General features: G+C 40.5%; 1 protein-coding gene and 1 non-coding gene across 5 annotated transcripts; one reads left to right on the plus strand and one right to left on the minus strand.

Annotated features, from left to right (window-relative positions):
• The first annotated feature begins 6,584 nt into the window (after positions 1 to 6,584).
• On the plus strand, positions 6,585 to 553,994 carry LOC124798396 (GATOR complex protein Iml1). Of its 4 annotated transcripts, none has more exons than XM_047262170.1 (30): positions 6,585 to 6,713; positions 28,278 to 28,415; positions 34,010 to 34,179; positions 34,727 to 34,852; positions 50,647 to 50,787; positions 50,865 to 51,007; positions 73,567 to 73,754; positions 73,848 to 74,044; positions 80,160 to 80,227; positions 84,745 to 84,963; positions 133,423 to 133,664; positions 137,682 to 137,906; positions 138,528 to 138,710; positions 183,060 to 183,197; positions 185,987 to 186,004; positions 231,217 to 231,434; positions 238,553 to 238,770; positions 251,509 to 251,683; positions 301,680 to 301,883; positions 302,581 to 302,721; positions 315,934 to 316,007; positions 381,206 to 381,367; positions 395,908 to 396,118; positions 408,130 to 408,238; positions 420,120 to 420,326; positions 450,987 to 451,147; positions 469,864 to 470,032; positions 520,462 to 520,661; positions 541,581 to 541,769; positions 553,682 to 553,994. In XM_047262170.1, the coding sequence occupies exons 1-30, from the start codon at positions 6,671 to 6,673 to the stop codon at positions 553,859 to 553,861; spliced, it is 4,857 nt and encodes a 1,618-aa protein (XP_047118126.1). In that variant the 5' UTR covers positions 6,585 to 6,670; the 3' UTR covers positions 553,862 to 553,994. The 4 variants fall into 4 exon arrangements, with proteins under 4 accessions (XP_047118126.1, XP_047118945.1, XP_047119026.1 ...); XM_047262989.1 differs by lacking the exon at positions 315,934 to 316,007 and adding an exon at positions 341,020 to 341,063; XM_047263070.1 differs by lacking the exon at positions 302,581 to 302,721.
• A 101,098-nt stretch (positions 553,995 to 655,092) lies between these two features.
• Positions 655,093 to 655,165, minus strand: Trnaa-cgc. The gene has a single exon. It is a non-coding gene; the product is annotated as a tRNA-Ala (tRNA).
• Between the last annotated feature and the right edge of the window lie 498,268 nt (positions 655,166 to 1,153,433).

Below are 1,153,433 nucleotides of genomic sequence, written 5' to 3' on the forward strand. Positions count from 1 at the left end.
AGTTGGAGTAAATCAGGTGTTTCTGAGGATATTAGATTAGGAAACAAGACACTAAAAGTCATGGATGGCGTTTTCTATGTGGGCAGCAAAATAACTGGTGATGGCCAAAGGAGAGATAATATAAAATACAGACTGACATTGGTAAAAAATAGTTTTTGAAGAAAAGAAATTTGTTAACGTCATATGTAGATGCAAGTGTTAGAGAGTCTTTTTTTAAGATGTTGGTCTGGAGTGTAACCTTGTTAAGAAGTGAAACGTGAACGATAAACTGGTCAGACAAGAAGAGAATAGATGCTCTTGAAACATGGTGCTACAGAGTGATGTTGAAGACTGAATGGGTCGATCATGTAACCAATGAGGAGATGGTGAATAGAAGTGGGGAAAAAGCAATTTGTGTCTTAACTTGACTAAAAGAAGGGATCAGTTGATGCGATACGCTCTGCAACATCAAGGGATCACTGATTTAGTATTGGAGGAAAGTGAAGGGTGTAAAAACTGTAAAAGGAGACCAAGAGATAATTACAGTAAGCAGGTTCAAAAAGGTGTAGGTTGCAGTAGTTATTTAGAGATGGAGAGGCTTGCATGAGATAGAGTAGCATTTAGAGCTCCAAAAAACCAGTCTTTGCCCTGAAGACCATGGCAACAACAACAGCATGTCAAGAATTTGATCCAGTTACATGCCAGCACCAACAAAAGATGTGTGTGATACTTTCATTGAGTTCAGAGCACGAGTAGAAAATAAAACTGATCGAAAAATTAAAATATTTCAAACATATAATGGAAAAACAATTGTCAATTGTGAACATGAATCGAATTCGACATGAAACAATTCCTTACACGCTGGAACTAAAAGGAGTTATGGATTGTCCGATTGGATGAACTCTGAAAAGGAAAGATCGAGGTTGACAGATGCAGGACTAAGCGAACAATTTAGGGCTGAAGCGATTTAAGCGAAGAGTCAATCTCCTACAAAAGTTTCTCAAAATGTTACTTCTGAAGAAATTTGAAGTAGTCATATCGACAGAAAAACGAACAAAGAATTTATCTTGTTAGGTATTGTGAAGGTTGCAAATTATAACATCCGACTGATTTAGATTCACGAAGGACTTTTGTGAAGGCTGGTGTTGTGCAGTCCACCAAAAATTCAAAATACTGCTGTGGAAATAACATCACAAATGGTAGTGTGACTGACGAAAATGGTGTGGGTATCTCTCAGCTGGCTCATTACCAAACATCATTGAAAAAGTAGTGGAACCAACACAACCTACTGATGTTAATAGAAACACAGTTTATCTTGAATCGGCACAAAATGACACTGAACAGCAATGAGTGACAATGTATCTTTCATATACAGAACCTGCATTACACAAATTTAGAAAATCATCCCATCATACGAAACAGAACGCTAAGCATTTCAGAAATGACTGTTAATTTTGCCGGTATTATTGAGCCAAATTCATACAAAGAAGCAACTTGTTGTGATGGCTGTGAAAAACGAAAGAAGCCTTAAATGGTGAACATCAGTCATTACTTGAAAACGAGATTTATATTTTGACTGACTTACTAGCAGGCAGAAAGAAAACAATTCAAAATAATTATTCATAGTCAAAGTAACAACTTGTGGTGAAACTGAACGTTGTAAGGCTCGTTTCGTCACAAAAGAATGTTTCCAGATACCAGTAGTAAACTTTAATGAAGTGCTGTCTCATTTTGTTTGTCATTTTTCATTTTGTGCACTTTAGCTTTAGTAGCTGAATATGATCTTTACAGTGAGCACCTGGATGTTTGAACCATGTTCCTATACAATGACCTTGGTTAAAAAGTTTACTTTCATCAACTCTATTATCATCATCTTCCTCCTTTCGCAATATGGAATGTCTCTATATCATGAAAGAATATTTTTTCATTGGATAATATAATGCTACATGTCCCTCTCTTACAATTAATTAAATTATCCACTCTTTACATGGATGAGAGATATATAAAAGAACACGATTTTTCACTTTTTCTGATATATAGCAAATGAATCTGGGAACATAAATTTCTAAATGGATTACATTACATTAATACTTGTTCCATAGATCATGAATATGACATTTCATAATGATGGGAAATGGGTCAGTTTAACATAAGTCTTCACTACACAGTTTTTTACAGTTACTGCTTCATATCTAAAAATTCATCTACTGAGTAGCAAGAGTTGACATTCAGAAGTTCTTTTAATTTTTGAAAATGTTGGTTGGCTATCTGGAAGAATTTTAACGCCATTTATCAAATGACCAAAGATTTTTGGGGGCAGCATAATTCACCCTTTAAGTGCCAAAGTCAGATTTGGCCCAGAATAATGAAGATCATCATTTCTTCTAGGTTGCAGCTGTGCAGTTCGCTATTATTTTTGAATTGGGAATGTAAAAAAAATATTTTTCCTCTTAATGACGAATTTCCCAAAAAATGATGCCATATGAAAGCAGTGAATGAAAATGGCGCAGCTAATTCTTATTTTTTGGGTGTGATTCTATATTGCTATCATCAGCGAAAAGAACTAGCTTTGCATCCTCATGGTTGCAGAATGTCAAATCATTAATATATATTAAGAACAATAAGGGACCCAAGACTGATCCCTGTGGAACACCATCTTGATACCTTCCCAGTTAAAGGACTCTGCTGATTTTTGTAGTCTAACTGTACTGTTAATTTCAACCTTCTGCATTCTTCCAATTAAATATGAACTAAACCATTTGTGCACTGTCCCACTTATACCACAATACTTAAGCTTATCTAGAAAAATTTCATGGTTCATACAGTCAAAAGCCTTTGAGAGATCACAAAATATCCTAATGGGTGATGTTTTCTGTTGAAAAGCCTTCCTGAAAATCATACCAATATTTTGTTAATACTCCATTTTTACAAATATATGAGCTATTCTTGAATACATTACTTTTTCAAAAATTTTGGATAATGTTGTCAGAAGTGAGATTGGACAATAGTTGTTAGCATCAGACCTATCCCATTTTTTTATGGAATGATTTAACAATAGCATCTTTCAGACTATCTAGAAAAATACCCTGTTTCAGTGAGCTACTACATATATGACTGAGAATCCTACTCTTCTGTTGGGAACAAGCTATTAGTACTCTGTTGAAAATGCCATCAATTCTATGTGAGCTTTTACTTTTGAGTCAGTTTATTATTTTCCTAATTTCAGCAGGAGAGTTTGGTTGAATTTCAATTTTATCAAATTGCACAGGTATTGCATCTTCCATATATAGCCTTGCATTTTCTAATGAATAGCTGGAGCCTATGTTCTCTATAACACTTAAGAAATGATTATTAAAAATATTTTCTACTTCTGACATTTTGTTAACGAACTTTTCATTGAATTTTCCTGTGCTCTCAGTTGTCCTGTTTCCCTTTTAACAATATTCCAAATTATTTTAATTTTATTGTCGGAGTGCAAATATGAGACATAATGGACACACTTCTGGACTTTTTATGAACTTTTCTTAATATAGTGCAGTAATTTTTATAATGTTTCACTGTTTCTGCCTCATTATTCCTCCTAGCTATAAGATACATTCACTTTTCTGTTACATGATATTTTTATCTGTTCAATAAGCCACAGCTTTTTAGATTGCTTCTTACAATTATGTTTCACTGTTTTGTTAGGGAAACTGTTTTCAGATATACTCACAAGGGTATCATGAAATAGGTTAATTTTTAAATTAGCATCAGGTTCGCTGCACACCTCAGCCCAGTCTAACCCTTGCAAGACTTCCCTGAAATGTTAAATTCTTAAATTGTTAACTGAGTGCCCTATTTCAGAAGACTGCTTTGCATTATTGTATGGAGCTATGTCATATACCGTAACTACCTGTGGATCAAGACCAGAAATACCATACTTAACAGGAAACGTTTTTATTTGATTAAATTTATCTTGGTCTGTAAAAACATTGGTCTGTAAAAACATACTCAGTGTACTGCTTTCCTGTACTTCCTTAGTAGGAAAATCAATAACTGATGTCAAATTAAAAGAACCAAGTAATACTTTAAGGTTGTCTATCAGACTCTTTCAGAAAACCTATATTTAAATCCCCACAAATAATAATTTGCTTCCCTCTGTCTGACAGATAGTACAACAAAGAACCCAAGGTTTTCAGGAACAGCTGAAAATCCCCCAAAGGGGACCTATAGGTATCTACAATTATTTTCATTTTTATTTTACAGTCTAGTTCCATAGAACCAAACTGAGGATTAAACCTCCAAGGTCATGAAATGTGTCAGTACATGAAATTACAACATAACAATAATAACAGATTAAACAAAATGTTTATGAACCCAAAAAAGACAAGCCATATAACAAAGGAATCAGCTTAATTTTCCAAGGAACCCCACGACAGAATAGAAGGAGTGGCCTATGAGGATACGGTTCTGTTTCAGTTTCGATCTGAAAGAGCGTGAATTACTGCTAAAATTTTTGAATTCTCGTGGTAGCTTATTTAAAATAGATACAGCAGTATACTGCACACCTTTCTGCACAAGAGTCAAGGAAGTGCGATTCAAATGCAGATTAGATTTCTGCCTAGTATTAACTGAGTGAAAATGCTGGTTCGTGAGAATAAGCTGATATTGTTAACAAGAAACTACTGTAAAGGATATGTACAGGGTTATTACAAATGATTGAAGCGATTTCACAGCTGTACAATAACTTTATTATTTGAGATATTTTCACAATGCTTTGCACACACATGCAAAAACTCAAAAAGTTTTTTTAGGCATTCACAAATGTTCGATATGTGCCCCTTTAGTGATTCGGCAGACATCAAGCCGATAATCAAGGTCCTCCCACACTCGGTGCAGCATGTCCCCGTCAATGAGTTCGAAAGCATCGTTGATGCGAACTCGCAGTTCTGGCACGTTTCTTGGTAGAGGAGGTTTAAACACTTCACCATTAAGAAAAAATGTTTCTTCATCACTGAAAACAAGTTTCGCACTGAACGCATCCTCTTCCATGAGCTGTTGCAACCGCGCCGAAAATTCAAAGCGTTTGACTTTGTCATCGGGTGTCAGGGCTTGTAGCAATTGTAAACGGTAAGGCTTCTGCTTTAGCCTTTATCCGTAAGATTTTCCAAACCGTCGGCTGTGGTACGTTTAGCTCCCTGCTTGCTTTATTCGTCGACTTCCGCGGGCTACGCGTGAAACTTGCCCGCACGCGTTCAACCGTTTCTTCGCTCACTGCAGGCCGACCCATTGATTTCCCCTTACAGAGGCATCCAGAAGCTTTAAACTGCGCATACCATTGCCGAATGGAGTTAGCAGATGGTGGATCTTTGTTGAACTTCGTCCTGAAGTGTCGTTGCACTGTTATGACTGACTGATGTGAGTGCATTTCAAGCACGACATACGCTTTCTCGGATCCTGTCGCCATTTTGTCTCACTGCACTCTCGAGCGCTCTGGCAGCAGAAACCTGAAGTGCGGCTTCAGCCGAACAAAACTTTATGAGTTTTTCTACGTATCTGTAGTGTGTCGTGACCATATGTCAATGAATGGAGCTACAGTGAATTTATGAAATCGCTTCAATCATTTGTAATAGCCCTGTATATCGAGAGAGCAATGCCAGAATACCCAGACTAATGAATAGCGGTCGATAAGAGGTTCGCAAACTTACACAACTTATTGCCTGAACTGCCCGTTTCTGAGGCAAAAATATACTTTGAGAATGGGAAGATTTACTGCAAAATATAATACCATACTCATAAGCGAATGAAAATAAGCAAAGCAGACTACTTTTAGTGTCGAACTATCATTTACTTCAGATATAGTTGGAACAGTAAAAATGGCAGCATTAAGTCTTCGAACAAGATCGTGAACATGGGCTTTCCAAGACAGTTTACTATTTATCTGAACACACAGAATTTTGAACTGTTCAGTTTCACTAATCTCATAGAGCTATCATTGTTTAGTTTAAGCTCATAGGCGCATGCTTCTATATGTTGCTCTGTACAAAGGGAGAGAAATATTTGTGTTTGTTCTATAAATATGAAGGAACCACTAACTGACTTGTTTACTAAGCCATTACCAAGTGAACAATTTGGAAGAGCTACGAGATCGTTTAAATGTTATCAAAGTAGGTTGAGAGTTATTTCAGTTGAAGAGGCATATTGAGGATTGCAATTCAAATTCGTCAAAGTATTGTTTTCCAGTATAGTTTCGTTTTAGATGGCAACTATGATACAGTATCTTTTTATCCTGTTCGTTGATATGTGGTTATCATGTTATTCGGTTTCACAAGTATCTTATAATTTGTGTGCTTGAGGAATGCTCACATCTCTCTAAATTTATGATCAACCAATTTACGTTTCACTGCAAATGGAAGGACGAGAAACACTGGGCTGACGAAACAGTTGTGTCAAACATGTTTCGCATGCCAATTTTGCTGCGATCTCCTGTCCTCACGCTGTATTGCGTTCTTGCAGATTAGTTGTGCGCAGAATCTGGCGCAGTCCTTTGTGCAGACAACTTGTTGCGTATATGTCGGCTCAGATATCTTTGTTTTCTGCTACCCTTATTACATTTGTATACTTTGGAAGACTTGTGACAACCGGTTGTGATGTTATGATGCGGTAAAGTGGGCGTTGAAAGTGGTTTGTGCCGCATTCAGAAAGATAGACCATGAAACTTTTCAAATTAATAGTACATCACAAATCGTTTAGTGGTACGTCGTAATTTTGTGATACTTATTTAACGTGGTGCTTGCCATTTATCAACAGCAATGAGAAGTTGCGATTGCCATCGGTCTTACCATAGCCCCAACAAATTGTAAAGATCGGGACGTGTCAGGATACTAGTTTTGAGGGCAATGGTTTTTAAAGAGTGACCTTTATCAGCAGTCGTGGTATAATACACTTCACAACAACTAGTGTAATTTTTGTTGGCCCAATTGGCGTTGTATCTCCTTTAGCTGTACGGTAATGAAACATAGTGCACCACAAGTCTTCACTGCGACTTGAGTACATAACCGTAGAATGTACAACTCTGTAGCGTCTCGGAGTGTCTACACACATCAAATAATGCGAGCCCCATCGCTGTTGCAGATGCGCTATAGATGTATTAGAGGACAATCAGCTGTTCTTCACACAACGTCACTAGATCCAACTACGATATTTTTAATACTACCTGTGTGCAGAGAGCTTAAACCAAGCACCCTGATTGTATTTTAAACACTGTCTGTTGTCTGTACATCACATCTATTTACGGGTGTGACACTGTGAAAAGAAAATATTGAATTGTATGTATTTAAACCTGATGTGCCCAGTTCATGGTTCAAGTGTGGTATTGGAATCCCCTGCCCTCCCCCAAAGTCTTGGTCGAGGTGACAGGCTGATGGGTAGCATAACCTAGGTTATGTTTAAAGGTTACAGTTTGGTTGTGAGTTGACGTACCAGTGAATGTGAAAGCCAAATAAAGGTTGTGGTAAAAAACTAACTGGTAGTGCAGCCTGATGTTTATGTCCATGATGTGTTGAAAAGTCCCAGGGTGGCCCAGTGCATAACTTACCAAGTTCAGTGTGGTTCAAAATGGTGATTAAAGAGTAGCAAAGGACACTCGTGTATTCCCTAACAAGTGCCCTGTTGCCTGATCATATGCAAATTATTGAGCTGCCACTATACACAGCAGGTAAAAAATGCTGGGAAAATATTACTTGATAAGGTTGTCAGCAAGCAGCTTTATTAAACTTTGACTGGTTACTTTACCAAAAAAGATAATGTTTCACATCATTGTATTGTTGTGCCGTCTCATTTCCTTCAGTTATGAACAATAAAGTTGTTTTTCTCTCTCCTAGTACTGCAATTTTTGTCATGTTAGTTACCAAGCAGCACACTGTCATGTACAATAAGACGTGCATGGAGTAGCAAAAGCAGGATACATATAGATGAGATAGATACAAGTAAGATGAAGGTGAAGCTTTCCATCTACCCAAAGCTCTGACTCCACAGTGCTTTACTATGCTTGGCCCTATTAACAAGTGGTATGCCATTGCCTTCCTCTGACCTTTGAACTGACACCCAACCAAGCATTGGGGGAGCTACAGGTTAATGTGGATTCTGAACACAGTGGAACTTGGCTTTTTTCACCTTTACAAACAATGCTAGAAGTGAAAAGTGCCAGATAAAAATTCAAAATTCAACAACAAAGTAGAAGGGAAAGAAGAAGATACAAGATATTAGTAGTTATGGTCAGAGGTCAGGGAATAAGTGTAAGAAATAAAATTAAAGATGAAGGAATGTAGTCAGGAGATATAAACTTATATGATGGAAGAAGTGTTTAGGGATGACTATGAGAATGATACTGTAAATTCCATCATTTGCCAAGAGGGTACACTTACATTATATTGCCAGTTACATATGTTCACATTTGCTTCACCTTTATTTTAATTTCTAATTACTTCTTCATGCTGTCTTTATAAACTTCTATTTTGTAACTCTTTGAGACTTGCAAGTTGCTCTAAGTAGCTTGCTTTTATCCCTCAAATTCATAAGGAACATTCAGTGGTGCATAACTTGTGTGCTTAATGAACCTGACAGCTGCCTGTTTTTCAGTACCTTGCTTGTCTTTGCTTACTCTCTGTCAGTGGCTTATTTTGTTGTTAATGTCTGCGTGAGCTCAAACGTAAGAACTGTTTCTTCACCATTGTAACTAATGTTATGCCCCCCCTCTCTTCCTAATTTTATGTTCAGAGTTGTTGGGGAAGGCCAGATAAAGTTATAGATACAAATAAAAGGTGCTAAAATGGATGAATACATTTTAATCTGCTCTTTGTAGTGCATCAACTGTTGATATATTATCAGTCATCTTTCATTGTTAACAGTTTACCTCTCCTCAAATCAAGTGAGGTGGAGCAGTGATTAAGACACTGCACTGTTATTGAGAAGCACTGCCTGGGTATTATGATAGATAGTTGGAAAATAAATAAATAAATCATGGAGTGGAAGCACCTTTCCTTCTTTTATCAGAAGTACTTCATTCATTAATTGGAATGGCTGCTAGAAGAATGTCAGTCAAGCACATTGTCTACACTCCACCTGTGTTAATGATCTTGATATTGAGGCATTAAACTAAACTATATCTTCCTCTCTTTGTACATTTGCTCTGGTATCTGTAGTCATTATATACCAGAGTAGGCCAATAAGTATCTGAATTTTCATTCTAATCATTTGTAGACAGAATGTCAATCCTAAGGGACCGGGTTCAATTCCCGGTGTGGTCGGAGATTTTCTCCGCTCAGGGACTGGGTGTTGTGTAGTCCCAATCATCATCATCATCATCATCATCATCATCATCATTTCATCCCCATTGATGTGCAAGACGTTGAAGTGGCATCAAATCGGCAGACTTGCACCCAGTGAATGGTCTACCCGACATTTATTATGGCTTTGTCCGTTCACCAACTGCTAGATTGTACTGTTCTCTTCACTTGTGAAAGGTTGCAGTGTTGCCATATCAGTATGATTTGCTCTTGTGTGAAGTAAAGATGGTGGTGCCACTCTGCTTTTCACAATGAAGATAAGTGCTCTGTAACCTGTATCAGGAGCTGAATTTTATGGAAGACTTTAAACACAATATGGGGAATAGATCTTACTGTGGTGAAGGTTTTTCTAGTGGATTGAACAATTCAGAAGTGTGTAAACGCAAGTGAAAGATGAGAAAACGGCAGGATATCCAGTCTTATCCACAACTAATGTCAACATTAAGCAAATTCATGGGCTGTTTTTGAGTAACCATTGAGCGACTGCTGATGAAGATGCAGACTATATTGCATATTAGTTGTGGTTCTGGGTCGACAGAAGCGTCCGATCCCACACGTCGGCTTTGACCCGTGACGTAAGGATGTTGTCTTGTGTGACGTCATGACGGCGCGGAGTTTGCTTTGAGTGTGGCTGTCTCCAGTTCTGTTTTATCTTATTTTATTTACTTTTCTGATGTGCTCGTTCTATCTCGTGAGATTTTTTTTAAATTTAAAAACACTTATTACTTATTTTAATTATCTGTTTCCTCCGATTTCTGTTTTAGTTTATTATATTTATCTTTCTGATCTGTTCGTTCTATCCCGTGAGATTTTTTTTTTTAAAAGACAAAAAACACTAATCAGCTACTGAAGCATCTTTATCTTCTATGGCTTGCAGGGGTTACGACCCCTGGGGAGGTATTCATGCATAGCTGTCTTCACTTACACGTTGTAGCTACGCAAGGCGTCTAAATTTGTTTATATTTAGTTTGCCCCCCCAAACACCCCATTTCCCGCGCTTGTCCCGTTAGTGTCATTAGGCTTCTCGTGGAAAGTGTGTGTGTTTGTTTTTGTTTCCGCCATATTTGTGACGTCATGAGTCAAAGCAAACGGGCGGGATTGGACGCTTATGATGTCACCTGTAACAGTTTCAAACTTTGTACAGTCTCTGAAATAAAAGTCCCAAAACAACTCAGCGAAGAGCACAAGCACCATTGTGTGAGAATTTGTATGCTGCTGCCTGATCATCACGGTAATGAGGAAGAAATGTTTTTGAAGCAAAACATCATTGGAGATGTAACATGCATTCATAACTTTGGACCAGAGAGAAAATGCTGGGGCATGAAGTGGAAACATTTTTGATCCCCGGAGAGAAAGAAATTAAAAGAGTGAGCATGTTGCAGGAAATGTGATGTTCCCAGTTTTTTAGTACTTACAAGGACAAATTCTGGAACATCATCTGGAAAGGGTTAAGAGGAAACAGTCAACATTCCAGTGATGTGCTTTGCAATGAGTCAAAGCATACAATTTCAAACAAACACTAAGGCCTGTTGTCCCTTGCAACCATTGTACCCACCCACTCACCCACCCACGACAAAGTGTGTCCACACATTGCTGCTCATATTGTTCTATCCCATCAGATGGTGTATTTGGAAGTGTTGGAGCAATGTGCACAGAGTCATGATGACCCCCCCCCCCCCTCCACAAATTAGATTTCCATTAATTCTGATTAAAGCAGTGCATCCATGGCTTGCCTGTAGGTTAACTGAAATTTGTGATACCACCTGTCTGCTTTGACCTGTGATGTAACTGCTGTGTGATGTCATGGTGGTGTGACAGGACAACTATGTTGAATAATGATTTAAATTTTATGCTGTTGTAGTAAATTAGGAAAATGTCCAAGCACTTTGTCTTCCTCTTGTATTGCATTCATCTTGACATCTTGATCTAACCATATCCTTATTGGTCACTACATTTTATAATACCCTTGTACTAGTAACAGTCTAGTAGGCAATGCGAGCAATTCACTTCAGCTCAGTTTGGTGTACTTACTCAAAAACTGCCAATGTTGTATATTACTCCAGTGCTTTTTCAACTATATATTTGAGCACATATTTTACTGAAGCTTGATTCTTGTGCAGTTTCTCTGAAAATATACAGAAATGAATTCAAATGCCCACCACTGCCACCAGTGTAGTGAAAGTAATGCATCCCATAGAGCTTCCAACGTCTTAGTAATTTTTCCTTTTTCTTCGGCAGAAGAAGGCAAGTCACCTTCCTGGTCTCTCAGCACAAGTGTGTTTACTGTCATTAATGTGTATGCGGAAAAAACTATCTGTTTGAATGACAAGATAGTAATTATTTAGAAGTACCTTGCATCTCAAATACTTTTCTTGGGTTTCTGCCAGTTAAAACTGTGCATCTGAAAATGTCAGACAGTTGTTTCAATGAAGTGTTGTGGCACAGTGTTAACTGGCGGCAAACCTAAGACGTTTATTTCAAACAGATGTACCAGGAAACCCAGAAAAATCATACCTGCCATCTATTAATGGACTGCTGGATGCGCCATACTGTACAATGCATGTTGATTACTCTTTGAAATAGGCTAAAATAAGTGTTGATGCTGCCAGTAGATGTGATAGTCATAACACTTGATCCTAAACATTACTGGCACTTCAAGTACATTGTTCTGTTTCAATCTGCATGCCTCTTTTTATGTTTGCTACTCACCATATAGTGGAGATGCTGAGTCGCGATAGGCACAACAAAAAGATTCACATAATTATAGCTTTCAGCCATTAAGGCCTTTGTCAGCAGTACACACACAAGGGAGTGGCAGACACTGAAGTGTTGCAGTTTAGATGGAGGGCAGGAGAGAAGGTGCAGAAGGGGGAGGGGGTAAGTAGCGGAAAGGAGAGAAATAAAAAGAAATTAAAAGACTGGGTGTGGCGGTGAAATGACAGCTGTGTAGTGCTGGAATTTGAACAGGGTGGGGGCTGGATGGGTGAGGACAGCGACTAATGAAGTTTGAGGCCAGGAGGGTTATGGGAACATAGGATGTATTACAGGGAAAGTGCCCACCTGCGCAATTCAGAAAAGCTAGTTTTGGTGGGAAGGATCCATATGGCACAGGCTGTGAAGCAGTCATTGAGATGAGGGATATCGTGTTTGGCAGCGTGTTCAGCAGCAGGGTGGTCCACTTGTTTTTTGGCCACAGTTTGTTGGTGGCCTTTCATGTGGACAGACAGCTTGTTGGTTGTCGTGCCTACATGGAAAGCAGCACAGTGGTTGCAGTTTAGCTTGTAAATCACATGACAGGTTTCACAGGTAGCCCTACCTTTGATGGGATAGGTGATGTTGGTGACTGGACTGGAGTAGGTGGTGGTAGGAGGATGTATGGGACAGGTCTTTCATCCAGGTCTATTACAGGGGTATGAGCCATGAGATAAGGGATTGGGAGCAGGGGTTGTGTAAGGATGGACGAGTATATTGTGTAGGTTCAGTGGACGGCGGAATACCATGGTAGGAGGGGTGGGAAGGATAGTGGGCAGAACATTTCTCATTTCAGGGCACGATGAGAGGTAATCGAAACCCTGGCGGATAATGTAATTCAGTTGCTCCAGTCCCGGATGGTACTGAGTTGCAAGGGGAATGCTCCTCTGGCTGGACTGTGGGACTCTGGGAGGTGGTGGGAGACTGAAATGATAGGGCATGAGAGATTTGTTTCTGTACGAGGATGGGAGGATAATTATGGTCAGTGAAGGCTTCAGTGAGACCCTCGGTATATTTATTTATTTATTTATTTAGCGTATGGCAAGTACAAATCACGTATGAAAAATCTAAAAGTACATAACACACAAAACAGTTACAATATCACAAACAAACATCTAGGTTAGAAATATAATCGATTGCACTGTTAGTCGCATTTATGAAGTCCCTTGTTGGACCAGGGTAGGCCCTCAGAGGGCATTCTACCACGATATGGTGAACTGTCTGCCTGTCAGCGCCGCAGTCGCACTGTGGTGATGGCACTATGCTCCATCTGTACAAGGAGTCCGCACAACGGCCGTGGCTCGTCCTGATCCTGTTAAGGGTAGACCAGATTTTGCGGGGCAAGTCAAAGCCCCAGGTCTGTTAGATGTTCCCAATAAGGTGTTAACCTGAGGCGGTGTCTTTTCCTCCCATTCTTCTCTCCAGCGGTCCTCAAGAATAAAAGCGTTCTTAACCAGATCTTTGGCACTTGCGAGAGGGGGGTGTCTGGATTTCAATCTATTTTGCTCAATTCCATTACTCAGGGTGTGGATAGGAAGATCTGGGCTATTTTGGATTTTTTGACACTCCCTGACAAGTGCGTGTTCTCTGCGCAAATGTGGCGGCGGGATATGGCTCAATACAGGCAGCCATTGGACAGGAGTTGACCTGATCGTTCCAGAGATAATCCTCATCGTTTGGTTCAAGACTGCGTCCACCTTCTTGATGTGAGCGCTATTTAACCATATTGGGGAACAGTACTCTGCTGCAGAATAGACAAGTCCTAGTGCAGAGCTACGCAGAACGGAGGCAGTGGACCCCCAACTAGTGCCACAAAGCTTTTGGACAATGTTGTTTCTAGTTCTGACTTTTTCAGCAGTGTTTACAAGGTGTTGTTTATAGCTCAATGTTCTATCGAGTGTCACGCCCAGATACTTTGGTGTTGTATTATATGGAAGAATGCCGCCATCAAAGCGGATCTTGAGCTCTTTGTTTGCTAATTTGTTATTCAGGTGGAAACAAGTGGCCTCTGGTTTGGATGGGCTGGGTTGGAGCCTCCAGTCACGGAAGAATTTCCCTAGAGTGGTCAAATCGCTGGATAGTGTGATCTCAGTTTCCTCCATCACTCAGAGTTGTGTGGCCAAGGCCCAGTCGTCCGCATATCCGAACATTTTGGATCTCGTCCTAGGCATATCGGCTATATACATGCTGAAAAGCAGTGGAGCCAGTACTGAACCTTGGGGCAGGCCATTATTAAGTTTCATGAATTTACTTCTGTTGTTACCGATGACAACCTGGAATGGTCTATTGCAGAGCATTTCGTTGATAAGGTTAGCCGTTTTTAGACATGGCACGATACGGAGGAGCTTATAAATCAGGCCCTGTCTCCAGACAGTGTCGAACGCTGCCGTCAGGTCAACAAATACCACTGATGTTTTTTGCTGTCTTTGGAAGCCCGCCTCGATGTAGGTTGTTAGAGCGAGGACCTGATCCGTGCAGCTTCTTTTCGGCCGGAAGCCCGCCTGTTCTACTGGTACAGCCTCCAGGATGACTTTGCTCATTCTGTTGTACATAAGTCTCTCCAGTAATTTATAGATCATGCTGAGTAAGGCGATTGGGCGGTAGCTCTGAGGTTGGTCACTCGGTTTGCCCGGTTTTAATATGGCAACAATTTTAGCCTTTTTGAGAGTGTGCGGAATTTTTCCAGTTTGCAACACGTTAGAGAAGAATCGCGCAAGCCATAATCTTGCAAATTTACCATAGTGGAGCAGAAATTCTGGGTGAATCCTATCAAACCCTGGGGCCTTTCCTGGTTTTATATCGTTCAGGGCCATATTTAACTCTTCGACTGAAAAGGGTTGGGAGTAAGATGTATTGTTCTCTGCTGTCGATTTTAGCTCTTTAAGCTCCTTTTTAATTTTTATAGTATGGGCTCGTTCCTTTGGGGCCCTAGACGTCTTGCTGATGTGAACCGCAACTGTATTTGGGGACATAGCGCTGGTCATTCGCAGATTTTTACCTCCAGCTCCAAGTCTCGGAAGCAAAGACCACGCCATTCTGCTTGATCTTGTAAAATCCATTTGTTCCACGGTCTCCATCCACTTAGCACGCCTGGCCGCGTCTAGGCTATGTAATAGATCGTCTGCAATTTCTTTATCCCCATTGTCCAGAAACTGTCTATAAAGCCGTTCACTTTCCTCGCTCCATCCTGGCACATATTCGTTTCTGAATCCTCTGGGCATACTAACTTTAGCTGAGCTGAGGACAGCTTCAACAAATCTTTCGTAGTTCTTATACGTTGGGGGTATCCATCCAAGGCATTTATCAGGTTTCTCTGAGAAAGCAGCCCAATCTGCCCTCCCAAAGTTCCATCTAGGACGAGGATAAGAGGATATCAGGGGAATAGTAAGACCTATTTCTAAGAGCACTGGACAATGCTGAGAGTGGGGGAAATCCTCAAGTACCCTGCGAGAGACCGGCAGGGGTTTGTTGTTCTTGTCAGTTGTAACAAAACTGAGGTCAGGGCAGGTCTCAGTTAGCCAAGCGGCTGATTTAAATGTACCTCGGTCTTTGGCGTCAAAGATTAGTTGAGTATTATGATCTTCTGTCCATTTCACCAGGTCTTCGCCGTTTTGGTCAGATATTCGATATTTCCACAGTTCATGGTGGCTATTAAAGTCACCCACGTATATTGCTGGGTGAGGCAGGATTTGAAGGGCTTGTGGGGGCCACGATTGCCCTGGAGGCTTGTATATATTATTTATTGTGACTTCACCCACTTTTATAATGACTTCGTGAATCTCGTTTGTGGTAGATGTTGATACGAGAGCCACTTCTTCGATATTTCTCCTGACGTATGTTGCCGTGCCATAATGTCTGTGGTGTGTGGCGCCTATTAGGTCATAGCCAGATATTATGCCCCTTGATCTTAGCTGCTCGTCATCTTCAGTATGGGTCTCCTGAATTGCGACTACGTCAATGTCGTTCTTTGTTAAAACTTTATGCAAGTACATGCATTTGGCTCTACTTATGCCTTCAATATTCAGGTGGCAGACTCGAATCAGCGATCCGAGTTCTCTAGTCAAGGGGTTCGTTTTGCTTGAATTCATTGTGATTTGCCGTGACCAGGAGATCAACTAAGGATTATCTGGTCGCATGTACTTTGCTAGTTCATTTAGCATTACCCAGGGTGCACGTGTAGTATTCTACTACGGACGCGAACTAGCTTTACACCCCACCCTCGGTATATTTTGAGAGGGACTACTCGTCACTGCAGGTGCGATGACAACGGGTGGCTAGGCTGTACGGAAGGGACTTCTTGATATGGAATGGGTGGCATCTGTCGAAGTGGAGGTATTGCTGGTGGTTAGTAGATTTGATACGGACGGAGGTGGAAGTCAGCATCTAGGAAGGTGGCTTGTTGGGTTGAGTAGGCCCAGGTGAAGCAAATGGGAGAGAAGTTGAGGTTCTGGAGGAATATGCATAAGGTGACCTCACCTTCACTCCAGATAGCAAAGATGTCATCAATGAATCTGAACCAGGTGAGGGGTTTAGGATTCTGTGTTTTTAGGAAGGATTCCTCTAGATGGCCCATGAATAGGTTAGCACACTGTAGCCGTATCACGGATTTGTTTGTAGGTAATTACTTCAAAGGAGAAGTAATTGTGGGTGAGGATATAGTTGGTCCTGGAGACTAGGAAGGAGGTTGTTGGTTTGAAATCCATAGGGCATCTAGAAAGGTAGTGTTCGATAGCAGTAAGGCCATGGGCATTAGGGATGTTAGTGTACAGGGAGGTGGCATCAACAGTGACAAGCAGGGCACAGTGTGGTAAAGGGACAGGAACTGTGGAGAGTCAGTTGAGGAAATGGTTGCACTGATGCTGCTGCTCGCAGTGTGGTTTCAGATCTCTGAGACTGTAGACATGTGTGCAAGTTGTGTTTGCATGAGTATATGTGTGTGCACGTGTGTGTATGTGTGTCTTCTGCTGACAAAGGCCTTAATGGCCGAAATTTATAATTGTGCGAATCTTTTTGTTGTGCCTGTCACGACTTAGCATCTCCACTATATGGTGAGAAGCAACTTTCCTTCTCTGGTATTGTTACATTCCATCCTGGATTTTCCATTGTTTGATCTTTTTATGTTTCAAACGTGTCTCTCTCTTTCTGCCTGTCTAACAAGAATTACATTTCGCGCAAATGCCCATCCTTACATCAGCTCCCTTTCAGCATCTGATGTTCTCAACAGAATGGCTGTTCTCCAGCCTTTTTTACACACACACACACACACACACACACACACACACACACACACACACACACACACACACACTCTCTCTCTCTCTCTCTCTCTCTCTCCCCCTCTCTCCCCCACACACACTCACTTTGCTCTCGAACATAAAGAAATGGGTTGATTTTAAATGTGTTCTCTCTCTCTCTCTCTCTCTCTCTCTCTCTCTCTCTCTCTCTCTCTCTCTCTCTCTCTCTGTGTGTGTGTGTGTGTGTGTGTGTGTGTGTGTGTGAGACAGTGATACAAATAAAGATTAAAGCCCAAGACCATAGGGAAAAAGGCCAATGAAATGAATTTATGATATGAACAAAAAGAAAAATAATAAAAATGAAGCGTAAGTAATGGTATACATGATAGAGAAGTTTGAGAGAATTCAAATGTAAGGAGAAATCTAATGTCTACTGTGCAAAGAATCTGGGGAAGCAGGCGGGGAAGAAATTGGAGTAAATTGTGTCCATGGGTATAACCAAAACCATGCAGATTGAACATTGACTTCTCAGTTAAATGCAGCCTGGTAGATTACTGTCTCCTTCAGATTCAATTCTCATGTTTGGTGGTTCAAAGTGTGTGTTGGAGTGGATGAGATACAAAAACTAGGAAGAAACTAGTGTAAAGCAAGTCCTGAAGTACTTATACAATAAAGTATATGTTTGATATTCAAAGCTATAAAGCAGTTCTGTTCAGGGGAGGAATACAAACCACTCACATTTGGAGGTAGAAGCAGAGTAATTGGTAAATTATGCCCATGTATCTAACCAAAATCATGCAGATTGAACATTGACTTCTCAATTAAATGCAGCTTGGCGGACTACTGCCCTCATTCAAATTCAGTTCTCATGTTCAGTGGTAGGAAATGTGTGTTAGGAATTGGTGAGAGAAGAAAACTATGAAGAAACTAGTGTAGAGCAAATCCTGTAGTTCTGATACAATAAAGTATACGTTTGGTATCTAAAGCTATAAAGCAGTTCTGTTCAGTGGAGAAATACACACCACTCACACTTGGAGGTAGAATTAGATATCCACTGATAATTTTGTAGCAAAGCCTATTGGGTTGTGAGGTTTAAGCAGTTTGTTTTGAGTGTTAGGTTGTGGTCAAGCAAGCATAAAATGGTTTTTGCTTCTAGGGTAATTTACACATCTTGTATGCTTTCACAGGACACCTACATCATGGTTGTGTAGTGTTTTCTTGTGGGAATTGCAATATTTGGTATTGGCAATATAAAAAGTGCTTATATTTGTTGACCTAGCCTAATCTTAGCCCACTGCACTTTGTACAGTGTTTTTTTTTCTGAGAGTACATTCCGTATGTGAATTCAGGTTTTGGGTCTGGTAAGGGCACCAGTAGTTGGGTGAAATGAGGAACACCTTTCTACAAGAAACAGGAAAGTGTGTCTGAAACTATTCAAATTCCACCCACTTGCAACCTTGTAGCCTTTTGGCTAGCAAAGGTGATATATCACTGAATTATTAAGAAGTGAAAAAGAGATCATGTTGTGAATTCCTGGACAGTATATAAATTGTTGCATGAAGCCTTCTGAGTTCTGGGGTAGGTGTGAGATACTCAATAACTTACATGATGTGCAACGATAATCTCCTGACCACCTCAACAGGCTTAGCCTAGGTGATGCCAGAACATTTCATTGACATGGGAGCTAACACTAGACAGGATGATTTGGTGCCCTGGATCAGCATCATCGACACTCGTCCTTTCTAGAATGTCTTCTTCTTCTTGTTCATGGCAGTTAAGTTCTTCTAGAATGTATTGCTGACTGTCTTTTTTATATCAAAGATAAGAACTCTTTTTTTCTCACTAATTAAAAAAATGATGATAAGCATTTATTGTTTGATTTGTCAGAACAGAACAAACTTGCTTAGCAGCTGCACAAGTGTGTAGTGAAGTTTTTAAATTGTCGCCAGTTAAGTCTGTTTATTTATTTATAATAAAAGCCTAACATATGCCGTTTTCTAAAAGTGATAAATATGTATTAAACAAAAAATACAAGCATAAATAATTGAGTTAATTTCATGTTCCATGGATCGTTTTGCATGGTAAATCTTAATGATGTGGAATGACTCTTTTACAAGTACATCACATATTAGTTTGTAAATATGGTTACATGCTGAACATTTATAAGGTTTTTTTAAAGGATATCAAAAGATCATGTGGGTTGATGGAATTTAAGACAGAATTGTGAAAATTTGTTCCAGTTCAATACGTAATGTCCTTAGTGATATATGCAATGCGTTGCTGCCACAGGGAATTTTTTCAGACTGGTTAAAGTATGCAGTTAAACCATTTCATAAGAAAGATGACAAGACAGGCTTAAATAGTTATCACACAGTTTCCTTACCGACATCTTTTTCCAAAACATCTGAAAAAGTAATGTACTCAAGAATATCTGCACACAAATGAAAACAACATACTTAGCATATCACAGTTTCAATTCCAGGAGGGTTACTCAACTGAGAATGGTATTTATACATTCACTCATCAAATAGTAAAAGCCTAAAATAATATTATATTGCCAGTTTGGAATTTTTGTGACCTTTCCAAGGTGTTGGATTTGTGTAGGTCATGGTACTCTCATAGAAAAACTCAAGTTTTATGGAACTGATGGCTTTACACACAGCTGATTATCATTTAGGTACCTCTTAAAGGAGCCAGGAATTTTAACTGCACTGTCACAATCCATATATTTGCTAGTGAAATTAGTCATAAATAATCCATCACAATTTGAGAAAAGCAATTATGTCCATACCTACAACTCTAGAGGGAAAAATGACCTTTATTTAGAAGTCACTGGCCCAGTAACATAAAATGTCTGACAGATTGGGAAGCAAGTTTTAAATAATCTAATTTAAAATCATTTTTCCTGGACAACTTCTTCTGTTCCATTTATGAAATTGTTATTAAAAACTTGTACAAAAGGGGGGGGGGGGGGGGGGGGGGAGAGAGAGAGAGAGAGAGAGAGAGAGAGAGAGAGAGAGAGAGAGAGAGAGAGAGAGACCCCAAGATTGTGTTGCAAGTGTGACTGCCATTTCTATATGGACAATATTCTTAATTTTAAAGGAACTATGAGGTTCCTGGGCTTCACATTTCACTTAAAGCTTATCTGTTCATCACAGCATGAGACCTAGAAGCAAGGTCCCTAAAAGTACTATGATGTTGTTGTTGTTGTGATCTTCAGTCCTGAGACTGGTTTGATGCAGCTCTCCATGCTACCCTATCCTGTGCAAGCTCCTCCATCTCCCAGTACTTACTGCGACCTACATCCTTCTGAATCTGCTTAGTGTATTCATCTCTTGGTCTCCCTCTACGATTTTTACCCTCCACTCTGCCCTCCAGTACTAAATTGGTGATCCCTTGATGCCTCAGAACATGTCCTGCCAACCGATCCCTTCTTCTGGTCAAGTTGTGCCACAAACTCCTCTTCTCCCCATTTCTATTCAATACCTCCTCATTAGTTATGTGGTCCTCCCACCTAATCTTCAGCATTCTTCTGTAGCACCACATTTCGAAAGCTTCTATTCTCTTCTTGTCTAACTATTTATCGTCCATGTTTCACTTCCATACATGGCTACACTCCTTACAAATACTTTCAGAAATGACTTCCTGACACTTAAATCTATACTTGATGTTAACAAATTTCTCTTCTTCAGTAACGCTTTCCTCACCATTGCCAGTCTACATTTTATATCCTTTCTACTTCGACCATCATCAGTTATTTTGCTCCCCATATAGCAAAACTCCTTTACTACTTTAAGTATCTCATTTCCTAATTTAATCCCCTCAGCATATTTTGAAATATTTTAGCACCAGTTCATGGGGAGCAGACAACACTCTTTCAAGCCTCTGAAATTGGGGTGAACTGTCGCTTTGAAGAGCCTATAAAAAATAGCCATACTACAGACACCTGACCACCATACCATTGCTTGCACACCCATCTATTTTCAGAATTAGAAAGAAAAAAGAAATACATAGACATTTGTAAAGGCCAAAAATGTCTGCTTGTGTCTGTGTATGTGCGGATGGATATGCGTGCGTGTGTGCGCTCGAGTGTATACCTGTCCTTTTTTCCCCCTAAGGTAAGTCTTTCCGCTACCGGGATTGGAATGACTCCTTACCCTCTCCCTTAAAACCCACATCCTTTCGTCTTTCCACCTCCTTCCCTCTTTCCTGATGAAGCAACCGTTTGTTGCGAAAGCTTGAATTTTTGTATACGGCCAAACTTTCAGGAAACATTCCTCACACACAAATAAAGAAAAGATATTATGTGGACATGTGTCCGGAAACGCTTAATTTCCATGTTAGAGCTCATTTTAGTTTCGTCAGTATGTACTGTACTTCCTCGATTCACCGCCAGTTGGCCCAATTGAAGGAAGGTAATGATGACTTCGGTGCTTGTGTTGACATGCGACTCATTGCTCTACAGTACTAGCATCAAGCACATCAGTACGTAGCATCAACAGGTTAGTGTTCATCACGAACGTGGTTTTGCAGTCAGTGCAATGTTTACTAATGCGGATTTTGCAGATGCCCATTTGATGTATGGATTAGCACGGGCCAATAGCCGTGGTGCGGTATGTTTGCATCGAGACAGATTTCCAGAACGAAGGTGTCCCGACAGGAAGACGTTTGAAGCAATTGATCGGTGTCTTAGGGAGCCTGGAACATTCCAGCCTATGACTCGCGACTGAGGAAGACCTAGAACGACGAGGACACCTGCAATGGACGAGGCAATTCTTCGTGCAGTTGACGATAACCCTAATGTCAGCATCAGAGAAATTGCTGCTGTACAAGGTAACATTGACCACGTCACTGTATGGAGAGTGCTACGGGAGAACCAGTTGTTTCCGTACCATGTACAGCGTGTGCAGGCACTATCAGCAGCTGATTGGCCTCCACGGGTACACTTCTGCGAATGGTTCATCCAACAATGTGTCAATCCTCATTTCAGTGCAAATGTTCTCTTTATGGATGAGGCTTCATTCCAACGTGATCAAATTATAAATTTTCACAATCAACATGTGCGGGCTGATGAGAATCCGCATGCAATTGTGCAATCACGTCATCAACACAGATTTTCTGTGAACGTTTGGGCAGGCATTGTTGGTGATGTCTTGACTGGGCCCCATGTTCTTCCACCTACGCTCAATGGAGCACGTTATCATGATTTCATATGGGATACTCTACCTGTGCTGCCAGAACATGTGCCTTACAAGTACGACACAACATGTAATTCATGCACGATGGAGCTCCTGCACATTTCAGTTGAAGTGTTCGTATGCTTCTCAACAACAGATTCGGTGACCGATGGATTGGTAGAGGCGGGCCAATTCCGTGGCCTCCACGCTCTCCTGACCTCAACCCTCTTCACTTTCATTTATGGGGGCATTTGAAAGCTCTTGTCTACGCAACCCCGGTACCAAATGTAGATACTGTTCGTGCTCGTATTGTGGATGGCTGTGATACAATACGCCATTCTCCAGGGCTGCATCAGGGATTCCATGTGACGGAGGGTGGATTCATGTATCCTCGCTAACGGAGGACATTTTGAACATTTCCTGTAACAAGGTATGTTCTGTTGCTGTGTGTTTCCATTCCATGATTAATGTGATTTGAAGAGAAGTAATAAAATGAGCACTAACGTGGAAAGTAAGCGTTTCCGGACACATGTCCACATAAGATATTTTCTTTCTTTGTGTGTGAGGAATGTTTCCTGAAAGTTTGGCCGTACCTTTTTGTAACACCCTGTGTGTGTCTTGTAAATCACCCGCAGCTCACCTCATGCAAGATTGTCACACAGTACATAGTATGGAAAACAATTGCTCATTCCTCCATACAGTGAAAAAGGGATACTTTTTGGATATTTATGAAGACTGAGAAATGTACACGTACCGAAAAAAGGTCCAAGGAAAAGACACCCAAAGAGCAATGCACATTAAGAAACAACAGTTTCTTAGGTAACTGCTGCCCCGTTTTTGACAACTTCCTTTAAAGCTTTCCACAATTTCAAAGCTATGCCTAGACGTTTATGTATATATATTAGCAGTTGACAATGTGTCCAAGCTCCATTATACCCTTCAGCAGTTCTCAGTGTTTTAAATTTTGCTCATTAGAGGACTTAATCTCGGGCTCAACTTGAACATCCATCCACTGTACTTATTTTACACTTATATTAAATTGAAATAATTTACTTTTGGTATTTTGTTTGGAAAACATGCAATTTGAAATTTTGAAACACATGAGAGAATAATTGTTCTGAAGCTAAAGCATTGTAATAGTTTTGATGTTTCAGGTTGTATAGTTTTATCATTATGACCTCAGTGGGTGCAAGCTATTTAAATCTACTTGACTTTCAGTGTTTTTGTCATTAACATTGCTTCTCTACAGCATAACATAAGTTATTTAATCTTTCAGCACTTGTACTATACATATATAAGCTTTGTGTCCCATTTGCTACTACATAAAGTGTATATACATCCATATTATGCATTAACAATGGCAGATTCAGGTGTGCTTGATAATGGACTAGTATAAAGGCTGAAACACTTCATGTGAAATTAATAAAGTTCTAATTAAGCAGCTGAAGTGGCTTTTCATTAAATGAACAATAGTTGTGCAATCAGCACATGTAGGAGCTAATAATTTTTCAGTAATAGTAAGCGAGCAATGAGGCTCAATGGAATCCATCCAGAAGGAACTGCATTTAAAAATGTTGAGGTTGATTTTAAAATTCTACACTGAGATTTGGCAGATCTCCATCCTGGCTGCTACAGAGATGCAGAATTACCTTTAAATTTGATAAACAATAAGAAGGAACATGCTCCAGATATAACTTACATCATTGTTTGCTAGCCTTTTAGGTAGACATCGTGGTTTTAATATAGTGTACACTGATAGTTATAAGCAAGGGGGCTCCCGTTGCTGTTGTGTTTCCCGGTCATGTCCTCAGGATTTTCCTTCCCACTGAATACATTATATTTAGTGCAGATGAAATGTCTCCAAAGCAAAAAAGTCACATCTGCTTCAATTCCCATAGTACCCTGTAGATATTGCAGCAAATGTTCCCAATAGAGAAAATTACAGACAGAATGGCCCTCTCCTTGTTCAGCAGCAAGGGAGGTATGTGCCATTCTGCTGAGTACCATGGGATGTGGGAATCTGGTGAAATGAGCATGAGACCAAGGAGTCCCACCGTGAGTTGGAGAGCCATACAGCTGTGTGAGTAGGAGTGACTGGCAGTAAGGTGCATTAAGCTGTGGCTGGTGAAAAGCAGTGGTCTACTTCATACAAGTCATTCCAGTGGGGTGTTAAGTGGAGTCCTGCCCTCTATTTTAGCTGACGTTTAGAGAAATGTGGTAAATCTTTTAAAATTGTGTGTAACATCTGAACTCTAGTCTAAGCTTTCAGGCTGGAACTGTTAATGTGTATGTGGCTGAGCTCTTTGTAGTCCAGTGATCATCCAACTGTATGATGTACTATTTTAATTCTTTCACTGTGGTGATACCACTACTGATGAATGCCATATTAGAGCAGTATACAAATGGGTTCAGAAAACATATTAAGGAATTGAAACTGTTAGCAAGGAAAAGACTCCTGTTTTTGTCTCTTCTCTGAAGGCATTAACAGAAAAATCTTTCCTGTGTGGACATTTCAGAGATATTTTGTTTCATCTTGAAAATGCCAAAGACACTACAAGGGAGCTCATTGTCATTGGATAATTTAACTGATGATTAGATTATGTTAGGAATCAATAGAATAGCACATGGTTTGAATTCTTGTGAGAAAATTGTGTGAATGTTAATTTTAATCCTTCCCGTCTTCTTTTCAATTTTCATTATTGCCTCTTCTCATGGAGCACACCTTGTATGGCCTGCTATCAACATCATAGTGACTGACTTTCTATACCATTGCTCGTCATACAGACGAGTGATTGTTAATGTATCAGTTGCAAGCAGTGTGGCCGTTTGGAGTTTACCTTAAGCAGACATGTCCGATTATTCTATAAGAATCTCTTCCCACATCAAACCCATTAATTATCAGTTATACTTGCACCTTGATAGCTGCCCCCAATTCCACAATAAAAAGTCTCTCCTACACAATCTGGCCTCAATTGTATAGTGCATTTGCAGCAATAAACAACTCTTTGCACAGTATGCCGAAGGGCATACTAAAGCTTTCACAGACAAGTATTATCGCCCATCCCCTCTCCAAAAATAGTTCACAAGCAGATTTACACTGAGGTGACAAAAGTCGTGAGATAGTGATATGCATATAAACAGATGGCGGTAGTATTGTATACTCAAGGTATAAAAGGGAAGTGAATTGGTGGAGCTATCATTTGTACTCAGATGGTTCATGGGAAAAGATTTCTGACATGAGTATGGCTGCATGACAGGAATTAAGACTTGGAATGCAGAATGGTGGTTTGAGCAAAATGCATGGGCCATTCCATTTTGGAAATCATTAAGGAATTTGATATTCTGAGGGCCCCAGTGTAAAGAGTGTGCTGAGAAATTTCAATCATTACATCTCACCATGGACAAAGCAGTAGCCAACGGCCTTCACTTACATGTTCGAGATCAGTGCTGTTTGTGTAGAGTTGTTAGGGCTAACAGACAAGCAGTTCTGCATGGAATAATGGTAGAAGTCAATGTGGGATTTATGATGAACATATCCTTTTGAACAATGTGCAGGTGCTGCAGTGCCTCTCCTGGGCTAGGAACCATATTGGTTGGACCCTAGATGACTGGAAACCTATGGCCTGGTCAGATGTCCCAGTTTCAGTTGGTAAGAGCTGATGGTAGGTTTTGAGTGTGGAGCAGACCACATGAAGCCATGGACCTAAGTTGTCAACAAGGCACTGTGCAAATTGGTGGTGGCTCTTCAAAGGTGTGGGCTGTGATGATTACATGGAATGGACTGGGTCCTCTGATCCAACTGAACCGATATTGACTGGGAATGTGTATTGTCATCTACCTGGAGGCAACTTGTAACCATTCATGGACTCCATGTTCCCAAATAACTACGTGCCACATTTCGGATCGACAGTTGTTCGCGACTGGTTTAGAGCATATTCTGGACAGTTTGAGTGAATGATTTGGCCACCCAGTTCGCCTGACATGAATCCCATCAGACATTTATAGGACATAATCAAGGGCTCAGTTCATGCACAAAATCTTGCACTGGCAACACTTTTGTAATAATGGATAACTGTAGAGACAGAGGGCTCAGTGTTCTGTAGGGGACTTACAATGGCTTGTTGAGTCCGTGCTAATCGAGTCTCAGCACAACACCAGGCAAAAGGAGGTCTGACATGATATTTGGAGGTATTCCATATCTTTTGTCATCTCAGCGAACCAGTTGCAAAGGAGCATCCCTCTCATCACCCAACAACACCCTATTTGACCACTTGCCCATATTCTTTGAAAGACCTTCACCTAATTATCATCATAACTGGAGATAGAGAACAATCCTTCCTGTACCTTCCAAAGTGGTATTCCAGATCCCACCCAATCCCTAAAATATCTCAGTGTATTCTAAGGACACACCTACTCTCAACCTCTTGCTGCCTGAGTAATACCCATGATGGACACCCAGGTGCAAGACCTGTCCAATGTAGCCATCCTGCACTTTCCATGGCAAGCATATCCTATCCTATCCTAACAGAGGTGTGGCCACTTGTGAAAGCAGTCATATCATTTACCAGCTATGCTGTAACTGCAGCATACCATTTATGTGAGTATGGCCGCCAATCTTCTGTCCACCTGAGTGAGTGGCCACTGCCAAACTATGGCCAAGAGTAGTATTGGTGTCCCCGTGACTTAACATACTTCTGAGCATATTGTTGTTGTTGATTTCAGTGGCTGCTTCATGATCCTACCATTTGGATTCACCCCCCCCCCCCCCTCCCACCAAATCCTTCCTCCTTTCCAGCCGTCAACTTCTCCAAATTAACCTATATAGAAATTTTCCTTGCAACACATCATTTGATTCCATGATCCTCCTGGCCTAAGTGTCTGCTAGCACCTTTCCCACATCCACATCCACCTCTGCACCCCACTCCTCAGTTCATTCATTGTACATTCTCATCCTTCTCTATGCAGTTGCCCTCTTCCCCCATTCTATATCAAATTCCAGTCCACTACTCCATGTCTTCGTGCAATGTCCATGACTCCTACTTCATACACCACAGTGATCTCAGCAATGCCACTTTCCTACCCTGTGCACTTGCTGCCCATCTATCTTAGCTCTACTTCCAATTCTTCTTTCTGCTCCCTGTCTGCTTTCTTCCTCTTCCCATACCTGCTAATACAATCTTTCACTCAAGTCAAGCTGGCTATTGATAAAATGTTGTCAGCCAGGACACTGTAGCTCAGCAGACGTGTGTGTGTGTGTGTGTGTGTGTGTGTGTGTGTGTGTGTGTGTGTGTGTGTACTCTGTTAACTGTGAAGAATGATTTCTCCAAATGCTCAGTAGTGTTCTTAGGCTTATTTATGAATCTATTGATGATTTAGTGAGACACAAAAGTGAGCTGTTACCTTCATTCCTGCCTTACTTCTGTTCCACCAGGGACTTTTCGTTATTATATTTCTGTCTATATGTTTCCTGACGCAGACACATCCAACATGATTATACTAAACTACACACTTTGCCCGAAGTGAAGTGGTGCAGTGGTATCACTTTTGACTCATATTTGTGAGGATGATGATTCAGATCCCTTTTCGGCCATCTGTAGTTATATTTTCTGTGGTTTTCTTAAACTGCTCAAGGCAAAGGCTGGGATGGTGTTTTTCAAAGGGCACAGCTGATGTCCTTCCCTGGCCTTAACTTGTATTCCATATTTGATGACCTTGTTATTGATGTGACACTAATTTGTACTCTTCATTTCTTTTTACATTCTTTGGAAAATTGCACTTTGATTTGTACATTATTGTTATTTTTGTGGCAGGTGAGGATCTTATTATCAATCCTAAGGATTTTCCAGGCATTAAACAAGGAAGTGTAGTTGAAATATATCTTCCTGAAGATGAGTTCAGCCGCCTGTTGTTGCAGGTTACTTCATTCAAGGAAGACATGCAAAGCAAAGGTAAGTAAAAAAAATAAAAAATGCAAATGCGGTTTTTCTGACATTGTTTATGCAGTTACCTTGGGTATAAACTGTTTGTATGGTCCCAGTTTAGCCTCATGCTGTTCACACACTGTTCGGATATTGAGATTATCAGTAATACCTACAGCCTATGCGCATAATGCATACATCATTTTTGTATTATCGCTTTTTTTGGTTTTTCCATCTGTTGATTGATTCATTCACCCTAGATTGAAACATATAACAGCAGAAATAAAGAGCAAGTGTTAATATTTAGGTAAAGGCATGTATTTACTTTTGTGGAAAATGCAACAGTAAAGAGGACCACACTAATAAACATGCACAAAATATGTCAGCTAGGTAACTTAATTATTGTAGTAAAACATGAGAATAATTTGTTACACACTCATGGCAGTGCACCATTGCTTAAAACTCTAAAACAGCAGTGGAAAACAGTACACATGAAGTCTCTGTCTGCCGGATTTGAAGAGATTGTGAACTCAGTGTATTAAGTTTGCCACAAATCATATTGTTTTATAGAGCTGTCATCTTTTCTCAGTCCATTCTGGTCTCCACTTTCCGTGTGTCTTCTGTTAACATTCAATGTTGATAGTTTAGGTGAGATTCAAAACCCTCAAAAGAATCCAATTCTGGAATCCAAAACAGCTACATCCTAAGAGTGCCTGTCACTTCACATGCAGTGAACAGCATTTTGTACATTCTTGGGGAGTTGCACTGTTAGCACTTCTTTGGTTATCATTTAGAGTCTGGTTGATGTTTATAATGCAGTGTTTCATTTGAGGAGATATTGGTGTTAAAAATTCTAAGAGTATTCCTCATATTGTTCCAATAGATTTGACAGACTTATATTGACACTGTTTATTTCTCTGTGTAAACATTGCTGGGGCACTCCTTGACATAGTCTTCACAATAGCACATGCTGTCCAGAAAAATTTTCTAACCATTAAAGCTGATAAGCCATTTACAATTTTTCCAGGTTGTAATACATTGATGTATAAGGATGATCTTACGAAGGTTCCAAGAATTTGCGACTTAGAAGGGATATGTGGATGTTGGCTTGCCATATGTCTTGACATTAGTGTACAAATTTACATTTAATCCTGTACTTAAACAAAATAAAATAACATTATTAGTTGTATGAGTCAGTTGAAATTTTTTAATATTCCTTCTTCAGTGATATTTTTTGAGTGTAGATGCTCATTTCTTGATTTATGGGCTCTATTCAGTGTGTATATTTCAGAAAGGTCCGCCCCTCGTGGTCTCGCGGTAGCGTTCTCGCTTCCGAGCACGGGGGTCCTGGGTTCGATTCCCGGCGGGGTCAGGAATTTTTCCCTGCCTCGAGATGACTGGGTGTTGTGTCGTCTTCATCAATCATCAATTCATTCCCATTACGGTCGGAGGAAGGCAACGGCAAACCACCTCCATTAGGACCTTGCCTAGTAAGGCGGTGCGGGTCTCCCGCATCGTTCCCCTACGCTCTGTAAAGAAGCACGGGACTTCATTTACATTACATTATTTCAGAAAGGAGCAGAAAGAGAGAGAGAGAGAGAGAGAGAGAGAGAGAGAGAGAGAGAGATGAGAGAGAGAGAGAGAGAGAGAGACGAGAGAGAGAGAGAGAGAGAGAGAATAGGGTTGGAAACAGTCAAATGAAAACAGTCGATTCAGTCAGTTGTTGGAGAACAATCGACTCATTCAGTTGTAGTTTTATGTATCTGTTGAATTATTCATTCATTCTTTAGAGTGAAACCAGTCTTTGGGAGCAACTGAATGGAAACAGCTGACACAATCTGGCAGTGTTTTGAGTACTGACTGAGTTATTCATTCTTTCTTTTCAAGTGAAACCAGTCTTTAGTTCTTCCTGTTGGTTGAAATATGTATTCATTCAGCTGAAACCACTGTTTAGTTGATTGAAATTATCCAGTTATCCCTCTTGAGCGAAACCAGTCTGTAGTGTTTTCACTAGGTGAAGTAAAAACAGTGGTATACAATACAAATTAGGGCTACATATAGTCCTAGAAGGTAGCTGCAATCCCAGGTATACATGAAGACATCTCAGTGGTTATGCTAAAGTTAAAATACGTAGTATAAATACTCATTTAATTATGTACTGGAAGACTAATTCTTATTTCATCATTAAAACTGATATATAAACTGCTGTGCATTAAATTGTTCCAGGTGCAATTAACATCATGTAACGAATAAAGCTTCATTGGTAGTGCAAAGTTGCAGGCATGAAAGTTCTATTAAGGGTATGTGAAGAAGAAAGGGTACATGGCAGATTTCTGTGACTGTTTGCATTCCATTTTACTGAAAAGATGTGATGATGCCCATTAATTAATTATATAAAGAAACCTATCTATGTAGCTAGCCTCTGAGTGTCCCTGGCTCACTTCATGTCAGGGTCGTGCTGTTTGCCAGGGCCAGCTGGTGTGAGAAAGTGGTGTGGTGGCCGGTAGCTACTAGTGCCGGTCCCAGCAGTATCCTCCACTTGTGCCGACCACCATTCCACCTCATTGCACTGGCTACAATGCTTGCTGTGGCAACAGCAGGAGGAGGCTGTAGTGGTGGGTAGTGCCACACGTGTGCCCCCAATTGTCACCCGCCCCCCCCTCACTCACACACACACACACACACACACACACACACACACAGAGAGAGAAAAGGGTGCGGGGAAAAGCGAAATCACCAAACCCAGAGACTGAGTGAAAACATTCATATAGCAGCTGCAGTTGATAGAGACTTATGCCAGTCAATTGTCTCACATTGAATGAAACCACTCAAACTTGGTCAGTGAGTGAAAACATTCATGTAACGGCCACAGCCAGTGGAGACTTGATTCAATCAGTTGTCTTGTATTGAGTGAAACCACATAAACTCAGTGAGTGAGTGAAAACATGCATATAGTTGACATGGCCACAGAGACTAGTTTCATTTGGTTGTTTCATTTAACTGAAAAAACCAACTGAGAAAAAAAATGACTGATCAGTTGGTGGTTGAAAACAGTCTGTTGCCCTATCAGAGATCAAAGAGAGAGAGATAGAGAGAGAGAGAGAGCACTATATTAAGTAACCTGGGTCATTTACATGTGCAGATTGGGAGAAGTGCCAGAAAAAGTTATATCTTGAGATGGTGAACCAAAACTGTAAATCGTATTACTTTGTTGGTGCACATCATCTGTTGCACACAGTTTTGTACACTTATAGCCGTCTGAAGTGAATAAAGTACCACTCAGTACCTGTAATAAATGTGGAATTTGAGTAGACTCTTAGAGGAATCCTTGCTTCAAACTAATTTGTCAGTAAACAAAAGCTATTAACTTACATGAAGCATGGTCTGTTATTGCTCTTCTCTTCTATTTGACACATTAACTTTCACATTTAACTGTATTTAATCTGTAGCACAAGATGATGGCTTCAGTGAAAAGATGCAATATCAAACAAATGCACCCATTTCTTTCAGTGAACAAGAAAGAGCTTACTGAAGCACTCTTTCTATTTATGCAAAAACTGAGTACATCACTGTAGGCATAGATATTTGTTGAATGAGAACAGTGTGATGTGGTTACTAATATGTCAACAGAAAAGAGAAAAAATGTCGTTATGAATTATGCAAATCTAAACAGAATGCTTTCTGACCACACTGTGCCTTTGTGGCATTACAATCTGGCATTGGCTGTAGCAGATTTGAGTCCAATAGAATTTAATGCTGACACTGGCCCGCTCTGTCCATAAAGAGAATCAATCATGGCAAAGTTGTTCCACCTGGTGTGCAGGATATGTTAGGCAGATGACCTGCCATCAGACTTTAAGAAGAATTTAATAATCCCAGTGCCAAGCAGAGCAGGTACTGATTGTTCTGAGTATTATCAAACCTACAGGTTAGTAAATAATGCTGTAAAATACTAACACAATATAATCTACAGAAGGAATGAATGGCTTATTGAAGATGACCTGTGGAAAGATCAGTAGGGGTTCCGAAGATCATCTTAGAAGATGCATTTAAAAAAGTGGAACCTTCATTTATAGCATTTGTAGATTTAAGAAAAGTTTTTACCAATGAAATGGGATGGATTGCTACTTACCACATAGTGGAGCTGTTGAGCTGCTGACAGGCACATTTTAAGTATGTTTAAAAGTAGACCAAGCTATGAAGCTATCAGAAAAATTCTTTCCTCAGATATAGAAAAACACTAGCCCCCCCCCCCCCCCCACACACACAATCTACTTTTAAATGTATGTTAAATGCGACTGTCTGCCACTAAGTGGCTTTTCTGTGTTGAATAGCAATCTTTCCAGTTTTACTGTTGTTGTCTCATCCCAGCTTTTCCATTTCTTTTTCTTTCTTTCTTTCTTCTTCTTCTTCTTCTTCTTCTTCTTCTGTCTCTCTCTCTCTTTTTGATGGTGTTGACTGAACTACACTCTTGAAAATTGTGAATGTAGCAGGGTTAAAATACAGGGAGTGAAAAGTTATCTACAAATTATACAAAAACAAAACTGCAGTTCTAAGACTTGAAGCATGTGGAAGGGAGGCAGTAGTGTACAGGGCAGTGAGGCAGGTTTTAGCCTATGCTCAGTGTTATTAAATCTGTACATTTAGCATAATTAACATTTGGTTAGAAGAAATTGAAAACATTGATATACTGATGACATTGTAATTTTGTCGCGAGAGGGCAAAGAACGTGGACGACCAGTTGAACAGGAAGGTAAGTGGACTGGGTGGGTAGTATGTTGAAATGGGATACTAAGTGGAACATGAATAAAAGTATAACAAGGGCAAACACATGCTCTCTAATTACATCTGGCAATCCTGAGGGAATTAGATTAGGAAAGATATACTAAAGGTTTAGACAAGTTTTACTATTTGGGCAACAAAATACGTAAATGATGGTGGTAAAGGAGAAGAGGATATAAAATGCAGATTGGGAATATTGAGAAAAGCTTGCTTGAAGAAGCTAGATGTGTTACCATCAAATATAAATTTGTGTGTCAGGCACTCTTTTCCTCAAACTATTTTTCTGGATTTTAGTCCTGATATGGAACTGAAATGTGGATGATAAGCAATACAGACTACAAGAGAACAGAAACTATGGAAATGTGATGTGCTTATAGTGTAAATTATGTGAACAGATCAGATGAATTTGATTTTTAAAAAAAATACATGGCAGATAGTTCAGCATTATTATGTATATGGAATATGTGTACATGGTTGGCAGTAGGACAGTGTCCTCTTAAACGAAACACTGTGCACTGATGCAGCTGTGAATAAATGCATGTAATATGTAATAGCGATCCAGTTGAAAATGTTCTTTCTAAGATTCTCAGTGTAATATTTTGCCCTTTGCATCTGATTAATTTTACAAGAGTTGCTGGGTGATCTCAAACATCTAAGAGGATGATAAGTCCTTAATGACAAATTTGTTCAATTTTCAGGATATGAAGAAAGTGAAAGAAATATGCTCTAAAATTATCATCATATAATTTGGCATAACTTTTTTATTTTTACTAGTTTTCCAAAATGCATATTATGGAACATTGTTGGAAGGTACTGACTTTTTAAATTATTTTTTTCCTCAGATACGATAAGTGTTGAACAGAGTATTGCCACTGCATTTCAACTGCGAACATATGCTGACGTGTGTGTGAACATAGTAAACCCTGCAGATGTAGCTTTGGATTCTGTTGAGCTGACATTCAAAGACCAGTATTTGGGGCGAAGCGAAATGTGGAGACTAAAGAACAGTCTGGTAAGGAAAAAGAAAGAAATAAGACTTTAAATTATGCTTCCTGTGGGATACTTTCTATACATTTTTTCTTTGTCATTGTCCATGGAGTAATGCTTAAAGTAGAGGAAACAAGCTCCAAACACTTCCCATTAGTTTTCCAGGAAAAGAAATAATTAGCTTCATCTCCTACACGTCAATAAGCAAAATGGGAGATGTGTTTCGTGCTGTTTATCGTGCACCCATGTAGTTAAAATTGAAGTGTGCTAAACAGTGTTGAAGTGTTTTTTGTAACTGAAACTTTTCCCATAAAAGTGTTATGGGTGATGTAATGAGTGAAAACTGTTTCATAAATACTTTTTTCACAAAACACTTATAGAGTAACATATTAATTATACAATTTTAATTTCGCTATGACTGCCATTACAGTGTTTCTGAATGTATTATGTTTGTTGTTTTGCCATATCTATTGACTGAGAACTGGGGAGTTGAGAGGCAAAGAAAAAATATGTGTTACAATGAGAAGTGTATTACATTAACTTTATAACTTTTTTTCTACTATATTTTCTAGGTGGATACATGTGTGTATGTGAACAAGAAAATTGAGTTCTGTGGTGGTACAATTCGATGCCAGGTCTATGAAATGTGGTCAATGGGTGACAGAGTAGCTTGCGGTGTGATTACAAATGATACTAAAGTAAGTTTCATCAAGACATTTAAAACGTTATATTATAATAAGGTAGTTTTATGAAATGTAGCAACATAAACTGAATGGAGTGGAATGTAAGTGATGTCTGTTATGCACCTATTTCAGTAATTTGTCATCAATACTTACAAAGTTTTTGAAGCAAATTCCTAATCTGTAAAAGATGACCATGACACCATCTGATGTAACCAAAAGCCTTAGAGAAAACCTCTGTTCGCTAGTGCATAAATTCCCCATTCATACTGTAATTATCACTGGAGGCTTTAACTATTAAACAAGTAATTGGGAAAATTACGGTTTTGTTAGTGGTCAGTGTGACAAGACATTGTGCGAAGCATTACTAAATGTATTCTCTGGAAACTGCTTAGAACAGAAAGTTTGGAATCCCACTTGTGTTGAAAAAATATTAGGTCTAATGGCAGCAAATTAACCTGAGATGTTGAGGTTGTCAACATCAAAACTGGTATCAGTGACAATGAGGCAGCTGTGGCAGCAATGATTTATGAAGTACATAGGGCAACTAAAATTAGTAGGAAGTAGTGTTGAGTAGACTAGATAAAAGAGCAGTAGCGTCATATCTCAGTGAGGAAATCAAAACTCTCAGCACATGACAGGAGCATGTGGAGGAACTATAGGCCAAGTTTAAAAGAATAGTTGACTGTGCTCTGTCTAGATATGTACCCAGCAGAACAGTTGATAATGGAAGGGACCCTTCATAGTATAGAGTCACTGTAAAGAAACTTCTAAAGAAACAGATACTACTGTATAACAGGTGTAAACCAAACATACCGAAGCATAGGACTATGAATAGAGAGATGCTAAATTAAATGCATTTGTCTGTCAAGATAGAAATATGTGAAGCCTTCAGAGACTACCACAGCAGAATGTTGTCAAATGATCTTTCACAAATCCTGAAGAAATTGTGGTCATATGTAAAGGCTCTTAGTGGCATGAAATATAGCAGCCACCACTCATGAATCAGACAGGAACTGAAATTCAATTCTTGTACCGCTGAAAAGGTGCATGAGGTAGATATTAGTGTCAGTGGCATTGAGAAACAGCTGAAGTTGTTAAAACTGAACATAGCTCCTGGCCCCAGTAGTCTCTCTATCAGATTCTGTTCTGAATCTGTGGCTGAGTTAGACTCTCTTTTAACTTACGTGTATGATTGTATATGCCGAAAACAAAAAACTGTATCCAGTAGTAGGAAGAAAGTGCACGTCACACTCGTTTACAAGAAAGACAGTATGAGTGATGCAAAAAAACTGTTGTCCAACATCCTTGACATTGATTTGTCATAGAATCTTAGAACATATCCTGAGCTTAAGCATAATGAGGTAACTTGAACAGAATGACCTCCTTCCTGTAAACCGAAAGGGATTCCATAAACATCAATCATGTGAAACCGAACTCACACTTCTCTCATGTGACGTACTGAAAGCTTTGAGCAAGGCAGTTAGGTAGATGCTGTATTTCTTGATTTCTGAAAAGCATTTGACTCAGTGCCACATCTACGTTCATTATCAAAAGTATGATTGTACAGGGTATCAAGTGATATTGGTGACTTTGTTGAGAATATTTTGATAGGGAGGACACAAGAAGTTATCTGGGATGCAGAGTCATGGACGGATGGAGAAGTAACTTACGGTGTGTCCTAGGGATGTGTATTGGGACCCCTGCTGTTCATGTTGTATACTAATGACCTTGCAGACAATATTAATAGTAACCTAAGACATTTTTCAGATGATGCGTTTATCCATAATGAAGCACTATATGAAAGAAGATGCTACAAAATTTATTGTAGCTAATCAAATTCTGCAAAACCTGTGTGTGTGTGTGGGGGGGGGGGGGGGGGGGGGGGGGGAGACCAAGTCCACATGTTTGTGCGTTTACTAAAGTGGCTGCAGCTCCTGTGTCTACTTGCATTTTTTGCGGTTTTAAAATATATGCATATCAATAAACAAATTTGTTAGTAAAGACAGTCTTCATAGAGATAACAGTTTATGTCCATTGCCACTACTGTGTTTGCCACACTTGAAGAGGAGTTACACACCAATGCATTATGAACACTTATTGCAAATGGCCCAATGCTTAGGCAATATGGGCAAGATGGAAGGGGGCACATGGTCACTGTTGTGACGTGACCGTTGCTGCTGTGGTCAGAGCTGACACTGCCCCGTGCGATGCTGAGTTGATGGTTGTACTGTGGCAAAGGCTTCCCGGTCATCATGAATACTTGCAGTGTGCCTAACAGGAGTTGATTGCTTTGTAAAATTGGTTTAGGTGTTTCTGATTATGGTAAAATTCTGCATGCGTCACAGTGATGTGTTCTGTCACAGTAATAGGTTGAGAGCGGTTTGCACATTTAATCAAAAGATAAGCTGGTTGGTTCTTGCAAAGACACAAGTTGGCGCAACAAGTGATAAATGAGCAGTGAAACCCAGGAAAGAAAGCCCTACACTGGTTTGCATAGCTCACACAAAAAGCCTGGAAATGTTGACATAACCGTGTCTCGTGAGACTCCCAATCTTCAGCCGATTCATCTTATGCCAGAAAGGGCAATGGTTGCACTGATGAAAGAGTAACCTGCCATGAACTTGTATATGCCACTTTATTGAGAGTGGTGGCGAGAGCCTGCTGTCGATCCGCGAAAGCAGACTGCTGGGCAATGATACGTGGAAGTATTTGTTTCAACAAGATGTTTGTCAGGTGACTTAGCACTGATACTAACACACACAGAAAACATATCCTATCTTCATCGCCAAGTTTGCTATAGCAAGAACAACCACGAGTTTTGGAACATAGTACTTTATCGAGCAACACCTAAGATACAATGAAGTACAGGTCATGCAAAGCACTGAACACATTGACTGGACAACAGTAATACAAGTTACAGAATAGGCCGAGCATTTGTTTCTTTGGCAGCTCACTAGGGCATGCCAGGGGTCCGGTCTATGTGGCCTCTATAAGGGCCCATGTGAACTGTATGGACACATGATCTCTGAAATTGCATGCATCATGAGTGTGAAAATACATCACATGTGTTGCAAGGATAACTCTGATCTGTGTTGTTCAGAGAAGCTGGTGTTGGAGGGAAGTATCCAGATAGCAAGGGGCTCTAGCATGTTGTGCTCAGTGGCTTTTTGTGCCCCTGGAAGGTTAACTCTGCTCATGGTCATGGTTTGGTGATGCCCATTCATTCTAGTGGAAAATTGATTGGTGGCCATGTCCACATAAAATGCTGTGCAGTGATTGCAGCACAGCTGGTTTGTGACATGGCTGCTTGTCCAGTTGACCCTGTCTCTGATGGGGTGGGATGGAACACCACTTTAAGAGGGGTTGGAAGGAGCTTGATAGGATGTCCACATTTCTGGGCATCATGACAGATAATCAAAGACCCGGTGAAGGGTATAGCTCAGTTGCTCCAGTCAGGGAGGAAATGAAATGATTGTTTGGCTGGGGAGACCCTGTCTGGTGTTGTTCGGCTACCTGGTGCAAGCTTTACTAATTGACACCTCAGCAACTTGCATTTCCATGAAGATGAGATACATACCTTAGGACAATACAAACACACAGTTGCCAAGTGAAGACAATCTCCGATTAAGCAGGGACTAAAATCTGGATCCCATTATCTAGATGATGAAAGAGAAATACTGAAGTCAGCCATATGAGGGCATTGAAATAATTCAGTGGTGACAAATGAAAATTTGTACAAACTGAGACTTGAACCCAGATTTCCCACAGTACGTGTGTGTTCGCTATAACCACTTTAGTCATCCAATCATGCTTCACATCCAGCCCAAATTCTCAACTTGTCACACACTACTTCTGTGTGCAGTGATGCTAACCACTAGGCCACAAGCTGTGGCCAAGTTTGGGATAATATTGGTGAGAGGTAGTGTTCGATAGCTGCAAGGCCATGTGCTTGAGGGATGTTAGTATATAGAGATGTAGCATCAACAGTGACAAGTAGGGGGCCTGGTGATTTGACCATTGCACATTCTCCTGTATGAAGGACATAGAAACTGGCAACCCCGGCACTGAAAAACAACCGAAAGAGCTAAAAACAAATAAGTCAATAGGTCTTGGTTCATCCCAGTTTGGTTTTACAGAAAATACTCTTTTGGATTAGCTTCTTATTTAGGTGTATTTATCGTGTCTACCTCAACCAGTTCCAAGAGCCAAGTTACCATACAACTAGGAAAAAAAAAGATAGGTGACTAGTATCTAAGAAGGGTCCTGCAGAATCACGGACCAATGCCCTTAACATCAATTGGTTGGAGAATTCTTGAATATATTCTATGTTTGAATGTAATAAATTTCCTTCAGAGAGAAAACCTTCTGTACACAAATCAGCACAGATTTAGAAAGAATTACATGTGTGAAACTCAGCTCACTTTTTTCTTGAATGATATCAAGTGAACCATGGATGAAATCAGATTCCGTATTTTTAGATTTCTGGAAAGCAGATCACACAGTACCACCCTGCAGACTATTAATAAAGGTCCAAGCAAAGGGAATAGTTTTTCAGATATGTAAGTGACTCAGACATTTTAAGTAATAGAATCAAATACTTTGTTGTGGATGGTAAATATTCGTCATAGACGATGGTATTGTCAGGAGTTTCGTAGGAAAATGTGATAGGACCAGTCTTGTACTATAAATATATAAACAATTTGACATGTAGTGGGGAGCAGCAATTTGTGGCTCTTTGCTAATGATTCTGCAATGTAGTGTTTAAGTGACTGTAGGAGGATGACTTGCAAGGAATTTCTACTTGGTGTGTGAATGGCAGCTTGCTCTAAATGTGGAAACGTGAGTTAATGCGGATGAGTATGGAAAACAATCCTGTAATGTTTGAATACAGTTTTAGTGGTATGCTGCTCAAAGCTTGACTCTCATATTCAAAAGTAAATATTTCTTCAAAGAACTTTTTAAAAACTTTTTTTTTTTCAAAATTATACTGTAGTAGCAGTTTCACTTTACTCAAAACTCCTCTTGGGCAAATTCATATTCATTTTTAATCCAAAATTTCTTTACATTTAGTCATTTAGTATTAACTAACTCAGTGAAAAATGAATTAACTGTCTCCCTCAAATCTTTAACAGTACTCGAAATTGGCACTACTACTGAATTCTTTTTCCAAAATCTGTTTTAATCATTGAGCAAGTTACTCTTACAAATATTGCTGATCCAAAATTTTACTCTTTCTTTCTTACTTTCTTTCAGAAAAATTTACTGCTGAACTTTATACACCAAGAAAAAAATTACATCATTAAATATATTGAAAATAAATTTCTGCCACCATCTGCAGCTCTGAAAAATATCATCATACATGAGAATGCAAAATCATTAAATACCCTGAAAATTATTCAGACATTATTCAGACCACCTTCTGCAGTTCTGAAACTCCTCCTATATACATTATATAAAAAGAGAAAACCATTTTAGAAAATTTCTCTATCTTCAGTAGCTCTGTAACATATTACGTACTACTATACACAGAGAATACACTCTCTGTAGATTAGACACAATTACTCATGCCAATTTCCCCCCCCCCCAAAAAAAAGGTAAATTACTGAAATTAGTAGAATACACTTAAGCCAACCACTCTGTGGCTTTCCAAACACCTCATATACCATTTCATTTACTCATTATGCAGGCAATCTTCTCTTGCCTTGAAAACAGTTCTTACAGTGTCTCTACATGTCACAGACTTCGGAAAATTAATCACATTACTGTATGCTTTACCATCTCCTTCCCATTCGTTTATCATACTGATTAATGTTTTAGTCATCTACTGGAACACTAGCTTTCTGAATGTGAAGTGTGGGGCTGTTAAGAGCTTATAAAGCGAGACTGGGAGGTTTCATATTTGATTATTGATATTCCCCACAAGGTAACTCAGTAAATTCTAAATTTGAATAAACTTGTCTCGTCTGTATCTTTCATTATTTATCCCTATTCTATATTATTTTCTCGACAATCATAAAAATCAAATATAAAACTTACAAGTCTCCTCTCCTGAACCTTTAGCAGCCTCAGCAGAGAAGTAAAGACCATAGCAAAAGTTCTGAGTGATGAAGAGGGAGGTTGACAACACGAAATGGAAAGGAAGTAATATTGCCAACAACTTGGGATGCCTGGTGTTTGTTAAACATCTGACATCGCAAAGAATGTGCATTCCCTGAGGCTTCTTAGTTACTGCTTTTAAATTGTTCCTTCAATATGTATTTCTTTAAATCAATAATGTTTCTTAAGCCCAACAATTTGTGTGACTTAACATATTCTAAACTGTAGGTGTTTGCATGAGGTTTGGCTATAATTCTAAAAGATCCCACATACTCATCAGTGAATTTTTTAGTCTTGGATGTCAGTTTCTTAGACTTTTCTTTAGTTTTCACAAGGACTAGGTCAACTATCTGAAAACTTGTTGGATTCGCCCTTGCATTGTGTCCTCTTTTCCTTTCCAAAGCCTTTTTCCTAATCTTGGCACATGCTACCTTCTTCTTGTGCTCCATAGCTACCTTCGTAAGAGTCAGAAATTCTACTAGGTCAAAGAGGAGATTATTAGGTCTAATTCCACCCATTAATTCTACTGATGCAAAACCCATGGCTTCATGTTTCATTTTGTTAATCACTTCTTCAAAATACTCCAAGTAATTAGCCCAAACAGAGTGCTTCTTATGACAGTATGTTCTACAGAGACGGTTAAGTTCTTTCACGATCCTTTCACATGTGTCTCTCAGTGGAAAATAGGCCGAAATTTTAATGTGTTCTCTGTTTCTCTTCTTCAAACATTCCTCAAAACGCCTAGAAATAAACTGCGGCTCATTATCTGACAAAATTTCTTTCAGCACCCCAATGTTTACAAAGTAGTCTTTTTCCAATTTACTCACTATTACTTTGGAATTTGCCTTCTTAATAGGATAAAACCTCACTTACTTTGAAAATCCATCCACCAATACAAACACATATTCACAAGCTCACCTAGAAACTGGCAGAGGGCCAAAAAGAGCAACCACTGCTAAATTGTCCCTGTATTATTCTGTTATTTGCTCATACTTTTTGACATCTGTCGCAGTATTCTAGCCTTTTCTGCACTCTACAGCACACTTCACTTAATTTAGCAATACACGTACGTGCTCCGTAATGTCCATATTTCCCATGTATAAAATCATTTAAAAAATCTACATGTTATTCTGGGAAGCAAAAACGCCAATCTTCATTTGTTTTCTTTTTTCATTGAAAAAGAATATCTTTCTATACCTGGTAATATTCAGCTAACTTTGGAAAATCAGGGTGACCCATCCTGCTTTTTACCAATTTCAGATTATCGTCCTGGTTTTGCTCCTGACTTGAGATCTTACGGATGTGCTTAATTGGTCCGGTCCCTCTTCCTGCAGTTGAATGACTGCTAGCAAAATTTCATCACAATCCCTGTTCCTTAATGGATCTACCCCCCGCTCTTTTTCCATTACGCTTCTAGATAACGCATCTGCCACAATGTTTTCAGAACCCTTTATATACTTCATCTCATAATTAAATTGCTGTAAATACATAGACCACCTCCACAGTCTACTGTGTTTGAGTTGACAAGTATCTAAACGTTAAAGCACTACGATCAGTAAATATTATAACTTTATGTCCCAAGAGGTACTGCTCAAATTTTTTCAATCCGAAAATAATGGCTAAGGCTTCCAATTGAGAAATGCTACAGTTTTTCTCTGCTTGTTGCAACAATCAACTTGCAAATGCGATCGTTTTGTGGACGTGTTCTTCACCATCTGTTTCGATCTGCAATAATTCCACCCCCAGACTGTAATCACATGCATCTGATCCTAGACAAAAAGGTTTTGAAAAGTCAGAATGGTTCAAAATCTGATTGTTCACTAGTGCTTCTTTAAGTTCTTCGAAAGCTGTTTGACACTCCTGTGTTGACTTAAAAGTTCCCTCAGACAAGGTGCATTAAATAACAGACCAGGTACAAATTTTTGCTAAACTCTGAAAAGTCCAAACATTTCCTTTAATTCTTTATATGTGGTTGGCACTGCATAATCTCTGATGGCTTTTATCTTTCCTGGATAGGGCATAATCCCAACACTACTAACTATATGTCCCAGCAATTTAATTTCTTTCTTAACAAATTCTGTTTTGTCAGATTTCAATTTCATTCCCCCTGTTTTAATTGCTTCTAACACCTTGTCTAACAACAGGCAGTGCTCTTCCCAAGTGGGAGTCGAAATTAATACATCGTCCACATAATTCTCCTTAACAAATGGCCACATACAGCCTGGGACATTGCTCTAACAAATGCACAAACACTGATATTTAAACCAAAAGGCACTACCCTATACTCGTAACATCTCCCCTCAAACAGGAAAGCTGTGTACTTTCAAGATTCTTTAGCCAACAGGAGATTCCAGTAACCACACGTTGCATCCACGGATGTGAAAAATTTTGCACCTTTAAATTTTTGTAATTATTCTGTTGTGGTTGGCAAGAGAGCCAACATGGTTTTACTAAAGGAGGCGGAATGCACGTGTTTTAGCTCACGCAGGCTGGCGTGAGGTCTGGAACATGACAAGGAAATTAGAATTTAGAAAAATGGACGTAGCTGGTGGAATACTTAACTTTAATCCATTAATGATGAACGTTGGTCTTGACGGTACATGATTCACAATATCAATAGTAACTGATAATGGCGCCTTGCTAGGTCGTAGCAAATGACGTAGCTGAAGGCTATGCTAAACTGTCGTCTCGGTAAATGAGAGCATATTTTGTCAGTGAACCATGGCTAGCAAAGTCGGCTGTACAACTGGGGCGAGTGCTAGGAAGTCTCTCTAGACCTGCCGTGTGGCGACACTCGGTCTGCAATCACTGATAGTGGCGACACGCGGGTCCGACGTATACTACCGGACCGCGGTCGATTTAAAGGCTACCACCTAGCAAGTGTAGTGTCTGGCGGTGACACCACAAATTCTTCTATGTTTTCAGACCTATCACTTTCTGGCAAGATAATTTTATTTAACGATCTGGCGTCCAAAACAAGCCCAATGGAACCATCCTTCTTAGGTACTACAAACAATGGTTTATTGTATACACTAATCACTTTTTCTATTATTCCCCATTCAAGTATATTCTGTATCAAATCTCAGATGGCTTCCTTATGCACTTTTGGAAAGGCAAATGGTTTTCGGAACAAATGTGCATCCTCTTTCACAGTTAAATAGCACTCACAATTCCAAACTAAACCGGCTTGGTTTGAAAACACTTCACAATGGTTGTTCAAAATTCGTCTCAATCATCTCTTTGTATGTCAGTAAAATCCTTCAATTCTTCCAAATTTTCGTTGATCCTGATTCTGACATTTTCTATCTCAGAAGAATCTACTTCCTTTCTTTAGCCATATTCATTACAGCCCTTGATCACTCTGTGGTCCTACAGTATCTTACTGGAATATCACTTTGTTCATTATTTACACAATGTCTTTTACCAATGAAGGGAATAACTACCAGTTTTTCATGTACTCTAATAATTACATAAATTGTCCCAAAATTAACCCACCCTTCGTATTTGTGTAAGAAATAGATGCCTACCAACGTTTCAACACTGAGTCCATTATAATCAAAAAATTTAATTGTATTTGTACTCTTTTTATTATGATTGGTAACAATATTTCCTGTTTAACCACCTTCTTGCTTTTCCCAGTGGCCACCACAATTTTCAGCCCACTCATGGGCATTATCACTATTTGCTTACTTTTAGGGAGAGCATTCACAAAATTCTGGGACACTGCACGAACTTCAGAACCAGTATCTATTTTACCTTTTCTTTAAACACAGTGACTTCAGTGATAGGTTGTTCAACATATTCTCATCTAACTACAGACTCAGGTTCTTTTAACAAATCCTGCACTACTTCGCACCTGTAAAAACCTACCCCTTCTGTGGAAAGTACATTTAGCTTAAATGGATCCCCTTTTACTTCATTAGTAGTGGTGGCTTGTACCATCCGGTCCACTACATACAAATCAAAACATCTCTCTGACTTCTCACCCCCCATATCATCTTTGTTTTGCAACTCTATCCAAGGTGTTGTCAGAATTATTTAAATCGTTTTCTTCGTCTTCCTCTTCCGACCCTTCTTCCTCCTCTAATGGTACTCCCTTTAATCTATCCACTTCTTCTTCTTCTTCGCGGATGGATCACTTAGGACCACGCGTAATCAACATTTGTTGGCCTTCCTTTTCGCCCAGTATTCCTTCATAAACAACGAAAGGGCTAGCTTTCGTTGCGTAGACCATGTATGTCGGTTAGTTTTTCTCTCTTCTTCCTCAAAACCCCGTGTGTTTGTGATTTTTCTGATTTCATTTCTATCATGTAGATTTGGAGACCCTAATTCTCTCAGGTCTTTTTCCGTCTGTTTGCACCAGTTTGGTCTTGTAGTTTTGTTCTTTAAAAATGTATGGATTTTGTACATTAACCTGTTTGAGTCCATTCTTTCTAAGTGCCCCATGAATTGGATTCTTCTCATGCGCATTGTGTCTGTTATTTTGGAGATATTTTTATATATTTCTGCATTGGGTTTTGGATAATGTACCCCATCTTTAGTTCTTGGTCCTAGGATTTTCCTCATTGTCTTACGTTTTTTCACTTCTAATTCCTCTTTTAGTGTTCTGTGTTGAAGGTTTAGTGTCTCAGATGCGTAGAGAGCTTCGGGTCTAATTACTGTTGTATAGTGTCGTATTTTGCAGTTCCATGAGAGACTCTTTTTGTTGTAAACGTTTTTTGTTAAATGAAACGCCGTCTCAATTTTCTGGACTCTTGATCTGACAGATTTCTTTTCATTACAATTATCTGAAATGCATTCACCTAAATATTTAAATTCTTTTACTCGAGAGATGTAGTTATTACCAATTTTGAGATCAGAAGGTGCATCTTTGATGTCAGTCATAAATTTTGTTTTTTCAAATGAAATTTGTAATCCTATTTTAGCTGCCTGTTCTTGTAATAATTCTAGCTGTTTCTGTGCATCGGTAATGTCTTGTGCGATCAATGCCACGTCATCAGCAAATGCTAAACAGTCTAATTCTATGCCCTTATGTCTTGGTCCCAGTCTGTGTGCTGGTGCACCTGCTTTTCTCCATTCTCTTACAACTTTTTCAAGAGCACAATTGAAGAGCACTGGGGACAGTACATCCTCTTGTCGTACTCCTGTGTCTATTTCAAATTCTGTGCTAAATTCTCCCATAAATTTTACTTTGGATTTGGTCTCCGTGAGTGTTTCTTTTATGGTGTTTGTTGTCTTTTGATCTAGTCCAAATTCTGCTAATACTTCAAAAAGGGATTCTCGGTCTATACTGTCATATGCTTTTTTAAAGTCGACAAACGTGATGACATAACTTTTGTTTGAAGTACTATGTAAATATTTCATTGAGTTTTTCAAGTTAAGGATTTGTTCTACACATGATCGACCTTTTCTGAACCCACCTTGGTATTTGCCTAGTTCTGAATCCAGCTGAGGTTCTGCGCGGTTTAGTAGGGCTTTAGACAGAATTTTGTATGTTATTGACAATAAAGAGATTCCACGATAGTTGTTGGAGTCTGTTTTACTTACTTTTTTGTACAGAGGATGTATGATTGCAGTCTTCCAATCTGTGGGTATTTTTTCAGTTTTCCAGATTTCATGTATAATTTCTTTGAGTTTTGCAATAAGATTTTCTCCTACATTTTTCCATAATTCTACGATGATTTGGTCTTCTCCTGATGCTTTGTTATTTTTCAGTGACTGAATTATATCCTTAATCTCTTGTAAACTTGGCAGCTTTGAGTCTGGGTTTCGTTGTGTACGATGGAACTCAAATTTTTCTGCAGGCTTTTCACAATTCAGTAATTTAGAAAAGTATTTTGCAAGAATTTCACAGTTTTCTGTGTTGGTATGAGCAATTTCCCCATGGTCATTTTTGAACTGGAGTCATGGAGGAGAGTACTTTTTTAGTTTTTGTTTGAATACTCTGTAGAAATTTCGGGAATTGTTTTTCTTGAAATCATTCTCTATGTCTTGCAATTTTTTGTCTTCGTGTTGTTTATGGACTGTTCGTATTGCTTTTGTGACTGTTTTCCTGGTATCTTTGAGATCTTCCAGGGTCTTTTGGTTTTTGTTGCACAACCAATTTTGCCACGCCTGTTGTCTGATATATATCAGTTGGTCACACTCATCTGTCCACCATGGGTCTTTACATGTTCTTGTTTGCGGTGCTACAGTCTCAGCTGCATTTAAAGGTCCTGCTTGCAGTTGTTGCCAATTTTGTGGCTTTAGATTTTGCGTTTCTTTTGTAAATTGTTCATTGCCATTTATCTTTTGTACATCATATTTACGGTGTGGAGATTTCTTAGTGAATTTTCTTTGTTCTGGAATGACATCTAGGGAGAATTTTGTTGGGTAATGGTCGGAATCTAGGTCTAGTCCATTAAGTACTTTAAGTTTCATGATTTCTACTGTATTTACGTGGGAGATCATTACATGATCCAACTGATATTCACCTAGTAATGGATTAGTTGAGATCCAAGTTTTCGTTTTCGAGGCTCTTTTCTTGAAAAATGTTGATATGAAAAATAGGTCATGGTTTTTGCAGATTTCAATGAATCGCATGCCATTCCAGTTGGTCTGTGTATGCCCTGACCATTTACCTACCCAATATCGATATTTCTTTTCTTTACCGATTTGTGCATTGAAATCGCCCATAAGGATTTTGACATGGTTATTTGGGATTTCTTGGAGAATATTATCTAATTGGTCCCAGAATTCTTCTACTTCTTCTATTTTGTTTTTGTTAGTGATGTTAGTTGGTGCATGTCCGTTGATTAGGGTGTATATCTTATTAGCTGATTTTATTGTCATCGTGGAGAGCCAACCAGAGTAAGATTTGAAAGTTGCGACTGAATCAAGTATTGATGTATCTACTATAAATCCAGTTCCAAATTGTGGACAATTTGCCATGGCCCGTTTTCCAGGTTTTCCTTTGTATATCCTGTATCCTTCTGAATCAAAAGGATTTTCATCTGTATATCGTGATTCCTGAAATGCAATAATTTTGATTTTACGTTCTCTGGATTTGTCCAGGATGTTTTTTAGTTTTCCCATTTTTAACAGAGAATTTACATTAAATGTCATTAGCCAAATTCTAGATTTTGGTTTGATTTTGTTATTACGGGGTTTTGAGGTACTCCAATTTACCTCCATGCACACTTCTGTGGTCTCCCCAGAATCCGAATAGACCACTTGCGGTTTTTCAACCGTGGGATTTGACCCACTGGGGTCCCAAGCCTGGTTGAAAAAGGAGGAGGGGAAGGAGTAACACCTCATAAAAAAATCCTTGGTTCACGTGGCCCGGGTGATAGTACCTCGTGAGGGCCCCTTGCCAGGGACGCAGTGAAGACCTCAACGGCAGTGAAGGCGGAGTTGAAGATCATCGGTACGGCGGAACTGGCAGAAGAGGCAACCGTGCTTTTTGGGATACTATAAAAACTATCGTCCAAGGTTATTTGGACAAAGGGCACGACGGTTCCACACGTTAGTGGTGGTAACCCTACAGCGTCTGTTCCACATGTTAGTGGCGGCTGATCTATAAAACTCAGAAGTGGAACTCTGAGCTTAACCAGACTGAAATCTCAATTTCAGTCACAAACCCAGTCCAATTAAATCAACATGGATACAGCACCTTCAAATCTATCCACTACTTTTTCCACTATATTATTTTCTTCCTTATGCACTTCTGATGCTATTTCACCAGTTATACACCAACCCAATATCATAATAATACTTTCTGGGGAAGGTAATCTGTAGAAAGATTCAGCTGCTCAAAATGATGTTTGTAAATATTTAGTTTCTTTCATTTTCAGAAAAAAGAAAAGAAATCAAAGAGTGTCAACCTTGTTCCATTGTTGTTGCAGAAGTGACTGTTCTTCTGTTACCCTAACAAATGCTGTGAGGAGCTGTTCATGTAATATCCCACAAATATTCATCTTATGTGATTAATAATAGCACAGGCAGGCACACTCAGGTTTATTAGTATGCTTTCACACTACAATCTTTCTCAAAGTTAGTGTGTGTCACCATGTCCACTTACAGTGGTTCACAGCATTCTTGTGCTCACATTGCTTTTTGTTTTTACTTTTGTTTGGATGAGTATCATTGGAGAAGATCCAAATGAGTGATTGCCTTCTCTCTGGTTCAGTCACATTTAAGACTTAACATACTGATAAGAGAATGACACTTAGAAATTCAAAAGAAAATAAATATGATGATTATTTCTGTTGTAGACTGTTGAAGATGCCTTAAGCACTTATCTTTCCTTTTTCCTGGCTTTATCCCCTGTCTTCATGAAGTCAGCAAGTTATTTATTCGATTTTGGAATGTTAGTGGCAGAGCATAGCAGATGACCATCTGTCACCACCCATCGTAACTTATGTAGGCCTGCCACATCTGTCGGCATTTAGTGTTATGCGAAAGTGAAAATTTTTTCTAAATGTTTGCAATTTGTGTAACTGAGGTGAGCCATGGGTACCAGCCCAGTATTCACCTAGTCAGATGTGGGGAAACTACTCAAGGCTGGCAGGCGCACTTGTTGTTATTGTTAATCCTCAGGACGTATTCGATCTGGAGCTGGTGCTTCTTCCCACCTCTTGACAGCATCACACTAGTGTGTACTGCTGTCTCTGTACATATGTTTGAAGCAGTTTTACAAAATAGTTTGTGAGTAAAAAAATTAAAATTCAGTTGTAAAAGATGAGTAATAGTTATTCATATCTACAAGATGAAACAATGTCCTTGCATTCTTGGGATAGTTGCTCCTCCAATACCAATGCTGAATAAGACCGTATTGCCACTGAAGTGTGGGTATGATTGTGCAGTCTGGAAAATATCAGTTATCGACACCTAATATTAGTCGTGGCAAAAGTTCCTGGAAAGGGACTAAACCTTGTTGTCTGCCAATGATTGGTGGATATGGATGTGCAGAACAGTTAAAAACTAGACTGGCTTCCCAAATGATGCTCACTATAGGCCTAGTTGTAAAGGGTGTTCTTTTCAGTCATTCTTAATCTATTTAAACAATCATTCTTCCAGCACTCCACAAGGGACTGGAAAGAATGAAACCCTAACATGGGTTACCATGCTAAGTACACTCTTGCACACACCTTATGGTTTGCACGGTACACATGTAGATGTAGACTTGAAAGAGATGATTCTTGTTGACTATGTAAACTGAATCTTGAAATGAACTTCTACTGTGTCTGAATTTCTTGATATAGTGAAGGGGGTTGCTTAAAAACAGAAGAAGAATTTTCTGCACTTGACACACAAATCAATTGTAAATGTGTAAAATATTGTTGTTTGGAGTTGCTCCTATTTGAACTTCACAGGTTGCAGCTACAGAATACTGTGTAAAACATCGTAGATATTTCTCCCACTTGTGATAGAAAATGGCTTTTTATAAAAACTTACAATGTTATGATGGCTTATAGTCATATCTTTTTTGGAAATGTTCCGTAATTACTCTACAAACAAAATATGTCTCCATATATTATTATTGTACAATATTTGTAATGGAAAAGTCATGTTTCATTTTTGTTTATTGCAGTATTGAAACTGAGTATCTTAAGTTATTAGTTTGGTGTCCCCTCTTTGTTTGTGTAGTACTGATAATACACATTACGGTATTCTATTGTAAGTGTGGAAGTATGATCAATTGACAATTCTGAAACCTGTATGTCATGTTCTAGGTTGTGTTTCGTTCATCCACAAGTATGGTATATCTGTTTATCCAGATGAGCTCAGAAATGTGGGACTTTGACATACATGGTGATCTGTACTTTGAGAAAGCTGTTAATGGTTTTCTTGCTGATCTCTTTCAGAAGTGGAAGGTTGGTATTTTTTCTGGTGTTCGTTGCTTTTCCTTTATTTTACATGGGTGTCTGATAAAAGTAATTTTGTTTTGCAGAAGAACGGGAGCAATCATGAAGTTACAATTGTGCTCTTTTCACGTACATTTTACAGAGCTAATAGTCTTGAAGAGTTCCCGTCATATATGAATGAATGTTTGCAGCAGGATTATAAGGGGAGATTTTATGAAGACTTCTACAGGTCTGCCTTTTAATTTTATATGTAAAAAGTACCTATGTGTATTTAATCCCTTAAATCCTTTTCGATTACACAAAATACACTGATAAGCCAAAACATTATAACATTATAATAATCTCTGGAATGCTGTACAGCAACGATTCTGTATTGTGGGGTTTAGACAAGTCTGTGGTAGGTTTCCGGTGGTATGTGGCACCAGGTGTCTCTACACAGGTGATACAATTCCCTTAAATTACAAGCTGGTGATTTGTGGGCATGAAGCTGGTGGCCAGTAGTGTCCCAGATGTGTTCTGTCGGATCCAAATCAGGTGAATTACAGTGCCCAGACATCAGTGTGACTTCACTGTCATTCTCCTCAAACCACTGTAGCACAATTCTGATTTTTTGACATGGTCAGTTATCATGCTGGAAGTTGCCATCACTGTTGGGGAAGACCTCACAAATGAAGGGTTGAAAGTGATCCACGACGAAGTTCACTTTTGCCCACAACTGTCATAGTGCCTTTGATTACCAACTTAGGTCTCAAAGACACCCTGGGGAATGTTCCCATACAATAATATTGCCCTCACTGGCGTATGTCTGTGATGTAGTGCACGTTTTGAGGCAGCTGTTTGCTTGGTTGATGACCTGTCATAACAAGAAACTTGATTCATCTGACCGTGTGATATGTTTCCACCAATCCACAATCCAATCTTTGATGATGGTGTGCCCACTGCAATTGTAATTGATGATGATGTTGTGGCAGTGTTAGAAAATGGAACCTTTATTCCATATCATTACATAATTGACAAGTTCAGTTTTGGATTTGGAAATGTTTGTGGTAGAGGGTGATTGGATGCCCTTCCTGTCACCTCCTCCCCTCACCCCCTTCAACCCTATGTGGGTGAAATTTATGCATCCCGACTTTCAGTGTCTACTATTATCCCACATTAAAGTGTGTTACATTTTCTGAATTGTGCAACTGAGGCGGAATATGGGTGCCAATTTGACACTCACCTAGTTGGATGTGGCAAACTGGCTAAAATGCACATCCAAGGTGGCCAGTGCACCGGGACGCATCATTAATCTGCTGGGGTTGGTGCTCCCCACCAAGTCACAGAAGACACATACTAATGTAAATGGTTATTCAGGCAGGTTCAACAATCAGTAAGATGAAATTTATTGAATCAGTGACTTACTAGACACATCTCCCCGGGTAACTTCAGTGAGATGAAGTTATTCGTCACTCGATTACTAATAGGACATAATCTGGTGATTTTTAATTGTGTGCTTTGGAAAGAGGGGCCTTCCTTATGTACAGTGGCAACACGTGCAAAATTATATGAATATGCTACAATGTGGTGCCCTTGAGCCTTTTGAGTTACAAGGGTTAGTAATGTAATTATCACTGGTGGTTTAATATTCTGAGGAATCAAATAAAATGGGAAAAAGGTTGGCGACAGCAGAAATGAAACATGGGTTGGTGAATTGGCAATCTGTTGTTCAGATTACCCGGACACGCTGCTGTCACGGCAGCGGCACCTTGTAAATTCCACTTACGGTACGCTTGCTCAGTATGCTACATCCAGTTTCAAAGAAAAGTACCGATCTGGTGCCATGAGCACTGCTGGAAGAGCTGACTTCACATTAGAGCATGCACAGTAGTAAACATACAACTGGGCTGCTTCTCTCAGTTGATCATAGTGGGGCTGACTATCATTTCAGCACTTAACACTGGTTTCTATTCACCATGGAGAGAGAATGCTACAATACATGCTTTTGTCCTTTTTATTTGTGTACCAGTATGCATTTGAAGAGGAATGGTGTAATTTTAGTGCAATTTCCAGATCTCATTTGAAGAGAAATAGCATAATTTTGGTGCAATTTCTGTCTCAAATTTGAAGTGAAATGGTGTAATTTTAGTGCAATATTTAAGGTGTGCTGTAGTTCATCATAACCAATCACTACTGTTTGTGGAACATGGATATCAGTAAGCCTTATTTCTAACATTTTTTACAAATTATATAGAGACAGGGCAGAAGGTTGTTTATCTGCAGATAGGCCCTCTGCTTTTTCATATGAGGATTGTTAAGACTTGGGAAATATCTGTCACATTTCTAAGGGATTAGGGAATGCTATTTTTGTGGATTTTCAAGTCGGTTTCAATTTTCTGTTGAACAGCTAACTACTCATTGTCTGCTGTGTTTCCCTTTTACTAATAAGCATCTTCTGTGGTCATTCTAGAAATATGGATCATAATATGGTAGTACATTTTTGTTTTTTATGGGTTACAATTGTTTGCAGTTCTACAAACCACTGCTTTTTCCTCCATTGCTAGCTGAGGTTGAAGTCGAAAGAAATTTGGTTGTACATTCACTCTTGGCTGTTTTTTGCCTTATTTGAAACTACATTTTTATGTTGTATTGCAAACATATTATGTACATCCTAACAGGCATTCCCAAGTGGCCTCCACATGAAGTTTAGAATAATACAGCTCAGCGTTCATAAAACTGTGTAACATATAAAGTTTAACAATAGCTGTGGATCATATAATATTATAGCTAAATATATTAACATACAGGTTAAAAACAGTTCTGCAAGTGTGCAGAAAATGAGGCAAACAGTTCAAAAAATTTGGCTAAATGCAAAAATAAAGTCTTTTTATGCCAGAAACCAAGTGGGGAGCTATACAAAGTACACCTTAATCTTATAAAAGTTGTGAATAATAACACCAGTTTCTGCTGTTACCAAGGTTGGATGTCATACATGCACAGTCATAGAAAAAAAGGAAGAAACCCCCCAAAGAAAGATTGCAATTTTAAAAGGTAAACCAACACTGAACACAGTCACAAATTACATCCAGTGAAATAAAAAACATCAGTTCTATCCAAGACACTGTGTTGCATTCAGAAGAAATGAAACTGCTTGGAAAAGGTCTGACATACAATGTCGGTACATAAATACTTGAAAAATACATAGAAAACCTCTTAGTTGAGTCAGAAAACATTCTCATATAGGAAACAGAAACAAAACAAGTCAGGTAAATGTTGGTCTGACAAGAGACCTGGTAAGCTATGACATTGAAAATAGAATAATAACTTAGAAGAAAGGAAACACAGGAAACTAAAACAGTACAGACACCATAACATTTAAGAAACTACAGCAACCTAACACTACCATGTATATCAGATAAAGGAAACACAGTGATCCTCATGGATAAAGAGTAATACATCAATTAGACACAAGAGTTCATCACAAAAAAACACAGAAAGAAATTGAACATACACTGGAAGACAATGAAAAAAGAAAACTTTTACAGACAAATCACAGTGCACCTTCGTTCCAATGCCAACCAAAGTTTCATAAGAAACAGATCCCAGTCAGAGCTGTTGTGAATTTCAGAAATGCTCCGACATACCCACATTCAAGACACATGTTGAAAATCTTATCACGAAACTACAGAGGATAGAACTATAAAAAACACTACACAATTGATTCAACAGTAATGTAAGAAAAGACAAACAATTTGAAATATCAGCTATTGAATTAACAGGGCTTGATATCACCAAGAAATTAATCATTTTGTGTGTGTATAGATCTCCCAGTGGTAGCGTGGACACTTTTTTCAATAAGTTAACAGAAGTTCTAGGTAAAATCCCAAGTACAAAGTTCAACACAATTCTGTGTGAGGACATTAACATCAACACTAATATCATAAATGAATCCAGCAGCACCTTCATAAACATCCTTCAAAGTTTTGTCATGTCCCTATTGGTCAATAGTGCAACAAGGGTTACCACGACGACTTCATCAGTAATTGACAATGTGGCCACAAATATGGACAGGGAAAAATGTGATGTAGCTGTAAAAGATCTCGGATTATCGGACCATCTCTGTCAAATAACAACAGTAAAGTCAGGCATTGAATCATTCCCTAAACTACAAGCCTACAAACGACATCTATCAGAAATCAAAATAAAGATTTTTCAAAAGAACTAGAAAAACAAAGCTGGGATGAAGTGTATAAGGAAACCAATGTGAATATGAAATTCTCTGAACTCTCCACATTGTTTATATTGAACTTTGAAAAGGCATTTCCAAAAGTACGCACATCTGTATCAACATCTCACAAAAACAGATGGATAATAGCAGGTATTAAGAAGTCCTCCCAAACACTTAAACACCTCAGTTCCATGAAAAAGATTCGCAATGATTCAGAATTCTTAAATTACTATCATAGATACAAAAAGATCTACAGGAAGGTGCTGATTGCCGCAAAAAAGTCATTTAATGACAAAATAATATATAATACAGAGAATAAAAGCAAAGTAGTTTGGGATGTTATAAAAAAGGAAACGGGGAGAGGCAAACAAATGCAGAATAACATACTGCTAAGGGAAGGGGATAAAGTAATAAATGATCCGCACCACTTAGCAAACTATGTAAATGAGCATTTTTCAAGTATTGCAGAGAAGTTACAGCAAAAATTCCCCCAAAAAAATATAACACCTGTAAATAACGTTGCACTAAAGACAATGATGTTACTTCCAACCACAGAGAAAGAAGTCAGTAAAACAATTAAAAAACTAAAAAATAAGTCAGTAGGCTTAGATGAAGTACCAGTGTGTGTACTGAAACAATGCATAGGGATTATACAAGGCCCCTTAACAAATATAATAAATGAATCCTTCACATCAGGGACATTTCCAGAGCAGTTAAAACAGGCAAGAGTTGTACCTTTGCTTAAGAAAGGTAATGCAGAAGACAGAGAAAATTACCAGCCCATTTCCCTGCTGACCGCATTCTCAAAAATAATAGAAGCAATTATGAAAGACAGATTAATGAATTACCTGAATAAATACAATCTTTTAAGCGAATCACAGTTTGGTTTCCAAAGTGTCAAAAATACAGAGTCAGCCATAGTAGAATTCACAAAAGTTGTACTTGAAGCTCTTGATGAAGATGAGTGTGTCACAGGCATATTTTTGAATCTTTCAAAGGTGTTTGATACAGTCGATCACACGATTCTATTAAATAAATTAGAAACATTAGGAATAAGAGGGGTTGCTAATGACTGGTTTCGATCATACCTAACAGATAGAGTACAAAGAGTAGAGATGACACATACTTCAAATAGATCTAAACATTTAGTAAAACACTTATCAGAACCAAAATACATTAATATAGGGGTTCCGCAAGGTAGCATATTAGGACCAATATTGTTCCTGATATACATCAATGACTTTCCCAGTAGTGTTACTCAGGTGAAAAAATCCTCTTCGCTGATGACAGCAATATTATAGTCACTAAGAAAACAAGAGAACTCCTTGCCGAGAAAGCAAATGAAACTCTCAAGGAAGTTTATGATTGGTCAACAAGTAATAAAGTGACATTGGACATAAAGAAAACTAATGCCATGAATTTCAGTTTGAAGAGGAAAAATGACAATTTTGAATTAAAAGTAGATGGCACCTCTATAGACTGTGTAACAAATGCAAAGTTTCTAGGAATGAATATTGATTCTCAATTGAAGTGGTGTGAACACACAAAGGTACTTGCAAACAAAATGTCATCAGCGTGTTATGCCCTTAGAATCCTGTCATCAGTGTGTAACATGCTGTGTCTTTTAGTTACATATTATTCATATGTACACTCAATTCTTAGCTATGGCATTCTTTTTTGGGGAGCAAATGCACAAAACATGAACACAATTTTCAAACTCCAGAAAAGGGCCATAAGAATAATAACCAAAAATACTAGTTGAGCTCATTGTAAAGATCTGTTCAAAATACTGGGTATTTTAACTGCCCAATGTGAATACATTTACCAGTCAGTTGTACACATCAAAAATAACATGGGTAATTAATGCACAAACAGATCTTTCCATGACCATGCAACAAGAGATAGAATCAACATACATTTACCAAGAAAAAATAAACATAAAACTCAAAACAGCATTTTCTACCAAGGAATAAAACTGTACAATAAATTACCAAAAGAGATCAAAGAAATTGCAAAAATACTCTTATTTAAAAAGGCAGCTAAAAAGTATCTGTCATGCAATACATTTTATAGATTGAAAGATTACTTAGCTAAAACACAGTAGGGGTTTGATAAAAAATGTTATACAAATAAATAATAATAATAATGATTATAAAATATCCAACATTCCACATAACACCTTCACTTATGTTTTTTTCCTTCTTTTTTCCTTTCTATAAATGCTTACCCCCAAGCTATGCATAGCACAATACTAACAACTCTTCCTCTTTCCGAGCTCAGCATCTCACTCATTATAGAGGGATAATGACTCAGTTTTTCAGGATAGCAAATGGGAATTTGTGGTACAGAAAATGGCCCAGAGATCACCTGAGTGTGTTATGAGTGAACAGTGTGACATTACAATATTTAATAAGTTACTTGTAAAAAAAAGTACTGTATACCAGGAGTAAATCTAATGATTGTCTCTAACTAAAAGTCTGTAAATATATGTGTACACAAATCAGCTTATTTTAAATTGATCTAAATTTGTAAATACTTTGAGATGTCCTATATCCTTGTAAAAAGAGATCTACAGATGAATAAAGCTACTACTGTTACTACTACTACTACTACTACTACGTAAAAGATGTGCAGGTTCCAGCCACAGCCACTCTCCTCTCGTTGGATGTGGAGAACATGCAGTATACCAATAACCAAAACAGTAAACATCATAGAACAAAATCATAAGAGACACACTACACTTCCACATGAGTACAGCAAAGAAACAGTCAAGCTACTAGAGGTAATAACAGACTAGAACTATTTCCATTCTAATAATGTATTCTGTTTACAAAGTGAAGTATTACCTATAGGATCTGTAGAGCCTAGAACCATAGCAAACATATTCATGGACCATGTAGAACAGGTCATATTTAACACAATAGCATCAGATAAGTATAACTTCTTAAACTGGACTAAATGTATAGGTGACTTCTTGTGCTGATAAAAGAGTCAAGTAGTAAAATTGACCAGTTACATACAGACATAAATTCAATTCATGATAAGATAAATTTTACAATAAGAAAAGAGCAAAATAGTTATATTTCTTAGAGGTCACCTTAAAGATTCAGAACAACCAACTGAAACATTTTGCCGTTTCGGAATTTGCTGAAGTGTGAAAGAAACTGTCGTTGTCCATTAGAACAGCTGATATTCTGAATAGTTCATCAGACAAGGGGGTAAATTCATTGAAGTATGAATATGTACACTCTTTTTTTTCTTCTTTGCTGCAACAACTGATTCTCATGGATAATCTGAAATTCTTCCAATCTGCAGACTTTACACATGACGTGTATAATAATCAAGTTTACAATTACACTGTTTTAAATAATACAGTTTGTTATCACATTTTTAGGACCAGCAAACATAGATTCTATCTCAAAGTTTAATGGAAGACTGACTAGCAGGCTACAAAAATTCGCCAGTGTTATATTAAATATTACACTGGGTTAATTGTTGTAAACAGACTATAGTGAATTACAGTTAAAAGCTTAAAGTATTCTGGCCTGTGCTGCTGGAGTTAGTGGTCATGTGAATGTGAAGTGTGCATGTTTGTGTGAATGAATGGTGTCTGTTTCGCTTTTTCCAATGAAGACTGTGGCCAAAACCCTTTTAATTGTGTCTGTTTGCATGTTATCTTTATGGTAAGTAGCAGTCTATCTTTTCCTCCATTGTAATTAAAAGTTTTAGAGTGAGCTGACAGTTGGGATGGCAAAATACAGGTAAACATTTGTAAATACAAAGGTCACAGTAATTTTTATGTTTTCGTAGTTAAATATGAGGTGTCCAATATAACAACAATTTAGTTACTTCTTTCTCTACTTACAGCCAACCTAATTAATAAAAAGTGTTCCTACCATATATTGGGAGATGAAATGAAATATAGAATTTTGTGATATAGGCAAAACTTATGTATCTGGCTTGGTTATTAGAAAGTTAGATTCTTTTACATTTCCTAATAATGCCCTCACTATAAACTGTACATTTTCAACATGTTAACTTGTTTCTGTAGCTTTGAACACACAAAAACTTTAAGAACATTATATAGAAATACATTTGTGTTAATATTACATTAAAATATGCTGGTAGTTATGTTTGATAAATTACATTGCAATGTTTGTGATTACATTTTTGCGAACTACAGAAGTGCCAGGTAATCTTATTCATTCCTACTAAAATAAGCAGTAAATTTCAGTGTGTAGAACCTTAGTACATAGTTATTGTCTCCACAATATTAGCCTAAGGTGATTTTTGCTTGCTTTTGACAGTATTTAGTAAATGAATATTCTATATGTGACTTCAGATATGGCTGAAATCAGCTGTTAGGCTTCACAACACACATTTGATATATATCAAAAACTGACAACAACAGATACAATAATACACCAGGTGTCATATCATCCAAATCCTCACATACAAGACACAAAAACAGGAAGAACACAGTGGAAAAGAAAACAAAATATGATATCAGTGCCATACAAGCACAAATACACACACAGAATAGCCAATATTTTCAAAAACAAGGCATAAAAAAACCCAAAAATCAACAGTTCAATTAAAAATACTTTCAAAAGCAATAGAAAAAAAAACAGGTCTATATCAGAAATGAGGAATATACCAACTAAGATTTGATACATGTCATTGAAGATATATAGGTCAGACCAGGAGAACATTAGACGCATGATACAAATAGTATTGAAGTATAGGAAAATCATTCAACATTTGCAGAACATTTACACAAACATCCACGTAAAATTACCACCAGAGTTACAGATGTAGACATCATAAAGATAAACAAAGAAACCCATTCTCACCCTACAAGAAAACTGCCACATTTAGAAAATAGTTACAGAAAACAACTCATAAATGATCAGCCCAACCTAGAAAACCACTCACTTTTTAATCTAATCGAGCACTTAATCTGAAAAACCACACACTTTTTAATTTAATCAACCACATAATATAACATTAAATATAGGCATATGACTACATGTAAGACATTTCTAGGGGCAGTTATGGACTCTGACCACAATTTATTGGTAATCAACTGTAGATTAAAACTGAAGGTAAGAAATTAAGGATATGGAACCTGGATAAGTCGAAAGAACCAGAGGTTGGTGAGACTTTTAGAGGAAGCATTAGACTGTGATTGACAAGAACAGGGGAAAGGAATATGGTAGAGGAGGAGTGGGTAGCCTTGATATATGAAATTGTGAAGGCAGCAGAGGAAGGAAAAGACAAGGCCTAGTAAAAATCCGTGGAGAACATATAAAGCAAATAGACCAGACAAAGGGAATACAAATGTCTAAAAAATGAGATTGATGCGAAGTGCAAAATGGCTAAGCAGGAATGGCTAGAGGACAGATTTAAGTGTTTGGAAGCATATATCAGTAGGGAAAAGAAAGAAACTGCCTTCAGGGAGATTAAACATGGCTTTGGAGAAAAGAGGAGCAGCTATATGAATATCAAGAGCCCAGTTGGAAAACCAGTACTAGGCAAAAAAGGAAAGCTGAAAGGTGGGAGGAGTATATAGAGTGCCTACACAAGGGCGATGTACTTGAGGGCAATTTTATTAGAAATGGAAAAGGATATAGATGAAGATCAGATGAGATGAGAGATGTTATTCTGTGAGAGGATTTTGACAGGGCACTGAAAGAACTTAAGTCGAAGCAAGGCCATGGGAGTAGATGACTTCCCATCAGAACTATTGATTGTCTTGAGAGAACCAGCCATGACAAAAAGTTTCCAATCTGTTGTGTAAGATGTATGAGACAGGTGGTGAACATGACCAAACTATCAGTTGAATTAAGTCATGATATACAAAATACTAACATGAATTCTTTACAGAAGATTGGGAAAACTGGCAGAAGCCGACCTTGGGGAAGATCAGTTTGGATTTTTGAGGAATGTAAGAACACACAAGGTAATCAAGTCTCTACAATTCCTCTTAGAAGATAGACTTAGAGTAAGCTTGTGACAATGTTGACTGGAATACTCTCTTTGAATTCTGAAGGTATCAGGGATAAATTACAGGGAGCACAAAGCTATTTACAAACCAGATGAAAGTTACGAGTCAAGAGGTATGAAAAGGAAGCACTGATTGAGAAGGGAATGAGACAGGGTTGTAGTCTATCCCTGATGTTCAATCTGGGGGAAAAAAGGAGTAGGACTCAAAGTCCAGGAAGAAGAAATAAAATTTGCTGAGGACATTGTAATTCTGCGAGACAGCAAAGGACTTGGAAGAGCAATTGAATGGGTTGGACAGTGCCTTGAAAGGAGGATATAAGATGAATATCATCAAAGCAAAACAAGGATAATGGAATGCAGTCAGATTAAAACAGGTGATACTGAGGGAATTATGTTCGAAAATGAGACACCAAAAGTACTAGATGAGTTTTACTGTTTGGGGAGCAAAATAATGGATGATGGCTGAAGTAGAGAGGATATAATGTGGAGACTGGCAATGATAAGAAAAGTGTTTGTGAAGAGGAGAAATTTGTCAACAACTCATATGAATTTAAGTGCAAGAAGTCTTTTCTGAAAGTATTTGTGTGAGGTATAACCATGTATGGAAGTGAAACATGGATGATAAAAGGTTTAGACTAGAAGAGAATAGAAGCTTTTGAAATATGTTGTTACAGAAGAATGCTGAGGATTAGATGGGTAGATCACATACCTAATGAGGAGCTACTGAATAGAATTGGGGAGGAAAGATATTGCTGACAAAACCTAACTAGGAGATGGGATTGGTTGACGGGACACCTCCTGAGACATCAAGGGATTTACAATTTAGTACTGGAGGGAAATGGGGGGGGGGGGGGGGGGGTTAAAAATCATAGAGAGGGACCAAGAGGTGAATACAGTAAACAGATTCAGAAGGATGTAGGTTGCAGTAATTATTTTGAAATTAAGAAGCTTGTACAGGATAAAGTAGCATGGAGAGCTACATCAAACCAGTCTTCGGACTGAAGATCACAACAACCACCACAGTTACCACAGCCCTACATGTGTCACCCACCTGGATAGCTGTGCATGGTAATGCGCTGTCTCCCAGGATGGGGAGGTGTGCAGGTCTCAGTTTGAATCTACACAGTGGGTTAATAATGAAGGACAATATGCTAGCCAGCCCGAAAGGGGTTATTAGGTGGTTTTCCACAACCCAGTAGGTGAGTACTGGGCTGGTACCCACATCTTCCCCAGATCTAAGGAGCAGTCATATGAAAATGAGACAGGGAAAAAAATAAGTAAATTGTTTATTATTTCAAAAGTAATTACCATAACTGTTAATATATTTATCCCATTCCATTGTGAGACAAGGTGGTATAATTTTTTCATGGAAATGTGTTTATTGTTGCGTACAGAACCACGATTGCACCCGGGTGTGTCCCTCTTCATCCAAAAAGCAACAGATCGCCACAAATGTCTTCCTTCAGGGTTCCAAAAATATAGAAATCTCATGGGGAGAGATTGCACTGTACAAAGGACATGGGATACACTGATTCTGTGCTGGGAGGTGAATAGAAGACTGGTGTGCTTATGTGTTAAGTCTCCTTAAACCCGTAATCAGCAACAACATCCTACATGTCACCCATTCACAACCACTCCACCCCCTCCCCCTTACAAATGCTCATACTTTATTCATCCAGTATTTGAGAATGAGAGCACTTAGTAACTGTCAACAAGCTTAACACACAATTTCAAACCATTATGAAACTTTTTCTACTTGACAATCACCACAAAATGATAAACGGAAAAAAACTTTGTAGGTTAGTACATTTTCGATAATGATGCAGTAAAACTGCCACTGAAGCATGACATTTCAATTTGTTACTTCTGTACTACTAACTGTACATTTCACAGACACTAGCCACATGTACCGCAGGATATACCTGCAAAACCATATCATTGAAGACGCACCATGCAACACTGGACTCGCATTCGGGAGGACGACGGTTCAATCCCGTCTCCAGCCATCCTGATTTAGGTTTTCCGTGATTTCCCTAAATCGTTTCAGGCAAATGCCGGGATGGTTCCTTTGAAAGGGCACGGCCGATTTCCTTCCCAATCCTTCCCTAACCCGAGCTTGCGCTCCGTCTCTAATGACCTCGTTGTCGACGGGACGTTAAACACTAACCACCACCACCACCACACCATGCAGGAGATACAACATAATAAACATTTAGATATGTAAAAATGAAAATGCAGGGTGAAAATTGCTAGAGATACAAATCAAATATCTGTACAAGTAAGTTTGAAATTTGTTAAATATTTGTGAAATATATTTGACATGTTTGTACATGGGCAGAAAGCTCACCCTAAATCCCTGGAAAGATTCCAAACAAACTTGCTACATGTATTAGTTATGATCTGGAAAGAGATACTGGGGTGTAAGAACTGGCAGCCTCCTATTGAGGTTGGGATAATAACATGGAGAGAGAAGGGGGAAGGAGGAGACCGAATGTGATTTACTGCTGCTTCCCACTAGTGAAGTGACACATCCAGAATAAGGGGACAGATTGAGCACCATGCCCAGTTTACTCCTAATATCCCACCCCCATTGTGGCCAGTGCTATCCATCACTGTTGACACCATTACTATATTATATGCGGCATGGTCACCAACACAAAGCAAGGTGATTGTAATATTTTAATGTGTTTGCCTGCATGACCATCTTCCAAAGCAGGTGTTACAATCATTATTGTCAGGTTTTTCCATCTTATGCTTATTGCAATTAATTAAAGAGTGTTCTACACCAGAAGCATTTCACTTTTATTTACAGAGAATCTTCTGTGGCTATTCTGGAAATATGGATACATAATGAAGTTGAATTTTTTTTTATAGACCGAAAACAGTATTTCTGAATAAAGTGTCACGCAATTTACTAGTGGTGTTTCTGCCTCTTGTTTACATATTCCACGAACCACTGTTTTTTTTCTTCATTCTTAGTGGTGGCTGGATTCTGCCTCTTGTTTACATATTCCATAAACCAATGTTTTTTGCTTCATTCTTAGTGGTGGCTGAGATCGAAAGAAATTCGGCTGTACATGCAGTCTAAGCAGCTTTTCGCCTATTTCGAAATCGCTTTTTCTCATGCTGCATTGGCATTATTTCCACTTCGTGTTACTTCATAGAATTTCTCAATAGTGAGAAAAAAATTTGGCAGAAGAATAATTATGATTTTTATTTAGGTTACTAAATGCCCTGTAATTTAATTAACAGTTAACAAGGATTAATATCAGATTCCTACTGACTATTCCAATTCCTACTCTCCCCATTCATCTGATTCAGGAACTGGGAATACTAATTACTGCTTCCCAATATATTTATTCTTTAATGAAATTTGTCTTTTTCAAACCAACGGTTCAGTTCATGGGATCAGTACTAGAAATAAGAATAACTTTCACAAAAATTTAAAGACACTTACTTCAGTTCATAAACATATTCACTATTCAGTAACATGCCAGCAGCCATACCAAGTTTTACAGATTCTAAAGTTCAGTTTTAGAAGATTCAAAAGGCTTTATTGGTAGCCAGCTCCTTCCACCCCATTGGTGAATTTCTTAGCAGAATAATATCACATAATGTGAATATTGTGTACAATCTGATTTCAGTACAAATGTTTACAGTAATTCAGTCATTGCAAATAAATGCAATAAAATGTTTTTTATTTATTTATTTTTATTTTTTTATTTGATGATGTGTGGCTACAGTAGCCTAAGAATTATCATGTGCACCTAATCATATTGAACATTTAACATTTGGTTACAAGTTTTATATCCGTTTATACATAAAAATTTTAAGTTTTTTTAAAACTAATTACACATCGAGAAGCATAATTTCATTTGTGATCAGTTGAAGGTACAGTAGCATATCTGTCTGCATTTTGTAAGTATTTATTGTGTATTCTTGTTGTCTGGCATCGTTCATTCCAAGATGATCTCCCCACTGTGGATCAGTTGCAACAAAAAGTACATGTAATCTGATCTAATCTATATAATTAGGTAATTTAGTTGTTACCAACCCTTTTATATGTACTGCTGCATAGTTGTCTGATACCTTATTACTTGTTTGGAGAACATCCTTTGCTAATGCTTGCTTTTGGAAGCTTTCAAGTAATGTTCAGAATTCTGCAATGCTTTCACACATTTGCATTTGTTTTGCGTTTCCGTATAATAAAATAACCTATATTCCATCAGGTTGTTCTATTGGCCATTCTTTGTCTTTGAAAGTCTGTCAAAAAGTTTCAGTGGCTTCTCATCTGACTGTATATTTGGCTATTCCTTGGTCCATGTGCAATGAAATTACTTAATTGTCTCTATGAAATCCTCAACCCATGTCTTTTCTCACACCCATTCATTTGTCTACCTGCCCCTGAACATTAATAGAGAAGTGCTGCTTTCCAATGATTGTAGAGGCACTATCTTTTTGGAGGATTTGCACATTTAAAATCGATATAACACTGGTGTAGGTTATAACTTGCATTATAAGCTGGTTTTTCACACCCTGTTTCAGATGTGTTTGGAATTTACATTTGAACACGAAATTCAATTTCCCAGGCAAACTGCAAACATTTGTCATCATCTTATTTACTTCATCTAATATCCGTCTGCTTCTCACACGTGTTTTGTTTCTAACGACATCAAAACTGACTATATGCTAAACTGCAACATCCCTTCTTCATTTTTTTTAAAAAAAATATCATAGCTGATCTTCATATACACCCTTCAGAATACTTACTGTAAATAAATATGAACAATTTTGTACACTACTTCCACATGTTCTTTATTGAGTCCTTCCACCTTTTATCAAAATTCTGCTAAAGTTGACGGTAGTTCATGTGCAAAATGAAGATTGTTCAGGTAGATTCTATTGATGTTTAATCCATTTTCATATCAGTTTAGTAGTTTTAAAATCTATTCCAAAGCTGCAAACTCTAGTTTTGGTAAAATAGTGGCACCTTCTTAGCTACTGCAGAAGGTTGTTGATTTTCTGTTTCTGAAAGTTTTCTTACTTCTGTGGTTAAAGTATATGTAGCTGAAACATCAGAAAGAAAATATCATGGAATGCAGCTAGTGTGTGCTGAGCATCCATGTGGTGAGCTGTTTGTTCTACATTTGGCATTGAGATTGCCCTCTGTGGAGTTAGGTTGAAACCATTTATGCAGGTGGACTGTTGGTTATATTATGTAGGGGTTTGAACCAAAAGTACGTCCTGCCTGTGTTTTATAGTGTAATAGTATTTCATATTACTTCACTTGCAAAGGTATTTATTTTTTGAGTCAGCAGTCTTCTGATTACTTTTATGCCCCCCCCCCCCCCTCCCTCCCCATGAACCATGGACCTTGCCGTTGGTGGGGTGGCTTGTGTGCCTCAACGATACAGATAGCCGTACTGTAGGTTCAACCACAACGGAGGGGTATCTGTTGAGAGGCCAGACAAACGTGTGGTTCCTGAAGAGGGGCAGCAGCCGTTTCAGTAGTTGCAGGGGCAACAGTCTGGATGTTTGACTGACCTGGCCTTGTAACACTTTCAGTAGTTGCAGGGGCAACAGTCTGGCTGATTGACTGACCTGGCCTTGTAACACTAACCAAAACAGTCTTGCTGTGCTGGTACTGTGAATGGCTGAAAGCAAGGGGAAAGTACAGCTGTAATTTTTCCTGAGGGCATGCAGCTTTACTGTATGCTTAAATGATGATGGCGTCCTCTTGGGTAAAATATTCCGGAGGTAAAATAGTCCCCCATTCGGATCTCCGGGCGGGGGACTACTCAAGAGGACGTTGTTATCAGGAGAAAGAAAACTGGCGTTCTATGGATCGGAGCGTGGAATGTCAGATCCCTTAACCGGGCAGGTAGGTTAGAAAATTTAAAAAGGGAAATGGGTAGGTTAAAGTTAGATATAGTGGGAATTAGTGAAGTTCGGTGGCAGGAGGAACAAGACTTTTGGTCAGGTGAATACAGGGTTATAAATACAAAATCAAATAGGGGTAATGCAGGAGTAGGAGGTTTAATAATGAAAAAAAAAAAAAAAAAATAGGAGTGCGGGTAAGCTACTACAAACAGCATAGTGAACACATTATTGTGGCCAAGATGGACATGAAGCCCACCCCTACTACAGTAGTACAAGTTTTATGCCAACTAGCTCTGCAGATGATGAAGAAATTGATGAAATGTGTGATGAGATAAAAGAAATTATTCAGGTTGTGAAGGGAGATGAAAATTTAATAGTCATGGGTGACTGAAATTTGACAGTAGGAAAAGGAAGAGAAGGAAATGTAGTAGGTGAATATGGATTGGGGCTAAGAAATGAAAGAGGAAGCCGCCTGGTAGAATTTTGCACAGAGCATAACTTAATCATAGCTAACACTTGGTTCAAGAATCATGAAAGAAGGTTGTATACATGGAAGAACCCTGGAGATACTAGAAGGTATCAGATAAATTATATAAAGGTAAGACAGAGATTTAGGAACCGGGTTTTAAATTGTTAGGTATTTCCAGGGGCAGATGTGGACTCTGACCACAATCTATTGGTTATGAACTGTAGATTAAAACTGAAGAAACTGCAAAAAGGTGGGAATTTAAGGAGATGGGACCTGGATAAACCGACTAAATCAGAGGTTGTACAGAGTTTCAGGGAGAGCATAAGGGAACAATTGACCGGAATGGGGGAAAGAAATACAGTAGAAGAAGAATGGGTAGCTTTGAGGAATGAAGTAGTGAAGGCAGCAGAGGATCAAGTAGGTAAAAAGACGAGGGCTAGTAGAAATCCTTGGGTAACAGAAGAGATACTGAATTTAATTGATGAAAGGAGAAAGTACAAAAATGCAGTAAGTGAAGCAGGCAAAAAGGAATACAAACATCTCAAAAATGAGATCGACAGGAAGTGCAAAATGGCTAAGCAGGGATGGCTAGAGGACAAATGTAAGGATCTAGAGGCTTATCTCGCGAGGGGTAAGATAGATACTGCCTACAGGAAAATTAAAGAGACCTTTGGAGAAAAGAGAACCACTTGTATGAATATCAAGAGCTCAGATGAAAACCCAGTTCTAAGCAAAGAAGGGTAAGCAGAAAGGTGGAAGAAGTATATAGAGGGTCTATACAAGGGCGATGTACTTGAGGACAATATTATGGAAATGGAAGAGGATGTAGATGAAGATGAAATGGGAGACACGATACTGTGTGAAGAGTTTGACAGAGCACTGAAAGACCTGAGTCGAAACAAGGCCCCGGGAGTAGACAACATTCCATTGGAACTACTGATGGCCTTGGGAGAGCCAGTCCTGACAAAACTCTACCATCTGGTGAGCAAGATGTATGAGACAGGCGAAATTCCCTCAGACTTCAAGAAGAATATAATAATTCCAATCCCAAAGAAAGCAGGTGTTGACAGATGTGAAAATTACCGAACTATCAGTTTAATAAGTCACAGCTGCAAAATACTAACACGAATTCTTTACAGACGAATGGAAAAGCTGGTAGAAGCGGACCTCGGGGAAGATCAGTTTGGATTCCATAGAAATGTTGGAACACGTGAGGCAATACTGACCCTACGACTTACCTTAGGAGAAAGATTAGGGAAAGGCAAACCTATGTTTCTAGCATTTGTAGATTTAGAGAAAGCTTTTGACAATGTTGACTGGAATACTCTCTTTCAAATTCTGAAGGTGGCAGGGGTAAAATACAGGGCGCAAAATGCTATTTACAATTTGTACAGAAAGGAGATGGCAGTTATAAGAGTCAAGGGGCATGAAAGGGAAGCAGTGGTTGGGAAGGGAGTGAGACAGGGTTGTAGCCTCTCCCCGATGCTATTCAATCTGTATATTGAGCAAGCAGTAAAGGAAACAAAAGAAAAGAGCATTTCTGAAGAAGAGAAATTTGTTAACATCAAGTATAGATTTAAGTGTCAGGAAGTCGTTTCTGAAAGTATTTGTATGGAGTGTAGCCATGTATGGAAGTGAAACATGGAAGATACATAGTTTAGACAAGAAGAGAATAGAAGCTTTCAAAATGTGGTGCTACAGAAGAATGCTGAAGATTAGGTGGGTGGATCACATAACTAATGAGGAGGTATTGAATAGAAATGGGGAGAAGAGGAGTTTGTGGCACAACTTGACCAGAAGAAGGGATCGGTTGGTAGGACATGTTCTGGGGCATCAAGGGATCACCAATTTAGTACTGGAGGGCAACGAGGAGGGTAAAAATCGTAGAGGGAGACCAAGAGGTGAATACACTAAGCAGATTCAGAAGGATGTAGGCTGCAGTAGGTACTGGGAGATGAAGAAGCTTGCACAGGATAGAGTAGCATGGAGAGCTGCATCAAACCAGTCTCAGGTCTGAAGACCACAACAACAACAACAAAAACAACCACGAAATCCTCTCTTGTGTTAACATTTTCATGTCAGAGTAACAGTTGCACCCTACATACTGCATTACTTGTATGTATTCCAATCTCTGTCTTCCACAATAGTTTTTACCCTCTATAGCTCCCTCTAGTACCATTGAAGTTATCCCCTGATGCCTTAACATATGTCCTGTCATTTTTGTCAGTAGTTTTCATATGTTCTTTCCCTAACTGATTCTGTGAAGAACCTCCTCATTCCTTACCTTATAAGTCCACCTAATTTTAAATGTTCTTTTGTAATACCACATCTCAAAAACTCCAATTCTCTTCTGTTCTGGTTTTCCCACAGTCCATGTCTCACCACCGTAAAATGCTGTGTATCCTCAGAAATTTCTTCCTCAATTTAAGACGTGTTTGATACTAGTGGACTTCTCTTGGCAGGTATGCCTTTTTGCCAATGCTAGTGTGCTTTTTATGTCCTCCTCACTCTGTCTGTCATAGGGTACTTAGCTGTCTAGGTAACAGAATCCCTTAACTTCATCTACTTCGTGGTCTCCAATTATAATGTTAAGTTTCTCGCTATTCTCATTTCTTCCATTTCTCATTGCGTTCATCTTTCTTTGAGTTGCTCTCAGTCTGTATTCTGTACTCATTAGACTGTTCATTCTATGCAACGCATCCTGCAGTCCTCCTTCACTCTTTCACTAAGGATAGCAATATCATAAGCGTACCTTATCATTGATATCCTATCAGTATGAATTGTAATCCCACTCTTTGAATCTTTCTTTTATTTCCTTCATTACTTCTTCGATGTATAACATGAACGGTAGGGGTGAAAGACTGTATCCCTGGCTTACACCCTTTTTAATGGTTGCACTTCGTTCTTAGTCTTCCAGCTTTATTGCTCCCTCTTGTTTCTTGTACACATTGTATATTACCCACCGTTCCATATAGCTTACAACTATTTTTCTCAGAATTTCAAACATGTTGCACCATTTTACATTGTTGAATGCATTTTTTCGGGTCGGCAAATTGTATGAACATACCATGTTTTTTCTTCAGTCTTGCTTCCATTATCAACCGCAACATCTGAACTGCCTCTCTAGTGCCTTTACCTTTCTTAAAGCCAAAGTGATAGTCTTCTAACAGATCCTCAATTTTCTTTTCCATTCTTCTGCACATTATTCTTGTCAGCAACTTGGATGCTGTTTTTCAAAAAGCCTGATGGTGTAACGCCAGCTTCATACATTCTACAGACAAATGAAAATAGTCGTTTTGTTGCCACTTTCCCCAATGATTTTTAGAAATTCCTATGGAATGTTATCTATCCCTTCTGTCTGTTAGTTACCATAAACCATATTTTGAACATAAGTGTTGGTTATTTCTGGCTGTACATACTGCCATTGATTTTCATTTCCAAGAAATTGTTCTGAATGAACTTTTTTGAAACTTGACGTGTGCAATAAAACTGCTAATTTTTAGTCGAATATTTAAGCATGAATGCACTTTGACTGAAATCAATGAAAGTGATACTCCAGTATTTCCTTGTCTGTGGGATATTTGGACTTAGATTCATCCTTATTCAAGCTTAATTTCAACACAGATAGAATTAATTGCTATAGATGAAGAAAGATGTGGGTAGCTATTGGGTATGTTTAAAATTACTGGGACTTTTGAGGTCGTGATTACCACATTTAATCCCCAGTGGACATGCATGTGCAGAGCATCACCATATTTAGGAATATGAGAAAGGTTGAATTACTAGTGTGTGGGACATGGGAGCATAAATATTATTATTCCATAAAATAATTTTTTATTATGAAATAGAGAAGTAAAGATTTCAACACCCAAGATTTCTAATTATAATTTTATTTATGATGATCAGCTTTGGCAACTCTAAGTTGCCATCATTGGATCTTGCATTGATCCATCAATGACGAAGTTTTTACTTCTGTATTTTGTGCTACTTTAGTTTTCCCTCATACTTGAGTGCTGTCAAGTGTATAAAATATTTATTAACTTAAAAGTTATTGAACATAGTAATATTAGTATCAAAAATTAACATATAGTAGTATACTGGTAACACAGAAATTACACCTTGTACTGTGTGTAGGGTTTCTCATATTGTATGATTGAAAGGTTGACTCTTTGGATACAGGTTGATGTCAATTAAGAACGTAGTACTTGGGTGCTTCATAATTTTTAGTCTTAACTGACAACCTTTGCAGCTTCCTTTGACGTGGCAGTAGAGTCATGCCAACATATGTGTGTCCATTGATAACACTGAACACAAGTTTCTTTCTTTCTCTTTTCTTCCTTTCTTTTTCATATTTTTACCTTTTTTTCTTTTTCCCCTTTCTTCTGATGAAAATTCTTTAGACTTGGAGTAGTAGTTTAGTAACATTTTTGAAATTTATAATAATATACTAAATGATAAAAGTAATATGGATGTCGTTCTAAGAAACCTCTTTCAAACATTTAATTGTGAATTGCAGACTCATCATGTAAACGAAGACACAGGTAAGTATTCCTTTTTGATCTTGGTACATTGTTCCATCTCGTCCCCTTCATTTCTCATTCTATTGCAATATTAGTTCGAATCATTTGCCATATATTTCTCCACATCTGTCGTACTCTATTTCTTTTGTTAATTCTGTTTCAGTGTACACTTTTGTATTCTTCCAGGCTAGAGTTTGCATGTTCCATTATATAAATTGCAGAGTGACTCAAGATTCACATTGCTGTGGTCTTCTTTATTTTCAAATGTTCATTTCTTTGGAAGCAATAAATCCAGTATCTTATTGCATTGCATGATGTTTTATCTAACTTTGCCAGAATTTTGCCTTATTGTTAGTGTGATGCAGGTGGCAGTTCCACAAGTAAGTCTGTGGATCAATGCATCTACATAACTGCACTGTCCGCAAATATTAGTGTGTCTTATATTCATATTCTGCAGTTTTTTGTTGGAGCCGTTTTGTCACATAGCCTTAGTTACCAGTTAGATCAGATGAAAATGAAAATGGACAAATTTTTATTGTGGCACAATGTTCCATCCTATCTGTAGTTTTTCTTTTCAGGTTTCTTTTCAGATATGTTCCATTCTGGATTGTGTGGTGAGGCAGATACATTTCAGTCTTAGATAACTGTCCGTCGCCTACCACCATAGGAAAGTGTCATTGTTTGAGATGATTTATTCCCATGTGTGATTATAATAATATATTCCCTGGGAGTCTGAAACTATGTGCTTTCTTCACTCTTACTAAACAGTCCAGTGTTTGTGTGCTGATGCTGTCTGCAGATTTGTTTCAAAACACTGTTGTTTAGTAATGTTCAACATTTTGCTATCACACTTATTAACTCAGGCCTGCCTTTCTGCCTTTGGCAATGTGAGAGCATTGAACTTGATTTTAAAAATTTGATTTCTGAGTAATAACCAGCTGATAGCTTTGGATATTCATCACTATTGTGTTCAGTACTGGGCACATTTGTGCAAGGTAATTAATATGACCTGTTATTTTATGTGTATAGCTCTAATTTTTTATGTAAGGTTGAAGGTTGTGTTGCCCACATTTTGGCATGTGTTGTCTGGTGCACACACTATACCTCAGACAACAGAGACTTGCATGCTGTAGAGCCAGAGCCAACTAGTCCATTGAATGATCTTATGTGGTATTTAGTGATGAGTTTTGCTTTTTGCTTTTGTTTTTGGCGACCAGGTTGGCATTGATGTGTCCATAGATAATGCTGCGAAAGGTTACAGGAAATAGTGAGTCTCGAGACTGATGCCTTGCTGTGGTTATGCTTTGGTCTCCCTGTACAGTCCCCCCCCCCCCCCCCCCGCCCTCTACCCGTCCCCCTCCATCCCCTCCTCCTCCCAGCCCACTGTTCCCTCCATTACCATATTGATAGTTCCTTAATGTCTCGGGATATGTTCTACTTTCAACCAATCCCTTCTTTTGGTCAATTATGGTTTGTAAGTAAATGTATCTGTACAACTGTGACATCAACTTTGCATTCAAATAAACCTTATGCTGACCAAGATTTTTTATTTTGTAAATATTTTGAAACTATTTATTTATTTCATACATTTTAGTTTTCTCATGGAAGGGCAGTTAGTGCTTATAATGAAGGTAATTTTCTGAAAAATTTGCATGTGCATGTACTAGGATTTGTGTAATTGTTACCATTGTTGTCTGATTTTTCAGAGTTGCTGTCCAAAACGAGCGCTATGAAGACTGGACAAATACATTGGTCCAGTTGCGACGTCTTTTTACTGATTATCAAAAAATAGTTCTAGAGTATCACAAAAGACCTGGAGAACACGTTCCAAAGGCTGTGAATTCTACAGCTGCTCAAGGAAATTTTCTGGAAGTATTAAACATGTCTCTCAATGGTAATATTGGTGTTTGCTGTTAAATCCATGCTGCCTGTGATATATTTTTGTGAAATTTTCTTACTATAGCGAGTGATGTAATCATTGTTTCAGTGTTTGAAAAGCATTACTTGGATCGCAGTTTTGATCGGACAGGTCAGTTGTCGGTAGTAATTACACCAGGGGTCGGTGTTTTTGAAGTTGACCGAGAACTTACTAATGTTACTAAACAACGAATTATTGATAACGGTGTGGGTAGTGACTTAGTTTGTGTTGGTGAACAGCCACTACATGCAGTACCTCTGCTGAAGGTAAGTACTAGTCTCCTACTTTTGATCTTTTTATATTCACTTTCATGTTGCTGTTCTTATCCCCTCCCATCATTCATATTCAGCTTCTCGTTTCTCTCCATATATCTGTCATATAAATAAATTAATTTGCTCCCTTTGCCTTTCTGTACCACACTTCATTTTCTATTATGTTTCAGGTCTTTTTCTGTTTTCATGCTGTTCCTTGTTATTTCTGTACTCGTGTTGGGCAGTTTTGCTTGCTTTGTGTTGGGTGACAGTTCTTAATGTTCTGTTGTTCCATCAACAGATATTTGGGTATTGTTCTTGAACCGTCATCTCACTGTTCCAGTCTGGACCAATAGAGATAACAATATGTAATGCACTAGAAAGTTACAATAGAAAGATTAAAAATGTTGGTTAGGATACAGTGGATTGAAATAACAAAAATGCCTTTACTTATGTACTGTTGCAATTGTTGTCTTTCTTTAGCTGTTGAAGAAATGGAAATGATTTCTAAAAAAGTTACTGAATTAGCTGGAATTGCAAAGGAAACAGATTGTGAGGGACAAGAGAGATGGAAGGAGAGGATGGAGGAGAGAGGTTGAGGGAAAGGATGAAGGGAGTGGGGGAGGGGGGAGTTGAACATGGAAAACTGTTTTGAGAACATTATGCTGCGTTGCATAACAAGTCGAGAATTTATGTTATGTTTTTCCTCCTTGCCATTCACGTACAAAGTAAAGAAGGTGGTTAATAATTTAATGGGACACTGAAAGAAAAAAAAAAAAAAAGATAGAAAGAAAAAGAAAAATTGCACCCATCGTACAGACACTGATGCAATACTGACAAACCCTTGTTCTTATTTGCATCAACCGACATGTGAAAGATACAGGGTCTCTATAAAAAGCATCGGGAACAAGTTTTTACTGACATGACTGGATGTCATAGCATGCTCGCACTGCACATGTCCATTGGGAACGGGTGTGGGGTGACCATCAACATGCACCAAGCGCCAGTCGTCAGCGAGCATTCATTCAAGCAAGATCGCATTTTTAATAGAATCCTGTGGAGTGACATTATGCAAGTCAAAATGCAGCAAACAATTGAACAGTGGTACGCCATCAAATTTTGCGTTGGACTGGGGAAGTTTGGTATGGAGACGATGGCCGTGATTTGCCAAGTTTTCAAGGATGAAAGCATGCCTCAATCTGCAGTTTTTAAGCGGCCAAAGCTCTTCGAAGTTGGCCGAGAGAGTGCGGAGCATGGACCCCTTGCTGACAGCCATTGACATCAAGAACCAATGACAACATGTGGCATGTGTGTGAAGTGCTGAATTCAGACCATCAATTAAATATGTACATGGTCACTGATCCAAATGGCATTTATAAGATGACACTGCACACCATTATCACTGAAAATTTGTTGATACAAAAGAACTGTGATAAACTCATCTTGATGGCCCTGATGGATGACCAAAAGCAGAGGTGAGTCCTTGCTTGTGAAGACCTTCATTAACATGGCGAACAAGACATCAGCTTTTTAGACACTGTAATCATGGGAGATGGAACTTGGATATTCGATACGACTCAGAAACAAGGTGGTAAAGTTCTGAAAGGCACACTGCATCACACATTATCACATGGACAAAGTGGCTGATAGCTCAAGAAGAAGTCTGTGCGCATTTTCTGTTAACAATGCAATTGTGTTGCTCACTTGTGCCAATTGATACTAATGGATACTCAGTGTGTGGATGATGATGATGATGATGATGATGATGATGATGATGATGATTTGTTGCAAACTGTTGCAGAGAACTGAAGAACAAGTACCAGGTCTATCAGCAGTGCATTAGAAATGTCAGAAAACTCTATTGTGTGATTGTTGCAAAAAACTATTTTCATATCTGTTGCAAACTGAATGTGCAAGGGTTGTTGCAGGGAGACAGTTTAAACGTGGATACCTAGCTGAATGTCCTGCATAGTTTGCAACAAAAGCTTTAATTAATAAAAAGAACCACTCATATTTTGTAGACATGTTCTCTCTGCAGAAAATTAACATTGAGCTTTGAGGTGCTTGTGAGGATTCGGTTGGTTAAAAGTCCATGGACATAATTCACTTAGTCCTAGCCTTAATCTGTATCTAGCTACATATTCTGTGAACCACTGAGCAATGCATGCAGATGGCATTTTTTCCTATTCCAGTCACATATGAGCTTGAGAAGAATGACTATTTAAATAATAATTAGTATGATGTCTTCGCAGACGTTGTGGGAGTGATACTTAGGGATCTGAAGTACTTATTGTAGCTTCTTCACTTAATATAGATTTTTTTGTTTTTGTAAGTTAGCTATCATGTGTTAACTGGCATATGTCTTTAAGTATCCATCATGAGTTAAAAAAAAACTGTGACAACTCACGTCGCATATCTTTGTATACATTCAGTATTCCCTGTTAGTCATATTTTTGGTTCCACCCACTTGGTCAGTATTCTAAGATAGCGCATACAAGTTTTATTTTATTTTATTTATTTATTATTACTTTTTTTTTTTTACAGTCTTCTTTGCAGAATTGATTCATTTTCCCATTATCCTTCCAGTGAGCCACAGTCTGAGAGTAGCTTTACCTATGACTGAGACTGCTTGATCATTCCATTTAATCCAAACATATTACAAAAATGATTGTACATATATATGTATGTACACTGACATGACAAAAGTCATGAGACAGTAATATGCACGTATCATATAATAGTAGTATTTCATACACATTATATAAAAGTGAAATGAATTGGCAGAGCTTCATTTGTACTCTGGTGATTCACGTGAAAAGGTTTCTGACTTGATTATGTCCGCATGGCGAGAAATAACAGAATCTGAATGCGGAATGGTAGTTGGACCTAGACGCAAGGAACATTCCATTTAGGAAATTGTTAGAGAATTCAACGAGTTTTCTGTTTGGACAGTGTGGAGAAATTTGATGCTAATGGACTACTGACAGCAGACAGCCAACATGAGTGCCTTTGATAACAGCGTGACATTGCCTGCAGCACCTCTCCTGGCCATGTGACCATATCAGTTGGGCTCTAGATGATTGGAAAACTGTAGTGTGGTCAAATGATCCCTGATTTCAGTTGGTAAGACCTGATGGTAGGGTTTAGGTGTGGCACAGACCCCTTGTAGCGATGGACCGAAGTTGTCAACAAGGCACTCTGCAAACTGGTGGTGGCTGCATAATGGTGTGGGCTGTTTTTATGTGGAATGGATTGGGTCCACTGGTCCAATTGAACTGATCGTTGATCGGAAATGGTCAAGTTCCGCTACTTAGAGATATGCAGCCATTCAACAATGCAATTTTTATGGGTGGCATTGTGCTATTTTTTACAGATGACATTATGCTATGTTACTGGGCCACAATTGTTGGCGATTGGTTTGAAGAATATTCTGAACACTTCAAGCTCATGATTTGGCTGCTCAGATTGCCCGACATGAATCCCATTGAACATGTTCAGAATGTAATTGAGACGTCAGTTCATGCACAAAATCCTGCTCTGGCAACACTTTCACAATTATGAACGGCTGTAGAGCCAGCATGACTCAATATTTCTGCAGGGGACTTACAACAAATTCTTGAGTCTATTCCACATCAAGTTGATCCACTGTGTCATGTGTGTGTGTGTGTGTGTGTGTGTGTGTGTGTGTGTGTGTGTGTGTGTGTTTTAACTACTAGCCCTGAAAAAGTGGCATAGCTCATGATGTGTAAATAGCCAGACTATATTCAGCCAGTATTGGAGAATGAGCAAGAATATTTTAACATAATTTCAAACCTTAAGTAACTTTTTATTGTTGACAGCTCTCACAAAATGATGAAAGGAAGAAAAGTTTATAACCTACTGTAGTTTTTCTGCTCATGCAATAAAACTGGAGCAGCAGGCATGCCATCTTAATTTATTACTTCTGTACTAATAACTGTATTTGTGACACTTTTTTGCAGACAGCATCCACATATATCACTGAATGTACCAGCAAAATTAAACCATTGTTCGACACAGAGTTCAGGGATATGATATAATAAATACTTAGACACGTGAAAAACTGCTGAATCATGCATGATATTTTATTACTTCTTTACTACTAACTCTATTCACAACACTTTTTGCAGACAGTATCGACATATACCCCTGGGTGTACCTGCAGAATTATACCACTGTATGACCCAAACTTCTGGAAATACAGCTTGATAAACATTGTGCTGCATGAAAACAAAGCTGTTTGTCGAATTTTAATATAGATACAGTTGAACTATGTGTACAGACATGTGTGAAATATGTTACACACACATGTAATATGTGACACGTGTGTACGCTGGCAAATCCATGGCTAAAAAATTCCTCGTAAAGCTCTGGATTGATTTTTACCAATTGTAGTACACATATTATGTACTATCTGGAAAGAAATCCTGTGGCGGTAAGCAGCAGCAACTTTATATTGGAATGGGTGTGATAAGATGAAGACAGAAGGGAGGCATAAGAGGTGGGCAGACAGAGGGGGGGAAGGAGGAAATGGACACAGGTAGTGGGATGAGGAGATGGATTTAGAGAGGGGGTGGATATGGACCAAGAGAGGGAGTAGGAGAGATGGACAAAGAGAGAGGGAAGGAGGAGATGGATTTAGAGGAGGGAGAAGCAGAAGGACAGAGAGAGGATGATGAGCAGACAGAAAGAGTGGGGGCAGGAGCAGGAGTAGATGGACAGAGAGAGGTGGAGGTGATGGATGGAAGGGGAGAAGAGGAGTTGGACTGAGAGAGGGGTAGGAGGAAATGGACAGACAAAAGGGAAGAGGAGGAAATGGACAGAGAAAGGGAAGAGGAGGAGGAGATGGACACAGAGGAAAGAAGAGGAAATGGACAGAGAGAGGAGGGAGGAGGAGATGAACAGAGAGAAGGTGAGGAAGAGAGAGGAAAGAGGAGGAGATGGACAGAGAGAAGGTGAGGAGTAGATGGAAAGAGAGAAGGGTGAGAAGGAGATAGGCAAAGAGAGCAGGGAAGAGGGGATGGAATTAGAGGGGGAGGGAAGATGGGCAGAGGGAAGAAGCACTTGGACAGAGGGGTAGAAGTAGACAAAGAGAGAGGGGAATAGAAGATGGAGAGAGAGGGGCAGGAGGAGATGGACAGTGAGGGGGGGAGGAGGAGGTGGACAGAAAGAGGGGGTGGTGGAGGTGGACAGAGTAGGGCGTTGGCAGGGAAGGAGGAAGTTGATAGAGGGAGGAGGCAGGAGTTGGGCTAATAGAAGATTGGAATAAGTACATACCAGGCAATGCTGGGTATTCAGCTAGTCATTATATAAATGCTGCAATCACACCATTGCTTGCATTAATATCTGAGAGCCTGGGGACAAAGCAAGCAGTAAAATGGATGAGCCTTGAGACTATTTTCTTTCATGAAATGATGACAGAGAAAAGTGATGAACTCCTGTGTAATGAACTATTTTGGATTTGGTATAACACTATGGCACTGTGATAATTAAGGAGACCTGTCAGAAACCAAATATTTTCCATTGTATCTCAGATTCATTATTTAGAAAGAAAGTAATGAGCTAACGAAAGAATGATTTGCTGCAAGTGTACAGACACCCCCCCCCCCCCTTTTCCCTGTCCTCTCCATTCCAGTGACTTCTACCTCTCCATTCCAGTGACTTCTAAGCAATTTTTAAGCAATTTCTGATCTAACTCATCACATTTGGCATTGGTTCTCGTTTTGTCATTCTGTTAATACAGTTTTGATGTTTTGTTTATTTTGTTATCAGAAACTGCTGTGCCTTTTTCTGCATGTGGCTATCGGGTAAATTGTTTTTCTTTCTGTTTCTTATTTTTTATCTGAGACATCCTTTTCGAACTCCTCTTATTATTCCATCTGTTAAATCTCTCTCTCTCTCTCTCTATCTCTATCTCTCTCTCTCTCTCTCTCTCTCTCTCTCTCTCTCTCTCTCTCTGTGTGTGTGTGTGTGTGTGTGTGTGTGTGTGTGTGTGTGTGTGTGTGTGTGTGTGTGTGTTTTGGGGGGGGGGGGAGAGAGGGGGGGGGGGTTGCAGATAATGAAAAAAGTAATGACTTGAAAACAGTGCAGAAAAATTATATTTTTTTTCCAGTTTCACAATAAAGACACACTCTTCAGTGCAGGAGACGATTATAGCATGCCACATTGGATAAATCTGAGGTAAGTAAGTACAAATTTATATTTATTTTATACTTTCATTTATAGAGTAGTATTCACAATATTATTTTACTTTTCAGTATTACTTCGCTGTTTTGTAAGTACACTTTACAGTAAGTAACAGCAGATGAAAATAAAATGTAATTGGCTGCCACAGTTTTTTCACTTTCTGAAGAATTTCACAGAAAAATTTTAGCAATAACTGAATGCATATCAGAACTATTCGCAAAGCCCTCTGCTTCATTTGTCATTATAACATGGGGGAAGTATTGTTTCTACTTTGCTTCAACTTCATTGGGAAATACATTAAGAAATTGTTTGAACTGTATACTCACATCAAATATAGAGTGTCAAATTTTGTATTTATTAGGCAACAGCATCTGGAAAACTAAATTGGACAGATTTTCGCTTGTGAAAGGCATAATCTGGTTTTGAGACACTATCTGCCATTGAAGCTTTAATCTGTCAGGAAGTTTCATTTCAGCATTCACTCCAACCATGTGAGAATGAAAGTTTAGTTCTAGACTGAAAGATGAAATCATATTGTATGTAATTATCAAAACATAGTGATTATAGTTCTGCAAGAAAGTCTTTAGTATCAAATAAAGAATGGAGCAATTTGTAGCATTTTTGTTTCGCTTGTTGGTTTTCGGCTGCTGTTGGTTTATTTATCAGTCGTCATTTTTTATTTGTAGTTAACTGTTGCTCTTTGAGTTTACATATTGTCATTTTGTCATTTGGAGACAGTGAGTGGAGCTGTGGATGCTAGAAAATCGAGTGTCAGGTGGAGAAATTGGAACATTTCTGACTTATTCTTTTGTTCAATTTTAATAGAGGAGTGACAGCAGTAGAGGCAGTCAGAAATATTTGTGCGTGGGTGGGAATAATGCCAATGGACAGAACATGGCAAGAATGTGGTTTTCTCGTTTTATGGAGGATTGTTTTGATATTAGTGACTCTTCATGTTTGGGAAGACCTTTGGGGTTTGATAAAGATTATTTAAATGTGTTAATCCACAATGGTCCACATCAGTGTTACCGAGAACTGGCATATGTGATTAGCTACAATCATTCCTCTGTCATGTGATACTTGTATGCAGTGGGGAAGAAGGTTCAAAAATTAGGTGCATGGGTACCGCATACTTTAAGCCAAAATCACAAGACTCTGTGGATGGCCATATGTGCATCTATTCTTGCTCCTCACCAATTGGCTCATCCTGTATAGTTACTGGTGATCAGAAATGGTGTTTTAATGCTAACATAAGGAAAATAAAGGATTGGTTGAGCCCAAATAAAGCAGCAACTCCCTTTACAAAGACCTGCATACATTCACAAAAAATATTATGCATCTGGTGTACCAGCAACAGTGTGGTGTACTACGAATTGCTTATCTGAGGTGTAACCATCACTGCTCACATTAATTGTCAACAACTGAGACATTTTGCAGGTACAATCCAAGAACAACTTCCAGGAATACTTCGATGAAGTCTGCCTGCATTCTGCTTAACTGCCAAAAAACACTATATAGTAGTTGGGTTGGGAAGCAGTTTCACACCTACCTTATCCAGTCCTCAGATTTTCAGCTTTTTCACTTTCTGTCAAACAACTTCAAGGAGCTTCCTTTCAATATGAAAATGAACTGTTGATCTTGAGGATATCAAACTTTAATTGAGTACTAGAATTAATAACTGAGCAGGAATATGGCTTTGACAGATGTCATTCTATCTATTTCGACAGGTTTTACAAACAGGAACTACATGAGTCATTCACATTAATGTGACCACTGCCTAAGTTCAACTGAATCTGCAGTAACCACTCACAGACAGCAGGTGGCAGCACTAGCAGTGGAAAGTGTACAAAACTTGCCAGAGGGAGGGGGGGGCGGGGGGGGGGGGGGGGGGGGGAGCATGCGGGAAACCGTGTAGTCGTTGTCGTACTGCAGAAACGGAAGTGATTTATCCGACATGCAAAAGGGCATGATTATTGGCTTTTGAGCCATGGATGGAAGCATTTCCAGAGGTGTGTACGGATGAATAGACATGCAACTGTTGAGCAACTGACCACCCAGATGAGCAAAGAGGCTAATAACTGTGCCTCCTCAACAACTGTTTAGCAAATTTTGCTGCATGTGTGCCTCTGTACCTGTGCTGAATGCTGTTCATTGGTGACAAAGAATGGAATTTGCAGGCTAGTACACAACTGGTTGTCGAATGCTTGGCAGTGGTGGCTTTTTCAAATGGATCACTTCCTACACTCCATCAGGTGTGAAACGCCTGAAAGCAAACACCCTGCAACAGTTTTCGGAAGGGTCTAGCCCAGAGGAGGGAGTATTATGGTCTGTGGTTGTGGCATTCCCTGTGTGACACATCTCACAGCATTTGATGCTGCAAATGGTAATTATTGAATCTTTTTACAGGTGGTCACATTAATGTGACTGGACAGTGTATATAACTCATGTAATGCCAACCAGGGAGAGCAATGAGAAAATTATGTCACAATGGATGTGCATTTAAGTCACTATTCCCTCCATTTGTATGGTCTTTTTCCATCTAGGGTTCCCTTACTAATTGGATAGTAGTTTGTTAATGTTCTCTATATTTGGTGTCACACATTGTTGGAGGATGGTCAGCCCTAACATTTCTATATTAATAACTTTGATAGATGATGATAAACAGACATTAAGAAATTTTTTAAGGTCAGGGATTAATCGCTCGACTGCACGTTAAGAAATTTTTACCAACAAGTTTGTCATTGTATGGACCATCACCAGTTTTGGTGTGGCACAGGACCATGATGATGGTCTATTCCAAGACTGAAACTGCCTTGTAATGAAGAGTTTCTTGGGATATAGTTGAGGGATTAAACTGTGAACTTTACAAATGTCTGTATTCATTACTCAAATTTCCTGCATACATACTGTGTTGTTTAAACCTTGTGATAATCTTTACTCCTTATCAAAAATTTATCTCCATTATTGGTTAAAACAGTTATTTATATTAATTATATTATTTATATTAGGGTTAAAATATAAATTTCTAAGACGAAATGTTAAAATTTATTTATAGCTGTTTTTATGAATCTGTGAAACTTAAATAATAAACTAGGATTAGATACCCAGGGTTTGGATTCTGTGACATTTCTTGTTGTTATTATACAGGTCTCATTGCTATGTGCCAGTGTGTCTAAGTTGCTATTTATTTATTTCTTTTTGCAATAGTGAACTATAATACATAACATCAGGGAAATATCATTATTATTTCAAAAGAGTAATAATGAAGTAGCAATATTGAATATCCATCCTTCTCTCTTTTCTTTCCTGTGTTTCTCTTGTTGCCTTACAAACCACACTGCATGCTCTGCTTACAAGCCACACTCAATGTCCATCCTTCTTTGTTTCCATTGTTTAATAATGAAGTAGGTACAGTGAGTGAGTTATGATTATTGTTATCATCATCATCAAAGTTTGTCTGTGATAGATATTACCTCTGATAAAAAAATAATGGGCAGGAAATAGAGAATTCGATACATGCATCCTAAATTTAGAACCACCAAAGGAGTTGCATGGAATAAGTTGAGAAAACAGTGGAAAATGTAGAGGTTGTTGGCAGAATTGGATAGAAATTCTAAGTTCTTATAACAAGAACAGTTCATTTATTCATTTATCTATTCATCATGTTCTGTAGATCACGTGTGAAGGAGAACACTCATAGATATGAAACGAGCAAAAGTAAACATAACAGAATGAAGCAAGTGTTAGCCGCTGTGTTAATAATTGACTGTTGATGAAGTTCTGAAGCACTCAGTGAAAAATAGGAAAGTATTTATTCGAACCTAAAGTTCTATAAACAATTTATGTTTAATCAAGTTAAACAAAACAAAAATTAATAGCTAAGGTGCTGCTTTGACAAAAGATACTTTTTTTTTCACTCACATTACCTTCTATTGGTGGCTTAATGTCTATGTGATTACTTTGATGTTTATCACAGAACAACAGTTACACTTCGATTCCTGAATCTAATTTTCTTTTGAATTTATAGGGATTCTTAATTTATTTTTTATGTCAGATGGCATTTTGTGTGAAGACTTTCACACCAGAACACCCCGATCTGAATACAGACAAGGAGCCAAAGTCAACATGGAAAATATTCTTGTGTTTTGTGTAATGGTTGTGTAAATCACTATCACCTCTTCATCATTAACAGCAAATTTGTTAGGAAGTTATTGTAATAATTGCAAGACCTTTGAAAATGCCTCTGTAAGCTGTATGACAATCTATTTTGTGCCGTATGTTGTTTAATAAATTTGAAAATTTTCATAGTGTCTCATATTTACTACAGGTTACGATATTAAAAAATAGGACTATGCATACTATTTTTACATTTGAAAGTGTAAATTCCTGCTTAACATTTTGAAGCCCTCCAAGAGGGTAGCAATTTTAGGAGCTTCCTGTAAGCACTAATTGTAAATTGCATGCAGTTATTTGTTAGAATGAAATGATAATATCTACATTTCTTTTTACAGTTTCTATTCCACAAACAAGAAGGTAGCATATTCAAATTTTATTCCAAGAATCAAATTACCACCCAAGAGAAGCAAACCACTGCCTGTTTCAAACAATGGGCTGATCCAGGCAGCAAAATCAAAATTGCTTCAAGAAGATGACTGTATGCCAAATTCATTGTTTGATTATGATGCTTATGATGCACAGGTTTTTCAGTTGCCTCCTGTTCATACAGCAAGGTAAATATATGAATTATTCCACTATTAGATTCTTAAATGAAGTGTTAGTGTGCAGAATAATTGTAATTTTTCTCACTCATCTGAAGGTTTTATTGTGGATATGGAATTATTTTATGCAGTCAGTGAATTTGATGAGTTGTCAGTCAGTTCATTAACTTAAATGTGATACTTGAATAGAGAAGTAACACATTGCCTATACTGTGTTTATTATTATTATAAGGTTAAATAATCTGCTGTACATGTTTACTTCAAAATTATTCTGGAGCTCAGTCGTTCAGATTTTCTAAGTAGCCAAAGTTATTCTGACAAGCATTCTCTTGATTGACTTTGGGATTGATTCGACATTAGTGATTCTTCAATTACATAACTGAGGATGACTGTGGGCATACCACTGAGAGTGCTGCTTACACTATTATGAAAATTGTGTCACTTACCAATAGGTTTCTATGATCTCTTCTATTTTGTATGTTACTGCACAGTTCGGAGAAATTTTTTCTCCAGGTAGAACAATGGCGTATGAATATGACTAATGTATTCACTTCATTTGGTTGCCTTGTACACAATTTTGTCTGCGTGTAAATGGCTTTGTAAAGAGGCTAATTATTGAAACCATTGAATGTAACTACAGTGCTACATATTCATTCTCTGCAATTTCCAGTGTTTTCTCTATATTTTTTCAAGGCAACCAATTCTTGAAAGACAGACCTCCGTAACTACTAATGCAACTGAGACAAATATTAGTATAGCAATTGCTGCTGTATGTTCAGCACCTTGATAAAAAACAACACATTTTCACTAAATTTCATTGAGACACAAGAAGTGTTTATTTCGTAAAAAAAATTATTTAGTCCATAGATCCATTAGCACATGTAGATTCAAGATGTGGAATGTGTCAAAATATGTATTTTATTTTTTGCATGTAATTTATGCTACAGTAGTGTGCATACATGTCGTTTACAATATAGAGAATGATCAATTTTTTCAAGGAAAAATTCCAGTAACTTACCTTTGAATAGATTATTACCTTGTAGGGACTTAATATAACTTGGAATATAGTTAAAGTTGTGGTACTAGAGTATTTTACACTTTTCTTAACTAGAAAAAAATTCTTCATGTCACAGGGTAAGTCACATTTCTTTCTTGCCTAATGACTGAAGTAGGTATCACTTGTTTCATAGTGAGAAGAATATTTAGTTATGAAGGTTGTGATTGAATAAATGTTTTGTGAGGTAGTATTCAGTATCCCCAAGAAGACAGCAGGAAGTTCTTGGAGCCATTCCATGCATAATTATGGCAGTCTGTTTCATGGCTTTTTTTTTATTAAATTTTTTTTTTATAAACATATAAGAATGTTACGGAAGGTCATATCAAATACTTTCCTGTGGTCCAACGGCGTTTCACAGATTATCTCTTTATCTTCAAAACAATTTTATACCTTTGCTACCATACTCTCAACTATTTTGGCTGTAGAGAGGCTGAATCTGAATCCATATTGTGAGGAGCTAAGTATATCATTAGCTTTCATTAGCTTCAAAATCTTGGCTCATCTTCAATATTCTGTCATTCATTCATTCATTCATTCATTTCCATGTCTGGTCAGCATTTCCAAAAAATAGCAGCTGTGATAGCTTTTTCATTTCCTTTGTACACATCTTGTACTGTGCACGGGTTGTCGAGGAGGGGGCACACAAGTAGGTGGCTTGGATCTTCTTCAGCTCCACAGTTGCAAAAAGTGTCAGTGCTCACTGGAAGGATTCCCCATTTCTTCAGGTTGGTCTTGCATCGGGGGACGCTCACTCTTAGGTGGTTGAGGGACCTCCATACAGGGTATTGTAGGTTTGCACCAGGAGCTAGTTCTTCTTTTGGTGAGCCGTCTGTGTGCAGTGAGCTCTTCCATGTTGCAAGATGAATTGCCTCTGGTGCTCCCTCCAGTAACGCAGTCCTAGCAAGGAAACTATTGCGGGATTCAAGGTGGGATCTTGCAGCCTGATGACCATACAGAGGATGTTGGCGGTGATTCTCCTGCTTTGTTCTTTCATTGTCTGCAGCAATGGCCCTCCGGATGTTGGGTGGGGCTGTTCCCAACAATTGGATACAGTTTCTGCACTGGTGTTGGCTTCAAGCATCCTGAGATGATCCTTGCAGTATCATTGACTGCAATATCGACTTGCTTAGTATGAGTGGAAGCTTCCCACACAGGAGCAGCATACTCAGTGGCTGATACACGAAGTGCAAGCGCAGAAGTGCTGAAATGGTGCGGATTGGCTCTCCAGCTGCTGCCAATCAGCTTTTTAAGTATCCCATTGTGAGTAATGACTTTCTGTGTCACGTTTAGACATTGCTGCCTGTATGTTAGAGCCCTGTCCAGAGTGACATTTAGATAGACTGGTGTTGGGCAATGTTTCAGTTGCTCTCCTTGCCATGTGATGTCCAGCTTTTGCTGCGCTTCCCTGTTTTGTAAGTGGAAGGCGCTCCTTGAGTTTTACTGGTATCGGGCTTCAGGTGGTTGGCATAATAGTACTTGGAGAGTTCATCCATTGCTAGAGAAAGTTTTCCCTTTACTTCTTTAAAGGTTGGCCCCTGAACAGCTACTGCTGTGTCACCGGCATAGATGAAGTTGGTATTGGCTGATCATTTGTGTAGATATTGTTCAGTGCTGGAGTGAGCACACTGCCTTGGGGGAGACTGTTCTTCTGCGTTCGCCACCTACTCCTCTTATGCTGTAATGAAACTTAGAATATTCTGTTCTGAAGGAAGGTGCTGATAAGGGATGTTAGTTGGTATCCTTAGTAAGGTCGTACATTGTCTTTCATAGTTTCCTATGATTCACAGTGTCATATGCAGCTGTTAGATCAAGAAAAGCGACTCCAGTAACCTCATCATGCTCAAAACCGTCTTTGATGTGCTGTGTTAGATTCAAGATCTGACTACAGCATGATTTGCCAGCACAAAAGCCTGCTTGTTGTGGGATAAACTTCTTCGAGGCTGGCACCGATTTGGTTAAGTACCAACCATTCTAATATCTTGAAGGTGTGGCATAAAAGGGAGATAAGTCAAAAAATTTTTGGATTGTTTGGTTCCTTCCCAGACTTAAGTATTACAATGACTTGAGACTTCTACCACATTTTGGGGATGTGTAGCTTGGTGACACATGTGTTCATTAGGCTTAGTAGCCACTCCATCATTTTACAGCCAAAATTCTTTATCTGTTCAAGTCTAATGTCATTGACACTTACAGCCTTATGCATCTTCAAGCTGGAGATGACAGCTTCGAATTCAGCCATGGTGAAGGGATCCCTAAGAAAATAATGCTCCGTGTCTGGGTCGCACTGAAGAGCTTCTTTGGGCGTCCGTCCTTTTATTTTGCTGATTTGCGGGAGCTGGGTTGCCACTTTATCAGTAGTCACACGTGTTAAATTGTCTTGTGATTTTACAGGGTTGCCACTTCGGTTTTTAAGCAGTTTCCAGGCTTGTCTACTGTTCAGCTTCATGTCGAGGTTCTCTACCAAGTTACTCCACTTGGCCTTGCAAGATGCTGAAATGGCTTGCAGCAATATTTCACCAGCTTGGATCATTTCTTCTGCAAATGGATTCTCTTCATAGAGTGTTTGGTATCTTTTTGACAAAAGATTGTCATCACTGGACATGCCTGGAACATACTGAGTTGTGCATCCTCTCGGAATAGTTTTCCTCGAAATTTGTTGGACGCATTTGATGAAGGTTTCGCACATTTCAGGTTGTGGTGGAATGTTTTATCACTTTTGAGTCACGCCCTTCACTGAACTTCTGCCGGTCAGCCTTCTGTTATTTTTTATATTAGAAGTATAAGAGATACAGGTTGATAGTTATCCAGAGATGCTACATCTCTTTTCTTATGAACTCATTTGACTACATATGTTTTCAGACAATGTGAATATTTACCTTCTTTTAAGATTTTACACATTATTTTAGTCAATGAAATTACAGTTTGTTTTTTAAGATATTTAATAATATAATTTGGGCCTGTTCTAAAATTACTGAGCTTGCCAGTAGTGCCTCTGCTTTACTCCTACCTTCTATAGCATTGTCATCAAAGTGAGAACTGACCTTAAAAAACCCCAACAACAACAACAACATTGGTTGCTAGGTGAAGTTGGTGTGCAGAGGAGTACTTTATCATCACAATTTATTTCTGTTTTAATAATTTCCCAATTTCCCATGCAGCTCTGTAGTAGTACCATGATTCTTATTCTACTTGGATGTGGAGTGCAATAAGTTTTTAGATTTTGTGGTTTAGTACACTGACTCTACTTAGATGGTTTCTTGTAGCATTTAGGACAACATGCTCCAAATTATCTGTTGAGAGATATAAAATTTTATTGCCTGAGTCATTAACACATACATGGTTATTATTATTATTATTATTTTATTATTATTATACAAATTTGGCCGTTTAAGACCGTGAAAACAGTTATTTCTTGCGCTTCTGGGAAGTCTTCTTTCTCTCAGTCCACACTTCTTTCATTCTTGCGCTGAAGGCGGCTTTTCTCTCTTCAGACCATTTAGTTCCACAAGTCTTCTTAATTTTCACACCGAAACCCGTGAATGAATTCAGTTTTTTTCTAAAAAGTTTTCTGTTAAATATTGTTTCCTGATCTATGTCCATTTCTTTTAGATCTCTTTCTGTGTTGATAAACCATAAATTTTTATTTTTTAGCTTTGCGATGTAGGAAAATATTTGTTTTGTAAACCTATTCGGGTTCATCCTCATGATGTGAGCATAAAAGGAGCATCTTCTTTTTCTAATTTCGTCTGTAATTTTGCTGCACTTCGTATACACTTCTTTGTTGCTTTTTAGTCTGTATACAGGCTTGCCTTGATCATCTGTTATTTTCCTGTGTCCAAGAATTGTCCTCACAATTCTTCTTTCACTATTTTCTATCTGTTCTGCGTATGTAAAATTTGCTAGTGTTTCTGATGCATATAGTATCTGCGGTCTAATGACAGTCTGGTAGTGTCTGAGTTTAATGTTTTTGGATATACATTTTTTTGAATACATTTGTCTGCAGTAGTGAGTTGCTGTCTCTAGTTTTTGTATTCTAGCCCTGCAGGCTGGATGACCTTTTGAATTAGTTCACCAAGATATTTAAAATGTTTAGATACCTGTATTTTTCCGTATTTCGTAGTTATTTTCTTTGGTGGATTTTTGATATTTGTAATGATTTCTGTCTTTTCAAATAAAATTTGCAAGCCTGCTTTTTCAGCAGTTTCTTTAAGTAATTCTATTTGTTTTATTGTGTCTTTTTGTGTGTAAGCTAAACAGGCGAGATCGTCAGTGAAAGCAAAACAGTTGGTTTCAATGGCTTTGTAGCACTTCCCTCCAATTTGGACTTTCTCAACTCCATGTTTTTGCGTGAGTTTTCTCCATTCTGCTATGACTTTATCCAGAACACAGTTGAAGAGTACCGGGGACAGCGCATCTCCTTGTCTGACGCCAGTTTTGACCTCGAAATGCCGTGAAATTTCTCCTTGGAATTTTACTTTTGATGTTGTATTTGTTAATGTTTCTTTGATTATGGTGATTGTTGTTTCATCTATTTCATATTCTCGAAGTGTTTTGATGAGTGTGTCCCTATCGATTGAGTCATAAGCTTTTTTGAAATCAATGAATGTTATGAAATATTTCTTGCTCCCCATGTAGATAAATAGGTCATTGTTGTTTTGAGGTTAAAAATTTGTTCGGCGCAGGATCTTCCTGGTCTGAAGCCAGCTTGATATTCTCCAAGTTTTCCCTCTATAATTGGTGATACACGATTGAGCAGGGCTTTTGATAGAATCTTGTATGGGACTGGGAGAAGCGATATTCCACGATAGTTGTTAACATTCCTTTTGTCACTTTTTTTAAACAAAGGGTGAATTAGGGCAGTTTTCCAGTGACTTGGGATTTTCTTGGTTTCCCATACTTGTTCAAGTTCTTTGTGTAGTGCTTCTACTGATGTTTCTCCCCCAAGCTTGAGCATTTCTGCTGTAATTGTATCTTCTCCACATGCTTTCCTGTTTTTGAGATTTTTGATTATGTTTGTGATTTCCTCTCGTGTCGGAGGTGTTGAATGTGTTGGTAATGTTTCTGGTTGCGTAAAACTGAGAGTCTGGATGGGTGTTTGGCAGTTTAGGAGTGTCTCAAAATATTCAGCCAGGATTTCACAGTTTTCAGTATTGTTGGTGGCAAGAGTCTTATTATTTCTCATAAGGTTTAGGCAAGGGGACTGGTATCCTCGGAATTTCTGGTTGAATGTTTTGTACCAAGCTGCCGTGTTGCATTTCTTGAAATTCTCTTCGATTGAGTCCAGTTGTTGTTTTTCATATTGTCTCTTGGTGTTGCGAATAGTTTTCGAGGCATTCTTTCTGGCTTGCTTAAATTCATCAAAGTTGTTTTCAGTTTTATGTGAGTTCCACTTTTTCCAGGCTTTAAGTCTTTCATGCAGAACTTCATTACAGTTGCTGTCCCACCACGGGTGTCTTGGTTTGCTCTTTTTTGGAAAGGTTGTTTCTGTTGCCTCAATCAAGTTGTTCTGAAATTCTTGGAGGTTTTGTGAAGGGGAGAATGTCTTTAGTTTTTTCTGAAAATCCTTGAGGTTAGAGTTGGACTTAAGGTTGTAATTTCTCAGGGTTGTAAGATCAAAATTTATTTTATTTCTGTTTTTATATTCACCGTTTCTGCTTTTCTGTTTGTTTTGTGGGATCAGTTTAGTTTTTATTTTCTTGAGATAGTGATCGGAGTCGAGGTTTAGAGATTTTCGGACACGTGTGTTCAATATTTCTTTTTCACATTTGGAGGAGATGGCAACGTGATCTATTTTAAATTCTCCGATACTCTTTATCGGAGATACCCAGGTTTTTTGTTTTCTGGGAAGATGTTTAAAACGTGTTGACTTAGCTTGAGTTTAAACTGCTTACAGAGCATAATTAACCTTTCTCCATTTTTGTTGGTTCGTTTGTGTGCGGGAAAGTTGCCGACAATATCGCGGAATTTCTTTTCTTTTTCAATCTGTGCGTTAAAATCTCCTAGAAGTATTTTTGCATTGTTTTCTGGGATTTCTGATATATGATCCTTAAGGTTTTCCCAGAATTCATCTGTTTCTTCCCTATTTTTAGCATTATTTTTGTCATTTGTGGGAGCGTGAACATTGATTAATGTGTATTTTTTATTTGCACATCGAAAAGTGAGGAAAGATGTTCTCGATGATGTTGACCAAAGATGTTCGACAGAGTTCAGAATTTTTGTGTTTACAGCAAAAGCTGTGCCAAGCTGAGGGCATTTCTTCATTACATTTTTTCCAGGTTTTCCTTTAAATATTCTGAATTTGTTTGATTCAAATGTGTTTTCATCAGTGAAGCGAGTTTCTTGTAGCGCCACAATTTGTATGTCTTCCGTGTGTAACTGGTCTGTAAGGTGCTTAAGTTTTCCCACTTTGAGAAGGGAGTTTATGTTGAGAGTTGCTATGTTGAAGATTTTTCTGGGTTTAATCTTGTTGGATTTGCATGGTGTTGCAGACTCCCCAGAATCCATGGGTCTGCTTGCGTCGTTGCCGACGGTGGATTGGCCACCTGGGGTAGTTTCATTATTGAAAGACATTTCCATCATGCGTTAAGATTGTAACTGTTGAAATTCTTCAAAGTTGGGGAGATTACTTGTGTAACCTACCAGGAATACGACTAACGTTGTTAGCGTTAGAAGGTTTTCTTGAAACAGCCGCCTCTAACATGAGGAACAGACGCTGCCCACAAGCCGCCCAATCTGGGTACAGATGCTTGCAGTTATAGATTTTTGGTTCCTCCGCTCTCTCAGCCGTTGGGAGTTAAAAATTCCTCATCTGCCTATGAGACCGTTGACCGGTTTTCACCCGTAACCCTAGGCAGGGGCCCTCACAGGGTGCTACCATCCGGAGCCAGATGGACCCAGGTTTTTTTACGAGGTTGTTACTCCTCCCCCTCCTCCTCCCTCATCACTTGTAAGATGAGGATCCGGGCTTGGGACTGGCAATGGCGGAGTTCATGGTTATTATTATGTTATCTATTTTTATTAAATTCAGTTTTTTTTATCAAATGGTTTAGCTTTGAGTCATTAATTGATCTTATCATTCTTCTATTCTCAGTACAAGTTTCAATTATTATACTGTTAAGAGTTTCTCCCGGACATAGTTCCTCATAATCAGACATGCATAATCTGACCATGTCAAATTCTGTTTTTATTAGATGAAAATTGCATATTATATTGTAAAGAACCATGAACGAGAAGTGTTTGAGCTGTCGTAGGAAAGTTAGTACAGGGGTTCTGTGCAGCTGTCCTCTGACAGATGGCTATATTGGGGGGGGGGGGGGGGATGTAGTGGCATGGGAATTGGACAAGTAAATGGGTCTCTTCCATGGTATTGCAGTGTATGTGCAAGGGATAGGAAAATAGCTCAACAGGAAGGGAAGATTAGAGCCCTTAAGGCTGAACTGGATATTGCTAGGGAGGAACTGATGAGGTTAAGGGGGGAGAAGGGTGACGACTGGTGGGAAGTGGTGGCAAGGAACAGGAGCCACAGAAAAAGAACAGTAAGTGATAATTTCATAATTGGCATAAACAATAGATTTGCCTTAATACCTCAGTCAACAAAGGAAAAGGCTCTTGTAGATGTAAGTATAGTCAGCACTCAACAGACTTTCACCAGGAAACCAGCTGTTTCAAAAAAAGTGGAAAGGAGGAGGAAAGTTCTGTTGTTAGGTCTTTCAGTCTTCCAGGACCTGTTGCTCTTCTTCAATCTTAATTTCTCTTTGTGTTTCATTATATTCTGGCCATCTGTTCAAAATCTCCTGTGGTTCCTCTGCTAGAGTACCATCCGCTCTTCCTTTTTCCATGTTGTTCCTCTTTTTTTACGTTCAAAAACTATTTCATTAGCCAGTCTATACATAATTTCATACTTTCTCCCTTTCTCCGTTTTCTCCATTTCGTCGCATTTCTGTTTCATCCATTTTTCCCTTGTTTCTTCAGTTTCTCTTCTTAATTCATTATTCAGTTTCCTGTACCTCTTTTTGCATTCTTCAGTTTCTATATTTTTCCACTTTCTCCGCTCTTCCATCTTTTTCAACATGTTTTCTGTTACCTATTCTTTCCTGGTACTTATTGCTAGTACTTCTGTGACAGAGTCCATGAGTCCTTCCCTCATTTTTATCCATTTGTCATTAACACTTTCATCAACACTACCTCTTTTCCATTTTTCCATAAATCTGTTTTCCAAATCTGATGCCATTCCTACCTTTTGAGTCTTTTTATGTTTAGCCTTTCTTTTGCTTCACCTCCCCAGACTTTTTTCAACTTCACTTGTATTTCCCCAATACTAAGTTGTGGTCCGGATTTATATCCGCTCCCGGATAAGCTTGGCAGTCTTCAAACAGTCCCTAAACTTTTTTGCATCAGGATGTAGTCTAATGATATATTTCCCTATTCACATTTGATATCCATGTGTAATGTTTCTTTTTGTGTTGTTCAAATAATGTGTTACTCACTGCTAATGAATTTTCTTTAAAGAAACTAATTAGTTGTTTACCTCTCTTATATCTTATTCCTAATCCAACATTTCCTGCTGTATCTTCATCTCTTCCTTCACCCATCACCACACCCCCATGATGATAAGCAGACATTTCTATTTTCTTTTTTGATGAGTTCTTGTATTTTCTCATAATATTCTTCCACTTTCTCATCGCTATGCTGGCTGGTTGGCATATATACCTGTATTAACATAAAATCTTTTGAACTATCCTTCAGTCGTATCGTCATAAGTCTTTCGTCAATATGTTGTACCTTCATTACCTTATTTTTCTGCTTTTGCTCTATAAATATTCCTACTCCATTTTTCCCTTAGTAAAAGAGCTTATAAGCTCCACTTTCTATGTCCCCATTCTCTCCCCATCTCATTTCAGACAAACCAAAGGCATCTAATCTGTTCCTTTTGATCTCCTGTTTTGCATTCTCTAGCTTTCCTGCTTGCAGTTGTGTCCTCATATTCCATGTTCCAATCCTTTCTTCCTTCATTGTCCCTTTCTTCCTTTCAAATGTGTCTACTTTCAATGTGATCCCCTCCTGGAGATTCGAATGAGAGGAAGTTTTAACTCTGCAATCTACTGCTCGGGAATGTAATATGGTAGTTTCCCGTTACTTTCCAGATAGGCAGTAGGTTGTGCAGCCTAAAATCAGCCGCCCACTATGAGGCAGAAGCTGTCTGTAGCCACCCCTCTGGGGTACAGTCGCTACTTTTACTCTTTTTGTACCCAAAGAGAAAAGGTGCCTCTTCTGCCAGCTTCGCTGTTCCGAAAGACTCTTCTCTGCTGTTGCTGCCATTGAAGTCTTACACATATAACAGGAAATGACGGGAAAAGGGCATGTTGAGGACAGGTTTGGGATAGGAAAGGGGGAGTGATAGGCCATTGTGGGACATGCTTTGTCTGGCTGCTCCACTTTGGTCTGTCCGGCTTGGGTGGCAACCCTTCTGGTAGCTAAGCTATCGGCGGCATAGCCCTCCGGACCCAGAGCATGCAAACCACCTCGTCCGCATGGACAGTGCTGCATTAAGGCAGTGTCCCCTGAGGAGGTGCCTGATTGTGATGCGCAGCTAGTTACAGTATATGATATAGCTCCATACAGTAGAGCAAAACAGCCCTCCAAAATAGTGCGTTCAATTAACCATTTAAATATTGAAACTTTTAGGGACAGCTTGCAACAGTTAGACTGGGATGAGGTGTACAGGAAACCTGATGTTAATTTAAAATTTAACCTATTTCATGATACCTTTGTGAGTAAAATAGTTTCCCTAAGAAAACATTGAATATAATTGTAAGGAACCATCTAAAAAGCCATGGGTTACTAAAGGGAAAAAAATATCTTGTGAACAGGAAAGGGAAATGTATCTTATAGATAGGAGGAGTAATGATCCCGAAACAGTGAAACATTATAAAAACTACTGCACTGCACTAAGAAAAGTTATTAAAAAGTCCAGAAGTATGTGCATCATGTCTGAGAGTAGCACATCTGATAATAAAATTAAAACAATTTGGAATATTGTTAAAAGGAAAACAGGGCAACTGAGAGCAGAGGAAGACTGTATTTCTATCAAACTCAAGGGAAATAATAGAGGGAAACATTCCACGTAGGAAAAATATATCTAAGAACAAAGATGATGTGACCTACCAAATGAAAGTGCTGGCAGGTCGACAGACACACAAACAAACACAAACATACACACAAAATTCAGGCTTTCGCAACAAACTGTTGCCTCATCAGGAAAGAGGGAAGGAGAGGGAAAGACGAAAGGATGTGGGTTTTAAGGGAGAGGGTAAGGAGTCATTCCAATCCCGGGAGCGGAAAGACTTACCTTAGGGGGAAAAAAGGACGGGTATACACTCGCGCGCACACACACACATATCGGACACAAGCAGACATATTTAAAGACCAAGGGAAAGTTTGTTAACAAGAAGCCAAAAGTAGAAAACATCTTTAATAATCATTTTTTAAGTGTTGTAGTGGAAATGGGATCCAGCTACTCATTAGAAAATGCAAAGCAGTATATGGAAGAGGCAATACCTATGCAATTTGATAAAATTGAAATTCAACCCACCTCTCCTACTGAAATTAGGAAAATAATAAATTCACTCAAAAGTAAAAGCTCACATAGAACTGATGGCATTTCCAATAGATAAGTATGATTCTCAGCCACATATGTAGTAGCTCACTGAAACAGGACATTTTTACAGATAAACTGAAATATGCTATTGTTAAACCATTGCATAAAAAAGGGGATAAGTCTGATGCTAACAACTACCACCCAATCTCACTTCTGATGGCTTTAGCCAAAATTCTTGAAAAAGTAATGTATTCAAGAGTAGCATCACATATTTGTAAAAATGAAGTAGTAACAAAATGTAAATTTGGTTTTCAGAAAGGCTTTCCAACAGAAAATGCTATACATGCTTTCACTGATCAGATATTAAATGCATTGAATAACTGAACATTACCCGTTAGGATATTTTGTGATCTCTCAAAGGCTTTTAATTGTGTGAATCATGAAATTTTTCTGGATAAGCTTAAGTATTGTAGTATGAGTGGGACAGTACACATAGGGTTCAATTCATATTTAACTGAAAGAATGCAGAAGGTTGAAAGTAACAGTACAGATAGTCTGCAAATATCAGCACAGTCCTGTAACTGAGGAGGTATCAAGAATGGTGTCCCATGACCACATCAATTTCTACAACATGACAACTGTATATATATCATCAGAAACATAATTCTACCTACGTAATGTAAGTAGATTTATGTTTCGGCTTTTGTGTATAAAGTTGTGATATTGTAGAAATTGATGTACATACAGCTGCTTGTTCCTCTGTATCAGATGGCACTGATGATGGGTTTTATACCCAAATACCGGTTGCCAAGTAAACATTTTAAGTGCAACTCATAGTGTTTAGATATCCTCTAGTAAATATCTAAAAGCTGCAGAGCACCACGCATTCAAGTTTTCAACAGAGTTGTTTTCTCTCTTTATGCTGAAGTGCATGTCGTTTGTGTTCTTTACGTTCAATGTTAATTTAAAAGTCATGTTGCCCAATTGTAAACAGCCTTGAACATGTAGTGACTCACTTTCACCTGGTGCACTGTCATGCCATGTAGTGTCGCACTTGTGTTTATCTACATTGTGGCCGCCAAACATTGTTCATGGCAGCCACCAGATAGTCTGTTTTATTTCCTTAGTAATGTGCTTATCCTTAGTCTTGTGATCTATTGTTTTCAGATATATATTCCTTGGTTATGGACCAAATAAGTTATAGATTCATTCTTGTACCTCATGGAAGATTCTACATGTTGTAAAACTTCTCCGAGCTGCTATGTCTAAATAGTTCCCATTTCTGTGCAATACAGTAAAGTTTTGTTTGTTCTTTGTTTGAGAGTTTGTATTTGTACAACAGTCGGGCTAGTGCTTGACATGATAAATTTAAGTATCAGACGGTGGAAAAGCAACCAGCTTGACAAACGTTTCATCTGCTTCTTCTAGTTGGGGTTCTGTTGTTTATCAGTAAATATGGTGTTGCTGTTATCAGCAAAAAGGACTTTTTCTCCATGTCTTATTCTGTGTGGAAAGTAACTGATATATATATTAAGAACAGAATTGATAAATAGGGATCGGTAGTCTAGAGGTCAACAAAATTCACTTTTGTTGTTAACAGGAAATGCCATTGGGGAGTATATGTGTGGGCATACAAGTGTAAAAATTCCTAGGTCCCTGAAGAGCCTTCTACGAGATATTTGATTATGAAATTCACACAATATTCATTGCATGCTTCTTTATGGACCTTAATGCATCATGTCAGAAGTTTTATAGAATGGAAGTGGCCAAAATACGCTAGCTGTCCTGTTGTTGCTCAGCACAATGAGATAGATTTCTACATTAAAGCAGACAGAACTGAACTTTTTAGTTAACTTATCCACGTACTATTGCCATCTCAGCTTATTACCGTATGTATACCAAGGAACTTCACACATCGAGCCTCATCAAATGTATACCAACTGATCTCTACTTCTTGTACTTGTAGGTCATCTTTATTTGTTTTTGCAGTTGCATAACATTAGTTATAATGGGTTAAGCTGTTAGCTGTGAACTAGTTGTAAGTGTGTTTCAATATTCTACTGGCTGTGCCTGGTGTTGTGCGTAAAGCTCCTTTATCATTACTGGGTGGGAATTTGTAGGACTCCCCTTGATAGGTCAGGGGTGCACTACGCGAAGGAAGAGTTACTCAGCTAGCAGAGTACTTGTGGAGTGCAAATGGGGTTGTAACCTGAAGCAGAAAGCTCTTGAATTATTAAACGAGTCATAGAATGTTTATTGGAAAGACAGATTAGACGCCATAGGAGGCGGAGGGTGTTCATTGCAGGGGAACAAAGTTAATTGTTGGATGTTTTTGCCAGCTACCTGATTGTGCTGTGACAGTTTTACAGTCATTCAAAGCAAGTCTATGGTCAGCAGTGCAGTCAGATTGTGCAATACTAGTTGTAGGTGAATTTCACCTATTGAGTGTAGATTGGGACTTTTATGGATTCATTCCGAGGGGTGCAGATGGACAGTCTTGCAGAGTACTTCTGAACACATTGGAAATATCATAGAGGTTGTAGCTACAAACAGACTGGACCATATCGACAACACCAATATAGAGACGGGGATTAGTGATTATGAGATTATCACAGCATCTATGGTTATGAAAGTTAATAAATCAGTCAAGGATGATAGGAGAGTGTTTCTGCTAGAAAGAGCAAATAAGCAGTTGTTAGATCTCACTTAGACAGTGAACTGACATCACTTAGTTCCAATAAGGTGGACGTAGAGGAATTACGGCAAAGCTTAAACATATTGTAAGTCACATTCTGGAAAACTGGGTGCCTAGTGAGTGGATTAAGGAGGGAAAAAAAACCCACCATGGTTTAACAATGAACAGGGTGGATATGACACGGGATAACTAGGAGATCTACATCTACATCTACATCCATACTCCGCAAGCCACCTGACAGTGTGTGGCGGAGGGTACCCTGAGTTACTCTATCGGTTCTCCCTTCTATTCCAGTTGTAATGTATCTGGGAGATGTGTTATTTTCTACCGGATTTGTCGATACCAAATTGTAAATGTTTTCTTATGTTTTTGTCAGAATTTTTTTATTGTAATTTGCCTTATTATATGCTAATTTACTTATATTTTTGAGAGTGAAAGCATATTGATTACTATTAGTAAATGTGACGAAGAATATCAAAGAGACTGGTTACAGGTGGAAGCTTGTGTGTTGTGTAAAATGTCTTTGATGGTGGAGTCATCTTTGACTGTAGTCAGTCGACAGTGAACTCTTGGTGTGTGTTGACGGTAGAACAATGTGCAGGTCGCCGTTATAAATAATTTGCTAGTGAACAGGAAAAATGAATTATGTTACTATTTTTTTATATAAACTTTAAGAAGAAACCACATTCGAAGAAATGGTATTCGAAGCACCGAAAATGAAGCAAACGCATTGAACCAGGTCATTTCTGCAGCCAAAAAAACTGCATTGTGGAATCATACTTCCACTAGACAACTGAAGCCAAGACAAATATCATCTTGTAAACATTTCATGGAAGAGGTACTGTCACAAAATATGCCAAATTAAAGTAAATAAAAATAGTGAGCATATTTCACAGTCTTGTATTGTTCGTGGAAAGAAGGATTGTCGGTATGCTTCTGTGTGGGCTCTAATCTCTCTGATTTTATCCTCATGGTCTCTTCGCGAGATATACGTAGGAGGGAGCAATATACTGCTTTACTCTTCGGTGAAGGTATGTTCTCGAAACTTTACCAAAAGCCCATACCGAGCTACTGAGCGTCTCTCCTGCAGAGTCTTCCACTGGATGTTATGTATCATCTCCGTAACGCTTTTGCGATTACGAAATGATCCTGTAACGAAGTGCGCTGCTCTCCGTTGGATCTTCTCTATCTCTTCTATCAACCCTATCTGGTACGGATCCCACACTGCTGAGCAGTATTCAAGCAGTGGGCAAACAAGCACACTGTAACCTGCTTCCTTTGTTTTCGGATTGCATTTCCTTAGGGTTCTTCCAATGAATCTCAGGCTGGCATCTGCTTTACCGACGATCAACTTTATATGATAATTCCATTTTAAATCACTCCTAATGCGTACTCCCAGATAATTTATGGCATTAACTGCTTCCAGTTACTGACTTGCTATATTGTAGCTGAATGATAAGGGATCTTTCTTTCTATGTATTTGCAGCACATTACACTTGTCTACATTGAGATTGAATTGCCATTCCCTGCACCATGCGTCAATTCGCTGCAGATCCTCCTGAATTTCAGTACAATTTTCCATTGTTACAACCTCTCGATACACTACAGCATCATATGCAAAAAGCCTCAGTGAACTTCCGATGTCATCCACAAGGTCATTTATGTATACTGTGAATAGCAACAGTCCTATGACACTCCCCTGCGGCACACCTGAATCAATCTTACTTCGGATGACTTCTCTCCATTGAGAATGACATGCTGCGGTTCTAACCGCCGTCTGCTTCACGTCTGCTGTGCAGCGAGCTACCTTAATTTAAGTATTAACTGTATTTTTCTTACTTGTCACTTCTTCTTCCGTGTGTTTTTGCTTTTAGGAAGCTTTAATTGTCGGGTGCTAGTAATAGTGTTCCATAGATTTTGTGTTTGTTTTGAATACAGTCAGAGAGAGTCTCTTTAGTCAGCCATAGTCCATATGCTCTTACTTTGTTCATTAAACGACTGTGGGGAACTGTATCGAATGCCTTGCGGAATTAGAGAAACACGGCATCTACCTGTGAACCCGTGTCTATGGCCCTCTGAGTCTCGTGGACGAATAGCGTAAGCTGGGTTTCACATGACCGTCTTTTTCGAAACCCATGCTGATTCCTACAGAGTAGATTTCTAGTCTCCAGAAAAGTCATTATACTCCAACATAATATGTGTTCCAAAATTCTACAACTGATCGACGTTAGAGATATAAGTCTATAGTTCTGCACATCTGTTCGACGTCCCTTCTTGAAAGCAGGGATGACCTGTGCCCTTTTCCAATCCTTTGGAACGCTACGCTCTTCTAGAGACCTACAGTACACCGCTGCAAGAAGGGGGGCAAGTTCCTTCGTGTACTCTGTGTAAAATTGAACTGGTATCCCATCAGGTCCAGCGGCCTTTCCTCTTTTGAGCAATTTCAATTGTTTCTCTATCCCTCAGTCATCTATTTCGATATCCACCATTTTGTCATCTGTATGACAATCTAGAGAAGGAACTACAGTGGAGTCTTCCTCTGTGAAATAGCTTTCGAAAAAGACATATAGTATTTCGGCCTTTAGTCTGTCATCCTCTGTTTCAGTACCATTTTGGTCACAGAGTGTCTGGACATTTTGTTTTGATCCACCTACCGCTTTGACATAAGACCAAAATTTCTTAGGATTTTCTGCCAAGTCAGTACATAGAACTATACTTTCGAATTCATTGAACGCCTCTCGCATAGCCCTCCTCTCACTACATTTCACTTCGCGTAATTTTTGTTTGTCTGCAAGGCTTTGGCTATGTTTATGTTTACTGTGAAGTTCCCTTTGCTTCCGCAGCAGTTTTCTAACTCGGTTGTTGTACCACGGTGGCTCTTTTCCATCTCTTATCATCTTGCTTGGCACATACCCATCTAACGCATGTTGTACGATGGTTCTGAACTTTGTCCACTGATCCTCAACACTATCTGTACTTGAGAAAAAACTTTTGTGTTGAGCCTTCAGGTACTCTGTAATCTGCTTTTTGTCAGTTTTGCTAAACAGAAAAATCTTCCTACCTTTTTTAATATTTCTATTTACGGCTGAAATCATTGATGCCGTAACCGCTTTATGATCGCTGATTCCGTGTTCTGTGTTAACTGTTTCAAATAGTTTGGGTCTGTTTATCACCAGAAGGTCTAATATGTTATCGCCATGAGTCGATTCTCTGTTTAACTGCTCAAGGTAGTTTTCAGATAAAGCACTTAAAAAAATTTCACTGGATTCTTTGTCCCTGCCACCCGTTATGAACGTTTGAGTCTCCCAGTCTATATCTGGCAAATTAAAATCTTCACCCAGAACTATAACATGGTGGGGAAATCTACTCGAAATATTTTCCAAATTATCCTTCAGGTGCTCAGCCACAACAGCTGCTGAGCCAGGGGGCCTATGGAGACATCCAATTACCATGTCTGAGCCTGCTTTAACCGTGACCTTCACCCAAATTATTTCACATTTCAGATCTTCGTCAATTTCCTTCAATACTATTGCACTTCTTATCGCTGTAAACACGCCTCCACCTTCACTGTCCAGCCTGTCTCTGCAGTATACATTCCAATCTGAGTTTAGGATTTCATTACTGTTTACGTGTGGTTTCAGCCAACTTTCTGCCCCTAGTACTATATGGGCGTTGTGACCGTTTATTAATGAGAGCAGTTCTGGGGCCTTTCTATAGACGCTCCTGCAGTTTACTATTAGCACATTAATATTGTTATTCCCTGTTGCATTTTGCCTACTCCTACCTTGCCGTGTCTCAGGAGGCGTCTTGTCGGTTGTCGGGCCTAGGGAGGGAATTCTCTAACCTAAAAAACCCCCATGTGCACTCCACACGTACTCCGCTACCCTTGTAGCCACTTCTGGCGTGTAGCGCATGCCTGACCTATTCAGGGGGACCCTACATTTCTCCACCCGATAGCGGAGGTCGAGAAATTTGCACCCCAGATCTCCGCAGAATCGTCTGAGCCTCTGGTTGAAGCCTTCCACTCGGTTCCAAACCAGAGGACTGCGATCGGTTCTGGGAATGATACTATAAATAGTTAGCTCTGATTCCACCCCGCGAGCGAGGCTTTCCGCCTTCACCAATTCCGCCAACCGCCTGTACGAACTGAGGATGACCTCTGAACCCAGACGGCAGGAGTCATTGGTGCCGACATGAGCAACAATTTGCAGTCGGGTGCACCCAGTGCTCTCTAGCGCCGCCGGCAGGGCCTCCTCCACATCTCGGATGAGACCCCCTGGCAAGCAGACAGAGTGAACACTGGCCTTCTTCCCCGACCTTTCCGCTATTTCCCTACGGGGCTCCATCACCCGCCTAACGTTCGAGCTCCCAATAACTAATAAACCCCTCCCCCCGAGTGCCTGCTCGGACCTTGCTGAAGGAGCAGCCACATGTCCACTCACAGGCAGAGTGGGCGATGCCACACGGCCAGCCTCCTCATTTACCCTCCGCCTCGTGCGCCATGAACGCCGCTGAACCCGCCACTCCCCTTGGGGAGAGGGTGGCCCAACTGCGCCCAGTACCCGCAAAGATGTCTTGGCAGCAGGGACAGTGGGTGAAGCATGTAACACGTGGGGTGTACCATGCGACGCATCAGACTCCCCACTGGCGCTACAGTCCGAGGCAGCAGCTGGAGGACGGCTGACCGCGGCTATCAACACGCTCAGCTGTTTGCGAACAGTGGCCAGCTCCTCCTGCGTCCGTACACAGCAGTCACACGTCCTATCCATCCTAGGAAATCAATTTACTGTAAAGAGTTATTCAACTTTTAACTAGACTGCTAATTCACTAAAGGCGGCTGATTGTTGCTAAACTGTGATTGCTAGCCACTCTTTGTAGAAAACAATGAAAATAGCACTACCTGTCTCTGGACTGTATTGAAAACAAACACTAGCACTACTGGCACTATGGTTGACTAAAGGGACTCTCTCTGACTGTATTCAAAACAAACACAAAATCTATGGAACACTATTACTAGCACTCGACAATTAAAGCTTCCTAAAAGCAAAAACACACGGAAGAAGAAGTGACAAGTAAGAAGAATACAGTTAATACTTAAATTAAGGTAGCTCGCTGCACAGCAGACGTGAAGCAGACGGCAGTTACAACGAAAAAATTTGGGAATTTTTTAGAATTCCGGGAATTTTTCGTTGTTTTAGTTTTCAGTTAAATTTTTGTAATTTTGGCTGGTAAGAACTGATACTCTAACAAAGGATATTACTGTATCCCACTACTTCAGAATAATACTACAGCATTAAAACATGAATGAGAGAAAAAAGATGAAAATAAAACTTAAATTGCAAAGGAAATGCACCATATAAAAGAAGACAGTGTCAAACGCTTTGGACGACTTAAAGTGGCAAAGTATGAGTGCAAAATCCCACTTCTTTAATGATACGACTTACTTGAGATGGTCAGCCAACTTTCCTTGCTGGTTAGCTTGGTGCTGCAACCTCTTTTTCCCTTCTTCTCCAAAGTATATCTGCTAGGAAGAGGAAGTTCTCAAGACTCTTTCTACTTATAAAAATAAGCAGACGTACACAGTTTCTTTTGCTTCACTTCACAGCATATATTTGAACATCAAACTTTTACAAAACTCATTCTCCACATAAACAAACACTATCAAGTAAGTCTTTTCGTGTGTCCGCAGTTTAAAAGCAGAGTCCATTTACACATATGAAAAGGTTGGCTTAAAACCCAAGTCCATTCTCATTCTGAATCTGAACACACATCTTACCCCCTCAATGTCCAAAATGAACACCAATTAACAATTTTTAACTATTCTTTTTTTTCCACTACAGTAGTCAAAGTTATAGAACAGGACAGAATACATAAACACTCCTTGCTCTTTCACTACAGCTTCAATGGTGTGGCCGGCAAACACTTGCCGGTGCCATTCAAGCGCCATGTCTACAGTCTTCTTATTACACTCTTCGGACCTGCACACACACAGACAGGCGACTCACAGTAGATAGCCACTCTCATGCGCATATTTAAAATATTAAATATCGTGTGTTTGAGACGGTAGAAGGCCGAGTGATTCTAGAATTTATGCAGAAATTCTTGAAGCACTACTTATCTTCAACCCCCCCCCCCCTTCCCCCTGCCCTCCCCCCGCAGATCAAAGAGGCGATATTTTATATGTAATCATCTTGTACATTAATATCATACATAATAACAATTCACATTTTAACGTTATACTTTTATTTCATAGGTTTCCACACCAACAATCCATTTTCTTTCTTTCTCCTTCTCCTTCTTCTCCTCTGCCTCCCTCTCTTTTTCTTTTTCATAAGCACACTCTTTAGCTGAGTGAGTCTTTAATGACTAGACTTGAGTACTCATTAGTGATCCAGTAAGCCTTACTAGTATTTAGGAAATGTGAGATTTTTTTTTCAATCATAAACTACATTTGTTTGTGACTCTTGAGAAATCTATTTTCTGTTTTCAACTTTAATACGCCCTTTCCTAAGTATGTATTATTTATAATATTTTATGTAGTCTGGAGGAACTCTAGGTGCCATGAAAGTGTTCCTTTTGGCACTTGTAAACTTATATAGCACGTAATAATGCTTTCTATGTATAGAATTCAACTTACCAGAATAATCCCTTTAAAATGTGTGACTTCTGTCACGATACTGTCCCCTCCTGCTAGGATCAGTACCTATATCTTACTTGTGGGTAGACTGTATGAGTGCACTTCCTCTTTCCATTCTGGTAGGTACGCCCCTTTATAAAACATCCCTTTTTTCAGGCCACAGGTCATCCTATCTCCATGTAGATACACCTGCCCTATATACTTAGCAAATGCTGGGTACACCCCCCCCCCCCCCCACCCCCCCTTATTCTTTCTGAGTAGGCCTCATGGTTCATTACCCCCAGTATACATTCCTATGTATACTATAATTAAATATTTTCTGGTAAAAGTAGAAAATCTGTTCTACACTTCGCATTTGCTTCTTAATACTTCATCTTATTTCTGGAGTCTTCCTCTATTTTCCAACTTCTCTACTCTTAATAGATTCCATGTCTATATACTAGTCAGTAAATGACATGTTTACTTAGGCTATATGAGTCCCACTACCTTACACTTCTTTGGCTTATGTTCTCTTTCATTACTCATGCCTCCTTCTTATGTATGCTTGATATACAATCATCGTAGTTCTTATTTATATGATAGTTTTTATATAAATAAGCATTGTAGAACCATCATAATAATAAAAAAATATGTGGACATATTTCCCGATGTACACATATCTTTCCCCCTACAACACTAGCCGGTTCTCACATCTTTCTAATCTGTTACCTCATTGTTTCTGTACCTGTCTCTTTTTGTGTGTATGCAGATGTGTGTTCGTGTAGTCCGATTCTTTGGCCTTCTTATTGAAAGATAAGATGTAGGTTATTAGAAACCACGGAAAGTAGGAAGGACTTCTGCGATAAAAGTATGTGAATATGGAAAGAGGGAAAAATAGATAGGTCCTCAAATGAGAAGTAAGAAGGGAAATAAATAGAAATGGTTGCTAAGATCAAAGAAGAGAAAGAAGATAGCCCCAAAGACAGGAAACCCTTCCTGCCCCCCCTCCGCATGATCCCTACCTTGCAGGTACTTGAGTGAGAAGCCGGAGGAGGTTTGGCGTTAAATCGTGTCCTACAGAATGGACATTCCCACCTTCACCCTTGAGGTTCCTGAAGGATATGTTAGCAACCGTATGGAAATGACAAGTGATGAAGAATCAGTCACACTTGTTTGCGAGGGTTGTTTGAAAGGTGTGGTATGTGTTTTGTGTTAGTCATGATTTATGCATTCTCATAAACCATGCTGTTATCCACAATACCCACCCCCTTTCAAACTGATACAAACCCTCCCATCTACATCACATCTCGTAAAAGGTATAAAATATTTTGTACAAAATAGAAAATTACGAGGGCAGTTCAATAAGTAATGCAACACATTTTTTTTTCTCGGCTAATTTTGGTTGAAAAAACCGGAAATTTCTTGTGGAATATTTTCAAACATTCCCGCTTCGTCTCGTATAGTTTCATTGACTTCCGACAGGTGGCAGCGCTGTACGGAGCTGTTAAAATGGCGTCTGTAATGGATGTGCGTTGCAAACAACGGGCAGTGATCGAGTTTCTTCTGGCGGAAAACCAGGGCATCTCAGATATTCATAGGCGCTTGCAGAATGTCTACGGTGATCTGGCAGTGGACAAAAGCACGGTGAGTCGTTGGGCAAAGCAGGTGTCATCATCGCCGCAAGGTCAAGCAAGACTGTCTGATCTCCCGCGTGCGGGCCGGCCGTGAACAGCTGTGACTCCTGCAATGGCGGAGCGTGCGAACACACTCGTTCGAGATGATCAACTGATCACCATCAAACAACTCAGTTCTCAACTTGACATCTCTGTTGGTAGTGCTGTCACAATTGTTCACCAGTTGGGATATTCAAAGGTTTGTTCCTGCTGGGTCTCTCGTTGTCTAACCGAACACCATAAAGAGCAAAGGAGAACCATCTGTGCGGAATTGCTTGCTCGTCATGTGGCTGAGGGTGACAATTTCTTGTCAAAGATTGTTACAGGCGATGAAACATGGGTTCATCACTTCGAACTTGAAACAAAACGGCAGTCAATGGAGTGGCGCCACACCCACTCCCCTACCAAGAAAAAGTTTAAAGCCATATCCTCAGCCGGTAAAGTCATGGTTACAGTCTTCTGGGACACTGAAGGGGTCCTTCCCCATGGTCAAACGATCAACTCTAAAGTGTATTGTGCTACTCTTCAGAAATTGAAGAAACGACTTCAGCGTGTTCATAGGCACAAAAATCTGAACGAACTTCTCCTTCTTCATGACAACGCAAGACCTCACACAAGTCTTTGCACCCGAGAGGAGCTCACAAAACTTCAGTGGACTGTTCTTCCTCATGCACCCTACAGCCCTGATCTCGCACCGTCGGATTTCCATATGTTTGGCCCAATGAAGGACGCAATCCGTGGGAGGCACTACGCGGATGATGAAGAAGTTATTGATGCAGTACGACGTTGGCTCCGACATCGACCAGTGGAATGGTACCGTGCAGGCATACAGGCCCTCATTTCAAGGTGGCGTAAGGCCGTAGCATTGAATGGAGATTACGTTGAAAAATAGTGCTGTGTAGCTAAAAGATTGGGGAATAACCTGGTGTATTTCAATGCTGAATAAAACAACCCGTTTCAGAAAAAAAATGTGTTGCATTACTTATTGAACTGCCCTCGTATATGCTATAGTATCATCATTACTTAATTAGTCGTCCAATATTATGTGTTTTGCTAACGTATTTCATATTCTTGAGGAAAGAAACCTTGTTTTACAAAGCACCTAGCATCCAGCAATCATCGGTGTATCGATTCTTCATATGATTTTGAAATGCACCCTTGCTTGTTTTTGGACATTTTCGAACACAGTCAAAGTTGATTTTTGACTGCTTGCATAGTGTAAGTGATGTCTCTGCCAGGGGAATCCTCATGGCATATGGAAATGAACTTTCCTGCAGACAAAACAGGACGGCGCTATACGAGCTGAGCGGAATAAAGTCTAACTGGTGAACACCAACTGCTGGTTGTTTAGGTGGTTGATTCGGTTTGCAAATGTTCAGCGTTGTTATAATTACTAGCAAAATCCATAGATTCAGACTACCAGAGTGGAAATAAATGACTAACAGGAATAACAGGTAAGAAAGATTATGTATTATCTTCATGGTGTATCCAAGAGAGTGAAATTCTGACAGAAAATTTTCGGCCAGATCGCTACACTAGACAGGGCCAGTCGTAATCCCCAGCTAGCAGCCACTGAAGTTCCATTCTGGGAGTAGCGTGGAAAATGCATTGTACGAACATGTAATAATGTCTGACCAGAGAATAATCGCTGGAAAACTAAACTGGTGATTGTGACAGGGTTAGTAAAGTTAGCCAGAGATTGAGTTTTGACAGTGGTAGGAATAGTTACAGAGTTAGTGATCACAAGATTGATTGTTAGAACGAGGAAGGAGAAGAAACGGGGACATCACACAAATTATGGAAGAATATGACAATTCCAAATTTATACAAAAATTTCGTTCTACTACTTTTTGGTCTAGTGCATGAAAAACTGGAACATATGAATGAAATGTGAAACTATTGCCTAACATAAAGCTTTTTGATTTTAGTAGGCCAAATAAGTATTTCGTATTGGTACTTTGTGATTTATATTGTCATACTATAAAAATGATCATTATTGCCAAACCAGTCTTGCTTATTTGGTGTGTGTTAGAATTGCTGCAATATTAGAAAGGCCTTTTTTGTTTTATCCAGCACACAGTGACAAAATAGACATAATCAGAATGAGAAACTGCACCAGTCTTGGGTACTATTTGTATTAACAGCTTTTTCAGTATTAGATGATGACATTTTGATTTTTCATGTAGCAAAATGTTTGACGAACTTTGATGAGGTAATAGTTTTTTCGCAGAAAGGAAAGCACGCCATGTAAAGCTGTAGGAAGATTAGAGTGAGAAATTGCTAGGACCTAAGGATTGAAGACATGTTTACTGTCTTGCCTGTCTGTTGTCTTTACTGGTTGTAGGTATCCTATGTTTAATTTTATGTCACACAGAACAGCAAGTTATTAGCTAATAGGCAATAAAGAGTCCAGATTGTCTGAAGAGTTCTTGCAATCCCAGTTACAAATAATCCCATCCAGTATTAATTGCAATTTTAATTTGTTTTTAAGAGGGACAGGATGACAAACCGGCCGACTGGGAGCAGGAGAGGCACTACAGGACATTAATTTCCACTGTCCTGAAATAGTTTGATGGTGTCCATTACAACATATACATGTTTGAGTTCCACAGAGTGAAATACAGTAATGTGTGGTATAAGAATGTTGTTTGAAGAGGCGTGGCACTGCACTTCGGCACACTTAAGACAAAGTAACATGTCTTAAATTTCCTCAAAGATAGATGCTTTATGTATCAGACTCTTCAGAAAGATGTGCACTACAAAATGAACTTATTTTTGAAAAGTCTCTCTCTCTCTCTCTCTCTCTCTCTCTCTCTCTCTGTCTGTCTCTCTCTCTCTCTCTCTCTCTCTCTCTCTCTCTCTATTTAGTGATTTTTCTGTTTCCTCTTCATTTACTACTCTCCCATTAAATGAAAACAAGATGGATTTCTGTGGCTGGGAGCTATCAAGTGAATTAAAATGCATTCACATAATTAGTGAAGGCTAAGATATGTTACTAGTTTCAGATTTTATTTTATTTCCACCTTTCTGACAGTCAAGCATCAATTGCCTTGCAGAACAATAAAGTTATTTTTGTAGGGTTGCTAAAGAAATTGGCTTTTATTAAGCTTCCCTGCTGAGGCAGTAAATTTATTTGAAACAAATTGTTTAATTCCGCACTGTTAGCTAGTTTCAACTGTTCGCTGCATTTCAAGTGCACGTTTTCATCTTCTAACTTGTATGGCATTATGCCGTAATAAAGAACCAAACAGAGATAACACAATACTGGTATTCCAAGAAAATTTACATCCCGAAAACAACACCGAAAAGCTTAATATCAAAATGAGGCCTACGTCATTGGGAATCTGGACATACGAATGTGCGCTTTAAGGTGAACTATGCATTTTAGAATCTAACAGGTCGTTGGAAAATATTGCGAATTGTGGTTCGAAAAGTGTTATTTCCAAAGTAAATTTTCTTTTACGCAAGATGAACTATGTGCGAGAACATAAGATGAATTTCTTAAATTGTTTGCTCTCATTTAAAAATCAGCTCTTTGATGATGAGCCAAGTAGAAGAATTTCGAGCCCAGAAGATTAAAGATTTATGTCAGTATTAAAAATTTTACTGCCGTGTTTGTGTGATGTATCTTAAAGTGTAACATTCGCTAAACAGATCAACATTACATGTGAAAGTGTAGCTTCTCTTGAGCTTATTAATCTTAGAGACAAATGTTATATGCAAAAGCTTTTCTTTTCTTGTAGCAACACTATGTATATTAACTTAAACCATTAACTTTTCCTGTTGGTGGAATTTGAATTCGTACTTTCGCAATACGAAAATATGCAGTGTACATGTTGCTGCACATCAAAGATCTTTCCAAAACGTGTTTTTCCCCCCTGAGTTTCATTTTCTAAAGTGTCGAGAAATTCTATGCTGCTGTATAAAACCATATCCATTCAAAGGATTGATAAGTTTTACAGTTCCGATGGAAAGTATACAGTCACTTAACATGGAAAAAGTGTACTTTCACCCAGGAGAAAATGTATTTTTAAGTGAGAGATCCAGGAAAAATCTGGAAATTTTTTCTCTTGTCCGTGTGTACACCCAGAATGAAATCTGGAAAATGCTGAGGGAGCAGAGGCTGTTGCACTCTCGATGCAAAAGAGACTGCACAAATAATGACAAGCAAAAGTTAGTAGAGATTCATGTGTGTGTGAAAAGATCTGTGTGCGAAGCATACAACTACTACCACTACATACAACTACTACTACCTTAGCAGATGATGTGGCACACAACCTGTGAAAATTCTTGTCCTGTGGAAAATCACTAAGTGGGTCTAAGGCTTCCATCGAGTTCTTTGTTGATCAGTCTTGTGTAGCAGTTGAAGATAGCAAAACAAAAGCAGAAGTTGTAAATTTCTCATTTAAGAAATCATTCACACAGGGGAATCATACAAACATAATGTTCCCAGAATGAGATTTTCACTCTGCAGCGAAGTGTGTGCTGATATGAAACTTCCTGGCAGATTAAAACTGTGTGCCGGACCGAGACTCGAACTCGGGACCTTTGCCTTTCACGGGCAAGTGCTCTACCAACTGAGTTACCCAAGCACGACTCACGCCCTGTCCTCACAGCTTTACTTCTGTCAGTACCTCGTCTCCTACCTTCCAAACTTTACAGAAGCTCTCCTGCTCGGTTCGCAGGAGAGCTTCTGTAAAGTTTGGAAGGTAGGAGAAGAGGTACTGGCAGAAGTAAAGCAGTGAGGACGGGGCGTGAGTCGTGCTTGGGTAGCGCAGTTAGTAGAGCACTTGCTCGTGAAAGGCAAAGGTCCCGAGTTCGAGTCTCGGTCTGGCACACAGTTTTAATCTGCCAGGAAGTTTCAAACATAATGTTGTTTGACTGTCAAACAGATTCCCATATGGACAACATAGACTAGAGAAACAACTGAAAGAGTTGAAAACAAATGTCACCAGGTCTCAACGAAATCCTACATTGGTTTTATGAAGAGTACTTTACAGCATTGGCCGCTTACTTAGCTTGCATTTATCACAAATATCTCATCCAGGTCAATGTCCCAAGCGAATGGAAAGAGGTGTAGTTGACTGCTGTATATAAGAAGGGTAAAAGAACGGACCCGCAAAATTACAGACCGATATCTTTAACATTGGTTTGTTTCAGAATTTTTGAACATATTCTCAGTTTGAATGCAACAAATTTTCTGGAGACCAAGAAGGCTATATCCACAGACCAGCACAGTTTTAGAAAGCATAGGTCATCCGAAACTCAGCTTGCCCTTTCCTTACATAGTATACTGTGAATTACGGATGAATGGTGACTGGCAGATTTCGTATTTCTGGATTTATGTAAAACATTTGACACAGTGATCCACTGCAGGCTGTTAGTGAAGATACGAGCGTAAAGACTAGTTCACAGGTGTAGCTTCAGTGGCCGTGGAACACTGTGGGAGGGCTGGAAAGGATAGTGGATAGGACATTCCTCATTTCAGGTAAACAAAACCCTGGTGGAGAATGTAATTCAGTTGCTCCAGTACTGGGTGGTACTGCATTACAAAGGGAATGTTCTTCTGTGGAGGGATGGTAGGACTCTGGGAGGTGGTGAGTGGTTGGAAAGATAAGGCAAGGAAGACCTGTTTTTGTACAAGGTTGGGAGGGTAATTATGGTCTGTGAAGGCCTGAATGAGATGCTCAGTATATTTGGAAAGATACTGCTCATCACAACAGATGCGACAGTTATGGGTGGCTAGGCTGTATGGAAGGGACTTCTTGGTATGGAATGGGTGGCAGCTGTTGAAGTTTACGTATTGCTGGTGGATGATAGGTTTGATACATATAGAGATAATGATGTAGCAATCTTCGAGACGTAGGTCAATATTGAGGAAAGTGGCTTGTTGATTAGGACCAGGTGTAGCAAATGGGGGAGAAGATGTTGAGGTTCTGGAGGAATGTGGATAGGGTGTCCTCACCCTCAATCCAGGTCATAGAGATATCATCAATGAATGTGGACCAAGTGAGGGGTTTGGGATTCTGGGTATTTAGAAAGGATTTCTCTACATGGCCCATGAATAGGTTGGCATAGGATGGTGCCATGCAGCTGCTCATAGCCGTACCCCAAATTAGCTTGTAGGAAATGCTTTCAAACGAAAAGTAATTGTGGTTGAGGATATAGTTGGTCATGGCAACTAGGAAGGAGGTAGTTAGTTTGGAGTCCGTCGAGCTTGGGAAAGGTAGTGTTCAATAGTAGGGCACTAAGGATGTTAGTGTAAAGGAAGGTGGCATCAATAGAGACGAACAGGGCACCATATGGCGAAGGAACAGGAACTGTGGAATCTTCTGTGTAGTAGTGTAGGTGGTGGGTGGTAGGCTGAAGGTGTTGGTCTGTGAGAGCAGAGATTCTCTCAGCAAGCCACAGTAAATGGCCAAAATGAGGCATCCTGTGTGGTTCAGTTTATAGACTTCAGGAAGCATGTAGACGGTAGGAGTGCGGGGAGTAAATGAGGTGAGGAAAGAGGGAATCGGGGGTGAGGTTCTGTGATGGGCTTAGGGATTTGAGGAGAGACTGGAGATCCTGCTGGATTTCTGGAATAGTGTCATAGTATCAGGTTTTGTAGATGGATGAATTTGACAGCTGGGGGAATCCTTCTGCCAGGTAATCGTTGCAGTTCAAAACAATGGTGGTAGAGCCTTTCTCAGCAGGTAGTATTATAAGATTTGGAGCAGGTTTTAGATGGTGCATTGCGGTTCTTTCTGTGGATGTTATGTTAGTTTGTATGTTGAGGGATTTGGGGAATGATGGTGAGGCAAGGTTCAAAGTTAAGAAAGTTTGGAAAGTTAACAGGGGATGATTTGGGGGCAGTTGGGGTGGATCACAGTTGGATGGAGGAGTGACCTGAGTCAGAGAGTGTTCAACATTGGTCTTTTGTTGAGTCTGATTGGTAGGATTGGTAAGAAGGAGAGAAGGTCTCTGACAAGTCCCGCATGATTGAATTTGTGAGTGGGTCAAAAGTTGAGGCCTTTGGAAAGTGCTAACACTTCTGCGGGAGTAATTCTTCTGGAAGAGAAGGTTCATGTCTGTTTTTCAAGTCTGTTTAGGTTCATGGTTCTGTGTAATAATGGGGGAAGTTTCTGAGGGTGGTTCAAATTTAGTATGTCTTTGAGACAGGGTTTGTCAGCTATGAGGGGACATGGGGGAGGTTTGGAGGTTGTTGTAGAGGTGGTGGATAGATGTAGTCCAAGGCAGCAGTAGGAAGTGGATAAGGTGGAGAGTTTGTTGAGGTGTTGTTGTGCATTTTGCTCTAGTTCCTGAAGGGCAAGAGTATCAAAGTGTGTTATGCAATCCAGGAATTTGGGATTGCATCGCAAGAGAATTTTGCAGATGGAGGGAAAATATTGCAAGCAGGTTTGAGCCTGATGTGTGATTTTGCTGGACCTTGTTGGTGAGGGTTAAGGATTATCATGATCTGAACAGATGGAGGTCATTGTGGAAGGAAGTGTGGTAGTTGGAGATGAGTGATTTGTTGGTAAGGCCATTTGGGGGGATTCCATGAGCCAAGCAACAATGGCAGAACAGTATGTGAGACTGGGTACTGGCCAGGCACAAGAAAACTTTTCTGTATTGTTGTAGACAGAAGGAGCAAGGATCCATGGTGGTGGATAAAAACACATAAAAATGTGTAAGTAACATAGAATTATGCCCAAAAAATTCACAAAAATACACCCAGGCACGTGGAAAAATCATGAAAATGATGAAATTAATGAGGTAAGAGGGAACAACATTACATCTGAGGGAGTAGATCAATAGTGCAAGGCAAAAACCAAATGAAATTGGCACTATGAGAACAAAGAAAAATAGGTTAAATTATTGTAATGTGGTTTGCAAGTCTGTGGGTGGATAAGTGTGAAGATGGGGGATAGCAGATGTGACTAGATTGGGTGAAGTTAGTAGGTTTGAACTGGAATAGAGAGCAGAGGGAGTGGGGGATGGGGAGGGATTGGTAGGATGTTATTCAAGAACGTGTGGCACAGGAAAGATAGTGGAAATAATGCACAAAAATAAGTGAGAGTGATCAATTTGAAGTTATAGGATTAATTATCATCATCATTAGTATTGTGGGACATGAGATGATGCACCAGTGGTCAGTGTAGTGTAGCCATCTGTTGTACATGTCTGAGATGGTTGATACAGTGTAGTCTGTAAGTAGAGCATGCAGTGCAGTTTGTAAAGTGACAAGAGAAACAGGAAAGAAGAGAAACAAGGATGAACATTGAGTACAGTAATGCATTAGAAAATAGTAACAAAGGAAAACAGCACTGGGTTACTGGATGGAAGAAAAGCTGTCAGCAAAATCAAACAATGGAAAATCCAGGTTGGAATGTAACAATATTATGAAAAGGGTAGTTATTGCTAACCATATAGCGGAGATACTTGGGCACAGGTAGGGACTTCAGTGTTGTTACTTGCACATGGAATCTCCCCCCCCCCCCCCCAATCTGTTCAGATTATGATAATCCTTAACCCTCACCAACATAGTCTGCAAAACCCCATGAATCAGTCCCAAACCTCATTGCCATACCTACTCTCCAGCTGCAAAATTCTCCTGCTATAGAATTCCAAATTCCTGGGTCCCATAACCCACACTGAAACTCTTGCCCTTCAGGAACTAGAGCAACCTGCACAACACCACTTCAAAAAACTTCCCACCCTGTCCACTTCCTACTTCTGCCTTGGACTACCACTATCCACCACTTCTACAACAACCTGCAAACCTCCCCCACGTCTCCCTTTTCCTCTCTTTTAATCCAACCAATCCCCCATGTCCCCTCATAGCTGACAAACCCTGTCTTGCAGACCTGCTACATTTGCCCCACCCTCAAACAGCCTGTCCCACAACTGCACAGAATCCAGAACCTAAACAGACTTGAAACACTGTCGTGAAACTTTCCTCCAAAATCCACAGCCCCCCAGAAGTATCAGTCCTTTCCAAAGGCCTCACTTTTTCCCCACTCCCAAATTCACCCACACAGCACTTGTTAAGGACCATCTCTCATCTCCTGATCCCCACAGTCGAAACATTTTTGCACCACCAACCCTACCAATTAGACTTAACAAAAGACCAATGTTGAACACTGCTTGACTCAGTTCACTCATCCAACTATGATCCACCCCAACTGCCCCCAAATCACCCCCGGTTAACTTTTCAAACTTTCTTAACTTTGAACCTTGCCTCACCATCATTCCCCAAATCCCTCAACATACAAACTAACATTACATCCACACTGCAATGCATCATCTAAAACCTGCACCAAACCTTATAATACTACCTGCTAAGAAAGGCTCCACAACTGTAGTTTTGAATGCAAGGATTACCTGGCAGAAGGATTCCCCCAGCTGTCAGATTCATCCAGCTACAAATCCTGACACAGTGATACTATTCCAGAAATCCAGCAGGATCTCCAGTCTCTCCTCAAATCCATAAGCCCAGATTCTCTCTTTCCTCACCTCAACTACTCCCCGCACTCCTACCGTCTACATGCTTCCTAAAGTCTATAAACCCAACCACACAGGATGCTTTATTGTGGCCGTTTACTGTGTCCCTGTTGAGAGAATCTCTTCTCTTATAGACTAACACCTTCTCAACCTATCACCCACAACGTATCCTGCTACATAGAAGATGCCAACTATTTCCTCCACTGGCTCTCCCCAGTTCCTGTTCCTTTACCACTTGGTGCCCCGTTCATCTCTATTGATGCCACCTTCCTTTACACTAACATTCTTAATGCCCTACTATTGAACACAACCTTTCCCAAGCTCGACCAACTTCAAACTAACAACCTCCTTCCTAGTTGCCATGACCAACTATATGCTCAACCACAACTACTTTTCGTTTGAAGGCATTTCCTACAAACTAATTTGGGGTACGGCTATGGGCAGCTGCATGGCACCGTCCTATGCCAACCTATTCATGGGCCATGTAGAGAAATCCTTTCTAAATACCCAGAATCCCAAACCCCTCACTTGGTCCACATTCACTGATGACATCTCTATGACCTGGATTGAGGGTGAGGACACCCTATCCACATTCCTCCAGAACCTCAACACCTCCCCCATTTGCTACACCTGGCCCTAATCAACAAGCCACTTTCCTCAGTATTAACCTCTGTCTCAAAGATTGCTACATCATTATGTCTCTATGTATCTAACTTATCATCCACCAGCAATACGTAAACTTCAACAGCTGCCACCCATTCCATACCAAGAAGTCCCTTCCATACAGCCTAGCCACCCATAACTGTCGCATCTGTTGTGATGAGCAGTATCTTTCCAAATATACTGAGCATCTCATTCAGGCCTTCACAGACCATAATTACCCTCCCAACCTTGTACAAAAACAGATCTTCCTTGCCTTATCTTTCCAACCACTCACCACCTCCAGAGTCCCACACCCCTCCACAGAGGAACATTCCCCTTGTAACTCAGTACCACACAGTACTAAAGCAACTGAATTACATTCTCCCCCTTACCTGAAATGAGGAATGTCCTATCCACTATCCTTTCCAGCCCTCCCACAGTGTTATTCCACTGCCACTGGAGCTACACGATATCCTTGTCCATCCCTACACAACCCCTGCTCTAAACCTCTTGCCTCATGGCTCATATTCCTGTAATAGACCTAGATGCAAGACCTGTCCCATTCATCCCCGCACCACCACCACCACTTACTCCACTCCAGTCACAAACATCACCTATCCCCTCAAAAGTAGGACTACCCTTGAAACCAGTCATGCGATCTACAAGCTAAGCTGCAACCACTGTGCTGCATTGTATGTGGATCTGACTACCAAGAAGCTGTCTGTCCACATGGATGGCCACCGACAAACTGTGGCCAGGAAACAGTTGGAACATCCATTGCTTAGTATGCCGACCAACATGACGTTTCTCATTTCAATGATTGCTTCGCCACCTGTGCCATATGGATACTTCCCATCAACACTAGCTTTTCTGAAGTGTTCTAGTGGGAACTCTCCATGCAATATATCCTATGTTCCCATAACCCTCCTTGCCTCAGTATTTGTTAGTTATTTTCCTTATCCATTTAGCCTCTTCCCTGTTCCCATTCCACCACTACACAGCCCTCTATTCTACCAGTACTCTTCAGCCTTTTTCCTTCTCTCCTTTTCAACTACCCCATCTCCGTCCACCACTGATCTCCATCTAACCTCCTGACTGCACCTAGCTGTCCTACCCTCTCCCCATCTCATCCCTGTACACTCCCACAAGCAGCACTTTACCATCCCATACCCATACTCTGCCATCTTTCTCCATCCCCGCCCTAGTCTCCTTCTTACCCCTACCACCCAGTTGTCTCTCACAGTCTGGCTTCAGCTGCCACAGACTGTGTGTGTGTGTGTGTGTGTGTGTGTGTGTGTGTGTTTTGTCTAATTTCGAAGAATGTGTCTAATTTCGAAGAATGCCTTGTTGGCCGAAAGCTCACTTTCCGACAGTCTGACTCAACATCTCTGCTATATGGTTAGTAGCAACTATCCTTTTCATAATATTGTTACTTTCCATCCTGGATTTTCCATTGTTTGAATTGTTGTATCATATGCAAGTAAGGTCATTTTATGAGCATACATATTTAAGCTCAAGTCGTTAATGTAGGAACGGAACAGGAGTGGCCCAGTTCTGATCCATGGATACACCATGTTTAGTTAGACTATACTCCTATAAGAATTCAGAAATAGTTTTAACACTTTGAGGACTGTACAGCTAGGATGTAGTTCAACTGGCTGATACTGTGCTTTTTCAAAGTTTTTTCTGAATTTTAGATAGTAGATTCTACTCACAATTAATAAAATATTCCAGGCTATAATGCCATTGTCAAATGGATTTCACATTAAAATGTAACATTCATCTTCATCTGCAGAGCACATATTCAAGGGGGATCATAGTATCTTTTGAGTGTCTGATTCACACCCCAGCTTGCTATTGACTACAGCAAAATTCCATTTATGCATGCATACCCACAGTGGCATGATGTCACATGCTTTGAATACATGAGCACAACTTGTTGTTTTTAGTTGCCCTTGCCTGCTATTGCTATCTCCCCATGATGGAATACTAGTACGTCTTCTTCAGAATTGGGATTTAGATGTCATTCAGTTTCATGCCTTAATCCTTCCTGTTTAAATTCCTGAAGTGTGTAAGAATCTCTATGATTTCTCTGTATACTCCTTCATGGTGTGTGCTTGTGGCTGAAGTCCAGTGAAAAAGAATGTGGTGACCTCCTGAATGCAAAGCATGTTCTGCTACAGCTGACCTGCCAATCTCGCCCCTTCTACAGTTGCCCACGTGCTCTTCTAGTCCTTTTTAACTGTTCTTTTTATAGTACCCACATACACTTCCCCACAGCTACATGGAATCCTGTTAATTCCTGCTTTTTCCAGCACTTTGCAAGCCTCCTTTGCCAGTTTTAGGTGATCCTGTGTCCTATATGTGGGTTACTAAATTATTGCGATGTTCTGTTAAGTCAAGATTTTTCCTATGCAATCAGTAATGTTCTTGATGAAAGGCAGAAAGACTTTTTCAATAAAGACTTTTTCAATTTGAGAGGCACTTGTTCATCACCAAGATTTTTGCACAGTAATCTTAACTTTCTTTTTACCTCAATGAATGAATAACCATTATTGAGCAGTGCATTGGTGAGATGTTTTAATTCCTTGTCAAACAGCTCTGACTCCCAGATATTGCTTGCTTTACCTGCTGACATTTTTATGATGCTTTACTTTTGTTGTAGGTGTAGGTAATGGTCTGTGTGGATGGATTTTTGATAATCTTTGTGATGTAAGCTTCTGTCTTCTTTCTTGAAAACTAATACATCAAGAAAATTTAATCGTCCGCATTCCTCCTCCTCCGTGGTAAACTAGATCTTTGGATCAGTGCTCTCGAGAGGCTTGTGACAATGACCTACTTCCTTTCTGCCATGCCTCCACAGAACAAGTGTATCATATACTTAGAGGAACCAGATATTCAGTTTTTTGTTCAGAGTTTCCCATGCCTGCTCCTTGAATTTTTCCATAGAGAAATTAGCTATAACTCGACTCAAGAGGCTCCCCATAGCCATTCGATCTGTCTGTCCTTGGAATTCATCATTACATTTGAAATTTGTGGTCATGAAGCAATTCTTAACGGTTCAGCAGTATCAGGAGGAAAAATTTGATTTGGTTGTTGCAACACCTCATTGAGCAGAACCATAATAAATAGCAATACCACATCAGAACTGACTAATATGTCCTCCAACTGTACCACTATGCCATTTAGTTTACTGATAAAATGTGGTGAATTCTTGATATAGGTGTTTGATTGGCCCATATGTGGTCATTGTAATAATGTCAAGAACTTGGCAATCAAATAGGTGAGCAAACCAGTGGCACACTCTATAGGTCTCAGTAGAAGATGTTCTTATGAACTTTTGTCAAACAATAAAGTCTTCGTGATATAGCAGCCGAATTGAACAGACTTTTCGAAGTACTCTGTTTCTATAGAGGACTTTTTTTATCAACTGTGTAACAGTTCTAAGGACTTTGGCAGTGAAGTCTTTACTCAGTTCCCTGTATGTCTGTGGATCTATTAAGTTGTTAATGTTACTATGGTATTTGGTCACATTCAAATATGCCATCACCTTTCTCTTGTTAGCAAGGAAAATGATAATACAAACATCCTCATTCAGGCATTTTATGGCATACCTCTCACTCACAGTTAAATTACTTTTTGGAGGCCTTGTGCTAGCCAATACTCTTCTAGCTGTTTTATCGATTTCTTAAGCTGTAACAATGTCCACACTATGAATGTCTGCTCCTACACTTGTTGTTACTTCCTCTGTGGGCACAGCTAGCAGGTTGATGGTGAAATTTTCGCTGCTGGTGAGCACAGGTCTCTTATCATCAGATAATGAATGTCCAGATACATTGATAATCGTACGGGAGGCATCTAAATGGTGGGTCATAAGACTAGGTTGCAAATTATCAAATTTATTTTTTTTGCCTACGAGACATTGTCAACATATAGGCCCTACTTCCTAATGCTATCATGTAATAATCTAACAGGTCTATCCCAGGCACCAAAATGCAGTTTATTACTGATAGTACTATGGAGAAACATTAACTTACAGTCTCTGAATGACAGGCCCTGGCGGGTCGGTTGAATCCACTCTCGTAGTAAGGCCTCTTCCATCCTTTTGAAAATCTGCTGTACCTTGGCCAAACTACATAATCAGATAAAACTCAAAAATTTTGGAATAACACTGACTTGTGCAATGAGACAGAAACGTTAGGGAACATGAAATCTCCACTCTCTTCTTCTGGAGGCCTTTCATGCCTCACAAATTTCTTGACATATTCTCCCTGCAGAGGTGTCTGATTGTAAATTGTAAACTTTCATGGCTGGAAATGTCACATTTACTAAAATATCCAGGGCTATTATGTTGTAGTTGAATGGATTTCACATGAAAACCCAAATTTTTGTCCCCGTCTGCCGTCTGTGGTGGACGTTTCTGTGGAGGGGGGGGGGGGGGGGGGATGCTTGGTTTTCACCACCCACATAGCCTAAATATAAGTTAATTTCTGTGGTCTCAGCATTTTTTCTGTTAACTAATCCTTTTCTTTGTTCCCTTTTATTTTTCTTTATTTTTGACTTATCTATTCCCCTTCCACCTCACCTGTCTGCTATGTACAATGCACTTTGCTTTCTGGTCTTATTGACTCTTTCCCAATATTTATCAGTAATCTAGGCGTTGCTCATCACCCCAACTTCCAAGTCAAAGATTTCTGGTTTTCAAATCTCATCCAGTGCAGGCACCAACAATCAGTCTTTTCTACTCATCCCATCCAGTAAGTGTCCTCTGATCTGGGATTCAGATGTCTTTTTCCAGAACTTTTCCCATTTCTTAAACCTCAGCAGTCCTTTTCTTTCATCTCTCTTCCTTTCCCTTCATTCCTTCTGCCAGAAGAGACTGCAGCTTGCACATTTCCACATATTTTGTGTGTGTTTCTCCAGCTGCCGCGAGTAAATTTTTTGTCTGTCCATATTTTAAAAAATTGGTTATTATTGTTGATACGTAACTTCTTCTAATATTTTTGAAATGCAAAATGAGAGTTTGATGGACCTGTAGTTATTTGCAAAAGTTTTAGTGTAGTTTTGCTCCACTCAGTTATGAGGTATGTCATAACACCATCTACAACCTGTGAATGTTTGTTTTTGATTTACTTAGTTTCAAATGACTGTCACATTTTCTCTGGTGAATGTTATTCATGTTCATTCACTTCATGTGGTTTATGTTGTGCTATCAGATAATTTGTCACATTTTGAAAATATTTGTGAAAGTTTTTGTTATTACTAGTGGATCTGTACCAGTTTCACCCTTTTTCAATGACCAGTTTTTCTCTGCTTTTGTTGTCACTTATTCTCTCCCCTCATTTGTTAAGGGTAATAATAGGAAGGTCTTGGCTCACCCAATAAGAAAGTATTTTTCTTGGTATCTGCATCACTGTTGAATTTACGGTTTCCCACATTTCAGAGTTAAATTAATACTATTAAACAATGGAAAATCCAGAGTATTGTTGTTTAATATATTGTGTGAGTTGACCTGCATTTACTTCCCCCATTGTGTGTTTACTACTTGATGTCCCAGGAGCAAGGCAGTATTTCCATTATTATGCGATAATTTTTACCTCATTATAATCCCTCACTTTGGTTAGTTTGTTTATTGTTAATGAGAGTTTTTACTGTATAGCAACTCCAATAATATCTTATTGTTATCTGTATTTTCCCTTGTGTTTGTGTATGAATCCCCAACAGTTATTTAATAAAAATATTTATTTGTGAGTTTGTGGACTGTAAGCTGTAATCACTATAAGAATTATTTATATGACCATTTGGTAGACAATACAAACCTAAAACACATCACTTTTTCACTGCATATTTAATTTCCACACTGCTGTAACTTTAAAACTCAATTCACTACAATATTTTATGGTGCATAGGAGAGCTTCAGTTGCTATCTAGGCAGAAAATTATGCAGATTCACCACATTTATGGATTGTTCTGCTATATCTCTTACATTTGCAGAATTTTTTAGTTTATAAACCTCCTCCTAATTTTCTTCCAGCTGATGTTCATTAGGTACTAGAATACTTGGCTTATATTCCTTCATTGTTAAATCCAGTTATTCTGTTTTATTGTTTATGTACGTGAACATTCTGGTGAAGTGATCTAATTGTTACTTTTAGCTCAATGCTTACTCAGCGTGTGACGCAAATAAATAGTCAATTAACTTCCCAAGCATCAGTTACATTATACAGATTATTAGATAGCTATAACACTAACACTGTAATACCTCTTTGAAATATGTCTGAATTGCTGACATGATTTTTTCTTTGATAACTGGGATGTACGATTTCAAGTATATGGTTTTCTGAGGTCCTCTGATGCTCTGCCATAAAAAAACTACTGAAAGCAGCAGGTCTCTTAAGCCTCGGGCAACTTCCTGGCTTGCTGCTACTTTAGGCGATTCCTGAATTCTTTATCTCAGGTGCTGCAGATGATGGTCTATCAGTTTAGATTGTTGCTAAGATCAGTGATCAGACTGACTGCTTTTCTTTCCTGATTAGAGATATGTAAGAAAAAAAAGAGTGCTGCTATCATAATGATTTGGGTTCTGTGCACATGTGATGATTATTGTCGATTAACCACAAAACTTTTTGGCTTATATGAGATTTTCCCTACCCATTTATATGCATGCTATGCCTTACCTTATTGTCTTTGGAAAGGAAGTGTGTGGGAGAGACTTGGCAGATTTTTCTATTTCATGTACTGGGTAGCTATCAAATTAATTGCTTCTGACAAACATATGTTATAATAAAAAAGACTATGAAAACTTTATTTTTGACATTAATTTCAAGCAATTTTGATTATTTTTACAGATCATCCCTCTTCACTCCTACATCAACAGAACAGTTGAAATGTCAAAAAAACTGTAACCAGTTGCCCAGTGACCTTTCTGTACAATACTTAAGTGTAACTCATTCTTCTCTCATGTTCACTGAATGACTGCTGCCGCTTCTTCTGAATGATCAGTACTGTCAACAAAAAGTTCCATGATTGGATGTATTTACAGGGCGGGCAGAGATACACTTCTGAAAAACCTGAACAATGACCTATATGGACTTTTGAAATGACACAGGTGACCACTGTTTCTGGACTTCGAATATTCTTCATGAGTGCTCAGAGTTGCACCAGACTATGATACTTAGGAGACAGTAGAGTGAAAGTAAGCAAAATATAAACAAGCCTTCATGTTTCAGTGTCAGAGGCAGTGGAAATTATTCTTATACTGCAGATGGAAGCATTCAGTTTCTGCTAAATGTCTTGAATTTTTATACTTCCAAGAAAGGTAGGAGCAGCACTGTCTGATGGAGTGTGGAGGGACTAGACAGCCAACAAGTGCAGTGTTGAGAGGCTGGGGGGGGGGGGGGGGGGCAAGTAGAGCGAAAAAGGAAAGGAGTGGAGGAAGATTGGCATGTGCATTGGCAGAGAGTGGCACACACAGCGGCTAGGAGACGAGAATAGGGAGGAGGTGGTAGGAAAGGGGGGGGGGGGGGGGACTGTTGGGTGGTAGGTGTGAGGATGGTATGTTGTTATAATTAGAGGCTGGGATAATTTTGGGAGTGGAGAATGTGTTGTAAGGGTAACTCCCATCTGGACAGTTCAGAAAAGCTGTTGATGAAGGGGAGAATCTCGATGGCTTGCATAGTGAAACAGCGATAGCAATCAAGGATGTTATGAATAGCTGCATGTTGTGCCACAAGGTGGTCTACTTTGCTCTTGGCTGCAGTTAGGCGCTAGCCTTTCATCCTGGTGGAGAGCTGGTTGGTAGTTGTACCATTATTGCATCGGGTGTGCTTGCTTGTGTGAATGAATCTGTGTGTGTGTTTCTCTTTCTATTTATGATGAAGGCTGTGACTGAAAGCATGTGTGTGAATGTCTTTTAATAGTGCCTGTGCGCAACTTCCTGTGTCATCTCTATTTTAATTAGCAGTCAGTCATTTCTGTACTTTTTTTAAATTTCAAACTTGAGTTTCCACTGCTGGCAGATTAAAACTGTGTGCCAGACCGAGACTCGAACTCGGGACATTTGCCTTTCACGGGCAAGTGCTCTACCAACTGAGCTACCCAAGCATGACTCACGCCCCATCCTCGCAGCTTTACTTCTGCCAGTACCTCTTCTCCTACCTTCCAAACTTCACGAAAGCTCTCCTGCGAACCTTGCAGAACTAGCTCACCTGAAAGAAAGGATATTGCAGAGACCTGGCTTAGCCATAGCCTGGGGGTGTTTCCATTGTTTGATACTTTCAAGAAAGCTTTTCCTTTGCCTTCAGGCCTAAAAATGTCAAATTATTGACTTCACTGATGATAGGTGACTATCTTGTGAAAATAAAATTTTGTTTTCACAAGGGTTCCATGTCAAAAACTGTACATATGTTAAAGACATAAAATTAGAGACTTGAATGTGGCATAAAAGGCTGAAACCTGGGTTTTACTTAAATAAACAACAAAACAGTCAAATGGCAATGTGTTCCTTTTTTTTTAAAAAAAATGTATGTGTTGTGCTTTATTGCAGTTAAGTGTTAATCTCTTCTCTGAAAGCCACATGCTGATGTTAACCAACTGCTCTGTTAGCTAGCTTATTTGCAGTACATTGTGTGTCTTTCACAGTAACACTTGTGTGATTTGAGAAGAGAGAAAGAATTAAGTTGTTTGTCGTGACATACATAAAAAAAAGCAATGGGCCCAGTGCATAACTTTGTAGTATACCCAATTTTACAGTTGAATTCAAATCTCTTCTCTGTTTGTTGGTATTAGAGGGCAGTCCTCTGCTTCCTACTTCCAGGACATGAAGCAAATCATTTTTTGGCTTCTCCCCTAATGATATCTGTCTCAACTGATGCAAAATATTACTTATTCCACACAATCAAATGCTTCTGTTAAATCAAAGAAATACCAGCTGCCCTCAGGCTATCATTTAGCCCTGTTCGTGCCTGACTGAGAAAAGAATAAATAGCTTTCTCTGTGGATACATTCTTCCATATTTCAAACTATGAGTCTGAGAACAAATTGTGTGAACTGAGATTTGCCAATACTCTATTACACATTCGTTTCTCAAAAATTTTCAGAAACACATTTAGGAAAGAAACTGGTGAGTAGTTGTTCCATTATCTCTTTCTCCCTCCTTATGAAGTTGTTTTGCTAAAGAGTATTTCTGTTAGTTGGGAAACTGGCCACATCTGAAAAAACATTGCACAGGAGGCCGAGCGCAGAACTAATATATTGTGCACTGATCTTCATAATCTTCCTTGGTATTTCATCATAAACATAGGAGTCTTTACTTTTTAATGATCCAATAATTCAGTTTCATCTTTTTTCATTTTCTATAGCTGCATGTGATATAATTGACTTGTTATACTACCCTTTAAAGGTTTATATGAAGGTGGTATCTGATCTTTTGGACATGTCCGAAAGTACAGATGCCATTGGTGATCTTTCAGCTCTCGTAGAATGAAATTACAATGAATTCATACCATTAGCTGCTTATGGGACAGTTGAAAATGTGTGCCCCACCTGTAAGCTGTGTATGGCCTGAATTCATTGTAATATCATTCTTCAAGAGCTGCAAGGTCACCCATGATATATGTTCTTTCAGACATGTCTGAAAGAACATGTACCATCTTCATATAAATAAGGCTTACCAGCCAATGATCTTCTTCAGTGCAGATGCACTCACATTGCTCAAGCTCTTAGGAGAATCGGTAGATCGACTGCCGCGAGTAATGAGTATAGTGGGCAGGGACACTACAAATGTAGTGTGTGGACAGTAAGTTGGAAATGTGGGTCTCATGGGCAGCATGGCAGAGATAAGTCCTTGCAGTCGCACTATCCTCTGTGACCTTGATGGCTCAGTCGGATAGAGCGTCTGCCATGTAAGCAGGAGATTTCTGGTTTGAGACCCAGTTGGGAGCACACATTTTCAACTGTCCCCATTGATATTTATCAACACCTATAAGCAGCTAATGGTCTGAATTCATAGTAATTTAATTCTTTAAGGGTTTTGTGTATTTAACTGTGTCACTAAAATTTTGATTTAATTAGCCAAGTACTGATAGGAAGTTAATGTTAAATATTTTGCACAATTCTGGAGGATCACTGAGAGTTTCATTTCATTCTCACACAAGAGAGCTGTAATGCTATATACATTCTGTGTTGACACATCTTTCACAACCGACTATATTGTTTTAATTTTGTTCTTGGAATTTTCTGTTCTGTTGGTGTAGTGTATATTTGTAATTTGTCTAATGTCATTCTTAAGCACTTTTCAGTGTTATCTGTAGTGGATTCTGTAACTGGGCTGTGACTGTCCTCCATATAATGATACAGCTCCTGTTTCCTCTGACATAATTTTCTAATAGCATTGGTTGCAATATCGGTTGCTTATTTGTATTGCTGTCTGTTACTCACTGTTGCCATAAAAAGCATTACACAATCTGTCCTGCAATGTCAATGAGGTGTTGCAGACAGAATCCTCTCAGTGATGTGAGTCACACACAAAATCATTTTAATCATACTGAAAAAGGGAAAATAACTGGTTTCTGTTTTGAAATACAAATTCAAATTGACGAATAAGAGAATGTCCCAAGGGGTGACATTTTGAAATGATCTATATTGTGATGTAGGTTAGGTCCCAGATATCATACCCTACAGCCACTCATCAAAGAGGGCCATTGTTTGTGACTAATTGATGAAAAAGAATTTTACTTGACTCTGTAGACCTTTAAAAATAGTACTGTTATTCAGGGTGGTGAAATAGCTTAGTGATTAAGATACATTCCTGATGTCCAGAAAATTGTGGGTTTGGGTCACATTTGATGCTTTGAAGTTTTTTATGTTTAAATGTTTATGGAAATGATTTTGATCATTAGAGTTATTCGGTTAATTTGTTTAAATGTAATTTTTTAAATTCCCAATCCTTTGTCACATATTTATCCTTGTATGAACTTTTTCATTTGCTCTCGTTTTTTCCTTCTGTAATTCTGTTTTCATTTTAAATCTTTGTCCACATGATTTTAATTATCCTCATTTGTTAACTTTAAAAGGAGTTAGAATGGAAATTTTTTTCACATTTTTTGATTTTTATCTCATTATAAACCTAGCAGTTTTCCAAATAAAATGATGTATATACCACTTATAAACCCACATGGGAAGCATATTATTTTATTTTTTAAATATAATGTACACCAATTGAAAATATTAAAATTTTTACATACATTTCTTCAAGATCTAATAAAATCAGTAATTTTTTTATATAGAAGGCTGTGGATTGCTGTATTATAAGGGTCATGTCCAGAAGAGGATGGGCACCAGGTTGAGGAAGTTGAAACAAAGTTTGAGAGACAAGAAACTTTCTGATGGTGAAACCATAAGAGGCAGGCTGACAGACAAAATGATTTATGAACTACAGCAGTATTATGGGATGACCATTAGAAATAACAGTGAGGATTTGTTGAAAATGAAGCAGGCAATATGGGCTATCTTCTTCCACAGAATGTCAACTGATGAAAAACCAGTACACCACCGTTGCCCTCCTGGACCTGATTCATGGTGCAATTACCGCAATGCCCAGTACTCAAACAGTTCATACAGCCATAATAAACACTCCATCCCAGCAGCAGTCATATCATAAAGCCTATTTACAGAGACCTGGCAAATCCTGAATTGCTGAAGAAGTGCCTGCATGGTCAGACTCAAAATCCCAATAAGTCATTCAATAATCTTATGACACTCTTACCAAAAAATGTTTTTGTTGGAATGGAAGACACTGAAGTGTGTGTGTGTGTGGGGGGGGGGGGGGGGGGGGGTCAGTGATGTTGTTATTGCTTTTAATGATGGCAACATTGGTAGGGTGAAAGTGCTACAGCATATGAGAATTAATCCTGGAGCAAACTGCATCAGAGAACTTGAATGGATGGACAAGGTTTGCATTGATAAAGTGGTGTATGCAGCTCAGTTGCTCCACTAAGGAGCCCAGAAAGAAGAACAGAAGAAAAAATTTGGAAAAAGATCAAGAGGATGCTATACAGTATGGTGTAGGGTGCTTCTGAGTGACTAAAAATAAAATAAAAAATTAAGTATAAATTAAGTGAGTTACAGTCTTTTGAAACTTTGAAAGTTGTTCCTGAAAATGTACATTTTCTGTTGCATTTTTCCTTAAATATCAGAAACCACTTCGAGTAGAGTATTCGAATTTTCAGAGAGTAGTAACATACATATCCTGAGTCTACTGAACTAAACGAAGAACATGTTATGTATAATTAAAATTATTTAGGATAATGTACAAAAAATGTACAAAAATTCTTAACTGTGTAATTAAAAAATTGTATTTCTAAAAGCAGTGGCTGAAATGCAATTATTGTAGTTGGGTAGACTCAGAACATACAGTTTAATATCCTGTAACAGTTTCACGTCAATGGCTGCAGTGGTTCCTGAAATACAGGGAAGCCAAGTCACTAAATTTAACATGTCGGGGTAGGGCATTCCAACTCCGCTTAATTTAATTTCTTTTATTTCATCATTTTTATATTTTCCTTTTCTAATTTTGTTTGAAATTCATTTTATTTATAATCCTGTCTTTTGTTGAAATCTCCATCTGCATTCTTTTGTCCATAGGCAACAAGAATTTGTTTTAAATGTTTGTACAGTGATTGCCATCCAGAAAACTGTACCTCTTGTAATTAGGAATACATTTTTTGACGGCACTGCACATCCAATCTAAATAGATTATTTTGTCATTTGTTTTTTAACTGATAGACCAACATTTTCAAATGTTTAAATACTATGATAGATAAATAAAAATAATTAAGATCTCGTGCACAAAGATTTCACCTGAAAAAAAGAATGATAGGAAGAAACAGAGAGCAAATAAAAAAGTGAATATGATGATGAAAATGATGCAGTGTAGGCTTAGAAATAAATAAAAATTATGTTTAAACCAATTAATTGAATAAATTAATGATCAAAGTCGTTTTGATAAAGATTTAAAATAAAAAATATCAAAGCATCTAATGGAACTCAAATGTACAACCTTCCATACATGAGCCAACAACAGTACCTGCATTTTGACAGCTGTAATGCCTTCCGCACCAAAAAATCCCTCCCATACTGCCTGAACACCTGAGGATGGCATACCTACAGTGAGAATAACTCCCATGTATACTATACTGAGGGCCTCACCAAGGCCTTAGCAGAAAGGCTATACCCACAGACCTGGTATGCAAACAGATTTCCAGTACCATTTCCCTCACAACCCCAATCTCCTATCACCCTCAAGAACCAGCTACAAAGCAGTGCCTTCTTCATCATTTAATATCACCCTGGAGGGGTACAACTGGTTCACATTCTTCATCAGTGCTTTGATTACATGTTGTCATGCCCTGAAATTAAAGTAATGCTACTCAAGATCCTTCCTACCCCTTCTAAAGTGGCTTTCTATTGAGAACTCAACATCCACAACATCCTAGTCCATCTGTATGCCACTCCCAATCCCAACTCCTTCCCATGGGGATCATATCCCTGTGGAATACCCAGGTGCAGGACCTGCCTAAACTGTCCAACCTGGACTTCCTATTCCAGTCCTGTCACAGGTTTTCCTTCCCCATCAGTGGGCAGGCCACCTCTGAAAGCAGTCATGTCATTTACCATATCTGGTTCAATCATGGCACATCTTTTACTACCAACTGGCTATCCACCAGAATGAACCGCCCCTGCCAAACTGTGACTACGAGCAAAGTAGACCATTCTGTAGCACAGCATGCAGATAAACATAACAAGCTTGATTTTAATGGATGCTTCACTACCCAAGCCATCTGAATCCTCTCCTCCGCTGTCAGCTTCTCTGAACTGTGCAGATAGGAGTTATCCTTACAACTCATTCTGCACTCTCCTAACCATCCTGGCCTCAACTTATGGTAATATACTTTCCTCACTCTCTCTTCCCAACAGTTTCTTCCTCTCTGTCATGCCACCTCTTTCCCATTCTTTTCTCCTGCTTTCTTTGTTTGCCACTGTATGCTAACACACCTGGCCATCTTTCCCTTCTTCTCTCCTCTTTCACTCTGTTTTCCCTACCTCCTTGCCCCAAAACCTCCTGGCACTGTGCCTGTTAGCAATATAGACAGTGCTCCTCTCTCCCTCCACTCATACACTGCTATGTGTCCCCCCCTTCCCTGACACCTCGAGATTGGTGCTTCCATTCTACTTGACAGTTGCATTCTGGGCCAAGCTGCCTGAGATAACAGTCATGTGTGGATGATATGTGCTTGCTTTTTTTGAATGAATGTCGAGTTTCTCTTTCCTTTTCTGATGTGTCTGAAAGCTTATGTGTGAGTGGTGTTAAATGTGTCTGCCTGCAACTTAACATGTCATCATTATGGTAAATGGTAATCTGTTTTTTCTTACATTGGTGATATTCCAACGTGGAGTTTCTATTTTGATTCCACCGTATAATTAGTTTGTTTGTGTGTTCTTGTTGTGTACATATTTTTTTCCAGTACTTTCAAGGAGGATGTAAGTCATGATACTGGTTATTTATATCTGTCTTACTAGCTGTCTTGTAAAGAATGTCTGATAATAGCGCACCTCTGACTATTTAGAAATGCACCACCATGCAATAAAATATTGACTGTATGGCATGTACACCAAAGACAATTTAATTAGGGGAAAAAAGGTAGCAGAAAATATTCCTTTCCATCATTGTTAGAACCAAAACATCACATTTACAGAAATGGGAACCTGATTATTACACGACTGTGGTGCCCCAGTTTCCTAATTACTAGAAGCTTATCATCTTACTCCTCTCACTTTCCAGCTGAGTTTCAAAATTTTTTGCATTGTATTTTAGGAAGTGAGGAACACTGACAGGTATATGAAATGACTTTATTTTCTAATATTCTTCTATGGTATTAATTGTCAAGTGTTTTAGTTTTCCTCTGCCTGAATTAAACTCAAAATACTTCAAAATGTAAAGCCTAAAAGTTCCTATAATTTAGATTCTCCCCCCCCTCATATCAGATTTGTTTACCAAAATTTAAATTTAAAAAAGACTTTCAAGGAGATAAAAAGTTTCTTAATACACAGTTTCCTAAATCCTTTTGACATTTTATGTATGCATGTGTCATCATTATTAATTGGAAGCCCTTACACTGGTTATAAACACAGAGTGGTGTTGGTAATAAAGTCAGGTGTGTTATCTTGTATAATGCAACAATTGTGAATATTTGATGACTAGTGAAATGTTATTCTGTCTTCTGTTAACAGTTTTGTGTGAAGTGGGTCATTTTTTTAAGGTTTATGTAAGTACTCACAGTTAGAGAACTTTTTTGCTGATCCCATGGGTTTTAGCTGGTAGATGTCGATCAGAATGGTGGCAATATGAGTTGAGCAACTTGTTGACGTATGTGGGATGGCGTTTAATGTAGATGAGATCAATCAAGAGCATTCTAAGTGATTCGGGAATATAATCCTTTCTTCTGTATTTTTGGCAGTAAGTGAATTTGCAGTTGAAGCTGTACATTCTCAAGATCAGATAATAAGCGGCTAGTTTTGTTTAACATTTAAAGTGTGTGAAAATGTTGCACGATACACTACCTGTTCATAACCTTCCTTTCATTTGATGAGAGACTGTTATATTTTAGAAAAGTGAAGTAACATTCTGAGTTTTTGAATCATTTTCAGGTTTTCTCGTAGTTTACAACGCATGAATAGCCGTACCAGAAGGAGTGGGACCCTGGATACTCAGTCAAGCAGTGGACAAAAAACTGTGAGCAGAAAAATGTCAGACCCAGACATTCATCATTCAGGGGGTGATATTGGCTCTCCAACAGGCAGTTCTGCGCCTCGTTCAGCTGCAATTTCCATCCCATATCACCACTCAAGTCATGCATCATCACCACAGCAGTCATCTGGAAATGCAGAATGTAAGTTTCACTTAATAATGAATGTAAGAAGTATTCTTCTCAAGAAATTCAAAGACTTTTCTTTTGTTTCACTCCCTCTTCTTTCTTTCCTTCAAAACTTTTTTCCCCCTCTGCCTGTTAAACACTTGATTTTAATGACGAAAACTGCAGTTATTCATTTGCTCATAGCACTGATACAGTTTCTATATTGGAGGAAAATTTTTTGAATCTATCTTCAATTGAGAAACACATGTTAATTAAAATATTATTCAACCTTCCAAAGTAAATACTGAAGTTAATGTATGTATCAAGTTAATACGGCATGTCCAGCTTAGGGTGTGAACCCAGGTCTCTGTCTTTCATAGGCATTGTGCTTCCAGTTACACCGCTGAGCATGCCTGATAGACCATATCGGAGCTTTTACTTGTCATAAGGTCCTCCCCTTTACTCCCAAACTCTTCTGACAGTGATAACAGGTTTCTGGGTTGACTGACATGATCATACTACTGGAATGCAGTTTACTGATTTATGTTAATTATTCAAACCTTTTTTAGGGATTATGTGACTCATGGGAAGCTTGCATGTGTGATTTAAGTGGCCTTCCATGAAGATACCAATAATTTGTCTGTGGTTGTCCATATTACAGATGGTAAAACAGAAAAAAGCCATTCATATTGTAATAATCAAGGAAACCCTTCAGACAAGACAGTAATACCTCCTGGGGTGGGTTGTCATCTGGCTGCCCTATGTCCTTTCTGTTGTGAAACAACACTGAGGTGGTGAGGTATTGTGATATCCGTGTGATTAATGCTCCTGGGTCTTAAACTGCTGCTAAGATAGAAAAAATTGAGTTTTGACTTGACAAAATCTGAGCTTGTTGACAGCTGTTGAGTACAAGGTTAGTGCTAGTGCTTGACCTCAGCTTGCTGATATATGTGCTATTCAGTTCTTTGAACAAATCTGAAAGCTATATTAGTTGCTGAGACATGACTAGAGTTACACTGCTCTCTGACTAGAGATGGCTTCGAGTTGCGTAGGTTTTCTCTGCTTCATTGCCCAACCCGAAAAAAGACATTAAGTCAAGATGGTTACAATGGAGAAATTTTGTACCAATTCGGGATGACCAGTTACAGACTGATAAGGACTACATTAACAATTGAAGGCAAGGTAGATTTAACAGCCTCCACCATATGAGCCAGCACTCATTATCCAGTCAGAGTATTGGCTACAGCTCTGTCATACATTGGTGATGGTACTCAACCTGACTGAAATTATGCAGTCAGTTTCTTGAATCAGAAATAATCATAATATTGTTCACTGATGAGAAACTAAGTAAATTCTTGCGATATTTCAAAGGAATTGTACATGAGAATCTGACCTGTATTGAGTGAGAAGAAGATATTACTGGTTTCATAGATGCTGATTTGGGAAATCCTAACATTGAAAGGAAAGTGTACAAGGGTTCCATATTTTTCTCATCCAGAATAACGATCTCATGGTGTGTATGCAAGCAGAGTCTCATCAGTGTTTCACCATCTGAAGTAGAATACATATATTGCCATCGAAAGTGATTTACTTTTCAACATTTGTAAAATAACTGAGTTTGAAGAATCTGTTGTAAGTAATTTCATGACAGTTAGTTAAAACAGTTTTGTTTGAGAATTTTTCCTGCTTTTATTAACAGCTCTCATTGCTAATATTCAGTTGCTTGTTCAGTATTTGTCATAAGACCAATGTGGTATGCATACATCAATATTTGACGTCAACCATGTGATTTAGGATTGAATGAATGAATGATGGATTTACTCTCATGTTGATACATTTTGTGTCGTTATTTTCATAGCTTTGTGTACGTAATTGAAGACTCATATTGTATGTTTCCTTCTTTCTTACTGTTTTAACTACAGATAGTTAAAATGAAGTGTCAAGAAAATTGGAAATACATAGTTTTGGAAACTGTAAAGTAGCATTTATATATATTCAATAACAGTTTGTTCGTATCTGTCAAATGATTTATTTTAAAAACTGGTGTATTTCCAGATATTTTTAAAGTAGCAAAAGTTTCACCAATGCTAAAAAAGGGTTCTTCTGAAAAAATATCAAACTACCGACCCGTGTCACAGTTAATTTCCTTCTCAAAAATTCTAAAAAACTCTTCTATGACAGGCTTTAAGTTTCATAAATAAATATGCACCTCTTACAGTACAGCAACATGGTTTTAGAAAGTCTAGATCTACACAGACAGCAATTTCCAATTCTTAGATTGCATTTTAAAATCCCTTGATCAATATAAATTAGCTGCAGGTATTTTTCTAGATCTATCAAAAGCCTTTGACATCCTGGACCATAACATTCTGCTCTAACAATTAGAAAGATGAGGAGTAATAGGTGTAGTACATAGCTGGTTATGTTCATACCTAAAAAACCACAGGCAAAAAGTATCAATTCAGTATGAATTCAACAAAATGAATAAAACAAGAAACAACTCCTTTCTTTCTAGCAAATTACCAATAAATATGGTGTACCACGGGGCTCAGTCTTAGGTCCACTACTTTTCTTGATTTATGTGGACGACTTAGTTGAATATATGAGTCCCACAAAAACTATCCTGTTTGTCTATGACACCAGCATATTGCTCACTGGATCCAGTCCAGGAACTTTGCAGTCCACAGCAGAAAGTTCTATGAAAAGACTTTGAGTGGTTCACAAAAAACAAACTCATTACAAATACTGAAAAAGCTGTGTGTGTCAATTTGCGTTTAATTCCTCCAACTAATCAAATGTCTATTCAAGCACAATTAAAAAATGATCCCCTAGAAAATGTAAATGTCACAAAATTTTTGGGTCTATAGGTTCAGCAAGACTTAAAGTGGGACACACATAAATAACTTGTCTAGAAAACTATCATCTGTGTGCTATGGGCTAAGAATTTTAAAGGCTATAACAAGCAAAACAACAGTACTGCAAGCATACTATGCACAGTTCCACTCACTAGTCCGATATGGGATCGTTTTCTGGGGATACTCAATTCACAGTGTAAAGTTTTTTAGAATGCAAAAAAAAGAGCTCTAAGAATAATTTGTGGCCTTAAAAAGATGGAGTCCTGTAAATCCAATTTTACCGAGCTTGGTGTTCTAAATGTTCCAAGTTTATTCATTTATGAAACTATCTTGTTCACTACCTCCTGAAAACAAGCAAACTGCTACAGAACAAAAATGTACATAACTATAGTACTAGAGGGAAATACAATATACATCAAAAATACCGCAGAACAACCACCTGTCAGAGGAGCATAATTAACATTGGTGTAATACTACACAATATGATACCAGAGGAAATAAAAAATGCTACTCATCCAATATTTAAAGCTAAACTAAAGGCATTTCTAATAAAGCACTGTTACTGTTCTGTCAGAGAATTCCGAATATATAACAAAATTAATTGTAATAGGTACCTATTTTTCATTTGCCTACTATTTTGCTAATACTATGTATTATTGTAACTTATCTTTGTCCTGTCCAATATCAATTGTACAATTTGCGCTGTACTGGGGGGGGGGGATGTTATTCTCAGTGAACTAAGAACATTCCTCTTGCCTGATGGACACTAGTTAAGAGCTAAGGATGTGAATGAAATTTATTCAACAAGTAGACAAATGTATATTACTACATTCACATGTGGGTTAAAGGTCTTTTCCGTGACATTGGCTTGTTTGATTTATACCGGAATAACAGTTCCTTTCACTTGTGTTTGATTTAGTTCAGCTTTATACAATTTCAGATAAAACTATATAAATGACTCTTCCCTGTTCAAGAGAAACCTACATAATTTGTCATCAAATGTGGAGTTAATGATAGATATTTATAGAAAAAACCTCCACATGCTATCTGATTTGTTGGATGAAATATGTTCAGGAAGCAAGTAAATATTTCCATTGCAATAGTAAACTAAAAAAAAATAAAAAAAAATCATCTTTTGTTGCACTGTTAATTGATGGTTATTCTTGCAAGAATTTTGAATTTTTGAAATGTATTCCAGCACTTAAGCAGAAAGCATTTGCAATACAGTCTGAAATACAGGAAGCTGAAACATCTCCTCCAGTCCGACCTGTTGTTGGAAGTGCTGGATCTCCAAGCAACATGCCCCAAGGACAAGTCAATTTTCCACGGACAGGAAGAGCACTAATTAATCCATTTGATCCTTCTCATGTAACAATAAAGTTGACATCAAACAGGAGACGCTGGACTCATATTTTCCCTAAAGGTTTGTATTCATAGTAACAGCTTTTTGTATTATACACCTATTGAACATGAAAATTTCTTATCGAGAACTCTTAGTACATTTTTATTGTATTGGTACCTATGCATTATTGAGTAGTAGTCTGGGCATGACCATTTTGAGGCAATTTTTCAGACCTCCAGCTGTCCATTCAAGAGATTTGAACTCCAGTCACCCTTAATTATTTTCAGATGTGTTTTCTTTCATGTGACAATTGAATCACATTAACCACGTGATTCTTTGCAGCCAGTCTGAGATACATCTCTCTTAACAATAATGTAATCTTCAATTTATAGTTTGTATTCCAGGATACTTTGTTAGCTGCACTCCCATCCACTCAATCATTTTCCAAAATTTCATTGCCAGTATCTCTCTTAAAAACATAAAAAATGTTTATTACGACCCAGTGATAGACAAAATATGTAAATTTTGGTTACTATATAGATCCTTCTAACATCTCTCCAACTTGTTCCATGAAACATGTACCTGACATGTATTCATGACTGGCCTGCCTGTTATTATGTAAGATTTAATTAAATATGAACTAAGCTCAGGTTTTTGGTTCTGGATTAACGTAACTGGTAAAATCTATATCCATTTTTATAGGACCTACTGGAGTGCTAATTCAGCAGCATCATTATCAGGCTGTACCTACAATACCTGCAAGTGATCAACCTATATTTGATGGAACAGGTACTTTAAGCTCATCTCCCCAAAATGAGAACTCATCTTCATCAAGTGTTTCGAGACCACTACAAAGATCGTCATCACAAGTAGCATTTCAGGACAGTGAGTAACAAGATTCTCAGTATAAGTCTCTCAAAACATACAAAATTGCATTTGATAATATTAAGAAATTTATACTACCTGCAACAAATTGGTGTCCATATTAAATTTATAGGTGGTAGTGTGTTCAACAGCTGCCCATGTTGTCCATTTACCTTTACAGATTTAAATCTTTTTTGTACTTATATTGGAAGGTTTTTTTTTGGTTGAAGTGCAGTGGAGACCTGATATTGTCTTCCTTCTGCTATCAAAAGTATTTATATAAGGATATTCATAGCCTTATTATGTATCATGTGTCATCTGTACCACTTAATATTTATATTAGCAAACCAAATAATGCTTTGCAATTGTTAAATATGTATGGGAAATTAGGATTTAAGTCGTGATGTCATACTCTCTCCTTTCTCTGTCCATCTCCCCCATCTCTCTGTCCATTTCCTGCCTTCCCCCCCCCCCCCCCCCCCCTCCCCCCCCCATGCTCCCCGGCCATTTTATCACCCCCTCCCCCCCCCCCCCCCCCCCTGCCCTTTCCCTTAAGATTTGTTTATTGGTATTGCAAACAAAACCGTGATTTGGAATTTAAGTTGCTTAAATAAATGAGTAAATGGTTTGGTTCAGGATAATTTGTAGATGGGCTATGAGAGATACCTCTGTTGCAGAAACAACGAAACAAACATGCCAAATTTAAACAGATGCAAAATCCCCAAGATTGGCAATCTTTTACAGAAGCTCAAAATTTAGCACGGACTTCAGTGACTCAAAACTTGGCAGAAAATCCAAAGAGATTCTGGTTGTATGTGAAGTATGTTAGCGGCAAGAAACAATCAATGCCTTCTCTGCACAATAGCAGTGGAGATACTATCGAAGACAGTGCTGCCAAAGCAGAGTTACTAAACACAGCCTTCCGAAATGCCTTCACAAAAGAAGACGAAGTAAATATTCCAGAATTCGAATTGAGAACAGCTGCCAACATGAGTAATGTAGAAGTAAATACCCTCAGAGCAGTGAAGAAACTTAAATCACTTAGTAAAAGCAAGTCTTCTGGTCCTGACTGTATACCAGTTAGGTTCCTTTCAGAGAAAGCTGATGCATTAGCTCCATACTTATCATATACAACCATTCGCTCGACGAAAGAACCATACCCAAAGACTGAAAAGTTGCACAGGTCACACCAATATTGAAGAAAAGTAGTAGGAGTAACCCACTAAATTACAGGCCCATATTGTTAACGTCGATATGCAGCAGGATTCTGGAATATATATTGTGTTCAAACATTATGAATTACCTCAAAGAAAACTGTCTATTGAAACACAGTCGACATGGTTTTAGAAAACTCGCTCTTGTGAAACACAACTAGCTCTTTATTCACATGAAGTGTTGAATGCTATTGACGAGGGATTTCAGATCGATTCCATATTTCTGGATTTCCGGAAGGCTTGTGATACTGTACCACACAAGCGGCTTGTAGTGAAATTGCGTGATTATGGAATATCGTCTCAGTTATGTGATTGGATTTGTGATTTCCTGTCAGAGAGGTCACAGTTCATAGCAATTGATGGAAAGCCATTGAGTAAAACAGAAGTGATTTCTGGCATTCCCAAAGGTAGTGTTATTGGCCCTTTGCTGTTCCTTATCTATATAAATGATTTGGGAGACAATCTGAGAAGCCGTCTTAGGTTGTTTGCAGATGACACTGTCATTTATTGACTAATAAAGTCACCAGAAGATCAAAACAAATTGCAAAATGATTTAGAAAAGATATCTGAATGGTGTGAAAATTGGCAGTTGACCCTAAATGATGAAAAGTGTGAGGTCATCCACATGAGTGTTAAAAGGAATTCATTAAACTTTGGTTACACGATTAATCAGTCTAATCTAAAAGCTGTAAATTCAGCTAAATACCTAGGTATTACAATTATGAACAACTTAAATTGGAAGGAACACACAGAAAATGTTGTGGGGAAGGCTAACCAAAGACTGCGTTTTATAACAGATCTACTAAGGAGACTGTCTACACTATGCTTGTCCGTCCCCTTTTAGAATACTGCTGTGCGGTGTGGGATCCTTACCAGATAGGACTGATTGAGTACATTGAAAGGTTCAAAGAATGGCAGCATGTTTTATATTATCGCAAAATATGAAGAGAGTGTCACTGATATGATACAGGATTTGGGCTGGACATCATTAAAAGAAAGGCGTTTTTTGTTGCAATGGAATCTTCTCATGAAATTCCTATCACCAACTTTCTCCTCTGGACCCAAAACTATTTTGTTGACACCAACCTACATAGGGGGGAACGATCACCACGATAAAATAAGGGGAATTAGAGCTCGTATGGAAAGATACAAGTGTTTGTTTTTTCCACACGTTATACGAGATTGGAATAATAGAGAATTGTGAAGGTGGTTCAATGAACCCTCTGCCAGGCACTTAAATGTGATTTGCAGGGAAGCCACGTAGATGTAGATAGATGTAGATCCGCTGGATTTGTGAGGATAGTAGCTGGATCTGTGGGTACAGTAGCTTCAAAGACAGTACATCACATAGTTTTAAGCTGAAAATGGGTTGTATTACAAAGTTTCAGATGATTCTGATTCTGTAGTAGTATTCTGATCATAAGCTGATAAGTCATAAATACAACTTACCTGTTTTCTGTTAAAATTGACTGCGAGGAACAAACCAAAACAGCCAACTGTTGTGTCTGCACAACAGATTGCTGGTTTGGTTTATTCCTTGCAGTCAATTTTATATATAAAAGAGTGAAGAATATATATAGGAGGACCAATTTGTGTAATGGTTTGATTGCAAGAATGACAACACAATCGCACATTTTCACAGCATGGCATTCTTTCTTGCAGTCAGTTTTAAGAGACAACCTATGTATATATTCTTGTTCAAAAAAAATTGTAGCCTATGTCTGTCTTAATGTTTATTAGTGTATTGTGTAAAAATAATTTGAGGTAAACCACTAGAGAACATTTTGAGATGTTTGCTAACAGTGTATCTACAATCTGAGTAAAATCTGGAAACAAGACACACACACACACACACACACACACACACACACACACACACACACTGGTAAATGCACATGCTCCAATGAATGATTACAGGAGAAGAGATCCGCAGGTAATAGATGACTTCTGTGAACTACTGGAGGAAACCTCAGGTAAATCCCTACACATCATGTGAAAATTCCTTTATGAGATTTCAGTGGACAACTCGCCAAATAGAAAAAAATCAGGAAAATACAGGAACTCACATGGCACACAAGAGATCAAATAAAAGTGGTGAGATATTAATCAGCTTCTGCGAAAATTTTTATCTTAAAAAATCATGTTCACACAATTCCTTAAACCTGCAAACAAACTTACAACATGGAGATCACCAAACTCGACTTTGGGTGAGTTTCTGATAGGCCACGTTGCTATATCCCATAAGAATACGAAGTAAATACTCAATGCATAAACAAAAAAGGCTTTTTTTTGAGTCAAACCACCATTTTCTGCAAATAAAGATTAGATTTCAACCTAACAGAAAAAAAACCACAAATGACTAAAACGTTCAGAATTCATCCAGAACACCAGAAACTCAGCAAGAGAGAAGTTCTTCAGTAAATTAGGCAATCAAGTCCAACACATTGGATGGAACTTGCAGAAGTTCAGAAAAGGCACTATGAGAATAGGGAGACCCCAAGAAGGAGAAAGCACAGGTGGTAGAACAGTGCATATGATCAAGCAATAGAAGAGCGAATACAACTTTCAGTAGCAACAATGGCAGGAATTTTTGACAACACATAAAAGTTGATCTAAGGCAATATGAAACAAAAAGTGTAAATATGGTATAAACAAACTTAAAAGCATTGAACAAGAGTTTATCAAGAACAACACCAAAAATTTTTACAAAATTTTCAGGAAAAACCTGACAGGATATCAACCACTTAATCTGTTCTTTTGTCAGCCTGATGGATCACTGGAAACCACCACAAGAAATAGCTGTCAAATTTTAGCTAATTATTTTCACTCACTCCTCAACTGCGAGTCTCCGATAGAACAACTAGATTTTGAAAAACCCCCATACAGTCCTGATTCAGAACCACAATCTCTTAAAGAAGTAAAGGAAATAACCAACTATTTGCAGAGCAAGAAGTCTTCTGGGGAAGATGGAATAATAGCAGAAGTAGGGAATTAAATGACAATAACCTCACTCTAGTAACTCACAGAACTACATCAAACATTTGTGAAACTGAACAAATACTTGCAGAGTGCATATGTGCATTAATTCATTCTCTCCATAAAAAAAGGAATGAAAACCAATCCAAATAACTACAGGGAAATTTCATTGGTCCCTGTGGTATAAAAAAATACTCTTCAAAAGTCGTGTTAAGTTGACTAAAAGAACAGGTGGACCAGTTTACAGGAGAGTATAAGGCAGGCTTTGCAAAGGTCGATCTTGCATAACAGGTATGGAACTTAAAGACAATCTTGCAAATGAGACAGTGTAGCAATACTGTGGTAACTTTTGTCGACTTTAAAAAGGCTTATGATCCAACAGGTAGGCAAACATTATTCCACACTTTAGAGGAATTTAATATTGACAGGAAAACAAGATCAGTTAGCCAACAGACATTAATAGGTACATACTCCAAAGTTAAATTCATGGGACGAACATCAACATCATTTCATATTCATACTAGTGTTTGCCAAGGAAATGGTCTCCCCCCGCCCCCGCCCTCGCCCCCACCCCCCGCCCCCCTTCTATGTCACATGATTCTGGAAAAAATTGTGAGGACATGGGAAAAGGAAATAAAGGGAATTCAACTCAGGGTAAAAAAGAGCAGAGAATCAGTGTGAAATGTCTGACTTGTGTGGACGATGTTGCTATTCTAACCAACAACAGAGAAGAAGCCAGACTTGCTCTGGAGAAGCTTCATGGAATCTCACAGAAAACTGGCCTACAAATCTCCTATGATAAGACTCAGTACATGGAAAGCAAGCCTGCAGGCAATCTCCCCTTTACAACTCAGTATGGGAGAGAGGCAAAAGTAACGTACTTTAGTATCTAGGAGAGAGAATCCAGTCATCAGGACTGAACTTCATCACCAATCAAGAATGAATCTCCAAATTACAAGAAGCATATAAGCTCACTTGGAATCACTACAATAAAAATCTATTTCTGTCAATGCAAAACTAAGGCATTACAACGGAGGTGCTCTACCAGAACCACTGTATGCTGCAGAAACTGCAGTGATTCATGGTCATACCAAAATCAGAGAGATTGAAAAGCAAGAAAGAAAAATTCTGAGGAAAATTATGGACCAATGTCTCATGAAGGAATCTGGATAAAGAGGCCAACAAGAGAGATCTACAAAGAGGTAGAGACAATAAAGGAGACCTTTAGAAAGAGAAGGATGAAATTTTTAGGACATATCAGCAGGAGGAACAAGAACAAGCTCACAAGGCAAATATTCGATGTAGCAATTACTAGCATAAACAAGACAAAGTGGATCACTGAAACAGAGGAAGACATTAAGAAACTGAGAATCACTCAAGACATCATAAACAATCGAGAACACTTCAGGAACATGATACAGAAACATACACGTAAACAAAATGCACCGAGAAAAGAACAGGAAATAAGTGGTTGGAAGAATGCACGAGGGAGCACAGCAGGCATGTGAAGAGAATTTGGGAAGAATGAAGGAAGGAATAGAAATCACGATTACTCAATTTAAATCGATCTCTCAAAAGTGAGCAATCCAAAATAAACCATAGTAATAATAATAATAATAATAATAATAATAATAATAATAATAACAATATTTCCTAAGTCCATATGAATGTTTATTAGGCCATCACGTAAAAAAAAAAAAACAACTCTTTTGGATTGAAGAAGACCACTCACCAAAAGCCAGCAGCATTGAGTTGTCGATAGGTGCACACTAAAGAAAGGAAACTTGCTAGCTTTTCAGAGTTTTCCTTTGATGAGCAAGAGTAAAACACACACACACACACACACACACACACACACACACACACACACGACTATACCCCTATATGGTGCTGGCTAGATGAACATTATTTTTCAGCATGTGCAGTGGTTGTTATGGGGGAAGTGTCAGTTAGGGTGGGTAGAGGGACAGTGAGGCTAGAGGCAGGGAGACGGACTGGGGTTGGATGATTGGTGGCTAGGAGGGAGATGGCCGGTTTGCCGGCTTGGAATGTGGAATGGAGGGTATATGGGCAGGTATATGGGCTGACCCAACTGCAGTGGCCTGTGGGTAGTGACACATACTTGAAGGCAATGTGTGACATGAAATGGTTGACGGATGGAGGAAAGGAAAATGATAGTGTGGAAGGTGCAAGGGCAGTGGTTTATCTGAGATTGAGGCCAGGACGATTACTGGAGGAGATGATGTGCTATAAGGGTAACTTCCATCTGTGTAATTCAGAGAAGCTGGTGGTGGAGGGAAGGATCCAGGTGGCTCAAATTATGAAGCAGTCAATGAAACTGAGCATGTTGTGCTCAGCTGCATGTTGTGCTATCTGGTGGCTGCAGTTTTAGTAGTGACCGTTCTGGTAGTATGAAATAGGTGAAGCTATGTTAAGTTGATTGAGCAGGTAATGGTGCTTCGTCTGCCATAGGGATAACTCTGGCAAGGGGTTGGGAAGCATAATGATGGAATAGACTGTTGTGTAGGTTGGGTGGATGATGGGACACTGCTTTAGGAGGTGTGGGAAGGGTCTTGGATAGTATGACTCACATTTCTAGGTAGGATGGTAGATAGTCAAAGACCCAGCAAAGGTTATGGTTCAGTTACCCCAGTCCGTGGTGATATTAGGTGATGAGGGCGGTGCTCCTTTGGAGCTGATTCTTGGGGGGTGATGGTAGGAATTGGTGTTTGTGTGAGGATATGGCATGGGAAATCTGTTTGTGGACTAGGGAATACTGGGAAAGGTAATTTTGTCACTGCAGATATGTTTTCCACAGGTGACTAGACTGTATGGAAAGGATATTTTGCTGTGGGAGTGATGGCTGCTGCCAAAATGTATGTACAAACAGTACCTGTATTTCTACAGCTGCCATCCCTTCTACAGCAAAAAATCCTCCCGTACAGCCTAGCCATCTGTGGGCAATATTTCTGCAGTTCTGAGAAATTCTTTGCCAGTATGATGAAAGCCTCACAAAGACATTCACAGGCAGACAGTACCCCCCCCCCCCCCCTCCCAATACCTTTATATCTTCACATGTACCCAGTCCTCTTCCTACCACAAGAACCAGCTACAGAGGAGCACCCTCCTCGTTACTCAATATCACCCTCGGTTGGGACAGTTGTACCATATCCTTCACCAGGGCTTTGATTATCTCTCATCTTGCCCTGATATGATAGGGTGTATATGTTCTGGGAGAACCAGGAAATCTGGGAAAAACCTGGAAATTTTTTTATCCGGGAGAAAACTGGGAAAAGCCCGGGAATTTTTAAGAATTCCGGGACTTTTTCGTTGTTTTAGTTTTCAGTTAAATTTTTGTAGTTTTTACTGGTAAGAACTGATACTCTGACAAAGAATTTTACTTTAGCCCATTACTGCAATACAGTACTGCAGCAATAAAGCACAAACAAGGAAAAAAATAAAACAATAAAAACAATAAAACTTAAGTTGCAAAGGAAATGCGCCATTTACTGCAACAAAACAGAGTGCACACACAAGCGTCTGCCAACAGCAAAATGTGTCAAAGGCTTTAGGATGAAGACTATGCAACTTGCAATACTTCATAACCATGAACTGCTTCCGATGGACGTGGTGTCACAACAGTTAGTGTTAAGTTAATTTGAGCAGTCAGTGAGCTTCTGCGCATGCACAGTTGAGTCACATGTGAGCAGTATGTTCTCCCACTTCTGGTTACTTGACGTGCAGCTGTTAGCTGTATCCAAGGTAACTTTATAGACACGAGCTGTATCAGCAGTAGCAACAAGAAGCCAGATGCTATCCGGAAACATTTTTCTGGTGCACCTAAGCTGCCAGATTCGCGCATGCACAGAGCAGTCTGAGTTGTAGCGGGATGAGGGGTAGTCTCCATGTGAACCATTTTTACGTTTAGTGATCTTGCTGTTTCCTCTTGGTGCACAGCTCTCAAGAACAAAACGGATTTCTGTGGCCGGGAGGTCTAAAGTGAATTAAAATATTCACATAATTATTGACGGCTACAATATGTTATTAGTTTGTTTCTAATTTTGTTGTATTTCCAGGTTTTTGGCAGTTGAGTATTAATTGCCTTGCAGAACAATGAAGTTATTTTTGTCAATTTGTTTTAAAAAAAATTGGCTTAGTTAATGGTTCCTGCAGAGGCAGTCAATTTATTTGAAACACTATTGGCTAGTGTCAACTGTTTGCAGAATTTCAAGTGCACATTGTTATCTTTTGGAATGTATGGCATTATGCCATAATAAAGAACTAAAAATGAGATAATACAGTAGAGGTACTCCAAGGAAAACCTCACTGAAAAGTTTAATGTCAGCTTGGGGCCTACTTCTTTGTGAATCTGGACATCTGAATGTGCTCTTTAAATGGAATTGTGCATTTTAGTATGGTTTACGAAATTCCGATGCTCTTGGAGTATCCTCTGTTGTCCTGTTTCATTTATGACATAATGTAAGATCTCTTAATGCCATACACATACGAACATATGGGCTATCTATGTCATTGTAACTGCGCAGGCACAGTAGCCCCGTTTCCTGGCACTCTTGGCAACTGCTGAAATGAATTCTAACAGGTCGCGGGAATATATTGCAATTGGTCATTTCAAATGCGTTACTTTCAAAGTGCATTTTATTATATGCAATAAGAGTTATGTTATGTGTGGGAATATGCTTTGATTTCCTTAACTCACAGAGCATTTGATTTTCATTTATTAAAGTTTAACACTTCGAGGGCCAGCCGCTTGGAAAAATTTCGAACCTAGAAGACCAGACATTTACGTCATTACTTTAAATTTTACTGGCACATTCGTTCGATGTATTGAAGTGGAACACACACAAAAAAAACAGATGTTATATGTGGAAGCTTAGCTTTTCCTGTAGCTACACTATGTACATTAATTTAAACCATTAACTTTTCGTATTTGTGTGTTCGTGCTACTCAACAGTGATGTTACTGTAGGCTGGCTGACTACATCAGGTGTCCTATGCTCTGAATCACTACCTTTACAAGTGAAACATCATCCGAAAGACGAAAACCAAATTTTGGAAACCATTTTTCGCTGTTGTGTTTACGCGTTAAGGTCTGAAGTGGATTTGCTAGCCCAGCTAACTATGGCCTAGTCAGCATGATTGCTATTTCTCTTCAATTAGACGAGTTGTAAATAGTTAGTCTAACATTTGTACTTATCGTTCACTGTACAAAAAGCCACTCCATCCATATTACCCCAAAAATCTTTTAAAATAAGACGAAACCTGACAGCCTAAGCACATGTCAAAACTGGTTGTGGTTATATGGGAGTGAAAATCTATTGTGGAATTGGAAAACTGGCAACCAGAAGTGGATTTCCAGAATCGATTTTGAAATATTTACATGACCACCCAGGATCGGTACTAGGAAATACATTTTTGGGAGCCCAATAAAAACGCGATGAATATCTGGTATCATCAGCTGGTGAGATCACATGAGATGAGCTATGATTGGCTTACAAAAGCACATCACAACCTCAATTTCAATGCTTTGTAAACTAACGTTCTGTGTTTGGTGGAATTTGACTATATACTTTTGTAATTCAAAAATATGCAGCATACATGTTGTTGCGCATCAAAGATCTTTCCGAAACGCATTTTTTTCCTGTGCTTCATTTCCTAGAGTGGCGGCAGGTTCTATGACATTGTATAAAATCTTCACCATTCAAAGGATTGATAAGTTTTATGATCCCAAGGGAAAGTATACTGTCACTTAACACAGAGAAAGTGTATTTTCACTAGGGAAAAAGTTTATTTTTTACAGGAAAATCTGGGAAACAACGGGAATTTTTTTTCCTTGTCCTTGTATACACCCTGAATGAGGGACATCTTACCAAAGATCCTTCCCACACCTGCTAAAGTGGCATTATGTTGTGCACCCAACCTACATAAAATCCTAGTCCATCCTCATGCCACTCCTGTTCCCAACTCCTTGCCACAGGGATGGTATACCAGAGCAGACTAAGGTGCAAGACCTGCTAAATCTGCTCTTCTAGCACCACCTATTTCAGTCTTGTCACAGTCTTATTCCATGCCATCAGAGGCTGGGCCAACTGTGAAAGCAGCCATGTCTTATACCAACTCTGCTTCAAACACTGTTCAGCTTTTTATTTTGGTAAGAATTCTTATCAGGATGAATGGCCACCACCAAATTGTTGGCAAGAACAAAGTTGACCACCTAATGGCACAACTTGTGACTGAGCACAACATACTCAGTTTCAGTGGCTGCTTCACAACCAGAGCCAACTGGATCCTTCCCTACACCACCAGTTTTTCTGAGCTACGCTGATGGGAGTTATCTTTACAACACATACTGTGCTCCTGTAATTGTCCTGTCCTCAACCTGTAATAACTGTTCCTATACTTGCCATTCAACAGTCTCCCCTTACTCTGTCCTGTCACACCCTGCCATTTTACAGCCCTACCTTGCCATCAGCATGTGCGCTTCCCTCAGGCCACCACAGTTGTGCCAGCCTATATAGCTGTTACCCATCCCTCCCGCATTCCTAGCTGACAAACTAGCCATCCCCCTCCTAGCCGCCCATTATCCACCCCCAGTCCATCACTTTGTCTCTCGCCTTCCTCTCCTTGTACCCACCCACCCGACTTCCCTACCACAACCAGTCCACCTGCTGAAAACAGAATTAGTCTAGCCAGCACCATGTAGGGGCATAGGATTGTGTGGGCACACGTGTGCATGAGTTTGTGCATGCATTTCTGTGTGTGTGTGTGTGTGTGTGTGTGTGTGTGTGTGTGTGTGTGTGTGTGTGTGTGTGTGTATGTTGGTTTTGTTTGTTTGTTTCTACCCTAGCTCATCAAAGAATAACTCCAAAAAGCGAGCGAGTTTTCTTTCTCTTGTGTGTGCCTATCATTAACTCAATGCTTGTCTTTTTGGTGACTGGTCCCCTTTAATCCAAAAGTATTTACATTCTACAAGATCTTCCCTACCACATAAATTGTTCAGGTATTAGTATATCAACATAGTTTAAAAAATATTCAGCCCATGTCCATCCAAATGTTTGATAATGCACTGTGGAGCTAGAGAATGGATTAGACGACTACAAGACGTTCAGTTCAGTTGGTAATAGGAGACTTCAGTGCCCAAGTGGGAAGAGAGGATGAATATCTTCCAACAATTGGTCCTGGTAGTAGCCATGAAACAAGCATGAGATCAGTATTAGGTTGATTGACTTTGCCGACACAAGGAAAATGACTGTTAGAGCTCCCTGCTCCCCACCACCCTGCCCTCCCTGCTAGAGTGGTATGTAAGTTTACCTGGATATCACCAGATGAAAGAACGATGAACAATATTGACCATGTTCTTGTTGACCAAGGACATCATTGAAGTTCAAATATACGAACCTTCCATGGTGCAGATATGAAGTCCAATCATTTTTTGGTTGTAGTCAAACTATGTCTTAAAATTGTTTACCAAGTAGTAAAGTAATGCTGAAAGTATAGTATGCTTTGACATGGATAAATAAGACGATGTAGAAGTGAGACATGGGTATTGAGATGACATTGTGGAACAACTCCCAATGTCGGAGGACACTAACAATGTGGAAGGTGCATGATTGATGTTACAGAATGCAGTGTTAGTGAGTGAAGAGCTTGTTGGCCATCCAAAACACAGAAGTAAACTTTAGATCAGTGAAGAATATCAGGAATCTGTAGAGACCAAATCAGTGAAGAGGCTAAAATACCAGAATTTAATAAGAATTTGCAAAATGACCTGCAGAGAATTGATGAATGGTGCAGGCTCTGGCAGTTGACCATGAATGTAAATAAATGTAACATATTGCGCATACATAGGAAAAGATGTCCACTACTGTACAGCTACACTATTGATGACAAACAACTGGAGACACTGTATGCTGTAAAATATCTAGGCATAACTATCCAGAGCGACCTTAAGTGGAATGACCACATAAAACAGATAGTGGGAAAAGCAGACACTGGACTCAGATTCATTGGAAGAATCTTAAGGAAATGCAACTCATTCGTGAAAGAGGTGGCTTATAGGGTGCTTGTTTGCCCATTTCTTGAGTACTGTTCATCTATCCGTGATCCGTGTCAGGTAGGAGTGATAGAGAAGATCCAACAATGAACAGCTTGTTTTGTCGTGGGATCGTTTAGCTGGCGAGAAAGCATTGCGTATATGCTAAACAAACTCCTCTGGCAGATGTTACAAGAGAGGTGTTGTGCGTGATGGAGAGATTTACTATTGAAATTTTGGGGTAGCACTTTTCAGGAGGAGTCAGACAACATATTACTTCCCCCCACATGCATCTCACGTATTGACCATGAGGAGAAAATTCGAGAAATTAGAGCCAGTACAGAGGCTTACCGACAGTTATTCTTCCCACGCACTATTCGTGGCACACACCATTAGATGGCTTGTGGAGTATGATGTTGATGTAGATTTTTGACGAGTTTATGACAGGACTGATCACATTATGCTACGGAAAATGTTAGAGGTAATTCACATCCCATCAAAATGCATCTGACTAATTACAGCTTGCTACTCTCAATCAACTGGTCAAGAATGGTTGGCAACCAGCTATCGCCACTGTACAACTTGGCCTTGGAAAAAGTAATCTGTGACACTGATCAAAACAGAGAAATGGAGGTGGTGGGAACAGGCGCAATCCTGGCATTTGCTTACAATGTTGTGATCCTTGGAGACATTCTGGAGCAATTGTGCCCTGATACTTCCTGGTTTCTGCACAGTATGAAGAAAATTGGGCTGGTGGGGATTGATGATAAAATCAAATATCTTGTTGTATCATACAATCAAGCTCTCCTTCCTTCCATTGTTGTTGACAAGCATACCCTTGGACAAGTTCAAGAAATCAGTTATCTGGGTTCCATACTTACAAATAAAAGTGAAGTTAACAGAGTCTTCCATTAATTCTTAGTAGAACAACATTATAATAAATGAAAAGCACCAGTTTGCTTTTGTTCTACAATATTACTTTTATTGTGTTAACCGATTTTCAGCTTACAAGGCCATCTTCAGACATTTAATGAGTATTGTTGCCAAAGAAGTTACAATGCTTGCAAACAACATTGGAAGAGAAGTGATACATCTAGTCTGAAGCATAAACATACAGTAACATCTTTCACAGTGTGATGCTAATGCAATGAAGAAGTAAAAAATTGAACAATAAATAAATAAAAATGGAGTAGACAGGAAAAACTTTAACACAAAATAGGAACAGCATGTCTACATAACAGTTACTATTAATAAACAAAACTAATAAAATAAAATACAGTTGTCCTTGACAAGGCTACATCAGGAGGTATAAAACATGGAGAGTGATACACAAACCAATTAAAAGAAGAAACAATTATCAATCTAACAACAGAATACATAAAGAACTTAAGAAATATCAATAATATAAACATAAATAAATAAATGAAGGAAAATGGAGGTGTTTGAGGGAACATACAGTAAATGCAATCTTTGAGAGTGTGGTGGTACTGCACTTTAACATTAACGTTATATCCAAAACTGTGGCTATGTAACAGTTTGCTTTAAATAAATGAACCAAGTCAAATATAAACAATATTTGAAGAGACAACTACAAGATGTGTTAAACACAAGTACCAGTTAAAAGAAAGTCTTAACAATTGAAACTACAGTCTATATGGAATACATAGACAACTTCAACAAAACAAAAGAACTTAATGAAACAGGAAAATGGGAATATGTAGGAACAAACAGTGTGGGAAGTAATGAACAACAGAGATGATTATGTGAAGTTTAGGAGAGGGGAGGTGTTGAGCCGTGTCTAGTCATTTAGGATTAGATCTGGACTGTGAGCAAGATGTGATTTCCAGGGCTTTCAGCAGGTTGAGTTTATGGCCTTTGTTTGCTAAGTGAAATACGTAGGACACTGGCTGGCAGTTGTGAAGATGCAAAAAAAGTCCATCAACAAATAGTAAACAATAATAGCATGTTCCTTAGCCTGAACAATCTATTCACGTCACGGCTGATTTCACAGGAGAATAATATCCAGCTGTATATGATACTACTACGTCTGATACTTTGGTGCGGTTGTGAAACCTGGATGACATCAGGAAAAATTATGTAGTTGGAGTTTATCTGAATGTTTATTAGAGTATCTTGTAGAAATCTGTAAACCAGTCACAAACTTGTGGAAATTTTTGGTAAAAGCATTAAACATTATCTTGTCTTTATAGAGTAGTGTAGATTAGAATGGTGTGTGTGTGTGTGTGTGTGTGTGTGTGTGTGTGTGTGTGTGTGTTTGTGTGTGTATACAAAAAAATAAATAATCGCTTCCTCAAACTGTGTGCCCTGGGACCTGAACACATTGGAATGAAAATTTGTTATAAATTAAAAGAAAACAAGTTAATGCAGTTGAATTTAAGTCCACCTGAAAGAAAGCTATATGAGGCACCGACAGTGAAGTGTTATTACTCAATGAATGAACTCGTGTAGGACAAACTGGAAATTTGAGCTGGATATAATGTGTTATATATTAAAAAAAATAAATTACAGAGTTGTTATTTGCTTTAGTGCTATTATTTATTAGTGTCAAAATCATTGTAACTGTATTATAAATTTTTGACATGTCGCCTATAAGCAAACCAAATGGATTGCAAATGTATGTCATGAGATGAATAAACCACAATTCCACAACATGGTTCTAGGTGGCAGGCAAATTTGGTGAATTTTGTGATTTTGTAAGCAACTGATGCAGTTTTTATTCGCTTCTTATGTTGATTGAGAAACTAGGAAAATATGATTAAGAATGAACTTGAACCATTGAGAATTTAAGCAGCCTTGAATAATTATTAATTAAGCTAAGGGTTGGAATAGGTGTCTTCCATCTATATTCTAAAGGCCTCCAGCACATAGCAGGTCCTTCGAAGGTGACATAATTTTCAAAAAAGGGATATTGTTGGTAAAGACGGGCTAACGAAATCCACAGCACAGAAGACAGCAAAAGTACCTGATAACTACTGAACTTCATCAAATGTGTTGTCTATTGCTGTGACTCTAGCACATTGATACTGAAGAATTAAAAAAAGAATGGGAAGGAGATGGTGAAGGTATTACTGATATGTAACTCATAATGGAGAAGGACACTGGAATGTCTGATAAAATAGTTGTTTTGCATTAACATTTAATTCTTGAACTATATCTGGATAGACAACAGCTGGTTTTGTTTGCCTAGCTTGAGACCTTATGCCACTGATTCTATGGGCTGCTTAAAGTGGGAAACAACCCTGGATATGAAGGATAGGCTACATATGGGCAATGTGGACGAGACACACATGATGCTTGTACTACATCAAGCAAGTGTATGAACTGTTCACATGATCACCGATTGGGAGATCAAAAAATATAAGGCCTTCATTGAAGGTATGGAGGTTGAGGAGAGAGAGGCTATACTAGAGATACTGTATTCTGAAGCCAAGAACATTGATAAGACTCTGATATAAACTGTCTTTGCTACATCATTCCTTACTGTGCTGAAAACAGTATCTCTGAAGGAAGATTCCTCAAGGTGCAAGTTTCATGCAAATATGGATGTGAACATTTGAAATCTTTCGAAGCAACACCATCTATACAGCAAGGTGTAACAGCTCAGTTATGACATCATGCACTTGAAGTTATGCTGTTAGTAGTAGCTCAGTGTCCAGCAAAGTCATTGCACAGACACTTCTTTGGTGAATAATAAACACCAGCTGCTGAATTATACAGAAGTGATAATCTGCTATAAATGATGTTACTAAAAATTACATTTTTTACTGTTGAGACAATGTTCAAGCTCTTACTTTTTTCAAATATATTGTGTGAGACATAAAACAGTAAGCAATATTGTATCAAAGTTTTATTTGCATGGGTTTTATTTTATCAACATAACATTTTAAGTAACATTGTCAGAATAACCAAAATTACAGTACTTGCATCTTGTCATAATTATGAAAATTCAACTAAAAGTTTTGAACAAGTACAAAATTGTGGCAAACAGAGATTTATGAAGCAATTCGGAAGTGCAGTACATGCTACTGTGAGATGAAATGAAACAAAATACCAATAAACGGCAGCCATTAAAACTGTGAGAACAATCAAATGGTCCACAACCACTTGTGAATTCCATGAACAGCTTTCCCATTATGAAGAAAAAGGTAAAGCACTCTTTGAGAATTATGCTTTTGGAAACAATAATGAGCAAACTGCACGAGGATTGTAAGGCCCCTATTGAAGCTCCTGTATTCTACTGAACAATTACACTTTTGTCAGACAGACTGTTGACAAGGCCTTAATATGTGACATATGGATAGAAAGAATAATTACCAGTATAGTTTCAAATTTACATCCTTACTTAGTTAGGTTTCTTACACAAAAAGCTCTTAAATGCGACAGTGAAATGTCGTGAAAGCTAAAGGGCTAATCTTAATATACAACCAAAATGTGTTTTCCATTGCTAGAAATAACCTTTAACTGATGGCATATCTAATTAAATATCAAAGGGACAATGAAGAAAGAAAATTTGTCACATAAATATAAAATACGAAAGACTCCTAAACTGTGAAATACTGAGAAAACTATGTTCAGGACAATTACATATGATCTTATCACCTGGCAAACAATTTGCTAATAATTCTCACCCAATGTTAAATAATGACAGAATAGAAAAGATTCAGATTTGAAGCCACATGAAAAAGATTTTGAATTAAATTTCTGCACCAGTTGAATCTTTTTTTTTTTTTTTCCTTTGCAAAACTAGAACCAGTTTCGGCTCCCGAGGCATTATCCAGCAGTACAAGTCAGGTGTCCTGGGAGAACACAGAATGATTCTATGTTCTCCCAGGATGCCTGACATATACCACTGGATAATACCATTCAATTTTAAAAGTGGAAAGAAAAGTGCAACTGGTGATGACATTTTATTCAAAACCAATACTGCTGTTGAAAAACCTGTACCAAGGTGCTCCATATGTTGTACAAGAAGCATGAAAGAGATTTGTGCCACACTCAGCAACACTACTAACACTTGATGGTCACATCAAATATTGTATGTCTGTATGAAATTATACAGTTCTTAAAAGGCAACTTGAGAATACACGGCAAACTGTCAAGGTTACACTAATAGCAGATAGTGCCAATATTAGAAACGATAAAGAAGTAATTGTTTTGAATTCTATGTGAATACAACACATAAATGGAATACCTGCTTGCGTGTGCCCTGATATCAAGGTGAAAAGAGAGAAATAGGAGTATAAATATCTCACCTCCAAAAGATAACAACAAAAACTACTGTGTGTACTTGCTGACAGCATACTACTGATGTAACAGCATCAGTAAAACAAGATACACTACATCTTAAGAGAACAACACTTGAAGCAACTAATGAAGTGAGAATGTGAGGTTCTGTTATATCTTACACAACTATAATAATACTGTTGTGACTTGGCAAGACAGCCAAGCCACTATGAGATAGCCGAAAGGCACGCGTTTAAGCTCACGCAGGCTGGCGTGAGGTCTGGTACAGTTAAAGGAGTTGAGTCTAGTAAAAAAAGTACGTAACTTCTGGAATACTTAATTTTAATCCATAATTGGTAAACATCGGTCTGACGGTGCATGGATCACAAGATAAATAGCAAATGATAATGGCGCCTTGCTAGGTCGTAGCAAATGACGTAGCTGAAGGCGATGCTAACTATCGTCTCGGCAAATGAGAGCGTAATTTGTCAGTGAACCATCGCTAGCAAAGTCGGCTGTGCTAGGACGTCTCTCTGTAGACCTGCCTTGTGGCGGCGCTCGGTCTGCAATCACTGATAGTGGCGACACGTGGGTCCGATGTATACTACCAGACCACGGACGATTTAAAGGCTACCACCTAGCAAGTGTGGTGTCTGGCGGTGACACCACAAATACAGTGATGATGATGATGATGATGATGATGACAACAATAACAATAGTAATTTTGAGTATTTATTGGCTATTCAGCCAGGTGGAATCGTCCAAAAGGTGTGATATTTCAGCAAGCAATCTTCTACTGGGTGTAACAGAACAGCGTTACTTTTACATTTATGTAGTGTTTTGCCAGCTTCTGATATGATTTATTAATGAGTATTTAAAAAAGGACTTTGGGGAGAGAGATGTTATAAAGTGATGCTAAAAGTAATATGTGGTTAGTAATTAAATATTTTATTTAGTTGTCATATGTTTTAAGAATTAGAACAGTCATATTTTAAAGTCTAAGAACTTTCTGGGGATGCTATAATTTATAACTATCGAAACAGTAGTATTCAGCCAATAAAATTGGGAAGCCATTAGACCTGGGGACTACCGAGCTTTTTACCCATGTTGTTCCATTTTGGGAATGCATTTTCTTCGAGAGAAAATGTGTGATAGGCTGAGAGAGTGGACATTGTTAGTATAGGATTGGCAGGTGGGTCTATTGTGTCCATTTGTGGAATGCCTTTCTGTGGGATGAGGCATAAAACAGAGACCTAAGTGGAGGAAGTAGCCAGCTAACAGTGATTGAATGACGTCACATAATAGTGTACACTTCAAGAGTTTTTAACATTTTGTGTTAATATTGATGCAATTTATGGAGGAACACAATAATTGGTACTTCTGCAGTAGTAAGTCATCTCGTGTAAATTGTAGCCATTGATGCAAGAGATATCCAGGCTGAAATAGGATAGTGTAACACTCGCACTATCTTCCTTCAAGAATTACAAAAGGTAGGCACTGGTTACAAAAGTTAGGCACTGTGGTGTGTTTCATCTTTCTAAATAATGTGAGACATGAAGAATATACATAAGCATTTTTGCGTCTATTCTCAACTGCTCTGTTTCTGACAAGACGAGCTACTGACTGTTTTGTTATAGTTCTTGTGAATAATCAATTTTTCGATGTTATAGCTCTTTTTATTTCTGTACTTACTAAGAAAAACTGGAGAGGAGTTCTGTCTTATGCAAGCCATCCATTTATAGTTTTACTTTTACCCAGACATATTTCAGCTCTTTATGTTTTATCTCCAGTGTTATTATTCGTTTATTTTCTCTCTGAAAAATTATTATTAGATGTTATCCTCCTGTGTAGGTTGTTTTAGCTCAAAAGTGTTTCCATTTACAAAAGGAGTGATTTTTGAGTGTCAAATATTTTACATTAATTTGCATGCAGTACGAACTTAAGACACATGTCACTGAGTTGATGTATTATACACTGAAGAGCCAAAAAAACTGGTATAGGTATCCATATTCAAATACATATATATATGTAAACCAGCAGAATACGGCACTGCGGTCAGCAATGCCTAATAAGACAACAAGAGTCTGGCACAGTTGAAAGATTGGTTACTGCTGCTGCAGTGACAGGTTAATAGAGATTTAAATGAGTTTGAATGTTCTGTTATATTTGGCACAAGTGATGGGACACGGCATCTCCGAGGTAGCGATGAAGTGGGGATTTTCCCATATGACCATTTCACAAGTGCACCCTGAATATCAGAAATCCAGTAAAACATCAGATCTCTGACATCACTGTGGCCGAAGGCTCACTCATGTACTGTTGATGACTGCATGACACAAAGCTTTATGCCATGCCTAGGCTCATCAACAATGAAATTGGACTGCTGATGACTTGAAATGTGTTGCCTGGTCAGATGAGTCTCATTTTAAATTGTATCAACCATATGGACATGTATGGGTATGGAGACAATCTCATGAATCCATGGACCATGCATGTCAGCTGGGGACTGTTCAAGCTGGTGGAGGCTCTATAATGTTGTGGGGCATGTGCAGTTGGAGTGTTATGGGACCCCTGACTCTAGATACAAGTCTTGACAGGTGACATGTACGTAAGCATCCTGTCTGATCACCTGCATCCATTATGTCCATTGTGCATTCCGACAGACTTGGGCAATTCCAGTAAGACAATGCGACACCCCACACATCCAGAATTGCTACAGAGTGGCTCCAGGAACACTCTTCTGAGTTTAAATGCTTCCGCATGAACATTATTGAGCATATCCGGGATGTCTTGCAAGTTACTGTTAGGAAGTGATCTCCAACCCCTCGTACTCTTACAGATTTATGGGTAGCCCTGCAGGACTCATGGTGTCATTTCCCTCCAGCAGTACTTCAGACGTTAGTCGAGTCCATGCCACGTTGTGTTGCGGCACTTTTGCAAGGTCACGGGGCCCTACATGATATTAGGCAGGTGTACCAGTTTCTTTGGCTCGTCAGTGTATATTGCTCGTTTACATCATGCTTAATGATTTTGGTCTTATACTAAATTTGGAAATAATGTGGATATATAAGAGAACAAAACTATCATAAAAGGAAACACAAAGACTACTGAAGAAAAATGTACAAAAGGCTATAGAAAACAAATTGCAGGGAAAATTCATTATCAGAAAAGCTGAGAAGGGAAACTAAGTTGTGCCCATAGAAAAGAAGGAATACAATGATAAAACATTAGAATTCAGTCAGAGCAACAACATCAAAGAACTAACAAGTGACTCAACAAACAGATACCAGAGAAACTACAGAAAACTCTAAAAAACATGGAAACAGTTTTTACACACACACACACACACACACACACACAGATTAAGAGAATGTTGCAAAAAAAGTGCAAGATCCTGAATCTGAAATTTTTGTGTAAAATTCACTAAGCAAATACCAGACCATTGATAAACTTTACCAATGCACAAGCTTACTACTTAGCAAGACAGACACACATTGCTGCAGACAGTACATAAACACACAGAAAACAGAAGCCTAGAGAACTCAAATGATGTAATAGAAAAAAATAAGAAATGAAAACATACCAATGCAGCAACATTAATGTCGTTTTGACATAATTACCATGTACACTCACATTTTGACAGACGAAACTTATCAGCATTATATAAAGAAATTTACAACTGCAAGGAAACATATCAGCTACAAACATACAAGAAATAGCAAGCATACTTAAGCTCATCACAGAAAAAATTACTTAACATTCAACAACAAGTTTTACATCTACCTACGGGATCCCCATTCAGTGCCCTCCTAGCTGACATATTCATGAATCAAAATCAACTCTTTGACAAAATTGTAAAACTGAAGCAGTATAAAATAAAATATTGGTACCAGTATTTGGATGACATAATTTCCCTAATAGCCTATAAACAAGCCAGTTTCAGGTACGGTACTTAATACCAGACTGAACAGAACACTTGTGAACAAACATGACTACACAGAAGAACTAAAAATTAGCAAACAAATTGCATGGGAGAATGAGTATGATACAAAGACAGTAGACAAAATAAAGGACAAAATATAAAAACAATCAACACACAATCCCAACGTGTTGTAGGGAAGTTCTGGTAGAAAGTAAATACTTTTGGATTAAAGAAGACCAGTCACTGAAAAGAAGCAGCATTGAGATGTCGATAGACATGCATAAAAAGAAAGAAAACTAGTTTGGTTTTGGAGTAATCCCTTTTTGACCTAGAGTAAAATGTGCATGCACAGTGTGCATGGCCCCCACCCCCAACCGCCACACACGTGCACTCGTGCGTGCACACACATTACCCTGCATGATGCTGGCTGGACGACAGTGCCAGTAGTGCATTTTGGCATGTAGACCAAATTGTGGTGGGAATTGTATCGGATGGAGTGAAGGGTGGGAGAGGGAAGTAGGATGCAGGGAGAGGGATTGGCAGTTGGTGGTTAGTGGCTCAGAGAGTGGCAGCTGGTTTGCCAGCTAAGAACGCAGGAGGGAGGGGTGGCAGATACATGAGCTAGGTATAGGATGCTTTGTTGTCAGAGCCGATGGGGAGCAGCGCATGCTGAGGGTGATATGGGGACATGAATTCGGAGGGGGTAACAGGGTGGAGGAAGGGGAAACTGTTGGATGGAAGTTGTGGGGATAGTGGGTCACCAGAGACTGAGGCTGGGACGATTACGGAACCATAGGATTTGTTGATAGGATAACTCCCATCTGTGTAGTTCAGAGAAACTGGTGGGGGGGAAGGATCCAGATGGCCCAGGTTGTGGAACAGCCATTGAAATTGAGCATGTTGTGCTCAGCTGCGTGTTGTCCCACCAGGTGGTAAACTTTGTTCTCAGCAACAGTTTGACGGTGGCCATTCATCTGGCTGGACAGCTAGTGGTAGTCATATGGACATAAAAGGGTGTGCAGTGTTTGAATTATAGTTGATAGATGACATGGCTGCTTTCGTAGGTGGCACAGCTCCTAGTGGGGTAGAATAAACCTGTGACAGGCCTGAATTAGAAAATGCTATGTCTATGGATTGGCAGGTCTTGCACCTTGGGCTACCACAGTAAAGACAAGCGGTTGGGAATGAGAGTGGCGGAGGAATGGGTTAGGATATTGTTTAAGTTGGGTGGACAGCAGAACACAACTTTGCAGGGAGTGGGGAGGATCCTCAATTAAATTTGTGTGAGACTTCAAATGACTCGAGACTAGTATTCCTCAGGAGCCCAAAGCATTCCATTCACTGTGCCCATTTTTCTAAGTCTTCAGAGAAGTGACCTCTGCAGAATATGCATTCAGTGTGTTCTTCATATTGCACATCTGAAGCATTGTCCTCAATTGAATTTGTATGAGACTCCAAATGACTGTAGACTATGTTCACTCTGTTTTACTGTTTTTCTTTTCCAAGAACGAAACTTTCATTTCCTTCTCCTTTGGTACTACTATAGATTTCTTCTCTTTGAGTTGTGTTTCAAATGTTCCTAGTTTGGAAGTGATGCTAGCTACTTAACAGATTCAGAATGTGCTGATTTTACCAGAGCTGGTGCCACTTGCTGTGGCATGCTGATCTTGGGAGTTGGCCAGGTACGATTTGGACTCACATTTACTTCTTTGTTTGCATCTTGTATGTCAAAATCCTGGTGTACTGAAAAGTCATTGACTCCAAGTATATGATTGTTACATGGGAAGAGTTCTGTTTACCAGAGGACATGTGAAACATTTTCCATTGGTACTGCTCTCAAGTTGGCCACTCCAAATAACCTTGTAATCAAAAATGTGGTTGCAGCTTGATGTGGGATATTTGCTAACAAGGTTTCTGTTTCTTGGTGATAATGTGTTTTAAATGGTCTCGTGAATCCTCACAAGAGGTTGAATTTTATGTGTGGATGGTGTGATAAACAGATGATGTGGACATGATTTACAAATGTGATATGATGCCTGTCAGGTCTTAGCACAACAGTATCACCAACAAACGGCTTCACAAAATTCACAGTCAGACTACTTAGTAAAAGTGTGAGTCTGAATCCAGGTAATAGGGTGGCAAGCTGAAGTTATCCTAATATGTGGTAGCATGTGCTAATATATGGTACTTCACATATTATGATACTCATGGTATCACACTTAGTAATAAGCCACATTGCACTATAAACCCAGCCTCATATTTATGTTGCTCAGTTTGAAGGACAAATAATTATAGCGAGAGGAAGAGTACTTTGTAAAGAATATAGTCATGTGAATAGTGTTGCAACAGCTGCTATATTTGAGATATTACAGCCCTACAAGGACATACACTCATATAATTTGAAATTCAACTTTTTTGAAATCAAATATTCTTGACAGTGTCCAGCTCCATAATGGTCTTATTGTCACTACTCCAAGACTCAGCAATTGTGAGAACTAAGTTCTGATACTTCCCAAAAGAGCTGAGTATTTAGGCTACAGCTGGGTCACCGCACATAATAGGCACCTTTCTTCTGTAATCAGCATCATTTTCAGTAATGATGTGGGTAAATAAAACACAATGTCAAATCACAACATAAGTTGTCATTTTCTCAAATTAAGCTATAACAGCAGTAAGGCAAAGCATATTGTGTTTTGTCATGTGACATCTATAGTGTATGTCAACAGAAGACCAAAATTAAAGTTCTATTTTGCTTCAAAAATAGGGAGAAATGAAACATAATTTGCAGTGGAAACCCCTTTTCTACACTTGTCCTGTAGTTTGGAAGATTACACAGTTTCATATCTGCTAAAGTATTTCAGATTACATATGCATCCAGACAGATTTTAGTAAATGTTATCCAACAGAATTTAAACGTCTTATGTAGTCCCAATACACTAAATAGCTGAACTTGTTTTTCACAGCACATTTGAAATTTTGTTTAGAGACCAAACTTCATGAGCTTAGCGTTCAACATTTGTTCTGTTACTCAGTTTCATCTTAATGATTTTTTTCTGCTGCTTCTGCTTTCCCAATCTGTCTGCTGCGAATTGTTATATAGATATAGACAAGACTCTCTCATTGGAAACTTAACTTGGAGTTGATTGTGTTCAAAACTGAGAGTGATACTGAATTTTAGTGTTGCCAAATAAAAGGGTGAAAGAATTGCTTTTGAGCTTGGTGCTTACGTTTGAGTGTGTAATTTGGAAAAAAATTATGTTGTTATCAGTTTCATTTGTGATTTTCTTCTACATGTCAAATCGAGCTTCATTAAAGCTAAACCTTTGCTAGACATTTGATCAATCTAAAATCACTTGTCTCTCAAAATTATAATATTCTCTCACTCCTATAAAAGGAATGTCCTTAAGATAACGAGGGTGAATTTTGTTTAAAATTTCACAAGTTTTGCGACACAGTATTTGTTAGCTAGTACTACATATTTCTCTTAAAGACTGCAGATAATATGCACCAGTGTTATACTCATCAAGACAAGAGAATGTACCACAGGAAGGCCATTTGCACCTATCACAGTGAAGATAGAGAAAATTTGGTCAACTGGGGGAACCAAACTCCCATTAAACAAGTGACTCCCTTTCCCCCGCCCTTAAACCAACCAACAAGTGCCAACTTGCAAATTTTACTTAGTTTTTTATGACAGAGGGTGGCCAGTCCACTGACGCTATGTGCTGAGCTACCTTGCCAGCATCACTTTGACCATGAGCTACTTGCACAGCTACACTAACACGCCTCTCGGACATCTGGCGCCACTGGTCAAGTCATGGCATATTTCACTATCACTGTCAACATCCTATACTTCCATGCATAATGTTTAATTGATATTAATTTCCAATATTATGTGTAGTACATATTGCAGATATGAAAGTAGGTTGCTACTATAACCTAACATGGGCATTAATGAGGTGAAAGTTTTGCCACAATTCGTGACATGACTGTGCACACTAAGAATGCTCAATGTGAAACTTACTCATTTTCTGTGCAAACAGTTTTGTCTTGTCAACTGTACATACCAAAAACAGCAAAACATACAATGCACAACACACAGAGATGTAATGACCTCGAGTGTCAGTAGTGTGGTCAAAATACACGTTTACATTACAGTGAAGTATCTGTAATGTTCTGTGAGCCTGTATGCAGCAAACATCACATTTGTCAGATTTAAAACAGAAAAGTTTGTATCAATGGAAATTGTTTGCAAAGGGTGTCATACACTAGTGTAGTTAAACAAATAAAAATAATCACCTGACAGGTGCAGAATGTTTTGGTAAAACTAGAGCAGCTCTTTAAACCAACAGGTAACAAAGTGTGTGTGTGTGTGTGTGTGTGTGTGTGTGTGTGTGTGTGTGTGTGTGTGTGCAGATGCATCATCATCTAAGCATTTGTTTTCATTGTGAAGTCTTAACTTGGCAACAATAGCTAGATAAATTCAAGCCATGTTCTGCATCTCTCCTTTGTCTTTGAACTAGAATGAAATTTTGTGTGCCCATTAAATGTGATAAAACATTGAATGAAATGATTCAGGAACAAGGCTAGCGGCTAAGTGCTGCCCCATTTTAAACCTGTTTCGGGCAGTGCTAATCTTACTGTAAAACAGTTCTGCTTTTTTGATATACCTTTCTTCTGTAATTTTGTGAGATTTGTAAGAGGAGTCAGACTTATTGCATTTTTAATATAATGTTGCAGGAACTCTTACAACATCTTCACACGTGGTATGCTCAGTTTTTACATCTATTTACATACTTTGTGCAAGCATGGTGTATGGGGGAAGGAACTTTGTACTATTGCTTGTCATTCCCTTTCCATTCACAAATGGAAAGGGGAGGGGTTACTGCCTGTATACTTTTCCTCCCTCTAAAAAATTTATTATACTTTAGCTGAGAATGTGCTGAAGGATTTTGCAGTAAATTGATGTTAGGATATTGATCTATAATTTTCTGCATTTATACTTTTGCTCTTGCTGTACCATTTTCGAGCCATTTGATACTGTCTGAGAGATTCATGATAAAATGGAGCTAAGTAAGAGACCAAGCCTACAGAGTACACAATTAAGAAGGAATTCATTCCATCAGCCAGTACCACACTATTTTTTGACAAGATGAGGACAATATATCCACCCCTGTTGTATAGATACACTTGAGAATGGGATGTGTCCAAAACTGCTATTGCAAATGAAGCAATTTGAAATACAGCTGGGAAATATCCTCCTTCAAAGTTATTGAGACTGTCATGCCCACCCAAACACAAATTGGTATGCCATAAGAGCCAGGTGCATTATTTGGTTTCAACTAGTTTTTTAAATTTGTGGTTTAAGACTGACTTCCTTTTTCTATCTTTTATTTCTCCACCAGACTGACTGATGTGTGCCTGATAGCTTTGGACTCATATAGTGTTTTCAAATAGGATTAGAATTTTCTAGGATTCTCACAAAAATCTGTCACTAATATACAATCATGGAAGTAGTTACATGTTGTAGCAAAAGCAAGAATTTCTACTAACTTTGCCTGTCAGCTTGTCTACAACCATTTGAGAACTTATAATGCAACAATCTCTCCTGAATGGCATTAATACCATTATGGTCACTAATACCTGCTGCTGTACTAATATTGTCAATATGGCCAGACATAACATTTAACAGTTTCAGTCAGCTGAAAACTCTTGCTGTACCACTGTGTTGAAATGAGGGTCTGTATTCTGAGGGGAGTAATCTGGTTTCTTCTTGGAAAGGGAAGTGCACTGAATCAAAACTGCTCATGGGGATGTGACGAATTGTACTAAAGTTTATAAGTGGTGTCTTGGGTCTAAAGTTGGCAGAACTTAACAAAGGAGTGAACATCCCTCAGTTGTGACTGATGAGATGGTCAAAAAAGTCAAAGAAATGATTCCTTGTGACTGTCAGTTGACTTTTGCTATGAACACTGTATTTCAAGAAATCTCCAGATCTCTTCTGCATCAAATCGTTACTGAGACACTTTGTTTTCAAAAATTTTGTGTGAGGTGGGTAGCAAAACAGCTCAAAGATCAACAAAAAAGTCAAGGTAATCACTTCTTCAGGAATTTCTCGAGTGCTTCAAACTGTAGTGTGAACAATTCCTTGAACTGTTGCAACTGGCAATGAAACATTGATGAACCACTTCACCCTTGAGGTGAAAAGACGACTTTACAATGGCAACATCTCTCATCACCACAAACAAATAAATTTAAAACCATTGTTTCGGCCTGAAAAGTCATGGCCTTTGTCTTTTGAGGCCATAAGGCATTTCTCCTCATTGAATTTTTGTCCGTGGGGGAATCGTTTACTGATGCACTATGAAGCCGTAAGAAAAACTATTGAGGATGATACAGACCAATAGGAGAGAAATTTTAATGAACAGTGAATGTTTGTTGCATGTCAGTGTACATCCTCACACAGCCAGCGCCACCAAGCAACTCAAATTCATTCAGATGGGACATCGTCAGTCACCCCATTCACAGCCCTGATATGTGACCTTCAGATTTACATCTTGTTTACAGTTGGAAATAGTCTTTCTACTGAAGATGAGATCCAGAGCACTGTCAAGCAAAGGGCCAAAGAGGAAGTGTGAAACTTTTTTTTAATGAAAGTGACAGAAAGCTTATCCTCATGTCACAAAATGCAGTGAGAATAAAGGCAACTACATTGATATGTAGTGTTTGATGTATATTTGTGAACTTGTAAATTTTTCATAAATATATTGCCTTTTTGACCTTATAAGCAATTGAGTTCTCTTAATTTCTGGAAGTGCATGGTAAATGTCCAAGACAGTTTTCAGAGAAAGCATTCAGAACTATTTCAGAAGGTTGCCTCTCTATTCCACTGGCAGTTAATGCTCTATTTTAAGTTTCATCCAGATCTAACTTTTGAGTGTAATTCGAGTACAACAGTTCTTCTGTAGAGCAATGAATTCTGGTACTTACCTATGAATGCTTCAGCAGTTGACTGTCAGAATCTTGAGATTTCCAGTCTGTGTTCTGTGCTGTTGATCCAGTTTCACTCCTTGTATACAGAATGGTGAGCATTAATTGGAGACTTTAACATTTTGTCTAGATTATAAAGAGCCTTCTGTTCTCCACCTGTACTGTATTCAACAATATCAGGATTTCACCAACTGCCAGTGAAATAATTCATATGAAGGAGGCTAAAATATTGTCATAACCGAACTCGGTGTAATTTCACAATTGTTTCCTATTGTCATAGAGCTGGCGAATGTATTGTCATCTCAGTGTTGTTTACTCATTTCACAAATTTAAGTATATGATATTTTATTATTCAGAGACAGATGCCACTAGACATACTGTCATTCAATTACATGACAATAATGCTGATGGATTCATCCCTCACTATGTAGTAGACCAATTTCAAGTTTATGCAAATGAAGGTTTTTATGATGTATCTTTGCAGTAAAATCTTCACAGGTTTCTAGCCATTTCAGCATGCTGTGTGTCCATTTTGGAAAGCATATACTGTCCATACAGCCTTTTGCAAAGTGCTGGCCTCTTGGAGTCTGTCTCCTTATATAATGTAACGGGATGTACTGTAGCAGAACTTTGACTGCTGAAACCAAGCCACAAGCCATAGACATCGGCCGCATCTGGTAGTTGTCCCTGCGTGATCAGCACCCCTCAGCAGCAGCAAGAGTTGTGTGACTCTGTTCTGGGTGTCAACGCCTTGGATCAAGCTTTCAAGGAACCACTCTGGTTTGTCTGGCTTCCTTGTCATCGATGTGAAGTGCTGATTGTGCCAGACTCCGGCCATTGCCCAGTTACAGATGGTTTGCAGTGGCCCGCAAATGCAGCACTTCTGCAAATTCAGCACTGAGCACCAGCATTTAAACCTTGGACCAGCTGAATATTTCATGATTGCCACAGCAGGGCCACCTGTGATTCTTGCCGTGTGTCAGTCATCACTACAATTTCTACTGAATTAGCCTTGAAATCTTCACTGTAACTGCCGTCACCTATTGCAACCCACGGATCTCTGCCTCACTGCCTGTCCTGGGCAGTCAGCATTACTCCAGCAGCTCACTATTGCTCTCCAACCATTGGTCAAGACTTTGACTCAGGGCAGTGCCATCACCACGCTGCTGAGACACCATGACTGTCTACCATGTTGGTTGACCTCTCCAGTAGCAAACTTTTACCCATCCTTAACAACTGGTGTCAGGAAGACTGCTGAAGATGGAGATGAAGATCAGGACGGTGGTGGTGGCATTGGTGGTGATGATAATGAAGATGATGGGAATGGATAACCAGAAGACAGCAGCCAACGCAATAGCTCTGTAGCAGCGCCTTTCCGAAGGTAGAAGGGAAGTGGATGGATGGAAGATAGAGTGCTTAAGATTCAAAAGGGACAACAACAGATGTGAGTTGCAGCACAACTTTTTTCACTCATGGAATCCGTACATTGTGTATTTTGTATCATTGTAGCCTTATGTCTTTGTTGTTCAGTATGTCTGGTGTAGACTCAGTGGTAGCGTTTGGTGCAGGTCCAAGAGTTGAACCTCTAATAGCAGTAACTTGTACACAGTCTAACTTGCAAAGACTTACAGCCTCATGCCCTGAGTCACACACAGTGATTTGTTTGTATTGCCATCAAAAAGTTCATTAGGATTGTGACGGGAAAATTCTATGAAATTCTTCAAGGGTGTCTTATGGGCAGGAAGGTAGCTCAGGATATAGCCTCTCAGCAAAATGTATTACAGGCACTCGAGGGTAGCTGAAAAATTTCTGAGGTCCAGGAAGTAATTCCATGGTATTGGAGAGCTCAGTGAAGTGAAGCAAGGCTATTGAACTGCTCGTTTCCTCTTGTAATGATAGATGTCTGTTGGAGAAGCTATTGAGATTTATTATGAAGTATTGGAGATCTATTGTGAAGATGAGAAGTTAGACTTACAAGGATGAGGTTACAGAGTTTTGCCCCATCAGTATGAGTAAGAACACAACAATGGAAATGCTGCCATTGGCCCCTTTATTTTATAGAAAATTTTTGTTACTGATTTCTATTGTAGTGATAACATAATGAATTAGTATTCATAAAGATTAATGTAAGGAATGCCTGATTTTGTTTTGGTACCAGTACCAGGAAGAGTAATAGTGTTTTGTAAATGCTGGCTGTATCTTAATGTGATATACGAGAATTTTTCTGGACTTTTTCCTTGTTAAGTACTAGATGTATGCGATATATATGATAATAGAACATGGGAGATGAGATTTTTAGCATGTAAAGATTAAGTGAAAAGGCTAGTAAGTTTACGCAGACAGTATACTTTTCCTGAACCCTGTTACCTTCCCACAATGTGAAATAATGTAGCTGCTAATTGAACTCAGAAAATGAATTAAAATGAAGAGAATGCAAAATGAGGACATACAGGCTCAGGTGTGAGAGAAGTGCTAGCCTGATCAAAAAGGAAAGGAAGTGTAAATGATGATAAGGATAAACCGACACTGGGAATGCAAATTTGAACTGTATGTAATTATAATTAATCCAATGACTATGTTTCTGACAGAATTAATTTTCTTCGTAGAAGGGGAGAAATGCAATAAGATGCCCTGTAGTGAATCTTGGAGCACCGAAATCAGGCCGCAAGCCACAGACATTGGGTGCATCCAGCTGTTGCCCCTGTTCGATCAGCACCCCTCAGCAACAGCAAGACTTCTGTGAGACCATTCCGGGTGCCAATGTCCTGGAGCTAGTCTTTGGGAAGCCAGTCTGGCTTGACTGACTTCCTGGTCATTGACACATGCTGCCAATTACAACAGACCCAGACCATTGCCCTGTTCCAGATGGTTCACAGTAGCTAACAAAATGGAACACTTCCACGAATTCAGCATCAAGAACCAGCATTGAAACACTGGCCCACTCAAGCACATCATGATCAGCACGCCAGGTTGTGTGCCATGCATCAGTCATCACTAGGAGTTCACCATAACTGTACCAACACTGGCCGTGACCCCTGGACTTCAACCTGATTGCTCCTGTACTGGCAGTCAGAACATTGCCACTTCCTCCACGGAACTGCTTGCCATTACCGGAGTCCACCAACAGCCCACCCTTGTTCTTCTGTCAGGAATTCAGAGTTATATTCTGGGCAGCATTTTGACCTGCCACTATGTCTGGGAGTTGGGTTGTCAGTAAGAAAAAGTTTTGTCATTTTTGAAATTATGTGTGAAGTTTGTCATAAGTTGCTAAGTGCTCTCACTGCATGCAGTGCATTACACTCCTGTCTCACCTCCATTCTACACCTTTGAGAGGTAGGTGGTTCTAACTCCCACATTACTCCTTTCCAAATAGCAAGTGGTGTATGTACAAAGTTTGTTTGAAATTGATCCAGTACTATAGGAGGAATGTAGTACATACATAAATAAATGTATTACGTCTCTCTACATCCTGTAGTTTTAATTTTGTTTTTCAAAATGCACATATGTTGTTTATCATATATCATTGCCAATAATGTTCTAACTTTGAACAAGATATAGCATGGTTATGAGACGTTCACTGTTTACTAGTAAATAGTGTGACAACGTGAATATAAGTAGTATAATACAGTTTAGTGAAGGCTACAAGACTACCAGCTGGAGCCGGTGCAAGACAATATAAAGAGCATTTGCCTGCCGGGGGCTGCTGACTATTGGTTTCAGGCATTTGAGGCCCTTTACCATGGTCGGCGACCTCTGGTGGGAATAAGGAGCAGCTGAACAGCATGCTACTCAAATGTGAGACACGCACAGTGGTAGTGGTGACAGAGGTGTAGGAATGTTTGGGTTACTACAACTAATGAATTTAAAATTCTCCTTTTTGAATAGTATTGTCAGATACCCAGATGGCTTTTGTAATTGGCTGTCTTTAAGATGAACAGTATCCCTATAAAGAGAATATGCATAGTCTTTATCTTGTGGAATAATTAACTCTTTCTCTTCAAATGTTTTGTCAGAACAATGACTCCTTTCTCAGCAGTCATACAAATTCCATTTCTGATCTACTTTTAGCACACTTGATGGCTCAGATTATGGATGTTCTTTACTGATGTGCAGAAAGAGCACTTTTTTGAATGTGTTTTTGATTACCTTACCTTTGTCATATACTTTTGTTTAGGCATTTGTAATGTTACCTTTCTGCAAACATTTTTGATTTTCAAACTACTTTCAAGAACTTGACTCTTCTTATGACACCACTTTTGATATGAAGCTGATAATGCTCCCTACAGTCCTGCTTAATCTCCATAGCAATATTTAAAGTGAAAAGTGCTGAACTAAATGTAGTAGATTTATCCCTTAGCAGTAGAAGAGGAGTGCCTACTTACCAACAGACCTTTGTAAGAGAATAGCTGCCACACAGTTGTATGCCTGAAAAAAGTAATACTTTGAATGTCAAGCTTTCAGAACCAGGTGAATGAATTGGTTACAACTGAAAAGAAAGAAGAAACACTTGCTTCAAACCCTGATCAGTTGAGAGAAATCCTATACGTAAAGAGTCAAAAGCTGCAACTGACAAATGAAACATGTCAACGTGAAGTTCAGTTTAAATGCTACATAAATTTAGTAGATATGATCCTATTGCATGTAGTATGCTCTAGTTTTACTGTGACCTGTAAATTGGCTCATCCAGAAACTTATGAGGACATCTTCAGTTTTATGTAAAATACAAACCCCCATGACTTTTCAGCTACACAGAATTGTGTCTCATTAGACGGGTGGGGGGCGGCTGGAATTGAATCATGAATTTTTTAATTTGGAGTTTTAATATGTACACAGTAAACCAGCAAGTCACCAATATCAGAAAAAAGAGACAAAGAGAAAGAAAATGAAAATTATGAGAACAAATGAGGAGGAGAAAACTGTTTGACTATTTGGCTGTGTTGTCTGTATGTGTCACTTATGATCCAGATATTTCCAGTAACTTTACATCTTTTTGAAGCCAGAAATACAAAAAGATTTTTCAGAAACCACTACCAGCCATAAAATTTGTTGAATTACTTAAACAATTAAATGAAATAACATATTTCGAGGAACAACTATGATCTTCAGGATACAATTACGATACAAACACATTTTAAAAAAGGTCACATAGATATTAACGTTGTTATTTACATTCTAGGTTATATGCTGTGGTCATATTTGTTCATATGAAATTTCTGTTTTCTTCAGGCATGTTCAGTTACCTCCATTTCTGTGGCTGCTTGAATCTTGTTAACCATCGTTCATAAGTTTGTAAATTACATTATGATGATATGAGATTTTTCATAATTTTATAAGTAATAATTCTGATGGGTGTAGGGAACTGGTGGGAAAATCACATACTTTAGTAGCGTATAAATGAACAAGAATTATAAGTTTCATCTTAGTGGAAGAGGAGCTGGAGGATTAAAGTTAATCCTAGTTGGGTAGTAGTTTCTTTAGATTAAATGATATAAACAAATCTCACATAATGAATTCCGACGATAAAATTGATTGAAAGGCGTAGACGTAATTTTGTCATAAACAGTATTTACTTAGTAATGTAAATAGTCAACTACTCATTTAAGACTTACTTATACATTTGTATAACGTAACACTGTTTTCTTAGAGGATAATCAAAACATGGAAGGGTTCGTGCAATCAGTAATTCGAAATCCTCAAAGGAAAGCTAGCTGGTAAAATAGAACATTTACGTATGACGAGATCTGAACAAGACAATTTAATTCAGAAAGCGCAAATTTTAGAGAGAGAATTATTAGAAATTAAAGGCATTTATGCAAATTTACAAATAAGAATATAGTTTCAATTTCCATAATCGTTAAGGAGCTAGAACGTAGGTTGCAAGAACATGAGTTAGAATGGAAACTACAAAACAATGGTTACACACCTAAGGACCCTTTTGAGACTAAATCCACAGTGTCAGTTATTAAACTAATAAGTGATGGATCAACAACTAGTAGCAGTGCTGATTACTCAAACATTACAAAAGAGGTATCACGTGATAATACTAATTTAAATAAAGAGGATGCAAAATGAGAAGTAAGGAAAGAGGTTGAAGATATATTAGGAAAAGTAAGATTCTGTGTAACAGTTGCAGTGGTTTGAATGCTGTATTAAGCAAAGGGAATTTCCAAAATTTACACCATCAGGTGATATACATTGTTTCATTTCTGAAGTCTTTTAAGAGGTATGTTATCTGAAGTGTGGGCAGACTACTATAAGATAAGGGTTTTTGGTAAGTCATATGACTGGAGATGCAGCACAGTGGGGATTGTTACAATTAGGTTATTTTCAAATCTACAAAGATGTAGGAAGACGTTTTGAGTGAAAATGTTGGAGTGACGACTTCAAAAAGGAAGCTACATCTAGAATGTCTATGTTCCAAACCATACAACAATAATTCGTGGAAGGGTTACAGAGACTTCCTAAAGTGGCATATCAATAAAGCCAAAATAGTTAGACTATTCCATAGTGGAGGAGCATTTGTTAGAAGTGATTACCAGCTGTTTATCATGGATGGTAATACACAAGCTTTTAGGAAAAAATTGGGGTAAAAATAATAATTTATTAGAATATTTGGAACAAATAGACAGCACTGAGAGATAATTGGAAAAGTGGCAAGCAAGTAGCAGTAGCAGTAGCAGTAACAGTAACCAACACAACATATTGCATAACCATTACAATAGAGATCACAAGAGTCAAGTGCATAATACATCAGGACATAGATACAGGAACAGGAGTAATAACATAGAACAAAAAATAAGACATATGACTATTATGAACCGATTAAGATGAAACACAACACCACATTCATATTCTACAAAATTAATGCTATACACACTTGCACTCCATCCAAAACTTATTGGGCATTTGCAGTAGATCATACTTCAGCCTGTTGTAACTAAGATATTTAGGAATAGTATTTAACTAGCATTATGCAGAACTGAATCATGAATGGTAACCTGTTTTTAATCATAGTGGAGAAATGAGATATGCAGTTGCGAACACTACCTTATGATATTAGTAAGATAACATTTTGTTATTATTATTGTTGTTGTTGTTGTTGTTTGGCAGAGCTAAGGGGTAGCAATTAAAGTGTGATTATAAAATGAACATCAATGTTAAGACTCGGAAATAATCTAAACATTATATATTAGAATGGTTGGTGAAGCAATCCATTCTATTTATTGTACCCTAGAAGGCTTTATGCAATGATATTGGTGTTTGGTGGAATGTGCATAGAGGACATGTTGAAGTAGGAATTCCTCTATTTATTTTACAGTAGAGGTTTTTTTTCACCGATACTGATGTTTGGCAATTTATATGAAGGATGTGTAAAATTAGCAGGTGTGGAATAAGGAGACTGTTCTGGTTATGAAGGTCATCATACCTATTACCAGTGCATAAGGAATCTCAAAGGTATCTCTTACTGCAAGTAACACCTGTTTAATAAGTTTGGTCCCTGATATTCTACACTATCAGAGCTATCATCAGCATTGTTAGCATGATTGCAGAATTGAGCCTAAATCATTCCTGAATCTCTCCACTTTGAATGCCACGTTCCACAGTTGCTATGTCCAGCCCAAAAAATGGGTAAGCATTAAATACTGTTTCTAAACAAGTGGAAGGTTTGACATGAAAAGTTTTGAGAGATTTTATGTGAAGGGAACAAAATTTATGTATAACTTCACCATGTTGTTTATGTATTATTTAAAATTTTGTAATTGAAATCTTACTTATTCATACCTGGGGAGGATTTCAATTTTTCCTTACATACCTATGGAAGATAACTGGGATACCCATTATCTATCACTATAAATACCTTACTGGCAAATCGTTTAACAGTTTTAATGAACAGTATGCAGGTCTGGTATAAATCATTGAATAAATGAAGTCCACACTTCACAATTTTTTCTTGAGATGATCCATATTAATTTGATTATTTTTGTTAAGATGAGTGCCATCATTTTTATACATGATGAATGGAATTTAATGAATCTGAGATACTAAACCTGAATTGTGTATACAGAGGATTTACTTGAGACCTTCAGCTGCACGGGACACCTGTACTTACGTATGTAATATGAATGAGACTTCTTGTTGTATTTACTGTGCTACAACTTTAGTGTTGATAGTTGTTGGAGAGGATTTGACTTACTGCTTTCCTTAGTAATTCACCAGTAAAGCAAAACATAACTTTGCGTAAATCGCAGCAGTACTCAAACTGAACGTGAATTGCGCCATTGATTGATTGATGTCAGACCTCCATGTGTATATTAGTGCATATCATGTCTTGCTAATTTAATATAGGAAAATTGTGAGAACAGAAGTATAAGACAGTTCACATAAGGACGACATGTAAGCTTAACAAAAGAAAATAGTCTTTGTTATATGAATGAACAAAGTTAGTTCTTTAATAGTTTATAGTTCATCTTACGACATTACTATTTTGAAAGTTTTTTCATTTATGAGGGGCAGCAGGTGTGAGTGTACAAGATTTTCCATTATTTTATAAGTTATAATTCTGATGGATGTAGGGGACTGGTGGGAAAAATCACGTATTGTAGTAGCATACAAATGAGTAAATGTGACAAGTTTCGCATTAGTGGGAAGAGGAGCTTGAGAATTAAAGTTGTCTCTAGTAGTTGGAATCATAGTTCCTTCATATTGCATTTTGTTGTTGTTGTTGCTTGACTGTGCTATTCCTTTTGAGCTTTGTGTGACACTGAGTTTGCTCGATCTGTGCCTGACATTACTCACAAGTGCAGCAACGAGATGCCTGTGGCGTCCCAAGAAATACCAGTGACTCCAATTTCTGAACGACAAAAATTTCAGTGATGTTCAGACTCCTTTGTATGTTCATTTAGAGCTTCTCTGTAAAACACAGCACCTAGTAGTGTTATGAGTAATGGGTAACTGAGGAAAACCTCTCAGGAGTCTTTGAACTTTCAGTGCTTCAGAAGAGTTTGACAGACAAGAACTCTAACAACATTAAAACGTGACATCACAATTAACTATACCATGTAGCAGAAGTAAGATGGCAACAAGATAGCTGTCAAAACAAAGGTTGTTTGAAGTGTTAGCCCTGGTGTTATCAGTAACTTGCAACATCTTCTGTATATTTTTCTATCACATGTCTGATGTTGGTTGATGAAATACATTATAGTGAGCGGGACTGTGACAGATATTAAGAATGATAGTGTAAAACGTATTTAAGAACTTACAAAGATATTGCTATTGGAAAACAGATACAGATACATTCTTAATTATTATGTGTTTTCTAATTTAATTGTATTGAATTGAAGTTGAAGAAATAAGAGCTTTTGACACCTGCAGTATCATTAATATGAGGTGCTATCCAATATTTTCGGGGCTGCTGCTGCCATCTGTTGAAAATCTTACCTTTGGACTAATGGTCACTATCACCCTCGAAGTAGTTCCCGTCCGCACGTACACACCAGTCCCAGCGCTTCTGCCACTGGTCAAATGTTTTCTGGAAGTCCTGTTCTTTGATGGTGTTTATCACCACCAGCGATGCTTCTTGAATCCTCTCTAGAGTGTCGAACCGATGGCCTTTCAACTTGAGTTTCAGTTTTGGGAATAAGGCAAAGTTGCAAGGTGCCAAATCTGGCGAGTATGGTGGGTGGGGTACAAGTGCCATGTTGCTTTTTGCGAAAAAGGTCCTGGTGAGCAAGGATGTGTGATGGCACATTGTCGTGATCCAGCAGCCAGTTCCCTTGATGCCAGAGTTCGGGCCATCATCACCGCACGTTTTCATGGTGCCTTTGCGATACGTCACAATAGTATGCGGAATTCACTGTTTGGTCGGTTGGGACGGTATTCTTTGTGCACAATTCCCTTGGCATAAAAAAAAACAATGATAATTCTCTTCACTTTGCTCTTCACCTGTCATGCTTTTTTGGGTCTTGGAGAGCCTGGTCTCTTCCCCCGGTACAATTGTTGCTCTCATACTCTGTCCCCCCAAACACTTGTTGAATCATTGCAGGGGTCTCTATAACACTTTTCCCGAGGTTTGCACAGAATTTGATACACATGCGCTGTTCTGTTCATGGATCCATCATAAAATCGCCACACACCAAACACAGAGTATTACGGAAATCACTGTGAACGCACAACACGCCCTCCTAGCTGAATGCCACTCTGCACACTGAGTCATCAGATATGCCGCTCTCACCACCTAGTGGTGCAAAGATCTACTACTACTACTTTCCAGATGGCAGCACAAGTCCCGAAAATTTGGGAGTCCGCCTCCAATCTATGTAAAGTTTTGATAAATATTTTTGTATTGCCATGAAGCCTGAAGATGAGATTTGTACCTTAAAATATATTGCTTCATCAAATCATTATAAGTCAACAAATTTTGGAGAGGTAGCAGTCTTTGAAAACCTTTTCATATTTTCCGTCTTTCACACTTATTTCCCTTTTCTTTTCACTTCTTAATTTTCTCTCAATGAAAAAAAAACTACTTTAAAAATACGAAAAATATTTTTCTCATGTCATGATCATCCTGTTCCCACATGTGTTACCCCTCATGCATCACGATCATTATGCAATTTTTCAACAGGACAGTGCTTGTTCACACATGATATGTGTGTCCATGAACTGCCTGCTGAGGTGTGCTAGAGGCCAGTAAGAGCCAGAAGTCTGCCCTGTATAGTACATTTGTGGGACCAGCTCAATCATCATCTCTCTCCCAGTGCCAGTATATAGGTTATCAAAAACCAGTCACAACAGCTGTGGACCAACTTGCTTCAGGGAAAGGATGCAACAGCTTAATGAAACCCTTCCAAGGGAATTTTTCTCCACCTGGGGATTGGTTGTTTGTATTGTCATCATCATCTCCTCATCATTCAGGAAATTGGTGAGACTGGACTGTGAAAAGATTGGGAATTTGCAAGGGTGCTGATAACTACATTGTCGAGCACCCCACAATTTGTAATAATAATAATAATAATAATAATAATAATAATATTGTACAGCCAAGTCCTTTGTAAATTCGACATGATTTTGAAGTTGCTGAAACAACACCTACCCTCTCAACCTGTGAGGTCTCATTTAATTTCCTCCTCCCCTTCTGGATCCTTCACTTGTTTTGTCAGGCAGGGTATATATATGGATTGAGTTACTGTTACTAAATGACCCCATATGGCCCTGCCTCTAAGGGGAGTGATATGCCTGAGATGGGACTGAAATAATGCATACTGAGTAAATGTATAGTACAGGTCTTGGATGCGAGTCTTTCACAGGATATGACTGATGAGGTAAGAGTTTTGATCAACTCTGCAGTAACATCTGAACCTCTATTAGCTGGACTTGATGACCAACCAGCTGTCAACTTAAATAAATGGTCATCCAAAAACTTTGAACAAGAACAAAGTCAAGCACACAGTGGCACAATATACTTCTCAAGAAGATATTGCCATCTGGATTATTCTCCTCCTCCTGGATTTCATAGATAAGAATTGCCCTTATAGCAAACCTTTGAACTCATAATCTTCATGGGCTCAGACTCCACAAGCCTCTGTCCTTCACGCAACCCCACTCTTGGCGCCTTCGATCCTATCTCTCTTCTAACTACTTCTCTGGTTCACTCTAGCTCAATCACTTTATCCAATATTTTACATCAGTTCCGATCTCTATGTGGTCTCCTGTTACCTCTGTTCTATCTGCACCCACTCCTCCACATCTCCCATACCTTCACTTCATCATGTGCCTGGCTCCTAGTTGGACTTGCTGGTGGCATATTCCTCTACTGTTTCCTTGCTGTTCTTCTGTTCCTGGCCATCACCCTCCCTTCTATTCACCACTGTCTCCCACTCCTGTCCTCTTTGTTCCTCTCATCCAGTCATCCTCCCATCTCTACAAGGCTGCAGATCTGGGATAACTCATCCCTGCATGCGTTTGTTTTTAGCATTTTGACCACTCATCTCGTCAACTCCCTCCATTGTTTGTACTCCACCAAACAACTTTTGAATCTTAAAAAAAAGCCTTTTACCCTCATTTTTGCATCTACCAGTCCTGTTCTTGGTGTTTCTTGAGCAGCATTACGTAAGTGCATGTGCCTCTGATAAAATAGGTCTCAATGTCAGCCACAAACAAAAATCTTGGACTCTCACAGCTTCATCCAAAATTGAAATGTTTTGTACAGCATCAACAATTTATAATATTTGTAAATCTTATGCTTTATTTGTCTGGAATTGAGTGATTATCATCACACTGTTGTAGTAGGTTGTGTTGCAGTGTTGTATAGAAATAAGCCATATACTGATTTTTTTTCTTGTAACAACTACATCACTTGAGCAGAACTTGTGTGTTTCCCCTTTCACTTTATGATTTCTCATTCTACCAACTTATCTCCCATGCAGTAAAGTTGCACTACCTGTTTCTTGTATATTCCAGATTATTGATTTATTTTCTTTCTTTTTTTCTGTTTTGTTTGTTAAATATTAGTTTTGGGCTGTAATTTTAACAGCAAGTACTTTAACTAATTGACTTACCTTTTTTCATTTGTTTCCTTTTTTATTTAATTCAACTTCCGGTATTTCTTAGCACACGCATGTTATTCTATTCTCCACCTCTTTGGTTGTAATACTTTGTCTGTTTCAATGATATTTTTTTTTGAGTTCAGACTTTCATTGTCATTTGGAATATGGTATTAATGTTCTGTTCATGGATGACTTGGCCTAGTGTGTTTGTGTCTTATTATGCTTTCCACCAACATTGCTTGTACTCTTCACTTCTTTCCCCAATTAGCTGATAATTTTGATTATGCAAGACTGAGTTTCAGGCTGTTTTTGTATTTAGTCAGATCAGATACCTCTATTTGTAGGAATTACATGTTTATCATGTTTATTTATGCTTGAAAAACGATTTTTTTAATTATGAATGGAGAATAAATGTTGCCTAGATTTTGCAGTGCAATACCCTATTTGTGCATAAAGATTTTCATGAAATTAATTGCATCATGGGTGAAATTGTGTTGCTTTTCAAATTAATTATAACTACAGTTAATAAAAAGAATTTTATGTAAAGAAACCTTTGTGGAGTTTGTGTTATTGTGAGTTATTTGTGGCTCATTTGTTACTAAAATGCTAGAGAGTAGTTATCATTTTAACATTTTCTAACTGGGTTTCAGTAGATTTTGGATACTTGTTTACTGCTGAGTAATCCTTCTGTAGAAATTGTTGAAATTATTGTCAGCTATTTTCCCTGATGATTTGATGAACTATTATATGTTAAGGTTTCTTCACAGTTTTTGATTTCACAGATTTGCTGTAATTTGTACCTTGCTTAATGAAATGGACACAACCTGGCAATGTTGCATTATAATCATATAATGAATCATTCTTTCTCACTTATTAGTGAAGTTTCTTGAATATTCAAGCCATTGGTTTTAGCAAAATATTACCACACATCACTGGAGGCAAACACAGTATTGTCAAATACTTGAGGACATTATAACACAACTGCCTTCTGCAAAATGCAGTACTGCTATATGTCTTTCATATGCCTCACTTATTATAATAACAACTTTATGACTTCTTTGTATTTTTTTGTCTTCGTGCATATCCTGTCCCCCTTCCCCCACCCCTTTTTAATTTTCAGAGTTTTCTACAGATTAAACTTTGTAGAGATGTGCTATCTTCCCTGTCTAGTATTTTCTGATGAATTATTTTTGTGTTAAGTGTTGGTGACGTTCCTAGTAGTTGAAAATTGAGGTGTAATGTCACTGCTAACAAGTAACTATTAAATGTAAATTTTAGAAACACTAATCATAAAAAAGAAAGTAGTGTATGGCAATGTGTTTTAAATTGTGATGTTGTTCATCACTCACAGATAATAAGAAAAGTCTCAAATATTACAAACAGTTCCTTTATATGATTCTTCAGTTTCTCCTGGCATATTTGTTGATTGAACAGTCCATGGGTGTCCTGCCTGTGGATAGTGTCCAATGGGCACAATATTTCGGTGATCAAACATGTTGCTATCATCAAGTGCACTCACAAACTGAGCTCCTGAGGACGTGCGGCTGACTAATCTTCCCTGGCCCCATGAGCCGCTCCATCTGGTGTTCACACTCACAGCTGCACATTGGCAGTCATAGAGATGCTAGCATCAGTGTCTGTGATGGCGTTGATGTATGTTCTCTGTCCGCCATAGTCACCAGATTGTTTTGTTTGCTGAGAGTCTTCTTAATTAAACTCAGTGCTGGTTCCCAAGCCTTGCTAAAATTATAGCCCAATATCAGTTGATGAGATTGTACCTGGTATGAATTTCTATGGCCTCTCTAACAATGCTTTCCCAGTATTTGGAAGTCTGTGCCAAGATCCTGGTATGTTCATACTCCATCGCGTGATTCTCAGACAAACAGCGCTCTGTGACTGCAAAGTTGTTGGGATATGTCAGTCAAGTGTGTCTCTGGTGTTCTTGGCAATGAACTATGATGCTGAACACTGTCTGTCCAATATATGTCTTTCCACATTGCCATGGAATCTGGTATTCGCCGGTCTTCTGCAAACTGAGATCATCTTTGACACTTCCCAATAATGCTCACATTTTATTGGGTGGCCGAAAGATAGTTTTTACTCAGTGCTTCTTCAACATGCTTCCGATTTTTCCTGATCGTGTGCCGGTGTAAGTATAAAGGCAGTGGCTGCCTCTTCCTCCATGGCTTCTTCTGTCTCCACAGATTCTAATGTTATGGTGGGGTGGAGAGCATGTCTAATTGGCTATTCTGGGTACACGTTTTTTCGGAATACAATTCTGAGCTGCTCTAGCTCCTGTGGCAAACTCTCTGCATTTGAAACGGTGCACCCCCCATGTACCAGTGTATTTAGTACCCAATTCCTCTCCCAAGGGTGGTGACTGCTCTCTGCATGCAAATACAGGTTAGTGTGCATTTCATACTGATGCACACCATGGCTCATGGTGCCATCAACTCTTCTCTTGATCGTGGCATCCAGGGATGGCAGTCTTCCTTCTAGAGACCAAGAGAAGAGCTGTATCAGAAAAAAATGCACAGTGAGGTACATAGGAATGTGGTACTAAAAACACTTATATACAGGGTGCGCACCATTTCAGACAGAGTGTCTGCCCCAGGAGCTAGAGAATCTCAGAACTGTAATCGGGAAAAAATGGTGTACCCACAATGGCAGATTAGGCACACTCTCCACACCACAACAATAAAACAATCTGTGGACACGGAAGAAGCCATGGAGGAATACGCAGCCACTGCATTTATACCGTACACTGGCGCACTATCGACCGTACACTGGTGCACTATTGGGAAACGGATTCATATTGAAGAAGCACTGAGTAAAAACCATCTTTTGCCCAGCCAATAATACATGAGCATTATTGGGAAGCGTCAAAAAAAGAGTATGAATGTACCAGTATCTTGGCCAGACTTCCAGCGTCATTAGAGAGGCCATAGAAATTGGTACCAGGGATGATCTCATCAACTGAAATTGTGGCTATTATCGTAACAAGGCTTTGGAACCAGCACTGAGTGTAATTAAGAAGACTCTCAGCAAACAAAACGACCTGGCAACCAAGGGGAATAGAGAACTCACATCAGTGCTATCACATACGCCGACAATAGCATCTCCGCAACTACCAACACATGGTCACGGGTGTGGATTGTGGATGGAGTGGCTCGCGGGGGCCATGGGATACTAGTCAGCTTCTTGCCATCAGGAGTTCAGTTCACCTGATGATGGCGACATGTCTGATCGCCAAAATATTGTGCCTGTTGGACACTATGAACTGGCAGTACACCTGTGGACTGTTCGATCAGTTGCTTTATACATTTTGCGGCACTGTGTATGTCAGCATTTCTTCAGAGTTATCACAACATTTGTGCATGCTTTTGTAATGATTGGTAGTAGCTAGTGTAATGCATGGCACAATGAATCGTAGATGTGAAGATCCCTGGATCAGTGCGCCCCAATCTGTTGTCTTCTGGGACATCCGAGAGACGTATGCCAGCTAACAAGAGTCTGATTCTCCTTTGGGGTGCTACAGGTGAACAGGAGTGGACTCCTGCCCTTACTACAGGTTGGAAAACAATTTCATGAAAATTGATCAGTATTTTCATATATAATGTCAGTTATTTTAAGAAAATGTGTCATTTTAGTTGGTATCATGATAAAACTTTACTTTGAGTTAAGTTCCCTATTGAACAAGTCACTTAGAATATATTCTTAGTAGTACTTTTGCATAATTAAATAAAATTAAGTATGTGTTGCCATTAAATTTAATTTATTCCCTTGTAATTTATTTTCCCAATGACCGTTCTGCTGCACAGACATCAGAATTAACAGCCCCTTCCTTAAAAAAAAAAAAAAAAAAAAATATTATTTTCAGAATAATATTGACCAGGAATAATTTCCTTACATTATTAGAAAGAAACCTTTCAGGATTCTAATGTGACTGTTGTCTGCTGTCCCCTGTTCTATGCATGTTTGCTTGTTTTTCAGTTTTATTGCTTGCCCACTTTGTGTGTGTGTGTGTGTGTGTGTGTGTGTGTGTGTGTGTGTGTGTGTGTGTGTGTGTGTAGGGTTGAAGGAGATCTGAAAATTAGAGTATGTGGTGTATTAACTTAGATCTATTAACAATCAAATAATTGACAGTAGTTCTGTCAGCAATTTGTCATGAATTTTTATGAAAGTGATTCAGGAATTTGTAATTAATTTAGTAAATCCTTAAAGCTAGTTGAAAACATTAGTATTACGTGTGTGTGTGTGTGTGTGTGTGTGTGTGTTGTGTGTGATTGAGAACATTTTTTCAGCATGAATAAAACTGATTTGAAATTTGCATTTATATAGAAGGAAAAAGTGTTTACGTGACATTTTTCGTGTGAACTAAATATTATCTAAGTTATAATTTTATAGCAGGTTGCAGCTACAGCTTTTCTCAGTCTTTGTTTCTGTAGAATTTCATTTGGAAAATTCATGCTTCCGTAGCAAGGGGACCATTACTATCCCATTACAATACATAAAATGTGTTGGTACTGAAAAATCTTCCACCAAATCCTCACTGTTATCATTCACTTTAATAAGGGTAAATGCATAAGTAGAAATTTTTAGTACTTTGAACTGTACTTGGATTGTAAAACTTAGAAAACATGACACTGTGTGTTATTTTCAGCTGTACATTTTTGACAAGAAATAAAAAAAAAAAAACATTTTAAGTAATAGAACTATTCCACTACACAATGAAAGATCTCCAGGTGAAAGATTCTGAGAATGGTAAAGTTAATTAAAGGATATTTAGTAGTGGGGATTATAGTCTAGAACCAGCTGCCTTAAAGATGAAGCCATACTGAGCTAAAGTATATTTCTGATATTTCAAATTGATGCAATTTGTTCTAAAACATGTAAATGTATGGTGCTGGTAACCTAGGGAGAGTAACCTACATTACCATTGCGGTCTTTAATTTTGATGGAAAAAACAAATTTAGGAACTAAGTAATTCTTCATAATTTTAAACTATTATCAGAAGAAGAGAGAAAACACAAAAGACATACTGCAAAAGGGTGGGAGTGTTGTATGAGACATTTTGCCAAGAGCACATGAATTAATTTGGTAAGATGTTATGACAGAAAGAAAAGAAAAGAAAATAGAAAAAAAACACAGAACAAAAGAAATAAGAAAGAAGTGGGAAGTGCAAAAAAAGAAAGGATGGTAAAGAACAAACGTATATGGAACAGACACTATCAGTGCATGAATGAGTATTTATATAAATATATTTGTAGGAGGAAAGTAGAGGGAGACACAATACATACCATGCCATTTGTGAGTTATAAAATCTAGTTTCAGTGAAAATTACAAATGAATGTTTATACTGTCAAGTTCTGAAACTTACAAAATCACCTATTATCAAAATTATGTTTTTGTCATTCTTACTACCATCATTCTGGTTTCAGCAGTGGGTAAATGATCGCTTCTGTTCTATTACACACTTGTTTTGAACTCATTATAAGTACATCAATTTAGTATAAAGGCAAATCATACATAAATTAATTGCAAGTGTATTTATTAATGTTTTTTCATGGAATCATCAGAGAGATGGAATTTGAAAATGTCATTTACAAGTCTCAGTATTAAGATTACTCATCAATTTTCATTTTTTTTTCTAAAGTGTTGTTTTATAATACAATTAATAATCACTTTATTTATCCACACACGAGACCAGAGAATACATCAAATAATAAATCTCTCTCTCTCTCTCTCTCTCTCTCTCTCTCTCTCTCTCTCTCTCTCTCTCTCCCTCTCTTTCTGTGTGTGTGTGTGTGTGTGTGTGTGTGTGTGTGTGTGTGTGTGTGTGTGTGTGTGTGTGAGAGAGAGAGAGAGAGAGAGAGAGAGAGAGAGAGAGAGAGAGAGTAGTGGAGGGAGGTGAAGATTTCCTGGATGAGAGTGTTGTGCATGTATTTGATTATGGCTGCAGCAGTTGGTGTACCGCAGATGTTTTCAGTTTTGTTTGCTTTTATTCTGATGAAAATGAAATGCATTGTAGAAAGTGCTGTTCAGTTACATGAAACTGTGTATGGTCTACCAATAAAATGTAAGCATTATGTATAGTATGTGGGATAATGTTACTATAATTACATGTGATGTCTTCTTTATAATTACTTGTCTGTCTTAATTTTCATGTCCAAGAATTTCAGGGTTCCATGTTGGGTGAGCATTCATATAAAGTCAATTATTGTGCTTATTATTTGATATTGTTTTGTAAACTGAACAGGAATTGTGCTTTATGTGCTTTTGCTAATGTGTGTCTCATTTTTTGTTTTCTTTTCATGTCTGTCTGTTGGGTGCATCACTCGCGTGAAATCATACAATCAGTTGGAAAAGTTATAATAGGTTTGAATCAGATTAAAATTTTATTTATAGCTATTTAAAAGAAAGGAAATGTTATTGTAGTTTTGTTGTACTCAAACTGTGAGCAGTAACAGCTGAATTGGAATGTCACTAGAAGCCCTCCATAAATTCTTAGCTCATTTTATAATGAAAATAAATTTGTTCTGTATCTTTTATCCATGAATTCCCCACTGTTGCATTTTTCTTTATGAATATTGTAATTGTTAATTCAAAATTTGTCATTTTATGCATGTTGTAACATTAGAAGAATACTGAAAATGGGAGTTCCTTATGCTTTGCAGATCAGACTGAGTTTAACTAAGGAATGTAAGTTGAGCTCACGTAAATCGAAGATATCTAGGTACTCTGAATTTGGGTCTGGTTAAGTACTCTATCAGAAAACTCGAATGGATCTGCAGATTTTGGTTAGCTTATAGAATTTCAGTCATTGTTCTGAATTTTTAAAGCTGTTGATGACAGATACCATCAACTTTATTGTCTTCCTTTAGTTAATGAAGATAATAGGAATCTATGTCTGTATTTGTATCTTTTAAATAGTAATCAGTGTTTATCATATTGCTGATCTCCAGTATCCTGACATAGTATTTTGCCCAGTAATCAGTTGGAAGTTCAGTTGTTTGTTGATTTTCTAATGTTTCCTCAGTCCCATGCTCATCATTCTATTTACTTGCAGTTCCATCACTGATGGCTTCCTTCTGCTAACGAACTCACCATGCCATTCACATATAAAAAGTCCCCAGTTGTCCTTTATTTTTGCCAGTATGGAAATGACTCTCTCACAGCACGCATTTGCTTTACAGGGGGCACATGGCTTTTGCAGTTCAGCTGTCAAACTATGAGCGCTACTGAATTAACATGCCTTATATGTAGTATCTATACAACTACTGCAACCTCATAAATAGTCATCCTGATGAAGGTAGTGTGCAGTCATAACTGAGACATGTTTTTATTTTATCTTTTAATATGGTCTCACCCAGAAGATTTTTTTACAGAAATTGAATTCGGCTCAAAATTCCATGCTCAGACAAAGTCAGAATAAAGCAGTAAACAACTGTAAAAAGTGAGGAAGTGGTAAGATGATGTAAAACCGTTCATGTTTCAGGAAGTTTGGAGACAGTAACCCAAACACAGTAATAATAATAATAATGATAATTATAATACGATCTGTAAAAGTGGCCGTTGACAGTACAGGTTGGCCCTGCTTATCTAGATTTCTGGTCGGGTTACTACTGCTTCATCTGATCTCTAGAAGTTAAAATATTAAGTACCTTATACCTCAAATTTTATAGTTGTTTTGAGACACTTTACAAATGTATATAATAACCCTATTCAAATTTGCGTAGTATACGAGGGCGGTTCAGGAAGTAACCTCCGATTGGTCACAGTGCGGGTTGTGGGGGGAGTAGCGACGCCATCTGTGCGTTCACGCACTCAACAGGTCAGTCGGCATCAAGTCGTGGTCGAGTGAACGTCGTACCTGCGCTAGTTTAGTTTTTGTGGCAGTTTGAAATGTGTGCTGCAATAGAAAACCCCGCCAAATGTGAAGTGCGTGCTGTCATAAGGTTTTTTACAGCCAAAGGATATTCTGCAGCAGCTATTCATCGTGAGCTTTGTGCCGTGTACGGACCAAGAGTTATGAGTGAAGGAGTTGTCCGTGAATGGGTATGTTTATTTAAAAGTGGACGAGAAAACGTTCATGATGAAGAGAGGAGTGGTAGACCATCATTGGTGACTGACGAACTCGTTCAGACAGTTGATGCAAAAGTTCGTGAAAATCGACGTTTCTCAATGTCGGAGTTGTCTACTGGTTTTCCACAGATTTCTAAGACTCTCTTGTATGAGATAGTGACAGCAAGATTGGGTTACCGTAAGTTCTGTGCACGATGGGTGCCCAAAATTCTTACCGACCACCACAAACCTCAAAGAATGGCCTCTGCATTAGACTTTCTGTCACGTTATGAGGACGAAGGAGAACCATTGTTAAACAGAATCGTGACCGGTGACGAAACCTGGATTAAGTACGTGAACCCTGAGACAAAAGAACAATCAAAGATGTGGGCACATTCAAATTCGCCTACCAAACCAAGAAAAGCCTTGCAAGATTTTTCTGCCAGAAAACTGATGGCAACGGTGTTTTGGGATGCCAAAGGGGTGTTGGTTGAATTCATGGAACGTGGTACGACCATTAATCAAGACATGTACTGTGAAACAAAAAAAAAAGTTACGACGGGCTATACAGAACAAACGCCGTGGTATGCTGACTTCCGGTATCGTTTTTTTGCACGATAACGCCCGTCCTCACTCTGCTCGCAGAACAACGGCCCTTCTTGAGTCCTTCAAGTGGGACGTTATCAACCATCCACCTTACAGCCCAGACCTGGCGCCAAGTGATTATCACCTCTTCATGCATTTGAAGAAATGGCTCGGGTCACAGCGGTTTGATGACGACGAAGAGCTCAAAGATGCGGTCACAGGCTGGCTCCAGGCACAAGTGGGTGATTTTTATGCAGAAGGAATTTCAAAGCTTGTGAAGAGATACGATAAGTGCCTCAATCGCTATGGAGACTATGTAGAAAAAATAGTGCAAAGATGTAGTTGTAAGATGTATATATTAAAATATTTTTATTTAACTTGGTGTATTTTTTTAAATCAACCAGAGGTTACTTTCTGAACGGCCCTCGTATTTTGATTCATTCTCTTCAGGTGCTCAAACTTAGCATTTTCTTTCCTAGTCATCTTCTGCTGCACTACTGTTCTGTTCACCTCAAACAAATATAATAATCTGTGTAGGGAGTCGTGAAGTATACTATTTATGTTGTATACGTGGAAAGTGGAGTACTGTAAATGATAGTGGTACAGATAAGCAGTATTGTGATACTGTAGTAATAACAGTGTTACAGAAAAGCAGCATTTGTCAACTCAGCATTCAGTTCTTATTGAATGGTCTAATGCAGACAATAATTATTAAGTCACCAGCCAAACTTCTTGTAATAATATACTGCATTTCAAACCATTTAGAAGTAAAGGAAATAGGTAGTACAGGTGCTGAGTTGTTTACTATTCAATGAGTTGTGTCCTTTACTCCTAAATTTATTGTGTTCTACTTTCTTTATTGAACTGAATATCCAAAAATCATGGATAACAGTTTCGTAGTTGAAGAACTTGATATTTTTGTTGACCTTATCTCTCCAGAATTTTGCACAAGGATCTTTGTTCTTCAGCTCCATTTCTGTTATAATCCATATATTTTATTATACTGTTGATTTTTGAAATTAATTGCCTTCTACTTTCATGACAACTGCGGTTTGTTTGGCCTTTTACAGTACCTGTTATTACATTCTTCATCTTCTTAATGTCAGCAATCATTCTGCTCTTTTATTCCAGACTCCTGTGATTTATGTTGCTGTTGCTGTCATATTCAGTTATTTTATTAATTCCACAATGACTTGGTGTCTTCTTTCTTCCCTTCCTAAACTTCTTACTTCCTATTCATTGGAACAAACAGTGTCATTTTCACAAGTCCATCCTTCTCTCTTCCCAATAATTCTCCATATACAGGTTTTGATTTTTCATCTTATAAATGTGTATGGTGTCCAGTGCTCCATATTATAACACATTTCTAGCTGTCACACAGTAATGAGCCAAGAACATTTTATTCACAGCCCACCACGAAACTGAATTCCATCTGATGGCATTGTAGCCATGTGATGTGGTAAGGAAAGTATAAAAGAAAAAAAGAGAAGAATTGGGAATCAGTTTACTGATGGTACAAGCTGCAAATGGGAAATCCTCTGACACAAGTGACTTTGACACAGGACAGATTGTTGTGATGTGGCACCTGAAAATGAGCATCTTTGAAATGACAAAGCTTCTCTGCTGTTCACAGTTGTGAGCAGCTGTGGAAAGTGGTTGAATGACCATGAAACAACATGTTGGACATCCACTTCTTATCGCACAACATAGAGGTTGGAGGCATGCTTGATGTGTGAAGCAATAGACAACTACCTATGCAGATCTGACAACCAAGTTCAGTGCTAGTTCAGGCACAAGTGTTTGAGAGCACACTGTTCAGTGCACGTTGTTGGACATGGGGCTCTGCAGCAGGTGACACCTGTGTGTTCTCAGGTTGACCCAACATTGTGATAAGTTGCAATAGCAGTGAGCATGGGATCATCAGAACTGGACTATGGATCTATGGATGGATGTCACCCTGTCAGATGAATCATGTTTCTTCAAATAATGGAAAATCCAGGATGGAATGTAACAATACCAGAGACGGAAAGTTGCTACTCACCATATAGCAGAGATGCTGAGTCGCGATAGGCACAGCAAAAAAATTCACACAATTGATGGTTGCATCCATGGAAACGGATGCTTGAAACATTCAGTGTGCCCTGGTGTGGTTTGTTGGAGACAGTATTATGCCTAAGCGGAACATTTGTCTGAGATTCTGTGAAATGTTAGGTAGAAATCAAAGGCACCATGACAGCTGTGATGTGAATATTGTCATGGACGACTGCATCGCTTCTTGCTTAATATCTTGTCTGACGGTGATGGCATCTTCCAACAGGACAACTATCTGTGTCACAAGGCCAGAATCACACTACAGTGGTTTGAGGAGCATGATAGTGGACTTGTACTGGTATCGTGGTCACCAATTTCACCTGAGCTGAACCCTATGGAACACACCTGGGGCACTGTAGCATGGCAGCTCCACACCTACTTGTGACCAGCCTGTGATTTAAGGGAATTGCATGACTCCTATATAGGCATCTGGTGCTACATAATTCCAGAGACCTACCATGAACTTTGCAAATCTGTGCCATACAGAATCACTGCTATACTGCATTCCAGAGATGAACGTGCATGCTATTACACAGGTGGTTATAATATTTTGGCTCTTCCGCGTATACTTCTTTCTTTCAGCATTTGAGAATGGGGTGCTTACAAGGGAACCTCCCTATCGCACCCCCCTCAGATTTAGTTATAAGTTGGCACAGTGGATAGGCCTTGAAAAACTGAACGCAGAGCAATCGAGAAAACAGGAAGAAGTTATGTAGAACCGTGAAAAAAATTAGTAAAATATACAATCTGAGTAGTCCATGCGCAAGATAGGCAACATCGAGGAGAATATGAGCTCAGAAGCGCCGTGGTCCCGTGGTTAGTGTGAGCAGCTGCTGAACGAGAGGTCCTGGCTTCAAGTCTTCCCTCAACTCAAAATTTTACTTTCTTTATTTTCGCAATGTTATGATCTGTTCGTTCGTTCATTGACGTCTCTGTTTATTGCAATAAGTTTAGTGTCTGTGTTTTACGACTGCACCGCAAAACCGTGCGATTAGTAGACGAAACGACATGCCTCTCCAATGGGAACCGAAAACATTTGATCGCAAGGTCATAGGTCAACTGATTCCTCCACGGGAGAACACGTCTGATATATTCTATACGACACTGGTGACGGCATGTGCATCTCATGACAGGAATATGTTGTCGACCCACCTAACTTGTACACTTAGCGAATGGGTAAAAAGATTCTTCTACCTTGCCCGATTTAGGTTTTCTTGTGGATGTGATAATAACTCCCAAAAAATGATGAAAACATAAGAGTTTGTCACATAAACTGAAAATAAAATAATTAAACTTTTCACTGGAGGGAAGACTTGAACCTAGGACCTCTAGTTCCTTAGCTGCTCTCGCTAACCATGGGACCGCGGCGCTCCTTGATCTCAATGTCCTTGATGTTGGTTATCTTCGCACGGACTACTCAGTTTGTATAGTTTTCTAATTTTTTTCATTGTTCCACACAACTTCTTTCTGTTTTCTCAGTTGATCTGTGTTCAGTTTTTCAAGGCCTATCCACTGTGCCAACTTATAACTAAATCTGAGGGGGGTGCGATGGGGAGGTTCCCTTGTTAGTGTGAAGATGTCTATGTGTCATCCAGAAAGTTTTACAAGTGTACATTTTATTGTCAGTTGTAGAGGAATGATTTTGGAACACAGTCTAAAAGCCTCAACTGTTTTCTGTATAGTGATAGTGTACAACCAATGGCAATATATTTGATGTGTTCTGTTCCCCACCATGCTGCTGTAAATGCTAACTGGCACATGGTTCTGGTAGTCATAATATTTTGTGAATTGAGTTACTAATGTGTAATGGTGTGGAAATTTATTGTTGTTTGGTACAACTACTCGTGAACTGAGCATCTCGTAGTGTGTGTGTGTGTGTGTGTGTGTGTGTGTGTGTGTGTGTGTGTGTGTGTGTGTACCTCTGTTTCTCTATTTCTTGCTAGTATATAACAATTCCTGGAAATACCACCAGACACATGCTTTGCAGCTATGTGGATACGATTTACCCGCTTTGAGCTTTGCACATCAGGTGAAGATTATGTTGCTTGGCAAGTACATTAATTTCAAGCCTTGGCAGCAGCCTCTTTCAATCTTTCTCTATAATTGTCATCTTACCACTACAATTAACATAACTGTTTTTGTTATTAATAAAGAGTGTGTTATTACTGATCAGAGATCAGAAGTAATACAACTGTGACCTGTAAAATCTATGTACAGGTAAATGAATACACATGCAAAGGTGTTTAAAATAAATGAATCATAAAACTGGAGAAAATTTTGCAAGACATTGAAACTCAAAAATATTACACTTCTCACTGAGACTGTGATTTCGCTTTGTGAAGTATTACCAGTAATCAAATGACTCTTCTAAGCTGTTGCATCTAGCTACTAGTGATGAAAACATGCTTTTATTGCCTCTGATGCACATTCATCACAGCTTTCTATACGATAAACATACTAGTATGTAAACACACCGAATAAAAAATAAGTCACCCTCACGAGTCATCATGCTAATTACATGTAACACTACCTCTACCTTTGATAGTGGCCTCAATTTTATGAGGAAGAGGGTCCACAAGTTTCTTCATGTATGCCATATTTATTTGAAGCCATTTATTGATGATTAGATCCCTTACGGCTACCAAATTGCTGGGATGTTGATTGATGTGTTCCCCCATTGTTCCAAATAATCACAAAAAAATTGTGGCATTCAGATCAAGTGATTTAGCAAGCCATTCAAGGAGTGATCAGGTGCTTAATTGTTCACCAAACCAGAAACACTGCTGTTGTCATCTTTGAAGATGGAAGTACCCACAGTATACTTACACTGAAGACGTAGAAGAGAAGGCAACTGTCAGCCAACAAGAATACTTCAGTTAACGTCCTTATTCCTATATCTTAGAACCTTAATGAGTAGGGCCAAACCACCACTAAGTATCACAGAGCCACTTCAGGGAAATACCACGCCCTCTACGCACTGTGGATTAAATGATTCATTGACTATTGATGCACTTAACACCTTGCATCATCTGCAGACAGGCAAAATCTACTTCAGCATCTATATTTCATAAGCTATGTTGTGGTGTGTGGTTGATGGCACTTTATGTACCACTGTCACTTTCCTATTTCTTGTTCATCCTAAATGGTGTGTGAGAAGATCTGTTCTTAGTAACCCTGTGTGTGAGCTCGACCTCTCTAATTTTTCCTTCAAGGTCATTTTGCTAGATGTACATAGGAGGAAGCAATAAGTTAGTTGACTCTTTGAGGAATGTACGCTCTCAGAATTTCAACAGCGAACCACACTGTGACGAACAGCATGTCTTACTTAGCATCTGCTACTGGAGTTGGTTGAGTATCTCCATGATGCTTTCATGGTTACCAGATGAATCTGTAATGAAATGTTGTGGTGTGTGGTGGAGAGTACTTTCTGTACCACTTTTGCTTCCCCCATTTCTTGGTTGTCCTGAATGGTGTGTGGGAAGTTGTGCACCTGTGATACCTCAAATACTATCCTCTCATGGATCCTGTCTGTTCTGCCGAAAGTACAGGATCTGTTATTGCCTGTCCACTTGACTGTGAGTAGCATGTCAATGGTAGATCTATGCATCCTGTGGAGGGTGGATGGGGACCAGGGAAGACTCAGGGTGCTGTACTGATCCCCCCAGCCAACAAGTTAGAGGTGTTGTCTTTCACTGTAACTGTAACTGAGCCAGTGGGACTCACTTCACCTGTTTTGGGGAAACCTGTTTTGTCCTGTGTCAGGAGGAGGCAAATGCAAAAGGGTAGAGGTCTATTACTCATCAGAAATTCAAGCATATGTCGAATGATGGTATTCCTTAGAGAAATGGCAGAAAGGGCAGGAAAGGAAACCAGGTGCACTCAGAGTGTATGCCTGGGGGCCTCAGTCAACATGTTGAATGGGCTAGTCTGGCAGCCATTTAGGGAACAGGGTGCAACCAATTGCAGATTGTGGTGCATGTTGGAACAAATGACGCCAGTTGTCTGGTTTCAAGGGTCATTCTTGTGTCATTCCAGCCACTGGCAGAGATGGTTGAAAAGACTAGCCTTGTGCAATGAGTTTCAACGAAACTCACAATTTGCAGCATTGTCCCCAGAACTGATCTTGGCCCTTTGGTTCTGTGTTGAGTGGAAAGACTGAACAAGGGACTGCAAAGGTTCTGTGATACTCTAGGCTGTGACTACCTTGACTTGAGTCATTGGGTTAAGAACTGTAGGATCCCACTAAATATGTCAGGTGTGCACTGCACATCAAAAGCTGCTACTCAGGTAAATGTGTTGGGTGCACAAGGGGTCTTTTAGATTAGCCAACTCTCCATCCAGTCCAGATGCTGATAGCTGTAGGAAACCCAGAAGTATCAGTGTAAGATCGAAAGAAATGCCTCCCACAAATGAGAGTATTAAAATCCTAATGGTAAACTGCAACAAAGTGCCAGAGTTTGAAGTGATCATGAAATGTGGTGAAGCTCACATAATACTAAGTACAGAAAGCTGTTGAAACCTGAAATTGGTAGCAGTAAGATTTTTGGGAAAAATTTAAGTGTATATTGAAAGGATAGGCAAATGGAAAATGGAGGTGGTGTCTTTGCCACAGTAGGCAAGAAATTCAAGTCTACAAAGATAGAAATTGAAGCTACATGTGAGACTGTTTGGGCAGGACTCAGTATCACGGCTGGGCATAAAATGATAATTGGCTCCTTCTGTCACACACCAGATTCATCTCCTGATGTAAATGTAAACTTTAGAGAAAACCTCAGTTCAGTTGTACGTGTTCCCAGTCATTCTGTAATCATCAGTGGAGACTTAAATCAGCCAACAGTTAATTGGGAAAATTACAGTTTTGTTAGTGGTGACCGTGATAAGACATCCTGTGAAACTTTTCTAAATGCCTTCTCTGAAAATTACCTAGAACAGATTGTTAGGAACCCCACTCTCGATGGAAATATATTGGATCTAATGGCAACAAATAGACTTGATCTTGTGGAAGACATCTGCATCAAAACTGGTATCAGTGACCATGACGTGGTTGTGGCAACAATAATTATGAAAATACAAAGGACAAGTAAAACAAGCAGAAGGATATATATGTTCAGTAAACTATATAAAAAAATCAGTAGTGTCATATCTCACTGAGGAACTTGAAACTTTGAGCACAGGGCAGGATGATGTAGAGAAACTGTGGCTCAGATATAAAAGAATAGTTGACCATCCACTGGATAGATATGTAACCAGTAGAACAGTTCATAATGGGAGGGAACCTCTGTGGTATACAGTCACTGTAAAGAAACAGAGATTACTGCATAATAGGTGTAAAACAAAGAGCAGGTCTATAGTTGTAGAGATGCTGAATGAAATGTGTTTGACCATCAAGAGAGCATGCGTGCTACTTTTAACGACTACTATAGCAGAATATTATTGAGTGATCTTTCACGGAATCCAAAGGAATTCTTTGTCATTTGCAAAGATGTTAGTGCACCAAAGTTAGTGTCCAGTCCCTAGTGAATGAGACAGGAACTGAAATTGAAGGTAGCAAAGCAAAAGCTGAAATGTTTAAGTCTGTTTCCAAATGTTCTTTTACAAAGGAAAACCCAGAAGAATTGTCCCACTTTAATTCTTGGATCACTGAAAAGATGAGTGAAACAAGTACGAGGTGCTATCCAAAATTTTTGGGACTGGTGCTGCCATCTGTTACAAACCTTACCTTTAGACTAATGGTCACCATCACCCTTGAAGTAGTTCCCATCCGCATGTACACACCAGTGCCAGTGTTTCTGCCACTGGCCAAACGTTTTCTGGAAGTCTTGTTCTTTGAGGGTGTTTATCACCGCTAGCAATGATTCTTGAATCCTCTCTAGAGTGTCGAACTGACGGCCTTTCAACTTGAGTTTCAGTTTTGGGAATAGTGCAAAGTCCCAAGATGCCAAATCTGCAAGTATGGTGGGTGGGGTACAACCGCCATGTTGTCTTTTGCTAAAAGGATCCTGGTGAACAAGGATGTGTGACAGGGTGCATTGTTGTGATGCAGCAGCCAGTTCCCTTGACGCCAAAGTTCAGGCCATCTTTGCCACAAGTTTTCACGGAGCTGTCACAAAATGTCACAGTAGTATGCAGAATTCACTGTTTGGTTGGTTGGGATGAATTGTTTCTGTACAATCCCTTGGTGTCAAAGAAAATGATAAGCATGCTCTTCACTTTGCTGTTCACCTGTCTCGCTTTATTGGGTCTTGGAGAGCCTGGGCTCTTCCACTGGGACGATTGTTGCTTTGTCTCTGGGTCATAACTGTAAATCCAACTCTCGTCGCCGGTGATAACCCATGACAAGAAGGTTGGATTATCAGATGCGGTCTGGCGAAGGTCTGTGCACACTTCAACAAGCTGTGCCTTCTGATCGGCAGTAAAGATCCTTGGCAAAAATTTTGTGGCGACATGATGCATGCCCAATTCATCAGTGAACATTCATTGACATGTCCCATAACCAATACCCATTTCATCCACAAGGTCTTGACTGGTTCGATGTCGGTCTGCACGATCTAATTGTTGAAGTCTGGCAACAATGTCTGGCATTGTGCAGCTATCGGGCCTTCCAGTGTGAGCATTAACTTTGACGTCTGTATGGCCGCCGCTGAACTGAGCATGCCACTCAAACACATGCAGATGGCTCATGCTCTGTCCACCAAACAGTTGTTGAATCATTGCAAGGGTCTCCGTAGCACTTTTCCCGAAATTTGCGCAGAATTTGATACACACGCGCTGTTCTGTTTGCGGATCCATCGTAAAATCGCCACACATCAAACACAGAGTATTATGGAAATTACTTTTGAATACATTGTTTGAGAGGCAGTGATAAATGTCTAACAAATATTTACTATTAAAAACTGTTGTGATCAAGACTGTTTTTAATAGTAAATATTATGGAAATCACTGTGGACAAGCAACACGTCCTCCCAGCTGAATGCCACTCTGCACACTGACTCATCAGATATGCAGCTCTCACCACCTAGTGATGCAAATATCTACTACTCCTACTTTCCAGATGGCAGCACCAGTCCCAGAAATTTTGGATTCCACCTCATATTAGTGTTAGTGGTGTCTAGAAAGAGCTAATTCCTTAAAATTGAAGAAAGCTCCAGTGCCCGATGGAATCCCTGTGAGATTCTATACTGAATTTGTGGCTGAGTTAGCCCCTCTTCTAACTATAATCTGTCATAGATTCCTTTAGCAAAAAACCATGCCCAGTTCTTGGGAAAAGGCACAGGTCACACCCATTTGTAAGAAGGGTGGTAGAAGTTCCACAAAACTACCATCCAGTATCCTTGACATCGATTTGTTGTAGAATCTTAGAACATATTCTGAGCTCAAATATATTTAGCTATTTTGAACAGAATGACCACATCATTGCCAACCAGCATGTATTTCGAAAACACCAATAATGTGAAACCAAAAACACCAATAATGTGAAACCGAACTTTCACTTTTCTCATGTAACATCCTGACACTTTTGGATCAAGGTAACCAGATAGATGCTGTGTTTTTTGATTTCCAAGAAGCATTTGACTTACACCACACCTGCACTTATTGTTAAAAGTATGATCACATGGGGTATCAAGTGAAATTTGTGACTGGATTGAGGACTTTTTAGTAGGGAGCACGTAGCATGTTCCCTTGTATAGAGAGTAATCATCATATGTAGAAGTAACTTCAGTTGTGCCCCAGGAAAGTGTTGTGTTGGGACCCTTGCTGTTAATGTTGTATTTTAATGACCTTGCAGACATATCTATAATGAAGTACTATTCAAAAGAAGCTGCATAAATATTGAGTCACATCTTGACAAGATTTCAACATGATGCAGAGATTGCCAACTTTTCCTAATGTTCAGAAATGTAAAAATGCACACTTCACAAAACGAAAAAAGTAGTATCCTGTGCCTGTAATATCAATGAGTTGCAGTTGGAATTGTCCAATTCATACAAATACCTGAGTGTAACACTTTGTAGGGATATGAAATGGAATGATCACTTAGATTCAATCATGGGTAAAGCAAGTGGTAGACTTCAGTTTATTTGTAGAATAGTGGGGAAATGCAATAAATTTACAAAGGGAATTGCTTATAAATCACCCATGTGAACTGTTCTCGAATATTGCTCAAGTGTGTGGGGCCTGTACCAGATAGAACTAACAGACGATATTGAACATATACAGAGAAGGGCAGCATGAATGGTCACAGGTTTGTTTAATCCATGGGAGTGTGTCAGGGAGACACTGAAGGAACTGAACTGGAAGACTCGCGAAGATAGATGTAAAGTATCCCAAGAAAGTGTGTTAACAAAGTTTCCAGAACCAGCTTTAAATGATTACTGTAGGAATATAATACTAGCCGCTACATATTGCTCACATAGGGGCTGTGAGGGTAAGATTAGAATAATTACTGCACACACAATAATTCAAAGAATCATTGTTCCTGTGCTCCGTACGTGAATGGAACAGGAAGAAAACCTAATAGCTGGTCCAATGGGACGTAGTACACTTTGCCATGCACCTCGTGATGGTCTGCAGAGTATTGATGCAGCTGTAGAATTAGAAACATACTAGTTTTCTTTTGATCTTTTCTATTTTCTCCATCAACCCTATCATGTGTTGATACCAGACTGGGGAGCAGTATTCCAGAATTGGCCAAACTTGGGTTTTCTAAGTTACCTCCTTTGTAGATGGACTACATGTTCTGAGGATTCTTCTAATCAGTTCCAGTCTGGGATCTGCCACACCCGCAGTCAGTTTTATGTGTTAGTTCCACATAAATCATTCCAAATGCTGACTTCTAGATGTTTACTGTTTGCTGAGAACTCCTCAATCTAATCGCACAGTTGGTCTGATATTCTGAACATACATATTTTGTTCACTAGGACTTCCTTCGGAAGTCAAGGAATATGGGAGCAACCTGAGTACTGGTATCTATTGGCTTCTTGATCTCACAGATGAAGAGAGGGAATTGGGTTTTACATGGCCACTGTTTGATGAATCTGTGTTCATTCCTACAGAGGAGATTTCGAGTCTCCAGAGATGCCATAATACACAATCATAAAACATATTCCAAATTATATAACATACAGATGTCACATATATAGGCCTACAGTTTTGGGTGTCTGTCTGATGCCCCTTCTTGAAAAATGGGAATAACCTGTCCCACATCGGCCTATGGTACACTGCTACTAGAAGGGGAGCAAGTTCTTTCTTGTACTGTGTGTAGAATTGTGTGTGTGTCCCATCACATCTAGGTGCCTTTGATGTGTTAAGTGATTTCAGTTGTTTTTCTGTCTCATGATTACTTATTTCAGTCTGTCATTTTGATATCTGTGCAGTGGTTTGAATAATGAACCACAGTACGATCTTCCCTAGTCAAACAGTTTGTATATAAAGTTTTTTATGAGTACCACATTTCTTTCTAATAGGAATGAAATGGTGATCAATCACAATGAAATATTAAATCTTATTGTCTATTTGCACTTGATTATTTCTTGTATTATCTTAATTTAGAGCTGTCATTGCATTCACAAACATAATTCTTAGCCAGTAATTGAATGTCGGACGATCTGTTGTCTGTCTGTTAACTTTGTGCAGACCATTAAAGTGTCTCAGTTAACTGACTCTGCCATCTCTGTACATGTTCTTCCCTTGGATAGTAACCACTGTATGAGACAGAGTGTACTATCCTTCATGTCCCCTTTTCAGTAGACTTCCAGCAGATATGTATGCATAGCAATCACTTTCACTTGTATGTGTACAACTGAATTGCCTACTGTCTTATGCATGAGGTGCTTTTATAGAAACCAGGACCAATAAAAATAGAATACAATTCAAAAATTTTGTGTACCCAAGATATTGAAATGTAAGTTGAAAGCCTTACTTATGGCACAGTCTCTTTAATGTGATCAGAATTTCCTGACATCAGTATTGAAACTTTCATTGTAACATATTGTTTGTGTGTAACTATTGCCAATCTTTTGTTTTTACATTTTTTAATTTTCAGTTAGTTTACTGTTTTGAAATTTATTGCAAGTATTTTGTGAATTATGTAATGATTTATTCCATGACACAGTAGCTTCTGTGGCCATTATCTGTAGTTTCTACAAAGACAATGTCAATCAGTTATTAAGCTCTAACATTAACTCATAGAGTAATACTAATTAGATGCCACCTCAGTTCTAGGGTGGAGAATTGTAGGATCACTGTTAACAGGTCAGGTGTGCCTTAACACAGAAATCAGCTACTAGGGTGGCAGAGAGAGTGTAGTGTGCACATGAGAGCTTTTAGGTTAATGGAACACTCCTCACTCCCCCCAAACCCCTTGGTATCAGAGATGAATTTCTTGATGAAATTGAAGAAACATCAGCCACTTTGTTCTCACAGAATGCTCATATTCGCAAATCAGAGATAGAAAAGATGATATTAGTAAACAGCAGAAGCATTCAGGTAAGGTCCCAGAATAAGAATTTATTATTAAAGGTAATTATATTATGGGGAGAGGAAAGTTGGTTGAAACCATAAGTGAATAGCAATGAAATCTGTAAATGGAATATTTATTGTAAGGGTAGTATTATGAAAAGTATAGTTATTACACACCATAGTGGAGATGCTGAGTCCTGGTAGGCACAACAAAAAGACTGGCAGGAAGTTAGCTTTTGACCATCAAGATCTTCATCGGACACACACACACACACACACACACACACACACACACACACACGACTACAGCCTCTGGCTGCTGAGACCAGACTGCAAGTAGCAGCATATGATGGGAGAAGCAACTAGGTTACGGGGGTAAGGAGGAGGCTGGGGCGGGCATGGGAGGGATAACGGGGTAAGGGTAGGGGATAGTAAAGTGCTGCTTGCAGGAGCATACAGGGGCAAGGCAGAGAGAGGGTAGGCAGCTAGGTGTTGTCAGGAGGTTAGACACAGAGGGGGTTCGTCCATTTATGATGAAGGCCTTGATGGCTGATATCGCTATTGTAAGGGTAGGCTAGTTGCCAAAGGTGGCAGCATATTTATAGGAGGGAAGAATTTCATAATGTCTACAGCATCCGCCAGAAAAATGTGTACATACTTTAAGGAACGAAAATTATTACTTATGTGTTTATTTTAAGTTCAATAATTGATCACACATGTTGTACAACCTTCAGTTTAGCACATAGTCACTTTAAATGTTCGAAATGTTTACCATTGGCGGCTAGACACATAACAGAATGACTAGCGGTCGCCGCAACCACATCAATCAGTGTTACAGTGGAGATTGCTGCACAAGTCACTGTAATCTCCTGGCAAAGTTCCTCCAGCATGCATGGCTTACATTGATAGATATTATCTTTCACAGTTTCCCACAAGTAAAAGTCCATAGGTGTTAGATTTGGCGACTGGGAGGGAACCCAATGGGCTCTCTTAATCCAATCCAGTGCCTCGGAAAATTGTCATCCAGGAAAGCGTATCTGGCTTGGTGGTAGTGTGGTGATGCCCCTTCCTGTTGGTAGAAGACCTCTTCATCATCTCCATAAAGTGCAAGTATACCTGGCAAAATTGATGTGTTTAACATTTCCAGGTACACTTCTCCAGTGACAGTAGCATCAAAGAAAAAGGGACCTACTAAGTCCCTATATGATAGTCCACACCACACGTTAACCCCTGGTAGATTGACCACTTTATCCACATAAACATGCAGATTTTCCGGCACCAAGTACACACAGTTATGCCAATTCACAGTTCCATTAAGTTTAAATTGTGCCTCGTCACTCCAAACTACCTTCGTCACAAATTGTTCTTCATCAGTTACCATTTGCTGATACCATTCACAAAATTGCGTTTGGCAATCAGGATTGTCATCATTAATTGGATGCAGTAATCGTGGAATGTAATCCTTCCACACTGCAGCATTAACAAATGTTTCCAACACGAGAGCCAATGAAGCAGGATTGTAGCTATACACTGCCTTCTTGATCTTTATTTGCGAATATCACAAATCGTTCCCTGCAACTCAAACTTTTCAGTGATGCATTTAATTGTGTGGCGGGTTGGCGGTTCTGTTTCAAACTCCCACCTCCACTGTTGTTGCACTTCAGCGGCATTATCAAACTTGAAAAACTACTTCACAATACATTTTCGTTGCTTGAATATCAAGCATGCTCCCACCATCTTGTTTTCTCAATACTGAGATGAAGGTACTAACATCCGTTGAGTCAAATACCAAACTACAACACACTTGTAACTCAGTTCAGATGACAATTTCGATATCTCAATAGAGCCTGACAAAGAGTATATACATTTTTCTGGCAGACTCTGTATGTAGGTTAGCATAGATTCTGAATGTGAATTGATCTGGATGAAGTTAAGCACAAAAGGTGAGTCAAAAATGGTAATCAGATGCTTTTATAGAATGCCTGCACCAGGGGCTGTAATGGTAGAATGCTTCAGAGAGAACTTGCAGAATTTTGTGAATAACTTTGCTGACCATATTATAATAGTGGGTGACCCCAACTTGCTAGGTATACAGGGTGTTACAAAAAGGTACGGCCAAACTTTTAGGAAACATTCCTCACACACAAATAAAGAAAAGATGTTATGTGGACATGTGTCCGGAAACACTTAATTTCCATGTTAGAGCTCGTTTTAGTTACATCAGTATGTACCGTACTTCTTCGATTCACCGCCAGTTGGTCCAATTGAAGGAAGGTAATGTTGATTTTGGTGCTTGTGTTGACATGCGACTTATTGCTCTACAGTACTAGCATCAAGCACATCAGTACGTAGCATCAACAGGCTAGTGTTCATCACGAACGTGGTTTTGCAGTCAGTGCAATGTTTACAAATGCGGAGTTGTCAGATGCCCATTTGATGTATGGATTAGCACGGGGCAACAGCCATGGCGCGGTACGATTGTATCGAGACAGATTTCCAGAACAAAGGTGTCCCAACAGGAAGATGTTTGAAGCAATTGATCGGTGTCTTAGGGAGCACGGAACATTCCAGCCTATGACTCGCGACTGGGGAAGACCAAGAACGATGAGGACAGCGGCAGTGGACGAGGCAATTCTTCGTGCAGTTGACGATAACCCTAATGTCAGCATCAGAGAAGTTGCTGCTGTACAAGGTAACGTTGACCACGTCACTGTATGGAGAGTGCTACGGGAGAACCAGTTGTTTCCATACCATGTACAGCATGTGCAGGCACTATCAGCAGCTGATTGGTCTCCACGGGTACACTTCTGCGAATGGTTCATCCAACAATGTGTCAATCCTCATTTCAGTGCAAATGTTCTCTTTACGGATGAGGCTTCATCCCAACGTGATCAAATTGTAAATTTTCACAATCAACATGTGTGGGCTGACGAGAATCCGCACGCAATTGTGCAATCACGTCATCAATACAGATTTTCTGTGAACGTTTGGTAGGCATTGTTGGTGATGTCTTGATTGGGCCCCATGTTCTTCCACCTATGCTCAATGGAGCACGTTATCATGATTTCATACGGGATACTCTACCTGTGCTGCTAGAACATGTGCCTTTACAAGTACGACACAACATGTGGTTCATGCACGATGGAGCTCCTGCACATTTCAGTTGAAGTGTTCGTACGCTTCTCAACAACAGATTCAGTGACCGATGGATTGGTAGAGGCGGACCAATTCCATGGCCTCCACGCTCTCCTGACCTCAACCCTCTTGACTTTCATTTATGGGGCCATTTGAAAGCTCTAGTCTATGCAACCCCGGTACCAAATGTAGAGACTCTTCGTGCTCGTATTGTGGACGGCTGTGATAAAATACGCCATTCTCCAGGGCTGCATCAGCGCATCAGGGATTCCATGTGACGGAGGGTGGATGCATGTATCCTTGCTAACGGAGGACATTTTGAACATTTTCTGTAACAAAGTGTTGGAAGTCACGCTGGTACGTTCTGTTGCTGTGTGTTTCCATTCCATGATTAATGTGATTTGAAGAGAAGTAATAAAATGAGCTCTAACATGGAAAGTAAGCATTTCCGGACACATGTCCACATAAGATATTTTCTTTCTTTGTGTGTGAGGAATGTTTCCTGAAAGTTTGGCCGTACCTTTTTGTAACACCCTGTAGAACTGGAGAATGATGCAATCAAAACTTTGCCAGAGACAGGTATTCGTGTGACATTATTCTCCGTGTCTTGTCTGAAAATTGCTTTGAGCACATAGTGAGACCACCAACCTGTGAAGCTGACATCTTATGCTGCATAGCAACAAACAGATAGATGAAATATTTTTAGAGAAGGGAGGCTACCAGTGATAATAAGTCAGTGAAAGTTTCTATGATTACCAGTATTACAAGGAATGTTAAGAAATCTAGGAAAATATTTTTACTTAGTAAGAGTGACAGGAAACAAGTTGCAGAGTATCTGAGTAATCAGCAGCAGATATTCAGTGCTGAGGATGAAGATGTAGAAGACCAGTGGAAAAAAAAATCAGAAACATAGTACAGTATGCCTTAGACAAGTATCTTCTGAGCAAGGTCTTCAAGGATGGGACAAATCCACTGTAGTTTAATAATCATGTTTGAAAACTACTACATAAACAGAGCTTCATCACTGATTCAGGAGAATTCAAAACATAGATGACAAACAAAAGCTGAATGAAGGAAAAATGAGCATAAGGAGAGCAAAGAGAGAAGCATTCAACGACTTTGAAAGTAACATTTTGCTGAGGGATCTGACTAAAAGTCCTAAGAAGTTTTGGTCTAATGTAAAATCAGTAAGCAGATTGGAATCATGTATTGGCAATAAGGGACCCTGTTGGCACCAAAACAGAAGGTGACAGGGAAAATTCTGAATTACTGTATTTGGTCTTCCGAAACTGTTTGGATGTGGAAGATCATAATACGGTTCCTCCTTTCAGTCATCATGAAAACATCAAAATAGCAGATAATGGGATAAGTGAATTTTGGAACAGGTAAGCATCTGCAATCACATAATGGAAAGGCATCAGGACTGCAGGAGTTACCTGAAGATTTTAGAGATTATACGAAATAACATGCTCCCCTACTTGCAGCGGCTTATTGTAGGTCACTCTAGCAATGAAGGGTACTTAGAAACTTGAAAAACTCACAGGTGATTCCATTTTCAAGAAGGGTCCTAGGAAAAATGCACATAATTATAGGTCTATATCACTGATGTCAATCTGACGTAGGATTATGGTACATATTTTATACTCACTTATCAATGTCCTCTAAAAGTCGGAAGCCTTGACTTCAGGAACACATTTGGGTGTGTTGCATGTGTCATCCTCTGCTGTTTAGTTAAAACAAACAAACAAACAAACACACACACACACACACACACACACACACACACACACACACACACACACGCTCACTGAGTACTGGACCAGATTTGCAACTGGATTCAAGACTGCCTTACAGGTAGAGCAAAACTGACAGGTGTAAATGTAATTTCTGGAGTACCCCAGTGAAGTGTGAGAAGACCATTACATATTTAAAATGTATATAAATGATCTGGTGAGAAGCATCGTAAACTCTTTAAGACTGTTCACAGATGATACGGTTGTTTATAAGATAATAGCAATACCAGAAGGCAGTATTGATTTACAAAATGACATACAGAGGATTGATAAATGGTATGGGCTCTGGCAGTTGCCTCTGAACCTAAATAAATGTAAGATATTGCACATACACAGGGGGATAAATCTGCAGCTATACAACTACACCATTGATGATAATTTACTGGAAACACTGTCTGCCATAAAATATCTAGGAGTAACTATACAGAGCTACCTTAAGTGGAATGACTACATAAAACAAAGAGTAGGGAAAGTAGATGATAGAATGAGGTTCAGGGGAAGAATCTTAAGGAAATGTAACTCATCTATGAAAGAAGTGGCTTACAAAACACTTGTTCAACTGATGCTTGAGTATTGCTCATTAGTTGAGGACCCATACCAGGTAGGACTAATAGATGGGATAGAGAAGATTCAATGAAGAGCAGTTTGTTTCATCACAGGCTCATTTAGTCAGGTGAGAGCATTACAGGGATGCTCAAAAAACTCCAGTGGCAAACACTAGAAGAAAGATGATGTGCATTACGGAGAGGTTTACTATTGAAATTCTGGGAGAGTACATCCTGGGAAGAGTTGGACAATGTATTACATCCTCCCACATATGTCTTGCGAAATGACTGCAATGAGAAAATTTGAGATATTAACGCTAATGCAAAGGTTTACCAACAATCATTTTTCCCATGGACCATTTGCAAATGCAACAGGGAAGCAGGGCTCAGATAGTGATGCCAAAGTACCCTCCACTACACACCATCAGATGGCTTGTGAAATATTGATGTAGATATAGAACATCTGTTTGGTACTTCTTCCCATATTATTTTTCTTGTTTGTTGTTTGTAGCTTTTTTGTTAATATGTTTTTTGGTACGTTATTAACTTTCAGCCTTTGAAAAACAAAAGAGCTGGTTTCAGTTATAAAATATGGAAAGTTCCTCATACAGGCTATTTTTCCACTTTGAACCACTCAGAAGCTTTGCTGTATCTTATAATTCCCATATGTTCTTATCACAGAAAATAAACTTGACAGAATAGTGTAGATCAGTAATGTTTGTGAGTTTTTTAACTGTATGTTAATTTCATTGATTTGAAAGTGGGGGCAATATCTTCATTGAAATGCTGCATTATAGGTCATTTTTGCTATCTGAAAATTGGTTATAAGAAATTGCTCTTTGTTTGCTGTATCATTTCAAAATAGCATTTTCTTTGTAATGGGTAATTAACATAGGGAAAAATGTTGCTGTGTCACTTCTCCATCAGAAAGCGTTTTCAACATACATTTAAGAAATGTAGAATATATGTAACTTCTGCTGTTTACATTAAGCCTCCCCCATTTAAATATGATGATGCAACCAAAATATGTTGCAGGCTGTACTGCTACTCAAAAGTTTGAGAACAACATAAAATTCCTTTCAGTAGAGTAGTTTTTTTTTCTTTTTCTGCAATTTTTAGCTGTTGGTGATAGTGAATTTTAAAATATAAAAGTATGTTGCTAGATTTTCTGTAAGTTTAATAATCATTCATCTGTAGAATGAGAAGATCTGTAACTGTTTTGATACAATATTCTTATAATCAGTATTGTTGAGAAATCTAAGGATGAATGTGAACTATATGCAGCCATGGCACAGCTGAAAAATACCTAGTGCACTTATTGAAATATTCCAGGCTATTGTGCCATGGTCGGAAGAATTTCTTGGTTCTTCAGTGGGGTTTGTAGCTTTTTTGAAGAGACAGTGCACACCATGGCTCATTACTGGCTGAAGTAAAATTCCATTTCTAAGTGCTCTTGCGCAGAAGTATGATGTCATATGTATTGAAAATTCAAGTGCAAGTAGCTTTTGGTGGTTACTGTCACCTGCTATTGCTATAACCATGAGTGGAAGACTATTACACTTCATCTTCAGCACCAGAATCCAGATACCACTCAATTTCACACCCCCCTCCTTCTGAATAAAATCACCGAGGTGTTTATAACGGTCAAAAAACGACTAGAAGAACACAAGCAACTACAGAATGGGAGAAACAGACAGATTGGGTTTTGCAGAAAATGTTTTGCAGTGAGGTGACCATCAGATCCAGTTTGATAAGACTCTGGTACTGGCAGCCACAAGCAAAATCTATGAAAAGCTATACAAAGAGACCATAGATTTTTATAAACATCCCAGGAATTTTAATTGGGTGGGGGAAATTTTAAAACTGAATGGTATCTAGATTCCGGTACTGCAGAAGATGTGTACCAGCCTTTCACCACAGAGTAATAGCAATAGTGGATGACAGTAACTGACAAGGCCAATAGCACTCTAAGTTTGCAAAACATGAAATGTCACACCTCAGCATGAGAACATACAAAAACTTCATTTTCTTTGAGTCAATAGTGAGCCTGGGCATGCATCAGACCTTATAAAAAGTGAGAACCAAGGATTGCAGCTTTGAAAATGTCGTCTGCGGATGGAGACAAAAGTTGGATTTCAACAAGAAACACATAATAGCCAAGAATATTTTAATAAGTTTGACATCTCTGTTTGTGAAAGTTTACATCATCAGTAGAATTATAAGATCTGTAGCTGTTTTGACACAATATTCTTATAATCAGTATTATTGAGAAATGTAAGGATGAATGTGAACTATATGCAGTCATGATACAGCTGAAAAATATACACGTCTGTAAACAGATGAGATGCTGTTACCTTTTCAAATGCATTTGTTTTATTACAATGTGATACTGCACCTCTTTCATATCCTGGAATATCTTCATCATATCAAAGATCAGTAAAACTTCTCTGTTCAAATGGTGTTGGTGAGACTTCAGGAAACTAACCACACAGGCTTGTTGTAGACAGTTTCAATCTTTATATATATTGCACCTCAACTAATACCATAAACATAGAGCAACAATCTCTGTGGTCAGGGACATCACTGTGCTACATTTTTAGTGGTTGTAAAATATCATTGGTGAATTGTGAGTAGAGGGGGTGGGGGTGTAGCCTATTAGGGAGGCTATTATTTGTATGTATTCCTTAAATTGCCGGTAATTGGTAACGCACTGTGGGTTGACAGTTAGCTTTTGGCAGACATATTTTCCTATGAGTGATTGTGGATATACAGGGTGATTCAAAAAGAATACCACAACTTTAAAAATGTGTATTTAATGAAAGAAACATAATATAACCTTCTGTTATACATCATTACAAAGAGTATTTAAAAAGGTTTTTTTTCACTCAAAAACAAGTTCAGAGATGTTCAATATGACCCCCTCCAGACACACGAGCAATATCAACCCGATACTCCAACTCGTTCCACACTCTCTGTAGCATATCAGGCGTAACAGTTTGGATAGCTGCTGTTATTTCTCATTTCAAATCATCAATGGTGGCTGGGAGAGGTGGCCAAAACACCATATCCTTAACATACCCCCATAAGAAAAAATCGCAGGGGGTAAGATCAGGGCTTCTTGGAGGCCAGTGATGAAGTGCTCTGTCACGGGCTGCCTGGCGGCCGATCCATCGCCTCGGGTAGTTGACGTTCAGGTTGCATAACCAACCTTTTTCGTAGGACTCTCCATACAGTTGATTGTGGAATTTGCAGCTCTCTGCTAGCTCTGCGAGTCGATTTTCCTGGGCTGCGAACAAATGCTTGCTGGATGCGTGCTACATTTTCATCACTCGTTCTCGGCCGCCCAGAACTTTTCCCTTTGCACAAACACCCATTCTCTGTAAACTGTTTATACCAACGTTTAATACACCACCTATCAGGAGATTTAACACCATACTTTGTTCGAAATGCACGCTGAACAACTGTCGTCGATTCACTTCTGCCATACTCAATAACACAAAAAGCTTTTTGTTGAGCGTTCGCCATCTTAGCATCAACTGACACTGACGCCTAGTCAACAGCGCCTCAAGCGAACAAATGTACAACTAAATGAACCTTTATAGCTCCCTTAATTCGCCGACAGATAGTGCTTAGCTCTGCCTTTTGTCATTGCAGAGTTTTAAATTCCTAAAGTTGTGGTATTCTTTTTGAATCACCCTGTATGATGACAGTTCCTCCTGTGCCATTTGCTTTGATGATCGTGCTGCCGTCTGTGAGGCTTCTACCCAGTGACAGCTTGTAGGTCATTACAATGTGATAGCAACCATGACATACAATTGCTGTTCAGGCCATCCACATTTATAGGATTGCTTCAGGATTACAGCTGCCTTGCAATCATTTGGGCCTTTCGGAACCATAGAGGCTGTCCACAATTGCTGTAATGTTCTGCTGTTGTGAATTTATTAGTTAGTCGGTCTTTTTCATGTTTTGCAGTGTGTATGATAATTGGCTTCCCAATTCCCTCATTGTAGACAGCACTGCATTCCCGTTGTATCTCATATAAACTTGGCAAATTGGGAACCTTTGCAGAATCTTAAGTGACATTACAGTGTTCTGGATTGTGCCATTACTATGTCAAATTGGTGTGGTGCAGCCACAGTGAACCTGCTTGTTCATTGACATAAGGTAAGTGCACTATCGGGAGCTATTTCTGGTTCTCATTTAATATGGATTTGTCTCTGCTGGACTTTGTGACACTTTTTCCTGTATTAATTGGTATAGAAAACACAGTATGGTTCTTTCAGTTGTTGCTTGATGTTAGAATCAATTATCAAGTATTCTCAGGTAGTCAGCTTTTACAGGACTGAGATAGACTATTGTGGGATTTAGAGTGTAGATACCATTTGGTTTCCTAGTATTCTGCTTCTCACAGTATGTCCACATAAGTTCTTTGGATCTTCACATCCAGGATCGAAAGCACACAATTACTTTTCTGTTTCTGTATGTTTTCATGCATGATGGTGTTATACATATGGAATTTTCCCAGGTGGATCTATAATCTACATAATTCAGCTAACAGTATGGTGATAGTGATTTTTCATTAAATGTTCCATGAATATCTCTCTTACCACAGGAGTAAGGGGGAGTGCATTGCCACTTTATCTGTTTACTCATAATATGTATCACATTAGTTAAATGTGGTAGGTGGCATTCATTTCTGCATTTCCTGTTGTTGTTGTTGTTGTTGTTGTGGTCTTCAGTCCTGAGACTGGTTTGATGCAGCTCTCCATGCTACTCTATCCTGTGCAAGCTTCTTCATCTCCCAGTACCTACTGCAGCCTACATCCTTCTGAATCTGCTTAGTGTATTCATCTCTTGGTCTCCCTCTACGATTTTAACCTCCACGCTGCCCTCCTGTACTAAATTGGTGATCCCTTGATGCCTCAGAACATGTCCTACCAACCGGTCCCTTCTTCTAGTCAAGTTGTGCCACAAACTCCTCTTCTCCCCAATTCTATTCAATACCTCCTCATTAGCTATGTGATCTATCCATCTAATCTTCAGCATTCTTCTGTAGCACCACATTTCGGAAGCTTCTATTCTCTTCTTGTCCAAACTATTTATCTTCGATGTTTCACTTCCGTACGTGGCTACACTCCATACAAATACTTCCAGAAACGACTTCCTGACACTTAAATGTAGACTTGATGTTAACAAATTTCTCTTCTTCAGAAACGCTTTCCTTGCCATTGCCAGTCTACATTTTATATCTTCTCTACTTCAACCATCATCAGTTATTTTGCTCCCCAAATAGCAAAACTCCTTTACTACTTTAAGTGTCTCATTTTGTAGTGACGTAACAAGACTGTTACGCCACACGGTAGTAGCCAAAAGAAAGGCACGCTAAACTAACGCTGTAGCCGATAGTGCACGCACGGCAATAAGCATACGGGCGTGAAGTCTGGAACATAAAACTTATGAATGAATAAGAAGAAAAGTATTTAGATGCTTTTTACTTATCTTTTATTTATTCCTTGGAATACATCTCTCTGAATACTCGTACGCTATAGGCACTGATACAAATGGCTCCTTGCTAGTTCGTAGCCATTAACTTAGCTGATGGCTATTATGTCTCTCGGCTAATGAGAGAGAAAGGCTTCGTACAACTGGGCGATAGCTAGGTCGCGTACAACTGGGCGGTAGCTTGGTTCTCGTACAACTGGGGGCGAGTCCACTCTCGTATCACGAGACCTGCCTTGGTGGTGGCGCTAGGTCTGCGATCACAGTGGCGACACGCGGGTCCGACATGTACTACATGGACCGCGGCCGATTTAAACTACCACCTAGCAAGTGTGGTGTCTGGCGGTGACACCACATTCCTCCCCCGCAAATCGGCGAACGGTCGTGGAATAAGGCTTCCGCCCGCCGTGGGGAGGACCACATGTTGACGTATGCGATGAGGTGGGGAGCCTAACAACAGGCGAGGCTGTGCCACCCGCACCCGGCCATCCGGTCCGAGGGGAGCTAGGAAACGCCTGCAAAACTAGTCCAGGGTGCACGTCAACATGCGGTGTATGCGCCCGTGAGAAGACATTAGGGACCGAAGGGTCTATGTCCATGGCGTCGGGGTAGCCGACGCGCGATGACGTCATGTGGTCCGGAGCGGGCTGGAGTTCCATGGCGGAGGACAGCTGGTCACGGGAAGCGATCGGCGGCGCGTGACCCTGTGAGGCGCCTGGCGGCTGCAACGAAGCGTCGAATGCGGTCGGCGGCGGCGGCGGCTGCTGCTGCTGCTGCTGCTGCGGCGGCGGCGGCGCGTCGCCATGGGGCAAAACGGAAGGCATCGTCGGTAACACCTGGGGATGAGGCGAGCCAGTAGATGGGTCCCCAGGGCGCTGACCGGACGGCACCGTCGCTGAAAGCAGACGGGGAGCGGCAGAACCCGAGCGACGACAGAGGCGCAGCTGATTGAGATGCCGACGCACCTCACCAGAGGCCCCCAAAACCAAATACATCGCGCGGCCGAGGCAGCGAAGAATGCGCCCTGCGAGCCAACGCCGTGAACCTCGATAGTTGCGATAAAATACAACGTCGCCTGGAGCAAAAGCAGGAGTCTGCCGCTGCACAGGAACCTGATGCGGCGGATGCAGCAAAGACATCAAGGTGCGATGAGGACGACCGTGGAGCAACTCAGCCGGCGAGCGACCATCTCGGGGCTGAGAGCGATACGAAGACAAAAAGAGCAACAATGCGTCCTCCCGAGAATGCGACTCTTTCAATTTCAACATCTGTGACTTGAAAGTCCGGACCAAACGTTCAGCAGCACCGTTGGACTGAGGCGAAAACGGCGCGGATGTCAGATGTTGAATACCATTGGCCTGGCAGAATGACTGAAATTCTGCGGACATGAATTGTGGGCCATTGTCGGAAACAATAGTCTGCGGAAGACCTTCAATGCAAAAGATAGCAGACAACGCTTGGATGGTGGCGGAGGACGTCGTGGAAGACATCCGGACAACAAAAGGAAAAGTACTGAAGGCGTCGACCAGAACCAACCATCGAGCATTCCAGAATGGACCAGCAAAATCAATGTGCAAGCGTTGCCAAGGGGAAGTGGCTTTTGGCCACGCAAAGACTTTCCGCGGCGGTGCGGATTGTTGTTCGGCACACGCCGGGCACGAAGAACACATATTCGTAAGCGCAGCATCGATTCCGAACCAAGTACAGTGCTGACGAACAAGTTGTTTCGTTCGCACTATACCCCAATGTCCTTGGTGAAGAAGCCGTAAAACAGAGGACTGTAACGAACGTGGGACCACGACTCGGGACTGATCATTATCCGAACGCAACAACAAAACACCACGTCGAACAAAAAGTCTCTCCTTGTGAGCAAAAAATCGGCGAACCAACGGATCCTCGATCCGAGACTTTGACAAAGGCCATTGCGTAGCAACAAAACGTAAAACAGTAGCAAGGACAGGGTCAGCAGCTGTGGCTGTAGCGACACGACGAAAATCAATCGGAAACGATTCGACCACTTCATCGGTTTCCGAATCAATGAACATGCAAGCAAGTTCGGAAGAATCGAATGCTTTATCCTCAGCAACAGGCAAACGGGACAACGCATCGGCGTTTCCGTGCTTAGCAGTGGACCGATACAAGATATCGTAGCGGTACTGCGAGAGGAAAATAGACCAGCGAATGAATTTCTGCGCTGTACGTGGAGGTACAGGCTTGGTCGGATGAAAAAGCGATGTCAAAGGTTTGTGGTCTGTGATGATGGTAAAGTGACGACCATACAAGAAATCATGGAACTTAGTAACACCAAACACGAGAGCCAAAGCTTCTTTCTCTATCTGTGAATAATTTCTTTGCGCTGACGAGAGCAATTTGGACGCAAAGGCAATAGGGCGATCATGGGAGCCAACTTTGTGCGCAAGTACAGCACCGATCCCGAAATCCGATGCATCTACCATCAACAAAAGGGGTTTCTGGGGATCGAAAGGCGTAAGGCAAGTATTAGAAAGCAACGCCGATTTCAACTGGCGAAAGGCGCGTTCGCATTCCGTCGTCCAGAGAAACGGAACACCTGTACGGCGTACGCGATGAAGCGGAGCTGAAATGAAAGAGGCAGTGCGCACATTCACTCACACCTTGTGATTCTACATTGTTCAATGTTCTTGCGACCCCATCACGCAATGCGTGGGGAACATTGCGCGCTCTGAAAATTTTCGGTTGCGCGTTGACCTTCAATTCTAAATGTGCTTCATAGTTTTTAGCGCAACCTAAGCCCGGTGCAAAAATGTCTGCAAATTCGTCACACAGCCGAGAAACACTGTCTGTAGGCACAGTCTGATTCACTGATAGGACCTGATTTACAATAGACATGTTAAACAACTTAAATAAATCTAGACCAAATAAGTTCACAGCAGAAGAAGAACGAAGAACGTAAAATGACACAAGTTTTGTTTGTCCCTTGAATGTTGCAAGAAGGCTGCACTGTCCTAACACAGGAATTGTCTGTCCGGAATATGTGGTTAGCTTAACATTTGCGGCACGCAACGGAGGTTTGCCCAGTTGTTTGTACGTGTCGTGATTGAGCAATGAAACTGCAGCTCCGGTATCGAGCTGGAATGGTATCACTTGGCCTTCAAAGTCTAAGTCCACAAAAAGTTTATTGTCCTGCTGACGACAAGAGCGACTGTTTTGTGCAATGGGAACAGACACTGGTACAGAATCACTTGCTAATTGACGTGATTTCCGGCGACGTCGACGCACAGTTTTTGTGGGACGATCACAGTTACTGTCAGAGAAAGTGTCACTGGACGAAGTGGAATTAACGACATGAATGTCCATAGGCGAAGGTCCACGAGCCTGAGTGTCCTTGGTTCGATTCCGGCGCGAAGCAAAGGGCCTGGAATGATTGTGATTGTCTGATCTGAGCTTTTTCTGGCAAACACTTTGAACATGTCCTTTCTTATTGCAGAAAAAGCAAATAGCTTGGCGTGACGGGCAATGTTCACGCGAATGTCTAGTAGCACACCGCGGGCATGATTTCACTGCATTTGTGGGCTGGCGCGGCACACCTGGCTTAGCACGCGGCGGTCGCTGTGTGTCCGTGCGCGAGGCCCGGTTACCGGGCCGCTCAGCGCGTGCAGCGGGCCGGTTAATGTTACACACGGCTGGCGAAGTTTCAAAAGATTCCTGAGCACAGTCCAGTGTGTCCTGTCTATCCAATATGTCTATTACTTGTTGAAGGGAGGGATTAACTAGTTTCAAAATTTGCTCCCGTATGCGAACATCAGAAACGTTCTGTGCAATTGCATCACGCACCATTGTATCTGAATAAGAAAGACCACAGTCACATTCAAAGGCACAGTCCCTAGTAAGTCCTTGCAATGTTGCTACCCACTCCCTATTAGTTTGACCGGCCGTACGTTTTGTACGAAAAAACGTATATCGTTTTGCAACCACATTAACTGTTTCTTTGAAATAGGCATCTAATGCCGACAAAATTTCCTCGTATGACAAAGTTGCTACGTCGCGCCGGGGAAACAATTTCACTATCACACGGTATGTGGACACACCGACACAAGAAAGCAAAAACGGCTGCCGCTCATTACCTTGAATTCTGTAGGCAGCCATGTGAAAGGCGAACTGACGAGACCACTCTTGCCAGGTCTCGTCGGCTGCCACGTATGGTCGAAAGGGAGGTGCAACAGCGTTCAGTGGCAGCGGTAGCGATGAAGCGGCGGCGGCCGCATCGGTTTGAATGGTTCGTTGACCCTGGACGAGCTGTCCAAGGGCATCCAGTAACGCCTGCGTCTGCTGAGTCTGCAAGCGATAAAATTCGGACAGTACATCTGGAGAATGTGGCGAAGCCATGACACAAATAAATGTAAGCAATCAAAAAACTTTAAAACGGCGCCAATGAAGCAAACAAACGAAGGAATACAAACTCTTTATCTCGTCGCCAATCTGTTGTGACGTAACAAGACTGTTACGCCACACGGTAGTAGCCAAAAGAAAGGCACGCTAAACTAACGCTGTAGCCGATAGTGCACGCACGGCAATAAGCATACGGGCGTGAAGTCTGGAACATAAAACTTATGAATGAATAAGAAGAAAAGTATTTAGATGCTTTTTACTTATCTTTTATTTATTCCTTGGAATACATCTCTCTGAATACTCGTACGCTATAGGCACTGATACAAATGGCTCCTTGCTAGTTCGTAGCCATTAACTTAGCTGATGGCTATTATGTCTCTCGGCTAATGAGAGAGAAAGGCTTCGTACAACTGGGCGATAGCTAGGTCGCGTACAACTGGGCGGTAGCTTGGTTCTCGTACAACTGGGGGCGAGTCCACTCTCGTATCACGAGACCTGCCTTGGTGGTGGCGCTAGGTCTGCGATCACAGTGGCGACACGCGGGTCCGACATGTACTACATGGACCGCGGCCGATTTAAACTACCACCTAGCAAGTGTGGTGTCTGGCGGTGACACCACACATTTCCTAATCTAATTCCCTCAGCATCACCCGACTTAATTTGACTACATTCCATGATCCTCGTTTTGCTTTTGTTGATGTTCATCTTATATCCTCCTTTCAAGACACCGTCCATTCCATTCAACTGCTCTTCCAAGTCCTTTGCTGTCTCTGACAGAATTACAATGTCATCGGCGAACCTCAAAGTTTTTATTTCTTCTCCATGGATTTTAATACCTACTCCGAATTTTTCTTTTGTTTCCTTTACTGCTTGCTCAATATACAGATTGAATAACATCGGGGAGAGGCTACAACCCTGTCTCACTCCCCTCCCAACCGCTGCTTCCCTTTCATGCCCCTCGACTCTTATAACTGCCATCTGGTTTCTGTACAAATTGTAAATAGCCTTTCGCTCCCTGTATTTTACACCTGCTGCCTTCAGAATTTGAAAGAGGGTATTTCAGTCAACAGCTTTCTCCAAGTCTACAAATGCTAGAAACGTAGGTTTGCCTTTTTTTAATCTAGCTTCTAAAATAAGTCGTAGGATCAGTATTGCCTCACGTGTTCCCATATTTCTACGGAATCCAAACTGATCTTCCCCGAGGTCGGCTTCTACCAGTTTTTCCATTCGTCTGTAAAGAATTCGCGTTAGTATTTTGCAGCCGTGACTTATTAAACTGATAGTTCGGTAATTTTCACATCTGTCAATGCCTGCTTTTTTGGAATTGGAATTATTATATTCTTCTTGAAGTCTGAGGGTATTTCGCCTGTCTCATACATTTTGCTCACCAGATGGTAGAGTTTTGTCAGGACTGGCTCTCCTAAGGCTGTCAGTAGTTCTAATGGAATGTTGTCTACTCCTGGGGCCTTGTTTCAACTCAGGTCTTTCAGTGCTCTTTCAAACTCTTCACGCAGTATGATATCTCCCATTTCATCTTCATCTACATCCTCTTCCATTTCTATAACATTGCCCTCAAGTACATCGCCCTTGTATAGACCCTCTATATACTCCTTCCACTTTCTGCTTTCCCTTCATTGCTTAGAACTGGGTTTCCATCTCAGCTCTTGATATTCATACAAATGGTTCTCCTTTCTCCAAAGGTCTCTTTAATTTTCCTGTAGGCAGTATCTATCTTACCCCTCGTGAGAAAAGCCTCTACATCGTTACATTTGTCCTCTAGCCATGCCTGTTTAGCCATTTTGCACTTCCTGTCGATCTCATTTTTGAGATGTTTGTATTCCTTTTTTCCTGCTTCACTTACTGCATTTTTGTACTTTCTCCTTTCGTCAATTAAATTCAATATTTCTTCTGTCACCCAAGGATTTTTACTAGTCCTCGTCTTTTTACCTACTTGATCGTCTGCTGCCTTCACTGCTTCATCCCTCAGAGCTACCCATTCTTCTTCTACTGTATTTCTTTCCCCCATTCTTGTCAATTGTTCCCTTATGCTCTCCCTGAAACTCTGTACAACCTCTGGTTCTTTCAGTTTATCCAGGTCCCATCTCCTTAAATACCCACCTTTTTGCAGTTTCTTCAGTTTTAATCTGCAGTTCATAACCAATAGATTGTGGCCAGAGTCCACATCTGCCCCTGGAAATGTCTTACAATTTAAAACCTGGTTCCTAAATCTCTGTCTTACCATTATATAATCTATCTGAAACCTTTTAGTATCTCCAGGGTTCTTCCATGTATACAACCTTCTTTCATGATTCTTGAACCAAGTGTTAGCTATGATTAAGTTGTGCTCTGTGCAAAATTCAACCAGGTGGCTTCCTCTTTCATTTCTTAGCCCCAATCCATATTCACCTACTACGTTTCCTTCTCTTCCTTTTCCTACTGTCGAATTCCAGTCACCCATGACTATTAAATTTTCATCTCCCTTCACTATCTGAATAATTTCTTTTATGTCACCATACATTTCTTCAATTTCTTCGTCATCTGCAGAGCTAGTAGGCATATAGACTTGTACTACTGTCGTAGGCGTGGTCTTCGTGTCTATCTTGGCCACAACAATGCGTTCACTGTGCTGTTTGTAGTAGCTTACCCGCATTCCAATTGCTTTATTCTGTTATGTTTTTATATTGTTAAAGAAATACTTAGTGTCAAACCTGACTGTTATGTCCAAGCTCTGTACTTATTGCTCCTACAGAAGATGGGGGAATATGAACAATATGCTTCACATGTGCTGCTATGTCTCTCAGTGGGTTACATGCTTTTCTGGCCAGATACTTCACAAGTTTGTAGGCAGGTAGGTGAGTTGATCACATTGTCTATAAAACTGAAGGTGGGCAGCATTCTTTATTGACTAGAGGTACTCCATATATCCTATATTGGTAATCAGTTATTTCAGCTGTATCATTGTTTAAAGTGTTCAATCATGACTTGGTTCTTGTGAACTATTAGCACTGTCTGATGATTTCTTAGCTCTTATGTAGATGGATTCATTCAGAAAATTGGTATTTTTTATCATTTTGTGTATCTTCCATTGTTCCTGAGTTGCAAAATTGAGTTTTACTATCTTCTTCATGTACACATTCCATCTCTGTAACTGAAGAGAATGAAAATTGAATCCATTTTATATCATCACACAGAGAGATTGAGATACTAATGGCCATTTTCATTTTATGTTGTGTGATACCCATGTTGTTTCCTTTTTCCACTATGAGAATCAGTGTTAGGCGATCACAGCATAAAGACAACAAATGATAACAGTGTAGGAACCCAAGTTATTCAGAGATGGTACCTGAGTGCAGGAAAGGCCAGTCGTCATCAACAAGATGACAATAAAGTCAAACAGCATCTTCCATTGAAAAATGCTGGAAGCTGCAAAGCTTCACATAAAGTTAATATAATTGACATTAAAATACAGTACAGGATGGTAAAATACATCACTGTTTGTATTATGGTTTGTTTGTGGGTTTTGTAACGTCATTTTGAGTCTTTATTACTTACATGGATATTCAAAAATGTAAGAAAACAATACTGAAAAACTTTGAGGAACTGTAGAGGGGTGCCTTTAGGAAGAAATTGTGGGTAGGAACTCAATTTCATAAACATTGTCCAGTGATGCTATGGACTGCCTGGGTTGTAGGGTCACTAGGCCACCCGTTTTGCAACAGACATGAGTTTGTACATTGGCATCTCTGCCACCACTACACTTAGCAGTCTCTACAGTTTTATTCTTGTATCTGACGCCTTGCTGTCAGCCCGTTTGTGATATATCAGCTTGTGGTTTCCAGCATACAAATGGAACTTTGTTAACAGCAGCTATACATTTTGTTAATAAATGGTAATTTTGAAACAGCAAATTTAACTGTAGCGCAATATATTGCATCTGATATCTGGCCTTCAGCCAACATGAGGACCTATAACTCCCATCAGGACCTCATCTTGTTGTTCTTTGTTAATCCTTACTTGGCTGATCTTTCTTTGCATCTAATTCTGTGATTTCTGGTCTAAAAAATAACTCCTTGCACTGCATTATTATTGCTAACTGAACATCTACAATGCGATCCTGATGATCCAAGATGCATCCAGATCTTGACTCTTTCCTTGTGTGTTTCAAGTTAGCTCCTTTAATGTATTCATATAATGAATACTGTTCAGTTTTAGTTCAATGCAGGCATACTTATCATTTTACCTGTTGATGATACTTTTGATTCTAGCCATAGGTGCTTCTGAAACTGTGCTCTGTTGTTGAAGACCAAATTGCTGCTGAATTCCAGGATGCTTTCCTCAGTAAAGGTGCTGGGCCCATTTGTTAAAGGCTCTTGGTTTCCTGCCATCCATTTGGTCCTGAATTCAGAGTACATCTGGAATGAAATTATAACTCTGTCTCCTCTTAAGGAGATTGACATCATTTAGTTGCTTCTGCTTACTCTTCCTCAACTGTCCCTGTGTATAATAGTAAACTTTCTGTCCATGCATATCACTGATGTAATCACATAAATTTCAGCAGCTAGTGTAAATTAAATTAAAATCATTGCAGGTGTAGCTCTACATCAAAATGTAAAAAAAATATTTATTTGACTTGCTTCTTATTCTTCCTCTTGAATCACAGGGCAGCAGTAAATACCTTTCACTTGATTCTGTAGCAGCCAAACATTGTGCTTTGCTCCAAGTTTTTCCAGCTTTCAGAGGTTCATCCTCCACCATTATTTTGCAGGTGATTATAGGTCAGGCAGCTACATCTACGTGTTACTTGTGGGTTTCAATCCAGAGGTGTCCTTGCATTAGCTCTGTTTTGTTTCTGTATTGTGTGATCGATCCACATGCATTTCCTTTCCTTTATTTGCTCATGGATTGATCACTGGTGAATTATCCTACAGTTTGTCATCTGATATTAAATTTGGCCAACTCACATTTATAATTTGCCCAAGCCACCAGTTAATGAAGGACTTTCAGCATTTTTAGAATTGTGTTTGCTACCTGCCATATTTTACAACTGTGCAAGATTGACTGACTTTATGTTGCTTTTGAATAGTTTCAGCTTGCTCTGCTTCTCCATATTACAGGCAGCACTTCCTAGTTTTACAAAGGAGTCTACTTATTCCAATTCCTCTTCATACTCTGTTAGCTTTGCCTGTTTTTCAGGTCTGATCCTCACTTCCTTGAGTCTGGTGAACCTTTACTTTTAGTCATGCAATTTCTACTTCCTCTTGCAGTCTTGCTACCTTTTCTTCCATGTCACAATGTCTTTGCAAGAACAAACAGATATCATCGGCAGAATCCAGGTCTTCAAGCACCTCTTGCACTCTGCATTGAATACCTCTTCTTCCACCATCAGTAACTTCTGTCATTGCACTGTCCACTATCAACAAAAACAAAGTATTTGTCAGAATACGTCAATGCCTCACTCCAGCATTTGTTTGGATAGGTTCAGTAAGTTTCCTGTTGTGTAGTGCTCTATATTCATATCCCTCATGCATTGCTTTAATAATATTGATAAGCTTTGAATAAAAGTCTCTCGGTGTACATGCCGCGTCAATTCAGGATAAAACTCCAAGCTTTCGACCACTACCTCTATGGTCGTCGTCAGGGCTAAAACTGGCTGTCGTGTACTGGCGAGGTACCCACTTTTATATGCAAAGGACGATTTCTGATTGACTGGAATACGTCATAGCAACAGCGATATGGTGCGTAGTGAAGTGGTGCCCTCTACTTCCATAGATGTAGTTTTTATCCTGTGTTGCTTGCAGCGCCATTCCTTGAATTGGGAGGTAAAGTGCGGGAAGAATTCCTCTGCGATTTTTCTTTATCCAGTGCACTCTTCCAGGTGTTGCTAAGTGCATAACCGTTGTTCCCGTTAAAGTTATTATCGCTAAGTCTAATTTCGACTGCTTCCTGGACACAGAGTCCCAGTAATTCAATGCATGGGCTATTACTCTCATTTCTTCAAATAAAATCTTATGCTTATTAAGCAGGCTATGCTCAGCCACCGCTGATTTTTCCAAAGACCTGTATTTCAGGTGGCGCTGGTGCTCGATGCAATGGTCGTCAATGGTTCTTACCGACTGGCTCACGTAATTCTTGCCACATTCGCAAGGAATACTATGAATTCCTGGCACCCTTAAGCCGATACTAATGATGGATGGAACAGCCATGGGTTCGCCACTATCACCAGCAATAGCGAATTTTTTCATGGAGGATTTTGAAGAAAGAGTGTTGACCAGTGCTCACCTCCGCACATCATGCTTCAACAGATACGTCGACGACACCTTTTTAATCTGGCCACATGGCAATGACACTCTGCAACAGTTTGTCGAACATTTGAATGGTGTACATCCTAACATAAAATTTGCAATGGAGGTAGAGAAGGAAGGGAAGTTACATTTTTTAGATGTGTTGGTGGAGCAAATACTGGATGGACGACTGGGCCATTCTGTGTACAGGAAGCCAACGCACACAGACTTATATCTGCATAGCCACAGCTTCCATCATCCATCTCAGAAGAGAGCTATGCTGAATACTTTAGTACACAGAGCCAGGACTATTACCGACAAGGACTACCTCGGTCCCGAGATTAACCATTTGACGACTGTTTTCAAGAGGAATGATTATTCTGCCGGTGAAATTAAATCAGTATTGTCCAAGAAAGTAAGACACAATGCCGTCTATAAACAAGAAGAGGACCAACACATAGCACAGCTTCCATTTTGCAGTGCTACAACAAGCAGGATAGGCAGAGTCCTAAAGAGGCAAGGAATAAAACCAGTTTTCGAACCACCTAGGAAAATTAAGGAAATGTTGAGACCAGTCAAAGATAGTCTTGGCTTAAGGGTGCCAGGAATTTATAGTATTCCTTGTAAATGCGGCAAGAATTACGTGGGCCAGTCGGTAAGAACCATTGTCGACCGTTGCGTCGAGCACCAGCGCCACCTGAAATACAGGCATTTGGAAAAATCAGCGGTGGCTGAGCATAGCCTGCTTAATAAGCATAAGATTTTATTTGAAGAAATGAGAGTAATAGCCCACGTATCAAATTACTGGGACTCTGTGTCCGGGAAGCAGTCGAAATTAGACTTAGCGATAATAACTTTAACAGAGACAATGGTTATGCACTTAGCAACACCTGGAAGAGTGCACTGGATAAAGAAAAATCGCAGAGGAAAACTTCCTGCACTTTACCTCCCGATTCAAGGGATGGCGCTGCAAGCAATGCGGGATAGAAACTACATCTATGGAAGTAGAGGGCACCACTTCACTACACGCCATATCGCTGTTGCTATGACATATTCCAGCCAATCAGAAGCCGTCCTTTGCATATAAAAGTGGGAACCTCACCAGTTCACAATAGTCAGTTTTAGCCCTGATGGCGACCATGGAGGTTGTGGTCGAAAGCTTGGAGTTTTATCCTGAATTGACGCGGCATGTACACCGAGAGACTTTTATTCAAGAAATATGTCGCGAAAGATTTCATAGCCATATTGATAACCTTTGATGGTATTCCATATTGTTCCATGATGTGATATATATCTCTACTATTAAGAGAGTCAAATGCCTTCTCAAAATCAATAAATGTATGGTAGAGTGTGTTCTGGCAATCTGCATGAGATCAACACTACTTCAGTGCTCTCTGAATCCAGCTTGCTCTTTTCTCAACTTTGCCTCCACAGAGTCCTTAATATGATTTAGCATTAATCTACAGAGTACTTTACTTGTTACAGATATTGGCAGTTATTAAAATTGCTAGAATCGCCTTTCATGTCAATTTGATAATTAGGTCCTCTTTCCATTCCTTTGGTAGTTTCTCTTCTGTCCGTATCTTCTCAAACAATGAATGCAGTAAGTTCACAGTGGTGTCAATGTCTGCTTTAAGCACCTCAGGTGCAATATTATCAATTCCTGGGGCCTTCTCATTCTTTATGTTTGAAGACCATTTTGATTTCAACCTCAGTTGGTACGATTATATTGATTCTCTAATTGGCATCTGGCACACCCCATCCAACCCCCACCCCCTCCTTCAGTTTGCTCTCTGTTCAAAACTTCAGAAAACTTCTAATTTGGTCTTCGTCTGTCATCAAGAATCGACCCTCCTTACTTTTCATAGTTCTGTTCTTTTTGAAACTTTTTATTTTAATTTTTTATACAATGTCCTAATCAAGCTGTGTATCTCTTCATGTGGTGGCAGAACACACACATAAAATACTGTTGTAACTGGCAAGCTTTCAGAGCCAGTGGCTTCTTCTTCAGGCAGAAGGGTTGAAGAGGAAGGAAGAAGGGTCTAGGAAAAGGGGTAGATTTCCAAAGTCACCCAGAACTGCAGGTCCAGGCAGACCTACTGTACGGAATGAGAAGGAAAGACTGGTTGTTGGGGACTGCATCTCGTCTGGTGCAGTCCCCTTTTCCTTCAACCTTCCTCCTTCCCCTTCAACCCTTCTGCCTGAAGGAGAAGCCACTGGCTCCGAAAGCTTGCCCATTACAATAGTCTTACATGCGTGTGTTCTGCTGCTCCTTGGTGAGTAGATTTTTTATCTATCTGGTTAAATAATTTTGTCAATAATTAATTGTTTTTGTTGTTATGTATAGTTCTTCAGCCCATTGTGAAACCTCATTGCAGTTTTCTCTGTTCTCAGAGCTTTGTTCAAGCTGCCACTCTCTCTTAACATTCTTCACACTTCTCTTTAATAGATAGTCAGTAGCTGCATACTCAGCTAGTATTCAAGTTTTCTGTTGCCTTATTTTACTCATATTTACTTTTTCCTTGATCTCCTTTCCACAGCTGATCAAATTCCATGTACCACTCACATTCCAATAGATGTCTTAACCTGAGTCCATATGTCACCAATATTATTTTCATTATCTTCCTGTGTTTCTTGGAGTGCTTTATAGTGGTTCCTTAGCTCAGTATGGAATTCTTCTCGGTTTGCTGTTGTTATAAGTTTTGACACCTGACTGGCAAAGAAGTTTTGGAAACATATCCCCATTTTCATTCATTTCTTAGTTCCATGGACTTCCCTTACAAGCTACAGGCCTTCATTTTTGTTTCCAGTTTTTGCATTTAGGTCTCCTATGATAATCAAGATGTCTCAGTTGCTGGTTCTTTTAATGGGTCATGTAAAGTGTGGTAAAACTCATTTTTCAGTTCAAAATCTGAGGTTTCTGTAGGACTGTAGCATTGGATAACTATGACATATTGAATGTTTGTCTTAAAGTGTGCTGTCAAGGGACAGAGCACTGTCCATGCAGGTGAGGTGGTTTGTGTGCTTTAAATACAGAGGGCCATGCTGGCCTCCCATGCTGGATTGGCTAAAGGGGAGGAGCCAGATGATGGGTGTTCCACAATGGTCCACTGGTCCATTTCTCCTCTCCTAAGCCTCCCTACCATGTTCTTTTCTTGTTGTCTCAAATCATAAACAAAGTGCAGAGGGACACTTAGTTACACAGAAGCCAGACATCCTCAAGGAGTAAACCCTTAAAAGAAAATTAAGCAACTCTGGCAGCTTTGAGGTAGCAGCCCCATCACCAGACAAGGGAGCTGAGTCCCAATGACTGGGACTCCCACAAATTCATGAAAAGGCAGCCAGATGGAATCAAAGCTGACGATCTTTGGCAAAATAGTTTTCTGGACTGTCGTAATTTTGAGAGAAGCCAGCAGACTTTAACAGGGTACAAAAGGGGATGTTGAGGACCATTTGGACACTCTTGCATGTGGTAAGGTGAGATGTCTACATTTTGGAGAAAACCAAACACAAGATGGCTATACCTTTTTACACGCCAGATTCACTGGAGAAGATGCAGAGCACAAAAATGAGGTTGGAGTTGGTAACCAGAGGACCAAAAAGGAGCCTTCTGGAATGGAAATTGAATTCAGAAAAAAATACTGATAACACACTTCAAGACTCTATGAAATGCCTTACATACTAAAATAAACAACGTTTTGTCCTGTGTGAACAGAATGAAGAAACATAGGGGGTGGTATTCATAGACTCTGGAATTGCTGCTACATTTAGCCCATAGCAATTTGTCAATTAGCGTCTGGAGGTTAAGTTTTCTTGCTGGTAGTCATAGAAATACAATGACCGCTCTGCCTCTACTGTTCTTGTTGATGACAGATGATCAGGCCAGTGTCCAGTAAGGACACCACCTATTGACAACCTGTAGCCCACCATATTAGGTTCGCTCATGGGAGGTCTTGTTTGTACATTTTCTCACCCGATAGACATTCTGTTTCCTCATCACCCATCCAAGACAACATACCTACTCATTCCAGTTAAGCAGCAATGTTAGGAGAATATAGTATCTGCATCTGGGTGCATTTTTTATCTCCAAAACAGAACATTGCCTGAAAGTTAAGCATTTTACATCTTTGTAACAGGCCTACCCATTACTCAGCACCTTTTGTATTTACAACATATGCACTGTCCTTATTCACATAATATAGTTTATTATTTTTAATATATTAGTCAGAATTTGCATTTTGTAATCATCATTCCTTATTGTGTTCACTACTGTCATGTTTCTAACTGTGCCACATGGTCACCCACATTGTCGTTCTAAATCCTGGTTGACCAAAATCCTTGTGTGATAGACCATGAGAGGAGTCTGTATTGCAGCCTTACTGGTTACATGTGTAACCATCCAAGCAATAGACAGAACTGTCAGTGTATTTCAACAACTGCGTGCAGGAAAACATAGCCTCCAAAAGCTAGTTGTCAGTTTGCAGTAAGTTATCGATCATTAACAAGCTTGAAAGTCCATTAACGGCCCGCCATATGCATTGTCTCCTTTTCATGATAGACCCCTTTTCATGATAGACAATTGGTACGTTTAGGCCATTAAAAATGTAAAGTAATAATGTTGGTGGTATTATGACACTGCTAACTACCCAATAAACAGAAATACTTAATTCCAGGACAGGACAATCAGTATATGATCTGATTGTCGCTGATGCAATACAGCTGAAACATTGGTTACTTTAATATTTTAACTGTCGTGTTGTACAGAGTGGCTTCAAGAACCATGTGAATAATGTCTCTCAGCATTTTTCACTGTGACTGTCTGCAACTCCACGCCTCCTCTATGTGTGAGTAGCAGTCCAGCCTTTCCTATTGTTGTTATTCCATCCCAGATTTTTCACATACAATTACAGTTTTATTTCATGTTGTCTGGTATTTTCAAACATTTTTGAGAAACTAGCCTTACATGTGGCACTTCCTGACAGATTTAATTCGGCAGTAGTTAGTTAGTTACAAACCTCATAGATAATTTGAATTATTCTTTTATTAAAATGGTGTGGAACAAGTCAGTGTACATGATACATATACATGATTAATGTTAACCTTAGTGAACATGCTGTGTTTTACTTTACTCATGTAACTACACGTAAGAACTAGAATTTTTTTTAAAAATTTACAGTCTACCAGTTTTTAAATAGAAATTCTTGTATGGAATAGGAGTAGTAGTCAAGGAAAAATAGTTCTGGGTTGGATTTAAAACTTGCTTTGCTACTTGTCAGACATTTTATGTTATTGGACAAATCATATCAAATTTTTTTGCTGCATATTGAACTTCTTCCTGGGCAATGGCAGCTTTAATAATTGGTAATAAAGGTCATTTTTTCCTTTAGTGTTATAAGTGTGGGCAGCTGTGTTCTTCTCAAATTTCATTAGCAAATATGTTATCATGATGTTCCAGGTAAAACACCTTACTACTTGAACAGGTACAAGCATAGTGACAGCAGGCAACATCACATATTATTCTTACTGCTTGCTTTATTTCTTTCTCTCTTTCTATGTGAAGAGTTACGCAGAAAATTATTCCTTAAGACATTATTCAGTGAAAATGTGCAAAATATGTCAGGAGACTGGTTCATTTGTTTCCGAGACTAGCTGAACTTAATTGTTTGAGAAGCTCAGTAATATGCTTCTTCCACTCTAGGTTTTCATCAGTATGTAAAACCAAAGATTTGGAACATTCTACCTTATTTATTACCTTCCTTTCATGGGCTACATCAGTTGCTGGTGTGACACTATTTGTTTCACAGAATTGAATATAGTGTTGTTTTCTTGAAATTTATTGTCCATTTTGAAAGAATTGCTTGATAATTAATAGAAAACATCAGTAACAATCTCTTCTGTGAGACACGTCTATGAAAAAGGAAATATTCAAGTCACATTAGTTTGATTTTGCATCTTCCAATATTTTGATACTTTTTTGAGAAACTAGCTTACAATAGGATACATCCTCATTCATTGTGAAGGCATCATTAAATGATCTCAAAAATGAAGTTGTGGCAGAGTTAAACAACAAAAGCTATCATTTTGATGAAGAGTATGCTTTTACCGATGTGTTTGATTGTGTGCACTATAAAAGTCTACTTCAGACTTTAAAATTTTGAGATATTAATGACATCCTTCTCACCTAGATGGAGCTATATCTACATACAGGAAGCAGTCACATTGAAAATTGCACTATGTGGATAAAAATAAAATCAGAATAGGGCACTCTAAAGTGTGCAGACCTGCAAGGTTGGTGTTGGGTGCACTGCTGTTCCTAACCTAGATAAATGATTTTCTGATGAATTTATAAGGCCATTCAAAACCTCTATTATTTACCATTGATATCAGAATAGTAATGAAGAGCTGAAATTCAGCTATCAGAGGAGCAACACAGATGAAAAACTGTATAATCGTACAAAGGATTTACAGTGTACAGTTTTGTCTTCATCTTACAAAGACTCATGAAGTTTTGAGTAAATAAAAATGACTTGTTGGTATCAGAAATTGACAGTTATGATCATACAATTAAGAACATAGTAGTATAACATTATTTGAGTTCTTTTTTGATATCTGCTAATTTGCACTGTGGGTAACACATGCTACTAATGAACATGTGTATGCAGGTAGCAAAAGAACAATCTAACTTTATGAACACAATGCCCAAGCAAGTTCAACAGAAGGCAGCTTCTGAATCTATACAACTTTAAGGTTGTCATGATCTGATGATAATTTGACACTATTCATAATAAATGTACAGCCCACATGCAGGCTAGCTTCTGTACCTCAAAGTACACTGTCAGTCCTAGTATGGTAGCTCTGACATACCCAGGAAACTTTTGTATGTGGACACTGTCCACAGTGGATCCACTTGCTATGGTATGGCAGTTTGAATGCAGTATTGAGGCCAAAGGTCCCAATTGGCAGGTACTGTACACTTGATGACTGGAGCTCTGACTGTGCAGACACTTGCGTGGCTGGTGTTAAGCCTAGAGAACCATAGAAGGTGTGCTCTGATATCAACTGATTAGTGAGCAGCTTGACAGTGTCCCATAAGGAGCTGGCCTATGGAAGAATAATATTAAATCATGATAATGGCACATGATCCGCAGAGGTTAGCTAGTGATAATGATACCAGCATTGTATGTGGTAAACGTAGCATCATGAGGTACCACGGTAGGTGCTGGGAGCATGATATGGGGTTGGGTTGCTGGCAGCTTGGAAAGACGGAAACCTGTGATACACTGTTGTGTGGTTGGCAGCTGGGTCATAAGCTCCAACTCAGGTTACAGCATTCGTCTTTCCTACAGAGGAGATGGCAGAGCCTTCGTAATGGGGTCGGCAGCTATGACATAGGTGACAAAAAGATGACAAAAGGATGTGGCATCCCTTCTTCCGTAAGGGAGAGATGGTGTGGCACCATCGCGCAGAAGAAGCACCTCCCAAAGGAAGTGGGGTGGTGGATCCAGGAACGGGTGCCAGTGGTGGCAGAGACATGAATTCAGAATCTGGGCTGGACACTGGCTGCATATCGGCGTTTGCAAAGAGAGGGAAGGCCACACAGTGTAGATCAGGTAGGAGCAAACCTGGAAAAAAAGAACCCAACAAGGTCATTGTCAAGAAAGGGCGACTGTGCTGCCAAAGGTGGCATGGCCAGACTTGTGGCAATACTTTCTAGATGAGAGGACAGTAGCTCTGGGGAAGTCCAACTGATGTCCTGTGGAGGGTGCCCCGAATATGAGAAGCACTCATGTTATGGGGAGTAGGAGGCATACAATTATGTGACTATCATTTATAAACATTGAAGGGTTGCAGGATTTAGTCAGCAAGTTTGTAATTTGAGTGCTGCATGCTTCATATTACAGTAATCTGTGATGAATGGACATGTGGGTTGCCTCATAACTGAAGTTTCATTATTTACAGGTTCTTCCAGTCTGGTCTTATGATAAAAGTTAATTTATGTAATATATCTTTATAAAGTATTTTGGAATAACTTGATCTATCTGCATTCTATGTGGGTATGCAGTCTCTAAAGAGTTTTTATCTAAATATTTCATTAATACAGATATTTAACTATATTACTTGTAATAAATGATCATTTGTCACTTTGTCTGGCAAGTTATGACTCTCAAGAGATGAGGCTCTTCAATGACAGCACAGCATCAGAAGCATAATTGCTAGATTTATGCAGGTCTCTTTGAGAGTTACTCTTCTCCATACACTCTGTGAACACTGTGTAGATCCTGGCATAAATATGACTGTGAACTTTATAAGTACACAGAAGAACCACAATCATGATATACTTCATTTGTGGCATTTTCTATTACTGTTGTGCAGAAATCTAGAGACTTAGTCTTCAAGGCTGCAAGTGGATCTTTAAAGTCAGTAAAATGTTCAGAGTTGCAAGTTTAAACATTTGGATATACATAAGAAATGTTATATTAACATAATTATTGTGGGGGTAATTTAATGTTGTAGAAAGTATGAAATTTTAGTTTACTTTGCTCAAAAAAGTTTCACAACTTTCTGTGTGCATGATTTTTTTATTTGCATGTTTTTTTAAGTGCATGTGTTTAAGAGCATGGATTTTTATGTGCATGATTCTGTTGTGTGCATGTAATTGTGCTTGCTCGTACACATGATACAGAAGTGTAATGTTGTCAGCAGTTACAGTAAATTATTCTTTTAACCCATATTTGATTAACAAGTATTTTATTTTGCTTTTCTATGAATAGGTGTGGACTGGAAATCTCTGACCATTCCTGCTTGCCTTCCCATCACAACGGATTATTTTCCTGATAAACGAAGCCTGCAAAATGATTATGTTGTGTCTGACTACACGCTTTTGCCTGATGATGTTAATGCTGATTTTGCTCAACAGAGGGCAATATATAGGAAACCATTAACTACACCAGAAGTGTTTCGGGAGCTTGTCTCACAGAGGCTCGCACAGGTTAGATAATTATTCAGTTTGTAACTGTTTGATTCTTAATGTTTCTTTATGCCTTGTGTACAAAATTACTAATTTTACAGTATAACTGAAAGTGATGCAGGAAGTTGACTGCATGATGGGCAGTAGTGGTCTTACCATGGAAGCACAACTGCTAGTTGACAATCTACAACTTTTTGCCAAGAACTCGATTTGCATTTCTAGTATTGATTGCTCACATTTACTTGATCCCTGAGAGCATAAGATGCTGGGAGCAGAAGCTTGTGGTCGGCTCATAGTGCATTGTTTCCTGAGACAAGCTCTGCCTCCACCTCCCAGAACAGTCAGCTTACACATTATAAAATAAACAAATGTGCAGTAGGTTAATACGTTGTAGAAATGTCACAAATGATGATGGCGAGTCACTATAAGGATCAGGTACTACCTTCTTGATCATATTTGTAAATAATAGTAACAATCACTACACACACTACATGGATAAACACTATGTTCACAATGGCTATTTTTAGGGTGGACAATACTGTTATGTTGCTAATGTTGACAGTGAGCATAAACATTCGAGAGTGGCATGAATTCAGCTGACTTCCACTGACCACAGAGAGACCAAAATAAAGTGTGCAACCAGTTCATGCTGCTGTGGCATTTTATATCTCGTTGGGACTCGTGACAGTTACTGTAGGAAAATTTCACAACTTTGCTATGAATCAATAATTATGAGCAGTGAAAGTGGTGCAAATAAATATAGAACTACAATCTTAACTGCTTCTGCTTTCAGACGTGTGTTTCATTTAGTTACACAATGTTTGAAAGTGTTGTCATTATCCAACAGTGAATTTATTGCATCCTTTTACAATAACAGAAACTCCAGGATGGAAACGACGATCAAGAATGAAAAAACAGAACCATACATCTGTAAGTTGCTGGTGACTGACACACAACGTACATCATCACAGAGATTGTACCAGCTTTTGAGCATCTCCCATTTTTTAGTGTGTATGTAAGTTACACACACTTACATATGTTAAACTAGGAAAACATTGGTAGCTTGAAAACTAGTGGTGTGTCTGTGATGCTACTTATTTCTGTGTGCCAAGTGTCAGTCACATACAGGTGAGTGTCTGCATTGGCCCATTTTTATCAAGAAATTATTACAGCTGGCTATTGGATTTTTAACCCTACACAAATCCTTTCATCTTTCAAAATTCACATACGAGTAACGTGAAAAATAATGACAAGAAGTGCAGAGGAGAGGAGGATACTGCATACTTACCAGTTTTTAAACCATGTGCGCCTTTTGAGTTAGACATATGGTAAGCTCCTTGGGGAGACTGTTTGCTCATGACTGACCATTTCATTTAATGAGCCTGTGGTTCCTGAACTCAGAAGCTGGTTAACACTCAGCAAGCTCTGTGCATGCTTTACTATGCACCAGGGGGATTGACTGTAGAAGGGTATGTTGTTCTTTTTTTATATGATCACTGTTAACCATTAGTGAAACATTGCCAGCTGAAGAGCTCTTTCAGACTTTACCACATACTATAATCTTCAGCTTTATGCACCAAACTATATTTTTCCTATAACCTGATATCATCTACATAATTTCCAGTAGGTTGTTGTCCAGACTATTCATTATTTTGAATAACCCAGCTAAGATGTTTAATTCATGTTTGTTTGTTAGTTTGTCTGTGTAGTCTTCCCATTCCCCTTGCCCATTGGGAATCATCTAAATTTTTAAATAGTTCACATATTCAGGTTCCTTTCATTACTAGCACTGGCAGTGCGCATTACACAGACACATTCTGTTTGGCCAGAGATAACTTAGTGCTGCAGACATATTTCTTTCTCAAAAGTTTTGGTTATGATGTTCAGGCAGCTGTTGTTCACAAGATTGTGGAACTATAAACTGAATAGTTTCCTTGTATATCTTCATAAATGCTCTTAAATCTAAACAAATTTTCATTTTTCTCCTTTTATAAGACTGTGGCTATCAGTTGTCTTCTCCACAATGCATAGTTCATCTTTTTTCTTTACCTCACAAGCTTTCAAAGAGTATCTTCCTCTCCACTCTTATTTAAATATTTTTATATCATTTTCATCAAAAATAAATACTTTCATACACTTGATATATATTTTTACATGAAAAACAAACCAACAGGACCATTCAGGTGATATTAAAATTTATTTTGCCACTATCGTAAAAATAGTGTCTCAGTTACAAGGATGTGAATATTCTGAGTGTAACTACATAGCTCAGCTGAACAGAAAAAAATATTCAGTCAATTAGCACAGAAATACAACAGTTGCCTTTGCATTTCCATGCCTTGGAGTGGCATCACTTTCTTTGAGAGAGAATTCTTGAGAGACCACTGTACCCCAGTAGACAGCAGTTGGCAGTGTAATTCATCACCTGCTTGCCCTTTGGCCTCAGCCCCTGTCACTGGCTGCATACATGATGCCTAGTTTTACTGATATCAAGTGCAACTAAGTAGGTCAGGAGTCCACTGCATGCAGGAAGTGGCTACTACACAGATAATGGAGGCTGTGTGGAGGGGACTGGGCGGCTTTTTATGTTAGAAGGCCTAGAGAAAGCGCAGAATGGGCTTCAGTGTGAAAGGATGCAGGGGGAACACAAGAAGAGGGTAGACACAGGAACAGCCAGTATTTCAACTTTAAAATGTTGTAGCCCTTGTTGGAAAACAACCAGAATTCCAGGTGCTAATAGAAAGCACTGAATCTTAAATCATTATAGGTATGAAAAGCGATCTAAAGCTGGAAATAAGTTCAGCCACAATTTTTACAAAGGACATAAACACGTTCAGAAAGGATAAATTAAATACCATTGGTGATGGAGTGTTTATTGCTGTTAGAAGTAATTTACCTTATAGTAGAAGTGAAGTAAATAGTTCTTGTGAGGTGGTATGGGTAGAGGTTATACTTGACAACCAGAATAAATTAATAATTGGTTCCTTTTACCAACCTGCCAATTCAGATGATACATGCGCTGAACAGTTCAAGGAAAATGGGATTGTCATTTCAAATAGCTACCCCACTTGTACAATTATAGTGGGTGGTTACTTCAATGTACCCTCGATATTTTGGCAAAAATAGATGTTTAAAGCTGGCATAGACTTAAAATGAAATCCAAAATAGTACTGAATGCCTTCTCAGAAAATTATTTTGAACACCTAGTTCAAAAGCCCACTCTGAGTGTAAATGGTTGCAGAAACATGCTTAACCTCTTAACAACAAGTAATCCTGACCAAATACGGAGCATCATGATAGATATAGGGATTAGTAACCACAAGGATGTTGTAGCTAGACTGAATACCATAACATCCAAACGTACCAAAAATAAATGTGAAATACGTCTGTTTAAAAAAGCAGATAAAAAATTGCTTGACATCTTCCTAAGAGACAGCCTTCACTCCTCATCTGACTGTAAGCTTAGACCAGATGAGGTTTTAATTCAAAGATATACAGTCAACAGCAATTGAGAGATGTATACCAAACAAACTAACAACCGATGTACTGACCCGCCATGGTACACAAAATAGGCCAGAACACTATTTCAGTAGCAATGGAAAAGTATATCAGATTTAAAAGAATGCAGAATCCCTGAGATTGGCAATGTGAGGTGCTTTTAATAGTTTCCACAATGTCTCAAAATCTGGCAGATAACCCCACAGATTCTGGTCATATATAAATTACACCAGTGGCAATATGCAATTAATACCTTCATTGTGCAGTAACAATGATGATGTTATTGATGACAGGGCCACTAAAGCAGAGTTACTAAAGATGGTTTTCCGAAATTCCTTCACAAAAGATGATGATGTAAATATTCCAGAATTCAAATCAAGAACACTGCCAATCAGGCTCCTTTCAGAATATGCTGATGCAATAGTTCCATACTTAGCAGTTGTATACATCCACTTACTCATAGAAATATCCATACCCAAAGCCTGGAGAGTTGCAAAAATCACACCAATACCCAAGAAAGGAAATACAAGTAATCTACAGAATTACATACACATATCAGTAACATCAATTTGCAGTAGAATTTTGGAACACATACTGTGGTTGAACATTATGAAGCACCTTTAAGAAAATGAGTTATTGACAAATAGCCAAAATATTGTTTTTATGAAACACAACTAGCTCTTTATTCTGACAATGTAATGAATGCTATTGACAGGGGTCATAAAATTGATTCCATATTTTTCGATTTTCAGAAGGCTTTTGACTCTATTCCTAATTAAACTGGATGTTGTGTGACTGGATTCATGATTTCCTGTCGTAAAGGTCACGGTTTGTAATAATTGACAGAAAGTCATCGAGTAAAACAGAAGTAATATCTGGTAATCCCCAAGGAAGTTTTGTAGGCCCTCTGTAGATCTTGATCTACATAAACAATTTAGGAGGCAATCGAGCAGCCTTCTTGTTGTTTGCAAATGATGCTGTGGTTTACTATCATGTAAATTCAATAGATGATCAGAACAAATTGCAAAATGATTTAGACAATATGTCTGTATGGTTCAAAAAGTGGCAATTGACTCTGAATTATGAAAAATGTGAAGGCAGCCACATGAACACTAGAAGAACCTGCTAAATTTCAGTTACATGATAAATCACAAAATCTACATGCTGTAAACTCAAATAAATATGTGGGGATTATAATTATGAATAACTTAAATTGGAATGATCTTATAGATAATGTTGTGGGGAAATAACACCAAATAGTGTGATTTATTGGCAGAACTCTTAGAAAATGTAACAGGTCTGCTAAAGAGACTGGTTACAGTAAGCTTGTCCACCCTCTTCTGGGTCACTGCTGTGCAGTTTGGGATTCACATCAGATAGGAGTGATGGAGGACATTGAAAAACTTCAAAGAATGGTGACTCATTTTGTATTATTGCGAAATAAGGGAAAGAGTGCCATGGGTATGATATCTTCTCATGAAATTTCAATCGATAACTTTCTCCTCAGAGTGTGAAAATTTTTGTTGGCACCCACCATCATCGGGAGAAATGGTCGTCATAATAAAATAAAAGAAATCTGAGCTCCCACGGAAAGATTGAAGTGTATGTTTTTCCCATTCACTGTTAGAGTGTGGAATGATAGAGAAGTAGCTTAAAGGTGGTTTGATGAACCATTGCTAGGCACTTATTTGTGAATTGTGGAATAATCATGTAGATGTAGACACCTCAAATGAAATAAAACAGTAAAAAGTATTAGAACAGATCTTTAATATGTAACATCAATATTACTGTTGTTGATATAAGAGTGGCTGCTCATTACAATACTAAACATGTTTTAGGCAAGATGTTCAGGTACCTATTGTGTATGGTACTGCAAGTATTGCAATGGAAGATGTAGTAAATAAGACAGACAGATACCCAGTTCAGTAATGCACTAAAAATGATGACTGATATTACAGTCACTTTTTACAGTGATTAGCGGCCATCTTTCTTTGTTAGCTCAAGAGTGTTGGAGTATCCAGAGTTGCTGTTAAAATGTCAAGGACTCTGTTGTTTCAGTAGACAATCATTGTTAATGCATACAGGACAGAAATAATGAACGCCATCTCAAAGGGCTGGCCCATGGGGCTTGTGTGTGATCCAGACTGAAGGCTATGTTCTAGAAGTTGCAGTGGAAGTGGCCTTGTGGTGTGTGTAGTGTATTCTTTGCTGTATGTGGTGATTTGTGATGGGCAATAAAAAATAATTGTAATAATACGTTCCATGACCTACAGGATTGATGACAGTCTTAAACTGTTCTTAGCAACTAAAGAAACTGTGAACTTACAATTGAAAAGCAAACTATCCAAGTAATGTAATGATTGAAAGACACACACTGATAACATGTCTGGGTGTTTTTCTCGATGAACGTAACAACTTTACTTGCCATGTAGAGGAGGTGTCTAGAAAGGAAATAATGTTAATGCATACATTTATCAACATTACATATTTCAGTTCTGACTTTGCTTAAAAAATACCATTTCATGTCACCAAACTATTAGCATTGCCTCTCATGTGTACAGTACAAGTGCACAACCTAGTAGATAACAGCTCATAAAATCAGATTCAGCACCCATATGAGTGCAGCATGATATGCTACTGAAATCAACGCCTGCTGCATGGAATTCTTGGGATTGTGGCCAGTATGAAAGAAGAAATACAAAATTGTATTTTGAAACTGTGAGGGAATGGATGGGACACTTCTATCATAGGCAGAAGAGCATAGGAGATTCACCATTACATTAGGAAGAGGTTAAGACTGAGATTCCTCAACCTGTCAGGTAGTCTGGTCCACCGTCTTACCTGTATAAAATCAAGAGAGAGTGAAATAACACATGGCCTGATGGGTGTGCAAACACACTGGAGCGTACGTTGTGGGACTATGAGCTCTAAAAAGAGGCATTATGTCACAGTCATCAGTAAGTTATCAATCCATAAGTACTGCTGAGGAGTGAAACGACTTGATGCACCATGGACAGTATAGCAGCTGCAACATCTGATGAGGCCAAGGAAAAAATTCAACCACACAAGCAATTTGATACTTTCTCAGCCAATCAAAAATCCATGCAGGTGACTAGAACATAGTTGAAATAAGCATCCCCTGAAGGAAATCATTTGCTAAGTAATCCATTGAGTTAGTGTGTTTTCTGAAATGTGACTCAGCGAACATTGTGGTTTTTAATAGAATGGAAAAACAATAGGCATTATTACACTTCTGTTAGTGTATATTTGCCAATAGATTATACATTGTGAGTATGATTTTTGTTATTAATTTATCTTATAACTTGCCCTTAAGTTGCTGAAAACTAAGAAGCCAATCTGATACGCTGAAATACGTTTCTCTGTGAGTGATTTGTACATTATTTATCTTCTGTCTTACGTGAAAATATCTGAAAACCTAGATTCCCCCCCCCCCCCCCCCCCCCCCCCCAAAAGCTTATCTTTTCATGTGAAATACTTTTCAGCAGGAAGTCCTTTTCGTCTGTGTTCCTCATATTACATAGTGCATTACATAGCATAGTAACTTTAAAAATTTAAATGTTATTTTGGCACATTTTAAATAATTATCATGTAGTGCATTTACAAACCTTTGTTTTACACAGGGCTTTCAGTTGATTGTGTTAAACAACCAGGTAACCAGTAAACAAGTTCAGACTCCAGGAAATAATGCTACCCCAGTCTCTGCAGGTATTAGTTCTGTTGTGATGACACGCACTACAGACACAATCAAAACAGAGGAGCATTTTTTGAGCATTGGTCGCATGTTTCATAAAATTTCCCTCTGTGGATCTGCAATTACTGTTACAAGATACAGGCCAAGGTAAGTAGAATACAAAGTAGAAGTTTACTCTCGCATAGAAAACAATTTGAAGTCTTTGATATAATGTACAGGAGACCCACCAAAACGAAACAAAAAATTGTCTTTCAGTTTTTCTTAAAAGGTTGACTGCCACACAAAGGTACAAGGAAAGCACTGGTTTATTAGTATAGCATGCTTCCAAGGTTAACACATACTTGATGCAGCTGTATAAACATATTAGGGCCAATGTTTCCCATTACAGTAGAAAACTGTTGCATCGAGAACAAAATTAATTCAACACATTAAGTGACAAGACTGTTTTGTCTTGCTTATCATTTGGCCTGGTGGATAAGATTTCATCAAAATCAGTTTGTGGCAGGGGATCTGTTTATGTTACAACAAAACAGTAAAAATATTGTAGAACTATTTGATGTTTATATTCATTCAGTTTTCTGTGGTTCTTGGTCCAGTGCAGACATGCCTCTATCTTTAGTTTTGAGTGCGAAAGTGACAGTAGTGAAATTATTTCTGCTCATAGAGTGGTTGTGTTTTGGTTGGAGCATGGTACAGGACCATTGGATAAACAAAGGGTCAAGTGATTGATTGAGTTCAGTGACATTTACACAATTCACTTTTAATACACATATAACAACATATTTCGAAGCAGTATCATACGGGTAGAAAACTGTTAGAAAACAATCATTTTACAAAAAACAATAACCTACTGTTGCAAATCAGCACAGTAGCAAAATTAATTTAGATTTCAATAGCATGTGACTCTTATCCCACTGAGGTAAGAATTGGGTATTAGTTTTGGTAATACCTTAAACAATAAATTCTAGAATGACCACTGTTATTAAATTTAGAAAAAAAAGTGAGAAGTCACTTAACCAAAAACCAACACCAGCTACCTCATACCAAAGTTTTATCTTCAAGTTATTTAATGCTGACATTTCTAAAATGTGCTTTAGTTAAAAGACTTAATATTGGCCACTTGGCAATTTTACCATATTTAACAAAGAAACAATCTAACCATAAGCGTTCGCTCTCTCTCTCTCTCTCTCTCTCTCTCTCTCTCTCTCACTCACTCTCGCTCTCACTCTCTCCCCAATCATGTAGATAGATATTTAACCTTTTCTTAAAAGCAAATGTGTCATTTATTACTTTTAGCCAGAACAGGACAACATGTAAAGCAATTTATTCTGACCTGCAGTTTTAGGCTAACAGGTATTCAGAGAGTGCTCAACGGGCAATATTTAACAGGGAGGCCACAACGAATGCCTCGGTACATATTATCAAATATCAAAGGCTATAAGAAGCAGTTCCTTTCCTTATTCATCAGTTGGTTTGGATCTCTGGCAGCATGCCTTGACATCCAGTCCTTTGGCATGAACCTCAGAGCTCCTTTCAAAATACAGAATATATCATCATCTCAGATTGCACCCAGGGTTGCCACAGGTTCTGGAAATCAGGGAATATCAGAGAATTTCAAACGCGTCAGGGAAATCAGGGAAATTTGAAAAAAACACTGAAGAATCTTGTTTTCGTGTCAGTAGATGAAGTGGTTTCTTTACTGAGGCGTCACACATCATCGCTGACTGTGTGCAGCTGAGTACATTCGTCGCTTCCCTACTTCCCTCGTTACTACTGCTCCTCCTCTTCCTACCACTCCCCTCAGCTTGCAGTCAGTGCTGCCACTACTTCTTTCCACTAGCCTAGCAGCTGCCTAGCAGAGGCAGGGTGGCTTGGATCTGAGACTGTAGATGCAGTGGCCAGAGACAGTGGTCATGTGTGCATGAGTTGTGTCCGAATGATTATGTGAATGTGTGTTTGCACTTGTTTTCTGACAAAAGCTATGGCTGAAACTTTAATTGTCAGTGTGTGTTTGACTCTTCTATATGGCTCTCTTCAGCTCAGCAATTATCTTTATGGCGAGTTGCTACCTATCCTCATTATTATTGAGTCTCAGAGTATTTGAAAAATTTCTGTGTTGCATGGATTGATCACCATGGTCTCATTTCATCAACATGCTGTCTGTGGCTCCTGAATAGCTGGTGACATGATTGGATTTCCGTGACGGGCCAAAACTGCAGGCTGTTTCTGCGGGTATCTGTAATGGATTGGGCATGCCAATCTGAAGCCATTCAGTTCGTGCTAATGTGCAGCCCCTGCCCATCGGATGTAGTCTCACCGATCTGCCTGCAGGCTGAGTGTGATTGTGTGTGGCATAATTCTGCGAATTCTCATGGTTTATCCATGGACCCAGGACTGTGGTGCTCCTCAGCAGGCCAGAGACCATGGACAGTAGATTACAGAACTTGTGACTGTCTCACCACAAGTACATTGTGCAGTGTGGCATTTTATAGGCATTTTATTTGTTCTAGTACATTTTGGCTACTTCAAAAGTAGTTTGTATGTTAGAAGATATGGACAATAAGAAGAAGAACATTGTGTCAGTTGCTGGCAGTTTTTACGCTATGTACTCATATATTTCCCAAAAGAAAAGTCACACAATACCTGTAAGATAATAGATATAACACAGTGGGCAATAACCAAGAATAATGAGCATAGTAGAACCAACATTTTATTGGCTTGCTTTCTCCATCTAAAAACATTTCATTACAAAAGATGTTGGTGTTACTACTTAAGGTTTTTGCTCCCATCAGGAAACGCCATCTGCTTGCAAGTTTTATTTTTTATTTTATATTTTATTTTTTAAAGATATTTCCTTGTTTGCATTATTGTTTCTTGAGCTGAAGTTGCAAAGACAGGTTGTCAACTTACAGCTTAACTTACCCTTGAGATCTTAAAATTTGTCATGTAAAAATGCTGAAACTTGTGTGGAAATCAGGGAAATATCAGGGAATTCCACTTGGGGAAACTTGTGGCAATACTGGCACCTAAAAAGGACTGTGTTAGACGCAACCAACACACAATATACTGGCACAGCCACTTCCAATAATAAATAATGAACCTCAGAACCAAGTCAGTTGGCATACATCAATGTCAAAACGCAACATCACCTTAGCTAAGAGAGTATATTAATGAAACAAGCATGTTCCACCTCAAACTGAGGCCTCAGAATCAGTGTAGAGGCACAAATTTGTATTACATGAAAGCATGAAACAGACGAGTCATCTACTAGTGCCAGGTTGTAGGTGAATGAAAGAAAGAAATTGTGGTGACTTGGCCAACTGTACACAGTACCTGAATAGCACTACACAATCCAAATGCAATATATTTTCACACACTCTGCTCATGGTCCAACCATCCATCACTATGCAGCATGAGGCAGCTTACTTTCTCTTCGCACAGGCACTACAGAAAAACCAACTGCCAACTCACTACACTAGACAACATCCTGATGGGCAGCAGCAACTTCTACCTCCTAGCACATGTGGCTGCCATCCTCTCTGTGTTTCACTTTCTGAACTCCGCACTCGGCTTGATAAACTACTACTAGCCAGAGTGGTCACAAACACAGTTGGGAGGAAGTATGACCAACATAGGTGGCTAGTGCCAACCTAGACTCATGGTGCTGGACACAGCATATTGCCATCAAAGGAAGAGGAGGGGAATGTTAAAGAAGGACATGATCTCAGAGCTGACCAACCTAAGTTTATACCTTCTACCAGTCTTTCAGGGCTTAGAACTGAAAACTTAAATATAAGATCAAATGTAACAATGGACACCTACTATGAACTATTTGTGCTGGATAAATTGTTTGAGGAAACTGCTGAACAAACAAGCGTACATGCCTCACAGAAATTGTAAGAATTACCATCCTTATATTTATATTGACCCCTTGAGACTGCACATGTGCTAACATTTCTGGAAAAAATTTGTCCAGAAGGAGATTTGAAATGTTACTGAGAATGACACATTTTGCAGACAACAGGGGCAGTAGTGGTTCCAATCGTTTGCCCAAAATACATCCACTTTGCGACAGGTACCGTTAGGTATAACGCATCATCTTCGTGAACAGGTTCCTCACATCATTTGGAGCCTATGGTCTGTGCTGACGGTCTTATAGATCAAAACCAGTTACTGGAATAAAAAAATAAATAATTTATTTCAATTTGGACTCTTTTTTTTTTTCTTTTATTAAAATTGGAAGTAAAATCACTGTAGTTCCACAATGATTTCAGAAATTATTATACACTGATGAGCCCAAACATTATGACTGCCTGCTTCACAGCGTGTTAGCCCACCTTTGTAATGAAAAGAGTAAAAATTCTGCATGACGTGGATGTGACAAGTTCTTGGTAGGTCTCCGGAGGTAAGTGACACCAGATGTCTTAAGCAAAGTTCACACAATTCCCATAAATTATGGACCAATGGTTTGTGAGTGCTGAACTGGCATCTTATAGTATGCCAGATGTGTTCCATTATCTTCAGATCAGACAAATTTGGTGGTGAAGACATTAACATGAGATCACTGATGTGCTCCTCAAACCACTGTAGAGTGATTCTGGGCTTTTGACATAGATGATTATTATGCAAGAAGATGCCAGCACTGTCAGGGGAATATGTCAAACATGACAGGATGCTGGTGGCTACAATGATGTTCATGTCTAGGTGCCACTACTTACTATCACAGTTTAGTGGGAGCCTAAGTGAATGTCTCCCTTAGCATAATACTGTCCCCATAGGCCTGTGTTCATAGTGCAGTGCTTTTTTTCAAACAGCCATTAATTTGAATGATTATGTGTCTGGACATTGACCTGGTTGTAACAAGGAGCATGATTTATTTGATTAGATGTCTCATTTCATTCAACAAATTGCCTGTTGTCTTCTGTCTCATGTTCTTCAGTCAATGTCTGTTTAATGATTTTTCTGATGTTTTACTGGCACAGGTGGCTGGCATTGTCAAAACTTTATCTTCCATTGCTGGTGATGGACTGGAGTCAAGTTTGCAGCTGCAGGTTATATATACCTGCTGTGCCAAAGTCTAAAGTCTTTCCCCTGATCATTACTGCTGTGGTTCTCTCCTTGCTACTTTACAATGGTTATTCATTGCAGCACAGGAATCCAGGATCCATTCACCTTGAGGCTTTCCTCTTTAGTGTTGATGTTACTTTCATGTTTGTGGATTTCTTTAGCTTTCCAGAACAAGTGGTTGTGATAGCTCTTCTCTGTGTCTTTACACTGTGTTTACACAGTATGTGACTGATTCCATCTGTCACTCTCAGATAGTATGGCAGGAACACTGTACACATTGATTGTCAGAATGCTTTCTAGGTGTAGCGTCTTGCATCTGAGATGCTGCAGTTCACATATTCACCTTGTGCATGTTACAAACATATTAATCATGCCTGTTTTCTGGCTCAGGTTGTGCTTTGACAGTTTGTGAAGGTATTGGTATGTGTGTGACAGTTTTTGTTATACACGGTGACCCAAGTTTTCACCATTCCTTGTAGCTGGTGCATCTAGAAAAGATAGGAGTTGGTCATTTTCTACCTCCATGGTAAATTTCATTTTGGTTTGGAGATTATTCAGGTGTCCAAGGAAGTTGCCGAGTTGTTCCTCACCATTGCTCCACACAAAAAAGTTATCATCAATGTAAAACTTCCTGGCAGATTAAAACTGTGTGCCCGACCGAGACACGGGACCTTTGCCTTTCGCGGGCAAGTGCTCTACCATCTGAGCTACCGAAGCACGACTCACGCCCGGTACTCACAGCTTTACTTCTGCCAGTATCTCGTCTCCTACCTCGTCTCCAGATATGGAAGAGAAACTGCAGCTGCTTGTAGAGGTATCCAGGCAAATACAAGATGCATACACAAAGGAAATGCTGAGATTGAGCAAAACTGTGACTAAAGGAGCGAAGTCGAGTGATGCATTTGTTGTGGTGCAGATAGAGAACTCTGATGCCTAGGAGTTTTAGGACACTTGTTATGCTGCTCAGAGGCTGAAGTTAGACACTGGTAGGATGCCCATGAAATCCAGTTTTAATCTGCCAGGAAGTTTCATATCAGCGCACACTCCGCTGCAGAGTGAAAATCTCATTCTGTTATCATCAATGTATCTGTACAACCACACCTTAGGTTTACAAGGTGCTAAGTCCAGCAACTGTACTTTGAAATGTTCCATGAAGAAGTGGGTCATGACTGGCCTAAGTGGACTACCCATTGTGATGCTTTCCAGCTTTTTGTAAAAGTTGCCATTCCACATGAAATAGTTCCTGATGAAAAATGCTAGAAAGAGCTTCAGGAAAATGGAACTGTTATATTCCAGAAAATTATTGAGTAGCCCTATGGTGAACAAAGAAATAACATAAAAACTGACCAGGATGTTGTTTGGTCCAAGTTTTAGTTTCTTCAGCTTCTCAGTGAAATATCCCAAGTCCTTCCTGTATGTGTTGATCTTTCCCAATTAAGGCTGAACCAAAGGGCCAAGTGTTTTGCCAGTTCAAATGTTAGTGAGCCAGGAGCGCTTATAAGTACACTTAATGAAACATTATCCTTATGGATCTTTGGTAGTCCATACTGCCGAGCTGGTGGGTCATCTATGTTGTTCAGTTCTTGTGTACGTTTGCCAACAGAAAATATGCCTTGATTAACAGATTCATTCTCTGTGAGATCCATTGCAATAGATGTTTGCTTCATTTTCAGTATGTGTTCAGTTCTGATATGCCCTCGATCTCCTGTTCGTAATCTTCAGTCTTCATTAAAATGGTCCCATTCCACATTTCATTTCTTCTACAAACAGTTGGAAGGCATCGCCATGAGTAGTCCACTTCGTCCAGTCATGGTTGTCAGTTTTATTGAACGTTTCAAAGCATAGGTGCTAGGCTTGAGACCTTGTGAACCTAAGGTGTTGCAGTACAGATACACTGATGATACATTTGTTGTGTGGTGTTGTAGTGAAGAACAGCTTGGTGACTTCCTAAGACACATTAATAGTCTCCCTACCATCGTAACATTTACCATGGAGATAGAAAAGGACCATCAGCTGCTGTTTCTAGATGTGCTGGTTATGAGGAATAGTGAAATTGTGGGACACACTGTCTATCAAAAACTGATGCATGAGGACCGATACCTGCACAAACTGTCAAAGCACCACCCGAGACAGAAAAAGGGCTTGGTTAGTATGCTTGTAATGCATGAAAGATGACTATGTGAATCTCAGATACGAGATGCTACACCTAGAAAGTGTTATGAGGAGTAATGGGTACTCTGTTAGTTGAATAACAAGTGTCATAAAATTGAACACTCAGCAAAGTGACACATCAAAAGAAGAAATATCGGATACAGCTTTTGTGCCATATGTTCTGAGAATGATGGGCAGAATCTGTTGTATATTGCACAAACACAGCATAAAGACTATTTATAAATTGATAAAGAAGATCAAAGAGCAGCACATATTGGCAAAGGAAAAAAGGGACCCAGTTGGAATGTCGGGAATAACCACATACCATGTATTTGTGGGGGGACTCTGTGGTGGAATGACTGGGTGGAATGACACCAGAATCACTGAACATAAGTGGCATTGCAGACTGCGACAAGTGGAGAAATAAGGTGTGGCAGAGCAAGTGTGCTGTGAGACTGAACCCACAGTAAAATTTGCCAATACAGAAGTTCTTGCTGTGGAGATGAATTTTCACTCCTGCTTGTTCAGGGAAGCTATAGAAGTCCACAAACATGACAATAACTTGAACAAGGAATAGGAAAACCTCAAAATAAATGATCATTGCAGGTAGAAAGTGGGGAACTACAATGGCAATGACCAAAAAAAAGCCCTGGTACATTGGCATGCAAGGTTCATATAATCTGCAGCTGCAAGCCTGACTCTAGTCCGCAACCAGCAATGGAGGGTTAAGTTTTGACAATGCCAGCAACTCAAGCTGGTGAAACATCAAAAAAATTATCAAAGAAACATTGACTGTGGAGCCCAAGGTAGAAGCCACTAGGCAATTTGTCAGCTAGTGACCACAAGACTCTTAACTTATAAATTTTGTATGTTCCCATTGGCCCGTGGTACAATATGTTTCCATTGGCCCGTGGTACAATATTGCTGATCTGCTGTTCACTGTAATTTTAACTGAAAAAGTCATTGTATGAACATGGTTACACTTAAGATTTGTATGCTGCAGAGCCCCATGTTTAACAATGTGCTCTGAGTGGTGTGTCCTGAAGCACTTGTACCTGCACCAGCATTGTACTCCGTCATCAGATTTGCCAGAGATCATTGACTGTATTGCTTTACAGGGTGGGTAGTACTCTGACATCCACATTCTGTAGTGAGGCAAGGATGTTAAACATCTTGTCACGTTTCATAGTTATTCAACCACTTTCAGTAAATAGTCATGACAGCAGCATGTCAACAGCCAACCAACTTCTCTCCAGATATGGAAGAGAAACTGCAGCTGCTTGTAGAGGTATCCAGGCAAATATAAGATGCATACACAAAGGAAATGCTGAGATTGAGCAAAACTGTGACTAAAGGAGCGAAGTCGAGTGATGCATTTGTTGTGGTGCAGATAGAGAACTCTGATGCCTAGGAGTTTTAGGACACTTGTTATGCTGCTCAGAGCCCGAAGTTAGACACTGGTAGGATGCCCATGAAATCCAGTAAAGAGTTTGCCTAGCCACATGTGGCTTTGCTCAATACAGTCACTCTGGCCTCCAAGAATGTTATTTTAGCTTCAGCTGGCCCCCAGCAGCTTGTATGACCTGCTGGATGATTGCCGCAGATACACTGATATGAAGGTACCGTGGATTGACAACAGGCTGTGCCCCTTGGACTAGGGCACACACATGTATCTGCTTTATTTTGATAAATAATTCTGCCTATCTTGTTGTGGCCACCTTCACCTCCGATGAACTCCTGTAGTTCCCATCAGCCCACCAAATGCACAGTATGCGGGTGGCAGAACAGCCACACCCTCCTGACAACAGAAAGAGTGGCTCCCCACCTCCTAGCAGCATCTGTATCTCTCCAGACTATTATGTATTTGGTGACTGCAGACATCATAATTGAATTATAAAACTGATAAACTATATTAAATAATAGATGCAATGGCTCTACTTCATGCATAACATTTAATAACATCTAGCACATTTATAGTGGAGTCCAATATGCAGGTGCAGTGTTACCTGTTTAAAAGAAATCTATTACACATAATAAGATGACACCACAGATTTAGTTACGTGCACATTGTAATTACAGTCTCTCAATGTAAGTCAAATGAGTTTGTCTTGCACAATTACAGTATTGTTTTTCAGTGAAAATATGAGAGTATTCTCACCATTTGACCATTTGACCATTGACCCTTTAGATGATTGTATCTAGTAACACTGACTCTCTCTCTCTCTCTCTCTCTCTCTCTCTCTCTTTCACTTGATCGGAACTTATTCCATGAAGTAAAAGGAGATGTCGAACAGATATGCTTTTGTTGTGTTTGAAGTTAATTTTATTGTGTATTAAATTCCTTCCATCACTGATTAAGTGGTCAAAGATTTTTATGGTAGAATAATGAACTCCTTTCTTCTCACACTAAGATTGAGTGAAGGACAGTGTAAGTAATTTTTTCTTTTAATATTATATTCATGAATGTTGATTTTATTTTCAAATTGTCGATTGGTTTGTTGACTACAAATTTTTTAAAGGAGTAAATTTAGTTGGAGACCTTTCTCAATGCATGTAACTATTTAAAGAAATGTCTGCAAGAGATTTTAGAGTGGACACTACAAATTATCTTTATTACATGATACTGTGCATCAAATAGTTTCTTTCTCAATCATAACTTGCTCCAGAATATGATGCCAGAAGACACCAGTGGATGAAAGTAAGAAAAGTAAGCCAACATTTTAATGTTTTTGCCGGTTCAATTTCCTGAATATAGAATATCGTGTTTATTTATTTATTAACTCTCATGTATTACTTCTGAAGGTGTAGTCAGGCTATGTACTGCCTTTTATTTAACTTCAGTGAAAGTCCATTTGCAGAGAACTGGTTTTTAGTTTTCAAGAAAGTGCTCTTTATGTTTTCAAGTGTTGTAAGTTTTCCATTAGGCTTGATTATAATATTTTTTCAATAGCAAAGAGAACTGTTTCTGTTTTTTGGATATATGATGGCAGATTTATATACAACAAGAGCAGGAGTGGATCCAGTATTGATTCCTGTGGCACACGTGTAGTAATAATTGCCTGTTCTTTTTTGCTGTATGCAGTCCTGGGTTTCTCAGTGCTACACCCTGCATACTTTTAATTACCAACAAGACCTCTCACACCATAATATATGAGCTGCACAATCAAATGATTTTCATAAGTCATTGACAGTGTTTTGTCATTTAAATTTTGCATAATCTGATTCATATTCTGAAAAACGGCATGCTCTGTGGAGGGACTACTTTGAAACACAAACTGATATAACTATGTATGTTACTTTGAGGTAGTTTTGACACAGTTCTCGTCCATATAATCTTCTTCAATACCTTATAGGGGGTGGTAAGCTGAGAAACTGGTCAGTAATTATTAATATCTGTGTTACTACCTTTCTTGTTCCGGAGTCTTACAATAGCGTAAGTTGTTCATTCAAAAAGTTGTGAGACTGATATCATTCCTCACATATTAGTGCCATCAGTGCAGAAACTATGGTGGTAGCTTGAACTCACAAATGTAAAGTACAGGTTTACACTTGACCAGTCATTTGGGAACAGGCAGTGTTGAGTAGGGGACATGTGGCCCTAGTGTGCCAACATTGTTACTTCACCAATCGGAATGTAGTAATATCTCTAAATGAAGTACTCAAGACATTCTCCTGAATGTTTTGTAGAGGAGAGAAGTATGTGCAAAGTTTGTACCACATACTTTGACTCCCAAACAAAAATGACAATGCATGGACTGGATGAAATTTAAAACCCAGACAATTTGTTTGTGGAAAAAAATCATCACGGATCAAGAGACTTATTGTCATTAGTACGAACCTGTTATAAAATGACAAAATGCAGAAATTCACATGAAGAGTCAGCACTTTCATGACAACTGTGTGTGTGTGTGTGTGTGTGTGTGTGTGTGTGAGCGCGCTGAGGGGGGGAGGGGCGAAGTACTGCATGATGTGTGACTAAATACATGGTTTATGTGTGGAGAACAATATTTTAGTAATTTTCCTGAGATGTTATCAACCCCATGAGGGTTTTTCGTTTTGAGGCAGTTAATTAGATTCTTAAGTGCCATTGCTGTGGCATGACATAATTGCAATGTCCCTCAATGTTTGTCCTGTTGATACGTTTATTGCAAGTATTTTGTTGTTTTGTTCATGGAACAGTCCATGTCAATCTTCTGAGCTATTCCTAGGAAGACTCTCCTCCAGAATCACAGCTTAACTGAGAATGGGGGAATGTCAGATATGCTACCTGATAATATGTGATTACCTGATGTTCTTGTTATTTATCTACACAAACGAAAATCAATGATACTAAAGAATTACCATAAACTGTAATGCAAGTTAAGAAAATGACCTTTTTATTCATGTGTAAAAATCATCAATGTGCTGATTGTTAATGAAGCAATTTGATATACTTCATATCTCTTATTGCCTTGAAATTAGGTAAAAAAATAAGAAAAATAAAGGGGGGGGGGGGGGGGGGGGGCACAATATCCCAGTTTCTCGTCACATGCATCGTATCATGATTTTCTGGCTGTGTTGTACAAAAACTAAAGTATTCTCTAAATGTAATCAACAACATTGTCATGTCACATTTATAGGACATTTGTAATTTGATAAGTTGAGGATCAACTATGGAGGAAACAACAAAGAGTAAAGAAATGAAAACAGATTTTACATGTGTGTCTGAAAATCAAAACAGAATACTGTCCAAAAATATTCAGTAAAATAGTTGTAGATACAAGGATGGAAACTGACAATTTAAGAGTGTACCATATGATTCACTTCTCAAATCACCTGAATTTATGGTTAATAGGTCGAAGATCACTGCTAGTTAAGATACGTTCCAAGTAAAATTTTATGTGATGTCCTTACATATCAGATTACCATTAATGTTGTTAATAGTTGATATGGAAAATACAGTGGCTTTGACAGGTGTTTTACTAGGCATGTTCTCTGTTGTCAAAGTTACAGTGAGACAGAATGGGTAAACTTAAGTTAGCTGCAGGAGATGGCATTTCTTGTAGTGCAGATGGAAACAAAGTAAAAAAATACAAATGTTTCTTTTTCCTTTCCAGTCTTCATTGATCAATTTTTCTTCCTTTCTGAAGTAAGAACATACAAATTCCATAAATTGCAATTGATCTTTTTTTTTTTTTGGTAGAATTAATTGTTGACCAGCCATTCTGTCTGTCTCTCTAATTTATTAACTGTTTTCTAATTTAATTTTCTGTGTGGTATGAGATTTTTTCATTTTTTAGTATTACGTGTCACATTGTTTTAACTTTGCCTTGCGTCTCAAGAAATGTAAGAACTTTTATTAACCACATACAACAAATTCATAACTTGCAATTCTTCTGTTGTTGGATTTTGTTGATTCAGACATCAAGGAGATGTGAGATTACTATTATTCATCAAGTGAATGATTTAAGAGCTTTTATTAACTTCACAAAACAAACTTGGAGATTGTGATTCTTTCATTGCTTGTGATGTTATCGAGGTGGTGCAAGATGATATTATTAACATTATTCTTCTTGTAGGAGGAAGAGACTTATTTTTCGTACAATGATTTGTGTAACTGTGTTGTTTGTTGCTTTTGCTTTTTTATTAGATATCATCTCTATGTACTATTTTGGTATTATTTTTCAGACATCCTTATCATCCGTTCAAAGTTCATTACCGCTACCGGTTTCATGCCCCACATCATGACACATATGAAATTTCTTGGGTGTCTTTCACAACAGAAAAACTGGAGACATACAATTGGAATTATTTAGATCATTACATATGCACTAGAGGAGATGTTGATTTTGCTCTTGTTGAGGTAGGTATAAAGAACCACGTGTTTAAGTTCTTTTTCCATGTTTGTAAAAAAAAAAAAAAAAATAAAATAAAATAAAAATAACTTATTTTACACTAGACACAAACTTGAGGTGGTATATAATGCTAATGATTTACATTTATTATTAAATTTGTTTTTTCTTTTATGTTCACTATGCACTTATCCATTAGTTTTAATGTTTGATTATTTCTGTGATACAAGTTTATTAAAATGACTGGAATTTATATTGATTTACTGTAAATTAGGGGTATTGGTAGTCAAAAGAGAAATAGCAAATGAGAAAGGCTAAAGGCAATGCAAATGTGGAAATAATTGTATAGAAAATGTAAAATGGCCAGAGGAGGAAAGCAAAGCTATAAAAACATGCATGACCATGGAAAAGAAGGATGCTGCATTTGAGATTTAGGAAAATCTTTGGAGAAAAGGGAAGAAGCTGTATGAACATAATGAGTGCAAATGGCAACTGGAAGATGGAAAGAAAATGTGTAACTATTATTTAATTGAAAGAAATTGGGTGAAAATATTATGGAAAGGGAGGAAATTAGTGAAGATAAGAGGAGTTGGAATAGACAACATTTCCTCAGAATTATTGAGATTTATGGGAGAACCAACTTTAAAAAAGGTGTTCCACCTGGTTAAATACCGTTTAATTCCAAAAAGAATGTACTTGTAATAAATTATTAAAGAAAGTAAAATTGACAGAAGTGAGTATTACTGATCCACCAGTTTAATACATCAGGGTTGCAAAATACTAACAGAGGAATAGAACAACTGGTAGGAGCCCACCTGTGAAGGATCAGTTTGGGTTCATACAAAATGGAGGAACACATAAGGCAATACTAACCCCACTATCTATCTTGAAAGATAGATTTTAATAGGGCAAACCTATGTTTGTACGTTTGTAGCATTTGTAGATTTAGGCAAAAAGGGGGGAGGGGGGGGGGGAGAGCACTCTAAGGTGCTTACTACAATATATTCTTTGTAATGCTGCAGTTGTCAGATGGAAAATAAAAGAGGAAAAAAGTTATCTAAAACTTACAAAGAAAACAGAGTACAGTTATAAGAGCCAAAGGATGTATAAGATAGACATTAACTAAAAATGGAGTGAGAGAGATTTGTCGTCAATGCCCCAACCTGTAAAGGAAGCCAAGAAGCAATTTGGCAATGGGGTTAAAGTTCAGTGAGAAGAAATAAAAACCTTAACATTTGCCAGTGGTATTGTAATTCTTATCTGAGAGGAAAAAGGACTTGGAAGATCAGTTGAATGGAATGGATAATGCCTTGAAATGAAGGTGTATGTGGAACACTGACAAAAGTAAAACAATTGTAATTAGCTCATTCAACAAAGCCAAAAAAAGGTTGACTGGGTCAGAAATCATATAGTCACAAATATTTGTACAGTGGTAGGAGGGAGTGCCATAACCAACATAATAAAAATCCTTGACAGTGTAATGTAATTTTATAGGTAAAAAGGTCTACAGACCCATTGACAGCATGAGAACACACTCACATAAAGGTTTAACTTATGCAAGCTTTTATAGCCAGTGGCTTCTTCATCTGGCAGAAGGGTTGAAGGGGAAAGAAGAGGGGTGAAGGAAAATGACTGGAGAGGTTTAGGGAAAGGGGCACCATTTGGTAAAGTGTCCCTGAACCCTGGGTCAATGGAGACTTATCGGACGGCATGATTAGGAAAGTCTTTCCTTCTTATCGGACCCAACCTGAGGTTCTGGGTGACTTTTCATAACTGTACCCCTTTTCCTAAACCCCTTCAGTCAATTTACTTCACCCCTCTTCCTTCTCCTTTAACCCTTCTGCCAGGAGGAGGAGTCACTGGTTCCAAAAGCTTGCATAATTTAAATCTTTTTTTATGTGTGTGTTTTCTCCTACCACCATGTGGTTAGTAGATATTTTAATCTATCCAGTTACATTATATTGTCAAAAATGGATTATTTTCATTATTATGTAATAAAAATCCTGATGCGTGGGGTGTGAGTGTTGAGATGGTGCAGTGTTTAAAGGTCAATTTTTTATGTTTTTCCTACAAAAAGGGTTCTATTCATTTTTTGTCTAGTACTGGTAGTTGCGATTTGGCAGGGGGTGAAAATATTGTAGGTTATTAAAAATATTGTTTTAAAGGTATAAAATTAATGTTTATCTTTAAATGAGGTGGTGTAAAAACAAATATGAAAGGTATGTACCATGTCTAAGAGCAGTACAACCATATTAATGGATAGGTTGTGTCCTGTGGGTTGTTACAGGGTGATGGTGAGGGGTGAGGGGGTAGGTTGTGTGAGATAATGTGTGAGGGAAAGCAGATTGCGACACTGTTCCCTCCTTCATAGACCTGCAGCCAGAAGACTGAACAGGTGATTCCCCATTCTATCTACCCCAATATGTTACAGATAACAATTGCAACATATTTCAAAAAGCTATATTGAATCTCCACAGTGTGCCTTGCATCTTATAAATCACAAGTGATGCAGTGCGCAGACGTGCCAGAGGCTGTGAGGATGGGGAGTTGTGATGTTTTCTGCAAAATGTGTTAACATGATATGGAATGCAGATAGGAGTTACTAATAACACTAACACAAGAAAAGCATCTGGACAGCATCTACATAAATCCCTGCACATGGTTCTACACTGTTAGAGAGGAAATTTGTTCTTAGTCATCATATACAGCAGCTTTATTGTTGTTGTGAGAAAGGCAACTTCCTTCACCATGAATGCTGTTCACTTTACAGTTTTCAGACAGCCAACCATACCTTCTCAGCATTTCCTGTCCAGTTCTGTTACGTGAGGAGACAAAATTAATTCACTAAACTTGTGTTTATATGTTGTAGTTACTTTTTCAGTTTATTTAGCGAGAACTTATTTGCAGTTGTTAAGTGAGTTATTAGGTAAAGAAGCTCAAAAGCTGGAGCACTCAACTATCTACACCACTGAAGAACTTGTCCCCAGTGTAATATGATATCAGTAAGTATTCAACAACTTCAATTTCATTGTCTCCACTATCATTATCTGGAATACTTTTCATAGCATGTGAGGTATCAAATGCATCACCCCATCCTGCACTCTCCCAACATCTGAAGAGTTTCAGAGGCCTAAATTGGCTCCCTCTACAACAGTAGTAGTTCACTTGGTAGTTGTGGAGCTTTAGATATGTCAACATATGTCAAACCATGCATTAAAGCATACTACTGTTCTAACCTTGAACACGATCACTGCAATTCGATCAGATATATTCACATCCATCTTGGAAGATATACTGTGAATATGAAGTGGCTTCACTCAGTGCAGTCCTGTCTACAAGTGTGAGCAATTCATGAATGGAAAAGGCTAATACTATCTACCAGTAACACAGATAATGGTGAGAGAAGTGCAGTAGCTTCCTGGCCATTCGTTGATTCACCACCAAGTGACTGCAACACAGTTGCATGGCATTACAATGTGCTATCCACTATAGACAGCAACAGGGTGCCACCTTTACCAATCCGATCCCATCCCTTACCCACCAACACATAGGTCACTGACGTCACACTTACAAATTAAAAGCTTCTCAGCCATTTTACATAAAAACTCACCTAACGACAGCAAATACATACTCATTTAATAAACTGAGAATAACTGCTCTATATGAACACATGTTCAGTGAAGATATTTTAGCTAATCACCTAAGTGACCTGACAGGCAATGCCGGGGAGGTATAGTTTGTCTGCAAAATAAAAGTCTAGCAGTGCTCATGGTGGAGGAAGAACACTGTAGCTTCTGTACTTGGTGACTATGAGTCAATTTCCCCTCTTGCAGTGTAGAACAGTGTGCAGAGATTTATGTATATTCTGTCCAGATTCGTTATTTGCATTACTATTTTTAGAAACACCTATCTGCATTCCATGTAGAATTAATGTGTTTTGTTGAAACAGACACCCTCCCCCCTCCCACAGAGAGTTAATACACTTTGTAGAAAACAAACTTCCCCCCTGTTATGGGTTGCCGGTTGCCCAGTGATTCTTCAGGTGTGTTGTGGAAATTTGTTATAACTTTGTGAAACACCCTATACTTCTTGTATTGGGGTAGAGAGAGTGAGGAATCACCAGCTCGATTTTCAGTTTGCAGGCCTATGAAGGAGATAAGAACATGAGCACAATTGAGCAACCTATCTCCCTTGCATTTTTAATCACACGTCCCCACCCCTCTTTCCACCCTGTTACTTATCTTGTAATATGACTTTACTGTGCTTAGATGTGACACACATATTTAATATTTGTTTTTAACCCAATTCATTTAAAGATAAACATTAATTTTTTGTTGTTAATATTTTTAATAATTGCTATTTTTACATCCCCTGAAATGCGGTAACTATTAATGCCATAGAAAAATGAATAAGACCTTTTTTGTAGGAATTGTGGTCCTCCCCTTCTCTGCACCCCCAACCTACTCCACCTCAACGCTTGCATTCCATTGGTCAAGATTATTAGTATCCTGTTCTTAGCACTCTCTGCTACCACTGTACAAAAATTTGTTGTTACACAACTTTTCCCCTAATTTTCTTTTTGTGACTGAACTAAACAGAATTTAGGTGAATTAGATGACAGTGAGGGAATTAAAATAGCGAATGAGACACATGTGGTAGTGTATGGCTTTTGCAACCTGAACAGAAAAATAGCTGGAGACAGCTAAAGTAGAGGGGCTGTGTAATATAAAGTGGCAGTAGCAAAAAACCTTTTCTGGAAATTAATAATCTGTTAACACTTATTGTAGGTTTTAGTATTAGGAAGTCTTTGCCTTGAATATAGCATTATATGACAGTGAAAAATGGACAGTAAACAGTAGGAACAAGAAGCCTTTGAAACTTGATGCTGTAGACAAATGCTGAAGTTTAGGTGGTTAATGAAGAGATGTAGAATCAAATTGTAAGAAATAAAATTTGTGTCATAATAATGAGAAAATTTTTGCTGTTGTAGAATCTCCTTGCCTGATGCCTGTTTCTGTTCTGAATTTCCCAGTACTCGTATGAATTCTAGTGGAAGCTACAGTATTGTGATATATATTTTTCTGTTTATTCACAATCTTTGTATTAGTGCCTTGTTTCTAAAGGTAAAAATTTTGCATAAGAAGTGTTTCAGAAGTTTTCTGAAAATCTGTGTGCTGTACCCAGTTCTAAGCTTGTTCCTTTGCTTGATTAAAATCTATTTTTCCCCTTTTCTTCGTTATATGCACTTTGTGATAATTTTACTGAATTTCTTACCCATAATTATATTGGTAGTTTTGGGAAATTGTGTTCACATGTAAACATACTCCAAACAATTTTGAAATTTCCTTTGTTGCTTTTGAATTAATTTTCCTCTGGCTTTAACTGTTTCTATTGAAATGCTGTCACCTCGATGCCTTTCCTGTCTTCGCTCCTTGAATGGCATTGCATATGTCAAATGGCTTTACTTAGGGCAATTACTTATTAACAACCAATGTTTGTGATTCATCTCATAAAATGTAATAACATCCAAAGAAATCTTCAAACACTTTTACTAACATCGTAGTAATGAAATGTGATAGTCACTCAACAAACCCCCCTCCCGTGTACTGTTACAGTTTTCAGTTGCTTGTGTTACCATATTTTCTGGGGTTTGTCACAACGTAATGAAGATGTTTCTGAGGAGTTTATAGTTTTGTTTGATTCAGCAGATTTTATCGTGTTCTGATATTGTTTATATAAAGCTCTAATTTCCTTTTTCACAGTTCCGTTCTTTTGTATCATACTTTTTTTACTATTGCTTCCTTCATTACTGTGAGATCTTTTGCTATTTTGCAGGTACATTTTTTTAAAAATAATTGATCCTTTCTTCTGTATCTATAAAATTTTGTAATCAAAGATACTGAATTTGCTGCTCATATAATTTTGTATTCTTCACTCTTGCTATATAAATCCTTTTAATACATCTTTCTGACTGTCTGAGGAGTGTTTCTTTCTAGCTTTTTATGCTTTTCTCTCTGTATCTTATGAGTCAGTGATAACTTGAAATTTCCAAAGTGATTTAGGACAAAAACATCTTGTAAAAATATTTTACTGTTTGCTCAACTGTAGCAGTTTTCATTATCAACTCTATCTGGATCTTGAAACATCCTTTTCGTTGCTGTACAAAAATTTATTGTGGATGAACATGCTATTCTTCTTGCTAATTTCTACTGATTTATCATCTATGTCTTTTGTGGTTTCATACTGTAAGTTTCCTACAGTTGTAGACAATGTTAAAATGACCTCTTCATAAGAATGAGACAAACAGAATTACTCATTATAAACCAATCTTCTTATTGTTAACATTTTCAGAAATGTTTAGGTCATGTTGAGGATGATTTAAAAAATAAAAAAAATTTAGAAACAAATATAAACCAGAATCAGAATTTTATTATATCATTATGTCCATACATAAATCACTGATTTAATGTATGAGGGACTTGTCAGTATAAGTAATATAATAGATGCATATAACAGTGTCAAAAAAACCTTAAACTAACATAAATTTACAAACATTAGTTCTACATCTACGTACATAAACCTCAAGCCACTGTAATCAAGCAAGGCGGCACAGTGTTTAGTACACTGGACTTGAATTCAGAGGACTATGTTTCAAGCATGTCTCCGGCCATCCTGATTCAGGTTTTCTGTGATTTCCCTAAATTGCTGCAGGCAAATGCCAGGATGGTTTCTTCTAAAGGGCATGGCTGACTTCCTTCCCCATCCATGACAATCTGGGCTTGTGCCCCATCTCTACTGACCTCAGTGTCAATGGGACATTAAACTTAATCTTCCATTTTTCCTTCCTTCCTTCAAGCCACCATATGCTGCATAGCAGAGGGTACCCTGTCCCAGTACTAGTTCCCTTTTCTATTCCTCTTACAGATAGAGAGAGGGAAAAATGACTGTCTGTGTGCCTCCGTACGAGCCCTAATTCCTCCTGTTTTATATTCGTGGTCTTTTTGCGAAATGTGTGTTGGCAGCTATAGGTTCATCCTGCAGTCATCTTCAGCTGCCAGTCCTCTAAATTTTCTCATTTGAGTTCCTCGAAAAGAATGTTGCCTTACCGCCGATAGCATCTTCATAACACTTGTGTGTTGTTGTGTTGTTCAGACCTGCTGGTAACTAGTCTAGAGGCCCATCTCTGAATTGCTTCTGTATCTTCCTTTAATCTGACCTGGTGCAGACCCCAAACACTTGAGCAATACTCCAGAACAGGTCATACTAGCATCCTATATTCTGTCTCCTGTATAGATGAACTAAGCTTTCCTAAAATTCTCCCAGTAAACCAAATTTGACCATTCAACTTTCCTGCCACAATCCTCACATGCTCATTCCATTTCATATTGCTTTGCAACATTATGCTCGATATTTAAATGATGTAATTGTGTCAAGGAGGATAGTACTAATGGTGTATCCAAACATTACAAGTTTACTTTTTTGTACTTGTCCACATTAACTTATATTTTCCTACATTTTGAGCTAGCTGCCTTTCATCACACCAACTAGAAATTTTGCCTAAGTCATCTTGTATCACCCTACAGTCACTCCTCTTCGACACCTTCCTGTACACCACAGCATCATCAGCAAGCAACCACAGATTGCTACCCACCCTTTCTGCCAGATCATTCACGTGTATAGAAAATAACAGGTGTCTTATGACACTTCTCTTGGGGAATCCTGACAACCGTTGTCTCTGATGAACACTCGTTATCGGGGACAACATACTGGGCTCTATTACTTAAGAAGTCTTCAAGCCATTCGCTTATCTGGGAACCTATTCTGTATGCTCACATCTTGGTTAACAGTCTGCAGTGAGGTATCATCTCAAAGTTATGATTAGTTTATTATATTACTCTACGAACATAGATTATCATCATTTATAAGTTCTGTAACTTAAAAATAACATTTTTGAATGAGAATAATACATAACTTTCTTTATAGTAAATCTAGTTCTGTACTATGAAAGTATCTCACTTTTATTTTATTGTAAACTAGCTGACCCAACAAATGTTTTCCTATCTAAATTTTAATATGTGTTGAATGATGACTGGGAGTTTTGAACGGTATGGAAGATGATAATGTTGCAATTACCGTGAAAGTGGTCATGAAATTGTCCTGAACCACGTTTGTTACACCAAATGAATTACTGTGGAAGCAGCTGTTGTGTATTTGGATTTGCTTTAAGAAATATGTGAATTCTGTTCCCTTTTTCCAGAAACCAACTGGTGCAATGGCTCTGATGGTGAGACCATTGCCACCAGCTGCCACTCGCACAACAGAATCCTGGAGTTTCATTTCTCTATTTCAATGCCTTACAATGTGGGCAAACAACAATAATCAGTACAATAGAGCAGATTTGTCTGCACCGTAAGCAGCTGTCACATTGTAACAGAATGCAGCGTGATAGGTATTCAGTTTAACATTTATTTGTCTTCCTGCATGATTATTCAGACTCATTGTCAGTTGACTCATTTCTACTGATCAATGATTTCTCATTTGATGCATATCATCTTCGTTTCCATTTTCTCTTCCTTCTTCTGCAGATGTGTGTGTTTGTGAAAATCAAATCCATTCAATTTCGTTTTGTTTTTCATATTACTCTGCAGTTCAGTTTGATCTAATATACGATTGGTTTGTAGCACTGTGAGTTCTGCAACCTAAATTGCTCCATCTTATTGGCAGCATTGCAGGGTGTTTAGATTGTGTCAGTTCCATTCAGCTCTGTTGATTGCGACACAATGTGCTATCTGAATAACCACAGTTCAACTGAAAATAGACAACAGATTCACTTAGTTGTTACTGTATAACTATGTGACACTTCAAAATTCACAGTATTTCGTAGATAAATCCTATAAATTTGTCATTTCATGAAATGATTGTGATGAACTTACAACACAATCACAGCCCAACTGAAAATAAACAACTGAATCAATTTTTCATCACTAATTAAGCAATTGACTTGATTCACACTTTGACAGTCAGCTGCCAAATGGCATTTATGCAGATAGTAGCATAATAAATTGGAATTGGAATAAAATAACTATGTTTTTTGGATGGATGGATCACAAAATTTTATTTTAAATTAGTCTAGAATGTGCTTTTCTAGAACTTAGAGAGAGAGAGAGAGAGAGAGAGAGAGAGAGAGAGAGAGAGAGAGAGAGAATCAGTCAAGAATGTCATTTCTATCATAGTCAAGAGGACATACAAAAAATTATGATGTTTTTCAGTTTATCCAAATGTTCCGGCTGTCCTTTGTAATTGTCCGGATTTTTTTTTCCCTGAAAGCTTTTCCAGCAGCATAGGGAACAAAAAAAAAGAAAAAAAAATAATAATTACATGTATCTATCATTAAAATCACAAGATATGGTCGTGAGTTCATTAAAAAAATCTCATGTAAAAAAGCACTTTCAGGTTCTACTAACTTTTCCTATTTTTCAGACAACTTTTTCAATTTTTCTTTCCCTAAAAAACATATTCAGGCTAGCATTAATTTTTTTTTAACTAGCCAAATTGGACCAGCTGTTCTCATTTGAAACACTAACCAGTGAACAGCATTTAATTTCTATTTACCTAGATGTTCATAGCCTTGCACTGATCAGTCTGGAAGTATAATTTTAATCTATGAGATCGTAACATGAAACAGTTATAAAGTGAATAATTATAAACTGAAATTTGTGACTGGATTGAGGATTTTTTGGTAGTGAGGATGCAGCAAGTTATATTGGATGGAGGGTCATCGAAAGATGTAGCATTAACTTCCATGGAAGTGTGTTAGAACCCTTGCTGTTCATATAGTATATTAATTACATTGCAGACAGTATCAATAGTAACCTCAGAATTTCTGCAGTTCTCTGTAATGGAGTGCTGCCAGAAAGAGGCTGCATTAGTATTCACTGAAATCTTGATCAGATTTCGAAGTACTGCAAAGATTGACAACTTGCTTTAAATGTACAGAAATGTAAAATCATACACTTCACAAAATGAACAAATGTAGTATCCTATGACTATAATATCAATGAGTCGCAGTTGTAATCGGTTAGCTTGCACAAGTACCTGGGTGTAACACTTCGCAGAAACATGAAATTGGAATGATCACATAGGTTCAGTCACGGGTAAAGCAGCCAATAGACTTCAGTTTATTGGTAGAATACTGGAGAAGTGCAATCAGTCTATGAAGGAGATTGCATGCAAATCACTCATCTGGCTGGTTCTAGAGTATTGCGTAAGTGTGTGGGACTTATACCAGATAGGATTAACAGGGGATAGTGAACATACACAGGGAAGGGCAGCACGAATAGTCACTGGTTTGATTGATCTGTGGGAGAGTGTCATAGAGATACTAAAGAGACTGAACTGCTGAACTGGCAGTCTCTTGAAGTTAATTTATGTGTATCTTGAGAAAGCCTACTTACGAAGTTTCAAGTAGGGGCTTTAAATGATGACTCTAGGAGTATACTAGAACCCTCTATATGTCGCTCCCATAGGGCTCATGAGCACAAGATTAGATTTATTACAGCACACACAGAGGCATTTAAACCATCATTCTGCTCACGCTCCATACTTGAATAGAATGGTGGGGGGGGGGGGGGGGGGGGGAACACAATAACTGGTACAATGGGATGTACTCTCTTCCATGCATTTCAAAGTGGTTTGCAAGGTATAGATGTAGATGTCAACATGTGTGTTGAAAAGTATCAGCTTGGGGAATATTTTGTGATTTTACTGAGGCTTTTGAATATTTGGACCATTAAATCAGTGTGCAAAAATTGAAAATAGTTTAGAATCATTAAACACAAGAGTTCCATAGTTTTATCTTATCTTCTAGATAGGGACAGTGTGTATCTGTTCCACCATCACAGAGCAATAAACAGTCTGAATTTGAAGGGGTAAAAAGTCATTTGTACTAAAGGGTTCCATTTCTAGTGTGTGGTTGTTTCGTTGATACCAGAATACTGAATTGACCTTATTTTTGCATTTTCAGGAGATAAGTATTTGTTTCTTTTTGCAGAAGACACAAGTATAGGGATAAAAACTAGTATGTGTAATATATGATGACCATTGCAGGTTCTCACCCAGATGCATTCCTAAGAATCTTGTATTGGCTGCTCTCTTTAATTCTTGATTTTTGTGGATTATCTGAATATCATACTTTTTTTATTGTTTAGTTTTAAATTGCACCAGTTGGGTTTATTAAATATTTCATTTTAATCAATTTAGAGGAAATTAGGTATATAATTTTGTGGCAGATCATTGACATAAAATAGATGGGCTTGGTCCTAATGTGGAGTCTTGTGGAGGTACATTTAAAACGGTTTTTCAGTTGATAAATATTTTTGATTGCCTGATGTAATAACAACCTTTTCTTTTCAGTCAGTTAGGTATATTAATACACCATTTTAAAATGCGGCCTTCGATTCCATATTTCTGCAGTTTGTCCATAAGTTACAAGTGTTTACATTGTTGAAGGTATTAGATAAGTTACATAAAATTCCAAAAGTTTTTTAAGAACTCATTACTTCCACAAAATCATCAATAACAAAATTGTGTTTTCATCTTTTTGGGAATCAAGTTGAGTTTCTGAGATGATGTTGAATTTTTAATGAAATTTTCAACTTTTGAATAATTTTAGAAAATTCTAGAAGAAGAGAGAAGGGTCAGAAATTTCTCACCCTCCTCTTCAGAACCTTTTTTGAATTAGGGTTTGACTTCAGTGTATGTTAGTGCATTTGCAAAGTATCCCTTTTGAAATGATCTGTAATGATTATTATAAAATTTTGAATATTATTACCTACAGTTGTGGTGTTGTGCTATGCTTGATGTTTATTAATCAGTGTTAATTCTTTGTTATTTTTTTAGCTTCTTGATCATGACCTTTTGAAAGGCTGTGACAAACTTCTTCAGAGATTGTGTCATAAATGCTTTTAAGAAACTCAATACTAAATCTCTAACCACTCTTGAAAACTGGTGTTGTTTCACTTCAATAAACCACATTAACAATAAACACGTGCATCATATGTTGTTATTTATTTTTCATCCTTTGATCACTTTTTGTATTGATGTTCGATTTGTCTGAATATACATGGATGTGCTACAGAGTATTTGGCACTTATTTAAAAACCATAGATACAGGAAATTTTTCAGGCATTTGGGAGGAAAAACTGTGAAGCTTTAGTGTACACCTTGTAAATAAAATTATACACAATATAATAGAGGGAAACATTCCACGTGGGAAAAATATATCTAAAAACAAAGATGATGTAACTTACCAAACGAAAGCATTGGTATGTTGATAGACACACAAATAAACACAAACACACACACAAAATTCAAGCTTTCGCAACCCACGGTTGCTTCATCAGGAAAGAGGGAAGGAGAGGGAAAGACAAAAGGATGAGGGTTTTAAGGGAGAGGGTAAGGAGTCATTCCAATCCTGGGAGCGGAAAGACTTACCTTAGGGGGAAAAATGGACAGATCAGTCGAGGCGGAAGTACAGAGGCCTCTGTACTTCCGCCTCGACTGACATCTCTGCCCAAACTCTTTGCCTTTACAAATGTCTGCTTGTGTCTGTATATGTGCGGATGGATGTGTGTGTGTGTGTGTGCGAGTGTATACCTGTCCATTTTCAACTGTTCCAATCTTTATTTCTTCCTTGTGTTCTTCTTTTCCCATTCATTTTTTCGTCCTTTAGTTCTTTTTTACCATTCCCACCATCTCCAATACTCCAGCTTGTCCCCTTATCTTATGACGAATCCCATCACATATTACATTTGGTCCTTTCAAAATATGCTTTTGCAGTGTCTAAATTAAGGTACCATATTCTGTTTCTTGAAACATTTTATCCCTGGGAGTTTCCCCAGAGTCTTAACTTTGAAATCCTCCTTCTGGATGTAATCCCACTTTTCACTAGCTGCTTTTATGGTTTCAAATACAGCAATTTATTGCAGTAATCTGTGACTTTTGTATCTCATTTGCCAATTTCCACTCCAGCAGACTTCCCTCCTACAAAATCCTGTAGTTATCTGCCCCTCGTGTTTCCTTGGATGGTATCATCCACCGAGCCAGACTTCACAACAAAAAGCTATCTTACCTTCTCCTAAAGTACCTCAACAATGATGTTTCTATCCCTGTCCCATTCCAGCTTGCAAAACAGCCTCACCACCAACTACCTCTCCTCTCCTACAAACCAAATTGGCCAAACTTCTTAACATCCCCAAGCCTTCACCACTACTTTCCACAACAATGACAACTCAGTATCACAAAAACCAACCACAACAGTGTTCTCAACTTTCATCTAAGAGCCTCTTCCCTTCTGAATTATCTGTGTATCAGGCTTTCCTTCTCATCTCGCCCTGTAAGTCTCCCATGAGACGGGGTTCTAGGTGACTTTTCTGTAATATTCCCCACTTCCTAAACCTCGCCAGTTCTTTTCCTTCTTCCCTCTTCCTTTATCTTCACCCATTCTGCCAGGAGGAGGAGCAGCCACCAACTCTGGAAGCTTGTACATTTCTGTATCTTATATAAGTATTTTCTCTGCTGTCACTAAGTGAATAGTTTTTTTATATATCCATAATACAATGTTTTCAAACATTGATTACTTCTGAGTACTTAGCAATCTTAAACTTTCCTATAGCAAGGAAGCTCTAATTCTTTTATTTCTTCAACTCCTACTATTTCTACCATAAATACTCGGGCACTCTTCATATCTTTAATGAAATCCTGGTTTCGCTCCTATACCTCAGGCAAGTTTCCTTCTGCACAACACTGGAGTAAGTCTCAAAATATTAAATATTTCACTTTTACAAAAGTGGCCTCTCACACGTTGAGTTTCAGACACACTGTTCCTCTTTTCCCATCAACACTCCTTTACTCTACAGACATAGTGTCCTGTATACAAATAATTTCTGTACCTCAACGTGGTTGTGGGTCCTCCTTCCTATTTCTTACCGTATGTTTTTGGACAGCTGCCTTATCTATTCTTCCCCTCATCAATGTGATGTTGCTAACATAGAAACCTGCAGAGTACATAATAAAAAAGTACCTACCAATCTACCGGTTGTCACTAATTCCAATAATCTTAAATAATTATGACATATGCCTGTGAAAGAAAAGGGGAGGGGGGAAGCATTTCTTGTTGTCAGTGCATAGTGGCTCAAATGGCTCTGAGCACTATGGGACTTAACATCTATGGTCGTCAGTCCCCCAGAACTTAGAACTACTTAAACCTAACTAACCTAAGGACATCACCCAGTCATCATAAGGCAGAGAAAATCCCTGACCCCGCTGGGAATCGAACCCTGGAATCCAGGTGCGGGATCAGTGCATAGTGATTGCCCCTAAATTACCAGTGAGTAGACATTTAAATAAATAGAGAATTCACCTGTGTGTCAAGTAAAACCAACTTTAAAATATACAGGGCTATTCAAACAGAAGGAATAGATTTCAAATGTTTATTCCTTCCAAACTTCAAAAGATAGAAAAACAATTACAACGTTCCTGGAAAGAGAAAAGTTCAAATTTTTATGCATTTAGTGTGAGCATGATGTGTTACATGACAAATATCAAAACAATGGCTCATTTCGTGCCACACACAAAGCAGCTGGTTTCTCGTTATCAAATTTACAGTTCCAACAAAGCAATGTCACAACCTTTCAAGAGTGTCAGGCATAGGGGGGAAAAAAGCACGACCTTTTGCATAACCTCACAGATAAAAGTCACAAGGTGTGAGGTTTGGAGGCCTGAGAGGCCACCAACAATGAAGTTCATCTTCAGCTCCTCCTCTTCTAATCCAATGTCCTGGAATGGTGTCATTCCGGTAATGTCGGATGTGCTTAGAGAATTTCTCGAAGCAGGTCCGAGGTTATCTGATTTCTAGGATAATTTAATATGCATTTTTTATCTAATGAAAACAGCCATCAGGTAACATCAGACATGCTTAGAGAATTTCTCTAAGCACATCCAATGTTGCCTGAATGACACCATTCCAGGACACTGGATTAGAATAGGAGGAGCAGATGATGAATTTCATTGCTGGTTGCCTCCCAGATCTGTAGACCTCACACCTTTTTACTTTTATCTGGGGGTTATGTAAAAGACCACATTTTTATCTCCCCCCCCCCCTCCCCATGCCTGGCACTCTGCTAGATCACATAACATCGGTGAAGCTGTGAATTTGTTAATGAGATACCAGCTGCTTTGTGTGTGGCAGGAAGTGAGCCACTGGTTTGATAATTGTCATGTAATACATGGTGCACACACAGAATGCAAAAAATTGGAACTTTTCTCTTTCCAGGAATGTTGGAATTGTGTTTCTATCTTCTGTAATTTGAAAGCAGTAAATGTTTGAAATTTGTCCCTTCTTTTTGGATAGCCCTGCATTTAGTATCATCATTTCAACAAAGCAAATATATGAATACCTAATTATGATTGTTTTATTGGATAGATACTGATACCAAAAAAAGCTAAAGACAGAATATACAAAATATTTAGAGGGTAAAAAAGAAAAAAAAAAAAAAATCAACAACTTACAATGCTGTAGACGCCACTCTACAAATTCACAAAGAATTTGAATCCCATGAGGGGAAAACATTACTCTATCGGATTGTTTTTGACTCTTTTAATTAATTATCCTTTGGTATCTTTTCCTCTGCAGTTATGGATCTGAACACAATCCTATCTTCTACATCTACATCTACATCTACATCGATACTCTGCGAATCACATTTAAGTGCCTGGCAGAGGGTTCATCGAACCACCTTCACAATTCTCTATTATTCCAATCTTGTATAGCGCGTGGAAAGAATGAACACCTATATCTTTCCGTACGAGCTCTGATTTCCCTTATTTTATCGTGGTGATCATTCACCCTTATGTAGGTAGGTGTCAACAAAATATTTTCGCATTTAGAGGAGAAAGTTAGTGATTGGAATTTCGTAAGAAGATTCCGTCGCAATGAAAAATGCCTTTCTTTTAATGATTTCCACCCGAAATCCTGTATCATTTCTGTGACACTCTCTCCCATATTTTGTGATAATACAAAACATGCTGCCTTTCTTTGAACTTTTTTGATGTACTCCGTCAGTCCTATCTGGTAAGTATCCCACACCGTGCAGCGGTATTCTAAAAGAGGATGGACAAGCATAGTGTTGGCAGTCTCATTAGTAGGTCTGTTACAATTTCTAAGTGTCCTGCCAATAAAACGCAGTCTTTGTTTAGCTGTCCCTACAACATTTTCTATGTGCTCCTTCCAAATTTAAGTTTTTTATAATTGTAATACCTAGGTATTTAGTTGAATTTATGGCTTTTAGATTAGACTGATTCATCATGTAACCCAAGTTTCATGAGTTCCTTTTAGCACTCATGTGGATGACCTCACACGTTTCGTTATTTAGGGTCAACTGCCACTTTTCGCACCATTCCAATATTTCTTCTAAATAGTTTTGCAGTTTGTTTTGATCTTCTGATGACTTTATTAGTCGATAAACGACAGCGTCATCTACAAACAATCCTTTATTTAAGTTCACCTTTAAATCTGAAACAAATAGCTTTTCAACAGGAACAGCCATAACTCTTAATTGATTAGTAACTTTCTCCATTTATACTGCATAATTTTCATGACTACATGTTATACTATTAAAATCAAACTTTCCAGACACCTCTCTATTAAATACTGCATGACAGCCAAAGTCGTTGCAGTTAATCTTAAATTGTTAACAAAATCCATTTTTCTCTCCCACCAGTCCAGTTGTAGTTTTGTACTGAACATGAGTAGAGTCTCCCATAGTGATTCTTGACATACAACACCTGCCAAAAGCGATGTGTTAATCAATGACTATCATTTCTTGGACTTTTCATTCAGCTAAATTTATCATCATGGTTCTCCAGAGTTGCTAAAGTGGAAAATGAAAGTGCTTATTTATCTGAATCATCATCTTGTTCTTATTGAAAGCCTTTATGCTACAGAAGTGGTGTATGGTATCCCTATATACCAAATCCTTCCCCTTCCTTGGTGCATCTACCCTGTTACCTACTGTACGCTTTTGGACAACTGCCCTATTTATTCTTCCCTTGTCAGTGTACGACACTGATGTGTGAAATGTGTATTTAATTTATCAGACTGATCATTTACCTTTCTCCTAATTAAATTGAACTGTTTAATTATGTCAGAATGTAATTTTCCTTGTAAAATGGATGCAGTGGACTACAATTTCAATTAGTTTGTATTTATATCTTAATTTTTGTGATGTGATTCAGTAATATATTCTTGTAACATATTGGTTAGCTGGTTTCTGACAGCATTTACTGTATGCTACTTGGCATTTATATCAGTATTTTACTGCTCTGTCTGCATTTTAAGGTCAACATGAAAGTGTTCAAACCTCCCCATTAAATAAAAAAATAAGTCTGAAACAGCTCATAAAAATTTCTTTGAAATTCTCTTCCATGTTTCTTGATCAGATTTGCTTACAATCAAAATTATAATAATACTTGAACATCACTTCCCCAGTTATCAACAGTTGCTGGCACTTTCTTATGAAATTCTACTAAAACACCACCCAGTTCTCACATGGTACACACTGTCATGTTAAAAATGAAAACCTCTTTTGGAGTAAATATAGCTCAAGCTCAACCCCCCTCCCCATGAACCATGGACCTTGCCGTTGGTGGGGAGGCTTGCGTGCCTCAGCGATACAGATGGCCGTACCGTAGGTGCAACCACAACGGAGGGGTATCTGTTGAGAGGCCAGACAAACATGTGGTTCCTGAAGAGGGGCAGCAGCCTTTTCAGTAGTTGCAGGGGCAACAGTCTGGATGGTTGACTGATCTGGCCTTGTAACATTAACCAAAACGGCCTTGCTGTGCTGGTACTGCGAACGGCTGAAAGCAAGGGGAAACAACAGCCGTAATTTTTCCCGAGGACATGCAGCTTTACTGTATGATTAAATGATGATGGCGTCCTCTTGGGTAAAATATTCCGGAGGTAAAATAGTCCCCCATTCGGATCTCCGGGCGGGGACTACTCAAGAGAATGTCATTATCAGGAGAAAGAAAACTGGCATTCTACGGATCGGAGCGTGGAATGTCAGATCCCTTAATCGGGCAGGTAGGTTAGAAAATTTAAAAAGGGAAATGGATAGGTTAAAGTTAGATATAGTGGGAATTAGTGAAGTTCGGTGGCAGGAGGAACAAGACTTTTGGTCAGGTGATTACAGGGTTATAAATACAAAATAAAATAGAGGTAATGCAGGAGTAGGTTTAATAATGAATAAAAAAAATAGTAGTGCGGGTTAGCTACTACAAACAGCATAGTGAACGCATTATTGTGGCCAAGATAGACACAAAGCCCATGCCTACTACAGTAGTACAAGTTTATATGCCAACTAGCTCTGCAGATGATGAAGAAATAGATGAAATGTATGACGAGATAAAAGAAATTATTCAGGTAGTGAAGGGAGACGAAAATTTAATAGTCATGGGGGACTGGAATTCGTCAGTAGGAAAAGGGAGAGAAGGAAACATAGTAGGTGAATATGGATTGGGGGGAAGGAATGAGAGAGGAAGCCGCCTTGTAGAATATTGCACAGAGCATAACTTAATCATAGCTAACACTTGGTTCAAGAATCATAAAAGAAGGTTGTATACCTGGAAGAATCCTGGATATACTAAAAGATATCAGATAGATTATGTAATGGTAAGACAGAGATTTAGGAACCAGGTTTTAAATTGTAAGACATTTCCAGGGGCAGATTTGGATTCTGACCACAATCTATTGGTTATGAACTGTAGATTAAAACTGAAGAAGCTGCAAAAAGGTGGGAATTTAAGGAGATGGGACCTGGATAAACTGAAAGAACCAGAGGTTGTATAGAGTTTCAGGGAGAGTATAAGGCAACAATTGACAGGAATGGGGGAAAGAAATACAGTAGAAGAAGAATAGGTAGCTCTGAGGGATGAAGTAGTGAAGGCAGCAGACGATCAAGTAGGTAAAAAGACGAGGGCTAATAGAAATCCTTGGGTAACAGAAGAAATATTGAATTTAATTGATGAAAGGAGAAAATATAAAAATGCAGTAAATGAAGCAGGCAAAAAGGAATACAAACGTCTCGAAAATGAGATTGACAGGAAGTGCAAAATGGCTAAGCAGGGATGGCTAGAGGACAAATGTAAGGATGTAGAGGCTTGTCTCACTAGGGGTAAGATAGATACTGCCTACAGGAAAATTAAAGAGACCTTTGGAGAGAAGAGACCACTTGTATGAATATCAAGAGCTCAGATGGCAACCCAGTTCTAAGCCAAGAAGGGAAGGCAGAAAGGTGGAAGGAGTATATAGAGGGTTTATACAAGGGTGATGTACTTGAGGACAATATTATGGAAATGGAAGAGGATGTAGATGAAGACGAAATGGGAGATAAGATACTGCGTGAAGAGTTTGACAGAGCACTGAAAGACCTGAGTCGAAACAAGGCCCCGGGAGTAGACAACATTCCATTAGAACTACTGATGGCCTCGGGAGAGCCAGTCATGACAAAACTCTACCATCTGGTGAGCACGATGTATGAGACAGGCAAAATACCCTCAGACTTTAAGAAGAATATAATAATTCCAATCCCAAAGAAAGCAGGTGTTGACAGATGTGAAAATTACCGAACTATCAGTTTAATAAGTCACAGCTGCAAAATACTAAAGCGAATTCTTTACAGACGAATGGAAAAACTGGTAGAAGCCGACCTCGGGGAAGATCAGTTTGGATTCCGTAGAAATGTTGGAACACGTGGTGCAATACTGACCTTACGACTTATCTTAGAAGAAAGATTAAGAAAAGGGAAACCTATGTTTCTAGCATTTGTAGACTTAGAGAAAGCTTTTGACAATGTTAACTGGAATACTCTCTTTCAAATTCTGAAGGTGGCAGGGGTAAAATACAGGGAGCGAAAGGCTATTTACAACTTGTACAGAAACCAGATGGCAGTTATAAGAGCCGGGGGGCATGAAAGGGAAGCAGTGGTTGGGAAAGGAGTGAGACAGGGTTGTAGCCTCTCCCCGATGTTATTGAATCTGTATATTGAGCAAGCAGTAAAGGAAACAAAAGAAAAATTCGGAGTAGGTATTAAAATTCATGGAGAAGAAGTAAAAACTATGAGGTTCGCCGATGACATTGTAATTCTGTCAGAGACAGCAAAGGACTTGGAAGAGCAGTTGAACGGAATGGGCAGTGTCTTGAAAGGAGGATATAAGATGAACATCAACAAAAGCAAAACAAGGATAATGGAATGTAGTCAAATTAAGTCGGGTGATGCTGAGGGAATTAGATTAGGAAATGAGACACTTAGAGTAGTAAAGGAGTTTTGCTATTTAGGGAGTAAAATAACCGATGATGGTCGAAGCAGAGAGTATATAAACTGTAGACTGGCAATGGCAAGGAAAGCGTTTCTCAAGAAGAGAAACTTGTTAACATCGAGTATAGATTTAAGTGTCAGGAAGTCGTTTCTGAAAGTATTTGTATGGAGTGTAGCCATGTATGGAAGTGAAACATGGACGATAACTAGTTTGGACAAGAAGAGAATAGAAGCTTTCGAAATGTGGTGCTACAGAAGAATGTTGAAGATAAGGTGGGTAGATCACGTAACTAATGAGGAGGTATTGAGTAGGATTGGGGAGAAGAGGAGTTTGTGGCACAACTTGACTAGAAGAAGGGATCGGTTGGTAGGACATGTTTTGAGGCATTGAGGGATCACAAATTTAGCATTGGAGGGCACCATGCTGGGTAAAAATCATAGAGGGAGACCAAGAGATGAATACACTAAGCAGATTCAGAAGGATGTAGGTTGCAGTAGGTACTGGGAGATGAAGAAGCTTGCACAGGGTAGAGTAGCATGGAGAGCTGCATCAAACCAGTCTCAGGACTGAAGACCACAACAACAACAACAACATAGCTCAACAGACTGCACCATGTAACATGCAGTGTCATAATGTAGAATGCAGTGCACTGCCACAACTCAGTGATGTTGTAAAGTTGTTGAGTAGCTGCTTCTGATATTGCTAGGCCACACAAAGTCGGCAGTCTCCCACTGCGAACAGTCCTAATCTGTCAAAGCCATTGGCTGTCGATCTCCCATCTTACTGTCTTAATAATCTTCTTTGTTGTTTGTAAAATGGCAGTCTTTAATTTTGTTTCCTGAGCAAAGCATTTCCTAATATTTTCCTTTCTGTGCAAATCTTAATATATGCAGTTTCCTTTGTTCAATAGGTACTTATCTGGTCATCAAAGCAACAGCACAATTTGATTCTTCACTTAAAATGGTTTATTCTTCTGAAATAATTCCATTCAATAATTGTTCAAACATTTATTTCATACGCAGTTGGGAGTTTCCATTTGTCTTCCGGCAATAATTAGATCTCTATCCTGCAGAAGAGCACAACGAATCCAGTGTTCTGCTTCACTGGACATGTTTTAATCAATGTAAATTCTTTGTTACCTTATTAAATTTGTTGACTGTGACGTCTTGAAAGTCTGTAGCAGACTTCTTCACTGGTTGTGTGATAACTGCTGTTAAGAAACTCAATACTGAGACTCTTAATTGCTCTTGAAAACTTATGTAGTTGTTTCACATAAACGAACCGTGTACTGAAAATAAATGTATGCTTCATAGAATGGATAACACAAAACTGCTGTCAGTCATAATGTCCAGGCTCAAGTCTCAACATTGAATGAATGAATGAATGAATATTCATTGAACATTTCATTTATAATTTCAGAAATCATCTGCATTATTAAAGTTTTTATATAGAATTCACAATGGTTGTACTTAATGCTCTTGAAAAGGTGAGTGTGTCACAGGCATATTTTTGGATAATAATAATAATAATAATAATAATAATAATAGCTTTATTCAACATCAAATGGTACACTGCACATGTACAAAGAAACAGTAATGATTAAAGTTATTTGTACAATACACAAGACACATTCTTCTGAATATGTCATTAATTTACAACAAAATTACAATAAGGTGTTTACTTATTTCTGTTCACATAATTTCACAAAGCATTTGTTGTTCTTCATATAAGTATGGTACTCTTCTAATGTGTAGAAAGGGTGTTTTACTAAAAATTTCTTAAGCTGATGTTTCAGTTTAACTGTAGGAAGAGCCATGACTGCTCTAGGCAGTGCATTAGCTAATTTTATACCTGCATACTGAGGCCCCTTTTCGTAAAGTGCTGTTCTGTGGCTGCCAATGTAAAATCTTTCTTTATTTTGAGTATTGTACTGGTGGAAATCTGAATAAGTGTTTGGGTGCAGTCTTTTCACGAGCAATATGGCTTTTAGAATGTATGTGTTTATAACAGTTAACACCTCTGTTTTTGGAAACAAGTTGCGACAAGATTCCCTATATTTTGCTCCACAGATTATTCTCACACCCCTTTTTTGAAGAATGAGTAGCTTATCTAGATTAGCTTTGGTTGTTGCCCCCCAAATTTCAATACCATAGTTCAAGTGAGAGGAGAAAAGAGCATGGTCTGCAGTCCTTAGGACTATGGTGTCTCTACAGAACTTACTAATAGTACTGATTGCAAATATATTTTTTGACAACTTAGTTGCTAGAGTGTCAATATGTGTGTCCCATTTCAGGTTGCTTTGGATTGTTACGCCAAGGAATTTTACACTAGACTCTTTCTTTACCAATTCGTTGCCTGTGTATAATTTAATTTCATTATTCAAACTACTTTTGTTAAACTCCATCAAACATGTTTTACTGGTGCTTACATTTAAGTGGCTTTCATTAAAAAATTGAACAATTTCTTTTGTCACATTATTACACTCGGCCTCTAGTTCATTACATGATTCCTTTTTACATACAATGGACGTGTCATCGGCATACAGAACAATTTTGGAATTTATAGTACAATATTTAATATCATTTACATAGATCAAGAACAGAAGGGGGCCCAATACCGACCCCTGGGGCACCCCATATCTTATGCAAGTGATCTCTGATTTGTAGACACCACTTTCCATTTTAAGTAGAACAAACTGCTTTCTATTGCTCATATAACACTTTATTAGGTCATAAGCAGCACCTCTAATGCCCATGTTCCATAGCTTGTCTAATAGGATGTCAACGTTCACACAATCAAAGGCTTTTTCCAGGTCTAGGTATACACCTGCCACATGTTCCTTGCTTTCGATACCCCCTAACACCTCTTCAATTAGTTGAGGAGCTGCAGTGCTAGTTGATTTACCTTTTACGAATCCATTTTGATTTTCGAACATCAGGTTGTGTTTGTTAAGAAAGTTTATAATCCTGTTGTATATAACTTTCTCAACTATTTTGGAAAAGACAGGAAGGATTGAGACTGGTCTGTAGTTTTCTATTTTGTTGTTGTCACCTTTCTTAAAAATGGGTGTTACCTGTGCTAGTTTGAGTCTGTCTGGAAAGGTGCCTGATTCTATTATATTGTTGACTGCTGCAGACAGAGGTACAGAGACATTTTGGCTACAGGCTTTTAAAACATTAGTACTTAGGCCATCATGCCCAGCTGAATTAGAGGGTTTTAGAGAGCTAATGATGCCCATTATTTCTGCACAGTTTGTGGGGGGTAGATATATCCTATGGTCACATGTATTACCTTTAAAACTGTAGTTCATGTTTTTATGTTTGTCATTTATGGCTTCCCCTACGGAAGAAAAATATTCATTAAAAATATTTGCAATTTCCAGTTGGTCTTTTATGAGCATGCCATTGTGGTTAATAGTAAAGTCCATACAGGATTTGTCATTGCCGGTTCTAAAACTGTTTATGACTGCCCAGATGCCAGTAGTTATGTTGTGTGAGTTTTGAAGCTTATTTGCAACATAGTTGTTCCTGGTCTGTGTAAGTAAGTCCTATAGTGTGCTTGATATATTTTGAAGGCTTCCTTTAGCTCAGGAATCTCTCTATTATTCAGCATTGCACTGTGGAGTAGTTTTAATTTTTCCCTCGCTTCAGTGACATTACTATTTACCCAAATATTTTTGTTTATATTTTTTGTTTGTTTCATTTTTGTGATTACAACTGGGCATGTGGTATCAAAGCAGTAATAGAAGTCAGCAGCAAAGTTATCATATGAAAAGCTATTATTTTCAAACCATTTTATTTTTGCTAGCATCCAGTTTAGTCTATTTATGTTGTCATTATACATTATTCTTTTAGTTACAAACTGTTGCTTTGTGGTGACAGTGGGGGCCTCATGGCATTCCAATTTAAGCTGTACTGCATGGTGATCTGGGATGGCTAGTTTTAAAACTGATGCACTGTGGGATAGGTGGGTCATGTTTGTTATTATGTTGTCAAGACATGTTTTACTATTGCCAATTTCTCTAGTGGGTTCCCAAATGAGTGGGGTCAGGTTAAATTCATCACACAGACGATGTAACTTTTTGGTGCTGACATCATTTGTTAATAAATCTATATTTATATCCCCTGTAACTATAATATTTACATGACCATTTGGCCCAGAAAATGTTGTGTCTATATATACAAGCAAGTCAGAAAGATTTACAAAAAAGGTATCTGTATTTGCTGCAGGTGGCCTGTAAACACCGATAACTGTTATGTTATCTCTACCCCATTTCAGGTTTATTGCAGCAAATTCTGAGACTCCTTCCAAGCAGAAGGCACTCACATCAATAACATTAAAATTACTTTCATTTACAGTGAAAATTGCTACACCTCCCCCAGTCTTGTCTTTTCTACTGAAGGCTGTGCAGAATTTCATACACAGTGGTTGACTAACGCTAATCAGAGCTTCATTGTACCAATGTTCAGTTACAACTAATATATCGGGTTTGTCAATCCGTGAAATTACATCTAGATCATTATGCTTATTTCTAAGACTACCAAGATTCTGGTGTATGATTTTAAGGCTGAGTTTTACCTGCTGGACCTTAGAGGATAATTTTGGACTAGCAATGAGGCCAGCAGGCTTCACAAGTTTCCCTGGCTTGCCAGCGGTGACTGGTGTTGTGGCAGATTTTGTTGAGATGGGTTGTACCACCCCATGGCAATGGACTTCTTTTCATCACTTTGTGAACAATGTCGCCTGACTTCCTCAATAATTTTGCTACTAATGATCTTTTTGCCTCTTTTATTCATGTGCAGACCATGAGATGTGTGCAGCTCCCTTTCTAGATAGGTGACATCTACTAGAGACACATTCTGAAATTTACTACATACACCTTTAATCCTGTCATTTGTTTTATGAACTTCCCGGTTCACAATAGACTGTTTCATAAGATCATACCTCTGTGGAATGTTGACAACAACTGTTTTAGTGTGATTTAACTTACCCAGTACCATTTTCATATGTCTAATTGCATCATTTGCTTGATTTCTTGCTACATCAAATGAACCTCCCATAATAACGACACAGTCATTGGATGAGAAGGAGTCACACTGCTGCATGCACGGCTTCACCACAGCAGAAAGAGGGGCTCCAGGCTGGATGTGGCCTACAGCTGCAGAGTTGTCTTACATGTTTGCTATGTTTTGCGCTATTTCACGTCCATGGCTGTCTCCATATAATAGAATCCGGCCCTGCTTGTGTTTCTGATTGTCGTCATTTCTTCTGTTTTTCTCTAGGGACGATTTCTTGCATGTAATTTCACAGATTCCACTTCCTTGGACGGTTTGTTTACGTTCAGTTTCACGTTTAGCACACGAGTTTGGGACTTCGTGTTTTCTGAACGTATCACTGACAGTTTTTTTGCTGCTTGAAGGATTACCTCTAGTTTGCACGGACTGAACTTGTTCTTGTTCCACTATTTCTTCGAGAATTTGAAACCTGTTTTGAGTATTGACGACAGGAAAGCTTTCCTTGGTTTTTAGTTTAGGCCTGCAGTCGTTCATCAGGCGCTGTTGTTCAGATTCACTCACCTTCTTATTTAAGAGAGTAACTTCAGCCTTTATGCTCTGGATTTCACTTACCATATCGCCGACTAGAACAGATAATTCACACCTACAGTCACAAATTTTTGCTTTATGATAATTATCTGAGTTCTGAACGCAGCACTGACTACAGTTCCAGCATGTTACAAATTCATTATTTTCTTTCACAGATGAGTCCACTTTTGCACATCGAAAATGATACGAGTTATTACATTCCTTGCACGTGATTCCGGTTTTCAGTACTTTTCCGCATTTTTTACACTTTTCCGCGTCAAAACACGAGTTTTTACGTAAGCTAATAACTTTACCATTACTATTTGCCGCCATCTTGCTTGGAATTAAAGATAAACACAACTATGTAGGATGAAAAGATGCATGAATGGCTAAAGAGGAGAGGGAAAAAGGAGAAGACTGAAGAGTAAATGGGGGTGAGGTTGGTTAACGTAAGTTCAGTCCAGGGGGATGGCGGGATGAAAGCATGTGTTGGAGTGTATGTTCCCATCTCCGCAGTCCCTCAGAACTGGATCTTTCTAAGGCCTTTGATACAGTTGACCACAAGATTCTATTAAATGAATTAGAAGCATTAGGAATAAGAGGGGTAGCTAATGACTGGTTTCCATCATACCTAGCAGTTACGGTACAAAGAGTAGAGACAACACATACGTCAGATACATCTAAACTTTTACTAAAACACTTATCAGAACCAAAATACAATAATATAGGGGTTCCGCAAGTTAGCATATTAGGACCAATACTGTTCCTGATATACATCAATGACTTTCCCAGCAGCGTTACTCATGGTGAAAAAATTCTATTTGCTGATGACAGAATATTATAGTCAGTGAGAAAACGAGAACTCTTTGCAGAAAAAGCAAATGAAGCTCTCAAGGAAGTTTATGATTGGTCAATAAGCAATAAAGTGACATTGAACATAAAGAAAACTAATACCATGAATTTCAGTTTGAAGAGGGAAAATTGCAATGTTAAATCAAATGTAATGGCATATCTATAAACTATGTAACAAATGCAAAATTTCTAGAAATGAGTATTAATTCTCAGTTGAAGTGGTGTGAACACACAAAGGTACTTGAAAACAGAATGTCATCAGCATGTTATGCCCTTAGAATCATATCATCAGTATGTAACATGCAGTGTCTTTTAGTTACATACTATTCATATGTACACTCATTTCTTAGCTATGGCATTCTTTTTTAGGGAACAAATGCACAAAATATGAAGACAGTTTTCAAACTCCAGAAAAGAGCCATAAGAACCATAACCAAAAATGGTAGCTGAGCTCGTTGTAAAGATCTGTTAAAAAAACTGAGGATTTCAACTACTCTGTGAGAATACATTTACCAGTCAGTTGTACACATCATAGATAACATTTGTAATTACTGCACAAACAGATCTGTCCATGACCATGGAACAAGACTCAACTCACATTTGCCAAGAAAAAATAAACATGAAGCTCAAAGCAGTATTTTCTACCAAGGAATAAAACTGTACAACAAATTTCCAAAAGAGGTAAAAGAAAACGCAAAAATACACTTATTTAAAAAGGCAGCTAAAAAGTACCTGTTATGCAATACATTTTATACATTAAAGGATTACTTAGATAAAACAGAGTAGGGGTTTGGTAAAAAAAAAAAAAGTTATACGAATAAATAATAATAATGATTATAAAACATCCAACATTCCACATAACATCTTCACATTATGTTTTTTCCTTCTTTTTTTCTTTTCCAGAAAAATTTACTCCCAAGCTATGCATTGCACAATAATAACACTTCTTCTTTCTGAGCTCAACATCTCACTCATTATAGAGGGATTCTAACTCAGTTTTTCAATATAGCAAATGGGAAGTTGTGGCACAGAAAATGGCCCAGAGATCACCAGTGTGTGTGTGTGTGTGTGTGTGTGTGTGTGTGTGTGTGTGTGTGTGTGTAGGGAGTGAAGTGTTAGGAAACAATGTGTGTATAGTGAGTGCAGTGAGTGATAGTGAGGTACGAGTGAAGATTGTGGCATTACATTATTAAATAAGTTATTTGTAAAAAAGGTATTGTATACCAGGTGTAAATCTAATGATTGTCTCTAACTAGAAGTCTGTAAATGTATGTGTATACAAATTAGCTTATTTTAAACTGGTGTAAACTTGTAAATATTTTGGCATGTCCTATATCCTTTTAAAAAGAGATCTGCAGATGAATAAAGCTGCTGCTGCTACAACAACAACAACAACTACTACTACTACTACTACTACTACTACTAGCTTCTGAAGGCATAACCTCTTCAAAGTAGGTCAGCAATGCCCAGAGCTTCTATATTTGCACCCAAGCAGGCACTTTCTCACGTGAATTTGCTGTGATCGCTGTCTCATCTTGAAAGACATGCATCACCCCACATCATGATGTGCCACACACAAATAAAACAACAGAACCACATAATATCTGTGCTCTCACCTATGACACTTTATTGTATGGTTTTAATTCTCAAGTATAATATGTTGGTTTGAAGATATAGGGACACATCACTCTTCTGGAGTGCCATGTGTCACCACACAGTCTAGTATTTCTCATAAAACTACAGAACATACAAGGGCTACCTGGAAAGTAAACTTTGTTTTTATGTTGCATGGTTAGTTGCAGGGCGAACAGGACAGTAGATACACTAACTCATGCAGTAGGCCATTCTGCTTAGAGCGGCACTAGTGAGAAACCCATGCAGCTTCTTAATTGCCTTGTAGCCATTGAGTATTAGCACTCCAATTAGAAATTCCACTGTATGTGAAATCCATTGTGTTATATTATTTTTACCAGCAAAAAATGTGAGAACTGTATAGCATAAATTTGTACTGTAAAGAGATGATATCATTTATTTAAGAGCAGAGAGATGAATGTATGTGATGTGATGAGATGATGTGTGACAGAAACCTATATAAACTGCAACAGTGATATTGACCTCATTGTCTGGGGGATGAAAACTGAAAACAGTTTCAGTTGCTTTAATTAGTGAACATAATGAAATTGTTTCTGATGTATTGTGTTGTTGTTGTGGTCTTCAGTCGAAAGACAGGTTTGATGCAGCTCTCCATGCTACTCTATCCTGTGTGAGCCTCATCATCTCGGAATAACTACCGCAACCTACATCCATCGGAATCTGTTTATTGTATTCATCTCTTGGTCTCCCTCTACAGTTTTTACCTCCCACGCTTCCCTCCAGTGCTAAACTGGTGATCCTTTGCTGTCTCAGAATGTGCCCTATCAGCTAGTCTTCAACATTCTTCCTAGAACCACATACTTCTATTCTCTTTCTGAATAAACAGTTTGTCATCCATGTTTCACTTGCATACATGGCTGCACAAGACAAATAAGAAGAGACTTCTTAACACACAAATCTATATTCGATGTTAGCAAATTTATCTTCTTCGGAAATGCTTTTGTTGCCTTTGCCAGTCTACATTTTTTATTCTACCTACTTCGGCCATGATCATTTGTTTTGCTGCCCCAACAGCAAAACTTGTGTACTACTTTAAATGTCTCATTTTGTAATAAGATTCCCTTAGTATTACCTGATTTAATTCAGTTCCAATATCCTTGTTTCACTTTGTTATGTTCATCTTATATCTTCCTTTCAAGACTCTGTCCATTCCATTCAGCTGCTCTTTCAATGCCTTTGCTGTCTCTGACAGAATTATAATGTCATCGGCAAACCTCAAAGTTGTTATTTCTTCTCCTTTAACTTTAATCCATACTCCAAACTTTTTTTTGTTTCCCTTAAAAACCTGTTCAATGTACAGATTAAATAACATCGGGGTAGGCTACAATGCTGTCTCACTCAACCACTGCTTCCCTTTCATGCCCCTTAACTCTTATAACAGCCATCTGGTTTCTGTCAATTTGCAAGTAGCCTTTTGTTCCTTGTATTTTACCCCTGTTACCTTCAGAATTTCAAAGATAGTATTCCAGTCAACATTGTCAAAGGCTTTCTCTAAGTCTACAAATGCTATAAACATAGATTTGCCTTTCCTCAACCTATCTGCTAAGATAAGTTGTAGGGTCAATATGGCCTCATGTGTTACTGCATTTCCCTGGAATCCAAACTGATCCTCACCGAGGTCATCGTCTACCAGTTTTTCCATTCCTCTGGAAAGAGTTCATATTAGTATTTTGCAAGCATGACTTATTAAAATGATATTTTCACACCTCTCAGCAACTGCTTCCTTTGGAATTGGAATTATTACATTGTTTTTCATCAGTTAAAGTCAATATATATTGTGATATCCAAGGATTTCTATAAGACCTTGTCTTTTTACCTATTTGATACACCGCTGCATTTATTATTTTATCTCTCGGACTACCCATTCATTTTCTTCTGTAGTCCATTGACAGTTCTAGTCTAACGCTCCCTCTGAAACTATCATCAATCTCAGGATCCATCAAATTGCCCTTGTCCCATATACATTGTTCAGTTTTAATCTGGAGTTCATAACCAGTAAATTGTGGCCAGAGTCCACATCTGCCTCTGGAAACGTCTTACAGTTTAAAACCTGGTTCATAAATCTCTGTCTTACCATTATGTAATCAATCTAAAATCTTTCTGTGTCTCAGGTCTCTTCCACATATAAGCCTTCTCTTATGATTCTTAAACCAAGTGTTAGTGATGATTAAATTACACTCTGTGCAAAATTCTGCCAGACAGCCCCCTCTTTCATTCCTTTTTCCCATTTCATTTTTGCCTACTATTTTTCCTTCTCATTCTTTTCCCACTATTGAATTCCAGTTCCCCATCACAAATAAATTTTCATCTCTCTTAGCTATCTAAATAATTTCCCTTATCTTATCATACATTCCTTCAATCTCATCATCATATGCAGAGCCAGTTGGCATATAAACTTGTACAACTGTGGTAGGCATCGGCTTTGTGCCTGTCTTAACAATGATAATGCATTCACTGTGCTGTTAATAGTAGCTTATCCACATTACTGTTTTCTTATTCATTATTAACCCTTTCCTGCATTATCCCTATTTGATTTTGTATTTATAGTCCTATATTTACCTGACCAGAAGTCCTGTTCACTTTGCCACTGAACATCACTAATTCTCACTACTTCTAACGTCAACCTATCCATTTCCCTTTTTAAATCTTCTTACCTAGCTGCACAATTAAGGGATCTAACATTCCACACTTCAATCTATAGAAGGCCAGTTTTGCTTCTCCTGAAGTGAAAATCCTCCTGAGTAGTCCTCGCACACAGATCCTCATGGGGGCTATTGTACCTCCAGATTATTTTACCCAAGAGGACACCATCATTATTTAACCATACAGCAGAGCTGCGTGCCCTCAGTAAGAAATTACAGCTGTAATTTCCCCTTGCTTTCAGCTGTTCATAGTACCAGCACAGCAAGGCCATTTCGGTTGATGTTAAAAGACAAGATCAGTCAATCATCCAGACTCTTGCCCCTGCAACTACTGAAAAGACTGATACCCCTCTTCGGGAAACACACATTTGTCTGGCCTCTCAACAGACACCTCTCCGTTGTGGTTGCACCCATGGTGTGGCTATCTGTATTGTTCGATGGCAAGTCCATGGTTCATGGGGAGCTGATATAGTAATCAGATTTAAGTAATATTAGATTGTACATAGGTGCTGATTCTGATTTCAGAAATGTATCTCATTGGTGGCATACATTGAGAACAAGGGCTCCAAGGGGGTAACATTTTGGTTAAATCGGTTCTCAATGATGCATAAAGTCAAATTTTTCATGAAAAAATGTGGTTGTTGTTGTTGTTGTTGTTGTTGTGGTCTTCAGTCCTGAGACTGGTTTGATGCAGCTCTCCATGCTACTCTATCCTGTGCAAGCTTCTTCATCTCCCAGTACCTACTGCAACCTACATCCTTCTGAATCTGCTTAGTGTATTGATCTCTTGGTTTCCCTCTACGATTTTTACCCTCCACGCTGCCCTCCAATGCTAAATTTGTGATCACTTGATGCCTCAAAACATGTCCTACCAACCGATCCCTTCTTCTAGTCAAGTTGTGCCACAAACTTCTCTTCTCCCCAATCCTATTCAATACCTCCTCATTAGTTACGTGATCTACCCACCTTATCTTCAGCATTCTTCTGTAGCACCACATTTCGAAAGCTTCTATTCTCTTCTTGTCCAAACTGGTTATCGTCCATGTTTCACTTCCATACATGGCTACACTCCATACAAATACTTTCAGAAACGACTTCCTGACACTTAAATCTATACTCGATGTTAACAAATTTCTCTTCTTGAGAAACGCTTTCCTTGCCATTGCCAGTCTACATTTTATATCCTCTCTACTTCGACCATCATCAGTTATTTTACTCCCTAAATAGCAAAACTCCTTTACTACTTTAAGTGTCTCATTTCCTAATCTAATCCCCTCAGCATCACCCGATTTAATTTGACTACATTCCATTATCCTTGTTTTGCTTTTGTTGATGTTCATCTTATATCCTCCTTTCAAGACACTGTCCATTTCGTTCAACTGCTCTTCCAAGTCCTTTGCTGTCTCTGACAGAATTACAATGTCATCGGCGAACCTCAAAGTTTTTACTTCTTCTCCATGAATTTTAATACCTACTCCGAATTTTTCTTTTGTTTCCTTTACTGCTTGCTCAATATACAGATTGAATAACATCGGGGAGAGGCTACAACCCTGTCTCACTCCTTTCCCAACCACTCCTTCCCTTTCATGCCCCTCGACTCTTATAACTGCCATCTGGTTTCTGTACAAATTGTAAATAGCCTTTCGCTCCCTGTATTTTACCCCTGCCACCTTCAGAATTTGAAAGAGAGTATTCCAGTTAACGTTGTCAAAAGCTTTCTCTAAGTCTACAAATGCTAGAAACGTAGGTTTGCCTTTTCTTAATCTTTCTTCTAAGATAAGTCGTAAGGTTAGTATTGCCTCACGTGTTCCAACATTTCTACGGAATCCAAACTGATCTTCCCTGAGGTCGGCTTCCACCAGTTTTTCCATTCGTCTGTAAAGAATTCGCGTTAGTATTTTGCAGCTGTGACTTATTAAACTGATAGTTCGGTAATTTTCACATCTGTCAACACCTGCTTTCTTTGGGATTGGAATTATTATATTCTTCTTGAAGTCTGTGGGTATTTCGCCTGTCTCATACATCTTGCTCACCAGATGGTAGAGTTTTGTCATGACTGGCTCTCCCAAGGCCATCAGTAGTTCCAATGGAATGTTGTCTACTCCTGGGGCCTTGTTTCGACGCAGGTCTTTCAGTGCTCTGTCAAACTCTTCACGCAGTATCTTATCTCCCATTTCATCTTCATATACATCCTCTTCCATTTCCATAATATTGTCCTCAAGTACATCGCAAAATGTGGTAATGATCGACTATTACTGCGTTAGCATTGTTAAAGTTCACTAACAACACTGATGAAAAGAAATGCAAGTCTGATAGGTACAGTAAGCAGCGATCCTAATTGTTGATCAGCAATGAAATAAGCAGAGTCCCCAGTAGCAAACTGAGTTAAAGTTAGAATCAAGGCACTTAAATCCAAGTCTGATCTGGCCTAACTCATGAAAAATGTAAGACACACTGAACTACCCAACCATTGCAGATTTCTCTCAAGTTCCCTCTGAACTATTTGCAGAATGTTGTCAAGTACCAAGACTTATCATCAGAGAAAACTACTAAGTCCAAAAGTACATTGCTAGACCACCACCCAAACTGCCATAGATCTTGCTTGTACAACTCCATTCACAAGAATGCTCTTGATGCTAAATGGCAACTGCCTTTTATAAGTTTGGTACCCCCTTCCCTGGAAATTCCAAGCGTCTGTATCACTTAACAACTCTAAGAGCAATCACCAGCCTTATTTACAATTCTTTATACAATAGTGGAATCTTAAATGTGGATGACCATTAGATGTGTCCTAAAAATCTGAATAAAATGACATATTAATATGATTCTACATAAGGTAGTCTGTGTGCAAATTAAAGTTAAACAAATGCATATTTTAATTGCATTGATCAAATTCAGTTTGTGCTCTCTGTGCATTGAATAATTGTACAAACACGTGACATTTCTTTCTCACAGTAATTGACAAGCTATTTCCACTGCTGCAATTAGAATTAATGTAACACTGTCCATCTTTAAATTAATTGTAAAACCAAACAAAATAATAAACAATTAGTTAAAATAACAAAGAAACACAGAATTGTTATAAACTTAATATTGTCAGTGATGGGTTTATATGTCTACCAACTCATACTGCCTTTCTGGTAGTGTAACTGCTTTACTCTGTAAAATATTCTGTTTTAATCAAATATCAAATTAAATGTTTCCCAATGGGTTATTGTTTAAGTAATAGACTTTTAGGTAGCTCAGTCAATACTTACTGATGCGCACTACTAAATGATAGGTTGATCTCTTTGGCGCAATTAAAATTATACTAGTTATTAATTATTTACTATGCTTACATTAAAGGAATTTTCTTGATGCTGTAACTTCTCTTACACTCATTTCCATAGTATATCCACCAATTTGTCCTTTTCTCATCTTTAAAACTGTGTCCTGTTTTACTGTAATGACAATGGTTTACACTGTAACTACAATAGCTTGCACTGCACAAGCGCAAACACGACACTGATATTCCTCCCTTTGTGATCATATTTGGGGCAGAGGACATGATGTCACGTCCAGGTAGTGCACATATCTGACAGTTCTGCTTGGTCCCAGATACTCTGCTCTGTGGGCCAGCATGCCCTCCAGTTAGAAGTCAGAACCATGCCAGCCTGGGCTCTTCACCACAGCATGTGGAATTCAAACATTGCACCAGACCAAGATCAATCACTTCAGCTCTGTTTACAGTATGTCATGTCACAGCCAGAGGTGACTGCCTGTCTGTGGTCAGCAATGAACTGGTGCAGGAAGTTGCCGAATAAACTTATGAAAACTGATATTCCATGATATCACAACTATAAGAGAACTTCCCATATATTTCTCATAGTATGTTGTATGCTACTGTGCTTGATTAAACAAATGTGTACCACAAGTTATTGAGTTCAAAACTCTGTCCTGATAACAACGAAACACAATAGATGACTGCTTCTCTGGACTTCCTTTTTCAGTATATGAAAGGAGAAGGCCAGAATAACATAATAATGACAGGAGATGAAAAATGAGTTTCCTATGCTGAAGTGGAGATACACAAGTAATGAATGATGTGGAGTCATACTGCTATGTCCAACAACCCAAACAAAGCCTCCCTGACTCATAGCATCCATAAAGGTTATGACCACTTTTTTCTGAATGTGAAAAGGATCTTGTTTGTGGATTTTATAGAACATGGAAGAAAGGTTCATTCTCACACCTATTGTAAAACATTAAAAAATTGAGAAGAGTCATTCAAAACAAGCAACAGTTTCCCCATCACTGTCCTAATTTGTGTGACATTTTTAACCACACTTTGCTTGGCACACCAAAGAATGGGATATATTTGAACAACTGCTCTAGAGCCCCAACTGGGCTCCATGTGATTTCCACCTTCTTATAAACATGAAAATGTGGCTTAGCTCGCTACACTTGGACTCTGACAAAGAAGTTCAAGATGCTGTCAGTGGCAGATTGCAATCTCATGCAACAAAGTTTTGTGGAGAGGGATTTAGTCAACTCATTAAGAGGTGTAATCTATAATAAACACTTAATTCTGAATGGTGATCATGTAGAGAAATAATACAATGGTTTCATTTTAAGGTCCTTCTGATAAATGTGTTTTACCGGTAACTACTGCAGTATTTCATTTGTAGCCTCCCATGTGTGGCAACTAGCATCAGACTATAAATTTCTCTGCAAATTTAAAGATGAACTAAATCAAGTAATATAACATGTTAACTGTTTGGTGTAAATGAATGAAAGCGTGAGAGCGTGTTGTCAAGCACAGAATGGTGGATCGTCTCATGGCGTGAGGTCAGTGTGACTTTAGCACGAAGTAGGGGCTGGCCCTATAACAGGAGGAATGGAAAAAGCGTGTGTGTCAATCAGCAAGAAGTTACCGTGCACTATGGTGGTGTTCTTCAGTACAACATGGCCCAGAGACAACATGTGGATGTTTTCATATGGGGAAGAATCACAGGGAAACTTGGAGGACAAAGTGTAATGAGTGTAACCCATGAGTTTGGTATTGCTCACAACATTGTTTCACGTGCATGAGGAGAATTCTGAACCACAGGCAGTGCTGTCCAAAAGAGAGGAGGCAGTCGAAAACAGCGGGTACAATTGCAGCCACATTTAACAGGGCTGCAAGGCACGTAGTCTCACACTCCACAGTTGCACAGCGACTGCATGGGGTGGTTTCTTGGCCAGATAGCCATTTCGTGGTTTTGAATAGTGATTCTGGATGTATCCTCATATGGTAGGAGGTGAGAACATATAATAAACCCTGGAACATTGTCGAACATGATTCTTTTGGTAGTCTACATGTTACGGTGTGGGCAGGCAAATGTTGCATGGACATAATGACCTCCAGATATTTTAACATGATACATCCACCAGGCAGTGTTATGATGACACTGTACTCCTTTCCTGTTTGCATCTTTTCAGTGGTGTATTCAGCCCTGAGTTAATTTTTATGGATGACAATGTGCTTCTGCGTGAAAAAGTGCAGATTGAGTAGATCTTGGAATAAGAGGACATTCGGCAAATGGGCTGGCCTCCCCATTGCCTCAACTTAAATCCCATCAAGCATGTGAGGGATGCATGGGGGAGACATATTGTAGCCTGTCCACATGCACCAATGACCATCTAGCATTTGTCAACTGCACTGGTGAAGGAGTGGAAAGAACTCCTTACCAACCTTGTGGCCATCATGGGAATACATTGCAGAGCGCGCATTGCTGTGATCACACTATTGAGAACCATGTCTGGCCTTTTGTAATGTCCAGGGGACCATCAAAAGTCACTGTAACTTCAATGTGATTATTATCTTTGAATAAAAGTGTCATCTCTGTTCATCTCATTGTGTATTTCTTTAAGTTACCTTCCCTACTATACTGTAGCGGTTCTTTCTATGTATGGTCGAAGTTTCATTCAGCTGTGTTACTTGGCAGTAACACATCATGTGAAACTTATTTGTCCTTCAGTTTTCCTCACTGTATATACCACCAAAAGGCTGTTATAAAACTTTGTAATGCTGCAATTAGTTTTGACGGGTTTAAGTTGTCATCTGGCAGTCCTGCACATAGAATATAATAAGAGGAACCATTTTTTCTGAAGTGAAAGATGTATTTGTGGCACAGAAAAGAGTGAAGTATTTAGACACAATAATTTTTGACCCTCTACACAGTAATATGAAGAATTTAATCAAGAATGAAATTAACTTCAAACACAAACTGAAATGCAATTCTTTAGCTTCTCCTTGTGTACTTGATGATAAAATAGTTCACTGGTGAATGGCTGGATGTCATTATTCAACAGGCACAATATTTCAGCAAGTGACCATGTTGCCATCATCAGGTGTGTTGAATTGACTGCTAATGGGTTGGGGTGGCACATTTATCTCTCAGTGCAACTGATGATGCCAACGATGCCAATGTGGTCAGCTGCCAAAATATTATGCCTGTTGGACACTGACATCCAGCCATTCACCACTCAGCTGTTTTGACATAAAGTACACCATGAGAAGCTGAAAAATGACATCGCATACGTCTATGCAGGAGGTGTATCACAGCATGAAAATATTTGACAAGCTGTGCCACTGGAGGAGCCTTTTGTTGAGTGGCTTTGCATTCCTTATGAGATGCCGTGGAGAACGTGTGGTGACGAACTTCTCCAAGATAATACGTCACATCGACTCAGCGCAACCAGAAGAATTGAGAAACGTGTCACCCTGGCAATAGTATGGCAGATAGTACACTTTACTCATTTGCGTCTGGACTCGGCTAACAAAGAACCTTTCAAATTATGTCTACAGGTGGCCAACAGTTCAATTCCTGGACATAGAATGGATTGGTGATGTCACATGAAACACAGGAGAGACTGCACGAAAGAAGGCCATCAGAGGCCAAACATCAAAATTGTAGATTACACCAGACACACAAGTGTCTGTTGCTCCCTTCAAGACTATCAACAATGTCATAGTGAAGCCACTGGATGCAGACACTGTTAGAGTCCATCAGAGTGAACTCGATTTTGCTCCCAGTAATAAATCCACAACCTATCATGGACATAATCAGTGCAGTGGAACACGCAACTGCTCATCTTGCACCTGAAGTAGCTAAACAAGTACATCATGAAACCTGTCATGTTCTCATGCAAACAAAACCTATGAAACTGAATATCTGTAGCAGGGGCGAGTGTCCACACAGAAGCTAAGAGAAGATCCAGAAATTGTGGTCTCACCAACCAACAAAGGCAATGCAACTGTTGTCCTTCTTTACCAGGATTACATTGAGAAAATGGTCAAATAAGACAGGGTCTGCTGCTAGAAGACAGTGCATATAGGAAGATTAACACTGTTTCTACGAAGAGAGTGGCTTTCCACATGAAGTTCCACAGAGACTTTGTGGAATTCCGATGGGTCACAAAGATGGGGGTACCTTTACATCTCATTGTTAGCAACTTTGGTGCCCTCACATACTCACTCCGTAAATACCTAAAGGGTATACTTCATCCTTACATTGGAAAAGTCCATATGATATTCACATCTTCGTGGATTTTGTTGTGTGCTTTGTGGGCTTCAGCATTGTCTCCCTTCTGACCAGAATGCCTTTACAAGAATCCTGAGAACATATTGGCTGGAAATTTGACACAGAGATAACCAATCTTTTAGACATGTCTTGTTGACATGCTTTCTTTGAGACACTGGTTACTGTAAGCAGTTAGGAGTAGCCATGGGGTGTCCACTTTCACCAGTTGTCACTAACTTGTATTTGGAACATTTCGAAGAGGAAGCCCTGGAATCAGTCCAGTGGATATCTATCTGTTTTTCTGGTCTGTAGACTACATGTTCGTCATGTGGTCATGTGAAGAGATAAGCAAACGAATTCCTCGTATGTCTCTGGTTCAGAACATCAGTTTTACCACGGAAGTCACAATGGATTGGGTGCTCTGCTTTCTGGATGTTCTGGTAAAAGAAGAGCAAATGACACATTGGGCCACAAAATGTAGTGGGAGAAAATGCACACCAACTTATACCTACAAGCAGGTAGCTGTCACCACCCAGCTCCGAGGAATGGGGTGCTCAAAACTTTGGTACATAGGGCTGGCACCCTCACTGACAATGAAAGTGTCAACCAAGAACTTGAACATCTGAGGACGGTGTTCCGGAAAAATGGCTACAAGCAGTAGCAAATTTAGAGAGGCTTAAATTGTGCATCCACTGTACGGCTAGTGGAAATAGAAGAGGAACTTCAGGAGGATGCTGCCATTGTGTTTATTACATGTTGTGGTGCATTATGCAGAAAGATTGGATGAATTCTCCAGAGACTCTGAGGGCATGAGATTTCCCAGATATTCTGTAGCCAAAGTTTGGAAATAAATAATTTTGTTGAGTGGAAGTGAAATCTCGTAGTAATTTTGAATATAAATGAACAGGTTTTATTAGTAGAATTTTGTTATCCAGAATAATCATTCAGAATATAATGTAAGAAGATTTATTAAGATACAAGTCCTGTTTTGTGTATTTTATTATTTGCATGAGTTATTCTGTCTGGTGTAATGCCATTCCAAGAGAGTTGAAGGCATACTTGGAGTTTTGATGGGCAAAGTAGTCAAAGGCGGCAAAGAGTCTTCTGCGCTAGCCATGCTGTCAAGGAATTCCAGTGACCAGAAGTTTATATCAATAATGTAAATATGCATGTATTGAAAAGGTGCTTGTTATTCGTTACCCAGAAGGTCTCCTGTGACAAGATACTTATAATCTAATATGTGTTGCATTTAAAGGGACAATAAAAGCCTTAAAAGATTGATGTTGCTATTTCCTTGTTTTTAGTAAAACTTAAGTTATCCTACAGATAAAAAGAATATTTAACCAGATGATGGTTCACAGGCTACTCTGAGCTGAAGATCACAATGAGGTAACTTAAAATATAAATGAACCCTCACCCTGCCCAGGTGAAGACAGTCTTTCAGCTAAAACATGGGCATTGCTCGGTAGTGTCGAAGATGACCTTGGACTATGGAAATAAGAGGTCTATCATTTAACGTGAAAATGTGGCAAAACACACAAAGGTCAAATGATCTCTGCTGTCGAAGTTTGTTGTTGAGAACACCAATGGCACATCAGATTGCCGCAGGTTAACAAGTTGACAATCACGGAATATTGCCTATCAGAATTACATGGAATGGGTGACAACCATACTAATGTTGTTCTGACACAGACATCTAGCTTGTGGGACTGTGTCTTTAAAGAATCGATTGAAATTCGAGTTACAGAACCACTGATAAATCAACATAGTGGTTACATCCTTAGTAAAGCCTGGAAACTCACAATTAATCTGATTAAGAAGAGAAGAGAGACATCCCATGATGAACTGACTTCAGGGCAGCTGGAGGAAGAGCAGAGGTGCTGCAAGCATGCATACCTGGGTACAAATGGAGGGTAGAGCAGTTTGTTGGCAGGCGGAGTTGGGGGAGGAGATGGGCAGTAGACAGAGCAGCATATCAGAGGAATGGGGAAAAGAATAAAAGTGGTGCACTGACCCCAAGCAGACATTTCATCAGTGCACATGATGGCAATGTGGGTACTTGCCGAAATATTGTGCCCAATGGACACTGAAATTCGACCATTCACCCATAAACTATTTTGTCACAGAGTGAAACCCTATATGCTTGACAACTACTCCTGTTACATAGAAGAAATTCTGAAAGTGTAGTGTAGTGTAGTGTGTGTGTGTGTGTGTGTGTTTGTGTGTGTGTGTGTGTGTGTGTGTGTGTGTGTGTGTGTTGAAAGAGAGAATAAAGCAAATTTAGCTTATAAATTTTATTTAAATTCAAATAAATATTTAATGAAATAAGTTCTACTTAGATTTTTATCACCTCAAGTAACATTAATATACCCTTACGTAATACAGTTTGAAACACTCTAGCATGTACTGTGAAACTCTACAGCCAAGACGCCACTTTATTGTTACTTTTACTGAAGACTTTCGGGATGCACTTTCTTCTCTGTGGAAGGAGTTCTGTCAGCAAAGAGGCTTCCTAGAAGTTTGTTGCTTCAGACATTTTGGGGAGTAGCAGTATGTTAATGCATACCTCCTTTCTTTGCAAACTCCTCAGCTAAATTTATCTTATAGCAGCATGTAGTCTTTATTATTTCTTGTTTTTCAGTACAAGATGTAAGCCTTCACAACTACCATTATAAAGAGGTGAAAAACAGTTTATTCCACAATTTCATTTGCCTTCTGTTGAGATGGTAGTAAGATATGAGTTTATCATTCCGGTATACACCTGTCTTGTTGAGTTTGAGGTCTAGAATGGCATCAAGTTTTATCGCCTTTATCATCCCTGATTTTTAAAAAACTTTTTCTTTTGTATCTGTCATCTTGTGAAGACTTGAAAAATGTGGAATATCTCTTGTGTTCCTCCACTTCAGAGGCTACAAATATTTCTTCCTCATAAATGTAGTGTCAAACCGTTCTTTAGCTTTTTGTTGACTACGCTCTGTTTATGGAGTCCTCTATGTTTAGGAGTGAACATTCCCACAGTCTTGGTGTTAGTGTCTTTCACAAAATCAAAAACAACTGGTGAACTCTAATATCTGTCTGTGAAAATGGTACGTACCTTGTCGAGGTAGTCAGACAGAAGCATACGAAAAAGGACATTAACAGAATTATCTTCCTGCCCTTTGTCTGTCTAAACTCCAGTGTGTGAAATGTATGCTTCCTTTGAATCACTTGAGATAAACTGTTTGAGACCATTTGGCAGGTTTGTTTTTTACATAGATATGGAAAATAACTCTTCTCATGAACCCACACCCACTCATCACTGGTAAGGTTTTCATCAGGTGAAAACTATGCTAGAAACTGTGAAAGTAAATCATTTATTTATTTATTTGTTTATTTATTTATTGTTCTGTGGGACCACATTTAGGAGAAGTCTCCATGGTCATGGAACGAGTCAATACATGAAATTATAACACGATTGTAGAAACAGATAAAATGAAATATAAGAAACATATTCAGGCGACAAGTCGTTAGTTTAAATAAAGAAAATCAAGAATGTAACACTGAAATTTGCTTAATTTTTTAGCTCTTCCAGGAGCTCTTCGACAGAATAGAAGGAGTGAGCCATGAGGAAACTCTTCAGTTTAGACTTAAAAGTGTTTGGGCTACTGCTAAGATTTTTGAGTTCTTGTGGTAGCTTATTGAAAATGGATGCAGCACAATACTGCACTCATTTCTGCACAAGAGTCAAGGAAGTGCATTCCACATGAAGATTTGATTTCTGCCTAGTATTAACTGAGTGAAAGCTGCTAACTCTTGGGAATAAGCTAATATTGCTAACAACAAACGACATTAAAGAAAATACATACTGTGAGGGCAATGTCAAAATTCCCAGACTATTGAATAGGGGTCGACAAGAGGTTTTTGAACTTACACCATACATAGCTCGAACAGCCCGTTTTTGAGCCAAAAATACCCTTTTTGAATCAGAAGAATTACCCCAAAAAATAATACCATATGACATAAGCGTATGAAAATATGCGAAGTATACTACTTTTCGTGTTGAAATGTCACTTATTTCAGATACTGTTCTAATGGTAAATAAAGCAGCATTTAGTTTCTGAACAAGATCCTGAACATGGGCTTTCCACAACAGCTTACTATCTATCCGTACGCCTAGGAACTTGAACTGTTCCGTCTCGCTTATAATATGCCCATTCTGTCTGATTAAAATGTCAGTTCTTGTTGAATTGTGGGTTAGAAACTGTAAAAACTGAGTCTTACTGTGATTTAGCATCAAATTATTTTCCACAAGCCACGAACTTATATCATGAACTACATTATTTGATAATGTTTCAATATTACACACAAGATCCTTCACTACCAAGGTGGTGTCATCAGCAAACAGAAATATTTTTGAATCACCTGTAATACTAGAAGGCATATCATTTACATAAATAAGAAACAGCAGTGGCCCCAGCACCGACCCTTGGGGAACGCCCCATTTAACAGTGCCCCATTGGGACTGAACATCATTACCACTCTCAATATTGCGGAGGATTACCTTCTGCTTTCTGTTCTTAAAGTAGGAGGCGAACCAATTGTAAGCTACTCCCCTTACTCCATAATGTTCCAACTTCTGCAGTAATATTTTGTGGTCAACACAGTCAAAAGCCTTCGTTAAATCAAAGAAAACACCTAACGTTCACAACCTTTTATTTAATTCGTCCAAAACCTCACAGAGAAAAGAGACTATAGCATTTTCAGTTGTTAAGCCATTTCTAAAACCAAACTGTACATTTGACAGCATTGTATATACAACCCTCTCGATAACTTTAGCAAACACTGATGGCATAGAAATAGGTCTATAATTGTCAACATTATCCCTGTCTCCCTTTTTATAAGGTGGCTTCACTACCGAGTACGTTAATCGGTCAGGATACCGACCACTCCTAAAAGAAAAGTTACAGATATGGCTAAGTACTGAGCTAACATGCGTGGAACAATACTTCAGTATTCTGCTAGATACCCCGTCATATCCATGAGAGTTCTTGGTCTTTAGAGATTTAATTATTAACTCAATCTCCCTCTTGTCAGTATCATGGAGGAGCATTTCAGGTAACAGTCTCGGAACCCTTTTTTCTAAGAGCGCTATATGATTCCCTGTTGGGACTAGGTTTCTATTTAGTTGACCTGCTATATTCAGAAAGTGATTATTAAGTACTGCACATATATGCAGAAAAGGTCTGATTTTATGCATGTCATCGTGTCCAGGTTTGTTTGTTGGAATGTACGAAACATTTTCAGTTACATGCAGGCAAGAGAGAACAGTGGAGAATCCATTTGTGGTCAGAACTTAACCTTAAAATGGTGCAGGTACAAAGTCATTTGTAGACCAATAGTAATGCAGTCTGTTTTTCTGTACTAGTCACATATGGATTGTAATGCAAAGAACAAATATATTTCATGAAGTTTTACCCCAGTCCACATGTGCCACATGCTTGTGGGTTTCATGTAATGTGGTCTTCTCACTTTATCTACAATGGGTTTCACGTACTTGCTAGTTTCTGCCTTGATGTGCTTCATCATTGATTCAGGGAAAAAAGTTGAAAAGTATTGAAAGGACTGCTGCCATCATCCCTTTTTGCCATAAATCAATTTTCTTCTTAGAGTTCAAGCAATGATGGTTGCTCGTCTAATGAGACAGCACTACATTGGAAATACTACTTTGATTATTAGGAAGTATATTGTGCATTGTTGGGGTTGGAATTTCATCTGAAAACTCAGTAGAAGTATTACTTACATAGCAGATTTCTCAAGCAAAATAATGTAGAACAGTGGCACAGTAATACTGAAATAATATTGTTCTTGTACAGAATCAAAATCACTGTATTCGTTTTCAAAAAAGTCCATTTCATATCCAGAGTCTTCAAATGGTTCATTCAAAACCTTATGGATCTCAGTGTTAGTCAAAAACTTTGACATATTTATCAGAAAATGCACTGCTAGCACAGTGAGAAAACCATGGAAACTATGGTAGTATACATCAGTGCAGTGGTAGTGAACAATTGAGGGTTGTCTCTTGAGAACACAGAAATAGCTTCTGAAACATCCACACTATGGCAACGCAGTGCAGAGACCAGTTCACAGTGTCCCAAATGGATAGAAGCCATAACCACAATGAACACAGTGAGAGTGGAGGAAGACAAATGGAAATCGGGCATGGAATACTCACATTGTGGCTGCCACTAGAGCTGTGCTTGGCTGTAGGACTTTAAAGAAATAATAAAAAAGCCACTGATAATATGTACGATAATTGTTAAATGTGCTTGTTCCATATCATAACAAGAGGTCAGAATTATGATTCATTCAAATAACTAACTATTTAATGCTATAATTGTATTATTTCAGTAAATATTTACTTTAAAGCTGAAATGGTATGTACAACATGTCCATTGTTGTGAAATATGTTACATTATATTTAATACCATGAACTAAGTGGGCCTATAAAAAAAAGTGTAGTATATGTCACTAATATGGTACTACCAAGTGATAATGACTACTTTTCACAGTCAGTCACAAACTATGTGACATATACCACAACACTGTCCAGCCCTCAACATGCAGCTGGCCTGTACTCCATACCCCACTTATTTCTATGCCAGACAGGGTATACTGAACTATCAGTATACGTGATAAGTAGTATTGGAGTCCATATGTTCAACGTTAATCATTATTTACACTATATACATTACTTTTTTTTATTAGAGAAGCAGCCATCATTGAGATGCACTTCTATGCTTGTTTTGATAGCTTCACTTGATTCCACAGCTTTAACTATATTTTAACATATTTTGCCACAATGTATGTGGGGTGTACATCATTTTAGCTTTGAAGTAAGTACTTAATGATATAGTGGGAGGCATATTCAGAAACTAAGTGTACTGTGACCATAACAGGTTGTGGTTTTTTGTTTGTTGAGGGTTGCCAACACTGAGTGGTGGAGGGGATCCACTGACCAGAGCAAGCATTGCAGGATCATAGTAGTATGTAAACTCTTATTGTAGTTTCCAGTTGCATGAAAGATGTTGGTAAGAAATCCTGCCAAGTGTGAACTGTGTGCTGTGATCTGCTTTGTACTTGCAGAACAAATAACCCCTACCAAAATTTTTTCATGAATCAAAACAGTTCAAGTTGAAGGTGTTACTAACAGAATGAATGTGTTTAAGTGGTTAGGAGTTCAGTGGAAGCAGAATAAATACTCCGATGTTTGCAGGAGTGGGAGACCTTCAATTCTGACTTATGAGTTGGGGGGGAAATCAAGAAAACTGTCCATGAAGATCCCTGATTGAAAATAGTTGAAATTTCTGTGCTGTTTCCACAACTCTCCAGAACTCTCGTACATGAGACACTCACAGAAATGCTGGGATACCGGAAACTGTGCACAAAATGGATTCCAAAACAGTTGACAAAGCAGCACAAGAAAAATAGGGTCACTGGTGCCCCTGAGTTTCTTGAGTGACTTTGATTGGAAGGTGAGGCTTTACTGAGCTCTATTGTTACTAGAGATGAAACATGGTAGTTCATTACATGCCTGAGGCAGAAAGATATTTGTTATAGTGGCATCACACCAATTCCACATCTGCCAAAAAATTCAGAACCACGATTTCTGGGAAAAATCATGGCCTCAGTGTTTCGGGCCTAAAAAGGCATAATTTTGGTCAAATTTTCATCAATGCATAATGATATTATAAGATCATGTCCGTTATAATTATCCAGGCTGTTATGCCGTAGTCAGTTGATGAATTCTGTGTCAATTCCCAACGTTTCGTCCCTGTCTGCGGAGGACATCTTCAAGGGGGTCTGTAGCTCGATGGAAGGTCCAACACACCCACTGGCTCGCTACTGACTGCTGCTAAATTCCGTGTCCGCGCGCTCCCGCGCCGAGGCGTGACGTCACGTGTTTTGAAAACATCAGTGCAATTGGCCGCTGTCTGCTGCCGCCGATCGCCGTTGCCATCACCCAGTGGTGGACAGGTGGTACCCATCTTCTTCAACACTGGCCTCCATATACCGTTTAATTTCATGACCTCCTCCTTTTGATTGTAATTATTAGGGTGTTTGGCGATTTCGATTGCCTCCCTGTAGAGCCTTTCGTAATATCCGCTTGTGGCTACTAGTACATGCGTCTCCTCAAAACGAATATGGTGGTTACGTGGTTGGGAAGCATGCTCCGCAACAGCTGATCATTCCATTTCTCCTCTTCTACAATTGCCCTTGTGCTCTTCCGAACGATCTGAAACAGTTCTTTTAGTGGTATCCACATAAACATCTCCACAGCTGCATGGGATCCTATACACTCCAGCTTTTTCCAATGGTTTGCGAGCGTCCTTGGCATGCTTAAGGTATTCCTGTATCTTCCTGGTGGGCTTGTAAATTATGGTAATATTCCGATCTGTCAAGATCGTCCCTATTCTTTCTGTTACATTTTTAACAAACCACAGGAAAACCTTAGATTTCGCAGTAGCCTGTACGTCACTACGGTTTCTGCGTGGCTGTCTCAACGCACGTTTTATTTCGGCGGACGAATATCCGTTCTTCATTAGTGCATTGTGGAGATGTTACATCTCAGCGTCGAGCAACTCGGGTGCACAAATATTTCTAGCTCTGTCCGCTAACGTCTTGATAACACCCCGCTTCTGTTGTGGGTGGTGGTTCGAATCCCGGTGCAAATAACGGTCCGTGTGCGTGGGTTTGCGGTATACTGAGTGGCCCAAACTACCATTTTCATTTGTAAAAACAAGCACATCAAGGAAATGTAATTTCCTGTTTACCTCCTCCTCCATTATAAACTGAATTCTGGAGTTTATACTATTCAGATGTTCGTGGAACTGGCTTAGTTCTTACCTGACGTGTCTCCACAGCACAAACGTGTCATCCACATATCGGAACCATACATTTGGTTTTTTGCTAGCTGTACCTAAGGCCTGTTCTTCGAATTTCTCCATAAAGAAGTTTGCAATTACGGGACTTAGGGGGCTTCCCATAGCCACGCCATCCATTTGTTCATAAAACTGTTCGTTCCACTTGAAGTATGTGGTCGCCAAACAATACTTAAACTGTTCTGAAATATCAGCAGGAAAAATTCGATCCAGCTGTTCCAATACATCATTAAGTAAACAGCGATACCACATCGAAGCTGACCAATATGTCCTCCGGCTGGCCCACTATGCCATCCAATCTGATGCATGTGCCATGGCTCACCACATGCATGAATGTGATAGGGATTATGTGTAACAATAGTCAACAAGTCTATTAAAATGTTCTCTATTTTACAAGTACACTTTTTCCAAAATAAAGAATCTAGTGTACTTACTTTCTGAACATATCTCGTATGATTATAGTATTATTACATTTGCCTTTTCTCTCAGCGAAAATTTTATGGTATATTATGTCGAGGTCTGCCAGATAATGACATAAATAGTCAGAACTAGGTGCAGTATAATAAAGTTTTGTAGCAGCTTTGTAGTGGTAAATATAAAAATACCTTTAAAAAATTGATGAGTGAATCTATATCAGAAAGCACTGCAACTTCTACACCTAATGCTTCATCTCACATGTCCTTCTGCTCTGTGTGACTCATGGTTAAGACCTGCACATTCATGGTGCCTTGGTGGCTAAGGGTTGTGTGAGGACAGGTGTTGCTGTGCATCAAGACATTCAGCAGCCGTATTAGATACAAGGCTGAGACATAAATAATTATGTCATATGCTAACTGTTTTGCAGCTACTGTGTATCATTCTATGTGGACGTAACAACTAAACATGTCTACCCATAATATAGCTACTGCAAAACACTCCTTTCTCTTGAGTATTCTATTTAGTTAAGGCTTGTAGGGAACCAATTGTAGAGTTTCCAAAAACAGGTGGAAAATGGTGACAAATTAAAACATTGAATCACTCTGTATTATGTTCCTGGATGTAACGTTAGAGCATTTTTCATGTGAGGCTAAAATTTGAGTGTTACTCCTGGTCTGATTCAGAGTTTTAGTTTGCTGTTACTCCATGTATTTCACTCTATCATGAAAAATGTGTTGTGGGTTATCAGTTTTTCTGTTAGTGCAGAAGGTGAGCCGCAATGATTACTTCAGGAAAATAAATTGGGTTTATAGTCATATGTGGTTCACATTTACCACACACTATTTTACGAAATTCCCCAGTGGCTCATATGACAGATGGGAGGTGCGCAGGGCACTCGCCCCCCCTCCCCCTCGTCCTCTTATGGGACCATCTGCATTGCCACCCGCCATTCAGCCCACATGCTATTCATTCGTTTCTTTCATCAGCCGACTCGACTTAATTGAGTTATTGAGTAGTTGTACTTTCCTATATAGCATGTGTGTCCACGTCATCGTATTTTATACATTTCTCTCTGGCACATAGATAGCTAACACATACCTACGAGAAAAGTCAGCCATTCTAGTGATCTCGATACATTATTCCGTGTGGCATTTGTTCGAGAAAAGTCACGAATATTCTACTGTTTTCTTGTACAGAGAACCTTCAAGGTCGACAATGGATGAGGATCAACTTAATGGCTTAGTTCTGTTGAACATTCACACTGACATTGATTGTCTTATTGATGATGTAAGTAACCAATTGGCCAAGAAGAATAGGCACACAGAATTCATCATTAAGGAAGAGAACCACAATTGTAACTTTTTTATGTCATAGGATGGCATTGTCTTGTATAGGTGCATAATCAGTGTAAATAAAACTTAGTTAAACTTTGCATGTGACTTGATTATTTTTTATTATGGTAAAAGTAAATGTATCTTTAATGCCCCCCTCTTTGAGGTTTTTCTGTATCTGCCACTGCCTGAGGATCATTCTTGAGCCTCAGTTTTTATGAATCCAATAATTAAGTTTTCAAGTAGATTTAAAATGTGTGCCATATGATGACTTGAAACTGGACTGCTTCCACACCAACACCACATCTTTTAATCTCAGTGCAGCACAGTTATAATGAGCTATTGCAATACACAATAAAAAAGAGCAGTCTTTTTATTGCCTTTGCCCAAGAAGTACATTTCTATTGCCAGACAGTCATAATGTTCATGGAAAGGCCAGGTGGGGGATTGCAGAGATTGTGTTCAGATTTAGTGTGTATGCTTCATATTGCAACCGTCAGCAAAAGTGATTGCCCTGAAATAATCAAGGGCACCTGCTTATGCAAATTACTTTCTATATACATTGCTATGTAGCCAGTGTAGATATTACTCATTTATAATAAAATTTCTGTAGATTACGCATTACATCATATGAAACACTCAGAAATTTAAGTATTATACTTAATCACTGCTTTAATTGAATGATGTTGCAGGCATTGAAATACTGGCGCTTCCGTGTGTACCTACTACCCTTGAATCATCAAGCAACAAAAAAGATTTTAGATGGAGCAGAAAAGTGTGATATTTATGCACCATTGTCCACTGAAGAACAAGGTCATTTTGTCGAAGGGTTTCTTCGTTTTATTGAAACATGGGTCAATAAGGTTAAAAGGCCAAATACTCATAAAAAACCTAGAGTAAGTACTTTCAAATTAGATCTTAAATTTGAAAGAATATTGTCTGTGAAAGGCAGGTGTCAAAGTCAGATTTCTCTGGAACATAGTTTTAACAAGCGATAACTATTCTCTGTGTGTTCACCTTTAAATGAACATGTCTCTTTCTTGTCTTGACAATCTTAGTTGTATTTCTGATATTAGTGCCAATTTAAAAAACGAAAACATTGGCACTGCATGATAACATACATAACATTTGTGTAGAATGCAAGGTAAAAATATTATGTTTCCCATTTTAATGGAGCAGTGATCGTAGATAATTATAACATTTCAGTATCGAGTGCATTAATCATTCTGCTTGGTTTATACGAACATTCATGTAATTTGCATGCTTTTCATTTGTGCATGCTAGTGCATGGTATTTTATATTTTAATTTATTTTGGTCTTGTGTTGTTCTGGATGACCATGCTTGTAAATTGTACTGAAAGTTAAAACAATTTTTTAGTTTAGTGATCATATGCTTTTCTGCCCAAAATAGGTCTGACATCTTTAAAATATCTTGATCCTTTTGCAATTTTATTTCCCTCAAGTGAAGCATGCTAGTCCAGTCTGTTATATGTTGACTGTATCAGTGCTAATTGTATTGTTTTGTTTCTTGTTTTAAACAATGTATTTAGTTAATTTTTTCCGTGCTGCTTTTCCTTGTTGCATGTGTTACAGAGCCCTGTTTCTGCGGGGAACAAGGCTCATCATAGGTTGATTCTTCGCCGACATAGTGCCAGTACGATTTTTCTCTCCCACAATAACACTTCAAGTAGTAATTTGGTTACTGCATCTGGTTTACAATCAACTAATTTGCAGGTACAAAGTAGTTAAACTTCTTGTAGAATCTAATCCCTGTCACAAACGTAAGTTTAAATAAAATTACTAGTTACACATATTTAGTGTTGGGTTTATACTGAAGACTGGTTGTTTTATTAATTTTATTATTACTGTATCACAGTCTTGTGGCAACAGTTGTGAGCATGTTTTGATATTAAATGCCAATAGCACATAAATGTAGAACTACTAAAAAGTCTTGAATGTAGTTGTTCAGTGGCAGTTTTATCTCAGAATTGCTGGGAGTAAAACAGAAAAAAATGCATGCAGTGTGGTTGCTAAAAGTTGCCTGGGTGTAATATTAGTAGGAAGGAAGTTGTTTATTGTATTTGGAAGTAACAACAAACATTGTGCATGTTGCTGTGTTAGTTTTTTTGTTTTTTCAGTTATTTATGTTTATTTAGAGCATAAAAATGAAATAGAGATCATTAACCAGTCGCAATAATTTACTAACACTGTAATACATATTTTTATGTTTTAACTTCCAACTTCATGTAGTTCTGATCTTCAGCATATGCATTAGTGTTGATCTGATGGGTGTCCTTGTGATTACAGCAAGTTATGCTGTTGTTCATTGCTAGATGTGCCCAAATCAGCAAAAATTACATTATAGAAGTACTTCTGTAACTTGATAATTACGTATGTATGTTGTATGACATGTGTGTGTGTGTGTGTGTGTGTGTGTAAAATGCCATTGAAAGTCAGATGTCATTGATTATAACTTAATACTTCACACTGTGAGGTCATTAAATTACTGTACGTAACATGTTTTTCCGCCTGGGACACAATCTGAGGCATCAGAGGATCATCATTTTAATATTGGAGGCAAGTGTAGGGGGGTAAAAGTCGTAGAGGGAGACCAAGAGTTGAATACATTAAGCAGGTTCGGAAGGATGTCGGCTTCAGTAGTTATTTGGATATGAGGAGGATTCCACAAGACAGAGTAGCATGGAGAGCTGCATCAAACCACTCTTCAGACTGAAGACTACAACAACAACAACAGCATTGGGTAATCTTGTTCATTACATTATTATTTCTATGTTACAATTCCTTTGCCAGTCAATTAATTACAAAGAATATTATTAAATATCTTTCATTAAATCAGGTACACGTCATGTGGTATTTTAAATGAAAGAAGATGCATTTCGATGCAGAAAAAAGCTAATGCACAATTTACATTGATAATTTCATAGCTTAGTGTTAAAGTGCCAGATTAAGATACCAAAAGTCTTGGATTCAGTACCTGGTCAGTCCAAGAATCTTCCTGTCACTTATTACTTCTTTCATTTCAGCCAAAGTTTGTTAATGTGAAATGGGCTGAATTGCACACTGTTTCTCGGAATCCACATTAAACTGTAGTAGGTCCCCCTATAACTGGCTAGGTAAGTCAGTTCAGAGGTCGGGAGAAAGTGACAGCGTACTACTTCAGAGGTCGGGAGAAAGTGACAGCATACTACTTCAGAGGTCGGGAGAAAGTGACAGCATACTACTTCTAATATTACCATGCCTAATAAAGTAGTGTGGTGCTCATATCTACCTTTACTTATTTTTTATGTTTCACGTATGCTGTCTTGGTTGTGAATGTTCGAAAGATATTTCACATATCATGGTATTATAGTTTAGTAACAAAAAGGTAGGCCTATTGAATTTGAGTAGTCAGAGTTCAGACAGCTTTAAGTATAATTGAGATTAGGTTCATGTTTGCTGAAAATTTCCCATTCACAATAAGACACAGAGTTCTACTTTTCTGCACTGCATAAATTGTGTTGCACAATTGACTAGTCATTGGGTGATGGTTAATAGACAGCAGTGGAGCACAGTGCTTTACCTACAGGACAGGAAAGTGCAGCACACCAAGATTAAATCTAATCTCCATTTTAATAGCCAATCTCCAAGCCATCATGGGCATTATTATGCAGTTCTTATGTTGTGAGCTGTGCTTTCATCCTATCAATAAGATCATTTCATATTCGAGAAATTTTAAGTAAATTATATTTGAAATGAATCAAGATTGCTAATTAGGTATGGTTTTAATAATATTTTGGGTTTAAAGTGCTTTTAAATTTCTTATCTGGACTGTGTATTGCCTAATGGGACAACACTGAAAGGACAATGAAGAAACAATGGTACGAAGATTTTTAATTTATTTTACATTACCTGTTCTTCTTATCTCTTTGCAATTAGAACTATCATTTGAACTATTTATTCAATATAGTTATTTGACAAATCTTTCTCATTTCAAAGAAGCCATGATTAAACTTACTTGAACATCTGATGGGGGCTGTGCAGTACATAAACAGAACTTCTACACAAGGTCATGAGCTCAGCCACTTTGATGATGGACTGATGACCTTAGCAATTAAGTCCCATAAGATTTCACACTTTGATAATGTCAGTGTATTGACCCTCTGTAAATAGCAACATGTTCCTCCAATTGTAAACGTGGCATGCTGTATCACGTGTGAACACTGTCAATGGCAGTCGACTCACAAATGTGGATTACTCATTAGAAAGCATATAATAATCAGCTTCTCACAAACTGATACAAACTTCACCAGAGCAAACTTCATTATCTGGAAAAAAGAACAAATGGGTCTTGTATTTTTATATTATTTCACCACCCAAAGTATTAGAAAACCCTGCAATCTCATACATCCCCATTACTATTTTATTTCAACTTCTCATATACTCACACACACATTTCCAAAAAATTACAGGATCATTTTTAATTACATTTACACAACAGTTATTTGCATTGATTTTTCAACATCCATTTGTTTGTTGTAGATTCTGTTATACTCAGTTGGTTGTAGGGAAGCACACAATAACCAATTAGCTTGCCTTTTTATTTTTATTTTTTTTAGAGGATATTTCTGAAAAAAGTGCTAAAACTTTACTTGCTTCAAACTGACATGATTGTCACATCATAACAGAGAGTTGTGAGAGGAATACAAATAGTGGAGGAAGTAGAGGTAACACCACACTATATTGTTGAGGTGTTGAGCAGCTATTGTACACCATGTAGTCAAGCAGGACAACATGGCCATGTTCTTGTGTGTCGTCTGTGTTAGCTCTGAAGGAGGACATTATACAAATGTATAAGAACATTTTCAGTTTTGTTTGTATGCTTGTCAACCACTCATTGCATAATCTGTGTGGTGTGTTGTTACCTTTATTCCTTCTGTTATTTATAAAAGTCACCATATCTTCATTTTTTGTGTTACTATTGTGTGGAAAGTTGTGACTATTCAGGACTAAAGATAACAACTGTGTGAATGGTAGAGGTGTTGAATCACAGACAGGCTTATAAACAAGACTGAAACTTTTTGCTAGCTCCAAGAGTTCTGGAATCTGTACGTAAAATTGGAATAGAGATCAACATAAACATCATTTCTGCCCTTTTTATTGCTCACGAAAGCCACACATTGCATGTTGTACTACCATACAGCGAGACTATCAGAGGTGGTGGTCCAGACTACTGTTCTTGCTGGTACCTCTAATAACCAGTAGCATATCCTCTTGCATTGATGCGTGCCTGTATTTGTGGTGGCGTTCTATCCACAAGTTCATTAAGGCACTGTTGGTCCAGATTGTCCCACTCCTCAATGGCGATTCGGCATAGATTCCTCTGAGTGGTTGGTGGGTCATGTCGTCCGTAAACAGCCCTTTTTCAATCTATCCCAGGCATGTTCGATAGGTTTCGTGTCTGGCGAACATGCGGGCCCCTCTAGTTAACTGATGTGTTTTATCCTGAAGGAAGTCATTCACAAGATGTGCATGATGGGGGCATGAATTGTCATCCATGAAGATGAATGCCTCGCCAATATGCTGCCGATATGGTTGCACTATCGGTCGGAGGATGGCATTCACGTATCGTACAGCCATTACGGCACCTTCCATGATAACCAGCGGCATACATCAGCCCCACATAATGCCACCCCAAAACAGCAGGGAATCTCCACCTCACTGCACTCATTTGACACTGTGTCTAGGGCATCCGTTCAGCTTGACTGAGTTGCCTCCAAACATGTCTCCAACGATTGTCTGGTTGAAGACATATGTGACACTCATCGTTAAAGAGAACGTGATGCCAGTCAAAAGCGGTGCATTCGGCATGTTGTTGGGCCCATCTGTACTGTGCTGCATGGTGTCGTGTGGTTGGAAAGATGGACCTCACCATGGACATCAGGAGTGAAGCTGTGCATCATGCAGCTCATTGTGCACAGTTTGAATTGTAACACCACGTGCTGTGGCTGCACAAAAAGCTTTATTCAACATGGTGGCATTGCTGTCAGGGTTCCTCCGAGCCATAATCTGTAGGTAGTGGTCATCCATTGCAGTAGTAGCCCTTTGGCGGCTTGAGCAAGACATGTCATCAACAATTCCTGTCTCTCTGTATCTCCTCCATGTCCGAACAACAACGCTTTGGTTCACTCCGTGATGCCTGGACACTTCCCTTGTTGAGAGCCCTTCCTGTCACAAAGTAACAATGCGGACGCAATCGAACCACAGTACTGACTATCTAGGCATTGTTGAACTACAGACAACAGAAGCCGTGTACCTCCTTCCTAGTGGAATGAATGGAACTGATCGGCTGTTTGGCCCCCTCCATCTAATAGGTACTGCCCATGCATGATTGTTTACATCTTTGGGACGGTCTAGTGACATCTCTGAACAGTCAAAAGGACTGTGTCTGTGATACAATATCCACAGTCAACCTCCATCTTCAGGAGTTCTGGTAACCGGGGTGATGCAAAACATTTTTTGGTGTGTGTATTACTGTGGCTGGCTACTACTCACAATTTAGTTTCTGTGTTTGATACATGGGTTTTGCAGTGCATAGGGCTCATGATCCAAGTTACCACATTGTAAGGGGAGAATGGAGAAAGCTGAATTCTTTTTGCTACACATTCTACTTCTTTTCAAGAATAATATGAAAATTGTTACCACTGTTGTGATGGTCCTTGTAACAGAACACACAGTTTTGCATTAGTTCTTTGGTTCAGCATTTTAAACTTTTATAACCATATGCTTTCCTTCCCAGTTTCATTCATTAATCAGTACAGTTGCCAGAAATTAATGTGGCACCTGTCAGTCTCTTCTTGCTTTTACAGCCAAAACATTACTTGCATGTGCTTACAGTCTGTTGTTATGGAGCAACTTATCCATCCCCACAATATGAACCTAACACACATCTGCTCTACCACTTTATGTGACATTGTCACACAAGACCAAACAATGGAAACTACATGAATTGAATAGTAGCAGTATGGAAAGGATAGATTGCCACTCACCACATAAAGGGGGTGTGGAGTCTAGACGGAGAGAGTAAAAAAGAATTTAGAAATATTCAGCTGTAGGAAAAAGTCTTTTATCAGATGTAGAAAACTCCTACACATTCACACAAGCCACACCCTTCCCATGTAGTCATACATGTAATTTTCCAGCTTCACTCCCTGTAACCTATGTTGTACACAGTTTACTCTCATCTGACGTGTTCTTTGTCTCCTGAACATTCTAATGCTTCTTTCTCTTGTGTTATTCATCTTTCTTTCTTGCTTTCTTTTTATCTTTCTTTCTTGCTTTCTTTTTATCTTTCTTTCTGTTATTTCATACTTCTGGTTCAGTTTACATTCTAAATTCATGGCACAAATGACTGCCATTAATGTACTGAAATTTGTCAGTTTAGGTAGTGATATGCACAGGCATACCCAAGTCACATTTAATACCATTTTCTCTTGCTATTATACTGCTCATCTTCATCAGCAAAGATTGTTTCATGGTTATCGGTCCAGGTTTTATCTGTATTATCTCCGTTCAGCTACTCTGTTATTTTCTCATTGCTGTGGTCTGCTTATTGCCCCATTTTTGACACAAATTGTGAATTTTCTGTGAGACAGTCAGTTAGTTATTACTCTTCAGTTCTAAACTTGACCAAACTTACAATTTTTCTCACTGGTGACTGTAAACCATCTGAGTTTTTAGCATATGTATTTCCTCTTTGTACACACCTCCTCCCCCCCCCCCCCACCCCTTTTTTTACTAGTTTTACTGTCACACGATATTAGTTTGTATCCATTTACATTTAGACGTATGTTTCAAGGGTTACAATTGATATGTTGATAATAATAACACATTTGCTGATATTCCAGTAGGCTTTTAATTTTACTGTGCTAATATTAGAAGTTCATCCCTTTACTTGTAAGACTTAAGTTTTGATGGAAGATAGTATTTGAAATTTTGATGGACGATAGTAATTGAATTTTTGCACAAATACTCAGATGTTTTGAAATTTTGTTATTTTGATTTGTTTGTAACAACAATGTAATTGTAACTACATTTATTCTGCAACTTTGTCTTTCAGAAGAACTTAATTTAAAGAAGACCCTGTGAAAGCATTGGAAATCACTGGGTTAGTTTGGATACTGCCTTGATCGGACTGGATGCAGCTGATGTTTAGCTGTGCAAGTAGCCTTTCATTAAGAGAATTAAAATGCAGACATCACCCCCTCATATGTATGTCTGCCTGGGCTTAACAACACCATGTCCCACAGAGTGTTTCACCCAAAACTTGTAGCAATGCTCAACCTGTGACACTGTATTTGGGCTAGTGTGAGGAGCATTCTAATTGATGTGATTGGTGACACTCTCAATTATAAACTGTGTTCAATGCAAACTCTTCGCTGCATGCCAGCTGTAATAGTACAGCCATCTATATTAACCTCTTTCCTTAAAGACCCTAAATTACAGGTGCCATCATTCAACCCTGCATTTGGTGTTTAATACTAGTTGCCCAGTGGTTATGAACCAGGGAATTATTTGCCAGCTATGAAATTCTTCTGTTATAATGGCTACTTAATGATAAGACATTTTTATCTTCGTAACACTCTCCTTTTTTGTTGAAAAAGAAAAAAACAGTCCAAACCAAGAGAAACATCTCTCTTGTGTGTACGAAAAGAGCTCCCTGTGCCTAAAGCAGAACAATCAGTATGTGTACTGAAAGAAGATACTCTTGCACCAAACAAATATTTTAATGCAGATGTGTACAAGATTCAAACTTTCACTGTGTTCCATGCAAATAAGTCTTCCTGCTATAATACGCTATGTGATAATGAGTGGGAATGGCCGTTCTGTTTGAGGCATTTAAAATACCTAAGAAATACTACAATATCACGAAAATCCTAATCATATAGTGGAGATGCTGAGTTGCAGGTAAGCACAACAAAAACACTATCACACGGTAAGCTTTTGGCCAATAAATCCTTTGTCAAAAATAGCAGTTACTGGCAGCTGAAGCCAGAGACTGTGGTCATGTGTGTATCAGCTGTGTTTGCACTCTCATATGTGTGTGTGTGTGTGTGTGTGTGTGTGTGTGTGTGTGTGTGTCTGTTTGTGTTTTGTCTATTTTTGACGAAGGCCTTGTTGGCCAAAAGCTTATAGTGTGATAGTCTTTTTGTTGTGCCTATCTGCGACTCAGCATCGCTGCTATATAGTGAGTAGCAAATATCCTTTTCATAATATTGTTACATTCGAGCCTGGATTTTCCATTGTTCAAGAAATATTATGCATTTGCGGTAGGCATTCATGGACAAATATAATCCACATGCGGTGTCAGTAACTGAACATGGCTAAAAGCAGGATGAAATAATGTATGTCTTTTCCCTAATAAGTAGTTACTGTAGCCAGCACCAGAAAGGGGATGGGGTGGTTCTTTATGTTAACATATTAAAAAAAAGTTATTTCTTGAACAGTATTTGCAGAATAGGCTCACTTTAATTTACTGGCACTGTGATACATTACGAAACACAAATTGGTAGGGGTCTGTTGTCACTAAATGGAGAGTTGTATCATTTCTTCAACAGATTCAATAAGGTGATTGGCAAAGTTGGATCCAAGAACCTCAAAACACTGGGTGATTTAAATACCAATGAAAATTCTTGTAATATTAGTAATTTAAAATTATCAGATCTGTTGAATTCATGCAGTCTTGTAAATGTGGTAACTTCAGACATCAGAATAGCAGATTTAACCTCCAGTAGGATAGGCAGTGCAATAATTACCAAATATGATGAAGATAGTATTATGTTCAGTAACACGGAATTCTACTTCTTTGATGATTATTGCCAGCAAATTGATTACTTAAATGTGGGTCAGCCAGGAATTTAAATAAATAAATAAATAAATCATCATCAGGAATGAAGCCTAACCCTACAAACATAATCACATTCAAAAATATACTAGCTAGAGAGAATTGGGACGGTGTCTACCAGTTAGAAGGGTCAGATAATAAATGGAATGAATTCTATTCATTTCTTTTAAGGCATTTGGTTCTTATTATCCAATTAAATCAAAATCAGTCACCAGTCAGTGGGAAAAAAGAATTGAGTTCACCATGACCTCTGTATAAACAGATCTGCTCAACAACCCAGTACACTGCTACAGAACAGATAAGGGCTATGAATTTGAGGAAGTAAAGGAGCAAGCAATAAGGAAAATAATTTACAGCTAAAAAACGAAAACCCAAGTGGTTGGGATGGTCCTTCCAATATAGAAATTAAAAAATGCACAAACTTTGTAAAATCAAATATCTCAACAATTGTAGCATCAAAGAAGGTATGTTTCCCAGTGCACTGAAAAGGAGCATTGTCTGACCAATAAATAAAGAAAACAATCAGAGGAGGAAGCATAAACTACAGGTCAGTATCACTGATTCCTAGATTGTATAAGATTTTTGAATAGTAATGTTGGCACAGCTTGGTGCCTTTTTCATCTCACAGAAACTTGCACATGTTTTAAAAAATATTGCAGCACCACAACAGCTGTCATAGAGTTTTTTTTCACAAAGCCTGTAGCTATCTAGATGAAGGAAAGCATACTGTAAGCATATATTTACATCTTGCAAAGGCTTTCTACCTGGTCAATGATGCACTTCTCTTGCAGAACTGAAGACATGCGATATCCCACACAATATCTGGAACTCCTATGTACTACCCAAAAAAAACATAAAAATGCACAAATATAAATTATCAAAGTAGGATGGTAATATCAATATTCAGTTCATGACCTAAACAATAATGCAGGACATACCACAGGGCTCAATATTGGGACCATTTCTTTTTCTTGCGTGTGTAAATGATATTGTATAACCTGCTATATCACGTACAATTGATTACACTGATGACACCTAAGTTACTAAATATTTTACTAACTGAGGCCTAAAAGAAAACATTACAAAATCACAGTTGCTGGAGGAAATATTTGTAGAATTTTGTATACAGACAATGAAGACTGTAAATTCCTTCATGTGCATTTAGATGGCAGTCTATAATAGAAAAAACCCATTTTAACTTTATTGCAGGAAAATAAGCAGTGCATTTTACTTGCTTATCAAACTGTCCAAAATTGTATGTAATAAAATGCTAAAAACACTGTACTGCATGGCAGTTTCCCCATTTATAAAATATGGGATAGAGTTGTGGTGGTAAGCTGCTGATGTGCACTTGAAAAGAATAGTGTTGCTATGCACTTGAGAAGAATAGTGTTGCTACAAAAGAGAGCTGGTAGACTAATACATGGTTTGGGGTGCAGGGAAAGCTATCATTTTGCCCTTATCAAAAATAAGTATGTCACTGAATACTCGTGTGTGTGTGTGTGTGTGTGTGTGTGTGTGTGTGTGTGTGTGTGTGTGTGTGCGTGCGTGCGTGTGCGTGTGCGTGTGTGTGTGTGTGTGTGTGTGTGTGTAGACTTGTCACATTTTTTGTAAGCCGTCACGGTTATGACAACCAAATATTATGCTGTACATTATCACAACAGAAGAATTAAGCACATTTATTGCAAGTAAGGAAAAAATTTAAAAGTAATGCACCACAGTCCACTGAATAAAAATATTTTGGAGAGAGAAAGGAACAAAACAAACAAAAATTTTGTGAAATGATTTGTCTAAAAGTGAGATGTAAAATAGATTAGAGGAACAATGGAAACTTCATGTTGAAATGTCAACAATAATAGGAAAATGATAAATTGCTACTCACCATAAAGATGACTTACTGAGTTGCAGACAGTCACAACAAAAAGAATGTTCAGTGGTGCTTGACATTATGTACTGCAGCTGATATGCTCATATGTTAGTGACATAAGGATACCATTGAGTGAAATTCCACCACACAGTTACCCTACAGATCCCTTTAAAATTATAAGCCCTAAATTAAACGCTGAATTTCAAATTCTCTGTCAGCTCCTCATTTACTGAACATGATTTTTAAGCATCATTCAAAGGCAAATGAAATGTGTCCCTAATCTGTTTTATTTCTTAGTTTTAGACAAATCATTTCACCAAACATTTCACCTTTTTTTCTTTTTCTCTTTATTTCAAAATTTTTCATTTTTATTTTCATTTTCAAGTTTTATTCTGAAAGCAAGATATATATTTAAACATCAGTTGGTATTCTATTATAATTAAGAGTATATTGATCAAGAGAAAGTGGAGAAGTTTCAGTCTGTGCTGTGATTTGATATTTTATGATAGGAGCTGTTCGTGAAATATTCAATTTTTCTCAAATCACTCGTTAAGCTTTTCTTAATTACCCTGATTACTTTGAAGCAGCAAACAGGAAATCCGAGTTTGAGTCCTGGGTTTGATGCAAATTTTCAATAATAAGTACATATTTGCGACACTGTTAGGTCAACAAATTTAAATAATTTGCCCTGATATTGTTTCATATTGATGGATCTTCACTCATTTCTTCCGCATTGGTCCATTCATTTAATTTGTCTTATTACAGTCACTTTGTGGTTGTTCATGTTATTGACCTCAGCACATTTCAGATTTGCTTCAAATGTTTGAATTTTTTGTTAATGCTTCTGTTAATCACTGTTTGCTTAGTATTCACATCTACTGGAAATATTTATGTTGATGTGGTACAAGCAGTTTGGAGTCTTCTCCACCTACATTCATCCTTATTGAAAGGAAAGTTACTAAATCTAGAGCATGCTTGTCTGGGCTTCCCTCTAGTCATGCCTGCACCTGGGAGTGCATAGTGGGTCTTGAAACTTTCAACCATGTTATGTAGGCCATAGAAAAGACAAACCAGATTGTCTTAGTTCAAAATATGTACACATAATAAACAAATTTCAAGTTAAATGTGAACTGCAACACTTTAAATTTATTTTCTCCGAACTGTAAATTTGTTTTGTTTCTTAGAAAAAGTTATCTGAGCAGCATTTGTCCAGATATTTTATGCACCTTAATTTTTTGTCCTCTGCGACATTAAATCTAACATTATGTTTGATGTTCATTCTGAACATTTACACCTTTTTAGAAATATTTTTGTCCATATGTAGTGAAAAGTAAAGGTCCTGATAACACTACCTTGGGGAACTACAGCATTGGTTCTTCATCTGAAGATTTCTGTCCATGAAATTTTATCCACACTGTCCATTTAAAAAGTTGTTTTGCCGCAGGCAAGCCCATCTCCAGACTGAAGATATGTGGCATTGTGTATAATCCTTCATGGTAAGGCAAACAGTAAGTCTGTCCTTACTAGCACTAATTTGCATGGAGTTATTGAGGTGCCACATGACATTGAGTATGGCCATCCTGAACCCATCATTTTCAGATGACAGTCAAGGGATCGCAAACAACATTAGCAGTAATTTTTTCTATGATAGATTGTAGTCTCAATAGGTAACAATCCTACTGTCTGTCAAATTCTGATACATATTGGTAGATGTTGGCCTTTCTGAATGGGGCATAACAGGATCTTCTCAAAAACAAACAGCATTCAAGTGGAATTTCTGAATGAGCATCTCCCAGTGTAATTTTTCCTTTTATACAGAATATAGATTACATTAATGCTGCCTGCTTTGTGTGGTTGCACTGAAATATTACTATGTTAATCATTTACGTAGCCAAGCATGTAGTGCAGTTCATACCAGTTTGACGTTTGTTGCATGTCATCTTCATTGTGTTGCAATTTAATGGCCAGCAGTGTAGTTTCTTACCACTAAACATTTCAGCCCAGCACTGCAACAAATTCCCAGTTGCCTGCATCAGCATATTTAGTAATTAAAATCATGATCACTGTTTCCATTTGAATGTTTTCATGACTCTGAGGCAGTGCACACTCATTGATTGCAGTTATTGTTAGTAAATATGATTCAAAATACAAAATGTGGAATTTGTAGCATTTCCTATGGTAGGTAGTGAGTCCCACAAGGTATGCAGGAGAACAACTGTGCAGTTTGTGAAGTAGAAGAGAGTTACTGCCGGGCTGTGAATATGCGTGGATAACTCAGTCAGTAGAGGGTTTACACGCAAAAGGCAAGTTTATGCGCAAGAGGCAAAGGTTCTGGGTCTGAGTCCTAATCCAGCATACTATTTGAATCTTTGACTAAATTGAATTATCCACATTTTACATAGAATTTCTTATTTGAACATGCTCATGTGAAATAATATTAAGAACAACAGCTCCATTTGGAATCAGTCCTGGGCTACAATAGTGATTTCATTTGACACACCAAGAAGTCAGGCCATGTTTTTAAGCAGCTCTTAACACATGCTTATGGAGCTGCCAGTTTGGTTGAATCTTTCTCTTGCTATTCTATTATTCAAAGAGTAAAATATAACAATATAAGTAATAGGTATATGATTTACTATCTGAGACACACAAGATTCCACCCATTTGCCATGTATCATGCAGCACTGTTATGACATTAAATTCATATGATCACAAAATGCCATACTCATGGTGAGGAAAAGCACATAATATTTTGATTATGTGAAAGGATGAAGAGCTTCATCAGAATCAAAGGTTGAAGTTAGTAAGGATTCTTTTCTTGAAAACTGTAATTCAATTGGCAGTTTCTGTTGGGTCTGCATTTGGATCATAGTTTTGTTATTTGATGTTGGAAAGCTGTTAATCTTACTATGAGTTCTGTATAGTCATATTTGAAAGAAAATGTCAGCTGAATTTTTGACTTGAAAATGAGGATAGGGAAGTTAGATAAAATTTGTTGCGCTTCTTATGTTGCTAACTGCAATTAATGCCAGTGAGTCAGTATTATGGAATACAAACTGTCAGATGTTGGAATCCTGTCGGAAGTTGTCCATAGTAGAGTTTTTTTGTTCATAATAGAGATTGTGATGAGAACATACACTTACAAAACACTCAATTCAATTCAAACCTTTCTTTACAGACTAGTGTGGTGGGAAATTCACCATTCAGAGAGCGATTAGGAAGTAACAGAGTGTTGGAGAAACCACGACCAAGGTTTGTTTAGTGATCTTACCTGGCACTATTGGGATCTGTAGGGTGTTGCGCGTTATTTGTTGCATGTGTTTTCATGTACTTTTCATTTAGAATTGCATGGTTATTGTGACTGTGCCTTTGCACGGGTTGCTATGGGTAAAGGGAGCTTGGTGTGTGTGTCTTGAATGGATTTGCTTATTTATTTCTTTTTGCTTGAAACTAGTTCATGTTTTTCTTATATAACACAGAGTTTGATATTAAAATTAAGCTTTCTTGGATTTTTGTTCACTCGATGTCCCTTGTTAATTACAAAAATGTACAAATTCTCATAATTCTTAATTTCATGACTGTAGTCCAATACAAATTCTGCTAATCAAAAAACTAACTTACAGCTACACAAAGGTAGGTGAAATAAGTTTGGTTGCCTAATATAAATCTCTGTGAATGTTGAGATGCAGAATCTCAAGTTTTTTGTCCTTCGTTCCAAAAGTAAGCAGTGAACTGAGAAAAAATGGAAATGTGGCTAGTTGTTACAGATATTATGTAAATGCTTGCTCTTCCAACAAAGCAAATGTGGAAGATTTGGTAGATGTTCTCAGAAGTACTGAGAAACAAAAGATGATGATAAAGTGTGCAACAAATGAAGCTGATATTTATGAAAACGTACAGGATGTAGCAGAGATCATCTTTAACAAGTCAGAGATTAATGAATAGCTAATATAGGGCAGGTAAATGTACAAGGGAAACAGAGATTGGGGGATGGGTTTAGCAGGTTGGAGAAAATAGCAAATCCTCTATCAGTATGAAACTACAAGGTTTTTTTATTGATTCAGTCACCACATAGAAAAGATGCTAGCATTAAATTAATGTAAAACATAAAAAAATAAATGGTAAACATGTTTCCAATTTTTTTCTGAGAAAATGTATTGTAACTGTAAATTTACAAGTTCTACGTAGTGGCGAAAGATTTCAATGAGATCCATAAAATGCACAGTTAACTAAACTGAACTGAGTATGTTTTTGTGTTTATTCAGTCACCACATAGAAGAGAGGGTAGCATTAAACTAATGTAAAACATAATCTTATAATTGGAGAATGTGTGTCCATTTTTTTCTTCTGAGAAAATAATTATAAACTAATAAGTTCCACATAATAGTGAGAAATCGCAGTCAGTATCCATAAACCGTGATGTTAACTAAATTGAACTGATGTGCTAGTTAACCAGGTAATAAAGAATGCACTGTTGCAGCTGATATTGTACAACACATTAATAAACATGCAGAGATGTTTTCATTATGTCAACTGTCTTTGATTTATTTCCTTAATGTAATGACCCTTCAGAATTTTGTTGGTAGGACTTGGGTTTCCAACACACCATTGGCTCCTAGCAGATGCCTCGTCTTAACTTTTATCGGTTTTGTTCACTTTTAACGATACATTGTTGCTCCATGGCCATTTTATTTCACCACCCTTTCTCCCTCATCCTGTTTTTGTTTCTACAGCTTATTTTCTGGCCTTTTCAGCTTTTCCATTTTCATTGCTTTCATGCCATTTTATTCTCAACCATGGTATTACTTGCTGTTGGATACATCTCCATTATTTTCATTTCCAATTCTCCTTCAGTCTCATATGCGTCAGCTAGTTCTATAGTTACAATAAATTTTGTGATATGAATTAACTCTGTCAATTAAGACAAAGGCTATAAACTCAGCAAAATATCAGCTTTGTGTTTTAGCAGCTATATGTAGTATTCAACGAAGAAGCAGTATCATGTAATGTGAATCAGGAACACCCATCCAGAAAATTTAGTGCAATCTGTCTTGCCTTCCGTACCCTCTTCCCTGCACTACTCAATTACTCACCCTCCCACCAGGCCCCTTTTTCCCATGACACCGAAAATTTTATCACGCCTCCACATGGATCGAAATCCAATAAGTTTTCATTAGAAGTACAGCCCTGAAAACAGTCTAAATTCATATTTATAATAATATATTTTATCATGCACAAGAAGGTATAATTAGATGAATGATGAACACTCACTTCACTTAACGAAGGTTTATTCAGCACTTGCACGTAAAAGAGTGCGGAGTGAACTGCCTCTGGCCAGAACACATACAGTATATATACTATTACAGAACATTCCAGTACAATAATTCTTGACATTTGTGGATACTTCTAGAATGTACTCAAACCGAATATAGAAATTAAAATTTTAGAGTTCAGGTGAGTTTTGAACTCACAACCCTCCATGCAACAGTCTAGTATCATAACCACTACACTGTGGTGACTGTGCTAATCAGTTTCTTCTGCGACATTGCTCCCTCCTTAAGAGAACAGTGTCTTGGTGTTACGTTGTCCTAGTCCAGGAACAAGTCATCAGTCCTGCATTCTCAGACTCCTGATGACTGATGTTTGCCCTGACGGTGATCTTCTTAGAACTTACTTTGCCACTACGCTCTTTGTCAACTTTCTGCTTGTGGCCTGTCGCTGGAGCTTCGAATTTACACTGGGTTGCAGGATCCTTATAGGGCTTCATTCGAAGGACATGGGCCGTATCTCTGATCTTTCGTTGTCTTGTGTTGGGGTCAAAATCTTCAACTTCATAAGCAACATCAGACAACTGTCTTACAACCTTATAAGGTCCAAAGTAGTGTCTGAGGAGCTTCTCAGAGAGACCAACCTTCCGAACCGGAGTGAAGATGCAGATGAGGTCACCAGGCTGGAAGACAACAGGGCGGTGGCTCACATCATACTTTCGGCGATCTTTTTCTTGAGCCTGCAACATTCAGAGTTGAGCTAACTGCCAAGCTTCCTCAGCTCTGGTTAACACCTGGCTGATGTAGTCATCGTCCACATCATCAGGATGCAACGGAAACACAGTGTCCATCATTGTAGTCACCTCACGCCCATGCACCAGGAAAAATGGTGTAAATCCTGTGGTGACTTGTTTGGTGATGTTGTAGGCAAACGTTATGAAAGCTAGCACCTCATCCCAGTTGCTCTGCTCAACACTGACGAACATTGATAGCATGTCGGCCAAGGTCTTATTGCCCGTTAGTTTGTGGATAGTTGGCAGTTGTCATGTGAAGAGTAATGTTGCACTGACGGTTTATCACTGTCACAAGATTGTATTGAAAAACTTTCCCTCAATCCTTAATTAATGACCTTGGGGCACCATGTTTTAATACAATGTCTACCATGATGAATTTGGCTACCTCAAGTGCTTCGGCTGTTTTCACGGCTTTTGTAATGGCATATGGTGTAAGTGAGAACAATAATCCATCCATTTCCACTAGCAAACATTTGAAATCATCCAAGGAGGTCAATCCCAACACGGTGGAAAGGCGTTTTGGCTGGTGGAATTGGTATGAGTCAGCCAGGTGGTCTCTGAGGAGCTGCCTTTCTTCTCTGGCACTCTCGAAAGTGCGACACATAGTGACGGACACTCCGAAATAAACCTGGCCAGAAAAATCTCTTGCGGATCCTAAATCATAAATGCCCGGTCTCAGGTGTGTCATGGAATTTCTGTAAAACATCTAAGCGCATGTGTTTAGGAATCAATGGTAGGCACCTCTTTCCAAACGGACCAAAGTTTTTCTTGCAAAGTAATCCATTAACTACCTTAAATTGTCCTTTCACATCCTCTGACCGATTTAAGGCAAGCATAATTTGAGATATCTTGGTATCCTTCTGCTCAGCAGAGAGATCCTGGAGTGCAGCGAGACAATCACTATCTTCATCAAAGGCTTGATGGTCTTGCTCAGGGTTCCTTGAGAGACAGTTGGCGTCTTGGTGTTTTCTTCCACTTTTGCACACTATGGTAATGTCATACTCTTGAAGACGTTGTGCCCACCTGGCAAGTCATCCTGTTGGACCCTTAAGACCTGTCAACCAACAAAGTGAATGATGGTCTGTAACAACTGTGAATGGCCTCCATGGATATACTGTCGAAATTTGCATATGTCCCAAATCACAGCAAGACATTCTCTGTCTGTAGTTGAGTAGTTTCTCTTGGCTTTTGTGAGTGTCCTAGAAGTGTAGGCTATAACTTTCTCTTTTCCATCTGAAATTTGCACCAGAACAGCACCGATTCCATAACCACTGGCATCTGTGTGTAGTTCCGTAGGTGCTCTCTCATCATACACACCAAGTACAGGGTCAGTCATCAGAGCTTTTTGCAGCACATCGAAAGAATCTTGTTGAGCACCACCCCAGATAAATTTAGCATTGGCTTTTAACATCTCTTGGAGTGGCCTGGCTTTGATACAAAAGTCTTTGATAAAACGACGATAATAAGAACATAATTTGAGGAAGCTTCTCACATCTCTAATACTTTTAGGAATAGGAAATTCCGTTATAGATCTCACCTTTTCTGTGTCAGGCTGCACACCTTTGTTTAACACAGGGTGTCCAAGTATTTGATTCCTTTTGTCCCAAAGAGACACTTTCTTGCATTAAGTTTCAGTTCGCCTTTTTGGAGACACTTAAGAATGGCCCTCAGTCTTTTTATGTGTTCATCAAATGTCTCTGAGAGCACTATAATGTCATCTAAATAACAGAGACACATCGTCCACTTCAGGTGACTTAGAAGATTATCCATCATCCGTTCAAAAGTTGCTTGTGCATTACACAAACCAAATGGCATTACCTTAAACACATACAGGTCCTCACGGGTGATGAATGCAGTTTTCTCAAGATCAGCCTCATCTACTTCGATTTGCCAGTATCCCAAGTACATGTCCATGGCTGAAACACTTAGCCCCCATCAGACAATCTAGTGTATCATCGGTTCGTGGAAGAGGGTAAACATCGTTTTTAGTTATCTTATTAAGTTTCCTGTAATCAGCACAAAAGCGCCGACTGCCATCCTTCTTCCTGATGAGAACCACTGGTGATGACCGTGGGCTCTGTGAAGGTTGAATGATGGCGTTCTTCATCATTTTCTCTACCTCATCGCGAATTATTCAACATTCCGTTGCTGACACATGGTATGCTATCTGGCGTATTGGTTGATGGTCTCCAGTGCTAATCTGGTGCTTCACCATCGATTTGTCTAATTTGTTCTTCACCTGTGGATTGAAGCATTCAGAGAACTCTTGAAGAATGGCTATTACCTTCTTCTGTTGTTCCTTAGTGAGATCTGGTGATAGTCAAGCTAGAAGATCTTGTCTTGTAGTGGTAGCACTAATTTCATCCACAGACTCGGCATGGGAGGTTTCTATGATGCTCAGCTGTTCTGCAATTAACGGCTTAGCGTTTGCTACGCACATGCATCTTGGAAGGTTCTGCAGTTCTCGGCAACAGTTAACTATCCATAATTAACTGAATCCATTCTTAAATGACACAACAGAGGCTGGGATGACGAAGTTATTCTTCGGTGGCATGTTTCTCTTACATGGCTTGACACCTTTCTAGCGCTGACTGCAGGAATGATCACTTCATCCAGCACACATAGTCTCCACATACTCGGATGCGCATCTTCCTGTCCACAGTATCTAATCTCATCTAGCATAATCTTCGAGCGACCACAATCTACAATTGCCTGAGAAGCTTTCAAAAAATCCGTTCCTAGAATGACGTCATGACTACACTCTTGTAAGATCATGAATTCTAAGGGCTGGGTATGGCCACTTATACCCACACGAATGACACATCTTCCTGTAGGCTTTCATATTTCCCGTTAGCCACCTTCAGCAGAGATGTTTTATTGTCAATGAATATGGTTTTCTGCAACTGATGACAGTACTTCTCTGAAATGACTGAATATGATGATCCAGAGTCCACAAGAGCTTGGGCTGGTTGGCCATCCATGAGGTATTGATGTAGTTTCCTATCATTTTTGTAGTGATCGATGAGGGAGGAATTTTTCTTTTCGGCAGCCTCACCTTCAAGTAAACTCGCACCTTTTAGTTTTCCAGGTTGTGGCAGCTTGGTGATCAGCTGGAGCTTCTAAACAGTGATGGAGACCTTGGTTGGCGTTTTGGGGACCGTCCTCTCCAGCGGCTAGCTTGTGGCGATGGTCACCTAGGTCGTCCTGCACCCACATCTTGTTCATCTTTGTCGTCCTGAAGTTGGCGTCGGCTAAGATCGGTCTGCTGTCTTCCAGCGCAGGCATCATCAAGTATCTGCTGCCTTTCTCAACACTAGTGCACCACATGTCCCGGTTGTCCACAGTGGAAACATGCTGGTTGGTTATCCTGGGCCCTCCAGATGCGGCATTGTAGGAACGTAACTCTGCCTGCATCTCGACTTTTCACCATTTTAAAGGGAAATGAAGGACGAGAGATTGGGTTCAATGTCTGTCCCACTTCCTCCCTTATGACCTCTTGAAGTGTCTCGGTTTTTTGCTCGCTGTGCAATCCAAGTGCCTTTTGAACTTCCTCTCTCACTATCTGACGAAGAACACTTGTGAAATCAGTGTCTTCCTTTATCACAGACATTGCTATGACATTTGGAAGCCATTCAAACTTCATTATGTGTAATCCTTTTTTGATGCATTGTCTCGATATACTGGCACCATTTTATAAAGTCGTCTGCTGTCGAAACCTCCTTCAGGAGTAGGGCTTGATACATGTCCTCAGCAATATCCTTCATGAGGTGTGCAACCGTATCTTCCTCCTTTATTCTAGGATCCACTATTTTACACAGCTCCAAGACATCTTGAATGTAAGATGCTGTAGTTTCTCCTGGATGCTGTACCCTGCACTTTAGTTTATCTTCAGCCTTGCACTTCTGTCGTCATGTGTCACCAAAATACTTGTGCAGTTCCACTTGTAATACTTTCCAGCTTGTGAACTTCTCCTTGTTGTTCTCATACCATTGCTTGGCAGTGCCCTCCAAGTAGAAAAATATGTTAGCCAAACATACGGTGTCATCCCATTTGTTAAATTTGGTTATACACTCATATAAGAGCAGTTGAACGGAATGGACAGTGTCTTGAAAGGAGGGTATAAGATGAACATCAACAAAAGCAAAACAAGGATAATGGAATGTAGTCGAATTAAATCGGGTGATGCTGAGGAAATTAGATTAGAAAATGAGACACTAAAAGTAGTAAAGGAGTTTTGCTATTTGGGGAGCAAAATAACTGATGATGTTCGAAGTAGAGATGATATAAAATGTAGACTGGTAATGACAAGGAAAGCTTTTCTGAAGAAGAGAAATTTGTTAACATCGAGTATTCATTTAAGTGTCAGGAAGCTGTTTCTGAAAGTATCTGTATGGAGTGTAGCCATGTATGGAAGTGAAACATGAACGATAAATAGTTTAGACAAGAAGAGAATAGAAGCTTTCGAAATGTGGTGCTACAGAAGAATGCTGAAGATTAGATGGGTAGATCACATGACTAATGAGGAGGTATTGAATAGAATTGGGGAGAAGAGGAGTTTGTGGCACAACTTTACTAGAAGAAGGGATCGATTGGTAGGACATGTTCTGAGGCATCAAGGGATCACCAATTTGGTACTGGAGGGCAGCGTGGAGCGAAAAAATCGTAGAGCATAGAGGGAGACCAAGAGATGAATACACTAAGCAGATTCAGAAGGATGTAGGCTACAGTAGGTACTGGGAGATGAAGAAGCTTGCACAGGATAGAGTAGCGTGGAGAGCTGCATCAAACCAGTCTCAGGACTGAAGACCACAACAACAACACACTCATATACCTTCAGTCACTTGTTTGGATCTTGGCCATCCTCACCAGAGAACCTGGAAGGATGTCTCATATGGTGGTACACAGTTGCTGTCATCGTTACATCCTCTGTCTCCAATAAGATCGCGATCTGTTGAATATGGCTCGAACTCAGTTTTCTCACCACATAAATGGCAGCTCTGGTGTGGCCTGATGGGAGCCACTGTGTCATCGATAATGTGCGCTATCACAAGTTTCAATACCTGACGTCTCCACCGGAATAATGTCACGTAGAAGGAGGTGTAATTAGATGAATGATGAACACTAACTTCACTTAACGAAGGTTTATTCAGCACTTGCACATACAAGAGTGTGGAGCGAACTGCCTCTGGCCAGAACACTTACAGTATATACACAGTTACAGAACATTCCTGTACAGTGATTCTTGACATTTGTGGACACGTCTAGAATGTACTCAAATCGAATATAGAAATTAAAATTTTATAGTTCAGGTGAATTTTCAACTCACAACCGTCCATGCAACAGTCTAGTATCATAACCACTACACCGTGGTGACTGTGCTGTTCAGCTTCTTCTGCGACAATATTAATTGTTCTCAGTCAAAAGTTATTTCTTTAAAGAGTCTATGTAATTGTTGAATATATTTGGTTTGAAATACTAACAGATTTTTCAGAACCACTGATAACTGAAAAGGTATAGGCTGATAATAATAATGAAATAACAACTCATTTTCACTTCATCACCAAGACAATAGAAGCAGCCACAACAGCAGGAGCAGCAGTGGCAGAAGAAGTAGTAACAAAAACCATAATCCAGATTATGTATTGTAAAGGCAAGGGTGAATCATAATTATATTGAAGCTAAATAAGATAGCTTTACTTGTCAAGACAGTACTATTGGGCCTTCATGGCCTGTTCGGGTGGAGTTTTATCCAGACACTATGTCAGTAAGGAGATAGGGAAATGATGAGGAGCTTGTCCTGCGATGGTGGGAGATGGCTGGTAAGCATGGGGTATGGCCCACTGCGTCCTCAGACTTGCTGGTAGAGTAGACCTGGTATGGCCTATTATGCCCTGGTACTAATTTCAGGTTACCGACAGACAATACCTCACCAGTATTATTGTTTAGTTCTCTTGTGTAAATAGACAAAAATACTTCACGTAGCACATGTTGATATAATGGAGTTATTTTCAGTTTATTAAATGAGTCCTTATTTGCTGTTGTTTATGGAACATTTGTGTACATTCCTATAAAAAGACAGAAATATGTAATTTGTAAGTGTGATGTTGTCAGTGACCTATGTAGTATTAGTGGGAAAGGGATTGCATAGAACCTTGCTGCTGTGTATTGTTGACAGCATATTGAAATGCCAAGTAATTGTGTTGTAGTCACTTGGTGCTGAATTAATGAATGACTAAAAAGTTGCAGCACCTCTCTCACCATTCATTCCACAGTAACAGTGAGGAAGAAATTGTGAATGAAACACGGAATCTGATTAGATCAGCGAAAACTGTATACCCAACGTCCAGGCTGGTAATTAGTGGAATTATTCACCGAAGATCGGTAAGTGATACTTACATCAACAGGATAAATACCGGCATTAGGGAACAGTGCAACAGACTTGGTGCAGTATTCATTGACCCAAACAAGTTCTTAAACTATAAGTGTCTGGGAAAAGACAGCCTGCACTTGAATAGATTAGGCTCTGTGAACCTTAGTAAAATGTTCATAGACGTGTGTAAAATCCTAAGAAGCAAGGGAAACTAATTCATTCTAATAGGGGTGATAAAGAAAAAACTCAAACTGAAAATAAAAAGTTTAGGTACCAAACAAAGGATGCACTGGAATAGAAATGGCTCAGGGGCAGAACTTCCAAATCGTAAATACTCAAAAATCGACGAACTAAAAATTCTGCTTTCAGAATCCGTAAATATTAAAATAATCTGTCTAAAGGAACACTGGTTAACAGAAGATAGTATAAAAGTATTAAATAGAATTAATAATTTTAAGGTAGCTGCTAGCTTTTGTAGAATAAGCAAATCTCGTGGAGGCTCCTGCATTCTTGTCAATTCTTCTGTAAGTTATACAGCAATAGATAGTTTTCATTATTTAAATGAAGAGAGCGTGTTTGAAAGTTGCTCTCCCTAAGTGATCTGAACACACTGGTTATAGCAATCTTCAGAATTCCTGGATGTGTGGTAACAAAAGTGTTTTTAGACAAATTCGAATGCCTCCCAGAAAAACTCCAGAAAGTAAGTAAGAAAAAAGTTGTTATAGCAGCAGACTTCAACTTAAATGTCTTAGTTGGAAGCAATGATTCCACAAAATTTTGTGACTTAATTCAGAAATCTGGTTTCAAGCTAAATTTTTTTGAAGGCACTGGGGAAAACAGCAGATCAGTTACCTGCATTCACAATATTATTACTAACTACTAATTTGACAGTGGAAATAAGCACAAACACTGCTTAGACTTGGGTATTTCAGATCACTCAGCTCTGTTTATTGAGCTCCCAAAAGCAAATAACCTAAAGCCTCCAGAAGTGTATATATAAAAAGTGATCTCAGTAAAAGTAAAGTGGATTTATTCTGCAGTAAATTAAGTACAATAAGCTGGCCTGTAGACCACAGTAGTTCAAGCATGATAAACTATAACAAATTCTTAAATTGTTTCTTAGAGGTATTTTCCTTGTAGATGTAAGCAAAAGAAAGTAAATGGTGAACTCAAATGGATTACAACAGGAATAAAAATTTCAAGTGCCAGAAAGAGAGAGCTCCACAATGAGTTAAAATCAAACAGAAATCTGGATTTTGTTACTTATGTCAAACAGTATAAAGCTGTATTTAGGAAACTTGTAGTGGCAGCTAAAAAAATGGTAAATAATAAATCCATACGAGAACACAGAAATAAGACAAAAGTGGTCAGTTGTTCAGTCTGAATTAGGAGCCAAAGTAAAAATTCATGAGATTTTGAAAATTAGACATGAAAATGAAATTATAGTAAACCCTGTTCAGATGTCAAGTTGTTTCAATGAATTCTTCCTAAATGTAGTTAGATCGGATGTGGATATGACATTCTATCAGGGCATCACAAATTTGGAAAACAGCCAGAACACATCTTTTAAACAATTTGAAAAAAATCACCCAAAGGGATGTGGAAAAGGAAATATTGTCTCTAAAACACAAAACCTCACATGGGTGGGATGAAATAACATCTGTAATCAAGTATGTGTATGATATTATTTCTCAACCACTGCCAATTATTATAAATCAATCTTTTGAACAGGGATGCTTTCCAAATGTATTGAAATATGCTGAGATCAAACCTCTATTCAAGAAAGGTTCAACAGAAGATATGGGAAATTACTGCCCTATCTCTCTCTTGGTGGTCTTCTTTAAAGTGTTTGAAAGATTGCAGCAAAACAAATTAATAAATTTCTTACTGTAAATGATATAATTTTTCAAAACCAGTTCGGATTCCAACAGGGTAAAAGCACTGTGGATGCTATAAATGAGTTTATTCAAAACATATGCTCCACGTTAGATAAAGGTAGAAAGATCACTGGAATATTCTGTGATCTAACTAAAGCTTTTGATTCAGTGAACCATGCCATTACTCCTCCAAAAAATTACAGATGTATGGAATCAGAGACACTGCTTTAAAATGGTAATTTTAACTTCAAATGGAACCAATTGTTCCTCAGACTGGAAAACAGTTCTCCAAGGAGTCCCACAGGGTTCGATATTGGGTCCCTATCAGTTTCCTTTTTACATAAATGACCTACCACTTGCTACTGATGTTCATTCAGTCTTATTTGCTGATGGTACATCAGTTCTAATTGAAAATGAGGTATCTGAAAATATTCCAGAAAAAGTCAAGAATCTTTAGAAAAACTTGAATCTTTGTTCTATCAAAATGGACTAAAACTGAATGTACCTAAAACCAAAATGATACAATTTGAAGCTAAATCAGTAGAAAGGACTGAAATAAAGATAACTTGCAATGATCAGGATATCACAGAAGCAAACCACATGAAGTTCTTAGGCCTAAATCTTGACAAAAATTTTAATTGGGAGGTACGCATAAATTACTTAGCAAATAAACTGAACAACTTAGCATTTGCAGTGTGTGTGTTGTCAGATGCCACATACATGGATACCAGAAAGATAGTTTATCATTGCTACTTTGAGTCAATTATTAGTTATGGCATAATCTTCTGGGGAAATTCAGCAAATGTCACTAGGCTCATAGTATTACAAAAGAAAGTAATTAGAAACATGTGTGTTGCAAAAAAACGGGAATCCTGTAGACCACTGTTAAAAAATTTAAAAATACTGTCTATCCCCTCACTTTACATATATGAGATGGTGGTGTACCTATGTAAAAATCAGCATACACTAAGGCACTTTCTGTTCTGACCACAACTACAGCACTTGGCACGGAGATAACTTCAAACTTCCAACACATCATTTCAAACTTTATGCCCAAACGTCAGAGTATATGGGGTTAAAAATTTTCAATAAAATAAAAGGTAGTAATATATTTAAAATGGAGCTTGGTTCACTGAAAATATTGCTCTTTACTCTTCTGGTGGAAAAGTGTTATTATTCTGTCAAATTCATTGAGGACAGCTTCTCAGTCTGAACACAGCGATTGTATTATATGTATTATTTTATCCTTGAGCACCCCATTTCTCTTGACTCTTTGCCGAATTCTGTTGAATACTACTTCCAATCTCCTCATCTTATACGGCATTTCTCTTGGGTTGAAAAGCACCTTCAGTGGCCACTAATGGTTGGTAAATATCATAACCTCTTACCTCGAGAACAGCACTCCTCCTTGCAGCAGTTGGTTCTGCAGCACCACCTCCCCAATGCAGGCAACATAATGTAATATTATTATGTCTTTCGTTCTTGCCCTCAACATATCACAACCTTAGAATAAGGACTAATATCCCTTCTCTGCCCCCCTCAGAAATCTGCTGCCACTACTGAGCCTATTCATGTACAACAAAAATAACAGAAAAAAATTTATTCACTACAATCCTATACTAAGCAAATACAATGAAAATAGAAATCCTTGACAAACACCCCTTACCTTCTTGATCTTACTGCATGCAGTACTGCTTGCACAGGCCAAACCACCTCTTCTTTTCTCTTCCTCTAATTCCTTCTCCTCGTGTTCTTCTCCAGTTCCATCCTTGAAATGCCTGTAATCAACAGTCAACTCCGCACTACCTTGAAGAGGTCACAGACACCTGACATGTACTATTTTTATTCTTTTTAGTAACTGAAGCTTCATGTTGACTGGTGAAGTAGTCTTCACTGCCTGATAGGGTCCTTGATACCTTGTGATGAACTTCTTTGTCTTTCCTTCGCCACTCATTGCCCTACGTTGTTCTGTGGTAAATTAGCCATACATTTCACTGATTACTCCTGATTCTTCAATGCCTTTGTATTTGACTTCTATACTTGTTTCCATACTTCTTGTACTGCTTTTGCAAACTCACAGACTCACTCCCCATTTCTTTGCCTTTATCAAATCAAATGATGTTGGCATTTTTGAACCGTACACCACCTCATATGGGGACAACCCAGTATTCATATGTATTTTATACATTGGCACGACATACCAAAGACATGTATCCCAATTTCTGTGATGTGCATTCACATAGTTACTTGAGATTTTCTCAATTGATCCGTGTACCCACTCCATTCTGCCATTGGTCTGTGGATGAATAGAACTAGTTGTTAACTTCTTCACATGCAACAACTGACTCAGCTCCTTCAATATATCCAACATGAAATGCATACCCTGGTCTGTAGTTACTGTATCTGGCACTCTAAACTTCAACATCCACTGCTTGTGCAACTGTCACTGCCTCTGTTTTGGCATAGCAACCATCTCCATGTACAAAAAAAAGTGATCATATAACTTTTAATATGAATCTGTTTCTTGGTAGCATATGGTTGAGTGGCTCCAATACATCGATTCCAAGCATTTTAGATGGTTTTGATGCTTAGGGCAGCTTCTGCAATGGCACTCTCTTACAGTTCAAGTCTGTTTGCAGCACACACTGCAAGCAATTCCTTGCATTTTGAGCCACTTCTGCTTACCATCCTCTCTTCCAGTATCTATTGGCTACTCTCCGGTTTGTTGCTTTGCACCCTCCTTCACCAGATAACATATGATCATGCCCTTGTTTTAAAATCTCTTCCTTAAAGTTCATTGTTATTACTACGCAGGGCCCTAGACTTCTTTCCTTGCTTAGCAGTCCATTATGTACTAAACTGTGATTGCATCCTGTACTCTTTACAGTCACTGTGAGTATTCTTTGCTGCCTGCCATTCTGGAAGAACTTTTAGCACTGCTACCTTCCTCCTCAATGCATCTGCATTCCTGTGCTTTGTCCCTGGCTTGTGTACTGTGTTGTAGTTACTTCGCTAGGTCTCTGGCCTCATCTTCTCTGCCTGCTAGATGGATCCCTCAGTCACAAATATCACCTCAAAGCAGTGTGGTTGGTCAGTACTTGAAATTTTTCCCACAAAAATAACATCTAAAATAAGGACACCATAAATGAGGCTCAGCATATCTTTTTCAGTCATTGAATAAGCTCTGCTGCATTTAGCTGTCTCGATGCTGAGCCTACATGATACACTTTACTGTTAATCTTCTGGCTTCAGACACATCCCAAGGCAAACCCATTTAGGAATGTTTTGTATTAATTTGAGATCTCTGATAACAGACTGCAGTTCCTTAACTGACTTAGGCACTGAGAACTCGTGAAAGCATACATTAGCCTGGAGTGTGTCCTTACTCCATATTTATTAATTTCCTGGCTTAAATACCCTACCTCTTCTAATTCAAAATGTCACTTATCCACTCCCAGTGTCAGACATGCAGCCATCAATTTCTTAAACACTTCCTCCACAGGTTGTCTATGTTGCCCCCATGTCTTTTGAGAACACACTGACACTGGCATGGTTTCAAGTCTCTCAACACACCGTTCAGCAATGTATGAAATATTGCAGGTGCATTTTGTCATCCAAACAGCATGCTGTTGTACTGATAGTGCCCACATGGCACCGAAAAATGCTGTCTTTGGCTAGTCTTCAGAAATAACCTCCAATTGATGGAACTACTTCTTAAATACATGGTCAGCAAGTACTGACATTTCCCTAAGTTACCGATGGACTCATTAATGTTGAGGATGGGGTATGCATCCATTACGGTCTTTCAGTTCAGGTGATGGTAACCACAGCAAAACCTGTACTTTCTAGAAACGTCTGTAGAATTCTTTGGTATGACTACAGTTCCTGCACCCCACAGACTTCTGTTATCCCATCAGCTAACTGCTGGCTAATAAAAACTTTTATGATCAGCTGCAAATATCTAAGTAACTGATATGGTTTCTGGTGCTTCATTCACTGTTGGTATATGATGGTGTGCCATGCGCATTGCTGGCAATGGACTCCATGAAAGAAACAAATTCTTAAATTGAAATAGCAGTTCTTCCATCCACTCTCTTTAATCCATTTAGATGCTCCACTTTCCTGTGTACTTCAGTTTTTATTATGTCTTGTGGCTGCATGTGGTTTACACTCCTCATTCACAATTCACCCTCATCCAGAATGTCCAAGCTTAACATCTCGTTGCTTAACTTCACTGCTTCCGTATCAAAATTATCTACACTGCCGGTGGAAAAAATAAAAAATAGAAAGAAAGTAAATGAATAAATATACCATGTTAGAGGTTTCCAATTCATTCAAGATTTATTATTGCAGTATTGCACATGGAGAACATTAAATGATTACATTTACAGGTCAATAGCACAAGCAGTTCTGAGGTACCATGTATCGACCTATGCTGAAACACACTTATTTGTACATGATATAGCCTCCACAGGTGGCAATGGAGGCACTGACTCGGGCATCTAGTTGACCATAGAGATGGCAAATACTGTCCTGGGATACATTATGCCACACCTGTATGACCAGTTCACATAGTTCTGTATGAGTTGTTGGTCGACAAGTCACACGGGTCACTTCTCATCCCATCATATCCCACACATGCTCAGTTAGAGATAAGTCCAGAGATCATGCTGGCCAGGAAAGTTGCTGCATGTCTTGCAGAGCAAGTTGAATTTCGCAGGCAGTGTGCAGCTGAGCATTATCCTGTTGGTACAACATATCACCTTTCTGTTGCAAGAATAGTAAAAGAACATGTTTAACAACATTCCACACATACCAAGTGCTGGTTATCGACCCCTCCAGGAACACCAAAGGTGAATGAGAATTCTAGCTTGGCATACCCCAGACCCCAAGGCTTGGGGAAGGGCCATTATGTCTTGGATGAAGGCATTCTGCAGACAGTGCTCACCAGGTCTACATTGTATTTTCATATGACCATCACTTGCATGCAGGCAGAATCAGCCTTCATCACTGATGTGATCCAAGTGATCCTCTGATGGCACCAATTGAGCCATGCATGTTGATGCTGTGGAGTGAGTGGAAGAGAGCTAGGTGTGTGTGTGCGCGCCCATAGTCCCACTGCTAATAAATGGTTTGCAACAGTTTGTGCTGACACATCTGGGTGCACAGGCCCTCTTATCTGTGCTATTGTAACTGTACAATCTGCCATTGCTGCCCTTATGATACGACAATCCTGGAGGGGGATCTATGTTTTGTGGATGTCCAAAACTCATCTATGTGTGTAAGAATGTCCACACGATGACTGATACCAGCCCCATTGCGCAGCAGGTCCAACTTGTGTGGCAGTTCTCCAAAAGGACCATCCAACAGCTCAGAAAGCCACAATTTGACCCGTTTCAAACCTGCTCAGTTGGCTGTAGGAAGCACAAGTGTGTCGCTGCAGCATGATTGCGTGCCTGCTTCAAACATCTGTACCACACTGAGTTGCGAGCAATCCTTACTAAAGGGTAGAGACAGATGGCACTCTGGTAGCTATGCCACTACGCCATCTGTTGGCAGACGGTGTTGAAACTATTATCAGTACATCTACTATTCTCCAGATGGCATATGCCATCACTGGATTGATATTGACGTCATCTTCCCAGGTGCAATAATTTTTTTCTCGGCAGTGTGTATTTTCAAGTACCACTCTCTCGCCATTCCTTTCTTGTGTGTGTACAACACTTCACTTAACAAAACAACTTGTTGGATCCAGCGTATTGTGCACTTCCAGAGGCTCTACAACTCACAACACACCCACAGGTAAATTTGGCTTCACATTCACCCCAAGTGACTTTCCAATGTCATCTGTCACCAGAGTCATACGAATCAATCCTTAATGTAGTTGTATGTAGTTCAGCGTGTTTGTCCAATATGCTAGACACCCCTTGCAACAGTTCTACACTGGCAACCTTAGCCAGAATGTTATTCCACAAAGTTCTGTTATAGATTGCTGAAGGTCAGTTTTAGCACAATGTTGATACAAAACTCTAACTACAGGATCATTCTGTAGCCCTTGCTTACAAGTGGTACCACTTCTACACACTGCTTAAACTGATATGACCCTGTATGAACATCTACATAAACTGACCCCAATGGCCTCGCATCAATATCCCCAACCCTACGTAACCTGTAGCATGGCATGTTCCATCACCACTGACCCACTAAGTGTCTACTGGTAACCGACACATGCACCCCTGTGTTCAACAGAAACTTAAACACCACTTACAACACCCATTACTGTATGCTACATCTCTGCATACTTATTTGTTGCTTCTTGGGAACACCTTTTAGTGGATTTGGGGTTCCATCTTGCATTTAATGGCCGATTACAATCTCCTTGTCCACCTCACTCTGTTGACATTCAATTTCTATGCATTTTGCCACTAACCTAATAGCAGAATAAACATCATTGGGTGCATCTGTGTGCACTCTCCTTGACGTGTCTGAAGGTAGTACCCTCAGGGAAGTTTTGAGCACCCTCTACTCACTTACTTGCAACAAAAATGCATTTGCTACATCACTCTGCCCTAACTCTGTTTGTTACATTTCCTTATCTTTCCCACAAATTTTTCCTTAGTTTCCCATATCTCTTCACAGTAGGGCTCAACTGCTCCCAAAAATGCATGACACTGTTGTGGTTTTTGTGTCTTTGCAAAAGACCCTTCTCCAACTGCTCCAAGTTAGCTGCATTCTGCAATGCCTCTGTAGCTCTCTTATACATTTTCACTTCTCTAACCAGTCACAATTTTGTTACCCACAACAACTGACTATTGGTCCAACACCCTATCACTGTAACTGCCTTAAGGTCCTCTAATAACTAGTGCACATACTCATATGATTTCTAAAAAAGCGAACAGTTGATTCTGTGTCAACTGGATCCACCTAATGCTGCAGTTCTGTTCATCCCTAGCTGTTAGCTGCCCATGTAATTGCATATTATCTTCTGTCAACTGTGTTACATTTCTAACAATGCTTGTACTGCTTCCAGCTCGGACACACCTTCCATCTCAAACTCTGCCATTGTAATACTATTACCCTCCAATATACACAGTAATAACAAAAAAATTACAACTCAAAAAATCATCACAAACTAGCCTTTACACTGCATTGTGAACCAGCAGACTCTCTAATTTGCCCTGCAATATGACCTTCCTGACGACTTGTGTAACAGTTTAGAGGCACTGACTCCATGCATGTTGCAGCATACCTAAGAAAACATTACATACACATTACAGACATCAAATACTGCTCTGTACGTTTACCTGTAAGCTCAGATAAGTCACTTGGCTCATATGTTCTAAACAAGTTACTATGACAATCTTGACCGAGCGAGGTGGCACAGTGGTTAGCACACTGGACTCGCATTCGGGAGGACGACGGTTCAATCCCGCGTCCGGCCATCCTGATTTAGGTTTTCCGTGATTTCCCTAAATCGCTCCAGGCCAATGCCGGGATGGTTCCTCTTAAAGGGCACGGCCAACTTCCTTACCCGTCCTTCCCTAATTCGATGAGACTGATGACCTCGCTGTTTGGTCTCTTCCCCCAAACCAACCAACCAACCTATGACAGTCGTGCCTCGCATCCACGTATGTTACAACCTACAAAAAATAACCAAATGATTTATCACTCTTTGCACCATGCTGACACTATAGGCAGTGGTCCAGAAGCTTTGCTGTGTGGAGGTGATGACACTAATTCTGACAACAAGCTATATCGCAGCTGCCTTCCCACCCCCTCCCTGTCTAGGGTGGGGCTTCTATCAGCCAGGATGGTGTGAGCAAGTGGTGGAGGCAATGTGAGAGCCCAGGTGGCTCCAGAGGAAGGCAGTTGCAAAGGTAACAAGTTCTTTATTGAAACATACGCACTGTGTAGTAGACTGTGCCAGTGGACAAATGTCCACTGAGTTCTGCTGGGCTGGCTATTTACATACCCTGTGATGCTGAAATGGAGCCTCTGCTGTGTGCTGGTGACCTCGTTATGCAAGCCAGTAGTGAGGATTCTCTGGCAGCAGTATTTATACTTAATGATGCCATATTGGCTGCGGATGGCACCTCAGCTGTGGCATGACAGCGGATCCCTTCTGCCATGAGGTGCTTGTCTTGTGATGGCTGAAGACAGCTAGTGTGCACAGGGAATGACCCACTGCCTCCTCGGCAGGAGTTGGACATGCTGCTTGAGTAGACCTGGGAGGGCCTGCTGTGCCATGGCAGTAAGTCAGGGAGGGACTTAATGTGTATAGCTGCAGCCGTATCATAGCCTCAAATCAGTGACTTCTATTGGCAGGTCCACTTGGTGACCTTGCCCAGCACAGTCCTGTCATCATGGTCGAGATGCAAGTTAGGTTCATTACAAAATGTCCAGTACCTATAGTTGGCATTGGTGCACTTGTGCACATGTGCCCTACCAGTCATGTATCCTGAAACATCACTGCCACTGTCAGTGTGGAAATCTACCTTTCCCCTTGCTGTGTAAGTTTGTGCCATACTGCTAAGTCCTCTGTTTCAGCAAGCTAAAAGTGGCTCACAACATTACATTGGGCTCATTGAATTATTGTAGTGACAACATCCTGTGCTCGTCTGCAGTTAGCGCAGCTACAATACACCACTAAGATAAACAGTATTATGCCAATATGTGGTCAGAGCACTACAACATCTACACACATTGCCAAAAATGAATAAGAGACAGATTGAAATCCTATGACTGTCTGTGGAGTGCACCCAAGACTTTGGACCTGTTGTCTGGCACTTTCCCACTGAGCCATTGAGCTACTTTATTTGCTTATGACAGCTGATTGTAACCTTGTGAATTACAAGGTGTCTTAACCCAATATCAGTTGCAACATACTTGCTTTGAATCTTGCCATCAGATTGGAGGCGAAGTAGGCCATTCAAGCGGCTGTATGCAACTGGATGAGATGGTGACGGTGTCAAGTTGAGATTTTTTGGTATCTGTGGTTGGAAACAGTACGAAATGACTGAGATGTCAGACTAAGGAGGTAGATATGGTGTTAATAGTGAAATGAGACTCTGGGTTAGTTTTAGGTCTGCTTTTAATGCTTCTTCAAACATGCTGAAGAGCAGAGACATTGAGTTATCACTTGATTCTTAAGACCCACTTAATAAAAATGCAAAACATTATTACTAAACAATTTTTAGAACAAGTGGCCACACCAGTTAAATGCTCTATTACAAATAAGATGCACACAGTAACATTTAAAAATGGTATTCCAGACCACAAATCATGAAAAGGAGTCAGTTTTTATTGCTGTAATTCAACATTTAGGTCCCGTTGTATGTCAGAATGAAAGTGAAAAAGAGATACAGTTACACATAAGCAAATGTACAAAGGAAACACTGTCCAGATGTGGATACAGGCAAGTTATTACAAGTCCTTTTTAGTATACAAGCTTAACTGCGTATTATCCTCACACATATAGTTTCTGCTGTTGGCTGCTGATAATCCAAGGCAATGGCAGGGTTGAACTTCACTCCAGGCTGGAACTTGGTCATGCCTGACATTTGGAGGCCTCTGTATTCAGCATTTGGGCCTGTTTTCTTACAGATAGTGCATGACTGTTTCTCCTTTTGTGTCCAATTTGCAATAAGTGAGCACAAAAACAGTGATTTCTTAATGCATATGACACCATACTGAACTGACAAAAGTGACTGGCACATTATGTCTCCATCTAGGTTTTTAATATAAATATTCATGTCTAGATGATTTTGTATTTTATTGACAACCCTTCATGATTAGGTCATTACAAAGGAAAGGTGGTACTTTTAAGAAAGCCGGTGCTTCCTCAGTTACATTATCAGTGAAATGTGCTTACATAAATCAGTGAAACTGATGTGATGATTCTCAAGCATGATATTGATACAAACATGTAGTTTTGCATTTACAGTGCAAATATTAGCAAATACTGTTGAAATGAGTTAATCAAAAATAGCATCTCATATTTACTTTTAATCTATCATTAGATATGGTATAGCTTTATGTGGAAGTTCAAACAACATCTCTTGAATACCGAAACTACAAAAGAAAATCGTCAGATAAAAATGAACTGTACAACAAAAAGAATCTTGTCACCTATTATTTCGGAAACTGCACATCCTAACGGTGTTCTTCATATACATTTATGAAATTATTATCTTCCTAGACAGCAGACAAAAATTATTTCATATGAATGATTTTAGTCATACATACAACACAAGACAGAAATGCCATTGTTATGAGGGTACTGTTGTTAAATTAGTTCTTCCATGTTTGTGCTGAAGTTTTTACATGTTTTTGACGTGTCTCCTGTACCTGCATCAAATGGTGTAGATTGTGTACATTATGAGATTAATAAACCACAAAACGCAAAAGCCAACCTTAAGGTTGGCAGCTATACATTTTTTTACTTAAGGAAATGTACACTCTCTCAGCATATACATCTTCCAGAGAAAGGAAATCTGGAGCAGATGAAGATACAATGTTAGAGCATATTATGTGCACTGAAACATAATTATAGAATCAATTGTAAAGATGTTGGGGGGGGGGGGGATGGACTGATCAATTTTATGAGTGCTTCACTGTTTATTGGCTCATGTACTGGAAAATCCATTGAGTACACTGTTGTCGGGAATAACAAATGTATCGCAACACAAACAGCTTGTAATGCGATAGTTTGTGTGAGATGTGAAGAATTTCAAGCATTACAGCTGCTCTTTCCTTGGCCCTGACATCACTTAGGTCATCAGTCCTGGAGAAAAGGTATGTAAAGGTGCAGATACACTTTTTCGTTCAGTTATTAACTTACACTCCTTAATTCTTATCATGAAGGGCAGCTTTCAAAAATGGTAAATGAGCCGAAGTTATTCATTAACAAACAGAAACAGCCACCACAGGTAACTTGTCTGAGGTATACCAACAACCAGTTGTGACTGCTCTACTTACACCAAGAATTATGGGAATTGATTCTGATTTATTGAATCTGTAATAGGAGAAAAGTAGATATTTTGGGGGAAAAAAAGGCCACTGCTCTTTCTCTTACACTTCTCAGCTGTTGTTTTTATCTATCACTTCATACCAAGCCTTTATTTAACTTAACAGTCCACCTTCATAACTGAGTGGTCAGTGCGACATAATGCCATGTGAGGGGCCTGGGTTTGATTCCCAGCTGGGTTGGAGATTTTTCTCTGCTCAGGGTCTGAGTGTTGTGTTGTCTTCATCATCATTTAATCCCTGTTGATATGTGAGTTGCCAAAGTGGCACCAACTAAAAAGACTTGCACCAGGCACCCAGGCTTCCTGCAGTTGGAGGAGGGGGCTCTGGACCTAGCCACATGCATTGTCATTATTGCTTAACTTAACTGATATAACATATTGCTGTCCTTTGTTTGTTTATTACTGGAAAAGTTATAAATCTGTTTGATATGCATGTCATCGTAAACTGCAGTTATATCCACAAGTCCAAATATTTTGGTAAATTATGTGATTAGTGAATAATAAGATAATTGTTACTTTGTTTTTGAATGTGTGTGGATTTATAAATTACTACCTGATGCCTACCGGCAATCTGATACAGATTTTGGTTCAAAAATGCAAAGCTTCATTTTCACCCCAAGACAGGAGCGCACAATCTATACATGTTGTTGTTTGTTGTTGTGGTCTTCAGTCCTGAGACTGGTTTGATGCAGCTCTCCATGCTACTCTATCCTGTGCAAGCTTTTTCATCTCCCAGTACCTACTGCAACCTACATCCTTCTGAATCTGCTTAGTGTATTCATCTCTTGGTCTCCCTCTACGATTATCTATACATAGATTATACATAAATTATACATAAATTATATAATTATTAACACAAAAGTGTGCTCAGGCTGAGCTTGAATGAACAAGTTTACACAACTTTTAGAGTTTTGGTCTTTGTTGTAGCTTGTTATAATTTTCATTCTCTTTGCACACGTACTTATCCATATAGCATACACTCTTCAGTTACAACTTGTCGTTGTTCATATTTTATGATGGAACTAATGTATTGCGAATCTAGTTGTTAAATGTGTCTGATTCCTACACTGTCTGGTTCAGCTGTTGTCCAGCATGGCTGATGAGTTGTAGAACAATAGGTCTATCTCCTTCTTCTGGTCTATTAATCAGTTCCTGGTAAGGTCCTGTGAAAGATAGCCAGTGCTGTAATCTGGTGTCATCTGTGAAATAAGTCTCGTTCATGAGTTCAAATGTAAGTCAGGGTGGTAATTCATATATAAACTGGGGTGGTATCATGTTTCCACTGCTAGTATCCATTTCATACACATGGTCTTGACTTTTTCTATTAATTTAATATGGGTTATTTTAAGTCTTTTACATATGATCCATATTCCACAGATTATGACTAGCAGCACTGTTGCTTTGAGCAGTGTCATTGCTGTGCTTGTCAATAGATTGGATATGTTTGGAATGTTGCATGAGGCTTTGATGGTGGCTGCTGCTGCTGCTCTTCCCTGGAAGATGTTACTGTTCTCTGTATGTAATCTGCAGGTACTTATATTTCCCTACTGTTTGCAACGGTTTTTTGTGTTGTGTTTTGTCTTTCGATACTGTTTTTCTTCCCTTCCTGAATGTCATTTGAAATGTCTTCTCCTGGTTTCTTTTAGGACATTTTCCTTTGACCAAGTTTCTAGTGTTCTTAGTGCTTTTGTAGGTCCTCTGTTACTGCCGGTCCTACAACCAAGTCATCTGCATACAGTATCATTTCTATTTTTGGCTCTTCTCTATTGTGTTTGTCACATCTGCTGTATAGACGATGAACAGCATTGGACTCCATATAGTCTCCTTGGAGAACTCCATTCATCTGTGTAATTGTCTCTGAGATTTTAACATTGTTGCTTTTTTGGATCAAATTTCATTGAAGGATGAAAATCATTTTACTTATAGTGTTTTGGTTTTGAATTCCACAGTCTCTCCTAAATTCGCTCATATTATTGATTGCCAGTTCTATGTGCTGAAACAAATGGCCAGAATTGAACCTTAAAAACATTTTATTGAATCTTTTAGGGTTGGAACCTTTTTAGATATTATCTTTATTGGAAGCAAAATGTGGAAAAAACTGGAAGTAATGGTGAGGGGGAAGTTAGGGATTCATCATCATCATCAGTTATCTGCTACATAAGCAGGTCCTTTGCCTCTCCATTTTCTGCAATCCAGTGCTTCCTTCTTAAGGCTGCTGTTTGTTGTACTGTCCATCATGTCATCCGTCCATCTTCATCCAGTATCCGGTTGGGGATTAGGGGGCATAATTTTTAAATTGTTGGAAGTGAGTTCTGATGGCTCACATAACAGTTGAAATTTATGTAGTAGTCTGTGTCAAACTTTGACATATAATTCTAATTATCACATGAATCAAATGGTAAGTAAATTTACTTGCTTCCTATGAGTTTTGAAGAAAAAATGAAAATTAGTAAGGAAAAATGTTTTTGTATGTTGATAAATTGGGAGCTGGTGAAGTTATGTATGTCACTTCAGTATAGTATTTACGGGATGTTTTATTAGTGAAAAGAAGAAAAAACTAATTTACTTTTCAAAATTGTTATCTGCAAAAGTACATTGTTCAAGATGTGCTGGGACACCTTATCATTTATGCAATACAAATTGTGAACTGAAACATGATAGTCATCATCTTGGATTTTGTTGAGGTAAACAGCCTTCTCCTCTCCACCCAGTAAAAGTGTCCTATCCACAGGTATTTTCATAAGCAGCAGCATTTTCTGGTGTTCTTGCATTTATCATTTGCTGCAAGCAACAAATATTAAAAAGTGATTCACATTCAGTGTTTAGTGAATGAATGATTTTTGGACTGTATAGCATGTAATATATATTTTTCTGTGTACTCCTCTAGGGCATGTTTTATTGTCCTATTAACTTTTATTTTCTCTGGTAGGAGAAGCTTGGTTCTAATCGCATGGCTGATCGACCTGCATTCAGGTTGGTATGTGTGTTTATGTACTGCTTAATCTAGCAAAATTGGTTAAGTGAGCTTTTTAAACTTAAAGCACAAATGTTTTAAGAACTAAAGCCATTTGATTTCAAGTATGGTTGTATGTTATTGTATGCAATCCTAAGGTGCCTGTACACCAGAGAAAACACAAGCGAATGAGCAATCCAGAGAACAATTCATGAGTGTTCACTACAATGTGCTTGTATTTACGAACAAGCGCCTACACCAGACGAGTGAAAGAAAGCAATGTTGAATGTGTATTGAGCAAGTGAACACTGTGATTTTGTTTATTTGGTACTAAACTCATATATACAGATATCCAATAGAAGTGTACCATAGTGAAATAGTCACAGTGAAAAACAGTGAGACAGGATTGTTGTGTATGCTAGCTGCACTGTTGGTCTTGCACAAAGCAAAGCAGCAAAGGGAAAGAAAAATATGGGGATCTGAAGTTTCACAGAAGCGTCAAATACATGGTGGTAGTGTGCTAGTCACTGAATTACAGCTCCCAACTTCATTAGGCCTGCTTCAAAATTTTATGCATATGTCTCAGTTGACTACTTGAAGAAAGACTTGCACTTATGCTCTAGTTCATAGAAACTAGAGACAGTTACGCTAGTTTTAAGTATTTATTTCGAATTTCAACAGCATATATATCACAAATAGTTCCTGTAGTCTGCAGTGCTATATGCGAAGCTCTCAAGGAGTATATTAAGGTAAGAAAATAACTTCAATAAATATGAATAATGTAAAGTGAAAATATACAAATGACCTAAAACAGGTCCATAAAACATCTATTGCTTCAAGCCTGTGGTTCCCAACCATTCTAAGATCATTACTCCTACCCCTCAGTGCAATCAGGTGTAAACTAATTGTGCTCCCCCTCCCTCCCAAATCGTGAACATTATTGCCAAACTTAATTTTAGAATGAAATTTTTTTTATAATTTTTATTTATAAAATGATTAAAGATAAACAATCTTTGCTTCTTGTTAGTGTTTTATTAAAAAAAGAACTGAGTGTGAGATACTGGTACTGCTTATATCTAATCATCTTTTATACACTTGGTTTGTTCTCAGACAATGTACACTGTTAAGTCATGCTCCAAGTCTATTCAAGTCTTTTTTGTTTCATTGATATCATAATTAGAAATCCCCTTTCAAACATGTATATGTTGATTGCAATGTTTCTTTCAGTGTGTGGTGCTTCAGTAGTTTGTGTGCTAAAAAGGAATGATGAAGCAATTCCCAGTTCATTACAAGGACTATCTACAACTCCTCCTCAGAAAAGAAAGCTGCACCACTGTCCTTCCTAATGGTATTTGCTTCTTCCACACCCTCTACCCTTAAGTAAAATCAACCTAGAAAATGTGTTTACTATACTTTCTATTTGTAAAGTATTTGATTGCTGGGCCTCCTTACTGCCAAACTGGCTGAAATAGGAAGATTTCAGTATGCCAGTGCTTCATTTCTGAGCAATACCACTAATAACAATAATAGCAATAAATAATATTGTGTAGAGCACTACACTAGCCATTTCATAGTTACTGTCTGTTTTTGCGCCACTTAAATTGCTTATCTGTTTCAGAGTGAATACTGAAGAAATTTCTGGTGCATTGTAGGAACTACATTAAAGTCAGAGGAGACATTTTTCATACATTTGGCATTTGTCACTCCCATTTCTCACTCTTAGGCATGGTACAAAACACAATACATGTATGTGTGCTAACAATAGTGATCCTTCAAAAATAATTTAGTCTTGTGACAGACACAATCAAAGACTTTTGCATCCACTCCTCAAAAAATTTCATTTTACCCCTCAGGGAATAATTACTGCCAGGTTAGGGATCACTACTTTATGTAATAAAATCTGCTTTGTAGCTTTTAGGCATAATATAATATGATGAAGATGAAAGCTTACATTCATACATACTCATACAGGATAGTCCAATAAGCCAGTCAGTAATATACAACTGTATGAGGCATTGTGTATCCACAATTTCTGCTGAACAAGTGAAATTTATAGATTTGAAGGCCAAAATAGTATAATTATTCCTGTTGTTTCAGCTTCCTTGCCAAAGAATATATTGGTTGCAGATTGCAAAGGGCTTTGAAGAGCTACGGAACTTTCCACACTGCCTTGGAGCTGTGGATGGCTGCCACTGTGAAATTAGTGCACCTGCCAATAGTGCAATTGAGTTTTACAATTTTGGAGGTCTCTTCTGTGTAATTAGGAGTTGTTGATGCAGAATATTGTTTTATATATGCAAATGCTGGTTCCCAAGAACGCAACTCAGATGGCGGAGTTCTGAAAAATGTTTCATTTTGGAAACAGGTTGAAGCTAATGTACCAGAGGAGGCACCACTAGCAGGAAGAACGAAAAATGTAGCTTATACATTGCAAGCATTTGCCATGCATGAACATACGTTGAAATTGTATCCTGGCAAACATGCACAACAGTCAGTGGAACATTTGTTCAACTACAGATTCAGCAGAGCTAGAAGTGTGGTAGAGAACACTTTTGGAATTTTGTGTGCAATTTTCCAGGTCTTGAGGAAACCTGTGCTCCTGCGTGTAGACAACTGGTAGTAGTTGGTACGCATGTGCATATCTGCATAATTTTTTTAGTAGTAGTCAGAGCTGGATACACTTGTATATGTCAAGAGGAGTGCTAGATGACAAGGGTGAAAATGGAAATGAGGTTTTTGGCAGCTGGTGGCAAGGCAGTGAACACAGTTCATTTTTATCTCTGAGATCTGTGCCCCAGAAATCTTCGAAGAAATGTGCATAAATTCGAAACCAATTGCACAGCATTTTAACTCTGCATTGGGTGGGTCACCTGGCAAGACAATTACTGTTAATTTTTACATATATATATATATGTTCAAAGGTTCAGTTAATGAAAAGAACTATAGACTGTAAATCAATTTTATTCATACTAGTAGAGCAGCATTTGAACATGTGGTAAATCTTAGTTCACTGTTCCACGTCAGATTTTTAATCAAAATTTCTCATATCTGCCTGAAATAATGAATCACTCATTATGTATTGTACATTTCTGATGTCACCTTTTAGTTTCACTGCTACATATTCACCATAATAACCACTTGCTGTCCTAGGCTTTCTACATCAGTAGCTTTGATAATATTGTTGCCAACAGATTTTATTAAGTTGAGAGCACTGCTGATTTTTGCTTCTGCTTTATTAATTCTTCTTTCCTCCTGTGGTGGTTACTTCACATCTGTGACACTTTTATATACCACAACTTCATTGTTACCCAAGTTGTCTTCCACTACCTCTAGAATGCTACATTGATCTTCATATACTACAGCTTCTTCAGCTGAATTATTTGTATCCTGTAAGAAATCAATATTTATTAATGTAGCAAATTCTTTCTGCTTGACATGATTTTGCAAACAAAGCACTTACATAAATGGACTCATCACTTACATAAATGGACTCATATGTAGTTTATTTATTTCTATCAACACCTAAAATATGGACCAGCTCAAAGTTCATTTATTATCCAAACATAAAATCTGTCAAAGAGAGCATTAAAGCCACTTTTTGCAAAGGGAAGGTGCATGGGGGGTGAGAGTTAGAGTTAGAGAGAGAGAGAGAGAGAGAGAGAGAGAGAGAGAGAGAGAGAGAGAGTGTTACCAGAACTTAGTTCATGTACACATGCATACATTTACAAAATAGTATGTAATCTCCTCGTGTATGAGTGAATTACATGTTAAATTTCTATATGCTGTTGTAATGCATGCAGATGAACATGTGTTCAACTACAATCTTGGTGGAGAAGGGAATGTGATAGACAGATGTGTAGTAGAATGAGATTTTCACTCTGCAGCGGAGTGTGCGCTGATATGAAACTCCCTGGCAGATTACAACTGTGTGCCGGACTGAGACTCGAAATCGGGACCTTTGCCTTTTGCGGGCAAGTGCTCTACCAACTTAGGTACCCAAGCATGACTCGCGCCCCGTCCTTACAGCTTTACTTCTGCCAGTACCTTGTCTCCTACCTTTCCCGCGAAAGGCAAAGGTCCCGAGTTCGAGTCTCGGTCCGGCACACATTTTTAATCTGCCAGGAAGTTTCAGATGTGTAGTAGTTGTGCAAGCATACACATATCTGCCCTTTTTTTAATTTTTTTTTAAATTTCTTTTTTTAAAGAATGCAGAGTTCAAGACACTTGTACACACCAAGAGTAATGATTGACAAAGAGATTGAAGGTGGAACTTTGGGTCTTGGCAGCTGGTGCCAAGTTAATAAAAACAGTACTGATAGAGTGTTTCCCACAGCATCAGATAAATTTTTAAAGGGTCATTAAAAAGTAACAGGCAGCACTCAGCTTTGAATTTACTTATGCCACATGAATGTTTAAATTTCAGATAACTTTGCATTTACAATCCAAGTAGTTTTGTTATCTTGCAAATGGGATGACTTGTGGTGCTTTCCACTGCTGTCATAATTTCTTTTTAGATCTTTCTATGTCAGGTGGTGTTCACTAATATTGAGCAATCACTGTTAAAATATTTTTATAGTTTGTTTTATGACTGATAGCAATTTTGCCATGTGATGCAACAGTGAGTTTCTCTTAGTTTATTGAGGTAATAGATGGGCACAAGAAAGTGACAAGATAATATATGGAGCTGTAGAAAACAACATGTAACCTTATATTCAGTTGAAAACACTGTATGAGCATGTAGAGTGCTAAACCTGTCATGTTTTCATGTTAATATATAAACAAAAATGGTTGTTTATTTTGAGTGAGAGGAATTTGCTATATTTATACAGTCACACTCAAGAATATAAGACATTGTGACAAGATTTCTGTAACAATATTTACTGGCAGAAGTCATACCTATAACAAGAAACTGCATAGAAATTTCCACATATTGTTCCTCTGCCCAACACCATATATTTAAAGTATGGTGCCTGTAGAGACCATGAAGATAAAATTAGAGATGTACAAGCCTCCACATACTTGGATAAACAGTCACATGCCCCACTCCCTATCCGTGAATAAAACAGGGAGACACCTTGTTATGTGGAACTAAAAAACTGAAATATATCTTGCAGTTGGGTGACTTATGACATCAAGTTATTTTCAGAGCTTTGGAAGGTTACACACTACTCTTTACAGTTTATTTATGTGGGTTGCTTGTTGGCCAATCTGGGGCAGGGAACTCAGTTGTAACAAGACCTGATCATGGTCAGCATGTTATTGAATCCCACAGCATTGCATGTACTAAATGCAGTTAGCATAGTTATACGTTACACCAAAGTTTCACTTTGTGCCTTTTTATCTGAAATGTTTCATTATAGAAAAAGTGATCACAGAAATGTACACTACACTCTACAAATAAGTGATTATAAAGATATTGCTAAATGAAATTACAAAAATGCTATTAATGCAACTTTAAGGAATATCTTGCCTCTGTGCACTTGCTTTGGAATATCTTGCCTCTGTGCATTTGCTTTGTCTGGTGTTGATTTTATTGAGTAGAAAAGACATCACCTTGAAAGCAAACCACTTAGAGTGGTATGCTTCACCATCACTTGAGCCCAAACTGGTACATTCTTTATTTCTTTCTTATTGGAAGGAAGCTAATAAAGATATCTTCTTCTTCACTTCCTCAGGCAGAATGAGAAGTATCTTGGAAATTTCTCGCCAAGCGTCTGTTTATTTATTATTATTATTATTTTTTTTTTAATTTAATATTTTACATTGCAAATCCCTTGGATCCCACAAGCACATCCTGGATCAATATTCTCCATTCCTACAAGTTTCAATTTTGCGTACAGTAACAAAGAGAAAAAAAAGAAAAAGGCAACTATGAAAGCGAATGCTTTCTGTTTACACCAATCTCAGCGTCAAAGCTGTGTGAATGCGAACTTCCTTTGATGATTTGCTCCCAGACTGACAACCGATGGATCACGTGTGAACACTTGGGAATGCCAAATAAATGCTGCTTGCTGCCTGTTTACATCTAAGTAAATGCTATGTTCACTGGTTTACACCAAAGTAAATGCTATATTCATTGTTCCTTATTCGCTGCATTTTCTCCAGTGTACAGGCACCTTTATAAGTAACATTTATCTCAAAAATTAAATTAAGTGAAATGTTGGTGAATTCAAAATAGTATTTTTGAAATATTATACACTAAGACATATTTTTATGATTTATAAGATTACCATTAATATTTCTTTTCTTTTTTGCCTAAACTTTGTGCAAGATACCTGCAAATACCTCTCCAAAGCAATATTAAAATTAATTACATTAGTCATAACTTGCAATTGCAATCCTTCTGACTTTACTAACTCAGGCTGATTAGTTATCATCACCACTGCCCCTTGCATACAGCATGTATTTTGTGTAGAAAAAGCCTTGTAGTGGTGTGTCTAACTGGTGTCTAACTGCTGGCAGGGGAGTCTCCAGGTATGTCTTCATCCTGGAATCTCATTGACTGGAGGAGACGTATCTTCATTGATGGGCCCCAGTTTGAATTGAGCCCTGTGACCAGTGAAGACCTGTCTCTAGATGCGCCAGACAATCTACATCTACGTCCATACACCACAAGCCACCTGACGGTGTGTGGCGGAGGGTACTTTGAGTACCTCTATCGGTCTGCCCTCCTATTCCAGTCTCGTATTGTTCGTGGAAAGAAAGATTGTCGAAATGCCTCTGTGTGGGCTCTAATCTCTCTGATTTTATCCTCATGGTCTCCTCGTGAGATATACGTAGCACGGACCAATATACTGCTTGGCTCCTTGGTGAAGGTGTGTTCTCGAAACTTCAACAAAAGCCTGTACCGAGCTACTGAGCATCTCTCTTGCAGAGTCTTCCACTGGAGTTTATCTATCATCTCTGTAATGCTTTCGCGATTACTAAATGATCCTGTAACGAAGCGCACTGCTCTCCGTTGGATCTTCTCTATCTCTTCTATTAATCCTACCTAGTACGAATCCCACACCAGTGAGCAGTATTCAAGCAGTGGGTGAACAAGTGTACTGTAACCTACTCCCTATGTTTTCGGATTGCATTTCCTTACGATTCTTCCAATGAATCTCAGTCTGGCATCTGCTTTACTGACAATTAATTTTATATGGTCATTCCATTTTAAATCACTCCTAATGCCTACTCCCAGATAATTTATGGCATTAACTGCTTCCAGTTGCTGACCTGCTATATTGTAGCTAAATGATAAAGGATCTTTCTTTCTATGTATTTGCAGCACTCTACACTTGTCTACATTGAAATTCAATTGCCATTCCCTGTACCATGCGTCAGTTCGTTGCAGATCCTCCTGCATTTCAGTACAATTTTCCATTGTTACAACCTCTCAATATACTACAGTATCATCCGCAAAAAGCCTCAGTGAACTTCCGATGTTATCCACAAGGTCATTTATGTATACTGTGAATAGCAACGGTCCTACGACACTCCCCTGTGGTACACCTGAAATCACTCTTACTTCGGAAGACTTCTCTCAATTGAGAATGACATGCGTATTCAGTTATCTAGGAACTCTTCAATAGAATCATACAATTGGTCTGATAGTCCATATGCTCTTGCTTTGTTCATTAGATGACTGTGGGGAACTGTATCAAACACCTTGCAGAAGTCAAGAAACACGGAATCTACCTGGGAAACCGTGTCTATGGCCCTCTGAGTCTCTTGGATGAATAGCGCGAGCTGGGTTTCACACAATCATCTTTTTTTAAACCCATGTTGATTCCTACAGAGTACATTTCTAGTCTCCAGAAAAGTCATTATACTCGAACATTATACGTGTTCCAAAATTCTACAACTTATCAACATTAGAGATATAAGTCTGTAGTTCTGCACATCTGTTCAACATCCCTTCTTGAAAACGGGGATGGCCTGTGCCCTTTTCCAATCCTTTGGAACGCTACGCTCTTCTAGAGATCTATGGTACACCGCTGCAAGAAGGGGGGCAAGTTACTTCGCGTACTCTGTGTAAAATCGAACTGGTATCCCATCAGGTCCAACAGCCTTTCCTCTTTTGAGCGATTTTAATTGTTTTTCTATCCCTCTGTCATCTATTTCGATATCTGTGTGTCAGTCAAGAGGAGGAAGTACACTGCAGTCTTCCTCTGTGAAACAGCTTTGGAAGAAGACATTTAGTATTTTGGCCTTTAGTCTGTCATCCTCTGTTTCAGTACCATTTTGGTCACAGAGTGTCTAGACATTTTGTTTTGATCCACCTACCGGTTTGATGTAAGACCAAAATTGCTTAGGATTTTCTGCCAAGTCAGTACATAGAACTTTACTTTCGAATTAATTGAATGCCTCTCGCATAGCCCTCCTCACACTACATTTCGCTTTGTGTAATTTTTGTTTGTCTGCAATTCTGTGGCTATGTTTATGTTTGCTGTGAAGTGCCCTTTGCGTCCGCAACAGTTTTCTAACTTGGTTGTTGTGCGACGGTGGCTCTTTTCCATCTTTTATGACCTTGCTTGGCACATACTCATCTCATGCATATTGTACGATGGTTTTGAACTTTGTCCACTGATCCTCAACACTATTTGTACTTGAGACAAAACTTTTGTGTTGAGCTGTCAAGTACTCTGAAATCTGCTTTTTGTCACTTTTGCTAAACAGAAAAATCTTCCTACCTTTTTTAATATTTCTATTTACGGCTGAAATCATCGATGCCATAACTGCTTTATCCCACAATAGTGGGATAACAACTTGACTGTCGCCCACCGTACTGCCAGACGACTAGGAGTGATGGTCTAGGGGAGCCATTTCTTTTCACAGCAGAATGCTTTTGGTTTTAATCCGCCAGCAATACCTCAACGATATTCTATGCCCCATTTGGTTGCCCTTCGTGGCAAATCCTATTGTGCTTACATTTCAGCAAGGTAGTGTCTGCCCTCACATGATGAGAGTTTCTGCTGTTTGTCTTCATGTTTGCCAAACCCTGCCTTGGCCAGCAAGTTCACTTGATCTCTCACCACTTCAGAATGTTTGGAGCATTTTGGGCATGGCTGTCCAACCAGCTCAAGATTTTGACAGTCTAGTGTGTCAGCTGGACAGAATTTGGCACAATATCCCCTGGGAGTACATCAAAAAGCTCTATTATTCAATACCACACCATATAACTTCTTGCATAAGGGCCAGAAGTGGACCAATGCATTATTGACTTGCTCAATTTGTGGAAGTTCTTCCTCTTGAGTAAATGATCCAATTTTTCTGTTGTAATATTTGATTTGTCTTTACATGTAATCACACATACCGATTTCCAGATTTTCATCCTGTTTCCCCCCTTTTTTTCCTTTAGAGTGTATAATCTTCACCATTTGCTCAGATTCCAGTGGTTAATCTTAAAGCCCACTAAGTGATAGATGCATACTCATTCATTTATGAGACTTTTCCACTTTTCTTTTCAGGGTAATAACTTGATTGTAGCCTTTGCTTCATTACTCATTAAACTGTAAATGGAACTTAGCTACTTTGTAAGCTGCTTTAAAATTTTTCCTGAAGCTAATATGGATACTTTGTGAGTTAACGAGCATTGCGCTTTCATTTAAATATATGGCCAAAAGAGTCAGCCTACAAGAATTGTGAAACGAGCCCTGTCGTCCAGGACCGCATGCCACAAAGGGCACCGATTCACCATGAGATGTGGAAATTCAAAGGCATCTATTATCTATTGAGGCCTAAGTGCCGTAGTGTGTGAGTGAGACAGATGAGACCCTGCCTCATAGTGAAACCCAGTAGAAGCTGTTTGTTGCTGAGGAGACATAGCAGTGTTAAGTAAGGCAGACCTAAGATCAGCTACAAAGGGTATCGTTTACGGAAACTATTTAATTCTGTATTAATGCAGGGAATTAAGCCACACTTATTTTAATCTACAATCCTTCATAAATTTTCATGGTGAACCCGATAAAACCTGAATATTTGTTATATCTATAATAGTTTAGGATTTACTGTTGAAGTGAAATTAACAAGTTTTGTAACAAAGACCAGAATGCTAAAATCTGAACGCTGTGGTCGATCTTAATGATTGACATTTCATATAGAAGTGCGTCATTAAAATGACAAACATTGTAAATATCAGCTCTGTGACTTTATTTGTTTAAAAGATATAGTAAATTTATATTATCAATATTTTCAGTTAAGCACCAGATCATCATTTCCTCCACACAAAACATATTGAACGATGACAGCATGACACCTTATTGAATCATTAGGTAATGGAATATTTGCTGTCAAGTTTGGTGCGTAACAGCTACTTTTGTTATTTATTTATTTATCAGAAAGCACATTGGTGCAAGCCTACTGCCGATGACATTCAAAGTTAAGAAGGAAATTGTATTGGTTTTATGTAAAAGAATTTAATGTTTATTATGTAATGGATATTATTGTTACTTTATTTAGGACATTAAAGTGGTCAAGCTTTGATTACTTAAATAAATTAAAATGTGAAATAATGTTGAATAATTATATTAAATTTCAGCCTCCAGTTGCATAAGCAAAGAAACTTTACCTAGGTTTCAGCTATAAAAGTGTAGCCTTCTTCAGAAATGTCAGAATATAAAATTAAAATTAAACCATGCTAGATATTGGCCTTGTCAAACTTTAAATGTTAGTACTACAGTACATAGTAATTAGACTGCATCACTTCTACAAGGTTTTGTCAGTAGGCCACACAAACAGGCCAGACAGATGGGCTGCGGGCGCTGAGTCGTAACTCAATGTAGAATAAGCTGTAGCCAATCAGATAGATGGCTTCAGGAAAGGGAACTGCCTTAGTCAGTTGAGTGACAACACTCGGCATGCCAGAAACACAGCTGGGGATGGGCAGAGGGCATGCTCGTGGAGACACGAAAGCAGACAGTCGGTCTTTAGGTAGCTTGGAAGTGAAACAACTTAGAAAATTCCATGTTGTGTGGTATCATGGGACTTAGTGTCTGAGCGGTGAGCAGCCGCGTGCCTGGTGTGAACTCTTTAACTTTTCGCAAAGATAACGTGGTGGAATATTAGGCTTGTAAATATTCTAACCAAATCGCAACTGTGTGTCCTAACTCATTTATGGGTAGTTAATTTATTTCTCGATATTATTATTACTGTTAAAACTTTGTATTTCTCAAACTTGCCATCGGCCAGACAATTTAACCAAAGGGCCACAAGTGTCTAATTTAGGGCTTGTAATGCGACACGTGCAGTTCAACGCTTACACGAGTTTGAGCAAAGAAATTTCGAAAAAGAGGAACCACGTGAGCCCGAACATCTGTGGGATGTTAGCTTGCAACTTGACTTGGGCAGATATTGTGTTACCTCCCCTGTCTGCTCGTGATCATTTTCCTGTCTGATTGTGCTACTCATTGGAAATGCATGTGCTCTTTGTTTTCGTGTATAAAATTTTTAAGTTGTATGGTCTGTCTCTTAGGTGCCTGAAACCTGCAAATGTTCACTAAGTATTTAATAAACAAGTACAGGTTTTTAATGTTTTTGAAGCCCAGGCACATAAGTTATAAATTCTGTTTTTGCATTACCTTTCCAGTAATGCATGCAACAAGTTGACTATAAGTATCAAAACTTTTTTTGTTTTGATGATTTGCCATTTATCCTCCTGTAGCTTTGTGCCTCTAATACTTAATTTTAGGAATATGATTGGATTTCTGAAGTCAAATAGATAATTTATTTGGGATAATTCCTTTTTACAATGTTTTCTGGCATGATCTGCATGCATATATCTGTTGAACAAGCATATATCTGTAGATATTTTGTTAGAAGTGTGTGTGTGTGTGTGTGTGTGTGTGTGTGTGTGTGTGTGTGTGTGTGTGTGTGTGTGTGTGTGTGTGTGGAGAGAGAGAGAGAGAGAGAGAGAGAGAGAGAGAGAGAGAGAGATATTTTTTCATTAATTTGTATGTAGACAATTTCCATTGTATAAATGTAGTCAACATACGTACCATTCCAATTATATGTATGCATACAGTATAACAAAGACATATCTAATTTATTCAAAACTTAATCTCCCAGAGTTGAACACCCAACACCAATCCAAGATTTGACTTAACATAAGCTGGATGGGATAAAAACAAGAATGACACACTATAATGTCCACAGGCATTCACACACTACTGTTCACATTCATGCTTTCACAATTTCATTTTTATAATGTACACATATGCTCATTAATCTTCACTGTCTTCACTCTGGCTACCTCACTTTGTAGTAGCATATATGTCCAAGGCATCTGAACTAAACAAAAAAAAAAAAAAAAAAAAGAGCAAGCAGCAACAGGATCATTCTTATATAATGAGAAAGATCATACATTGTATATTTATGCTTCCTAGTTTATCGATACGCAGATGTCTCAATAATTTCCTGTTTGAATGAGACTCTCTCTTCTGTTTAGCTTCTAAGTGTTCTTTTAGGCTAAGTACTAATGGAAGGACTAAATAACTTCTGAAATTGTTACTGAAAACATACAGTATGCCTTTTCAGTGCATTTTATTCTGAATGGTATTTTATTTTATAAATTTGGCCCAATAGTTATGGGATCTTTTTTTGGTTAATTTGAGCCAGCTTCTGTATAGATAATAACTGTCCCTGTTTGTCATATTGTAATTGTGTGTATCTGTGTAACTTTGCAGTACTATTTGCTGCCAAGAGCATAATTGTTGCAAATATACGGGTGTCCCAGGAGGAATGGCCAATATTCAGATATATGACAAGAACAATCATCCAAAGCAGAAAGTCTTATAAACATTCGTTCAAACTGCACACCTTCAGAGCTATGAATATTTCTTCATCTTTGATACTGACAAAAAAATCTCTTCTACTGCAAGCTCTTAGCTTTCCATATTTTAGGAGGTAGTAATACAGACCGAACCATGGAAAAAAATCCTGGTAAACATGAGCTTTAAAATGCATACCTTAAGAGCTGTGACTCATGTTCAGTAAATGAGATGTATTTCACAGTAGTGGAGATCAAAAAGAGTTTATTGCTCCAGAGGTATTCACATTACAGCCAATGTTTACTGGAGAATTTTTTCTTATTTTGATCCATACTACCACTGCTCAAAATATGGAAAGGAAAGAGCTTGCAGTAGAAGAGAATTTTTCACAGTTTCAAAGATGGAGAAGTGCACATGGCTTGCAAGGTTTGCATTTAGAACCCAGGTTTACTAGACTTTTTTGCTTCCAGTGATTGTTCCTGTCATATCTCTGAATATGGACCATTTCTTCTGGGACACCTTGTAAATAGTGAAGATCATGATATCAAGTTCTCTTAATTTATTTCTGCAGGATGTCTTTGGCCAAACTGTAATGCATGTAATGTATCTAACACCCTTCTTCTGAAGCTTCACTGTTATGTATATGCACATGTACTTCTTTTCCCCAGATTAAGATGCATTGTAAGTGAGGGTAGAATCGACCATAGTATATATTTCACAGTGTGTGTCTGTTTACTGTCCTAGACAACTTTTTCATTGAGAATATTTTAGTGTTTATTTTTGAGCATATTTTGCTGTTATTGTCCTTCCATGTCAAGTGTGTATCAATACTGACACCCAATAATGTGTAATTCCCTACTTTCTTGATAAATGAGTTACCTAGTTCAAGGCAGATATTATTAGTCTTTGTAGTTTTATTTGTTTGTATTTGTTCCTATTTGCATTTACAAACAGGTTTTTTTTAACTGAAATGTTTAAAAGCCTCTTTGAGATTGCAGAGAATATTTGATTCTAGTTCTTGTACTGGGTCACTTTTTACTACGAGTGAAATGTCATCTGCAAACATTAGTGCATTGTCATCTACTGCTAATATCATCTCTGTGTACCAGAGTTTACAAGCTGAAAATTAATATGCACATTTACAGCACCACCACTTGTTTTATGCTTTTCTGCTGCACACTGCTCTCTGTTTTCCTCTTTCTTGCCCTGAGTAAGCATAACAGTTTAGTTTGTATATTAGTCTGCTGTGACACACATAATTAAATGCCTTTAAATGTTAAGGAAAACTACACAGATTTTTCTTATCTCATCTAACATTCCAAGTAATATCAGCTACAGTCTTAGCTGTGGCTGCGGTAGTAGACTTACATATCAAAACCCTTGCTATATCTCTTTGAGCATGTTATCTCAGGCAACTGAAACCACACTGCGAGGAGCAGCACATGTGCATGATGGGAGTGGCGACTTGGTGGGGATAAGGAGGAGGAGGCTGGGTTAGGGAGGGAGAGGGACAGTATGGTGGGGTGGTGGACAGTGAAGTGCTGCAGGTTAGACGGAGGGCAGGGGAGAGGTAGGGAGGGGCGCATGGGGGGGAGTATTAGAAAAGGAGAGAAATAAAAAGATTGGGTGTGTTGGTGGAATGAGGGCTGTGCAGTGCTGGAATGGGAACAGGGAAGGGGCTGGATGGGTGAGGAAAATGACTAATGAAGTTTGAGGTCAGGAGGGTTATGGGAACATAGGATGTATTGCAGGGAAAGTTCCCACCTGCGTAGTTCAGTAAAGCTGGTGATGGTGGGAAGGATCCATATGGCACAGGCTGTGAAGCAGTCGTTGAAATGAAGGGTGCCATGTTTGGCAGCATGTTCAGCAACAGGGCCAGTTTGTTGGTGGCCATTCATGTGGACAGACAGCTTGTTGGTTGTCATGCCTATATAGAACACACGGCACATTGTTTGCAGCTTAGCTTGTAGACAACATGGCTGGTTTCACAGGTAGCCCTGCCTTTGTTAGTATATGAGTCGTTAGTGACCGGACTGAAGTAGATGGAGGTGGGAGGATGTATGGGACAGGTCTTGCATCTAGGTCTATTACAGGAGTATGAGCCATGAGGTAAGGGATTGGGAGCAGGAGTTGTATAAGGGTGGACAAGTATATTGTGTAGGTTCAGTGGATGGCAGAATACCACTGTGGGAGGGGTGGGAAGGATAGTGGGCAGGACATTTCTCATTCCAGGGGATGATGAGAGGTAATCGAAACCCTGACGGAGAACGTAATTCTGTTGCTCCAGTCTTGGGTGGTACTGAGTTACGACGGGAATGCTGCCCTGTGGCCAGACAGTGGGACTTTGTGGGATGATGGGAGACTGGAAAGATAAGGCACAAGAGATTTGTTTTTGCACTAGGTTGGGAGGATAATTAAGGTCAGTGAGACACTCAGTATATTTCAAGAGGGTCTGCTCATCACTGCAGATGCAACGACCATGGGTGGCTAGGGTGTACAGAAAGGACTTCTTGGTATGGAACGGGAGGCAGCTGTCGAAATGGGGGTACTGCTGGGGTTAGTAGGTTTCATATGGATCTATGCATCCTTGAGGTGGAGGTCAACATGTAGGAAGATGGCTTTTTGGGTTGAGTAGGACCGGGTGAAGCAAATGGGGGAGAAGTTGTTGAGGTTCTGGATGAATGTGGATAGGGTGTCCCCACCTTGGATCAAGATAGTAAAGATGTCATCAGCGAATCTGAACCAGCTGAGGGTTTTGGGATTCTGGATTTTGGAAGGATCCCTCTAGATGGGCCTTGAATAAGGCGGCACATAACGGTGCCATGTGGATGCCCATAGCAGTACCCCAGATATGGTTGTAAGTAATGCCTTCAAAGGAGAAGTAATTGTGGGTTAGGATATAGGTGGTCATGGCGACTAGGCGGGAGGTTGTTGGTTTGGAATCCATCGGGTGTTGGGAATGGTAGTGTTCAATAGCAGCAAGGCCAAGGGCATTAGGAATGGGAAGGCGGAGGTGGAGGGAAGGCAGTGAAAAAGGAGAGAAATAAAAAGACTGTGGGTGCATTGGTGGAACAGAGGGCTGAGTAGTGTTTGAGTGGGAACAGGGAAGGGGATAGGTGAGTGAAGGAAAGTGACTAACGAAGGTTGAGGCCAGGAGGGTTAGGGAGTGTAGGGTATACTGCATTGAGAGTTCCCGCTTGTGCATTTCAGAAAGCTGGTGTTGATAGGAAGCATCCAGATGGCACAGGCTGTGAAGCAGTCATTAAAATGAAGAATGTTGTGTTGGACAGCATGCTTAGCATCTTGGTGGTTCAGCTGTTTCTTGGTCAAAGTTTGCTGATTGCCATTCATGCAGTCAGCCAGTTTGTTGGTTGTCATGCCCATGTAGACAACAGCACAGTGGCTGAAGCTTAGCTTGTAGATCACACGATTGGTTTCACAGGTAGTCCTGCCTTTGATGGGATAATTGTTGCTTGTGAGTGGAATGGAGCTAGATCTATTACAGGGATATGAGCCATGGGCCGAGGAGTTCAGAACAGGAGTTGTGTGGGGATGGATGAAGGTATTGTGCATATTTAGTGGGTTGTGGAATATCACTGTGGGAAAGGTGGGAAGGATAGTGGGTAGGACATTCTTCATTTTGGGGCATGATGAGAAGCAGTTGAAACCCTGGTGGAGAATGGGATTCAGTTGCTCCTGTCCTGGGTGGTAATGAGTCTCTAGAGGAATGCTCATCTGTGGCCACATGGTGGGACTTCGGGAGTTGGATGCGTGTGAGGCATCTGTTGCTTTACAAGTTTGGGAGGCTAATTATAGTCTGTGAAAGCCTCAGTGAGACCTTTGGTATATTTCGAGAGGAACTTCTCATCACTACAGATGTGACATCCATGGGTGGATAGGTTGTATGGAAGGGACTTTTTCGTATGGAATGGATGGCAGCTACTGAAGTGGAGGTGTTGCTGGCAGTTGGTAGATTTGATGTGGACAGAGGTTCTGATGTAGCCAGCTTTTGAGGTGGAGGTCAACATCAAGGAGGGTTGCGTATTGGGTTCAGGAAGTCCATGTGAAGTGAAAGGCAGAGAAGGTGTTGAGGTTCTTGAGGAATGTGGATGGGGTGTCCTCACCCTTTATCCAGATACTGAGGATGTCATCAGTGAATCGGAACCAAGTGAGGGGATTGGGAATCTGGGTGGTTAGAAAAGATTCCTCTAGATGGCCTATGAGTAGGTTAGCATAGGATGGTGCCATGTGGGAACCTATTGCTGTATGCTTGATTTGTTTGTAGGTGATGCCTTCAAAGCAGAAGTAATTGTTGATGAGCATATAGTTGGTCATGGTGACCTGAAAGGAGGTTGTACGTTTCGAATCTGTCATGCACTGGGAAAGGTAGATTTCAATAGTGGCAATGCCATGGGTGTTGGGGCTGTTAATGTAAAGTGAGGTGGCATCAGTAGTGATGAGCAGGCCCACTGAAAAACTGCGGACGAGAAACAGCTGGACCACCCAGTTGCTGAGCACACTGCCCAAAACAATAATCTTCACTTTAATGATTTCTTCACAATCTCTGCCATCTGGATCCTTCCTGCCAACACTACTTTTCTGAACTACGCAGATGGGAACTCTCCCTGCAAGATATAACCTATGTTCCCAGCTTTGCTGGTCTTAACTTTCGTTAGTCATAATCCTTCAGCTACCTATGCTCTTCCCTGTTCCCACTCTAGCGATACACAGCCCTCTACTCTACCAATGCGCACACAGTCTTTTTACTTCTCTCCTTTCCTGCTGCCGCTCCTCCTCTCCCATCCCTCGTCTAACCTCGTGACTAACCGAGCGAGGTGGTGCAGTGGTTAGCACACTGGACTCGCATTCGGTAGGACGACGGTTCAATCCCGTCTCCGGCCATCCTGATTTAGGTTTTCCATGACTTCCCTAAATCGCTTCAGGCAAATGCTGGGATGGTTCCTTTGAAAGGGCATGGCTGATTTCCTTCCCCATTCTTCCCTCACCCGAGCTTGCGCTCCGTCTCTAATGACCTCGTTGTCGACGGGACGTTAAACACTAATCTCCTCCTCTAACCTCCTGACTGCACCTAGCCAACCTACACCCTTTCTTCACCTCATCCCTGTATGATACCAAAAGTGGCACTTTACCATCCTCGACCCCTACCTGCTATCCCTCCTCCTCCCCACCCCAGCCTGCTCCTCACTTCCACCATCCAGATTGCTTCTCCTGTGAGGCACAGCTGCTCACAGTCTGGCCTCCGTAGCCAGAGACCATTGTTGTTGTTGTTGTTGTTGTTGTGTGTGTGTGTGTGTGTGTGTGTGTGTGTGTGTGTGTGTGTGTGTGTGGATGGGTGGGTTGGAGGGTCTTATTTGGAAGAAGGCCTTATGGCCCAAAAGTTTACGTATTTGACAGTCTTTTTGTTGTTTTTATCTGTGACTCGACTTTTCCGCTATATAATGAATAGGAATGTATTTTTTTCGTAATATTGTCATTATTGCAAGATTATATCAGTTTACATAATTTGTTCCCCATATTTTATTTACTCTATATTTTATATTTTCCCTATATATTACACCAAGGAAACTAAAGGTGGAGATGGAGAACACAATGTTGAGCCTCCAGCTGAAGATGAGAGGAAGGGGAAATTGAGATCGTGAACAACCACTTGAAGATTGGCAGCAGTTTTACAAATTATGTGAAAGGAGCCGAATTTGACCCCCAGCTGAATGTGCTGGGAAGTAAGTAGACCGTCTTGAACCAAACGCTTTTGAAGAGGCACTCTCAGGTCCAGACAAAGAAAAATGGAAATGCTCAATTGAAGAGGAACTCCAAGCATGCCAAACAAGTGAAACTTGGTTCATCCTGCCGTAAAAGACCCAGACAACAATAGATTCAATGTGAGTAGTCAAAATCAAACCATTGAAAACCAAAAATGACTCCCAATGAAAAGCTCGACTTGTCGCTCGAGGCTTTACTTCTTGCTTTGGACTGGACCACAATGAAATTGTCTCACCAGCAGTGAGATATGACTCACTATGCACTTTATTTGCAATCATTTTTTAAACTCTTGAAGAAGTTAGATTTCAAAGAGAGTGACACAGATACATGTATTTTCACTGGGAAAGTTGGAAATGACCTGGTCTTCTTGGCTTTGTGTGTAGATGACAGGTTGTTGTCTGGTAAAAGTGAAGAATCCCTTGAGGTCATTGTAGAAGGAATGACGAAAATGTTTGTAGTAACTGTTTTCAAATTGAAAGTCTTTTGCAGAATGGGAAATTGAGCAAAATAAAGAAGAAAAAATGTTGTTTGTGCACAAAACAGTATGTGTGAGGCGAATCCAGAAATATTTTGACTTGGAAAATTTGAATCCTGTATCTGCTCTGGCTCTTCCAAAAGTGAAATTGTACTCAGCAGATGAAAATGCATCCGTTATAGCAAAATTTTCATTCAAGAAAACAGTTGGTTCATTTTTATTTCTCACAACTATTAATTGCCGGACCTGGCTTTTGCAGTGAATGCAGTGAGCAAATACTTGAACAATGATGTTAGTCATTTTCAAGCCATCACACACATTTTCAGGTATATACAAAGCATGAAAGACTTTGGCGTATTGTGCAGAAAGAGTTGAGACAAGATGATTCTGTACTGGTATAGTGACTCAGATTGCATGAGAGATACAGAATGAAGGTAGTCAACTTCTGGTTTTGTTTTTCTGTTATCAAACGGACCAGTAACATGGTCCTCTCAGCATCAGATAGTGACCTTGAGCACCACAGAATCGTAATATGTGGCAGCCAGCGTGGCTGTGAAAGATGAAATATGGCTGCGAAATCTGATAAATGATTTTGGAAATCAATGTGATCAAGCAACAATACTACATGTGGATAGTCAGAGCATGATAAACCTCATAAAAAAATTCCAAGTTTATAAAAGATCAAAACACATTGATATCTTACATCATTTCATAAGAGAAAAGTATGAGGCAGAAGAGAGTATGTTCCAAGCAAAAAACAATATGCGAACATTTTCACCAAACTATTGCCCAAAGATAGGTTTTTGATATTGTGCACATGCTTGAACAACGTCAGAAGTAGATTTTAAGATACTCAAATAGTGTTAAGTGTTGAAACTGAAATGTTATTTTTTGCATTTAAAATCTCCCTCTGTATATGATATTAATGGCACTACAGTTCGATGTTCCTTGGGCATATCCCCCTGTTGTTTATTCATTGTGTGTGTCTCATTCAGTGCACTTTGTTTTGTATTAAGACATAATAAAAGTTGTTATTTACATTCATATGTCCAAAATTGGATTCTGTAAGCTTAATAGTTCCTCTTATTATTCTATTGTAGACTCTCTTCCTGTCCTTATAAGTGTCAATGCTGTTCATAATTTGTTTATTAGGCAATTTTCATATGCCATTTTTAGATCATCCACCCAATTTCATAGTGTTTTGTGTGGTCCAGTTCTTCATATTTACCATATTTAGATTTTTGGATGCTACAAGACAAGCACTATTTATGTAGTAGTACCCTAATATTAACAAAAGTACCCCCGTCTCTTCTCTAAGTTATTTAACAAGTCCATTTCCCTCCATCTGTATAAATCTTCACAATATTTTTTTTACAAAATCTCTGTCTCGTGATATTTGAAGTATTTGTCCATAAGACTCAAGACTGCAAAATTTATGACCTGCACTGATGGCCTACTCTGAGGAATGTTTGTAATTACATGATCTATCGGTGTTTGTGAAGTTTGACAACGTCTTGTTGGGATACATACACCTAACTTCAGATCGTAGGCATTGATCAGATCAGAGAAACTTTTTGTATGACAGCTGTCACTATTTAGATCCCCCACTATTACTATATAAGGAAATTAATTAATGACTTATCTAAAAGCACTTCTATTTCTTTTAAAAACTTTATTTGTCAGCTATATCAACAATGTAGGAAAATACAGATTGCTACTTACCATAAAGAAGATACATTAAGTTGAAAATAGGCACAATTAAAAGACACTTACATAAAACTTTGGGCACAGCCTTCATCAGTAAAAGAGACACATATATCATTCATACACACAAGCAAGCACACCTCATGCACCCATGAGTGGATGGCGGTCATGTGTGCGTGAGATGTGCTTGTTTATGTGTATGAATGATGTGTGTGTGTCTCTCTCTTGCTGGTGAAGGCTGTGCCCAAAAAGTTTATGTAGGTATCTTTTAATTGTGCCTGTCTGCCACTGAATGTGTCTTCTTTATCGTAAGCAACACTCTACGTATTGTCATTGTTTTATTTGCAAGGTAGGTGATTGATACAGATGTAATATCAACTTCTCTCCCTGCATTTTTATTTTGACAGTTACTTGTTCAGAAAACATTTCTGAATTATTTTTGGTTGGCCATGGAGTAGTTTCCCTCATCTTGACACTTACATACACAACAATTTCCTCTCCATTATACTTACCCCTTCAGAAACCCTTATTTCATTTTCTCTCAGGCCATATTCAGACAGAATAAAAACGTGTGCTATCTTAGTTGGCAATAAAATTCCTGTCTCATCTAATTTACTTGACTCACACTGAACATTTTGGTGCAAAATTTTTATGGTGGAACTACCTACGTCAATATTATCTATGTTCCTTTTTCCCCGACCCATGAGTTAAAAAAACCTGGTTCCTCTTGTTGGTGGACCTATGAGTTCTTCCATTTTATTTGCATTGCTCTGTAATCTCTGCTGCTGCTGCCGCTTGTTGTTGTTGTTCTTGATGATGATGGTAGCAGATTTTCTGCTATAGCTGATTGTAATACAGGGAGTGAGACTATGAAAGAAGTCACTGAGATTTCATAAGTTTAATTTAGTTCATGTATTAAACTCCTAAGGAAGAATATTCGAGCATGGCTAGATAAATGAGAGAACTTACGTTTACTTTCTCTTCAGCTTAACAACCTAAACTCTTTGACAACAATCTAGGAAAGGACAGATTGCTACTTACCAAAAAGAAGATATATTAAGTTACAGATGGGCACAATTGAAAGACACTTACCTAAAGCTTCCGGCCACAGCCTCCCTCAGCAAAAGAGAAACACACACCATTCATATGCCCAAGCGAGCACACCTCATGTACACATGACTGCCAACTCCAGCATCTTGGCCCCAGCCCGAAAAAGGCTCAGTTTTCTGTGGTTGTGTGTCTCAGTAATGGTTGCAGATTGTTAATATTCCTGTAGCTACTGAATAATTTTATACTATGATATTATCAGTAAAATTAAAAACATAAAAATACCAGAAAATGGGACATCATTATTATTGAAACTTCCTGGCAGATTAAAACTGTGTGCCGGACCGAGACTCGGTCCAGCACACAGTTTTAATCTGCCAGGAAGTTTCATATCAGCGCACACTCTGCTGCAGAGTGAAAATCTCATTCTCGAATCATTATTATTGTTTTTGACAAAATCACTCAATGTTTCAAAAATACAAAATTATACACTAACTACGGGAAGATTAACAATGTGCAACAATTATTGATTATCATTTAAAAAATTCATCACAGATGCTGACCCTGTCCCAATGAAGATAGATTGTTTGGTTATCCATTGTATATCAACTTGGAATTCTCTAGTACGTTAAACACTGTCCACCTCCATCTGTAGTATGATATGCCTTTTTGAAATCAACAAATATGATTACATTATAATTATTGATTTTATTTTTATTTATTGATTTATTTAATTGTTTACTATAATATGTCACTGGAGGAAAGCAACATTACATTGAAGATAGCTATTACAGTAGTGGTACTCAAAAGTGATTCTGTTTTTTAAAGAAGTACCTCTTCACTATTGCAAGAGTTGTTTCTGAGCACTGAATGACACGCTATCACAATTAAGGGTTATGTTTGCCATCAAATTAACATTTTGGTTGTTTCCTTTATGCAAGTTACAGTCCTGCAAATATGCATAACCTTTCTGCCTGTATGGCGCTTCAATTGCTTTTTCAAGGTGCTTTGCAGCAGTGTGATCTGCTGATGAAGCTACACTGGCTGCCACCATCTAACATGCTTTCACCTGTGGGCCTTGTTACATACAATTTGACTGCCTGGAGGTAACTGAATCATAAACATCCAGTATTCATGTTGCTGACTGAACTGTGTTCAGCAGGAGTAGCTGATGGTGTAGAATGTTTTGAATTGCTGCAGACTGAATTATCATCATTCTTCTTACAAGAGTGGTAAACTACTCTTTTACCATGTGACCCTGATTGAGGCAAAAATGCACCTGTTTCTGGATCGATCATGAACATCTTTCACCTTCTCGCAATCTTCTGCCCAGTGACCATGCTATTTAACAACACAAAGTAGGCTTGGATCTCATATAAGGTCATCTGTGCTGTACATTCTGATTTAGTTCAGGCAAATACTAGGATGATTCCTTTGAAAGGACGCAGCCGACTTCCTTCGCCCATCTTCCCTAACCCGATGGGACCGATGACCTCACTGTTTGGTCCCCTCCCCCACCAAATGAATGAACTTATATTGAACATTGAGGGCTGCTGTAGACTTTACAGTGTAGTTTGTCTGAAAGATTCCCCATGAATATTTTATGCCATCAGGCCTCCTGTCTTACTCTTATAATGAGAACTCCATCCATTTCAGGATTTTCCCTTCTGACAATTGTTTCCTCCTCAAATGAATTACCCAACATCAACATATGTCTCTCAGAAAAGAGCAAGGTATCTTTGAGACTAAGACTCGACCATAGATCTCTACGGCCTCCCATAGTGCATGAAGAACTTGTATGTGCTTATTGAATTCAGTAAACGTCAGGAGTTTCTGGGGATTGAGATATTGTAAGTGTAACATCTTCCAGGTAGTCAAGATGTGCCTGGGTAATTCTATTTCTGCCATCATAACATGCATGTAAAATTTCCATACTTTGGTCATAGGCAGCTGTGGTATAGTAACATCTTGTGCCAAACTCTTGGGTTCCTTCTCCATGCATCCTCAAAGAAATACTTGTTTATTGACAGTTCACAAGCTGGAGTCTGCATCAGTAGTGGATTTTAACTGTTTGCAGAAATGACCCCATTGCGTAAAGTCAGCAGAAAACGTCTCTAATTTGATTGGTGGCAGCTGAGCAGTGTTATTGTGCCTACTGACAGCCATAGTGTCATCCCTGAAAATTGTATTTTGCCTTCAGGAATGCCCATTTCACTGAGTTTCTGTATTCTTTGCATGCTAAGATGCCGGATTTGTATTCTGCATTGTTGAGTAAGTCTTGGATAGCGTCATCCAGGATCGTTACATTAGCCAAAGTTCCCTGCAGTTGACTGCTAAAATATTCTGTCTCATTCTTGGATGTGAAATTATCAAACCAATTTATCTGATAAACAGAGTCTTGCACTGGAACATAGTGTTCCTCATTTACATTTCAATTTAGAGGGACAGTCAGTTGTTTGAATATCTTTCCTAATGTTTAGTCATAATTGTAGTATTGCTAACACTTGAAAACACTGGACAACTCAGCTATGCACATCCTACATAATTCAACAGTTACTCTTCTATCCTCTGCTCAGATATTACTCCAGTACCCAGAGGGAGATGTGTGCAGTATGTTGACAAATTACAATAATGAATGCAAGTGAGATGAAGATCTCAATGTTTATATGACTTAGCTGAGAGCATGTATTGTATTATATCCATCAAGATGTTCTGCCATTTAGTTGCCCTGAATTGATGGGTAGGTCCACTTGAATTATTACTGACATCCCTGATATCTTGAAGGTTTCTGTCCCCATCACTACTCCCAGGTTTTGACATCAGAAATTGTGTGGGAGCAGTTATCAAATGATTCGACTTAAGCCAACATAAAAACTTTATTTACACAGTACCTACAGATTGTGGAAGTTATTTTAAATAATGCCTTAAGTTACGAATGCAGTGGTAGAGATATAAATGCAGAGATGTTTAGTGATCCCCTAAAGGAATACAATGTGTCTGAAAAAGAATAATTCAGAAAAAAGTATCACTTGTCTCAAAAAGGAAAATGTGGTCATGAGTGTCTCCCTACTTAATAGGAAACAGTTATCATATATTGACGTGGAGAACAGATGTGAGTAGGGTCAGAAACTGGGGAACTGAGGAGAGAGGAAAAGAAAACACTGAAGGCTTTTAAAATATGATTTTAGAGCAGAATGTTGAGTATACAGTGAACTGGCAGAATGTCAAAGGGATAAATGCTCAGAAAAGCTGGTGAGAAGAGGAACCTATGCACAACAATTAGCATGGAGATAACAGTGTGGTAGTTATGTGCACCGTCATTCTGCCAGTCCACTACCCAGATGGAGGAAATTGTAGTTAGAAGTAGACAGGGAGGGAAGTCATGACTGAAAATCAGGGAAGAAATTAAAGAATGATGACAGAAAATTCTGTATAACATTAATAAACTACCTTCAGAAAAGGATGAAATGTGAAGTAGCTCTCCAGCCTCTGGTTTCATGCAGAGGAAGTACAAGATGTACACAGGGTCATCCAAATAGACGTTACCACTTATATGGGAAGTGATTATTTGATTTTGTTATTTTTATATTATATGATTATTTTATTTTAAATATAAAAACACATACAGTATACACAAATCAAAATAAAACTAGTGAATTTTATTGATCTGTACTCCTTGGTTCTCAATGTGTGTGTAAAGCCTGTTTACCATGCAGGTCATTGCTTGTTTACACATCTCAGTAGGCAATGGTTCAAAGGCTCTGAGTACTATGGGACTTAACTTCTGAGGTCATCAGTTCCTCAGTAGGCATACAGTGGACAACTTTTGTGTTGCAATCATGGTGGTCTTTAATGTCAGTAGGATTGTACCACACATGTTCTTTCACCAAACACACATTATTTCACCTTTTCCCATAGCCAGATATTACATGGAGTCAAATGGGGTGAATATGGTGGCCATGCTGAAGATCAATCTCTTCCAATCCAGAGTCTACAAAATATCTCATCCATGTAGTGTCAAATATTTAACTAATAATGTGGTAGTGCACAATCTTGCGCAATCTTGCTGGAAGCAACGTGATGTTATGGTGTGGATAGAAAGATTATCATCATTAAAATTCTACAAAACTCTGCAACTTATCTAGGTAAGAAAAAAAAATGGGTGAAGTGCTCCAGACTTCAAAGTACCACTCCCTGCATTAACTTTTGGAGAGGATCGAGTGTGCTCTCTCAATTTATGGTAATTGACTGTACATTAAATGACACAAGTGTGCTTATTCATGTTGCCGTTGACACCACATCTGACATAAAGAAAACTGCACTTGGATGTATATGCATCATTTCTAACAACACTTCTGGAGCTCATACACTAGCAATTTTATCAGCATTACATGGGACCTTTATCTTTGGAAAGTGGTATGGCTACATTCGCAGATCAATGTCCAGAATTATTAAGACACTTGTCCGTGTGACTCCAGTTTCCAATGCTAATTTCATATTTGACATTTTTGGGCTCTTAATAATTGTGCTTTGGATATTTATGATGTTATCTTCTGTACAAATATGCCTTCAACATCCTTTGTTTTGTTTACAGTCATTGGTCACAGACCTGCTGCCTACAAATTTCTGCAGTTGACAAGTAGTTAGATGACTCTGAGGATCTTTATTGACACCTTTGCTGAAATTTTTTTCAGACTATTGAGGGTGACTCAAACACATCATCCAAACTGTTACCGTCCTTCTCTGTTCCAAAGTATGTTGGGTAGCTATCTCTAATCTGCAACAGAAGGAATTTTAAAATTATGTAGTGCCATATGTGTGATAACATCTTTTTGGATAACCCTTGTATATGAATGATGTTCAGAACATATAAATAAATAAAGGTCACCTGGAAATACCTTGCCCATAATAGGCCAAAAAAATCGATAATCCAGGATGGAATGTAACAATATTATAAGAAGGAAAGTTGCTACTCACCATATAGCAGAGATGCTGAGTCACAGATAGGCACAACAAAAGGATTTTCACACTTAAAGCTTTCGGCCAGTGGCCTTTGTCAACAACACACACACATACGCGTGCCTGCGCGCGCGCGCGCGCACACACACACACACACACACACACACACACACACACACACACACAAAACTGCAGTCTCAAGCAACTGAAACCACACTGTGAGCAGCAGCACCAGTGCATGATGGGAGTGGCGACTGGGTGGGCGAAAGGAGGGGGCTGGGTTGGGGAGGGGGAGGGATAGTATGGTGGGGATGGTGGACAGTGAAGTGCTGCAGGTTGGACGATGGGCAGGGGAGAGGTGGGGAGAGGTGGGGAAGGGGGGGGGGAGTAGTGGAAAAGGAGAGAAATAGAGAAATAGAAAGAAAAAATAAAATAAATATAAATTAAAAATAAAAAAAATAAAAAATGGCTGCAAGTGGTGGTGGAACGATGGCTGTGTAGTGCTGGAATGGGAGCAGGGAAGGGGCTGGATGGGTGAGCACAGCAATTAATGAAGGTTACCACCACACCCAGTCTTTTTATTTATTTTATTTTTTATGTATTTTATTTTTATTTATTTGTTTTTCTCTCTATTTCTCTGTTTTTCCACTAATCCCCCCCCCCCTCCATCCTCCCCACCTGATCTCTACAATGGTCGCCCCCCAACCTGCCAACCTACAGCACTTCACTGTCCGCCATCCCCACCCTACTATCCCTCCCCCTCCCAGCCTTCTCCTTTCCCCCACCCAGTTGTCACTCCTATCATGCAATGGTGCTGCTGCTCATAATGTGGTTTCAGTTGTCTGAGACTGCAGTCATGTGTGTGAGTTCTGTTGGCGTGCGTGTGTGTGTGTGTGTGTGTGTGTGTGTGTCTGTGTGTGTGTGTGTGTGTGTGTGTGTGTGTGTGTGTGTGTGAGTATTGTTGACAAAGGCCATTGGCCAAAAGCTTTAAGGGTGAAAATCCTTTTGTTGTGCCTATCTGCTACTCGGAAACAAAAGAAAAATTCGGAGTAGGTATTAAAATTCATGGAGAAGAAATAAAAACTTTGAGGTTCGCCGATGACATTGTAATTCTGTCAGAGACAGCAAAGGACTTGGAAGAGCAGTTAAATGGAATGGACAGTGTCTTGAAAGGAGGATATAAGATGAACATCAACAAAAGCAAAACAAGGATAATGGAATGTAGTTTAATTAAGTCGGGTGATGCTGAGGGAATTAGATTAGGAAATGAGGCACTTAAAGTAGTAAAGGAGTTTTGCTATTTGGGGAGCAAAATAACTGATGATGGTCGAAGTAGAGAGGATATAAAATGTAGGCTGGCAATGGCAAGGAAAGCGTTTCTGAAGAAGAGAAATTTGTTAACATCCAGTATTGATTTAAGTGTCAGGAAGTCATTTCTGAAAGTATTTGTATGGAGTGTAGCCATGTATGGAAGTGAAACATGGATGATAAATAGTTTGGACAAGAAGAGAATAGAAGCTTTCGAAATGTGGTGCTACAGAAGAATGCTGAAGATTAGATGGGTAGATCACATAACTAATGAGGAAGTATTGAATAGGATTGGGGAGAAGAGAAGTTTGTGGCACAACTTGACCAGAAGAAGGGATCGGTTGGTAGGACATGTTCTGAGGCATCAAGGGATCACCGATTTAGTATTGGAGGGCAGCGTGGAGGGTAAAAATCATAGAGGGAGACCAAGAGATGAATACACTACGCAGATTCAGAAGGATGTAGGTTGCAGTAGGTACTGGGAGATGAAGAAGCTTGCACAGGATAGAGTAGCATGGAGAGCTGCATCAAACCAGTCTCAGGACTGAAGACCACAACAAACAAACAACAACAATCTGCTACTCAGCATCTCCGCTATGTGGTGAGTAGCAACTTCCTTCTCACAATATTGCCCATAATAGTACCATATACCGGGTGTGTGAGAAAAGTAATGAGACTGACAACAATGTGAGCAGTCTGGCAACATTATGCTGTTCTACTTCTTTAGCCTGGTGTGTTCATTCCTTCCTGATGCCCAGTCCGAGTTTCAGTTGCATGCAGCCATCACATGATTTTTCAGAGCGTCATCAGTGAAGTTGTGTTTTTGTCATGCGTTATGAAAATGGAACAGTGGAATTTAGAGCAACATTATGCAGTAAGGTTTTATGTTACAATTTCTAATGGTTTCGGTGACAAGGGAAGCTGTGCAAAACTGGATTGCGAACTTCACACTTCACTTACTACAGTTGACTTATTTGAAATGTTTAGCTGATCCTCTTCTCTGGATATGTGACTGCGTTAATCTCCATAACTGCTTCTCCAAAGAAATAATGCTGGTTAGAGGGACTAAACATGCTCTCTCTCTCTCAAAAGAAATAACTCTCTACCCTCATACTTTCAGTTCAAGTATATTTTCATCTCCACAAGTTTCACATGTAAGTATACAAACTCTTGCAAGTCAACTACACTGATACCCATTAGATACAATTAAATATAATTACATTGTGATGAGTTTAATAACCACCAGAAATTCAGAAAACAAGTGTTGCTTCTTGCTTCTAGCAAGTCTAAAAGCAAGATTAAGTAAGAGTCTCTAGACAAATGATGTTTCAATTGTCTGTAAAAATTACAGTTATTTGACCACCAAGGAATAATACATAGTTACTCCTTGCATCCTCCATACAGACACTTGCCAGTGTCACTCGTCTGGCACAACTCTTGTCTTTCCATGATAAATGTCCATCCTGCACACACAGACACATGTTGCACAGTAAATAGGCTCTCTCTCTCACACTTATTTTTAAACCATCGCATGTTCGAGGTGGCAGAGGGTCGAGTGGTTCCAGAATTTACGTGGAAATTCTCGAATCACTATAAATTGGGGAGTCACTACATATCCCCCCCCCCCCCCCTTTAGATCGAACATGCGATATTTTATAAATATTTACCATGTACATTAATATCACATAGGATAACACTTCATTTTTCAACAATACATCTTTTTCTATTAATTATTGTAAATACTCTTGTTCTTATTGCTTGGTCATTCCTTTTCTCCATTCTACTACAATTATAAAACATGAACCTTTCAATCAATGTTGGAGTTAGCTCTTTCAATATCTAAAAATTGAGAGGACTAAAATTTTTCTTTTCTGTTCCTATTGACACTCAGAAAACATAATAATGCAAATGAAATATAGAATTCAGTTCCTACAAAATGTGTGACTTCTGTCATGATACTGTCCTTTTCCCCTTGGATCAGTATCTTTTCCTTAAATATGGGTCGACCCTACGAGTGCACTTCCTCCTTCCGTTTTGGTAGGTACACACCCCTTAATTCGTATTCTCTTATGGTACAGGTCAACCCCTTCTTGGTGTCCCTGTCCGCACAGTATAGGTCAGCTTTCTTAGGTCTGCCTATCTGCCTTATATATTCAATAAATGCTGAGTGTGCCTCCCCCCTCCCCCCTGATACTTTACAAGTAGGCCTCATAGTTCCTTGCCCTAGTATACATCTTTGTGTGCACAATAGTTAAATATTCTTTGGTAAAATTAAAGATGGACTTCACACTTTACACTTGCTTCTTAATCCTTCTGTTCATACCCTAGAATCCTCCTTTACTAAACAACTTCTAACCATGTCTATATACTCCATTCAATATATTTTACTCAAGCTATAAGAGTGCCACTATCATTCTCTGGCTTATGTTCTCTTTCCTTACGCACCCTTCTTCTTTATGCATACTCAGTGTGGAATCATTCTAGTTTTTATATACTTAAAAAAACAGGCAATGTAGATCCATTACAGTAAATGACAATGTGTGCATATCTCCCTAAAGTATTCTTATATAACCGTGTGTGTGATGTAGAACTGTCACCGTAAATGGCATTGTGTGCATCCTTTCTCAATGCACGCATTCCGTTTCTCCCCTACAATGCTCGACGATTCTCCCCTTTCGATGTGTAAGATCATTGTTTGTGTAATCGTATTTTTTGTGTGTATGTGTAAGTGTGTTTGTGTAGCCTGATTCTTTGGAGTTCTTATATAAAATAAGGTGTAAATTATTGGAAACCACGTAAAATGAGAGACTTCTGTGATAGAAGTAGTTGAACATAGAAAGAGGGAAAGATAGATAGGTCCTCAAATGGGAAGTAAGAACGGAAAAAGTAGCAACGGTTGCTAAGATCAAAGAAGAGAAAGAAGATAGCTCCAAAGACAGGAAACCCTTCCCACCCCCTTCCCCAGGTTCCCTACTTCGACGGTACTTGTGTGGGAAGCCGGAGGAGGTATGGTGTTAAACGTCTCCACAGAATTAACATTCTCACCTTCGCCCTTGAAGTCCCTGAAGAAAAGTGTTAGCAACACCTATGGAACAGCAAATGGTGAAGAATCAGTCACACTTGTTTGCAATGGTTGTTTGAAAGGTGTGGTGTGTGTTCTGTGTTAGCCATGATTTATTTGTTAGTGTAAATCATGCTTTAATCTATAATACCCGCCCCTTCCAAAACCAATACAAACCCTCCCATCTACATCACATTTCATAAAAGGTATAAAATATTCTATATTAAATAGAAAATCATCACTACGATAACATAGTTGTTTGGGCATTAAGCTTATACTGTATTTTTATACACACATAAAAGATTATGCTCAGTTCATGTTGTCTAGATATTATTCTGTTTGAATACTACCATCATATTATGTTTTCCACTAATACTATATACTGTTCGTTGCCTTTCATGTTTAGAGATCACTGTTTATCCATGATTCTCTTAAGTCTCTTATCTTTTAGTCATATTTATTTTCCTAGGTACTAACACTATAGGATAGTTAAAGAATTCAAGAATAGATTACAGAATAGTTTAAGATTTGATGGGAATTCGGTGTAGGAAATATAGTACAGAAGAAATACCGAAAACAACTCGGGATCCAACAGTCGTCACTCCGCCCGTTAACACAGAATGTTAATGTCCCTGGGGGACAGACATGACTCCACCTGGATCCCATGGATCTGACATTAACCTCACTCAATTACTTACAGATGAATACTTCTCGTTAAATTTTGTGTGAAAGCCTCCACACAACAAAACAATTACCACTTTACTAGGTAACACAACATTGGGTAAAGTTATTGTGTTTTCTACTCTATCCTGGATAAGTTTGAATTATTACATAAATTATCTATACTCTCTTAGTATCATTAAGTTCTGAAGCTAAATTTGAAGAAATGTTGTCAGGGGTTATCCTCTCGTCAACTTCTCGGTTAATTATTTTCTCTACCTGTTCCTCCAGATTACTTTTATTTACTATGTCTGAGGTTTCTCTTGGACATTTCATTTCACATCATCTACTCAAATGCTCATGCCTGCAATTTGCGATTGGACCATAGGTATTAATTTACACTGTCTTTCCAAATGCTCTTTTAAGGTGTGCAACCTCTGCTTTACAGCATCGAATGTAACATCACAGAAACTCTGAAATGATCATAATTTTTCACCAAGTTCAGCTTCTACATTATTATACTTATCTTCAATATCACATTCTAACTTTTTAGCTAAGTCCTGAAATTGGTTACTCTGTGTCTGACTCAAGTCAGTGAACAGTTGGTTTACTTGACTACTTAACAAATCAGATAACTCTTCTTTCAAATCTATTTTAAAATACTCTACTTTTGTAGTTAAAGTGTCATTTCCCATGCCTTCACATAACTGACTAAATCCTTTACTTTTTTATGTACTCTAGCACTTAACAATCCTAAAGTCCCATTCTGAACATCCAATTTATTATTTAATTGAGTGTTCACTGAATCTAATTTAAGACTTTGAGCATTTAGAGTTGTATTTAGTTCCTTTCTTAAAGAAGTATTTTGAGCGGTGAGTTCTTTAGTTTGTGCATCTAATTTTTCACTTAATGTTGCAATTTCAGAATTTGACTCTGTTCTTTGGTTATCTAATTTAAGACTTACTGCTTTAATTAAATTTGCTACCTCAGTCCAGTTTTCTTACTTTTAGATTGAGTTATCATTTTAAAAAATCCACCTCTTTAATAACTATACTGACAGTCTATTTTGAACAGTATCCTTAACTTCACACTCAAATTGTCTTTCGCTCACCTGGTGTAGAGTTTTAGGCTGCGTCGGTGAGCAGGTGTGGAATCAGCACCAGTGAACAGCACAGGCACCGGCAGTGTTAAAGGTTGGTTTCAGCATTGGTGTCGGTGAACGGATTTGTAGTCAGCACCGGCGAGCAGCAGCTGGCGTCGTTGACATCAGTTACTGGTTATGGGGTCCATGCCCCTGTAATGTGTGTGAGGGCTGCTTACTCTCCACACTGGATCTTCGTCGCCGAATAGATCTCGTCGTAACTCTTCTTAGTCTAAACTGTTGAGATTTTCTTTGTGTCTTTTCTGTATGGTATTTATTAATTTTCACCCCTTTTTACCGTTTATACAGAATCCAACTCTGCTAAACAATTTCCCTGTCTTGTTACAAATGGTTGCTATGGCATCTCACAATATCTTTTTATCTTGATTTCGTTTCAAAATTCCTCTTTCTTCAAGTCCTGATCATGTCGGTCATCACGTTCTAATGATTTCTGACGATAGAATGTGTGGAGTAAATATACAAACTATATGTTTTCACCAATTAATGATGTATTGGATTATGCAGAATAACGTTCTCGCATTTCACGTGTAAATGTTCCTGTCTTCTTGTATTTCAAGCTTTTAACCCATTTGATTATCATTTACAAACGAGTTTGGTTTTAGAACCACTTGGAAATTCAAAAAACTGGTCTTTCTTCTAGCAAGTCTAACACCAAGAATAAGTAAGAGTCTCTAGACAAATCATGTTTCAGTTGTTTGTAACAATTACACTTATTCGATCGACAAGGAATAATACAGTTACTCCTTGCATCCTCCACACAGATTCTATGGCACGAGCAGCAAACACTAGTTGGCGTTGTTCGTCTGATGCAACTCTTGTCTTTCCACGATAAACATCAATCCTGCACACACAGACATGTGTTGTGCAGTAAATAGGCTCTCTCTCTCTCTCTCTCTCTCTCTCTCTCTCTCTCTCTCTCTCTCTCTCTCACTTATCTTTAAAACATCGCGTGTCCGAGGCGGCAGATGGTCGAGTTGTTCCAGAATTTATGTAGAAATTCTCGAATCACAACAAATTGGGGAATCTCGAGTGTGACCTTTGAAAAGTTGAAACAGGCCTATGGGGAACATATCTTTTAGAGAGCACAAGTTCATCACTGAAACATATCATTTTGGGAATGCCGTCTGCTTCACATCTCCTCTGCAGCAAGCTATGTAAATTTAGGTATTACCTGTGTTTTTCTTACTTGTCACTTCTTTTTCCATGTGTTTTGGCTTTTAGGGAGCTTTAATTTTCGAGTATTAGTAATAGCGTTCCAGAGATTTCGTGTTTGTTTTGAATACAGTCCAGAGACAGTTAGTGCTTACTTTCATTGTTTTCTACAAGAAGTGTGTAGTACCCACAGTTTAGTCAGCTATCATTCACCTTTAGTGAATTAGCAGCCTAGTTAAAAGTTGATTACTTAACTTTCTACAGTTAATTGTTGATTTCTTAGGATGGAGAGGATGTGTGACTGCTGTGTATGGACGCAGGAGGAGCTGGCCACTGTTTGCGAACAACTGAGCATGCTGATGGCCACAGTCAGCCGTCTTCAGGCTGCTGCCTCGTAGTGTAGCGGCAGTGGGGGGGGGGGGGGGGTCTGGTGCAGTTTTGGTGGGGAGATTTTAATTTACCAGATATTGACTGGGAGACTCAAACATTTATAATGGGTGGCAGGGACAAAGAATCCAGTGAAATTTTTTTAAGTGCATTGTCTGAAAACTACCTAGAGCAGTTAAACAGAAAACTGACTCATGACGATAACATATTAGACCTTCTGGTGACAAACAGACCCGAACTATTTGAAACAGTTTATGCAGAACAGGGAATCAGCGATCATAAAGCGGTTACAGCATTGGTGATTTCAGCCGTAAATAGAAATATTAAAAAAGGTAGGAAGATTTGTCTGTTTAGCAAAAGTGACAAAAAGCAGATTTCAGAGTACTTGACAGCTCAAAACAAAAGTTTTATCTCAAGTACAGATAGTGTTGAGGATCAGTGGACAAAGTTCAAAACCATTGTACAATATGCATTAGATGAATATGTGCCAAGCAAGATCATAAGAGATGGAAAAGAGCCACCGTGGTACAACAACCGAGTTAGACAACAGCTTTGGAAGCAAAGGGAACTTCACAGCAAACAGACAAACAAAAATTATATGAAGCGAAATGTAGCGTGAGGACGGCTATGCCAGAGGTGTACAACGAATTTGAAAGTAAAGTTCTATGTACTGACTTGGCAGAAACCCTAAGCAATTTTGGTCTTATGTCAAACCGGTAGGTGGATCAAAACAAAATGTCTAGACACTCTGTGACCAAAATGGTACTGAAACAGATGATGACAGACTAAAGGCCAAAATACTAAATGTCTTTTTCAAAAGCTGTTTCACAGAGTAAGACTGCACTGAAGTTCCTTCTCTAGATTGCCGCACAGATGACAAAATGGTAGATATCGAAATAGATGACAGAGGTATAGAAAAACAATTAAAATCGCTCAAAAGAGGAAAGGCCGCTGGACCTGATGGGATACCAGTTCAATTTTACACAGAGTATGCTAAGGAACTTGCCCCCCTTCTTGCAGCGGTGTACCGTAGGTCTCTAGAAGAGTGTAGCATTCCAAAAGATTGGAAAAGGGCACAGGTCATCCCCGTTTTCAAGAATGGATGTCAAACAGATGTGCAGAACTAGAGACCTATATTGCTAACGTTGATCAGTTGCAGAATTTTGTAACATGTATTATGTTCGAGTATAATGACTTTTCTGGAGACTAGAAATCTACTCTGTCGGCATCAGCATGGGTTTTCGAAAAAGACGATCGTGTGAAACACGGGTTCCCACGTAGATGCCATGTTTCTTGACTTCCACAAGGTGTTTGATACAGTTCCCCGCAGTCATTTAATGAACAAAGTAAGAGCATATGGTCTATCAGACCAGTTGTATGATTGGTTTGGAGAGTTCCTAGATAACAGAATGCAGCATGTCATTCTCAATGGAGAGAAGTCTTTCGAAGTAAGAGTGATTTCAGGTGAGCCGCAGGGGAATGTCGTAGGACCGTTACTGTTCACAATATATATAAATGACCTTGTGGATAACATCGGAAGTTCACTGAGGCTTTTTGCGGATGATACTGTAGTATATCGAGAGGTTGTAACTATGGAAAATTGTACTGAAATGCAAGAGGATCTGCAATGAATTGACGCATGGTACAGGGAATGGCAATTGAATCTCAATGTAGACAAGTGTAATGTGCTGCGAGTACATAGAAAGAAAGATCCTTTATCATTTAGCTACAATATAGCAGGTTAGCAACTGGAAGCAGTTAATTCCATAAATTATCTGGGAGTAGGCATTAGGAGTGATTTAAAATGGAAAGACCATATAAAATTAATTGTTGGTAAAGCAGATACCAGACTGATATTCATTGGAAGAATCCTAAGAAAATGCAGTCCGAAAACAAAGGAAGTTGGTTACAGTACACTTGTTCACCCACTGCTTGAATACTGCTCACCGGTGTGGGATCCGTACCAGATAGGGTTGATAGAAGAGAGAGAGAAGATCCAATGGAGAGCAGTGCGCTTCATTACAGGATCATTTAGTAATCACAAAAACATTACAGAGATGATAGATAAACTCCAGTGGAAGATTCTGCAAGAAAGACGCTCAGTAGCTCGGTACTGGCTTATGTTGAATTTTCGAGAACACACCTTCACCGAGCAGTGAAGCAGTATATTGCTTGCTCGTACGTATATCTCATGAAGAGATCATGAGGATAAAATCAGAGAGATTAGAGCCCACACAGAGGCATACCAACAATCTTTCTTTCCACGAACAATACGAGACTGTAATAGAAGGGAGAGCCGATAGAGGTACTCAAGGTACCCTCCGCCACACTCCATCAGGTGTCTTGCGGAGAATTGATGTAGATGTAGAAAATAACTCTCTCTCAGGGAGACCTTCAACTTCTAAAAAATGATTTGCTTTTTGACAGTACGGATATCATGCATAAATAATTTGTTCCTCATGGACAGATTGTCAACCAAGTGTTTTATAAAGATGTTCTTGCTAGGCTCAAGAAAAGAGTGAATTGAGTTATACCAGGCATTGCAAACAAATGGATGCTGCATTATGACAATGCCCCATGTCACATGGCCACTACAATCATGGAATTTTTGAGCTCAAACTGCATTCCTGTTGTTCCACCCCCTCCCCCCCCCCCCCCTTTTTTTTCTCTGGATCAAAGTCCTTGTAAAGTTTTTCTGTCCCCGAAAATGTGAATCGTAAAAGGATGTAATTTTGGGACTCTGGAGAATATTCCAAACAACGTGATCGGCCGACCGCGGTGGCCACGCGGTTCTAGGCGCTGCAGTCCTGAACCGCGCGACTGCTACGGTCGCAGGTTTGAATCCTGCCTCGGGAACGGATGTGTGTGATGTCCTTATGTTAATTTGGTTTAAGTGGTTCTAAGTTCTAGGGGACTGATGACCTCAGATCTTAAGTCCCATAGTGCTCAGAGCCATTTGAACCATTTGAAAGAATGTGATCAACACAAAAGAATGTGATCAACATGTTAAGGCCCCTACCAGCTGAAGCCTTTCAGTGCTGTTACCAAGACTGGGAACAGTGACTCAGCTGGTGTATGTACATCTACAGATAAAAAAGTGATTAAAATTTTAGAAAAATTAGGTGATTTATTCAAGAGAAAGATCTTAACAAACTGAGCAAGTCAATAAAGCATTTGCCCATCTCTGGCCCTTACGCAAGCAGCTCTCAAGCTTGGCACCAATTGACAGAGTTGTTGGATGTTCTCATGAGGGATATCTTGCCAGATCCTGTCCAACGGGCCAAATAGATTTTCAAAATCATAACCTAGTTGGAGGACCCTGCCCATAATGCTCCAGACCTCATTTTGGGAGAGACTGATGACCTTGCTGACCAAGATAGGGTTTGGCAATCACAAAAACAAGCAGTAGAGACTCTTCCCGTGTGCTGGTGGGTATTATCTTGTTGAAATGTAAGTTCGGGTTGACTTGCCATGAAGGGCAACAAAACGGGGCACAGAATACTGCTGTCTGTAAGTGTGCCATGGATGACAACCAATTGGTACCCCACAGCTGTCCAGGGCATCTCCGGACATGTTTTCATCCAGTCTTCCCATTTTTCATATCAGGACCCCTTTGGTTGTCATCCATGGCACCCTTCCAGTACAGTATTACGTCAACAGCATTCTACATCCCATTTTGTTGCCCTGCCCTCAGTGGGAGTTTCTGCTGCTTATCTTCATGCTTGCCAAACCCCACCTTGGCCAGCTAGGTTGCTGTCTCTCTCTTCAGTTGAGAATGTTCGGAGCATTATGGGCAAGGCCTATGCATCAGCTCATGCCAGTTGAACAGAATTTGTCTAGCTATACCTCAGGAGAACATCAACAATTGTATTAATCAGGGCCAAGTTGTAGAAATGCTTGCATAAGGACCAGAGGTGGACCAATACATTCTTGACTTGCTAAACCACTTTCTCTTTAATAAATCATTCATTTTATCTGTAACTGTAGTCATTTGTTTGTCTGTACTTGTACAGCTCATTTACTGATTCTCCCATTTGCAGATGTTTATTTATTTTAGAAGTTATGTATGGTTTAGGTTCTTATTTCATTTGTGGAGAGAGCTGCTTTGATATGTTTATTTAAAATTGACCCTATGCCTACTTATCGACTATCTTCTGAGATAGCTTTATGCTGTTATTAGATGCATATAATTGTTATACATTAACATGACACTAGTCACCTAGTATATAACCTTTACAATTACCTATGGGACGACAGTCACTCCACGGCTGTAAAACTAAGCAATACACAGCTTCCCTCTGAGTGTTCTGTTCATCATTTTCAACTTAATTCTAAGGTGAGTTGTGACACATGATAAAGTCAGTAGCTGTTAGTAGAACTATGTACACACATCAACAATAGTTTTGCATCACCCTGATATGTCTTGGACATATGTTGCTATTGTTATTGTTCTTGTACTGATTGGAAGGCCGCCACTGGTGTTGTTTGTAAACATACACATGGTAACAATAAGCACGACCAATGATGACAATTTCTTCTTGATGGGTGATAACTCATATACTATTGTGCTATTATCATGAAAACGTTCCTTCAGCACACTAGGAGCACCAGAAAGGAGTTGCCTGCCTGTTTCCCAAACATTACCCAGTCGAAGATGTGTAGGAATAAATGAAACAAGCTGTTTTATGCTGTCTACAACATACATGTACTCTGCACGACTTATGGAGAATCTCCTTTGAAGAATGAGACAATGTGGACCGGGACAATGTAGACCCAAGCAAGTTTGATGATCTCATCGATGATATGCTTAGATGGATTCAAGCCTGCATCCAAGTATGAGAATGTTCCACTCCCACAAATTGACATTGTTCAGGAGTGCTGTGAAAAATCCCCATCAGACAATTTCATAACTACAAAAATGTCCTGAAATAAATGGGCGATGCAAAATATTTTTGACTTGTGTATATCTGAAATGCAGTGTTATCTTCAGTTGCTCCTTTAGCTGGAATAATATGCATACCTTCTTAAATTTTTTAGTCTGACACTTGCACAGTGAGCGAGTTAAAGGCAAACCTGTGGGTTTCATTATTAGAAGAAGCAAAAAGCCAAAACAGAAAAAAAGGTAAGAAAAGATGCAAGACATTATAGGTAAGTGTCTCAGAAACCAGTTTCAGGAGTGGATAAGAACAGTGGGATGTGAGTAGAGTGCAATAATAAAATTTAGTTAATGTTAGCCCCTTTAATCTGGAATTTTGAGGTTTGTTTCTACAATCTTATCTCCTTTCTTGCATATAGCTCGGCATGCGGTATTGGAACTTAGTTGATCAATGGGTATGGTACATTGCTATTTATTTTTGCTCTTCATCTAGCTTCTGTTCTATACAGAGAGATAATACTTGTCTGCTATCTGTGTCAGTGTTGTAATCCAGCGAGTAATAATGTACACATCACTGCTGTATTCATTAAAGCAGTGTAACAAAAGTCATTGACTCTATCCATGTACTATTTTTTATTAATTTTTGAGTTCTAAATATAATTTTGTAAAATGTGGGTGTCATTCTATTTCCAGCTGCTTTTCCTTCTGTCCGCTTTTCATGGTGCAGGTTGATGTTACTTTTAATATTGGTCTTTTGGAAGGAAGGTTGGGACATACTTTCACGGAAGGAAAATGCGCACCTAGAAAGCTGCATTTCTAAATGTCTTTTTTTTGTTTCTAGATCTGGATCAAAAGTAATGGAGCGAATAAAAGCTGAAGGAATGAATACGAGTGGACGAATCTCACCAGCTAGTGAAGCAGCTGTAAATGAAAATAAAAATATCTTTCCACAGACATTTGCATTTGAGTCATCTGTAGAGTCCCAAGATAATGCTGATGACAGGTATTCTTCGTGCACAATTTATTTTAATTTGTTGATCATAACCTTATTTGATTTTACTGTGTCTTTCTACAAGATCATTTGTGAGTTTTACGTTGTTGTATTTGTTGCGCTTCATACAGAGATTCTGTTTCAGATGTACTTTATTAATAAATTTTTATGAATGTATCTGAATGAAGTTAAGGGAGTTTGTTTGTTTGTTTGTTCACTTAAGTACTAAACCATAGTGATCAATTTATTGCTGAGCTGCAGAGATAATGCTTACTTTCACATTAAAATGAACTTTTCTGTCATTATTTAAGAATGGAGTCTACATATCAATAATCATTGCACTGATATGAACTATATTGTGGACTGACTGTTGACTCATAAAGCCATTGTTATATGGCGATTAACACTTCTTAAACTTAACAGTATGATAAATTGAAAGTTATAGTATTTTGCAGAAATCATCCTGGAAATGTACACTTGCAACTGCTGCTTAGAATGTTTTGTTGTTCCATTGTTATTAAGTACCTTATAACAAAACAATGTACCAGAAGCTATTTTAGAGATGCAATTATTGATAAATGTATTGATGTATCACATTAATGTCAGGATCAATTTCACTGAAAATGTACTACATTAGCATGTGGCTACAAAAGTGAACATCTTTATTTCATAAATTCTGTTGGCAGTAACAATGCCTCTATGACATTTATTATTTCCAAATCTTTCTAACATATGAATATGACAATATACAAGCACAACACAAAAAAAATAGTTTCCAAGGAAAATGAAATTGAAATAGTTTTAACACTCAATTCATCTTCTTCTTCAATATTACAAGCTTCCTCATGTTTCAGATTGTGACAGAATTCAGGGTAAACCGTTGTGATAATGTTCTTTTGACATAGGAGCATCAAGTCAGAAAACTTTTTCTCTGAAAGTGGCAATGGTGATGATTTACATATGGCAAGTCCTCTACAGCATACTCTATACTTAGCCTGCGACCTTGAAATTTATGCATTGAATCAATTGTATCATAGTCTGGTATAAATTCATATTTAAATGACATCATCCATGGTTCTTCCTTCCTCACCATTATTACTCTGATGTTATCTGACCATCTTGCCCTTTCTCCATTGTAAACTGTAGCAGTTTCAGATCTTTGAAACCCCTTTGGAATCAAAGAAATCAAGTACATCACACCTCTTACCATTTTTCTTGGCTGTGGCAACTAGAGTGTACCACTGCTGTAGCACATAAATGTTCATGTCTGTTTTCGTACTCTCGGTAACACTGTACATACTATCTGCTTCATTTTGGATGCGTGCCTTCTCAAGAAACTTATGGGTAATTGAATCAGTTACTAGAGTACTCACACTGTACAGATACATAAATACATAATTCCATTTTGGTTCTGACCTCTGCAATTGTCAGAGAAGAAAGAAATATTTTTGTAGCCAGTCTCACTTTGCTGCTTTAGGAATTTGTAGATGCAGCTAGCTGTGCCTGTGCTTCCTCTACATACAGTTCTCTTGTGCCAAATTAAGCAAATCTCCTTTTGTATTTGCATGTTGTAGATCAGGGGTGTCCAAGTAAATTTCAAAGTGGGCCACATTATTAACTTTTACCACTGTGTCAGGCCAGACCAAAAATGATTTTGTAAAGGAATTAAACCCATGGGAATAAAACACAAATTTTCTCAGTTGACATGCAATATGTACTTTCATTAGAATATTACAAACTTAAAATTAATGAAAAATAAAATTAATGAAATGTAAACTTAGAGAGACATATAACTCTCTCTCTGTCTTTCTCTTTCCTTGCATATTTGCATGATGTTTGGAGATATATTCATCCACTCAGCTGTCTGTCTGTTATTGAAGATATCATTTTAGATTTTACATTTTTCATGTATGAGGACAACTGCTTGAAGATATATGTGCTTCTGAGTAAGGACACCATTTGAAGTGCTAACTGGAATAGATTGGGATATTCATCAGATTTTGTACATGTTTTTATAAAATTCTGCAACTTCACTCTGAGAGTGTGGATGGTGATTATGCGTCTCTTCTGTGGCCATCGTAGTATGCTCATGTACCGTTGGTGGGAAATGCGCGGTAGGTAGCAGGTGTGGAAGAGGACAACTAGTAGGTTAACAGGTAGTCAACCACCCCCTCCTTGTACATACATGTTTGTTTGAGCCCTCACACAATTGATAAAGAAGGTTAATTTTAAAAAATTTTCCTCAGTTACTACTGGTCTGAAAAACAACGTTGTCGCGCTATGGTGGGCCACAGTCTTCATCCGCGGTCCGCAATGTGGCTCACAGGCCTGATGTTGGACAACTCTGTTGCAGACAGTCAAACTGCAGGATCCCAGCTTTCTTTCATAAAAGAACAAGGACACTTCACAATGTGGAGTCTTTGAGTACCTACCGTAAATCAATCATATGGAAATGTACTGTCAGTTTGCGCTTTTAGCTTGTCAGAATCTTGTTCTGTTCAAGCTGTGACCTTTTTTTTTTTCAGATGTCTTATTTCCTTATCACCTTTCTTGCAGTCCTCACACACATCAAATGCATCTTTTGTAGGGTTTGAAAAACCTAAGATTTTATTCTGTGTTGAAAACATGTGCATACCTCCAAGGTGACGCATGTTCCTCTCCTTCCTCTTGGCAGCTCTGAGTGTTCATTCTACACATCTTTCGAACATTGAGCATGCTATTTATGTATTTCCATGAACTGTCCTATCTGATGTTGTGTGTTTCTACTTATCAAATTAATGTCAATGGTTTCTTATGCATTCAATAATGTCATCTGATGTTTGTAGATGATTAGTGCACATGCCACATTTGCTCTCATTCGCTACACCTTCTGTACTAGTTTTTCCAAATATTTTTTTACCCACTGAATTTTCATAATCAGCTAACTTAGATAATCACATTTCCTGTCTGTAATTTCTAAACCATCCTCACTCTGAGAATGATGTTATGGCTGATATTCTGATGAATCATCAGACACTGGAATGTCTTCTGCAGAAGAATCACCACTGTTGCCCTCTTCAGCATCTAATTAATAATAATAATAATAATAATAATAATAATACCCGTAAATAATAAAACCCGTGGAGACCCAGGAAAAGATAGGCCTCCGGTATGTTCTGCCAGTCGTAAAAGGCGATGAAAAGAACAAACCACTAATAGGGCTAACCCCCCTTTTAGTGTGATTAGTCGGTTCAGGACAGAACTAATGAAGCCTCGGACAAGCGCTGTCATGGTCGGGGATGACACTTGAATTCTACGGCCGTCCACAATGGCAATGACACTGCTAGCCACATGGAAAATGATTAAAATCCAAATAGAGGTGTTTTGCAGGATATGCTTCCTGCAACCACTCTAGAAGGAAAACAAAGACAGAGGATGAGATGGTCAGATGAAGTTAACCGACACCTCATGTTCTGTTATTACCAAGCAACAAACTTAGGAACCAACACAACTGGATACAGATCACAAGTATACACAACATTTATTACCAGATACCCAGAATTAAATTTTTTTAACAGAACAACGACTAGCTGATCAGATTCGTGTAATAATTAAAAATAACAGGATACCCCAGTCAGAATTAGAAAACCTCAAACAACAAGTACAACAAATACTGGAACAAAATAATGTGCAATCAGAAGAAGAAGAAAAAACAGTAATGGACTCAAACATCCCAGAGCAAACAAACAAAGAACAACACGCATCAATTAAACAGTCAGAGGAAATCGAAATCTTAAGACAGCCACCAGAACAAGCACAAATAGAACACGAAATGACACACATGTTAGATATAGAAGAAAATTTTCAGCTGACATATATAGAATACAAAAGACACAAATACAGACATTAGCCCATTCTTGCATAGACCACCAAATAACCCACAAGTTGAAAAACAATAAAAACTATCAACACAATCATACACAACAAAATAAATGAAAATACAACTATGGAAGAGTTACAACTACTGATTTATATAGGCGCACTCACTACACTAAATATACACACTAGGCAGAGATCAGAACCAACCAACACACACAAGAAACCCACAAAACCAGCATGGCAACACAGGCTACAGATCAGAATAGAAAAACTGAGAAATATATTGGACAGCTAACACAATTTATAAGAAATGAAATATCAGACAAAAAACTAAAAAGGTTAGGTAAAATCTCACAACAAGAAGCGCTAGAGCAATTAGATGAAAAGAAGCAGAAATTACAAGCATAGGCAAAAGGACTTAGAAGACAAAAAAAGTGAAAATAGAAGAAAACAAAACCAAACATTCAATACAAACCAAAAGAAATTTTACCAGACAATAGATAACACACACATTAAAATAGACAATCCACCAAACATAACAGACATGGAACACTTCTGGAGCAACATATGGTCAAACCCGGTACAACATAACAGGCATGCACGGTGGATACAAGCAGAAACAGACACATACAAGATGATACCACAAATGCCTGAAGTGATAATTTTGCAACATGAAGTCACCCAAGCAATTAATTCTACTCACAATTGGAAAGCCCCTGGAAAAGATAAACAAATTTCTGGCTAAAGAAGTTCACCTCAACACATGCATATCTAACTAAATTATTTAACAGTTACATTGCAGACCCTACACATTCCCTGATACACTTACACATGGAATAACTTATCTGAAACCTAAAGATCAAGCAGACACTGCAAACCCAGGTAAATATCACCCCATAGCATGCCTACCAACAATATACAAAATATGAACTTCAGTCATTACACAGAAATTAATGACACATACAACACAGAACAAAATTATAAATGAAGAACAAAAAGGCTGTTGCAAAGGAGCACGAGGATGTAAAGAGCAACTGATAATAGATGCAGAGGTGACATATCAAGCTAAAACCAAACAAAGGTCACTACACTACGCATACATTGATTACCAGAAAGCTTTTTATAGTGTACCCCACTCATGGTTAATAAAAATATTGGAAATATACAAATTAGATCCTAAATTGATACAGTTCCTAAACATAGTAATGAAAAATTGGAAAACCACACTTAATATCCAAACAAAATCAAATAATACCACATCACAGCCAATACAGATTAAGCGTGGAATATACCAAAGAGACTCATTAAGTCCTTTTTGGCTCTGCCTTGCTCTGAACCCACTATCCAACATGCTAAATAATTCAAATTATGGATACAATATTATTGGAACATACCAACACAAAGTCACACATTTGCTATACATGGATGATCTAAAACTACTAGCAGCAACAAATCAACAACTCAACCAATTACTAAAGATAACAGAAGTATTCAGCAATGATATAAATATGGCTTTTGGAACAGACAAATGTAAGAAAAATAGCATAGTCAAGGGAAAACACACTAAACAAGAAGATTACATATTGGATAACCACAGCAACTGCATAGAAGCGATGGAAAAAACATATGCCTATAAATATCTAGGATACAGACAAAAAATAGGAATAGATAATACAAATATTAAAGAAGAACTAAAAGAAAAATGTAGACATAGACTAACAAAAATACTGAAAACAGAATTGACAGCAAGAAACAAGACAAAAGCTATAAATATTTATCCTATACCAATATTGGCCTACTCATTTGGAGTAATGAAATGGAGTAACACAGACCTAGAAGCACTCAATACACTTACATGATCACAAAGCCACAAATATAGAATACATCACATACATTCAGCAACAGAAAGATTTACATTAAGCAGAAAGGAAGGAGGAAGGGGATTTATCAACATAAAAAACCTACATTACGGACAGATAGACAATTTAATAAAATTCTTTATAGAACGAGCAGAAAGTAGCAAAGTACACAAAGCAATCACTCATATAAATACATCTGCTACACCACTGAAATTTCATAACCACTTCTACAACGCTTTATATCACATAACATCAACATATACAAAGAAAGTAAATTGGAAAAAGAAAACACTGCATGGTAAGCACCCGTATCATCTAACACAGCCACACAGGATTCATGATTGCAATGCAAGATCAAACAATAAACACCAGATATTACAGCGAGCATATTATTAAAGATCCCAATACCACAACAGATAAATGTAGACTTTGCAAACAACAAATAGAAACAGTAGATCACATCACAAGCAGATGTACAATACTGGGAAATACAGAATACCCCAGAAGACATGAAAATGTAGCAAAAATAATAAATCAACAACTTGCCATACAACATAAACTAATAAAACAACACATTCTCACATACAAGTATGCACCACAAAATGTACTGGAGAATGATGAATACAAATTATACTGAAACAGAACCATTATAACAGATAAAACAACACCACATAACAAACCTGACATCATACTCACCAATAAAAAGAAGAAATTAACACAACTAATCGAAATATCCATACCCAATACAACAAATATACAGAAAGACATAACGTCTGAGAAAGGAAAGAAATAATAATAATAAAAATAATAATAATAATAATATAAATATAAATATAAATAATATCTTAGCCCATCCTGTGCTGTAGTGCTTAGCCTACAGCCATATTATTACCTTCTTGATTGTTGCTTGCTTGCTTTTTAGACGAAAGACTACTCTTACAAACTACTCCTCCATAGCTTGTGTTCTCTGATTAAGAAGCTGGTTGCAGAAAATTGTCCTCTATTGCCTTTTCTAAAGTAATTTGTAACATAAATCTGGCATAGCTCATTATACAGGGTCAACCAAAAGACAAAATGGAAGCTAGGTTAGACTATATACAACACAATACATCGTGCTGTAACCTGAGTCAATGATTTTCACCACAGTACCTACAATATGGTCATTCAAATACAGTAATTATAATTACGATGCTGATGGTTGGGTGATATTAGACAATAAACACAACACAGAATAGATAAAAAGCTTTAATTTCCATCTCCTGCTTCAGTTAACCACTTTTCCCATGCATTATAATGACAAAAGGTTGTGCTGTGGTATATAAACTTCATTTGTTTGTTCAATGAAACAAAATTGTAAAAGCAGTTAGGATAAAAGGCCACACAAGTTGCTGAAGGTATAAATGCAAAAGGACTCTAACAGCAGTTGCGATTGTATTAAAATAAAAATGTATGGGATTGTCAGGTTACCATGTTCAATCATCTCCTTTGCATGATGGATCAGTAAAAGAAGCAGTTACAATTTTTTTGTTTCACAGATAAAACATTAGCTTGGACAACGCAGTTTCATTGTAGCTTCATTTTCTCCCAAATTGTAATTAAAGTAGTATTGCTCTGAGCCATTGATACCTGGAAAATGAGCTATTACTGTCATTGTTAATACAGAGGGATTCTCAGGCATGTCACTGAAGCTACAATAGTTTGATGGAATACCTTCTTGTCATCTTCAGGCAAAGCTGTTGGCTATTGATGAGAAGTACCTGGAGATTGCTGCATGTATCTTGAAAAATACAGACATGCAGAAATAGTTTATAAATTTCTGTCGCTATTCATTGTTTTATGAAGAATAATTTTATAAGTAAAGTGGGCTTCTTTATATTTGAATCATTTGGTCAGAATTTAGAGGTATAGAGTAATATGTGCCTAGCAAAAATATAGAGGAGGGATAGGATCCAACTTGGTTCAAAAAACATATTAGGAAGTTGCTGAGAAAGCAGAGAATTTTGCACCATTTTAAAACTAGTCATTGCCCCGCTGACGAACAGAAATTATGTGAAATGAAAGCAGTTGTCAAAAGGTCAATGAGAGATTGTTTTAATGAATTTGAAAGCAATATTTTATCTGCATATTCTAAAAATAACCCCCAAAAATTTTGGTTGTATGTAAAATCTATGAATGCTACAAATAATTCAATACCTTCTCTTGCTGAGTGTATGGGTAATGTAATGGATGATGATAAACAGAAGGCCAAAATTCTAAACCTAGCTTTCAAAAACTCATTTACAGTGGAGGACTGCAGCACCATTCCTCCTTTCAATTGTCAAACAAAGGCAAGGATGGCTGACATAGTGTTCAGTGTATCTGGGATTGTAAAACAGCTAAGATCCTTAGACACCAGGAAGGCATCTGGTCCAGACGGTATCCCCGTAAGATTTTATGTTGACTATGCTACAAATATAGCACCATTATTATCCATCATCTGTCAGAAATCATTGGAACAGCAGAAAGTAATAGGTCCACTGCTTTTTACGATTTGCATAAAAGATCTGGTTGATGGTATTGACAGTTACCTTTGATACGGAATGTTCATACTTCGCAAAAGAAATTTGTTAATGAGTATAAAGAAATAAAACATTAGTAATTAGACATCTAAACTATTTCTCATGATCTAATCCTTCTAGAACCACTTAATTTTTGCCACTGAACTGTAAAACGACATTTCAGCTACCTCCAGCTTTTTTCCTTCTTCAGATTTCCCATTTGTATAAATGCATTCAGTATTTCATTCAATAGTTTTCAGTTGAATATTTTTTCAAAGTTCTCCATTCTTTCATTCGGAATGTCTGTGCCATCTATTTCAGCATTAATATGTCAGTAGCTTTCAGTAGATTGTGAAGCTTAAAATAGAAAAAATCAGTTTGAATCATTTCTGAAGTAATAAATAATAGACTGATATTCAAAAGAATAAAGAGAAAGGTTTACTTGTGGAACTACAATAGTTAAATATAAGAAAAAAATGACATTAAGTGGAAATTATTCCCTATAAGTGACCACTGTGCTAAACAAGGGTGTGAATGGTAGTTCAGGAGACAGAAGTGGAATGCAATGCAGAACTAAACAATTAAACCTGGAGAGAGCTCCATAATGACTTCCATGCATAAAAATGGGAGAAAGCATAGGTGAAGTAATGAAATAATAATGCTACATATGAAGTAAGTTGCGAAGACGACTAAGAAACTGATGGGCACACATGATGAAACCTTTCTTTACCAGTGGAGCTGCAATAATATCAAATATTCACATGTAATTGATGCTGATGTTTTTAAAACTGTGAATATGGAGCACAGCATTTTATGCAAGTAAAATACAGACATTGGGGAAACAACAGTAGTAATTGACGTTGATACTACAGAATCATACTAAAAATTAAATTGATTGGTAAAGTACAAAACAAAGGAGTACTGGGAAAAATAGGTTAAATCATTGGACAGAAAAATTGTTTGCACTTTAATGATGACACTTTTTTTAACCATTGTAGCGAAAAGTATATCCGTCAGGCGTAATTTTCAGTGAACTTCCAAAAGAGCTGAAAAATGTGGGTGATAAACTATCAATTTTTCAAATCAAACAATAAGTCACAAGTCTGCCCTGTGGCACACTTCTTTTATCCTGTAAAGAAGTTTTTTGCAGTAGTTTAGTTTGAGAGTACTGACGCCTTGCACTCTAATGTGTTATTTATTGTACATTATTAAATATTTTTTTATTGTATTTCTTTTCATTTTTGTTGCTTTCTATTTATGTTTTCAAATTTTCATATTAGCTTTCTGTGAATTATGTAGTGACTCATTCCAAGATCAAACAACTTCGGCTTACATGCTCATTTGGAACCAGAGGATTTAAATCAGGTTACAGGGAATCTATGTGTGGACTAGTAAATCTTGCCAGGTGATGAGATAGCTCAGGTGGGTATGGGCTAATTATAGAGAACATGATTAGTATACAAAAATGAGAAGATAAACACAAGACAGGAAGAGATTTGGGACATTGTAGCATCACTTATCGAAAAACAAGCAACAAACTAAAGACATTATGAAATAGATGTAACTGAAGGACTTTGGATCACTTTCTATTTGCACAATTCTCTTTGTTGTGATGTTGAATTTTGTTCTGAGATATAGTGTGAAATTAAAGGTGTTACAGCATGCCTATACGTTCTCCAATGGATTATCTCCACCTTTAGTGACCAACCTTCAGTGGTGACCTTGCACAAAATGTGTCACTATGAATTCAGAAAATGGAGATTACATAAGAACAGAGTATGATGACAACACTTCGCAACTAGCCAACAATAATGTGAAAGGTACTCTGCAAGATCAACAGCCTCAGCAAACGGCTTCACAAGGTAGGAACACGCAAAACATTAAACTGCCGTTGCTGTTGACCTCAAGACCAGAATTCTGGTTCCAACATGTGGAAGGCATGCAACATACAGGGTGACACCTTACAATTCCATTGTGTCTTTGGTCACTTAAGTGAAGCTTGGACAGTTTTTGCAGAGGATACTTCAAACATGCATAGCTACACAGCACTTAAAGTCTGTCTCATCAAGTACTTCAGATACTTACTGGAATACAGGCCACACAGATTAATGGGGGACAATGGACAAGAAAAGATATCCCCCACCTAGCTATTGCACAACAATCACTTGCTATGGGGGGTCTGACCTACTTTGTAGTCATTCATTCATGTTTTTGTCCTTGGTGCATATGTACAATGTGCCAAGATGTCCACATCATCCCCTGCATCATCGTCTCTGTTCTCAGGCATGGTGATTTCTCTGCGTGCATCTCCAGCAGTGGGATTTCAGGCAGTAGCAATAGTGTAACACACACACACACACACACACACACACACACACACATAGGGCAACAACAACATTTTTCTGCCAGTCCCAAACAAGGATATGATAAACATGTGCTGCAGTTACATTACTGCCTCACCTTGCTGTGAAACCTTCAGTTTCGAAGAACTGTAATTTGGCAGTGGTCAATACTCACTAAGCAGAGCCTCACTGATGGATCATTTTCATGTTGGTTTCACTTGCTCACAGAAAATATCAAAAAGATAACTCATGATGGGCAAAATAGCATAGTCAAGTTTTTGTGGACACTGATTCCAACATCAACATTTTACCAAGGACAACAGTCTCAGCTGAACTGTATGGCAGCTGCCCTCTACATCACAGCAACTAATAACATGCCCATTTCGACATACCGTGAGAAGAGATTGTGCGTTGACATAGGCCTAACAGAGCCAATCAAGTGGAATTTCCTAATTGCACACATCCTGTACCTTTTCCAATTACTCATAGATGTCGGGAGAGGCTTGATAGCTCAGGCTGTCATCACAAGCCCCTTGCAGGAGAACAAGTTTTGAAGAATCATAGACTAGTTCCCTAGCCTCACTTCACCGTCAGGTGACAGGCATAAAAGGGGACCAAAGATTCAACACATCACCTGTATGAACCCGGGGCAACCAGTGGCGGCTAAAACCAACCATCTCAAGCACAAGAAGTTGACTGCATCCAAAGTTAACATGGAGAGACATGGGGATGGAAGCATGTGCCCTTCGGACAGACAGTAGGCCTCCCCCCTCCATATGGGACCAAATGAGATGGTCTGTGGAGACTGGGAAATTACTGGATACTGAATGAGAGAACCATCCTTGACAGATACCCAGTTCTCCAAATTAATGCACGTGAGCAATGAATTGGCTGGAGTGACAGTGTTCTGTGTAATTGGGGGACATGGCAAAGACTGCCATAATGACCCCTTTTGGTTTATATGAGTACTTGTACATGCCATTTGAGCTAAAAAATGTTGCCTAAGTGTGGCAATAGTTCATTCACTAAGTTCTCCAAAGTCTAGTGGATGTATGTTGTTGTATGGATGATACCCTTATGTTTTCTCTTTCTCCAGCACAACGTTGTAAGCACCTACGGTAATTTATCAAATATACTTGAACAGGCAGGGGTTGTGGTAAACACAGCTAGATGCATTTTTGAGTTGGGTGCTGTCAAGTTATTAGGATTTGTGGTGCCAACAGCAGGCATCTTACCTTTAGTGGAATGAGTCAGAACTATCCAGGAAGTGACATGACCAAGAACATTCGAGGGCCTTAGATGGTTGTTAGGTATGCTCAACTAACTCATGTGGCTTTGTTACTGGCACCAGTGACCACATTGCTTTGGCGAGAACACACAGTAGTTACTAGGAAGGAGCCTTGGAGTGAGGAAGCAATAAACATGTTTGAGTTGGCAAAAGAGTGTGCCACACATGCTGTACTACTGAATCATCTGCATGAAAATGCACCAACAGCTATTATGGTCAACGCAAACCAGATCGCTGTAGGTGCTGCCTTCCAGTAGCACATTGACATATGGCAGTCCCTGGCATTCTTCCGCTTGCTGCACATGGCAGCCCCTGGCATTCTTTCCCTTGCTGTTAACAGAGAGGCAAGGAAACTGGAGCACCATAGATCATTAGCTATATGATGTCTATGTGGCTGTCAAGCTCTTCTGCAAGTGTGTGGAAGGCAGAGAGTTCACGGCTTTCACAGACCATTCCTCCATAACCACACTGTTTAAAAAAAATTGACTTATTGGTTCACTTCCATAGATCAAACAGGTGGTGTTTATTTCCAAGATTACCACCAATATCTGCCACGTGAGTGCTCACAAAAACATTGCCACTGACTGTTTATCCAGAAGCTACACCAGTATTAGGATGGTATGACAGCACCACATCGCCCTTGCACACGCACTGAACAGGAAGTTAGATGCACTACAGGAGCAGCAGATTTCAAATCTACAATTACCGAGAGTAGGCAAATGTATATCTATGGTGCGATGTGGCACACATTAGCACACACGTCTACATATTGCGCAACTTCCAGAGAATTTTTTATCAGCCTTTTGTAACCTCCTGCATCTAGGAGAAGAGGCTATGGTGAAGCTTGTGAAGGTTAAGGTGGTGTGGCCTAGTATTGCCAGAAATTCCTGCATGTGGGCAAAGCAATATAACAAATGTCAGCGGAGCAAAATTGACCACCATTTTCCTGGCCATAAGAAGTCATCATCACACCTTTGGTGAGAGTTGGGCATGTCCTTGTAGACCCTGTAGGTCCCTTTCCATGCTCCAGTGGCTTCTGTTACCTGGTAATGCTAGTGGATTGCTTTACCTGGTGGCGGAGGTCATTCCTGTCACAGACATCATGGCAGCTAAGGTGGTGAAGATCATCTTACAGGTATGGATCGTGAGGTTTGGTGTGCACATACCATCTGACTGACAGGTGGTGGCAGTTCATGGCATTCTTACTTCAGGAAAACCTACAACTATGTGGCTGTTTTCACATACATGCCACCAGGTACCATCCTGCCAGCAGTAATATGTGGAGAGGTTCCACCATGTCCTGAAGGTGGCGTTGATGTATGCAATCATAACATGGTTGGGTTCAGTACTGCTTTTCCAGTTGAGCCTGTGATCAACAGTCAAAGATGATCTGTAACATTCACCAGCACAACTCACATACGGTGAAGAGCTATGCCTGCTGGTGGAACTAACCGACAAGTATTCTGACCTCCCTCCACTGGCCTCCTTGACAGAGTTAATGTGTGAGAAATGGTGCCCCAGATATGCTCCTCTGTGGTGTAGTTACACATACATGGGAATGTTTTTATACTCTAGGGCCTCTACAGCATACCTTCCGGGGTGATGACTTGGCCCATCCACCTCTCATACCACCGTTCAGTGGATCGTGAAAAATTCTGCAGCATGGACTGCACGCTTTTAAAACTCAATACAGAAAAAGAATTAAATGGTTTCAGTTGAGTGGCTGAAGCTGGCACACTTGAATGCAGAGGCAGCAGAGGTCACTGCTCCTGTACCACCCACCACACCACTAGCTGCTCACAGACAGTGCAGCTACCACATCCTGACCGGATGTCAACTGTGGGATCTCACCTCTTCCCCATCCCCACACAGAAACTGGTTCCAAAGACTACAAGATTTCACTACATTGTAAAACATCAATTTTTTAAAGAAAAGAGAAGTGTGTGTGTGCGTTGGGGGGGGGGTGGGGTGGGGGGGTGTTCGTGATGTAGTGACACAAATTGACAAACAAAGAAAAAACTATAGACAGTGTGAAATTGCTGGACTTTGTATCACTCTCCATTGGTGGGATTCTCCCTATGCCACCATAACATGAATCAAGATAGTAAAATAAGAGATCTCATCAAGCCAGTGTGTTGTTTTTGTAAACATTATGACATCTGGAATGTCAGAATGACTTAAATCTTACAAAGTGAACTTTGATTTGCATGCAGTAGTGATATCATCAAATAATTAAGGATGCTCAATAATAAATATATTAAGATCTAAACTAATAAATATTTGATAACTTTCAACCTTTCAGTTTGGTGCCATTTCTGTTATAGTGTTTCAAGCAGTATCTTGTTTCACCTAATGAGGCTAAGTGGACTTCATTCTAGATCTTCTCACCTCAGAAAAAACTTAGGGAGTCACCGGAAATTGAACTACTGACTTCCTTGTAAAAGCCAGCAGCACTAACTACTAAACAACAATTTAAGCCAGTAGTACATAGGCAATATCATAAAAAATAGTACTTGTTACTTTTCTGTCTAGTACATATTGTGTTTTGCAGCTACTCAATGCTATAAAAATCAGACAACACAGGAATACTTGTTATTTTTCATTTTATGTTTTTTTTTACATGTTTATCTTATATATACCCTACATTGTGGTATTACATCAATTTTAGTGTCAACCAGACAGTTACGCATCGCCTGAAAAGTAATGCATCCATTCAGGAAATTCTGGATGCAATGAAGAATGTGCAGACTGGGGTTGGATTCCTTACAAATCATCCTAGTTTACCATCTAACACATTTGTGAGTGCTGATGCTGTTCAGTGGCTCATAAGCCATGTGGAGGGTATCAACCATGAAGAAAAGGCAGTGAATTTGCTAACAGTATGTATCTTTGATTGTTATAATTAACAGTAACTAAATAAAAAACTCATATAGGAGAACAACATGAAACTAAAACCATTGGATTCCAATATTTCAGTGAAAATAATCAGTTTATGCAGATATAATGTAAGTGGATACATAAAAATTTTGTTGACATTCCTGACATGAGCATCATTGGCATCCTGAACGAGTATCATCTTTAACTTCTGTCTGCCCATTTTTAAACCATGTGAACCATTTGTAACACCAAGAATGGGTTAATCACTCATCATTATAAGCTTCCTGCTGTGTTTGGTGTGTCTCTGTAAAGGTTTTCCTTGGTTTCACACAAAATTTAACGCACATTGCTACTCCAACTCTGCCATCTCAAAATTGACAAACTGTGTGACATAACATTTATTCAGTATGACACTGAACAATTACTGAAAGATGTACAACACTGAAACTTCCAGCAGTTACACATTAAACACAGGCATGTGGGGAGGGATGCCAACCAAATTTCATTCCAATGCACCATTGGCACGAAATTACGAATCTTCCGGAATTTTTTGAACAGACTTCGTACAGTCACAATACATAAGCTAATCACAAGTGCTTTATAGGAAATACAAAAAGTTAGTTATATGTGGTGACTTCAACATTAATTGTCTAAGTGATTGTGCAAGGAAAAGGATGCTGGTAGACCTCCTTAATTCATATAATCTTATGCAAACCGTATTCTTTCCAATGAGAGTGCAAGGGAACAGTAGAACAACCATAGACAACATTTTTGTTCATTCCTCATTACTAGAAGGGCAGTCTGTTAGCAAAAAGGTGAATGGCCTTTCAGATCATGATGCACAAATTTTAACTCTAAAAGACTTTTGTGCTGCAACACATGCTAAATATAGTTATCAACTGTTTAGGAAAGTTGATCCAGTTGCTGTAGAGACCTTTGTAAACCTTATCAAGGAACAAGAGTGGCAAGATGTTTATAGCGCTGATACAGTAGATGATAAATATAATGCTTTTCTCAAGACTTTTCTCGTTCTCTTTGAAAGTTTCTTTCCGTTAGAATGTTCAAAACAGGGTACTAGCACAAACAGGCAGCCTGGGTGGCTGACTAGAGGGATAAGAATATCTTGTGGAACAAAGTGGCAATTATATCAAAACGTTAGAAACAGTCAAAATCTAAATGCAGCAGCCCATTACAAACAGTATTGTAAGGTGCTTAAAAATGTTATTAGGAAGGCAAAAAGTATGTGGTATGCAGATAGAATAGCTAAGTCTCAGGATAAAATTAAAACCATATGGTCAGTCGTAAAGGAAGTGGCTGGTCTGCAGAGACAGGTTGAGGATATAGAATCAGTGCGTAGTGGGAATGTCCATGTTACTGATAAGTCTCATATATGTACAGTATTTAATAATCACTTTCTGAATATAGCAGGTGAACTAAATAGAAACCTAGTCCCAACAGGGAATCATATAGCGCTCTTAGAAAAAAGTGTTCTGAGACTGTTACCTGAAATGCTCCTCCATGATACTGACAAGAGGGAGATTGAGTTAATAATTAAATCACTAAAGACCAAGAACTCTCATGGATATGACGGGGTATCTAGCAGAATACTGAAGTATTGCTCTATGAATGTTAGCCATATCTGTAACTTTTCCTTTAGGAGTGGTCGGTTTCCTGACTGATTAAAGTACTCGTTAGTGAAGCCACTTTATAAAAAGGGAGACAGGGATAATGTTGACAATTTTAGACCTGTTTCTATGCCATCGGTGTTTGCTAAAGTTATCGAGAGGGTGTATATACAAGGTTACTGGAGCATTTAAATTCACATAATTTGCTGTCAGATGTACAGTTTGGTTTTAGAAATGGTTTAACAACTGAAAATGCTATATTCTCTTTTCTCTGTGAGTTTTTGGACAGATTAAATAAAAGGTTGCGAACGCTAGGTGTTTTCTTTGATTTAATGAAGGCTTTTGACTGTGTTGACCACAAAATATTACTGCAGAAATTGGACCATTATGGAGTAAGGGGAGTAGCTTACAATTGGTTCGCCTCTTGCTTTAAGAACAGAAAGCAGAAGGTAATTCTCTGCATAATTGAGAGTGGTAGTGATGTTCAGTCTCAATGGGGCACCATTAAGTGGGGCGTTCCCCAAGGATCGGTGCTGGGGCCACTGCTGTTTCTTATTTATATAAATGATATGCCTTCTAGTATTACAGGTGATTCAAAAATATTTCTGTTTGCTGATTACACCAGCTTAGTAGTGAAGGATCTTGTGTGTAATATTGAAACAGTATCAAATAATGTAGTTCATGAAATAAGTTCATGGCTTGTGGAAAATAATTCGATGCTAAATCACAGTAAGACTCAGTTTTTACAGTTTCTAACTCACAATTCAACAAGAACCGATATTTTGATCAGACAGAATGGGCATATTATAAGCGAGACGGAACAGTTCAAGTTCCTAGGCGTTCGGATAGATAGTAAGCTGTTGTGGATCTTGTTCAGAAACTAAATGCTGCATTATTTACCATTAGAACAGTATCTGAAATAAGTGACAGTTCAACACGAAAAGTAGTCTACTTTGCATATTTTCATTCGCTTATGTCGTATGGCATTATTTTTTGGGGTAATTCTTCTGATTCAAAGAGGGTATTTTTGGCTCAAAAACGGGCTGTTTGAGCTGTATGTGGTTTAAGTTTGAGAACCTCCTGTCGACCCTTATTCAATAGTCTGGGAATTCTGACATTGCCCTCACAGTATATATTTTCTTTAATGTCGTTTGTTGTTAGCAATATTAGCCTATTCCCAAGAGTTAGCAGCTTTCACTCAGTTAATACTAGGCAGAAATCAAATCTGCATGTGGAATGCACTTCCTTGACTCTGGTGCAGAAAGGAGTGCAGTATTCTGCTGCATCCATTTTCAATAAGCTACCACAAGAACTCAAAAATCTTAGCAGTAGCCCAAACACTTTTAAGTCTAAACTGAAGAGTTTCCTCATGGCTCACTCCTTCTATTCTGTTGAGGAGCTCCTGGAAGAGCTAAAAAATTAAGCAAATTCCAGTGTTACATTGTTGATTTTCTTTATTTAAACTAACGAATTGTCGCCTGAATATGTTTTTTTATATTTCATTTTATCTGTTTCTACCATCGTGTTATAATTTCATGTATTGACTCGTTCCGTGACCATGGAGACTTCTCCTTAATTTGGTCCCACGGAACAATAAATAAATAAATTTCACTGCTATACCACCTCAACATAAACTCATTGGATAAAATATTAGTCAACACATTATAAGAAAATATTGCTAACTTAAGAACATTGTAGCTAGTGTAGAATTGATAAGTGACCCTCTTCCACTGACATATGTCGTGACAGTGATGTGTATGTGTCAGTAAGTTCTATGGTATTACACTACATGTCACACAAGCCTTTTTTTGTGAGGTACTTATCTCCAAGTGCCCATTCCATGCTTCATTAAGTTCACTCCAAAACTGGTTGAAATGGACCTGCATTCACTGACAGCAGCATTTTTTTGTCACATTTGGACCAACTGTCATTGATAAAGCAAAGTACTTGCCCTGGTCTTTGTTAGTTTGGGTCTTTTTACAACTACTTCTCTTATGTCATGTTACATGGCTGAAAGTAGTACACTATTACGTGTAGACACATTGACAGTGCACATTGATACACCAATGAATCAGGTTGCTTTCACAGTGTGGTCATAGGCCCTTCCAAACACAATAGTTCCTTTCTACTATTTTGTTACATCTACACATTGACACAATCTTACTGTGCTGACTCCATACAACTAATTGACACATGCACATCACATTACTGCCATGACATGTCAGGGAAACATACTAGTTCTGCACCACCTACAGTGTTCCTAAGTTAACATTGTGTTCTTATAGTGCATTGACTAATACTTTAATGCATTGACTGATATATCGGTGGAATAAATGCCTGCTTGAAGGCCCTTGCGTTATTACTCCCACACTTTGTAACTTACTTAGTTCCACCTTAACTGCACATTCTGAATGACATTGGGCATGTCCTGTAAACATTCGGTACTGTGGATTTCTGCAATAATGTTCCTGTTTCAAACTGCAAAAATTAATTTATGTTCAACTTAATTCATGTTTAAACAATTGCTTGTGCTGTGCATTTATTGTATCAAGTTCTTGGAATAGAATGATATTTGAAACTAGGTTTACTTGGTCTTGAATTCTGGAACCATAAAACACAAAAGTGACTTAATGCAAATATTTTGTTTTTGTTTTTAGTTATTTATTTTAAGAGTAAACCACCATTGGGGTGTTTATTACTACCGTATTTACTCGAATCTAAGCCGCCCTTTTTTTCCGGTTTTTGTAATCCAAAAAACCGCCTGCGGCTTAGAATCGAGTGCAGAGTAAGTGGAAGTTCTGCAAAATGTTAGTAGATGCCGCGACAACTAACTTCTGCCATTGAATATATGTAGCGCTACACAAGCGTGCTTTGCAGGCACAAAGATAAATACTGGCGCCAAAACCTCTGCGTCAGTAAATAAATTAAAAAAAGGTCGAAGACAAGCTTTTTTTCTCCGCCCCGAGTTTCAACCACTGCATTTCCTACATTATCCAACGAAGTAAATACAAATTCCGTATTGTTCATCTTCGAATGTAGCAGCATTTCAATGAACTACGAAAATCCGACTGGCATGACTGGGATGTTTGTCAATATGGCCAACTCTACGTTCTGAATTTTTTCCTACCTGTGAGAAGAGATGGTTGCTAATTGGAACTTTTATGAATTGTGAATCACATGCGAATACTGTAGCTGTATCGTCATTCATTCAACCTATATTGTGTCTCATATTACAATGGACCAACTTTGTATCGATTTGGAGGTGCGGCCTAAAACTTTTCTCTCCCCTTGAATTTCGAGTCTCAAGTTTCAGGTGCGGCTTAGATTCGGGAAAATTTTTTTCCTTGATTTCGAGTCTCATTTTTCAGGTGCAGCTTCGATTCGAGTAAATACGGTATATTTATCTTCTTACTGTCTAGATATGGCTTTTATGACATTACCAGCTGCAATGCTAAAAGTTGTTAGACTGTTGTTATGTCACATCTGTTAAGGCTGTACAAAGCAGATAAACAAGACTAATGCATGTCTGTAAGATGTCTGAGTTATATAGTAAAGACATGGGTCAGTCTTGTTTACCTGCTTTGGACTGCTTTAATAGATATGATATAATAATGGTCCAACAACACTTAGCATTGTACTGATAATGGTATAAAAGCTGAAATCTAGAAGATACAGAAGTTAAATATACCAAACAATGGAAAATTCAGGATGGAATGTAACAACACAGGCAAAAGAAAAGTTGCCACTCACCTCCTAGCAGAGATACTGAGTCGCAGATAGGCACAACAAAAAGACTCACAAATATAGCTTTTGGCCAGTAAGGCCTTTGTTAAAATTAGATTTCAAACACACACACACACACACACACACACACACACACACACACACACACACACACACGTGACTGCAGTCTAAGACAACTGGGCCCAAACAACTGTTTGTTGTCTAATTTTGACAAAGGCCTTACTGGCCGAAAGCTATATTTGTAACAATCTTTTTGTTGTAGCTATCTGCTATTCAGCATCTCTGCTGCATGATGAATGGCAACTTTCCATTTCACAGAAGATAAATATAGTAATACACAGTCAAATGGCAGTTTACTCTTTTACAAAATGTTGCATGACTGTGACTCAACACCATTGAAAACTTTTTCAAAAATGTTAATTTATGTGCAGGGTTAGTTGCCTAGCTACTTTGTTGTTCTCAGCTTGGATGGAGATTTGACTCCATAACCGGATCAGCTACCTATTTTATGTCACCACTTTGTACTGCAGCAGTGATTAAACAGTTTGCTGTGTCCACATTAATAAGGGACACTGTTGCATCAAAACACATGACGCCATGGGATGGGCAGTTCATTCCTAATGCTGCAGATGGATAACTGGTTAATGGTTGAGAGGAAACTTTTTGTGAACTTCAGCTTGCTTTGTTAGGGCATGATGGCAAACAAAGTGCTTTTCCCTATGTACATCTGTCAGTGTGATGGAGGATGATGTAACTAGTGTATGCTGCATCACTGGACTACAAGTGACTAACTACTTAGTAATTCAGACAGCGACATTGAGATACTGTCAGCAGTTAATTGATGAACACAACATTGATTACTGTTAAGAAAGTCGATGCTATTGTTATTTGTTAATCAATTAATGTGACATTGAATATTACTGAGATGTTCAACACTAATTTTATCACCAAACATAACCTGTGATGAAGCTTTAGCAGTTTTTTTAGAACCTCATTTAATTTACAATCAGATGACACTAGCGCCATTGCACCGACTGCCTAGCTGGTGCTAGCTGTATGACAGTGTCACAGATTAAAGATTCAGTATAAGATGTGTCACACTGTTTGCATGAAAAATCACACTTGGGTGCTAAGCATTGCAAATCTGCACTCCGTGCTGTGTACATTTGCTTATGCCCTGTAACACACTGATTAAACTTGAGGCTAGGTGCGACTGTGTGGGTTTGTTGGCCATGGTAGTAATTTGTTTTATTGAAGTAAGTGAATTGCTGAGGGAGGCAATGCTTCAGCTGCTTCAAGCTGTTGTTACAGCAGTGTAACATCAGCTGTTCTGGTTATCTTCTTCAGTTCACATAAAAATCTTTCTTAACAAACAGCTCTAGTCTATTTCCATTCATGTTGAATTTCCAAAAAAATGTTTAAATTTATTTGAAAATGATTGCTTATTATTTGAAACTGAAGATTACTAATATGAAACAATTTGGAGTTCAGATAGATATACATGTCCTTAATGTGATAAGTAGGTGATGATATTGGTTAGCTATCTGCTGCTTCAAAATTTGCTGGTGTTGCTGTTGCACATCTAGCTACTACTGATGGTGCATTTCCTGTTTTTATTGCTATTGTTATCACAGTTCCAACTAACACTGTCACAACCACAACTGCAGAAACTAAGGATCCATGATAAGCATTGCATAATTGCACTTTTCTATTCTACTATGGCTGTATCAGAAGCTAAGTCCAGATTACTTTGAAGGTTCTTGTAAAGGATGACAAATCTGCCCAGAAATTAATACAAATAAAGAAATGTAAACTGGGAATTTCATACCACAAATATCCATATGGTGCTGTAACTTGAGGTTCCATAGAATGTAATAGGTTGCCTGAGGCACCTCTAGCTGCAGTATTTATTAATTAATGGTATTGCACCAGTGAGCACACCCACTGCATACATTGGTTGCACTCTTCACAATGCCACAGACAAGGTGCTAGGATTGTCCAAATATCTATGACTGCATGTTGAGATTGATATTTGAGCAGAGCAGGGAAAAAGTAAACTGCTACTAGATGCCTTATTATCCAATAATATTTAATTTCAGAGGAACAAATTCAAAATAGCATTTTATTTGTCCTTTTAAAGAAATGAAATTAAACAGAACTTTTATTTTCAAATATTTGTATTCAGTACTGTTGACAACAAACTTCATATGACCTGTTTAATGTTTAAATAGCTCAGTTATCTATACAGTGATGAGAGGTGATTACAACTAGAATTTGAAAAGGGAATACAAGGAAAAGGACTAAATGTTTAAACAACAACAGGTTGTTTCAAAAAGATTCATCCAATTTCACGAGACTACCTCTTACGTGGATGATAGAAACTTGGGGTGAATTGTAACCTATGCATATGACTACAAAGTTTAAATATAGTAAGGAAAGTTCTGACAGAATGTTAATACTTTAGGAATAAAATAGGCTACTTACCGAGTAGCAGAAGAATTGAACCATTGAGAGGCGCACACACAGAAGAGAGAGATAAAGCTTGTGCATCTATACATTGCTTATATAAATGCAGAAATTAATTTCAAATTCAATATTCCTGATAATAAAGAAAGAAGATGAATTTTTGTGAAAGATCTTGCTGTTGGCCTGATAGAATAACACTTCAATCAATGAGCATTACATCAAACACATCCCAAGGATATTCATGTCTTCTTGCCTGAGTACAGGGATGAAGGAGAGCAGATCAAGGAACCAGCAAAACCTGGAGTTTTTTTTTACATATGTGGCAGGCATAAAAGCAACAGAACAAAAACAATATTTGTGAAATGCAAGAAAAATGTATGCAAGAAACATAATGTGCAACATGTGCGCAATGTGAAAGTGAGCTGCAGATTGAAGTTGACTAATTTATTCACAATCATAAACAGGAGTGTGTGTTTAAGAGTGCTCCATTTCATAATGTGTTCTCATGTTACTTGTTTTCATGTGAATCAGTGTAGTTAACTGATATAATTAAAAAATATCATGAAGGGCCAAAGAATATCTGCACCTTGTAAATTACAATGACAGTAATAGACAAGTGTGAAAACAAGATATAAAAGATTATTTTTATAGAGCCATATAATGTTTTGTTATGCTTTCTCAAGGAAAATGCAGCTAGCAGTTATATATAGATTGTGATGTAAAAGCCGCAGTGTGCCTACTCATGGAAGTTTGAATGATGTGTTCACCAATATGTTAATGGAGATTGAGGCCAGGAGGGTTATGGGGGTGAAGGATGTTAGCAGTGATAACTCCCATCTGTGTTAATGAAGCAGCCACTGAACTCGAGCATGTTGTGCTCAACAACATGTTGTGCCACTGGGTAGACAACTTTGTTCTTGGCTGCAGTTTGGCAGTGGCCATTCATTGTAATGGACAACTAGTGGTTGTCCTACCAACACAGAAAGCTATGCAGTGATGGCAGCATTTTCGGTATATGACAGGGCTGCTTGTAGTGGTGTTCCTGCCTCTGATGGGATAGGATAATTTTTGCAGGACTGGAAGTGCTAGGTGAGTGGATTCAGTCTTCCACGGGGATGTGATCCCTGGGATTGGCATAGGGATGGACTGGGATGTTTTGTTAGTTGCGTGAGTGGCAGAACACCACATTGTGAGGGATGGCAAGGATCTTGGGTGAGCTGCACCTCATTTTTGGGCATGATGATAATCAAAACCCTGTCAAAGAATATGGTTCAATTCTTCCAGTCCATAATGATATTGGGTGATGAGGGCAGTGCTCCTTTGTAGCTGATCATTGGGAGTGATGGGAGGATTAGGGTTGTTTGAAAATATGGCACAGGAATCTGTTTGCAGAGTAGGTTTTTTTTGGGGGGGGGGGGCAGGGGGGGGGGGAGTAGTGGCAGTCTGTGAAGGCTCTTGTGAGACCTTCAGCATACAGGACAAAGGTGTTCTTCTCACTGTAGATATGCCATCCATGGAGTGACTGGGCTGTATGGGAGCAATCTTTTGTGTAGAAGGGATGACAGCTGTCAAAGTGCTGGTACTGTTGGTGGTTTGTAGATTCAGTATGGCCAGAGGTGTGGATGGAGCCATCAGAGATGTGGATGTCAATGTCCAGGAAGGACATATTACGCTCCTGTTGCATTTTTGGTGTTGTTCTTCTTCTTACGAATGCCAATTTGTGGTTTTTTCTGCACATTCCACAGCACTATGAACTGAACACTTGTTTCAATGCAATTGAAGAACAACACCAAAAATGGAACAGGAGTGTTAAGAAATTGTCCACACAACCTGCCACTGATGATGCCTTGCAGAAAATAAAGGCGAAACACGTATGGCACTAAAATTGTGTTTTATTCAGTTGCTGTCAGACGGTCCATAAGTAAAAATTATCAATATTCTGTAATATTACACACAACTGAGGAAGACAGGACTACAAAAGTTGAAGAGGAGAGAGAGTGTTGAGGTTGTGGAGGAATGAGGATAGGGTGTCTTGGCTCCTGAGTCCAGATCATGGAGATATCATTGATGAACCTGAGCCAGACAACGGATTTGGGGTTTTGGGAGGTGAAGAATGTTTCCTCTAGATGGCCCATAAAAAGTGTGGCATATGAGGGTACCATACAGGTGTCCATGGCTGTGCTGGAGATTTGTTTATATACCTACCCATCGTGGGAGAAGTAGTTGTGTATGAGGATGTAGTTGGTAAGGTGCATTAGGAATGAGGTAGTGTGTTTGGAATCTGAAGGATATTGGGAGAAGTAGTATTTGACAGCGGCAAAGCCATGGGCATGAGGGATGTTGGTGTGTAGGGAGCTGACATTAACAGTGGCGAGTAGGAATCCAGGAGGTGAAGGGGTGGGGATGATAGTGTGTCAGCGAGTGATGTAGTTAGTGTGTTTGATGTGAGAGTCTAGGTATCAGGCAGGCCACTAGCTAACCTCCACCCTGTAACAACCCCATCCATCCTAGTCTACCTGCCACAATACTGGGATTGTGTATCCAATCAATACTGTGTAGGGGCACAAGGGTGGATGAGAGCATGAATACTTTGTGAGTGAACTCATTCTGCATGCTAGCAGGTTTTCTTTCCATTGTGTGTGTGCCTATCAATGACTCAGCACTACTTCTTTTCGGTGAGTGGTCTCCTTTACTCCTAAAGTATTGTATCTAAGGTTTTATTTTCAAAAGAACCCCATGATTTTGCTGGGGTATCCCTTTTACGTGAATACAGTTATAATCTGGTGGGTAATTTTTGCAATTACATTTGGGTTCTAAGTTTTCATTAACCTTTCACAAATGTTTAATGAGCCCTTCACTGGAAGCACAACAAACGTTCAGACGATAATCAAACTTATCCCATACTTCTACGAGCATGCATGATGTTACAGCATTCAGTGCTGTTACTACAAGGTGTCGCAATGCACCCAAAGTAATTGGAAGGGGAAGGAAACAGAGTCTTCACAGTCTCCTCCCCCCATTCTCCACCCCCCCCCCCCCCCAAAAGAAGGGTGATTAGGTGACCTTAGAGGCTAGTGGTGCAGTGATGCAAAATCTATACACCCATTTAGGCTGATTCATCACTGAGGGATATTGTTGTTAAGAAAAGCTCTTGTAAGCTGGTGCAAGTGCAGTGATGCTCTGTCCCTTTGAAAAATGAAATTTTTATTATGTTCTCACAATTACAGAAGAAGCCACAAATCTAACACATTCATTTGCATAATTTCTGTAATTGAATGAGTGATGCAGCTTGCTGCACCAGGGAGACACCTACTGGCAAACTGTTGAGCTGGCAACTCACAACTGGCACCGAGAAAAAGTATAAGATATAGTCTTTAACTGGATGACTCTTTCTGAAATAACATACACTTTAAATTTTTATTGTAGCTTGTAGTATGGAACAGCCAAAAAAAAAAAAGAAAAAAAAACCTAGATTACACAAGGGTGTTAATATGGTGTTAATATTGATTTAGCAGCACTGACAGAGAGAACAAAAGCAGAACATTGTTCCATGAACTGTCATTGCTTTCAGAGTAAGAATATTGCATAAACTGTTCACTTTTAGCTATTTCTGGCTTCCTTACAATGTTAAAATTTCTTATTTTAAACTGTTGGTGGAACCTGTAATTTATATATTGAGCACAAAATGCAGATTTATATGAGATTGTTTACTCACTACAGTAAATGTGTTTACGTCTGTTGGAACTCCATATTGTATGGCAGTGGTACTCTACAGCTGCATATATTATATATGCTACAGTTGCCATTTAAAATTATACAATTCTTTGAAGACTCATCATGGACGGAAACAGAATAAAGTGATTTTCTGGTGAATGAGGGGAAGAAGGTAGGCAGACTAGCATATCATGAGTAGCTTTTGTATTTTTACTGCTTGTACACACAGGTACTGTAGAAAAGCAGGAAAACTAAATAAGAGCTCAGCTATGTTGTTGTTGAGTTACCTACAGATCTTCTAATGGGTCTTCCTTTGTTTACCAGGTGTGATTAACCACGAAAATTACCATTGTGAAATAAAACAAGATAGGACAAAGTTTATTACAGCCTTAAAATTAATGGAAGCATGTCTAGACATACACAAATTCTGCCACATGAATTTTGATTTGTTTTATTTTTTCCAGAATATGCTAAATGAGAAAATGATATGCCACGCATCTGGAGACTTTCGTCATCCAATTATAATTGGTTTTTATCTGTATCATATAGTTCACCAGGAAAAGGATTTGAAAGGTAATATTAATTCACTAAAATGAAAAGTTGTAAAACTTGTTTCTGTAAATAAGATTAAAACTTACTTCCTATACCTATCAGTTTATTTTAGGGGTTTCCATGGTTTTCAAAATCATTCTAGGTAAATTCCAGAATGGTTCATGATGATGTTCCAGAATTAACACCTTCCTGTATTCTTTAAGTGAAGAAGAATTGTGAAATGAAGTATTACCTATGAAAACGGACTTAAGTCCAGGCAAGATTAGCAGGCACCTTTGTGTTTATGATCAAGGAATATGATGGGGCAGTAGTAACAGCATACATGGAACATTTTTATAATTGGAATGCCATTTGCAACACATCCATATATGAATGCTCTGCATAGCACAACAATTAAACAATGAAGGCACTTTAGTTTGAAAATATGCCTGACTCACTATCACTTTGGTAACATTTATCAAGTGTAATGTCTCTGAATAAGCCAATGACTACTTTAGTTCTGCTACTGTACAGTTTTGTAAAATAAATGATAATTAATTGAAACCCTCAACTTCCGACAGGTGTTGTTGATATACCTCAATGGGGACAGCTGGAAATGTGTGCCTCGACTGGAACTCGAACCTGGGATGTCCTGCTTGCATGGCAGATGCTCTATCCATCTCAGCCACCAAGGACACAAACGGTTAACACGACTGCAGGGACTTACCCCTTGCACGCTTCCCATGAGACCCACATTCCCAACTGTCCACAATCTACATACATAATGTACCTAATAGATATTTGCCCATCCACACATTACTCGCACCCACTAAAGTGACGATTCCCATAAGAGTTCAGACAACCTGTGCGCATTTGCACAGACGAAGGACAGTGGCCAGGTAGCCTTTAAGTAGGTATGAAGATAGTAACTGTTCTCGAAAGAACAGAAACCATTGATGACCATGCAGCTTCTCTAGAATAAATGATAATTAATTGAAACCCTCACCTGCCGACAGGTGTTGTTGATATACCTCGATGGGGACAGTTGAAAATGTGTGCCCCAACCGGCTGCATGGTCATCAATGGTTTCTGTCCTTTTGAGAACAGTTACTATCTTCGTATCTAGTTAAAGGCTACCAGGCCATTGACCTTCGTCTGTACGAATGCGCAGAGGTTACTCGAACTCTTACGGGAATCATCACCTTAGTGAGCCCGAGTAATGAGTGGATGGACGAATATCTATTAGGTACATTACGTATGTAGATTGTGGACAGTTGGAAATGTGGTTCTCACAGGAAGTGTGCAAGGGATAAGTCCCTGCAATCACGCTATTCATCTGTGTCCTCAGTGGCTCAGATGGCTAGAGTGCCTGCCATGTAGGCAGGAGATTCCTGGTTTGAGTCCCAGTCGGGACACACATTTTCAACTGTCGCCTTGAGGTACATCAACAACACCTGTCGGCAGCTGAGGGTTTCAATTAATTATCATTTATTCTAGAGAAGCTGCATGGTCATCAATGGTTTCTGTTCTTTTGAGAACAGTTACTATCTTCATATCTAGTTTTGCAAAAGTATTATGTTATATGTTGAAACTATATCATCTCATTTGCTCATGGTGGTTTGTTTATTCTAGTACCTTTTAAAGTAAAATCCTGTGGAGACAACAATTTTGTGCAGAATGTCCTGGCTTGCCCTGACATTCACTTTTGTGCAGTGAAAGCTGTGGATTGATGACTGATTTTATATATACAAGGCAGCTTGTTTATTTTTATTTTGGTCGAACTGGTACTGGACTACATTCTTATTTTCAGTGGTTGTGTAATTTATTATTTTGCCTTCATATATTTTCTGAAGATGATGTAAAATGCCATTCATAACCTTGATAAAGACTGCAGGATATCATGAATATAAAATGAATGCTGGGAAGTGTTTACAGAGTAGAAATTGTCACCTAATAACATATTGTGTGCACTTCACTTCTTCATTGTGGGGGTAGATACTTGAATCTGATTCTGCTCTAAATTCTCTCTCTCCATCCACAATTTTCCCTCCATTGACTTAACTTCAATATTTTACGTGCACATTCCATCACTTCATTCTTCAGCACTGTACCCCTTTCTTCTTCTCATTGTTAATAAATTAAATGATGTTGAAAGCAAGCGGTCATGGCTGCTTGTGAATTCATTTCTCTCACATATAACGAGGCTCTACTCAGTCATGTGAGCAACTTAGATCCCCATATGATCTGATCTACAGTTCACTTCTACTATGTTGTATTGTTATTATTATTGATGATGTTGTTACTTTCATTTCAGAATTCCATAGTTCAACATTACATTATTTTAATGTTGTTTGTATGAGCTTGTATCATTGACATAAGGGTTCATTTGAATAAAATATGAATGAAAAAAGTGATATAACTACTCTACTATATTTTTAACAATACCAGAGAAGGAAAGTTGCTGCTCACCATATAGCGGAGAGACACGATAGGCACAATAAAAAGATTCACACAATTAAAGCTTTCAGCCATTAAGGCCTTTCTCAGCAGTACACACACACACACACACACACACACACACACACACACACACACACATAAATGCAACTTGCACACAAATCTGTAGTCTCAGAGAGCTGAGACCACACTATTTACTTTTAGACATTTTGAAGTAGGCATAATCCATATCAGTTTGGTCTGGGGCGGGGGGGACCTTCATAGTCTTGAATGTTATTGAATTTAGCATATGTTAAAATTCAGCAGTAAGTAAGAAACACGTATTTTTTTTGTTTCCTCCAAAAAATTATGCAGTTTTGAAGATGCAAATTTTGGAAAAAAATTAAAATTCTGTATATCTGTAACAGTTATAGATATTTTGTTAAGAGTTCTTTTTTAATTGGAAGATAATTTCTTTATGAATACAATGGTATCTTCCATTTTGACAGATCTGTAAAAGTTTTTTTACTGTCACCTTTTAAATATTTTTTTGTGTTTTCCCCAAAAAAACTGTTTTCAAAAATGCCAATTCAGAAAAGTTAGATTTTTTTATGTTGATTAGTACCATATATTATTATATTCTCTGTAAAGGAGAACTTCCACTTTTAAGTTGGACTGGTTTTATTTTTAAAAATAAATTTTTTAACTTTGAAGGGTAATGTATGTCTTCACTGAAGTTGTTTCTTAGTAATTTCTTTGTTACAATGTTTATTTTTATTGTCTTTGTTGCAGTTATTTCTTATCACTTTCTTTGTTGCAGTTATTTATTTTTACTTTCATTGTTGCAGATATATCTTATACTTTGTTGTAGTTTCTTTGTCGTGGATGTTCATTGTAGGCTTCTGTATTGTAGTTGTTCAGTGCTAATTTGTTTACTGAAGATGCTTCTAAGAAATCTAAGACCATCCAGTGAGTTCTGTGTTTTTGTGAGGAATTTGCTGGTTGACACAGTTGCAGTGTGTTTTGTGAAAAGGACTGTTTAAAACGTCTTTTGACTGGGGTCACAGGAGAGTGAAGTGTACTGACTATTTGCATAGCCATGAAAGAGTATAAGACAACAAAAAAAACAGACTTTGTTAAGGTTGGGAATAATTTTTCTCATTTGAAGTATCTGTATCAAAGTGAAGATGTTTTCAGTGACAACTTTTTGTGTTCTAAATTTTATTCAATCTTGTTCCATAGTTCATGAATATGACATTTCGTAATGATGTGGAACGTGTCACTTTAACATAAGTTTTCTTTACACAAAATAATTAATAATAATAATAATAATAATAATAATAATAATAATAATAATAATAATAATAATTATTATTATTATTATTATTATTATTATTATTTTTACAGTTACTACTTCATATCTAAGAATTCATCTATTGAGTAGAAGGAGTTGTCATTCCGAAATTCTTTTAATTTGCTTTTAAGTGTTGGTTGGCTATCTGTCAGACTTTTAATACTATTTGGCAAATGACCGAAGATTTTCGTGGCAGCATAATTCACCCTTTTCTGTGCCAAAGTGAGATTTAATCCAGAATAGTGAATATCATCCTTTCTTCTAGTGTAGTAGCTGTGCACTTCACTGTTATTTTTGAATTGGGATGGGTTATTAATGACAAATTTCATAAGTGAATATATGTAATGTGAAGGTACTGTGAATATCCCGAGTTTCTTAAATAAATGTCTGCAAGGTGATCTTGGGTGGGCTTCAGCTATTATTCTGATTACACGCTTTTGTGTAATGAATACTTTCTCTCTTAATGACGAATTGCCCCAAAATATGATTCCCTATGAAAGCAATGGATGAAAATATGCATAGTAGGCTAATTTACTGATATGTTTATCACCAAAATTTGCAATAATCCTAAAAGCATAAGTAGCCAAACCTAACCGTTTCAGCAGATCATCGATGTGTTTCTTCCGATTCAATTTCTCATCAATGCACACACCCAGAAATTTTGTGTATTCTACCTTAGCAACAGACTTCCTTTCATAGTCTATATTTATCAATGGTGTTATGCCATTTGCTGTACAGAATTGTATAAACTGTGTTTTCTCAAAATTTAGTGAGAGTCCATTTAATAATGGAATTGATGGCATTTCCAACAGAGTACTAAAAGCTTGTTCCCAACAAATAAGTAGGATTCTCAGTCATTTATGTAGTAGTTCACTGAAACATGGAATTTTTCCAGATAGACTGAAATATGCTATTATTAAACCATTGCATAAAAAAGGGGATAGATCTGATGCTAAGAACTACCGCCCAATCTCACTTCTGAAATACATTATTTGCAATGGCCTCAGTTGATTCTTGCTTCTTGGGTGTGATTACTATAATTGCATCATCAGCAGAAAGAAGTAATTTTGCATCTTCACAAATATAGAGCAGCAAGTCGTTAATATATGATAAGAACAATAAGGGATCCAAGACTGAACCCTGTGGGACACCATTCTTGATATCTCCCCAGTTAGAGGACTCTGCTGGTTTTTATAGACTATCTGTACTGTTAATTTCAACCTTCTGCATTCATCCAGTTAAGTATGAATTAAACCATTTGTGCACTGCCCCACTCATACCACAATACTTCAGCTTTTCTAGAAGAATTTCATGATTCACACAATCAAAAGCCTTTGAGAGATAACAAAATATCCCACTGGGTGATGTTCGGTTATTCATTGCATTTAATATTTGATCAGTGAAAGCGTATATAGCCTTTTCTGTTGAAAAGCCTTTCTGAAAACCAAATTGACATTTTGTTAGTACTTCATTTTTACAAATATATGATGCTACTCTTGAATACATTACTTTTCAAGAATTTTGGATAAAACTGTCAGAAGTGAGATTGGGCAGTAGTTCTTGGCATCAGATCTATCCCCTTTTTTATGCAATGGTTTAACAATAGCATATTTCAGTCTATCTAGAAAAATTCCGTGTTTCAGTGAACTACTACATAAATGACTGAGAATCCTACTTATTTGTAGGGAACAAGCTTTTAGTACTCTATTGGAAATGCCATCAATTCCATGTGAGGTTTTACTTTTGAGTGAATTTATTATTTTCCTAATTTCAGTAGGAGAGGTAGGTTGAATTTCAATTTTATCAAATTGCGTGGGTACTGCCTCTTCCATATACTGCCTTGCATTTTCTAATGAATAGCTGGAATCTACACTCCTGGAAATTGAAATAAGAACACCGTGAATTCATTGTCCCAGGAAGGGGAAACTTTATTGACACATTCCTGGGGTCAGATACATCACATGATCACACTGACAGAACCACAGGCACATAGACACAGGCAACAGAGCATGCACAATGTCGGCACTAGTACAGTGTATATCCACCTTTCGCAGCAATGCAGGCTGCCATTCTCCCATGGAGACGATCGTAGAGATGCTGGATGTAGTCCTGTGGAACGGGTTGCCATGCCATTTCCACCTGGCGCCTCAGTTGGACCAGCGTTCGTGCTGGACGTGCAGACCGCGTGAGACGACGCTTCATCCAGTCCCAAACATGCTCAATGGGGGACAGATCCGGAGATCTTGCTGGCCAGGGTAGTTGACTTACACCTTCTAGAGCACGTTGGGTGGCACGGGATACATGCGGACGTGCATTGTCCTGTTGGAACAGCAAGTTCCCTTGCTGGTCTAGGAATGGTAGAACGATGGGTTCGATGACGGTTTGGATGTACCGTGCACTATTCAGTGTCCCCTTGACGATCACCAGTGGTGTACGGCCAGTGTAGGAGATCGCTCCCCACACCATGATGCCGGGTGTTGGCCCTGTGTGCCTCGGTTTTATGCAGTCCTGATTGTGGCGCTCACCTGCACGGCACCAAACATGCATACGACCATCATTGGCACCAAGGCAGAAGCGACTCTCATCGCTGAAGACGACACGTCTCCATTCGTCCCTCCATTCACGCCTGTCGCGACACCACTGGAGGCGGGCTGCACGATGTTGGGGCGTGAGCGGAAGACGGCCTAACGGTGTGCGGGACCGTAGCCCAGCTTCATGGAGACGGTTGTGAATGGTCCTCGCCGATACCCCAGGAGCAACAGTGTCCCTAATTTGCTGGGAAGTGGCGGTGCGGTCCCCTACGGCACTGCGTGGGATCTTACGGTCTTGGCGTGCATCCGTGCGTCACTGCGGTCCGGTCCCAGGTCGACGGGCACGTGCATCTTCCGCCGACCACTGGCGACAACATCGATGTACTGTGGAGACCTCACGCCCCACATGTTGAGCAATTCGGCGGTACGTCCACCCCGCCTCCCGCATGCCCACTATACGCCCTCGCTCAAAGTCCATCAACTGCACATACGGTTCACGTCCACGCTGTCGCGGCGTGCTACCAGTGTTAAAGACTGCGATGGAGCTCTGTATGCCACGGCAAACTGGCTGACACTGACGGCGGCGGTGCACAAATGCTGCGCAGCTAGTGCCATTCGACGGCCAACACCGCGGTTCCTGGTGTGTCCGCTGTGCCGTGCGTGTGATCATTGCTTGTACAGCCCTCTCGCAGTGTCCGGAGCAAGTATGGTGGGTCTGACACACCGGTGTCAATGTGTTCTTTTTTCCATTTCCAGGAGTGTATTTTCTCTACAACACTTAAAAAATGGTTATTAAAAATGTTTTCTACTTCTGTCTTCGTGTTAACAAACTGTTCATTGTGTTTGATAGAAATACAGTCTTCCTGTGCTCTCAGTTGCCCTGTTTCCCTTTTCACAATATTCCAAATTGTTTTATTATCTTTTGTGTCGCCTTGTAATTTTACAATTGTTTCAAGGGAATTTCCCTGTTTGTACAAGTAAGCTTTTATTTACGCAGTTCCCTCTTTTTTGTAAAATAACATTTTATAATAAATTACTGAGCTGTTACCTAAAATCCTGAGATTGTGAGTAATTACTTATGACATGAAACAATGGCCAGTCCAGGATAGAATAATGCCACTATTATGAAAAGGATAGATTGATACTCACCATATAGTAAAGCCATTGAATCGCAGATGGGCACAGCATAAAGACTGCTAAACAAGTGAACTTAAGTAGACGTAGACAAAACACACACACACACACACACACACACACACACACACACACACACACACAAACCACTATCTCTGGCTGCTGAAGCCTCGGGATCTCAGAATGCCGGTCCGAGCTGCTGGTTATAGTGTGAGGTGTGCTTGTTTGTGTGTGTGTTTTTCCTTTTATGAAGAAGGCTTTGACTGAAAATTAATATGTAAGTGTCATTTCATTGTGCCTGTCTGCAACACAATGTGTCATCTTTATGGTGAGTAGCTATGTAACCTGCTCTTATATTACAGATTCAGTTACACACATCTCTGGCAGTCTCCTTTTTGTTTTTTACATGAATAAAAAGTTTAAGCGCAATAAAAATAATAGGCAGATGTGTGGTTCTGTTGTGGTGAAATGAAAGTAAATGATCACTAAATTTAAATGTGTATGTATTATGAAAGTTGGAAAACACTCCCATGATGAGGAATTCCTAAACTCATAAACAGAAGGTTCTAGTGGTTGCTAAGATCTTATTTGGAAAGAAACAGTGAAGTGGAGTGTAAATGAGCCATATATCACACTTATTATTCCCAAGTGGCAGTATGGAAAGAGTGGGTTTTTTGTACAATATTCATATGTTGGAACACTGTTTGAAACGACATCGTGTGTTTTTCATCTCTTTCTTATGTTTGCATACCATAAGTAAAAGAAATACAATAAGAATAGTATAAAATGATGAATTTTTATTTAATTCATAGAATGTCTGGAATGTAATGGAAACTGCAATAAAGATACAGTCAAAATGCATTGCCCCAAGTTACAATATGTAAGTAGTCCTAATACCTTAAGGAAAGGTGTGTGTCTTGTATTATTTAATCAGGCCTGGCTTTTTAGTCTCACCAAAGTTAACAATAGTACAAGTGTTAGAATTGCCTGCAAGATAACATTATCTAATCATCGGTGAAGCTACATTTGATCGCCTCCAAGAGCAGCTGGAGTTCAGGCAGCAAGTACATATAACAGCAAAACTCACAGCACCTGAAGAAGTCAGCTGGGTCGGTCATCAAAATAATGTGCTTAAAATGGGAACACCTACTCTACAGAACACTCAGATGTATGTTATTAAACTATGACCTTTGTTGATCAAATGTATAACCACTCAATTATTTTTTATTGTTATTAGGTCACAGATGCATAGTTACTGTTGTCTCCAATGACTCAATACAGTGGTGCAGTTGGTAAAACACTGGACACACACTCAAAGGGATATTTATTATTTGTTTGGAATATTTAGATTTTACATAGTTTCTCTAAATAATGGGAGGTTGTGTCATGGTGCTTAAACAGAATCAAAAATCATTTTCTTCTGCATCCTTGGTCAATCTGAGTCTTTCAACAAAAGCCAGGCATTTCTCCAGGTGCAATGATGATCATGATGAACTTCATTCTTGGAGGTGACAGAATGTGCAGTTCAGAGCTTTTCTCATGTTTTAAATGCTGCAAAGTTATTGTGCTTGATGGTAACCCTATAACTCTGTGAAATTTCAACAAAGCACCTTAAAGTACCTGTGTGTCATCTTCAGGTAATATTGTTAACTGTTACTGGGTGACCAGGAATAATTTGTCAACTTACAGGTCTTTCTTATACTATGATTGTGAAATGGGACTTCACCCCTGTGTGTGATAGCAGCGAGGAAGCATGCTTCTAAGAAGTAGTCACATCAGCATTGAGACTGGCAGCATCTTCAACATAACGAAACATGGCATCAAGATGCAAATGAATTAATGGAATGTTTGTAAAAAATTAATTTAACCTATTCACAAAATTTCCATTTCACTGTCTACAACATGTTTTGCAGTCACATGAAGAAAGGGTTTGCTATGGGGTATTTCTTGTGAGCATTCTGAAATGATCTTTAATTAATCACAAGTAATTCCAAAGCTCTATCAGAGAAAAATGTATCTCATATATTCATTGGGGGAGGGGTGAGGCACACTCTCTTGTCGAAGACGACTAGTACTACCTCGCCTAATGACACTGTTGTGTTTGTGTGTTCAGGCATGTGCCACTCACTAAACCATACTTGTTGTAGCATAGACTGCAAAGTCACTGGGTGTACTAGCATTGGGACACTGAGCACATCCTTTACTCATTACTACATCTTATTGTTTCACCTACCTTCCAGTCAGTGCTGTTAACATCTTCAGTGACAATGAGTATTATCACTTGTTGAATAAATAAAGATAGACTGCAGCTTTTTGTGGTAACACCTTCTTTTTCAGTTATTGTCAATTTGTATATTTGTTCCCATAAAAATCTTCTGCGTTGTACACCATGTCATATTGCAAAATGGTGACCCAATGTTTTAGCCACTATGAATACACTATCTGATAGAAGTATCTAGATACCTCTACGTAATGTGGAATTGACCACTAGATGTAACAAAAAGCAAACGCACCACTATAAAAGGGGGTGAGGTGTATTGCATTGTCGGTAGAGAAACGGTAACAGCAGAATGGGCCTGTCAGAAGAGCTCTTTGACATTGAACACAGACTACTCATTAGATGTCACCTGAGTGTCCATCAGGGAGATTTTAACTACTGTAAAGCTTCCCAAACTGTCTGACTTGTCATGTAATCATGAAGTGGAAAAGTGAAAGAACATCCAGAGCTTAACCAAGACCAGGAAGATCTCATGTATTGATTGATAGGGACCATTGAGCATTGTGGAAGATGCTTGTAAAAAACCACATGAAATGAGTAGAAGGAACCACTTGTGAGCTCCAGAATGTTAGCAGCAGTCCAGCCAGCACAGTCAATGGACATATAGGGTTAAAAAAAATTAGGTACAATGTTCAAACAGCTCCTCATAAGCTACACATTAGATTACTCATTAGACGTCACCTGAGTGTCCATCAGGGAGATTTCAAGTACTGTAAAGCTTCCCAAACTGTCTGACTTGTCATGTAATCATGAAGTGGAAAAGTGAAAGAACAAACACAGCTCAACCAAGACCAGGAAGATCTCATGTGTTGAGTGATAGGGACCATTGAGCATTGTGGAAGATGCTTGTAAAAAACCACATGAAATGAGTAGAAGGAACCACTTGTGAACTCCAGAATGTTAACAGCAGTCCAGCCAGCACAGTGAATGGACGTATGGGGTTAAAAAAAATAAGGTACAATGTTCGAACAGCTCCTCATAAGCTACACATTTCTATAGCCAACACTAAGTGATACTTAATGTGGTGCAAAGAACAGCATTGTGAACTGCATACAGTGGAGCAATAATTCATAGATGATGGATGATTGTATCAGCGTAAACTACACCATGTCGTAAAGTAGCTTATGCAGGGCAATGGTTTGTGGACAATAACATTCCTGAAATGGACCAGTTGAACAAAAGTCCTAACCGAACCTGATAGAACACCTTTTGGATAAGTTAGAACATTGACTTCACTCTAGACCCCAGCATCCAAAATCACTACCATCTCTGATTTCGGCTCTTGAAGAAGAATGGGCTGCCATTCCTCCACAGGTATTCAAACACCTCATCGAAAGTGTCCCCAGCAGAGTTCTAGCTTTCATAAAAATGAAGGATGGACACACCCTTTTTTACTGTTTACTAATGGACATCTGGATGTTTTGGATCAGACAATGTACTCTGATAAAGAAAACTTGGGGTAATACCCAAAATATTGGTTCATTGTTTTATGATTTGGTGCTGTCTACTACACAGAATTTTTTAATGGAAATTGTTATAAGATTACTCTTTGTGGGATATCCAAAACTTTTGTTAAAATTTTTTGTGATGCATAAATCCACTCCATTTGTATTTGTGTGTAAGATTTCATCCAAATAAAGGATTAGTCAAGTACAACTGTGGCAGATTTATTCATCATAAAAAATGTTACAAGATTCTTTACTCAAGTTAACAATGGAATTTTGATTGAGACAGGGAAACAGCAGCAGACTATACTTTATGTTCAACAGTGGTTTGAGTTTATGTGAACATTGGTATCCTCAACTAGCAACCTTGTACATAAAAAGATTGGTAATGTACCTGCTAGAACTTGATCAAAATATGTGTTTAGTGCAAGTGAATATTTAATTACCATAAGGATCCCCCCCCCCCCCACCTCTCTCCCCTCCCCCCACCTCTCCCCCCCTCCCCCCACCTCCCCCCCCCCCCCCCACGTCTCTCTCTCTCTCTCTCTCTCTCTCTCTCTCTCTCTCTCTCTCTCTCTCTCTCTCTCTCTCTCTCTCTGTGTGTGTGTGTGTGTGTGTGTGTGTGTGTGTGTGTGTGTGTGCGTGCGTGCGTGTGTGCGTGTGTTTTCTATTTGGTAGTTTTTGAGTATTATTATGATAAGTTTAAGTAGTAAATACAGTGTGTTATAGAAAATCACAATTACAGATGGTGACTATGTGAGACCTATAGGTGATTTACCAAGTTTTGAGAATGAGTGGCTAGAAGTTGAAGTGAAGCATCCAGCAGGCTGGCAACAAGAACAGTTAACATCTCCAACAAGTGAGCCTTCTTCCTCAGCAACACCCAATTTCCTGTTAGATGAACTTGATAAATGTTGTCATTATCATGGGGAGAACAACAACGCATGGTCAGGTAATAAACCCAATATTTGAGTAAATCATGCCTGTGCCCTTGCAGAATTGATTTTTGTTATTTAACTCATTCAAAATGTTGAACAAACTTGGTGTACAGTAAAAATTCATTTATACGTTTTTCACTTAATATGTTTTTCTCACTTATAAGTTTTTTTTTTTTTTTTTTTTTTGTCCCGGTGAAATATCCACAGTGTGCACAAGTTATCATGCAGTGTTTCACAGTGGGGTGGGTTGCCGAGAATTGGATTGGTAAGGCCAATATTAGACTATAATAAGATTTGATAGTGTCATAAGGAACTTTGTTAAAGTTAGGCATTGGTCAAATTTTCTTTGATCAAATGTAGTGCCTCACCTTAGATTTGATCAAAGGTGTTCGTCTTATGTTTACTGCATGGAGAAATCAACCGCTTGGAGCACTAGCTTCACTGCAGCTGTCTGACACTCAATGTTTATCAATATGACTCCCAAATTTACTTGGTGTGTTGCATATATAATGAAATTGATATAAATATTCAAGGCAGATGAAGCACTGTGTAGCTTACGACATCCCCAATACGGTTCATTTCTTTTCCTTGGCCATAAAGGGTCTTGTTTTTGTTTTGATTTGTATGTCTTTGTTTTTACTGGCAATCTCTTAGATTCACTCTTTGTAGATGTTCTGTGCACATTCAATTTTTTATACAATTTTGGTCCAGACTTTGCTTCCTGGTCTATGGTTCAACATAGAATTATATACTCTATTGCAAAGGTATTAAACTAGGCTCCCATCCAGCATAAAGTAATACTTTTGGACTCCCTTTAAGTTCAAAGCAATGTTAAACATGTACTCATTTGTGGTTCCTACTACATATCATCTGAATGTCTAGATTCAAGGATTGAAAATTCCTGTTTTAGATATTTAGCAAGTACCTGTTTGAATTGTAAAGCTGTGTTAAAGGTAATTGTTTGTCATAAATACTGCTTTCTTGTTGCAAAATGTATAGATTACTCTTTTTTTTAAGAGTCATAAACCTATCAAGTAAATATTAATTTACAAAAAGAAGTTAAACTACAGCTATTTAACATGGTTTAAGAAACTGCAGCTTCTTTCAAAGCAGTGGCTGTCTTGGTATATTACTAGGTTACATTTATCAAACAATGGAAAACCCAGGATGGAATGTAACAATAGTGGAGATGCTGAGTCGCAGATAGGCACAACAAAAAGACTGTCACAAATATAGCTTTTGGCCAGTAAGGCCTTTGTCAAAATTAGATGGCAAACACGTGCATACACCCTCATGCAAACGCATGTCACACACACACATGACTGCAGGCTCAGACAACTGAAGCCACACTGCAAGCAGCAGCACCAAGGCATGATAGGAGAGGCGTCTGAGTGGGGGTAAGGAGGAGGCTGGGGCAGGGAGGGGCTGGGATGATAGGCAAAGTGTAACTGACAGTGACGTGCTGCTGGGGAGCGCGCAGGGATGAGGTGGAAAGAGGGTAGGGCGGCTATGTGCAGTAGGGAGGTTAGACGGAGGGCAGCGGAGATGTGTTCGGGACATGGGGGGGGATAGCCGAAAAGGAGAGAAGTAAAATCACTGGGAGCGATGGAGGAATGAGGGCTGTGTAGTGCTGGAATGGGAGCAGAGAGGAGGGGCTGGATGGGAGAGGACAATGACTAACAAAGGTTCCCATAACTCTCCTGACCTCAACCTTTGTTAGTCATTGTCCTCTCCCATCCAGCCCCTCCTCTATGCTCCCATTCCAGCACTACACAGCCCTCATTCCTCCATTGCACCCAGTCTTTTTACTTCCCTCCTTTTTCCCTATCTCCCCCCCCCCCCCTCCCGCCCACCTCTCTGCTTCCCTCCGTCTTACCTCCCAACTGCAAATAGCTGCCCTATCCTCTTTCCACCTCATCCCTGCGCACTTGCCAACAACACATCACTGTCTGCCACCCCCACCCTACTATCCCTCCCCACACCAACCTCCTCCTTACCCCTACCCAGTCACCACTTCCATCATGCACCAGTGCTGCTGCCTGCATTGTGGCCGCAATTCCCTGAGACTGCAGTCATGCATGTGTGAGTTGTGTTTGCGTGAGTGTGTGAGTGAGTGTGTGTGTGTGTGTGTGATCTAGTTTTGATAAAGGCCTTACTGGCCAAAAGCTATATTTGTGACAGTCTTTTTGTTGTGCTTATCTGTGACTTAGCTTGTCTGCTGTATGGTAGGCTGCGTTTATCTAACATATGCACAAATTGTATTAAGAAGTGTAGTCAGTTTATTGTTAATATAGTGTATAGATTAGGTTTCAAGGAATGTTTATCATTTGTTAATTTGTACCTTGACATGTTCCACATCTCTAAAGGTTCTCACTTGTGATGGAATCTATGGGACATGGTGATGGATGGATGATGGATGGATGAAGGGATGGATAAATGAATGGATGAAAGATGAAAAAGAATGAGTCAAAGAGAGCAAGTAGAAAAATAGCTTACCTGTTGCTTGGAGCTCCACAATTTTCACGATTTTGACTGTGAAAAGGGATGTTACAGTGTTAATCTTCAACACAAAATTTGTGCTTTTTAGAAACTTTCACCCACAGGATCCTTGCTCAGAGCTAATTGCTCCCTAATTTCGTCATAAATTCATATAAAAAAGGTATATTTTTGATAGCATCTAAAAGGCAGTGAAGTTCATATAACACTATCTACAAAAAGCTAGTGAAAAACGAAATTTGACAGCGGTGAGAGTTCTTGTGGAAATTGAACCATGTATCAAAAGACTAGGCTAATGGTAAATGGAGCCAGTGTATTTGTCACAATGGACAAAAAAATCCATGAGATAGAAATTGAAACAGCATGTGAGATTGTTTAGACAAGACTCACTGTCAGGGGCAATCATAAAATTGTAAATGGTTCCTTCTGTTGACCATCATACACACCTCTCAGTGTAACCAAAAAGTTGACAGAAACCTCAGGTTGTTAATAGTTTAGTTCCCCAATCGTACTGTAGTAATCCCATTTAATTACAGTTTTGTTAGGGGTGTGTGTGACAAGACACATTACCGAATGCCTTCTCTGAAAATCTACCTTGAACATATGGTTCTGGACCTCACACCTGATAGAAATATAGTTGATCTTTTCTCGACAAATAGACACCTGACCTCTTGGAGGTGTCTACATCATAACTAGTATCGGTGACAATGAGGTCATTGTAGGAACAATGGTTATCAAAGCACAAAGGTAAAAAAAGATTTGTATGTTCAGTAAACTTGAGAAGAAGCAGTAGTGCCATATCTCAATGAGGAACTTGAAACTTTCGGCTCAGGGCAGGAGCATGTAGAGGAACTGGGGCTCGAATTTAAAACGATAGTTTGTAGTGTAACTGTAACACTGGGGATACAAGAAATGTTGTTCCAAAAAGAAAATAAACTGAAAGTTTTGTAATGTTGATGGTAGCTGTAAATAAAGTTCTTGTAATTTGGTGGGTGTAACTCAGTATCTTTAGAATGATAATGAATGTCATTAATGTATCTTGCTCATGATACTCTGGAGACTTCAATACAGATGCAGTTTCTTGGAAGTTTGTTAAGTGGAAAATCAGTTCAGTGAACCACATGGCTCTCAATATATGTGCAAAGACAGTTGTTGTTTCTGGGTTATTTATTATGTCACAGAGTCCTTGCCAAAATCTCTCATCATACTGCTTGCCCCAGCTCTCTCTCTTACTCTCTTTTTTTACTTTTTCGAAATAATGACTTTGTTTACATCATCAATAAGATTTTATTTTATGAGTTTTAGTACTTACTAAGTAAATAGGTGTTGTTATTATTAGCAATTACATAGTAAGCTGTCAGTATGTTAATTAGAGTTATTACTGGTTTCAAACATTGTCTGTTTCATTACTCGATTGATTGTAGCTGAATATAAGTAAATGAATTGATTGTACATATTCTTAGCAATGGTTAGACATAATCTTGACGAGTACTTTGACATGATGTTATTGAAAATTAAATTTCGATGTTCATAAAGTGAAATTTTCTACGAGTCCTATTTATTGATATAACTGTTAATCAAGCAACCTGAATTAGCTTTATGTCATGTCATGTGAAAGATAAACTAAATCAGTTAATTAGTCCTTGGAATCATATGAAGAATGAGCTGTTATGTTTAAATAACTCCCCTCCCCAGAAATATATGTAAATATAAGCAGACCAGTTCAGAATATCTTCTAATTTTAATTTGAGGCAGGCAAGCACGATTCATATCCCTATTTCTTTTCACTTTAAACAGAACGTACATTGATATTTTTACGAATCCCTCTATACAAGTCGTCAGTTTACAGTATTTCATCTCTCACAATCATCAGTCTCTTCTCGTTGCTAAAGGCAAATCCAGTCAGCTATTAATATTTACTCAATCTAGGTTCTTTTACATTAAAATACGTATTCTCTTTGTACACAGAGCATAACAGTATTGGTTTTCTTTTGTATTATGACAGAGGGTGTCAGGTAAAATATCATCTCTCTTTCTCCAATGTGTAAGAAGTCATCAGTAGAATGTTTTTCAACTTGACTGATCCCAGTATGTATAAGTAAACATGAATTAAACAGACATTCCCTCACTTTTTATTATCACATGAAAAGTCCAACATCATTTTTATGTACAGTGTAAGTAATACAGTTCAGTACGGTTCATACTAGATTGCCAGTACACATTTCAATATACAGGATGTAAATTTTAAGTTGACAAACCAGAATAACTTGAAAAATAAGCTTCACTTGAAAAAATCTGTAGAATCCAAAGCTGATTATTTTCAAGGGGGACATCTGCTGGTGCTAAAGTTAGCCTGCCAGGCCAGCCCCCTGGGAGTGGACAGGAGGCAACTTTAAAATTTCAAATGGGAACCCCCATTTTTTATTGCAGAATCAGATTATACATAAAAAACTACATAGATTTTGTCTTAAACATTTGTTTTGATTCTTGGTAGTTGGCACTGTAATTCAAGAAAATCCATGTTCTCATTTTTGCAAGGAAAATGGTCAATTTCATACCAAGGCATGTGTCAGTACTACCATGTTATGCATCTAGTTGTAAAATTATCTCACCACAGCAGTGGCACATAAAGTGCCCTCCACCACACACTGCTGGGTGGCTTGCGGAGTATAAATGTAGATGTAGACATAATCAGTACCTCTTCTCCACAAAATTATACATCATCAATAATACTGTTCATAAAATCAAATACATATGTACATGTTTCTGGCAAAAAGTGTGTCAATCCATCAAAGTTACTAGTAAATGCAGAATAAGTAATCATAAGAATAATATCAAAATGTCTGTATCAGTGTTTGTTTCCCATTCTCTTGTGGTTAAATGGTTAATGATAAATTATGATATTCTCTTTCACATTTCAGAATGTGTTTCTCAGAGTATTTCAGAGTAACTCAACTTCTTCCTCAGTATCTTTTCTGTGTATTAATAGTGTATGTCACAATTCATAATCCCAAAAACAAAATGTTAAGTATTTTCAGTTCTCATCATCCATGACCTTACAAATGCTGAATGCAATAGCAGTCTGAACAAACGTAGCATCACTTCTTTTTCATATGAGTGAAATGTCATGGTGTAGTGTAATAAACAATATCCATAATCATCAGTATATCATTGCATTCAACATAGTTAAGTAAATTTTCCACTTGTAAATAACTGTGTGCTGAAGGTATGCATGTAGAATCCATGTCATAGCTTTTGAACTTTAAGTAGATACAGAAGACTCGACTCATGGTTACTGGCTCAATACTGAGTATCATGGTAAGAGATGTTGAAGTTTCAAATGGATGAATACAGTTATTCCGTAAATTAAGAACTTTCAGGAGACAAAAGATATAAATATATGTGTCTATGACATAGTGTAGGCAAAATAATCTCATCATAGCATGGCAGAATTGTTCTCTAGTACAAATGTTATAAACTCAGTATACAGTATGTTTGTAATGAAAAACCAAGTACATCTTCATAACCAGATCTCCATCCAAACATCAAAGTATACCAATCAAACAGAGACATGTATATATGTAGGTGTTTAAGTTATAAGAATAGTCTAAAAAAATAAGTGACATCAGAAATACATTACTGTAAAAGCAAATGCCACATGGATGGAGTGTTTACATTTGTCACATGCATAATGCAAGACTGAGTACGCATCCCCCTGAGGGACTCTACTATTTTCCCACTTTTTTATCAGCTATAGATTCCTTTCCACCACTTTCCTTTTACAAATGGGTTTGCCATAAGGCTTGTACTGACTATGACTTATTCCCATTCTACAGTGCCATTTAAACTGCTTTTCTTTTACAGATGGGAAAACCATAAGGGTTAAAGAAAAATGGATCATGAGATTTCAACTTAATTGTACATTATAATTCTTCATTCTATCTGATGTCAGATCATTTTAGATTCCTTAGAAATGTTGGAACACGTGAGGCAATACTGACCCTACGACTTATCTTAGAAGAAAGATTAAGGAAAGGCAAACCTATGTTTCTAGCATTTGTAGACTTAGAGAGGGCTTTTGACAATGTTGATTGGAATACTCTCTTTCAAATTCTGAAGGTGGCAGGGGTAAAATACAGGGAGCGAAAGGCTATTTACAATTTGTACAGAAAGCAGATGGCAGTTATAAGAGTCGAGGGGTAGCAGTGGTTGGGAAGGGAGTGAGACAGGGTTGTAGCCTATCCCCGATGTTATTCAATCTGTATATTGAGCAAGCAATAAAGGAAACAAAAGAAAAGTTCGGAGGAGGAATTAAAATCCATGGAGAAGAAATAAAAACTTTGAGGTTCGCCGATGACATTGTAATTCTGTCAGAGACAGCAAAGGACTTGGAAGAGCAGTTGAACGGAATGGACAGTGTCTTGAAACGAGGGTATAAGATGAACATCAACAAAAGCAAAACTAGGATAATGGAAGGTAGTCAAATTAAATCGGGTGATGCTGAGGGGATTAGATTAGGAAATGAGACACTTAAAGTAGTAAAGGAGTTTTGCTATTTGGTGAGCAAAATAACTGATGATGGTTGAAGTAGAGAGGATATGAAATGTAGACTGGCAATGGCAAGGAAAGCGTTTCTGAAGAAGAAAAATTTGTTAACATCGAGTGTAGATTTAAGTGTCAGGAAGTCGTTTCTGAAAGTATTTGTATGGAGTGTAGCCATGTATGGAAGTGAAACGTGGATGATAAATAGTTTAGACAGGAAGAGAGTAGAAGCTTTTGAAATGTGGTGCTACAGAAGAATGCTGAAGATTAGATGGGTTGATCACATAACTAATGAGAGGGTATTGAATAGAATTGCAGAGAAGAGGAGTTTGTGGCACAACTTGTCAAGAAGAAGGGTCCGGTTGGTAGGACATGTTCTGAGGCATCAAGGGATCACTAATTTAGTATTAGAGGGCAGCGTGGAGGGTAAAAATCGTAGAGGGAGACCAAGAGATGAATACACTAAGCAGATTCAGAAGGATGCAGTAGGTACTGGGAGATGAAGAAGCTTGCACAGGATAGAGTAGCATGGAGACCTTCATCAAACCAGTCTCAGGACTGAAGACCACAACAACAACAACAACAACAACAACAACCTGATGTCTTGTCAAAAATATCCATGTATTCCCACAAAAAATTTTCTAGTTCTTCCTGATGCTCTACTCAAAACTTCAGCTTCCCCTATCATTTTGCTACATGTTCATTGTAAGAATCATTATTTATTTCCCCATCACAAAATCCTTCATCTTCCTCATAGTATCCTTTGTCATCAAATTCTTCACCCCCCCCCCCTTCCCCCTGATCTAATTGCTATTATTTATCATCACAATATCTGTCTCCCCAGAAATTCTCCTCTTAGGATCAGTAAATGTTAATTTCATCTCACTCCAGTTAAAGCTAACTTTACCCTTGACAATCCACCTCATTCCCAGTATTAGACTTTCATTTACATTTTCAATACCTAAACATTCGTGCATGTAAGATATATCATTTATTTTAAAGAGCAATAAAACCTGTCTTATACTTTTTCCAGTGGCACCTTTAACTTTAGCTCTAGTTACTGGAAACTTAGCAAAATTCTCCACAGCTTTTACTCTGTCTCTAAGCATTTTTGATATTCCACAAATAGGTCTTCCAGTGTTTACCAGACAATTACATCTCCAGTTATCAGTTTGAATGCAAATATATGAACTCCCTTGTATATCAATATTTTAATCATCATATAACAAATCCATCTCTGTATCTCTGACACCCATACCTTTTTTTCCCCCCACAGATTCTCCAATCCCCACAGGTTGTAAGCATTCCAAAACTACATTGCAATTTACTGGCTCTTCGTTAGGTACAGAATTTATCGCCCCCCCCTGCCCCCCCCCCCCCCCAAAATTCAGATGAATGTCCTGACAAATTCCCTTCAATAAATCACATATTTCACTACCATTACCAACATTATCAAAATAACCACAAGTAGCTTTAAAAATCCCATCAATAATCAACTCAGTTTGCTTATTCACATGTTTGTGGACACTAATTCACTGATATTGACTGGTATAAGCCATTCATTATGTATTTCCCTATTCTTCACTAATTCATCATCAAGATCTGCAGTTTCACTCTTTATCGGTACCTTTCATCAGTGTTTCCTGTTTAATCTCAATGTGAATCATTCCATCTAATTCTTCACAAACTGTAGTATCATCATCACTTTAATCATCAGAAACATCATTAATGACAACAATACATAATGGCAGCAAAAACTCCGCCTATGTTTTTAGTAATCGAAAAACTGCATTGCCACACGAACACAGGCAAAGAAGTAAGCCCATTTACTTCGCCAACAAAACAGGAAAACGTACCACAACTTCAAAACTATGACATGTTGTATATTGTGTAGCATAACAGCTACCAAAACAAGAGGACAATAATATAATGTAAGTTAAAAATAAAAATAGAACCCACTGATCATAGCACAAAAGTGCTGAAACATGTATGGGTGAAACAAAAGAAAAAAAGGTGTCTTGCATAAGGCGGAACTTCTCATCCCATCATTAATAGCTTTATGTTTGCCTCAAATGCCATGGCTGTAGACTGTATTTATGGGAGGGAATGTTTGACATGGAAAGGATGGCAACTATCAGAATGTAGGTACTCTTTCTTGTTAGTAGGTGACCCTCAGTGAAAGTTAGCTCTACATCAAGGAAAGTGGCATGGGAATCGGAATAAGACATGTGAAATGTAATTGGGGAGATTCCATAAATTTTAATATGTTAACCTCACCCTAAGTCCACACGGCAAAAATGTCATCACTATATGTAAACCAAACCAGGGGCTGAAGGCTAATGGGTCCAGGAAAGTCCCCTCCAAGTGACCTTTGGCTAGAAAGGAGCCATACTGGTTCCCATGGTCTTGCAACTGCCATCAAGATCCCCTGCCTATGATACAAACTGACGTAGAGTGCCTCTTAAAAACTTCAGGCCCCTCACTAGGAATAACACCTCAATCCATTGCTCCATATCAGCTGTTACATAAACACTGTTATGTTTTTAAGTTGGTATGCCTACCACCAGGTTATCCATTAGGATGAATGATCATAGACAGTGGGTGTATACTGGCAACACACAATATCCCATTGCGGAGCATCCTCTGCAATATGTCAGCCATGACCTAGGTCCCTGTTTTGCCACATGTGCCATTTGGATTCTCCTCTGTGACACCAATTTCTCTTACTATGCAGGTGGGAACTGGCATTACAGTATGCCCTTGGTTCTTGCCATCCACCCGGCCCTAATATATGTGAATTTCTTTGATCTCAGCATTTCTTCGCTCCCGTTTAGTTTTCTGTCTTTTATTTTCTGACCTTTCTATTTCCCTCCACCTGCCCCAACCCCCACCCACCTCACATGTCAACTATAAATAATGCACTTAGCTGTCTGCTCTTATTAACTTTTGCACAATGTTTTGGCGATAATCTCTGTATTGCTAATTATCCTATCCTCTACCCTCAAGTTCTCAAATCTTGTCTGGAGCAGTCGCCAACAATCAGTCCTTTTATCTCATCCCATCTGATAAATCTCCCCTGACTTTTGGTTCTTAGTGACTTTTCTGTAACTCTCCCCATTTTGTAATGTTCGCCAGTCCTTTTTCTTTATCCATCTTCATTCCCCTTCAACCATTCTTCCAGAAGTAGGAACCACTGGCTCTGAATGTGTGCACATTTCCTGAACTTTTATATGTGTTTCTCCTGCTGCCAATGTCTGGTGAATAGATTATTATAAGTTGGTATGCCTACCACCAGGTAAAGTCATTTATATACCTCGATCTGCATTAACAGCAAACAGTTGCATGGAGGAGGGTACCCTGAGCCATTACAAGTCATTTCCTTTCCTCGTTCACTCGCATAGAGAGTGAGGGAAAAATGACTGTCGATATGCCTTTATATGAGCACTAATTTCTCATGTCTTATCTTCATGGTCCTGATAATCATTCTTTGGTCAGCTTCAGTGCTGGTTCTCTAAAATTTCTCAAGAATCTTCTTTGAAAGGAACGCCACCTTCCCTCCAGGGATTCAACAGTTGCATGGAGGAGAGTACCCTGAGCCATTACAAGTCATTTCCTTTCCTCGTTCACTCGCATAGAGAGCGAGGGAAAAATGACTGTCGATATGCCTTTATATGAGCACTAATTTCTCATGTCTTATCTTCATGGTCCTGATAATCATTCTTTGGTCAGCTTCAGTGCTGGTTCTCTAAAATTTCTCAAGAATCTTCTTTGAAAGGAACGCCACCTTCCCTCCAGGGATTCACATTTGAGTTACCAAAGCAAGTTGTCTACTTCTTTAACTGTGTTTTATTGCACATCAGATCGAAGTATGTTTCCCCCTGCCCCACTCTTTCCCTCTGCTGGCAGTCTTTCTATTAGCTTAGACATGATTCACCAAAGTCTTTGAGCAGTCATATTATACAGCCTCAATGACCGTAAGTTTGATCACTCCAGAAGAATCACTACTGTGCGGAATACAGGTCATTATCTTCCTTCTGGTCTTTAGGTAAGGGTGGTTCAGGTTAGGCTTCAGATAGCCACATTAGAACCTATCTGTGAGCTGCATGTTACTTTTGACAAAATACGGTTGTTAAGAGATCATTTTGATGAGTTTGATGACCTGTTCTATCAGCTGAACTTCCTACTGAACTTCCTAGTAGTTCTGTCACACATAGGGTAGTGTGGGTGCATATGTTCACTCTCATCAAAAACCAAAGATATTAAGCATGTTTTATGTAATTGTTGAAAGATAAGCAGAGTGTATGGGCGTAAATAAAGTTATACAGAAACATGCTGGTTTCCATAATTTTGCAAGTAAAGGTTGTATATGATCTGCAAATGGCGTGTGAAGAAAAGCAGAAAACAGATGAGATTCCAGTAGAGTGGAAAGTCACTTAACACACCTTCTGTACAAGAAAGGAGACAAAAAATATGTCAGTAACTACAAAGGAATGTCTTTCCTACCAGTTATGTCTAAATTATTTTTAAAAACTTCAAGTGAATAGAACTACCAAAAATCTCGAACAACAACTGAACAAATACCAAGTGACTTTAGAACAGATATTCATTTTGAAATCCATAATCCATCACACACTACTGAACTTTGAAGACATGGTTGTAAATTTTGTGGATTTCAAGAAGTTATTTGACTCTTTTGATAAGAAAACACTAGAGATAGGAGTCCAAGAACTTTATGGTAAAACTAAATTTTCATGTCTAATTCATGGCATGCTTACAGATGGTCCTGAAAGTAAAATCCATATTTGTAGTTTTTTTAAAAAATAAATACTTGTGTAAGATATGTTAGTGACTTACCTCCAGCCCTCTGGTTATTAGAAAAAAATGGTATAAATTTGTATGGAAAAAATAAAAGAATATCAAATATGACCAATAAAAGTAGGACTAAAGAAACAGTATATTGAATTAAACTGTCTGACATTTGCAGATGATTTTGCTTCACTGTCTGAAAATCTAGCAGATGTGGAACGACATCATTGTCTTTGACAGTAGAGTAGATTTTAGAACCTCTGCACAGAAAACCAAATTTATCATTAATACAAAAAAATGCAAAAATTTTAAATGGACAGTCATTAGCCATAGAGAAGGTGAAACAGTATCTGGGAAGATAATTCAGGGAAATTGGTTGAAAATGAGAAGATACAAAAAATGGAAAGGGCATATGGAATAACAAAAAATATCTACAGTAAAAAGTACCTGTCAGTAACGTAAAAATAATAAAATAATATATTACAATATGATAGTGAAACCAGAATGCCTTTATGTAAACCAAAGCCTAACACAGAATCATAAGCTAGATGAACTAGAAATATTAAATAAGAAGGAAAGAAGCAATGATGAAGTATATCAAAATGGAGAAAAGTAACTGAAACAACAAAGAAAAGAAGACTGGTGTGATTTAGACAGTTGTTAGGATAAAGTAATAGACCAAATCATTGTCTGTCTGTGGGGGGGGGGAACCACACACTTCAAGCTGGACCGTGTTTTGAAATTACTACATGGAAGGCAAAAGAATATTGGAAAGAAAGAAAAGAGGAAATGATAAGGAATGCAAATTGTCAGATTGGTCCCTAGTTTGTCATAATGGAACGGTGGGTGGGGTAGGAGAACTCCTATATCGGAGGGAGGTCAATTACCATAGTGAAACAGTGCTGTAGTGCCATGTTATGCTGTGCTGCTATGTGATCATATACCAGCATAACATGAACATCAGACTATGTATTTTATAATTTTGATACAAGGCCATTGAGAAGAGATTGTGCATTTAGGAATCATCCTGAGAATGTGGCAGTTGATATGGGAACATAAAATAGCTATTCTTATAGTTTTTGTAATGTTAACACTGGTATGCTGTATGCTTGTTGCCTGAAATGATGATCAACTTCAGAAATTATTTGCAGTGGTATATCAGTTCCAAAAATATACAACACTTAAATCTCTGTCAGTATTCTATGCTGCAGATATTTCCATAATTTTCCAATGACTGCACTTTTTGCATTTTGCACTGCTCCAAGAAAACTGGTTAATCTGACAAAATAAACTCTTTGTCCAACATAAACATCTTCGTGTTCCACAAATAAAATATTTTTTCACCTTTTTGCATTATTGTAAAGTTTCAATTGCTGTGCAGTGCTTCGTGATCCGTGTTAAGTCATATGACGTATAACCTTTTTGGATGAGATAAAAATTGCAATTCACCAGTGCAACATGTTTAGCACAAGCCATTTACAATATCATTTTCTTTTGTTTAATAATTACAATATTTAAATAATGATGACAGGGAATTAGAACAAAATTATTATATCTTTTTTGCAGTTGACTGTTGTCAACTAAATGCGATGGAGCAACTGGAGTGCTTACAGTTTTCTCCACGTGAAGTATACAAAACTGTGTTGCTTTGATCTTCACTCATTCAACTTGAAACAAAAACAAAATAGACCATTTGCAAGTACTTGCAGACCTCTATGAAAGGAAGGAACTGTCTGATAACATGATAGAAGAAGAAATTGGAGTTGATACTGGAGTTAGTTTAACAGAGCTGTGGAAGATTTGCAGTCGAATAAGGTGGAAGGCATAAATTATAGATAATATTGCTCCAGACATCATGGGGCTTGGGAGTGGCAACCAAACAATTATTCAAGTAGGAAAATATCATCCACACAGTCTTGAAGTTAGCTAGTGTAGATAAGTGCAAAACATATCGTATAATCAGCTTAACAGCTCATGTATCAAAGTTGCTAACATGGATAATAATACAGAAGACTGGAAAAAAGAGGCTTTGTTAGATGACAACCAGTTTGGGACCAGAGAGAGAGCTTGACATTACACTTGGTGATGGAAGTGGGACTTAAGGAAAGTCAGGACACATTCATAGGATTGTCGAATTAAAAAAAAAGGGTTTGACAAGAGATTATGGTGCAAAATGTTCAGAAAGGCTCAGGAAAGTAGTCGTAAGCTATAGGCAGGAAAAGACAAGTAATTTTCTACAATATCTTCAAAAATCAACATGGAATATTAAGAATTGAATACCAAGAAAGAAGTACCTGATTTAAAAAGAGTGTAGGACAGGAATGCAGTTTTTGCCCCTACTGTGCAATCTGTACATCAGAGAAACAATTATGGCAATAAGAGAAAGGTTCATAAGTGGGACTAAAATTCAAGGTGAAATGATATCAATGATAAGATTCACTGATGACATTGCTCTCCTCACTAAAAGTGAGAAGACTTACAGGTCCTGTTGAATGGAACGAAAAGTCTGAGTGCAGAATATGGGTTGAAGGTAAACTGAAGAAAGATGAAAGTGATATGGAATAGCAGACTTGAGATAAGCACAAACTTCATATCAAAATTGGTAACCACATAGTAGATAAATGGAGGGAATTCTGCTACCTTGGAAGCAAAATAACACAATATGGACCAAGTAAAGAGGACTAGAAAGCAGAAAACCAAAGACAAAGATTGCATTCCTGGCCGGGGAAGTCTGCTACTGTCAAACATTGACCTAAGGACAAAATTTCTGAGAAAGTTATTTGCAGCACAACATCGTGAGGTAGTGAATAATGGACTTCGGGAAAACTGGAAAAGAAGAGAATCAAAGCTTTTGAGAAGAATGTTGATAATTAGGTAGACTGATAAGAAATGAAATGAGGAGATTCTGTGCAGATTCGGCGAAGAAAGGAACGTATGGGAACACCGACAAGAAAAAGGTACAGCATGATAGGACGTGTTAAGACATCACAGAATAACTTCCATGGTACTAGATGGAACTTTAGAGAGTAAAAAATGCATAGATTATATCCAACAAATAATTGAATATGTTTGATGAAAATGCAGGTGAGAGGGAGAGCCTGAGATGGGAGAGGAAGTTGTAGAGGGCCACATCAAACCAGTCAAAGTATTGAGACTGACGGAAAAAATAAAGAAAAGCTGGCTTATAATTGGTTGAAATTCACTAAATATGTTTTACATCATTTAGTATCCCCACCAGCTGTCATTGAGACGGATGTGGGGGAGTTGGTGAGGTTACTGCAGAGGAATAATATAGACCTCTGTCACAGAGGGTGCAGATGAATCATGACATGGGGAAGAGCCTCTGAACTACCTGTTTATCTGCCAGCAGCAATAGGTCTTGCCCACAGCTGTAATGCTGGTTTCGATGTCTGTGTGCGTAGCCTTTGCCTGACGCTGTGTCTCCATGTGTTCAGTTGTCAGTTGCTCATGGTTACATGCTGTATTTACCTACTTGCTCGATCTCTACATGGAGTTCAGAGTTGCTGCTTTCCTCTAGATTGACATGTACACAGAACTCATTGCCTCCTCCAGTGCTCAGCTCCCAGCATGTTGTCAAGTCCCTGTCAGCTTGTATGTCATTCTTTAAACATGTGATGCTGTTATTTTTTTAATAGTGTTCAATTGTGGCCATGGTGGCCCACCATCTTTACTATGCTGGAAAGAGCAGTTGCGCCTTCAAGAGCAGCAACGAAAGCTGCAGTAGGAGCCGGTGCAGAAACTGGTCAAACAGAATGCAGAAGTGCTCCGTACTTGTGCCATACTGATAGTGGGCTAGGTGCCTGCCAAGAAGCTTTCTCTCCCTGCCCCTGCTGATGTTCACCTCCATCAGACTTGATGGGTACATGTAAACTGAAGTGTTGTAATCCCCGCTTACAACTTTTTTCGGATTCTTGATGGGACTGCTTGCACATGGATGCCATATGTAGGGTGCGGTGCAAAGTGGGCCATTTGGCAACACTTTGTGACAGTGAGTGAGTCACAGGGTGGCAATCAGAGACCCCATCATTTTCCCTGGAATCGAGAGTGGTCTCTGACATCCAATGAGCATCACCCCAACATATTATACTGACAGTAGTAGTGGATGGGAGACCAATTGATTATCAGTTAGCCAAGGGAGTGATGGCCTCATTAACTTAGATATTAACTGGCTCTTGGGGTGTCCTGGGTTGCAATGGGCACTATGTCATGTTATCTTACAGTTAACAGCTTGTTCCTCTGAGGGCACAATTCTCTGTTTCTGTGTGTTATTAGAATGTGGAACAGAAACTTATATTTAGGGGTTAATTCATGATTGTAGAATAATAGTTTTGGGTAAGACATCTTTTCTGTTTTTGGTTTCTGGATTTTGGATGAAGTACATTTAGTGTCTCAGATTTGATTGTATGACAGGTTGTTTGAGAATATCTAGGGGCAGCAGAAAATTTTCAGGTACACATCTTCCTTAAACCATGTGCAAAGCCTAAATTTTGGCCCACCAGCCCTATTCCCTTCATCATGTGTGACAATGTCAAGGCTGAGTTGCAGCATTGGCAGGACCTTAACATTGTTCATCCTATGTCGTCGAGTCAGTGGGTCACCCCATTGGTGGTTCAGAAGCTAGATGGTACCATGCATCTTTGCAGAAATTTTAAACAGATTGTCAATGCGCAATGCATTGCAGACTTGTACCCATTTCAGTACCTGGAGGAGGAGCTGCTGGCAAAGTTGGGGGAAGGGGAGGGAGACAGTATTTTGGATGCTTTTTCTTGGAATTTCTTAGTGCTCAACTCCTTCATTGGGCTTTATCAGCTGAATCGCCTGCCTTTTGTAATGTCATTTATGCCTGTGATTTATTAAAGATATTTGGAGATTCAGGATCCACCTTGTTACATAAATTACCTCAATCACATCTGGGTCACAGGCTCCAAATGAGAGGAGCATTTACGGAATCTGCAGGGGAATTTCCAATGTCTTCTAGAGAACTGCCTTCATTACCAATTGGAAAAATGTATTTTTCCCTGAAGGTGCATTTTTTAGGTCATATGCTCAACAGAGATGACCTCATCCATGCAGACAAGCACGTCAAATATATTGTGAACTTGCCACTATCCAAGAACATGAAGGATCTCTAGTCATTTTTGTGCAGGATTTTTTATTATGGTAAGTTCATTCCCCAGGCCACATGCATCTGCCATCCTTTTAACTGTCTTCGTCAAAAGGGTGTCAAATGTGTCTGCTCTGCAGATTGTCATAGGGCTTTCCAGTCCCTCAAGCAGTGTTTGTGTTCTGCTCCCTGTTTGGCTTCCTTTACACCAGGTGAACCTTCACCCCTACCTGTAAGGCTTCCCCGTGTGACATTGGTGTGGTCCCGTCACATCAGAACCAGATGGCCCTGAGCAGTCTATCACTTATGCATCATAAATACTTTCCACAGCACAGTGTAATGATTCACAGGAGGAAAAGGAGGCACTGGCTGCTGTTTTCAGAATTTCCCCATAGGGGGTGAAGTTTATACTCATCACTGACCACAAGCGGTTGATTTCCGTATTCAGCTGTCATTCCAAGCTGACGTATAGGACTGCCCACCAATTGCAGAGGTGGGTGCTCCTCCATGGTAATTATTGTTATGACATTTGATACCGGTCCATTGCCCAGCATATAAATGCGGATGCACTGTTGTGATTGCCAGCAGCACTGGATACAAGTTCTACCCACAAGAGTCTCTTGTTTTCATCTTTAATAAGGCCTTGCAGCAGACTTCCTTTAATGGCTTGGGAAGTTGCAGCCATCATGGCCACCAACTCCTCTTCCGGAAAACTTTTTCAGGCGTCCTGATGGGGTGACCAGAGCATGCTCTTTTGTTAGTGGATTTGGCATGGCGTACATGATTGTGATTGCCTCAGCATTGCTCAGGAGGTCCTAATGCAGGCTATGGAGGAGCAGAGCTGTAGAGTGGTCATACCTCCACCATTTTGTCCCTGCATGCGTCACACTGGGGTATGTTCCTATGAAGGCTTTGGCATATTACCACTGGTCGGCAATCAGTCGTGATACTGAACATCTTGTATGGACGTGAGTGAGGCTGCACCGCAGTGTCAGTTTTCCCCTTGGCCAGCCCCAGAGCGCCTTTGGGGCAAAGTGAACATCAACTTTACACGCATGGTTTTAAGACGCAGTATGATAATCAGTGCATTGTCAATGTTCTTGTATGTTGCCATCTGTCAACAACAACCGTTCATGCTTTGTCAATGAATTTTGGTATCAGAGGCTTCTTCCAGACACTCATAACTGATAACAGTTGGTAATTTGTATCACAGTAGTTTGAAGACTTTTGCATTTGCAATAGTATCCAGCACCTAACTATTGCCATGTTCCACCAGGTGTCCAACTTGGAGGTGGTGTGTTTTGTACTTATGTCCATATGCGCATCATCCCAGGACAGTGCATTGTTGAGTTTTCTGGCTGTGTACTGGGTGCTGTTGTTCAACGGGTGTAGCCCAGTGGAACATTTAGAGAGATGCCAGCTGTTGGGTCCTTTTGATTTGTTGCACCCCGATTCGCCTGCCCCATTCCAGTCCTGCCCGCCACGTTTTCCTCTCAAGCCTCCCATTTTGGTGCAGTCTTTTGGCCAGCAGCAGGGTTGGCTGCCGGTTGTTATGGTGGACCACAAAGGTCTTGGCAGTTGTTTGTGGTGGATGTCAGTCAGATGAGGCTGATCCATCATTCCAGTCAGTTGCAGCCATATCCGGTTGGACCTTCAGTGCCACAATCTCCAAGCCAGCTGGGCAATAGGGTCATTCACAATGTTATTCTGGTAGGAGGCTTCCAATGGTGGCAGCATACCCACCACTGCTGCCATTACTGTCCTACCTTTGACCACATGACAGGGTGATAGTGGGGCTAGCTCCTGCGCTTACTGCTGCTGATCCCATGGAATTTGAACTGGTTCCCTCTTTTCCCTGCTCTACAGTTGCAGAGTCCTTCCTCCACCCAGGTCTGTGGATCAACCGCTACCCCAGCCTACACGACCTTCTGCTGCTTCGGCAGAGCAAAGTGTGTTGGTGTTTTCTCTTAAAGTGTTCAGTCTGTATAAACTGAGTCGCATGTCGTGTCTTGTTCCATTATCTGGGGTTCAGCTTCCTTGTATGGATACTAATCATCACACAGGCAGCAAAAGTAGCAATGTGATCAAAAATTCATGTCCTATTGCAAAGCTTATCTTTGTTTGTAACAGTAGAGATCTTTTTTCTGTTAACACTGCTGCTTCCATTTCAGTGGAACAGATTTTCAAGGTGAACAGATAATTTGTACAATAGTTTATAAATAAATAATGTTTGTAATTTTGTTTATAATTTACAAGAATTCTCAATTTCCTCTTTTGTGTATGGGAATTTCTAGACTAACTGTGCGTCAGAATACAGAACTTTACTCCTGAACCCTTTACAAGCATTGAAAGAGAAGAAATAATTTCTTTTTCTTTTTTGGATAGTGTTGTGGAGGTGGCACTTAAGCTGAAATTGATTTGTATTGTTAGCAACAAATACCATGAAGGAGTGAATATAGTTGGGGTGAATGTAGGAATTCCAAAATCTTCAAAAGGATTTCTGCAAGATTTTCAGATATCTTTGTTAAAGAGTAACCTTAGTGTTAATTTTTTCTGAGTAAATGGTTTATTTACTTTAACTGCATTTGCCCAGAAGATAACAAACTTAGAAATCATGCAGAATAAGCCAGAACCTCAGTCTTCAAATCAGAATAATGCCTTACACTTAAGTTCAAAGTAGAAAGAATTGAGAAAGTTAATACATGTGTTTCTTTCTTTACTTTATTGTTTCTACTGTCCACCTGGGTTCAAAGAAATTTGACACATAGCATAACATTTAGTGTATTTATTTTCATTCAGTTTCATTATTTAATTCATCAGGTTCTGTGGGACAGTGGGGCCAATTCTGTTTGATCAAGAAACAAGTCACTACATAATGCACAGAAAGCTAATAAGAAAATGTAAAAACCGAAAAAAAGATTATAAAAATTAAATAATAATTTCTCTAATGTTTCACTTTATGCAAAAGTTTAGCATGGTCCATGTAACCGAATGCTTTTATTAAATAATATGCCTTCTGCACTCAATGTTTCATTTACACCTGCAAGTGCTGCATACCGTATTTACTCGAATCTAAGCCGCACTTTTTTTCCGGTTTTTGTAATCCAAAAAACTGCGTGGGGCTTAGAATCGAGTGCAAAGTATGCAGAAGTTCTGAAAAATGTTGGTAGGTGCCGCCACAACTAACTTCTGCTGTCTAATATATGTAGCTTGTAGCACTAGACAGGCATGCTTTGCAGGCACAAAGATAAATACTGGCGTCAAAACCTATCTGTCAGTAAATAAATTAAAAGAAAAGGTAGAAGAATGTAAACATTATGCCGCGTATTCTTTCGTGTTTGCTGCTATCTCATTTAAATCCTGTCTGCGTAATAAACTACGAAACTAGAGTGAGACAACAGCAAACGCGGAAGAATATACATATTATGTAATTTTTATATTCGTATTATTCTTATGCTGAATAGTGATACAGTCATAAATGAAGCACGAATCTAGGATGACTAACATCTGTGCAGAATGTAATGTACTAAAGAGGCGTCTGCAAATATTTTCAAACGGAGAAAAATTTTCGCTAAAGTCTCGTTCGGAACAAATTCTATCATACGCCGTCTATTATTTGGTTCTTGTTGATCATTATCAAAGAAAGCAGCAGTGTAAGTAACAACAAATAGCAGTCTCTTGCCGTTGTTTCGGTTAGAGACAATTCCTCTCTTTTATTTTATTGTAAGCGGCGGTAGCGCGAACAAAAGCGAGCCACACCGCGAGCGGCGACAGGCCGTAAACACGCACTATCAGAATGCGACAAACAATGCATGACACAGTGCAGTAATGCATTTTCAGCTTAGAGTGACGAAAACACCTATAACAAAGAGAACGGCACTTATCAGGTCAAAGCAAAATAAGCAATCGATTCAAACCAGACGAAGCACGTTAAAAAGGAACGGTACCCGTATAAATACGGACGGAGCACCTGACGTATAGCAATGGCTACCTGGTAAAGCTTAAGTGCTAAGCTTACCACTCGAACCAAACTACTGTAGCTGTATCGTGATTCATTCGACCTAAATTGTGTCTCGTGTTACAATGGACCAACTTTGTTTCCATTTGGAGGTACGGCCTAAAACTTTTCTCTCCCCTCGAATTTAGAGTCTCAAATTTCACGTGCGGCTTAGATTCGGGAAATTTTTTTTTTTTCTTTATTTCATTCTCATTTTTCAGGTGCGGCTTAGATTCGAGTAAATACGGTACACACGAAAGAATAAATTATGTTGGGCACTGATATTGCTTTCTTAAATACAAACTGCAAGTCTGACAATAAATCAGATGTACTGAGATGTACAACTACTCTATTATTCATTAGTTTCTAAAAATCACCAGTAACAATGATAGCAAGGATATTAGTCCATGATTGTGGACATTATCTGTCTCTTTCTTTTCATAAATTGATTGGGAAGGAAGCTTCAAAAGTTTAGCCGTCTAAACTTTTACAGTTTTATACACGTATAAAGCAATAATGTGGTCACGAAAGTAAGTTCAGAGTGGATAACAAATGCATAAAACCATACCCACAGCAAGTGGAAGGAGAATAGTTTAAGAAGTGTGTCTCATTGGCACTTCCTGAAAAAGGGTCTCAGCTCCTCAGCTCTCAGGATCCAATTAATAAGAAGTCTGCTCAATAGCCTACAGAACAATGTGCATGATGGTACCTCTTGAAGTATCTAGTGGAAAATGAATATTACAGTGTTGAAGATTTTTCTAACAAAATAAATCTGTAAATTATGTTCTATGCAGTTATCAGAAAGTCTAATCAGAAATGTTACTCTTGTACACTGTGGAGACTGGAACCGTAAATGAATTTTGGGCCTAGGAAACTAGCCATTTCTGCTGTTATTCAATTGTGTTACTGGCACATTTGTAATGGATGTGTCTTCAAGAGTGATACATAGTAAAAAAGGGCCAAGCTTCAAGATTTATGTTTCATCTTCAGTTCTTGTGGGTGTGGAACATGTCAGAAAGTATAACATAAAAACATAAAACATTTGAATATAATACTTACTATCCTGGTCATTTGTCTAGAGGTCTCAAAATATTTTGCTCACTCAATATACAAGACATATTTCTAGCAGAATTGCAGCAGACTGTGAAACCTAAAGAGTAAATGCATGAAATTACGCCAGTGCGATCATATTGAGTCTGCCAATCATAACAGCTGCTGTTATGTTCACTAATGCTTCTTGACATGAGAAGGCAGCACGAATCAAGATCCAGGTCCTGAGACATTTATACACTGTTGTCATGTGAAATGAATGCAGTTTTCGAGGGGTAGATGGGCTCCACTTTGAGGAAACCGGTGCCTGCCCTATATTCGAGCTTGGTCTTTTTAACACAGAGTTGTGGCCCAAGCTGTGCTCAGGCTTGGTCTCTAGAGTGTTAAGTAATTTGTAATATTGATGGTCCTATATTCTTGGCAAGGCCCATATTACATGACAACTTGCAATACACAATATGATCCTACAGGATCAAATAAAATCAGTCACTCAATCAAACAGATTCTGTAGGTTTAATTTTGTTTTGAGAGGTCCACCACATTGTCTTGTTGTAATGGCATACTTCGGTACTTCGCAGTATTGTCTGTGGTGAAATTCTTTAATCTGTCTAGGAGTGTCCGTGCTATGACACAGCTCCTGTTTCCTCATAATGACATTCTAATGCCTTCTGTCTGTAGATTTTATTGTCTTAATCTACAACAGCAGGTTATGCATAAAAACCTGAACAAGTCGATATATAAGTATACAGGTGGAAGTGATTTCTATGCATGCTTATTTAGTATTACAATAATGAACTTCATACATAAAGTATTTACATAGTACTCTTGATAAATTTACATATTTTTTAATTGAGTAAAAGCAGTGGACAGACAAAACTTCATAATAGCAGGACTCTAAGATATGATACATACAACAGAAGATCCATTTGAATCTCAGGGTTATAAAATTTACAATGGAAAACCAGGACAAAGATTTATGAAACAGTGCCCACAATAGGGAACAGGGTTTATAATAAATTTGAAAATGATAGATTTAGTAATTGATTTTAAACTATTTCTCCACAATCACAACTTTAACTCTGAAAACCACAAACAAGATCTATACTATTATAAACACCCATGCCCCTAACAGTGACAAAAATTTTCGAACAAGAACTGTGATAGAAGTAGAAAAAATTCTGGGATCTTTTGGATCAGACAGTAAAAAATCAAGTCGATAAAAACAATGTAAAAATCTTAATAGGGGATTTTAATGCCAAAGTGGGAAAGGAAAAGAAGTACGGAGATATAATTTGAAAATGGGCCCCACATAAAGGGACAAAGAGTGTGTGAAATTTGCAGAACACGTGAGCTCATCTCTAAATTTACATATTTTAAAAGAAAACCAAACAAACTTATGAAACAGAAACATCCTGATTGAACAAGAGGAGACTGGCAGCTAGACCATATCTCCAAGGACAAATACTTTCATAAAGAAATTTGAAATGTTAAAGTACTGAGAGGAGCAGACACAGGTTCAGATCATTATTTAGTCAAAATCAAAATCACCCCATTAAGGAAAAAAAGTCATAGAGCAATTGGAGATAAAAGAAAGTATGACCCACATAAATTAATAAAAATGATAAATACTAGGAAAAAACACAAAATACAATAGTAGTGGATAATCTTGAGGGATTAATACCAATTTTAAAACAACACGCTGAAGAATTGGCCCCAGTAAATCAATGTAAAAAACATGCATGGTGGATTATAGAATGTGATGACATTCATGATGAAGAACATCAAGCTTAGACAAAATTTCAAACTCACAAAATTGAAAAAAACTGCAACTAACCTCAAAAATGTCAGAAAAAAGTCTCTCAAATCATCAGAAAAACAAAGCAGCAATATCAAATGGATCTACTGAATTCCGTTGAAGAAACTACAAAACCAATTTCAGAGATTATTTTAAAGCCTTTGATAAACAATTATCTAATTACAATGCTCCCACACTACTACTTAGAAATAAAGATGGAAGAATAGCCTGTAATAACAAGGAAAATACAGAAATCATAGCAGAAGCATTCTACAAGTACTTGAATTGCAATGAACCTGAAAAGCTTTTAACAGTAGACACAAGCATTCTTGTAAAAACCAAACCAGAAAATATAAACCTACCTACACTACAAGAAATAGAAATTGCACTTAAAGAAATGAGAAACTATGAAGCATGTGGTGAAAATCAAGCATTTGTGGAAATGTGGAAGTATGCCAGTAAAACAACTCAAACATCTTTACATATTATTATACAAAAGATTTGGGCAACAGAAAAATTCCCAGAAGAAAGGACCGCAGCTGTAATTAGCCCACTCCGCAAGAAAGGAGACAAAAGAGATCCATAGAGGAATCTCACTCTTGGACTGTACCTACACAATTTTTTCAAAGATTTTACTCTACAGGATCAAAGAACAACTGGAGAAGGAAGTGGGGGATTACCAAGGAGGCTTCAGACCTTGGAGAAGCCTTGCCAAACCAATAATTACTCTGAAATTAATCATGGCTTATTACCACAAACAAGACAAGCCTTTCTCAAATACATTTATAGGTTTTAAGAAAGCATACGCTTCTATCCATAGACCCTCACTGTTGAAAATTTTCACACATTTTGAACTCCACATAAAATTAATTAAACTGATAGCACTTACCTTAACAAATACAAATTTGAAAATTAGGTTCAATGGGGAACATTAGTAACAACTGGTTTAAGGCAGGGAGACAGCCTGTCACCATTCCTTTTTAATGGTGCCCTTGAATATACCATGAGGGAATGGTACAAGGACAATCCAAAGAACGTCAAGGTTGGAATACAAAAAGTTGACATAATGTTAAACTGTTAGGATATGCTGATGACCTTGCTCTTCTTGCCAACAACACTCAAGAAACAAAACAACAAACTAATTCATTACAGGAAAAACAGAAATAATGCCAAGGGAACAGCTACTGGCAAACAAAATTAGAATTCGAGAACATGACATAAAAGTTGTTGAAAAATGTAAATACTTGAGAGACATAATTAGAAATGACCTGAATGAGAAACCATCATGGCAGAGTAGAATAAACAAATTGATTGAAACACGTCATGACAAAAAATGCATCTCAATAGCCATAAAACTGAAACACTACAAAACAGTCGCACAGCCACAAATAACATATGCTAGCAAAACTATATTTAAAACAACCAATACTATAGCAATAGACAGATTACTTAAAACAGTAAGGATAGCCAGAACATGTATCAATAAAAAATACAAAAAAGATGGAGTTTGGAAAATAGCTTCAAATGAAGCAGTTTATAAAGAACTAGAAACAGTGACAAGTACAATAAAAAAGAAACAGGTCTGTCTGCGTGTACATTTGATGAGGAGAACAGAAAATAAAATTAGCAGGAGAATAATTGAGAAGTTATCGAATAGTAAGAGCGGCATTAGATGGAGAACAAAGATCAAGGAGGACATGATGAAATCACAGATTTGAAGGGCAAGACAGATGGGCTCAAGATACTTCAGGACAAACGTAACACACCACCAGTAAAAATTAACAATCTGAGAATGGGAAAGGTGATTTCGGATGAGGGGAGAAGTGCACAATCTGAAAGAAAGTAAAAGTACTGTGCATACAAAAAACAGAAGAACCTAATTCATAATATTGGCTAAAGTGGACCAGTCAGTTGTTGTGGGCAGTGATGCTGTAGGGGGTATATGTAAGGTTTTTTTGTCTGGTAAAGTGATGATGAATATCGCAGTGGTTTTTTCCCCATGAGACCTTAATTATGACATTAGTTTAAAGAATATGAGTGATTACATAATGTAGATATATGGTGGAGGAATATCAGAAATTGTAAACAGAGGTGCCCTTGAGTCTCTTGAGTTGCATCCAAACATGATTGCAGTGGCCAGTTTTTGTAGTTTGAAAGTGTTGATAGCTGGGAATTTCCTCAGAAAGTGACTCCATATTTAAGGTGAAGATGAAAGTAGACATGATATACATTTTATTGAAAATGATTGCTTACTAGTATTGAGTTTGTGACTGTGAGTTTTTAATGCAGAAGTTCTATCAGGGAAAACAATGAAGATTTCTAAAAGTATGTTTATGTGCCACTCAAATTCTTTGCACTGTAGATGTCTTGTGAAGTGTGCCCTACAAAATTGGCTTTATATGTAATGCATTTTCTAGTACCAAAAGGTCATTAACATTTGTTTCCTTTGTACTAGCTGCAGACCTGTTGAGTTATCATCTTAGATGTGTCAGTCTATTGAGTTAGCTTCCATCATCTGACATATGGCAGTATATTTGAGTTAGCTTCCTTAATATTGACACTTTTCTAATTGTCAAATGTTACAGTTTTAGTTGTACATTGTTGTAATGCAGGACATTGTTAGCACTCATATAGATGAATGTAGAATACTGTAGACTAAAGTCATTTAATTGAATGTATATAAGTGACAGTACATGAGTCATAAGTTGTTGTATCTCTTTGCTGTGTTTCAGAGCGTAGCAGTTTCCATTATATTGCTAATAGACACAGTGGCTGAAGGGAAGGCATTGTACATAAACATTGTTTCACTGAAGCATTTATAATTTAATAATGTGCTGCATTTCCATTCCACTTCGACTACACAGTTGTACAACAGACCCAGAGTATTATTGCAATTTCCTTGGTTGTGGATGTAGATATTAGTAAGCTGGTAATTGTGGCATTGAACAGATTGCACTTCATCAGAATGCATATTTCTACCACCTCTTATCAGCATGTGGATGCTTTCATATCATGGAAACATATTGTCCAGCTCACCATTAAAAATGCTCTAAAATTTCCAAACCAACAGTGGACAAACTGGAGAGGTGAATTTGGACCAGATACTGCATAACTTTTTTGAGGTTTCTGTCACCACCTAGCAGGGCAGTCACAAGTGTGTATCCTGTGTACTGTCATCAGAAGATAAATGCAGGAGTTCTCAAGCTGAACAGTACTGTATCTTATCTGGCAGTGTACACATTTCTGGCCCTGTTTGTTCCTATAATTTTTATGCAAGCCTGCAAGAAATACTGGTTCCTAAACTCTGCCCATTATAGGGTTATCTGTTGAGTTTTTCAAAGGGAATGATTCACATTCCAGTTGCATATTTGTAATGTAACTCTGGTGTGTAAGGTTTGATGCCATATTAGCCATCAATTTTTCTATCATTTCAAATTGAGTGGAATTGTGGTTAACCATTTCACTGCATTCAGTAGACAGTGAACCAGTCAATCTGACTGTTGTATTATACACAAGATTCTGCAACTAGGGATTGTTGAGTATCTACACTATTTCCAGTGTGGATACTGTTGTTCACATAGCACCAAATATTGTGTGCGTGCAATTCCCTTTACACACTTTTGAGGACAGGTTCCTTTCATTAAAAAATGGGGGGGGGGGGGGGGGGGGGGTAATAAATGTGGGCTCTAAAATGTATACCTTAAAAGCTATGAGCACTTGTTCATCTTTGATACTGTGAAAACCCATCTGTTCCACTGAAAAGCTCTTTGCTTTCCATATTTGGGGAAGGGGGACCAAAAACAAGAAAAAAGGTCCTGTAAAACATGGACTCTAAAATCTCATACCTTAAGAGATATGAACTCTTTTTCCAATAGTAGAGGTGTGGTTTTCACAGTAGCGAAGATGAAACAAGTACTCCATAAGCTCTTAAGGTAAAGATTTTTGAGTGCATGTTCACTAGACATTTTTTTTCTTTTTTTGGTCCATACTATCTCCTCCAAAAAATATGGAAAGCAAAGAGCTTGCAGTAGATTTAAAAAAAATCACACATCTCTTTCCTCCTCTCTGTGTTCACCTCTTCCTCCCTCAGTCTCTCTTTCCACTTCAGTCTCTCTTTCCACTTCAGTTCACCTGCTCCTCCCCCCCTTCTCTGGTCATCTCCTCTTCCTTCCCTTCTCTGTCTGTCTAGCCCTCCTCCCCCCTCTTTATGCCCATATATTGCTCCTCCTCTTTGCGTCCATCTTCTCCTCGGCCCTTCTCTCTTCCCATCTCCTTCTCCCCCTCCTCTCTTCCCATCTCCTTCTCCCCCTCTCCTCCCCATCTCCATCTCTCCCTCTCTCTGTATATCTCCTCCTCCCCTCATTATATCCATATCCTCCAACATTTCTCTGCCGATCTCCCACATCCCCTGTACCTATCTATCTCTTCCTGCCCCACTCTCCCTAACCACCTCCTCCTCTTCATCTCTTGCTCTCCTTTCCTCTCCCCCCTATCCATCTCTTCCTTCCCTCCTCCCCCTATCCACCTCATCCTCCCCAGTTTTTCTATTCCTCCCTCCTTTCCCCTCTCTCTGTCACTCCCCTCCTCCCTCCCTCTCCCTGTCCCTCCCCTTCTTCCTCCTCTCTTCCTGTCCCCTCCCCTTCTCCCTCATCTCCTCCTGTCCCATCCTTCCTTAAACCATATGTTCCTCCCCTCCTTATTCTCTATGCCCTCCCCTCCTTTCCCCTATCTGCGAGTCCCCTGCTCCCCCCTCTCTATCCGACACATCCTCCCCCCCCCATCTGTCCATCACATCCTCCCCCTCTCTGTCTCCCTACCTCATCCTTTCCCTTTCTCTGTCCACCTCAGCCTCCTCCCTCTCTCACTATCCATATCTTCCCCCACTCAATCTCTGCTGACTCATGCCCATCCCTACATATAGCTCCTACAAGGTACGCCCAATACCACCTGCACTACACAACTCCTGACCCTCTCTCTGTTCATCTCCACACCCCCCCCTTCTCTGTCCATCTCCACACCCCCCCCCTCTCTGTCCATCTCCACCTCCCTCCTCTCTGTCCATCTCCACCTCCCTCCTCTCTGTCCATCTCCACTTCCCCTCCCCCTCTCTGTCCATCACTCCCTCCCCATCTCTGTCCATCTCCACCTCCCCCCTCTCTGTCCATCTCCACCTCCCCCCTCTCTGTCCATCTCCACCTCCCCCTTCTCTGTCCATCTCCACCTCCCCCCTCTCTGTCCATCTCCACCTCCCCCTTCTCTGTCCATCTCCACCTCCCCCCCTCTCTGTCCATCTCCACCTCCCCCCTCTCTCTCTGTCCATCTCCACCTCCCCCCTCTCTCTCTGTCCATCTCCACCTCCCCCCCACTCTCTCTGTCCACCTCCACATCCCCCCTCTCTCTCTGTCCACCTCCCTCCTCTCTCTCTGTCCATCTCATCATCCACTCTCTCTTCCTACCTCTTCTTTCCCCCATTTTTCTGTTCATTCACTGTTCTTTCCCCCTTTTTGCTATACATCCACTGTTCTTTCCCCCTTTTTGCTGTACATCCACTGTTCTTTCCCCCTTTTTGCTATACATCCACTGTTCTTTCCCCCTTTTTGCTGTACATCCATTGTTCTTTTCCCCTTTTCGCTGTACATCCACTGTTCTTTCCCCCTTTTTGTTGTTCATCCACTGTTCTTTCCCCCTTTTTGCTGTTCATCCACTGTTCTTTCCCCCTTGTTGCTGTACATCCACTGTTCTTTCCCCCTTTTTGCTATACATCCACTGTTCTTTCCCCCTTTTTGCTGTACATCCACTGTTCTTTTCCCCTTTTTGCTGTTCATCCACTGTTCTTCTCCCTTTTTGCTGTTCATCCAATCCTCTTCCCCCCCCCCCCCTCCTGTCCATATCCCCCCCCTCCTGTCCATATCTCCTTTTGCCCACCCTCTCTCTCTGTCCATATCCTGATATCCATCTCTCCCTGTCTCCTCCCATCCCCTCATACTATCTATCTCCTCCTGCCCCCACTCTGGGTCCACCCCCCCCCCCTGTTCCCCTCGCTCCCTATCCATTCCCTCTTGCTCCCCCTCTCCCCATCCATTCCCTCTTGCTCCCCCTCTCCCCATCCATTCCCTCCTGCCCCCTCTCTCCCTTCTGCCCCCTTTCACCCTACTCATTCCCTCCTGCCCCCCCCCCCCTTCTTACCCTACTCATTCCATTCTGCCCCCCCCCCCCCATCTCTCCCTGCCCATTCCCTCATACTCCTTCTTCCCCTATCTTTTACCTCCTGTGCCCCTTTCTCTGTTCACCCCCTCCTCTGTACACAACCTCCCTCCATCTGAGCCCATCAGCATGTGGGGCTCCTGCAAAAAAACAGGCCTATCTATCAAGCTGATGCTGCCCTCTCACAATACACCTGCCATTCAGGGAAGCCTACTTGTCAGATGCAGAAAAATCTTTTTTTCTCATATCCTGGTTCCTGTGTGAGGTGATTCTTGTTTGGTAAGCTCTAAGTATACCAAATTTAGTTGAATTCAGTCCAGTGTTTTAGGAGGAGATGCTGGACACACACACACACACACACACACACACACACACACACACACACACACACATTCTTTTATATGTATATTTAAGAGCCATGTTTGCCCATTTGCAAACCATTAGATCCCTTAAGAGTGTTCATGTTATCATCTCAGACTTTTGTATTATTTGTATATATACTGAAGCAAGTAATGCTGAGTATCACCAAACTAAGTAAACATAATTAAAAATATAGTTGCTTATATGAAACCAGCAGCCCATCTGTTTATTGTCAACTAAGCATACATTTTTAATGGAAACACTGAAAAATATTAATAAGTGTATGTTTCATTTTCCAGTGCCATTATACAAGCATACACACTTGGAAACAGATGTCAACAACAAGAGTGATCGCATTGAATGGGGTCATGCCCGTTATCAGTCTGTTTTCAGACCAAACAGAGCATATGAACTAGTTGTGCAATGGGTTGCTTCCTCAGGGACAATTGTAGCAGAATTGGTATGTTGAATTTTCACAATATATCTTAATAAAATATCTGTTAGAACCCTTTGCCAATACCACGAATTTGCTTAAAGTCTTCATTTTGCTCCTGTTGTGGCATTTTTTATGTGCAAATATTAATGCTTCATTAATCCACTGATAAGTTGGCTACACAGATATTTCTGCCTGGAGTTATGAACAGAACTTGCTATACTGAGTTAATGCAAAACATGGTAAGGTCAGGAAGTTCAAATATTCTGATTAAGATGTGGCTCATGGTTTCCATCCGTACTAGGAAAGTCTGCGACATTTGAATGGTGCCCTGTAACAGTGTTGTACATCACATTTTGCCCTTTTTTAGAACTGATGAAAAATGTATTCAACCGTAAAAGTGCTCATGTTTATATAAAAAGTAAACAGGGTTATGAATTGTGTTAAGTAGAAGAGCTTGCTTCATACATTGGCACACATTTATTCTGCTGTAAGGAAAACAATTACTGTCCCTAGAATATAGTAGTACATCACTACAACACTATAAATTGCTATATATCATTCATTAGCATTTTTATAAATATTTTTATTAATACTATAACTTAGTAACACAGTAAAGAAATGCAGTGTGGAATAGAAGTATTTGTTTATCACAAACATCAATACTATCAGCAGTAACAAAAGTTTTCATCATACTGGCTTTAAAATGTAGTCAGTCTTAGAGACAAAGCTTGTAACACAGTATGCTAAACCAGTGACCTGTAAAATTTTCTGTACTATGGCTTTAAGTACTGCAACATTCAGATCAAATCCATATTTTTTGCCAGTGAAAGAAGAATCAACTTTTTGTGTAATGGTGAGAATTGTTGTTGTGATATTGGAAACACATGATGCAGTTAGTGTCCTCTTCTCCTCTTGAGAAGAGTGTTATGATGCGAAGCTTATAGAACATTGTGGCTTTCTCTTATGAAAAATGCATTTGGGTCATGAGACATAAGTTTTAGATGCATAATTTTTACTTAAAAATCTTGTTTGATGTCTGCCTCTCTCTGTGAAAAATCAAAAAGTATACTTGGGCCTTTTTTCTACTTTTTTCTTTCTATGAGTGTGATATCTCTGTCACAGGGCAAAAAGCTATGAACGAGATAAAAAAATTTTGCTCAGTCTGAGAAAAATACCCTGGATGTAGTAAATGCCTGTACACTGATAGCAATTTCCAGTTACTATTTGGCCAGCACAGCGGTCAGACTAAACAATAAGTTGATGTCGTTGGCCATGCTCTAATGACTTGTACATGTCTATTACATATTTAAACATGCAAGAAGCAACTTCAGCTGATCCCATTTTTCCCAGGCATTCATGTCATATGTGCATTGTTGTGTCATCAGTTTTAAGGCTGTTAATGGCCAAGTTGTAACAGGAAAGTTACCATTGGTACTAGATGTTAGATTACTTTAATGTGGGGCAAGACAAGGCCTGCTTAAGATCTTTACATAATAAAACAACAGCTTTATTTGCTGGTGATATCGTAGAATCAGTTTTCAGCTCTGCATAAGCATTGTCTGGACATGAATTAAACACCTATCTATGTCATTATCAGCCTCAGTCATTTTAATATACAGCTCATTAACATATTTACAAATGTCTGTTCCAGAAAGACCAATTTTGAAATTGTATGCTGATTTGAAAATTTCTTCTTATAAGAGTTTGCTTGCATTAACATCCAGGTATTTTTACTTCAACAGCCTATACATTATACATATGTTCAGGTCTGGGAATAGATATTTAGAGTCTGTTTGTACATGAATGTAATGACTGATTTGTTTAGGGAAACTCTGAATATGCTCTTTAACTGAAGTCTCTACATTAGCTGAGATAGCATATGATCGATTGGCTTGTTTTCTGCATAAATCAGTAGAGATCTGGACACCAGTTTTCATTTTATCTTGCAGTACCTGCAGCGTTTGTGGTGTCAGAGAGAAAGTATTGCAGAGTGTTTTCATCCAGATTTGTGTTTCTTTATTGTCAAGCATTATGAAATATCTGAAAGTACATTTCTATCACAATGATGTATCTGTATTGTTGCCTCGTTGTTTTGCCGGTTCATTAAAGTATATGTACTTGTAAGGTAACTGTGATTGACTCTTGTAATCAAACCCATAGAACTTGTTATAGAGCATTAGCTTTTGTTTAGAGGTGAGTTTAACACAGCCCTCTTGCAAACATCCACTAGGATTACTTGCAAGATCCTGAAGTAACCGCAGTTATATCCTGTAATATGTAATAAATAATATCACATAAGACTGACTGATTGGTAGTAGATATACACTGCATGCACTTCATAATAGTCTGGTTGTGAATATATCCTTTGAATCCTGTAGCATAACGTGAATTCAACTTCTTATGCATGTCAACCGAGGATGATGTAATATGTTTACAGAAAACAATAATATGTAGAGGTTAAAGCATTGTTTTGAAAGTGAAACTACTCTGCACACCGCTTTCAGTACTAGTATAAACAAGCACTCCCATAAGTGATATGCATTGTTTTTGCACTTGCCTTGTCTTAAGGTGATTTCCCTTCTATGTTATCATCTTTCACAGTTTTATATGGTTTTCCAGTGTTTTGCAGCTTCTTTCTCACATTATTTGACCATTTATCTGTGTTGATTTATGTATTTTTTCCCTTGTTTGTTGCATTTAAGGCATGAGTAGAATTACTGACGCAATTGACATTAGCTACCTTTTACGGTATACGTTATTCCAGGGACGCATATTCTCCAAACTCATGTTACGATAGCAGCAGTCGATTCCAGAGATTATGTACAACTTTACTATGTGTATAACTCAGCTTGCCCAGAAAATGATGTACAACATGATTCAGGGGACCATTCATTTATTGATTAGAACTAACCTAGACCCTGGGCTGTGCTACAGATCAGTGTCTCATCACATTGAAGATTTCAGAGGGGACCCAATTACACACTCTAGCCAAAAGTTTACATATTGTATATCCTTTTCACTTCATAATCAACTGCTAAACAACACCAAAAGCTAACTCCAATATGAGATCTATGTGTAGCATATTTATTCATTCATTGACATCATTCCCCAACACTTTATCACTATAAATTGTACTAAAGAACATACTTTGGAGAGATCCTTAATGTAATGTATATTAGCTTCACTGCATACTCAATGTTTTTTATGTTTTCAGTTCTGAACTTGTTTTGGATCAACTTGATCTTTTGATACCACCCGTCAGTTTTGAGCCATGATGTGTTAGGTGACGACATTTATTAATGAGCTGAGAATCCTAATCATTCATAAATTAAACCTTATCAGTGGTTGTGCTAGTAGTGACCAAAAACAGTTATTACATTTTACATGAAATTTGAATTAGGTATAAATAAATTTTCCTTTCTGAAATAAAATATTTCCACAGGATGCTAGTTGCTGTGGGAAATTGAGTCTCAAATTTTGTATTATAGGGATGTAATGTATTAATCCTTTATTTTCTTTGTTTCATTCCTTTATTTTGTTCATTCATGACCTTGGTATGATTCTTACAAAATGGATCCTTCATTAATATTTCAAAGTCATATACTGTAGTGGAAGATGGAAGATCAGGAGTTGACTATTAACATTTTACGAAAGTTAATTGTAGTTGGAGAATATTGGAGATGTCATGTATATGGTGTTAATATGATTTGATGAAAGTTTTGTCTGAGTGCTCATCTGACTGCTAGTTGTGGAGGTGCCAGTGATAATTTGTGGCAGCCAATAAGGTGTGGTACCTGGCTTGAGATATCAAAACTCAGTTCTCTCTCCTGTAGTGATATCGACATATTATTTTTGTTATGAGTCCTTTGTAAAATATGTCATGCATGAAAGTGATGTTTTTGAATGAATAATAATAGATTGTGTATTGGTATCATATTTTGGCATTTTGTACAGATATCACCTTCTGGCTTTCTGTGTTGGTAGCAGCATTTTATTGGTATTGGCATTTTTAGGTGAGCTAAATAGCTCAACTGATGTTTTCGATACCGTCAGTTGTTGCTTTTCATGATTTTCTCTTTGTTATTGGTATCACCTTATGACTTAGTGTAATGGTTTTGATTTTTGGCTTTTTGTATTGGTATTGGAATTTTAAGGTGAACTATGAGGGTTGTAAAGGAGTTTTGCTATTTGGGGAGCAAAATAACTGATGATGGTCGAAGTAGAGAGGATATAAAATGTAGACTGGCAATGGGAAGGAAAGCGTTTCTGAAGAAGAGAAATTTGTTAACATCGAGTATAGATTTAAGTGTCAGGAAGTCGTTTCTGAAAGTATTTGTATGGAGTGTAGCCATGTATGGAAGTGAAACATGGAAGATAAATACACTCCTGGAAATTGAAATAAAAACACCGTGAATTCATTGTCCCAGGAAGGGGAAACTTTATTGACACATTCCTGGGGTCAGATACATCACATGATCACACTGACAGAACCACAGGCACATAGACACAGGCAACAGAGCATGCACAATGTCGGCACTAGTACAGTGTATATCCACCTTTCGCAGCAATGCAGGCTGCTATTCTCCCATGGAGACGATCGTAGAGATGCTGGATGTAGTCCTGTAGAACGGCTTGCCATGCCATTTCCACCTGGCGCCTCAGTTGGACCAGCGTTCGTGCTGGACGTGCAGACCGCGTGAGATGACGCTTCATCCAGTCCCAAACATGCTCAATGGGGGACAGATCCGGAGATCTTGCTGGCCAGGGTAGTTGACTTACACCTTCTAGAGTACGTTGGGTGGCACGGGATACATGCGGACGTGCATTGTCCTGTTGGAACAGCAAGTTCCCTTGCCGGTCTAGGAATGGTAGAACGATGGGTTCGATGACGGTTTGGATGTACCGTGCACTATTGAGTGTCCCCTCGACGAACACCAGTGGTGTACGGCCAGTGTAGGAGATCGCTCCCCACACCATGATGCCGGGTGTTGGCCCTGTGTGCCTCGGTCGTACGCAGTCCAGATTGTGGCGCTCACCTGCACGGCGCCAAACACGCATACGACCATCATTGGCACCAAGGCAGAAGCGACTCTCATCGCTGAAGACGACACGTCTCCATTCGTCCCTCCATTCACGCCTGTCGCGACACCACTGGAGGCGGGCTGCACGATGTTGGGGCGTGAGCGGAAGACGGCCTAACGGTGTGCGGGACCGTAGCCCAGCTTCGTGGAGACGGTTGTGAATGGTCCTCGCCGATACCCCAGGAGCAACAGTGTCCCTAATTTGCTGGGAAGTGGCGGTGCGGTCCCCTACGGCACTGCGTAGGTTCCTATGGTCTTGGCGTGCATCCGTGCGTTGCTGCGGTCCGGTCCCAGGTCGACGGGCACGTGCACCTTCCACCGACCACTGGCGACAACATCGATGTACTGTGGAGACCTCATGCCCCACGTGTTGAGCAATTCGGCGGTACGTCCACCCGGCCTCCCGCATGCCCACTATACGCCCTCGCTCAAAGTCTGTCAACTGCACATACGGTTCACGTCCACGCTGTCGCGGCATGCTACCAGTGTTAAAGACTGCGATGGAGCTCCGTATGCCACGGCAAACTGGCTGACACTGATGGCGGCGGTGCACAAATGGTGCGCAGCTAGCGCCATTCGACGGCCAACACCGCGGTTCCTGGTGTGTCCGCTGTGCCGTGCGTGTGATCATTGCTTGTACAGCCCTCTCGCAGTGTCCGGAGCAAGTATGGTGGGTCTGACACACCGGTGTCAATGTGTTCTTTTTTCCATTTCCAGGAGTGTAGTTTGGACAAGAAGAGAATAGAAGTTTTCAAAATATGGTGCCACACAAGACTGCTGAAGATTAGATGGGTAGATCACATAACTAATGAGGAGGTGTTGAATAGAATTAGGGAGAAGAGAAATTTGTGGCACAACTTGACTAGAAGAAGGGATCGGTTGGTAGGGCGTATTCTGAGGCATCAAGGGATCACTAATTTAGTATTGGAGGGCAATGTGGAGGGTAAAAATCATAGAGGGAGACCAAGAGATGAATACACTAAGCAGATTCAGAAGGATGTAGGTTGCAGTAAGTACTGGGAGATGAAGGAGCTTGCACAGGATAGGGTAGCATGGAGAGCTGCATCAAACGAGTCTCAGGACTGAAGACCACAACAACGGTTTGATAGTTGTTCCGAAAGTAAGGCCTGAATTGCTGTAGCTAATCGAATGTCATACAAACATTGAAACACCCTTGCTCAGAGACTCCTGGCATGCCTTGCCTGTCAAATGACACCATTTGCATTTGCATTGATATTGTCACAGTGTGTTGTTTACAGTGTCAGTTCAAAATGTTTAAAAGAATAGATCAGCATGACAGCTGTGAAATATGGTCAGTGATTCAGTTCTTGACCACAAGGAACATTCTGACAAATAAGTGAGATGTATGGCTCCAGTGCGATGACTGACAGTAAAGCATGTAAGGTTACACTGCTTATTCTGTATTACATATCGGAGTTTAGTCAGAGTAAGGCAATATGCAAATGCATTTATTTTTGCCCCTTGCTGCATAAATTTGACTATAGTACATTTAAATTAGTTGTGACTTTTGATGTTTGCCTCACCGAAGGGGACATGATGCCATTGTCCAGGTAGCACCAATGGTGATCTGGCTTTCCCGACCATGCCGCCAGCAGTTTGGAAGGCAAATTGCCCCTGTTGCCATGCCATGGATGAATAGTACCACATGGTGTCATGCGTTAGATGCATCTACATTCATTAGCTCTTGTCATAAAGTTATATTTTCTGGTGTTAACGTGTTCTGCAGTAATTGTGAACAAGTGTTTTGTGTCGGAGTCTCGTTAATAATAAGAGTGCAGTACGTCTGAACACGAGATTCGCAACAAAAGTAGTCAACACCAGTTTTGAAGATCATGATGTGCTGCATAACATTCCTGCAAATTCAACAATAGTAATAGACAATGTGCCATAACACTGTTGTGATGGATGAAGCTCCTACAATGCATGGAGGAAAGCAGATATTTTGTTCTGTGTACAAAGAAATGTTCCATTGGATAAGGGTGAACCTAGATTGTGTAAGATGGACTGAAAGGTACTTTTGTAAAAGCCTAAAAAGCCCTGCTGCCAGGTCGACAAACTGGTTAGTGCTAAAGGGCTTTGTTTAATCAGGCTCCCTCCATATCATCCTCAATTAAATCCAACTGAGAATATAGTAGCCTAGTTGAAAAGAAATGTGGAAAAAAAGCAACAAGAAGTTTATGCTCAGTGAGGTTGAAATGCTGACAAAAGAAGCCACTGCAAATGTTACATCACAGCCATACCAAGAAGGTAGTTGAGGACATGTGTATTCACGAAGGACTGTGACGAGTTTGGAGTAATATGTAACTTCTCTTTTGCCATGCCTACACATAGCATATTTCATAAATATTCATCTCACTAACATTCTCATGCAGTTGAAATTGTGACAGACTTCTAAAACACTACTGAGGGTGAGACAGGTCAATAGCTATGAGAAGGCCCATTCTCAGTACATAAATAAACATGTAACTTCTTCACTTATATTGTTGCAAAACCCAAACCAAATTTCATTTCATTAGCTATTTATAGTCCTTAAATGTTACATTATTCCATATAAAAACATAGTTGCTTGACTACTGCAGCAGAAATGAAAGTTTTGCATATCACTCATATGGTAAAATACTCTCCTCTTTGCGTGGTATCACTTGCCAAAAATCTTGTTTGGTATCTCAGACCATTTATGAGATATGAGCAATTTATGAATATTTTATTCTGGCTTTTTCACTGGCATGTACATTCTTGACAGAGCCCTTTACATACATTCAATTTCCTTGGCATTAAAGACAGTTAGTGATAGCCCTCAAAGTTTAAAGAATGAAGCTATAAGATGTGAGAGAACCAGAGTTTATTACCAAATAGGTTCTTTAAAATAGTTTGAGAAAGACTGCAGATCATCTGGCTTGCACAGCTATCAGTTCACACAGTCAAGTGAGCTTGACAGGTCCCATGTTCAGCACATGCCAGCAACTACGTTACTGACCATTCACTGCGTACTGAACTGTCAAAAGTCACAACAAATTTTAAATGCACTATAACAAGACTCCATGTCTATACCAAAGCCCAACTGCAATAGCTTGCATGATGAAATTGTCTGCTTGACCTTGATTATTTTGGCTGGTGGTGATGTGTAATGTTATTCCACTGACTGATGTTTGGAATCTAGGGTCATGTGAGAAACTCAAACATCTCAACTAGTTTGACAATGTTCTCTAAAAATTGATCACCTTCCTTATGATATCGATCCAAAAAAATCAAGAGCACAAGCCATTCTTTCCATTTTGTGTATCTCAGTAGGCAGCCTGGGAACTCAACATGGACACAATATGCAAAATTAAACTTTTCAGAGACAATTTGTGCAAAGCTGTTTTGGCCACATTCGGAAATTCCAGTGTTAAAGTTGAAATTGAGAACTGACAGTCTTCATGAATCTTGTTGTCCACGGCTTTGACCAAATCTTCTGAAATCACTGATTGTTGGGATAATTATGGTTAATCTTGGGACATTTTTACATCCATTCTTGAAAGCTTGTAAGTTTGACTTACAATGCATGTTATATGCCTGGATGAAAACTTAAATACTTTTCTAGTGTTAGTGAGGAAGACATTAACATAGCAGCATAGCAGCAGCAGTAGCAGCAGCAGAAGTAGTAGTTTTATTAATCCTTGGATAACTTTTACAAGGATAATGTTACGGTATTCCAATTTAAAAAAAAAAAATTGTTGTTCATGTATACAATTACATATGTATGGGGAGGAGTAGAGGAAGGGGTGCAGTATTGAACACACTGTTTATGTGCATTCAAATATGTACACTCAAATGCCAAAGAAACAGGTATAGGCATGCGTATTCAAATACAGAGATGTAAACATGCAGAATATGGCTCTGTGGTTGACAATGCATATATAAGATGACAAGTGTCTGGTGCAGTTGTTAGATCAGTTACTGCTGCTGCAATGGCAAGTTTTCAAGATTTAAGTGTGTTTGAACATGGTGTTATAGTTGATGCATGAGCAATGGGAGCAGAATCTCCGAGGTAATGATGAAGTGGGGATTTTCCAATTGACCACTTCACGAATGTACCGTGAATATCAGGAATCCAGTAAAACATCAAATCTCTGACATCACTGTTGCTGAAAAAGATCCTACAAGAATGGGACCAACAAAGACTGAAGAGATTTGTTAAACATGACAGAAGTGCAACCCTTCCGCAAATTGCTACAGATTTCAATGCCGAGCCAACAACAAGTGTCAGCGTGTGAACCATTCAACGAAACATCATCGATATGGGCTTTTGGAGCCAAAAGCCCACTTGTGTACCCTTGAGGACTGCATGACACAAAGCTTTACACCTTGCCTGGGCCTGTCAACACTGACATTGGACTGTTGATGACTGGAAACATGTTGCCTGGTCAGACGAGTCTCATTTCAAATTGTATCAAGTCGATGGAGGTGTATGGGTATGGAGACAACCTCATGAATCCATGGGCCATGCATGTCAGCAGGGGCCTGTTCAAGCTGGTGGAGGCTCTAAAGTGGTGTGGGGCATGCACAGTTGGAGTGATATGGAACCCCCTGATACATCTAGATAAAACTCTGACAGTTGACACACATGTAAGCATCCTTTCTGATCACCTGCATCCATTCATGTCTCCTTTTATGTCTTAACTGCAACTGCTCACATCACTGCAGGTTAGTTGGATCAGTTCCTGGCCAGTGCTGTCCAAGTTAAATGCACTGGTAAAGCTGTTGCCCATATCATCGCTGAGTCAATATACGCCTAACGCACAGGTTAAACATATTCTCGTTATCGTACTTGACTGTACTCGAGACAGCTTGTCTACCGCTTCATGTGAAATGAAATCCAATGAGGTTCCAGCAAATGCGAAAGAATATATAGTGTAATGTTTACATGAGGTTTATTCTTATGATGAACGGAGTGTACTCAGGTAGCTATCGGTGAGTGGGGAGCACAGGATAAAACGTATTCTCGTTGAATGGTGGGCTCCATGTCGTTCCCATGTTATCGTACTTGACTGTGGTCGAGACAGCTTGGCTTCTGCTCCATGTGAATGAAATCCAATGAGGTTCCTGCAAACACAGAAGAATATATAGTGTAATATTTACGTGAGGTTTATTCTTGCGATGAACGGAGTATACTCAGGGAGCTAACTGTGAGTGAGGAGCACACAAGGGTTTTTTCAGATTAGGTGGCTCTCCATCCAATCATGATAACAGCAGCTGTAGCAAACCCAGAAGTATCAGTGTAAGATCAAAAGAAGTGCCTCCCACAGATGAAAGTATTAAAATCCTGAGGATAAACTGCTGAAGCATTCACAACAAACTGCCAGAGTTTGAAGTGCTCATGAAATGCAGTGAAGTTCACATAATACTAGGTACAGAAAGCTGGTTGAAACCTGAAATTGATAGCAGTGAGATTTGTGGGGAAAATTTAAGTGTACATGGAAAGAATAGGCAAATGGGAAATGAAGGTGATGCATTTGTCACAGTAGACAAGAAACTCAAATCCACCAAGATAGAAACTGAAGCTGTACGTGAGAATGTTTGGGCAAGGCTCAGTATCAGGTGTGGGCATAAAATGACAACTGAATTTTTCTATTGCCCACCATAATCATCTCCTGATGTACCAAAAACTTTAGAGAAAACCTCAGATCACTTCTACGTAAGTTCCCTAGTCACACTGTAATCATCGGTGGAGACTTCAATCCTCCAACAATTAATTGGGAAAATTACAATTGTGTTAGTGGGGGGTGTGACAAAACATCCTGTGAAACTTTACTAGAGACCTTACCTGAAATTTACATTTTTGTTAGTGGTGGGCCATGACAGTCACATTCTGTGAAACTTTACTAAATGCCTTCTCTGAAAACTACCTAGAACATTTAGTTAGGAATCCAACTCATGATGGAAACACATTGGATCTGATGACAATAAGTAGACCCGAAGTCTTTGAGGATGTCTGTATTGTAACTGGTATCAGTGACCATTATGCAGTTGTGACAACAATGATAACCAAAGTACAAAGGACAACTGAAACAAGCAGAATGATATATATGTTCAGTAAAGTAGATAAAAAATCAGTAGTGTCATACCTCAGTGAGGAATTTAAAACTTTCAACACGGAGCAGGAGGATGTAAAGGAACTATGGCTCAAGTATGAAAGAATAGTTGACCTTGCACTGGATAGATATGTACCCTGTACAACAGTTCATAATGGGATGGAAGCTCCATGGTATACAATCATTGTAAAGAAATTTCTAAAGAAACAGAGACTATGGCAAAATAGGTGTAAAACAAAGTGTACAGCTATAGATAGAGAGATGCCGAATGACACGCATTTCATGTTCAGAAATATAAAATTGTGCACTTTACAAAACGGAAAAACACAATGTCCTATGACTATAATATCAGTGAATTGCTCTAGGAAACAACCAACTCTTACAAGACCTGGATGTAACATTTTGTAGGAATATAGATTGGAATGATGACATAGGTTCAGTCATGGGCAAAGCAGGTGTCAGACTTGAATTTACTAATAGTATACTGGGTTAGAGCAATCAATTAACAAAGGAGATTGCTGACAAATCACGTGTGTGACTGGTTCTACAATGCTGCTGAAGTGTGTGGGACCCATACCAGATAGGACTAATGGCGGATATTTAACGTATACAGGTAAGGGTAGCACGAATAGTCACAGGTTTGTTTAATGCATAGGAGAGTGTCACAGAGATAATGAAGAAATTGAAGTGGAAGACCCTTGAACTGTCCTGAGAAAATCTATTAACAAAGTTTCAAGAACCATGTTTAAATGATTACTCTAGGAATATACTACAAACTCCTACCTATCGCTCACATAGAGATCGTGGGGATAAGATTAGAATAATTACTGCATGCACTGAGGCATTCAAACAATCATTCTTCCCACACTCCATACATGAATGGAAGAGGAAGAAATCTTAATAACTGGTACAATGAGATGGACCTTCTGCCATTTGCCTCACAGTGATTTGCAGAACATAGATATAGATGTATTTGCAGATGTAGATGAAGAAAGTGCTTGTAAAGAAGGTATATAATGTGGGTGGTTGTGTTCACTGTGTATATATTTTTATGAATGAGCTTGCTGATAGCCTGACATTCCAGGTCTTAAACCTTCATTTTGAAGCTAAAAAGCTCTTAATTTTTATTAATTAATTAATTTTTTTGGAGGGTGTGGGGAGTGCAACAAATTTTCACATTTTTATTTGAAGAACAAGTCACAGAGTTTTCTGAAAAGGTGATAGTAATATTAAGAAAATAAGAATGGCATTTAAAAATGGGGCAAGTATCTTCTGCCGCATAGTAGATCACCCTTCCATCCCTTTTAAACATCTTTGTATATCACATTTGTTAAATACACCAAAGAGCCAAAGAAACTGGTACACCTGCGTAATATAATGTAGAGCCCCCGCGAGCATGTAGAAGTGCTGCAACACCATGTGGCATGGGCTCGACTAATGTCTGAAGTAGTGCTGGAGGGCTGTCCACAAATCCATAAGAATATGAGGGAGTGGAGATCTCTTCTGAACAGCAAGTTGAAAGGCATCTCAGATATGCTCAATAATATTCATGTCTAGGGAGTTTGGTGGCCAGTGGAAGTGTTTATACTCAGAAGAGTGTTCCGCATTGTCCTGCTAGAATTGCTCAAGTCCATTGAAATGCAAAGGAGACGAGCAGAGAACAATATAGCTTTGAATGTCATTTAATTTTTAAACAGAAGGAAATAATATATGGAAAAACTCACGCGATACACTTCTTAGGTTACTAGATGGGAAACATGACATCTGAGTTAACAGTTTTAGCTAAAATAGTATTGTAATTAAACACAAGACTGTTGAAAATTCCTGACTTTACCAAGGGTAATTTTTCTGCATGAGCTATATGTGGCATAAAAGTGCACTGCTGATTTCCCATGTAGTTAAATATTGAAGCCACTGAAGGTATCGCAGTTAGTCGTCTGGTAATCTCTGACCTCCTTCCATATCAGATTCCAAGTGATACAGTACATTTTGGTACTGCTACATTGATAACAAGGCAATCAGCAACAGAATCCCATGCCACCAAAAATCCACATTTCCTCCTCCTCTTTTGTAACTTACTGTTCTGTATTTCACCATCATTTGGCAGTGACATGTCAAAGCTTCTTGCATTAATCCCAGTACATTTGGCAGCTTAAATGTCTTGTTATTTCTTCCAACAAATCTCTCTAACTTGGCTCCAGATCAATTCTATTGGGTTCAGATTGCAGTTTTATGGTTACAACTGTAAAAATGCAGCATTTCTACAGTGTGTTCAATGCCACAAATATTGGTTTCCATGTTTCTGCGATGCTTATCATTCTGGCTCATGTGAGACCAAATCTGCCCTACACAACAAAGGGCATATTCAGATAAAGAGTATTTGATTTTTGATTTGTCTTCAAAACATTTAATTGTGTAATATTTTCTTAACTTTGACAATCTTTAATGATCTTTTATAAAATATTGATACTTTAGAATGTATGTTTGCAAAGAAAACCTGAATTTTCTGTGTGATAGATAATTAGAAACTAGAAGACATATCTCTTCTTGAAAAATGATAGTTATAACATATATTTCATGAATTTCATATTTAAATTATTTAGGTGTTCAAAGTGGGGGGGAAAAAAAATTACAGACAACAACGTGTTTTGGACCGCCACCCACGAGCGTAAACGACTGCCATTCTATGATACTACCATTTGCACCACGCATATAATTACAGTACCTTGCCCTATATTCTTAACATACTGTTTCTCGATAAACATAAAACCTGGTTTTTCTCAGTAAACTCGAGAAACACATTAAGAACAACTTGTTTCTCACCATTAATGGTGTTCCGCACACGTATTTCACTACAAAGCAGGAAGCAATGTCATCCATTTTGACAATATGTACTAACACAAGACAATCGGAGCACAAGTAGTGTTTACAGAGACTGTGATTGTACACAATTTTTTAAATAAAAATTACTTAGCTAAAGTATGATTTAGAGAAATGTTGATGGCTGTTAATATGTGAGAATGTGCTAAAGGTTCTTTTACAGTGACAGCAATAAGATGTCTAATACTTAAGTTGGACCTACTTTCAGCAGCAGAACAACATCAGTGTATGAGACCTACATCTGCTGACCAATCATTGTGTTTGTGTTTGTTTACATCAGGTTTATTCTTATGATGCGAAAAGTACAGCAGCCTCTGATGTGTAGTGCACACCTAACCAATTTAGAGTAACCCTACATTCCTCAACGCTGTGATGCAAGTCCAGGAAGTCACAGCCTAACTTGGCACATAACTTTCGAAGTCTCTGATTCAATCATTCCACTTGACTCAGAACCAAACAGCCAAGATCTGTTCTGGGGACAACGCTGCAAATTGTGAGCTTCGTTGAAACTCCACAGGCAAGGTTGGTCTTTTCAACTTTCTCTGTCATTCGCTGGAGTGATCCAAGAATGACCTCAGGGCCCAGATGACAGGCCTCATTTGTTCCAATGTGCACCACAATCCACAGTTGGTTGCACCCTTTTCCCTCAGTGGCTGCTGGTATAGCCTTTTCAACATGTTGAATGAGGCCCCTAGTCATGTACGTTGAGTGCACCTGGTGTCCATTCCTGTTCCTTGCTGCCATTTCCCTAAGCAGTACCATCATTCACTATACATTTGAACTTCTGATGATTAATAGGCACAGACCGTTTTGCATTTGCCTCCTCCTGACACTCGACAAACAGACAGCACCTTGAACTTCTCGGTTAAGGGGATCGGTACAGCACCCTGAGTCCTCTCTGGTCCCTGCCACCCTGTACAGTATGCCTACATCTGCCAATGACACACCACTCACCGCCAAGTGGATAAGTAATGACAGATTCTGTACTTTCTGCAGAGGAGGCAGGATCCACGGAAGAGGGTAGTACTTCAGGTACCTCTTCCAACACACCTGTTCGCAGCAGCTATCAATTGTTTGACAGTAGTCAGGGTGATTTCCAACTGCTTATGAATGTCAACCAACTCATCCTGTGTTCGAGAACAGAATTCACAGTGGGGCTGCATTTTGTCTAGTGCAATGTATTACAAGGCACTGAACAAGTAACTTTGATTAAGCCCACTCATTGCCTTTTAATCTGTTGAGCTGAAAAGTTGCTAATTCCCTATAAGAAGCAAATGCACGAACGAGATTTGAATGAATAAGAATAAATGAAGGGCTGGGGGGATAAAAGGGATAAGTCCATCAATTCTCTAAACAGATGTTTTTATGCCCAACTATACGTTGAACCAATGGCTTTCGAATGGTGTTGTTGGTTGCGGGATAAATGGAACTGATCCTTCTAAAATTAAAAAAAAACAAGAATACTCTATTCGGGGATAAAGGAGATCAGTCCGTTCCATTTGAGCAATAAAAGGGTTGTTCCATAAAAACACGGGAGAACTGCCGGATATCAGTAACGTCCTGCCACGATATTTCGGCGCAGAGTCTTCTGGCCATCTTCGGGTGAGTGCCACTGTAGTAGTACTGGCGAGTACGTGCTGAGCTCCGCTATTTAAAGCCGTACTGAGGTGACATTGCGCATGCGCTGCTCAGCGTGCGCGTTCATAACGGCTCCGTGCGCTGCGCCTCGCACCCTCCACTGTGAAAGCCTGGCGTATCGGTATCAGGTCGATTTCCATCTTTATGCAGATAACTACGTTGACTATGAAGTTTCTCTATAACAGGATTCCAAGCAGAGTTTAGCTGATAACTGTTATCTCGATTGATGAGAGTCTCGTTGTCAGACAATCTTATTTCCACAGAAATATCGTGGCAGGACGTTACTGATATCCGGCAGTTCTCCCATGTTTTTATGGAACAATAAGTACGCCGGGAAAGCTTTAAACATCACAATAAAACGGTTCATTCCAAAGATTCATGGGAATTGCATGAAGACTGGGATCAGTCTCAGCACTTGTTGTGCCATGAACCATGACTCATAGGCATTTCTAGACTTGTTTCTAGATTGGCCCACAATATTGTCTTCAGTCTCGCAACAAGACGTGAGTGAATAAGAAGCTCCGATAGTTAGTGTACAGTAGTGTGTGTTCATTGCAGTTCGTGCTGCTAAACTCGGGTAAGTGGAGTTTAATGCGCAAAATTTGTGGCTCTTAGTTTGTTTTTAGTGCATCACAGTGCAGTGCTAAAACAGTTGACAAGTCTGCAGGGTTCACAAACAATGGAGAATGATTCTGATGAGTTTCTAAGAAGTTCAGGGACGAAAAAAAGAAAAGTGAGTGGTAGAATGTCAGCTGTAAGGAAAAAAATTAATCTAATAACTCATGTTCTTGGCCAATGTTGTGAATGTCGACTTTGATGTTTTGAAGTGGTACCAAATTTAGTAAAACATTTGATACTTCAACAGTTTAATCTCATGGAAAGTAAAGACGAGCAAGACACTTACATTAACGGCTTTATATCTGTTCTTCCTGTACAGCGTCAACATAATCGGAAACCAGCAGCAGAGGCTAGAAGTAATTCGGCCACTTTTAAATACAGAGTCCATGGTAAAAATGATGAGGGCCAGGCAGCAGAGTATGACATTTGCAGAAAGGCTTTTTGTTCTTTTCATGGAATAGGGAAAAAACGAGTAGAACATGTTTGCACTGGTCTGGCAGTGGATTTTGTACAAAAAGCAAACAAGGAAAGCACGATGTTAGGCCTCACAAGATTAAGGATGATGTAGTAAATTTAATCAGAAACCACATTAAATCATTTACTTCCAGGAACAATCATTATGGTTTGAAAGATTCCAAACAGACTTACCTGCAACAAGATTTGAATGTAAAAAGAATGTTTGAATTGTTTAAGGAACAAAATCAAGGAGTGAAGGTGTCCTACCGCTACTACAATGATGTGTGCTCTCTTCTACACGACTTATTTTATAATCACCTGCGACTAGAAATCAAGGAAATACACTTCTTTTGTGACGCATGTGGTGGCCAAAATAAGAATTTCACCATATTACGTTTTATGCATTATTGGCTCCACCATGAGATGCGCTTTACCAAAATTACTCTCTTATCCAGTCCGTGACCACAGCTACTTAGACTGTGACAGACAAACCCAAAAGCTTGGCTTGAGACACCTGAAGCTTGGAAGGAACACTTTGAAGCAGCTCGGCGAAAACCTTCACCCTTTGTAGTTCAACTTATAACAGAAAATGCCCAAAACAGTGATCAGATTGTTGGGCAAAACATTTTTTGGAAATGGACAGAACACCTAACTCCACTCTACGCAAAGAGGAATCTTCCAATTCGGCCAATACGAGAGGTAAGGACCAACAACACCACTGAAGACATTCTTTACTGGATCACATACAATGGAGCGTGGGAAAAAGCAGTCATTGTGAAAAGAAAAAGCAGTCATTGTGAAAAGGAACAATTGGCCACCACAAAATGAAGAATTCATTCTACCAGGCCTCTCCTATGATAGTAAGTTATTTTCATTGGACCCTTTTTTTAAATTTCATTAAAGAAAAAAATTAGATTCTTAATCACTTGTCTTTTTATTTGAGGGCTCATTCCAATAAGTGCAGTAAAATATAAAGAGCTACAGAGTTTGGCCAAATTCTGCGAACCTAAAGCTAGGATCTTCTTTGAAAACCTTCAACACAATTAGGCAGGAAGGCAACATTCTCTAATTGTAGTTTCTATAACTTCTTAACTTGTAACAGTTGAAAGTTGATTAAACTGAAATACTATGTGAAAAAAATAAAAAATAAACATTGTTTGAAGTATTATTATTTTGCAAATAGAGGGATAAGTCCTGTGGACTAATCACCTTTTTCCCACAAAACTTTGTACTTCAGACTATTTTTGGAGGAAAAAATACCTAATAGCCTTATTTTTACTGTACTTTTTATTACAAATTGTAAATGTATATACTTAAAACTACTAAATAACTAAGAAAAATTAAAAATAAATTATGAAAGACAAAAGTTATTTTGTTTCAAATCATTGTTTCTGCTCTCCTGAAAATTTTTTAAAAGTGGACGTATTCCTTTTATCCTGCCTGCCCTTCAAATATAAATATAATAAATTAAATGTGTGATTGAGTTGAGGTGTAGTATAATGCAGGAAGCTCTAGTTTCTTCAGTTAGTTTTAAACTATGAAGAGCCTTATGATCAATATTTATTTTAGTGTAGGAGTAGTGTTGTGAATTGTGGTTGTTGTTTTGGGGGCAAAGGGCCTGGTGTTGAGGGCACTAGAACAAGGGATGTGCAGTCTGTACAGATTATTTGCAGTTTATTCATCATAGCTTAGTCCTGGGTTGTTTGAAATGTTTCCTTTCTACAGACCCAAAGAAGCAGTCCCTGGTTATAAAAACTTGCGTGTGTACTTCTTGTTGTGTGTTTCCTTCAACTGCTGCTTGATAAAAGCATTTTTGTTGTCCATATTATAGTCCATTAATCACAAATAAATAAATATTTTTGTTTTAAGACAGTTATTAAATATTATCTGTATGATGGTCAGTTGCTATTTCTACATGTTATAGAAACATTAACCTTTTTTTAAAATATGATGCTTGAAACATTTATTTCAGATTCAAGGATGGTCTCGAAAAGCACCAACTTGCGGATTTCAAATGGTACCAATACCAGCTGATACTATTTCTCTTCCCTTCACTGACAAGTCTGATCCTTTAAGGGGTCCAATATTTGTAACTCTTAATACAGAATGCTTATTGGGTAGTAGAAACTTCTTATTTGAAGGTAAGATTATATTTCATTTTGATGGTAATTACATGTGTTGCTGCTGTTTTATTTCAGTGTGGATCCATAACATGAATATATTGACAGGTTGTCAACTGAGTCATGTAATTGCATTAAACATCTTTTGCAGCAAGTTCTAAGGCTTACAGTGTAATTCATATGCAGGGCTTTACACATAAAGGGTGATAAAAATTTTCAACTACCATACTCTTATTATAAAACACAAATTTAATCACACTTCAATAAGTCCTTTAGGAAGTGGTATTGGAAAAGATAAAGATGTTTTTCTGTACTAAGGGCAACTATGAATGATGTGACATGAACTGGTTCTGCATTATATACCTTTGTTAATGAATGACATCTTGGTGCAAACGCCACTACAAGCTACTGTTTCCAAATAACCTTTTATTTCCATACTAGTTTCAGTCAGTTAACTGTTTTATAGTTGATCCAGGCTATTGGTTGCTCTGACCCATCCAGTGCACAGCAAGAGCACACAAATTTAAATGATAGGGCATCCTGGGATGCTTTGTTACTCCTTTGTTTATTTCTTGTATCTTGATCATGGTATACTCTATTCATGCTAACCTGCGTTCTTGCCAATTGTTGAGGATCACCAGTTGTTTGATGGAGTACCTAGAAGTTTGTCTAGAATGGACTCTTACTCATGTTTCTAGTGGTAATCTATTGTATGATAAATACTTTATTTGCTTGTTACTGGTTTTCCCAAAGTATGATAATACCTTACGCTGCATTTGTTGGAAATAGCCAAAGTTGGCAGTTTTGATTCATCAGTGTTATAAATCGATGCAATAGCTTGAATAGTGATTGATACTGAACTCTATTTCTTACATAATCAGAGGTGTAAACCCTCCATTTTGGAATAATTCAGATTGGCTTTTCAGAAATAGTATAGATCTGAGCACAGAACCCCAGTGAACCTAAAATTTTATGCTGTTTAGTTTAAACATCTGAGTGTCATATCTGAATTACTCAGTACTACAGTCTGCTTTCTGTCCTCTAGATAGTATCTGAACCAAATCACTACTTCTTCGCTTGAGCCATAATGCTCTACCTTCCTGTGTAAAATTTTGTGGGCCACCCCATTTGGAATCTCTAAAAAGATTACATAAAACTCCAACCTGTGGCATTTAATTGTTTATTGATTTATCAACTTAGTTAACAAACAGCACTACTGCCTGTTCAGTTGAAATTATTTTCTGGAACCCAGACTTGACTGTAGCTAAGAATGTTTGTGGTTATTACAATGATGCATAGTTCATGTGCATAGAGTCTTTTCTAGTCTTGTAAGTGGTAAAGTAGAGTAGTAGCTGGAAAACCCTGCTTTATCAACTCTTTTCCACAACGATTTAAACCTGTTCATGGCAGTACTATATTTTACTAGGTCATTAATATATTGCAGAGAATTTGGTCCACTTCATTGAAGTTTTTGCTTTATGTTTCTTGGGTAACCTCAGTTCAATTTGTCCTGACAGGGGTACCTCTATCTGGTTGATTTTGATCTGCACAATTCTTCGCTGAGGGTTCATGGTCTCAGCCACAGACACTTTACAACTTTTCAGCTTCTGATAAAAACTGTTACTAAAGATATTAGTATCAGTTTCCTTTTCACCTACTGTGCTGTCATTGTGACACACATATGTTGTTGCAGTTCTTTGTCATTTATGTGGTCAACTTTTTATCACCTTAAAGGTTGTTTTTATTTTATTATTTGACTTGTCAATTTCAGATTTACTGAATACGCCTTTGAATTTTTGAAACACATTCATAATATTGCTGCAGTATAATTTGTAGTGCTGCCTATGCTGAGGTTCATTAATAGTTACAAGTGAGGTGTAAAGAATTCTCTTTGTATTACAAGACCTTTTGATGTGTGTTGTAAGCCACTGTCTTTTTACTGTTGCTCTCTTGGTACTTTTACACATCCTCTTAAGAAATCTGGTTCAGGCAGGCTAATAAATTCATCCAGGAAACAGTTAAGTTTATTTTTTACATTTGTTGTGAGATTTTTTGAGTGTAATTGGATGTGTTGCAAATAAATGCTTAAGACCTATAGGTTTGAATCCTTAATTAATCCAAATGATCTAGTGATTTGAATTACTTTGTTCTCACCAAGACTATCATCACATACTTTTTACAGCTCCCCACCATGGTCAGAAAGACTTCATAAATATTATTTGGCCATTATCCTGGTAACTCTGCTGTTGTAAGCAAAAATATTATTACTTCCCAGCAGATTAAACTGTGTGCCAGACTGAGACTTTGAAGCAGGACCTTTGCTCTACCACTGAGCTACTCCAGCAAGACTCAGGACCAGTCCTCAAAGCCCTTTTACTTCTGTCAATACCTCATATTCTACCTTCCAAACTTCACAGAAGCTTTGGTGTGTGGGAGAGCTTCTGTGAAGTTTGTAAGGTAGGAAAAGAGTTACTGGCAGAAGTAAAGCTTTGAGGATGGGTCACAAGTCATGCTTGGGTAGGTGGCCTGCAGTTTGTGGACTAGTGACTAGTGTTGCTATCTCTGGATCATGCGGTCCTGGTTTCAATTCTTGGCGGGGTCAGGGATTTTCTTCACCCAGGGACTGGGTGTTTGTGTTCTTCTCATCATCATTCAGGAAGCACTGAGACTGGAAAAGGAAAGATTTGGCACTTATACAGCTGCTGATGACCACAGTGTTGAGTGCCCAACAAACAAACATCATCATCATCAACTGTGGTAGGCGCACAAAGGCAGAGGTCCCATGTTTGAGTCCCAGTCGAGCACACAGTTTTAATCAGCCAGGAAGTTTTATATCAGCATACGCTCCACTGTAGAGTGAAAATTTCATTCTAATAATTTTGTTAATTAGGCATTTATAGTTCATTGTCTCTCTTGTGAGAAAGTTAACAACTGCCATCAAACTGACAGACCTCATTACATCCTCAATAATTTTATGTCATTCACATCGAAGAAAATTAACTTTAAAATATTAAAGATCAGGATCAACAAGCATGATTATTTCCTTGGCCAATGTGAACAGGCATACTGATCAGGAAAAACGCAGTCATGTGTTCTTCAAAAATCACCCAATTCCTCATTTTAAGCAATGGACTTCCTGTACAATATTTACTGTTAGCCACACCAGGGCAGGATGGTACATTATAACTGATTAGAGGAAAAATTTTTGTCATAACTCCTCTTAATATCTTCAAAGACTTTTTGGCTAAGCAAGAGCCGTAACTGATCGATAGTCCTTTTCCTCAAATAACTCAAATGCACATTGTTTAAATAATCTGAAATGAAGAATGAAACTTTCACTGTGAAGCAGTGTGTGTTCTATTTTGAAACTTTCTAACATATTAAAACTGAATACTGGTTTGGCACACAATTTTTATAAGTTAAAAAGTTCCACTTGAAATTGAACCTTCTCTAGACATCATTCAGCACACAGAGATTCTAACTGGTTTTTATCACTTTGAACTGGAATGTCTGCCACTGACTTTTTGTTTTCAGTATTTGTCTTTATTCCATCACTTATTCTACAATGCGGTAAAAATGTTAACTTTTTTAATATAAATTCCACCTCTGTTAATTGCCTGGGAAATTCCTTAAGCAACAATAGTCTTATCAAAAATAGAAATGTTCGGTCAAAATGAAGTAGCTTTATAAGGTAACGTTTGCCATTAAATAAACAACTTGTCTATTTTCTACTCTCCTTGCATTACGTAATCTTCTGGTACCTGGATGCTAAGGCATAGAGAGTTACACATTGCACCCAAAACAACTTATGAATTGTCTCACTCATATTTTCATCCATAAAATACTTGAAAATGGCCTAAGGCCAAAATTGTACAATTCTACGTGAAATAAAGAGAATGGCAGTTGAAGACATCATGAACTCGTTGAAAAAATTCAACTCAGCTTTAGACCCTATTGCACTGAAAATTACATAATTTAAAGTTTGAGCATCAAAACAGTTTCTACCTGAGTGTGTCACTGTATGGGCTACTATACTCATGGCCGCCGCCACCACCACCACCACCACCACCACCACCACCATCTGAAATTTCTTCTCAATCATTTTACATGGTTTAACTTTGAAGTGGGAATTAAATTTAACATTCCACTGGATTTAATGAAAATACAGGTGGTGAGAAAAAATATGGAAACATCAGATTCACAGCACATCACTGTGCATAAAAAGTTGTAGGAAAACTTCCAGTCATCTCAGAAGGGAAATACAGGTCCTATTTTGGTTTTCAAGGGAATTTTATACCAGTCTTCTTGCAAAATAGTGGCAAGTTCAGATTACAATGATGGAAGTGAATAGTGATCATGCACTCTTCTCTTCAAGGCTCAGTAATATTGGATTCCGATGATAGTGGTGGACAGGGGAGACACACCAACTCATAAAGCAAGTCCTGGACAAAGCACACTGTGTGAACAGGGGCGCTGTCACCTTGAAACACAGAATCACCATTGGATAACTAATATTGCAACAGTGGATGGAACCAATCAGACAAAATGGTCACATAATCCTTGGCAGCATTGCGACCTTGTAGAGTACCATAATATGGCTGTCCAAATCATCACCGACCCTGCTGTATTTCACTCTTGGGTTATAAACGTGGCTAGAGGTTGGAAACAGTGTGAAACAACACTCATCAAACCAAACGACATTCTTCTATTGCTTTATAGTCCATGATTAGTGGTTTTGGCACCACGTTTTCCTGTTAAGGGCATTTGCATCAATGATCAGTGGTTTTGAAATTCCAGCTCACCCTGCAATCCCCTCCCGGAGCTCCCTTCATGTTGGTTTGGTGCTGACAGGGGTTACGAGTGTGACATTAACTTCTCCAGTGTCTTTTGCAGCTATCTTCCTCTCATTCACAGTCCTCTTCAGTGACTGTTCGTCATGAGCACTAAGCATACTCTTTCATCCATGTTGTGACTTAGTTGATAATGTTTTTCTGCTTTCCCTTTATGTGATATAACTCTCTTGAAACACAGAACACTTTGGCTATCTTGGTTACAGAAGCACTCGCTGTACGAGCACCAACAATTTAACCACATTCGAATTCGCTGAGCTCCGACATATAGCACTCACAACTACACAGAACACTAGGGTGTGTCATTTTAGAGGGCAAAAATAAGATTTCATGATTTTTGTGAATGAGGGGGTATCAAAAATGTGGCTTTTGACGTGTGATATCCTAAATTAAAAGGTTTTTCTTTAATGATATGCATTTAGCTTGGTAAATTTTCTCTTGATTGTAATGTGTATTGAAATTTCTGACAGAAGGGCATGTAAACTCCTCCAAAATTTGCACAAATAGTGGTTTAATGAACACAAACAATTTTCTTTATATTCGGTTTCTATTATCAAACACTGAAAACACATTGCAAAAAATGTAAAAAGCTTCAACCAACAATATTCATCGAATCATGTTTCAGTAAATTTCTAGACAGCATACTTCTGCTTGGATCCTGGCCCCTGGCTTCTAATGTGTCTTTCTCGTTTGTCATGAGTATACATTTTGCCACAAGCTTCTGTTACTCTGTTACTGTATGGACTATCCATGACATGGAACTGTTTAACTTGCCCTGTGTCTTGAACAAACTTTCTTCTTTCATATTTTGAGCTCACAGTTAAGTGGAGGTTCATATACTTTTTCTGACCGTTCTGTCAGTTTCAAAAGTGAAGTTGCATTTTGATTTATTGCAGGTATTTTCCTAGACCAAACAGGTAGATCTCCTGGTGTATCATTATCTTCATTCCTCAATTTAGATATCTTCTCGGCCCCTGCTGTCTTTTCTTCTTGGTCTTCTGAGCATAAAAGTGGTTGAAGCACCACTTCACTACATGAAAACCATGGTGAACATTGACTTGTTGGCAAAACAATATCTGCTACTGCCTTCTTCTGGGATTGATAAAAAATGTGTTGGGGTCCATTCCACCCAATAGAATTTCAATTTGATTGTAAACCAGCTGGGACAGTAAATGTCAGCAATATATTCAATAAGCAGATGTAACGTCCCAATGTGTTACCTTTAAGACGGTGTTTTGAAACTCGTGAGCTTCCAGGATCAATTTCTAATGATGCCAGATTATTTGGAAGAGCACCTGCCCTCATAGTGTGAGTTATCCTGTAACCATAAAAGTGATTTGTAGAGAGATTTTTGGCAAAATTGTCACTCAGTGGAACCAAAGGCTCTGGAAAGGCTATTCTGACAAATGAGAAACTGATTTCATGTTTCACTAATAAGCATGTTACAAATCATACCACTCCACTTGTTGTTAGACAAAGTTTTCCAATCCAAAAGTTGGATCAGGTGGCACAAAGGTGGCTCATTAATATGAGGAGAACAAACCAACTATGCGTTTACTATTCAACTTTGTCTCAGCCCAACACATGACTCCTCCTTTCCAACTAGTGTCGAAATTACTTGACTTACCACCAATAGTCTGCAAACTTTTATCAGTGTTGTTTTTATTTAAAAAATACACAAGATGCTTAACAATAACTTCACCAGGTTTCATTTTTGTTAAGTCTTCCTCTAGAGTAAAATGGCACAGATACCTTCCACCAGGCTCACTGTAAATGGTGTAATACTCTTCTTTCACCATACCTGGAAACAGATGACTTGAGTTACGCAACATTGTGCAACTGTAATACATTACACTGATTTATACTTGAAGTAGAAGTTATATCAAAATCATCACTTGGTACCTGCAAAGGATTTTCATCAGTTCTCTCTTCATCTTCTACATCTACATCTACATCCATACTCCGCAAGCCACCTGACGGTGTGAGGCGGAGGGTACCTTGAGTACCTCTATCAGTTCTCCCTTCTATTCCAGTCTCGTATTGTTCATGGAAAGAAGGATTGTTGGTATGCCTCTGTGTGGGCTCTAATCTCTCTGATTTTATCCTCATGGTCTCTTCGCGAGATATACGTAGGAGGAAGCAGTATATTGCTTGACTCCTCGGTGAAGGTATGTTCTCGAAACTTCAACAAAAGCCCGTACCGAGTTACTGAGCGTCTCTCCTGCAGAGTCTTCCACTGGAGTTTATCTATCATCTCCGTAACGCTTTCGCGATTACTAAATGATCCTGTAACAAAGCGCGCTGCTCTCCGTTGGATCTTCTCTCTCTCTCTCTCTCTCTCTCTCTCTCTCTCTCTCTCTCTCTCTCTATCAACCCTACGTGGTATGGATCCCACACTGCTGAGCAGTATTCAAGCAGTGGGCGAACAAGTGTACTGTAACCTACTTCCTTTGTTTTCGGATTGCATTTCTTTAGGATTCTTCCAATGAATCTTAGTCTGACATCTGCTTTACCGACGATCAACTTTATATGATCATTCCATTTTAAATCACTCCTAATGCATACTCCCAGATAATTTATGGAATTAACTGCTTCCAGTTGCTGACCTGCTATATTGTAGCTAAATGATAAGGGATCTTTCTTTCTATGTATTCGCAGCACATTACACTTGTCTACATTGAGATTGAATTGCCATTCCCTGCACCATGCGTCAATTCACTGCAGATCCTCCTGCATTTCACTACAATTTTCCATTGTTACAACCACTCGATATACCACAGCATCATCTGCAAAAAGCCTCAGTGAACTTCCAATGTTTATGTTTGCTGTGAAGTTCCCTTTGCTTCCGCAACAGTTTGCTAACTGGGTTGTTGTACCATGGTGGCTCTTTTTCATCTCTTATGATCTTGCTTGGCACATACTCATCTAACACATATTGTACGATGGTTCTGAACTTTGTCCACTGATCCTCAACACTATCTGTACTTGAGAAAAAACTTTTGTGTTGAGCCATCAGGTACTCTGAAATCTGCTTTTTGTCACTTTTGCTAACGAGAAAAATCTTCCTACCTTTTTTAACATTTCTATTTACGGCTGAAATCATCAATGCAGTAACTGCTTTATGATCGCTGATTCCCTGTTCTGCGTTAACTGTTTCAAATAGTTCGGGTCTGTTTGTCACCAGAAGGTCTAATATGTTATTGTCATGAGTCGGTTCTCTGTTTAACTGCTCAAGGTAGTTTTCAGATAAAGCACTTAAAAAAATTTCACTGGATTCTTTGCCCTGCCACCCATTATGAACGTTTGAGTCTCCCAGTCTATATCCGGCAAATTAAAATCTCCACCCAGAACTATAACATGGTGGGGAAATCTACTCAAAATATTTTCCAAATTATCCTTCAGGTGCTCAGCCACAACAGCTGCTGAGTCATGGGGCCTATAGAGACATCCAATTACCATGTCTGAGCCTGTTTTAACCATGACCTTCACCCAAATTATTTCAGATTTTGGATCTCCGTCAATTTTCTTCGATACTATTGCACTTCTTATCGCTATAAACACGCCTCCCCATTCACTGTCCAGCCTGTCTCTGCAGTATACATTCCAATCTGAGTATAGAATTTCATCACTGTTTACATCTGGTTTCAGCCAACTTTCTGTCCCTAGTTCTATGTGGGCATTGTGACCGTTTATTAATGAGAGCAGTTCTGGGACCTTTCTGTAGACGCTCCTGCAGTTTACTATTAGCAGATTAATATTGTTATTCCCTGTTGCATTTTGCCTACTCCTACCTTGCCGCATCTCAGGAGGCGTCTTGTCGGGCCTAGAGAGGGAATTCTCTAACCTAAAAAACCCACATGTGCACTCCACACGTACTCCGCTACCCTTGTAGCCGCTTCCTGCGTGTAGTGCATGCCTCGCCTATTCAGGGGGACCCTACATTTCCCCACCCGATAGCAGAGGTCGAGAAATTTGCACCCCAGATCTCCGCAGAATCGTCTGAGCCTCTGGTTTAAGCCTTCCACTCGGCTCCAAACCAGAGGACCACGATTGGTTCTGGGAACGATACTACAAGTAGTTAGCTCAGATTCCACCCCGCGAGCGAGGCTTTCCGCCTTCACCAACTCCGCCAACCACCTGTACAAACCGAGGATGACCTCTGAACCCAGACGGCAGGAATCATTGGTCCCGACATGAGCAACAATTTGCAGTCAGGTGCACTCAGTGCTCTCTGTCACCGCTGGCAGGACCTCCTCCACATCTCGGATGAGACCTCCCGGCAAGCAGACAGAGTGAACACTGGTCTCCTTCCCCGACCTTTCCGCTATTTCCCTAAGGGGCTCCATCACCCGCCTAACGTTGGAGCTCCCAATCACTAATAAACCCCTCCCCCCCGTGTGCCTGCTCGGACCTTGCTGAAGGAGCGGCCAGATGTCCACTCACAGGCAGAGTGGGCGATGCTACACGGCCAGCCTCCACATTGACCCTCCGCCTCGTGCGCCGCAAACGCCGCTGAACCTGCCACTCCCCTTGGGGAGAGGGTGGCCCAACCGCGCCCGGTACCCACGAAGATGTCTCGACAGCAGGGACAGTGGGTGAAGCATGTAACACATGGGGTGTACCATGCGACGCACCAGACTCCCCACTGCCGCTACACTCCGAGGCAACAGCCTGAAGACAGCTTACCGCGGCCATCAACACGTTCAGCTGTTCGCGAACAGTGGCCAGCTCCTCCTGCATCCGTACACAACAGTCACACATCCTATCCATCCTAAGAAATCAATTTACTGTAGAGAGTTAATCAACTTTTAACTAGACTGCTAATTCACTAAAGGCAGCTGATAATTGACTAAACTGTGGTTACTAGACACTTCTTGTAGAAAACAATGAAAATAGCACTACCTGTCTCTGGAATGTATTCAAAACAAACACTAGCACTACTGGCACTGTGGCTGTCTGAAGGGACTCTCTCTGACTGTATTCGAAACAAACATGAAATCTATGGCACACTATTACTAGCACTCAGCAATTAAGGCTTCCTAAAAGCAAAAACACACGGAAAAAGAAGTGACAAGTAAGAAAAATACAGTTAATACTTAAATTAACGTAGCTCTCTTCACAGCAGACGTGACACAGATGGCAGGTCTTCTTCGGAGAATGGAATTTCATTTAGTTGTGATGTTAACTTCTCCTTCCTTTCCTGCTTTTCAGAACTTCTCCTTAGTTCCCCTTATTGCCTCTTCTGCTTTTTAATTTGTCTTTTGTGTGCAGGTAGATCTGGTAACACAATTTGATACTGTCCAACGGATCCAACATTCTCTCTTTAATCTTTAATAAACACCAATTCTTTGACAGGGATCTTCATATCCATGGAACAGTAGTAGAATATGTGCACTTCATGTTTACATTCAACACCACCTGGAATGGACCTGAAATTCTAAAAATGGCTTAATCTCACACATACAACTGATTGTGTCAGAGAACTTGTCTGACATTGCTATGGAAGCCTCTTTTACCTCCAGTTTTTCTCTGGCAAGTGATAAGTTTTTGGCCTTTCACAGTTTTCTTGTGTCTTCTTCAGGACTGTGACTCTCAAATTTAAATTTGGCACCACAAAACAGGTCTTTGATATGCCCCATTTTTCAAATTTTTTTGGATAAATAACCTTTGCAAGAGTCACTGCTGTTCAATTTCTGGCATTCTTTTCACTCTGCTGTCTTAGCAGAACCCCATAACAGAACATCACACACAGTTCGGAGTTCATAGGCAGCATATCTTGACCAGTTCCAATGAAGTTACTCATGTGAATGGTTGTTGCCACTCTTTTCTTCCATTTACTAGCTATGGTTCTGAATATCCAGATTTTGCAAGTGGAAGAATCTATTGGTTCCAGGAAAAAGAAAGAGGAGACAAATGTGTATTGCTAGTTTAAAAACTTCTAGAAGTGGCATTAGAAAGTTAACAGAAGTTACAGTATGTTCTTATCCTCAGAGTGCAAGTAAAGACAGGAATAATTATAAGAACACACTTCTTGAAAGAAGACAGTTTGCTGCGAATTTTACATGAAAGGTCAAAGTATCACAAAACTGAAGAAGCTATTTACTGAGTGAAACAATGTAATTACCATTTCTTATAAATATAATTGGAAATTGCTGTGCAAATCACAACTTTATGACCCTCTCATTTTTTAAAAAGGGAAGTCAAAATATTAGACACATCCTAACAGAACACGGTTCTGACCATGACACAAGCACAACATATGGAGAACATAGCACAAATGCCCGTTTGTGGTCAAATACAATAGTGCAACCTGCAGGCTTGACTAGCATCTATATCCATGCTCAAGCATGGTTTTCTTATGGTGCTTCCATATTTTTGTTCAAGCACTGTGCTTCTTCACAGTTTAAGTTTAACAGAGGTGCTTTTGATTATTCTCTTTGAGCCCCTATATCATCCTTATATTAGACACACTTTACAACTTCATTCTGCACATTTCCCACAAATGTTGAGCCTGAAATTCTCTTTCAGTGTAGAATTTACTTACTTATGTACATACTTACTGGTCAACACTACTTATCTTGTAGAACTGTGGCCTGCTTTGGCACCTGTCTTCTGTCTGCAGTGTCTCTTTTTTACCTTCTCCAATTCCTGACACCCATTGCTTTAAGGTCCTCCTTCATATCTTCAAACCACCTTTTCCTGGGTCTGCCTCATCTTCTTCTCCTCTCAAGCTTTCTTAACAAGTTTCTGACATTTTCTGTACATGAATAGCCCATGTTATTGTTCCCTGCTTGATTTTCACTATAATATTCATCTGTTCAAAAAGTGTCTGTAATTCTGCATTTTCCTTATTCTCCAGGTTTCTTCCATTCTCATTGCCCCCAATTACTTTTCTCAAAAAAATCCTTTCCCGTCTCAGTCAGTGAACAATTTCCCTATACTAAAAAATCAGAAGTTATTCTTCCATAAAATTATACACTTCTCACTTGTTATTTTGAGTAACATATAATACTGTCATAGGGAATACTTGATCAGTAAGTCCACTCCTAAAATAATACTGATGTTCCATTTCTGCAGTCTTAAAAAATGAAGGAAATAAACATTTGTCGCATTACTAACATAATCAGATGGTCTATGATACATTCAACATATTTTCAATTACTAGCATCATTGTAATTTCCCCTTTATAGTTAATATATTCAAAATTATTTTAAAAATTGTGTTAATTCCACTTCTTTTCCTAACTAATACATGTTGGCTAAAAATACTCATTCTGTGTGAACTGAAATTTGTGGTGGATACTGTACTGAATTTCTGTGAAGATAAGTCACCCAGTTACAATCATATGAACATTCCTGGATGTCGTGTGTTGCCACCACCAGAATTTGATGTCTCCAGTGGAGCCTAAGCCCCAAGTGATGAAACAAACCAAGCTGTCACTATAGCTGACATATTTGTTGTGAGAGGACAGCAACTCTATTGAAATTTAAAAGAATTCTAATATATCATTTATTTTTCAGTCCCAGTTGCACATTTTTTGAAAATACAGGACTAGTTTTGATCTCCCTGCATCATATTCAGATGTAAAAACAAAGTAAAGTTTAACATGTACTGTCTGTTATTTTACAAAAAATGTAAAAGTATTGTACATAATTGTGGAATTTACTTATGTAATTGAGTTGGCAACCCTTCATATCTGTGTCAAAACCACACATCAGTGTACTGTGGTATGCAGCTATGGTCCATGTTTTAAACTGGTAAGTGGTGAATGGAAGGGTGGGAGTTGGGGAAGAGTGGGAGGGAGAAAAGTGGAGCGAGGGAATTGGGCAAGGAGAAAGAAGTGGGACAGGGGGAGGGGTGGTGGTACAGATATCATGAGTCTAACAAATTTACATTTGGTAAAACATTATAATAACTTGTGTAAAAAGTAAGAGTCTTATGCTAAAAATTGAAAAAGTAAAGTGATGTAAAAAAATTGTTAAAATATGAAGAGTATAGAACAAATAGGGAGGTACCTCATGAGCATACCAGATTACATCCGGTAAAACATTGCAGTAACTTAATGTAAAATTAAAAAAGGAAAATTATGTACAAATTATCATTAAAATATTAAGAGTTTAGAACAATGCATGTTGACTGCTTTTGCTTCTGCTTAGTGGAATTGTGTGACAAACAGTTCCACAATATGTTCAGAAGTCAGTCTCCGTGCCAGCTTGCTGCTAGCAATGTGTGCAAGTCGACTTGCTGCTGCTGTATCTTCTTGGTGAATGGAGCTGTTGCTCATATGTGAACTGTGTCATGGTGGACAACTGAAAGAAGTCTTCAAAGTTTCAAAACATGCACTGTTGATAAAGTCATTCTGCTGGTTTAATGTGTTGTCAGGCTCTTGTAAACAGCATGTAAAACTCACAGTTTCTTCTAGCATTATCAGGGGGTGTCTCTTAGGTTCATTGTGTAGCACATCCAAATGCATAACAATGGTTCCAAGAGAGTGTTTCAATATTAGAATGTTCACCAGACGCTCATAATGGCCCTACCACTCTCGCTCCCTGCCTTATTTCCCCCTCTCCAGTCCCACTCTCTCCTCTTTCCTCTGTCCTCTTTTCCCTTCCTTCCTCTCACCTTCCTCCCCTCCCTACTAGTTTAAAACATGGACAACATTTGCATACCAAAGTACTTCAGTGCCTGATTCTGACACAAAAACTTAGGATTGCTGTTTCAACAACATAGCTAAATTCTTCATTTATGTACAATACTTTTCTACTTTTTCTAAAATAACAGACAATACATTTTTTACTTCATTCTTGGATCTGAAGTTGATCCAGAGAGGTTGAAACTAGTCATGTATCTAGAAAATATGCAACTGGAGATGAAAAATAAATTATACATTAGAACTTAACAATATCAGAGAAGTAAAGTTGCTACTCACCATATAGCGGAGATGCTGAGTCGCGATAGACACAATAAAAAGATTCACACAATTAAAGCTTTTGGCCATTAAGGTTATTTTAAAAAACAAGGTGTAGTTAAATAAGACAAGATGTTGGTGGTGTGGAGAGTTCCTTGTCAGAAATGGCATCTTTTGTGTTGATTTGTTCTGTTAGTTTTCAGATATGAAGTAGGATTGTTCAATCAGAATATCCTGAGCTTGGACATGGATACCAGTTATAAGGTATTCTAGTAGTGCAGCTGGCAGCCACAGTGTGTGTTCTGTGGTACCAACCTATATTTACTGCTACCACTGTCAAATTGATGTCGCTGATGCAGCTGATTTTCTCTAAGGTCAATGCCTACTCTCCTGTGAGAAAAGGACTATACTTCCTTGTAGATGCTAAGTATTACTGGAAAGACTCCCTACTGTGGCTCTGTGGACAAAGTGATGCCACCTACAGCAGTGGTAGCAGACATTTGTCAGTGCTCACTGAGATGTTTCCACTGATGAAGTCAGTATAGGAGTTGGATTACATGCCCCAGGGCATGATTATGAAGAGTCATGGTGGAGAGTCTAGCATTTTCACATCCGAGGATGTGAAAATCTCGTATGCTGCTGGAAGCAGTTAACAGGTGACCAGTGAAGGATTTGGAGTTGGTAGTGCTGTTGATTCTTCTGTTGGCCATAAGTTTGGCTTGATGTGTGTGTCAAATCAGTGGGTGATGCTTTTGGTGGCTGTGATGATGGGCAATTAATGCTGGTGTCAGTATGATGTCCATGATTATTTTCTGTACTCTGCTGATGGTACTGAGAACACACCAGGGCCAGTGACCAGCGAAACCGGTAATGATGTGATCCTATGGCTGGTCATCTTTGCAGGTCATCTGATCAGAGGATGAGGAGTATGGTTCTGCCGTTTTCATACATGAAGCTGTTCCACTGGGCTTTTTCTTTCAAATAGTGTGATATGGGATGTGCTCTAAAAGGTTCTGTGTTGTGTTGACTCCATATAATATTAGGGCCTCGTTTAATGTTGAGACAAGCCTTCCTGCCCTCTCCTGGAGAAAGAATGGTAAGGAGTGATGGAAAATGATGGATGCTTTACAGACAGAAAAGCTAGTAAGCAAAGGGCCCTATAATTTTGGAACATTTTAGGAAACAATGATCCCTGGTAGTCTCTTAGTGGCCATGAAATGACCAAAACAAGAGTGGTCCCTTTGTCATTATAACCAACTGCATACTGCCAAAAAAGGCCATCAAGATCCATGTAGTGGTCAGTCAAGGGTCCTGCAGCAGTGGTGAGGGCACGAATTCTGAGCATGGTGCTGATTAGGATGAGTCGTAGATCTTGGAAGAGGTGACTGTTGTCTCAAGAATATTTATTTTAGCAGTCTCAATTTGAAATTTAAAAAATGATTGGTGCTTGCATCAATTAATATCATCTTCAGATCTATAACTAAAAAAAATATGTTAATAAGTGACTATTTACAACTGCAAATCTTTAAAAAATTTTAAATATACAGTTATAGCATGTCTAATGACAAAATGTCATCTGTTATCAAGACTTTTACCTCACTATCTTGGTTCATTCCATGCCAATGTACCTCACATATTGATAGACTTTCTACTTGAAATCAGGTAATTCTTCTGGATGAGAGAGAAAACTTTTCATAGCAAAGACCATTATTTGCACTGATACATCCAGATTACATTTGCATTTCATGTACCCATAAGTGCACAAATTTCTGCAGTGTTTCCTATGTGGACTGTGCAAATGTGAATGGCAAAACACTCAAATTGGCAGTCTCTTTGCATGTTAGTGGTATCTGCACCTGATCCATTAATCTAGCTACCTTTTGTGTACTGGCTACACTGGCCATATGGTAGTACAGTGCTAAAGATTCCTTCTCTACTCCGCTACTGGTGTTAACATGGCTCAAATTTTATGAAGCCCCTCCAAGAACTGTCTTGCAGACAAGAGTATTAGGGTCAAATAGCCACAGACAGCATGGAGAAAAGCTTCCTGCAGTTATGTGGCTTCAGTGTACATGTTGATGACACTTTCATCAGGAGTGTGTAAAAGACATGTGAGGGTCAAATGTGTGGCTAATGCCAGTCAGTCATTAAATATACCTAAGATGGGATTTACTGTGTCTGCTGATTCCCATACATAGGTCACAAGTGTGGCGGCCATGGTGCATAGTTGTTGGGTATTGCTCACCACATCTTCTTCAGACTTGCAACCTGTACGGCGTGCATTTTCAAGGTCTGCTGGTTCCCTCCCCCATTTGTTGCAACACCATCTTTATCTTCTTTAAGTCTTCTGCATTGACAGTGCCGCATAGTGTCTTTTAGGATTCTGCCACTTGAGTCTAAGTAGCCCCTTTCTTTATGAAACCCACATGACCAGTTCTTTTGTCTGGCACAGTTGCCCCTGTAAATGTACAAAGGCTGATATAGTAATTGACATTTATCTCAAGCATCATTCAACCCCATCTTGCCTTGTATCATGGATTGCAATTTCCCAAAAGTATTTTCAAGTCATTGAATTTCATTTTTTAGCGTCCCACGTGTTAAAATTCATGCTTAATGACCATTTATGTTCCAACATTACTGCATCTGACTGCTGTGTAAATAGTGCCCCACCACTCAAAAGCCATACCTTGCATACTTCTGCCAATTTCTGACTGCCCAGCAGCCGCAGGAACACCACAAAAATCCTCTTGTTTTCATGTTGCCCTCTGTCTTGCACTTAACGATCGGAGCTGGAGCTGCTAACATCTGCTCTCCGTAATTTGGTCCTGGGTTGGATCTGGTCCACATCCTAAGGGAAGAGGAAATTCCCTGTTAATTTGCCTGTCCCTTTCGCACCCCAAGAGCATAGGGGGTAAGTTGGAATAATCACTGGTATATCCTGTTTTAGTTGGCTAGTTATACCTGTCTTTCTTTCATTTCCTCCAACTACTTTTCTTCCCTTTCAGAAGGAGCTGCCGATAACTGATACAGTGCTTCTGGTTAACCCTGAAATAGACCAATCTTCTCTGCAGAAACAGTTGTGCTCTGGACTACCTGATAAGGTTGCTAATGCTCCTTCCTTTCGGCACATAAGGGTTAGATAGCATAACCCACTGCTCGACATGGTGCTTAGACAGTTCCACTTTTTTGTTGAGAGTGCCTTCCTACCATTGCAGAGCCTATGTATTCATCTTTTTAACCTGATGCCAGATACTTCTGTACCTTTTAGCAAAATTTTGGATAGAGTAGGTTGGCATTATTCAAAAGCAGATGGTATCTTGTGGCCAAAAACAACCTCATAAGGTGATAAGTTCATATTTTCATGGATTTTCAAGTTATATGCTGCTACCACATACAGTAGTAGCACATCTCATAATTTTGCGACTGCTAATGTAATAACTTAATATTTTCCTCAATGTTCTATGTACCCTTTCAGTTCCGCCATTCACTTGCAAGTGTAGTTTACCAGTTTGCAACTTCTTTATGCATAATAGTCAGCATAAACGCTTCAGTAACTTGGACATAAAGTCAGTGCCTTAGTCAGTTATTACAGTCTCCTGTGTTCTGAATTTCAGTAACTGTTGGTTAACCTTAGCCTGTACCACCATTTCTGCTTGTTGATTTGGTATTGCAATCATGGCCAAAACACATGTGAACTGATCAACTACCGTATTTACTCGAATCTAAGCCGCACTTTTTTTCCGGTTTTTGTAAGCCAAAAAACCGCCTGCGGCTTAGAATCGAGTGCAAAGCAAGCGAAAGTTCTGAAAAATGTTGGTAGGTGCCGCCACAACTAACTTTTGCTGTCGAATATATGTAGTGCTACACAGGCATGCTTTGAAGGCACGAAAATAAATACTGGCGCCAAAACCTCTGCGTCAGTATATAAATTAAAAAAATAAGTGGAAGACAAGCTTTTTTTCTCCACCCCGAGTTTCGACCACTGCATTTTCATACATTATCCAAAGAAGTAAATACAAATTCCGTATTGTTCATCTTCAAATGTAGCAGTATTTCAATGTACTATGAAAATCCGACTGGCAAGACTGTTTGGGATGTTTGTCAATATCGCCAACTCTACATCCTGAATTTTTTCCTACCTGTGAGAAGAGATGGTTGCTAATAGGAACTTTTATGAATTGTGAATCACATGCAGTATTCTCTTCACCATAAGAATAATACGTATAACCATTTTGCCATGTATTGTTTCGTGTTTGCTGCTATCTCATTTAAATCCTGTCTGCCTAATAAACTACGAAACTAGAGTGAGACAACAGCAAACGCGGAAAAATATACATATCATGTCATGTTTATATTCATATTATTCTTATGCCTAGTAGTGATACAGTCAGAAATGAAGCACAGCAATTGACTGGATTTTTAAATCTAAGATGACTCTAATTTCTGTGCAGAATGTAATGTACTAAAGAGGCACCTGCAAAGATTTTCAAACGGAGAAAAATTTTCACTAAACTCTCGTTCAGAACATCTTCTATCATACGCAGTCTATTATTTGGTTCTTGTTGATCATTATCAAAAAAAGCAGCGGTGTAGGTAGCAACAAATAGCAGTCTCTTGCCATTGTTTCGCTAATGAGACGATTCCTCTCCTTTTTTTAATTGTAAGCGCCGGTAGCGTGCACAAAAGCAAGCCACTTATCAGATCAAAGAAAAATAAGCAATCAATTCAAACCAGACGAAGCACGTGAAAAAGGAAGGGTACCCTTATAAATACGGATGGAGCACCTGACGCATAGCAATGGCTACCTGGTAAATATTAACTGCTAAGCTTACGACTCGAACCAAACTACTGTGGCTGTATAGTCATTCATTTGACGTAAATTGTGTCTCATATTACAATGGACCAACTTTCTTTCGATTTGGAGGTGCGGCCTAAAACTTTTCTCTCCCCTTAAATGTCGAGTCTCAAATTTCTAGTGCGGCTTAGGTTCGGGAAATTGTTTTTTTCCTTGATTTCGAGTCTCATTTTTTAGGTGTGGCTTAGATTCGAGTGCGGCTTAGATTCGAGTAAATACGGTATAGTAAATAGACATTGGTTCTGTGGTGATGTTTGTGCCAAGGGGCCAAGAATGTCCATTCTGATCATTTGGATTGGTCTATCCAATTCAGGTAATCTTTGTGATGGAATTTGCTGATGATGCATTTTGATCTTTGAGTGCAAGAAAGGCAGTTCTGTTTTTAATGCTTTACATGTTGTTTCCAATAATTTTCCACAATGTTTTGCTCTGTGGCACATCATCCACTATCTCATGTCAAGATGGAATCATGAGCCTGCCTCAGTACTCCACTTAGTCAGTTTTCTGGCACAGCTATGTGGTGGCCGCACTTGTTTCCTTGTACAACACCCAGTTGTCAGAGCTGAGTTGCACCTGCCTCACTGACTGTTGACAAACTGGGTAAGCGGCCTGAGCCTTGCACAACTCTCCATACTTACTCCAATGCATTCTACAGTGCATATTTTGCGACAAAGTCTGTCCATTTTTCCTTGAGGCTTCCCTGGACAATGTACATCCTCGAAATTCACTGAACTGTAAAGCCCAGAGGCTCAAAGGACAAGTCAGATCTTTTAGTCTGAGAAGCCATTTCAGCGCAGCATGATCAGTTATACCCTTCAAATGTTTCCCTTACAAATAATAATGGAAAAAAGTGATGCCAAAAATTAGTTTGAGCATTTACTTTTCAGTAGTCAAATAGTTATTCTCCGCCTCATTGAGCTGTCTAGAAGCGTAGACTATTGGGCATTCTTTCCCCTGTATCTCTTGACTAAAAACACAGCCTAGGGCATGTTTGATCAACTTGTACAACAATATAAACTGTTTATGGTAGTGAGGAGAAGCAATGACATGACCAGTGGTCTATAATTCTTTCAGGCACTCAAATGATGCTTTGCAACCTGGAGTCTAGTGAAACTTTACTTCTTTCTTTAATAAAGAACTAAGTTGTCGCTATGCCTCCACAAATTTTGGAATGGATTTTCTATAAAAAGTGGCAATCCCAAGATAATACTGTAGTTCCTTTACTGTTGCTAGGCGATGAGAAATCCATTATGGCTTGTACCAGTGATAGATCGGATCATACACCATCTTGGCCATTAATAGGCTTCAATAGCAGAACTCCTGTAAGATGAAGTGGTACTTTCATAAACTTTCTTGTCACATGTAACTGATCAAAAACCTTTTGTGGATGCACAGTGTGTTCCTGGATATCCTTGGAGAATACTACAAAGGTATTGTCTCGGTAGACCATGCACTATTTCGGTTTGAGACCCCATAGCACCCTGTCTAAGAAGCATCAGAAAGTCACAGGTACATTTTTCGTACCAAATGGCGTCCAGTGATACTGTTAGTAATGAAATAGAACCAAAAATGCTATCTTAGGTCAACCCTCTGGTGCTGTGTCTAATTCATGCTACCCACTTCATAAATCCTTGGTTGTAAAATAACAACATTGCCCCAGGTTGTCTAAGGTATTTTTTATAGTTTGCTTGGCATAGGCATCAGTTATTGTCTATTGGCAGCAGAATTTCTAAGTCTTCATACCATCCGAGTACTTCTTTGGAACGATGATGACAGATGGTGACCAGGAATTAGTGCTATCTTCTATTATCCTCCCATGGAGCTGTTGATTAGTAAACTCCGCCATGAGTGGTTGTAGATGGTGAGGGACTTAATACAGTCTTTTGTATGCAGGCAGCCCATTCCCAGTGGGAATTCTGTGCTGCATTTGTGGCCTGTGCTGCACTAGTGGCATAGCTGGAAATGATCCAGACGGGTTAAATAATTCTGTGTGTTCCTCCAATTATCCCGTCATGTGCGCTCTTTCATTTCCTTTCAGATGCAACACATTTCCCCTTAGAGTGGTTAAATAAATGAACTGTCTGGGTGTTGTGTATTCTACACCAAGATCCCTACTGCACTCCTTTTCCTCTAACACTTCTAAGATAGCTATCGGTGCGCATTTTGATAGCATAACCTCTTCTGAATCAGAATTGTCTATGCTGCCAGACACTGCCAATCTACCATTGATTTCTTACACAAGAGATACATTGTGTCATACAGAATTTTGTGCCTGATCCAGTTCCTCACTTTTTTGACAAAGGCTCTACTACACATAAAGTATGAATCAGCAGATAACCACCTACATTCATCCAAAGCAGCCTTCATGTACCTTTTGGTATTATATCCTGTGAGTCTAATCTGCACAGTCTAAGTGGCTTACCCAAATGTCTTGAGTATTCTTTGTGGCAGTTTGGTTCCTTCAGCATTAAAACCAAGACAGAACAATGTTCCATCCATCTCCACTCTGCATTGCTGTAGATCGACTTTGGTGTGATGTTTAAGCAGGTAGTCTGGCCCAAGAATGATGTCAAAGCTTATGTTTATGCTAGTAAGAACTCCCACACACACATAGAATTATCACCTTCACACTCAGAAAACCAGCAATGATGAAAACTGAGATAGTGAACACTGCCACCACCCACACCACTTAGTTTACAACGTTATTGTTTCAGACTTAGGGCACCTAATACACTGCGGCTAGCAATATATACCTGTGATCATGCATCCAACAAAAACTTAGGCAACTTTCCTTTTATATATATAACAATGAAAACAATCAATTTTTGACAAAATAATTTAATTGGATGGATAAAAAAATCTACTTACCAAGCAGTGGCAGAACACACACATAAAAGAGGGTTGTAATTAGGCAAGCTTTCGGAGCCAGTGGCTCCTCCTTCAGGCAGAAGGGTTGAAGGGGAAGGAAGAGAGGTGAAGGAAAAGGACTGGTGAGGTCTAGGAAAAGGGGTAGATTTTGGGAAAGTCACCTAGAACTGCGATAGTGAATTTTGTTCCTACTGCCCACCAGTGGGTGTTCCATATTTCACAGTGAGTGCTAGGCAGTAGGTGTAGGCAGTAGGTGTTTTTAAAAACATTTTCATTTGATTTCCATATAGTTTTGACATAAAGTATGTGGTAAGTAATTACTATTATTTGCCTTAACTGGCTGTAGCTTTGCTTTATAAATTTTATAAAGTTACTTGCCCACTTTATAAGTCATTACTGTGGGACTTGTGGGCAGTTAAAAAATTTTACTACTAACAGAAATGCAAAAGTGAATGGTAAGTGAAAAAGGTTGTTTACCCATACTTTAAGTGATCTATTTCCTTATCCAAAGCCTCATTATCTGTTCAGATTCTCACTAACTCATCCAAAAAAAATGCTGAATCACTCCCTGAGTTGCCACTTTTTCACTGTCAGATATTCTATGAACTGTTACTACCACAACCCAAATCAAAAAGAAAGGAAACGACAAAAAACACTACAAAACAGGCCCAAAAAACTTAAAGTTGCAACTTGCTGGAAGTGTTGCACTGATTGCTACTGCTGCTGCATTCTGCTTGTTTCTGCCCTCTTTTGGTCGTGAAATGTGATAATTATGGCCTCTTAATCCAGCCAAGTAGGAAAGCAAGGAAGAGCTGGACCAATGGGGATTTTACACACTTCATTCACTGGTAGAACAGATTTATTTCACACAGTTTCAATTACATAGCAGCCAGTTAAGCCCTTTTTTTTAATTAATTTAAAGCCCAAGCAATGACGCTCATTTAAAATTCAATGCCACTTTAAATAATTTACAGAAGATTCAAAGTTAATTTTAACCAAAGATGACTTAATATTCTTTAAGGCAAGACATGCCCTCTGTCAGACAATAGGGGTAACATTGTAATAAAGACAGACATAAATCTAAACAACAGTACCAGAACAGATCAGAAGGACCTTAATTACCAAATGGTGAAAATAAAACATGATTAAACTTGATTGATCAAACAAACTAAAACCACACTTAAAACAATGAAAAACATTTTAACACCAATATCTAGGCAAGACAGTTTTGAACCCAGAAACACACATGAATTGAAGATTTAACTCATTTTTCAATAACACAAGAACAATTAAGTTACAACACATGTCAAAATTTGTTTAAGTTGATGGCCACAAGCTAAAGGATACAAATTCAGAATTATTGCAAGTATAAACTTTAAGTGGTGTGGTTGCGGTTGGAGGAAACAATGCCAAAGACAGACAGCGGTGAGCGCTGCCGAGTGTGTGCGCTCCATATGTCGTAAACAGCCAGCTAAGCAAGCTAATGGGCCATGAGTAAATGGGGCCCAATCCTGGGTATCATGTACCAGCAATGAGGTACAAAAGATTTTTAATTTCAAGAACTGCAGCACAAATAATTTTAATTAGAATTCCAACACACAGCCATGCATCAAATAAATAATTCTTAGGGTAGAATTAATTAAACTGAGGTCTTACCAAAATCCACGACAACCAGTAGATCTAAGAAACCAGCTACAAATATTTTTTTAAAAAATAATTTCAACAGTTAAATAGTAATATAATTATTTTACACACACACACACACACACACACACACACACACACACACACACACATTAGTCCATAGCAGTTCGGGGAGAACAAATGCATCCAGGAACAGCCTAAAATTTATCTGAGCCTCGTAAATATAACAGACAAACTATATAATCTCTTAGACAGCATAGGCCTTTAACATTAACTTCAAGGCAAATTATAAATAGACCAGTAAAAAAGAGCAAAGCTGACACTTATTCTGACATGAATAATTAAACATCGAAGATAACTAGTAATACTAAACATTTCACTGTGCCTCCAATTGAAAATGATGTGACCAATAATTTACTTTAAAAATCAGAGACGTAATGGCAGGCGGACAAGAACAGGTATTGAGTATACTAGTGCGCACTGCCAACTCTGGAAGACAGTGCTTTACACTGGCTAAAGGTTCACAAGCAGCATGGACACATAAGGTTAACACACAAAACAAATTATAATATGATATCAGCTAATGAATCAATGGAAAATGTCTACCAGAATTTGGAATCTCATTGCCCCTCGAACACCATGGAGACATGGGCATCCATACTTAACAACAGACAGAAGACAGATCAAAATGGCAGTAAACAGTCCCTGACAGGTTGGTGCCCTTCTGATTAACCACAGCACAAGCCACATCGGAACTCAATAACTTGTACGGGGTGACATAACCTCAATATTGGTGGCCCACCAAGAGGTAACACCACGACAAAGAGGCCCCGTTGGAAGCTCGTTACAGCTCATACTGCCCAGTGAACTGGCCAACATGCCTGGAGCCACCACACCAGAGGGTGCTGCAATCCAACAGCAACATGTTAGTCAAAGATCGTAAGAATAGTGATAGCGATACATTGCGAGAAAGCCGTCACAGCTAAACCTCCCCCACCAAAGCTTCTGTGCTGCACCCTATTGGGATTTAGGGCTAAAACTCACAACTTAACCTGGCTAAAATGTATTCTAGATACTTACCAGTCTTATTGTTTTGCACTAGTAAATTGAGTGGGCTCAATAATTGAAGAACCTGACAAGGGCCCACGAAGCAGGGACACAGTTTACCAGTAGACTCTAACTTTGGGCCTCACTGCATAGTTAAGTTAGGTATAAACATATTATCACCAATTTTAACCTTAGAGTAGTGCCTTGGGTGGTTATATCCAAGACATTGTCTTCAAAGAGCTAAGTCAATATTCTTCCTAGTCTTACTCCAGTTACTTCATCAAGAGACCATAAATTGGGTAAGGTAGAGTTAATAGGATAAGACAACATCAAAGAAATTGAGGTGGCCGTAATAGCTTCATGCTGAGCGGTATTAAACACAAAATCAAGTCACAGGATAGAACTGTCCCACTTCTCCTGTGCCTTAGTGTGTAAGATGGTAAGTGCCAATTTAAGGTTTCTATTAACCTTGTTGACAGACGATCCCTGGGGCTAATAAGGGGCAGTTTTAAGATGCTGAATGCAGTTCTGAAAACAAAATCTTCTGAACTCCTTAGAGACAAATGTTGGAATGTTGTCACTAATCAAGCTCTTAGGTGGATCAAAAACAGAAAATATCTTTGTTAGATGTTGAATGGTCAAGCCAGCAGTGACTCTCGTACTAGAGTAAATGCATTTACCACCACAAGAATATAATGATACCCATTCCTGGTATGAAGGAGGGGACCTACATAAGATATATAATTTTTGTCCATAGGGCTATCTTCGCGAGTAGAATGCAAAAAACTCTTCTGAGAATTGGGATTAGGCATAACTAATTTGCATTTTTCGCACTGCCCCACCAAATGCTGAACATCCTTAAACAACGGAGGCCTGGTAACATGTTCCCCAATTCTTAACAAAGGTTTTATGCAGTCCCATGTGACTCCCTATAGCGGAGTTCTGAAATTAATGTGACACGGCAGGTATTAACTCACTAGGGAGATAAATCTTTAATCCCTTGAGTTGGCTGTCCTTATGACAAACAGTGCCCTTGCTCAGAACATCGTCGTTAACATGCTCTCCCTCTTGTAAGCTGCATTTAATAGGTCAAATAACTGGGTTTTGGTCTTGCTTAAGTTTAAGGTCAACAAATTACTCTGGAACTTCTGTGAGTATGGCTCCTGTTTGCCCAACCTTATGGACAACATCATCTGGCTCAATATGATCATGTTCTCCCAAAGATTATACTAAGGGCATCGGTGAGTTGATTGTCAGTGACTTTAAAGTGCCTAACTCAGAACTTAAATACAGATATATGGACAGCCAAATGGGTGATTCTTCCTGTATTTCTGGGTCGTCCCATAACCCAGTTTAACGCCTGAAACTCTCTATGCTCTAAATAAAATTTGAACTTCTCTCGGGTGAAGAGAACAGTGAGGGCTTCCATTCATACACCGAATATGTTAATTGGGCAGGTGATAATCATCTCGAGGCACAAGTTATAGAACATCTTTGTCCCTCAAACTCCTGCAAAAGTATAGTGGCCACACCTGAGATTGAAGTGTTAGTTTGAATGATAAATGGAAGTTCAAAATTAGGAATTTCTTAGCAGCTAGCTTAGCAAAATTAGGTAAGAATTTCCGAAAAAAATGGCCATATCAATAACCCTGGCTATGCCCTTTTTATTCTTAGGAAGTGGAGAGTTATGCAGATCATACTTATGCTTTTGATCTATTCTGATTCCCTCAACTAAAACTAAATGAACCAAAAAGAAGACCTACAATCTAGCCAAGTTGATCTTATATGATTTGACAGTAAGACCTGCCCCTCTAAAACAAAGTAACACTTGCAGAAGATGAACCAAATCTTCATCAAAGCTTGCACTGCAGTCAACAACATCGTCCAAGTAGTTGTAGACATACTTAAATTCTATGTCTCCAAGCACATTAGCTAACAAATAAGACAATACTGCAGCCCAAGTGGGAAGACCGAATGGAACATGATTAAACTCGTAGAGATTCCAATTGTTACAGAAGATGGTTACATGTTTGCAGTTCTCAGTTAAGGGTATCTGATAATAAGCTTGGTTCAGATCTAAAACAGTAGAATAATGCACCCCCAAAAACCAAGTAAAACAACTGTGTAGATCTGGTTAAGGAACAGACACTAAGATGACCTTTTCATTGAGGAGCCTATAATCGACAACAGCTGTACAATCACTTCCCTGCATTTTGGGAACTGAGAAGACAGGAGGGACATAAGGGGAGGTGGACACCCTAATAAACCCTTCATGAATCATACCATTGATTATTCCCCCAAGGGATTTTATATTGGAAGGGGATAATGTATTAGGGGCTTGCCTAACAGATACATCATCTTCCAGATGTATCTTATACTCCATTTTGCTAGTAACACTAAGTCTGTCTGTTAGAATGTCGGGTAAATCGTGAAGAACCTTCAACAACTTCCTACTTCAGTCAATATATAAGTGAACAAGATAAAAACCAAGACCTTGCTTGTGCACCTTATTAATAAAAAAAAAAACCATGCCTGACAAGAGCTAAGAGCAATGTGTGTACTAGGACAAAACTTGAAGTAAAACATGTTACCCCATAACAGGGGTGCCGACTTATAAAAAATATTGGGGAGGCCCATACTGGAGGGTCTTGCTCCATGAATTTTCTAAATTTTAGATGAAAAATAGTGAGTTTTAAAGTTTTTTTTTAATCATTTTAGAGTCATATGATCAACATTAGAGCCCCAAAAACTGGACTCTCGATAACTCGACACTCCGGGAAACTTGACAAGCCTGGCGCATTTTTTGGCTTTGAAAAAAGAAGCAAAACATAAACACGCACGGTATTTTGGTAAAAAGCTAATTTAATTTACAGTAATAATCAAGCTTACACACTATTACAGAAAAGTGAATATACAGCTCTGAAAAGACTGAAATTATATTTAAATAAGTCCTAAACTATCATTACAAGAATAAAACATAAAATATTGCTGTTGCACAGTAATAGCACTTTGATTAATAAGTGAAATAGCTAATTTAAGCTTACTCTGAATAAGGCTCAGGGTTCATTAAATAAAAACAGTATCTCAAAGTTAATGCTTTAATACAGTTAATAAAATTAATACAGTATGCCTAATATTTTCAGTCAAAAAGTATGTAAATAGTGGGATTTAATTGGGTCTTACACCCTAAAAATATTTAAGTATTTGAAAATAACTAATACAGTAATACAGTACTAAACTAGTACTAATATTTCGAAACTGAAAATTTAATGTTATGTATGTATTTCATTCTCTATTTTATAAAGCTTTTTAATATTGCTCTAAATGCCATTATTAGGGCTAGAATGTCTTTAGAAAGGTGCAAATGTCGACCATCTGACTGGATTACTGAATATGAAGTCATTGATGACTGGTCGGATATCCAATTCATACAAAACATCTCAGTGGGCATGAAGAACAGCCAAGTTGTTCAATCGCTTCTGTCCCATTATTCATCGAAGATAGGACTTCAGACATCTAAGGGTGCTAAATGACTGTTCTGCTGTTGCTGCCGTGATTAGAACTACTTAGAGAAGCTTAATGCACTTCACTACTTCACATAACATTTCTCCAACTGCAGGCTCTTGTGTAATATACTTTCTTACATCACACATGTTTTTTTAAGACCAGTTGTTTTTTATTACCGATATTGGCTAACATATTCTAGTGTAAGAAAAACTCAGTTGATTTTTCTAAATTTGTTTCACCTCTGTTTACTAAAAGCAAGCACTCTTGTTCAACTACATGTTTCATCACAGGGTTATTTGTTAAGTATGATAGTGTTACGGAGATGTTTAGCAAACTAAAGTGGCAGACTTTGCAAGAGAGGCGCTCTGCATTGCGGTGTAGCTTGATGTCCAGGTTTCGAGAGGATGCGTTTCTGGATGATGTATGAATATATTGCTTCCCCATACTTATACCTCCCGAGGAGATCATGAATGTAAAATTAGAGAGTTTTGAGCATGCACGGAGGCTTTCCGGTAGTCGTTCTTCTCGCAAACCATACGCGACTGGAACGGGAAAGGGAGGTAATGACAGTGGCGTGTAAAGTGCCCTCCACCACACAACGTTGGGTGGCTTGTGGAATATAAATGTAGATGTAGATGTAGTATTCCTTTGGGGTTTTGAAAGTGTGTGGTGAGCTGGCTTTGTTGTTTCCATACTTGTCAGACATATCGATGGTTCAGTTGATACGATTACCTGCATATCTTGGAAGATCGCCAGGTGTGGCATGGAGTAATACATCCACTATTGTCATGTCACATGGGTAAACACCAGTGGCAGATTTAAAGACTACTTAATGTCTGAGGAACTTATGATACTTGCTTATTTTATTGATCATGGATTTTATGTGTTTCTTCTGGAACACGGTGCTTTACTCTGGCTAAAAGTTCACAAGTACAAGGGATACATAAGGTTAACACAAAAAAATTACAAGATGATATAAGCCAATAAATCAGTGTAAATGTCTCCTCATTGCAGTTTTGTTCCTTAGCTTCCCCACCAAACTAGCCACCATGCCTGAAGATGTCACACCAGAGGGCTCTGTGCTCCAATGGCAACATATTAGTCAAAGATCATAAGAATGGTGATATCAATACATTGCAAGAAAACTGCCACAGCTCAGGTCTACCATTACCCTTCAACAGTTATTGTGACACCAATTGCAATGGGATGTTACTTCAGTAAGGTGTGGATGAGTAGCACTCTGCTGATCGTGGGTGAAATGGGACAGTGTAGGCAACCAATCTGTTGGCAAAACTTTTTATAAACAATCATACATGACATAGAGCTCAAGCAGTCATCATGGCCCAGAAATGGTGGTCATGGTTGTGACATAAATTTGGCAACGATCAGCACAGGTTGTGTTTAATAGTACGTCTGAGCTGCACTAATGATGTTATGCTGGATCTGGGAATTTAAATACTACTGCACAGGACTGAGTTTGCAGGAGAGACATGTTTCTGTGTCACTTGGAAACCTGTGGAACAGAGGACGAAGACTGTGGCTCGACTGTTGTCATGTGGCAGCTGGCCTCAGTCAACAGCTTGTAAAAGGGGACAGTGGCTTCTGCTGATGTTGCTGTGTGGGCAGGAACATTGACCTGCTAGCAGGCTGTGGCTGCAGCTTGATTCGTGTTCTGGGCTGCATTCCATGCCATTAAAGTTCTATGCTGCTACAATGTAATGCATATCCTCCATATAGTTTTTGACTACCAAATATAGTGAAGTTATATTTCAGTTCATTATCCCCAGTTGATATGCTATCTCTGCATATCTAGCCATTATATTAATTGCCATTTAGTGACATGTTTTTATATAATATCGTTTAGAAAAAGTACTGTGATCTATTGTAAATTATCAAGATCACATTAATCATTTATTTAAAAATTGTTACGAGGTTTGGTCTTATTATTGCCATCCTCAGTTCTAATGCAACATATGGCTGCAGTCAGTAGTGCATGTAACTGTTCTGTGCACTGCCAGCTGCAACCATATGGTGCATTAGATTCAAAGATGGCCAGCATAAAGGCCGGAACGTGTCATAACTTTTAAATGAATCATTGTTGTGATCTTGACTTTTCTGTTAATAGATAATTTAGTGACATGTATTAATTTACTCATCTTGATTAGTAAAGGGAAGTCTCTAATAAGTACTTGATGGAAGTTGAACTTCTTAGCCAAGATTGCTTGAAAACAACCTTTGTTATTGATTGATAAACATGGTTACATCATGAGATTTCGATGGGTGGTTGCTTTTCATTGTTTGTTTCTGAAAACCGTTTTCATAAACACCTCAGTACATTTTGCTTTCATATAAATCTTCTGAGTACTACATCAAGACTCCACAAAACCTTATTTTACTATTTCACAGACCAATGGCAGCATTGTTTGCTTTGCTATGAGTAATCTTGTCAGACATATCGATGGTTCAGTTGATACAATTACCTGCATATCTTGGAAGATCGCTAGGTGTGGCATGGAGTAATACATCCACTGTTGTCATGTCACATGGGTAAACACCAGTGGCAGATTTAAAGACTACTTAATGTCTGAGGAACTTATGATACTTGCTTATTTTATTGATCATGGATTTTGACTGTGTTATTTCTGGCCCTCAAGATTTGACTTGCACATGGACAGGTCTGTTTTCCTAATGTGATGTAATCTCCATTCCCCTTTTACTGCATCTTATGCCTACTGTTAGAGTGCTGATAGCATGTGGATGCATCGAGACAGTGGTTTGCGATAGTGTCTCCCAGCCTGGTTGAGTTACAGTGTTCTCCAGAACCAGCGTTTGTCTTATTCAGTAAATCTACAGAGTGCTTTAATTATCAAGAGGTATCAAAAAATAACAAGTCTTTGTTTCTTTTTGGTTCAGTGACGTCAGGATCTATTTTCTGTTATTTATTTGTACTTAAACAGTGTTCAATACAACCTGTACTGTTGAAGAACCAGACATAAAACAATTACTATAAGCTTTTTACAGGGCAGTAACATGACAATGAAAACTGAATTCACTCACCTCTCTTTGGATTCCTCTACTGTTGATCTCTATGTATAAGCTTTAATTAAAGTTCCCCGTGTTACTTGAGAAAGATATCTGAAAATTAGTTCATACAGTGGTCCCTAGTCAGCTACTTTCTTAGGTTGCTGTGAATGGTGATAGGGTGTAGTTGTTCACTGTTTTTTATATTTCACAATGACTGTTGTAACTGCATTCCTGGACCCATGTAACCTGTGAGATATCTGACAAAAAAGTTGACTCTTTGAGCTCCTATACACCGAAGTGCCAAATAAACTTGTATAGGCATGCATATTCAAATACAGTGGCATGTAAACAGGCAGAATACTGCACTGCGGTTGGCATTGCCTATTATATAAGACAACAAGTGTCTGGTGCAGTTGTTAGCTTCATTACTGCTACTACAATGGCAGGTAATCAAGATTTAAGTGAGTTTAAAGGTGGTGTTTTTTTCTGCACACGAGTGATGGAACGCAGCATCTCTGACGTTGCTATGAATTGGGGATTTTCTATACGACCATCTCACAAATGTACCGTGAATATCAAGAATCCAGTAAAACATCAAGTCTCTAACATCATTGTGGCCGGTAAAGGATCCTGCAAGAACAGGACCAACAGCAACTAAAGAGAATCGTTCAACATCACAGAAATGCAACCCTTCTTCAAATTGCTGCAGATTTCAATGCTGGGCCAACAACAAGTATCAGTGTGCAAACTATTCAATGAAACATCATTGATATGGGCTTTCGAAGGTGAAGGCCCGCTCATGTATCCTTGATGACTGCATGAAACACAGCTTTACGCCTTGCCTGGGCCCATCAACACTGACATTGGACTGTTGATGACTGGAAACATGTTGCCTGGTCAGGTGAGTCTCGTTTCAAATTGTATTGAGTGGATTGGTGTGTGTGGGTTTGGAGACAAACTCATGAATCCAAGGACCCTGTGCATGTCAGCAGAGGACTGTTCCATCTGGTAGAGTCTCTGTAATGGTGTAAGGTGTGTGCAATTGGAGTGATATGATATGGAACCCCTAATGCGTCTAGATATGTCTCTGACAGGTGACATGTATGTAAGCATCCTGTCTGATCACTTGAATTCATTTGTGTCTATTGTGCATTCCAACAGACTTGGGAAATTCCAGGAGGACAATGCCACACTCCAAATGTCCAAAATTGCTGCAGACTGGGTCCAGGAACACTCTTCTGATTTTAAACATTTCCACTAGCCATCAAACTCCTCAGACATGAACATTATTGAGCATATCTGGGATGCCTTGCAACTGTTCAGAAGAGAGCTCCATCCCCTTGTGCTCTTGCAAATTAATGGACAGCCCTGTGGAATTCATGGTGCCAATTCCCTCCAGCGCTACTTCAGACATTCATCGAGTCCATGCTACATCATGTTGCGGTACTTCTGCGTGCTCGCGGGGGCCCTACACGATATTGGGCAGGTGAACCTGTTTCTTTGGCTCTTCAGTGTATTTGCACCTTATTTAAATTTAATTGTCTCATTTGACTCAGTCTGATAAAAAGCATGTGAATGATATGCATTGTACATGTCTGGATGCAAACATTGATAATCACAGTACATGTAATCAGTGGAGGTCTAGAGACATATGTTCAAGTAAAATACATCTTTAACAGCAAAAAGTTGCTGTTGGACACTGTACTGTGTCTTATGGTTCACTCCCTTTGGGGGGGGGGGGGGGGGGTAATAAGGATCAATGTCCAAGGGGTTAAATCCTTTCAGTTTAAGAAGCTACTTCTGTAGTTCCCAGAAGTTATTTTGGTATTATTATTATTATTGTTTCACTCCCCTCTCAAACCCCACGTCTGGTCAAAGATGGAAAGTGACGTGGACCTTGGTCAAGCGTGACTTCCTTTTAACTTTACGGTATATGTTACATTGCATTTAGGAACTTTCGGGTAATTGAACATGTATCAATAAGTACATATTTCTGTAGTTGTATATATATGTTTGGATGTAGCTGTATTGCGTTGATGTACTGGTGGATATTGTGTGGTATGCTCCTGTAGTTGATAGTATAATTGGTATAATGCCAACTTTATCCTGATGCCACATGTCCTTGACTTCCTCAGCCAGTTGGATGTATTTTTCAATTTTTTTCTCCTGTTTTCTTCTGTATATTTGTTGTATTGGGTATGGATATTTCGATTGGTTGTGTTAATTTCTTCTTTTTATTGGTGAGTATGATGTCAGGTTTGTTATGTGGTGTTGTTTTATCTGTTATAATGGTTCTGCTACAGTATAATTTGTATTCATCGTTCTCCAGTACATTTTGTGGTGCATACTTGTATGTGGGAACGTGTTGTTTTATTAGTTTATGTTGTATGGCAAGTTGTTGATGTATTATTTTTGCTACATTGTCATGTCTTCTGGGGTATTCTGTATTTGCTAGTATTGTACATCCGCTTGATGTGATCTACTGTTTCTATTTGTTGTTTGCAAAGTCTGCATTTATCTGTTGTGGTATTGGGATTTTTAATAATATGCTTGCTGTAATATCTGGTGTTTATTGTTTGATCCTGTATTGCAATCATGAATCCTTCCTGTCTCACTGCATATATTGCCTTTTCTTAGCCATGTGTTGGATGCGTCTTGATCGATGTGTGGCTGTGTTAGATGATACGGGTGCTTGCCATGCAGTGTTTTCTTTTTCCAGTTTACTTTCTTCGTATCTGTTGAGGTTATGTTATCTAAAGGGTTGTAGACATGGTTACGAAATTGCAATGGTGTAGCCGATGTATTTATATGAGTGATTGCTTTGTGTATTTTGCTAGTTTCTGCTCGTTCTATAAAGAATTTTCGTAAATTGTCTACCTGTCCATAATGTAGGTTTTTTATGTCGATAAATCCCCTTCCTCCTTCTTTAATATTTGTATTATCTATTCCTATTTTTAGTCTGTATCCTAGATATTTATAGGCATCTGTTTTTTCCATCGCTTCTATGCAGTCGCTGTGGTTATCCAATATGTAATCTTAATGTTTAGTGTGTTTTCCCTTGACTATGCTGTTTTTCTTACATTTGTCTGTTCCAAAAGCCATATTTATATCATTGCTGAATACTTCTGTTATCTTTAGTAATTGGTTGTGTTGTTGATTTGTTGCTGCCAGTAGTTTTAGATCATCCATGTATAACAAATGTGTTATTTTGTGTGGGTATGTTTCAGTAATATTATATCCATAATTTATATCTAAAAACAAAGATGATGTGACTTACCAAACGAAAGCGCTGGCAGGTTGACAGACAAACAAACAAACACAAACATACACACAAAATTCAAGCTTTCGCAACCAACTGTTGCTTCGTCAGGAAAGAGGGAAGGAGAGGGAAAGACGAAAGGATGTGGGTTTTAAGGGAGAGGGTAAGGAGTCATTCCAATCCCGGGAGCGGAAAGACTTACCTTAGGGGGAAAAAAGGACAGGTATACACTCGCGCACACACACACACATATCCATCCACACATATACAGACACAAGCAGACATATTCAAAGGCAAAGAGTTTGGGCAGAGATGTCGGTCGAGGCAGAAGTGCAGAGACAAAGATGATGTTGAATGACAGGTGAGGTATGAGTGGCGGCAACTTGAAATTAGCGGAGATTGAGGCCTGGTGGATAACGGGAAGAGAGGATATATTGAAGGGCAAGTTCCCATCTCCGGAGTTCGGATGGGTTGGTGTTAGTGGGAAGTATCCAGGTAACCCGTACGGTGTAACACTGTGCCAAGATGTGCTGGCTGTGCATCAAGGCATGTTTAGCCATGCCCATGAGGGTGATCCTCATTACCAACAAACACTGTCTGCCTGTGTCCATTCATGCGAATGGACAGTTTGTTGCTGGTCATTCCCACATAGAATGCGTCACAGTGTTGGCAGGTCAGTTGGTAAATCACGTGGGTGCTTTCACACGTGGCTCTGCCTTCGATCGTGTACACCTTCCGGGTTACAGGACTGGAGTAGGTGGTGGTGGGAGGGTGCATGGGACAGGTTTTACACCGGGGGCGGTTACAAGGGTAGGAGCCAGAGGGTAGGGAAGGTGGTTTGGGGATTTCATAGGGATGAACTAAGAGGTTACGAAGGTTAGGTGGACGGCGGAAAGACACTCTTGGTGGAGTGGGGAAGATTTCATGAAGGATGGATCTCATTTCAGGGCAGGATTTGAGGAAGTCATATCCCTGCTGGAGAGCCACATTCAGAGTCTGATCCAGTCCCGGAAAGTATCCTGTCACAAGTGGGCCACTTTTGTGGTTCTTCTGTGTGAGGTTCTGGGTTTGAGGGGATGAGGAAGTGGCTCTGGTTATTTGCTTCTGTACCAGGTCAGGAGGGTAGTTGCGGGATGCGAAAGCTGTTATCAGGTTGTTGGTGTAATGGTTCAGGGATTCCAGACTGGAGCAGATTCGTTTGCCACGAAGACCTAGGCTGTAGGGAAGGGACCGTTTGATGTGGAATGGGTGTCAGCTGTCATAATGGAGGTACTGTTGCTTGTTGGTGGGTTTGATGTGGACGGACGTGTGAAGCTGGCCATTGGACAGATGGAGGTCAACGTCAAGGAAAGTGGCATGGGATTTGGAGTAGGACCAGGTGAATCTGATGGAACCAAAGGAGTTGAGGTTGGAGAGGAAATTCTGGAGTTCTTCTTCACTGTGAGTCCAGATCATGAAGATGTCATCAATAAATCTGTACCAACCTTTGGGTTGGCAGGCCTGGGTAACCAAGAAGGCTTCCTCTAAGTGACCCATGAATAGGTTGGCGTACGAGGGGGCCATCCTAGTACCCATGGCTGTTCCCTTTAATTGTTGGTATGTCTGGCCTTCAAAAGTGAAGAAGTTGTGGGTCAGGATGAAGCTGGCTAAGGTAATGAGGAAAGAGGTTTTAGGTAGGGTGGCAGGTGATCGGCTTGAAAGGAAGTGCTCCATCGCAGCAAGGCCCTGGACGTGCGGAATATTTGTGTATAAGGAAGTGGCAGCAATGGTTACAAGGATGGTTTCCGGGGGTAACAGATTGGGTAAGGATTCCAGGCGTTTGAGAAAGTGGTTGGTGTCTTTGATGAAGGATGGGAGACTGCATGTAATGGGTTGAAGGTGCTGATCTACGTAGGCAGAGATACGTTCTGTGGGGGCTTGGTAACCAGCTAAAATGGGGCGGCCGGGATGATTGGGTTTGTGAATTTTAGGAAGAAGGTAGAAGGTAGGGGTGCGGGGTGTCGGTGGGGTCAGGAGGTTGATGGAGTCAGGTGAAAGGTTTTGTAGGGGGCCTAAGGTTCTGAGGATTCTTTGAAACTCTGCCTGGACATCAGGAATGGTATTACCTTGGCAAACTTTGTATGTGGTGTTGTCTGAAAGCTGACGCAGTCCCTCAGCCACATACTCCCGACGATCAAGTACCACGGTCGTGGAACCCTTGTCCGCGGGAAGAATGACGATGGATCGGTCAGCCTTCAGATCACGGATAGCCTAGGCTTCAGCAGTGGTGATGTTGGGAGTACGATTAAGGTTTTTTAAGAAGGATTGAGAGGCAAGGCTAGAAGTCAGAAATTCCTGGAAGGTTTGGAGAGGGTGATTTTGAGGAAGAGGAGGTGGGTCCCGCTGTGACGGAGGACGGAACTGTTCCAGGCAGGATTCAATTTGGATAGTGTCTTGGGGACTTGGATCATTAGGAGTAGGATTAGGATCATTTTTCTTTGTGGCAAAGTGATATTTCCAGCAGAGAGTACGAGTGTAGGACAGTAAATCTTTGACAAGGGCTGTTTGGTTGAATTTGGGAGTGGGGCTGAAGGTGAGGCCTTTGGATAGGATAGATGTTTCGGATTGGGAGAGAGGTTTGGAGGAAAGGTTAACTACTGAATTAGGGTGTTGTGGTTCCAGATTGTGTTGATTGGAATTTTGAGGTTTTGGAGGGAGTGGAGCTGGAAGTGGGAGATTGAGTAGATGGGAGAGACTGGGTTTGTGTGCAATGAGAGGAGGTTGAGGTTTGCTGGAAAGGTTGTGAAGGGTGAGTTGCCTTTCCGGAGGTGGGAAACCAGGAGATTGGTTAGTTTTTTGAGGTGGAGGGTGGCATGCTGTTCTAATTTGCGGTTGGCCTGTAGGAGGATGCTCTGAACAGCAGGTGTGGATGTGGGAGAGGAAAGATTGAGGACTTTTATTAAGGATAGGAGTTGACGGGTGTGTTCATTGGCTGAGTTGATGTGTAGGTGAAGGATTAGGTGGGTGAGGGCAATGGATTGTTCAGTTTGGAACTGGTGTAGGGACTGATGGAAAGAAGGGTTGCAGCCAGAGCTGGGAACTTTAAGTGTGAGGCCTTTGGGGGTAATGCCAAATGTCAGACAAACCTGAGAAAATAAAATATGCGAGCGTAATCTGGCTAGGGTGAAGGCATGTTTCCGGAGGGAATGTAAATAAAACTTAATGGGGTCGTTGTGGGGGTGTTGTGAGGGTGACATGGTATTAGAAGGTGGAAAGTGTAACATGAGCCTGAAATGAAAATGAAAATAAAAATATATGGGGAGAGATAAAGGTGAACTAGAAAGTAACTGGTGTTTCCCTCTCCTTCCCTCTTTCCTGACGAAGCAACCGTTGGTTCCGAAGGCTTGAATTTTGTGTGTATGTTTGTGTTTGTTTGTGTGTGTGTCGAACTGCAAGCACTTTCGTTTGGTAAGTCACATCATCATTGTTTTTAGATATATTTTTCCCTCGTGGAATGTTTTCCTCTATTATATTCATATCATTAATTTGAACCCAACAATTATGTTTGTTATTGTCACTGTTGCATTTCGAAATCTTTTCTGTTGTCTTATTTTCTCTTTCTGTTTTTGCCAGTAGTTTCACTTTGTATTCACCTTCTCCTTTTTATCGTAATCTACTATACAATTTTATCCCGCCTATATATACACAATAACACGTAAACCACTTGCAAACCTTAAAAAAACCCTCTCCTTTTAATACATTTACACACAGTTTTTTCGAAATTTTCCCGAATTTCTCCACCCTTTAACGTGTTTTGGCGGCAACACAACCACCTAACCTTTGTGCACATCGTTGACTACTAACCCAAGTTCACCACAAGATCAACATAGCCCAGCTTCAACCAACACTTTTTCGCCTTTTTTCACACCAGATCTCCAGTTACTTTCTAGTTCACCTTTATCTCTCCCCATATATTTTTATTTTCATTTTCATTTCAGCCTCATGTTACACTTTCCACCTTCTAATACCATGTCACCCTCACAACACCCCCACAACGACCCCATTAAGTTTTATTTACATTCCCTCCGCAAACATGCCTTCACCCTAGCCAGATTACGCTTGCATATTTTATTTTCTCAGGTTTGTCTGACATTTGGCATTACCCCCAAAGGCCTCACACTTAAAGTTCCCATCTCTGGCTGCAACCCTTCTTTCCATCAGTCCCTACACCAGTTCCAAACTGAACAATCCATTGCCCTCACCCACCTAATGCTTCACCTACACATCAACTCAGCCAATGAACACACCCGTCAACTCCTATCCTTAATAAAAGTCCTCAATCTTTCCTCTCCCACATCCACACCTGCTGTTCAGAGCATCCTCCTACAGGCCAACCGCAAATTAGAACAGCATGCCACCCTCCACCTCAAAAAACTAACCAATCTCCTGGTTTCCCACCTCCAGAAAGGCAACTCACTCACCCTTCACAACTTTTCCAGCAAACCTCAACCTCCTCTCATTGCACACAAGCCCAGTCTCTCCCATCTACTCAATCTCCCACTTCCAGCTCCACTCCCTCCAAAACCTCAAAATTCCAATCAACACAATCTGGAACCACAACACCCTAATTCAGTAGTTAACCTTTCCTTCAAACCTCTCTCCCACCCCCCTGCGGGTTCGGGGGTAAGAATAGACCCGCGGTGTTCCTGCCTGTCGTAAAAGGCGACTAAAAGGAGTCTCAAACTTTTCGGCCTTCTGTGATGGTCCCCTGTTGGGTTTGACCTCCATCTCTCAAAATTTTCCGAAGAGCGAGCGATTGGGGAAGGGCACCTTACTTGGTGCATTGTGTCCATCTTGCGATCAGACCTTTCGCCAGCTTATTCGCTGTTGAATTGCAATCCTGCCCGCTCTCCATCTCTTGGGCATGACTACATTCCTGCGTGCAGATTACACCTTGCACAGTGCAGTGCCTCTTTCTGCACTGACGGCGGCAATGGACCACATGTTACCTAACATCCAGCATGGTAGCCAGTCCGTTGTGGTGGGGCCGCCATGTACCCCTTTGGTTGTAGCCCCCTGACAACACAGGGATTGCTCTACTGATGCCTGCGCCGTTAACTCCCCACGTATGCCAAGGAGTAGATGCCTATCCTCCTGGGGTATCGGGACTCCCGTCAACGGCCATCCTGCCAGGTGGCCTTTGCTGCGGCTGGGTGGCGCCCGTGGGGAGGGCCCTTGGTCGGCGTAGGTGGCGTCAGGGCGGATGACCCGCAATGAAGCGTGGTACATCGTCTCTCACTGGTGGCTAGCCGCCAGCAGTCTCTAAGCGTCTCGGGCTCAATTTAACGCTCAGAAGTACGATCCAAAAACGTTCCCCTCCCTGGCCTCACCGTGGCAGGAACGTAAATCTCAGGATGGCAGTAGCAGTTATTCCCCCCCATTCTTAGTTTGTACGAGAGCTGATGGGGAGTCTTTTCTCTCCACAAAGCCTCAGTTCTTCATCGAGCATTTAGAGGACAAGTTTGGGGAGGTGGAGGGCTTGTCCAAAATGCGCTCTGGATCGGTCCTGATACAAACGGCATCCTCTGCCCAGTCACGACGGTTACTTGTTTGTGACAAGTTGGGGGATGTTGCTGTTACGATCACACCGCATAAGAGTTTAAATATGGTCCAGGGAGTTATTTACAATAAGGACCTTCTTTTGCAGTCTGATGACGAGCTGCGCGCCAACTTAGAGCGCAGAGGTGTACATTTTGTCCGGCGCATTCATCGGGGTCCGAAGGAAAATCAGATAGCTACCGGTGCCTTCATCTTGGCCTTCGAGGGTGATACGTTACCGGAAAAGGTCAAGGTGATGGTCTACCGATGTGACGTCAGGCCCTATATTCCTCCCCCGATGCGGTGCTTCAAGTGCTGGAAGTTCGGCCATATGTCTTCCCGTTGCACTTCCAGCCTCACATGTCGAGATTGCGGCCGCCCATCTCATCCCATTACTCCATGTGCCCCGCCTCCCATCTGTGTCAACTGCGGGGAGCACCATTCACCTTGCTCGCCAGACTGCAGAATCTTCCAGAAAGAACGCAAAATCATGGAATATAAGACCCTGGACCGACTGACTTATACTGAGGCCAGAAGGAAATACGACCGATTACATCCCGTGAGAATGACATCTTCTTACGCTGCTGCTACAACACCTGTGCTCGCCCCATCAGTTTTGTGACTTCCAGCCGGATCGCTGAGTGGTACAACTCCTCCTGCCCCCTTGCCAGTGGGGGGCTCTACCCACCGGGTTGCTCCTGCGCCACCTACCTCAGGAGCAACACCATCCCCCCCATCAGGGACGTCCGTCCCTGCTTCTAAGCCAGAGAAGTGTCCCACTTCTTCGGCTTCTCATGCTTGCAAGGGATCCCTTGGGTCCCTCCCTTCCCAGGTCTCCACCAGTGGGAAGGCTGCCGACTGACAGTGGCGTAAGTGCCCACAATCAGCTGGTTGAAGGGCTTCATGATCCTCCTCAGTCCCGGAGACTGAATCGGTGAAGCCCTCCCAGCCATTTAAACCCAAGGAGCAGCGTGAGAAATCCAAGAAGAAGAGCTCTAAGCCCAAGGAACTCGCGGTGGCAGCCGCCCCACCGCAACCTTCCAGCTCTGCATCTGAGGACGAGGTGGAGATTCTGGTGTCCGCTGAGGACCTCGATCTCGCCGGTCCCTCAGACGCCATGGATAGCACTAGCATAGGTGCTCAATCGGAGGCAGCAGGTGACCCAACGGCGTAATCTGCCTTCCCCGTCCCGTCACGCCTTTCTCAGCCATGGAAAACACCATCCTCCAGTGGAACTGCAGTGGTTTATTCCACCATCTAGCTGAGCTCCGCCAACTTATCAGCCTTCATTCTTTCTTCTGCATTGCTCTTCAGGAAACTTGGTTTCCAGCAATGCGAACCCCCGCCCTCTGTGGCTATCGGGGTTATTATAAGAACGGAGCAGCATATGAAAGGGTGTCTGGTGGCGTCTGCATCTATGTCCTTAACTCTCTTCACAGCGAGTCTGTCCCTCTACAAACAGCCTTAGAGGCTGTCGCTGTTAGGGTGTGGACGCCACAGGCTATTACCGTCTGCAGTCTTTATCTTCCACCGGATGGTGATGTCGCGCAGCATGAGCTGGCTGCGCTGCTGGCCCAATTGCCGCCACCTTTCTTGTTACTGGGCGATTTCAATGCCCACAACCCTCTATGGGGTGGGACTGTCTCCGATGACCGCGGTCGTGCCGTGGAACATTTGTTGGCTGAGCTTGACCTTAGCCTCTTGAACACCGGTGCTCCCACGCATTTCAGTGTGGCCCATGGCTCGTTCTCGGCCATCGATCTCTCTCTTTGCAGCCCTGGACTTGTCCCATCCCTCCACTGGAGAGTGCATCCTGACCTGTGTGGTAGTGACCATTTTCCCATCTATTTGCCACTGCCCCAGTGTCATTCTTCTGGGTGCCTGCCCCGCTGGGCTCTCCACAGGGCTGACTGGCTGGCTTTTACTTCCGCTGCAACCATCGAGTCTCCCCCACAGGGTGACATTGATGGGGTGGTCCGTGTCTTAACCACGTCAATCATTTCGGCGGCAGAGGCTGCCATCCCCCGCTCTTCTGGACTCCCTCGGAGGAAGGCTGTACCCTGGTGGTCGCCAGAGATTGCTGAGGCTATTCGCGAGCGTAGGCGGGCCCTCAAGCGCCATAGGCGGCACCCATCTCTAGAGACTCTCATCGCCTTTAAGAGGCTCCGTGCCTTGGCCCGTCGTCTTATAGCACGGCATAAGCAGGAGTGCTGGGAGAGGTATGTCTCATCCTTGGGCTCCCGTGTCTCCCCCTCCCTCGTGTGGTCCCGGATCCGGCTGATTTATGGATACCACACCCCTATGGGTGTCCCTGGGATCTCCTTGGACGGCGCCGTCTGCACGGACGCTGCCGCCATTGCTGAACGCCTTGCTGCGCACTTTGCTAAGAGCTCTGCGACTGCAATTTACCCCCCCCCCCCCCCCCCCCCCCCCCCCCCCCCGCCCCCCGCCTTTCGCTCCCTAAAGGAGCGAGCCGAGCAGACGCCGTTATCATTCCACACGCGTCGTTCTGAAAAATACAATGCTCCTTTCAGCGAGAGGGAATTCCTCACTGCCCTCGCCGATTGCCCTGATACAGCACCAGGACCAGACTGCATCCACGCGCAGATGCTGAAGCATCTCTCCACGGACTGCCAGAGACACATCCTCACCATCTTCAACCGCATTTGGAGCGAGGGCGTGTTCCCGTCGCAATGGCGAGAGGGTCTTATTGTCCCCATCTTGAAGCCCGGTGTGGACCCACTGGCGGTGGACAGCTATCGTCCCATTACCCTCACCAACATTTTGTGCAAATTGCTCGAACGTATGGTGGGGCGGCGTTTCTGTTGGGTCCTTGAGTCGCACGGTCTCCTCGCTCCATCCCAGGGTGGCTTCCGTTGGGGCCGGTCTGCAGTGGACAATTTGGTGCAGCTGGAATCTGCTATCCGTACGGCCTTTGCCCGACGTCAGCATCTCGTTGCTGTCTTTTTTGATCTGCGGAAGGCGTATGACACCACATGGAGGCATCACATCCTTGCTACATTGCATGAGTGGGGTCTTCGTGGTCGGCTCCTGGCTGTTCTTCAAACCTTTCTATTGCGCCGCTCTTTCAGGGTGCAAGTTGGTGCCACCTCTAGTTCCTCTTATACACAGGAAAATGGGGTCCCGCAGGGCTCGGTGTTGAGCGTCTCATTATTTCTAGTGGCCATTAATGATCTGGCTGCAGCCGTGGGGTTGTCGGTGTCTCCTTCTTTGTATGCCGACGACTTCTGCATCTCCTTTAGCTCCACGACTACGGGAGTTGCCGAACGCAGGCTGCAAGTAGCCGTTCACAAGGCAGCATCATGGGCTCTGACTCATGGTTTTCAGTTCTCTGCAGCCAAGACTCGAGTTATGCACTTCGGCAGGCGTCGGGCGGTTCACCCTCATCCTGAACTTTACCTCAACGGCCACCTGCTTGAAGTGGTGGACACATGCCGCTTCTTAGGAGTCGTCTTTGATGCCCGGCTCACATGGGTTCCTCATATTACTCAGCTGAAGCAAAAGTGCTGGCGGCACCTCAACGCCCTCCGCTGCCTGAGCCACACATCTTGGGGTGCGGATCGCTGCACGCTGTTGCGATTGTACAGGGCCCTTGGGCAGTCCGGGCTTGATTATTGGATCCTGGCCTATGGGTTTGCATCACCGTCCGTGTTGACATTGTTAGACCCCGTACACCACTGTGGGGTTCGGCTTGCAACTGGCGCTTTTTGTATGAGCCCTGTGGATAGTCTACTGGTGGAGGCCGGGGTTCCCCCACTGCGGATTCACCGCCATCGACTGCTCGCCGACTATGCTGTCCATGTGCATTGCTCGCCGGGCCATCCCAATCGTCGCCTGCTTTTCCCTGCCATGGTCCTCCATCTGCCCAAATGGTGCCCTAGGTCTGGGCTTTCCATAGCTGTCCGCGTCCAGTCCCTGCTGTCGGAACTGGGGTCATTCCCTCTTCTGCCTCCCTTCCGAGTCCGTGCACCTACGCCTCCCTGGTGTTTGCCCCAGCCGTCCGTCCGTCTGGACTTGGCACAGGGACCCAAGGACTCGGTTCCTCCTGTGGCCCTCTGTCGCCGTTTTCTTGCGCTCCTCGCCTCATTTTCGGGCTGTGAGACTGTCTACACTGATGGTTCCCTGGTTGATGGTCGCACTGCCTACACTTTTGCTCACACTGCCCATGTTGAGCAGCGCTCCTTGCTGGCTGGCTGTAGTATTTTTACTGCAGAGCTGGTGGCCATCTTGCGCGCTCTTGAGCATATGCGTTTCTGCTCAGGTACGTCCATCGTCGTCTGCAGTGACTCCCTGAGCAGCCTCCAGGCCATCGACCGCTGCTATACCTCTTCTCCTCTGGTGTCCTCTATTCAGGAGTCTGTTTCCGCCATTACCCATTCTGGTCGTTCGGTGGTCTTTGTTTGGACGCCAGGTCATGTTGGCATCCCGGGGAACGAACGTGTTGACAGGCTGGCCAAAGGGGCGATCGACGCCCCAGCTTTGGAGATCGGCCTCACGGCTCGCGATCAGCAGCTGGTGTTGCGCCGTAAGGTACTTGGGATGTGGACTGCTGAGTGGCGTGGCATGACATCCCCGAATAAACTGCGGGCTGTCAAGGAGACGACCGATGTGTGGCGCTCCTCCCTGCGGGCTTCTCGCAGGGACTCTGTCATCCTGTGTCGGCTCCGCATCGGCCATACCTACCTGACGCACGGTCATCTTTTGCGTCAGGAGGATCCCCCCCTGTGTCGGTGTGGGTCCCGGCTGACGGTCGCCCACATTTTGTTGGAGTGTCCCCGACTGCGCACCCTCTGGCAGTCTTTTAATCTCCTGGGCACTTTGCCTTTGATTTTATGTGATGATGCCTCCATGGCTGATGACGTTTTAAATTTTATCCGTGGTAGTCCTTTTTATGGTTCCATTTAGGGAGGTCCTGCACCTTTCCCTTTCTGTGTCTTTTGTCCTCGCGTCTCTCCATATTTGTTGCTGTTTTGGTTTGTCGTCAGATGGTTGACTCTTTTCCTTTTTTTGTTCTCGTGGTCAGTCAACCAGTCTCCGGCCATCTTCTTTTCTTCTGTTTCTTTCTGTCTGGTGTTCATCTGTACTCTTCTTGTCTGTAGTGTTTGTTGCTGCATTTGTGTTCTTTCAGTGCCTGGGGGGTCGTCTCCTCCACCCCCCCCCCCCCTTTGGTTTTTACCTGCTCCACCGATTTTCGACTCGCCTGTTTTTGGAATGGGGGACTGATGACCTTTGCTGTTTAGTCCCCCTTAAACATCCCAACAACAACCACCACCACCACCACCTCTCTCCCAATCTGAAACCTCTGTCCTATCCAAAGGCCTCACCTTCAGCCCCACTCCCAAATTCAACCAAACAGCCCTCATCAAAGATTTACTGTCCTACACTCGTACTCTCTGCTGGAAATATCACTTTGCCACAAAGAAAAATGATCCTAATCCTACTCCTAATGATCCAAGTCCCCAAGACACTATCCAAATTGAACCCTGCCTGGAATAGTTCCGTCCTCCGTCACAGCGGGACCCGCCTTCTCTTCCTCAAAATCACCCTCACCAAACCTTCCAGGAATTTCTGACTTCTAGCCTTGCCTCTCAATCCTTCTTAAAAAACCTTAATCGTACTCCCAACATCACCACTACTGAAGCCTAGGCTATCCGTGATCTGAAGGCTGACCGATCCATCGTCATTCTTCCGGCGGACAAGGGTTCCACGACCGTGGTACTTGATCGTCGGGAGTATGTGGCTGAGGGACTGCGTCAGCTTTCAGACAACACCACATACAAAGTTTGCCCAGGTAATCCCATTCCTGATGTCCAGGCAGAGCTTCAAGGAATCCTCAGAACCTTAGGCCCCCTACAAAACCTTTCACCTGACTCCATCAACCTCCTGACCCCACCGACACCCCGCACCCCTACCTTCTACCTTCTTCCTAAAATTCACAAACCCAATCATCCCGGCCGCCCCATTTTAGCTGGTTACCAAGCCCCCACAGAACGTATCTCTGCCTACGTCGATCAGCACCTTCAACCCATTACATGGAGTCTCCCATCCTTCATCAAAGACACCAACCACTTTCTCGAACGCCTGGGAACCTTACCCAATCTGTTACCCCCGGAAAACATCCTTGTAACCATTGCTGCCACTTCCTTATACACAAATATTCCGCACGTCCAGGGCCTTGCTGCGATGGAGCACTTCCTTTCATGCCGATCACCTGCCGCCCTACCTAAAACCTCTTTCCTCATTACCTTAGCCAGCTTCATCCTGACCCACAACTTCTTCACTTTTGAAGGCCAGACATACCAACAATTAAAGGGAACAGCCATGGGTACTAGGATGGCCCCCTCGTATGCCAACCTATTCATGAGTCGCTTAGAGGAAGCCTTCTTCGTTACCCAGGCCTGCCAACCCAAAGGTTGGTAAAGATTTATTGATGACCTCTTCATGATCTGGACTCACAGTGAAGAAGAACTCCAGAATTTCCTCTCCAACCTCAACTCCTTTGGTTCCATCAGATTCACCTGGTCCTACTCCAAATCCCATGCCACTTTCCTTGACGTTGACCTCCATCTGTCCAATGGCCAGCTTCACACGTCCGTCCACATCAAACCCACCAACAAGCAACAGTACCTCCATTATGACAGCTGCCACCCATTCCACATCAAACGGTCCCTTCCCTACAGCCTAGGTCTTCGTGGCAAACGAATCTGCTCCAGTCTGGAATCCCTGAACCATTACACCAACAACCTGGTAACAGCTTTCGCATCCCGCAACTACCCTCCCGACCTGGCTGTGGCTAAGCCATGTCTTTGCAATATCCTTTCTTTCAGGAGTGCTAGTTCTGCAAGGTTCGCAGGAGAGCTTCTGTAAAGTTTGGAAGGTAGGAGACGAGGTACTGGCAGAAGTAAAGCTGCGAGTACCGGGCGTGAGTCGTGCTTCGGTAGCTCAGTTGGTAGAGCACTTGCCCGCGAAAGGCAAAGGTCCCGAGTTCGAGTCTCGGTTGGGCACACAGTTTTAATCTGCCAGGAAGTTTCATGTCAGCGTACACTCCGCTGCAGAGTGAAAATCTCATTCTGGAAACATCCCCCAGGCTGTGGCTAAGCCATGTTTCCGCAATATCCTTTCTTTCAGGAGTGCTAGTTCTGCAAGGTTCGCAGGAGAGCTTCTGTAAAGTTTGGAAGGTAGGAGATGAAGTACTGGCAGAAGTAAAGCTGCAAGTACCGGGCGTGAGTCGTGCTTCGGTAGCTCAGTTGGTAGAGCACTTGCCCGCGAAAGGCAAAGGTCCCGAGTTCGAGTCTCGGTCGGGCACACAGTGTAATCTGCCAGGAAGTTTCATGTCAGCGTACACTCCGCTGCAGAGTGAAAATCTCTTTCTGGATTTTGTATATTGTTGGTAGGCATGTTATGGGGTGATATTTTGCTGGGTTTGCTGTGTCTGCTTGAACTTCAGGTTTCAGATAAGTTATTCCTTGTGTAAGTGTATCAGGTACTGTGTATGGGTCTGCAATGTAATTGTTAAATAATTTAGTTCGATGTGAATGTGTTGAGGTGAACTTCTTTAGCCAGAAATTTGCTATTTTATCATTTCCAGGGGCTTTCCAATAGTGAGTAGAATTAATTGCTTGGGTGACTTCATGTTGCAAAATTATCACATCAGGCATTTGTGGTATCATCTTGTACGAGTCTGTTTCTGCTTGTATCCACCGTGCATGTCTGTTATGTTGTACCGGGTTTGACGATATGTTGCTCTAGAAGTGTTCCATGTCTGTTATGTTTGGTGGATTGTCTATTTTAATGTGTGTGTTATCTATTGTCTGGTAAAATTTCTTTTGGTTTGTGTTGAATGTTTGGTTTTGTTTCCTTCTATTTTCACTTTTTTTGTATCTTCTAAGTCATTTGGCCAATGCTTGTAATTTCTGCTTCTTTTCATCTAATTGCTCTAGCGCTTCTTGTTGTGAGATTTTACCTAACCTTTTTAGTTTTTTGTCTGATATTTCATTTCTTATAAATTGTGTTAGCTGTCCGATGTATTTCTCAGTTTTTCTATTCTGATCTGTAGCCTGTGTTGCCATGCTGGTTTTGTGGGTTTCTTTTGTGTGTTGGTTGGTTCTGAACTCTGCCTAGTGTGTATATTTAGTGTAGTGAGTGCTCCTGTATAAATCAGTAGTTGTAACTCTTCCATAGTTGTATTTTTATTTATTTTGTTGTGTATGATTGTGTTGATAGTTGTTATTGTTGTTTCAACTTGTGGGTTATTTAGTAGTCTATGCAAGAATGGTCTAATGTCTGTATTTGTGTCTTTGTATTCTATATATGTCAACTGAAATTTTTCTTCTATATCTAATATGTATGTCACTTCATGTTCTATTTGTGCTTGTTCTGGTGGCTGTCTTAAGATTTCGTTTTCCTCTGATTGTTTAATTGATGCGTGTTGTTCTTTGTTTGTTTGCTCTGGGATGTTTGAGTCCATTACTGTATTTTCTTCTTCTTCTGATTGCACATTATTTTGTTCCAGTATTTGTTGTACTTGTTGTTTGATGTTTTCTAATTCTGACTGGGGTATGCTGTTATTTTTAATTATTACACGAATCTGATCAGCTAGTCGTTATTCTGTTAAAAAATTTTAATTCTGGGTATCTGGTAATAAATGTTGTGTATACTTGTGATCTGTATCCAGTTGTGTTGGTTCCTAAGTTTGTTGCTTGGTAATAACAGAACATGAGGTGTCGGTTAACTTCATCCTCTGTCTTTGTTTTCCTTCTAGAGTGGTTGCAGGAAGCATATCCTGCAAAACACCTCTATTTGGATTTAAATCATTTTCTGTGTGGCTAGCAGTGTCATTACCATTGTGGACGGGCATAGGGTTCAAGTGTCGTCCCCGACCATGACAGTGCGTGTCCGAGTCTTCATTAGTTCTGTACTGAACCAACTAATCACATTAAAAGGGGGGTTAGCCCTATTGTGGGTTTGTTCTTTTCGTCGCCTTTTACGACTGGCAGAACATACCGAAGGCCTATTCTTTTCCCGAGCCTCCACGGGTATTATTGTTATTATTATTATTATTATTATTATTTATGTTGTTGTTGTTGCTGTTAATAATTATCTTCACTACTATAAAAGACAAGTTGTAGTTTAACATCGTTACCAAAAATCTCACAAAGTTCATGACTGATTTACTTCAGATTTTTGCACAATACTCAAACATTCAGATATACATAGGTTGCAAATTTGTTAATATATGTGGTATATAAATATATGTGTAAAGTCTATACTTCTAAATGGAGACAAGTCATAGTCTAATGTTGTTACGCAAAATCTCAAGAGGTTATTAACCAGTTTATTTAAGATTTCTGCATGATGGTCTGATAAGCATTTGGATGGATGTGGGTGTCACTTTTTTCAAATGTATAAGGTATTCAAGTATTTCTGTACCATATAAGTGGAAAAAGTTGTTAGCAAAAATCTTGAAAATTTGTTCACTGATTTTCCTCTAATTTTTACACAGTACGCTAATAAACAATCAGAAGGACATATACAACATATTTTTTTGTCATTTAAAAAGAAACATTGTTGGCAAAAATCGTGAAAAGTTCTTGACCAATTTAATTCATATTTTTTTACTAGAACCTAATAAATGTTTGGATTGACATAAGCTACACATTTTTGTGGAAACACACACACACACACACACACACACACACACACACACACACACACACACAGAGCTAGCAAAAATCTCAAAAAGTTCTTGGCTGATTTACCTCAAATTTTTACACAGTACTCTGTTAAACATTTGGAGAGACTCAGGCTATATTTGTTATTACGTTATACTACTATGTAAAAACAAGACATGTAACATTGTTACCAAAAGTCTCGAAAATTTGCTGGCTGACTGACTTAAAATTTTTACACAATATTGTATTACAGACTATATATACTTAAATATATGTAGTATATAAATTTATTTCAGATACAATAAGCAAATGTTGTTGGCAACAACAAGTCATGGAAAGTTCATAATCGATTTCTTTCGAATAAACTGACTGGTAGGGGGGGGGGGGGGGGGGGTTTCTGTGCTGTAAAAATATCACAGTCAGTTTTAACTATAATATCAGGGCATTTAAACCATTAAAAAATTATTTATCCTATACATATTCCTTCTCCTTATATAACATGTGCACACACAACAATGTACTGTTTCATTTTACTCCTTACCTATGGTTTTAACAGAAAACAGGAAACTTACATTTATGGCTTACTGGCTCACGATTTTAATGTTATTATGGAATCTAAATCATCCACAACTTTCTAATCCTAACCTTTTGTGAGTTAAAACCCTACAAAATACTGTCATTGAAGCTACTATCTTCACAGTAATAGCAACTGGGCAGTTCTCTCTTATACTCTCATACATTAATGATCCCAACCCATTAACGTATTCACTTTGAATGACTTCAATTTCCAATCAAGATTTCCTTTGCAACACCAATAAACAAGGCTCAGAGTCAGAGAGAGAGGGAGGAAAGAGGAGGTGGTCGTAGGGGGGGGAGGGGGATGAACATAGAGGGGGGAAGAAGGAAATGGGTAGAGAGAGAGGGGAGGAGGAGAATAACAGAGAGAGGGTGGAGGAGTTGATGGACAAAGAATGGGAGGAGGCAGGGCCCCGAAGGATAAAAAGGGGGGGGGAGGGGGAGAATATGGACAGAGACCAGATTAGGAAGTAGATCCAACTACCATACATATTTAGCAGTTGTGAAGGATTGCTTGGTTCACTAGTAATAAATAACAGTAATAATTGTCACTACTACTAATATTACTACTATATTTAAATTGCTTGTTCGCGAATTTTCATGGACTGTATATGACTGAAAGACACTTACTTTCTCTTTGTAGAATACCCTGTGGAGACATGGAAACAGAGATTATTTCTCTTCCAAGAATCTATAATTGAAAGATTTGGCTTCATACACTGTGCGAGTGAAGGCCACAACAATAACTCATTAGCAACAGACAGTGGTGGTGTATCTCATCATAATATATATGTTCATGTTACTGGAAATGTTTTTATACTGATACCTTCACAACATTGTCAGGTAAATACATCCTATATTTTCAGTGCTTTATGTGAAGAAGTGAAATTAGTGTTTGCTCTCCATAAAATAATTTTATATTTGTAGCTTGAACATGGATAGTAACAGTATTCTGATAAATAGTTTTTACTCTATTTATGTGTGAGAGCTACATCAATATTTCAACACAACAGAATTTTACATATCTCCTGTCACAGTATGATTGGTAGAGAAATTACACATAAAAAGTGATAGAAAGTGAAAAACTTGTAGAATGACTGTGAAAGCTGTTCATAAAGGCTAAGTGTTATAAAAGTTAGTATTTAAGGTACTTTGCTGATCCAGTGTATGTGAAATGCTTTAAATTTCATAAAGTACATTTATGTGACACCTGAGTATTGTGCTGTTGTGTAGAAAATACAAACATTGAAATGAATTACAGATGATGTAACATATCGTAGACGCTGTAACTGCTGTTTATTATTCTCACAAGGGAATGGTTCAATAAGATATGTCGAAACCGGCCCTGATTTTTTTTTTTAAAAAAAAAAAAAACCAGGAAGAAGGCAACGAAAGAAGTATGCTGCAAAAATTTTAGCTGCTATGAGGCACTGCAAGTATTTTGTAAAAAGTGTTGAAGTTATACATTCTTGTTGCGCGAAGAACAGCTTATAACAGCGATTTGTACTGCCCTGCCCGCCAAGCACACGACTCAGCAAATCACTTGTGCAGCACCACATAGCAAAATTATCCAGAGTTCACGGACAACGATTTTAAACACCTAAAGCCTTGTTTACTGAGGAGTGAATGGAAGTGAACATGTGTGAATGAGAATTTGCAGAAAATTCACTCCCATTTGTTTGTATATGGGTAGAATCATTTTTACTAGAGGGAACGGAAGAGAACACGAGGTAGCAAACATTGACTATGAACAATGTGTTTTTAGTTTTTGGAGCTAATATATGACGTACAGCATGCAGTTTTACTGTATGGTTAAATGATGATGGTGTCCTATTGGGTAAAGTATTCCGGAGGTAAAATAGTCTTCTGTTTGGATCTCTGGGTGGAGACTACTCAAGAGGACGTCGATATCAGGAGAAACAAAACTGGCATTCTATGGATCAGAGTGTGGAATTTCAGATCCCTTAATTCGGCAGGTAGGTTAGAAAATTTAAAAAGGGAAATGGATAGATTAAAGTTAGATATAGTGGGAATTAGTGAAGTTTGATGGCAGGAGGAACAAGACTTCTGGTCAGGTGAATATGGGGTTACAGATACAAAATCAAATACAGGTAATGGAGGAGTAAGCTTAATAATGAATAAAAAATAGGATCACAGGTAAGCTACTGTGAACAGCATAGTGAACGCATTATTGTACAGGGTGTATCCGACCCGGGACAACCGGGAGATCCGGGAAAAACCTGGGAATTTTTTCATCCAGGAGAAAACCAGGAAAAACCCAGGAATTTTTTAGAATTCCAGGAATTTGTAATTGTTTTTGTTTTCAGTTAAATTTTTGCAATTTTGTCTGGTAAGAACCGATGCTCTAACAAAGGGTAGTACTGTATCCTGCTACAGCAGATTAATACTGCAGCAATAAGACATGAACGAGAGAAAAAATGAAAATGAAACTTAAATTGCCATACACAACAACAAAACACAGTGCTCATACAAGTAACAACAAAATGTGTCAAAGGAAGACTATGCAATGCTTCGTAACAAGAAATTGCCTCTGATGAGTGTGACGTCACAACTGTTTACATTAGGTTCACTGTTTCAATATAGCAGTTAGGCACGGGATCGTGCACATGTGCAGTTGAGTAGTGCCTTCTCCCACTTCTGGCTGCAGAAATGTGGCTGTTGGTTGTGTAAGCAGTCGCACCAGCAGCTAGATGCTACCGGGAAAAATTTTACTGACGTGCCCAAGCTGCTAGATTCATGTATGCACAGCAGGCTGGATCCTTGAGGGGGTAGGGGGGGGGGGGGACAAATTCATATTCTTGAGGGAAAAAACCTTGTTTCACAAAGCACCTAGCATCCAGTGCACATTGGTCTATCGGTTATTCATATGACTTTGAAACACATCCCTGTCGCGTTTTGAACACATTTGAAGTTGATTTCTGAAGGATTTGCGAATGTGTGCATAGTGTACGTGATGTCTGTCAAGGGAATCCTTGTTGCATCTAGAAATAAACTTTCTTGCAGACAACAGGGGCTGTATGAGCTGAGCGGAGTAAAGCCAAATGGATGAATGCCAACCGCTGTCTGATCATGCGGTTGATTGGGTTTGCAAATGATGAGCGTTGTAATAATTACTAGCGAAATCCATAGGTTGATACTACCAGAGTGGAAATAAACTACTAAGAGGTAATAAAGATTATGTATTATCTTCTTGGTGTATCCAAGAAAATGAAATTTTGACAGCGCCACTACCTAGTATTGCTCCAGTTCGGAAATATTGTGGATCTGGACCCGATGCACAGAGCAGTCTGAGTACAGCGGGGAAGTGGGTAGTCTCCATGTGACCTGTGTTTACATTTAGTGATTTTGATGTTTCCTCTTCATTTACTGCTCTCAAGTCAAATGAAAACAAAACAGATTTCTGTGGCTGGGAGCTATCAAGTGAATTAAAATACATTCACATAATTACGGAAGGCAAAAATATGTTATTACTTTCAGATTTTATTTTATTTACACCTTTCTGACGGTCGAGCATTAATCGTCTTGTAGAACAATTAAGTTATTTTTGTCGGTTTGCTAAAGAAATTTCCTTTTATTAATCTTTTCTGTTGAGGCAGTCAATATATTTGAAACTAAGTGTTTAATTCCACACTATTGGCTAGTTTCAACTATTCGCTGCATTTCAAGTGCACGTTTTCATCTTCTAGCACGTACCGCATTGTGCCATAATAAAGAACCAAACATTAGGTAACACAGTACTGATACTCCAAGAAAATTTACATCTCGAAAACCATATTGAAAAGCTTAATATCAGGTTGAGACCTACTTCATTTGGAATTTGGACATACGAATGTGGCCTTTAAATGTGTACATTTTAGTATGGTTCACAAAATTCCGATGCTCTTGGAGTATCCTCTGATGTCTTGTTTCTTTTATGACATAATGTAAGATCTTTTAATGTTTAATACATATGAACATATGGGCCTCCTAAGTCATAGTAGCTCTGCAAGTGCAGTGGTGCCTCTTATCTGGCGCTCTATAGCAACTGCTGAAACGAACCTATTTCTAACAAGTTGCGGGAAAATATTGTGAATGGTGGTTTGAAAAGCGTTACTTTCAAAGTAAATTTCCTTTTACACAAGTTGAACTATGTGCAAGATTGTATGATGAATTTCTTAAATCACAGAGCATTTGACTCTCATTTAAAAATCAACTGATGATGAGCCATTTAGAAGAATTTCGAGCCCAGAAGATCAGACATTTATGTCATTATTAAAAATTTTACTGGCTCATTTGTGTGATATATCTTAAAGTGTAAGACGTGCATAAAAGACCAACATTATATGTGAAAGCTTAGCTTCTCTTGCAGCGTATTAACCGTAGACACCGATATTATGTGTGAAAGCTTTGCTTTTCTTGTAGCAACACTATATATATTAATTTAAACCGTTAACTGTTGCTGTTTGTGCGCTACTTAACAGTGATATTGCCATTGGCTGACTACATCATGTGTCCTAAGCTCTGAATATCCACTGTCATTGGCTGGCGAGATCACGTGACATGACCTATGACTGGCTTACAAAAGCTCATCGCAATCTCGATTTTAATGCTTCGGAAAGTGACATGCGGTGTTTGGTGGAATTCGAATTTATACTTTTGTAATGTGAAAGTATGCAGTGTAAATGTTGCTGCACATCAAAGATTTTTCCAAAACGTGTTTTCTTCCCTGAGTTTCGTTTTCTAAAGTGCCAGGAAAGTGTACACCCATGTATAAAGCCATAATAATTCAAAGGATTGGTAAGTTATACAGTTCCGAGAGAAAATATACTGTCAGTTAACAGTGAAAAAGTGTGTTTACACCCGGGAGAAACTGTATTTTTAACCGGGAAATCTGGGAGAAATCCGGGAATTTTTGTTCCTTGTTTGCGTATACATCCTGTTGTAGCCAAGATAGACATGAAGCCCACGCCTACCACAGTAGCAGAAGTTTATATGCCAACTAGCTCCACAGGTGATGAAGGTATTGAAGAAGTGCATGATGAGATAAAAGAAATTATTCAGATAGTGAAGGGAGACAAAAATTTAATAGTTGTGGGGGACTGGAATTGATAGTAGGAAAAGGAAGAGAAAGAAAAGTAGTAGGTGAGTATGGAATGGGGGTAAGGAATGAAAGAGCAAGCTGCCTGGTAGAATTTTGCACAAAACATAACTTAATCATAGCTAACACTTGTTTCCTAAATCTCTGTCAGAGACAGCAAAGGTCCTGGAAGAGCAGTTGAATGGAATGGACAGAGTCTTCAAAGGAGGACATAAGATGAACATCAACAAAAGCAAAACAAGGATAATGGAATGCAGTCTAATTAAATCAGGTGATGCTGGGGGAATTAGATTAGAAAGTGAGGCACTTAAAGTAGTGGATGAGTTTTGCTGTTTAAGGACCAAAATAACTGATGATGGTCGAAGTAGAGAGGATATAAAATGCAGACTGGCAAAAAAAGCACTATTAACATTGAGTGCAGATTTAAGCGTCAGGAAGTGTTTTCTAAAAATATTTGTATGGAGTGTAGCCATGTATGGATGTGAAACATGAATGATAAATAGTTTAGACAAGAAGAGAATAGAAGCTTTCGAAATGGTGCTGCAGAAGAATGCTGAAGATTAGATGAGTAGATCGTGTAACTAATGAGGAGATACGGAGTAGAATTGGGAGAAGAGGAATTTGTGGCACAATTTGGCCAGAAGAAGGTATCGGTTGGTAGGACATGTTCTGAGGCATCAAGGGATCACCAAGTTAATGTTGGAGGGCAGCGTGGAGGGTAAAAATCGTTGGGGGAGACCAAGAGATGAATACACTAAAGAGATTCAGAAGGATGTAGAGTGCAGTAGTTACTTGGAGATAAAGAAGCTTACACAGGATAGAGTAGCATGGAGAGCTGCATCAAACCGTCTCTGGACTGAAGACCACAACAACAACAACATTTGACCTACAGGATACAACACTATCTTGTTAGAGCCACAGTGCAAAACTTTGGTATTTAGTGAGAATTATTTTGCGTGGTGAGCCCACTGTTCTTGATGGAGTATGCAAAATGTTGCAGGGAAGGAAGAATTTAAGTGTGTCAATTTGTATATGGAAGTGTGACATGTGTGGAGATCTTGCACTTTACATGGAATTGCATCTCTAGCTCTCCTTAGCACTGATCCCAAATTTTCCTTGTATGTCGGCTGCCATTTTTCCTGGGCTTCTCATTACTATTGAGGGGAAATTTACAAACAGAAGACTAATTATCGACGTCAAGCATCATATCGAGAGGTGACACAGTTGGTATTTCCACTATGCGTGTAAGGTCTAATGGTCATATTCTTTTTTGTTGTCCCCCCCCCCCCCCCCCTTCTTGTAAAATAAAAGCGGGCTAGTGGCAAAGCGTGCACTTCGTGATCCAGAGAGTGCGGGATCAAATCCTGTTCAAACCATCCAGTCTCTTGTTCTGCATATTGCGCTGCATATTAGGCATACTTGATCAAAGTCATAAAGCATGGTGAAGAACACTGGTAATGCACAAAAGACTGTAGCTTAAGAATACTGTTCTTCCGATAAACCTGAAATGAGAGAGTGGTATTGGAAATTATGCTGTCTGATAATTTCCTGAGGAATACTTTCCACTATCAAAAATATTCTTTTTCGAGAAGTTGAATCATACGAGTAGTTCCATGCAGAATCCACATTACATCTACAGGTTTTTCGTCGTCCTCCACAAAAACAGTAGCATCGTTAAGTCCAGACCATGAATCCAACAAAAGCAGTGAATTAGTTTCTGCAGTGGTAGGAATATGTTTCGAATAAAATGTTGAAAATTATTCTTTCCCTTTTTTTCCATATTTTGATACATCGATTACAAGATTTTGGGTACTAAACAGTCCATTTTTTATGTTTGGTCCTAATTTGCCTTGCAGTTCTTGAAGACAGATACACAGCTGCGAAAATAGTAAATGACTCATACTTATTACTGACATTATCGCGTATGAATGTGTCATTGCATTCATTGATTGGGCAACAGACTCCGTCTTTCTTTTCACTGCGAAATGATAAAGTGCAGTGTGCTTGCAGTTCTTTCACAAAACCTGACTGATCAGTGTTATAAACAGCAGTTGCAGGGACAACAGCAACTTTCGTCTTTATGTCAGCTATGAATTTCTCTATATCATACTCTGTATCTCTATATCGTACTTACCAATACTGCAAAAAGCAACTGATGATTTGTAATAGACATTACTTGAGTGGTTAATTCGAGAGAATAGTAACTGTGTACTGTTGTGTCAGAGAACTATCAACGAACGATAACCTGAAACGTTCTTTTCAAATTACGATCGGGTTGTGTCGTGTTTTCTGTTTACAAATGTACCACCGACCTTGGCTGTGTGTGTGTGTGTGTGTGTGTGTGTGTGTGTGTGTGTGTGTGTGTGTGTGTGTGTGTGTGTGTGTGTGCGCGCGTGTGTGTGCGCACATGCACAGTTGCTACTGTGCCAGTAGGGGTGTACATTTCTACTGCCGCTTAGTGCACTATGAATTTGGCAATTTTCAGCTTTTTTAAAAAATTACTTGCAGTGTCTCTTAGCAGTCAAAATTTTGACTGCATTTCTTTCATTGTCTTCTTCCTGTGTAAAAAATTTCAGGGTAGGTTTCGGCATGTCTTATTGGACCTTGTCAGCTAGAGTACCACCATCAGAATGACATTCATCTCCTATGAGATTATGAAATTTACTTAAGTTTCAAACTTAATGTTGGTGTAATGTACTTTTGAAGATGGATCACCACTAACTAAACAGAAGAGATTCTACACAACAAAAAGACACACAGAGTGGACAATAAATGTATTAGCTTTTTAGACAAATTCCTTCTGCAGGGACCAGTCATGCTGAAGTGCTTGTGAGCAACAGTTTGTGTGTGTGTGTGTGTGTGTGTGTGTGTGTGTGTGTGTGTGTGTGTGTGTAAGGAGATATATATATATATATATATATATATATATATATATATATATATATATATATACTCTGCAAACCATTTTGAAGTACATGGCAGAGGATAGTTCCCATTGTACCAGCTATTAGGACATCTTTCCATTCCATTCCTGTATGAAGCATGGGAATAATGATTGTTTAAACATCTTTGTACATGTTGTGGTTATGGTTAAACATCTTTGTACATGTTGTGGTTAGTCTGCTCTTGTTCTTGTGATCCCAACAGGAATGATATGTTGGAGGCTATAGTGTATTCCTAGATACACCACTTAAAGTTGGATCTAGAAACTTCCTAAGTAGGTTTTATCAAGATAGCTTGTGCGTATCCTCGAGCATATGCCAGTTAAGTTGTAGAAAGTCATAAGAAATGTCATTGGCTGAAAGTCAGAAGGTATTATTAATATTATCTGGCTTTTCAGAAATCTAGAAATGCTGCATCTGAGTGACTGCCTTGGTCCATGGCTTTTAGTATGTCATGTGAGAAAAGTGGGAGTTGGGTTTCAAGAGATAAATATTTTGTAATCAATGTTGGTTGGCATGAAGGGGACCATTCTGTTCAAGGTATCCCATTACATTTGACCTCAGAATATGTTCTAATATTCTACAACAAATGGATGTCAAGGATTGTGGATGGTAGTTTTCTGGATTACTTCTGCTACCCTTCTTACAGACATGTGTAACTAGTGCTTTCTTCCAACTACTGGGCACAGTTTTTTGTTTGAGGAATTTGTGGCATGTTATGCATAGAAGGGGAAATACGGGCTGACTTGCTGACAAACTCTGTTTTCCTTTGTAAAGAAACATTTGAAATCAAAGTTCAGCATTTCTGCTTTCAGATTGCTACCCTCAATTTCAATTTGTTTCTTATCCATGAGTGTCTGGAAATCAACTCCCTTTGCATAATTATGACTGGAACTTGTGTCTTGTGAGAGATTTTTCAATAATATTCTGCTATGGTAGTTATTGAAGGCTTCACATTTTGCTTTTTGACAACCAAAGACATTTCATTCAGCGTCACTTTGTATATAGCCCTATGCTTTGTTTGTTACCTAGTATGGAGTAGTCTCTGTTTATTTAGAAGTTTTATCACAGTGAACTGTTCTACTAGGTACACATGTATCAAACACATGGTCAACTGTTCTTTTAAGCCTGGGCCACAATTTTTATACGTTCTTCTTTCCAGAGCCATATGTTTCCTGTTCAGTATTGAAATATAACACTACTGCCTTTTTATCTAGTTTCCTGATAAAATAAACCCTTCTATTTATTTGAACTGCCCTTTGTGCTTCAGTAATTGTTGTTGTTCAAACTGCAGTGTGGACATCCTCAAAGAGGTCAGATCTGTTTGTTGCCATTAGATCCAATACATTGCCAACATGAGTGGACTTCTGAATTATCTGTTCTAGGGAATTTTCAGAGAAGGCATTCAGTGATTTTTCACAGGATATTTTATCAAGCCCACCACGTACAAAACTTTAATTTTCACAATTGATTGTTGGATGATTAAAGTCTACTCTTATCATGACAGTATGACTGAGGAACTTAAGTACTGGTGAACTCAGGTTCTCTTTAAAGTTTTCAGTTAATTGGGAAGCGAGTTGGGGTACTCGATAGAAGGATTCAATTATAAGTTTATGCTCACCCTTGATGCTGATTCTTCCCCAGTTTAATTCCTACTCCAAACTTTTATTTTGTTTTCTTTATTGCTTGCTCTATGTACAGATTGAATAACATTGGGTATAGGCTACAGCCCTGTCTCACTCCCTTCTCAACCACTGCTTCCCTTTCATACCCCTTGATTCTTATAACTGTCATCTGGTTTCAGTACAAGTTGGGGTAGGCTTGTGCTCCCTGTATTTTACCCCTGTCACCTTCATAACCTCAAAGAAAGTACTCCAGTCAGTGTTGTCAAAAACTTTATCTAAGTGTACAAATACTGTTTTCATAGGTTCGTGTTTCCTAAACCTATCTTCTAAGGTAAGTTGTAGGGTCAGTATCACCTCATGTGTTCCTACATTTCTCCGGAACACAAATTAATCATCTCCAAGGTCAGATTCTACAAGTTTTTCGATTCTTCTGTGAAGAGTTCTTGGTAGTATTTTGCAAGCATAACATATTAAACTCATATTTCAGTAATATTCACCCACATCAGCACCTGCTTTCTTTGGAGCTGGAATCATCACATTGTACTTGAAGTCAGAGAGGATATTTCACCTGTCTCATACATTTTGCACAACAAATTGAATATTTTTGCCGTGGCTGGCTCTCCCAAGGCTATCAGTAGTTTTGACGGAATGTCATCTACTCTAGATGCCTTGTTTTGACTTAGGTCTTTCAGTGCTCTGCCAAATTCTTCTCACAGTATTGTATCTCCCATCTCATATTCACCTATGTCCTCTTTCATTTCTATAATATTATCTTCAAATACATCTCCCTTGTATAGATCCCCCATACAGTCCTTCCACCTTTCAACTTTCCCTTCTTTGCTTAATACTGATTTTCCATTTAAGTTCCTAATATTCATTCAACTGTTCCTCTTTTCTTCAAAAGCCTCTTTAATTTTCCTGTAGATAGTATGTATATTTCCTTTTGTGAAATATGCTTCTAAACCCTTAACTTTATCCTCTAGCCATTCCTGCTTAACCATTTTGTACTTCCTGTTGATCTCTTTTTCTAGACGTTTGTATTTCCTTTTGCTTGCTTCATTTGCCGCATTTTTACATTTTTTTCGTTCATCAATGAGATTCTGTAGTTCACGTGATATCCAAGGATTTCTACGAGGCCTTGTCATTTTACCAATTTGATCCTCACTGCCATCACTATTTCATCTCTCAAAGCTACCATTTGTCTTCTACTGTATTCCTTTCCCCTTCTCTAATCAGTTATTGCCTAATGTTTCCTGTGAAACTCTCAACAATCTCTGGTTCTTTCAACTTATTAAGGTCCCATCTCCTTAACTTCCTATCTTTTTGCAATTTCTTCAGTTTCAATATACAGTTCATACCCAATAAATTTTGGTCAGAGTTCACATCTGTTCCTAGAAATGTCATTCAATATAAAATCTGGTTCAAAAATCTCTGTTTCGCCATTATATAATCAATCTGAAACCTTCCAATGTCTCCAGGTTTCTTCCATATATACAATATTTTTTTGTGAATCATAAACCAAGCGTTAGTCATGGTTATATTATTTTTTGTGTAAAATTCTACCAGTGGGTTCCTCTTTCATTTCTTTCCCCCAGTCCACATCAAATACTAGTTTTCCTTCTCTTCCATGTCCTACTATCGAATTCCTGCCTCCCATCACAATTAAATGTTAGCCTCCCTTAACTATTTGAACAATTTATTTTTTTAAAGTGATGATATGTTGGTTGGCTGCTATAGTAAAATGTTGATTTACTATTAAATATGTCATGCAAAACACTCATAACTTCTGAAATTTCTCAGAAATATATGCTTATTCATGTAGATTAGGGGGCGAATGATTGGGACAGGGAAACTACTGCTAAAGTTGTATAAAGCACAAATGTTGATTACATCTAACACTATAACACAAACTACATTTTTCATGATACTTTGCATATGAAAATACATAATATATCATGACTGACTTACAAGCTTTAATTCAGTCAACACAAAAACCAAATTTAATTTTTATGTGAAGTTTTTGAAACTATTTTTTCAAAGCAAATAGATTTAGCACATATGATTTTACTTGGACACAAAGGAAATACCAGAAATCAGCATATAAATGTAAATAAACATGGGAATAGTACTGATCTTGCATGTAGCTGGTTTCATGACAAGTTCTACACTAGTGTGCCAAAGATGAACACTTTAGTGTCAGTATAGATCACAAAACCAATGTGAAATGTGGAGCACAGCCAAGCACTTCTTCTGCTTGGAGCAGCTAACAATGCAAAGGATAAGTTATCAATAAAGTATTAGAATAGAGACCTAGGTACATATTTTTGATGAATTGGTTCAACTGTTCATTTAAAATTGAGCCACATCTCTTGTCTTTCTTGGCTGAATGAAATGATTGTAGCCACTATTACAGAAAGAAGGTACCCTCCTTCTTACCCATTTTACTGAAAATACAAACTTTTCTGTTTGTTTTTTGTTCAATGGCTATCATTGTTAGCAAGTGAGAGGGTGTTATAACGTCAAGTTGAACACATATATTTCAAAACGACATAACACATATAAGTCACTGAGCAAGTTGCAAAGCAAGACAAGTGAACGGGGTAACATTCGAATGAGCACTGAGTCCAAGTCTAGCAGCCACTGGCTGGCTGGCTGCTTAGGTGGCACGGCTGCTGCATGGCTGGCAGACAGCGCTGCATATAGAGGACGCGCGTAATTGTGCAGCGGCACTTTGAATGATCGGCGAGTCACAACACTTTTCCCCCCTTTGAATTTTTTTGCACTGGTCTTGATGGAGGTGGCCTGTAGATTGCTAATGTCCATAGGCATTGTTTGACTGGCTGTAAACTCTTGAGGAGGAGGCTTCCCGTACGGACGGAAGTGTCCCCGATGATAACGGCTCGAGATGACAGGAGACGTAGGTGTCGAATCTGCTGGGGCCCCGTGCACCAATCTGCCCATTGGGGCAAGTCAGCTGATATAACAGGAGACATGTGCGATGTGTCAGCGGCCATAGGAGAAGGAGGCGAGTAGATTGGCTCGGGACAGATGATGGTCATCCGGTTCCTGCATGGGCACGTCTCCTGGTGGCGTCCGTTCTTGCACTGGCACCGAGATGACGGTGAGAGGTCTGCGTTGTGAATAATGAGAGATGCCAAGATCCCAAGCATCGGGTAGAGCCGAAGGTGGTGTAGCGGCATTCAGAACAGGCGTTGCCGGCACACGAGGCCGAAGCTGGTCTGAATGACGCACTGCAACACCCGTGTCCATCTGGATTTCATACAGGCATCGGCCACGGTGTCGTAAGATGCGGCCCGAACTCCATTTTGGCCGTCTGCCATATCCCCGTACCCAGACAAGGTCATTGGCGGTGAACCAGCCAAGCGAAGGCACCCACGCCCATGAGGTGGAAGGCCGCAGAAGATGAAGTAGCGTGCAGGGCTGTCGGCCATGTAAGAGCTCAGCCGGGTTGTGGTCGCCCATGGGGGTGAATCAGGAAGAAGCCAGAAACTGGAGAAACACATCATCAGCAGCAGAAGAAGTTAGGAGTTTCCGCATCTGAGCCTTAAAAGTGCGGACCAGTCGTTCAGCCTCACCGTTTGATTTTGGATGGAACGGAGGGGCCGTGACATGCATAACACCATGATGAGCACAAAAATCTGCAAATTCGGAAGAGGCAAATTGCGGACCATTATCAGTAACAAGAGTAGAGGGAAGGCCTTCCAAAGAAAAAATGCGGGCGAGAGCACTTGTGGTTACCGCAGTGGTAGGCGATGTGCAACGGACAATGGAAGGAAAGTTAGAGTAGGCATCAATTACGAGGAGCCAATAAGTACCTAAAAGAGGTCCTACGAAGTCAGCATGAATGCGCTCCCAGGGCATCTCAGGCGAAGGCCACGGTGACAAAGATGACTTCGGGGCGGCGGCCTGTGAAGCACAAGGCCCGCAGGCAGCGACCATGTGTGCTATTTCAGAGTCAATGCCAGGTTAGTACACATGATGGCGCACCAGAGATTTTGTGCAAGAGACAGCCCAGTGCCCTTGGTGAAGGAGGCGCAAGACCAAAGCACGCAAAGACGCAGGTACCACAACACGCAGCGAAGCATTGTCGGTGGAAAGGAGGATAACACCATCCCTAGCCATGAGGCGGTAGTGCAAAGCGTAGTAGTTCCGCAACAGATCAGAAGTCTTAGCGGATGGACGATCTGGCCAACCCTTCTGAACACAGCGTAAAACCCGGGAGAGGGTAGGATCAGTTGTTGGGAAGTGACGTTGATGGATGAAACTAGGAAACAAGTGGTTTGTGATCCGTAACAAGATGAAATTTAGATCCATAAAGAAAAACACCAAACTTATGAAGAACATAAATAATGGCCAAAGCTTCTTTTTCAATTTGAGAATACTTTTGTTGGGCATCCGTGAGCGTTTTGGAGGCATAAGCAATGGGTTGTTCAGAGCCATCAGAAAAAAGGTGTGCAAGGACTGCACCGACCCCATATTGAGAGGCGTCCGTGGCAAGAACAAGATGTTGGCCAGGTCGATAAGTAGCCAGGCATGGGACCTGTTTCAGCATAGTCTTCAATTCCTGGAAAACCACATTGCATGACGCGGAACAGTGAAAAGGCACGTTTTTATGCAACAGGCGATGCAACGGCTGAGCCACCGAAGCAGCAGACAGTAAAAACTTGTGATAGTATCCTATTTTCCCCAAGAAGGCCTGCAGTTCCTTAACAGATGTAGGGCAAGGAAGGGCATCGATCGCAGTGACAGTTTGTTGAAGCGGACAGATACCATCCCGAGAGAGTTGAAAGCCCAAGTATGTGATAGATGCCTGAAAGAATTGTGATTTCTGAAGGTTACACTTAAGACCAGCAGTCTGTAAGACATGAAAAAGTGTGCAGAGGTTCTGAAGCTGTTCTTCAATGGTGGAGCCAGTGACAACAATGTCGTCCATTTAATTTATACACCCAGGGACTGGGAGCAATAATTGTTCCAAGAATCGCTGAAAGAGAGCAGGGGCGCTGACAACTCCGAATGGCAATCGTTGGTATTGATAGAGGCCGAAAGGCGTGTTAAGGACCAGAAACTGGCGGAGAACAGTGTCGAGAGGAAGTTGATGATAAGCTTCTGACAGGTCAATGGAATCGGCATAGGATTCTTTGTGAACGTCAGTAACAAGTTGACACTTTCGACTGAGGCCATGAAGTTCAGCAGCCCAAGCATGATAGGATTGATGCAGTTGTTTTTGACAATGATAAAAGGCAACACGAGAGGCTACCACATGCGTTTGCTTTTGAAAATAGACAGACAGAAGTGAGCACATTTCAGCAAAGGACAAAGATGCAAGATCTTTCAAAGGAGCCAATTGCGACAACAAATGATACATTTAAGGTGAAATCCATGACAGGAACAGACACTTACATGTTTCTTCATCCGTGACATCAAATGCCAAGAAGTGCTGTCAAAGACGTTTTTTGTAATCAGACCAGTATTCCGCCGTCTTGTCGTAAGGAGAAAAAGGAGGTATAGACAATGACGAGAAACGCCCCGCCTTTGATGCCGCGACGAAATCGCAAATTGCCGATGTTAGAAGCATTTGCAATAGTTGCTCCACAGTATCCATGAAAACCTGTGGGTCAACAATGAAAAGGAAAAATCCCATCCTCGTCGCCAATTGTTATAACGTCAAGTTGGACACATATATTTCAAAATGACACAACACTTATAAGTCACTGAGCAAGTTGACAAAGCAAGACAAGTGAACACGGTAACATTGGAATGAGCACTGAGTCCAAGTCTAGCGGCCACTGGCTGGCTGGCTGCTTAGGTGGCGCGGCTGCTGCATGGCTGGCAGACAGCGCCACATGTAGAGGACACGCGTCACTTTGAATGATCAGCGAGTCACAGCAGAGGGCTGAGTAGTTAGCACGTTGCACTCACATTTGAAAGGAACAAGATTCATATGCCTGTCAGAACATCTAGATTTTTGTTGTTTCCGTGAACTGATTCGGGTGAATGCTGGAATGGTTTTTGCAAAACTGATACAGCCAAAAATCCTTTCCCTGTGAGATACCTACAGTTTTAAAAATAAAAAAAAGCTATTGATTGTTTTTATATGTTGATGGATGACCTATTTATCATAACAGAATGAAGTAATGACTTAGTGATACTGAAATCCAATCATTACACCACCTTGCTGATCTGGTATACATTTTGCTGGAACCATCTGGAGCTATTATTGCTTGTCTGGACAGAACTGCATATTACAAAAACAAAATAAGTAAAACGTCCTAGGTAACTTTGAAAGAATCAGCTAAAGTGGTGTAATGCAACCGTAAGTTGCATAATGGTGAATATCTAGTAAAACCCTAGGTTCTCATAGACTTACCGTAATGTCAGCTTCAGTGTTTCCACATTACTTAAAGTGTAATACCTAAAGCACAGTAAGTAGATTGAACATTTACCTGAGCACTATGGATGAGGTTGATCATTTCAAACTTCTCTGAAATTTACTGGTACAAATCAAATGACCGTACAACATAGATGACACATATCATTTTTCAGATTGTGTGTTCACTTACTGGCATGGTGGTATACTCGAAATCCTTAATGAATTCCTTACGTGTACACACTGAGTGAACATTGATTTAGTTTATTTATGTATGTGATGGTAAATATAGTGTTGCACTGTGTACAGTAGACACTGAAAAAAACCTTAGTGCTGTAAACATTTCTTACACTAAAACACAATTATTTTTAGCTGTAAATAATATTACATAAAACTGTGTTATTGAGTATATTAGACCAACATAGCATCAAAGGATGTTACAGCTTTATTTTTCTAGATACTCCTTCACATAATAATTGCACTGCTGAATCAAATAATCTTTTACAGCTTCCTATCCCTTGCTGCGATTTACCAAAAATATGAGTTCTGTTTCATCTTTGAGTCAAATTGTAGTGCAGCCACATTTTTTTCATTCACTTAGATGCAGAATATCTGTTTTGGCCTTCTGAAATTAAAACTATCAAGCACCTGTTGGCAGAACTCCAAATGCTGAATGTTACACTATCAATATATTAAACAAAACTATAAATCTCATGACATGATAAATCTCTGGCTCAAATATAGAGTGAATGTGCTATGACAGTTATTTATAAAGTTAAACACATCAGGCTAAAGAGCCTGTAAGTAAACTGCTGGAGAAGGTAAAGCAAATGTATAGGAAGATATGTTAAAGCTACATCATTGTATTATTCCTCTACACAATCTCCATTCAGATATAAGCATTTATCTAATCTGTTAGCAAATTGACAAATTCTGTATGCAAAAAATTCTGCCACTTAAGATTGCAGCGAGCCTATAAATGTATCGTAAAGCCCTTTGTCAAAGAATTGGGAGCCAAACCAGTTTTTTGTGTTGCATGAAGAGGTGGAAATCACTTGGAGCCAACTCTGGGCTGTAGAGCTGAGGCTCAAAAATGTCTCCCTAAACTGAGCCAGTAATTCTTGTGTTTGCCAGCAGAATGGGACCAAGCATTGTTCTGCAAAAACATAACACCAGTAGTCAAGAGATTGTATCATTCATTGTAAATGACTCTTCTTATTTTTCATAAAAGTTCAAAGTAAGCTTCAGAATTGATAGGCCTTCCACATGTAATAAAACCAATGAACACAATTACTTCAGTGTTCCAGTCCGGCTGACAGAGTTTGGTACACTATTTTTTTTTATTTGTTGGGTAAGGCAGTATGTCCCCACACCATTGTCTACTGATTTATTACCAAGTTAGTGAAGGAAAGCAATGTCTTATGTCCAGTTAGGATTCCATTCAGTAGTCCTTACATTTACACATGGTAAAGAAATTCCAGAGCAGCACTGTTTCGTGGCCTTCAGATAGGAGTTTTGAAACCCACCAAGCACGGAACTAGTGGTACATTAATTGCGTGAGTGCGGTCTCACTCAAAATGCTTAGAGAAGTCTGTGGAAAGGTGTCCTACAGTAGAGAAAAACACCAATTTTTATGAATTTTTTCATTATTTTTCGATACCAGTGTGATACTGATCATAAATGGATGGTCGCTTATGTCATAACACGAATATTTATTCTTCCACTGTTATGAAAACAGTGCTATTGACACACAAAACTTTCAGTTATCAAATTTGATCTATGTATAGTACAATAGTACAGATTTCACTACACACACACACACACACACACACACACACACACACACACACACACACACACACACACACACACACACACACACACACACGCGCGCGCACACACACACACACGCCAAGGGAGACCTGGAGACCCATAGTGTTCAGTTTTCGGTCCACTCTTTTTCCTCATGTATGAGAATGACTTTCCACTTAATATTCTTTAAACAGAATTGTTACTTTCTGCAGACAATGCTAGTGTTGTAATACATCCAGTTAGAGAGAAACCAACAGAAGCAATTGTTATTGATGATTTTTGAGAAAACACCATATTCAGCTCTGTACAACAGTTGATGCGGCATACAAACAACAGTCAATAAACAGGGTAGACTGACACATCTTTAGAGTCATTGCAGTCTTTTAAAGGGCTTTTGAACATGTTTCCCGAAAACTATCTTTAGCAGCTAGTTTGACAACCTACACTCAATGGAAATATTTTACACTTTGTAGCAACAAACATATGTTCAGACCTTGTAACTATAAATGGGCTTAACTTTATCAACAGTATCAGTATAGAGAGAGGGGTTAGTGATCATGATGTCATCTTAGCAATGATGGTTAGTATGGTTAACAAATTAATCAAGAAGACTAGGAGAGTATTTTTGCTAGAAAAAGCAGGTAAGCAGTTGCTAGTAAGCAGTTGCTAGCATCCCGCATAGGCAGTGAATGGAAAATATTTATGATGGAAGTAAAGTAATAATGGGCAAAGTTTAAACAATTGTCACTGATGCTCTGGAGAAGAATATGCTGAGAAACTGGATTAAGGATAGAAAAGACTCACCATGCTTAAATAACAAAATTCAGAAAATGCTGAGGAAGCAAAAACTGTTGCACTCTCACTTCAAAAGAGAATGTGCAAATGATGACAGATTAGTAGAGATTTGTGTGTCTGTAAAAAGATCAATGTGCAAAGCATACAACTACCACTTTCATACCTTAGCAAATGATGTGGCTGAGAAGCCGAGAAAATTCTGATCCTACATAAAATGACAAAGTGGTCGAAGGCTTCTATCCAGTCACTCATTGATCAGTCTGGTGTGGCAATAGAAGTAGGCAAAATGAAAATCAGAGTTTTAAATTTCATTTTAAGTAATCCTCCACACAGGTGGATCATACAAACATACCTGCGGACAAACTCCCATATAGAGGTCATAGTAGTAGACATCCCTGGCACAGAGAATCAACTGAAAGAGTTGAAGACAAATTTGTCACCAGGTGCAGATGGGATCCCAATTTGGTTTTCCAAAGAGTACTTTATGGCATTGGTCCCTTATGTTGCTTGCATTTATCTCAAACCTTGCCCAGCACAAAGCCCCAGGTGACTGGAAAAAAGTATAGATAACACCTATATATAAAAAGGGTAAAAGAACTGACCTGAAAATTTGCAGTTTTACAATCCTTAACATGTTTTTCTGTTGAATTCTTGAACATATCATTAGTTCATATGTAATAACTTCTCTTGAGACAAAAAAGCTTCTGTTCACAAATCAGCACAGTTTTAGAAAGCATTGCTTGTGTGAAACACAGATTGTGTTTTTCTCACATGATAGTCTGTGAACTAAGCAGGTTCCATATTCCTAGATTTACGAAAAGTGCTTGACATGGTGTCCCAATGCAAACTCTTAATGAAGGTATGCTCATACAGAATAGGTTCCGAGAAATGCGAGTGGCTTGAAGACTTCTTAAGTAATAGGACCCAGTATGTTTTCCTCAATAGTGAGACGAGTGTTCACCTTAGACAAAGGTATTGTCAGAAGTGCCCAGGGAAGTATTACCACTGTTATTCTCTATATACATAAATGATCAGCAGTATGCGCCTGTTTGATGATGGTGCTGTGGCGTACAGGAAGGTGTCATTGTTGAGTGACTGTAGCAGGATACAAGATGATGTATACAAAATTTCTAATTGGTGTGATGAATAGAAAAATGTAAATTAATGCAGATGAGTAGGAAAATAGTCCCTTAATGTTTGAATAAAGCATCAGTAGTGTGTTACTGGACAGAGTCAGGTCAATTAAATATCTTGACATAATACTGCAAAGTGGTTCAAAATGATACAAATATGTAAGGATTGTAGTAGGAACGTGAATAGTTGACTTTGGTTTAGTGGGAGAATTTTAGGAAAGTGTGGTTCATCTGTAATGGAGACCACATGTAGAACACTAGTGCAACCCATTCATGAGTACTGCTTGAGTATTTTGGATCCCCACCAGGTCAGAATAAAGGAAGACATTGAAACAATTCAGTGGCAGGCTGCTAGATTTGTTACCAGTGGGTTTGATCAACACTCAAGTATTACAGACATGCTTCAAGAACTCAGATGGGAATTCCTGGAAGGGATTCTTTTTGAGGAACGCTGTTGAGAAAATTTAGAGAACTGGCATTTGAAGCCGACTGTAGAACAATCCTACTGCCATCAACATCGATTTGGAATGAGAACCACGAACATAAGATAAAAGAAATTAGGGCTCCTGCAGAGGCATATATAGACAGTTGTTTTTCCCTTGCTCTCTTTACAAGTGGTATGGGAAGGGAAATGACTGGTAGTGGTACAATGTACACTCTGCCATGCACTGTACATTGATTTGCCGAGCATGTATACAGATGTTGTTGTAGGTGTGCCTGTAGAATGCTCCAAATTTTTTGGTGTACACATTGATGAAAACTTGAACGAGAATGTTACAACCTGTTCAAACTATTCAGTTGAATTACTCTTGATCTTCATGTAACACTCTTAGTAAACAATCAAATCAATATCCTAACATATTTTGCATATTTCCAGTCAATAATGTCTTGCAGTGTTGTTTTCTGTGGTAATTTATCACTAAGAGAGAAAGTACTGATTGTACAAAAGCCACTAATAAGAATAATATGTTAAGTTCATACACATTCATCTTGTGGGCGCATCTTCAAAGAGTTAGTAATTTTGACTCTACATTTGTAATTTTCACAAATGAAATTCTTCACGTATATTCCATTACAATTTGAAAAGAATACTGATGTCCATACCTACATCACTAGAAAGAAATGACCTTTATTACCAATTATTAATGCTGTCGTTGGGTGAAAAAGGAGTTCATTATGCATCAACAAAAATTTTTGAGCATTTGTCCAGTAACATAAAATGTCTGACAGGTGCAAGATTGAATTTTAAATCTGATTGCAAACTACTACATATAAGAATTTTCATTTAAAAGCTGGTAGCTTGTAAAAAAAATAGAACTGAGAAGTAATATGTTCATTAATCTTGAAACTAATCATGTATACATGTTCTATAAACATTCTGTAAAGTCATTCAAACGATTTGTGAAATACGTAACTGAGTAATTAACTTACAGCTTTGAGATTTTTTGCCACTATAAACCGTATTGCTGAAATGATTTATTTGGCATGGTTTTCAGTCACAATACTAATTTTGAATGGCTACTGCAGGTGAATGGAAAACAATGTGATTTCCTGCTATTACAGCTTGAATCTCTCTGATCACCCAAGTAATACTGTATAGTAACCTATTTATCCTTCTTCCCCTCCCACCCCTGCCACTTTCTGGACAGCTCTCGTAATAAGGGCAGCAGTTGTCATCTTCTTACATTACATTATTCTGTGAATAGGAAATAAATTTTCTCTAACAGCAGCTTTATATCACAACCATACAGGATCTCCACGCCAAGAATCCATTTCATTTCTGAATTATTGTGCAAGCGCTTCTGTGATTTTTTAATTCTATTCAAATTCTTGTTTTTCCTTGAGCATATTAACCACCTTTCGCAATAATTTGGAAAAGAACTTGCACATGTTCGTATGATCATTATGATGTGTGTTTTGTTATATTATTTGAAATATTTTAGTACATATTATTCTAAATTTGTTGCAGCACACACACAGTCAAGCAGAACCAGTTCTGCAAACTAATAGTAGAGCAAGTTCAGGGGGGAAACAGCAACTCAATCAGGAAGGGAAAAGATATCCTGTACATTCTGAAAGTGCCTCAAGCCCACACGAGTCATACATTACAAGACATGTCAGTGAGAAATACAACAAAGATATAGGAAGTGATCTAAGGGTAAGTAGATTTTTTTCTGCAAAACCTAAGGTAGAAAAGAAGGCATATAACCTGAAAATACTGGGTGAATAGTTTGTTACTGCCACTTTGGGAAGCTATTTTATATAGTGTACATAGTGTTTTGTACATGCATCAAGTGTTGCAACAGTGATTGGTTTATTATCCTGTCCAACTTGTGGAGCCAATTTACATTAATTATATTTATTAGTGCATATAATGCACAGAAGTGTCAGAAGTGTGGCTAATCATAATTATAGTATTACTTGAATCATCCACATGAATTATACATACTACACCTAAACAACATAGTGGGTGGTTAACCTTCACAACATTACTCACTCCCTTGCCCTGTATTAATTAGACCAAAAAATGATTTAACTTTGAATTAAAAACATATTGTCTGCTTAATGTCTCTCATAACATCCATCAACAAACTGTTGGTCCTCTTTTGAAACTGTGACCAAGTGCAGAGTTGTCCACTCAGTAGTAAAACGTATTCCTGAGCACTACATTCTTGACTTGAGTAGCTGCTTCACAGTCCATGCCATATGACTCCTGATTCTGCCCCCTCCCCCCTTTACCTCCATACCATCTTTTTCAAATTATGACTATATTTGCTAGCCCCTACCCTCACCCAACTACATCCCTGTCCATATGCCATCTGCTTCACTCATTCTACCCTCACATTTTCTCTCCGAACTCTTCTTTCTCTGTTTTATATCATTCTCCCAGCCAACTCCTCTGCTTCTTTGTGTGCTTTCATGGAACTCTCCATGCCTGTGCTGGGGGAACTCACCAGTGTCACATTTTTGTCCCTCCCTCCCTCCCTATCCACATCCCCATCCCCCTCCCCCTCCCCATCCCCATCCCCATCCCTGTTTGTGTGTGTGATGTGGCACACCAGATTGTTGGGATGGGTGATTTTGGGGGGGGGGGGGGGGGGATCCAGATGGCAACAGGAGTTGAGCAGCCATTGACATTGGGTGTATTGTGCTTATCAGTGTGTTATGCCTCTGACTGCACAACTCTACTCTTGGAAAGTGTTTGGCGGTGGCCATACATTCAGGTGGACAGCTGGTTGGTGATAATGCCTACATAAAATTGTTGCATGGATTGCACCAGTGCTGGTGTATGACATGACTGTTTTGAGAGTTGCTCCTGCCTCTAATGGAATAGAATCAGCCTGTCCTCAGTTTTCACTAGCCCCTGCCTCACACCTTTTTCCATTCTTGTCCCATTACCCTTACTGTACTCACACTCTCTGTTCCACAGTCTCTCTATTTTTCACTTGTGTCTGTCCTTCTCAATCCACTGCTCCAAGTCATCTTGCACTACCCACGGGGCTTCCTGCTTGTGCTCAGAATGTGCTCCCTGGTGCAAAATTCCTATTCTGTGCATCTGCTACCTCTTCCTCCTGGCTGTCAGTTATCTTTCATGAAGCATCCTTCCCATTCTCTGTCTGCGTGCTCCCTTCACCCCCCTCTACCTTTTGCAGCCTTGCACCCCAGCTGACCTGCTGCCTGGCAGAATATAGTCAGCCCTGACAGTGTAGCCATATGGATGTGTGTGTATGTGTATGCTTGTATGTATTTGTATGCTGTATATATGTGAAGAGACATTCATCTGAACTGTAGCAGATTTTTTTCAGTTTTGTCTATGTGCCTACCGTAACTCAGCACCTCCACTGTGAGTTATATATATTCTGCCATAGACTCTCCATACTGTGTGTGTATTCTGCATTACTTGATTCACACAGATTAGCCCTTAGTGACATGGTGCAAAATGAAGCATTCCCCAAGATTTCTTTAGACCATACGTCTTTCTTCCATAAATTTCTTATATTAGTAAGTTGTTATTTGAAAAAAAAACTTTGAAACTGGTTTACATGATTCCTGCCTCAACACATTCTTGTTATTTCATATTCTTATAATATGACTTTGAGCAGAGCACTCAAGTTGAGACTATTTCTTTTAGATTTTTACTATCGTTAGCTAGGTATACATGAGTGCCATCCATTTTCCATGTGAACAGTTGGTTATTATTCTGCGGTCTACATAATTTTAATGTGATCTTAATTATGTACTAAATTATGTATAACAGTTACTTTTTCTGATTTTGTTATTTTATCAGACAATGCTTTCATCATAAGATGTAGTTTTTCCATTTTGTTGTAAATATTTATTACCATTAGATTTATCATTAAAAACAACATTTAGTTTTAAAGGATTTGTATTTATTTTTTGTTGATGTTGTATTCATCTACATCAATTATTCTTTAATTGCTTCTCTATTAGTTACACTAAACAACACTCATCACACTTTTGTCCTGCTTCAACATCAAATAGTACCAGACTCACCTAACTGAAATTTAGCTCTTGCCATTCATAGAATCAAGAGTGGAAATAGGAATAAGCTTCATGGAGATGAACAGTTACTTACTTTAGTCCAGAAAGGTCTCTCTCTCTCTTTCTCTATCTATCTATCTATCTATCTATCTCACAGCTGTATTAGTTACCAAGATAGTGGTATAAACTTTGCTTTTTCAAATGGAAGTATAGTAATTTGTACTGCTAGTATAATAGCACTAAAAGAGACAAATTCAAAGGCATTTCACGCTTCAAAACCTGATTAGCAGTTCAGAAAAATTACGATATTTAGACGTGAAACCAACTGGTATCTTATCGGGAAGTTTGTGTTACTGTGTGAATCTGTTGTGTCAGACTGATAGTGTTCTCCAACTTGATGCAGCTAACAGAGTCTACTTACAAAAGTGGAAAGTGGAGAAAAATTTAATTTGAAACTGATAGTAATCACACTTCCACTACATGTACATTTACATCTACATCTATACTCTGCAAACCACTGTGAAGTGCATGGCAGAGACTACGTCTATTGTACCAGTTATTAGCATTTCTTCCCATTCCATTCATGTGTGGAGCATGAGAAATATGATTGATTGAATGCTTCTGTGTGTGTTGTAATTATTCTAATCTTATCTTCATGATCCCTATGTTAGCAATACCTAATGGGGTATTGTATATTCCTAAGAGTCTTAGTACATGTGATTGGACTGACACATCAACTGGAAGGCAAAGGATGTGGCATCTAAGTGAATATTGAGTCAAGCACCCATCTTGTTGGTACCACTGACATCATACTTTCTCTAGGAGAACCAGTAACACCTTGGTAAGACACACCCCCCCCCCCCCCTGCAGGCCCAGGGGTTAAAATAGGCCCAAGGTATTCCTGCCTGTTGTAAGAGGAAACTAAAAGGTGTCTCACACCTTTGAGCCCTTATTTGATGGTCCCCTGTAGGGTTTGACCTCCATTTTTCAAAATTTTCCCAAAGAGCGAGCCAATTGCGGAAGGGTGCCTCACATGGTGCATCATGTCCATCGTGCATTGAGATCTTTAGCCCACTTTCTCGTTGTAGCATTGCAGTCCTGCTCATCCTCCATCTCTTGAGCAAGGACATCTTCCTGGGTGCATTTTCCTCTGCCCAATATGCAGTGTCGTTTTCTGTGCCGACAATGACCATGGAATTCGTTGCACTTAATATTCAGCATGGTAGCCAGTCCATTGTGGTGGGGCTGCCATGTCCCCTGTTGGTTGTAGCCCCAGACCACACAAGGATCCCTCTGCTGCTGCCTGCTCCATTAACTTCCCACATATGCCAAGGAGCAGATGCCTGTCACCCTGGGGCACTGTGACTCCCGGCAATGGCCATCTTGCCAGGTGGCCTTTGCTGCAGCTGGGTAGCGTGGGTGGGGAGGGCCCCGACATGTGATGAAGCATACCACATCATCACTTGATGGTGATCAAATGCCAGCAGCCTTTAAGTGTTCCAAGTCTGAGTACAATGTAAGGAAGTATGATCCTGAATCGTTCCCCTCCCTGGCCACATCATGGGAGGAACACCAGGCTAAGGATGGCAGCGAACCTTACTTGCCCCAGTACCTCATATGTATGAGAGCTGATGGGGACTCCTTTGTCTCGATGAAGCCTCAGTTTTTTGTAGAGCATTTAGAGGTCAAGTTTGGGGAGGTGGAGAGCTTGTCCAAAATGCGGTCAGGGTCAGTCTTGATAAAAACGGCATCTTCTGCCCAGGCATGGGTATTACTCGCTTGTGACAAGCTGGGGGATGTTTCCATTACCATCACGCATCACAAGAGCTTAAATATGGTCCAGGGTGTTGTATTTCACAGGGACCTTCTTTTGCAGTCTGACGATTAGCTATGAGCCAACCTAGAGTGATTAGGGGTTCATTTTGTGCAGCGCGTCCATCGCGGTCCAAGAGATAATCAGGTTGGCACCAATGCCTTCATCTTGGCCTATGAGGGTGACACATTACCCGAGAAGGTGAAGGTGATGGTCTACTGCTGTGATGTCTAGCCATATATCCTTCCCACAATGCGGTGCTTTAAGTGCTGGAAGTTCAGCCATATGTCTTCCCACTGTACTTCCAGCATCACTTGTCGAGATTGTGGACATCCATCCCATCCCAATACTCCATGTGCCCCACCTCCCGTCTATGTCAGTTGTGGAGATCATCATTCCCCTTGCTCACCAGACTGCAGGATTTTACTGCGAGAAAGGAAAATCATGGAATACAAGGCCCTGGACCGACTGGCCTACACTGAGGCCAAGAGAAAATTTGAGCGCCTACATCCTGTGACTATGACCTCCTCTTATGCCACCGCTATGAGAACAGTTGTAGACCCATCAGTTCCGCAAGTTACAGTCGGCTCTCCGAGCTGGAAGACTACACCTGCCCCCTTGATCGTGGGGGGCACTTCGTTCCCTGTTGCTCCCACACCACCTACCTCAGGAGCACTGTCCCCCCAACCATCGGGGACACTAGTCCTCACTTCTCAGCCAGAGAATCATAAGTCTTCTTTGGCTCCTCTCGCTACGAAGGGGTCCGATGGGTCACTCCCTTCCCAGGTTTCCACTAGTGGGAAAGATGACACCCTCCAGTGGGTGAAATGCCCAAAAGCAGCTGGTCATAGGGCTTCACGATCATCCTCAGTCCTGGTGACTGAATCAGTGAAGCTCTCCCATCCAGGTAAACCCAAGGATCAGTGAGAGAAGTCCAAAAAGAAGACCCCCAAGACCAAGGGAATTGTGGTGGCACCCACACCACTGCTGCCTACAAGCTCTGCATCTGAGGATGAGGTGAAGATTCTGGCATCCTCTGAGGACCTAGATCTCGCCAGGCCCTCAGACACAATTGATATAGCCTGTTCAGGAAATAAGTCAATGGCAGCAGGTGACCCTGAGGCATAGACTGCCTCATTGAGTGTTTCATGCCTTCCCAGTCTCACGATTATGTCATCCTCCAGTGGAATTGCGGCAGTTTTTTCCACCACCTGGCTGAGCTATGGCAGCTGTTAAGCTTTACACCTGCTTTCTGCGTTACCCTCCAGGAAACCTGGTTCCTGGCAGTGTGGACCCCTGCCCTTCACAATTACGAGAACCATAGTGAATATAATAGTGTGTCAGGTGGAGTATGCGTTTATGTCCTGAACTCCGTATGTAGTGAACCTGTGCCCCTTCAAACTCCTCTTGAAGCTGTGGCTGTCAGGATATGGCCGACACAGGAAATAACTGTCTGCAACGTATACCTCCCTTCCAGATGGTGCGGTAACCCTGAATGTATTGGCTGCACTGATTGATCAACTCCGTAAATCTTTCCTACTTTTGGGAGATTTTAATGCCCATAACCCCTTGTGGGGTAACACCATGCTTACTGGCCATGGCAGAGATGGCAAAAATTTACTGTCCCAACTTGACCTTTGCCTCTTAAATTCTGGGGCCGTCACACATTTCAGTGTGGCTCATGGTAGTTACTCAGCCATTGATTTATCAATTTGGAGCCTAGGAGTTCTCCCATTTATCCACTGGAGAGCGCATGACGACCTGTGTGGTAGTGACCACTTCCCCATCTTCCTGTCACTCCCCTGACATCGTGACCATAAACACCTACTCCGATGGGCTTTAAACAAAGCAAACTGGGTTGTCTTCACCTCTGTTGTCACCGTTGAATCTCCCCACGTGGTGCTGTCGATGTTGTGATAGAGCAGGTCACTACAACGATAATTTCTGGGTGGAAAATGCAATCCCTCATTCTCTAGGGTGCTCATGGTGAAAGACAGTCCCTTGGTGGTCATCGGAAGTGGCAGAGGCAATTAAGGAGCATTGGTGAGCTCTACAGCAACATACGCGGCACCCTTCCCTAGAGCACCTAACAGCCTTTAAGCGGTTCCGTGCCCGCATTCACCTGCTTATAAAACGACGGAAACAGGAGTGTTGGGAGAGGTATATGTTGATCATTGGGTGCCATACATCACCTTCCCAAGTCTGGACAAAGATCAGACGTCTTTCTGGGTACTAGATCCCAACAGGTATCCCTGTCGTTAACATCAATGGCATGCTCTCTACCAACGCAAATGCAATTGCCAAGCACTTTCCTGATCACTACACTCAAGCCTCTGTGTCGGAGAACTACCCCTCAGCCTTTCGCACCCTCAAATGGCGGATGGAAAGGAAAGTCCTCTCATTCATTATATGCCACAGTGAACCCTATAATGCCCCATTTACAGAGTGGGAGCTCCTCAGCGCCCTGTAACTTTGTCCCGACACAGCTCCTGGGCCAGATCGTATCCACAGTCAGATGATTAAACATCTCTCATCTGACTACAAGCGATATATCCTCATCCTCTTCAACTGGATCTGTTGCGATTGCGTCTTTCCATTGCAGTGGTGGGAGACCACCATCATTCTGATGCTAAAACCCAGTAAAAATTAACTTGATGTGGATAGCTATTGGCCCATCAGCCTCACCAATGTTCTCTGTAAGCTGCTGGAACGTATAGTGTGTCAGCGGTTGGGTTGGGTTGGGTCGGGTCCTGGAGTCACATGGCCTACTGGCCCCATGTCAGGGCAGCTTCCACCAGGGTCATTCTACCACTGATAATTTTGTGTTTCTCGAGTCTGCCATCTGAATAGCCTTTTCCAGATGCCAACACCTGGTTGTCATCTTTTTTCACGTACATAAAGCATACAACATGACCTGGCGACATCGTATCCTTGCCACATTGTATGAGTGGGGTCTCTGGGTCCCGCTCTTAATTTTTACCCAAAAGTTCCTGTAACTTCATACTTTTGTGTCTAAGTAGGTGCTTCCCATAGTTTCCCAGCTGCAGCTCCACAGAGCCCTTGTTCAATCCCACCTTGACAATGGGAGTGTGGTTTACGGTTTGGCAGTGCCCTCAGCATTGCGTTTACTCGACCCAGTGCACCACTGTGCGTTCGCCTTGTGGTGGGGGCTTTTAGAACAAGTCCGGTGACCAGTGGCATTCCACAGAGCTCCGTATTGAGTGTATCTCTATTTTTAGTGGTCATTAACAGCCTAGCAGCAGCTGTAGGGCTGTTGGTCTCCCCTTCTCTGTATGTGGATGACTTCTGGTACTGGTGTTGCTGTGTATCACCTGCGGGGAGCCATTCATAAGGTGCAGTCATGGGCTCTAGCCCACGGTTTCCAGTTTTCAGCTGCAAAGTCACATGTCATGCACTTCTGCGGTGTCATACTGTTCATCCAAAACCTGAACTTTATCTTAATGATGATCCACTCACTATAGTGGAGACATTAATTCTTAGGACTGGTTTTCGATGCCTGATCGACTTGACTACCTCACCTTTGTCAGCTTAAGCGGAAGTGCTGGCAGCATCTCAATACTCTCCGCTGCTTGAGCAACACCAACTGGGGTGCAGATTGCTCTATGCTGCTGCAGCTCTACAGAGCCCTTGTTCAATCCCACCTTGACAATGGGAGTCTGGTTTACGGTTTGGCGGTGCCCTCAGCATTGTGTTTACTCGACCCAGTGCACCACTGTGCATTCGCCTTGTGGTGGGGGCTTTTAGAACAAGTCCGGTGACCAGTGTCCTGGAGGAGACTGGAGTCCCTCCATTGCAGATTCGATATGCTCAACTGCTAGCCAGTTATGCTGCGCACATTCGTAGTTCTCCTGCGCATCCAAATTACCGTCTCCTTTTCCCACCCATGGCAGTTCATCTCCCGCATTGGCAGCCCAGGTCAGGGTTCACGATTGTGGTTTGCGTGCGATCCCTTCTCTCTGAACTGGAGTCCTTCCCTTTACCACCTGTACTTTAGGTCCATTCAGTCACACCTCCATGGTATACCCCTTGGCCAAAGCTTCGTCTGGACCTTTTGCATAGCCCTAAGGACTCCGTTAACCCCGCTGCTCTCCGCAGTCGTTTCCTCTCTATTCTTGATGTGTTCCAGGGCTCTGAAGTTGTTTACACCGATGGCTCGCTGGCTGACGGTAATGTAGGCTTTGCCTATGTCCACAGAGGTCATACTGAACAGCATTTCTTGCCCGCTGGCTGCAGTGTATTCACTGCAGAATGGGGCCATATCTCGTGCACTGCAGTACATCCGTTCCTGTTCTGATGAGTCGTTTCTTATCTGTTCTGACTTCCTGAGCAGCTTACAAGCTATCGACCAGTGCTACCCTTGGCATCCTGTGGTAGCGAATATCCAGGAGTCCACCTCTGTCCTAGAACTGTCCAGTCGTACAGTGGTGTTTGTGTGGACCCCAGGACACTTTGGAATCCCAGGCAACGAACTTTCTGACAGGCTGGCCAAACAGGCTATGCGGAAACTGCTCCTGGAGATGGGCATCTCTGAAACTGACCTGCGTTCTGTCTTACACTGCAAGGTTTTTCGGCTTTGGGAGACGGAGTGGCATAACAGTATGCACAACAAACTTCGTGTCGTTAAGGAGACTGTGAATGTATGGAAGCCTTCCTTGCAGGCTTCTTGCAGGGAATCAGTTGTCCTTTGTTGGCTCTGCATTGGCCATACGTGGCGCACACATGGTTACCTCCTCCAACGCGAGGACCCACCTCAGTGTCGCTGTGGCTCCCAAATGACAGTCATCCACCTCTTGCTAGACTGCCCACTTTTAGCTTCTCTGCAGCAGACTTTTAACTTTCCCAGCACCCTACCTTCGGTGTTGGATGACAATGCCTCAACAGCAGCTTTAGTTTTATGTTTTATTCCTGAGGGTGGGTTTTATCATTTGATCTGAGTTTTAGCGCATGTCCTTTGTCCCTCTGTGTTGTCCACCTTAGGGCTTTTAGGGTGGAGGTTTTAATTGGTTGCAGAGTGGCTGGCTTCTCCTTTTTTATTCTCATGGTCAGCCAGCCATGGTAATCTGCCTTCTTGATTTTAGTTTCTTCTCCCTGCTTCTCGTGTCTTTCTGTGGTTTTCTTGTTCTGTTTCGTCCATTGTACTGTTTGTAGTCATTCTGTCATTCGTCTGGTTCTTCCTTACTCCTGTTATTGTACTGTATGTCTTCGTTTTTTTCTTTCCCTTGGGTAATTGTTCTACTGGGAACAAGGGACCTGATGACCTCGCAATTTGGTCCCTTTCCTCCCCTTTTAAAACAACCAACCAGCCAAAATTGGTGAGAAAGTGTGCCCTTCATCCTTTACCCATTAAGGTTTCTTCAGTGAAGTAAGGACCAGTCATGTTGTCTCCAATAATCTTGCACAAATGCCTCAACCAGAGTAGATTTTCATTGGCCCGATAATGCATATATCTTAATTCAGCCTTCCATGATATATAAAGGTGGCTTCATCAGTAAATAGAATTCTTTGAAGAAAGAGCATATGTTTGTGACATTGTATTACAATCAAGTGACAGAATTCCATGAGTGTTTTGCAGTCTTGCTGGTGAATGTATACATGATATGGATGGAAACAATGTACACAAAATATGAACAATGTTAGGATGACCTATTACAGTGGCACTTCCAATATTCCTGGAGCTAAAATGTGATTTACAAGCAACAGCTGCCAGAAAGACTATTTCTTTTGCTCTGCCTGTTGTCATATGTGCAGTATTCCAGTACCCTTTCCAAATTTTTGTCCAAAGTTGACCAGAAATTGTCTGCCATTCACACCTTACATGATTCAAGCACTACCAATTTCATGCTTTGTGAGAAAAAACCAAGCATTGATATAACACCTCCCCCAAATTCTCAATGTTCCAGTTGGTGTTGAAACTATGTAGTTGTCTGCTCCAGGAATCACCTATGTGCAGTGTGAGGTATAATGCATCTTTGTTGTTGGAGAAAAAAAAATGTAGATTGTAAATTTAGATTTGAAATCACTGGTTTATTACTCAGTAGGTTCATTTCAACTTAGTCATACACTACTTCACCATAAATCACACTGTTGCGCAATGCAGTAATATAAATGCTCGTGACAAACGTGACGTGTGTCCTCTTTCAAATCCAAACATGATCTTCCACTTCGATGTCCCAGTGAGAAATGTAGTGGCTGTAGTCAAGAGTCAATGCATTAGCTACAATTTAACCACCTTTTGAATGTGACAAAGGGAAGACAATATTTATGATAAAAACTAAACAGATGTTGGCCATTTTCATGTAATAATTCTACTTATATGTGCTGATCATTAACTACAGAGACATAATTTATAGTTTTTGTGTTTGACAGTACAGTGCACACGAATCTAGTACTTGTTTTTAAATGAAGGCAAACTTATGTTTTAAAGTTGCTTTTCTCTGAAAGTGATGTTGTAAGTTTTGTATATTACATGAGTATTGTAAAAACCAAATAGAACTCCAGTGTCAACAGTTGGGAAAATTAAGTTTGTTTTAGAATTTTGATTTACAGTTCAGTGAAAATGTTTCATATTGTAACAATAACTTAATGCAGCAAATTTGACAAGATTTAAAGCGTGTTATGAATACTCCATCTTCTAAGCTTTCTGATAAGCTATAAAATTTCAAAAGTTAATTAATTTTTCTGAAATAAGCAAATTATTAAATCAAGTAAATTGTGAAATTACATTTCATTTTGTATTCTGTAACTGTTCAGAATGCTTTTTGTTTTATTATAAAAATTGTGGTCATTATCAAAATAGATTGAGTACCATTCATAGTGAAATTGTTTCACTATATGTTAGTTTTGAATATTTACATGTTGCAGATGTTGTTGTGAGTATGGTTTATTGAAATAAACCTTCATTTGCTTGGCTAATTGTAAGAATATAAGCTGAACATTACACTGTTGTACAAGTACAGGTCTCAGTGATAGTACACCAGCGTTTATTATTTAAATCGTAAGTTTTATATACCAACTACTGAGCACACAAACTGTTAATGAAGAACCTGATCCACAGCAGCAGGTGTTGTACTACCATATATATGACCAGGTTCAGTCACCTGATACTCCAGCTGTTGTACCATTCAACAATAATTTTTTGCACGGTCATGGAACTTCGTCATTCTTGTTAGTCACCTTTTTGCATACAGCTCGGTTGTTCTCTTTGTGTTCCTTCTGCATCCTCCTCAAAGAAGTAACATTTCTAGTTTCTCTTGGTATGTGAAAGACAATTATTGGTTTTCAAACTAATCAGCTCTCAACACACATGAATGACACAGTGGAATGAAAAGAGACTGTACATCATTTAGTGAGGACCTACAACTCATTTGAGGATGAATAGAATTATGTTATAACAGTGCCAGAAGTACCTGAGATAGAGCAGATTCATTCTGTATAGCAACAGGCAGGACTGACCAACCCTCAGCTTGAGAACACTGAACAGCATCTCAAATCAGTATTCCAGCTCATGTATTCTTTCTTCAATTTTTCACATGATGCGAACATCCTCTGTTTTGAGTACAGTTTACTTTCAGTCCCAAATCATGGTCATTCATTAATGATTGAATTGAATTCCTGTAAATAACTCCAAAATAGTGTGTGGGGAAAATTTAAGAGTATTAAAGTAAATGTAAGCCAAAATAGTTTACCATGTAGTTGATGCATATGGCTACAGACATAATTCATCATATGTGTAGGTTGGATTCCTGTGGTCATGGAACCACATGGTTAGCCGCCGATGGAAGTCATCATCTACACCGGCTACAGGGGATGAAGGATTCCAAACTAAGCTTCTGAGAGATTTCCGTGATTTTTGTGCAAATGGCAACAACAGGCTGCAGAATTACTGGAACTCATGTTGGCTTCTTAAGAAGTGAATGTTTCTTGTTTTTTTGTTTGTTTTTGGTTCCTATTTTAAAAGTTTTGTATAAAAGTAATGTTTTGTGTATCTGATTATCTATGTTTGTACAAAGTGTCTAATGGTAAAATATATTTTTCTACAAAAGCGTATATTTGTTTTCATGTTTTAATTAATCCCAACAAACTTTCATGGCTTCTTCTTTACACATTCTACCTTTCCATTTCACATTTTTCTGCATCTGAAAAGTAGTCTTACTTTACCTTAAGTTTCCTGCCTAAACTGTTGCTTTTCTCCTAAGAAATTCATAATAATTCAAATAGCTATTGAGAAGTATAAACTGGACTGTGACTATGAAGTACCATTTACTAAAGATACTTCATTATTTTCAACTGTAGTTCATTATTTTCATTTGTTGAATCATGCTTTTGACATACCATGTTAATGTGAAAAGACATTTCCAAAAGTAATCACATCAATAGGAACATCTCACAGAAGCTATTTGATAATAACAGGTATTTGAAAATCCATCCAGACTTTTAAGTACTTCAGTTCCATGAAAGAGTCATGAGACATAGTTCGTAAATTTTTATCACTAGTACAGGTTTGTAAGAGGGTACTGATTTCTCCAAGAAAGACATTTAATCACAAAGTAATGTGCAATGCATGGAACAAGAGCGAAACAGTTTGAGATGTCACTAACAATGAAACAGGGAGAGAGAAACAAAAACATAACAACATACAAATTTGGAAGGGTATGAAATATAAATAATCTACACTAGTTAGCAAAGTTTGTGGAACAGCATTTTTGGAGTTTTGCAGGTGTAACATACTGGGATGGTTTTCAAATAACAAAATTATGAAATGAAATCAATCATCAAATGAGACTAATTTTTTAATTGCCAATCATCAGAGGGCAAGCACGCTGCCACACATTAATTTCATGCCTAGACTACTTACCTAGGAATCTGGTTGTGCACTGTTGCATTGTAACCAGTGAAAGTTTTTGAATCATAAATGTCCAGACAAAGGAACAGTCAATGAATTAAATGTAAAATATTAAACAAGATGGCATAGGAATAGTCCACAAGGGCAAGAATGTCTCTGACAACAGTTTCAATCTTGATTTTATATAGTTCATGAAAACAAATTATATTGAATGATGGTATTACAGAAGCTAATATTATTTGTGTGAAACAAACAAAATGGAAAAAAGAGGTGCAGTCAAAGCAATCATAGAGTACATAGGTAATGTTTAACTTGTGCCACTGGCACTGTGCAGTGCACCATTACATTAACCTGAATAAATTCCTCACATTTAACAGTTCACACAAGTCTGTCTAAATAACCAATTTATGTACAGCAAAATTCAGTATCAAAGTCTATATTAGCTCTCAATGAGTTCACAGTGTGTGATGTCCCTTCCCTCCTCCTTCGCCTAAAGCTGTCGGCACACGGACCGTGATGTAGAACGACACTCAGGAACAATGTGACTTGTGCATACGGTACGTAGGCCCCAACTTGCTATATGCGATCACAACACACTCCAGCGGCAGTTGCGGGATGTTTCTAGCTCATAAATCACACAGTATACTTAACGTGTGCACGTAAAATTCCCACATTAATTCTACCAAAACGCAGTTTCCTCCATTGCCCATGGGCTGGTCACGATGTTCTATATTTAATATGCACAAATAAAAACATCAATACCCATGTACATGTTTTAAGATGAAAAGGAAAGTACCATGTCCAATAAGTAAGGACACAGGCTTATAAAAGTTCTATTACAAACAGTGTGATGCAAATTTGCAATAGTTCTCCACATAAGATAAACATTATTTCATCATTCCCACATGTTAGTAAAACCCCAAGGTCAGCCTTACTTGATCACTGCTCCTACCCAGTAGCAGAATCTTTGCATCATGTGCATTACGAAGTGTAAAAGAAAAAGGAGCAAAATATATTTATACAAGTAGCGCAAGCTGTCCTATAGATCAAGCCAATCAAACAAACTCACTCCTCAAAAAAAGGTGAACTTATATTTACATAACATCAAATACTATAGTATATACTTACATTAAACTAATAATAATGCGTCAGAACCTATTACACCAATGTTGAAAAAATAAGTAAATAAATAAAATCAGACATGGTGAGACACAAACCATCGGCATTTCATGCATGTCGATAGAAGGCTGTAATACTACTCACTATGCTACATAGACAACAAACCTCATATAGCCAATCTTAATATATTGACACTTGCTAAAAGCTTTAATCGTAGCTATGTTGCTAATTGAAATTCAATTATAACAAATCGTACCAAGAAAAATGCGTTTTTGCTGCATCCTCGGTAGGCTATGTCATTGCCTTCAAATGGCATACTTTCATACCACGCAAGTTACAATAATGCTTTTGCCACAAATAAGATGTTTCTGGTTTTTTTTTTTTTTTGCAACGAATCATGCAGTTAACAACTGATTCTCAATTTTCTGGTGCTCAGAAATGGCATATATATGTTTAGGCTTGAAATGAATGCCAATATGACACCTCAACAACTCTGCTGAGGGAGATGGCGTTCATTGTGCCACCTCATTGGTCAATACTCAGACGCATGCTCACAACATCTGACCTGCTAGATATTGCCCTGTATGTTCCAGAAGACTCCCATACGTGCTATTCCACTTTCACGCTATGACGTCAGAAACTCGGCATGCTCAACACTCAATGTTCGGATGCACGATCCTTGTGCCAACAGCTTAGGGGAAGAGACGCGACTCGTAACAATGTTCGGCCACGTCGGTGTGACGTGGAACAACACCTGTAACTCTTGTAAGAACACAACTCCTCACGTGGTTTAGAAATATTCTGTTATCTGTCCGCAACAGTCTCCTCAATTTGCGCGAACTGATAAACTGCAATAATTTTTTTAATTTTTATGCCCGGTTGATTCTTGATTTCATCACTACAGTCGTTTTTCACATCACACATAGCAAGGATGAAGTTTTTCTGTCTACTATGCCGTTGCTAGGTCCAGTTATTAACAACAGTCCGATGTAACTTCAGAGATAACTTATGATGGAGTAAATGTTTTTTTTTTCTTTTTTAATACACCGTAATACTGGTTTAAACTAATCACTCTTCACTGTCCATTATTCATATAGTCACTTAAAATATTTAAAGAGTTAGGCAACACGTAAGATTTATCTTTTGATTCAGATTGTATTGTTCTTTTTGTAATTAATTGTTTGTCCCTACAACACATGCACACCAATATGTCATTCAAGATTAACTTCTGTTCAGTTCAGTAATCATGATGCTGACGACAACTTTTGACTAATCGGCGTACTTGTCTTTCTTCGTGTCTTCATTTTATTGTGTCCTACTCAAAGAGTACGAATTGTTTTTCTGCCGTTGATAGATTCTAAAAGTTTGTAACTGTTCATCAGTACGAAGGCTAAGTCTGATAAACCAATATCACTCAACTGAAGTCTAACACTCGTCTTATTATACTGTTGCATTGAGAACAGTAAAGATTAACATTCATCAGTCGAATGACTGAGTAATACTTCAGTCTCTACCTCACGAATTATCAAACTTCCAAAACTGAAAGAATCTAATAGCTTTTGCGTCCAGACAACTATCGCAAAAGTACTCTAGAGCGACTCAAGAGCAACTAACTGAACATTTCCATATCCGAGTTGCATTGTAGTGACATTGAATTTCCTTTTCGATGCGGCTACAACTCTCTTCCATGGTAAATGTTAGAGCCAGCCAGAGTGGCCGAGCGGTTCTTGGCGCTACAGGGGGTGGAACCGCGTGACTGTTGCGGTCGCAGGTTCGTATCCTGCCTCGGGCATGGATGTGTGTGGTGTCCTTAGGTTAGTTAGGGTTAAGTAGTTCTAAGTTCTAGGGGACTGATGTCCTCAGAAATTAAGTCCCATAGTGCTCAGAGCCATGGTAAATGTCATCTTTGACTGAATTACTTTCTTGGATTTAACCTTTATTCATATGATTTTGAATTTATTCTATAGATGTTTGTTAAAGGATCTATGGTAATCCTTTCCTTTTATCTCCCCTTTTTGTATACTATTCTCAGTATTTGAATAATATGGGTGTTAATCAAAATATTACCAATGTAGATTTTATCGTCAATAGTTGCCATCTCTGTCAAGATGACTAGCTTCCCTTAGTTTAATTTTCCACAAAGTTTGTTAATTAGGGTTTTCTGTCCTTGGTGCGTTACAAGTGTCCAGTTGCAAAAAGCTGCACCGAAATGAATATGTGCAATATAGCTGCATCCCATACTAGCCCTTTAACACACACGCACCTCTTACCTATTAACAAATCATGCATAATCTTAGAAAGATTGTTTAACGAAATTTTCGTGTACATTAATAAATGGTTCCTAGCCAATTCTTTGTCACAGAAGTCACAGAACTTGGAAAAAATAGGCTACAGGCAGTTTAGAACTTTTAAGAAGTTTCACAATAGTATATGCCTAAAATATGATAACAATCAGATAGAAGAAATTAACAGTGGTAAAAATTTGGATTATAGTCTGATAATAAATTCAGCTCAGAGGAGTGTACCACAGAACTGTTGCAGTGCAACAGTGAAGTCAGACATAGTTGATATAAAAATTAAAAAATGTGGCATACTATAATTCCCTTAATTGCATAATGTCATCAGGGATTATATTTTGGGTTAATACTTCAAGCCAAGCTAAAGTTTTCTGTTGTCAAAACTGTGGTGTAAAGTCAAAAACATCGCTACCCATTAAACAATCTGTCCACCTTCCTGGATAGGCTTCAGGTTGTATGCCCCTTCACTCTCCAATGGTAGATACTGGTTTAGCCGACAAAAGCAGCGTTGACTAAAATTCGACTAAATACCTACCACGCAAAGGCCACGTAACTTCAGTCCACAGTTAGTAACTGAAAGTTAGTTAAACTATTGAGCATTCAGGATTCACACGAGTCATTTGAAAAAATGCCAAAAATATCTTTTTATTTGGTTTATTGTCTTTAAAACAAGGAAAATGGTTATCAAGTCTGTATTTAATATCCCAATATGAATTATGCAGTGTTACTGACATCTCTGTTACAAGTTCACACCCAAAAGCAGCCAGAAGGTATTTAGTCCGACCTGATGTTTTGAACATCGTGAACAGTCACTGACCTATGACTACTTGTGAGTTAACACATTCAGTCCTTCAGTATGCTTCTTGTAAAGAAGTGCTCGCCATAATGATTCGTAATCTGTCTAAAGTATGCCATGCGGAGTTGATATACAATATGAAAGGTTCACATGTGAATATCTTGTAAGCTAAACCACTTACAATGTGCAAGTTTTCACAAAATACTCAAAACTCTAGTTGCTTTTCACCAATAACATGAGAACCGCTCAAACGCCTGAATTTCTTCATGTTCATACAAATTTTATCCATGCAATTTAAGGTATGTTTACCAGAAGATGGCTCCTGAGCTACTATCTCGATTCATAGAGCAGAGTTCCTATTGGCTAGTACGTTAAGCAGCCAATCAAATCATCTCGACCACTCCTATACTCGTGGTATTTCTAATGTCAGACAATCAGATTACCACAAGTAATTTACACTAGAAATCTCGTAATTCTGAAACTAAATAAAAATAAATTAATAATAAATTTTATACTCAACCCCCTTCTGGCTGCCTTTTACAAGATCGAGCTCACTCGGACATATACCACAAATTACGCTATTGCACAACAACTCCAAAGATGAATACATTACAGGCCCTAACTCGGCGTTACAATGCCAGTATGTTTATTATGTGTTTTAGTGAAAACTTATATCTCCAAAATTACTGAAGTTATTGATTTGAAATTTTACCAATATGGTTGTGTTATCCATAGAATTTGTTACACCAAGTATGAAAAAAATTGATTAACATTTAATAGTACTTCTTTATATCCATAGAGAGTATGTGTAACGTAATGCACGCAGCATTAAGGGGAGTTGGCATGCCCTGTCCCGACAATGTTAATTTTAGTGGCTTGGCTTCCCTGTATTTCAGGAACCACTGTAGCCATCAACATGAAACTTTTACGGGACGTTAAACTGTATGTTCTAAGTCTCCTGAAGTTCCACAATTGCACTTCAGCCACTGCTTTTGGAAATACAATTTTTTAATTACATGGTTAAAATTTTGTGTACTGTTTTTGTACATTATCCTAAACAATTTAAATTATACATAACATTGTGTTCTTTCAGTTCAGTGGACTCAGAATATGTATGTTATTACTCCCTGAATATTTGAATACTCTACTCGAAGTGGTTTCTGAGATTTAGGGAAAAATGCAACAGAACGTAAATTGTTAGGAACGGCTTCTAAAGTTTTAAAAGACTGTAACTCATGTAATATATGATTAATTTTTTTATTTAGTCACTCAGAAGCACCATACTGTATATCATCCTCTTGATCATTTTCCAACTTTTTTCTTCTTTCTGGACTCCTTAGTGGCCAACTGTGCTGCATACTCTGCTTTATCAATGCGAACCTTGTCCATCTGTTCAAGTTCTCTGATGCAGTTTGCTCCAGGATTAATTCCCATATGCTGTAGCACTTTCACCCTACCAATGTTGCCATAACTGAAAGCAATAACAGCATCACTGACCCACCACTTTAGTGTCTTCATCCCAACAAAAACATTTTTTGGTAGGTGAGCCCATATAAGATTATTGAACAACTCATTGGGATTTTGAGTCTGACCATGCAGACATTTCTTCAGTAATTCAGGATTTGCCAGGTCTCTGAAAATAGGTTGTATGATATCCCTAGCTGCTGCTGGGATGGAGTGTTTATGGCTGTATGAATTGTTTGAGTACTGGGCATTGCGGTAATTGAACCATGAATCACGTGCAGGAGGGCAAAGTTGGTATACAGGTTTTTCATCAGTTGACAGTCTGTGGAAGAAGTTAGCCCATACTGCCTGCTTCATTTTCAACAAATCCTCAGTATTATTTCTAATGGCCATCCCATAATGCTGCTGTAGTTCATCAATCATTTTGTCTGTCAGTCTGCCTCTTATGGTTTTACCATCAGAAAGTTTCTTTCTCTCAAACTTTGTTTCAACTTCCTCAACCTGGTGCCCATCCTCTTCTGGACATGACCAACACATTCCAGTTTTGTGGTAATCTTCTCACCATAAGACTGAGCGGCTACTACACTGTTATATGCTTTTGAGTCTCCATTACCTAAGAACTTAGTGTAACACCCTCCCCTTTTGTTCACAGATCGACTAAAAATTTCTATAGCTACAGAGGCCGCCTTACCACCACTTGTTCCTTCATACTTTCTGTCACAGATATGCCCTTCTTCATTCTGTGATTTACACTTATAACAACGTTTTGTTACAATCTGGAAATCCATTACCTTTCCAGTATCCACACTGGTCACCGTAGCAACAGAATTCTTAGAACTGTAGCTGCGCTTCTGCCAAGTGCCATCAAAAGCTACTGGTATGTCAGTCATACCATCATTTATTTCAACAGCTTCATTTGAGGCACCCTTCATTGACTCACATGCAATAGATTCCACAGCAGCTCCATTAAATCCTACATACTTATCGATTTTACAAGGTAGGCGTGGCATATTCATCACCGCATGCATTGTTGCTGCTGCAGTGTGTCCTTTGCCAATAGCTCTCAGTCCATAAAACCAACTAACATTTATTTCAAAATAATTATATTTATACTTATCAGAATTCCAAAATGAATGCGTATATTTACAACTGGCACAATTATGATATGTTTCCTGGTTAGTCCATTTGATACCTCAGTGTCTTCATGTAAACTAACTGGCCCTCCACATATTTTACAACACACACATTCACCTAACACCCTTAGTAGGATGTGTAAATTGATCAGAATATAACCTAACCTACCATCTACATCTCTTGAGAAAACTGTGTATCACAACGTTTTATTTTAATCTTCGAAGCACTAATGGGTGTTTCTCTAGATACTGACGAGTTTGCCTGTATTTCATTGCCTGTAACTTCACATGCCACATGTTGAACACAATGTTTCCCTTTATTTGAAAATTATTATCATGAAACCCACGTTTCTTAAAAGCACTTCGTTTTGGCATCATACTTTACTTTTTGAGAGATTTACCAATCTGTTCATTACTTTTCCTCAGAAAAATGTTAGCACTTAGACATACAATGTGTGTTTATACTATGAAATGAAACAGTACTGTTTTCGACAGTACTACCAATACAAACACATAGTTTAACCTTTATAACACAGCAATCCATAGCCTTCTATATAAAAAATTACTGATTTTATTAGATCTTGAGGAAACACACTAAAAATTTTAACATTTTCAACCAGTGTAGATTATATTTAAAAAATAAAATAAAATACTTCCCATATGAGTTTATAAGTGATATATATTTTCATTCAGAAAATTGCAAATTTTATAATGAGATAAAAATCTGAAAATGTGAATTTTTTTTCCAATCGAACTCCCCTTAAGCAAGTATACGGCTCACGCAGCCCATTAGCCAGTCTCAGCTGTGCTATGTTACAGCTGTTTAGGGAACTGGGGATACTAATTGCTGCTTCCCAATGTGTTTATTCCTTGGTGGAGTTTGTCATTGAAACTATATACCTTTTTCAAATCAACATCTTAGTTCATGAATCAGTATTGGAAATAGCAATAATCTGCAACAAAGATTTAAAGTCACTTAATTTGATTCAGATATGTATCAGTTATTCAAGGACACACATTTTCAATTGCTTGCCAGCAGTGATAAATAGTTTAACAACTAATGACGTTCAGTATAAGAAGAGCTTGAAGGATTTATTGTTGGCCAACTACTTGTACTCCATTAATGAATTTCTAAGTAGAAGCAACTCATGTGTATATGTTATTAATAATACCAAACAGTGTGTGTGTTCATGCAGTCTGACTTCTGTACAAATTCAGTACATTAATGTGATCATTGTAAATAAGTGCTGTAAAATTAATTTAATATCTGATGGTGCATGGCTACATATAACCTAAGATTTACCATATGCACCTCCACATACTGAAAATTTATGTTTTTTGTTACAAGTTATTTATTATCATTTAGATGAAAATATGTTTAAGATTTGTTGGCTTATTCCATATCCATTGGAACCATTTCACTGGTATCTGCAGAAGGTACTGTATCATATTTGTTTTTCTTTGTGAATATTTATTTTGTATTCTTGTTTTTTTTTTACATCATCTGCATCCTGGAGGATACTCTGACTATGGAGCTATTGGAATGAAAAGTACATTAATCCAACCTAATCTTACCCCAGACAAGAATAGTGAAAAAGACCTCGATCAGTGCTCTGCCTGCTCCCGCTTCAGCTCCCTGATGTGACTGAGATCCATTGTCAAAACTGCTACTGTCATTCCAAGAATATAATTCTATTAAAGTTTTCAAATATTCTAACTACATGCAATATATATGTTTGAACGGTAGTAACTGAATATCATTTCTTTCTAGTGACAAATGTTAACATCAAATTACTTTTTATATTCTGCATGAACCGGAACAGTGATTGATGGTTAACTGACCATCTTTATTCTCTCTTGCCAGTTTCACACCTTGATAGTAAAATGGATGGACTAAGTAATTCACGCTGAGACTAACCTGTATTGTATGTAATTGTGGAGGACTCTTTGCCTTAATAATCAGCAATATAACAATTTATTTAAAACAAATTGTTTATACAATGGTATGGCAAACATGCTCTTTTGTAGCCAATGTCATGGACCCTTCAAATGGCAGAACAAATGCCTAAGTAAAGTGTCTGGAACTTTTGTTATGAACTATTTTATACATAAACATTAATAATGTGCTACTATCAGTTGTACATGTATGGTGATGCCTTTATTGGAGTCATCTGTTCATTATGAATTCATAGCAGTTTTCAGATATGTTGTGGCTTGCCTGGAAACAATTTTAATATTTTTAGTGAATATTTAAGACTTGTGGTCTAGGAGTAGCACCTATGACTACTTATCAAAATGTCCTGGGCCTTTGGTTCGAACCTTGTCACTACTTAAATTTTTATTAAAAATCATCAGCAATAACAGCTGAATATTTCAGGCATAAGAATCACCCTGGTGTTGTCAACAGCCTTGTCGAAGAAGGTGGAAGAGCGGACAGATTTTCAGGGCACTCTCTTGCCCTTGGGATCGGATACTGCCCCTAAAATCTGGATGAAACAGCAATTATCAATGATGTGTCAATGCAGAAGGCAATGGAGACCACTGCATTAAAGACAAGACACACAAAGTGTATCCACAGGAGAAGTGACATGTAATCGAAGAGAATGTCATGACAATCTCTCCATAGGCAAAAGATTGCGGACAAGTCCCCCATTCAGAGCTCCTGGAGGGGACTGCCAATGGGGAGGTGATCATGAGAAAAACATTGAATAACTGACAAAGGGACAACATACTATGTGTCAGGGTATGGAATGTCAGAAGTTTTAATGTGGTAGGTAGCTGAAAAATCTGAAAAGGGAAAGGCACAGGTACAATGAAATGAAGTTTTAGGGGAAGGAGTAGAAGAAAGAGTTATGGAAGAATATGGCTTGGTAGTAAGAATTAGCAAGGAGAAAGACTAACTAAGTTGCACAACAACTTTCGGTTAGTAATAGTGGATGCTCTGTTCAAGAATCATAAGAGGAGAAGGTATGCCTGGAAAAGGCTGAGATACAAAAAGATTCCAGTTAAATTACAACATCATCAGGCAGAGATTTGGAAATCAGGTATTGGACTGTAAGGCATAGCCAGGAGAAGGCATAGACTCACATCAAAACTTAGTAATGGTGAAGCGTAGGCTGGGAAGAATCAGTGCACAAAGAAATGGGATACTGAAGAATTAAGGAATGAAGACATACATTTGAAGTTCTCTGGGGTTGAAACTTCCTGGCAGATTAAAACTGTGTGCTGGACCGAGACTCGAACTCAGGACCTTTGCCTTTCGCGGGCAAGTGCTCTACCAACTGAGCTACCCAAGCATGACTCACACCCCGTCCTCAAAGCTTTACTTCTGCCAGTATCTCATCTCCTACCTTCCAAACTTTACATAAGCTCTCCTGTGAACCTTGCAGAACTAGCACTCCTGAAAGAAAGGATATTGCAGAGACATGGCTTAGCCACAGCCTGGGGGATGATTCCAGAATGAGATTTTCACACTGCAGCGGAGTGTGAACTGATATGAAACTTCCTGGCAGATTAAAACTGTGTGCCAGACCGAGACTCGAACTCGAGACCTTTGCCTTTCACGGGCAAGTGTTCTACCAACTGAGCTACCCAAGCACGACTCACGCCTTGTAGGAGACGAGATACTGGCAGAAGTAAAGCTGTGAGGACGGGGCGTGTGTTGTGCTTGGGTAGCTCAGTTGGTAGAGCACTTGCCCGCGAAAGGCAAAGATCCCGAGTTCGAGTCTCGGTCTGGCACACAGTTTTAATCTGCCAGGAAGTTTCATATCAGTGCACACTCCGCTGCAGAGTGAAAATCTCATTCCCTGGGGTTGTAGATAGTGCAATAATGGGTAGCTCAGTAGGCAGTTCATATGAAGAATAGTGGACATCTCTAAAGATGGCAGTTACAGAATTTGAAAGAGAAGCATAGCTGCAAGGAATGTAACTGCAAAGAAACCATGGGTAACAGAATAAATACAGGGTGACATAGAATAACGGGAATGTTTGAAATGAGTAGCGGCAGCCATAGGCAGGTGGCAGCACTGCGGGTTCATGACAGTTAGTGAGTAAACAGTCCACCATTTTATCAATCATGCATCAGTGGAATGGACAACAGTGTGCGTTAGCCGTAAAAAGTTTTATAAAAACAATGATAGTGACGCAGAGGGAGTTTTGACAATTTTATAATTTAGTTCTTTATACTCATGAAGTAACATCGACAGGGGATGTCACATTGATTCCATATTTTCAGATCTCCAGAAGGCTTTCAACACCGTTGCTCACAAGCATCTTCTAACCAAATTGCGTGCCTATGGAGTATCGCCTCAGTTGTGCGACTGGATTCGTGATTTCCCGTCAGAAACGTCCGTAGTAATAGATGGAAAGTCATCGAGTAAAACAGAAGTACTATCCGGTGTTCCCCAAGGAAGTGTTGTAGGCCCTCTATTGTTCCTGATCTATATTAACGACATAGGAGACAATCTGAGTAGCTGTCTTAGATTGTTTGCAGATGATGCTGTCATTTACCACCTTGTAAAGTCATCAGATGATCAAAACGACTTGCAATATGATTTAGATAAGATATCTGGTATGGTGCGAAAAGTGGCAATTGACCCTGAATAAGGAAAAGTGTGAAGTTATTCACATGAGTACTAAAAGAAATCAGCTAAATTTCGATTATACAGGAAGTCACACAAATCTGAAGCCTGTAAATTCAACTAAATGCTTAGGGATTGCAATTACAATGAACCTAAATTGGAATGATCACATAGATAATATAGTGGGTAGAGCAAACCAAACACTGTGATTCATTGGCAGAACACTTACAAGGTGCAACAGGTCTACTAAAGAGACTGCTTACACCATGCTTGTCTGTCCTATTCTGGAGTATTGCTGTGCGGTGTGGGATCCGCATCAGGTGAGACTGACGGATGACATCGAAAAAGTACAAAGAAGGGCAGCTCGTTTTGTATTATCGTTAAACATGGGAGATAGTGTCACAGACATGATACGTGAATTGGAGTGGCAATCATTAAAACAAAAGCGTTTTTCGTTGCGACGGGATCTTCTCATGAAATTTCAGTCACCAGTTTCCTCCTCCGAATGCAAAAACATTCCGTTGACATCCACCTACATAGGGAGACATGATCATCACGATAAAATAAGAGAAATCAGGGGTCACCCAGAAAAATTTAAGCCCTCGTTTTTCCCGCATGCCGTTCGAGAGTGGAACTGTAGAGAGACAGCTTGATGGTGCTTCATTGAACCCTCTCCCAGGCACTTTATTGTGAATAACAGAGTAATCATGTAGCTGTAGATGTAGGCCGTCATGATGCCATTTCGTCGAAAAGCGATAAGTTGTTGGATTAATAACTTTGAAGACACTGGATCTGCACTCAAGAAGAAACCAACAGGACAACCAAGAAGTGTGTGTTCTTCAGCGAACATTGCTGTTGTACGTGAATCTGTCCTCTGAGCCCATGGTGTTCAATTCATATGCCATCAGCAGTGGCTGGAATGTACCGGAAGAGTGTTCGCAGAGTTCTTCAAATAAACAATGACAATGAATTTCTAAACAAGTTGAGGATGTCAGATGAGGCACATTTTCATCTCACAGGTTACGTGAATCGAGACACACCAATGTTGAATTTGTATCTGTCCTGAGACGCCATGACCGGCCTCATTTGAACTCTTCTGTTGGGAGAGTTAATTTGGAGTTGGAACGGCTGCTTGTGTCGGGTGCGGGGGCTCATATTGGTGTGGTTCCTGTTGATTATCTCAGTAGGTGGGACTATACCAGGCACGGCCTACATCTCAACAGGAAAGGGAAGGGGAAACTGGCTGGGGTAATAGCAGGAAATTTAAGGGGGGGAGGCACTGCCATGAATGGTAAAATACCAGTGGTTACAGGTGTTGGAGCAGCACCTTTTTTAGGATAGGTAAGACAGAAAGATGTCAAGTTCTACGAGAGGTCAGGATTGAAACAAATCTTCAGTTTAGGAAAGAAATTCAACAGCACAATTCTAGCACATTGGATCACCAATCACAGCTATCAATTATAAATTTTCACCAATCACCAGAAATTTTATCTCCACCAAGTTGTATCTCAGTCCTAGGTAATTGCATTGATGAACTAAAGTCACCCAACCCAATTGACATAATCTGCCTCTCTGAACACCATGTGACCACTGGTATAGGAACTAGGCCTAAGCACAATGAGAAACTCAGACAGGAGAGTACTGCAAATGTTAGAATAAGGAAAGGTTCTCATAAAAGTATAATTAAAAATAATGTAAGTATATTTCATCAAAATATTGGGAGTTTAAAGAATAAAGTAGATGAGCTTCTGGTTTGTTTGGAAGATTTAGAAGCTGAGAATGAAATAGATATACTATGCCTGTCTGAGCATCACATTGTTACTGATATGGATAAGGTAAATGTAAGTGGTTATAAGCTCTCTGCACATGTAATGAGAGAAAATATGGAGAAAGGAGGAGTTGCCATATATGTCAAAAGTTATCATTATGCAAAAAGTATAGAAACAAAAAAGTTTTGTGTAGAGAAACATATAGAAGCATGTGCCTGTGAGCTTAAATTAAATAAAGGCACATTTATAATTGTAACTGTATATAGGTCCCCATCAGGAAATTTTCATCTATTTCTGAAAAATTTGGACTCCTTGTTGTGCTATCTGTCAGACAGGGGGAAGCAAATTATTATTTGTGGGGACTTCAATGTAGATTCTCTGAAAGAGGGTAATAGGAAAAATGACCTTGAAGTATTACTCGGTTCTTTCAATTTGACACCCGTTATTGATTTTCCTACTCGGGTGGTAAAGGATAGCAGCTCACTGATAGATAACTTCTTTATAGACCAAGATAAGTTTAACCAGATAAATGCTCAGCCTGTTGAGAATGGTCTTTCCGATCATGGTGCACAGCTAGTTACAATATATGACATAGCTCCATTCAGCAATACTAAACAGTCCTCCAAAGTAGTACGTTCAGTCAACAATTTAACAATTGCAAATTTCAGGGAAAGCCTACAGCAGTTAGACTGGGATGAGGTATACCGTGAACCTGATGCCAATTTAAATTATAATTTATTTCATTACATTTTTGTAAATGCATTTGAAAACTGCTTCCCCAAGAAAATAGTTAAATATACTCGTAAGAAACCTTGTAACAAACCATGGCTTACTAAGGGTATAAAAATATCTTGTAACCGGAAAAGGGAAATGTATCCGACAGCAAGAAAGAGTAGTGACCCAGAAACTATCAAAAATTATAAAAACTACTGTGTTATATTAAGAAAAGTTATTAAAAAATCCAGGAGTATGTGTATCATGTCTGAAATCAGCAACTCTGATAATAAAATTAAAACAATTTGGAACATTATTAAAAGAGAAACAGGTCAACCAAGAGCAGAGGAAGACAGTATTACCATCAAATTGAATGAAAACTTTACGAACAAAAAGTCAGAAGTTGAAAATATTTTTAATAATCATTTTCTAAATGTTGTGGATATAGTAGGATCCAGGTGTTCATTAGAAGATGCTAGGCTGTTAATGGAAGAGGCCATACCTACGCAATTTGATACAATTGAAATCTCACCCACTTCTCCCTCTGAAATTAGGAAAATAATAAACTTGCTTAAAAGCAAAAACTCACATGGAATTGATGGCATTTCCAGCAAGATACTAAAAGCTTGTTCTCAACAGATAAGTAAGATTCTCAGCCACCTGTGTAATAGCTCTCTGGAACAGGGCATTTTCCCTGATAGACTGAAATATGCTATTGTTATACCTTTGCATAAAAAGGGGGATAGATCTGATGTCAACAATTACTGTCCAATCTCCCTTCTAACAGCTTTATCCAAAATTTTTGAGAAGGTAATGTATTCAAGAGTAGCTTCACATATCTGTAAAAATGAAGTACTAACAAAATGTCAGTTTGGTTTCCAGAAAGGTTTTTCAACAGAAAATGCCATATATGCTTTCACCAGTCAAATTTTGAATGATCTGAATAACCGAACACCACCCATTGGGATTTTTTGTGATCTCTCAAAGGCTTTTGATTGTGTAAATCATGAAATTCTGCTAGACAAGCTCAAGTATTGTGGCATGAGTGGGACAGTGCACAAATGGTTTAATTCGTACCTAACTGGAAGAGTGCAGAAAGTTGAAATAAGTAGTTCTCGTAACATGCAAAGATCAGCACATTCCTCAAACTGGGGGACTATCAAGAATGGGGTTCCACAAGGGTCAGTCTTGGGTCCTGTGTTGTTCTTATTATATATTAATGACTTGCCATTCTATATTCATGAAGAGGCAAAGTTAGTTCTCTTCGCTGATGATACAAGTATAGTAATCACACCTGAGAAACAAGAATTAACTGATGAAATTGTCAATACTGCCTTTCAGAAAATTACTAAGTGGTTCCTTGTAAACGGACTCTCTCTGAATTTTGATAAGACACAGTACATACAGTTCCGTACAGTGAATGGTATGACGCCATTAATAAATATAGACCTTAATCAGAAGCATATAGCTAAGGTAGAATATTCCAAATTTTTAGGTATGTCCATTGATGAGAGATTAAATTGGAAGAAACACATTGATGATCTGCTGAAACGTTTGAGTTCAGCTACTTATGCAATAAGGGTCATTGCAAATTTTGGTGATAAACATCTTAGTAAATTAGCTTACTACGCCTATTTTCACTCATTGCTTTCATATGGCATAATATTTTGGGGTAATTCATCACTGAGGAATAAAGTATTTATTGCACAAAAGCGTGTAATCAGAATAATAGCTGGAGTCCACCCAAGATCTTCCTGCAGACATTTATTTAAGGATCTAGGGATATTCACAGTAGCTTCTCAGTATATATACTCTCTTATGAAATTTGTTATTAACAACCAAACCCAATTCAAAAGTAATAGCAGTGTGCATAACTACAATACTAGGAGAAAGGACGATCTTCACTATTCAAGATTAAATCTAACTTTGGCACAGAAAGGGGTGAATTATACTGGCACTAAAGTCTTTGGTCACTTACCAAATAGTATCAAAAGTCTGACAGATAACCAACAAGTATTTAAGAAGAAATTAAAAGAATTTCTGAATGACAACTCCTTCTACTCCATAGAGGAATTTTTAGATATAAATTAAGAAAAAAAAGAAAAAAAACAAAATATTACAAAAATAAAAAAATAAAATAAAAAATAAAAATAAAAAATAAAGAAAAACAAAAAAACACGAAAAAATAAAGTTGTTATATTAACTTAAGTATGTTGTTAAATTAACCTAATTATGTCATGCATTGGAAAATTCGACTCGTTCCACATCATTACGAAATATCGTATTCATGATCCATGGAACTAGTATTAATCTAATCTAATCTAATCTAATCTAATCTAAACAGAACTGACATTACTGGGCAAACACATGAACACCCTTTACATGACAGTAAAGTGACAGTATGGTGTGGTGTTTTGTCACATGTGATTATCGGACCGTATTTTTTTGAAAATGAACAGGGAAACACAATAAATGTCAATGCAAATTGTTACATGGAGATGTTATCAACTTTCATTACACCTGCATTGAACAACTTTCCAAACGTTCAAGAAGCCTAGTTTCAACAGGATGGAGGGTGTAGCCTCCTCCTCACTTATCGACCTTAATGACAGTGAAAAATTAAACTGCGTGCACCTAATGGAAATTTGGGAAAAGCAATCGTCACTGAAGTTCATTTGTCAGTAAAGAGGGAGGAAAGGGTTACATCTAAATGAAGACAAATGCAAATGAAATTGGTGGAAATTAATTTTGAGAAAAGGGTAAAACTAATAAAGAAAGTAAATGTGTGGTCGTTACATTAACAATTAATTGGCGTTAATTAGATATTTGAGATTTGCGGAAAATTACGGTCGCCAGTCCTATGGACAACTACTATAATAACTCAAAATGAAAGATTAATGCACATATAATTAGCACTAAAAGCATGGCAACTGAAGGTTGACACGTGTTGTGTGAAAACTGAATGTTTGTCAGAAGTAATAAATTTCGCTACACTCTGACGTTATTTAGCAAAAGAATTAATAATACTGGAAAATTGAAAGTTAATTTAGTGACTGAAATTAATAGTGAACTTTGTTTCGGGAGCACTACGAAATTCAATAAAATAAGGTTCGTCTTGGGCAACCTCAACTATCATTTCAAAAGCTACTTGAATATACGCAATTTAGAAATGAGAGATTTAACTTTGAACTTGAATTAAATGATTCTAAACAATTAACAATAGTTAATAGTAATAGTACGTACCAAGCTGAGCTGCAGTCACAGGTAAGCTAAAATATGGTAACAAAACTCGCACTCTTAATTTGTGCTTGTGTAATCTAAATATTGTAGCCAGCTATGAATATTTTAACTGAACTTTGAAATTAAAGTAGTGAAATGGAATGATATTACTTTAATGCTGGCGTTTGAATTTCAACGACACTCGGAATTTTGCTGATTTAGAATAGCTGAACCATTTTCTATGTTTCCTATGAATGTTAATATGTTGTCAACCTGTTTTCTTTTGTGTAAGACGACAGACTGGAATAAGGTTAGGAATGTCTCCACTCAATTATTATGGTCTAAAAATTGGTTTATGGTTCAAATTCATGCCTACGTCAATGGCATTTGGCCAGTTAACAATGTGTATAGGCTGGTATTGCCTATGCACACCGTCTCCTGCCTCGTCAAAACTAGCTACTATTGTTTTATCTTGTGACGTACATGTCAAAGCTTTGCTTTCACAGTTAATCACTGCATGGTACTTTAATAGCCAATCTAACCCGATAATTACTTCCGTAGTTAAGTCTGGCACGACGACAAACTCTTGTTCAAATCGTGCCCCACATATCTGCAAGTTGACAAAAATCTGTTTTGTGACCGGTTTACTGGCCTTCCCAATAGCACCGATAATTTTCACTCCTGTTACTGGCATAGCTACGCAGGTCTGTCCTTCAGTAACTCAAATATTTTCCCAGATACAGCACTCAATTCTGCACCGGTGTCAATCAACACGTTTAGTTGTAGGCCGTGCATATTAACAGACACTACTATCTGTCTCCACTTGTCCTCGACTGTTTCTTTATCTTCCCACATTAAATCCTCTTCTATATCCAGGTCATTCCAGAAAAAAACCACCCGGCTTCGATCCTAGATCCGGCTTATTTGGCGGCTTTTTCAGCTTCTGTTCACATACAGTTTTAATTTCAACACGTTTGTCCTGAGGCTTAGTCTGTAGCTTCGCCTCCAATACCGAAACCTTTTCCTGTAACTCGTCAAGTAGTGAGTGTTGCTTTGCTATAAATTCACTAACTGTCACCTTCGTTGATTCCTCTTTGGCCAGATTGATCTCATCTGCCAATCTACCTGGAGGAATGTGCCCAGTAGTATCTGCAATTACTTCCTCTAGATCTGCGCAATCCACACTGCTATCGTCCGGCCTTATAACGTCAGCTCTAACCTCATACATGCTGTAATCTACGTGCTTTTCTACCAGTCGTGTCCGGCTGTCACTAAAATTCTCGTAATCTTTCTCCTTAATACTCTCGCAATGTTTAAATTGGAGTTTTGCGCCGGATGGGTCGGCTACTTCTGCCACTACAACTGTCGGCAAGGTCTGCCGGTTAGGGCCAGAACTTTCCGTTACTACAACATCCAACTCCTGCGGGACGAAACAAGACGAATCTTGCTCGTGCTCCCCATTAACATCAACTATTTCTGGTAAAGTCTGCCGGTTAGGGCCAGAACTTCCTATCACTTCACAAACACTATCTTCCTGCGGGATGAGACGAGGCAAATCCTGCCCGCGTTCCCAATAAACACTTCTCCCGTACAGGCCCCTATAATCTCTTAGCTCGTCGTATAAGCGACCGAACTGCCTTAACCAGACCTCATCCCTCTCTGCATCCCCTCGCTCGATGACGGACGTGTTATCCGACATCTGATCTTCTCTCAACACTGGCGAATCATTCTTAAACTCAATCTCCAGTTCTGCTGTGGGTGTTATAGCTGCCACTTTATAATTGATTTCTGGAATAGTACTTAAATTGTTCTCACTGACAGTGAATGTATTTTCTACTGCCGTGTCTACAGCTGATCTACTACTTGTGGGCGCACTCCTTTCTCCTAACACTGGCACGCTCTCCCACCGTTGATTATTCCGCACGGAATTTTCATAACGACGACACCTGGGTTTTCTCCTGTTATTGGGCCGCCAAAATTTCTCCACACCCGGTCGGCCCCTCACCGGCGCGGCTAAGGCTAGGCGCAAATTGAGAAGCGCTTAGCACGTGTGACGTGACGCTAGACTACAGCGCGACACGCACGTGCCGCACGGGTCGCGCGGGTCCACCGCATATTGCGACGCGTACACCATACTTCGCATACGCCGACTGGCGACGCTCTGCGCTGACTGAACCGAAGCGCGCGCAACCTCTTATCTTTCTCAAACGACTTTACAGAAACTATTCTCTGAAAATATATGATTTTTGCCTTACTTGTAGCGTTTATATGTCAGCTTCGTGACGAAGTGCCCATCACCTCACTAATGACCATTCTTATTGTGATGTACACATTTTAGTGAGACACTACGCAAAACTCAAAAAGTTTGCAACGAAAATTAGGGGTCGCTATGATTTTGCGTTTGGTGCGTGTTACACCATATGTTGCTGCGTATGAAATTCAGCTAACATGCTGAATTTTTGTTTAGACTTGGGAGGAGATCTCTAACTGCCTCCCGATCTCGAGAAAGTGGATCCCATGTAGCGCGCTCACTTCCGATCTCACGCCCGCGAGAATGAAATACTCGCAACATTTCTCATATTTCCTAAACCGCTCGAGACATCGAAACGAAAGTTTGGCGAATGATAGCACACAGGGAGGAGAGTATTTTGCCAATTATTGAACACACGGAACTTTCTTATCTGTGGCGATATATCACTACTTATACGTCTTTTTTTATTTATTTCACTCCAGTGACTGTAATTTTTTAACAGTTATCGACAGCTAGCGAAACAAGAGCTTCCTAGTATGAAAATAAACATGAAATTTCTTCTTTTATGTTACTGCAAACCGATACTACGAGGTTTTTCGTAAGCTATTGAGCTCTGTGATTGCCAATTACTTGTTTAATGAGGCCCTCCGTTTCGGAATTCTGTCTCAATAGCTGATGCGAGATAAGTCTGGCAAATTACATTGTGACAAAGGAAATACAATTAAACCAGTCACCAAGAGAGAAATGTGGCCTTTACTCATAAATGGTGATGCTTCTTCGAATGAGAAAAAGTTAACAACTCACACAAAAACAGATTGGCAATTCTGTTGGAATTTTGGTGGAATCCCCGTAACCCATCGTATTTTTAACACTGAGCGACTGGAATGGAAACTTACCAAAGGATTTTATTCCTTCTCTTGATCTGAGCAGTATTAAAATAGTGACAAGCGTTCCTTCAGGCGGAATGATAGGCACATGCCAGATACTGTTTACTCACCTAGGGCTTGCCAAACTGACAATGCGTGATCGCGAATAAAATAGTTGTTACTGAGAAAAATAAATAATTGATCTGTCGCACAACACAATGGTGAGTGTATTGTCAGCAGCGAAGGATAATGCGCGCGACAGGAATGCACAAGCTAGCCATGTGTGCCTTGTGAGATGGAGTTCGAAAAACATTGTCATGAAAGTAGATCTGCCTTTGTCAGCAGCACATTTCAACAAATTATATCTATCTAATCATAACAATCTTTTAGGATATTCCTACTTTCGTAATAATACCGACCATTCTCTTCATCTGTGTAGCCTGTTGTTGTATAATTAATTTATTAATGCTGATAATGTCCATGCAACAATTGAAATGCTTTTTCTCATCACGGCGAACCAATTAAAACATTGTTATTTGTGACTGCTTTTCGACTGTTTCTAGCTTGCAGTGGAAATATGTTGCTCACATGCATATAGTACAGTGTGTCGTATTACATTATTACATCCATATCAGAGTTATCACAGTGAAACTTCTATACTTCAGATTTTGGACGCTTTTTACCAGATGCACAAAGGGATCACACCTGTGGAGATTACCCCTTTCTAGATTTTTGTAACAGATCGTACAGATACGCTAGCTTACTAGGCAGCGAGAAGATAACCTTGCTTTACTTTCCTGCCTTGATTCTTAATCACTTGATTTTATAATATTCCTTGCTTCCTTATTCACTACCCTCTGTCCCTTCTTGCGATCTGAAAACATCGTGGAGGCAATATGGTGCAATTCCAGTGGCCAATGGCTCATCAGTTACTGAAGTATACATTTTTCTTGACAGAAGAAAAACAAAACAAAACTATGCACATATAAGTAACAGAAAAGTATAACGTGCTAACGAAGAAAGCTGGAGCGTTTAAATGGCGAAAAACGAAATACTACCCAAAGGCAATAAAATTCAGTACACAGTAAGGCAAAATTTATCGTATGGGCAATATTACCACTGCTCATATGCGCCGTTCCGATGTGAGCATATGGCCGTGCTACTTTTCCGCTCCCCGCCTCAAATTTCCCACGGTGCTAGCGAGGCAAGCGCGACGCGCGGCGCGAGAAACTGTGCCTCAACAACAACGCCGCGCGACCTGGCGCAGGCGCGTGTCGCGTCCCAGTCGCGTCGCGTCGCAATTTGCGCGTTCCCATTTGAACCTGTGATGTTACAAAAACACGCGCTGCGCTGCGTCGCGCCACACGCGCTATACGCGTCTCAATTTGCGCCTAGCCTAATGGTTTCCCTGTCTCGTCCCAGCAGATCTGCTCCCCGGATGCTGCTGAGGCGGCTTATCACACCCTCTGGCGTTATTACTATTCTGTGAAGCCCGTATCACGTTAGTATGATACTGGTCTCCGTCATTCCTGTTATTATTTGCATTGTACCGATTGTCATTACGGTCCGAACCATTATTGTTATTGCTGCCATGGTTGCGGTATGCATTATTCCCATGGTTATCGTTGTTGTGGTTGTTGTGGTACCCGTTGTTGTTACCACGGCCTCTACCACTGTCGTGATTATTGCGCCAATTGTCCTCGTCCTCAACTCTTTCCAGGATATCATTGATTGTCTTGTAATTGCTTCCTATATAGCGTTTTGTATCATCTGGAAGCTTCTTGTAGAGTTCCCAGACTATTTCGGATTCCGTGCGGCGATCACGCAAATATTCCAAGTTGCGGATCCAGCCCTCGCAAAACTCCTTCATCCGCGCAAATTCGCATGGAAAGGCCTCGATACGACAAATTTGCGCCAGACACTTTGTTGTTTTTGCTCTGACCAGTATTCAACGAGAAACAAATTTTTAAACTCGGCAAAAGTCAGGTTCGTGATGTTGAGGTTTAAGCCCCAACGCTTGGCATCACCAGCCAACACGTCAATAACCGCATAATTTTTCTCTCATTAGTCCATGATCTGGGTAAAACTCTTTCACAATTTTTAATGAAACCCGTCGAGTGTATACCGCCTTTTTTCAAGGCGTCGAACCGCTCCTCTTTCGTCAACAATTCCGAACTATGTGCACAAATTGGCACATAGCTCTGTTTTTCGTCAAGTTTCTTTTCTAATTCCGACACTCTCGTAATTACTTGGCAAGTGGTTGTTGCAAGCGTTTCCACTTCCCTCTTTTTCTCTTCGCAGGTATTAGCCTGCTTCCTCACTTTAGTATCTACTTCGGATACTAAAGCCTTTAAAGTTTCCACCTTCTGTTGTTCCTCTTTTTTCTCTGATTGAATTTGTTCCGTCACCTTATTCTCGATGATCGGAGCAACTGCTTCTCCTACACTTTTCTCGATTCTGCTAATTTCGGAATCAAAACGAGTATTTATGCTCGCAATTTCCGCCTGAACGCCCATCATTTCCTGCTGAAGATTACCGATTTCGGTATTAATCACAACCATATCTTCTTTGATTTTATTAACTTTGGTGTTAACAACTCCAACATTGTTGGTAACAACATTAATAGCTTTGTTCTGATTGTCTACCTTCCTGTCAATTTTTGAGACTGAGCTTCTTGCTTGGCAGACTGAGCTTTAATTTCTGCCGATTGAGTTTCTATCTTGCTAGATAATCAAAACATTCAATAAATCAGTTAAATTCCCAGAAACCGGCGGTTTTACATCCGTAGGGGGTGCCTCTTTAATTGTCCCCCCGTATTCGTCATCAAGGGGTTCAGATTTGATTTTCACTTCCGATTCCGAAACATTTTCTAAAGTTTGGAATTTCATTTCTGCTCTTTGTTGCGTTTCCGCGGTCGCGTCTTTCATGCTAGCCACCTGCCCCTGAATAATGGGTTCCGCAGTGCACGTTTCCCACTGCTCGATCGATTGTTCCATATCCAAGTCTACCAAATTTTGGTAATTGTTCCCTTCACTCATTTTAATAATTTTCAATATAAATGCCAAATCTCAAATCTAATTAGAATTCTTGCCACTACTTATCCTCACAGACGTAACGACCTGTTCATAACCAATACTATGTTACGAGATTTGCACAATGCAAAATTCGTGTCCAGAACAGCCTCAGATCCGAAGATTGTCCTGTCACCAGGTCGCCATGTGTAGCCTCCTCCTCACTTATCGACCATAATGACAGTGAAAAATTAAACCGCGTGCACCTAATGGAAATTTGGGAAAAGCAATCGTCACCGAAGTTAATTTGTCGGTAAAGAGGGAGGAAAGGGTTACATCTAAATGAAAGGAAAAATTCAAATGAAATTTTGAGAATAGGGTAAAATTAATAAAGAAAGTAAATGTGCAGTCATTACATTAACAATTAATTGGCGTTAATTACGTATTTGAGATTTGGGGAAAATTACGGTCGCCAGTCCTATGGACGACTACTATAATAACACAAAATGAAAGATTAATGCACATATAATTAGCACTAAAAGTGTGGCAACTGAAGGTTGACACGTGTTGTGTGAAAACTGAATGTTTGTCAGAAGTAATAAATTTCGCTACACTCTGACTTTATTTAGCAAAAGAATTAATAATACTGATAAATTGAAAGTTAATTTAGTGACTGAAATTAATAGTGAACTTTGTTTCGGAAGCACTACAAAATTCAATAAAATAAGGTTAGTCTTGGGCAACCTTAACTACTGTATCATTTCAAAAGCTACTTGAATCTACGCAATTTAGAAATAAGAGATTTAACTTTGAACTTGAATTAAATGATTCTAAACAATTAACAATAGTAAAATTTAGTACGTACCAAGCTGAGCTGCAGTCACTGGTAAGCTAAAATATGGTAACAAAACTCGCACTCTTAATTTGTGCTTGTGTAATCTAAATATTGTAGCCAGCTATGGATACTTTAACTGAACTTTGAAATGAAAGCAGTGAAATGGAATGATATTACTTTAATACTGGCGTTTGAATTTCAATGACACTCAGGTTCATTCCGGAAAAGGAAGGGACCCTGCTTGCTAATGCAATTGGGACAATGAGCAACAAAGGTTCATGCTACGTTGCTGTAATTTTGTGAGACAAATTGAACAATTTGAAAAGCTGAGGTCTGCCATACAGTTCTAAAACTTTACATGCTTTCAGTCTTCTTTGTTGGTTGATTGAAGGTTTGAAGTCGTCGATCGAGGAGGTGGCGACAGTCACTCATTGTCGGCTGTCACTGTTGCAGAAACTGGATGTTGGCACGCCTTCTTCTCAACACGGTTACCAGGCGAAACAGGCTCTTGATGTGCGCCAGCTAATGCTTCACGTCCGCGACTGAAACTGTCATAGCAAATCGAGCGCAAGTACATGCTGCCAAACCCCGAAAGCGCGGCAACTCGCGGGAGCATCACACAAAACACCTGCTCCACTGCCCTACTCCAGCCAGACTCCCCTGCTTGCACTCCACGCAGGAGAGTTAATACCACCAAAGATCCTAAACACTTTGGTTCTCCACACGATCTATCGATGTAATCGTTCGATAGCATAGTTTTCCCTAGGCCAGACCCAGCCTAAAAATACGAATAACATTTACAATACAAAACAAACCAATTGTACATTGACATAAATGCATATATATATATATATATATATATATATATATACACAAATAGTAAAACAATTACAATATATAAAGACATAGAAATGTCATATCTTCAGGTAACAAAATAAGGAAAAACATTTATAGTACAATAGATGGAAATAGGAGGATATGCATTTCTGGCGTTACAAGGTACAGTACACACTTCATGGCAATCAATGGCATATGAGCAAGAATTATTTGGCAACCATGTGATCTCATGATTCAGTAACATTCCCTGGCCCCCTTGGTCACCAGATTTATTTGGTTGGATTTTTTGTTGTGGTGCTACCTTAATAGCAAAGTCTATATGATTTGACCAAGAACCATAGATGAGTTAAAACAGAGGATTCGGGATGCAATTCACAGTATCCCAACTGAGATGTTGCAGTGGTCAATTAGGAATCTCAACAGCAGATTTCACAAATGTATTTGTACAGGAGGATGCCATCTATGGACTTCATCTAAAAATAATAATAAGTGCCATCAATGTTTAAATTACTATGAATTCAATTTCTTTCCTTCACCACTTCTAGTTTTATTGGATTGTGGAAATGTTCCCATTTTTCTGTGTCTCCCTGTACTTCAGTTGACTGAAGAAATAGGGAAGTACAAAAATGTTCAGGGAAATAAAGAAATACAGAAAATACAAGTCACTTAGGAATAAAATAAATAGGAAATGCAGCTAAGTTGAGGCAAAATGGCTACAGGAAAATGTGAAGAAATTGAAAAAGAAATGGTTGTTGGGAGGACTGACTCAGCATATAGAAAGTCAAAATAAATATTAATGAATTTAAAAGCAAGAGTGGCCACATTAAATGCAGAGGAGAGAGAGGATGGATGCAAAGAGTACATTGTAGGCATTCTCTCTGATGACATGGTAGAAGAACTAGGAGTCGACAGGGAAGAAATAGGGAGTCCAGTATTAGAATTAGAATTTAAAAGACCGTTGGATGATGTAAGATCACATAAGGTAGAAGGAATAGATAACATTCCATCGGAATTTCTAAAATCATTTGGGGTAGTGCCAACAAAACTACTAATATAGTTAGTGCGAGAATGTGTGAGACTGACAATATACTACCAGATTTTCAGAAAAACATTATCCACACAATTCTGAAGAAAGCAAGAGCTGTCAAGTGTGAGAATTACTGCACAGTCAGCTTAACAACTCTTGCATCAAAGTTACTGACAAGAATAATACACAGAAGAATGGAAAAGAAAATTGAGCATCTTATATATAATTATCAGTTTGGCTTTAGGAGAGGTAAAGGCAACAGTGAGACAATTCTCATATTTCATTTGATAATGGAAGCAAGACTGAAGAAAAATCAAGAAACATTGATAGGATTTGTTGATCTGGAAAAAGGAACTCACATTTGCCTCATAACAGCATATTATGACATTTCTCATCAATGTTTTACCATTACAAGTTCAGCAACCATGCAGTTGTGTGAGATGCCTACGTAAAATATGTCCTACATATGCAATTATTTCAATCTGTGTTATGTGAGATGTATAATCATGTTCCTTCCTTTAAACTAGCATAATAGCCTCTAGGAACTGCAACATAACATTTATTATAACTTCATATATGGCTGTGATGTAATTGTTAAAATAATTAACTTATGGTATACTGCACATCAGTGTGTTGAATGTGGTTCTTTCATATGGTGCTATCTAAAACTGTCACCGAGGCAACTGTGATGCAGCATCTGCCATATATGTGAGGGCTGAACGATGACTGCAGCGATGTGTACAAGTTAATAGATGAGCAATTGTTGAGCAACTGAACAAGCACATGAAGCAAGGGAGTGGAATTTATATTGCAATACTACAACTGGACATCCATTGAGTGTCGACAGTGGCCTTTTCAGATGAATCATGTTTTATGCTCCATCAGCATGAAACGACAAAAGCAAACACACTGCAACAATCATCAGAAGGGTTCAGGCCAGAGTGGAAGTCTTATGTTATTGGGAAAGTTTTTGTCATATTGCCTGGATGATCTCATCATTCTAAAAGGCACAATGGATCAACACAAGTATGCATCTATCCTTGGGGACCATTCCCATGTCTGCATACAGTTTGTTTTTCCTCGACATGATGGCATCTACCAGCAGGACAATGCAACATTCACATATCTCACAGTGTATGTGCATGGTTCAACGAATACCACAATGAATTCACCATACATACTCCACTGGCCACCAGACTCCTCGGATTTAAATCCAATCGAGACTCTCTGGCACCTCCTCAATCTGGCTGTTTGCGCCATGGATCTCACCCAAGAAACCTAGCACAGTTGGCCATGGCACTGGAGTCGGCATGGCTCTCAGATCCCTGTCAGTACCTTCCAGAACTGACTCTCTTCCTGCACATCTCTCAGCAGTCCACACTACAAAAGGTAATTATCCAGGCCTTTGACAAGTGGTTACATTAATGTGACTGGAACAGGGTAGAAGTACTAATAAGTATTGATAATTTAGTAGATTGGAGAAATTGCATTCACAAACTAAGTTACACATTTACTCTTATCTTCTCTGCTTTGCACACAGAGTCACGATTGTTTAAAATTATTTTATGCAGCATGTAACTAAGATTTTACACATGTAGCTTGTAACATGAACTGGGCCTTAAGACCCTTTGTAACTGACTCAAGTTGTCAGAACCAATTGCTGCACTCAGTCAGTGGAGCACTAACCCATGAAAGACAAAGGCCAGGTTCAAGTTGCCATATGGCACACAGCTGTAAACAGCCAGGAAGCTTTAATTATAAGGCAGTTAATAAATTTTATAAGCTAAGTTGTAAATTAACTGTTGAAATGAGATACTTAAATCTGCCAGTTCACAAGAGCAGAGTGTGCACTCTCATGTGAACTTAGTCAGACATTGCAGTTTAGGATCCTGAGAATGAATACTGCCATTAATTGTGCACATGTGGTGGACTAGTTTCTCTGTGTCATCTATTCAGAGTGGAATTTACTTTTTTAAATCAAAAAGTACCATAGGTGAATTAAAGGCCATATAAATTAAATGTAATCTGTTATTTTTGTTACAAAAACCCAAGAAAAAATTTGTTTCCTTTCTCTCACATATTACTGCTATTAAAGGTATTTAGTATTACTTTCTATCTCATTAATAACATTATATTAGTGATCTGCATTGTAAAAATTAAGCTGTGGTTAAGTAAATGATATAGGTACTGTACCTAGTAATGGTAACACTTGGCTTGATTGTATTAATTAATGAAGAAGAAGATAGCAGCAGTAATAGAGACTTTAGTGAAGCAATGTGCTTTAATGATTTTATATTATGTATTTAATTTTGTGGAGAAGCATTTTTCTTAATAAGATTGGTATAAGAGTTTCGTTCAGCGGCAAATAATATTATGCAGTCTAAAGACAGTGATTAATTCCTGTGGCAATATGGTCCACCCACGTTTGACAGCAGCAGCCTGTGGTGCTGAACTCTGCCAAGTGGTAATTATGGTGAGGTAGTCATCTCTCCCAGCAGCAGTTGTCATTGCTCATGCAAACATCTAGAACAAACTTATGCCAGACATCACTTTACTGTAATCGGGGAATCAAGTACGAACATAATGTAAACCATCGATCTGTCTGACAAGGAAGTAACACGGATTTTGTGAAAAGGGGATGGGGGTCCAATTTTGGTAAAGAGGACTTTAAAACGGCTCATGTTTCTCATTTTATGCCGAAAATGAGTATATTTATTTATTAAGTCTTTGCACACAATTTGCTTGGGCATGGTCTTCTTACAAATAGCATGTGGTCAATAAAATTAAGCAAGAAAAACTCGACCTATAAAAGTATGGCATGTACTCTGAGCAGTGGTGTGTGTGTGTGTGTGTGTGTGTGTGTGTGTGTGTGTGTGTGTGTGCACTCTATTGGCAGACGACTTAAAATTCGAATATAATGTATTGTCTCTTTGCTAACGAAGCACGGCTCAGTCTTGTAATATAGTGGTCATCATCGTAGAGTAGAAGAATCTCAACATTGGCTTGACTAACTTATAAAGTTCCATGTTGTCAAATCTCTTTTGACAGTATCAGTTTATCTGCAACTACAATCTTTTATTTAAATTTATGATTTATCTGAAACCACGTCGTAATCTACTCTAGAACTACATCTACATGGATACTTTGCAAATCACATTTAAGTGCCTGGGAGAGGGTTCATCGAACCACCTTCACAGTCCTCTAGTATATTTTATTATGGTGATCGTTTCTCCAAACATAGGTCAGCGTCAATTTAACATTTTCGTATTCGGAGGAGAATGTTGGTGATTGGAATTTCGTGAGAAGATTCCACTACAACGAAAAATGCCTTTGTTTTAATTATTTACACCTCAAATCCTGTATCATTTCAGTGACACTCTCTCCCCTATTTCGCGATAACATAAAACGTGCTGCCCTTCTCTGAACTTTTTCGATGTACTCCGTCAATCCTATCTGATAAGGGTCCCACGCCGCACAGCAGTATTCTAAATGAGGATGGACAAGGGTAGAGTATGCAGTCTCCTTAATAGATCTGTTACGTTTTCTAACTGACCCGCCAATAAAACGAAGTCTTTTTTTAGCCTTCCCCTACAACATTTTCTATGTGTTCGTTCTAATTTAAGTTGTTCATAATTGTAATTCCTAGGCATTTAGTTGAATTTACGGCCTTTAGATTTGACTGATTTATCGTGTAACCAAAGTTTAATGTATTCCTTTTAGCACACATGTGGATGACCTCACACTTTTCGTTATTTGGGGTCAATTGCAAATTTTCACATCATACAGACATATTTTCTAAATCGTTCTGCAACTTGTTTTGATCTTCTGATGACTTTATTAGTCGATAAACTACAGCGTCATCTGCAAACAACCGTAGACCGCATCTCAGATTGTCTCCCAAATCGTTTATATAGATACGGAGCAGCAAACGACCTACAACACTACCTTGGGGAACGCCAGAAATCACTTGTTTTTACACGAGAACTTCCCATCAATTACTACGAACTGTGACTTCTCTGACGGGAAATCGCGAAACTTGTCACATAAATGAAACGATATTCCATAAGCACTCAATTTCACTGCATCCCGCTTGTGTGGTACAGTGTCAAAAACCTTCCGGAAATGCAAAATATGCACTCAATCTGAAATGCCTTGTCAGTAGCACTCAAAACTTCATGCGAGTATAGAGCTAGTTGTGTTTCACAAGAACGATGTTTTGTAAATCCATGTTGACTGTGTGTCAACAGACAGTTTTCTTCGAGGTAGTTCATAATGTTGATACACAATATATGTTCCAAAATCGTGCTACATACCGACGTTCATAATGTTGATACAGAATATGTGTTCCAAAATCGTGCTACATATCGATGTTAATGATATGGGCCTGTAATTTAGTGGATCACTCCTACTACCTTCCTTGAATATTGGTGTGACCTGTGCAACCTTCCAGTCTTTGGGTACGGATCTTTCGTCGAGCTAATGGCTGTATATGATTGTTAAGTGTGGAGCTATTGCATCAGCATACTCTGGAGGGAACTTAATTAGTCCACAGTATGGACCAGAAAACTTACTTTTATTAAGTGATTTAAGTTGCTTCACTACTACGAGGATATCTACTTCTATGTTACTCATGTTGGCACATGTTCTTGATTCTAATCCTGGAATATTTACATCGTCTTCTTTTGTGAATGCATTTCGGAAGGCTGTGTTTAGTAACTCTGCTTTATCAGTACTGTCTTCGATAGCTTACTTCATATTCAACCAGGATCTCTGGAATGTTTTGCCAGGTTTCGAGAAGAAGTTTCGTTGTGGAAACTATTATAAGCATCTCGCATTGAAGTTCGCGCTAAATTTCGAGCTTCTGTAAAAAATCCCCAATTTTGGAAATTTTGCGTCGTTTAAATTTGGCATGTTTTCTTTGTTGTTTCTGCAACAGTGTCCTGACCCGTTTTGTGTACCAAATGAGGGGCAGCTCCGTCGTTTGTTAATTTATTTTGTATAAATCTCTCAATTACTGCCGATACTATTTCTTCGAATTCACGCCACATCTGGTCTACACATATATCGTTGATTTGGAAGGAGTGGAGATTGTCTCTCAGGAAGGCGTCAAGTGAATTTTTATCTGCTTTTTTGAATAGGTATATTTTTCGTTTATTTCTGAATGATTTGGCGGTTACAATATTCAATCTCGCTACGGCAACCCTATGTTCACTAATCCCTGTATCCGTTTTGATGCTCGTTATTAGCTTGGGTTATTTGTTGCTAAGAAGTCAAGTGTGTTTTCAAAACCGTTTACTATTCGCGTGGGCTCATGAATTAAGTGCATGAAAAAATTTTCAGAGATGCTTTTAGCACAATTTCGGATGATTTTTATGCAGAATTAAACAAGTATTTTCGCCGACACATCGAGGTTAAATTCAAGTCACCACCAACTATAATCGTATGAGTTGGGTACGTGTTTGAAATTAAACTCAAGTTTCCTTTGAATCTTTCAGCAATTGTATCATCTGAATTGGGAGATCGGTAAAAGGATTCAATTATTACTTCATTCTGGTTTCCGATAGTGACCTCTGCCCTTACTAACTCACAGGAGCTATGTACATCAATTTCGAAACAAGATAAACTACTTCTAACAGCAACAAACACGACACCGCCAACCGTGTTTAGCCTATCCTTTCGAAATACCGTTAGGTTCTTCGCAAAAATTTCAGCTGAGCTTATCTCTTCCATCTTTAGCAAGCTTTCAGTGCCTATAACGAATTGAGCGTCAGTACTTTCTATTAGCGCTTGGAGTTTTGGTACTTTCCCAACACAGCTACGAAGATTTACAAGTGTTATACCAACGGTTCCTGTATATACGTTCTTCCTGTGTTCAGCCTACACCCTTTGTGATTAAAGCCCTTTTTGTGTTTCCCCGAGATCTTCTAACCTGAAAAACCGCCCAGTCCATGCCACACAGCCCGTGCTACCCAGGTAGCTACCTCCTGCATATAGTGGACGCCTGACCTATTGAGCGGAACCTGAAACCCAACCACCCTTAGCGCAAATCGAGGAATCAGCGCCGGCCGGTGTGGCCGTGCGGTTCTAGGTGCTTCAGTCTGGAACCGCGTCACCGCTACGGTCGCAGGTTCGAATCCTGCCTCGGGCATGGATGTGTGTGATGTCCTTAGGTTTGTTAGGTTTAAGTAGTTCTAAGTTCTAGGGGACTGATGACCACAGATGTTAAGTCCCATAGTGCTCAGAGCCATTTGAACCATTTGAGGAATCAGCAGCCTACACGGTCGCAGAACCGTCTGAGCCTCCGTGTCAGAACCTCCACTTGGTTCTGTAGTAGAGGTCCGCAATCAGTCTTGTCAACTATGCTGGAAATGGTCAGTTCTGCTTTCATCTCGCAAGCAAGACTAGCAGCCTTTACCACTTCTGTTAGCCGCTCGAAATCAGAGCTAATGTCGTCTGATCAAGAGTGACACACGTCAAAGAATGCCACGTTTCTTAATTCAGTTACAAATTTTATTAAAGTAATAGGTTGGAGCGTAAGTTCATAAAGTTTCTCCGTAACTTTAATAAACACAACAAATACACGTAACATACAGAATTCGTTGAGCCATGTTTGGAGCACATTTTGATCTGGAAAGGAAGTTCCTTAAAGGTTGTTTGATAGAGAGCGAGAAAGGTGAAAACTGAGGGCTTGATCAGATGAATAAGGTCCATGCAGAATGACTTCCCAACCCAACTCGCGAATGGAGCTTTTGTCAGTCTAGCAGATTGCGGAAGCGTGTCATCAGGGAGTAGCATCACTTCCTGCCATCTTACTGGTCATTTTCTTGGGATCTGTGTGCAAAACGTCTCAGTTGTTGACAATGAATGTCAGCAGTGAGGGTTATACATAATATAATAAAAATATAATAAAATATATATATATATATATATATATATAAATTGGAAATAATTCGTCCACAGTAGAAAAAGATAAAAATTAGCGTGTTGCCTATAATACGGAACGTTAAGAAGTTGCAGAGGAGCGAGATTCATCTGAATCGTTATGTTAAACACAGACTATTAAATGAAAATGCTGTTGGATGGTAATTAAGTGAAAATGGCTCACAATATAAGAAAAGGTGGAAAGGGTAGCTCAAAAGATTACTATTATTTTTTCAAGGAGGGGGGGATAAAGAGAAAGCCATATAAAACTTAGCGAGTCCACATTATTCTAGTTGTATGGCGAGGTTAAGAGAGGCCAACAATACACATGATCGCAGGCACCCATGAGACTTGCTCAGCTTTTGAAGAGTGCTTGGAAACGGAGACAGAGTTAAACTAGGAGAAGATCTCTGCTGATATCTGACAGAAAACGTAGGCGAAGCTGATGGAGAAATTCCCATAGGCATGACATCCACTGAACATACCGTAGGAAGTGGATTCATACCCTCTCAGCGACCCTTCAGCTTACCATTATGCCTGATGTTAAACCTCTCCGACGCCCCTCTGTCACCAAATTAAGTGACTTTCAAGTGCAAAAACATACATTGAGCAGACAAAAGAGGAGCAAGGGGAGCAAAGATATTCCGTCAGTGGAATAGAAATAAATTGCACTTTAATGTTGCAAGCATGGTACAATGGGTTGTTTCGATGTTCCAAGGGACATTACGTATGTTGTAGGCCTACGTCTGTGTAAATCGGAAATGCCATGTGCTTTTTAGTGCCTTAAAGGACGTCTTTGTTTTTAAATTTAAGAGGCCTTTCGTTAATAACCAGCATTGGAGAGTGAATCTTTGACAATACGAGCCACCTGTGCCTGCAAAACTTCAGGGAAATCATTAAAAATAAAACACCAGCTGAAGAATCCGAGACGGCAAGCAGTATGTCAGCAAATGGCCATGAAAGCCTCAGCAGTTCTGTAGTTACACGCTATTTTGTATATAGGACTAGCGACCATACAGTACTCAACTTTTTATGTGTTCATGATTCATTACTTTTTTACTGTACTTTTGAGACTGTGATTTGCTGTTGTTTGTGATAGTTTTAGATAGATCACATTGTTTATATGTCCTATTGCCACATATACTTCCGATTTCCCTAATTTATTAAAAATGTTTTGAAATTTAGATTACTGGTGCTTCTGAGCTGAATAAGAACCTATTCTGCTCCTGTCCAGCTGTCGTATAGATGGCTGCAGTTGCATTTTCTTATGTGCTTTCATTCTATATATTTGTTTCTGTTGCGTATATTGTGATAACACCATAGTGTTTGAAGCAACAACATTCCAGACTTCGATCATACAATTTTATTTTTCTGCTTTTTTATACTTTGCTATTCAGAGGTTTGTAGAGGGGACTGTGTATTGTACACTACTGGCCATTAAGATTGCTACACCAAGAAGAAATGCAGACGATAAATGGGTATTCATTGGATAAATATATTACACTAGAACTGACATGTGATTACATGTTCACGCAATTTGGGTGCATAGATCCTGAGAAATCAGTACCCAGAACAACGACCTCTGGCCGTAACAATGGCTTTGATATGCCTGGGCATTGAGTCAGACAGAGCTTGGATGGTGTGTACAGGTACAGCTGCCCATGCAGCTTCAACATGATACCACAGTTCATCAAGAGTAGTGACTGGCGTATTGTGACGAGCCAGTTGCTCGACCACCATTGACCAGACGTTTTCAATTGGTGAGAGATTTGGAGAAGGTGCTGGCCTGGGCAGCAGTCGAACATTTTCTGTATCCAGAAAGGCCCAAACAGGACCTGCAACACGCGGTCGTGCATTATCCTGCTGAAATGTAGGGTTTCGCAGGGAACGAATGAAAGGTAGAGCCACGGGTCGTAACACATCTGAAATGTAACGTCCACTGTACACAGTGCCGTAAATGCGAACAAGAGGTGACCAAGACGTGTAACCAATGGCACCCCATACCATCACGCCGGGTGATACGCCAGTATGGCGATGACGAATACACGCTTCCAATGTGCATTCACTGCAATGTCACCAAACACGGATCTAACCATCATGATGCTGTAAAAAGAACCTGGATTCATCTGAAAAAATAACATTTTGCCATTTGTGCAACCAGGTTCGTCGTTGAGTACACCATGGCAGGCGCTCCTGTCTGTGATGCAGCGTCAAGGGTAACCGCAACCATGATCTCCAAGCTGATAGTCCATGGTGCTGCAAACATCGTCAAACTGTTCGTGCAGATGGTTGTTGTCTTGCAAACGTCCTCATCTGTTGACTCAGGAGTGACTGTGTCACTCATGGTTTTCTTATGTTTTATAAAATTGACCTAGTTACCTAGAACCTACAAATGATTCTACTTTCCCTTTTAACTAATAATAATGTAATATAATAATAACTATAATAGAAAACCATTTATTTTACATACATTCCGCATAGGTGAATGGAATGTAATTAAATAAATTAGAGAATTAACTAATATTTTAAAAACAATTTTTAAAGAGACATTTTTTACATCATTTTCTTAGCCCCAAAAATTATCCTATTTTTGCCTTCTGTGAAAAACGCGTTTCTTAAAAGTATTTTCGTATCAAATATAAAAAAAAGCATTTTTTATAAATTTTTCTTACCCCAAAAACTGTCCTATTTTTGACTTCTGTGAAAAACGTGTTTTTGAAATTATATTAAAGAATAAGTATATAAAATTATTTACTTTCTGCTCTAGCAGCCATAAGATTGTATGGATGAGGTAAATATGATTTCAGGGTCAGGATTTTTTAAAAAATCTAAATCACATCGGTAAGAAAATTACTTTACTTTTAGCTACTTTTTGATTGTGAGTAAATTAATTAAAACAAAAGTAAATTACTTTAAAAAATTTACATTGTGAACGTAAGTAAATTAATTAAAATAAATTAGGTAACAAAGGTAAATTCTATTAAAATTTTTATTTTTTTATTTTTTCTATTTCTTAAAATGGTCCAGAAATGTATATAAACATGAATTTAACACTTTACTAAATTTTTTAAGTTTTTCATTCATGTATATAGAAGCAAATGTTAATAATTAAACATTTTCAGGAAGTAATCTATGTTGTGCATCATGTGTAAGATTCTTTTTACCATACATAATTACATAAGGAAGTGTATCATTCGGAATTTTTTTATTAAAAGTAGCACAAAGTTTCGTAGTTGTTTTCTGTGTAGTAACAACATTTTTTCTATGTGTCATATTGATTACATAAATTGGATAATTAGTTATAAAACTAAATTGATTAATATCAATATCTGATTTTAGTATAGTAATTCGTTTAAAATCTAGAAATGCATCATATGCCTTACAAAAATTATTTGGCGGATTAATATTCCACATTTCTTGAGGAAAAAGTTCATTTCTACCATTTTTAAATAAGTATTCTGTATTTTAACATGATCACATAATGATGAATCAACTAAGTGATTATTTTTACGATTTGTCTGAAATGTAACGAATTTCCATAGATTCTATAACTATTTTTCCTTCTGTAGGAAGTGTATCTTTTATTTCAATTCTAGCATCATTTGTATCAGCCCCAGAAGTTGAACTATGTCTAAAAATTACAGCTAACTCTCCTCCCCACATAATTTCTTTATAATCTTTAAAAAAATCCACCAAGTAATGATATTGGATATAGTAGTTCATTTCTTTTACTATTTATTTTTCCTGTATTAATTATATGTCATTCTAAACTTATTTTATCAGTAACAGATGAAGTTAGTGGAGTAAAACAGATGAAGAAATAAAAGGATGTTCAATTCTATATAAAATATTATTTCCATTCTTTATCATTATAAAATCAAACAGTTTTGCTTCATAATTATCAATTAATTTTTTGTTTGATTTTCCATCATAAGTTGGATAATCTATACCATCATTTCCAATAATAGTAAATTTCATCTACAATTTTGCACGATTTGGATGAAGCCAACCATCGCCAATATTTATTTCAATTTCTGTATCTTTGTTAGGAACACTTAAATAATTTTTAGTTTTCTCATTCACAGGGAATGAGTAAAACTGGCAACTTTCAATTTTATTCATGATTTATTAAGGAAACAATTTATTAGCATCAGCAAAGCAGACTTCAGTTTGCGACTCAGATATTTCTAAAACAACTGTTACACTAGCACCATTAAAGTCTATTAAATTATCATATTCATCAGTTATAGTAACTTATAAATCTTGAATTGTATTAAAAATAGTAACATTTACAGACTATTTTGGTTAATAAATTATTGGTCAACCAAACTCTGCATTATGTTCAAATGAAGCAATAATATCAGTTTCTTTATGAAAATGATCATTATGTTTTACATACATTCCGTTAGCAAGATTAAAATTTATATTAATTATTTAGGAATATCTTTAGCTACTGAATTTTCATTAGCTAAAACAACTTGATTATTAAAACCAAGTAAACTTCCAATGCTATCTTCTATATCCGTATACAATTTTACATCACTTTTAATAACAATTCCATTCAAAATTTCATCTGCTTTAATATGTATATTAGGTTTTTCTGAATGAATAAATTTTTCTAAATTTTTAAAACTATATTGACCTACAGGAATTTCTATCGTTTCTCCATCACAATAAAGTTTATTGTCTTTTTGTAATATTTGGTGTTAAGAAAGTTGAATAAAAACCAACTGGTGAAACATTAGTATAACTATCATGTATTGGAACAGTTAATCTTTTTCTAAGTATTGAAGATTTATCACTAAGTAGAAAAAGGTGGCTCATTTATTATTGGAAAAATATTAAATAAATGAACAAAACAGATTGGGAGCCTAAAGTAAGAATTCCAGAAAATAAGTTAAAAAACAAACATGGTAAACTTTTACCAAATTCTATTAGATGTGCAATAATTGGACATGTGCTTGTGGAAAAACAACATTAATGATTGATAATTATATTTTAGCTCCAGGATGGTTAAATTGGAATAAAATTAAACATTTATATGTTTATTCATCAAGCTTAGTTCAGACAAAGTGTCACGAATTTGTAAAACAATGTAAAAAAATTGAAGATAAAATTAATGAAAATATTGTTAGTTTTATTGAAAATAATGAAGAAATTATTCCTTTAGAAGAATGTGAAAATAATTCAGTTGTTGTATTTAATGATTCTATAGTAAAAAATCAATATATTGTTAGAGATTATTTTACTAGAGGAAGACAAAAACTTAAAGATTACTTTTATTTAGCTCAAAGTTATTCAAAAATACCAAACCAGTTAGTTAGAGTCAATTTAAACTTTTTAAATATCTTTAGACAAGATTTTACAAATTTAAATCATATTTATCATTAATTCGTTGGTGGAGATCTAAAGTTTGATAATTTTAAGGAAATTTATAGCAGATATTGGAATGATGAATTCTGATTTTTCACAATAGCTATGTCTAGAAAACCAAATGAAGATAAGTTTAGAAATAAAATACAACATTTCTTAACAATGTAACTATTGAATAAAAACATTAACTTTAATATTAAATGAAAAACATAAACATAAACATTATCATTAAACATAAATGTTAAACATAAATTTAAACATAAACATAAACGTTAAACATAAACATTAAACATAAACGTTAAACATAAACATTAAACATAAATGTTAAACATAAACATAAATGTAAACTAAAACGTAAACATAATTAATGTTTTTTCCTCCTTAATAAATAATTGCAAAGTACAATGAAAAAGTTGTTAAACAAGCTTAACAAAATAAAAAGAAAGCTGAAGAATTCAAAGAACAATTTAAGCTTTGGAAAAAGCAACCAAGATGAGAATATGAAAAATATAAAAAGGATGATCAACCTGTTGATGCTAATGAAAAAGTAAAACAAAGTATTCAAGGTTTAGGTGATAATGTTTTTTAAAGCAAGTGAAGAAAATAGATAAGTTGAAAACAAATGATTCGTTATAAATGTCATATACAAGATTTTGGAGATTTATCACCAATTAAACCATTAAAAGATTGGTCTGATGATATTGCTGGAAAACACGATTACACATTAAGCGAATCAGAAATTCGGAACGTATTAAATAAATATGAAGAAGAAAATAAAAGTAAACATATAAATGAAAATGAAAATAAAAAGTAAATGAAATTAAAAAAATAAATGTTAGATAAAGAGTGTTAAAATATATAAATCATAGTGAAGATAAAGTATTCAATGGTGATAAATTAAACATTGGTAAAAGAACATGTGAAGGTACAGATGGATTAATGAAACTTTTAACTGAAAAACAAATTACTATATAAGATTTAAATAAAAAGTTTGATGCTGTAGTTTCTCAAATTATGCAAATATATTATTTAATTCAGGAGCATTATAGTCTGACAATAATCCAAATAAAATAAGATCAAGTAGAGATAATAAATATAATTACTTAATAAAAGAAATTATTGATGTTTATTTTCGAAATTTAACAAGGTCAACTAAAGATGATTCAGAACTTAGTTCTCCTGAAAAAATTGGTGATGATTTGGTTAAAAATATACAGATAAATCAATTGAATATGTTTGGATGAATGATGTTAGACAATTAATTGATAGATTACAAGTTATTCATGGTGAAGAACTAGCTGGAAATAAGAATTATCATAATGAAAAAGTTAGTATAGCACAAATGTTAACAGAAAATTTAGTGATTTTATAACTGGTAATCCAAAAGGAATTCTATATTTAATTAGAGTTTTGAGTAATCTTCCACATACATTTTTGAAAAGTGATAAATATGGAAAAGGATTAGTAAATACTTTAATTAACAAATTACCATTTGAAGTGCATCTTCCAGGTTATAATAATTGTGGTCCAGGTACAAAATTAGAAGAAAGATTAGCTAAAGGTGATAAAGGTATAAATCCATTAGATGAAGCTTGTAAAAAACATGATATTGCTTACAGAGATAATGAAGATATTAAAAATGACATATAGCTGGAAAAGAAAGAATATATGCAAATGATGCTTCATTTGGTGAAAAAATTGCAACAACAGCAGTTAGAAGAATCACGTGCGAAAAACGAAAATTAGGTATGGAAATTAATATTGATAAAAATAATTGGGGATTATAAATTTAAAAAAATCTTTATTACATTTTAACCATATAAATGAATAACTTCACAATTGATTATACTTTGTTTCCTAGTGGCCAAATCAAACCAAAGTCAATTAAATTAAAGTTCAAGAATGAACAATTAAATGCAATTGAACAATTTTTAGCAGATGTTCAAAAAAGGAAAAAAGTAAAGGAATTAGGTGGAAAATTGCCTATTACATTAGGTATTCCTTTTGTTAAAAAAATTATTGATTATCTAACAAAAAAGAATGATAGTAAACGACTAACACAACATGATGGCGGATTTTTACCATTATTATTAGCTGTATCACTTTATTTAGCAACAATTGGCTCTTTAGCTGGTGGATCTGCAGCATTTGCAAATGCAGCTATAAATAAGAAGAAAGCTGATAAAGAATTAGAAGAACAAAAAATAATTTTGAAATGGAAAAGAGAACTGATAATGGAATAAAGAAAACAAAAAAATTTCGAAAAGTAACTGATAAATATCGTAATGCATTAAGTAATTTTGGTATAGCAGAACTTACTAAACAATTAAGAATTGAAAACATTCGTGATTGATGAATTAGTACATAATCCATTTAAAATTGAATATGGTATAGTTAATTTAGATACATCTGATAATCCTGGTACACATTGGATTTGTTATTATAAAAGTAATTCTAAAAAAGTTGTTTTTGATTCATTTGGTGGCAATATAGCAAAACACTTAGTTAATTTTTTAGGATAAGGTGAATTATATTACAATACAGAAAGAATACAAAATTTTGATGAAGTAATATGTGGTCATTTGTGTCTTTTTGTTTTAAAATTGCATCATGAAGATTATAATTTTAATGATATTTTAGATTTAATAAACGGTCATTTTTGGAAATAAGATGCAGTTATTCAAACAAAATGAAGTAGTTAATACTTTTACATTCGATCTAGAAAAAATTGAAAATATGATTATGCAATTGATCCAAAGATCACTAATCGAATTAAACAATTTCAAAAAGAATTTAATGCTATTTTAAAAAACCAAAAGTTATATTGGTAAAAAAATAGAAGACATGCTAATGTAAATAATCCAATTGATTTAAATGATGTAGTGCACAAACAACACTTAGAAAAAGAATCTGTTAAAAAACCAAAATACACAAGAATTCTAACACAGTTCAGTAATTATTTTATCAAAAAAGAAGTAGAAAAAGCTTCTTCAGATTATTTCTCAAAAACAGATTCAACTCCATACTTAAATAAGTTAAGTAATCTTAAAAAAAGTATATGATAAACTAATAATTGAATTTACTTTTATAACAGGTGGTGATTGTTGGTAAAAATATAAATAGAGTTTTAAACTTTGATGATTTTGATATAACAGTAAGTGTAGCTGATAAGGCTATATAAAATAAATAGTAATAGTCAACCAACAATGGCACCTAAAAATAAAGTTTTGAACTGTAATATTGAAAGTTTCTCTTAAAACTGTAGATGTAAATATAATTGTATTTCGTGAAATAATTTAAACTTCAATAAATTTTTTATCTATATAAATGGAAAATCAGGGTCACATGATTATCATATTTATTGTTTAAAGTGTAAAAATTTTACTGATACACTTATTCCACATAGAGTAGCAATTAAAAAGGAAAGACAAAGAATTGAATGTCTTTGTACAATTTGTAAATATAAGAAGAGTAAATTAATTTAAAAAATTTTGTGAGTGCTGGTGAAGGCTTAAATAATATTGGTGAAGAAATAATTAATGAATTACATAAACCAATGAGAAAGAAAGTTTGAAAGAAGATATGTTGTTTCTTTTAGCATAGATGAGTTATGGCAAGATGTAGTTGAAATGTATTCAGGTAATTTAAAAGGTATTTCTAAAGTAAATAAAGGATATAAAGATTTATTGCTGTCTTTTCGAAATTTACTTGGGCTGTTCCTTTAAAGCTAAAACAGCTAAAAATATAGTTGATGCATTTGAAAAAATTTTATAGATAGAAAGCCACATAATTTACAAACAAATAATGGTAAGGAGTTTTATATTTAAGAATTTAAAGGGTTATTAAAGTAATATAACGTTAATCATTATTCAACTGTTTCAGAATTAAAAGCAACAGTTGTTGAAAGTTTTAGCAGAACACTTAAAGAAAAAGTGTGCAAGAAATGCTCTTTACAAGGAAATTTACAATAAAAATAAAACCAATAGAAGAAAATGAAAAAAAATTAAAATTGTATCTAGTGAGCAAGCTTAATTTAAAAAAAGGTGATAAAGTGAGAATCAGTAAACTTAAAGGTCTTTTCGAAAAATGATATATAGGTAATTGGTCAACAGGAGTATTTGAAATTGAAGATGTTATTTATTCCAATCCAATTACATATAAATTAAAAGATAGAAAAGAAATTTTCATTAACAAGAACTACAGAAAACAAAATATCCAGATGTATACTTAGTTGAGAAAGGTTTAAGAAAGAAAGGAGATAAAGTTTATGTTAAATGGTTAGGTTGTGATAATTCACACAATAGTTGGATAAACAAATAAAAGTAATTTTATAGTTGTTCAGTTTGATGATGAACAACTGATAAAGCAGTCTTTGACTGCGTCAAGACTAATTATATCACTAGTCAATTGTTCGTGTTTATAGTTATCCAAAATATTGAAATAGTTCAGATGACAGACAATCTTCAAATTTTCTTTCATTCTTTGAGACAGATTTATTGAATTGAGATTATAATTCAATCTTAACATTTCCTCACAATTTAGATGACTATGTTCGATTTACAAAGTTGTTTCTGTAAATTTGTTCATTGTGTTCTAATGACATAATAGTTATATTCACATTCATCATCAAATAATTTTAAAGGAATGAATGTTGGTGCTTGTAGTAATAAACTATTTATTTCTTCTTTTCTTTTACCTATTATTTCTGAACCAATATTAACTGTTTCTCTCAAAATTTGATAATGATCGGCTTTCTTTTTAATTCTACCATCTTTTAATTGAATTATTTCTGTGTTTAATTTATTCTTTTCTTGCAGTTGTTCTATACAATTATATTTGTATTTTATTTGATATTTATAGGCAACAGTCATCTCTTTTCTAATCTCATATTCTTCATGTTTTCTAATTGATGGTAAAACTTCATGAGTAACCCATCTTTTAAATTGTTTAGCTTCATATTTTTGGATTTTAAAATTAAAGAATATAATCCAGATTCATTGATGAAAATAGTTTGTTTATCAATTCCTTATTTGGGCTCGCAAAACACGATGCTAAAAAGTTAGCAAAATTTGCTTTATCTTCTGAATCAACATGTTTAATTATTGCATCATTTGTGTTTCTCTATCCTAAAATCTTAGCAACATATTTAGCTTTGAACCATGGATTATTTTCTTCATCAATAATCATGAAAACTTGCTTATTGTTGTAAGTAAGCTTATTGTTGATGATATCTACAATCGATTCCATTTAAGAGAAATTTTTTTATTAGTCTCGCAAAAAATAAATAGTAGTTTAAATTGTTAGCAATTATAGCTTGAAACAGTACCAGCGATGGCGAGGCATGACAGAATCTCTGACCAGAGAGTTGTTTATCGTTGCTAGTCTGCGCTTGACTGCGCGAGAGTTCAGTTGCGTGTAGGGAGTCGCGAGTTGCAGTTGCGAGTTGGACTCGGTCAGGAGTAGTGTGTGAGGAGTCAGCGGGCGTCGACATGGGTCTCTGGTCACGGTTCGGGACGAGGTATATTGTTAAATAAGGTAATGAAGCAGCATTGCGCACATCTGATAATGTAATGTATGTTAATTGTAATTAATTTGTTCAAGAAATGCCCCAATAATAATTTTGTTTTCCAAGCAATCGTTTTTTAAGAAAAGAATCATTCCAATTGAAACAATATTTCCTATGCTTTTCCTTCCAGAATCAATTTTATCAGATTAATTATTGCACAGGGCCTAAGGTCAGCGATGCTGTCCTATTATTGTGGGTATAATGATTAATGTTAATTTCTCAATTTTTGTGTCGAGTTTACATTGGGCCATTATTTTTCAATATTTTTGTAGCGAAGGTACAGTCGCTTTTATTTCAATTTAACGATGTTTTGTGGGAGCTCAACAACATTTGGCTCTATTTCGATTAACATTCAAATATAGTCTGTTTTACATTTCTGCGGGGTGGTTACACAAGGCGACATCCGGTCCAGGATCGTATTTCTTTGAGAATCTTCTGAAAAGTAGCCAGATATCTGCTCTTATTTACTTAAATATAATTAGGATTTGGCGCAACGCTTTTGCTTATTTTGTGACTTTCTTCCACAGATCATCGGCAATTCGTTGCTCTTTGTTGTATTTGTATTTGTTGAATTTTGCGTTGTCTTTGTCTCATTTGTGAATAATTGTGATTTGTGTAAAAAATGCCGCGAAAAACTATTAATAGTACATCACGAGGCGTAATGAATGAAATTACCGATTTAAATAACTTCACCGATAGTAATTGTGACACACAGTACAATGATGACAATCCTTTGTTTGCTGACAATCAGCACGTACCGACCACTAATAATGATTTTTATCTTAATGATGAACAAACGTACTCAATTGTGTCGTCTGTTAATTTAATGACAATTGATGATGCAGGGCGTTCTGTTGCAATGAGCGCTCCCCAGCTCAACACAACCGGTTTGCAAAATTCACGTGACGAACAGACGAAATTTTCTAATGAAAATGAAGAGGATACTCAAAGTAGGACAGATTTATTTAATTCCGATTTAGTGACCAACAGTGTACATCCGATTAGCAAACACTTTCAAGAATCGCAGAATGACCAAATGGTTTCACAAAACGCGACAATTGCAGATACACCATCAAACAGTACAGAGAATAGAGTAGGTAATGTTACCTTGGAGCAAATTATGGCAATATTGATACAATGGGGTGAAAAATACGATAAACTTAATGAAAGTTTCGACAACCATTATAAACAACTTAGTGAAACAATTAATGAAAGTTTCAAACTGACGAACGAAAAACACGACAACCTTAGCGAACCGAACAAACAAGTAAGTGAACAGATTACTGCCGTTACCATGCAATGTCATGACACTAAAGAACAATTACGTGTGGATACTAAGACTTGTGTTAGTAACAGTAATGAAGAAGTTGGAACTGTTGCACAATGCTTAGGTAATACAGATGCAGCGACAACAGAATCACGTAGAGACAAAATTAGTGCAGTCACTGAGCAATGTTCAGCAAACGCAACACAGATACGTGACGAGTTTAATTTAAAGTCACCAGAAATTTCACACACTCTGAGTACGGAAGTCGATAATAAAAGTGAATGACAGAACAACCAAATTGATGAGAGTATTAAAGTAACAGAAATGAAAACTATTTCAGTCACCAATACGTCACAGAATCCGCCACCTTGCGAGCATTTGTCACACTCACACAGCCAGTGTAACTTAAACAATTTACAGAGACTACACGACTTAAAGCCCGAAAAGCTACGCGATATAAAACCTGAAAAGCTACGCAAATTGAAATCCGAAATGAGACGGACAAACAGATTCCCACACAAACCTGAACGTGTTCTCAAATTCAGTGTCAAGAACGTTGATTATAAGCAATTTGTGTGTGTAAAAAAATTTAAGGAATTTAATAATGACAGAGCACAGATACACGATTTGAACTGGATACGTCGATTTATTTTTGTACTTTCACTGGCATTGCCTGTAACGCAAAAGCTGAAATTTATTTGTAGCGCGTAATAAACCTCAGGGGATTCATTACACTTTAATGAATATGTGCCGTAGCATGCATAGGGCCCTGAGCTGTAGTAGTGCTGTTTCCTCTTTAGTTTTCTGCACTGCTGCCTTCTCTTCTACTATCCTTTATATCTATCAGAACAGCTCTTTAACTATTGCTCTATCTAGAATTAAGAAATGTAGTAACAAAAAACCCGAAATGACAAGTTCTACCGAAAGTGACATTTTTTATTAGACGCTCCAGAAATGACAACCACGAGAACATAAGAGAAAAATATAATCATCAGTATGTATAGCATTTTCAGCAATCGTAAAAAATTATCAACAACAGCAAACGCATTTTAGTAACAATAGAGGTTTTTCACTGCAACAACATCAAAGCCAGCCGGTTAGCATACCTAACCAACAATGCAGTCTACAAGGTCAACCAAGCTTTAATGTTTCGCCATGTGCACGTATAGTCCCAGATACAACAAATAGTAATGCACAGCAACAAGGAAATAAGTATGTACAGAAGACACACTATTTTAATTCCTATCGCAATGCGCTGTATAGAAGTGACTATCATGACAAACGTAAAAATAATGAGCACAATTTTTCAGCGTACATTTAATAACAGTCGATCTTTTCAGCAGCAAGAACATCAGCAACAACATATTACCATGAATGAACCAGACAATAGGTGTCATCCATAGCGTAATACGTCAGGAAGAAATAATAGGATAGTACAGATAGTTGAAATGCCACAGCATCCTCCTGAAAATAATAACACGTCAGATAGAATTTGACCAAATACAGTACAGGTTGCATATTCCAGTAACGCAAGCAATACTTTTGACACGCAGAATCTTGTTCACGAGAATGTTATTTGAAACACATCTTGTTGAATGCACCACTTTTATCGCACCCAGATCTTACTATAAATTTTTCCATTGCCACCGTCAGTTCTAACACCGCTTTAGGCGTACACATTTTCCAGGAAATTGAAGAAGATGGCTCTACAATAATTAAAAAACATCGCATTTGCAAGTCGCATTCTGTCACCTGCTGAACGAAATTATTCCGTTACCGAACTGGAAACATTATGTGTTGTATGGGCTTTTACGAGATTTAGGCAGTTTCTTTATGGCGGACATACCACCGTATACACAGACCACAATTCTTACTTTCTGCTAAATTCACTCACGACAGATTAAGCAGATGGAAATTACTTACAAGAATTTAATTTTACAATAGTTCACATTCCTGGCACACAAAATATTATAGCAGACGCACTATCTCGTTCTCTCAGCAACAATCAGCAAGAAATCGCAACCAACTTCTGCAAAGCAAATTTCAGCGTTATGTACATTCAACAAGTTGCATTTTAAAATTTTATTTCGTTGTCATTGTAGGACATAGCAAAAGAGCAAAATAAAGACAACGTGTGGAAAGAAATTAAACACATCTGGCAAGATAGGAATAATGTTACGATCAGAAACCATTACACTGTACGCAATGACATTCTGTTTCGCCAGTCTCATCCTGACAGCAACAATTGGTTATTATGCATTCCGGACGAACTGGTTAACAAATTAATCTGGTATACTCATTTAAGTTACGCACATTACGGATCTAGAAAATGTTTTCTTATACTGAGACAGAACTGTTATTTTGCCAACATGGAGAAACGTATACGACGAGTTTTAGCGTCATGTAAAATCTGCCAGAAAGCCAAGTCAGACACAACTTCACATATTCCTCCATTATATCCCATTGTACCTGTTAAATTAAGACATATGGCCGCTGTAGACATTTTTGGTCCAATTCCGAGAACTAATAGAGGTTTTTGCTACATCTTTGTCGCTGTTGAACTCACGTCAAAATTTGTTACTTTCACTCCGTTACGCAAAGCTACTGCTAAAACCGTTTCGAAAGCATTTGTAAAGCATTTTCTATTTCATGTAGGGCATGTGTTGAAAGTAATTTCCGACAATGGATCACAATTTCGTTCTGCTATATGGACACGCATGTTACGAGCTACAAACATTTCTCCGATCTATATATCCGAGTACCATGCTTCTTCAAACCCTTGTGAACGGTTAATGAAAGAAATTGGTAAACTGTGTAGAATATACTACCACAAAAGACATATTGATTGGGACACACACATATTCTCATTCCAAGATGTAATTAATTCCATTCCAAATGAATCCACTATGCTATCTCCGTCTGTTATACTGAAAAATGAAGAACCACCTAACAAAATTACAGAATTAGTAAACTTTCCTGCATCTCGTCGATTACGACACCATGAAATAATTGACATTGCGCTGAACAACATCAAACGTGCTGCAGAGCGCCGGAGAAGGCAGCAAGAACAGGTTTGTACACACTGTGACTTTCACATTGGACAGAAAATATTAGTACGTACACACTATTTATCCAACAAAGGAAAAGGTAGGTGCAGTAAATCTGAACTTCTATATGCAGGTCCATATCAGATTCGCAGCATTCCTCACCCCAATGTTGTACATGTCGAAACTTTGAGAGCCAGAAAATCCAAAGGCACTCACCACTGGTCAAACATCAAACCTTTTATTGAATGAAGACGCTTTATGATTTAACATGCTGTAATGCCATTTTGCTGGTTTTATGATCACTTATGCAATTATATTGACATGACTAATTACCAATGATTATCGTATTTTTTCTTGGCAAGTGCCCGGCAAGGTAAGGTTAGCAGGTCGCTTTTCTTGTCGTTACACATCAGACCGTGCATATTTTTCCAGATGAATTTACACATTTTATGACCATTTATGCAATTATATTTATGTGATTACTTACTGATGATTATCGTATTTTTTCTTGGCAAGTGCCTGGCAAGGTAAGGTCAGCAGGTCGCTTTTCTTGTCGTTACACATTAGACAGTGCACATTTTCCAGATAAAATTACGTATGTTACGAATAATTATGCAATTCTATCTAGTGATATATTAATTTTATCAAATTTTTTCTCTATTAAAGTCTTCAATTCTCGCCTCTATTAACTACACAACATACAAGCTGAACACAACGAACGTCACATTTTTTGTCTTTCTTAGGTATATATGATTGTTTCATGTTTTGCTTGTATGCACTATGAAATAGTTAAGATATAGCAAAAACCAGTTGACTTTGACATTTTGCCTTATGATATCTCAACATTGTGACTACTTTACTGTTACATTGTGATACACTGAGTACATTTTTTGCCTCTGAACACTATATAAGTTTTTCACATATTACGTTTTCTGTCATGTTATGCTGTATGCTTAATTATGTTACCATAAACCAATCTTTATTTAATGAGTATATGATTTAAATGCAAGACATTAATTTCTGTTCATCAATTTCGGAAAGAAATGATGCGTGAAAGAAATAAATTAAACAGAAATGGGAATTTCACCTTCGGAATGATCGAAAGAAGATGCAAACCTCGGGAGGAAGAGTAAATGGATCAGGATTAACAAGCATTAACAAGAATATACTATACACATTGTAGAATAGCAGTCTTAACTAATTTCTTCTTTCAGAATACAAGGCGATTGATGCAGGCTGTCAGACAGAACTACACATCTTAATTTTAGTGATGGAATATGCTAGAGATAAGGAATAGTTATATAATGAGTAATGAAGTGATTTTTTTGCAGATGATAATGAATGCTGATGAATAATGATGAAGAATATGCTACTATGGATAATGAAGTTTTTCTTTACAGGTGATGATAATAATGGAGTTATAATATAGATAATGAAGTGATGGATAATGAAGTTTTTTTTTCTTTACAGATGAGGATAATGTGGAAGTTATGTAGTCATACTATGTAGTTATTTAAGTATTTGTTGCAGTTCGCTTTGACAGCAGGTGTTATATTGCATAGTATAGTGACTGAAGGTTTTGGAAAGGACAGCTATGGAACACAATTTTATACACATTTCACTACCTGTTAATTCGAAGTTCACTACTTTTCAGCATAAAATGCGTTTCTTCTTTCAACTTAAAAATCCATTTTTTTATATATTTTTGCAGGAGAAATTATTTATGAAATTAATGTGCTATAAGCAGTTGTTCATTAAATCTATGTCATTTATGAATGTGATTACATATACTCTACTTGTTTCATAATCTTGCTACAGCTGACTCATGACGAATGACGTTACACATTTTCATTTAAAGGAACAACCCAGAAGCTAATTTTTTTCTTTTTCTCTTCTTGCTTTCCCCTATAAATACCCAAAGCAATGCATTGCTAACAAAAAAATGTATTACTAGTCCCAAATAATGATACCAGTTTAAGAGAGTTCTGAGTAATACTGATTAGCTCTGAATAGTATGTCACTTGAATAATGAATGCGTAAATACTATGCGCATAATTTCATTACTGTACTGAGATGACCAATGATTAATTAATAATGCTTTGTAACTGGGAAATGAATGCTACTGATTACTGTATTGAAATGACCAATGATTAATTAATAATGCTTTGTAACTGGGAAATGAATGCTACTGATTACTGCATTGAGATGATCAATGATTAATTAATAATGCTTTGTAACTGGGAAATGAATGCTACTGATTACTGTATTGGAAAGACCAAGGATTAATTAATAATGCTTTGTAACTGCGAAATAAATGCTACTGATTACTGTATTGGGATGACCAATGATTAATTATCAACATAATTCTGTAATACTATGTTAGTGACTACATCCTGTTTTAAGTAATGACTTCTGATGATTTGTAATTAGGGAATGAATGCCAATGTTCTATGTAAAATATTCTCTGTAAAACGAATAACTTCTATGATTTGTAATTAGAGAATGAGTGCCAATGTTCTCTGTAAAACAATTAATGAACATTTTTCTGTAATACTACATACATGGTACAGAAATGTTCAATAACTGGGCTATGACTGCCGCAAACTACTAGTGTAATTCCCAATGAAGACTAGTATGTGACTTAATGTCCTTCATCTTCTGACCTAATTACCCTGAATTACTGCAATATCCATTTGTCCTGTATATCCTCTTGATCATGGAGCACTATATTTGGTTTTTGCAGTAATTCTACGTTGGTGTGCCTTGTAAGAGCGTGGTGTTGACACGACATGCTCTCCACCACCGTGAGCGATGGAGACGTTATTATGGTCCCACTGTTTGGTGTACCTGATGTACTGCCAAAATGATAACATGGAATATTACTACGACATTTCAGTGTCTTGGCTACGCTGATAAACATTTCTGGGAAAAGAACTTCAGATTGTCTCACTTGGTGTTGTACTTGTGTGGAAAGATATGGACTTTCAGTGCAGCTGCATGCAACCTAAAGTGCTACAACCATGATGCACTCCTTCCCTTTCCTATCCTAATTCTTCTAACATAGGGAAAATCATTTTTTTGCTAACATCATTTGTATTCATGACCAATACATTTTTTTTGATTTGCTGATATATTCTGAATTATAGTGCGTGTGCACTTTTGTCATTTCTCTAACATGATTTCTACTCATTGTATGTACATTTTTTCATTTGCTGATATGTTCTGAACTACAGTACATGTGCACTTATGTCATTTGTCAATGAGATTTGTACTCATTATGTCTATTTGTTGTGAAAACTTTGAAGAATTTTTCAGTGCATGTGCACTTATGTCATTTGTTAATATGTTTTGTGCTGAATGTCAGTAAGTGTGCACTTCTGTCATTTATCAATATGATTTGTATATACGTTTTTCTGATTTGCTGATATGTTCTGTACTCATTGTATATATTTTTTGTCATTGTCTGAAATGTTTTGTACTCAGTGCATGTGCGCCATATTTACTTCTTGTTCTATATCTGTATATTCTCTGTTTGTAAAGTTAATTAGTTAAGAAAAAATTTGTTGCTCATGGCAAGTCCAAATGACTCACCATCGCTGCCAAATTTTTGCCCCCCCCCCCCCCCCCCAGTGGAGGGTTATGAAACAGTACCACCGATGGTGAGGCATGACAGAATCTCTGACCAGAGAGCTGTTTATCGTTGCTAGTCTGCACTTGACTGCGCGAGAGTTCAGTTGCGTGTAGGGAGTCACGAGTTGCAGTTGCGAGTTGGACTCGGTCGGGAGTAGTGAGTGAGGAGTTGGCGGGCGTCGACATGGGTCTCTGGTCACGGTTCGGGACGAGGTATATTGTTAAATAAGGTAATGAAGCAGCATTGCACACATCTGATAATGTAATGTGTGTTAATTGTAATTAATTTGTTCAAGAAATGCCCCAATAATAATTTTGTTTTCAAAGCAATCTTTTTTTAGGAACATATAATCTAGATCCTTCTTGGTATTTTACAGTACCAGGTTTATCTTGGGATGCAATGTTAAAAATTACTAATCAAAATTTTGAATTATTACATGATTATGATATGCTTCTAATGGTTGAAAAAGGAATAAGAGGTGGAATTTCACAATGTAGTAAAAGATATGTAAAAGCAAATAATAAATACTTAAAAGATAACATTAATAAAGAAATATCAAATTATAAAATGTATCTATATGCAAATAATTTATATAGTTATACTATGAATCAATATTCACCATATGGGGATTTAAATGGGAAGAATCGGATAATTTTAATTGTACAAAAATAGGCGAAATGTCAAACCATAGTCAAGATGGTTATATATTTGAAGTAGATCTAAAATATCCAAAAGAGTTACATGATTAACATATAGATTTACCATTGGCTCCTGAATCAAAGTAATTTAATAACTACTTCAGATAAAAAGTGTAATTATGTAGTACATTACAGAAATCGTAAACAGTATTTATCTTTATGAATGAAACCAACAAAAATACATAAAGTTATAAAATTTAAATAATGTGATTAGTTAAAGAAGTAAATAGATCTAAACACACTGTTAAGAGCTAAAGCTAAAAATGATTTTGAAAAATATTTCTATAAATTAATGAATAATTCTGTATTTGGTAAATCAATGGAGAATATAAGAAACAGACAAGATATAAAATTAGTTTGCAGTAGTGAAGTATGTGATAGACTCGTAGCCTAAACCAAACTTTAAGCATACAACTATATTTACTAAAAATCTAGCTGCTGTCCATATGAATAAAACTAAAATAATATTTAATAAACCTATTTACGTTGGATTAAGTATACTTGATCTATCTAAACAACTGATGTACGATTTTCTCTATAGAGTTATGAAACCTTAATATGGAGAAAATATTGAATTATGTTATCAAGATACAGATAGTTATATTTATAATATTGAAACAGTATGATTTTTATGAAAATATGAAATCAATGATTGATTAATTTGATACAAGTGATTATCCAACAGATAGTATATATAATATTCCACAAGTAAACAAAAGAGTTGTTGGAAAAATGAAAGATGAATGTAATGGAAAAATAATGGAAGTATTTGGTGGTTTAAGAGCAAAGATGTATGCTTATAAAGTTGGCGACAAAATAGAAAATAAATCTAAAGTAATTAAAAATTGAGTTGTTAAAAACAAAATATGTTTAGAAGATTATAAAGATTGTTTATTTAACAATATAGAAAATTTAATTTAATTAAAAGTGAAAAACATGAAATCTATACAATTAAAGTTAACAAACAAGCACTACGTCCTCATGATAATAAAAGATGTGTTTTAGAAAATGGAATAGATCCATTATCATATGATCATTACTCATTATTGAAAATCTAATAAAAATTATAATATATAAAACTTCAGCAGCACCCGTGGTCTAGGGGTAGTGTCTTTGATTCACAATCAAAACGTCTTCGGTCCCGGGTTCGATCCCCACCACTGCCTAAATTTTGATAAATAATCAGCATTGCTGGCCGAAGACTTCCGGCATAAGAAGTCAGCCTCATTCTGCCAACGGCCTTGTCAAAGAGGGCAGAGGAGCGGATAGAGGTTCAGGGCACTCTCTTGTCCTAGGGGTGGGAAATTGCCCCTAAAGGCGGAAGAATCAGCAATGATCAGCGACATGAGGATGCAGAAGGCAATGGAAACCACTGCATTAAAGACATGTAACGTGTATCCACAGGACATGTGGCCTGTAAGTGAAGAAGTGTTATGATGATCTCTCCATTGGCAAAAGATTCCGGAATAGTCCCCCATTCGGATCTCCGGGAGGGGACTGCCAAGGGGGAGGTTACCATGAGAAAAAGACTGAATAATCAACGAAAGGATAACGTCCTACGAGTTGGGGCGTGGATTGTCAGAAGCTTGAACGAGGTAGGGAAACTAGAAAATTTGAGAAGGTAAATGTAAAGGCTCAATCTAGATATAGTAGGGGTCAGTGAAGTGAAGTGGAAGGAAGACAAGGATTTCTGGTCAGATGAGTATCGGGTAATATCAACAGCAGCAGAAAATGGTATAATAGATGTAGGATTCGTTATGAATAGGAAGGTAGGGCAGTGGGTGTGTTACTGTGAACAGTTCAGTGACCGGGTTGTTCTAATCAGAATCGACAGCAGACCAACACCGACAACGATAGTTCAGGTATACATGCCGACGTCGCAAGCTGAAGATGAACAGATAGAGAAAGTGTATGAGGATATTGAAAGGGTAATGCAGTATGTAAAGGGGGACGAAAATCTAATAGTCGTGGGCGACTGGAATGCAGTTGTAGGGGAAGGAGTAGAAGAAAAGGTTACAGGACAATATGGGCTTGGGACAAGGAATGAAAGAGGAGAAAGACTAATTGAGTTCCGTAACAAGTTTCAGCTAGTAATAGTGTATACCTTGTTCAAGAATCACAAGAGGAGGAGGTATACTTGAAAAAGGCCGGGAGGTAAGGGAAGATTTCAATTAGATTACATCATGGTCAGACAGAGATTCCGAAATCAGATACTGGATTGTAAAGCGTACCCAGGAGCAGATATAGACTCAGATCACAATATAGTAGTGATGAAGAGTAGGCTGAAGTTCAAGACATTAGTCAGGAAGAATCAATACGCAAAGAAGTGGGATACGGAAGTACTAAGGAATGACGAGATACGTTTGAAGTTCTCTAACGCTATAGATACAGCAATAAGGAATAGCGCAGTAGGCAGTACAGTTGAAGAGGAATGGACGTCTCTAAAAAGGGCCATCACAGAAGTTGGGAAGGAAAACATAGGTACAAAGAAGGTAGCTGCGAAGAAACCATGGGTAACAGAAGAAATACATCAGTTGATTGATGGAAGGAGGAAGTACAAACATGTTCCGGGAAAATCAGGAATGCAGAAATACAAGTCGCCGAGGAATGCAATAAATAGGAAGTCGAGGGAAGCCAAGACGAAATGGCTGCAGGAAAAATGTGAAGACATCGAAAAAAAATGATTGTCGGAAGGACAGACTCAGCATACAGGAAAGTCAACACAACCTTTGGTGACATTAAAAGCAACGGTGGTAACATTAAGAGTGTAATGGGAATTCCACTGTTAAATGCAGAGGAGAGAGCAGATAGGTGGAAAGAATACATTGAAAGCCTCTATGAGGATGAAGATTTGTCTGATGTGATAGAAGAAGAAACAGGAGTAGATTTAGAAGAGATAGGGGACCCAGTATTAGAATCGGAATTTAAAAGAGCTTTGGAGGACTTGCGGTCAAATAAGGCAGAAGGGATAGATAACATGCCATCAGAATTTCTAAAATCATTGGTGGAAGTGGCAACAAAACGTCTGTTCACGTTGGTGTGTAGAATATATGAGTCTGGCGATATACCATCTGACTTTCAGAAAAGCATCATCCACACAATTCCGAAGACGGCAAGAGCTGACAAGTGCGAGAATATTCGCACAATCAGCTTAACAGCTCATGCATCGAAGCTGCTTACAAGAATAATATACAGAAGAATGGAAAAGAAAATTGAGAATGCGCTAGGTAAAGATCAGTTTGGCTTTAGGAAAAGTAAAGGGACGAGAGAGGCAATTCTGACGTTACGGCTAATAATGGAAGCAAGGCTAAAGAAAAATCAAGACACTTTCATAGGATTTGTCGACCTGCAAAAAGCGTTCGACAATGTAAAATGGTCCAAGCTGTTCGAGAGTCTGAAAAAAGTAGGGGTAAGCTATAGGGAGAGACGGGGCATATACAATATGTACAACAGCCAAGAGGGAATAATAGGAGTGAACGATCAAGAACAAAGTGCTCGTATTAAGAAGGCTGTAGCCTTTCGCCCCTACTCTTCAATCTGTACATCGAGGAAGCAATGATGGAAATAAAAGAAAGGTTCAGGAGTGGAATTAAAATACAAGGTGAAAGGATATCAATGATACGATTCGCTGATGACATTGCTATCCCGAGTGAAAGTGAAGAAGAGTTAAATGATCTGCTGAACGGAATGAACAGTCTAATGAGTACACAGTGTGGTTTGAGAGTAAATCGGAGAAAGACGAAGGTAATGAGAAGTAGTAGAAATGAGAACAGCGAGAAACTTAACATCAGGATTGATGGTCACGAAGTCGATGAAGATAAGGAATTCTGCTACCTAGGCAGTAAAATAACCAATGATGGACAGAGCAAGGAGGACATCAAAAGCAAACTCGCTATGGCAAAAAAGGCATTTCTGGCCAAGAGAAGTCTACTAATATCAAATACCGGCCTTAATTTGAGGAAGAAATTTCTGAGGATGTACGTCTGCAGTACAGCATTGTATGGTAGTGAAACATGGACTGTGGGAAAACTGGAACAGAAGAGAATCGAAGCATTTGAGATGTGGTGCTATAGACGAATGTTGAAAATTTGATGGACTGATAAGGTAAGGAATGAGGAGGTTCTACGCAGAATCAGAGAGGAAAGGATTATGTGGAAAACACTGATAAGGAGAAGGGACAGGATGATAGGACATCTGCTAAGACATGAGGGAATGACTTCCATGGTACTAGAGGGAGCTGTAGAGGGCAAAAACTGTAGAGGAAGACAGAGATTGGAATACGTCAAGCAAATAGTTGAGGACGTAGGTTGCAAGTGCTACTCTGAGATGAAGAGGTTAGCACAGGAAAGGAATTTGTAGCGGGCCACATCAAACCAGTCAGTAGACTGATGACAAAAAAATATAAATCTGGTAAAATTTATTCTATATAAATGGAGACTATCATCAAGAAGCTTAATGATGTTAGTGTCACGAAAGAGATTTAAAAAATAACTGAACTAGAGATTAATGTTTTATATAAAGTTACTGACAGTGAATATTTAAATACTAGATATGGAGAAAAAATTTGTATGGAACTTAATAATGATTTTAAAGTTATTTTGCCAAATAAATATTAGAAATTAATTGGTCCTTGGGAACTTGAAGTAATTAAAAAAGGACAAATGAAACTGAACTATAAAGGAATGTAAAAACTTAAAAGTAGTAATAATGAATATCATGATATAGAGTTCACAGTGTGAAATTTGTTAAAAAATTATTTTTCTAATTAATTTACCTACATTCAAAAAGTAGCTAAAAGTAAAGTAATTTTCTTACCTATCTGACTTAGATTTAAAAAAAAACCAGGGTCGAAAAATGTAGACCCTGAAATCATATTTACCTCATCAATACAATCTTATGGCTGCTAAAGCAGAAAGTAAATAATTTTATATACTTATTCTTTAATATACAGGGTGATTCAAAAAGAATACCACAACTTTAGGAATTTAAAACTCTGCAACGACAAAAGGCAGCGCTAAGCACTGTCTGTTGGCGAATTAAGGGAGCTATAAAGTTTCATTTAGTTGTACATTTGTTCGCTTGAGGCGCTGTTGACTAGGCTGAAAACCAAACTACCCGAGGCAGCCCGTGACAGAGCACTTCATCACTGGCCTCCAAGAAGCCCTGATCTTACCCCCTGCGATTTTTTCTTATGGGGGTATGTTAAGGATATGGTGTTTCAGCCACCTCTCCCAGCCACCATTGATGATTTGAAACGAGAAATAACAGTAGCTATCCAAACTGTTACGCCTGATATGCTACAGAGAGTGTGGAACGAGTTGGAGTATCAGGTTGATATTGATCGTGTGTCTGGAGGGGGCCATATTGAACATCTCTGAACTTGGTTTTGAGTGAAAAAAACCTTTTTAAATACTCTTTGTAATGATGTATAACAGAAGGTTATATTATGTTTCTTTCATTAAATACACATTTATAAAGTTGTGGTATTCTTTTTTAATCACCCTGTAATTTAAAAAGCACGTTTTTCACAGAAGTCAAAAATAGGACAGTTTTCTGGGCTAAGAAAAGGTTATAAAAATGCTTTTTAAAAAATTTGATTCGAAAATAATTTTAAAAAACGCGGTTTCACTTAAGTCAAAATTAGGATAATTTTTAGGGCTAAGAAAATGATGTAAAAATGTCTTTTTAAAAATTGTTTTTTAAAATAATAGTTAATTCTCTAATTTATTTAATTACATTACATTCACCTATGGGGAATGCATGTAAAATAAATGATTTTTTTATAGTTATTATTATATTATATTATTATTAGGTAAAAGGGAAAGTAGAATCATTTTGTAGGTTCTGGATAACTAGGTCAATTTTATAAAAAAATAGGAAAATCATGAGTGACGCAGTCATGAGTGATTTTATTATTTCTTATAAAATTGAGCTAGTGAGCCAACCTACAAAATGATTCTACTCTCAGGGATGGAGACATGGCTGCACGATCTGTTACAGCCATGCAGATAAGATGCCTGTCATCTCGACTGCTAGTGATACGAGGCCATTGGGATCCAGCATGGCGTTGCGTATTACCCTCCTGAACCCATCGATTCCTTATACTGCTAACAGTCATTGGATCTAGACCAACGCGAGCAGCAATGTCGCGATACGATAAACCGCAATCGCAATGGCTACAATCCGACCTTTATCAAAGTCGGAAACGTGATGGTACGCATTTCTCCTCCTTACGCGAGGCATCACAAGAACGTTTCACCAGGCAACGCCGGTTAAGTGCAGTTTGTATATGAGAAATCGGTTGGAAACTTTCCTCATGTGAGCACGTTGTAGGTGTCGCCACTGTCGCCAACCTTGTGTGAATGCTCTGAAAAGCTAATCATTTGCATATCACAGCATCTTATTCCTGTCGGTTAAATTTCACGTCTGTAGCACGTCATCTTCGTGGTGTAGCAATTTTAATGGCGAGTCTGTATATGTTGCGTGTTGTTAGTGAAAGTGTGTCAGAGTAGTTCGATTCCGATGTTGTGGTATCATGTACTGAGAACACCTCATGGGCGTCTTTTGGATCGGTAACAGAATGGCAAGTTTCCTTTACGCACTGGTAGCAGTCGTAAGGGGTCTGGCGAACCAAACGGTGTCTACCTGCTGAGCCACGTCTCCTGTGGTTCAAATGGCTCTGAGCACTATGGGACTTAACTTCTAAGGCCATCAGTCCCCTAGAACTTAGAACTACTTAAACCTAACTAACCTAGGGACATCACACACATCCATGCCCGAGGCAGGATTCGAACCTGCGACCGTAGCGGTCACGCAGTTCCAGACTGTAGCGCCTAGAACCGCACGGCCACTCCGGCCGGCGTCTCCTGTGGCTCTGGACTATGCAACGATATAGGACAGCCAGTGGCAGCAATTCATCCCACTTGCACTTGGAACCTTATCCCTACAACACCATTGTTCGTGCTTTATACAGTGAGCCACATCCTAGTTGCTGTTGTATGAGTTGGGCTATAACTCTTGCTGCATTATTTGTAATGAATCTTTGTATGCTTGGAGTGATACAATTTATGTAAATCTTCTGTTTGTTGTGTTATATTTTTCGCTAGTAATTTATGCTCCTGTCCAGCTTTCCTTCGACGACAGTTGCCGCAACACACCATAGGCTACCCCTCCTTAGCATTGTGTACGAAGTTGTACACAACAGATTCCTACCAATGTACTAATCTTATGTGCATTCTGCATGGCTTTATTTCCTGTTTTAGTTGTCTTGTCTCCAATTTAGCCGATTTTCTTAATTTTATTTATAAGTTCGTCGTGTATGAGTCTGCGCTACATTGTAATCAAGAAATGTATACCAAGCATCTGTTATGATTATCTGAGGTGTGAAGTGTATATGTGGTCCTTGTGCATTCCAACCACCTCGCATTTTTCTCCAGTTTATATACTGAGCGAGATGGCGTGGTAGTTAGCACACAGATTTCCCTTTCTGGGGGATGACAGTTTAAATCTGCATCCGGCCATCCAGATTTAAATTGCCAGGGTGGTTCCTTTGAAAGGGTACAGCCGATATCGTTCCACGTCAGTGAAATAACCCATGTGTGTGTCTGTCACTAATGACGTCGATATCGACAGGACGTTAAATCCTAATCAACTTCCTTTCCAATTTATATAAGATTTTTGGCTCCAATTTTTTGCTTATCTACTTAGGACTAACACAGTCTGTCGATGGAAAGGGGCGGCTGCGTAATACATGTTTACCAAGCTGGTGGTGAAAGTGTGTCAGAGATTATTCTATTTGCATTTCCACCAATGGCCATATTTTACGTGTATTGAGCATGATGTGAGAAGTCATCGTAGCCAGCGGTATGGGCACAGGCACCCTCTGGGTTTTTAACAGAATGTTCCAAACCACACAAGAGCTGCGATACCCTCACTATGGCAGCCTAGGATTAACGGAGGCACCCGAGAAAGCTTTCAAAGGTTTTTTCCTGGGGACTGAGCAAGTCCTTGGCCACAGATAAGTTCCGATACGTTCCCTTGAATGTTAAAGATCTTCTCTGTCATATCGCAGCACCAAACTGAGGGCTCCTTTTAGCTTTAAGCAGGGCTGAACCAGTGAGAAGAAACAAGCTGATAAATAATTCTAGCACCACAGTGCCGACCTGCCCTTACTTTGTGTCACAGATGCGACCAATGGTTCTCCATTAGTACTAGCACTGTTGTCCTAATAAGGCAAGCATTTCCAATGATACAGATATACTAAACGTTCGAGGACCATGTCCCTATGCCTTCCAGTCAAATAAGTAAATAAAAATAAAATAATAAAAAAACTCTCAGTGCTTCGCCATTATTTTGGAATGTCTAGCACGCGAATGTGGGACTTTTCAGGTTTTATGCTCGTTGCAAGTGCGGTCAGTCTGTGAGGCCCGACAGGAATCGCATTCCATCAGAAAACAAAACACAATATCATTTACTGTGTCCTGATGCGTGATGTTTAAGGGGTGACCAAGAAGTTTCCGTCTAAGAGCGCTGCTGCAGTGGATGTGCAAGGTAGCGTGCCTCCGATGCGGGTATATAAACGCTGACATCTAGGCAAGGGATTAGTGTGATATTCGTGTCTTTTCGACGTGTGCGCGGTAAATGCGGAAACGTGACCTATGAAAACGTTATTGTCAAATGTGACCAACATGCTGTTATTCTATTCTTGGTTGCCAAAGGACGAATAGCAGAATACATCCATCGGAGAATGACGAATGTGTATGGGACAGGATGTTTGTGGAAAACCGCCTTAGTGAAATGCTGTGCCAAGGGATACTACTGCTTCATGATAATGCACGTTCCCAGTCATAAATGTAGCGGAGAAGTTAAATGAACTGAACTGAGAGATACTACAGCACGCGCTCTGTAGTCCTGGTGTCTCTCTCAGTGCGAGCATCACATCTTTGGTTCCTTAAAAAAGGACTCGAAGGGTCAACGATTTCTGTCGGACGAAGATGTGCAACAGGCAGTTACGGACTTCTACACACAGCAGGACACTGTGGTTTGCCGTATGGACACATTCAACCTGGTTTGTCGGTGGGATGGTGGCCTCAGTGCTCACAGCAGTCTTTCCTTGTTGCTATACCGACTCTGGACTGCATGATCTTTGAATGAAAGCTTTTTGATAGACTCTTTTATTTCAACTTAGTATCTGAAGGCACTGCTCGTGTTATTTATGAGGGGCGGACCATTTACGAACAAGTTTAACCGAGATTCAGCTATCTTTCCCAAACATAAAGGAACAAAGTATATGTCAGTAGAGACTGGATGTCAGTTACTCATGTATATCAAAACACAGTAACGATAGAGAGACTTAGCAATTACGCAGGGTGGAGAAAACTTGTGTCACGAAATTTTAACCCTGGATAGCTGATGCCAGTAGGAACCAAAATTACAAATGTTGTGTAGATCTACAACGCACCATTTTAAAACTACAGAAACTTGGCGCCACGCACTCCGATTGGCCGTGGAATTGCCCTGTTGCCATTCGTCGGTTGACGGGCACCGTTATGGTTGATGGTTCACACATTCAAACGTCCCTCGCCCCGTTACTGCCCCAACGTGATACGCATGCGTGTCGAATAGGTCTCGCTGTTTGTCTCCACCTCATGTCAGAGGCATTCACATGTAAGCTTCGCTTCAGAATAAACACACGCCAGCTGCGATTTAGTCGTACAGTAAGCATGGCGGCGCAGTATTCATTTGAAGTACAACGAGATATGGTTTTTGTTTATGGACTAGCCGATGGTAATGTGCATGAAGCTCGACGGTTGTCTGAGGAATGGTACCCAGCGAGACGCCACCCACAACCGCATACGTTTACAGCAATTCACCAGTGACTTGGCGAAACAGGCCCATTAGCGGGATATCATGGTGATGCTGGAAGATCTCGAACACGACAGGATGCTGCATTTGAAGAGACTGTTCTCGAGCGCTTCGAGGAAGCATCTACAAGTACTCGAGCGGTTGGAGATGACGTGGGGGTCACTCATCGGTTAGTCTGGGAGGTGTTGAGTGATGACGGACGTCATCCATTTAGTTTCCACCCTGTCCATGACCTAAATCCTGCGGCGGACTATGAACAAAGGCTTGGTTTTGCCGGTGGTTTCTCTGACGTGTTGCACGATGTCCCGAATTCCCAGTTATTGTGCCGTTTACCGACGAGTGCACCTTCCATTGGGATGGCTTTTACAACACTCGAAACGTTCATTACTGAGCAGGGGAAAATTCTCACGTCACGCACGTCCACGGACATCAGGAACGATTTTCGCTCAACATTTGGGCAGGCATTGTGGGTGACCATTTGACTAGGCCGGTCCGTCTATCTCCTCGACTTACGGGACAAATTACCTTCACTTTTTGCAAGAAACTCTACCCATCCTGCTGAAAGATGTTCCCCTGGACATACGGCTATGCATGTGATTGCAGCATGATGGGGTACCCGCACGTAACGGTCGTGCTGCGTGTGGATATTTAAATGAACTCTTCGACAGCCAGGTAATTGGCAGAGTTGCTCATAGGACATGGCCTCGCGATTACCAGACCACACACCACCGGCTTCTTCAATGTTTAAAAACTGTGCGTTGTCGACCTACACAACATTGGTAATATTGGTTCCTACTGGCATCAGCTATCCAGGGTTAAAATTTAGTGACACAATTTTTCTCCAACCTGTACAGTTTGATCTGTCTAGGAAATGACCATTACACCATACAATACAGGGTAAGTCAAAAAGGACTTTAAACTTTAGAATGACATAGAAGTTTATTGAGGTAATGTAAGGTGGAGGGGGGAGAAAGGAAAGGAAAGGGAAGAGGCTATTGACAACAGCTGCATCGGAACTTTAAGCAGAATCAGCAGCAATGAGTGAAAATGTGTGCTGGACTGGTTATGAACTCGGGACCTCCTGCTTACTAGGCAGCAGTTTTAACCACTGCGCCACCAGGACACAGTGTTTAAGGCAACTGCATGGCGTATCTCGGCGTGCCTCTTGGCCCACCCACACTCCCACCTAGTACCATCAGTCCGCAGTCGCTATCCATGTCCTTCATGGCTCGGTACTGCAAGATTCCCACAGGAGGTCAAGTGTAATTGTGCATCCACACTGAAGAAAATGGATTCGTTGCCCATCGAGGTGAATCAGTTAGATATGAATATGCGATGTTTGTTCTTTCCGGCATGTCTGAAGAAATAGACACCAGATGTTGTTGTTGTTGTTGTTGTTGTTGTGGTCTCCAGTTCAGAGACTGGTTTGATGCAGCTCTCCATGCTACTCTATCCTTGCAAGCTTCTTCATCTCCCAGTACCTACTGCAACCTACATCCTTCTGAATCTGTATAGTGTATTCATCTCTTGGTCTCCATCTACGATTTTTACCCTCCACGCTGCCCTCCAGTACTAAATTGGTGATCCCTTGATGCCTCAGAATATGCCCTACCAACCAATCCCTCCTTCTAGTCAAGTTGTGCCACAAATTTCTCTTCTCTCCAATTCTATTCAGTGCCTCCTCATTACTTATGTGATCTACCCATCTAATCTTCAGCATTCTTCTGTAGTACCACATTTCGAAAGCTTCTATTCTCTTCTTGTTTTAACTATTTATCGTCCACTTTTCACTTCCATTCATGGCCATACTCCATACAAATACTTTCACAAACGACTTCCTGACACTTAAATCTATACTCGATGTTAACAAATTTCTCTTGTTCAGAAACACTTTCCTTGCCATTGCTAGTCTACATTTTATATCCTCTCTACTTCGACCATCATCAGTTATTTTGCTCTCGAAATAGCAAAACTCCTTTACTACTTTAAGCGTCTCATTTCCTAATCTAATTCCCGCAGCATCACCCGATTTAATTCGACTACATTCCATTATCCTCGTTTTGCTTTTGTTGATGTTCATCTTATATCCTCCTTTCAAGACACTGTCCATTCCGTTCAGCTGCTCTTCCAGGTCCTTTGCTGTCTCTGGCAGAATTACAACGTCATCGGCGAACCTCAAAGTTTTTATTTCTTCTCCATGGATTTTAATTCCTACTCCGAATTTTTCTTATGTTTCCTTTACTGCTTGCTCAATATACGGACTGATCAACATCGGGGATAGGCTACAACCCTCTCTCACTCCCTTCCCAACCACTGCATCCTTTTCATGCCCCTTGACTCTTAAAACTGCCATCTGGTTTCTGTATAAATTGTAAATAGCCTTTTGCTCCCTGTTTTTGACCCCTGCCACCTTCAGAATTTGAAAGAGAGTATTCCAGTCAACATTGTCAAAAGCTTTCTCTAAGTCTACAAATGCTAGAAACTTAGGTTTGCCTTTCTTTAATCTATTTTCTAAGATAAGTCGTGGGGTCAGTATTGCCTCACATGTTCCAACATTTCTACGGAATCCAAACTGATCTTCCCCGAGGTCGGCTTCTACCAGTTTTTCCATTCGTCTGTAAAGAATTCGTGTTAGTATTTAGCAGTCGTGGCTTATTAAACTGGTAGTTCGGTAATTTTCACATTTGTCAACACCTGCTTTCTTTAAGATTGGAATTATTATATTCTTCTTGAAGTCTGAGGGTATTTCGCCTGTCTCATACATCTTGCTCACTAGATGGTAGAGTTTTGTCAGGACTGGCTCTCCCAAGGCTGTTAGTAGTTCTAATGGAATGCTGTCTACTCCGAGGGCCTTGTTTCGACTTAGGTCTTTCAGTGCTCAAAATTGGTTCAAATGGCTCTGAGCACTATGGGACTTAACTTCTAAGGTCATCAGTGTCCTAGAACTTAGAACTACTTAAACCTAACTAACCTAAGGACATCATACACATACATGCACGAGGCAGGATTCGAACGTGCGACCATAGCGGTCGCGCGGTTCCAGACTCTAGCGCCTAGAACCACTCGGCCACCCCGGCCCTTCCTTTCAGTGCTCTGTCAAACTCTTCACACAGAATCATACCTCCTATTTCATCTTCATCTACATTCTCTTCCATTTCTATAATATTGTCCTCAAGAACATCGCCCTTGTATAGACCCTCTATATACTCCTTCCACCTTTCTGCTTTCCCTTCTTTGCTTACAACTGGGTTTCCACCTGAGCTCTTGATATTCATGCAAGTGGTTCTCTTTTCTCCAAAGGTCCCTTTAATTTTCCTGTAGGCAGTATCTATCTTACCCCTAGTGATATGCCCCTCTGCATCCTTACATTTGTCCTCTAGCCATCCCTGCTTAGCCATTTTGCACTTCCTGTCGATCTCATTTTTGAGACGTTTTTATTCCTTTTTGCCTGCTTCATTTACTGCATTTTTATATTTTCTCCTTTCATCAATTAAATTCAATATCTCTTCCGTTACCCAAGAATTTCTATTAGCCCTCGTCTTTTTACCTACTTGATCCTCTGCTACCTTCGCTATTTCGTCTCTCAAAGCTACCCATTTTTTTCTACTGTATTTCTTTCCCCCATTCTTGTCAATCGTTCCGTAATGCTCTCTCTGAAACTCTGTAAAACCTGTGGTTCTGTCAGTTTATCCAGGTCCCATCTCCTTAAATTCCCACCTTTTTGCAGCTTCTTCAGTTTTAATCTGCAGTTCATAAACAATAGATTGTGGTCAGAGTCCACATCTGCCCCTGGAAATGTCTTACAATTTAAAACATGGTTCCTAAATCTCTGTCTTACCATTATATAATCTATCTGAAATCTTCTAATACACTCCTGGAAATGGAAAAAAGAACACAATGACACCGGTGTGTCAGACCCACCATACTTGCTCCGGACACTGCGAGAGGGCTGTACAAGCAATGATCACACTCACGGCACAGCGGACACACCAGGAACCGCGGTGTTGGCCGTCGAATGGCGCTAGCTGCGCAGCATTTGTGCACCGCCGCCGTCAGTGTCAGCCAGTTTGCCGTGGCATACGGAGCTCCATCGCAGTCTTTAACACTGGTAGCATGCCGCGACAGCGTGGACGTGAACCGTATGTGCAGTTGACGGACTTTGAGCGAGGGCGTATAGTGGGCATGCGGGAGGCCGGGTGGACGCACCGCCGAATTGCTCAACACGTGGGGCTTGAGGTCTCCACAGTACATCGATGTTGTCGCCAGTGGTCGGCGGAAGGTGCACGTGCCCGTCGACCTGGGACCGGACCGCAGCGACGCACGGATGCACGCCAAGACCGTAGGATCCTACGCAGTGCCGTAGGGGACTGCACCGCCACTTCCCAGCAAATTAGGGACACTGTTGCTCCTGGGGTATCGGCGAGGACCATTCGCAACCGTCTCCATGAAGCTGGGCTACGGTCCCGCACACCGTTAGGCCGTCTTCCGCTCACGCCCCAACATCGTGCAGCCCGCCTCCAGTGGTGTCGCGACAGGCGTTAATGGAGGGACGAATGGAGACGTGTCGTCTTCAGCGATGAGAGTCGCTTCTGCCTTGGTGCCAATGATGGTCGTATGCGTGTTTGGCGCCGTGCAGGTGAGCGCCACAATCAGGACTGCATACGACCGAGGCACACAGGGCCAACACCCGGCATCATGGTGTGGGGAGCGATCTCCTACACTGGCCGTACACCACTGGTGATCGTCGAGGGGACACTGAATAGTGCACGGTACATCCAAACCGTCATCGAACCCATCGTTCTACCATTCCTAGACCGGCAAGGGAACTTGCTGTTCCAACAGGACAATGCACGTCCGCATGTATCCCGTGCTACCCAACGTGCTCTAGAAGGTGTAAGTCAACTACCCTGGCCAGCAAGATCTCCGGATCTGTCCCCCATTGAGCATGTTTGGGACTGGATGAAGCGCCGTCTCACGCGGTCTGCACGTCCAGCACGAACGCTGGTCCAACTGAGGCGCCATGTGGAAATGGCATGGCAAGCCGTTCCACAGGACTACATCCAGCATGTCTACGATCGTCTCCATGGGAGAATAGCAGCCTGCATTGCTGCGAAAGGTGGATATACACTGTACTAGTGCCGACATTGTGCATGCTCTGTTGCCTGTGTCTATGTGCCTGTGGTTCTGTCAGTGTGATCATGTGATGTATCTGACCCCAGGAATGTGTCAATAAAGTTTCCCCTTCCTGGGACAATGAATTCACGGTGTTCTTATTTCAATTTCCAGGAGTGTATCTCCAGGCCTCTTCCATGTGTACAACTTTCTTTCATGATTCTTGAACCAAGTGTTAGCTATGATTAAGTTATGCTCTGTGCAAAATTCTACCAGGCGGCTTCCTCTTCCATTCCTTACCCCCATTTCATATTCACCTACTACGTTTCCATCTCTTCCTTTCCCTATTACCGAATTCAAGTCACCCATGACCATTAAACTTTCGTCTCCTTCACTATCTGAATAATTTATTTTATCTCATCATACATTTCATCAATCTCTTCGTCATCTATGGAGCTAGTTGGCATATAAACTTGTACTACTGTGGTAGGCGTGGACTTCGTATCTATTTTGGCCACAATAATCGTTCTCCATACTGTTTGTAGTAGCTTACCTGCATTCCTATTTTCTAATTCATTATTAAACCTACTCCTGCATTACCCTATTCTGATTTTGTATTTATAGCCCGGTATTCACCTGACCAGAGGTCTTGTTCCTCCTGTCACCGAACTTCACTAATTCCCATTATATCTAACTTTAACCTATCCATTTCCCTTTTTAAATTTTCTGCCTGCCCGATTAAAGGATCTGACATTCCACGCTCCGGTCCGTAGAACGCCAGTTTTCTTTCTCCTGATAACAACGTCCTCCTGAGTAGTCCCTGCCCGGAGATCCGAATGGGGGACTATTTTACCTCTGGAATAGTTTACCCAAGAGGACGCCATCATCATTTAATCGTACAGTAAAGCTGCATGCCATTGGGAAAAATTACGGCTGTAGTTCCCCTTGCTTTCAGCCGTTCGCAGTACCAGCACAGCAAGACCGTTTTGGTTAGTGTTACAAGACCAGATCAGTCAATCATCCAGACTGTTGCCCTGCAACTACTGAAAAGGCTGCTGCCCCTCTTCAGGAACCACACGTTTGTCTGGCCTCTCAACAGATACCCCTCGGTTGTGGTTGCACCTACGGTGCGGCTATCTGTATTGCTGAGGCAAGCAAGCCTCCCCACCAACGGCAAGGTCCATGGTTCATGGGGGGGAGACACCACATATTCATGTATTATTGAGGTAACTTACAGAATAGGTAGATGTGTCAGTTTGTAGCAAACAACCTCAAGTTTCACATAAAAGAGTAAGATGTCATTTTGATTAAATATGACTACCATTTGTGATGTGGCAAACATCCGAGCGGTAATCAATTTCGGTCACACTCGTTGCAGCAAATCGGGCATAACTTGTGCAACAGCAGTGTAGATTCGATTTTCAAGTCGGGTAAATTGTTTGATAGGTGAGCAACATAATACGGTCTTTAATAAAACCGCAGAGAAAGACATCCAATGTTGTCAAGTCTGGGGAGCGAGGTGGCCACGCGATTGGCCCTTCACGGGCAATCAACCAACCTGGCAAGCGATAATCGAGGAAACCTCGAACATATGTGAGGAAATGAGGTAATGCACCGTCTTGCTGGTAGTAAACCATCCCATCTCGGCCATCTCTATCGATTTTTGGAATTAAAAAGCTTTCAGCCATATGTGGACACACAATACCAGTGACAGTTTTTTTTCCACACCAGTGAAAGAAGTCATTTTAACTGTGCGCTAAGCTGGCGCTACTGGTAGCGGACTGGGGTGCACTAGGTTAATCGAACTTGAGTTTGTTTGCTACGAAATGACACCTACCGATTCTGCAAGTTATCTCAATAAATGTCTGTATAATTCAAAAGTTATAAAGTTCTTTTTGACTCACGCTGTATATTGTTCGAATTCGACAGCGAAAATAATGGAAGACTTTGGTGCTTTGTGCGACCAAATCGTGTTCTTTATATCGCAAATGGATCAAGATGCACTCGAAGTTGCTGAGTTCTCACTTAACTGAAATATGTATCCAATTTGTTCATGGAAAAGGTACAGAACAAAGACTTATAGAAGTTCGAAAAATTACAAACACACTTCCTCCATAATGTTACCTGGTTGCGTGGCGTTACTCCAAATCACTGCACACTGAGAGCTCAGAGCTGCAGATCTTGTAAGCCGGCTGTAGAGAAAAATGTGAAATGGTAAGCAAAGATATAAAGCTGAAAGCGGAAATGGATTACCTATGAAATGGGTGGTATTTTATGTCACTTAATGATTGAGTACTGTGTTTTAGATTCATAAATATGTTTACACTGTATGTAAAATGAGTTGTTTTATTTTACTCTTCAAAATTACGAAAAAGTCAGCAACTGTTAAATAAGAACGTAGGGTTGCGTGGCTGGAGTCTATTTCATAAAGTGCTTTTGGGTATGCGACCGCATGTGGTCTCATCATATGTGACGTAACTACCAACATTTGGCTGATATTGCAGGCAACCTTCATCGAGACACTGACATACCCTAATGGGCGATGTCTGTAATAACAACCAATCTTTGGCAGCTTTATCAGCTACATTGTGGTCAAATGCTTAGAAGGATTTTATTGAAATAAAACTATTTGCTGTCCACGGTTTTGATCCCAATGCATGACGATGTAAAATTGTGAACGAACTTCAGTCTACATTAGTTTTATTGATAAGGAGATGATTTTCGTGAGAATATTTCCGGAGATTTTTCATTTGACACAGTGCTGTTCACATGTTGAGATGGGATCATGTTGAGCTTTTTCCGTTTGTTGGTACTGCGGGACATAACGTATCATTTGTTTCTTTGTCAACAGTGTAAAGAACAAAGACTGTTTGCTTTAAAGCGATCTGGGAGAAAAGTGGAACGGGAGGAGTGAATAGGCTGTCGGATTGCTCTCCCAGGTAATATGGCACATCGGTGCACTGTTCTCCACTCCACATGCTCCTCAGTGGCTGGCTATGTAGTTCAAATTGAGCACTGTACGCCCTTTGCCATCGCAAATAACATTATTTTCTAAAATTTGAGAATACAGTGAAGTGATTCGAACGGGACTCTGAAGCACGAAAATATGTAAAGGAAGTAGTGGATCCAGGGGCGGCTTCTGAGGTAGTGCCGCTGTGCCGTGGCACCACTTGTATAAAAAAAAAGACAAATCTATGCAAACTGCGCATAGAACATTGTTTCGGAGTATGTATTTTCTGATTTGAAGTAGTGCATTTCGCCGTGCGCACTCTCGCGGTAGTTTTCTGAAGCTTGGAGTCAACTGCAGATTGACACCATCTGCCCTCATAAAGCGCTGTGTGGAAGGATTGGCCTTTAGTTTCTACACGCTTCTTATGGCGAATACGGAGCTACAGCTAGTCAGAGCTTTACATTCTTTCCGCCAGAGAGCAGTAAAGTGCAGTACCTATTGAAGCACCATCTGCCATCTAGCGATACATCGGGGCGCAGATTTCTTGTAATCCAGTTGTTGCAAGTTAATGTTAATTCGTTCCTAAACGCTTAATTAAATCGAACACAGAAATAACACACTTAAATATAGTTATAAATAGCTATACGTAATTTGAATATAATCCACTTAGATTTTGAACCTAAGAAACTTCAGTATTAGTATATTACACAACAGCATGGCTATTGCTACAGAACAAAAAAACTAACGTATTCACCACCTGTTGAGCAACTGTTTTCCAAGCAAAGGTGCAGTATTTCTGTTTATACTCGTTACGTTCGTGTAATACAGTTTTGTGCAAACACTTTGTTGTTATTGTGAGGTCAGGTGATTGACCGTATATAGCTGTGTGCACAGTGTTATCTGTAAGGGAAAATTCAGTTGACTGTGAAAATAGAAAACATGGACAAAGTAAATGAGTTATTAAAAACAACATTTAGTGACAGGACTCTTAGATAAAAAAAACACTAGGTTGGCCACTCCCGAATCTGAATCTGCCTCAGCAAACAAAAAATCGATGCCGTAATTTCAATCTAGAAATTTACCAAAAGAACAAATGGAATTGTGGTTGAGAAGAAATCAACGCTGTATTTTGTTTTCCTTGTGTGTTATTTGGAGGTGTTGTTCATTGGTGTAAGACCGGAATTACTGATATTGAGCACATATGCTCTAAAATGAAAGTACATGAAATGTCAAAGCGACACATGAATAATATGCTTAGTCTTTCATTTCTAGGCAAAGCCCACATTCAGCAAAAATTAGATTCGCAATGTAGACAAACAACTGACAGCCACAATAAACGTGTAGAAAAGAACAGATATATATTTAACTGTAAAGTTTATTCGGTTCTGTGGTGCCTTGGAACTGGCTCTCAGGGGCCAAGATGAATCTGATGCCTCTCAAAACAGGGGGGTTTTTCGTAAGCTAATTCAATTTTCTAAGACTATTCAGAACGAACTACTGCAATGTACGTTGGAAGTGTACCAGGATGAAGTTCGTAAAGAAATAAAACGTGTCAATTATGTTGCAATAATCGCGGATGAAAGCACAGATGTGTCTGGCGAATTTCAATTGGATATTGTTTTGCATTATAATATTGAGGGAAGACTTGTTGAAAGATTTTGGAACTTTGTTAATCCAGGAAGTCACAATGCTCGTACTGCAACTGAAAGTATTCTGAAAGATATTGAACCATTAACTGGCGATGACCGAGCAAAACTAATAGCTCAGAGTTATGATGGTGCAAACGTTATGAGTGGCAAGTCGAAAGGGTTCAGAAATTAATTTAAGACAAATATCCAAATGCAAACTACATCCATTGTTACGCGCATCAGTTCAACCTTATGACTACGGCCGGCCGGTGTGGCCTGGCGGTTCTAGGCGCTTCAGTCTGGAACCGCATGACCGCTACGGTCGCAGGTTCGAATCCTGCCTCGGGCATGGATGTGTGTGATGTCCTTAGGTTAGTTAGGTTTCAGTAGTTCTAAGTTCTAGGGGACTGATGTTAAGTCCCATAGTGCTCAGAGCTATTTGAACCAATTTTATGACTACAGCAGTGTGTTAATCGCGAAGCCTGCATGTTTTTTGCACACCTTTCAGGTAATTCTTCTTTCTTTTCTAACTCGCCACAGAAATCAAACGTGTTGCATAGTGTTATTCAAAAAAGCTTGCCTCGTGTTTGTTACAAGGTGGAATTACAATTCACAAATAGTAAAAGATATTTTTGAAATGAGGGAGAAATCTTGTTACTGTTATGAAAGTCACTGAAACAAGTGAGAGCATAAAACTATCTGTTACTGTTGAAAACGCTGGTTCATACAAACAAAGAGTGCAAGATAACGAATTCATTTTCTGGCTATCATTTTTCTGTAAGATAATGCCTCATGGAGACATACTTTTTAATCAGCTTCAGAAGAAGATAACCGAATCGACGAAATCATCGCAAGATAGCCAGAACTTTGAAGCAGTAATGCAAAACATCAGAGACGACTTTGACCCATCCTTAACAAGATTTGTTTCGAAGATGACGAAAAGACGCCTGCCAAGAGGCCACGGGTTCTTGATGGGCATAAAAAAAAAGAGGTGCTTTGGAAGTGTGCGATATCTTCTTTTCTGAAACAAAATTTCGTTTTCAGTTCACGGGACACCTCATTGCAGCTATCTTATTTGATGTAAATCAGTTTGACAAATACATCACACATTTTCCAGACAAATAACTTGAAATTACAGACATGTAATAATTTTTGGAAAAAAGAAAGTTGAAGGGAGAGCTTCAAGTCTTCTATGCTAGGCCTGAGTTGAGAGCAGTTGCTGGCGCAGTTCGATTTCTTTCGCTGATTCTAGAGGATTAACTTTGTGACACTGAGCCCTGGAAAAAATTGCTGTTTTGAAGAGCGCGCCGCAGCGCGTTGTGTGAAGCAGTCGCCCTCCGTTTCTGGCGGTGGCTCCGCTATGGAAATCGCAGCTTTGGTGTCTCCCTCTGGTGGAAAAGGGGAAAGATTGCCTGTTCACGTGCATTTAAGGTGCGCTATAAGCTCGCCAGGGGGAGTCGGTCCGTCGGAGTGAGTCTGGGTCACTCACTCGTCACCAGTTGCTGGTCTGACTCTCGTTCGCATTTGTGCGGCAGTTGGTGTCTGTCTGTCGTTTGGAGTGCTAGTATGTCTGTCGTTTGGATCAAACTTTAAAGCCGGCAAAATGAGAGTCTTGCCCCTCTGCCAGTAACAGAACTAAGCTACTGGTTGCCCGGTCGGGGATGAGTTCCTGCATCTGAGTCTGCGCGTTAGGCCGCCAGTCTGCTCGAGTTGCTCGGCCAACGGTCATTGGCGGTTGGATCGATCGGTTGGTCGGTCGCGCGCTGAGACACAAGAAGACTTGTCTTCCTTGAGTGTCGGCGCATGTGAGGTCGCCACGTGAGTCCAGTGGGCCGCTCCATATAGCGAGGGATAGTGGCTTCGTGGCCGACACGAGAGCAACAGGAATCAACCCCCGACATCGGTCTGGCCGGTGCGAGCTGCGACGCCGTGAGACGGGAGATCGGCGCACCTTCCTGCGTCCGTTGAAGCGGCTGGCAGCGGACGGTTCGGGTGCTGCGCCAGGTCTTCGCCAGAAATTATAGTTTGTTAGAAGTTAAATGATTGGAGATACGTTGTTTCATTTACTTGTTCAACTCTACTTATTTTCTTGGTGAGGTCATCAGCCACTTTGTTTTGGGGTCGTCCCACCATTCTTCTCTGTTTGCCCACCCACAGGAAGGTGGTTATTTATGAATTGGGTGGTCCGTTTTTCCCTTGTGGAGTAGGGGCGGGTTAGAGCAACCTGCGGTTCGGGTTGTTTAGTAATTTCCCTGTCAATCTGCCATACGTTAATAGCTGCCTCTGTCATGTTTGTCGGATTCGGTGTTAACGAATTCATTGCTTGAAGTGTAACGGCCAAATTCCTGAAATATGTTTTTACCTTGCCTATCATCTGGAAAGGCGGTATATGTGTAATGTAGGGCATGTTTGGCTAACCTTGTATATTTTATGTAAGACTGCATTTCATGGGTTTTTATTTAAATGGTTATTTTAATATATAAAGATGCCACCCTTCCACCGTAAGAGTTTTTTTCTTTTGAATCAAGTTGCACGTTCGGTGGCAAGTTAATCTTTTAATGTTAGTTTTTTGTACCATTTCCATCCCTCCTATGGGGTGCATAGTTTATGTGCTTGTGTGAGTTGTTAAAATTTTTTAGTTTAAGGTAATCTGGTGTGTTGCAGATTTGCACCGGTGTAGTCTTTCAGAGGTTGCTGTGAGCGGTCGTGACTACGACCGTATCAAAAGGGAGCGGCAAAGTTCTCAGCCCGAAAGTTTTCATCAGTTATCCACTGGCAACTACTTCCACGCTCACATAGTGTGATTAAATGTGTTAATGTTCTTGATAAATCGCTAGTAAATAAAGTAAATTCTTAAGAAAAAGTTTTGAAAGGAAATTCACGGTTCAGACACATTCGACGAGACTGTTAAAATGTAGAAATTGCTAATCATCTCGACAACAGAAGCTGAGCGGTGCCTTTCAATGCTCAAGAGAATTAAAACGTTCGTACGAAACACCATGAAAGAAGACCGACTGAATGCCTTAGGGATGCTATACTGTTTAAAGTCATTCGTGTGTAAAATTGAAGATTTCAGTTTGAGAGGACAGATTTATTTTCCAACAAGAAGGGACGACGTATCGATTTACAGTATCATTTCTATTAATTATTTTGAAGCTGTCTTCCCAAAGTCATGGAGTTGCTGCTTTTGGTGAATAAAATGCTTTTAGTTTTAAATGTTGGTAATTTGATTAAATTTGCTTCGCAAAATCCGGATTACAAGTTCGAATAACTTATACATGCTCTATAATTTCTCGTGCTGGCACTCATGTTGTAGAGGACATTTTTCTGGCAGTCGGCCGCGAACATAAAACAGACGAGGAGTTCTTGCTGTCGAGGGGAGAAGAGCGGAATGGGGAGACAAGCCACACCTCCCTCTCACAGGGCTGGCAACCTACTTCCGTGCTCTGTGTTCCTGGGAAGGCAGAACCGATGTAACAATGTACTTAATGCATCACGACTCCGTCTGGTGTTGTGAGAGCCGTATTCCAACCCTGTGATGGAGCAACATTGCCCTCAGCTCTCATTTCAAAATAAGAAAAGGGAACAACTAGCAAGCACAACCCCCAAAGCAAAGCGGAGGACATAAATCATGCGGTAACGGATAGAGCCCAATCGTTAGCTGAGGTCCAGGTAGTTCAGGCCCTATCACCACCGGTATCTCAAGCAACTATACGTCAAAACACCCCCTGCTTACGACTGCCACGTAAAAGTGACCGCACATACCCTGTGAGGAGTGAAGAAGTGTGCTGTTGATGAGTGTGCACGCCCGTCTTTGAGTGTGCGAGAGAGATTTTCGGAGTTAGTGTTACGTTTTAATCTCATGCAGAAATGCGAAAAAGATAGCTAAAGCAACATCTCTCTCTCTCTCTCTCTCTCTCTCTCTCTCTCTCTCTCTTTCTCACTCTTAAAGAAACTGTTGCTATATGTTCTCCAGAAATATAACAATCTCTTACTGTGCATAAGAAGGGTGCTGTTGTAATAAGTGTTTACTTCTGTTTCCCTTTAAGTTTTGCTTGATATGATACCTTATGAAATATACGAATTATCGACAAAATTCCGTAATATGTTCGATGCTACCAAACTTAAGTTTTTTTGGCACCGCCAATGGAAAGCCTCAGCGGCCGCCACTGAGTGGATCCTTTTCATCGAAGCACTGATTTGTAACCGCTAGGCAAAAACCTGTCACAGAACAGTTTTCTTACCTCTATTTTTCCACTGGAAACATATATGTACGATTCTGAAAATGCACAGAGGTAGGGTTTTCATTTGTCTGGGGAACTCAACAAATCTTAGTACCCTTGATGTTATGTGCGCCATTGAACGCCTGCCCCTATTTCTAGTTAGAGAGTTCGTGTAAAAGGATAATAATCAATGTGCTGGTAATAATGTAGGAAACAGCAATTCGTAATATTTTTGATAGAACTGTTACAACGTTCGCCTATTATTATTTAACTAAACATGGAGGACAATGAACGAGATAATCTGATTAGCATCTGAACTCTTGAGCCGCTTCTTTTGTTTGCTTCAGTCAGTTGTAAGTAGTTGCGCGTATTGTTCAAAACACTTCAATATACTATGCCTGTGAACTACGTACTGCTCGCCTCGCCCCGAGAAGATAAGGCCTTACTCCTGTTCTGGTGCTTATTCGAGTGACAGGATTGCGGCCAACCTGCTGAATAAGAGAGTGCAATATTCATATTGCTTTTACTCTGCGTAAGCCTGCCGCATAATCTGATCAATCTGCATCTCATTCTACTCTACGTCAGTTACTGAGTGAAGATCGTATCAGTTGTCGCAGGCGATTCGCTTTGTCCGCATTTGTGGGTCACATTATCTGATATGAGCTCTTCACTGCTGGATTGCCTTTATACCGGCAGTCTCCCTCGGTATCCCAGCAAACAAGCTACAGCCGTTTCAACAAGTAAATGTTTACTAGTGCTAAGTCTCTATGTACTTAGAGTCGCAAAGTCGGTGCTTTCGTATTTATTACGTATCTGAATAAGGTGAAACATAATATCACCATTGACGTCTGTAAATGCTTCGACTATTACCAACGCGGTAACATTCATGGTGCCAAATACAAGAATTTTGTACTCTGTTCTTGTGAAAAATTCTTGCGTACGTTGTGCCATAGGTAGCAATTAATAATATTTGAAATGTAAGTATTGTAACATATTTTGATGATACTGCGTCTTTGTGCAGTGAGACGCGAAAATAGATCAACATAATTAATGGCAGTGACTGAAAACGCCTTGACAAGTACTTTCACCGGACAGAATATAGGGTGTTTCAAAAAGAATGTAGAGGGTGACAATTATTGAACTATATGAGAAAAAACGTAAATTAGTTACAAATTGCGGCGTGCACGAACTTTATTCAACATGTAAACGTCACTACAGATATTTAGGTTATGACATGTTACATATGGCTCCAATCATTGGCGATGTGTGGTGCAGAGGAATAACGACATTCTCCAAGGCACGCTAAACTGTCAGAACATCGATGCTGTCAATGACCTCCTGAATGGCTGTTTCCAGCTTAACAGTCGTTTCGGGGTTATTTGGTTATACCTTGTCTTTAATATAGTTCCACAAAAACGAGTCGCATTTGTTCAGATACGGAGAATATGCTGGCTAATCGAGGCCTATGCCAGTGGACTCTGGGTACTCCAGAACCAGAATGCGGTGCCCAAAGTGCACCTTCACGACGTCAAACACTCTCATGCTTGCATGAACCACATCTTGTCGAAATCAGTACCACTTTGGATAACGGGGATGAAATCATGTCCCAAAACCTTCACGCACCGTTCGGTAGTCACCGTGCCACCAAGGAATATCGCATCGATTTTTCCGTGACTGGACACTGCACACTACACAGTCACTCGTTGATGGTGAAGAGACTTTTCGATCGCAAAATGCGGAATCTCAGTCCCCCAGTTTTGCTTATTGACGAACCCATCCAAAAGGAAGTCGCTAAACCAAATGAGGCGTGTGTACATGCGCATACTAATACCCATCATGCCTCGCACCCACCCGTGCAGTTTGAACGTCCTAATGCAGCCTGTCCAGAAGTTATGACGATTTATTTCATATAATACAATATTTGTTACCCTGCACGTATTACAAAGTATTATGTTGTCAAAATTATCTATCCCTGCGCTACGGCTCCGTTATTGAAGGAACGAATATATTGTCTAGTTTATATTAATTACCCCTCGATGTCAGCTGTCTTCTGTTTGCGTGGTTACCGTCACATGTTACGAAATGGCTACTCCGCAGCAGAAACCATTTTGTGTTATCGAGTTTGCCAAGCGGAATCCTGTGTCTACAATGCAAAGACGTCCCTAGCTGAGGTTCAAAACTGATCCTAAGAATGAATGCAACATTGTTAGGAGGTATCGACAGTTTCTACACATAGGATGTGTATGTAAAGTAAAGAGCTCTGATCACCCTCGTGCTTCCGGCGAAAATGTCCCACGAATTCAAATCGCTTTCCAACTCGACGTGCCAGTCGGGAGTTACATCTGCCTACAAAAACAATTTGGCGTGTTTTGAGATGTCGTTTGTTTGTGAAGCCATGTATGTTACAGCTGTTACAGGCCCTACGTTTGACGACAAACACAAACATCTGACATTTTCTGACGAGTTTTAGAATTCTATTGGCACACAGTGTTAAAATTTGGGGCCTACGGAACCCACATGCACACACTGAACGTCATTGTATTTTGTGTCATATCCTAGTCATCTGTTTAAGGCTCATTCTTCTCTGATGGAAGCACAATTAACGGTCAGCTTACTATGCTACAAAACTGGTTGTTTCCGAGGCTGAACAAGGACAACTTCATTTTTCAAGAAGACAAGGCATCCCCATATATCAGTGGCCAAGTGCGTGAGTGTCTGAATGAAACTCTTCTCGTCGTCGGATTGGTCATCAAACAGCCGACGCCTTAGCACTTCTGTTAGCCCCCATGGCCACCAGATTTGATGCCCTGTGACTTTCCTATTGTGTTTCATTAAGGACAATGTTCATACACGAACACTACCATTGAACCTAGAAGAGTTGAAGAACAGGATCTGTACTGCCTTAGACAGCATCAGTGACGATGGATATGCTTACCCAAGAATGGGAGGAATTCCAGTATCCGTGTCATGTTGTTTGTGCCGCTGATTGAGAACATATTGAACACCTGTAAAATAAACTTGAGAGGTTCATATATAAGTGTCCCAAGTGTCACAGTTTTATCTACATCTACATCTACATGGTTACTCTGCAATTCACACTTAAGTGACTGGCAGAGGGTTCATCGAACCCTTTTCATACTACTTCTCTACCATTCCACTCTCGAATGACGCGTGGGAAAAAGGAACACCTAAATCTTTCCGTTAGCGCTCTGATTTCTCTTATTTTATTATAATGATCATTTCTCCCTGCGTAGGTGGGTGTCACAAAATATTTTCGCATTCGTAAGTGGAAGTTGGTGATTGAAGTTTCGTAAATAGATCCCGCCGTAAAGAAAACCGCCTTTATTTCAGTGACTGCCACCCCAACTCGCGTATCATATCATTGAGACTCTCACCCCTATTGCGCGATAACACGAAACGAGCTGCCCTTCTTTGCACTTTTTCGATGTCCTCCGTCAATCCCACCTGGTAAGGATCCCATACCGCGCAGCAATATTCCAGCAGAGAACGGACAAGTGTAATGTGCGCTGTCTCTTTAGTGGGGTTGTCGCATCTTCTAAGTGTTCTGCCAACAAAGCGCACTCTTTGTTTCGCCTTCCCCGCAACATTGTCTATGTGGTCTTTCCAGTTTAAGTTGCTTGTAATTGTAATTCCTAGGTATTTAGTCGAATCGAATTGACAGCCATTAGATTTGTGCGATTTACCGTATACCCAAAATGTATCGGATTTATATAAATCAGGAACAGCAGAGGGCCTTGCGGAACACCAGATATCACTTCTGTACTACTCGATGATTTACCGTCTATCACTACGAACTGTGACCTCTCTGAGAGGAAATTACGAATCCAGTCACACAACTGAGACGATACTCCATATGCATGCAATCTGATTAATAGTCTCTTATGAGGAACGGTATCAAAAGCCTTCTGGATATCTAGGAATGTAGAATCGAACTGAGATCCCTTGTCGACAGCACTTATTACTTCATGGGAATAAAGAGCTAGCTGTGTTGCACAAGAACGATATTGTTTGAATCCGTGTTGGTTATGTGTCAATAAGTCATTTTCTTCAAGGTGATTCATAATGTTCGAGTACAGTATATGTTCCAAAATCCTCCTGCAGTTTGAGGCAAGTGATATGGGTCTGTAATTCAACTGGTTACTCCTATTTCCTTTCTTGAATATTGGTGTGATCTGTGCTACTTTCCAGTCTTTAGGAACAGACCTTTTGTCAAGAGAGCGGTTGTATATGATTGCTAAGAAAGCTGCTATTGAGTCTGCATACTCTGAAAGGAACCTGATTGGTACACCATCTGGGGCGGAAGACTTGCTTTTCTTAAGTGATCTGAATTGTTTCGCAACACCTAATATATCTACTTTTAAGTCACTCATGCTAACAAGTGTTCTGGTTTCGAATTCTGGAACATTTACTTCGTCTTCTTTCGTGAAGGAATTACAGAAAATTGTATTTAGTAACTCTGCCTTAGTGGCACCATCATCGGTAACATTTCCATCGCTATCTTGCAGTGACGGTATTGACTGTTTTTTGCCACTGGTGTACTTTACATACGACCAGAATCTCTTTGGGTTTTCTACCATATTTTTAGGCAATATTTCATCGTGGAAACCATTAAAAGCATCTCGCATTGACGTCCGCACTAAATTTCGTGCTTCCGTGAAACTTAGCCAGTCTTCGGGATTTTGCGTTCTTCTGAATTTGGCATGCTTTTTTGGTTGCTTCTGCAGCAGTGTTCTGACCTGTTTTCTGTACCATGGTGGATCAGTTGCGTCTCTTATTAATTTATGCGGTATGAATCTATCTATTGCTGTCGATACTGTATCTTTGAATTTGAGCGATATCTGGTCTACACTTACATAATTAGCTTGAGAGGAATGGAGACTCTCTCTTAGGAAGGCATCAAGCGAAATTACAGTTTGATAACTATATGCGTTCGAAATACGTATATTCTTTTTGAAACGCCCTATATTACTCAACCGCTTTAAAGAGCAGAGAAGTCGCCTTGGACTACTGTACGTGTTACACTACTGGCCATTATAATTGCTACACCAAGAAGAAATGCAAATGATAAACGGATATTCATTGGACAAATATATTAGACTAGAACTTACACGGGATTACATTTTCACGCAATTTGGGCGCATAGATCCTGGGAAATCAGTACCCAGAACAACCACCTAGGGCCGTAATAACGGCCTTGATACACCTGGGCATTGAGTCAAACAGAGCTTGGATGGCGTGTACAGGTACAGCTGCCCATGCATCTTCAACACGATACCACAGTTTATTAAGAGTAGTGACTGGTGTATTGTGACGAGCCAGTACCTCGGCCACCATTCACCAGATGTTTTCAATTGGTGAGAAATCTGGAGAATGTGCTGGCTAGGACAGCAGTCGAACATTTTCTGTATCCTGCAACACGCGGTCGTGCATTATCCTGCTGAAATGTAGGGTTTCGCAGGGAACGAATGAAAGGTAGAGCCACGGGTCGTAACACAACTGAAATGTAACGTCCACTGTTCAAACTGCCGTCAATGCGAACAAGAGTTGAGCGAGACGTGTAACCAGTGGCAACCCATACAATCACGCCGGGTGATACGCCAGTATGGCGATGACGAATACACGCTTCCAATGTGCATTGACCACGATGTCGCCAAACACGGATGCGACCGTGATGATGCTGTAAACAGAACCTGGATTCATCCGAAAAAATGACATTTTGCCATTCGTGCACCCAGGTTCGTCGTTGAGTACAACATCGCAGGCGCTCCTGTCTGTGATGCAGCGTCAAGGGTAACCGCAGCCATGGTCTCCGAGCTGATAGTCCATGCTGCTGCAAACGTCGTCGACCTGCTCGTGCAGGTGGTTGTTGTCTTGCAAGCGTCCCCATCTGCTGACTCAAGGATCGAGACGTGGCTGCACGATCCGTTACAGCCATGCGGATAAGATGCCTGTCATCTCGACTGCTAGTGATACGAGGCCGTCGGGATCCAGCACGGCGTACCGCCTTACCCCCCTGACCCCACCGATTCCATATTCTGCTAACAGTCATTGGCTCTCGACCAACGCGAGCAGCAATGTCGCGATACGATAAACCGCAAAAGCGATAGGCATTCCGACCTTTATGAAAGTCGCAATAGTGATGTTACGCAATTCTCCTCCTTACACGAGGCATCACAACAACTTTTTACCAGGAAACGCCGGCCAACTGCTGCTTGTGTATGAGAAATCGGTTGCAACTTTCCTCATGTCAGCACGTTGTAGGTTTCGCCACCGGCGCCAGCCTTGTGTGAATGCTCTGAAAAGCTAATCATTTGCATATCATAGCATCTTCTTCCTGTCGGTTAAATTTCGCGTCTGTAGCACGTCATCTTCGTGGTGTAGCAATTTTAATGGCCAGAAGGGTATAAAACTGGTACCAGGTGGTCATGTTACCATCGACCACTGACGTAAGTAATGGCAGTGAAGTGATGTGTATGTGGCAGTAGGTTATGTGGAATCAGCATAGTAAGGTGCATTGAGGTGGAGACGTGACAGAATGGCAGAAACGAGCTATCGTCTCTGGACACGTACGTGACCATACCATGACTGTCCAACATGTCTACAAGGAATAGCATACCACTCACAGCTTTGTAACACGGCGTAAGAACAGTGGTCGTGAAAAAATCCTAACCAACAGGGACTGGAGACGTGTTCGCAACGTGTCATTGCCAATCGATTTCAAACCCGACAGGTAATAGACCAGTCACGTTTAAATGACCACTGCCTGCCTTCGACGTTAACGTGAAATGACCACTTACAGACGGCAGATGGCAGCACTAGCAGTGGAAGCTACATAAAGCACATCCATTGGGTTAGGGGGGGGGGGGCATATGGGAAACAATGCAGTCATTGTCGTAATGCCAATATGGAGCGATATATCTGACATCTAAAAGAGTATTACTGCAGAAGTTGGACCTTTATGGAGTAAGGGGAGTAGCTTACAATTGGTTCGCCTCTTACTTTAAAAACAGAAAGCAGAAGGTAATTCTCCGCAATATTGAGAGTGGTAGTGATGTTCAGTCCCAATGTGGCACTGTTAAATGGGGCGTTCCCCAAGGGTCGGTGCTGGGGCCACTGCTGTTTCTTATTTATATAAATAATATGCTTTCTAGTATTACAGGTGATTCAAAAATATTTCTGTTTGCTGATGACACCAGCTTGGTAGTGAAGGATCTCGTGTGTAATATTAAAACAGTATCAAATAATGTAGTTCATGGAATAAGTTCATGGCATGTGGAAAATAATTTGATGCTAAATCACGGTAAGACTCAGTTTTTACAGTTTCTAACTCACAGTTCAACAAGAACCGATATTTTGATCAGACAGAATGGGCATATTATAAGCGAGACGGAACAGTTCAAGTTCCTAGGCGTTCGGATAGATAATAAGCTGTTGTGGAAAGCCCATGTCCAGGATCTTGTTCAGAAACTAAATGCTGCTTTATTTACCATTAGAACAGTATCTGAAATAAGTGACAGTTCAACACGAAAAGTAGTCTACTTCGCATATTTTCATACGCTTATGTCGTATGGTATTATTTTTTGGGGTAATTCTTCTGATTCAAAAAGGGTATTGTTGGCTCAAAAAAGGGCTGTTCGAGCTATATGTGGTGTAAGTTCGAGAACCTCTTGTCGACCCCTATTCAATAGTCTGGGAATTCTGACTGCCCTCACAGTATATATTTTCTTTAATGTCGTTTGTTATTAGCAATATTAGCCTATTCCCAAGAGTTAGCGGCTTTCACTCAGTTAATACTAGGCAGAAATCAAATCTGCATGTGGAATGCACTTCCTCGACTCTCGTGCAGAAAGGAGTGCATTATTCTGCTGCATCCATTTTCAACAAGCTACCACAAGAACTCAAAAATCTTAGCAGTAGCCCAAACTCTTTTAAGTCTAAACTGAAGAGTTTCCTCATGGCTCACTCCTTCTATTCTGTCGAGGAGCTCCTGGAAGAGCTAAAAAATTAAACAAATTCCAGTGTGACATTGTTGATTTTCTTTATTTAAACTTACGACTTGTCTCCTGAATATGTTTTTTATATTTCATTTTATCTGTTTCTACTATCGTGTTATAATTTCATGTATTGACTCGTTCCATGACCATGGAGACTTCTCCTTAATTTGGTCCCACGCAACAATAAATAAATAAATAAATAAATAAATAAATATGATCATTGGCTTTCAGCCCAGGGATGGAACCATTTTGGAAATGGCTAAGTTTGTAAACTGTTCGCTTGCGACTGTGTTTAAAGTATACTGCACATAGTAAAAGGGCACTACCAAAACTGGCACCGAGGCAACTGCGGTGCACCAGGGGTCATAGACGAGGGGTGAATGACGGCAGCAAAGATGTATACGAGCGAACAGAGGTGCAACTGCTGAGCAGCTGACCGCCCACAAAAACCAAGAGGCTCTGAACAGTGTCTCAATGACCGTTCAGTGAACATTGCTGACTGCTCTTCATCGGCGATGAAGACTGGAATTTGAACGCCAGTACAGCATGTCAACGTTCACTGAGTGTCGCCTGGTGGCGTTTTCAAGTAAATCACATTTTATGCTTCACTGCCGTGAAACGTCTGAAAGCGAGCACCCTGCAACAGTCATCAGAAAGATCAGGCCGGAGGAGGTAGTGTTATGGTCTGGGGAATGTTTTTATGGCATTCTCTGGGTGATCCCGTCATTCTGGAAGGTACAATGGATCGACAAATGTATGCATCAATTTTTGGGTGCCATGTACACTCCGAATTGTAGTTTGCTTTTTCTGAACAAGATGGCTTCTACCAGCAAGGTAGCAACTTGTCACACATTTTACAGTCTACATGCAAGGTTAGAAGAGCAACAGGATGAGTATACCGTACTCCCCCGTCCACCAAACTCCCTGGATTTAAACTCAGTCGAGAATCTGTGCGACCATCTCGAGCAGAGTGTTTGCACCATGGATCCTCAATCAAGAAATCTAGCGCAGATGGTCACGGCACTAGTCAAAAAGGCTCCACTTCCCTGAAGGCACCGTCCAGAATCGCAATCTCTCTCTCTTCCAGCACGTCTTGCAGCGGTCCACGCTGCGACAGTTGGTTATTCAGGCTTATGACAGGTGGTCACATTAATGTGACAGCACAGTGTATTTCTGTGGTCAGTGAATTCAGGTCTGTTTCAACCAGCTTATGAGCGAACATTGTGTTCACAGCGGCCCATGTTTCGCAGTGGCTGACTAGAAGTGTGAAGTGTTGTCTGACGAATCACAGTTTTGCTTCTTTTCAAAAGATGCAAGACACTGAATGCACAGATGGGACAGTGAGGTGTGGAAGGTGCAGTTCAGACCGGAAGTGGTTCTGTGATGTTTTAGGACTTTTTTTGTAGACTGACTTGACTATTCAGGTTACCACGCATATGAAAGAGACTGTTTCTTTCAACATTATCTACAAGCAAGTGTTGACCTTTCCTCTACATCCTCAAGGTAAGTATACAATGCAAACTCCCATATTCCAAAATGAAAACAGCTGTGTTCACAGAGCGCATGTATACGTTCCTGGTTTGATGAACAGTAAGGCACTCTATCACTCTCCGGTTGGTTCAAATGGCTCTGAGCACTATGGGACTTAACATCCGTGGTCACCAGTCCTCTAGAACGTAGAACTACTTAAACTAACCTAAGGACATTACACACATCCATCCCTGAGGCAGGATTCGAACCTGCGATCGTAGCGGTCACGCGGTTCCAGACTGAAGCACCTATAACCGCACGGCTACACCGGCCGGCCCGATTGGTTCGCTAAATAATACAACCTTAAAGCAATAGAAAACCTTCGTATCCTTTTCTTCGCTGTATTGAGGCATTTATAAAGATTAGAGGCGGTGTTAGAGTCTGCACAGATTACCATGGCCAGTAGGTATGCAGATGGCAGGGCACGTGTGGGGAGAGCGGTAGTGGTGGGGGCTGCGGGCCGGCGCTGTAGGGGAAATGCCGAGCGCTGTACTCACAGTTTCTGTAAATATTAATTGGGGCCTCTCCACACCCACACGTGCGTGATGACCATTCAGAAAGATCGTCACCTTTGCTTTGGTTAGTATCTAAAAAGATTTATTTTCGCCTGGCTTGCTAACCATTTGTAACTTTCAGAGAAGCGTCCCGAGTGGCGAATTTTGTGTAAGACATACTCATTTCTCTTGTCGCCGTGTTAAAATTCATACAGTCTCACCTCACTAACATGTGTAGACACAGTTGCGAGAGGATTCTGGAACAGTGGTTTATTAAAGTTATTAAGTGATGAACTGAGGAAGAGTAAGTAAGTATCTTACAGAAAATCAGATCCTTGGTACAAAATACGTGTGTAATGACTTCACTTATGTTGTTCGGAAACCTATAACATTTCTTGTTTCACCAGCTATTGATGTCCCTTAAAAATTGTAGTCTTTCATCGAAAAAGTCTGTATTTAGTGGAATAACATGGTAGATAATGATGTTTTGCATAATAACCATGCAGCAAAATACCTTCCTCTTTGCATGCTATCATTTTCCAAAATCTTATTTCAGTACCTGAAACCGCCTATGAAGTAAGTGAAATGTTGTGGGTATTTCACCCTGGCTTTATCGCTGGCGTGGCGCGATCGCAGATGAGTGAACTACGTCAGGACAATTTTCTTGACCTCTAAAGAAAGATTCAGTATGTTAGCTAAATTGTGTGACGCATAAAACTACAAGTAAAGCAAAAATGGATTTTTTTTTTTACTGAATAGTTTGAGAATGATTGCAAGGCGTGTGCCTCGGTTCTGTCGTCGCCAACCAGCCGAAAGGTGCAGGCAGTCTCGGGCTACCCTTCCGAACAAACAAATGAACTCGCCCATCGCTTTGGATGAAAACTGATCACTGCGCATCGGCCACCTCATCTGCGTGGAGTCTACGTGATATTAGCGTGTTGTTTCCTGCGATGTTTAATGTTTTGTCTGATGTGATTATTTTCTATAGAAGGCCTCAAAGTGAAGTTGAATCAAAAGCTTTCCAAAGTCTAGAAGCATCGGATCAATCTGGTTTCCTTTTGTGACAAGTTTGGTACGAGGTCTGTTTTAGCTATATCTTCCACTTCAAGGTCTAATGGAGATATAAAGGGCTACATTGTCGTGGACGAGCAGCTTAGGATCTCGAGAATAAGGTTAGAGAAATGTAGACCTCAACCATGGCGTTATATTGAATACAGCAGAAATTATTTTTTATTTGCATTTTCGTTATGCAACACGGTTTTTGTTGTAGGCCAAAATATGGATCTTGTTCCGCATAAATACACATTACAATTCTTGTGTATTGCGCTTTTTGGAGCTTTCAACATTAAAGTAGCATAGCAGTGTGTGCAGTGTTGCAGTGGCGGTTTGTAGCTAAAGTTAGTGGGGGTGCTGCTCCATAAAAATTTTTTGGCTTTGTTTTGAAGTCGTCTAAAAGAAAAGAAAATGTATAAAAAAGAAAATTTATTTAGTAACTTGATAAAATCCCAAAGAATAAAATCTAAAGTTTTTTGCTTATTTTAACCTAAATTGTTACAGTTGAAGGTGACTCTTTCCATTTAAACTGAAATTCATTGTCCTTGTTTTAATTAGCTTCCTCATTGCTTATCTCTTTCATTTCTGGATGACAACTGAGCAAATTTTTCTCCGCTGAGCACTGCAAGTCTTTCTGAATTCCTGGTGCTTCTTCAAAAAAAAAAAAATTCATTTCAGTGTTGAAAAGTAGCGTCCTGTCTTTGGTGTTGTCCAGGGTACTGTCATGAGGATTCTCACCAGTTTTGTACTTTCACTAAGATTATTTCCAGAGACAAAATTCAGCAGTTCAATTAATTTGAAATATTTATGAATATCAGAGCTGCAATAGAATAGCTTTAATTCAGTTTCAAACTTTTCTTTGTCAGTCACGGGGTATATTTCAGCAACAGTAGTATCTCTTCTGTAAGTGTGTGTTGCTTAATATTTTCCGCTCATGATTTTCTAAAATGTGTTTTTCAGAGAGGTACACAAGAGCGAATCCTAGCTAAACCGCTCTAATCACTGGTCCTAGACAGTTTCATTGCGTTTCAATAACTTTAAGTGTTTTGAACGATTTACAGGAACCCACAACCAAAGAAAAACAGGCTGTGAGCTGATCACTTAATATCTAAAGAACAAAGGAGCAACCCTCGTAATAGATAACCCGACACTCAGTGGGAAAAATTGAAATTATATACTATAATCGAAAATGTGCGTGACTATTAGTCTGTGTCTTGCAAGAAATAGTAGTATGTAGCAGCTGTAGTATTAGTACTAGTAGTAGCAGTAGTAATAGCAGTTTTGTTCACCCATGGATTAGTTTTACAAGGATATTTGACATGTCATGGTATGGCAGTTCAAGAATAAAAGTAAAACCTAATTCATCTATACAGGCATTTACATACGTGTAAGTATAGTTTGACAGGGATTGGATGGGTATTCGCCGGCTCGTGTGGCCGAGCAGTTCTAGGCGCTTCAGTCTGGAACCACGCGACCGCTACAGTCACAGGTTAGAATCCTGCCTCGGGCATGGATTTGTGTGATGTCCTTAGGTTACTCAGGTTTAAGTAGTTCTAAGTTCTAGGGCACTGATGACTTCAGATGTTAAGTCCCATTGTGCTCAGAGTCATTTGAACCATTTGATGGGTATTCGGCGTGGCCTTCTAGTAATAATCATCTCATAGTTCGCCTGAATTAATTTACGGAAACCACAGAAAACTAAGAGCGGCTGAATGGAGATTGGAACCTCAGTCCTCCCTCACACCAGGCCAGTCTGATCAAAACAGTACAACCTCATTCGGTTTATACCCAGTGGGCCATGCTCTTTTGCAAATAATTTATTTAAACAATATAAAAAATAGTGCTACACTGTATCCTTATTTCTCACCATGCATCATTGCACACACTACACACATTATACCACAAAGTAATACTAAACACATTATCAGATGACATGAGGACCATAGCAAGAATGTTTAGTGTACCACAGCTCCCCTTTTGCTTGCCCAACCCAGTGAACCTCCATAATGGGTAAGAAGTTGAGCTCAGAAAGAGGATAAAATGTTAGTATTATCCACTGCAGAGCTTTGAAGTAAGGTTTTCCAGAAAAAACCTTGGTGCTGCGAAATGACATATGTCTTATTATTATTATTATTGGCTCCTAATGAACTCATTATTAAACAAAGTGCACCATTTGTTTACTACATATTTTTACGAGCTTCTAACAGGAGCGACTTCTTTTCAGTTACCTTCGTAGTTACTAGTATATTTTTTTAATTTCTTGCGTGTTTGAGTGCTTACTAGGACCAATCTTTCATTTTAAAAACAGTGTAGCGTACAGTACTGCCGTTGCTATTAACCTTTTTATCGACCCTTGTATCACGCAAGCTTTCGTTTGTTTTGCTTAGAACAGCTCAGTGTCCTTTAGACCATCAGTGAGAGAGCACCGTGAGTTCCTGCTGCTAATAAGGCGAGTATACCATTTGTTTATTACATATCTTTATGAGTTTAAAACAAGAGCGAGTTCAGAAACGGATAGGCACTGTGACTGTTGTGTACAGATGCGAGCTGAGTTGGTGAACCTTCGCTCACAGCTCCAGGCAGTGTTGGCTTCTGTCACACAGCTTGAGTCTGCTGCCAAGGGGCATCACTGTGGGGGGTCAGATGCTGGGATGCAAGGGGCGTCGAGCATGACCCATGTGTCCCCTGATCGATCCAGTGCTGTGGCTGTCCCACGTAAAGCCTGCACTGAGGTTGACCCCTCACCCATGGTCGAGTGGGAGATCATTCCCAAGTCTGGCAGCCAGTGAAAGACTTTCTGTGGAGCCTATCGTAGGGCCTCCACAATTCATGTGACGAACAGGTTTCAGGCGCTGTTTGGGGATGACGAAGTCTCTGAGCCGGATGCAGTCATCCACCCTGTTCCAGAGGAAGCTTCTCGGCCCACAAGATCATTCACAGAGGATGGGTTTCATGGTAGTTGGCAGCTCCAACGTTAGGCGCATAATGGGGACCCTTAGGAACCTGGCTGCCAAGAAGGGGAAGGATGCCAGTGTGTAATCCGTGAATTACCGGGGGAAGTCGTTCTGGAAGTGGAAAGGGTGTTTCTGGATGCCTTGAAGAGTATAGGAAGCGGCCACACGGGTAGCGGGGGCTGTGTGGAAGGGACTGGGCGGTTTTTTTGGTTAGAGGGTCTCAGGAAACCACAGAAAGAGCGTCCATCTAAAAGGGGGCAGGTAAAACACAGTAAGGTAGTTGTAGAAACGATCGGTATTGTAGTTGTAAATTTTCGTAGCTGTGTTGGCAAAGAACCAGAGCTCCAAGCCCTAATAGAAAGTACTGAGGCTCAAATAGTTACAGGTATAGAAAGGTGGCTAAGGCCGGAAATAAGTTCAGCCGAAATTTTTTCAAACGATCTAACAGTGTTCAGAAAAGGCAGATTAAATACAGTTGATGGTGACAATTTATTGCTGTCAGAAGGGGTTTGCCTTGTAGCGAAAATGAAGTAGATAGTTCCTGCAAAATAGTATGGGTAGAGGTTATACTTGACAATCGGACTAAACTATTAATTGGATCGTTTTACTGACCCCGTGACTCAGAAGATGTAGTTGCTGAACAATTCAAAGAAAACTTGAGTCTCATTTCAAATAGGTACCCCAATCATACAATTATAGTCGGTGGCGACTTCAATCTACCTTCGATATACTGGAAAAATTATACGTTTAGAGCCGACGGCAGGTCAGGAGGACGACGGTTCAATCCCGTCTCCAGCCATCCTGATTTAGGTTTTCCGTGATTTCCCTAAATCGTTTCAGGCAAATGCCGGGATGGTTCCTTTGAAAGGGCACGGCCGATTTCCTTCCCAATCCTTCCCTAACCCGAGCTTGAGCTCCGTCTCTAATGACCTCGTTGTCGACGGGACGTTAAACACTAACAACAACCACCACCACCGACGCCAGGAATAAAACGTCATCCGAAATTGTACTGAATGCTTTCTCAGAAAACTATTTTGAACAATTAGTTCATGAGCCTACCCGAAGCGTATATGGTTGCGAAAGCATAATTGACCTCTTAGCAACAAATAATCTTGGACAAATAGAGAGTATCATGACGAATACAGGGATTAGCGACCACAAGGCAGTTGCTGCTAGGCTGAATACCGTAACACAAGCAACCATAAAAAAGAAACGCAAAGTACATCTATATAAAAAAAGCTGATAAAAATGCTATTAACGCCTTTTTAAGAGACAGTCTTCTTCCGATCTGATCACGTAAGCGTAGAAAAGATGTAGAATGATTTCAAAGAGATAATATCGACGGCAATTGAGAGATATATGCCACATAAATTAGTAAGTGATGGTACTGATCCCCATGGTACACAAAACGGGTCAGATCGCTGTTGCAGAAACAACGTAAAAAGCATGCCAAATTTAAAAGAATGCAAAATCTCGAAGATTGGCAAAGTTTTGCAGAAGTTCGAAATATAGTGCGTGCTTCAATGCGAGATGCTTTTAATAATTTCCACAACGAAACTCTGTCTTGGAATCTAGCAGAAAATCCAAAGAGATTTTGGTTATGTATAAAGCACACCAGTGACAAGACGCAATCAATACCTTCACTGAATGAGATTTTCACTCTGCAGCAGAGTGTGCGCTGATATGAAACTTCCTGGCAGATTAAAACTGTGTGCCCGACCGAGACTCGAACTTTGGACCTTTTGCCTTTCGCGGGCAAGTGCTCTACCATCTGAGTTACCGAAGCACGACTCACGCCCGGTACTCACAGCTTTACTTCTGCCAGTATCTCGTCCCCTACCTTCCAAACTTTACAGAAGCTCTCCTGCGAACCTTGCAGAACTAGCACTCCTGAAAGAAACGATACTGCGGACACATGGCTTAGCCACAGCCTGGGGGAGGTTTCCAGAATGAGATTTTCACTCTGCAGCGGAGTGTGCGCTGATATGAACCTTCCTGGCTTCTGTAAAGTTTGGAAGGTAGGGGACGAGATACTGGCAGAAGTAAAGCTGTGAGTACCGGGCGTGAGTCGTGCTTCGGTAGCTCAGATGGTAGAACACTTGCCCGCGAAAGACAAAAAGTCCCGAGTTCGAGTCTCGGTCGGACACACAGTTTTAATCTGCCAGGAAGTTTCATATCAGCGCACACTCCGCTGCAGAGTGAAAATCTCATTCTGGAAACCTCGCCCAGGCTGTGGCTAAGCCATGTCTCCGCGGTATCGTTTCTTCCAGGAGTGCTAGTTCTGCAAGGTTCGCAGGAGAGCTTCTGTAAAGTTTGGAAGGTAGGGGACGAGATACTGGCAGAAGTAAAGCTGTGAGTACCGGGCGTGAGTCGTGCTTCGGTAACTCAGATGGTAGAGCACTTGCCCGCGAAAGACAAAAGGTCCCGAGTTCGAGTCTCGGTCGGGCATACAGTTTTAATCTGCCAGGATGTTTCAATACCTTCACTGTTCGATAACATCGGTGAAGTTACTGATGACAGTGCCACTAAAGCGGAGTTATTAAGCACGGTTTTCCGAAACTCCTTCACCAAAGAAGACGAAGTAAATACTCCTGAATTCCAGTGAAGAAGAACTGCAAAGATGAGAAAAATAGAAGTAGATATCCTCGGTGTAGAAAAGCAGCTTAAATCACTTCATTAAGGCAAGGCTTCTGGTCCAGATAGTATACTAGTCACGTTCCTTTCAGAGTATGCAGATGCATTAGCTTCATATTTAGCAATTATATACAACCGCTCGCTCACAGAAAGTTCCCTACCTAAAGACTGGAAAGTTGCTGAAGTCACACCAATACCCAAAAAGGGAAATAGGAGTCATCTGCTGAATTACAGGCCTGTATCACTAATGTCGATTTGCGGTAGGGTTTTGGAACATATGCTCTATTCGAACAATATGAAGTACCTCGAAGAAAACGATCTACTGACACATAGTCAGTACGGATTCAGAAAATATCGTTCTTGCGGGACACAACCAGCTCTTTATACTCATGAATTAATGAGTGCTATCGACAGGGGATGTCAATTGACTCTATATTTTTAGATTTTCAGAAGGCTTTCGACACGGTTCCTCACAAGCGACTTCTAACTAAACTGTGTGCATATGGAATATTGCCTCAGTTGTGCGACTGGATTCGTGATTAACTGTCAGAAAGGTCACAGTTCGTAGTAACAGACGGAAAGTCAGGAAGTAAAACAGAAGTAATATCCGGCGTTCCCCAAGGAAATGTTATGGGCCCTTTATCGTTCCTGATCTATATTAACGACATAAGAGACAATCTGAGTAGCCCTCTTAGATTATTTGCTAATGATGCTGTCGTTTACCGTCTTGTAAAGTCATCAGATACCAAAATGAATTGCGATATGATTTAGATAAGATATCTGTGTGGCACGAAAAGTGGTAATTGACCATGAATAAAGAAAAGTGTGAAGTTATTCACAAGTGTACTAAAAGAAATCCGCTAAATTTCGATTACGCGGCAAGTCGCACAAATCTGAAAGCTGTAAATTCAACTAAATACTTAGGGATTACAGTTTCAAATAACCGAAATTGGAACGATGACATAGATAATGTTGTGGGTAGAGCAAACCAAAGACTGCAGTTCATTGGCAGAACACTTAGAAGGTGCAACAGATATACTAAAGAGACTGCTTACACTACACTTGTCCGCCCTGTTCTGGAGTATTGCTGTGCGGTGTGGGATCCGTATCAGGTGGGACTGACGGATGACATTGAAAAAGTTCAAAGAAGGGCGGTTCATTTTGTACTATCGCGAATTATGGGAGATAGTGCCACAGACATGATCCGTGAATTGGCATGGCAATCATTAAAACAAAGGCGATTTTCGTTGCGACAGGATTTCCTCATGAAATTTAAATCACCAGTTTTCTCCGCCGATTGCGAATTCATTCTGTTGGCACCCACCTACATAGGGAGAAATGATCGTCACGATAAAATAAGAGAAATCAGGGCTCGCACAGAAAAATTTAAGTGCTCGTTTTCCCCTCACGCCGTTCGAGAGTGGAACGGTAGAGAGACAGCTTGAAGGTGGTTCATTGAACCCTCTGCCAGACACTTAGCTGTGAATAGCAGAGTAATCACGTAGATGTAGATGAAAGATATGATAACAAAGCAACAGAAACATTATGCTGTAAACAAAAAAAAAAAACAAAAAACAAAAAAAAGACGTTGCACTCCATATTCATATTCCAATTATTTGATCCCAGATGTTAGTCAGCGGCTCTAATCACTGCACTATTAGAATTCAAATTCGGGACGTTATGTTATTAATCTTATTCAGACCTCCATGGAGGAACACTTAGCACTTACACTGCATTGGGAATATCAGCAGCAGCAACATTATCATCGCAATATCACCATTATGAGACACAGAATACTCTTGCTTTCCAAACTGATCTAAACCATAAATATCTTTCTGATTCTAATTTAAATGAAACTTACACTCTAATACGACTTTGACGATGTATCAAAAACCTACTAACATCGTACCTACCCCTGTGAACGTCAATTCTGAATTTTATAAACACCTAGAAGTTATCGGGTCGGTCAAATAAGAACACTACTGTTCAAGAAAGCATTAACTCGATCGATGCAACCACATGTAACTTCTAGTATTATCAACACAATTCGTCACAATCTTAACATACAAATGAGTGAAATATCTCTTGGGTAATCGTTAATAACACAAATGTTCTGACTGTTAGTGGTTTGGCAGTCGAAGGGTGCATAATTCCTTTTAAGCCATACTACCTACTTTTTCTTTACCATGAACAGTTTTTCTGAGGGACATGGTAGCAATTACTGATGTATACAGCTCACAGCCATATCGCCCAGGGACAAGTACCATAACTTGTTTCCTTGTTCCATGTGACAAAATCATGTCCTTATAGAAATTTCCACTCAGCATTTTTAGCAACCTACCTCTGTATCAATTTAGAACCTGATATTATAGCAACAATGACAAGCTGAAACGCTGAAAGTAAAACAAAGTTTTTGAAACTTGTTACGGAAAATGTGATTTTGTGAACGTTACTGCAGTGAATGGATTAATCGTATGGACTCCTCCAACTTCGAGAATAATTCATCTGCGGAGAATATCAAAATAAGTTCAGAACTTACATGTTCTAAATTTAGCATGAAATTTGACTCAAACTTTTGCTAACATTATTTCACGTAATTTTCCAGAAGTGGTGAGTTTTTGACATAGCCATATTTGATTATGAATCCGTGCGTCTTCTATTTTCACTGTAACTGAAACAAAGATTCTTGAACGAGTTAGTGTGCTAAATATGTATCACTCCCAACAAGTTTAACAGTTGCATACAACTGCTACCAACAACTTCTATGGGAAGTATTAATAGTGTCATTGCTTGAATGGTAGAATTTTGTATTCTATAAGAGATTTAGATTCTGACTAATTTTAATTTGTATTTTGTGTAAATTGGGTTGCACAGACACGAAGACTCCGTCAGAGGTTAAAATCATGATAAATTTTTGCCAATATGAAAAATTTATTAACTTTCACTACAGGTCCGGTTCAGCTTTTAAGCTCTTGCCAAGTGGTACCTAAAACATGAGAAATACACATCAAACGTATTCAGGTGCTAAATAACATGTAAACCGCAACGTCACAATCATAAAACATTCAGGGTATAAAGTAAATTATTAACATTAAAACTTATTATGAAACTTATTATAAACTTTTTATGGTCTAACTTTCATTTTGATATGAGATTAGATTAGATTTGGTTATCGTTCTATAGACCGAAAAATGAGGTGATTCTCTTGGCTGTGGACTATGTCAGAAAGTATAACATAAAGACATAGACGATTTGAATATAATACTCACTTTCCTGATCAATTGACAGAAGATTGTCAAGATATGTGAATGCATCACACTAAACTGGAATTGTTAATATTTACAGAACGAATACACTGCCAGAATGAAACATAGTAATGTTTTCAATAAATTTATAATATAAAAATACCTAATCTTGATTATGGTGATCAAGTGCTGTCAAAACTGAAATCTAACAAATTTTTTCTTAAGCTTGTCTAACAGACCCTGTTAAGACAGTCATCCACAGAGTAGAATGAGTTGGCTACCAAAGAGTCTTTAAAACTCTTAACAGTGCTTCATCTGAAACCAAGTTTTTAATGATTGCTGGCAATTTATTGAAAATCTGTATTTGTGAATGTTGGATCCCTTTTTGGACCAAGGTAAATGTTTTAGGTCTTTATCTAGATTGTTCTTATCCCTTGTTCTGATACTTGGCATTGAGCTATTGGCTGGAAATAGAGATATAGCTATTTGCAACAAATTTCATTAAGCATTAGATATACTGAGAAGCAGTGGTTAGGATACACAGTCCCATGAACAGGTTTCTACTTGATGTTCTCGAATTTACTCCACAAATGAGTCTTAATACACGCTTTTGCATTCTAAAAACTTCTGCTCAGTTTAATGAGTTACCCCAGAATATCATCCCACAGGAGATAATAGAAAGAAAATAAGCAAAGTATGCAAGTTTTATTATATTCATATATCTTACATCTGACATCATTCACATTGCAAATACAGACTTGTTTAGACGCTTCAGCAATTCTGTGGTATGCCCTTCCCAACTGAATTTTTTATAGAATTGTAATCCCAGAAATTTAACACTGTCAACGTCTTGTATCTGCACGTCTTCATTTGTTATACAAATGCTGGAAGGAAATCTCTTACAGGTTCTGAACTGTGTACAGTGGATCCTCTCAAAGTTAACTGTCAGTGAATTAGCTTTAAATCATTTATTAATGTCCATGAAATTTTGACTAGCAGCCATTTCTAAATCTATAGCTGACTTGCTATTTATTACAATGTTTGTATCATCTGCAAACAAAACAAACTTAGCATCTGTCAGTGTAACAGACGAGATGTTATTAATGTACACAAGAAAAGCAACTGACCAAAGATGGAATCTTCAGGAACGTCACATTAATTTATTCCCAATCAGTTGAACACTGATTGCTTACTCCACAGCTATTGCCTATGACACCCTTCCTGCAGCACTGCCAGTGACACCATAATATTCTAATTTACTTAAGAGAAAGCTGTGATTCACACAGCCAAAGTCTTTTGACATGTTACAGAAAACGCCATTACGCTCTAATTTGTTATCTAATGAATTAAGTACATTCTAACTATGCGTGTAAATAGCCTTCTCTATATCAGAACCCTTAAGGAACCCAAACTGTGATTTGGACAATGTATAATTTGCAGTTAGATGCTTAAGAAGATGCTTGAATACAACCTTTTTAAATAGTTTGGAAAAAGGTGGCAAGAGTGGAATTGGTCGATAGTTTGACGTGTATCTTTATCCCCCTTCTGGTAAAGAGGGTTAATTTCGGCATATTATAGCCAGCCTGGAAAGGTTCTGTTGATAGGAGATTGTTCTGGATTACTTGCTGCAGTATCTTGTAGTATTTTTTGTAGTGGATTACAATGCTAACATCGGAGTTATTCCTAGATAGTACATACAGTTTTCTTTTGTCCCTCAAGGTACTTTAATTGCTTGTGTATTCCATGGTTTATTATTAGATTTCTGTTTGACTTGAATTACCTTTAAGGGAAAACTATATCCAAATGATAAAGTAACTTTGTTAATGAATGCTTTGTATTTTCCATTTGAGTTGGAAGTATTGTAAACATCTGTGCAGTTCAGCTGAGCAGTCTCCTAAAATTCTCAATTTTTGACTGATTTATTACCCCTCCTGTACTCAGATTTAACAGATTTTATATCCCGACAAGTTTCAACATTTAATATAAGATGCTACATATCATGATCAGATAGCCCATTTACTAAGGGTTTTTCCCTGGATTTGCCTGTAAAGATTTTATCAGTAACAGTCTCTGGGCATTTACATACCTTAGTTGCAAAGTTCCAAAGTTCACAGCAGGAATGAAACTGAATGACAGTGTTACTGATTGCAGAAATTCTTCACTGACAGAGCTACTAATTTTTTTTTTGTTAACTGTGAGATGGGTCAAGAGAGCTTCCAGGTTTTTAATGAGAAGGTTACAGTTTCCTGAAGGTGCTCTGTACATACTCACTATTAAAAAGTACTTACTATGATTTAGTAATTCTGTTGCACAAGCTCTGAAGTGCTGCTCTGAGCAAAATTTATTGATATCAATATTCTTCAAAGAAACTGTCTCTGACAGATGTGGTAACTCGTCCTTTCTCCATGTTGTCTCTGCAGAAGTAAGAAGCTGACTTAAATCCTGTAACATTCAACATATCTATGCCAGTGGTAAGCGGCGTTCAAGTCGTAGTCAATCACCTTGACTTAGGTTTTCATAATTTCCCTTAATCACTTAAAGCGAATGCGAGGATAACACCTTAAGCCACTTAGCGCTCTATCCAGTTTAAACTAAGGCTCTGTCTCCAACGATCGACACATCGACCTGACATCTGCTGGACTTTAGGGAGGACACGCAAAAATAAATAAGTAAGTAAATAAATAAGATGTTTTAAAAATATTCAACCGATTTCACAAGACTGTATCTTCAGGTGAATGAAGATAGTAACCTGGGATGAATTGGAACGTACACATCGTAACTTTAAGTTTTCCTCGATGCGAACTGCGAGTTGCATGTTCCTTGGGGCTGCTGGCAGCTGTCTCCTTGGTGCAGCTATGTCGCTCTATCCTCCATCATTACCCAAGTGTCTAGAAGATGACAATACAGCATCGAAACAGTCCTCAGTTTTGACATGAAATTGCAAGTAAGAGAATTCATTAACAGTGAGATGCTTCATCGACGGATCCGTCGTAAGGGGTGTTCGGATCTCGCATAATATATCTTGCTTCGTTGATATATTTATTATATTCTGCGCAGGGTTTTTCCTTTGGTCGAGTTAGTTACCTTCCAGCGCTTGTCTTTGGCTGGATAGGTCCACTCACAAAAGAAACACGGCATTTTTATGTAGTCGTATTGTTGATCAAGTAACATGCCGAATACTTTCAAATCCAAACGTATTGTCGAAGAATTTTTTCATGATTCGCTTATTTCAACACAACATTGAGGTGCTCATATGTCTCCTTATGGTACACTGAATGTACGACATATTTTTTTTGTGGTGCCCGGCTTTTGTCTTGATCATCAAGATAGTTTTCACGAAACAATTCATGTTCTGTGTTTGCTTAGCAATTAAGTAGCTACTACAAACATATCAAAATACGTTTGCGGGACCTCATTTGTAAAAACGTGAAGAATTACATTTAATTGCACAAATATAACCTTACCACACTACAGCATGTCAACAATGAGCTATAAAGTTTCCCTCATAACAGCCAGGTGGGTGTGATAAGTGTGGCCAATTACTCCATCTTACTAAAGTGAAGCTTCTTTTACTTGCAGTATAATTTCCCTCTGTGAAACCTAAGTTTAAATGAAAATTAGTTTACTTGACTTATGAAAAAACTGCTCATGATAGAAAAACACTAATAACAGATATGAAATCAGCGCAAAAAAAAGTACTACAGGAACAGTGGAAATTACGCAAACATAGAAAATCATGTTGCATAGTACTCTTGTTTTTGTTCTGGCATTGGAGTGCGGGAGGGTGGGATCTGTCACTTTGCCGTTCGACACCGTGCCCATACAACCACGTCGCCTTGGCTGCTTCAGATTCCTAGATGTTAAACATATTTAGCTTCGATTGTTCACTATATGACAAAGGTATAAACATACTTCGCCACATGAAAATAGTGAAAGCTGAAAATACGTCTTAGCATAAATAAAACTAAATAAAGATGGCCGGTTGCTGTATTTATTCAAGGAGGAGGAGGAGGAGGATATTAGTGTTTAACGTCCCGTCGACAACGAGGTCATTAGAGACGGAGCGCAAGCTCGGGTGAGGTAAGGATGGGGAAGGAAATCGGCCGTGCCCTTTCAAAGGAACCATCCCGGCATTTGCCTGAAGCGATTTAGGGAAATCACGGAAAACCTAAATCAGGATGGCCGGAGACGGGATTGAACCGTCGTCCTCCCGAATGCGAGTCCAGTGTGCTAACCACTGCACCACCTCGCTCGATCATTTATTCAAGTAACTTCAAACACGCTGGCTAAAATACATGACAAGTTTGTCTATAGTTTGAATGTTTGTTGTGCGTCCATTGGAGGTCACACAAGACATTCCTGATGGTAAATAAAGACTTACAAGGGTAACTCCCCATCGCACCTCTTCTCAGACTTAGTGATAAAATGGCCCAGACGATAATCCGTGAAAAAGCGAACACAGGTCAAGCATGAAAACTGGGAGAATGTGCACTGAACTGTGAAAAAAGAAGCAAAATAGAAACAGTGAACGGCCGAAGGTGAAGACGTTCAACATCGAACGAATTGCAAGAAAACGGCGTTGTGGTTGTGTGTTTACGGTTTTGGACCGCAAAGCGGCAGTTCCGCCGATCCTTCACTTTTTCACAATTTTATCAACTCTCCATCCGGTTATTAAAACGTCTGTTCTTCTTCTGTAGTCTTGGCAATTGTTGTACTATTCACTGGTTATAAAATATGAGTCATGTGGTAAGAATATATTGACGTCGCAAGTAAACTGATTAACAGTGACAGCAGGCGAGATGCCGCATAGATCTCACAGAAATGTAAACAACAAATAAACAGGTGTGAACTATGTTGCAACAAAAGAAATGAAGATTCAAAACTTCCAAAATGGACACAAGAGTCATAACATGCGGTATTTGTGTAGAACAAAGGAGGTACGTACGTTTGGAGGTCCCTTCGCTACACCTCGCTGTTGCAAACGGAAGTTCCATCACGACCCAGACCCAAATCTGAATACAGCGAACAGACACATCAATGACGGAAGCACGGTTCGTAATTTTGTGGAGAAAAAAATTGTCAGCTGGTAGATTTTAACACGGGTCTGTCACTTTGCCGTTCGACACCGTACCCATACAACCACGTGGCCGTGGCTGCTTCAGATTCCTAGTTGTTACACATATTTAGCTTCGATTGTTCACTATTTCTATTTTGCTTTTTTTTTATCACAGTTCAGTAAACCATAGTTTTCACGCATGATCTGTGTTCAGTTTTTGACGGGCTGTCCACTGGGACATCTTACCACTAAATATGAAGGGTGGTGTGGAGGGCGGGGGGGTGCGATGGGGAGTATGCCTTGTTAGTACTACTGTAATTGTTTAAGGTACCCCAAGATTGTATGTGCATGCGTGTAAAAGCTATAACTTTTTAGCATTGAATGGTTCTATCGAAAGCTAAAGTTTTGTAGTCTTCAGGGTAACTTAAAATTTATCCCATGTTTCTATCTTCATTCTTATAGGAACGAGTATCTTTTGGAAACTTCCTTTAGTATCACGTCTATGCTTGGCATGATGTAAGAAATATATCACCATTATTTAACTTTCCGTTGCCATATACGCTGGAAGTCGTGTAGGTGCCTGATAATTATCTTCGATGTATTGAGGTACATTTGCTGGCTGTCGCTCACTTCCACGGTTAGCCTGCCCTCGCGCTGTGCACAGGGAGCGTGCCATGCGGGTGACGGCGGTTGCTGCGGTGGCGGCGGCAGCGGCGGCGGCGCTGGTGTGCGTGGCCGGCCTGCACCCCTCCGAGATGGCCGACCAGCTGCTGCTGCGCCGCGTTGTGCGCCTCATAATCAGCGTCAGGGACCACTACCACACCGCCTGCGTCTTCCTTGCCTACGGACGAGCAGGTACTGCTGCAGCCGGAAACCTCATCCAGTACTGATCATGTCGCCACTATGTAAGTCATAGACAACCAGCTGGGTATCATGTCACAAACAACCTGAGTAGGCTAAAATAAAGAAAAATGTTGAAGAAAACAGATAACAAAATAATTTCTAGGGCCACAGAAACAACGAGAAACTGTTAATTGTATGCACGGACGGGAAAAAATCGCAACACCTAGAAAGAGTTATGCAACATAAACGAAAATTGGTAGGCGCGTTTCTTCATCTGCAAGACGATGACTATTCAGATTTCACACCAGTCACGAAAAGGGTGGCGCTAAATAGCACCACTATGAGGACACAAATCGGGTTTCCATTAAATACGCGCTGTAACGTTCGTAAACTTAGTTACCTTTGAGACTGGACGTGGTGAGTTGATGTCAGTCAAGAATGCTTAAAACACGCCATTATCAACGAACGGGGTCATGTAACAAGACTACGAGAAGCTGGATGTTCCTTGTGCGATACTGCAGAAAGACCTGGCACGCATGTAGCCACAGTAAAAGACTGCTGGCACCTCTGGTCACGACAATGTACGGTCGCAAGAAGACCGGGCTCCGAACGGCCACGTGGCACTACCGAGAGGGAACGCAATTGTGTCCGGTGTATGCCTCTGGAGCATCGTACTGCATCTGAAGCAGGAATCTGAGCAACAGTGGACACCACAAGGATACAACGAACTGTTACAAATCGGTTACCTGAAGGACAGCTCAGAGCCAGACGTCCTGCAGCGTGCATTCCACTGACCCCAAACCACTGTCGTTTGCAACGTCAGTGGTGTCAAGCGAGAGCTCATTGGAAGGCAGCTCTCAGTGATGGCCTTGTGTTGGTTAGGATTTCAGCTGAGGCCCTGTAACCAACCTGTCTGCATGCTAGACACACTGGACCTGCACCTAGGGCTATCGTCTGGGTGCGATTTCGTATGATAGCAGGGTCCTCTCGTGGTTATCCCACATAACTGGCCTGCAAATTTGTACGTCAGTCTGGTGTTTCGACCTGTTGTGCTGCCATTAGTTCAAATGGCTCTAAGCTCTATGGGACTTAACATCTGAGGTCATCAGTCCCCTATGCTTAGAACTAGTTAAACCTAACTAACCTAAGGACATCACACACATCCATGCCCGAAGCAGGATTCGAACCTGCGACCGCAACTGCAGCGCAGTTCCGGACTGAAGCGCCTAGAACCGCTCGGCCACAGAGGCCGGCTGTGCTGCCATCATGAACAGCATTCTAGGTTTCTTTCAAACAGGATAACGCTCGCCCACACGCCGCTGTTGTAACCCAACATGCTCTACAGAGCGCCGACATGTTCCCTTGGACTGATGAAAGACCACATTTGTCTCCAGTCAGGTACATTTGGGTCATCATGGGACGACAACTCCAGCGTCATCCACAAACAGTATTAACCGTCCTTGTACTGACCGACCAAGTGCAACAAACATGGAACTCCATTCCACAAACTGACATCCGCCGCCTGTAAAACACAATGTATGCTAATTTGCATGCTTGCATTCAACATTTCTGCTGTTTCATCGGTTATTAAAGTACCTGCATTTCATATTTGCAATGCCTTAACTCACACTTGCGTTAACTGGTGAGCTTGCAAAGTCAATCACTTCAATATATTACCTAGACAAATCTATTCCCGAAATTTAATTGCTCTGCATTAGTTATTTTTTGGTGTTGCGATTTTTTTCTGTCTGAGTATATATACAGACTGTCCTAGAAATGTTGCGACAAACTTTGAGAGATTGTGGAGGATATCTTGAGGAACAAATCGAGGATAGGAGCCCATGTCCGGGAACGTCATTCAACTATGCTACATAGTGTCGAAAATATGGGTGCCAGAACCTGCCACTAGCCCACCCCTTCGGCAGAAAACGTGACTTTGTAAGCTGATGGACTGTAGATGGAACACCTCGCAATGTTGTTATTCAGTGATTGCGACGGATTGCCACACTCTGTAGCGTCTTTAGATGACATTTCCGGTAACGAGTTCCTGTCCTCGATTTGTTCCTGAAGATAGGCGAGTGCCAGTGAAGAAGATGGAGCTAGCCACTGCGTAGAAACGCCGTGTATCCTATGGATGCGATGCTCTATTGCCTCAGTGGGTGAAGGTATTGGACACGAGTTTCGATCCACGGTTTACGTTTCTCCTGGAACCCTCTAAAATCTCCAATGTTTTTCGGTATCAGGAGGAAAATAAACTTCATATGGAAACGCATGTCAGAAGCAGTCATCCACCAACCAATTTTGCATTGCCTTCATAGTCCAGGTCTGTCTACGCAGCAGATAGCTCCACCTTCTTCACTGGTGACCGTGGCGATCAGTTGCGACCACTGAATAACAAACAACATAGCGAGACGTTCCGCCTATGGTCTGTCAGTGTACAAAGTCACGTTTGCTGCCGAAAGGGTGAACTCGTGGAAGGCGCCAGCGCCTATAAATTCGACGCTCTGTAGTGTCGTTGGATGGCTTTTCCGGACACAGGTCCCTATCCTCGATTTGTTCCTTAAGACACCCTCTACAACTCCTCGAGGTTTGTCGCAACATTTCTGGTCCACCTTGTATATAGAAAACGTATGATTTCATGCTCTCCCGGTGTGTGATTATTTTGAAATTGTATCGGGTATTCAGCTGGGTAGGGTCATCAAAATTGCGTGATATTTCGGCAAACTGATATGTTGCCATCTTCATGCGGTCCTGATCGCTGTCCTACCACTGTGGATCTTAAAGGAACTGAGTCTGCAATCTGGGGATTCAGGGTTTCACAACATATTCATGTTTTGGCTCCCATTCTTCTGCTGATGACTTTGGGCTTCACTTTGGGGGTCTTCAGGTTGATCCTTGCTGTAGTTCAGAAGTGGTGCTATGCAGCAAGTTGATGTGGCCATCTCTTTGTGATGCTGTGCTGCAGTTTCTAGCCCAGAGTCCGAGTGCTACTGTTTCTTGATCTTATCCTCTCGTAGAAGAAGCAAGCTATCTCTCGGAAGTGTCGCCGAAGACGCGGGATATCCGCAGTGTCGTGTAGTGGAATGGCTGGGAAGTCGTGCAGTAGGTGCAGAACCATACGTAGTGCACGATTATGCAGAGTTGAAGGTTCTGTATGAGCATGTCGGCGGCCTGGTCCCGGACGATGGTGACGTATTCCAGGACAGGATGGAGCAGCTCCTTGCACAGTATTATGCCTAGTAGAGGCGGAGGGCTTGAGTCACCATTTAGTGAGGGACACAGCTTGCTTCTTGCTTTCTTATTCACTTCTCAGACGTGCGCGCAGCGCACCACGTGAGTCGGCGATTTGAGGGGGCGCCGAGATACCGCGCCGTAGGTTTGATGTAGAAAGGCAGAGCCGGTTTAAAGCCCAAGCGACAGAAGCTGAGAGGGGTGCCAGAGGTGCCCCTACTGCAAAATTTGTGCACTGGTGAAAACAATCAGTTTCTAAGCTCACTAGATGTGGATTAATTTCTAAAGGTCTGACCAAGAACCAAAGAAACAACAACTACAGTATAAAAATGAGGGACGTGGGGGCACCAAACGACTTGTCGCTTATGTGGAAAAATGTTCCCTAACCGGCCCCGTTGATGGCCGGCAGGTCTTCGGAGATGTTGCGCCGGGTGATCAGTAGAAACTGGTCAATATAGAGATGGGGCCCCTCCACGCCCGCACCAACGTGGTGACCAAACCAAAAGTTCTACTGTCACCTCCGTCAACATGTTAGTTATCTAGTAAGTGGATCACAGGATGCTGGGCTGTGATGTTATCCGTGCGCCTGGATAAGACTACGCATTAACACTGTCCATCAGGTGATAGACAGTGGACGAAACGCGAGTGAGGGTAGCAATTTGAAGAGCACAGGGAAAAAAGTGCCAAGGCTCGTGCCGTGGGAAAAAAAACCTCTGCGACAGTGGGATGGATAGTAAGAGCAGTAGTGGCTTACTAGCTGCGATAGTTCATGCAAGGTTGGATTTGTTAGTATGGGTATCATGCATCATTACCGCGGCAAGCGATGGCGATGTGTCCCAGTTGCTGCAGCCGCTACATTCCTGGAACAATCGAGATCGTTATATTGTAGTGGGAGATCGGCCATAGATCATCTCTCTGTGTGAGGGATGCGTGGAGCTTGTCTGCATGCAGTGTACGGTACGGCTTTCCTGCGTGGTGCCAGTTATTCGCCAGTGTATTCCAGCTGGATATCCAGTAATGGCGTCTGATTAACAGGTGCGTGTGCTTGGCCATAGATGTTAGGTCCTTACAAGTATGTCTTTTGGTCTTTTATGTTTCCATCTATGGTTGTGGTCGTAGTTCCCCAGATTCAGAATAAACGGGTTCTGCGAATGTCTGGAGTTTCTGTATGATCTTGTGGTGAGTTTGTGGATTACCTCCGTGAGAGTCTCAAGACGGTATTCCCGGTGAAAGTCCGCGATGCGTGTGTATCGTGGAGCATTGCTTATGTTTTTGAGTACTTTGTTTTGTATGAGCTGCAGACGGCGCCGGCGAAATTGGTCTTAGCGCCGTTGAACTGCAGACGCCATTTGAGGGCCCAGATCTTGAGGGCTATTTGCAGTCGATGGTGAAGGCTAACGGAATTCATATTTCGGCTGTAGATCGACCTATCGTAAATAAATAGCGCTAGATATACGCGATCTGCTTACGTGTGTCGGTGCTGTAATGCATGTCCAGGATGGGTCCTAAAACTCAGCCCTGTAGCTCCTCAGCTCGGATGCGACAATCGATGGACTGCCAGATTCTGTCCTCAAGTGGAAGATCCTATTTTCTAGGTGTGATCTGCTGAGGTGGGCATGTGGCACTGGTAACCACTGTTCAAGAAGCTTGAACAGTGGCTGTCGTATCACATATAAGTGTGACACAAAAGCGTATAGTGTGCCTAGAATCACTGCACCAACGAATTCACGGGCTCCTTGGCATCGAAGGTCTCTTCAACCATTTGCAATAGTTGGTCATAAGTCGAGTGTGCCTGGTGAAAGCCGAACTGCTCCTCAGGTAATGAGGCGTCTGTGACGACGTGAAGTTGTAGCATCCTGAGTTAGTACTGGTTAAAAACAGTCTTGGTTGCAATTTTAGTTTTTTTTGTTTTTCAACGACGGGTTTCGCCTTATTTAGGCATCTTCAGGTTATCTAAATAGAAAACAGAGAACAAATACATCTATTTAAGAATCGCGATCGCGTTTTGCAGACTTGGTTAACCTATAAGTATGTATAAACAGATCACCTATTGAAATTAAACAGATCATTTGCTCTTTCCTATGTGCGTTCACCGCGATGTCGCCAAACACGGATGTGACCATCATGATACCCGGCCGGAGTGGCCGAGCGGTTCTAGGCGCTACAGCCTGGGACCGCGCGACCGCTAAAGTCGCAGGTTCGAATCCTGCCTCGGGCATGGATGTGTGTGATGTCCTTAGGTTGGTTAGGTTTAAGTAGTTGATAGTGCTCAGAGCCATTTGAACCATTTTGAACCATCATTATGCTGTAAACAGAACCTGGATTCATCCGAAAACATGATGATTTGCCATTCGTGCATCCAGGTTCGTCGTTGAGTACACCATCGCAGGTGCTCCTGTCTGCGATGCAGCGTCAAGGGTAACTGCAGCCATGGTCTCCGAGCTGATAGTCCATGCTGCTGCAAACGTCGTCGAACTGTTCGTGCAGATGGTTGTTGTCTTGCAAACGTCCCCATCTGCTGACTCAGGGATCGAGACGTGGCTGCACGATCCGTTACAGCCATGCCGTTGGGATCCAGCACGGTGTTCCGTATTGCCCTCCTGAACCCACCGATTCCATATTCTGCTAACACTCATTGGATCTCGACCAACGCGAGCAGCAATGTCGCGGTACGATAAACCGCAATCGTGATAGGCTACAATCCGACCTCTATCAAAGTCGGAAACGTGATGGTACGCATTTCTCCTCCTTAGACGAGGCATTACAACAACGTTTCACCAAGCAATGCCGGTCAACTGCTGTTTGTGTATGAGAAATCGGTTGGAAATTTTCCTCGTGTCAGCACGTTCTAGGTGTCGCCACCGGCGCCAACCTTGTGTGAATGCTCTGATAAGCTAATCTTTTGCATATCAGAGCATCTTCTTCCTGTCGGTTAAATTTCGCGTCTGTAGCGCGTCATCTTCGTGGTGTAGAAATTTTAATGGCCAGTAGTGTACATTAAGAGGTCACGTCATTACTGGTGTGAAGATACTTCTTCGTGGTATGGACGCAGCTCTTCTATTGGTGTGGCGTGAACAGGCCTTCCCACAAACTTCTGTTATGCGGGAGAAAGAAAAGAAACCTGCTGCGAGGGTGTCAGGTCTTTGTTGTGGAGGGAAGATGCGCAGAGCACTCATCACATGGATAAAGAACAACCAACAAACTCAGCTGTCGCTACGAGCTGCATCTCCAAGGGTCATAGCATGAATTATGACAGCACCAAGTTGTGAAAACAGACTGGGACTGCGTTTTAAAAGAATCTGTAAAGATCTGGTTACTTAATGAGCTTACAAATAAAGACAGAAATTTTCAGCTTACAAGGGGAAGGCCTCAGACACGATCAACCGATTCGTCTCGTATGTGGCAGGTTACTTATGTACAACGGAAAATGAAATACTCTAATACATTTTGGCTCAACACTGATTTGGAGCAAGTGACGAAAAATTTTCAGTGAGATGGTTAAACGTTTGATATTTTCTATACCCTGAGGACCAAACTAATCATTTGTTCGTTATAAGCAGCAGAGAACTTAACATTTTCCAGCTGCTGTGATGGAATACTGCGCCGCACACGAATGCATTATACACTCCTGGAAATTGAAATAAGAACACCGTGAATTCATTGTCCCAGGAAGGGGAAACTTTATTGACACATCCCTGGGGTCAGATACATCACGTGATCACACTGACAGAACCACAGGCACATAGACACAGGCAACAGAGCATGCACAATGTCGGCACTAGTACAGTGTATATCCACCTTTCGCAGCAATGCAGGCTGCTATTCTCCCATGGAGACGATCGTAGAGATGCTGGATGTAGTCCTGTGGAACGGCTTGCCATGCCATTTCCACCTGGCGCCTCAGTTGGACCAGCGTTCGTGCTGGACGTGCAGACCGCGTGAGACGACGCTTCATCCAGTCCCAAACATGCTCAATGGGGGACAGATCCGGAGATCTTGCTGGCCAGGGTAGTTGACTTACACCTTCTAGAGCACGTTGGGTGGCACGGGATACATGCGGACGTGCATTGTCCTGTTGGAACAGCAAGTTCCCTTGCCGGTCTAGGAATGGTAGAACGATAGGTTCGATGACGGTTTGGATGTACCGTGCACTATTCAGTGTCCCCTCGACGATCACCAGTGGTGTACGGCCAGTGTAGGAGATCACTCCCCACACCATGATGCCGGGTGTTGGCCCTGTGTGCCTCGGTCGTATGCAGTCCTGATTGTGGCGCTCACCTGCACGGCGCCAAACACGCATACGACCATCATTGGCACCAAGGCAGAAGCGACTCTCATCGCTGAAGACGACACGTCTCCATTCGTCCCTCCATTCACGCCTGTCGCGACACCACTGGAGGTGGGCTGCACGATGTTGGGGCGTGAGCGGAAGACGGCCTAACGGTGTGCGGGACCGTAGCCCAGCTTCATGGAGACGGTTGCGAATGGTCCTCGCCGATACCCCAGGAGCAACAGTGTCCCTAATTTGCTGGGAAGTGGCGGTGCGGTCCCCTACGGCACTGCGTAGGATCCTACGGTCTTGGCGTGCATCCGTGCGTCACTGCGGTCCGGTCCCAGGTCGACGGGCACGTGCACCTTCCGCCGACCACTGGCGACAACATCGATGTACTGTGGAGACCTCACGCCCCACGTGTTGAGCAATTCGGCGGTACGTCCACCCGGCCTCCCGCATGCCCACTGTACGCCCTCGCTCAAAGTCCGTCAACTGCACATACGGTTCACGTCCACGCTGTCGCGGCTTGCTACCAGTGTTAAAGACTGCGATGGAGCTCCGTATGCCACGGCAAACTGGCTGACACTGACGGCGGCGGTGCACAAATGCTGCGCAGCTAGCGCCATTCGACGGCCAACACCGCGGTTCCTGGTGTGTCCGCTGTGCCGTGCGTGTGATCATTGCTTGTACAGCCCTCTCGCAGTGTCCAGAGCAAGTATGGTGGGTCTGACACACCGGTGTCAATGTGTTCTTTTTTCCATTTCCAGGAGTGTATTTGTATGTTACCACCTGTGACAAGGCGTCGGTTTTCTTCCTTATGCGATGAAGTGGGTCGAGTGCTCGTCTTCGAAGCACACTTATTCGGAATTATTAATCCTCCTATTCCTACCAATTCCGAAACTGAAAAAAATACAAATGAAAAGAAGTGAAAGCGCTTGGGAACTGAACACAGGCTATCCTCTTCCAAGTCAAATACCTTGGTCGCTCAGCCAGTGGCGCCTTCATAGCACAGCGTTTAACATATGAGTACACAAGTGCCCGTCAAAAAAGTTTCTTTCTTCGGTTTCTAGGAAAATATGCGTTTGTGGACCTAATGTATCACGATGGAAATCTGCTCATTTTTCTATTGTTATCTACAGATCTTGTCAATTTAGAGTCAACTGCGTGTCATGAACTTTAGAGATGATTTTCTCAACATCGGGGTGGTGTCGCGCAAAAATATTTTTTAGTTTTTCATTTTAGGTTGTACACCAGCGACCTGCCAAATATGAGCCAAATTTGATGGTGCTCCGTAAGTAAGGCTTACGACCAATGCTGAGCATGCTGAATGCGGAACTGTAGTCTGTGGGAAGGCCCACTCACACCACAGAAACTGAAACGCTGGCGCCCCTACTACACAGAACCATTTTCACTCCAGCAGTGACATGAGTTCATGGGCGTCAGCACATAGACTGAGGGCTGCTGATTAGGTCCCACCAGTGCACTGACGCCACCACCTCGTCAGTGGAGCTGTGCTTGGGCATCACGGGTCTGTGATCAACAATAGGAGGGATGGGAGTGGTGTATGTCAGCCAGCACAAGATAATCAGTCATCAGGACAGCCTGAAAATGGCGATAAGTTAGTCTGCCGAAATTTTGCACCATTTGGTCGAAGCCATGGGGTGATTGACAGAGAACATTTCAAAATGTGTCTGCATAACCAACTCCATTTACTCTAATAAACCAAACGATAAAAATGTTATCAAAATGCGTTTCTAGAATCAAGCTAATTTATTGTTGACTGGAAAATATAAAATAACTAACAATATTAGTAAATAATATACAATAATTTACTTTACAGTACAAATCGATATTAATTTCTTTACTTGCTGTCTCCCTCATATTTTCCCATCTGTGACATCAGATGCCTTGTGGTTCGCTCACACTGCCACATTACAACTAGTACTCCCTTTTTTCTACTTCGCAAAACTCACTCGTCACTATTTACCATAGGATCTTATACGGAAGAAGTAGATGGTGCAGAACAATAGATGAGAAATTGCAGCCGCTTGAGATATGCCTTACTTGCTACTCATGTACAGGCCACAAGGTGACCCATACAGGATAACTACTTTATTCACTACCAAAATAATTTTTATTACACTCATCTCAACGAACAGCCATACTGCTTCCTGTGAGCCCTATTGCGCAAAATACTCTCCAAAAATGTTGGTAAACTATCCACATTATCTTTCGGTGCAGCCTCCAACAACTGTCTCACAAATATTGGTAAAATCATAGTATTGTTATCCAACTGGCAGTTCAAATGTTTTACTTTGTTGGTCCACATCTAGCCGAATGATTTTATACTCTCCTTACTATAACCCTTCCAGAATGCAATGATATTTAAGGTAATAGCAACTGAAGCGGATTTTTATTCTAAAACTATGTTCCTGAGTTACGGATGCTCAGCTGATCAAATATTTTGTAGAATTCAATGAGTGCAATTTGACGCCTTCCTGTGGGCCAATACGGATGTAATTCGGTAACGCTCCTTCAAGAATATATACGCAAAACATTTTAGTGCCTCTGACGTGCCAGTGGCTTCCATTCCTCGTAATAGAGCATCTCCCTCCAGATGGCTCTGTGTGCCGGACCGAGACTCGAACTCGGGACCTTTGCCTTTCGTGGGCAAGTGCTCTACCATCTGAGCTACCTAAGGACGACTCATGCCCCGTCCTCACAGCTTTATTTCTGCCAGTACCTCGTCTCCTACTTTCCAAACTTCACAGAAGCTCTCCTGCGAACCTTGCAGAACTAGCAACACTTGCCCTCTAAAGGCAAAGGTCCTGAGTTCGAGTCTCGGTCCGGCGCACAGTTTTAATTTGCCAGGAAGTTTCATATCAGCGCATACTCCGCTGCAGAGTGAAAATCTCATTCTGGAAACATCCTCCAGGCCGTGGTTAAGCCATGTCTCCGCAATATCCTTTCTATCAGGAGTGCTAGTTCTGCAAGGTTCGCAGGAGAGCTTCTGTAAAGTTTGGAAGAAAGTAGGAGACAAGGTACTGGCAGAAGTAAAGCTGTGAGGACGGAGCGTGAGTTCCATTGCGTTATTATTAAATGTTCTGTGTGTACGAAGTTGTGCTATTGTTCATTCACTTTACTTTGCGTCATTTCTCTTTTTTCTGTGTCAATCACTATATGTTTTGTTAATTATACTTGTCGTCTTCTGAAAGCTTCTCCTTCTTGTTAATCTTGCGAAAATATGACTATGGACTTCCTTTCCTACATTTCAATTGTCGATGCAAGCAGCCGACTCCAGGTAACACCAGTGCAAGGCGATACGAGTATAAAACATGAAGTAAAGTACTCACAACTTGGCTCCACTTCACTTCAGTAAAAATACTTAATACTGAAACTTCCTGGCAGATTAAAACTGTGCGCCCGACCGAGACACGAACTCGGGACTTCTGAGTAAAGCTGTGAGGACCGGGCGTGAGTCGTGCTTCGGTATCTCAGATGGTAGAGCACTTCCCCGCGAAAGGCAAAGGTCCCGAGTTCGAGTCTCGGTCGGGCACACAGTTTTAATCTGCCAGGAAGTTTCATATCAGCGCACACTCCGCTGCCGAGTGAAAATCTCATTCTGGATACTTAATACTCTTATTAAGTCTTCTCTTATTCAGAAACACATATAATACAAAACCCTTGTAGCACGCCATACTCCGAGCAATACATCGTAACCATCCATCTACATACGAGAGAGTGAAACAAAATCGTGTACAAAAAAGTGAATGATATTTCTTGTTCATTTGTCTGCGCCTCACTGCGCATTCATAATTAATATCTTTGCCGACGCTTATGGTCGGTCTTTACCACATCCTGAGTGTCTTTCACCTGGATATACACAGTATGCGCCGAAGCACACATAACTTTCGTTGCCGACGAGGGCTCCTGCGGGAGTATCCAGGCTGCGGCGAGGGCGCTCGTTGACGCTCCTGGATATTTGAGTCTTCACCATCGCCAGCTTGGGTGGTGGGGGGGGGGGGGCGATCGTTGCTCTGACTGAGCCACCTACGGACGCCAGAGGGTATGAGGTGGTTCGGGGTCAGGCACTGCAACAGCCGCGGCTGCCTCTCGCCTTGCAACGAACGGCGCTTTGCATGACGGTGCGCACCACTCGGGTGTGTGTTTGACACCCGTCCCCACAACCACAGCTCTAGTTGCACATGGCATAGCAAGCTCTTGTCGTGGTGGTGTTGGTGTCATCTCTGTAACATTGGAATAACAGAAAAAAATCAAGCACAACGCTCAAGATTTTTAAAATATATGCTGTAAACAAACAATGACAATGAAGTACATCAGCATTCCAGAATAATAATTATATGCTTTAACATGATGGTCACATTATAATCACCTTTTACACTCTGAGGTCCGGATTGAACTGTTTGGTCAGTCTTTCTGGTAGTTCTCCCACCCAGTCAAATATCTCCACCTCCTGTCCCACGAGGGAGATATCACACCGCATTTCAGCAGCCACCATCACACGCTCCCACTCACGCATCTCACCCTCGCCGGAATTGTTCTTGTTCTGGAGTCATCGCTCCATCTTACGGAAGTCGTCTGGAACAAGATTTGATTATTCGAAACAATAAAAAAATATTTGTACTGAATTTGACTACCGCGAGATACAGATTATACATAACTACGAAAAAATTTAATAAATATGTAAAAGTTCATACAAGCTGGAAGTGATGACTTGTGATCATCATTCTCGACGCATACTCCTGCCAGAATCTTATTTTCGTCTTGAGCTGTAGCAACATCTGCAACAATGGTTAATATATACCTCACACAACTGTATACGATGAAAAACAAAGTCAAACAGCAGTATATTACAACTGTACTTACTGTGTTGCTGCATTTCAGACTCCAGCAGCAGCTCAAAGTCCATCAACTGCTGCTCTAATGCTGCAACAGCGATATAAAAAGTTTTATAAACACTTGTTGTGATCTGAATACATCGAGAGCTGTTTTCTGGACATGAAAATTATCACACAGAATTTGGAGATGTATTTACATGATGGCAGCACAAGCTCTTCCACTTGATGGGGACTTTCATGTTCCAGCTGTTGCTGCTCTAATGCTAGAATAACGATATAAAAGTTATAAGCATTTGTTACGATTTGAATACTTTAAGAGATGCTTTCTGAACAAATAAACTGTCACACACAGAATTTTGAGATGTATTACATGATGGTAGCACATCTCTACCACTTGCTGGATTCTTTCAGCTCCCAGCTGGCATTCTAGTTCTATCAACATTTTTGCAATGAATGCTGTAATAGTAAGAAAAAAGAACTTTTATAACAAGTTAATACGAAAATGTGTCATAATCTCGAAAAATTGGAATACTTTGCTACGGGATTTTATAACTGTCGCAATTTGAACTCATAATTTTTTTCATGAACACCTACATGGCGATTGATCCAAGTTTGGCTGTTGTTTCCCACCACCTCTACCGCTGGTATCACTGCTGGCTGTCCGTTTCATGTTGCAGGATTCACACTGACACAACGAGGCAATGTCAAAGACTGATGATGAGCGTGGTGGGGGTTGGGCTTTATATTGCTTTAGACTCCACCCTCTATTTTGTAGAGGACCAATGCCTTCTTTTTTCTTCAAGCAGACTTGGTGCAGCTGTTTGAGGAAAATGTCACATCTGTGGGGGAAGAAACAAAGATCTGAGACAAACATCCTTTGTTTGCCGTCAAGTGGCTGGAATATTGGATGCAGTTGCTAGCTTTCGAAAAACACTCTTTGTTCATTCTGAAGGAAACAGATAGTTTAATGTCTCTAGCATCAGCAGCACCCTTCGAAATACAAGTTGTTGTTACTCAGGGTATAGCTGGGGTGTGAGGACGCTAACCTAGCTTTCTTTTTCCTCATCACGCAGACTTGGTGCAGGCAGTTGCTGTAGGAGACAAAAAATTTTGTGAAACAAATAGAGGCCCCTTACTGAACACATTCTTTGTTTGCCGCAAGTGGATGGAAAAATGTACACATCTGCTATCTTTAAGAAAACACCCTTTTTTCATTCTGAGACAGATTGGTAGCCTGGCACGACCAATGCCAACTGCATCACTCGAAATATATGTTGTAGTTTTCCTTAAGAAAGAGCTGTAGGGGATGACGCTAACCTTCGAAAAGAGATCTATTGTTCACAGTAATGACCAACAAAGCACACCTCGAGAGTGGTATTGTACATCCTTCTGCCGATTTCCAGCTGCTGGCTGCCATCCTCCCCCTCCCCCGCCCCCCCCTCCCTTGCGGCATGGAAGCCGAGGGCTGGGGGACTGTTAGGGAGGCAGACGGCAGACAAGTGGTCATCAGTAGACCACCAGACACATAGAGCCAAGCAGCACATGTGTCGCAGTTGTGCCATTTGGCCTCTGGAGAGTTAAGAGCTCACGTGGTATGGCGCCTTACATGTCAAAAGGCCTGCAGCAGCCAGGAGGTGGGAGTAGGCGGATCCAGCAGTGTCAGGTGAGGCGCCTCATGAAAGCAGCCTGGCTGCCTACTACTGGTAATGTGTTGTTGTCTTTTCTTATTGGTGTTTTCATATTTTTGTCCACTCTCTGTATAAGGAGAATAAATATTGTCTGATGTTGAGTGATCACTGTGAATGGCATGGAGATGCTGCCTACTCGTATAGCAGCATTATCAGCATCTGACAAAGTTTGAAATGTACCTCACTGTGTGCCTCCTTGTGGTTGGCTGGTCGAATCGTCCAATATCCAGATTTACAGTGGCTCTGCATGGGATTGCAAGGGTAGGCGTATCCATCAACGTTCGGCTGGAGTATGTCCTACCACCAAAAACGAGGAACCGCTTATTGTGCACAGAGCACATCGTAACACATTCACTTCTGTGCCTGCCATTCGAAGACAGGTAATGGACTCCATGCAACATTCTGTGACAACGTGCACCACTGACTGGAGACTAGCAGCAGACAGACTACGCAGTTACTGTCCCTTGTGTAGACAGGTTTCAGCACCACAACACAAACGGCTACGTTTGGAGAGCTACTGTGACTCGGAAGCATAGGCTGCTGATAAATGGCGTTGCATTGTGTCCAGCCATGAATCACGGTTCTGCACTACTCTGGACGACCATTGTCAGTGAGTATGGCGGTGACCTGGTCAGAACTTCCATTCTACTAATGTTTTTGAGAGGAACAACGGTGTTATACCAGCGTCATGGGGTGCGTAGCCGTCGGGCTGACTTAAGATCATGGCTGATAATGATTGAGGGAACACTGACGGACAACGGTGCGTCGCGAAAATTCTGTGTCCTCAAATGTTACCTCTCATGCGACAGTAGATGTGTCATTTTTGAATAGGACAATTCTTGTGCAGATATGGCACGTATCTGTGTGAAGTGGTTGCGTGAATACGAGGTACTTCTGTGGCGAGGTAGATCCTAGGGTATGCCCTGGAGAGAATACATGTGGAACCAGCTCGGATGTTAACTCTGTCTCAGAATCAGTATCCAATATCCAGGATGCCCGTGTCAACGATATAAAGTATCAGTTGTAACAGTTCTCGGCCGCCTTGCGTCAGGGGAGGACACAACGACTTTGTGACAGCCTTCGTAACTGAATTGGTGTGCGCATGTAGGTCAAAAAGGCTGCAATGACATAGGAAAAATTGGGCTCATACTGACAAGTTATTTGTAAATCTGACTCGATTTAGTCATCACTGAAGTAACTCAACATACTCTTCCAACCTGCGCAGTTTCAAGTTTCTTTTCATTCTCCCCTTACAGGTGCTTCTCTCTTTTTTTCTAGGCAGTGTAAGACGAACAACAACCAAAGGAAAAAAATTGCAATGATGTGTAGTCAAATGAAATTAGTCAGTGCTGAGACGCTAAATTAGATTAGGAAATGAGACACAGGCAGTAGTAACCAATAAGTTTTCTCTTTGGGAAGCAAAATAATCAACGTTGACTTTGCAGAAAATCAAAAGCAAATAAATATTGAACATAAATTTAAAGTGTTGGAAAGCCCTTTCTGAAGCTGACCAGAGTGTAACCACAGTCTACCATAGGGTTGGCCACAGGTGCACATGCGCACATCTCAGCCAGCAGGCAAAGCGGAACAGCTAAATCTGTGATTAGTTTTTAATGTAAGTTATAATAATAGATACCTCTTGAACTCTTCGTTTCTTGAGTTACATTCGTAACTATTTTGCTGTACAACGTACTGTTTTCAATTTTCCACAATGACAATTGCAGTACATATGCACTGCCAGCAAATGTCAAAATTGCATTAAGAATAGCAAGATCCGGGAAACCGTTTTTCGAAGGGGAGTTTGTAAAAGACTGTCTGATTGATGCTGCGGAACCTTTAGATCCCACGAATGTTTGCAGATTTCAAGAAATCGACCTTTCCAAACAAACAATGACACGGTGTGTAAGTGTTATGGTCGGCGCTGGATGAAGCAACAGAACTTACAAATACAGCTCAGGTATTGATAACGCTCTGCGCGTAACAAAGGACGTTTAACATTTAAAGCCTATGAAAGGGACCACTACATGTGCAGCTTACTCCAAGCTGTCCAGCAAGCGATTGATGATGTCGGCCCTTTTTTTTGTCACTAGTCTTCAGACTGTGCTAACCTCTTCATCTCAGAGCAGCGCTTGTTGCAACCTACGTCCTCAGTTATTTGCAGGATGTATTGCAATCTCTGTCTTCCTCCATAGTTTTTGCCCTCTACAGCTCCCTCTAGTACCATGAAAGTCATTCCCTCATGTCTTAACAGATGTCCTATCATCCTGTCCCTTCTCCTTATCAGTGTTTTCTAAATATTCTTTCCTCTCCGATTCTGCGCAGAACCTCCTCCTTCCTTACCGTATCAGTCCACCTAATTTTCAACATTAGTCTGTAGCACCACATCTCAAATGCTTCGATTTTCTTCTGTTCCGGTTTTCCCACAGTCTATGTTTCACTTACCATACAATGCTGTACTCGAGACGTACACTCATCGAAATTTCTTCCTCAAATTAGGGCCGATATTTGATATTAGTAGCCTTCTCTTGGCCAGGAATGCCATTGCTAGTCTGCTTTTGATGTCCTCCTTTCACCGTCCGTCATTGGTTATTTTACTGCCTAGGTAGCAGAATTTCTTAACTTCATCTACTTCGTGACCGTCAATCCTGATGTTAAGCTTCTCGCTATTCTCATTTCCACTACTTCTCATTACCTTCGTCTTTCTTCGATTTACTCTCAATCCAAACTCTGTACTAATTAGACTGTTCATTCCATTCACCAGATCATGAAACTCTTCTTCACTTTCGTTTAGGATAGCAATGTCATCAGCGATCGTATCGTTCATATCCTTTCACCTTGAATTTTAATTTCACTCCTGAACCTTTCTTTTATATCCATCACTGCTTCCTCGATGTGCAGACTGAACAATGTCTTGCACTCTTTTTAATACGAGCACTTCGTTCTTGGTCGTCCACTTTTATTATTCGCTCTTGGCTTTTGTACATATTGAGTATTATCCGTCTCTCCCTATAGCTTACTCCTATGTTTTTCAGAGTTCCCAACATCTTGCACTATTTTACATTGTCGAACGCTTTTTCCAGGTCGACAAATCCTATGATCGTGCCTTGATTTTTCATTAGAATTGTTTTCATTATTAACCCCCATGTCAGAATTGCATGTCTCGTGGCGTTACTTTTCCTAAAGCCAAACTGATCATCATCTAGCGCATCCTCAATTTTCTTTCCCATTCTTCTGTATATTATTCTTGTAAGCAACTTGGATGCATGAGCTGTTAAGCTGATTGTGCGATAACTCTCGCACTTGTCAGCTCTTGCCGTCTTCGGGTAACCAGACTCATACATTCTACACACCAACGTGAATAGTCGTTTTTTGCCACTTCCCTCAATGATTTTAGAAATTCTGATGGAATGCTATCTATCCCTTTTGTCTTATTTTATACTGAGTCCTCCAAAGCTCTTTCAAATTCTGTTTCTAATACTGGATCCCTAACTCTTCTAAATCGACTCCTGTTTCTTCTTCTATCACATCAGACAAATCTTCCCCCTCATAGAGGCTTTCAATGTGTTCTTTAAATCTATCCGCTCTCTCCTTAGCATTTAACAGTGGAATTCCCGTTACAGTCTTAATTTTGTAACCATTGCTTTTAATGTCACCGACGGTTGTTTTGTCCTCCTGACAATCTTTTCTTTTTCGATGTCTTCACATTTTTCCTGCAGCCATTTCGCCTTAGCTTCCATGCTCGTCCTATTTATTTCATTTCTCAGCGGATTGTATTTCTTTGTTCCTGAGTTTCTGGAACATTTTTGTACTTCCTCCTGTCATCGATCAACTGAAGTATTTCTTCTGTTTCTTCGCAGTTACCTGCTCTGTACCTACCTTTTCCTTCCCAACTTCTGTGACGGCCTTTTTTAGAAATGTCCACTCCTCTTCAACTGTACTGCCTACTGAGCTATTCCTTATTGCTATATCTGTAGCCTTAGAGAACTTCAACCGAATCTCGTCATTCCTTAGTACTTCCGGATCCCACTTCTTTGGGTATTGATTCTTCCTGACTCATGTCTTAAACTTCAGCCTACTCTTCATCACCACTACATTGTGATCTGAGTCTTTATCTGCTCCTGGGTACGCATTACAATCCAGTATCTAATTTCGGAATCTCTGTCTGACCATGATGTAATCTAGCGGAAATCTTCTTGTATCACCCGGCCTTTTCCAGGTATACCTTCTCCTTTCGTGATTCCTGAACAGAGTATTCGCTCGTTACTAGCTGACACTTGTTACAGAACTCAGTCTTTCTCCTCTCTCATTCCTTGTCCCAAGCACATATTCTCCTGTAACCTTTTCTTCTACTCCTTCCCCTACAACTGCATCCCAGTCTCCCATGACTATTAGATTTTCATATCCCTTTACATACTGTATTGCCCTTTCAATATCCTCATACACATTCTCTCTCTCTTCATGTTCAGCTTGCGACGTCGGCATGTAGACCTGAACTATCGTTGTCGGTGTTGGTCTGCTGTCGATTCTGATGATAACAGCCCTATCACTGAACTGTTCACGGTAACATACTCTGTGCCCTACCTTCCTATTCATAACGAATCCTACTTCCGTTATACCATTTTCTGCTGCTGTTGATGTTACCCGCTACTCATCTGACCAGAAATCCTTGTCTTCTTTCCGCTTCACTTCACTGTCCCCTACTATATCTAGATTGGGCCTTTGCATTTCCCTTTTCAGATTTTCTAGTTTCCCTTCCACGTTCAGGCTTCTGATATTCCACATCCCGACTCGTAGAAAGTTACCCTTTCGTTGATTATTCAATCTTTCTCTCATGGTAACCGCCCGCTTGGCAGTACCCTCCCGGAGATCCGAATGGGGGACTATACCGGCATCTTTTACCAATGGAGAGATCATCATGACACTTCTTCAATTACAGGCCACATGTCCTGTGGATACAGTTACGTGTCTTTAATGCAGTGGTTTCCATTGTCTTCTACATCCTCATGCCGTTGATCATTGCTGATTTTTCTGCCTTTCGGGGCAATAGAGTGGCCTGAACCTCTGTCCGCTCCTCCGCCCTCTTTGACAAGGCCGTTGGTAGAATGAGGGGTGACTGCTTATGCCGGGAGTCTCCGTCTTCCAATTCTGATAATTAATCAAAATTTAAGCACCCGCGGGATTCGAAACCGGGACAGTTTTGGTTATGAACTGAAGACGCTACCCCTAGGCCGCTATCGGTGTGGATCGGAATCGGTTAATCTCAGTGACCACGGATGGTGCACCGCCAATGAGAGGCCGTCAAAGAGGAAGCATAGCACTGAAGCGTAAAAAGCTAGGACCCATCGAAGATACTTTATGCAAAATCAGTAGCATTAGAAAAGATCATACACTCTTTGTGCGTACTGTAAAGTATCTGAAAATACATGGGCTTATGCATCGCCAGTTTCGGCAGTTCATGGAGGAATTAGGAGAGGAACACGCGTGCGGTTAAAGGCGCTGCAGTCTGGAACCGCAAGACCGCTACGGTCGCAGGTTCGAGTCCTGCCTCGGGCATGGATGTTTGTGATGTCCTTAGGTTAGTTAGGTTTAACTAGTTCTAAGTTCTAGGGGACTAATGACCTCAGCAGTTGAGTCCCATAGTGCTCAGAGCCAGCCAGAGGAACACGGCGGCATACCTTACTATATCGAAGTACTCGTGCTCACTCGAGGTAAAATGCTGAAAAGAGTTTTTGATTTATGTTTGGCCGTAGTACATTTGTTACATGAGAAGGGAAAGAGTGACCAGAAATTAGGAGATCATGGCTGGATATCAGTCCTTGTATTTCTCGTGGACATCACATCTACATGAACAGTCTCAATGGCAGTTTGCAAGTTGAAAATAATTGAATTTCTGACATGGTGGGAAAAAATGCATTTGAAAGGAAGCTTGCCGTTTGAGAGAGCCAGTTGTTGCTTGAAAAGAAAGCATGTTTCCGTATCCTTGATTTGGTCCACGAAAATGTTAGATTTCAAGAATACATGTTAACAATTGTAAAAGTTAAGAAGCAATTTCGAGCACGATTTGTAGATGTTATTAGTGTATCTCCTGTCATTATTGCTTTGCACGGCTGTTTTCAGCATCAGATGAAGATGCTCCGAATCATAACAGATGGAACTGATCGACCTGCAGTGCAATAAACGGCTGTAGGACAAGCTCTTTGCAGTAAGAAGTGCAAAAGAACACGAAGTAAACTTGCCACAACAAGAATTTCCACGCCTGCATCAAGAAGCTGCGAGATTTACGTCCATATCTACTTACGTAAAAGATTTTTCTCCATGATGAAAATGAATAAATCAAGGCTTCGATCTAATATTTGTGACCAAAATCTTCGCAACTGCTTGCGTTTATCAGTGTGCTGTGATTTTTTGCCCGACATCAATTTTATCGTTTCTCTTCGCCAATGATAAATATCGTTTGGATTTTTTCTTTTTCTAATTTAAAATTGTTTTTACTAACAGCTTCATGTTACAAAGGCAAACATTGTTATCTGAAAAATTTGGTTCTAAACCGGTTGTTCAAGGTATACTTACACGCTTAAAATTATCCTCTATTTATTGAGTGACATGTTTGATAACCTTGCGATGAAGGCTATTTAGGTACCTAACGTGTCCGTAAAACCAGTCCGGCATATTCATGCGCCATTTGTTAGAACCGTGATGTTTGGTGATAGGTCAATGGAATAAGGCGATAATGTGTGTGAATATCTAAGGGACCAAACCGCTTAGGTCATCAGTCCCTAGACTTACACACTACTTTACTAACTTATGCTACGAACAACACACATATCCATGCCTGAGGGAGGACTCGAACCTCCGGCAGGAGGGGCCGCACAGTCCGTGACATGACGCCTCAAACTGCGCGGCCACTCCGCGCAGCAATAAGGCGATATCTTGCCATGATTTTATTGCACACTGTGGAAAGACAAAGAGAGTGCCCAGGTACAGTTTATCCCAGCTTCAGGGCAAGGGGAAGCGGTGACATCTGTACTTGGTGAGATACACTAAATGAGCGGTGACGGTTCCGCTTCCCTGTTTACGTGTCCGGTAAGTGCTCGCACTGTCAACAGGAAGCTGCACATGCGCTGCTGCTCCGCACACGTGCAGAATTTCTAGCCGACCCTGGTCTAATACATATAGTCACGACGCTCTCGGGTGCTAAAGTTGGCGTTTGACAGCTGAAGCGATACTAGCGCTCCAAGCTGTGAGAAAGCAGGCAGTTGCCTGAGTCGTAAGGACATTTGTTTATAATTATTTGTCTAGTTAATTAATAGTTGTTATGTTTCGCATTCTATGCATTAGTAAATTACCTAGAGACAAAAATTATCGTGAAATAAATGTAAAAACAGCCAAATGTCACTGATTCTGTGGCGTAAACTACAACTTACACATGAACAAATACTTTGGAATATCTGTATAATTGCAGCTTACTCCACTGAAAGCAAACAGACTCTTCTTCCCTGGCCTTACCATTACGTGCGTCACCATGTATGTCCGCCCCACTGCCGCTATTCCTTTTGACTTCCTTTCCCCCGTCGACCGTACTTTCTCCTCCTACGCGATTACCGCCGACCTCAACATCCATAGTCGTTCCGCCGCCCAGTTACGGCGGTGGCATCGGTTCCTCTCCACCCTCCATGGTGACCTCGTTCCCATTCCCCAGCACACCCGCCGCGAATCCAATACCGCTCCAGATGTCGTCCTCTCCTCCCCTAACCTCCTTGGCTGCATAGCGGTGGACGTCCTAGACCCTGTTGGCAGTGACAATCTCCCCATCCTCCTTACCATTTCAGACGGTCGTCGCCCCCGTTCCAATCCTCGCATCGACAATCCCCCAAAATATGTCCATGATTATTCCCGTGTCGACTGAAATGCCTACCGGGATACCCTCTCTACTCAGGTCGATCGCCACCCCCTCCCCTACCACCACCCAGATGATGTTACCCATGCCGCCTCCTTTCTCCAGCAGACCCTGTCTGAGGCCGTGGCGGCCCACATCCCTATCGTCGCCATCCACCCGCACCATCCCACTTTACTCCCACAGGCCATCTTCCTCCTACGTGAATCTCGCCATCTCTACCGTGCGTTCCTTCACATGCGTGACCGGGACACACTACGACGCCACCGGCAACTACAACGACACGTCAGAAACTTTCTCCCGGCTAAGAAACGCCGTGACTGGCGACAGACATGCACCCGTCTTAGTTCTACCTTACCTATCAACTCGTCCAAGTACTGGTCAGCCTTCCGCCGCCTTACTAGGTCTAACCCCCCCCCCCCCCACTACCCTCTCCTTCATGATGACCACCCCTTCCCTGACAACTTTAGTGAGGCCGATCACTTTGCCTCCTACCTCTCTGATATCTTTACCCTCCCTGACGATCCCCATTTCGATTACTCCCTCTTCCCAGACGTCTGCGATCGATCTGACACCTCTGTCCCTCCACACGCCCCTGGCTTCCAGTACTTGGACATCATTACACACAACGAACTCAGTGCCCCCATCACTACTCAGGATATCATATTTACACTCCAAACGAAACGCAACACTGCTCCCAGTCACGATCGTGTTACCTATCGCCACATCCGTGAAGTTCTCACCTCCTTCTCTCCGCCCTGGCCAGGCTATATAATGTGGTCTTGTCCACTGGCTACTACCCCAACCTCTGGAAAACCTCCCGAATCCTGATGTTCCTCAAACTCGATAAATCGCCATCCGCTGTCTCCTCCTACTGTCCCATCAGCCGTACTTCGGTCTTCAGCAAGGTCTTGGAATCCTTCCTTACCTGTTGCATCCACCAGCAAATCCGCCAGCACCGCCTCCTTCTCGCTACTCAGTGTGGCTTTCGACTATCCTTCTCTGCCGATGACCTTCTCCTTCATCTCACTCATCTCCTCCCTGAACAGCTCAACTCTCATTGATCCGCCATCTTCCTCTCTCTCAGCCTTGAACGTGCTTACGACCATGTATGGCATTCTGGTCTCCTCTTCAAACTCCAAACCTTCGCCCTTCCTATCAACTACATCTGTCTGATAGGGTCCTTTCTTTCCCTTCCTACGTCACCATCCATAACACAGATACCTACACCTTCTACCCCTCCGCCGGTGTGCCTCAAGGTTCCATCCTCTCCCCTCTTCTCTACCTTCAACTCCCATCCACCTTCTCCAGTACGCCGATCACACTGCCTTCCTTGCCCTTGCCCCCACCCTGCAACGCTCCCAACACCTTCTCCAATCCCATCTTGACCGGTTCACCACATGGTGCAACCAGTGGTTGCTCAAGGTCAATCCTTCCAAGACCCAGGCGATCATTGTAAGCAAAACCACCCCTTCCTTCCATCTCCTCGACTTCTATATCACCATTTATGGCCATCCTATCACACTCACCCCCACCCTCAAGTACCTTGGCGTCACCCTTGATCATTGCCTCTCCTGGACCCCCATCTCTGGACTATCCAAGCCAAGGCACACTCCCGACTCCATCTCCTCAAGCTCCTTTCTGGCCGCACATGGGGTCTCGACCCCTCCACCATCCTCCATACCTATCAATCCCTCATCTGCCCTATCATCTGCTATGCCCACCCTGCCTGGTTCTCCGCCCCTCCTACGTTTTACAAATCCCTTCAAATCCAAGAAAGCCGTGCAGTCTGCCTCACCTATCGCATCCGCTTTGCCTCCCCCATGTGGACTCTGTGTGACCTCATTCCATTCCCGCACCTCCTCCTTTTCCTCGAATAGATATGGGTCCTCTACACCTCCCATAAACTTGATCCCCCTCACCCACTTGTCTCTCCCGTACTCTCCCACCCCTGTCTGCTGCCGTGCCTGTATTCCCACATTCCACCTGCTCTCCATCTCTCCACTCTCCATACCCTCACACAAGGTGGCTTCGGCCAACTCCCCCTCCCTGATGATGCCCTCATCCCCTCCATACACCCCTCCTCCCAACTTTGATTCTTCCCTTCCACCCCCTGTGTCTTTTCCCAAGGGCACCCTCTCTCCCTTCTCTCCCTCCTCCCTTCCTGCCTCCCTCCTCTCCCCCGGGCTTCCCCCATCCCCCTACCTTCTTTCCTCCCCCTCACATCTCCTTTGCCACTGGCATCTACACCCTCCCCCTCTCCCTCCTCCCCCACCTTTTCCCCTTTGGCTGGTCCCCAGACTCGTACATGAACAGTGAACATTTGCGCGCCAGAGATCATCACCTAGTGTTTGTGTGTGCCTTTGTGTTCTTGTTCCAGTGTTTCATCGTTTATGCTCCTTCGTTTGTGTGTGTCATTTCTGTCATCTCTGTGTGTGTCCACGTTTCTGAACGTTCTTTATTTTGGACACTGCGCCCGTGAAGGGCTCCGTGTATTTCAATTTTGTATGTCTACTGTTGTTTATCCACCATGTCTGTTTTTTGATGTGTCCTTATGTATCGTTTGTCATCTCTGTGGCCGAAGAGTGGCGTAGTATGCCGCTGCTGGTCTACCTGTATCAGGTGTGAAAATAACAATAAAGAAAAAAACTGAAAGTAAAAGAATGTAGTTACAGATTTCATGCCTGAGAAACATATATTTCTGTTGTTGTCTGTTCTTATTATGATAGAGACTTTCCTCAACACGTAAATTTTTTTTACGGAATCTAGAGATTCGCTTATTCTTACACTTCACTCGACTTTATAATGGAGGATTTTCTTTAGTAAATGTAATTATGTTTGCTTCAGAAACTAACATACTGAAGATTTTTGCCGTTTGTGGCTCAGATGAAGCAAATGTTGTGGAATTGGTGTCTTCTGTGTTGAGAAACATTTTTATTTCCTTTGGCGTTTTATTAAAAGGTCTGCGTGACTTTCCGTTCAGCTGCAGGTGTGGTGGCTTATTTTGTACATTTAATAGTGTACGTATTATATTCCATATAGTTTTTCTACGTTCCACGTTCACTGATTTGGATGAAAGCGTAGCGAATGAAACTTGGCATTGTTAGATATACGACGTCTTTCTGCAAAAGCTCTGGTCTTTCTGATGTTTACTAGGAAATTTTTGTTTCTAACGTAGAACGATATTTTTCAGTAAATATCTATACTTTTCAATTGAATCGGAAATAAGTTGTTCCGTAAGGTGTCGTTTCATACCCCTCAGGGGGTCTTAGGAAACCATTGAATGACAAGAATGCTGTTATTTTATAATTACTGTCAATTTTTATGGCACTGCATACGATTTCTATTGTATGAACTGTACTACAAATTAATGTAAACGATGGTATTTGCCCTCATACGGTATTGCATTTAGAAGTGTCGCCTGCTGGCCACTTGGCGAGCTGCTATCACAGTGCCTAACAAAAGACAGACGGGTTGTCACGGCTGTTGTCTTAGATTGTGGTGTAATCTTGTACGGAAGTGAAACGCGGATGTTAAACGGTTGAGACCAGAAGAGAATAGAAGCTTTGAAAATGTGCTGCTAGATAAAATGTCGGATACTAGATAAGCAGAACGGATAACTAATGAAGAGACACTGAGTCAGACTGGGGAGAAAAGATATTTGTCGCAAAATGTTATGTTATATTAACCAGGGACCTATAAACGACAGAGAGGCTCCGTCCCCGCTGCAGCCGCAGTGGTCCGCAACCCCACGACGACTACCGCAGTCCACTTCACCCCTCCGCCGCCCCACACTGAACCCAGGGTTATTGTGCGGTACAGCCCCCGGTGGACCACCCAGGGAACATCTCACTCCAGACGAGTGTAACCCCTATGTTTGCGTGGTAGAGTAATGGTGGTGTACGCGTACATGGAGAACTTGTTTGCGCAGCAATCGTCGACATAGTGTAGCTGAGGTGGAATAAGGGGAACCAGCCCGCATTTGCCGAGGCAGATGGAAAACCGCCTAAAAACCATCCACACTGGCCGGCTCACTGGACCTCGACACAAATCCTCCGGGCGGATTCGTGCTGAAGACCGGCGCTCATTCCCGCCCGGATCGCAAAACGTTAATAAAAGAAGGAATCAGTTGATAGCACAGATCCTGGGGCAATAAAGAACCGTAAATTTGGTAATGAATGGAACTTTTTGAAGTAAAAAAATTTAGATGGAGGCTATAACTTCACTACAGCAAGCAGGTTCAAATTGATGTAGATAGCAATAGTTACACAGAGATGAAGATGCTTGCACGGGATAGACTTGAGTGGAGAGCTACATCAAACCAGCCTTCGGACTGAAAACAATAACATCAACGTTTTACAGCTGCGTGAATCAGCGGAACTTATGACAACGTGTGATATGTGAATTTTTGGCAGGCATGAAGAAGGAGCCGCGCATGTCGCGGCTGCAGAGACTGCTGACGGACGAGGGCCACTTGCCCGCGGCTGCGGTGCCGCTGGGCCAGTACGCGGCGGGCAACGCGCGGCTGGGCGTCTGCACCAACAACGTGCCGCTCAGCGTGCTCGTGGACACGGGGCGGAGGGCGCGGCGCGCGCTCTGCCAGGTGAGCGGGCGGCGCCCACGCCTCACACACGCCGTGTTAACAGTGCGCGCAAAGGGGTGCCTCGTGTACCACTGTCATGTCCCCCCTGTCCCAGCGGGAAGACTCTGGTAGTTCTTGACATGATTATCGCATTGTGAAGTAATGTTAACAGTTCAACCGGTTTTGAGACTAAGTTATCAAATTAAGCGTCATCATCATCCTTTCAGGTATTAGGCCCTTTGGCCCGTTCCAGTCTCACTCCACCTTTGCCTCGGTCTTCCTGAGCTTGCCACTTTCGGAGCAATAGCTTAGGTCTGCATGTGAACAGAAGTGCTTCGCACTTGTCGACATTTGCTTATATTCGCCACCGTTCCAACCAAAGCTCGGCAGTACTAGCGCCGTCTGTATTCGTGAATTTATGTTAGACGATCTCCAGTCTTGCGCATGGATGGCTGTGTCACCCGTGTAGATGGCTAACGTCGTGTTTTGTGTTGCTGGAAAAATCATTAACGTAGAGGTTGAACAAGATGGGTCCCTGAATGCTTCCCTGGGATACTCCAGCTTGGATACCGTTCCGTGTCGATTGATTGCCCTGCACGTCAGTGTTGAAACATCTGTTCGTGAGATATGAGTGTATGAGACGTACAAGTCCGTCGGGGAAACCAGCATCGCTTAGTTTGCCAGAGGCGGTCGAAAGCTTTTTCGATATCCAGAAACACGGCTTCTGTGGCTTTGTTCGTGTTGTAGCCATGTGTTACATGTTCGACTACGTGGAGGGGTTGAAGTGTTGTTGACTCGTGATTCCTAAAGGCGAATTGCTCCGGTTTTGGGGTGTCATTGGCGATGCAGTGCCAGGTGACGCGTTTTAGTATTACCTTCTAAACAATCTTGCTGAGCGAGCACAGCAGACTGACGGGTCTGTATTTTTGAGGAAAGGAGTGGTCTTTTCCTTGCTTCCTCAACATCAAGACCTTGGCCGCCTTCCAAAATTCAGGGAAATGTTGGTGTTTTAAGATGGCATTCGTTACATGTGCAACGTGTTCTATGGCTTTAACCGTGAACTCCTGGAGGACACGGCTTTCCCGAGTGCTATCGGGCCCAGGGGCTTTCCTAGCGTTGGTATGCTTGATAGCCCAAGTAATTTCCTTTGTACTATTACGTCTGATTTCATCGCGCGTGGGCTGGGCTACAAGATGTGTAACTTCCTGGTCCGTTTCAAGTGTGAATACTGGATCTGAAGGAGCCAGATTCGGCGTGAAGGACGCTGCAAGTGTTGTGGCCATAAGATCTGCCTTCTCATTTGCGGAGTAAGCTGGGCCATCTGGTCCTTGCATAGTATGAATATAATGTTTCTCCCTGATGAAGTGTCTGGCTACGTTCAACACGCCAGGACGTGTGGTATCTAGCCCTGCGAGTTTCTGCTCCCATTGCTTGTTTCTAACTGTATATATTTTCTCTCTTATTAGACCCAGGAGTCTGTTGACGTTTGCAGTCTTGATGAGACCCTTGTCTCTGATGAACGCTCTCCATCGAGGATGACGTACTGGTATCTATTACTGAAGAAGTCTTAGAGCCACTCACGTATCTGTGAACCTATTCCATATGCTCGTATCATCTTTAATAGTCTGCAGTGGAGCACCGTGTCAAATGATTTTTTGAAATCTAGAAATATGGTATCTGCCCGTTGCCCTTCATCTACATTTCACAGTATATCACGTGAGAAAAGGGCAAGCTGAGTTTCGCACGGGCGATGAGTGCTAAAATCATGCTGATCCTAGCACAGGAGCTTTTTAGTCTCAAGGAAGTTTATTATGTTCGAACTTTATGTTATCTTGATTTCGAAGGCCGGCCGGAGTGGGCGAGCGGTTCTAGGCGCTACAGTCTGGAACCGCGCGACCGCTACTGTTGCAGGTTCGAATCCTGCCTCGGGTATGGATGTGTGTGATGTCCTTAGGTTAGTTAGGTTTAAGTGGTTCTAAGTTCTAGGGGAATTATGACCTCAGAAGTTAAGTCCCATAGTGCTCAGAGCCATTTGAACGATTTTTTTTTTTTTTACTTTGAAATGGAAGATACTCTTCTACCATCGAGCACCTGACACGTGAAAGGGAACTGAGATTCTTTAATTTCCTAACAATTTTCCCCGTCTTAAAAACGGAAATTTGTGAATGTTGCCAACACCTTCTGTTTCAAACTGTTTTAAACTTTTAACTGGTTTTCGATACTACTTCTTCTTAATTTGATTTACTGATTGTTAGTGTTTCGTAGAGTCGTAACATAACACACAGCGTATTAGATACAGCATTGACAAGATTTTTCCAATTGCAACACCTTTTCATTTCGATAGAATATTTTTTCTAGCTACCTGACGGTGTTTTACCTTGGCACAGTTTTTCACATTTGGAAAAATCATACTTTTCTGGAGTAAATTTTATAATTTCACAAAAAGACTGCAGCACACACAAAGCGAATACTATCAGTTAAAATAAGAAAATATATTAAACTTCCGTTATAGGGCTGGCTACAGGAGAAAATTTGCAAAGTGTTCGAAGGTAGAACACTCTCCCATACCTTTCTTTTTTTCTGTAGTAGTTAGCACTGGTTTGCCGTAGCCGCTAGACGGAAAACCTTACATTTGATGGCTGATAAATAAAGTAAAAATAAGTCTCCTTTTGAGCCCGAATCGCTCTAATCTCATCTTCTCGGTCTTTTCGTAAGATAAAAGTAGCAGGAAGCAAAACGTGGCTATACTCTTCTGGAAATGTACGATCACTGAAATGTAACAGTAAACCACAGCATGACACACAGCTTCAACGTTGCAGCGTCCACCTCTAGAGTTGGAGAAACAATTCGGTGACGGTTTCGTGCATACTTGAGAAAAGCGCTGCTCACCTTTGGATCTTAGCTATATCCCCTATCAATGCAACAGGCAGGGGTACCGAAGTGATGGGGGATAGCCAAGTATCAGTGGAGAGAATGTTTTGTAAGGTATCTTCTTCGCGGCCAGACTACACATATTACGAGCTCGTACCATGAATCTTGTTGTGCTTCCAGTTTTAGTGAGGCAACTGTGTGATCAAATAACATATTTAGAATATTAAGGGAAGTAGAAATACATAGAAACGTGACGCCCAGTAGCTTATTCTTTCTACAGATATTAGTCAGGAAGATAAAGAATGTAATACATTGAGAGACAGGCATCAAGGATGTCGAAGATGCAGTTGATTAATCTCAACTCTTCCATTTTTAAACTGAAGAGGAAGAAAAATTATGGAAAGCAAAAAAAGAAAAGGATCTTCCTTCTGGTTGAAACTAAGACATTTCAAAACATAAAAAGAAAAACCGTTAGAGACAGATTTACATTAAAATCAAACTAATACAAGCGCAAAGTCACTGAATTTTTCTTGCATAGCATGCCATATTATACAAAACAGAAACGTGAAATTTATTTGTGCTGGCTACTTTGATAAGTCCGAAAACTTTCTATTTAGCAATAGGAAAAGTTTACCCGGATGTGGAGAACGTCGTACGTCAATTGTGTTCGTAAACAATAAAGATTTCAAACAAATATAACCTTCGATGTCAGTTGAAATAAAAATTGGCTTGATTAAAGGCTTTACATCTTCTAGCAGCTAGCTTTCACCCATTTTACCCATACCTGGATTTGTGATATAGTGGGAGCCTGGCTCATCAGGGGCAGATTGTCTTCACTTTCATCTCGATCATCTTATAAGCAATTAGTTTAGACCACACTGCTTCGCTCGAGTGTGTGTAGTAATTACAATAAAAGTAATCTTATAAACATAAATTAGTTCTTCTGTAAAATTAATGTTTCTCTTTCTACGCAATTCTGTCAAATTCTGTCGTGGTACCTGTTAAACAGCTTTCTTTGTTTTAGTTCACAAATTGCAAAACCTTCTAAATTTTTCACGCTAATTAAGGCCATAGAAGCAAGGTCTTTTACAAATGTACTTATGACCAAAAAGCGATTCTAGTAGCTGCAGTCGGAGGTTTTTGTTAATCTTACGTTTTGACTTCTTGTGATGCTAATTTCATAGACTCTTTCACCCATAACACATAATATTTCTTTATTTCTAACCGAGAACTCAAATATCAATTTTCACAGATATAGCTTTAAAATGTTTTAATGTAACGAAAGATTTTCATAAAAATTTTCTTCCCCTTTTCCATTCTATTAGGGACTGAATTAAGAAAAAAAGAAATAAAAGAAAGGAAGAAAGAGAGGGAGAGAGAGAGAGAGAGAGAGAAACTGAAACACAAATCATTTTTATTTCTAACCGAGAAGCAAAATACAGAACTTCATAGATATAGCTTCAAAATACTTTCATAATGAAATATTTCCACGAAAACTTTCATCCTCTATTTCATCCCCTTATAGGTTGAATTACCAAAAACACTGACAGGCCTACCTTTTTTTATTATTTCTAATCGATGTAAAATACCAATTTTCATAGATGTAGCGTTCAAATTCCTTAGGAGTTCTTTAATAAATACTTACTAAAAAGACTTTTATCCCTTATTTCCCCTCTTTGGGGTTGAATTGCCAAAAACAGTGTAACACGTATTTTTTTATTTCTAACCGAGAAGTCAAATACAAATTTTCATAGATATAGCGTTAAACAGGCTTTAGTAGTTCTTTAAGAATAACTTATTAAAATAAGTTCATCTACTTTCTAGCCCTCTTAGGGGTTGAATTTCCAAAATTTCTAAAACACGTGTTATTTTTTTATTTCTGACCGAGGAGCCAAATACCAATTTTCGTAGTTGTTGCTTCAAAATTGCCGTGACAGCGACATACATATATTTTTTTTCAAAAAAAGCCTTTCCTCCCTTACTCCTCTCCATGGGGGTGGAATTCCGAAAAATCCCTTCTTAAACGATGCCTCTCGACAGTATAAACATCCATGCCAAATTTCAAGTTTTTTTGTAAGCGTTTTGGGCTGAGTGATGACGAGTCAACGAATCGGTTACGACGTTTCCTTTTATATATAGAGATGGTGCTTGTCGCATTTCCTCTGTCGCGAAGCTGCTAAGTGTTAACACAGGGCGGCTTATAGGAAATCCAATCACCTTCATGTTTGTGACCCAACTCCTTTTTGTGAACCAACTGCGAAGCTAACTTGCCATCTAACAATGCGAGGATACTGCAAATCGATAGCTATTGCCATATATAGTTACAGAATTTGTTGTACCGATGCGTTCAGTATTCAGCAACACAAAATACCAAGTTATTAACACGATAAATAATTCGTCATGACTAACTGCAATAAGTTATTAACATAATAAATAATTCGTCATGACTAACTGCAATCATATGAATCACAGGTCCTACACAGAATTTATTTAATCCTACAAAGGTGGCATGCAGCCGTGATCTGGAGGTAGCGTCTTTGATTAGTAATCAAAACGTCCTCGGTCCCGGGTACGAAATCCCCAAACGCTTAAATTTTGATTAATAATCAGCACTGGCGGCCGAAGACTTCCGGCAAAGTGTCACTCATGTTCTGCGAACGGCCTTGTCAAAGAGGGCAGAGGACCGGGCATAATTTCAGGGCATTCTCTTGTCCCTGAGGTGGGAAACTGCCCCTAAAGCCAGAAGAATAAGCAAAGATCAATGATATGAGGATGCAGAAGGAAATGGAAACCACTGCATTAAAGACACACAACGTGTGGCTACAGAACATATGGCCTGTAATTGAAAAAGAGTCATGACGATATCTCCATTGGCAAAAGATTCCGCAATAGTCCCCCATTTGGATCTCCGGGAGGGGACTGCCAAGGGGGAGATGACCATGAGAAATATATCGAATAACCAACGAAAGGATAACGTTCTACGAGTCGGGGCGTGGAACTCCAGACGCTTGAATGTCGTAAGGAAGCTAGAAAATCTGAAAAGGGATGTAACAGGGGTCTGTGAAATGAAATGGGAAGAAGACAATGATTTCTGGTCTGATGAGTATAGTGTATATGAACAGCAGTAGAAAGTGGTATAACGGGCGTAGGATTCATTTGTATAGGAAGGTAGGACAGAGAGTGTGTACGTGTGAACAGTTCAGTGATAGGGTTATTCTTATCAGAATCGACAGCAAACCAACATCGACAACGATAGTTCATGTGCACATGCCGACATCGCAATCTGATGATGTAGAGATAGAGGAAGTACACTGAAGCGCCAAAGAAACTGGTATAGGCATGCGTATTCAAATACAGAGATATGTAAACAGGCAGAATACGGCGCTGCGGTCGGCAACGCCTATATGAAACAAGTGTCTGGCGCAGTTGTTAGATCGGGTACTGCTGTTACAATAGCAGGTGATCAAGATTTAAGTGAATTTGATCGTGAGCGATGGGACAGAGCATCTTAGAGGTAGCGATGAAGCGGGAATTTCCCAGTACGACCATTTCACGAGTGTACCGGGAGTAGCAGGAATTCGGTAAAACATCAAATCCCCGACATCGCTGCAGCCGGAAAAACGATACTGCAAGAATGGGACCAACGACGACTGAAGAGAATTGTTCAACGTGACAGAACTGCAGCCGCAAATTGCTGCGTATTTCAATGCTGGGCCATCGACAAGTGTCAACGTGCGAACCATTCAACGAAACATTGTCGATATGGGCTTTCGGAGCCGAAGGCCCACTCATGTATCCTTGGCAACTGCACCATACGAAGCTTAACGCCTTGCCTGGGCCCGTCAACACAGAAATACTAATGCTGTCCACCAAACTCCCCTGACATGAACATTATTGAGCATATCTGGGATGCTTTGCAACGTGCTGTTCAGAAGAAATCTCCACCCCCTCGTACTCTTATGGATTTATGGACAGCCCTGCAGGATTCACGGTGTCAGTTCCCTTCAACACTACTTCAGACATTAGTCGAGTCAATGTCACGTCGTGTTGCTGCACTTCTGCTTGCTCGCGGGGGCCGTACACGATATCAGGCAGGTGTATCACTTTCTTTGGCTAGTCAGTGTATATGAGGATACTGAAAGGGTAATACAGTACATAAAGGGATATGAAAATCTAATAGTCATGGGGACTGGAATGCAGTTGTAGGGGAAGGAATAGAAGTAAAGGTTACTGTAGAGTATTGGCTTGGGTCAAGACATGAGAGAGGAGAGAGAGTAACTGAGTTCGTAATAAATTTCAACTAGTAGTAGAGAACACTCTGTTGAAGAATCACAAGAGGAGGAGGTATACCTGGAAAGGGCCTGGTGATACGGGAAGATTTCAGTTAGATTACATCATGGTCAGACAGAAGTTCCGAAATCAGATACTGGATTGTAAGGCGTACCAAGGAGCAGATATAGATTCAGAGCACAATGTAGTAATGATGATGAGTAGACTGAAGTTTATGATATTAGTCAGGAAAAATCAAAATGCAAAGAAGTGGGATATGGAATGACGAGATACTCTTGATGTTCTCTAAGGCTATAGATGCAGCAATAAGGAATAGTCAGAAGGCAGTACAGTTGAAGAGGAATGAACATCTCTGAAAAGGTCAATCACAGAAGTTGGAAAGGAAAACATAGGTACATAGAAGATATGTGCGAAGTAACCATGAGTAGCAGAAGAAATATTTCAGTTGATCGATGAAAGAAAGAAGTTCAAAAAAGTTCAAGTAAACTCAGGTATACAGAAATACAGGTCACTGATGAATGAAATAAATAGGAAGTGCAGAGAAGCTAAGACGAAATGGCTGCATGAAAAATGTGAACAAATAGAAAAAAAATTGCCGGAAGGACTGAGCCAGCATATAGGAAAGTCGAAACAATCTTCTGTGAAATTAAAAGCAAAGGTGGTAATATTAGGAGTGCAAAGGGAATTTCACTGTTAAATGCAGAGGAGAAAGCGGATGCCCTCTATAAGGGGAGAGATTTGTCTGATGCGACAGGAAAAGAAACAGGAGTCGATTTAGAAGAGATATGGGAGCCAGTAATGGAAGCAGAATTTAAGAGAGCTTTGGACGACTTAAGATCAAATAAGACAGAAGGGGTAAGTAATATTTCACCAGAATTTATAAAATTATTGGGGGAAGTGACAACAAAAAGGCTATTCATGTTGTTGTGTAGAATGTATGAGTATGGCGACGTACCATCTGAATATGAGAAAAATATCATTCACACAATTCCGAAGACTGCAAGAGCTGACAAGTGTGAGAATTCTCTCACAGTCAGCTTAACAGCTTATGCACCCAAGTTTCTGACAATAATAATATAGAGGAGAATGGGAAAGAAAATTGAAAATGTGTTGGATGCCGACCAGTTTGGCTTTAGGAAAGCTAAAGGACCAGAGAGGCAATTTTGACGTTACGGTTGATAATGGAAGCAAGACTAAAGAAAAATAAAGATACGTTCATAAGATTTTTCGACCTGGAAAAAGCGTTCGACGATATAAAACGGTGCAAGATGTTCGAAATTTTGAGAAAAACAAGGGTAAGCTCTAGAGACAGCCAAGAGCCAAGAGGGAGTAATAAGAGTGGACAACCAAGAACGAAGCGCTTGGATTAAAAAGGGTGTAAGACGGGGGTGTAATCTTTAGTTCCTACTGTTCAATCTGTGCATTGAAGGAGCATTGATGGAAATAAAAGACTCAAGGTGAAAGGATATCAATGATACGAGTCACTGATTACATTGCTTTCCTGAGTGGAAGTGATGAAGAATTACATGATCTGCTGACTGGAATGAACAGTCTAATGAGTACAGAACATGGACTGAGAGTAAACAGAAGAAAGACGAAGGTAATGAGAAGTTGCAGAAATGAGAACAGCGAGAAACTTAACATCAGGATTGATGGTCACAATGTTGATGAAGTTAAGGAACTGTACAACCTAGGCAGCAAAGTAACCGATGACAGACGGAGCAAAGAGGACGCCAAAAGCAGATTAGCTCTTGGGAAAAGGGCATTCCTGGCCAAGAGAAGTCTACTAGTATCAAACATAGGCCTTAATTTGAGGAAAACGTTTCTGAGAATGTACGTTTGGAGCACAGCATTGTATGGTAGTGAAACATGGACTGTGGGAAAACCGGAACAGAAGAGAATCGAAGCATTTGAGATGTGGTACTACAGACGAATGTTGAAAATTAGGTGGACTGATAAGGTAAGAATTGAGGAGGTTCTGCGCAGAATCGGAGAGTTAGGGATATGTGGAAAACACTGACAATACGAAGGGACAGGATGATAAGGCATCTGTTAAGACATCAGGACAAGACTTCCTTGGTACTAGAGGGAGCTGAGGAGGACCAAAACTGCAGAGGGAGACAGAGATTGGAATACATCCATCAAATAACTGAGGACGTAGGTTGCAAGTGCTACTCTGAGATGAAGTTGATGGCACAGGAGAGGAACTCATGGTGGACCGCATCAATCCAGTCAGAAGACTGATGACTCAAAAAATAAATAAAAAGGTGGCATCGTGTTGATGAACCAAACTATTATGACCAGTTGCTTAACAGCGTGTTGGTGCACCTTCGGGACACTTTACAGCACCGATTTTGCTGTCCTGGATTCGGCAATTCCTTGGTAGGATTCCGGAGGTACGTGGCACCAGAGACCTACTCACATTTGATTCCTATTAATTACGGGCTGGTGGTCTGACTGCGTGGAGCTGACCCCGACAGCGTCTCTGATATGCTCCATCGGATCCAGGTCAGGCAAATTTAATGTCCATGACACCGACGTTAGTTCATTATCACGCTCCTCAAACCAATGTAACGTAATTCTGGCGTTGTGACATGGACAATTATTCTCCTGAAAAGTGTTATTGCAGTTGGTGCAGACATCAAACGAGAAGGCATGCAGGTCGTCTGCAATGATGTTCACGTAGTACACAGCCGTCATGACGTCCGTAGTATGGATATTAGAGTAAGTGGCGTTGAAAGAAAGCTATCTTCGAAAACTGAACAAAAATCCATGGTCAGATTGAATCTTCACGAGATTCTGTGCAGAATTTACGAGTAAATTAGGCTCTCTTTAAACCTTAATTTATGATTGATTCCTCGAACAAAAACCTTTGAAAGAACGCGGTATTTAGACAGAATACCTTTCAATCATCTGCAGGTAGAATGAGCGTCTTTGCTGCGTCACAGCTCCTATGTAGTCTTATTGTTTCACACCCCTTAACTATCGAGCGAGGTGGCGCAGTGGTTAGCACACTGGACTCGCATTCGGGAGGACAACGGTTCAAACGCGCGTCCAGCCATCCTGATTTAGGTTTTCCGTGATTTCCCTAAATCGCTTCAGGCAAATGCCGCGTCAGGCCATCCAGGTTTAGGTTTTCTGTGATTTCCCTAAATCGCTTCAAGCAAAGGCCGGGATGGTTTCTTTGAAAGGACACGGTCGACTTCCTTCCTCAGCCTTTCCTAATCGGACGGGACCGAGACCTCGGTGTTCGGTCCCCTCCCGCAAATCAACCAACCAACCCCTTGACCCGCTTTCTGCTCACGCGCAATGTCGCTTGAAGTATTGGTAGGTATGCTTTCGTTCTTTTCTTTTTATACATGTAATCTATTTGTACACAAAGCCGATCGGTGTGGCCGTGAGGTTCTAGGCGCTACAATTTGGAACCGCGCGACCGCTACGGCCGCAGGTTCGAATCCTGCATCGGGAATGGATGAGTGTGTGATGTCCTTAGGTTGATTAAGTTTAAGTATTTCTAAGTTCTAGGGGACTGATGACCTCAGCAATTAAGTCCCATAGTGCTCAGAGTCATTTGAATAATTTTTTTGTACACAAAGCCAAAGGTAAATTAACGAGTTATTTTGTGGCAGAGATAATGTTTTGAAACAAAAGGGAGAAGGGATACACTCTTCAATTGATTAATTTCTGTATCTTCACCTGTTTGTTTCTAAAAGTGGCAGCGGGCGGACTATGACTAGATCCGTCCCGTCGTACTAGTATTGTTTAAAAATGTGTATTTCGAGCGTACATTAAAATTGTTAGAAAAAGTTATTAGGAAAGTAAAGTTTTATAAATACATTCACATCGACCACAACTGGCTGTTAGTCGTCATTTCGCCCGCTCCGAGAATCCTGCATCAGCAGATTCGGAGTAGACAAGAGGAATTTGCGCGAGCAGCGGAGGAGCAGTCATGCATCGGCATTGTTATAATCAAGACAACGCACAGTGGAATTAATATGATGCAGTATATAACTCAAAAGTGTGAATATTGACCTTGAATGTATTTCCATTGAAGGTCTGTTGATATTAGTATCAGTTAAAGTTCACCAAGATAATTGTACAGATTTGTAAATTACCTTCCTATTTTTCAACTATTCTTTCCAATCAATTTTTTCAATTATTCAAGCAGCAATTATTAATAAGTTTTCATTATTTGACCACCCCCATTATGCCACTTTTCATAGAGTGTCACAAGCGCCGGTTGCTGGACACGATCTCCCATACCTCAGTGCTTTACCGACTACCGAGAGCGCGTTTTGAATGAAGTTTGTTGAGGGCTGGGTCTCGTGCTTTACTAAAAATAAAACCACTGCCTCATTGATCGGGTTGCTGGTGGTCACCTGTATTGCAACAGTCTCCTGTAAGGCACAGTCCCAAAACGACGACGTTTGCCTAAGCACTTTCGTTTGTTCATGCGCGTTACGCAACAAGTGCTCCTTCCATCTTTCTTCGACTGTCTGATATGTCTTACCTCACGTACATGGAATATGATAAACGCCTGGTTGGAATTCGATAGAGTCAGAATTGTGTTCTAACGAGGCGTGGTTTGTGATATTTCTGTTCGTGCTGGTCGACATCGTACGAATATCATGCGAATATAGAATCGGTAATACTCAAGAGTGCCATACTCAACGCTATGCGGGCTTTCGTGACTGGCAACCAAGAGTACAGTTATGTTGTTCACTCCACAGGGTCTGTAGCAACACAGGTAACCACGAGGACTTACCAGCGGCGTCTGGAACATCACATAGTGACAGAGCGGAGAGCAGGGAGCGGCGTGCCGACAGTGATGCGCCCAGCGACACAGAAGCAGCGCAACGTCGCCTTTTCAAGCGAGTCCCAATACTGCACACAGCATCACAGTGCACGCATCCAAGAGTGGAGCTTTCGAGGAAAGGGAACGTTGCCAGACAGCATTCGTCATCGTCTTGCAGGCTCGACACCTGGCGTCATGGTACTGATTGCCACTGGATTGTATTCCAGGAACACACGATGTTGGTGGTTATTTCAGGTTAGTGGCTGATTTCCAGAATTACACGACAGAAAGCGCACTAGGGACCGCCATAAGCAGGTTCCGTTGTTGTTGCTAGACATGAGCTCGTGTTTTCCGCCGTATTTGTAAAGATTTCGCATTCTACTCATTTAAGTGCTGTATAACACACTAAAGCTATTTGGAACACATTATTCGTTCTTCATGTACAGAATTTCATGGTGAGTAAAATGCTATGTATTTTAGAACTAATTATATAACATACTTGTTGGGCGTGCACCACCTTGTACTTTCAAACGGAAAAACATCTTCTACAGTGGAACATTTCATTTGATTTTTTCAAATGAATCGTGTTTCTTCAGTGTCTAAACAATTTTAACTGCTTTGAAAACAGAAATTTGTGTTGGTTTCCAGTAGCTTCTATTTCAAAATTATTTAACTTGTAGCTGGTTTTTGGTAATACTTCTACTAAATTTGATTTTTCTTGGTGATTATTTGTGTCTAGAGAGTAATAATATAAGAGACAGACTATTAAGTACAGTATTCAGAAGAGAAAGCAAAGGCGAACCAGCAGCGCTACCACTATAAGCGTATACGTATCAGAAGAAGGGATCTGTCTAGAACCTGGAGAAGAACCCCAAAAATACACTGTTACTGGTAGATTATTATGATGGGTGATTGGAATGCCAGAATCGAATATTATAGGGCCTCTTGGAGAACCAGTACATCATGAAAATTGAAAAATACTCACAGATTTTGCCACTTACAATAATCTGATACAACAAATTCAGTTTTTAAGAAAAGGGATGTACAAGAGTATACATGGGCCAGTAGTGGTCTTAGGTCGATAATTAACTACTGGTAGAAAGTTAGCAAGTCAAGTAAGGGATACAGAGTTTATACAGGACAAGGTAAAGGATCAAATTATGCTTTTAGTTATCTCTAGGTTAGATATTTTCACTAAATGGAAGAAAATGACCAAATAAACAAGTAAACAACAAGATAAGAGCATTTCTAAAGTATACTTCCTTGGAAAGGACAGCGTCAAACATCTTTGCCAAAGCGGATTAAATAAATCTGAGAAGAAGCAGTACTGTAAGGGGAGAAGAAATATAGCTAAATGTTTAGTAAGGCAAGCACAACAGGAACAGCGGGGTGGATTTATTATGAAAACGTTAACACAACAGAAAGAGGAAAGATACAAATAAACAGTACTGACAAAGAACAATTGGTAAATTACTACAAAGGATTATGGTATGATGCTACAGCGCAAATAACTGAAAATGAACCAATACATGAGAAAGGAGTATATGAAATACAGTCTGAAGAACTAACATCTCCCTTAACATCACTTAAGGTCAGAAAAACGACAGGAAGCAGATGGTATTAATGCTGAATTGCTAAAATAAGCTACACCTACATCTGGTACATCTCTTACACGAATTTTGGCAGAGCAAAAGTATCCCTGAAGACGGGAAGATAGCTAGAGCGATAACATTTTCTTAAAAAAAAAAAAAGAAATACACTCCTGGAAATTGAAATAAGAACACCGTGAATTCATTGTCCCAGGAAGGGGAAACTTTATTGACACATTCCTGGGGTCAGATACATCACATGATCACACTGACAGAACCACAGGCACATAGACACAGGCAACAGAGCATGCACAATGTCGGCACTAGTACAGTGTATATCCACCCTTCGCAGCAATGCAGGCTGCTATTCTCCCATGGAGACGATCGTAGAGATGCTGGATGTAGTCCTGTGGAACGGCTTGCCATGCCATTTCCACCTGGCGCCTCAGTTGGACCAGCGTTCGTGCTGGACGTGCAGACCGCTTGAGACGACGCTTCATCCAGTCCCAAACATGCTCAATGGGGGACAGATCCGGAGATCTTGCTGGCCAGGGTAGTTGACTTACACCTTCTAGAGCACGTTGGGTGGCACGGGATACATGCGGACGTGCATTGTCCTGTTGGAACACCAAGTTCCCTTGCTGGTCTAGGAATGGTAGAACGATGGGTTCGATGACGGTTTGGATGTACCGTGCACTATTCAGTGTCCCCTCGACGATCACCAGTGGTGTACGGCCAGTGTAGGAGATCGCTCCCCACACCATGATGCCGGGTGTTGGCCCTGTGTGCTCGGTCGTATGCAGTCCTGATTGTGGCGCTCACCTGCACGGCGCCAAACACGCATACGACCATCATTGGCACCAAGGCAGAAGCGACTCTCATCGCTGAAGACGACACGTCTCCATTCGTCCCTCCATTCACGCCTGTCGCGACACCACTGGAGGCGGGCTGCACGATGTTGGGGCGTGAGCGGAAGACGGCCTAACGGTGTGCGGGACCGTAGCCCAGCTTCATGGAGACGGTTGCGAGTGGTCCTCGCCGATACCCCAGGAGCAACAGTGTCCCTAATTTGCTGGGAAGTGGCGGTGCGGTCCCCTACGGCACTGCGTAGGATCCTACGGTCTTGGCGTGCATCCGTGCGTCGCTGCGGTCCGGTCCCAGGTCGACGGGCACGTGCACCTTCCGCCGACCACTGGCGACAACATCGATGTACTGTGGAGACCTCACGCCCCATGTGTTGAGCAATTCGGCGGTACGTCCACCCGGCCTCCCGCATGCCCACTATACGCCCTCGCTCAAAGTCCGTCAACTGCACATACAGTTCACGTCCACGCTGTCGCGGCATGCTACCAGTGTTAAAGACTGCGATGGAGCTCCGTATGCCACGGCAAACTGGCTGACACTGACGGCGGCGGTGCACAAATGCTGCGCAGCTAGCGCCATTCGACGGCCAACACCGCGGTTCCTGGTGTGTCCGCTGTGCCGTGCGTGTGATCATTGCTTGTACAGCCCTCTCGCAGTGTCCGGAGCAAGTATGGTGGGTCTGACACACTGGTGTCAATGTGTTCTTTTTTCCATTTCCAGGAGTGTAAAAGCCTATGCAGTAATTACAGAGGAATACGTTTGTTGGGGTCCGCATAGGGGATATATGCTAAGATTTTGAACACAAGATTGAAAAACATACGGAAAGTAGTAGACACAAATGGTTTTAGGAAAGAACGCTCCACGAAAGATGCAGTTTGTACACCACTGGCCATTAAAATTGCTACACCACGAAGATGACGTGCTACAAACGCGAAATTTAACCGAGAGGAAGAAGATCCTGTGATATGCAAATGATTAGCTTTTCAGAGCATTCACACAAGGTTGACGCCGGTGGCGACACCTACAACGTGCTGACATGAAGAAAGTTTCCAACCGATTTCTCATGTTCAAATGTTCAAATGTGTGTGAAATCTTATGGGACTTACCTGCTAAGATCATCAGTCCCTAAGCTTACACACTACTCAACCTAAATTATCCTAAGGACAAACACACACGCCCATGCACGAGGGAGGACTCGAACCTCCGCCGGGACCAGCCGCACATTCCATGACTGCAGCACCTTAGACCGCATGGCTAATTCCGTGCGGCCTGATTTCATATACACATACAGCAGTTGACCGGCGTTGCTTGGTGAAACGTTGTTGTGATGCCTCGTGTAAGGAGGAGAAATGCGTACCATCACGTTTCCGACTTTGATAAAGGTCGGATTGTAGCCCATCGCGATTGCGGTTTATCGTATCGCGACATTGCTGCTCGCGTTGGTCGAGAACCAGTGACTGTTAGCAGAATATGGAATCGGTGGGTTCAGGAGGGTAATACGGAACGCCGTGCTGGATCCCAACGGCCTCGTATCACTAGCAGTCGAGATGACAGGCATCTTATCCGCATGGCTGTAACGGATCGTGGAGCCACGTCTCGATCCCTGAGTCAACAGATGGGAACGTTTGCAAAACAACAACCATCTGCACGTACAGTTCGACGACGTTTGCAGTAGCATGGACTATCAGCTCGGACTCCATGGCTGCGGTTACCCTTGACGCTGCATCACAGACGGGAGCGCCTGCGATGGTGTACTCAACGATGAACCTGGGTGCACGAATGACAAAACGTCATTTCTTCGGATGAATCCAGGTTCTGTTTACAGCATCATGATGGTCGCATCCGTGTTTGGTGACTTCGCGGTGAACGCACATTGGAAGTGTGTACTCGTTATCGCCATACTGGCGTATCACCTGGTGTGATGATATGGGGTGCCATTGGTTACACGTCTCGGTCACCTCTTGTTCGCATTGACGGCACTTTGAAGAGTGGACGTTACATTTCAGATGTGTTACGACCCGTGGCTCTACCATTCATTCGATCCCTGCAAAACCCTACATTTCAGCAGGATAATGCACAACCGCATGTTGCAGGTTCTGTACGTGCCTTTCTGGATACAGAAAATGCTCGACTGTTACCCTGGCCAACACATTCTCCAGATCTCTCACCAACTGAAAACGTCTGGTCAATGGTGGCCGAGCAACTGGCTCGTCACAATGCGCCAGTCACTACTTTTGATGAACTGTGGTATCGGGTTGAAGCTGCATGGGCAGCAATACCTGTACACGCCATCCAAGCTCTGTTTGACTCAATGCCGAGGCGTATCAAGGCCGTTATTATGGCCAGAGGTGGTTGTTCTGGGTACTGCTTTCTCGGGATCTATGCACCTAAATTGCGTGAAAATGTAATCACATGTCAGTTCTAGTATAATACACTCCTGGAAATTGAAATAAGAACACCGTGAATTCATTGTCCCAGGAAGGGGAAACTTTATTGACACATTCCTGGGGTCAGATACATCACATGATCACACTGACAGAACCACAGGCACATAGAAACAGGCAACAGAGCATGCACAATGTCGGCACTAGTACAGTGTATATCCACCTTTCGCAGCAATGCAGGCTGCTATTCTCCCATGGAGACGATCGTAGAGATGCTGGATGTAGTCCTGTGGAACGGCTTGCCATGCCATTTCCACCTGGCGCCTCAGTTGGACCAGCGTTCGCGCTGGACGTGCAGACCGCGTGAGACGACGCTTCATCCAGTCCCAAACATGCTCAATGGGGGACAGATCCGGAGATCTTGCTGGCCAGGGTAGTTGACTTACACCTTCTAGAGCACGTTGGGTGGCACGGGATACATGCGGACGTGCATTGTCCTGTTGGAACAGCAAGTTCCCTTGCCGGTCTAGGAATGGTAGACGATGGGTTCGATGACGGTTTGGATGTACCGTGCACTATTCAGTGTCCCCTCGACGATCACCAGTGGTGTACGGCCAGTGTACGAGATCGCTCCCCACACCATGATGCCGGGTGTTGGCCCTGTGTGCCTCGGTCGTATGCAGTCCTGATTGTGGCGCTCACCTGCAAGGCGACAAACACGCATACGACCATCATTGGCACCAAGGCAGAAGCGACTCTCATCGCTGAAGACGACACGTCTCCATTCGTCCCTCCATTCACGCCTGTCGCGACACCACTGGAGGCGGGCTGCACGATGTTGGGGCGTGAGCGGAAGACGGCCTAACGGTGTGCGGGACCGTAGCCCAGCTTCATGGAGACGGTTGCGAATGGTCCTCGCCGATACCCCAGGAGCAACAGTGTCCCTAATTTGCTGGGAAGTGGCGGTGCGGTCCCCTACGGCACTGCGTAGGATCCTACGGTCTTGGCGTGCATCCGTGCGTCGCTGCGGTCCGGTCCCAGGTCGACGGGCACGTGCACCTTCCGCCGACCACTGGCGACAACATCGATGTACTGTGGAGACCTCACGCCCCATGTGTTGAGCAATTCGGCGGTACGTCCACCCGGCCTCCCGCATGCCCACTATACGCCCTCGCTCGAAGTCCGTCAACTGCACATACGGTTCACGTCCACACTGTCGCGGCATGCTACCAGTGTTAAAGACTGCGATGGAGCTCCGTATGCCACGGCAAACTGGCTGACACTGACGGCGGCGGTGCACAAATGCTGCGCAGCTAGCGCCATTCGACGGCCAACACCGCGGTTCCTGGTGTGTCCGCTGTGCCGTGCGTGTGATCATTGCTTGTACAGCCCTCTCGCAGTGTCCGGAGCAAGTATGGTGGGTCTGACACACCGGTGTCAATGTGTTCTTTTTTCCATTTCCAGGAGTGTATATTTGTCCAATGAATACCCGTTTATCATCTGCATTTCTTCTTGGTGTAGCAGTTTTAATGGCCAGTAGTGTATTTTGCAGCAGATAATACAAAATTCTGAGGATGTGATAAAGATACACACATTGCTTTTGACTGAAAAGTTCATGGGTGCATTGCCGGTTCATAGTGTCCAACGGGCGCAATATTTCGGCGGTCAGACATGTAGCCATCGTCAGGTACGCGGAAGAACTGAGCTTCTGAGAGCGCGCGGCCGACTAATACCACACACGCCGACTTTAGCGTCTCCGCGGTCCGCCGACATGCGGCTGCGGGCGCGGATCGCCGATGGCGCGGCTCTCTGGGCCAGGGGATATTAGTCGGCCGCGCGCCCTCAGAAGCTCAGTTCGTCCGCGCACCTGACGATGGCTACATGTCTGACCGCCGAAATATTGCGCCCGTTGGACACAATGAACCGGTAGTAGACCTGTGGACTGTTCAATCAAGAAATATGCCGGGAGAAACTGAAGAATCAATCACATTGCTCTTATTTATTAAAAAAAAAGCTTTTGCCAATGTCAGTAGACATAAACTTTGGAAAATAAGGACGAATCACGGTTATTCAAAACATCAGATAAATGCGATAAAAATTAGTGTCAGAACACATTACTCTAGATGTCAATGGAAAAAGAACTGGTGAGATACCAACAAACAAAGGAGTATGACAGCACTGCTGTATCTTCCCAACTTCGTTCAACATTTACGAACATGAAATAATGCATATATGGAAAACGGAATTTCAAAAATATGTCAGGAGAACTATTTTAAATAACTTGCTATATGCCGACGATACAATGATCCTATCTGATAAAGAAGGGGACTTTACGAAAGATGTTTGCTTACTGAAACAAATATCTGAAAAATTTAACATGGAGATCCGAACAGAGAAACTAAGACAATGGTCTTCACGGGGAAAGAACATATTAGAACCAAAACAGTGATAGATCAGAAGGCTTTGGAACAAGTAAGCCACTACAGTTACCTAGGATGTGAGGAGACACATGGCTACAGCAAAGACAAAGAAATTAAACTTAGCTAATTCAGCTCGGTATATGGAACAGCCAAGACGAAACCTTAAAAACAAAACTAGGGAAGATATTCAAAGTAAATGCTATAAAACTGTTGCAGTCCCCATGCTGTTCTATTGAAGCAAGAAAGCTATATACAGGCACAGCAAATGAAATTCCTGAGAAGGTTGCACAATAGAAAACAAACTAATGAATTAAGGTATTAGAGAAGAACTACAAAATTTTATCCTACTGATAATATTCTGGATTATAGAAGAAAATGGAACGGACAACTTGAAAAAATGGAGAGTGAGAGACTCCCCTTAAAGGCTAGAAAATATAAACACCAAGACAGAAGAGACACAGGAAGATTCCGACAAGGATAGGTACCGCAAGAGGCAATTATGCGTAATACTAGAAGAGAGGAAGAAGAAGACAGGATTTTTCTCGATTCCAGATTTTCTCGATTCCACGATTGTTCGTGGGTGCGTGAGCATTGTGTACCTTGGAACATGTTTTCACATTTGGGAAAACCTTAATTCTCCGGAGTAATTTTGGTAATTTCATAAAAAGACTGCAGCACATAAAAAGTGAATGTCATCCTTTAAAAATGGAAAAAGAAAATATTAGAGGACTAGCCAGAGGCGAAAGTCTGAAAAGTGTAGTAAGATACAACACGCTGCCCTACACAATACAAACACCTCTGGTTTACACAGTCTCTGGGGCAGTTTTAATGGCCAGCAATATAAAATTGACCTTCCAAGCCCGTATAGTCCAACATCGGTATACCAGTCAGACAAAATCTCCACGAGCGCTGGGGCAAACATACCCCCGACGCACCAGACTGTAGACACCCGTTTGATAAAACACCGTGACTTGCAGCGTAACTGCCTGCTACACATCCTCGGCCCCCAGGAATCGTCAGTTCTTCAGGGCCTTTTGCAAGGGACTGAAGGCACGATAGTCACATGGGGACGGATCAGGGCTATCGTCAACCGTTCTCTTGAAACTTCCTGGCAGATTAAAACTGTGTGCCGGGCCGAGACTCGAACTCGGGACCTTTTCCTTTCGCGGGCAAGTGCTTTGCCAACTGAGCTACCCAAGCACGACTCACGCCCCGTCCTCACAGCTTTAATTCCGCCAGTACCTCGTCTCCTACCTTCCAAATTTCATAGTGGAACCGCTCAATTATGGTGTCAGTAATGCGTATTGTGTCGAATCGCGACCACACGGAACATGGCTCACCATTCCACAATGGTGGTTTCAACAGATGTACTACCCCATATACACACACACTTTATTCATTTTCCGATGGATGTCTACCGATGTTTGTCCTTCGGCAGTCAATAAAATAATAACAGCACGTTGGTGTCCTTTGGTCTCATTTGGTGATAACGTCGCCATAGTTTACGTTTACCCATTTACCGCAAGCACATAGGAAAGACATGAATGTCTCATTAATCCGCTGCCCATATGTCGGTGCTTATATATCCGTATCGGGAGTCGCACTACATTGCATAGAGAGGAGCGGGGGACTTTGGCGCAGCGGGTAAAATGACGCACGTCAATGTGACTACTTTGAGACCTAGTCTTGTGTGATCGGTGCTGCCATCTGGTGCACAATTATGCAAGGAAGCATACAGAACGCGGGAACCGTTACTTGCCAGTTGTCGGTGCAAGAAGCAAGAGTGTGTTTTGTCTCTGTTTCTGCTAATATTTGGTCTCTAGTTTATAAGAGATAGCCATTTCCTATTATTTTAAAACACAAGTTCATGTTTTTATGGCTATCTCTGCACATTAACAGTCACTATTAGTTAAGTATTACTTCTTTTAAGCAAAGCGCGGGTGTTTAACAACAATTTTATATAAGCCATGCCTGTTGGGGTAATAACTCCCCCTCCCGGATGATGCCCTCTCTCCCTCCATTTGTCCCTCCTATCAGCTTTGATCCCCCCCCCCCCTCCTTTCCTCTGTCCTTCCCTGGGCTCCCTCTTCCCCCCCCCCCCTTCCATCCAGTGTTTTCACCCTGCCTAACCTCTCCCTACCTCCCTTCTCCTCCCCCCCCCCCCCCCCGCCGAGTCCTTTTGTATTTCCCCTCCTCTGCCTTCTCCACTCCCTGTCGCGTCTGCTCAGCAGCCCCCACCCCTCTTATGGGTCCTCATCCTCCATTGGCTCTTCCCCCCCCCCCCCTTTTTTATTTTACCATCATCTGCCCAGTTCCCCCCACCTGCTCTCGGCTGTGGTATGTCATATTTGCCAACCTTTTAGTGCAGTGTTCCAGTGAATGTTCGTCTTTCCAAGTGTCGCGAACAGAAACCATGCTGTCGCTGGGTGTGAATTTTATGTCTTTTGCGAACAGAAACCAGACTGTCGCCGAGTTTTTTAATTGTCTGTCTATTATTTTACCTGTCTGCTTCATATGTATTTTATTAGCATCATCATCCCTTTGTTCTATGTTTCAAGTTCCACGATTTTTTCGCCAAGTTCCCATTTAAGTCTCCCATTTTATCGCCTGTTTTTATTATATATTATCTTCACCTTTTTCAAACAAAATCTGTAGGCTGAAGAGCGGCATACTACGCTGCTGCCAGCCCGCCACCTTCGGGGGAAATCGAAATTCAATAAAGAAAAAAAAGGGGTAATTTGACGCACAGAGGCCGAGTGCGTCATCTTACCCCACTTCAGTTTCACATTGATGAAAGTAGGTAGCTAAATGAGATACGATAATGTATATTTAACGAAAGTAAAAATAACACAGTGCATCATTTTGATATGAACAGGTTCGTCAGTTCCGATGACGGGACGCACACCTGTAAAACAGAGAGAGCTTTATGGACGGTGGGTGCATTAAGAAATGTCGTCAGTGCGGTTCATAATGTAACTCCTATTAGACAAAGAGCCATCCAGCACAACATACCAGAGGCAAAGATCTGTGCGTAGTGTGTGGTGAATTCAGCAAAGATGGCGAGAAATGGTACTGGCGTATTTCTTGTGCTTTTTGGTGTCGTTCTGAGTGCAGTGGGGAACAGTCCTGAAAACTATAACTGTGGCTCCCGTCTGAAGAAGCGTTAGTTGTTTAACAGGTATGCAAGCGACCAATTACTGGATAGGATGTCAAATTAAATACCTTTCAGCCGTCTAGATTCCAAACTTATTTTATTTGGCTACCAATTTCGGCGATTTACTACGCCATCTTCAGGCCCCTGACCGACGTCTAGGAAGATTTCACCTCGGTTTTGATCAAAACAGGATACCATTAAAAGATTTGTGTGAATTCTTATGGGACTTAACTGCTAAGGTCATCAGTCCCTGAGCTTACACACTACTTAACCTAAATTATCCTAAGGACAAACACACACATCCATGCCCGAGGGAGGACTCGAACTTCCGCCGGGACCAGCCGCACAGTCCATGACTGCAGCGCCCAAGACCGCTCGGCTAATCCCGCACGGCTGGGTACCATTATATTTCTGCTTGTTATAGCGATACTTTCAGCCATCATCTGCCAACTCGTAGCCAAACGAAATAAGTTAGGATACTAGACTGCTGAAAGGTGTTTAATTTGACATCCTGCATCGAACAACTGAGTCCAGCAAACATCTCTGAAAATATGGACATACAGAGAATTACTGAATACGCTTATACTCGAGTCTTCTTCATTTATGTCACTATTTTGTACGAAAACTCTTATTATTGTTTCGTATCTATTCCATAGTTAATTAAGCTTATGCTGCCGATATTTTCCTTTTTTTGACTACATTGTTCAGGGTTTCATTTGTAAAAATAATATTCATTTCATATATTTTGTAATATAAGGCGTGGAATTAAATACGTTATACCACTCCTTGCGCCAATTTAGCATACTTAACTGCATCATTTCACCCGGTATGTCGAGTAAAATGACGCAATGCAGTGACGTGATAATTATCAGTTTTTTCCTAAAAAAAAAAAAAAATGGTTCAAATGGCTCTGAGCACTATGGGACTTAACATCTGTGGTCATCAGTCCCCTAGAACTTAGAACTACTTAAACCTAACTAACCTAAGGACATCACACACATCCATGCCCGAGGCAGGATTCGAACCTGCGACCGTAGCAGTCGCACGGTTCCGGACTGAGCGCCTAGAACCGCTAGACCACCGCGGCCGGCGTTTTTTCCTAAAACCTGTTGCTGTATATTTATGGTGTTGAGGTACTTTACAGTAAATACATTCGGCTAATGCTACACGCAAAGTAGAGCCTCTAGGTATTATAGACTAAACGTTATAGCCAAATGCCTTAGGTGCACCAAATTCCACCACTTCCCCCATATGCTGCTGCAACGCCGTCTGCCGGAAACTTTTTGTTCGCCCTTTATAGATATTTATCCACTAAGCTGCTGCTTATGAAGTTATCGTGTTGACAGCAGGGACAGTTGAGCACAAATACAGACAGAGGTGGTGCAGGTGAGCGCCGAGCAGCTGCTGGCGGCGCGCATGTGGCTGATGGTGTTGGGAGCGGGCCAGTCGGCCGAGGAGTTCCTGAAGTGTGCCCGGCTGTCGTTCTCGCTGGAGTTTCTGGTGGCGCGCCCCGACGTCGCGAACAGGACGTGGCGCGTCACCGACTTCTACCGCGTGGCGGAGGGCGGCCGGCTGCTGGAGGGCTCCTACGGTGACCTGCCGTGGGATGGCGACCTGGAGCAGCTGGAGCGCCGGCCCGTCTGGCCCAGCCCGGAGCTCTACCTGCGCCGCAGCAGCCTGCACGGCTACCAGGTCAACGCCGCCGTTCAGCAGGTAAGCGCACCTGTTTCGTCCTCTTATCGGCCGATATATGCCGAGATGACAAGGGATAGCGATATGCATATTACAGATGGGGATAGTAACGCGTACGCAAGGTAAAACAGGCAGTGCATTGGCGGAACTGTCATTTGTACTCAGAGGTGATTCACGATGTGATTATGGCGCACGACAAGAATTAACAGCTTTGAACGCGGAATGGTAGATGGAGCTAGATGCATGGGACATTCCACTTCGGAAATAGTTAGGAAATTTAATATTCCGAGATCCACAGTGACAAGGGTGTGCTGAGAACACCAAATTTCAGGCATTACCTCTCACCGTGGAGGACGCCGGCGGCCTTCACTTAACGACCGACAGCAGCGACGTTTGCGTAAAGTTGTCGGTGCTAACAGACAAGCGACGCTTTGTGAAATAACACTAGAAACCAATGTGGGCCGTACGGCGAACACATCCATTAGGACAGTACGGCGTTAACGGGATATATCAACCGACGCGAATGTCTTTGTTGTTAACAGCACGGCATCTTCTAGGTTCGTGACCATGTTTGTTTGACCCTAGACGACTGGAAAATCGTCTTGTGGTCAGATGAGTACCGATTTCACTTGGTAAGAGGGTTGACGTTGAAACACCCCCGTTTAAATTCCTTGTTGGATTTTGTGTAATTTATTGAAGCCGCCAAACAGTTAATTATTATGATTATATGACCGTGTGCTTACTGGATGAAAGGCTATCGGTTTTTCTGCTGTGGTTTCGGGGATATTTCAACCGAGTGCTGCTGTTCTGAGACTGAATAGTGGAATGGTTGGAAGTTTGTCTATTATTAAGGACCATAAAGGTTGCGATGTACAAATTGATATATATTTCCTACTAACACACAAATTCTGAGGCATTGATACCTTCGCCTTACACGTCTAATTACGGTTATATCTTTTTATTGATTGCTGATTTTCAGTACTTCGTCACAAGCAATGCTGATGGTTAACATTCACAACAATCCTCACTGCAATCCATGGTTGTGGCTGGCCGACGCGGTTGCCGCGAAACACGTAATTCGGCACTTGTCACTTTCTGTTTCATGTCACTCGCGAATCGGTATTGGTGAGGGTCAACCCCACGACGATCAGGGGGACGTGCTCACTCGTCATACTCTGGTGAATTTTACCGTTTACAACTCACTCGACCACCATTCTTGCCTGTCTCTCCAGCACCACCGCTCACTCGTCACTCTCCCATACTACTGCGCACTCAACACTCGTCTCACTGCCTCCTGCAGCACTCGACAATTGACTCCTGTCTGCTATCGACCTGAGTGTCAGATACTAGCATCTATGTTCGTGGGATCACGGATCCCTTAAAATGTGTGGCGCAGATCCCACGAAGCCATGGAATCCAAGTTGTCAACAAGGCACTGTGCAAGCTGTTGGTGGCTTCATAATGGTGTGGGATGTGTTTACATGGAACAGACAGGGTCCTCTGGTCTATGTCACGGGCCACAATTATTTGCAATTGGTTTAGAAACCATTCTGACAATTCCAACGAATGATTTAGCTACCCGGACCGCCAGACGCGAATCTCATTGAACAATTATGGGACGCAATCGAGAGGTCAGTTCATGCACAAAATCAAGGCTCAATATTTCTACAAGGGACTTCAAACGACTAGTTGAGTCAATACCATGTCGAGTTGCTACACTAAGCCGGACAAAAGGAGATCCGACACGATTTTAGGAGATATCCCATGACTTTCGTCACCTCAATGTAAACTCACCAGGCAAAACAGCAGCCATCATATTAAAAGCGCACAATGGCCGCTTTAGAGCACTCTGTACGGCGCATAACCGGTACCAGCAGATCGTTTCACTCTGCACCATTGACGTAAGCCGTGGTAGTGACGTGGTGAATACGTGCCAGTTGGTTGTATGGAATGAGCGCAGTGGAGGAATGACTCAGTGGCAGAAAGGGGGTGTAGTGTTTAGACGTGCTCATTGCCACATAATGAATGAAGTTGTCTGATTTCTTGGTGTATATATGCAAACTGTGTAAGATGTCTATCACCTGCAGTCAGGCAACATGGAGTAAGAAGGGTAATCGTTGAAAGATCTTAACTTATAGGGACCAAAGACGAATGTCAGTGAATGTAGATCCAATTAAGCTAGTTTCTGAGCGAACATTAGGAAAGGAACTGCATGCAGTTGGCTTTGGAGCGGCACATAAAACTGTACGTCTTCAACGGACCAAACAGTTCAGAAACTGGACAATTGCTGACTGTAGACATATAGTGTGCTCCGATGAATAGCGATTTTGCCTCACGATTGTACACACGGCCCAATGAGATGTTTAACCTGCACAGAGTGGACTGTATAATTCAGGCCAGTAGTGGTTTTGTGATGTTTTGAGGGTCTTTTTCGCACATCCATTCGAGCCGACTCATTCCTATTACCATTATATTTATTTCAATATTCTCTGTGATTAAGTTACCTATTATTCCACATCTTACTGAGGAGTATGCTGTGAGCCAACAGCTGTCTTTACAGAATGCATACTTATACTATGTGATCAAAAGTATCTGGATACCCTACGTAACGCGAAACTGACAACTAGACGCCACGAGAGGGCGGTATAAAAGGAGCCGTCGAGCATAGAGTTTTTAGTAGAAAAACAGTAACAGCAGAATGGCTCGGTCAGGAGAGCTCAGTGGCTTCGAATATGGAGTAGTCATTGAATGGCACCTGAGTAATAAACCAATCAGAGATATTTCAACCCTTTTAAATCCGCCAAGTCGACTGATGGCGATGTGAATATGAACTGGACACGCGAACGAACATACACACCTTAATCAAGACCAATACCTTATTTACTGACAGAGAAGGATCATCCAGCATTGCGGAAAGTGGTTGTGAAAATTACATAAAACCAGCTGAAGTTATTACTCTTGAGTTCCCAAGTCCTACTAGTAGCCAGCTAGTACAATGACTGTTTGTAGGGATTTAAAAAGGATGGGATACAATGACTTATCAGCTCCTCACAAGCCACACATTTCTGTCGACAGCCTGAGGTGGTGTAAAGAGGGACGCCACTGGATAAAAAATGTTCAAATGTGTGTGAATTCCTAACGGACCAAACTGCCAAGGTCATCGGTCCCTAGACTTACACACTACTTAAACTAACTTATGCTAAGAACAACACACACACCCATGCTCGAGGAAGGACTCGAACCTCCAGGGGGAGGAGCCGCGCAGTCCGTGACAAGGCGCTTCAAACCGAGCGGCCACTCCGCACGGCACGCCACTGGAGATTCGATGACTGGGAACGAGTGATTTGGACTCTTGAATCACGCTATACAATGTGGCAGTCCGAAGGCAGGGTTTGCCTTTGAAGAATGCCTGGACAGAGTTACCTGCCATCATTTGTAATGCCAGCAGTGTAACACAGAGTACGCGTTTCTTCGGTATAGTGGTCGTTTTGGTGATTAGATTGTGGTCCCGTTATTGCGCTCAAGAAAACGTAAAACTTGGAAGGACATGACCACATTTTGCAGCATTTTGTGCTGCGTATAGTAGAAGATCAGTTCGCAGTTGATGGTTGGTCACATCAGTGTAACAGTGCAACCTGTCATAAAGCATCATCTGTCAGGCAATGATTTGTGGACCTGAAATGGACTTGCCTGCCCAGAGTCTCGACCAGAACCCAATGGAACACCTTTGCGATGAGATGGAACGTCGACTTCACTCCAGACCCACAAGTACAACATCACTGCCGTCCCTAGTTTCGGCTCTATTGACTGCTGTTCCTCCAGAGACATTCAGATATCTCATTGACAGTGTCCCCAGTAGAGTTCAAGCCATCCTAAAGGCGAAGGACGGACAGACCCCGTAATAATGCCCACTAATAGTTCTCCTTATACTTTTGATGCGATGTGTTAATGGTTTGACAGACACACTGGCACCCTATTACCTGATTCGATCGTTCGATCATAATACCACCTAAAGTGTCTGGGACAGCATCTGAAATATACCAATCAACACACTCGCAATTTGGTAGATCTGATAGCTCTAATCATCGACGAGTGGCTTCAGCAGGATGCAGCATACATTGCAAGCCATCGCTTTTCTTCTATTTGCGTCCTCTGTTTTTTCTCCTCCTGTCGCCTCTTCTCTGCCTCTTGCATAAACTGAGTGATTGATTCTAACTCCATACTTCCAGTAACGTACCCTGGACTAGACGGACGCGACTAAACTGCTCTGTGATGGCTTGCTCCGGTCGTAGGTTCGAATCCTGCCTTGGGCATGGATGTGTGTGATGTCCTTATGTTAGTTTCGTTTAAGTATTTTTAAGTCTAGGCTACTGATGGCCTCAAATGGTAAGTCCCATAGTGCTAAGAGTCATTTTTTGAACGCCTTGCCCGAGTAATCGGACTGTTACATTCCCTGACTGTTCCGCTTTCCGTATTTATAGAATCTACAGGACCTGCTGCCTCGGATTCGTTTTTACTTTCATTCCCTGAGTGAACTGAACCTTTATCATCGGAATATCCTGCATTTGACATTTGTGTGCTGTCTGTAGAGTGATTTAAATGAACTTCTTCCGCCGTTCTATCTTGTTCTGCATCAATCGCTGGTTCGTGTTTCATTTTGAACGATATTAGTGTGCAGCATCCCTCACTTTACAAATGAGCTTTGCTTTCAAAAGCATACAAATCGATTGGTACTTCTGATTCTAAAGCATGTTGCGCCACAACTCTATTCTAATCTTCTTTTATACAATGCACTCATTTACGCCTAAGCCCATGAAACAAAACCTACTCTAAAATGCCGTGGACATCGCCATAAACAAATTTGTTCCACAAAAGCTTGCACAAGAAGTGACGCAGAAGTCACTGACTAGACACAATGAGAGACAAACAAAATAAATAAATAACGCAACACTACTTACAGTTGCGGGCTTTCAAATAAAATGATGAAATTTGGCATTACAGGCCAAATACTGCTGAGTCTACAGTATACGATAAGAATAAGCACATGAATCGAATTGTCGAAGGTTTCTGTCACTCGGGAATTGTGAATTATGAATGTAACGTATAAATTTATAAATGAAAGATTGCAATTAAATAAAATCTGCAGGTACTATCTTAACGATTTTAAATGAGGAGTACGATAGTATAAGCACTTTTGAGAATGCGGTATATTTCTGCAAAACAGTCATTGGTGTCGATGGTCCAGCAATTAAATAAAATATAAGTTGAATAGCAGGGAAAAAATAGATTCCTACTTCACGTAATCAGTTATGAACAACAACATAGCTCGCGAGATATTCAATTCTGAAAGCATAGTACAACTTCACAGCAGAAGCCACGGAAATCACACAGGAGCACACAGGTCGGCACTCCGAAATATTTCTATCCTCCGCGACCACGCGCAAACTGCTCCACTGTACAAGTCTCTCCACCGACTCCGCGTCCGTCGCGTCCAGCACTTCCCGTGTCCTGTGCCGTACTGTCCAGCACTACCGCACTGCCAAAACTACCCTCATGTCCTCTCTCGAAACGATCCTCCTCCCCCACTTCCATACAGTCTCACCATTACGAGCACTGTGATTGGCTACAGGCTCCCTCCATCTCTCCAACCGAACGTACACTCACAAACATATTTAAGCACATACGAAATACTGGACTAACATTAAAATACTTGAAATTAAATAAATATTCCTACAGATTTACCATAAACACGCTCCAACACACATTATTAGATACATAAACAAATTAAATAAGCATATGTCAAAGGAATAGAACAAAAGGTAGGCCAGTAGCCTAAAGTCTCTGTGCTTTCTAAAACACAGTAAATATTTAACCAGTGTCTTCATTAATAGTATATATCGGATATAAACAAAGACATAGACGAATAAATAAATTTATAAGCATTCTGCTACCGTTTTTTCGTGTCACTGTGGAGTACTTATGGCCTGACGCGATTAGTAGTAATCAGCCACTTTGACCTCCAATAACTCATGTACTATTCAAGCTACATGCCTGTAATTCATACCAATTTAGGTTTCTACTAATAGCTTTCTGAAGACATGTAGATCGACGATATCGGAAATTGGAAATTCGTTGCTGGGTGGTATTTGTATAATTCACAGTCAGATACTAAACTTTAAACTAATAAATATATTGAAAATCTGATTATACCATCAGAATCATCGTGCAGATAATGGTGATGTACATGTTCCTTTTTGAGGTATCACGATTCATCTGGCTGCTATTAATCTCTATATGGACTTTGAAATGTCTGCCATTAAGGTTTCACAAAGTCGGCCATCTTTGGCACTCCCGGCGTGTCTCCTTCATCAACACAGCGTCACTAAGGAATTCCCAGCCACGTGTTCGGCCTGGAGCATGCGCTGTCTTGTCTGACTAAAGTTCGGCACCACGTGTTTGCTGCCGGACCCCGCCTTTCCGAGTGGCCCGCGAGGCCGCACCAACTCCTAACTTTGAATATATTCAGGGCGCCACAATTCGCCCGTTACCTCATTCAATGAAATGAAATGACTACAGCATACTACAAATTGCTGAGATACAATGCATAGCGCCGAACCCAAGTCTAAATGTTCTCATTCGGGCAAGGTCGCAATATTGCAAAAAAAAAAAAAAAAAAAAAAATACCCTCTTCTGTTTGGTAGGTAACGCACTGACTACCTCAAAAAAGTGCCATGATTCGATATCCTGTCCAAAGGACGGCAACTGAATGCCGTCGCTTCCTTGCTGTAACTACAAGTGGCTGACAAATCGTTAACAAAAATGACAAACACAAATCATAAAAGGAATAATGTTTCATTGGCAAAGCAAACATTGGGGTGGAAGAAATACAAATTCTCTACTGAATTAATTCCTTTTCCAACGCAATCTGACTGTTTACATGAATCCATTGTGAGGCCCAACTCTCTTCAAATGGAACCATCTATGACCAAGAATACCACAAACTATGAAGCATCTGAGAACAGGAAGCTGTGAATGTCATTTATAACTTTACGCCGGTGCAGCAGTATTTTATACTTTCACCTTGATTCAAGCAGCAGCAGAAAACAGCATGATGTGGGCGGGGAGTGGTGCGCTGTGGCAGCTGTTATGTTCTGTCGCGTCCACGAAAATCTGCAAACTGCGCGGTTTTGGCGTTCTGATTAGCAGAACACGGGAAACGTCACTATCAGAGCCCTGAAATCCCGGCAGATTTCAGTGTGGGGTGCACCCGTTCGCTGGTCTCCCCATAGCAATTTGATTCACAGACATGGCGTGCTGTAATTGTCAAACGTCAGATGGCAAACTCAGGACGAATAAGTTCAGGCTCATGACATACGATATGTCCGAGATGATACGTAGTTCCACTGCCAATACAGTTGAAACTGCCACTGGCTATTAGTCCACCACGAAGATACAGAACACAGGTCCCACCCATATGTTTTGGCAAAAAGCAACTACCTAGACAGGACCACAGTCCCTCATTTATGAAAAGATCTAGTGTTTCTGGCCTGACCATTTCCAATTTATGAAAGAAGGCAGACAATTGTGCCCATGAAATACATATGTTTTTCCGCTTACCAAAAGAACCTGGCGACTTTCTGGCGTCAGGGAGCTACAGTCCTCTCTCCACTAAACACGTGCACCAGCCGCACTGATCGTATCGTCCCAGCTTCTAACATGAGGATGCCCGAAGTTTTATGATTTTCCCACTGTTTGCACAAAGGCTCAGTTGACTGCAGTGTCTCTTAAATGGCTTCGTCCACCCACTTTCTGCCAACTGGCTGCCTTCGCGACAGACAGCCACCTGGCCCAGGTAAAATGTTCTGTGAACCGGCGTCCTTCTCTCCGACCCTAAGCGGAAGGTCGAGAGGGCTTTATGGACGGCGGGTGTATTTAGAAGTCTCTCTTCCAGGTACAATCCTATGTGCATTGCTTCCCAGAATCATTTGTGCAGCTAATTTTCTGCACTCAGCATTTATGTTCCTCAGTTCATCTCTCTTCCTCTTCTTCGTCGCCTCCACTAGGGCTCCTCAGATACAAGGGCTCCACGGTTTACAAATGCAGGTACATGAACATTCTGCCCACAATTGCCTCATGAAAAATGTCGTTAACTACATATAGCAAATATAATACTGGGGTACACCGTGATCATGACCTAAAATATGAACATTAATCTGACAATGTTGTTGAACTGAGAGAGTGGCGTGCCAACCTCTCAACATGAAGGAACTTGTGTAGTTCTTCATCGCCGATTTATGGTCATTACCAAGACCAGAGGCACAGGTAAACGGTATTTATTTATTTTCATTTATTTATACGTCAAGATCCGTAGGACCAAATTGAGGAGCAAATCTCTAAGGTCATGGAACGTGTCAGTACATGAAATTACAACATAAGAGTAATAACAGATAAAAATAAAATGTTTATGAACCCGAAAAAAGTCAAGCCATAAGTTTACATAAACGCAATCACCAGTCTAACATCTCTACTCTAGTCTTCTTTTATACAATGCACTCATTTACGCCTAAGCCCATGAAACAAAACCTACTCTAAAATGTCGTGCACATCGCCGTAAACAAATTTGTTCCATTAAAGCTTGCACAATGCTGTTAGCAACGGCGCAACATCAGACAAGAAGTGACGCAGAAGTCACTGACTAGACACAATGAGAGACAAACAAAATAAATAAATAACGCAAACACTACTTACAGCTGCGGGCTTTGAAATAAAATGATGAAATGAGGTGGTGGCCCTCAACTACGTAACCTCTGACTTAGAGTTGCAGTATTAAAAGTTTTGGCTGGTTTCGTTCTCTAGGGGCTGGGATACGTAGTTGCCGCATTACAGGCCAAATACTGCTGAGTCTACAGTATACGATAAGAATAAACACATGAATCGAATGGTCGAAGGTTTCTATCACTTGGAATTGCGAATTATAAATGTAACATATTGGTCCAGCAAATAAACAAAATATAAGTTGAATAACAAGAAAAAAATAGTTTCCTACTTCTCGTAATTAGTTATGAACAACAACATAGCTCCCGAGATATTCACTTCTGAACGCGTAATATGACTTCACTGCAGAAGCCACAGAAATCACACAAGAGCACAGGTCGGCACTCCGAAATATTTCTATCCTCTGCGACCACGCGCAAACTGCTCTACTGTCCAAGTCTTTTCACCGACTCCGCGTCTTTCGCGCCGTCGCGTCCAGCACTTCCCGTGTCCTGTGCCGTACTGTCCAGCACTACCGCACTGCCAGAACTACCCTCATGTCCTCTCTCGAAACGATCCTCCCCCCCCCCCCCCCCCTTCCATACAGTCTTACCATTACCGAGCGCTGTGATTGGCTAGAGTGCTCCCTCCATGTCTCCAAGCCTACGTACACTCACAAACATATTTAAGCACATACGAAATACTGGATTTACATTTAAATACTTGAAATTAAATAAATATTCCTACGGCTGGACCATAAACATGCTCTAACACACATTATTAGAAACATAAACAAATTAAATAAACATATATCAAAGGAATAGAACAAAAGGTAGGCCAGTAGACTAATGTCTCTGTGTTTTCTGAAACACAGTTAATATTTAACCAGTGTCTTCATTAATAGTATATATCGGATATAAACAAAGACATAGATGAATAAATATATTTATAAGCAAGCTGCTACCGTTTTTTCGTGTCACTGTGGAGTACTTATGGCCTGACGCGATTAGTAGTAATCAGCCACTTTGACCTCCAATAACTCATGTACTATTCAAGCTACATGCCTGTAATTCATACCAATTTAGGTTTTCACTAATAGCTTTCTAAAGACACGTAGATCGACTAAATCGGATGAACCGTTTAGATTTTGGAAATTCGTTGCTGGGTGTTAGTTGTATAATTTACAGTCAAATACTAAACTTTAAACTAATAAATATATTGAAAATCTGATTACACCATGAGAAGCGTCGTGCAAATACTGGCAAAGTACATGTTTCTTTTTGAGGTATCATGATTCATCTGGCTATTATTAATTTCTATACGACTGTGGAACGTCTGCCATTAAGGTTCCACAATGTCCACCATCTTTGGCATCCTTCATCAACACAGCGTCACTAAGGAATTCCCAGCCACGTGCTCGGCCTGGACCATGCGCTGGGGCTACCCCTCTTGTCCGGCTAACGTTCGGCATCACGTGTTTGCTGCTGGGCCCCACCTTTCCGAGCGGCCCGTGAGACCGCACCAACTCCTAACTTTGAAAATTTTCAGGGCGCCACAATTCGACCGTTACCTCACACAGTGAAATGAAATGACTACAACATACTACAAACTGCTGAGATACAACGCATAGTGCCAAACCCGAGTCTAAATGTTCTCATTCCACCATAGTCTCAATTTTGAAAAAAAAAAAGACCTCTCCTGTTCGGTAGGTAACGCACTAACTACCTCAAAAAAGTGCCATGATTCGATATCCTGTCCAAAGGACGCCAATTGAAAGCCGTCGCTTGCTTGCTGTAACTACAACTGGCTGATGAATCGTAAACAAAAATGACAAACACAAATCAGAAAAGGCATAGTGTTTGATTGGCAAAGCATACATTGGGGTGGAAGAAATACAAATTCTCTATTGAATTAATCCCTTTTTCAACGCAGTCTGACTTTGTTTACGTGAATCCATTGCGAGGCCCAACTCTATTCAAATGGAACCATCTATGGCCAAGAATACCACAAACTATAGAGCATCTGAGAACAGGGAGCTGTGAATGTCATTTATAACCCTACGCCGGTGCAACAGTATTTTACTCTTTCACTTTGAGTCAATCAGCAGCAGAAAACAGCGCGCTGTGGGCGGGGAGTGGTGCGCTGCGGCAGCTGTTATGTTCTGTCGTGTCCACGAAAATTTGCAAACTACGCGGTTTTGGCGTTATGATTATCAGAACGCGGGAAACTTCCCTATCAGAGCCCTGAAATCCCGGCAGATTTCAGTGTGAGGTGCACCCGATCGCTGGTCTACCCATAACAATTTGATTCACAGACATGGCGTGCTGTAATTGTCAAACGTCAGATGGCAACCTCAGGACGAATAAGTTCAGCCTCATGACACACGATATGTCCGAGATGATACGTAGTTCCACTGTCAATACAGTTGAAACTGCCACTGGCTCTTAGTCCACCACAAGATACAGTACACAATTCTCACCCACTAGGGAAAGACCTAAAGGTCACCATCATGGGAGGACCAGAAGACAAAAGATGCATAGGATCACAACCACTTTCCACCAAGCCTCGGTACCTGAGCCGAATTGGCAAAACTGAAACCGCCCCCACGTTACACAAACCAATCGAACTATCCTATACAGACTGAATATCCCCTTTTGACGATTCTGTTGGCCTGTAACCAATCCAGAGACAGCACCGCGATTCCCATGCTGGGGAAGCAAGTTCTACTTTCCATATCCTGAGAGGAGCCAGTCAGCGACTCCAGCTCTCTCTTGTCGGAAAAAAGAAGATTTTAAATAGGGAGGCATTATTCTCACGGTAAGCATTACCATGTTTTGGCGAAAAGCAACTACCTAGACAGGACTACAGTCCCTCATTTGTGAAGAGATCTAATCTTTCTGGCCTTACCATTTCCAATTTATGAAAGAAGGCAGACAATTGTGCCCATGAAATATATATGTTTTTACCGCTTACCAAAAGAACCTGGCGACTTTCTGGCGTCCGGGGAGCTACAGTCCTCTCTCCACTAAACACGTGCACCAGCTGCTCTGATCGTATCGTCACAGCTTCTAACACGAGAATGCCCGAAGTTTTATGATTTTCCCACTGTTTGCACAAAGGCTCAGTTGACTGGAGTCTCTCTTAAATGGCTTCGTCCACCCACTTTCTGCCAACTGGCTGCCTTCATGACAGACAGCCACCTGGCCCAGGTAAAATGTTCTGTGAACCGGCGTCCTTCTCTCCGACCCTAAGCGGAAGGTCGAGAGGGCTTTATGGACGGCGGGTGTATTTAGAAGTCTCTCTTCCAGGTACAATCCTATGTGCATTGCTTCCCAGAATCACTTGTACAGCTAATTTTCTGCACTCAGCATTTATGTTCCTCAGTTCATCTCCCTTCCTCTTCTTCGTCGCCTCCACTAGTGCTCCTCAGGTACAAGGTCCCCACGGGTTACAAATGCAATTACATGAACATTTTGTCCACAATTGCCTCATTAAAAATGTCGTTAACTACATATAGTAAATGTAATACTGGGGTACACCGAGATAATGACCTAAAATATGAACATTAATCTGACAATGTTGTTGAACTGAGAGAGTGGCGTGCCAGCCTCTCAACATGAGGGAACTTGTGTAGCTCTCCATCGCCTATTGATGGTCATTATCAAGACTAGAGGCAGAGGTAAACGGTATTTTTTTATATACTTATTTCATTTATTTATACGTCAAGTTCCGTAGGACCAAATTGAGGAGCAAATCTCCAAGGTCATGGAACGTCTCAGTACATGACATTGCAACATACAAGTAATAACAGATAAAAATAAAATGTTTATGAACCCGAAAAAAGTCAAGCCATAAGTTTAAATAAACGCAATCATCAATCTAACATAAGAATCAGCTCAATTTTTGAAGGAGATCCTCAACAGAACATAGTTTCGAATTGAAAGTGCGAGGATTACTGCTAAGATTTTTGTATTTTTATGGTAGCTTACTGATAATGGATGCAACAGTATACTGCACGGTTTTCTGCACAAGAGTTCAGAAGTCCGATCCAAATGCAGGTTCGATTTCTGAGTGAAAGCTGCTTATTCTCGGGAATAAGCTGATATTGTTAACAAGAACCGACAGTAAAGAATATATATATTCAGAGTCCATTGACAAAATACTTAGGCTAGTAAACAGGAGTCGACAAGAGGTTCGTGAACTTCACCTATTGCCTGAACTGCCCGTTTCTGAACCAAAATACCCTTTTAGAATGGGAATAGTTACCCCAAAATGTAAGACCATACGACATAAGCGAATGAAAATAAGCAAAGTAGACTAATTTTCGTGTCAAACGATCACTCATTCCAGATACCGTCGAATAGTAAAAAGTCTTTGAACAAGAACCTCAATGTGGGCTTTCCACGACAGTTAACTATCTATCTGAACATCTAGAAATTTGAACTGTTCGGTTTCGCTAATCCTATTCCCATTCTGTGATATTAAAATGTCTGATTTCGTTGAATTGTGTTAGAAACTGTAAAAACTGAGTCTTACTGTGATTTAGCGTTAGTTTATTTGCTACAAGCCATGAACGTATGTCATGAACTGCACTATCCGAAATCGAGACAATGTTGTACACAATATCCTTTACTACCAGGCTAGTGTTGTTAGCAAAGAGAAATATTTTACAGTTACCCATAATGCTAAAGGGCATATCATTTATACAGGGTGTTACAAAAAGGTACGGCCAAACTTTCAGGAAACATTCCTCACACACAAATAAAGAAAAGATGTTATGTGGACATGTGTCCGGAAAGGCTTAATTTCCATGTTAGAGCTCATTTTAGTTTCGTCAGTATGTACTGTACTTCCTCGATTCACCGCCATGATTTCATACGGGATACTCTACCTGTGCTGCTAGAACATGTGCCTTTGCAAGTACGACACAACATGTGGTTCATGCACGATGGAGCTCCTGCACATTTCAGTCGAAGTGTTCGTACGCTTCTCAACAACAGATTCGGTGACCGATGGATTGGTAGACGCGGACCAATTCCATGGCCTCCACGCTCTCCTGACCTCAACCCTCTTGACTTTCATTTATGGGGGCATTTGAAAGCTCTTGTCTACGCAACCCCGGTACCAAATGTAGAGGCTCTTCGTGCTCGTATTGTGGACGGCTGTGATACAATACGCCATTCTCCAGGGCTGCATCAGAGCATCAGGGATTCCATGCGACGGAGGGTGGATGCATGTATCCTCGCTAACGGAGGACATTTTGAACATTTCCTGTAACAAAGTGTTTGAAGTCACGCTGTTACGTTCTGTTGCTGTGTGTTTCCATTCCATGATTAATGTGATTTGAAGAGAAGTAATAAAATGAGCTCTAACATGGAAAGTAAGCGTTTCCGGACACATGTCCACATAACATATTTTCTTTCTTTGTGTGTGAGGAATGTTTCCTGAAAGTTTGGCCGTACCTTTTTGTAACACCCTGTATACATAGCGAACAGGAGCGGCCCCAACACTGATCCCTGAGGCACCCCTCATTTGACCATTCCCCACTCAGACCCCACATCACAGCCATTGTCAAACTTCGAATAATGACCTTTTTCTGTCTGTTATTAAAGTAAGACGTGAACTAATTGTGAGCTATTCCCCATGTTCCATAATGGTCCAACTTCTGGAGCAATATTTTGTGATCAACACAATCAAACGCCTTAGTTAAATCAAAAAATATGCCTAGCGTTCGAAACCTTTTGTTTAACGCCTCACAGAGAAAAGAGAATATAACATTTTCAGTTGTTAAACGACTTCTAAAGCCTAACTGTACATTTGACACCATATTATGTGATATAAAATGATCAATTATCCTTACATACACAGCCTTTTAAATAACTTTAGCAAACACTGACGGCACAGAAATAGGTCTGCAATTGTCTACATTGTCCGTTTCTCCCTTTTTTCTAAAGCAGCTTTACTACTGAGTACATTAATCGTTCAGGAAACTGAAGTGACTAAGTACGGGGCTAACATGGGCAGCACAGCACTTTAATATTCTGCTAGACACTCCATCATATCCACGGGAGTCCTTGGTCTTCAGTGATTTAATTATTGACTCAATCTTCTCCTTGTCTGTATCACAGAGGAGTATTTCAGGCATCAATCTCGGAAAGGCATTTGCCAAGAGAGATATATGATTCCCTGTAGAAACTAAATTTTTATTTACTTCACCAGCAACGCTCAGAAAATGATTGTTAAATACTGTACATATATCTGATTTATCAGTAACAGAAACTGACTTTATATCGTTGACCAGGTGCTGCTGACCAGACAATTCCTTCACAACTGACCATATGGTTTTAATTTTATCCTGTGAATTAGCTGTTCTATTTGCATATCACATGCTCTTTGCCTTCCTAACAGCATTTTTAAGCACCTTAAAATATTGTTTGTAATGGGCTATTGTATCTTGATTGTCATTGCTTCTAACATTTTGTCAGCCACACGGGCTGCCTTTCACTGCTAGTACTCCACCTAGAACGTTCTAATGGAAAGCAACTCTCAAAGAGCATGAGAAATATGTTAAGGAAAGGACTGTATTTGTCATCTATGTTATCAGCGCTATAAACATCCTGCCACTCTTGTTCCTTGACGAGGTTTAAAAAACTCTGCTGGATTAACTTTCCTACATAGTTTGTAATTATATGTGACATTTGTTTGAGCACAAAAGCCTTTTAGTGTTAAAATTTGTACATCATGTTCTGAAAGGCCATCACCTTTTTACTGACAGAATGCCCATCTAGTAATGAATAATGGATAAAAATATTGTCTATGGCTGTGCTACTGTTCCCCTGCACGCTAGTTGGAAAAAGCACAATCTGCATCAGATCATATGAATTTAGGAGATCTACCAACATCCTTTTTCTGGCACAATCATATACAAAATTAATATTGAAGTCACCACATATAACTAATTTCTGGTACTTCCTATAAAGTGAATCAAGAACCCTCTCTAGCTCGAGCAGAAATACTCTGAAGTCAGAGTTAGGGGATATATAAACAACAACGATTAGAAGTTTAGTTTCAATAAATTCAACTGCCCCTGCACAACGTTCAAATACCTGTTCAGTGCAGTGCAGTGATACGTCTATGGACTAGCTAGTAACTAGCGTTTTTCCCGTTGTACATACTACAGTAATTACGATGAGATCTTGGCAAATCAAAATTTCAAGTTGTACTGTGATTTAGAGTACACTTTAAAGTATCTTATTGCTGGGAGTAAACAGTTCAAAGGTCAGAGGATAGTAAGGGAATACAATCTCCTTGAGAAGTGTGTCTGTAAAACACTTCAAATCAATATTTGGGTAGATGACAGCTTTAGTTTTTACCGTGGAGCTTCCATTCGTTTGGATGATATGAATTATATGAATGCGTGGTGTCTGGTCGTTTACCTGGGGTGTAATTAATGACTGTGTGTATTTTCCTCCTCTACCAGACAATTTAGCAGACCTAGAAAATCGAATCTGCGCTGCTGTTGCACGAGTTATGCCCGGTTTGGTGCAACAAGTGTGGGAAGTATTTGATTACCGGTCGGATGTTTGCTGCATCACAATTGGTACTCAGGTCGAAACCCGCCAGGTTAAGCGAGCGCGCTAATGCGCTGCTTCCTGGACTCGGGTAGGCGCGCCGTCCCCGGATCGAATCCGCCCGGCGGCTTAACGACGAGGGTCGGTGTGCCGGCCAGCCTGGATGTGGTTTTTAGGCGGTTTTCCACATCCCCCTAGATGAATATCAGGCTGGTCCCCACGTCCCGCCTCAATTACACGGCTCGCAGACATCTGAACACTTTCGCACTGTTCCATGGATTACACTAGTCGCAGACAGTTGGGGTACACTAATTCCTTCCTGGGGGTACGGAGTGGTGGCAAGAAGGGCATCTGGCGACCCCTTCAACTAACATTGCCAGATCCGATTAACCATGCTGACCCTGCGTATCCGCGGGAAAAGCGGCACAAGCAAAAGAAAGAAAAAAATGACAGTCACATTGAACCAAAATGACACCTGACACTTTCATGTGAAACTCCAGGTTATTTGCTACAAAATGCCACTTTTACCAATTCTGTTAGTTACCTCAATAATATATTAATGTGTAGTGTCTGCTCTTTCAGATGTGTCCAAAAGCACAAACACCACAAATTCATATATAACTGATGCACCTAGAAGCACAGTGGATCTATGTTCCCTTGCGTGGATGGACAAGTACATCCAACGACGTTTGGGAATCCCAAGAGTAGCGAGCATGGAGGAAATGGACAGGGACTGTGGATAGATGGCACTTGGTGGGAATGTGGGTCAACTGTGGGTAATGCCGAGATAGTCCGCACAGCTGCGATAACACTGTGTCCCAAGTGGCACAATGGTTAACACGACTGTCTAGTAAGCAGAAGATCCTGGATTCGAATGACGGTCTGGTGCAGATATTCAGTCGTCGCTGATGACTCCACGTACTGTCCCGATGAAGCTGACATCAGTAACCCCTTCCTTTTCATTTCATTTCTCGCCACCCCCTCTCCTCCTTCAATTTTCGTATATTGTTTAGATAATCCAAACTATAAGAACGTGAGTCTTCTTTTGGCTGTAATGTCTCGACATTTTTCTTTATACTAGCTACAAACAATAACAGCATACACCGCAGATATTGTCTTATAACTCGAAGTAATTCTTTCAGTGACTAACAGAAATGGATCTTCTTAGCACATTGTTTTTGAAACGTATTTTTGTGACAGTACATTTGACTGCCTGTTTCACATGATACAATGAAATATGCTTGCAGGTACAGTACTGCAAGCAAGGCAACCAAGCGTCAACAAGTACTACGCGTACCTTTAACGATCTCAGAAATATCAGCTATCTCTATGTGAGTGCCTTAAGCTGCTTGAGTGGCCCATTTTGCTATAAGTGAAGACCGAATGGGCAAAGCGTACAATAAACCATTAAATCTGTTTCAAAAATATTGAAAATTTCGTTGTATGGTCATTCGAGCACCAAGAGAATCAAGAACGCCAAGGCACTCGCCATATTGGGACAAAGGGGTCATGGTAGCTCGACTGCATTCTGTGGTGCACAGACGACAGAAGCAAGTTGGCTCTTTGCTCGGTCTACTGATGAGCAAAGTTAAAGCCTGCAGTGCTCCTTAACCAGATACCCCCACTCTTCCCCCTGCTAACAGCCACTGTGGGAAGACGTCAAAGTGACATGCCATTCAATGCGACAGAGGCTATACTGGTTTCGTCACGTTTTGTTGTCTTTGTAGTACAACTTGCAGTATACCGTTTCAATGGCTTTGCGTACTGAAGACTGGTACAACTTGTTAAAATTAAATATCAGTTAATGTGGCATGAGCGATAAAAGCACTCATTAGATTCGAAGATTAATCGTGTTAAAATATCGCACGTCATACCTTGACCAGAGTTTAGTGGTGTAGTACGTGGACTGGGGACTCGAAAGAGGAGGCAGTGTCACGCCCTATCATAAACTAATTTTTTTTCGTGCCAGCATTTTAACACATTCTGAGACTCTCTTATGAGCCTAACACAACTATTCGATGTTGTTTACATATAACAGAGTACTCTCTCAGGAATGGGTGTGTCGTGCGTAAATGCAATTTCTTTATGCACACAACATAATAGTTAATGATACGGAGTAACCATAATCATAAGACTGCTAAGAGTGTCTCTCGTATATTTTGTTTTCAGCTCAGAGTCAACGCGGAGAATAAAGGAGTTTTACTGTTACTGTTTTGTGGTTTTCCCAGCACACATGAAATCTTTAGCAGTCGATTCACTGTCCACATCAAAAGTGTCTTCGATTATGAGACATCTGTCCGATTAGAAAACGAAGAATGAAATTGCTGCGAGTGAAGCGACCACCAATGACATTTGTATTCTTGCTTGTCACAAATATTTGGCCGTGTTTTTGGAATATGTCGCAACTTCCGAGGATGTTGTGAGACAGGAGTCTAAGAATACAGGTTAATTGCTGTGAGTGAAATGTTCGGCAATGAAATTTGTGTTCCTTGTCTGTCACAAATATTTTGCAGTTTATCTACGTTTGTGTAGCGATATCTGAGCGTATAGTTACATGAGGCTACTGCTTAAACCGCTGCGAGTGAGATATTTAGCTGTTGTTTCTGCGATTTCCGAGGTCCACTCGCCCACGGAAGGAGGTGGTGCCAGTATGAATCTCAACTTACTCGAAGTGTGCTGCTGGACGCGTAGACGTCATTTTAACGTCAGTTCAGAGTCTACCCTCCAGAGAGGCGCAGGTTTGAAGCTCATGTCTGTTGACGTCATAATCGTCATGTGTCTCTCCAAAGTGCCTGCTAATAGACTTGCCCGTTAAAGTATCAGGTGAGGAGGTAGTCGAATTCCAGTGAGACCGCTCAGTGCGGCTCCTTTGTGCGCGTGGCGACATGTGGCAGCCTAATAGAAAATTTAAAACCACTGTCACAACAGAAAGGGCGTGATGCACTGTAGCTATATAAGTGTTAAGCATCTCAAATTAATGGCCTTCGCAAGGCAAAACAGATGGGCCCACAGTGGAGCTCATATCATAATTAATTTAGCAGCCACACTCTGTAAAGGTGTACAAGTTATTGCAAATTAACAACTAAAATTGTATTAACTGAGCTGATCTGAACGATGCCTCAAAACAAGCGTAATTCATTGTAGAACTATGATCTAGCATCAAAAGTTGGAAATTTATTTTGGTATTATTAGACTTTTCATATTTTGTAAATAATTTTAGTAAAATTTATCGAAAATGCCAATTAAAACAATTAAAAGTAAGAAACTCATGCACCTTGAGAAAGTAGATCTAAAGACGAGTCGACTGAGGTGCCACAACCTTGGTGCTCCTCAATCTGATGCGAGTCAATCAACTGAGCCAGGAGGCGCAGTGGACTCGCAATTGGGAGGACGAGGGTTCAAATCCGCATCCAGCCATCCGGAAACAAGTTTTCGTGATTTCCGTAAAGCACATGCCGCGATGGTTCCTTTGAAAGGGCACAGCTGATTTACTTCCACGTCGTTGAAACATCCTGAGCTTATACTATTTTTAAGCAACCTGTCTTCCTGTTAACATGTATACTGTAAAGGACGATTTCAATATTTAATGATAATGGGAGAAATGATAGTTAAGGATGATTTATATCCACTACTGAGATGCAGGCTGGATAGATGCATCATCTGACAAGAATAATAAATATGTAAACCGAAAATTTTTTACATGGCGAACCAAAGTGAAATTTCGATGACACTGAAAAACGATCAACGCGACTATACACATGGCCGAAAGCGCGCTCGTGAAGGCAGTCTTTTACTAGCCAGGTCACGGGCAGTCATGCTAGAGAGTGTCATGATACGATTTATGCAGATAAGAAACGCTAGGAGATGAGAGATGAAACTGCCACATTGCTAAATTTACAGAAATTCTGCTAGTTTGCTATGTTGCGAGAATTTCCGGATAACACTCCTAGAAGAAAAGTGGCACATTGGTGCTGGATTTTGGAATATTTTCGACAGTCTTTGGATTTCGAAATTTTGTCGACAGTCGCTGGACTTAGTCAGTCGAAGTCGTGGGAACTTTGATTTTATATATTCAGCTTGAGACTTTGAAAAAATTTGACCAAGTTGGGGTTTGGAATATTTTATGCGAACTGGGGATGTGACAGAAAACTGAACATTTGTGCACTGATCGTCTAAATTACGTGCGAAATGTGAGATTTTACTGTTTTTGGAATTCAATAACGTGAATAAATTTTGATAAACTGTTTCATTCAGTGAGTATCCCTTTCTTAGGAAAATGTATTACCGTTCTGCGACTTTATGACTTTATTAGATTATAGCGGGCATAAAACTAAAAGCAATCACCTCCTTTGTGGACCTCCTAGACACCAACGCACATTAGAGCAATAAATAGTTATTTTTTTAAAGTCCTGTAAGAGGAGCAGTATTACGTCGTGATTGAAATTTGTATCGATGATTTGAAAATTTGCTTTCCCTTACGTTTATATTCTATTTTATGACATGAATAGGAAAATATCAGTAAATTAAGAGTTTTGTATTAGATGTAAAAACTAAATAAATAATTAATGTGCATCTATGTGTTAGTGTAAGGTTAATGTTTAACTGTATTATATGTTTTAGTGCTTGTCAGTGTGAACTGTGAATTGAATCACTCGGAAATTTCGAGAGCAATGTTTTAAGATTGATAAAGCATAATTAGTTACTAACAAACAATTAAATTTTTGGATATCCCTTTTTGCCGATGACAGTGTTACCCTTTAGTTATCCATTTTGTCACTATAACAACAGAATATCACACAAAATATTAGTTTTCTGGGTAACTCTCCTAGAAGAAAATTGTCACTTACAGTGCATACTGTGGATCGTACACTCTTATGGACTAAGGATTACGCGTTGTTTAATATACTCTTGTTCAGAAAATGGAGGGATTTTATCTTTGATAGTGATCTGAGAAGAAATTTTTCATTTGATCTTTATTACTATATGACAATGACTTAGTGCAATATTTAACCACTTTGTAGATTAGCTTAAGGCCTAGCACTGCGGACCCTTGTGTTTACCGACAATAGTGTCGTATGTATTTTTGTATCTACTTTTAAAATAACTTTAATTCATGGATGGAAAGAACCAGTGAGATGTCAGTTACATGTGACTACTTGGTATCGATGTTTTTTGTTTGAAGCTAAGCAATTCGTCCTTTTATTAACTGCCAATATAAAGGCTTTATTGGTAGCTTTATCTTCTTATTGCTTAAGGAAATCGTCATACATCAACAGAAGACGATCAGTGATAGCTTCAACATCTGACAGTGTTTTTCGTAGTACTTTAAATGTTTAATATCTGCTTTATGCTGTGGAACATATAGGATTAGTTACGCGATCGCTGCTAGTAGTGAGTCCTATTATTATAAATTTACTAATCTATGCACTGAAAAAACTACACTTGCATTTTGTCAACTTTTGCTCTTTGTTATGAATCTCCTATTCTTAAAATCGGACAAATAAGTAGCTTATTACTCAATGGCTGTCAATTATTGTTTGTTTTATCTGTGTTCCTTAGTAATGTTCTCTGTGTTACAGATATATTTCAGTTCGTTTTCCAGTATCACAGAGGACATCAATATTTACTTTGCATCTATATGGACAACGCTGATGCAACAGAAAAATTTTACGTAAGTATCCTCTGAAGAAAACTTTCTTGCGAACTAAGGCTCGTGACAAACCATAGAAACATTTTTTGAACCTTTGTGCCCGTCTCCCGTCTTACACTGTGTTTAGAAAATAGCGACCTTCTTGCTGTATTTGAACAGTAACATTTTGACATTACCTCTTATGCGTAAGTAGTGCAATACGTTCCCTAGATACTGCATCAAGGGTACTCTGGGTTGCAGAAACACGAGAAAGACGTACTTTTTATTTAAGTGCAATCCAATGAAATTACTTAGCATTATGAAATATTATTGTGCAACAGGGCTAATGTAAATTATAAAATAACCTAAAATATGAATTTTTAGAGTTTCTTTGAAGATTCTTCTCAATGGATTAGAAGCAATTTCCCAATAGAAAGATCTCGACTTCGCTCTTAATTTCCATAGCATTACCTGCAGGATATTTGATATGATCAGACAGTTTACTGAAAGCATGTGTACCAACATATCTGATTACTAATCATGACCCCTTGAAGCCATTGTAGAGGATGTTTTTAGTCTTAATGTTCTTTCGTCCCTTCTCACTAGTTTAAAAAAAAAGAGAAAATTGATAAGACACACACATACACACACACACACACACACACACACACACACACACACACACACACACACACACATATATATATATATATATGTACCTGCACTTATACCTGTAATACCATATATATATATATATATATATATATATATATATATATATATAAATTGATAACAGTAACACACACACACACACACACACACACACACACATATATATATATATATATATATATGTGTGTGTGTGTGTGTGTGTGTGTGTGTGTATGTGTTACTGTTATCAATTTTTATATATATATATATATATATATATATATATATATATATATATGGTATTACGGGTATAAGTGCAGGTACATATATATACGAACACGACTAGGAAGATGCCGGGACAAAATAGAAATATAAAACCTAGCTTTCGCAGACGATCTGGCCATACTATCAGACAACAGAGCAGCAGCAGCCAAACAAATAGAGGTACTAAAAGAATGCGTGGAAAAAGTTGGGCTGCAGATCTCAAAATGCGTGGAAAAAGTTGGGCTGCAGATCTCTTTCGAGGGGTCTGAATTTTTCTGCTCAAAATTAAACACAACAAAATTAGGTACAAAATACGGCAATATAAACAGAGTTGCACACTTCAAGTATCTAGGTGAATTCCTTAACATACAGAAGAAGAAAATATCGCACAGAAGACTCGACTACAAAAAATGAAGAGAGCATTTGGCAAGAAACAACACGTGTATATATAATGCAATAATAATAAATGCATGACCATTCACACAAAATTCAGACACTACAACATAGTAATCAAGCCTGAAATACTGTATCCAAGTGAGACGCTAACACTACATACGAAAAGTGACATGGAAAGCATACTGAAGGAAGAAAGGAAAATCATGAAGAAAATTCTCAGCCCAAAGCTGACAGAAGAGGGATACAGATCACACCTTAGGAAAACTATGGAGAAGATGTCAAACATAGCAGCAAATATCAGAAAAAGAAGGTTGAAGTTCTATGGGCACATCATCAGGCTATCACCAAAACGACTCACCGAGAGAATTCTTACAGACAAGGGGTCAAATCAACAATACCATGAATCACACAAGTCAAACTGTAAGCAGCAAAAATCGATACAATAGAAATTGAAGACAGAAATGTACACAGAGACAAGATACACAAGTGGAATGTGAGGTCAGAGAATGAAGTCCCAAAGAAACCAGGGACAAAGTGGACTGAAGATAGAAAGAGACTCCATGGAGAAAAAAATGAGAGAATCGTGGAAGATCAGAAAAAATGCTCAAATTATGCAGCATGTTTTGCGTGATCCTACAAGGTCTCGACGCAGATATCTGTATTGATGACTGAAAACTTGTTACTGAACAACATTACATCACTGTTTGCTTCATTTACAGACTAATAATTATAGTCACTATGAGTCATATGTTTTTAGGTTGGTGAGTACTTCCAAGTACACGTTGCACAAGCAAGTCATTAACGTTTATTTTCCCCTGGATAACAAAATGGTTCAAATGGCTCTGAGCACTATGGGCCTTAACTTCTGAGGTCATCAGTCCCCCAGAACTTAGAACTACTTAAACCTAACTATCCTAAGGACATCACACACATCCATGCCCGAGGCAGGATTCGAACCTGCGACCGTAGTGGTCGCGCGGTTCCAGACTGTAGCGCCTAGAACCCCACGGCCACTCCGGCCGGCCCCTGGATAACAGGTCAAGTTGTGGAGTGTGGGGGCATGGATTCAAAATAGCTGACAGGCATAATCCTCTTCGTGGTGAAGTTATGACTGTGCAGAAAACACTTGGTAGCAAGTTATGTGATGTGTTTGCAGGAAGACTGTTAGACACAGAGATAAAAACAACTAATACACTGAAGCGGGTACATATTAAGGTACCAATTGTCACAATATCTGTACCTATACTTTTAACACTCTGCACAGATGTGTACATACAGTAGTTGTGCAAATAAAAAGTTTCTTGAAAACGTCTCTGACAGTATAATTTCTGTAATATACTGTTCCTCCATAACCTGAAAATAGAAGATTTTTATCCCTGTAAGTTTAGATTCTCCCAAAACTAATGCCATAGGTCATTAGTGAATGAAAATATAAGCAATAAACTAGTCTCATGGTTTCGGACGATACAGAGTAGTAGGTGAATTTTACGTTTTTTGTGGCCTTATGGAATACTTTTTCCTTTAGTGTGGGAGGTTAGACCCCTTTTTGTGGGGACACTTTCGTAGCATACTTCTCAATATGCAGGTTGTGTATCATAGAGACTGGTGAAAAGAGAAATATGAAATAAGTATCCTTCTGATCATACAAGTGCTCCGGTGGTGTACTGAGTGTTTGCGTCTGTACTTGTATTTGGATTTATCATATTTCAGGTATGCAGTTTAAAGAAATCTGCTTCACTAACGGAAGAAGCAGATTTGTGCAACGCCTTGAAACTAGTAATGGAAAGACATTGGAATATTTAACGTATGATCTTCTCCATTTAAAATACTGAATTATTGTATGGCATTTGAAACTGACTGATGTTTGTTTTTATAAGGACAAAAAACCTACTTTATACGAACTTCAGTGGTCTCATGAATTGCCTTGTGTAGTAATAATAATGGCAAATTATCATCCACACATAATATTTAGAATGATATATTTGACAAGTGGATACAAAGAAAAGATGTAATAACAAATTAACTGAGTCATATATCTACATCTATTACAAATTAAAGTCACCCATCTCATTTTTTATGTCTGTATGTGAATCCTAATCTCAGGAACTACTGTAGGGATTGTGACATGGTTTTCACCAATAGATAGACTGATTTAGAAGGAAGGATTATGTATATAATGTATAACTATTTCGTTCAAATATGCTGAATTATGATGAAATAAAGTTTCAAGCCGCGTTTTTCTATTTGTATACGAAGGCTATTGTCAGGAACTACTGTGGAAATTTTCATATGATTTTCAGTAATAACTATAATGATTCTCGGGGATAGCTTGTGTATATAATTTATTACTGCCACTTCATACAAGTCCTTGCCTGTCGATATGTAGTGCTATTTAGTGCTACCGATATGAAGCCAGGGCAGATTGCTAGTACAATTCCGGTTTGACAATAATTTATACATTATCTACATTATTCTCTCGTATATAAGCAGTTGCAAACAAGTTAGCTCATATTTCCAAAACTTATGATGCGCTCTTCATTCGTATTTCATCACAAATCACTGTACTGCACACATGGCCCACACTGCACACGTGACGCATTAGCACATACACAAGGGGATGCACCTGTAGACTTCAGAACCATGAGACTGCTGCTGTATTTCTGGCATGTGCCTCATGCTTTCTCATTTGTCCGTCTGCAAATACAATCAGCATCCCTCCTTAAGGAATGAGATGTAGAGCTCAAGAAGATGTAAGTGATTAACATTATCAATCAAAGATCTTCGATGTAAAATTTTCCAGTAAGATATAATATTTAACTAGGAAAGTTTATTATATAAATATCGTGATGTTTTGTTATCAATTTACACTGTTTTGTGTCATCCTCATCACTGTGTTATCTAAATAATCCTTTATCATCAATCATTTGACATCCACTGATATACAATTGTGCTGCGTGTCTTGTGCTATGATCGATGCATCTTCCATCTGGTTATCGTATCGGTGTTTTCTTCTCTCTTGAAATCAAACAGAGAATTTCTTTGCTTACCTACCATCCATTAGCGTGGTAACATGTCCCACCCACCGCCATTTCATTTTCGTTATGCTCCAGTATTTTTCCCGAATCGTTTGTTTGGTTTCTTGTTTCTTCTGCTAATTCCCAACAGACACTTCTCCATTGCATACTGAGCAACTCTTTTAAGTTGTCGAATACTTTCATATTTAAAGTCTTTGTGCGACATTCGTAGTACAAGATTGGTAACTGACACAGATTGTAAATTTTCCGAATTAGACTTGGGGATCTTAGTTTTGAAACCTCTGCTTAGTTTATCAAAAGTGCTACTGGAAATTATTTCCCTTCGCTGTATTCCGTTTACTGTCCATTCAGTCTTTGCCGTACATACCCTAAATAAAAAAAATCATAAACTGAGTCTCTGATTTCATTGTTAATTTGTTTTAATTTCTTTTTCATGTATTCACAGAACATACTACTAGTCTCACAGTAGTTAAGATTCAGGTCAGGTTTCAAATTTGCTCAATTAAATTATTCCACTCACTGTTGAAGTTTTTTTGAACTGTAAGTAACTAGCACAATATCGACCTCAAAACAAAGGAAGTTTAGATGTTTTCCATTAAGTTAGTTAGTTGTTTATTCAAGCACAGATCATTTACAGAATGAAGGCAGACATTTCATAATAATTATGTAATATGGTCCTCTTTGGCGCAGACCATGGAAAGAGGGAATAAATGGTCGTCGGAGAAGTACTGAGAGTCAGTATTCCCCGACAGATCACTCAGCTGCCGACCTTCCGTCCCTGGATCGTATGGGAGTCAACTTCCTCTTGTACTACAGGTGTTTCGTTGTCTAATAATGAATCAATTAAACTAACGAGGGACACCAGGAAAGCTAAAGCTAGGTAATCAAATCGTACATTCAGAAATTAACGCAAGAAAGCGACTCAACCCTATCGCGAAGTCTTCCTTGGCCATCGCTCACATATAATATCCTCTTGATGACTGAATGACTTGCTGTGGGACAAATTAGAAGTTATAAATAGTTCCATAAATAGTTACAGTATGAGAATAAAGGGTGGAGAGTAAACCAAACTTAAACACGACACTCAAAGAAGCCAGCCATGAGTAACGTATATTATCTGGAAGGCAGGGGTCAGATGATAGCGGTTACATACTATGACGTGTGGATTTGCAGTGCAGGTATGCCGCGGTGCAAATGTCGTGATAGCACAATCGCAACCACCGTAGTTGCGGCGTGCTTCCCAACGCAAATCATGACGAAGGGATCGCAGATGGCTGAACTCATTGTTGTTCCGCAAGTGCAGGGAGGCAACACTCGTAACAAACTGCCGCGCGCGATGACTTTCGTGTCGAACACCGTTGAGAAAGTCGGCCGGCGTAGCCGAGCGGTTCTAGGCGCTTTAGTCTGGCACCGCGCGACCGCTACGGTCGCAGGTTCGAATCCTGCCTCTGGCATGGATGTGTTTGATGTCCGTAGATTAGTTAGGTTTAAATACTTCTAAGCTCTAGGGGACTGATGACCTCCCATAGTGCTCAGAGCCATTTGAACCATTTCTGAACTCGCTGAGAAACCAACTTGACGGGACTGGAGAGTGGCTCTTGGTGTGCATCTGCGGTTAGCAACTAGAGTCCCGCAGCCGACGTGTGGCGGTAGTGGGGGGGGCGAAGGAGCCATTGGAGCAGTCTCGCTCCCTCCTACAGCGGCACGGTCTCTTTGCCCCTTTAATTGGCACACATACTTGGGCACCAGTTCTTCGAATTTAGGAGGAACTGGTATACCGCTGTCACGGCATGGCCTCAACGTACATCTGAAAAAATAAAATAAAATAAAAACGTCTGGGGAACTGTGATAAACTTCGCGATCTTGGGCGTTTTCTATATTAATTAAACTGGGAATGTCAAAACATTACCCCGCCCCCTGCAACCGATGGTCCTCTATGTAGACAAGACATCTATTGTGTCTGCTGACCAGGAAAAATTAATTTAACAGTATAAGAAGGGTAAAAAAAATTGATGACTTGCCAATTAATCCACTGACTGGTCTGAGTTTAGTATCAAATTGCTCTGAATTTTATGATGAATCTGTGATTGAAATAAGTCAAGAATTAAATTTATTCGTATCTCCTCCATTGTGGTTGGGACTGGTCTGGATAGTGTCTGTGGCGCTGCCACGTGTGATATCTGTGCTTACATACATCACTTCGTTACAATTGAAAAAGGAAACAATTCTTTAAAAAATTAACTAATACATGCACATACGAGGGGCGTTCAGTAAGTAATATAACATATTCTTTTTTCGGCCAATTTCAGTTGAAAAAAAATGGCGGGATTTGTTGCGAGACGTCGTGGAATATTCTCGCTTCAGCATGTATAGTTTCATGAAATACTTATAGGGGGTGGCGCTATACGTAGCCTTAAAAACTGTGTCTGTAGCGGAGGTGTATGCCAGACAGAAAGCTGTCACTGAGTTTCGTTTGGGGGAAAACCGTAGCATTGCAGATATTCAGAGTCTGTAGCAGAATGTCTACGGAGACCTGGCAGTGTACAAAGCAAGGTGAGTCGTGGGCGAGGCGTCTGTCATCACCGCAACAAAGTGGCACAAACCTGTCCGATCTCCCGCGTGCCGGCGGGCCGCACACAGCTGTGAGATCTGCAGTGTTGGACCGTGGGGACACGCTCACTGGAGGCGATAAACGGATCACAGTCAAACACCTCACTGAACACCGGGACGTCTGTGTTGGTAGTGCCGATACACTCGTCCAACAGCGTGTGCCAGCTGGTTTCTTGCCGCCTAACAGAAGACCATAAAGACCAGTTGCTTGTTCGTTACAAGGCTGATCGTGACAATTACTTTGTCGAAAATCGTTACAGGCGATGAAACACGGTTTCATCATTTCGAACCGGAAACAAAGCAGCAGTCTATGGAGTGGCATCGCATCACCTCTCCTCCGAAAAGAAGTTCAAAGCCGCGTCCTCAGCCGGTAAAGCCATGGCGACGGTCTTCTGCGACTCTGAAGGGGCTGCTCTGTTTGATGTCCTCCCTCACAAAACTAACCTGCTTTCAGAGAAAAAAATGTGTTGCCTTACTTACTGAACGCACCTCCTAGTAATATCATCTCATTTCTAAGTTAAGATGTTCTGTTCTTAATCTTGAAATGTTGTGAATAGTGTTTTTCAAACATATTTTCAAACATGCTTTGAGCATCACTGTTAACTACCTACACTACAAAAGCACACATTACAGTTCACTGCACAGCACAGCACAGCACACACACACAAGCGCGCGCGTGCACGCACACTCACTTACTTTCGGCTGGCATCAAGACGTTGATGGCAAGCGACTGAGATAAGAAACTGTGACAACAGCCTCAATAAAGACGATGGCCTCCTTTAACACTCTGAATAATTTCCTTTATCTCATTACATATTATTTCAATCTCTGCATCGTCTGCGGAGTTAGTTGACACATAAACATGTATTATTCTAGTGGATTTTGGCGTTGCGTCTATCTTGGCTACGATAATGGTTCACTGAGCTGTTCACAGTAGCTTACCCGCATTCCTATGTTCTTATTCATTATTAGTCCTACTCCTGCATTATCCCTATTTGATTTTGTGTTGATAACGCTATACTGACGTGACTAAAAGTCGTGTTCTTCTTTCTGCTGTGATTTACTATCTACTATTATATCGCACTTCATCCTACCCATTTCCCTTTTTAAATCCTGTAACATATCTGCCCAGCCAACGGATCTAACATTCACGATCCGACTCGTGGAATGGCCGACTTCTTTTTCCTCATGACAAAACCTCCTATGTAGTCCCTGAGAAGTGGAAATCCGAACGGGAGACTATTTTACCTCCGGAATATTTTACCCAAGACGATAACATTATCATTAACTCGTACATCAGAGCTGCATGCCCTCAGGAAGAATATCACAGGTGTAGTTTCCCTTTGATTTCAGCCATTTGCAGCACCAGCACAGCAAGGCCATGCTGGCTAGTGCTTCAGGGCCAGATCAGTCAATTATCCAGACTGAGATTTTCACTCTGCAGCGGAGTGTGCGCTGATATGAAACTTCCTGGCAGATTAAAACTGTGTGCCTGACCGAGACTCGAACTCGGGACCTTTGCCTTTCGCGGGCAAGTGCTCTACCAACTGAGCTACCGAAGCACGACTCACGCCCGGTCTCACAGCTTTACTTCTGCCAGTATCACGTCTCCTACCTTCCAAACTTTACAGAAGCTCTCCTGCGAACCTTGCAGAACTAGCACTCCTGAAAGAAAGGATATTGCGGAGACATGGCTTAGCCACAGCCTGGGGGATGTTTCCAGAATGAGATTTTCACTCTGCAGCGGAGTGTGCGCTGATATGAAACTTCCTGGCAGATTAAAACTGTGTGCCCGACCGAGACTCGAACTCGGTTGGTAGAGCACTTGCCCGCGAAAGGCAAAGGTCCCGAGTTCGAGTCTCGGTCGGGCACACAGTTTTAATCTGCCAGGAAGTTTCATATCAGCGCACACTCCGCTGCAGAGTGAAAATCTCATTCTGGAAACATCCTCCAGGCTGTGGCTAAGCCATGTCTCTGCAATATCATTTCTTTCAGGAGTGCTAGTTCTGCAAGGTTCGCAGGAGAGCTTCTGTAAAGTTAGGAAGGTAGGAGACGAGATACTGGCAGAAGTAAAGCTGTGAGACCGGCCTGAGTCGTGCTTCGGTAGCTCAGTTGGTAGAGCACTTGCCCGCGAATGGCAAAGGTCCCGAGTTGGAGTCTCGGTCGGGCACACAGTTTAATCTGCCAGGAAGTTTAATTATCCAGACTGTTTCCCCTGCAACTACTGAGAACTCTGGTATCCCTCTCCAGGAACCGCGGATTTGTCTGACCTCTCCACAGATACTCTTTCTTTGTGGTTGCACCTGTGTTACAGCTATCTGTATCCTTGAGGCACGAAAGGCACCCCACATCGGCAGTGTGTGTGACACCACAGGTGAAAGATTTATTGAACTGCACGAAACTTTTGACATTAAACTCAAGTCTGCTTACTTCAATAGACTTTTCCCGAAAAAGGAAACAGGGTGCACATTGCGGAAATTCTCTGTAAATATCAGCTGGTCCACGCTCCCACCTCAGAACGAAACACTAGACAAATTATGAATGCAGAAGATCGGAAGAAGCTAATTTAGACTTGCATGCATAAAATGCGATACGAAATGGAACGAGCAAGTGAGGATTGTGGTGGGAAAGTCGAATGCTCGACTTCGGTTTATTGGGAGAATTTTAGGAAAGTGTGGTTCTTCTGTAAAGGAGAGCGCATATAGGAAGCTGGAGTGACCTATTCTTGAGTACAGCTCGAGTTCTGGGATCCGTACCAGGCCAGATTAAACGAAGACATCGAAGCAATACAGAGGTGAGCTGCTAGATCTGTTACCAGTAGGTTAGAACAATGCGCAAGTTACAGAGATGCTTCGGGAACTCAAAAGAGGGAAAGACGATGTTCTTCTTGAAGAACATTATTGAGAAACTTAGAGAGCCGGCATTTGAGGCTGACTGCAGAACGATCCTACTGCTGCGAACATGCGTTTTACATAACGACCACGAACTTAGTATACGAGAAATTACGGCCCATACAGTGGCATATAGACAGTAGTTTTTCTCTCGCTCTTTCTGAGAGTGGAATAGGAAAAGAAACGACTGTTAGTCGTACAGGGTACACTCCGCCATGCAACGAACGGTGGCCTGCGGTGTACGTATGTAGATTTGAAGACCACTCAGGCACCATTTTGCTCTTCGACTGTCTGCTAAATTACCTGATCTCAACCGGACAGAAACTGCCTGGAACTATTTGGAACAGCGGGTGAAACGTAGCAGTCAGCATCGCCGCAGTTTGGGAGCTCTATGGGATCTAATAATCAGTGAATGACTACGGATGGATATAGCATACCAGAAGAAAGTCGTGGACTTCTTTCCCAACCAAATTAATACCATTATCAAGGCTAGAGGTGGTTTTACACGACATTAACGTGCTGTGTTCTTCCAACTTTTACAGTGAGGTGACAAAAGTCATGGGATATCTCCTCATCTCGTGCCAGACCTCCTTCTACCCGGCTTAGTGCAGCAACTCGATGTGGCATGGGCTCAACAAGTCATTGGAAGTCCCATGCAGGAATACTGAGCCACGCTGTCTCTATAGCCGTCCCTAATTGCGAAGGTGTTGCCGGAGCAGGATTTTGTTCACGAACTGACCTGATTACGCACCATAAATTTTCGATGGGATTCATGTCGGGCGAAATGCGTGTATGTGAAATCTTATGGGACTTAACTGCTAAGGTCATCAGTCCCTAAGCTTACACACTACTTAACCTAAATTATCCTAAGGACAAACAGACACGCCCATGCCCGAGGGAGGCCTCGAACCTCCGCCAGGACCACCCGCACAGTCCATGACTGCAGCTTTTAGACTGCTCGGCTAATTCCGCGCGGCTCATGTCGGACGATATGGGTGGACAAATCATTCGTGTGAACTGTCGAGAATGTTTTCAAACCAATCGCAAACAATTGTGCCCCGGTCACATGGCGCATTGACATGCATAACAATTCCATCGTTGTTTGGTATCGTGAAGTCCATGAATGGCTGCAAAAGGTCTCCAAGTAGGCGAACATAACCATTTCCAGTCAATGATCGATTCAGTTGGACTAGAGCACCCACTCTATTGCATGAAAACACAGCTCACACCGTTATGTAGCCACCACCAGCTTGCACAGTGCCTTGTTCACAACTTGGTTCCATGGCTTCGTAGGGTTCTTTCCACGCTCGAACCGTGCCTTCAGCTCCTACCAACGGAAATCGGGATTCATCTGACCAGGCTACCGTTTTTCAGCCGGCTAGAATCCAACCGATATGGTCACAAGATCAGGAGAGGCGCTGTAGGCGATGCCATTTTATTAGCAAAGGCACTCACGTCTGTCGTCTACTGCCATAGCCCACTAACACCAGAGGCCTCCCAACTGTCCTAACAGATATGTTCGTTGTACATCCCACATTGATTTCTGCTGTTATTTTACGCAGTGTTGCTAGTCTGTTAGCCCTGATAATTCTACGTAAACGTCGCTGCACTCGATCTTAAGCGAAGGCCGTCGACCACTGCGTTGTCCACGGGGAGAGATAATGCCTGAAATCTGGTATTCTCGGCTCACTCGACACTGTGGATCTCGAAATACTGAATTTCCCAACGATTTCCGAAATGGGATATCCCATGCAGCTCCAACTACCATTCCGCGCTCAAAGTCTGCTAATTCCCGTCGCGTGGCCCTAATCAGGTCGGAAACCTTTTCACATGAATCACCCGAGTGCAAATGACAATCCACTGCCCTTTTATACCTTGTATATACAATAATACCGTCATCTGTATATGCGCTATCCCATGATTTCTTCACCTCAATTATATTTACATAATACAAGCAGCTCTGATATATGGTTAAATCGTGATATCACCATACTCCGGAGGTAAAAGGGTCATGCAATCGGATCTCCAGGCAGGGACTTACCAGGGTAGTATGTCTAGTAATGAATCAAATGTAGGGACGTGGGAAAGCTACTGCGAATAGCACATTGAACGTATTGTAGTAGACAAGATCGGCACAGAGCCAAAACCCATCACATTTGAAGGAGAATACAATGATGAGACAAAACTTTATGACCACCTATTGAATATCGCTTTGTTCCAGCTTTGTAATGCTACTTTTCGAGGAATGGATTCGAGAAGTGCTTGGTATATTTCCAGAAATATGTAGCACCAGATGTCTACACATAGGTCAAGGAATTCCTGTAAATTATGGGAGGACGTTTCTAGGCGCGAAACTGGCGACCGATAGGATTCCGGATCCATTGGGTTCAGATCAGGTGAATTTGTTAGCCAAGACAACAACATGAGTTCCCAACTACGCTGCTAAAACCACTGTTACATGGTTGTGGCATTGTGACATGGACAGTTATCCTACTGGAAGATTAACGTTAATCTGGATATGTTTACAATGCAAGGATGTATTATAAAGCCTACTTTTTACATGTAATGAACAATAATTTGACAGTTACAACATCTAATATGTAACATTGCACTTGAAGATGACGATTGGTCGAAATTCGCTAATGGCACAATTTAAATAAAGATCGTCTACATTACAGCCTACTATGAACCATGTTAGTAGTGGGGCAACAAGGACATCAGTGCAGTTTGTTAGTGTGGTTTGCCTACATCAGGAGCAAGTATACATTCAGAGCCAAACGATTTGTTCTTTTTTGATTGACACGTCATTAACCTATTGCTCTGCTGAGAGGATTGTGACTCCCTGGGCATAATCTGTCCTTTTGATTGACAGGTCCTTAACCTATTGTTTGGTTAAACGGTTTTCCTCCTCCCCCATCCCTCTGGGAACTCCCCTCATCAATGCACACTTTTGATATAAATTTGACTGACTAATTGGGTAAATCGATCAATCAATTAATCGCTCCCCCTTTGGGAAACTTCCCCGCCCCTCCCCTTCCCCACCCAGAAATTTGTGGGAAAAAGAATCAGTTGATTGGCCATTTCGTGGGAAATCGATTGCAGTGTATAGAATATTGTTTAAACAATTTAGGCAATATTGTTTATTTAAACAATTTATAGGGTACAAGGCAGTCTTTGGAATATATTTTATATATTTGATTAGAGAATTTATCGGAAAATTGACTGCAGTACATGGAATACTGTTTGTTTAAACACTCTACAGGATACAAGGTGGTGTATGGAATATAGTTTATTTCTGGAATTGGTCAGGAATTAGATTGCAGTATGGAATATCCAAACAATTACGACGTTTATTTATTCTGATCGCGCATGGAATTGTTCAATGGGCTTAGTTTATATTTTTTAACACTCTTATATTTTATTTTTCGCACATTTTGAAGCACACTAGTGTCTAAGGGCAGATGGCAAAATTAAAACAATTACGTATCTAAAACTTCCTGAAAGATTAAAACTGTGTGCCCAACCGAGACTCGAACTCGGGACCTTTGCCTTTCACGGGCAAGTGCTCTACCATCCTTTTTTTTCCCTCGTTTTTGATCGTTGTGTTTGGTTGTTGCGGACGTCACATGACATCCCTTCAAGTTTATTTGTTGATCCTTCCACTCAGTTTTTTATTACAGAGGCCAATCGGCTCTCTGACCGAACAGCTGAGCTATCGTGCCGGCAACCATCTGAGCTACCGAAGCACGAATCACGCCCGGTCCTCACAGCTTTACTTCTGCCAGTATCTCGTCTCCTACCTTCCAAACTTTACAGAAGCTCTCCTGCGAACCTAGCAGAACTAGCACTCCTGAAAGAAAGGATACTGCGGAGACATGGCTTAGCCACAGCCTGGGGGATGTTTCCAGCCTCCTGCGAGGAGGAGAGCTTCTGTAAAGTTTGGAAGGTAGGAGACGAGATACTGGCAGAAGTAAAGCTGTGAGGACCGGGCATGAGTCGTGCTTCGGTAGCTCAGATGGTAGAGCATTTGCCCGCGAAAGGCAAAGGTCCCGAGTTCGAGTCTCGGTCGGGCACACAGTTTTAATCTGCCAGGAAGTTTGATATCAGCGCACACTCCGCTTCAGAGTGAAAATCTCATGACGTATCTAAAAGTTCGTGATGTATTTCGAAACCCACTGCCTCTTTCTGTAGATGGATAAATTACGAGAATCTCAGAGGCAAACTATTTTGTTTAGATCGAGAAACATACAGCAGTCATATTACACTGACAGTTGAGCCCTGTAAAAGGGGTTTGCACATCATGTACAGAATGATATGCAGTATGATATCTACCATTCGGGGTCTCCTGCACGTATGTCTATCATCAGGGTTCCGCTACGAAGGTCAAAACCACCCAATGTCTTAATTAATGATCACGTTACTAAATACCTCTGTCCATGGATCGTATATCGGCATCCTTTGATCTCACAGCCCCTCAAACAAAGCATCAAGTGGTGGCATTTTGTTGTTCAGGAAATTGCAGAATCGCTTGCTGTCTCTGTCTTTCTCAAGAGACCACTTCCTGTTTGCCTGTGTGAACCAATGTCTCAAAACATGTAGACGGAGCTTTCCATCTCTCCTCAGATGAGAGTGTTCCTCTTGGATAATGCCGCAGAAAAAGTAAGAGCTGACGCAATTTTGATACCAAAAATAGAGTGAAATAATCCATTTGCACTATCCTATCAAATTAATTTTTTTATCAATTACAGGAGTCAAATAGATCCTTCTTCATAATAAAACATTTTCAACGTTTGAGTATCACACAAACACATTATGTAAGTTTAGTACCGAATTTTCCAACCCTAATATATCCGAGGTCTTGTACACAACAACATTTGAGAGAAAAATACCCTCCTCCACCACAGCGTTTCCACTAAAAATATCTGGTGAAAAAATAATGCTACTGATCACATAAACTAGCGATAGCGAGAAACATACTGTCTGCCGGCTTCAGGGTAGTGCCACTCCAGGCCGGATGGGAGAGAGACCCACTCCCATGCAGGTCATGTCTTCCCATACCAAACACATGTGTGCTATCGGAAACAATTAATTGATCAAATGAGAATTTGACAATGCGATTGGGTTTTTAAAAATACTATAGAATTCCTAAGTTGACTGGTTTTCTCAGTTACACGAGAAGGAAGAAAGAGGAAGGAAAGGAGCTGTCGTGTGATAGGGTAGTAACAACAGCAACAACAACAACAAGAAATACCACAGCGATGTATTGAGAAGCATTAAACACGACGACTTAAACCGTGGTCCGATCCGGAGTAATCAGTTGTCATGGCTAGATGTCAGAGATCGCTATCAATCGGTAATTTGACGTCGCGATTGGGTTTTCAAGCACTAGAGAATTCCTAAATTGGTTCCCTGTGCTACATTCGGAAAGGGGAATGCCTACTGCATGATGGGATAGATACAACAACAAATACCAGTGCAAGAGAAAGTCTACTGCGATGTATTGAGAAACACTGAATATGACACATTTAAACTACGTTCCAGTCAATAGCAGTAGCTGCCAAGGCTATATGTTGGAGATCGCTGAAACGCTCGCACTTCACGCGCACTCATGTCCCAAGTCTACACACAGTACGTCAATCCCCTCTATTGCTACTGGCGCCAACACTCAGAGACTGGTCAAAACTACCACTGCAATCACAGCCACAGTTGTGGATGCGCATGTATGCCAGAGTGCACCAGCCCCGGCCTTGGAAGGCACCCATGAACGACTGGAGTGGTAGGAATTCGGATGTTATAAATACATCCAGTGCAAACATTCATCATTTTGAATATTCTCTCATGCAACACACATGTTCGCTTCTGTTGCACTCACCCAGCACACTGATCAATTCGCCAGCCCTCGCTGTCAGAGATGATGATGTTCTTTTCGAGGAACACTATTGAGAACCGACATTTGATGCTGACCGCAGAAGGATTCTATCGCTGGCGACATACGTTTCACGTAAGGACTGCGCTATTAAAAACGTGATCACAACGACTATGTTATTATCACCCTGAATAAAAGCGGTCTTGATTCTACAGACACATCTTATAATGATTACAGCCACTGGTGAATAATATTCGTGCCACTCTCCTATCTCGAAACGAGTTATCCTTTTCGAAACTATCTGCTAAGGTCCCCATACAGCAAAATTCCGGTGTGATTTTTTATACAGTACCTCTATTTCTTGTAACTTTCCCACTGTCTTTGCCCCACTCTCCTTGCCACTTTATCCATGTGATCGTTCCAATTTGAGTCAGAACTGAACGGAAGTCAGAGAGCTCTATGTCTGCCATCTTCTGCATCCCACTGAGAAACAGGGTGAGCTGAATTAAAACGACGGGACCATGTTTAAACCACTCAGTGGAAATGGGAACATGACCCAGAGTAGACCCGAGTTAGTGTTTGACTGCAAAGCCGCAATGCGCTGTATCCAGAGTGATGTTTGGATGTGGATCCACAGTAAACCATGTCCAGGATAGCATTCGACAGAGGATCCAACACGTGTTATGTCCAGAGATGTGTTCTATGTCTGAAAGTGGATCCACCAGTGGAAGGAATGGGTCATGGGAGCCATCCAAGACACATGCACGTACACAGACATACAGAAAACATAGTAAACCTAATGCAGCTGTAGAATATGTGATTGAAGGTGACTGGATACATTCGAGTACAGTGCTTTACTATACCATCCAATCAGCAAAATAGTGCATTTGTGCTAGATGTTGTCAAATGTAATAGATTTACAAGGATTTTTAGAATACTTGGCAAGAAGTGATGTCATGATAATATGGTCAGAAGTGACATAAAATCGCTAAAATTACCAAAAGACTGAAAATACCTTAAATTAAGGGAAAATATGACAAAATACATGGGTAATTGGGGGGGGGGGGGTACTACATGTCTTCTGCTTGGCGCGGGAAAATTCTTGTACATGGGAACGGCTATACGGTAGTAAGAAAAAGACAAGGAAAAGTTGACATGGTAGCACTGGAAACCAGGGAAACAGCAATTTTTCGTCGACAGGGATAAGACGGTTGGAACAGAGTGTATTAATGCGGGTGACCGCCAAATGTAGAGTAATAAATTTATATTCGTCGGACCACAGGCCCAAGAGTGACCACAAAGTTATTGGCAACCACCTTACAGATTTTTTATAAAGTGTCATTTGCTAAAGAGCATTGTATTACCACCTGTCGGAGTGAAAATTACAGAGTGAATCATGTGCAGGACTGTTTAGGTTTTTGAAACCCTAACAAAAATATTTACAATGTAGCTCTCTGTACTCTCTGCCAATCACAGCCTTGTGGTGTCAGCTGACAAATACCTTACAAACAGTTGCTGTATGGTTTTTCAACAGCATTCTACTGTATGTCTATTGAGACCATAGTGATACATGCAAGTCGACTGCTGTCTTCATGCTTTCATGGGAAAGAGAACCTTCCGCCTCTAAATTGATGGAGTGATCAGACGAGATGGCGTTGTAACGAGGTATGATTTAATGGAAGACTGATGATGCATTTTAGAGAAGGCGAGATGTTGCTACAGCTCTTTTATCATGCATTTAACCATTTTTTCTTTCGTTCTCTTGGGGTGCATCAGTTGTGAGGTGTAACTTCCAAACCAGTGGTATACAACTGCGTACTCTATGTGTGACTTCCAGTTCTATCTACCTGCAATCGTTAACAGCAAATGTCTCTACACCACTGTCAGCAGAAGGCTTCTGTCGCATGTGTGATGAATCTTGTTCATTGATGAAAACCTGTTTCAACATCCCCCTGTAGATGAACGAAGATGTATCCTAGGTATTGCATTTTTCTGTCATATCATGGACATAAATCAAGTCTTCAGTTTCATATACGTACAAAGCGACTGTTACAATACGTTTCATGTTCGTCCTGCCCTAAATGCATGCATTTGGATCATCTGAGAGAGGGCAAATCTTAGAATGTTTTAGTATCTTGGTGTATAGGATGCGGAAATATTCTCACAGAAAATCCAACAACACATCTGAATGACCGTATACATATGGAAAACTGTGGAAAAAATATGAAAAATGACATAAAATGAGTTTCATAGAAAACCTGGTTTAATCGTGAATAATTAATGTGAATTACGTAAAAATTGAGTGAAATTAGATAAAATATGTAAAAGCGCGACAACCTTGTAAAATTGTGGAAATTGACTGAGAATACATTAAAATTAGAGATGAATGCCATGAAATAAATACTAATGAGCAAAATAAATAAAATTGTGTGTTCTGGAAGAGGAGAGTAGACCGATGCTACATATAAATGCCTTAGTAGTGGAGAGAGGAGGCATTCTAGAGACGTGGCTTCAAAGCGAAGTGGTGATATTATCCTGCACGTCAGCAATACAATAATATAGGGATATGACTTCTTTGTGCAAGAGAGAGGTTATCAGGGGGAGTGGTAAACTGCAGTAACACTATTATATTATCTCTGGCTACTGATTGTGAGTTTAGATGTAGAGATCATCAGTCAACTCAGACAACTGTTTGGAAATGCTCCAAAATTCTTCCAGTTTCCATGTACTGTGATGTCTTCCGGATTTTTTTTGTCAATAAGAAACACCATCTCTATCTTTTCCTTCAATCATCCTATGTGTTGTGGGAGCAGCAGTGGCATAATTTACACCATGCAATATCCAGTTTTCTGTGAGACCCAATCGACTGAAATGTGTTAATGTCAGTTCAGAAGATAACACAGGCCTCGAAGTCATGGTGGAAACAGCAAAATGTATGGTGGTGTACAAAGATGTACACTCATGCTCATAAATTAAGGATAATGCCGATACATGGTGAAACAACGCTCTGGTGGGCGGTTTGCTGATTTAAATCACCTCGGGGTGTGACCATGCGGTGCATTTGACTTGCAGTCGTCGCACGGTGGTGGTGGCAGCAGTCCACATATGCAGAGGTGTGTTGGTGCATGTCAGAGTACGGTGCAGCGAGTAAGTTTTCAGACGTGCTAATGGTGACTGTGTGTGTTGAAAATGGCTCAAAGAACACATATTGATGACGTTATGAGGGGTGACTTCTAGGGTGACCAGAGGCTGGTCAAACACAACAGGTTGTAACACGGGTCCTCCGTGCGACATGCATTGTGATCTCAAGATTATGGCAACTATTCCAGCAGACAGGAAACGTGTGCAGGTGCTACAGTATGGGACGTCCACAGTGTACAACACCACAATAAGACCAATATCTCACCATCAGCACCCGCAGACGGCCACGAAATACTGCAGGTAGCCTTGCTCGAGACCTTACCACAGCCACTGGAACAGTTGTCTCCAGACACACAGTCTACAGACGACTGAACAGATATTGTTTATTCGCATGGAGACCTGCAAGGTCTGGTCACAGGAGAGCCCGTAAAGCCTATTGTCAAGAACACAGTACATGGTCATTGGAACAGTGGTCCGAGGCTATGTTCAGGGTCGAGTCCAGGTATAGTCTGAACAGCGATTGTCGCCAGGTTTTCGTCTGGCGTGAACCAGGAACCAGATACCAACCCCTTAATGTCCTTGAAAGGGATGTATGGAGGTCGCGGTTTGATGGTGTGCGGTGGGATTATGATTGGTGCACTTACACCTCTGCATGCCTTGGTCAGAGGAACTGCAACAGGTCAGGTGTATCGGGACGCCATTTTGCACCTGTATGTCTGCATTTTCAGGGGTGCAGTGGGTCCCACCTTCCTCATGATTGATGATAACGCACAGCCCCACCGAGCTGCCATCATGGAGGAGTACCTTGAAGCAGAAGATATTGGGCGAATGGAGTGGCCTGCCTGTTCTGCAGAACTAAACCCCATCGAGCACATCTGGGATGCTCTCGGTCGACATGTCTTCAAACCCCTACGACACTTCAGAAGCTCTGACAGGCACTGGTGTAAGAATGGGAAGCTATACCCCAGCAGCTGCTCGACCACCTGATCCAGAGTATGCCAACCCATTGTTTGGCCTGTGTAAATGTGCATGGTGATCATATCCCATATTGATGTCGGGGTACATGTGCAGGAAACAGTGGAGTTTTGTAGCACATGTGTTTCGGGATGGTTTTCTTAACATATCACCAATACCGTGGACTTACAGACCTTTGTCATGTGTGTGCCTAAGCTATTAGCGCCAGTTTTGTGTAAGACCACGTTCTGTGGCACCACATTCTGCAATTATTCTTAATTTATGAGAATGAGTGTAGTTATACACTGACTGGAAGTGTTGCATCAGAAAAAACAGTGTATCAGATAACAACACGGTGACCCTGTCTTACAACTGATAATCTGTGGGATATTGTCCACTTACAACATATGCAAGAAAACCTTACACTGGTCTGTACAGGTGATTTTGATCGCTGGCCACCTACTTCAGTGGACCAGTACATGTATATTTAATGTGATCACGATGTGTACTTGATGCCAGCACATAGATGGTATGTGTTCTCTGATATATCGGAAGAGAGAAATGCGGTGAAAGTCGTATCAAGTTGTCTATCAGATGACATTAGACACCAGTGTGCTTCTAAAAGTAAGGTAAATAAAAAATAAGAGCCTTAACAACCCTGACTCTGGCAGCAAATATAGACTAAGATTATTCAGCACTTCCATGTGCGATCAGAATAAAAAGTGTGTCGCAACGGATTAAATATTCTATACTGCAATCGATTTCCTGACAAATTCTTTAAATAAACTATATTCCATACACCACCTTGTATCCTGTAAATTGTATAAATAAACAGTATTCCATACAGTGCAGTCAATTTCCTGACAGATTCTTTTACTAAATAAATAAACTGTTTTTCAAACTTCAGTTTGTATCCCATAAATTGTTTAAATAAACAATGTTCCACACATTGTCTTAATTGTTTAAACAATATTCTGTACTCTGTAAACGATTTCCTGCCAAATGGCTAATGAACTGTTCCTTTTTCCTGCCAATTTCTGGGTGGGGGGGGGGGGGGAACTGGGGCTGAGAGGTAGTGAAATTAATATAAAAAGTATGCTTGTATGCGTGAGGGGAGTGCCAAGATGAATGGGGGACTAGGAGGGGAAGCGGAAAAGGAGAGGGAGGTGGAGGGGTTGGGATTTCTTGGGAAACAACTTAACCCAACTATGGGTCAATGATCTGTCGATCAAAAGCACAGATTATTCCCAGAGGGCCATAATCCTCTTAGGAGAACAATAGATTAAGAACCTGTCAATCAAAAGAGAACAATTGGTTTGCCTCTGAATGTATATTTGCCCCTAATGTAGGCAACCTGCACTAACAAATTACACTGATGTCCTTGTTGCTCCACTACTCTTGTTTTCTTTTATTAAGAATATTGGAACACTTAAGTCGAAATAAAGCATCTCGAGTAGATGACATGCTTCAAAAGTATTGAAATTCTTGGAAAAACCAATCATGAACAAATTATTCCATCTGGTATTGAAGATGTATTTGACAGATTAAATGCCCATAGACTTCAAAAATACTGTAATAATTCCAGTTAGAAATAAGGCAGGTGCTGTCAGGTGTGAGTATTAAGAAACTGATTTTTTTAATGAAAAGACTGATAGGATCTGACATCACAGTAGGTCAGTTTGTGTAGTCAGCCAGGTGTAGGAATACACAAGGAAACACAGGCCCTACGATTTATCTTAGAAAATAGACTGAAGGTAGACAAACTGAAATATCTCTATTACTGACCGAATAAATATCCTGGCAGGGTGAACTAGATCAAAGATCATAGGGGTGTTTAGTAAATAACTATGCAGTTCATAACTTGCCGTATTAAAGTCGTAGAAGTTATAAGAGATGGCGAAAGTGATCCCCTTGAACTTGAAGACACAGCTGCACACGTTTCTGCAAGTTCTTGAAGACGTAGTGCAGAACATCGGGAGTGATGTTCCGAATGTGAAGTGTCAGTGCAGCTTGGAATTCTTGTGTTATGTGCGGATTGCCTTCATAGACCTTTCCCTTCAGCGTACACCATAGAAAGTAATCTGGTGAAGCCAAGTCAGGTGAACGCGGAGGCCAGAGTCCTCGAGAAATGATGCGGTCACCGAAAATGTCCTTTAAAATGTTCATCGCCTTGTGGGCCATATGTGCTGTCGCCCGATCCTGTTGGAACCAGGCATTCTCAATTTCGTCCTCATTCAGTTCACCTAGGAATGGCTCCAGAATGCAGGTGCAGTACCGTGCTTTTATGGCGTCGTGAAAGAAGATCGGCCCAATGATGCGTTTACGAGTCATGGAGCACCAGATACTAACCGTTTGATTATGCAGTGGTGTCACTTTAAATTCATGCAGATTCTCTGTAGTCCACACACTACTATTCTGGCTATTCACGTAACCGGAGAGGGTAAGCGGTTAGATGAAACCATGCCTTATCCGTGAAAAATTTGCTATCAAGAATCCGCTCATCATTACCCTGCAGGAAGGACAGAAACCAGTTGCAAAAGTTCACACGCGCCAGGCGATTGATGTGTCTTAGTTCATGCACGGCCGACATTTTGTGTGGATACATGGACAGTGACGTCTGGAGAATCTTATGAGCGGAACCCACGTACAGGTGGACCTGCTGAGCTAGAAGTTTAACCCATTTCTTTGGACTTTGCAGCATCATGTCTTGCACATCTCCCGCCTTCCCTTCTGATGTGGATGGCCTGCCTGACTTTGGAGCATTATGAACGGTTCCGGTCTTTCGAAACTTGGTGATGAGGTTCCGTACAGCATTGTGGTTAGGCACCTTCACTCTTGGGAACTTGGTTGCAAATGCAGCTTCTACTGCAGAGGTAAACATGTCTCCATTCCGGAACACACTTTGTTCAGTCGTCAGCATGATGACCTGGATGACGTTGGTCTTCAATCAAAATGGACCAGCGAACAAGTAAAAATACCTAGTCAAATATGGTTCAAATATATTCAACAATGGAAAATGTTGTATTAATAATTGACAGTCATATCAGTCTTTACTTAGCGCACCACAACATGGCATTGCATATTTACTTTCTGAACACCTAGTATTACTAGCTGAATAAATATTCTGGCACTGTGAGCTAAATGAAAAGACATCTATTATGGGGGGACTGCGTAAGATATTGCTTGATTTTACTAACGATTCAACACAAGGGTCGCCAGATGCGTGAGTATCAGTGAGTGTTAAAAAAATAAGGGAATATATACTACAGCCTGCAGACTGATCAGAGGTTAACTGTGATTTAAAAGAAGATTTACTCAGCGGAATTGTCATAAGAAACAATGTCCCCCATGTATAAGCAAGGCTGGTGGCCTTGGTCAATCTACACTGAAGTTCCAAAGAAACTTGTATGGGCATGCGTATTCAAATACAGAGAAATGTAAACAGGCAAGACAACAAGTGTCTGGACCAGTCGTTAGATCGGTTACTGCTGCTACGATGGCAGACGATCAAGATTTAACTGAGTCTGAACTTGGTGCTATAGTCAGAGCACGAGCGATGGGATGCTACATCTCCGAGGTAGCGATGAAGAGGGGATTTTCCAGTACGACCGTTTCACGAGTGTACCGTGAATATCAGGAGTCCGCTAAATCATCAAATCCGTGACATCGCTGCGGCCGGATCCTGCTAGAACGGGACCAACGACGACTGAAGAGAATCGTTCAACGTGACAGAATTGCATACCTTCCGCAAATTGCTGCTGATTTCAATGCTGGGCCATCAACAAGTGTCAGCCTGCGAACCATTCAACGAAACATCATCGATATGGACTTTCGGAGGCGGAGGTCCGCTCGTGTACCCTTGATGACGGCACAACACAAAGCTTTACACCTCACCTGAGCCCGTCAACAGCGACACTGGACTGTAAATGACTGGAAACACGTTCCCTGGTTGGACGAGTGTCGCTTCAAATTCTATCGAGCGGATGGACGTGTACCGGGATGGAGACAGCCTCATGAATCCATGGACCCTGCATGTCAGCAGGGGACTGCTCAAACTGTGGAGGCTCTGTAATGGTGTGGGACGTGTGCAGTTTGAGTGATATGGGACTCCTGATACGTCTAGATACCACTGTAACAGGTGACACATACGTAAGCATCCTGTCTGATCATCTGCATCCATTCATGTCGATTGTACACTCCGACGAACTTGGGTAATTCCATCAGGACAATGCGAAACCCCCACGTCCAGAACTGCTACGGTGTGATTCCAGTAACACTCTGCTGAGTTTAAACACTTCTGATGGTACTCCCCACACACGAACATTGTTGAGCATATCTGGGACGCCTTGCAACGTGCTGTTCAGAAGAGATCTCCACCCCCTCGTACTCTTAGGAATTTTTGGACAGTCCTGCAGGATTCATGATGTCAATTCCCTTCAGCACTACTTCAGACATTAGTCGAGTCCATGGCACGTCGTGTCGCGGCCTTCTGCGTGCTCGCGGGGCCCTACAAGGCAGGTGTACCAGTTTCTTTGGCTATTCAGTGTATATTCAGGTGACGTGGGGTTACCTAACTATCAAAATGATGTCAATAACAATTCGATTACTGCACATTATTTCACCAAAGTTTTACACACACGGGAAAAACTAAAAACGACGAACATCTTCATTCGGAATAACAGAAAACACATGCAGTATTAAATTGTCTCAGTTACAAGTAATACATGAATTGTGGGTCCTCGAAGTTCTGGGAAACACACATATAAAAGATGATTACTTCCAGAGATCTCGTCTGAGATGACTTTAAATGATGAGACAGAAATAGCTGGTGTACCCGTGGGATTAAGGAGACGTTAGACATGGACCGAATTTAATATACAGACTGACAAGTTAACGAGCAAGTCGTGGTAACACGAGATTCAATGTAATAATCGGTGAATCCTGGATTGTGAAAGAATCGAAATTATAAAATTAGAAACAATGAACATAGCTGTAAAACATTTCTAACTCTAATCTCAGTGAAATCCGAACACCTCGGCAGAACACTTACGTCATGCAGCAGTCTCGGATCTCGAACGAACGCCAACTGCTCTCCATTGATCTCAGAACAAGAATGCCTTCCGTCCTCCATGAATCTCCAAAACAAGGTGCTCTCTTTACAGATCTTCGGAAAAGAATGCTCTCAGTACTTTGTCTTTCCCTAACTCAGGCGTCTTAACGAAAAATAATCCCGCCAAAAACCTGCATCAACAAAACGCGCTTCGTGATTAATAATTAATATTGTTGACGAATAGAAGAGAGAAAATTTAACAGTCGACTTCCCGCCTCTCGTCTTATGAGTCTCAGAAAGGTCCACACCACATTTTAATAGCCAATGAGGGCTCTTGTCTCTGCGGTAGCCGATAAGACTTTAGCAAGTGCTCGCTTCTTCCCCTTCCATTCAAACTGTTTTCTAAAACATCTTAAGATAGTCCACAAATTTGTCACGGTTCTCGTGAACACAAACGACGTCGCTAAGTCTTGTGGTGGTTTAACTTCATATTCCATCAACAAACTGTAAACTCTTGGCTGGAGCCGGCAAGTCTGGCGTGGTCGTGTCCCTTCATCAATTTCTAAGCTGTCTCCTTGTGGCTGCTGCGAGCGCGTCTGGAGAAGGCGTAACTACACCGTTAATCAGAAGGCTGTCCACCACAGCGCGTTCCGCCGAACTCAAACCGTTGACGGGCCTCTGGCAAATTTGATAAGAACTCGTAAGCGAGAGCCCAAGGTGGAGTGTCGTGTGTGCATTGGTTGAGTGTCTCCGTTGTCTGAGGGACGCAATGGACTACTCTGCCCTTAGAGCCACCCGAGTGAAGAGAGAATTCGGTAATGTGAAAACATTACACTGGTCAAAAATACTGTTCATCATCATAAAGATCATCATCAGGATTTCCTTCCAACGAGCCGGGTGCGAACTTTGTGAACGATATGTCTCCAATGATTTCTGTCCTGGTATTGTTTTTGTCTCTCCTCTGAGTCCTACGTCACTCCCCTGCTCTTGAGATCTTCATTAGCCTGGTCTGTCCATCTCTTCCAAGGCCGCCAAGTCGGACTTCTTCCTGGTATCACCAACTCCAAATACTGACGTGGTGTTCGAGTCAGGTGAATTCGCTTCACAGGGCCTAACCAGCTCAGTCTTGCAGCCCTTATTCTTTCCCCCGTTGTCAAGTCATCTGCAAGTCTTTCCTTACATATTCGTTCCTGACTCTGTCCTGGTTTTTTGTCTAGATGACGTAAGGAATTTCATTTCACATGCCTCTGTCTCAATCTCTTCTCTCTCATTTATGACACAGGTTTCAAGACTGTATATCATGACTGGCAGGAGATACGTTTTATACAGGCTCTTCAATTGAAAACGTTATGTTTTCTCAAGGAGTCCCATATTTTATCCCTTGGTACACCGTCGTATGCTTTTTCCAAATCTAGGAACACCATTATCAGATCCATTCCTTTTTTGCGAACACTTCACTGTTAACCGAGGAAGAGAAAAATGAAATCTGTCGTTCGAGTTTCACTTCTGAACCCATGGGTTTGTTCCTCAAAGTGATGTTCTAGGTTTTTCTAAGTCTCTTTTGTATGACATTTTCCATTATATTAAGATAATGTGATAGCAGTGTGATTCTTCGGTAGTTGATGCACTTTTTTTTACTACCTTTCTTAAACAGTGGTATTATAATGTCCTTTTTCAATCATCCGGCTCTTTATTCTCTTTCCATATTCCCAGAATTCAATGTAGTCATTGCCTTCCTTGTATTCTAGTTGCTTCAATCATACCCGCTGTCAGTTCACTCTCATGTTGGCTTCCCAAGTTTCATCTGTTTCAGGGCATTTTCAGATTCTGCACAATAAATCGGACGCTGTTCTCCCTCTGCTTCAGTGAATTCAGTGTCACTTTCTTGTTTATTTTCCACATTCCATAAGATTTCAAAATAATTCTTCATCACTTCCCTGATGCCTTCCATGTCCCTGATCATATCCCCATCAATCGCTTTTATACGTATCTTCTCTGTCAGATCTTTTATTTTTCAACTACCCATATAACAATTTTTGGTTCTTCTTTCTGTCTTCCTCTAGGGTATGGGTGAATATTTCCCAAATATTTTCCTTTTATTCTGTCACTACTCTTGTTGGAATTTCTTCTGTCGGTATTCCTGCTCCAGTGTTATCACCTTGTGTTCATATTTCGGCACCAGCCCTTGGTTCTGATCTCTTTTTTCAATCTCCATGTTTTTCTTTGCTATATTGCGTTCGTAAATTATATCTTCTACTCTGTTGCGGAGTCTGTCTGTTGCACTATCGAGCGTGTCCCAGGTGGCTGATAGACGGGGGGGGGGGGGGGGGTCGCTGAGCTTATCCGGAGAGTTTTGGAAAATAAAAGACCTGTTGCGGACCACAACCAAGTCCCTTACCTGGGTTATGGTGAAGTCCTTAACGGCAACTTGGGTGGAGAAGAGTACCTCTGGTATGGTGCAGTTGGTGGAGGAGGCTCCCACTCCTTTCTGAGGGCTAGTGAAGAGAGGAACCACTGCGCTTAGCAGGCCAGCAGCCAGCAAGAATGTAAGGGAATGTTACTGCTTTCAATGAAAGAACGGACCTCGGATTGAAAATACCTAATGACAGCACTTCTTGTACCCATGGAATGAATGACAATTCTTTCCAACCCGAAGAAAATCCAGAGAGTGCGGAAAGATAAAGGTCGAAAAACTATAACGCAACAAAAAAATAAAAGCAAGTTCAGAGGGAGAACATTAAAAGCGAGAACCTTGTAGGAAATTGTGAAGAGGTTGAAGACATGATGCGGAGGAGAAAGATTCGTATGTTTGGAATAAGTGAGATCAAATGACAGGGAAAGAGAGGGGATTAGAAATTATACTAGCATGGGCACAATAACAGGGGCAAGAATGGAGTGGGCCTTGTGTTTCACAAAAACATTGATCCCAGTACAGATGTGAGCTCTATATCTGAACGGGAAAGAATAGTTTCACTATACCCCAAGTGTACGCACTCAGCAAGAGTGCAGTGACGATGAAAATGTGGAATTCCTTGAAGAACTGGAAGACCAAGTAAGACAAAGTAACATAATGACAATTGGGAATTTGAATGCGCATATCAGCATTGATAGGAATGGATATGAGGAAGTGATGGAATCTATGGTTATAGAAAAAGAAATGTAGTGGGTGAAGAAATTCTAAATCTTTGCACAAGGAATAGACTTTTAATCGAGAATATATTCTTCAAAACACGAGATATCCATAAAACTACTAGAGCCAGTTGGAATGGCAAATCTAAGACCGTTATCAACAATGTCTTAACTGACAAGTTATTAGCAGAGAAAGTGAAGGACACCAGAGTAATACCCAGTGACTCTCTCGATAGTGATCACGGGTTACTAGTAACCGATCTAAATTATAAGATTAAAAGAGTGACTACTGTACAAAGAATGCCTAAAATTATGGAATGGAAGTTGAACGAAGAAGAAAATAAGAAACGTTTCCAAAAGTCAGTAGCACAAAAATTGCCAGTAACAGAGACTGGCACTATGGACGAAGAATGTAAGCTGTTTAGAACATCAACACTCAGTACTACCGTGCAAATATACTGCAAAACAAAGGGTAAAGTAGAAAGACGAAAATACCGTTATTTCAATAAAGTCTGATGTGGTTATTCCTTCCCCAGTTAAGACGGGTATGAATTTATCTGTCGACAGTCTACTGAAAAGAGTTCACTACTAGTCATTCTGACTGCAATTACTTCTACTCTGGTTGTCCTCTCACTGGAACTGATAGTCGAAACCAATCTTTAACGGCTTTTAATCAGAGCTGCGGGTGTCTCTCTCGAAGTGTAAGTAGTATATGCCAGTAACTTCCTATGTTCCTTTCATTAACTTGACAGTTTGTCATTTGTTGTCGGACTTAATTTTCGTACTAGTTGGATTAGGAAGGGAGTCAGGAGTGCGGAATAATTTTATCTTTTATGAAGTTTGCAGACCTAAGGAATACAATGGTACACTTCTTTCTGAGAGGCTAGTTATATTTGAAACATTTAGCTCGTGGCGAAAGTCAATGAACAGTTTATAAAAGCAAAAATATATGAGAGGGATGTGACAGATTTGTCTCAAAACTACGTTTCTAGATTTAGAGAGCGCTTTTGATGATGTAGATTGAAATTCTGACAGCATTAGGGAATGGGAGCATGTCTAAAGCTTGTACAAAAACCAGAATGTAGATATGAGTCGAACAGGAGCAGCAATTGAGAAGAGAGTGGGACATATCCCACATACGTAATCTGTACACTGAGCAAGCAGTACAAGAAACCAAAGAGAAATTCGGAAAGGGAATGAAATTGCACTGAGAAGAAATAAAAAACTTATGCATTTTCCGATAACACCGTAATTGTGTCCGAAATGGCAAAAGAGTCTGAGTATCAGTTGAACGCAATGTATAGTGACTTGAATAAGAGATCGTAAAGTGAACGACAACATAAGTAAAGGAATGATAGTAGAGTGTAGTGAAATCAAATCAGACGTTGCTGAAGGATTTAGATCAGGAAATGGGACACTAAAAGAAGTACATGCGATTTTTTTATTTGTGCAGCAAAATAAGTGGCGATTTTTGAAATAGAGAGGATATGAAATATAGATGGATACTAACGAGAAAAATATTTCTGAAAAAGAGGAACTTTTAACATATACTATAAAATTTAAGTGAAGCGAAGTATATTTTGAAAGTATTTGTCTGGAGTGTACCCATGTACAGAAGTAAAGCGTGGACGACAAGCAGTACAAGCAAGAAGAAAACAGGACCTTCGAAATGTGGTGTTACAGAACAATTCTGAATTGGGTAGGTCGGATAACTAATAAAGAGATGCAGCATGGAACAGGCAAGAAAAAAAGTTATGGTGGAACTCTACTAAAAGAAAGGATCGGTTGACAGGACATATCAAGGAATGATCAGGCAGGCCAAGACGCGACTACAGTAAGTAAGTTGGAGTGGATGTACGTTGCTGCATTTATATGGAGATAACAGGGCTCGCACAGAACAGACTATCGAGGCGAGCTGCTGTGCAAATATATATAAAAAAATAATACAAATTAATTTCAATCGTACCAAATTTGATTTTTACAAATTTTGAAGTGAATCAATTGAATCGAATGGATTATCTTTCGGCCTTAATTTACAACTCTTTTAAATTGTAAGCCAGTAGTAGTGTGAACTTACGTCGATTTTTGTGTTCCCTACGCCGTTGAGATTTGTGTAAATTAGTTATATACATGTTTCTTCTTCCGCCATAAGTAATTCTCATTTTTGACCGTGAATACAATGATGCATTTTATCGGACTTCCTCTTCATATGCAGGCAGCTACAGTGACATGATGTTAGTATAATGCGCGGAAGGAAATGAAAACTTTCGTGGTTTTGCACTAATAAGAATCCTCACACTTCATATTTTCATAAAAATTATTATGCAGATAATACAATGTCTACTGCACACTTCTCACAAGAATACGTCTTCTCTCTACGAGAACTAAAGACAGAGTCTATTACTATTATCACTGGTTTTTAACTTTTGTCGTAGCGTGTTGGGGCTTTTCCTTACGTATCTGTACACTGCGTCAAACCAATCTTCAAACTGAAGACTACAACAACAACAACTGTAGAAAATTTTCTCGTCTAGAGGTGACGAACTTTTATGGAAGAAGTCTATGTAACAATATTTTTGAGGCCCAGATATGTTCGAAAATGAACTGTTGACATTGGATCGTGTTTGTTAGAATTTACAGTTGCAGGAAAATGAAGAGACCATGTGAAAAAAAAAAGATGATAATTCTGTTTGGTGAATGAATTTTTCCCTCTGTAACGGAGTGCGCGTACTTGGGTAGCTCAGCCGGTACAGCATTTCGCCACTAAATGCATAATTCCTGTGTTCGCCTCTTACTCTGGTTCACAGTTTTAGCTTGCAACAGAGTTTCAAATTCTAGTTCTGTTTGATGATTGAACCATTACACAATAGTAATATTTGTTAATATCCTCATTAAGAAATAGTAGGTTTTAAATGCTGGTTTTGCTGTCTAGCTTGAAGTTTCCATTGCTTTCCTGACTCACGCCGTGGGGATGATAGTACGATTTATTTACACTACTGGTCATTAAAATTGCTACACCATGGAGATGACGCGAAATTTAACCGACAGGAAGAAGATGCTGTGATATGCAAATGATTAGCATTTCAGATCATTCACACAATGTTGGCGCCGGTTGCGACACCTACAACCTGCTGACATGAGGAAAGTTTCCAACCGATTTCTCATACACAAACACCAGTTGACCGGCGTTGCCTGGTGAAACGTTGTTGTGATACCACGTTTCCGACTTTGATAAAGGTCGGATTGTAGCCTATCGCGATTGCGGTTTATCGTATCGCGACATTGCTGCTCGCGTTGGCCAAGATCCAATGACTGTTAGCAGAATCTGGAATCGGTGGGTTCAGGAGGGTAATACGGAACGCCGTGCTGGATCCCAAAGGCCTCGTATCACTAGCAGTCGAGATGACAGGAATCTTATCCGCATGGCTGTTACGGATCGTGCAGCCACGTCTCGATCCCTGAGTCAACAGATGGGGACGCTTCCAAGACAACAACCATCTGCACGAACAGTTCGACGACGTTTGCAGCAGCATGGACTATCAGCTCGGAGACCATGGCTGCGGTTACCCTTGACGCTGCCTCACAGACGGGGGCGCCTGCGATGTTGTACTCAACGACGAACCTGGGTGCTAGAATGGCAAAACGTCATTTTTCGGATGAATCTAGGTTCTGTTTAAACCATCATGATGGTCGCATCCGTGTTTGGTGACATCGCGGTGAACGCACATTGGAAGCGTGTATTCGTCATCGCCATACTGGCGTATCACCCGGCGTTATGGTATGGGGTGCCATTGGCTACACGTCTCGGTCACCTCTTGTTCGCATTGATAGCACTTTGAACAGTGGACGTTACATTTCAGATGTGTTACGACCCGTGGCTCTACCCTTCATTCGATCCCTGCGAAACCCTACATTTCAGTAGGGTAATGCACGACCGCATGTTGCAGGTCCTCTACGAGCCTTTCTGGATACAGAAAATGTTCGACTGCTGCCCTCGCCAACACATTCTCCAGATCTCTCACCAATTGAAAACGTCTGGTCTATGGTGGCCGAGAACGGCTCGCCACAATACGCCAGTCACTACTCTTCATGATCTGTGGTATCGTGTTGAAGCTTCATGGGCAGCTGTACCTGTACACGCCATCTAAGCTCTGTTTGACTCAATGCCCAGGCGTATCAAGGCCGTTATTACGGCCAGAGGTGGTTGTTCTGGGTACTGATTTCTCAGGATCTATGCACCCAAATTGCGTGAAAATGTAATCACATGTCAGTTCTAGTATAATATATTTGTCCAATGAATACCCGTTTATCGTCTGCATTTCTTCTTGGTGTAGCAATTGTAATGGCCAGTAGTGTAAGTTGTCCACAGTATCGCTATCATCCCTTTTCTTATCTCTCTGAGTTGAAGTATCTCACCGTTAATGTGATAAATACGCTTTTGTATGGAGTAACATGTTCATAATCAGGGTTAATAAGGTAGATAAAGCAATACAAACATTGCTTTCGAAGCTCTTTACTATAATACAAGTGAGGTAAAGATGTTACAAGAGGCTTCCAAAGTTTAGCTGATGAGAGGCAGGGTGAGGCGCCGCTGAATTCGAGTGGTCTATGCTGCGCAGGTCCAACTTCATCGACATGGAGCGCAGCGGCCACCAGGCGGTCAACGGCTCGTGGACGGGCGTGATGGGGGCGCTCACCACCGGCGCCGCCGACGTCAGCGCGACGCTGTCCTACATGAGCTCGCAGCGCGCCCACGCCGTTCGCTTCATCTACCCCCTCTTCTCCACCAAGTAAGCGCCAGCGAGTCCGCATTCCGCCCACACCACATAGCTGTCGTCACCTACAAGACTGGAAGTCCCACTCCTTCTTTTCTCCTTCCTGCTACGTCTCTGCCTCTGCAGATCGTTCAGAGAGCCTGTTTGAAGCTGCTCTTTTCTCCCACAATCTCTCATTTACCATCTCTTCCCAGTTCACACATCGTTCATCTGGCCTCTCCTTTTTTTTTCGTGGTCTTCCAGTTGGTCTTCGTCCAGATCCTGTCCATTTTAGGGCTCTTCTCGGATGTTTTATGGCTCAAATGACTCTGAGCACTATGGGACTTAACATCTGAGGTCATCAGTCCCCTAGACTTAGAACTACTTAAACGTAACCAACCTCAGGACATCACACACGTCCACGTCCGAGGCAGGATTCGAACCTGCGATAGTAGCAGCAGCGCGGTTCCAGACTGAAGCGCCTAGAACCGCTACAACGGCCGGCGGAAGTTTTATGGTCCAGTTCTTTTAATGTGGCAAAACCATTTAAGCTTATTACTCTCCATAGTTTCTTTAGCTGCTCGATCTCCAGGGTGTTTCGTATTATTTCATTCTTTGCTCCGCCCCTTCTGGTCTTACCGAGAATCCGTAGTAGAAAGTGCATCTCTGTGGCTTGTATTCTGTATTTGAAGCCATTTTGACTATTTTTCGACCGTGATTGTCTCATGAAATATGTAAAGGTTTTTTTTTAAATTACCGCTACTAGTCACAAACTTTGTCAACTATTGAATTACTTATTTATTTAGGGACATGTTTCGAGGGTTAAACCTCATCTTCAAGCTAAATGGCATTAAAAAAACAGCGTTACAGTAAGGGCATACTGATGCTAAGTAGTCTTTTCGTAAATGCTGTGGTCATCTTTGTTCTTCTGGCGTGGCAGTCTCGTTGTGATGCGTTGCGGTGTTGCCATTTCCGTGGATCTCTTGGTCACTGTTCACAAATTGTCACTAACATAGCAGTAACTTGGAAACACGATCACGAAAACAAAAAGAAAAAAACCATTACATATTGCTTGTATTCTGCTCAGATATACTTTTGTCCGTGTCCAACATTCGGATCAAATGGTTCAAATGGCTCTGAGCACTATGGGACTTATCTTCGGAGGTCAACATTGTGATCCATAGGCAAAAATTGGCAGATAATATGACTTGTACATCACGTCCTTTGCTTATGCAGGTATTTTCCAGTTACTAGTTATGTACGATACACAACAATAAAATTTAGAACAATTATCTGTTCTCTTTGAAATTTCATCTTTGATATTTCCTTTCCTGGATAATTTACTTCCGATGTACTTGAAAGCATGTACTTCTTTAATAATTTTTCCATTGCAAGTTACATCCTTCATTTTTTCATTTTTCCTGCCGATTTTCATTACCTCATTTTTTGTTAAGCTTATTTAATGCCTGCTTCTTCGATTACTCTCTACCTGGTGTTTAGTTGTTCTTCCATTTTCTCCTCATTTTCTTCGTAAATTATCACATCATCTGCACGTGGTATGAGTCTCATATCATCTGCTGTTGACCCTTGACGAACTTTCCTTATGATGTGATCCATGAATACATTAGAAGGTACAGGTGAGAGCACTCTTCCGCGCCGAATCCTCTGTCCGCTATAAGCCATTCTGATTTTTTGCCGTCTGTTATAACACAATTCAGGCAATTTTTGCACATGCTTCTGATTTCAGCTGCGTTCCTTTCGACAGTTCCAGTCTACACAGACCTTGCCATATATCTTCTCTTCTAATAGTGTCGTAGGTCTTCTTTTATATCCCTCATTGGCGACGAGGATGGGATCCTGCCTACTCATGTAATATAGGGTGCCTAGGAGGCGGTTTTCTCAGATAGCTAGAAAACATACGGGCAAATCGTATTACTGGAGTTTACTACAGTAATTGAATTGACAATACTCAATTTGCGTATGTACAAGGTGGTGTCGCAAGCAATTGGCGACATGCAAATAATCAGTGTCCTTCGAAATATGCAGGTTCCATGCAAGTAACTGATGTGGAACACAAGTCATGGCTCGTCTCCTAGTGCGGACGAGACTGGCAGGAGCGGCGCTTTTATTCTCTTCGTGTAGAGGCCGCTCATGTCGTGGTGACGTCCTAGTCATCGTGCTGTTGGCTGACATCGTCTCACAGCCTTGTCTGATGCATCGTTCTTGCTCTTCGTGCCGGTGCTTGTCGTTACGCCGAAACAAGGATATTCCCGGAATTATTTCCCAGTTTCATTATCACGCAAGCAAAGGTGAGTGATTCAGATATTAGTGTCAGTGATGCTGAGAAATTGAAGAAAACTGGACAAATCTCCGGGATCCAATGGAATCCCTGTCAGATTCACACATAACTTGGAACTTAGTTAACTCCCCAACTTATCATAATATACTATAGCTGCCTCGAATGAAAAGCTCTACCCAACGATTGGAAGAAAAAAAATTCACACACATACGTAATAAAGGTATCAGAAGTGATCGACGAAACTAGGGGCCACTGTACTTGACATAAATCCGTTGCAAAATCTTAGAACGTACTCAGAGATCCAAGGTAACGAGGTACCTCGAACGGGACGAAATGATATTCTTCATGTCAATCAGTGCGGATTTCGTAAAAATCGGTAATGCGATACCCAAGATCCTGAAAGCCAATGATCAAGAAAATCAGCTGGATGCAGTATTTTTGATTTCTGCATAGCATTTGACACAGTATTACGTCAACGCTTAACAACGAAAGTATGCTCTTATGGGGTTTGCAACATACTACCTGGGATGGGGAACATCGACGGATATACGAGGTAACATCAGGCAAGCCATATAGAACTGTGTTGCGTCTCTTGTTATTCATGCTCAATATCAATGACGCGACAGACAGTATTAATGGTAACCTGCAGATGATTGAGTTATATATATATATATATATATATATATATATATATATATATATATATATATATATATATATATTACTACTATCTGCAGAAAGGCTATTATAATGCTCTTATCATGCCTTGATAAAATTTTAAATCGGTACAAAGATTGGCTATTCGCTGTAAATATTAGAAATGTAAAACTGTGCACTTTACGAAACTACAAATATTGTATCGAATGTCTATAATATCACTGTGTTACAACTCGACTCAAACTAATATCAATACCCTGTTGTAACATTTTCTGGGAATATGAAATAAATGGTTCAAATGGCTCTGAGCACTATGGGACTTAATTTCTGAGGTCATCATTCCCTAAAACTTAGAACTACTTAAATCTAACTAACCTAAGGACATCACATACATCCATGCCCGAGGCAGGATTCGAACCTGCGACCGTAGCGGTCGCGCGGCTCCAGACTGTAGCACCTAGAACCGCTCGGCCACCCCGGCCGGCTTTTTAGGTATTGATAGACGTCGGCCAGGCAAGGTACAGGCATATTCTTGCTCTTCTGATGAAGACACCCCAAAAAGCACACAGGTTTGATTCTGAAATACAAAAGCATAAAATGTGTTTATTGGCTATGGGCACTGCCACTTTCTCCGTTCAGATATCACTGTTTAACACGCTCTGACGGAAAATCTCACATGAGACCACGATGTCGGTTTTCCTATGTTAAGAGCCATCTTCATCTCAACTTGGTACGGTCATAGGATAGTCTCCATGCCTATAAAGGTGGCCCTGTAATAGAAAGACGTGCATCTCCAAGTGTGGCTGTACATGTCCAACTCTCTTCCTTCTGCCGTAACCTTAACAGCTATTAAAGTGACTTCAATGCTGAATTTCATGCTGCGGAAGTTGCGTAATATCAACATTGTGTCAGGACAAACGAGATCTAGGAAATAGTGACACTGAGTGATTTAACGACAGCTCTCAAAGCTTTCTCTTTATACGACAGTCAAAATATGTTAACCATCCCCAAACCCATATCGTTATTAAATGAAGGAAAATAAGTAACTTTTCAATGGATACCTTCCCATGTTGTAATTAATGGTAATGAGGTGACAGACCAACTATCCCCAGGAGGTAACGCAATAAAACGAACAAAACATGCAACAATTCCGTACACTCTATTACAAAAAATAATGAATGGAAACTATCGTAAGGTTGCACACAACGTCTACACCACACGGCGAAAATAACTTTTGGTAAGCTCTCTTGTACAGCGTAAACATTGTTCCAAAAAAAATCTATGGGACGAAACGGCGGCAAGAATTGCTTCGGTTGGAACTTGCACCGATTTGTTGTGCATATATCGGCCAAATGTGTTATATGAAATAAAAGAGACACTGGAAGACAGTCTTTTGACCTGTGATCATTTTCGAACTAATAAAAAATCAGAACTGTACTCTACAGAACATCATTATGTGAAGCATAACAGTGTGAAGCTCGAAATGAAATGGTTGTATCCAAATGTTATGGGCATAAAATAATGAAATAAACATATGTTGTACTGGTAAGGGATGAGATTGGTCTCGGGGAAACGCAGACTGAATTCGCACTCTGAGGTACGGATAGGTTCCATTCCGCTCTTCGGTAAAAGCGTGTTCGAAAAGTGAACAGTGAAAAATTTGGAGATTGTTCTACAAAAGCTTGCATTAGTTTTCAACGCACTATGCCACCGAAACCGCCACGGAATAAAAGGAAACTATATACACTAACAGAAAAAATACCAGCACCAAGAAATAATACAGTAATACAGAAATAATACAGTAATAAAATTTTGGGAACAAGTTTGTCAAGGTAACACGTATAAGTGATTCACGTTGGAAAATCAGAGGTTAATATACACGTGAGGAAAGTGATTGTAACTGTGATATGCTGGTACGTTGACAACAGATATAAGTTCCAAAATGTTAACTGCAAGCATCCAGACGTGCATCCATTGAGTCGTAGAGGTGCCGCTTGTCAGTTTGTGGGATGGAGTTTCATGCCTATTGCATTATATCGGTCAATACGGGATGGTTAATGCTGGTTGCGGGTGACGCTGGAGTTGTCCGATGACGTCTCACACGTGCTTGACTGGCGACACATCTAGCGATCTAGCAGGCCAAGGTAACATGTCGATACGCTTTAGATCATGTTCGGTTACAACCTAGACAAATGTATGTACTCGAGCGTTATCCTGTTGGAAAACATCCCCTGGAATGCTGTTCCTGAATGGCAGCACAACATGCTGAATCACCAGAGTGAGGTCAAACTTGTGATCAGGGTGCGTGGGATAACCGCGAGAGTGGTCCTGCTGTCATACGCAATTGCAATCGAGACCGTAACTCCAGATGTAGGTCCACTATGAAGGCCGCAGACAGATTGCTTGTAGGAGCTCACCTGGGCTCCTTCTAACCGACATAGGGCCGTCACTGGCACATAAGCAGAATTAGATCTTATCAGAAAATACAGCAGACATTTATTCCGCCCTCCAATGAGCTCTCGCTTGGCACCACTGTAGTTGCAAATGGCGGTGGTTTAGAGTCAGCGGAATGCAAGTTACAGGGCGTCTGTCTTGGAGCCTCCTGGATGTAACCGTTTTGTTGCAGTTCGTTGCGTCACTGTGGTGCCAATTGCTGCTAGAATTCCTGCTACAGACGCAGTACGAAGCGCCACAGCCGGACGCCGAGCATCATACTCTTCCCTCTCAGCAGAGCCACATGGCCGTCGGGAGCCCCGTCTCCTAGCAACATATCTTTCCGTGACCACCGCTGACAGCAACCAGCATAGTGGCTACATTACTGCTAGGTCTTTGTGGAATATCACACAAGGACATAGAGCTTTCCATAGCCCTATTACACGACCTCGTACAAACTCATGGAGCTTCTGATAATGGTGTCTTCGTCGTCTTAATGGAATTCTTGACTAACATCGACTTTCTACGTCCAGTCTCAATTTGAACAGAGTCTACCAACTTTCTTTATCTCTCATAACTCCTTCTTATTGTAGGAATTCTTTCCTGACATTGTAATTTACGGCGAACAACATGACAACTAACGAAATACAAGAAAAAGTACTCAGTGTTTACATTCATGCTCGTCAACATAACGCAAAAACAGAGTAAACCTGTGATTTGGTAGAAGTATAAACAATCATTTCTAGAAATTTATGAGTATTATGCAGTTTATATTAAAAACTGTCCTAATTTAGAAGTAGCCAACTGCATGTGTTAGTGCATACCACAATTTGAAAGAGAACCAAAAGGCACCTCTGTCATGACGGCATGAATAATTATTTGAATAATATACAATGAAGTGCCAAAAACATGGTGTATATATGTGTAATCAAATGCAGAGATATGTAAACAGGCAGAATATGGCTCTCCAGTCGGCAACGCCTATATAAGACAAGTGTCTGGAGATTGTTCTACAAAAGCTTCATTAGTTTTCACATAACGTGTTTCGCGTTTCTATCCGCTACTATCTCGCTATACACCCAAACTTGATCTGGTTAACTATCACTCGTTCATGTTGGCAACAAGGTCCAGATCCGGTTACAATGCCTCACTATAAACTGTTAGCACACAGTTCACTAAATTAAATGTTAAGATACTGAGTACGTTGGAATGGTAGTATACAGGCGTCCGCTAAGGGGGAAGGCGAATGGGATACTGGGGGAGGGAGGAGATAAGAAAGCCGCTTGCCATGCTAACCTACCATTCACACCTCGCCCGCCTCCCTCATTTGGGCCTGTAATATTGACCCTTAATTCTGACAATATTGTGAGTTTTCTTGCAGTACAAATTAAATGCTATGAAGAATCATGTGATGAAGCATCATAAAAGTGTGTTGTATCTGGTAATATTCGGAAAGGACTGTCATGTCAAATGATAATATTTACACGATCAAGAATCGTTATCAAGCTATGTAAAACTTCAGTAGTATTACCAAAGTGAATGCGCCCGTGGTGTGGAAAAGTCTTAACTGACAGTATGCCCCTGGTATTTATAAAATGTATGTCGCCACTACATCGTAAAAATTGAGAATTTAGATCTCCAGTAATAAATAGTCAGGAATCTCCTGTGGCCACATACACAACTTATTTAAGGGAACCATAATCATTTTATATGTGCGGTGCAAATGGTTAACCTATTACAGCGTTTCCAGGATACACATAAGTGTATTTCTAAATCATGTGGAGCGTTTTACGAAAATTCGCCCTACTGCGTAAAGTTAACACTTTCAACCACGACGTATTGGTGTGCGGACAGTAATTGCGGCATCCAAGTTACCGTAAGGTGACCAAATGATATAAACTGTACGTAGGGGTTCCGGTCAGGCATTAGCGAACACATGTCTACGCTACGCAAATTACAATTCGTATGTGATTGAATATTCTAACGGAATAACACCCACAGCACAGTCTTTCTTCAACGTACTATCCCATAATGGAAGAGGACGGGGATAACACTGTTTACCTTCTGTAGGACACCGTACGGTCGCTTAGCCATATAAAGGATGAATCTGAAAGGCACCATTAAAATTTCGGAGGTTGTTCAGATATATTTTTTGAGTGTTTTGGTACAACGGACTCGCAGCCTCTCACGGCTCATTATAAAGTAATAACGCAATTGTTATTTATTCTGCTTGTCCCCCCCCCCCCCCAAAAAAAACATGTTCATAGGATTAGTCGACTTAGAAAAAGCGTTCGAAGACGTAAAATACTCCAAGATGTTCGAAATTCTGAGAGAAATAGGGGTAAGGTAACAGAAAAGCTGGACAATAAAGTGGGTACAAGAACCAAAAGTCAACAATAATGTAATAGGTACAAGAGCCAGGAAGGAGCAATAAGAAGGAAGACCTAGAACGAAGTGCTCAGACTAAAGGACTGCCGTTTTTGGTCCGTACTGTTCAGTCTGTATATTGAAGAAGCACTGATGCAAATAAAAGAGAGGTCCAGGAGTGGGAATGAAATTCAGGGTATGGGGACGAATTGCAGGACTTGTTGAATGGCATGAACAGCTTAATGAGCACAGAGGACTGAGGATAACTGAAGAGAGACGAAAGTAATGAGGAGTAGCAGAAATGAGATTAGCAACAAACTTAACATCAAAATTGCGGCCCACGAAGTAGACGAAGAGAAGGAATTCTGTTACCTTGGATGTAAAAGAACACATGACGAAGTTAACCAGAAGGATATAAAGAACAGACCAGCACAGGCAAAAAGGGCATTCCTGGCCAAAGGACGTTTATTAGCATGAAACATATGCTTTAATTTGCCGAAGAAATCTCTGAGAATGTAGGTTTGGAGCACAACACTGTATGGCAGTTAATCATGGACTGTGGGACACCGGGAAAAGAAGAGAATCGAAGTGTTGGTAATGCGATGCCATAGAGGGATGTAGAAAATTATGAGGGCTGACAAGAAAAAAAAAGAGGAGTTTTTCCGCAGTATCTCCGAAGAAAGGAACATAGGGAAAGCACTGACAGGAAGATAAGGAGGATGATAGGTGAAAAGACAAGTATTAAGACACCAGGGAACGACTTCCATGGCACTAGATGAAATTGTAGAGGGTTACAACTGTAGGTGAAGACAGAGTTAGGAGTACATCCAACAAACAATCGTTGTGACACTCTTACAACCCGGTCAGTGAATCCATACTGGAAGTATTTATCGACCAATTCTTCATCTTTCCTGTTCCAGTCGCGTACGGTTAGCGGGAAGGACAACTGCCGGAAAGCCTCCGTGCGCGCTCGAATCTCTCTAATTTTACATTCGTGATCTCCTCGGGAGGCATAAGTAGGGGAAAGCAATATATTCGATAACTCTTCCAGAAACGCACCCTCTCGAAACCTGGACAGCAAGCTACACCGCGATGCAGAACGCCTCTCTTGCAGGGTCGGCCACTTGAGTTCGCTAAACATCTCCGTAACGCTATCACGCTTACCAAAAAACCCTGTGACGAAACGCGCCGCTCGTCTTTGGATGTTCTCTACCTCATCAGTCCCCTCGACCTCGTACGGATCCCACACCGATGAACAATACTCAAGTATATGTCGAACGAGTGTTTTGTAAGCCACCTCCTTTGTGATGGACTACATTTTCTAAGGACTCTCCCAATGAATCTCAACCTGGCACCAGCCTTACCAACAATTAATTTGATATGATCATTCCACTTCAAATCGTTCCGTACGCATACTCCCAGATATTTTACAGAAGTAACTGCTACCACTGTTTGTTCCGCTATCATATAATCATACAATAAATGATCCTTCTTTCTATGTATTAGCAATGCATTACATTTGTCTACGTTGTAAGTTGCCACTCCCTGCACCAAGTGCCTATCCGCTGCAGATCTTCCTGCATTTTTCTGCAATTTTCTAATGCTACAACTTCTCTTTATACTACAGCATCATCCGCGAAAAGCCGAATGGAACTTCCGACAGTCTACTAGGTCATTTATATATATTGTGAAAAGCAATGGTCCCATAACACTCCCCTGTGGCACGCCAGAGGTTACTTTAACGTCTGTAGACGTCTCTCCATTGAGAACAACATGCTGTGTTCTGTTTGCTACTCTTCAATCCAGCCACACAGCTGGTCTGATATTCCGTAGGCTCTTACTTTGTTTATCAGGCGGAACTGTATCGAACGCCATCCGAAAGTCGAGGAAAATGGCATCTACCTGGGAGCCTGTATCTAATATTTGCTGGGTCTCATGAACAAATAAATCGATTTGGGTCTCACACGATCGCTGTTTCCGGAATCCATGTTGATTCCTACAGAGTAGATTCTGAGTTTGCAGAAATGACATGATACGCGAGCAAAAAACATGTTTTAAAATTCTACAACAGATCGATGTCAGAGATATAGGCCTATAGTTTTGCGCATCTGCTCGACGACCCTTCTTGAAAACTGGGACTACCTGTGCTCTTATCCAATCATTTGGAACCTTCCGTTCCTCTAGAGACTTGCGGTACACGGCTGTTAGAAGGGGGTCTTTCGCGTACTCTGAGTAGGATCGAACTGGCATCCCGTCAGGTCCAGTGGACTTTCCTCTATTGAGTGATTTCAGTTGCTTTTCTATTTCTTGGACACTTATGTCGTTGTCAGCCATTTTTTCATTCGTGCGGTGATTAAGACAAGGAACTGCAGTGCGGTCTTCCTCTGTGCACTGATCAGCCAGAACATAATGACCATATGCATAATAGGTGGTGTGTTCACCGTTGGCAGGGATAACAGTTGCGACGCATCACGGCATGGATCAAAGAGGTCTTGATAGGTCGCTGGAGGGAGCTGGCACCACATCTGCACACACAAGCACCTAATAGGGGAGGGGGCGATGAGCTCTGACGCCACGTTCAATCTTGTCACAGATGTGTAGATTGGGTTCAGATCTGGCGAGTTGGTGGGCCTGCACATCAATTGGGATTCGTCACTGTGTTCCTCAAAATCCTGCATCACACTCCTGGCCTTGTGACATGGCGCGTTATCTTGCTGAAAATGCCACTGCTGTTGGGAAACATGATCGTCATGAAGGTATGTATTTGGGCTGAAACAAGTGTATGATACTCCTTGGCCATCATGGTGCCTTGCAGGAACTCCACTGGACCCATGGATGCTCGTGTGAATGTTCCCCAGAGCATAATGGAGCCGCTGCCAGCTTTCTCCGTCCTGCAGTAGATGTGTCAAGGAGCTGTTCCACTGGAAAACGACGGATTCGCGCCCTCCCATCAGCGTGATGACGAGGGTACCAGGACTCATCAGATCATGCAACGTTCTGCCACTGCACCAACGTCCAGTGAACAAGGTCAAATGGCCATTTTAGTCATAGTTGCCTATGTCATGTTGTTAACATCTTCATATATGTGGATCGTTGGCAGTGGAGTCCCATCGTTAGGAGTGTTCAGTGCACTGTGTGTTCAGGCACACTTGTACCATGACTAGTATTAAAGTCTGTTCTTACTTCCGCCACAGTTTGCCACATGTCCTGTTTTATCAGTCTGTCCAGCCTACGATATCCGACATCTGTAATGAGGGGTGACCACCCGACCCCACGACATCTAAACGTTATGGGCATGTAGGCGAGCTAATCGGCTGTCTAGGATCGATGCAAGGTAAAGTAAATTTGTTTGTGACCCTAGGGTCGACAGCATGACGCAGGCGGGGGGCCACCACGGCCGCTCCACGCAAGCCACGTGCGTTAGCAAAGGACCAGATGTGGGGAATATCCTGTACGGCAAATTTGGACGACGCGTGATCACAGCAATGGCAGGCTCTGAGCCAATCTGAAAGAAGCTTCTTACAGCTCTCTGAGAGACTATAATAATTTACAATCAAATATTAATGCAAACCTGAATACATCTGTGATGTCAGAAAAACGAGGCGCATCCAAGGACACAACAATGTTCACGATCTTTAGCACTACTGTAGTGTGTCACAGCGAATGAACCGCTGAATTAAAAACTTTTAATGGTTTCACGCGATTTCAACAAATGCTACCTCAGAAGACAGCGATGCACTATAGCTATCATTCCTAAAAGCTATATCTATTTTATTTAATGATTTACGTCTTTTACATCTCTTTCATTATGCAAATGTTTGTCAGAACGTCGTATTCTCCACATTTACACAGAAAATGAACACAGCATTACCTCACATTTTTCCATACGTATGTGCTTATTTAATGAACAGTTTACTATTTTACCAGTAACTATTTCAATGTATATTGCAAGTTTCTATTAAAAAGTGTCCTAATTTAGAAGTAGTCAGTTGTATGTGTTAGTAGATACCGCAATTTGAAAGAGAACCAAAAGGCACCTCAGTCATAACGGCATGAATAATTATTTGAATAATATATACTGACGTGCCAAAAAAACTGGTATATGCATGTGTATTCAAATGCAGAGATATGTAAACAGGCAGAATACGGTGCTCCAGTCGGCAACGCCTATATAAGACAACAAGTGTCTGGCGCAGTTGTTAGTCATTTACTGCTGCTACAGCTGCAGGTATTAAGATTTAAGTGAGTCGGCGCACGATGGGATACACCATCTCCAAAGTAGCGATGAAGTGGAGATTTTCCCGTACGAATATTTCACAAGTGTACCGCGGATATCAGCAATCCGGTAAAAACATCAAATCTTCGACATCTCTGTGGCCGGAACTAGATCCTGTAAGAACGAGATCTAAATTGACTGAAGGGAATCAAAAAATGGTTCAAATGGCTCTGAGCACTATGGGACTCAACTGCTGAGGTCATTAGTCCCCTAGAACTTAGAACTAGTTAAACCTAACTAACCTAAGGACATCACAAACATCCATGCCCGAGGCAGGATTCGAACCTGCGACCGTAGCGGTCTTGCGGTTCCAGACTGCAGCGCCTTTAACCGCACGGCCACTTCGGCCGGCTCTGAAGGGAATCGTTCAGTGTGACAGAAGTGCAACTCTTCTGCAGATTTCAATGCTGGGCCATCAATAAGTGACAGCGTACGAACCATTCAACGAAACACCATCGATATGGGCCGTCGGAGCCGAAAGCCCACTCGTGTACCCTTCATGGCTGCATGTCACGAAGCCTGAAGTCTCACCTGGGCTCGTCAACACCGACATTGGACTGTTGATGACTGGAAACATGTTGCCTGGTCGGACGAGTCTCGTATCAAATTGTGTCGAGCGGATGCACGTTTTACGGGTATGGAGACAACCTCATGAATCCATGCATCCTGCATGTCACCAGGGAACTGTTCAAGCTGGTGGAGGTTTTGTAATGGTGTGGCGCGTGTGCAGCCAGAGTGATATGAGGCCCCTGATACAGTATGTCAAGATACGACTCTCACAGGTGACACATACGTAAGCATCCTGCCTGATCACCTGCATCCATTCATGTCCACTGCGCATTCCGACGGACTTTGGCAATTACAGCAGGACAGTGCGACACTCCACACGTCCAGAATTGCTACAGATTCGCTCGTCTGAGTTTAAACACTTCCGCTGGCCACCAAACTCTCCAGACATGAACATTATTGAGATTATTTGGTATGCCTTGCAACGTGGTGTTCCGTACTCTTACGGATTTATGGAAAGCCCTGTAGGATTCATGGTGTCAGTTCCCTCCAGCACTACTTCAGACATTAGTCGAGTTCATGGCACGTCGTATTGCGGCACTTCTGCGTGCTCGCGGAGGCCCTACACGATATTAGGCACGTGTATCAGTTTCTTGGCTCTTCAGTGTATAACGACAACCTGTTCTCATTTATTGTGCGAACGTCTGCACAAGAATATTGCCTTATTTATTTATGGACAAACCTTTATATATAATTATCGTAAATTATCTGAGCATGACAGGAAGTTTGTAATATTTCTTTATTTAAATATTGTTGTAATATGTTAGCGTAGTCTGGTAAGTGGTTAAGATGATTCACGTCAAGAACGATGTATTTTTGGTGGGGATAGCTTCAGCCCATGTAAAAGCAGACAGTATGAGAACACTATGGGAGGCAAGTGGAGACTGGGAATTTTCGAGTGAAGAGCTCAAGAGAGCTATTCTGGGCACTTTGTGTCGAGCTCTTGAAGAAGGAAGACCTGTCTGCGTTAACGTGCATGATTCGATCGTGGAGTGTTCTATTCTGGGTGATGAACGGCCGCCATCTTACTTCTACAGTGCCTTTATAATTCGAGAGGTCTGAATGTACTCCAGAGTAGGACTCTAGCTTTTGCCACTTAATTACAGAGCTGAGAATAGACAGAATATGAGTTACTCTCCTTCATATAACGTGTGTTTATTTGTGACTCAACACGTTGAAATCTGAACTGTTTTGAGTTGGTGAATGTTTTGTGTATTGTGATCACGAAATGGACATAGTTTTCGCGAATATTTGATGATTATTAGTTTCATTGTTTTGCTGCCATTCTCGTAATACTCTCAAACTAACTTTATTGCATTTAATAAGGCTATTTTCTGTTAGTATTTTAGATGAATATCATACGACTACTTCCTGTTTGTTTGAGATGTCCTTGCGTGAATGAACATTGTTTACATAATTCTCTGTCGTCTTCATCAATTGCAGACGTTAGAATAGAATACTTTTTATTAAATTATTCGTTTATCTTTTATTTTACATTGCTGTGTGTTTCGTTAATTCACAATTCTAGCCACTGCATAGACTATTTCAATGCAGGATCACAGCAGCAGGTTTTAGTTGCAGCGAATAAGCTGCGGGGCATGGAAGCAGACGTGCACCGCTCAATCTTATGACTTCTTCGAGCTATTCTTTTTAAGCAGAGCCTTGCGTATCCCAGTACATAAAGTACGAGTAACTGTAGGTAAAGATGCAAAAGGTTTGCTTGTGCTGACTGCTGGTAAGAAGAGCAACTACACCACCAGTAACCGTTAGGTACTGTCGCAGTTTGTTTTCACCTGGGTTTCGCCATGTGTTGAGGACACTCACCACAGGATTCCTCGAACACCCGACAAGTCTTGCAGTTTTGGAAATTCTCATGCCGAGCCTCTGGGCCCTCACAGTCTGCCCTCGGTCAACTTTGCCGTTCTGCATATGGGCGGCACACTCACTGATACTACAGGCACAATGCTTGTGTCTGACGAATAATCATTCCGCGCTAGATGACGCTGCTATCGCCTGCACGGGGTTTATATCGGTATCAGTTCTGTGGTCATAATGTGCTGGCTGATCAGTGTATCACATTAACATTGCCGGAAAAGCCAACCCGAGACAGAAACTAGCAGTACTGAATGCAAGCTTGAGGCGAACACTGCAGAGGGCAGTACTTTTCTCTACTACAATTACCGTGATTTGTCCGCCCCAGTAGCTGAGTGGTCAGCGTGACGGATTGCCGTCCTCTGGGCCCGGGTTCGATTCCCGGCTGGGTCGGAGATTTTCTCCGCTCAGGGACTAGGTGTTGTGTTGTGTTCATCATCATTTCATCCCCATCCGGCGTGCAGGTCGCCCAATGTGGCGCCGAATGTAATAAGACCTGCGATATGGCGGCCGGACCTGCCCCGCGAGGGGCCTCCCGGCCAATGACGCCAAACGCTCATTTCATTTCCATACCGTGATTTAATGGAATAACATTGTTTTCCAGCAAGCCACGCAGCGCACACCGTCGAGATTTGCACTGTTGTGCAGATACCTGCAGTGCAGTACAGATGCAAAGATATGCGGGGGTAAGATATAAAATTAAATGCAGTTACTCTGTAGCGAGCCTCTGAGAAACACGAGACTCTTATAATAAAGTAGAAAATATCGACAACCTTTGACATATTACACAGGCCAACGAAAAATTTTGTTTTAAAAACTTTTTTTTACTTTGATAGTTGATCTTTATAGATTTTTTTGAGCTGAATCCGAATTTATCATTAGTTTTTTTTATCACCCATAGTTCTCGAGTAATATGATTTTCATTACACAGTATAAAAATCCTATGCTATACGGTAAACGGGGAAATTAATGAAACGCTTTGTTACAATATAAGCATGGTTTGTATTTACAGTAAGCTACTTAAAACAGTGATATGTGTTAATAGAGGTTTCACTTGTCAGCTGGAATTGGTTTGCATTTTCTTTCTCTTTTTTCTTTGAAGCTTCTTGTGTAGCTTTTTCTACGATGATTCGCTTGCTGAATTTCTCGGTGAAGTGACCAAAAGTATTCCCCCCATCATGTTGGTGTTCCAGCGGCCTTGGTAGCTGTTTTCCATCACTTTAATGTCCTGGAGAAAACGCTCTCCTTACTCCTCACTAACATCTCCCATGTTGTCCGGGAATTAATCAAGGTGACTGTTCAAAAACTGAACTTTCAGGCTCCTTAAACATAGTAAAGTTTTAAACTTCCTTAACATTGCAGCTATAATAGAAACATATTCTAGGTCTTTTTCATGTCCTAAGAACTTTGTAACGACTTGCTTGAAGGATACCCATGCTTCTTTCTCATTTAAGTCATTGTGGATTCAAAGTTAACATCAAACATCAGTTTTCTAATGTCAGGTCCGACAAAGACGCAGTTTTTTGGTTTAGCTTCTGAAAGGTGTGGAAACTTTTGGCAGAGATACTTAAAACATGGTCCATCTTTAGATAAAGCCTTTACAAACTGTTTCATTAGGCCTAAATTTATATATAGAAGTGGTTGGAGTTCTTTTTTTGGATCTTCAAGGTTTTTGCGTAGAATGCTCTTCTCCCCAGGTTTTAAAGACTCCCTCACAGGCCAGTTCTTTCTGCACCAATGTTGATCCCTAGCCCTACTGTCCCATTCACACAAGAAACATGGAAATTTGGTAAAGCCACCTTGGTGACCAAGGAGCATGCATGTTACTTTTAGATCGCCAGATACCATCCAACTATGAGCAGACAGCCTATTTTATTTAGCACTGTTTCTAGGTTTTCTTACCTTACTTTCATATGTGCAGAATGTCCAACAGGTACAGATGCATACGTGTTACTATTGTGTAATAAAACAGCCTTTAAACTAGTTTCGGATGAATCAATAAACAGCCTCCAGTCTTCCTTTTTGTATTCAGTACCAAACTCATTCATCAGACCGGGAATGTCTGAGGAGTACACTAAATCACCTTGATGAAAATACTTGGAAAATTGCTGCTCTCTCTTTCTATACATGTATATGCTGGTTCCAACTGCCAATGAGTTCTTTTCTTTTAATCTGCAGCCAGGCAATTCAGCTTTTTCTTTCGTTATGCCCAGATCCCTAACCAGATCGGTAAGCTTGGTCTGAGTAAACAATTTGAGCTCTAGACTTTCTGTATTACAATGGAATTCATCATCATCTGGTTCATCTAAATCACATTGTACACCAGAAAATACTTCTGTTGGAATAGAATTTAAATCATTTGGTGGTTCAGGAACTGACAAGTCTACACCATGCCCTACTGGTCGGATGGTTAGGGTAGCTTATTACCTTCTCGATTTTCGAATTATGACCAGTAATATCAAAACTGAAAAAGTAGCAATCATCAGAATGATTTCTTGGCTCCTTCCGTATCGTAAGAACAGCAAATCTAAAGGCTTTTTTCTCCTTTTTGGACCATTTTCTCAGATCTTCAACACACACATAACATACCTTATGTGGCGCCCAATATTTATCTTGATCACCAAGTGTAGATCCAAAGTATGATAGATAAGCCTTTTTCATAAAGTTTGTAATGTCTCTCTGGTGTTTTTTAATCACAAATTCACCACAAAGATAAGATAACAAAAACTGTCAGCAGACTTTTTACAACCACTATTAGACATTGTACTGTGCACATGTACAGGAAACAGGAAAGTGAGGTTAGGTTGACAGTAAACAAAACACTGTCTGTTAACACAAAAATAGAATCGACCTTTCTTGCCAGCAAATGTTTTTCAGCAGTGCTACCAACGTCATCTACATTCATTACACCTCCTTTTAAAATTATTTTAACTTTATAAAAGCTGTTCATTTCTTTAAAAAATCCCTTAACTTAATAAATTTTACTGTAAAATGTGAAGAAATGGTGGATGATAAGTTTTTTAAGTATCATATTTGGATTTCCCACCATAAAAACATAAGATGAAGGTATTTTCAGCAAAAAAGTTTTTCCATCGTTGACCTGTATTATCGGTGGAGTCCTGGTTGACCCTGTACAGTTAAGTTAGAATCCGGCATCCCTTCTACAGAGAACGCGAAATACATGCCGATATTTAGTTCACTACCGTGTGTCGTATCAGGGCAACCAGCTTCCTTCATAAATTCTTCTTACCCAGAGTTCTCCTGACGACTGATTATTATTTCACGTATCGTGCAAGGTGTTTGTGATTGCGACCAATGAACAAGTGCAGGTGAGCTGATTGAGCGACTCATGGCCGTCTGTGGTGGCAGGTTTGTGGCGGTGGTGCAGCAGCCGCCCTCTGCTGTGGGCTGGCGTCTGTACGGGTCGCCGTTCGAGGCGCGCCTCTGGTTGGTGATGGCGGTGATGCTGGCCGCCGCATCGCTCCTCATGTACTTCACCGTCCGCACTGATGCCCGACTCCGACCGCACTCTCCTCACCGGCCCAACATCGACATCGTGGATGCTATGCTGCTAGTACTTGGAATACTTTGTCAACAAGGTAAAAAAATAACGACCAGAGAAGTGCCAAAATCAGGTATAAAAGTCTCGGATCCGACCTCCGATCGGTTCTAAGATATTTGCCTTCATCAGCTCTCCCACATCTTCCAGTGTTTACTGAAGTGCAAAAAACTAAGTTGCATCGGAGTCCACGTTGAACTGCAGCTACACTACTGGCCATTAAAACTGCTACACCAAGAAGAAATGCAGATGATAAACGGGTATTCATTGGACAAATATATTATACTAGAACTGACATGTGATTACATTTTCACGCAATTTGGGTGCATAGATCCTGAGAAATCAGTATCCAGAACAACCACCTCTGGCCGTAATAACGGCCTTGATACGCATGGACATTGAGACAAACAGAGCTTGGATGGAGTGTACAGGTACAGCTGCCCATGCAACTTCACGCGATACCACAGTTCATCAAGAGCAGTGACTGGCGTATTGTGATGAGACAGTCGCTCGGCCACCATTGACCAGACGTTTTCAATTGGTGAGAGATCTGGAGAATGTGCTGCCAGGGCAGCAGTCGAACATTTTCTGTATCCAGACAGGCCCGTACAGGACCTGCAACATGCGGTCGTGCATTATCCTGCTGAAATGTAGAGTTTTGCGGGGATCGAATGAAGGGTAGAACCACGGGTCGTAACACATCTGAAATGCAACGTCCACTGTTCAAAGTGCCGTCAGTGCGAATAAGAGGTGACCGAGACGTTTAACCAATGGCACCCCATACCATCAGGCTGGGTGATACGCCAGTATGGCGATGACGAATACACGCTTCCAATGTGCGTTCACCGCGATGTCGCCAAACACGAATGCGACCATCATGATGGTGTAAACAGAACATGGATTCATCCGTAAACATGACGTTTTGCCATTCGTGCACCCAGGTTCGTCGTTGAGTACACCATCGCAGGCGTTCCTGTCTGTGATGCAGTGTCAAGGGTAATAGCAGCCATGGTCTCCGAGCTGCAAACGTCGTCGAACTATTCGTGCAGATGGTTGTTGTCTTGCAAACGACCCCATCTGTTGACCCAGTGATCGAGCCGTGGCTGCACGATCCGTTACAGCCATGCAGATAAGATGCCTGTCATCTCGACTGCTAGTGATACGAGGTCGTTGGGATCCAGCACGGCGTTCCGTATTACGCTCCTGAACCCACCGATTCCATATTCTGCTAACAGTAGTTGGATCTCGACCAACGCGAGCAGCAATGTCGCGATACTATAAACCGCAATCGCGATAGGCTACAATCCGACCTTTATCAAAGTCGGAAACGAGATGGTACACATTTCTCCTCCTTACACGAGGTATCACAACAACATTTCACCATGCAGCGCCGGTCAACTGCTGTTTGTGTGTGAGAAATCGATTGGAAACTTTCCTCATGTCAGCACGATGTAGATTTCGCCTCCGGCGCCAACCTTGTGTGAATGCTCTGATAAGCTAATCTTTTGCATATCAGAGCATCTTCTTCCTGTCGGTTAAATTTCGCGCACGTCATCTTCGTGGTGTAACAATTTTAACGGCCAGAAGTGTACTTGTATCCAGCTCTCGTTGTTCAAAACACTGGATATTTTAACTGCTCCATGTGAGCACATTTACCAATCAGTTATGCACGTAAAAAATTACATTGATACTCCTTATTACAGCACAACTGCTCTGTCCGAGAACACGAACAAGATCTAGACCGAAAGAAAGAACATGAAACCCAAAATGGTATTTTCTGCCAGGGAATAAAACTGTACAATAAAATGTGGAAGGAAATTAACGAGATTATATACTTTACATTGTGTAATCAGACCCAGATGACCACACGCAGCTGCAAGGATCTACTTGCAATGGATTCTCTTTCCTGATTTCTTTCTTTCTGCCGATCTCCAGCATGTCATCATGGATTCTCTTCCTCCACCTTTTCTTTAGGCTGCCTCGTGGTCTTATTCCTCGGGGAGTGCAATTCATGGATTTCAAATCACACCGGTCTTTGGTTCTCAACAGCGATACAAAATTTGGTCCGTTGCGGGCCTCATCCAGCTGACAATTATGCCGGATCCTCCATTCCCCAATGATCTTATCTTCTGTCGAACGATATTTATTTCTTAAGCCGCTTGAAAACTGAAAGATTATTTAAGTCTTTTTTCCGGACACTCCAAGCTTCGCAACCGTGTAGCCCTATGGGCTAGCACAGTGTTGTGTACAGCTGGAGTCTGAAATTCCTTGAGAGAATGCGCGATTTGAAGAGCTGACTCAGACTGAAGTATGATCGGCTTATGGCTTGGATCGTTTCCTTGATATCTGTCTCTCATGATGCGTCCTTTGTAAAGCGTTACCCTTAGATGTTCAAAATTATGAACCCTTTTGAAGGATCGGGTTCTGACCATCAGTGACTGGAGTGGGTCTTGTGAATAGACATGAGGCCTGCTCATCACCAGATACTTTGCGTTCGATTCATTTACAAGGAGACCAATCTGCCGCCTCCATGCTGTCACAGACCCGCATCAGCGTTTCCTTAGATATGGGCAACAGGACCACGTCATCGGCAAATGCGAGTTGTATGATTTTCCCACCTTGTACCTTGACCTCTTCTGAATTCTTATGGACAGTTTTTGACTTTTATTTTTTCGAACGCCATGTTGAACAGTATCCGTTAGACACCATCTCTTTGTCTCAACGCTGTGTTTTCTTTAGAACTCTCCATAACTTGGTTCCTGAGATTCACTTTGCCTTTTGAATCAATGAGACAAACTAGAACTACGTTGACAACTTTCTTGGGCTTTCTGAACTCAGTTAGGCAATTCAGCAGGCTCTTCAGGTGACTGCAGTCTTGTGATTTCTTAAAATCTATGAACACTGCATGAAGTATTTACCAAATTCCCACATCTTCCCGGTGACCTGTCGCAGTACATAGATGCCATCTACAATAAAACAGCCCTATTGTAAATCACGCTGATATTCACCAATCAATTTTCCAGCAAACGGCTGGATTCTGCCCAATATACTGCTCGACAAGATCTCATGACACACGTTCAGGAGAATGATTCTTCTGTAGCTGGTGCTGTCCGTTTTGTCACATTTCGTGTGTGTGGAGCAGATGACCACTTTCTTCCAGTCTTCTGAGATTCCTCCTCTTGATCGGTTGGTGGATTCTGTTGTGAATTCTCTCCTCTCCAACTTGAATGATTTCTGCCTAGATTCAATCTTCTCCTGCACTTTTGTCCTTCTTCATCTTCTTTATTTTCTCCAGCGTAGGTGGCGGGTAACCTAAATCTGCAATGTCAGGAGATCGGAATTCGAACAGATCTTTAGGTTCGTGACAGTTGAGAAGCTCCCTGAAATATTGGTTACACCTCTCAGCAATGTTGGTCTCTTTGGTGGGTATGGTCCCAGTGTTGTCTTTGACGAAATTTGTGCGGCTCTGATATCTCTTCTTAAAGATGTCCACCTTACGGCACATCTTTTGAGCCTCTTTTTCCAAGAAATCTTGTTGAGTCACCTCTATCATACATCTCATACACATTCTTTTGATCTCCTTGGGGTTGCTTTAGTAGTTTTCCATACTTATTCGAACGGTGCTCTGCGTCGTGTAAAATCTTGGCTTCCCTTATCTTAACTAATGTTTTAATGCATTAGTCCCCAAACTACATCTTCTTGTCCATGATCTGCTTCTTGACGAATGCATTTGCCGCCTCATTTACAGCGTCCTTGACATCTTTCCGTGTTTCTTCTGGGTTCTTCTGTGAATCCTCTTCCTGCAGAAGGTACAATCGGCTACTGAAACGGAGCTAAAATTCGTCTTACATTGTAGTATCTTTGATCGTATCAATGCTGTAGCGAGCTTCTTTGTTAAGATGGGTTCGGACTCTGGCTTTGTACTGCAGGTCTACCTGTAGCCAGCTTTTTACTAGGACGTGACAGTTCTCACACTCCGCACTAGCTTAACGTCCATCACCCAATTCATTATTTTGAAATTAAATGCAGTATGACCTATCTGATGAACTGTTTTACCTTCTGGTAACACACAAGCTCCTTGTGTGTAAATTTGTGCTACTGATGAACATCTCTTTCGATGTTGCAAAGGTGATGAACCCGATGCCACTGTCGTTACTGAGTTCGTGTAAGCTGTGTCTTCCAGTTGTTTAAAGGAATATACCTTCTTTTCTATCAATGCTAATTCATAGCGCCCAGTAGGACTCGACAGTTGGCAATTGCTACTCGGAATGGTATCCATCACTACCTACAATTCTGCATGGAATTCGTCCTTCACTTGGGGTGTACTTTCTTCTGTGGGGGCATGACAGTTGACAAACGACATTTTGCATCTGCTCGTGTCTATTGTTAACACTGCTGTTCTTGAGGTTACTGAATGAGACCCAGATACATTAGCAGCTAGAACCTTACTCACACGAAATCCCATACATAAATCGTGTGCTGAATCACAGTTGCCATAAAAGACTGCACACTTTTCGACATCATGAATACCGGTATCCTTCCACCGAACTTTCTGTAAAGCAGCTAAATCGATGCTATATCTTTCGACCTTCTTGATCAGGGGCACCTGTTTCATATAAACAAAGAAACTTCTCGGACTTTTCGTCTATTTTCTATCAATAAATTCCGAGGCTTCCTCGTAGTTTATTTACTGTTACCAAGTTTTCCACGATGAGCTGGCAACCCATCGCCATCCTCCAGCATGGAAGACGAGGGCTTTTGATTTAGGGGTAACCGTCAAGCAGATTAATTGCTTTCCCTACAGCTGTCGATATTCATCTCCATTTTACTTGAAAATGTGTAAGGATGAAGGTGAGGGAGTGGCAAGGTAGGATGATGTGAGGTACACTTCGTTTGGTTCATCGACTAAGGCCTTTTCGGCAAGCATTTTCACTCTGTTTTTTTCTTCTTTTCTTTCTGGAAAGCATTATTCGCGAAGATACGCAATTTTTAACACCAACACCTATCCTCTTCCTAAGCACAACATCTCACTCATTATAGAGAGATGCTTACTCAGTTTTTCTGGCTAGCATGCGGTAACTTGCGGCACAAAAAATGGAAACCAAACATCCTCGCTATGGTTCTGATTTCAGTTGACGGTGTACGTAGTGTTACATTATCAGTTAGTGTGAGTATAGCGTGTGTGTGTGTGTGTGTGTGTGTGTGTGTGTGTGTGTGTGTGTGTGTGTGTAGTGTGGGCTGTACTGGGAGTGAGAAATGAATGAACACTGTAGCTCTAACCTTTTACATTAATTAAAACCATATTGTACACTGAGGATGAGCCACATGCGGCTCATGTTTTGAACAGACTGACTATGTATCCAAGGAAGCGGCGGTTGGAGGTTACAATCTTCATCCGGCCATCCCGATTTACGTTTTCTGCGTCTTTTATAAATTATTTAAGGAAATTGCATGGATAGTTTCTACTATAAGGCCACGGCCAACTACGTGTCCCATCCCTGTCAAACTAGATGTGTAAGTATGTAAAAGCCTGTAAATAAGAATTGTGAAATTTTTGTTGTTCTTCGTCTGAGTCCAATGGGATGTCCAACGGCCTTATGGGATGATCTATGGACGAATAAAACTACTACTACTACTACTACTACTGTCACTAATACTGCTACTACATAACTGACTGGGATGGAGAGAAGAGATGGTGACTGCCAGACCTCGCTGTTCTCGAGAAGGGCTGAGCGGGCACGAGCTGCGGTCGGCGGCGTCGCGGCTGGCTGCGCTGTCGGTGCTGGTGCCGGCCGTCGTGCTGAGCGCCGCCTTCTCGGCCAAGCTGGTCTCCTCGCTGGCCGTGCGCCGCGTCGAGAGCTCCTTCTCCACCGTCGACGAGATGCAGCGGCTGGGCCGCTTCCGCTTCGCCGTTATCGAGCACTCCGCCGCTCACGTCATATTCCTGGTAGGCGGGCGCTATCACAGTGCTAATGTCTGCAGGTTGGTTGGGGGTTAAGGGACTAAACAGTAAGGTCGTCAGTCCCTCGGTATACATCTACATCTACATTTGCACTCCGCAAGCCACCCAACGGTGTGTGGCGGACGGCACTTTACGTGCCACTGTCATTACCTCCCTTTCCTGTTCCAGTCGTGTATGGTTCGCGGGAAGAACGACTGCCGGAAAGCCTGCGTGCGCGCTCGAATCTCTCTAATTTTATGTTTCTGATCTCCTCGGGAGGTAAAAGTAGGGGGAAGCAATATATTCGATACCTTATCCAGAAACGCACCCTCTCGAAACCTGGCGAGCAAGCTACACCGCGATGCAGAGCGCCTCTCTTGCAGAGTCTGCCACTTGAGTTTGCTAAACATCTTCCTAACGCTATCACGCTTACCAAATAACCCTGTGACGAAACGCGCCGCTCTTCTTTGGATCTTCTCTATCTCCTCTGTCAACCCGACCTGGTACGGTTCCGACACTCATGAGCAATACTCAAGTACAGGCCGAACGAGTGTTTTGTAAGCCAACTCCTTTGTTGATGGACTACATTTTCAGATTCCCAATAAATCTCAACCTGGCCCCCACCTTACCAACAATTATTTTGATATGATCATTCCACTTCAAATCGTTCCGTACGCATACTCCCAGATATTTTACAGAAGTAACTGCTACCACTGTTTGTTCTGCTATCACATAATCATACAATAAATGATCCTTCTTTCTATGTATTCGCAATACATTACATTTGTCTATGTTAAGGGTCAGTTGCCATTCCCTGCACCAAGTGCCTATCTTCTGCAGATCTTCCTGCATTTTGCTGCAATTTTCTAATGCTACAACTTCTATTTATACTACAGCATCATCCGCGAAAAGCCGCATGGAACTTCCGACACTATCTACTAGGTCATTTATATATATTGTGAAAAGCAATGGTCCCATAACACTCCTCTGTGGCACGCCAGAGGTTACTTTAACGTCTGTAGACGTCTCTCCATTGAGAACAACATGATGTGTTCTGTTTGCTAATAACTCTTCAACCCTCCACACAGCTAGTCTGATATTCCGTAGGCTCTTACTTTGTTTAACAGGCGACGGTGCCGAACTGTATTGAACGCCTTCCGGAAGTCAAGGAAAATGGGGTCTACCTGGAAGCCTGTATCTAATATTTGCTGGGTCTCATGAACAAATAAAGCGAGTTGGGTCTCACACGATCGCTGTTTCCGGAATCCATGTTGATTCCTACAGAGCAGATTCTGGGTTTCCAGAAATGACATGATACGCGAGCAAAAAACATGTTCTAAAATTCTACAACAGATCGATGTCAGAGATATAGGCCTATAGTTTTGCGCATTTGCTCGGCAACTCTTCTTGAAAACTGGAACTACCTGTGCACTTTTCCAATCATTTGGAACCTTCCGCTCCTGTATAGACTTGCGGTACACGGCTGTTAGATGGGGGGCAAGTTCTTTCGCGTACTCTGTGTAGAATCGAATTGGTATCCCGTCAGTATCCCGTCAGGTCCAGTGAACTTTCCTCTGTTGAGTGATTTCAGTTGCTTTTCTATTTCTTGGACACTTATTTCGATGTCAGCCATTTTTTGTTCATGCGAGGATTTAGAGAAGGAACTGCAGTGCGGTCTTCCTCCAGGGTTAGTTCATCTAGAATTAGGGACTGTCAATGTCAATGAAGCTCATGGACCAACATAGACAGAATTAGCGATGACCGCGAAGTACATATTCTGATGATGATGATGACGAGAGTACGAGGGAGGGTAAGAACGAGGCACTGAAAGCAATACTGATACCATAGCTACGCTGGCCAGATTTGAAACAGAAACAATCGGGACACTTGAGTTTGTACTTTATACCTAACTTCATTACTACACATACCATTCTCGTCACTCTTCTCGGTATGTTGAAATCGATATTAGGCTTATGACGATGCTGCAACAGAAGAAGCGTAGCAAGGAAGTATCTTCATTTTGTGAACTGGAAAGGAACATGAAGGTACATTGCATATAAATAAAATTCTTTTCTTAAGAAATAAAAAATATATACACTACTGGGCATTAAAATTGTTCCACCAACAAGAAATGCAGATGATAAACGGGTATTCATTGGACAAATATATTATACTAGAACTGACATGTGATTACATTTTCACGCGCATTGGGTGCATAGATCCTGAGAAATCAGTACCCAGAATAACAACCTCTGGCCGTAATAATGGCTTTGATCGCCTGGGCATTGAGTCAAACAAAGCTTGGATGCCGTGAACAGGTACAGCTAGCTGCCCTTGCAGCTTCAACACGATACCACAGTTTGTCAGGTGATCAAGAGTAGTGACTGGCGTATTGTGGCGAGCCAGTTGCTCGACCACCATTGACCAGCCGTCTTCAATTGGTGAGGGATCTGGAGAATGTGCTGGCCAGGGCAGCAGTCGAGCAATTTCTGTATCCAGAAAGGCCCGTACAGGACCTGCAACATGCGGTCGTGCATTATCCTGCTGAAATGTAGGGTTTCGCAGGGATCGAATGAAGGGTAGAACCACGGTCGTAACACATCTGAAATGTAACGTCCACTGTTCGAAGTGCCGTCAATGCGAACAAGAGGTGACCGAGACGTGTAACCAATGGCACCCCATACCATCACGCCGGTTGATACGCCAGTATGGCGATGACGCATACACGCTTCCAATGTGCGTTCACCGCGATGTCGCCAGACACGGATGTGACCATCATGATGCTGTAAACAGAACCTGGATTCATCCGAAAAAATAACGTTTTGCCATTCGTGCACCCAGGTTCGTCGTTGAGTACAACATCGCAGGCGCTCCTGTATGTGATGCAGCGACAAGGGTAACCGCTTTCACGGTCTCCTAGCTGATAGATCATGCTGGTGCAAATGTCGTCGAACTGTTCGTGCAGATGGTTGTAGTCTTGCAAACGCCCCCATCTGTTGACTCAGGGATCGAAACGTGGCTGCACGATCCGTTACATCCATGCGGATAAGACGCCTGTCATCTCGACCGATAGTGATACGAGGCCGTTGGAATCCAGCACGGCGTTCCATATTACCCTCCTGAACCCACCGATTCCATATTCTGCTAACAGTCATTGGATCTCAACCAACGCGAGCAGCAATGTTGCGATACGATAAACGGCAATTGCGATAGGCTACAATCCGACCTTTATCAAAGTCGGAAACGTGATGGTACGCATTTCTCCTCCTTACAAGAGGCATCCCAACAACGTTTCACCAGGCAACACCGGTCAACTGCTGTTTGTGTATGAAAAATTGGTTGGAAACTTCCATGGAGGTAAGAATAGAGGGAGACGCCGTGACGTCACAGCTGCGAAGCTATGTGAAGCCGAGGGTAGCCATCTCAATCCGACCAAAACATTGCTGCTGTAAGCTTGTGTGCATAGGCTTGTCGCTCGCTTTTGGAAGGATTTTTCGCTATTATGGTGACTTGTGTGGTGTTCGGATGTACGAATCGTTCTGATTGTGATGCGAAATCGAAGGGAATAATATTTCATGTGTAAGTTGTCTCGTTAAGTGTGATTTTACAACTTCATTGTGAACGAACGTGTGCTACATCTGTACTTGTACTATAGCGAATTTTTCTCCTGTATGGTTTTAGATTTCCTAAAAATGAGCGTCTAAATGGAGCACTATATGTTCTCAGCATTTTCGAGAAGAGGACATAGACCGAACTTCCCTTTCAACAGTAAGGCTGCGTGAAAATGCTGTACCATAAGTTTTCCCTACACACCCAAAACATTTGCAAAAGGTATGTTAATTCAAAGAATTAAATTCTTAGTTTTCAAGTTCACGTTTCAGTATAATACGTACGTATCGTCGATAGTCGAAGTGTTGAGTAACTCACTTTGTCTTCATCATGTACCAAATGAAAAGATAACACTACATTAACTGGCGTAAAGTATAGGCCTAAGCAGGACACTGTATAGATTTGCCATTCTATGTACCGTATTTCAGTAAATATTGGTGGTAATGAACAGTGTTTCCCAGTAGTGTAACGTAACTGAAATGTTCCAGTACGTATTACAAACAAAATGTATTTATGGGGCTTTGGAGGGAGGGTATAGCTGACTTAGTTTTCAGTTACTATTATTTAGTTTGTGATACACGTTTATTACTGAATTAACAAAATTGTATCGTTTACATTGAAGACTAGCTACTCGTAATATTACATTAAAAACTATTTTTAATCAGAAGAAACGCGGAATTTCGCCTTTACGAGATTTTATTTTAAACAAAAACTTTGAAACAACCAATCTGATGACGTTACATGCGTATATGGTGCAATTAGCGACTGTAATACACGCAGCGCTATAGCACACTGGCAATGTTTTGGTCAGAGTGTCATGGCAGCGAGCCACGCCCCCTTGGCTTCAAAACGTAGTACGGCTGGGATACGTAGCGCCATCTCCCCTTATTCTTACCTCCATGGAAACTTCCCTCATGTCAGCACGTTGTAGGTGGCGCCACCGGCGCCAACCTTGTGTGAATGCTCTGAAAAGTTAATCATTTGCATATCACAGCATCTTCTTCATGTCGGCTAAATTTCGCGTCTGTAGCACGTCATCTTCGTGGTGTAGCAATTTTAATGGGCAGCAGTGTATGTATATAGGGTGAAGAAAAGTTTACTTCGCAGCGGGATTCCTCATATACTAGCAGTACAAAAATGTCTCACAAAACTTCGTCCTGTACATATTTCAAACAATAAATGGACGTTAAAGATTGGCAATCTGGCAACATTGTAATCACACGTACGTTAACTACCTCTGTCAGGAACGAGACTACTACTGTGCTGTTGGTGTTGTGGATAGTGTTGGGGATTAGTATGCAGGAGGTGGAGGGTTCGATTATCGGTCGATGCGTATTTGTTTTTATTTGATAAAGGTAATCTGGGTCTTAATCGTCATATAGCGATTACAGTGGGTCTTGTACAAAACTTTTACAATTACATACTACGAACACAGAAATGGAAATACGATCGTTTTCACTGGTCAGCTTTTAAAGAAACCTTTCGCACATCGTGGACATGAACTGTTTCGCACCACTGCATCTACTAGATTCCGAACTTATTTTGTGTGTACCCTCCCCCAGTGGTCCCATCCGATTAATTGCCACATTCAGGTGCATTACATTTCGTTAGGGCTTTGCGTCACCAATTGCGATGGGACCATTGGGGGAGGGTACACACAAAAACAGTTTGGCAATCTAGCAGATGCAGTGGCGCGAAACAATTCGCGTCCACGACTTGCAATACGCCTCCTTAATAGGTGATCAATGAAAGTAATTGTACTTCCTTTTCAGTATTGGTAGTATGTAACTCCTCAAAAATGTTCAAATGTGTGTGAATTCCTAAGGGACCAAACTGCTGACGTCATAGGTCCCTACACTTACACGCTGCTTAAACTATCTTAAACTAACCTATGCTAAGAACAACACACACACCCATGCCCGAGGGAGGACTCAAACCTCCGGCGGGAGGGGCCGCGCAGGTCTGGAGAGCAGGCAGGCCACTTAATTCGCCTGATATCTTCTGTCTCAAGATACTCCTCCACGATGGCAGCTCGGTGGGCCGTGTGTTATCATCCATAAGGAGGAAGGTGGGACCCACTGCACACCTAAAAAGGCGGACATACTAGTGCAAAATGACGTCCCGATACACCTGACCTGTTACAGTTCCTCTCTCAAAGACATGCAGTGGTGTATGTGCACCAATCATAATCCCACCCCATACCATCAAACCACGACCTCCATACAGGTCCCTTTCAAGGACATTAAGGGGTTCGTATCTGGTTCCTGGTTCACGCCAGATGAAAACCCGGCGAGGATCACTGTTCAGACTATATCTGGAGTCGTCTGTGAACATAACCTGACCACTGTCCCAATGACCATTTACTGTAATGATTATAAAGAATCCGCCTCGATTGCAAACAGAAACCGGATGTTGACCTAGGTTTCGGCGCGGATAAACACGCCTTCTTCGGAACGCATTAAAACTACAAACTACCTAAAGAGGCATGGTCCAACATTACTACAGGACGCCCAAAAGGGCAAATGACTCGCATAAAATGTAAAATAAACGGTACGTGTGTACCATGTCAATAACTGTACTTAGCTCAAATGTCAGAAGCGTGCTTCCCCACCCCAGCCAATGTTCGGTGGGCCGCGGGCTCTGAGGTAAACAGAGGTGGCGCCGGCAGCTAGGTTATGAGAATGTCAGAAGGTATGCGCATGTGCAAATTGAGAAATCGTCTTCTTCCGTGTGATTGGCATTAAATGTGTTACGAAAGTGATCCGATAACCCGGTCAAAGGCGCAAGAAGTTAATCTATCATGCGGGTCTTTTGCCCTTTTGGGCGTTCTGTATTAATGTTGGACTATGCCTCTTTAGGCAGTTTGTAGTTTTAGTGTGTTCTGAAGAAGGCATGGTTATCCGGGCCGAAACCTAGGTCAACATGCGGTTTCTATTTGCAATCGAGGCGGATTTTTCATAATCATTAAATTATTCACGATTGCTGTGTTCTTGACACCAGGCTTTATGGGCTCTCCTGTGACCAGGGGTCAGTATAATGCACCTTGCAGGTCTCCGGGAGAATAAACTATGTCTGTTCAGTCGTCTGTGGACTGTGTGTCTGGAGACAACTGTTCCAGAGGCTGCGGTAAGGTCCCGAACAAGGCTGCCGGCGGTACTCCGTGGCCGTCTGCGGGCACTGGTGATTAGATATTGGTCTCCTTGTGGTGTTGTACACAGTGGACGTCTCGTACTGTAGCGCCTGGACACGTTTCCTGCCTGCTGAAATCGTTGTCATAATCTTGAGATCACACTTTGTGGCACACGGAGCGCCTGTTTTTGTGGCGGTGTTCGTAGCGACAAACACTTGGCTGTAGAAATGGCTTACGAAGTCACCGCCACACTTTTAATAGCGGGCCGACCGGTCCGCTGGAACAGTGAACAGAAAGATGAAAGCCCAAAGACTCTGATTAAATAAAAGTCGATACTTATCTTTTATTAATGAAGATACAGTAACACAGTAGTGAACTCAGTGTCTACAGAAATCTGTCTAGTTCGAGTCGGAGCGGCTAGGTCAGCGTCGGCTGGCGACAAACAACAATTCTGCTGGGATGAACACACAACTGACTACCAAGTACACAATTCGGAGGCGAGTATACAACTGAGCGGCGAATGCGGAACTGTCCTAGCGCTCGCGACTCCAGCGCTTAAGAAGCCAGAAGCCAGCGGTGGCGCGCGCAGACTTGCGGCGATTTGCTGTCTCGCTGGCGCTGCTTATGCGGACGGCGCTCGGACTTTGATGCTGCCAACCTTTTGGCAGCGGGCTCGGGTGGCATTACTGGCTAGGACATAACACCTGTGCTACGACCGTCTGTGGTTGACCAGCCTCCAGTCGCCCTAGTATTCTACCCCTTATAACGTCATCAATATGTGTTCTTTGAGGCATTTTCAACACACAGTCACCATTAGCACCTCTGAAGACGTCTGCACACTTACTCGCTGCACCGTACTCTGACATGCACCAACACACCTCTGCGTATGTGGACTGCTGCCAGCGCCACCGTGCGACGACCGCAGGTCAAATGCACCGCATGGTCATACCCAGAGATAATTTAAACCCGCAAACCGCCCACCAGAGCGTTGTTTCTCCATGTATCAGTATTATCCTTAATTTATGAGCATGAGTGTATAATGCAATTCCAGCCAACTTGGCGTTGGGTTTTAGAATATTTCTTCGATTCTCTTGCGAAGAGTTTGAACCTCAAAATTAACTAGCATTCTGTCACTGTGCTCGTCTTTTTAAGCGCTTTCGGATCCCGTTAAGAAAAGCATATTATTTTATTTAACAAGTCATACTTGCTTCAATATCTCGATGGATACAAAAGACTCTTCATCACGTATCGAAAGTACATGCCCCTTGGTGTAGTGTTATTTGCTGGAAACCTCGTTTCGCTGTATGGAACCGTTAATGTTGAGTCTACATGTGTAAGTGCAACTACGGCTGCTGCATCTCATTTTGCGTTCCTACAATATATTTCTATGATTAATTTTAGGTTGTATCGGACGTTATTCCGAACACGCACTTTACCATAGTGAGCAGACACAGAGCTGTGGTTTGTGTGCGGCAGACGTCTAGCGACGAGACGCTGCGCGCCATCTACTGGTCGCCGCTGCTGGTGCTGGCGTCGCGCGCCGCTGCCCTGCGCTGGGTGTGCTCTGACGCGAGCCACGTGCTCATCGACGGCGGCTCCTACCTCTCCGGACACCTCGGCGACATCGCCTGCACGCTGATGGCCGTGCCGCTGGACATGCCCGGCATCACCATCACTGCCGCCGCCGCCCCAAACAGCTCCTACGGCGACTTCTTCAACTACGTGTAATCAATGTGTCTTCTCTCTCATACCTGACCTTTTGGACAAAAGACGCTCTGTCTTTTAGCTGCAGCAATAATGTTCCAGCTCTCTACAGTTCGAAAGTAACTCCGACTTGTACTTACGGCAGACAGGATAGAGACAATCCCCTAACCACTAAGTGGTAAAATTGCAACTAATGTGGCTCTGACAGACTTCTGTAGTTTTAACAATCTTCCGCAACATAGATCAGTGAATTGCACACTCATGGCCATTAAAATTGCTACACCATGAAGATGACCTGCTACAGACGCGAAATTTAACCGACAGGAAGAAGATGCTGTGATACGCAAATGATTAGCTTTTCAGAGCATTCACACAAGGTTGGCGCCGGTGGTGACACCTACAACGTGCTGACATGAGGAAAGTTTCCAATCGATTTCTCACACACAAACAGCAGTTGACCGGCGTTGCTTGGTGAAAAGTTGTTGTGATACCTCGTGTAAGGAGGAGAAATGCGTACCATCACGTTTCCGACTTTGATAAAGGTAGGACTGTAGCCTACCGCGATCGCGGTTTATCGTATCGCGACATTACTGCTCGCGTTGGTCGAGATCCAGTGCCTGTTAGCCCAATATGGAATCGGTGGGTTCAGGAGGGTAATACGGAACGCCGTGCTGGATCCCAACGGCCTCGTATCACTAGCAGTCGAGATGACAAGCACTTATCCGCATGGCTGTAACGAATCGTGCAGCCACGTCTCGATTCCTGAGTCAACAGATGGTGACGTCTGCAAGACAACAACCATCCGCACGAATAGTTCGACGACGTTTGCAGCAGCGTGGATTATCAGCTCAGAGACCATGACTGCGGTTACCCTTGACGCTGCATCACAGACAGGAGCGCCTGCGATGGTGTACTCAATGACGAACCTGGGTGCTAGAGTGGCAAAACGTCATTTTTTCGGATGAATCCAGGTTCTGTTTACAGCATCATAATGGTCGCATCCCTCTTTGGCGACATCGCGGTGAACGCACATTACAAGCGTGTATTCGTCATCGCCATACTGGCGTATCAACCGGTGTGATGGTATGGTGTGCCATTGGTTGCACGTCTCGGTCACCTCTTGTTCGCATTGACGGCACTTTGAACAGTGGACGTTACATTTCAGATGTGTTACGACCCGTGGCTCTACCCTTCATTCGATCCTTGCGAAACCCTACATTTCAGCAGGATAATGCACGACCGCATGTTGCAGGTCCTGTACGAGCCTTTCTGGATACAGAAAATGCTCGACTGCTGCCCTGGCCAGCACTTTCTCCAGATCTCTCACCAATGGAAAACGTCTGGTCAATGGTGGTCGAGCAACTGGCTCGTCACAATACGCCAGTCACTACTCTTCATGATCTGTGGTATCGTGTTGAAGCTTCATGGGCAGCTGTACCTGTACACGCCATCTAAGCTTTGTTTGACTCAATGCCCAGGTGTATCAAGGCCGTTATTACGGCCAGAGGTGGTTGTTCTGGGTACTGATTTCTCAGGATCTATGCACCCAAATTGCGTGAAAATTTAATCACATGTTAGTTCTAGAATAATATATTGGTCCAATGAATACCCGTTTATCATCTGCATTTCTTGTTGGTGTAGCAATTTTAATGGCCAGTAGTGTGTTATATGTGCAATGATGTTTACACTGTAGTATTTGAAAAGAGAGCTACTGCACCTTTACGAAAGTGATCACTGAAAAAGTGGATAAACAATGTGCTCTTGAATGGAGGCCAGGTGTGTATAGTTCTAGTCAGGTTGGGCCAAGTAGGAACAAGCTGTATATGACAAGTGCATCGTGAACTATCGTAAGTTCTTTTATATCACACGAAAATTGAAAAATATAATTTGGGTGGGACTCTAACATGTTATCTTCTGCAGTGTTGCCAGCACTGGGGGCATGATAGGGTGATAGCCCACGTAGGTGAACATATTTGTCGGCGAGCCCATTTGTCGCTCTCCTTAATTGCTTTTATAGGTCGACATGGCGCAGCTGTAAGGCACTGGTATTCGGAAAACAGGCTCTTCAAATTCCCGTCCAGACACACAGCTTTAGATTTTCCAATATTTTCTTAAATAGCATAAGCCGAATTCCCGGGATAGATTACTTTGAAAAGGCATGGCCAATTTCCTTCCTTCACCGAACGAAACTTGTGTTCTGTCGACGGAACGTTAAACCATAATTTTCGTTCCTTTTTCTCTTCCTTATTATAATGAACTCCGTATAGAACGACAATGTGCTGTATTCATGGGCTGAAGATATAATTTGAGGAGCGGATGATGGCTCGGTAAAGAATCATTTCACACTAAAATAAGATAGTGCTTATGAAAAGTTAGAATTTGAGCTTTTTAAATTCGATAACAAAGCTTGTGGCTGGCTACTTCAGCTGTTTCACAGTAGTTTGATCACCAAATAGAGCAGGGTTGTATTTGTCAATGCAGTTCTGGTATCGTCTGGAGACAGTTTACGATTATCACAGGTAGGAATTTTATTCTGTTGGTATGGGTGTGAGCTGAAATCGCTCTTGGAAACGGATAAAGATGGAGGGAAAAGTCAATGCCTGTAGGCCAAGTATGCTAACAGATTAATTAAATCCTAGAAAGCGGGTACGCCGAATGTTCGACGTTGTCGTTCTCCGAGCTCATCAACTGTAAGTGCAAAGCGAGGAAACGGATCGGTTAGTTAAATTCATTCATTCATTCGCTCATCGTATTCTTTAAGTCCCACCATAAAGAAAAGTCTTCAGGGATGCGAAAGTAGTGAAGTTATACACTGAAAGGTAACGCTGGTGTTGACTGTTTAAATCAGTGGTCCGAGGACCCCCAGGGGTCCTCGAGCTATGCCAGAGGGATCCGCAAGATGCTATTAGAATAAAAAATTTATTAAATACATTTCGTATGATAACAGATTTCTTGTTTTGACCGCTTCCTGCATGAGCAGAGCTTTAGCCAATGATGGCTAAATTGTAAAAGTTTTAAGCTCAATGTTTTTTCAATAATGAGTATTTCAATGTTTTTTCTAAGTACCAAAAATAGAAAACGTATAAAAAGACTCTTAATTTGGCTTTCTTAGGTATTTGATACTGTGATATAACAAGGTACAAGGATGATGGAGTCCTCGAGAAAATTTTGTTGGCAACCCCTGGTCTAAATGATTGATTGTGTTGGCATAATTTTAATGTTCAAACAACATTTATTTTTTCTAATAAACAGACATAAATTATGCTAAACACGTTACTGATTGAATACCGTAAAGAACTAACAGGTGGTTTAAGACTACATTGGACAAGGACCCTGGGTTGGCAAAGACGGTTTAACTCTGGCCCTAAAAATGTGGATAAAGCAATCTGAATGGATCTGACGCTGAGAAGACTTTGATTGATCAAATCTACGGTAGTTTCTCTACATAGGTGCAGCAGAGAGCAAGTGGCGATTGAGATCTGTACGCCCTGACAATGTCGGAGCTGCAGTACGTTACCCTGTTTGCTTCGTGCAGCCATGTAAATTGCAGCTGGCGAGATGTGTATGTCGGAGGCGAGACGAGGAGGCAGCACGTGTGAATCGACCGCGGCCACGAAAAAAATGCAAAAATCTCACGGTCTAGTGATCAGGCAGACGGATCGCTATTTACTCTCTACCAGAGCCCTGAAATCACAGTAGATTTCAGTGTGTGACACACCCGTTCGCTGGTCGTACCAAGGACCAATTTCGCTCACTTATACGACAGAGCGCACAAGGATACCAAATGTCAAGACTGGTAAACCAAAAATGAATAAGTGTGCCCTCGGCAAACGAGCAGTCCGAGACGTTTGAAGTCTCACTGTCGGTACAGTAAAAACTTCACCACAGGCTCCCCAGTCCAAACTACTCGCAAGTGAAGTCAGTCTCAGAACAGGTCCCAAGTACCAACTACACATGCCAGAGCTTCGACCAGACGTGCTTCCAGACCAAAGTCCAGCACCCGAGTGCTTCGCGCTTCTCCAGAAAAAATTCCGTTTTCCCGCAAAGTGCATGAAAGACACCGCCTTCACCCCATCTTGAGCCAATCACAGGGCTCTAGAGGTGCTAAATCTCCGTTCCACACGATAGCACAAACTCATGTCAAAGCAGGGCAAGAGTTAAGAAACATGTATCTCTGAAAAAAAAAAGAAATCGCCAATTACTGGCTTTTTTAAGTTCTCGCAGAGGGGGAAGATGATTTTCTCCGAAGTCGTGTCGCTTCCCACGGCAACAATCTTAATCCTGCAGTGGTCGTGCGGGATATTCTTTCACTGTAGGTCGCATGGCGTCTCACAGACGCCATAAGCATTATTGCGCCAACAATGTACATTTAGTTCAATCTGTTCAAGTTTATATTTGTAAACGCACTAATCAAGTACTATAAAAGGGATGAGTACTTTATGACCAATGGAAAATAATTTATTTTTCTTATTTTTAAGTGTAAATGTGCTTCAGAAAACTGTTGACTGTCACATTACGTAATTTTTAATGCCTTTCATCACAAAGGTGAAAACTATCACACACTTTTCAAAAAATTGCATTACAGTCCTTGTATGGAAACATTGCTGGTTAATTGCGTTGGACAAATTATAACAGAATCATCACATTCAGTGAGCACTTTTCTCAGCAATCAGTGCATACTTGCTGCGCATGTTGTACACACAAAAATTTCTTACAGCTGCGGCGTCTGTACTTGGTGTATAGATAGGTTGCACAGTAGCTGCATCTGGGAAAAGATTCTGAGTATCTTGTCTGAGATTTCTTGGCAACGATAAGCACTGGGAACGTTGACGCAAATAATCGTCAGCTAGATTACGTGCCAGAAGTTTCAGAAACTCATTGCGCCTGTTGCGAGCACTGCTGTTATTTGCATGGTATATTATTTGCGCATTTATACCAGCAATATTCATCATGACATAAAAAATCACCATTGGCCATGTGATGGTTTCTCTTGATACATTGTAGGTGCTGCATAGCCGATCGACAGTATCAACTCCTGATTTGGCTGCATTATAAAATGTTATCATTTCTGGCTTTTTCTTATCGCCAGAAGTGGCATCAATTACGTTATCGTGATGCATTGTGGATAGTATCAGAACCGTCTTGTTTTCCTTGGCGAAATATGACATTAGAGGTGAGTTTTCTGAAACCCAAACAGTGTTGTTCTTATTTCCCGTTTTCTTGTTTGCGTAAACTCTGGCGGAATCTCAGGTTTATTCTTTCTCATAGTTCCAACCAGAGTAAGATTCTTCTGAAGCAAATGATCAGCTAATTCTAAGGATGTGAACCAATTGTCTACAGTTATATTACGTCCAGTTCCTGGGATCTATTAGTGAGACGTTTCACAACATCTCTTGGTTTGTTGCTAACAGAAAATGGCCCTGTAGGCTGCTTACCAGCGAAAATTTCCAGGTTGGCTGTGTAATACATCCTAGCATTCACCAAAGCAAATATTTTCAGCCCATACTATTTGGTTTGCTAGGGATGTACTGTCTGAAGAAACACTTGCCCCTGAAAACTTCCAGCTTTTCATCAGTAGTACAGTACTCCCCAACAGAATAAGCATTTTTACAATTTTCCACAACAGAAGAAAACCCCTCACGTCTGGGGGCTAAATTATCCACCTTCTTCCTTTCCTCTCGGGTATCCTAGCTGTCGAACCTCAAGCAATACAACAGGTTCAAAATGGTTCAAATGGCTCTGAGCACTATGGGACTTAACATCTGAGGTCATCAGTCTCCTAGAACTTAGAACTACTTAAACCTAACCAACCTAAGAACATCACACACATCCATGCCCGAGGCAGGATTCGAACCTGCGACCGTAGTGGCCGTGCGGTTCGAGACTGTAGCGCCTAGAACCGCTCGGCCACTAAGACCGGCTAATACAACAGGAACCTAAATCGTTTTTCAGTCATTATCAGATGACATAACTCAATTCCCATTTTATTGGCTGCCCATATATCTTGGGTGTTAGTATGGTTATCTTTTCTTGCAGCACATAAATACAATATTCCTAACAGAAATTTTACTTCAGATACGTCTGTCAGTTGAGCATCCTTTTCTCTGAAATAATTTTGCTGTACTTCAGAAATATTTTTATTTGTGTGATCAACAATACTAGAAAGTAATTCACCATCGAAAAATAATTCCCAACTTTCCATCGGTGTTCTGGCATTCTTAGTGGTTCCTTTCACTCCTGGTAAATGAGTAACAATGTTTTGTCGTCGAGTACGAACATTTTTGGGGGGACACACTTTTGACCATTTTGTGGATTTGTTCCTTCCTAGAAAACATTCATCAATATGATTGTCACTGTCACTCTCACTGGACTCCGCGTCTTGCTCAGTGTTCGAATCTTCTTCTCTTGTTTCCACATTGTCTTCTACCACATCACTGTAAATATCAAACTCATCATCTAATTCATCATTTTCCTCCAAAAACAGTCAGAGTATAATTCCCCTATCACGTTCATTTTCCAAATTGTAAGTCTTCTGCGAACTCATGTTGCAGCGGAAGGTAAAAAAATATCTGTTAGCAACAGCTGTTACTAACAAGTATTAAAAACTACTACATTAGATAAAAAATGTAATATATACCTTCAGTAATGGGAAAGGTTGCGTGGCATCTGGTAGACTCCAGCGATACAGCTCCGGAAACAATCTCTTCCCTCTAACGCTGTATGGCGACTAATACGATATTGATGTGCTGAATACGTCTGTATTTAGTTAACTGAAAGGTAGATGGCACCACACATCCGCCTGTGTATGGGTTGAACAACAGTGAGTGAATGAAGTGCAGCTGGCGTCTGTCAGATGCCGTGCGACCACTCCAGGGTTAAAGATCTTTATATAAATCACCTGTACCTTGGAGCTTCTTAGTCCTAGCTATGAGGTGTAATAAAGATTCTATCTCTAAACATTTCTCAGACGCTGGAGTTCCTTATACAACTGAGGTGGCCAATGGAAGTGGTTCACAGGCCTATTTGCAGTATCGGCAAACATGAAAACTTGTGAATTTTTACTACACAATGCCTGGTTTATGACTCCACTGTGTAGATGCATTCCTTCAGAATGTCGTCCCCCATCCTAGCTTCGGCTGGGGACTCAGCAAGTATCGTGGCATTGTTCTGCTGGACATCTGTCTTGATGAACGGTTGCCCTGTCTGCCCTATAAGGCTGTGGTCCTGTCTGGCAAGATTTACTAAGGGGTGAGCTCGCCACCAATTACTTTCAACTCCCAACATGCCATTTCTACGAGGTAAGAACCATAAAAATACATCATCCTTTTAGCGCCCTACCAGGCTCTATCAATGTCTGCTCAGGCTGTTAACTTTCTAGAGTCTCGAACAAGGTGCGTCAGGTTGTATCAAAATCTTTAATAATTTTCGGTATGCGAAAAATTGGTGAGGGTGTAACTTGTCCTCTTTCAGCATTAACACCGAGCGAGGTGGCGCAGTGGTTAGACACTGGACTCGCATTCGGGAGGACGACGGTTCAATCCAGCGTCCGGCCATCCTGATTTAGGTTTTCCGTGATTTCCCTAAATCGCTCCAGGCAAATGCCGGGATGGTTCCTTTCAAAGGGCACGGCCGACTTCCTTCCCCGTCCTTCCCTAATCCGATGAGACCGATACCCTCGCTGTCTGGTCTCCTTCCCCCAAAAACCACCACCATCACCATCAGCATTAACAGACTACTTCTGTAAATATTAAAGACAAATTATGATTAGTGCTTGTCTACTCACACTGACAATTCCTTCTGAATTGTTTTACATATGCACAAGGGTTGCAACTTAAATAGTGGCAAACTATTTATTCACAACCGATACATAAGAGTTACATGTTTGCACCTGTTACTGCCCTTCAAAGTAGTCACCAGCGTTGTGTAGGACCCGTTGCCAGCGATGTGGAAGGCGTAGTATACCGTTAGTAGAGCCTTCTATAATCTTTGTGAATTTTTTGTATAAAATCATTTCCGATTTTGGCTGTTAAAACATAATTTACTGCCATTGAAATTTCGACACTTTGTCATTTTCAAGCATTTTAGGATGTTGTAACCCACTCAAAAATACGTGCCATGCTGTGTAAGAGCATTTGCACGACGAGTTGTAAACTTATCAGCTAATCAATATACTATATACGATATAGAGCTGGTGAAACAACGATGTAAATACTAAAGTTTAATAAAAAAATAATATGTCTGAAGACAGACATCATTGAGGTCCAAAACTAGTAACAAATTTCCCGTAATGGCCACCGCCGTGACTGTGTACTACTTATTACCTCATGTATCTCATGTAATACCCTAACGACCATGGTGGGAAATGCAGGGTGAACATTAATAAAACCGACAAACTGCAGGGACGTATTCCTGACTGGAAATGGAGGGAAAAATGTCCTACGAACGCGTGTCCAGACATGCATCGTTGCCATGGTAGATGGCGCTGAGGAATGAAAATTCCTCTGACGACTTGCCGTCTACTCCTTGTATGTTTCAGGCTGTCTGATTGGCGCAGCGTACTGTAAGCAACAGGATGATCCGTTATTCATGTCGGGAATAAGCCGAGATGGTGTTTGTGTACGGCCAGGTAGGTCGAAACGGTCGAGAGGCAGCACTGTCATATCAAAAGAAGTACCCTGATAGACACCAACCACATCACACAACATTTAAAGCCCTTTTTGGGCGTTTGTGTGATCATGGGTTCTTTTAGACAGGCGAACAAGCAGGGAGGCGACGGACTGTGTGTACATCACATCTGGAGGACCAGTTTCTACAAGATACTGAGACGAATCCTAGTGCAAGCTCCGGGAAAGTGGCCCGCCAACCATGTGAAAGTCAAAGTACGATTATGTGTAGCCTGCATGACAACCACTACCATCTCTTATCTCCTGTGGCGAGTGCAAAGACAATCAGCAGAGGATTTCCCTCCACGGAAAGGATTTTATCGATTGTTTTTGCACCAGACCATCACAATTATGGGATTTCTGTCATCGGTCCGTTTCACCGACGAAGCAACCTTTATCAGAACTGTCATCATCAGTCTGCATAATCGTCATCTGTGGGGTAAAGACACTAGACATGGTCAGAGGAACTTTCATTCGGCAGCGCCATCTACCTGGCAACGGTGCATTTCCGGATACCCTAGGATCTTTCTTCCTCCATTTTCAGTCAGGGATCTGTACCGGCGATGAGTCGGTTTCATTAATGTTCACACTGTATCGAGAGCTTTGGGCCTTTGCAGTGGGGAAAATCGTTGGTACTCTCCAAAAATTGCACTGTGGCTTGCGTATTACAGAGGATGTCAGAAAACAGTCAGTGAAGTCAAGCGCAACCGTCAGGAGTGATTTAAAGTGGAACTGAAGCATCGACTGACAACAAACTGAACACGCCAACAATCGTCGTTATATGAATCCAACACTGAGGTGCTACTACGAGACCACGCCTTCCAACTACAGGGCGATCAAATGTAATTATTCTCAGTGACTGACTGTTGTCTGTCAAAACATTTCTTTTCAAGTTATGTTAGTTCCTCAGGTCGCTTGCTATCATATTGCCCGCTGCATCGGAACTCTTATAAACACGCAGTGTTATGACATTATGCACAGCTGAAAAATAAGATAACACATGCCGGAGTTGCTGTGGAGGAGATGAGGCGCTTGGATTTGACCACAACTTAGCAGCTGGCAACGACTTTGTGGACGTGTACTTTGTACTGTGTTAGTAAATAGAATCTGGCAGCCTAAAACAATAGCGATGAGTACATACGTTTAACAAAATACAATTTTGTTTTTTATCGCAAACATATTTCACTGCAGCATCGTCAGTGGACTTTTATTTTATGGCTTTTTAGCACATGGTTTGGTTTTCCTGACGTGTTATGTTTTTGCAGTGACTGGTTTCTTTCACAGTTTTTCACAGTTTGTCATGTTTTCTGTTTTCCTCATTTTCTTCACTGTGCTATTGAGTTGTCACTGTCATTGTTCCACCGTTTACCAGTTCTTTTTTTTTTTTTTTACAGGTGGTGAACAGTGAAACAGTGACAGAGACAGCTCAATAACACACTGAAGAAAATGAGGAAAACAGATAACATGACAGTCTGTGAAAGAAATCAGTCGCTTTAAAAACATAACACATCAGGAAAACGACACCATGTGGTAAAAAAGCATAAAATAAAAGCCCACTGACGATGCTGCACCTGCAGTGAAACATGTTTGAGAAAAAAAAACTGTGTTTTGCTAAAGGCAGACCCCATCCAAAAACATACGTTTTGTTAAAGCAAACATGGACAAAAGAGCTTTACCCCAATACGATTAATAGCGATGAGATTTTTGTTGCTCCACATCGCTAACTTTCTTGCCATTTAACAAGCCCACGGAAGATAGAAAAATTTTATTCACGGCCATTTTGACATCCGTCAAGAAAACACGTAAGTATCATTCATAGGTTATATGCAACAATCTTGAATATCGGAGGTCCTGTGTGGACACCTTCATTCGACAAACAGTTAGTTGTTGCGTGAATGATCTGGAGATGTACTCCGCAACATTGAAACAACCATACGCATAGTTGGACAAAGTTCTAGTATTAGTCTCAACATTCGAAATTCCTCTGGGTACTGAGCATACCTTGTAAGAATGAGTAGGGACAGGGCCGTCAATTGCTGCCCTTCAAGAAGTCTGTCTGCTCGTAGACCATTACGGCCGCAGCAGCGTTAAGTCTTCTAAACCAAAAGCGGTGCTCTGAAACCTCGCAAAACTACTCCCAGTCAAAAAAATCGATCGACCTTGGCGTTGAATTCATCTTACACAGATTACTTTGCGTCGACACAGTTGCGAAGGTCTCCTTGTCTAAAGTTACTGTCTCGTTTCTTTCAGTACTCGAACTTGTAGTAAGTGCCAGCTTAATCACTAAGAATGTGCGCCTGGCCACAAGATATATAATTTTAGCAGCGTTTTCTATAACCAAGAAACACACTGAAGTATGCATCCAGAGCCACCCATAGTATCGGTAATATTTCAATGACGTAGAAGCAGACAACATGCATAACACAAAAATGTATTCTTTTCCAAGCAGATAAGATATGCTTCAGTGTTCCTTATCAACATGGAGATATACTTGTGCTTAAATCTACCAGATGTATCAGTTCCACAGTAGCATTTGCATAATGAGAAGTCATCAGATTACCATCAAAGATAAATTATCTATAAAGGTGATGCATTTTAGAATCACATGTTTATTGTTGATCTCAGTACTCTCACTTCCAGTACTGGAAGTATTCTTGAGTTGGACGAAATTCTGTGTCTCTATACACTCATCAAGAAAAGGTTTGCATCGCCTCGGTTCTGGAACTTGTACAGAAAATTGGAATAGAGATCAACATAAACATCATTTCCGAACATTTTATTGCTCATGAAAACCACACATTGCATTTTGTACCACCATACAGCGAGACCTTCAGAGGGGGTGATCCAGATTGATGGATACACCGGTATCTCTAATACCCAGTAGCACGTCCTCTTGCATTGATGCGTACCTGTATTCGTCGTGGCATACTATCCACAAGTTAATCAAGGCACTGTTGGTCCAGATTGTCCCACTCCTCAACGGCGATTCTGGACGTCGTCCAGAAACAGCCCTTTTCAGTCTACCCCAGACACGTCGATAGGGTTCATTTTTGGAGAACATGCTGACCACTCTAGTCGAGCGATGTAGTTATCTTGAAGGAAGTCATTCACAAGATGTGCACGATGGGGGCCGAATTGTCGTCCATGAAGACGAATGCCTCGCCAATATGCTGCCGATATGGTTGCGCTATTGGTCGGAGAATGGCATTCAAGCATTTTTTTTGTTGAAAAATGTGTAAAAATCAGCCAACCGGTTGCATAGGTTTTCTATATACCTTGACCAGGTTTCGTCACCTATAAAGTTGACTTCATCAGAAGGTAAGGTAATTACATGAAGAACACATCGTCAAAGATGTACAGTGATTTAAGAGCTGAGTTGCTCAATTCATACATTAAAATATAAAACATAATGTTCTTCAAAAGGTCAGACATTAAAACGTAAGTAACTTTTTCAAATTTGTGTATACGGTTGCTGCAAACGTCAGCCATGTTCAAAGTTGTACGCATTCACGTATCGTACAGCCATTACGGCGCCTTCCATAACCACCAGTGGCGTGCGTCGGCCCCACATAATGCCACCCCAAAACATCAGGGAACATCCACCTTGCTGCACTCGCTGGACAGTGTGTCTAAGGCGTTCAGCTTGACCGGGTTGCCTCCAAACACGTCTCCGACAATTGTCTGGTTGACGGCATATGCAACACTCATCGGTCAAGAAAACGTGATGCCAATCCTGAGCGGTATATTCGGCATGTTGTTTGGCCCATCTGTACTGCGCTGCATGGTGTCGTGTTTGCAAAGATGGACCTCGCCATGGACGTCGGGAGTGAAGTTGCGCATCATGCAGCCTATCGCGCACAGTTTGAGTCGTAACACGACGTCCTGTGGTTGCACGGAAAGCTTTATTCAACATGGTATCCTTGCTGTCAGGGTTCCTCCGAGCCATAATCCGCACGTAGCGGTCATCCACTGCAGTAGTAGCCCTTGGGCGGACTGAGCGATGCATGTCATCGACAGTTCCTGTCTCTCTGTGTCTCCTCCACGTCCGAACAACACCGCTATGGTTCACTCCGAGACGCTTGGACACTTCCCTTGTTGAGTGCCCTTCCTGGCCCAAAGTAACAATGTGGCTGCGATCGCACCGCGGTATTGACCGTCTAGGCATGGTTGAGCTACAGACAACACGAGCCGTGTACCTCCTTCCTGGTGGAATGACTGTAATTGATCGGCTGTTGGACCCCCTCCCTCTAATAGGCGCTGCTCATGCATGGTAGTTTACATCTTTGGGCGGGTTTAGTGACATCTCTGAACAGTCAAAGGGACTATATCTGTGATACTATATCCACAGTCAACTTCTGTCTTCAGGACTTCTGGGAACTGCAGTGATGCAACATATATTTTTTTTTAATGTCTGTATATGACACGAAATTTCATTGTTCTCTGAACAGTCAAAGGGGCTATGTCTGTGATACAATATCCACAGTCAACGTCTATCATCAGTAGTTCTGGGAACTGGGGTGATGCAATTTTTTTTTTGGTTTGGGTATATGATGACACGTAATTTTATTGAGCGATAGACCATAATCTGTGATAGCAGCTTTTGGTCTCTGTGTCTGGGTTCTGAAAAAGGTTGTTCAGTGACTTTATATGTAAATTGAAGGTGGAGAGGGAAAGAAATCAAAGGAAAGAGAGGGGATCAGTGCTGTCAGCTGCAGCGGGACATTACGCGGAATCAGCGGCGACGAGTGAAAATGTGTACTGGACTAGTATTCGAATACGGGAGCTCCTGCTTACTAGACAGGTGCGTTAACCACTGCGCCATCCAGGAGACAGCGTTATAGTCATTGCGCGGACTCTCTGCGCACGCCTCACAGCCGATCCACACTCCCATCGAGCGCCATCTAACCTCAGTTCCTGTACATGTCCTTCATATTTGCTCTCTGAGATTCCTACAGGAGGTCGGACCTATTTGTGTATCTGCGCTGAAGGATGTGGATCCATTGCCCAGCTAGGTCAATCAAATTACCTGAATGTGTGGGGTCGATTCTTTCGGAGATGTCCGAAGGAACAGAAACAAGCAGAATCCGCAGCTGATACACATTACATGTAAACTGAAAGTGGAGATAGGATTCCACGTAATGTCCCGATACAGCTGACAGCTCCCTTTTATTTCCTTTCTTCCGCTCTCCACCTTCGATTTACGAGGGTGAGTCAAATGAAAACCGTAAATTTGTAATAACTATTGTGACGTAACAAGACTGTTACGCCACACGGTAGTAGCCAAAAGAAAGGCACGCTAAACTAACGCTGTAGCCGATAGTGCACGCACGGCAATAAGCATACGGGCGTGAAGTCTGGAACATAAAACTTATGAATGAATAAGAAGAAAAGTATTTAGATGCTTTTTACTTATCTTTTATTTAGTTCGTGGAATACATCTCTCTTGAATACTCGTAAGCTATAGGCACTGATACAAATGGCTCCTTGTTAGTTCGTAGCCATTAACTTAGATGGCTATTCTGTCTCTCGGCTAATGAGAGAGAAAGGCTTCGTACAACTGGGCGATAGCTAGGTTCGCGTACAACTGGGCGGTAGCTTGGTTCTCGTACAACTGGGGTCGAGTCCACTATCGTATCACGAGACCTGCCTTGGTGGTGGCGCTAGGTCTGCGATCACAGTGGCGACACGCGGGTCCGACATGTACTACATGGACCGCGGCCGATTTAAACTACCACCTAGCAAGTGTGGTGTCTGGCGGTGACACCACATTCCTCCCCCGCAAATCGGCGAACGGTCGTGTAATAAGGCTTCCGCCCGCCGTGGGGAGGACCACATGTTGACGTATGCGATGAGGTGGGGAGCCTAACAACAGGCGAGGCTGTGCCACCCGCACCCGGCCATCCGGTCCGAGGGGAGCTAGGAAACGCCTGCAAAACTAGTCCAGGGTGCACGTCAACATGCGGTGTATGCGCCCGTAAAGAAACATGAGGGGCCGAAGTGTCGACCTCCATTGCGTCGGGGTAGCCGACGCGCGATGACGTCACGTGGTCCGGAGCGGGCGGGAGTTCCATGGCGGCGGACAGCTGGTCACGGGAAGCGATCGGCGGCGCGTGACCCTGGGAGGCGCCTGGCGGCTGCAACGAAGCGTCGAATGCGGTCGGCGCCGGCGGCGGCTGCTGCTGCTGCTGCTGCTGCGGCGGCGGCGCGTCGCCATGGGGCAAAATGGAAGGCATCGTCGGTAACACCTGGGGATGAGGCGAGCCAGTAGATGGGTCCCCAGGGCGCTGACCGGACGGCACCGTCGCTGAAAGCAGACGGGGAGCGGCAGAACCCGAGCGACGACAGAGGCGCAGCTGATTGAGATGCCGACGCACCTCACCAGAGGCCCCCATAACCAAATACATCGCGCGGCCGAGGCAGCGAAGAATGCGCCCTGCGAGCCAACGCCGTGAACCTCGATAGTTGCGATAAAATACAACGTCGCCTGGAGCAAAAGCAGGAGTCTGCCGCTGCACAGGAACCGGATGCGGCGGATGCAGCAAAGACATCAAGGTGCGATGAGGACGACCGTGGAGCAACTCAGCCGGCGAGCGACCATCTCGGGGCTGAGAGCGATACGAAGACAAAAAGAGCAACAATGCGTCCTCCCGAGAATGCGACTCTTTCAATTTCAACATCTGTGACTTGAAAGTCCGGACCAAACGTTCAGCGGCACCGTTGGACTGAGGCGAAAACGGCGCGGATGTCAGATGTTGAATACCATTGGCCTGGCAGAAAGACTGGAATTCTGCGGACATGAATTGTGGGCCATTGTCGGAAACAATAGTCTGCGGAAGACCTTCAATGCAAAAGATAGCAGACAACGCTTGGATGGTGGCGGAGGACGTCGTGGAAGACATCCGAACAACAAAAGGAAAATTACTGAAGGCGTCGACCAGAACCAACCATCGAGCATTCCAGAATGGACCAGCAAAATCAATGTGCAAGCGTTGCCAAGGGGAAGTGGCTTTTGGCCACGCAAAGACTTTCCGCGGCGGTGCGGACTGTTGTTCGGCACACGCCGGGCACGAAGAACACATATTCGTAATCGCAGCATCGATTCCGAACCAAGTACAGTGCTGACGAGCAAGTTGTTTCGTTCGCACTATACCCCAATGTCCTTGATGAAGAAGCCGTAAAACAGAGGACTGTAACGAACGTGGGACCACGACTCTGGACTGATCATTATCAGAACGCAACAACAAAACACCACGTCGAACAAAAAGTCTCTCCTTGTGAGCAAAAAATCGGCGAACCAACGGATCCTCGATCCGAGACTTTGACAAAGGCCATTGCGTAGCAACAAAACGTAAAACAGTAGCAAGGACAGGGTCAGCAGCTGTGGCTGTAGCGACACGACGAAAATCAATCGGAAACGATTCGACCACTTCATCGGTTTCCGAATCAATGAACATGCAAGCAAGTTCGGAAGAATCGAATGCTTTATCCTCAGCAACCGGCAAACGGGACAACGCATCGGCGTTTCCGTGCTTAGCAGTGGACCGATACAAGATATCGTAGCGGTACTGCGAGAGGAAAATAGACCAGCGAATGAATTTCTGCGCTGTACGTGGAGGTACAGGCTTGTTCGGATGAAAAAGCGACGTCAAAGGTTTGTGGTCTGTGATGATGGTAAAGTGACGACCATACAAGAAATCATGGAACTTAGTAACACCAAACACGAGAGCCAAAGCTTCTTTCTCTATCTGTGAATAATTTCTTTGCGCAGACGAGAGCAATTTGGACGCAAAGGCAATAGGGCGATCATGTGAGCCAACTTTGTGCGCAAGCACAGCACCGATCCCGAAATCCGATGCATCTACCATCAACAAAAGGGGTTTCTGGGGATCGAAAGGCGTAAGGCAAGTATTAGAAAGCAACGCCGATTTCAACTGGCGAAAGGCGCGTTCACATTCCGTCGTCCAGACGAACGGAACACCTTTACGGCGTAAGCGATGAAGCGGAGCTGAAATGGAAGAGGCATTGCGCACATATTTATGATAATAGTTAATTTTACCCAACACACTCTGTAGCTGTTTCAGATTTTGAGGGGAAGGCAAATCGTGTATGGCACGGAGGTGCTCTGGACTCGGATGTATGCCTTGGGCATTAATGACATGTCCCAGGTATGGTAAGTCACGAGCAAAAAACACACATTTGTCCTTCCTCAAGCGAAGACCATTTTGCCGCAAGACCTGAAATAATGTTCGTAAATTCGCAAGATGATCTTCTTCTGTCTGTCCGGAGATCACTATATCGTCCAGATAGTTTGCTGCAGTAGGGACCGACGCACAAATAGTTTGTAAATATTGCTGAAACAAGGCAGGGGCGGATGCACACCCGAATGGCAGTCTTTTGAAGCGGTACAATCCAAGATGCGTGTTAACCACCAATACGCGCTGGGATTCGTCGTCCACCGGTATTTGCAAGTACGCATCGGCTAGGTCCAACTTTGAAAAATATTTTCCCGGGCACAGTTTAGCAAAAAGATCTTCCGGGCGGGGCAAAGGAAAAGTAGCAGTCACTAGCTGTGGATTCACTGTGGCCTTGAAGTCCACGCAAAGTCTCAATTTTCCGGAAGGTTTTGGCAAAATTACTAAGGGTGAGGCCCAGAGAGAAGCTTGCACACGTTCAATTACACCCTGTGATTCGAGATCGTGTAACGTTCTTGCGACCTCATCACGCAATGCGTGGGGAACATTGCGCGCCCTGAAAAATTTCGGTTGCGCGTTGACCTTCAGTTCTAAATGTGCTTCATAGTTTTTAGCGCAACCTAAACCCGGTGCAAAAATGTCTGCAAATTCGTCACACAGCCGAGAAACACTGTCTGTAGGCACAGTCTGATTCACTGATAGGACCTGATTTACAATAGACATGTTAAACAACTTAAATAAATCTAGACCAAATAAGTTCACTGCAGAAGAAGAACGAAGAACGGAAAATGACACAAGTTTTGTTTGTCCCTTGTATGTTGCAAGAAGGCTGCACTGTCCTAACACAGGAATTTTCTGTCCGGAATATGTAGTTAGCTTAACATTTGCGGCACGCAACGGAGGTGCGCCCAGTTGTTTGTACGTGTCGTGATTGAGCAATGAAACTGCAGCTCCGGTATCGAGCTGGAATGGTATCACTTTGCCTTCAAAGTCTAAGTCCACAAAAAGTTTATTGTCCTGCTGACGACAAGAGCGACTGTTTTGTGCAATTGGAACAGACACTGGTACAGAATCACTTGCTAATTGACGTGATTTCCGGCGACGTCGACGCACAGTTTTTGTGGGACGATCACAGTCACTGTTAGAGAAAGTGTCACTGGACGAAGTGGAATTAACGACATGAATGTCCATAGGCGAAGGTCCACGAGCCTGAGCGTCCTTGGTTCGATTCCGGCGCGAAGCAAAGGGCCTGGAATGATTGTGATTGTCTGATCTGAGCTTTTTCTGGCAAACACTTTGAACATGTCCTTTCTTATTGCAGAAAAAGCAAATAGCTTGGCGTGACGGGCAATGTTCACGCGAATGTCTAGTAGCACACCGCGGGCATGATTTCACTACATTTGTGGGCTGGCGCGGCACACCTGGCGTAGCACGCGGCGGTCGCTGTGTGTCCGTGCGCGAGGCCCGGTTACCGGGCCGCGGAGCGCGTCCAGCGGGCCGGTTAATGTTACACACGGCTGGCGAAGTTTCAAAAGATTCCTGAGCACAGTCCAGTGTGTCCTGTCTATCCAATATGTCTATCACTTGTTGAAGGGAGGGATTAACTAGTTTCAAAATTTGCTCCCGTATGCGAACATCAGAAACGTTCTGTGCTATTGCATCACGCACCATTGTATCTGAATAAGAAAGACCACAGTCACATTCAAAGGCACAGTCCCTAGTAAGTCCTTGCAATGTTGCTACCCACTCCCTATTAGTTTGACCGGCCGTACGTTTTGTACGAAAAAACGTATACCGTTTTGCAACCACATTAACTGTTTCTTTGAAATAGGCATCTAAGGCAGACAAAATTTCCTCGTATGACAGAGTTGCTACGTCGCGGCGGGGAAACAATTTCACTATCACACGGTATGTGGACACACCGACACAAGAAAGCAAAAACGGCTGCCGCTCATTACCTTGAATTCTGTAGGCAGCAAGGTGGAAGGCGAACTGACGAGACCACTCTTGCCAGGTCTCGTGGTTCGGGTCGTAGTGCCTAAAAGGCGGTGCAACGGCAGGTTGTGGCTGCGGTAGCGGTGAAGCGGCTGCGGCCGCATCGGTGTGCAGCGCACGTTGACCCTGGACGAGCTGTCCAAGGGCATCCAGTAACGCCTGCGTCTGCTGATTCTGCAAGCGATAAAATTCGGACAGTACATCTGGAGAATGTGGCGAAGCCATGACACAATGAAATGTAAGCAATCAGAACACTATAAAGCGGCGCCAACGTGGCAAATGAATTAATACAAACTCTTTTTCTCGTCGCCAATCTATTGTGACGTAACAAGACTGTTACGCCACACGGTAGTAGCCAAAAGAAAGGCACGCTAAACTAACGCTGTAGCCGATAGTGCACGCACGGCAATAAGCATACGGGCGTGAAGTCTGGAACATAAAACTTATGAATGAATAAGAAGAAAAGTATTTAGATGCTTTTTACTTATCTTTTATTTAGTTCGTGGAATACATCTCTCTTGAATACTCGTAAGCTATAGGCACTGATACAAATGGCTCCTTGTTAGTTCGTAGCCATTAACTTAGATGGCTATTCTGTCTCTCGGCTAATGAGAGAGAAAGGCTTCGTACAACTGGGCGATAGCTAGGTTCGCGTACAACTGGGCGGTAGCTTGGTTCTCGTACAACTGGGGTCGAGTCCACTATCGTATCACGAGACCTGCCTTGGTGGTGGCGCTAGGTCTGCGATCACAGTGGCGACACGCGGGTCCGACATGTACTACATGGACCGCGGCCGATTTAAACTACCACCTAGCAAGTGTGGTGTCTGGCGGTGACACCACAATAACAAATCGAAATTTCGCGCCGTTATCCCGTAAGTTGGTAAGCGTGCTACAAACAGCATGCAGAATGGCCTGTAGGTGGCAGCATAGTGCAGATGCACACGTACCGTCGCAGTATCAGTATAAAGATGGCCGCCCCACTTGCGACTTGCACCAGGGAAGAGCAGCGTTCTGGTGTTCGGTTTTTGCGTAGTGAATGTGTGAAACCTATTGATATTCATCGACGAATGAAGGTTCAGTACGGTCATGCATATTTGTTACAGCAGCAAGACTACGAATGGAGTAGGATGTTCGCAAATAGTGTGACTTCAGTGGAAGATGCTCCTCGTCCGTGTCAGGCACAACGAGTTGTGACTCCACAGAACATTGCAGCAGTTGAAGCCATAGTGAAGGAAAACCGCCGAGTGACACTGAATGACATTGCAGCATGTTTACAGATTAGTCATGGGTCAGCACACCACGTTGTGCATGATGTGCTCCAGTTTCACAAAGCGTCTGCAGGATGGATGCCACGGCAGACTCCTGAAATGAGAGAACGACGTGTTGATGCTTGTGAAGAACTTCTTCGGCGCTTTCAACGAGAAGGTGATGGCTTCCTTGCAAGAATCGTTACTGGGGACGAAGCCTGGGTTCACTTCCACCAAACGGAAACGAAGAGAGCGAGCAAGGAATCGCGCCATTCCTCATCACCAAATCCAAAGAAGTTTCGAACAGAACCATCAGCAGGGAAGGTTACGCTGACTCTCTTTTGGGACGAAAAAGGCGTCATTTTGGAGCATTACATGCTTAGAGGGACCACTGTCACCAGTGCGTCATACACAGATCTCCTAAAAAATCATCTGCGGCCTGCAATCAAATCAAAGCGACGTGGATTACTGTCAGCAGGTGTCTTTTTGCAACATGACAATGCAAGGCCCCACACTGCCCGTACAACAGTTGCAACAATCACAGACCTGTATTCTGAGTGTCTTCCTCATCCACCATACTCACCAGACCTTGCCCCAAGTGATTTCCATATGTTTGGACCACTCAAAGACGCAATGGGAGGAAAGAAGTTCCGTTTTGATGAAGAGATACGCCACGCGGTGCATGTGTGGTTATGCAGACTACCAAACGAATTTTTTTCTATGGGAATTTATACACTTTGCAAGCGCTGGAGGACTTGCATTGAGTGTGGGGGAGATTATGTTGAAAAGTGATACAGCTTTGTACCAGTTCTGCACAATAAATAATATTTAAAAATATTTAAGGTTTTCATTTGACTCACCATCGTACATATAATGTATAACAGCTGTGGATTCTGCTTGGTGTTCTGTTCTTTTGGACATGACTGATAGAACGGACGCCTCACATTCATGTAGTTAAATGACTGCAGAAATGTGCTGTATATTTTTGAGCAAATACCATTATGAATTTTTCTTCGGTATAACGATCCAACATTTGAATACGTTGTTCTACCTTGTCTGCCCAAGAGTCGAGATCCACTTTCATTTCGCAAGAAGTGTGGTAGCCCATAACAGATGCCAGATGACTCGAACTGTTGAAGAGTTTCCTTTATGGCTGCTCTTCTCGCACGGGCTGCAGAGCAGGACCTCGTTCTCTGGAGGGTTACGCAATTTTTGCGGTACGGTTGGCCCACCGAACTACCACTGATGTCTGATCGAGCCCTCTGTTTTTAGTCTTTACTTCGGCAGTCGGCAGCGTTAGTTAAAGGACTATTGTATTTCATACCTAACATGCAGTACATTTTTCTGCTCTTACATATCCGAAATCGGCGTTATTGCATCATAGCGATTGAGAATGACTCGTATGGAGTGCAAAGCTGAGCAGACGAAAAGATGCTCTTAACTCATGACTGCCGACTAGTAATATAAGGATGTGAATTCTGACCATAGACCAGATAACCTTCTTAATTGCGACTGACTGCATGTTCAAAATAGTTAATGAGCTCGTTTCTACTATTATCTTTGTATACTGGCTTTAACTAAGTTTAAGTTCAACATTTCACTGAATGTTAAGTGAATCTCACTAATACCGGCTTTATGACACTTTTATAAAACACACGATGTTTTATTTATTTGGAGACTTGTAATTACCTTGTGATCTAGTTCTCCATACCGTAAACATGTGCACTTGTCTTTCAACCATACCAGATGGATACTCTAGTCAACAGAGCATACACGATGAAATGTAATTATTGTGTTCAGTATGAGCTGACAAGGGAACCTCCCCATCGCACCCCCCTCAGATTTAGTTATAAGTTGGCACAGTGGATAGGCCTTGAAAAACTGAACACAGATCAATCGAGAAAACAGGAAGAAGTTGTGTGAAACTATGACAAAAATAAGCAAAGTATACAAACGGAGTAGTCCATGCGCATGGACTACTCAGTTTGTATACTTTTTTTTTTTTCATACTTCCACACAACTTCTTCCTGTTTTCTCGATTGATCTGTGTTCAGTTTTTCAAGGCCTCTCCACTGTGCCAACTTATAACTAAATCTGAGGGGGGTTCGATGGGGAGGTTCCCTTGTGAGAAATACACTCGTGAGGATTGGTTCCTTATAATGAGGAAGTAAGTAAAACTGTTATTAATCCGAAAGTTGGTTTGATCACCACGGTGTTTTTTCTAGGCATGATCCAGACGAAGATGATATGCCATTCCTTAATCAGACCTTTGAACTGACCTTCCCAGCCAGTTATTGTGCATCTAAAGTTTAACGTGGATTCCGAACCACGGTGCAGCTCGGCATTTTTCATTTTAGCAAACATTGCCAAAGGTAAAAGCAGTGGACACGGCTAAAATGTATGGCGTAACGAGTAGTTTATTGCTCATTAGCAAGTTTCATATGATAAGAAGCAAGCCCACACTAGTACGTCAAATGAAGTATTGATTTTTCTCCGAGTCGCTTGGTCAAGGTTTTTCCAACAGAGCGTCTGAGCATACGCCACGAGCCACTAACAAAGAGAAAAAAACAAACACCATAAATTTTTAACTGCTGCCACACACGTGCTGAATGATGTCTTCATAACGTTTCTAAACGGCAATTAACTTACCTATGTGGATGGCGAGAGGGCGATTGTTGGTGACAATTTGTAAAAAATGGAAATGGAATATGTTTTGAGTGTTTTTTTTTCTTTTCACAAAACATGTTTCCGGCGCTATTGTGTTCGTGGTACTCTGTTGGATGTCCCTACACTTCACGCAGGTGCCAAACGAGGGAGAAAGTCTTTCAAACACGCATTAGTAGATTGTGCATGTTCTTTGTGCCAAGCTTTACTTCCTTCTGGAGTTTCAAAATTTAAGAGATATGGGAAATTGTTTTGTTGCTTTCAGTTCTAGTAATTACAAAGTTAATACTGTACTTCTGTGCACAAGAACTATCCAGAGTATTTGGGACCGGGTGTAACACAGATTACCGAAAATCCAGATAATATAGAAATATTCTGCTAAACGCAAAAACTCTAATATGTGCTACCATATACAGACCTTTTATTTTGGCACTAACAAGAAACACATTTGTGGCACTTAAATTCTATAGTGAAGCCAGGTTTTAACTGTATAAGTTTCTTTTGTTACAAATTTGTGGGATATTTGAGAGCAGCATGAAGGCATAGGCCTTTCACTGTTATCAGTTTGGTTAGAGTTATTTCCGGCTAATGTTCTAGGTAGATCATTAGTTTTATCAGCTGTACCATTGGTTCTGCATGAAGCATTATTTCTTTCCCTCAAAAGCAAAAGCTCACATGGAATTGATGGCATTTACAACAGAGTACTAAAATCTTGTTCCCAATAAATAAGTAGGATTCTCAGCCACATATGTAGTAGCTCACTGAAACAGGGCATTTTTCCAGATAGACTGAAATACGCTATTGTTAAACCATTGCATAAAAAAGGGGGCAGATTTGATGCTAACAACTACTGGCCAATCTCACTTCTCACAGCTTTATCCAAAATTCTTGAAAAAGTAATGTATTCAAAAGTAGCATCACATTTTTATAAAAATGAAGAACTAACAAAATGCCAATTTGGTGTTCAGAAAGGCTTTTCAACAGAAAATGCTATACATGCTTTCACTGATCAAATATTAAATGCATTGAATAACTGAACATCACCCATTGGGATATTTTGTGATCTCTCAAAGGCTTTTGATTGTGTGAATCATGAAATTATTCTAGATAAGCTTAAGTATTGTGGTATGAGTGGGATAGTGCACAAATGGTTTAATTCATACTTAACTGGAAGAATGCAAAAGGTTGAAATTAACAGTACAGATAGTCTGCAAAAAGCAGCAGAATCCTCTATCTGGGGAGGTCTCAAGAATGGTATTCCACAGGGTTCAGGCTTGGGTCCCTCACTGTTCTTAATATGTATTAACGACTTGCCATTCTATATTCATTAAGATGCAAAGCTAGTTCTTTTTGCTGATGATACAAGTATAGTAATCACACATAGCAAGCAAGAATCAGCTGAGGAAACATTAAATAATGTCTTTCAGAAAATTATTAAGTCATTCTCAGCAAATGGACTCTTATTAAATTTTGAGAAAATACGGTTTATACAATTCTGCACAGTAAATGGCATAAAACCATTGATAAACACAGACTATGAATGGATGTCTGTTGATAAGGCAGAATACTTATTTCTGGGTGTGTGCATTGATGAGAAAAGGAATTGGAAGAAACACATCGATGATCTGCTGAAACGATTATGTTCAGCTACTTATGCTATTAGGGTTATTGCAAAGTTTGGTGATAAACATGTCAATAAATTAGCCTAATATGCCCATTTTCATTTGCTGCTTTAATATGGCATCATATTTTGGGGCAATAATAGAGACAGTATTCATTGCACAGAAGTGTGTAATCAGAATAATAGTTGGAGCCCACCTAAGATCACCTCGCAGACATTTATTTAAAGAACTCGGGATATTCACAGTACCTTCGCAATACATATATTTACTTATGAAATTTATCATTAATAACCCATCCCAATTCAAAAATAACACCGAAGTGAATAGCTACAACACTAGAAGAAAGGATGATATTCACTATTCTGGATTAAATATCACTTTGGCACAGAAAGAGGTGAATTATGCTGCCACAAAAATCTTTGGTCATTTGCCAAATCGTATTAAAAGTCTGACAGATAGCCAATCAACATTTAAAAGCAAATTAAAAGAATTTGTGAATGATAACTCCTACTCAATAGATGAATTCTTAGATATGAAGTTGTAACCATAAAATAATTAATTAATTAATTAATTTGTGTAAAGAAAACTTATGTTAAAGTGATATGTTCCACATCATTACGAAATATTGTATTCATGATCTATGGAACAAGGACTAATATATGTATATATGTATGTCAAACACCATTGCCCACTTCACCACACTGTCGTTCTCTGTGCTACAACAAGTCACGGTACATAGTTTGCCATCGGTTATCATGCCGTGACCAGCATCACTATCATCCTGCAACTAGGCAGATACGTCATTGATGTGTACACGCCGACTATCAGGAATGTTTATTAATATTTCAAGGAATCAAGAAGTTTTAACAACTACACAAATTTTAGTGGCAGGATTACAAATAGCAGGCCGTGCTGTTGTCTAAGAATTCAGAATCGATATTTTAGGAACTTAATCCCAGAAAGATACAACCATAAACGACACATCTATGATATTTGCCGATCTGAATACAGAAGTCATACGAAGTTACCCCTCTTCTTCAATTAACATATCCAGTATCTGCCGTCTGTATACACAGAGTATACAGCACATTTTCGCATTAAAAAAAAATGAATCCGGATTTATGAGGGCCCCATAAACGAGGTTGTTGTGTACTTGGCCTATCACATAAACGTAATGCCTCAGTGCTAATAGTACTTGGAACAATAACACTCTTCCTATTATTTTATAAAAATCTGAAATTTTTGAGAGCGCAGTTGTATACAAAGTACAAGTTGACTCTTGAGAAGAAAACATCAAATCACCACTGTCAGCATTGACTTTTATGTACACTTATAGCCAGTAGCGTAGTAATTATTTCTTTAGAGTGGGGGGGGAGAAAGGAAACCCAGTTACTTAGCAATAGGTTATTGAGGAATTTTCTTGCAATACTACACCTAGCTCAAGTGTATGCATCCAAATTTTAGTTTTCCTGCAACTTACAAGAATTGTTACATCTTAGTTCTCGATACGATGTTACATGTATGTAGTTTGTGAGTTTAACTTATATTGCTACATAGTGATTATTGACACCTTTGTTGATTGAACCTCTGCTTGCTTTGTTGTAGTGGTAGGGAATGCTTATTTACCGATCATTGTTAATTATTTCTGGAACATTTCTTCGCTTTTTCCTGCTTGAATCCTTGGGGTTGACCTGTCTGCCGAGTGTTACAATGTAAATCCAGGCACTGTCTTGTTGAATGCTTTTTTATTCTAGTCTCTGATCACAAAGTGAATTCTTTAGACGATGACAGGTTTAATGACCATTCTCAGATCTAAAATAAATAAATATATACATCTAGTCAGCAGTGTGTCTTTTAACATAAAACAGCAATATGTTTCACAATGTACTGCCAGGCAACCAGGGAAATGTACAGATAAAATATGGTATAACGTACCTTTTTTACATCATGTCCTAAAGTGATACAGCCATAATAGCGTCGTCAAAACATATAAATATAATCAGCATAGCATTGTCACATAGATTTAAGATATGGTGTAGAATAGGCCACATCGTCCACATAGTGATTATTGCCAACTAGCTATTGAAGTACAGTAGCATCCAGAAACCTGTTTGCCTACACCCTGTACTAGCCTTACTTGATGAGTTATGTTGAGAACAGAAGGCATTTGCCTTACTTCCACACAGTAGTCGCTGTAATCCTGTAACCTACCCTACCTGCTCATGGAATGTATAGCCAAACTATATAATTTTATTTATTGAATGCTTATATGTTGTTTAAACGTTTTCTGTGGGAGACATGTCACGATGTATGTAAAGCCCTCTATTGGTTAAGTTCTTAAGATCGGTGCGCGCCTACATAAGATCCTAGTGGCCGACCCAACAGAGGGCGCTGTTCATTGATCTGTCTCTTTTTCAGCTGCCATATAGACATTTTATCTTTCATAAGCATTTTATAGGTTGCCAGAGGCAATGTATTACGCTATATTAATTATTGACCACACATTCACCATAAAAAAGGATCGGACCTATACTCTTCATATATTTCCTTTTATTAATTTTACATGGGTAACTGCATTCATCTTATAATGTATCACAATTGGTTTCTATGATAGTCATCAATTTTAATAAGTCTGCTACATGCATTTTATCTAATGTGCTCTTATCAGATTATGTTTTTGCGTAAATGATGACTACATATAAGCAAGCCCACAGTAGCGACATCTAGGGAGGGTGTAGGCAAACAGGTTTCTGGATGCTACTGTACTTCAATAGCTAGTTGGCAATAATCACTATGTGGACGATATGGCCTATTCTACACCATATCTTAAATCTATGTGACAATGCTATGTTGATTGTATTTATATGTTTTGACGATGCCATTATGGCTGTATCACTTTAGGACATGGCGTAAAAAGGGCACGTTATACCATATTTTGTCTGTACGTTTGCCTGGTTGCATGACAGTATATTGTGAAATATATTGCTGTTTTATGTTAAAAGACGCACTGCCCACTAGATGTATATATTTATTTATTTTAGATCTGAGAATGGTCATTACAGAGTGAAACCGGTCATCGTCTAAAGAGTTCATATTGTGATCAGAGACTAGAATAAAAAGGCATTTTACAGTATTGGATCACTGTTTGTATACGCGATTATGTCGCAGTTGGTGTAACTGTTTTGTTGCTTTTGCATTGATATTTGGTGCCCCCTTTAACCCAAAAGCATTTACATTACATCACAAATAACTAACATCTTTTTGCAAATACTCTTGGGTACGCCATAGCTTCGGCCCCTCTCCCCTCCTCTTCCCATAAAACTTTCACTGAGATGTGTAGGAATATAATTAATTTACGTTCTTCAACGAACTACTTAGAACAATCAGTACTGAGCTACGTGATTTATGACAAATAAATTATATAAAATAATTGCATACCATTCACCACAAAGGTTCACCCATATCACCTCGAAACTGCAAATCAAATGTGTGTGTCTTTACCTGTGAATAGAAAACTGGAGAAAAATGATGTTTCATGTTCGTTACCAGAGCAACAATGCATAGCTATGTAGCTACGGCTTGAAGCCATGGTAGTCGGAAAGGGAGGGAAGAGGGGGTGAGTGTTAGAATACTGCCTCGCCTCACATTTAGATTATCACATTGTTTTTGTTTCATTAAATGTTGGATTGTTCGTAGAGTGCAGCGGACACTGCCGTAGCGGCGAACCAGGTCAGGCGTACTGACTGCTGTTTGGACATTGTTGGCCGGTGATTGTCATTTTCGATGCAAACCCACGTGGCTTGTGCCTGCGTGACTGCAAGACTAAAATGATTAAAAAAAGTTGTGGACCACCCGAAAATCTGCGAACATGTGTGGATTTAGACTCAAGGGGAACCGAACAGTAAGTAATGAAGTGGGTGCCAAAACTTCCTTTGGACAGTATGTTATTACGCCGGTGCAGAGGATAACTCAACGTAAAGAGACAGCAAAATCAGTTTTTTACGGTCAAGATTTCTTCCTAAGTCTGGCGCTCCTCTCCCAAATTCAACGCACTGCCCACTCTGTAATTCGTGTATTTCTCACTGAAGGTAAAAGAAATTGTAAGCTAAAACAAACTCTAGAAATTGAATTAGTTCTGTACACTCTCCTGTACTGATCTTGTTATGGGATAGGAGATTACATCTAATAATGTCAATAGTTTTTTTTACTGGGATATTACTGTAGAGTTTTCTTACACCCAGGGATGCTAATGTTGTATTGTTTGGTATATGTACATCCTTGATTGCATTTACTAGCACGGAACTGTTTTTGAGTCCAAAATAATTATCGAACGTATAAACTGATTTTAAGTTAATTGTTAAAAAACTTATTTACTTTCTAGCATGGTGATGACATATTGTTCACAATCGGACGAACCGGATTTTCATCTTTGTTAATCTTAACTTGAGAGCTAAGCTGGGGTAGTTTGACATTCATCATTTTAAGCGATTTCTTTTCATATTCGTTAAGGAAAAACTGGGAGCTGTCAATCTTCCTCCGCAAACCAGTCTGAAACTTCTCAGTTGGATCTTTGTGAGTTTCTGTAATATCGTTTACTGAAAAAAGCTCTTCCGTTTTCCTAATGTAGTCATCTTCATGTATAAGAACTGCCGTATTCCCCTTGTCAGCTCGAATGACCATTGCTTTCTCCTTCTCCAACTTGGTATTGAAATACCGCTCTCGTGATTCACCACCTTACAAGAACCATTCTGAGCAGATAAAGTTTTATTGACCTTAGCAGCTGTTTTCGCAATTTCTAATTTCATCATCCCAGCCGCTTCGCATGCCATTTTAGTTTCAAGTATTACTCGCTTAATATTTTCCTTACTAACATGTGGAGTGATGTTATGTTGTGAACCTTTGTTCAACAAAATTTTTTCATCGCTACTCAGTACAATACTTATAAAGTTAGCTGCCCTGTTATTCAAGCGATGTTGCCCAATGCTGTCCTTACTTTTTACAATACACATATTCTGAGGTTAAATCAATTTAGCCAATTTTTTGTGATGCCTCTTTTCAGTTTTCTCGACATTATTCCTGGCTCTATTAGTAATCGCTTGCCACATAAACTGAAACTGAGTACAAGAAAGTTCGTTACTTAGTTGCAAATGCAGTTCGAAAGCCTCTTTATTTAGCAAGTCTTTATGCTGATATGACTCACGTAACTGGGCCCTAATCCAGTTGATCTCACTTTTGTATTTAACTGATAAGGCAAGGGCTGACCGCTGCTTAATTTTCACTTTCGCGTAGCTCGGTGTGACACGAGATGCGAAACACTGCTTATTGATCTTAATGTTCATTACCTCGGTACTGATCTTCAATTTACAGAGCCTTTTGACTCTGTCGTAAGCCAGACATGGCATTAGTTTGATAAGCTGCGACATGGTCGCGAATTGAACAGTGATCCAAACATAGAATAAACTTCCTTTGCTTCACGTCTACGGTCACAAATTTTTGTCATCAGACTATTGGTTTCGGTTTATAATTACCATCATAAGATCTGCAGCAAAATATGGGAAAATCAAATACAACTAGCAGATTGTCTACAGCTTACAAAAATTAAATAGACCATTGGGTAGAAGGGGCCCTCTGGCGGTCACGTTCCTCTAACCACTTCTCCCTATGCAGTGTTTTGGTGTTAGCGCCAACAGAGCACACTGATTACGTGCAGCAGTGTGTTTTCATTCATTGCGCTTCTTTATCTATTTGTTTGTAATTTTTATATTATTCTGTGCACTCGGAGAGCCGTATGTCAATTACTGCCTTTTAACTTTTTACTTTTAACAGTCTAACTTTTGTCGTGCTTTATTTCATTGCTTTTTATTACTCTAATGCCCTTTAACCCTTATAAGCCCTTTACAGACTTTGCTGATTGTATCCCCCTTTATTTTGCACCATTTAAGAATATATGTATGCCTACAGTAGTGACATCTGGCGAACTTGCAACACAAACATTTTGTGGCTACTGTACGGCAGTTTATTTTGAACAGTAGTGCTGCTGACAAGATGACTATTATTAATATATATCTGACGATGCTGACGCTGATTTTGTGTTCAGCTTTTGACGATGCCACTATGTCTCCAGTACATTAGGACATGTTTTTATAAAACAGATACGCCTAATCATATTTAAAGCGCACAAATGCATATGTATGACGGTAACACTTTTCATCATGATCTAATTTGTTGTTTTAAGCTGTAAGCAATCTGATAGTTGAATTTGTTTTTCCCATATTTTGCTGCAGATCTGAAGGTGGTTATAACAGACCGAAACCGGTAGTCTGATGGCATAAAAATTTGTGACCGTAAATGTGAAGTAAAGGAAATTTATTCTATTTTTGGGGTGACTGTTCAGTTCGCGACCCTGTCGCAGCTTGTGAAAGGGTACGTAAGTGATTATAGGTGTAGTTTTCTGTAGCAGGCATAACGGAAACCAGATCGAATTGGTGTTCATGTTTAAGGTTGTTAACATGGAAGGTAGGCTGTAGAAGGGGCGTGAGCAGTGTCTGACTAGTGATCACTGTGAAGGACTCGGATATGCCACGTACTCGCTCGAGATAGCATTATCAGCATCTTACAGAGTTTGAAAGGAGCCTTAGTGTAGGACTCTATTTGGCTGGCTGGTTGAATCATGTAGTATTGTGCAGCAAGCACATCGTAACCACTTCATATGTGTACCTGCCACTCGAGAACAAGTAATGGACTCTCTGCAACGTTCTGCATCATCCTGCATCATTGGTCGAAAGCAGCAGCAGTCAGACTACCGAATTACGTTCCCATACATAGTATTAAAAACTAATGTGCATCACCACCTTAATGTAATATAAAAAGGTAAGCTAATGACGCTGCCATTAACACAACACAAACTGCTGCGTACGGAGTTGTGCTGTCACTAGGACTGCTGAGGAATAGCGTCGCATTGTGTTCATTGACGAATCGCAGTTCAGCGCTACCCCGAATCACCATTTTCGGCGAGGATGGCGGCGACCTGCGGAGAGGTCCCATTCTTCCTGTGTTTTTGAGTGGCACAGCGCAATCCTCCTGGAATCGTGGTGTGAAGAGCCATCGAGTATGACTTCAGATCACGGCTAGTGATTGGGGGAACTCTGACGGCACACTGCACATCCGGCGTTCTCACGTGTTACCTCTCATGAGACAGTATCATGCAAGCATTTTTTAGCAGGACAATGCTCGTCCAGACATGGCATGTGTCTGTCTCAACTGTCTGCGTCATGCTGAAGTACGCTTGTGGCTACCAAGTTACGCACATCAGTCTCTGATAGAATGTGTGTGGGACCAGCTTGGTCAATTCTGTCTCGGCGCCAGTATGCAGGACATCACAGACCAATTACAGCAAATGTGGGACAGCTTGTCTCAAGAGAGGATACAGTGGATTTATGATACCCTTCGAAATCGCGTTAGTGCATACATCCAGGCTAGAGAGGGTGCAACGTCATACCGATAAGTGGGCTCTTACTGACAAGTTCTTCATAAATTTGACTCGATTTTGTATTCACTGAAATATCACCATATACCTTCCCAGCCCTTGAAGTTTTATTTCATTTCCTCTTTCCCTTCTTTTTTTGTCAGATATTATATATGTAGCGTGTTTGAAAATTACACTGATAAATTTTGGGAGGATGTAGAAGGCGTCTTGAGGAACAAAATGAGGACAGAAACCTGTGTCCGGAAACATCATCCAACGACATTACAGAGTGACGAATTACAGGAGCAAGCGCCTGCCACTAGGCTTCCCCTTCTACAGCAGGCATGACTTTGTAACGAACAGGACGTGCTTTTTCGTATTCGGTGATCACGAGTGACTGCCAAGATTGCCAGTGGAGCAGATGGAGCTAGCTGCTGCTTAGTCAGGCCTTGTCTCCTATGGATGCGATGTTCTGTTATCCAGGTGGCTGACAGTTTAGAATGCGGGCTCCTATCCGCAGTGTATGTTCCCCGGCACCCTCTATGCAATTTCTGAAGTGTTGCGGTAGAGTGTACAGGATGTAACAGACAGAGAACGACAGTGGCGAAATTACACGGGTGAAAGTCGGCCTACGCCGCAGCCATCGCTGTCTGCCCCGCTGGAGTGCACGGCAGTCTCCCGCATCACGTGAATAGCGGCAGACATTCCGGGACGTCGGCGCCTTTATTGAATTTAAAGGGCGGGAGCCATGAATGCGAGGAAACGGAGAGGAACTATATATGTAGACACTGTGGCAGTTATCAGACATCAGGATGCAAGGAATGTACATTACCCTTTATTCTGGTGGCACGGGAAAATAAATTAGTTTACCGGATACTGCCGGCCGCGGTGGTCTAGCGGTTCTAGGCGCTCAGTCCGGAACCGCGCGACTGTTACGGTCGCAGGTTCGAATCCTGCCTCGGACATGGATGTGTGTGATGTCCTTAGGTTAGTTAGGTTTAAGTGGTTCTAAGTTCTAGGGAACTGATGACCACAGATGTTGTCCCATAGTGCTCAGAGCCATGTGAACCTTTTGTTTACCGGATAGTTGGTACTCCCTACAACACTGCTTTCACCACTTACAAATAAATACAATTATAGCATTTGCCTAAAATACCTGCCTCCAGCGACGCAGCATGCCTGACATCTGCATATTACTGACTGCCGCATTCGCTCGAAGATACTGAGCGTGGTGCGAACAAAACTTACACGCTGCTTGGAGGGTCACCACTACATTTTACTCTTACTTCACCGGGGTCTCATACAACACATTCTTCAGACGGCCCCACGGGAAGTAGTCCAGCGGTTTTAGGTCAGGCGACCCATGCGGCTACGTTAAGGGTCGCCTCGACCAATTCAGCGATCCCCAAACATCCGTCCGATCTGGTTTGTGGTAGCTCGACTGAAGTGTGCAGGTGCCCAATCGTGCTGTAACCACATACGTCGATGGACTGAAATGGAACCTCTTTCAGTAATTAAGGCAGCATTTCCCAAATGAACGTCGTACATCTACCGTCTGTCAGTCGAGGGGAAAGCATGTAGGGTCAATCAAGTAATCGTGGACCATACCAGTCCATACAGTGACGGTGAACTTTTCCTGTGACCTCGTTCGTGTGGGTGGCCTGGAGGTCCGCCTCCGCTCACACATTTGTGGGTGCTGAACACGCCCTCACAGGCGTTGGACGCCTCGGCTGTGGACAACAAATACACAGCGTAACACTGCTGCCAGGGTCAATGCTGCAGGAACCACTCCCCGAACTCCACACGTGTAGCAAAATCGTGGGCCAATAGAACCTGTGTCTTCTGAAGATGGGATGGATGCCTTCCTTCGTCATGCAGCGCTCGCCAAACAGCTGAGTGGGAGTTTTGCGTTGTGTATGCCACAGACCGTTGCTTAAGGATGGGTCTGCTTCGAACCTGTGTAATACGTCCTCCGCAAATCGTGGCGCGCGTACGCTTCGCGCGCGACCTCTGTCGTTTCGACGCCCTGTGAAACCAGCCACTTCTCCCAGATGCCAATCGATGGCCGCAAACGGGGAGCTGTGCGGCTGACGCCTATTAGGATATCGTTATCCACAGGAGCGTATCGCTGCGCGCCCATTGCCTCTCGTCTCACCATACGCGAAATGCATGTCGCGCTGCTTGGCCCAGGTGAACGTCTCCATGCTGCGGCACGCTAGCACATGGCACATTACGCCTGAGCGCTGTGTTTCTATGGCATATGTTTATCGTTCCCCTCTGTCACTACCGACGTTAGCGGTCTCTATACTGTTGGCGTGGCTGCATTCGGCGCCTTACAACTACCAGACTGCTGACAAGTACATTGCGAGACTTACAAGGTCACGTCTGATGCCGGCGCCTGTAGCTTTGACGCTCTGTACCGTCGTTGGGTGACGTTTCCGGAAACGGCTTCCTATCCCCAGGTTGTTCAACAAGACGCCTTCTACTGCCCTCGAAATTTGTCGGTGTAATTCAGAAACACCCTATACGTACGCTTTCTTTTATTCCAAATTCACAAGAGCAAGGCGTACTATTGTAGAAATTCATTCTTTTTAGCCTAACATCATAATAGACTGGCCGTGGGACGTAGGGATTCCCAGATGGGAACAGCTGGTATGGGATTTTCAGTTCTGGCATTCCCCTTGTAGAGAAGGGTGTTCGGGTAATGAACCACGCAGAATGAGGGACTTGTCAGCGAAATACGAGGTGAACTGGTTCGTGAACTTGGGAGCAACACGCTGCCATTGATGCGCACAGGTAGCAAGGAACAACGGTACATTTATCAGGTACTAAAAGAGAAAATGCAGTAACACGGTGTCTTGGGACATCTTGGTTCAGGGCGGAAGTCAATTACTCATTATTGCACTGAAAAGTTCTTACATAGACAAAGTCCGTGAGGCTGTGGTTGGGATGAGCAGTAGGCTGATCAAGGATGGATTGCAAATAGAGTGCAGCAAGGTGGTGAGCCCAAGGACTGTTGAAGACAAGGTTCAGCGAGGCGGTGAGGTTGAGAACAGATTGAAGATAGAGTCCATCGATGTGGTGAGCAGAGGATGCCCTCAGCGAAGGCCTGGTTGCTCGGACACTGCAGTGGGATTATCTTCATTCTGCTCAACAATGTTAACTGGTAGTAGAGCAGCCGGGCAGCGTACCAGATACCCGATCGGCGGAAGGATACCGGCTCGGCGGTCAGTGGGCACACGATTCGTGGAAGCGAGGTAGTGCCCACGATGGCAGCTCTGTTTACGCCGATGCTTACGCTACTTTACTGTGACGGCTGGTGGAGATCCGTTTGAAAAGCATTCCGCATGTTTGTGTTGTCGGCCTGAATTATTTCGATCTCCAGAGTTAGCTGCAATGTTACAAACGAGTAGCGGTAACTACTGCTAGACGGCCGTGTGCCCGAGCGGTTCTAGGTGCTTCAGTCTGGAAGTGCGCGACATCTACGGTCGCAGGTTCGAATCCTGCCTCGGGCATGGATGTGTGTGATGTCCTTAGGTTAGTTAGGTTTAAGTAGTTCTAAGTTCTAGGGACTAATGACCTCAGATGTTAAGTACCATAGTGCTCAGAGCCATTTGAACCATTTTTTGGTAACTACTGCTGCTAGCAACCCAGTAGAGGACGAGTGCACAACCTGTTAAATGACTCTTCTGCACAAGGTTCCGTTGCATGCCGTTTCTTTATGCCCTTACATAAGAGATTAACGATTATTAATGTGACCTATGAGGTCAGTCAGAGAAATACCGATATGTAAGAGCAAAATGAACCGTGAAACCGGGAACTGAGGATATTAATGTACGTTTAGCACCCGTTAGAATTATATCGTTGCTTTATTCACAGTGTATGAATGATGGTCCTACACATAATGGTCCAGTCGAATCTGAAAGTAGTTTTACCATAGCAGTTGTAGGCAATAAATACAGTAGTTCACTATCTCACAGTCACGGTAGATTCCACCCCGTTCACAGCTCACAAACTTACGAATCGAAGAACAGATTCTGAACAATCCCATAGGCATGATCCTATCTCGGAACTAAAATCCGTGTGGCACCAGGTCGTTCTAGCCCACATAACCCGCATGGCTCCTAACACACACAAAAAAACACGATCTCTGCCTTGCATCTCTATACTGCGCTTTGTCAAATGACACACCGCTCTATTCAAATTAACATCCATATACCTATCATTCGTTTATAAACACTTTTTACAATATACAAATACTTAAACTAAATACATTACACTGTTCTGTATACACTTATTCTGTCACGTACTATTATATTTTCTTGTTACAGTTGTTTTTATTTTGATATATTGCACGAATCGGAACAGAAATCGCTCTTCAAAACAGCTACTTTATTCTTTCTTGCCAGTTTTGCATTATGTTATTCAAACCCTTCTACAGTTACTAATGGATAAATGTATTATTAAACAAACACAGATAATGAAACATCGGTACAAATTTCCCACGCAGAAGTTAACAATTTTATATATTTGTGGATGACTCCGTTTTAGGTGCACTGTTTCACCCGTTATGTTACATAGTGTCGTTAGTGGGCTATAGTTTCTGCAACTAGCTATACAAAACTGTATGGTTGGTGACTGTGTCGGAGGAAGTAGCTGGGGATACCGAACTGGTAGTGAGCCAGAGGGAGTGCCAATTAGAACTATACAAGCCGATTCGTATAAGCTGTTCACCCAGATATTTCCTGAACCGTTTAAGATAACATATTTCCATTTTCACCAGAATTAATTGTGAAAAAGTCCGCACTAAAGGACATATATAAGTTTTAATTACAGACTTATCGGTATCAAATTCGCATTTTCAAATGGAACTGCAGCATTTCTGCAGCTAGTATTTTAATGCCAAAAGAGGCAAATTCAAAGGCGTTACGATAGTTACCGTTCCCAATGCTGTAATGGAAACTGATTAATCGAGCAATAATGATTCTTGCCGCCTTATTATTTGCAGTATGTTACATTAATCTCCGCTGAGCATTAACTGACAGTGTCTGCTCTAAGCATCCATCCTCTGACGGCGTTTCTACATTTAGATGTGATGATCTGAGACTGCGACTTTTCTATACGGAACAGCATAATCAACGAACAGTTATCGATATTTCCCATCACATCAGTTTTATACGTCGCGAACATCAACGCCATGGCAAGCTGTGGAGGTTAGTTATGTGACGATTTTGTGACGTTAAATGGTGTTGAATTATATCTACTAGGAAGTCCTGAATCCGGTCACGAGGTGGTGAAATTTATAGTAAGTTTGTATATTGTTCACACGGCGACAGTGAGGAAACGTTTGAACGCCTTCGGGAAGTGAAGGAACACGCTACCACCCAAGGCGTTGCTCTCCGTTATTTTACGGATCTCATGGACTTAATGGAGCGAGCTAAGTTCCTCTAGGCCATTGCTTCCCGAATCCATGTCTATTATTATAGAGAATTATACACTGACATCATTGATATAGCCCTCTAATTACGTACTACTATCCAAGATACCTTCTCGGATACAGGTATGACCTTCGCGTCTTCGGATGACTAGAAAGTTTCTCTGTTCCAATGATCCACAACAAATGGCTGCTTAAACAAGAGAAAGTCGTTTCGCCAGAGATTTATTGCAATGTGACTCGAATTTTCGGACGTAGGATTCGATATATTTGTTCAATAAACAGGTTGCTGCCCACTACAGCATTTCGATAGCCAGTAAGTCGTACATGATCCATATTTTCGCACCTAAGATTGTCTAGCTTGTTTGTTTATGTCGTCAGTCCATCTTCCATTAGGTTGTCCTTTAGAACTTTTGTCTCACAAACAGTTCTAAACAGAATCTATTTGTGTGTCTCTTATCATTCCGCCTCGCAGTACTGCCAGCCCATCTATATTTCAGTTTAATAACATTTACTATCACGGTCTCATCTAATGTCTTAAGGTCTTTTTTCTTCTCCACTGTTCATCTTTCCCTTCTTATTATGCCCTACATGCATGGTTGCATTGGTCGTTGTACAAATCCCATTTCTTATTATTTGGACATTTAGCGTCCATGTTTTGCCTCCAAAATATGAGTAATGGCAGTATAAACTGGTTATACAAGGTGTTCGGAAACTCCCATTACAAATTTCTAGGAATTGTAGAGTGGAGTGAGTACTGTTTCCGTCCTAGAGTTGTTTGAAATCATGTTTGCTAGGTACATTCTCAACAGTATAGTCATGGTGGGGGGGGGGGGGGGGGGGTGCTTACGTCGGATCTGTTGATGGTTGATGCCATTTGACGTCTATCCTGTCTCTCTGACCTGATTCGAACCTCATTCACATGTCTTTGATTGTCAAAGCATCACGGTTGAGTACACGTTTGCATAATACGCCGGCACGAACCATCTGTATTGCGAACCTCATGGTAATGGAAGAGCTACTAGTCGGCTTTACGTTATGCGAACGTCCGACTCCATCACATACCCTTTTCGCTACAATTACGCAACGGCTTCGCGAAAGCGGTACCTTCACTATCAGCTGGCGTGACTGAGGTGCTCCAAGGCGTCGCCGCATACACGAATTGGAAGAGGCCGTACCGCGTTACTTTGAAGAGAACCCTCCCGGCCTCTTTGGCCGAGCGGTTCTAGGCGCTTCAGTCCGGAACCGCGTGCCTGCTACCGTCGCAGGTTCGAATCCTGCGTCGGGCATGGATGTAGGTTTAAGTAGTTCTAAGTTCTAGTCCCATAGTGCGCAGAGCTACTTGAACCATTTTGAAGAGAACTCTTCAACGAGTATACGAGCAATTTCATGTGCAATGCCTATTGCTCCCAGCACCGTCTGGTATGTTATTGATGACCACCAACCACATCCGTCCATTCCACTTCCAGCACTTCATACCACCCCTAACATTCACAGATTCGAACCAGGAGAGACAGGTAGGATGGACGTCAAGTGGCATCAGCCAATCCGACTTAAGCAACCCCCCTCCCCCCCCCCCCCGCCCCCCACACACACCCAGACTCCCCTGTTGAAAACCTACCCCGCACACATGTTTTCAGACAGTTGCAGCACGGAAGCGGTACGTTTCCGGACAGGAGTTTCTATTCAAAAATGTTATGTACTCACTCCCCTTTATAAGTCCTAGAAGTTTGTAATGGGAATTTCCGAACATCCTGTAGATATTACTTTTAAGGCACATTGTGAATTTAAATCTTCTTGCAGTATTGAGTCTCCAAAGCTATTTTTACCGTCGTCTTCATTACCTTAAATGTCCACGCGCTAGTAGTGTTCAGTTCTCCTGAGTATATAGATTCGTCAATTCTTTCCATAACTTCTTCATTAATGTTTATTATTCTCCTATAAGCATAAAACAGCCAAATTAAATACCAGATAGTAGGTGAAACTCCCAAAGAATGGGGGCTGTAAGCGATGTGAGTGCGCGGCAGTTTGCAGGTGGTGGGCAGCTCCGGTATCCTGAGCCGAGAGCTGGGTCCGCAGTCGCTGCTGCACAAGCTGTCCTCGGGGAACGCCATCGTAGTGCTGGGTCCGGGAGGCTCCGAGGTGGAGGACGCGTCGGACTCTAGCAAGGTGCAGGTGACGCTGGAGAGCATCGCGTCGCTGCTGCTGCTGCTGGCCTGCGGCGTCGCGGCGGCCGTCGGCGTCGCGGCCGCGGAGCGCCTTCACGCCCACCTCGCGGCCGGCGCGCGCCGCCATCCTCGCCAGAGGCGCCCAGGGCTGCGCGACAAACGACACCTGCGGCTGCTCGTGCAGCGCCGGAGGACATTCTTGAAACCACGAGAGTATTACCTGTTTTAGGAGTTACTAGATTACACTTAGGTGAGCAATAGTTACTGGGGGTGTGACAATGCAAGTAAATACAAGTAATTATTCGATACTTTCGTTTCGGTACTGACAATGGGAGGCCACAGCGTCTGGAACGCGGATTTACTTCAAACTTCGTACACTCTTAGTACTCCATTAGGACAACAAAATGTGTAAGCAGTAGCGCGTACTTCTCAAGCGTTATGGAGAAAATCGCAAGATAATTTCGGTCGTCAGATACAGGGTGTTACAAAAAGGTACGGCCAAACTTTCAAGAAACGTTCCTCACACACAAAGAAAGAAAATATGTTATGTGGACATGTGTCCGGAAACGCTTACTTTCAATGTTAGAGCTCATTTTATTACTTCTCTTCAAATAACATTAATCATGGATTGGAAACACACAGCAACAGAACGTACCAGCGTGACTTCAAACACTTTGTTACAGGAAATGTTCAAAATGTCCTCTGTTAGCGAGGATACATGCATCCACCCTCCGTCGCATGGAATCCCTGCGATGCACCCTGGAGAATGGTGTATTATATCACAGCCGTCCACAATACGAGCACGAAGAGTCTCTACATTTGGTACCAGGGTTGCGTAGGCAAGAGCTTTCAAATGCCCCCTTAAATGAAAGTCAAGAGGGTTGAGGTCAGGAGAGCGTGGAGGCCATGGAAGTGGTCCGCCTCTACCAATCCATCGGTCACCGAATCTGTTGTTGAGAAGCGTACGAACACTTCGACTGAAATGTGCAGGAGCTCCATCGTGCATGAACCACATGTTGTGTCGTACTTGTAAACGCACATGTTCTAGGAGCACAGGTAGAGTATCCCGTATGAAATCATGATAACGTGCTCCATTGAGCGTAGGTGGAAGAACACGGGGCCCAATCAAGACCACCAACAATGCCTGCCCAAACGTTCACAGAAAATCTGTGTTGATGACGTGATTGCACAATTGCGTGCGGATTCTCGTCAGCCCACACATGTTGATTGCGAAAATTTACAATTTGATCACGTTCGAATGACGAAACTAAAATGAGCTCTAACATGGAAATTAAGCGTTTCCGGACACATGTCCACATAACATCTTTTCTTTATTTGTGTATGAGGAATGTTTCCTGAAAGTTTGGGCGTACCTTTTTGTAACACCCTGTGTATACCTGTGCGTGGCCATTTTTACCACGAAGCGGCGCCAGCCGAGTGGTTAGCGTCCAAGCCCCGTAATCGCTGGATCGAGTCCCGTTCGTCTGTTTTTATTTTATTTTTAACAGAGTCAATTTCTTTACTTTTTATAATACCATTGATATAATGGGAAAAATACGTGTAATCGTATGAACTTTTATTACGTTTACAACGTTATTTGGTGGTCTACTCATTTTTATTATCAGATATAATATAATATTCATAACTATCGACTAGTAAACGACCAAACGCATAAAATGATACTGAAAATGTATGCTCCGTGATTTGAGAAATCCCTTATACCTGGAAGGAGCCCGAAACGACTTGTTACCTCCAAGTTTTGACCGGCACAGGCGGCTTTCGAAAGATGTACAATTAATCGTCGCTTTCGACCTTACGAGTACAAATTGCAGGATGGTATTTTTCGTAAAAACATGGAAAACAAAGTTAAACGGCACCAGTTGCATTGAATAAAAGCTATGTTTCCGCATACGCAAGGCCTTTTGAGGTTTTCCGTGGAAAAACAAACCTCGTTAACATTTTCAAAAACCTCTCTTTCAGGCGAGAGGGTATTTTAATAGCGTCTTCCGAGAAGCAGTTTCTCGTTCTCTTTCGATTAAATACGAACAATTTTGAAGACACGGACAAACATAGATTTTCAGTATCACTTATGCGTTTGGTCGTTTACTAGTCGATAATTATGAATATTATATTATTTGTGATAACAAAAATTAGTAGACTGCTAAATAACGTTGTTAATTTAATAAAAGTTCATCCGATTACACGTATTTTTCCCATTATATCAATTGTAATATAAATAGTAAAGAAAATGACTGTGTTGAAAATAAAAAAAAACTTTTTTTTTTTTTAGTTTCATTTTGTTCTATATTGTTCGTTGAATTTGTTCAGGGTGGACGTCCGATAACACCCTTTCAGTTTAATCGTTGATCCGTTCGCTCAGTTTTTTCATTACAAAGTGTAACTAACGCTCTGGCCGAACACGCTTTTTTTTCCTTTTCATTAACTCAGTTTTTTTATTACAGAGGGTAGCTAATCCTCTGACCGAACACGCTGAGCTAACGCCGCTTCGTGGTAAAAATGGCCACGCACAGGTATATACACTCCTGGAAATGGAAAAAAGAACACATTGACACCGGTGTGTCAGACCCACCATACTTGCTCCGGACACTGCGAGAGAGCTGTACAAGCAATGATCACACGCACGGCACAGCGGACACACCAGGAACCGCGGTGTTGGCCGTCGAATGGCGCTAGCTGCGCAGCATTTGTGCACCGCCGCCGTCAGTGTCAGCCAGTTTGCCGTGGCATACAGAGCTCCATCGCAGTCTTTAACACTGGTAGCATGCCGCGACAGCGTGGACGTGAACCGTATGTGCAGTTGACGGACTTTGAGCGAGGGCGTATAGTGGGCATGCGGAAGGCCGGGTGGACGTACCGCCGAATTGCTCAACACGTGGGGCGTGAGGCCTCCACAGTACATCGATTTTGTCGCCAGTGGTCGACGGAAGGTGCACGTGCCCGTCGACCTGGGACCGGACCGCAGCGACGCACGGATGCACGCCAAGACCGTAGGATCCTACGCAGTGCCGTAGGGGACCGCACCGCCACTTCCCAGCAAATTAGGGACACTGTTGCTCCTGGGGTATCGGCGAGGACCATTCGCAACCGTCTCCATGAAGCTGGGCTACGGTCCCGCACACCGTTAGGCCGTCTTCCGCTCACGCCCCAACATCGTGCAGCCCGCCTCCAGTGATGTCGCGACAGGCGTGAATGGAGGGACGAATGGAGACGTGTCGTCTTCAGCGATGAGAGTCGCTTCTGCCTTGGTGCCAATGATGGTCGTATGCGTGTTTGGCGCCGTGCAGGTGAGCGCCACAATCAGGACTGCATACGACCGAGGCACACAGGGCCAACACCTGGTATCATGGTGTGGGGAGCGATCTCCTACACTGGCCGTACACCACTGGTGATCGTCGAGGGGACACTCAATAGTGCACGGTACATCCAAACCGTCATCGAACCCATCGTTCTACCATTCCTAGACCGGCAAGGGAACTTGCTGTTCCAACAGGACAATGCACGTCCGCATGTATCCCGTGCCACCCAACGTGCTCTAGAAGGTGTAAGTCAACTACCCTGGCCAGCAAGATCTCTGGATCTGTCCCCCATTGAGCATGTTTGGAACTGGATGAAGCGTCGTCTCACGCGGTCTGCACGTCCAGCACGAACGCTGGTCCAACTGAGGCGCCAGGTGGAAATGGCATGGCAAGCCGTTCCACAGGACTACATCCAGCATCTCTAGGATCGTCTCCATGGGAGAATAGCAGCCTGCATTGCTGCGAAAGGTGGATATACACTGTACTAGTGCCGACATTGTGCATGCTCTGTTGCCTGTGTCTATGTGCCTGTGGTTCTGTCAGTGTGATCATGTGATGTATCTGACCCCAGGAATGTGTCAATAAAATTTCCCCTTCCTGGGACAATGAATTCACGGTGTTCTTATTTCAATTTCCAGGAGTGTATTTGACGACCTAAATTAATTTGCGATTTTCTCAGTGAGGCTTGAGAAGTACGCGCTACTGTTTACAGGTTTTGTTGTCCTCATGCAGTACTACGAGTGTACGAAGTTTGAAGTAAATCCGCGTTCCAAACGTTGTGGCCTCCCCTTGTGAGTACTTTTAGAATCGATTCATTCTTTCGATACCGAGTAACTATTTCAAATCAAATGGTTTTATCGCACATACCCTAGTGAGGGAGTGATTGTTTACTTGTGTCTGCTGTAGAGATAGAAGCACTCAACCAATTTACAGCTTTTTTTTAAAGTCTTTTGGATACGTCACAAGAGAAGCGTTAGGACAAAAGTATGTTACAATATCCGAAACTATATCAATGATTAATTGTTTGTCAACAGAACTTAAGAGTACCACATCAGTTTCATCACTTTCCAAAGAATGCAAGGACGTTTTACTGAGAGAGCTGAAAAAAAAAGTATGGGTAAAGTGAGTAAAACGATTATACAGCCATCGCTACACTATTGCATCCATAGTATAAATACCTGCGCTCTCAAAATCCAGCAGCATGCAGGCGTCACATACAAAAACTCAAAAGTACAGTTTATGAGCAATAAAGCTGCCCATCTGAATCCTAGGAAGATGCTGTTTCGTCTAGTGTAACACAGGAATTTTGGAAAAACCATAAACTGCTAGCGCAAAAGAAGGAAACACACGGTGGTAACTAAATAGTTCTTTATTTGTCAAACTGTGTAGAATATTTAAAAAGCAACCCATTTATATAATGGGAAGACACGAAAGACTTTTTTCCATGTTCGTACAAATATATTCAACAGTATCTTATAGTCGTTGCAACAACTGTACCTATTTAGTGTTAATTTTCAAAAGCTGGTGCAGCTATGATACAAAATAGAAGTAAGTTATGTTCTAAATATTTACAGCAATTGCTATTTTTATGAAACCTTTCAGAAGTTGACTTTTTTGTTTAAGTTTATCATTAATAAAGAAACAAAGGTATCAATGTGTTTTATTAGTTTATATGAAATAAGCAATCACATAAAACATCTTATATACTCGGCATTACTTCATTTTCATTAAACGTTTAAAAAGCATCGATATGAGTAGGTATCGATACTTTTGGAGTAGTCATATGATTAGTATTGTAAGACGACTTGAGTGCTACACATCTGGTAGATGTCGATACTTTGATGATAGCAGGGCGCCCCTAGTAGTTTCCTCGGCTAGTTCTGAAAGAGAAAAAATTCTTCACGCTGTAAATGATATCTTCCCACAAATTCGAGTGCTTGACACGCCAGTCTATCATGTAACGAGATTCTATTGTCTATTGCAAACACTCTGGCACTTTCGTGGTAGAAGCTAGGTGTTTCGGAAGCACTTGGCTATCTAGAATTACGAGGGATAGTGGTAAAACTTCAATTATCACAAAACAACGAGACGGAGGCTATAGAACTTGGTGATGCTCTCACTCCTTCTCTATAAACACGCCCTTCAGTGCGACGCATTTTCCCCAACGACGGATGGCTTGGTGGAAAATTGGAAATTTGTGGTAAGGACTATGGAACCAAACTGCTGAGGTCATCGGTCCCTAGGCTTACGCACTACTTAATCTAACTTAAACCAACTTACGCTAAGGACACCACACACGCCCATGCCTGAGGGAGGACTCGAATCTCCGACGTGACAAGACGCCCCAGACCGCACGGCTACCCCGCGCGGCATGACTTGGCGGATACCTCCGTTCTATATGATTTCATTTTGGTTGTCCAGGAAACATCCTACAATTCTAGAAATGCCTGCCACAAACAAAGAAGCGGCGTTTGTGACTGTGTCCTTTGCAGAATGAGCTGGGGCGTCATCGTGAAGCAAACACTCCCTTGGACAGCTTCGTCTTCATAGCCTCCAGTAACCTCATCACCGTAACCTGGGACGGTTTGCTCGTTTCGAGCATAATCTAGTAGTACTACACCATGGTAATCCCAAAAAAACACTCAGAAGCATCTTTTCCCGATGAGATTTGGGTATTCACCGTTTTCGGTGATGGTCAATCCACATGTATCCACTTCCTTTGCTTCTTTGTCTCGGGGTCTTAGCGATAAACCATCCACTAGCTCATCTTGTTGAGGCAGCTACAGAAATAAACTGGATTGCCTAGAAACACCTGCAACATTTCCGCTGCCGCCCCGCTACGGCCAACGTTTCGAAAACGTGTCAGCAGTATGGAATGCCATATTCAAAATGTCGTGTAAGATGTGGAAACTGATCCATTACTGATTTTCACTTTCTTGACTATCGCCTTGCATGTAATACGCCGGTTCCGGGCACCGCGGCCTCTAATTTCTTGCGATCCTCAGTTCCTTGCAGACAGATGTTTTATCACTCTAGTTCTCGTCATTGAGATATGTCTAACCACACTGGAAGCGTCTGCGCCCCTAATCAAGATGTCATATGATAGTGCATTGGTTTCGTACACTTATACCACCTCAGCATGAATTGTTGCAGCGACGTTTCCGTCAAATGCAGAACACAAATTATTACATTATACCTCACTTTATTAACTGGCTGCGCTAATGGCGTCCTAAGGTACTACCACTGTACACATATACTTTAAAACAAATGAAAATACAGGATGTATCAAACTTTTTGGGCCAAATTGAAACAGATGATAGTGGGTCCATAACCGATTATATTGATATAGGGAACCAGTGGTCGAAAATACATATTTATTGTGTTGCGGACACACACAGATACGCTGTACAACTATAGCGTAGGTCAGAGCAATTGTTCGAAACTACGATCGCAAGTCACAATGCATGAGTGCCAACAGCGCATACAGTTCTGCCACACTCTCTCAAAGATCTCTGACAGCTTTGACCAAAGCAAGCAGGTCTTCATCCGTTTATTTATTTATTTTATTTTATTTAGACGTCAAGTTCCGTAGGACCAAATTGAGGAGCAAATCCCCAAGGTCATGGAACGTGGAAGTACATGAAATTACAATATAAAGATAATAAAATATAACAATAAATTGTTTATGAACCCAAAAAAAGTCAAGCCGTAAGTTTAAATAAACGTAGTCAACAATATAACATAAGAATTAGTGACTACGTAGGCTTTCCCGGCGTAATAAGTCTTGAAAGTCTTTTCGGGTTTGCTGCCGGATCCTAAAATCAACTTGACTCGATATTTCGGCGATCCAACTGTTCGCCATCTTCAGGAAATGCTGCTTCTGCTGATGAGTTAGTTTAACTTTTCAAGGAACTCCTCAACAGAATTGAGGGAGTGACCCATCAGGAAACTCTAGTTTCGATTTGAAAGCGCATGGAATACTGCTAAGACTTTTGAATTCTTGTGGTAGCTTATTGAAAATGGATGCACATGGGTTAAGGAAGTCCGACCCAAATGCAGGTTGGATTTCTGCCGAGTATTAACTGAGTGGAAGCTGCTTATTCTTGGGAATAAGCTGATATTGTTAACAAGAAACAATAGTAAAGAATATACAGGGTGGTCCATTGATAGTGACCAGATCAAATATCTCACGAAATAGGCATCAAACGAACAACTACAATGAACGAAACTCGTCTAGCTTGAAGGGGGAAACTAGATGGCGCTATGGTTGGCCAGCTCGATGGCGCTGTCATAGGTCAAACGGATATCAACTGCGTTTTTTTAAATAGGAACCTCCATTATTTATTACATATTCGTGTAGTACGTAAAGAGATATGAATGTTTTAGTTGGACTACTTTTTTCGCTTTGTGATAGATGGCACTGTAACAATCACAAACGTATAAGTACGTGGTATCACGTAAAATTCCGCTTCGTGATACATTACCCCCTCAACCTCTCTCTCCGCCTCCTCCTCTCCCATCCATCTGGGAAATCCCCTCGCTGATATAAGCACACTTTTGATATCAATTTTATTGAATAATTAATTAACTCGATTAACCAATTAACCCTTCGCCCTCTGGGAAACACCCCAGCCATCCTCCTGCCCTACTTCAAAGGGGCGGGAAATTGACTTAGTTGATTGACAATTTGACGGGAAATGGATTGCAGTGTATGGAATATTGTCTAATCAAGTTAGACAATGTGTGAAATATTGTTTATGCTAACAATTTATGGGATGCAAGGCAATGTTTGGAATATAGTATATTTATTTAGTTAAAGAATTAGTCGAAACACTGACTGCAGTGTATGAAACACTGTTTATTTAAATAATTTACAGATTACAGGGTGGTGTATGGGATAGAGTTTATTTAAAGAATTTCTCATGAAACGATTGCAGTATGGAATATTTAACAGATTGTGGCGCCCTTTTATTCCGATCGCGTGTGGAAACACTGAGTAGGCTTACCTTATGTTTACTGCTGGAGTCAGGCATGATAAGGCTCTTCTTTTTTATTTTCCTCACTTTCCGAAGCACACTGGTGTCTATGCACGGATGGGAAAATCAGAACAATTACATATCTAAAAGTTCATGATATATTGAGAAACTCAGCGCCACTTTCTGCAGATGGACAAATTACTAGAGTCTCAGCAGCAAACTACTTTGTACAGATCGAGAAACACAGAACAGTCATATTGCACTGACAGTTAAACCCTGCAAAAGGAGTCTACAGATCATGAATGGAATGAAGTGCGGTATATTAGCCACTGTTTGTGGTTTCTCGTAGACGTGTCTATCGTCAGTGCCCCGCCACGAAAGTCAAAACGACGCAGTGTCCTAATTACAGATCACGTTGCTAAATACCACTGACCATGGACCACGTATCGGCCGCCTCTGATCTCACAGTCCCCATACAAAGCATCAAGTGGCGGCATCCGATTGATCAGGAAATTTCAGACTCTGCTCCTGTGTTTCTCAAGCGTCCACTCCCTGCTTGTTTGTGTGAACCAACGTACTAAAACATACAGATGGAGGTTTTCATCTCGCCTCAGAATACTGTGTGCCAATTGGCTAATGCAGGAGACAAAGGAAGAGCAGATGCAATTTCGATATCAAAAATAGAGTGAAATAAGCCATTTGAACTATCCCCTCAAATTAATTGTTTCATAATTTAAAAGAGTCACATATATCTATTAAAACACTGAACTCCACATTGTAATAAAACATATTTTCAAAGTCTGAGTATCACACAAACACATTATGCAAATCAAGTAATGAAATTTCCACCACAAATAGATTGTAATACTCAATATATCCAAGGCCATGTACACTCCAATGCTTGAGAGCACGAACACCCTCCTCCACCATGATGTTCCACTAAATATATCTGGTGAAAAAAATCCTACCAATCACACAAAACTAGTGATCGCAAGGCACGTGCCGTTCACTTTCTACACGGTAGCCCCCGGCTGGGAGAGAGACCCACAGCCGTGCTGCCAATGCCTGCCTGTACCGAATGCATGTGTGCATGGAATATAACTATGGGAAACAATAAATTGATCAATCGGAAATTTGTTCTCTCGATTAGGTTCTTAAACGTACTACAGAATTCCAAAATTTGTTCTTTCCACTTCATTCAGAAGGAGAGAGGAAGGTTCTACTACATGATAGTGTAGACACACCAAATATACCACAGCCATGTATTGAGAAGCACTATACATGAGGCACTACAACACGATCCCATCCGTAGCAGTGGTTGCCATGGGTAGATATCAGAGATCGCTGAAACACTCACACATCCCACGCACTCATATCCCAAGGTCCACACGCAGTGCGCCAAATCCCTCATATGCCGCCGGCGCCAACACTCAGAGGTCGGCGAAAACTACCGCCATGATCGCAACCACAGTTGTGAACGTGCGTGTGTGAGAGTGCACCACCACTGGCCCTGTAGGACATCAGGGGATGTTTGGGGTGGTAGGAATTCGGATGTTATCAATACGTCCAGTGCAAACACCCGTCATTTTGGATCTTCTCTCGTGCAACAATACATATCCGATTCTGTCGTGCTCACCCAGCTCACTGGTTACTTCGCCAGCCCTCGCTGTCGTGCGTAATACCAGACAGGTCTGTACATTCTTTGTTACCTGTCACAGGCTGTGCTAATACACAACTACCGGTCGGCAAATTCCGTGAGCATCCTTGCAGGCAGCTGCGGTGCACTGCGAAACAAACAGCTGCATCTTGGAAGTGTACCGTAGTTTTAAACAATTCCACTTTAGTTAATCTGAGACAAGAAGGTTGTTGACCATGCACGTCGAGTTTCTCACGTGAAATGTAGTTTTCTCCCTTTAATTCGAGTTATTTTCGAAGACAGAAGAAATCGAGGCATACGAGCTTTCTCACATCGCTACAGTAACGCTACTTGTGAAAATCCTGTAACAGTATGGCATTGGCACATTTGCCCTATGTATTCTCTCATCAGATAGGAAAAAATCTTTTCCTTTCTGTTACATCATGCATCGCAGCACAAGAATATTGAACTCATTTTGGCTCATGATGCCTCCTCACTTTCGAGCTCATTTAAAGTAACTAAATGTCTCACCACATACAAAGTCTGTTAAGGTAACAGCACAGAGAACTTGTAAATACAAGGTTTGTACTATGTATCACTTTATAAATTCGGTAATACATCAGATTTTATTATGATCATCGTCTCTCTCTGTGTAGGTGAGAGATTGAAATATCATTAGAAGATATCGCTGCAATGTAAAAAACGCTGTTTACCGCTCCATTGTACCCTAGCCATGCCTCCACCTGCCAGGCCACACGTCACTGACGTCAAATTGATAGGCTAATTAATTAAACCGATCATGAGAGTCACTTTTCATGGGGAGTAATTTCTTTCCAGCAGTTGGAGTACACTCACCAGGAAGCTCAAATGGGAATCTCAGGAGGAAGACGACATTCTTTTCAAGGAACACTATTGAGAACCGACTTTTGAAGTTGACCGCAAAGTATTCCACCACTGGCAACAAATATTTCATATAAGAACCGTGCTGTTAAAAACACAATCACAACAACTATGTTACTGTCACCTTGCATAAAAGGTGTTCGTGGATCTACAGGCACACACGAGAGTCGCTGATAGTGTTACGCTTTCTGGTAGAGATGCTGTCTTTGATTTCAAATCAAGTCTCTCCATTCAACCACATACTTGCGATGGATCCTATGGAGACATCTTTTAATGATTACAGCCACTAGCGTATCATATTTGTGACACGCTCATATCTCAAAACAAGTCACCTTTTTGGAACCTATCTGCTATTGTAAAACGCCAGTGCAGGCTTGTAGACAGTCCCTCTCCATCTTGCAACTGTTCCTCTCCCTCCCTCACTGAGCTTTACCCAAGTAGTCGTTCCACTTTAAGTTAGAACTGAGCAGGAGTCGGAGATCGCTATGTCTTAGACCTTCTGCATCCTGTCGAGAAACAGGGTGACCTGCTTAAAGTGACAGGATCATCTTTTTTGACCACTCAGAGGAAATGGAAACATTGTCGTAACTCTGCCAACTGCCTAAGATGTGTAAGTACTGCGCACCATGAAGCTTTCTCCTGCAACACGAGGTATTAGGAAAGACACTATGAGCTGGAAGAAAAATGATGGTTTTGCTACTACATTATGGTGTGTCTCCAGACCCCATACAGGTACTGCAATCAGAAGGAGATCTCTGTGCCTTGGAGCGCGTTCACATCTGACACCCAAACATTCTCTCTATCATCATTATTTTGTACCACTGAACAGAGAAAAAAAAGCTACGAACTATAAAAACCCTACTAACTGCATCCGGCTGGGAACTCAGTAAGATTTTACTGCTTCTCTCTCTTCTGATATATATGCATCGAAAACAAATACTGTATCTGTGCTGGTATCGAACATATGGCGCAATCCTAATAAATATACAGGTATTGATCCATTGGAGCTGGTGATAAGCGATCAAAGTCACCTGCACAAACCAGTGTAAAGTTTCACTGCTTGTACTAGAGGAGGAAGATATCCCACAGATTATCAGTCAAAGAGAAGTTTCCTGTTATGTTGTTTGATACATCGTTATTTCTGCTGTAACACATCCAAGCAATGTATGACTACAGGTTTGTACACCACCATACATTTTGTTATTTCCACTACTTCGATGTGTGTATCAGTTTCTAACCTAAAATCAACACATTTCAATCCATTGGCTCTCACAGAAAATTCGTCTCTGCATGTTGTGCTCCCACAACATACACGATGATTGAAATAAAGGGCAGTTCCAAAACATGGAAACTGGAAGAGTTTTGCAGCATTTTGGAGCATTTACAAACAGCTATCTGAAGGTGATTGATGACCTCTACATTTAAAGTCATCTGTCACTGCAGCAGGTGGCTTGGTGTTCCATTTCGAATGATTCCTCATTTGTAGTCGTGTATATTATCATTGTTTCAGTGCTACCCATCCCCAAAAGGAGTCGGTCCTCTCGCCCCCCGCCCCCCCCCCCCCCAAGACTCTCTATTCATCTCAAACAAGTAATGCGAGTAATTAAGAGTGTATGAGTGGATGGATGGGATGAAAAGACATCACCAATGTACTATAATAAGCATCAAAGTTGACTGTGCGATCAATTTTAGCAATTTTACAAGTTTTTCGATAATTTCAACACCAGGCAATGACGAAGCAGCATGCTTCCCAATTTCTGTATCATTGTTAAACAACCCTTTCACTACTTTGCGAGTACCATATTTTAGATTGAGAATGTAGATAGATGACTGTGCAGAACATCTATTCATTGTTAATTCTCGAACATATATATAGCAAAATACACCAGACAGCGTCCTATATCAGTTTACTATTTCTAGCACTTCAATCAAAGTGCACAATTTACGATTACGATTGCCCACCTTCCCCTATGCAGATGGGAGTCACAGACCATTCCCGCATTCCTAAGATAAAGTTGGAGATTGAAATATCTCCCCACACTGTCTTTGACCAACCCTTCCCACAACAATGTCACCGATTTAATTTGCAGTGGACAATAAGTATGAGGCCACTACACACACTATATTCCACGTCTTGTGAAGGAACAGAGAAAGATGAGTCCATAACTGCGCTTCAGCAATGACTGTTTCACACCAATCTTACTCACAGCGACCATCCAGTGCACAAGATCTCTCCAGATGCGCGCATGTCGAGAAGGTTAGCATCCATTATTGTTGTATAATAGATATCCAGCAGATGTAGTTTGAAGCATTTTATGTAAATCAACTGCGCCATCAGTGAAGAAGCATTTTTCTAGATTCTGAGGTCTGTACCAAGAAGGTATTGGTAAGAAAAAAACGATCGTGGAACGTAAACACATGCATTCTTAATGTTACAGGTTTTGCACTTAAAACACGCTATAATGGCAGAGGGTTGTGGTTTCCAACGTTTTAGTCATGCCGAATGCAACACTGTTAATATTAAAATATAATAAGTTCAAATGGCTCTGAGCACTATGCGACTTAACTTCTGAGGTCATCAGTCGCCTAGAACTTAGAACTAATTAAACCTAACTAACCTAAGGACATCACACACATCCATGCCCGAGGCAGGATTCGAACCTGAGACCGCAGCGGTCACGCGGTTCCAGACTGAAGCGCCTTTAACCGCACGGCCACACCGGCCGGCTATAATAAGTACATTCTCAGCACATGACATTCATTCTCCATGCAAGTTTCACTATGAAAAACTGTGGTGATAAATTGTAAAGTGATAAGTCTACTACCTTGCACACCGAAGAAAACATCGAGTCTTTGTAGCACAAACACTACCTAGGTTCATAGAGGTGTAGGACACCTAATGTTTACGAAGCTCAAGCCTGATTAAGATTTGGAAATTATGATATATTCAAAACAGCCTTATAAAATGATTCTCGACAGCCGAAAATGCATACTAAGAAACACTGACATCTTACAATGAAATAAACACCACAAGCAGTAGCCAGAGGAGATGTAACAGTCTTACCTCAGTTTATCACCACAACCTGGTAACCTTCCTCTTGCACCTATGTCAGAAGGAGGAATACGAGAAAAAATTGACAGGGAAGTGCCAGGAACTAGGGAAACAGTCATTTCTCGTTGACAACAATAAGATGGTTGGAACAGAATGTTTAATGTGGATGACCACCAAACATAGAGTAATGAATTTATCTATGTCGGATCACAAGCCAGGTGTGACCCCAAAGTTAGAGGCAATCGCCTTATAAATTTTTATAAAGCGTCCTTAGCTAAAGAGCGTTGTTTTAGCAGCTAGGGTGACTGCAGTATACAACTACAGAATGTATCGCGTGTCTGATCCTGTGCAGGACTGTTTAGGTGTTTTAAACCTTAACAAACAGTATTTACAATGTACTTCCCTGTATCTCCACCAATCACGTTCTTGCAGTGTCAGGTAACAAACAGTTGCTGTATGGTTTTCTTTTTTTCTCCAACATTCTACTGTACCTCTATTGAGTTACTAGTGATACATGCAAGCTGACTGCTATCTTGGATGTTTTCTCGGAAAAGAGAGCCAGCTCCTCTAAACTTAGATGGATTTGCCTTAAAGGACGATAGAAAGTAAATGGAGTAATCAATTGAGAGGGAGATGTTTGCTGCAGGTCATTTACCACGCATCCAGGGTGTTTCAGTTGTGTGGTATAACCTGTGATCGACTCGTATGCAGTTGCGTGTTCTGTGTGTACTTAGAGCACAGCGATCGATAACAGCAAACCTCTCCAAACCACTGTCATTAGAGGACTTCCAGCTCACATGTGATGAAAGATATCCATCAATGGAAAACCTGTTTCAGTACCCTCCTCTAGATGAATGAAGATGTATGAGAAGTAGCCCATTTCTCCGCCACATATTGGACTTAAATCGAGTCTTCAGTACCAAGCGACTATTACTATACTTTTCATGTTCGTTCTATCCTAAATGCATGCTACTGGATCATCGAGCAGTGGGCAAATCCTAGGATCTTTTAGTAGGTTGGTATGTAAGATTCACAAATATTGTTGTAGAAAATCAAACAGCTCATGGATGTATCAGCAATATGACCATATATATGCAAAACTGTGGAAAAAATATGGAAGACGGCATAAAATCGGTAAAATTCGAGGAAAACCTGGTATAATCACGAAAAATTGATGTGAGATGTCAAAATTAAGGGAAATACCATGAAACATGTAAAATCGCGAAAACCTAGTAAAATTCTGGAAACTGGCTGAGAATACATAAAATTAGAGAAAAGAACCATCGAAAGAGTACTGAGCAAAATAAATAAAACTGCGTGCTCTAGAGGAGGAGAGTAGACTGATGTTACATACACACATCTTAATAGTGGAGAGAGGACGCATTCTAAGAGACGCGGTGTCAAGGTGAAATGGCAATATTATCCTGCACGTGAGCAATGCAGCCTGAATTCGGACCATGACCTCTCTATGAAAGAGGAAGATTACAAGGGCTGGTGGTAAACTGGCAACTGATTCAGGTGTTTATTTCGCCATAAGATATCACTCTTTCTTCATATGCATTTTCGGCTGTCAACGCTCATTTTATAAAGCTGTTGTGAACATATCATAATTCTGATCCATGATTGCGCTTGAACTATGTAAACAGCAGGCGTCTTACGCTTCTATAAACCTAGGTAGTGTTTGTGTTACAAACAATCGATGTTTTGCTCGTGTGCAAAGTAGTAGTTTTATCGCTTTACGATTTTCCACTATAGTTTTTCGTAGAGAAAATTGCATGGAGAACGTATGTCATGCGCTGGGAATGTATTTCTTATACTGAAATATTAACAGCATTGCATTCAGCACGACTAATAGGTCGGGAGCTGCACCCCTCTAGCATTTTAGCGTGTTTAAGTGCAGAACCTGTACCCTTAGGAATGCATGTGTTTATATTCCATAATCACTTTTCTCTTACCAATACCTTTTTGGTGCTGACCCCAGAAACTATAACAATACTTCTGAATCGATGATGCAGATGATTTACATAAAATGCTTCAAAATATGTCTGTTTGGATATCTACTATACACCGATAAGTGATCCTAACCTCCTCAACATGCGCGCAGCTGGAGAGATCTTGTGCAGTTGGATGGGCGCCTGAATGAGATTGGTGTGGAACTGTCTTTGGTGAAGAGCAGTTATGGACTCGGATTGCTCTCTTCGTTCACAAGACATGGAATGTAGTGCATGTAGTGGCCTCCTACTTCTTATCAGCTGCAAATTAAATCGGTGAGTGTTGCAGGAAGGCTTGGTCAAAGACAATGCAGGGAGATCTTTCAATCTCAAACTTTATCCTAAGTTTGCGAGAATGCTCTGTGACTCCCATCTGTATAGGGGAAGATGGGCAATCGTAATCGTAAATTACCCAGTATGATCGAAGTGCTGGAAATATGTAGATCTATATAGACACTGTCTGGCACAACTTGGAACATACATGTTCTAGAATTAACAATCAATGAACGTACTGCCCAGTCATCTACCAATATTAGCAGTCTAGTGTATGGAACTCGCAAAGTAGTGGAGGGTGGTTTAGGGATGATACAGAAATTCAGAAGCATGCTGCTGCGTCACTGGTCAGTGTTGAAATTACAGAAAAACTTGTAAAGTTGCTAAAATTGATCGCACAATCAACTGTGGTGCTTACTACAACACATTGATGGTGTCTTTTCCATCCAATCCGTTTACTCGTACACTGTTGATTACCACATAATGATTGACTGACATCACTTGCATGGAGAGGGGGGGGGGGAACACCTCCTGGGGGTGGCTAGCAGCAGAACGGTGACCATGTACATGACCGCAATATGAGGTACCAATCAAAATGGAACACTGAGCCATCTGCTACCCTGTCACTCTGAATGATGACTTCTAATGTAGAGGTCATCAATCACCTTCAAACAACTGTTTGGAAATGCTCGACAGTACAGCAAAACTCATCCAGATTCCATATGTTGTGGCTGTCTTTGGGTGACACACACACAGCCATTAAGCCATTGAAGGAGCGGTCAGTAGTCCTGCCAGAATCCACCATCGTCACTTAGCAGCGAACAACTCACTGAATCAGAGTCTCAACACGGACTACTTTGGCGCACCCCCATTCGACTATCGATAGTACCTGCTGCGACCTGCGTGGGGTAAAGATGTATTGTTCCCAATATGTAAGGGTGGTTGACCCCTTACTTCCCTCCCTCCCCCCCCCCCCCCCCCCCCCCCAAAAGGACTTCTTTGGAACTGGAGGCGGAAAAGAATAGAGTGTTCACAGTGATAGAAAGAGAATAATGTGTCGTGGGATCAGTAGCTCTGTAATCCTACAGTACAAGTGATGAAACCTTACACTCGTTTGTGCAAGTGACTTAGAACACTGGCCAACTGCCCCAATTGATCAATATCCATATATTTAATAAATTCGCGCCATATGACGCTGGCACACAGACACTATTTGTTTTCGATACATATATATTGGAAGAGCAAGAAGCTGTAAGATCTTGCCAAGTTGTCTGTCGGATGAGGGTTGTGGGGTTTTTATGGTTCCTAGTTTTTTGTCTCTTTTGGATGGTACAAAATAATGATGATAGGGCGAATGTTTGGGTGACAGACGTGAATTCACCCTGAGGGACGCAGATCTCCTTCTGACTGCAGAATCTGTATGTGGTTTGCAGACTGAAACACTCCCTTATTTAACACATCGTTACTGACCAGTGGATTATAGCCTAACAGTTTAGAATAGCCTGACCATGTGCAACTGATAAAGGCTGATCAGTTAATATTTGCTTGGGAGTTGTTACAAATCAAGTCCAATAAAGCTAATTAGGATATCAGGTAGCAATAATCGATACATACTTTGTTGTTATGGTTATATATATATATATATATATATATATATATATATATATATATATATTGTCTAAACACACAAATGAGGCAGTTACTCCCTTAGTCTGACAAAGTCATAATGGTTAAGTCATCACAGGCCGCCTATTAAGATCGTCACACGTCAATATTCTTCATGTAGCACTAAATGCACAATCCTCACTGCAATCCAAATCGTGGGTGCCCAGCATGGTTGTCGCATAATCACGCTGCACAAATGAACACTTAAAACACATCAACAAATCACTCACTTAATGCCATTTCCATATTTGCTGGAGGTCAGGCCCATGGCGTTGGGTGACACACACACACACACACACACACACACACACACACACACACACACACAAAACCATTAAATAATTGTAAGATTGGTCAGTTGTCCTACCGAAATCCGCCCTCCTCTCTTAGTAGCGAAGAATCTACTTACTCAGAGTCTCAACATTGACTACTTTGGCGCACCAGGCGTTCGACTATAGGTAGTACCTACTGCGACCTAAGTGAGACAAAGATATATTGTTCTCAATAAGTAAGGGCAGTTGACCCCTTACCCCCCCTCCCCCCCCCCCCCCACTAAAAGGTCTTCTTTGAAACTGGTGGTGTTGGAAAAAAATATAGACAGAGTTCACAGTGATAGAAAGAGAATAAACATATAAATACAAGTAAATGAAATTTACAAATTGAATGGTAAATCTTCTGACTCCAGTCGTAAACTGCCTCTACAAAACAGATTATATCTCACATACAAACTATGCTAATGACACAACTCAAAATTGTAATTTGTTGAAACAATACCATCACATATAGATTATAACAAAACTAGTCTCTTGCACGATCGATGAACTATGCAATGCTGGATGTCTTTTGAATCACATTGTAACAAAACTATTTTCATTTTGGTTCGTCTCAGAGAGGTTTGCTGTCCAGAACACAACGAAAATTCCATTATATTAGCACCACATATCACAGGAAATAACTAATTAGACTAGTACCTATTTAACCTAATATATCAGTGGCCAAAAACATAGTACATAATAAACAATACTTAATACAAATGCAAATAAATGACAATAATTTACTCTCACTCAGTAATGCATATATGAATATACTGTTCATGCGGTCATTACAAGATCAATCTCTACAAAAATGTCTTTCTCATTGTTTGCAAATTGTGTTTACTCCTTTAGAGCTTCTATTACTGACACAGTTCACAGAATGGTCCATAGCTAGATCCTGTTAATACACACTACAATATTTCAATACTAATACTTCTCACACTATAAAGGATTACTATATCTCAGTTATTATAAGCAATTCATCCCTTAAATGTGATTCTTCTCTAATCATGAAACCTATAATCCTGAACAGATTAAAATATAGTACCTAAAAGACAACAACTGACACTTGAACACCAGTACTCATGACCTTTACTCTCCAAATAGATATAATAAAAAAACACACGCATACACATTTATGTTTATGCCTGACTAGGCCGTACTTCATCATCCTGATTACTTCTCTCCTCTGGGCTGCCCCAATATTCTTGTGGATAGAATATCTTTATATTTTCAACATGTTCCTTGCCTTGCACTTGATTAGTTTGAGCATATTCCAGCTCCACAGTGTTGGGATTTGAATCTTGATAATTTTATATGGTCCGTTGTATAACCCTTTAAGTTATAGGTTTCACCAATTATCATGTCCTTCTTCCTCATGTTCATTCCTGCTAGTTCACATTTCTTGTCCCAACTTAGGTTATCTCCTTGTGGATATTCCATTGACTCATGAAAAACACTGTCAGGTTCCTGATTAAGTAAGATTTGACATGATGCAAATCCTGTTGAATCATGCGGTAGGTGGTTACAAATACGTTTTAATTCTTCTAGGTATTCCTTCTAAGTACCATGTTTCTTGTGACAATAGGTCCGACACAAACGATTTAACTCCTTCATCATTCGTTTGGCAGGGTTCAAGGCCGGTCTGTATCTACAGATGGCAATCTGTTCTACTCGAGGTATATTCGACATTTCCCTCTCCTCCTTCGATCGGAATTGGGATCCATTATCACTTAGGATTCGTTTCGGTTCACATACATTGCTCAAGTAATCTTTTTCAAACTTATTAATGATGGTACCTTTTTTTAACGGATAAAACTTTACAAATTTAGATACCTGCCACGATGAATCTAATTGATTCTGGTATGACCGCATGCAGGTAACCTTATGTTAAACGGTGGTAGTTTTAGTTTTCTGACAGGTATCACAGTTGCTCAGCATCTTGCGTATACGCCTTCCATGTTGTTGAAGACGCAGTTCAATTTCAGTTTCTCAAGGTATTTCTTAGGTCCTTGATGGGCATTGCTATAATGTGTGTACCAGATTAACTTGTCTATTATATGCTCTGGTATACACAATCTACAGCTCTCTTCATCCTATCTTCTTCTCTTGTACAGTATTACCTGGTGGATATAATAGTATATCCCAATCTTTTCTTCATCAGCATATCTATATTTATTCTTGATTAATTTAAGTTTTTGTTCCTGGTTCTGCTCTCTACATATTTTCCTCAATAATCTCTTCACAAAATCTTCATTAAATTTATCCAAACTTCTCCTCCCTCTGGTCTGCTTATGGCTGTTCCCCAAGATTCGAGTGGCAGCCTTGATAACGCATCAGATATGTTATGTGATTTACCAGGCTTGTATATCACTTTGAAGTCATAATCTTGCAACGCCCATCTTATCAAGCAGCTGTGTCTCAGTTTACTTGTAGTTAAGAAAGCTAGTGCTTTGTGGTCCATGGACACCTTTACATGTCGTCCTGTTAGATAATAACGAAATCGCTTAAAACCCCACATGATAGCCAGTGCCTCTTTCTGTAACGTTATATCTCCTTTCGCATGCATTCCAGCTTCTGCTACCAAAGGCTACAGTATCACCTTGGTATCTCCTTCTTTCTCGATCTGGTATAAACGTACGCCTAGACCATAAACTGAGCTATCCTCTCCCAAATAAAAGTCTCTAGAGAAATCAGGATGGCATAAAATATCTGCATTATACCATGCTTCTTTAATCCTTTAAAATTCCTCTTCAAATTCGTCATTTCAGTGCAGATCATTTCGGTTTTAGTAAGTGTTCTCAAATTGGGGGCAGTGAGTATAAGTTCCTTCAGGAATTTTCGATAGAACTCACAGACACTGAAAAATGCTCTCATTTGCCTTTTGTTAGACAGGAACTGCAAATTCCCTAATTGTCTTGATCTCATTTGGGTAAGGGTAAATACCCTCTTCTGTAGTTATGAAGTCAAAGAATTTTTTCTGGAATTTGACACATTCTGATTTATTCAAATCTGCTGTCACCCCAGCTTCCTCAAACGCTTGCAATACTCCCTCGAGTTTCTCTAAATGTTCTTCCCATGTCTCACTTGCAATGAATATATCATCCATGTAAACAATAACCTCCTTATGTAATTCTTCACCCAAAATCTTGTCCAATGCTCTAATGAATTCCGAGACCAACACACTGAGCCCAAATGGCAATACTCTTTAAATGATAACTTCTGCCAGCATATGTGAAGGCCGTGTACTGACATGACTCAGGGGTCAGAGGTATTTGCCAGCATCTGGCAGTCAGGTAATTGCTACTAAGTATCTTTGCATCCCGAAACCTTTGAATTAATTCTTACATCGTTTCTGACTTGTTTTGCTCTGGTTCAGTGATCTTATTTACTGTACGTGCATCCAAAACCATTCTCACCTTCCCATCTTTCTTGTCTATCACAAATAATGGACTATTATATTGGCTCTTGGTTCTCTCAATAACCCCAAGGTCAACCATTCTTTGTATTTCATCTTCTACCTCTTGCCTTTTAGCCTGAGGGATGGAGTATTATTTAACACTGAAAGGCTTGTGTTCCTTAATTTTCAATTTATATTCTACCCCTTTCATGATTCCTCACTGCTGTGAGAAGACTTTGCTGTGCTTACATAGTATGTTTGCTAACCTCTTCCAAATCTCTTCATTCAAATGTGTCATATCTTCTAGTTTCTTGCATATAGCATCTTCACTAGGTTGATCCGCCTGGGCTAATTCCTTGTAGAATATCAATACTTCCGCATCATCCAGTTGTTCTTCTGTAGGCCCCTCCTCATAACACAAATTAACCTGTCGGATTTTTTCTTCCCTTTCTTTCTGCCAAGGTCAATTCTCTCCTTTTTCCCTCACGTCCTTTTACAGTCACTGTACCTTCATAGAAATTCATGACTGCTTCTACTTCGTTTAGTCAGTCAACTCCCAAAATAACTGCCATGTTAAGACCTGGTAGCACCAAAAATGTCGCTTCATACACTTCTCCCTCTACTTTAAATCCAAACAATGTTTGTTACTTAATGGGCTTACTTTTGGCACCTACAGCATTTACAACTCGGACACCATTTACAGGAAAACTAGGTAGGCTGGCGTTAGTATTCAGTGTCTGTTCATATAGCTTTCGAGGTATAGCACACGTTTCACCCCCCGGTGTCAACTAGGACATCAACATCTAATACACACATCTTAATCCTGGCTTCAGGTAATATTGGTTCCTTGGAACTCTGTTCCTTTTCCCTCATGAGGTCTTCTTTCAGATCGCCATCACCATGCCTAATCAGATTTATATGGGTCCTCCCCTATCCCACTCCTGACCAGACCTCATCAGGAGCATATTCTAGTTTACCGATCTTCTTTCCTCCTGATCTTGGGCCTCACTATTTCTTCGCCTGCCACCTTCTCTCTCATATTCCCTTGTATTTTCATCTCTGCTAGAATCGCCTTGGAACCGATGTCCATTTCCATGGCACCTACCCCCATGATAGTCTCCTCTTCCTTGTTTGAACGATGGGTTATTAAGCTGATTCCGTCGTTAATTATCTTCTCTTTGGCCCTGCTCACGTGCTTGACTATTCTCTTGCCCATGTGTGGACTCCAATTGCTCCAGTACCAACAAAAGGGCTTCTCTGTCTTTAATCAGACTTCTGAACCAGGTTTCGTGCAACGTCCAACTTAATATTCTCTTAAATGCAGAAATCACTATCTCATCATTTAAGGGTTGCTCTAAAGTTTCATTCAGTTCCCATAAATGTTCAGCAAATTCTCTTAAGTTACCTCTCCAATTATTGAGAGACTTGTGATGTAGCAGGTTTTGGCAATGTTGCACACTGATGTCTCTTTGACCAGTATTTCCTTAGAAACTCTCCTTCAAACTTGTCATAATACTAACTTCTTATACCTTCTTCACTCGCCATATAAAAGCTTCACATTCCATTATATCTATCGCAAAATGAATTTTGTCTTTGTCTCGAAAATGTGTTGGAAAAATGCCTCACAGCCATTTCATAAAAATCGTCAGGTGCAGTGATCCCTTTGGCTTTTATTTTTGCCCCACATGAGCTTGTGGGGTACCTATTATCATCACCCATTAATGTTATCACTTTAACTTCCCCTATAGCTGTTGTTGCATTACCAATCTTTCTGTCAGTCAGTTTTCGTTTCTAACTGTTGGATTTCGCCCTGTATTTGTTGCATATCCTGTGAAGTCCTCCTATTATCTTCTTCCCTCTGCACTGCTATTGCTTTTTGTATATTTCGAGCTAATTCAGTCTGTCTGTTGCGTAGTCCCTTAACAGCTACTTCACATTGTTGTTGCTTCTGTGTTATCTCTTCGATCCTTCCCCCTAATTCTTGCTTAACTTCTTGAACTTCTTCATGGACTTTCTTGGTTATCTCCTCTTCCACCTTCTTCATATCCTCTCGGAGCAGGTTTATGCTCTGCTGGAATCTGCCTTCTCTCTCCTCGCAGTCTTTCCTCACATCTTCCTTATAATCCTGCAGTTCTTTCTACAGATTTTCTTGTTCTCCTAATGTCATTTGAATCTTCTCATTAACAGCGCCAATCTTTTCTTGGGTTATGTTATTGGTTTCCTCGAGTTTCTGATTGGTGGCTTCAATTTTTGATTCAATCTTTTCTTGGGTTGTTTTATTGGTTTCCTCTATTTTCTGATTGGTGACTTGGCATCAATCTTTTCTAATATCGCAAATAGCATGTCTTGGTGTCCTCACTCTACTTTGTTTGATTTACTACTCCCAGGTCTTATTGGTGTCTTGAGGTAATTGGTGGAATGTGCTAACAGGATTGCTATTGATAGTCCAAAGTCACTGATTCCTGAATCACCTCTATCCTCCTGTCCTATCTCCTTCTCAGTTTCCACCTCCGGAATCTCCTGCTTGGTTTCAGGAGACATGTTTGGTTACATATATCATATACCAACAATACTATAAATTAACCCTTGGGTAATCAAAATACTCTTGACCAAGTGACAATTTAAACAAAATAATGACAGCAGTACTAAAACTAGCTCAAAACAGAAACAATACCTATTTCCAGTGGATATAAAAAAAAATCCACCAACTTATCTGAATTAAACACCAATGGTAATATTTATCATCTCACACCCAAGCATTAAAAATCAAATAACATCACCAATTAACAGTATAAACAGTATAAAAATCAACAGTTAATGCTGCAGCATAAGTCTTAAAATCTATTCACTACTGGCTTGCTGGTGAAAACACAAAAAACGAATAGATAAACACACTACTGCAGAGCCAGAAAATTCCGAAATGGAAAGAAAAATTACTATCAGTTCTAGTAGCGTTACATACTGTGATTAAATTCGTTATATGCTCTGCAGATAGCGTAATATAAATTATTAGTGCGCGGGCAGGTTGTCTTCACTCACCGCACGACGCTAATACTAGCTGTGGAATTCTGCTCGTTGTGCGCTGTGTTTACTGGTAGCCAGTCGCGTTACTAATCGAGTCGCCGCCGCTGCCGTTGACTCGTTCCATGCTGCGACTGTTGGCTGACGCGTCGCTGTCGCTGCCTGGAGTGATTCGTGCAAATGTTGTCGTCGAAGTTCGCTGAACGGTGGCCAGGTGGCGCAGCGGACACGATACTTCGTAACTTCGCCACGAGATGTCGCTTCGGTGGCGTACTGGTCGCTGCTCGGTGTAGCTTGTCTATGCTGTCGAAACTCTTACGCGGCTGGAACTGGTACCGTGTCAAATCACTTCTTAACTGACGTTCTTGACGTGGCTGCTTGGCTAGTCTTCGTGATGTCACTCAACAGTTACATCAGTCACTTGCATTATTGTCTATGTATCAGTTTACGGGTCCGCATCAATTTGTACTATTTTCAAACGGTTTAAAGCCGGTTTCGTGTGTAAAGTCACAGCACAACACTTCTCTGATACACTTGTAATGAATATGCGATCGGTTACTCCATGATAATGTCTACCCGTGTCTCTCGTCAATATTCACTTCGCATTGTTTTTCACACGAATTTACGTGCTTGTACTCCACAATACAGCTATTAACACTGTTTCAGTCGTCCGATACTGCCAGTTACTTTTAATTATGAGTTATCACTACGTTCTATTATCATGCAATTTTGCAGTTACGTCGTAGTAAACTGTCCGAAATTTCTTACACAGATTTTCACAATGAAAACTATTGTAAAGCACTGTTTATCGAAGATTGTTTTTCAAGTAATTTTTCAGTTGTTCATACATAAGTAAACAACATGAAGTTTTTGTTACCATATGAACTTCTGCTTATTATTTTAACACTGCCAATGTTCTTTCCCGACAAGCACGATTAAACCATTTTTTGTTATTCTCCCTTCTTATCGTCTGTCTGAAAATTGCACAATGTCATTTCACGGAACGCCACTATGAAACACTTCCTTATTTAAACCACCGTTATTGACTAGTGGATTACAGCCTAACAGTTTAGAATAGTTTGACCGTGTGCAACTGATAAAGTCTGATACATATTTGTACGGGAGTTGTTCCGTATGAAATCCAACAAAGCAAATTAGGGTGTTAGGTAGCAATAATCGGTACATACTTTGTTGTTAAGGTTCTATAATATATTGTCTAAACAGCACGAATGAAGCAGTTACTCCCTTCGTCTGACAAAGTCATAACAGTTAACTCATCATAGGTCGCCTATTAGTATCGTCATATGCCAATATTCTTCATGTAGCACTGAATGCAGAATCCTCACAGCAGTCCAAATCGTGGGTGCTCGGAGCGTTTGTCGCGTAATCACGGTGCACAAATGAACGCTTAATCACATCAACAAATCATCACTTAATGCCATTTCCGTATTTGCTGGAGCTCAGGCCCACGGCATTGGGTGACACACACAGCCTTTAAACAATTGTAAGTGCGGTCGACTGTCCTGCAGAAATCCGCCATCCTTACTTACCAGCCAACAACTTACTTACTCGGAGTCTCAACACAGACTACTTTGGCACACCGGGCTCTCGACTATCGATAGTACCTACTGCGACCTGCGTGAGGCAAAGATATGTTGTCCTCAATACGTAAGGGGCGGTTGACCCCTTACAAGACACATCGCAATGCAGCAGCACAATCCTAATTCTTCTTACATTTCCGTTAACTCTTCGTACTGCCTTTTCTACTACCTCGTGTTGCAGGAGAAAGTTTCGATTGTCGCAGCCTTACACGCCGTTCCAAACATACATTCTCAGATATTTCTTCCTGAAATTAAGGTCTATATTTGATACTAGTAGACTTCTCCTTGCCAGGAATGCCCTTTTGCCAGTGATAGTCTCCGTTTGACGTTCTCCTTGCTCCATCCATAATTGGTTATTTTACTGCCTAGGTAGCAGAATTCCTTAACTTCTTCGACTTCGTGACCATCAATCCTGATATTAAGCGTCTCGCTATTCTCATTTCCACTACTTCTCATTACCTTCGTCTTTCTTCGATTTACTCTCAATTCATACTCTGTACTAATTAGACTGTTCATTCCATTCAGCAGATCATGTAACTCTTCTTCACTTTCGCTCAGGATAGCGATGTTATCAGCAAATCTTATCATAGATATCTTTTCATCTTGAATTTTAATCCCACTCCTGAACCTTTCTTCTATTTCTATCACTGCTGCTTCTATGCACAGATTGAACAGTAGGGTCGAGAAGCTACATCCCTGTCATAAGCCCTTTTTAACCCTCCTAATACCGCGGGGGTCTATAATGACCCCAGGCCGTAATTTTATGTAAAATATGCCTTATTTCCTGTTCCTAAAAATTATGAAAAATTCAGACTTTTCCTGAATTAAGTAATAGGTCATAATATATTAATATAACTTTTTGAAAATATTTAGTTTTGCAGAAAAGCAAGAGAGAACCACTGAATACCATTGGGGTTAAATGCGACCCCATTTCTCCCTTGCGGTATTATTACCCAATAATGCTACATTGAATCCGTAACTGTTGCTGTATTTCCTTTGTTTTATTCTTGTAAACAGTGTTGTAACGTGTGATTGTTGCCAATACTTTATTAGCCGACAGTTATTTGTTCCATACAAGTGGAGACTACTATCGTGTGTGTTGCATCTTGTGGAAAATGTCTTGTCACCTTTCCGAAGTGCTTCAAAATATTACTGCAGGATAATCCTCTATCTGGAGAATCAAATGGTGATATCAGCGATATAGTTTCTGATGTCTCATGCAGCGATGGAGAAATTGACGTCTTAGAAGAGAATATTCCTCGATCAGACGGAAGTTCAGAAGAAAATTTGGACAGCGCAGATGTCCAGCGTGAACAGGAAGTAACACATATTTCTGATTGTTATATGTAAGTACACATTGTATTTTTGAAAATGTGCGATAGGGTCTAGCGCCAAGATATACCCTTTGTATTTTTTATTTTGTATCGGTCTAAAAACAAAGAAGAATTGTGGCACAAACGCAAGTTGAGAAGAGCTCGTGGAAGAGAAGGTAGATGGAACATAATGCGAGTAAAAACAGGTCCTGCAAAATTCGCAGTGAAAAATGTAGACTCCATAGAATCAGCTTTTCAGTTGCTTCTTACAAGGGAACCTCACCATCGCACCCCCCTCAGATTTAGTTATAAGTTGGCACAGTGGATAGGCCTTGAAAAACTGAACACGGATCAATCGATAAAACTGGAAGAAGTTGTGCGTAACTATGAAAAAAATAAGCAAAATATACAAACCGAGTAGTCCATGCCCAAGATAGGCAACATAAAGGACAACTTAAGCTCAGGAGTGCCGTGGTCCCGCGGTTAGCGTGAGCAGCAGCGGAGTGAGAGGTCCTGGGTTCAAGTTTTCCCTGGAGCGAAAAGTTTAATTTTTTATTTTCAGACAGTTATCAAAGTTCAAGCACTCACACATAATCAACTTCGCTCTCCAAAATTCCAGGACATGTTCAGATTTGCTTGGACATTTGCAGGATTTGACGGTCTACACGCGGAAAAATTTGAAAACGTGAAAAACATATGTGTTGACAGAGCACAGGGAAAACTGTGCGACTGTGAAAGTGTTGCATTCATTTGTTGCAGTTTATGTGACAAACTCTTATGTTTTCATCACTTTTTTGGAGTGATTATCACATCCACAAGAAAACCTAAATCGGGCAAGGTAGAAGAATCTTTTTACCTATTCGCCAAGTGTACAAGTTAGGTGGGTCGATAACATATTCCTGTCATGTGACGCACATGCCGTCAGCAGTGTCGTATAGAGTATATCGGACGTGTTTTCCTGTGGAGGAATCGGTTGATCTATGACCTTGCGATCAAATGCTTTTGGTTCCCATTGGAGAGGCACGTCCTTTCGTCTACTAATCGCACGGTTTTGCGGTGCGGTCGCAAAACACAGACACTTAACTTATTACAGTGAACAGAGACGTCAATGAACGAACGGACAGATCATAACTTTGCAAAAATAAAGTGAGTAAAAGTGTCACTCGAGGGAACACTTGAACCAAGGACCTCCTGTTCCGCAGCTCCGCACGCTAACCACAGGACCATGGAGCTCCGGAGCTCACACTATCCTCGACATTGCCTATCGTGCACATGGACTATTCAGTTTGTATATTTTGCTTATTTTTTTCATAGTTACACACAACTTCTTCCTGTTTTCTCGACTAATCTGTGTTCAGTTTTTCAAGGCCTATCCACTGTGCCAACTTATAACTAAATCTGAGGGGGGTGCGATGGGGAGGTTCCCTTGTTAGAAGAAACATAGTTCATATAATTCTAAAGTGGACTAACAAAGAGGGTAGTCTTGTTTACGGTAGTAAATGGAAACCGGTAGATGCCATTGAACTGAAGTGCTTTATAAGTTCTTGATCCTAGCAGGTCCTTACAAGGCCCATAATGAAGCAGTTATACATCTGTGGAACAAAGATGTAGACCCATTTTTAGTGAAGCAATGGCTAGAAATCGCTTTACGCAAATTTAAAGGAGCATACGATTTGATGACGCAGATGTGAGACGTCACAACCGTGCTCTTGGCAAGCTGGCTCCCATTAGAGAAATATTTGAAATGTGGGTACACACATTTCAAGAAGCATATGTCCCTCACAGCAACGTAACAATTGATGAACAACTTGTGGCATTTCGTGGTAGATGTTCATTTCGGCAATATATTCCTTCAAAACCAAGAAAATTTGGGTTGAAATTATGGGCTGAATGTGATGGTGCAACGTTCTCAATCTCCAAGTTTACACTGGTCGACAAGAAAATGAATCTCCTGAAGTTGTTCAAGGCAAGAGAGTTGCTTTAGATATGGTGAAAGGCTTAGAAAATAGTTGCAGAAATGTAACAACTGACAACTTTTTCACTAGCCTTAGTTTGGCGAGAGAACTTCTGAAAATCAATCTCACACTCTCAGGAACAATTAGAAAAAATAAAAGAGAACTACCACAAGCTTTCACTCAGACCAAAGGTCGAGTCAAATATTCATCAGTTTTTGGATTCCAAGAGCATGTTTCAATTGTTTGGTATTGTCCGAAAAAGGGAAAACCTGTAACTTTGCTCAGTACAATGCATTCAAGGAAGGAAGTGAAAGATCGTGAAGATTGCAAGCCAGTTATGATTCTGGATTATAATGAAACAAAACCAGGAGTAGATACCATGGACAAGCTGGTTAGCACGTACACTACAAAGAGGGTGAGCAGAAGGTGGCCAATGGTATTATTTTACAACATGTTAGATATCAGTGCACGGAATGCATTTATCATATGACTACATCTTACCCCAGACTGGGCAGAAAGGATCAACTACAAGAGACGGGCATTTCTCATAGAATTCGGAAAGCAGCCCGTTGGAAGAAAGCCAGACAAAATTATTTCCCCAGTACTTCCATCAACAGTATAGACAAAAAAAAAAGAGGAAGGTGTCCGTTTTGAAAAGGTCTAAGGATAGAAAATTCACCGATAAATGTACAAAATGTGGATTTTCTGTATGTAAAAACCACTCTGTAGTTTATTTCTGTAAGTGTAATGCGTCATAAATGTCAATTCGGAATTTAATCAAGATTGTTTGCAGTTTCATGAGAATCGTTTGTAAACTTTACCGAAATAAATAATTTAAAAAAATATGCATTTTAATGTAATGTAATGTCACTGACATCATGTTTTAGATTGTGGAAAAAATAAGGAATGTGATTTTATTCTACCATTATTAAAACTATCCTTAATAAGAAATAAATTCCGCTGGGGGTCACTGAAGACCCCAACGGTACTCAGTGTAACAAAAAATACTCGGTATTAGAAGCGTTAATCTGAGCCCTTCATTCTTGGTCGTCCACTCTTATTATTCCCTCTTGGATCTTGTACATATTGTATTTTACCCATATCTCCCTATAGCTTTCCTCTGTTTTTCTAAGAGTTTAGAACATCTTGCACCATTTTCCTTTGCCAAACGCGTTTTCCAGGTCGACACCATCCTATGAAAATTTCTTGATTTTTCTTCAGTCTTGCTTGCATTATGAAACACAGCATGAGAATTGCCTCTCTGTTGCCTTTACCTTTCCTAAGGCCAAACTGATCATCACGTAACATATCCTCAATTTTCTTTTCCATTCCTCTGTATATTATTCTTTTCAGCTACGTGAATGCATGAGCTGTTGTGAGATAATTCTCGCACTTGTCAGCTCATGCAGTCTTCAGATCTGTGTGAATAATATTTTTCCGAAAGTGAGATTGTATGTCGCCAAACTCATACATTCTACAAACAAATGTGAACAGAAATTATGATGGAATGTTATCCATCCCTTCTGCCTATTTGCGCTTAAGTCCTCCAAAGCTCTCTTAAATTCTGATTCTAATACTGGATCCCCTATCTCTTCTCAGTCGATCCTTGTTTCTTCTTCTATCACATCAGACCTTCCCCCTCATGGAGGCCTTCAATGTACTCTTTCCACCTATGCACTCTCTCCTGTGCTTTTAACAGTGGAGTTCCCCTAGCTTTTAATGTCACTGAAGTTGTTTTGACTTTCCTATATCCTGAGTCAATCCTTCCGACACTCATGCTCGATGTCTTCACATTTTTCATGCAGCCATTTCGCTTTAGCTTCTGTGCTCTTCCTATGTATTTTATTCTTCAGCGAAATGTATTTCTGAATTTCCCTCAACATTTTTGTAATTCCTTCTTTCATCAGCCAGCTGAAGTATTCCTTGCATTACCCATGGCTTGTTCGCAGTTACCTTTTTTGTACCTATGTTTTTCTTTCCAACTTCTGTGATTGCCCTTTTTAGAGATGTCCATTCCTCTTCAACTGTACTGCCTACTGAGATATTCCTTACTGCAGCATCTATAGCCTTAGAGAACTCCAGGCATATCTCATCGTTCCTTAATACTTCCATATCCCACTTCTTTGCGTATAGATTCTTCCTCACTAATCTCTTAAACTTCAGCCTACTCTTCGTCACTGCAACATCGTGATCTGAGTCTAAATCTGCTCCTGTGCACACCTTACAATTCAGTACCTGATTTCGGAATATCTGTCTGACCATGATGTAATCTAACTGAAATATTCCCACATCACCAGGCCTTTTCCAAGTATAGCTCATCCTCTTGTGATTCTTGAACCGAGTGTTCGCTATTACGAGCTGACATTTATTACAGATCTCAAGTAGTCTTTCTCCTCTCTCATTCCTTGTCCCCAGTCCATATTCTCCTGTAACCTTTTCTTCTACTTCTTCCCCTACAACAGCATTCCAGTCCCCCGTGACTATTAGATTTTTATCTCCCTGTATTATGCCTTCAGTATCGTCATATAATTTCTCTGTCTCATCATCTTCAGCTCGCGACGACGGCATGTATACCTGAACTATTATTATCGTTGTTGGTTTGGTGTCCAGTGTCATAAGAACAAACCTATTACTGAACAGTTCACAGTAACACATTTTCTGCCCTACCTTCCTATTTATATTCAATCCTACTCCCGTTATACCATTTTCTGCTGCTGTTGATATTATACTATACATATCAGACCAGAAACCCTTGTCTTCTTTCCATTTCATTTCACTGACCCCTAGTGTATCTACATTGATCCAATGCATTTCTGTTTTCAGATTTTTTAGCTTATGTACCACATTCAAGCTCCTGATGTACCATGTCTCAACTTGCAGAACGTTATCCTTTCGTTGGTTATTCAATATTTTTCTAATGTTCACCTACCCCTTGGCAGTCCTCTCCTGTAAAACTGATTGGAGGACTACTCCAGCATCTTTTGCCAAAGGAGGGATCATCATGACACTCTTTCAATTACAGGCCACATGTCCTGTGGATACACGTTATGTGTCTTTAATGCAGTGGTTTCCATTGCCTTTTGTGTCCTTATGCTGTTGATCATTGGTGATTCTTCCACCTTTAGGGGCAGTTTCCCACCCCAAGGACAAGACAGAGCCCTGAACATCTGTCCACCCCTCCTCCCTCTTTGACAAGGTCGTTGGCAGAATGAGGTTGACTTCTTATGCTGGACGTCTTCAACTGCCAATGCTGATTATTAATCTGAATTTAAGTGGTGGGAGGTTTCGAACTCGGGACTGAGGGCATTTTGATTACTAATCAAACACGCAACCCCTGTACCATGGGTCTAAATTCAATTAGAAAATATTGCATTCAGTGCAATAGATTTCCTACCAAATGGCCAATAAAATGAATCTTTTTCTTGCCAATTCCTCAGAGGGGAAGAGGGTAATTAATTGATCGAATTAATTGATTAGTCAACCAAATTGATATCAAAAGTGTGCCTGTGTCAGAGAGGGAATTCCCAAAGGAATGGGGGAGGAGGAGGGCGAGGGGATGGGGTTTATTGGAAAACCACTTAACTGAACAACAGGTTAAAGATGTTTCAGTCAAAAGAAAACAATAGTTTGCCCGTGAATGTATGATTGCTCCTGAATGTAGGCAACCTGTGCTACCAAATTGTCCACATGCCCGCTTTGTCTCTCTACAAATGATCACACGTCTGTTGTTCATTTATTGAAAAATCGCTTCAGTTGCTTAATTAGATCTTTACTACTTCCACATGACCTGTTTCGACTTTTTATTAGGCCATTATCAATTGTACCCAGAAACGGACAATACATATAGTTATATGGATACATAAATATTTAGTATGGTGTTTACAAAATTTCCTTCTCCGATTGTGTTATATTGGGCAAATGGGAAGGAATTTTAGAACGTGACATAAAGCAACACAAACAATTAAAAAGAAAAAAAGTAGGAAATAGCTTCACCTTTGCACTTCACCTCACACAAGATAGTCAGTCACAGGGTATATGGTATCGAAAACAACCTCGAAATCCTTCGTATAATTCAGAAGATACACTTTATGGGCATTTATGAAGAGATAGATATCTACATCCATCTGAAAAAATTCAAGGAAAAGACGTTCAACGAGCATGACAAATTAAGAAACACGAGTTTCTTGGATATCTGCAGCCTTGTTATTGACAACTTTCTTTAAAGACGCTGCACAAGTTCGTTGCTCTATCTAGGTTTGTTAATATGCTTTCGAACTGAGTCGACGATGCGTCCAATCTTCACTACAGCCCTCAACAGTTCATGGTGGTTCAAATTTCTGCCGTTAGAGGACGTAACTTTACGCTCGACTTGCCCAGACTACTACAACTATTTCACACTTTTATTTAACCCAAATAATTACTTTAAGCATTTTATCTGAAAAACATACTACCTGAAATTTCGGAACTCGTCAGAATATGACTCTTCTCATGCCAAAAATTCTAATCGTTTTAACGTATCGTATTGTGCAGTTTTTATAATTATGACACGCCTATTTTCCTAATGATATCATTGGACGTAATTTTTTTTAAATCCATTTGACTTTTGCTGTTTTTATCATTGAAAACTCTTCTCTACTACATAACGTAAATTGCATACCTTTTTGTTCTTATACTGTACGTGCACCGTGGTCAGAAGCAGTCTGGAAACACTGGTAGTGTGGTGAGAAATAACCGTTGAAAATAAATTCGATCCATTGTACCGTCTCCGAGTTAGTTAGCACTGAAGTTAGCCAGTCAGGCCGTAGTGCTAGCAAATTTAAGCGGCCCGCCTGAGCATGATACAGTTAGTATCAGCAGTTCTCATAGCGTAAATGACAGCGCGCAACTGCTCAGCCCTTGGCTCGGATTCGATCCTCACTACTGTTTCACGTACAATTTTTGTATGGCTCTCTCACTCGGTTCTAGGAAACCAAACGCAGAATATCTCTGATATTCCGTCTCTAGTGGTCGCTCAATTTTGCGCAGGCAACGGCCTGATAGGCTAACATCAATGCTAATGATCTCGGAACGGCACAAAGTATCAAACTTTTTCCTTAGCAATTATTTCTGGCACAACTTACCCTGCAACACTTTCACAAGCTTCTCAGATTATTTTTGACCACCCTGCCTAGAAGCAGTGTCTCCTTTTCTATTATATTAAATATTTATTTACGCATATTATGTATTGGCATTTTCAGATACTCTTGATAGTGGCCTAATTTTTGACTACCCTGTGTAGAAGCAATGTCTCCTTTCCTGTTATATGAAATATTTATTTATGCATATTTTGTATTGGCATTTTCAGATACTCTTGACAGTGGCCTAATAAGGTCAATCAACTCGTTTCATCGATGTCAATAAAAATATGTGTTTAGGTTTTCGCGTAATTAATAGTTCACGTATATTATATAACTTGATTGTCGTTGGATATAATGATCAATCATTTCACAAGCTTTGAACAATCCCGATCATATTCCATCGACTGTTAATAACCGAATAGCAACCTAACTTTGTTCTGATGTGAACATGAACTAATAGATAAGTGCTAATTGGGTTTAGTTGCTTCGGGATTTGTTCCTAATCAAAATGCGACTGCTCAACAATGTTAAACGCAACGAAAAGTGTCAACATATTTTACACTGTGTGATCAGTATATTCTGACCAGACACAACTTGAGGTAGACACTACCTTCCTCTTACACTTCTAATTATGGTTACTCTCAACACTGGTAAATGCTTCCGTCTTTCGTCATATGCTGTGACAATAATTCACACATACAATCCTCACTGCAATGCACTCTGTGGCCGGCGCAGATGACGTGAATCCGAATATTCGGAAAACTGTAAACTGTAAAACAGTAATATTACTTATCACAGCTCGGTATAATGTTTTACTGAGGGACACGCTCACCCGATACGACACCACGCGTCCCTCACTGGCTCACGGCTCCCCGAAACTACAGGGTGTCCGAAAAGTCTTTCCCTGATTACATAAATTGATAACTCAGGCTAGAAGTAAGATACAAATATGAAACTGGTGTCTAATTGTTTACAAACTATCAAAGTTTTTTTCACACATCAGTAAACTTCCACATGAGCACCCTTGGTAGCACGTAGCACATTTAGGCGATATTCAATTTCCGTCCACACATTAGCCAACATCACTGGAGGGATCGATTCAACGATTGTGGTTATCCGTTGCCACAGGGTTTCAAGATGTGGTACACGTGTTCGGTAGACCTCGTCCTTGACATAACCCCATAAAAAGAAGTCTAATGGGGTTACGTCAGGAGAGCGCGGAGGCCAAACGTTGGCCCATCACGACCAATCCATCGCCCAGAAAAGGTCATATCGAGATAGGCACGGACGTAGAACCCCAATGAGGCGGTGCACCGTCTTGCTGAAACAAGACATCGGGGTGATACTGAAGCAGCTGAGGAACAGCATACAGTTGCAACATGTCCAGATACACTGCAGATGTGATGGTAGCCTCAGCGAAGAAGAATGGCCCGATAATTCGATCGTGCAATAGCGCGCACCAAACAATCACCTTTGGACTGCCTCTGGTGCACTCCATGACCTCGACAGGGGTTGTGAACCCCAAATGCTCACATTGTGGCTATTCACTACTCCACTGACAAAAAAGGAAAAGGCAATTCGTCTGAGATAACCTCAACGTCCTCAATACGTGATAGCATTTCGACCGCAAAGTCATATCGACGTCTATTGTCATTGGGCAACAAGACCTGAACGATTTGCACTTTGTATATGCACGAAACAATAAACGTTTGTGTAAAATATCATGGAGAGAGCTTTTTGGCAACTGTAATTCACGTGAGGCGCTGCGCACCGATTTCTTCGGACTTCGAGAAAAGACTGCCTTACAGCTTCCACCCTGTCTGCTGAGGTTCTTGCTCGACCAGACCTCGGAAGGTCAGCAACCGATCCTGTGTTCTTGAACTTCTCATACCAGGCTTTAATGCTCTTGACATCAGGTGGATTCCTTCAAAATGTTGTCTGGAAGTGTCTCTGCACTGTGGTTGGTGATCGTGTCTCATGGTACCACAGGACACACTGGGCCTTCTCATGATTGGTTAACATGGCTTCTCGGGCACTGCACCTCATCCACTGCTTACGTACTGCGAACCTAAGACAGAAAAAAACTTTGATAGTTGTAAACAATTCGACACAAGTTTCATATTTGTATCTTACTTCTAGCAGAGTTATCAATTTATGTAATCAGGGAAAGTCTCTTCGAACACCCTGTGCTATTACGTTCACTCACTCAGCGGTTGCGGCGCTCGACAGTTGATTCTCCCTACCATCGACCTGCGTGAAGCAAAATGCCTTTGTCTTAGAGTAAGGGATCTTGGACCGCTTACAAGCTGCAGCGACCAATGGTCGAAATTACCCGAGTCTTTTCCTATAGACCATGCGTACAGCACTTTACCTATTCCTCCCAAAAAGCCGAGTCTGACATCAAACGTCGTACTCTAACCTTTGGTTGCGCCAGTAAGCTCCGCGTTTCTCACTCTTGTGTAGGCCGGCTGCTGCCCTCCACTATGCTCCTCCTATGTATCACTTACTTCTCAGCCAATTTTATTACAAGGAGCTCAGCCTGTTGTTTTACTTGCCACTTATATCTGTAACATCAGACTGTCTTCAGAATTACAATAGCCTTCACTGTCGCCATCATTATTACAGTAAAGCTTGTTTAATTTAGATGATCAAATTCTGTTGTAATATCTGGTAATGTGCAGTGATGAGCCAATACATTACGGTCACTATCCGTGGCTAGAATAAATGCTCTCTGGTGACGTTATCGGTACGTGACGCGGTAAGGAAAGTATGTGAGTGGAGCAGAGACGAATGGGGAATCATTCTAGCAAAGGTAAGAGCCGGAAACAGGGATATCCACTGACATAGACGGTTGAAAAAAGAAGGAAAGCTGTTTTTTTATCACTCGGCGCCTGGGAAAAAGCACCTGGGAAAAGGCGAATAAGGTCGGCTTTTCGTGTGCTGCTGCCGTGAGGGGCATCTGTGATTAGAGGCAGGAGGACAGTAGCACAGTGAAACCACGCAAGCTGATGTCCCCCCTCCCCCCCCCACTCCCAAAAAAAAATCACTCAGCAGTCCAAGCGCTTCCCATAGCCCCCCCCCCCCCCCCCGTCTCCCCCAGACGATAAAATTTTTCACAACGTGTAGCGTCAATGCTCCCGAATAGGTCGTAATATCTTTGGGTTTCAGGCTAGTGAACGACCCTCACGACAAACTGTAGCTCTATAGTCACAGGGCTGGGTCGTCCACCGCTGTGCATATGTCGTAATAACAGTACCAGCAGTTGTCTACAATAGATTTTATCACGCAACATATGAAGTTTGGCATAGGTTGCAACAATTAATGAGTCATTATGTAAGTTAGATTAAATCAATAAAATTTAAGTGCAAACAATATAATAAAGAATGCAGTCAGAACAGTGATGAACTTAAGGTGAATAATGTATGTTGACACCCAAAACACAAAAATAAACGTGATGGTCTTACATAAAAATAGTTTTTGAACAACAAGTTACAGAAATAAGATAGCAGCTAAATGCAGATAAGATTTGGCAGATTCCCCAGTTAGAACAGTTCCCGTAACAGAAGAACCAAAGTTCAAGTCCCAATGACGAGTAGATATTGAAATGCATCAATGATGTTGTTTCTTGTCCATTTAAATTCAGCACGAAACAGAACTACCACTACCACACGCCAGATTTCAGGTATGACCGATTTAATGTAATCAAACTACATAGTACTTAACTTGCCACGGAAAAAATTTTCATATATAAACATAAATACTATTAGGAAAACGGTAAAGATATAGGTTACAAATTCTGACATAATGATTTTGGGGTACATTTAGTTGTGGTCAATTTATCTAAGCGATTTTAATCAGATCGTCGATTCCGTTACGGGCAAACTACGTCCGTATGTGTTAACTATGGAGTTCTGCTCTTGTTGAACATATTGTTTATCATTTTGGCAGTTTGGATTATCATTACTGTAATTTAAAATGTTTTTGCACTCATTGTTAAAAAAGTCAATTAAAAGTTAAGAATTTCCACCGTGTCGTGAACTCATGACACTGAGATGCACAGTTTGATTTCCTCGTTTATAACATACGTTTACTGGATTCGATTTTAGTGTTTTTCTCTGTAATATTGGCGATAGTATTTTGTGTTTTGCAAGTGACATCTTGCGTCTGAAGCCGGTTCGAGGACCAGAATATTTCAGGATTTGTGACCATTATGTGCGGCAGCCCGTCTTTGTGCTCAGTGCCCTGCTCTTGTCAAGCTAACAAAACTACTCAGCCTCTGTGTTAGCCTCCCAGGCCAGTGCAGGAGCCTACCAGTCTTTTGTAATTTATTGTTATTTTAATGCATTTCTTTACACTTCGGAATTTCCACATAGAAAATATTAAGCTTTTACGAGTTCAAAGTCGTGTGATCCGCTCAGACATGTGAAAACTGCACCCAATGAAATTTGCACCCAACCAGAAATATGTGAAAATAATAAGCTTTTACGAGTTCACAGCTCTGTGATCCACTCGGTTATGTGAAAACTGCATCCAATGAAATTTGCACCCAACCAGAAATATGTGAAAGTTGCACCCACTCACCTGGAAACCACCTGCTCACTACGTCGCAGCCTACTCGTGCCAAGTCCTTGCTCGACTGCTCTCTTCGGCGGCAGTGGGGTGCTACACGGCTCTGTCTTAGCCGCGTTGATGCCGTCATGCAAATAACCAACGCGAACAAAATGTCTTGCTACCGGGAGAAGAGCAAGAGCGCCATCAATTGTCTATATAACACTCTACCGCATTCCCTCTTACATAAGCATATGACACTTGTCCTACTTGGATTAACTTTTTCCTTCTGTTATGATGCACATTTATATCTACATCTGTATCTACATGATTACTCTGCAACTCACATTTAAGTGCCTGGCAGATGGATCCTCGAATCACTGTCACACTATTTCTCTACCTTTCCACTCCCGAAGACTGCATGGGAAAGCTCTGATATCTCTTATTTTATTACGATAATCATTTCTCCACACGTAGGCGGGCGTCAAGAAAACATTTTCGCAATCGGGGTTCCAATTTGGAGATCGAATTTTCATGAAAAGATCTCGCCGCAACGAAGAACGCCTTTATATTAACGATTGCCGCTTCAACTTGCGTACCATGTTGTTGTTGTGGTCTTCAGTCCTGAGACTGGTTTGATGCGGCTCTCCATGCTACTCTATCCTGTGCAAGCTTCTTCATCTCCCAGTACCTACTGCAATCTACATCCTTCTGAATCTGCTTAGTGTATTCATCTCGTGGTCTCCCTCTACGATTTTTACCCTCCACGCTGCCCTCCAATGCTAAATTTGTGATCCCCTGATGCCTCAGAACATGTCCTACAAACCGGTCCCTTCTTCTTGTCAATTTGTGCCACAAACTCCTCTTCTCCCCAATTCTATTCAATACCTCCTCATTAGTTATGTGATCTACCCATCTAATCTTCAGCATTCTTCTGTAGCACCACATTTCAAAAGCTTCTATTCTCTTCTTGTCTAGACTACTTATCGTCCACGTTTCACTTCCATACATGGCTACACTCCATACAAATACTTTCAGAAACGACTTCCTGACACTTAAATCTATACTCAATGCCAACAAATTTCTCTTCTTCAGAAACGCTTTCCTTGCCATTGTCAGTCTACATTTTATATCCTCTCTACTTCGGCCATCATCAGTTATTTTGCTCCCCAAATAGCAAAACTCCTTTACTATTTTAAGTGTCTCATTTCCTAATCTAATTCCCTCAGCATCACCCGACTTCATTCGACTACATTCCATTACCCTCGTTTTGCTTTTGTTGATGTTCATCATATATCCTCCTTTCAAGACACTGTCCATTCCGTTCATCTGCTCTTCCAAGTCCTTTGCTGTCTCTGACAGAATTACAATGTCATCGGCGAACCTTAAAGTTTTTATTTCTTCTCCATGGATTTTAATAACTATTCCGAATTTTTATTTTGTTTCCTTTACTGCTTGCTCAATATACAGATTGAATAACATCGGGGATAGGTTACAGCCGTGTCTCACTCCCTTCCCAACCACTGCTTCCCTTTCATGTCCCTCGACTCTTATAACTGCCATCTGCTTTCTGTAAAAATTGTAAATAGCCTTTCGCTCCCTGCATCTTACCCCTGCCACCTTTAGAATTTGAAAGAGACTATTCCAGTCAACATTGTCAAAAGCTTTCTCTAAGTCTACAAATGCTAGAAATGTAGGTTTGCCTTTCCTTAATATTTCTTCTAAGATAAGTCTTAAGATCAGTATTGCCTCACGTGTTCAAACATTTCTACGGAATCCAAACTGATCTTCCCCGAGGACGGATTCTACCAGTTTTTCCATTCGTTTGTAAAGAATTCGCGTTAGTATTTTGCAGCTGTGACTTATTAAACTCATAGTTCGGTAATTTTCACATCTGCCAACATCTGCTTTCTTTGGGATTGGAATTACTATATTCTTCTTGAAGTCTGAGGGTATTTCGCCTGTCTCATACATCTTGCTCACCAGTTGGTAGAGTTTTGTCAGGACTGGCTCTCCCAAAGCCGTCAGTAGTTCTAATGGTGTATTGTCTACTCCCGGGGCCTTGTTTCGACTCAGGTCTTTCAGTGCTCTGTCAAACTCTTCACGCAGTATCGTATCTCCCATTTCATCTTCATCTACCTCCTCTTCCATTTCCATAATATTGTCCTCTAGTACATCGCCCTCGTATAGACTCTCTATATACTGCTTCCACCTTTCTGCTTTCCCTTCTTTGCTTAGAACTGGGTTTCCGTCTGAGCTCTTGATATTCATACAAGTGGTTCTCTTTCCTCAAAGGTCTCTTTAATTTTCCTGTAAGCAGTATCTATCTTGCCCCTAGTGAGATAAGCCTCTACATCCTTACATCTATCCGCTAGCCATCCCTGCTTAGCCATTTTGCACTTCCTGTCGATCTCATTTTTGAGACGTTTGTATTCCGTTTTGCCTGCTTCTTTTACCGCATTTTTATATTTTCTCCTTTCATCAAATTCAATATTTCTTCTGTTACCCAAGGATTTCTACCAGCCCTCGTCTTTTTACCTACTTGATTCTCTGCTGCCTTCACTATTTCATCCTTCAGAGCTAGCCATTCTTCTTCTACTGTATTTCTTTCCCCCATTCCTGTCAATCGTTCCCTTATGCTCTCCCTGAAGCTCTGTACAACCTCTGGTTTAGTCAGTTTATCCAGGTCCCATCTCCTTAAATTCCCACCTTTTTGCAGTTTCTTCAGTTTTAATCTACAGTTCATAACCAATCGATTGTGGTCAGAGTCCACATCTGCCCCTGGAAATGTCTTACAATTTAAAACCTGGTTCCTAAATCTCTGTCTTACCATTATATAATCTATCTGATATCTTCTAGTATCTCCAGGATTCTTCCATGTGTACAACCTTCTGTCATGATTCTTGAACCATGTGTTAGCTATGATTAGGTTATGCTCTGTGCAAAATTCTACCAGACGGCTTCCTCTTTCATTTCTTTCTTAAAGTGGTTTAAATGGCTCTGAGCACTATGGGACTTAACTGCTGTGGTCATCAGTCCGCTAGACCTTAGAACTACTTAACCCTAACTAATCTAAGGATATCACACACATCCATGCCAGAGGCAGGCTTCGAACCTGCGACCGTAACAGTCGCGAGGTTCCGGACTGAAGCGCCTAGAATCGCTCGGTCACAGCGGCCGCCAATACTCCTGTGGATGACCTCACACTTCTCATTATGTAGCGTCACTGTTGACAATTTTCCCGCCATACCGATACTTCATCTAAATCTTTTGTAATTCGTTTTGATATTCTGATGGCTTTCGTAGCTAACAAATGACAGCATCATCTGCAACTTATCATAGAGGGCTGCTCAGATTGTCTCCTAAATCATTTATATCGGTTAGGAACAGCAGAGGGCCTGTAACTCTTACTTGGGGAATGCCACGTATCATTTCTGTTTTACTAGATGACTCTCCGTTCATCAGTACAAACTGCGATCTTTCAGTCAGGAGCCGGCCGTGGTGGCCGAGCGGTTCTAGACGCTACAGCCTGGAACCGCGCGACCGCTATGGTTGCAGGTTCGAATCCTGCCTCGGGCATGGATGTGTGTGATGTCCTTAGGTTAGTTAGGTTTAAGTAGTTCTAAGTTCTCGGAGACTGATGACCTCCGATGTTAAGTCCGATAGTGCTCAGAGTCATTTGAACCATTTGCTGCGTATCGCTGTTAAGGTACAACTGACACTGCTGGAAAAAACAACCCAAGACTGGACCGAGCAATACTGAATCCTAGCTCGAGGACAAAGACTGTTGTCAATAGCAGGTACTGTCAATCAATGGAACACGTTTGTCTCCAAACAAGACACGTTGCATTCACCTTCGACATTATCACTTTCGTGATTTTCAATGTAATACCGATACGAAGGGCAATAAATGAAACGAAATGTAACGACCCACCGAAGAGCACGGGTCTCTCACACCCAAAATACTAGGATAATATGCCTGAATAACTCCGAAATTCTGTCGAATTAGTTCTGGTTCACCTTGTATAAATGCAAAATGGCCTTTTCATTAGTATGACAAAGCATCTTATGCACGTTACTTGTACCATATGATGATCCACGGGTATGGACCACAAGTAGAAGTCATAAGATTTTTAAAATCCACGTTCGTAATTCGGTTTTAATGTTTTCCACTGTATTTTCTGAAAATCTAGTAGTAGGTAAAACTAAGTTATTATTGGTCCGGGCAAGTCGCGGAGTTGTGACGGTCCGGTGGTGGTGTGGGGGTGGCGGGATTAGTGGACCCCCCCCCCCCCCCCTCTCTCAACATTTTCTGGACGCAAATTTCGCTGGGTGCAGTGTACAGGTCACCGATTCGCTCTTGTTTCTTTCGACTATCATCAAATGTTGCAAGTGATCAATCTGAACTATTCCCACTAATACTGAAATGAAAGTCCACTACATTACCCCGATTCTGAACAGATTTTATACTGATAACACTTTCTCCAACCATTTCTATTTCTAAAAATAAGAAATTTTATCAGAATTACAGTAGTTGTCCTATAAGAAACTCAAATATTTCACCATCCCTAGATAAACACAGCTTCGAAACAATTAGCACCACTGATATACCATTTATGAAGTACAATACGAAACTGAGAGTAAACAAATCATCATACGGAGCTATACAGTTCCCGCAAGTAGCATAGAATAGATTAATAAATACACTCCTGGAAATGGAAAAAAGAACACATTGACACCGGTGTGTCAGACCCACCATACTTGCTCGGGACACTGCGAGAGGGCTGTACAAGCAATGATCACACGCACGGCACAGCGGACACACCAGGAACCGCGGTGATGGCCGTCGAATGGCGCTAGCTGCGCAGCATTTGTGCACCGCCGCCGTCAGTGTCAGCCAGTTTGCCGTGGCATACGGAGCTCCATCGCAGTCTTTAACACTGGTAGCATACCGCGACAGCGTGGACGTGAACCGTATGTGCAGTTGACGGACTTTGAGCGAGGCGTATAGTGGGCATGCGGGAGGCTGGGTGGACGTACCGCCGAATTGCTCAACACGTGGGGCGTGAGGTCTCCACAGTACATCGATGTTGTCGCCAGTGGTCGGCGGAAGGTGCACGTGCCTGTCGACCTGGGACCGGACCGCAGCGACGCACGGATGCACGCCAAGACCGTAGGATCCTACGCAGTGCCGTAGGGGACCGCACCGCCACTTCCCAGCAAATTAGGGACACTGTTGCTCCTGGGGTATCGGCGAGGACCATTCGCAACCGTCTCCATGAAGCTGGGCTACGGTCCCGCACACCGTTAGGCCGTCTTCCGCTCACGCCCCAACATCGTGCAGCCCGCCTCCAGTGGTGTCGCGACAGGCGTGAATGGAGGGACGAATGGAGACGTGTCGTCTTCAGCGATGAGAGTCGCTTCTGCCTTGGTGCCAATGATGGTCGTATGCGTGTTTGGCGCCGTGCAGGTGAGCGCCACAATCAGGACTGCATACGACCGAGGCACACAGGGCCAACACCCGGCATCATGGTGTGGGGAGCGATCTCCTACACTGGCCGTACACCACTGGTGATCGTCGAGGGGACACTGAATAGTGCACGGTACATCCAAACCGTCATCGAACCCATCGTTCTACCATTCCTAGACCGGCAAGGGAACTTGCTGTTCCAACAGGACAATGCACGTCCGCATGTATCCCGTGCCACCCAACGTGCTCTAGAAGGTGTAAGTCAACTACCCTGGCCAGTAAGATCTCCGGATCTGTCCCCCATTGAGCATGTTTGGGACTGGATGAAGCGTCGTCTCACGCGGTCTGCACGTCCAGCACGAACGCTGGTCCAACTGAGGCGCCAGGTGGAAATGGCATGGCAAGCCGTTCCACAGGACTACATCCAGCATCTCTACGATCGTCTCCATGGAAGAATAGCAGCCTGCATTGCTGCGAAAGGTGGATATACACTGTACTAGTGCCGACATTGTGCATGCTCTGTTGCCTGTGTCTACGTGCCTGTGGTTCTGTCAGTGTGATCATGTGATGTATCTGACCCCAGGAATTTGTCAATAAAGTTTCCCCTTCCTGGGACAATGAATTCACGGTGTTCTTATTTCAATTTCCAGGAGTGTATATAGACTTTCTGCACGTTTCATTTGACGAAGAGTCACAAGTGGTAAAAAATACACAACTGTTTCATTAACTAACTGCTTGTAGTTAACCGAAATTACGCTTCATTCAATATACGAAGTTGAAAATTATCGTCATTGAATAACTTTTTTATCTAGTAGGCTTTATACCTGACAAAAAGATGACAATTACTCAGGAATTTAATGCAGAATTCTGTTTAAAGATATGATGAACAGTAAAACTATAAATTTTTGTGTAGTTTTTACTGATATGCATTTGAATTTACTTTTCATCAAAGGAAAAGTAATATCGTATTCCGAAGGATATATTGTTGAACACAGTTCATGGGCTTTGGAAAAGATGCTTCTCTAGTCTGCGAACGCTCTCAATCTGTAAAAAACTTATGGGAAACCATATACGTTCAAGTGTCACTACTTTATTATTCTGTAAAACGTCTGTACTTCTCGTGTAGGGCTATTTGGTAAAAAAAAATTACACAGGGAATTTCAGAACAATGTGAAACACGTAAATTTAATTCTATGCTCATAGCGATTTCAATGCCAAGCACGTATATCAGGGAAATGCTGACGCTTAAAGAGCGATGAAATAAGCCGATTAAATGCTTTTGCAAATGTACCCGTGTTTCATGGCTGACCCTTCTGTCTCTTTGCGTCGTGACATGAAATACTAAAAAATAAAAGCAATGATCAGAAGAGACAAAAATGGAATGTTGTGGTAGGGACCTAGGATTAAGATTACTATTTTTCGGTTTGCTAATACTGCGTACAACAGAATGGGAATAAACGAGAGACTACGAAATAATGTACGGGGTTTTTTGAAGCCAGCATTCACTTCTGGGTGAAGGGATACGAATGCAGATTGACAGTAAATGCGATGTGTTTATAATTTTGGTTGTCCTTCTGTGTTTCTGATTTGATGTCTGTATCCTCCTGCAGCCGAGCACATATCGTACATGGAAAATGAAGTCAACCACGTGAAAATATTACCATTTGTATCACTTTTTCGCTAACGAGACATTTTAAACTTCCAGAAGACGTCCCACAGTTTCGGAAGCAATGAATGCAAGGCTTAATGTGAACACTCATCGTTTTACGAGTCTTCTATTATGACTGTGGCATGAATTATTGTGGATAAAACTTGGAGAGCTTTACTCCCAAATAATAGTACAAACAAGAATGTAGACTTTTATTACTCAACAAGTCAACATTCTTTTTTCGACTGATTTATGTAATACGTGGTAGAAACATACGACGTTCCCATTTCTAGCCGGCCGCGGTGGTCTAGCGGTTCTAGGTGCTCAGTCCGGAACCGCGCGACTGCTACGGTCGCAGGTTCGAATCCTGCCTCGGGTATGGATGTGTGTGATGTCCTTAAGTTAGTTAGGTTTAAGTAGTTCTAAGTTATAGGGGACTGATGACCACAGATGTTAAGTCCCATAGTGCTCAGAGCCATTTGAACCATCCCATTTCTATGTTCAGGTGTACCGAACAGAGTTGCTTAAACATGCTGCGCCTCCCAAACATAAGCATGCTTTATCCCCATGTAACCTTCATTATTAGGATCATATTAATGGCGAAAGACATAGTTTGAACTACTTATTATCGAGAAACAACATTTGTTTTTTCCGTCACTAATCTTATTCTAAAGCCATATTTTTGACACCCATGGCGCTAAGTGCCAGGCATTTACAGGAATCATGTGTATGCAACAGTATTGGGACACTGTAACAGTGAAAACGCCGAAAATACAGCACTAAGGTTAAATCCTCCATTTACTTTTCATATGAAATTTGTTTTGTCAATCATAACTTTCTCGAACAGTAGTGTCAGTCAGGATAAGAAACTCGTATAATTCCTAATTTTTACTGCAGTGGAAGGCAATGTCATGAAGCCGATATATACTAAAGAAGCTCTAGTGCCGGATACAGTGGCCGTCAAATGTTAATTTCTAAATGTTACAGTTACGCTTTTTTATCGTAGGAAACATTTCCTGTTTGACTTGTTGCGATCGCAATTTCGGATCTGTAACCCAATACATGGGTTATCTGCCGTGCGGGGTAGCCACGCGGTCTAGGCGTCTTGCCATGGTTCGCACGGCACCCTCTGTCGGAGGTTCAAGTCCTCCCTCGGGCATGGGTATGTGTGTTGTCCTTAGCGTAAGTTAGTTTAAGTTAGATTAAGTAGTGTGTAAGCATAGCGACCGATGGCCTCACCAGTTTGGTCCCATAGGAACTTACCACTACCACCATGGGTTATTTGAAATTTTCCAGCTAGAAGTTCTCACACCTGCTGTATCAATGATGATCTTGTTTTTGAGGTGTGTTCACGACACACCATACATCGATGCTACACATACATGCACCTCTTCCCAGTACCAATGTTGCAAGTGTTCTTCAGAAGTGCTGTTGTGCTCTATGTGTGTAACACATGACAGACCAGTTGTCTGGTTTAGTTTAACACCGCGAGTGCCATTGAAATAAATGGGAAAATCAAGAGGCGGCAACAGGAAGAGTGGTACCACTCATGCAGACAACCATGAACGCGGTAACGTCAACAACCATTGTCAAAATTCTACGTGTACATTTGCTTATAAACTCCTTACACCACTGCCCAGGGCACGGAAGAGGATTCTTTGTACCAACGTCATTGATTTTCTGTCTTTTTCGATTCGCGTATTGAAGGAGGGAAGAATGGCTGCTGTATATCTATGTAAGCGACATAATCTCTGTTATTCTCAAGATCCCAATGTAAGACGGACTTGGTGGCAGCACACTGATCGCCTAGTTTTCTTCGAATGCAGGTTCTCTAAATTTACCCAACAGGTTTCATGAGAACAACGTCGTGTTTCTTCCATGGATTTCCATTTAAGTTCCACGAGCACTTCTAGAACACATGCGTACGAGTTGTACCGACTAATAACGTCCATAGCAGCGCGTCTGTAAATTAGTCTGTTCTCATGCCCTCTCGGTAAGGCGTCCAAACACGGTAACAATACTGTAGGGATCGTCCATTGGCAGGTTGAAAAGCCCTACTCTTTTGTTAGACCGAGGACCTGTGTGGCGTCGTTACACACAATAAAACAGTATTCAAGATTATTCCATTATTCGGAATAGAAGTCGCTGCTGGGTCTTCTGTGACGGCTGGTGGCTACGTAATCAGTAGAATAATCTGTTGAATCCAAGAGCAAACTCAAGGCTGCCAATGACACTGAATCAGTCTAGAGTGGAAGTCGATGGTAGGCACGCCCAGTCAGTAGCCCTGCTTGGAGATAGCGATGATCGCGACGTATGTTTGATTTACACGCCGTTCGGGGAGTACTCGATCCCTCCCAGATCACTGCCCGCGTTGTCCTATCATGTGGATCGCGAAGTCGGATGCCGTGCTGAATGGTGAACCTGGCCCACTTATACGGCAAGCCGTCAGAATCGTGCGACGCTGGAGTTCTAGGGTAGCTTCTGCTCTGGACCGGAGCCGTGCTGGTAGACCCCTGGTCTGCCCAATAGTACTGGCTGCTGTGCTGACTTCAATACTAAATGCTGCAGATCATTATTCGTGGCTACAGATCGCTGATCTTCTCGTGAGACAGCAAGTGTTAGACCAACACTAGAACAGTGTCACACACCAGATGTTACCATTTATAACCAGAAAATCGAGTGCGCCATCACCGCCACCGGTCGTAATGATCAATTTTCTAGACAAGTGGGGGTGGAGTTTTATGTCGTTGAGGAGAGGCACCACGCTGTGATATCATTCTTAACAACCGAATCGGTTCTGCTCTTCTACAGTTGTCAGCAGTCTTCAGTTGCGCTATAATTGCTTGAAGAATTTGTTTCAGCGTTTTTTCTGCTTATTCAGACCCCTGCTAGACGAGTTCCGTCCTACATAGTGTCTCTTACATAAAGTTACGAAAGCATTTCGTTCTGCACTCTTCCAACGATTTTCTACAGTGTTCGCTCACAGTCTCGCGCGATAGTGTTGAGGTTGCTGACTTCCTCACTGAGTAACGGTGTTCAAATGTTTATGCTTCCCAGCTAGCAACTTCTACTTCATGTTACTGAGTAACGCTAACTATCCGAACTTAGAAAATTTTACTCTCTCGTTTCCTTACTGACTTGTTACGTAACAATACTCTAGAACTGGTCTCACTCATGTATTGTATATTTGCTTTACAGATGTATTGTACTTTCCCAAAGTCAATAAATATATCTTCTATTCGCCTCCTCTAGTAACAATTTTGCATGATCGTCGCTTCTTACTGTCATTCCTACGTGTTTATACGATGTGACATGTTCAAGGTACTCACCACTAATCAGCACTTCGCTAGGATCGTCCAATGACGACAGTTTTGTGTGGACAACACCATCGTTAGTGAAAAGTCTCATAGTGCTACTAATCCTATCTGATGAATTGCTTATGTGCCTTGAGAACATTGCAAATCCCATTATTCTTCCTCGGGGCGCAATCGTTGTTACTTTCGGTTCTGTAGAACATTCGCCTTTCATCAATACGTACTGTAGTCTATTAGTCAAATATTCATCAACGAAATCACATTTTGCGAAGATATTCCTTATAATCTTCGTTGGAAGTCGACGAAGTGGAACACTGTCGAACGACTTTCGTAAATACAAGGCGGAATCTACCTGTTCACTTGCATATACTGTTCACAGTATGTTATAACACACAGTGTTACGAAGCCTCAGAAGAATGCCACGTGCAGTGACCAGAGCGTGGGCGGAAGCGCAAGGCGGGAAACATTGGATGAGTCGAGAAGTAATTAAAGAATAACGAATCACGTTGCAGATTCGGGACCTTTTGATGACGAAAAACATCGGCTGTACCAATAATTTCGAACTATCTAATGATTCAACCGCGAATTAAAGCGCCTAAATAATAACAGAAATGAAAGAAACCACGCAATAACAATTCAATACATACAGAGGAACCGAAAACTGTAAACAGATTAGGGTGGCCGTCGGTTTGAGAGAAATTAATAGCCTGTTCAATATGACGGCGGGGCTTAAAATGATTCAAGAAGAAAACTAGCATCATGTTGGCCTTAAGGCGCGCACGATGCAAAGAACATCCCGCCGTACCAGCAGCCGACGCTAAACCAGGTCAGGAAACCTCTGGTGCAAAAAGGGAGCGGCCAGTTCTATGGTCCAGCAGGTGACAGTCGCTTGACCACGCATAAAGTTGGCACAGGAACTACTTGTTTCAATTACAGGTACACTAGTATGAGGTACCGACTAGCTAACAAAATCCCTGAGTATCGCCACTACGGCCCATTCTGGAAAGCCTTCTTGGAGAGTCCACAGCTGCTGTCTCGCCTGCGACCGCCTATTGTCCACACGTACACTCCGCCATGCGATTTAAAGCTTAACGCTTCGTGACTTCGGTCACAGTCTAACAATGATGCTTGTATTCGATCGCCAATTAGGTTGTTTGGCGATCGTGAGTGTTTCACAAGACTACGGGAGGGCAGCTGTGCCAGCCATGAGGTAATTCCGCCCCCCCCCCCCCCCTCTACCACTTCCTTTGGTAGCTGAAACCTACTTCTAATGGTTCAGTATTCGCTCTTCGGAGTGTTCTCAGTTAAATTCGTGTAGCTATAGATGAATACTATTTCTGTATGTCATATCTGTGAATGTGTCTACGGCAGTGGAGGCCTCTCTCAGTTAAAAGTGCGTTGTTCTTTCTAATTTCAGAATGTATCTCTTTGTGCTACTTTCTAAATCTTTTACTTATGTTCTGATTTCTACCACCTTCCCCCAGTATCCCTTTAAATCAGCAGGCCCTGCAGGGTTGGGTCATAGTCCATGCCTTCCTATGGTTTGATACTGGGTGGAATAATAACATGAGCTCCCGATGACCTATCAATATTTACCCCGCCCACTAAATAGGGAACGCTCTTTTCTTTCAGGCTGCCTCGGATATGAAAACTGTGACAGTCAGTTTAGGCATGGCAGTGCAACTTAGCGACCGTGATAGGGTCCAAAAATGATTCAAATGGCTCTGAGCACTATGGGACTTCACAGCTGAGCTCATCAGTCCCCTAGAAGTTAGAACTACTTAAACCTAACTAACCTAAGGACATCACACACATCCATGCCCGAGGCAGGATTCGAACCTGCGACCGTAGTGGTCGCACGGTTCCAGACTGAAGCGCCTAGAACCGCTCGGCCACACCGGCCGCCTGATAGGGTCCATTTTGGGCTCACGTTGACCACAGAGAGTCACCTTGTCACTGACCACACAGTGAAGGGCGAAGTTTACAGCCCCTCTGCTGAAACATTTCCTTAGAATTTCGTCTCTGCCTGACATCTCAGGCTCGTAATCGCAGTGACAACATTATACTGCTTCCCACTGTACTCAACAAATTCTTGAACCCCATTTGGTGATTATGCAGATGCACCATCTCTAAGGAATTTAAGAGAAGGAGAGGGGGGGGGGAGTAGTCGTGAGAGAGTCATCAGTGTATAGAGAATTTAATTAAAATGATGAGGCAAGGCTTAAGGCCAAAGGAGGATAGGCTGGAACTGCAAGAAGATGCACAGACAGATCGTCGCTTCTCTGCCAGCTCCGGTGGCGCCACAGTGGACGTCATCTTACATGGCGATTGCCAACCGGCCGTCGAGGGTTTCGAACCACAGCCTGCAGCTACCACCTGAATACCTGAGTGGCGCACAATTGTCGCATAGCGAGGCCACCGCCGCCGCGGTACCTGCAGCTGAGGCCGACGACGTCGCCATGGCCAGCGCCGTCTCCGCTGCCACCCCCTAAATATTGTCGACAGCTTCAGAGATCTGTACAATTGATTCCCTCTATTAGAGAAACGGCAGAGTAACTTGTTTGGCAGTCGCCTTGCGTCTGAGGCTCGCCTCTGGTGGGACATGATTGACGGATGCAGTAGCAGTTCTCTCACGTAGATCAAGGAATTCTTCACTCAACACTAGAATCATGCCCTTCACTCGTCACAAGCTGCGCAAAACCATCCGCCACCTAGAAGTCGTCTGCGGGACAGGTGTAGGAACCAGATAATGATAGCGGGGGCCGCCCGGAGTAACTGGAAGCGGAGGAGACGACGACTTGGCGATAACAATTTAGATCAGCCCCAATAATGTTGTAGAACATGCCTCTCCGGCAGATCAAAGAGCTGCCAGCAGCGCAAGATTTGTTCAGCCCCAATAATGGTAGAACTGGTCGATCCGGCAGAACAAAGTGCTGCCGGCAGCGCCGGAAGAGACTATTAAGCGTTCCATTCAATTCATCTCCCGCCCCTGGATTATCGACATAGGACAGCGGAACATCGCGTTACTCGGGACACAAATTTCTACTACGCTGCCGCAACGGTAGAAAGCCGTTTTCAAGACACAGAGAAATTATCCACAAAATCATGGACGACTATTCATACTTGTTAGAAGATCCTGAGAATGGCGCTAAGAGGCTTTTCAGGACATGAATATCTGAGGAAATTTTTTAATTGAGCTAAGGAAGAATCATCTCATAAAGTGACGTCTTTTATCCCCTTAATATATCACACGGGAATTACAGATTATTTAAAAAAGTATCCAGTTATTTACACAGTATGTTATTCCAACGGTGCCACTAAGAATTATAGGGTTTATTTTAGTTAAGTTAAATCTGTCGAAATGGTATTAGATGACGCAGAATGCTGTGAGACTGTGTCTTGAAATTCATCTGTTATGTCATCCCGTACCATTGGCGATCCTGCAGAACAAAACCGGTTTCACTGATTCCAGTCATGTAAGGACTAATGTGGTCTGATGTCCTCTTGGGTTGTTTTTATTTATGAGTGTTAGTAGGCACAGCACTGGAAACCTCTCGCAAGATTGATGCTTCAGATCTCTTGTCTGTGTGTTAAGGTTCAAATTACGGTGCTCCCCCCCCCCCTCCCCCCGTCCACTGCCCATCGCAAGTCAAAATCACTTGACTGAAGTTAGTCAGTCTCCCTCAGAATTGACTGTGTCAGTTCGGGTAGAACCTGCCTGACGTGTGCAACTACAGTAGCAGACCAATCTACTACAGAAATCTGCTGCCCATGGAGTAACTGACACGTCTCAAGTGATTTGCTGATTAAGGAAATTTTGACACGCACGTTCAAGCCTTTACTGGTGCCGGAAGGAGGTTACTCACAGGAAAGGTCTACATGCCTCTCTGTCGCTGAATTGTTCACGATATTAGGCGTTAAGTCGCTTCATTATTTGCTCCACAGGGATGACAGTGTTCAAGTCTGCTTCTGCTAATTCCGAAGTAAGGTGGTAATGTCCTGCAACGTGTCCTGTCCGGACAGCTGGGAGAGTTTACGGGTGTGCATTGGTTTATAAACATAAGACTTAAGGTTAAATTTAAAGGCATTACTTTAAACACTAAGGGAAAAAAGAGAAAAGCTTTAAACCTTCCCAAGTTTGTGGAAGACTCGAGTCTAATACTACTTAAATTTGTTATGTGTTTGAATACATTTTTCCCATTTAATGAAAAAGTTGTGTGACTGAAAATCAAAGAGATATTAATTCCTTAGGAAACGGACTGTAGTGTTTGTTAGTGAAATAAGTGTTACTACATTAATGTGTGAAACTAAGAGCAGTTATTTGTAAGTTAAGTTACGAACTGTAAATTATACTGTGATTGGAGCGGAGCTGTGTTGGTGAATCGCCATTTTATCTTCATTGTCACGAGTCAACGTAACTGCGTTTCCTCGTTTTTGAAGAACTCTTCATCTTCGACAGTAGTCTCAGTACTCACATTTTTTAATTTTAAATGTTGGAGATGACAGCTTTTGTTAATCTTGTTTTGTATTAATTCATGTAGTAAATATGGTATATTGTGGAACAAAACTTCATTATTGTTACTACGAGGCAGTCTTGAGATATATTTACGATTGTGTTTGTTTGTTTGTTTGTGTGTGTGTGTTTTTCAGTAGTCTTGGTATCATGTATCTCTAGAAAGGACCAAAAATTAATGTTGAAAGAGGAAAGTGTCGTCTTTCAACATTAATTTTCATGCCAGTGAAAGTTGATTTTCAATATATATATATATATATATATATATATATATATATATATATATATATATATATATATGAGCTGCATCAAACCAGTCTCAGGACTGAAGACCACAACAACAACAACATATATAGCCCACTTAAACGTTTCAGCGCAAACATCTCTGCTCTGGAACAAAAATAGATATTGAAAATCGACTTTCACTGGCATGAATGTAAGAGAGGGGTTCATGAAAATAAATACTATGAAACATTCTAAAACATAAGTAAAAATTAGTTTCAACATAAACTTATGTTTCTTTTTTTTTAATGGACACCCCATATTATTTCTTGCGAAATCAATAACGTGAAAAATCACAAACAAATGCATTGGTTGCATCACAATACGTCAGTTACATCCACAGAAATCGCAAAGCGAAGTCGAGACTTGAAATATACGAACACGCCGCTATCGCATATCTCGAGATGCAAGCGTAAACACCGCATTGCTTATAACCATGATATGATTGCCGTACATAATCTTACTTTCACTGTTGTCACGAGAGCCAAATGTAATAATAAAGCTTCCTGCCACAAACACTGATATGTGGGGATCTTGCTTCCAACCTAGTTTGTGTTAAACTTATATTTCCGTATGTTTTAGAATGTTTCATAGTATTTACTTTTATGAGCCTCTGCCTTACACTCCTACCCGTGGAAACCTTTTTTCCGTATGTATTGTTGTATCGGAGATATCGGTACTGATACGTTAAAGTGGGTCACCCTATGATACACACTGAAGCGCCAAATAAACTGGTACAGGCATACGTATTCAAATACGGGGATATGTATACGGCGCTGCGGCCGGCAACGCCTATATAAGACAACAAGTTTCTGGCACAGTCGCTTTTTTTACCTTTTTTTAAAATGATATAGTGGAGCCCCTCCATGCCCACACCGGCACAATGGCCAACACAAAAGATCTTCTACTGCCGTCTCTGCGAATTGGTTCGTTTTCACTAAGTGAGGTCTCGCAGCATGTGGGTACTGCTATGTTTGCGTACGTCTGGTTATGATTAACCATTAATACGCGCTCATCTGGAGATAGGTTGGGTCGCAAGTTGAGCGAAGGGTAGCGGTTTGAATGGTAGAGGAAAAAAAGTGCCAAGGCAAGAGCCAACGGAAAAACCTCTGCGATATTTGAGTCGGGTTGTAAGTGTAGTAGCCGTTTTCTTGCTGCCTGCGACAGGTCCTGCGAGTGTGCAATGGTGTTACTCGGTGCTGGCTTCTCAGTCCAGTTAGGTTCATCATTGTTTAGTGTCCGGTAGGTCATACATCGAATTCACAGTGTAGGGTAGTGTTGGCGGTTTGTTTGTGCGTTAGTCTTCGAGCTTGTCGGTTTCACTGCTGTAGCCTATTGGACGGCTTTAGTAGCAGGTGACATGCCAAGTCAATGTTGCTGATTTGCAGGAGCTTGTCTGTGTTGTTGCTTGTGTGTGTATGTCAGGTCGCCATAGCTGGTTGTGCCCTAGCTAGTAGTGTCTTTGCCCGCTTATCCTTCCACCTAGGGTTGCGGAAGATTTAAGTGAGTTTGAACGTGGTGTTATAGTAGGCGCACGTGCGATTCGGCACAGCATCTCCGAGGTAGCGATGAGGTGGAGATTTTCCCGTATGACCATTTCACGAGTGTACCGTGAATATCAGGAATCCGTTAAAACATCAAATCTCCTACATCGCTACGGCCGGAAAAAGATCCTGCAAGAGTGATATCAACGACGACTGAAGAGAATCATTCAACATGGAAGATTCCGTAAATTGCTGTAGATTTCAATCTTGGGCCATCAACACGTATCAGCGTGCGAACCATTCAACGAAACGTCATCGATATTGGCTTTCAGAGCCGAAGGACCACTCGTGTACACCTGATGACTGCACAACACAAAGCTTTACGCCTCGCCTGGGCCCATCAACACCGACAATGGACTGTTGATGACTGGGAACATGTTGCCTGCTCGGACGGGCCTCGTTTCAAATTGAATGGAGCAGATGGACGTGTACGTGTATGGAGACAGCCTCATGAATCCATGGACACTGCATGTTAGCAGGGGACTGTTCAAGCTGGTGGAAACTCTGTAACGGTGTGGGACGTGTGCAGTTGGAGTGATATGGGACCCCTGACACGTCTAGGTAAGACTCTGACGGGCGACACGTACGTATGCATCCTCTCTGATCACCTGCATCCATTCATGTCCATTGTGCATTCCGACGAACTTGGGCAATTCTATCAGGATAATGCGACACCCCACACTTCTAGAATTACTACAGAGTGGCTCCAGGAACACTTTTCTGAGTTTAAACACTTATTCTGGCCACCAAACTCCCCAGACATGAACATTATTGTTGCCTTGCGACGTACTGTTCAGAATAGATCTCCACCCCCACATAGTCTTACGCATTAACGGACAACCCTGCAGGATTCATGGTGTCAGTTCCCTCCAGCACTACTTCAGACATTAGTCGAGTCCATGCCATGTCGTGTTACGGCACTTCCGCGTGCTCGCGGGGGGCTCTACACGATTTTTGGCAGGTGTACCAGTTTCTTTGGCTCTTCAGTACTATATATATTCTCTCTCTCTCTCTCTCATTTAATAATAGTATTTACTGCTTCTTCTGACTGTTCCTCGTTGTGTTGGTTTAATAATAGTGTTCATTCTATCTATTGACTCATTCATGTATTAAGCAACATATTTTTAGGAAGGGTAATGCAATTTTGGAAACCATAGGGATGACTACACAATTAATTGGCCTGTCTCAGACTCGGAGTTCTTGAGAGGACAAGTTATAACACATCGTGTTACGAACCCTCCCAAGAATGCCACGTGCAGTGACGAGCGAGTGGGCGGCCGCGCAAGGCCCGAAACAAGGGGTGAGTCGTGAAGTAATTATAGAGTAAGATATCAGGTGACAGATTCAGTACCTTTTGATGACGAGAAAGCACCAACTCTACCTCAATTTCGAAGTATCTGAAGCTTTAACCGCGAATTAAAGGGTCTAAATTACAGCAGAAACGAAAAGAACTTGGCAATAACAATTCACTACGCACAGGGAAACCGAAATCTCTAAACAGATTTCGGCTGCCGTCATTTTAAGATAAATTACAGGCTGTTCTGTATGGCGGCGATCCTTACATTGAATCAAGATCAAAATCATCATCTTCTTGGCCTTCAGGCGCGCACGAGCAAAGAACATCCCGCCGGCCCAATGGTGCGAAAAGGAAGCGGCTAGTTCTATGGCCCAGTAGGCGACAGTCAGCCGCTTGACCACCCATCGGGTTGGCACCGGAACTACTTGTTTGAACTGCATGAACACTAGTGTGTGGTACAAACCAGCTAACAAAATCCTTGACTATCGCCACTACGGCCCACTCTGGAACGCCTTGTTTGAGAGTCCACCAGCTGCTGTTTCCCCTGTGATCGCCTATTGTCCATACGTACGCTCTGCCATGCGACTGTAAAGCTTAACGGTTCGTGGCTTCGGTCACAGTCTAATAATGATGCTTGTTTTGTATCGCCATCTCAGTCGTTTGACGATTGCGAGTATTTCGTAACATTATGGGAGGGCAGCAGCGCCATCCATGAGGTATGGTTGTCAGAATTCTGCCAAGAGTGTAGCGTCGTGGTTCATGCCTTCCCACAGTCTTATACTGGCTGGAATAATAACATGAGATCCTGATGGACTATCAATATTTATCTCGTCTGCTAAATAGGGCAAGTTCTTTTCATTTAGCCCACCTCGGATACGCAAACTGTGGCAGTCAGTTTAGGTATGGTAGTGCAACTTGGTGACTGTGATATGACCCATGGTAGGGCAGTGTGTATAAATAAAGCAAGATGTGTTTCACAAGAGAGGTTTTCGCTGAACTGAGCTGATTCTCTGAGATGAGTTAGATTTTTTTGTCAGAAACGTCTTAATATTTGACCATAGTATATAATATACAATCATCGACACTAACTTATAATTTTGTGCATTCGGCCTTTTACCCTTTTAGTATTCAAGAGTAACGTATGTTCTTTTCCAGCCTGGAGAGAGTACTTGCTGCACAAAAGATTATCTCTAAATACAGGGTGTTAGAGAAGTGCAGATATTTCTACTGATGATTGAAGACAATGTACTGATAAACGTTACTTCCGTATTTACTTCATATGCAGACTAATAATTATTGTCATTATGAATTGTATGTTTTTAACTTGGTTTGTACCACCAAGTACTCGTCACACAAGCAAGCCATTGAAGTTTCTCCTGGGCAGCAGGCTAGGTATTTATGGTATATGTGGGTAAGTGGGAGTTAAACGTTGTTCTATACTGACATGCACAGCCCCTTTGTGGCGCAGCTACGATCAAGTAGTAAATTATGTGCTGTGTTTGCGAAAAGACTGTAAGATGCAGACGAGAAACGACTAATACACTTCAGTGGGAAGATATTAAAGTACGAATTACCACAATATCTGTACCTATACTACTAACACCCTGCAAACGCTAGGACTTCCACAGCAAGTCAATATAAAATCTAACTGACATAGCATCAGGCCCTGATGCCTTATCTCACTAAGTAGCCTTTTCTTTTGCAAGACATGGGATGCTGAGGTCGATACTTCTCGTCTGTGCAGCGGTCAAACATCGTTGAATTAGCAAACAGATATGTTAATGCGGAATTTAACATTTCTGTTTTATGTCTGCTGAATTCAGTTTCAACAGCAGAGGTAACAGCGAGAGATTTAGTGTAAGGTTTGGATCCGATCATTCAAGAGACAATCGGACGCAGTAGCAACCTGTTCACGGCTACCTACGATCTAGAGCAGGGTCGGCCAAATTGTGCAAAACTGCAAGAGTGGGCAGTGTGCTGCACTCGTGCGGTCCGAGGAATGACCTGTGGCCGGCACTACTTGATATGTCTCTGATTTGCTGGGTCCTTGATGGAAGTACTCGATGCAGCACGACGTTTCATTTAGCACTGCAGCGCGGCATTTTTCAGTCGGCTCGACTTTCCTCATTTCGGCAGAATGGTGGCGTCACCACTGTTCATCCTTCGCTGTTTGTTCGTGTTATAAAGGAAGTTCGTGTTATAAAGGAAGTTCGTGTTATAAAGGAAGTTGACAGGTGCAGCGCCTGTTTGCACAAAAAGAGGCAGTCTCCCCATCTATCGTGACAAGCTGTTAAAAATTAGTGGTATCTACAGAAGAAAAGGATGAGAATTCTCAATATCTATTATGCAACTGCATAAACGATGAGTACCACAAATTTGCATTTCAACACCATGCCAAAAAAATTAAGTCTGATGAATAAAGAGCAAAACATTACAACGATCGACAAACGATTTGTACAGGATCTATTGTTCTCTACATAAAGAAGCACTTCGAGCTAAATTTGTTAACATGGAGCAAGTGATGAAACTGGTGATACGAACAGTAAATTTTCTGAAGTCGCGCACACTAATATTGACTATCAGTTGTAACAGCTTGTGACAGGATTGAACGAAGGGTATGGAGACTTTACATACCACTGCAAAGTACGTTGCTTAAGTCACGGTGTAAGGTGGCTGCAATTTCGCACCTTACAAATACTCGTCCTCATACATTGCCGTGAACTACAACCACAATTAGGTATCATTTGATAGGTTGTACATCGTATATATGAATATTTAAAGGAGACTGACATTGTCACGTACGCCTTGTAAATAACTGTTAACGCTTATTGTATGAAAGGTGACGGAGTGTCTTTATTGACAGAACGACGTAATGAATGATTAACTATACTAGTAGAGGTTGGAAGCCAGTGGAGATGAAATGACAGACAGAACTCAAGCTCTGGGTGGAAGGCCCGCACAGGTGTTGGTCCTACTCACAAAACGGAAGTAGCTAGACGAACGTCGTAGCACCTGAGCTCTGGAGCACAATAGGGTGACCGCCGGCCGCTATTGTAGCAGGACGGGAAGGATAACTGGGAACGCTGCAAATGTTGGATGCAGGTGAGAGGAACGATGAAGCGGCACCTCGGAAACCACGCAGGCTGGGTTATTTCCAAGAATTTTTACTCAGAAGCGTACCATTGTTAAGAGTATAGCTTTTTCCTCGCAAACTTTCCGCGCTGGACGACAAAAGACTAAAATATGGTTGGTCGGCGTTTGGGAGAATCTGCAGGGAGGAAGAATATTCCGTGGTTTCGGGAATATGATTCGTTTTCGGAATTACGAGGGTTGGGAGCCGAGCCTTGCAGGGAAGCCAGCAGTGGAGAGATGTGGTCTTCCATTGTGAGCGCCAGTGCGTGACGGTATCGGCTTTGTCGGTACAGACGGACTTGCTGACTTTGCTCTCAGGAGAGTTTATAGTTAGAACAGTTAGGCACTGTACTGTTGCGAACCCATACGATTCTGGGCTTCACCTCGGGTTGGAAGTCGTCGTTGAGTAAGCAGCGTTCAATAATTGAGAGCACTTCTGCCTATACTTACGTTGAGACTTTATCTGAACTCCATCCTTGAGGCTGGGACTTCGCGTTTCTCGTCAGTAGAACACAGAGAGGAGAAGACAGTATTAGAGTATATTAGTCAGAGGACCGCCTTCTGCTGTCCTAGTGTCTGAAAGAGTTTATTTGTGGCTGAAGTTCTTCCATCGGCGTAGACCAGTACGAGAACCATCACTTCGATGCACTGGACGCAGTACATATGGTGATATCGGAAATTACTTCGGCTTATTAGGGCGATAAAACTAAACAGCTACTATCCCGTTAGTTTATTTCCACTGAGGTTCCAAACCACCGTAGATCATCTTTGAAAGTAGTGTCTTCTAGTGTTTGGTACATAGATGATGTCAGTCATTTCGCGTTAGTGATATTAGACTGCGGAGTCATAATAAGGGGAAGAGTTGTGCAATTGATTAATAATTTTAGTTAGGAAATATAGACAATTGTACTTGAAGGGTTGATTTTAATCTATAATAATTACATATTGAACAACAACGTTTATCATTTAGTAGTATTAGTTGCCTTCATCATTCATTTATGTTTAGATCTGCTTCAGGGGATAGTCAGACAGGTCCAAATCATCATTTTTGCGTTTATAATTTACCGTTGCGCACATTCATTTTTACACCCGCCTGGAGCAGCATCCTGGAACAATTTTTCGAATTTAAGCCCGTTGTTTCTGAAGAAAACGAGAAAGCGGGAACAAAAATCAGAACATCCTGAATGGATTACAGAACTCGCAATGTAAGTGAACCCGACTCCACACTACCCGTAGTAAGAAGTTGCAGGGTGGGAAACAATTAGTTTCTGTTTCGGTGGTGATGCATTTAAAAAGAAAATCACATTATGGTAGGGACAAATTCTGACAAAAACATCGTCCATTGGCGTTGAAGAAGTTGCGACTTTTGAAGAATTCATTATGGCGTTGAAAGAATTACAGGGCTATTTTTTATAAACGTTTTGAGGACAATGTCAATGTTACATCTGTTTCGGGACCGTTTCACTTAAAAGTGTCGCTCTACGTATGCAAATAGAACTGATCGGTCCCATTTAAAAGACAAATTCTGTTATGTTGAAACTGTCCAATGCTTCTACATTGTTTTCCTTGGGGAGACTTCTCACGTCTCCATAATGAGGTTGCAAACGTGGTGAATGGTCCGATCAACATATGTGCGAGAACGGCTTTTTTTCGAATATGAAACTAAATGAGGCACGATTACGTGGCAACGTTAGAGCCGAAAATGTATGAAATTGCATCTATTCATATCTCTAAAGTTTGTACTAGATGTCTCAGTGCACCATAAATAGTTAAATAATACTGAGAGTTTGTTTTGTTTGTGATCTGTGTTGTCGAGAAATGTGAAACCAAACTGCATGTGAGCCGTTCAATGTTCCTTGTGCGAGTGCATTGCTATATAATGAGTAGTACCTGTCGCCTTTTACTACTGGAAGGTTATGGTAGGATCAGTTTCAGAAAATATCTCTTTTCTGAATTCCTAAACCCCAAGAATGACAATGCCAGTAGAGCATACGTACGCTTACATCGAACAAATATCAAACACAAAATTTATGGCTAGTGGGTCAAATTTATTTAAATATTAGTTAGTTAACCTGATAAAAAAGCGCCACCTCTTAGATCATTTGATAGTTTAATAAAATACCAATCTATATATTGGATACACAATAATAATCATAAATGTCATGGGAACATTATTAAGAGGAGGTTGAAATTGACTGATTTTAAGGGTCCTGACGAGGAAGCGGAATGTCGCTGTGAGATGTAATAGCAACGAATTTAGCAATAATCAACATTTATTTCCTCATTAAAAGTAACACACACAGAGATTTAAGTTCAACCACAGTTACTTGGATTGTCGGCGCGTGAATGTCGGTACATAGTACATAGTACAACGCAACAACTGCACCGACACGTGTGTGTGTGTGTGTGGGGGGGGGGGGATGGGGTAAGTCTGCTAATTTAGTGGTTAAAATTTATCAAGGTCACACACATCACGTTCACACTGATCACTCACACAGCAAAAGATTGAACTGAGAAGAAAGCTGCCATACTCCATATGTAAGCTCACTGGGTCACACCACGACTGGCTTTAATGGTCAATTTCAGAGAACGAAGCCCACTTCCGAAATTTTATAAATAAATTTACCAAACTTGAGCACATCTACTTCCCGATGAAAATGAGGATTCAGTTAGGATACAAGAGGTGTTCACGTAGAATTGGAGCATGATGGTGTACAAAGAAACACACGTGGTGCAGCAGAGTACGGGCTACTAAGTCAGCGGGGATGAAACACAAATTGGACCGTAAATTAAATAAAATTTAACAAGCGTTCCATAAAGCTCACGACACATTTATATCTGATAAACGAAACTAACTAAAACTGTACATCACGCGTCGGCACGGCTTGTCCACGATAAGCTGCAGTTAGACAAAAGATCTCATCCAATAACCAGAATACTAACAAGAGTTACTACCGGAAATTCAAACAAAGCTAACTCTTACACATTTCGATTTAGCAACTAGAGATACTACTCAGAGCATCCTTAGTCACCAACGTCGTAGGAAAGAGCAAAACTAACCCACCCCGTTGCCGGAGTCTACACAGAAATCCAGAAGCGCCCAAAGAGCGTAAGCGGTTTATACCCGTACCAACCTCACAATGGATATTGACCAGTGGCCACTAATGCCTCTCTGATCCAACGTAGCCGTATTCAAAGCTCTACACAAAGGTTAGCTAAACTGCCCTTAACATTCAAGGAAACCTCCTGGTAACTAACAAGGGAAACTCCACATCACACCCCCGTCAGATTTATTGGTAAGATAGCCCAGTGGATAGACCGTTAAAAACTAAATACAGATCAAGCTTGAAAACAGGAAGAAGGTGTACTGAACTGTGAAAAAAAGGCAAAACAGAAACAGTGAACGGTCCAAGATTAGCAAATGCAACACCGAGGAACGTCGAACTGCCATGGCGTCGTGGTTAAGTGGTTGCCGGCACGGTAGCTCAGCGTGTTCGGTCAGAGGGTTACGTGCCCTCTGTAATAAAAAAACTGAGTTATACGATCATCAACGAACTTAAAAGGGATGTCTTACGACGTCCGCCCCGAGCAGACGCAACGAACAAAAGCAAACAAAATAAGATTAAAAAAATAAAAAAAAGTGTTCAAGCTGTTTGCATGTTACGCAGTGAAGCCGTGTTCAAATCTCCCTCATGCCATTTTTTTTTCACAACATTTTGAACTGTCCGTCCCGTCATTTAAATGTTTGTTCTCTTTCTGTAGTCATGACAGTGGTCATACTACACATTGGTTACAGAGTCATATGATAAGAATGCGTTACCGTCGTAAGTAAACGTGATGAATAGTGACAGCACGCGAGATACCACATAGACGTCTCACAGAAATGAAAACAACAAATAAACTGGTATGAACTACATTACAACAAAGGAATTAAAGAGTAAAAACATCCAAAACGGAACGCAACTTCAAAAACGTTAAAAACATGTGTTTTTGGCAGAGCACAGAGAAACTGTGTGATTGAGAAATTGTTGCGTTCATTTGTTGCAGTTTATGTGACAAACTATTATGTTTTCATCATTTCCTTGAGAGTCATCTCATTCACACTTATACGAACACCTAAATCGGGCAAGGAGGCATATCTCACTCGCTTACCTGGCGTAGAAATTAGGTGCGTCGGTAAGAGATTCCTATCATGTGACACACGTTCTGTCCGTCGCTAATGCCGTGTGTAACACACCAGACGTGTTTTCCCGTTGAGGATTCGATTGACTTGTCGCCATGTCATCAAATGTTTGAGTTCCCATTCGAAAGCCACTTTCTTTCGGCTGCTAACACAGTAGTTGTACAGAATCAACTGTCATTATAGGTCCCTTCCTCACACCTCGCTGTTGTAAACGGACGTTGCACCACGACACAGACACAAATTTGAATACAGCGAACAACGAAAAAAAAAAAAAAAGAACCACGACGCCGTCACTCTGGCAGGTTGTTCTATAGTGCACTTCTTGTCCTTGGACCATTCACTGGTTCTATTTTGCTTCTTTTTCATAGTTTATTGCACCTTCTTCCTGTTTACCTGCTTGATCTGTGTTCATCTGTTGACGGGCTGACCACTGGGCTTTCTTGCCATTACGTGTGAGAGGGGGGCGATGGGGAGTTTCCCTCGTAATAAAACCCGAGGTGCCAGCAACAGACAAACCACACATTCATACTAGCGGACGACAGTGGGGACAGCAAAGATATGACATGAATACCTGATAATGGATTACTCAGATACATACAGAACATAGTTATGAATCTGAAATTGAAAAAAACATTCTGCTTTGGCATTGAAATGTCTCTGCAGTATCATGCACTCTCTCTTCCATTTCTCTCCCCAGGCATAGTCGAACCGAACACCTGAGTCGTTAAAAATTGTAGCAAAACCGAAGGTTGCTTTCCAAAATTCATGGAACGGCTCACAGGGGGACGTTTCAATAGGTGTAGTATTGGGGGTGGGGAGGTGGGGGGGGGGGGGGGCAAGAGTGCAGTCAGGCGACAGAGCTCTCCACCATCCATACTCTCTTCACCATCCACGATTTAGAGCAATATCAGAAACGGAATAACATCCACCTGTTGTTGGTGGCCGCAACTGATTATGACGACACGTTTGGGTGAACGTATCAGAAACTAACAGAAGCCATCGATTATTACTCTGTGTGCAAGGTTTCACGAAACTTAGGCCCGTATTCGTTAAAACTGCGCACCGCCGGGAAAGACAAGGAGTGCAGTACCTTGGCTCGGTAACTTAAAAACAAACATCAGCGAATCATGTGTGGATTGGGGACGGCATCGTGGCAACATGAGCCCATAGTAGTGCTTCAGCATCCAGCCCTGCCCTGTTTCTTTTCTCCCTTTATATGAATTGCATTTAAGCTGTATTACCTTAGTCTAAATCTGACGACCTCCAGGTGTATCTAAGCACCAGACGCAACAACATCGCATCTGCCATATAGGATATGAGAGATGGCCTTTTTCCAACGATGCGCTCAAAACGTGGGCGTTACACTAAACCCCATAACATAAAAGAAATGTCTCACTTATATTACATTATACTACATTAGTCGTAACCCACAGAACCATGGAAGGTGGTCTCTGGGATATGGAAAGATGTCAAAATGTGCATTTAATTTAATTTAAGTGCAATATAGTCAAACGATATTAAGTCGCTGTATTGTAATGCTAATTCTAGCTATAAAATGGCCTAAAACGTTAAACTTAAGAGTCTCTGTGAAGATATTTTTCACTGGAGTTTAAGGATATTTTTAAAGAAATTTCCGACATTTGACTGGTAATTGTTCATTTATTTTACACAACCATGAATTCGACTTTATAGCTATTCTCAAATGCATGCTGAACTGAAAATTGATAAAGCGTGTGTATCATACAGCGCAGGGCATAGAAACAAGCGGTCATTACGTGTTTGAAAACATTACCTGCGTGTTAAAATATGTATAACCTGTCTGTGCATGTCACCGTCGAAATTACGTATTTCTGGACTTATAAGCCAGTTGTCATATTGTTGGATACGAGTAAATATCGAAGATACGTAATGTGGCTGACACTGTGCAAAGTGAAAAACCATTAATACATAATATGGCGTATTTAACAGGCAATATACTCCTGTGACCTGCATTCGTCACTTCTTTTCGGCAACTGGCGTTAACACATGTCAAAACAGTGGCAGAGATTGTAACACAGTGGCAGCATTGTGTGAACCACATGATCTTTGCTTTTCCTGATCAATTGCCAGCAGCGCTGTCAATTTGTGGGGAACTCCTCCAAATGTGGAGAATTTCAATTCGACTGGGGATTCTGTGGGGATTGGCGTTATGTGGAGAATATGTGGTATTTTTAAAATGTAACTGCTTATTAATATATATGATGGTGAGTTTGTTGCTAGTGTTGATTCTAATGATTTTCAAGACCTTAAGCCCTTCATAGAGAAGATTTCAACCAATATCGTGTAAAGACGGTAAATAAATATTCTTTCATATGCAGATATTACTTAAGCGAAACTGAACGTAACAGTAGCTGAAAGCATATGCAGAGGAAAGCATTGTTTCTCTTCCACATTCTGTTAGCTGAGCTGTACTTTCCCGCCACTTAGATTAGATTAGATTAGATTAGTACTTGTTCCATAGATCATGAATACGACACTTCATAATGATGTGGAACGTGTCAGGTTAATAAAAGGTGTCTATACAAGATATTACATTAGACAAAATATTACATGACACTCAATAATTTTTTGTGGAGGTTGGGAAATTACCCACTTACTATATCCAAAAATTCGTCTAACGAGTAGAAGGAGTTGCCATTAAGAAATTCTTTTAATTTCCTTTTAAATGCTATATGGCTATCTGTCAAACGTTTGATGCTATTAGGTAAGTGACCAAAGACATTTGTGGCAGCATAATTTACCTCCTTCTGAGCCAAAGTTAGATTTAACCTTGAGTAGTGAAGATCATCCTTTCTCGTAGTGTTGTAACCATGTACACTGCTGTTACTTTTGAATTCGTTAGGATTGTTAATAACAAATTTCGTAAGTGAATATATATACTGTGAGGCTACAGTGAAGATTTCTAGCTCTTTAAATAAGTGTCTGCAGGATGATCTTGGATGAGCTCCAACAATTATTCTGATTACACGCTTTTCTGCAATGAACACTCTTTTACCCCAGAATATGATGCCACATGAAAGCAGAGAATGAAAATAGGCGTGGTAAGCTAATTTACTCAGATGTATATCGCCAAAATTTGCAGTAACCCTAATAGCATAAGTAGCTGAACTCAAACGTTTCAGCAGATCCTCAGTGTATTTTTTCCAGTTCACCCCCTCATCAATGGATACACCGAGAAATTTTGAATATTCTACCTTAGCTACCGATTTCTGATCGAAGTCTATATTTATTAATGGGGTAATTCCATTTATTGTGTGGAACTGTATATACTGTGTTTTGTCAAAGTTTAATGAGAGCCCATTTGCAGAGAACCACTTAATAATTTTCTGAAAAACATCGTTTACAATTTCACCAGCTATACTTGTATCATCGGCGAAAAGTACCAGCTTTGCATCTTCGTGAATATAGAATGGTAAGTCATTAATATATATTAAGAACAGCAGAGGACCCAAGACCGAACCTTGCGGCACCCGATTCTTGATTGTTCCCCAGTTTGAGAAATCACCAGTTTTTACATATTATGTGAACTGTTTATTTCAACTTTCTGCACTCTTCCAGTTAGGTATGATTTAAATCATTTGAGCACTGTCCCATTCATACCACAGTACTTGAGCTTATCTAGAAGTATTCCATTATTTACACAATCAAAAGCCTTTGATAGATCACAAAAAATCCCATCGGGTGACTTCCAGTTACTCAGAGCATTTAATATTTCATTAGTGAAAGTATATATATAGCATTTTCCGTTGAAAAACCCTTCTGGAAACCAAACTGACATTTTGTTAAAACTTTATTTTTACAAAGGTGTGAAGCTACGCTACACTACATTACTTTTTTATGAATTTTGGATAAGGCAGTCAGAAGAGAGATTGGGCAGTAGTTGTTGACATCAGACATATCCCCTTTTTATGCAGTGGTATAACAATGGCATACTTCAGTCTATCTGGGAAAATACCCTGCTTCAGAGAGCTATTACATATGTGGCTAAGAATCCCACTTATTTCTTGGGAACAAGCTTTTATTATCCTGCTGGAAATGCTATCAATCCCATGTGAGCTTTTATTCTTGAGAGAGTTTATTATCTTCCTAATTTCAGAAGGAGAGGTGGGTGGAATTTCAATTGTATCAAATGATGTGGGTAAGGCCTCATCCATTAACTGCCTTGCTTCTTCTAATGAACATTTAGATCCTATTTTCTCTACAACGTTTAAAAAATGATTATTCAAAATGTTTTCGACTTCCGGCTTGTTGTTTATCAAGTTTCCATTCACTTTGATGGTAATGCCGTTATCCTGTACTCTTGGTTGTCCTGTCTCCCTTGTAATAATATTCCAAATTGTTTTGATTTTGTTATCAGAGGTATTAATCTCAGACATGATGCACATGCTTATGGACTTTTTAATAAACTTTCTTAATGTAGCACAGTAGTTTTTATAATATTTGGCTGTTTCTGGGTCATTACTCTTTCTTGTTGTTAGATACAGTTCTCTTTCGTGGTTACAAGATATTTTTATTGCTTTAGTAAGCCAAGGTTTTTTGCATAGTTTCTTATAATTAGATTTAACTACTTTCTTGGGGTAACAGTTTTCAAATTCTCTTACAAGTGTATGATGAAATAAGTTATATTTTAAATTAGCAAGGAGTTCCTTGTGCACCTCATCCCAATCTAACTGCTGAAGGTTTTCTCTGAAATTTCTAATTGTTGAGTCATTAATTGAACACATAACTTTGGAGGGTAGTTTTGAATTACTGAATGGAGCTATGTCATATACTGTAACTAGCTGAGCATCATGATTAGAAAGCCCACTCTCGACAGGAGAAGAATTTATGTTTTTAAACCTATCTTGGTTTATAAAAGTGTTATCTATCAATGTGCTGCTGTCCTTTACTACCCGAGTAGGAAAATTAATGGCAGTTGTCAAATTGAAAGAACCGAGCAAGACTTCTAGGTCATTCTTCCTATTACACTCTTTCAGTGAATCAATATTGAAGTCCCCACAAATAATAATTTGCTTTCCCCTATCTGACAGATAGCACAACAAGGCATCCTAGTTTTCCAGGAATAAATGAAAGTGTCCTGAAGGGGACCTATATACTGTTACAATTATAAAAGAGCCCTCCTTCAGTTTAAGTTGACAGGCACATGCTTCTATACGTTGCTCTAGACAAAACTTTTTTGTATCTAAGCTTTCTACACAGTGATAACTTTTGACATATGTGCCGGCCACGGTGGCCGAGCGGTTCTAGGCGCTCAGTCCGGAACCGCGCGACTGCTACGGTCGCAGGTTGGAATCCTGCCTCGGGGATGGATGTGTGTGATGTCCTTAGGTTAGTTAGGTTTAAGTAGCTCTAAGTTCTAGGGGACTGATGACCTCAGATGTTAAGTCCCATAGTGCTCAGAGCCATTTGAACCATTTTTTTTTTTTTTTTTACATATGTGGCAACTCCTCCTCCCATCTTATTCTCTCTACTCATATGTGCAGCTACTTTATAACCACTGACATTTACCTTTTCCATATCAGACACAATGTGAAGCTCAGACAGGCATAGTATATCTATTACATTATCAGATTCAATGTCATCTAAACAAACCAGGAGCTCATCTACTTTATTCTTCAATCCTGGGATATTTTGGTGAAAAATGGTAACATTACTTTTTAATTTACTTTTCTGAGAATCTACTTTCTTCTTTAATCCACCAATATTTTGGTTGAATGTGGTAACATTATTATTTACTTTCTTGTTGTGAGAATTTTGTGAGTTTTGGACCTCTTTAGCACCTGCATGCCTGAACTTCTCATTGGATACCGTTTTTTTTTTCCCCTCAGTCTACTGACTGGTTTGATGCGGCCCGCCACGAATTCCTTTCCTGTGCTAACTTCTTCATCTCAGAGTAGCACTTGCAACCTATGTCCTCAATTATTTGCTTGACGTATTCCAATCTCTGTCTTCCTCTACAATTTTTGCCCTCTACAGCTCCCTCTAGTACCATGGAAGTCATTCCCTCATGTCTTAGCAGATGTCCTATCATCCTGTCCCTTCTCCTTATCAGTGTTTTCCACATATTTCTTTCCTCTCCGACCCTGCGTAGAACCTCCTCATTCCTTACCTTATCAGTCCAGCTAATTTTCAACATTCGTCTATAGCACCACGTCTCAAATGCTTTGATTCTCTTCTGTTTCGGTTTTCCCACAGTCCACGTTTCACTACCATACAATGCTGTACTCCAGACGTACATCCTCAGAAATTTCTTCCTCAAATTAAGGCCGGTATTTGATATTAGTAGACTTCTCTTTGCCAGAAATGCCTTTTTTGCCATAGCGAGTCTGCTTTTGATGTCCTCCTTGCTCCGTCCGTCATTGGTAATTTTACTGCCTAGGTGGCAGAATTCCTTAACTTCATTGACTTCGTGACCATCAATCCTGATGTTAAGTTTCTCGCTGTTCTCATTTCTTTTTCTTCTCATTACCTTCGGCTTTCTCCGATTTACTCTCAGACCATACTGTGTACTCATTAGACTTCATTCCGTTCAGCAGATCATTTAATTCTTCATCACTTTCACTCAGGATAGCAATGTCATCAGCGAATCGTATCATTGATATCCTTTCACCTTGTATTTTAATTCCACTCCTGAACCTTTCTTTTATTTCCATCATTGTTTCCTCGATGTACAGATTGAAGAGTAGGGGCGAAAGGCTACAGCCTTGTCTTACACCCTTTTTAATACGAGCACTTCGTTCTTGATCGTCCACTCTTATGATTCTCTCTTGGTTGTTGTACATATTGTATATGACCCGTCTCTCCCTATAGCTTACCCCTACTTTTTTCAGAATCCCGAACAGCTTGCACCATTTTATATTGTCGAACGCTTTTTCCAGGTCGACAAATCCTATGAAAGTGTCTTGATTTTTCTTTAGCCTTGCTTCCATTATTAGCCGTAACGTCAGAATTGCCTCTCTCGTCCCTTTACTTTTCCTAAAGCCAAACTGATCGTAACCTAGCGCATTCTCAATTTTCTTTTCCATTCTTCTGTATATTATTCATGTAAGCAGCTTCGATGCATGAGCTGTTAAGGCGATGGTGCGATATTTCTCGCACTTGTCAGCTCTTGCTGTCTTCGGAATTGTGTGGATGATGCTTTTCCGAAAGTCAGATGGTATATCGCCAGACTCATATATTCTACACACCAACGTGAATAGTCGTTTTGTTGCCACGTCCCCCAATGATTTTAGAAATTCTGATGGAATGTTATCTATCCCTTCTGCCTTATTTGAGCGTAAGTCCTCCGAAGCTCTTTTAAATTCCGATTCTAATACTGGATTCCCTATCTCTTCTAAATCGACTCCTGTTTCTTCTTCTATCACATCAGACAAATCTTCACCCTCATAGAGGCTTTCAATGTATTCTTTCCACCTATGTGCTCCCTCCTCTGCATTTAACAGTGGAATTCCCGTTTCACTCTTAATGTTACCACCGTTGCTTTTAATGTCACCAAAGGTTGTTTTGACTTTCCTGTATGCTGAGTCCGTCCTTCCGACAATCATATCTTTTTCGATGTCTTCATATTTTTCCTGCAGCCATTTCGTCTTAGCTTCCCTGCACTTCCTATTTACCTGTATTTCATTCCTCAGCGACTTGTATTTCTGTATTCCTGATTTTCCCGGAACATATTTGTACTTCCTCCTTTCATCAACCAACTGAAGTATTTATTCTGTTACCCATGGTTTCTTCGCAGCTACCTTCTTTGTACGTATGTGTTCCATCCCCACTTCTGTGATGGCCCTTTTTAGAGATATCCATTCCTCTTCAACTGTACTGCCTACTGCGCTATTCCTTATTGCTGTATCTATAGCGTTAGAGAACTTCAAACGTATCTCGTCATTCCTTAGTATTTCCGTATCCCACTTCTTTGCGTATTGATTCTTCCTGACTAATGTCTTGAACTTTAGCCTACTCTTCATCACTACTATATTGTGATCTGAGTCTATATCTGCTCCTGGGTATGCCTTACAATCCAGTATCTGATTTCGGAATCTCTGTCTGACCATGATGTAATCTAATTGAAATCTTCCCGTATCTCCCGGCCTTTTCCAAGTATACCTCCTCCTCTTGTGATTCTTGAACAGGGTATTCGCTATTACTAGCTGAAACTTGTTACAGAACTCAATTAGTGTTTCTCCTCTTTCATTCCTTGTCCCAAGCCCATATTCTCCTGTAACCTTTTCTTCTACTCCTTCCCCTACAACTGCATTCCAGTCGCCCATGACTATTAAATTTTCGTCGCCCTTTACATACTGCATTACCCTTTCAATATCCTCATACACTTTCTCTATCTGTTCATCTTCAGCTTGCGACGTCGGCATGTATACCTGAACTATCGTTGTCGGTGTTGGTCTGCTGTCGATTCTGATTAGAACAACCCAGTCACTGAACTGTTCACAGTAACACACCCTCTGCCCTACCTTCCTATTCATAACGAATCCTACACCTGTTATACCATTTTCTGCTGCTGTTGATATTACCCGATACTCATCTGAGCAGAAATCCTTGTCTTCCTTCCACTTCACTTCACTGACCCCTACTATACCTAGATTGAGCCTTTGCATTTCCCTTTTCAGATTTTATAGTTTCCCTACCACGTTCAAGCTTCTGACATTCCACGTCCCGACTCGTAGAACGTTATCCTTCCGTTGATTATTCAATCTTTTTCTCACGGTAACCTCCCCCTTGGCAGTCCCCTCCCGGAGATCCGAATGGTGGACTATTCTGGAATCTTTTGCCAATGGAGAGATCATCATGACGCTTCTTCAAATACAGGCCACATGTCCTGTGGATACACGTTACATGTCTGTAATGCAGTGGTTTCCATTGCCTTCTGCATCCTCATGTCGTTGATCATTGCTGATTCTTCCGCCTTTAGGGGCAATTTCCCACCCCTAGGACAAGAGAGTGCCCTGAACCTCTATCCGCTCCTCCGCCCTCTTTGACAAGGCCGTTGGCAGAATGAGGTTGACTTCTTATGCCGGAAGTCTTCGGCCGCCAATGCTGATTATTTATCAAAATTTAGGCAGTGGCGGGGATCGAACCCGGGACCGAAGATGGTTTGATTATGAATCAAAGACGCTGCTCCTAGACCACGGGTACACGGGGACACTGATATTAGCCTAAAAAAGAGGTACATCCATGAGTACTAGTGTCCCCCCTTATGGATTACGCTAACAACCCTGCCAGTTTACTCTTCCCTTTCCTATTGAGATGTAGGCCATGCCTTGTGAAATCCCTCCTATCAACAGCCTCGACAGGAACCAATCCAATGTCTGACAGAGTGGCCGCCCTACGAAAGTGATCTAACTCCATATTTACCCTCCTGACAGAGCGGTTCAACTGAGGCTGATCATGCCGCACGAAAGCAGGCACCAGCCCAACATTGGTATGGGTCGTTCCTCAGGCTATTTTCACCAGGTCACACTCAATGCTGTAGCCCTGATCCCTATCAATACTGTTTCCCACTTCACCCACTACCATTACATGATCCTGCTTTGTGAATCCTTTGCACAAGGAACCTATATCCTCTACCACCTGGCTAAGACATGCACTTGGCTTGAAAAAGTTTGTGACCTGGTACCTAATTTTTCCTGCAAAATCTGGCCCACACCTCTTCCATGGCTGCTACCTAGCAACAGAACTTTCCTCTTACTTTCTACTTTTTTTTGAAACAGTTGGTTTCCTAGTGAAATTCTGTTGCATCTTAACTACATCTACTTCTACTGGAGCCTCTTCCTTACTTAACAGTGGTAGAAAGGCAAATCTATTGATTGTGCCAATTGGGAAACTGTCAGACACTGTCCTCTTTCTGTGGCCCCTGTCCCCAGCTGCCATTTCCCACCGCTGTTTGCCCTCCTGCCCCCTTAACCTCTTCAGTTCCTTCCTCGCTCTGTCCAAATCAGCCTGAAGGGCTCTAATTTTCTCCTCCTGTTCAGCTATAATCCTATCTCTTGAGCAAACCCTGCAAGAGAATGGAAGAGTCTCGTTTGCTTTCCCAATTCCCACTCCGCTACAATTTCCCCAATGAAACCACCTGTCACAACAGCTGCACAAAACCCCTGAACTAACATTCCTACTGCAGCTCACACACTTAGTATCCATGGTAGTTTGGAAATTAGTTAAAGAGATTTACTAAGTGATAACGATAATGTATTACATACAGATGCAAAAGGACACTAAATATGTTTTGGAAACTAATATGTAAGTAAGCTATTAACAAATGCACTTAAATTTGTGGTGTAACACTAAATATGCACGCTCATAAATTAGGCCTAAACAGCCGAATGTAACCAAAACGAACTTTTTGCGATAAGTGGAAGAATACGTAAATAAAAGAAAAACCTTTAATGGCAAGGTTGAAGAACACACTAATGAATGTATTTAATTAGTTAATCTATACCAAATGCACTTAAGATTGCGGTATAAAGCTAAGTATGCACACTCGGAAAGTAACGCAAAGCCGCGACATATAAACAAAACGAACTTTTCGCGATTACTGGAACAATACGCAAATAAAACAAAAACCTTTAATGGTGAGCTTGAAAGGCACCCTAATGAACGTATTTAATCAGTTAAACTACAGCAAATGCACTTCGAATTGAGGTATGACGCTAAATATGCACATTCGAAAAATTAGGCCTAAGCAGCAGTAAGTAAACAAACGAACTTTTCGCGATTACTAGAACACTACGCAAATAAGAGAAAAACGTTTAATGGTGAGCTTGAAGAGTACACTAAAGAACGTATTTAATTAGTTTACAGTGTTCAACTACAATTAATTACAACCTAAATAACTTATCTTTCACGAGAGCTCTGCCTCTGTACGTGCGGCCTTGTGCAGGACTACCAACTCACTCTTCAGCTCATAAGCGTGTATTCTACTACGTTCGACTTCTCATGCTTTCAGTCTGGAACCGCGCGGCCGCTACGGTCGCAGGTACGAATTCTGCCCAGGGCATTGTTGTGTGTGATGTCCTTAGGCTAGTTAGGTTTAAGTAGTTCTAAGTTCTAGGGGATTGATGACCTCAGCAGTTAAGTCCCATAGTGCTCAGAGCCATTTGAACCATTTCTCACGCTTTATTTTCTTTCCATGGGAAATAATAACGATTTTATGTAAAAGTGGATAAATGGTTCCTAAAAGTTGTATATAAAGAGGCAGAAACTAATCCTAAGATAGGTTAATAACTAAATTTTTTGAATTATTTTAAAGAGTTCGTATATAGCTTGTTCACTTTTTAATGATGTCTATGCCTATATTCTGATCTAGTGTCGTCAGTGGTAATTCGAAAGTTTTCCGCTACTTTCCAACTCCTGCCAAACTTGACCATGTGTCAATCGATACGTTAGTCATTAGGGCAGTGAAAGTTTCATTGTTGTTATTGTTTGTTTCGAAATTGGCTTAATTTAATAACATACTCTATGTTGCAAACAAGTACCATACCTGAACATTATCGGCTTTGTAGAGAATGCTTCCACAAAAGCTTCTTATTTCTTACTTCTGTGTGTTACATAAATTTCTACCATAGCAAGGATCTTAAAAATAACAAGGTTGGGCAATAACCATTTTACTCTGCCATTGACTGGTTGCTGTGAAGTCACCAAGGAATGGCACTTTCTAGCAAATGACAAACTATGCGTACAAGCATAGTTTGTTCCTGTCAAATTATATTGAAATGTTAAGTGCTTTTCTGCTGCTAAAACGTTATTGTTGAATCATCTATATCATATTCAGTAGTAGGTTTACACCCCACTCATCGGCAATATATTAGATCACAATCTATTCTGGCATCATTTAAAAAGACTATGTTCGGCCTTTGTCAGCGTATTTGAGCAGTGGAATTGGTCGAATAATAAATATTCAGGTTTAATTTAATGTTATAAGTTTCGGTTTAGACGCTCACGTTTTCATTGTGTCATTTTCAAAGTACTTGGCAGACTGTCTTAAGATGGTGTAGTTAATTAGCACTGCACTGTGTCCTGAGGAAATCGTATTGCTTATTTTCGATGTTGCAGCGAAAATGGTTTGAGGTAACTGTTTACGAAGATAACCGTTAGCTTTTCACACATGTTGAAAACTGTCTTTATTTATTCTCGAATCAGAAACATACAAATTTACAGTTGCCATACACATCAATAAATATATACACACAAATTGTATTTATATTACATGTGCCCAGTACTTTGCAACCTACAGGGCGCTTGGAGGTTGCAAAGTTCTCAGGAAGCTCTTTTGCGATCTCAGCCGTTGCTGTGGTAGATTATGTCCATGCAGTGGATGGGCACTGTCCTGTTCCACTTTCAGTCTCTCCTTGTTGGCAGCCATTGTTCTGCGTATCCATGGTTGCGCTATTCCAGCCAGGCAGTAGAGCTTATCAGTTGAGGTAGGTCTTAAGCAACCTGTGATCAACCTGCAGGTTTCGTTGAGAGCAAAGTCTACTTGTCTGGCATGAGATGACCTGTGCCAGACTGGAGAAGCATATTCAGCAGTAGAAAAGCACAAAGCCATTGCAGAACTGCGAATAGTTTGTGGATGTGATCCCCACTGTGTCCCCGCTAGTTTGCGAATTAGGTTGTTTCGAGCGGAGATTTTCATTTTGGTGTTCTTTCAGTGAGTTTTGAATGTCAGAGTTCTGTCGAGAGTGACTCCCAAGTATTTAGGTGCTTGATGATACTGGAGTTGGATGCCTGACCATGCAGTATGTAGCTCACGATTAGCTTCCCTGTTCCTTAAATGAAAGGCACACGCTTGTGTCTTCGAAGGGTTTGGTCTGAGTTGGTTCCGATTGTAGTAGCTTGACAGTGTTCTAAGTGCTGTTGTCAGGTTTCTTTCCACTCTTTCAAAGCATGAGCTCTGTGTAGCAAGGGCTAGGTCATCTGCATATAAGAATCTCCTTGTGCCATGGGTCAATGGTTGGTCGTTGGTATAGATGTTGAAAAGAAGTGGAGCCAAGACGCTTCCCTGAGGTAGACCATTTTTCTGCGCCCTCCAGCGACTGCGTTGTCCTTGAAACGCAGTCGCTGGAGAGCGCAGAAAAATGGTCTACCTCAGGGAAACGTCTTGGCTCCACTTCTTTTCAACTGTCTTAACACATGTCATTACACTAGTAAACACCACGGAACGTATGAAGAATATGAACGTCATAAAATCAACTTCTCGCAGTAAGATACAGCTAATTATAATTTAAATTAATCAAAAAAACAATGTATTTAAAATATTTAATATGAAGACGTTGACTCTCGTAATCTCAATGTCACTTATGCCATGCACTGTTTCGCTGCCGAGTGTACCTTAGTGACGTCATGCGCACGAAAGAAAAACGCATTTCGTTCCGCGCATACGTTATTATTATTATTGTTATACATACCACAGCATGCACGAAGGCCGTGTATGTTTTGTCAGCAATGAGCAAGATGGCGAAAATTATTCACCCTGCGCTGTTCGTCATTTATGGAGCGGCTTTGCTCACGCTTCCAGAACCAAAACCCGCACCTCAGGGATCATTAAAAAGTGAACAAGCTACACGTCCTCCAACCAGAGACACGACTGACCCCCTCCCCCCCCCAGAAATATCGAAGATGTTAAGACTTTAGTCCATCTTGTTAATTTAAAAATTCTGATCATACATTAATGGTTAAGTTTACAGTGGCGGTGTAATCTCCCCACGGAAAATTACCCTCTACCACGCAATAATTAATAATGGTCAACCAAAACATCCACATGTATTTACGTTTGAAAAGTATCCGATCAGATTTTCTAGTAATATATGCGCCGACAGCTCGTCGACGCCAAGGTATTTTTCTAGTACGTTTATTCTTTGGAACAACAGAGGTACAGAAATGGATGCTCCATGGTTATTATAGTAGGAGAGAGGAACAGCTTCGGAAGTATCGGTTGGAAGATTGTCGGATTGCTAAAGGAGATTTATTTACTCTTCTTCGCGCTAAAGCGAGCTAGGAAAGTTTGTGCCGCTAGCGTGATAGATAAAGGGGAAAAAAAACCTGTAAAAGAAAATTACATGAGACTTGGAACCAACAGAAAACGGAACATGTACGGAAATGGATTCAATATACAATTTTCCTCAGAAATAAGGTTTGTGACCATTTTATTCTAGAGTGAATGACGAATGAGTTCTCTGTCGGAGCCATTGATGATTGTCTGGGCCCTGTAATTAATTGGGAAGTTTCAGCTGTGACGAAGAGAGCCTGCAATCTCTGAGTTTTTATAAATCGTCCAAAAAGGCTTCGTCCACATCTGAAATTTTAGATCTGTCGTAAACTGAACGAATTGTTCAAACGATCGATTTTCCCAACTGAATGCAGCGCTTAATAATAATAACAAATGTAAAGATCTTTTCCAGCAAGCCAGCCGCTGAACATTAAGACGAAGGGCTCCACCAGAGATTCTACTAGGCTGATTTCACGCAAATAATATATTTAAACTGTACACAGATAAAGGACAGAGAGAGAGAGAGAGAGAGAGAGAGAGAGAGAGAGAGAGAGAGAGAGAGAGAGAGAGTGAGAGAATCCTCCATTAGCATAATTGTTTCTCTGTCTTTTCACGGATCAGCCTAACTAGAAAACACGAAGCCCTGACTTGATTGTACCGATTTATGTGTGAGAGGGAAAGAGCGATAAAGGCGACAGATACACTTCTGTACAGACAAAACATTACACCAAGTTAGCGGCAAGCTGCATTCACATAGACTTTCATCATTTACAAAAGCAGAGTAAAGAATTCATTATAATGGCCAATCCGTGACAGGACACGTTTCTGGACGTTGTTAAAATAATTTTGTTCTCTGTTTCATGTGAACTACGACGAGACAACTTAACTTGGAAAAGAGAAGAAATACTCGCAGTTATATAAAGTGGATCTACAAATAAAAGCAGCACGCTGGACACAGAAAATAAAGGCCAGATCTAAACTTTTTTTTTTAAAGCTTGCTAGTATTGAGGAAGTAGACGTTGAGTTGAACATTTACTAATTGTGTACATGCCAGATGTAGTTTGATTGACCTGCCCTAGTTGCATTTGCCTGTGTAAGTACTATAAAAAAGTAAACACAGAAGTATTCTTGTGTGAAGGGAGAGATATATACATATTGACTGTAGGACATTTATATGGTTTTAACTAGGGCAATGTTTAAGATGAGCAACAGCCTTCAGCTGTTAGCACTGATGATAATGATGTAGTAAGAAGTGTTGCAGAACCGATCGCTATAGATAGCGCAATAGAACGCCCGGTAGACACGGCTGGAGATGTAACAGCAGGTATGCAACATGGATTAGATCCATTAGTAATTATCATGAGACAGATGCAGATGATAACCGAGAGCATGAATAATATGAAAATCGACATTAACGCGAAACTAGCCTCAGTTACTGAAGGGCAAGAAAATATGAAAATTGACATTAATGCGAAGTTAGCCTCAGTTACTGAAGGGCAGGAAAATTTGAAAGCCGACATTAACGCGAAGTTCGCCTCAGTTAATGAAGGGCAAAATGATTTGAATGCGAAGTTAGCCTCAGTTACTGAGGGGCAGGAAAATCTGAAAGCTGAGATTAAGCAGCAGTTACATGACAGTTTTTCCGAATTGGAGCAGCGGATAGAGGCGAAGACAAAGGAACTTAAAGATCAGGCCGAAGAGACGGAACGAAAATTAACTGCACAAATAGAATTGGTTAAAGCTCAATGTGAGGAATCTACTCAACGCGTACGTGTAGAAATGAAGGAGTATGTGGCTATTAAGATAGATACCGTACGGGAACAGGTGGAAATGGCTCCGCAATTAGTACAGAAGCAAGATGCCATGTCATGTGCAATTGCGCAACTTCCTGAATTGGCACGTACGCAGACTAACCTAAAGGAAAGTGTTGAACATCTGACAGAACGTCAAGACGTTATAGACCACCAAATTAATGTATTAACGGGTAAATTATCCGAAATCACATTAGAAAACAAAAGGCTAATGTGTGAAAACGTTGAGCAAAATGTTAAAGCAGCATTCCAGAGTCTATGTGGCAAACAGGAAGAGAATTTGTTTGCGAAAGGACTTGAGGAAGTGCGACAGCAGTTAGGGGCTGATTTCGAGCATTGGAAACAAACGATAGCAGAGTCGATACGCGTTTCACAACAAGGCTCAGAACAAATGAATACAGGCCAGCAGCAGAAGTCGGCAGCGACGATAGAGCCAGTTACTGCACATTCGCACACGATACCGACTTGTGTAAGTAACTCAAATATTAAATTGCCACGAGCTAGTTGTTCGCGTGAAGTTTTATCTGACGGAGATTACGAAAGCCTTTGCCATGCCGAAGGAAAAATGATAAAGCATCGGCAATTCCAGATTTTTAACACTGACAAAAGGGGGGTCCATCCGATTGTTTTTATCCGAAGTTTTAGAGGAGTGCTACCCAGAAATTGGTCGGAGTGGCAGAAAATCAGTTTCGTGACTGGGTATATACAAGGTTCGGGGGCGATCTGGGCCTCGGACATGACTTCTGTATGCTCGACATATGACGATTTTGAGAAAGCGTTTTTAGCAAAGTTCTGGTCAGAAGGGGTACAGGAACGCCTAAGGCAGGAGGTGCTCTACCCAGAGCCTTTCTCTTTTTCAAAAGGGAGCCTTAGGAAGTATTTTGAAAAATATATAAATAAAACTAGATATTGGGACAGACCTATGCCTTTGCCAGACATAATAAACATACTTAAGGCAAGATTACCAACTAACATCCGGAATCAATTAATTTACGGGAACGATAAAGACTTGGAGTCGTTCCTCACGACGTTAGACCATATAGACATTATAGAAGAGAGCAACCAGAAAGCCCGTAACAACAGATTCCAATATAGGGAGAAAGAACCTCCGCCAAATGGTAGGCAAGGGAACGCACAGAGATCGATAAATAGTGGAGAAACCCCTCAAAATCTCAATAATAATACCGGCAATAGTCTTGCGAGGGGCTATCCAAGGAACAACAGGAATGGGAAAAGATACAATCCCGTATGGGGGAACGAAAGAAATTTCAGACCGGAAGCCTGGAACAATAACGGTAATAGAAAGTGGAATCAACCGGGGGGAATAAACTCAAATAACCAACATCAGTGGGGACGGACATCTACGAATCAACCGGTAATTACCGAAGTGACGGACGATGTCAACCACCAGGCGAATCAAAATCCAACAAACTTGTAAGGACCCACTCGTGCCCCGGAGGAGCGGTCAACAATTGGTTGAGGGGCAACAGGATATGTGTACCCATGCTAACGTATAATGATGGACGATTACTGGCAGATGAATTGACCGAGGACTTAGAACTCCAAGATGAGGATAAGGAACAGGTGGCAGTAGCCGAAGTGCAAGTCAATTTGGAGACTGTACCTATAGTGGCGGTTTTAGACACAGCTGCAACCACAAATGTTATTTCGGAGGCTCTATTCAACAAGATCAGAAATATAAGACGAGTACCAATTTTTCCAGTTCAAAATTGCAGAATAATAGGCGCCGTTGGGGCTAGATCGGCCAATGTAAAAGTGCAGTCACTACTTAGTGTAGAAGTCGGAAATGTAGCAATATTAAGCACATTCCTTGTTGTAAAAAATTTGGTGGTAGACTGCATTATAGGAGTCGACAGCCTACGTCAATACGGATGCAGAATAGATTTTAAAACAGGAAAAATTTGGTTAAATGTAAATAAACAAGAAATTGAGTTGGACTTGTTGAAAAAGGAAAGCCTTACCAGAAAATATAATAGTGGGATCAGTGTGCAAGTAATCAGGACTGCACAAAAGTCTAAACAGCACGTAAATAATGAGTTCCAAGTCAAAGGAGATTTCGGTCAATTAGTGTATGAGAAGTTAAATGAATCCGACTGTATTACTGAAGAGCAGAAGAAGCAGCTCAAAGAATTATTATTAGCGTATGAAAACGTGTTTGACGAAAGGCCAGGAGTGATTAAGGGATACATATGCCATCTCTACGTTAAGCCGCACGAAACGTATTATAGAACTTTCTATCCTGTTCCCTGGAGGTTAAAGGCTCAAGTTCAAAAAGAAATAGATCGCATGTTGAAATGGGGTTTGATCGAACCCTCTACAAGCCCATACTGCTCCCCATCGTTGGTCGTGCCAAAAGCAAAATGAACGCTCGTAAAAAACATAACAATAAACTGTCTGTGTAGTGATAGAAACCTTTAAATTGAAGTAGTTAATCAGTGACATAGAGTATAGAAATAGTGACTATTACTATCGAGTGTTGTAAAGAAGATAGTGGAGATAGGTTTCACCTGTGGTTTGGGTGAACATAGAACTTTAGCATTGCTAATGTCATCAAGAATGATTAAGGATCTAACTGACCTTCAAGAAGAATGAAATGTTTCCCGCAAATGACGCGGAATAATCAAAAGAGGTTCCGAGTGAATATTCATATATAATCTCATGTGAACGCTTACATGTGTAAACGTGTGAAGGGATGTGTTGTGGTAGTGAATCGTGAGTGACGGTTAACGCCGCAAAGATAATTTCCCGCGCAAAACAGTTGACGTCGGCGCGAGAATTAAAATCGATATAGACGATACAGATATGCTTTGAAAGAGACTCGCACCAAACGCGAGGATAAACTGATTCATGTTGAACTCTAAAAGGAATAGGTGGTATAATTAGAAGTTAAGAGTTTTTAATTTATTAACGAATGATTAAAGAAAGTAATATTCATAGATTCAGTAGTAATTTAATGGTTCGTGCTCGTTTGGGAATTTTGTGTGAAAAATCCATTTCCATATATGAGCATGGATGAACACCGTATGAATCAGAGAGTAATTGAAAGAAGCGAATCCGCATTCCTCAGTGCTAATAACTTTTACATTTCAGCACTCAAGCGAAGAAATATATGTATTTAGAATAAAAGGTTTTGAGTATAGCTAAATTATATGACTTATCAAGGAAATATAGATGATGTCTTGGTATAAAATGAACTACACTTTCCATTATTCGATGATTTGAATCCAAAATCTATAGTAAGTTACATGAATCCTTTAAATTACGAAGAACAAATCAGTGATAGAAAATGCGTTAGAACTTTTGGACGTATAAGCACAAGTGGGGAGGCAAAGTCAAAAGGTGTATTCAAACGAGAGTAAATCGGATGATGCTTTTGGCAACATCATTAAGTAATGGTTGAATTCCTTGAAGTACGTCGTAACAAAAAGGATCCATGTAGCCATAAGGATTTTGCTTTCAAAAAGGAGAATCTTTGACGGTGCAACCTAACCAGTTCTCTTACAGGAAGAGTTTTCCTTTTGGTCTTTGCTAATTCTTTTGGAATGAATGTTGCATGTGAATTCGAGTATCCCTGTTCCTTCTACTCTTACCATTGTGGGCCGCGTAGAAGATCAACTACAGAGGGGGGCCGCGTAGAAGACCGTCTACAAATGTGGACGTCGGGGACATGCAAGACCCGGGGGAGTTTAGCACCGCAAGATATTGTACCAGGAGCAAGATTGTAAAACGAGAATTCACGTTATTTATTGTAAAACGTTTTTTTTTTTTTTTTGCTAGAGGCACAAACCACTCTTCTCCAAATCGTGATACAAATTGATCCCTGTCTTTCCTTTAGAGATCTATTTCAAAATTATATTTTTTTTTCTTCTATAGGCTTTCCTATCTTCTATGTACCGTAGGCTGGGGGTCTAGGCTTAAGAGGTTTTCCAAGGTTTCCCTGCTTAAGAAAGTTCCCGAATGGGTAGACCCTGACATCAGTTCATGAAAGATCATTTTCCTTGGTTGTGCACAGCAAATATAACACCTAGATGCACGTAAAAGCAATACAGCCGCGGTACCGGTCTCTTCATTTCTTCTGTCTTCAACATTTCTTTTCTTCGTCTGTCTCAAATATAATATTCTTTTTCAGTCGGAGGACTGACAATCATTACTTCCGGGTTATCCACGCTAATAGATAGCTCGCGAAGTGTGTTCGGTGAATCAAAATTGAGCTCACAAACTTCGCTCGCTGCGAGGGGCATTGTAATCTCCCCACGGAAAATTACCCTCTACCACGCACTAATTAATAATGGTCAACCAAAACATCCACATGTATTTACGTTTGAAAAGTATCTGATCAGATTTTCTAGTAATATATGCGCCGACAGCTCGTCGACGCCAAGGTATTTTTCTAGTACGTTTATTCTTTGGAACAACAGAGGTACAGAAATGGATGCTCCATGGTTATTATAGTAGGAGAGAGGAACAGCTTCGGAAGTATCGGTTGGAAGATTGTCGGATTGCTAAAGGAGATTTATTTACTCTTCTTCGCGCTAAAGCGAGCTAGGAAAGTTTGTGCCGCTAGCGTGATAGATAAAGGGGAAAAAAAAACCTGTAAAAGAAAATTACATGAGACTTGGAACCAACAGAAAACGGAACATGTACGGAAATGGATTCAATATACAATTTTCCTCAGAAATAAGGTTTGTGACCATTTTATTCTAGAGTGAATGACGAATGAGTTCTCTGTCGGAACCATTGATGATTGTCTGGGCCCTGTAATTAATTGGGAAGTTTCAGCTGTGACGAAGAGAGCCTGCAATCTCTGAGTTTTTATAAATCGTCCAAAAAGGCCTCGTCCACATCTGAAATTTTAGATCTGTCGTAAACTGAACGAATTGTTCAAACGATCGATTTTCCCAACTGAATGCAGCGCTTAATAATAATAACAAATGTAAAGATCTTTTCCAGCAAGCCAGCCGCTGAACATTAAGACGAAGGGCTCCACCAGAGATTCTACTAGGCTGATTTCACGCAAATAATATATTTAAACTGTACACAGATAAAGGACAGAGAGAGAGAGAGAGAGAGAGAGAGAGAGAGAGAGAGAGAGTGAGAGAATCCTCCATTAGCATAATTGTTTCTCTGTCTTTTCACGGATCAGCATAACTAGAAAACACGAAGCCCTGACTTGATTGTACCGATTTATGTGTGAGAGGGAAAGAGCGATAAAGGCGACAGATACACTTCTGTACAGACAAAACATTACACCAAGTTAGCGGCAAGCTGCATTCACATAGACTTTCATCATTTACAAAAGCAGAGTAAAGAATTCATTATAGCGGCTTGTATTACGTTTATTATATTTTTTTCGGTTGGAACGCAAAAATAAACGCGAAGAGAAGTCGGTGGCTTCAAAAATACCTGTGATGAAAGAAAACTTAAAAGCCTAAAGAAAAGACTGCAAGCAGAAAACACCATTATAACAAAATGTGACAAAGGTAATAGTGTCATCCTTATGAAAATAAAACAATACAGAGAAAAAAACTGAAGAATTCATCAGAAAAAGCAAAATATAAAAATTAAAATCAAACCTAAATAACAGATTTCAAACACGTGTTGAAAACACACTCAAAAATAGAAAATATTGATTTAAAGACAGAGAGAAGCAGAGAGTCGTGCAAAAAAATTCCTCAAGCCCCCTACATGAGATGTCAACCAAAAATCCATAAAGAAAATTATCCAGTCCGTCCAACAGTGAATTTCAGAGCAACTCCTTTAGACCTTCTAGGAAAACAAGCGCAGCCACAGTTAATCCAGTACTACAGACTAAAAAATGAAAGAACAGTCAAAAATACCTCTCAACTGGTGTAACATATAAGAGACATAAAAATCTCTGGCACAGCTACACTGTTCTCCTTTGGGATAGAAAGTATTTACAGTTGCATCCCTATTAATGAAACCATGAAAATATTTGACAAAACCCTGAAAACACACAACCAGCTACCTTATGAACACATAGATGAAATAATAAAATTATTACAGTTCATAACACAACAAAATTATTTTGAATTTAATCAATAATACTACATGCAGGAATAAGGGTTATCCATGGGTTCACCTATTTCAGGAACATTAGCCAACATTTTCATGAATCATATAGAAAAATTAATATCTGAATACATAATAAGAAAGAAAAACTACAACATCATCTGCTGGTACAGATAAATAGATGAACATATGCATGGTAGACGAACCTAAAAACAGAATACAGTGTCTACACAAAGACATAAATACTGTACAAATACACATAAAATTCACACTGGAAGAAGAACAAGAAAACTCACTCAACTTTCTAGACATATCCATAAGAAAAGACAATAATAAACACACATTCGACATATACAGAAAACACATAACAACTTTCACTATCTTAAATGCAACCTCAGACCACCTGCAGAAACGCAAACAGGCTGCAGTCAGATACATTTTAAAAAGACTGAACAGTATCACCCTAAACACAATTGATTACCAGAAAGTGCTAGCCATTATAAAACAAATATCATTAAAAATCGACACATGGAAACAACGGTAGACAAACTAAACAGAATAAAAAAGCCACAAATACGGAAAAAACCTAACCATATCACACCAACACATGCAACCCGCACTAACACACAAAAATGGCATACAAAGACCTACCACGACAAATTCACACATAAAATAGATAATGTATTCCAAAACAAGGCGTAAACATCGTTTACAACACCAAAAACTCAATACAAAAGCACATTCCGCAATTGAAATCAAAACTAGAGAGATACTAACAATTTGGTCTGTATCAGCTCAGTTGCCGAGATCATGAAAAGATACACATTAGAATAACTGGCAGGACATTCGACACAAGATATAATGAACACGTCAGAGCCTTTAAATACGGTACAAACCGTCCAACGTTTGCAGATCATCCACAACATGTACATTATAGACCAAGCAACGTTGAAAAAGATATGAACATTATAATAGTGACAGACACTTCCCTCCTTTCCAACAAAATTTCCATATGCGCCAAGCACTAACACAAAATAAACAGTCGCTCAGTGACCAAATAAATATCGAAAACCAGGCTCTATATAAAATAATTCATGAAATCACATAGAAATGAAAAGAGCCTTTTCCAACCGTCACACTCTCCCACCCAATCTCCCCCCCCCCCCCCCCCCCCCCCTCCAAATTTCATTTCATTCTTGCTTCTCACCTTCTCCTCCTACTCACACTCCATCACGCTACTACACACTTACCGCCACCAAAAAGAAAAAAAAAAAAAAACTTCCATCACTATTCCTTCCGTACTTTTTCACAGCATATAAATACACAGCAACATAATTAAATATAATGACACAAATGCAAAAAACTAAAAAAATAAGGGTATAGGTCAAAGACAAACTAGTGACAACATTATGTTGGCAACACTACAAAACACAAATCACAATACATACTTAGAAGTACGAAAACAAACAGAAAATTGCGATGTGCGAAAAAGTGTGCAGTGAAAAACATACAAAACGCATAGTGCTGCAGAGAAACGAAAAACTAGACCACAGCTATCAGAGTCTAAAGATTAAAAACATCAACGATGTGCTGGCAGATGTCATTCCCCGATGTAAGCGTGAAATCATGCAGAAAACACAATAAGTAAAAACTAATATGGTGTTAGCGAACTGTTTTTCGATCCTAAAGGATATCAGAATGTAAATAACTTAATTACAGACCACTGATGATGCTTTACCTCAACAAAGCGAAACGTGGTGTCTGGTGAAAAAAACACGCATTACTTGTAGTTGCAACGATAGAAAGGAAATACCCTCATGAAAAGTAAGTGCTTCATTACCAAATCGCAACTGCAGCGTCAATCTGCGGAAATCGCACACGACGGCAGCGCTTGCAAGCGGTACGGAAACTTTCTGATACTTTCTACGAGGTGCGAACATTACTCAAAGTCACATTAAGCTACAATAGCTCATCTACTCTACGTCTTTCACACATTTTGCTTCCTTGTAAGCATTTAACAATCTTTTCTGGATTTAAGTTCTTGCATACATGTATTCTAAGTGCTCATGAGACGGCGCTTTTGAGACATTAGTCATTGTCGTGCCGTGTCCGGAAGTGGTACTTTGGTAAAGTATATATAAAAATGCCTGTAAATTATATTTAAGCAAATTATGCAAGTTTGTTGCAGTGCAACCTAATCCTTTCGGCGATGTTACATTATATTAATACATTGTATATTCACCAAGTGCTCTCGATAATGCATTTTTCTTTTTTTTTTTGACGATGGCCCTCATATCAAATCGAGAACAATTACTTTGCCAATGTAAACCTAACCACTAACACCCATACATACTCAAATATTAAATGACTGTACAAGACCGTCACGTTTCTTCATTGGGTATTAACTACTATGCGTGTCTAATATCGTGTAGAGCCCCCGCGAGCAAGCAGAAGTGCCGCCAACACAATGTGACACGGACTCAGCTAATGTCTGAAGTAGTGCTGGAGGGAACTGACACCACGAATCCTACAGGGCTGCCCATAAATCCGTAAGAATACTAGGGGTCGAGATCTATTCAGAACAGAACATTGCAAGGCATCACAGATATGCTCAATAATGTTCATGGCAGGCGAATTTGGTGGTGACTGTAAGTGTTTAAACTCAGAAGGGTATTTCCTGGAGCCACTCTGTAGCAATTCTGGACGTGTGGGGTGTCGAATTGTCCTGCTGGAATTTCCCAAGTCCGTCGGAATGCAGAATGGACATGAATGGATGCAGGTGATCAGTCAGGATGCTTACGTACTTGTCACCTGTCCGAGTCGTATCTAGACGTATCAAGGCTCCCGTATCACTCCAACTGCACATGCCCCACACCATTACAGAATCTCCACCAACTTGAAGTCCTCTGCTGATAGGCAGGGTCCATGAATTCATGAGGTTATCTCCATATCCGTACACGTCCATCCGCTCGATACAATTTGAAGCAAGAGTCGTTCGACCAGGCAGCATGTTTCCAGTCATCAGCAGTCCAATGTCGATGTTGACGGGCCCAGGCAATGGGTAAGCTTTGTGTCGCGCAGTCATCAAGGGTGCACGAGTGGTCCTTCGGCTCTGAAAGCCCATATCGATGATATTTAGTTGAACTGTTCGCACTCTGACACTTGCTGATGACCGAGCATTGAAACCTGCAGCATTTGGTGGAAGGGTTGCACTTCTATCATGTTGAACGATTCTCTTCAGCCGTCGTTGGTCTCGTTCTTGCAGGATCTTTTCCAGCCGCAGCGATGTCGCAGATCTGACGTTTTACCGGATTCCTGATATTCATCGTACACTAGTGAATTGGTCGCACGGGAAAATCCGCACCTCATCGCTACCTCGGAGATGCTGTGTCCGAACGTTCGTGCGCCGACTATAGCACCATCTTCAAACTGACTTAAATCTTGATAATCTGCCATTGTAGCTGCAGTAACCGATCTAACAGCTGCGCTAGACACTTACTGTGTTATATTGGCGTAGCCGACCGCAGCGGCGTATTCTGCCTGTTTACATATCTGTGTGTTTGAATACGCATGCCTGTATCAGTTTCTTTGGCGCTTCAGCGTAGAATAGTATATATTATATGCTATGTTCACTTATATGAAAATGATCCTCACAGAAAAAGATACTTAAGTCATAACTATATCTTTCGGATCTCTACGATAGAGCTGTAAACATATTTTAAGCGACTTCTCACTTTTTGTAACATTTTGTTGTGGATTTATTTCTACAATGTGGTACTACACATCATTTGTAGGTCATTTTTTATAACGTAAATTCCAAAACAGTGCGCTGCCTGAAGCGACTTTACGACTGTAGTGATGTCACAGGAATCACGCCATGTAAAAAAAGTTTTTGTGTCCTTGCGAATTACTTGAATTTCTGTTTTTTCTTGTAAATAAATTTATGAACTTTAACGTTTCTACTTCTGGTATTTCATTGTTTGAGAAACTTATTTTTTATAGCTGGTGGAGTTCTGTGAGAAATTCTGAACTGTATGCAGTTACTGAGTCCTGTCAAAATTCAGTGATAATTCATCTGCCTTGAGGGAATTGTTCATATTTTCAAATTTTTCATTACTTGCATTTTCAGGAAGTGAACTGGTGCTGTTTTTAAACATGTACTGAAAAATCTTCAAAAAATATACAATTTGCATCTACTGTAACTGTAAATGGAAGATCATTTATGTATATCAGAAACAGCAGAGGACCAAAGATCGAATATTGTGGTACACCGTGTCTGACTGCTGTAAATTCTGAGTAATTGTCATTATGTGGTTGACATGGATTTGATACGCATTGCTTTCTGTAATTCAGATAGAATAAAAATCACAAAATCTTGCTGTGCCTTCTATTACCCAATATTTTAATTTTTGCTCTAGGACATCGTGATTCGCACAATAAAAAGTCTTAGCCAAATTGTAAAATATTCCCAATCTATCAAGCTAAAACTAGCCGGTTCATTTTACAGGTCGTTTTGAAATCCAAACAAGTATATAAAGCCCATTGTACATTATCGTCTCGAACATTTTTGATAACAGCGTCAGGAATGAGGTGGTAGAGTAATATTTTACTAACGTTTGGTCTCCTTTTCTGTGAAATTGCTTCGCAACAGCGTGGTTAAATCTCTCTGGAAGCTTAGCTCTGTAAACAAATTCATTTCATTACTAACTGGATACGTTATTACATTTCATTATTTTACTATTGATTTCAGTATAACCACTAGTGCATTTATTTTTGAAACAGTTGGTAACACTGAAAATTTCTTTCGAGGGGTTAAGATTAGTACAGAAAGGAGGCAGATAATGAGAATGCATGAATTCAGACAACCTACAAGGCCACATTAAACGCCATGTAGACAACGTAGTGGAATTTAAATCTGAATTAAAGCACTTTCTGTAGTGCAGCTCCTTCCACGACTTGTCACGCTCCCCATCCCCCCTCCCCCACCCCGTCCCTTTCCTGCTCCCTCTACCCAACAGTTGTGCTCTATTGTAGGGAATTTCGTGTTTTAGAAATGTGAAGAATCGAGCAGTTCTGGTTCACGATCTTTCAGTTTCTAATTTTATGGCAGTCCCGCCACTTCACATGTGCCGTACAAGTTGTTGCACAGGTGTGAAGTCTTTTACGTAGTCTCCACACATGAATGAATTACGATTTTATAATATCGCAGACACGCCACTGTTGTGAGACGAAAATTTTGTGTGCTTCTAAAATGATTATGTTTACTCTCTGGGTATGGATTATTGCAATGTATACCTGTAAGAGGCTTTTATGAACAAGTGTTACAAGGACATGTTAAGCATTTAGCTCAATAAATATCCACCTTCCCGCTGTGATAAATGGCAATACATCGGTTAAGCAAAGATCACGTGGTTCACACAGTTGTGCCGCTGTGTTACGCTCTCTGCCACTGTTCTGACACGTGTTAACGATAATTGGTGATGTAGGATAAAGCTGAATTTTATCAAACTTCTTACTGAAGGCTTTGATTGGTAGCTGTAGGCTATCTGCAAAGGAAATGTTCAAATTTAAATTTTCTGCCACTGACAGGAGAAATTCTTAAAAATTCCTGCAATTTTAGGACTGCCTTTGATTAGTTCATTATCTACCTTTAAAGAAATTTATTAATTTTCATGAGTTGTTTTTCCTGTCCCACTTTTTATTGTATTCCAAATCATTTTTATTTTGTTGGTGGAGGAGTCTATTTTTTGTTGAGAGTACATACATTTACATGCTCTAAAGAGTTTGTTTAGAATTTTACAATATTGTTTGTAATGTGATTTAATGCTGTCTTCGCCTGTTTGCCGCGATGACAAGCAGAGTCTTGTTAGTTTTGAATGAATTCTGATCCCATATGTAATCCAGGGTTAGGTGCATTTAATTAGCTTCCACCCGTTAATTTCTTAGGAAAACACGCAGTTAAAAAATTTGGAAAAGAGGTTCTACTTAAACTAAAAGAACAATTAGTGTACAGTAACAACAGTTCGGAGCAGTCGGAATGCCTCTCATACGGAAAAACGGCGTATGCATATACAAGTTGGTCAGCTCAGCCTCCATGCCTTTATTTCAGCAGCTTAATTTAAGGGATATACTCCAAGCGACACGGTAAGGGAGAAATGGCGCCACTGCCACTACCCAATACAGCTGGAATGCACCACCAATTGATTGGTATGGTGTTGCATCGATTGATTTTTGGGAACATGAAAGCCGAATGCAAGTGTGGTAATACTGTGATTCTTTTCTGCGCTTACTTCATCTTGGGCTTCAAGGTTTCAAAGATCAGTCACGATAGATGATTGTTCAAGCAATTTAAAGCAGCCCATTTCTTCGCTTACGGATGGAGATAAACGCAAGCTTCACCGGTTAAGCTTTATACACCATCTGTGAGTATGGTCTTGGATGTTGCCGATTTTCGTAAGTAATTCTGTGTACTCTTTATGTGTTACGTGTAGTTAATGTACTCGGTAGTTTTATCCTTAATCGTCGCTGTCATTAGAGACAAATGTAAGGGATTTAAAGAAATGGTGGGCTTTCAGTAGTTTCGGTGATTAATAGCTTCGAAAAACTCGAGACCATAGTGACTGCTTGTTTATACACTAGCGGAGTGAAGCAGTCTGCACTGACCCCGCGTATTTTCTCCAGCACTGACGGTGTTTCGAACTGGCCCGTTGTTAAAAAATAATTCGACTGGCAGAACTCAAAGGACGAGCTAAACAAATAACAATAACTACAAACCCAGGGCGAATTTTTGCAGAAAAAATGGAGGAATTCTTGTGGAAGTCCATTCAAGACTAAGGTCGCCAACATAAGCACTCTCAGTTAGTCAGATGCATTGCTGTTAGACGCCTGGTCCACTCCATTCTCACCACCTCACCACAAGGTGCTCACATAGTCTCTCTCTCTCTCTCTCTCTCTATCTCTCCCCCCCCCCTCTCTCTCTCTCTCTCTCACACACACACACACACACACACACACACATAAACACACACTTGCACAAATAGAACATCTTTAATCCACAAAAAATTATATGGTAATGATATGCACTGAGGTACTACAGTAAAAATCCGAATGCCTAAGCTTCATTTGTTTAACTGTCCTTAACAACTGCCAGAAAAGCGACGCTAACGTCATTTTTAATAGTTTGTGTGTATCAGTGCTTTTAAAATCTTGGTTTGTGATGAAAAGAGGTTACAAATTTGGGTTTAATTGAGAGTAAGTTGGATTATTTTGCAGAGGGCAGTACCGATCAATTTAGTTGTGGTGTAAATTAAACAATACATGAGGAAACAAATGCAATTACAACATATGTACTTTAATTACCTTTCTGTGAATAGAAGGTACATGTAATTCTTCAATTATATTCATTGCAATCGCTACGATTGAGGGCATTATTCAATTAGTTTGTCTGTCTGCCATTTGCTTCACTAAAAGACATAATTTGTAAATAACAAATGACATTTCCATCAAGTAACTCTGTAAGTAGGCTGATTAGGTTTTTTTATTGGTAACGCCACCTCTGTATAAAAATCACTGGCTGTACTGTGTGCAGTCTGTGTCTAGTTTGCATTGTTGTCTGCCATTGTAGTGTTGGGCAGCGGCAGCTGGATGTGAACAGCGCGTAGCGTTGCGCAGTTGGAGGTGAGCCGCCAGCAGTGGTGGATGTGGGGAGAGAGATGGCGGAGTTTTGAAATTTGTCATGAACTGATATATATATATATATATATATATATATATATATATATATATGATATTAAGGTAAATACATTGTTTGTTCTCTATTAAAATCTTTCATTTCCTAACTATGCCTATCAGTAGTTAGTGCCTTCCGTAATTTGAATCTTTTATTTAGCTGGCAATAGTGGCGCTCGCTGTATCGCAGTAGTTTGAGTAATGAAGATTTTTGTGAGGTAAGTGATTTCTGAAAGGTATAGTTTAATGTTACTCAGGGCCATTCTTTTGCAGGGATTTTTGAAAGTCAGATTGCGTTGCGCTAAAAATATTGTATGTCAGTTTAAGCACAGTCTTGTATAAATTGTTCAGGGCCATTCTTTTGTAGGGATTATTGAAAGTCAGATTGCGTTGCGCTAAAAAATATTGTGTGTCAGTTTAAGCACAGTCCTGTATAAATTGTTCTAAGGGGACGTTTGATATGGCGACCGTGCCAGGGTACCTCACTGGAATCTTCTGATTTTTTTCTTGTAGTTTGTGTAATTAGTGTAGCTTTTGTTTATTGCTAGCGCGTAATTGTAGAGAAAATCTCCTTTGTAGTTGCAGTCTTTCATTGTTGTACAGTAAACCAGTTGTGGCATGCATGTAGATTTGCACCAAGTATTTCGCAGCTGCGCTTGCAATTAACTACATATTATTTTCAGTGCTCTTCAAATTGTGCTTTTCTGTGTTGTCGTGTGAAATATTGTGACAATAATGGCGTGTGAAAAACGTAATACTAGGCTCCAAAGTAAACTGAGAAATAATAGTGACGACGAGCGTAGCTTGCCAGCACCACTGTGTAATGAATTAACTGATGTTCAAAGTAGTAATTTGGTAATTGTGCATAGGGAAATGGAGCGGGCTGCAAACAATGGTGTAGACAGTGAAACAATTACTGAACAGGGAAGCATTATCGATCGATCGGTCGGCAACAGCTTGCCTCAGGAATCCGAAATGACAGGACACAATCTTGCAAATACTGTAGATTCAGGTTTTGCGTCCTCACCGTTTTCTCAAATGAGTCAAGACACATTTTCCGCTTGTCAGAATGTGAATGTTGCCGGTGCAAATTCACTGCCGAAAAACACTGAGGAATATGTTTCAGACACCAGTGCATTGTTATTACAATTAATGAAACAAATGGAACAAAATCGGAGACAAACACAGCAAAAGTTAGACACAATGGAACAAAATCTTCGAAAGTTAGACATGATGGAACAGAATCAGAGACAAACACAGCATAAGCTTCAAAAGTTAGACACAGTGGAACAAAATCTTCAAAAGTTAGACACAGTGGAACAAAATCTTAAAAAGTTAGACACAGTGGAAGAAAATCTTAAAAAATTAGACGCAATGGAACAAAATCTTCACACCACGCTTGAACAAACACGTGAAGATTTGACTACTGAGTTACATAAAATGGAATCGAAATATCAAAAAGTCTGTAACGACGTAAAAACACAAATTTGTGAGCATTTTCAACCTATTTTTTCGCGGCATGAAAATGCATTACAGAATCACGAAGCAGCCATAAAAGAACTGCAAATTATTGTTCATGAAAATCATGAGACCTTGCAAGCTAAAATTGACTCAGTTGCATCTACTGATTCGGTTACGCAACTTGCAAAAACTCAGGAAAACTTAAAGGGCACAGTAGAAAGACACATGGAGGAAATTAGTACATTATCAGAGAAAGTAGCTGAACTTTCAGATCAGGTCACTAACTTATCTGATGATCTGAATGACACAAGACCTGTAGAATTCACTGACACAGAAGAGTATGAACAAATTAGAAAATCCAAACAAAATCAAAATCAGATCAATACACAGTACAAAAGAGAAATCCGGGAAGTACAAGATCAGTTGATGCAGGTAATACAAGAATTACGTATTTCAGAGGACACTCGCGCCCCAATACGGGAAGAGGGACATAGAAACACGGAACAGCCACAAAATAATAACACAGCGCATTTCGGAAATTATGAAAGAAATTAGCAAGGTGCACCGAATTTTGAAATGGAACCGCCGAAACGACGTAACAATGACCGATATGCGACTCGCCGACATGATGACTTTGACTATAAGCTGTTCATTACTACACGTAAATTCAAAACATTTAAGAATTCTGGCAACGACATTCATCCACAAGCATGGCTCCATCAATTCTCTCATTGTTTTCCTCCCAACTGGTCATTAAAACACAGATTAGAATTTATGTGTGGCTGTTTAGAGAATGAACCAGCTGTAAGAATGCGATCGGTCATTCACGATTGCCACAGTGAAGGAGAATTTTATCATGCCTTCCTCTCAGCATATTGGTCTCAAGCTACACAAAACCGAGTAAAACATAGCATCATAATGATGAAACGTTTCGAACAATGTGAATTTTCCAGTCTTGTGAAATATTTTGAGGACATGTTGCATAAGAATCAGTATCTTTCAAACCCATACAGCCCCTCAGAACTCATCCGCATTTGCTTAATCAAATTGCCTGAACATTTACGACATATTATTTTAGCAGGACGTTGCAAAGACGACATTGAAGCTTTTCAGGGCCTGTTACAAGAATTAGAAATTGACACAGACAGTCGCGGGATGCGAAAACAGGAAAACAATCACTACAGGTCACATCCGTCACAATTCCGTGGCGACAGAAACAATAACTGGACACGACAAGTCTATTCTTACAACGCAAATCGTGACCAAAACAGACACCACCCATATGACAACCACTGGCAGAGTAATAACAGTTACAGAGAAAGATCGCATTTCCGAAGTAGTGAATATGACAGAGATTACCATAGAAACAGACAATATGTGAACAAAAACAATTATTATCAAGGGAGAGAGAATAACTTCAGACGCAACAGTTCAGCGTGCAGTTACGATTCAGGAAGAAATTCTCCACCACGTGACCGACAAGAAAGAAACTCTGGCATCTACTGACATGACGACAGACGATATGATCATAACGACAGACCTGAATTTCATCAGAACTGGCGGGATTTAAACAGGGCTGGGCCCTCTGGGCAAGGTGAATTTGTAGAAGTTAGGCCTCCAAATCCCAATAACGATGTGCGCCAACAAAGAAACAGACAATGACCCGCACCACAGGCAGCCGCGTGCGCCGGCTGGCTCAGAGAAAAATGACATAGACGCTAACCTTGAGAAAAATTTTAGCACTCCTTACCGACATATACCACATGATAATTGCGTTAAAGTTGAAACTCTGCATACTAGGAAGAGTAAAGGTTTACACCACATTTCACATGTAAAACCGTTTATTGAAAGATAATCTGCTGTTTAACTTTGTCTTTGCCATATAACTTTTCACTTTACATTGCTAGTATGCTTTGTCAGACTTAGAATCTGCTAACATGCAACAATGTTTGAAGTTAAATATCCAGTCAAGAACCAAGAGAACTTAGTTAAACAGAAATTACGAATGCATTGTTATAGTGAACAGAGACACAGTGTTGTTATTTGTACATTCTTGCTTGTTAGTTGCACGATTACGTAACGACTATCAGGCTTACATACATAGAACATGTACTGGTACGGCTAATGAGATTTTAGTGCAACATTTTGGTTTACTTGAAAATACATTATGGATTCAAGGTGCTTTGTGAGAGATACCAGATGACACAGTGGTTAGTTTATTTGACAGCTACACGATTGTATCACGACGCTACTAATGTGTGACACAATTTACCTTGTTGCTTTTGTGGTGTTTCTGTTTTATATCTGCACAGTTTTTCTGAATTCTTCTGGAAAGTAAAACATGTTTTAGTAGTAACTTTGGGGTATAGCTACAATGAGACAGCCTTTTCCGTAGCACAACAATACGTTACAGCACAGTACTTTCTTCATCACGGCAATAAGCGTAATAACTAAGATATCTATACACAAAGCATTTCACTTTTGTTTATCAAGAGGTAAGTACATTGGCTTCTGCAGAACTTAGGTTTCGGAGGACAATAACTACGATACTTCCACAGAGATTATCATACAGCAAGACGCACATTTAGCGCTACAGGACATGTACTTGAGTGATTAATTTTGAACTTAAATAATTTATTTTTAAAGATATTTGAAGTACAATAATACAAAGGTTTTCCGTAATACATTTCATTCCATTGCTGTAATCTGTAACACCTGAGGGTATAATTACATTAATCCTCAGGGGGGTACACACTTACTTTGTGTACCATGTGTTTGGCAAGCACAAGGAGCCCTAGCTAATATGGTATTTGCTTATACAACTTTACACATCGGTACCATATTCCTTTAACACATAAATTACACAGCTATCTGATCATTTGACTGAGAGATAAACATTTTTTTTTACTACATCAGTGACACATGTTTACGCAATTACACAGTTCGGTAACTTCACACTTACAAAATTGTATTTTGTCTGTACTTTGTGAACTGTTCATATTTTTTCGGACCCATTGTAATATTATGAGAGCTTTGAATGATATATTTGGTATGGGATAATGATTTTTAAAGTACGTTTGAAGTAGATGACACTTTTGACATGAGCAGAGAATTTTTTTTTAGGTTTTGAGGTTTTGAAATTACTGAAGGAAGCTACAACGATTTTGAGATTTGGCTGAGGTTTCATGATGTTATGATGACGATGTGTATTACACTGTTGCGGTTTGTTTATGATCAATAAGCTGATGCTAAATGAGGAATTTGATTATGCTACGTATTTATTATGACAAAATATTGAAGAAGTGTCGACGAATATGTATATGTGTAATAAGGTAAGGAATAATGAGTAGTGGTTAGGGACTCTGGTTTGTGAAAAAAGTTGTTGGAAACCAAGAATCGTACTTTAAGAGTTATGAAATGTATGTAAATGCGTGACTGTATTACAATGCTGACGAAAATTTTTTGGACACTGTTATATCAATAGGATTTTGTTTCTACAGATTTGTAATGCAAATTCTTGACCTGTGAAATATTTTCATATGAGACTGTCACCGTAACAGAAACTGGTTTCGTAAATATTTCGGTAAGAAAGTTAAGTGACCACCTGCACGTAATGCGTCATGGGCACCCAGCTGGGCGACAGTCGCCTAGAAGAAAGCCATTAGCGTGTGCCTTCCAGAGGCACAGGTGGGAAAAAAAGGGAGGCCATTATCCTCGCTATTGACATTTCTTTGTCGAAAGCATCGCAAATACGACACGCTCAAACTTGAAAACATATGATAACACTGTGGCGCTCTTAATTTATTATATTTACTGAAAAGTCTAATGAAATGACGCGAAATATTTTATGTCTATACACCTGATTATGACTACTGTCTTTCTAGTTGAGAGATTTTCTGTACTACCTTATGAAATGCCATATGGCTAATGAATGTGTTTCATGCCTTCCTTTGTACATATTTGCTGATTTTCTTTAATATCTAGTTTCTAGCGGCACTGTAGCATTGGTTAAAATAAAATTTAATAGATGTACTAATATAAATATTTTATGCCTACAGATCCAGTAAATAATGTTATGATCTAATAAAAAAACAACGAAGGAGCATAAAAAGACATTTCCCTTCACAGGAATTGCATATGGAATTTTCTTTTCAACTACTTGGTAATTTTTTTGGTAGAATAACTTCTTGTGGTGCACCACTTTAATTACATAGACATCAAGATGTGAATATACATTTCCCTTGTCTGCATTGTTGTCTTTAATGTAATATTTTTTCTGCTTGAGCTTTGTCATGTTTAGATATAAGTTATTGCATTTGCTGCTGCTGTTTGCCAGGCATAATGTTACTGAATTTGACTTTGTATTACGCTGTTAAGCCGGTTTTACTAGTGATTTATTTTCCTTGTTTGCTGCACAGTGCCTTATATTAGTTGTAATATTGCAATTGCTTTGCCAGTTTGAATTTTTTGTCATTGATGTTTGTGTTACTTGTTTTGTGCTGCTGCATTGCCTCGTCCCTTAGTTTTGCATCTGAGCTCAGTAGATTTAAGTTAGCTGAAGAGGGGGTAGACTATATAAGAAACTAACTATGATGAATTGGAAGAAATGCATTGAGAAGATATAAGAAAATGGTTTGGCCAAAAAAAAAGGTAGTGTACAGTGGAGAAAAACTATTTTGAAAGAGGATGTGAACAGAATACAGAAAGCAGGCTTAGATAGTACTTTTGGGAATAATGATGAACAAAGGGAGGTCTCCATGCAAAATACTGCAGTAAAACAAACCCTGTCCTTTCCTTTTGTGTCATCCCTCTATATGTTTGTGTACCATTGTGTATTTGTGTTTTTACTGTCTTAATGTGTTTAGCTAATAAGAGTTATGTTGTAGAATTTTTCTGATAATATGTTATTTTCTTTGTAAAGATGTTCAGACATTATTTATTCTGTTTTGTTTTAATGCTCATGTGTGAAGTTGATGTTCTGAAAGTTATTCTGATCTTTTATGTATGTACTCATGTCATAATTCCTGTAACACTGATGTATATGTTAGTTCGATTCCTTTGTAAAGCCTATACTACAAATGTTATCTGTATTGTTATGTTCTTTAATGATGTATTTTGTACCTTTGTAATTGTATTCTTATGTTATAAAATTGTAATTGACTCCAGTTCATCATATTATTAACTTGTAAGTTACATTTCACTGCACACGTTTCTGTTGGTCATAGTATATGGACAATATGTGAGAAGTAGGGACTGCTAGTGTTTGCACGTGTGTTAATAATTGAGCAAGGGACTGGATAACAGCATTGCTGGTTCTAAGGACCATTCCAAAACGTGAGTGTACAAGTGGAGGTTTATGGACTTGCTATCTTCTCTGCAAGACTCTTCGATGGTGATTGTGCACCTGCACAGTCGCAGCAGATGGCTGCTGGCCATCTGTACAAGGACTACATTGGGGCTGCATCTTTGATGGCCCACCAATACCATTATTTCTACAAGGACTACAGTGGGTCTGCACCTCTGGTGGCCCACCAGTACCGTAATCTCTACCAGGACTACAGTGGGTCTGCTCTGTGATGACCTACCTACCAATATTCTTCAAAACTTCGACTGACTCTACGGTGGGTTTGCTCTGTTGTGGCCCATTACCTGTCTGCATGTCAAGTGTCAGCACTGTCTTTTTGTTGGAAGGACAACACTACTTCTTCAAGACTGCATGGAAATCCACTACTTGCGTGTGCATTTTCTTTTACTGCTCAGACTTTGAGAAAAACACTGTTATTTTACTGTGATGAACGATTAGGACTGTCTTTATGGACTGTGAGAAAGTTTAGCTTTTGACCAACATTGTATCAATAGGTGTGTGCATTTGATATCTTTGTTATTGTAATTATCAAAAATTTTATCAAATCATTATTGGCCACTGCCCAAAACAATTTGTAAAATTTTTGTGGGGAGTATGGGGGCTATGTAAGTAGGCTGTTTAGGTTTTTTTATTGGTAACGCCACCTCTGTATAAAAATCACTGGCTGTACTGTGTGCAGTCTGTGTCTAGTTTGCATTGTTGTCTGCCATTGTAGTGTTGGGAAGTGGCAGCTGGATGTGAACAGCGCTTAGCGTTGCGCAGTTGGAGGTGAGTCGCCAGCAGTGGTGGATGTGGGAAGAGAGATGGCGGAGTTTTGAAATTTGTCATGAACTGCTATATACACTCCTGGAAATTGAAATAAGAACACCGTGAATTCATTGTCCCAGGAAGGGGAAACTTTATTGACACATTCCTGGGGTCAGATACATCACATGATCACACTGACAGAACCACAGGCACATAGACACAGGCAACAGAGCATGCACAATGTCGGCACTAGTACAGTGTATATCCACCTTTCGCAGCAATGCAGGCTGCTATTCTCCCATGGAGACGATCGTAGAGATGCTGGATGTAGTCCTGTGGAACGGCTTGCCATGCCATTTCCACCTGGCGCCTCAGTTGTACCAGCGTTCGTGCTGGACGTGCAGACCGCGTGAGACGACGCTTCATCCAGTCCCAAACATGCTCAATGGGGGACAGATCCGGAGATCTTGCTGGCCAGGGTAGTTGACTTACACCTTCTAGAGCACGTTGGGTGGCACGGGATACATGCGGACGTGCATTGACCTGTTGGAACAGCAAGTTCCCTTGCCGGTCTAGGAATGGTAGAACGATGGGTTCGATGACGGTTTGGATGTACCTTGCACTATTCAGTGTCCCCTTGACGATCACCAGTGGTGTACGGCCAGTGTAGGAGATCGCTCCCCATACCATGATGCCGGGTGTTGGCCCTGTGTGCCTCGGTCGTATGCAGTCCTGATTGTGGCGCTCACCTGCACGGCGCCAAACACGCATACGACCATCATTGGCACCAAGGCAGAAGCGACTCTCATCGCTGAAGACGACACGTCTCCATTCGTCCCTCCATTCACGCCTGTCGCGACACCACTGGAGGCGGGCTGCACGATGTTGGGGCGTGAGCGGAAGACGGCCTAACGGTGTGCGGGACCATAGCCCAGCTTCATGGAGACGGTTGCGAATGGTCCTCGCCGATACCCCAGGAGCAACAGTGTCCCTAATTTGCTGGGAAGTGGCGGTGCGGTCCCCTACGGCACTGCGTAGGATCCTACGGTCTTGGCGTGCATCCGTGCGTCACTGCGGTCCGGTCCCAGGTCGACGGGCACGTGCACCTTCCGCCGACCACTGGCGACAACATCGATGTACTGTGGAGACCTCACGCCCCACCTGTTGAGCAATTCGGCGGTACGTCCACCCGGCCTCCCACATGCCCACTATACGCCCTCGCTCAAAGTCCGTCAACTGCACATACGGTTCACGTCCACGCTGTCGCGGCATGCTACCAGTGTTAAAGACTGCGATGGAGCTCCGTATGCCACGGCAAACTGGCTGACACTGACGGCGGCGGTGTGCAAATGCTGCGCAGCTAGCGCCATTCGACGGCCAACACCGCGGTTCCTGGTGTGTCCGCTGTGCCGTGCGTGTGATCATTGCTTGTACAGCCCTCTCGCAGTGTCCGGAGCAAGTATGGTGGGTCTGACACACCGGTGTCAATGTGTTCTTTTTTCCATTTCCAGGAGTGTGTATATATATATATATATATATATATATATATATATATATATATATATATATATATACAGTATATATGATGATATTAAGGTAAATACATTGTTTGTTATCTATTAAAATCATTCATTTGCTAACTATGCCTATCAGTAGTTAGTGCCTTCCGTAGTTTGAATCTTTTATTTAGCTGGCAGTAGTGGCGCTCGCTGTATTGCAGTAGTTCGAGTAATGAAGATTTTTGTGAGGTAAGTGATTTGTGAAAGGTATAGTTTAATGTTACTCATGGCCATTCTTTAGCAGGGATTTTTGAAAGTCAGATTGCGTTGCGCTAAAAGATATTGTGTGTCAGTTTAAGCACAGTCTTGTATAAATTGTTCAGGGCCATTCTTTTGTAGGGATTATTGAAAGTCAGATTGCGTTGCGCTAAAAGATATTGTGTGTCAGCTTAAGCACAGTCCTGTATAAATTGTTCTAAGGGGACGTTTCAACTCCCAGAGCTGAATAGCATAACAAATCTATCAAAAGTTAATTGACTTGCACAAAGCTGCTGATAAGAGCCCAACCTGGTGCTCAATAAACACTTATATTTAATTACTTTGTGACAGTCCAACTTTTGTTAGAAAGGATGCCACCTCACACAAATAATTAAATGAATTAACATAACAGCAATATTGCTCGTAGGTAGCAGCAAGCGTATTCTCAGACTGCAGACTAACTCTCAGTTTTCCAGTATCTTACACACATTTTACAAATCAGCATGTTTCATGAGGACATGAAGTTTTCTTGTCCTTATATCGAATCTTTGGACGCACGTTACGCACTACTGCTGAACTGCTGACAAAGAACAAACGTGAGATGACACCCGAAACTACAACAGACCTTATGGAGGGACCTGAGCACTGGAAAGGAACAGTTTCTCTTGTCTTTGGAGTTTCACCTTGTACAGACACATTAAATTGCTCTCAAATGAAACAAAACAAAATCTGCACCAACAAAGTTTCTTATGTTTAGGCTACAGTGGTTCACAAATGAAATGTCATACTATCTCTCAGAGTCCCACTAACACTATATTTATTCGCTTCTTTTGCGCCTCATTTGTTCCCAGCATCGAGTGCTGAGTTATTCATATCACTTTTGAAAATGTTTGGTATTACATGAACAACCATTGTAAGCAGCATCAAAGAGCAAACTCTCAGTACGTTCTAATCTCCAGCAAGGGTACAGACCTTTTGCTATATTTTTAATTTATGGAAAGGCTTCTCAGAAATCGAACTGAAATTTAAAGATTTTTTTATTAAGATTTGTGTTATTCTTTAGAACTTTTTAACCATTGTTTTATTCTCATCACTGAATTTGGAGAGCTGGTTAAATAATGGAAAGTAGCACCCTCATCAAGGATGAAAATTTGGGTTCACGCATACTTCGTAACATCTCTCAACATTCACAAACAAGCAGGTAGAGGTCGAAGACCGCTGCACTGAAACTCAATCCTGGCTTGGAGGGTAACTGGAGTTATCTTCACAATTCAGTTTTTAGTTCTAACAAATATTATCCACGTGGAATTTTATAGACAGGAACACACCAAGAATGACTGCCATATGACAATAAACGACTCTTGATTTGTTCTGGTCAGGTTTAGCCTCTTGTCTGTCTTCTTCTGTTTCCCTTTTTTTATCTCACTGTGAAGTATAGAAATAAAAGTTCAACAGCCAAGACCGCTAATTATAATTTTATTTCTTTGACTTGTTTCGGCAAATCTACGTTGCCATCTTCGGATGTTACGCAGATGCCTTGGAATACGTGTCAATCAGATATGCAATGTATAGTGTCAAGTGATGAAGATGTATTGAGAGTGTATTTGCGTAAGATCCAATAATGAAAACTTAGATTTGCCGAAACCGGTCGTCATAAATAAAATTAGGCTATAATTAGCGATCTTCGCTGTTGAGGTTTTTACTTCTATATTTCATACTACTGTAGATCGTCCCCGTACTTGTGTGATGTTAAGCACGTATCATCATCCCATGTACTGTTGCTGAACCAAGAAACGATCGTTTGTTGCAGTTGTAATACACCCTTTGTCTAATAAATCTTTTCAGTTAATCTACAAGGATTTTAAGTAGTGAGTCAGGCTTTATTCGCTATTACGACATTATGCAAAAATTTTTCATTTAGTTATACCGAAAATACATAAATATGTTTCTGTATTACAGTGATATGTACTTAGATGAATATATATGTGAGCCGGAATTTTTTCTTTCGTGAATTGTATAGTCTTCTGTTGGAAGGAGTCGCTCTTTCAACTGTCTTAAATTAGCCTGAGCCAGTGTGTTTTGATTCCAGTTAATTTAACGTATGATAGCTGTAGACGTCGCAATATTATTTCGTTTGAATGTTGCAAGGTGTAACCAGATATCTGGATAGAATCAGGCTTATTATAAACGTATGGCGTTCAACTGAATCAATCAGTAATTTACGTATCACGAGACAGTCGCTACGTTTATCGTGTCGAATAAACTGAAGCAATCAAATTTTACGTAGCTTCGATATAATGGCGTGACAACCAAAATATTTGACATGGTCAGATTCTAATTAGCAACATAGGTATTTTGTGCATCAGCCATCGCAGTTTTTTAGGAGAAAAAACCGAAGTGCCATAGGCAAGGCGATTAAGCATATCAATTGAACGAGTGACAGTACGAATGGGACATTGGGACATTAGGAACACTGAGAAATGGGTATGCAGTATCCACACAAGTACCAAGGCGGACACAACATGCACAGCATTGATCTTATTTGATCTTTGATGCAACTGTTAATTTGTCGTTGACCATATCCAAAACGTATGAATCGAAGGATATTTAGTACTACTGTGTCTCGGTAGCGTAGTGGGTAGGTATCTGGCTGCAAATCTGAAGGTCCGTGGTTCAGTCCCCAGTGGGTGCTACGATTTCTCCTATCACGTGTTGTTGCTTTCAACTCTGGCAATGGTTTGTGTACGTGAAATATGTGCAGAGCACATGTTATACTGTAGGTCTTCCCATAATTGGTTGTGTTAGTCATTTCGAAGATCAAGCGTCATTTCCAATAAAACATAGGTTTTGCTGATTACGCGAGTCTGAACTGCACTAGATATTAATTCTTTCTTATAGTGTAAGGTGTTTTGGTTAATTTTAATACGTGCTGTGAACAAGAATTACAATTTTTATAGGATAAAACCAGTCACCCACGTGTAGATTGGTAAACTAGAGGATTACGAATGACAGTGATGAATGGTATAAAAGTAATGGTTTAAAATTTGTAGTTAGTGCGGACTTCGAGAACCTCGAACACCTCCAAGCTAGTCAAAAGTATTATACTGGTGAATCCTTTATGCAGAAGACGGAGATTATGTAGTTGACATATTTTCTGTTTAGGGTAACATTTTGTTTTCTTCTGTTACTATAATTAATAATCTTTACTGTAACCAACATGTTTATACGTCTTGTAATGTGCGACTCCATGACATTAAAATTGTGAAATGTCTATTAGAAACTAAAGGAATTTATGGAAATTAATTGAATTGAAAGTTCATCATAGGCAGAAAAATATCGCCGCTCAGTCACCTGGGAACACTCCATTTCATTTGACTGCGAATATATTTAAAATCACCGTTGCCGAAACGAGTTATGGTTTGCATCTGCCGAAAAAATTATGGAGCCCCTGTATTACACAGTGCTATTACGCGCACTTGAGAAAGGGGCGAATGGGGGAGAATTGGGCGGCAGAGTGGTCAGAAGACAGCATAGACTGTGAGCAATCATCTTTCACATTAAAAGCTACGGCGGTACTGCTACTGTTCCTGTTGGTGCAAACGACGACCTCACAACATATACAATATCCAGTAGCTTTTAAAAACCAAGACCTGCAAAGAGAATTCCTCACGAAGAGTTCGATTTGCATGGGGACTGTAGAACGTAAGTTAAACATAACATCCCACTCTAAGACCATTGCGCAGCAAGTGTGGTGTATTGTCAGAAAAGATTACGTGTTCCGGCTTTTCTGCTGCGGTACGCGTAACAGGTGGATCACTGTGTAAAGCTGAGACGGTGCAGCAACCGGAAACGTTTTCCAAAGTTCAGTACGTGAGACAGTACGATTCTCATGGGCAAAACGTCTAAACTGCACACAAATTCAAGTGAAATTCTGACAATGCATGGACCAAATGGAATGTCGTGTTCAGTTGTAGCGAAATGAGACCAACTGTTTGACAAAGGTCGCACAGACGTGCGAGTTGCTAATCGGGAAGGAGGTTTTTGCACCGCGCGTTTTCCATATTTTCGGCAAGCTGAAAGAAGGTCTGGGGAGGGGCGATTTTCCATTGAACAGAGGGTTTCGAATGGCTCCATGACAGCAAAACGTATTTATATCGTCGAGGTATCGAACGACAGGTAAAACGTTTCGATAGTTGTTTAGAGAGACTTGGTGACCATGGTGAAACATAGTGTCACATATGACACTATGAAGTGTAGTGCAGCATACAATCAAATTTACTTGGATTGCATTAATAATAATAATATGTAACATACTTGTTGAAATTCCCTCATAGAGTTCAAGTAACTTTTAGAGCACCAAATTGTATCAGTTTCCCACCGTTACCCATGTCGCTCCAAATGTTGCGTTGGACGACGTCAATAGTTTGTCTCTATTTTCTTTTATTTATTTACACTGAAAAGCCAAAGACTGGTATAGGCATTTGTGTTCAAATACTGTGATATGTAAACAGGTAGAATCCGGCGTTACGGTCGGCAACGCCTATATGAGACAACAGTTGTTTCATTGGTTACTGCTGCCACAATGACAGGTTATCAACATTTAAGTGAGTTTAAACATGATATTATAATCGGCAAACGAGCCACGGGACACAGCATCTCCGAGGTAGCGATGAAGTGGAGATTTTCCCTTACTACCATTTTACGAGTGTTCCGTGTATATCAGGAATCCAGTAAAACATCAAATCTCCGACATCGCTGTGGCTGGAAACAGGTCTTGCAAGCAAGGCATCAATGACGACTGAAGAGAATCGTTCAACGTGACGGCAGTTCAACCTTTCCGCTAATTTCTGCAGATTTAAATACTGGGCCATCAACAAGTGTCAGCATGCGAACCATTCAACGAAACATCATCGGTATGGGCTTTCGGACCGAAGGCCTAATTGTGTACCCTTGATGACTGCACGACACAAAGCTTTACATCTCGCCTGGGCCTGTCAGCACCCACAATGAACTGTTGATGACTGGAAACATGTTGCCTGGTCGGTCGACTCTCGTTGCGAATTGTGTCAAGCGGATGGACGTGTACGGGTATGGAGACAACCTCGTGAATCCATGGATCCTGCATGTCAGCAGGGGACTGTTCAAGCCGGTGGAGGCTCTGTAACGGTGTGAGGCATGTGCAGCTGGAGTGATATGGGGCTCCTGATACATCTAGATACGACTCTGTCAGCTACTTAAGCATCCTGTCTGATCACCTGTATCCATTAATGTCCATTGTCCATTCCGACGGACTTGGCCAATTCCATCGTGACAATGCGACACCCCAGACGTCAAGAATTCCTACAGAGTGTCTCCAGGAGGACTCGTCTGAGTTTAAACACTTCCGCTGGCCACCAAACTCCCCAGACATGAACATTATTGAACATATCTGGGATGTCTTGCAACGTGCTGCTCAGAAGAGATCTCCACCCCTTCTTACGGATTTATGGATAGCCCTGCAAGATTCATGGTGTCATTTCCCTCCAGCACTTCTTCAGACATTAGTCGAGTCCATGCCACGTTGTGTTGCGGCACTTCTGTGTGCTCGCGGGGGCCGTACACGATATTAGGCAGGTGTACGAGTTTTTCTTTAGCTCTTCACTATATATGAATAGGTAGTCTTTATATTTTATTAATGTATTAATTATTTCATACATTACCTATGCTGTGTTACACTATGTCGTGTTTGCACGGAATATAATATCTAGGGGGAGTAATAACAGAAGGAGTTAATAATAGTAATAGCAGCAATAGAAGTTACCACAGTTTACATCTGTTGGTGAAGAGTAAATAATAAGAACAATTACACATGTTTGTAGATTTAAACAGCGAACTGCGATAGCAGTGGACGTAAGAGCTGTGAAAGGGAGAAACAGAAGAAGACCGTAAAGAAGGGGATTACAAGCAGTTAAGAGAAAGAGAAAACAAGTTTAGGTAAGCCAGTAAGAAAGAAAATAAGAGTACTGGAAGAAGATATGAACTTTTACCTCACTGTTACGTAATGAATGATGCCCATTGTAACAATATTTCACGGAGAAATTACTAATATGGCCAAAGCAAGTACTTTAGCTTATCTTAATTGCAATTTGTTGCTGCGTAGATGAAGGTATAGCTTATTCAAGAGGCTAGGCAGAACTGGAGAAGAAATTTGATCTTCTTGATGAACTGTATGTACGGCCAGGATGGTAGGTAAGTCAGATCACGTGCTACTACTATGTCATGAGAGTTATTTGAATTGTGCGTGCAGTCTGGAACCTCGAGACCGCTACGGTCGCAGGTTCGAATCCTGCCTCGGGCATGGATGTGTGTGATGTCCTTAGGTTAGTTAGGTTTAACTAGTTCTAAATTCTAGGGGACTAATGACCTCAGAAGTTGAGTCCCATAGTGCTCAGAGCCATTTTTGAATTGCGCGGGCGCTCACAGTGAGAAATGTACGTAGTTTATGTTAGTTACTTAACATGTAACTTATCCTCATAAACAATTGCTGACATAATAAACTGGCAAATATTTCACATGCAGTGAGTGCGTACAAGTGTTCATAGCTCGTTCCAGCTAGCTATAGCTTACACTGGGTTTTGCTGCATCTATTGCATTACAATAGCGAGGGGTTCTGCAATATGTGTGACTGTAAAATGTCTGTTACACATCTAGTGAAAATATGTTTCGAAATTTTTGGAGGACATAGAGACAAGCAGAAATCTTTCTACATGTAGTGGGAGTATATCCTGCCTTCTCTTGATTTGTTCATTAAGTATCGAGGAGGTTTCTTGTTACTAAAATGCAAATGGTAACCAGCAGAAGCGAACGCTCTGTTATTTATTCTGTGCATCCGTTTAAATATTACAGTACTAATGTAGCTAATGTAATGCTGAAAACATTGTGCAGTATTCCTTTTTCTGTTGTTATGTTATAGCAGCTACACAATGGCTGAACTTATCAACTAATTCCTTCCGTCTCTGCTAAAGGTGCTTTCCGTGATCAAACCACGACGACTGCCGCTCGGGTACTGCACGTTTCTTCCAACTAAAATTGAACCAGATGCTATTCGTTAGCAAATTAATTTTGATTGGCATGCTCTTAAAGGAATAAAAACTTCGGTTGCTGATACAGGTCTTCAATACGTCTTGGCTTTGTAAAACACTGAGGCAAACAGATCCTTTTATCGGGTTACCTTCCATTCAGACGGCTGTTGCACGCAGCGACTCTTATATTGACTTGTAAATAACAGATTTTAGCTATCAGTCGTCCTTTTTAAATTTTATTGGCAGATCTAGATTTCAGCTATAAACTAGCCATTCTCAATGCGCTATCATTTTTATCAATGCATGTAATGCCTGTTGGTTGGGTTTCATCCACAGTTCATTGAATACTACAGTGAACTGCGGATGTAGCCCGAACAACAGGCATTACATATATTGACCAAAAACGATAGTGCATTGAGAATGGCTAGTTTCTAGCTGAAATCTAGATCTGCCAATAAAATTTAAAAAGGACGACTGATGCTGAAATCTGTTATTTACAAGATCCTTTTATGTTTGATACACGTATTCTTCGGCATTTCGAATAGATAGCTACTCAATAATATATTGAGAAGTTACCAATTCTTTAACACTTTGGTCCCAAAGCAGAACCTGAGTAATTTACACAACTGATTAACAGTACATTGAACTGATTAACAGTATACTGATTTCACAAACGCTGTCACCAGAAAATCTATATCTAATACAGCGCTGTCGCTATGTCTTACAGATTACGGAGAGGTAAAAAAGATATCTATTTGTTAGCGATGCACGAGTTCATTTCTCTGCGTAGAATTAACGGAGAATTCAAAGCAGCTTTCTTATGGACTTTCATTTTTTCTTCATCATACCCAATAAAAGAAATTAAATGAAATACGTGCTCTGATGTCTGCTATCTAGACGTACGCAAGGCTATCTATCGCAGTCATCCAACAAATCACACACGCGCATGCAAACACACAACTCACTCACTCACACAGAAAACACACACACACACACACACACACATACACACACACACACACACACACATACACACACACACACACACACACACACACACACACACACACACACACACAATCGCTATTGCAATAATTACTGTCCCTGGGTCCAAACAGCCTCATTTGTGTGATAATGTTTATTGCAAGACTTCAAGAAGCTATTGGGCCGTTAACGACAAATCAGGAGTGCATTTCTACGTTTCTGTTCGTTGGTTTTCTATTTAGATTCGGTGTGTCAGGTTTGTTTAGGAGACGACAAGATCAACAATCTTACGTTCTCAGGTGAACGCCTAATTCGCTGTGCTTCTCATACGAGTAAAAGTGTTCAGCTCTTGCGCTTTTATGACCAGGAGATCAAAATTGAAAGTCTAAAATGCTTTGCTGAAGCATAGTACGTCAATATTATGGTCACACGAATGTTTACAGCAAGTAACAGCTCATCAGTTACCTCAGTTAGTGCACTGAGTGATTTACAGACAGTGACGGAAATCAAATTCGTTGGTACTGCACGAAGTTGTTCGTAATAGGCACTTACACAGTTCGGAATTCTTTGATAAAAGTGACTTGGCCTGTGATAAATTTCCGTCTTTTAAGAACTAGTTTTAGAATTACGAGATGGCATCTGGTAATCAAAATGTGTTGTTAGCATGACTACTTTTGGACTGTGGGAATCCGTTACCTTTGCACGTCCCTGTGAAACATAGACGAGCTGATCAAAAGTATACAGACATCTATTACCGAACATTAATACGGGATGTAGCGACCCTTCGCCTTTATGATGTCTTGAAAGTTTCTGGGGACGCTTTCAGTGAGGTGTCTGAAAGGCTGTGGAGAAATGGCAGCCCATTATTCCCCAAGAACTGGAACTAGACAAGGTAGCAATGTTGGACGCTGAAGTATGATCAGAAGTCGACTGTCTAACTCATCCCAAAGGTGTTCTGTTTGGTGCAGAATGAAAATCTGGGTAGGCCGGTATATTTCAGGAATGTTATTGTCCACAAATCATTGTCCCACCGATGCTCTTTAATGGCAAGGTGCATTGTCATGCGTCTCCGAGGAGTTCTGAACGTAGTATATAATGCTTTAAAATTTGTTCACACCGTTCCGCATTTAGCGTTTCCTCGAGCGCAGTAAGGGGGCTAGACTGTAATCGCGAAAAACACACCAATACTCTAACAGTACCTCCTCCATATTGGACTGTTGGCGCTACACGTGATGGTCTAAAGTTCCGCAGGCGTTCGCTAATCCCAAACCTTTCCATCGGATTGCCATATAGTATGGAGTGATTCGTGATTCGTTACTCTAAATCACTCGTTTTCAAATGTTCAAATGTGTATGAATTCCTATGGGACCAAACTGCTGAGGTCATCGGTCCCTAGACTTACACACTACTTAGACTAACTTACGCTAAAGATAACACACACACCCATGCCCGAGGGAGGACTCGAACCTCCGGGTGGAGTGGCCGCCGGTTCGTGACATGGTGCCTCTAACAGTGTGGCCACTCCGCGCGGCCTCACTCGTTTTCACTCGTCCACTGTCCAGTAGCGTCGTTATTTACCCCGCCTTAAAAGCCACTTAGAACTGAGTACTGAAGTGTGTGTGACTTTTGAGGTGCTACTCGGCCGCCTTATCTCAGTCTTTTTAACTCACTACACACAGTTTTTGTACTATCTGCACTACTGCTAGCACTTTGGAAGACAAGAGTGTCTCTTTTATTGTTTTGTTTTATTATCCAGCCAACGCAATGCTCGGCGGTCCCTATCAGTCGGTATATGAGGTCTCCCTGGTCTCAGTTTCCATTTCCCAGTGACCTCACGATCAATCGACTCCGGCAGCTTTAGATTGGTTGAAATGACCCTGGTGAATTTGTTACTCAGGTGACATCCAACAACTAGTCTACGTTCGAGGTCTGTTGCTTTACGTCTCAGCTGACAACGCAGCACCCCCCCCCCCCCTCCCTCTACTTTTATAGCACCCCCCCCCCTCCCTCTACTTTTATAAAGGCGCGGCTGCCTCTCATGACATCTACTGGCTAGTTCTGTGTTACATAGGGGTATCCATATACTTTTGAACTGACGGTGTAATAATAAACGAACACATTCGGCGGTATCTGAATACGCTACTGGCCATTAAAATTGCTACACCAAGAAGAAATGCAGATGATAAACGGGTATTCATTGGACAAATATATTATACAGGAACTGACATATGATTACATTTTCACGCACATTGGGTGCATAGATCCTGAGAAATCAGTACCCAGAACAACCACCTCTGGCCGTAATAACGGCCTTGATACGCCTGGGCATTGAGTCAAACAGAGCTTGGATGGCGTGTACAGATACAGCTGCCCATGCACCTTCAACAAGATACCGCAGTTCATCAAGAGTAGTGACTGGCGTATTGTGACGAGCCAGTTGCTCGGCCACCATTGACCAGACGTTTTCAGTTGGTGAGAGATCTGGAGAACGTGCTGGCCAGGGCAGCAGTCGAACGTTTTCTGTATCCAGAAAGGCCCGTACAGGACCTGCAACAAGTGGTCGTGCATTATCGTGCTGAAATGTAGGGTTTCGCAGGGATCGAATGAGGGGTAGAGCCACGGGTTGTAACACATCTGAAATGTAACGTCCACTGTTCAAAGTGCCGTCAATGCGAACAAGAGGTGACCGAGACGTGTAACCAATGGCACCCCATACCATCACGCCGGGTGATACGGCAGTATGGTGATGACGAATACACGCTTCCAATGTGCGTTCACCGCGATGTCGCCAAACACGGATGCGACCATCATGATGCTGTAAACAGAACCTGGATTCATCCGAAAAAATGACGTTTTGCCATTCGTGCACCCAGGTTCGTCGTTGAGTACACCATCGCAGGCGCTCCTGTCTGTGATGCAGCGTCAAGGATAATCGCAGCCATGGTCTCCGAGCTGATAGTCCATGATGCTGCAAACGTCGTCGAACTGTTCGAGCAGATGGTTGTTGTCTTGTAAACGTCCCCATCTGTTGACTCAGGGATCGAGACGTAGCTGCACGATCAATTACAGCCATGAGGTTAAGATGCCTGTCATCTCGACTGCTAGTGATACGAGGCCGTAGGGATCCAGCACGGCGTTCCATATTACCCTCCTGAACCCACCGATTCCATATTCTGATAACAGTCATTGGATCTCGACCAACGCGAGCAGCAATGTCACGATATGATAAACCGCAATCGCGATAGGCTGCAATCCGACCTTTATCAAAGTCGGAAACGTGATGGTACGCATCTGTCTTCCTTACACGAGGCATCACAATAATGTTTCACCAGGCAACGCCGGTCAACTGCTGCTTGTGTATGAGAATTCGGTTGGAAACTTTCCTCGTGTCAGCACGTTGTAGGTGTCGTCACCGGCGCCAACCTTGTGTGAATGCTTTGAAAAGCTAATCATTTGCATATCACAGCATCTTCTTCCTGTCGATTAAATTTCACGTCTGTAGCACGTATCTTCGTGGTGTAGCAATTTTAATGGCCAGTAGTGTATGTTCGCAATAAACAAAAATATCTCGTACCACATAAGAAAACGAAGAAAAGGGTTCTAAGTGTCGTAAGTCCGTAGAAAACAAGTATAATATCTACATGGTCCTTAAACTTTGAGAGGTTTTTACTCGAAACTTATCGGACTTGAGCCATTATAGCTGCGCGCGCCTTAATTTAACAGGGATAACGGAAATCAGAGGCAGCGAGGGAATCCACCCTAGCAGTATCTCCTCGCAAAGAGCTTCACACGGCCGATGCGCGAGTGAGAAATGGAGCGCGAGCTGATTCGTTGCCGCGACACCAAATACGCTTTTGGGTGAAGCCGCGGGGCGCCAGCCGTAACTCAGAGTTAGCGCGCACGGAGGCGGCGGCAGCGGATCAGCGGCACTCAACTTTATTACCTGGCCGCTGCCTGGCTGGCGCCGGCGCTCCACCCCGCCGCTCCATCAGCATCTCGCGCCTACCGCCGCCAACCGCTAGACGGACCAGAGCCGCGGTCCGACAGCTTTCATCGAATTCCCAGCACCACTTGCGCCGCTACTGACAACGTGCCGAGTTTGCGCTGTTTGCGAGTTTACGTTTTACAAATACATGCCTCGTAAGTTACGGAGGCGTGCAGTTCAAATTGTGGAAGGTGTAAATGGACTCTATGGCAAAGAATTAATCTTCTCTATACGTAAACGACGATGTCCCGACTGACTGGCTCACTAACTCATCATCGCCCAAACGAAACCACTAAGGATAGAAACTTTAAATTTGCAGAGAGTGTCGATCTTATACTGCAGGCGTCCTTTGCGAAGCGATTTTTCGATATTACATCCTGAGGGGATGAAATACGGGATGAAAGGCTGTATGAAAATATGTCACTATTACGGCAATTGTCAAGCTAGACATACGTAAATTGGTATTTGGTTTCTCGGTCAGAAACAAATAGGCGTTGCAGCATTTTTGGAAATTTGACTCCTGTAATTGAAAAATAGTGGGTGAAAGTTTTTCTGAAAATAAATCATTACTAAAGTATTACAGTATTTTTAAAGCTATACCCATGAAAATTGGTAAATGACTTCTCGGCTAGAAACAATTAAAAAAGAGTGTTTTAGTGTGTTTGGAAATTTAACCCCTAGGATTGTAAGTAGGCTGTTTATGTTTTCTTATTGGCAACGTTACGTAGCGCCCTGTATGAAAATCACTGGCTATGCTGTGTGCAGTCTCTGGCTAGTTTGCATTGTTGTCTGCCATTGTAGTGTTGGGCAGCGGCAGCTGGATGTGAACAGCGCGTAGCGTTGCGCAGTTGGAGGTGAGCCGCCAGCAGTGGTGGATGTGGGGAGAGAGATGGCGGAGTTTTGAAATTTGTCATGAACTGCTATATATATATATATATATATATATATATATATATATATATATGATATTAAGGTAAATACATTGTTTGTTCTCTATTAAAATCTTTCATTTGCTAACTATGCCTATTAGTAGTTAGTGCCTTCGTAATTTGAATCTTTTATTTAGCTGGCAGTAGTGGCCCTTGCTGTATTGCAGTAGTTCGAGTAATGAAGATTTTTGCAAGGTAAGTGATTTCTGAAAGGTATAGTTTAATGTTAGTCAGGGCCATTCTTTTGTAGGCATTTTTGAAAGTCAGATTGCGTTGCGCTAGAAATATTGTGTATCAGTTGAAGCACAGTCTTGTATAATTTTTAAAAAGGGGACGTTTCAGGATAGTCAAATACAGGATGAAATGTTTTATGAAAATATTTCACTATGAAAGCATTTTTAAAGCTAAATCTTTGAAAATTGGAATTTGGCCTCTCGGTTACATATAAAGAAACACATGTTCCACTGTTTTTGGAAATTCAACCGTTATGCCGGTGACATAGGGGATGAAAGTTCTTATAGAAGTACTGCACTATGCAAGCGTCTTTGAAGTTAAAACCATGAAAAGATATGTTTGGCTTTTTTATTAGAAATAAAAAAAATATGCATTTCAGTGTTTTCGGAAATTAAACTCCTAAAGGAGTAAAATAGAGGCTAAATAATTTACAAAAAATTTCATTGTAAAAACATTTTTAATGCTTTATCTTTGGGAATTCGTTTTTTGTTTCTTGGCTGGAAATAAAAAAAATGTATGTTTCATTATTTTTTTGGAAATTCAGGCCCTAAGGGGGTTGAAATAGGGCAGACTAATCCACTGACTTATAATCGCCTAGCCCGAACCTTTAAGGATAGAAACTTCATATTTAGAGAGGTCCTCTTCAACTGTAGGCATCGTTTAAGAAGGGACTGCTCGAAATTATTTTACTACATCAGTGACAGATGTTTACGTATTTACACAGTTGGATATCTTATGAAATTGTATTTTGTCTGTACTTTGTGAAATGCTCATATTTTTCGGAACCATTGTGATACTATGTGAGCTTTGAATGATGTATTTGGTATGGGATTATGGTTTTTAAAGTACATTTGAGGTAGATGACACTTTTGAAATGAGCAGAGAATTTTTTGTAGGTTTAAAATATTCAGAAAGCTACGACGATTTTGAGATGTGATTGATCTGTTATGATGTTATTATTATGACGACGATGTGTATTATGCTGTTGAGGTATGTTTATGATCAATAAGATGATGCTACCGTATATGAGGAATTTGATTATGCTACGTATTTATTAAGATGAAATATTGTAGAAGTGTCGACGAATATTTATATGTGTAATAAGGTAAGGAGTAATGAATAGTGGTTAGGGACTCTGGTTTGTGAAAAAGGTTGTTGGAAACCAAGAATCGTACTTTAAGAGTTATGAAATGTGTGTATATGCGTGAATGTATCACAATGCTGGCGAAAATTTTTTGGACGCTGTTATATTTATAGGATTTTGTTTCTATAGATTTGTAACCCGAATTCTTGACCTGTGAAATATTTTTATATGAGACTGTCACTGTAGCGGAAACTGGTGTCGTAAATATTTCGGTAAGAAAGTTAAGTGACCACCTGCACGTAATGCGTCGTGGGCACCCACCTGGGCGACAGTCGCCTGAAAAAAAAAGCCATTAGTGTGTGCCTTTCAGAGGTACAGGTGAAAAAAAAGGGAGGCCATTATCCTCGCTATTGACATTCCTTTGTAGAAAGCATCGCAAATACGACACGCTCATAATTTCGAAACATTCTTACATCTGCACACCTGATTAGGACAAGTGTCTATCTACGAGAATTGAGAGATTTTCTACTAACTTATGAAATGCATCATGACTACTGAATGATTATTTTATGCTTTACTTTGTACATAGTTGCTTATTTCATTTGATATCTGGTTTCCAGCTGTTTTGCAGCATTGGTTTCATAAAATAAAATTAAATGCATTTGCTAATGTGAACACTTTCTGTTAACAGATCTATTAAATAATTATTTTATGACCCACATTCTTCAAAAAAGGAGCTCTTGGAATGGAAAGAACAATAAGAAGGGACTAATAACACTAGCTGCATATATCATTTTCTTTTCAAGTACTTGGTAACTTTTTTGGTAGAATAACTTCTTGTGGTGCACGACTTTAATTACATAGACACTAAGATGTGACATAGGTATTAGACATGGCCATTTTTAGTGTAATATTTTTCTGCTTGAGCTATGTCATGTTTAGATATAAGTTTTTTATTTGCTGCTGCTGTTTGCCAGGCATAGTGTTACTGAATTTGACTTTGTATTACTCTGCTAAGCCAGTTTACTACTGATTTATTTTTCTTGTTTGCTGCTCATTGCCTTATATTAGTTGTAATTTATGCTGCTTGCTTTGCCTTTTGTATTTTTTATCATTGCTGTTTGTGTTAATTGTTTTGTGCTGCTGCATTGCCTCGTTCCTTAGTTTAGCATCTGAGTTCAGTAGATTTAAGTTAGCTTAAAATGGGGTAGGCTATATAAGAGAACGAGTTGTGATGAATTGGAAGAAATGCATTGAGAAGCTATAAGAAACAGATTTGGCAAAAATGAGTATTGTGAACTGAGAAATAATCATTTTGAAAGAAATATGAATAGAACACAGGAAGGAGGTATAGATAGGACTTTTTGGGAATTATGATGAATGAAGGGAGATCTCCAAGAAGTAAAGTTTTGTTTGCAAAATACTGCAGTAAAACAAACCATCTCCTTTCCTTGTGTTATCCCACTATGTGTTTGTGTACCCTTGTGTATTTGTCTTTTTCCTGTCTTTATGTGTCTAGCTAATAAGATTTACGTTGTAGAATTCTCTGATAATATGCTATTTACTTTGTAAAGATGCTTAGACATTATTTATTCTGTTCTGTTTTAATGTTCATGTGTGAAGTTGATGTTTCAAAAGTTGTTCTGATCTTTTATGTATGTACTTATGTCATAATTCCTGTAACACTGATGTATATGTTATTTCGATTCTTTTGCAAAGCCCATATTACTACAAATGTTATCTGTATTGCTATGTTCTTTAATGATGCATTTTGTATCTTTGTAATTGTATTCTTATGTTATAAAACTGTAATTGGCACCAGTTCATCAAATTAAGTAACTTGTAAGTTACATTTCACTGCACACTTTTCTGTTGGTCATAGTATATGGACAATACGTGAGAAGTAGGGACTGTTAGTGTTTGCACATGTGTTAATAATTCAGCAAGGGACTGGATAACAGCACTGCTGGTTCTAAGGACAATTCCAAAAACTTCGTGAGTGTACGAGTGGTGGTTTAAGGACTTGCTATATTGTCTGCAAGACTTCTAAGGACAATTCCAAAAACTTTGTGCGTGCACAAGTGGTGGTTTATGGACTTGCTATCTTCTCTGCAAGACTCTTCGATGGTGATTATGCACCTGCACAGTCGCAGCAGATGGCTGCTGGCAATCTCTACAAGGACTACATTGGGGCTGCATCTTTGATGGCCCACCAATACCATTAATTCTGCAAGGACTGCAGTGGGTCTGCACCCCTGGTGGCCCACCAATACTGTAATCTCTACCAAGACTACAATGGGTATGCTCTGTGATGACCTACCTACCAATATTCTTCAAAACTTCGACTGACTCTACTGTGGGTTTGCTCTGTTGTGGCGCATTACCTGTCTGCATGTCAAGAGTCAGCTCTGTCTTTCCATTGGAAGGACAACACTACTTCTTCAAGACTGCCTGGAAATCCACTACTTGCGTGTGAATTTTCTTTTACTGCTCAGACTTTGAGAAAAACACTGCTATTTTACTGTGATGAATGATCAGGACTGTCTTTATGAACTGTGAGAAAATTTTAGCTTATGACCAACATTGTATCAATAAGTGTGTGCATTTGATATCTTTGTTATTGTAATTATGAAAAATTTTATCAAATCATTATTGGCCACTGCCCAAAACAATTTGTAAAATTTTTTGTGGGGAGCATGGGGGCTATGTAAATAGGCTGTTTATGTTTTCTTATTGGCAACGTTACGTAGCGCCCTGTATGAAAATCACTGGCTATGCTGTGTGTAGTCTCTGGCTAGTTTGCATTGTTGTCTGCCATTGCAGTGTTGGGCAGCGGCACCTGGATGTGAACAGCGCTTAGAATTGCGCAGTTGGAGGTGAGCTGCCAGCAGTGGTGGATGTGGGGAGAGAGATGGCGGAGTTTTGAAATTTGTCATGAACTGCTATATATATATATATATATATATATATATATATATATATATATATATATGATATTAAGGTAAATACATTGTTTGTTCTCTATTAAAATCTTTCATTTGCTAACTATGCCTATTAGTAGTTAGTGCCTTCCGTAATTTGAATCTTTTATTTAGCTGGCAGTAGTGGCCCTCGCTGTATTGCAGTAGTTCGAGTAATGAAGATTTTTGCAAGGTAAGTGATTTCTGAAAGGTATAGTTTAATGTTAGTCAGGGCCATTCTTTTGTAGGGATTTTTGAAAGTCAGATTGCGTTGCGCTAAAAATATTGTGTATCAGTTGAAGCACAGTCTTGTATAATTTTTAAAAAGGGGACGTTTCAGGATAGTCAAATACGGGATGAAATGTTTTATGAAAATATTTCACTATGAAAGCATTTTTAAAGCTAAATCTTTGAAAATTGGAATTTGGCCTCTCGGTTACATATAAAGAAACACATGTTCCACTGTTTTTGGAAATTCAACCGTTATGCCGATGACATAGGGGATGAAAGTTCTTATAGAAATACTCCACTATGCAAGTGTCTTTGAAGTTAAATCCATGAAAAGATATGTTTGGCTTTTCTATTAGAAATAAAAAAATATGCATTTCAGTGTTTTCGGAAATTAAACTCCTAAAGGAGTAAAATAGAGGCTAAATAATTTACAAAAAAATTTCATTGTAAAAACATTTTTAATGCTTTATCTTTGGGAATTCGTTTTTTGTTTCTTGGCTGGAAATAAAAAAATGTATGTTTCATTATTTTTTTGGAAATTCAGGCCCTAAAGGGGTTGAAATAGGGCAGACTAATCCACTGACTTATAATCGCCTAGCCCGAACCTCTAAGGATAGAAACTTCATATTTAGAGAGGTCCTCTTCAACTGTAGGCATCGTTTAAGAAGGGACTGCTCGAAATTCCACTGCAGTGGGAGTGATATAGCTGATGAAAGGCTTTTTGAATAGTGTCGCTATTAAGATATTTTTGAAGCTAGATGATGGGAAACACGTATTGGTTTCTCAGTTAGAAATAAAAAGATACGTGTTTCAGCATTTTTGAAAATGCAATCTCTATGAAGATAAAATGGTGGGTGAAAGATTTTTCAAGATAAATCGTTATTAAAGAACTATTAAAGCATTTTTAAAGCTACATATTTAAAATTTGTATTCGATTTCTCAATTAGAAATAATAAAATACAGGCTGCACTGATTTTGGAAATTCAACCCCTAAGGGGCTGAAACAGCGGATGCATATTTTTAAGATAATATTTCGTTGTATTAAAAAAAAATTGAACGCTAAATCTTTGAAAACTGGAATAGTATTTAACTTCTCGGTTAGATATATTGAAATAGGTGTCAGGGGACAAAATTTTCTATGGGAATATCAACACAGGAATGCAAAATGCATGATTAACAAAAACCTTATATTCCAGGTATCAGAATTCATTTTTCGTCAGATGTACAGTCGTGGATAAAACGAGAGACCCCTCGCCTTTTCATTATGCTGAGCCGTACAGCTTTAAAGTCTGCTACACAGCATAACAGGCAAGGCGACGAAGTGCTACCAGCATACTATGCACAGTCGTTAAATTGAAAAATTATCCGAACTTTGTCAGACTGTTTTCAATCATCTGCCAAATGTATTCTACAATGTTTCGAATTCTCCATTAGACTCGCCACAGCCAGAAAACGTTCATTAGCCGAAGTGTTTAGCTAGCAATGGCAATGGTCGCACTTCCAAAACGCGGTGTCATTAATACCAGGTGCTGAATTACTACGTGTATGGGCAAATGGATTTTATTTTTATAGAGGATTTTATTTTTATAGAGGGCTGTTTGCCTGGGTTGTCTGTTAGCGTAGTGAAAGGTGTTTGCTACTGCAAGGGAGGTCTGGTTTGTTTTCGGTTCTAATCTCGATGGAGGCAGATAGACCATCAGTAAAGCAATTTTAAGAAATTCTCGCTCCCCAATAAGTTTTATTGCTACCTTTGTTCTGTGCCAGCGCCCTGTGGATGTCAGTATGAAACTATTGTAGAGTTTCATACTTGTTACTGCCTACTTTTTCCGCTTCTGTCAATAATTGAATTTACTTTAGTGTGGCACTGACTGATTTTAACACAATTTCGTTATGAATCTTCACGCATTGCTAAATTTGCACACTTTCGTGGTAGGTCAGCAACGGTAATCGAGTATGCCTGGTCTGAACGTTGACACAGACCGTTTCGCGTCCGAATGCGCATAATATTTTGCTGATTCATAACGGTCTGGGGTATTTTGTCTTACTAAAACAGTTGTTATCTCGATAAGCTGAAATTCATTTTTATTAGTACAGTTCATACTAATTTGCGTTTCATCTTTCATTTATATGTTATATTTACGTGTTGTGTTTAACACACTAATCAGCATTAATTTAGTCTTACACACGATTGAAAACAGTCTGACAAAGTTCGGATAGTTTTTCAACTTCACGCCTGTGCGTAGTATGTTGGTAGCACTTCGTCGCCACCGAGCGAGGTAGCGCAGTGGTTAGCACACTGGACTCGCATTCGTGAGGGCGACGGCTCAGTCCCGCGTCCGGCCATCCTGATTTAGGTTTTCTGTGATTTCCTAAATCGCTCCAGGCAAATGCCGGGATGGTTCCTTTGAAAGGGCACGGTCGACTCACTTCCCCGTCCTTCCTTACCAGATGAGACCGATGACCTTGTTGTTTGGTCTCTTCCTCAAAAACAACCCAACCCAACCCAATTTCGTCGCCTTGCCTGTTATGCTGTGTAGCAGACTTTAAAGCTGTGCGGATCAACATAACGAAAAGGCGAGGGGTCTCGTTCGTCCACGACTGTACACTTGGAGGGGCGCCTTGAGTGTGATTGGTGCGGAACAGCACCTACAGACTCGATTGGCTCTGCTCCTTCTCGAGACGTGAAGTTTAGTGGTCTACTTCTGATCAGCCGCAAATTAAATCGGCGATTTTCCTAAGAATGCGAAAATGCTCCGTGACTCCCATCTGCATAGGGAAGGATGGGCAATCGTAATCGTAAATCACGCCCTATGATCTAAATGCTAGAACTATGTAGACCACTGTCTGGTATAGTTTGGTGTATATTTGTGTGTAATACTGCACAGTTATCCGTCTACGTTCGCAATCTAGTATATGGTACTCGCAAAGTGGTGGAGGGGTCGTTTAGTGATGATACAGAAACTGTGAGGCATGCTGCCGTGTCACTGGCTAGCACTGAGAAACTGGTAAAATTGTTAAAGCTGATCACACTATCAATTGTGTTGGCGTCCTTTCCATCCCGTCTACCCAATGGTATGCTGTTGATTACCACATAATGATTGACTGATATCACTCGTTTGAGATGGAGAAAGAGTGTTGTTGGGAACAACATCTTCCGGGATGGCCAGCACTAAAACAGTGATCACGTACATGGCTGCAGTATGAAGAATCAGTCGAAACAAAACACTGAGCCATCTGTGTCAGTTTAGAACCTGACACAGACTTTGAAGTCGTGGTAGAAAAAACAAAATGTATGTCTGCGAACAAAGCTGGAGTAATACAGTGCTTGGACATGTTACAGCAGGAAAAAAAAATTATCAGACAACAAAACAGAGACCCTCTCTTGAGACTGGTAGTTTGTGGGATATGGTCCTCCTACAGTACAGGTAATGAAACTGTACACTGCTCCGTGCAGGCGACTTCGATCATTGTATGGATCAATACCTGTATATTTAATGGGGTTAGCACATATACCCGTTGCCAGCACACAGACGGTATTTATTTATGTATATAAGACAGGAACATGGAAAAAATCTTATTAAGTTCCCTGTCAGATAGCGTTAGTGGAGCTTTTATAAATCATAGTTTTTCTCTTTTGGATGGTACAAACCCTAACGATGATCGAGAGAATGTTTAGGTGACAGACGTGAATGCACCCTTAGGGGCCAAAACGCAGTATCTGTATGTAGTTTGGTGATGCACAAATAAGCAGAAGCAAAATCCTCATCCTTTGTGCACCAGTTCAGAGAGCGACCACGGTCCACTGAAGGTGCTCTGGTCGCACGGCGGGCCAGCATGTGTGTGGGGGCAGTTGACTTATGACCATTGGCCACTGTGGATGACCAATTGACTTCGCAGGGAATATCTAGTACTGTGATGACAACATACAGTGCACTTTTATTTTTTTTTAAGCATCTATCTGTCTTCGTGGTATGAACGAGATTCTGGTGGTTGATAGCTATATGCAGCACACAGCAGTAATGATTTTGTATGGTGCAGGATACAGATTGCGTTTACAACATCAGTATGGTATGTAGTGATATAGCTCGGCTGGAGATCGATGTCAAGTTGAAAAATTCAAGTTTTCCTCGACAGTAGCAGAGCAGTGAAATTGATGAAGTGTCTTTAGTGGTAGTTTCCATATTTCACGATCTGTAGAGCGCTTTTGCAGGGTTTAACTGTCAGTGCCATGTGAGTGGTGTACGTTTTTTTGCGATTTGTCCAAAATAGTTTTACCGCTGAAAGTCCTCCCAATATGTCCGTCTGCAGAAAAAATGGCGGACAGTGCTGCCACACTGGCAGCAGCAGCAGCAGTTTGGCGGGTTTCACACAGACAAATTCAAGGTTTTCTCGACAGTAGCAGAGCAGTGTAACTGAGGAAGTGTCTTTGGCGATAATTTCCGTGTTTAATGGTCTATAAACCAGTACTATAGGGCTTAATTGCCTTTGCCATATGACCGCTGTACGTTTTTATCGATCTGTAAAGAACAGTTTTTCCGCTGAAAGTCTCGTAATTTGTCTGTCTGCATTAAACGGCAGACAGCGCTTCCACACTGACAGCAGCAGCACTCTGACAGGTAAAATCAGTAAGAACTAATCAGAACGCTCCATTCACAAGACCTCTGTGTGTTGCATAGGAGTCTCTACACAGTGTAGGAATGGTATCTATGGAAAGTTCTGAGAGTCAAGTGACGTCCTCTTTCTTCGAGTGCTCAGAGACAAGTCCAAGCAGACCATCCCACTCTGGCGGGATGCTGCCCCTCACCTGCCATTGTAGCTTTAGAGCATCTTCAGACCAGCAGCTCTACCATTTTCTCGTCTGTAGGACAGTGCTTCGAATTCTGTTTGTGTAATTTTTCGGATTTTCGTGTGTGTGCTTGGACACCAGCATGTGTTTCGAGAAATGAGGAAAATAACGTCCCGGACCCCAGCAGCAGCAAATATAAAACTAAGCCCAATCACCGTTTCAGAAAAGTGATGTACACCACAGCTGCTATAGGACTCAGAAATTTTTCTCTCTCTCTGGTAGTGCCTCCGAACAAGCAGCTAAAGCTCGAGAAGTGGCGAGGGTCCAGATTTTAGAGATATTTATTTCGACTTCCAAATATCATCGTTTTTGGGTGTAAAATCAGATATTGCATCTGATATCGGTTTTCGGATCTCTTTCCTACAAAGCGTGTTAAGTGTCTCTGAGAGGTTTCACAACTATGCAGCGACCTTTTTACTAGAGTCCATGTCCCAGTGTGGCGGTATACATCGCAAAATTGAAGCAAACTACTGTACAGCAGTCCTTTTGAAAGTGCATTTAAAGATATATTCAATTGGATTTAGTAATTCCTGAAGCATCTCGCGTTCAAAGACAAGAGTATTTCCCACAAAAGCACGCAAGCGCCTCAGGGATGGTTTCACAAGTGTGTGCTAATCTTTTTAGAGTCTGTGTTCAAGTGTGGCGGTGGTGATATTCCTCGGAATAAAACGTGTAATTGTTTAAATATTCTCGAGTTACCTGCAAGCGCCCCCCCCCCCCCCCATTTCTCTCTCTCTCTCTATCTCTCTCTCTTTGTGCAGTGGTTCATTTAGTTCCTGTGATATCTTCAAGTTATGAATGTGAGAGTATTCCGCGACACCAGACGTAATAACTCCTGAAGCAGTTTGTGCTCAACAACAAAGGGTAGTTGTACGCCGGAGATGGGAAGGAGGAAGACCAGCCGGCCGCGGTGGCCGTGCGGTTCTGGCGCTGCAGTCCGGAACCGCGGGACTGCTACGGACGCAGGTTCGAATCCTGCCTCGGGCATGGTTGTGTGTGATGCCCTTAGGTTAGTTAGGTTTAAGTAGTTCTAAGTTCTAGGGGACTTATGACCTAAGATGTTGAGTCCCATAGTGCTCAGAGCCATTTGAACCATTTTTGAGGAAGACCGCGCTTATTTCCAACGCGACAGGAAGTGCTTAGCTCGCGGCCCTGCGGCTACCGCATGGCCGTGCTGTCAGCCGGCGCTGAGATTTGGGGCGGGGAGCCCTGCGCGTTACCTCTCTTCCAGCAGGGCTTCCCCCTTGCGCTTCAGAAGACTGGTTGGACTACGATCTACGGTTACAGCACATGCATTACCAGTATGAGTTGAAGGATAACTTGGCCTCATCTTCATTATTTCATATTATTTCATGAAGCGTCTTCATCTTCACCAAACATCATTGCTATCGACACAGTCCTCAGGTGCATGGCTACAGCTCGTATAATCCTCCTCCTCCAGCTCAGACATCTCATCCATTGAACACAGTAAATAATTACATCTGTCCTCCCAGTCCAACAGCTAGACACAGGCTGAGTCTTTTTCCTGCCGTTTTTCCCCAGACCACCATCTTGGATTATGTCTCATGAGGGGAGAGAGTCGACAGCGCCCTCTGGTGGTGGTGTTGTTAACTAGGTCAGTTGGACTTCAGACCTCATGAGGAACACACTGGATGGAGCTACTGTCTATAACAACTCAAATTGCTTAAATAAACAATGCATACAAAATAAAGACGTTTGTCTCTCCTATCTCTCAGCCCAGCACAGATTGAATCCTTTCCCCACCAATTTCCACGTGGGAGAGGGGAGCGATGCATAGAAAATAAAGACTTACATCCATCCTATCCGCCAGCCCAGCACAGACTGAGTCCTTTTCCCACCAATTTCCATACAGGAAGGTGCGGGGAGAGGCGAGGGGAGGGGGTTAGATTAGTAAAGGTAGCCCAATTAACTTATGTTCCCACCGACATTTGAAGTTCCTGCCATGATATCACAGCAACGTTGCCACATCTATGGCTGCTGTCTTGGATCCGCCATCTTGAATAAATTTGGCAATAGTGCGATTGGGTCCATGACCCCTTGTCCCACTACTTGCGTTAGTGTGTAAAAGACATAAGATGTTCTCCAAAATTGAACAGCCGACTAGCACCATCAACATCGACCTTTGGTTGTATTAATCAGCTCGATGAAATATCACATAGAACATTTTACATTTCTACTATAACTTAATACTCGCAGAATGGGAGCAGTTTTGACGTATGTTAAGTTATTCGCATTTCTATCGCAGACCCACAACCACCACAACTTGGAAGCTGAAAGTTCCATACACATTTCTGACAAGCAACGCAATTCCTGAGTTGGTAGCCCATTTTTTCATCTTTCTTGGGAATCATACTTATGAACACAAGGTGGCAATACAGAACACACACAATGCGAAAATGATGACGCTGGTTTAATACCAACCAGTAGTCCTTAAATAGACACCTAGCTAGCAAGTTCCACACACTACGGTAGCAAACTTTACGAGGGTGTAATTACTACCTTGGACCACAAATACAACATTGATTCTATCTGACACACTCCATTTATAGGTTTTCAAACGGCGAATAAGAGCAACTGTTTACGAAATTCATATCTAACTGCACACTTAGGAAATTGTGGTATGTTTATATCATCTCCTATGAAATGATCGTGAGCGATGGTAAACTATGTGAAGAAACAGCGACGTCTTCCGAGAGTAATAGTCTGTTCCCTTCTTACCCATGAGATTTCAACACGGGAAACAGTCACCAGTGCTAGACTAAATCGCATTTCAACTCGAAAAACCAGACTACAGCATACCATGTATTCAACATCAATCAGAAGTCAGCAACGCAAATTTTGTGTTCAACTCGTACTTGACAACATAATCGAAGATTTGTTAACATACGTTCACCATAGACTAGGTCTCCTATAACAACCCTTACTGCAGAGTACAAGTCGCACAGGTTCAAAGCAGCTAAACCTTAAAGAGGCAACCTTAAAGAGTTGCATTTTCGTTCTCCCACTGCTCCATACGTATGTGGAAAGAAGGGGTTAAACCATTGATTTCTCTCTCTCTTTCAATGTGCATGTCGAGAAAATCAAGAGATCCACATCAGTCCATCCTTCTGATGGCGGGCCATTTCCTCCTTGTTTACAACATTTCAACATTTCGTTTTGGCACAGTAGATATAGTACCATACTAGCATTAGTTATAATAGTAGTAGCAGATTTAATAGATTAAAATTGTAGACCGCACAGCGAATTCAGATTGCAAAGGTTGCCAACTAACTGTAGGATTCTCAGCCAAATGTACCATAGCGACCTATACACTCTTTTGATGGGTGATGGTATAACTTTTTAACCAACACCGATTTTCGCTGCGATGGATATTTGATATCGAATTCGGCGAAATATTAAATTCGAACTATCCTTCGTACAGGCATAAAGTGATCCAATGTGTGGGCTGGCACTGCATGTTTACCTGATCCCTCACACAAATTATAAGAGTTTTTGCTGTACATAGGACATATAGGATTTCCAGCCGATTTCTATGCACTATTAACAGTAGCATTCTATGACGTCACCCTGCAGGTACTAACCTGTATGGTTCTAGGTTCAGAATCGAAGATAACGATCCATGACGTCTTCAACGACATTAGAATCCATAATGGCTGACCCAGGGGTATGAACGCAGTCCAAAATAGTTGTTCCAATGCCCGTGGCGTTGCAGTCGAAGACCCTACCACTCATCCCCAGCCCAGGTTTGCTAATCACCAAGCGAACCCACCACCTCTGCTCTGTACTCAATAACGAAAGCCAGATACTCATTATCACGGATTTTCATCAGCGATCAACCACCTCCATACAGCAGAAACTAACTCACACACTACATTGTAAGTATTAAACCATTCTTCTCTCTCAGTCCTTATTGCTTGTTATGTATGTGTTTGTGTCCGCAGCTCGTGGTCGTGCGGTAGCGTTCTCGCTTCCCACGCCCGGGTTCGATTCCAGGCGGGGTCAGGGATTTTCTCTGCCTCGTGATGACTGGGTGTTGTGTGATGTCCTTAGGTTAGTTAGGTTTAAGTAGTTCTAAGATCTAGGGGACTGATGACCATAGATGTTAAGTCCCATAGCGCTCAGAGCCATTTGAACCATTTTTGTATGTGTCTGTGTATGTGTGTACATATGTGTTTTTCATTATCTTTTTTCATTTCCCCTCAGTTCAACAGCTCCCTGATGTAAATGATACATTTGAGGAGGAGCAGTAGCAGGAGATATCAAACCAGCATGCAGGCACACTACCTGATGCAGATCCCAAAACGCTGGAGTCGAAATCAAGTACATTTGAGCAGCAGCTGCGCGTATGTGTGTGTGTGTGTGTGTGTGTGTGTGTGTGTGTGTGTGTGTGTGATACACCTAAGTCTGCTAGTATTACTGCTAGAGACAGAAATTCCGTACAAGGGGAACTTAGAGATGCCATTCCTAAGTCTATCGGTATTCCAATTGGACTGTGTGAAATAATGCTGAATTTAAATCATATAAATAACATTTAGTTGGAAATATTGTACAGTAATGAATATGACTGATGTAGAAAGAACAGAACGACAACTTTGTTTTTAACGATAATAATCTATTTTCCTCATTTTCATGAAGTACCAAATGTATATTAATAATGTATAAAGTTTGCATATAATAAATGATATTTGTTTACAAGGTGCAATGTGTTTTATTCCAGCACACATGCATCCCAAGAGATTTATCAGTTCAGGTGTTGGAGAGAGAGAGAGAGAGAGAGAGAGAGAGAGAGAGAGAGAGCCTTAGTGGTTCGTACAATTGCAGTATCAGAGTACCGGAGGAAGAGAGAGACTTTGCAGTCCAGTTGCTGCTATGTCCGAGAGACTTGGGACATTTCAAATGAGGAGAAATTTAACCGTTCGGCTGTTACAATGGCAGATGGAGTTATTACTTTTTCTAGCATGCTATTAACATGCAACATTCCAACACAGTGGACCACTTAGACGGAGCATGCTATTTCTGGCCTACATCCATACCTATACACCGTTACCCTGAAAGATCTAAGCTATATTTTCTGGTACAGCATTTCACAGTTTCTACCAACATGCGAACGTTATCAAGTATCTACCTATCACATTCCTACAGCACTGGGAAAAATCTGTGGTACACTCATTGCCAGGAAGACAGATTTCCGATGAGGTGTTGAATAGATGTCTGGAATACTAAGAAAATAAGCATAAACTATAGGAAAAAGCCTTGTAATAACCGACAGCTACTGCGATATTCGAGACAACTGTCCCATCAGAACAGTAATTCTAATGTCAGCCAATTCCACATTATATGGTATGATCGCACGTCTTCAGACGCTTTCCTGCTGATTTTATCTACTTTTCCTACCGCAATCACACTGTCTCCCCATGCAAGAGACATGGTTTCACAGCCTTGACGGAGATGAACTTGAGAAATTTTCCATGCAGATAGCTGTTAACGGCATGACACGCATTTGAGTAAAGTGTTCGTCAGTTTGACTCCCCCTGCTACCAAGAAGTTGAAGACTGGTAGACACTTACAGCAGAGCAAGCAGACATGACTCACTGATGATGTCATCGATGACATCATCAATGACACACACTGTCCGAGAACTCTCTTAGAACAACTACAAGCTCTACAAGCTCTACAAGCCTTTTGGTAAAAACGTATAATATATTTCGGAAGAAAAGAATTCTAACAGTTACAGAATCGGAACCTCTGCCGCACAAAGGGAATAAAAAATTAATAACAGAGATGAACGCGTCGGCACTGATTAATGTTGCGTTAATGCGCATCCTCACTAGCGGTTATTAGTAAATGCGACGTAAAAACACGAGTGGTTGCTTTTATATTTCTGATGTAATGCGGATATAATCACACAAGAAGCTGAGCGCTGCCAGAATCCAAGTGCTGGCTGGTGTGCTAGGCATTTAGCCAGTAACGTGAAACATGCTCCTGTGAAAGGAAGTCGCACTGGCACGACGCACGCACATTGAGAAAAAAATACTATTCTCTAAAATTGAAAACTAGAAGTAATGTCCTAAAAATCTCATATACAGACCAATGACACTGCAAAAATATGTATCGTAGCTAGTGTTCGAAGGTTACTGTATGTTTCAGTTTGTCCTTTGCGAATATAGTTTCAATCAAGAGTACCTCATCCTATGTTTAATATTTCCACTCTCACAATGTGAAGCTTTGCCGTCAACGAGAATTAATTTTACTTGTTTACTTTTTCATCGTCTGTTGCTTATATTCCTCCAGTAAGCGTACAGCAGTCGGCAGTCATGTTGCCGCTCTTTAGTGTTTGAATAAAATAAATAAAAGTATATGATGATCTGAAACTTGATTAGATGATGTTGTTCTGCGTGGTCTTGAATCCTATCAGACTATTGGAGTTGCGGGCTCTTTGGGATGAAGATAACATGGACTGATATGTAATGAGATCTAATACATTGAGAAGAACTGAGAGGGGAAAATGACCTTTATTGACCAATGGCTCAGAGAGGATGAAGAAGAACTACTTAAATATTCATTTCTTATTTTTATTTATTGACTTTCCTCTTTTCTGCAAATATTAGAATAATTTTCAAACAGATTTATTTTCTAAGATGTATGTAAGCTGTAGGAAGGGATAACGCGAAAAATCAAAGAACCGTTACATCCACAGTTTTTTCCTCGACGAAGAGTCGTCTTTCGTTATATGTAGGTCGAACTGTAAAGACGCATGAGAATGTGTTGTGTGCAAAATGCTGAATAATTACCATATAAAAACGTATCGACACTGTTTTTCATTGACGGTCCAACGAATCCATAACCTTCGAATCTCACGAAGCTATTTCTTGGAAATTTTCTTTTCAAAAACTTATATAAGATTTGGCGCCGATCTTCGATACGACGCTGCATAATAACTGAGGTACATGAATGCTTCATTTTTCCTACATCCACTGCGTAGAACGCGTTCATTTTTCCAAATTAATTTGATTTGAATTTGTGTACAGTTTAGTAGTTTTGGAATGTCCCCTTAGAAAAATTAATGAATTAATGTGCTGATAAACCTCTTACATTATTTGATTTTCAAACAGTTGAGCAAAACTGAACGTACTCAGACATTTCTCTTTTTACCTATTCTGATCAACACTAAACTGACACACAAATTTTTTTAGCGCAGCGCAATCTGACTTTTAATAATCCCTACAAAACAATGGCCCTGATTAACAATAGCCTATACCTTTCATGAATCACTTACCTCACAAAAATCTTCGTTACTCAAACTACTGCAATACAGCGAGCGCCAATACTGCCAGCTAAATAAAACATTCTAACTACTGAAGTCACTAACTACTGATAGGCATAGTTAGCAAATGAAAGATTTTGATAGAGAACAAACAATGTATTTACCTTAATAGTGTTCAAAAGTCATAATATAATCAGTTCATGACATCCAGTCTTACAAATTTACTGGCTCTGATGGACACACGTCTAGATCATCCGCTCTCAAAACTCCGCCATCTCTCTCCCCACATAAACCACTGCTGGCGGCTCACCTCCAACTGCGCAACGCTACTCACTGTTAACATCCAGCTGCCCAACACTACAATAGCATATACACCAACAATGCAAACCAACCGCAGCCTTTACACCGCACAGTCAGTGATTTTCATATAGAGCGCTACGTGGCGTAACCAACATAAAAACCTAAACAGCCTACTTACACAGCCGCCATGCTCCCCACAAAAAATTTTACAAATTGTTTTGGGCAGTGGTCAATGCAGAATTGAAAAAATTTTTCATAATTACAATAACAAAGAAATCGAATGCACACACTTATTGATACAATGTTGGTCAAAAGCTAAAATTTTCTCACAGTCCATAAAGACAGTCCTGATCATTCATCACAGTATTAATTTTACAATTTTATTCACAAAGTCTGAGCAGTAAAGTAAAATGCACACAGAAGTAGTGGATTTCCATGCAGTCTTGAAGAAGTAGTGTTGTCCTTCCAACAGAAAGATAATACTGACTCTTGGCATGCAGACAGGTAATGGTCGACAACAGAGCAAACCCACAGCAGAGTCAGTCGAAGTTTTGAAGAATATTCGTAGGTAGGTCATCACAGGGCAGACCCAGTGTAGTCCTGGTAGAGAGTATGGTATTGGTGTGCCATCAAAGATGCAGACCCACTTTGGTCCTTGTAGAGGTAACGGTATTGGTGGGTCATCAGAGGTGCAGACCCACTGCAGTCCTTGTAGAGATGGCCAGCAGCCATTTGTTGCGACTGTGCAGGTGCCCAATCACCATCGAAAAGCCTTGCGGACAATATAGAAAGTCCATAACCACCACTTGTGCACTCACAAAATTTTTGGAATGGTCCTTAGAACCAGCAGTGCTGTTAACCAGTCCTTTGCTGAATTATTAACACACTTGCAAACACTAACAGTCCCAACTTGTCACATATTGTGCATATACTATGACCAACAGAAATGTGTGCACTGAAATGAATGCTTACAAGTTACTGAATTTGATGAACTGGTGTCAATTACAATTTTAAATTTATGACGTGAGAATACAATTACCAGGGTACAAAATACATCATTAAAGAACATAACAATACAGATAACATTTGTGGAAATACAGGCTTTACAAAAGAATTGAAATTACAAATGCATCAGTGTTACAGGAATTATGACATAAGTAAATGTATAAAATAATTAGAATAGTTTTCGAAACATTAATTTCACATACGAGCATTGAAACAGAAAAGAATTAATAATGTCTAAACACCTTTACAAAGTAAATAACATATTATTAATGCAAATTATTTGTGAAGATAACAGTATTCCTCGTCATAGTGAATGTAGCTGAGTATTAGAAAAATTCTACAACATAAGTCTTAGCAGATAAACATATAAAGACAGGAAGTACACAAATACACAAGGGTACACAAACACATAGCGGAATAATACAAAAGGAAAGGACAGGATTTGTTTTACTGCAGTATTTTGCAAACAAAACTTTCTTTACTTCTTGGAGATCTCTCTTCATCATCATTATTCCCAAAAAGTCCTATCTATACCTCCTTTCTGTATTCTATTCATATTTATTTCAAAATAATTATTTCTCATTGTTTACTACTTATTTTGGTCCAAATCTTTTTCATATAACTTCTCAATGCATTCTTTACCTATTCTCCACAGTCCGTTTTTTATATAGTCTACCCCCTCTTAAGCTAACTTAAATCTACTGAGCTCAGATATATATACTAAGAGACGAGGCAATGCAGCAGTACAAAACAATTAACACAAACTGCAATGACAAAAAATGCAAACTGGCGAAGCAAGCAGCAGTATATCTAAATTAGCAAAGCAAATGCAATATTACAACTAATACAAGGCACTGTGCAGCAAAGAAGAAAAATAAATCAGTAGTAAAACTGGCTTAACGAAGTAATACAAAGTGAAATTGAGTAGCACTATGCCTGGCAAACAGCAGCTATCCTCGGCTAAGGGTCGACATTTGAAACGTCCCCTTAGAAAAATTATACGTGACTGTGCTTAAACTGACACACAGTACTTCTAGCGCAACGCTATCTGGCTTTCAATAATCGCTACAAAAGAATGGCCCTGACTAACAATAACCTATACCTTTCATGAATCACTTACCTCACAAAAATCTTCGTTACTCGAACTACTGCAATACAGCGAGCGCCAATACTGCCAGCTAAATAAAACATTCTAACTACTGAAGGCACTAACTACTGATAGGCATAGTTAGCAAGTGAAAGATTTTGATAGAGAACAAACAATGTATTTACCTTAATAGTGTTCAAAAGTCATAATATATATATCAGTTCATGACATCCAGTCTTACAAATTTACTGGCTCTGATGGACACACGTCTAGATCATCCGCTCTCAAAACTCCGCCATCTCTCTCCCCTCATCCACCACTGCTGGCGGCTCACCTCCAACTGCGCAACGGTACTCGCTGTTAACAGCCAACTGCCCAACACTACAATAGCATATACTCCAACAATGCAAACCAACCACAGCCTTCACACCGCACAGTCAGTGATTTTCATATAGAGCGCTATGTGGCGTTATCAACATAAAAACCTAAACAGCCTACTTATAGTTTTATTACCTGAGGATATATCACAAGCGACAGACGATAATATGTCAACTTTGGAAACTGTACCAGATTCCTCTAAGGTACAAGGCCCAGCAGAGCCAGACATTATGCAGCTGTTAGAGGGATGTACACAGATTTTGTATCACAACCTGTAAATCAGATAACAGCCCAAATTAATACACAGATAGGAAATGTCACAACACAGATAGGGAATGTCACTACACATGTAGACAATGTCACTACACAGATAGGGATTGTAACAACTCAGATAAGCAATGTCACAACAGAAGCAGACAATGTCACAACACAGATAGGGAGAGTAACCACTCAAATGAACAAGCTAGACAGTGATGTAAAAAACCTTACTGATACGCACAATAACCTGACAACACAACTGACACAACTAAAAAGAGAGGTAGCGGATCAGGTAATGGAAGTGGTACTTGATAATTTAATTCCATGAATCAGGATATTGATAACTTGAAAATCACAGTTAAGGATGTGTCATATCAGATACGTAAGTTAACTGAAAATTTCAATGCTATGAGAGTACAACAAACAGAGTTCAATGCAAAAATACAGGAAGCTGTAAATCAAGTTGAGGACATGACAGAACAGCAAAAACAGCAGTTTGAGGATTTTCTAGAAGAAAAGGACACGCACATAAACCACACTCTAGAAACAGAGTTACAAAAGCAATAAGCAACACAATTGAACAAGTATACACTACAGAAAACAGATCTGTGGTTAGACTGCAAACTAACACAGGCCAGATACAGAAACCTTTGACACAAGACTTACCAGGTTTTCAGAATCAACTAGTCGAGCAATTTAACAGGAAGCTTAGTACAATGAAAGAATGACACCAAGAGGCAAAAGAAGAGCTTGACAACATACCTGCGGGTAATTGCGATAGTGCAATTAGTGACTGTCCTACCACGAATGTACATGTGTATTCACCAAATTCTGAGATGTACGGTAACCAATGACACCGTGATGAAAGAAAGTAACAGCAGGTAGCTGAATCCACTTCGTCATCAGTTTTATTAGAAGAGTCTTATAAAACACCGGCATTTCAAGTGTTTATCCCTGAAAAGGAGTCTGTGCATCTGGTAATTTTTATAAAACTATTCATAAATTTATTGCCTAAAACTTGGTTGGAACAGCAACGGATTCAATATGTTATGGGTTACATGCAAGGCGGGAGCGTTAAGGGTGATGGAAACATCAGAAACTTGTCAGACATTAGAACAGTTTGAAAACGCATTTCTTTCAAAGTATTGGTCACACGGCGTTCAAGAGATATTAAGAAAAGCCCTTTCCAACCCTGAACAATGTAATCCGAAATTTGTATCTTTGCGAAAGTATTTTGAGAAATATTTAATAAGGCGAGGTTGTGGGACGAGCCAGTGACACAGACTGACGTCCTATGCATTCTGAAAGCTAAACTAGCGGTTAATATTCGGGAAAGGCTAGTACAAGTACCTGAAAGCAATTTGGAGTATTTTCTGTCTTGGACTCTGTTGACTTAATTAATGAAGATGCAAGGCAGAGGCACACCAACCAAAATAGTTTTCGTAGTAGTGGTGGTGACCAGCCTCCGCAGCGCCAGCCACAGTACTGCGTCAACGATGTAGTGTGCGCGGCTAAGTCACCACCGACGTTTGTAGATCCCGCCGCCGCTCGCGCATATGCCAGGCCCGAGTTCGGGAGGCAGTTTTAGTAATAACTGTAACCAAAATTTTAACCCTGGGTATAAAAGGAAAACACAAATGGTGACAGAAACTATTGTGGCTACACCGGTAACCAGAATCGAAATTGGAATAGAAACGTAAATGGGAATCGGTGGGGTAACGCTTACAGTAATTTTCAGTCTCAATTTAGCAACAACAACACGGCTGACACACGAAATTTGCAGTGGCAGCACCCAATTAGTAATCAACCCTATCAATCCAAAGCAAGTAACATTATGCCTATAAACTCAGGGTAGAATCATGACTAGAATGCGCAACAACACGTCGGGAATGAATATTATAGAAGTAAGGAACGGGCAGATGTGGACTCTGATCACAATTTGTTGGTTATGAACTGCAGATTAATACTCAAGAAACTGCAAAAAGGTAGTAATTTAAGGAGATGGGACCTGGATAACCTGAAAGAACCAGAGGTTGAAGCGAGTTTCAGAGAGAGCATTAGGGAACGATTGACAAGAACAGGGGAAAGAAATACAATAGAAGAAGAATGGGTAGCTTTGAGAGATGAAATAGTGAAGGCAGCACAGTAGGTAAAACGGCGAGGACTGTAGAAATCCTTGGGCAACAGAAAAGATATTGACTTTAATTGATGAAAGGAGAAAATATAAAAAATGCAGTAAATGAAGCAGGCGAAAAGGAATACAAACATCTCAGAACTGAGATCGATGGAAAGTGCACAACAGTTAAGCAGGGATGGCTAGAGGAGAAATGCAAGGATGTAGAGGCATATATCACTAGGGGAAAGTTAGATACTGCCTACAGGAAAATTAAAGAGACCTTTGGACAAAAGAGAACAACCTGTGTGAAAATCAAGAGCTCAGATGTAAAACCAGTTCTAAGCAAAGAAGGGAAAGCAGAAAGATGGAAGGAGTATATAGAAGGTCTATACAAGGGAAATGTACTTGAGGGCAATATAATGGAAATTGAAGAGGATGTAGATGAAGATGAAATAGGAGATATGATACTGCATGAAGAATTTGACAGAGCTCTGAAAGACCTAAATCGAAACAAGGTCCCAGGAGTAGACAACATTCCGTTAGAACTACTGATAGCCTCGGGAGAACCACCCATGATAAAGCTGTACCATCTGGTGAGGAAGTTGTATGAGCCAGGTGAAATACCCTCAGACTTCAAAAAGAATATAATAATTCCAATCCCAAAGAAAGCAGGTGCTGAGAGGTGTGAAAATTACCGAGCTATCAGTTTAATAAGTCATGGATGCAAAATACTAACACGAATTCTTTACAGACGAATGGAAAAACTGGTAGAAGCCGACCTAGGGGAAAATCAGTTTGGATTCCGTAGAATGTTGGAACACGCGAGGCAATACTGACCCTACGACTTATCTTAGAAGATCGAGTAAGGAGTGGCAAACACATTTCTAGCGTTTATAGACTTAGAGAAAGCTTTTGACAGTGTTAACTGGAACACGCAATTTCAAATTCTGAAGGTGGTAGGGGTAAAATATAGGGAGCGAAAGGCTATTTACAATTTGTGCAAAAAGCAGATGGCAGTTATAAGAGTTGATGGGTATGAAAGGGAACCAATCGTTGGGAAGGGAGTGAGACAGGATTGTAGCCTATCCCCGATGTTATCAATCTGTATATTGAGCAAGTAATAAAGGAAGAAAAGAAAAATTTGGAGTAGGAATTAAAATCCAGGGAGAAGAAATAAAAACTTTGAGGTTTGCCGACGACATTGTAATTCTGTCAGAGACAGCAGAGGACTTGGAAGAGCAGTTGAACGGAATGGACAGCGTCTTGAAAGGAGGATATAAGATGAACATCAGCAAGAGTAAAGCGACGATAATGGAATGTAGTAGAATTAAATCAGGTGATGCTGATGAAATTAGATTAGAAAATCGGACACTTAAAGTAGTAGATGACTTTGGTATTTGGGGAGCAAAATAAATGATGATGGTGTAGCCACGTATGGAAGTGAGACATGGAAGATAAATAGTTTAGACAAGAAGAGCATAGAAGCTTTTGAAATGTTGTGCTACAGAAGAATGCCAGGCACTTTATTGTGAATAGCAGAGTAATCACTGGGGAGAAAAGGAATTTGTGGCACATGTTGACTAGAAGAAGGGATCGGTTGGTAGGACTGTTCTGAGGCATCAAGGATCACCTATTTAGTACTGGAGGGAAGCGTGGGGGGTAAAAATCGTAGGGGAGTCCAAGAGATGAATATACTAAGCAGATTCAGATGCAGTAGTTATTCAGAGATGAAGAAGCTTGCACAGGATAGAGTAGCATGAAGACCTGCATCAAACCAATCTCTGGACTGAAGACCACAACAGCAATAACAAATGAAAGACCTATAAACAGTAATAAAGGGCGTTAAATTAAATGCGTCCTCATTATGCTCCCCGATATTGGCAATGAATGGTCGTGGGGGCAATCGATACTACCATGACAGTAATTTGCTAAGGTATGAAGACGAAGCGGACATGCGTGATTTGTTGACCAATGAGGAGGAACCACAACTGTATGAAGAGGATGGTATAGTGCAAGCTAGTTTACAGGCTATAGTAAGAAAAATACCCACTCATATCCTTGTGGATACTGGTGCAAAAATTAGTGTGATGTCGAAAGCATTGTTGAAAGAGATTTACAGCAACACAGCTTTGCCAACCTATCCAGTGCAGAATTGAGGGATATTAGGAGCCATATGTGGAAAATCTAAACTAATTAAGGTAGAAACCATGGTCGAAACTCAAATCGAAGACTTTTTTTCAGTTGGTATTTTTAGAAGTAGAAGGGGTGACGGAACGGTGTACTTTCAGCATGGATTTCTTAAGGGAAAATTTGCATAAATTGAGCTAGAAACTGGGGAGTGTCATCTGTTTATTAAAGGGAATAACTGTACTGTAGATTAGAGAAAAGTCAAAAGTACGACTGGAAAGCCTTGTCAAGCTATACACATTCAAGTCTTAAAAGTCAATACATTTCGATGCTATGATTCGAAGGAACTGAGGCATCAACAAGTAGAGCAGGTTGAATTTGAAAATAAAATATCGAAATGCACAGAAATCCCTCAGCAACAAAAGAACGAACTCAGAAGGGTATGGTTACGTTATGTACGCATGTTCGACAAGAAACCTGGAGTTATTAGAACGTATCAATACCGCATGGATGTTCGACTCCACATGTTCTGTAAAAACACTTATTCCATACCATTGTTGCAAAGAGAAGGGGTAGCCAAGGCGTTAAAAGGATGCTCGTATGAAATGTTATAGAGACCTCATTATCGCCATATTGCAGTCTGCTACTTGCAGTAAAGAAAGCAGATAATTCGGTGAGACTTGTTCTCGATGCCAGGGAATCGATAAAATTATTGTCCCAGTAACCACCCCACCTAAAAACCTAGGAGAACAATTACAGCAGTTTCATGGAGTGCAATATTTAACAAGGGTTGCTGCATCAACTGCAAGTAGCAAATACACAGCAATCACATTTGCAGGTAGATCCTACAAGTATTGCGTTTTGCCTTTCGGGTTAAACGTGAGTGCTGGGGTTTTCATTACTGCTCTCGGCACTGTGTTAGGGCCTGAGATCCTAGACAAACTCACAGTATATATAGACGACATCTTAATAACAGTACCTACTTGGAATGATTGTGTAGAGCTTTTAGATAGGATGCTACAGAGGGTTTCAGCAGCTGGTATCACAGCAAATCTTGAGAAACCTAAATTTGTGGGAAAAGACATCAAATTTCTCGGTCGCATAATTTCGCCCGCAGGTGTATAACCTGACCCTGAGAAACTGTTGGCGATAAAGAATTTTCCAGCACCTTGCACAAAACGACAGCTAAAGGCATTCGTAGGTTTGCGTTTATTTTTCCGTCGGTTCATAGCGAACCAGTTACTCAATATTGTTGTTGTGGTCTTCAGTCCAGAGACTGGTTTGATGCAGCTCTCCATGCTATTCTATCCTGTGCAAGCTTCTTCATCTCCCATTACCTACTGCAACCTACATCCTTCTGAATCTGTTTAGTGTATTCATCTCTTGGTCTCCCTCTACGATTTTTACCCTCCACGCTGCCCTCCAATACTAAATTGGTGATCCCTTGATGCCTCAGAATGTGTCCTACCAACCGATCCCTTCTTCTAGTTAAGTTGTGCCACAAATTTCTCTTCTCGCCGATTCTATTCAATACCTCCTACTTAGTTATGTGATCTACCCAGCTAACCTTGAGCATTCTTCTGTAGCACCACATTTCTAAAGCTTCTGTTCTCTTCTTGTCCAAACTATTTATCGTCCACGTTTCACTTCCATACATGGCTACACTCCATACAAACACATTCAGAAAAGACTTCCTGACACTTAAATCTATAATCGGTGTTAACAAGTTTCTCTTCTTCAGAAACGCTTTCCTTGCCATTGACCAGTCTACATTTTATATCCTCTCTACTTCGACCATCATCAGTTATTTTGCTCCCCAAATAGCAAAACTCATTTACTACTTTAAGCGTCCCATTTCCTAATCTAATTCCCTCAGCATCACCCGATTTAATTCGACTACATTCCATTATCCTCGTTCTGCTTTTGTTGATGTTCATGTTATACCCTCCTTTCAAGATACTGTCCATTCCGTTCAGCTGCTCTTCCAGGTCCTTTGCTGTCTCTGACACAATTACAATGTCATCGGCGAACCTCAAAGTTGTAATTTCCTCTCCATGGATTTTAATTTCTACTCCGAATTTTTGTTTTGTTTCCTTTACTGCTTGTTCAATATATAGATTGAATAACATCGGGGATAGACTACAAACCTGTCTCACTCTCTTGCCAACCACTGCTTCCCTTTCATGCCCCTCGACTCTTATAACTGCCATCTGGTTTCTGTACAAATTGTAAATAGCCTTTCGCTCCCTGTATTTTACCCCTGCGACCTTCAGAATTTGAAAGAGAGTATTCCAGTCAACATTGTCAAAAGTCTACAAATGCTAGAAACGCAGGTTTGCCTTTTCTTGATCTATTTTCTACTCAATAGCCCTGCATTATTAGGTCTATTAAAGAAGGGCAGACAGTGGATCTGGACGCAATAGTGCCAAGCTGATTTTGATGATATGAAACATGCTCTGGTAAATTCCAATATTTTAGGACATCCTGACATGAGCAAAGGTTTTTGTATAGCAGCAGATGTTTAGTTTTCGGGATTGGGAGCCCATCTGTTTCAGCTGGAGGAAGGTGGGGGCACCGACAATGTTAAAGTACTTAGTTTTGCTAGCCGCACACTATCGGAATGTGAACGCTGGTATTCCACAACAGAGTTAGAAGCCTTTTCTATTGTGTGGCCATTTAAGTAATTTAATTGTTATCTATTTGGCAGTCATGGACGAATCTACAGTGACCATGAGCATTAAACTTTTTACTCACTTGTAGGTTGTTACATAATCGCCTTGCACGATGGACTTTGTTTTTGAAGCCCTGTAAATTTGAAATTATACGAGGGAAAGTCAATTATTATCCCCAATTTAGTTATATTTTTGTTTGTTTTGGTAGTACTGTCGTTTTACGTTGATGACGCATGCTTTGTTTATTTGTTGTTATATCTTTGCAATTTTCAAGCTGCTAGGTTAGTTTCGTTATCGTTGCCGTGCTGTTATTCATGGCTACTCCGCTGTCTACTTGCACCAAAGAAGAGCAACGTTCAGTGATCCGCTTTTTGTGGTCTGAAGGTGTGTCAGGGGCCGAAATTCGTCGAAGACTTTCGGTACAGTACGGCAACAGTGTTTTGCCACATCGTGGTGTCTACGAATGGATTGAAAAATTCCTAAATGGTAGCACAAGTGTTAAGCACGATGAAGGAGCCGGACGACCGTTTACCGCCACAAATGAAGAAACTATTGAGCGTTCACGTGAAATGATTCTCTTTAACTACTGACGAAGTGGCACATCACCTGCAAATTAGTCACGGTTCTGCCTACGAAATCATCCACAACAGACTTGGGTTTCATAGTTTGTGCAAGATGGGTTCCAAAACAACTCACACAGCTGCATAAGTAAACGCGCTTGGACATCTGAAAAAGAAAAAAAATCGCTATGGTAACGAAGGGGACAACTTCTTAGACAGGATCATTACTGGTGACGAAACATGGATCCATCATTACGAGCTGGAGAGTAAACGGCAGAGTATGGAATGGAAACATCCAAATTCGCCGCGCAAGAAATAGTTCAAGACCCAACCGTCCGCAGGAAAACTGCTGCTTACGGTTTTTTGGGACGCTCAAGGTCCAGTACTGGAACATTATGGGGAAAGGGGCACAACAAAAAAAAGTGTACGTTGCAGTGAGATGCTTACTGCCAGGCTAAAGCCTGCAAATTCAAAGCAAACGCCGAGGATTGCTGTGAAAAGATGTTGTTACACGACAATATCCGTCCGCATATTGCTGTCCACACTGCTGAAACGCTCCAGAAACTCAAATTTGAAGTACTGGATCGTCCCCCACATAGACCCGATCTTGTCCCTTCTGACTATCACTTCTTTGGCCCACTGAAACAGGCATTAAGGGGCCGTCGATTTGCCTCGGACGAAACAGCGAGAGAAGCAGTGCATTCTTGGCTCGCAGCTCAACCGAGAACCTTCCTGCATGACAGCATCAGGAAGCTTGTACAACGATGGGCCACATGCGCTGCAACGCAGGGAGACTATGTCGAAAAATGATGTTGTTGTAAGTTTCCTATCTGATTACAATAACATTTTACAACTACTATGTGGATAATACTTGACTTACCCAAGTATATGTGAATGGCAAAGACAACGTAATCGCTGATGCACAGTTACCATTGCCCCAAGGTTTGCCTGAGTTTGAAGAGTTGATAGAACAAAGCACAGAATTTAAGGTTATGCTCATTAAGGTTACTAAATTTAGAAAATATTTTTTGTATATGTGTAATAACATGACGAAATTGCGGGCAGAAGATGAACGGTGGAGGAAAGTCAGAATCCAATTAAACAATAACCCACCTTCACCTGTACGACAACATTACCAGTTGTATAAAGATGTATTTTCTATAGGGAAAACGCAAGCAGCGATATATGGTATGTTTGTATACCCTAAGCGTGTGAGAAAAGTTTGATTTAGCATACGCATTTCACTTGAGGACACTTCTGTGCCGGCAAGTGCTGTAAGAAGTTGAATATATACTGCTATTTTCCCAATATGCTTCGACACACGCAACTTGTATTGTTTCTCAGAAGGCTAAGCCTGTCAATCTAAACTGCGAGACTGAGTTAGATCCTATTTTCCCTTAAAAACCCCTAGAGCTGGTATGTATAGATGTTAGGACCTTTACCCTCTGCGTGAGGTGTGAAATGTATAACTGGTGTATATGATGTATTATCAAAATATGTGAAACTGTATGTCACAAAAACAGCCGCAGCTAAGCCTTTTATTCGACGTATGCTAAATAACTACTTTCCGTATGTTGGAAAACTCTGGCGATCTGATCAGACAATACAACCAATTTTACATGTCATGCCTGGAAACAATTTCTGAAAGACCAGCAGTTGAAACAAATTTTAATATCCAAATAATAATATCCCCGGCATAAATCCACCCGGTGGATTTGTGTGAAGTCCGGTGTGCCATCTGCCTCGGCGAATGCGGTATGGTTCTCCTTCCTCTTCCTCAGTTACACCATGCCGGCGATTGCTGCGCGAACACTTTCTCCAGGTACGTGTACACCATAATTACTCTACCGCGCAAACATTGGAGTTACACTCGTCTGGTGTGAGACGTTCCCGGAAGGGGGGGGGGGGGGGGCTCACTGGGGGCCAAAATACACAATAACCCTGGGTTCAGTGTGGGGCGGCGGTGGGATGACTGGACTGCTGTAGTCTGTTGTGGGGTTGTGAACCACTGAGGGCTACGGCAGGGACGAGGCCTCTCCGTCGTCTCTGGGTCCGCAGCTCAATACAAAACAAGGTCACGTTCAATATAAAAAAAACGATGCACATACCAATGATGAACACACGAACATGAAAACATGTAGAAATACAGACAGACTTAGGAAGCAGTATAGCGTACAGCAGCCAAGCTTCACTATCAACCTATTGTTCGTATTACCTAGCATTTTAATTTTCTATTTATGTGTGAATATAAGTACAGTGATTTGTTTATTTATGACTTTTTATTGAATTATACTTGTTTTTGATCTGTAAACGCAGGACGGAGCGGCCGTGCGGTTCTAGGCGCTACAGTCTGGAACCGAACGATCGCTACGGTCGCAGATTCGAATCCTGCCTCGGGCATGGATGTGTGTGATGTCCTTAGGTTAGTTAGGTTTAATTAGTTCTAAGTTCTAGGCGACTGATGACCTCAGAAGTTAAGTCGCATAGTGCTGAGAGCCATTTGATCTGTATACCATACGTTGTTACAACGTTTGATGGCGTAATGATGTAATTCCGCCACCCCCTCCCCCCCCCCCCCTCCCCAGTAACTCGAGATTTTTGCCACATTTGGAGACAATCTCCGTGGGTACTCTTCGTGCAGTCACTATGTGCTAGAGTCATTTCGCATTCTTTGTGCCCATCAGGTGTAGTAGGATTTTAGTCGCAACCGCGAATTACATGCAAGAGGCACGCATATCCTGAGCGTGCATTCACCTACTAATAATTTGTATTCTGAATTATATATGGCAGTGTCATTACAAACGAAATCTTGTAAGTGATTATCGGAAATCAATGATGAACGTGGGCATAAATTCACATACGTGAGCTGACAGGATTATGATTAGAAAAGTGAAGATTTTCGCGTGTGACAATGTCATATTCATTGATAAGTGAACTCTAGGGATAAGTGTTAGTGAGAACAGTTTTCGTATCATGAACCACTTACTCCGAACGGAGAAAGACATGGCGAATCAACGAAGCTTGCTATGTCACGTGTGTTTGTGCACAGACGCAGTGTGCAGTACCCGTGCTTAAAGAGAAAAATGCACTACTTACTCTTGCGCAGCGAATCTGGGAGGAGCCTGTGGCTCCGTCCTGCAGCCTGTTTGAAAACTGGAAACAGGTTTAGTGGCCTAGCATGTACCTTAAGCGCCGCACAAAACTCTGTTTAGAGCGCACGTGCCAGGTAACCGGCGAACGGCCGCTTTACTGGATTGCAAACGGCGAGTGTGTTGCGCTCATGGTGACTGTTGCGTAGGCGTCCCGCCCCACTACTGACGTATTATTGACTGACGACGTGTTGTAGCAGGCAATTTAAATTCAAAAGTCAAAGACAATATTAAATGGACACTCACTAAAGCAAATAAAAGAGGAAAAGTGAATATTAGAACCCCGAAAGAAACCAGCACAACTACAGCTCATGGTATCTGGCCCACGTCCCGAATTAAACACGACACTCAACTTCAATGAACCTATCCATGGTCATTATCCTTGTACCTATGTATATACTTATATCAGGATTAAGTTAGCTTAAGTATTAATAAAACAATGATCTGTTTCAAGTAAATATGTCTACGATGAGACGCTGATGTGAAACCCAGTAGAAAATAAAGGAGTAATGAGAAATAGTGAACCGATCTGGGTACACAGGAAGAGAGTTTTGGAGAATATACACTGGATAGAAGATTTGTAGAGTTGCTACGACTCCAGGCATGCCGACCAAACATTCAGCCTGGATCGTCAAAGCGAACACCACAAACAATTTACATATGAAAGTTTTCTTATGTCTTGAATAACGTAAACTGTAATTGTATCGCAACCAAAGACTTGACAAATTGTCATATAACACAGTTTCTTTTGGTGTATAATGTGATGTATGTACGGACGTATTTTGTACAGGTCATGATGTCTAAATGTTAGCAAATAGTACGAGGGCAGTTCAATAAGTAATGCAACACATTTTTTTTCTCGGCCAATTTTGGTTGAAAAAACCGGAAATTTCTTGTGGAATATTTTCAAACATTCCCGCTTCGTCTAGTATAGTTTCATTGACTTCCGACAGGTGGCAGCGCTGTACGGAACTGTTAAAATGGCGTCTGTAACGGATGTGCGTTGCAAACAACGGGCAGTGATCGAGTTTCTTTTGGCGGAAAACCAGGGCATCTCAGATATTCATAGGCGCTTGCAGAATGTCTACGGTGATCTGGCAGTGGACAATAGCACGGTGAGTCGTTGGGCAAAGCGTGTGTCATCATCGCCGCAAGGTCAAGCAAGACTGTCTGATCTCCCGCGTGCGGGCCGGCCGTGCACAGCTGTGACTCCTGCAATGGCGGAGCGTGCGAACACACTCGTTCGAGATGATCGACGGATCACCATCAAACAACTCAGTGCTCAACTTGACATCTCTGTTGGTAGTGCTGTCACAATAGTTCACCAGTTGGGATATTCAAAGGTTTGTTCCCGCTGGGTCCCTCGTTGTCTAACCGAACACCATAAAGAGCAAAGGAGAACCATCTGTGCGGAATTGCTTGCTCGTCATGTGGCTGAGGGTGACAATTTCTTGTCAAAGATTGTTACAGGCGATGAAACATGGGTTCATCACTTCGAACCTGAAACAAAACGGCAATCAATGGAGTGGCGCCACGCCCACTCCCCTACCAAGAAAAACTTTAAAGCCATACCCTCAGCCGGTAAAGTCATGGTTACAGTCTTTTGGGACGCTGAAGGGGTTATTCTGTTCGATGTCCTTCCCCATGGTCAAACGATCAACCTGAAGTGTATTGTGCTACTCTTCAGAAATTGAAGAAACGACTTCAGCGTGTTCGTAGGCACAAAAATCTGAACGAACTTCTCCTTCTTCATGACAACGCAAGACCTCACACAAGTCTTCGCACCCGAGAGGAGCTCACAAAACTTCAGTGGACTGTTCTTCCTCATGCACCCTACAGCCCCGATCTCGCACCGTCAGATTTCCATATGTTGGGCTCAATGAAGGACGCAATCCGTTGGAGGCACTACGCGGATGATGAAGAAGTTATTGATGCAGTACGACGTTGGCTCCGACATCGACCAGTGGAATGGTACCGTGCAGGCATACAGGCCCTCATTTCAAGGTGGCGTAAGGCCGTAGCATTGAATGGAGATTACATTGAAAAATAGTGTTGTGTAGCTAAAAGATTGGGGAATAACCTGATGTATTTCAATGCTGAATAAAACAACCCCTGTTTCAGAAAAAAAATGTGTTGCATTACTGATTGAACTGCCCTCGTTTGTAAGTTTCTGTATTTTGTGTGTGTGTGTATTTGTAGGGCTCACTGCTCGAAGACAAAAAAAAGTATTTTTCTTGCAGGCAATACGCCCAAGGGGGCGGTGAAGAAAAACTATTTAAATATTCATTTTTTATTTTCATTTATTGTATTTCCTCTTTTCTGGAAATATTAGAATAACTTTCAAACAGCTTTATTTTCAAAGATGTATGTAAGCTCTAGGAAGAGATAATGCGGAAAAACAAACAACTGCTCCACCTTTTCTTTTTCTCTCAACGATGAGTCGTCTTTCGTTATCTGTGAGTCAAATTGTAAAGATGTATGAGAATGTGTTGTGCGCATAATGCTGAATAATTACCATATAAAAACGTATCGACACTGTTTTTCATTGACGGTCCAACTAATCCACAACCTTCGTATCCAACGAAATTTCTTGGAAATTTTCTTTTTCAGAATCTCACATAAGACTGGGCGCCGATCTTCCACTGGACAATTTAAATTCAAAAGTCAAAGACAATATTAAATGGACACTCACTAAAGCAAATAATAACTGAGGTACGTGAATGCACTTATCTGTACACACCAGGTTAGCCGAGGGTGCTAATTTGCTGCTTCCTGGACTCGGGCAGACGCGGCGGGCCCGGATCGAATGCGCCCGGTAGATTAACGACAAGGGCAGTGTGCCGGCCAACCTGGATGTGGTTTTCAGGCGGTTTTCCATGTCCCACTAGGTGAATACAGGACTGGTCCCCACGTCCCGCCCCAGTCACACACCTCGCAAACATTTGAAAACGTTAGCACAATTTTATGGCTTACACTAGATGCAGACGGTTGGGGTACACTAGTTCTGTACTGGGGGGTTCAGGGTGGCGACAGGGAGGGCATCTGGCCACCCTCAGGCACTAACATCGTCAAATCCATAAAAACAAGGCCGATCCCGCGTAGAAGTGGGACAAAGGCCCCAAGAAAATGGTGATGATGATGATGTGAATGCAATTATCTACTTCCTTTTGTGGCCACTATATTTAATTTTGTTCTTAGGTCATGGGAAGCCATGACCAGGAACCTTTAACTATTTTCCTTACACGAAGTCCGATCCAGTCCGTTTCTTTAAACATAAAATAAATGTATTTATTCCCCAGCTTTTACTTACATAGACCACAAGAGACAGGCCGTGTGTGCCTCTGAATGAAATGTACTTTCGCGAGTTTCACATAGGGACACGTAACTAGCCAGTATAAATATTTGAGAAACATAGGATTTTTTTATATTTGTGGTCTCATTTTATCGCAAATGTACGTTATCTATTATTCTTAGAGCCAGTCTGGCACTATATTTTAGTAACTTTTGTTACATATCTTAGTCGCACCGCCATTTTACGGCGGAGGTTATTACGAGATTTGTCAGAAAGCTTTCTGTTTCCAAATTGCCACGACGACTGAAAGAAGTTTAGAACGATAAAAGTTAGCAGGAACAAAGGAGAACTTACACGGAGTTCAATATGCAGCTATAAACATTTGTTATTATTTGGCCAGTAATTTAAGATGTCTGTCTGACAGGTAGCGAAGCAAGGCTTAAATCTAATTTTAAATATTTCTCCTGGACAACTCCTTCAATTTCATTAACGAATTTCTACTTAGTAGCTGGTAAGTAGTAAGAAAACTTGTTTTAAAGTGTAGTTTTATGAGAAGTAATTTAACTGCAACATGATAATTAATGTTAACACTAATCATATATACATATCCTGTAAACTGACTCGTTCCACATCATTTTGACTACAAAAAAAATTATCTGTGGAACACGTAACTAACAATCTCTGTATTGAGAAGGGACAAGAGGTGCTAGAAGGTGGGTAGGACTGCAGTTGTAAAGGGAAATGGACGACATATAGCAGATTATACGTTGTTGACAGGACAGGTAACTCTCATGAATGATTTCATGGTCTCTGAGCGGAAGGAATTTGATATTATCCTGGGAAAGGACATGAAACATGTGTAGAAGTAAAGAAAGTGAAAGGTGAGATGTAATGATATTGGTGTCGCAGCAAGCAACAGTTCTCATGGACAGGGGATCCAATAAGGTGTTGGTATTCGATTTAGGGTCTGATGCAGAACAGTACTGGGACAACCTATGTTGTGGCACACTCTGCATTGTTGCCAGATGTATCCATGATGGCAGTGTGTAGACTTGGCAACAGTGCATGCCATCATCAAGATGGCGGCAGTGACGTCATTGAAGATGGCAGATTTTGGTGGGAAGACAGGACACTTGAACAACCTCCATTAACCTAAGGCCCCACCCCTCCCCAAGACAAATGGTGGGAAGTTCAAATTCCACCAGGAAAATGCATCACACCAGGGTTATCTCTACTAACCTAAGAAACTCGCTAGAAGGTAGGTCACTTGGGCTACCCCCACTAACCTGTCATCCGACCACCACTTCATCCTAGGAACTGGCACCAAGTTTGAATTTTTGTGGTAAAGAAAAGTGAATTGGGCTATCTCTACCAACCTAAGAAAATCGCGGGGAAGGTCACCTCCACTAAGTAAGTCATCCGACTGCCACCTCCTCCTAGCGATTTATGGAGAAAGGACTTGACCTGAGCTTGACATAACTCTTCATTATAATGCATGCAATATTTTATTTAAACAATTAAAGGCACTACCACCATCCAGAGTGGTTGCCAAGAGGTCTAGTCTACAACTGACCTAGTAGACAGTACCACCAACAGAGTGCACTCTCATCCGTAACGTAATCCAAGATGACCACCATGATGTCAGCTGATGACGCAAGTACCATTATCCAAGGTGGCGGGAAACATTGTGTTTGCCATGATGTATGGGTCTAGTACACAGTACCACCACCAGAGGGCACTGTCGTCCATTCTGTGATGTAATCCAAGATGATGGTCCAGGGTGGAGGAAATGGTGGGAAAAGGACTCAGCCTGTACTGGACATAAGTCTTTATTTTGTAGGCAGTGTCTCCACCATGAGATCTAGAGTCTAACTGACCTAGTACACAGCACTGCCACCAGAGAGCACTGTCATCCGTTCCATCAAATAACCCAAGATGTTGGGGGAAATGACGGGAAACAGTGTGATCGCCACCAAGTATGGACCTAGTACACAATAGTGTCACCAGAGGGCGCTGTCATCCATTCTGTGAGATAACCCAAGACGACTGTCTGGAGGGGAAAATGACTCAGCCTGTGCTGGGCTGCTGAAGAGAGGAAGGAGTGTACTTTACTTATTTTGCAGCAATTTATTTAGGGATGGAGTATATTTATCACACTACACAAAACACGCGCCCTGATGTGCTTGGGGTCACAATACACAGTTTGCAGACCTGCAAATTACTCGTAAATAATGCAACAGACACGCTTGCTAATTGTAGACTGTCAAAATAATGCATTCCACAGCCTACACACATGCATACTACTACAACGAAATAATTTCAGTACAGACCTGCATACTGCTCCTAAATAATGCAGCACAGTGATGTGTAGACTCGCTCAGTACTCCAAATAGCGCATAGCCCAGCCTACAGACCTGCTCACAAAATAATGCAACAGACACGCAATCAACATGTGCAAGCACTGTCTGCCAGCCCCTCTCTACTAGACTGCACAGGAGGCTAAGGTAGCCCCCAATAAGTGACGCAGCAATCAGTGTCAAACCATGCACAAGTGCCTATTCCGGTCCCACAAGCATGAGGTAGTGACATCCCCTTCATACTTGTAACCTGAGAAATTCCTCTCAAAACATGTGTTCACCTAGGCACTGTTGCTGAAGCGATAGGATGGGAGCGAAGATCTATTTGCTGAGTGCGATGATACCACCGCAAGCCACCGCTGGATGCAAGCCACCACTGCTGCCTACAGTGACCCAGCAAAAGTTGCTTCTATTTTAGAGTATACAGTCAGTGTTATACTTACGTCACAGAACCCCAAGCTGCGCTCACACCGGTCTCATACGTGAGACACCTCTGGGCAGCATATGTGTTTACCATTGATGGCAGAGTAGCACAATGTGCATTGTTCCTAGCTGGACATGCGAGCTGTGTCTAACCACGGTTAAATGCCTAGTGTGACTGACGCATCACCACGAAGTGCGCACTTGTAGCTACAAACCATCGGAAGCGCATCTAACAAGGTTCTCAATCTTATACTGATATCACATGGCTATGTAAAATCAGAACCGAATCAACCTCTAGGAAACTGCATAGTGTCCCAGAAATAGTTAATGCTCGCCTTCTTGATGTCTCAGCTTGTATGCACGGAAATTCTTATCCTAACAGGACCTGTTTACGAAAATAGCGCAGAATAACATCGAATGCAGTCTTCCTCACAGGGCTAATGTGGTAACCTGTCCATCGTGTGTTACCCTTCCTGCTTTCAACACACACAAACGTTCCCTCCGATATGTAGAGACTCCTATATCCCAGCACAAAGGAATGTCTTGTGAATGAATCGAGCATTATGATTGACTGTTATCGAATTTATCTTCCAAATTACTGATAAGACCAGTGTGGAAGCACCATCCACCTTTTCTTTCTTTCTGCAGATGAGACTTCCAGCTTGAAAAAAAACTATTTTTCACAGACAGGCATATTAAATCTGTGGTGTCACCGCCAGACACCACACTTGCTAGGTGGTAGCTTAAATCGGCCGCGGTCCATTTAGTACATGTCGGACCCGCGTGTCGCCACTGAGTAATCGCAGACCTAGCGCCACCACCAAGGCAGGTCTCGTGATACGAGAGAGCACTCGCCCCAGTTGTACGAGAACCTAGCTACCGCCCAGTTGTACGAGAACCTAGCTACCGACCAGATGTACGAAGCCTTTCTCTCTCATTAGCCGAGAGACAGAATAGCCATCAGCTAAGTTAATGGCTACGAACTAGCCAGGCGCCATTAGCCATACAGTGATTGTACTTAGTCTCCTGTGTATCGTCAAGATCGATGTACCACAATGATATTAAAGTTAAGTATTAAACCTGCTCCGTACTTTTCTTCCTAACATTAATTACGTCTCCTGTTCCAGTACTTCACGCCCGTCTGCATTAGTCTAGCGTGCCTTTTTCAGCCATCTCAACTTCACGGTGTCGGCCCAGCTACCGACACAACATTGGCGACGAGGATGGGATGAGTTCTTTCTGATTGCTTACATTTAATTGTGTCATGGCTTCGCCACATTCTCCAGATGTACTGTCCGAATTTTATCGCTTGCAGAATCAGCAGACGCAGGCGTTACTGGATGCCCTTGGACAGCTCGTCCAGGGTCAACGTACCATTCAAACCGATGCGGCCGCCGCCGCTTCTTCGCTACCGCTGCCACTAAACGCTGTTGCACCTCCCTTTCGACCATACGTGGCAGCCGATGAGACCTGGCACGAGTGGTCTCGCCAGTTCAACTTTCATCTAGCAGCCTACAGAATTCAAGGTAAAGAGCGGCAGCCGTTTTTGCTTTCTTGTGTCGGTGTGTCCACATACCGTGTGATAGTGAAATTGTTTCCCCGACGCGACGTAGCAACTCTGTCCTACGAGGAAATTTTGTCTGCATTAGATGCCTATTTCAAAGAAACAGTTAATGTGGTTGCAAAACGGTATACGTTCTTTCGTACAAAACGTACGGCCGGTCAAACTAATAGGGAGTGGGTAGCAACATTGCAAGGACTTACTAGGGACTGTGCCTTTGAATGTGACTGTGGTCTTTCTTATTCAGATACAATGGTGCGTGATGCAATTGCACAGAACGTTTCTGATGTTCGCATACGGGAGCAAATTTTGAAACTAGTTAATCCCTCCCTTCAACAAGTGATAGACATATTGGATAGACAGGACACACTTGACTGTGCTCAGGAATCTTTTGAAACTTCGCCAGCCGTGTGTAACATTAACCGGCCCGCTGGACGCGCTGCGCGGCCCGGTAACCGGGCCTCGTGCACGTCCGCACAGCTGCCGCCGCGCGCTAAGCCACGTGTGCCGCGCCAGCCCACAAATGTAGTGAAATCATGCCCGCGGTGTGCTACTAGACATTCGCGTGAACATTGCCCGTCACGCCAAGCTATTTGCTTTTTCTGCAATAAGAAAGGACATGTTCAAAGTGTTTGCCAGAAAAAGCTCAGATCAGACAATCACAATCATTCCAGGCCCTTTGCTTCGCGCCGGAATCGAACCAAGGACACTCAGGCTCGTGGACCTTCGCCTATGGACATTCATGTCGTTAATTCCGCTTCGTCCAGTGACACTTTCTCTAACAGTGACTGTGATCGTCCCACAAAAACTGTGCGTCGACGTCGCCGGAAATCACGTCACTTAGCAAGTGATTCTGTACCAGTGTCTGTTCCAATTGCACAAAACAGTCGCTCTTGTCGTCGGCAGAACAATAAACTTTTTGTGGACTTAGACTTTGAAGGCAAAGTGATACCATTCCAGCTCGATACCGGAGCTGCAGTTTCATTGCTCAATCATGACACGTACAAACAACTGGGCAAACCTCCGTTGCGTTCCGCAAATGTTAAGCTAACTACATATTCCGGACAGAAACTTCCTGTGTTAGGACAGTGCAGCCTTCTTGCAACATACAAGGGACAAACAAAACTTGTGTCATTTTACGTTCTTCGTTCTTCTTCTGCAGTGAACTTGTTTGGTCTAGATTTATTTAAGTTGTTTAACATGTCTATTGTAAATCAGGTCCTATCAGTGAATCAGACTGTGCCTACAGACAGTGTTTCTCGGCTGTGTGACGAATTTGCAGACATTTTTGCACCGGGCTTAGGTTGCGCTAAAAACTATGAAGCACATTTAGCACTGAAGGTAAACGCGCAACCGAAATTTTTCAGGGCGCGCAATGTTCCCCACGCATTGCGTGATGAGGTCGCAAGAACGTTACACGATCTCGAATCACAGGGTGTAATTGAACGTGTGCAAGCTTCTCTCTGGGCCTCACCCTTAGTAATTTTGCCAAAACCTTCCGGAAAATTGAGACTTTGCGTGGACTTCAAGGCCACAGTGAATCCACAGCTAGTGACTGCTACTTTTCCTTTGCCCCGCCCGGAAGATCTTTTTGCTAAACTGTGCCCGGGAAAATATTTTTCAAAGTTGGACCTAGACGATGCGTACTTGCAAATACCGGTGGACGACGAATCCCAGCGCGTATTGGTGGTTAACACGCATCTTGGATTGTACCGCTTCAAAAGACTGCCATTCGGGTGTGCATCCGCCCCTGCCTTGTTTCAGCAATATTTACAAACTATTTGTGCGTCGGTCCCTACTGCAGCAAACTATCTGGACGATATAGTGATCTCCGGACAGACAGAAGAAGATCATCTTGCGAATTTACGAACATTATTTCAGGTCTTGCGGCAAAATGGTCTTCGCTTGAGGAAGGACAAATGTGTGTTTTTTGCTCGTGACTTACCATACCTGGGACATGTCATTAATGCCCAAGGCATACATCCGAGTCCAGAGCACCTCCGTGCCATACAAGAATTGCCTTCCCCTCAAAATGTGAAACAGCTACAGAGTGTGTTGGGTAAAATTAATTATTACAATAAATATGTGCGCAATGCCTCTTCCATTTCAGCTCCGCTTCATCGCTTACACCGTAAAGGTGTTCCGTTCGTCTGGACGACGGAATGCGAACGCGCCTTTCGCCAGTTGAAATCGGCGTTGCTTTCTAATACTTGCCTTACGCCATTCGATCCCCAGAAACCCCTTTTGTTGATGGTAGATGCATCGGATTTCGGGATCGGTGCTGTGCTTGCGCACAAAGTTGGCTCCCATGATCGCCCTATTGCCTTTGCGTCCAAATTGCTCTCGTCTGCGCAAAGAAATTATTCACAGATAGAGAAAGAAGCTTTGGCTCTCGTGTTTGGTGTTACTAAGTTCCATGATTTCTTGTATGGTCGTCACTTTACCATCATCACAGACCACAAACCTTTGACATCGCTTTTTCATCCGACCAAGCCTGTACCTCCACGTACAGCGCAGAAATTCATTCGCTGGTCTATTTTCCTCTCGCAGTACCGCTACGATATCTTGTATCGGTCCACTGCTAAGCACGGAAACGCCGATGCGTTGTCCCGTTTGCCTGTTGCTGAGGATAAAGCATTCGATTCTTCCGAACTTGCTTGCATGTTCATTGATTCGGAAACCGATGAAGTGGTCGAATCGTTTCCGATTGATTTTCGTCGTGTCGCTACAGCCACAGCTGCTGACCCTGTCCTTGCTACTGTTTTACGTTTTGTTGCTACGCAATGGCCTTTGTCAAAGTCTCGGATCGAGGATCCGTTGATTCGCCGATTTTTTGCTCACAAGGACAGACTTTTTGTTCGACGTGGTGTTTTGTTGTTGCGTTCTGATAATGATCAGTCCAGAGTCGTGGTCCCACGTTCGTTACAGTCCTCTGTTTTACGGCTTCTTCACCAAGGACATTGGGGTATAGTGCGAACGAAACAACTTGCTCGTCAGCACTGTACTTGGTTCGGAATCGATGCTGCGATTACGAATATGTGTTCTTCGTGCCCGGCGTGTGCCGAACAACAATCCGCACCGCCGCGGAAAGTCTTTGCATGGCCAAAAGCCACTTCCCCTTGGCAACGCTTGCACATTGATTTTGCTGGTCCATTCTGGAATGCTCGATGGTTGGTTCTGGTCGATGCCTTCAGTAATTTTCCTTTTGTTGTCCGGATGTCTTCCACGACGTCCTCCGCCACCATCCAAGCGTTGTCTGCTATCTTTTGCATTGAAGGTCTGCCGCAGACTATTGTTTCCGACAATGGCCCACAATTCATGTCCGCAGAATTTCAGTCATTCTGCCAGGCCAATGGTATTCAACATCTGACATCCGCGCCGTTTTCGCCTCAGTCCAACGGTGCCGCTGAACGATTGGTCCGGACTTTCAAGTCAAAGATGTTGAAATTGAAAGAGTCGCATTCTCGGGAGGAGGCATTGTTGCTCTTTTTGTCTTCGTATCGCTCTCAGCCCCGAGATGGTCGCTCGTCGGCTGAGTTGCTCCACGGTCGTCCTCATCGCACCTTGATGTCTTTGCTGCATCCGCCGCATCAGGTTCCTGTGCAGCGGCAGACTCCTGCTTTTGCTCCAGGCGACGTTGTATTTTATCGCAACTATCGCGGTTCACGGCGTTGGCTCGCAGGGCGCATTCTTAGCTGCCTCGGCCGCCCGATGTATTTGGTTTTGGGGGCCTCTGGTGAGGTGCGTCGGCATCTCAATCAGCTGCGCCTCTGTCGTCGCTCGGGTTCTGCCGCTCCCCGTCTGCTTTCAGCGACGGTGCTGTCCGGTCAGCGCCCTGGGGACCCATCTACTGGCTCGCCTCATCCCCAGGTGTTACAGACGATGCCTTCCATTTTGCCCCATGGCGACGCGCCGCCGCCGCCGCAGCAGCAGCAGCCGCCGCCGCCGCCGCTTGTTCTCCCGCCGGCGCCGCCCGCATTCGACGCTTCGTTGCAGCCGCCAAGCGCCTCCCAGGGTCACGCGCCGCCGTTCGCTTCCCGTGACCAGCTGTCCTCCGCCATGGAACTCCCGCCCGCTCCGGACCACATGACGTCATCGCGCGTCGGCTACCCCGACGCAATGGAGGTTGATCCTTCGGTCCCTCCTGTCTCTTTACGGGCGCATACACCGCATGTTGACGTGCACCCTGGACTAGTTTTTCAGGCGTTCCCTAGCTCCCCTCGGACCGGATGGCCGGGTGCGGGTGGCACAGCCTCGCCTGTTGTTAGGCTCCCCACCTCATCGCATACGTCAACATGTGGTCCTCCCCACGGCGGGCGGAAGCCTTATCACACGACCGTTCGCCGATTTGCGGGGGAGGAATGTGGTGTCACCGCCAGACACCACACTTGCTAGGTGGTAGCTTAAATCGGCCGCGGTCCATTTAGTACATGTCGGACCCGCGTGTCGCCACTGAGTAATCGCAGACCTAGCGCCACCACCAAGGCAGGTCTCGTGATACGAGAGAGCACTCGCCCCAGTTGTACGAGAACCTAGCTACCGCCCAGTTGTACGAGAACCTAGCTACCGACCAGATGTACGAAGCCTTTCTCTCTCATTAGCCGAGAGACAGAATAGCCATCAGCTAAGTTAATGGCTACGAACTAGCCAGGCGCCATTAGCCATACAGTGATTGTACTTAGTCTCCTGTGTATCGTCAAGATCGATGTACCACAATGATATTAAAGTTAAGTATTAAACCTGCTCCGTACTTTTCTTCCTAACATTAATTACGTCTCCTGTTCCAGTACTTCACGCCCGTCTGCATTAGTCTAGCGTGCCTTTTTCAGCCATCTCAACTTCACGGTGTCGGCCCAGCTACCGACACAACAAAATCGACAATTAAACTCTGAAAAGTGCCCCTATGTATCGTCAAATATGGAAAGACTCTTACTCCATTACACTGCTCTCCCACTGAGGACAGGAGCTTGAATATTGGAGCATGAAACCGAACTCCAACCCCCACATACTGTGTCGACATAATAAACAAAGAAAATTGCCTCTTCTACATCATTCATACATATACTGCAAAGACAGACAGCACAGTACATATACTCACAGCACTAGGGCATCCATGCCTGACGCGTGGCCACAGCACCCTCAGCGGACTGAAGTCACTCTCAGAACTGTTCTACAAATTCGAGCTCGCTTTCCCTCGGCACAAACGCTTTACTGTTTCTCGACTGGATCTGCTTTGGACCTGCTTGCTTACTTGCTTTTCTGCACCCATCTCCAGATTCTGGGATTACAAGAACACATGTATTTTCGCATGGTTTGCCATAATATTATACCATTTTCGCGCTACTTCTCGATATCGATATCAAGCACACAGCAGTAGCCAACCCATCGCTCACGCTTCATAATACCGAAGATATAGACTGGAAATTATTTCTCTACAAACCTGAAACTTTAGTGCTCATCCTGTCTGCGAAGAAACAAATACAGGAAAATTATATTTCTACTCACGAATACCGAAGTCGGTGATATTTCCAAATCATCCCTATAATTTACAAAGTCAACTAAGGTGTTTTCATGTCTAGAGAACAAGCAAACATCTCTTTCACCTGCTAGATCCACACACCTCAACCGATCTTCTCTCAACTAAATAAAGGCACGAAATGTGAAGAAGCAGTCAACTGAACAATTTACATGGAAGGGAATAATGGTCCAGCGCCAACACACCTCCATGTTTAATCTTCTCAAATTTCCACGCGAATACGAAAGCTGCCTAACACATATTTAAGTATTAATTCACTATTCAGCCCTCTAGAGGACGGCAAAGTTAACTCAGATACATTCCTGCAGTCCAACAGGCCTTTGCATTCAGATGGCTGTTGCCACACAGGTCACTGGCGCTGCAGGCCAAGCACGCATAGACAGAATGATCCTACAAATACGTTTGCATGTATATTTTATCCCTGTACTTATAACTAAATGTTAGCATTGCGGTCACAGTTGAATGACACTCGTCAATTAGCGAAGTATCGGAATTACACTCAGTTAATGGCTGTCGCTCTGGAAATAGAAATATCAGTATGATTCTTATGACTTGACATACTGTTCCCATGCTACCACAGTACTCCAAGTCAAATTCACACCTTCCTTATGACTGGAGATAGTCATTTCCTTTGCACATGTACTTTATAAACCTGAAGCTCAACATATCATGCATCCCTTACTACTAAGTGTAATACTTTGTCAATAACTGATCGCCGGCGATATGAAATAATACTGAGAGAAAATCAACCATGGGTGGACATGTCTCATAAGTTTTTCTTACGAGTGCTACCACCATGTCATAGAAAGACACTTGATCCCAACAACTACTGTATGTTACCGTCACAAGCAGTCTTATTTTCCCGCCATTTTCTTAGGTTGGTAGATATAGCCCAATTGACTTTTCTTCACCACAAAAATTCGAACTTGGCGCCAGTTCCTAGGACAAAGTGATGGTCGTATGACTTGGGTTAGTGGGGTAGCCCAAGTGATCTATCTTCTCGCAATTTTCTTAGGTTAGTAGAGATAACCATAGTGTGATGCATTGTCCTGTTGGAATTTGATCTTCCCTCCATTTTTCTGGGGGAGGGGAGGGGGCTTAGGTTAGTGGAGGTTGCCCAATTGTCCTGTCTCCCCACCAAAATCCGCCATCTTGAATGACGTCACTTCCGCCATCTTGATGACGTCATGCACTGTTGCCAAGTCTGCATGCTGCCACCTTGGATACATCTGGCAACAATGCAGAGTGCGCCAGAACATAGGTTATCCCAAACTCAGGACTAGTGCAGATATTCCAGGTGTTTGAGGACTTGAGTGAATATGATCAGCTGTTAAGAGATATGGGAGGAGAGTTTGTCCTGTTATGGAAAGCGAGTTACGGTGCATGACATCAAGGATTTGGATGGGGTGGTAAAACCTGAGAAAGGCGAACACCAATGCAACATAGGACACATGCAAGATAGGACACATGAGGGTATGTGTACGTGTAGGTACATGCCGTTGTCCCGGGGTTTAATCCTCACATTTGTCTGATTTGCTTTTTGTATGTGGTTTTCTTTTTTTTTAGCCCATCAGGTTTCTGATTAGTTTTATGCGAGTCGCTATGAATTCGTCTTCCGTCCCTTTATCTTAACACAACGCTCTCAATTATTTGTTCTATATATTCCAGTCTCTTATCGCTAGCCTGTTTTCTTGTTGATATGATGACTTTTTGCGCTGCTTTCTTCAATGAAATAGACTGGTTACATTAATTTCTTCAATACTCTTTTCCTCCAAGTAAATGAGTCAATCTTGACTCCATACGACATGCAGTTAATGTATAATGGTGAAGATCCATGTGAGGTCCCAGGTTCTCTGCAGCTTTGCCATTTTTTTTTTTAGATGTCGCTTGGCCCTTACTTGCCAAAGCAGTTTATCCATAATTCTGGAGTTCATAACACCTCAAAGAGTTTGTTACTTGAGGCTGTTTTACTATGTAAGGAAACAACAGACCCATTAAGCCCGTGTAAGGATTGCTAAAATTTAAGGAGTTGTGCAGATTCGACTCGACTGGACGCCAGCAGTTAGCTTAATCTGACAGATTGTCCAAGCACATTCATAAAGTGTTAGTCTGATTTAAGCGCTCCTGTTATCCTATACCTCATTTTTGCATGTAGAAATGTGATAGCTGTTGTATGATGCCCAAGGTAACTGAAAATTTTATAAAATTTTTATGACGAAATTTTATCCTTGTTAATATTACTTCCTTCGCAAATAAACGTACTTCTTAGTTGTATCTGGCTTCACCGTTTTTCAGTCAAGTCGTTTCTTTACGTTTTCCTTCTCCGCTACATTGGATGGCTGTGCTGTTAGGTTGATAATATAACTGCACAAAGGTATTCTCCAATTTTTGTTATAGCTGACTTTAATACAACACAAAAACCGCGTTACCAGGATTTGGTTTGGAGCCATGCTAGTAGCGTCTATCAGTGGTGTACTGGTAGTGATTTATTCTTCAATTAAAATTGAACTAACTTTTTGTAGCTGGTACTTTCTATACTCACTGTGGGATCAGTTGTATCCATTGCAACAAATGAAGAAACAATCCCGCAATTTATTATGCATCACTCCGTATGTGCTCCAGTGAATGTTGACTTCATCCCTTCTTTTTCACAATTAGACCTGAAGCTGCTCAGAACTTGGAATTTATTGATGTAGTATGTCAGTATTTAATTGATGATGTTTACACCAACTAAACTTGTCACATACTGTACAACTAAGAAAGGCAGCATAAGATTGGTTTAGGTGTAGTGCAAGAGATTAATTTGTGATACAGTGGCTTAAACGTTAATAGGTCGGCTAAAACTGCATTTGCCACACTGCTTATCAAAGATTACAAACAATGTAAGGAAAGAAAATGTACTCCAGGATATAGTGGGCGTAAAAACAGTGGGAACTGGTTTGCTACGAATTACGCTTGAACTTGTAATTGTTAATTGCTAATAACTTAATTTTGAAATTTATTTATTTGATTTAGTAGTGTAATAATTAACGTAGTAATACAAAGAAGGTGTCAAACAGCATACATATTTTGGAAGCGTATGATGACAGAATTTTATTTTCACACATTGAAGTACATTGTCACCTCCATCTACAATTATTTTATACATTGCGCATAATGCTATTATGGAGGCCGTATACTTACCTGAGTTGTTCCAGTCTTTTCCACCGTGGATGAACTGGGATACTGAATGCGTATACAAACAGTGGGCGGTCAAAGAATATATGAGGCATGTTAACTGATTACAAATAAGAGTAGCCAGAGCTCTAGAATCACACTTATGCAAGTATGCTTAACATGTGACCCACGCTGTCGCAACACAAGTTACTTGTAGTACCGGTCGGCATTGGAGTAACAGAAATACTTCTGTACGAATCACAACGCTAAGCCTGGAGTCAGGCCATGTGTTCTTTCTTCCTGAAGGATTAAGTATCAACAAAACGACAACATGAAAAAAGTAGCGAGAAGCAAGTAGATAAGTTCGTCACACATCACACAAATTAAATAAGTGTGTCCTTAACCGCTGGAGTGTTGCTGCACATGGATTTCTCTATCTCTGACTCCATGCATCCCTAATTATTCGCTAATTAACACATATAAAATAGCTCATTGTTCGAATTAATAAATTCTGGAAAAAGCATGCAAACGAATAAACGTTAGTGGCTTCTGTGACCTATAAGAAACAACAAATGAAGAAAGTAAACCAGCTTTGTACATAATACTTGTAACTCTGCAGCACTCAGCAGTTCTACACGTCTGGCGATGTGAATTCAACCAGACCTCAGAACGCGAATGAAAGTGCATGTGGCTTACCCATTTACCCGACGCAGAGAATGCGCATCCCAAGATTACTCGCGACACTCACACCTCAAACTGGTTAATACGCCTAAACGACCATATTTGCACCTTACGCAGCAAGAAGAATACCCATAAAGCATTAGTACATGCGTAATTTAAAGATGTGCCGCGAGGAGTGGCCGCGTGGTTTGAGGCACCATGTCACGGACTGTGCGCCCCCCCCCCCCCCCCCTCTTCCTTGCCGGAGGTTCGAGTCCTCCCTCAGTTATGGGTATGTGTGTCGTTCGTAGCACAAGTTAGTTTAAGTAGTATGTAAGTCTAGTCACACACACACAAAGATGTACAAGATGATGAAAGTAGCGTGAAAAAGACTGTACGCCTTTCAGTATCCATTAATTTTAATTACGATGTTCACTCAAAAAAAAATGCACACTTTTTTTTTTAAATCCATCTTTTATTCTACATGTTCGAAAGTCTTACAGTGTATAGATACATCCTTTAGGAACAATATGTTCATTTCTCCACATAATTTCCATCCCTCTCATGTGCCTTATGCCATCTTGGAACCAGCGCCTGTATACCCGCACGGTAAAATTCTGGACCAACCTGTTGGAGCCACTGTTGGCAGCGTGCACAAGGGAGTCATCATCTTCAAATCTTGTTCCACGAAGAGAGTCTTTCAGTTTCCGAAAGAGTTGATAGTCACATGGAGCCAGGTCAGGACTGTAAGGCGGGTATTTCAGTGTTGTCCATGGTTTTTTGACTGACATGTGGCCGTGCATTGTCGTGCAACAGCAAAACATTCTGCTTTTGCCGATGTGGTAGAACACGACTCAGTTGAACTTGAAGTTTCTTCAGTGACGTCACATATGCATCAGAATTTATGGTCGTTCCACTGAGCATGATGTCCACAAGCAAGAGTCCTCCAGAATTCAAAAAAACCGTAGCCATAACTTTGCCGGCAGAAGGTGTGGTTTTGAATTTTTTTTCTTGAGTGAATTTGCGTGATGCCACTCCATTGATTGCCTCTTCGTCTCTGGTGAAAAATGATCGAGCCATGTTTCATCATCTGTCACAATTCTTCCAAGAAATTCATCTCCACCATTCTCGTACTGTTCCAAAAGTCCGCTGCATATCGTTTTTCTTGTTTCTTTGTGAGCCACTGTCAACATCCTGGGAACCCACCTGGCACATACCTTTTAACGCCAACACTTTGAGTATTCTGCAAACACTTTCTTCCCCTATCCCAACGTTGCGTGACAATTCGTTCACTGTGATGCGTCTGTCAGCAGTCACCAATTCGTTAACTCTCTGCACATTGTCTGGAGTGTGTGCAGTACGAGACCTGCCGCTGCGAGGCCAAACCCTAATATTGCCGTGCCCGCTTTCATCACGTAACCTGCTTGCCCACCGACTAAGTGTACTGCGATCGACAGCAGCACCTGCATACACCTTTTTCAACCTGTTGTGGATGTTTCCCACTGTCTCGTTTTCACAGCAAGGAATTCTATGACAGCACGTTGCTTCTGACGAACGTCAAGTGTAGCAGCCATCTTGAAGACATGCTATGACGGCGCCAATCACGGGAACAGGTTGATTTAAGTTTGAAAACAAGCGGGAAGGATGTATCTACACACTGTAAAACTTTCACACATGCAGAATGAAAACTGTATTTTTACAAAAATAGTGTGCATTTCTTTTGGAGTGACCCTCGTACTTGTGCTTGAAAGAAGGAAGTATATGCCTATGCTAGAACGCACTCAGTGACAGGTCTAATATACACTCCTGGAAATGGAAAAAAGAACACATTGACATCGGTGTGTCAGACCCACCATACTTGCTCCGGACACTGCGAGAGGGCTGTACAAGCAATGATCACACGCACGGCACAGCGGACACACCAGGAACCGCGGTGTTGGCCGTCGAATGGCGCTAGCTGCGCAGCATTTGTGCACCGCCGCCGTCAGTGTCAGCCAGTTTGCCGTGGCATACGGAGCTCCATCGCAGTCTTTAACACTGGTAGCATGCCGCGACAGCGTGGACGTGAACCGTATGTGCAGTTGACGGACTTTGAGCGAGGGCGTATAGTGGGCATGCGGGAGGCCGGGTGGACGTACCGCCGAATTGCTCAACACGTGGGGCGTGAGGTCTCCACAGTACATCGATGTTGTCGCCAGTGGTCGGCAGAAGGTGCACGTGCCCTTCGACCTGGGACCGGACCGCAGCGACGCACGGATGCACGCCAAGACCGTAGGATCCTACGCAGTGCCGTAGGGGACTGCACCGCCACTTCCCAGCAAATTAGGGACACTGTTGCTTCTGAGGTATCGGCGAGGACCATTCGCAACCGTCTCCATGAAGCTGGGCTACGGTCCCGCACACCGTTAGGCCGTCTTCCGCTCACGCCCCAACATCGTGCAGCCCGCCTCCAGTGGTGTCGCGACAGGCGTGAATGGAGGGACGAATGGAGACGTGTCGTCTTCAGTGATGAGAGTCGCTTCTGCCTTGGTGCCAATGATGGTCGTATGCGTGTTTGGCGCCGTGCAGGTGAGCGCCACAATCAGGACTGCATACGACCGAGGCACACAGGGCCAACACCCGGCATCATGGTGTGGGGAGCGATCTCCTACACTGGCCGTACACCACTGGTGATCGTCGAGGGGACACTGAATAGTGCACGGTACATCCAAACCGTCATCGAACCCATCGTTCTACCATTCCTAGACCGGCAAGGGAACTTGCTGTTCCAACTGGACAATGCACGTCCGCATGTATCCCATGCCACGCAACGTGCTCTAGAAGGTGTAAGTCAACTACCCTGGCCAGCAAGATCTCCGGATCTGTTCCCCATTGAGCATGTTTGGGACTGGATGAAGCGTCGTCTCACGCGGTCTGCACGTCCAGCACGAACGCTGGTCCAACTGAGGCGCCAGGTGGAAATGGCATGGCAAGCCGTTCCACAGGACTACATCCAGCATCTCTACGATCGTCTCCATGGGAGAATAGCAGCCTGCATTGCTGCGAAAGGTGGATATACACTGTACTAGTGCCGACATTGTGCATGCTCTGTTGCCTGTGTCTATGTGCCTGTGGTTCTGTCAGTGTGATCATGTGATGTATTTGACCCCAGGAATGTGTCAATAAAGTTTCCCCTTCCCGGGGAATGAATTCACGGTGTTCTTATTTCAATTTCCAGGAGTGTATCTTTCCATCCCTTCTGATACTGCTGTCGCGGTTGCTGCTTGAGTTATTTAAAAATTTAATCTACACTATCGTATTTTAAAACTCACCTATTTATTAACAATAATATACAAAGACATGCGACCGCTCTCGTCCACGGATACCGGGAGAAGACAAGATACAGTTGCCTACCCCTGTCATTTATTTCACAACAAACGAAAATGAGCCGGTAGTAGGGACGCAAATTACTCGAGTGAGCGCTATCAGTGATAAAGAAATACTTCACGAGTAAAAAATTAACACGAAAGAGATATCTAACTCTACAAAGCTAAACAGAAAGAGTTACGCCGCAGCCGGGTGCTGTTTAATACACAGTCCAGTCGAATTAATGTGATCACCTGTCAGAAGCCTGAATAACCATATTTCGCAATGCGAACAGCTGCGAGACAATTAAGAAGAGAGCCAATGAGGTTCTGGAACGTATCGACAGGGATTTGTAGCCATTATCACTCCAGTGCCGTGCCCAGATGCACTAGTTTTCTCCGCTGAGAATCATTGGCGCGAACAGCGCGATCGAGTTGGTCCCAGACATTATCGACTCTGTTTATATCAATTGAGATTGGTAGTCAGAGTAATACGATAAAATCATCCTTGTACTCTTCGAATCCTTCTGGTAGGTTCCATCGTTCGGAGGAAAAACTAACTGCATGTAGTAGTCCATATGGCTCCCAAGGATGGATGTATACTTATGGTGATCCACTCTTGAATACGAGATCACCCAGAAAATGCCAGGAAAATATTCCCCAGACCATATCGCTCACCCCTTCCCATTATTGCTTCAGGATGTTTCCTTTCAGACGTTTAACGCCGCTTACGCCATCGGCCCCGTCTGTCCGACAGAATATGAAACGTGATTCATTTGAAAAGGCCACCTGTCGTCCCTCAGAGGACGTCCACCTGTGCTACTTATGTGGATATGGTGTCTGTTCTTTCGGACCTGTCTTGAAAATGGAAATCTGTGTTAATTGTAAATAACTTCTATTTAAAACTGTGTTTGACTTGTAACTGACTTTTTCACAATACCTCCGCTTACTTTGATTTCATTTACTGATTATTGGTAATAAGTAGAGAAATAATTTAAGAGATAGAGTGTTAAATACAGTACTGACAAAAATGACTCGTTTTACTCTGTTTATTTATCCACGACATGCTCCCTTACAATTTTGTAATACTACATGTGTGTATTGTGCAAGCGCGCGCACATAAAAATTGATTGCCATAATTTAAAAATGGAATAAGAAAATATACTGAATTCATATTATCGTACTGGCGACAGACGACAGTCTGATAAGTGTATCAAGGTACAACATCCTCCCCTAAAACATGTAGATAATGTAGGTGATGAGAAAAAGTGATGTACTTTGTTTAAACGTAAATTGGTACGTATGCTTGAAATATATATGGAACTATTCCCATAACTAAAAACCTATTTTCCGTAAATGATTTCTTGAAATTGAGCATAGTTATTGCTCCAGACTTAACAAAATTTATTTTAGTCAGCATACACATTTTTTGTCATTTGTTGTTACTGCAATAGAGTGCGATTCATACATAGCCAAAGTTTTGTAATTTCGCACATCGACTAAGAACTCCAGCATACTTGTGTTCAATCTAAACCGTTAGTTTCTGAAACTGCATTCATGAGAACATTGTTTGTAGTAAGCCGATTGAGCAGTATCCAAACTCCACGGACATTCAGTTACCATAGGACGCACTGAAACACACAGGTTCATTATTTATTTACCTTATATCAGCACGTTCTAATGCAACTTCGATACAGTGAGCTATGTAAATAAGCTAACAATAAGAGCGTTAAATAACATGTATGAATTAACATCTCTCCCAGACTGTGGACGTATTTCTGTTGATTTTACCGTTAAATCAAACAATGCTTCAGCGATGAGCAAGCGGAGTCATCCCAATCGGCGTACTGTCACATTCCAAAGAGCATCGTAAGCCTCAGTGTTTATTGCAGCGTCACATCTCCCTCTAATGTAGGTCAACTGGATGTCAAGGTTAATCTTCATAGGTAAGAGATTCTTACCTTAATATGACTCATTAACTGCTGAATCACAAAATTATACCTTATCACTTAGCAGAGATATTTTGAGTCTAACAACACATTTTTCTCACCAAGAAAACAACAAACACCATTCCTGAATGGAAGGCAAAACTAACTGCCAAGCACCTACCTGACCAAGACTGAAAGTTGCCTGTAGGTTTTCACTGGTGCTGTTTGTTATATTTAATCTTAGACAAGAATATGAAGGCCTTGTGTGTGTACGTGTGTGTGGTCCAAAATTATGAAGGCTTAGTGTATGTGTGTGTGTGTGTGTGTGTGTGTGTGTGTGTGTGTGTGTGTGTGTGTGTATGTGTGTGTGCGTGCATGTAATAGACTAGAAAAATGTAATTGTTTATTTACATAACTTCATTCTCTGGCCGAGTGTAACTGTCTGAGACTCGGACCTTGGTTATTTTGCATTAAAATTCCTGGGCAAGAGTTTCCCGATTGAGTATATGTGAGAGGGGATAGTCATTTTCGGCATTTTTATTAAAAACAAGGAACCTTAGACGGAACTAGGCATGTACCAGGAATGTACGACGGCCATAAAATTTATATATTAGGGAGTTATAATTATCAATGACCGGCCGCTGTGGCCCAGCGGTTCTAGCTACTTCAGACTGGAACCGCGCGACCGCTACGGTCGCAGGTTCGAATCCTGCCTCGGGCATGGATGTATGTGATGTCCTTAGATTCGTTAAGACTAGGTAGTTCTAAGTTCTAGGGGGCTGATGACCTCAGATGTTAAGTCCCGTAGTGCTCAGAGCCATTTGAACCATATTTAATTATCAATGTATCAGTATTGCAATGGAATCTTTGAAGAATAGCATTGTCAGAGTTAGAAACAAAACATAGTCCCTCTATGTATTTTTGTTTCATTTTAACGGATCTTTTCATGAACATGTTTTATGAGGATGCAACGCAACACCGTATTAACGAATTTTCAAAGATAACTTCGGGTGAATCAGAAATTTTTTAACTAACTATGCCGCGTACATTTAATAGCTATATTTGCGGTGACAGAAACAAATTGCCACTCTTGGTGTCTATGACACGTCAGAATCACAAGCAGATGAGTACATCTGGAGCAAGTCTTTAATGGTCTGTGACGAAAAAAGGAATAGAGGCAGATACCGTTGTTGTTGTTGTTGTGGTCTTCAGTCCTGAGACTGATTTGATGCAGCTCTCCTAGCTACTCTATCCTGTGCAAGCTTCTTCATCTCCCAGTACCTACTGCAGTCTACATCCTTCTGAATCTGCTTAGTGTATTCATCTCTTGGTCTCCATCTACGATTTTTACCCTCCACGCTGCCCTCTAATACTAAATTGGTGATCCCTCGATGTCTGAGAACATGTCCTACCAACCGATCGCTTCTTCTAGTCAAGTTGTGCCACAAGCTCCTCTTCTCCCCAATTCTATTCAATACTTCCTCATTAGTTATGTGATCTAGCCATCTAATCGTCAGCATTCTTCTGTAGCATCACATGTCGAAATTTTTTATTCTCTTCTTGTCTAAACTATTTATCGTCCTCTTTCACTTCCATACATGGCTACACACCATACAAATACTTTCAGAAACGACTTCCTGACATTTAAATCCTTACTCGATGTTAACAAATTTTTCCTCCTCAGAAACGCTTTCCTTGCCATTGCCAGTCTACATTTTATATCCTCTCTACTTCGACCATCATGAGTTATTTTGCTCCCCAAATAGCAAAACTCCTTTACTACTTTAAGTGTCTCATTTCCTAATCTAATTCCCTCAGCGTCACCCAACTTAATTCGACTACGTTCCATTATCCGCGTTTTGCTTTTGTTGATGTTCATCTTATACCCTCCTTTCAAGACACTGTCCATTCCGTTTACCTGCTCTACCAGGTCCTTTGCTGTCTCTGACAGAATTAGAATGTCATCGGCGAACCTCAGTGTTTTAATTTCTTCTCCAAGGATTTTAATTCCTACTCCGAATTTTTCTTTTGTTTCGTTTACTGCTTGTTCAATATACAGATTGAATAACATCGGGGAGAGGCTACAACCCTGTCTCTCTCCCTTCCCAACCACCGCTTCCCTTTCATGCCCCTTGACTCTTATAACTGCCATCTGATTTCTGTACAAATTGTAAGTAGCCTTTCGCTCCCTGTATTTTACCCCTGCCACCTTAATTCTAAAGACAGTATTCCAATCAACATTGTCAAAACTTTCTCTAAGTCTACAAGTGCTAGAAACGTGGGTTTGTCTTTCCTTAATCTTTCATCTATGATAAGACGTAGGGTCAGTATTGCCTCACGTGTTCCAACATTTCTCCGGAATCCAAAGTGATGTTCCCCAAGGTCGGCTTCTATCAGTTCTTCCATTCGTCTGTGAAGAATTGGTGTTAGTACTTTGCAGCTGTGACTTATTAAGCTGATAGTTCGGTAATTTTCACATCTGTCAACACCTGCTTTCTTTGGGATTGGAATTATTATATTCTTCTTGAAGTCTGAGGGTATTTCACCTGTCTCATACATATTGCTCACCAGATGGTAGAGTTTTGTCAGGACTGGATCTCCCAAGGCTGTCAGTAGTTCTAATGAAATGTTGTCTACTCCTGGGGGCTTGTTTCGACTCAGGTCTTCCGTGCTCTGTCAAACTCTTCACGCAGTATCATATCTCCCATTTCATCTTCATCTACATCCTCTTCCATTTCCGTAATATTGTCCTCAAGTACATCGCTCTTGTATAGACCCTCTATATACTCCTTCCACCTCTCTGCTTTCCCTTCTTTGCTTAGAACTGGGTTTCCATCTTAACTCTTGATATTCATGCAAGTGGTTCTCCGTTCTCCAAAGGTCTCTTTAATTTTCCTGTAGGCAGTATCTATCTTACCCCTAGTGAGATAAGCCTCTAAATCCTTACATTTGTCCTCTAGCCATCCCTGCTTAGCCATTTTGCATTTCCGTTTTTAAATTTTCTAACCTACCTGCCCGATTAAGGGATCTGACAGTCCCCGCTCCGATCCGTAGAACGCCAGTTTTCTGTCTTCTGATAACGACGTCCTCTTGAGTAGTCCCCGCCCGGAGATCCGAATGGGGGACTGTTTTACCTCCGGAATATTTTACCAAAGAGGACGCCATCATCATTTAATCATACAGTAAAGCTGCATGCATCGGGAAAAATTACGGCTGTAGTTTCCCCTTGCTTTCAGCCGTTCGCAGTACCAGAACAGCAAGGCCGTTTTGGTTAGTGTTACAAGGCCAGATCAGTCAATCATCCAGACTGTTGCCCCTGCAACTTCTGAAAAGGCTGCTGCCCCTCTTCAGGAACCACACGTTTGTCTCGCCTCTCAACTGATACCCCTCCGTTGTGGTTGCACCTACGGTACGGCTATCTGTATCGTTGAGGCACGCAAGCCTCCCCACCAACTGCAAGGGCCATCCTTATGGGGGGGGGGGGGGCGGATACCGTACAAATATGATAAAAGAGTAGAAACAGCGTTCAGAATAAAACATAATGTCGTATGGTATTATTTTTTGGGGTAATTCTTCTGATTCGAAAAGGGTATTTATGGCTCAAAAACGGGCTGTTCGAGCTATATGTGGTGTTAAGTTCGAGAACCTCTTGTCGACCCCTATTCAATAGTCTGGGAATCCTGAAATTGCCCTAACAGTATATACACTCCTGGAAATGGAAAAAAGAACACATTGACACCGGTGTGTCAGACCCACCATACTTGCTCGGGACACTGCGAGAGGGCTGTACAAGCAATGATCACACGCACGGCACAGCGGACACACCAGGAACCGCGGTGTTGGCCGTCGAATGGCGCTAGCTGCGCAGCATTTGTGCACCGCCGCCGTCAGTGTCAGCCAGTTTGCCGTGGCATACGGAGCTCCATCGCAGTCTTTAACACTGGTAGCATGCCGCGACAGCGTGGACGTGAACCGTATGTGCAGTTGACGGACTTTGAGCGAGGGCGTATAGTGGGCATGCGGGAGGCCGGGTGGACGTACCGCCGAATTGCTCAACATGTGGGGCGTGAGGTCTCCACAGTACATCGATGTTGTCGCCAGTGGTCGGCGGAAGGTGCACGTGCCCGTCGACCTGGGACCGGACCGCAGCGACGCACGGATGAACGCCAAGACCGTAGGATCCTACGCAGTGCCGTAGGGGACCGCACCGCCACTTCCCAGCAAATTAGGGACACTGTTGCTCCTGGGGTATCGGCGAGGACCATTCGCAACCGTCTCCATGAAGCTGGGTTACAGTCTCGCACACCGTTAGGCCGTCTTCCGCTCACGCCCCAACATCGTGCAGCCCGCCTCCAGTGGTGTCGCGACAGGCGTGAATGGAGGGACGAATGGAGACGTGTCGTCTTCAGCGATGAGAGTCGCTTCTGCCTTGGTGCCAATGATGGTCGTATGCGTGTTTGGTGCCGTGCAGGTGAGCGCCACAATCAGGACTGCATACGACCGGGGCACACAAGGCCAACACCCGGCATCATGGTGTGGGGAGCGATCTCCTACACTGGCCCTACACCACTGGTGGTCGTCGAGGGGACACTGAATAGTGCACGGTACATCCAAACCGTCATCGAACCCATCGTTCTACCATTCCTAGACCGGCAAGGGAACTTGCTGTTCCAACAGGACAATGCACGTCCGCATGTATCCCGTGCCACCCAACGTGCTCTAGAAGGTGTAAGTCAACTACCCTGGCCAGCAAGATCTCTGGAGCTGTCCCCAATTGAGCATGTTTGGGACTGGATGATGCGTCGTCTCACGCGGTCTGCACGTCCAGCACGAACGCTGGTCCAACTGAGGCGCCAGGTGGAAATGGCATGGCAAGCCGTTCCACAGGACTACATCCAGCATCTCTACGATCGTCTCCATGGGAGAATAGCAGCCTGCATTGCTGCGAAAGGTGGATATACACTGTACTAGTGCCGACATTGTGCATGCTCTGTTGCCTGTGTCTATGTGCCTGTGGTTCTGTCAGTGTGATCATGTGATGTATCTGACCCCAGGAATGTGTCAATAAAGTTTCCCCTTCCTGGGACAATGAATTCACGGTGTTCTTATTTCAATTTCCAGGAGTGTATTTTCTTTAATGTCGTTTGTTGTTAGCAATATTAGCCTATTCCCAAGAATTAGCAGCTTTCACTCAGTTAATACTAGGCAGAAATCAAATCTGCATGTGGAATGTCGTTCCTTGACTCTTGTGCAGAGAGTAGTGCAGTATTCTGCTGCATCCGTTTTCAATAATCTACCACAAGAACTCAAAAATCTTAGCAGTAGCCCAAACTCTTTTAAGTCTAAACTGAAGAGTTTCCTCATGGCTCACTCCTTCTATTCTGTCGAGGAGCTCCTGGATGAGCTAAAAAATTAAGCAAATTCCAGTGTTACATTGTTGATTTTCTTTATTTAAACTTACGACTTGTCGCCTGAATATGTTTTTTATATTTCATTTTAACTGTTTCTACTATCGTGTTATAATTTCATGTATTGACTCGTTCCATGACCATGGAGACTTCTCCTTAATTTGGTCCCACGGAACAATAAATAAATAAATAAAATAATAACACACTGTTTCTCCCACATGTTCACTTTGACAGTAAATGGTACAAAAATTATTAACGTACTCCCTGTGTTGATCAGTCCTGTGAAAAGGTTTGTAATGTCGTTTCAGCATTGAAACAGTGCTAGTATCAAACTAATCCTTCACTGTTTTAAATGTATTGCTTAAAAGGTACTTTTTAACTGGCATTTTAAATAAGTTTCTTTTGTAAGCTAATATCCTTGGGAAATTCACTGTACAATTTTTCCTTGGCAGAAAATGATGTTTAAGTTGTATGTTTTTCTTTGTTGGTAAATGTAAGTTAAGTGTAGGTCTTGTTACACGGCCGCGGGCAGAGCTGCTCGTGCAGCAATCGTCAGTGTCGTTTTTGATGTGCGTAACTGATTGCTGACTAATATACTCACATGGTGTATGTAAAATTCCCAACGTTCTGAACATATCCTTACAACGTGCCAAATTACAACTTTGATTATTATTCTTATGAACTTTTCTGTAATTTGAAAAATAATTACAAATTGAGCGTACTTAGGAACAGTACGTAACTGCACTTCTCCACCCGTTATACGCTGATGACAGGACTCTAAGGGCGTTCCAAGAAGATGACATTCTGCTTGCAGATATCTTTGTGTGTTCGCACCACTTCATACACGTTCCTAGAAATTTTGTGTTGGTTACACAGCCTACAGAATTACCGTCTGCATTTAACAGTTTCATTTTCTGTCTTCAGTATGAATATCATGGCATTTTTTCTTTATGTGCCATGTAAATAATTTGCACAATAACAATTTGTATACTTCCTTGTGAGTTTCATTTGCTTCTTCTACAATACGTTCTCTTGTTTGGTTTCCGCGCGGGGTAGCCGTGCGATCTTGGGCGTCTTGCCGCGGTTCGCGGGGATATCCCTGTCGGAGGCTCGAGTCCTCCCACGGGCATGGGTGTGAGTGTTGTCCTTAGCGAAAGTTAGTTAGAGTAAGTAGTGTGTAAGCCTAGGGACCGATGACGTCTGCGCATTTTGGTCCCATAGGAACTTACCACAAATTTTCAAATAAATTTTCTTGTTTTGTTAGTGACTTCAGAAATACTGTCACCGTTTTTTCTCATGACTGAAACAATTAAAAAAGTAACTGGTATGTATCAATAACAGTATTGGTCCCAGCAGCTACTCTGACGAACTGTGATATTAATGTTTCGTATGTATGTAATAAGTGTTTCACTAAACATTTAGTCATAGGTGAGAGCTTTGTAATCCGTCTGTGATGTAAGACTTAAACTCATCCTTATTAAGAGCATCAAGTACGACTTTTGTGAACTGTACTATTGCTCATTTGTACTTCTACTACTTTTGCGACGAAAACGTGATTCCATTAGAATGTTTTACTTGTTCAAGTAGTTCAGGAATATGACTGTCATAACGGATTCTACTTTTTTGGAGAACGGTAGTAGCAGGGAACGGGCCTTTCTTTTGCAGACGCACAACTATCAAATAACTGAAATACTCTGGAAAGTTCCTTGAAGCAAATAACTCATTTACGTATGCCCTGTACACATTGTTTCAGCACATGGATTAGTCATTCACGTAAGCCCGTTAACTCTTTTATTTTTAACGTTTTGTACAGTTTTACTGACCTCATGGTCTGTTGTTGCTGATAAGGTCATTGTACTTAGTGCGTAATCATTTAAAGGTACTATTTTTGTTGTTGGGAATGTATGTATGAGGATTGTTGATGCTGAAGCTATCCAGTTGGTGTCGGAGAGTTTCGCTAGGACGTATTTTGTAATATTAAACCAGTTGCAACAATGTGAAAGTTCTCATAGTATAGTATATTGTATAGTAGAAATGTGCCCAAATATATCGGGTTAGCGTTGGATGATATGATACCTCTTCTCGTAGTATTTAGTTGCTCATCCTCATATTTATCTGGAAGATGATCACTGAGGTAACAGATACATCTTTGTGGAAGTCTGTTGAGCGTTTCCTTAATATGAAGACAGAGCTGTTGATCTATGCAACTTGATGTTGTGTCATATCGTTAGTCAACTTCAGCATCATTCAGTGAGAAAATAATTCCATATTCAACTTATACAACTTGAAGATGTCATTAACAGACTTAAAAGAACTTAGAACGCCGTTTACCATAAGGAAGAAACCCAGACAGTTTTTCTCTTTCTATTGAAAGCACAAATGCGTTGGAAACAGAAGACGTGGCATCTCAATGGCAAAAAAAGTTTAGAGATTTCATCACTCTCTGTATTACAGAAGACGGTGAACACGAACTAAAGTAATTAAGTAACATATGAAATTGTATGAGAATGTTTAGTATAGCTACCCATTTTAAGAACGCAATGAACAATAGAAAGAACTTTTGTATAAGCCCTACTACGCAAGAATAAGTATACAAAAGCAAGGCACACACTAACGAAACATACATGATGGATTTCTGTAACAGGCAGAGAAACACAGTAAGCTGCGTTATTTGTGAAAATAAATAACCTCAATTGATATGTTAACTGAGCAGCGCACCTGAAACTAAGGAGCAGATGGTGGTTCTAAAATAATTTTTGAAAGTAGCATGCTTCGTATAGTCCCCTGTTTTGCATACTTGAAGAGATTACCTTGCTTAGAATATGCTGGAGGTAACCATAAAGCTCTTATTTTCATGTCCAAAAAGCTTTTTTCCAGGTACGTGTCTACAGTCCTGGTACAAACTAAAATCCCTGCACCTTAGTTGCGTAGCTCGCCGCTTTTGGGTTCAAGTATTTGTGTGCAATACGAGAGATCCGGGCAAAGTGGCTATTGGAGTCCCGGAAGCTATGAGATGCCGGCACCGCGCGTCAAATGCCACAGTTTGTTCTCCCTGGAAGGTCCAGTCACTCCGCGAAGCCTAACCTGTGTTCAGTGCCGCTCTTCGAAATTATGATAATTTTTGTAGATTTTAGAAATGCAAGGTAAGTGGTCATTTCGTGCATTTATTATTGGGAGCTAATGTTATTTTCGTCTTTTTAACGAAATTGTGTTAAAAGTGTCACGTCTTGACACCACAACTCTACTTCAGTTATTGAAAGTTCGGTCATACTCTTAGAGCGTGTATTGCGTAATGGCGCCAGTGTAGTCAAAGAGGCCGTCTCGGCGGTGGTTCTGGCCACTTTGTGTAGGGGGAAAATGTGGAACAGAGGCCGAAAGAAGGGCTTCGCGGCGATACTTACAGCAAGTTCTCCTAACAGTGACATACAAGGGACGAATAAAGAGAGAAGGAAAAGAAAGTAACAAGAAAGAAAAAAACGGAGAGCAGCCGAAGAGAAGAAAAGTAGTAGAAAGAAAATTGCGAAGATCAGAAAACCCGATCCTAGAAGATTTTCTTTTGAGGATAACAATGAAGAGACGAGAGCATGTACCGAGAGGAAAACATTTCAAATGCAAGGCCAGAAAAGCAGTGGATTACGTACCAACTGTGCTCCCTTTGGGCTCACGAACTCTGTAGAAGAGCTGAGTAACACAGTTTTAGTTATTTGTGAAAAGTGTAATTTGAATCATTATTCACAATACAACGTATTTAGTTTTGTGATGCAGCAGTTTTTCCTTATTTTTGAGTTTAAAGCCAAGTGTCTACTTCGCCCTCTCATGTTGGGTAAAGTGGCCGTGAAAATTGAATTGTTTGAAGTACTTAACTTGATCCTAAGGCGATTAAGCTTTTCTAGATTTCGATAGTTGTTGATTGTACTCAATGGTTTCTATGCATTTCCATCCATTGCTACTCAGCTTTAAAACAGAAATTCCTTAGCCTGGCCACTTTATCCGGCTCTCCTTTAAAGGTACATACTGAAATCCCTGCACCCACCACAGTACCGCTTCACACCGCTAGAGGGGCAAACAAATTGGTGCAGCCCACCTACACTTTATTAATGGCATGTAGCATTTAGTTTTCCTCTAGCGGCTTTTTACGGTACCGAGACGCAGGGAGTTCAAAGTGTACAACAACTGCGAAAAATTTTGACTCCAAACAAAGCTAAAGGAGTGTGTAATTTTATTTTTCTGTGGTGATAAAAATTTCTCGTGGAATTTCAGTGCGTAAGTGCCGCTAAAACTCCGAAAAGATTTTATTAAATGTTGTGGACGCTACACCACAAAGAGACGCTACAGCAGTGCTAGAGAATCATAATATGAAGCATTAAAGATGTTGTAGGGAACACATTCATGCCGCATAATTAAACATCTTTCAGTTGCCGGGTCATAATCCACATCGGCACAGGGGAGTGTGGGAAATTCGGTCGGCTTATCGTGAGTTTTTATCGTGATATTTCACGAAGACGCTCTGAACCACCTGAATTGAAATCATTCACAGTGCAACGTGTTTTCCTTAGTCGTCAATGTACATGTTTACTGTAATGTCACTGCGCGTTTTCGATGTCGGTCACAGGAGACCAGGTGCAATAATGTCTGGTCGGGTAGGAAAGGTTACGAATATTTCCACAGTGCACGGCTGTTACAGTAGCTGCGACCAAGGACACGATCTCTGGTACATGAACGGGCGAAAAGACAGCAGGAAATAAAGTGCGACCTCAAACACGCAAATCTGGTGGCTTCGATTTAAGCTACTCCGCTGAAAACAATTCCTCAGTTAATGAAGCCACTCGCTCCACGGCGACATAATCGGAGCAAATAATACAGGAAACGTAGACAATGAACTGAAGATTACGGTATTAGCCAAGTAATCCTCTACTTCCGCTCTAAATTAAAGTATTCATCGTAAACCGGATTTTTTAAGGTTTCAAAGTTTCTCGTATTTTATTTACGAACGTGGTGCAGTAAAGGAAACAATAAAATGAAAGAAAATCTTTCAGAGGAACGTAGGAAACTGCAGGATGAATAATACCACTACACCTATTAGTATAAACGGTACTTTTACCTCAGTGACAGGTAAGTGCCTTCTCTTGAACAAAGAGATGTCCTTGAATTTTCTACAGTGGAATTTTCTACGGTGGAATTTTCTACAGTGGAGACATAGTCCTGCCTTATGCATCTGTGTTCATTTAGCACATATTTCTCTCTTCTAGCTACTTCCAGCTGTTCTTAAAAGATCAGCTGCTGAGTCATCGTACACTGCACGGCGCTCAGAGCAGTGAGTACGTCGTTTTACGGAGACACACGGACGAGCACATTTCGGACAAAACAAGTAGCAAGTGCTCTATTAACGCTAACGAGATACAACCTCCCCACAAATGTAAGCCACCCACCCATCCTTTGTTGTAGCTTCCTAATGTAGCTGCAGCGGTTGACACAAGCACACTGTACATGTTACTAAACGACGCTGCCAGGGCAACGAGGCATGCAATACATTTTGCAAGAGGTGCGCTTGCCAGCCACAGTTATACAGCGCGTCGATTTCATCCGGCCTCTGTGCGGTGCAGCTCAGCTGAAGAGACGCCCTGTTCGCACAACAAATACAATACCGCATCTATACAGTAAATAATCTGCTTATGATCTCTAAAAGCGATTATTAACTCTACCAAAGCGTAATTACGGACAAGCTTTTCTCACCTTTGGTGTTGAGCAGATTATAGAGAGGCTTATTTAGGAACAGCTAGCTACTCCTACAATTTTCAAAGTACAGATACATAAAGAACTACAGTGGATTTAGTTGTGCTTCTCATATTTTTGATAAATGCAGCATATTTCTTGATAAATTTATATAGGAAATTTATATAGGAAAACTATATGAGACAGCAAGAACCAGTAAAGATCCAGAAGTAGTTTTACAGTATAAAAATTATTGTAACATACTGAGAAAAGTTTTAAGGAAATCAAGAAATATGTGTGTTAGAGAAGAAATTAACAACTCCAGCAATAAAATCAAATCAATATGGAATGTTGTTAGAAGGGAGACAGGAAAAGTAACCACTGGGGTAAGTAGTATTACTATTAAAGAGAATGAGATCATCTTAATCAACAGTACACAGCTAGCCAATGTATTTAACAATAACTTCTTAAGTGTAGGAGAAAAAATTGGTGAGAATAGTTCAAAAGAAAAAGCCAGGTAGTACATGGAAGAGGCAGTTTTGAAAAATTTTAGTCAGATTAAATTTCATCTAACAACCTCTTGTGAAATAAGGAAAATTATTAAATCTTTGAGAAATAAATGTCCTGTTGGAGTAGATGACATCTCTAACAAGTTATTCAAACAATGTGGAGCAGTTACAGTTGATGTTTTGAGTCACATATGTAATGCATCACTGACTCAGGATATTTTTCCAGGCAGGTTTAAATATGCCATTGACAGTCCTTGCTGCAAAAAGGGGGAAACCACAGATGTCCGGCCAGTATCCTTGCTTACAGCATTTTCAAAAATCTTTGAGAAAGTAATGTACTCAAGAGTGGTTAGACATCTAAACAGTAGTGGGATACTTAGTAAATCACAGTTCGAATTTCAGAAATGCTGTTCTACTGAGACAGCAATATACAATTTCACTGTCCACATAATAGAGTCTTTAAATAGTAAAATGTCACCAGTAGGAATATTCTGTGACTTATCCAAAGCATTTGATTGTGTGAACCATGACATTATGTTAGAGAAATTATAATCCTATGGTATAAATGGAACAGCATAGGAGTGATTTAAGTCATATCTACAGAACAGGAAGCAAAAAGTCTCTTTATATGCTTCAAGTGTTGCAAAGGAGTTTGCCACTCCATCTAACTGGGGTGAAATTACATTAGGTGTTCCACAAGGTTCGATCATGGGTCCCCTCCTGTTCTTGATGTGTGTGAATGACCTCCCTTCTCATGTGAAACAAGATGCAGAACTGACAGTGTTTGCTGATGATACAAGCATAATAATTAATCCAGTAGAAGAAAGTCCGATAGAAAATGATATAAATAAGGTCTTTGGAAAAGTTATTAACTGGTTTTCTGCGAATGGGCTTGCTCTGAGCTTTGGAAAAAAACAGTACATCCTATTTTCTGCTGCAAAAAGTATAATTCTTTCAATAAAAATAACACATCAAAAGAAGTCAGTAGCCAGGGTAGAGCATACTAAGTTTTTGGGTGTACATACAGATGAGAATCTTAACTGGAAAATTCATATTTAGGATCTCCTACAGTTACTAGGTTCAGCAACTAATTGCCAATTTTGAGGATTTAGAAATTTGTAAACTAACATATTTTGCATACTTCCACTCTCTGATGTCATACGGAATAATATTCTGGGGCAACTCAACACTTAGGCAAAAGGTATTCACTGCTCAAAAGAAAGTAGTTAGAATAACGTGTGGGGGTTCATAGTCGCACATCTTGTAGAAATCTGTTTAAAAGGTTAGGAATTCTTACAACTACTTCACAGTAATGAAATTTTTTCTCAACAACATGGACCAGTTTAAAATCAACAGCGACATTCATGATTACAATAACAGAAAAAAGAAAGACCTACATTATCCTTTACTTACCCTATCTTTGGCCCAGAAAGGGGTAAAATATGCTGCTATAGAACTTTTTGATAAATTACCAGATGAAATAAAATGCCTGACAGGCAGCAGTAATAGTTTCAAAAACAAATTGAAATCATACCTCCTTGACAACTCCTTCTATACCATAGATGAATTCTTGAATATGAGTAAATAAATCTGGAGATATAATATATGCGTTTTGTGCCATTTAAGAGAAAGGAATAGATAACAGACATATTTAGGTATAACACTACAATGTAAAAGAAAAACTTTTTTCCTGTGCGCATTTCTTGTGCATTTGACACGTTCCACATCATAATGGTTTTCCGTGCTGTTGATCAATGGAACACGTAACTAACTAACTAACTAACTAACTGACATACACACAAACCTAAAAGAACTTAATTGTATAAAATGATGTAGATATTCACGAGCATAGGAATAACCGATTTGTATTCAACATAAATCGGATATTGATGCTGAAATTGATAGTATACGAATTATAGCCTAACAATTTATTACAGTAGCGAAATCAGTATGCAGGCAGGGTTCCTACGAAAGTTGTATACAATGTCTGAAGCACATATGTATCGAATTTATTATGAAAATAGTAATACATATAATACATAAACAATCATAGCCGAGTTACGTAGTTCTTTTCACAACACAACTAGCAAAACAGAGCGTTTATATTTCCTGGATGAGAATTGGTACAAAGGCACTCATTGTCCTGTAGTGTTATTGCATTGTTAGCAGTTTGTCCAATGTTCGTTCTTCCTAATTACCTCAAAAACTCCCTTCTGCATTGGTTTTCTTAGGGACTGTAGTTCTTGCACTGAAACTGTCGCCCAATCTTCTCGTCTCGCTGTTTTCAGCTCACATACGGCCTCAAGTTGCCTTCCAAGTATTCTCCAGAGTTTTCCGTTAGGTCCAAATGTGGGCTGCGTGCAGGCCAAGGCAAAACATCGCTATCTTTATTTTCAAATCACTTTTTGGTTGTGACAGAAATATCTTATGGAAACATTAGGCTTCGCCCACTAGGTCCTCATATATTCTAATCAGTTCTATCTCTAGCATCTCCGTGTACATGTAAGAGTTCATTCTAGCGTTCAGCTAAGTAATGCGTGATTTACCTTTAGCGCAGAAGGTTGTCCAAATCACATCACTGTTGAGATAGCATAGTTGCGATAACGCAACTGCAGGCGATCCCGGGTTCGAATCCGGTTCGATGCACATTTTCACTCGTAGCCGATGATTCTGCGTGATTATCCGATGCAACTGACAGCAATGATTCCCTCCATTTGTTTTCCTTTCTTCCCCTCTCCATACATATAACAGCTGCGCATTCTGCGTGGTGTCTGTTCTTTCGGACACTACGCATTCATATAACACATACTTCCACCAACAAAATTTCTGCTCATTTTTACCTGCTGCTGTGTTCTGAGATCATGCCAGCTATGCTGAAATCCATCCGGCCCGTCTATATTAAGCTTCTTCTCATCACTGAAGCTCACTATATCCCATTCTGAAATTCACGACATACCTTTTTCAGCAAATTGAAATCCAACCTGCTTATATTTTGGTTTTAGAGCGGGTTGGTGCAGTCGTTTCTTGAATGCAACATCTTTTGTCATTTGTCAAAATCTGTCGTACATGTCGGGCAGTTTCTAGCAACAGTGAATCAGCAACAAGTTGAGAAGAATAACGGTTTGTGGACCTTGCTTTGCGCAAAAGTAACCGTTTTGATGCCTCAGATAATTTTCAGTTTTGCCCATATTTTCCATTCTGACCAAATCATGTGCCCAACCTAAAAAAATTATCAATAACTGTACTTGAACGGATCAACTTCTTGGCGATTAGAGTGTACCATTTCCTTGTACGCACCTTTTCTGCTTTTTCATCACACGACAACTATTTTTAGCATGGCACTGTCACACTCGTGGTTTACGTACGCAGCACACACTGTCACTGATAGTATCCGTTTCCTACCTGCAGTAAAGACACACACGAACACACTAACATCGCTCAGAACCGACTGACTGCCTTTACGCCGGGTCCTACCCTTCACCACCATTGTCTCTGATGTCTTGTTATACACTGTTCACTGAAATCAAATTGCATTTGACAGTATATTGGATCTCATACCATTGCATGTACACTGTGCACAACTACTCCAACCGACAGTATTAATTTTCCTACAAGCATATACGCCTTTATACTGATTTCCACTACTGTGTTATTGAAACTATAAGTACATTAAAATTAAGTGCCAGTTTCGTTTTACGTGCGCACACTGCAGAAGCAAATTTGCAATACAACTTTCATATTTCAACCAACACAACGAGAAAGTGAGAGAGGGGGGAGAGAGGATGGGGCGTAGCGATAGAGTTGTGGATTCAGTTACGAGATAAGCGTCATTCTTCTAGGTCTGCGCGTGAAGTCGGAACCCGCGAAGCTCGCAGGCGTCATCACAACGCGTCCGGCAAACTCATCTGTCGTGCTTCAGTGATCCTTGTGTCAGATGGTAAGTGATGGAAATTTTCCTCCCCACTGGATTATGCAGGATGGCGAAATTATCGTACACTGCCATACTTTTCTTTCAGTGTTTGATAGAGTCTAGTAGTCGCACTGCTGATGTTAAATGTAATACCTTCCTTTAGACTGACAGAGTGTGGGAAAGTTAGTTTCCTACTTGCTTTCCAACCATTCTAATTTTTATATCGCTTCTCTACAGCTATCGACCGTCATGTAAGCAGTTATATTACTTTCGAAATTTTGCTAGTTAATCACAAGAAGGTTGTGTTTCTTTTCTTCACAGTTTCTAGTGACGCATGGCTTTAGTAGGCTTCCAGACATGCGTAGAGAAAGAATCGCTCACTGTACATGTCCATCCACCATTAGTGATACCTAAAACACTTTCCGATGTCTCATTTACTTTGGCACCGTGTCCATCTGCAATGGACGGTGCTTCTTGGTTCTCGTGAGGGTGTGACTAGCAATGCGACATTTTAATTCACATCTACACTAGTAATTTTTTTACCTTACGGAGGACCAGCAATGTTGGACGAGATGCCTACTCTGAATCAACTGCCTTGCAGAGAAACCAGTTCACACGTAGAGTCCGTGAAGAATAACCTGCCCGGTAGATGTGCAATCGGCAGGGCACACTTGGGAACAGTGGTAGTGGTGGGGGTTGCTGGCAGGGCTGTAGAGCCAATACCGAGTGCTGGAGGGAAAGTGTCTTTCTAAGCTGAAGCCCAAGCTCACATATTTTGTGAATGTTAAGTGGAGGCCACCCAAGTCGACACTTGCATGGCGACCATTCATAAAGCTCTACTGTCATCTCTGCTCCGACTAGTATCTAGAAAGAATTCTGCTGAAAATACACCAAAAACAGCGATTTATTTTTGTCTGGCAGTTCAACTATTTGTAACGTTCAGAAAAGCGTCATGAATGGCCTACGTTGAGTAAAACTTACATTTCTCCTGTTACAATGTTACAATTAGCTGCTCTTGCCAAAGCACAGCGGACTTTACACACTCTCATCTCACGGACGCAACTGCGAGAAAATCTGGAAGTGGTATATTAAGTTTATAAATGAGGAACTGAAAAGAAGTAAGGTCAATAGCTTATGAAAAAGGCTTATGCTCGGAACAGAAATAAACGTGTAATGTCTTCACTTATACTGTTCCAAAACCCGCAGCATTTCTAGTTTCATCAGCAAGAGATGGTACTTAAAAATTACATTATTTCATCGAAAAAGTCAGTATTTAGTGGAATAACATGGTAAATAATGAAGTTGTGTGTAATAACCATACGACAAAATACTCTCCTCTTAGCGCGCAATCATGTGCCAAAATTTCATTTCGATATCTCAAATAGTTTATGAAACACAAATAATCTTGTAGATATTTCATTCTGGTCTTATGGCTGGCGCGCGCGATCACAAATGAGTGTGCCATATCAGATCAGTTTTCTACATATTGCTAATAGATAGACTTCCACCCGCGTCTAATGAAAAATTCGATATCTTAGCTAAATTTCATATGCAGCAACGTATTACGTAACACGCACCACAGGCAAACTCATAGCGACCACTATTTTTCATTTCAAACTTTTTCGCATTTTCCACAGTGTCTTACCTAAATGGAAATATTACAATAACTATGACGATTAACGAGACGGTGGCCGCGTCGTCATGAAGCTGTAATATAAAGCTATAGGTAACGCAATTTTTTTTTTCACCGAATAGTTTCTGTAAACTCTGACAAAGAAAGCAGAGCGTGCGCCTCGATTCTGTCATCGCAGCGCGTCGCCGACCGGCCGAAAGTGGGCAACCAATGTCGGCCTTTCCTTACGCACAACTGAATGAAATCACCCTCCGCTTTGGACGAAAAGTTGGTCACTGCTCATAGGCCACCGTATCCAGTGCGGACTCAAACTGTCGAATTATCTGCTGACTTTTGGTCAGTCCAAATTGCGCTAACGAGTTTTCATAACAGCGCAATCGGACACTGCATTGCTTTAGATTATTGCATTAGTGTGAAATATTTACCCCGATTTTACGAACAGTGGTTCGCAGAGTTTGGCCTCTGTGCAACAAATCTATGGCAATTGTTGGGGCTTTCGTGGTCACTTGTTGACGTATTGTCGTAGGATTTTGTTGCCGGATCTTTTTTAAACAAACGTCAGTCGAATATCTTGAGACAAAAGCCTATAGGCAATACGTTGAATCCCTGAGATGCAGATCGGAATTTGTGAATTTATGTTATCTGATCTACTGGTATTTAGCAAATGATAGTATTATACTAAGTTACTAGCTGACAAACTCGGCATTGGCCAGGTGTACATTTTGCCAGTCTTCTATTAGAAACGAAAATGTTATAATTAGGAATAACACAATAAATATGTCACCGTTCTACGGTTTATTGACACAGAACTAATAGAAATAATTCTGTTAGCAAGCTCCAAGCTGTAGATGAACACTTTGTGGAAAAGTATGTAAACTGATTGTGGTTATACAACGTCCAGGAAGTACAAGTGAAATGCAGAATTCCGGCCGAAATCACAAGTCCGTTGACATACTAAGCCTAGTGAACGTTGAATTCCAAGTTTCAGTTCAGCATTCGGCTTGTAAGTCCAGAGCGCAGCCGAATCAACGTCGAACAGCAGGTCCACCGCAGCGTAACACTTCCGAGTTGTGGAGTAGAAGACATGGCACAATGAGAACTAGCTTGTAGACATCAGGTTTGGCGTTAAAGTCTTCACAGTTGATGGAGCCGGGCGCTGGAGTCGCTGTATATTCTGGGCGGCCAATCACCGTCATCATTTTAGTGGCCAATCGCTGCGGTTTGAAGAGCGCGCGCGAAGGCGGTCTGCTATGTTAAAAACGGGCCGGTCACGGAGAAATGCGGCCAATGATGGGTTTCTGGGCCGCCCGTAATGGAGCGTTCCGCTGCTCGCTGTAGAGATTTAATAGTGGTGAATATCATACTCCTTTCCCATTGGGGAAGCGGGGAAGCAACTGATGCGAATGGAACCACATCCATCGGGTCCTCCTCCAAGTCCTCAGCGGCGGCGCTGGTGACTCGGGGCACAGGAGCATACGGACGAAAACTCCCCAGCTGGGGGCGAAGGTTGTATGGTGTGGACCTCGGCAACGGGGTCGGTGGAGCATGTCTTCATCTTCATCCGGAATTACTCGTGGTTGATGACTTGGCGACATCTCCTGGTGTAGGAAGGGCAGCCTCTGGGGCTTGGCGACGTCTGGGGTATGTTGCTCTTGTTGGGGTGTGGTTCTGATCAGCTGGCTGTGGGCAAAAGGCATGTATAAGTTTGGTGTTACTTTGGGTGGGTGGCTTGGGATAAGATGGGAACTAGGTGCCATAATGGTAGTGTGGAGAAGGTGACGGAAAAAACTGTGGGGAAACTAGTCAGTGAAGAAGTTGATTGGCATGTCGCAGAACCTCCCAGTCTGGAAGCTGCACCCCAAAGACCTTCCTGCCCTAGTACTGGACAATTATTCCCGAAATCCAAGCTGAGAGGCGGCTAAGTTCTTCTCAAGAGGGTCCAGGTCTGCCATTCATGAAGAACTTCTGCAGGACTTTTGTCTCCGATGGTTTTGGACCTGTAGCTGCTAAAAGAAAATTAGTGATCCATTGGTGGAGTGATCCTGGAGGTATTTCTTCATCTGAGTTTTGGAAGTGGGGACCGACCTCTCAGCTTTTCCATTCGATTGTGGACGGAAGAGGAGGGGGGGGGGGCGTTGGAATGTGGCGAATGCCGTACTGGACACAGAAACCTTGAAACGAAACTATGAAATTTCTCACTACAGAATTGTGGACCGTTGTCAGTCACTAGCACGTCTGGCGGGACTTCTATCGTGTGTCCCCCCTGTCAGAAACGAGTAGAATTACTCCATCGATTAACATGAGCTGATGGCAGCCATTGAAGAAATGATGGAATGTTGTGGGAGCCTTGGGAGGTTGTCGTTCAGGCCATCCTTGAAGTATGTGAGTAAGGGTTTGTTGGAGTACCTTGTCGCTACCGGCTGCGTCTGCGACCGGGGAGCTGGTAATGGTAAAACAGTCTACGGCGGCTTCTGCTTCTTCATCGATGTGAAAACACACAATTTCTTCTTTGTCGAACTCTGGATCGGGTCCCCATAGAAGGCGGGAGAGGGCATCAACGTTGGCTTGCTCAGTTGTGTTGCCATGCTGCGCACGGAAACCATGAAACTTCTCACTATGGAATTGTGGACCATTGTCAGTTACGAGCACTACTGGCACAGTTTCAATCGCAAAAATTTTTTCTAAGGCTGTGATGGTGTTGGTGGTTGACGTGTCATTGGATCGCACAATGTACGGAAATCGGGAGTAAGCATCAACCACTATCAAGAACATGGCGTTAAACACTGGGCCGGCAAAATCAAAGCGTACGCATTCCCAATGGCGAGCACATGGAGGCCAAGAAGCAAATGAATGTTGTGTGGCTGCCTGCTGACTTTGGCATGATGGACATGTTTGGGTGAGTCGTTCAATCTCCTTGTTCATGCCCAGCCAGTAAGTGAACCTGCGAGCCAGGAGTCTAGTTTGGGATTGCCCCCCTCCCCCTCCCCCCCCCCCCCCCCCTCCAGCGACCTTGGTGCAATAGTTGCAGTACGCACCGACGTAAAGAGTAATAAGGAGTGACTACTTACGCGTGTCCCTCGTCGGAAATGAATAGAATTACTCCACCGATCAACACGAGCTGATGGCGGGCATCAAAGAACTGACGGAGTACCGTGGAAGCCTTAGGAGGTTGTCGTTCGGGCCATCCATGAAGTATGTGGCTCCAGGAACTGTTAATGGTAAAAGAATCTGCGGTAGCTTCTGCTTCTTCATCTATGTGAAAACAGAGAATTTATTCTTTGTCGAACTCTAGATCGGGTCCCCATGGAAGGCGGGAGAGGACATCAGCGTAGACATGATTCTCATACTCGTAGAGCGCGAAAAATAAAGCCCAGTGCTGAAGGCGATGAGCTGTCCTGTCAGGAATCTTGAGTGCCGGATTGAATTAGGAGATCAGCGATTTGTGGTCTGTAACGAGGCGAATCTTTGTGTCATGAACAAAAATGTTGCATTTGTTTAATGCAAAGATGATGGCCAGCGCTTCTTTTTCTATTTGGGAGTTCCTGCGTTGGGTGTCAGTCAATGTTTCCGATGCATAGGCCACAGGGTGCTCAGAACCATACGCGTCCCTGTGTGCCAGGACCGCTCCGAAGCCTGCATCAGATGCGTACGTTGCAATAACTATCTGTTTTGTTGGATCAAAACGTGCGAGCCCAGAGCAGTCAACAATTGGGATTTCAGCCAGTGGAAGTGGCGCTCGCAAGCTGGCGTCCACTGTAAAAGCATCCCTTTTTTTGCATAACTGGGATCAGGGTGAGGTTTCTATTGCTGCCGTGGGTAAGAACTTTCGGTAACATGCTATTTTCCCCAGAAAGGAACGAAGTTGCTTAAGCCTTGTAAGTCTGGGAAGTTTGTCTATGGCTTCGACATGTTTGTCCAGAGGATGAATGCCCCATCATGAAATTATGTGGCCGAGATACTGAATCTCAGGCTGGAAAAAGCAAAATTTTTTTTCCTGCATTTTAGGCCAGCCTCCCTTAAGACGCTGAATAAAGATTTTAGATTGCGAAGCTGTTCCTCTGTGGTCCTCCCTATTACAATGTTGTCATCCATATGGTTAATGCATCCATCCACTTTGAGTACTAATCTTTCCAAAAACCATTGAAAAACAGCGTGAGCACTTGCTGTACCAAATATTTGGCGTTTCAAACGATAAAATCCATGCGGAGTGTCAAGTGCAAGAAACTGTTGAGATTGTGCATCAATGGGAAGTTGGAAGTATGCATCCGCTAGCTATTTTAGAGAAGAAGTTCCCATGTTTTAATTTTGAGAGTAACGCTTCCGGCTTCGGAATAGGATATGTCTCAATTTCTGATTGGGACTTGACGGTTACTTTAAAATCGTCGTACAGTCAGATGTTCCCCGATGGCTAATGGGGTAGCTCATTGACTAGAAAGAATAGGTTCGAGAACTCCAGTTGCAGTTAGGCGATCCGAATCTTCCGTTACTTGGTGTCTGAGAGCTAACGAACTCGCGTGCTCGAAAGTACCGAGGCCGCGCATTACAATTCAGTGCGATGTACGCATCAAAATCTTTGCAGTGCCGAGTTCCGGTATGAACAAATCCTCATAACCCTGGCAAAGTGTCTCTACGTCCAAATTCGGCTCATCTTCGGATACCAAATTTAGAGAATCGTCTATTGAAAATGCAAATTTCTGAAAAGTGTCAAGTCCAAATAATCTCTCAGCGGAATCACTGTTAACGAGTAAGAGGGTAATGCGACGGGTGATATTACGATATGTCGTTGACAGATCGACTTGACGACGTACTGGGATGGTATGTTTATTATTCGCCATAAGACGCCTCTTTATTTCCTTGCAAGGGAGGAGCTCAAAGTTTGGAACAGGTATCGTAAATCAGAATGTTCACTGCTGCACCGGTGTCTAATTGTAATTGAACTGGTCCCTCTGCAATTTACACTTCCACCAAAAGCTTGATAGCCTATAGTGGCTACCAGACAAACATCCTTCTGTTGGGCAGGAGGCTGTCTTGCCTGACGGGACTTAAGACATACAGAAGTTAAATGGCTGTTGGCAGAACAGTTTGGCCAATAATACCATCTGTCAGAGCAGTCTACATGCTGATGTTTTTAAAACTGTCTGAACATGACAGCAATCGTTTCAATATCCAAGACCAGTTTGATCGGCTTGAGCGGGGTGGAGGACGTTGTTGGTTAATGGTACGGCGTCCCGCCTGTATAGTTGCTATGTCCAAATCGCCATTACTGTGACCATTGACTGCTGGCTCAGATATGTTTACATCAACGGCTGTTATGTCGATCCACGACTCCAGTTTCTTGCCTGCTGTTCGGCAAGCTTCTAAACTTTGTATTAAGTCCAAAACTTTGTTTAATGATGGGTCTTCGAGTTGAAGTGCCTCGTGCTGGAAATCCCTGTCTGGAGTAGCCTGGATGATCATGTCGCTGATCACATGTCTTCTGCATATCACACCTTACTTTTAGGGGTAACAAAATGATATTTTCGCCCTAAACCTTGCAACTCTGTGCCCAGTCTTTATGAGTCTGGTTTGGCTGTTTCTTGCATTGGAAAAATACTACCCAGGAGGGAATAACATCGGTATGAAGCTGGTAATATTTAGTCAACAACGAACGAACACTTGTAAAGGTGAGCTCTGAAGGCTTAGAGTAGGGGTCCAATTTGCACAGTAGCCGGTAAATCTCAGGTTTTCACCATGACAAAAACAAAGATTTCATGAGGCTGGCGACAGTTATCGTGAATGCTTGGAAATGCTCCAATAATCTTGATTCGTAGGCTTTCCAGTCCTCTAAAACCTCATCAAAGGAAAGGAAATCCGGAACTTGCTGTGTTGCTTGCGTCTGCATTAAGCTTTCAAGAAGCGGTTGGAGGATGTTCCGTAACAGCTTCTGGTTCTCGTCCTGCTAATGAATAAGATGTGTGAGTAGAGCTTCCAATGTATATGGTTACTGACTCGTCGCCATTTTTATTGTGTTATAACTAGGAATAACACAGTAAATATATCACCGTTCTACGGTTTATTGACAAAAAATTGATACAAATAATTCCGTTAGCAAGCAACAAGTTGTAGATCAACGCTTTATGGAAAATTATATAGATTAATGGTGGTTATACTAATGTCCAGGAAGTGCAAGTGAAAAGCACAGTTTCGGCGGAAATCAACATCGAACAGCAGGTCCACTGCAGCGTAGCACTTCGAGTTGTGTAGTAAAAAACATAGCACGATAGGAACTGGCTTGTAGATGTCAGGAGCGGCGATAAATAAGTCTTCATAGTTGATGGAGCCGGCGGCTGTGCTCGCTGTATGGTTTGGACGGCCAGTCGCTGCGTTTTATGGATGGCCAATCGCCGTGTTCTGAAGAGCGCGCCCGCGAAGGCGGTCTGTGATGTTAGCAACGAGCCGCGCACCCGAAGTGCGGCCAACGAGCGTTTCTCTGTCTCGCGTAATGGAGCGTGCTGCTGCTCCGTGTGGAGATTTAATAGTGGTGGATACTACAGAAACCAAAAAATGAAACATATTTGTATTGTACTAAACAAAAGATTTCTTTTCCATGTATTCGTGAAAACACCTTTGAAATTATGAAACAGTCGTACAAAGAAATATGCATAACGTACAAATGAATAAGGCAGTAGCCAAATTAAGAAACACAGTACATAAAATACAAATTCTCTGAAATGTTTATCTAAATCAGAACTTGATTATAAACAATAGTAGGCTGTTTAGGTTTTATGTTGGTAACGCCACGTAGTGCGACCCTGCCAGGATTTGAACCTGGAATCTTCTAATTTTTTCTTGTAGTTTGTGTAATGAGTGTAGTTGTTCAGAATGAGATTTTCACTCTGCAGCGGAGTGTGCGCTGATATGAAACTTCCTGGCAGATTAAAAACTGTGTGCCCGACCGAGACTCGAACTCGGGACCTTTGCCTTTCGCGGGCAAGTGCTCTACCAACTGAGCTACCGAAGCACGACTCACGGCCGGTACTCACAGCTTTACTTCTGCCAATACCTCGTCTCCTACCTTCCAAACCTTACAGAAGCTCTCCTGCGAACCTTTTTAATCTGCCAGGAAGTTTCATATCAGCGCACACTCCGCTGCAGGGTGAAAATCTCATTCTGGAAACATCCCCCAGGCTGTGGCTAAGCCATGTCTCCGCAATATCCTTTCTTTCAGGAGTGCTAGTTCTGCAAGGTTCGCAGGAGAGCTTCTGTAAAGTTTGGAAGGTAGGAGACGAGGTACTGGCAGAAGTAAAGCTGTGAGTACCGGCCGTGAGTCGTGCTTCGGTAGCTCAGTTGGTAGAGCACTTGCCTGCGAAAGGCAAAGGTCCCGAGTTCGAGTCTCGGTCGGGCACACAGTTTTAATCTGCCAGGAAGTTTCATATCAGCGCACACTCCGCTGCAGAGTGAAAATCTCATTCTGGAAACATCCCCCAGGCTGTGGCTAAGCCATGTCTCCGCAATGTCCTTTCTTTCAGGAGTGCTGTTCTGCAAGGTTCGCAGGAGAGCTTCTGTGAAGTTTGGAAGGTAGGAGACGAGGTACTGGCAGAAGTAAAGCTGTGAGTACCGGCCGTGAGTCGTGCTTCGGTAGCTCAGTTGGTAGAGCACTTGCCCGCGAAAGGCAAAGGTCCCGAGTTCGAGTCTCGGTCGGGCACACAGTTTTAATCTGCCAGGAAGTTTCAGTGTAGTTATTGTTTATTGCTAGCGCGTAATTGTATTCAAAATTCCTTTTTAGTTGTAGTTTTTCATTGTTGTACAGTAAAGCAGTTGTGGCATGCATGTAGATTTGCACCAAGCATTTCGCCACCGTGCTTGCAATTAATTAGCTATTATTTTCAGTGCTACGTTAATGTGTTTTCTAATTTTTGCTCTTCAAATTGTGCTTTTATGTGTTGTCGTGTGAAATATTGTGACAATTACGGCGTGTGAAAAACGTAATACTTGGCTCCAAAGTAAACTGAGAAATGACAGTGAAGAAGAGAATAGTTTGTTAGCGCCACCCTGTGATGAATTAACAAATATTCTGAATAGTTCAAATGGCTCTAAGCACTATGGGACTTAACATCTGAGGTCATCAGTCCCCTAGACTTAGAACTAATTAAACCTAACTAACCCAAGGACATCACACACATCCATGCCCGAGGCAGGATTCGAACCTGTGACCGTTGCAGCAGCGCGGTCCCAAACTGAAGCGCCGAGAACCGCTCGGCCACCGCGGCCGGCTCAGAATAGTAATTTGGTAATTGTGCATAGGGAAATGGATCAGACAATAAATAATGACGTAGACAGTGAAACAATTAGTGAAGAGGGAAGTACTGTCGATCGATCGGTCGGCAACAGCTCCTCTCAGGAATCCGAAATGACAGGACACAATCTTGCAAATACTGTAGATTCAGGTTTTGCGTCATTACCCTTTCCTCAATTAAGTCAAGACACATTTTCTGCTTTTCAAAATGAGAATGTTTCCGGTGCAAATGCACTGCCAAAAAGCACAGAGGAACATGTTTCAGTGCATTGTTATTACAATTAATGCAACAAATGAGACAACAGCTTTGAAAGTTAGACAGAATGGAACAAAATCCGAGACAAGCACAGCAACAGCTTCAAAACCTAGACACAATGGAACAAAATCAGAGACAAACACAGTAACAGCTTCAAAAGTTAGACTCAATGGAACAAATGCTTGAACAAACACGTGAGGAGTTAACTGCAGAGTTACTTAAAACCGAATCTAAATGTCAAAAGGTCTGTAATGACGTAAAAACACACATTTGTGAGCATTTTCAACCTATTTTTTCGCGTCATGAAAATGCATTACAGAATCACGAAGCAGCCATAATAGATTTGTGAACTACTCTTCGTGAAAATCACGACACCTTGCAAGCTAAAATTGACGCAGTTGTATCTACCGATTCGGTTACACATCTTGCAAAAGCTCAAGGAAACTTAAAGGACATAGTAGATACGCTTTCAACACAAATGGACACTCCGGACCCTGGTTCATAAAAACACACTGAGGAAATCAGTTCATTATCGGAGAAAGTAGCCGAACTTTCGGATCAGTTCACTAAGTTATCAACAAAGGTAGATGATGATCTGGATGACACAAGACCAGTAGCCTTTACTGACACAGAAGTGTACGAACAAATTAGAAAATTCAAACAAAATTAATACGCAAGACAAAAGTGAAATCTGGGAAGTACAAGATCAGTTGGCACAAATAATACAAAAATTACAAATTTCAGAGCACACTTGCGCTCCAATACGGGAAGAGGGACTTAAGAGATATGGAAAAGCCACAAAATAATAACACAGGGCAATTCGGAAATTATGAAAGAAATTGGTAAGGTGCACCGAATTTTGAGATGAAACCGCCGACACGATGTAACAATGACCGATATGCGACTCGCCGATATGATGATTTTGGCTATAAGCTGTGTATTACTACATGTAAATTCAAAACATTTAAGAATTCTGGCAACGATATTCATCCACAAGCGTGGCTTCATCAATTCTTTGTTTTCCTCCCAACTGGTCCTTAGAGCACAGACTGGAATTTATGTGTGGCTATTCGGAAAATGAACCTGCTCTAAGAATGCGTTCGATCACTCGTGACTGTCACAGTGAAGGAGAATTTTATCATGCCTTCCTCTCAGCATACTGGTCTCAAGCTACCCAAGACCAAGTAAAACTTAGAATTATAGTGATGAAACACTTTGAACAATCTGAATTTTCCAGACTCATCAAACATTTTGAAGAGATGTTGCACTAGAATCAGTACCTGTCAAACCCATACAGCCCCTCAAACTAATCCGCATTTGCTTAATCAAATTTCCTGAACATTTGAGACATATTATTTTGGCAGGACGTTGCAAAGACGACATCGAAGCTTTTCATGGACTGTTACAAGAATTGGAAATTGACACTGAGAATCAGAAAACCAGGAAAACAACAATCACAGGTCACATCTGTCCCAATTTCGTGAAGACAGAAATAATAACCTGACACGTCAAGGCTATTCTTACAATGAAAATCGTGATCAAAACAGACACCACCCATATAACAACCGTTGGCAGAGTAATAATAATTACAGAAAAAGATCACATCTCCGTAGGAATGACTATGACAGAGACAGTCAGAGAAACAGACAATATGGGAACCAAAATAATTATTATCGAGGGAGACAGAATAACTTCAGACGCAACGGTCCACCGCACATTTACGATTCCGGGAGAAATTCTCCACCACGTGACCAACAAGATAGAAACTATGGAAACTACCGACAAGACGACAGACGATATAATATTAACAATAGACCAGAATTTAACCAAAATTGGCGTGATTCAAACAGAGCACGGCCCTCTCGACAAGTTGAAATACGACGTGCGACAACAAAGATACAGTAGACAATGACTCACACTGTTGGCAGCCACAGAATGTACTTATGAAACTGACGACGTAGCTGCCGTAGCTATTAATTACGTAAAAATGGAAGACATTAGGGACATCTTACTCCACGAACACGACGTAAAACAGAACAACATTGAATATCCTGTAATTCACATTATAGTAAATGACGTAAAATTTACGGCACTACGGCAGTCCCATTTCATTAATTAGTGAAACAGCTTTTAGTAAATACAACAAATCGAACAATTACCCCACACTTCCGTTACGTAAGATTAAATTAGAAGGTGCATTTTTTGGAAAAAATGTATATGTACGCCAGCAAACTAGCTGAGAAATTTTTTGTCAAAGCCAGAGATTCTTTATGAACTTTCTTATTCTTCCATTATTGTCGACGGAAATTATATTGGGAGTAGACTTTTTGAATGAATACAAAGCAATCTTGGACTTTCACGATGCTGAAATAAGTTTAGAGAAAGAAGGTGAGTCAATAGCTTTGAAATTTGAAGTTTGGCTCTCAAACCATGACGAGGAAATTAGTTGGCTTTACCTCTTGTTAGACAACAGTTCGGAACTTTCGACGGAACTTGACACTAATAATCACTCTGCAAGTATTGACAGGGATGATATCGATAATGTATTTGATACTAATGACTTAATTCAGAATAAAATTCAAACAACTGAGAACTGTAATAACACTGATAGGCAGGACCTTTTTGACATTTTACAGGCACATTCCACAGTTTTTACTCACAAAACAGGAACAATCAAGGGATTTCAATACCAGTCTCCTGTTAGTGAGCATGCTAAATTTTGCGTCAGACCATACGTAATTGCAGCACATTATAGGGACCGTGTAAGAACGGAAATACAATCTACGCTCAACAAGGGCATTATTGAGTATGCAGTAAGCTCATTCAACAGTCCTTTACATGTTGTTGAGAAGAAAAATGGATCGATCAGGTTTGTCTTAGATTCGAGACAATTAGATACTATCATCATTCCTGAAACAGACAGACCGCAAATTTTGGAAGAACTTCTTCAAAATTTTAATGGTGTAAAAGTGTTGTCTTCTATTGATCTCAGATCCAGCTTTACTCAGATCGAACTTCATCCAGAATGTAGAAAATACATAGCTTTTCTTTGTTTCAGTGTTTCTTATCAATTTCGGAAACCTCTTTTTGGTTTGAACATTTCTTTGGCAGCATTCATTCATGGACTAAATTCCGTATTACTTGAGTTCTTAAAACGTCATATCACCTTATATGTGGACGATATTCTAATAGCAGAAGCCTCATGGGAACAACATAATCGCATCCTCAACAGTGTGTTACGTATTTTTTCAGAATCTGGAATTACAGTTAAGTTGGAAAAGTCTGAATTCGGTAGGAGAAATGTGAAGTTTTTGTGACACATAATTTCAGTTGAAGGCATTCAACGGATCCTGAAAACTTAAAAGAAATCAGAGCCATTCCAGTTCCATCTACAAAAAAACAAGTCTACAGATTTCTAGGTGTTGTAAATTTTTACCATCGTTTTCTGAATATGCAAATTCTAGTAGTAACACCAAAACTTTGCTCTCTCACTGGAAGAAATACTATTTGGAACTGGAACGAACAGGCACAGTTGGAATTCAATTCTTTGATAGAAGCGCTATTTAATGCGCCAATACTAGCTAACTCAAATCTGTCACAAGATTTCTGTCTTAGCACGGATTCTTCTAAAGCTGGTCTTGGTGCCCACTTATTTCAGGAAGCCACAAAAAATGACACTACTGTTCAGAAAACCATTGCTTTTGCTAGCCACGTGCTATCAAAATCTGAAAAGAATTATTCCATCACTGAATTAGAAGCTTTAGCTATCATTTGGGAATTTAACAAATTCAGTTTCTTTCTTTCTGGTATACATGTAAAAGTGTACAGTGATAATCATGCATTACAATTTCTTATGTCTTCAAAATTAAATCATGACAGGTTAAAACATTGGGCATTGTTCTACAAGAATTCCACTTCACAATAGTCTTTATTCCCAGCAAGGAGTACATTCTTGTGGACACACTGTCTCGTGCACCAGCTGGGCTTGTGAAAAATAACTTAAGCTAACCTTGAGAAAAATTCCAGTATTCTTTACCGACTTATACGGCATGATAACAGCTTTGAAGATGACACTCTGTTTACTAAGAAAAGTAAAGAACTACACCACATTTCTCATGTAAAACCATTTATTGAGAGATAATTTGATTTCTGAATTATTCGTTGCTATAAGATTTCTACTTCATGTTATTAGTACACTTTGTCACACTTAGAAACTGTTAACATGCAACAATGTTTTGAAGTTAACTATCCAGTCAAGATCCTAGGGAACTTATTTAGACAGTAATTACGAGTGCATTTATATAGGAACAGACGACACAGTGTTATTGTGTGTACATTCTTGTTTGTTGGTTGCACGATTATGTAACGACTATAATGATTTCATACTTGCAATATATACTGCTAATGAGATTTCAATGCAATATTTTGGTTTACTTGAAAAGACATTCTGGATTTAAAGTACTTTCTAAGATGACACAGTGGTTAGTTTATTTGACAGCTACACGATTATATCATTATGTTGCTAATGAGTCACACAATTTACATTATTGCTTTTGCACTGTATTTGTTTTGTGTCTGCACAATTTTTCTACATTCTTCTGGAAAGTAAAACATGTTTTAGTAGTAACCTTTGTGGCATAGCTACAATGAGAGAGAGTTTTTTCATAACACAACAATACGTTACAGTACAGTATTTTCTTGATCACGGCAATGAGAGTAATAATTATGACAGCTATACACATACCATTTCGCTTTTGTTTATGACGAGGTAAGTACATTGACTTCTGGAGAACTTTGCTTATGGACGATGATAACTAGGACACTTGGCACATATTTACCGTTAAGTGATGACAGAAATTATCTTACAGCAAGATGCACAGTTTAGCTCTACAGGAAACGCATTTGAGTGATTAATTTTTGTACTTGGAACATTTTTAGAAAGATTCTTGACTTACAAGGTTGTCGGTGAGACGTTGCATTCAGTTGCTATAATCTCTAACACTCGAGGTTATAATTAAATTAATCCTCAGGGGGTACACGCCTGCTTTGTGCACTAAGCGTGTGGCAAGCGCTAGAAGCCCTGGCTAATATGGTATTTGCTTATACAACTTTGCACATCGCTACCATGTTTCTCTAACACAGAATTACACAGCTATCTGATCATTTAAGAGAGATAATCTTTTTTTTTTTTTTTTTTTTACTACGTCAGTGAATTCACGCTTACAAAATTGTACTTTGTGAACTGTTCATATTTTTTCGGAACCCTTGTGATACTATGTGAGCTTTGAATGATGTATTTTGTATGGGATCATGCTCTTTGAAGTACGTTTGAGGTAGATGACACGAGCAGAGAATTTTTTTTAGGTTTTGAAATTATTGAAAGAGCTGCAACGATTTTGAGATATGATTGATCTGTTATGATGATGTTATTACGATGACGATGTGTATTATGCTGTTGGGTTGGGTTTATTATCAATAAGATGATGCTATATGAGGAATGTGATTACTTGTTTATATGTATATAAATGATGAGTAGGAGTTAGGGACTCTGGTTTGTGGAACAGGATGTTGGATACCAAGAATCGTACTTTAAGAGTTATGAAATGTGTGTACATGCGTGAATGTGAGTACTACTATGCTGACAGTATTTTTTGAACACTTATGCTTATGGGATTTTGTTTCTACACATTTGTAACGTAAATTTTCAACCTGTTAATTTTTTTTATGTATATGAGACCATCACTGTAGCAGAAAATGCTGTCATAAATATTTCAGTAAGGAAGGTAGGTGACCTTGACATAATGCACTGTGGGTGCCCAGCTGCACGACAGTTGCCTGGAAAAAAGCCATTAGTGTTGCCTTTCAGAGGTACAGTTGGAGAGAAGAGGCCATTAGCCTCGCTTTTGACATTTCCTTGTAGAAAGTATCGCAAATACGACACATCCATACTTGAAGACATATGATACCACATTGGAGTTTGTGTTTTCTGATATTTACTGAAATGCCTAATGAAATGAGAAATATTTTACGTCTACACACCTGATTGTGACAACTGTCTTTCTAGTTGACAGATTTTTTACTGCCTTAGGAGATGCCATATTGCTACTAAATGACATTTAATGCCTTGCTTTATGTATATATTTGCTCATTTTGTTTAATATCTAGTTTCTAGCTGCGCTGCAGCATTGGTTAAAATAAAATTTAGTAGATGTACTAATGTAAACATTTTCTGCCTACAGATCCATTAAATAATAATTTTATGATCTACTTTCTTAAAAAAAGTAGCACTGGGAAGCAAAAGAACTACAGGAAGGAGAACTGATATTAACATTAGGATGTAAATAGACATTTCCCTTCACAGGAATTGCGAACATAAATTTTTCAAGGATTTGGTAAGTTGTTTGCTAGAGTAGGTTATTGTGATGCATCACTCTAGTGTTAAGATGTGACATAGGTATTAGACATTTCCTATCTTTACTGTAACATTTTTTCTGCTTGAGCTTTGTCTTGTTTAGGTATAAGTTATTGCTTTTGCTGCTACTGTTTGCCAGGCATAGTGTCAGTAGGCTGTTTAGGTTTTTTTATTGGTAATGACACGTAGTGCTCTGTATAAAAATCACTGACTATGCTGTGTGCAGTCTGTGGCTGGTTTGCATTGTTGTTTGCTATTGTAGTGTTGGGCAGCTGGATGTTAACAGCATGTAGCGTTGTGCAGTTGGAGGTGAGCCGCCAGCAGTGGTGGATGTGGGGAGAGAGATGGTGGAATTTTGAGAGCCGACGATCTGGACGTGTGTCCAACAGAGACAGTAAATTTGTAAGACTGGATATCATGAACTGATATATAATATGACTTTTGAACACTATTAAGGTAAATACATTGTTTGTTCTCTATCAAAATCTTTCATTTACTAACTATGCCTATCAGTAATTAGTGCCTTCAGTAGTTTGTATCTTTTATTTAGCTGGCAGTAGTGGTGCTCGCTGTATTGCAGTAGTTCGAGTAGCGAAGATTTTTGTGAGGTAAGTGATTTGTGAAAGGTGTAGGTTAATGTTAGTCAGGGCCATTCTTTTGTAGGGATTATTGAAAGTCAGATAGTCTTGCGCTAAAAAATATTGTGTGTCAGTTTAAACACAGTCATGTATAATTTTTCTAAGGGGACGTTTCATATGGCATCGGTACCATATTTCTCTGACACTGAATTACACAGCTATCTGATTATTTAACAGAGAAACAAAAACTTTTTTACTATGTCAGTGACACATGTTTATGCAATTACACAGTTGGATAACTTCACACTTATGAAATTGTATTTTGTCTATACTGTATGAACTGTTCACACTTTTTCGGAACCATTGTGATACTATGAGAGCTCTGAATGATGTATTTGGTATGGGATCATGATTTTTACAGTACGTTTGAGGTAGATGACACTATTGAAATGAGCAGAAAATATTTTTTATGTTTTGAAATTATTGGAGGAAGCTACGACGATTTTCAGAATTGACTGAGATGTTATGATATTATTATGATGAGGATGTGTATTATGCTGTTGAGGTATGTTTATGATCAATAAGCTGATGATATATGAGGAATTTGATTATGCTACATATTTATTATGATGAAATATTGAAGAAGTGTTGACGAATATGTATATGTGTAAAAAGGTATGGAATAATGAGTAGTGGTTAGGGACTCTGACTTGTGAAAAAGGGTGTTGGAAACCAAGAATCGTACTTTAAGAGTTATGAAATGTATGTACATGTGTGAATGTATCACAATGCTGGCGAAAATTTTTTTGACACTGTTATATTTATAGGATTTCGTTTCTACAGATTTGTGACGCAAATATTTCGACCTGTGGAATTTTATTTGTATGAAGCTGTCACTATAGCGGAAACTGATGTCGTAAATATTTCGGTAAGGAAGGTAGGTCACCTTGACGTAATGCACTGTAAGTACCCAGCTGTGCGACAGTCGCCTGGAAAAAAGCCATTAGTGTCTGCCTTTCAGAGGCACAGGTGGAGAAAAAAGAGGCCATTAACCTCGCTATTGACATTCCTTTGTAGAAAGCATCACAAATATGACACACTATTACTTGGAAACATATGATTATACTGTGGAGCATGTACTTTGTGCTACTCACTGAAATGCTTATGAATTGATGGGAAATATTCTTACATCTGCACACCTGATTATGACAAGTGTCTTTCTGCGAGAATTGAGAGAATTTCTACTAACTTATGAAATGCCTCATGACTACTGAATGATATTTTTATGCTTTACTTTGTACATAGTTGCTTATTTTATTTGATATCTGTTTTCTAGGTGTGTTGCATCATTGGTTTTATAAAATAAAATTAAATGCATTTACTAATGTGAACACTTTATGTCAACAGATCTGTTAGATAATAATGTTATGATCCACATTCTTCAAAACAGGAGCACTTGGAAAGGAAAGAACAATAAGAAAGGACTAGTAACAGTAACTGCATACATAATTTTCTTTTCAAGTACTTCGTAATTTCTTTTGTAGAATAAATTGTGATGCATCACTCTAGTATTAAGATGTGACATAGGTATTAAACATGGCCATTTTTACTGTAATATTTTTTCTGCTTGAGCTTTGTCATGTTTAGGTATAAGTTATTGCATTTGCTGCTGCTGTGTGCCAGGCCTAGTGCTACTGAATTTCACTTTGTATTACTCTGTTAAGCCAGTTTTACTACTGATTCATTTTTCTTGTTGCTGCACATTGGCTCATATTCGTTGTAATGTTGCATTTGCTCTGCTAATTTAGATATACTGCTGCTTGCTTTGCCAATTTACATTTTTTTGTCATTGCTGTTTGTGTTAATTGTTTTGTGGTACTGCATTGCCTCGACCCTTAGTTTAGCATCTGAGCTCATCTCTACAAGGACTACAGTGGGTCTACACCTTTGATGACTCACCAATACCATTATTTATACAAGGACTGCAGTGGGTCTGCACCTCTGGTGGCCCACCAATACCATACGATCTACCAGGACTACAGTGGGTCTACTCTGTGATGACCTACCTACCGATATTCTTCAACTTTGACTGGCTCTGCTGTGGGTTTGCTCTCTTGTGGCCCCTTACCTGTCTGCATGTCAAGAGTCAGCACTGTCTTTCCGTTGGAAGGACAACACTACTTCTTCAAGACTGCATGGAAATCCACTACTTCCGTGTGCATTTTCTTTTGCTGCTCAGACTTTGAGAAAAACACTGCAATTTTACTGTCATGAATGATAAGGACTGGCTTTATGGACTGTGAAAAAATTTTAGCTTTTGACCAACATTGTATCGATAAGTGTGTGCATTTGATTTCTTTGTTATTGTAACTGTGAAAAAATTTTAACAAATATGTATTGGCCAGTGCCCAAAACAATTTGTAAAACTTTTGTGGGGAGCATGGGGCTATGTAAGTAGGCTGTTTAGGTTTTTTATAGCGCCACGTAGCTCTCTGTATGAAAGTTACTGGCTGTGCTGTGTGCAGTCTGTGGCTGGTTTGCATTGTTGTTTGCTATTGTAGTGTTGGGCAGCTGGATGTTAACAGCGTGTAGCGTTGCGCAGTTGGAGGTGAGCCACCAGCAGTGGTGGATGTGAGGAGAGAGATGGCGGAATTTTGAGAGCCGACGATCTGGACGTGTGTCCAACAGAGACAGTAAATTTGTAAGACTGGATATCATGAACTGATATATATTATGACTTTTGAACACTATTAAGGTAAATGCATTGTTTGTTCTCTATCAAAATCTTTCATTTGTTAACTATGCCTATCAGTATTTAGTGCCTTCAGTAGTTTGAATCTTTTATTTAGCTGGCAGTAGTGGCGCTCGCTGTATTGCAGTAGTTCGAGTAACGAAGATTTTTGTGAGGTAAGTGACCTGTGAAAGGTATAGGTTAATGTTAGTCAGTGACATTCTTTTGTAGGAATTATTGAAAGTCAGACTGCGTTGCGCTAAAAAATATTGTGTGTCAGTTTAAATACAGTTATGTATAATTTTTCTAAGGGGACGTTTCAATAGTCCTACTGAATTTCACTTTGTATTACTCTGCTAAGCCACTTTTACTGCCTATTTATTTTTCTTGTTGCTGCACATTGGCTCATATTAGTTGTAATGTCGCATTTGCTTTGCTAACTTATATTTAGTGCTGCTTGCTGTGCCACTTTGCATTTTTTCTCATTTTTGTTTCTGTTAATGTTTGTGCTGCGACATTGCCTCATCCCTTATTTTATGTATCTGAGCTCAGTAGACTTCAGTTAGCTTAAGAGGGGGGATACTATATAAAAAACTAAGTATGAAGAATAGGAAAAGAACGCATTGAGAAGCTATATGAAAAAAGTTTGGCCAAAAAAAACTGCAGTGTGCAATGAAGAATAATTACTTTGAAAGAGGATATGAACAGAATACAGAAAGCAGGCATAGACAGGACTTTTTGGGAATAATGATGAACTAATGGGTGATATCCGAGAAGTAAAGAAAGTTTTGTTTGCAAATCAAATAATATAAATACTGCAGTAGCAAATGCTATACTGAAAACAAACCCTGTCCTTTCCTTTTGTGTGATTTCGCTATGTGATTATGTGTATCCTTGTGTGTCTATATTCTTCCTGTCATTATGTGTTTAGCTGATAAGTGTTATGTGGTAGAATTTTCTAATACTAAGCAACATTCACTATGATGAGGAATACTATTATCCTCAAATACAATTTGCATTAATAATATGTTCTTTACTGTAAAGATGTTTAAACATTATTTATTCTCTTCTGTTTTCAATGCTCATGTGTGAAGTTAATGTTTCGAAAGATATTCTCGTCTTTTATTTATTTACTTATGTCATCATTCCTGTAACACTGATGTATATGTTTATTTCTATTCTTTTGTAAAGCCTGTATTACTACAAATGTTATCTGTATTGTTATGTTCTTTAATGACGTTTTCTGTACCTTTATAACTGTATTCTTCTGCTGTAAATTTGTAATTGTTTAGACACCAGTTCTTCAAAATACACTCCTGGAAATGGAAAAAAGAACACATTGACACCGGTGTGTCAGACCCACCATACTTGCTCCGGACACTGCGAGAGGGCTGTACAAGCAATGATCACACGCACGGCACAGCGGACACACCAGGAACCGCGGTGTTGGCCGTCGAATGGCGCTAGCTGCGCAGCATTTGTGCACCGCCGCCGTCAGTGTCAGCCAGTTTGCCGTGGCATACGGAGCTCCATCGCAGTCTTTAACACTGGTAGCATGCCGCGACAGCGTGGACGTGAACCGTATGTGCAGTTGACGGACTTTGAGCGAGGGCGTATAGTGGGCATGCGGGAGGCCGGGTAGACGTACCGCCGAATTGCTCAACACGTGGGCCGTGAGGTCTCCACAGTACATCGATGTTGTCGCCAGTGGTCGGCGGAAGGTGCACGTGCCCGTCGATCTGGGACCGGACCGCAGCGACGCACGGATGCACGCCAAGACCGTAGGATCCTACGCAGTGCCGTAGGGGACCGCACCGCCACTTCCCAGCAAATTAGGGACACTGTTGCTCCTGGGGTATCGGCGAGGACCATTCGCAACCGTCTCCATGAAGCTGGGCTACGGTCCCGCACACCGTTAGGCCGTCTTCCGCTCACGCCCCAACATCGTGCAGCCCGCCTCCAGTGGTGTCGCGACAGGCGTGAATGGAGGGACGAATGGAGACGTGTCGTCTTCAGCGATGAGAGTCGCTTCTGCCTTGGTGCCAATGATGGTCGTATGCGTGTTTGGCGCCGTGCAGGTGAGCGCCACAATCAGGACTGCATACGACCGAGGCACACAGGGCCAACACCCGGCATCGTGGTGTGGGGAGCGATCTCCTACACTGGCCGTACACCACTGGTGATCGTCGAGGGACACTGAATAGTGCACGGTACATCCAAACCGTCATCGAACCCATCGTTCTACCATTCCTAGACCGGCAAGGGAACTTGCTGTTCCAACAGGACAATGCACGTCCGCATGTATCCCGTGCCACCCAACGTGCTCTAGAAGGTGTAAGTCAACTACCCTGGCCAGCAAGATCTCCGGATCTGTCCCCCATTGAGCATGTTTGGGACTGGATGAAGCGTCGTCTCACGCGGTCTGCACGTCCAGCACGAACGCTGGTCCAACTGAGGCGCCAGGTGGAAATGGCATGGCAAGCCATTCCACAGGACTACATCCAGCATCTCTACGATCGTCTCCATGGGAGAATAGCAGCCTGCATTGCTGCGAAAGGTGGATATACACTGTACTAGTGCCGACATTGTGCATGCTCTGTTGCCTGTATCTATGTGCCTGTGGTTCTGTCAGTGTGATCATGTGATGTATCTGACCCCAGGAATGTGTCAATAAAGTTTCCCCTTCCTGGGACAATGAATTCACGGTGTTCTTATTTCAATTTCCAGGAGTGTATGTATGTAGTAGGGTTTCATTTCACTGCACACGTTTCTGTTGGTCATAGTATACGCACAATATGTGAGAAGTTAAAAGAAAGGGACTGTTAGAGCTCACACATGTGTTGATAATTCAGCAAAGGACTGATTAACAGCACTGCTGGTTCCTAGGACATTCCAAGGCGTTTGTGAGTGCTCAAGTGGTGGTTTATGGACTTGCTGTATTGTCTGCACGACTCTTCAATGGTGATTGTGCACCTGCACAGTCGCAGCGGATGGCTGCTGGCCATCTCTACAAGGACTACAGTGGATCTGCACCTTTGGCGGCCCACAAATACCATAATCTCTACCAGGACTACAGTGGGTCTGCTCTGTGATGACCTACCTACCAATATTATTCAAAACTTCGACTGACTCCACTGTGGGTTCGCTCTATTGTGGCCCATTACCTATCTGCATGTCAAGATTCAGCACTGTCTTTTCGTTGGAAGGACAACACTATTTCTTGAAGACTGCATGGAAATCCACTACTTCCGTGTGCTTTTTCTTTTACTGCTCAGACTTTGTGTAAAAACTGTAATTACTGCTGTGATGAATGATCAGGACTGTCTTTATGGACTGTGTGAACAATTTTTGCGTCTGACCAACAGTTTGTCAATAATTGTGTGCATTTGATATATTTATTAGCGTTAATATAAAAAAAATTAGCAAATGAGTATTGGCCACTGTCCACAACAATATGTAAAATTTTTTTAGGGGAGCATGGGGGCTATGTAAGTAGGGTGTTTAGGTTTTATGTCGGTAACGCCACGTAGTGCACTGTATGATAATCGCTGACTGCGCTGTGTGCAGTCTGTGGCTGGTTGGTCTCATTGTTGGAATATTCGCTAGTGTAGTGTTGGGCGGTTGGATGTGAACAACGCGTAGCTTTGGGCAGTTGGAGGTGAACTGCCACCAGTGGTGGATGTGGGGAGAGTTTTGAGATCGGACGATCTGGTCGTATGTTCGTCAGAAAAAGGAAATTTGTAAGACTGGATGTCATGAACTGAACATTATTAAGGTAAATACATTGCTTGTTCTGTATCAAAATCTTTCATTTGATAACAATGCCTATCAGTAGTTAGAGACTTCAGTAGATAGAATCTTTTATTTAGCTGGTAGTATTGGCGCTCGCTATATTGCAGTAGTTCGAGTAACGAAGATTTTTGTGAGATAAGTGATTCATGAAAGGTATAGGTTATTGTTAGTCAGGGCCATTCTTTTGTAGGGATTATTGAAAGTCAGATTGCGTTGCGCTAAAAAAAAAATATTGTGTATCAGTTTAGTGATGATTAGAATGAGTAAAGAGAGAAATGAGTACGCTCAGTTTTGCTCAGCTGTTTGAAAATTAGATAACGTAAGAGTTTTTCTAGCACTGTGATCCTTAATTTTTAAAGGGGAAGTTTCACATGTCCTGGAACTATGACGAACAGAGTTAGAAGCAAAGAAGTAACAAAATTAAGTGTCCTGCACAATGCTGCAGTTTTTCACGCATCTCAGTGTTTATGACATCATATCTGCTAATTATGTGTTGCACCATGGTATAATTTTGTAGGTGTATTTAACGGTGTATTTGGATATTGTCCGTAAAACTTATTGCGTATTGAGTTAATAGCATGGAGGTAATAAATTTAAACATAATGCATGTTACTGCAATGTTTCACATATTTTATAGTTTATGACGTCATATCCTTGAACTATGGTACGTAACCTAACAGTAAGGGATATGAGTACCACGTTTGGTTGACTGCTGTTCATTGGTTAAGGAGAAGATGTGGAACATACACACATACATCCGTTCATTTTTATAGTATGCATGTTTTCCTCTTAGATCGACTTACAGCAGCGTTCAACGCAAAAAAAGAAAAGACGTCAATTTAACTTGGAGTAACCTGCAAGACAAGAATGTTGCAAGAGACACATGTCTTTTCAGTACATTCATTCAGCACACTCCTAAACAAAACAAAAGGTAATATTAGTAATTACGAAGGTACTTATACACTGAAAGTTAGGCCTGACACAGAGAAGTAATGTTGTTAGAGCAGGCATTTTAAAAGACTTCAAAAGGCCCTCCTGATGTGTGGCACTTAGATTGATTACATCACTCCAAGAGTTAAAAAGTTTGCTATACGATACCTGCTATAAATCAAATGTTTACACTTGAGATAATTATTGCAATAGCAAATGAGTTTATTATGAAATAAAAGAGAATGACAATAATTTAGCAACATAACAGACGAAAGACAAGAGAAATTTTAAACTCTTTGTACCTAAGTGTTCATGTTAAAATGGATGAATGAATGCAGGAATTTACACATCCTATTTCTACAATCCTGCACTATCACATTCTGTTCTCGAAATCGTGTAAATAAATACAACTCATTCGCATTGTACAGATGAGATGGCTATAATTAGCAGTCTACTCTTCCAATTCTTACCAAATGCACTACCAACGGCTTAGAGTCTATCTTCCCAGACGGCCTCTTCAAAACAACTCTTTCTTACGGCGCACCAAACTCAAGTATTTATTAGGATACACACAGTCTGTACATTAAAGGTAAAAAAAAATGAACACACGCAGTCCCAGAAATACTGACTCACCGAAATTAATAAGTTTCTTTAAGATACTATTTCACTGGACAGCCATGAGAAAAAAAATTCCGTTTTACATATCTGTTCTTATATCCCGCTAAATTCTGATTTGCTGGAGCTTTACATTTAAAATATCAACCTCCTCAAAGCCTTGTACGAGCGTTCTATTGCTTGCACGCTCCTAAATCCATTTATCACGTTTCTTGTATGCCACAATACATCCGCAACTCACCTTACTGTTGTTAACATTCTGTGGGTGCGTTCCTCCGTTTCATATGCTGAAAAACATACGTCACACAACGTGTCTGCGCGAATATATGGATTGAAAACGTGCTCAGTGGGAGCTAAGTATAGTGAAACCTCTTTGTGTTCCTTGTGACGCAAATATTGTGTTAATCTCACGGGTACTCTAAAACTGAACATAATTCCTTTATTTTTTTATTTTCAGCATTTTTCGCATTATAGTTGTTTTCTGTTATTTTGATTTATAGCAGCTACAATTGTCTGTATTATCTTGACTCCCATTGTGACATAGTTATCCCGACATGTTTTTTTTTCTTTTTGTTATGGCAAGTCTCATCTCAATATCATTTGGATGCACAGAACTATTTGCGTTGTTAACCATTAAGACAACATTTAATTTTCGTGGTTAGACACATTTTAATCCTGGCGAATGGTTCGTCTGACGTGATGGAAATGATGTCACTAGCCGCTAGAATAAAAGTATCAGCCTCAGATGAAGCGAGTTGATTTTTGGCAACAGCACTTGCATGGGCGGTTGTTGTGGTGAGGACCTTGGCTTATCTTGCAGACGACAGATGGGGATTCGTTCAGAAGATGGTGCTGTATCGTTTTTGTCTAGGGCGAAGGTGACAAAACTGCCTCACAGGGGCAATAATATATGGTACTTCAGTCGTTCAGTGCATCAGTGTCATGTCGTCTATGGGCAGGACAGTAAAAAATTAAGCTTATTGTAAGTGTTTGTTTATTACTCGCCTCAGACATACGTATGAAGTCGTGGACCTGCAGCCCTGACAACAAACGACTGCAGGCTAAGTATATTCGCAGAAGTTGTTGGTCTGGGAATTTTGATTATTAATGGGACTCGAATTAATGCCAGTATCAATGATAAGTAGATATGAAGAAACATATAAACACAAACATACAGGATTTTGTTGGTAGCTATAGTCATCAGCTGCACGAAAATATTATTAGATTCACTTTACCAGTTTCAATAGTTTATCCTGTCATCTTCAGAATTTTGAAATAGGCTCAAATCGTAGATAAGACGACGTCAAATAAAGATCGTGTGATAGTGTCCTTTATTACAGAATCGACAAAAAGAGTCAACTCGCAAAAGAATGTATAATATGTGCGATAAGTAGCCTCTTGGCTGCCAAATCTCAACCCGTAAGTAATACATGCGACGCACATCAACCAACATGCTGACCATCAGTATGTAAAGCGCATCTAACAAAATTTATGTGCAGCTGACGACTGATTTTTATTTTTGTTGAAAGAACACACACATACACACACACACACACACAGAGAGAGAGAGAGAGAGAGAGAGAGAGAGAGAGAGAGAGAGAGAAGAGTATGGAAGCAGCCATTGGGTTGGCAACACTAGAGTAAAAAAATAAGAAACGATTCACGACGGAAGTAGCTCACAGTTACCGTAAGAATAATTTGCAACTAGTAGCAGACCAATGGTGCTGTTCTACAGAACGTAGCTATCGAAATGTGTCTGTGTTTTTATGTGAAGTGGCAGTGAGACGTCTAACGTGTGAAGAGATGAAAGTAAGCGTAGATTTCGGCCACAGAATGAATTACTGTAATAATAATTTCTTAATGTATTATGGCGTGAATTGTTTCAATATCTGCAAGTCTACCAGATAAAAACAAAACTGCATTGTTCCAGATGCCTTACTGTAAAAGGTGGAAAAGAAATAGATTGCAGCAGGTATAAGACATTTCAGTTTGAAAAAGGAATAGCTATAATTCATGCACAAAATTGGTAGTTTAGAATATTCTTGGTATCATTCGTCAATCTGTAATTCTTCCCAAGTTGAATGAGCGAAAGAGATAGAAAGTTTTCAGACAAGTGGTGTGTGACTCCTGAGGGGTTTGGTCAGAGTGATATTGTCAGAGTGATAGCGTCACTGAAATGCTGAACGAACTGCCGTGGGGTATGCTATAAGAAAGACAGTCACAAAATTCCAAGAGTGTGGTTACCAAAATGTGTCAAAAAACTTCAAGAACGACTATGTACAAATTTGTATTTTCTTTTAATTTTTTTATAGGACCAATGTCGGACAGAGTAGCGAAAATATTTAAGAACACAAGGGTTCAGATAAGCCCTATGGCCAATAATCATCTGCAGAAAAATATCACACACACTACTAATACTTGTTCCCCAATCGCAGTCAGGGAGGTACTAAATTCATTGCAGTGACTGTAATAAGTTCTACATAGGATAAACGGGACAAGACTTCGAGGTACGATATAAGGAACACACTTTGCCTTGTGAGGACAACACATCTGCTTTCATCGTTTATTTACGCACTGAAAATAATGCTTCTCGGGACACTGACAGCACACTTGAGCTTTTACACAAAGTCAGTAAGGGCAGTGTAATGAATATACTTATGAAAGATATATAGACAGTTACATAAGCATCCTGACGGGAGTTCAGTGAGCAAACAGAAAGAACAGAAGCTTTTTAGAAATCTTTGAACACTTTCTCTGAACTTGACCTATTGCTCAAGGACTGTATTTTATATTCACACTGTAATGAGGTCATAATACAGTATTTTATTTTGATCCATCGTAATCTATACTTATAATATGTTCGGAGTCAACATGCGTAAGCAGCGTTACTTACGTCTTTTAAGTTCTATCCTGCCATAGTGTATCATTTTATCCTTCCATTTTATGCAAATACTGTCTTACTACGCTGTAACAGTATGTTATTTCACAGTTTCATTTTTATATCAGAGCAATTTTACAACACTGTACGCTACAAATTTCGTTTGTCTCATATAAAATGTATTTGCCAGTTGAGCGAATTTCTTAAAAAATGTATAAGTTCATGTTATGGTAAGGATTACCTCTGTTAATTATCTCAATTATCTCTGTCAATTACCTCAACTGCTTCATTTTTTTAAATAATGGCTATACTATATGTGGTGTCACCGCCAGACACCACACTTGCTAGGTGGTAGCCTTTAAATCGGCCGCGGTCCGCTAGTATACGTCGGACCCGCAGGTCGCCACTATCAGTGATTGCAGACAGAGCGCCGCCACACGGCAGGTCTAGAGAGACGTCCTAGCACTCGCCCCAGTTGGACAGCCGACTTTGCTAGCGATTGTTCACTGACAAATTACGCTCTCATTTGCCGAGACGATAGTTAGCATAGCCTTCAGCTACGTCATTTGCTACGACCTAGCAAGGCGCCATTATCAACCGCTATTTATCGTGTGGTGCATGTACCGTCAGACCGATGTTCACCAATTATGGTTTATAGTTACGTATTCCAGCAGCTATGTACTTTTCTTGCTAGTATAACTCCTTTAACTTTCCAGACCTCACGCCAGTCTGCGTGAGCTTAAACGTGTGCCTTTCGGCTTCCTCTATTGTGGGTTGGCGCTCTGGCCAATCCACAACAGTTGGCGATGAGGATGGGATTTTGCGGTCATATTGATAACAACCTGAATTACTTGTGTCATGGCTTCGCCACAATCTCCAGATGTACTGTTCGAATTTTATCGCTTGCAGAATCAGCAGACGCAGGCCTTATTGGATGCCCTTGGACAGCTCGACCAGGGTCAACGTGCAATGCAAAACGATGCGGCGACCGCCGCTCCACCGCTACCGTAGCCACAACACGCTGTTGCACCACCTTTTCGTCCTTTTGATGCTGCACTAGAAAGCTGGGCGGAGTGGTCACGCCAATTTGGATTCCATCTCGCCGCCTACAGAATTCAAGGTAATGAGTGGCATCCTTTTTTGTTAGCATCCGTAGGCGTCCAGACGTACTGTGTGATAGTGAAATTATATCCCCGACGCGACATAGCAACTCTGTCCTACGACGGAATTTTGTCTGCATTAGATGCATATTTCGAAGAATCAGTCAATGTAGTTGCGAAAAGGTATACCTTCTTTCGTACAAAACGTACGGCCGGTCAGACTAATAGGGAGTGGGTTGCAACTTTGCAAGGCCTTACTAGGGATTGTGCTTTTGAGTGTGCATGTGGACTTCCTTATTCAGATACTATGGTTCGTGATGCAATTGCACAGAACGTTTCTGATGTTCGTATATGGGAACAGATTTTGAAACTAGTCAATCCCTCCCTTCAACAAGTGATAGACATATTGGATCGGCAGGACACACTTGACTTTGCTCAGGAATCATTTGAAACTTCGCCAGCCCTGTGTCACATTAACCGGCCCGCCGGGCGCGCTGCACGGTACAGTAAACAGCCCTCGCGCCCGTCCGCGCAGCTGCTGCCAAGCTCTCAGCCACGTGTGCCGTGCAAGCGAGCAAATGCAGTGCTAAAATCTTGCCCGCAGTGTGCTACTAGACATTCGCGTGAGAATTGCCTGTCACGCCAGGCTATTTGCTTTTTCTGTAATGAAAAAGGGCATGTTCAAAGCGTTTGCCAGAAAAAGCTCCAAACGGACACTCACAACAATTCCAGGCCCTTTGCTTCACGCCGGAATCGAACCAAGAATACTCAGGCTCGTGAACCTTCGCCCATGGAAATTCATGTAGTTCATTCCACTCCGCCCAGTGCCACTCTCTCTAACAGTGACTGTGTTCGTCCCACAAATAGTGTGCGTCGACATCGCCGGAAATCCCGTCATGTCGCAAGTGATTCTGTGCCAGTGTCAGTTCACGTTGCATGAGACAGTCGCTCTTGTCATCAACAGGACAATAAACTTTTTATAGACTTGGACATTCATGGCAAAGTGATACCGTTCCAGCTCGATACCGGAGCTGCAGTTTCACTGATCAATCAAGACACGTACAAACAGCTGGGCACACCTCCGTTGCGTGCCGCAAATGTTAAACTCAGTAGCTATTCCGGTCAACATATCCCTGTGTTAGGACAGTGCAGCCTTCTTGCAACATACAAGGGACAAACAAAACTTGTGTCATTTTATGTACTTCGTTCTTCTTCTGCTGTGAACTTGTTTGGTTTAGATTTATTTCAGTTGTTTAACTTGTCTATAGTAAATCAGGTCCTATGAGTGAACCAGACTGTGCCTTCAGACAGTGTTTCTCGTCTATGTGAAGAGTTTGCAGACATTTTTGCACCGGGCCTTGGTTGGGCTAAGGACTATAAAGCACATTTGGAACTGAAAGTAAACGTGCAACCGAAATTTTTCAGAGCGCGCAATGTTCCCCACGCATTGCGTGATGAGGTCGCAAAAGCACTACACGATTTGGAATCACAAGGTGTGATTGAACGTGTGCAGGCTTCTCTCTGGGCATCACCCTTAGTAATTTTGCCAAAACCTTCCGGAAAATTAAGACTTTGTGTGGACTTCAAGGCAACAGTGAATCCCCAACTAGTGATTGCAACTTTTCCTTTACCCCGCCCGGAAGATCTTTTTGACAAACTGTGCCCATGTAAATATTTTTCGAAATTGGACCTAGCAGATGCGTACTTGCAAATACCGGTGGACAAAGACTCCCAGCGCGTTTTGGTGGTTAACACGCATCTTGGTTTGTACCGATTCAAAAGACTGCCATTCGGGTGTGCATCCGCCCCTGCATTGTTTCAGCAATATCTACAAACTGTTTGTGCGTCGGTCCCTACTGCAGCACACTATCTGGACGATATTGTGATCTCCGGAAAGACGGAAGAAGAACATTTAGCCCATCTCAGAACGTTATTTCAGGTCTTGCGACAAAATGGTCTTCGCTTGCGGAAGGAGAAATGTGTGTTTTTTGCTCGGGACTTACCCTACCTGGGCCATGTAATCAATGCCCAAGGCATACATCCCAGTCCAGAGCACCTCCGTGCCATACAAGACTTGCCTTCGCCGCAGAATTTGAAGCAGCTACAGAGTGTGCTGGGAAAAATCAATTACTACCATAAATATGTGCGCCACACCTCTTCCATTTCAGCTCCGCTTCATCGCTTACGCCGTAAAGGTGTTCGGTTCGTCTGGACGACGGAATGCGAACGCGCCTTTCGCCAGTTGAAATCGGCGTTGCTTTCCAATACTTGCCTTACGCCATTCGATCCCCGGAAGCCCCTTTTGTTGATGGTGGATGCATCGGATTTCGGGATCGGTGCTGTGCTTGCGCACAAAGATGGTTCGCACGATCGCCCTATTGCCTTTGCGTCAAAATTGCTCTCGTCTGCACAAAGAAATTATTCACAGATCGAGAAAGAAGCATTGGCTCTCGTATTTGGTGTTACTAAGTTTCATGATTTCTTGTATAGTCGTCACTTTACCATCATCACAGACCACAAACCTTTATCGCTTTTTCATCCGAACAAGCCTGTACCTCTCGCAGTACCGCTACGATATCTTGTATCGGTCCACTGCTAAGCACGGAAACGCCGATTCGTTGTCCCGTTTGCCTGTTGCTGAGGATAGAGCATTCGATTCCTCCGAACTTGCTTGCATGTTCATTGATTCGGAAACCGATGACGTGGTCGAATCGTTTCCGATTGATTTTCGTCGTCTAGCTACAGCCACAGCTGCCGACCCTGTCCTTGCTACCGTTCTACGTTTTGTTGCTACGCAGTGGCCCTTGTCAAAGTCACGGATCGCGGATCCGTTGGTTCGCCGATTTTTTGCTCACAAGGATAGACTTTTTGTACGACGTAGTGTTTTGCTGTTGCGTTCCGATAATGATCAGTCCATGGTCGTGGTCCCATGTTCGTTGCAGTCCTCTGTCTTACGGCTTCTCCACCAAGGACATTAGGGTATAGTGCGAACGAAACAACTTGCTCGTCAGCACTGTACTTGGTTCGGAATCGATGCCGCGATTACGCAAATGTGCCCTTCTTGCTTGGCGTGTGCCGAACAACAATCCGCACCACTGCGGAAATTCATTGCATGGCCAAAAGCCACTTCCCCTTGGCAACGCTTACACATCGATTTTGCTGGTCCATTCTGGAATGCTCGATGGTTGGTTGTGGTAGATTCATTCAGTAATTTTCCTTTTGTTGTCCGGATGTCTTCCACGACGTCATCTGCCACCATCCAAGCGTTATCCGCTATCTTTTGCGTTGAAGGTCTTCCACAGACTATTGTTTCCGACAATGGCCCACAATTCATGTCCGCAGAATTTCAGTCATTCTGCAAGACCAATGGTATTCAACATCTGCCGTCCGTGCCGTTTTCGCCGCAGTCAAACGGTGCCGCTGAACGATTGGTCAGGACTTTCAAGTCCCAGATGTTGAAGTTGAAAGAGTCGCATTCTCGGGAGGACGCGTTTTTGCTCTTTTTGTCCTCGTATCGCTCTCAGCCCCGAGATGGTCGCTCGCCGGCTGAGTTGCTCCACGGTCGTCCTCATCGAACCTTGATGTCTTTGCTACATCCGCCGCATCAGGTTCCTGTGCAGCGGCAGACACCTGCTTTTGCCCCAGGCGACGTGTCTACTATCGTCACTATCGAGGTTCACGGCGTTGGCTCGAAGGGCGCATTCTTCGCTGCCTCGGCCGCGCTATGTATCTGGTTTTGGGGGCCTCTGGTGAGGTGCGTCGGCATCTCAATCAGCTGCGCCTCTGTCGTCGCACAGGTTCTGCCGCTCCCCGTCTGCTTTCAGCGACGGTGCCGTCCGGTCAGCGCCCTGGGGACCCATCTACTGGCTCGCCTCAGCCCCAGGAGTTACCGACGCTGCCTTCCCTTTTGCCCCATGGCGACGCGCCGCCACCGCCGCCGCCGCCTGTTCTCCCGCCGGCGACGCCCGCAGTGGACGCGTCGCTGCAACCGCCGGGCGCCTCCCTGGGTCATGCGCCGCCGATCGCTTCCCGTGACCAGCTGTCCTCCGACATGGAACTCTTGCCCGCTCCGGACCATAGGACGTCTTCGCCCGTCGGGTGCCCCGACCCGATGGAGGTCGACCCTTCGGCCCCTCCTGTCTCCTTATGGGCGCATACACCCCCTGTTGACGTGCACCCTGGACTAGGTTTCAGGCGTTTCCTAGCTCCCCTCGGACCGAATGGCAGGGTGCGGGTGGCACAGCCTCGCCTGTTGTTAGGCTCCCTACCTCGTCGCATACGTCAACATGGGGTCCTCCCCACGGCGGGCGGAAGCCTTATAACACAACCGTACGCCGATTTGCGGGGGAGGAATGTGGTGTCACCGCCAGACACCACACTTGCTAGGTGGTAGCCTTTAAATCGGCTGCGGTCCGCTAGTATACGTCGGACCCGCGTGTCGCCACTATCAGTGATTGCAGACCGAGGGCCGCCACACGGCAGATCTAGAGAGACGTCCTAGCACTCGCCCCAGTTGGACAGCCGACTTTGCTAGCGATGGTTCACTGACAAATTACGCTCTCATTTGCCGAGACGATAGTTAGCATAGCCTTCAGCTACGTCATTTGCTACGACCTAGCAAGGCGCCATTATCAACTGCTATTTATCTTTTGTGCATGTACCGTCAGACCGATGTTCACCAATTATGAATTAAAGTTAAGTATTCCAGCAGCTACGTACTTTTCTTGCTAGTATAACTCCTTTAACTGTTCCAGACCTCCCGCCAGCATGCGTGAGCTTAAACGCGTGCCTTTCGGCTTCCTCTATTGTGGGTTGGCGCTCTGGCCAATCCACAACACTATAAGAGACGGCTGTGGTGTGCCATCAGTAACTGTAACAATTGCACACAAGTCTATTGACGTATGCTGTGCAGTAAAAGGCTTATTTCATGAATGACGTAGTATACAGACCGGCATTTTAATACTATTCGTCTACACCTTACATATACTGTTACTATTTTACCTTCATTATTCTCTGTATGGGCACGGTTACTTGTGACACCTAACACGTGACATGTACAATAATACTAAAACTCCCCAACTGTGGGGATGCGTCGGGGGACGTTTGAATGTCAAAATGGTTCAAATGGCTCTGAGCACCATGGGACTTAACTTCTGAGGTCATCAGTCCCCTAGAACTTAGAACTACTTTAACCTAAGTAACCTAAGGACATCACACACATCCATGTCCGAGGCAGGATTCGAACCTGCGACCGGTTCCAGACTGTAGCGCCTAGAACCGCTCGGACAAGACAACTAATTGCTAACGTCGTTTCTCCATGTTTGTCACGTGCTGTAATTGTGAATGCTTTGTTTTACATTAAAGATGTGGATTGTTTTTCTTTATTGTTTTTTCATTCCCCCTCACCCGATTTAGGCAGGTGAGGGTGGGGGGGGGGGGGGAGGGGAGGGGTTGGCAGCGGTGTAGATAACCCGCCTTTTCAGCTGTGGAACGTAATATGTACTAACGTAAATGTTAAAAACCGAAAAACGAAAAGACACATGTACTGTGTATTCAAAAATAATTGAAGACGTGACATGGTTGGGAGAAAATATAAATAATAAAACGATTTCTTCGTGAAACGTTTTTAAAACAATGAAAAAATTGTGGACAATAGTACAGATAAAAACAAAACACTTGAACACGAAAACAATTGAAAAACACTGAAGATGACAGAAGAGACACTGACCATTAAAAACGGAGCAACATTAGCTTTCACTATAACTGGAAAAAGACTTGCTCTGAGACGGTGGATTGTAGAGGAAAAGAAGGGGGGAGGGTATCGAAGGAGATAGGGGAGTTGTGGTGATAAGGATGGCGAACTGGGAAGAGGTGGCGATATAGCCTGGGGTGGCTCTGAGGGACAAACAGAGGGGGCAACTGGTACTGGGAGCTGTAGATTGGAGAGTAAGAGGGGTTGGGAGCGGTAGGGAAGGGGAATAGGGTGAGGTATGGCAGAGAAAGAGGAGGAAAAGGGAACGCTCTCTGGTGGGTAGAATAGGATGTGTGTAGAGTTCGTAGAACAAGTATATGTCGGGGAGGAGTTCGTGGTCCACGTGAGGAAGACAGCTGAAATTTCTTTCAGAGAGGAAGTGGAGAGTTGCAGGTGAAGGGTTGGTGGATGTATAGGCAGAGGTGTGGCAGCACATTAGGACTGGAAAGGACAGGGGACACTTTAGGATAGTCGGAGTCGAGTTTATGAATGGTGTTGGTTATTCAAAGGTGTTCAGTGTGAGTGAGGAGAGCTGGGGATTTGCTGATATGGTAAAGGATCCTTGTGAGGGAAGGTAAGCGGATTCAGAAAGGTGTCCAAGGATCTGGAGGGACTTCTAGAACTTAGGAGGGGTGGAGATCCATGCATCATTTACATAGCAAAGGTTGCAGCATATCAGGGTGTGTACGTGTGAAGGGCAGTGGAGGGGCATAGTCCCCACATTTGACCAGTTAGTAGTTTTAGTCTACTGTGGGCTTTCTGTTGGACGGTTAATAGGTGAGGTTTCCACGTTAGATGTCCAAGGTATTTAAGTGGGTTAGTTTGCTGGATGGGATGGTCATAAATAGTGATATAGAAGTCATGGAGGCAGAGGGTGTGGGCAGAGCATCGCATAATTATTGCCTGGATTTTGGAGGGGTTAATCTTAAGATGTCAGTGGTTACACCAGGAGGTTAACTGATTGAGATAGATTCGGAGAAATTGTTGGGATTTCTGGAGCGTAGGATAGGGGGCGAAGAAAGTGGTGTCATCAGCAGACAGGAGGTGGATCGGAGGAGTTGGTTTGGGCATATTATTAGTGTACAAGAGGTAAAGGAGGCGGGAGAGAACGGAATCTTGAGGCACTTCTTCAGTAGGGTGAAAGGGACAGGATCTGGTGTTGTTAGCAGTTACATAGGACAGGAAATTGGAGAGGAAGAACGAAATAAGATGGACGTAGTTGACAGAAAGTGCATACGTCTGTAGTTTGAAAAGGGGACCAGAATGCCATAAAATGTTGTATACTTTCTCTAGGTCAAGGAAGACAAAGATGGTGGGTTTATGGTTGTTGAGCTGTTGGGAAGTTCAGGAGTTGATCGTCAGTAGAGAAGGAGGGGCAGAAGGCACACTTGGTAATAGGAAGCAGATGATGGTGGTGCAGATGGCGGCGGATGCTGAATAAGAGGATGGATCAAAGACCTTGATAAACACAGAGATGAGGCGATGGGGCAGTACGATGTGGTATCAGTGGGAAGTTTGTTAGATTTGAGGAAAAGCGGGGTTTTGGAGGTTTTCCATGGGCTGGAAAGGTAGCCAGTGAAGAGGATAGTGTTATACACAGTTGCAAGGGTGTTGAAAAAGGGGATAGGTAATACAGTCGTGACCAGATTTGTTGCATTTCTGTACACTACATGATTTTTGTCTTATGCTGTGATTGGTGCGTCGTATTCTGTTTCTGGTATGTTGTTCAAGTAGTGGATGCTGGGAGCCAGGAGTGGGACTGTGGTATCTGTGCATTCATGGACAGTAGGAAATTGGGAGTAGTCAAAGTGGGGCTCGTCAGGGATAGAGAAGATGTTGGAGAGACAAGATGCAAAGTGACTGGCTTTGCTCTGATCCTCCAGTAAGGGAAGGTTGTTGTAAAGGATCGGCTACTGATGGAGGGTATGTATGCCAGTAAGTCGATGGAATGCTTTCCAGTACTTGGATGAGTGTAGCACTGAGGTTGGTGCATGTCTGGCACCAGTGCCGAAGTTTTTTGGCATTGAGTAAATTTCTGATGTGTGGCTGTACTGGCCTGTGGCGTGTGAGTGTATCGCAGCCGTAAGTCCAGAGGAAGGAGTGATGTAAACGATTGAATACATGAAGATGGTGGACGGCTTGTGGTGGCAGAGCACAGCTGTGAGGAACGTCTAATCAGTAGCTCCTAAACAGTGCTAAATTGTGTGCACACAAGTGGTTATAAAGTTACGCCAAGGGGGAAAAATTACATGTTAACCAGCGGCATAACGCATTTCGAACTATCTACATCACGAAATAGAAATAACTCTATAATCTTTGCTTTTTTTCCGTGGATAATCTCCTCTTGCCAGCAGCCCCTGCATTACGTTGCAAAACAGAAGCATTCACGGTGCAACTCATCGATCAGTAACGGTCGAGAAAAGAGGTAGCTGAGAAACTAAATTAAATTCCTTTTGTGACAGGACCTGAAAAACACAGCGTGTTTTGTAGCGGATGGAAGAATTTCGAGGAAACTGTCAGCCGCCCACTGCGCAAACTCCCCAGCGTGGGCGCAGGCGTCGCCGTCATTATTAGCGGCTCTGCAGGACGGCGCAGAGCTGACAATGGGCGGGGAGAACAATGCGGTCGGCTTATATCTGACCTGCCACGGCCCACAGGAAGTGACTCCCTGCTCCAATGGCAGACCGCCGCGCTTCCGCCAGCCAGGATCCGGCACATGAGCACACTATCCGCCACAGGGCTCAGCATGAGAGCGGCGAGGGTGCTCCCGTTAAAGCGATATCCTAGGAACACACTTCACCCAAAACTGTTCGTTACTTCATTGAAACTGCTTCAAAGCTCGTAATCACAGCGTTTCCAAGCACGAAACTCTCACTCTTGATGCTTCCGCGACACAGGATAATGATGACTTAATCTATAAGTTTATTACGTTTTGGAGCTATTTACATACTAACTTTGTTTTCAGTTGTGTTTGATATTCAGATGAAACATCCATAGGTTCCTGGAATTGGTTTTACTATAAGCGATTTCGCTCGTTGGACGCGTGAATCACCAGATGCTCGTTTCGTGTTTTACTGTGATACCGAGCGTGTTGCAACCGGGGCAATGGTTATTTCACAATACTCGCACCTGACAAGTGGAATCGATACTGAACCAGATGGTAGGCGAACTGCGGCTGTTTCGTCTGAATATTAATTTCACGGCCGGAAAAAAAGTAGTACATCCGATCCGCTGACAGTGTATGCCACCTGGGGGATTGTAGATTTGTAGATGTACTGTTAATGTTTTCATCGTCAGATAGTATAGTAGTATAGCTATCAGAGCGCAATCTGTTTCTACCCTTTAATAGGGGATGCTAATGGTCAGGAGGCTCAGTGTGGTGCCAATGTGAGGAGCAATCAGGCAACCATGCCCCATGGAGTCGCACTTGTGCTTCCTACAGCCAACTGAGCGTGTATGAAAGGACTTACCAGTGACAGGATGGTCCTTTCAGATAACTGCCACAGAAGTTGGATGTGCTGCTTCAGCTGTGCAACGTTGCTTGTATAGGTGGTCACGTGAGCGTTCTCACACCAGTAGATAAGATTCTGGACATCCACGTAGCACAGAAGTCCGCTAGGATTGTCGTATTGTAAGGGCAGATCGTACGGTTGCCACACCACAAAGAATAAGGTTTTTGAGCTGAGACACGTCAACGTGAAATGTTGTGAACCTGTTATTAGCATTGAGCCTTCGGACACACACACTGATAGCCTGTCTTCCAATCACGTCACAGCATCGACGTGCACGGCTCGACTGGTGCCGTCAGAGTATCACCTGGAAGAAGGAATGGTGCAACGTGGTCTTCAGCGATGAAAGCAGATTCTGCCTGCAGGCAAATGACGGTCGTCGGTGCGTACAGCGCAGACCTGGTGAGCGCTGTCTCGTAGAGAGCATTCTTTCAAGACACACCTGCCCCACCCAGGCCTTGTAGTCTGGGGTGCGATAAGCTACAACTCTCGTTCACCTACGGTGCTTCTGGAGGGAACGCTGACCAGCGCTCGGTACGTGCACAGTGTTGTTAGACCAGTTGTTTTGCCGTTCTTGCAATAGGAAGGTGATGTTCGCCCACACACTGCCAGTGAAACTGCCCGTGAAAGTGTGCTCTGCAAGACGATCAGCAACTTACTTGGCCAGCACAGTCTCCGGACTTGTCTCCAATCGAGCACCTGTGAGATGTGAGGGAAAGAGGAGTGACTCGTGCAACTCGTCAACCAGCATCTCTTACAAAACGAAGTGAACATGTCGAACAGGCGTGGCATAACGTTTTCGAGGACAGTATTCGCCATCTGTACGATCGAGTGGAAGCCACATTCAGCGCCTGCATTGCCGCCCGTGGAGGCCACACTACGTACTAATACGGGTATTTCAGCATGACTCAATACCTGATACCTCAGAACTGCTTGTGCTGTTGGTCTGTAAACTTTCATATACTGCATGTGCACTGTTGCAACAATGAATCTTGAGTGAATTGGGAACTTCTAAAATGGTGTATAATTTTTTTCCAGCAGTGTACAACGGTCGTTGTGCCTCCAGTAAACAATATCTGCGTTTTCTCAGCTGTGTTTGTCGTTTACTTTATTTAAGTCGATTTCGAAGCCAAAGTTATAGAAATGAAAGTATATCTCCTTACCGAACTACAGTATCATTCAGTGTAGTGCGTTTAAGACTCTTACATTTACTACATTATAAGACGCTCTGACAGAGCACCAATGTATACTTACGTGCGTATTTCATTTCGATAACTGTTCTTGCGTGCTTGAAGCTGAAGCCATAATAGGCTTCGATACCTATTGCAAAAAACGTAGACGACGAACACAGCTGAATGAAAAATAATATATCCTGTGCATTCTGAAATGTAATGACTACTGGAAGCCAAAGGGATATCCAGTAGAGAAAGGAAGATGAAATTATGCTATTGCTTCTGAAGTAAAGAGTAAAATTAAAATAGAGTTGTTAGTAAGTTACAGAACTATTTCCTTTCAGACAAATGTGTGAGCGTGCGTGCATACGTCCGTCTCTGTCTCTCTCTCTCTCTCTCTCTCTCTCTCTCTCTCTCTCTCTCTCTCTCTCTGTGTGTAAAGCTCCATAGTGGTCATGAGGAATCATGTCGTGATGTGGATCCTGGACTGCGTATTTTTTTACGTATTTTAGTTTTAGTTCTAATATCGCTGTTTACGTAGCCAGTGTACACAGCAACATGACGAGGGAACTCCGTCCAGGGTCACTACACACCAGGTGCCTTCAGTTCACGCTTAAATTACGGATCTCAATTGGGTAACATTTTGTACACAAGAATTCATGGACATGTGACGTCATTTTGACACGCTGTCCCGAAGATGAAAAGAGCTGCCGACAGGTGAGGCGAACATGACGTTCAAAAAAATAAAATTCGCCTCTAGTTGAGTCAACTGGACGTCACGCTTTTTCTTTTTTTTCTTTTTACTGCAGGATGCAGTAACGTCGACGTTACGTTTTTATAAAAATGTAAAGTTCAGCATTCACGTGGTCCGGGCTTTGGATAATGGAGAGATTAGAGTGTTTGCAGGAATTAATTCCGAACCTTACTGGAAAATTTGCATACTATTTTTTTCTTTAGCGCCACCATCAACCCCGAAATTAAGACAAATCACTGATTTAGAAGCAAAAAACAATTCGAAGCCAGCCAGCAGTGAATACAATAACGTATATATTCAACAGTGTTCATAAAAGTGTCTCAGCTACAAAAGTTCGTTTTTAGAAGTCCGAAAACTAATTTAAGGAGTTGGTCTGAATTGTAAACGCTGTGCATTCATTCTTCGAGTAGCAGACGAACTAAATAAAGCAACAGCTAATTTTTCTTATGTCCTATGAATAAATGATGTTTAAAGACACCAAGACCTTGAGGATCTCTCGAATACACAACTGTATTGGTGAAATTAGTTTTCATAAAATGACGAAAAACGTCGTACTGGTCGTTGAAGATGTACTTTAACTGAAGAAGTTCTTGTTTGGAATGCAAATGTCCTGATGGGACTAGCTCGTAAATTGTATTTTCTACTTAAGAGATCGCTGAGACTACGTTAACTTTTAATTCTTTTGCATATATATCAATGTATTCTATGCATTTTATTCTAAATGGTAGTTCGCTTTACCACATGAGCTTGTTTTGAATAGCTGTATTGTACCGTATGGAACTGGAGACCTAGAAACGACGGAGAGGCGTACTCCCCGCCGTAACCCTTAGTAGTTCACAACCCCACAACAGGCAACAGCAGTCCAATCACCCCACCGCCGCCCCGCACAGAACCCAGCGTTATTGTGCGGTACGGCCCCCAGTGCCCCCCCCCCCTCCGCCCGCCCCCCGTTCCTTCCCCCCCCCCCCCCCCCCCTGGAACCAGGGAACTTCTCGAACCTGGCAACGAGTCAACTGAGGCGGAATAAGGAGAACCAGCCCGCATTCGCCGAGGCAGATGGGAAACCGCCTTCAAAACCATCCACAGACTGGCCAGCATACCGGACCTCGAAACTAATTCCCCGGGCGGATTCGTGCCGGGGACCGGCACGCCTTCCTGCCCGGAAAGCAGTGCGTTAGACGGCAGACTTTGAATAGTTATTTACATTTGCGTGTTTCACACTTAATTTGTAAGTTATTGACATTGACAACTCATTCCTGAGAGAGACAGAGCACTCTTACGTGTCTAATATTACAGAACGTACTTCTACATCTACATCTACATCCATACTTCGCAACCCACCTGACGATGTTTGGCGGAGGGTACCCTGAGTACCTCTATAGGTTCTCCCTTCTATTCCAGTCTCGTATTGTTCGTGGAAAGAAGGACTATCGGTATGCTTCTGTGTGGGCTCTAATCTCTCTGATTTTATCCTCATGGTCTCTTCGCGAGATATACGTAGGAGGGAGAAAATTACTGCTTGACTCTTCGGTGAAGGTATGTTCTCGAAACTTTAACAAAAGTCCGTACCGAGCTACTGAGCGTCTCTCTTGCAGTGTCTTCCACTGGAGTTTATCTATCATCTCCGTAACGCTTTCGCGATTACTAAATGATCCTGCAACGAAGCGCGCTGCTCTCCGTTGGATCTTCTCTATCTCTTCTATCAACCCTATTTGGTACGGATCCCACACTGCTGAGCAGTATTCAAGCAGTGGGCGAACAAGCGTACTGTAACCTACTTCCTTTGTTTTCGGATTGCATTTCCTTAGGATTCTTCCAATGAATCTCAGTCTGGCATCTGCTTTACCGATGATCAACTTTATATGATCATTCCATTTTAAATCACTCCTAATACGTACTCCCAGATAATTTGTGGAATTAACTGCTTCTAGTTGCTGACCTGCTATTTTGTAGCTAAATGATAAGGGATCTATCTTTCTATGTATTCGCAGCACATTACTTCTGTTAAATCAACCTATAACCACTATACCACTATGATCTTTCTCTATTTCAGCGCTTGTGCTGTATCTTATATCTAATTAAGGCTTTAACTCCTCGATATGCCACTATGTGACGTTTAATTATAACAAATGGTACAAAAAACTTCGTGTTTTCAAAAGTCTTCGTTATAGAGCTTGCCTTGAGACGGTATACTTTCATACGACGCAAGTTATGATACGAAAATTTTCAACTACGAAATCCAGTGTAGTGTTTCCCAAGTAACCAGCAACGAACGCTAACGAAATTGATCAGCAATTTGTGCGGGTTTCGATACAGCGTGCCGTCAAAATGGCGTCACATGTGCATGAAGTCTTGTGAACTGTTACCCAACTACATTCTGCTTCTGTCAAGAGCCTATTAACACGTCATATCCCTCCGCCGATAGTGTTATCAGTTGCCACGGGGTCGCTGTCAATCGGGACTACTTCGCTTCCGCAAAGTAGGGCTAAGTTTGAAATCTTTCCGCCAGTCGCAGATGGAAGCAGACGCATTCCCGACAGCCGTCCAGTTCTGTCGCAGTTCCGTCAGACCCAGCAATTCCTGCAGCATGAGTCCCGCTGTTTCTACAGGTGCATGCAGTCTTTCAAGTTCGTGCGCTCATCGCCTACACCAGACACAGCAGCTGACGCCCGTAAATAATTACTGTCGTAATAGCCGACATTTACGGAGTGACAGTGGAACAATTAGATGTCAAGTGAGAAGTCCGGCTACAGTTATCGTGACTTAATTATAAAATTCCAGAGACAGAGTAGTCTATACAACACTTTAGTCAGTTCTTATTAATTACATTAGGTATAGTACTTCAAGTAACACACATCAAGCTACCACAACAGTTAAGCACATTCATTGAATGTTGCGTAAAATTAAACGATTTATTGTTTTATATTGTGTTGCCACATTACGTCCTAGTGCCGCCCTTTGAGAACGTGTATGTATAGGTATTTCTAAGCGGGCGTACATTGACACTGTATAGAGCAGGAAGTCTGCTCCCTGCCATCGTGATTCTCGGGCTAGATTAACAGAAACATTTAGTTACAACATTCCAACATTGGCGACGAGGAACAAGGCAAGTTTAAGGTGAAGTTTCATCAGGCACAGCATTGGCGATGAGGTCACAGAAAGTTACCAACAATGACGACGAAAGAAAGTCAAGATTTATGAAAATTTTAGCCAGTCGCAACACTGGAACGAAGTAAAAAAGAGTCAACACTGGATACAGGAAAGGTCCCAACATCAGGGAACATAAGCTCGCATTCTTAATTACAGTTTGATAGGAGTGTTTATTTTCTATGATTTCTGGCAACCATTTATTCTCTCTCGTTTGGCATGTACTTAGCATAAAGTGCGTCGCAGATTATAGTACTGCTAATCCGTTTCTTTCCATGAAGTCCTCATAACATTTTGTAAACCGTTCTGAGTTTAACTTTGAGAGAAAAGGAACACACAGTTCTACTGCCCACTGCGCATTTGTCGCAGCAACTATCAACAACTCTGCAGGTGATGGTGGTGCGCTTGACAAGAATTGAAGGAAGCAGAGAACATTGCCAGCAACAACAAAATTTTAAGGTATCACTACCATCTTTTATGGTAACTTGACGCCTGGAATGTTGGACGCAAAGCTTTCCTGCGTGCATATTCAGGGACTGAAGTTTATAGGTTAACCAAAAAACTCTGCCCTGATCGAATCAGTGATTCACTTCTCTTCTGCCGTTAAAGATAAGGTGGAGAGGTATTTCGAGTTACGACTTCATGTTATTTCTAACACTCAAAGATGTTTTTGATGATTCAAAATACCAAATCAGAGCTTTAAAGAATAGGTTTCAGAATTATAGGACCTAACTAGATAGTATAAATTTCATTGTGAAAATGACCAGTGTAAAATGTATTATACAAATACTCCGAGTTATACTCATCACGCGCTCGTCAGACCAAATCAGGCACTCAGATATTCTCAAGTGGTTAGTAATAAAAGTTCAAGTGGTGTTCAAAACGCACATGCACAAATTAACAGACTTCAATGGACACAACATCACACGAATGCAATGTTGTCTATTAATAAATTTATTTGTAGCTCTTAGAGTTAAAAAAAGTGTCACTGAAGTTGCAAATTGACACCGGGGGCGTCAATTTCAGATATTAATCTATAGGCGTAAGGATAATTAGGACTACCCAAGCTAAGACAGTCAAAGTTCGCTGTTCAGTTACAGCAACCAGCAGATCCCAATAAAATGATAAAATCTTAAAAAACAGAGTCTATTTTCAACGGTTGTTGCGTATAAAGAGTTTTATAAACGGGTCAACTTGGTACTTATCAATTCAAATACAGCAAAAAATTTCGTGGTATTGAATCTTTCCCACGGTTTAGGCTTCACAATTCACGGAGTAGCAAATCAGATTCAGACTCAGGTTCCGACTTGAACGTTAACCCAACAGTTGCAAAAATACTATGATACGATACTAGAATTCATGACATGCCCTACATATGAGACGTGGCCATTATTGAAGTAATGACAGATGTGATGTTGTGGTTTAAATTGTTTTAAACCTAATCCATGAAGACGGCCTGTGACTGAAACCGGTCGATATTTGGGTTTTAAATAAAAAAGCAGCTGATGGTCATATATGCATTTCATGCATTATTTGACAGCTCCTAACAGCCACCTTCCAAAAATGTTTCAAAAAAGATATTTCTTCAGAGGCAACAAGTAATACTGGAAACAACAAGGAACACATTACGCTGAAGTTGAATGTGATACCAATATAATGCAAAGCACGCAAATTCCCTTTGCCTCGAAAGACACAGTGAAACAGGAGGTCGTTTTGAACACAATGAGGTTACAGCATTCATAGTAGCCAGCGGGCAACGTCAGTTGCAGTTGTACAGAAAACGAATATTATGGTTAGTGCTCAATCCATTATTGATTCTCATTCAATTCCCAAGATGGTAGAACTTAAGTCAAAATTAACGTTGTTGTTTCTTCACCAAACTGGATCTTAAAGAGGCTTATTTACAAAGTCATTTTGTGGGCGACACCAGAGTGATAGATACTCCAGTTAGTCTATACGATTACAAAAGTTTACCATTCGGAATCTCCTGCGGACCAAGTTTGTTCCAGCAGTATTTAGAATAATTAATTTGGAAAACTCGGGACGGTATGAAAGACTTGGACGATTTAAATATCTCCGAAAAAAATTCCGAAAGAATTTCAGTGACTGAAAATATAAGAAATCAGAAAGTTATTTGCAGAAACTGTGGCGATAGAAGTACGTGGAAAATGTTAATTAGATAAAGATGCAGGACGACAGGACACGTGTTAAGACATTAGGAAATAACTTCAGCGATTATAGAGGGAGTCATAGAGGGCCAAAACTGTTGGAGAAGACAGAGACTGTAATATCCATAACAAATAAGCGAAGACTTTCAGTGTAGGATTAGTATATTACGAAGGAGATGGCACAGGAGAAGAAGACCCGACGGGCTGCTGCGTCAAATCAGTCATAAGACTGGAGTAGAAATCAAACCTTTATTACAAAATCGTGCATATAGTGTTGTTGTTGTGGACATCAGTCCTACAACTCGTTTGATGCAGCTCTCCACTCTAGTGCCCCCTGTCCATTCTCTTTTCTACATAACTACTGCATTCATTACGACCTGCTTACCGTATTCAGCCGTCGGTCTTCTTCATCTGTTTTTAGACCAACATATTCTTACGTTACCAGATCTGTGTTTCTTTGTTGCCTCATGATACACTATGAGATCAAAAGTAACCGGACACCACCAAAAACATATTAGGTGCAGTGTGCTGCCACCTATTGCCAGCTACTCCCTATCAGCGACCTGATTAGTCATTAGACATCGGGACAGAGCAGAATGGGGCGCTCCGCGGTATTTAAGGACTTCGGCCGAGGTCAGATGATTGGGTGTCACATGTGTCATACGTCTGAATGCGAGATTTCCACACTCCTAAACATTCCTAGGTCCATTGTTTCCGATGTTATAGTGAAGTGGAAACGTGAAGGAACATGTACAGCGCAAAAGCACACAGGCTGACCTCGTCTGTTGACTGACAGAGACCGGCGACAATTGAAGAGGGTCGAAATGTGTAAAAGGTAGACATCTAGCTAGACCATCACACAGGAATTCCAAACTGCATCAGGATTCACTGCAAATACTATGACGGTTAGGCGGGAGGTGAGAAAATCTGGATGTCACGGTCGAACGGCTGCTCATAAGCCACATATCAAGCCGGTAAATGCCAAACGATGCCTCGCTTGGTGTAAGGAGCGTAAGCATTGAACAATTGAACAGTGGAAAAACGTTGTGAGGAGTACCGAATCACGGTACACAAAATGGCGATCCGATGGCAGGGTGTGGGTATGGCGAATGCGCGGTAATTCGGAGGCGGTAGTGTTATGGTGTGGTCGTGGTTTTCATGGACGGGGCCTGCACCCTTTGTTGTTCTGGTGGCGCTGCCACAGCATAGCCCTACATTGAAGTTTTAAGCACCTGCTTGCTTCCCACTGTTGAAGAGCAATTCGGGGATGGCGATTGCATCTTTCAACACGATTGAGCACCTGTTCGTAAAGCACGGCCTGTGGTAGAGTGGTTACACGACAATAACACCCCTGTAATGGACTGGCCTGTACACAGTCCTGACCTGAATCCTATAGAGCACTTTTGGGATGTTTTAGAACGCCGACTTCGTGGTAGGCCTCACCGATCGACATCGATACCTCTCTTCAGTGCAGCACTCCGTGTAGGATGGGCTGCCATTCCCCAAGAAACCTTCCAGCACAGGTGCTGAACGTATGCCTGCGAAAGTGGAAGCTGTCATAAAGGCTAAGGCTGGGCCAACACCATATTGAATTCCAGCATTAGCAATGGAGGGCGTCACTAAGTTGTAATAATTTTCAGACAGGTGTCCGGATACTTTTGATCACATAGTCTATATCCTTTCAAACGATCCCATCTTTTTGTTACTTGTGAAATAAATTCATTCTCTTTCCAGTTAGATTCAGTAAACCCGACCTACCCATCGGATCTTCAACCTTCATCTGCTGCATGACATTTCAAAAGCTTCTATTCTCTTTCCGTCTGAACTGCTTATCGTCCACGTTTCACTTCCATACAAGGCTACACTCCAAATAAATACTTCCGAAAGGACTTTATAACTCTTAAATTTATATTTGATCTTAGCAAGTTTATTTATTTCAGCAACGTCTCTTGCTATTGCTCTCCGTTTCATTCCCTTTCTGGCCATTTTCACTTATTTTGTTGCTTAAATACAAAAACTCACCTTGATTCCATTACCCTTGTTCTAATTGTGTTAATGTTCTTTTATACCCTCTTTTCCCGACATTATTTATTCCGCTCAACAAATCTTCCACATCTTTTATCGTTAATGACAGAATAACAATATCATTCACAAACTGCAAAGTTTTTTCTTCTTCTCCCTTAACTTTAATTCCATTTTCCGATTTCTCCTTGGTTTCCTTCACAGCTCGTTCCGTGTACAGACGGAATAAAATGGGAATAGGCTACAACTCTCTCACACTCCCTTCTCTACTATCGATTCCCTTTCATGCTCTTTAACTCTTATGACTGCAACCTCGTTTCTGTACAACTTATAAATAACCTTTCAACCCTTAAAGTTCCCAAGGGTGTAGTCCAGTCGAAACTGTCAAAAACTTTATCTAACATTACATTACACTGCATCAATACTTGTTCCATAGATCATGAATATGACATTTCGTAAAGATGAAAATTCATCTAATCACTAGAAGGAGTTGTCATTCAGAAATTCTTTTAATTTGTTCTTAAATGTTGGTTGGCTATCTGGCAGGTGTTTAATGCTATTTGGCAAAGGACCAAAGATTTCTGTGCCAGCATTATTTACCGCCTTCTGTACCAAAGTCAGATTTAACCCAGAATAGTGAAGATCGCCTTCTAATTTGTAGCTATGCACTTCTCTATTATTTTTGAACTGGGATGGGTTATTAATAATAAAATTTCATAAGTGAAAATATGTATTGTGAAGGTACTGTGAGTTCCTTAAATACATGTCTGAAAGGTGATTTTAGGTGGGCTACAGCTATTATTCTGATTACACGATTTTGTGGAATGAATACTTTTTTCTTTTAATGATGAATTAGCTCAAAATATGATGCCATATGAAAGCAGTGAATAAAATAGGCACAGTAGGCTAATTAACTGATATGTTTATCAACAAAATTTTCAATAACCCTAGTAGCATAAGTAGCTGAATCTAACCATTTCAGCGGATCATCAATGTTTTTCTTCCAATTCAGTTTCCCATCAATGCACATACCCAGAAATTTTGAATATGCTGCCTTAGCAACAGATCCCTAGTAGCATAAGTAACTGAATCTAACCATTTCAGCGGATCATCAATGTTTTTCTTCCAATTCAGTTTCCCATCAATGCACACACCCAGAAATTTTGAATATGCTGCCTTAACAACAGAATTCTGTTTAAAGTTTACACATTTATCAATGTTGCTATGGAATTTACTGTACAGAATTGTATATACTGTGTTTTATAAAAAATTAGTGAGTGTCCACTTGCAGAGATCCACTTAATAATTTTGTCAAAGACAATTTCCTTAGTTAATTCTTGTTTATTGGGTGTGATTACTAAATGTGTACCATCAGCAAAAAGAGCTAGCTCTGCATCTCTATGAATATAGAGTGACAACTCATTAACATATATTAAGAACAATAAGGGACCCAGGACTGAACCCAGTGGGGCACCATTCTTGATATCTCCCAAGTTAAAGGACCCTGCTGATTTTTAGACTATCTGTTGTGTTAATTTCAACTTCTTCATTATTCTAGTTAAATGTGAAATAAACCATTTGTGCACTGTCCCACTCATACCACAATACTTAAACTTATCTAGAAGAATTGTATGATTCACACAGTCAAAAACGTTTGAAAGATCACAAAATCCCTTTGGTCATGTTCAGTTATTCAGAGCATTTCAAATTTGATCAGTGAAAGCATATATAGCGTTTTCTGTTAAAAAGCCTTTCTGAAAACTGAACTGACATTTTGTTAATACTTAATTTTTACAAATATGTGAAGCTATTACATTAACTACTTTTTTAAGAGTTTTGGGTCAGACAGTCAGAAGTGAGACTGGGTGGTAGTTGTTAGCATCAGACCTATTCCCCTTTTTGTGCAGTGGTTTAACAATAGCATATTTCAGTCTATCTGGAATCTCTGAGCTACTACATATGTGGCTGACAACCCTACCTCTCTGTTGTGAATAAGCTTTTAGTAATCTGAAGGAAATATCCGCAATTCTATGTGAACTTGTACTTTTCAGTGAATTTATTATTTTCCTAATTTCAGTAAAAGAGGTGGGTTGAATTTTATCAAACTTCAGAAGTATTGCCTTTCCACATACGGCCTTGCATGTTGAAATGAATAGCTGGATCCTATTTCCTCTACAACAATTAAAATGATCATTAAAAGTATTTTCTACTTCTGGATATTTGTTAACAAACTTTTCATTGAGCTTGATAGAAATACTGTCTTCCTGTGCTCTCAGTTGTCGTGTTTCCTTTTAAAAATATTCCAAATTGTTTTAAATTTAATTATTAGAGGTGCTAATCTTAGATATAATGCACGTACTTCTGACCTTTTTACAAACTTTTCTTAATACACTGCGGTAGTTTTTATAATATTTGACTATGTCTGGATCATTACTCCTTCTAGCTGTAAGATACATTTCCCTTTTTTCTTTACAAGTAATTTTTATCCCTTTAGTAAGCCATGATTTGAAATGGTTTCTTACAACTATGTTTCACATTTTTGTTAGGGAAACTGTTTTCAGATATACTCACAAAGGTATCATGAAATAAGTTAAATCTTACATTAGCATCAGGTTCCCTGTACAATTTATCCCAGTCTAACGGTTGCAAGCTTTCCCTAAAATTGCAGTTGTTAAATCGTTAACTGAATGCACTATTTGGAGGACTATTTAGCATTACTGTATGGAGCTATGTCATATACCTCAATTAGTACGCATCATGACCAGGCGACCATTCTTAACAGGAAAAGTTATTACTTGATTAAATTTAACTTGGTCTATAAAAACATTATTTATCATGTGCTGCTTTCCTACCACCTGAGTAGGAAAATCAATATCCATGCATATCAGACTCCAAGGAGATGGAGGTCAGAACATGCAGCTGGCTAAGATGGTTCTAGAGTTCTACCTCAATTTTCACTAACGATCCAAAACCAAAGGGCTTTGACGAGAGCCTGCGTCAGTATGGGTCAGAGAGTGTGTCTCATTTAGTGTTTTGTATTGCCCAAACGATGTGCCTCCACCAGGGAAACATATTCCCCGCCAACCTACGTTGCAGGGGAGGCTTCTCTGACCTTCCATGCTGTTTTTTATGTTGTCAGATGGGGACGACTTCCACTTTCTTTGGTTGTCCATTCTGAAGTGTAGCTTCTGTTCTTATCATCTGATAGTTCTATACCTCAGAAAAACATCGATGGGTCCAGAATCCAGGGCAAAATTAATTTTATATGAGAAATATGCGTGTTAAGGTTTCCCACTCATATAATATGTACACAATAGACCCGTTATCGCGATCATTGGATTTGCATTTTAGCATTCTGTACGGTTCTGAGTGTATTTTATATGAGTTGAAATACTTGGTTCGTTAAGGCCTCTCTATAGGTGTTGAAACATCTAAGAAAAGTCTCAGCAATAAGCTGTGGTATAGATAGATGAAACCAGGAGACACAGGATTTCACAGCAATGATCTGTTGGAATCGAAGGTGATAGTTACTTCATGTAAAAACTGATTTCAAAGAAAGAATTTGGCTGTATTGCTTCATTTTGCCAATGGATACACGATAGTCCAAGAACCGCTGAAGATACACCTTTTACTCAGCTCGAAATCTCTGTTGCCCATACTATCAAGCACAAGATGTCAACGTGACGTAATATGGCGACGTCATCATCTTTTAGTTGTTTGCAATGACAAATGCCGATGTTGTAATAATAAAGAGTACGTTTTATAACTCTGAGTTTCACTTGCTGGGCACGAATCTCTAGCACCTGCACAACTGGACCAACACATCTAGGACAGAGCCGTTACAGTAATCTTCGCCATCTCCTTTCAGCGCCTCTACGATGCATCACGAGATCCTTGCTGGTACTCTCTGTTGTGGTGGTTTCTTCTCCGACTATGCGAAGGTTCCTTGTTTGGTAAGAAGAACACAGTCAACAGCTGTCATTTCTGTTGGCTCTCACTGAGCGTAACTATTTTTAAATTGGTGAATTCCCTACGGTGCTACTGGACTGAAAAATTATTATAATTACAATTCTAAGTTGTAAAATATTTTGTACATTTGTTTCTCCACTAAAGTAATGAACAAAAATTTTTTTGTCTCTTTTGTTATCCGTTTCGTCAAATGGATTTTTTGGCCGTTCATCTGTGTATATTAATAACGCATACTGGCGTGTTACATTCAGATAATTCATTTTTGTTGTTTTTACGTGCAACCGATTTACTTACTGTATATGACGATCGATTTGTTGAACAGCCATCTGGAAGACTTAAAATGTAGTTATATAACCGTAAAGTCGACAACATAAAGGACATACCAGCAAATATAGGCTGACGACTGTAAAACGTAAAACATATATCATCAAAAATTTCTTAATATTTAGTCATTTATTATTACCAGTATTTCCGTTTAACGTCTGTTTTGGGGTCTGACCAATCAGAGGCCTGCATGGATGTTTGCCCTCGCGTATTGTTGCTGACTTATGCAACATAGATGAAGTGTAACGAAATTAACTTTCAGTATGACGTGGAAAAGCCACCCTAACTTCCCTCGAATTTACACAGGGGTGCCTACCCCTACCCCCTTCATCCGCTACAACAGCGTTATCCCGGAACAGAAAAAAAGGGGGGGGGCGTTTTGTGCTACCAGGGAGTCAGTGGACAACAGAGTACTCCACTACAATTTTCCCCACTTTGCACTGGTACAATACAGCAACGGACCGGGGAGAAATGGAGTGCTTTGTTGAAGCCGGCACCCGAACAATTGCTGTTATTACTGATTCTTATAAGCAGTTCAATACTATTTGGCAGCCCTGGACTGGAAGTCACAACATCGCATTGCGTCAGCAATGAACATATCGACAGAGCTATCCAGGTAGGATTCACAGCACTGCCTCATAGCTTCAGTTCTGCCATTTCTCTTACTTCCAAAACTTCGAGTCCTGGTTCATTACACAGCTTCAAAACAGTGTACACCTTGCTCCAGAGTGAAACGTTGAAATTATTCAAATGTAAAGCAGGAACGGCAGTTACTCGTAGAAATTTGTTATTTTGTTGCAGGTCTTGAATTCGTCCATAATATAGTCATCATCGGTGGCTTACCAGAAGCGTCTTAGCGGAAAGGCACGAACATATCACAGCAGACACTTATGACAATGGACGCTAGCTTTTGCTTCTCTCCACTATACAGGGTGCAAAAATGTAATAGGACATAGAGATGCCCCATTGAACAATTTGAGATTGGGAGTCTGGGGTCGGAGAAGCCAGCGTAAGCAGATATGGAAGTAAACTTGTCTAGCGGTTTATCTAACATTACAGTTTTCAGCTCTACTTACTACTAACATGCGAACAAGTTTACACGTACTGTGCTGTTATTTACATGTACATACTTTATTTTCTGCAAGGAAACAAGGAGGTCGAGCCTGATTACCAGGCAGTCATGATGCAGGTTTTGTGTACTTTTCTTGTCCGTAAGGTGGATATGTTGTATCATATTTACATTGTCTCACGATACAACGACAGACCCATTCATTACTCAGTGCTATCCAGAGACGTACAGTACAATACGGCAGAGCAGTACCGGTACAATATTTCCGGTCGCTGAGTTGGAAGGGGAGGTTCTATTCCATGGCCTGCGAGGTCACCTGTCCCGAATCCCCTTGATTATTTTCTATGGGTAGATCTAAAGTCAGTTGTGTATGAGAAACCAGTGGATACGGGGATAGAATTAATTTGGCAGAACTGTAGCTGCATGTGATGTGATTCGGAACATACCAGGGATGTCTGTTTGGGTGCGTCAGAATCTTGTTCGCCGATGTCATGTTTGCATTGAGGCTGACGGCCGTCAGTTTCAGCACATTTTGTAAGGTACAGTACAATTGGTACTTTCATTGTGTCAGTGATGATATTTGCAGTTAACTAATGTAAACAATAAAGTACACAGTAACGTGATTGTATTCTTATTATCTCCTTAAACCGGCTTCTCCGACCCGAGGTTCCTTACCTCAAACTGTTCAGTGGAGCATTCCTTATGTCCTGTTAAATTTCTGTACTCTCTTGCGGAAACACCATGTATAAACATCAGCTCGGTGAAATTATTTTCTCTACTCACATGAGAGAACTGAACAGGAAGAGGTGAGGAGGTGTAGCCTGTCTGCAATATGCAAAGCTCGTGGTGGAGGAAGTTGCCTTTCCTGGAAGAATGCTACAGATGTCGTACGGTATGACAAGAACTGTAGAATAGTGTGCAGAGCTTTACGTGGATTCTGTCCATATACTTTTCATGCACTAGTAATATTTGTAACTTGTATCTGTATTCCATGTGGTGTTAATACATTTTGTGGAAAATAAACATCTCCTGTTCATGTCTGCACCAGTGATTAATAATTTTATGAAACAACCTACAGTTGCTCCTTCTGACGTGGTGGGTAAACTGCATGGGGAATCACATTCGCGCTGTTCAGTTTGCAGACGAATGAGGGAGGGAACTGCATGCCCACAATCCGGCGACCTACCTTCCTTCGCGCCCCTCTCATCCACCCCCATCCACTCAACCCTATTACACCCCCTGAACACAGTTTATCCCTTAGTACGCTATTACCACGCTTGGTAGCTTCAATATTTGTTTTTCACCTGCTTAATGTGGTAGTAAACCAGTACTACTATAAAACTATTGATAATTACGTATTCATGCCCCGCAAAACAAAAACTAGTACTCCTAGAGAAAAAAATAGGATCTCTATTGTATTAAATGTAATGCAGTTTAATTTTGTACTGGGAAACATTTTCGCTATAAGTCGCGATTTTCGAGTTATTCAAGAAAATAGAAAGAAATGACATTCAAACGCCGGCCACTGTAACCGAGCGGTTCTAGGTGCTTCAGTCCGGAACTGCGCTGCTGCTACGGTCACAGGTTCGAATCCTGCCTCGGGCATGGATGTGTGTGATGTCCTTAGGATAGTTAGGTTTAAGTAGTTCTAAGTCTAGGGGACTGATGACCTTAGATGTTAAGTTCCGTAGTGCTTAGAGCCATTTGAACCATTTTGACATTCAAACGTCCCCCGCCACATCCCCACCGTTGGGGAGTTTTAGTATTATTGTACATGTCACTCCCTCCTAGCACTGAACAGAAATTTGTGACTACATGATTTTTACCCCTAATTTTTCTTCGTTGACTGGAGTAATAGGCTTAAGTCTGCTGTCGGAATTACTTATTTCTGACAATGTGCATCTGCAGCCAAACGAACAATCAGTGAGAATGTGCAAAGCGCAAATAAATGTGTAATATTAAACAAGATGGTATAGGAAAAGTCTGTCCGGACAAGAACATACCCCTACAAAAGTATAAGGGTCACTCTCAGTTTTATTCAGCTTAAGAAAACAAGTTATACTGAAAGGCAGCATAAGGAAACAAGTTATACTGAAAGGCGGCCTTACACAGACTAATATTGTACATAGTGAAACAAATAAGATTTGAAAACGCTGACCTTGTAGAGTAAGCAAGGCGAACACAGGTGAGGATTAATTAGTGCCAAAGGCATTGTGCAGAGCTCCAAGTAGTTAAACTGAAAAAATTCCTAATATTCAACTAGTTCACTCAACTACGTTTGGAAAACCCACTCTTTAACATACATCAAGTAACAAATGTCTCTACTGGCACTTGGTGATAACCCGCTCCCGAAATTGCAATCTGTTGCACTGACAAATGAATGAAATCCGAACTAACTGTGCATCACGCTATCATTTAAGCATACAAGGCTTACTGCTGCACTAGACGTTACCTCCTTACCTAATGAGACGAGCAGATGAAAAGAAAGTACCGTCATAAATGCTCCGTCCGCTTATTCAAAACCTCTGTCATGTGACTGACAGCCTTAGTCAAAAGAGTAACTGCAAGCCTGAATACCATTTCGTGAATATAACTGTTTACAAGTTTTAAATTTTCAAAATATGCACAATATATACATTTCGACAATTGCAACTCAGTATCATTTCTGTTTAGTTACGCATGGGCAAATAACTAACTTTGAATTACGTTTTTATAATTTGCACAAACCGGAACTGCAATTGCAAGTCAAATTAGGATATTCATTCTTTTCGCCGGTCCCCCACTACGTCAGCGAAGTTGATAGTTTACTAACACTGATTCACAAAGTTCTTGCTAAATATATGTAAACAATTAGAAATAGTAGTATAAATCTTCCATCCAGAAGTTAATCTTTTCCTGTTACTGTGGAGAACTCGTTGTTTCGTTTGTATAGACAACACACAGTAATTTACTTACAAATAATGTCTATTTCGTTTATTGGTGTCTTAAAAATGTTAATTTTATAGCTGATCTCATACTATTTTAAATGACGCATCATATTTATATGTACGTAACTGGAGAATTTGTTGCTTTTGTTAGCAACGATTTTACGTATAAACGTTAGTAACATTGCTGATACTGGTGGTACAAATGTGTTGATAATTTTATTAAAATCGTTTATTTACAACGAATTTTAAGCTGTAATCGGATTTGCTGTAGCTAGTCTCGAACTGATTTTAGTATTTTCGTTGACTTTTTGAGATTTCATGTATTGGCGCAATCAGACTTTGGCCAAGTTCGCTCGTACTCACAAGCACGCGGCAGACACGTGTACTTAACGAAGCGGGGATTACAGCCTCCTACCAGAATTGTCAATATATGTGGAAATATTACGTTACACCGATCGTACGTTAGTCACCTAGACGTGGACCGTAGGGAAACGAAACGAAAGAGACTATCTCGATAGATTGTGTTCGAATCAACGGGTACTTTTACCACCTGCAGAGATAATTGCATGGGACATTCTGTGAGAGGCGGTACTAATCAGGCATCCAAGGGAGCTAATGTTCCCAACTTGGCACTGCAATTAGGGATCTCGCGAAAAGATTGACTAGAGTAAAATATACTCGCGAATCAAGCAAACAAATAAATTAAGGAAATTTTAAAAACGGTACTAATCAAATAAATGGCACCGCGAGGCCCTGAGAATCAATCGATGCCTGATCTATGTACACTCTTTGACATAAAACTCGACCGGCGGCCGGCCACTGCAAAGGCTAAGTCCGCGCCGATCGCGACATGGGACAAATAAATTGGCCAACTCGCTAATTCTCTAAGTCCGGCTATCTGCACAATCTGGCAACACTGTAGACTGCGGCACTTCCTGGAGGACATCTTGTCGCATATAAGATAAGCCATACACTGTTTACGCCCGTGGTATAGCGGTACCGTGCGTTGTTTCTGTCTACAACGTCTGTGGATCAAAACTAGCTGGCGCAAAAAAAATTTATAGCCCCTTCCAACTGAATGCTGAAGACGTGAATGTAATCTTAATGAAGATTCAATCTATTTCACTTTCTATCACACCGATAAAAAACTTTTATCCAGTAACGATTTTGCGGCAGATTTCTTGCAGAGTGTCCTCCTCTGGACGCCGCATGCGGTAACGCTCCGAGATCCAATTGCTGGCTACTGGCAGCGGCCGTGGCGACGCAGCGGCGCTGCACTCCCCCGTTCTTTATCAAATCACCTGCTACAGCTCATCACTTTTGATAATTTAAAACACTTTATTATTATTAAATGTTGCTCCATAGAAGATTTCTACGATTTCCATTCTCGCTCGAAAGCAACAGAGACTGACGCCCTGATTAGTAGATGGGTACTGTATTACATTAATCGGCAAGGGGTGCGTATTCATGAAGTATTTAACGTTGATCAGAAGTGATAGTTAAGGTCATCAGATTTAAACCAGAAAAAGTTATCGATTTTGAGGTTTCATAGAATGGAAAGGAACTGCTAACGCCGGTGTCAGCAAACGTCTACAGTTAAATGCTGTTGCAAAATTTAGATGAGAGGAACTATATTTATCAACATGTTCACTTCATAAACAGCCTCCTGACATGTTAGACCCATATGGCGAACAAAGCTCAAATTCGAATCGTTGACAGTAGGTTTAAATCTTTTCAGAAACTATTTTGCAGTGAAGCACCTTGGCATTTGCAAAGCAGACATCCATGATATCAACATAATTTACTAAGTCGAAATTGCAAGAAGATCTTTGTGTAAAGGCATTCTTCAGATTTAGCAGTTTGCAACCCCATTAGTTAAAATTGAAAATAAAACGTTGTGTTCAGCGGCCTTCACCGAGACTGGAACTGCCATTTCATATAGCACCAGCACCGCAACGCATAAGGGAATCGCTGAGCTAACGACACACTGGCGGCAACAGGCGCACTATAGTCATTGCGATATTGCCTGAGCCTCAAAACGCAACATTAAACACACAAACAGGTGTTACTTATGTGAAGAATGCCGTTCTTGGAGTCCAGAAATTAAATATACTTTCTAAGTGTGTCATCTTACAGTGGGTTATATCGTATGAGTCCTCGATCCGGGCTACACCCGGAAGTAAATGCGCTCTCACAGTGTTGACTAATACTTGCTACGACACTGTCAATTCTCAGCTCTCTTACGAGACAGCTCTTTCGCGAAATGCTTGTCGTGATTGTCCGATACAGTTCTTCAGAGGGGAGACGAGCGCGCACGTTTGGTTTTTATGCGGCGTTCTCCCCTGATAGTTTCTGACGTCGCCTTGTGGGCTTTGTATACATTTGAGGCATTCAATTATCATTAATCCAGAATGAACTGAGTTGCAGCTTCCGGCGTGGAAGAAGGCTGTTGACGCCGACATTATATCATTACAACGCAGGGAATGCAAAATAGATGATTCAGTGTTTCTCATTCAGCATAAAGCATGTGAGATAATTATCCGTAACGTTCATAATCATCTCAAAATACAAACGGAGTAAAAATACATCGAAAGCTTGTTTTAATTGAATATAATGTAAGATATCAAACACTTTGCACCTCGATGTCGAACGTGTCCACGTGCAATCTTTTGCAGCATGCATGTAGAATGTCATGATTACCACGTGAATGAAGAAATATGTTAGTATGGATGGAAGCAAGAAGATAAGCAATCAACAAATATTCGATTCCATATGGCATTCATTTAATTTGAGATTTAAGAAGAGGTAAAGTAGGATATTACTTTCGTTAACACGAAAGATATGCCGCACATATGGACAACGAGGAAGTCTGTGTCTTCATAAGTTTCCTCCTTGCAATGTGTATGCTCTATTATATACTAAGTAACCTGATCATTGTTTCCGTGATGTTATCCTCTTGTGTGGCCCCTAAACGATGAACAGATTCCAAATGCATGTCTCTGCATGAAAGCAGTTGTTCGAACCCTTCCTGAGTTATTTTTTGTGTATTTGCTTGGAATTCATGTTGCAGACCGCTGTGCCTCCCCCCCCCCCCCCCCCCGCCCCCCTCGACTTCAAACTAAACCGTTTTTTATCCACTGGCATAATTTATTCAGACATCACCAGCAGAAGACATCAAACAAAGCCTTCCATTTGCAGATGCAACACTCTAACAAGCAGCTGACCCAAGGGTAATTCACGGTCATGGTTTTAAATTAGTAGCTCTCTGCTACTGTGGCATAGTCTGTACTACATTTTCGATTTCGCAGAACCAGTTTATCTGGTAACACTGTTAAATCAACAGGAGTATTTGCAGAGTTGTGCCAGCGTATCTGACCTCCTATTGACATCTTCACGTATCTCACTTCTCCTGAAGCGTCGATCACGAGTTGTCGAAGTAAATGAGTGTATCCTGAATGACGTAACATTCATTATTCCCTTTTCTCATAGCCACTCTCGATGTGCATCGATACCAAATAGGGATGCGAAAACTCTTGCGTGTGAGAGAATGATAATAATAATAGTAAAAAGAACAAGCAAGTAATGAATGGTTCAAATGGCTCTGAGCACTATGGGACTTAACTTCTGTGGTCATCAGTCCCCTAGAACTTAGAACTACTTAAACCTAACTATCCTAAGGACATCACAAACATCCATGCCCGAGGCAGGATTCGAACCTGCGACCGTAGCAGTCGCGCGGTTCCGGACTGAGCGCCTTAACCGCGAGACCACCGCGGCCGGCTCAAGTAATGAATGAAGTTTATTTCAATGCAGAACGAGAATAGTTGTAAAATAAAAATCTATAAAAATAGGTTGATCGTTGAGCTGGCACAATGCAAATATCTTCGTAGGATTTTGTTACTGAATTTAGTTCTGGATGTTTGCAGAGAAAAAGGAAAATTCGGTACTTCTCGCTAGTGTAATATAATGTGAACCAGCAGCTACCCTTTCCTTAGAACACGACTCAAGCAGGTCCCCAAGTAGTTACCAAGGTTCTGCTGCTTTCTGCTCCCTGACATTGTTCTGATGACGGTTAATGTACATAGTTCTGATTATGAAATACAAAACATATTGCAGATTAGTTTCTAGGATCGAAATATTAAATTTGCGTTGTAGATGGCACTTGAATGTGACGACTAACCAGATGACTCATCAATATAAAAAGACAATATTTTGACAATTTAGCAGGATTACTTAACGTGAATTCTGAAACTGGGTGACTGACCGCGAAGGTGCTAAACGTCGTCAAGAATATACGAAGTCCCAATCACACTAATAATATGAAGATCATCTTCGACAGCTCGCCACTTTCACATTGCTATCTCCACCCCACTCCAGACAGCCCTCGATGGAGCTGCACTAAGTTGCCGATGTAACTGTATGCCTTCAAACCGACAACAGGCCACACACTGAAAAATACAAGAGAATTCTCTTGCAGCGCATGTTTATTTTAACTAAACCTCAAATGATTGTCCTATTCAAAAAAAGTAAAATGTTACACTGTTGACGTCAAACGGACATTATCTACGTTCTGTCTTGTGTCCTACTCATCTATATTATCAGGTGTATTATCAAAATGATTAGATATCATGGAAGCTAATGTAAAGCGCTGATACCAGATGGTGGGTTCACAACAATATTGATGCAAAAATAAAAGACAAGTTCGCTAAAGTGCAGTTGTGCATTTTCGTAAGGTTTCACCTCCAGATCTACCATAGATAATGCATACTAACAAACTTGGTAATTGTCCCTGTAATTTTTTGCCCTCTTATTTCAGACCGAGTTGATGACCAAAGTAAAATTCGTGACTCTTATAGTATCAAAAGTAATTTTGATGTGACTTACCTGATTTAAAACTTACAGAAAGGAATTTATAAGACATCTTTTGCAGCAAACCTGGAACTGCTTTATGAGGCAACTACCGTTTTATAAAGTCACTACTTTACAACTATGATGCCAAGGAATTCCTGCAAAAACTCTTTCATTGCTATAATCGCGGCTGCAGTAGATAACTGATAACTCACAACGTGAAGGATGAGACAAGGGATAGATTCCGCATTAAATGACCTTGTGCTCACAAAATATTACTAACTCAATAAGATATCATCAGAGGGAATATTCACAGTATTTCATACAGATGACAAGAAAATGTCAGGCGAATTTAGCTGGATAAATCAGTCGCACAGCTGCAAATCATTGTTATGCCAACATTGCAGTCTGGACCACGCTGACAGCAAGAAGAACGTGTTTTCGTAGCCTAAATATTTCATGATAGGATCCAGACATCCAATCTATCGCGGGAGAGTCTGCTCTCCAAATTTTAGATATGTGGTGTGGCCATGTACCTACAATTTAGTAATAACCCTCTGACTGTTATTCTCATTTATGTGATTCGGATGACGAGAAAGCTCTACTATGGGTTATCTATATGACTACTGAAAGCAAGCGACATAACATAATAGCAGGAAGCCTGTCATATACTTTCAGATAAGGTTTTCTGAGCGTCAGATATATATGATATTAGCATCCTTACCCCATCAAACAGGATTTCTTGTTATTGAATTTTACATACATTTTACTACTGAAGGCCTCAGGTTTCTTGCTTCCTACATAGCAAACAATGGCTACCACTCTCGCTGTCGCATGTCATAACCTAATTTCTTCAGTATCATCTGGTTTAACTTCGACTACAGTTCGTTATCCTTAAACATATGCCTTTGCTTCAAAAACTACAAGTAGCATCTCTAGGTAATGTTCACTGCGGAACTACTCAAGAAGCTTTTCGAATAGAAGCGAAAATCTTTTAGCGGATGAGAACTTTATTTCGTGGTACACCTCAGAACGAAAGAAACAAAATAACAGTAAGAACAGAAGGCTCATCATATCGAGCGTGGGCACCGTCAACGCAGCGCCCTGAATTTGGCCATATTCCTCCGAATTTACTTCCTGATAGCCCAAAGGCGCTGTACTTCAAAAAAATCAGCCTATTCGCACGGGAATTACTATCCACATGTAATTGCTAGAATATCTTGCTACGTCAGGTATCAGATATCTATTATCAGACGCGCGATCTGAGCTGTTGATTTTTATTGAACCAACCTGCTGTGTTTAGGAAATTGATCAGAGCAACTGGATGAGTTTGTTATTTTGGTATAATGTATGAAAACCCACTTCTACCACTTATCTTATCCTAAACAGTCCACGATTGGGTTGAGAGCAAGGTAAATAGTATGCATTGTGGATAGAATGGGAGTGAATATTGAAACGAAATTATTAGAATCATGGGAAGGCAATGATGTATCGATATGCAGTGACATGAGAGTTTTCTGAAGTAAAGGTCTCTCTCTGACATTGGAGAGAAGGGGCTAGGTTTCTCTGTATTCTTACGTTAAGCTCATTGAGTAGAAAAGCGCGGACAGATTTCATTGTGTGCTGGGAAGAAGACAGCCGGGAGTTTCAAATGCTTGAAATTCTGGAGCCTTGATTGGCCAGGGTGCACACCACCCTCGCCGTAGGCAGGGGGAGAACGGTAGCGTGGTAAGAGAAAGGCACTTGCCTCGGGACGACTGAAGCAGCCGGATGGACTGAGGAAGTGGCGGAGCAACATACTCTCCGCAAAGGAAAAGGAAATGAGTTATTTAAGGCTCTAATGTTCCACCTTACGTGGTAACATTCTCTTTCGGAGTATATGTAATTTAATATAATATTTTTGAGTGAACCAAATTGTTTATAGACAGGTAAAAGATAGGCAAAAGTGAGAATACTATGTCGCGACCGCGAAGAATAACTTGAAAGTTAATGGAATTTGATATTTCGATTGAGTAATTCGGTGAACAGTAAAGTGTTAGAATTCAATTGTAAAGCAGGTACGACACAAATAGGATACATGTGACGAGTTATTATAGTCTAAAGACCTGGCACTCACCACATGGGGCTGATGAAGAAAATAATGGAGAGTGGATGACTGAGTGCTAGGAACCATTAGTTTACAAATAGGGATGTGTTGATTTACCATACTTCTTATTAGTAATGGTCAATTTAAATTGATGATTCTAGTTAGTTTGTTTCAAAGTCTGATCTGGAAGTGTAGGAAAATATTATCTCGTGGCTTTAACTAATCAACCTGCTAACAGAAATTCATGGTAAAAACTAATGTTCTTAATTTTAATCTGAAAGAATTAGTTTTCAAAGAAGCCATTTGTAGCTTGTGTGTGTTTTAATTTGTAATTTGAGGAGTTTCTGAAATTCATGGATAAAGGCAAAGTTGCTAATTTAATATAAAAGAATAAGAAGTCACCTTTTGCGGAATAAGTCAGTAGAAATTTACGTGTGAAGCTGTTTTTTAGAACAACGGGATTTGAAAGATACGTGGGAATCACTGAGATAGCTTTCCTGAATTAAAAAATGGGGAAACAGCATAATAGTAATTCGTGTTGCCATGTTATCCACGCTATACACGAACTGTAAGTACTGTGAAAAGTTCTGTGTGTGTTTTTATGTATCTTTTGGAGGGGAGGCTTTGGATGGTATATTATTTAATGGTGCCGACATATAATTAGGAAATCTCTCTAGGTAACTTGTGGAGGGCATTATTTCAGTTGAAATAACGTGCCGCGCACGAATATGAGGGGAACGTAAATTTCGGAATCGCAACCGCGTGAACTTTCCAGCCACGCGAGACTTATTTAACATCGAGGCACGTCAATAAATGAGAGGTGTGATTGAAGAAGTTAGAATTTTTCTAGTACTGGTCCGCGTGGAGATACGATCATTGCTTTGCCCAATGGTAATAAGAGTGATAGCGTGTTGCTGTGACGTTATGAATCAAGCATTGTGGGCTATCCTCCATTCCTTCCCGTGGGTGAGAAACCATAGCAAGTGAAATATCTTTATATGTGCTTTTACAAGACCAGCTGTTAGGAAATTTTATCCTGTATGTTACTGGTAATACCGTTATTATGAATACCGTTATTATGTTTTGAGAGATGAAAGTAAGACAGAATGAAAAGAAATAGCTTACAGAACGGAGTAGTTATTATGCAGGCCCAGTTACGATTCCTGTTACTTACGTATTTTCTTTAAACACAGTCGGGTGATTAACAGTGTACCAAATTTGGGGTAAATACTAAAAAATTAAACATTTATCCGTTGCCCGTACATTTGTTTATTCATTTCTTTGAGTAAAGAATTAAATTAGTAGTTGTTATGTGTAAGAATCACGCAGTGACACATTTAATGAGAATACGCATGGACCATTTAGCATTAGTAGGTTTCCGGAACACTTTAGGACCTCGCAACTGGTTTGGCTTTTATTTTTCTTTCAGTACGCTACCCATCCTCCCTCGTTGTCTATGATTGCTCGAAGGCGTCGGGCAAATGATAAGGCTAAACTCATCGAGAGATTGTGATGATCGTTTATCTCCCACCATGTATTCTCTATATTTTCCCACAGAGTTCTGAATTCCTTGTCCCAGGTGGTAACGACCTCGTAACCTCCGCCCACATATTTCCGCCGGCCGTTGTGGCCGAGCGGTTCGAGGCAATTCAGTCTGGAACCGCACGACCGCTACGATCGCAGGTTCAAATGCTGCCTCGGGCATGGATGTTTGTGATGTCCTTAGGTTAGTTAGATTTAAGTAGTTCTAAGTTCTAGGGGATTGATGACCTCAGACGTTAAGCCCCATAGTGCTCAGAGCCATTTTTTAACCACATATTTTCATTGGGGTTGAGGTCTGGTGATTATGGCACGAAAGGAAGAAGTTTTGTTCTCTGCTGACCTTGGAACCAGTTCTGGACGGCTCTGCTATTATGAATCGGGCTATGGTCCTGTAAAGAAATGACCATCCATTAATTTACAAATAAAATACTTCTGACTAATACTATGAATTTCCATACTGTGAAAAAATTCGACAACTGCCTTGGCTGTGTAGTCTAAGCTACAGGTTTATAAATTATTCGGAGGATTCCACATTGAAAAATCCTTTGCTGATAGCTGTAGACAAAAACCTCCATTGGCAAGGGGAGGGTGCTGGGCAGGGGATCAGAATATAGTTTAAGGCATCAGTTATAAGACGCAGGTAGGACTTCTTTCAGAATATGCCGTCCTCCTATGCTTTGGCAATGATGAGGTGGGGTGTAAGTTGTTCAATACAGTGCAACAGTTTGTTTAACTGTTGGGCTCTGTTGGTTGTAAAGCTAATCTGCTTCGCTTATTCAAAACGATTGCTAGCCTTCACTATACAATCCTTTTCTCTATCATTCCACTGACAAAGATATATAGAAGAAAGAAATCTGTTTTATAGCGAGATATTCTCTACGGACTTTACACGTGCTCGTTCGCTCAATGTGTTGGATTTACTGAAGGAGACCGTAGCCGCTGACGTCGCCTGTTCACATCTCGTGTCAACGCGGCCCGCGCTCGGAGTAAACGCCTACAGTTGAGATAAACAGCTGATTTTGCTCTGGCTCTGAGCACTATGGGACTTAACTTCTACGGTCATCAGTCTCTTAGAACTAATTAAACCTAACTAACGTAAGGACACATCAATGCCCGAAGCACGATTCGAACCTGCGACCATAGCGGTCGCGCGGTTCCAGACTGTAGCGCCTAGGACCGCTCGGCCACCACGGCCGGCACAGCTGATTTAATGAATGTTAGTGAAATAAGTCATCCCTTCATATTAGAGAGAACTAAATACCACTACGAGTACATATCTTTATGTAATGCTCATTGCCCAAGAACAATTCATGTATGCAGCGTTGCTGTTATGACTAAGATCATAAAATTTGTAAATCGTAACACAATTCATATATTTGCATACGCCTACGGAATATTAAACATGAAAACAATTTGTTTCTTTGTCATATAATTTTTAATCAAGGCAATGGAGGCAGTTGTGAGCTGATATCAAAATTGAATGTAAAGGAGGAATAAAGAAAAAGATTTACGGGAAACAAATCTCATGAACAACTGTGTACTATCTTGGAAACGTGCTGATGCGGCTATCTCACAATTTCAAAGAAAGAGAAAACCATCCTGTCCACTTTCCGAGGACGATATTTCCTGACGGACAGCACACTAGGGTGAACGGCTTTAGGTTGAGACACCAGGAACCACAAACTACGTCACCAGTACGTTTACTCTCCGATTCCTAACACCGTCATCAGGCCCTTCCCATGTCAAAGTGGCTGGCATAAACGAGCGCGAACGACCTGGGATTAGGTGATACAGACCTCGCCTCTCCTGTTTGACAGATGTGTTATCATTCACCCATGCCAGGAGGCGAGGAAATACACTTACAAAACGTTGAACACATTTTAATTTTACATGTGGACATTACTGCGCAATTATATTCTAAGTTACGAGAAGTGACCTGGAGAAAAAGAGTGTATACCTTGAGTGATATGTTATAGGTCACGACTGTAATGTTAGTAAAGTATTGTAAAGTATATTTTATCTTATGCTTAACTTTAAAAGAAAAATCAGCCAAGGCATTCAACAGCGAAAAGTACAGCATGCCTCCAAGAAACATATGAATTTCGTACAATTTTAATAGAAGGAAATATAGATCGGTTTATTGGGGCAGGCTTATTCGGGAACAAAATAAGAATAACTAAATCAGTTACCGGTTTGTATGTGCTGCTAGGTAAAAGAGTAGAAATGAACCGATAAAGAAATAATTCCTTCATTGATATAGGAATGGTTCGAAATGGAAGGTATAATTTTACTATTATAAAAAACTATCCTGGGCTGAGTTGATTGGTTCCAATTTTTGAATACATTAGAGCCCAATAACAAATACAAATGCAATAAAACAGGAATATAAAGTCTGGAAATGAGTATGGACGTCCTTTGTCTACATATCTGCTTCGGATACAGGGTATTAAAAACAAGTAATCCACATTTCGAGAGCTGATAGGATGGACAAAAACAAGACAAACATATCCACTGAACAAGAGAAATAAGTCTGAAATCAATATCTTAAGAACACTGAGCACTTCTTCACCTTTCCTACTGTGAAACACATTTGTTGTTCTACTTAAAACACTTCTCTTGTACTGAAGAAGTGCGTGTAGCTCTTACAATACGCAGGTTGTCTTCTTCTAGTCCATACTACCGACTCGAAAAGTATGGAATACCACTTTCCTTAACACCGTGTATATACAGGGTGAGTCACCTAACGTTACCGCTGGAAATATTTCGTAAACCACATCAAATACTGACGAACCGATTCCACTGACCGAACGTGAGGAGAGGGGCTAGTGTAACTGTTTAATACAAACCATACAAAAATGCACGGAAGTATGTTTTTTAACACAAACCTACGTTTTTTTAAATGGAACCACGTTAGTTTTGTTAGCACTTCTGAACATATAAACAAATACGTAATCAGTACCGTTTGTTGCATTGTAAGATGTTAATTACATCCGCAGATATTGTAACCTAAAGTTGACGCTTGAAACCTCCGACGTTCAGGTGCGTGTTGTAACAAACACGGGCCACGGTCGGCGAGCAGCATCTGCAGGGACATGTCTACGATGACGACCGTGTTTACGAGTGTGGCTGTAGTGCACTGTTGTGGTTTGGTCTAGCTGTCGCAGTGTCCGCATGTAGCGCTTGCTGCTACTGTTATTCTGCATTCGTCCCCGCACGCAGACCAACTGTAGTACACCGTGTTACCAGACGTCTGTGATAGTGTAGTGTTGTAGGAACTGTGACCATGGTGTATTCGAACTCTGAAAAGGCGGAGATGATACTCATCTATGGCGAGTGTCGACGAAATGCAGCTGAAGCCTGCAGGGTGTATGCGGAACGGTACCCGGACAGAGAGCATCTAACGTGCCGCACATTGCAAAACATCTACCGCCAACTGTATGCAACAGGTATGGTCGTAGCACGCAAACGGGTCCGTAACAGGCCCGTCACAGGAGAAGCGGGTGCAGTTGGTGTGTTAGCTGCTGTTGCCATGAACCCACACATGAGTACACGGGACATTGCGAGAGCCGGTGGACTGAGTCAAAGTAGTGTCATGCGCATACTGCATCGTCACCGCTTTCAACCGTTTCATGTGTCGCTACATCAGCAATTACATGGTGATGACTTTAATCATCGAGTGCAATTCTGTCAATGGGCATTAACAGAGAATACGTTGCAGTTCTACCTGTTTACCGATGAAGCGGGTTTCACAAACTACGGCGCAGTGAATCTACAGAACATGCAATACTGGTCCGTGGACAATCCTCGCTGGCTCAGACAGGTAGAGCGACAGCGACCGTGGACTGTAAATGTATGGTGCGGAATCATTGGTGACCACCTCATTGGTCCTCACTTCATTACAGGGGCCCAAACAGCTGCAACATACATCGCGTTTCTACAGAATGATTTGCCAACGTTACTCGAAAATGTCCCACTGGAAACGCGTCGACGTATGTGGTATCAGCATGATGGTGCACCTACACATTCCGCAATTAACACTAGGCAGACCCTTGACAGGATGTTCGACGGGCGTTTCATAGGACGTGGAGGACGCATAAATTGGCCAGCCCTTTCTCCTGATGTTACACTTCTGGACTTCTTTCTGTGGGGTACGTTAAAGGAGAATGTGTACCGTGATGTGCCTACAACACCAGAGGATATGAAACAACGTATTGTGGCAGCCTGCGGTGACATTACATCAGATGTACTGCGGCGTGTAGGACATTCATTACGCCAGAGATTGCAATTGTGTGCAGCAAATGATGGCCACCACATTGAACATCTATTGGCCTGACATGTCGGGACACACTCTATTCCCCTCCGTAATTGAAAACGGAAACCACGTGTGTACGTGTACCTCACCCCTCATGGTAATGTACATGTGCGTCAGTGAAAAAGACCAATAAAAAGGTGTTAGCATGTGGACGTAATGTGCTGTTCCAGTCTCTTCCGTACCTAAGGACCATCACCGTTCCCTTTGGATCCCTACGTAATTCAGTGCTCTCCGATACACACGATCGAACAGCGGAGGAGTGGTACTCAAGCGTCAACTTTAGGTTACAATATCTCCGGATGTAATTAACATTTTACAATGCAACAAACGGCACTGATTACGTATTTGTTTATATGTTCAGATGTGCTAACAAAACTAACGGGGTTCCATTTTTAAAAACGTAGGATTGTTAAAAAACATACTCCCGTGCATTTTTTTAAGGTTTGTATTAACCAATTACACTAGCCCCTCTCCTCACGTTCGGTCTGTGGAATCGATTCGTCAGTATTTGATGTGGTTTACGAAATACATCCAGCGGTAATGTTAGGTGACTCACCCTATATATATATATATATATATATATATATATATATATATATATATATATATATATATATATTACAGAAGCAATACAAGCAACGGAACAGGAAACATTAACAGTTAAATTAAATTGTGAAAAGATACGCTACATCACATTTGTTAACAATTTCCTAATAGTTCCAGATTTAGAAACAGAATGAACAACATTTTGAAGGTATTATCCGAAAATCGAGAGAAGAATAACACTGGAATGCGAGAACAACAACAAATGGTAATGGCAATGAGAAAAAGTAATAAACATATGAACACAGCAATAAAAACTGATGGCATTAAAAGTACAGCACTTCAGGACCAGAATGAGAGAGAAATAGATGCTTAACAACAGTAAAGCGAAGAACAGCGATAGCAAACCATTTATGTCTACGAATAATATTCTTTGAAGTAAACATACAAGTGACAGAAATATAGAAACACACTGCAAAATGTATGATGTGGAGTACTCTTTTCTTTGGAAGTGAAAGATGGGATCTGAAAAAATATAGTCCACCCACAGGTCACAGGATACTGAATGTAGCGGAAAACGACCAAAACAGGGTAGAAAGAGATAGAAATGAATCGCAGAGTCGTATAAGAATTAACTGTGGAGAGAAGCCTAAGAAGAGAAAATGTAATGGCCGGAAGCATTGTCCTCGTGGGCGGTATACCAAACGCTAAAAACATTTGCGTGTTAATGCAAATATTCACAAATTCAAGGGTCACATTTATTTATCAGATGAGGGATGAACTATTAAAATCATGATATAGGGAACTGTTTGTATTTATTATTTTCTGCCTACTACATATGTAAAGCCACTAACAGCATAAACTGATAATTTTATGGAGAAAATTTCGTGTCTCACTTGAACAGGGGCGTCGCTACATGAAGAAAATATTTTATCATGCGAAAAGATTACTCTACTCCAGTCAAAGTCGATATATTCTGCTGAAAAAGCCTTGCGGTCAGCCCTCTGATAATTGGTTAATTGCTGCTTTATAGCAGCTCTCCGACAATATAATCCTGCGTCTTTCAGTCTCCTCATAAAAGTCTTTCCGCTGCCGGGAGACTGAGATAGCTCTTTCAGGGCACACTACTGAGGAATGGATCAGCGCGTATGTTCGACAAAACACGTTGACCACCTGCTGCGGTAGACACACGGAGCCGTCCACCTCCTCTTTTCCGCCCTATATAGCCGCTTTTCTCGTATCCTTTCCACCAGCGTCTAGCTGTTCTTGCCGGTACTGCACACTTTTCTCCAGGTTCTGATGCCGAGTAGCTGCCATGCTCAATCAGTGCAACCACACGCACACTACTCTCTCGATTCCACTGCGACTGCATTGCGACAGTTGCCCTTGTGACGCTACAACGCGTTTTATAAAGAGAACCATTTACAACTCAGTGGAGAAGCGAAGACTGACAAAATAAAAGAATATCTTTTTTTCAGTTATCTGTCACACACAATTATAAACTTCGTTAAAATGCTTTCTCAAGGATCACTATTAAGAAAGAAACGCCAGTCATTAGGCAAGATATTAAACGAATGCTTTATTTGATAGTTTTGTGCTGATGCTGTCTGAATAAATTATGCCAGTGGATAAAAAACGGTTTAGTTTGGAGACCTAACCCTCGAGGGTGGGGGAGGGGGGGGGGAGGCACAGCGGTCTGCAACATGAATTCCAAGCAAATACACAAAAAATAACTCAGGAAGGGTTCGAACAACTGCTTTCATGCAGAGACATGCATTTGGAATCTGTTCATCGTTTAGGGGCCACACAAGAGGATAACATCACGGAAACAATGATCAGGTTACTTAGTATATAATAGAGCATACACATTGCAAGGAGGAAACTTATGAAGACACAGACTTCCTCGTTGTCCATATGTGCGGCATATCTTTCGTGTTAACGAAAGTAATATCCTGCTTTACCTCTTCTTAAATCTCAAATTAAATGAATGCCATATGGAATCGAATATTTGTTGATTGCTTATCTTCTTGCTTCCATCCATACTAACATATTTCTTCATTCACGTGGTAATCATGACATTCTACATGCATGCTGCAAAAGATTGCACGTGGACACGTTCGACATCGAGGTGCAAAGTGTTTGATATCTTACATTATATTCAATTAAAACAAGCTTTCGATGTATTTTTACTCCGTTTGTATTTTGAGATGATTATGAACGTTACGGATAATTATCTCACATGCTTTATGCTGAATGAGAAACACTGAATCATCCGTTTTGCATTCCCTGCGTTGTAATGATATAATGTCGGCGTCAACAGCCTTCTTCCACGCCGGAAGCTGCAACTCAATTCATTCTGGATTAATGATAATTGAATGCCTCAAATGTATACAAAGCCCACAAGGCGACGTCAGAAACTATCAGGGGAGAACGCCGCATAAAAACCAAACGTGCGCGCTCGTCTCCCCTCTGAAGAACTGTATCGGACAATCACGACAAGCATTTCCCGAAAGAGCTGTCTCGTAAGAGAGCTGAGAATTGACAGTGTCGTAGCAAGTATTAGTCAACACTGTGAGAGCGCATTTACTTCCGGGTGTAGCCCAGATCGAGGACTCATACGATATAACCCACTGTAAGATGACACACTTAGAAAGTATATTTAATTTCTGGACTCCAAGAACGGCATTCTTCACATAAGTAACACCTGTTTGTGTGTTTAATGTTGCGTTTTGAGGCTCAGGCAATATTGCAATGACTATAGTGCGCCTGTTGCCGCCAGTGTGTTGTTAGCTCAGCGATTCCATTATGCGTTGCGGTGCTGGTGCTATATGAAATGGCAGTTCCAGTCTCGGTGAAGGCCGCTGAACACAACGTTTTATTTTCAATTTTAACTAATGGGGTTGCAAACTGCTAAATCTGAAGAATGCCTTTACATAAAGATCTTCTTGCAATTTCGACTTAGTAAATTATGTTGATATCATGGATGTCTGCTTTGCAAATGCCAAGGTGCTTCACTGCAAAATAGTTTCTGAAAAGATTCAAACCTACTGTCAACGATTCGAATTTGAGCTTTGTTTGCCATATGGGTCTAACATGTCAGGAAGCTGTTTATGAAGTGAACATGTTGATAAGTATAGTTCCTCTCATCTAAATTTTGCAACAGCATTTAACTGTAGACGTTTGCTGACACCGGCGTTAGCAGTTCCTTTCCATTCTATGAAACCTCAAAATCGATAACTTTTTCTGGTTTAAATCTGATGACCTTAACTATCACTTCGGACCAACGTTAAATACTTCATGAATCCATACATGGAACTCCAAATGTGCAGTGTTGCTGCACATCTACACAGCATGCATTGGAAGTTATTCACACAGTTTATCGCACAGACTTACCATAAGGAATGAAACAAAAACTATAATACACTTTACACCACAGACGCTCACTCTGGCTTGACGAAAACATCCGAATATTGACCAAAAGTTGCACAAATAATTATCTTTGAAAGGAAAAGAAAGAGGTATGAAGCATTTATAAATTCATCGAGTGTAGTGAGGTGGTTTAATTTCGTCTAAGTCTATAAAATTAATTTAGGACCATACGCACCCCTTGCCGATTAATGTAATACAGTACCCATCTACTAATCAGGGCGTCAGTCTCTGTTGCTTTCGAGCGAGAATGGAAATCGTAGAAATCTTCTATGGAGCAACATTTAATAATAATAAAGCGTTTTAAATTATCAAAAGCGATGAGCTGCAGCATGCGATTTCGATAAAGAACGGGGGAATGCAGCGCCGCTGCTGTCGCCACGGCCGCTGCCAGTAGCCAGCAAGTGGATCTCGGAGCGTTACCGCATGCGGCGTCCAGAGGAGGACACTCTGCAAGAAATCTGCCGCAAAATCGTTACTGGATAAAAGTTTTTTATCGGTGCGATAGAAAGTGAAATAGATTGAATCTTCATTACCATTACATTCACATCTTCAGCATTCATTTGGAAGAGGCTATAAAATTTTTTTGCGCCAGCTAGTTTCGATCCACAGACATTGTAGACAGAAACAACGCACGGTACCGCTATACCACGGGCGTAAACAGTGTATGGCTTATCTTATATGGGACAAGATGTCCTCCTGGAAGTGCCGCAGTCTACAGTGTTGCCAGATTGTGCAAATAGCCGGACTTAGAGAATTAGCGGGTTGGCCAATTCATTTGTCCCATGTCGCGATCGGCGCGCACTTAGCGTCTGCAGCGGCCGGCCGCCTGTCGAGTTTTATGTCAAAGAGTGTACATCGTTGGTAAATACCGAAACGAACCAAAGCTTACGGACCACCTGAGCACCGTTCAGGAAGACAGTCTGTTCAGCGCCACTAACTGCTTACCAATATCTGAAGTAGTACAGTAAATGTTACATACCTGTTGTCAAACGTGTGAAACATTTATCATGACATTATTCGGGCTACGTTATCCCATTCTCAAATGCCATAAAACAAGGAAATAACTCAAAACATCATAATAATACACAACTGGCGACTATGTAAATATTTATATCATCCTGTAGTATAACATACCTTAGTACTTCTGTACCACTAGGAACCGTCGAAAGTAAAAAGCCAGCATAAAACATACACTGTTAAACATAAAACTTTTCCTAACACTTTTCATGTGGGGTATGATACGCTCAGAAGTCTCAGCTGTCAACTAAAAGCAGCTGCCTTCGCCCATCTAAGATAGTACTATTCTAAATAGTATGTATCACAGTCCTCAACGATACTACTGTCTGTCATACAATTTTTTAACGTTATATATCGACTCCTGGCAAATTCTTAATCAATACCACACCTATGTTGCAAAGTGTGCTCTCATATAGGATAACCAACACAAAACATAACAAATAACGTCGCTAATTAGATGAAGTTGGTGGCTGCTTATCAATTTTCTGTTCGTTAAATTGTTCTTTACATTCATTTTTAAAGGGAAGTGTTAAGTACTATGAGAAAATACATACTTGCAGAAGATATTTTGACGATATACTTGGAGTGTATGAAGGATTCGAGGTGGAAACGTAGTTCCGAAACATGTGATTAATATTCCACACGTTTGATAACTTTGCGTAACGTTCTCTGTATTGATTCGAGAAACAGTCGTTCGGTGGCTTCGCAACAGACAACTAAATGTGAAGTTGTAAGAGTCCGAGCAGATGTAATTTCGATGTATTGCTCATGCGCTGCCTGCGATATGCAAGGTCTTTGACCAGAGAGCAGTGTTGACTACAGTAGGAACTGTGTAGCTGTAGCAGTAAGTTGTTGCTAGTCTGGAGTCTGCCCTGGTCTGGTATGGTGTATCGTGTTGGCTGGCCCGGTCGCGGTGCAGTGATGTCGGGGCCTGAGTATTAATGTATAAGCTAAAAAAAAGGAGGCTCGCGCATATGTAGTAATATTATCTCAAGTCCCATGTAAATGTTTTAAAACTCTCGTAATAATAATCTTCCTCATAAAAAGTAACTTTTAACAACCATTCATTTCAATTTAAAGAATTTACTAATTTCTGCCATCTATGATCATCCCGATTATTGCAATAGAAAAATCAGTTGCTTCCTTTCATAAATGACAGATAGGTCGGCAAGCATTGCACAGAGCTGTGCCGGAAAAATTTATTGTAAGAGCAGATATATCCGGCGACTTCATTGAGGTAAGAGTTTTTCCTTTTTTTATTCGGAATGATCTTTCAGGGCCATGACGCAGCACTGCTGTCGTCCAAAATTTACCAGGTTAAATTCACAGTGAATTATTGAAAAGTCATAAGTGAGCGACAATTTAATTGAGAGGTTAGTTACATTGTTTTATTACCAGATTACTGAATTTATTTTTTTATTCGGATGTTATACTGAATGTGAACGACATAACTATAATTTTTACTGTTGAGAGGTTTAGGAATTTTTCTGTTTTGAGGTTACGCTAAATGTGAATGAATTTTGAGCTTAGATTAAATGGGAAAGAATTTTGTAGAGAGGTTACAAATGAGAAAGAATTTTGTGGCGAGGTTACACTAAATTAGAATCATACTCATTATTTATTATATTTTTGTGGGGAGGTTACAAAGTATTCTGAAGAAGGAGCCCTTGAAAGTACGTACCTGAAATCAAAGGCGTACGACAACGTCAGTTTCAGCACGAAGGCTAGAGAATACAGAGGCCTACTGTTCCTGGATATTGTGAGAAAGAAAAACCATGATGACGCGCTGGGCGTATCATCTACAGGAAGACAACACACACGCACCTATAGCTAAACGCCAATAGACGCCACCATACAACGCAACGCAATCGGTGCTCTACACCTTGGTACATAGTGCACGACCCACACGCGACAAGAAAAGTTTGCTACAGTGTCTGCGCGACACCTCTGGCAAGAATGGCTACTCGTAGTCGCAAAGAAGAGGAGCCATCCAGCCGAACAAGTAGGAGAAGAAAATAGATGGTCCAGAAGAAGAAACCAAGTTCCTGCTGTTCCTTCTGTACGTAGGGCCGCCCACAGTCAAGGTATTCTGGATAATGGAAAAACACAAAACAACAGGCTAACTAAGGCTACGGGCACCTGGCATCTACAGCATTAGTTGCAAGTGTGGCGTGAAGTACATAGGCCAGACGCAGCGGTGTATCTCATAGCGCTGTTCGAAGCATATGAGGAACGTTCGTCTCGGCCAACAAGTCTGTAGTGAAAGAGCACGAGACACGTGATTTCTTTTTTTTTCTTTCTCTTTTTTTGAATAGAGAAGGATGCTGTGGCTCATGTGTGGAACTCTATCATTAAAGAGCCGCTTGATATTATCGACTGGGATTGCGATTTGCCACTGAGCTCCGCATGGGATGTGGCGTCAGGAAAAATACGAGCGCTGTGATGTGACAGCTGCGGAGGTAGCGGACGGAGTAGACAGGCAGCACCAGGACTCGACGCCGAACTCCACCCACCGCCCCACCCGGCACCGGCCGTGTCTTCCCTTCCGGAGGCACGTGATTGGCCTACCAATTGGACCTCGGCAGAGCAGTCTGCGGCACAGAGGCTATAAAGAGGTCGAATTGGATAAGTCTACGTGCATCTTTACGGGAGTAGGAACGGCTACTGAAGTTTTTGGCTCACTCAGGCAGTCGGCACTCGATGGTGAGATTACATAGTATGCAGACGAATGAACTTTGGACGCCATGCTGCGTTCCGAACCGGTTCGGATTATCACGATTTAGACCCGCGTATACACCCTTCAGGCGGTGACTTCTGTGTGGTAAAGAAGTATAATTTTTAATCTGCCAATATTCAAAACGATGGCTGTTTCAGTTCTACAGTCGCGATGCAGGTAGTGTGAGATGGGTAAATGATAGCTTTGTATTTACCGAGCGGGGCGGCGTAGTGGTTAGCACAGTGGACTCGCATTCACGAGGACGACGGTTCAAATCCGCGTTCGACCATCCATCTCATGATTTATCTAAATAGTTCCAGTCGAATTCCGGGATGGTTCCTTTGAAAGATCAGGGCTAATTTCATTCAACGTCACTGAAACAGCTCGAGCTTGTGCTCCGTCTCTAATAACCGCCATACCGACAATACGTAAGACCTAATAATCCATTGTTTCGTATTTGTATTTTTCAATGTTGCTTAGCTTCGGCCCGCGCTGATGACCTTTTGATTCTGTGATGAAGTTCGAATTCCGGCTATGTTATCAGATCATTATACGCATGTGACCAATGAAGTAGCGAAAAGCCAAATACACGTTCAGTTTAGGAGGCACAATCTAAAATGGTTCAAATGGCTCTGAGCATTATGGGACTTAACATCGGAGGTCATCAGTTCCTTAGAACTTAGAACTACTTAAATCTAATTAACCTAATGACATCACACACATCCTGCCCGAGGCAGGATTCGAACCTGCGACCGTAGCGGCCGCGCGGTTCGAGACAGAAGCTCCTAGAACCGCTCGGCCGCTGCTTGGCAGCTGCACTGATAATCTCTCTGTTTTAGAGTTGCAACTTCTGTTCCATCATTGAATGAAGTTAGAGAATTACATTTGATAGATTCAAGCTAACTCTTAATCCTCATCCCCTTTGGAGCGCTACGCTCGCCTCTTTGTATTCTTATATTGACGAGGAAGGTAAGACTACCCGCCTCGTTAGCAAGAAGTATCTCCATCATAGTCGGTGACTAATCGTATCTTTCTCTGGCAACAACTTTATTACAATATGCATCAGAGAGAACGGAAAGGTTAGGCCATCCGAGTGTGGCGTCGTCGGTGTTAAATTGGTAGTTGTGTTGGCACGCTGTCTTCACTTGCGGACAAGTAGGAAGGCATCAAAGCATTCAAGTTACTGGACCTAGCCTCGAATAATACTCAATCTGCCCCTTCCAGATTTAGTTACAGTTAGAAAAAAAATGCGCGATCCAGTAACAGTGGTAGTTAAACATAATTTCAATCTGAAATCCACTAAACTTCAAGCCGATTTCGGATGCTGGTGAATAAACTGACAACACTTGTATTAGTTGCCCCTAATTTCACTCCATAGATAGCCCCACGATTCCCAGAGATAGCCTGATTAACCTTCTGTACACCAAGCTAAAAAGATAACACGATATACCGGGATGGTACCAGGGTACTCCAATGTAAAATGTAAAGCCACTTCTTCCGGTGACGTGGCTGTGTGCTCTGTACGCGGTTCCATATAGATCCGAGAAGCGATCTCTACGGTACGATTTGTTTTAGACCCATCCACTAAATTGAAATATGGCAGTTTTTAATCCATGACGTACCGTCTTTTAGCGGCATTTTGCTTTGACGGGCAACGAAAGTTGAGAAAAAATATTTCGAGCTTTTCCGCTCTAATGTTTGAATCATATGTCACCTGTAGATGTGGCTTTAACGCCATGAAACCGGTAGTGGTACAGTACCAAAAGACCAAAATACAGCTGAAGCGGTTGTTAATACCCAACATGAATACTCACAGCTGTGGTTGCCCCACCTGCAATGTTGTCTGCAGCAAAATGTATTGTTGGACATGGTACGTGTACGTCTACAAAAGTAATCGAACAATAACATAGTAACGGAAAAAGAATATTCGTTTACAATAATACTGCAATGAAAAAATATCTTACTTCAAATGTGTTGGTAACATGTTGTGTGGATACTTTTTTGCTTCAGATGTAATGTTTTCGGGTAATTAAACAAGTTTCAGTTCGAATCAATGCAATTTTTGCATACTTTATCGTTTTCGTAATTGCATGTTCACTACACACAAAAGAACAGCACTTGCCACATTTTGTTTTTCATTTACGGCCTTTTCTCCTAGGACGCAGTTTGCAACTTCCAACACTAGCAGGCCCTCGCAGAGGCTCCACTGTACTTTGCCACTGTGTCACTCGGCTGGCATCCGCATCAAACAATAATTCCTTCATTGCTGTTCTCGTGTCTGCGGGTATTCCACTCAGCTTCTACATTGTTTGCCTCACGTGAGGCTTCAGGAGTTCTAGTCCTAGATGTAACAAAACTTTTCTCCTTCTGTCGAGTGCAAGAGCCTTCCAGGCAGGAGTTTTTGTCTTCCAATTAAAGTAGGGATTTATGGCTGCTGTATCAATTACGTTCCAGATCAGCACAAATGGCCGCCACTTCGTAGTCCTTTTGCAAGAATACTCATTTATCATTTTGTCCATTGCTTCACCAAAACCTTTGGTGTTATAGTCGTGTAGAATAATATCGGGTTTGCACTCCTTTTCTCTGCCGCAATTGTCATCACGATGTTCACAACTCAGAAGGATTACAACCCTGTTCTTGTTACGCAAGCATCATATTAGGCTTAGAATTTCATTGAATCCAAACGTAGATGAGAAGTACGGTTTCAATGGCAGTGGTGTAAATTCAGGTGGGGTTTCGGGACAAAGATAGCACTTGTTTCAAGAGCTCCTGTGCAATAAAATACTCGTAAAAAGTTGATCTTTGTAACACTATGTCCATTTCCTAAAGAAGATGTGAGGTCCTTTACAACTCTACCACCTTGATTCTTTTCCATGGATTCTTCTTTCCCTCTGTATACATGTAAGTTGAAAACATAGGAAGATTCAACATCGCAGAGAACCAAAATTTTTATGTCGTATTTAGCTAGTTCGGACTTTGTGTAAATCCTAAACGGGCCTTCCCAATGAAATCTACTAATTGTCCAACCACTGTCAAATGACTGCTTGAATAACAGTGTACGCAGAATTCCTGTGTAAAAGTTGTAAATATTTCTCTAAATGCACATAATTTGTCCATTTGTCCCCGTTCCTCTCTAGCGGTCATGTCGTCGTATCTGATATAGGAAAGAAAATCAGAAAACCTATATCTCGAAAATGAAACCGGGAAAATTTTCCTTTGGTACATGGAGTCTGTGAAACAGAACACAGGAAGTGACTCTCTTTTATGTTTTAGCGCTCCCATCGTTAAAGGAACCCTATGAAACCGAACATTTCTGTTGTACTTGTCTGGATCCACTTACGTTTGTTAGAAGGATGGGTCGTATTACATACATTATAAACTGTATCTACTTTTTTGTTTATTTATTTTAAAACTTTATTCGCTATTTTAGGAGTAAAGAACAATATCAGAACCTTCATAATCAAAGACACACTCCTTGAAGTCATCGTGAGACCGCCAGACTTAGATAAAATTTTCTGTTTCTGACGCCAGCTTGGTTGTTTGCACATTGATTGCCATATCATTCCAATTTTAGTGGCATATGTAGCTCTCTCCGGGATTCAAACCTCATCAATAGCTTTATTCAGTAACATCTTCAACCACGTCCATTGTTTCCACATTGCCTTCTGTTTCTGAATACGTAGACTCCACATCGCTATTTCTTGATTCTGATTCTGCTTCTGATATCTGCATTGCCTCTTCTAGATCTCCTTCATTGCGTATACAAATTTTTTTCTGTAACTTCAGCTATTTCGGTACGTTCGTTTCACAACATAAAAGTATGGTAGCAACAGAACTCAAGTAAATGACTAACAGAGAAAAATGTCTAACATCGTTTCAAAATTAAAACATCTTGCTCACAATTGAGTCAACATGGTTTGCTACAATGTACATTTATACACGTGTGCCTTCTTGTCACACTGAATCCCAAGTGGGGCACCAAAGGACTCCAATAAATATTTCAATTATTTTGGATAAAATAATTTTGGATATTGGGCCGTGTCGTTGTAAACCACTAAAACAGCTAAACTGCCGATGTTTCGACAAAATTTATGCGGTCGTCTGCACGGAGGTTCACTGCTGAAGAGGACCGCATCAAGTCGGTTGAAACGTCGGCAATTTAGCTGTTTTAATAGTTTAAAATGACGTGGCACAATACCCAAAATTACTTTATCCAAGATGACACTGGCTGTGGACGCCTACGAACTTATTTCAATTATTATTTATTACATAAATGAATTTACTTAAAAGATTCAACAATGATAGTGTTTAGTCAGGTTGATTTAATAATGACACATAGTCCGAAAAATATAAAGTATTTCAAAGGGCTACAAATAATAAAATAGTTATGTTGGGATGCTGCAGTACTCCGCTTGGTATGCAGAATGTTAATTCTTGCACGAAGGATAGTCATAACTGTAATATTGGACACCCTGACTCTACAACACAGTTCTCCAAAGGAATTAAGATAAACGCTGCTCACTGTTAAAACTGAAAACAAAGAAACTGTCAACTTAAAATGTGACAAACTTTGATAGAAGCGCTTCATGGACCACTCCTGCCTTGTACCTATCAGCATACAGAATGATGTTTGTGAAACTGCCTGAGCGAAATGGGAGCAGTTACGGAAAACGAGAATATAAATTAGAAAAAGAGGAATTAGAACCGTTGCCTCGATAAGAGGCCCTTGGAGGGTTGTAAAAATTCAGGACGGCGGCCCCATTTCGCAGTGCTAACGGGCTCATATTACACGCCTGCTGTTTGCTTTACTGCGCCCGCTGTAACTCTCCGAATCGTATTACTTCCCATCGAGTGAACCTTCTTCTAAAGCACAAGGAGACACTGAAATGTCAAAGCATTCGAAATCGGGCATTTTTATGCTCTGTGGGACTGACCTACACACAAATTTGATTATATCTCTTACCTGTTGGTGCTCAGTACAAAAACCTTTAAATCTTAATCGACCAGCGTTTTCTCTAATCCATTTAGGGAATCCACGTGAATTATCTCTTAGTATGTTGCCTTTTATTACGAATATTAGATTTTGTTTCTAATCCAGTCTACAATACAATGGTTATTTCCGATAGCAAGACAGGATACTAAACAGCCCTCACCCTCCCCCAATGGGAATATACCCATGAAGCATGAAATGTTATGTCTCCATTGCACCATTTTATTTTGTTGCTGATCATAACAGTTAGTTCAGTAAGCTTGGTATGGCAGAAAGTTCACATACAGAGCGGAAGTTTACATCACAAATTATAAGAATTTAAAGTGTGCCTTGAAGGATCTGGCATTTAATCATCCCTGTAGCCACTTTACCATCCTACCATGTTATAGTCATTGTTATACAACTATTTTATGGGCATAGATAATATAGTACCCATGATACGACAGAGGTCCATACGTATTGGTGTAGCTTCATCAGGTACTTGTACAATTGCTTTGAAACGTCTTCCTTCCACCATGAAGGCAGTTATCTGTCCGAGGATTCAGGTGTTTATTCGTCACAAGACACTATAACAGCATTCATGATGAGTCTTCGATACATTTGATATTCGATATATACTTTGCCTTGTTCACCTAATGTTAATCACTCAACTCAGCAAATTTTCAGATGACTGTTCAATCAAATGTAACATCTAAATACTTAAAAAATGAATCCATGGATATATCATACTAATAATCCAGATAATTGCAAATCACATCATATTCTCATTCTGAAGTTGTTTACAACTCAGTTCACAACCATTCATTCATCTTCTCGATATTAAGGGTATATATATTTAAGAATTGGTTGATAACCTAAGCATTACATGCTTGATTGCTAGAGTAGAAAGACAAACATATGTACACACACAGGTCATGAATGTTCACTATTACCAAAGGTTGGGTTCTGAAGCCTAATTATGAAAAATTCATAACTATACAACCAGCAATCCCTGTTAACACCCTCATATTTCTAATGTTGTAGCCAGTAATTCATCATTGTAATTATTTCAATTGATACAGAGATCACTGGTGAGGTAACTGCTTGAAAACTGTTTCTAGTCACTAAAACATTTAGAGATTAATTAATAAAAGTTCATTATGAGTAGTATACTGCATGAATCTGGCAAGATAACACAGAATATTTTTCTCCTTTAAATTGTTCATTTCATTTCTGTGTCTTATTCCAAAAAATGAATTGGGAACTTGCACCTATACATAGTTAGACATGTACTGAGGGAATAGACTCTTTATACTTGGAGAGAAAACTGAATCTGACGACTTAAGCTAAACCTGATTACTAAATACATTTATCTTAGAGAAGATCACGAGCCAATGCTCTAGTGCAGTACCTTTAAGTCCTTGTGGGGCTAATGTCCTTTAATTCGGTCACTCATCAGGTATGCCAAAAGATAAGCACCAGGATGTGGTATGGGTATTATTTTGAATGGTCCAATATAAAGTAATTACCATTTCTTGTTCTGCTTTTTTAGGAACGAAGACTTGGGATGATTCTGGTTAAGTACTTTCATACCAACTTCATATTGTTGTATTTTTCGGATACCTTTGTCACATATTAGCCTTCTATGACGTATTCTGGAGTGATTATAGTCTCTCTGAATTTTTCTTCCTATGACTTATTAGCAATCTGTTAATTTTCTCCAGCCTTCTCAAAACAACTCAGACAGATCTGCATTGGTAGAAGTGTGTACCAAACTACTTTATATCGCTTCAAAGGATCGAAAGTAGTCGAGTCAAGCTGTTTGAAGATGATGACAGTAGGTTCTCATAAAATGGTTCAATTCATGAAAAAGGAGGCAATTGGATTCGATTCGGTATGGTAACATGATCTGATGATTTACTTGATCCCAATACCCAATAGGAAATTTTGTCAACAATATAACGTGAAACTGGTTGCATGATCAGACAACAATTTCTCAGAATTGCCTATGTTCAGACTGCAGCCTCCAGTGAGCCTTTTAATTATTGGCTGACAAGTTGCCATTTTTAAATCATAGAGCTTGGTGCAATTTGAAAATAAGTCATAAAAGCCTCGCTTGAGGTAGTGGTACCATCAAATCCACACAGACAATCTCCAATTGGCTTTCAGTTACTATATAATGTAACAGATTTTATGATCCTTAGCTTTAACATGCAGCTTTACTGTATGATTAAATAATGATGGCGTCCTCTTGGGTAAAATATTCCGGAGGTAAGATAGTCCCCCATTCGGATCTCTGGGTGGGGACTACTCAGGAGGATGTCGTTATCAGGAGAAAGAAAACTGGTGTTCTACGGATCGGAGCGTGGAATGTCAGATCCCTTAATCGGGCAGGTAGGTTAGAAAATTTAAAAAGGGAAATGGATAGGTTAAAGTTAGATATAGTGGGAATTAGTGAAGTTCGGTGGCAGGAGGAACAAGACTTTTGGTGAGATGAATACAGGGTTATACATACAAAATCAAATAGAGGTAATGCAGGAGTAGGTTTAATAATGAATAAAAAAATAGGAGTCCGGGTTAGCTACTACAAACAGCATAGTGAACACATTATTGTGGCCAAGTTGGACACGAAGCCCACGCCCACTACAGTAGTACAAGTTTATATGCCAACTAGCTCTGCAGATGATGAAGAAATAGATGAAATGTATGACGAGATAAAAGAAATTATTCAGTTAGTGAAGGGAGACGAAAATTTAATAGTCATGGGCGACTGGAATTCGTCAGTAGGAAAAGGGAGAGAAGGAAACATAGTAGGTGAATATGGATTGGGGGGAAGAAATGAAAGAGGAAGCCGCCTTGTAGAATTTTGCACAGAGCATAACTTAATCATAACTAACACTTGGTTCAAGAATCATAAAAGAAGGTTGTATACCTGGAAGAATCCTGGAGATACTAAAAGGTATCAGATAGATTATATAATGGTAAGACAGAGATTTAGGAACCAGGTTTTAAATTGTAAGACATTTCCAGGGGAAGATGTGGATTCTGACCACAATCTATTGGTTATGAACTGCAGACTGAAACTGAAGAAACTGCAAAAAGGTGGGAATTTAAGGGGATGGGACCTGGATAAACTGAAAGTACCAGAGGTTGTAGAGAGTTTCAGGGAGAGCATAAGGGAACAATTGACAGGAATGGGGGAAAGAAATACAGTAGAAAAAGAATGGGTAGCTCTGAGGGATGAAGTAGTGAAGGCAGCAGACGATCAAGTAGGTAAAAAGACGAGGGCTAATAGAAATCCTTGGGTAACAGAAGAAATATTGAATTTAATTGCTGAAAGGAGAAAATATAAAAATGCAGTAAATGAAGCAGGCAAAAAGGAATACAAACGTCTCAAAAGTGAGATCGACAGGAAGTGCAAAATGGCTAAGCAGGGATGGTTAGAGGACAAATGTAAGGATGTAGAGGCTTATCTCACTAGGGGTAAGATAGATACTGCCTGCAGGAAAATTAAAGAGACCTTTGGAGAGAAAAGAACCGCTTGTATGAATATCAAGAGCTCAGATGGAAACCCAGTTCTAAGCAAAGAAGGGAAGGCAGACAGGTGGAAGGAGTATATAGAGGGTTTATACAAGGGCAACGTACTTGAGGACAATATTATGGAAATGGAAGAGGATGTAGACGAAGACGAAATGGGAGACAAGATACTGCGTGAAGAGTTTGACAGAGCATTGAAAGACCTGAGTCGAAACAAGGCCCTGGGAGTAGACAACATTCCATTAGAACTACTGATGGCCTTGGGAGAGCCAATCATGTCAAAACTCTACCATCTGGTGAGCAAGATGTATGAGACAGGCAATACTAACCTTACGACTTATCTTAGAAGAAAGATTAAGGAAAGGCAAACCTACGTTTCTAGCATTTGTAGACTTAGAGAAAGCTTTTGTCAATGTTAACTGGAATACTCTCTTTCAAATTCTGAAGGTGGCAGGGGTAAGATACAGGGAGCGAAAGGCTATTTACAATTTGTACAGAAACCAGATGGCAGTTATAAGAGTCGAGGGGCATGAAAGGGAAGCAGTGATTGGGAAAGGAGTGAGACAGGGTTGTAGCCTCTCCCCGATGTTATTCAATCTGTATACTGAGCAAGCGGCAAAGGAAACAAAAGAAAAATTCGGAGTAGGTATTAAAATTCATGGAGAAGAAGTAAAAACTTTGAGGTTCGCTGATGACATTGTAATTCTGTCAGAGACAGCAAAGGACTTGGAAGAGCTGTTGAACGGAATGGACAGTGTCTTGAAAGGAGGATATAAGATGAACATCAACAAAAGCAAAACGAGGATAATGGAATGTAGTCAAAATAAATCGGGTGATGCTGAGGGAATTAGATTAGGAAATGAGACACTTAAAGTTGTAAAGGAGTTTTGCTATTTAGGGAGTAAAATAACTGATGATGGTCGAAGTAGAGAGGATATAAAATATAGACTGGCAATGACAAGGAAATCGTTTCTGAAGAAGAAAAATTTGTTAACATCGAGTATAGATTTGTGTCAGGAAGTCGTTTCTGAAAGTATTTGTATAGAGTGTAGCCATGTATGGAAGTGAAACATGGACGATAACTAGTTTGGACAAGAAGAGAATAGAAGCTTTCGAAATTTGGTGCTACCGAAGAATGCTGAAGATAAAGTGGTTGATCACGTAACTAATGAGGAGGTATTGAATAGGATTGGGGAGAAGAGAAGTTTGTGGCATAACTTGACTAGAAGAAGGGATCGGTTGGTAGGACATGTTCTGAGGCATCAAGGGATCACCAATTTAGTATTGGAAAGCAGCGTGGAGGGTAAAAATCGTAGAGGGAGACCAAGAGATGAATACACTAAGCAGATTCAGAAAGATGTAGGTTGCAGTAAGTACTGGGAGATGAAGAAGCTTGCACAGGATAGAGTAGCATGGAGAGCTGCATCAAACCAGTCTCAGGACTGAAGACCACAACAACAACAACAGCTTTAACATCTTCTGAACTTTACTTCTAAGATTGGAAACATGACAATATCCTCCTATATTCGCAGCACATCTAATGACTCCACAATGATGTAAAGTACGGTGTGTATATAAAATTAATTTATCTTCATACATTGCAGGAATACACACACATCAATTTATTGATTCGCTATGTCATCTATGATATAATATTCCATTATAAATATTGTAAAAGGAATTAATCCTGGCATTCTGCTCTGATTCCAGCTCTTCCATCACTCAGAGCCAACATGCATCTTGTTTCTGTAGAACAGACGTATTGCCACACAATTCTAAGTCGTACATCCTGTAGGTTGGATCTTCCGTTAGAAGAATCCAAAACTCAGATGTATGCTCATCTACCTCTTTGTTCTCACTTAAACCTTCTGGTAAATGAGAAAGTGCATCAGCAGCTAGATTGTCACGAACTTTAACATTAAAAATCGCCAGTTCATATTCTTGAGGAATTATCAGCCACCTAGCTGGAGAAGAATAGAGTAATTGACATGTTTGTAAAAAGCTTACTGCCTGGTGATCAGAATACAAAATTGTATGAGTACTAGAGAGATAGTAATGGAACTTTCTAAAAGACTAGACAACTCCTAGAGCCTCTGATTCAGTAATGGAACAAGTCTATACACAACCAGTTAAAAAGTAACTAGCAAAGGCAGTTTCACAGAGGATTGGAATTCCATTTACTTTTTGTGCCTGAAATAGATAGGAACCTATTCTATAGGACAAAGCAGCTGTCATTTGTCCAAAGTTGATATTAATGTCCAGATGGTGCAATAATGGTGAGTTGAGTAAAGCTGTTTTGACCCTCTCAAACGCTGGTAGACACTCACTTGTCCACTGCCGTGTGCCATTCTTTCTGAGCAAATTCTACAGGGGTTCCACATTCATATGAGAGAAAACGACGATAAAATGAGGCGAGTCCTAAGAAACCTATAATTGTTTACAATTATTCGGTACAGGTGCAGTCTGAATTCCACTAATCTTTCCAATCCTTTTAGTATCATGTAATGTACTGGCGGAAGAAGTTAAGTGACCTAAAAATTTTCCTTACAGCAAGCCATAGTTTTGCTTCTTAAGGCTAGCAGTATACCAGATTGATAGAACTTGTCCAAAACCTTACGCAAAATGGTGACATGTTCTTCCCAGGTTCATGATACTGTTAACAAGTCATAAAGAAGTAAGGTAACTTGTTCATGCACTTCTGGACCTCATACAGTATCCAAAGCTGATATGAACACCCCAGAGATCACATTCAGTCAGCATGGTAAGACAGAAAATTAATGACTTCTTCCAGATTATAAGGCTGTAGTATATCTGCGAGGTTGAATATCTAGTGGTACTTAAGTGGGCCTAAGATATGCACTGGTTGGATACTTAACACAATGGAAGTTTTGTATCAGTGCCTCAATGCTGTGTGGTGGTGTGTGTATGGGTACAATTATTTTGTTGATTTCCCATGTGTCCAATACTAAGCAAACACTGCCTCCTGCTTTGGGCACAACCAGCAGAGGACTACAATATGGACTATCTGACAGCCCATTAACTCCCCAATCTAGCATCCACTGATCTCGTGGTCAGTGGTCGGTCTCAGTGCTCATGAAATTTCATAGAGTCTGTAGTATACGCTGAGGATTCACATTTAGATGGCAAACATATCCACTAACCATGCCTTGCTTCTCAAAGGATTGGGCATAGTTCTGTAAAAGTTCTAGTAATTCTCTCTGCTTGGAAGGTAATAAAACTGTTCAATCATCAATATTGGCTTTCATCTGCTCATGTACTGACAATGGCTCTACAGCCACAGGCATTGGTTTAAACCTATCTGCAGTTAGACTAAACCATTTAATGACCAATCCTTGACAGTATATCCCATGGATGTATTTATATGCCAGCAGGTTGAGTGTAGCTGTGACTCCCTTGATTGCAAATGTCAATGTCGACGTTTGTTTGAAATGTGAAGAAACAAGTGTAAGACTGAGAAATACTTCACTGAATGGAAAGGCTAGGGTGACTACTACGGCTGAACAAGTTCTTAAGCAGCATTTTCAAAAGTTCCATGTCAAAACCAAAGAAGTTAAGGAACTTTGTTCTAATACTGATGATGTGTGTGAAATAGTTGTGGGTTATAGGCAAAACTTGCCATTATCACATATTCCAATTCAATAATTATTTTATTATCGGCAGCTGTGGGTGAATGTATTTGGATTACATAACCTAAAGGCAGGAAAGACTGCAGTATTTGTGTAACATAGGCCCAAGTGAAGTATGTACCTTCGTTCAACAGTACATAAACGATTATATTCCGACAGAATAAGACATATCTACGTTTTTAGATGGGAGTTCTGACGCAAACCGTAATTAGGACATCAATCGTTTCTTTTCTGTTCAAACAATTATTGGCAGATTCGAATGTGTGAATCAGTTTTTTATATTAGGGGACACATTTTTCTTCAATATGATTGCGATTTTGGGGTTATAAAAAGAGAATAGCGAAAAATCTGTCGAGTCTACACACCAGATGAATATGCTAGAAAGATTGCGGAATCAAATAAATCTGCTTAATTCATGGTAACATTGATGAAAACTAAAGACATCAAAGATTATAAATGCTGGTGGACAAAATATTATAAAAAAGGTGCAATTTCTGTAGAGTCTTTCGGAAAAAATACTCCTAAAGAACAAAAATAATCTTTTGCAGTCAGTCAATTTTCACACTTCATCTACAGCCAGAAAGCATCAGGAACTGTAGTGTCATACATATACATTGATGGGCTTCTAAGGAACACATTAAAACTGCTAAAAACCTCTGAACGAGGTACTGTTAAGATTAATTAACCAACTTCGAAAGTTTACGCTCAAAAAATATTTATCAGTCCAGAGAAATTGCAAGACATCATCAAGATGATGCAATATATACCTCACAAGAATGAAAAATTTTAGGACATTCTGGCATGGCCAACAACTGATTGTGAACATGATGAATATTGATCCTCATAAGTAACGGCTCTTTATTATTCTATATAGAAAAATAACTTCGTTTATTTTTAAAAGGACACATGTCTGCGGACTTAAACGCCTCTTATTGGGAAGAACAAGATTTATATCTATATACGTAATACTGTAAACAAAATTCTGTACCATAAATTAAACAGAAAAAATAAAATAAAATATAAAAATAATTGTATGCGAGGTGTATTCAGTTTTTCGTCTCTCCTGTAAAGTTGATTGCTGTGGACACGTGTCTCTTCAAAAACAAACGATTCAACATTAACTCAATGACAATCACGCGCTGCACTCTTCAAAAAAATTAAGTAAAACTAACTACATAAATCGAAATAGCCGATTTACAGACTGTTTCATACCCTTAAAAAATTCTAATGCAAGTGAAGCGTGAAAGGGACTGACTGTGCACACTTACTCACAGTCGTCCTGCAATGCAGCCCTTGCTATCATTTGTCCAAAGCTCCTGATATCGTTCCTTTCAAGTCCAAATTATATTCTTATAAGAAACAAATCAACGATCTCATTTCAGTCAGACTGTACAAGACCCACTAAACCACTACTATTAGCATACTATATTAAAAAGAAAAGAACAAGGAATGTAGTGGAGTAAATGTCTAATATTAATTCCATATGTTCCAGTTTCACAGCACTTCTTACCTTATTTGTGTCGTCAGAATGAATTATCTCTTAGTATGTTGCCTGTTATTGTGGATATTAGTTTTAGCTTCTAATCCAGTCAACAACACCGCACAGAATTTCCACTTACGTCAGCAGAACACGTAAACAAAGGCTAATTTGTGGTCGGAGGGAATCCGCAATGTGCATTGCGGTTGTAAATGGTGAATCTGGATAGCTGACTAGTGGAGGTGTGAAACAGCGTTGACCATGCTGCAGGCTCGTCCGTAGCATCCAGCTTCCTACTGAATCCATACCATCTGAAAATTGACATCGTGATTAATAAAATGAGTAGATGATGTAATTGAATCGGAGTCCCACCAGTGATTCGTGGTGACATCTTTTAATTCTATTGCTCTTCTCTTCATTATTTAGTATCGGCCACATTCCATACAAGTACACAGTCCGACACAACATTCATGGAGTAACCCAAGTGCACAGAGCGCCTAGTATATTTACAACAGGTAAACAATCGTTGGTTGACTACTTTCGGCCAATACACATAATTATCACAATTGACAAAACCTCATACATACGCTGAATTGTCATTTCCGATAAGGAAAGGGGATACTATAAACGAAAAACCTGAAAGCAGATTATGATTTTCAACTCACATTTCATAAATCTGTGCTCGATAGCGACCAATCGGTCTATTCCAAACTGATTGCTTCAGATGGAAACTGCTTTGTTCGTTATATCCTAATTTGTGCGAAATAAAGGTGGGTACTGATGTAATATAACAGACAGTACTGGCCATTACACAAAATTACTTGAAATCCTACAGTCCTCTCAATGTTGATCCTGTTACTTATAATCACTTTATCAGCATTTTTGTGTGATTAAAGCTTTTGTGTGTGTTTTTTCTGTTAGAAATTATCTCCAGCTACACTATCTGAAGCACCTCTTTTCCTGCGGGACGTAGTAGCGTTTCTGGGGGATAGCTTCTATCAACTAAACCTCCAAAGCCCTACATAAGAACACTGTTCATCTTACCGTTGACACTTTTTTGAAAACGTCTTTTTGAAGCAATTGATGAATTTCAGCTAAAGCGGGAGATCAGTATACACCGCTTCAGAAAAGTAGTTTCACTTAAAGAAGACATTTTAATTACTATTTATTAATTAAAACATCGATACGGATATATTAATAACCTTCATAACACTTTGCCTAGACGAGATCCCATTACTCTGAGCAAACGGAATTACTAGCTGTACATCATCCATCTATCCACAGCTATATGATCCAGTGTATACCAGAATCATTGCTGATCCAACGAAAAGGGTTGGGAAGAAGACTAACAACTTCTCGAAGAAATGTTGCTTGTCACAAGCGATTATCAGGAGGAACTCTTATTGTGCTATCCCCCTAGATTACACGGCCCTCCGAAGATCTACAAAGTATGTGTTCCACTTAGGCCTCTGTCAGTAACTTTGATGCTAGGACATACCACGTAGCAAAACACCCTGACACCTTGCTACTGTTGAGCCCACTAGTAGTTCGGTGTGGACGTCACATTAAGAAACTCAGAGAATTTCTTATGACGATTTGAGGGATTAAGTATTAATGACTAAAATGTTACTAAGTTTTGATGTTGTCTCTCTCTTCACTTGCATTCCTCTGCCTGATACATTACAGTTAACTGAGGTTAGGATCTGCTGCTGAACTAACGAACATTTTCCTACATGTGTCGACATCCATTTACTTCTTATTAAATGACCAGTTTTATGAAAGAACAGATGGGATTACGATGGGGAAACCTTTGTCACCTGTCGTTGCCAAGCTGTTCATGTAAAGATTTCGCGGAACATGCCCTAGAGTCGGCGTCATTGTGACCTGCATTTTATTTTAGACAGGTAGAGGACGCTCTTTTATGTCAGTTTTTTCCAAAAAACGTCCCATAACCTGTTTCATAATCTAATAGTCAAATGTGATTAGTAAATCAAATGAAACCATTAGTGGGTCTGCAACCTGGTAGCAATAATAACAAATGCCAGTGGCTATAATTGTGATTAATTCTGACTCTTTTCCTTTTGGTATGATGAAAGGGTCTTGTAATGTGCTGCAGCCTGGGGCTTTTAGCTTTCTGGTGAAAGGTAAGAGTAGTTAGGGAAACCACATGGACCATAAACGTTTCTCTGCTGAACGCCAAAATGTCGACCAGGTAGATGCAGGAAAGAGCACTCCGCAGACCATATACAGCAGGAGTGACTAGCGAGTGTAGCCTGTCACATTATAAACCTTCATTGCGCACGAAGCAAACAGAATCCCTTTCAGCAAAGATAAGATCTGAAGGATGGAGAAAACATGATCCTCTTTGTGTGGGGCCAGCTGTTAGGCGCGAAGGACGCTGGCTGGTATTTGTATTCAAAATTTAGTAGGGATGTCTCTGACTGGCTCATGGCAATTATTTTGCTAGTGAGGAAGAGTTCCCATTAGTTTGTGTGTGAATATCTTCTCATTGGATGCAGCTAGAAATCTGTGGGGGAGATTTCTTCCTTGTGCACCACTCCAGGGGAGAAATACACTTCATTGGTTAACCACAGCAGAATCCACGAGAGCAGGGAATCTGTTAGGATGCTTATTAAATTATCATTAGCCAGAACTCACTAGATCTGTTTCAGTCGTTTAGCAAGAGTACGATACTGGCAGAGCCAGCTAAGTTTGGTAGAAGAAAGCACTTGCTATTGGGGCATCGTAGAAAGGCATCACCGAGTACAGTGTACTTCGTCAGAGCTAAACACCGAGACGCCCGTAATTTGGAGCAGAACTCAGATGACTGGGCTGAACTTAGAATTCTTAGCGATTACTACAGCAGTCTTGTGCTCTCATACATAATGAGAGTGGTAGACATGGGCCATATTTTCTTTCACCAAGATGAGACAAGCGTGAAGTCATTTAACTTGCAATGTAGTTGCATTCTGCTGAGCTAATTTTCGCAGCCAGCTAGCTGCACCAACTGTGCACCTAGGTGAGGGTAATAGTGTTTGTTCATCGTTTTCTGGGACTTTTCGTTAACTCATTACCATAGTCCGCAATCATTAGTGATTTTTGCGAACATGGTTTTACATTGTTTCTATTACGAATGCATCCAACTGAGAAAAGGCTATCGTACACGTTTCCAGTCCCTTCTTCCACTGATAATTGGTGATATTCTTGATTCAATGGATAAAACATTTTCGATTTCCTTTATCAAGACATCAAATTGTTACAGTTCAAAATGGTTCAAATGGCTTTGAGCACTATGGGACTTACTGCTGAGGTCATCACTTCCCTAGAACTTAGAACTACTTAAACCTACCTAACCTAAGGACGTCACACACATCCATGCCCCACGCAGGATTCGAACCTGCGACCGTAGCGGTCACACGGTTCCAGACTGTAGCGCCTAGAACCGCTCGGCCACAATTTTTATAGTGACATACAGTTTCTTTTCATAGTTTGATGGATCCTATTATCAATATATCAGTGTGAGGTGTGGTACCAATATATTCGTGCTTATTAGGCCACCTTTGATATTTTAATCAGACAAGTCATTCCTTGTGCGACCTAAATTTCTTTTAATTCACATAATCTTAGGGAAGTTACCTATCACGATAACTCACTAGCTGTAGATTCACTAGCACTCAACCGATATTTCACAACGTTTATTGCTTAGTCTCATGATAGTGAAATTTTGGCAGCTTTTGAGAGAGTTAAATTCAAGGCCCTCGTCAGCTCAGACCCAAAACATTTTTCAGCTGAGTTAGGTCAACTTGAAGTCACCATTCGGCAAAATGGTTAGAAACAGAACAGACCCATGTGCTATCGACAAATCATGCATCGGGTGAATGTTGCCCTATTTCTTTGGAGTTTTTGCCTGGTAGAGGAAGCATTTGCATTAAGATTGGTCTTGTTCGTTGCAAACAAGGCGTGATCGTGATTTTTGAGAACCGTCTAAGTTCAGAGCCCTTTTAGGGTCGGTAAAGGATTTTCTTGGTTTGTGTAAGGCGAGGGTCTACCAAATGTATTGCAGTTGTGGCATGTTATACATTGGTCAGACCATCAGAACCTTAGAGGTGTGGTGTATTGATCGTAAGCGTCACCCATGCTTATAACAGCTGAGCATATAAGCCCCCTGCCTGGGCATCAGTCATCCTATGTAAGACACTGCACTGAGATTCTGGTGTGCTGTTGGAATTTTCTTATTAAGGAATCTGCTGAGATTAAATTAGCAAGCGGCTCCATATTAGATACAGACGGATGTTTCTGCTTAAATCAGCTTGGAATCCTGCTATCTCCTTGATCAACAACAGAATAATAGTGTTCAGCCTACTTTCTCATCCCTTGGTAATTAATATTGACTACCGATAACTTCTGACTATAGTCATTTTTCGATGTGTGGGGGAGCTGATTATTTGCAGTGTGTGTTATCCTTCTGCACGTGACCTGTATACCGAATGTTTAAATTTCATTGTACAACACTTGAAAGTAACATATTTTAATTCTAAACTCGTGTTTAAGTGTCAAGTTGTATCTGAGAATTGTACAAAACTTATTTTGATATCGAAATGAGTTAACTTCGGTGCAGGGCAACAGAACTAAGCGAAATTTAATTTTGAGCGGAAATATGGGAAGCACATGCTACACGATGCGAAAGCCAGTCTAGCTAGTACCTCAAGAAATTCGTGCGAGAGAGCAAGCCGTTTTCAATGAAATTTACTTACGCCATCTGACTGCAACCAAACACAATTCAGATCAAAATGTTGGCCCTGATTATTGCTAATCTTCACCTTAAATCGTAATTATACAGCAAATGAACGTAAAATCTAAAGCATATGCCTTTCTATTTAATATAATCCATTATGGAGTCGAGGTAGCAGTTGTCGTTATGTATAAGAATCGCGGTTGAATGCTAACAGTGATAACCAATATGCCTTTCTGATCGAACTGCTTGAAACTCACAAGATAGCACTTTACTGAGATCTTTTATTAGTATTAGGCTGCTGAACTGATACTGATATTTTCACAAACACACTCTGGCAGTCACTGTGTCTTACAATGGACACAAATTTTGATGGCAATTTTACTGGCCTACCTGTGCGCACGGAACGCTTGTTTGTTCTCCAAGCTGTTACTATTAGGAATATTTCATTTGACATACATGTGATGAGCACAGCAAGACGGTATCTTTCCAGTTTTCGCAAAATGATTCTCAGTAAACAATTCGCCATGTACAATGCGAGTAAGAAAACATAGTCATGAAAGTAAATGAAAAAGGGAACTAACCTTAACGACTGATAAATGACAACAAGACTCAAAGTTGAACTATGCATAAGTAAGCCACGACAATAATACACATTTTCATAAAATTCACATACCTAGACAAGTTAGCAAAATATTTCTTCATAACTTTCCTGTGACAATTACTTGACACTTCTTTCAACTACAAAACAAAACTTCTACTGCAGACTTCAGCCATACACAATGTTCTAACAATATGAAACTGTACAGTAACAAAAAGTTTTTAAAAAACTGAATTACCTTAAAAAATAGCCTTTTGACATTCTTCCATTAATATAATTTCATTTTATTTCCTCACAATATATTTGCACAAAACCATTTATAAATAATACTGCCTTCACTACATGGTCCATCCTTTTCAAACAAAGTACACAGCCAGACTCTTCAACATAAACTACTACTACTCTCTTCAAAGGAAGTATCCTCTCTGACCAACATCTGTCATATCAAGAACAGACTGACAAAGAATATAGTTATATCTATATTACACAAAATGAGTACATCAGAATCACTACTTTATTCACATTTATGGCCAAAAGTACATGAAAATTTTCACAGTAAACAAAGCAGTGCACTTTCATCACTCCTTCCCCATTAAACAAGAATATTGCAGAGTGGTTTCTGGTGATACAATAGCAGGCAGCACTCAAAAAATTCTCCCAAAAGAAATAGTCACAAAAACAAGGTACATGATGTGTGGTTACAAATACCTGTGTTGGATGACAATGTCTGTAAAATATCATTGGAGAGGTACAAAGTGATACTAATAAAGTACATAATTTTAATTCAAATAACAGAACATACATGTAAACAAGTGTACAATCATCCAGTAATAAGTCATTTTATATATTTTGTCATGATAAACAAGACATGACATAACAAGATGCTTGGTTTAGTAAATCAGTGATCTAGTTCAGTCAGATACAGTGGCATAAATATATACAGTTTTTACAATAAAAGACAAAGCATTACATAGTCTCTACAATTTGCTGTACGAATGCTTAAAAGGAATCTATAACGACAGATAAGAATTCCCGTCAATTGAAATAAAGTAAGAAAGGTACATATGTTTTATGCAACATGGCACAAAACTTTTCAAAGCAGTTACAACAGTTCTTTGAAATGTTTAAGAAAATCTTATGAAGGCAAGTCAGTCTGAACAAAGTAATAAAAGATGCAACCTTTGCACTATGGTTCAAAACTTTATAAAGTACCTGCATATGTCTGTTCAAATATTTAAATAAATCTTGTGAAGGTATGTGAATATCCATGTCTATTCAAATAATCCAAGAATGATACACACGTATACAGTATGGTACAAAACTGCTTTGAATTGTCTGTTTAGAATTATGGAGAAAACCTATGAGGACAATGTCATGCAGTGGGAGGAAAAGAATATCACAGCAAAATGTCACAGGCATTAGTGTTTTGTCACACACACACACACACACACACACACACACACACACATACACATCTATCATAGCTACACCAAAATAGTACCATTAGCATATTCCTGAGGCAGCCTCAGGGAGCATAGTATTTTGCCTTCTGTTTTCCCACCGAGAAAGCAAAGGGCTTCAAATAAGTATGTTATCTAGGCAGCTCAGGGAAGATGAGGTGTCTTGTCATAACCTCCAGTGACAACTGAGAATTTGAAGAGCTACAGTCATTGGTAAAGAATTGTCATAATGAGCAGGGTTAACATTGATCTGACTTTCATAATCTGAGACATGGTGTGACACTCAACTTAGTGCCACAGTAAGTTGTATGAAGCAGTTCAGCATAATGTTTCCATAATGCTTCATGTGTGTATGTGTGTGTGTGTGTGTGTGTGTGTGTGTGTGTGTGTGTGTGTGTGTGTGTGTGTGTGTGTGTGTGTGCGTGTGTGTGTATGTTAACCAAAATCATCTCATGCACATGTCCAGAATACATGAAACAAATTTTCAGAGGAATTAGATAACTAGTTACATCCATCTTAATGTCATATCAAATTGTCCTGAAGAATATATAATTCTATACATAAGTGTGTTATCAAAATCCTCATGTAACATGTACAATAAATATGATTATCCTATAGCTTGGGTATTATATGAATTGTATATAAGACATGTCAGTAAAATTTTGATGTCATTTTAACCACATTGCATAAACAAGTACACAGCTGATCATCATTTTGGTATCAATTGTCAAAATTAAATATGTACATCCACTTTTAAGGTACCTCATATAAATGAAAAGACTTGGATTCAGGTTTTTAAATTACATACATTTATCTATCTTGCCTGAATGGCAACTACCATATATATCAAGTACAATAATGTCAGGAGTAAATATGGTTATAATTAAAATAGATAGTTTTTATGTACACACTCTTGGAATACAAAACCTTATTAATGTTCTATTAATGTCAGTCACATGTTACTCAGTTACTATTGGAACAAAAATCTTAGGTGTAACATCAATGTAGCATTTGCTAAATTCACTGGTATCATTATGACAACAAAACTGTTGTCACTCCTGGTGATAAGAGAGTAACATGTTAATTACAAGTCCCCGAAAATTCAAAGATCAGGTGTCAAATACAAAGTAGCTCTATTGCTGAGTGAATTCCTCATAAGGAAGTACATATAGAGCACAGTTCTGAACAACAAATGTTAATGTTAAATGTATTTTGTTTCTTACTTCCAGTACTGCACAGCGTACCTGTACTGTTACTATTAAACCACATACAATATCGTTACTGAGACAAAAACCTTCCCTTGCTCCTCACAGGCTATCTAAAATAATAATCCATAAAACATCCGCATACATTATCACTACTGAAATGACATCATCTTCGACTCCTCATTGGATGCCTGAAATGCTTTTAAAAACATCTCTTCATCTTTATACGTATAATAATTCAATACATTGTTCCTTCATTACTGCTTAGTTACCATTTACATTATTGCAGAATATCAACATATTTCACCACACAAATACCGCTACATCACAAGCACCTCATTTCGTACCTTTTGTTCTCAGTATCCTTTTTTTACATAAATGTTATTTTCTCTGTCATTCTTTACACTGTGTCCAGTTTCTTACAGTATACATATTCAGCTGGAATTTGCAATTCATATCTGTTTCACCAGTAGTCAGTAGCTATTTTCAAACATCTCAAAAATGATGTCAATACAGCAGACTTCTGAAACATTATTCACAAATTACCAGAAGTTCATAGCAAGTTATATTTATCACCAGTTACTTCATTGGCTTACATTAGGATAATAGGAGAGAGCTTTTTACTCTTATTAGCAGAACAAGACAGTAAAACAAGTGGAGTGCACCATGAAATATGAAAAGAAATAGTAAGACCCTGCTCGAGCAGGCATCAGTCGCCAGCTGGTGTATCCATCATAGAGAGGTGGATCCTCCACCTACTTAACTCATTAAATACCTTGACATTAGTTATATAATAAACATCTTGCGATATATGTATGCTTAATGTTTCCACTTCCGAAGCATTTTCATGAACACTGTGATATTTGTAAAATCGTCCATTGTATAGAAGAAAGAATTTATGATTGAGTGATTTTCCCTTGTGAGAAAGATGGCGAGATTTCACCTATATATATATATATATATATCATTGCAACTCCTTCCTGTTTTCATCAGTTCTTAATGTTGGGTAAGGCTAAATCAGTGACTTCATGATGGCATAGGTGTCTCTGTTGGGTAATGCTACAGTTTCTCTGACTTGGTCAGGTGACTGTTTATTCTTTAACACCAGAAGAAGGAGGGGGGGGGGTGAGGATGTAGAGTCATTTGGTAACTCGTTCAGTACATTCTGAAACAAATGAAGATATCTATCCCAAGTGGTGTGTTTGTGGTGACAATACAATCTGCATGGTTTCCCAAACTCTTCCATTAGTCGTTCACAAGGGTTTGAAGATGGATGATACTAGGAGATTAAGACAGGTTTCATTTTCCTATATCATAACGTATACAACCAATGTTTGGCTCGGAGCGGAGATCCGTTGTCAGATATTACTTTGTCTATGTGACCAACTTCTTTCAAAAAGATTTTTCTGTTGCTCTACGTAAATGACACAAATTTCGACTTCTATTGCAAAATAACAGTAACTGTTGTTCATTCTGGGAAGGGGTCCAAATATATCAACAGCTGTGAGTTGTCTTCATTTAGTACGGATTATGGGAAGCAGTGGAGCAGAGTTAGATATAGTAGGAGGTTTTGCCTTTTGATATAGTTTACGGTTTTAAAGCACCATGCGAGTTCTTATTTCTGTATTGTGAAAACAACATCTGTCACAAAACCAGTAAAAACATTTTTGGACGCAGAAGTGGGCATAACTAAGATGTATGTACCGCACATGTTTGTTCACGAGTCATCAGGAATATATACCACCTATAGTTCACTATTAGGACTCCTAAATTTGAAAAGAATATTGTTCTGTATCAGACAAAATTGTCTCACAGCTATATTGTCCCTGTCATACCATGTCTCTTTGATTTCCTTCGATAGAGGATCCTTATCTGGCTCCTTTGCGATGTCAAGAAGTGTTAGTGAATTGTAATTATCAAATGCAACCTTCTGAATGTATAAGATACTAAAGTTCTTTTTCTGACAATCTTCTTCAGTTGCTTTGAAAAGACCAACACGTGAATGAGACAAAACCTCAGCTTCTTGTGTTACCAGAATATAAACAATGTCTGCTAAGTGTCCTACGTTGGCCGAGGCTAGTGAAAATTACTAAGTCAGGATGCTATAGACGAGTGTCGTGGAGACGGCATCACCGGCTCACTGCTGGCATTGCACTCCCCTTCACTAGGGTAAGAGAGCTCTATTTATGCGGCGTCTTTTTCCCACGGACCCTTCTGGAAGGTTCGATGATAATGCACTGGGAACTGACTGATCATGCAGTCAGCACGTGATTCGCACCACAGTTGGTTCTCCTGAAATAATCTCTCGTTGCTGCCCTGTTAGCTACGTGGAGCTAGTCACATAGGCCGCTATTGCAAGTCACGGGGACCGGACGGCGGCGCTAGTGTCCGTCATGGGGTTCAAATGCAGGTTCGCCGCTATCGGCGCTGTAGCAATAAGCCTACTGCCTCCAGCACAGAATTACTCTGTAAGCTGTATTAACGAACTGGTCGGGATATATCTTTATTCGTGAAAATGCTTGTTCAGTACCTCCTTCCGGATATGTAGATTTACGTTTACTGTGATTTTAATGGATCACTTAAGGTGGGTGAAAATTAGCTGTGTCTTTCTCAAAGAAATGATCGTGACGTTCTAGTTCTTGTCCGATCATGTGCTTTCTTGATCGAGAGATTTAGAGAAACTGTTCTCGAAAACTATGCCTAATTTTTGAAGTGTTTGGAAATAAAGAAAACAAAAAGACATTTTATTCACTGTGCATTGTTAATAGCTCACTCTGTGGGACCGACGATAAAAAGTTTCTCAAATGTAGTCAATGGAAAGTCAAACACCTTTATGACGTAGTGTCACTAAGTTCTACGTGGTGCACATTGAAGTACTTCGTCGAATAGCTATGTAAAATGCTGATCTCCATCAGCTTTGCCAAGCACCAGAGAAACTGAAGTGATAAACTTATGCGCATTACAATCTCCTGGTGGAGATCAACAACCGTTCTACGAGTTTGAGAAAGGTCTCTATGTTTCTTAATTCACTGTCAAAAGGAACCAATGTGGAAGGAGGAAATTTGTAAAGAGGAGAAGCAATAGGTACTCTTTGTTCAGCTGCAGATCAGAAACTGCAATCCACTGCAGCCTGAGTTCTTAGTGAGTAGCGTGACAGTCTTCAGTTTTTTGAATGAGTCGCAAAATACATAATGACACCTTTCTTAATTCGTTTCTCGCAATTCTCCAAATGGTATCATACGTTCTCATTGGACAGAATCACTGATCACTTATTGGAGCTCCTAATTTTTCTTTTCTTTTATCGCGATGCGAACGATGCTGGCTATCCAGTGGCAAAAGAATGTTGCACTGGCGCCAACTCCATCTTGTTTTTAAAGAGCTGTGACACTCCACCGGCCCCACATCCTCTCTGCAAACCTCCCAGAGCTGCCATTATCACACTACTTCTACATGTGAGACGAGGAGGATATATTTGAGGTAGGAAGCTGTAGCTTGTCGCATTACGTTACTTGGGTATCGATCGCCCGAAACTACTATTTCCAAAAGGATCCGTTTCTTGTAGGACATGCAGTGCATATTGTATTCTTGTATTCACATACATGAAATTCCCAAGGTCACGATTATATTGTGTTTGGCATAGTCTTGCACTTGGAGAAAGGCGATAGAAAATGAGAAAAATTCCTGATCTCCGTTATAGAAGCATCCAGAGAAGACCCTAATAATGCCCCATTGCAAGTAGGAAAATGCCCAGAGCGGAAAATTTTAAATACCTTGGCACCTGGTTCAACAGGCAAGATAACCTAAAACAAGAAACTGATCAACGTATTGTCAATTATTCTAAAACATATTTCAGTATGAAGCAGATTATACCATCAAACAACCTATCAGTTGAGAAAAAATTTAAAGCCTATAATTCACTGACAGTACCGGTGTTGTTACATGGGACAGAAACCTTAAGCAGCACGAAAAAGGCCAAAAGAACATATTGATCTTCGAACGGAAAAGCATAAAAAGATGTTTGGGCCAATCCGCGAAGAGGACGTCTGGAGACGTACAAAGAACCAGGAATTGTCCGACCTGATGAAACAACTGATGATAGTGCAGAAAATGAATGCGTGGAGAATAAACCTGGTGGGGCATATTGCCAGGAGACCAGACATGTGACCCACAGGAGAACCTGACGGAACTCGTCCAGTTGGCAGAACAGGGAAGCGATGGAACCTTGAGCTCAGGAAGATTTTCGGCCGATGGGTGTCCACGAGAACTGGATCCAAAGTACACAAGATCGACCTCTGCGGAGAAACATTGTAACGTCGACCCATGATCTTCATGGTCCGTGATTGTAGTAAAATACATTAAACTGACAATAACAAATTTTACTAAACAAGCAATCTTTATCTACGTGTTAGAGTCGGGTACCAACATTTTATGTGGGAGCATTCTACATACTGGCACTAAACAAGTGATTTATGTTTACACATGGAACCAAAGATAATATAGTGGCACCAAACGAAATGTTGGAACCCAATTGTAACATGTAGAAGAAGGTTAAGAGTGTTGGTTTCTTTTAAAGTGACAATGTAATATATTTTACTTCTTGATAACAGTGACGTGATGAATTTTATGGTATTTGATGTCATAATTTTAATATTGCTGTGTAGAGTACGTATTATAAATGACTTTAAGATGCGTGATAATTTATAGAAATTGGAATAGATTATGAATAATGAAGTATTTATTAACAGCTCTCGTGGTGGAACTGTGGCGCTTTTAAGAACTTATGAGCTGTGGGGCACCGCCTTCATAAAATATATCGCTATTTCAATTAAATAAATTGTTATAGTATTGGATATTTGATTTTCGTGACTCCTGTACAAAAGAAAAACTTGGTAAAAACATGAGAAACACAGTTTGGTTTGTGACGCACTAGAGTTGCGCGCCAATGATTAACGCCTTAGCGTCTCTTTGTCCCACTCAAAAGTGAGAAATTATTTTTCTTATTTGGTCTAACAATCTGTGCCTACTACATCGTCATGTAACCCTGTTATATCTTACGCAGTTCATAGAGACAGAGAGGAGTATGATCAACCAGCCATCGATCGTAAGCATCCCTTCGGATGGACGATAGTATTAGGACTCTGGTGCCTTCTTAAAATATTGGCTTCCTGGACAGCTTCTGTATGGATGTCATTTATTTCCTTGAGGAATGACTTATCGTTCTCGATCTTTCACGGAACGTCTGGGTAGCAGCAATACTGCACGGTTGGTTGAGTTCTTCGCTTTCCTTAATTGATCACTGAACTAATGGTAGTATCGTTGACACGGCGTTTGAATGAATATTGCATACTTTATTTGCAAGTCAGGAAGTTTCGTTCTACAATCCAGTCAAGGTGTCATTGCAGTTATGACGAAAATCGGATGTTTAAGCGCTGCCATCTATATTGAAAATCTCGCCCGGTGTGCAGAAAGGAAAAAACTATAAAGAGAAAGAACTACTCACGCAATCCAGAGGTAAACGGTAGGCATTGACTCTGAAAACTCGCTGTTCGTTGGTTACTGCTGTACCTTGGGACCTAATGTACCATCGCATTATGTTTGTCGCCGTTTGTGGATCACACAGACGACGTACACTTCGATCAGAAAAAGCGTCTCAAGTAATTGTAACATTTGTAAATATTGTGAGACATTTTGTAATTCTATGGTATGACATTTGTGTCGAATGTTTTTTCATTGTTTCGGAGCTGATACAGTCTATTAAACATGGGTCTTTCGAAAATAGGCGAAATAACACAAATTCCTCTAGAACTACTGTAATAAGAGTTTCAGGTCTGTGATCATTTAATTTTAAACAAATATTTGCATCTTACATCACTTCACAAACGTGGTGATAAATCTCTTTTGAGGAATTTGAAGATTGATTGCTATTGCTTACTTTCAACAGAGAATTAAACACATGCCTTATATTTAGTGTGCATCATTTGTAGTCTGTAGTTTTGTTTCTGGAAACAACAGAGTGGTTTACAAGGAGTGCAAGTAGGAAGTTCCGTCCAGCACAACTCATGCACTGCCCCAGAGTGGTAAGCGATACACTTTCCTCAAGCAATGCGGTAGCAGTAGTTTTGGTATCGGACTGAGCGTCTGCCGTCACTATGGATAACAAACTCAGATTGCGTGCTGACCTTATGCAGGAATGTTTATAAAATGACACGATACTACATATCGAAGTAAGACCTGATGATGGTATTGTCAAAACGCGTCATGAGAAACGAAAAATTAAATATATATATATATATATATATATATATATATATATATATATATATATATATATATATATATATATATATATTGTCGACCAAGGCAAGTATAATCATTAGAGCCAAGCATGGTCGCAGATCCTATGAAAGCCTTCTTATCTACAGTGATGAGAAAGAACTCCAGTTATGTGCCGTAAGTAACAATCACGATGGTCGGGATCTGTAACCCAACTCGTTGTGTCACACAAAACACGAAGGCAGCCCATGGAACTCAACACTGGCTGTTACAGTGCAATGCACAGTATTCTTTGATTGCTAAGACTTGCAAGAGCTGGACACAAAACATTAGCGGTCCTAAGTTTTCTGACTTCTAATGAATCACGACTAGGGTGCCTAGTACTCAAGAAAGAATTTACAGCTTGTAGAGCTGCTCAGCTCAGATATACAAATACAGCAACGCCCCTTAGCTACTATGCAGGTTATTTGTTCCTAACTTTTGCAGTATTTTCAAGTGTGCTATTAGTTTTATTCAAGTGGGAACTGAATGAGTATTTAGGTTATGACTTGTAAACCCCCATCTTCGGCAAAGGTGTATTAACCGTATATTTAATGTTTAGGACAAACATTCGTTGATAGGAAGAGGCGGAGGGAAGCTCATTGCGTAAAGTACACAGTTCACGATTTTGTTCACTTCTCTTACTCAGCTGCAGTTGATGGAGCCGTTGCATACCATAGCACGTGGCTGCCACTGGTACTGCATCCACTCATTCTCTTTGGCTCATTCTTCTTTCACATTGAGGGTCTACTTTCGCCGCTTCTGCATGCACTCTTAAGCGTTGGTGATATACGCAATAGCTTTTCCACGCCCTTCTCTCAATGATTGGAGGTAATTTTGGACTAACCGTTGAACCACTACATAGTCAGTGAACTGGTTAATACTGGGTCTGAGAAGCAAAGAGGGCATATTGGTAACGTCAGAGTGGTGGTGTTTCGTGCCGGCCGCGGTGGTCTAGCGGTTCTGGCGCTGCAGTTCGGAACCGCGGGACTGCTACGGTCGCAGGTTCGAATCCTGCCTCGGGCATGGGTGTGTGTGATGTCTTTAGGTTAGTTAGGTTTAAGTAGTTCTAAGTTCTAGGGGACTTATGACCTAAGATGTTGAGTCCCATAGTGCTCAGAGCCATTTGAACCATTTTTGTGGTGTTTCGTCGTTGCCTTCTTCCGAAATTTCAGTGTAGCGCCAAATGTCTACCTCTACCATGTGGTCGAGTGTTGTGGGATCTTGAATAGTGTTGTCTTTGTGTTGAGAGTGTCGTTACTATGGAAGTAAGGAAGAGAAAGGGTTGGATTCGATCCTCAGTCTTTTAATAGTACAAAACGGGCCATTCAAAATACACTCTTGGAAATGGAAAAAAGAACACATTGACACCGGTGTGTCAGACCCACCATACTTGCTCCGGACACTGCGAGAGGGCTGTACAAGCAATGATCACACGCACGGCACAGCGGACACACCAGGATCCGCGGTGTTGGCCGTCGAATGGCGCTAGCTGCGCAGCATTTGTGCACCGCCGCCGTCAGTGTCAGCCAGTTTGCCGTGGCATACGGAGCTCCATCGCAGTCTTTAACAATGGTAGCATGCCGCGACAGCGTGGACGTGAACCGTATGTGCAGTTGACGGACTTTGAGCGAGGGCGTATAGTGGGCATGCGGGAGGCCGGGTGGACGTACCGCCGAATTGCTCAACACGTGGGGCGTGAGGTCTCCACAGTACATCGATGTTGTCGCCAGTGGTCGGCGGAAGGTGCACGTGCCCGTCGACCTGGGACCGGACCGCAACGACGCACGGATGCACGCCAAGACCGTAGGATCCTACGCAGTGCCGTAGGGGACCGCACCGCCACTTCCCAGCAAATTAGGGACACTGTTGCTCCTGGGCTATCGGCGAGGACCATTCGCAACCGTCTCCATGAAGCTGGGCTACGGTCCCGCACACCGTTAGGCCGTCTTCCGCTCACGCCCCAACATCGTGCAGCCCGCCTCCAGTGGTGTCGCGACAGGCGTGAATGGAGGGACGAATGGAGACGTGTCGTCTTCAGCGATGAGAGTCGCTTCTGCCTTGGTGCCAATGATGGTCGTATGCGTGTTTGGCGCCGTGCAGGTGAGCGCCACAATCAGGACTGCATACGACCGAGGCACACAGGGCCAACACCCGGCATCATGGTGTGGGGAGCGATCTCCTACACTGGCCGTACACCACTGGTGATCGTCGAGGGGACACTGAATAGTGAACGGTACATCCAAATCGTCATCGAACCCATCGTTCTACCATTCCTAGACCGGCAAGGGAACTTGCTGTTCCAACAGGACAATGCACGTCCGCATGTATCCCGTGCCACCCAACGTGCTCTAGAAGGTGTAAGTCAACTACCCTGGCCAGCAAGATCTCCGGATCTGTCCCCCATTGTGCATGTTTGGGACTGGATGAAGCGTCGTCTCACGCGGTCTGCACGTCCAGCACGAACGCTGGTCCAACTGAGGCGCCAGGTGGAAATGGCATGGCAAGCCGTTCCACAGGACTACATCCAGCATCTCTACGATCGTCTCCATGGGAGAATAGCAGCCTGCATTGCTGCGAAAGGTGGATATACACTGTACTAGTGCCGACAGTGTGCATGCTCTGTTGCCTGTGTCTATGTGCCTGTGGTTCTGTCAGTGTGATCATGTGATGTATCTGACCCCAGGAATGTGTCAATAAAGTTTCCCCTTCCTGGGACAATGAATTCACGGTGTTCTTATTTCAATTTCCAGGAGTGTAGCTTCCCTCTACGCAGAAGGGTCATCGTTGGTATCAGTTAACAGGGCGCTAAGGAAACATTTCTGTTTGGCACGAGATAATCTCTACTCTCTTAGCCTTCAAATTTTTTCTGAATGATACTTATTTCCTCTCGTAACGTGGATTAATTACCTCGGCTACGACTAGACTTGCTTGAAACGATTGATCCTGCTGTTGGGTAACAGGTGTGGTTGTAATGTAGCTGTATGCTTTTATTAATATATTTTTATAAAATGAAATATGTTTGTTAAATGACTGCCTATGTTGATAACTGCAGGATCAATTTGTGAAAAAAAATATTTTTAGAGTTAAAATAATTTTCTCCCAAATGGTAACTGTCACACATGTGTAATGATCGAGTCTGTATGACACGCTGTCTGACTTAAGTATCTTTTGTCATAACTGCTGCTGTACTACACGTTCTAGAGATTTAATTTCATACAAAAATGCATGTATTCTGAACGATTTACTTGCTTCGCGGTAGTGCTCGCATGAAATCCAGAGTGTTCTGCGGGTTTCTGGATTGCGGTTGTGTTATAGTTAGTGCGTACTCACAATGTTGAACAAATTCCCAACTGCTGTTAAAATGGAAGCGATTGGAAATACTTGTGGTAGTGAAGACTGAATGTGAATATCAAATGAGTAACAGTTCTTGAAGTTCTGTCAGCAGTATACAAATTGTTCCTTCAAGAAATCATGATATAGTATAGCAGATACACTGCCTCTGAAATAGATCAAGGTAAGAAGGTTGTGTTGATCTCACCAGTGAACTAAGACATTAGAATGAGACTTGTGGCAGCTACTAAAAAGGAAATCATACTGTTAGAAACTATACTGAAAAACGAGCCAGAATGGCGACAGTAAACAACCAACAGACAAGTTCACAGATCATCATTTTGCTTAGAAAATAACTCTATAGTGATAAATTACACTGCAAAGAAAAGAAAAACGTTCTACTTATGAATAAGATGCATCACGACGGCCAAATAAGTAAAATGGAAGAGAAAGAGACGGAAATAACTTTGGATTACAATGGAACAAAAGCAGCTGTTGACACACTTGCTCAGTTAAGAAGTACTTATACGTGCAAATGAAAGATATATCGATGATCAGTGATAAGTTGCTACCAAATGCTAGACGTCTCTAGATACCACGCTTATCTTTTGTGGAACTCATTGCGTTTCAGTTGAGACGCAAACAAATTAATAAGAAAGGGAGCATTCTCAAGACTTGAAAAATCTTTCATAAAGCAATATACTACGCCAAGAACACACCTTCCAAAATCACACGATTCACTGAACACGTGTGCGCTGTAGTTCCTTTCCGTCAAGCAGTCTCAATACGACGATTATAGGGTCTACTAAAAGATGGGATTATAATGTCGTGGAGGCATCACAGTGATCTTTATATACCAACTGGGTCAATAATATAGTCTAAATCATAATTTTTCTTATATCTACGAAAACCATTTTCAGGCACTATGGGCCATCTTCAGAAGTACAAATGAATGTTTAAGGAATTAAAATTACCTATAAGTTACATACAATTAATGTATCAGCCAGCAAAATAAATAAAATAGAGTATAAGCAAATGTGCGAGTTTACTTAACGACGCGTCGCAGCAACAGCTGCATGTCGCCAACCGAACAACCTGACAAAGAAAGCGAAGCACCCCGAAAACACGGTCGGGTGTCACTGTGACTTCGTACACGTACGTAATGATGATTAGAGTTGATATTCACTATGACAGGTAGAACAGACCCCAGAGAGCGTTAGTGTAATTCGTGCTTTTTATTTTTTATTGGTACCTAAGAGACGCGAAAAGCGTCAGATGTTGAGTGACAACTGTTACGGACACTGATGTCGTCTCCTAGTGGGACGCGGCAGCACCAGGCAGAGTTTGAAAGAGACTTCATTACCTGTCTCCATTATCTTGGCCATCTCGTCGAGTCGTGCAATATCCAGATTTGTAGGGCATTCAGATTTGGTAATAGCCCGATAGTGGACTAAATGGGAAATTTTAATATCCAGATATGTAGGGCATTCAGATGTGATAGTAGCCCGATATTGGACTACATGGGAACGTGACGGCAGGCATGCTCGTCGTCAAGGTTCCGGTCTATGCCTGACCACGACAAGTAAAGGACCCCCTGCAATACTCTGTGTGATCTCCCACCATCGGTCGCAGACTAGTAGAAGCCAGACTAGGGAATTACTCTCCCAAGCGTAGGCAGCACTTAGCGTCACAAGCGGCTGCGTTTGGAGTGGTGCCGTGACGGGGAAGCATGGAGTGTTCACGAATGGCCTCGCACTGCGTTCAGCGACGAATCACTGTTCTGAACAAACACGAGTGGCTATCGTCGGCGAGTATGGAGGCGACCAGCGGAAAGGTCCCACTCTCCCAATGTTCTGTTACTCATGGCTTCGTGATGAGGGAAGTCATCGGGTATAACTTCAGCTTATAACGTTCTTTACTTAATTTAATTATTTGAGATATTTAAGTTAGTGCCTGTGCACATAACAAATCTGTAACTTTCTTTAAATAAATTGAATGAATGCGTAACTGTGGGCTGGATACAAAACTAGAGTTATAGTATAGCGTGTTGTAACTGCAAGTGGTGTGCTTACTCTGTGTTATTGTTAGCAAAAACTTTATACGAATCGATTGGGCTATGCAACTCCCAGTACCAATAAAGAAATACGGTCACTGCAAAATACATTCAGTCCCTTAGGCGCTGTCTCCTCTGGCCCCATTCAAAACATAACTTTGATGGTTCAAATGCGTCTGAGCACTATGCGACTTAACATCTTAGGTCATCAGTCCCCTAGAAGTTAGAACTACTTAAACCTAACTAACCTAAGGACATCACACACATCCATGCCCAAGGCAGGATTCGAACCTGCGACCGCAGCAGTCCCGTAACTTTGATCTTTGTGCACATAACAAATGCGTTATATTGTCTTACCTCTAAAACAGAAGCGATGGGACGCGATATATTCTGGTCTCTCACAAAAAAAAATTATGAATATGCTAGCTACAGGCTCAGCGGTGTGCAATGTTGGCCGAAATACTTTGAAAGTCACATGAAATTCTTTTGGCTGATAAATGAAAACATTTAAGATAAATCCAACGTCTTTGAAAAACATATGACCTGGACAGAGAGTTGGTGCTGATTTTGGTGAATTACTAACACTGAGTTTTTAGTAAAATTATATTGCAAGTTAAGTTTGGCTTTGGGGTGCATCTGTAGATCTAGCTATTTTCTCACTCCGCTTAGCAGGTGTATCATCTATTCTTGGTGCAGTAATCCTCATTACAACAGCAATTAATATACGATCAGAAAGTATAACTTTAGATCAAACACCTCTGACAGTTGAAATTACATTGTTCAGAAAAATTACATCTTTTTACTAATTGATTGAAAAGCAATGAGGTTTATACAGCAAGTATTATCTAACCTCACTAAAAGAGCATAAATACAAATCATCAAATTACATATACGCGTGTTAACAAACCGTAAAAGCATTACAAAAGGGAAATATATATCCAGCCTATTCGTCAAATCAGTTTGCGTACATTCGGAGATTACTCAACAATTACAAATTATCAGCCGATTCATCTACACTAGCGCGCTGGCAAAACGACAGTCATAAATATTTAACATCTTTACTTTGCTTGCGAGGAGACTTCTGCTTACATGTTCTGTTAATTCCTACATTAATATGAAACTTGGTGGCTTCACAGATCATACCACAAAAACTGCCTGCTCTATCCTCTTTCACTCACAGCCACCTACCTACAACTGTGCGCCAAGCGCTCTCTTACTCCAACTCTACAGTCTCAGATCAGAAGCAGTATCTTTGGCTCCACGGTCGTGCACAGTCAGCGATCCGCATTATAAAGCCTGTCACAGACAAACATCGTTTATATTATAATAGTTTCATTTTAGTTTACATTAATATTATTATCATATTCGGTGTCGCTTACAAGTGTACCCCATTAGACTCCTTTCAAGGTCACAGCTAGGAGTGATTGAGGGACCATTGACGACACAGTGGTCTATCACCGACATCCAGCGTCATGTATTACCATACGACACTATCTCCGCCCCATTCTCCAATACAACGTTGCTCGTTCACACATAGCACCATTTCTATAAACTGTCAGTGTGATGTCAAGGTACTCCCGTGGCCAGCAAGATCTCCATGTATGTCCCCGATAGAGCATTTGTGGGACCAGCTCGGACATCAACTCTGTTCCAGTGCGAATATCAATGATGTAAGAACCAAGTACAACAGTTGTGGGCCAGTTTGGGTCAAGAGAGGATACAACGGTTTTGCAAAATCCTTCGCAACCGAATCAGTGCATACACCTAGACCAGGGAGGTTCAGTGTCAGTGATAAGTGTGTTCATACTGTCAAGTTATTAGTAAATTTGACTCGCTTTTGTAATCATGGAAACAATATCTTATACCGTTAAATTTCGTTTCGTTTCGTCCTCCTCTTCCGGGTGTTTCACATTTTTGCCAGGCAGTGTATCAGCAGTACCTGAATGATTACACAAGGTATGAAGAAAAGGTATGGTCAAACTTTAATCGAACGTTCCTCGTACATAGAAATATGTATTACATGAACATGAGTCCAGAAACGCCTAATTTCCGTGTTAGAACTCATTTGCTACTTCTCTTCACAATCACATTAATCATGACAAATACACCGAAACAGAAAGAGCATTACATGAAACGTGTTCTTACGTGAAATGTTAAAATACATTCCTGCTAACGTTTGATTAGAATAAGTTGTAATTCTTAGGCTCACCACCTGTGTTTGTTGTGTCAATGGAACGAACGTAATGTTGCTTGTGTTGACAGGCCACTACACACATTGCTCTACTAGTACCAAGCACGTAGCATCGACGGTTAAGTGTAGATCACCGACCGTGCGGGAATCAGCTGTTTAGTGTTCAACACGGCCTTCTCCAGGGCAGTGCAATGGAAGCGTTCTCAAATGCAGAGTGTGGAGATGCCAATTTCCTGTACGGATTAGCAGATGGTAATGGCCGTGGTGCATAACGTTTGTATCGGGAGAGATTTCCTGACCGACAGTGGCCCGATAGGAGGACTTTAGAAAAAAAAATTGATCGACATCTTACGGAACATTGGGACTCTTAAGCATTCTACTCGCGACTGGGGGAAGCCTAGAAGGACGAGGACACCTCAGACGGAGGAGGGCCTTTTTCGTGCAGTTGACGACAACTGTAGTGTCAGCGCAAGACAATAAGCTGCAACTAGTTTTGTTGACCACATGCTAAATGAGAACCTGCTGTATCCGTACCATGTACAGCGTGTGCTTGCACTACCAGCAGCTAATATTCCTTCACGGGCACACTTCTGAAAATGGTTCATTCAACAATGTGTCAACCCATCAGTTCAATGCAAATGTGCTGTTCACGGAAGAGATTGCGTTTCAACGTGATCAGACTGAAAATTTTCAGACTGAGCACGTGCGTGATGTCAAAAATCTTTACAAAACTGTGCAGTCACGTCACCAGTGAAGATTTTCTGTCTAATTATGGGCGGGCATTATTGGTGACTGTTATGGCCTCATGTTCTTCCACCCAGGCTCAACGGAGAAATTTAGCATGCTTTGGTAGAGAGTACTTCACCTGTTTTGCTAGATCATGTGCCTTTACGAGTGCGACAAAACATGTACTTCTTGGGCTATGGAGCTCTTCCAGAAACTAGTTTTAAAGTTGTAGGATTCTGAATGACGCGACGAAATGAAGTAAATTCTGACAGCGACCACGATTGGGCACTAACGTCTGGCCGGAATTCGCTGGATTCCAGCAAGAGTTCAGGAAAGAGAGTGCACCCACACAGAAATGATAATAATGACATCATCTATGCTTATATTTTCTCGATTCCAAAGCCGTACGAATACGTAATGAAATGAAATATATTTTGACATGTGACGCAGTTGGGCACTGTATGGTTTGCAGTGGGCGCCACGTAAGTAGCGTGCAGCAAGGTGGGAATTTGTGTCGCCGGAAGGCGTGCTCTGATAGCTGAAGCATTCAAGGCGACCACTCGTGTAAAGCGGGAAATCAGGGTTCGAGTCCTAGTCCGGCACAGATTTTCACTTTTCACCACTGGATTTGTTTCAGTGCCCAACTGCAGCCGATTTCAGAATTTATTTCATTTCATCATGTGTGTGTACGGCATATATGAATTCTAAATAACAGATCCTGTGACAGATTGACAGGTAGCTGTGGAACAATTCATTGGCTTCCACTCTCTCGGGATCTAAACCTACTAAACGTTTCTTTTTATGGACATTTGACAGTTCTTGTGTGCGGAACACCGGTACAAGAGGCAAAGAGTCTTTGTGCCTGTTCTATGGAAGGCTTTGAAACAATACGTAGTTCACCAAGAGCCTAGCAGGGATTCAATGTGAGGCTGTTTGATGCTTGTACCATTGCTAATGGATGGCATTTTGAACATTTCCTTTAGGAAAGTGTTTTATACTGTGCTGACACGTTCTTTTCCTGTATGTTTTCCGTGATTAATGTGTTGAAAAGTTGTACAAAGTGAGCCGCAAAACGGAAATAAAGGATTTGCAGACCAATGTACGTAAGAAACATTCTCTTTCTGTATGTGTGAGTTGTGTTTCCTGAAAGTTTGGCCATATCGTTTTGTTACGTCCTGTACAAATACGACAATACCACAAAGTGGAGGTCGCTTTGCGGAAAAAAGTGTAATGCGAAGATATGTATATACTGGATGTATCCTTTTGTTCCAGGTAAATTCATTAAAATATGACCATAGAATCTTCCATAAATTAAGCTTCTGACACTAGCAATACCGACGTACGTTTCGTAATGCCCATTACCAACTGGAGGGTGGGGGAGGGGCGGTGTTTCTTTATGCCCGCCTTAAAAAAATTTACTCTATTCGTTAAATGCTGTTGGCTTATATTAAGAACATGATAGAGGGTGACAATTATTGCACTATATGAAAAAATAAATAAATTAGTTACAAACTACGGCGTGCACACACTTTCTTCAACATTCAAACGTCGCTACTGACATTCGGATTTAGCTTGTGGCATGTTTGATGTGCCTGCCATCATTGGCGATGATGTGGCACAGGCCAATAGTGCAATTCTGAATGCCCCGCTGAAGTGTCGGAACAGCGATGCTGTCGATGACATCCTGAATGGCTGTCTTCAGCTTAGAAATTGTTTTGGGGTTATTGCTGTACACCTTGTCTTTAATATAGCCCCACAAAAAGGAGTCACAAGTGTTCAGAACCGGAGAATATGGCGGCCAATCGAGGCAATCTGGGTACTCCGGAGCCAGAATGCGGTCCCCAAAGTGCTCCTCCAGGACATGAAACTCTCTCCTGTTTCGGTGGTGTCGAGCTCCGTCCTGCATGAACCACATCTTGTCGAAATCAGAGTCACTTTGGATAATAGAGATGATATCTTCTAAACCTTTACATACCGTTCGTTAGTCACCGTGCCATCAAGGAATACCGAACCGATTATTCCGCGACTGGATATTACACGCCACACAGTCACTCGTTGAGGGTTAAGAGACATCTCGATCAGGAAATGCGGATTATTAGTCCCCCAAATGCGCCAGTTTTGCTTACTGACGAACCCATCCAAATGAAAGTGGGCTTCGTCGCAAAACCAAACTATGGATGCGCATCCTAATTCCCATCATGCCCCGCGGCCAACCAAGAAGTTTGAACGTCCTAATGCATACCGGTCATAAGTTATGACGACACTATCTTGCATACTTATCACCCTGTGCTTTTTAAGACGGTGCTGATGTGTTAGTACAGTCTAGAACATGAAGTATCTTTAAGCACACTCTTAACGAGATCAGTAGCATTTTAGTAACCTGTACACCAAGGTTATGGGGTGTACTTTGCGCCCATCCTAAAAATTTAAAACCTGCAAATTTCATTAACTATTGTTGACTTTTACTCGCAACATACCTTTTAAAGATATTTTCATGTGTAAGAAAGGTTTTGAACCCGGAAATATTCGATACGACTTTCACTGGGGAAGTGATATTTACTACTGAGACTTAAATTTTTGGGTTACTTTTGACTGACAAGTTTATAACATTTATGGAATCAGGTAGAAGCCTTCATTATCAACAGTAATTATTTTTTTAAAAATTTAAAATATAAAGTAGCTGACTGGTTTACAGTGTTTTCAAAAGGTGGGCACAAAGTACTACCCCCTCCCCCCCCCCCCCCCTTGGTATCGCGAGGGTTAATAATTTGAAGATTATAGGTGACAATACATATCATCCCAAGTACTATAACTTTTTTTGCATGTGTACAAATTTGAGAGTTTTTAGGCATATGTGTCGTAGTTTTATATTTTAATGAAAGTGCCTGGGACAAAGAAGTACTTTTCAGTATATATATATATATATATATATATATATATATATATATATATATATATATATATATATATATATATATATATATATATATATATATATATTACATTCAGGTACTGTTAATAGACAAATTGTCAATGCACAAGTTTTTAGGTAACCATTCACATTCACTAATAAACTGTATTATTCACTTTGTTTTTCTATCTAATATGAGGGCTATAAAGAAAGTAAGGCCCAATCGGTCGCAGAATGGAAACCACAGTAAAAATCAAAAATGTTTCGTTTGCAACAGTTTGCTATACCTTTCAAAGCTACGTCTCTACATAGTCGTTGGTCCAACTTAGACATTTGTCGTAGCGTTGTACCAACTTTCCAATATCCTCTTCATAGAAGGCAGCCCCTGTGCGTTCCGCCTCTACTCTACGTGAGTCTGCAGTTCGTTGTCTGTGCCAATATGTTTTCTTTATAGCAACAGTTCATGCGGACAAAGATGAATATTAGAGGAAGCCAAGTCTGGATCAAATACTTCCCATGGAAAACGCTGCAAGAGTGTCTTCATTGCCCCTGCAGTGTGCGGGTGAGAACTTTCATGAAGAAGGAAATATCTGACACGTTAGGTGGGGTTACATGAAATCAGTCCAAATCTCTCGGTAGGCACCCATACTTGGTGGGAGGCACTATTTTCTAACTATCTTCATGTGCTCACCATGAACTCGGAACTGGAAAGAGGAACTTGACATGATTAACGGGCATACTAGGGACACTGCCCAACACATCTACACAAAGTTTATGATCTATCACGACCGATCGGACCTTACTTCCGAATAGGCCTCGTATAGCTGTTTTGTATTACACATAGCTAATTTTGATCTCCTAACATTAATTTGTAGATTTGAAAATGGCATATACTCGATGGAACTGGTTATCGTAAATATAATGAAACTTCTGATGTGACTGTGTTATTTAGACAATCAGTACAACGAAATTGTCATGTGGACGCTGTAGCAGGTACATTTGTAAATGTTCGTCACCTACTGCTGTCGAAGCTGTAGGCAAAGAATTGAAAAATAGTGTTAAAACTTATATACATGTATGTCTTTATCATTGTCCTGTATTTCAATACAAAGGCATTTAAAAACCCTATAAATAATAATAATAATAATAATAATATAATAATGACACTTTACTATTAAAAAAGAAAATTGTTTCGCTGAAAACAACTATAAAGGACTGACTCACACTGACTGGAAGAACATATTTCTGGTATCTTACAGTGATCGCATGACCACACGAAAGTTGTCAATGCGAGCCAATACCACAGAAATTAGAGAGGGCTAGCTGCAGGCCACAATGACATCTGAGAGACGCTCCCGATGACCACACCTCTCCTCTCAACATAGCAGCGCCCTCACACTGAAGTCAATATAGTGTCCAGCTAGGAAGAGCTCAGCTGCAGATCGAGACCTCAGCGACAACAGTCAATATTATCGAGTAGAACACTAACAGTTAATGTTTCATATGAAGTCACAGTGTTGTTCAAGATGTACATTATACCTCAAGATAACACTCTGTTATTTTGTGCATCAGTTGATTCATTGCTAGTCCATGACAGTTGTAAACTACCCTGTACTCCTGTGGTAAAGAAGTATGTCAAAGGTAAGTAAACCTTTTGTTCATTTATGTAGTAAAGTATACTAATATTTCATGTGTTCTAATTTGATGTGTCACCTTAGAGAGCTGTTAACGAACCCACAGTTGTGGTAGGACGAAAGTAGTTTCTCCTGAACATAACAATATTTGACTAGTAAAGTCGAACAGAAGGTTTAACCTTAGCAATACCGTATTTTCCATGACAAATTACCAAGGAGGGGGAGGCTACTTTAGGCCAACAACAAAAATTTAAAAAATCCGTTAATTGTGGTTAACTTTGTTAACAACATAGCTTTTAAATAGGTGCTAATTGCTGATCTATAAGTAGGGTCCAAACCATGAAAATATCTTTTAGTAAAGTCTCAGCAGTATCAAAGCGTTTTGCATAATGTGTATACTGGGGAGGTGTATTTTATGACCACCACAACAAAATTTAAAAAAAAATCGAGTTCCATCAACTGTCATTGAAAGACATATAGGTTGGTAAAAAGTGTCCTGAACCTGAAAATATGAATATTTCATTCGTTGTGAAAAGTCACATTTGCTACTAAAACTTAAATTTTTGGGTTGAGTTTTATTGAAAAATTTAGCACTATTACGGAATCTGATATGAGACATCATTTTACCGTAAGCAGCATTTTGTGTTGCATTCAACTCGTCACTAAACTCGACTGCTCCTCTCACTTGGTCACAGGTAATGACACAGCGAAGTACTCGGACAGAGCATGTGGAAGATACGCGCGCACAGGAAGAGACAGCAATCGATTGATGTATCTAATTCTCGGTTTCCAGCATTTTTCGTTATGGGCAGTTCTACAGCCCATTAACAGTGGTCAATTTCGCTTCAGTGTTACAAATATTGTCCGCTACAATGTTTCAAGAATATGGATCCGAAACAATACTGGAACAATTGCCGAAATTAACAGCCAACAAAAAGGATTACTTGAACGCTTTATCTCGTATCCTGTGTATAAAAACAGTTATCGACCGAAATACGAAACAACGAAAGTCAACAATGGAATTAACTTCAAGTCCTTACTGCAAGGAAATAGAAGCCAAAGAAAACACAAATAAAAAGACGAAGCCTGTGCACAAACGTAAAAAAAACGAGACAGACAGATGAAAACCTTAACAAGAATAAAATAATAAAGGACCGAGTGAATTGGTTATGTCAGACTTGATTCAGTGTATGAAACGAAAAGGTTCGGTACGTGACCTATGCTCTGGTGTGGAAAGTAAAAGTAATAAATATTTCTGTGATATCTGCGTGCAAACCAACTGATTTCCGATATGTCAATTTAAGGAATTTAATTTCTTAAGAATTTATATTGTGTTTCCTATGGTACTTTCACTAAATGTAACTATGGAAGTACCGTTAGGATTATAGTTTGTCATAAGTATCGTGACGTTTTGTTCGATTATTCCAGAGGTTTATTATGTCGTCGCTGACTTCTTACACCAAGTACCAAACGGGCTATAGGGGTACGGATTAGGAAACCACGTGCCTTAATCGTGGCGAGGGACAGATTTCAAAAATTCTGCATACTCATTTTGAGAAAATTATTTTGTATTTGCGCTGAAGCTGGTTGTTTATCAAATACTGCAATTTTCCTTAAAGTATACGACTTGAGCAACCTCACCCTAATCCGATAAAATATCGTCATTTCCGAACATCGTTCACATCTCTAGTTGTTGGACAAGGGGGGAGGGCGGAGGGTCGGGGGAATGAAGGTTGTTAAATTTTAGCAGAAAGTGTACAAACGCCTGCCATTGTATAACAGCAACTTCAGTACGGGCAATGAGCAACAGCAGGAAACTAGCGCCTAAGGGGCGTGAAGCAGGCTGCCCGCATAGCACGGCATCGCCGTCAGGGCCATTCACAATGGAGGTAGATTGTAGCGCTCCTTGTAGCACCAATAGACTAGCATTGCTAGAATGGTGACAAGTGGGTTTATCCCACAATAAAGTAGAACAGGAATATTCGGGAACTGACAGTGTAATTTTTGAAAGAAAGAAGATATGGTTCTCATGAAGACCTGTAGTGCAAATACAGAGCACCTGTATTCCAGACCTTGGTTCTTATTTTTATGGTGGCCTTTATCCCGTATTTTGAAGGGTCGGTATGTTAGTACGGATTTTATTTGGGAATGTTAGAGCTATAGAGGGCGGTTCAATGCCCTTTCCACCACAACCACTCTCCTCCTGTACAATTCATCTCTAGATTAAGATATTTTCAAAAGATGGGTATGAAGTACACCTACCCCCAACTCCCGACAGCCCACTGGTATTGTGAGCGTTAATAAATCGAGCTACGAGTGTCTTACAGAGAACCACAAACGACAACAACAAGAAATAGCTTTGTCTCTGAGGAATGAGTAGTAAAATTTCCAAGTTGTTTGACGTGCAGCACTCACAAAAGCCAGTGACACTGGCTGAAAGTCGTCAGATGAAGAAGTGAAAATATTGAGAAGCTGGTCGACAAAAAGAAGTGCACGTGCGGTAGGGTCTGAGCAGTCGAGGAGAGGCGGCGGAAGTTCGCAGTCTGTGCAGGCGGCGCTGTGCGGGGTAGCGGGCACGGCAGGGGCAGGGGCAGGGGCAAGGGACGGCGCCTTATTGTTTCCCGGAAGCAGATTCCGGCAACTTGCCGGCTTTAATACTATGCTCGTACAGCGGAGTCGCTGGGCATACCGAAAAGAGGGCAAGAGGAAGAAAACTTCTGCGTGTCCCTAGCTTGAATTATATTTCAGGGATTGGCAAAAATAACGTTCCAGCCTGACTCGAATGGCTCGTTGGGCACTTAGCTAAAACTAGTAAATTCACGGTCAAATTTTTCTAGAGACAGAATTGATGTGCATACTACGGTAAGTCAAGCTTCACATGGCATCTCTTTCTTAGTCGATGTGCTAGTCCAAGCACAATATCTACGTGACTGCTAAAGTATCCCGAAACGTAGCGGCCTTAGAGAAAACCATTCACGGTTTGTTACAAAAATACGCGACATAATGTATTGGATTAATCGCTTGAAGAAACTGCAGATACTATAGCCAGTAAACTCAGCCTGTGTGTCTTCTGAAGTTAACAATGAGTTCGTTTCTTTTTAATTTCATTTATGGACCATTTTGCCCTAACAGATTTGGACCATTGCAATTTTACAAGCATCACATATCACGTTAATTTATGTGATCCAGTTAATTGCGTGCAGGCATGATGATAGTGGTTCGGGATAATACCGAGTAAAATCCTTCCGACTGTCACGTAAAAACCGGCAAAATTGCGTCTGACAACTAGAGTGGTGTCTTTTAAAGGTCTGGGAAGTTTTTACCTAGCAAACATAGTGTATGCCGCTTCTGCTGCTTAAAGTGAAAGAAATAAAACAAATAATTAAAAAAAGAGTGTGTATTACTTAGATGTTCACTGTATCCAAACATCTGTAATACAATGGGACTTACCAGAGAGAGTGTTTATCCGCCACTCTAATGATCCCTGTGCAGAGCTCATACTCTAAACAGTATCAAGAACAACTCCAAGACGACGAGCTTTGCTCATTTCATGCATATCAACAGAAATAAACTGTAGCCCGTTAGTAATGAAAGCGAGATGACTGTCTTCTGTGTGAAAGAATTTGAAACAGTGAACTACAGGATCAGTGTGATCAGTGTATTACCAAATTTCAAAACTTCTTTAAAAATTGTCGTCATTATTAACATTACTGTCGATCAGATAATACACTCCAGCAAGAGCTGACTGGGAAAACTGCCAAGCACAATGAGCACAATGTGCGTAAATAATGAACCGCTGTGCTACTTTCTGCGTGTAGTGTTTGTGTTAGGACCATATATAAGACTGCCGACATTGAGATAGTGTAGTTGTATTTAGGCAATTTTAGTAGGCAATAAACGATCATCAACAGATTTTGGTGAAGTTTTGTGTGAGCTGGTATGAGCAAATAAATCATAGGTCTCATATGATTGTTAAGGGTTTTGCTTGCTTGTGTTCAGTGTGTACGTGTGTGTTATTGGAGAGTATTCTGCACATTTATGTCAATGACTAACCACGATGCTGTTATGAAATCACTGGCACAGCTGAAGAGACTGAAGTGGCCAGTCCTTGCGAACTACGGATGTACTGCACAGTCACTGAGTGTAGCGCGTGACTACAAACCGAATATGGCCTTTCTCAAGGCGACATGCATTACGCGATCAAAAATATGCGACACCTATTAGGGGTCATTAATGTGGGGTGTTTCCACCCTTACCCTTTATGACGGCTTGAACTCTGCTGGAGACACTTTCAGTGAGGTGTCTGAATGATTGTGGAGGAATGGCAGACCATTCTTCCTCAAGAGACGAAACCAAAGACGGTGGCAATGTTGGAGGCTGTCGTCTGAAGCGGGGTAGACGTTCTAACCTATCTCAGAGCTGCTCCATAGGCTTCAGGTCGGAACTCTGTGGCAGGCCTGTCCATTTCAGTAATGTTGTTGTCCACAACCCGTTGCCTCAGAGACGCTGTTTTATGACAAGGTGCATTGTCTTTGCCGGTCGGTGTGGCCGAGCGGTTCTAGGCGCTTCAGTCTGGAACCGCGCGACCGCTGCGGTTGCAGGTTCAAATCCTGCCTCGGGCATGGATGTGTGTGATGTCCTTAGGTTAGTTAGGTTTAACTAGTTCTAAGTTCTAAGAGACTGATGACCTCAGATGTTAAGTCCCATAGTGCTCAGAGCCATTTGAACCATTTTTTTTTTTTTTTTTTTTTTTTTTTTTGCATTGTCTTTCTGATGCAATCATCGTCTCCGAACCGTTCCTCTACGGCAGGTAGTAATCTTGCTGAAAAATACTTTCATGTATGTAACCATTTAGCAGTTCTTAGGCTCAGTAAGTATACCTCACCAAAAGGAGCCCCATGCCGTAACACCACCTCCTCCATACGTCACTGTTTGCGCAACATGTGATGGCAGGTAAAGTTGTAAACGCATTACCCAAACGCAAACAAATCCATCGAATTGCCACACGATGTGGTGTGATTCATCATTTCAAATCACTCATTTGCACTCATCCAGTGTCCATTGGTGTCGCTCTTTAGTTCACTGAAGCGTCGCTCAGCATGGGCTATAGAAATATGTGGCTAACGAGGAGCTGTTCAACCGTCGTACCCTAATCTTTTTAACTCTTAAAGCACAGTCATTGTGGTACATGAAACGCTGGTAGCAATGTGTAACTCTCGAGTGATTCCTTTCGCTGATGTCACACGATTTCCTACAGTCATTTTCCGCAATGCTCGACGATCTTTGTCTGTTAGGAAGTCACATGAGCCTGGTTTTGGTTTAGGTATGCATATAACTTCGCATTTCCACTTCACAATTATGTCGCCAACAGTCTACTTGGGCAGATTAACGCGGGTTGAAATGTCCTTTATGGTTTTGCTAGTCAGGTAACATCCAATGTGGAGTCACGTTTGTAGTCACTGAGCACTCCTGACAGACCAGTTCTGTTGTTACTGCTTTCCTTCTGGCAGTACTCCCCGCCGCGTTTTATACCGGCGGGTCCGCTTCGCGTTAATACCTAGTGGTTTATTTTGCAGCACGCGGGGACGTCGTCGTACTTTTGAACAGACAGTATAGGTAGGAATCATAAAACGAGCGTAGATATAGCCGTGCTCACTAAAAACAACATAGATGGCTCCTTACTGCTTTTCATACTGAGTTTTTACCATATCGTGACTGTCTCTGATGCTACACACACCCTTTTAGGTGGGACGATTTTCTTTCAGTGAAAAGTGCGCTGGTAATAAACAACCTTTGATCACACACCTTCAAATACAACGCTAAGTGGCTAATGACTTTCTGTATGACAACAGTGGAGCTGTTCCTTTCTTAGTGCTATCCAATCATCGCTGTTGACTGCACCAGTTTCGTGAGCAACTGATAGACTGCTCAAATTCAAAAAACGTATTTTACAGCGAGTTCAAAGAGTAATGCAACGACATGAAAAAATGACTCCATCATGCTAATCACATAACTAAAAGCCGGCCGCTGTGGCCGAGCGGTTCTAGGTGCTTCAGTCTGGAACAGCGTGACCGCTACGGTCGCAGGTTCGAATTCTGCCTCGGGCGTCGATGTGTGTGATGTCGTTAGGTTAGTTAGGTTTAAGTAGTTCTAAGTTCTAAGGGACTCATGACCTCAGGTGTTAAGTCTCATAATGCTCAGAGCCATTTGAACCATTTGAACATAATTAAAAAACAACGCTATATGTCACATGTAGTAAGTTTATTTAAAAATTTCAGCAACACGTCATTTACATTCTTTTCACAATCCAGGAACAGCATAAGGGTGAGTTCTGTAAGAAGCATTTTTAAGATGCATCCACAAGATAAAGGTGAATATGGATTAATAACCCGGGCGGGCCATAACCAGTCCAAAATCACCCGATCATGAAATCCTTGATAGCAGATAGTCACAGTAGCTGGACTTCAAGTAAAATGTTTAAAACTCATAGCGCAGAGTATGTGTAGTGCTCTCTGCTCACAGCATCGTGATAGAGATGGGTACAGATTCGCCTACGTGACATCGTGGTCCAGATGTCCGCTTGTTGAGCATGCGGTGACGTCTGGTGCAGTTAATGTCAATTTTCATGTCTTCAGATATCCATAAAGACAGAAGCAGCGAGGTCATCGGTCCCATCGGATTAGGGAAGGATGGGGAAGGAAGCCTGTCGTGCTGTTCCAAAGGAACCATCCAGGCATTCACCTGATGATATTTAGGGAAATTACAGAGAATCCAAGTCAGGATGGCCGGACGCGGGTTTGAACCATCATTCCCCCGAATGCGAGTCCAGTGTGCTAAACACTGCGCCACCTCGCTCGGTATATCGATAATGTTACGATTATCAGTTAATCCGAGAAGTACAGACGTCCCTGTCATTTAATATCGTATTGTGACTTTGCTTTGTAGAGTCGCATTTATATTTCAGCTTGCATAAGATGAGTCAAGTAATTATGTTATTTATGTCAATGGACGCAGCTGCCTCATCGGTTGTAATTTTTCTTTCTGTTCTTTGTAGTGACGCCGTTCTTGCTCACATGCAGTTTGAATATGGGTATTATACATAGTGTATGTAGGGTGATATGTTTCCACTTCTTCCAGGTTTTATCACTGCCTCCAAATCGCTGATGGCTTTATACGGGCTACTTTCTGCCACTCACATCTGGTACAAGGTCCTAAAAATTTCCACACATCCTCAGACACTTAGAACACTAACGGAGTGACAGGAGAATGGAAGTGGCTTACTCTTCACAGCTTAGCACAGTACTGAAAACAATAATTTTCATACAATCTGCACAGATGTTGCCTCTAGTTGGCACACTTGTAAAAAGAAAGATTGTTAGGCGCAACGGCCGAAGTAAATAGCAAGAAATTAGAAGCATCGACGTTGTCATCAACTATAACACTAACAGACAATACCGCTGGTTAGGCATGATGGCCAAAATTTGGCCCGCATCTCGTGGTCGTGCGGTAGCGTTCTCTCTTCCCACACCCGGGTTCCCGGGTTCGATTCCCGGCGGGGTCAGGGATTTTCTCTGCCTCGTGATGGCTGGGTGTTGTGTGCTGTCCTTGGGTTAGTTAGGTTTAAGTAGTTCTAAGTTCTAGGGGACTGATGACCATAGATGTTAAGTCCCATAGTGCTCAGAGCCAGCCAAAATTTGAGAGCCACACTGAAGCTGCCATGGCATCAGTATCACAATAAGTGAAACAAAAATATTTTATTTGCCTTGATACGAGCTCAGAGGTTACCTTCAGCATTTGATTTGATTAAAGAAACTCTTCTTAAGGTTCGTCATGAGTAACTGGAAGCTGTATCCGGAAACCCGTTGACGTGACCGTGTAGAAGGACATTCGCCACTCTCGGCATAACTTCCAAATGTCCCACCCAAGGTGAAGCTATTGCCCTGTCAAGCATCAGTCACCGGCGCAGGAGTGCCCGCCTGCTCTACGGCCCGGGGTCGCCGCGAAATGCAAACTTGCCCAGCGGCCATCGGCAGAACGGTGCCGTGTCCGTCAGGGCACATCCTTCAGCCCCCAAAACATTTCCATGTGTAGGAACTTCCCGGGTAGAGAAATTTAGAAAAATATCAGCGTCATTACTCTACGGTGATATTACAGTGACGTCTGGTTATGTTGAGCACCGCCAGTGTTCTGTTTGACATGTCCATGTTGCCATGCGACGTAGGTCCTTGCTTATTTACACGTAATAACTGTTCCAGCGATCAGTACGACCGTTGCAAGCACACTGGTTACTACGTAGAGCTGATCACAGACTTGGCTCGTGCAATGGCAGTGTACTCAGATGCCAAGATGGCAGATGCCCATTTCATCTATGGATTAGTTGACGGCAAAGACGCACGCACGCAACATTTGTACCGGCAGAGATTTTCAGGACGAAGATGCGCAGTCTTAGATGGGGCATTTAAGCCTGATACTCGCGAGCGGGGGAGGCCTAGAAGGACGAGGACGCTATAACGGGAGGCGTCGATTCTTCATTCCTCAGTATAAAACAGGTAACTTCAACACTGAATGTTGACCACATGATTGTCTGGCGAGTGTTACACCAGAACCACCTGTATCCATACCGTTAACAGCGTGTGCAGGCACGATCATCAGTTGATTTTCCTGCACTGGTACTCTTCGCGAATCATTTATTCAACAAAGTATCAATCCTAATTTTAGTGCAACGGTGCTGTTCACAGATGAGGCGTCATTTCAACGAGATCAGATTGCAAATTTTCACAAGCGTCATGAATCGTTAGACATCAATCCTCACGCAACTGCTGAAGCAAGTCATTTAACATAGATTTTCTGTCAATGTTTGGGCTGGCATTGTTGGTGAATGGTAGGGCCACACTTTCTTCCTCCTAGGTTTAACGGACGATGTCATAATTTCGCAGAGAGTGTGCTGCCTGATCTGTCGGCAGACGTGCCTGTAGCTGTGCGACAAAACACGAACGTCATGCACGATAGAACACCTCACTTTATTGTTAATGTCCGTCGGCTTCTAAATAACAGATTCGGTGGCGGTTGGATCAGTAGCGATGGACCAGTTGCCTGGCCTCCACGCTCTCCGGACCTAAACCTATTGGACTTTTATTTGGGGGGGGGGGGGGGGGATCATTTGAAAGCTCTTGTGTATGGAACCCCAGTGCAAGATGTTGAGAGTCTCCGTGTCTGTATTATGGAAGGCTGCGAAACAACACGCACTACTCCAGGGGTACATCAGCGGATTAGCGGATCCGAGATTCGCTACGACGGTGAGTTGATGCACGGGGGGCATAGCGAAAGTCTGTGGCTATCCCAGCTGTGACTGCGGAGGAGAGCACACCATGGAACATTTACTGGTCTGTCAATTACGCTCTGCTTCCCCCACAGTACGTCTGCTTACGACTTCGAGCGCAACTGATGCTCATTAATTTGGCCAACGATAGTGTAGCTTAAAATTATTTATCTTTTTTGTTTTTAATAGTTAGAGTAGTGTGTTGTATTTGCTTCTAACTTGAATAAATAAATAACGTTAAAGCAACAACTCATATGTGACCATAAATTTGCGCCAGGTCAACTACTCACACTATAAGGTTATTGAATTTTTTTTCCTTACTTAACCTTAAAATCAGTGTAAATTAATTCCTAGATTCTCTCACGCAAATAATGCAAGATTTAATTTGTGGTTAGGTAAACACGGAATTTTTTTCTGCTCTGTGTGTTTTTGACCAGTGAGGTGACTGAAGAAATTGTATAGGCTCCACAAACTCGGCAGCAGCGTCCCATCGTTTTACCTTTCTCCTTGCTGGCCGCAAGTTCCACAGCCAGATCCTGTCACCAGGTTTAGGTCCATTGCCTCCCCCTGTTATACCTTTGGGCTTTTCTGTCAAAACTACACTTCGGATTAGCTCTCGCCAATATCCAGTTGTAGCGAATTTGCTTTGCGCCAATTTTTTTCGGACAACAATTAGTTGATCGACCACAGATTCGCTAGCGCGAGTTGGGATTATATGCAAACATAACGCTAGTGGGAGCGGATAGGCACTTGGTGCAGGGTGTGGCAACTGACCCTTAACAGACAAATGTAATGTATTGTGAGCACATAGAAAGAAGGATCCTTTATTGTACGATTATATGATAGCGGAACAAACACTGGTAGCAGTTACTGCTGTAAAATATCTGGGAGTATACGTACGCAACGATTTGAAGTGTAATGATCATATAAAATTGTTGGTAAGGCGGGTGCCAGGTTGAGATTCATTGGGAGAGTTCTAGAAAATGTAGTCCATCAACAAAGGAGGTGGCTTACAAAACACTCGTTCGACCTATACTTGAGTATTGCTCATCAGTGTGGGACCCGTACCAGGTCGGGTAGACAGAGGAGATAGAGAAGGTCCAAAGAAGAGCCGCGCGTTTCGTCACAGGGTTATTTGGTAAGCGTAATAGCGTTACGGAGATGTTTAGCAAACTCAAGTAGCAGACTCTGCAAGAGAGGCGATCTGCACCGCGGTCTAGCTTGCTGTCCAGGTTTCGAGAGGGTGCGTTTCTGGATGAGGTATCGAATATATTGCTTCCCCCTACCTATACCTCCCGCGGAGATCACGAATGTAAAATTAGGGAGATTCGAGCCGCGCACGGAGGCCTTCCGGCAGTCGTTCTTCCCGCGAACCATACGCGACTGGAACAGGAAAGGGAGGTAATGACAGTGGCACGTAAAGTGCCCTCCGCCACACACCGTTCGGTGGCTTGCGGAGTATAAATGTAGATGTAGATGTTAGTTGTGAGTTTCATGTACCGTGTGGTTAGAGGCAAAAGCTAACCAATGAAAGAGTGGTCCTGCCTAGAATGATCTCGGCTGTGGAGGATAGGCTACGAGGGCAAAGCGCTAATTGCGGTGCAAGGCGCCACTCGGGTTAGGGCTCTAATCAATCTAATTTTCCACTGAGATGCGTAGAGTATCCCTGCTCAAAGTGCAAATCCGCTATTACAGTTCAGGTATATGTTAAGGAATTGTGTGCGAGGAACGGAAGGGAATGGTTAGCCCTAACTGGCGTACCGTATTTGTGTGCCATGATTACATTCATCAATTACTAATTAGTGATAGGGACTACCAACTACTGTAATGAAATAATGGTTAGAAGTTACGTACATTCAATGGTTACGAATTTAATGAGTGTTCAGAACAAACGCTGATCAAACACTCATTACGGGAGAATGAGTACCTATACTCATATGTTGACGTTAGAGGCAGAGACGGACGCTGACAAGGCGTAGTCCATCTGCTTGTGAGTTGACTGTTTCTCTCCAAGTGCAGACTTATACTCTCTACTACCGGCGGCGAAGAAGTACCCCGTCTCTGTTCCACCCGGTAAAGAAGTGCTCTTATGCCTGCCGGCGAAGAAGTGTGTCTGGTACTTCGTTCTCATTGAAATTCACCGTATGAGCTCGCCAAAGTTGCCATTTTGACCGACCCGAGACTGCGTACTTTATTTCACCAATCTGAAAACTTCGTTTCGGAATGTTCGGCGGCATTTTTAGGAAGATTGTGAACGGCAATCTAACACAACTCCTCATTCCAAAAACTAGCGAGTGCCGCCCTATGGCAAATCGCTGCTTCCAAATATTGCGAGCTCCGACATGTCATGCGGCGGCCCACTAGAACTTTCTGTAACTTTACCCTCTCAGTGTTTGTGCTCTATACACCGGTGGCCCGTCAGCACGGGACAAAAAACACGCGTTAGGAGTTGTCCCTTATTATCGTACAGAACACGCCGTTTGCTGGGTAGTCTGCAGCTTCCGCCACTGGCGAGGGCTGTGTGAGTTTACTGAACTCAGTACACAAGAGTTTCCTTCCGTCGAGTGTTGCTAATCCCATCAAAGACTCACGCTACCCTCTGCCACAGCGAATGCGACAGCGGGCGGCTGCTCCAAAGTATCCGGGCGGGCGGTGTTTATTTCCCAGCACGTGCTTCTGGTCACTTGCCTCACTCACTGAAGGTAAGGCGAAGTGAGTGGAAACTGCAAATCCAGAAGAATGAATTCAATGTGTATTTTAGAATTAAAAGGATGTAAGAGGTCCATGACTTAGGAATTTATTGCTAGCAAACTCGAGCAGATGTAACTTCGATGGATTGCTCACACGCTGCCTGCGATATGTATGCTACAATAGAATAGCAGACCAGAGAGCAGTGTCGGCAGCAGCAGCAGTAGTAGTAGCTCGCAGTCGGGCGGTTGGGTCAGGTCGCTCTTAGAGAGCAGTTGTCTAGTTGAATAGCTCACAGAGAGCACTTATGTCCTATATGGAATTACCAAGGCCGGTCGTGGAGAACGATGGCGGTGACTGAGCGATGTAGTATAAGGTAAAAGCAAAAATTAGTATTATTTATTTACCGCGTGCATATGTAAGTTGCGACAACTCATTTGGTACTATTATTATATCAAAATCACGTGTAAATATTGTTCAATAATTATTCAGTAATTATCTTTCTTATAAAGATAACTTCTGAATTTAAAGTTTTTACTAATTTGCCCTATCCATAGTCATGCCAATAATCGTAAATAAAATCAAGTTTTTTTCATACATTACAAAATCTAGTGGCCAGCATTGCACTGGGCTGCGCCAGAAAAAATGTCTTATAGCAGCAGATGTATACGCGTTCTCTGGCGACTTCATTAAGGTAAGAATCTTCACTTTATTCAGAATGACTTTTCAGGTCCATGACGCAGCATTTCTGACGTCTAGATTTACCAGTTTAGATTCACAGTCAGTTAATTATTGGCAGGTATATATGAGTCACAATTTTATTGAGAGATTAGTCACCATTTTTATTGCGAGGTTACGGGATTAAATCTGTTGGGAGGTTACAAGGAAATCAAAGGAAAAGGAAATTACAGGAAATCCTCTACAATCATCAGGCGCTCTCACGGATAATAACGCACTTTTGGGCAGTCATCTGATTTTATTAATTAATTATGCCTATCATATAAAGGAGTTACATGTGATGACACTTGAAAATGGCTGCAGCTTAACACGTTTCAGCGGTTAAACCGCTCGGCGAATGAGTGGTTAGTATGATAGAGCGTTGTAGTAGTAAACGTAATTCTCTTTTCAACACAAAAGCTCCAAAATAACGCCGACGTGAACGCTGTGGTGTTATCAGACACTGTATGCTCACGTTGCCCTAAGATACCAAACAAGAACTGTAAAACAATTAATGATCCCTCACGTGGCAGCATTATGCATCGGAGGCAATCAACAAAAATAGGTATGAACATCCACACAAGTATAAAACTCTTTTCCGGCTTGCGACGTAGAAGTAGACTTAATTACCTATATACAACTTCTCCATAAGTTACTTCACAATTTCTTAAGCTAGCAGCCCTGTCAGGTCCTCGGCTTTGGTGTATTTATTACACAGTCTTTACAAGACTGGATTAAATCCTTGATTTCTTCGTTCAGACTGTGACAGATAAAATGCTCCCGAATCTTCATTTGGGTTTTAAATATCCACAAATTACCACCAGTCGTCTACTCGTGGCAGTACTGACATATGGGGAGAGCTAGTCCAGATGGTAAACTATTTTGGCCTCTTTACTTCCTTTGGCCGCTTAACAGAAAATATTACCATTTAAATGATAGGGCTTCGCTCTTTCTTCCACTTTTATCTTCTCCTTGATTCTCATTAACATAACGTTAGAATCCTGATCCTCAAACAGAACCGGGGGATGGGTAAGTACAGCATCAATAAACTCTATTTCCATCTAACCACTTTTTTGAAATCGCTGCCCCGTAGATTGTCTGATACACTCTTCTCCAAACACAAGACTAAGGCTTAATCAGCACAAGAGCTTTAAGTGTGGCGAACATGTTCAGGGAAATCGTCGTTGAAGGTAACCAAGTCATCCAGGTAACGATAGACTAAATTTGATATCTGAAAAAATATTATTAAGCAGCCGGATCAATAACGCTGCTCCAGTTAAGAACCCGAACGGAACACAGTTAAGTTCCAATTGGTTACAAAGACTGATCGGCTTCGAATTTTCAGACAATAAAATCTGACAGTAGGCGTAGTTGAGATCCAGAGTAGTGAAGAATTTAGCCTTACAAAACCAGGAGAAGCAGAAATGTAGATAGGTCAATTGAATGAACTGTGAAATTATCATTTTATTCAATGCACGATAATCTATGGCAGGCCGAAATCCTCCATCTTCTTTTGGAACTGAAAATGTGGGTGAAACGAAAATGTGGGTGAAGACTGTGGAGAGTGGGGAGTCTAATGATTCCATCCTTAAGCACTTCATCAATGACAAACTCGAGTTGTTTCATCCTTGTGGGAGAATGTCATTATAGTGGTTGCTGACCGTATTGTTATCAGTAAGGTCATCCTGTACTCGCCAAATTTAGCGATACCCAAAACACTGGTAAGCGCAACAAAATGTGAGTGACATACACGGCGCAGCCGACTCGGAAACTAGAGGCTAAAGTGATCGAGTCCTTCTTTATCTGTTTATGTGACGCCGTTGATCTGCGCCGGTACCTCACAAGATGCTCTCAAAATTTATGAACTCGCTTCCTACCAAAACGGAACTAAAATTCCCGTTACATCTGTAAGGGATCCACTGTCACTTACTCAAAGATAAGTATATTTTACTCGTACAGGTTGAGGGTAGCCAAAGAATCGATAGTCCAGCGCCGAGTGCGCCCAGCGAATGATAGAGCTGTGATACGTAGCCGACTGAGTTAGTGAGAGAGTGGTGCTGTAATGACGTAACGAGAGGAGGAATATCGTACCGTCTGAGAGTGAGTTCAAACATTAAAAAATGTAACAAATTGTGACAAGTGTTTTCACCAAGAAATGATCATAAATACAAAGTGTCAATATCATGTATCCGAGTCTACCACGTCAGCCAATGGATTACAGTGAAGGTTAACGTGTGCCGATTATTACAACATTGTGTAACAATATATCGATGCATTCAACCTGTGTCGAGATTAAACATGAATGGATGTTTGTTTCGTAATAGTAATGACTGTCTCCATTTGTGTTTAATAAGAACATACAACTTTATCTTGTGCAAACTTTTCGCGACCTTAATTAACGCAAAGCTTCTGTTCTTTGAATATATCACGATAATCTATGGCAGGCCGAAATCCTCCATCTTCTTTTGGAACTGAAAATGTGGCCGAAACGAGCAGTAAAATCCCCAATGAAACAATTATGGTCGAAACCGATTAGCACTTATCCATTAGTTTATGGTCAGTTAAATAAAAGGGCCAGACTGCTCCATTATTCGACCACTAACAATACTACAAATCTAATCAGGGGCGTTGTATCTTGTAGCCGAGACAGGGACGGTAGGATTTCATCTTAGCTACCAGGCCTAGGACCTGTTCTTAGGATCGAACCATAACGAATATGGAACTGTAGAGAGCAATTTAACATAATTTTAAAAGTCAAAAATTGCAAGAAGAAATAGTATCGTTTAGACTATACAGTGTAGTAATGTATATCGTGAGTAATGACTGTCTTCGCAACATCACACAACAGAAGCAGTGTTAATGACCAGAGTGTTAATCATGCAGATGTTAAAATTCGCATGAGAAGCTGTGAATAGTGCTAAAGAAAGACAGACGTGGACATTACCGCATCTAAACGGGCCAAATGTTTGTCACGAACATATTAGAGAAATGTTGTTGTGTGATTTTATGCCTGAATGGCTAACATCAGTTGATTTTACGTGGAACCATAAACTGAAATGTGTACGCGAGTTCCAACAACGATTGTTGAATGATGTCACATAGATCGCACATGTTCGGAGAAGTCGATCCAAAAAAATAGGGGTAATACCTGATCAACAATTTTGGACATATAGACAAAATAAACTGCTCCTTGCGATAGTAGCTACTTCAAGTAGAGAAATTGTTAACACCAAGCACCGACCTCGACATCTAGTGGTGAAACTCCAAATTAATACAGCAGCAACGACAACTGGCAGCAGACCTGCGAACTACTAGGGATCATAGCTCTACCAAGTGGCCGACTAGCAGACTTCGACCACCATTCTGGACAACGACAATGTCAGCACACTGACAAGATGGCCCTTCAGCATAATGCAGACAACCAAAACACGCAGTGTAACTAGCGTCCGCACAGACATCGAATATCGTGACTTACCCTACCATCCACGGGTAAGTGAAAAAGATCTACTGACACTATAGAAAACAATGTAATCCAGTCTTCAGAGGATATATATTGCTTCAAATGGTATTTCGTAATAATACAGAGGGCTATAAACAGTGTTCCCAACATTTTTCGAAATTTTGCTCTGACACGTTGTGTGCTAAGTGTTACACAACCAAGCAGTGACTGTAGCAAGCAACAGAAATTCAGATGCGCTATTTATTATGAATTACAGGCTTATATGTTTATTAATTTATAATGTATACCTCAATTGAAATGTTTTCTACAACATTGTGAATGTTGATGTTAGTGTTTGATATTGGTGGACTCGTGAGCATTACTGTGTTCAGTGGTGATAGATATTTTGTTGATTAGGGTTAATAGAAGTGGAACTGTGAATGGTTACTTAATTATTAGTTAATTAGAAGAAGTGTTTGAGTTACCAAGGGGTTGTTTAATAGTAATAGCCAGTGGATTGTGAATAGCTAAGATGTCTTGGGAGGGGGTGGGGGGTAAAGCATCTAAAAAACATGAAGACAGTGCAGGAAGATAAAGATGATTCAGTCAGTGATTCAGAGTCCGTGACTGTGGAATGTCAGCTGAGAGCCCTTTAGGTCATTCAGCCAGACAGCCTGGACACTAGTAAAACCAGTGAAAGATAGGCCAGACTACAAAGATAGACTAGACTACATATTCCAAGAAAACGTAAGAATATCCCAAGAAAACGACGAAAGATCTCAAAAAACACAAGAGGGTATAAAGGAAACATTCCAAGAAAGCTTGGAGATATTAAACAGAGAAAGTAAGGAACACTTGAAGACAGAGTTACAGGAGCTCAAGGAATGAAGACAGCCTCCGACAAGAGGATACTAAACTGCAGCAAAACCTGGAAAGACGAGTGTGGAGATAACAGGCAGGAAAAACTGAGGAAGACGTTACATAAGTTGAAATCGAGCTACGAGAGAAGTTTCAAGAAGATGAGACATGTTGTGACCAACATATTACAAATATAACAGAGATGTCCCTGGAAATTGGGGACTCTGAAATAACTGTGAATTTAAAAGGGAGAAATAGCAATACAGAGACTAGGTGATAAACAGCAAATCAGGCAAGGATCAACTATTTGCAAGAAGAGATACAAGAACACGAAAATAAAACTGAGGAAATTAGTAATGAAACTTTGACAGTAAGGGGAGACAGTGTTATTACAGTAATGAGTAGTGAAAATAAGTACATACAGGCTAATACAGAGAAGATGTATAAATCTGAATGAGAAGTGCACCATGTGATGTTTACTGAATGGGTAATAGGAGTTTTCGCTATATATTTTAAAAATGCAGGCAAAATCGAATTCGCAGTAGACAAAATGGTCAAATGGCTCTCAGCACCATGGGACTTAACATCTGAGGTCATCAGTCCCCTAGAATTAGAACTACTTAAACCTAACTAACCTAAGGACAGCACACATATCTATGCCCGTGGCAGGATTAGATCCTGCGACAGCAGTGCGATTCCGG

Source organism: Schistocerca piceifrons, chromosome 1 (genome assembly GCF_021461385.2).
Source record: "Schistocerca piceifrons isolate TAMUIC-IGC-003096 chromosome 1, iqSchPice1.1, whole genome shotgun sequence".
NCBI classification, from domain to species: domain Eukaryota; kingdom Metazoa; phylum Arthropoda; class Insecta; order Orthoptera; family Acrididae; genus Schistocerca; species Schistocerca piceifrons.

Excerpts from the sequence above, each read along its gene's own strand:
- LOC124798396 (XM_047262170.1), top strand. The coding sequence starts at position 6,671 with ATGAAACTTTTCAAATTAATAGTACATCACAAATCGTTTAGTG. Across the intron at positions 301,884-302,580 it reads ATACTCATAAAAAACCTAGA|AGCCCTGTTTCTGCGGGGAA; the intron begins GTAAGTACTTTC and ends CATGTGTTACAG. Across the intron at positions 470,033-520,461 it reads TAGAAACTTCTTATTTGAAG|AATACCCTGTGGAGACATGG; the intron begins GTAAGATTATAT and ends TTCTCTTTGTAG.